Source organism: Pleurodeles waltl, chromosome 12 (assembly GCF_031143425.1).
Source record: "Pleurodeles waltl isolate 20211129_DDA chromosome 12, aPleWal1.hap1.20221129, whole genome shotgun sequence".
In the NCBI taxonomy this organism is placed as follows: domain Eukaryota; kingdom Metazoa; phylum Chordata; class Amphibia; order Caudata; family Salamandridae; genus Pleurodeles; species Pleurodeles waltl.
The window spans coordinates 188085733-189239165 of NC_090451.1; the positions used below are offsets into that span (position 1 = coordinate 188085733).

Here is a 1153433-nt window from a genome sequence, read left to right on the forward strand (position 1 = left end):
CCCACTAGGGGCAAAAGCCCAAGATACCTACAAAGACTCATGACCTACAACATACCAGGGCACACCAGGGCTTCTGCGTAAAGAAGATGTCCTTCAATAAGATCAAACACTGAGGCAGGTCTCTGAGGGTTAAGGGTTCTAAGATGAGGAATATGTTGAACCCAAGCTTTGGAACAGAGGCCAACCATTGACATTTTAACTGTTCTTGCTTTCTTTTAACTGAACATTTATATCTTAGGCGGACTGTGATGAATTTCAGATTGGGACTACTCATATAGATTAGACACTGCCTCTTATCCATCACTCTACACACTGTGTACATTGCCGTTACAGTGTTCTGAAATAATAGAAATTATTATGCCAGGGCCAACATGATACCAGTGGTAGTCACCATCATGCCATTTAAGCCAACAGGTTGTTGTGCATTATCATTTTCTATGCCACATCCAACATTAATTAACCAATTAGCCAACAATCAACAGATCTGTAAACTGCAAAAATTCAACAGGGTCGACCATGGGCTGAATCAAGGCAAGAGAAGGGAAAGTTACCTGAAAAAAAACAGGTCAATAGAGATTTTCTGATTAGGAGTAGGTATTATAGGAGTCAAAGATCATCTGGAAGGCAGATGCAGAATGAGCTGGCAATGATCAACGCTTGCTTGTTAGAGTTAGCACCTTAAATTTGATATGAGAGACCCCTAGGATCACATGTAATTTATGATGGGCATGAAAAATAAGGGCCTTCGTCAGTACAATGCGGGCAACGCACACTGCGGAGGTCTGTAGAACTTGCACCTTGTTGACATTGCCGTAAAAGTCCCTGCCAATAAAGCACTGCCATGATCAGTCTTTGAGCCTATCATGGCTCTTGTGATGATTGACATGTCTTCTGAAAACAAAAAAGACACATCTTTTTTTGTATTCTAAGATGATAGTTTGACTATTGTACAGCTTTTTAACCTGATTATGCATCTAAAGGCGTTTATTGAAAAGACACTGCCATTTTACCGGTTTTTTTTTACCTGAATGTCAACATTATCCTCCATAAATGAGGGATGATAAGAGCTATGGTTCTTTAAGTCAAGCTACAAACTAGCTTTAAAAGCACACATTCATCTATTACTGGGTTCAAAAAGAACATGTTGCCACCTTCAATGTTCCAGCTTTTACAGTATGAGGCAACCAAAACAGCATCTTAATGTTAATAAACAGCACACGGTTGAATAAGAACATAGTACATTATAAATATTCCTGTTATAGTGAGGATGTGTAGAAGACTTAGATGAAATCGGTCCTTTTATTGACTTTTCAAATAGGTCCACAACAGCTGACAGGTGTTTCATCACTAATGTGACTTTTTCAAGGCTGTAAAAAGTGTATAAGAAATGTCATGGTATAATAAATGGAAAAGATGGAGATGGAAATGGAGTAATGTAAACATTCCATACATTACTCCACGTTATTGTATTTTTTCTTCAGTTTTCTTCTCCTTTCTCTGGAAGCGAGTTGGGACTATAAATGTGATATTGGATTTCAGGTTGTTTTCAAATTGTCTTTTGTCCCTGTCATCTTTCTCATATATTACAACATGAATGTTCTTATGCACTTTTAATAGCCTTGAAAAATACACATTAGTGGACCTATTAGAAAATGTAGTAAAAGGACCAATTTAATCTAAGTCTTCTACGCATCCTTAGTATAACAGGATTATTTAAAATTTACTGTGTACTTATTCAACCATATGCTGAAGGTTTATGCTATTTATTAATTCATATTGGTCTCTTGGAGACTAATATAGCATAAGCTCTTGTAGTAGGGATATTATTACCTGACCAGCACCAATTATACACTGATTGCTATTTTGTTGATGTTAATTTCCAGCTTCTATGTTCATATTTCTCATGTATGTGGAGGTGCAGTTTCTTATTCCACTACTACCCATTTTCTGTTTCATAGCATCTGAATATTGACAGCATACTTTAAAAGCTGGCAATTGTTTATGTCCTAAGCTAATTTAGGGGCTGGCTGCACAAATTAAAAAGGAGCAGAGATATGAATGAACTTTGGAATGTCCTTTTACAGTTTTAGCTGTTGCCTGCCCCACCACAACCCTAACATTACATTCAGACAGCAAGGACTCCAACAAGTTTAACAATTACTCTGAACTCGGCACTATGCCAGAAACGTCATCATCATGCCACAGATGCTCACCCAAAGCCAGGAAGTAAATGTATGCCATGATCAGAACCTTTCAGTGTGGGCACTGCTGCGTTGTAGGGCCCAAGGCCCACATGCTGTAATAATAAAGGACACAGACACCAGGATGTAGGTTACTTAACTGGCCACGAGCATGTGCACTCGGACTCTTTTATTAGCAGGGTCAGCTGACTGGTATTGCCGGTGTTCGATGGGTGTGGGGTGGGTATAAGGTACAGCCCTCAACAAGTGGCTGTGTAGCAAAACACTAGGCTGTGTCCAGCAGGACACTACAGGCACCTTCATGCCACATAAAATCTCACCGTATGCCAAGAGGTTCTACTACCATCATGTCACAGTCGGCATTATACCAAATGCGGTCAGTAAGTATTGATGACCGCCTTATGCCCAGCATTGCCACCATTTTGTCTGGGTCAATAATATAAATGTTGGTCACCATCATGACGACAATGTCCTGAATATGAGAGAAAATAACAAATGCCATGGGCTGTCATTTATCCTAATTGGGCAACATCACTCCCCAATATGCCAAGAATAACCGCCCAAAGTCTAGGACCAGAATCATGATGTGGTGAGCACAATCATACAATGTAAGCTCTAGTATGCTAAGTAATAGCACAGCCAGCATTTCCGGGGGAGTGAGCACCATGCATGCCTACAATATACACAGAATTAATACCAATAAGCTAGGACAGACACAAGCAAATTCACACTCTCTCTCTCACTACACTCGCGTCTGTGTACACACACATATCCCAAACTGCATTCAACATTTTTATTTTACTTTCTTTTTTTATTTGCCCTCTACTTTCTGGCTGCATGTTTCCTGCTTGAGCAGCTTCACCTTTATCCCTGAGCTTGTTATACCCTGCTCCATTCTACACTGCTCTCGGTCACATTTCCTGAGATATGCCATGGGCAAGGGCACATTAAATTGTATTCAGTCAACAAGATCAAACCTTAAAGCCTTGGAAACCTACGTATACAATTATTTTAAACAAACAGTGGCTCTCATTGGTATCATTCAAAAATGTTTGATCGTTAGTGAAATCAATATATACAATCACTCATCCTAATGCTATGCAAGTATGTTTTATCCAAAGATATTGTATCAATTTTGCTTTTCCCAGTTCTAGTAAAATGTGTAACATGTTTCAAGTGAAGAAAAAGTGAAACCACAACACGAGAACAGTAGAATAAACACAAGCACACATTCAACCTGCATTTAAAAACATTTTTAACTTACCTCGACTGCCAGGGAGGGCCAAAGTCCACCTAATTGTATTTTTGGTACACTAATAGAGAGTAATTTAACATTCTTTACCGTTAGTGTAACATAAAAATGAGAGAAAACAACGAGAAAGGAGCCTCATTCGACGTCCTGGCACTGATTTTGCCACTTCTGAAGGCAGGGGTTGCAAGACTTTGCCAGGGGTCGCAAGGGGCAAGGCAGAGGTCGCAGCTGCGACCCCTAAATGACGTCCATGAGGCGAGATGGTGCACACCACAGTGAAAAATAAATTACTTATACTCACTGAGGGGCACATTGGAATCAACATTGAGACTCAGCGCTGTGGAGCTGCAGAGGCAAAAAATGAGGGTTTGGGAACTGATAGTGACAGTGAACGTACCGTGCTGAGTTCAGATAGACCACAGAGGGGAAATGCATACACAACACAGTCTGCATGTTGGCAACGATGAAGAGACCTCGCTCCACTTCATCCGCGCGTGCCTTGCTCATCCCAGGGCAGCACTGGCTCTCTGGCTCGCCAGTCACACCTGTCCAAGCATACTTATGGAAAAGTCACGTGACTTTTTTGTTGTTATTGCTTAGGTATTTCATCAGTGCTGAATTGTACAGACGGTACAATTATGCACTGGGAAATGCTATTTGCGTCATGCAATAGCACGTTTTTCTTTCTTTTCCTCCACACAGACAATATTTTCCTCCACCGAGGAGACCTTTTCTCTACACCCTCATGAAGTTCAATAGTGCTCCATTCCCCTTCCCACCCTAAAACACGATTTACTCCAGCCATTAACTCGACTAAACCTCCGGCCAAATCTAGGGTGAGAAAGGATCAGAGAGTGGTTTATCAATGGCCACGAACAAAAGTGTCCATGGGCATAAACAACTTTCACGGCTGAACATATTGTGAAATGCCCATGACCCACTCCTGTTATTTTATTTACTCCTGTATAATATTACAATGTGGGAAAATATTTAATTGGATCAACAGGATTTACAACTGCTTTTGTAAATGTCTGGATTTGTAAATGCTGTCATTTTTGCTTCAATAAACATAATACGGCCCATTCAGAATCTGCATTTTGTAGTATGTAAATAGTCCTACGTTTGTACTACCCACATACTACAAAATGTTATTCAAAAACCTATGTGCAGAGATTTCCATCTCTCCTGTTTTTTATGTGTTGGAGATCTTTGCACATAAAAGAACACAATTTAGAATTATATGGGGGAGGGAACAGGGGAGTGCCTGGAAAATATGGAATATTTACTACCAAATGGAAATGATTTAGAGAAATTTAAGAAGGGGTTTAGAAAGGAAAAATGAGGGATTTATGGAGGGGTATGTTAATACATTTACAGCTTCACAAGTGAGTATACCATTGCTATTCACAAACCAAAGTTCTAAAGTTACTACAGTCCTAAAGGTCACAAAGCAGACACACGTGTACTCCAAGCCAGCCTTCGAGTAAGTCCAGCTCCACACATGGCCACTCACATGCACTACAACACATTCCCTTGGAAAATAAGAACTTACATACCACCCCATGGTCAATAATGTTAAAATAATAACATTAGTTAAGTATTTTGACTTTTCAATTATGTGTTTGTGTGAGTTAAAACAAGAAAGTATAAAAACAATGTATTATTTCAACTTTTTAAAAATTCATAGTTAATTTATCTAAAAATAACATTCCATTATATTTTGCAATTTTATTAGAAATAAAAAAATTATTTACATTAATTGAATGCATAACCTGTAAATATATGAGGTAAAATATTTACAATGAAACATCGAAAATAAAACCATTATTCAATACACATATAATTTGAAGAGTTAATGTATTGTGACTTTATTTATTGTAGGTCAAAGATAATTATTTTACATCATATTCCACATTAAACTATTTTAAATTGATATATGTAAATACAAGTAGTAACTTTACATAACTAAATTCGGTCTTAAATGTCTCCACCGCCTTAACTGAGGGGGTGGAGGCGTGTAAGTATACACTTAGGTCTAAATCTACACATGGAAATGGTGCAGGAGTAGATTCACACATGAGTAGATCTACACGTATAAATGTACCTTTGTGAAATAGCCCCAATGTTACATGTGATAATGGTTCTTACTTAGTGCTTCATTTGTCTTCATAGGTAAGGGCTGCTCTATTAGTAACGTAAATGGTGTTACTATTACCCACTTTAATTTGTAACTCCTGAAAGCATTCTAGCTCCTAACCTGCATCTCACACTAAATGTTAGCATCCAGGGCTTCACTCATTTTAACCACATTGCCACCTTGCAGATACAACATGTTTATTTCCAAGTCTAGTGGTGCTTCTAAAATGTGTGTTTTTCTGCTGAGCCACAGACTGGGAACAGAGTCTTGATGCTATGTATAAATAAACCTCTTTGCACCTCACTAAAACGTGTTTAATGTTCAGTGAACACGAAGCCTTGAGCCCGCAACAATTATATGATCAAGTGCAGTTATTCTGCCACTGCCTATTCTTTCTGCGAAAGATTTTCAGATTTGGACCCAGAAGCAATCCAGTATCCAGAGACTAATAGTATACTCTAAAGAACAGACATAAAACAAGGGGTGTACATAAGTAGCATAATTCTCTAGCGTAATTATTTATATTTAACAAAAAAATACTCATATTTATCGATAATTATGTGAGAAGCAAAATTTAGCTCTATTTTCTTGGTGCAAAAGGCACCCGCATGACCAAAATGGGCCCGAGGATGCATTTAAAGCTGAGAAAATACTACTAAATACTATAGGGCATGAACAGCAGTAGCCAGCAGCTGCTCTCTTAGTTTGTTGTTTCTGCAGAAGGATTTTTCACAAATTACTATTAATTACTCAAGCTGGCGTAATTGCCTAATTTCAGTAATTTCACATCACACGAGTAATGCATAATTGCAGAAATTACTTCGATTCATCTAGAGTAAATACAATTTCTTCCAGGCCTTCAGAAAACATCCTTACAGCGCACCTTTTAGAAAATGTTGTATTTCATTTAATCAATGACAAACAAATATCAGTAACTGAAATATATGAACTTTCAATTGCCACTTTTAGGTGAGAAAAGGTTTAATTAAGCATGACAAATAAAATATGAATGAATAAAATTAACAATTCACTCTGCACTCATCATTCACTTTGGAGTTACCATTGAATCTACAGTCACCTTCACCATCTATTCTCCAATCACCATTCACTCTCTAGTCACCATTTACCATGTATTCAACATTCAGTGGCTTTTCATCGCCCACTGTCCATGAACAACAGAGATGACTTGGTATATTTACACTTTATTATTTCAGACTCTGACTCTCACCCATGCATTCACCGTTGACTATCCACACATCAGCTTTCATCGGTTTACATATCCATTCAACACCCACTCTCCAAACTACTCAATTTTCCATGTAGACTCCAAAACTGAATACAAAACTCCAGATGTGACTACTAGAAGTGGACAGAGTATTCCAGATGTGGCCTCAAAAAAATATCCAAAATTGATCAGATAAGTGGTCTAGAACTAGACAACAAGTGACAAAGGTGCTCTCTAGAATTATATACATTAACATTCCTCCATAAGTAGACACAGTGCAATAAAGAAGGTCTCTTGGCCTGGACACAACACTCCTGCAGCATTCTTTTGAGCTGAGCACAGTTTGGTAAACCGTATGGTAATTCTGTGTCCTGAAATTAATACAATATGTTCAGTGAGATTTCCTGAATAGCACACAAATCCCCAGAGGAAGACAGTTTCTCTCTTTGCTTGGTAGATCTCTTTCTCTGCACTCCAAGATGGTCCATGCTGAAGAATTCATACACTCTGTGCTTTATGTGTGAGTGAAACTTGTGCTGCTGCCTGTTATGTTCACTGCTAAAAAGTCTATAGAAGGGCATGAACCTCATTCTGTGTCTTATTAGGCATCCACAACGTATGTTGCATTCTGCCTCCTTCTACTCAAGGTGCTAGAGCACACCATTACACAACATCAAGCACTCACATCACACCCACATAACACCCTGGAACACAGTCTTCACCGTTTCTTCCATGTTTCCTCGCCCCCACTCACTCATTAACACACACACAAAGCCACACATACAGAAATAGAGAAACACACACACATGCACTCATGGTATGGTACCAGAATATTGTGGCCCAATTATCGTCTTAATAGGCCTGCGTTAATACTAGGAAATCTACAACCAAGGGTGCAATACTTGTGTCAATGATAATTAGGCCTCAATATTTTTGTCAGGTAATATTTTTGTTATTGATATTCTGATATACAACCCGCAGACAAACACATACACTCACCCACACGCATACACACACACACAGATGGTCACTTTATTGGAGGCTTGACCTCTGGTGGTTTTACTGCTCTGGGTATGCAAAGGATGCTGCCACTGCCTTACGCATGCTGCATCCTGCATACAATCTACCACTACAGGATTGTGAATCCGTTGCCCTGCTGCTGGTTGCCTAGGCTCTCGTGCTCTCAGTCCACCACCCTGTTTGCAGGGTCACGGTCCTTCTAAAGAGTGTAACCTCTAGGATATGTTAGCCCTATGTAATCATCCACATAAAAGCACTATATATGTCCCATACTCACTCTCCTGTAGATATTCCATTACTGTAATTAACATCTGCAAGCTTAAATCTCTCCTGAACCCAAATAAAGGAATGAGGAATTACTAATTACACTCCCAAAAAACGCTGTTAGTGCCCTTCAGTAAAACTATTGTTTCAAATAAATTATGCTGACAATAATGAATATTGTATTTATAGAATAACATTTACCAAGAGGTTGTAGCCACACTAACTAATCCTATATCTATTGTGAACATTACATAAAAGAATTAGGGGATAAAGGGTTGGGGATTGTTAGAAATGGGGTTTTTGGTTGGCAGTCAGGTTACCCTCTGTCCAAGCAAGAACCCTCACTCTAGTCAGGGTAAGTCACACACAATCCAAAATTATCCTATGCCCACCCTCTGGTAGCTTGGCACGAGCAGTCAGGCTTAACTTAGAAGGCAATGTGTAAAGTATTTGTGCAATAAATCATACAATAACACAATATAGCATCACAAGAATACACCACACAGTGTTTAGAAAAATATATAATATTTATCTGGATAATTGCAGGTCAAAACGAATAAAGATGCAATATGAAATTGTAGAGATATCACTGAAAAGTGATATAAAGGGGGTCATTCTGACCCTGACGGGCGGCGGAGGCCGCCCGCCAGAGTTCCCCCACCAAAATACCGCTCCGCGGTCGAAAGACCGCTGAGGGTATTTTGGGATTTGCCCTGGGCTGGCGGGCGACCGCCAAAAGGCCGCCCGCCAGCCCAGGGCAAATCATCCTTCCCACGAGGACGCCGGCTCAGAATTGAGCCGGCGGAGTGGGAAGGTGCGATGGGTGCAGTGGCACCCGTCGCGTATTTCAGTGTCTGCATAGCAGACACTGAAATACTAAGTGGGGCCCTCTTACGGGGGCCCCTGCAGTGCCCATGCCATTGGCATGGGCACCGCAGGGGCCCCCAGGGGCCCCGCGGCACCCCCTACCGCCATCCTGTTCCGGATGTCGGTAGGGGGTGTCAGAATCCCCATGGCGGCGGAGCGCGCTCCGCCGCCATGGAGGATTCACATGGGCAGCGGAAAACCGGCGGGAGACCGCTGGTTTTCCGCATCTGACCGCAGCCGAACCACCGCGGTCAGAATGCCCTGCGGGGCACCGCCGGCCTGGCCCCGGCGGTCTCTGACCGCCGGGGTCAGAATCACCCCCAAAGTGTCTTAAGTCTTTAAAAAGCAAACAAAGTCTCTTTCAAGCACAAAGTACCTGGTTTAACGTGGAAAATCTCCGCAAAGGGCCGCAGAAGAAGAGACAGGTGGAAAAATGGTGTGTGCGTCGATTTCTCCCCTGCACACATGGACTTGCGTTGTTATTTTTCACGCGGGGAAGTCGGTGTTGTTTTCCAGCGCACGGACAGTCTCTTTCTGTGGATCGCATGATTACCAGATGTCCCGGGGTCTGTGCATGGAATCCTAGGCTTGTTTTCCGGCTGCGCGTCGTTCCGGTGGGCTGTGCGTGGAATCTTCTCCCTCACAGCAGGCGTCGCGTTGATTTCCTTTCTGGAGTCGGGTGGCGTTGTCCAGACGAAGCCGTGCGTCGAAGTTCTGGTCGCACCACAGGCGTCGCGTTGAGCGGCGTCTTTCCGGATCGGCGTCCGGTGAATTTTTCACCGCGGGGCAAGCTGTGCATCAAATTTTTCGGTGCACAAGGCATCCAAATGAAAAAGAGAAGTCTTTTTGGTCCTGAGACTTCAGGGAACAGGAGGCAAGCCCTATCCAAGCCCTTGGAGAGCACTTCAGCAGCAAGGCAAGAGTTCAGCAAGGCAGCAGGGCAACAGCAAGGCAGCAGTCCTTTGTAGAAAGCAGTCAGGTGAGTCCTTTAGGCAGCCAGGCCGTTCTTCTTGGCAGGATGCAGGTTCTGGTTCAGGTTTCTTCTCCAGCAAGTGTCTGATGAGGTAGGGCAGAGGCCCTGTTTTGTACCCAAATGTGCCTTTGAAGTGGGGGAGACTTCAAGGAGTGGCTAAGAAGTGCACCAGGCCCCCTTTCACTTCAATCCTGTCTGCCAGAGTCCCAGTAGGGGGTGTGGCAGTCCTTTGTGTGAGAGCAGGCCCTCCACCCTCCCAGCCCAGGAAGACCCATTCAAAATGCAGATGTATGCAAGTGAGGCTGAGTACCCTGTGTTTGAGGTGTGTCTGAGTGAATGCACAAGGAGCTGTCAGCAAAGCCCAGCCAGACGTGGATTGTAATGCACAGAAAGATTTAAGTGCAAAGAAATGCTCACTTTCTAAAAGTGGCGTTTTTAGAATAGTAATATTAAATCCAACTTCACCAGTCAGCAGGATTGGTATTACCATTCTGGCCATACTAAATATGACCTTCCTACTCCCTTCAGATCAGCAGCTACCACTTCAATACTGTATGAGGGCTGCCCCAATGTTAGCCTATGAAGGGAGCAGGCCTCACAGTAGTGTAAAAACAAATTTAGGAGTTTTACACTACCAGGACATGTAAACTACACAGGTACATGTCCTGCCTTTCACCCACACAGCACCCTGCTCTAGGGGTTACCTAGGGCACACATTAGAGGTGACTTATATGTGGAGAAAGGGGAGGTTTAGGCTTGGCAAGTACTTTTAAATGCCAAGTCGAGGTGACAGTGAAACTGCACACACAGGCCTTGCAATGGCAAGCCTGACACAAGGTAAAGGGGCTACTTGAGTGGGTGGCACAACCAGTGCTGCAGGCCCACTAGTAGCATTTAATCTACAGGCCCTAGGCACATATAGTGCACATTACTAGGGACTTATAAGTACATTAAATAGTCCAATTAGGTATGATCCAAGGTTACCATGTTTAAAGGGAGAGAGCATATGCACTTTAGCACTGGTTAGCAGTGATAAAGTGCGCAGAGTCTAAAAGCCAACGAAAACAGTGTCCAAAAAGTGGAGGGAGGCAGGCAAAAAGTTAGGGGTGACCACCCTAAGGGTGTCAGGTCTAACAGGGATGATAAGGTGCATGAAATTATGTGTACTAGACAAAAAAGGCAGTGCACTTTCGAAAACCTGATTGAATGCTTAATTTGTGCTAGTGTTTGCTGGTGTTCAGCACTGACACTTAACATATCACACTACAAACTGCTGTTCCAACCTAAGAAAATGCCTTAAGCCCTGGCAATTATTTCTTTTTCTAAATTAAGCTCTGATGTACATTTAAATCTATGATTTCCATAGATTTCACTGTGCATTTTATAGGATTTTTGAAAGCCTCTCTTATAGAAACTTCACAAAATTGTAGGCTTAAACCTAAGATACTATGACGTGCTACGTTTTGTGACTAGTGCCTTAAATAAATGTGAAGTTTGGAAGAGCAAGGAGCTACCGCAACCTGCTGCTCACCATCTGGAAAGGAACCACAAGCCTCACCCACTTCTGAAAAAAAATAATATTCCCCTTTTGTGTTGATTATATAATAACGAGTTCAACTATTTTCCGTAGGATGCAAACTCTGGAATAGCTGTAGGCTCAAGAGGAAACCGGTAAAATACATAAATAGCGCAGAAAAGGTAGCTGAATGGCCTACAAAATCATTCAAGTGGCGTTTGCGAGCACAACACTGTACTTCACATCAAAACTAGTGCTAGCACCCGCAATGCACCGGGGCTTTTTCAGGAGTGATTAGTTCAGCTCGCTGGTATGCTTCCCACGGATGAGTGCAATCCTGTATAAGTATGGGATAGTGTCCGCTTTCAAAAAGAAACAGATTGGTGCCTAAAACGTCCCCGGAAATGATTATATGTATCTTGAAAGTATGTTATTACTGCAGGGCAAGCTGTCAGCCGCTGAAGAAGGCGCTTCAGTCCCACCTGATCTCTTAATCCTGGGCTCAGGAGATAAGCTGCAGACATAGACAACGAATGTCAAGATTACGCATGAAATCCATTCTAATGTGTTCAATGATTCCTAGAAAGGGATATGTTTTTTACTCTTCCGCGATGAGCTCTTTGAAAGGAGCAGGCAACAGACAGGAGAGAGTGGTGTCTGTATTTTGGAAGAATGGCGTTGTCCATGACACTTGTGCCATGAATAAGCCCAAATTCTTTGTCGGTTCTGCAGGAGTGGTTCATGGTGTTAGTTCTGCATTTGTGCTGAAATATTTGATGGATTAATGAATGGGGGACGAAATTAATGAGTTTCATTTTACATAAAATTCACAAAATTTCACAGTTTCACATTTTGCAATTTTCCTTAATTTTCATCTAAAGGAAACTGTTTTGCGTAAAACAAATATGTCATGCTGTGAGATAGCCGCTCAGGCCAGAATTTTACCAGTATTTTTCTGGTCATACACCCGGAAAAAAGGCACAAAATACTAGTAAACCACATTTCAAACCTATATCCGTAATTTAGTCAAGTATTCCTGGTTTATTTTTAATTTCAGGAAAAAAATACATTTTGCACACCAACTGATTTTGAGCATTCACAGAAGTATAAGTGAAGTACATGTAGCTGGGTCCTGGGGTTGCCTTTAATTAGGAGAGGGTATCCTTGAATTATATTTTTTTCACAATTAGCTTCCCAAGGCTTAGATACTGTGAAAGATGGATTCATTAATAATAAATCTGTATTGATTACTAGCTAAAATAGACATGAATTATTCTAATATAGAGAAATCAACTGTTTTGGAAAATGTGCCCATCTAGGTGGTTATCATAACGTGTATGACAATAGTATAGAAACAATATCAACTGTTTAGAAATAATGCACACATACAGCACTAAATGTATTAGCGGACCATATTAACGTGATAATGAAATGTATTTGCTTAAATTTACTAGGCATAGAGTATTTATGAAAATGATGGGCCTAGTCAACGAGGCCTCATGTTGATCTTCATGGCAAAAAAATAAATGTTCATAAATGTTTTCTGTCTCAGCAGAACTCCCACTTGTCCTTCATTCACACAGTGCTCTGACCAAGTATATTTGTAATGTTGCAAGGTTAAACTAATTGATGTCTTAAATTTCTTGTCAGAACTGTCTGCTGTAATGCGATGTACTAGCTACAGATACATTTATATCTTTGGTGCATGAGAAGCTGAAGTTCCCAGGGCAATAATGGCTTCACTGACTAGAGTTATGATTACAACTAAAAAGTTACCTGATGAAAACTGGTGATGGGAATGGGAAAAGAGGAGCCAATCATCGACGTGCGAAAGACTGTCTAACTATATCACATATTTAAGAATTCATGTTTATTAGTTCAACTTTGAACACCCGACGTTCTGACTAATAAGATCTCGAGAAATTACCTTTGTGGTTTGACTTATCCTGACTGCTCTTGCCAGGAGGAGCGCAGTTCCAGATGTCCTTTATTCCTAACCTTTAGTCTCATCGCGTAATTTTGTTAGTGCTATTGATGCTGTTTTCTTAGTTTGATGTCCTTCCTAAGTGGTTCAGTTAACTTAGAGCCCAATTGTGGCTGAGCCAATCCCCTTCACTTTCCCCGGCCAACATTGACCAGACGGATGCCCAACTGACGAAGAAATCACACCTTGCTGAGCCATTCAGGAGAGGTACAGCAAAAATGCAATTGTCCTTGTTATAGATTTTTGTTCTTTTCTTTTAGGTACCAACCGCTACTTTGTTAGAGCCCTGGCCAGATGTTTTCCAAATTAACTTTTGTCTAATTTTCTTTTGCATGAAAGCCAAACATGCCATTCGAATTAGAGGGTTAGTTAGTATGTCCATGTCAAACAAATGTTATTAACCCAGGATTGATTTTATTCAACTGTCGAGTATAGATGTATGCCATTTCTATTGTTGAGTTATTGTTGTCACTAATCTGTACGGTAACCCTTGAATGTTTAATGATAAATGCTTTGGTTAGATTGAGATTTTTCCACCACTTTGGTCAGCCTATGTTGTTCGTATATATGTTTATCATTTGGTTTTAAGAATGCTTTACATGATATTAGAATTATTAATCTAGGGAAATAAACTTTCTAACTTTACAAACAGGTGTGGGCCATGGTGTGTAAAATTTACTGACTCAAGAGTTCTGATAATGATTCGTTAAACAATTTGCAGTGTTGCTGGTTAGGTCATGAGTAAAATATGTGTCCATGGTGGAACACTCTTAGTGGAGTCAAAAGGTCCATCGAACCTCTAATGTGTCCCCTTATAATAAATTATCAAAGACCAAATAAGGCCAGATGCGCCTACAATACTTAGTTAATCTGCATACTCGATTTGCAAGTTTGACAGTCTTTGGGGTGAGGTTTACTGCACGGTTGTGCAAAGGTTTTATTACACAAGGAATAGTTTACAAAGTTACCATTTATTGGTTTTCGCTTAGTTCATTGAGCTTACTGCTTCCCGTCGCAAATGGCGAAGCATATTTTTTTCTCACGTTCAAATTCTAATGGGCCCAGAATCAAATGTTACCAGGTCCACTGGAATTTTAAGCTTTTGTTTTTCGCTCAGAAGTTTTAGCTGCTTTCAGCTGCCAGAATGTCAGCGTGAAAACATGATAAAAGCAGCAGGCAACACTGACCCAGTAAATCACTCCTCCAAAAACGTGTAAAAAAAGGTAAACTCAATTTTTCTCCTCCTCGAAATGAGGGCCTTGGAAGTATACCAATGGGAATATTCTGCTCAGAGTATCTTTGAAACTGTTTCTCGCTTAAAGTTTTGAGAGAGTATTTCCTTGTGGGTTATTCTGACACTTTTGAGGTCAAGGAATTGCGGTACTGTTAGACTTGACAGCCTTAGGGAGGTCTTCCCCATGACTTTTTACCTACCTACCTCTTTCACTTTTCAAACCTCATTTTGCTAGCTTTTAGGACGCTGTGCACCTTACCACTGATAACCAGTGCTTAAGTGCCTATGTTCTCTCTCCTAAACATGATAACATTGGTTTATCCCCAATTGGCATATTTTGTTTGCTTATAAGTCCCTAGTAAGGTTCACTACATGCACTTCGGGCCTGTAAATTAAATGCTGCTAGTGGGCCTGAAGCATTGATTGTGCACCCACTTACGTAGCCCTTTAACCATGTCTCAGTCCTGCCATTGAAGAGCCTGTGTGGGCAGTTTTACACTGCCATGTCGACCTGGCAAAATAACTATTTTGCCAGGCCCTAACCTTCCCTTTTTATACATATGTCACCCCTAAGGTATAACCTGGACAACCCAGAGTGCAGAGTGCAATGTCTTTAAAAGGCATGACATATATTTTTACGTTTCAGATGTTGTAATTCTGAAAAATCCATTTTAGAAAGTTGTAATTTTCTTACTTTAGCCATTTAGTCCCTGCTGGCTGACTCTGATCACTTGCCTAGGGTGGGTGACAGATACGCTTTGTGTATTCCCCCTAGACAGCCACACGCAATGGAAGCTTAGGTGTGACTTGATGGGCCATCCTGGAAGGATGGGAAGCAGGAGGTGGCCACAGCCTCACTTACATCTGAATAGGCTGTCTTGTGTCTCCACACAAAATGCTGCTTAACCCCCTGTATTAAGTCTGGAGACACAGCAGGAAGGGCAGGGCCTATGTGCACTTCAGAGAAGTCTCCCACCACTTCAAAGGTCCAACTGAGAATAAGTACTTGATCTTTGACACCACCACTTCAGTACACTTCTGGAACTGTGAAACGAATGTAGTTAAATTGAGAATATTTTAATAAATAAAATTACACCAAAATGACAAAAATTCAATCAGTAGAGTCGGCGTTTAAGGTAAAAATAGTGCCAAAAAGTACAAAGCGCTAACTGCGAGTATCTGGTTGCATTGGACCAGGACAAAATCACAAGTTCAGGCCAGCCACGATGGAGTGAAACCTGGATACAGGACCTGGTTCATCCCAAGGGAAGTTTTACCTTCTGACTTTGATGTGAAGATGGTGCTGTGTGACTCTGTGTGACCCTGCAGGTTTCTGTGTTGCCCTGTGTCATGCTGTGTTGGATCTGGTGGAACTTTCAGTCAGGAGCAGTGCAGCTTTGCTGCTTCATTCTGCATCACATCTGGTAAAGCCGCCAATTAGGAGGTGCTCCATTTTGCAGTGCAAAACCCTAAGTCATGCATCATCGCTGTGTGTCAAATCAAGAGAAACCTTCAGTTAACAGGGAGAATTATACTCTGAATCCAGCCAAGGCTTCAGGAGTTTGAGGATATCACTTGGGGTTCAGGACTCACTTCCATATAGGTCAGCAGAGGTGATCTGGTCAGGTCCAGTTTAGTCTTGTCAGCTGGAAAAAATTGAAACATTTATCAGTAAAAATCTAGCTAGTCACTTACAAACTTACAATATCTTGGACCCCTGTCAAATAGTATTCAGGCCAGAACATGGCACTGAGTCAGCTCTTATGCTGGCTTTGGTTGAGTTAAGGATGATAGTGGACACAGGTCAAACAGCAGTATTAATACTTTTAGACCTGTCTGTGGCATTTGATACTGTGAACCACCAGATATTGATTGAAAGACTGAAGGAGGTGGGAATAGAAGGTTTTATAGGTTCTCTATTGAACTAGATTATATCTTACCTCTCCAATAGATCTTAAGCTATCTGTCTTCCGACTTTCATTTGGAATTCTTGAAGACAAATCAGAGAGTACCACAGGGCTCTGCACTGAGTCCCATACACTTTAATATTTATTAAGACCTCTACTTACCCTCATTATATCCTGTGGTATGTCACTTGTTAATTACACAGATAACACACAGCTAATCGGGTGCTGGATAAAAACAGTTATACCCCAGTTATGGGGCTGCATAATTGTCTAAATGAAGTGGCAAGTTGGCTGAATAGGACCTCCCTCAAGTTCAAGGGAAGAAAAATTGAATTCCTCATTTGTTTCCCCTCGAAAGAACCGTATTGCCTTCCAAAGGACTTCCAGCCTTGAATCGGGTCGGATGACCTAAAGCCAGCACAAAGTAGTAAGGAATTTGGGAGTCTACCTGGTTGAAAAACTCACCATGGAAGCACATATCAATAAGAAGGCAACTACCTGCTTTGCCTTACTTCGACATCTCCAACGATTGTACAGCTGCTGCCGCAGCCAGTAAGAAACGTATAAGTCCTGAGCCCGGTTCAGAGTAGGATCGATTACTGCAATGCAGTACTGCTCGGAGCTCCTGAATACTTAATAAAAAGACTCTACCATGCACAAACAATGGGAGCCAAAGTTGTGTTGGATAAATCCAGACTTGATTTTTCTTCCATGGCCTTGAAAGAGTTATACTGGTTGGCAGTTAAGGAAAGGATAATGTTTAAGGCACTGGTGGTGGTTTTTGAAGTGCTGAATAACTCTGGTCCTGCAATAGTGCATACACATTTTAGATGCTATATACTGCAGACGAATCTGCACTCTGCCACTGCGAACCAGATCTGCCTACCAAAATTCAGGAAAGTGAGGACAGGTGGAAGATCCTTCCAGGTTAAGGCAGGTCAAATATGGAATGCACTCACCGGTCTCACTTAGAGCCAGCACGATTCTCACAAGATTCAGGAAGGATCTGAAAACCTGTCTGTTTCCTAAATAGTAATAGAAACCTATGTAGGCTAAGAGGGGTGCGCAGAGGTAGCATAATGTGGGTGATAGAGGCTAATACTGACATGAGGTTATAACCCCAAGATACCTACCGTTTGATTGTCTGTGCTTAATAAATATTTGTTACTTAGTTAATGGAAAGCAGGAAAGGCCTCTGGAAGCTTGTTGTGTCCCTGTAGCTCAAGGAGGTCAGCCAACTGACCCTTGGAATACCTTCTGAGTGGTGCTGGGTTGAAGGCATGCAGGTCCAGACTTCCTTCAGGATTCAAACAGCAGGGCAGTTCTTCTGCGTCTCCAGAGGTCCAGGAGTGTTCTAATTTCAGGATCTGGGAATGCCACTTTTATTCCTAGTGTGAGCCTGCGGATGGGGAGCACCCCATTTGTCTAACTATAAAACTGACCAGTTAGTCCCCTTCTCTTGAGTTTGGCTCCAGTCTGTTTAGTAAAGCAAAGGCCAGGCAGGCCAGTATGTGAAGTGCATTTGCCAGTGATAGGGTAGGTATCCTATGAAGCCATGAAGGGGCTGAGTAAACCAGTGTCAGTCTATAAGAGACCAGCTATGCCACAATATAAAAACAACTTTAGAAACGTTTCACTGCCAGGACATGTAAACTGTTAAATATACATGTCCTACTTTTATCAATGCCATGCACCCTCCCTTGTGCACGTTTAGAGCCTAACTTAGGGGTGATAAATATTTAAAAAGGAACGTTTAGGCCTGGCAAATGTTTATTTTGCTAAGCAGAAAGGGCAGTTTTAATATGCATACACAGGCTGTAAGAGCAGGTCTGTAGAAATGTTATGCAGTTCTAATCAAGGGCATGGCAAAATGAGTGCTGCAGCCCACTTATACAATTTAAGTTAAGTCCTAGGCACACATAGTACCATATACTAGGGACTTATAGTAAATTAAAGGTGCCAAATAGCTTTATGACAATTTAAGCATGCTTAAAAAGTAAGACAACACAGTCTTAACCTTTGGTTGGTCAGGATAAAGTGCACAGAGTGCAAAGGCCAACCAAAAAAGCTAAGTTATAGAAAGCAAAAAGTTGAGGAAATACCACACAAAAGATGGTCATTTCCAGCAACAAGTTTGTTAGTTTCCTCTCGCTACTTGTGATATTAAAGCGTGTTTCTTCCTGTTTTGCTAAAATGCCCAGTTGGGGGAGCACCCATGTTGATACGGAAAGTACTCCTAAACAACTGAAAAGCATTACAAACATATCTCCTTGGGTAAACACGGGATTCTAAGCTTGATGCCACCCCACCCCCACAAGAGGGCCCTACTCAGACATGCTGAGTATGGAAGCTTGATTGTGTCCACAAACTGCAGCCTCCATTTTGAAAAGTGGAATCTAAGCATCGATCTGCCAAACCACATGATATTAATCAGTGTCATGTGAATGAAAAACAAACAACCACGCTTTTGTTTTATACTCAGGAAGCTTTTTAAAATATTTGGAAAGATGCTGAATGTTTCATAAACTGTAGTTTTATATAAGTGATAGCATCAGAAAAGTGAATATTTTATAAATGTGTCAATGAATTGCTCCAAAGATGAGAATGGAGATCACATATATAACAATCTATCCATAACTAACATTAGAAAATAAAATGGCATAAAAATCAAAAAGCAAAAAGGTCTTCTTGTGATTAACAAAATGCAGCCTTCATATGTTAGTCAATTAATAAGGTAATTTAAATTCAATGAGGCATATTGGGCTCAATTCAGTGCTTAGTTCTAGTCTTAATTCCACCTCATGCCTCTTTCAACCACTACCTGACACCCCAAGTCTATTTATGCTACTATTTATGCTACTCTCCAGGGTTATTTTTCATTCTTGGTTTCCCCCTTTGTCACAATCACAGTTTCCCTTACTTTGCCTTCGTCCCTCTTTCCTCATTTTCTGCCTTTCTTTCTCTCTTGTTCCAGGTCAAAGTCTGATCATGAAAAATAAGTAAAACATGAGTGCTAATTGACCCAACATGCAACCGGAACCACAGGCTCAAATCAAGCAATACGTAATCTGTGAAGTGCATGTTAAGTCATATGGCAGAACAAGCATGGGACCCACATCTGGGAGACCCTCCTACTTAGGCAAACTCACTTGCCACAAAAAGGGATGGGTAGAGTGCATGAATTAATTTTAGCCATAGGTAATTACTCTGGGACATATTCCATCCTAATATTTATTTGCTCAGCTGTGGCATAACAGAAAGGGATCAATTACACGTAATTCAGTCTTGTCCTGACTCAAAGGACATGGTCCACCTTGAACTGCTGGGCTCCTTTAAATACAAATACAGATAACCCAGGACTGTTTGAGCCGTGTGCTGCCTGACCAGTGAGGGGCAGCTCTAGTCCTATAGTGCATCGAGCTCAGGACCCACAAGTGAAGATAACGTTTTTGTTGGCCCTGGAAAAGTTCCTGAAACTGAAATCAATTTAGCTCAAAGGAAGATGATTTGTACCGGAAACAGCTTAATTACGGTGTTGAATTATGTATGCTGCAAGAGCTTCAGTAATTACATCTTTGAAACCTGAAATGAATTCATTTAGACCATAAAGTTTATTACAACTTTCTTCCAGCTGTAATGTAAGCTTGCGTTCAGCTCCAATGCGTTGTCATGCCATGAAAATGAATTGTTCCTAACGTGTCTGTCTATGTGTATGAAATGCTCCTGCTTAAGAATGCGCTTTAGCAATGATCCAGCTCTTGAATGTATGTAACCTGCATGCAGCCCTCTCGAGCGCCTAAAAGCGACAACGATTTGTAGTGACCATTTTAAATTTAAAACAACACACCACGCGGATATGTGTGCGTTTGCATTGGGGAGGAGGGTGACGGAAGTTTTTTTGTTTTTTTTATCAGAAACGGTACATCACTGCACAAAGCGCTTTGTGTGAATTAACAACTAGGCAGGTTTCTAATACCCAGGTTAAATTTCACATTTAAACAATCCCTTACTATTAGTTCTTGCGGATAGCAGCGCTGCAAATGTCCCTTTTCAGTAGGGGGCTGTCAAGACCCTGTGTTACCCCCATGTTCTGTGAAGACTTACAACTGAAAATTAAATTTAACTGTGAAGGGTAACATGATAAGTCCATGTAACAGACACTGTGTCAACTTTCTCATCTCACACCTTGCAAGACGAATGACACAGCGGGAGGTGGGGTACAGTGAGGGGGCAGGAGGGCTTCTCAGGGAAATGTATGCCCTACACCACATAACTGCAGAGACAAAAGTGAGATAACCCTCCAAGCAATGATTTATGGCGTAGGCTCACACCCTTGAGTAGTGACACGGGTTACTTTGCCCCCAGGCTTACAGTATATTAATATTGCATTTCCTGGCACTCTGTTTAAAAACGACACCGGCGCCAGCCAAAGGACAAAAACAAAGGACGTTTCTGAATGTGATTTTGTGTTTGAGGTGTTACGAGGCCTGGTCACCATAGACCACAATACTGTACGGACCAATGCTTAACCCAGAGGTCAAAGGCCTGATTCAGCAGTGTGCACCAACATGACACCTGACAAACTGTGGCTGATGTTCAGGCCGCCGACCTCTGTAGTTCACTCTCGGGTTTACAGTGCAGGGGAGGCCGTGTTCCTGCTCTTCGAGCAGCCGCTGTCTCGGCTGTTACAAAACGATCGGACGGTCGTGACAGGGATATCCTAAGGATTTTAGGGGCCCTCGGCCAAAAGTATTTTGGGGGCCCCTGTTCGGAACAGCTTTGTTCCAATTTCAGCCCTTTCGTGTCCTCTTTGGCCAGGTTACTGACAGTGCCCACGCACACTCGCCCAAATTCTAAATGTGTTTACATCTTCTATCCTGGAATGGTGATGTGTTTTTTTCAAAATTGTATCACAGCAGCCGTTTACTAATCTGTAATCTGGGTACAGAAAATGTATCCACAAAAGTGGGTTGCGGGTAAGTTATATTAACAGATGATGTTCCCTATACGCATTTGTGATGACAAACTTGCCATGTCAGTCATTTAGATTTTTCATCGAAGTTTCTCCCACTTTCCTATCAGTAGAAATGGTTGCCCTGCAGCAACAGCACGAAACTCGTAAAATGGTGACCCACCTTCATACACCACACTCCTGGATGTAGCCCTAACCTTTATGCGGTGCTTAGCTGCCCCAGCCAATGACTGTAGCAAGTCCCACTCATACGAGTCTGACAATTCAGACTATTCTAGGCCACCCGAAGCTTTAAGAATGGCTTGGGTAGCAAGTATGAGTTATTTTAATGTATATTTAATTAATAAACAACTGTTGTTTTCCTCATCTCCAAATCAGACAGACAACGCCACCATGTGGCAGACTGTCATATGTGTCGGTGTTGTCAAATAAGTGCTGGAACTGAGCACCGGAAATCACCGGCTCAAATTATGCACTGCCTTCAACGGCATTCACCAGGTTGGTTTCATCAGCCTAGTGAAAGTCGTTCTGGAACAAAAATTTGTTATAAAAGATTTAGGGCCTCATTACAACCCTGGCGGTCGTGGCGTTCGTACCGCCAACAGGCTAGCGGTATGATTTGCCATAGTATGACCGTGGTCACACCGCCGATACCGGCAGTTTACCGCCATGGATGTCCCGGTGGCCAGAATCCACCAGGGCAGGGCTGGTTGCAGCGCTGCCCTGGGGATTTTGACTTCCCTTACCGCCAGCCTTTCCATGGCGGTAGACACTGCCATGGAAAGGCTGGCAGTAAGGGGGTCGCGGGCCCCCATGCACTTGGAATGGGCGGTGCAGGGGCCGCCAGGCACAGCCCCATCACGAATTTCACTGTCTGCCTGGCAGACAGTGAAAAGTGCGACAGGTGCTGCTGCACCCGCTGCACCGGCACATTGCCGCCGGCTCCATTAGGAGCCGGCTGCAATGTTATGGCCGACATCCCCGCTGGGCCTGCGGGGATGTCCAAATGCGGCCGGCGGGTTTCCAGCCGCATGGGCGGCTGACTGGCGGTTCAGCGCCAAGGTTGGAATGAGGGCCTTAATGCTAAATATTTGTCAGGATCAGTTTCTTCTAGGTGTTTTTTCGTTATACTCACAAGAGCTATCATAAACGCTGAAACATCCACTGACGATATGACATTACATGCACAACGGGGTGACCTCCACACTCTGTATCATCACTGACACTGCTTCCGGTCCCGAAATTATTCACCTGCAAATCGTTATCAGGTGGAACGGTCTAATAAGTTGAGTGGAATCAAACCAAGATTGCAAAACCCAGAATGCATTTGGCTGCCACAAAAACCCAGTACTGGACACTCTGTTGATAATGACGGGGATCCTAGTTCACGATGAAGAAAAGTGGGTTCTACTTCTAAAATCAAACTGCATAGAGCTTTTGCTATGGAACCCAGCGATTAAAGGAAAATACTAGAACTCCTTAACAGTGTGTTTACAGTGTCTATCAAGGTGGAAATTATGCGTGCTTATTTCTACAAGATGGGCTATGCATGCATGTGCACATCTCCAGCCACAGTTTTCATTATCGTCACTGCTGCTTATGTGGAAACCTTTAAAATGAAGGGGCAGCAGCAGCGAAGGCCTTGTAACTGTAACGCACAGCTTACAGGGAATTTCAGAATAAAAGCACAGGCTGATTGATGCTTCACTTCTTGAGAGAGTAGTTCTTAATGCTGTGCTGCGACTCTGCTTAAGATCATCAATGGAGTCGTTCTTCAAAACGTCAGCGCTTACCTTATGACGCAGCAGCCACTGCACGCGTCTTCAGCACTCTGCTGGAAAATCTATTTTACATGTATGTTTCCTGGTTGGATGCCAGTGGCCAATCGGAGATTCTATTTTTGCAGTCACACAGAAGCCTCGCCATTTTGCATGGAAACTTCTTAGAATCTTGTGACAGGCGCCTTTATGTACCACTGGATTTTTGCACCTTCTTCGCTGCCTTAATATTTGATGTATCTACCACCAAAGCCCAATGTCAGGTGATGTTCTACAACACCCCGAACGTCAATGGTGCCATATTTGATTCTTTTAGAGGAAATGTGGCATGTGCTGGTGGCAGAGAGCCAAACTCCTACTGCTATCTTGGAGAAAATCCATTTCTGGTAATAAATATGTATGAGTGCATGTGATGGTAGTCCTACTACCTGAGGCTCACAGTCAGCGAGATGTACTCCGGTGCTCTGGCTTGGTGCAGTGATTAACCATCTTCACCCAGCATGGAGGGGGTGAGTGACATCCTTTTATAATATTAGTAATACCTGCTTTTGAATAGCATTTCATATCTCATTTCTGTTGTATCTGTTTAATAAACATATATGTTACTTTCACCGAAATAATGGTATTCACCTCACTGACCACCGGAAGGATAGAAGGCTGAGCCTAAGTTACCAGGATTCGAACTCATGTCCTCCAGATCACTACATTTGTCAGTTTCAGTAGGAAAAGTTCAGCTCAATGAGCCCTCTCCCTGGTTTTTGCATGGCCAGGGGTCTCACTGCCTTTTAGGGAAGTTTGGATCTTGTCCAGATGTTGGACTTGTGATTACTGATATCAATGAAGCTTGCTTGTATTGCAGACCAGAGGCGGCGTCTGCAAATCTAATGGTCAGGAGGGGCAAGAGGGTCAGAGGGGGACGACTGGGGGGAATACCCAATTAAAAAAATATATATCATTCCTGACGTAAACTCCTCACTCCTCTTGTCTTCTGGGACACCAGCACAGGCTCTCCAGCAATCCTGGTGCTGCTCCCATGCTAAACGTAGCATGAGAGCAGTGCGAGGATTGGTCTGAGTAGCTTGGTATGCCACTCTGACAGATCACTGGAGCCTGTGCAGTTTCTTCAACCCGGCCTTGTAACACAGCTGAGTTGGAGAAACCTAAGTGTGTATGTGTGTTTGGCTGACCTGAGATGCCCGGCCAAACACACATGCGCACATAGTGCATAGACTCCACTCCCCCTCCCCTCTCCCCCTCCAATGGCACAGCCCCGCCCCGGCCCTCCCTGCACATGCTGCTGGCTGAGCCAGCTGCTGTAAAATAAAACGTTAATGAAATATCGTTTTATGTTACAGCTGTCGTCTCTTAGTCAGGGGGGCGATGCTTTAGAAGGCAAAAGCAACATGAAATAAAGTGCTTAAATGTAAATGAGTGCAGTGTATGTTTGGGGTGGTAAAATGAGGGAGCTATGAGGGAGTACATTCAGGGGAGCAGTAAAAGAGGGTGTTAAAGAGGAAAGAGAGGAGATTGAAAATGTGCAGATAAATGAGATGTGAAGAGAAAAAGAGTACCCGTATCTAACGTAAAGCACACATAACTGAAGGCCGTACTCCTTCTATAGGCCTCAATAATATTTAATTCACAGTCTCACAATTTCAGAATTTAAATATTTCCAATGTTAATTATTTATATCTAATCATTGTTGTTACTCATTTATCTTAAACAGCTAACAACCATTGACAAAGCCAATAGTACTCACTGGTTTTAGGTGTATGTCAGTTGTTGTGCTATATTTTTGAATATAATAACATTTCAGAGAGAAACCAAAATACAGGCCGGGGGGCAAACTATGGGAATCACAGAAATGTATTTTACGTTTCCTTTTAGAGAGCCCCTACTTTTTTCATCTGACTTAAAGATCTGTCTGAATGTATTTCTGTATGACTGATTGTCGACCGCAGCTGTGGGTGCTTCCTGATGTCTGGTTGGCGCATTTTCTTCCAAAGTTGATGCTGCATGCAGTATAAGACACTGTGCAAGCACACACTTTAAAGGGCCTGAAGTTATCATGTGTACAATTTGTACATTAAAGTAACTGTTGAATGTATTAATGCAATAGGATATGGGGCACTTTTAATGTGTTTAGTATTTCAAGACTATGCATTGCCACTGCTTTAAAAACCTTCCTTTCTCACTAAATTCATTTGCTTTCAAATACACCATTTGTCAATCTTTTTTCAATTTTTTGTTGGGAGAAGGACTCACCTTGAATCCCATGTTTGTCCATTAAGCTTGCTGGCTTCTCCTGCTACATAAAAGTCATACCCAACTTTTACCCCACACCACCTTCAAATGTCACCAGCTGCCACTGCTTCCCTGGCAGTCTCGAGCCTCACCACTCCACACCGTCAAAGCAGTGTTCAGCCAAACCTTTCCACTTCTCCTCTGCAATCTTGAGCCTCGCTGTTCCACACCTCAGCGAAAGTCTTCAGCTTCACCTTTTCACACCTTTTCTGCATTTTTGAGCCTCTTCCACACATCTGTGGCAGTCTTGAATTTCACCCTTCCACACCCCAGCAACAGACTTGAGCCTCACCTTTCCACACCTCAGCGACAGTCATGAGCCTCACCTTTCCACACCTCAGCGGTTACCTTGAGCAGCTCAGTGTCCATCCAAATTCTTGGTTTGATTTTGATGGATTATTCCTCAGAGGTCAGTATCCTGATTCTCTTCCTCTCAGCTACCCTCACCTCATACTGCTGGAAGCTCAGCTCTGGTGCTCCGCCCGTATTGTTCTCTTCACATTTCTGGAGTATTAGTGTGCATAATGTGGCTTGAGTCTGTGGCCGGGGTGTACTTTTTTTGCCCTTGGTGGGTAAAATCACAGTTTGGCATTCATCCACCATTTATGTTGCATTATCCATTGGACCTATATCTGACATTTGCTATTTGTAGGAAAATGACCCTTGTTGCAGTTAACTCCCCCACACTTTTTACCTGATATTGATGCCGACTTGACTGAGCGTGTGCTGGGACCCTGCTAACCAGACCTCAGCACCAGTGTTCTTTCACTAAAAATGTACCATTGTTGGGGCGTGGCTTCGACGTCAAGATGGCGGTCGCACTCTGAGAGTGCTCTGGACCCCTCCGTCATCCGCCAGAAGAAGCCGTTAACTTCCTGCCTTGGGGCACTTACCTGACACATCCGACGGGCTCCCTGATCGCTCTGGACCAAGGCGAGCTGAGAAGTGGGGAGCGGCGATACGGGAGACCTGTGAAATTGTTCGTCACCGTGACCAAGATGGTGGCGAGGAGCAGGGCTCCCAGCTGTGTTGCTGGTCGTGGCGCTGACCCCCCGAGGGGCTGGCGCCAAGTCCCGACGCGCAAGCGTCCAGGCGGCCGCTGGGGAGTGGCAGAGGCGGTAGGTGAGAAGGAGCCCCACAGCCGTGGGTCATCTCCCCCCCGACCCTGAAAGGCCGACCGGGCTGGCGGCCCAATAAAAAAAAAGGGCAGCTTTGGGCCCAAAACCTGGCCTCGGGCTGTGCGGGTGGAAGTGGCTGCCTCCAAGTCGGGAGCGGCCTGAAGTGCTGCAGCGCTCTGCCTGGCCTCATTCCCGGAGCAGACTCAGGCGTGCACAGACTCTGGTGTGCGGCCTGGCAACGGGGACGCGGCTCCCGGAGTGATCGCAAGCCTCCCCTGGAGTGGCCAATGAACGTAAAGGGCGGCGGCCTGGCTGTCAGGCCGCAGCCCCCACTTGACAGATTGGCCCTGGCCCTAGCGAGTGAGGGCAGGTGCCCCTAGGGCTGGTTTGGCCGGGAACCTGGTCGCACTCGGCCGGGGGGGTCGTGGCTGGAGCCGGGGTCGGCAGGACGGGCTGAGGCTGTGGCGAAGCCCGCGGAAGAAGCGCTGGTCTCCCTGGTGCCCTGTGACGGGCTGCGCCCAAAAGGTCTTTTGGTGCTGGATTCGGGATATGAAGGGCTCCTTCCCTGCTGCGGCTGACTTGCAACGCCTTGAAGCCGGACGCGGCCGGATGGATGCTGCTTTGCTCCTGGTGGGGTCTGCTGGTTGGAAGGGCTTGCCAACGACAGCCTGATGTGAGACCATCTGAACTGAGTGCCTCCCCTAGATCGTCTGGGCTGACCTGGGGGACTCCCCCCTCATGGGAAGTGTCCGGGCAAAACCTGGAGATACAAGCGATAGTAAGGGCATTGGAGACTGGTCCAGAAGTTTACGGGGCGCGGTGAGACGGCGTAGCACCCTGGAATAAACATGGGGAAGGACAGAGCGAACAGGAAACCGCCACCCTCCCAGCAAAAGATCGACCAGTTCACCACACTGGCTGCCTCTCAGAGTGATGGAGAATCGATCTCCGGGGGCCCTGCGCCGGATGGGGTAAACACCATCCTTCAGGCAATCCAATCTTCACAACTAGCCATGGAGACTAAAATAGGAGAGGTAAGAGAGGATATGGGCCTCATCAGACAAGATCTCAGGAATGCGGTAGGCCGGATCAATGAAGTAGAGGGCCGTGTCTCACAGGCTGAAGACAAATTGGCCGACCTCAGAACCAAAGTGGCCCAGTTGCAAACCCAAACTGGTGAACTTCATCGTCGCGCTGAAGATGCCAAAAATCGCTCCTGGTGCAATAACTTGCGCATTATAGGATTCCCAGAGGGAGCAGAGGAGATTAAGGCCTCTGAATTCTTGGAGCGTTGGATTAGGTCCTTGATGCCGGACCAATCCCTCTCGTTCTTCTTCACAATCGAGCGCGCCCTCAGGACTCTGGTGCCGCAGCCCCCCGGGTGGTCCCAGGAGACCGATGATAGCGCGTTTTTTAACCTTCAAAGACTGGGACAACATCCTTAGGGAGCCTTGGAGCACGGTCGACCTCGACTGGGAGAACAACAAAATCCTAATATTCCCAGACTACACCCGTGAAGTCCAGACCCGGCGTCGGTCATATGAACACGTTAAACAAAAAGTCAGGGCCATGCAACTTTCCTACATGCTCCTTTTCCCAGCGCGTTTAAAAGTCCCGATGGCCGGAAAGACCTACTTTTTTGAATCCCCGGAGGAGGCGTGGGACTGGCTGACTGAGGAGGGTGTCAGTCTACGGAAGGGTCCCGCTGGACCAGCTGGGGGCTCCCCCGGGAGTGGTCTGCTCGCCCAGACAGGACAGCGGAGGGGCCGGAGGCATACCCGTTCAAGACGCGGGGGCTGAGCAGCCCCGGAGACCCTAAAGGAGAAGGCGAGGGTCGAGGCTCTGAACCGGAGGCTGCGGGGGTCCCTGGAGGGGCCCTGGGAGTCCAAGACATGGTACAAGCGATGGACAGCAACCGCCTGAGCCAGTCCCCGACGCTTGGCTCACGCAAGAAACTGAACCTCATTTATGGCCAGTGGACCTTGAGGGACCCGCCCTGGGCCGACGGGCGTGGTTCGGAGCGGGGCCCGGTGGGCAGCCGGGTGTCCCGTCCGCTGCCAAATCTTGTTACTTTTCATGCTTTTGACTTCTGTCCATCGATTTTAGATGATCCATTTTGTAAGGAGGGGTCCAACACTCCACTCCAACGATAGTTTAGCTGGCTGTATTGTTTTTGTTGGGTAGTTGGGCAACAGATGCTTCCGGGGTAGAAGTATGGGGTGCGGGGTGGTTTGGGGGTGAAAAGTTCATTAGTGAGTTAAGAGGGATTGTGTTTGTAAGTTTCCTTCCCGTTTGGGGTTTTTATTTTATTATTCAAGACGGTCATCCTGGTGCCCATTGGCGGGTACTCAAAATTCTACGCATCTGCTCCCCTCACGCGTGGCCCACACTGACACAGGTCCTATCATGGAACGTGAATGGCCTCTTAGATAAGATCAAGAGGGTCCGCATTGTACAATACTCTTCATAGATATGCACCCCCAGTGGTCCTACTACAAGAAACACATCTCCTTGGGACTAAATGCCCCATGCTTGCAAATGGGGGTACGATAAAGTTTACCACTCAGGTTTCTCCAGGGGCTCCAGGAGTGTGGCCATTCTTCTTCACCGCTCCCTGCCTATGGTGATCACAGCCTCACAATCCGACACACAGGGTAGATATGTTACGGTGTCTGGGTCGCTCCATGGGCTGCCACTCAGTCTCGTATGTGCATATGCCCCCCCGACCGGTTTCGACGCCTTTCTACTCTCACTCCACCAGGTAGTGGTTGGACTCCCTCACAGAGCTACACTAATAGGGGGAGATTTTAATGCCATCCTAGATCCCAGACTGGATGTATCTGGAGATGTAACTACCACTAGGTCTAGTCGGGCCTCGACCCTGAGGGGCTGGGTGGAGAGTCTTGGCCTGTGCGAGGTTTGGAGATCTTGGCATCCTAGGATGCGACAGTATACTCACACCTCCGCGGCTCATGGGACACACGCCTGCATCGACCTCGTGTTCATGCCGGCGCTGGACGTTGTCAATGTCACTGGGGCTGACATCTTGCCCCACGGGGTCTCTGACCACGCACCAGTTCAAATCCGAATAGGCGGCACGGATCCTTCTCGGCACCCGAAGTGGCGCCTGAACGTTTGGTACATGCAGAATTGTGACTACACACTAGCGGTCAGAAATCACCTTACACAATACTTAGAACAGAACGTGGGTTCGGTCCGGTGTCCGGGCATTGTTTGGGCTGCATGTAAGACCACCCTCAGAGGACACGCCAAACATCTCCTTCGCATTCGTGAGAGTGCCCGCAATTTCCGAGATTAAGCACTTGGTGCTGGAGTCTGCAAAACACATTTGGAGGGCGTTGGCCGCCCAAGTGTATGGTTGGGGAGATAAAAATGGGAAACTCTTACACTGGCTGGCCACACGACCTCTGGCCAACAGGGTTATCCCGGAAATAGTAGACGACGCGGGATCCCTTTCCAGTACACCCAGTGAAATCGCACAAAATTTTGCTTCTTGCTACGCACTACTATACGCGGAGTGCCCCCGGTCGCAGGCAGAGAGGGAGTCCCCCCTTTTAAATGAACTTACCCTTCCTAAAGTTTCCCAAGTGGTAAGAGAACACCTAGACGAGGCTATCAGCCTGGTGGAAATCACCGAGGCGGTGGCTAACTTATTTTCAGGTAAGACTCCGGGCCCAGATGGGTTCCCAGAAGAACTCTATGGTAGGTGTGGAGATATTTTGGGCCCCCACCTACTGGACATGTACGAAGAGGCAGAAAGAAGTGGCCGCTTCCCCAATGGGGTCAATCAAGCCACAATTGTGGTGATCCCTAAGACTCAACCTCCGTCGCTGTGCTGCTCGGCATACAGACCTATCTCTCTCCTGAACACTGAAATCAAGGTGTTGTCCTCGATTCTTGCTGCCAGGCTGAAAAAAGCACTCCCATCATTGGTACATCCCAACCAATGCAGTTTCATGCCCTCCCGGAGCACTAGACATTGTATTAGACGCCTGCACCTGGCCCTGGCGCATCGTGGAGCCCTGACTCGGTCCCCCCTGGCTCTGCTCCGACTTGATTTCGAAAAAGCCTTTGATACAGTGGACTGGTCTTACCTCAACCGCATGTTGCAAGGCTATGTACTTGGGCCCAAATTCCGAAGCCTCGTGAGGCTACTCTATTCTAACCCAACCGCTAGGGTGCAGATAAACAGTGTGGTTTCCGACCCATTCCCGATCAGCTGAGGTACTCGCCAGGGATGCCCACTGTCCACGCTGCTCTTTGCACTCATAATTGAACCCTTGGCGAAGTTTCAACGTGAGGACCCTCTGATTGAGGGGTGGTTGTGGCCCGTGGGACCGGAGGACCACATGGCGCTCTATACAGATGACATCCTCCTCTATATCGCTGACCCGGTCACAAGCAGTCCGCGTATCTTACAAATCCTAGACCTCTTCTCAGAGGCCTCTGGCCTTACGCTAAACCCCCACAAATCCTTGCTGGTCCCTCTGCACCCCTCCAGGGACTGTATTGAGTGGCAACATAACATTCCCATCCATAGGAACAGTTTTAAATACCTGGGAGTGTTCATTGTACTTATTCCGGAACTTGCATGGGAACTTAATGTCACACCACTTACTAGAAGAATCAAGGACGATTTACAATGTTGGCGGTGCCTACCCCTCAATCTACCAGGGAGAAAAGCTCTTTACAAAATGATGATTCTTCCCAGGCTCCTTTACTTATTACAACATTTCTCATACCCGGTCCCTAAGACATGGTTCAAGGAAATGGACACGACGGCGCGCCAGTTTCTCTGGAACGGCACTCGTCCTAGACTGGCCCTTTCCACCTGCCAACGGGACGTCTATGATAGAGGGTTGGGAATGTCCAACATCCACCTTTACTACCTTGCACTGCATCTGCTCATAATCAATGACTGGGTGGGAGGTGGTTGGACTGACCCCGCATACCGACTGCAGCTTCAAACAATGAGCTACCATGGAGTTTTCGATGACTTGTACGGTGGCCCGATCCCTAGGACCATTCCGGATGCGACAAGAATGATCATAATGGGGTGGCATGAGGCCCAAAAGGTGTCGGGATGGTGGGGTCGTCTCACCCAGCAGACCCCGCTCTGGTACGAAAACTACTTGCGGACATCACAGGACTGGAGGGATTCCAGAGGTGGGACAACATAGAAATCTCCATGTTGGGGGATGTCTGGGGGGAGCACTTGTGAGGTCCTTCGAGGAGCTCCAGGGACTCTTCTCGCTACACAAGACACAATTCCATAAATACCTTCAGCTTCACCATGCTCTGTTAGTGCAGATACGTCCCCGAATGCAGCCCTATGGAGGCAAAAGTGTTAATGGGAAATTTAGGTTAAGGGTGGAGACTCCCAGATATACTGTTCCTTAGTGGCTAACACTACCGGTCCCCTTGAGGGGCTCCGCTGGAATTGGGAGGTCTGGGTGGGACCGATGGAGGAGGAGGACTGGGTGGAGGCATTGATGGCCCCTCGAGCATTAACAATGGCTACACGATTCCATCTACTTCAGACCCTATATCTACACATGGCGTACCTCACTCCTACTAGACTACACAAAGCGGGCCTCCGAGCCACAGCTGACTGTCCCAGATGCTCCGATCCAGACGCTGACTTCTTCCATATGGTTTGGGCATGCCCAGTTATAATGATTTACTGGAGGGCGGTCATAGGGGAGGTCTCTAAGGCCCTGCGGGAGGATATCGAAGTGGCCCCATTACCGCTTTTGCTGGGGGTCATGGGTGAGTTGGGTCTAAGGAGAGCAGACAAGATTTTCTTGGGAGTGGCATGTTTGGTGGCTAAGAGAGATATAATGGCAGATTGGAAGGCTGGAGTGGTGCCGGCCTTGAATAAATGGAGACGCGGAGTGGATTGGTGCGCACAGCGTGAGAGGCTGGTATATGAAGCCAGGGGGTGCCCAAACAAATACGTCAAAGTGTGGGGGGAAGTGGGAAGATGCGGCATGCTTTTAGCCGGGGAGCGGTGCGACACAGAGTGTGATACCCTCATGGGGTTGAAATATAAACCACTAACTATTATTTCTATGTATAGATATGCTCTACAGAGCCCAGATTTGGTCCAGGGATTGATCGTCCTTAAACACCAGTTGGTGTTCTGTTATTTGTATTTGTATTTTTATTTTCTTGTTTTCACAAAATCAATAAAAATGTCTTTATAAAATAAAATGTACCATTGTTTCCACAATTGACACACCCCTAGCACACAGGTACGTCCCTTGTCAAATGTACCAGTGGTACCAAGGACCCTGTGACAAGGGAAGGTTCCTAAGGGCTGCAGCATGTGTTGTGCCACCCTAAGGGATCCCTCACCTAACACATGCACACTGCCATTGTAGATTGTGTGTGTTGGTGCGGAGAAAAATCCAAAGTCAACATGGCATCCCCCTAGGGTGCCATGCACACAAAACACTGCCTGTGGCATAGGTAAGTCACCCCTCAAGCAGGCCTTAAAGCCCTAAGGCAAGGTGCACTATACCACAGTTGAGGACATAGCTGTATGAGCAATATGCCCCTACAGTGTCTATGTCCATTCTTAGACATTGTAAGTACAGTGTGGCCATATTAAGTATATGGTCTGGGAGTTTGTCAAAACAAACTCCACAGTTCCATAATGGCTACACTGAATACTTGGAAGTTTGGTATTCAACTTATCAGAACAATAAACCCACACTGATGCCAGTGTTGAATTTATTAAAAAATGCACACAGAGGGCATCTTAGAGATGCCCCCTGTATTTTACCCAATCCTCTAGTGTGGGACTGACTGGTCTATGCCAGCCTGCCACTGAGAAGCAAGTTTTTGATCCCATGGGGTGAGAGCCTTTGTACCCTATGGGGCCAGAAACAAAGCCTGCACTGGGTAGAGGTGCTTCACACCTCCCCCCTGCAGGAATTGTAACACCTAGCAGTGAGCCTCAAAGGCTCAGGCTTGGTGTTGCACTGCCCCAGGGCACTCCAGCTAGTGAAGATGCCCAGGCCCCGGACAAAGCCCCACTTTTACTCCCGTGGACAGCAGCCCTGTCCAAAGAAGAATAGTAGAAAAAAGCTCTACTAAAGGACTCCCATCGCACTCCAGAAGTGTGAGACCTAAACACTCTACACCCGATGCCCACGGCCGAGTCCAGGTCGCCCAACCAACCAGAGAAGACCCCCAGGTGACGGTGACCAAGTGCCCACCCTGGGTTGACCTCTCCACCCCTCCACGACGATACCTGCAAAGGGAATCCCGTACAGTTTTAGAGCCAAAGGACCCACTGCACCAGCAGCTCTCAGGCCTTTGAGCAATCGACACCCGGTCAGCGACAATCAATAGGCGGCCCTCTTCCCTGTCCGACCGGTGGTGTGCCCAATACACCTCCCGGACCTCGCCTGCAGCGCATATGTGACCCCCGGGGTCCCCTCATAGAGTTTCATTGGAAACCCAATGCCCTGTTTGCACCCTGAACCTGGCTGCCCCAGTGCAGCTGAGGGTGTGGGATTGGTGCCTACTTGGGGCCCCTCCAGTGGTCCTCTAATACCCCCTGGTGTGCCCTATGACCCGCAGGTAGTTACCTGCTGGCAGACCGAATTCCGAGTACCCCCTGTCTCCATAAGAGCCCACATCAAAATTGCTCAACTTTGACCTCTGCACCTGGCCGGCCCCCTGTTACTGGTGGTGGGTGTTTGGGGTTGACCTCAACCCCCAACGGTGGACTACCTATAACCCAGATACTGAAACTGTAAGTCGTGTACTTGCCTCTAAAACTGTACTTTATTTTCTTCCCCCAGGAACTGTTCTGAAATTTCAGTGTCCACTTTTAAAATAGATATTCTCAGTTTTCTTAAAAACTGTCTACTTGACTAAAGTGAAACAAAGTTACATTGTTATCTATGCTAAGTACTTACCTGCAAAAGTATTTACTTCTGAACTGAGTCTTGTGGTTCTAGGAATAAAATAACAAAAATATATTTTTCTATATAAAATCCTATTAGTCTGGAGTTAAGTCACTGAGGTGGTCATTCTGACCCTGGCGGTTGAAAACCGACAGGGCAGAGTGCCGTGGAAGCACCGCCAACAGGCTGGCGGTGCTTCATGGGCAATTCTGACCGCGGCGGTAAAGCCGCGGCCAGAAAAGGGCAACCGGCGGTTTCCCGCCGGTTTCCCCTGCCCCAAAGAATCCTCCATGGCGGTGCTGCTCGCAGCTTCGCCATGGGGATTCTGACCCCCTTCCCGCCATCCTGGTCCTGGCGGTAAAAACCGCCAGGAACAGGATGGCGGGAACGGGTGTCGTGGGGACCCAGGGTGCCCCTGCACTGCCCATGCCACAGGCATGCGCAGTGCAGGGGCCCCCTAACAGGGCCCGATAATGATTTTCAGTGTCTGCCTAGCAGACACTGAAAATCGCGACGGGTGCCACTGCACCCGTCGCACACCAGCAACTCCGCCGGCTCCATTCGGAGCCGGCTTCATCGTTGCTGGGGCTTTCCCGCTGGGCGGGTGGGCTGCCTTTTGGTGGTCGCCCGCCCGCCCAGCGGGAAAGTCAGAATGACCGCCGCGGTCATTTGACCGCGGTGCAGTCTTCTGGCGGTCTCCGCCCGGCGGGCGGCGCCCGCCGCCCGCCGGGGTCGGAATGACCCCCTGAATGTGTGTTTCCTCTATTGCTTGTGTGTGTACAACAAATGCTTACCCTCTGATAAGCCTAACTGCTTGACCACACTACCACAAATAGTGCATTAGCATTATCTATTATTGCTTTGTCAAGCCTCTCGGGGAACCCCCGGACTCTGTGCATGCTATATCTCATTTTGATGTAGAATACACAGAGCCAGCTTCCTACACTATTTATTCTCCATTTCCATTTTTTATCCATTCACTGCTCTTCCTATTTTTTCCAACCATCCATTTATCTGCCAGAAGGTCCGGTCCAATGAATAATACAAAAAAAACCTAGCCTTTGTTAAAATCTCTCTTAATGAAACAATAAGTAATGGATTGTGTTCTCGTTGATTAATATTACAAGCGATTTTCTTAATTTACAGTTCATTATTTGTCTTTTTTCAAAGCCGGTACAGATGTTCTTAATACATCTTCATCTTTCCTTCTTACTGCATAATTCTGAAGAGGTTAAAGTAGTGCCCTCTCCAGATGGGCTATCTACCCAACAGCAAGGCAGATATCAGTTCTTTGATGAGTTAAGCTATAAACTCTTAATTACACAGAGTATCCTCTTGGTTACACAAGGTATTATCTCTTGATTACACAGGGATTCATCTCATAATGACACAGTGTATCAGCTCTTGGCTACACAAGATATCAGCTATAGATCACTCAAGACATCAGCCCTTGGATACAAATGCTATCAGCTCTTGATTACACAAGATACCAGCCCTTGATTACACATGGCACAGATCCTGATTACACAAGGATTTATCACTTGATTATCAAATATATCAGCTCTTGGTTACTCAGGGTGTAGCTCTTGATCACACAAAGGGCCAGCTTTTGGTTACTTAAGGAATCAGATCTTGATTACACAAGCTATCAACTACAGCTCACACAATTTTTGAGGCAAGGAGCAGCATTTCCCTTAGTTGATGAGAGCTGTGCTCAGCACTCGTGGTTTGACGCCACATGAGGTGATCATGGTCTGCATGAGTATCTCCACCCTCAAGAGCGACCAGCACCTCAGTCCTGTGGTGGCCTTCATGATGTGTCCTATGAACTGCTGAAACAATGCCCAGATCTGCGCCATTTCTTTGATTCTCAGAAGTGTGGTTTCTGATGAGAGGACTGTCACAGTGAAATGAGTGGTGGGCCATGCACTTTCAGGACCTTTTAAATCTGCTCTAGAACCAGGCATAAAGAGTATGTGGCATAACGGCCAGAGCTACTGACTTTGGAACTGGGGAACCAGGTTTGAGTCTTGGGTCAACTCACCATCCTGTGATTCTGCGCAAATCACTTAATTCCCCAAAGCCTACAAAAATGAATGCATCCTTGTGTAATGTAACTCTTGCTAATGCAAATAACTCCACTCCACTACCTTTGGGCTAAGTCTGCACTATATAAACTGCAAATAAATGAGGAGGGATCTCACTCCATATTCTGGCAGTAGTGAAAACAGGGAGAGGCACTATATATAGCTAGTGGGAGGGCAGAAACTTTATCAATTGGTCATGAAACAGACCTCAACTCCATGGAAATATACTTAATGGACGAGGTCTGACACTTCTGGTTCGTGACATGCTCATTCATTAGCATGGTGGGACATAAGTACATTCTTCCTATTATATTGTCAGATCTCCTTGTAATAAAGTTGGTATCATTCCCTCATTTCTGAAGGGCTTTAACTGGTGAGGAGACTCGGGGTAAGTGTGCGGGTTGCTCCTTGACTCCTTTCAATGAGGCCAGGACAATACATTTAATGGTGCCATGCCTTAAGGCCTGCATTCATCCCACCAGAGAAAATCATGCAGAGACAAAGTGGGCTAGCCCACATCAGGTCCATTCCAGGATAAGCAAGTCCCACCAGCTGTGCAGCCTGAATAGGAGACTACTGATAAGCAGTCACAGGGATACAATATATTGATGCTTACCTTCTCCTCCACAACTTATGAAATCACTATTATGATTGGCAATCTTAGATAATAATTCTAAATTTAGATGGAGAACTATCATTTCAAATATTACAATACAATATGCATCTCCAACGTTCTTTTTACATTTTAGTAGTCCACTCTATCAGTGAATTAAACCTTCTAAACAAAGTTCAACATTTATTTATGAACAAATTAACCACAAATTCATCCATTTCCAAAATATTTCCCCACACCTCCAAATTACAGCATGTCCACCTTCTCCATGTGGCAAAGCAAACCTCTCTCCATCTAAACCAATTTATTAAATACTCACGATCAGGACCATGGCACCCGATGTCATTTCCTGCAATTCAGCAAGCCCAAAATAACCGATATTTAAACTCAGCAGAAGAAGAAAACGGAAACCAAAAACAATGATCGTCCATTACTATTTCCCATCAGCAAATACCACATCTAACACAGTCAGACTTCTGCTTTGTGGCCCTCAACATTCAAGGATGATTTGACCACACCAAAGTATTATCCTTCTGTTGTTCCTGTAATCTAATTTATCAGTCCTGTATAAAGATTTAAAAGCAATATGCTTTAACAACTCATAAAATTGCAGTATTCAAATAAAATATACATGTTGGTATCTCTAGATGAAAGACGCAAACCCACAATCATTTTGAACTATTCTACTTCTCTGTGTCAGCATCCTACTCAAGATACCAAATGGCTCTCCTAAGGAACATCCAGCATTTATTTCCTTGAATCCATCACACTGAAATAACACAACTTATACCAATTCTTAAAGAGTAGCAGAAATTCATATATAAATATGTATAGACAATAGAAACAATTGATGCAAATAGCGGACAAGACAATCCTCCAATCCATTCTATTCTACATATTGCGCTGTCCTTAGATGTGGTGTTTAACTAGTGCATTAGGATAATACTTATTGGGCAGAGGTTCTAGCTGCAATGAAAACTATCCCTTCCTATTTCCAAATGATCAGGTCACAATGCTGCTATGATCATGCTTCTCAATATTCAAAAAGAAAACAAAGTCAGATACAGCTCTCTTGTGGAACGGTATGGGTCCTAGCAAGTTAGCCCTGGCCTTCAACTGGACACTCAGGGATCCTCCATCTCTTGCACAGTGTCATCGGCGACTCTAGAGCCTACTGGCAATGGAAGTACAAAGCCCAGATCATCAATCTGTACTGTAAACCACAACAAAACAACTTTTAACAAGAAAAAGGAAGCAAAGGCAGTTTAGACTTTTCATAAGTTTTACCCTCGCTGGCAATTTCATTTTAGTGTGACATAACTATTTCAAACAAATAATACTTAACTGTAGAATAAAGATATACATTTTCCAATCTTTTATTTATATATTATGAAACGGTGCTTATAAATAATATTTGATGTTGGTTTTTAATGTCAGAATGATAGAAGCTTTAATAAATATCAAGTGGCGCTGATTATGCTCATTTGATGGCGTTTACTTGTGCTGTAATGTGTCAGAAGCTGAACTAGTGATTTGTATAATAACCTTGACACTGATAGGTGCGTGGCCAGGCAGCAAACGAAGTAGGGTGGAGGATCTCGGAGCTCCGGACAGCTAGATCCCATCGGGCCCCACCCTGAGCCCAGTGAGTACTTCTTGGGACCCCTGACCCCCTAAGTATCTTCTGCAGGTCCTGAGAATACCCTGAGGCAGCACTGGGCGCAGCAGAGGAGTAAGATGCCACGATTCATCGGTGGGCCTTGAGAAGTCGGGTCAGCGCAAGATGGTGGACGTCTTCCGTCCTCAGACGTGAGTGCCAGCTGCAGGCCTGAAATCCTTGACACAACTTGGGGGGAGGTCCGGACCCCCCCCCCCCGAGCTGACAGAGGGGTCTGGAGTGAATTCCATACCGGGCCAGATGCGGTGACTGCAGAGGAGGTCAGACGGTGGGACCAGTGAGCTGTCACTGGCCCCCTCCACATTGCGGAAGGCAGGCCAGAGGGCCTCCAGAGCCAGGCTTACTCATACTGGACTGTTTGTGGTGGGCAGGCATCATAGTGGATGGGCGACCGCCCCCTGCCGGTGCCAGATGTCAAAGGGGGACCTGGGTGGCACCGGGGCCCACATTGTCTCCTCTCCTTCTCTGATAAAGGGACGCTCACTACGTTTGGAATTGCGTGGTGAGGAGCTACTGGGCCTATGTGGGGCCTTCACTGCTTGCAACATGCGGGCCGCCTAGAGGAGGGTCAGTGGTGGCCTGCCCACTCAGATCCAGGGCCTACGGAGGGGCCCGCTGCATACCGGCTACATATTAGAAGCGACCCTGAGGTGAGGAGAAGGAGGAGGATCAAGAGGATGCACTGTAAAGAACTCCCCTCCTCCCCTTGCTACAGCAGAGAGAAGAAAATGCGTTAAGAGGAGCCTGGTGGGGGATGAGGGGACCATTGCTGAGCCCAGGGGGCCTAAAGGAGATCACCAGAAATGATGAAATTTACAGAGTCCCCATGCTGGATCCGGTGTGAGACTTTGCTTGGCCCGGACACGCCCCAGTGCAGGACAATACCCCCATGAGAGCAGAGGATCAGTAAGTGCCACCCTACAAGGACTGAAATCCCTAAGAAGACCACACTCAGACGGGACCTCCTTCTGTCTTCCCTTTTGAGGTAGCGGCTCAGCTCTCCAGACAATCCTGGGATTTGAGGCGGGCCCACGGCCAGGCTGGGAGGAGACTAGACTGGACATATGAACACCTAATAAATAATAGACATGGTTAAGAGCACCAAAAAGATGGACACAGAACTGGGAGATCAGCGCCAGGGTGGCTTGCTACCTGCTTGCTCTACGCAGGATGCACCATCTAACCAGGGGCTGGTGCACTCTCCTCCCACTCTTCAAGATGTATTACAGGCTATCATGGCCTTCAGGGAGGCCCTGGAGTTTAAAATTGATGAACTGGATTTGGGCCTCTGACAGGATGGCCATCAGCTCCTGGCAGAGCGGGGCTTTGCGACGGAGAGGAAACTCTCGGAAACAACTCCTATAGTGGCGGAGTACAGCAACCGGATGAGTAGTATTGAGACTCACCTGAAAACCCTTGAGGCCAGGGCAGAGGATGTTGAAAATAGGGCCTGCCATGAAAATATCAGAGTGGCGGGCCTGCCGGAGAGGATGGAGGGGGCAGCCTGGTGCGCTGTCTAGAGACCTGGCTCAGTTATGAGGTGGCACCAGAGGGTCTATCCCCTTTCTCTGCACTGGAGCACGCTCATAGAGTCCCATCTTGCCCGCTGCCTTTGGGCACCCTGCCACGGCCAGAAGTGGCGAGACTGCTACATTTTAGGGACCGGGACTTCATCCTCCTGCACGTACTCAAGAAGGACAACCTCATGGTTAAGAACCACAAAGTGATGATTTTCCCTGACTTCTCAAGAGAAGCGCAACATCAGTGGGCAGCATTTAGCGATGAGTGAAAAAGAAGCTGTGGGATCTGGGAGTGGAGTACTCCATGCAGTTTCCAGCCAGACTCATGGTAGTCACACAGACTGGAGTGCAGGTCTTCTCCTCTCCCAAAGAAGCGTGGTCGTGGGCAGAGTGCCAGGTTAAACCGGGCCCGAGCGGGGAGCCAGGCACCCAAAAGCAAAGACACCGTCCACGCTCCCAACTTTGGAGGCCCTCAACATTGTCCGGGCCTCCCATGACGGCTGAGGCCCAACGTGAGCATCAGAGAGCGGTCGAAGTGGTAGCCTCAATTAGCTGAATGGCACCTGGAAAAAGGACCCCATTGCAGCGGGAGAGTAAAGAAAAATCTGACTCAGAGAACGACTCCTGTGAGTCAGATTCGTCCAGCATAAGCTTGCCAGTGGTGAGCCAGAGGACAGTTGATGAATTGATATGGTTTTTCCCTGGAAATGATCCCTGATTTTCCTAAACTGGGAAAAATGTATTTACTATGTATTATGGGTGTTGGGGCATGATTTTAAACTGCATGATCCTTTTTACCCGAGATTGAGTTGCACAGGCATATATGAAGTGCAGTACTGTGAATGCTTGGGTGGGGGGCCAGATAACTCTGGAACCAGTAGCTGCTCAACATCATCTCCCCAAAAGTTTACTAATGAATAGAACTGGTTACTGGTATGTAGTTTGGATAGGTGGGGCATTTCTCGCTGTTCTGGGGTGCAGGAGTTGATTCGAATTTTTACTAGTCGATATTTGGGGTTGTTGGGGTTACCCGCTGAGTCAGAAATGTGAGGTTATGAATATTATGATACGGAGCACAGTAATAACCTTTTATCCACTTGTAACATGGATGGGTAGGCCTCTAAGTGGGCAAATAAAGATTTGATTATGGCTCAGAGGCATTATTATAAATTAATATCCTGGAATGTAAGGGGCATTCATACCATGACCTAGCAATATCAAGTGTTTGCGTGCCTGCCGAGGCAAGCAATCAGCATTACCATTCATGCAGGAAAAGCACATGATCGCTAAGGAGGGCACAGCCCTACAATGGTGCTGGGAGGGCAACTCTTTTATACAACTTTTACAGCATATTCTAAGGGAACGCTAATATTGATTAAAGCAGGATTGCCCAGTTCTAGAGGAGAGGTACGTGACGTAGTGGGCAAATTAAATAGACATGATTTTTCATTGATTAATGTGTATGGCCCTAATACTAATCAGCCCGCCTTTTTGTATCAGCTGACCTCCCAGTTCTCTCATGTGCTGGTAGTTAAGGTGATCATAGGGGGGACTTTAACTGTGTGGCAGATTCTTGCCTAGATCAATCCCACCTCCATTCCCAGACTCGCCCATATATTGGATAGCGAGAGTGTTATGTGATTAGATCAAACACTGGTGCCTCCAGGATAGCTGGCGCGCCTTCCACCCACTGGAAAGGGACTATTCTTTCTCCTCGTCAATGCATGAGTTGCAAATGTGACTAGATTATTTTTTAATGCTCTGCATGTGCACATGGTGCGGTGGAGGGAATCGAGCACCTCTCCCGCACGCTATCAGATCACAACCCAGTATTGCTTCAGCTGGCATGGGGCAGGCATGTTGCATCAATCCCAACTTGAAGGCTGAAATCACAGACCCTTGAGGACCCCTAGTTTAGGGATGCTATATGTCGTCAGATAAAAATTCATTCACTAACAACAAGGGATCAGCTTTGAACATCCACTCAGAGTGGGAGGCTTTTAAGGTAGTGATCCGAGGACATTGTCTCTCTGAGTCCAGGAGGATTCGCTCCACTCTCCTACGAGAGATCGCCGGTGCAGAGTCTAGACTCAGATCCTTGGAAGGGGACAGGCCAGACCATCCAGACATTCACGAGAGGCTGCTAGAAGCCCAGGAGGAGGTCGCGGAGCATACAGAGCAGTTTCACTCCTATGACTACATGGCATACAACGAACGATCACATGCTGAGAGGGACTGAGCAGGGCGTCTATTAGCATTGCTTGCTAACCCAGCCCGGTGAGGCTCCCCAATAGTGGAATTGACCACAAATGGTGTTGAGTCCTTCGTGACACAAGAAACAAATAATGCCTATTTAGCTTCTTTTTACCCGTTCCTCTACACCAGATGACTGCCCCTGTATGAACAAGGACGTATTCGGTTACTCCGGGCCATTGTTATTCAATGCCTGAATCCCATAAAGCTAATGCCCTGGGGTAGGTGGGACAATCACATTGCCTGAGATCTTGGGGGCAATTAAAAGAATGGCCCATAGCAAGGTCCTGGGAACAGACGGCTTGCAGGTCAAGTTTTACAGCACCTATGCAGCAGAATTGGCCCCACGGTTGGTGAAGTTATGTAATGAGGCATGAGCGGAGGGGAGTTTGCCTTCAACTAGCAGGGAAGTGCTGATAGTCCCCCTACTAAAGTCGGGGAAGCCAGCTATAGAGGTTGGAGCATATCGCCCGCTATCCATGCTCAATGTCAATTGTAAAATTTTGAGCAGGATTTTGGCCTCCTGGCTCCTCCCTTTATGATGGAGCTGATCCATCGCGACCAAACAGGCTTCATTCCCACACGCAATACTGCCTTTACTATCAGGCGCCTCATGGCCATCCTTGATGACGACTCCTATGATCAGAACAATGCTGCTGTGTTGGCAGTTGATATTGAGAAGGCGCTTGACAGCCTTGAATGGGAGTGTCTATATGATATCATAGGTCTCATGGGACTAGGCCCTGGCTTTATAACCTGGACACATCTTCTATACACCAGATCCATGGCCAGAGTGAGGAAGTGCCAGTACATCTTGGAGAGCTTCACAATAGAGAGGCTAGCCCCCTTGCAGTTTGCTATTGCTGTGGAACATGTGGTGGTAGTGGCTAAATCAGGGACATGTTACGAGGGCATTAGAGGTGGGATGCAATGCACTGGATAGCTCTGCACCACACTGATGCCCTCCTTATGCTTCTGTGGGGTATGGAGGAGGACTTGCAGGGCGCCATATCTTTGCTAGAGCAATTTGCAGGGGTGTGTGCTGAGGGTAAACTGGTCCAAGACTAAGCTTTTCCCTATTGGAGAAGACAGGGCCCTGAGAGTTCCCCCCGAGATTTAGAATTAGAGTCTCATTGTTTACCATACCCGGGGTTAAAAATGTATCACTCTACCAATGATATGTTCAATGGGAATTATGAGGCAACTCTCCGGAACTTGAAGTTGATTCTCTCTTTCTGGTAGGCTCTCCCCCATCATTGGTGCGAAGGGTTGCCCTCCTTAAGATGGTGGCCTTACATTGTTTGTTGTATCTCTTTTGTACCCTCCCACTATGGGTACCTATAGGGAGTTGGGTGGTTTCTGGTAGGGCTCTCCACACTTTGGCATCCGGTGTCTCAAGGTGGTTTGGCAGTCCCAGACTTTAGGTTACATTACCTGGCAGCCCAGCTGCAATGGCTGGCTAGATGGCTGGTGAGTAGATGCAACCCAGACGGACCCATTGACTGGTTTACTTCCTCTCAAAAAACATTGCTTCAACTGATACGGAGGACAAATAACTCTACTAGATTGTCCATGTAAACCCACAAAACTATGCAGAAAGTCTGGCTAAAAAGTATGAGGAAATCAGGCATTAGAATGCCCTGGTCCCCAGAGTTGCTCCTTACCATCCTCCCGTTCTTGAAGAGTGGGAATACATGGGAAAGACTGACAACCTGGGCTGCAGCAGGAATTACCAAGCTGGGGGATTTGTTCCGAGACGGTGCTCTGGTCCCCTTCAAGACACTGAGGCCCGTATTTATACATTTTTTTGCGCCGCATTTGCACCGCTTTTTGACGCAAAACGGCGCAAACCTACAAAATACAATGGTATTTTGCAAGTTTGCGCCGTTTTTGCGTCAAAAAACGACGCAAATGCGGCGCTAAAAAAGTATAAATACGGGCCTGAGGGAGGAGTTTGGTTCGCTGGGCAGACATTTCCTGCTGCATGGGGCGTCCTCCATGACTATCTGCAGGCATTTGAGAATGGGGGATGCAGAACCCCACTCCCATCTCTGTTGCTTCTATGTCCTTCAGGCGGCAGGGACGTTCAAGGCTATCACCTGCCTTTATCGCCATTTACAAATTGAGACGCTTCGGTCCCTTGATGGACAACAGATCAAACGGGAGGTGGACCTTGGTATCCCTGTCCTGGAAAGGGCATGGGAGGTCACACTGGAGGGAATTCACAAGGTCTCCAGAAATGCACGATTTAAACTTATTAGCTTCTATATTTTACACAGGGCATATTTATCTCCAGAAAAGATCAATAGATACTTTTACACAGTGGAGTCGGCATGCCCCAGGTGCGGGACTGTAGGAGCCACCTTTTTACACATGATCTGGACATGACCAGTTCTGACCCCATACTGAACTGAGGTCACTAGACTTCTGGCAGTGATCACGGAAAAAACAGTCCCCATCACACCAGCCCATTACATTGGTTTCCCCCACTACCAAAAACAAGGTGACCAGTAAGTTTGAGGAACAAGGGTTGCTACTCACTAAGCAAGCAATAACTAGAAAATTGAAGGATCCCAAGGGGCCTGGCTTACTTTCCTGGCGGTGAGATGGAGAGATAGGCAGAATATGAGGGGGCTATGCTGCGTAGGGAGGCATACAAGGGAATAAGCCAAATAGAGATAGTGCAGTTGTGGGAGCTAATGCTTACCTGCCTGAAAGACCTGGACCTACTGTATAAGGAGTGGGGACTGTGGTCTCATAGCTGGCTAGGGTTAAAAACTCTATATACAGAAGAAACACCATCCACACGAACTACTGCATCCATTAACTCTGCTGGGTATTGTTGCTAATATTCTACCAACTCGAGGGGGGGATTGGCAGGAGGGAAGGGTAAGAAGGGTAACACTGGAGTTGGGGCAATTGTTTCTTGGATTGGTCTGACCTTTAGACTTGGTTCACTACTTATAAATGTAACTGTCCACTTTCCTAGCTTTTTCAATTTTGAAAGACCACTGCTTGGCACTGTTAATGAATGTGGTTGTCTATCTTGAAAATGTTAATAAAAATCTGTTCACCTAAAAAAACACCTTGACACCGACCGCGTATTACATATCTTCTGAATGTGTCTTACATGATTTATATGAAAAATAATTTGTAGCTGTAGAAGAAGGGGGGCAAATTGCCCAGAGGTGAAGAACAATTCTCACTTCTGTGGTAGTCTTTCATTTTAGACTTCTGAAAGTCTATGCAGAGACTCAGATCCTATTCTGGGAACTTCAACATCAATCATTTGACTGACCTCTATAGTGACATAGTCAGTAAACACGTTTATTCCAGAAGTTCATTCATTTTCACATTTATTTATGCACATAAACAGAATTGTCATTTCAGGGTATGTTGTAGAGTACATTGTACTCACCAAGAGACAGGTGTCTTTTGGCAGTGCGTCACTGAAACAATAAACTAGTTGATGGTATTGGTTAATATTTATTCATTTATGTATGTGTTTACTCCCTTCCATCAGGAACTCTTTCAGGATGAGTTTATTGTGGTCTAGCCTCCTAGGTTCAAGAATATTACGCCATCCTTTCTGGAACCTTTGCAGCCTGTTAATGAGCTTCTTCAGTGCATGTGAGGTTGCAATAATCTACCAGGGTTCTTAACAGCTTGACTCAGTGGTTTGCCTGCCACTCAACGTAGGATCCGGGGGCTGCATGCGGCCCTCCCGACCTGTATGCATGGCTTTCTGGTCAACAGCAGCACTGGCCTGCTGTTTCCCCACTCAACACTACCGTAAAAAAGATTTTAACTAAAGAGGAAACATTTGAAGTTTTAAAGATTCATTGCATTAAAGAAAAAAAGGATACAGGGTTTCCTGTACTGCTTAGCTCTAGGAACACTTTCATTTTATAGGGCAACTTGCAGCTAATGTGTAAAAATGTGAGAAAGTCTCTTCAAAATTCAATACGTGTATTTCAATAACATGCATAACTATTTTCATTAGTACATCAGATTATATCAGTGCATTGCATTAAGAAGCATTTTTTTAAAGTGATAGTTTTCAAACATGACTTTTAAAATATGCATGCTCCCCCCCCACCCTGAAAACAACAATAATAGTGAACTAAGAGGCAAGTCAGTTGTTATATATACCTTTTGAGTGGCTTAGGTTACTATTATACTTTAACAGCATTATAGTTTATTAAATCAAACTAGACAGAAATACTTTGCTTCCCTTACACCCACCTTGCTTCCCACTGTTGGGGCGCATCTGACCTCCACCCTGCTGGAATCAATGCTGCTCTTTGTCACACCACAGACCAAACTTTTTGGTCCCTGGGAAAATTCTTGTGAGTACCCATGGTCTAAAGACACTGAGAAATTTTGATGTGAGAAAAGCTGCAAATTGACAGCATTACGTGGAGGAGCAAAAGATGACGAGGGTCAAAGAAATGTCCCAAAGTTCTCACTTTCATACTGCTAATCCCTTGCTCACTTTCTGAAAATAAATATTGCTAGCTTCATCATAAAAAGGAAACAGTCCTCAACTCATACAAATTCTAGTGGAATGTAATTCCAGCTCTTGCACCAAAAAACCCTCTTCATGCTCCCCTGAACTTGAGTATGGACACTTGTTGATGCATGATTAGTTTTGACTTGTTATACTGATATCTAACAAGAAATATGACATGGATGATTCACTTCTATAACATTTGACCAGTTATATCCATCAGGGATTCCTACACCATGCATCTCCTGTAGTCTCAAGTTGTTGCCCAGAACAGTGTCTTTGAAAGAGTTAGCATGATATGTTCTAGTAAAAAATAAACATAGTGCATATTGGAAATGAGTGATGGCACTGCTGATCTAATTGTCGTATTTTCACACCACCTCAGAGATGAAGAGTCTGCACTATGTAGCAGCACTCTTAAGAACATTGAGGAACCATGCACTCTTGTAAATGTAAACACTTGTTAAGTAAGTTATTCATTCCAGACTATAAGGTTTTGTTCAAGTGGAGGATGTAGGAAACTCTAAAAACTCTGGTTTCGTGATTGAGAATATCATAAAATGAGAAATCTGTTTTGAACTGATTTTGCCAATGTTATTGACCCTTGTTCACAATTAAACCCAGCTACAGGCTTGTGGTAAATTGCATAAAAATAGCAGAGTAAAGCTACAGATAGAGAAGCTGAAGTAAGAGAAAGGGTTAGAAAACTGGTCTGTAGGCAGTGAACAAACATTGCACCAAAATCACTAATAAGTAGGATTCCTTCAATGGTACTTGAAAGGAACAGCAATTTGATGTTACCCTACTTAGCCACTACTTTAATGCCTGTCTTGCCCATTCTTCACTGTGGGCTGTCAGCAGGAGAGGCTCATATGTGTGAAAGTGAAACATCTTTTTTCAATGCAAGAGGATTAACTAGGAAGTTAGGTAACAATATGTCAGCATAATTTACAGTGTAACCAATTTGGCCACACAATGAAAACCCAAATCGTAATCAAAGTTAAAGGGTTTTATTACAAATGAACACTCGGGTAATGTAAACAAATCCAAAAACATACTGTAAAGATAGAGAATACCAATTGGGTAACCAAATCTTCTGAAGAAATTGAGACAAATTAACAGAAGACAAATCAGGAAATCCATTACAGCAATACAAAATATTAAAAGCAGGACCTGTGTTCGAAAGGTAAACACTGATCAACTCTTTTACACATTAGTGGAATTTAAAATTATCTAACTATATTGATCTATGGAAAACAGGGGAAATCTCCTAGAAGCCTGACCTATTTGCAAAAAAAAAAATCTACCTAGAAAAATATAAGGACAAATGGAGAGGAGCAAAAATATGGCAACAAAATAATGAAAAATGAAGATGAAGGTAAATAAGAATATGTCAGCATTTCAGAAACTCGGTCAAGAGTCTTCTTAGCGGATTATGTGTAAGCCTAAGCCACACTCAGAAGAGCATGAGGACAAAGAGGACAATCAGAGGTCTGTACCTCTCAAAGTCCAGGGGAAAGGCTGCCTACAATCAATCAGTGAAAGCCATAGTTAATATCATAAATCCAATTATATAACAACCTCCTGATAACACCATCAAGAGCTCCATTGTATTTGCCTGTCGCACGATGTAACTTGCAACCTTAGCTCCTTTTCTCATAGCAGTTCTGAGAAGGTTGTTGTCCTTGTTCCTCTAGACATCATTTGCAACATGTATGAATAGGGACAGTCATCTCACTCTTGGCCTGTCCGTGTTCTCCCTTCAAGGTTTTTCACTCAGACTCTCTATTGGCAAAACAATAGCACAACTATTTCCAAACTAACATTTTTTGTAAATGCACCTGCAATGAAATGATACCTTGGCAGAAAACGAAGATCAGTTTTCACATAATAAAGAAATACAGGCCTTGTTATATCAACGTTTGAACAACATTTCAATAATTTAATTTCATGTTATACTGTGCACATATTACTTTCTACATGTATATAAATGTCAATTAGATAGATTCAATTAGGATTGTATGTTACAATTAAAATAAATGCAGCAAACGTTAATACATGAGTCTACATGTGATGGAGGAGTACAGTTCAACATTAGACTTCAAACATCAATGCACACATTACATAGATTGTTATCATTTTAAATGCAAATACATTCAAATAACATGAGGATGGTTAGGAAATTAATTTCAATGGTTATACTTCATTTAATAAAGTTAAGGCATGCAATATACATATTCCAATAACACTACAGTGAGTGCACTTAATTCTTGATGTTGAATGCATCCCTTTACAAATGTTAAAACTCACAATATATCAGAAATGAATACATGTAAGTCATGATTGTGACATCAAAGGTTGCACCAAAATCCATGCTGCTCCAAACCCATTTGTCACCGAAGGAACAAATGAGACCTACACAGAAATTCTAATCCTACAGGCCCCTGTGCTTTGGCTGTCCCTTTTTTCATTCTCTGAACTTTTCTGATTTTATCTGCAAACTAAGCTGTTTTGACAATTAGCTGTATTTCTGCTTATGGGAGCAACCCAGTGTGCATGTGATACTATAATCTGTTGTGTACACATGTGATGCACCCCCACATCTCCCAGAGCAGCTGTCTCACATTACCAACATCACTCATGCATCTCACATGCTAGCAGATTGACAATGACAATATCACTTGCACACCCTCCACAGAGTACGTCTCACACTACAAATCGCACTCACACTCCTCACAGAAAAGCAGTCTCACAGTGCACACTCACTCCTCACAAACCAGCAGGCACAAGCTATCAGCTTATACCCATCAAAATAGTAGTCTCACAATACTAACTGAACATAAAAACCTCACACATTGACAATGTCACCCTGCAGACAGCATCCACACTCCTCAGACAGCAGCAGTTATGTTGCAAACCACAGTTTTAGAATCTTCACAGGACAGATATTGACAATTTTATGAACACCCTTGAACACTAGCTGTCTCATACTCCAGGCAGCACTCTTACACTCCTTAAACTACCAGTCTCACACTACCAATAGCCCTTTCAAAGAGTACCATTCTTACATTACTGGCAGCACTCTGACACTCCATACACCCTACCAGTCACACATTACTGTAAATACTCTCATGTCTCTCACAGATATGAAGTCTCACACTACTGCCAGCAATCTTGCACCTATCAGAGTAGCAGTCAACACGATGAATCACATTCTAACACTCCTCCTAGACTACCAGTCACACTATAGACAGCACTCTCACACCTCACATAGATAAGCAGTCTCACACTACCAGTGACGTGCTTACACCTCTCACACATTAGCAGTCTCACATTAGAGACACCACTCTCACTTCCCTCACAGCATAGTAGTTTCTGGCTATTGACAGCATTCTAACACCTCACTCACTGGAATCACACACTGACAGCACTCACACCCCTCCTAGACTAACAGTCACACTACACCCATCAGAAAGTAGCATACACACACTACAGACAGTACTTTCACACTCTTCACAGTCTAGCAGCCTCACATTATTAGGAGGCTCTATTACACCCCAGAGTGGTATAGTCACACTAGTGACTCCACTTAAACCCATAACATACTGGCAATAAGATAGTACTGATAGTACTCTCATAGCAATCACACAGTAGTTCTCACAGTACAGACAGCATTCTTACATCCCCACAGACTAGCAGTCATATACTACTGGAAGAAGTCTCACACCTCACATGGACTAACACTCACATACTATTGACTTGGCTCTCATACCCCTCCCCCTAGCAGGCGCATAGAACTGACAGTGCTCGCACACTCCTTTCAGTCTAGCAGTATCACACTGCCAACGAGTCTGTTATATGCCTCACAGACAGGCAGTCACACAAAACTGGCAGCTATCTTACACTTCTCACTGATTAGCAGCAAAACCCTTAGGTTCTTCATATAGCGGAAAGTGCCTCTTCATGTTTTACTGAGTTTCTGTATGTAGTAGTGTAGATGGGCAAGTTGGTGAATGCAAGAATGGGTCGAGTGGAAGAATGAATGAAAATGAATAACGTGGGATTGAGTGCATTAAAGGTGGAAAAGTAACGCATATCTGACAGCTTCCCCAACAATAAAGTTTTTTAAAAAACATGATAAAACAAAACAAGAGTTCACAAACCAAGGCTGCTAGAGGGCAATTGCAGACCTACTGACATTGCCAATGCTTGTCTAATATGAGAGACCTGCTCCTCTACATTGAACTTGATAGCATTATCCTAAGGGTTTATACCTCTGATGTAAAATTGGCAGAGCTGGAGGGGTGAGGTAGAAGAAATACCACTGGTATAATAATACTTGATATGGATGGAGCACTCCTAGTTGTCTGCCCCATATTTGTAATAAATTTCTGATCCTCAGTTGTTACAATATTTCATGTAACTTGGTAACAGAAGAGCACCTAAAGGTCTTGAAGGCTAGAAGTTAATATTCAAGAAATGTCCTTCCTGCCAAATAAATTGTTATTTAAATACTTGTTGTTGTAGTTGAAAAATTAAGGAATTAAAGGTAACAGCAAACCTCTGACACTGCCTGTTCCACATGTCCATAACTCCAGTGGCAGCAATGGTGCAGGTGTCCGGGATAAAAGTAAGGCAAATGAGCCTTTTTACAGTTGGACAGCTAGTAAAAGCAACAATAAACAAGGTTCAGTTGGCCTGTATGTTTTCAGGGCCCTGGTGCCACTGCACCTGCTGTACCATTGGTAGCCACATCCCTGCACAAAAGCAAAGAAATTGTGGTGCCAGATCCACAAAAAAAAGAATGGAATCCACTGAAGTATACATAAACTTACGTTTGTAGTACATTTCAGACTATCTTGGCTGGAATATTTTGACATTCTTGTGCATTCTATGTTACTCTAATGCATAGCCACTTACACTTGTGTAAATATATTAAGTGCATTTTCACTTTTATACATATTTTTACTACATTAAGAAAACATTTTTTACCCAGGGAGATACTCTTTCACCTACACCACCATCAGCTTTGTCCAGTTCCCTTCCAGTTTACATCCAGCTAGGCATTTAGGGCCAGATGTAAGGCAGCTTTTTTGCGGCTCACAATTTGCCATTTCTTTGTGGATTGCAAATTGCAAGTCGCAAAACAAAATGTATAAAAGTGTCTAAGACACTGTTAGTGATTCCCAGATGGGTCACAAGGGACCTGCCTCATTAATATTCATGAGGCAGATCGCAATTTGCCACTCTTTTGGGAATGGCCGCACTCACAGGGATGGTGGCCTACCGGGGTCAGCAGACCATCATGTCAGTGACTGCTTTTTAAATAAAGCAGTTTTTTTTCTAATGCAGCCCGTTTTCCTTATAGGAAAACGGGATGCATTTCAAAAATGAAAAATTAAACATTTCAATTTTATTTTTTCAAAGTAGGAAGTGGTCATGGGACCACGGTCTGCTCTGAAAAAATGCTTATGCCCCCATTCACAAAGGGGGAGGGGTACCTTCCCTTGGAGACCCCTTCCTGTTTGTGAATGGGTTAATACCAATTTCAAATTGGTGTTAACTGCAATTGTTTTGGAACCGCATTCACAGTCTCAAAAATATCATACATCCCCCTGCGAGCTGCAATTAGGAAAGGACGCCCTCGGGATGCCCCTTCCTTACTGCAAGTCACAAACCCTGTTTTGCGAGTCAGTAACTGCATACCGACTTGCAAAATAGTGCATAGGAAAATACTTTTAATTGGACGCAAATGGGTCGATTCTGCGAATCGGCCAGTTTGGGAGACCAACAAAAAGCTGCGTACATTTGGCCCTAACTCCTGCCCTTGACCGGAGTAGATCTCCAACTATATCCCAGATGATAAGACCTCTGTCACGTGTTTAGGATTCGCATGTTCATCAATGTTCATCTAATTTTCAAGTTTAAACCGATGCTCTGTTTACAACTGTAACTAATGTGCACACTTGATAAATTTAGGAGTGTAGATACCTTTGATCATCGAGCCCATTGTGTAACATCAGATGGAACTAATCACATCTAATGACAAGCTAATACTTTTTTAATATTCTTCTAAAAAGTATACAATATTGTAGGCAGATTGTGATTTATGTGCACATTGGCATCCTTATTGTACAGCAACTTTGTACAGCTTATGAAAAATTTACTAATCAAGTCCATAATCTCATATGAACGAAAACTTGGCAATGACAATAGTGGTGTTTTTTAACAATGACAAAATCTAAATGGGTAATTTAAAGGTTGGTGGCGACGTAACATCTCCCATAATTTGTCAGATGTCCCGTTGCGCTCTCCTCACAGTATCCGTACCTCATGTAGAGGCCTCATTGCGGAGCATCAGCTGGCTCTGCCATCCGAAATTCTTTGCCAGGGGCACCTCTCCCAAGGGCCACCGGCTTTTTGTGCCCTATGATGGCCTTGGCTTACAATGCTGATTTTTCTTGCTAGGGTCTGCCATATGAGCCCACGTTACCGAGGCAGGAACATGACTAAGATTTCCCTCAAAGGAAATGAGAAAACTACCTATGGGTTCAGGCATTTATTTCCTGTTTTCCATAGGTAAACCTCCACTGGGTAGTTATTTCTGAAAAACAAAAAAATGGCAACAGGTCTCCAAGGCACGGCTGTCCAGCTAGCACTACGCTTTCGCTGTGTGAGCGGGAGTAATTTCAGTGAATTCTGAGTCTGGCATGTGGGCAATCACGGGGCTCGCAGAGGAGGGACCGCTGCCACCCCGGCAGTTTGATGGCCCATATGTCGAATTGTATATGAGGCTCTAAATGTATTTATACGGCAGAATGCCTCCATTTATAATTGTAATGAGCAAAATCTAATTTAAAAAATCGGAGACTTGCAACTGTTGTGCAAAACAAATTAACAAAGCAAACTAGTGATATTTTTATTAAGCCCAAATGGCATGGACATTGAGATCCGTGCTCTACGAAAAGCAAGCACTTCCCTGAATGACATGATTATGCAACCATTCGTAGAACGTGCTATTTTGCAGTCAATTTTGCTGTATTAATTCATGTATTGTTTTTTTCTGGGCCTATTAAATTCATGAAATTGTAATATAATCAGTATACTGCATTACAAGTCACACATCCCCATCTTGAACAGATGGGGCATCCTATTAATCTTTTACAAGCGTATTGCGGAGATGAATTTGTACTCTGCAATGAAGAATACTATGAGGTATTTGGACAATTCGCTATTTCAAGAAGAACAAGCATTGGCAAAGCCTATATGTCTGACTCTGGCATGCTAGTGCATTGACCAAAGTTTTAAAAAAATATAATTACAAGAACATACCACAAAATTAAAATAAACCAGACTACCACTTAAATGTGTCCCCCATGTCCTTGCAATAACAATGTTGAATTAAAAACAAATCTCCGATGCTGTTGTTTTACAAGTGATGTTTTTACGAAACAAGACTTTCAGCAGTGTCATGCATTTTACCATTATGTTTTAATGAAGGTAACAAGAAGAAATCAAGACCAAATCAAGCACTGCAATTGCTGACAACTACAATGTCATGGTGTCACTTAAACACTTTAAAAACAAAAACATAAAAAGCTGGCGGTAAATACATCTCTGTGTATCTGGATGCCTGAAGTGCAAGGCAAAATAAATAGCCATATTTTAAAGATAATATACAAAAATAGAATTTTAAAAGCACATGTTGAAAGAGCTTTGTCACTGATGTAAAAGGACCTATTTTTAAGCGGATGTGAACAATGCATGCAAGTTAAGATCCAATTGGTAGAGTGGACTGACACATTGTCCCGAACTGTTTGTTGTGGTGGGAGGACGCAAAATGTAAATAACAATTCAACAGACTAATGGGTGAATCCTGCTGATTAACAGCTCCTTTATGTCAGAGGCTAACACTTTTTATACCATTTTGTACATAAAAAAGAATGGAAATATTACAGGGAAACCATCTCTAAAAAGGCGCTCAATTTTGGCAGAAGCAGACATGGTTCTCAACTGTGTGGCACAGTGACAATAAGATGGACTCCCACTTTTTTGAGTTGTAAAAGTTTCAGGGACGTGGCTTACAATAATGGTATTTTAAATACAATTTAATAGTTTTACTCAAAAGCTGTTGTGATGCATGCATTAATAAAACGATGAATTACACATGTTAACAGAAGAAAATAAATTTATTTCATACAGATTGAAATACCATTGCTAATTACACTTAATTTATTTCAAATTAGCCACAGAATAGACAATGGAAGAACCTGGTATAAAACTCAATTTATGCTCTAAAATAAGAACTCCATTTATCCTCTTTCATTGGTGAAAAGATGGCTGATGAGCAGGATCTAGTTTTATACACTAAACTGCCCTTCCATATTTACAGTTGTAGGTGTATTTTGTGATCACATGCAACAGCACATCCGACGCTGCAATACTCAGTACAGTTCACCCATGATGGAACACATTTTATTGTCCAGATTACGGTCGGCTGGAGAAATGGTGCAATATTTATCACATCTGATATATTCAAACACCGCAATGATCTGCAGTTTGTTGGCAGCTATAAATAGCACCCAGACACAATGACTGTCCTCAAAATGGGACATAAGGACCACTTTAATGCCTAATACACAAACAGATCCACATCCTGTAATTTACTGGGCATTTTTCTCAAGTAAATTAGACAGGTTTGACCTGCTGACATTTACCTTGGAAAAATTGGGGGTGGTGTAATATTTATTGCACCAATTATATTTGCAATATGAGTGGTAACAGGAGGTACAGCACATATCGAAATTATTCGAGTAAGCTGTTATCGAGGCCTAAGAGTTTGGTAACAGTAAAAAATGTTTTATTACTGCATTTAAGAAATAGCTGTATTATAAATATGTTTACTTAATTAAATTGGAAGACATTGAACACAGAAATGATAATAATGCAGATCAGTACAATATTTATATTATATAAATCCAACTGGTCAAGCTCCTGAATGATAATAATAAGCCAGCACAAGTGTGTGAGACCAAAATAACAGAGCACACAAAAGCTGATAATCTATAATATTAATTAGTAAATCTCAAGTTCCTTTGCGTCCATGCTTAAATTACATAGCTATCCACCAGCATTAATATATTAAGGATGTCTGACTGCAAGGCTAGCTTTGTGACTGCTTTGAGTGTTCGTATTTTCTTTCTTTTTCAAGAAGGTCATTAGCCAGTCTCTTCGTGGTCTCTACCCACAGAGACCACTTGCTTCCTTCATGACCCCCACCTTCACCTGTCCCACAGGTGTACCCTATGCTACTTGTTGACATTAAGCGTTGTGTACAATATACTTTGGCTGGGGTGAATCGCTCATATTGATATGTGGGTCAAACTATTCCACTTGTTTTAAAATGTGCATATTCCAATTTGAAGTTACAATCTTCTATCGACGGATCTCGGGTCAGATCATTGCTGTGATATATCAACCATCCTTTTCACGACATGCTTCAAAAGCATGGTTTCTTGCCAAATGTTTCATAATATTGAAGAATTCATGTATGCATTTATAGATGTGTGTATTTATACATATGGTGGACCATGTATATAACTCCAAATAGTGATCTCAAAGAGATAGTCTTCACTTGTGGAAGCCTGCTCATGAGAGAGTATCTCTATAACACAGCTCTTTATACATCAAGTGCCCCTACCTTAAATACCTCACTCATGGGCTTCAATCACTTCTGCTAAATCTTGTATTAATTGCCATCTTTCTCCCTGCTGCATGTTTAATCTCACTCGGCTCTTCTCAGTCAGACCATACATCCTGTGGTTGAAGGTCAAGGCCTTCAAGTATTGGTTGGATGGACACGGGTCACCACCTACTCTTCATTTACCATCATAGAAGTGTTGGTGCATTTCCCAGCATTCTACAATTGCAGAGGCACTCAAATCTCAGTGGCTTGTGAGTTACAATACTGTTAGTATAAATATCATCTGACATAGATATTGGGGGTCATTCTGACCCTGGCGGTAATTACCGCCATGGCGGAGGTCGGCGGTAGCACCGCCAACAGGCTGGCGGTGCACCGCTGGGCATTCTGACCGCGGCGGTTCAGCCGCGGCCAGAAACGGAAAGTCGGCGGTGTACGGCTGACTTCCCGCTGCCCTTGAGAATCCTCCATGGCGGCGGAGCACGCTCCGCCGCCATGTGGATTCTGACACCCCCTACCGCCATCCTGTTCCTGGCGGGTCTCCCGCCAGGAACAGGATGGCGGTAGGGGGTGCCACGGGGCCCCTGGGGGCCCCTGCAGTGCCCATGCCAATGGCATGGGCACTGCAGGGGCCCCCGTAAGAGGGTCCCACGAAGAATTTCAGTGTCTGCTTTGCAGACACTGAAATTCGCGACGGGTGCAACTGCACCCGTCGCACCTTCCCACTCCGCCGGCTCCATTCTGAGCCGGCGTCCTCGTGGGAAGGGTGTTTCCCGCTGGGCTGGCGGGCGGACTTTCGGCGGTCGCCCGCCAGCCCAGTGGGAAAGCCAGCCGCGGAGTTGTCTTTCGGCGGGAACCGCTTGGCGGGCGGCGACCGCCGTCCGCCGCGGTCAGAATCACCCCCATTGTGTAGTAATTAGGTGTAGATTTTCTGTTAAGTCCAAGAGGGTGATATTTTTATAAAGGTTATGTAAGACACAATGTTTGTGTCAGATGATACTTTGGGTATGGTACTCTGGTACCCTTCCGCTCAGTGCACCCTGCCTATGTGCTTTTCACAGTAGCAGTGAGGGTGTGGTTTGAGTCCTGGTGCCTAATGGGACTTCAAAACACCTGCCCTAGATAGTTTCCTTCCTCTCCCAAGATCGGACTGTCTGTGGCACTTCTGGAAGCGGGGACTGTTATTACTGGATGTAATGCAGGCACATGGAAATAAACTACGGACATCTCAGGCTACTGCTTAGGCCTATTCATAGACACTCTTGCTGAATTCAATAAAATGATTTGCAAACAAAAAATAAATTACTGCCTCCTCAAGCTGAAATCAAGATCAAAATCCCCTTTATTCTTCCTAGTAGTTATTCAGCATCCTATCTGAACCAATCCAATTGTGTGCACTCTCTAATTAATTCTTTCCTGTTAAGTATGCTGCATTGTGATAACCATGTGGCTGCTGTGTCCCTCGCTGCACTTGCAGCTATTGTTGCTGTGTTGTATAAGTTGCTGTTACCGTGGTGACGGCTGTTGAAGCAGTTATTGTGGCTATGCTATTGGAAACTGTTGCTGCTGTTCTGGCAATAACTGGAAACAAATGAGAAAGAATATATACAATGGCTAAATTGGATTAAATGGGGAAATTAATCAAACAAATTTAGAACACACACAGTCTGGGTCCAGGTGCGGGTTCAAGATGGGGGGTCTCTGATCAGGAGGTCAGCCAACTATCCCTTGTAGTCACTAGGGTAATCCTAGGTTCAAGCAGTGGAATAGGGCTCAAGCATCAAGGCACACCTCTGAAGGTTCAAGGCAGGCTCCAGGCAGCAAAGCAGTCTTTCCAGGTGCAGTCTTTTGGCATCCACAGCAGGCCACAACAGCAAAATAAAGCAACAGGCAGTCCTCTGAGAGTCCGTCTGCAGGTTCAGAAGGTGAACTGAAGAGTGTGTCTGAGAGTCCTATTTTTTTACCTGGTGCTTTATTTAAAGCAGGGGAAGTTTCTAGAGAATTCCCGTTGATGTGCTTGAAGTCTCCTGCTTCACTTGCTGTGGCTCCTGGCTTTTGTTTCAACAATGCAGGGGAGACAAGTCATTTGGGTAAAGCTAGAGCACAGTGGAGTTGTGCTAAGCCAGTCACACCTAATGCTTCTATTGGGTGTCTGTCTGGAAGGAATAAACAAAGCCCAACTGCCAACTACAACCATTCACGGGACCCAGGAACAGGCAGCAGGCATCTAATAGTTAGGGCAGGAAAATGGCAACTTTCTAAAAGTGGCATTTTCGAAATTGTAACGTAAACTGTGACATTAGTATTACAGGGGTTTTGAAATTATGATTTCTCAGACACCAAGCATGAAATGTTCACCTGTTCTCGATAAGAAAGTAGCACTTACTAAATGTAATAAAGCAACCCAATGTTGTCTTATGGGAGAGGTAGGCCTGAAAGTAGTGAAAAGGGAATTTAGGAGTTTATTCCTTCCAGGACATGTAAAACTTAAAAGTACATGGCCAACCTTTTAATTGCAATGCACCCTGCTCTCTGGCGTAGCTAGGACCTACCTTAGGGGTGACATATTATAATTGGAGTTTAAGGATTGGTAATGGGGTGATATTGCCAAGTAGAAATGTAGAATTTGGCAGTTTAAAACTACATTCAGGCTGTAACAGCAGACCTGGACATCTTTTAAGGTGCTACTTAAGTGGGTGGCACAATAAGTGGTGCAGGCCTACAAGTAGCATTTAAATTACAGGCCCTGGGTATAGTTTATACCACTTTAATAAGGACTTATAAGTATATTAAACAGGGGCGGCTCCTTGGCTATTTCCGAGGAGCGTCACCTCCCTCTCCCACCAGCAGCAGCAGCTGCAAACTTTTAAAAATAAAGCGATAATAAACAATATTGATTATCATTTTATTTTTAAAGGAAGAGGGCCATGGGGGGGGATGACAGTCATGGAGGGGAGAGCTGTGCATGTATGTTTTACCATCCGTCTCAGGCCGGCCAAACACACATGTGCACAGGGCTATCTTTAATCAGGCATTGTGTTGCCCGGTAGAGAGAGCAGGCAGAGACTTCCACTCTGCATTGGAGCGCCCAGCCAAGGTGCTCCAGCTAATCGTAACGCTGCTCTGAGCAGTGTCAGGATTGGCTGCAGGGTAGGTTGGGAGCCTGTGGCTGCAGTGTAGCTGAGAGCAGCAGCGCGGTCAAGGTAAGGTTTTTTTTAATACATATATATTTTTTTATTTTTGTTTTGTTCCCCCACCCTCTCCCCGCCACTTTGTCCTGTTGCCAGTTGCAAATGAAATTAAATATGCCAATCAGAAGTAAGGCAATTTTACTGTATTTGTGGGCGTGAGTACAAGCAATTTAGCACTGGTTAGCATTAGTTAGGTGCACAGATTCAAAGGTCAACACAAAGTAATTCAGCAAAAATATGAGGGGTGAAGGCAAAACGTTTGGAGGTCACCCTGCAGATAGTTTCAAGTCCAACAGTCTGGATTACATTCTGATGTACGTAAAACAAACTGCTTTCTGTACTCAAGATATCTACGAGTAAGAGAATGAGTGATGATTCCATGTACATTTGAGATGAAGAATAATCCCTAATACATCCCTATTTAGGCAATCCATTGGAGGTGAAATGATACACCATAAGAATTAGATGACAGAGAAATTCTCTTCTGGGAAGAGCCAAAGCCCATATTGTATATTTTAAAGAATTGGTAACAATCAGTATTGTATATAGCCACACTGTCAAGCCAGACCTAAAAATGGGCAGCTAATTGTACTTTTGAGGATGCATGTGGCTCATGTGCCCATTCATCTAGGGGAAGACAAAAGCACCACGTCAAACAAGTGTGTAACCTGGACATACAACTTTGACAGGCACTGTACGTGTATGTTCAGTCCTTCTCATCCAGTGCCATTCTAAACACTAAAAGACATGCAGTGATATATCTATGTTTTCACCGCAGGGACGTGGTTTAGAGAAGGCAAATAACTACTGTAGGGTCATACAAATATGGCATGCAACAATATTTATCTGTTTCTTCTCCATTTTCACAAAGTGAGTGAAGGGGACACAAAAATATGGTGATTCATTGGAATATGCCTTGCACCAACTGCTTACTTTGAGTAGTTGGTTGCCAGTGGGTGGCACCGGCTCTCCTTTCCCCCTCCTTCACTGTTTAATTTTCTCGCAAGGACGTAGTCCCAACAAACAAACATGCACACAAATCCTGTTTTTCTCGTACCAGCTCCTGCTACCATGATTAGTTAACATATCTGAAAGGGGCCTGCTCAGTGGCGCTGAGTGGCTCTGTGGCTCAGCGGGAATACAGCTACTACTTTTTCTAATAAAAGTAGCCTTTTAGATATTATGCACCACAACCTGAATTGCCTGAAGTAGCGCTAAATGCCCAGCTCTGGGGAACCTACTGGAATTTATCAACCTCAGCAGGATAAAAGGCTCAGTCTGCCTCCTCGCTTACAACAATGAAAGGTTGAGGGATTTAAACTGAGACTACTTTACTGCCTGATCATCGACTGCTTTCAAACAGAGTTATACGGCAACAAAAAAAATCATTATCAATGTGAAATCGTTTGATCAGTGGAATGTTGATAAAAGTGGCCAAACCCAGCAAGTAGTATTTTGAGTATAGACATCGGATCTCCTGAGTATATCCACCTAGGCCAGTGACTCTCTAAGACTAATAGGAGGGCCATAGTGGTGGGTTTGAGCCAGTCGTTTGTGAAATAATTAAATAACATCTGCCTGAATCATCTCCAGAGTGAGATCATGTTTCAATGTGAGCTCTGTGCATTTGCTACTTTCTGAGCCTTTCATTGCATTTCTATGGCTCTGACAGGGCTTAAATTGTACCGGTAGTTTCAGGCGATGGAGACTGGTAATTAATGAGTGTCTGAGGCTTTTTTCATCATAGGAATTTGACCTATAGCAAGAGAGAGGGGGCCGAAAAAAATTAAAGAAGGAAGAGAAAGATGGGTAACAGAGAGAGAAGGGGTTGAAAAGAACCTGCAAAGCGGGATTAAAAAAAGGAAGTGTGGAGTGGTGAAAGTAAGAAACATGAGATGTAATCACGGAAAGACAACTTTGATATTTGTCATCCCCCGGTAATCTCCTGCACCTGTGGCAGTCTCCGTGGTAAAACTTTGTACTCCTGCACTCGCTATTATTATTATTATTTTAATTATTATTAGAATTATAAACTTCATCATGTTTATTACATTACCCACTGCTCATGTCAATGATGCAAGCGGGCTGCAAAAGTGGTGGAGGCGGCAACAGATTCCTAAGAAATATTTTTAGCAAATGCATTGTGCTTTTTTTTTCAAATTAAGCCCTGTCTGCACCATCAGTGAGAGTGGTGGGGTGCGCAAATAGGTGGGGGTGGGTGTATGCACGCATGCTACATGAAGGGGGGTATAAAATAAATACAATTTAAAGAAACGTACCTAGTTTGAAATTGTTGACGGACATGTCCTCCTCACTCTGGATTCCTTCTTCGTTCCAGCCTCCATCTCAGGCCCTATCCAACTATCTTAACCAATCTGACTCTGTTCTCATACTGGTAACCAGCCTTAAAGCAGGGCCATGATTGGAGGAAGCATCTTCTCTTGGCACTACTGAGGGCACTGGAGGCCTGCGCTTTCTCTAACCCAGCTATCTTAAGACAGCTGGGTTAGAGAAGTTTAAAGTGCGCATGTCAGCCTGGCTGTTGCAAGATGGCCGGCCAAAGTGACATGCACACTTTAAACAAGTGCTCAGGTTGCTCACCCTCCTTCCTGTTTCTGGCACTTAGGTAGCCTCACAGAGGATGAAAAATAAAACAGATGATAAATTAACTTTATCACCATTTTATTTTTCATTTCTGGGCAGTACCTTGGGGGAATTTTCCCAGAGGGGCGATGCTCCTCTGCTCTAATGGAGGGGTCACCCCTGCCCTCGACCTCTGGGAGGCTAGCAATACAATAGGGTTCTCAAACGGTTATATGACGGAACACCAAATCGTAAACTACTACTAACCTTAACAACGAGGTCGGAACACCGACCTCGTCTTTACTACTAATGATTTTACCACGAATGCCTTAACAACGACATTTCGTTGTAAAGGCATTCCTGATAAAATTATTAGCAATAGGCACCATTCACCCTACATCCCTCACCCCACCCCCCCAACCCCACCCCAAAACCTAAAACCCCCTGACCCCCCACCCACTCCCCAAAACCAAAAACGCCCCACCCCCCAACCCCACCCTAAAACCTAAAACCCCCTGAACCCCCACCCACTCCCCAAAACCAAAAACGCCCCACCCCCCCAACCCCACCCCAAAACCTAAACCCACTCCCCAAAACCAAAAACGCCCCACCCCCCCAACCCCACCCTAAAACCTAAAACCCCTGACCCCCCACCCACTCCCCAAAACCAAAAACGCCCCACCCCCCCAACCCCACCCTAAAACCTAAAACCCCCTGACCCCCCACCCACTCCCCAAAACCAAAAACGCCCACCCCCCCAACCCCACCCCAAAACCTAAAACCCCCTGACCCCCCCACCCACTCCCCAAAACCAAAAACGCCCCACCCCCCCAACCCCACCCTAAAACCTAAAACCCCCTGACCCCCCACCCACTCCCCAAAACCAAAAACGCCCCACTCCCCCAACCCCACCCTAAAACCTAAAACCCCCGACCCCCCACCCACTCCCAAAACCAAATATAAATACAATTTAAAGAAACGTACCTAGTTTGAAATTGTTGACAGGACATGTCCTCCTCACTCTGGATTCCTTCTTCGTTCCAGCCTCCATCTCAGGCCCTATCCAACTATCTTAACCAATCTGACTCTGTTCTCATACTGGTAACCAGCCTTAAAGCAGGGCCATGATTGGAGGAAGCATCTTCTCTTGGCACTACTGAGGGCACTGGAGGCCTGCGCTTTCTCTAACCCAGCTATCTTAAGACAGCTGGGTTAGAGAAGTTTAAAGTGCGCATGTCAGCCTGGCTGTTGCAAGATGGCCGGCCAAAGTGACATGCACACTTTAAACAAGTGCTCAGGTTGCTCACCCTCCTTCCTGTTTCTGGCACTTAGGTAGCCTCACAGAGGATGAAAAATAAAACAGATGATAAATTAACTTTATCACCATTTTATTTTTCATTTCTGGGCAGTACCTTGGGGGAATTTTCCCAGAGGGGCGATGCTCCTCTGCTCTAATGGAGGGGTCACCCCTGCCCTCGACCTCTGGGAGGCTAGCAATACAATAGGGTTCTCAAACGGTTATATGACGGAACACCAAATCGTAAACTACTACTAACCTTAACAACGAGGTCGGAACACCGACCTCGTCTTTACTACTAATGATTTTACCACGAATGCCTTAACAACGACATTTCGTTGTAAAGGCATTCCTGATAAAATTATTAGCAATAGGCACCATTCACCCTACATCCCTCACCCCACCCCCCCAACCCCACCCCAAAACCTAAAACCCCCTGACCCCCCACCCACTCCCCAAAACCAAAAACGCCCCACCCCCCAACCCCACCCTAAAACCTAAAACCCCCTGAACCCCCACCCACTCCCCAAAACCAAAAACGCCCCACTCCCCCAACCCCACCCTAAAACCTAAAACCCCCGACCCCCCACCCACTCCCAAAACCAAAAACGCCCCACCCCCCCAACCCCACCCTAAAACCCCCTGAACCCCCACCCACTCCCCAAAACCAAAATCGCCCCACCCCCCCAACCCCACCCTAAAACCTAAAACCCCCGACCCCCCACCCCCTCCCCAAAACCAAAAATGCCCCACCCCCCCAACCCCACCCCAAAACCTAAAACCCCCCACCCCGCCCCAAAACAAAAAAAACGCCCCACCCCCCCAACCCCACCCCAAAACCTAAAACCCCCTGACCCCCCACCCCCTCCCCAAAACCTAAAACCCCCCACTTACCTGAGTCGTCACCTTGTCATCTGCGTCGTCCTCCTCAGCCGACTCCCTTGTTTGTACCTTAACCATGCATGTTCGTTGTTCAGGACATGCGTGGTTATGGCACAAAATAACGAAGTCGTGGTTAAAGAAAGCGTTGTTCCGCTTTCGTTAACCAGGACTTCGTTATAAAAAATTCGGCATAAAGGATGTTTACCTTCTCAAACAGTTGAAACACAAGCATTAAGTGCATTCTTAACCAGTAAGTGGCCATTTCACTTTTCAGAATGCTGAGGTGTTTGCCCTTCTTCTGTGTTAAGACAATTCTAGGCAGCCTTGTGGTGTGCCTTCAACAGGAGACGCCAGATTGTCCCCACAAGCAGCAGTTGAGGGTTTGTTGCTAGGGCAAGAGTGGCAGAAAGTTATTTTGACTGTGGCAGTGTAAATCCTGGTACTCACCCTGTTGCAAACGGTTAGCACATGGGCATCTGCACATAGGCAACCATGGCAAACTCCAAGACCTGTCTTCCTTAAAGAACAATGTCATGACTGTTGACCTGTGGAGAGTGATGCCACCTACCTCATTCTATCCAGATGCTAGTTTATATTTCCTAATTCAAAATATAAACTTATAATAGGGCCCGGACCCCATACCCTCTGTAAGCCTGAATTCTGCGTTTTGACCTGTTAGTGAATACATCACCTTCCTATTTCCTGCAAGATCTTAAAAGGTTGTGTAATTTTGTATTTGTTTTATTTTCATTTTTTGTGTGTATTATACTGATTTCTTAAAGATGAAACTCCATGATAAATATATAACTACAAGTCCCTCTTGTCTTTGGACGAGTTAACAACCATGGATCCTTCTCCATCCTGAGTGAAGGCACCTCAGATGCAGGAAGCTCTTTTATGATGTCTGAGCAGAGCTCCTCCACAGAGCAACAAACATTTTCTCTACATGTATGTGCTAGATATGTGTATATGGGGAGTTTTCATGGTCATTGAGAGCTAGAAAACAATACTACCACAGCTTCCACTGAGGCCTGTTAAAGCCCCCGGAGTTCCCTCCTCCTTGGGAATTACTGTTACTTGGGCCAATTTGAATTAAAGTACCACTCATAAAAAGACACTGAGTGGTAAGTTACTGCTACTTAGCTACTGTGCACAATTCTCAAATTAGTTAGGTGCTAACTTGATCTCCACAGTACCTTTTAATGCTATTTTTCTGGACGGGGCAAGAGGCAGCCCTGTCAGAAACTAGCTGCTTTTTAAAAAGGAGTTGATGTTCACGTCACATTTCAAAAAGCTCAAGAATGTACAAGGACTGTAATATCTTTCACTACCTTTAAATGTGGTGTATTTTGAGAAAGTGGAATCATTATAGTGCATCTTTTAAAAAGAAATAATCTTGCACCTTTGAGCAGGTTGCGCCCTGGCAGCTGAGCTAGCTGGGATCCTGGTAGGGCTGGCTCAGCCTTCCGTCCTTCTGAGGTCTATACATTGAGTATTGTTAAATTGTGGAATACCACCATCCTATATTTGCAGCGCATAGAAACTTCATAATGCGATCTGAAGTGCTATATGAAAAACACAAAATTCCTATCTTCACTTGTTGATGCTGCTTCTCCCCCGACAAGACATTGTCAATTGTGTGATCCTTTTAGTACTACTTCTGACGTGGATTGATAAGTTAATTGCTCACGCCTTTTGAAAAGTCACCTAGAATACTATGGTGCCGATTCCTGAATTCCAGCATTAAGGCAGGAGTACTAAAGAGTAAGACAGAGCTAAATCTATGTGCATTGGGACCACCATTCTATAGTTTCTATTACACACACTGCAAACTGAGGGGCGTGTTGTCAGGACTTGTGGCTCAAGGAATAGTTCTTCGTGATCCCTCAGGACATCATTAGTAGGAAAACATATGTTGAGATGTGTCTGAAGGAAATAAGCTTGGCAACTGCTTTAAACAACTTTGGCGGCTATTGAGTTTTCAGGCTTTGATTGAATAATGTCTGATTGCATAATTCCATAAATTTGACAGTCAGAGGGCTAGAGGGAAACGGACAGTGAAGCAAACATTCTTGCAGCTGATGAAGCAGTTGACACTCAGCCATGCGAGTAGTCTAATATCATTGGGCCCACTTCAAAAAGGGCCGGAGCAAAAAAAATCAACAACCATGTTCTTTTTTCTTTCACATTTAGAGGACATTTATGATTTTGGGGGTTCACGCAAAAATTCCAGGTCTATTCCTAAAAGCCATAGTTTCCGAAGAGCACTTATGAGGTAAGGGATAACGTCCGTAAATGTAGCCGGTGCATATTTGTGCACGTCTAATGTTTAAGAATGGCATGTGCTCTTTTGTAACATATTTTTGAACTATGTCTCCCCTTGAAAAAAAACACTTCTCCCACACCCAACCAATTTTAGAAGGGTTTTCTCTGTGCCCACTATGCAGAAGGACTTACTCCTGCCTTTGCCATGAGTAAATCTGTTACCATATCCAAAATCATAATTTGCCTTACCAATGTAGGCGAATACCTACTTGTACAATGCCTTCCTGCCCTAAAAAACCCATTCTGCGCACCTCTGAGAAAGATTTTCTCACACGCAGAATGGGATACGTGTAATATTGCATAACATACCTATTTGTATAAAGCTTGCTCAGTTTTTGGGTATCTTGGCGCTGAATAACAGATAGTCATTGTTATGCAACTAAACAGTGCCTAGTTTTCTAACCTCAGAAGATGAAAGACGAAGTAGACGCACAAAGGCCTGGTTTGGGGACTTTGAAATCACACACAGTTCCGTGTAGAGTGGACACATTACGCCACCGAGCTAACACATTGGGTTGCACATGTGAGTAAATTCATGTTTTGACAATGCAAATTGCGTTTTATCGCACACTAAGCTAGTTACTTGTCAACCTGATTCATTCTAAGCGGCCAAATAATAATAAGAATCACAGGTTAAAGTTGGTCTCTGTATGTCTTAGGTGGAACTTACTCCGGCTTTGCAAGGAATAAATTACACTTACACAAGGCAAAACAGCTTTGTGAAACCAGCAATTCATTCTAAAGATGTTCAATCTGTCAGCGAAACAAGGTAACCTGTATACTATGTTTTTGTAGTTATGATAAAAAAATACCATGCTTAGCATGCTGGTGTAATTAGTGTGTACACGTTAGTTGTCCAGTTAGCAGTGGTAACATCCCCAGGCTATTATTGGCGAATGTAGCTTCTAAGACAAATAATTAACATTTAAAAGTTTTTCTCCTGTCACCTAGCAGAAAGGTAAGAGTAGTTGCAATTAAGAAGTATTAATTTTTCTTTCACTTTGGTCATGTAAAATATATTCACCGACTGCAGTAATGATATATTAAGATTCTAAATTAATATAGTTGTAATGTTCTACAATAGTTACATTTGTCCGACGTGCAACCGATTTAGAGTGAAGTATACAAACTAACTGGTGTATTCACCTGAAGGTGTAAAACATTATTCTTTGCATCTGTTAGTTGATAAATCGATCAATGGTAGAAATGTCTTGTTCAATATATCCATTTACTGATTTATTGTATGCTACGTCTACATCAACAGGAATTGTATCGTAATTAGTAGATAACAACACTAATTTGTTTAATGTAGCACTTGCTGCTACAGTCTTAAAGCTTCGCAGCACTACAAATAAATAGAGCTACTATTATCAAATTGAATGATAATTGTTTAGTGACCTCAGAAGTTTGACAAACTGAGTCAATCCCGATGGATGATGTGTACAAAGATTTATTTTTTTTAAACCGTTAGTTTTGCATTTTTTATTATACTATACACATACAGAGGTGGAGTAGAATAGTTTGTGGGTTCATTTAACACATGACCAACACGAAACTAAACACAACAGTGAATAGTCTGCCAGCACCACATTCCGTTATATGATGATACAGTGATGAGACCCAAGGCCCACGCAGCACCCAAACACATGGGACAGTACATGTAGTGTTCGCAGTTCGAATGAAGGACTACTCATGGTGGGTGGGTGAACTCCTTGAGTCCAGCTTCAGAATTTATACCCTCCACGGCTGCCAGATATCTTTCGGTCCGGAGGTGGGTGGTTGTAGGGTTGCATACAGCTCACTGTTAGTACCACAGTACATTATGCTTTTTATCCATGTCGCTATCGTAGGTAGCTCCCCAAGTGTTTGGCTAACTCCTGCTTGGCCAGAAGTAACGCAACTGCAACACATCGACGCATATCTCCAAAGGTGTGTAATGCATGTTTCATCAGTTTGCGATGCACCAATTCTTCCTAGATAATGGGAAGCCAGTGATTATAACCCGGGGGATCACAGGGGGGTATAGCATCTGTCCACCCAGCATTCGAGTCAATCTTCTGCAGGCCCAGCTGGTTGTGGACAGTGTTTGTATGTTCTTTGGGTCTAGTAGGGGGGCCCGCCGGTAGCAATGCACTTAGTGGTGTTGGAGCTGCGAGGTCCATTTCAGGTTCGGAGTATGGTATGCAAGCATCTGTTTCATACCAGTGTCGAGCATATCAACACTGCACAACCAGATAATATAAACATAGGTGAGGAACTCCGAACTCCACGCTCATCCGGAAGTACAAGGGTGTCTCACCCAATTCGAGACTGCGTGCCCGCCCAGATAAGTCGTGTCAGTATACTACGCAAAGTCACAAAAAAACAAATTGGTGAGTGGGTTGTAGAGGTTTTGAAAAAGATATAAAAACAGGGGCGCACCGCCATTTTTAAAATGGCAACGCGTCCCGCCATGGACAGCGGGAAGCGAATCCAACACTCCACTTAGGTAGTCAGCTTATCCGCTGTCGGGACAAAGTTTATACGCATGACTTGATCCTTGTCTCAATGTAAATAAATGCCCATATATCAGACTGAACCATTGCACCACATCAGGGTAAGTCAGAGCGCACCTGAGTGGTTGTGTCCATTAGTGGGAATAGTTCAGACTTATTCCATTTTATGTGGAGGCCAGAGAGGACACCGTATCTAAGTATCTCACAGAGTACCAGAGCTAAATATTCAGCAGGGTGCTGTACAAAGAGAAATGTATTGTCCGGATAGAGGGAAACCAGAAGCAGGCCTGGTTTAAACTGTAAGCCCTTGTTTAGGTATTTATTTAGCAAGTGGCATTCAAGAGGTTCTATCATTATAATGAATAGCATTAGCGAGAGGGGACAGACCTACCATGTTCCCCTAGTGACTGCAAATGAGGTCAAAAGTGTACCGTTGTCCATGTCAGTAATGAATACAGGAGCGTGAATAGGGTAGAAAACCTATGTGGGAAGCCCATTTTACTGAGGGTGGCTTGTAGGAATGGCCATTTCAACAAATCAAAGGCTTTCTCGGCATCCAAAAAGGCCGAACACGGCAGGGACTTTGGGGGGATATTCTAAGTACTGCAAGGACTGTACGTCAGTTCAGAGATGTTGAGAGATGCGAGACAAAGCCTGATTGGGCCACGGAGATGATCTGTTCCATCAGCAGTGAAAGTCAGGTAGCCAGTAATTTGGCCCAAAATTTATTGTCAAGATTTAGTAACAATAGCGGCTGTAAGATCCGCATTGTTGAGGGTCTTTCCAGGTTTCAGAAGTAGTGTATTCAGCTTCTCACACACACCCTTCCCCGGGGCCTCTGAATATATAGTAAAAGGAAGTGTGGCACTAGGATGTGCTTGTAAGCATTGTAAAAAGCCCCTGTGTAGCAATCTAGGCTGGGTGCTTTGGAGCTGTCCATTGAGTCAAGTACCAGAACTATCTCCTCAGTGGTAAAAGGTTCACTAAGAAACTGTTGGTGTGCAGTAGTGAGCCAGACTTTGCCTGCTTAGTTGAGACATGCCGTCCTCTCTGTACCATGGTCACACTGTCATGAGGACTAAAGACTGGTGTAATAGTCTGTATGCCCACGGTGTCCACGACTCGGGAGCTATCTGGCTACTGTAAGTTTGATATATAAGATATTCCCCTGGGCAGCTATCAGAGCCTAACCCACCTGTGCCCCAGCCTCTACTCCTCCCCATAATGGCGAGCTCTTGCATACTTTCCCAAGAAATGGGCCTCCTGTTCTGCAATCTCCCTGAACTCAGCCAGTAATACAGCATGTTGGTGCAAATGGGCCTCAGGGGTTCGTTGTGCACTTGCGCAATATAATTCCACCAGAACTGCTTCAATGCAGGTCAAGCCCCTGCACAGGTCTCGCAACACAATTGCATATTTAGATATACTTATGCCCCAGATGTAGTCTTTAAAGGCCTCCCATAGGATTGCTTGTGATTGAACGGAATCCTTGGTAACTTCAAAATACTTGATGATGGCAGAATGGTGTTCAGTGCAAAAATGTTTGCCATAAAGTGCCGTATAGGGAAATTGGCATTGGAGTTCCAGGCCTCCCGCAAGAGGAATGCACAGTGTCACCACAACTGGTCAGTGATCAGAGAGAATCCATTGGAGGTGCGTAATGTGCAGAGCCATGGTGTATGATGGGCAGATAGAAGTCAGTAGTCTATGTGCATCCAGGTGCTGTGGGGCACTGAGCAAAATGTGTAGGCAGGGGTAGCGGAATGTTGCACGTGCCAGGTGTCTCTGAGTGTGTCACATATGTCCTGTAACATGCACAGCAAGTGGGATTTTCTTACTGAGTCTGTGCCATGATGTCTAACACAGGTTCTAGGAGCATACTAAAATCACCCCCCATTATAATGTGATCTGCATCTATGTGGTCAATCAGGGTCTGGATTGTTTCAAAGAATTCCGGGTTGTCAGTGTACGGGGCATAGATGATAATTAGTGATACATGCTGTCCCACTAGGTGATCTGCCACTAAAACATTTCTGCTCCCTCAGGAGTATGGTTGGCATAAGGCTGAAAAGGTAGGCATTTATGGATCAACTTGGATACTCCTCATAAGTTCTGTAGCTGGGGAAGAACCAATGTGGGCCCCATGTATTTGCAAATATTTGTGAGGGGCTGGGTGGTAAGTGAGTCTCCTGTAAGAAGGTGATCTCAGCACAGTGCCGCTGCAAATACTGTAGCACTTGTTTGCCCTTGCATGAATTGTGAAGGCCTCAGATATTTCAAGCCATAAAGGTGGTGTCTGGAAATGGGTGCACGCTATTATATGTAGACATCTGTTGCAAACATAAATAGGTTGAGGTGTATCTCGTATGATATGTGAGTGCAGTAATGAACTGATACAATCAAACTAATACAAACATCCCAACAATAGCAACCCTCCTCCCCCCTCCCACACCTGACGTGAACATGCCAAGTGAATCCCAATGGTACCAAATAAGAACAAAACATTTACCCCAACTCAGCTGTGGTATAAACCTCAGGAGAATAGCAACGCCATGGGGGAAGCCCTGCTTGCGGAGCTGCTCAGTGTAGTTTTGGGATCATAGATGGGTCAATGTGGCCTGCTTGATTGAAGCATCACCAGCATGCCTACAACAGAAGCAGTCAGCAAAGAAATGCCAGGAGCCTGTCCATGCATGCAGCCAGTGTGTTCAGCTACAGAGTCTGGTGGAAAAAGTTCCATGCTGGCAGTAACCTGTGAATCTGGTGGTGATCATTCAGCTGTTGTTCACCCCGGGCACATGCAGTTTCTGGCCCCTCGTTTGCAGAACGCCATTGTGTCTGCTAGGGTATCGAAGAAATGGACCATCAACATCCACAATAAGTTGGGCAGGAACTAGCATTCCATATCTGAGTCCCGGTTTGTGCAATGCAGATTTGGCCTCGCTAAATTTGTGTCAGGCCTCCTGGACTGCCATGGTGAAGTCAGGAAAGAAGAAGAAAGTGTCGCCCTGGTACTGGAGCGGGCCCAGTTTTTGTGCTTTCCGAAGTGCCATATCTCGGTCCCTGAAGTTGAGGAGTCAGGCAATTATCACCCATGGTGGAGCCCCAGGCACAGGTTGAGGGCAGAGGGACAATTGTGCAAACTCCACAACAAATGCAGAAGGAAAGTTCTGTCGTAACAGCAGATCTGAGAGTAGATGCTCAACAAACTGGTCAAGACATTCCATGTCTGATGTTTCCATGATTCCAAAAATACAGATATTATGCGATACCCTCTGACCTCCAGGTCTTCATTTTTGATGGCTACTACCTTTAGTCATGTCTCCAACTTCTCTAGTCTCTTTACCACAGTGGTGGTGGTATCCTCTAGACCAGCTATGTGCTCCTCTGCTCCCACTATCCATGTATCTTATCTGTGATGGTGCTCGCCCATTCGGTCCACGTGATTTGGGATAGTGTCAAACTGTGGATCTAAGGTTCAAAAGCCTGCTTTTTAGCTTATAGTCATAAGGCATCCATTCCGGCTGGTTGCTCATCTGCAGATCTTCCTGTCGCACCACCCTATATATCTGATGTGGGCTCCGTTCCACCAGCAGCCTTGGAGCTCTCAAAAGGCAATTTACGTTGCTTTGGGTCACCCCGTACCATTGCAGTTGCATTGGGTCACCCCGTACCATTGCAGTAGCCGGCGTGACTGTGTCTCTCCCTTTCCAACGTATGGTGCTTTCAGTGAGCCCAGGGATAATGTCAATGTGTGGTTCTTCAACAGTCCCCTAGCGGATAGCGTGCTCGTGGGTACCCACTGTTGTGTGTGTCACTTAATCTCCGGACCCAGGAAGGACAATCCGCGGGCGAGCCAAACACCACACCTTGTTGTGTGAAGGTGTCTATAAAGCGATGCACAATATGTTGGATATCATGGAATTGGTCAGGTCTACAGGGTGTTCACCATTGAGCAGTAAGAGTAGGTATCCCAGCGAAGCCAAGTTAGAAAGGCAGCAGGTAGCAGGAAAATGGTATCATTGGACATGTAGGCTAACTGGCATAGTTACTAGGGACTATAAAATGTCACCATGCTTTTAGTGCACAGCCCGCAAGTGTCTCCACGACAGCCTATCATGCTTGTGTCGTTCAGGCAGTGTCCCAGACAGGGGCCTTCACTATGGCCTCGGTGTGCTGCAGCTCCCCGCATTGGCTTCCAGCAGTCTAGGCCCTAGGCCTGTTGTAGGTGGGCTGCGCAGGATTTCAGCAGCAATATCCATGCCGTCGTGACACCTAGAGTACCTGGGGTAATCCGGATCACCTTGAAAGACATGGCCACACTGCGTGGCCTGCCCACCTTGTACCTCAGGCTTGCCGGCAGCCCTTATCACAGTGGGGCCTCCGAGGGACGTGGCGGTTGCCAAGAGTGATCTTACAGCCTGAAGCACCTCAGTCACTAGGAGCAGGCAAACTCAGCTTCCTCAGCAGCCAGATGGTGTAAGGCAAGCCACGATGCTGGCTGCTGCACCTTACAGACCCATCTGATCCAGGATTCAGGCCTGATCCGTCAGACCTTCAGCACTGTGCGTCCTTCTTGGTCGCTGGTGAGGCCACGCCCCAAGTGTACCAAGATTTCCACAGTAGATGCATTATCTCTTGAAGCTGTGTTACTTGAGCTTGATGATATCCATGACTCAATTTCCGAGATACCTGCATAAAAAGGTAATACAACATATTAAAAGTGTGACATCAGTAATGTCCGATTAAGCGGATCCTATATTTCATCCAAGACACAATTACAAACCATTGTGAATTTTATTCTCATGCACCTGTTTTCATGTAGTTTGTATGTACATAGGAATTTCACAGTAAAGTTTTTCACGCAAATATATCAATGCAATACACTCCGTAAATCAATTAACATAAGATGTACATTGTAGAATTCTCACTAATATCTTCTATCGCAAGCTGCAAGAAAATGAAAGATTCTTGTCGTCACCCTTATAATATGGGTGAAAGGTTTTCCACAGAGGATAACCATTGCAAGGTAGATTGCAAGACTATATGAGACCTTCAAAGTTGTTAGGAGTCTGTTTTCAAGGACGTACAGGGGTCAAAACAAGCACTGTTGAAGCTGATTGGTCTCACTTTTCCATTGCTAATATTTTGCTGCAGTTCGCTTTTCCAATGCTGCTCAAGCACTGGAAGTACAAATAGTAGCAGGCATTCAGCCTGGACTAATATTTTACTTGCTTTCAAGAGGGTTGTCATGTTGCAGTAAGACACAAGGTGGCAGCCATCTTGCAAGCAGAGAAAATGACTAGGTCTGGCTGAAATGTAACTGACGCCTGAGCAATTGACGTGATTTTGGGACTTTCTCACTATGGCCCATATTTATACTTTTGACGCAAATCAGCGCTAGCGTAGATGTGCGTCAAAAAGTTTACCACCGGCTAATGCCATTCCAATGCGCCAGCCGGGCGCCTTATTTATGGAATGGGGTTAGCCGGCGCTGCGGCCTGGTTAGCGTCAATAAATTACTGTAACCGTGCAGCGGAGGCGAAGGGAAGACTGGGGGTTGTGCACCAAAGAATGGTGCAAGTCAGGTTAGAGTAAAAAATATTGGCTCTAACCTGACTAGCGTCATTTTTTGGCGCACAATTCCCATGGAAATTACTCCTGTCTTATCAAAGACAGGAGTCATGCCCCCCTGCCCAATGGCCATGCCCAGGGGACTTCTGTCCCCTGGGCATGGCCATTGGGCACAGTGGCATGTAGGGGGCTCAAGTTAAGCCCCCCTATGCCACTTAATAAAACATATATAAAACAAATATATATATAATTACCTGCACTTACCTGCACTCACCATGGATGGGTCCCGCCATCCATGGGTGTCCTCCAGGGGTGGGCGAGGGTGGCAGGGGGAGTCCCTGTGTGCAGGGAAGGGAACCTATGGACTGCTCCCACCATGGAAATGAACCCACAGGTCCCTTAACGCCTGCCTTGACCCAGGTGTTAAAAAATGGCCCAAATCCGGCTGGGCGCCTTGTTTTAAGGCCCGCCTCCTCCTGTGCATCATTTTGACGCCGGAGGATAAATAAGGCCCACATGCCTTACAGTCATTTTTTGCACGGGAACGCCTACCTTGCACGTCATTAGTGCAAGGTAGGTTTTCACATACAAAAAATGACTCAAACTCCATAACTTTGGTGCTGGACGGGTCTAGCGCAAAAGTATAAATATGGAGTTAGGTTTGCGCCAAATGTGCGCCAAAATTAATGACGCAAATCCGGCGCAAACAGAGTATAAATATGGGTCTACGTTTGTTATAAAAAAATTCCAAAATAATGCTATTATGCCACTTTTTGCTATCGGCTTTCGCAAGGCTTTTAAAATTGTAAAGCCAGCATTGGCAAAGTCAGTAGCTGCAGCCAGCCATCTTGAAATGTTAGTTTCTATACCTTTTAAGATAGCCACCGCAGTGTGCCTGCATGTACGACAGTGACCATCTTGGAAGTCTAGAAAACACTTTTCCCAAAAAATTGGCCACTGCTATTGGATTTGCTAAAAACGGGCACAGTTGTAGAAGCTCTACCAAATCTAACAGCAGCCATAATGTGACAGGGAGAATGAGACAGGGTAGATAAAAAAGAGATTCACAGAGATAAATAAGTTCTAGTTGTCAGGGAAGTAGAGGTGAGGGAAGACGTTTGTCTTTATCTGAGGGAACCACTGAGGAGGCATACCTGAGAAGAGGGAAAAAACAATACGAGTGAGAGGAAAAAAATAACAGGGACTCCCCTCAAGTTCTAAATCTAAATGGCAAATATAAATGCCAAAAGAAAAATAATTACCTGAGGGTAGCAGTTCAATGACACACTCAACAAATCAAAAAGTAGGATGAATCTTAAGTACTCCAGAGTTTCGACAAACACAAGAAAGCCATCCATATAGTGAACAAGGTGCAGAACCATAGCCCAATCTGAATATATTTAAAAATATCTTTTGCAATGCTGCTGCAACAGAGAGTAAAAGCTCTTTGCAGCAAGACTGCAGTCAGCATGAGGTCTTGCACTTTGTCTGGGCAAATAGTCTTGTTCTTGAGTGTGAGTTGGAAGGAGGAAACATTGTTGTATTTGGTCATGTTCTCATACATTGACACATATTTTCCCCCACATAACTCACGTAATTCTTAATCTGGGTTTGTGTTTTCCTAAAACAATCTTAAACCAATTAAATGTTTAGGATATAATCTCTGAATTAAACTATCTGCATAAGGAAGTAGATGTGCAATGTCCTTCCACAGGGCTAGAGCAGCTCAGTTGCTTGAGCATATGTTAAATAGTGCACAGCCAAGTATATGTGTTGCATTGGCCCAAATATGGCATTTGTGACGCACGTAATCTGTGGAGCCATTCATCCTGCAGCGTAGCAAAGACCAGGGGCGTAATGCAGTCTCCACCAGCCCTGGCAGTGCCGGGAAGGGGGCAAACCTTCTGGGGGCCCTCATTGAGCCCACGAACAATGAATATTTGTGAGATATGGAATACTCAGGGCTCCCACATTGCATTCTGCAGCAAAGTCTCATTATTTTGGGTGACTCTACTTGGAAATAAGTCATGGTCCTGAATGCAAGCCAAGAAAATTAATCACTGTGGTTGGGAAGTAATTGTATTTTACCTGCTAGTCAGTTCTGTCAGCTACTTACAGACACTTAAGGCTTCCCTCTCCCGGGCAGCAGGGAATGTTTACCCCTCTAGGAACTTCATTACCTCCTTTCTGACGCTGAATATTCCAAGCTCTTGATAGTGTTTAACTTAAATATGAGGCTCCACATTACAAGATGCACGAACAGCCATCTAGTGAGTTTACAGTACGGGATGTATCTAGCATGCTTTCTCATTACAACTAATTATATCTGAAGAAAGGCCCTGTGTGGCTTCAAGATCCAATTAACATGTGATTGGCCAAAAGAAACAGACCACATAATACAATACATACTTTCCTGATATAAAAACGTAAACCAATCTATAGCAGTATTAAGATATTATGTTGTTGCATACATTTGGAAACGGGTGCACATCTTGGTTTGGGTCCGTGTGTGCCCTTATGGGGTTCACACAGCAGAAATAGGGGCTATACATGATTAAAAAAAAAATACCCTGTCCCCAAAGCATGTACTTACTCTTGGAGTAAATGCGTAGGTTGGATGGAGTACAGGGAGCACAGCTTAAACTGCCCAATCCGTAGGCTACCCACCCTTCCAGTGGGTGCAGAAGGCCCACACAAGGCATCACTGGCTTCTGTTTGCCTCCTATAAATCTTCTTTCAGTTAAACATTTAGCACCAAGATCCCTGTTGGTGATAGTTGTGCTTTAGAAATTCATAAAAATAAATACAAAAAACAAGAGTGGGTGCTATCATTTGCGTCAGTTATAGGATGTGTCTACAGATTAAATCACAGTGCAACTCCTCTTAAAGAAAAGAGCCAAGGTTTATCCTTCTACGGATGCGGTCCGAGATCCTCTGTGTCCCCTCCCTAAGGGCTCAAAGGGGTACACTAACTGTGCACTACCTCTTGGCAGACTCACATTTAGCTCTAGCCTCAACTACGTTTTGACCATGTGACAGCATTTGTAAGACAGGACCAGTGCATGGGTAAAGGTGTTCCCTCACCTTTTGATGTAAATGAGAGAAGGCCAAAAATACCAAGCCCGGACACTAAAATTCTGCAGTGAAATGTACATAGCAGAATTATTCAGACAAGTATCTGAGGCCCCCCTGGGGTGTGGCCTGACCACTGATCGTAATGGCCGCGCAGACCTGAAGCTCCTGGGGAATGTTGTCCGCATCTCAGCCTTGCAGGCAACCCATAGATAGGAAGGCCTCTGTGTTGCCATGAGCCACTCCCCCAGACTGATGGGAGCCTGCTAATGGAGTCACTGGGGGCCGGGACTCATTGACCTGGCTGCGGAGAGTGGTGAGTGCAGCCACAGCCTGTCGCGGCCCTCGGAGGCCCCCGGTGAAAGGGGCAGTGGGCAAGCCTGAGGGCTGGGTGGCGGTGGCCTATGGGGCAGCGCTCTCGGGCTCCCTCCCCCTGGCGCAGCGAATGCGGGTGAGGACCCCCTGAGGAGATCGACCCCCGGACTGGGCGGAGTGAGTTGACCGGCCGCGCTGGAGCAGTGGATGCACACCTAGGTGTTGGGGCAGCGCTGCTGGGCATCCATGCCTATGTGCTGGGCTGTTGCTGGGTGCCTTGGACAGTGGGGCAGCGACAGGACTTGAATGAGTGAGCATAACACGAGGACCCTGGTTGGTGAAGCTCCCTGGGGTCCCCTTGGATAATGCGTGGCCCACAGGTGAGGCCCTGCCTACATACAATCTTCATGTGCCTGTGACCGGAATGGCCTGACTCCCGCATTGGTGCTGCCGGGCGGGCCCCCTCTCTGAACATTTGCCTGCTTGGCCTGGAGCCATACATTAAGGACAGTGAAAAAGTGGAGGCCTAGGACACGACCAATTAAACAACTGCATAACATCCTAAAGCCACATGGTAAACTAGCCAGTTGAACAGCGGGCCACACCACTGCCCCACACAGACCGCAGACATGGGCGAGGTGATCCCAGACAAAAGCAACTCTCATTCGACACCAACAAGACCCCCAAGCAACTCCAATGGAGGGTCCCATATCAGCAAGCTCTGAGCGGGGTGCTGCCTCTACCCAACCTCCGGATGGCACAGAGGCTATAATGGATGAGCTGCGGGCTGGATTTCAGGCCATAGACTCACGCTTTGATGCTCTGGATTCGAGACTCAGCCACATGAACGAACGCATAGACGTAAAGGCGACTAGAATGGATGGAGCAGAATGTCTGATCTCAGAGGTAGAGGATGGATGTATAGACACGAAGAAGCACCTGAAGAGAGTTGAACACCTTCTGGAAACTGTGGCCTCCAAAAATGAAGATCTTGAAGGGCAGTCGCATCATTACAATGTGCGCATCACAGGAGTGGCGGAATCAACAAACACTGGCTGAGTGGACAGCTTTGTGGAAAAACTACTAGTGGACCTATTTGGCAGAGCGGCCTTCACCAGCACATTTGTCATGGAAAGGGCGTATGGATCCCTAGGCCAGAGGCCTGCCCCGGGTGTTACCACCTGCCCTATAATTGCTAAGTTCCTTAATTTTGGGGATCAAGATACTGCTTCCCGACTGGCTTGTGAAAAAGGACATTTGCAATATCAGGGAATGTCCATCTCCATATTTCCGGACTTTATGCAGCTGGTCCAAGATGCACGTCGTATATATACTGACGTAAAAGCCATACTTCAGAAAAACAACATCCGGTATGCCATGCTATATACCTCATGACTGTGCATTGAATTGAAAGGCAAACATTATGAGGGTCATTCTGACCCTGGCGGCCGGTGGCCGCCAGGGCCACCGACCACGGGAGCACCGCCAACAGGCTGGCGGTGCTCCAATGAGCATTCTGACCGCGGCGGTTCAGCCGCGGTCAGAAGCGGAAAGTCAGCGGTCTCCCGCTGACTTTCCGCTGCTCTTTGGAATCCTCCATGGCTGCGGAGCGCGCTCCGCAGCCATGAGGATTCTGACCCCCCCTACCGCCGTCCAGTTCATGGCGGGAAAGCCGCCATGAACAGGATGGCGGTAGGGGGGGTCGCGGGGCCCCTGGGGGCCCCTGCCGTGCCCATGCCAATGGCATGGGCACGGCAGGGGCCCCCGTAAGAGGGCCCCGAAAAGTATTTCAGTGTCTGCCTTGCAGACACTGAAATACGCGACGGGTGCCACTGCACCCGTCGCACCTTCCCACTCCGCCGGCTCGATTACGAGCCGGCATCCTCGTGGGAAGGTCGTTTTCCCCCTGGGCTGGCGGGCGGTTTTACTGGAACCGCCCGCCAGCCCAGGGGAAAACTCGTAATACCCGCCGCGGTCTTTTGACCGCGGCGCGGTAATTTGGAGGGCGGGATCCTGGCGGGCGGCCTCCGCCGCCCGCCAGGGTCATAATGAGGCCCTATATCTTCGCCACACCTGCTGAGGCGGCGTCCTTCTGCAAAATGCATAACTTGGGGAGGTGGAGACATAATGAGTCAGGCCTCAAGGATTTGGATTTGGCCCCACCTATCGCAGGAAACCAGGTCCTTGGACGACGGACCCCAGAACGGAACCATTTGTGCAGACACATTACCATGATGTATGACCTGTTGACCGGGTCCCATGACACCACCCTAGGCAGTGACATGCATAGTTTATTATACTGTCTGCTCTCATATAATGTCTTTGATACTCTGCGTTTGGACACTTCCCCACTTTGAGTGTTGCCACACCCCAATGGTGTGTACCACTACAGTTACTTATTCTGGGTTGTTTTTGATGTTAGGGATTCACTGGGAAATGTGTTCACCGGTGTGGGTAGGGGATTTGAGTTGGGCTGTTCTGTGCTATCGCAGGAGCTATTACCAAGTACATTTGGCAGACTATCTGGCTGTCTAATATATCTGAATGATCCACCCTCTTCAGCCGCTCTAGACTTTTTTACACTACCCATATGTCTGAAATGCTGGTCATATGTGCGACCCAAAACATTTGGGGATTGAACAACCCTAAGAAGGGGAAGATGGTACTTTCATATTTACATCGGCATGGCATCAAGGTGGCGTTTTTCCAGGAGACGCATTTGGCCCCTCGCTTGACACACTCTTACGCTGCACAATGGGGCCACCATAGATTCTTTGTATGCTATAGCTCATACTTACTAGGGGTGGCTATATTAATACATAAGAGTATCCCATTCAGTTCCAGAGCCGTAGATGCCGGTCCGGTGGGTTGTTATTTGCTGGTGTGGGTGGATCTGGCTGAGGGGCCAATGTCTACGCCCCTAACACTGACTCTCCAAAAATCTTTTCTAATCTTCAGACCAGATTAGACAACATGATGGTGGATCATATTATTATGGGGGGAGATTTTAATATTCCTTGCGACCCCCTGCTAGACACAACTGGCCACACTGGGGTAATCAAACCACAGTCCTTTCAAGTACTGGCAGGCCTCCAGGACACGTTTCAATTGGTCGTGCCCGGTACCCGCATGTCTCAGACTACACATTTTACTCTTCACCACACAAACACATGGACCGGCATAGACCACGGTACTTTCCCCCCTCTGTGCTACTGTGGGTGACGGATAATTTTCACCTCCCCCACACTTTGTCAGAACATTTGTCTGTTGTAACCCTCCTAAACATACATACTAACATGCCAACTGCTAGAACCTGGCGATTCCCGGTGAACGCATTGCACAATGAACTATTTCTCACTGAAGTAAGGGTGGCTATCATTGTTTTTTTTGCATTAAATATTGGCTCAGTTCTGTGATATTCCATGCTGTGGGAAGCCTTTAAAGCATACATAAGGATTGTCTGCATTGCTAAGCATGCTGGTGTGCTCAGAACCCTGTGGGCAAAACTAGCAGAAGTTGAGGAGAAACTCATAGACATAGATACCCAGATGCGCCTTTGGACTGAAGCTTCAGACCTGATTGCGTGGTCGGATTTACCACAGCAGTTTAATGACCTACGCATCTCGGCAAATATGCACAGGCCCTTCGATATGGAGAAGGGAAGAGACAAGGGCGGACACTTACTCATATACTACGCCCTCAATGTCAAGTGTAATATATCGCATCCTTGCGATGTGCAGATGGCACCGAGCTCACGACCAACGAGGCAATTGTCTCAGAGTTCACGACGTACTATCATCGGTTATATGCTTTGCGCATAGACCCTTCTGCCGCAGTTCTGGTATACTACTTGTCAGACATTGCCATGGTGAGGCTGGAGGAGGGTCAGCAGCAGTTTCTGGCAGCCCCCATTACCTGTGAAGAGATCGCCCAGACCATAGATTGCTTGAGTGGGTCGAAAGCCCTGGGGCTAGGTGGTTTTACTGGCGATTTCTATAAAACGTAAAGAGATATTCCGGCCCGCACCTCCTTGAGGTATACGCGGAGTCACTGGGGCTGGAGGTGCTTCCCCCAAGCCTCCAAGAAGCCGCGATAATATTATTATTAAAACCTGGCAAGCCGTCTGATATATGTGCCTCTTATAGACCACTGTCGTTGCTTAACCACGAAAATAAGATATTGGCAAAGTTCATAGCTACTCGTCTATCTCTCCTTAGGGACCGAATCATCTACCCCCTGCAGTCTGGATTCGTTCCTCATCACTCAACAGTGATTAATTTGCGCACCCTATTTGTAGTCATCTACCAGATTTCTCTAGACCTGCCGGCGACAGTGGTACATTTGGATGCCAAGATCGCATTTGACTCACTTCAATGGGCTTTCCTGCATGCTACTTTGTCAAAACTAGGGATGCCAAGGGAATTCGGGGTCTTGATTCGGCTACTCTACTCCACCCCTACTGCTAGGCTATGCATTTATGGTACTCTTTCTGAGCCCCTACCCCTTACACAAGGCACACGACAGGAGTGCCAGCTGTCGCCTTTGCTATTTATTACAGCTATGGACCCACTGGTGCGCTGTTTTTAGGAGCGCCACCTGGATCGGGCTTAGGCTTCCACAATGGTCCTCTTCTGGCCTCCCTATATGCTGATGATATTCTTCTGTTTGTCCGACACCCATGCCTCAATCTTCCTCCCTCATAAGGGAAGTGATTTGATTTGGCTCCTTTTCTGGGCTGAATAAACTGGAGCAAATCGGAATTGTTTCTGTTAAAGGATGCAACACTACACTGTCCTATAGAATATCTGCTGCATTGGTGTGAAGATCTGCCTAGATACCTGGGTATTCTTCAACATAGAAACAGCGCTGAGGTGGTTTGCCTGAATTACGGGCCAGCGATAGATTAACTCACATCCTAAATAGAACACTGAATTTCACTCTCCTTCTCCCAATAGCTGGCAGGATAGCCAATATCAAAATGGCTGTCATCCCCCACTTTTTATACTTCTTTTTAAACATTCCAATTCCTCTATAAAGTTTCTTTGACACGCTTCGCACTTTACTCATGTGACTCTTGTGGGCTGGTAAACACCCCCGGGTACGTTGTGATACATTGACTCTCCAGTATGATCGGACAGCTTTTCAGTCCCTGATTTCAAACTCTACTACTTAGTAGCCCAGGCACACTTTGCTTACTTCTGGTACCACCCCGACGCACTGCTGCAATTCCTTAAAACCTGAATATACACAGGCTCTACCCGACTCCCTTTCGGTGCTCTTGCCGCTGGCCCTCCCTAAGACCACAGTGGAAATCCAGACAATTTTTGTTACATATTAGGCTAGGCTCAAACTGTGCCGATACCTGGGCTATGATATGCTGTACTCCCCCCACCTTCTAATTTTGGTGAACCCATGGCTCCCACTTATATTGGAGCGGCTCACTCAGAGGTTGTTGTCCTCCCGCCATCTACACACAATAGGTGAACTCTTTAAAGAGGCCACGCTGAAAACGGTCACAACACTAAATGAAGGACACACTACAACATACTTAGATACCTTTATCCTACATAGACTACACTGCACACTCTGCACTATACTGCCTTCCTACCCACTTGAACCTACCAAATTTCCCCCACTATTGTTACTTATAGCAGTCCGGGACAACACACATCTGATATCCCAACTGTACCGAGCTTCTCAGCAGTTAAAATCTGTAGGAGTGCAGAACTTTAGATCTGCATGGGAATGGGACTTGAGTCATTCTTTATCTGATAAACAGTGGTACCATTGCTGTGCACAGACTAAGTTTATCTCCAATAAACAGAGGTACAAACTATTGTATTATAAATAACTGCACCGCACCTACATGACACCACTACAGCTTGCCAAATTTGGCGCCTACCAACCACATACATGTCCAAAATGTTCGGCAGCAAATGCTGACTTTGCTCACTTTACCTGGAACTGCCCCCCCAATTCGCACATTCTGAGACTCAGTGCATACAATTCTCGCACAAATAATAGGACATTCACTCACTCCTATTCCATTGCTCGCTGTGCTGGGCTACGTTCAACCATTGCCTCAGTCAACTTGGCCTTTTGCCGCATTGGCCTTCCTTCTTATGAAAAGACAGATTGCGCTCCGATGGGGTAGTAATTTCGTCCCCAACACGTCCGCATGGCTGCGGGACCTATCATATTGTGATACCACTAGTGGCACTGATGCGGTTCTAAAGCCACCGGCTTCCAGACCGAAGGACATATGTCAGCCACTTTGAAATTATTTAGCGAACTTACCTTCCCAACAGAGGATTCCAGTGACACAGCTACAGCACATCACCATGCAACCTTCCAGACCCCTCAACTAGGCGGTGCGCTTGTGGACAGTAATACTGAGGGGTAAGAGGGTAATACATGAACTGTTCTACATTTTTCTAATTGATGGGCCACACTTCCTATTGATGTCATGTGAAGATGTCACGCTTCTTCTGTCCTGTCTACCTTTATTCACTACATAATAAGTGTGGCAATGTTGATATGTAATGTCAGATATTGTCACAATATTTGTCACAGTGATCTTTTTTTCAATATGACAACTGTGATGGCGCAAATGTTTATAATGTTTGTTGTTGATCACAATGCAAAACCAAAATAAAGTTTAAAAAAATATATATATATATATCTGAGGCCCTTTGTCTTACAGTGAAGGTGGTGCAATATAGCACAAAAATTAGCACAAGTGCTCATTGCACTCTGAGCTCCTTTTTTTCTTAAGGGGCGTATTAATGAAAATAATTACTGTATTACTGAAAAACTGCAATACCCTTTCTAAACTGGTACACAGAGTCATTGGATGCCCTCAAGGCAGACAAGGGCTGAGAGTCTTAGTACTACAAAATGCAATAGTCCAGTCCATGGTATCAGCCCATGAGAGAGGGTGCCTTCAAAGTCCTTCTAAAGGGCCAGCATGGATGGTGCCCCTGGAAAAGAAAGTGGCATAGTAGGTCATGCTGCACTGGCAGTGTCTCTACAAAGGCTTCCAAGATTCTTTCTTTGAAGAATTTCCTGGAAGAGCCCTGAGGACTCTTGATGAACCTTCCAAAAAACCTAACCCTGCAGAAGGAGCAGCAAGAGTACACCATCTCCTGGAAGTCATAAAGCGCATCCTCAAAGGACTCTGTACTACCTTTGACCCTGCTCAACCCAAGGGAGCATAATACCAATCCCTCTAGATTAGAGGGATAGAGGAAACATGAGTGAAAGAGCTGTTGCAAAATGTACCCTTCTAATAATAATCATAGAACCACAAAACATATGCAACGGAATTTCTAGAAGTCTGGAGTGGGAATTGCTCTGCTGTGGTGAGATATAAATCACATGTCTATATATCGAAGAAAGATCCAAGGATATCAAAAAATTGCAAGGCAAACTCTCACACACCAATGTAGTTGTCGTGCTTCATCGTGGGGCTGTCACATTCTTCAGAAATTATTAAAGTGGCGAATACTCTTCCTGATTATGGGGAGTGGTCTGTGAGGAGGTAGTGTGAGGTCCAGTTTGACAGGCTAAAAATCTCAGGCTCCATCCAAAATCTTATACTTTATTACTTGTGGGCTAAAGAGATGATTAAAATGAAGTGGGAGTGCATAGGAGCATTATTCCTCCAGCATTGTGTAGGTCAGCCTGTTTCAGCTGTAGTTTGGCCCCAAACGGAATGCAATAGGTGCTGGATATACTCGTGTTACTGTGCTTTTGTCATTAGAGGTTCTGCAGAACGTAAAACAACAAAACAGAAAAAAAAACTTGTGGAAAAATCCTGACAATCATTTCTACAATCTGAGGGGGCAGTATAACCATTGGCAACCCTTGCTGAAAGAGTATAAAACATGGGCACAAATGCCCAGTGTGCTCCCGGGCCCTTTTCATATTTTGGTCCTCAGTGTTTTAAATGAGCAGGTACTCATGTTTTGAGTATCTGTACTAATGTGAAAGGGAGAGTACCAGCACTTCTCAGCAGGGCAAATGAGGTGGTGGACACTTGCACTTTAATATATCCATTTCATGGACAACCCCTGTTGGTTTAATGTCATAAAAGGGATATTGCATTTGGTAAGAGGGGAAGGATTATTCTGTTGTTGGAATGGATAAGCACAATAGATCATTTAGAGTAAAGTCGAAAAAGAGCCTGGACCCAAAAGAAGGACGGCTAGGAGGCAAAGTGCTGACACTCGTCTTCAAATATCCTCCTGCGGTAGTATTTGGCAATTGTGTAAGGGGAGCAGAATTTACAGAAACAGCCACGGATCCAGATCTCCCTTAATAATTGAAAGTCGGAGTGGATCGCCAGCAGACTGCCTGCCTCCTGTTTGTGGCGCTAATTGATTCCCAAGACTCCAGGAATAGGATGAAGGTAAATATCTATCCCTACCTGTTTCACATTTGTGCTCACGAACTTTCAGAATGCAAATGTACAATCTGGGGTAGTTGGGGCCAAAGGTAAGGACAGAGAGGCCATCAAGACACGCTGGAGAATGGGCTAAAGGAAATTTACTCCCATTTGAGTGGTGGATAAACAAACGCTGTTGTAATTTGTCCATATGAAACAGATCTAATGGCAAGGGGCTTTGCCACCAGAGATGCATTTCACGCGAGTTATGAGGAGTTGAGAACTGACCTCTAAACTGGTTTTTAATGAATTGTGTTCAAGTCACCAGAGGTGCTGTAAGAATGCACAAGTGCCCACGTGTTGCATTAGTAATCTTCGTGTGCGTAATGATATTTCTCCCTCCCTCAACAATGGCAATGAAGGACATGTTACTCTCTACACATCTGAATGTGTGCTTCAACCGTGCGCTTTTATCATCTGTAGAACTTACCAACACAAAATATATAGTCATGGTCGGGTGACAGTGAATAATGGGATGTTTTTCACCGAGGGTTCTGAGTGACACCAAATAGTACGAGAAGTGAAGCTCAAGTTGCCTACGATGTCACTCTGAGGTGAAAAACAGTCCTGTCGTTCATTTTTACCCATCTATATTGTTGTGTAATGCATGACTCCCAAAATCACCTGCCCCTGTTTTCAACTGATAGGGAGGGACCTACAGAACATGGCCTTTCTTCCATGACCCCTGTGAAAAGAAAAAAGTCTGACCTCCTGCCACCCATCCACACCCCTCTTTATGCCATCTCACCAACACCCCTCCTAACGAGGTGCTCTGAGCCAGTGCCACAAGCAGCCTGGAACTCCTTGATGACACAGCAACAGTTGGTAACAACTTCGGTTACACACTGTGGGGACATAAGCAGTGAGATACTGAATTCAGAATTCAGTTACACATGCAAATTGCTCTCTATGAGGGCCAAAGTGATAGTAATTACAGTAGCTCGATCTAGCCACTATTGTGGTAATACAAAATAAATCAAAGTTGTAATAGGAGCCTGAACATAGCCTTATCCGCACAATTGTTTACAATAACATGTTTTTGACAAACTTTATTTTGACTGGCATGGCACACATATTACATATCTGCTCTTGTAAAAGTTGGATGTTCTACCCTCCAGGAGCTGGTGTTCAGTGATCGGGCGACTGCCAACTTAACACTAGCAAAAACTTTTTTTAAGGGGAAAATGCTGGCAAAATACAAGGTAGTAAAATGTGATCTGTCTCAAGACAAGATTTCAGACCTTTGAAAAGGCGTGACAAATCGCCATCTACACAGCTCTGAAAAAAGATAGCATGCTGTGTTACCTTTTTAACTTTTACAAGACAAATATAATTTGGCGCCCTTAAAAACTTTGCCCCCCTAGAGAAATGTCCACGAATCTTGGTATTAAAAGCATTTATTGGGCAATATTTGAACATTCTAACTTTCGTTTTGATTGTTCAAACTGATGAAAAGGTATGTGTGTGTGCGGGAGGTCGGAGATTAAAAAACATCCGACTTTCACAAACGGACAAATGTTTTCCAACATGAATGGGTCGCTCTGCATAATTCTGAAACTGTTGAACGAAAGTCCTCCAACTTTTTATGGTATGGCAGACTATTCAGGTTCGGTCATTTTGGAGGTATAAGCAAAACTGTAACTGTCCAGTGTGTATGCTCAAACTTTCTGTAGCATCCATGAAATAACTCATGCAATCAGTTATTTATCACTGAATTTATATTTCACACTGCATACCTTGGTATTTTATACACACTTTTCAGGCTCTACGTTGAGAATCATTATATTGCAAGAGTTACATTAGGAGTTTTTAGATCTAACAAGTAAGAATTCATTATTTTACTTCACAGGTCTTCACTTCATAAGCCAAATTGTTTCAAGCATCCTAACCTTAATTTATAAGTTTTTAGTGAAAGAAACCAAGGTTAGGTTAGCTAAGTATTGAAATAATTAAAAAAACGAACTTTTAGAAACCATAAACCACCAATATCACCAGTGATCAATATTTTGTAATGTTATTCTCAAATACAACCTTTAGTAGACCTGTCAGCCTTAGGGTGTTCTTCGCTCCAACTTTTTGCCTTCTTCCTCCATCTTTTATGATCTCGTTTTTGCTGGTATTAGGACTCTGCACACTTTACCATTGCTAACTAGTACTAAAGCGCATATGCTCACTCCTTAAAACATGGTAATATTGGCTTATCCCCAATTGGCTTATTCAATTTACTCATAAGTCCCAAGTTAGGTGGTACTAAATGTACCCAGTGCCTGTAAATTAAATGCTAGTAGTAGGTCCACAGCACTGAATATGCCAACTTCTCAAGTAGATCTTCAAACATGTTTTATGCCTGCCATTGTAGAGCCTGTGTGTGCAGTTTTAAATCTGCCATTTCTACATAGCAAAATAAACCTTTTTCCAGACTCAAACCTTCCTTTTTAATTCATATAAGTCATACCTAGTGGAAGCACTGGGCAGCCCAGGTGGCAGGGTGCAATGTACTTAAAAAGTAGGAGATGTACTTTTAGAATTTACATGTCCTGGTAGTGAAAAACTCTTAAATTTGGTTTTGACTATTCGCAAGGATAAGATTAGAGTTGCTTTATTACAGTTTATGAGTACTGATGAAGTTGGTTTTTAAATTACAATTCTGAAAATGCCAATTTTAGGAACTTGGCATATTCTTGCCTCAGCCATTTGGTGCCTGCAGTCTGTCTCTGGTCACATGACTGGGAGTAGTTGGCAGTTGGGCTTTGTATATTCCTGCTAGAAAGCCACACACAATGGGAGACTGGATGGGCCATTGCTGGCAGGATAAGAGGGAGGAGGTGAGACCATCCTTACTTACACCTGAATAGGCTGTGTCCTGTCTTTACACAAATGGCCTAATGACCCTACATTGTCACTTCAGCCACCTTGGAGACAGGGCAGGGGAGGCAGGGAATTCCATGCACTTCAAATCCACTGTCTAGAAGCAGCTTCTCCCACTTCCCAGAACCAGAGCACTAGTGTATAAATAAAGGACGTCAGACACCACCACTTAAGGACACTTCTGGGCCTGTGGATACTCTGCCAGGAAGAAAGACTACTGTGCTGATACAATGACTGGAATTCTTATGGCCTGCTGCTCTACAAGAAACTGCTGCCCTGCTGTGCTGACCTGTTGCCTGCCACCCTCTTGCCTGAGGAAGAAGAACTGCACCTGCAACTCTATCTTGACCCCAAGAATCCAAGGATGACTCAAAGGGCTAGTCTGCTGGCCCCCTGATCTGAACCTCAGGGACATAACTGGCTCCCCAAAAGCTCCTGGACCTGTCTTCAGTGAGTTCCCGACCCCAAGAGGTGCCCTTAATGTCCTGGACCGTTAGTGTGGCTTTTGAGATCTTTGTAACTGCAAAAGGGCTGGTTCACACCAGAACTGTGACGATCGTACCGGAAATCAGTGCAAGCAGCAACAAGCCTGTCTCTTCATGGATTCACCATGCTGCTGAACTACCAGCCAAAGCATTTAACCTGATTAAATCAGGGCTGCAGATCCTTAATTTTAACATAGGACCACGCCAACAAGTTTTAAAAAGGACTTTAAACAATTGGCTCATTTTCATGGAACAATCTAAGACCTTCCTGAAGCCATTAGATGGCAAAGTAAAAAAGTGGTATCATTACCAACACACCAGGGCTACATGAGATGGAAGGTGAATTGGTATAGCTTCATAGTTAACACAACTAGGATGTGTCTGAGTACAATCAAATAGGGGTGCTTCCTATTTCAATATTCTGTCCTGACGATGAATTCATTTCTTTGGTTGGGGTCAAAACATTGACATTGTATTAGAAATTGTGGACTGACTTTTGAAAAATTCAGCAGGCTCACAGTACCTATGGTTATAGGTGCTTATTTGAGACCTTATGCTTTTAACCACAGTTTGGTTTTAGTTTTCATGTAAATAGCACTGTAACACTTATTCTACATAACTCATAATTCACTCACACTGCACCGTTATACAGGAGCACCTCGATTACTTTACTTTAAACTGTTGAATTTAAGTTTCTAATAAACGTGATATATTACTCACAAACCTCACCCGTACAGAAAGTTCTTTATGGTACAACCACTGTCGTGGAGGTTAGTTCATATCCTTCCCCCAGAGGAACCAAAACATTTTTTGTTACATTATTCACTTACGTAGGTCCCAGGGTACTGGGTTGGCCCATTTTTTCAAAAGAATACAGTCTCTTCATAAAGCAGCATTGTGAGCCCATGGGGACCCAACGCAAAGCTCCAACCCGCCCATTCATGGTACCCTGCCTGCTCTTCACGCCACTCTGACTGCCACCCGCAACACTCTCATTGCTCCCTGTGACATTCTTCCATGCAAACAGGACTCTTGGCACAAAACTTGAGAATGTAAACCTTCAGCGGGACTAATCTGGGACTGTATCTGACCCACACTCCATCTCAGTCAGCCTGAACCTTTGATTTTGACGTGGGCCAGCTCAACCAGATAGCCGTCACAGGTGCTCTATACTGTTAGGTGCAATATTGCAGTTTATTCTTTAAAAATTCAGAGCCCCAGATCTACTGATTGGATGTCTGTTGTTTTATTCTTGTTTTTATTTATTAATCTCTGCTCTATTTTTTTAACCTGGTTTGGGATACTTCAGTGTGTTTTTTCTCTGTTTTACTGTTTGGAGTGATGCACACAAACTTTACACAATGCCTCTAAATTAAGCCTAACTGTTCAGTGTCAGGCTACTAGGGGGTAAGCACAAGTTAATTTGGGTTTTGCATGTGCCTTACCCCGACTAGGGTTGTGATTACTGCTTGACTAGGACTCACACCACAGTCAACCTTCTAACAACCTTGTTTAGGACAAGGGCCAGGGTTAGCGTTTGAACTGGAGTAATTATCAAAGTTAGCATATGGATTTGTTATATTTAAAAACAAATTTAAATCAATACAATTGAATGCAATTGAACTATTAATATTAAATAAGAAACACGGATATTAAATAATAAACATTGCTTAATGATAAGGTTAGGATTAGTATTAAAGAATTGAAGTGGAATTTATTTAAAAAAATATATTTGCAACATTAGTTTAGCACTATTGTTATGCTTATAGTAAAGATTGCTTTATTTTAACAAATTAAAAATGTATTAAGTTAGCATGAGATGCATGCATTTTTTAAAGGAATGAGCAAGTGTTAGTTTAGATTAAAGACATGAAAATTAATAACAACTTAATTAACACAAGTCAACTGCAGTTAAAGCAATTAAACACAAAGAGCTCACTATTTATCATAACTTAAATAGAGTAAGGGTTAATATTAGAGTTTGGATACATTATTTTATTTTATTTTATTTGATTACACTATTGTAACAACATTAAAATAATTTGTTAATTTAAAGGGACGTGGCTATAATTAGCTAGGAATTATTGAGGAGGAAATGGTGTTGAGTTAGCAGCATTTTAGTATTAAAAAATAGGCTATTGAAGTAATGATAGATAATCAAAATGTGTTATGATAATGCTAGAAAAGTCATTACCCAAGAAATGCTCAGGGGATCCTCCTAAATGTCAATCTCTTCTCACACAATGTAAATTATATTTTTACAACTAACCTCAGTTGTTTCAAACAGACCAGGCTAAAGTTATGTTCCTTCTTTCTTGTTTGTCCCAGCATGCATTAACCTGGGCCACTCACTAATCAATGTAGAAAGCAATTTATTATGGTACTACTCTTGCTTATTACATCAATTCTCCAATATATTTTTGTAAAAGCAAATGTTGCACTATGTCCTTGTAATTTGTTGATAAGAAAACAGTGAACTTGTGATGTCATTACCTATGTAAGTAGATTATACCAACTGAAGGCATAGGCAGGGTGGACTGATGAAGCTGCTGCAGCTTTGTCCTAGAACGGTTTGCAAAAATAATAGACCCACTACAAAAGAATCCATAATAAAACTAACACTTCAGATGGAAGCTCAGCAATGTCATCAGACGAATGCAAGAAAGGGGTGGGTCCACCCATTGTGGCTCAAGGTAAAGTAGGTTTCTTCATTTTCAGAGGTAAAGGTAAAAAAAACTGTTGCAGATTGGGAATCTGAAAAGGCAATTATCTAAAGAAGAGAAGAATCATCATTTCAAAGAAGGGTTCTTCCTTTATTGTACTAAACCAAGATGGACAACAGATATTGGTCCTAGTTGCAGGAAAACCACTGGACTTATCCTTGAATCTCAAACCCCGAATAGACCCTTCTGCATCAAAAGAGTTTGCACCTCCAAGAGCACATTACTACTTACCAGCTTAAGTTGTACCATCAAATGGGCTATGCGCCATTTTGGCTCTAATTGACTATGGAGCATCTGGTTGTTTTAAGGACTATGAATTCCAGAAGATGGCAGCAATTCTAGTACTGAAAAAGATATATGCAGACCCATCCAAGGATAAATGGGAATGCCTTAACTTCTGGTGAAATTGTATAAGCTACTTCACCACTTTAAGGACTTCTGAAGGATAAGTAAAGTCTTTGACTTTTGATTTAATTGATGCATCATTTCTCATTATGTTGGGAACATTGTGATTGTAGAATACACAATCCTTCTATTAATTGGAAGACACAAATGATTGGATTTTTATCTCAACACCCCCAGCAGGAGTGTTTTCTGAGAATAGATCTCAGGAAACAGAAAAATTTCACGTGTTCAGTGTTACAACAGGAGCAGTCATTACAATCTGCTATTCCAGAGGAGTACCAGAATTTTGCTGATGTGTTCAGTAAAGTTCACTCTTACTCCCTGCCATCCCATAGGGCATATCTTTGCCCTATTGATTTGGTTCCATGAGCAGTAATTCCTTATGGAAGGATTTATCTTTTGACTGTCAAGGAGGTCCAAGTACTAATATCTTGATGAAAACCTTAAGAAACACTTCATTAGGCACTTGTCTTCTCCAGTTGGAGCCCAATGTGTTTCATTCCAAAATCAGATGGGACTTCCAAACAGTGCATACATTATTGTGAACCAAACAATATCTCGATCATAACCCATATCCCTTACCCCTCATCTCAGTCTTGCTGGAACAAACTAAATATGCCAATATTATTGCAAAGTTGGATTTCTGTGGGTCATTCAATCTGGTGTGGTTGTGAACAAGAAGCATTTCAACAATCAAAGAAACTCTTAACAACTGCCCCCATACTCTGCAATCCTAATAACAAATGAACATTCATAATAGAGATTGATGCTTCAGCCTACCTTTGACACCATTCTGTCTCAGAGGCAGCCAGAGGCATAAGAAACACATTATATAGCTTTATTTGCTTGAACACTCTTGAACACTCAGAGCCACAGAATGAAATACCATCTATGATAAAAAAAAATATTAGCTATAGAGGCAGCGTTCAGTCAATGTCATCATTTTTTGGAATAAGTGAACCATAAAGTAACAGTGTGGACTTATCAGAACAATGTTTTTCTCTATATTTGTAAACATTTCTATATAAACATACTCATTGAAAAAAACAAAAGTTAAAGGGATGTTATAGTGAGATGAACATTTCAGTTGACATGCTGTTTTAAGCAAACAAATCCACTTAAATTCACCAGTCATAATTATCTCAAGTAACTATAACTCATGCCCTAAGGTAACTATTGCTTGCTACCTTACGATGCACAGTGTTATCATCAATTATGTAATTTCAAATGCTGCAGTGATGTTATCAATGATGTCATAGATCATGTCATGAGTGATGTAATACATGGGGTAATTAGCAGTGCATGGCGAGGGCGCAAGCAATCCCATGCCAGTTGGCGGAAAGGCCTGGAATGTGGCCAGGCCATGCGTCCAATGATTTACAGGCAAGTAACCCCATGCCGTGCACAGCCTTCTGGCATGCGCAGCTTTTGGTGGATCTCGCAGGTCCAGGCAGGACTCAAGCAGACTTACTGACTTTGTCAAAGAGCCGCAATACCATAATATAAAAAGAGGGCCTATTGACTTTATCAAGGGGTGAGCATATCAATATATGTAAAGCAGATCTATCATTTTTCTCTAAAAGCTTTCAATATTGCATATTTCAGTAATTGACACAAAGCAATGTTTAATAATAGTAGTTACTATTTAAATGTTTTGTAAAAGTTTGATTGAAAAAATAAAATTAACATGTCTGTAAGACTTTCTTTTCTTTTAACATAGTTTTCATTATAGCATCCTTGGGCTGAAAAATGTTAAAAGAAAGAATGAGACACATTGTTTTAAACAAATAAAACCAAAATGTCTTCCTTTTTTCAGCCCACAAAACACAATCACAAAAACAACCATAACAAGGCCTTGCACTGTAGCTGAATGGCATAAATCCCCAGGTAGGAGTGTTTTAAAAAAACATGGTAAGTTCTCCTGGGGCCATGGAGTCAATGACCCAGGAGCCTTATTGTTTTTTTTTCTTTATGTTGCATCAGCAAGCTCAAAAAAAAGTTTAAAGAGCCCTTGCAGGGCACTATGGTGTGCACTTTCAAAGAGAAGTGAATAATACATGAGCATCTCCTGACCCTCACTTATTATTCTTTTTTAAAACTTTTTATAAAATTATTGGGGAGGATGGTGTGAACTTCTGAGCCTTTATAGGCCGTGGGAATCCCACCCCCCTGTATTCATTTATAAAGAGGAAGGGGCATGCAGCCCCCGTCTCTGAGCCTTTATAGGCCTCAGGCACTTCATTCCCCAGGGCCGTATTCATTTATTAAGTGTAGGGGGCATGCAGTCACCTCCCTGAGCTTTTACGGGCCCTAGGACCCTCCCCTATGGGGCCATACTTTCTTTTTAAGAAGATGGGGAAACATGGCCCCCTCTGAACCTTTATGGGCCCCAGGAACCCCATCCCCAGGGCATTTTTGTATGGTAAAGGGGCGCTCAGCCCTCTCCTTGAGCATTTATGGCCTGGGGACCCCATCCTCTGGCCTAATGTGGGTGACCTGGCGACCACTCTTGGCACCCACAATATACAATGTTGAGGGCTGTGTGGAGAGTCCCAGGGCCCTCCCGGCCCACTGGCTCCCCACATTTACCCATCCTGACTGCAGTGGGAGCCAGCATTGTTCCCACCCCATGGGAGAAGGTATTTTTCTTTGCTCCAGGCAGGCGAGAGCAATATAGTTTTACCAGCCTGAAACATGCTTGTATGGGTAGGAAAAGAAATCTCTGCTCCCAGTTGGCAAGAGAATTTTTGCAGATCCATCAGGTAGGAACATACAAGTTTTCTCTTCCCACGTTGTTGTGGGCATGAAAGCAGTATCCCTGGGTGGGCTCCTCTGGACAAAGTGATTGAGCCAGTCCTGGGGGAATGGGGTCTTTGGGCCCTTTGGTGGCTTGGGGAGGGGGCCATGTGCCTCCCCTTCCCTTTCAGAACTATGCCGGGTCTAGGGTATGGGGTTAACCGGGGCCATAATCTGCTCCAGGAAGGGAAATGAGTGCCCCCTCCATTTTGCAAAATTTTGCTGGCCTCAGGAGGTGGGGACCCTGAGGCCATATTTGGCTTAGGGAGGGGGACCCCTATGCACATCCCCTCCCCAATGTGTATTCTGATTGACCCCTAGCCTACCCCAGACGTCATTTTAATTAAAAAAATAAATGGGGCCAAAATTTTGATTTTGTTTTTTACCACAATCCACAGGAGAACTACAGGATTTCAGCAAAAGTAATATATATGTTTACAATTTGGCCCCATGGGGTGCCAGTGAAAGCCCCCCACAATATCACTCCCCTGCTCCCACATATTTTTGAAACATTTTCAGAACAGGGTACTAAGGGCCAGATGTAGCAAAGGTTTTTACCCATTCTGTGTCTATGAGAAAAAGTGTTTGTACATATGGCCCTAAGTCTCTAGATTCTATAATGGCAGCCGCAATACTTTTGTTCATGTTGCGGCAAGCCAATCAGAGCACTTGCTCCCACGGGTCCATCATTCTTGCAGGAGAGAGGTAGCCTACGGGAAAATAATCCCCTTATACCAATCAGATCACTCTATTTTTTTAAGTTGTGGTCGAAGGACTCTCGTGAGAGTCCTGCGAGCCCAACCATTCAGAAATAGAAATATTTTTTAACCTTAATTTCTCAGAAACAACTGAACGGATTTACACCAAATCACACAAAAAAACACTTTCTGGACCACAATTTAGCTTCCTGCCAAATCTGGTGTAATACCATTCAGCAATTTTCAGCCTATTACATTCCAAAAAAGTCTATGGAAAATGCATGTTGATTTTTATTCGGGTCCACCCATCCCTTTTTTGGCTGCTGCTTGACAGATAATTCCAAAGTTTACAGGAAGGAGCTGAGGTAGCTGAACATTATTTTTGGAAAGTGTTGGCAAGATTCATCAAACGATTCAAAAGAAAAATGCGTTTCCATTGGAAACATGATCCTCACCGTAACGACCCAGTGGTGACCACCACTAGGAGATAGATAGATAGATAGATAGATAGATAGATAGATAGATAGATAGATAGATAGATTATGTTGTGTCACTTATTCTTTCAGAGATTCAGCCCCGCAATTTTGTTTTACAACGCCATACATTCATGCGTGCAGAGGGACTCTCCTGAGACAAGCCTCTCGCAGGTTTCTCTCTCAGCTTCTCTCTCTCATATACCCCCTTTTCCCTGTTACAGACTGATCTAGGAGGCTAGGTTAATTTGCCGCATCCGGGGAAGTTGCAAAGGGTAGACTGATAGATAATTCAGAGGCTGGCTCTCCATTGTGGGAACATGAGCATTTCTGACAATGTGTTCACCTCTGACCAGTGCTTGAAATGGAAAAATAGAAGTGCAGGTACTCTGTACCGGAGTACCTGCTTCCTCTGAGAAGTGGCTGTACTTTCCAATTAAAAGTATTACGTTTTTCTTGAGAAGTGCAAGTACTCTCCCTCTCAAAATCAAAAAGAGCCAGTGAACAGTACCGGCCCTTTTAAAGCACTGCCTCTGACTGTATCTTTCTATGGAATTGTCTTTGTCAAACACAATTTATGTACCATGTAATTTGATATGCATGTTTGTCTATTTCCCAGGCTTTAGGAGTGCATTTGGTGGTAGGCGTTGGTGCAGAGCCTCCTATTGGCTAAACAGATCTTTATAGAATGACAGCATGTTCGTCTGTGCTGTTACATCGGCCAGGAGACTAAATATTAGTTGCCTAGTCAAGCTCTGGCTGCAGTAATGTCCTAATTTCAAACTGGTGGCAGAAACTCAGGTGATAAACACAAATAGACTCAATGCTGTCAATTTGCTTCTAGACAGTTCACAGTGTGTTATACGATTTCCAAATGCATTTTTTTAATTAAGCATCTAGACGTACACTAACAGGTATTTGGGTGGCCTCAGTTGGGAGGACACTGCCAGTATCTTATTTTTACATCCAAAAATTGCTTATGAGACTAGCGCACAGCCTCCATTGTACTAAAGTTGGAACCAAAAAAAAAACGTGAGGCCTCCTAGTGGTACCTACCACCAGTGTTGCCAGATTCTGAGACCGTCTCAACCCCAATGCTGTCCAAGTTCAAGCCCAAATTCAGCCCAACGTAGACCAGTTGCAGACTAAAAACCAGCCCGAAGTTGCAACCTTCAATTTATGCAAGAACAGCCTTCAGGAAATATTTTAAGCACAATCCTAATTTCTATTTAATATATGTATAGTAGGAGGAGGTTTAATGGCACCTAGGCACGTCTATACTCATGTTCCAAATCTAATAGTAACTATTGACTTTGACAATCAGTCCCCTTTTCGATCTGTCACTTTGGTCACAATAAATTCAAACCTGGGAGGGGATGTGGTGTAATGGCCAGAGCTGCCGGATTTGGAGATTTGGTATCAGGTTGAGGTGTCTGCATCACATCAACATCCTGTGATTGCGGGCAAATCACTTAATCTCCTCATCCCTACCACAAAATGATCCAGATTTCAATTACCTAGTTTTCAATGCAATTGAGGGAAACAGGATTATTTACAAGCCCCTTTCGCCGCTGATGCATCACATTTTATGACGCACTGGCTGCAGAGTGCAGACCCATATATGCGAGACCACGTAAGGCCTCTTGCGTATGGTGTAAGGCAATGCAGAGTCACTGCGTTGCCTTACACAGCATCATGGGGGCATTGAGGTAGATTTTCCCATGCAACACCCATAGGTTTTGCGCACTTACAGATTTACAAGGATCTGTAAATGTGAGAATGCGTCAAAACTGTATGCCTCGCCAGGGGTAGTGTAACAAGTAGAAATATCTTTATTTCTCCTTGTTTTTCCCTTCTGCAGCACACATAGAAAGAGGTAAAAGCCACCATGGTTTGTTTTTGTGCAGGAAGGTGTCCCTTTCTGCACAGAAACAATTTTGCCAACAACGCAGACACTCTTGCACTATGGTGCAAGGGTGCTATGATTTGGAGCAAGGTTTTTGACTTTGTTCAACCTCTTCATGTAGGAGATATGCAAGTACTGTGAGAAACTCAGATTTGTAGAAGTGATGACAGTAATGCTGAAAATGGTACTTACTAATTTTCTTTTCTTTTATAGCGCTAGTCCTCATATCAGAGTAGGAGTATGTAGGATGTCAGAGTAGTTTACATTGCAAACATATTACTATCCAAAAGGAATCCTTGACTGTGCTATATTAGAATTGTGACTAAGTAACAAAAAGATCTCTGCAACAAAAAAAGTAATCTACTGAATGATCTACATAGAATATTATAGAGGAGGACAAACCAAAAACATAACAGTGTGAGCCAAGCCAGACCCTAGTCAAGAGTCATCTCTGGCTTAAAGAGCCCATACTGGAGTTGAGCCAAAAGCATATTTGGAATGCACATCCTGCAAAAAAAAGTGTATTAGAAGATAAGACATCTTCACAATTCAAAAAAGTGTCTTTATAACACATGGAAGCATTTCACATTAGCACATCAAATTATACCACCCAATTGAGAAGTATTTGCTGCATGTGAGAGTTTTTAGACATACATTGAGATGCACTTCTGCCCCCTCCATGATGACAATGCTATTAGTGTACTAAGAGGCAAGTCAGGTGTCATGTGCCCTAAATGTGGCCTAGATTCTTAAAATAGATGTCACAACCATATAGGCTACTAAATAAACACAAGAAAGATTTTTGTAGAGCGTGCACCCTGTAGGTCTGGACTACATCAACAAGCACTACTTCCAGCAGGGCAATTTGCGCTCTCAGCTTGCATCACTTGACAGTGTCATGCATGCTCAGCGAATCACAAGAGCAAGCAAGGCTGGTGGTCTGGCAACTATGAATGGCTGTTATGATTATAGTGCCACCCACACTGCCCAGTGAGTGACTGCACTGCACCAATAACGAGCCAAGGCCAGGACTGCAGCTGACATTTCTGAGGCGTCGCCCCTTCTTCGCTAAATGCGCACAAAGGGCTTCTATTCCCCCAAAAAGTAGCCACCCACCATTTGGGTTTTTCCTCTCACAAATGGGGAAAATGCCGCCTAATTGAGCGGGAAATAGTCCAGTCTGGAAACACTGCCTGCCACTGAAAAGCGTCTCCACCTCTATTACATCTTCTCAACCAATGAGTTCAGTCTGCCATTGAAGGTCCCAGGTCAAACAGGATTGCTTTAGAAGCCATCCTAGAGTCATTTGATGATCATCCAACCACATTAGAAGTCATTTTCACATCATCAGACATCATCAAGCCCTTGAAGTCATCAGGAAAGCTTAAAAGCTCAACCTGATGATTTGAGGATGACTTGAAAATGAGTATCTGATGACTTCAGAAGGTGTCATTATTCCTGATGATTTAAGGATGACTAGAAAATGAGTATTTGATGACTTTAGTAGGTGTCATTATTTCTGATGATTTGAGGATGACTTGAAAATGAGTATCCAATGACTTCAGGAGGTGTCATTATTCCTGATGATTTAAAGATGACTTGAAAATGAGTATCTGATGACTTCAGAAGGTGCCATTATTCCTGATGATTTAAGAACGACTTGAAAATGAGTATCCGATTACTTTATAAGATGAGACTGTTCCTGATGACTTTTGGTTGATTTGAAAATGAGTATCTGATTACTTCAAAAGTACGATTTTGTTTTCAATAAAATGTTTTTTTTCTGGTGATTTTAACATGAATTGCTAGTTTGATGGTGGGGTGGTGAAAGTGGTATTCTATTGGAATTAGCATGGCAGATTTAAATTAGGATGCAAAATGGCAACATTTTCATTTTTCGCTGCAGATAGAGGAAGAAGGCCTATTGAAGTACTTTAGATATATTCAGGGCCACTGGAATTATGTGGCAGGAAAAGGACAAATTATGAGGCAGGGTTGACTAATTTATGTGGCAAGAAATGTCCAGTTATTAATTTACAATGCCAATAGCTCTAACTCAAGCAGATGTGAGACCAATTGCATTGCAAATGCTTGTTACCTTTTTATTCCTGGAGATTCCTAGACACCAGGAACCATGAGGAGGAAATCCCAAGTAGGGTTACTGAAGCAGCTTGAGGGTAACAGTGAGGTTGTAGGTGGCCCTAGAATCGGAACCACTGCAGTGCTACTTCTTGCAATTTACCACTGTTTGTAGAGGTGTGTGCACTTTGAGACCCCCCAAGCCTGGTCTGCTTGGACTCATAAGGAGGGAAGTCCAAGTACAGGAGAACAAAATGTCCACCTTGTCCTCTGCTGCTGGCTAAGCTGGGACACAGCAGCGTGGGCAGGGAGATAGATCTGGCGTCCCTTCCCAAAAGAGCGCTCCTGTTTTAATTGTATCCATTCACCCTTTCCTCCTTCCATTCGCCTGCTGATAACCACCATTTCATTCTGTCATTCATTCATTATTTCATCCATCATTCAGTCTTTCACCATTCTGTCCGTCCACCCATACATTTCCAGTCTATCCATTCATCTCAATACGTAGCCATCAAACCTATCCATCCACGCACCTATCATTCATCCATCCTTTCACACATCCATCTTTTCAGTCAATCACTCATTCATCCATCCACCCTTTCATCAATCCATCGATCCTACCTTTCACTCATCCATCCATTATTTCCCTCATCCATCTATCCACCCTTTAATCCATTTATCAATCCACCTTCCCTTTCACTCTCCATCCATACTTTCACTCAGCCATCCTTTCACTCATCCATCCATCATTTTATCTCTCATAATCTTTTCCATCCATCCATCCCTCATCCACCTATCCTAAGCAGGCACAAGTTGCATTTTACAGAAGAACTCTGAGACACAAACACATCTTCTTTTTTTGCTGGTCCCCAACGAGAGCCACAGTTAGAGGAAAAAACAGAACTCTTCTGCCTTCTTCCCTCGTGACCCATCTGAACGCCCAGCGTGCTTACTTTCTAAGAAAGCAAAAAAGAACTGCACAGCCGTACATTACTTTTATATCCCCATGGGTCATTAAGTCTCTTTTTAAACAGCTTTTCCTTTGAATCAGTAAGTCGGAATGCAAGGATTTGACGCTTGCTGCAGAAGTACATAAAGCAGCAAAGGTAATTATTCAGAGTTTACACATCGGATTTTTGTCACTCTTGTGGTTTTAAGGAAATATATTGCACCCCTCACATACACATTTAAAAACAGCTTTTTATTTTTTCTATTCCCAGTCCAACTGCTTCCAGTCCCACTCACATCCAATGCAGCCAAGGATACGTGCGCCAAGAAATTGACCATTCACGCGCGTGCAGCGCATAACTAGCCAAGATCTTTGGCATTAGCCTCTCCATACCACTAAAACAAAAAAGGGATATCATTGCTCCATGCAATAGGGCATCAAGGCAGTTTTGTGACCTGGTTGCACACCCCAAGGAAATGACCTGTTAGGGGAGCACGTATATTGCTCTAAAAGGCTTATTTAGGCTTAGAAAGTGATAACGCATATAAACTACCACAAAGTATAGGAATGGTGGAACATTTGATAACAGCACATTTTCTACTGTTCTGAAGCATTTCCTAGCTCATTAACCATTAATTTCAATGACAAATATCACTTGCTCGCTTGTATGCTAAAGTATGCCAAATGATGTTTAAAACACTCCCCGCGGCATTTAAACGCTGTTTTCATTTACTTCAATCCAGATTCAAATATGAGCATTATCTGCCTTAGGGGAGCACGTATATCGCTCTAAAAGGCTTATTTAAACTTAGAAAGTGATAAAGCATATAAACTACCACAACGTATAGGAATGGTGGAACATTCGAAAACAGCCCATTTTCTACTGTTCTGAAGCATTTCCTAGCTCTTTAACCATTAATTTCCAAGACAAATATCACTTGCTCGCTTGTATGCTAAAGTACGCCAAATTATGTTTAAAACACTCCCCGTGGCATTTAAACGCTGTTTTCATTGACTTCAATCCAGATTCAAATATGAGCATTTTCTGCAATAGGAGAGCACGACTATCGCTCTAAAAGGCTTATTTGAGCTGAGAAAGTGATAATGCATATAAACAACTATGAAGTTCGACAATGATGGAAAAGTTAATAACAGCACATTTTCTACTGTTCTGAAGCATTTCCGAGCTCATTAACCATTAATTTTCAACAAAAATATCACTTGCTCGCTTGTATGCTAAAGTACCCCAAATTATGTTTAAAACACTCCCCGCGGCCTCTAAACGCTGTTTTCATGGACTTCAATCCAGATTCAAATATGAGCATTTTCTGCAATAGGAGAGCACGAATATCGCTTTAAAAGGCTTATTTGAGCTGAGAAAGTGATAATGCATATAAACAACTATGAAGTACGACAATGATGGAAAAGGTTGATAACAGCACATTTTCTACTGTTCTGAAGCATTTCCTAGCTCATTAACAATTTATTTTCAACATAAATATCACTTGCTCGCTTGTGTGCTAAAGTACGCCAAATGATGTTTAAAACACTCCCTGCGGCATTTAAACGCTGTTTTCATTGACTTCAATCCAGATTCAAATATGAGCATTATCTGCCTTAGGGGAGCACGTATATCGCTCTGACAGTGCTAAATACAGGGGATGTCAAAGCTTGAGAGCGTAGTGTTTGAAATTGTTAAATTGAGCAGATGAATTGACACTCTGGGAGAGCGCAGAGAATGTCAAAGTGTTAGCGTGTCTGACCTTAAAAAATAAACTTACAAGGGGACGCGAATGAACCTTTTGACTCGCAACTAAAATGTTCTTACTGTAGCTCAAGTACATAATCTATACAATATCAATAATCAAGGATCCGGGACTGGTGGGAGAAATGGAAAATCTTGTGGTACGCACTACCTTTGGTGTATTTGTGCTTATGTTGTGGATGCGGGGTGAAACAGCGTATTTTTTTCCTCGCTGCCTCATAAGTTAAAACACACTGGATTAGCGCATGTTGCGATAGACTTTTTTTTTATAAACAGAAACATTTGGGCTACTTTTCCAGTGCTTCGTAGTTCCATATATTCTCATAACAGAGGGAAACATAATAAACAGATAAATAAATCCCATCTCCAAACGATGCCTTACTATGGTTGGGTGTGCAATACATGGGATAGAAAGCTTTTTACTAGATTGACGACGGGTCCCATATGATCACATTGATGTTTTCCTCTGGATCAATACGACCCCAGTTCCATCCTTGTTTGCCCCTGCGATGAGGCGTCCTCACAGAGTCTGCTTTACTTTATGATTTTCTTTAAATTTTACTCTCAATTTACTAATTAAATTACAGTGCTTAGGGGGAAGTAAATGTCGACCTGATTTAGGTTTTTTAATTTGACGTAATTCCCCAGAGGTCTATATCAGCGTTACCTCCTTTTTCCAACCTGAGGTAGGCTATAGGAAATTGGTGCTCTTTAGAATCTGAGGGAAAAGTCTGTGTCAATCACCACAAGCTCCTTTTAAAGTGTTAAGTGACTTCTATATGAGAGTACTGGTATCCATTGATTGTTATCCTGTTTTAGCAGTTTGTCACACACAGGATGAATTGGTTTATATGTTTATTGTTATTAGGTTTTTATCAATGTGTACTTTTATGATTTATTTTTTAATGATCAAATAAAATTATTAACTTAGACCTCTGTTCCCTCTATAATAAACTTTATTGATGAATATATTTTAAACTCCTCTTGCCTCCAGGGAAGAGATATCAACACCTACCCTTTCGCTCCATGGATATATCTGTACTATCTGATCGAGTAACAACCACAGTAGAGATCAGTTTCCACCTGTTGTGTTTGGGGTCTTGTCTGTTGTCTGTTGCCTGGAAGGTGGTACTGCCTTTTGTTTTTAATGTATCTAAGTTTGAATTGTTCTATCGTATATACTTCTCTAAAAAGTACTTTTATTTGTCATAGCAAAGCACTAACTGGCAGTTCATGTTATTTAGTGCTATTGTTTGCGTCTGTATGAATCTTTGTGAGCGTCTCTTAAATGCTCAACCACACTACCATGAAATTGCCCACTAACAACTCACTGCCACAGGAACACAAGAAAATACCTCACCTCCGGAACACCTGCGACAGCCAACCTCCAATACCATAGCCACTAGCATTGAATATCACTAAAACCTTCTGCTATGTTCAAATGGTGTAAACATGCAGCTTTCAATAATCTCTTCATTTATTTGCTTAAAGCCCTGGTTACAGCCACCACTCCACACACACTACACCTTTTTCAAATAACATTTTCAGCAAGATTCCCCACACGCTCTGAGTAGTACTAGGCAAGGCAGAGGAAGGGAACCAACTGTTCACTATTTTGTGGTCTGGGCGAGCTTCAACAAGAATTTTCTTTTGTTTAATATATGTACCACACACTGTGTGCCCCAAGCATTCCACGTCACCCTGGGCATAATTCTCCAGCTTATGCAGCATATACATTTTTTATGATTTGCTTCCCCTTTACCATAGACCAATGTATCATCTTTGAATGCTCGTGTTCCTTACTATCCTCTGAACATGGTGTGCATCACTCCTTCCAAAACCGCTAGAGCACTAACCAAACCTAACAGTATGATTCAAAACTGGGACGCACTCTTATGTATAATGACAGCTGTACACCTAATAGAAGGGTCAAACATAGTCACTGCCAGGTCTAAGAATTCTCCCTTCCTCACCACCCCTCAAGCTTGAAAACTTGGGAATACTCTTTGAATCAGAGATGTTGTTTATTCCACAGGTCAACACAGTGGTTAAAGGATTCGGACTTCATTATTTTCTGCTCCGCAAAATACTCCCTTTACTCCAAACTGGCTACCGGGTGGGCCAAATCCCTTGTTATGATCAGTCTGGACTACTCTAGACCCATTTACTTAGGCCTCTGCGAAGCACTCATTGTCAGACTGCAGAGACTACAAAAGTAGCCACCATAAGCCTTAATGTATATATTCAGAACAACATCAAACCTGCTCTGAAAGATCTCAACATAACTACGGTCCTCTGCACTTTCTACAAAGCCTACTGGAAAAAGACTCTATCTGTTTCTGATGTGTAATTTCTGAAAGTATTCTTTAACACATAATTGTGCAGTACATTCCAATCTGCCTGACTCCAATCCATACCAATCCACCCCACCTCACCCCACAACAATCCACCCCACTCAATCCAGTTGATGCCAGACCAACCCAGTCCACCCCACTCCAAACCAACCCACTCACCCAAATCACTCCAATCCACCATAGTTCAGTCCTCCCAACCCAGCCCAACTCAGTCTGCCCCATCTGTCCCATTCCAATCACAAACAATCAGCCCCAATCAAATATAAAACAATCTGGCCTACTCCAAACTGCCCCCACCAATAAAAAACAATCTGCCCCACACAAATCTAAAGCAATCTGCCTACTAACCTAAATATCAAATGTAATGTCTAATGCCATGTCAAAGCCAATAGGCAGCTAAACTGAATACAGAATGTAATGGCTAATGCCATGTTAAAGCCAATAGGCAGCTAAACTGAATACAACATGTAATGTGCTACTGGTGAACATTGAGCAACTAATATGCGCAGTGGTGAAACACAGTCATGCAGTGAGTCAGGGGCATGGGAAGTGAAGCACCACAAGTTAAGCTTTTCTGAATGGAAAGTTTAACTTTGTTGCAGGCAATTACTTTTGTATAAATGGTATTTTTACAGCACCAATCTAGCCAAAAAGCATGATTCTCAGAATTATTTCATACCAGTGCCCCCCTCTTGGTAGAGATTAAAAAGTAATCTTTCCAAAGCAGAAGAATAATGATCTGATTATTGGGACCAGATTTATGGAAGTCTTGTGTTTAGTTTGCTTATGTTTTATAACTCGGAACTAATGCAAACTCCTTTTCTGGATTTAAAAACTGAAGCAAATTGGTATTTGGTACGATACCTGTCCAAAGTGGGAAAACGTTTTTAAGTTTGCTTAGGCTAAGTCTAGCCTAAGCTAGACTATGGTAGACACCTTTGCACTATGATGCAGAGGTGTGTGCATGGTGCCCGGCTGCCTGATGGTCCACTGGTGCAAGGGAGAGGGGGAGAAACTGTACTTTCATGTTCTCTCCCAAAATGCAACACAGCAATTTTGGGTGCTGTGCTGCGTTCAGTGACAGTTTTGTAATTCTGGCACTTAGTTCTTTGGAACTCATGGCATTGCAAATAATTCATGGTATTGTGTAAAGAAGGCATGTTACATCCAAGTGACCTTTTTTCAATTGGAAGGAAGCTTGAGGAATTGGTCATCTAAATATTTCACTATCAACAAATCCATATTCCTAAACTACTAGTGAGACCTTGCAATGAAATATTGGCAGTTGGCTAATGTGCTTGTAACATGGAATTGTCAAGGTGTAATCCAACACTTAAGGATTTAACAGTGATCCACAGCCATTCTAAATAATTTATTAAATCATCTAGGAGCTATGCACAGTTGGCCTGCAGTTGGCAGAAAATCAGCCAAGAGTATTGCACAATCACCTGAAAGTCCACATGTAGTCATGGTTTAGTAATCCACACTCATTCTGAAGTTGTCCTAAAATAATCCTGAGTAATCCATGCTCATTCCTGAGTAGTCTTTAAATCATCCTAGAGTAATCCACACTCATCCTGAAATTGTCATGGGATCATTCCAAAATAATCAACAGCCATCCTGAAGCAGTAATAGGATCATCGAGGAATAACCCACAGTCATCCTGAAATTGTAGTGTGGTCATAACAGAGTAATCAACAGCCACACTGAAGTGGTAATGGGATCATCAGGAAACCATCCACAGTCATCCTGTAACTGTTGTAGAATCATCCTAGAGTAATCCACAAGAATCAGTAAATTGTCTAGAGACCATCCTGGAGTAATTCACACTCATCCTGAAGTTGTCAATTAGTATTCGTGGAGTTGTAGAAGGTCATTACTCCCTGCCAGTGGAAGTCATCAGAACACCATCCTAGAGTAGTTTTTGTGATGATTCTAGAGTCATCTCATTTAAATTTTTCGGTCTATACACATACTTCAGGATGGTTTGGGATGACTTCACCAGTTAATTGCAGGAATAGCCCAGCTGAAGTCATCAGATGACTTCAGAATGACTCCAGGAAGATCTTCCTTTTTGACTTGGGGTGTTGGCGAATCATGGGCCGCCTGTGGCATTGTGACACGCCTAGTTCACCATTACCCTGCCATTTACAGAAAGAAGCCCATTAACTTTGTACCTTTCGAATGAAACTGAGGAAATGGTCTCTGAAGTGTCCTTTGATTTTGGCGGAGCGGCGGGTGTCCAGTGATAATGAGCACAGACAGAACACGTCATAAAGTGAAGGCGTAAAGCATCCAATTTCAAAGAGCTTAACATTCAAACAAGAAAAAAGGCATTTATTTTTTCCAAAGCTACCTTTATGCTCTATAGAAAGAATGTTCTTATACCAGCTTTTAAACATTTTATTGGCATTTATTCTGTACATGCGTTTTCTTCTAGAGCTAAACAAAAGATCGTGTTTGTTCAGTCAGCGATGGCTTTTCTGTTCACATTACGTTGATTTGTAGCATTCGACGTGCTGCAACTATCTATAATGGAAGCTGTAATAACACATATATCAGAATGTAAAGTCCTCATGTTCGGCGTGGTTGAGCAGATCTTTCTTAATTAACTAATAAAGAACAAAATATTGTATTGCCTCCTGCAAGTCTCCAGAGAAAAGTAAACACAGTAATAAGGTTTCACTGGTTTAAAGACGTATAACAAAAAATACCTTTCGAGTTGTATGCAATAGGATTGAAACAAAATAATGAACATAAACATATCTCAGTGCAGGAAAACAAAGATAAGTGTACTTTTCAACATTGTTAATAATAAATGATTGTTTAGCCTGGAAAACTAATTTTGGGACCGCTAAAGCATTTCCTACCCAAATACCATGTTTCTAGGATTAGGTTTTCATTTAGCATTTGGAGAGCTCATATAGCTGAGTTCCACAAACACACTTAATAGCAATAAACTGCTGGTTGGTGTACATGTAGTGATCTGGTCATCTTAATGGTGGCATATGTTAGACCTAGGACATTCGGGCATTGAAATACAGTACTAAATAGGTAGAATCATTCTAAAGAGGCCAAGCTTGGAATGGGTATGGATGGTGCATTGTAGTGGCACGTATAGGTGGTCTCTTTAAAAAAGCAGGGATTAAATGGGCAGGGGGACTGAAGCCTTCTGACACCCAGTAAAAGTAACTTCTCTGAGGGAAGACCGAGGGGTAAATGAGTGTAGACCATTTGCTACTTTTATCCACCTTAACTCCAATTGCCACAGATAAAGGTGGTCATTACAACCCTGGCGGTCGGTGTTAAAGTGGCGGTAAGACCGCCAACAGGCCGGCGGTAAAAAAAATGGAATTACGACCGTGGTGGAAACCGCCAACATAGACAGCCACTTTAACACTCCGACCGCCACGGCGGTAGAAACAAACACAGCGGCGGTCACCGCCAACAGACAGGCGAAGGACAATGTACCGCCCACAGAATTACAACCCACCAAACCGCCACCTTTTCCGGGGCGGATTCACCGCAAACAAAAACACGGCGGAAACAGGACTTCGAAGGGAAAACGCTCACCTCCGCACACCCCATGAGGAACCAGGACACCATGGAACCAGAGCTCCAGATTTTTCCAGCCTTCATCTTCCTGATCCTCTACCAGGAGCACGAATGGCGGCGGCGAAGACCACGGTGAGTACTGCACCTACGACACAGGGGAGGGGGGAGGGAAAAAACAATGACACACACACGCAACACCCCCACCCCCACCCTCACCCACTACAACACACACGCTAATACATCATGATACATTACAGTTACACCCCCCAACCCCGCCTGGAAAAATGCAAGGACAAAAGGAAATGAGTCGAAAAATTGTGATATATTCAATTATATACATCCAAAATATTTACAAATTTATACTATATACAATTAAATACACCAAGAACACAAGTCCAAGGGAGTCCACCATCATAGTCCGTGGATCACTGGGCCCAAAAGGCATGGGCGAGGCCCACACAAGATACCAAAACAAGACGGAGAGAACACTGCAGGGGCATCAGATAGAAATAAAACAGGCACCTCAGGGGGAAGGGAAAGGGTGGGCACCTCAGCCGGTTGAGTACACAATGCCAAATCCACGAGGGGGCCCAATGCCCACTGTTCAGTCCTGGGGAGTGCAAAGCCACAGTCTCTCAAGTCTCTACAGTGGGTGGTTTGCACACTGCCAAATCCTGGGGAGTGCAAAGCCACAGTCTCTCAAGTCTCTCCAGTGGGTGGGTTGCCCACTGCTATATCCTGGGGAGTGCAAAGCCACAGTCTCTCAAGTCTCTACAGTGGGTGGTTTGCCCACTGCTATATCCTGGGGAGTGCAAAGCCACAGTCTCTCAAGTCTCTACAGTGGGTGGTTTGCCCACTGCTATATCCTGGGGAGTGCAAAGCCACAGTCTCTCAAGTGGATGTCAATCTAAACTGGTTCTGGAGGGATCCTTGTGCCCAGAGTGCTTCATCCTGCCAGGGACAGAGGTAGTGGATAACAGTCTCCACTGGTTCTGGAGGGGACTTTGTGCCCAGAGTGCTTCATCCTGCTTGTGGCAGCCTCAGTAGCGTCAGAGCTTTTGACGCTCATGGGCCTGCAGCGACATGGAAGCACGCCGACATCCAAGCCCTCCTCAAGAAACCCAAGGCTGACCTCAACGACCTCAAAAACTTCCGCCCGATCTCCCTCCTCCCCTTCCCAGCGAAGGTCATCGAGAAGATCGTCAACGCCCAGCTCACCCACTACCTCGAGGACAACTCCATCCTAGACCCCTCCCAATCCGGATTCAGATGCAATCGAGAAGATCGTCAACGCCCAGCTCACCCACTACCTCGAGGACAACTCCATCCTAGACCCCTCCCAATCCGGATTCAGATGCAATCACAGCACTGAGACTGCGCTCCTCGCCGCCACAGATGACATCAGACAGCAAATGGACAACGGCGAAACTTCAGCCCTCATCCTCCTAGACCTCTCCGCTGCCTTCGATACGGTCTGCCACCGCACCCTACTAACTTGTCTCCACGAAGCCGGAATACAAGACAAAGCCCTTAACTGGATCTCCTCATTCCTCTCCGGCAGAACCCAGAGAGTCCGACTCTCACCCTTCCGCTCCGAAGCCACCAACCTCATCTGCGGCGTCCCCCAAGGCTCCTCGCTAAGCCCAACGCTGTTCAACGTCTACATGGTACCCCTCGCACAACTGGCCCGTCAGCACAACCTCAGCATCCTCTCCTACGCCGACGACACCCAGCTCATCCTCTCCCTCACCAATGACCCACACACCGCCAAAGCCAACCTCCATGAGGGATTGAAATCCATCGCCGAGTGGATGAGAAACAGCCGCCTGAAATTAAACTCCGACAAGATGGAAGTCCTCATCCTCGGACGCACCCCCTCGGCCTGGGATGACTCCTGGTGGCCCACCGTGCTGGGACCCCCCCCTACTCCAGCCAACCACGCACGCAACCTCGGCTTCATCCTCGACTCCGCCCTCACCATGTCCAAACAGGTCAACACAGTCTCCTCCTCCTGCTTCAACACCCTTCGCATGCTCCGTAGAATCTACAAGTGGATCCCGACGGAAACCAGAAAAACGGTGACCCAGGCCCTCGTCAGTAGCAGACTTGACTACGGCAACGCACTCTACACAGGCATCCCAGCAAAAGACATCCAACGACTCCAACGCATCCAGAATGCATCTGCCCGCCTGATCCTCGACATACCCCGCCGATGCCACATCTCCCACCACCTGAAGGACCTCCACTGGCTCCCCGTGGACAAGAGGATCACCTTTAAACTCCTCACCCACGCGCACAAAGCACTACACAACGCCGGACCCGCCTACCTGAACAACAGACTCAACTTCTACGTCCCCTCCCACCAACTCTGCTCTGCCAACCTCGCCCTCGCCATCGTTCCCCGATTCCAACGCAAGACATCTGGCGGCAGATCCTTCTCCTACCTCGCCGCCAAGACCTGGAACTCCCTCCCGACCCCCCTGCGCCAGACCCAGGACCACATCACCTTCAGGAGACTCCTCAAGACCTGGCTCTTCGACCAATAGCAGCTGCCCCCCCCTCAGCGCCTTGAAACGGGTACATAGCGCGCTTTATAAATTTAATGATTGATTAATTGATTGATTGATTGCAGTGCTTGTGGCGGCGGTGTCCTTGGCAGCGGTGCTTGTGGCGGCGGTGTCCTTGGCAGCGGTGCTTGTGGCGGTGGTGTCTTTGGCAGAGGTGCTTGTGGCGGTGGTGTCCTTGGCAGCGGTGCTTGTGGCGGTGGTGTCCTTGGCAGCGGTTCAGCTGCTGGTGGTCCTGTCTGTGGCAGTGGGGCTGCTGGCGGTCACCTCATGGGCAACGGGGCTGCTGCTGGCGGTCCTGTCTGTGGCAGTGGGGCTGCTGGCGGTCGCCTCCTGGGCAACGGGGCTGCTGCTGGCGGTCCTGTCTGTGGCAGTGGGGCTGCTGGCTGTCGCCTCCTGGGCAACGGGGTTGCTGCTGGCGGTCCTGTCTGGGGCAGTGTGGCTGCTGGCGGTCTCCGCCTACGCAGCGGGGCTGCTGCTGGCGGTCCTGTCTGTGGCAGTGGGGCTGCTGGCGGTCGCCTCCTGGGCAAAGGGGTTGCTGCTGGCGGTCCTGTCTGGGGCAGTGGGGCTGCTGGCGGTCGCCTTCTGGGCAACGGGGCTGCTGCAGGTGGTCCTGTCTGTGGCAGTGGGGCTGCTGGCGGTCGCCTCCTGGGCAACGGGGCTGCTGCTGGCGGTCCTGTCTGTGGCAGTGGGGCTGCTGGTGGTCGCCTCCTGGGCAACGGGGTTGCTGCTGGCGTTCCTGTCTGGGGCAGTGAGGCTGCTGTGATGCCCTCAAGCGCCCATCCAACTATTGGGACATTTGTGATGAGTTGGAGTGATGGGGGTGAGGGCGAGGGTGGGGGTATGTAATGGCATGCAGGTAGGGTGGGGTATATAGTATTAAAGATTTGACTTACCAGAGTCCATTCCTCCAGCTACTCCTGCGAGGCCCTCAGGATGCAGAATAGCCAAGACTTGCTCCTCCCATGTTGTTAGTTGTGGGGGAGGAGGTAGGGGTCCGCCGCCAGTCCTCTTAACCACAAGGTGGTGTCTTGAGACCATGGAATGCACCTTCCCCCATAGGTCGTTCCACCTCTTCCTGATGTCATCCCTATTTCTTGGGTGCTGTCCCACTGCGTTGACCCTGTCCACTATTCTTCACCATAGCTCCATCTTCCTAGCTATGGAGGTGTGCTGCACCTGTGCTCCGAATAGCTGAGGTTCTACCCGGATGATTTCCTCCACCATGACCCTGAGCTCCTCCTCAGAAAACCTGGGGTGTCTTTGCCGTGCCATGGGGTGGTGTGGGTGATGTGTGGGTTGGTGTGTGTTGTGATGTGTGGGGTGATATTTAGTGGTGTGTTGTGTGAGGTGCGTGGATGTTATGTGGGTGATGGTGTTGAGTGCCTATGGATGCTTGTTTGTAGATCGTGGTGTCTCTTTCTGGCCTTCTTTCGGAATCTTTGGTAGTAGGGGTTTGTGGGTGATGTGGGTGTGTGTTTTATAGGGTATTGGGTGTGTCGGAGTGGTGTTTGTATGTGTATCAGGTGTGTGTATTTCGAATTGTCCAATGTGGTAGTGTTTTGTAAATGTGTGTGTATTTTGAGTGCAGGGGTGTGTATCGCCAATGGAATACCGCGGTTGAAAGACCGCCGCGAGGATTCGTGGGTCGTGATAGTGTGGGCGTATTCCTGTTGGCATGACGGTGGAGGTTTTGTTTCCGCCAGTTTATAACTGACCTTTGGTGTGGCGGACTTGTGTGGGTGTCTAAATTTTGGCGGATTCCGAGCTGCGGGTCATAATGACCGTGGCGGAATTCCACGGCGGTGTGTTGGCAGTCTTCTGCACGGCGGTAAGCGGTTTTTACCGCCAATGTTGTAATGACCCCCAAAGTGTTACCTATTAAGTTGTTGCAAAGGCTGAATCTCTTCAGCACCAATTAAACAGCGCCAATCTAAAACCCCTGTGTCTATTTGCCCTATTTGCCCCTGTGCGTGTCTGACACGTCTGTTTGTACGTGCTTGTGTCAGTAATGGGAGAAACAAAACGGTGAAGGCTAGACTGATTGTATTGGACCAGACCACATATCAGTCCATAGTTTTTTTGCTCACTGTGCTAATACAAAGAATGTACAAATAAAAATCTGTGCTGGAACTCAACATGAAAATCTTGTCCAGATTGTTGGCCACGTACCCACTGTACAAGCAATCCCAGGATTTTATCCTTGTTGGACCTCACCAGTGAGGCGCAGCTTGTGTCTACGGGACATATCTGTCTGCTTACTGGGCACATACAGAGTATGTCTGTGAGAACATAAATGAGGCAAATAATGCTTAAATTAATCTCAGGAGCAGGTGCTTTTTCTTTTCCACATTAAGGTCAGTTTTTATGATTGTGCCATTAAATAACATACCATATTCAAATCATATGGTGTTTCCCCACTGTTGTTGTAGCTGTCTATATGTGTGTGTGTATTTGAGTGTGTGTGAGAGAGCGAGAGTAAACTTATACATCTACCCCAACTGTCAGGTGGTATATGTGAGTAGTTGACTGTTTTTCTCGTGATCCTCACGTACAACTAGAGGTCTGTGTCACTGGTACCTTCATGTCTGTTGGTCTCTGTGCATCAGTGACCGAATATAAGTTTGCCTATGTGTTTCAATAGTAAATGTGCGTGTGTCCCTAGATGTGTTGGTCTGCGTGCATTAGTGCATTGTTGACTTTACTAATCCTATTCTGTCTGACATGTATGTTTGTATATGTCTGTGTTTATGCACAAAATAAAAGCCACACTTTGTGACTTTGTCATACTGAGCTCCAACAGTGTATGCACAGGCACTACCCAAGTGATCACATATATATATATTTATATATATAAATAAATAAACATAGTGCATAGTTTGGATGCCACTAGGTAGTTATAGTTAGGATCATGTTTCCACAGAAAAAGCGTTTTTTGACTTGCCTATATCTTTGGCACTGTTTGACCAATCTTCACGAAATAGTCCCAAAAAAAGTGTTGTGGTGATTGTTGTTCCGCATGGAAAGTTCGGGGTGATCCGTCAAGTGGGGGCCGAGAAAAAGGGGGCTAAAAAAACATTGCATTTCCCATGTTATTTCCCACAGGATTCTTTAGACATGACTACAGGCCGAAACTTTGGGCGGAATTACACCAAATTTGGCAGAAATATAGCTATAGGTGTGCAGATTACGCTTTCACTTATTTGGTGTGAAACTGTTCAGTAGTTTTTGAGGTATTAAAGGAAAATACATTTGTATATCTCTGGCCTAGAATATTTCATGAATAATTTGCGAAATTCACATATCTTTCACAAATATCGGTGCAAAAACAAAAAGCATTGCAATTGGCTGACTGCAACCTGACTACAAAGTTGCGTCTGCCATTTTATTTCACAGGACACGGTCCTCTTGGGTGAAAAACCAAATTGAAATAGGCATAAGGGTCGGGGTGAAGCTACATGACCCCAGGGGTGTGATATAGGTGTGTTTTGGGTGCAAATTATTGGTTTAAAATATTTTGCGTCACTATGTGCGATACTCATGAAAAATTCTCACTTTTTCACGAATTATTCACAAACTTGGAAAAATGTGAAAGAAATAACACAGACTTATTCATACACTAATTCATTCACTCATACATGCACTCAGAGACGCATGCTTCCACTGACACACCCATTCAGACACTCGTGCACTCCCTCACACCCACTCAGACTCACACACTTCAGACCCACTCAAACACTCACGCACCCACTCACAGATCCACCTACTGAGACAGGCCCTGTGGCCAACCTGGGCTGCCCACAGCCAAAGGACGTGTGTGGAGTGGGGTTGGGTGGTTATAAGGGCTTGGCTGCACCAACCCTGCTGCGCACAGTTAAAGGCCTTGCGTTGCAGAGGTTGGAATAATGTACAGTAAATAAAATTACTTTACATTTAAAAAAACATTGAAATTCACTGAAAAAATGGTTACAGGAACTTTATAGTTAGGTTTTGAATTTACTTGTACAAAACCATAGAAATTTAGCTTTTATAGCTAGACTTCTTTTAAGTAACTATAACTTGTGCCCTAAGGTAACCATGACTCGCGCACTCACCAAGCACTGCTAATTACCCCAGGTACTACAGCACTCATGACAATGTCTGTAACGTTATTAAAAATATAAATGAAACATTAGCAGTCAAATTATTGAAGAAAAAACTGTGCATGGCGGGAGCCCGAGTCCAAAGTCGACTGAATATGGCTAAAGTCTAGTTAGTTTGGGAGTGGTAGCTGAAAACAGGGCATGGCTGAAGGCCATGCCCCGAATGCAGTGGTCACTAAACAAAGTGACAGGCTGTACCCAACGGCCTCTAGGGACACTGTACTGGGTGCAATATGTGGGCAGAGCATTCAACTGTGGAAAGAGTCTACTGGATACAGCTGAAGAAAATACCCAGAAGGTTCTTGCTGCAGGAAAGTGTTTCAGTGGCTGCTTTCCAAACCCTGTGATGAATGAACCTGGCAAAATGATATGCAGAGTGGGGTCTAGGGACAGAGAGCTGCTCGCATGACTTCGTCAAAGGCCATGCCCTCTGCGCAGCGCCCACTGATTTGCTCATCAGGCTGTATGTCAAGGTGACATCGCAGGACTGTCACAAACAGATCTTCTTGCAATGACTTGAAAGACTTCCTAAAGTAGAAGTAGGACCTAATGCATCTGGAAGCAGTATAAGATTTCAGGCTGGCTACAAGTTTGAGGCTACCCCTAAAAGCAGAGACAGGTCTTGAAAGAAAAAAAACATATAACAAAAAAACTAAAGAAGGCTGCAGGCCAAATGTTGCAGATGACCCTAGAACGTACAGGAATCCTGAGGGGAATAAATAGGGGTAAAAAGCACGAACTAGAAGTGAACAACCCTTACAACAGAAGAGCTGTGATACATCAGACAGGTTTTTAGTTCTTCTTTAAAAACCTACTATCCAAGAAGAGGTTAGCTTGGCCTAGTAGGTAGGATCCCTATGTATGGGCCTGGGAAATAAAAGCAAGCAGTGACGAGGGGGGACCATTCCCAATAAAGAAAATCAGGAGTGGAATATTTTTCAAGAATCCTTCTAAAAAGAGCACCAGAGCAAGCACCTGATGTGCTGTAGAAATGCTTGAAGCACCAAACATAGGGATTCAGTGATGGGTCCCATAATGCCCAGCATGCTTAATTTGTAAATAAAAAAAAGTGCCAGGGTCCTCATCAGGAGGCCACTGCAGCTTGTACCACACATTGCCCCTGCCAGCTCTGCCAATGACAATAACAGCAAAGTTACTAGCCATCACATCCCTACAAGTCTGAAAATTTAGACTATTCTAGTCCCTCAAAACTGTAAGAATAGCTTGGGCAGGAATAGCTTGAGCAGCAAGTATTAGTCATTTTAAATAGCAGTTTTGCTTCTCTCTAAATTGCAACCAAGTAGCAGATTGTCATAACAGCCAGTGTTGACAATCAAGTGCTGGTGCCGAGCACCTGAAACTACCTGCTAAAATTAAGCACCACCAGCATCCCTGGTGGGAAGCCAAGGGGCAGCTCTATATACTACATGAAAACAGCAGCCTGGCCAACAGTACTAAGGAACCTTGATGGAAGCAAGATCCGCAAAAGGTAAACAAACGTCTGAATCAGCAGTAAGCTATTCAATTGTGCGTTATGTTATATGCTATCTTAAGTTGTGCTATGTCTATAGTATATTTTCTAAGTTATGTTAATTTATATCATATATGTCAAGTTATTTTATGTTGTGATATCTTATGACATTTTATGTTATAGCTTGTTATGCAACATGGTTTTAAATAGTGTGGTGTGCGCTACTTCCTGGGCCTCTTTCACATTTAGGTTTATTGAAAGTCAGACTGTCTCTAGGCTGAGTGTCTCAAAGTGATCCTTTGGGGTAGGAAGTGGCTGTCTTGACCCTCGCTGATGTGTGCAAGCAGGTCAGCATTATCTATAGGTTGTGGATTTCCTCTGTTAAGGTCCTCTATGGGGAATGACCCGAACTCTGAAGTACTCTTGGCTCATACTTGAAAGGAACACAAGTGTGTGAGTGAGTGTATAGTGTATGCGTGTGTACAGTGTGTGTGTGTGCAGAGAGCATGTATGTGTTTGCCTGTGAGTATATGAGACAAGATCCCTTGTCCCTATTCACATGTTCAGATCTCTCCCAGTCCCCCTTTCAGTGTGTTCCTGCACTCAGATTCCCTACCCCCACTCCATGTATCCACATACAATCTTTAAGTCAATGGGCAAACAATATGCAATCCCATCCAACTACAGTAGTCAGAACAACAATACAACAAAAAACTGTCTTGAATAATACACTACACAAATATGAAACTACCTTACCTGAATGTACTTGTGAATTTCAGAACAGAGGATTTTTAGGTTGTTTGTCAGTCTATGGAGTCATCGGACAAAACTACTGTGACCTAATTATCAAGAAACAAGGTAATGAATATTGTAATTTTAATTGAAAATAGTATTTATATAGCGCTTACTACCCCTGACGAGGCGTCTAAGCGCTTTTCGGCGAGTAGCACACTACTCCGGAACCCAAGAGGAATTAGTGGTAGATTAGTATAGGGAAATATGACTACAGTATTTGTATTATTATGAGTTAATTTGAGAAGAGGATATGTGAGTTTGTTAGTTGGATTGACTAGAGTAATGGAGGGATAGAGGAGGGAATAATCCAGAAGTGTTAATTGGAAGTTTATAATAATAGGATGAGGCTTGGGATGAGTAAAAGAGAGAAGAAGGAGGGAAGAGGCTGTGTAAAAGGTTAGGGAGATCATAATAGCAGGAGGAGTTTTGGATGAGACAAAGGTGAGATAAATGAGGGAGAATTTAGTAGGATTGTTTGGGAGATCATGGTATCAGGGTCACTTAAACCAAAAAGTACAATAATTGAAAAATTGTATATTAAAAATGACACATTAATATTGAATGTAAAAGATACAGATATATGGTAAGGAATATTATTGTGTATATTAGATAAAGTTCAACAATGAGCTTGAAACAATATGCTCACCTGTATTGCATGCAACTCGCAAACCAAACTTTTGATTTAACAAATTGTTTTTCATAGTACTACATATCCCATAATGCTTTATTATGAACATGATTGGGACAGTATAAATGTGAGACATAGAAACGCACTCACGAGCTGTGAGCAAGACCTGTTGGTCGAAACGCGTCCGAGGTAATTTAGGTGTTGAAATTCTTTTGAAACAAAATTGATATACTCTCCTGGAGTGCAGCGTACGAGCAGTCTTTGGTTGAACATATATATATTACTTACACGTGGTTGACAGTAGGTGGTTATAGTTAGGACCATGTCTCCATAGAAAGAGTGTTTTTTGGCTTGCCTGTATCTTTGCCACCGTTTGACGAATCTTCATGAAATATTTTAAAAAAATGTGTACTGGTGATTCCTGTTTTGAACAGAAAGTTTGGGGGTGATCTGTTAAGTGGGGGGCGAGAAAAAGCGGGAGGGTCAACAAGTTACCTTTCCCATATTATTCCTATAGGACCTTTCATCATGACTACAGCCTGAACCACTGGACGGAATAACACCAGATTTGGCAGAAAGTTAACTGTTGGTACACAGATCGGTGTATTTTTTGAGATATTAAAGGCATAATAAATTTGTATATCTGAGATTACAAATTATTTGCGATGTTTTTGCGATGATCGCAACGTATTCATGAATGCGCATGCAAATACAAATGCTGTGGTTGGTTGGCGGCAAACTGACTAGAAAGTTGCAGTTGCCTTTTTAGGGAATGGGACATGGTCCCCGGGGCTGATAATTGAAATGAAAAGTGTCATAAGGGGTCAGGTGGAGTTACCCTGACCCCAAGGATGTGATATATGGGTCTTTGAGGGAAAAATCATTGCTTTATAATGATTTTCTTCCATGACACAGGATATTCATTGATAGGTCACGACGCTCAGTGTGGGCCCCCTATGTAACGCTGAGAATACTTTGCAAATATCGGTGACAACAAAAAAACAATTGGGCAAGGTCCCTGGGGCTGATCATTGAAATGAAAAGTGTGATAAGGGGTCAGGGTGAAGGTACCCTGACCCCAAGGATGTGATATGGGAGTGTTTGAGGGTCAAATTATGGGTTTCAAATTATTATTATTTTTTTTTCACCATGCGCGACATTCACGATTAATTGTGAATATTTATGGATAAGCAAAAAAAATGTAATAATATTTGCAGACTCATTCATACACTAATTCGTTCACTCATAGATGCACTCAGAGACTCATGCGCCCACTCACAAACCCGCCCAGACACCCATGCACCCACTTACCCACTCATAGATTCCCACACCCACTTTCAGACCCACTGAGACACTCATGCACCCACTCACAGGTCCACTGACAGAGACACGCCCTGTTGCCAACCCCCAGCTGTGCACGTCATGGGTTTGGTTGATTATAAAGACTTGGCTGGAGGGCCTGGACACAGGCCAGGCCCTGCGCCCATGCCACACCATTCACAGCTGAGGGCCCAGCCATGGAAAGACGAAGGAAGGAAGTGTGAGGAGCACTGGGGCCCATGAGAGCTTTTCCCCCTCGCGCGGACTCAACAATGAGGGGAGTCGGATATAGGATGCCACCAGACATTGGACACCTCCACTCCCCTCCCCACATTGACTTCCCGGAAACCTTGATGACCCTCAGGCACCCACCATCTGGCTGTTCACAAGGAGTAACGCCGGTGCAGGGTCGTGACGAGCCATCTAGACTGGCGACAGTGGAGGCAGCAGTGTGGTGAGTGAGAGCACAAGGTGTGTGGTGCGTGCGGAGGATCAGAGGACCGAGGTTTGAGCGTGGAGTCAGTCCCACCAACTGCGTGTCTCGGAGCCCTCATGGAAACGGCCCAGCTAGTGCAGGGAGCGGCTTGCGGGGAGGTCGGACGGCCCCCCTCATAAACCAAACAAAACCCACACCAGCAGCTCCCCATTAGAAGTAAAATTGCCAGTAAAACTGCCTGGTGCATATACTGCCTCGTCAGTAAGAGTCTCAAGCACTGCTTACTCAGAGGGAACGCAGCATTCTGCTCACTCACGCAAAAACGTAGCAGACCAAGAAAGATCATGAGCCTACTCTGAGCACTCCTTCAGCCCATTTCATATTACCCCTTTTTGCCGTCATCCAATTAATCCTTTGTTATCAGTGGTCGGATACAGCCACTCAAATTCTCAGGCCGGTTTTGGCAACGCAGTAACGCAGCATAATAATGCCCAGCTTGTACAGTGCCAAGAGCCTCATAAAGAGTCAAACGAGTCTAAAGAGCCTAAAGAGTTTAACGAGACTAAAACCGAGACCAATGGAGCCAAGACAATCAAGGCAACTAAGTTCATACCTGCTATCCTGGAAAATTTCAAATATTTTTTCTTTTCACCGATGCATTAAAATAGCAGTAGTAAGGCATTCCAGAGGTATCTGCTTCCCCAGCTTTGAGTGATATAGAGTATTATCGAACTCACACCAAGGAAAGTGACAAGGAGCAAACCACATACTAACACTAGCTCTCAACCCAGGACGCTTCAGTGGCCGCTTGATCCACTCATGTTACAACAGGGGGAACAATGTAACAACTTAAAAAATCTCACTGGAGAGACAATTAAAGAGACAGTCACTCGTCCAGCACAAAACCGCAACCGACTATATTCAAACAAAGACAAAGTAAAAATAACACCAATACCGGGTAAGCGAGCAAAGGGACCCGTCCAAAAGCCAGTTCTGGACTTTTTTACAAAAGCACAAAAAACACCCCTGCCACTAGATTACTCCCCCATGGGGACAACTCAAATTCTAAGAAAAAATTCATGCAAGGCTCACTAATCGATTTGGGCCAGGGGCAAAATGGATCGATCCAGCCAAAAGATGACACAATTATAGGAATATCATCAAACAGTGTCACAGGTGACACACTAACAGCAATGGTTATAAATTGCAACGATCAGTTCAAACATGGCAGTGGAAACGTTTCTCACGCTTCCCATGTCTCTGAGATCAGCCCCTCCAAGTGCCACTTCCATTGACTTTGCACCAGAAAATGAGAATCGAGACTTCGTAGCTGTCCTCCCTCCTGCACCGCGAATAAGCAGCCCATTTTTTTAAAGAAGAAATTCTTGTTACACCGGGGGACAACTAGACCAGCTGTTGCACTCACATGCCACGCACATCACTGCGGAAAACAGACAGGTGACCACTAATGCAATATGGCACAGTGACTCATACTGCATCCAGCATTATTCGACTCATAACATAAACCATATGGATTCATCAGGAGTCCAGGTGAAGGCAACGTCCCCCACTATTCAAACCAGTATAGACCAAAGCAGCTTACTGGCATCAATCAAAACAACTCTGACTGCAGCAATAAATGCACTCATCTGGCAATCAGACAAGCTAGAAGTGTAATTGGATTTTATACACGCACTAGTTAATTTCATCATTAAAATAGAAATGAAGTTTACAGCCTTGGAACAAAGAGGGCCACACACTGACATCATAGCACCTGCATGTGCTTGTAATCTATTAGTGGACAAACTATAATCTTTACCGGAGGTTTTGACCACTACGATCACTGAATGGAAATCAGCGCTCCATAGTTTAAGTTGCATTTAGCCTCCAAATCCAGACAATGTGCGAGCAAGACAAGTAAACTATTCTATTGAATTGAATCAAACAGACTCCAGCGCGCTCTCGGCATTGCCTCTTGGCTTGGGCAATCTGCCCACTATCCCAAAATGTCAGAGAGCATGCACCTAAAGAACTTCAGAACAACTTAGAACATCCACCTACTTCACCCCAATGGGCCATGGAAATGAAGAGGAGCAAAATCGCATTAAACAACCCTACAAACAACAGATCTCCAGTCTGCCTAACATTGCTCTAAAAAAGAGCAAGAAAAAGGCTAAAAAAAGCAAAGAACAAAAAGAAAAAAAGACACATTACAGATATTACAAAGAACGGAACACACAGTGACAACTCCAGACGCACCAAGCACATATCCCATCTTTAGTTCCAAGAAGATAGATAGTAAAATCCAAGAAACTCAGAAGCACCGGCAACCATTGGATAATCATTACATGCCGCCACTGGCCCAAGCCGGCATACACAATAACGGCATCACAAGAATAAATCCTAAAGAACTTCACAATTACACAGTCTCTCAAGCTGCCGTTTACCAACCGATGCAATCATTGGCCCAAGTCTACCCTCACGGCACAATAAGTACAACATCAAACAAGACCTGGGGCTCTCTAACAGCATCATCAACGAAAATTACATCTGACTCCAAGCCGGAAATCTTTGCAGGGGTGAGAGCCGGTCTCCTGCATCACACCGTGGAAACACCAGGGCCACCGGCCCAATCATCCGAAGTGCCACAATCAGACACTACAAGCGAGAACAAACAAAGAGTGCCAAAAGATACTGAGGAAGATACCCAGGAGGCAATAGAACAAAAGAACAGTGCACTCATCGCTAAGCTAGTCCTCACACCCCAATGTAGCTCTGAATGTAGCCATGACATCCAGAACTGATCAAACCTACTAAGGCTGCTCCCAGAGGCAATCAACATAGAATCACAATTTTGTTTGTGTATAGAGTGGAAGGATATTGAAAGCATTGCATTCAAAGTGCTACCTAAGCACAGTAATCATGGAGAATCCACCATAATGACTTTAAAATCTTTAGCTTTGGCAGAAACGGTGCTGAAAAACAAACGGTTCCTAGAGGAATGAGGGAATAAAGTTAGAGCCGATGTGCCATCACAAATATCCCTATCCCTTAAAAACATCATGCGAAACTCAGCACCAAAAAACAAGCACCTGCAGCATCCTAAAAGGGACATGACACCTCAAGATGGAGGAGCAGAACGTCAAACTCTCTATATTTTGCTCTTATGCAAATTCAACAATTCATACTAGAAAAGTGACTTTTGATCAAGGGAATGTAAGCACTACAAACTCTTATCAGAACAACTCAGCAATCTGCCTAACAATAACAACAACCAACTTGAAAGCAGTAACCATTACTTGACAATCATCTCCTGGATTGTCGCGGGTCTGAAGAGACTTTTAAACCTTGACGTAGGGCAACAATTCTTAAAAAAAGCAGACATATTATGCCTACAAGAAACCTGAATAACTCTCCCATTGGCTATTCCAGGCTATCACGAAATACACCAAACGGTAATACAAAGAATAATTTTCGGGAGACCCTCCGATGGCCTATCAATTTATGTAAATGTCAACCTAGACTTTAAAGTCAGCAGTTCCCACATACAATCACTTGTTACAAATAATAAGAAATGAAATCTCTGCTCCAAATAATCGCATGTTAAAAACTCTTATAGTTAATCTCAGCTTTAACATCTTTGGTCAAGCAAGAGTAGAAAGTATGGCCCAACTTATCGATTTCTTGGACGATGTATTCTTGGATTGCATAGGTTATTTGTGGGGACTTCAATCTTAGATTTTTGGGAAAAACTGCAGATCAGGACGTGCCTGGCCACCCAACAACTTCAACATTTTCTGAGCAAGTATGGTCTTACTTGTATTCAGCACTCTCAAAATGCAAGCTCCTTTGCACAGCTGTTTCCCAAAACCTTCCAGGGCAAGAGTACGCTAGACTACATCTTTGCCACTGAGGAAGCCATTAACTATCTGGCATCCTTTGAAATTTTACAACTAAATGCCAGTAATCACCTTCTGCTTATAACATGCTTCGAGTTGCATCCAAAATGTTTGGAAGGATATGAGTCAACAGGATATTCGTAGGGGGACGAGAATCAACAAATAATCAGATTAATAAAATAGGGTCCCTTAGCACTACAAGATTACACCTCCTGGTCCAATTCAAACGGTCCTCCTCTGCTCTCAATGATGGGCGATACACATCAAGCCAAACGGCCAGACATTACTAACAGTCTTTTAAAACAAGCAGGAACCATCAACATCCTCCAACGGTATCCTGCAAAGGCCCTTCCGCATTGCTCTACAAGGAAAAGCAAGCTGAAACTTGGCAGACGTAGAAGATCACAAGCTAAAACTAAAGACCTTTTAACAAAAAAGAGTTAGCATTAAAACTACGAACACAAACAAAATAACACAAGCAGCTGATCTGGACTCTAAAATGGCAACAAGCGGAAAAGGAGTCAATTTATATCCATTCCCTGATAAGAAAATACAACCACTGTGTTGTATGGGGATATATCAAAAACAAGATGGGTCAGAACCACCAGCGCATTAACGTGATAAGTGAAGCAACATGGATAAAACACATAACAAAATTATACGAAGCTAATTGACTCTCCCTGGAACAACTAAAGAAAGATCCGAACATATACGAATCTGAATCAACTACCAGCCTAGCTCCCTCTGCAAGAGAAATTTCCATCATCCTATGAAAAATGAAGTCCTCTGGAACCATTGGCACCAATGGTATCCCTGCAAAACTCTTCAAAGAAGGTCAAACACTTTGGTCACCAATCCTCTATGCACTGTATTGTTCCTGCCTAGACTCACAAGTAGTTCCACCGTGCTGGAGAGCCTCCATACTTCATCCATACTTTGCCTCAGCCCTTTTAGAAGAACTACAATTCTGGGCAGAGGCCAAGGAAATTGTCCCCTTAAACCAAACTGGCTTTAGGTTGAACTCCGCAATTACTGACAATATCATAGCCCTTTCTTATCTAGCTCAGGAGGCCGCTGCCAAAAAGTAATTACCACTCTTTGCCTGCTTTGTGGATTACTCAGTAACATCTGATGCGGTGGACAGACACCTTCTATGAAGCAAGCTAAGAAATTGGAATATTCCAAATAAGCTACTAAGGGCAATAATCCTACTGTACACATCCACCTGGGTAAAAGTAAAGTTGATGAACTGTACCATCAGTAAGGAGATCTCCACCACTAACAGGCTAAAACAAGGATGTGTTCTAGCACCACTATTATTCAATCTCTACACAGCAGATAAGTTGCAGGCGCTCATGCAAGCAAACTTGATTCCACCAAAAATTGGAAATCTAAATGTCACCTTGCTTCAATATGATGATGACATTGTTCTGCTGGACCACTCTAAAATTGGCTTATAAAAAGCTTTATGAGCCTTGCACAGTTATAATACAACAAACAAAATGAAGGTGAATGCTGCCAAACACAAGTTGTAATATTTGGTGGGTCATTGAAACATCAGCAATTATGATGGAAGCTGGGGCCACTCACCATTAGCACGCTGGATACGTACAACTACTTAGGCATACGATTATCAGCTAAAGGAAAACCCACTGCCCAACTTCTTTATCTAAAGACAAAGGCTGACTTCATAACAAGCAGAATGTGTCAGCTAAATAATATAACAGAAAGCCCCTCAGCAAGATTAATACTTCAACTTCTCAAAGCTGTTTTTTTACCAGCATTGAATTACGGACATGAAGCCTTTCCTGGACAATTCACTGCTTTGGTAGATAAGCTTCCAATAAAATTTTACAAACAAGTGTTCAAACTGCCACAATATATCAGAAGTCATTTGATAAGGTTAGAATTTGTCCTGGGAAGACAGGAATGGGCTTTGATTGGGGCCTTCCTGAAATACTATCATAGGATAATCATGGCCCCTCTCAATACCTTGAAATCAACCCTTAGCCATATTTTGGAAATAAAAACAAACCCCTGGTCACAATACCTTTCAACAGCTATAAATAAACTTCAAATTGTTCAAGCAGCACTGATCAAACTAGCACAGTCACATATCTCAATCAAATCTATGCTGCGTAGACAGATAAAAACGCTCATTCGAGCAAGTGACTTGGAGCAATTGAGTAGCACTCCCACACAGAAAGCTCTGGCACACTCTTACATAAACATCACCCAAGACCTGGCTACACAGCCATACTTTACCTGCACCATCAGGAAACCTTGCCTATCACAAATCGTCTTTGCAACTGATGAATGCACGACGTACCTTATTAGTACCACTTTTTCTCTGCCATGGTATAAGATCCTGTACTTAGACTAGATCATTGGTACTTACCTTAAAGGAACCAGCTGACCTGGCCAAATTTGGAAAGTTTGTTATGCAGCTCCAAGCAAAACTGAACAACCACCTAACACACATATAGACTTCCCGTGTCAGCCATAAACTGTTTTTAATATATCACGATATTGTTTTTAATCCTAACTTTTGAATCGACCTAGCTCTGGTTATGACATGCACTTTGGCATTCTCTCACCACTAACAAGCCACCTTCATGGAGCTCCGAAAGGGATAATCACTTGCTTGGGTCATATTTTGCATATACATGAATCTTTATATTTATTTTGTGCATCTTTTTGCAATGATTTTAAGAAATCATGAAATAAAATTGATGATAGTACTTTACGTTAAAGAAACAATAGAAATTCATGAAAAAAATGGAGATAACAGGGACGTTATAGTTAGGTTCTGAATTTACTCTTATAAAACCATAGAAATTCAGCCGTTATAGTTACTTATTTCAAGTAACTATAATTTGCGCCTTAATGTAACTATAACTTGTGCCTTCACCATGCACAGCAAATTACTCCACATATCACTGATTACACCTTCTATGGTGTCTTTGATCAGAACCTAACTATAATGTCCCTATAATTTTTGTTTTTTTTTAATGAATATATATAAGCAAAAATGACACCACACTCCCAGGAATAATAAAGTTTCCCCCTTTGTTTATAAAAAGCACTCAATTGCCTTTGACGCGTTTCAACTAAAACCTCTTTCTCAAAATGACATCATATTTGAATGAGTCCTTCTTTGCTGATCATTTATACACTTTTTGCTTTACCATATATGTTGGGGTGATGGTCTACCACAAAACACCAGCAGTGAGTGCATGGGTCTCAGGGCAGCACGCACTCACTGCTGGTGTTTTCTGGTAGACCATCACCCCAACATATATGGTAAAGCAAAAAGTGTATAAATGATCAGCATCTGGGAGACAGTACTTGCTATGAGAAGATTCGCGCAGACCCCATTCCCGCACTGTCTAACAAGATTAACAAATTTTTACTACAGTGCTTTAACCAGTCTCTCCTAAAGGAAGAGGAGTATATGTACCTACGTGTTCACAGACCCAAGAATCCCTGCATTTACATACTGCCTAAAATACACAAGAACCCTGCATCCCCCCCAGGCAGGCCTATTGTATCAGGCATAGGAGGTCCCACAGAGAGACTCTCGGAATATGTTGACATTTTTTTACAACCATTTGTAATCAATCTACCATCTTACATTAAAGATACTAAGCACATACTTAGTATATTAACGGACATGACATGGGAACCAGGTATGATCTTAGTCACACTAGATGTTACCTCTCTTTACACCAGCATTAATCACGAACAAGGAAAGGAGGCGTTGCGCCATTTTTTATACAAAAGACCTGCGAGACTGTATGACCACACGACTATGTTGGTCTATATGGTTGATTTGATTTTGAATGACAATGTTTTTCTGTTTAAAAATGACTGGTATCGACAGAGACAAGGCGTGGCCATGGGGTCTAAATTCTCGCCAGCTTATGCGAATCTCTTTATGGGACATTTCGAGCAGAATAAAATCTGGAGCAAAGAAGGGAGTACTTGAATGACAGACATACTTTATTGGGGCAGATATATCGACGATTGCTTGATGATCTGGACTGGGGATCGACAAAAACTAAACGATTTTGTAAAATATCTCAACAACAACGATTATAATATTCATTTCACATCCGAACAGAGTACATCTAATATTGCATTCCTAGATGTGGAACTATTTGTTAAGGACAACAAAATAGAGAGTCGTCTATACAGGAAAGGTACTTCGTGTAACGCCATTTTACATGCTAAGAGTGCACATCCTATTCACCAAATTAACTCAATACCTTACGGTGAGATGGTGAGGGCAAGACGCAATTGTAGCCTGGAAGAAGATTTTGATAGATGCATCAAGGATATGAGCAACAGATTTAAGGCACAGGGGTATTCTCCTAATGTGATTAAAAATGCTCGCACCAGGGCGATGCGTCTTAAAAGATCGGACACATTGTGTCATAAACCTCAATCTAATGACAACACCATTAGATGTATAGTCAACTATACGGAATCAGCAACGCTGCTTAAAAAATGTATGAACAGACATTGGGGCATTCTCAAAGCCGATCCTAATTTGAAAGAAGTGATCCCCAGAACCCCTATTTTTACATTCAGAAGAGGCAAAACTCTCAAAAATATTCTATGCCCTAGCTTTCGCAAAAAACAGAACCCAGGCAACTGGCTGAGCAACCGAAGTAAAGGTTTCTTTAAATGTGGACATTGTGGCATGTGCAGATGGGCCAAATCGGGTATCACCACATTTAGGAGCTCTACTCAGGTACTTTATAATATCAACTACAATATCACATGTGACAGCAATTTCGTGGTATATATGATCTTATGTAACTGTGGCCTATATTATATAGGCAGTACTATCAGACCACTCAGAATCAGGGCAAGTGAACATTTCAGAGCCCTCAGGCAAGATGATGGGAGATACCCCATAGTAAATCACATGCGACATTGCCCTAAACGCAATGACTCCTGTTGATTCGAATTTTTTGGGTTTGATCACATCATAAGAGACCCTAGAGGGGGTAACAGAGAGCTAGTACTCAGGAGGAGGGAATGCTATTGGATTTTAAAACTTAGAGCTGTGGAGGATGGCCTAAATACCAACTTTGAGATGGAATACTATTTAGGGGACTAACCTACTGTCCTCAATTTATTTTCGAAGTGTTATTTACACTAACTGAATACCTTGTTGATGATTGTATTCTCATTCTGTGTTGTAATAACATGATGCTGCTATCTATGTGCTGACTACTTACTTACAGTTATTCTGTACGCAGTTGCTTGTGTATATACTTAATACTATGATAGATTATCAATAATTAATGGATTTAGATTGATAGCATTTTGGAAGACAGACTAACCATGTGACTGTCACTAAATATATATTGACACTATTTTGTTGCCTTATTAGAGGCTATGGATGTTCACAATGTGACATATAGCAGTATGTATAGATATTGTTAATTACTGGTAGGATGTTTTTCTAACAAGCCTCTTACTGTTGTCTCCTGCTCTCTTGACACTGGGTATATCTCTTCTAGGTAGATTAGTAATTACTCAGAGGTTTACTTACATTACATTTCCCTTATCCAATAGGACTTTTTACCTTACATTGGTACTTACCAGTTATTGCCCCATTTTTCCTTGACATTATAGACTGTCAAGATGACTTACCTTATGACATAATTTTGCAGATTGTCTGATTTGAGATACCTTGATGTGGCGCCAGTTTATGGTGACCTTTACATTATTATTTAGTGACTTGTTATATGGATTAGGAATACTAAGCTTGTCTCCTTTTATACCAACGGAGACACTCCAAGATGGCGTCCGTTTTTTTCTTAGTATTAGTCCTTTTTCTATTTTCACTCTTGGTGCGATCAGGCGTCTTATCTGACTTCCGGTATCCGGACGCTCAGATACACTGCGGCCACTAGATTCGGGAACGCTGCGGGTGAATGAGACCGCGCGGCGTTCCTCCTTTTTTCCGATATTTAGTCATTCTGACACTCTGATGGAGGTGAGATTTTGCATATTTACCGTTTCTAAATATCCACCCTAAATTTCCTTATCAGCGTATAGAAGTTTAGTTCTAATTGTTATTTAATTACAAGATGGATGGGGCTGACCGCATTACTGCTTTTTTATGTTTCTTAATCTCATCGCAGATAATATTCGATGACTACCTAACGATATGATTATTGTGAATATATGAAGTACAGTAAGGTTAGTGGAGTTTTTTCTCGCCCCACATTGTTTATGATAGATTTTTTCCTGGATGTTTTCAATTATACTGGTAAACCTCTAAGTAACATTACTTTACACAAATCGGGGTCCCTTTCTTACTTTAGTCACATGGATTACCCTTAATTTGATTGTCTACAGTGATGTGCACTGAGTTTGAAAATGAATTTTGGGCACTCTGATCTTTAGACATGTTTTGTCACGCTTTTAGACCTTAACTTTGATCACGGATCGAGATGTTTTTATTGGATTCAAGGTTATTATTAATTGGGTTGTTTTGTTAGCTTGTGTTTTTCCTTTTTCTAATGATTATCACACTAGTCACAATAGAGCATGCATTTGCATAACCGCACTATTGTCACATTTTGAATTTGGTCCAATTTTCTGCTCCTATCTTTTATTTCACAACATATACATAGATACTACTTTATTTTATTTCAGCCCTGATGAAGTCCTTAATGAGAGATACTTCTCAGAGGATGAAACACGTGTTGGCTGTTCTTATGGAGGATATCTGAACATTTTAAATAGGCTGTTCTTTTGGAGGATTTCTGAACAGTACTAATAAAACTTGGACTGTGATACAAACACAAGTTTGGTTGATAATTTATGAAGAAGACTGGACATACGTACAACGTCTAACTCTGTTTTTATACCACGAGTGCTACGACTTTTGTTTGTAAACATCACACAAGACCTGGCTACACAGCCATACTTTACCTGCACCATCAGGAAACCTTGCCTATCACAAATCGTCTTTGCAACTGATGAATGCACGACGTACCTTATTAGTACCACTTTTTCTCTGCCATGGTATAAGATCCTGTACTTAGACTAGATCATTGGTACTTACCTTAAAGGAACCAGCTGACCTGGCCAAATTTGGAAAGTTTGTTATGCAGCTCCAAGCAAAACTGAACAACCACCTAACACGCATATAGACTTCCCGTTTCAGCCATAAACTGTTTTTAAAATATCACGATATTGTTTTTAATCCTAACTTTTGAATCGACCTAGCTCTGGTTATGACATGCACTTTGGCATTCTCTCACCACTAACAAGCCACCTTCATGGAGCTCCGAAAGGGATAATCACTTGCTTGGGTCATACTTTGCATATACATGAATCTTTATATTTATTTTGTGCATCTTTTTGCAATGATTTTAAGAAATCATGAAATAAAATTGATGATAGTACTTTACGTTAAAGAAACAATAGAAATTCATGAAAAAAACGGAGATAACAGGGACGTTATAGTTAGGTTCTGAATTTACTCTTATAAAACCATAGAAATTCAGCCGTTATAGTTACTTATTTCAAGTAACTATAATTTGCGCCTTAATGTAACTATAACTTGTGCCTTCACCATGCACAGCAAATTACTCCACATATCACTGATTACACCTTCTATGGTGTCTTTGATCAGAACCTAACTATAACGTCCCTATAATTTTTTTTTTTTTTTAATGAATATATATAAGCAAAAATGACACCACACTCCCAGGAATAATAAAGTTTCCCCCTTTGTTTATAAAAAGCACTCAATTGCCTTTGACGCGTTTCGACTAAAACCTCTTTCTCAAAATGACATCATATTTGAATGAGTCCTTCTTTGCTGATCATTTATACACTTTTTGCTTTACCATATATGTTGGGGTGATGGTCTACCACAAAACACCAGCAGTGAGTGCGTGCTGCCCTGAGACCCATGCACTCACTGCTGGTGTTTTGTGGTAGACCATCACCCCAACATATATGGTAAAGCAAAAAGTGTATAAATGATCAGCAAAGAAGGACTCATTCAAATATGATGTCATTTTGAGAAAAAGGTTTAGTCGAAACGCGTCAAAGGCAATTGAGTGCTTTTTATAAACAAAGGAGAAACTTTATTATTCCTGGGAGTGTGTTTACATTCAATATATTGTGATAGTCGGTATTTAGGCCACAATGTATTTCTGGGATGATATTTCGTCCATAATCTGGCGGTAGGATACTTTTTATAATATAGTATGTGACCTTGGAGTGAACCTATTTCCCTGGAATAACAACGTAAAATTCGCCAGGACAGTTTTCCTAAAAACAATCCATTTATGCTGCTGGGTTAATGGCCTCTGCGGACATGTATTAAACCATCATCATGTTATTTATGACTGTCAGTTAATACCAGGAAAAAAATCCACTCTGCGAGCTTAATCTAAAGAGAACAGATGCTCGTGAGAAGAGAGATGCTAGCAGCCACCAATGATGAAGAAAATGAACCATCCAGGATGCACTCATCACAGACGATCCGGAAATGACGAGCGGCTTAAGTGTGACTCTCCGAACTGATCAGTTCCCTCCACATCGCTCTAAAAATAGACGTGGCTTTTATAATAGAGTGCTTGTTGTTTGATATTTCTCATATCAAAATGGAACACATCCTTTACACGTTCTGTTAGTTCACTGTCTCTGACATGATGCTTCCACGCTTCCTGGAACAGTGTTATCAAAGGTTCAAAAGGAGGAGGCTGAAGGTAAGTGACAAGCAAATATGCATGTGTACACACACTCCACACACACACATAGTACATAGACGCGCGTGCACATTTTCACACACATACACAACAAAGATGTGCACGTACATGCACACAGACACATTCATGAACACTCACATATGCACGTAGGTTTGTGAGCCTGTGTGTGTTCTATGTACGAAACATACACAGAACACACAAACTTACAAACATTATATGATGTTTTAGAATGTATGGCATAAAGATCCCTCTGAAGTACATTAAAAGGATACTGCTAGTCACTGAGGTGTTCTGTGAACACAGAATTTATAGAACTTTAAGGTGGCTTGCACTATCATTTTGTCATGTGCAGAGTGTGTTTCATTAGGTATGACTCATGGTCACACCATTGCCCTTTCATAGAAAAACTTAAAACGTTGGTGTCTGCTCCTGTCTAGGAATGAGTACGCCTGCAAATTCATAGAATCAAGAATATATAGAGCAAATGTGTAATTCTACTCTGCGCCCTGCCTTCCACTCTTTCTGATGGCTCTAGCACTCTCAACTGTAATAATTTATTGTTGCGCGACTGCCTCATTTTCTTATTACACGAGACTATTGGTGTCACATATAGAATGTAATCAAAAAATAAAAATGAGTTTTTACACAGAGCTTGCAGGCAGTATGTTTCATAGTCTTATTGTTAATATTGTTGAAGATATTGATTGGCCCTCCGTTTTCTCACGTAAACAATATCAAACTGTGCTTGACGCACTTTCATATATGGGTTTATGATCCACCTTTATGAATTTCTTTACACCAGGGACCTGCAGAAATAGCTGTGACATGCTCTTGTATGGCAGTGAGCCTGTTCCGCAAGTGGCTTCAGTCTTGACACCTCATCACCAATGTCTTTACCAACTCCAGTCATCAAGAATGCATTCATGGAAAACTCAGAAAAAATGGAAATGCCCTCTTCTTCCAGTAGCCCTGATCCTGGGCACGTGTAGCGTAAAACTGCTTAGCATGCAGTCCTACAACTGAGATACTAGGTATGACAATTTCATTAGCCCAGGGTCACATGTGTGTTTGCACACCTAACTCAAACAGTTACTAAATAAAGGCACTTGCAAGAGCAAAATCGCAATCCTGGTGGACAAAAACAGGAATTGTGGAAACTTTTCCTTGCAAAAGGAATTTACTCACATAGAAATGCCCCCAGTATGGTGGAATTTCCAAATGAGGACATCTTGTTCACAGGGTGATTTGTGTTCGTTCCTAGGTAGGACCTACTGCAATCATTGGTGAAACCCAAAATCTTGCTAATCTGTTAGTATTCAAGCACCTGTGACATGCAGGTTCCCACCCAGAAAACATTTATGGATTTATGTCTGCCATAGTTTTGAGGGTGGTAATGACGGAGCAAAAATGATATGGTTGTAGGGGAAAGCATTTCTTCAAAGGGAAAACCTAAAAGTACACCTCTAATGTTTTGCGGAATCCTTAAAAGACAGAATTAGCTTCCAAATGTAGGCATAAAGCTGCACGAGTACATTGTTGACTTTTGTAATTGCATTTGAGTCAGATCAAACACTCTAGGTTATTTACGTTTATATTTCAGTATTTATTGTTCATTTGTAAGAATGGTTTATATAGTGAGTCCACAGAAAATACAATGTAAGTATTCGGTAATAACAGGTGAGCCAATTCATGCACCTGCACCACATGTGGTAGATTCCTGGTTAAGCTATTTCTGGCTATCTTTTCGAAATTTGACAAATTGTGGAAAGGGTTTAAACCTTATTAAAGAAAGAAACTTTTGGAGATTTGTATATAAAAACTCCTAGATTGGTTTTGCTATCTTCTATAACAAAGGTTAATTGACAGATTTATATCAGAATTTAAGAAGACATGGCTTGTGTTAGAATACATCCTTGTTGTGGCTTGGTGTAAATCTGTCAAGTATTTTTTACATATTTGTGGTTAAAACATCAAAAATCCAGACTTCAAAAGGCTCATCTCATCATGCGATTTGACTTGTGAACCAGCCAACAAGAATTGATTGGCTGTGAAGACATTGTGTTCATGAATTGAAATCAGCAGTTTGGAAACCAAATCTTCGATTCAATGAGAAGGAAGGTGATTTTTCTCTCTAGCCATACTTACATGGTTTGTGAAAAAACACATGGTTTATGAACCATAGAAATATGGTCACAAACTGGCCAAAGATGTTTGGAAAAATCCTCAATTCCCTACGAAAACTGGCAAAAAACAAATATACCTAGATCCAATTGTATGATCAGTTGCTGTAGCTGACAAAAACATTTGACAAATTATGGCCTGACCATATACGCAGCTCACAGATTAGAACTCAGTGGTTCACAAAATAAGTGCATGTATGTATGTGGTATTTGTATATGGTGAACTTAGCAGAAATGCAGCAGAGCACTGGAGAAGGTCAAAGGCAAAGATACCATCAAGCAAACAATGATTCCAATCACATAAGTTTCAAGATCCTCATTAAGTGCTGCATGATCAAGTGCCCTCTGCCCAGGGACTGCGATCACTCGTGGTTCACAAACAAAAATTGGTTCACAAACCAGACACCACATCATGAACCAAAAGCCTCATTAAAGTAACCATGGTCCATTGCGGTTGGTGAACCTCCAGACCTTGTTCGCAAAATTGACAAAAATACAAAAGCTAAATAAATCCCTACCCCCACAAATAATAACAATGATATAAAAGCAACAAAAAATATTAATTTTAATTTGCCTGCCATATGTCCCTTAATTTAGAAAAAGTGAAAACGAGGGAGAAAGATTGAGAGAAAGAGTGCGAGAGAGAGAAACAAAAGTTTACAACTCCCCATAGAGCAGTGGTTTTCAAACTTTGTAATGCCACCCACATCGTCTGCCCCCTCAGATTTTTCACAATTATTGTATTAAGTTGGAAATGTTTAAATATATCTAGAATTATTTAAACATTGCAGTTAAGTTCTGTTATCTTTTTAAAATGTAATAAATGCTTTACTGCTTACAATAAAGCACTGTTATCTGCATAATGCGTCTTCTGGCCAGAGCCTGCCGCCCTCTCTGGATCACTTGAGGACTCACTCCCTAGACTCTAAAAAAGAGTGAGAGTTTGGATAGAGTAGAAATATGAGTATAGCAAAACTAAAATATTAATATCGGGCTAAACAACCACTAATTGAAACGATAAGGCTGCAAGGGGACCGTAGTGCTTAGAGCGGATTGTGCGTGGGGACCTAAGTGCTTAGATCGGATTGTGCTTTGTGCTGCGGTCACTTTCTACAGCGCGAAAGTACACTGGCACACAGGTGCTGCAGCCCCGCGGGATGAAGTACACCGAAGTGCGCCGTCCTCGCGGACCTAGATCCCGTGGCAGCCTCCTAGTGTGGGGGCGCTTCACACTGAGCACCCTCCGAGTCCCAGGCCACACCACACACCGGCACGGGACTCGGCCGCTGCCCCGCAGCGAGGACGTGCAGGTTCCTGCCCACGCTGCGTGTATGAGCCGGTTGTGAGGGGCAGATTCTGAGGGAATCTGCGCGCTTCTAAGCGCTCTGAGAGCCCCAAGCGTGGCTGGACTTTGTGAAGGAAAGGAGGCGCTTACTTCCTAGGACGGATTAATGTTTGCCACGAAAGACTGAAGCGAGGGAGCGTTTTCAGATTTACATTGCACGGATGCTTGAAGGGGAGAGAGTACCTACATCTCTCAACGCTGCTGCAATACCTTACCATGGATGAGTACCGGTCCTTCTCAGGAGCAAACGGGTACTCTAATTAGAGAGTACCTGCACTTCTATGTTTCCATTTAAAACACTGGCCTGAGGGGAAGTCCCAGCTTCATAGGGGAGGTTGTTTCTTCCACATGGCGTGAAACGCTGGTGTCAGTACTCCCCTCGCCGTGCAGAGGAGGTTCAGAGACACTTGCACTAGTGGCGCACTGAGCGCTCCGTGGCACACAGACCTCCGTGCAGAGCCAGCACGCCACGCGTGAAGTGCGCCGGGACGGAGTGTGATGAACGCTCGCAGGTGAGCCGCGCGCTGCTCTGGGGTTGCGCTCTCAGCGATGCGCGCGCCCCGTGTGCTTGGGCAATGTAGAGCAGTCAGAAGTGAGGGGGCCACCCGGCACGCCAGAGCCCGCCCGACGCACCGGGACTGCCGAACTTCTGTGCTGACCGGGGCAAGTCACTGCAAGTCACAAGAAGCCACTTCCGTTCTGTGTGCCAGAGACTGCAGCTGCTCTTCCCCGCCGGGACGTGACGGAGAGCTCTGCTGTACCTACCGCTGACTGCGCACAGAGTAAGTCGGAATGGCAAGCAGTTCACATAAGAATGGGCCGATAAAAGACAATCCTGTGTGTGAATGTCCTTTGATATTTATATATAAATAAGTAAAATATAGATATTGACACAGATGCACATGGTAACACGCATTTTCTATATACATACTTGCGCCTTACAGTAAATTACAGATGTTACAAGTGTACCAAATGTTACAGTGTACACTCATTTATTCATTTTGTGTGTCTTGCAATTTGATGCATTCTCATCTTTATTGTTAAGTAGGATATAGCACATAATTTAAATGAGGAAATCCACAATGTACCTAGTCGCTTTATAAATGGATGATAAAATATTGTACATTGAAAAAAATGCATTGGGGCCAGCAGTTGTATCTTGCGCCAATAGTGCTCTCATAACTGCACTCATACGTAATCACTTGCTTTTGATGTTCTTCTCTGACGCTGATTTTGCTTCCCTCCTATTGCCAGTTAATTCCAGTGCTATGATCTTCAATAAGGAATGCACGCACATGCCACCGCAATGCCGATTCTCTCTGGAGGCAGTGAACAAGATTATAGTAACCTTAGCTACACCTCCAGCAGCACCTTGAACCAGTTCTTCCCGGTGGCTGTAGAGTCACAAACCATCAAAGGTGTTCATTATGAAAGGGCTTGGAGGATTTATCACCCCGATGATCTATATACAGCTGACCAGAAACACGAGCTCATTGTCAACGTAGGAGGCATCAAGTACTTGGTGCCCTGGAGCACTTTGGATGATTTTCCCATGACCAGGCTGGGGAAATTGAGGTTCTGCAGCAACTATGAGGAGATCATTCAGCTGTGTGATGACTATGATGAAGACACCAATGAGTTCTTCTTCGACCGAAACCCATGTGCTTTCAGCATGATCATGAGCTTTTTGGCAGCAGGGAAGTTGAGGATTTTGCGAGAGATGTGTGCCTTATCCTTCCAGGACGAACTCAGGTACTGGGGCATTGAGGAGTCCAACTTGGAGCGATGCTGCCTGAGAAAATTGTTTCAAAAACTTGAGGAGCTGGCGGAGGTCCGCAAAGAAGAGGAACTGCAAAGGAACAGGGAAACTATCTGTGTCTTGGACGATGATACGCGGATGGGCCAATGTATGACAAAACTGAGGGATATGGTGGAAAACCCACAGTCGGGACTGCCTGGGAAAGTCTTTGCCTGCCTCTCCATTCTTTTTGTGGCCACCACAGCTGTGAGTCTCTGCATCAGCACAATGCCAGATTTAAGAGAGGAAGAAGACAGGGTAAGTCCCTCTCAGTCAAATCAGCCTGTCATTGCATAGAGATTGTGAGAAAATACCATGCTTGCTAAAAAAGCAAATAGCCACCTCAAAGAAATTGAAGCTGATTTAATATGAGTGACCAAAAAGTTCATCTGCTTGATTGACATCAAAGGTAAATGTTCTTGACTCAAATGTAAGCCAAACTGACTTTATTGAGATACAATTTAACTTTACTTAATTGAATTTGAAGATACATTTACGTTATTCGTACCAGAGCTAACCTTATGTGAGTTAGATAAATATCTAACTTTTTTTGTTTGGGTACAATGATTAATTCACAAACTTTAGACCAAAGTTAATTATATATCGTTGTGATCAAAACGTCCTTTTATTGATAGAAAAAAGCAACTTTCTTTGACTGAACTTATGCAATGTGAGTTAGACCACTACTTTAATAACTAGATGAAAACACTGTAACATTGAACAGGTTTAAACTTAAGCTAACGTTGCTTCATTCAGATCAGATCTAACTTTATTTGAATGACACAGAATGCAACTTTATAGGATTGATCATGAAGCCATCTTTTAGACTAAAGCTAAAACCCTGAGTTGAGATTAAAACTCAAACTACTGGATTGAGATCAAACCTAACTTTATTGGAATGAGACCATACGCTACTTTGCCCAATCGAGAACACAGGCAACTTTTCTGGGTTGAGACCAAAGTTAATTTTACTTGGTTAAGATACACTTTACTTGATTTAATCAAAGCTTTGTTTAACTTTACTGAATGTGATCAAAGTTAGTTTAGTTATGCAAAATCAAATGTGTGTTCTCATTGAGTTGAATATTACGTGATTGAAATCAAGCTATTCTCACTTGGTTGCCATCAAAGCTCATCCTTAGTTAATTGAGATCAAGCCATATTTATTTACTTCTTTGATATGAATCTTAACTTTACTTCATCAATGTGAGCACTCACTTAGCTTGATTACAGCCAGAGCTACTCAACCGAGATTTCAATTGACTGAAAAAAACATAAAGCTACTTCTTCTTGTTTGCATCAATGCTAGCTAGAATTTATTGGGGACAAAACTTGAGATGTGATATCTCACTAAATGAAACAGAAATCAGATTTTCAAAATATCAACCAAGTATACCTTTTACTTAAGTAGGCATGTAATGAGAATCAGGAGACATTATTTTATCTCAGTGGAGTTACGTTTTCAATTGCTCGTCTTTCCCCAGCTCAATGAACCTACATTTCCCTGATTTAGATTGAAGATCTTTACTTATTTGAGATATTAAATTATTAAATTATCTTCAACAGATTGAGATAAAAGCAATATCTTTATTCTTATCCGACCTAAAAGTATTAAAAAATGAACCTTACAGGGTGGTGATGGGTTTGCACTGACCTACCATATTCAAATACTCCTATCTAAAAGAGTAAACTAGTCTGTTATAAAGTCTAGTATGATGCTCGGGTGAAAAAATGAGGTTCAAAGAAAGAAGCTCAATATTTGTACATAATCTGTCACTAAAACACTTGGGGCTCCCAATAAGCAAAGATATCTCTTCTGAAAGTATGTATGTAGATATCTGGTCAGCCAGTAGGATTCAGCAAGTCTGGTGAAATATGCAGGAGCTTCATGTTTGTGTACTGTGCTATGCAATAAGCACAGTACTTCACAATTGCCTTTCCTGGGAACCCTGCCAAGATGCAATTAGAACATTGCACGTATTAAATTGCCATCTCAAAGATGAGCACAATACTTTGGTGCCTGAGAATTAAAGGGTACCCTTTAGGATGCAGTGACATTAAAATGAGTATTGTGTTGTGCTGGGTACATGTAGGCTATAATATTGGCTACAAGAACACATAACTTTCAGATTACAGAACTGAAGTATGGCTGTTGAAGGGGCCAGTTGTCTGTAGGGGATGAGCTTCTTGGGCCAATGACCACTAATTCAGTTTTAACATGATTTAGACTTAGCCAGTTTTCCTCAGAGAAAAGAGGATTTGGACTTTACCTGTTCATTTGTATCACTGAGCACTCCCCACTTTCCATTGACAAGCCACACTACCAAACATTACACAGACTCAGTTGCTGGAGAAAAAAGGCCACAGTCCATTAACAATCAGTCATTACATAAATACACCTACCTGTAGGTGGCACACTCTTTGTTAAGACTTTCGTTTTCAGTTCATCAGTTTATTGATTTTTATTGAGGGGACATTCATCAGGTATGAGGCTTAATATTGCTAGTAATATCTGCTTAACAGCCAGTTCTGTCCCAGGCCAGGAACACGTGTAGTGCCTGCCTTCAGCCTCCATTATTTGTTCTGTACTCCACCAGGGACCTTACCAACTGACATCCTAAGGACCCCTTGGTCAAGGCACCCCCCTTGCATACTCATGCCTTGTCAAAAAATAACCTTGCCCACTGTTATGCCTGACTCCTGGAAAGTTACCAGCCACCCTCTGGAACTCAGTCATTTGTGACATTCGCTATTTGATCATCATGCCCTAAGCACATTCTTGCGATCTGCAATGATGAAGGCATAGGTTCAGCTTCCTCTTGAATGCCATTTTTGTTCCCTCCTTGCTTTGGAGCCAAGGTAACTCTAATCACCTACCATTCTTACAGTCTCTGTCCATCTGGCCTCTGCTCCTTGGTCCAGGTTAGGGTCTTGGCCCCTGAGGTCTGCTGGGCTGGCTGAGCCTTTGCTAAAACAGGCAGCAATTTGTTTGAGACACCGTGACCTCATTGCAGTTTAGGATAATTCAGGGTTGCATCAAAAATAAGATCATAAAATCCAAAATTGTGACTGCACAGAATTCTGTGCTGTGGTACTAGACAATTGTTGAAAAGTGTTAAGATAGGACAGATCCATATGACACCCCAGGTTAAATGTTGTTGAGGGATAAAAGAAAAATCAAGAACTTAAGAGAAAGGAATGTATGTATGCACGTATGTATACGTATGACATTTCTACAGGCCAAACTTACACCAAAGTCATCAGTGCTGTGTACATGGTAAAAAACAAGCATAAAGTCAACAGGTAAGAGGAGAGGAAGCTGGGGTGTGGATGGTTAATGCATTGTGTTGTGGTGTTCTTTAAAGTGGTGAGCCTTCAGCTCTTTCCTAAACTGGAACAGCATTGGGAGGATCCTGATGGACAATAGATGGAAAAGGCTTGCTTCTTGTTTTTAATTTCTTACACTTCTTAGTCTGCATTCAATGGTGTCCTGGCTGCAGGTGTGCTGAGGTCCATATCCAGGTAAGCAAAGTTCTGGTTGTGATTGCATTGTAAGTGATGCAACTAGTTTTGAAGATGATGCAGGCCAGCAAGGGAGCAAATGGAGTTCCATCAGGATGAGACTGATGTGATCATATTTCTTCAGGCCCTTGATGAGAGCTGCTGAAACATGTAGGATGTCCCTGCATATGAATATAATCCCCATGACTACGTGTGACAGCCTGTACTTGCCATGGTGTGCGGGGAGGCCGATGTGTGTGTGTGTGTGTGACAGTGCGGGGAACTGTAATGCCCAATGTAATCACTGATGTCAGTGCATTGTGTATGGGGACCATCTCTGCCTGGCAAGAGGAAGGTGTGATGATTCTGGAAACCGAGTGTGATGTACTCTCATGGTGGAGAAAGTGTGATATTTTACATCACACTCCAGCTGATGTCAGTACAGCGCTAATATCTTGCTTTTAGACAGTGATTTGTACCACACTTTTTCAGATGATAATGGCCTACTTGAGGGTCCTCCGGAGGGCTACATTAAACTTACTGCACCCGATAAAATCCGACCTAACATCGCTGGCTTTAGAGTTTATCCGGTGTGCTATTCACATAGTATGAGTTTTGCGATTAAAACGGGACACAAGATACAGGTTTTGGTGCTTACTGCACCATCCCCATGTTCTGCTTTCTATCTTGCATTTTCACCAGTTAAAATATGGCAAGTTTGACCTGGTTATCGCATATGATGCAACTAACCATACCATATATAGTTTATTATCTCTTCAGAAATACGTGTTGCGCAGGAATTGCGATTTTAGCAGAGTACTTGCAATCATTCCTTAAGGGACTCAGTTAATCAACCTTGAAAGGATGAACAGCTAAGTTGGCCTTGCTAGGATTTAAACTGGTCACATACAGATGATACCAGATGTCAACAGTACACTACCACTACGCCATTTTGATGGCTAATCTATAGGCGTCAGATCTTTCTATTTCAAAATATAAAAATAATCTGTCACGATGGTATTGTCGCCCACGACAGTGACGAACACATGTGCAATTTGCCGAAATATACCTCAGTGCTTCTAAGCCTGCGCTACCTCCCTCCCTCGGATTCCCGTCTGGGGTCTCTCCCACCCCCCAATGCACTTTCCAGTCTGGTCCATCTGCGGCAGTACCATCGGAAGCTCTTATGATCTGGATTATACCATTGTTTGGAGGATTTCATTCTCGTGAGCACATGTCGCCAGGCTGCTTGGGCTTGAATTTCAGAGCAGAGCTTCTCTGACAATATATAATTTGCACATATGCAAGGGGCATGTGGGGCCCACGCCATGAATCTTTAGGGAACGCCTGCTCTCGAACTTTCTCAGAATATTTGTTGCTGAAGAAGCTATTGTGATGAAGTCCGTCATCAGAAATACCAGGGCCGAGCGGCTCGGGCGCTGATAGGTTGCATCATTTACTCGTTACACCAATTCATCCTGTTCACAGTAGCCAGTGCTACTGAACTGTAGAAACAGGTCACTGAGAGCCAGGACAAAAAGGGAAACCACATTTACCATATCGACTATGTAAGGAAACCACATTGGGTTAATGCACCAGCTGCAGAGATGGGCAAGTCAGGTTAGAATCCCGCTGAGGAGAATCCAGGGCTATTTCATAATGGTAAATGACACCTGTGAGTATATTTTCACCTGAATTTTACTCTTAAGTTATTGAGTAAATTTACTATTTTTGATTAGTCACAAAATTTGAATGTAAATTTACTCAAAATTCTAGACTTAGGGCCTGATTCTAACTTTGGAGGACGGTGTTAAACCGTCCCAAAAGTGGCGGATATACCACCTACCGTATTACGAGTTCCATAGGATATAATGGACTCGTAATACGGTAGGTGGTATATCCGCCACTTTTGGGACGGTTTAACACCGTCCTCCAAAGTTAGAATCAGGCCCTTAATCCTTTCTGCCCCCTGAACAAGGGAGTGGAGCTACATTTACAAGCAGAAATTACTTATAAAGAAAAAGCAGTAAATCCAGCACTAAACATGACCTACCACTGGTATTGCAACACACTCCCATAGACTAAAATAAAACATTCAAATACATTTACAATCTTTTTCCAATTTAAATTAACTTTTAAAATGTTCTTTATACTCAACCTTAGGGGGGTATCCATAGTCATCTCAGAGATCTCTGTATGGTAAAATATAGGGAGAAAATCCATATTCTTTATCATATGTAGATCTCTGCCCTGACTATGGCGTCTATAAATGGTAAATTATAGGACAAAATGTTTATTTAACTTGAAAAAGTTATTAAGACATTTTTATGATAAATAATGTTGCAAATATATTTTCTATATTTATTTTAAATGTAAAACTAAAGGAAATGCTACAACCCTGTTATGTTAATTGAGCATTACATATTCAAATATTTTAACTATTATGCATTAGGTTAAATTTTTTAAAGTATAAAATAAAAAATAAATCCCTACCTCAAGAAAAACTTAGTATGCATTACTTATTATTAAAATGAATGTATAGAATTAAGCAAAAGTAATTTAATTCTATGTAAAATGTTTTGTTGCATTGATTTTTAAATGCAAAAATGTTTACTACAATATGTTATAATTAAAATACAAATATGTATTATGCTTGCAATTATTTTTAACATTAAATTATATTGATTTATATTTTTTAACTATTTTATATAATTGATCATATTTTCAAAGAGGTTTTATTAATAGGAAATCAAGCTATTATAAATGAATAACCCTTATGTTGCTTTCCTCTATTGCTGGCATTGCTGACCATTTCTTCAAAGGGTGGGAAGAGCGGCGAGTGAGAGTGAGGGGACAAATGGATGATATAGGGCAAAAGATATACTGAGTGAATTCTGTATACTTAATGTAAGAGGCAGGACTTCAGGTATGTTCCTAGATTTCTGAAGCGGTCCACAAGTTGTGGATCAGAGGATGCCTACATGGTGCTATAAAGCAAGCTCCAATGGAGCATATCATGCTCCCTGTCCAACCTCTGTTTTTCATTTTGCTCCCAGTGAGCCCAACTATCATTTAAGCTCATTGAAGGGCTCAATGATAAAATTTACTGAAACCCCCCCCCCCCCCACATGGCGCTCTGAGGTAGAATTTGCAGGGTTACGGTGTCCCTGTGGGTAGAGCATTAGGGCTTCTTCCTATTGAACCTTAATGCCTTGTCTACCAGTGCACTTGTTGCTCCTCCCCTACTTCTGGCCTGATCTGTCAGAGTGTGGCTGTTCTTTGGACCCAATAAACATTTTTACTAAGGCCAGTTGGAACCAGCTTAGAATGGGAGCCTGCTGGCTATGACTCTGACATCGACTGTTCATGTGTGTGGCCAAGCAGGCTTTGATTGGCAGAGGCTCTTGAATTTGACCATTGCAAGAAGGACAGTTGGTCAGATCTGTGTGTAAGTGTTGGTCCACTTGACAAGTAAGTTTTTCCATATTTCTCATCCATCCAGGACAGAGCTAAACAGCAGTGTGGCAATGAGACTTGTGTTCCAGGGGAATCATTTTGTCTCTGCCTATGCTCTTCCTCAAGTTGGAAGCAAGGTTGGACTCTGAATTTAAGAAGGAAAGCTGCTTGGGTGCCAACTTCCAAGAGGACTAATGCCTGTCATTAAGTGATGCTGTATTGTGTTCTATCAGCAAGAGTGTTTTCTGGCCAGGAAACCTAAGACAAGCTACAGTAATGGATGTGTGCAAGCTGCCATTTGACTGCACCAACTCCAGAGCATTAGGCAAGCCAATCCAGTTTCTCAAGTATATCGTCAGTCTCCAGGGGCGTAGCTTCAGGGAGAGTGTTTGTGGTGTTACACCCTCCTAATAAATGTACTTTTTATTAAATAGTTGTGTACATGTGCTTTCAGCCGGTTTTGAGGTCAGTTGGATTTCACCAGGAATTTTTACACACCATAGACAAAAAAAGCACACACACACTCACTCCCTCTTTGTTTTGAAAGTCTTCAAAAATGATGGTTATTTTACAGAATATTGTGTTTTCTCCCACTTAGCACTCCTACCAATCTGCATTTGTCTCCCTTTCCGCGGCCTCTTTAGCACCTCTCATGAACTCTGCTTGTCGGGTATGGTATTTTGATATTGGATGCTAGCGCCATTGTTGGAAAATCGGAAGCTCAGTTTTGTGCCTTATGACCAGAAAGCAGCGTTTCATGTCTTCATTACATACAAATAACCAGTGTAGAATACATGGATTTAAAGCATGCTTCGAAAACATTTGTTTTTGCATTTTTGTGATTCCTATCTCCTGTAGAGTTTCCACAAGCAGTGCTGACCTTCAGGGCTTCGGAGGGGGCAGTGGGTGAAGGGTCTGCTGTTGCTTGGCTCAGAGAGTACAGTACATACATGATAATGACTTTTCAAAATTCAAAACAGTCCATTGTCTTTATAATGTGGTCTTTATAATGTATTTCAGTTCAGTACATTAAATCATCTAGTTTATTTGAGTTGCAATGGTACAATTTAGGAGAGAGAGATTCTAATCATTTAGAATCATTCATGGCCCACCACCACTGCACTGACCATGAAGCTATTAATAAACCTGTAGTAAAGCCCCTATATTTGAACCAGGGTATTGCTATAGATGAAGTAACATTGTAGCGTTGCTTTTGGGCAGTGTACACCCCGAGCTGAGGTATTTCAAGGTGCTCTTATGAGAGGATGAAGGAAAAGGAGGCACTGTAAAAAAATAAAAAGTATTTGCCCAGAACCACACAACGTGGTCAAGTGGAAGCCAGGATTCTATTTTAAACAATTCAGCCAATGCGTGGTTATATCATTTTTCTGTCCTGTTTGAGATCAAAGTTAATGCTTTGTTACTTCTTTGAGGAGCTAAATCAGTGCACTGTGTTAAATACATCGCGGTTATGCACATTTAATAAGGATTGATGGTGGTAGTGTTTGGGGAGGGTGATAATTTAATGAGGAAGCTAAACTGAAATCCAGCGCACCCATCCTTGGTCATTACATTGCGATCATTACGTAGCTAAATATCTATTAATGCCACCAAGTGCCATCTGACAGCCCTGCTCGCTGAACTCACTTGCTATTTGTGGCATGGGGGCTGGTCTGACAACATTTAGTAAGACTTCTTACGGTATGAATAGGGAGAGTGTACACTGGACCAATTAATCTCCCAGTCCCTCATTCTTTTTCAATGCTTACGGTACGGTCCTGCGGGTATAAAGCACTGGGCATAGCCATTTCAATTAATTTTTGACCTTTTATCTTATTGGGGGTTTGAGAGGGCTCTTCAAACCATTTTGGAAGGGTTTGTTGGCACCACTTTAGGCCTGGGCGGTTTAGTTGCAAGTGCATTTGAACCATGTAAAATCCTGTACAAAACGAAGACATTGAATAGTAGCACTTATCCAAACAGAGGAAACAAAGAGACACATTTCTCATGGTAGTGTAGTAACTAGGCCGGTGGCTGACTTGATGACCTCATTGAATTGAGTCTAGTGAAAGGTTAAGCTTGTGCACTGCATTATGAACTCTTGGTGCCATGCTTATGAGTACAAGGTGTAAACTGTTCCAACTGAAGTACATGGTCACTGATCTGTGGACTCAGTCTAGTGCTAATGCGGTGAACAGGATTCAATGCTTGAAAAACTGGGAGCTGATCACAAACACTTAAATAGTTTTTAACTTGAGCTTGGGTTCCACCAGCACTCATTTGTGGGGACCGTCAGTTATTATTTCTCATTGGACGCTTACAGAGAACAAGAGAGAGAAAAGCACCTAAAAAGGAAAGAAGAAGGAGAAAGATGTAAAACTGTCACAAATGGGATGAGTGAGTAAAAGGGGCAGGGAGAGTCTGGTAATGGATTCAAGAGGCATGATGTGTATTCCAGCCTACGCAGCCTTGGTATTCTGCCCATCAACATGTAATAGCAATATCCATAGGCTTCTGAGCAGAGCTTTGGCCATCAACACTCATTCTTTTACAAATTAAGCACCCTTCGTGGACAGCATTGGCCACAGACTCCAGTATCGGAGTAAATTGTAGCACTTAGGGCACTGTTGCTATAAGGTTTGGGGTCAGCTCTATTTCTTTGAACGAGCTAGTGACTTCTGACTTTCTTTCCATATCCCTATTTTATGGAATTTATTTTGTCATATGTGTATTAAAGTACTTTCATTTTACAAAATAAATCACTGACGAAGTAGCAACCAAATTGAATGATACTACTGTCTTTTACAGCGCTGAGCGTCTAACACAAATCACCTCATTCAGTAGGACTTTCTATGCTCTTAATCACTATCCTGAGAGTGTAGTGCCACAAGGAAGTACATGCTAACTCAGTTTGGGGATCAGTAGTACAGTGTTCTTTGGCTATTAGTAAATAAATTACTCCATTTGTCACTATTGGAGCCCTGATTTCTTAGCGTAAAAAATCCCCCTCCCATCTAAAATGGACACAAGAATGCATATTGCTCCACAAAATGATGCTAAATGCAACAGAACATAAACAGCAAGAGTGAGCAGCTGCTCGTGCTCTCTAAATCTGCCCTTAGGATAGGTGTTTTCCTCAACTTACTACCGAAATTTAGTGCTATTTTCTGAGCAAAAAATGCACCCTTGCATCAAAGATGGATACGAGGATACACTGTTGTACTAAGAAATAGTGCTTAATGCAGCAGCACATGAACAGTGAGCATGGGCTAGTGACGATTACCCTTGTAGGATCCCCCCCCCCAATATAAACAAACAGGAGTAATCACATAATTATTGGTAATGCCCCGTCAAAGAGTAACACGGAAATACTGAAATTACTCTGATTTTACTCTGATTGTACCCACACTATTTCCCTCAACAACTTGGTTCTTGGATTAATTTTCACTTTTCCAGGGCAATAATTGGTCTATTTCACCAATTCACTCTTGGGCTCAAGCAATTTTCATAACAATTTATAATTTGGACATTGTCAGGATTAAGTTTCTGGGATTAAATATTATGTTTTTGCTACAAAGTTACTCACTAATGAATGTAATCCCCCAATTTGGGCAAAACTGAGGAGTTTTATTTCCAAATGTGAAAGTGAAAACCCTGTAAAATGTGTCCATTGTATGCATTTTTGCGTTGGAATCTTCTGGTGAAAATTTGGACATGAGGCATGCCCTTACATGCTCAAAGCCTTTAAGACACTAGCTCAATGTATAACACACATAGTTTATAAGTTAATGCTGTGTAAATTGCTAATGCAATGGATGCAGCCATGGTGGAAATCCAGTTTTTAAACTTTAAACTTTAAAAACTCCACAAGACTTCGCAGAGTTCCACCAACTGGCAGAAAATGTGCAGCTCTCATTGCAATTTAGTGCAGGTTGCATGAGCAGCACTAAAAAATCACCACAAATGACACCTTGTGTTGCACAAGATCAGTCTGCTCAAGCGGCAACAAATGTACCCGGGCCGCAGCCCTATGACCGTGACTGACCACGTTAGAAAATTGTGCTAGGGGAGGCCAAATCTCACGTGCACTCACCATCTCGCAGATTCCGGAGCCTCACGGGAGAAAAATTCCTCCACACGGCGATTGGTGGAATTTGGCCGTAACTTCGAGTTAAGAGTAAAACGGAGTCACTAAAATTCCCCCAAATCAGCAGGCAGAATGAAACATTCCACCCACGCCTGACACTTTTACATTTCTCACAAGGCTGCTCGTACCAAGTCTCCCACAAGAAAAAAATGTAGATGCAAAAAATATATGCAACATACACATTATTAAAATTTCTGTAAAATTATGCTCACTTCAAAAGTAATTCACCTGGGCCTAATAATCACCAAGCTCCTGAGAAGAACAAGATGAAGAGGATTTATTCAGACCTCTGTGTCCTCGTGGGTTTGCCTGCTGAAGCAAAGGAACAGTGCCAAAATGTGGAAGAAGTTACAGTTGTAGAAAGACCTGCAGCAAACTATGAAACTGTGGTCTCCTATAAAAGCCGGGCTGTACTTCAAGATATAGGTGGTCATTCTGACCCTGGCGGTCTTTGACCGCCAGGGCGGAGGACCGCGGGAGCACCGCCGACAGGCCGGCGGTGCTCCAATGGGGATTCCGACCGCGGCGGTAAAGCCGCGGTCGGACCGGCACCACTGGCGGGGTCCCGCCAGTGTACCGCGGCCCCATTGAATCCTCCGCGGCGGCGCAGCTTGCTGCACCGCCGCGGGGATTCCGACCCCCCCTACCGCCATCCAGATCCCGGCGGTCGGACCGCCGAGATCCGGATGGCGGTAGGGGGGGGTCGCGGGGCCCCTGGGGGCCCCTGCAGTGCCCATGCCACTGGCATGGGCATTGCAGGGGCCCCCGTAAGAGGGCCCCTACATGTATTTCACTGTCTGCTGCGCAGACAGTGAAATACGCGACGGGTGCAACTGCACCCGTCGCACAGCTTCCACTCCGCCGGCTCGATTCCGAGCCGGCTTCATTGTGGAAGCCTCTTTCCCGCTGGGCTGGCTGGCGGTCTGAAGGCGACCGCCCGCCAGCCCAGCGGGAAAGTCAGAATTACCGCTGCGGTCTTTCGACCGCGGAACGGTAACCTGACGGCGGGACTTTGGCGGGCGGCCTCCGCCGCCCGCCAAGGTCAGAATGAGGGCCATAGTTGGACTAGACTGCAGGGCAATCAGGCAGTACCCAAAGTGATGGTCTGACAGATCAGTGTGTGGGCTTCTTTTTGGGCTTCATGGTCTACTTGACTGTTTTTTAGTGCTGATTTCTCTGCTATTACTACAAATATTGCAAGCACCAAACACAAATGCATATATGTCTCCCATACCTTGCTAAACACATACCCTAGGGCCTGATTATGAGTTTGGTGATCGGAAAACCCACCTGCCATACCGGTGGTGAGGAAACCGCCATGGACCTGGCAGTCTCCCTACCTGCCCTAATACAACTTTGAGTGCTGGCACGGGGCATGGGCAGTGCAGGGGCCCCCTCACCTGTTCTCCGCCAGTCTTTTCATGGAGGTTGAAACTCCATGAAAACTGGCGGAGAACATGGTTGTAACCATCCAGGTGGCGCTGACTCCAGCACTGCCCTGCTTGATCATAACCAAGACCACTGTCAGACCGTCGATATCAGAGATCCTGGCGGTGAAGGCGGTAGGTTGGCAGGTCTGCCCGCCAACCTCGTAATGTGGCGGTTGGACCGCCACAGCTGCACCACGTAATCGGGCCCCTAGTCTTTAGAAGTTTAAATAGCCCTGATTTGCAAAGGTGGGACTCTTTTTTTAGCTATCTGGTTTGCTAATGGGAGGTAGTGCACGGACCTATTTACTGTCCCTGTCCAACTCCGCCTCATGATTTCCCTGCTCACTGCTGGTGACTGACGGTAAATAGAAAACCACTGCAACTTCATGTCCTTCTGGACCACTAATATATGCGTAACATTGAAAGTTGTGGCTCCAAAAAGTCAGCCCAAATTGGACCTTGCAAGCTTGGCTTTGCCTTATGGAGTTTAGGTGTGTTCCTTTCTCCAAGGAACTTTTAGGAAAAAAATAGGCACTATGGAGCTTCTTTTGGCAACAATTCAAAATGAGTTGGCCAAAAGAGCCACAAACTTTGCAGGTGGCGCTAACCAGCATGCAGAAAATATTGGATTAAATAAAAAAAGGATGATTTATTTGAAATATTTTCACGAAATTAGTGCAGCAGAAAGTTGATAACAATTTGTCATTACTTATAAAAGTAAAAAATATATAACTCGCCTACAACAAAAATAATACATTTTGTCATAAAAACCATTATAACACATTACTTATACAAGGAAATGTGCAAATTTAGCAAGAACTCTTTTTTGTGCAACGTCTAAAATCATCTAATTATAACATATTTTAAAGGGCAAATAATTACCAAGCTATAGCTTAAAAAATAATACATTCTTTTCGAAAAAAGACCTATGCTAAAAGCAGAAAGTATTACAAAGATATTCAAATTCTCAGATTTTTATCTCACGCAGGAAGGAATTCAAACTCTTAAATATACAATCAGACTAGTGTCTATGCCTCCATCTACAGGATAAATCCATGTTTGCACACATGATACAATAGTCTTCTTGTGCCAAGCGAGGCCTTCTAGAATGTTGACGGGTTCTCTACTCCACCCCTCCGACCCTTCCATAAAGGGCAGCAACAGAGTGCATTTTTCAGCACAGTACCCCCTTAAACATGGTAAGACAGTAGAACTAGCTCAAATAAATTGGGTCAGCAGTTTGACACAGCTGCCTATCAAATCTGGAGATGCCTGTAGCATCTTTCCTCAGTTTATCGTCATCTTCCTTTCATTTTTAATTGAGATGTTTTGCTCCCAAATTCGAGCTTTTCATTTTATGGTATATATATCTCCTCCTCGGGTTCTAACCCAGTTCCAGTCTAAGCAGATGAAAGGATGTTTTTTTTTTTTAGCAGGTCTATCAATTTCCTATTGCACATAAAGTAACATGAGAAATTGGGTGAAGATATTGTTATTACTTCTGAAGACGGACCCTTGAGGTCCCAGATGCATTGAACGTAAGCAGTTGCGGCTGATGGTGGGGCAAAGTGGAAGCGGGGGTGAACAAAACAAACAAAAAATAAATATATAAATAAATAAACTTATCTTGATCCCCGCCGCATCGCCACACCGCTGCTCTTCAGGTCTCTACTGCAGGCAGGCACAGGCTCCCAATCTGCCCCGTGGCCAATCCTATTGCTGCTCTCATGCTGCTAGCAGCATGAAAGTAGTGTCAGGATTGGCCTAAGTGCCTTGGGTTTGCGCTACCTGTGCCTTCTGTCTCCAGCCCGGCAACAGAACTCAGGTTGGAGACAGCTCAGTGTGCATGTGTTTTTAGCCGTCCTGCGACAGCTGACCAAACACACATGCGCACTGAGGGGATTACACATCATTCCCCTTCCCTGTCTGTCATCCCCCAAGGCCCCACCCCTATAAAAATAAAATGATAATAAACACCATTTATTATTGTTGCTGCTGCTGGCATGGGGAGGGCGACACTTTTCCGCCCTAGCGGAAGAGCCACTGCTAAACTTAAAAGATACATTTGCCATCTCGAGTAAAATGTCTGTTCAAAGTAAAACACTAAAACCATGAAAGAAAAGAGGTGCAAAATCTCTAGGAAATAAGGTGCTATCCTTTAAGGATGAATGAATTTTAAACGAAAGCATCCTTATTTGAGCAGACGATTCCTCTAAAGAAACTAGAGTATATGATGAACATTTTTACTGGTTTTAGATGACGACATCAAAACAGGGCGTGCAGAGTTTTAAAATTGTTTCTTATGGCTGGAAGAGCTACACGTTTGCACCTCTCAAAGGGTTGAAACCAATTAATAAGAATGAACAGTATTTAGGAAAAGGTGTGCATTCACCGAAGCATCCTTTGTTGTTAAATCTGATATGCAGAAGTAATATGCATTTTTATAATGCCTTTTTGGATGTGATTTTTTGAAAACACAACAATTTTTTAACAATTACATTTTCAATTCAGTGCTTTCGATGATGGCTCAATACTGTATAACAGTGCATGTTTTTTTACACTTGTTAAGCTCCTTTATAAATGCGTTATAGTAGGCTGCATTTTTTGCAATTAAAATAATGTCTCATCTCATATATCTCCTACTAATTACACAACACAAAGCCCAGACACTTCTGACTGCTCTAATTTAAGAATGAATAAATGGGGACAAGCCTTTCACTGACATCCTAGTACCTAAAAATAGCAGGGTCCTGCTTCCCTCACTAATAGACCTGAGGCTGATAATTAATGCGTGACGGTGGGAATCTGCTTCCTTCAGCACTGGTCCTCCTCGTATTCCAGGACCGACCCAACCGCAAGCCTCCTTTTTCACTCTCTATTAGGCTGGAATAATCCGGCACGCCTAGAGGATGATTGACTTGGAAACTGCGGTGCAGGACAGTGAGGAAAGACTTGTTCACCTCAAACAATGCACATGGTTGCATACGGACTGGTGCTGTTTACACTTTAATATAATATAATTTAATATGATAATATATGCTTACTTCACGCTTCGATGGCTTACTGCACATTATGTTTTGCACAGGGATAAAAAAAGAAACACATTTTTTTCTATTTCTGCTTAGTGCAACTGTTTGTCGAGTACTGGTCAGCTTAGATCCGATAACTCCTGTTTACGGGGTTCCTTATTTTTCATGCAGCAGAAAAGTAATCTTACCTAGCCCCCAGAGTGTAGGCTGGACCCACAGGGAACCTCGAATGCCCCACTGAGAGGAGAGGGTGTCTATTTATGAACTATATGGGGATAACTCTGCTATACCATCTAAAATATCGTAAACCACAGCATACACACCATCTTCCTATTGGGGCACGGTGCCCTCAAAGTCCCAAGGACTAACGAGTATTTTTTTCTTCATCGGTCTACAAGCTTTGCATGGGTGCTACCCAAAGTGTGGGCTTAAACTGGCAGGGTAAGGTTAACATGTCTTCTTAGTCAAGCAGCGTGGGTCTGATTTACAAAGAAAATCGCTTCTGTACACAGGGCCAGCTTTAGGGGGCACTGACCTGGGGGACATCACCTCAGGGGGGGTGCTATATTAGCAATAATTTATGGTTTAAAATCACCTGATGCAGAGTTCTTTGTGCATTTAGCTTTCAGGCAGTAATAAAAATGTGAAGATAACTCTTGTGATTAATGTTCCTGGTAGAGAGAGAGAGAGAGCAGAGTTTTGTCTAGTGGCAGTTTTGACTCGCCATAAAATAGCACAAAGGGTTAATAAGCCTGCTGCAAAGAACAGATCTGTATTTTGCGTGGATAGCTAAGTGGATTACTAAAGCCAGTGTTTATCAGCGATTTAAAACAAATTAAATGTGCGTGAGAGAGGGGCTATGGAGAGATGAGGGGCAAATTTGTTGGGTATTAGTGAGGAAATCAGAGGAGGTCATGAGTGGGGGCCCAAAAAATATTGTCGCACCGGGCACGACCAGCGCTAAAGCCAGCCCTCTCTGTATAGTTACTTCCATGCATGGGGCAAATGTCACAAACTTCACAAAGTATTCTAAGATTATTCATGAAAAATTGTAATTTTATTAGCTAATCTGGCACTCCCCGTCCATAAGTATTTGCCCCAGCAGAAATGTGAAAGCTGCACATGTTTTCATATGAAAATGCAGTGCATTTATGCATTTGCACCGTTAACCTGTTTTTCCTCCAGTGGGAAAAAAGATTTGGACAAGGAGGAAACTCATTCCCCTAAAAAGCAAAATTACACCATAGTATGTAAGTAATTCAATTTACAGTGCAAGTTTAGCATCAACATTAAATAGATGATCTGGGAGGCTCTCTAAGGAGTACATAGGAATTTGCTTCATTCGGAGCTTTACCCTTTGAGAGTCTAAAGTGGAAGATTTACATAGTGTTAGGTGGATGCTCGCGAGCAACACTGGCTAGGACATGTATTTGTAATTGTTATAGGAGGTGATGTCCATATCCTGGTTCCCTCTACGTGTCAGACTCTGACTCGGCTCCTTCCTCATATAAGAGCAGTGCCAGCGACCCTTAATATGTAAGACAAGTGCTGGTGCACAAAGGCTTCCTCAGAAGTCCGCAGCCTGCGCTGAAGAATGTCGCTGAATACAAGGCTGCGTAGTCTGGATTCTATGTCATGCGTCTTTCTTCCACTACTCTACATATCCTATTTATTTCACTCTTGCGGGTTCTTTTTCATCCCTGATTTCTCCCTTTGTCACTGCATTTCTGTCTTTTTGTTCCCCTCCTTTCTGTCTTTCGGGGTTTTCTCTCTCTCTTTCTCTGGAACAAGGAAAAAATAAAGTGCTGGTCCCGATAATGAGCGCCGGTGGGCTCCACCTGTAACCCCAGCTCAAATTAAGCACTTGGGCTGTCTGATCTTGCCTGCAGTGTAGCATTTGATCAAAGGACAATGCTGCCTCCTGCTAAACCAAGGACATCTTACAAGTATGTTAAGCATCCGAAGAAATACAATGTGAAATGTTTGTACATGAACTGTCTCTCTGAATATGCAGATTAAATTCAGAACAAAGTAATAAACCTATAACTACAGATGGATTGCATTCTAGCTGCCTTTCATACATCTGTCCCACTAAAAGCCTGTAACCAAAGAACAAACTCAGTGGGATCGCTGGTTTTTCTATTGCTGATTCATTTTTTGCTGTGTTCACTTGGTTGGAGTCTCTTATTATGGATGAGCGTCATTCGCATGATTTCAGGCAGCGTAATCATGCAGAGTTACTTAAATATTCAGGGATATTATGTGGGATCATTCAAGAATAGTAATTCTGCATTTTGCACTATTTTCTTACCATGAAAATGCCCCCAGGCATCCAAAATGGATGGGAGGATAAAGTTTGTTCTCAGAAATAGCACTAAGTGCAACAGAACATGAATAGCAGGATTAGTGGATGCTTGCGCTCCCTAAATTGGTGTTTTCCATTCTATCAAATGCAGAACTGCTGGGTGACTATTTCCAAAGACACAGTTATATTGCCTCCACTTGTAGGTATTTTCTTCCCTCACTTATTGGGCTCATAGTGGTCTAGTTTCTTCTCTCCTCCCAGGGTTACTGATGATATTCTTCTCCCATTGGATTTCTTCATTTGCTGATATAATATTATATCACTATATACTGTGTAGCTGTTACATCACTGTTTTCACTGTTCTCTGATATATTGGAAGCTGGCTTCAGCTCATAATGGACTGTATGTCGCTGACAGTTGTTTATTTATGGTCTGCTTGACAGCGCAGTTGTGATAATCATAACCAGGAGAAGGACTTTGGCTCCATCCTCAAGTTGGGAGCGAGGAGTGCATGTTTAGACTGGGCTGACTTTTGTGTTTCTACAAAATGTGTTTAACATCCACACAGCTTTGCTCATTATGGTCTGGCTTGAAGCACAGCTGTCACCAGACAATTATGTGAGCATTACTTGAGAGGGGTTTGGGCTTCACCCACATGTTGAGAGTCAGGAGTGCATGCTTTGATTGGGCAAAAGTTGTGAGGTCCCACAGAAAAAAGTGCTTGCCCTCCACACATCTGTCATAATTGTATTGAACTTTCCTGAGGCACGCATGTGACACTGTGATGCTGTAAATGTATGTTGTTATTCTCTGGCAGCAGCACACAAGGGATGATGAATGTCATTAACCTACATGGATTTTTAGATCTGCAATGGCAGTGCAACTGTTACCTGGCCTTTTAACCTACACCAATATTAGCCTACAGTTCTTTGCTTCCACGCAAATACATATCCGTTCCCGTGCTACTTACTCGTAATGCTTCAAATTGCCACACAAGATTCTTTTAAATGTTAAAGCTAGACCTATTGGCATTGTCACTGCTTGTTTTGTTTACCCAGCTGCCTAAGCTTGAACCTTCAGTGTCACACACGTGACTTTTTAATGCTATTTAAGTGTCTTAGATAAGTAGGCTATTCACCATATTTTTCTCTGGTGTTTTTTTGCTTTTACTGCAGGTGGAGCATGCATTACAGTTCATTTAAATGGTTTTATGCTTTCTTCATAATTTTCTGTAATGTCACATTAGCTGTTTTTAGACTTTATTTGTGTTGCTTAAGGTCATGCGTGTAATTATTTCCAAAGTGTAATGCGGTGGTGACATCTGTAACAGGTAAAGCCTTACTCCTCCTCTGCTATTTTTACCTTATGCATGTATTCTTTCATCCAGCTGAGGCTTAGTTTGTGTTTATTTCGGTTTGTACCTGTCCTTTAAGTGCACATCCCACTATAATACTGAAAATGTTTTGAAGACCTTTATTTTTTATGTGAATGACTTTCACGGATGTTCGCAAGTCAGAACCCCCTGTTTTAAACTTGTTGTTGTTCTTTCCTACATCATCAAGTTTACAACTTCGATGAACACCTAACCTAGCAAATGCTATGGCAGCTTAGTGCAATGATGCATCCTTTCCACGGATCTGTGACTAACACCGGTCATACCACTTCGATTTGTGGCAGGTTCCCTCAGCCGTTCATCTTCCTGCGGTCGGTAAAGAGCGCATCATTGAACTGGGTGACAAAAACATGGTATTAAGCTACAAGAAGTGTATGTGTGCTTTACAAACACACCTTATGTCAATCAACACATGGGGGGTCATTTTGACTTCAGCGGATGGTTTTCACCATCCACCAAAGTTCCACGGTCAGGTTGCCGCCAGTGTGGCCGCCTTCCCGTGGGCTCCATTACGAGTTCCCCACTGGGTCAGTGGGTGGAAACGCTGTTTCCGCCCGCTGGTCCAGCGGGGACAGCCTACAACATTGACGCCAGCTCATAATTGAGCCGGCGGCAATATTGCAGTGCGTAGGGTGCACCAGCAGCCCTCGCGCTGTTCACTCAAATGCAGACAGTGAACAGCACGACGGGGATGGCCATGGGGGCCCCTGCACTGCCCATTCCAAGTGCATGGGCAGTTTAGAGGACTCCCTGGGGACCCCAGCACCCTGTCTCCACCAGCCTTTACGTGGCGGTGCGACCTCCATGTAAAAGCTGGCGGAGAGGGGGGGTCTTAATCCCCAGGGCAGCGCTGCCCTGGAGGATTAAGACTGCCAGCACCACCAGTCCCTCTTGTGGAGGTAAACTGGCAGTGCTGGCGGTCCGACCGTGGCATAATGTGGCGGTCAACGGTCAGACCGCCACCGAAGCTGTTGGACCGCCGCTCTGACAACAGCCACCGTGACCCTGGAGATCTAAAGACCGCCAGGGTCGTAATGAGGTCCCAAATCTTGTAAGTGCTTTTGTGACAGTGCTTACTAGCACCGGTATTTATATTGTATCTGGATGGCTGCCAACATTGTCCACAGACTCGAAACAGTTTTCTGTGCTTGTGAATTTACTGACACCTTCAACTCGCAACATTTTCAAGACTTTACTGAAAGTGTTAGGAATATATTTGATTACTTTTTATGTGCATTGCTTCCAGTGGCGCTCAGGAGGCTGAGAGCGGTATGGTACTGCTTGTCCGTTATGAATATTGTGCTGCCTTCAACAACCATGTAATGTTGTAATCGATCTATTGACTTTGAGGCAAATATCAATATTTATGTATGTCCCTTCGCACCGGCTCAACAATTCACAATGCGGTATATGTTTAAATTCGCCTTCTTTTAATGTAGTTAGTGTGTATTTTTATCATTCTCATTTAGATTCTAGAATTATTTTATTCCAGTTTTGGAAGCCGAAATGTTAACACGCTTCAATCTTTAACGTGTGGACACTACAGCTGCTTTTCTGAAGTCGTCATGTATTAAAAGAGCAGAAAGTTGGGTTGTTCATCCATCACCACTATTTGTCACTTCCGCATTCGTGTGCTAAAAGGGCCTTCTGTGGCACTTGTTCTGCCTCTTTCACACTCGCAGTGAGTATGTGAATAAAGATGAGCCTGGGCTGTGGGGACTACAAAGCACTGACGTTAATGCGCGTCAGCACAGGAGCAGCCGTGCAAGAGTTGTTGGGATTGCTCTCTTCTGCGGGTTTCTTTCTTGCTACTCCAACAAGCATTTACTAAGTTATCTTCGCAGTGGCTGTCTAATTGTATTATAAAGAGAAGCCCAAACACACAAGTGAACTGGCCTGATGGCAGCATCTGGAAATACATGGTGGTATAGGAAAGATAGGCAGGCAACATGCTAATGTTCAGTGAGCGCTTTCTGTTGTATCCTGTGTGTGATGGCTGTAGGCATTGTCTGCGTATTTGGGTTTTCAATAGTTGAGGCACGTCCTTTTTATTTAGCATGCCATGGACACATTTTAACCACTATATGTTTTTCTTTTGTCTTGTTTCCATAGGTCTTTGAAACAGTTCACATATATTCATTTCACTGACCGGGCTTGCGAAGCTCGTAAAGCTGTATCTAAAAACATGAACATTACAGACTTAGAAATAGCAGAGTTTTTGGTGTAAGTTAACAAATATAACAACTGCTACAACATATTGGTGCAAATCTGTATGCATTTTATTTATTTAAAAACTTCAAATTTACTAATAAATAACTTTAAAGGTACACGTGCGTTCATTCCCTTTCAATTACATTAAAACAAATGACTAATCATATTTTCAAGGCCAGACCCATTGGGTTTGCCAATGCTTGTTTTGTCTTGGTGCAGTGTGTTGGTCATGCATAGTATGCCGTATCAAGAGAGACAATGAAGTCCTTGGCCTCTGCAGAAAATATTGTTCATTATCCTAGTTCCAGATACACAAAGATCCAGGATACAGAATAAACATGCGTAAAGGCGCTGACTTCCTTATTGCTTTTTGCGCCACCTGCCAGTACCTATAGGGTACACAGAACCTGTTCACTCTTTAAAACCCACTGCATAATTATTCACTCACGTGGCATAACAAGGATAAAAGTTGAGTAGGAAGGCTATCCTGCACTCTTTGGTGTCCTCCAAATACAAAAATACCTGGAAATATTCATATACATAAGAGTTTTTTACACTGGTTGGTCCCTGACCCATATTTAAGTGCCCCCTTAGGTTTAAGCAGTGCTTAATTTATAAATACACACCTGCCGGTGCCCAAAGCCCTCCACTGAAATACACACCTGCTGCAACTAAATGTGCAATCATAGAATACTGAAGCAGCGTAATCCTGAAACCATTTTGTTAATTTATTTACAGCCACTCCCTGTCCCTTCAGCTCACTCTTACAGCTTTCTGCTTTCTCCCTTTGTGATGCTTTTTCGTTTTCCTCTTCATCCGCCTTTCCCATATGTGTCTTTCGCTTGCAGTAAATGCTTGAGGCAGAAAAATAAGTGCCAGCCCTCAAAAATAAGTGCTGGTGCCCTGCACCAGAAATCACTGGCTCAAATTAGGCACTGGGTTTAAAACTGGCATCCGGGCCCACTGTTTCTTTTTCAGTACAGTCCCTGTTCTCCCTCATTCACCCCTACTCCCCCTATGCTTTCCTATAAGTGATACAGCTACTTGCTGTGTTGACCAAAGACATATTTACCTCCAAAACACTCATTCAGAGCATTTAAGAATAATACACACTGTTAAACCTGGCATCTTAACTTTTTTCCTTCAACTGTCCCGGTTGCAGACTTTCTTTTTGTTGGTTTTGAGACTCTGCACACTTTACCACTTTTAACCAGTGCTAAGGTGCTTGTGCTCACTCCTTAAAACAAGCATGGTAGACTTAGCTTACACCCAATTGACATATTTAATTTACTTGTAAGTCCCTAGTAAAGAGGTACTACCTGTGTCCAGGCCTGTAAATTAAATTCTGCTAGTGGGCCTGCAGCACCCATTGTGCCACCCACCTAATTAGCACTTTAAACATGTATCAGGCATGCCATTGCAGTCTGTTTATGCAGTTTGAAACCACCATTTCGAGCTGGCAAAATAAACATTTTGCCAGGCCCAAACATTCCGGTTTAAGACATTTAGGTCACCCCTGGGGTAGGCGCTGAACAGCCCTAGGTCAGATCCAATGTATTTAAAAAGTAGGACACTTTTAAGTTTTACATGTCCTGGTAGTGGAAATCTCTTGAATTCACTTTTCATTACTGCAAGGCCTACCTCGTCCATAGGATAACACTGAAGTTACCTTATAATATTTTATAGGTGTAATTTCCAAATGGGAACGGGTGATTAGTTCATGTTGGTGTCTGGAATTGTAATGAAAAATCCTAACTTATGGTAAAGTCGGATTTTAAATTAAAATTTTGACAATGCCACTATTAGAAAGTTTCACTTAAAAATGCTCCTAGAGGAATTATTTAGATATAGTATGCGTACATATTATACAGTCTTCAATTAATGAATAAGACAACTCTGTACTGTTAAAATCCAATATATTACTCAATAGGATTCAGGAAGTTCAAAAACATGTACAACAATTCCAATGAATGTCCATTTCATAAACAACAACACTGTATATAACCCCTCTAGATCATAAGATTGAATCCCAACTGCAGATCCAGTAAGGGGTTATAACCCTCCTCATGACACAGTTCTGCACAATAATTGCTTGGTTTGCAGTCCCAGTTCAAGTAATATCATGGACTTTCAATTCTGTTAGAAGGTTTGCACAAATACTTTACACATTGCATCTAGATTAAACCTGACTGCTCTGTGCCAAGCAACCATAGGGTTAAGCAGAAGTTAATTAAGGGTTGCTTGTGCCTTAGCCTGACAAGGATTATGGTTGCTGCTTTACCAGGGCTCACACACCAGTCAACCACCAACCCAATTTCTTACACACACTGTTAAGTGTGGGGGTATCATAGTGATCCTTCACACACTCTACTGCTGCCAAAATGGACAACCCTTTACAAAGAAAACAAAGACAACATATCCTAACAAATACAAAAATAAATTTATTTGGTTAAACCTATACCACTTTCATCAACTATAGAGTTGAAGACTCAAAATACCCACCATGACCTCACTGACTAACACAAAACCCATAAGAAGATTATCACATAGCTATAAAAAGACTACTATTTCCTTGAGATCCAGTCGTGCCCTGCCTAAAAAAGCATCTTGGAAGATTTAGATATATCCCTTTGATTGTACACTTCAGCATTTCTTAAGCTCTTCTTATGTTTCATTGACACCACATAATTGACCACTTACATGTAATTAAATTCAAAGGCAGTCAAATGTAACTTCTCCTCAGTTTTCACTTGCTCATTCCTTGGCTACTTTCTTCTTCCTTTTCTGACATGTCACTATTGAAGGACTTGCTTTCTGATACAACCTCAAGCATCTCATCCTGTGAGATTGTGATCTTTATTCATGACTGTTCACTATACCTTTCTGTGCCTTCCGTTCCAATTTCATTACTATAGAGTCTGTCCGATGAAGTTCCAGCTTGCAGCCAAGTTTCAGGTCTCACTTTGGTCCATAGAAAAAAAATGTATCCTGAATTATTTTAATTTGGCAGGAAAAAGAAGCTTGGATTTTGATATCCAATGAGGTTGGTTTCCTCTTAACTCCATTAAAGGACTTCTGTTGCTGTATCATATAATAGGGAAACATAATTCATTTGGCATTATAGTATTTGATTGGATGGAAGAAAGTGCCTCTTTTTGACTTGTCACTCCCATTCTTTTTGGACTAATGCTGCTTGTTTCTTGACTCTGCACCCTGGGACATTGATAACCAGGTCCAAATGCATGTGCTCTGACCCCTAAAACATATTGAACTTGGCTATACTGCTAATTTGTATAATGTGCCTCCATTAAAGTGACAATGCAACCATGTCTCCAGGCATGTTCCTCCAGCCTGGGTGTGTAGTTGTATAACTGATGATTTGACCTGGCAAAATAAGCGTTTTGCAGGCCTAAACATTCCTTTTTAATAATTATAAGTTACCCCTAACCTAGGTCCTAAATGCCCACATAGCAGGGTGCATATTGTTTAAGAGGTTGCACGTGTATAGTTTACGTTTTACTTGTCCTAGCAGTGAAAAACCTCCAAAGTCATTTTTCAATGTGGCAATAATGGCTTTCCATAGGAACGCACTGGATTCCATTATAACACCTTATAATGCTTACCTTCTGTTTGGGAATAGCTACAAAAGTGATACAAGGACTTATTTTAATAGTTGTTTAAAATACAACGTAATGGGTAAGTCAGATTTTTATATTACTATTTTGAAGATGTCACTTTTGGAAAGTTGTAAATATGTTGCCTGAGCCAAATGTGCCTTTTTGCCAGTGTTCAGTGTCACATGTACATTGATGGCTCTCCGGTGATGAGCTGTGGATTGCCTCCAGATGGTGGACAAACTGCCTGGGTTTGGCAAGATGTTTTTTCTTCCTGAGCAGGATAGACTGGGGGCTGTGACCAGCCCCTTCCTTACCATCAAAGAACGCCTACCCTGTAATTGGCAGATGTTGCTCACCCCTGGGCCTGCCTCCCTTTTGTCTACATAGGCAGCATGTCTTCAAGCCCAGTTGGAGGTGGAACTATTTCAGAACTGGTTTGGAGTGACCACAATTAAGGGGTTGACCGTTATCATAGCCACAGCTCTGGGTGAGCACAGGGAGCTCTGCACAGAGGGCGAAGGGTTCTGCCATGTTGAATTTAGGTGGAGAGGGACAGTGGGGATAGTTTACAGTAAAACGGAAAGTGCTGCAAAAGTGGATAACGTAACCCCTGGGAATGGTACCCTATTGGGTAGGGAGTGGCCACAAGTTTCCCCAACCACTGGCTTGCACTGGGCATAAATGTGGCACCCCAGTACCATCTTTAGAACACCTCTGGACCTGTGGAAGACAAAAGTGTACTGCACCTGCTGTTGTGAGGTGAGAGAAGAAGAGAAGAATCCTAAGGACTTACCTTCCTTCCACTTGTACTCAGGATCAAAAAGTGAACTCCAAGGGTGAATTGGCTGACCTCCTCTTAAACTACATGGACACAAAGGGCCTGATTTAGAGATTGGCAGACTATTTACTCTGTCACATTGGCGGTGGATATCCCCTCCACTGAAATCTAAGTTAAGTCCCATTGAATCCTATGGGATTTAGATTTTGACTGATGGGATATCCGTTACCATTGTGATGGAGTAACCCATCCGTCAATATCTAAATCAGGCCCCAAGTTTCAAGTAACCCACTTTCCTGAAGAGCCCAGCTGACTAGTTCCAACTGGACTTGTGCTAGACCCTGCTGGTGGCTTTTGATGGAGTGAGTTCTGCCTCCATAGTGCTGCCCCTGAGGTCCTGGATCCCTTGGCTGGTGTTAGAGTGTACTTTTTCTGCCCAAATTACAAAAGCTATATCTCGGAAACTTATTACTAAATTTTTCTCTGAAGAACCGGCTGGAGACCAGGCTGTTGAGCCAAAGCCATTGGTGTTGACTTGTTATTCAGATTCAACTTGCTGGTCTGCCCCGCTGAAGGAGGTTTGACTTTCAAAACTGTTTTTAGGTCCATACATAGAGGGCTACACCGAACCAAAGCCCATTGATGTCTAGGCCATCCTAGGCACAGATAAAAGACTTTTCCGGCTCAGAGCTTTCCCGCCTTCATCGATGACTATGATGGGACCTCACTCCCCTGAAACTTGCTCTCATCAAACCCTGACTCAGATGTAGCTTGCAACTTGCCCCACTGACGACACATCAGTGACTACCTTTTTTCCAGAAAAATGTTTAAGTCTGAAGGTAACTCTTTTACTAGGACCTACCTGGGCCTCGAATCCAACTTCATCTCAGTCATCTTCAAACCTTATTCTTGTCCCGAGCATGCCCAGTTGCCATCAGTTGGCGCTTTGTGCTTTTTTAAAATATTAAAATATTCTTTATTTCATAAATTGGAGTGGGATTTTTATTGCATTGTATTTTTTACTTTTTAACTGTTTTGGCACTTCTCCATGCCGTACAGTACACATTTTCTTAATTCAAGTCTGTCTGCTCTGTGCCACAGCCACCGGAGGGTGAGCTACAGTTTAAGTTTCAGAAACTGTTACTGGACCTAGCAATAAAAATGCGATTATTATTTGTGGAGGACTATCATCCACCCCAATTTATAATCCACTTTCTCACATTGTGTTCAGTGGTGAGGTCCAGCACTTGTGATTTGCAGTACCACTTAGTTATTTGGAAAAACAAATCCCAAAATTAAACTGAGTTTTTGATTTTAATTGGCATCAGGTCTTTAAATTGGTAATTGTAGATTTTTTACAAATTATTTTGTGATTCTATTCTTTGCACCTTAAACATCTTAGTAAACATAGAGTTGGATCTGGCTACCTTGACAACTCTTACAGTGGTGAAGAACAAAGCCCTGTTCAAAGAAAGAAAATTGAAGCTGGGCCACGATGTCAAGAAGGCGGATTTTAAGAAGTCCTTTAGAGCCTCGATGGAAGAATGGCAAGCACAGATTCCCGTTGGGGAACATGGATCCTTTGGTGCACCATAGAGGGCTGGAATTGACGCGGGCCACACCAGCACAAGCCCTTCTGAACTGGCCATCTGACTATTGGAGCTAAGTGATAGGTAATCAGAAAGGGAGCTACAGGCCAAACTAGCAGCGGTAACCTTGGAGGGAAAGAAACTGGCACTATGAGAAAAGAAATTGACCTTGGAGGAAAAGAAGGCCAGGCTGGGCTTGATGCTCAGGAATGATGGGGGCAGCGATGCCTAGAGGGGGCCACACACCCCTTGCATTCCCAAAGGTATTATGCCTAGCACTGGGGTGGAGGAATGACATTGACAAATGCTAAGCCTCTTATGAAAGAGCATTGAGAATGCATGGAGTGGATCACCAGCACTTGGAGCCTTACTTTATGAGTTAGTACCAATACAGGGGAGTGATACACTCCTGGATCAAGAAGAAGGGGTAGCTGATGCCTTTGCTTACATAAGGATACCCTTGTGCAGAAGTGTGGTCTCACAACTGAAGATTGCCAGAAGACGTTCCTGGACACACAAAGATACACAACAATCCTGGATCGACTTTGTAGATGTCTCACTAAAGGCACTAGAGGGCTGTGTGAAAGGCAAGACAGTCACTAATTATTTATAGGCTGCATAATCTGATCATGAAGGCGCACATCGTCAGTAATTTTCATTCAGAGCCACACCAGTATCTATCAGATTCCAGTTTGTATGACGCAAGGCAGCTTGGTAGGGCAGTTGATGTGTGGGTGTGCACTAGGGTGTCTAAGAAGTTCCAGGGGGTGATTCCAAGAAAGGGGGTTCAGTCTGCCCCTTCGGAGTACAACAAGGATAAAAAGAAGGAATTCTCCAAAGTGCTACTCAGTAGGTGGAATCCTTTGCCTTTTCCAAATCCAAGTGAGGAGGGTACAATCAGAAGATATATTTTGACCCGATGAAGGCTGAGGTGTGCTCGAATGTCACAAGCCAGAACATAACAAGGTAGACTCAGCCTGTTCCAAGAAGCCCCTACCGGTGAATCCTCCTAAGGGATGGCTAGTGTAGACATTAGGCTGGGTGTTTGCCTGGGAGAAACCAAAGGTTGGACTGAACACACCTTAGTCTCCTTTATTGGGGTGGATGTTAAAGCTCTGACTGCCTTACCTCACAGCATGGCGAAGCACAGGCAAGGAAAATCATCAATGGAATCAAGGTAGATGTTTTGATGTGTATATGAGTCAGCATGCCCATAGTGGTTGACTGGCTGGTTTCCTCAGAGCAGTATTTCTCAGATGTTCTTGATAAGGTAGTCAAAGGTGACAATAAGGTGAAATGTCATCCCTTGGCAATGGTCACCTTTAAGTGGGACATGGTTACTAGCTTCAGGATGGTAGCTGTGAGCCTTGCCATTCCAGTGGGGTGTCTGTTGTGAAATTACCAAGAAACTTCTGCTTGAGCTGAGATGAAAAGGAAAATACACGCCTAAATGTTTGTTCGGCCCAAGTGTGTGTGTGTGGCCATGTGGGAAAGGTTATTATTGGTTGAAGTGGATTGTAATCCTCTTTAAGTAAAAATGGAACTATCTTTTACTATGTCCTGTTAGGTCTGAATATAGTTTTAACCTGAACTGAAGCCAGGTAGCTCTAGCACAAAGCAGACACCTTTAAAGTAGGAGAAATGTGTAAAGCATTTATCAGTACCAAAACAATTAAAAGGTAGAAAACACAACACCATAGAAATCCCACTACAATTTATAACATCTAGAGAAAACTTTAATGAACAAATAGACACCAAAATGACAAAACATGGATGTAGGAAGCCAGAGGATATGATTTATCAACACTGTAGATGTTTGTAGCAGCAAAATGCACAAAGCTCCAACTGTGGGTATCTGGTTAGGTTAGACCGGGTCAAAATCAAAAGTTAAGGCTGACCGCAATGGTAGTATAGAGGGACCACATATTCTCAGGTGGGAAGTTTACCTCTTGCTTAGTCTTTTTCTTGGAGAAAATCCTAATTGATTGGGCCGTCGGTGGGTTGGGAGCCAGCTGATCTGAAGAGGAGCTTGCTGTTGCAGCTTTGCAAGACCTTGATGGGAGTCCTGGCTCTGGGGGGGTAACTGAATGCAGGAAAACTCTGAGCGGGAGACTACCATAGATCGTGCCAAGTAAAGTGGCAGTGGGGGGAGGTGGCTGCTTGGCATTGGTCCTGGTGAAGTTGTTTACATTTGCACTTAGAAACTTTTTTGGAAGTCAGGATCCTTTCAGCGAGGCAAACCAGCAAGTTGAGTTCAACTGGCAGTTCGACACCAGTGACTGCGGCTTGTGGCATTTGGTATTCCCGTAGCTTAACAGGAAGTCAACCAACTGTCCACTTCTGTATCTGACAGGTCACTACCTCCTCTTTGGCAGTAACTTTACACTAAATAGTGTATTTGCTAGATGTTTGATTGGTCAACTGACCTTTGCACTGCTCCAACCTAGGCCAGATTTTCTCTTCTGATCAGGTCAACTGCTTTTTTAGCAGATGGCAGAGGCATAAAGTAATCCCCAGCCATTTCTGAAGTGTTGAGCAGGTCTTCCCATGACAAACAGGGTCCTGAACTACATTTGCAATGTGTGTGTGATGGTGTGCACAACAGTATTGCTGTTTCTGAACAGAAAGTAACAAATTTGTAAAGTTACATATTTCTTTTTGCTGGAGAGTGTTGCTTTGTTTCCTGCTTTTTCTTACGCAGTTATCCTTGGATGAAAAGGGTATGAGAGAAAGAAGTGCTGTATAGCAGGGGCAGTAGGATGAGAGAACAGGGAGAGAGGAAAGACGACCAGGAAAGGGATAGAGAATGGGAGGGAAGAGAACACTGCAGAGAGACAGCTGAGAGACAGAGAGAGAGAAACTTGAGAAAGGAATAGGTTTGCATATAGACAGCTAACATGGAGAAGCAAGAGAGAGAGAAAGTGTGCATGAGAAAGAGAAAGATAGACGAGACAGGTGAAAGAAACAAGTAATTAAAGAAAAGGAGAGAAGAAAGATAACCAGAAAATGGGAGAAGAGAATAGAGCAAAGAGTTCATGAGCATGGATGAGAGACAAGGCAGGAGAGAGTAGGGATATGAAAGACTGTATAAAAAAGAGAGCAACCGGACAGGGGAGATGTGAAGCAAACTGCAGGAGAGGGAAAGTGATAATGCAGGAACATGGGAGAAAGAAAGGGAGGAAAGGGAAGACAGGAGAGAGACAAGTGCAAAAAAAGAAGGCCTGTTCTCTTTCAAAAGTTCAATGCGCAATCTGGCATAGAGTAACAGTCATGTAGGTATTTTTGACACAATATATGGGATAAATTACATATTATGTGCATTATAAGGACATTTCAAGTCATAGAGAAGTTTCATGACCTTACAGAGGTACAAGACCAGAGACTTCAGAGGGGCAATGACCATATTTGCCCTGATATGCATTTTATTCTCTTTAGTGCAGCAAAAGACTAAAAGACAAATTGAATGAATGACTGAGTGAATGAATTAATGATATATTTTATAGAGTGGACTGTCACTCCCCAAGAAGCATCATAGAGCTGTGGAACACACCTTTCTGTATATTCCAAAGAATATTAAAGGCACTGCTAAGACTGGCATTGCATGCCAAGACACAGGATTGACTTAGAGACTTTATTTTAGTTTCTTATGAACCAAAGGATACCTGCCAAAGATTACTTAGCAGTAGGAGGTGTCCTATGAGTAGACTGGCCTCTTTTAGGTTTAAACCTATAATCACTGATAAAATCCCACCAAATTATAGATTATCAATGTAAACATATAACCAATAAAAAACAGTAGGGGTGGGCAGAATGTATGTAGTTTCACTCCATGGAATTCTATGGAGTTACAGAAAAACTGCAAGATTCTGCTGGATTCCACTAATGGACGAAAATATGCAGCAAGCACTGCTTGCGCTGCAATATAGCACTGGTAGCATCAGCATCAGTGCAAATGGAGCCATTTGAGTTGATTTGCTGGTGCTCGAGTAGAAAATCTACTTGCACTGCAGGAAATATACTCAGTCAGCAGTCCTCTCTGACCGTTCGTGTCTGCTGGCATTATAAAATGAAGCCGGAAGGCTTTGTGGCAACCAGAAATCATACCAGGGGCTGGCAAAGCTCACTCATGCTATCAAGTGCATTGTGGAGCCTCACATTGTTCCTGTGAACATTGCGAGGAGCTAACGGCAGAATGATTCCGCCATGTGCCAAATGGCAGAATTTGGCAGGAACCCTGCATTACAAACATAATACAGATTTACCAAATTTTGCCCCTTCCGCAAGTGGAATTATAATTTCACCTGGGCCTAATAAACAACTGCACAACCACAAACTACCATGCCATTCGAAGAACGGAAAGTGAGAGAATATGTGTCATTTGTATTTATTTCTGAAGGAGCCAACACAATATTTACATAAGTTGACAGCAAGAAAGACTGGTCTAAGTTTTGATGTTGAGGGATGTCACTAAAATATCTTTTGTTCCTTTTGTTTCCTCCATTTTTGTATGCTCGGATTAAAGGTGTTTAGAAGCATGTTGTAGGTCTGATCTAGTTATTTCATACATTGTAGAGAGTCTGGTAGTATTGAAATTGTATTTGGTCTTGTGACACAGTGTAAATGTAATTATTTCCGGATTGGAGAAATGACTGGCTCCCATGAATCTTGGCCAATATGTACTATCACATTTACTCTCAGACAGCGCCAGGATACAATATTGGGTGATTAACCACGCTTTATAAATCCTGATGGATTGATTGACACAGTTTAAATAAACCAATTGATACATCAGCCCTCCTTTGTAACAAGTCAACATTAATAGCATGCCAACCACTCCAGACATTAAACATTCAATTCAAGGTGTAGTGACAGGAACCTATGAAACAAGTGCTGTCAGCCTGTACATGGAATAGAGATGAAAACATGACCCAAGACTTTCCACAAAGCAACAAAATTTACAGCTGCAAGATGGCCCATTGCTCAGCTAATTCTGGCTTTACCGAACTGCACTTCATTACTGGGCTTTATGTGTCCATAGTTACAATGTAAACCACAAAATTTCAAGTTCAGAATGCAAAGTCATGTCTGTTAAACGGTCAGGGCTGATTTAAAGTGAGACATTTGCTATGTGAACACTTGGCAGCTATGAATGCTAACACATTAGCAGCACCACCTTAATGTAGTCAAGCAATGAATGCAGAACAGTTTTTTCCAGCATACTTAAAGCATCAAGTTTGAAGTGCCTTAGAATTCAGAACTACACGTTAATCTGGTGTAATCCACACTTTAAAGGCTTTAAAGGTTTCACAAGGTACTATGGGGGTCATTCTGACTTTGACGGGCGGCGGAGGCAGCCCGCCAAAGTCCCGCCGGCAGAATACCGCTGCGCGGTCAAAAGACCGCTGCGGTAATTCTGAGTTTCCCGCTGGGCTGGCAGGCGACCGCCAGACGGCCGCCCGCCAGCCCAGCGGGAAACCCCCTTCCATGAGGATGCCGGCTCCGAATGGAGCCGGCGGAGTGGAAGGGGTGCGACGGGTGCAGTTGCACCCGTCGCGATTTTCAGTGTCTGCTTGGCAGACACTGAAAATCTTGGTGGGGCCCTGTTACGGGGCCCCACGACACCCGTTACCGCCAGCCAGGTTCTGGCGGTCAAAACCGCCAGAACCAGGCTGGCGGTAAGGGGGTCGGAATCCCCATGGCGGCGCTGCTTGCAGCGCCGCCATGGAGGATTCCCTTGGGCAGCGGGAAACCGGCGGGACACCTCCGGTTTCCCGTATCTGACCGCGGCTGTACCGCCGCGGTCAGAATGCCCATGGGAGCACCGCCAGCCTGTTGGCGGTGCTCCCGCGGTCGTTGGCCCGCCAGGGTCAGAATGACCCCCTATGTTGCTGGAAGTGTTGTTGAACTCTACGGTGATAATATTCAGTAAGTAGTATGTAAATGATCCCCAACTGTTCCCAAGAATTTGTTTATTGAAATGTTTAAATATGGCATACTTTCCTTTTAATCCAGTAATAGTCCTGCAACCAGACAGAATTCAGAGAGAGTCAGTGTGAGAGGTAATAAGACGTGAGAGAGTGTAATGAGGTGTAATTGTGAGTGCAGTGCACAGTCTTTCTATGCTTAAAGCAGTCTAGATAGGTCCTTTGGACACACTGCCAGAAGGTAGACACTACATTATTTCTCCTTTAAATTGAATACTTGCTTTGTAAATAAAACTGCAAAAAACAACATGTTTTGTAAACACTTAAAAACACAGTTTTGTCTATTTGGGAGATTATGCAGCTGAATAAATACTGATAAGCACTGATTTCAAAAGGTTTGGAAAACACTAAGAAATCCACAAAAATTAAACTCTAAAAAGAGGACAGGCTACCAATAAGAAAGGTCTGTCCCAGAACCTTTACCATCATTAGAGATTACAACTGGTGACATAGGACACCTATCTGAGTGGAAGCCAAAGTTTGGCCACTGGTAGTTTGGATGCCTTCTGCACCATTAAGTAGAATTGGAAACCATAGTTCTACCCCAGATGCCTTCTTGATGAGACCTCACAGTTATATTTGAGCAAACCTGCAGTCCTGTTGAACACCAGAGAATATGAATGTAAATGATGCATACCTCCAGGTGACCACATTCACTACTAGCCCCAAAACCATTGCTACACCATTCACTTCAATGTAATGGGATCTAGCTATAAGAACTTACAATATTTTCACTGTTCAAGTGTGTCGCTAATGTAATGAAGAAGTTTGAAGTATGGATAGACAATGATACAAATATGGAAAAAAAGAGGATTTGCTTGCCAAGAAATGAGTCTAAAAAGGTGAGTGGCAAAGTAGAAACTGACAGGATGTTGCCTTGAGATAAGGGCTTATTTCAGATTTTTGTGTCTGATTGCAGATGACAAGTTCAAATCCAGCATTACTGACTATATTATTATTATTAATTCTATTTTTATTATCATTATTATTATTATTATTATTATCATCAACCCTAGAGTTGCAGAGGTGCAAGTGGTAGCTGATGCTTCTCAATTGATCCCCTGATAGCATAAAGTCAGTCAGAAGGGTTATAGTGGTCCATCAGAGGACAAAACCAACCTCTGTAAAAAGTTAGTCCGAAGCGAAAATGACAGAGAACAAGCACATCTGTCATATCATATATTAAATACAGTAGGTACTCAAAGCAGCAACACCAATGAGGTACCTACTGATGGTCTGGGTACACACATCATAAACATTTTACTTTGCACTGTTTTGTGCTGTTCCTAATAGATAAGTGCATAGTTTCTCCCCACATAATTTCTCGCTCTTGACCTCTGGCTTGTAAAAGTCTCCACATTCAGATTTCCCCTTACCACCATTTGCTTCAAAACATGGTGCACTGGCAAGCATGCTCCTCTATAAATAGCTTCAAGCCATTATCAAGGCCCTCATTAACATTGTGATTCTTGTATAGGGAATGAGTTCATAAGGTTGCCAAATTGTTGGGTATTACCCAAACCGACCAATAGGAGTCAGGTGTTTTCACTTTTTCCTAGCACCTTCCTGACAAGCTTGTGCTGTACTTCTTGTACAATATTATTCTTGGGACAAGGTGTCTGTCTAACATCTCCATACCAAACAGACGTTCAGTGAGGCCAGAACTAAATCATGATAAGTGAGAGCCTAGATTGCCCTCCTTCCCCCGCACATACACAAACAAACACCACTCCCGCCCTTCCACAGGCTGCAAACATGGCACCGCCTCCACCTAACCAGTGACAGCTACACCACGAGAGTGCGGCTTCTCTTTTAACAAGGGCCTTGAGTATAGTTGTCTGCATTTCTTATGCCACTGCACTGCATTTGATAGTAGAAAATGGCCATGTATCTTTCCACACACAGAAAAGCCATAGTTACCTAGAACCTAATTGAGTGGATTGATACCATATTGTCCAAAGCGTAATCAGATGAGCACGCGGGTTCAACTGGCAAACATGCATGCGACATGAGGATGGAGAGAACTATGAGAGAAGGAGGAGAGAGACAGAGCACGGATCGGAAGGGAGCGACAGAGAGGGGAAGAGGGGAGTGTGGCTTGTTTTAACAATTTTGACAGGGCTACTTTTTGGTCCCAGTTCGGGTCTCTGCTCACATCCCTAAACACGTTCACGATATACACCCCAAAAAATTCTAGGATCAGGGTAAACAGTGAGGTTGGATACAAAGCTCCTTGCCCCTAGGTTCACTTTCAGGGAAACAACAAACTGAAGTACCAGATACTGATGGGTCACTCATTTGAGCACATGCAACTGAGTAAGTACCCCAAAACATCTATGGGTTATGGGGTGGTGCGGGACCATACTAATCGAACACCATTCTCTTTTTCAGCAAAATTACCAAAGTCATACTTGCACAGATAGAGAAATTGAGTTTGTGAGCAGAGGTGAGGCATAGCAAACCCACCAGCAGGTTCAACTCCAAAATGATTAAAGCAACTGTACATATGCACTGCAATTAGAACATCCACTCTCATTAATGATTAAATCATTCCCCAGCATAACATTTCCAATAACTAAACAATGCCAATTTCTTCTGATTCTGCTCATGTGCTTTTCAGCTTCTCCACACAATGCACAATGTGAATTGCTGGTGTTATGGTGTCTGAGCCCTTTATTGTCAGATGGGCCAAGCAATACTTGGATGCATTGTTTATTGTCCTCTTTTTCTTTGCACTTGTTTTGCTTGAGGCCACCTCCCAGATGTATCATTTTGTGGCCTCTCCTGAGGTCACAAAACAGGTCAAGAGGTGGTCTCTTCTTCTAATATATCAATAGGCCTAATAATCCAAGGTGTACTTAATGGAGTTTGATGTAATGTGTTGTCTTCACTATGGCATAGTGACATGGTCTTGTCCTAGTAGACAGCTACGTGTGCCATTGTGGTGTCCACCTTGATAGTTGTTCGAAGTGTCCTCCAGACTCACTGGTGAACGGTTACGGTAATGTGGAAGGTATGAAGATGCAGGGTATGATATGTACATTTTGATGCTATACAAATTAGGGCTGAGGGTGATGTACCATGAACTATTCTGCAATCTCATCCTGGAACTTAATGCAGTTGCATTAGACATCCTTCATTGAAACTGAATTCAGGGTCTGTCTCATGCCTTTTCTGCTATGTGAGGATCCTGGCACTTTTGCACCTCCCACTCCTTCATAATTATGTATAGTTTTGCTTTCCTGCATAGAAGCAATGTTTTCTGGCAAAGAGATGCTTCAGTAACTTTGAACAGGGTCCGTTCTTTCACTGAATGATGGGAATGATCACTGTTTACCACTGAAGTCACACTTCTATATCTAGCAATTCTGGTTGGGAGTTGTTCCCTGAATGGCCTGGCATAGTGCTGGGATAGATGGAGTGTGCATTCTGTTGATAGATGGCTTACGGGGGCAGCTGAAGTCATGGAGAGAGGTTGGCATTGACAATGGCAACCACTGAGATCCAGCAGAACATAGTGTCACTTTTTCAATAGTGGGGCCAGGCGAGGAGCCAGTGCAAGCTCCCCATGGTAAAAGAAAGAGGTAGACAGCATCAGCCCATTGAGAGATAGCAGCGTAATCAGAACTCTTTTCCTGGTTATCTTTGGAATTTGTCATGAGAGGCTATGTTCAATACCCACCTGTAACTCATCTTTTTAAAGAACTGTGAATTTGTATCTCTGCTCCTCTGCTTTTTAGAAAGGAATTGCTTGTTGTCTACTTTCTTGTGCCCACAACTAGCTCCGGGGTTTGTTCTTTATAAATTCCCCTTATTCAATCAGATGATTCATGCTGCATGGAGAGAAGCATCAGCCACTGAAGGCGGTGGTGCAAGTTATAGGGGGCTGTCATAAGACGTGCAAGCCCTCCTTAGCTCTTGGGCATGGTCCTCCCCTGTAGCGGAGCGAGTGCTTCATTTCTAAAAGAATGAGTGCCAGCCAAAGCTCTGCTCAGAAGCCAGGGGCCGATGCTATTACATGTCAGCATGTGAAAAAGACTGCGAAAGGTAGAATCCAGCCCATACCTCCTTAACTCACTACCAGACGCTCCCTGCCCCTTCAACTCACTCCTGCAGGTTCCTGCTTTCTCCCTTTGTGACAGCTTCCATCTTTAAATGTTCCCTTTCTTGTGATAAGGTGAAACAAGCATTTGCAATGCAATGGGTCTCGCGTTTGCTTGAGTTAGAGCTATTAGCGTTGTAAATTCCTAACTGGACTTTTCTTGCCACATAAATTGAAAATGAAAAGTAAAACAGTTGACATAAGCAAGGCGATTTAAAGCGCCATGGCCGCCATGAGCATGAGCGCGAAGGAGAGACACAAAAAGAAAAAGAAGTTTGCTCACAGTCAGACGTATCGGTAAATATGCAATTATCCATGTAACAGGGTCGATGGCCCAGGCAGTAAAAACACTGCCCCAAGGAGGGATGAACGTAAAGCATTTACCAATGATAACAAAGGATTTTTGAAAGGCAAGCCCATGAACAAGTGATAGTGATGGGCGTGCGGTGGGCATGGTTAAAAGCCCACAGAGATTACAACACGTAAGGGCACTTGCCCTCGACCTAAAAAGTGTACTGGTGCTATATAAAAATATATACATGTGACTGGAACAAATGATGCATTGTTATAGGCTATCTGTCCTTTGGATATCCCTATCCACATTAAAAACCAGTCCACACTAATGTGTTCTGTCGATGTTTCAACCCTAATAACATATTAATCAGTGTAGGATCATCATCAGGACAGCAAATATTGTGGAGACACAAGAGGATATATGATTACTCTTCCCATCGCTCCATGGATGATCAAGATTGAAGATGATTCTCCTAATTACTGACTTTCATAGGATGTTGATTGGCACCAATATACCAAGAATGAAATTGGAAACTCGAGCCAGGAAAAAACAGCTGTGCTCCGCCATAAATCAAGATGAAAGCCCCTTTTTTCACCTTGTCACTTTGCACTGCGCCATCACTGTATAGGAGCACCTTTGGTATTATGATATTATGACATTTTTGTTTTGAAACTGCAAATACAATTATATTTAATCTTGAAAGAATTTCGTTTCAAGAGGTGTTCTAGAACAATATAAAGAGTGACCTGGGAGTCAAGGGCTGCAAATCCCCCTAGGTGACCAGTTGCGTCTGATAATATCCTGGATAAGCCCTTCAAAACTTGTGCTGGGGAACAGTATATTGTTGTGTCTGAAATAAGACAAAGGTTACAGGATGTTCATTGTTTAAGGTATATCTATGGAGCTTTTTTATGGAAAGATAGCTATCTGTAAGGCTGGTTGGTGCTGTGCAGAAAGCATCCTCAGTGGTGCAACAGACTGTTTACCAACTGTACTGCTCTGTGTGTCAATGTCAAGGAAGCTTGTACTGGTAGTGCCAATGCTGTACCTGCTCTGTGTCAATGTCAAAGAAGCTTGTACAGCTAGTGCCACTGCTGTACCTGCTCATTGTGTCAATGTCAAAGAAGCTTGTACAGCTAGTGCCACTGCTGTACCTGCTCTGTGTGTCAATGTCAAGGAAACTTGTACTGCTAGTGCCACTGCTGTACCTGCTCTGTGTGTCAATGTCAAGGAAGCTTGTACTGCTAGTGCCACTGCTGTACCTGCTCTGTGTGTTAATCTTTTCACTACACAAAAAAGCCAAAATGATTTGCGTTGTCGATGTTCTTTTTATTACAGATATTTATACTATTGCAAACTTCTGCAGTGACGAGGCTTCAAATGAATTCAGTGAAATGAGTGCTATACTCTGCCAAATACCATCTGCATACTACATATGAATGTTCCCATGGCAACCTTAAAATAATGTGTTTAGCTAGTACATGGGTGCAAGTATGTGTTAAACATGCAGGCATTTTTTTAAACAAAACTGCCTATAAATAAATGGTGGCAAACATCTAACAAAGAAAGTAGCATGCATTTTACTTTAAATATATGTTTTTAAAATGCATTCAGAAAAGTGTGCAGTTGATTAATGGTTCAATAAATTACTCTTGCATCATAATGTGTTGAAGTGCTTTACAATAAAATGGTATGGTATGGTACTCGAATATTGTTGCTTTAATGTCGTCTGGCAAAATAGTATGTACTAAATAGTCTTTACAAAAATATTGGCAAAGTGGAGCTGATATTGGAATATCTAAAACTAATAAAGCAAGATTTTTCCAAATAAAATTTAGATCACAATATTCATGCCAGATGACTCTTTTGTTAAGAATATCCTGAGAAGGAAACACCGGAACAAGAGAGGAACAAAGGAAAAGTGGCATTAAATTATAATTTAGGGCAGTAGTTTTTTTAAATAGACTCCACGTTTACAAGGAAGCAGGGTGATTCAGGCACAACTGGAAAAGGTAAGTTTATTGTTATTTCCTGAGCCAGGAGTTTGAGTAAAGTTCTTCGTTCCACTGGAAAACAGCACCAGGACGTTGTGGGAGAAAGTTTGGTTCAGTGTTTGTGAGGTCTTCATCAGTGTTTAATTGGTAAATTAAAACGTGCATGTGCCAAAAAGTCTCCTCATAAGCACTCGGCTGCTGTATTTAAATGTGTGAGCACAGAATAATGAAGCAGGGTAATCCTGAAGCCATCTCAGGCCACTTTAATTAATTACCATCCACTCCCTGCCCCTTCAGCTCACTCTTGCAGCGTTCTGCTTTCTCCCATTGTGACGCCTTTTCATTTTCTCTTCTTCTGTCATTCCCATTAGTGTCTTTTGCTCGCAGTAATTGTTTGGTGCAGAAAAATAAGTGCAGGCCCTCAAAAATAGGTGCCGGTGCCTTGCACCGGAAACCACCGGCACAAATTCAGCACTGGTCTTTATGTATCTTCCTAGCTGTCTCCTTGACCCTTCTCAGGTTCCAGAGAGTAGTTAAGGACTTGCACGATTTCTATTAAACCTGTTAAAACTAATGACATTGTCAATTTTGCATTATACGAAACTCTTTAAAAAAATCGCACGTGTGACATTTCACACAATTTCCTTATTCTAAGAAAGACTTGAGCAAAAGATGTCTCTCTGGAAAAATCCTCCCCCGAGCCAGTTGCCTTGCCGGTGACTTTCGTGACTTTTGAAGGCTAAGGATACCCTTGCATTCAGTGTTCCTAAGCGATACAGTACAATTAATGTTGTAAAATTTCATGTAGTGTTGGTTCCCATTTTGCCAAACGAAATCACACATTCCTACTAGGCACTGTACTTTAATCTAAGCAATTGGCAGTGGGTGCTACTGCTGATATCAGTAACAATGTTTATGGTTTAAATGTAGAACAACGTCCTCGAGTTTCTGGTTCTGCTATAAAAAAAATCAACCCGTGTTCTGAGTTCAAGCAATGAACATAAGTTCTCAACTGATGTAAAAGTGAATGTACACTGAAAGGACTTCTGGTGGCCAAAAATCCAGCAGTGCCTCCAGCTGGAAATGGAAGTCAAAGGCCAGCATTAACTATTACCACCGAGGGTCCCTTGGGAAATACCTTAAACATGTTTTTAGTAATTGTATATTAAGACATTTTGGATACGTAAGTGAATCAATCAATCAATCAAGATTTATAAAGTGTGGCAACTCACCAGTGAGGGTCTTAAGGAGCTGGAGTTGCTTGTTGCTTCCAGGAGGTCTCTTCATTTGAACAGCCAGGTGTTGAGTCCTTTCCTGAATTCGTGTAGTGATGAGGAGGTCCTAAGGTGCAGAGGAAGATCGACTTTAGCCACCAGGTGAAAGAAGGAGCGTCCCCCACTGTTGGCTTGATGGATCCTGGGTGTCTGCGAGGAAGGGGGAGGTAGATCGCAGGTGTCTGGCCGGTTAGTGGAAAGTCGTCTGTTTGTTGATGTATCCTAGTGCGTTGTTTTGTACGGCTTTGTAAGCATGGGTCAGCATCTTGAGCTGTCATCTCTTCTGGATCAGGAGCCAGTGTTGCTTCTAGAGGTGTGGAGTGATGTAGGTCCACCTGGGTAGGTCAAGGGTGAGTCTTGTTGCTGAGTTTTGTATTGTCTGTAGTCTCTTGAGGATTTGTGTGGTGATTCCTATGTAGAGGGTGCTCCCATAGTCCAGCCTGTTGGTGACAAGGACCTGAGTGACAGACTTGCTGGCGTTGATTGGGAGCCACCAAAAAAATGTTGGAGATTGCGCAGGGTGTGGAAGCAGGTGGATGAGACTGTGTTTACCTATTTCTGCATAGATAACTTTCTCTCCAGTATGATGCTGAGGTTGTGGATCTGTCGGGGCAGGGGACAGGCTGAGTTCAGCAGGCCACCAGATGTCATTCTGTCGCAATGAGGACATCTGTTTTGTCTGTGTTGAGCTTGAGACAGTTGTCCTTCATCCAGTTGGCAAGGTTCCTCATACATTTTTGGAAGTTGGCTGTGCTGGTGGAGGGGTCTTCTGACTTCGAGAGGATGAGCTGGGTGTCGGCGTACAACATGATGGTGAGTCAGTGTGATCTGATGGTTTTGGCTAGGGGGTCATGTACGTGCTGAAGATGGTGGGGCTGAGCTAAGATGCTTGTGGTATGTGATGGATGATCTTTTTGGATTGGAAATGAATGATGGGAGGTGGATTCCTTGGGTCCTTCCGCTGAGGTATGAGGCGATTCATTTGATTGATTCCTATGTGGTGGAGTCTGTTGATCAGGATGAGTTGGGAGATGGTGTCAAAGGCGGCTTACAGGTCCAGGAGGATGAGGGCTGCTGTTTTGCCACAGTCCATGAGGGCCCTGATGTAATTGGTGGAGGCAATCAGGTCTGTCTCGGTGCTGTGGTTGGCTCAGAATCTGGATTGAGAGGGGTCCAGGAGGTTTTTGTGTTGCAGGTGTTTGGTGAGTTGCTGGTTGATTGCTTTTTCGAGAACCTTCACCAGAAAGGGGAGCAGGGAGATGGTCCTGTAGTTTTTTGGTTCTGGTGGGTCAGCAGATAGTTTCATTAGGAGGGGCCTCCCTTCAGCATGTTTGCAGTCCTCAGAGAAGGAGGCCATGGTGATGGAGGAGTTCAGGACTTTCTTGCGCTTGTTGCCAATCATCTTTCTCCCAAGACTGAAAATGTGGTGAGGACAGAGGTCCGTGGGTGCTCCCTAGTGTACAGAGTCCATGATGGAGATGGTGGCTTGAGTTGTAAAAGGGTCCCAAGGGGTGATCAGGTGTTTGGATTATTGTTCGTGGGTGTCAGCAGGCTGACGGTGTTGGTGGCGGGAGTTGGAATTTGAAGTTTTTGCAGATGCCTGAGATCTTCTCATGTAAGAAGCCCATCATGGTGTCACACAGTTTTTCGGAGGGGCTGATGTTGTTTCCAGTGGCTGTGGTGTTGTAGAGCTACTTCACAATGGTGAAGAGCTCTTTGCTACAGTTTGTACTGTCTTCTATGTGGTTTGTAGAGCGGTGGTACTGGTTGAGTGTTTTCTTGAAGTTCGTATGGTCTCCTCTCTTTTCACTGTCATGCCACTTCCTTTCTAATTGCCTGCAGTTGTGCTTGGTGGTCTTTATGTCCTCTTTGATCCAGTTGGCTCTTCTGGCAGGTTTTTGGGGTTTGGCTGGATTGTCAGAAGTGATTGTGATGGCGCATTCCATGATCCAGTGGGAGAAGTTATTTGCTGCCTTTTTGGGTTTGATGTTGTGTCTGGCTAGTGGGAGTTGACGTCATTGTTTCATTGGTCTTCTGATATCTTTTTCCATTTTTTGATCGTGGCACTGGGGGGTGTGGTGCCTATGTTAGTGGAATACTGAGATGAAGTGGATGCTGTAGTGGTCAGTCCTGGCGAGCTGTGATATATGGTTGTACTTGACTCTGTCACTGGATGTAAAAATGGGATTGAGCTTGTGTCCTGCGATTTGGGTGGGGTCGGTGAATAGTTGTTTAAGGCTGATGTTGCTCATGCTTTCCAGGGGGCGATTGTCTTGGCATCATCAGGGTCATTGAGGTGGAAAGTCAGATCCCTTAGGAAGATGTAGTGCTTGGAGTTGATGGCAATCAGAGCGATGAAGTTAGGGATGGCATCGCAGATGCTGGGGCTTGGTTCTGGTGATCTGTAAGTAAGGGTCCCTCTAATGGTGCTTTTTCTCTCTGTGTGGAGTTGGAAATTGAGGTGCTTTATTATCTGGGTCAAGTTGTCCGGGGAGGTCATGTAGTAGATGGTGTCCTAGGAGATAATGGCAATTTCACCTCTGTGTTTGTTGATTCAGCCTCGGTGTGTTATCATGTAGCCTTTGGGTATGACAATGGTGATGTCTGGCTCAGAGGTGGTGTTCAGTCATGTCTCTGTGGGATGTCTGGGGTGAAGGATGAGATTGTGTCACAGATCTCCGTGGGGTGTTTGCCGAGTGAATGTGCATTGAGTAGAATGCACTGGAGTTGTGCCTTTGTGGTTTCAGTTGGCGTGGTGGACCCCGTCATGTTCAAGGTGTCTCTGGTTTTTTTGGTCACTTCTGTATTGCAGGTAAAGTGGCAGTGCTGGCAAGAGAACGGTCCTGTGGTGGTGCATGAGGATGTGTGACAGCAGTTGGTGCCAATGCACCTGGGGTTCAGGGCTCTGAGGACTGCAGTGGTGTATGTGCGCGGGTGGAAAAAACAGGGGTCCTAGCACTGGGCATGGTCCAGGCACAGACGGGCTATGACGGGCGCAGAGAGACGTGCCTTTGGCATGCCTTTAGCGCGCCTGCTGGACACCCGCACTGTGGCCTCCATTAAGTAGATTCTAGCAAGGGTGCTGAAAGGTGGGAAGTGGGAGTCAGCAGAAACGGCTAACAGCAGGAACAGCGGGCAGCAAGGGTGCACAGAGACAAGAAAACAGACAAGAGCAATATAAGCGGAGTAAAAAGTAATGAATAAAAAGGAGAATAGGAGGGGAAAAAAAGCAGAATAAAAAGTAGACTAACAGGCAATGAAGCAGAATAAAATGTGGAAATAGAGGCAAAATAAAGCAGGATATAAAGTGGAGTAACAGGTAGAATAAAAGCAGAAAAACAGGCAAAATAAAAGCGTAATAACAGGCAAGATAAAGCGGAATAAACAGGCACAAGTGAAGCACAAGTAAAGCACAAGTAAAGCAGAGTAGCAGGCACAAGTATAGCAGGATAACAGGCACACAACAGAAGAGACAAAGCAAGACAAGGCTGAGGAGTATGAGTGCACAGATACCTCAGCAACACTAAAGCAGCAGGAGGAGTCTAGGCCGATCACAAAGGACTGCTATAGGCGGTGAGGGACAGCTGGCACAGGGAGCTGTAAAATGCAGGTGCACCAAAAGTATAATTGGCAACCACATGTGAAAGCCTTAATTCACAGAATAAGGATCTTTGCCAGTTGGCTTAAAATTGGGTAGCTGTGACTCCCAGGGATGGGATCTGGGATTGCAGAACGGTGCAGAGACGTGGCCAATGCACATATGGGAGCTCCCGCAAAGTCAAAGCATTGTGGATAAGCATCACTTGTGACAGCCTTTCCAAACCAAACTGCACTTCTAAACTTTCCCATGAAAACATAGTCGTAGTCTGTGCAGTTAGTGTGGTAAAGTGCAACAAAACCTCTATTTTTCAGGGTGTAGTTCTCCACATAGACATATTTTAAATATGGAGAAAAAAGGATTCCTTCTAGGTTCACAGTAGCACCCTGTATACCCAGGGGCAGTACAGGAGGGGTGGGGATTAGCAGGAGTTCTAGAGTAAAGCAGTGCGGGGGCTGCATGGTAGGAAACAAGCCTCCCCAGAACTAAAGGTATAAATGTATCAGAGAGGGCATTAATAACGAAATAGGCTACCAGCTTAACAGTGACTCTGTATTATGTTGATTCCCTATCTATGAAAAGTGGCGACAGAGGCGCTTGACAAACACGTATCACCTAACAAATCCATTAATTAATTCATCTATCACCTTCACAGTGGGTAAGTGCATCACTGTGTCTCATTTGTGCTGTGTGGTGAGCCTATCTTTACAGACAGGAAAGCAGCTCTGCCCTCAAGTGAAGTGAGTGATAACTGATTGGTGTGTCCCTCTCTCACTTTTCTTGGAGGCCAGGGAGAGTGAGCGCATGGTGATTTGGGAGTCTTAAAGCCCAGCAGCTTTGGAAAACATTGAGCTTTATGGTAAGGAGCCACCGTATATGGAAAGTGATGTAGCAGCCAAAACTCCCATAACAGTTTGTCTACAGTCGTCCTCATCTTGGAAAAGAGAAACAGTGGCAGAGCACTGAATGTGCGATGCCACCAAACTCTGATGCACACTACAGACTTTCCAGGGGTCCACCATCTTCGAAAAGGACAAGAACGTGTCGAAGATATCTTTTAGTAAAGAAGTGGAACCTTACAAAACTAGAGGATAACTGATTAGAGAAGCTGATGGCCATCTTAACGCCATCCCAACCCACTGCTGGATCAAGAAGATCCTAGTGCAGTGTCAATTTTAGGGTCAAGCCAGTCATGCTCTGACTCATACATGAAATAAAGAAAGGAATGTTAGCCAGTCTTTTCTGATAAAATACATTAATAGCACACAAAGTTTACAAGGGTGCTAGCCAACTGTAGACAGATACATGCAGCAAACCCCCTTCAAATGGCATCAAAGGTCATAGGGAAAACCAGCTACCACGTTAAACAAGCAGTTGCAATGCCACAGGTCTTGCAATATTAAACATAAAAAGAAACTAAGAAAAGACGACTTGGCAAAATAAAATAAAGTTACCTTTAAAAAGTAAAACTTTCAATCTTGTGCCTGCTGGGCACGTTTTTGCCAGTCACAACCCTTCTGTTTGTGGGGCACTGGAAGATAGGAAGAACAAATAGTACCTCGATCACGTTGGAAGCAGTGGAGGGGCACTAATTAAGTTGCATCAATTAGTGCTTGATCCCTGCTGCACACAGAGAAACGGAAGTGACGCCAGAAGTGACTTGAATTAGGGGGCTGTAAAGAAGAGTGCCATGCAAGCCAACAAATGGTGAGCAACAGGCGGGCTCCAAGCCCTGTACCTAACACAGCAGAGTCTCGCAAGCGAGACGCAAGCGCTAGCTCATGCTCTCGCAGGCTCGCCTCAAAAAATGAGTGCACAAAACATTGGAGGACGGAATAAGGAGATCCATGAACACAAATCCATGAGCATTTAAACAAAACGAGTTTGGAAAGTATATGTCTCCAAAAGAATGGCAGAAGGGAGTAGTATGCATGTAGTTTGATGCACTGAGGCCACAGCGAAGGTGTATTTTTGCGTGCACATAGTTCATCAGTAGTAGAATTATTGCTTGGAATTCACAAAGACAGTTGCAGCTGAAGCAGTCAGAAACCATGATGATAAAAAGAAGCTATAAGTAAATGATACTTTGAAGCTCATAAGTGGAAAATGAAACTAATAAGCAAAGCATAGCAGTCCAATGTCAGTAACCCTCACCAGTCTTACATTCAGCCATGATGCACTCGTAGATCAAGTAGCACCGGAGCAGTGCAAACAGCGATATTGATGGAAAGGGGAGACGAATACCCAGGAACATAGCAAAGGTTCTGATACATGTAAAATAGTAAGCAAAGGCGAGAGTCACAAGAAGAAAGTACCAGCTAAATAAGTGCAGCGAGGGTGGCTGAGTGAGTAAAAAGCTTGCTGGTGAGACGTGCAGTGTTGCACCAGTCACACATATGCATTTCCACTGGATTAGCAAAGTGAATTGGCATTCACTGGACGAAACGTGTGAAAATGATTGGTTCCTGGAGAAAGCACACGGTGTTCCACTTAAGCATTATGGGGCATTAATGCCACCACCTGCGACAAAAAACTCAATGAACACATATGGCCTGTGTCAAAAAGTGAAGTATTCTCAATCGAAAGCTCCCATACGAATGTTTTAGGACTAGCAGATTACCTCCACAAAATACAACATGCCGAAGAGAACAGCTCCCAAAATCGACCTGTGCACTCGAAGTACCACCCAAATCATAAAGGTTCAGTTGGACCCTAGTGGGAGAGCTGGCTAGAGTCACTGACGACCTTCTTGACACAGTAGGAGATTCACAAGGTAAACAGAGACTGCAACTTCTGACATATCCAGTGGGGCATGGCTGCTGATGCTTGATCAGAATATTCTCTAAAAGAAAGTCGTGACATAGAAAAAACTTTAAGAAGCACTGCGCACAAACCTTAAACCTAAAAGAAATGTGAATTAGGAACTCCACATTTTCAACTCAGCATGCCAGGAGCTGGCTGAATCCTTAGCAGCTTTCGCTGCAAGGTTAGAAAATCTGCTGCAACATTGTGCCATCAATATGCTCACGAACAGGATACAACTCAATTGAAGGTAAACGAGGGTTGTAGTTCAATAACCAAGCAATGGGGGCTCCTCCAAAATAGCTCTCATTAGCAGTAGTCCTTAGGGTGTCACAGTGAGTGTCACTCCCTCACAGAAACTTCTGATCAGGTGAAAACGGCAGTCTATTCCATAAACGTGGCACAGACAGTGTCATCCCCAGAAGGATACAGGAGAAAACAAGTCAAATAAGATCTGTTGACACAACGACACTCTGAGGAAAAAACTCAGAAGTGGTGGTTGATCTCACAAGGCAGTAACAGAGATAAGGCCACATAACCCAAAGGTAAAGAACAAGAAACACCTATTAACAACACCAACAGCAGCTGTTAGACAACAATGAGGAAGAACCTGCCCAAAGACACATCAAATCGAGAGAGCACTTCACCAAATCCTTTGGATGAAAAGAATCACTAGGTGCACCAAGGTCAAGTAAACCTCCCTTTTCGCAACCACGACAAATGAGATCAGATTCAGAGAGAATCTTCCATCCTGTGAGAAATGCATCATATTTCAAGTGTTGAAAACACCAACTATTTCCATAACCCAGTATGTCATAGTTGCTGGAGCCACACAAGAAGCTGGACATCACCCTCTACCCAGTGATAGGAGTAGCTTGAATGACTCAGTGAACTCTAAGTTTGCAAGGCCAGATTAATGGAGATACATCAATGGGTTTTCTCAAGTGGTGGAGGATATCATAATGTCTTTCTTTAGGAAGGTGGAAGATGTTATGTCATGAGGAAGACACAAGGTCCTGGCTGTGAATCTTCCAGGTCCTCGGCTTGGACAGTGGACCTCACTTCCTGTACAAGGTACTGGTTAGGATGTGGGCGAAGGAGCAGGAATTTCATCTAAAGGCATCACGGTAATTACATGAATTGGACAAGCTCCCCCAGAAGTAGAGGAATAATTGTATCAGAGAAGGCACTAACAGTACAGAAAAGACTAGCAACACGTCGCTGTCTGTGTCCTCTGCCCACTTCACATGCATGACACAACATGCAAACAGAGATTCCACCATAACTCTAGACTTGCAGATTAGGGAAAAATGTCTCTCTGGAAATCCACGAATTAGGTAGATTTCTATAGAGTGTGCTTGAAGGCTTTGGGAATTTTAAAAATGTAGAAAACTAGGCAAAATGTGGGTCTGCTTTAAATATGGACCCAAGAGTCTGAGTGTAAATGCTGATTAGTCAAACGACGATACTTCTATTGATTTTGGATTAATTTCTTGTGAAATTACTTTTTTCTCTTAGGATTTATGGATCTGCTACCTTGATTTTTTCATCCTTTCAAATCCCTATATGTACAGTAAATACATTGTTCGTCTTCTTCATAAATCACATCATCACGGCTGTGCTATCTAAAATGGTGTTTTCAAACAGTTGTTTTTCAAACTCTGGGAGTTGTGGTTTATTATTTGTGCAGCCAACGCCTGACAGATCTTTTGCAATGTTAAGCGTTTCTGCTTAGTTCTTGTAGTCAGGGACGGACTGCCTTGTAAGACCATCTGGCAGTGCCACAAGTTCTGAGCGGACAGGTCAGTGTGTGGGCCTGACCTTTGTATGTTTGTGGCCTATTTGATGGTCTGGTGGGGCAGTTGATAGTGCTGATTTTTCTGATATTACTACAACCATTGCCTGTAACAAGCACAAATGCACGCAGTCTCCAATACTTTGCAAAACTCCTAATTAGCGCGTCTTTATAAATTCCAAACTGCCCCAATTTGCAAGTGTGGGACACTTTTTTAATTATCTGATTGGGTAAGCAACCTGTTGGGGGGCGCTTTTGTTTCGGTGCTATGTCCTGTCCCAATCCGACCCTGAAGGAACTGAGATTTCCCAAGGCCATCAGCTGCAGTACGTCCTCGGGCTCTCGGATGCATTACAGATCAGCCAAAGCCGCTGTCACCGTACATCTGACCCAAATGTAGTCATATCACCTGCAGCAAAACACATTACGGTTTCTGACAGTGTCAGTGCAAATATACTTGGGCTCTTGAGTGCCCTAGAGGAAAGTGAGCTGAAGTGTGGTAACAATTTCAGGCAAAGGAATACCAGAGCACTCTCCGGAAGATATGAGTACACAAGAAAATAAAAGGTGATCGTACAACACCCTTTATTAAAATTAATGCAATAGTCCTATGACTAGAAGCCAATTTACCATTTGATTGCACTGACTAATGTCAGGTATGTTTGTATCGTTACTTGCAACAACGGATCTTCGCAAAAATAAATCTGCACTTACAGTGAGAAAAGGTCACCTTGAAGTAATTAATGCAAAATGTAGTAAATGCACCAGCCGTTCTATGCAAATGACAGCTAGCATAGCACTAGCACTGGTGCAAAAGTGCCAGCAACAGGTTTACTCCATACAGTACACGAAATAAAGCCCCAAGCCTTTACATTTAAAGTGTATGCTATATTTTCGAACTGTCAGGTTAGGATGTTTCAAATACTTAGGCCCTCAATACGAGTTGTATTGCCATTTAATGAATCCCATTTTACTTTAGTTTAATTTATTTGTTGTGTTGGGCTTTGTGCTGGTCATGCTTTTCCATGCATCTTCTGATTTCTATGTGATTCCCTTAAAGTAAATAGCCCTGTGTAGTTGCTGCCTTACTCGAAGGTTTGGCTAGAATGGATTTGAACCTGTTTGGTCTGTAGACCTATTGGAGTAGACATGGATATAACTTTGGTGAACTACCATTTTTAGATGTGTTTTTGCATCTACATTTCCCTCCATGTACCCTGCCTTCATTATTCCCCCCCCCCACTTTGTAATAAATATTGCACGTTTTAAGGCAACTATCTTTTGCTCCTGGCTTATTTGTACCTAAAATGTAGGACTAAGTGTGCCTAGGTCTCCGAATTCTCGGCAGAGAATTTCACACATCATAGGACTGACATAGACATAGATTTACACCTGTAGGTGAAATGGATTCATGAGCATGTGAAGGTACTGCTAGAGTAGTTCTCCTACACATACTCATAACAGTCTTTGTAATTGTCCCCTCAGTGTAGTCTAACCTTCTAATAATCCATCAGTGGAGATAGCACAAGCTGTGCCATTAGTTCAGCCATGGTCCATAGCTGACTTTGCCAAACACTGTGTTAGATCAGCCACCATATCTAGAGTGACAGGTCCACCATCATGTGTGATGATGTGTAACTCAATGTAGAACTACTATGAAAATGAGGGCAGGTCTTCAGAGAAGTTAAGTAGAGTATACCATACTTTCTGATGTTAAACCCTGGGCATAGTAGCAAGAGTACTATGTGGACACTGAGAGTGTAACCCCCCCTTGAAGAGGGATCTCGAGTGCTCCATGTAATGTGGAATTCTTGCAACATTGACTAACATTTGTGAATTATCTTCTGAAATGTTTTCTCCATGTTGGCTCTTCTTATGACAGATATAGTCACTTTGGAAAGAAAACGTACTCAACCCTGCATAACAGCCCGACTATTTATACACGTATAAGTAATAATGTTACCATTCCTGTTAGATTTAGTAAAGGCTTCAGTGATTTAAACCTTAACAGCTATTGTAGACAGGTTTAACTAAAGAAAATGTGCAAAGCATTTATGAGTACCAAACAGTTACAAATTCGAAAACACAACACAATAAAAAACCCAATTTATAAAAATAAAGAATATTTGAATTAACAAAATTGCACCAAAAGTCCAATAAGGGGAACCAGAGATATGATTTTGAAAAGTTTGAAATAAAAATAGCTCTAAAAAGGGCAAAGTGTCAACTGCTGGGCAACTGAATCGCACCAGACCAGAATGAGGGTAAGTTTTAAAGCTGACCACAATGGAGTGTGGGTCAGATACGAGGACCTTGTTGATCCCGGTGAAAGAGTTAGCTTTGCAATTAGAACATTTTCAGGAAGGGAGAGTTCTCAGTGGGGTAAGGATGCAAGACGGATCCAAAGATGGGCTTGTCAATGACAGGTTGGCAAAGGGTGAGGTCTCTGTGAAGTCATCAACAAAGGTGGGAAATTCTCTAAGCAGGTAAAGCTGCTGCTGCGTTGACTTGGGCGCAACAGGGCGTGGGGAGTACCCGTCTGCTGTCGGAGGGAGCCTTCGCCCCATGTTATGCGGAACCGCGCCTTTCACAGTTTACATTGGGACATGACACCTCCCAGTGCTGACAGGCAGCGTCCCATGTTCCCCAGACTCCCTCTGATGCGGTCTGTGCCGCTGACCCTGTTGACTGGCTGCCAGCCCTCATCTCCTCCCCGCGGACAGCCCCTCTTATTCTCTGCTGAAAACAGCTCTCCTCCTGCAGATAGGCAGCTCTCCACTCCGACCCTCTCTGGCAAATTGTCCCTCTCCACGTTGCAGCCAGGCAGCAGCCGCCCTTCAAATTCAGACTCCCCCTGACCAGTCACTTGCAGCTCCCTAACCGAGCAGTAGCCCTTTACATTGAGACCCCCAACTCACCAGTCACCTGCAGCCCCTAACCGACTAGCTGTACCCCTTATATTCAGATCCCAACTGACCAGCCACCTGCACCCCCTACTCAAGCAAAAGCCCCTTATATTCAGATCCCACCTGACCAGCCACATGCACCCCCTAACCGAGCAGTAGCCCCTTATATTCACATCCCAACTGACCAGTCACCTGCAGCCCACTAACTGAGCAGTAGCCCCCTTATATTCAGGTTCCAACTGACCAGCCACCTGCAGCCCCCTAACCGAGTAGTAACCCCCTTACATTCAGATCCCAACTGACCAGCCACCTGCAGCCCCATAACTGAGCAGTAGCCCCCTTCATCAGTACCTTCTCAACAGACCCCTAGATATCACTGTATGCATGCCCATCCGTTACTCCTCCGTATGTTTACAGCTTACAGTCAGGCACTCATTCTACCCTTAAATACTCTGCATCCATCTCTAATCACCTCTCACTGCACAGTCCTTACCACCCTTGGTTGTTGCCCGTGACCCCCTGCTGACTGCTTGCTTTGGGGGTCACCCCCTCTGCAGCTCGCTTGCAGACTGCACGGTTCCTCCCTGCCGTCCCTAGGATGTCATGCTCCCCACTTCTTACTGACAATCTGGATTACAGCAGCCATTCTCGGTAGGCCTCCACCTGTTCCCAGCTGGCTGTGAGCCCTGGTCTCCCCTAATACGGGGGATCCTACTGCAAACCTCCTGCCTAACCCTAAAAGCTAGGACTTCGAAACCTTTTGCTACATTTTTGCTGAAGAGTCTTTATGGGACCAGGACCAAGCTGTCAGCCAATAAGCCTGCCTGCTGATACACTGCCTCTGGAAGCGGGGAACAAGAAAGAGACCATTGTGAAATGTCTTCGAAGGAGGAGAGAGCCATGGAGATACTGAAGAACTTTAAACTAAACTGGATGGACCTATGGGATGCTGAGACTGGGAAAATACCCTGGCAAGGAACAGAAGACCTGTCGGTCCCAGGAGTTGAACAAAAGCTTGTGTTCCCAAGAAAATACTGAAGTGCAAGGCTGTATCCCGGGAGCTAAACTTCTCATCAGCGGAGCAGATGGAAGAATTCCACCTTGAACAGAAAGTGTTTTTCGAGGGAGTATCTAGAAGAGTGGTTCTTTGAGTTTGGCTTTGTAATACCCAATTCTATGAACACCTGGCAGTCCTTGATAGATGCTGCACCAGAGTCTCAAATGATGCAGCCAATGTTTTAACTGGTAACGTTATCATAGAAACCAAGTTCTTCGACGGCGACTTGCTTGTAAGCACTTCCAGGGTGAGACTTTTCTATGTTTGAAGGAAAAAGGACTTTGTTTTTCCCGGTTTGGCTCAATCCTAATGTTTGCAGCTGTAGTTTCCACTCCATAAAGAGACAAGCCCTCGACTCACAAGCAAAATGTGTTTCCTTTGAGCTTGCCAGGACTATTCTGGCATCCTGGCATTGGATATGGAGTACTTGTCCAAACAGCAAAAACTTAATAGAGAAGAGACGACCCTGGTGGTTTGCTTGAAATGTTAACACAAAGTTATTTCTACATGTTTCTATTTTGACTCTGCTTCCCGAATCTCCAGGGTGGTTTGGGGAAGACCTACGAAATGGGTACAAGAGTAGTGTGCTTGCCATGCCAGGTCGGTGGTCTGTTGGTACAAGAAGTGCAGGTACTGGTTTGTGGAGGCGAGCCCATCAGCATCAAATTAGGACTGAAAGGGGTCTTTAGTCCAGCATCTAACATCTCTGTGTGTACAATGGATTGTAGAACCACTGTGGGCAATGCTTAGAATATGGAGACTTTATGCAGAGTCAGGTGAGGAAGGAGGGGGCTCTTCATAGGAACACATCCAGAGCATTAGCTTTGCTGAGTAGTTGAACTGTATGTAAGGGAACAGGTGCAACTTTAAAAGCAAAGAGGGTGACTTTGATGTCCACATTGTACCAGCTGAGGTTCATTAAAGGTTTTAGAAATAAAATGTTCCAAAGTTGAAAAAATGTGAAAGGTTCAATATTTTTTGTTATTCAGTAGTTTGTGCATTGCATATTTGGCCAAAAACTGAGCGGGTCTGAGAGGATAAGTGGACAGAAATCTGTGTGGCATCCATGGTGTCTGGCAGCATGGTCCAGAACAATAATCAATGTTCTCATATTTCAAAATGTGTGCCACCTCTTGAGGAAAAGAGAACAAAAGAGAACAAAAGAGAAAGCTTGCTTCACTGTAATTTGCCCAAGTGATACTACTTAGCACTGCGGCATCCATCAAGGTGACTATTTTAGTCCCTTCTCAAACATCAGTAATGCCAGCATGTCATGAGTATAGAGCCCTGTCATATCTTTCCCCCACTAAGTGATAAAGATGAATGAAGGCATTTGCCTAAGATCAGAGAATGACTATCTTGTCAGCCATGGATATATGTGAGGTTACGTCCTTGTACCTGTGTACATCGACTACAACCTCTGGTTGTCCCTGAATGCTCATAATTGTGGACACGCTCAGACCAATTCCCACATCTACATGTTAATGTTTCTGTAAGTTTTAGTTATCTCCATGTATTTCTCTTTTGATATTTCATTATGTCTCTTTTCACACAATACATTCCCTATCGTTTATAAGAACAAAAATATCTAGTCTGTATGCTAGTACCTTATCTAATAAAATTATTTAAAACCTTAAACAAAAATCAGTCAGATGCTGCCCAGCTTCTGGCCTTGTGAAGATTTCTAATTTCAGACTTGGATTCTTTTCTGAAAGTTGGATTTCCTCAGCTGGTCAAGGCTGCAAGCTATAACCCTAGAGTGTTTGATGTTGTTGGATGCTGGTTGACATTGGGCCCACTGAACCGGATTTGTTGCTGCAGAGACAACAGCAGCAGCAAAGGCAATCCCACTAGAAATGGACCCTTGGCCGATTGGCTGACAGCTTGGTCCTGGTCCCATAAAGACTCTTCAACAAACATTTAGCAAAAGGTTTCTAAGTCCTAGCTTTTAGGGTTAGGCAGGAGGATTGCATTCTTACACCAGCTAGGATCTCCAAGGCATTAAGAACTGATCTTTGGGATCAGAACTCACTCCAACAGAAGCCACCAGCATGGTCCAGGGCATGTCCTGTTTAAACTGGTCAGTTGGGCCTGTCCAGGAAAGGTTTTTATTTGCAGTTTTTGCGTCCCTGTAGATTACCAGGCGGTCGGCAAACTGACCCCTGGAGTTTCACTTCCCGACCCATCCCTAATCAATAGGGAAAAAGTTTCCTCGGGGTAACTCTGCCTACATTTGTAGCAGTCCCTGTCCCTGTCTTGTTTTCCCTATTGCAAACTATCCCACAGTGCCCCTTGCAACCTAAAACCAAGATGGCAAGCTTTATTTGCTTGTGCAGAGCTCCTGTGCCGACCCTAAAGGTGTAGCCAGGGAAATGAACAAACCCTTCTCTGTGACCACTTGAAACCAGTTCTGGGGGCAGCTCCTATCCCACTGGGATTGGTGACTAGGCGGCTAATAAGTCTAAAGAGGGGGCAGGACTAGGTGTTAGCTACATCTGCCTGTGACATGGTAGGCCTCTTTGAAGATAAGTAAGCTCATGGGCACTGCCCAGATGGCCATCCTGTCAGGGGAACAGAGCACTGATACCTTCTTTTGGATTTTCATTTACACAATCAATCCCCACATATTTAATAACTGTACAATCACTATAATGCATATTCATAAAATGTTTGCCTGTCTTGCAAGTGGAGTCTTAGTGAGCCTGATTTAGAGTTTGACGGAGGGGTTACTCCATCACAATGGTGACAGATATCTCATCCACTGAAATATAAATTCCATAGATATAATGGGATTTATATTTTGGCAGACGGGATATCCATCATCGTTGTGACAGAGTAACCCCTCCACCAAACTTCAAATCAGGCCCTTATTGATTCTCTTATATGTTCTCTTTTGTATGGTAAATAGGGTACTCTTGGTATATCGTTTGCTGTATAGGCATGAAACCAGATATATCAAAAGTTCAGTGGACTATGCAGTCCAAAATTTATAAACCTTTAATCCAATCTGTAAACATTGTTTTTCAATTCTGATTACTCTTTTGTTATTGTTTTCTGAATACTTGTGTTCTGTCAATTTTCCGTGTAATATTGAAAATATCTTTTTTTACAAGAAAACAATTTATGTATTTTGTGTTTTGGCATTACATTGGAATAAAAAAGTACAGATATATTCATATCCTGTAAAAATATGCTAAGAAGGCTGTTAACAATGTGTTTCTTTGTCTATGTAGATCTCAATTAACACTAGCCACCATTTGTTTTTGTTAACTACCATAACCTGAACTCCAATCAATTTTTGAATAAAGTGTCTCTGTTTATTAACCAAACCATACCTTTGATGACAAACATCATTACCCCTGTATATCATCGAAAATGTCCAAATGTTCCTAATTAGACCACCCACCTTGCCCTACAATTCTGTTTCCTTCCCAGTCAAGTACTTTAATTTTCTGAAGTTTCATTCAAAAGACCATTTGATATTATTCCAGTATTTAATAACATTCAGGTCCAGAATTCTTTGTTTTACCATGCAAAATGATGTGACAGTCTCTGTGATTTGAAACCATATTAATTTAATACAATACTTAATTTCTTCAAAGTGTGCTGCTAATGGCGACTTTAATTATTTTTGTCAAACGCTACTCTCATGACCATATATTTAAGCTTTGTTTTTCTGGACATTATCAAGTTCCATACTGACACTTCGTGTAATTAATGCAATACTGTACCATTAATAAAACATCTTTAAAACTATCTTTCCCCCTTTTATGTGGAACAATATCTGCAATTTAAACAAGGGTTCATGTTCTGCTTTTGTTTCTTGAAGATCACTTGTGTGCTCCAAAACATAGGTATTTTGTCAGAATCAAAATTTCTTTAACATTTCCATTCATTCTATATGTGAAGATTGATTAAGCTCTCACAATATTGTTTAATTCTTGATAAATGGGTATTAAATTCTGATTGCTTCTATGGCTATGTTTAACCTGTGTAATTTGTAACACATGCAGATATGTGAAAACTATAGTGAGATGTTTCTGCTTCTCTTTAGGCTTCCCTCTGCTTCTCTTGTGAGTTGTCTAACTGATATCATGGTTTCCTTGTGATTTCGTCAAGTTATGCTCTATTCCTGAACTATTGACACTTCATTTCTTGCTCTCTTTCAATTCTGCTTCTTCTAATACAATGTCTTTTTCAACAGTAATGGAGAATATGCATAGTTGTATGAGTCTTCCTGTTATATTCAAATAGTGAATGATCATCCTATGGTAAATGAGCAATGTATGTGATCATGTCTGCAATTTAAGGTATTGATATTCTGTGTCACAAAGTCTGTTGGATCTACCAAGAAAATGAATAGTTCCTCAATGTATCTAAATATGACTTTAAACCAACTTTTAAGACTTTATTGTATGATACAGGCCTCTCCTGCCAGTAGCTTGAAAGCTACTGGTCACTCTCTACCTACCTGTAAGTAGCTCTTCTGAGTAGAGCTCAGCATACTACTTTAGAAGCTCTTTCCTAGTTGAATTATTATGTGTATACAAAAATTGAAAAGTGTTTGATCAAGATGAAAATGTGTGTATTTTCAGATCTCATAAACTGATGTTTGGAGAAAACTGGTATTACCCACATAGGGACATTCCTCATTGACAAAGCATTACTACAGGGAAACATTCCTGTTGAACTGAGGTGATCCCTGCTTGTATTCTTACATATGGTGGATACTAATGCAATCTTGTCTAATGTGGTCACAATTACAATTCTAACAATATTAGTGGCTAAGGATGATTTTCATGGAGCAAAAGTAGCTCTTATTACATAAAAGGTTGGTGAACCCTTGTCTAATATGTACAGCTTTTCAATATGTATCATAAAAGTATTAGCATAGGCTGGCACTGCACTACAACACTTTTGAAGTCCCAGTTAGTTGAAAAAACATACATATCTTAGTTTTGGGAATAGTTGCATTATAAAATATAAAAGTTGCATCAAGATTCCATAATGCACACTAGTTTGGAATTAGTTGTAGCAAAAAATATTAAAGTTGCATTAAGAATACATAAGTCACATTTTTAATTTCACTGTTCATTAATTCCAGTTCTACTGCTTCCAATCCCCCCAAATATGGGATCATCATGTACAATGTTGTAACATCTCTTGTACTAGAGTTTACAGGTTTAATGTAAAGTTTGGCAGATAAGATAAGATGTTTGTTCCCTGAAAGTAGATTGGTTTTTTTGACACAATTAATGTATTTGCATTCAGTTAATAATTTTTTAAAAACATTTCTGAGAGAACCAAATTCTCAAAAAGTCAAATTTTTTGTATATTTATGAGGTATCCAGATAAACGTTTATTATAAATTTCCCTTCCTTATGGAACACTGTTGTGTTATGTGCAATTTCCAAAGTAGAAAAGAAATACTTGGTTATAACTTTAATACATGCATAAAATGATATATATTTTTTTTAAATAAGGTAATGCTGTTGTGTGCAGTACTGTTTTGTAACACTCTCTCCTTATAGGAAGATATTGTGTAGTCCGATACGTTTGTTACAAGATTCTCATCTGAATATGTAATGCCTTTTTTGCTATATCGCTTTCTTCACAAGACCCAGGGTCACAGTTGCGGTTGGACTGCCCCCAAAGTGGTGGTCCGATCGCAACATTATGACGCCACGGTCGGACCGCCGGCATCGCCACTTTTCGGCTGCCTGACGGCCTGGCAGTGCCTTTGGTCCCAATCCGCCAGGACAGTGCAGCAAGCAGCGCTGCCTGGAGATTACGATTCCTCTCTCCGTCGGTGTTTACATGGCAGTTTCACTGCCATGTAAAGGCTGGCAGAGACAGAGTGTCCCCGAACTGCCCATGCACTTGGCATGGGCAGTGCGGGGGACCCCATGGCCAGCCCCGTCAAGCAAATCACTGTCTGCTTTGCCGACATTGATTTGCATGACAAGTAGTGGTGCACCCGACACACAACATCATTACCACAGGCATCAATGTTGTTGTGCGTTTCAGTTTCTGTCCACTGACCCAGTAGGAAAATCAAAATAGGGCTGGTGGGAAGGAGACCTCACTGACGGTCTCCTGACCACGGGAGTTTGGCAGGCAGTCTTTTCTGACTACCAAACTTGTAATTAGGGCCTCAGTGCCTATCTCTCTAACATAAATCTCACCTCCAAATACAAAAAAAAAACTGAAATAGATGGCTGGTCTTGTGTTTTTGTTTTTACTGTCCACAAGTTTCTTTGATATATAGTTGCTCAATTAAATGTGAAGGTAGTTTCTATGCCGCAGAATCTTCTCTTTTAATTTTTACAAGTTAAGGAGCATGGCAAAGTGTGTACATCCTTGTGACTAGATTGTGGTGACAAACTGCTGTTTTAATAACAATCTTTGTTGGATAGTTTTTGTTCCATGTCCATACTATGTTTAATTAGTAATCTATGGCGTTCTTTCTGACATTCTGATCATTCACATAGGCACTCAGTTCGAGGTCCACAATGCCTGTGGAGTTACTGATATTGCATGGTTTGGGTTTTCTTGGTGCATTATTCCTACATGATTCCAAGCTCTACAGGTTAAAATCGAGAATGGTGCACTAATACTGCATGTTTTCCCCATCTTCTGAGATTGTGAAACTCAGATTGTTTTCTCCCGCACAATTGCCACCAGACTTGACCTGCCAAAATGTGTTTAGAGAGAACATCAAATTTGGTTTCTGCATATCAATCTTGACTCAGGCACATACTTCTGTTTCTACCTGCCTCAGTATCACAGTAGTCCATGCAATGATAGTGCTAGTTCCAAGTCCAAGGAAGAAAATCTGAGAATAACTTGTCAATCTTCTGTAAATCTGTCGGTGAGAACTGCAGGCTTGAGTTTTTTTTGTGGCACATACCACTTCACTTTTATTCAAAATCTAATACTATTCCAAATTTTGTTGTGCCAACTTGACATAATGATCTTGAGATTTATATTTTTATCAGTTGAATAAACCAGAAAGATTTTGAAATCTTGCCATAAATATTTTTTCTGCTTGTTAATGTATTCCCTTAATGATTTCATATTCTAGGAAGTCATATTTGAGGTGAAATTCAAAGAGATGAGAATCCAAAAATTCTCTGAGAAAGTAACATGTTTTTATTGATATTTCTGTGTTTTTACAATGCCATATTTTCATTAATTTGCTTGTTCTATAATGAGTTTTAACTCATATATATTTGGTAATTATTATGGATTGGTAATATCCACTTAACACGGTCATTGTCATGACAAATGGACACCTCTTTGGTGGTTCTTTTTTGATAGTCTTGCCCTGAGGTCAATCAAATGTTCCTCCTCAGTCAAATTACTCCATTCTTACTTTAATGTTATATATATGCCCTAAGGTAAAATAACTCAGGGTTGTGTGACTTTAAAAAATGCAAACTCAATGCATGCTTTTAAAGAAAGAATAGTGACTTATGTGAACAATTCTAAAGATAGTTTTTAGTTTCATTATTTGAAGAAATGCATTGTACCTTTTCCATAATGTGTTAACAATTGAAAACCTTTACATTTGATCATAGTTACATTCCTGATTTTCAGTTTAATTATAATGGCAATAAATACCTTGGATTGTCTACACACCAAACAGGAAAGTCTGGTTTTAAAGATATTCACAACGGATATTTACAAAGTGAATTTACATATAATGAACTTCAGCTGAGGTGATTTGCATATATATTGTTCTTCCTGGAAATCATGCTATTAACTCCACAAACCCAGCTTTAATTAAATGTTGCACCCTCTGAAAACTGAAATGTCCTATTACATTTGCTCCTAAGTGCTGTCGCTCAGATTAGCAAAGACATCATTAGAATCCCATAATTCACACTTATCACAAAAGGTTAAGTTGAACATAATGCTCACAACTTCTCAGTTACCTGTAATAATTTTTCTCAATTGAAGAAATGTGATGTACATGATAAAGGTGATAAAATTGTAAAAAATGTGTTCCAGATTAAGTCAAATTTTCAGGGATTTTCATTATTTTCACCTGTCAAAGAAATTAACAAAGGGATAATTATTTTATTTTCACTCTAAGTTAAAAAAATATATAGAGGATTCTCTTTTTATGTGCTCGTTTTTTTCCTTTTTCCAGAGAAGTTGTTTAATGTGAATGAATCCTCTTTAGTTCTTCACTAGGTTGAAGTTGATTCTCCATGTAATTCAAATATGTAAGAAGGTGACTGTTTTTTGTTTTTGACACTGAATATGCTGTATTTACGTGAGGTTTGAGGCTAAAGCTAAAAAGCTCCATCTGGAAACATTGTTCACCTGTCATGTTCACAGCTGTGGAATCCAAGCCAAGACCATTGGACTTAAACTCCATTTAATAAGTCCCATACAGCCAACAAAGAGGCTGTGATTAATTTATGTTAATAAACTGAGTGCCTCATGGTCTCAAAATACAGGAGTTATTACTCCTGTATCTGTGGCATTTTTCTTCTAAATCCATATGTTATCATGCACATAGGTATACCTCAAACCGGTATCTCTCACCATTGTTACAGTTTTGAAAACTGTCTACTCTGCATCTAGAGTTCATAGTTTATTCAAAGTTTGTTCCAGTTCAGTTCTTTCTGTACTGTGTTTGGGATTCAGAAATTTTGAAAATTGGTAGGTTTAAGCACCAGGAACTGTATTGTATATATCGACTCAAATAGACAACAACCAAAGGTGAAATGTTTCAGAAAGAGAAGAAAAAAAGATCCAGGTGTATGTAAACTTTGTGACAATGCAAACATCGTATTAAGCAAGGATTCTACCTTTTTGTTTATACAAAGAATCCTTACAATATACCACTGCATCTTCTTAGTCTGGTGGGTCCTAAAAGGCACAGCTCTTGTATAGATAGCATTTTGTAATGAACTGTGTGTAACTTCCAGTTGTTTGAGAATGCAGAAAGGGATAGAAACAGAGTAAATATTATGGGAAGAAAGCACTCAATCAGATAGGGAGAAAGTTCTTCTCCCTGATTTTGTTTGATCATGGTTCCTGAGAGGCCAGCAGGTTAGTTTAAAAAGCGAGTCTATTTTGACCATTCTTTAGGAAATTCCTAAAGTGCACTTAAATTCTGACCCCAGGGAGTAGCTGAAGGCATCCCATACTGGTGGGCCTTGAACGTCCAGCTAACAGACCCCATGTTTCATCTATTTGAGTAGCCATTGCTTGATCAAATTACCAGATGAAGAATGAAGCTTTCTGGCTGGGGCATTGCCAGGAGCTACATTTAGACATTGTTTTAGAACTTTTTACCAATAGGCTTTGAGGGCTTTGGAAAGGACCTTGAATTTGATCTTGACTTCAGCCAAAAGCTAGTTGAGAGCTTACAGGGCAGGCTTGATGTGTTTCTATGTATCTATTTAGGTACATTCTGGCTACCTGAACTTTGTAGCCTTTATAACCGGTCAATAGCTATTTTGAGGAGATCAGTCTAGATAATATTCCAGTTAATCAGCCGTGACTTGTTAAGGGATCTGGTCAGATTGATTGAAAGGTCAGTTTGGGGAAAGGGAATTATTTTGCAAGATAGTTATAGTTGAATATAGATCTCTTTGACAGCTGCACAGACAGCTAAAGCAAAAGATTCCTTATTGTACAACTGATCCCCTTATGCTTACTATTGAGATTCTGTGGCTTAAAAAGAAAAAGTAAATTGTGGCAATTTACATCACTGGTGACCTCAACAATTCTAATTTCCTGCAAACCAGCACTCGGCCCCTCGTTACAACCTTGGCGGTCTTAAGACCCCCAGGGCCATGGTGGCAGTTCGACAGCCACCTTACGACCGTGGCGGTTGCGCCATGGTCAGACCACCAGCATCGCCACTTCTCCGCCACTGGAGGGGCAGGCAGTGCTGTCCTGGGGATTACAAGTCCTCCTCTGCCGGCTTTTACATGGCAGTTACATTGCCATGTAAAAGCTGGCGGAGACAGGGTGCCAGGGGCCCCATGGGGGCCCCTGCACTGCCCATGCACTTGGCATGGGCAGTGCAGGGGCCCCTATGACCAGCCCAATCGTGCTTTTCACTGTCTGCTTGGCAGACAGTGAAAAGCACAACAAGTGCTGATGCACCGCAACATTGCCGCCGGCTCTATTATGAGCCGGCGTCAATGTTGTGGGCTGTTTCCCGCTGAGCCGGCAGGTGGAAACTCTGTTTCCGGCTGCCAACCCAGCAGGAAACTCATAGTAGCTCTCGCGGTCAGGTTAACGCACTGACGGTTTTCTGACCGCACGGTTTCAGCAGACGGGTGTTTCCGTCCGCCGAAGTTGTGATGAGGGCCTCAGAGTGGTACAGAAAACACATAGTAGATAGATGCATTTTTCCCATAACCGTAAAACTTTGTAGGTCTTGCACTTCAACATTCTCTTACCAAGCAGATCATGAGCCCCTCTGCACTTGTCCTGAAGACTATCAATGTTAACAAGAAAACATCAGATAAATGATTACAGTAAACTAGTGCACATGTTGTACATACTTTATAAAATGGAACATGACACCCCAAAAAGATCTTCTCACCATTTGATCAAGCTTGAATGTTGGCCGGTGTTTAGTTACTCTCGCCTGTCGGCAGGCTGGAGGCTACTCCCATATCGTATTTGTATGCAGATAACATGACAGCATAACACACACCAAATAAAGTACACATACATTTTAAAGTATCCTTGTTCACACTCCAACCTAATTAATATTAGAGCAATTAATTCCCAGAAAACGGAGAATCCAACGCTCAAATACTCAGCCAAGACCATTATAGAAAGATTTATACAGATCCATTTATCTAGTTATCAATTTTGCAGTTTTATTCAAATATTAGTTATCATCACAGATTGCAAAAAAATATTTATAATGAGGGAATTAGCATAAATCAAATCATAATAAATCCTAAATACAAAAGGGCCACATGTGACTAACTCTCTCTGCATAAATGTAGACAGAAGTTCTCTCGGTTCTAAACAGCTAGCAGAATGGAATAATAATGTGAACACTGCCTCACTCAAATGAAAAAAACAGCACTTCTAAAATGTGCAGTGCTGCAATGAAAAATGGAAATATATAAAGTCTAAAATGTCTGAATGTCTAAGACAAAAGCAAAAATCATAATAATATGGTATTTGCAAATTATTTATGATGTTTTGGACAAAGACAGCAAGTATTTCAATATGACATGTAGAGAGGTAGGACTAAAATGTAACTTGCACAGCAAACTAATCAAACTGTTAATTACTAAATCGCTTATTTGTAAATGGTTTCATTGGACAGAAACATGAGACATGTAACTTAATACAATGCACTGTTCTGTACATTCATAAGAAGAAACATAGCATGGGTGTTTAGCATATTGACCTTCCAACCTTTTCATCTACAGCCCTCAGGTAACGACTAGAAATATACTTTTTGCACCTCCAGAGGCAGAAACACGGTGGCTGTTCCTGATTGTCATCCTAACTGAACCAAAGCTGTATTAAACATTATCTTTCTAATGCATTTTTTTCCACATCCATGTGCCACATTTACATTCCACCCAATGCTCCAATAAAGGAGGCAAAGGTAATTCCTGTTATTACTTGGTTTTGTTGTTAGGAATCTAAAGGGTAGTTGTAAATTGTTGTAGTTTCAAGTACAAACTATTAGTAGAGATTCTTCACTGGAGGAGTGGGTGTGCTATCTTATATAAAAATAAATGAATATGGCTATAATCTCATTCATTTTTTACACAGTGTTGTGAAAGACCAGTGATTTATAAAAGGACTTCGGCACAAACCAAGAGGTATTTTTGACCATGTGTAGTGCAGAACTTCTGCTCGTAATGTTCATTAATTTTAATGATGTAGCATGGCCTCCTGCCCGGTAGAAGTCTCGCAATGAATCACTGTTGCTCCTTTTTCACCCATTGGACTCAAACAGCACTAAAATATGTACTTTTGCTTAATGTGTAGGGTTGTTGTATTATGTTTATTAGGGAATAATCCGTTGGGAAGTGCATGAGAATGTGTTTGAAATGCAGCTGTTCTGTAGGTGGCATCTGGAATACATGTTATCACTATCTCGTGCAGCTCTACACTTAGCTCTAAACTCTATCCTTTCATGGTCTGAAATGCATGAATAAAGCATACTTTCACACTCAGAGTGTTACCAAATCCCATTAACTGCATGCTGGGGAAGACACTTGCAGACCCTGAAGGCATATCCCTTAGTTATATCACCTCTATTCCTGTAGGCCCACTACTGCGATTCCTCTGGTCATACATGGGATAAACTTTCTCCACATTGCAAGGACCTCACAGATCAAATATAGTGGTATTGTTTTGATGTCCCTCATTTGTATCATCGCACCTTCTGTATAGACCCCATAAACTTAGCATTGTGACATATAGAATTATCCTTTGGGTACATTACTGCCAATCCTCCATAGACCTTGCATATCCCACACACAAATTGTGATAGGTGGAATGCTTGTGATTTGTCCAACCATTGGAAATCGTTTGGGTAGCATTCCAACCCATCATTCTTTTGCTCACCATGTCACCTCAGTTTGGACTCAGCCATATGCAAATCATTCTTGACCCTGCTCCAATAAAAACAGTCCAGCCCAAACTGCCAGGCCAGGTCCTCCCTGAACTGGAACACAAGCAACCCAAAACGGGATTCACCCTTATTGGGGCTCTTCAGGCTGGTGTAGCTTGGATCTAGATGCACAGTGAGCACTCATATTTGATCTTGGCCATATTTGGCATAATGGCTACCATTGCATAAATGGCAATGTTTTCCATAGTGTTGGCATACTTGTAATTATTTAACCCAAAAGAAAGACTGACTTTGTAAATAAAAGGTGTATTGTTTCAGGAAGAGTTAAATGTTAAGTGTTTTTGTATGTATGAATGAATGAAGGAAGGAATAAATTAAGGAATGAATGAGGGTACTTAAGGAAGCATAGCAGTGACCTCACAGAGGTATCCCGGTGCTTCTCTAATTGTGCCAGTTGACTGTTTTCCCAGACGATGGCGGAGGTGAATAGCCATGTTTCATAGCTTTCTGGAATACCAAATGGGTACAAACTTTTTTATTAGTAGCAAGAAGTGAATCCTGGATTTTTTGAATGCACAAAGGTACAGCATTTGCCTGTCATATTTTGCAGACCATTATGGGGATTGTGGTGCTGAGCTGCAGACACCTAGATAGCTGGTGCTATTTAAATGGGTACTTGCTGATAATGCTGTAATTTCACGATTCATATGGAGACGTTGCCATCTATGTTGATGAAGATATCTCTGACATGTTTATCAGAACTGCTGTTTGAGGAAGGAGCCTATAGTAGTAGTATATCTTACAGAGCTGGCTGCAACCTAAACATGCATGGTAGCTCTGGTGTGAGAATCTAAGTCATCTGTTTAACCTGAGGAAGAGCCCTTCTGTTTACTGACAGTGTGCTGATTACCTTTTTATTTTGCCACCCCGTCCCCTGCAAACATGTAGCAGTCGTAATATACGACTGTAAGTGTACTTAGAAGTGGAAGGATGGGAATAAGAAAGGGGATGGGGGTATATACATAATAAACAATGTCAGGAGGGCCTGCCAAACTGCATACCTCGATTATATGAACCATCTGTTAATCCAATGACTATTCCGACTTCTTTAAGAAAACCTAATGGAAAAAGTTGGTTGTGAAGGTCGGTGGCGGAGCGAGGGTATGTGCAACATAAAATCATGTAATATTTAAAAAATATTTTATGGCTGCCTGTTTAGATCTAAGTATAAAAACCTATGGCATTTTTGGTCAGTTTATTTGAACATTGCGCTGCAAAATCAACAATGTGGTCCTATTTGGTGTTGACCCCGCAACAAAGTTAAGAGTCACTTCAGTGGGCAACCACTGAGAATTATTTAATCAGTTTCCTTTTAAGAAGTGTCTACGAAATATGTATCTTTTACCCAAATGTTTTTAAAATTTCTCTGTAAGATACATCATTTAGCGTTATTTTTTCACAGTTTGCTTTCGTTTATTTCTTGAGCCTTCCTTGAAGGGTTCTGGTTTTCTTGCTTTGCTCTCTCTCTCAGTGTCATAAGGGATATGGTTAATGAGAGGTATTTTAATTTACAGGCAACATCGGCGACCACCGCATAACACAAGGGAAGTGGGGGGCGGTGGGTACGGATATGAGGTAAAATAAAAAAATAAAATTTAAAAAAAGCACGTACCCTGCCTCCGTTTCTTCCACCTCGTGCTCCTCTTCTTCTTGTGTCCCAGCATTCAGCGCTTGGACACAAGCACCGGATCCCCATCCATCCTGGCGCTGCTTCATGCAAAACCAAGCATGAAAGGAGCACCAGGATTGGTCTGAGCGGCAGTGACGGCGCCTCAGAAACAGCCCTGGGCTCCGTGCAGTTTCTCCAGCCCAGATGTTAAACACAGCCAGACTGGAGAAACCTAAGTACGCATGTGTATTTGGCCAGACTCAGACAGCCGTCCAAACACACATCCATACTTAGGTGCACTCTCTCCTCCTCGCCCCTCCGCGGCCCTGCCCCACCTCTCCCGGAACTGCTGGCAGCGCCAGAAGCAGAAAAACAAAACAATAGTGAACTGTCATTTTATTTTTGTGCTTCTGGCTTAGCAAGTGAGGCGATGCTCCTTCGCCACTGCGCCTCAGTCAGAATAGTCTGGGACACCTTTAAGGCTGGGATAAGTGGTGAGACACTCAGCTTTAGCTGGAATCTGCAAAAAAAGACAGAATCAGCAGATCATGGAATTGTATAGTGCGCTGAGGAAAAGGTTCTAGGGGAAGCTGAGGCTCAGGTTGATTTTAGCAGCTGCAAGTGGGTTGACCTAGAGAAAGCTCAATACAAGGTGGCTGCAGCTAAGGCTGCAATCAATGACATTTCATTGAATCATGGCAGATACGTTTCATGCCTGGAGACACTAGTGCTACGAGTATAGTGAACATGTGGGACACCTCTTGCAGTACGCACTAGACAGAAGTTGACTCAAGGTGAGATCTTTGAAATCAGCAATGACTAATGGGCTCTTGCTAATGATCTGGAAAAAATCATGAGGTGTTTGAGGGATATTATGAGGAGGTATATTGGGAGAAAGAGCAACAGGAGGCTGGAAACAATCAGCAGTAATTGGAGTCTTCTTTTCTGAGATAGGGGTTGAAGACCGAAACCTCTTGGATGCCCCTATGACAGGGGAGTAAATTCATGCCGCTCTCAAAAGTTTGTCATCCAGGAAAGAGGTAGGTACTGGTAAAATTCTTTTCGATTTTTATAACGTTGCTTTTCTCTCTAATCAGTCCTGATCTGGTGTAAACGTTTCTGCAGATTCAAAAAGGGTAACCACTTCCAGAATCATGGTCCTTGGCAAACATTGTGTTTTATTCCAAAAAGGGAAAATCCCCACAGGAGCCTGGGTCTTCTCCTGGATTAATCATGTTAATCAATCGTTATACTAAATTATATTCTAAGGTGTTGGAAACAAGGTTATGCCAAGTTATTGGCAGAATAGTCTCTCCCAGATAACATGGCTTTATTTCAGGGATTGGGAACATGGATCACATTCACCGAGTTATAACACTTTTTGATGCGGCACCTGCCTTGGGTGGTCCTATGGCTTTGATTCTGCTAGATGCAGAAAAAGCTTTTGATAGGGTCTCCTGTAGGTACTTATGATCTGTAATGAGCTGGTATGGAATCAGGCCTGGATTAACTATTAATGCTTTGCGAGAGGTTTATCTTGGACCTCCTGACAGGTTGCAAATCATGGAGTGTAAATCTGTCCAGATCCAGATTCAGAGAGGTACAAGGCAGGGGTATCCTTGTTCCCCTCTGTTCTTCACCATGTATAATGATCCTTTGCTTAGGAAACGCAAGGCTAATAGATTAATAGCAGCCATGCACTTTTAGGGCTGGGATACCAAACATCTTGCTCATGTGGATGACGTGGCCATCGTCACATCTTATTCAGGGGTAGCACTAGGGGAGATTGAACTGGAGGCTTTAGTATTCTAGGAATTCTCCGGATAACCGCTGAATCAGGGTAAAACCCAAGTAGTGATTAATAGACATGCATCATTTACTGATGTGCAGGTTGTTGAGAAAGCGTTGTTTCTGGGTGTTACTATCGCTGCAAATTTAGACAAGCTAGTAGAGGTCAACTTAGCTCCAGTCATTGGAAAGGCCAAAAGTGATTTTCAGAGATTTGACAATCTGTCCATATCTGGCCGCAGCAACATTATAAAAATGCTATTTTTACCCAAAGTCTTGTATTTTCTTTCGGGCTATCCCTCTTGAATTTGAGAGCTGCTGCTTTAAGTTATTGGACGAACTGGTCAGAAGATTTGTTTGGGCTTAGGCCAAAGCAAAAAAGGCTCTTAAATATCTGACACTTAAGAGGGAGATGGGCCATCCCATACATTTTAAACTTTATTACTGGTCAGCAGCGTTGCGATTTCTGTTCTCTGGCTGGGGGTGTTGTGGAGATCAGTGGACAGGTAACAAAGTGCCCCCTTTTTATGAGTGACAGGTTGGGGGAGAAGCCCGGGGATGTTTTCTGAGGCAGATTGAGAGCAGTTTTCATAAGATGGTTAAGGTTTGGACATCCCTGCTATAGGAAAACGATATAGACAAAATAGGAAATAGGGTGAAAGGAAGTGTTTAATCTAAGAACAGGCACTGACTCCCAGCGCAGTGTCTAGAAGGGAGAAAGGCAGATGTTAGTTGTCATGGTGATGTCCCCCCTCTTCTGGGTCCTGAAGTTTGTCCTCTCTCGTATTACCAGCGGACAACATAGTGGCCGAGAAGTGGGAGCAGGAGTCGAGTATCAGGAGAGGCGCTCTTAGCACTTTCTTGTGCCTGCCTTGCACTTTGCCCTCATGGTGTGGACCGAGGTGACGACAGCACACCTGGGATGGATGCACTCTGTTTATCTGATACATAACCTGTCAGCTTATAATTCCTTTGATGGTGATAGACTTTATTTTTGGATTTGATAACATCACATGATAAGAAGATTCGCGTTGCATTCGTTCGATTTCACTTTTCTGGCTAAAAGGTCACTTTTCAATAGGGCATTTTAATGGTGTTTTTGGGATGTGGAAGGCACGGTCTGCACTGTATTCCTTGTATATGTGTACTTTTTCCATTCTTGCCGTCTGTTATATTCAAGTGCTGCTAATAGGAATCATGAATTTGCAAGAAGTCTGTTGATTTATCTGTAGTCATTGTTTTGGGTCTGTCTGTGCAATGTAGTTTGTCCCCAGTTTTAATCTCCTCTTGTGTTTTATAATCAATAAAAATATTTTTTTAAATAAAAAAAAAAATCCTTGTAATAAAAAATAAATAAAACAATGTGTAGGACAAGTAGGACAGCAGCCCCCCAGCATTTGTCTGGTTTGGAGTTTTTTGCTCTAATATGTGGTGTTTTGTGGACCAACTGATAAAGATTAAGGAAATTGCTCCTAAAAAAAGTTACAAAAGAAAACAAACATTGACAAAGTCAAAACTTTTGCAGTCAATACCAGTTCTTGTGGCTTTGACAATGCGTTTTATTTGTACCAAGGAGTTGGTTATCTAATCTTCGATACTGTTGTGAATGATGGAGGCTTGACTGCTTGTATAGTGGTAAAGAACATACATTAAAGGAGTAAGACACCAAGTGCTTAAAGGGAGGGGGCAGAGGTAAACAGAGGAAACGGCTTGGGATGGCAATAATTTATGTGATTCATTGGCTAGTGGCACATGTCAGAGTGATGGAAGAAATTGAGCCATCATAAACATTCATTAGATTTGCTGACAGGTCAGTAGGACTGGTGCAGAGTCAGTCACATGTCAGGCTATGCTTGCAAGTTGATTGGCTTTGGCAGTTCCTGCCAGTCTTTCAGAAGCACCAGAGTAATGCGGACCACTTGGCTTCTGTACAGGAAGCCTGGCTCTTCGACATATGCTTGAGTGCTACGCCTGGGTCTGTTAAAGAACTAAGCCCTGGAAGTATCAGTCTATGGTTGTACACTGAATAAAAGCATAGCAATAACAAGTGCATCAAGGACACAGAAGATAAAAACAAATCAGAAACCCGACAACATCGATGACAAATACAGAGCGCTACAGAGTACCACAGTATGCCTAAATATTGCATAGGTTAAAGAAAGAGCGTAGACGCATGCTGCGCCTGAGGGGGATATCACGGGAGGGGGTATTAGCATGATTAGTATGTACATAGTATATGTATTGATTTGTGGTCTGCCTGTGGCAAGAAAAAACAGACTTACAAGCACCAGATGTGCGCGAAACACAAGCATCAAGACAGAATACCAAAACAATATAGACAACAATATGAAATAGGGCGAAAGGAGGTGATTAGTCTGAGAACATGCGCTTCCTTTAGAGGAGGCTGACTTCATCTCTGAGTTGCACAGAGGAGGCATGAAATGTTTTGGATCTTGCATAAAAAGGCATTTTTATTCATCATTAAAACACAAACAACACACGTTTCCCAAGTGCTGCTGTAAACATGGCAGTTCTGCTCTCTGCCCGCCAGAGGTCACTGTCGAGACAACTGTGTTTTTCACAACCCTGTTTGCTCCAGAGATAAGACACCTTTCAGACTAGTTGTCTTATTTGACTGTACCAATGGTGCAGCAGTAGAAAGGGCTTTCTTGACATCACCCTCTTCCAGGACACACCAGGGAACAAATGCTCAGACATTTTGTAGCACCATAAGTCAGCACAGTGGCCAAGAGTCGCAATTGAGACCCCTATGTTTTCGTTTATCTTTTATCTGCACCTTTCAAACTTTTAAGCTGTTACTAGTTTACTGTTCATTGTAGGATTTAATTATTTTCTTTTCCTCACTTCATATAATGTAATAAGAGGCATTAAGCTCAAAGGGCACATGATGTAATTTCCATTAATGTCAAGGAATACAATTCTTTGAAACCTAAATATTGTAATGTAACTTTTTTATGATGTGGATTACCTATACATATCAGTCTTTATCTCACACAATGTAAATAACCAACGTAAACACATAAAATCCACACATCTGACACACAAGGCAGACAGGTACTATTGCACAAATAACACCGAAAGAAAGGTTTTTTAATCATCATTGTCTAGCAGAATCCAGGTGTTTAGCTTGGAGATATTAAGCACTCTTGGAAAGAGTAAAAGTAGAATAAATGAGTGCCTGAAGATTTAGAAAAAACATGTGTTCACGTCCATGTGAAACAACTATTTAATTGATGGACTAGCTTTTTTCTGCCCCTGTAGGCCAGAATGAGCAAAAGCAAGTAGGTAATCAGAGATTTTTCTTTATTCTGGCTAGCGCTGTTTAAAAACCAGTTGCATCTGGCAAATCTGTCAATGAAGAAGGGTGTATGTATGAAATCCATTCAGTCGTAACTCATGTCCGCACCACACCGTAAACCTCGGACAACAAAGGATCAGCCAGGTACTCATCACCCTGCTCAATGCCTCAGTCACCACCACAACATTTCCCAATGCCTAGAAACACAATGAAATCAGACCACTATTGATACAAACCTCAGTCTACCACATAGAACCCTCAAACTACCAGCAAATCCCCTTGCTCCTATTCCCAGCCAAGGTACTGGAGAAGACAATCAACAGGCAACTCACAACACACCTAGAGAAGAACTAGCTACCCAACACCTACAAATTGGGCTTTCATTACGATAACAGCACCAAGACCACCCTGATCGCAGCCACCACCAACATCCTAACCATCCTTGACCATAGAGAAACAGCAGGTCTGATCCTCCTTGACCTCTTGGCAGCCTTCGACACCATCTCACACAACATTCTGATAGAAAGACTCCAACACATCGGCATCCAAGGGGATGCACTCAGATGGATCAACTCCTTTTTTCACAGACCCTCATCACCTGCTGTTCGGACTATGGCAATGCTCTCTACATAGGAATAACTGCACACCTTCTACAGAACCTTCAAACACTGCAGCCAGACTCATCCTCAACCTCCCCGATGAACAGCGGCAGCTCCTCCGCTAGGACAGGGGAGAGTTGCCTCCCTGCCGGCAGCTGAAACCTTTTCAATGAAAACAATAATAAATGTTGTTTATTATTGTTTTCTTGTAAAGGGGCCGGGCCACGGGCCCTGACAAGCACTGAGCACTCCCCCCCACTGCCAAACACACATGCACAATAGGCTCTCTCCAGCCTGGCACTGTGCTGCCGGGCTGGGGAGAGCTGGAACCAGCTCCCAGTCTGCCTGGGAGCACCCTGGCTGGGCACTCCCAGCCAATCCTGATGCTGCTTTGAGCAGCATCAGGATTGGCCGCAGGGCAGGCTGAATATCGAACGCACAATATGTATGGGACAGAATATCGAGGACAAAAAAGTGAAAAATTATCAACAGGTAAGTAAGTCTAGATTTTCTATACACAACTCCACATATATGTACCTACACAGTACATATATCTTCAAGGTATGCAGATGTGGAGTTAGGAATATTAAATCGATACTTCCCGATATGCACTTATGTTTCAATACTTTTCCCCTTGATATTCATGTATCTCGATATTGTTGGTGATGATATCAGGAGTACAATCTTCTGCATTGACTTTTATTACTGTTTTAAATAGAACACTTATCTGCAGTCATGGAACTGGGGGTTGTTGTCGATAATTGGGATAGTAATTGACTGTATGACAGGAGGAAGAGAGGACTGGCAAATTGTGTTTCTTCTGTGGGCAGCAAAACACCAAATCGGCACATGGGGGCATGGAGCTTGGAGCCTTTTCCAATGCCCTTCAATGCAGGGCCGCTGGGAGGCAATTTAAGCACAATTTCATCTGATCGATGAGTATGTCATAGATCTACAATCCAGACACAGTGGACACAGGGGAATTTGAAACATGATTGTTTCACGAAGTGACAGCTGTGCTTCAAGAAAACCTGTCAAACATCATGCTCTTTGGGAACGGGAACACTAAGGAGGAGGACAGGATGTCAGAGGAGGTCTTGAAAATAACTCTTGAAGAATGTCTATGGACTTTTATCAAACAATTCTGGACTATTCTGTGACCAGAATGAAATTCTAGTGGGATGAAACTGTCCAAATAATTGCACACATATTTCTGTAACTGAATCTTTAATGCAACAGGGTATCTTGCAAAAGACCTTAGACAGAGAGTGCTAAATAGGTTAAGCAAAGTGTACAAGTATATATTTGGAAGGTAGTGCAGAGAGGTGATCAGAATAGATGACCCTGTTTGATTTTATTTGTTGCCAATATCTGTAATATTATGCTACTTCAGTCCAAGCAAGACATCACAAGCACCTGGACCACAGTGCCCCAGTCAAGTATTTCCTAAAATATTGATGCCTGTCAAATATGGTTGGCTATCACAGGGTAATATATAAGATTATAGATGGTAACAGTGGATTACAAGGATCTTTTTCACTGAAGGCGTCTGAGTGACATAAAAAAACAACAGCAAAGCTTGAGTTGTTTATCATGGTGAATGACACAAATATCAAATACAAATTATGGTCTGACATGACTATCCTGTCAAAAATATTGTGACTACCAACATATCAGGGAATACAGTAGAATATCTCCGGTAAATCTATTGATTCTGGGTGTTTAATATATCTTTAAAGATGATTGTATTTAATATAATTTACTAAAATAAAATGTTAATAAATATCATTTTTTTATTATTTAACACATCAGTATATTAATTTTATGTATTAATGTTGTCTATATGATTGTTAATATTTTTTTAAATATGGCTTGTAATTTTAAATGTATAATGTTTTAAACAATTAATTAGTAATTTCTAAGGTATTAGTGGGTTTTTGAGTTTGTAGAGGCATAAGTGGGAAGATAAATAACCTATAATTAATTTAATTTTATTATCAATATTTAATTGCAAATTACATTGAATATTAGTTATGTACATTGGTATTTTCTTCATTTAAGTGAAATTTGTTCATTTAAATGTATATTTTAATTTAGAAATGTACATTAGTTATTTATATTTTAGTAGTGGGTTGTCGCTTTTTGTAGGGGAATGGTGTGGGAATTTAAATTAACTTATAAATAATTTAATTGATATGTAATTTGTCTTATTATAAATTAAATATTGAATTGATTAATATTTTGTAAATTGTTACTTTATGTATTTAGAGAAGTTTTTTATTACATGTGTTTGTAATTTATACTTTAGTAGTGGGTTGCTGGGTTTTGTAGGGAAATAGAGTGGAAAGATATTGATTTTTTTGTTAATTGTTAATCGTAGTTGTTTAATTGCTACTTAATTATGTATATTTTAATTGTTCACGTTGATTCGAATTTTTTTTTTTTCATATGAAAAATTATGACCATAAAAGCACATTAAAAAACAATGAACCAAATATACAACAAACCCACCCAATCATTATTTGCTAAAAATATTGTTATAAAAATAGAATAAAAGTAAGATCATTTAAATAACAGTAGAGATCATGAATGTGCAAAATACATTAAGAATAAAAGGTAACAAGTCATACATATATCTATCCTATATCCCTTAATAATTTCCTAGTTTTAATCACATAGGCAAGAAAGGACTCAAGAGCAAAACTAGTTTTTGTGATTTGCATATCCATCAAAAATTGATGAGCTACTATGTGTGACCACAGCCCACTCTTAAAAAGAGAGGTCTTAAGTACTTTTTTGTGTCTTTAATGTGAAATTTACAGAAAATGACTGCATGCTTTGTAGATTGGGGGTTTACATTGTCACAAGGACACTTATAGTCCTTGGATACCCAAGCTGAGCCTGTGGGAAATGTTATCAGATGATGGAAAATTGACAAGGGAAATCTTGTCACTAGGAACTCATGGTAGGAATTATGAACCCAACCCAGGTACGGCTGCAGTCCATAAGAACTTTGGTACAATGTATATAGTTCAAATGTTTGGGACTCAGCCCTACTTCCTGTTATATACCCTTTTTTTTCCCTACCCAGTTGCTTCAGAGAATTTTTAGAAAAGTGCCCTTTTTCCCCCGGGTGCTACCACAGGGTCATATTTTTGTCCGCTGAAGTGTGTATGGCCCTATTTAATTCAAAGAGCCAAGTAATCTGATGTACTTCATCTAGCAACATTCAGTCCTTGATGATATCCTGGTTCAGAGCAGCTTCATTTTTTGTACAGGCTGAAGCCAGAGCAGCAGCGGTCTCGCTTCCAGTAAAGCTGCTATGGCTGTAGGCCAAGTTATAAATGTGTAATGATACTGAGGGTTGACTTAGGGACCGAAAGCAACCTTCTTAGAAATGTATCTTCCTGCCTTTACAGGATTGTGCAGTCACCTAAACCCCAGATTCCTACACCATATGTAACAGCAGCAATTGTCTTGACATTATATAGTGTTATCATATCTGGTAAACGCTGTGACCCAAGCTTAGTGGCAAATCTAAAAATATCCTCAGTAATTAAAATGCTTTGTGCTTAAAATCCTTTCTCTCCCTAAATAAAATGAATAAGATCTCCCCTTTGTGGTACTGTATGACATTGTAAATGTCTTGCCCTGATTAATCTTCAAGTCCATTCCTTTCATGAAGTCACCAAAATAATTAATGAGTGCTTGGAGGTTGGCAGGAGTTAGGGACAGAAGAGCAACACCATCTGCATATAACAAAATTGGAACCAATCTAGCCCCTACTCTGGGAGCATTTATTCCAAGAGATTGAAGCTGTTTATCAATGCCATTTATGTACACAGAGAAGAGGAACGGGCCAGTACGCACCCCTGTCTTCCTCCCTTATGTATGTAAATGGAGTTGGTGACTTCTCCCTCTGTACCAATCAGACCTTGGCAGAAAGATTTCTGTACATGTGAGCAAATCAGATATACACCACCATAGCTTACTGTGGTTCACCAGATAAAAAGCACTGCTTAAGTCCATAAAGCACATGTACAGATTGCTAGACCTCACTTTAAGATATTTCCCTATTAAAAGACGTAGATAAAGACATTGGTTGGCCACACCTAGACCCCTTCTAAAATCATACTGTGCGCTTGAGAGCATGTTATTGGACTTGTCCCATTCCTCATCTCTCTCTAGTAAAACTCTTCCTAATAATTTTACTGAGAAGTCCAACAGTGAGAATGACCTATAGCGTTTGGGGTCCTGTTTTGAGCCTTTTTTTAAATAGGGGAATAATGACTGACTCGGACCAAGTAGGTGGTATACGTCCCTTTCTGGCTGCATTACACACCTGAGTTAACAAGGGCACTCATAAGTCAGGGAGTTGCTTATATGCATCTGCCGGTACCCCATTGGGTCCAGGAACCTTCTTCTGTGCAAATTTAAATAATGCTCTCTTAATCTCCTCCATGTTGAATGTAATGTCGAAATCTACGTTGTTTGAAGATTGATAAACCACCTCTAAATGATTGGTTCTGGATGCAAACATGGTGGAAATGTGGTCTTCTCATACCACTACCCCTGTAGAATTTCCTGAATTCAGGACAGATTTATTATCGAGGAATGGGGAGTTTATTGTTTATGTATTATTTATATTATTAATAATGTTTGTAAAACATATTTTTATTAAGTTATCTTTAATTTTGTTATATGAACTATAAAATTTCACTTTACGGTTAATAGTTTAAATTAAATTTATTTTAAGAAGTTTTCGGTTATTGTTGCTATATTTAATAGATAGATAGATAACTGATTAAAACTATTCATTTAATTTTGTATTATTTCCAACTAATTTACTATTTAAATGAATGAAGGTGATATTTGTATGGCACAGCATGAGACACTTAACACATCAACTTTCTGGTCGCGAGAACCCTTCTGCCACTGAAATGAGGCCTTGGGTAACACCCATTGAATCTGCAGTTTACCACACGTTTTCCTTCAGCTGTTCACCTCTCTTTTGTGCAGGTGCAGAAGACTTTCGCAAATGAATCGATTCAGAATGTTCACATTAAGATGTTTTCCTTCATGACAAAAAATAATGTTTAGATCACAAGTCAGCGAACTCCATATTCATTCTAATTCAAGAAAGTGATCCTTGAACTGAACTGAAATCTATTAAGGACTAAAACCTTAAGTTTTGCCTCACTATTAAAGACAATCCTGGTGTATCTGTGGCAAGAAACTGAAATCGAAAACAAGCTGAAAGTGGGGGACACATTGAAAAGCACCTGCATAGAAACAACAAGTATTTGCAATGCAATGGGTCTCACGTTTGCTCAAGTTAGAGCTATTAGTGTTGTGAAATTCCTAATTGGACTTTTCTTGCCACATAAATTGAAAATGAAAAGTAAAACTGTTGACAGAAGCAAGCCGATTCAAAGCACCACTGCTGCCATGAGCGTGGGAGTTATTGGCTCTCTGCATGAATGTCTAGAAAGGATCACGGCTGGTATGAAAGGCAAACCGAAACCAGAGGATGGCCATCACACATTGAAACAGGAGGAAGCGTGACATAGTGTGATGGCCAACAGAAATTGTAACTTAGTTAAATCGCATGGGGATGGATCTCAGTGCACAGAGGAGGGGCATTTCACAAAATGCACCAATCAAAACGAAGCATTTAAGACAAGCACAACAAAGAATGAATAGCAAGAGTGGGTGTGGTTAAAACCCACATAGAGATTACAATAGGCCAGAGCACTAGCGTGCTGGACCATAAAAACAGAAAGAAACAGAGTGCAATGGCCACTTACTGAAAGGTGTGCGGACTCCTTATTTACTTGAAACCTGTAAAAGGTGAAAGCACAAAAAGAAATTAAATGAAAAGTACATGGGACTATCCATTGTCACCAGTATGGACTTCCTATGAAATATACAGCCTTATCCCAACTTGGAATATGCCACTTATAGTTTGACGGCCCTGGTGAAGTCAATCGGTAAACAGAGACCATGACAAAACATTTATTGGCTGGCTGGATGTTAGTACTTAGAGGAATCAATAAGTGAAGAATTAATTAAAAATGGGCATTTGACATTGCTTCATTGGGTGATTGGTGTGCCGTAATTGGATTATTTGTATACCTTAAGGTGTCTCAAAACCTTAAGGTATTGAATTCAATATTATGAAGTTTTATTTTGCTTATTTCATGCTCGGAACTCGCTGTACCTAAAAGAGCATAACAGCTATCTGAGGAAGTGGCCTAATTTAAAGGAAAATGCTTGCCATTCACCTTCCAGAAGACTCTGAACTGGAACACATGCTCTTGCAATTTGATCATTGTAGTAGCCCAGGGAGATTTATGGCATTCCAGGACAAGAAGAATCTCCTATCCAGTCATTGTAAGTAAAAAGTCTGCCTCAGATACAGGTTGAATGAGTTCAGCAGCCAACCCCTCTCATGCGCTATAAATACTGCCTTTGTATTACAAAGCCTGGGCTTCCATACAATATATGGAAGGCAAGAGATTAAAAAAAACAACCCTATAAAATTGGCTCTTTATTAAAACCTGGGAATGCATATATGTCGCTGTGCTTTTTCGGATGACATGAGAAGGGTTGGGAGAAACACAGAGGCGGCGATATGTGGGGGAAAACTCATATTGAGGATCAAACAAGAAAACACATGCACACCCAGAGTGTCCCCAAAAAATCCAAACTAATTGCTCGAGGAAAAAAAAAATGTTGCATGATGTGTATTGTGAAAGGATGATAACTATCCAATCAAAAGGATGGTAAAGAATAAGTTTTGTTCCATGGGAGGGAAAAACACAAGTAGAGGAGGGAAAGTCATTGAACAGGAAGCAAACAAAAGGAAGTGACAAGGAAGCCAACCAATGGTATGCAATGGACCTGCCCAAAGCTCACGGTAAGTATTCATATAGTTGACAATAAGCCTTCAACACTGTAGGTGAGGTCTATAAATGATGATTTTACCCCTAGAGCTATAGTGGCTGATCTGTAACTTGCCTCTGTTACTACCTGTCTCTCTCTTCAGTCGGCTGCCCCAATTCAGTCCCATAGTCTTCTTCAAGCCTTCACCCTCCACGTTACTGTATGCCCTAGTTCCCTGATTCTATTAAAGTATGCTACTACTGTCCTCCAATAAGCCTTCTGTCTCTGCTATCGCCACCGTCTATTTCTTAGGAAACAACATTGCCTAAACCTTTGTGCATTGTCATTGTATTGTAACAGAAGATGTCTCCTCTAGAGCTCAGCTTGTTTGTATTTCAGTAAGACTGCAAAGGAACCTAAAGAAACCTATAACTGCTATTTTTAATGTAAGCTGACACGTGTAATGACTTCTGAGAGAATAGTTCTCCACAGTTCTGCTTTAATGTAAAGCATACTGACAACACTTGGAAGAGTGTAGTATGGAAATTTGCAAAATAAATTATATAAATACACCTTTGTTAAAGTTTTACAGACTTCCACGAATATTCATAATAGTGGCTGTCATGAAGCAGCACCCCCACAGCCCCCAGCATGGCACAGACACTAGATTTGTGGGCACTGACTATGCATCCTACACTCTGGGAATACTTTTACAGTGCCACACATAGAGGAGGAAAGTTCACGAGCAGAGGCAGAATTATCTGTGTTTTTTGTTTTTATCAGTGGACCATTCTTACTGCAGGGGTGGCCACTGCAACTGGGAAACCTCAGCTGCACGTGTATCATTTTCTGTGATTTTCCTCCTCCACCACTCTACTCCGGAAAGAGACTCGGCATGTATGTTTGAGGCAAACCCCTTTCTTCTAAGCTGGTTCCCAAATCAAATATCGACGGACAAGTAGGTGGCCAGGATGGAATTATTTACCTGAACAGGTAAGAGATCGGAAATCCCTCTTCCTAGAACAGCCTATCTTTTCCAGAGCAGCAAACCAGGCCACCCCAAGTCTTTTATTTGATGCCTTTGAAATGAGATAGTTCAAGAGAAGGTACCGCCCACGCAAGGGGTAGTCGCTAGGGAAAGTGCGACAGTGTGATGACAGGAAACACATTCCAGTTGACCATGAACGTCAATTCACCAAAAGGCCAGGGGTAGCGGAAGTGACATCACATATCATTTGACCTTCACTTTTCCCTCATACACTCATGCTTACATTTACATACATGAACACACATGTACACACACTCTCCCTCTCACATAAACACACTCTCACCTGCACGCATGCGAACAACATACATTTAAACGCATTTGTTACTTACCTCAGCTGCCAGGGGGGATCATATTCCAGCTGATTGTCCTCCATTTTTCTTACATTAATTGTGAATATTATATTTTACTATTAGTGTAAAAAAACTTCACAAAAACAAGGAAAGTGGAGCCCCACCCGATGTCCATAAGGACAAGCTGCCCCTCTGGTCCTGGCACTGATTTTGTCACCTCTGAGTGGGGTCGCAAATGCAGTGTCAGGGGTTGCAAGGGGCAAGGTAGTGGTCGCAGTTGCGACCCCTAAATGATGCCCATGCAGCTGACCTTGGGTGTTCTCCATGTCCTTGTAGCCTGTAGATACAACCTCAGGCACAAGCAGACTAAGGGGTGCTTTGAGCAGTTACTGACTGAAGTGCTTATGACAGATGTTCAAGGAGAACATGACTCTTACACTATAAACAGGTCTAGAATGCATTAAAAGACCTGATATTTGTTATTATTATTCATAGCATTTGTGTCTATGCTACAGAATTATTTGGAATGACTTTTCATACACCATAAAAAATCACAATAATAAAAGTGGGGGATGGGGGGTTGAAGGAGAGATAGAGACCACGTCCCTTCCATGGTGGCTTCCGTTCCCAACTAGTGATGCTAGAGAGCACTGTTCTTCTGTCCAGCATGATCTGGCTGCAAATGACTCACTTCAAGAGCATTTGGAAATTCCTTTGTTCAAGCGATTACTTGGGTGGAAGTAAGTGTCGTAAACCAAAAGCAGCACAGCTTGGACTTGTCAACACACCAAGCAACGCATCCATGCAAAACAACAATGCGCTTAAAGTGTGACCTAACAAATTACTGGGAGATAAGCTGTCATTAGTAAGTGTAATGTTATCAGCCTCTGTACTTATGCAAGATATGAATGCAACTATATTTCCAAAAACCAAGGCACTCGTGGAATGATATATACTCAAAAGTCCATATTTAAGTATGATAGAGTTTGTCTCTACAATTATTCAGTTTCACTTTAAGTCACGTACTCCAAAGTCAGTGCTTTGCATCCATGTTTGGTTTATTCTTGAAATGTTTTTTCATAAATGGTCAACAAAACAACAGCCAACACGTGTTTCGTCTTTTGAGAGAATAATCTCATTGACTTCTTCAGGGCTGTGAAAGATATAATTATGACCAATTTACAAGCATATTTCTCATGTTATACTGATAATTATTATTTGGCAAGTTTAATAGCCAAACTCCATCACCAACACCAAGTGACATTTGTACTGAACAGTATTATATAAATACCCGAATTGAAAAATGTGACAACATTAAGAGTGTCATCAGTGCATGGAGCCACACTCATGCATTATGAATGTAAACCAGAATAATGTAAATATGCAAAAAGGTTCTTAATATTATCAAGACTGTCAAGTAAGAATCTACATAAAAATAGCCGGGCATGATACACATGTGAAAAATAATATAAATTGGATATAATAGGTCAGATAATGAAAGAGAAAACCCAACAATCCAAGAAAATAACCAAAGATCAAATAGAGCCATGCTCCCAACTGCCTCAAGATTTCAGGCAGTCGGATCTCAAGTGACAAAAGAGGTTAAATGAAGTTGTGGTGAGTCATACCTCAGATAACGATTTATAGTCGATCACAGATAACGGTGTGAAAGTATTTAATTTTTATACTTCCCAAAGGTTCTGTCGAAAATAGTCTGAATAAATTAGTAACCGCTAAGATTAGTGATAAGTAGTGAAGCCGATCGGTTTATCACTCAATCTGCTACAAAAGATCTAAAATTCTACCTACCTACATGAAAAGACTGAACGTCTGTATCAGGAGTTTAGTACTGCACTCCCTGATTCATCGTGTAATCACCTTAAGGCGTGTGAGGAAATATACCCTTTAGAGCATCTAAGATAAGAGAGATAGAGAAATATATATATATATATATATATAATTGAAAGAATACTATCGTGAGTATCCACCGCTAACTAGCAGATGTAGAACACCCCACTTACTGGAATGAAATATTGACGTGGAGTAACGTGTCAGGAGTTATGAATCTTGCTCCCCGGTCGGCGTGTAAGCAAGACGGCATGTATGCAAGTCCGTCTTTTATTCACTGGTATAGTAAAAAATCCAGAAAGAGAAAAGGGACTGTAATTTTAAGGCTGCGAGTGCCATCTTGAAGGAGCATTAGGATCCTTGTTTACGTATGGTGATTTACATTAGATTAACAACAAAGAAAAGGGACTAAAGTCCATATTAGTTGTGAGCACCGTATTGAAAAGGAGAATAAAGTAAATATTGGAAGTTACTTGATCAGTAGAAGAAAAAGGGGGAAAGAACAAAAGGTCCCCAATCATAACGCCATTAGGAGAGGAAAAGTATCAGTTCGAGCTGTCTGTACATGAGTATTGGGCACACAGGTATTATGCCCAGCCAACAAATTGACAGACTCGTAAAGAAACCTAACATTCCAAAGTGCAAGGATCGGTGATAATATATTTGGTTCAAAGCAAATTCAAAGCAGTTAACAATGAACAATTTCACGTGTATGTCATGATGGCTATAATATAAATGGTTCTATAGATAAACCTAGTTGGAAGCATAAGGTAATCTGTAGTGTATAATGTATAGAATCTTAATAAAACCGAGATCTGGAATATATATTGTTATCAAATGTGTACAATTTGAAATAACAAGCAAATGAAATAGTCAATAATTTCAAGTTGCAAGCAAAACCGTGAACCAAAATCTGGTAACTTTGCAGAATAGAATACATTGATGCTGTTAATACTTTAAACATACTTGTCCATTGTCCAACAGTGTTGAAAACATCATCTATTAAGCGTAATTAATACCTTAATAAGGTGAATTTACAAAAGAACGAAAGTATTGAGATTACTGTTACAACAAGATTAGTCGCCAAGAAAGTATTCCATTTCATAATTCGTATTCAGACCCTCCTCCACTGCTCTCAATTTGGGATCCAAATACATTCGCCCCTCCTAAGAGACAATTCCCTATTACCCCCTTGGGATCTTTACATATGTATTCAAAACCAAAAAATTCTAAACTTTTTGTTTGGCCTTGCGCAGGGCATTGTTTCATATGTGCTACTATGGGATAGCGGCTGTCATCTTGTCTCAAAGCCTAATCTTGTTCTAACAGTAATCTCAATACTTACAATCTTTTGTAAATTCACCTTATTAAGGTATTAATTACGCTTAATAGATGATGTTTTCAACACTGCTGGAAAATGGACAAGTATGCTTAACCTCTTAAATGCGGGCGTCGGCCACTGGCCGACGCCCACACACCCTCCCTGGTGCGGGTCACGACCAGTGGCCGACACCAGGAAGGGCATTAATAAATCCTCGGGTGCGTCGCACCCGAGGATTTTTTTTTAATTTTTTTTCCCCCCCCCGGAGACACGGAAGCTACTGTGTCTCCCCCCGCCCCCCACCCGCCCCTTTGTGACGTCAGCGCGCCGCGAGGCGCGCTGACGTTGCAAAGGTGTTTTCCCCATGAAAGCAGGAAGCAGCCTTGCGGCCGCTTCCTGCTTTCATGGGGAAAACAGCCTTTTTCACGTTCGGGAAGGCCTCGTAAGAAAGGGGAGAGTCTCCCCTTTCTTACGAGGCCTTCCTGAAAGTGTTTCCTGGCCCCCGATCTATCGGGGGCCAGGAAACACTTTCAGGTTTCCTGGCTCCCCCGATCGCAGCACAGCTGCGATCGGGGGGGTCAGGAAACATTTTGAAAAGGCCTCGTAAGAAAGGGGAGACTCTCCCCTTTCTTACGAGGCCTTCTGAAACTGTTTCTGGCCCCCGATCGCAGCACAGCTGCGATCGGGGGCCAGAAACAGTTTCAGAAGGCCTCGTAAGAAAGGGGAGAGTCTCCCCTTTCTTATGAGGCCTTCTGAAACGGTTTCCTGGCCCCCGATCGCAGCACAGCTGCGATCGGGGGCCAGGAAACCCCACTAGACACCAGGGATTTCACTTTTGGGGGGCAGCCCCCCCCCCGGAAAACGGGCCGCCCCCCCCCCCCGGCATAATTTTCCTAAAAAAATAAAAAGGTAGGTGCCCCCTGGGGAGGGGGGGGGGCGCGATCGCGCCCCCCCCCCCCCCCCCAGGGGATTTTTTAAAAAAAAAAAAAAAAAAAAAAATGAAATGACGGGGGTCGCCCGTGGGCAGGGTGACCCCCTGTAGGGGCAATTTTTTTTTTAGATGTTGTAGGGTTTCCCTGGGGGCCATTTTGGCCCCCAAGGAAACCATACAACAACTAAAAAAAAATATATGTATATATCTATATATATATATCTATGTAGATAGATATATCTAGTACATGGATATATCTATAGATATATCTATGTAGATATATATTTATATATATATATATAGGTAGATCTGTATCAAAGAGATTTATAAAGCGCGCTACTCACCTGTGAGGGTCTCAAGGCGCTGGGGGGGGGACGGGGGGGAGGGAAAGGGGCTAGGAGGTTCACTGTTCAAAAAGCCAGGTTTTGAGGCCGTTCCTGAAAAGAAGTAGGTTTTGGGTCTTGCGAATGTGAGTTGTGAGTGCGTTCCATGTTTTGGGTGCAATGTAGGAGAAGGATCTGCCCCCGGTGGTGGTGTGTTTGATGCGGGGGTCAGAGGCGAGAGAGAGGTCAGCTGAACGGACGTTTCGTGTGGGGGTGTGGAAGGTGACTCTCGTTGAGGTAGGCAGGGCCTGTGTTGTGGAGTGATTTGTGTGTGAGGATGAGGATCTTGAAGGTGATCCTTTTGTCAATGGGGAGCCAGTGGAGGGATTTGAGGTGTGGAGAGATGTGTTCGTGTCGGTGGAGGTCGAGGATGAGTCGTGCTGCTGAGTTCTGGATGCGTGTAGTTTGCACTTGAGTTTTAGAGTGGTGCCGGCGTAGAGGGCGTTTCTGTAATCAAGCCTGCTGCTGATGAGTGCGTGAGTGACAGTTTTTCTGGTCTCTGTGGGGATCCATTTTAATGTTTTTCAGTATACGGAGTTTGTTGAAGCATGAGGAGGTAAGAGCGTTGATTTGTTGGGTCATAGAGAGGGAGGAGTCTAGGATGATGCTGAGGTTGCGTGCGTAGTTGGCGGGGGTGGGTGCAGGGCCTAGCGTGGTGGGCCACCATGGGGGGTTCCAGGTTTTTTTGGTGAGGGCCAAAGAGGATTATTTCGGTTTTGCTTGAGTTGAGTTTCAGGTGGTTGGCTGTCATATATACATCACTTTTGTCAATATGTGTGTGGTTTCCCTGGGGGGAAAAGGGTCCGACTTGTCTAGTGGCAGTTTTAGTGCCATAAAGAAGCGCAGAAGGTTTATATGCCTACTGCAAAGAGCACATCTGTATTTTATGTAAATAGCTGAGTACATTAGTAAAGTCTATGGAGAGATGAAGGGCACTTTTGCTGGGTGGTAATGAGGGAATCCGAGGAGGAGGGAGTGGGAGCACCAATAATGATTGTTGGACTGGGCGCAGGAGGTGCTAAAGACTGTGACGAATGGTATGTGACAAGGTGTTTTTTGAGTGTCTTGAAAGTAGGTGCTGATTGAGGGAAGAAGCGCAGGTAAGGTGGCCTCTACTGTTGCACGTATCTCACACACACCATCGATTTTGTGACTGTCTACGTAGGCTAGTGTTTTAGAGCAACAGTTTAGCCAATAGCAGAGATGGCATCTTGATGGATGACTGCTGCCTGCACTCGGGTTATAGAGGACCGCTCTGACATAGGATCAGAGACTGAGACATCAGATACTGAGACAGCATCTGAGGGATAGGACAATGGCGCAGACTCTGGGAGTGATTTTTCAGTCAGAGGAGTCCCATTCGAAAACTCCTCTTCCAGTACATTATGAGGGAGGTGATGAGGACAGTCCTGCTGTCCCTTCGCAAGCTGTTCGTGCAACTGGGTAATAGTGGGTTAGGCCAACCCAGAGAGCAGGTGAATGCGGCGGCAAGCAGAGAGAGAGTGCTCTCTTGGGAGCTCACCAATTTAGTTCAGCCCCAAATTCCACCACCCAAATCATATTGTGGAGACATCAAAATTGTCTATGGCAAAACAAACTGGTTTTGTAAGGCAGGCACCTGTGTTTTTGGTCCTGGATTCGGCGGCCATATAGAGAAACACACTAAACCCAAACATTTCTGGAAACTAGACATTCGGGGGAGTCCACAGAGGTGTGACTTGTGTGGATTCCCCAAAGTTTTCTTACCCAGAATACCCTGCAAAGCTGAAATGTTGAGAAAAAACTCTATTTTTCTCGTATTTCTGTCACACAAACTACAGGAATATGCTGGGATCCACAACATTCCTACCACCCAGTGACTCCTCACCTGTCCTGATAAAAACACTACCCCACTTGAGTGCCTACACCTAGTGCCTGTGTCAGGAATGGATCACCCCAGGGTCAACAGCTGCCTCACGTAAGGACCAACATTGACCGTTGTGTGATCTATTCCTGTCGCAGGCACCAGGCCTAACCACACAAGTGAGGTATCATATTTATCGGGAGACTTGGGGGAACGCTGGGTGGAAGGAAATTTGTGGCTCCCCTCAGATTCCAGAACTTTCTGTCACCGAAATGTGTGGAAAACGTGGTATTTTAGCCACATTTTGAGGTTTGCAAAGGATTCTGGGTAACAGAACCTGGTCCGAGCCCCACAAGTCACCTCATCTTGGATTCCCCTGGGTTTCTAGTTTACAAAAATGTGCTGGTTTGCTAGGTTTCCCCAGGTGCCGGCTGAGCTAGAGGCCAAAATCCACAGGTAGGCACTGTTTTCTATGAAAAAATGTGATGTGTCCACGTTCTGTTTTGGGGCATTTCCTGTCGCGGGCGCTAGGCCTACCCACACAAGTGAGGTATCATTTTTATCGGGAGACTTGGGGGAACGCCGGGTGGAAGAAAATTTGTGGCTCCTCTCAGATTCCAGAACTTTCTGTCACCGAAATGTGAGGAAAACTTGTTTTTTTAGCCACTTTTTGAGGTTTGCAAAGGATTGTGGGTAATAGAACCTGGTCCGAGCCCCGCGAGTCACCCCTCCTTGTATTGCTCTAGGTCTCTAGTTTTCAGAAATGCACAGGTTTGGTAGGTTTCCCTAGGTGCCGGCTGAGCTAGAGGCCAAAATCTACAGGTAGGCACTTCTCAAAAAACACCTCTGTTTTCTTCCAAAAATTTTGATGTGTCCACGTTGCGCTTTGGGGCGTTTCCTGTCGCGGGCGCTAGGCCTACCCACACAAGTGAGGTATCATTTTTATCGGGAGACTTGGGGGAACGCCGGGTGGAAGGAAATTTGTGGCTCCTCTCAGATTCCAGAACTTTCTGTCACCGAAATCTGAGGAAAACTTGTTTTTTTAGCCACTTTTTGAGGTTTGCAAAGGATTCTGGGTAACAGAACCTGGTCCGAGCCCCGCGAGTCACCCCTCCTTGGATTGCCCTAGGTCTCTAGTTTTCAGAAATGCACAGGTTTGGTAGGTTTACCTAGGTGCCGGCTGAGCTAGAGGCCAAAATCTACAGGTAGGCACTTCTCAAAAAACACCTCTGTTTTCTTCCAAAAATTTTGATGTGTCCACGTTGCGCTTTGGGGCGTTTCCTGTCGCGGGCGCTAGGCCTACCCACACAAGTGAGGTATCATTTTTATCGGGAGACTTGGGGGAACGCCGGGTGGAAGGAAATTTGTGGCTCCTCTCAGATTCCAGAACTTTCTGTCACCGAAATCTGAGGAAAACTTGTTTTTTTAGCCACTTTTTGAGGTTTGCAAAGGATTCTGGGTAACAGAACCTGGTCCGAGCCCCGCGAGTCACCCCTCCTTGGATTGCCCTAGGTCTCTAGTTTTCAGAAATGCACAGGTTTGGTAGGTTTCCCTAGGTGCCGGCTGAGCTAGAGGCCAAAATCTACAGGTAGGCACTTCTCAAAAAACACCTCTGTTTTCTTCCAAAAATTTTGATGTGTCCACGTTGCGCTTTGGGGCGTTTCCTGTCGCGGGCGCTAGGCCTACCCACACAAGTGAGGTATCATTTTTATCGGGAGACTTGGGGGAACGCCGGGTGGAAGGAAATTTGTGGCTCCTCTCAGATTCCAGAACTTTCTGTCACCGAAATCTGAGGAAAACTTGTTTTTTTAGCCACTTTTTGAGGTTTGCAAAGGATTCTGGGTAACAGAACCTGGTCCGAGCCCCGCGAGTCACCCCTCCTTGGATTGCCCTAGGTCTCTAGTTTTCAGAAATGCACAGGTTTGGTAGGTTTCCCTAGGTGCCGGCTGAGCTAGAGGCCAAAATCTACAGGTAGGCACTTCTCAAAAAACACCTCTGTTTTCTTCCAAAAATTTTGATGTGTCCACGTTGCGCTTTGGGGCGTTTCCTGTCGCGGGCGCTAGGCCTACCCACACAAGTGAGGTATCATTTTTATCGGGAGACTTGGGGGAACGCCGGGTGGAAGGAAATTTGTGGCTCCTCTCAGATTCCAGAACTTTCTGTCACCGAAATCTGAGGAAAACTTGTTTTTTTAGCCACTTTTTGAGGTTTGCAAAGGATTCTGGGTAACAGAACCTGGTCCGAGCCCCGCGAGTCACCCCTCCTTGGATTGCCCTAGGTCTCTAGTTTTCAGAAAGGCACAGGTTTGGTAGGTTTCCCTAGGTGCCGGCTGAGCTAGAGGCCAAAATCTACAGGTAGGCACTTCTCAAAAAACACCTCTGTTTTCTTCCAAAAATTTTGATGTGTCCACGTTGCGCTTTGGGGCGTTTCCTGTCGCGGGCGCTAGGCCTACCCACACAAGTGAGGTATCATTTTTATCGGGAGACTTGGGGGAACGCCGGGTGGAAGGAAATTTGTGGCTCCTCTCAGATTCCAGAACTTTCTGTCACCGAAATGTGAGGAAAACTTGTTTTTTTAGCCACTTTTTGAGGTTTGCAAAGGATTCTGGGTAACAGAACCTGGTCCGAGCCCCGCAAGTCACCCCTCCTTGGATTCCCCTAGGTCTCTAGTTTTCAGAAATGCACAGGTTTGGTAGGTTTCCCAATGTGCCGGCTGAGCTAGAGGCCAAAATCTACAGGTAGGCACTTTGGAAAAAACAGCTGTGTTTTCTATAAAAAAAATAGGATGTGTCCATGTTGTGTTTTGGGGCATTTCCTGTCGCGGGCACTAGGCCTACCCACACAAGTGAGGTATCATTTTTATCGGGAGACTTGGGGGAACACAGAATAGCAAAACAAGTGTTATTGCCCCTTATCTTTCTCTACATTATTTCCTTCCAAATATAAGAGAGTGTGTAAAAAAGACGTCTATTTGAGAAATGCCCTGCAAATTCACATGCTAGTATGGGCACCTCGGAATTCAGCGATGTGCAAATAACCACTGCTCCTCAAAACCTTATCTTGATCCCATTTTGGAAATGCAAAGGTTTTCTTGATACCTCTTTTTCACTCTTCATATTTCAGCAAATGAATTGCTGCAAATGAATTGCTGTATACCCAGTATAGAATGAAAACCAACTGCAGGGTGCAGCTTATTTATTGGCTCTGGGTACCTAGGGTTCTTGATGAACCTACAAGCCCTTTATATCCCCGCAACCAGAAGAGTCCAGCAGACAAAACGGTATATTGCTTTCAGAAATCTGACATCGCAGGAAAAAGTTACAGAGTAAAACATAAAGAAAAATGGCTGTTGTTTTCAGCTCAATTTCAATATTTTTTTATTTCAGCTGTTATTTTCTGTAGGAAAACCTTGTAGGATCTACACAAATGACCCCTTGCTGAATTCAGAATTTTGTCTAGTTTTCAGAAATGTTTAGCATTCCGGGATCCAGCATTGGTTTCACACCCATTCCTGTCACTAACTGGAAGGAGGCTGAAAGCACCAAATATAGTAGAAATGGGGTATGTCCCAGTAAAATGCCAAATTTGTGTTGAAAAATTCGGTTTTCTGATTCAAGTCTGCCAGTTCCTGAAAGGTGGGAAGATAGTGATTTCAGCACCAGAAACCCTTGGTTGATGGCATTTTCAGGGAAAAAACCACAAGCCTTCTTCGGCAGCCCTTTTTTCCCATTTTTTTGGAAAAAACAAAATTTTCACTGTATTTTGGCTATTTTCTTGGTCTCCTCCAGGGGAAACCACCAACTCTGGGTACCATTAGAATCCCTAGGATGTTGGAAAAAAAGGACGCAAATTTGGCGTGGTTAGCTTATGTGGACAAAAAGTTATGAAGCCCTAAGCGCGAACTACCCCAAATAGCCAAAAAAGGGCTCAGCACTGGGGGGGGGGAAAGGCCCAGCAGCTAAGGGGTTAAAGTATTATTCACTATTTCACTTGCTTGTTATTTCAAATTGTACACATTCGATAATAATATATATTCCAGATCTCGGTTTTATTAAGATTCTATACATTATACACTACAGATTACCTTATGCTTCCAACTAGATTTATCTATAGAACCATTTATATTATAGCCATCATGACATATACGTGAAATTGTTCACTGTTAACTGCTTTGAATTTGCTTTGAACCAAATATATTATCACCAATCCTTTCACATTGGAATGTTGTTTTTTTTTACGAGTCTGTCAATTTGTTGGCTGGGCATAATACCTGTGTGCCCAATACTCATGTACAAACAGCTCAAACTGATACTTTTCTTCTCCTAATGGCGTTACGATTGGGGACCTTTTGTTCTTTCCCCATTTTTCTTCTACTGATCAAGTAACTTCCAATATTGACTTTATTCTCATTTTCAATACGGTACTCATAACTAATAGGGACTTTAGTCCCTTTTCTTTGTTGTTATTCTAATGCAAATCACCATAAGTAAACAAGGATCCTAATGCTACTTCAAGATGGTGCTCGCAGCCTTAAAATTACAGTCCCTTTTCTCTTTCTGGCTTTTTTACTATACCAGTGAATAAAAGACGGACTTGCATACATGCCGGCTTGCTTACACGCCGACAGGGGAGCAAGATTCATAACTCCCGACACATTACTCTGTGTCAATATTTCATTCCGGTAAGCGGGGTATTCTACATCTGCTAGTTAGCGGTGGATACTCACGATAGTATTCTTACAATTATATTTATATATACATATTTCAGATGCTCTAAAGGGTATATTTCCTCACACGCCTTAAGGTGATTACACAATGAAACAGGGAGTGCAGTACTAAACTCCTGATACAGACTTTCATGTAGGTAGGTAGAATTTTAGATCTTTTGTAGCAGATTGAGTGATAAACCGATAGGCTTCACTACTTATCACTAATCTTAGCGGTTACTAATTTTTTCAGACTATTTTCAACAGAACCTTTGGGAAGTATAAAAATTAAATACTTTCACACCGTTATCTGTGATCGACTATAAATCATTATCTGAGGTATGACTCACCACAACTTCATTTAACCTCTTTTGTCACTTGGGATCTGACTGCCTAAAATCTTGAGGCAGTTGGGAGCATGGCTCTATTTGATATTTGGTTTTTATCTTGGATTGTGGGGTTTTCTCTTTCATTATCTGACAATCTTGATAATATTAAGACACTTTTTGCATATTTACATTATTCTGGTATACATTCATAATGCATGAGTGTGGTTCCATGCACTGATGACACTCTTAATGTTGTCACATTTTTCAATTCGGGTATTTATATAATACTGTTCAGTACAAATGTCACTTGGTGTTGGTGATGGAGTTTGGCTATTTAACTTGCCAAATGCTAATTATCAGTATAACATGGGAAATATGCTTGTAAATTGGTCATAATTATTAATTTCACAGCCCTGAAGAAGTCAATGAGATTATTCTCTCAAAACACGAAACACGTGTGGGCTGTTGTTATGTTGACCATTTATGAAAAAACATTTCAAGAATAAACCAAACAAGGATGCAAAGCACTGACTTTGGACTACGTGACTTACTGTGAAACTGAATAATTGAAGAAACAAACTCTATCATACTTAAATACCGACTTTTGAGTATATATCATTCCACGAGTGCATTGGTTTTTGGAATTGTGTTTTGTTTTTCTTTTGAGAAACGCTGGAGGAGTTGGGAGGACCCTCCTTCCAGGAGCACCGTGTCTAATATTGCTGTTCTCTAAAAAGAATTTGGTGACTATCTGTGAGCGCCCATTCCTGTAACCCATTCCCCCCTTTCTCTTTTTTGTTTACTATGAATGCAACTATGATGCCATCCTTGAAAGATGACTGCTAATTCTACAACAAATCTAAACCACTCTTTGTGACTTAGGACACTATACAATTGTATCTGTGGAATTTCTAGTAGCCTTTTGACTCTTGCTAGTTTTATTTGGTTTTTATGGTTCTTTGTTTATTTTGGTTTTGCAATGTTGCCTTTTTGAAGTCAGGCACTGAGGAATGTTTTTCCCAGGTGCCAGCTGTTGTCACTGCTCTGGTGAGGCATTTCAAGGATAATTACTTGCCTTCAGTTTATTACAATGTTTCTAGTTCTGGATTTTTGTGTGAAAGAGATAAAGCCACTATGTCTTCCCTTCATAATGCAAGTGCTAAGCTGTTGACTTTTCCAATATGTGTCTATAAAGTATTGCTAAAGACAAAGAAAAATGAATTTAAAGAATAATGAGGAAAAGCAACCATCTATCTTATGATATCTCAAACTGTACACTGAATGCAATGATTTAAGTCTTTACAAATGTCTCTGTTTATTTTTCAAATACTTTTTGCTCAGGAAACTCCTAACACAAATTTTAAAAAATGCAGAGGTCTCAGAGGGTAATGGGAAACATGGCCTATTTTGCTTTTCACATGATTCACCCATTTGTTTGTCTGCAGTTGCCCCTGTGCAGATTAAGGGACCTCATGGAGAGGTGTAATGCTAACTGCACCTTCTGCCTAAGACACCAGCTGACTGAGTGCATCAAATGGCCCTTCCCCTAGCTCCACAAAAGCCTTTGCATGCCAAAGTTTGTGTTTTAGTGCAATATATGGAGTGCAGGAGATGAAGAAAGTGCACATTTAAAGCCTGCTCATCAGCCATGCCCCAGAAAAAATATCCCTGCTGCTGTGCTTTGAGGGGTGTGTAGATCAACACAGCAGAGTTGGCGGTATTGCAGGAACTGACATAACACACAAGGGAGAGAACTAGAAAATGCATGCACTCATCTAGCATGATGAATGAAAAAGAAAAAAGTAGTATCCTAAATGTAATCAGTGAAAGGATATGAGTTTGCCGATCAGTAGTCTCAGTAAAGAGGCTACGGTCCAGGGGATGAACAAAAAGAGGAAGGCAAGCCACTGAATAGGAAGCAAGCACAGGAGCAAGACAAAAAAGCCAACTAACTGTGAGCAATGGTGGGCTGTAAGCCTACTGTAAGTTCACAGTAGGTCTTAAGCAACCAGACAGTTCGGCCGATTGGTATGTGAGACCTAAAAACAACCTTTGCTGAAATTAATCTAATTTCTCTATAAACATATCTATTTTAATAGTCTTTTGTCACGTTTTAATTTTCATTACATTTCTTTCTACTTTGGCTTCCTTGAAGTCGATCACCTAGGTGGCTAATGGGGCCACATTTCCCAGATGCCAGTCAACAGCACTCTTCTGCTGATGCACTCTGTCACATCACAGTATGATGGGCCCCTCACTGAACACAAGGCCCCCAGCATTTAGGCGCATCACGATTGGGCCTGTCCAGAAACTGTCTGGCGATTCAAATAGGCATGCTAGGCCTTTTAGCATTGATATCCATACTGAAAATACAGGTCAGTGGATATGTGTGGGGTGGACCACAATATTAATGATCAAGCCATGATTTAAAACTACCCTTTACACTAACTTGATTATGACTAAACCATACCCACTTGAGGTGAGGGACCAGGAAGGGAAGGAGGCATTGTTGATGACATGTTCAAGCACCACTATATGTGGCCTAAAGGAAACAGTAAAATACAGATACTCAAGGCCCAGGTCTGCAGTGTGTCAAGGGCAGAGCATAGCAGACCTAATAATTGGCAGAGGGCTTGGCTGCCATGGCCTGAAAGTGGCTATATACAACCTACATTGGTGCTGAGAAGCTATGAGATCACAAGAATATTTCACCAATGAGAGGCTTGGGGTGTGGTAGGTAGTATCATGTGATAGGTTAGGGAAATATGTAAGCCATTTCAGAAGATCTGTTAAGGAGAATACCAATGGGGGTCTTAGCTACCACAAACCTATAAAAATAAATCAGTCTGGCATTGGCTATCAAGCTTCTTGCTGTTGGGGAAAAAAGAAAGAAAAAGGAGAGAGAAGAAAAGAAAAGAAAAAATTAAAGAAAGAGAATGAATGAAGGCAAGACAACAAAAGAAAAAGAGAAAAGAAAGAACATAAGAAAGAAGGAAGAGGGAAAGAGCTATTTTAAAGATGGAAAAGAGAAAAGGAAAGAAATAAGGAACAAGAAGGACAGAAAGAAGGAGAGAAAAAAGAGAGAAGAAAAGAAAGAGAGAGGAAAGCGAAAAGAAAAGAAATAGAGAAAAAAGAAACAAAGAAATAAGGAAAGAGAAAGAGAGAATGGAGGAAAGAAAGAGGAAGAAAAAAGCAGGAAAGAAAGAAAGAAAGAAAGAAGGAAAGAAAGAAAGAAAGAAAGAAAGAAAGAAAGAAAGAAAGAAAGAAAGAAAGAAAGAAAGAAAGAAAGAAAGAAAGAAAGAAAGAAAGGAAAGCTACGAAAAGCAGCAGTCAGAAAAGAAAAGTCTTCCAAAAGAATTTACAACAGTGTTTGCAGGAGATGGTATCTGATAAAGATAGAATGTGCATCAGAAGGGTCCTACTATCACATCAGGATCTAAACCCAAAATCAAGACTAAAGTAATTATAAAGTAAAAAAGAAACAGGGGCATTGAAGGGAACTAGCTTGTGATTAAACCCTTGATAAGGACCAAAATGCAGTCACTCAGAGTAAAGTTAACCAGTGGCTTAAGTAGGCTGACCCACTAACCCATGCTTGATGCTGCAGTGGATGGAAGCTAAATGTGAATGACACAACAACAGACTAATGGATAGCGAGAGGTGGCCATGTATGTAAGTATATTATACATATTTTAGTAAAATCAAAAGGTTTTGGCTAACACTAGGCCTAAAACACAGACTGCTTTATGTAAAAGCAATCACAGACATGGCGGTCGGCTGACCCACGTATGCCACCATCCCTGTGATGGCAATCAATGGTTGTAGGTCGCAATTAATATTCATGAGGTAGGCCGAATTGCAACCCACATATTAATACATAGATCTGTCCACAAAATACCGTTGGCTTCACTAAAAGTCAGTGTGCAAACTGTGACAACCTTTAGGAAATCCAGTTTACGTACACCTCAGTGACAAAGGCCCACAGAGACCCCACTGTGCGGGGGAGCCCCCCAGCTCCAGAGTGCCCCCTAAGCACAGTACCCAGGTACCCAGTACCCAGAGCTCCTGAATAAGTCCACAGGGGGGGGCTCCATGTCCTTTGCTGCCCCCCTCCCCTTTAGGTTTTGTTACACCACTGCTACACCTGACCCATGGTTCTTACAACAAATGGTGGGGAGGATAATGTTTTGTAGCGGAAATGGTAAGGCTCCAAGAACAGAACAGAATTGGAAGATAAGGTTCTCGTTTTTTCCATTTCTTCTCTCCCTGGATGACACTTACTGTAATCTATAGTTCAAGAGCTCTATTTGCATACAGACCTTATCTGCCTGCAGTTCTCTGGTGCAGCACTGAGGAATGGCATTCCATGCTTTCATGATCTGCACTGTAAGAGGGATGTATGTCCTGATGGTAATGAAATGTCAGAGACAGATAAAAGCGGAGAGGGCGAAGGGGCCGGGGTGCTGAGAAATGGGACACTCATCTGTGTGCGTTTCTTTCTGTGTTAATGTGTAGCTGGACGGACATGGTCGCATTCCACACGTCCCTGACGACTTCCAAAGCAGTAAAAATAGTTCAAGCCATCAGTCAGAGTCACAAAGCCTTCCTACACCTTAAGTGCGCATCTGGGAGGACTTACAGACGTAAACTCTAATGTGCAATTCACAAAACATGAATTTACAATATGAACTGTGCTCTTGGACTGAGTGTAGCCATTCATGGGTTGGGGATGCCATGGAAAGTTGATAAAACACAAACGTTTTTGCTGCGCATTGACTTCCTGGATATATTATGAGACTTACTCCTCTCAAGAGTAGGAGTTTGTCTCTGTCAGAGGTGGGAAAAGGGAAGAAACTCAACAAAATTCGGTGGCGTGTAAAGGACTTAGATTCTGCTTACGGAAAATATGCTTTCCTTGGAGCTCAAGAAAAATGTCATCAAATGCAGATGTAATTGGCGCTTTACGATCAACATCTTGCACACATGCAGGTGTACATTTGGGTCATTTCTCGTGATTGTAAGCACTGCTGGAGAGCTGCGATTGTCACAGCTTCGCATTATTACCTCTGGAATTTCGTCGGAATTCCCAAATCCTGAAGGTTTATTCCTCATGTATGTGCATGTCTATTCGAGTAATTGTACGTGTTTTTTTGTTGCAAACCACAACCACAAATTCTAGAGGTGATTGGCTTCCAATGCACACAGTAAAATATACAATTTATTTTGTACTTTCAGGTATGCACTCAGTCACTGATTAATTCACACATCCCCTTGCATTTCCTTGCTATATTAAATGGAGTCATCACTTAATTTTCCGATGTAGAGAATTGGTCCACCAATCAAATTCCTCCTAACGCAGTTTGTAATTTTTGATATATGCTCTCAACTCCAGTTCTCTAAGCACACTGCTGACAGGATATGGGAGTGATGATAGGTGACTCATTCTTGTTCTGCCGGCATTGTTGACCTTGGAGAGAGTCAATAATGCTAGGTATTTCGAATGTGATTTTCAACTTATCCTGTTATTATTAGTTAATGCAACTTACTATAGAACATATGCCTAGTCCGAACCAGTTGTTGTTCAATCATGTCAACCTGTCCTGAACTGAAATACGGTGATGGTTAGAATCCATGAAGGTAACGCAGATGGAACCACGTCAATTGCAGAGGTGTTCCAGGAGGTTTAAACATTTAGAACCGATTCACAAAAATATTTCTGAGCACGGGAAGTAGTATTATATAAGTACTTTTTTGCACTCTTACGTGTTACTGAATTGGCCTAAATTGTTCAACTCCCTCTTAGTAAAAGTACAAAGAGGGGACAGCCCTTTCCATTTGTACTAACTGCATCTGAATATTTCCTGAGCATTCCCGTTTACTTCCATTTTAAATGTTATATTGCGAATTCACAAAGGCATAAAAGAGTACCTAAAACAGTAGTAGAGAAGTACTGCTTTGCATACTCCAAAGTGCCATGAAATTGGCCACATAAACTCAATCAATTTTAGTTCATATTTAGAGTTGTCATGTATATTCACTCTGTATGAGAGAGATGTGTCTAGAGTTTGGGCCTGATTTAGAACTCAGTGGACGAGGTACTCCGTCGCAACAGAGAGAGATATACCGTCCACCGAAATCTAAAGCCCATTCTATCTTATGGGATTTAAATTTCGGCGGACTGGAAATCTAGCACCATTGTAATGGAGTAAAGCCCTTTGTCCTCTTTCTTATGAATTTTGAAGCTCCACCTTCTTTGGTGGTAGCTGATAAGATAAAAACACACCTGGGGGGGTCTGTGCTATCCCGCGCAGTAAGGGTGTTTCCTACCAGACCAGGCTGAACTGCTCCTTTTAGGGCAGAATCAGACTGGTTTCAAATGATCTGGCCCTCTCTGGCAATGGTGCAGCCAAGTCAAAGCAAAGGAAGCCAAATTGGTCTATTTCATGGATACTCAAAGTACGCCCCCTAACCTTTGGATGCGGCCCCCTGGGGAACAGGAGCACTGAGCTGCTATTTCCTCGACTCACCTCTTACAATACAAATATATTAAATACACAGGCATTCATTTATTTCAAGGTTAATTGGTGTTAAAGAAAGGAAGTAACTAGGGAGTCCTACGCTTCACTTTAGAAACACGTTCATTTTTAAAGACATTGTGTGCAAAAATGTTAAAATATGACAGTCACTTCAAAATTCAAGAAGTGAATTTAATTAACACACAGAAACTTCTCAACCAATTATATTAGTGCACGCATTGAGAGGTATTTATCTAAAAGAGATGGTTTTCAAACATGAATTTAGAAACTAGGGGACAGATGTATAATTTTTCACAATAGCGATTACCTAAGTGCAATTTTTAGCGAATCGCAATTAAGTAATCGTTATTGGAATGTATGAAACTCCAGGAGTTTCATACTGCGATTCGCAAGGGCTCGCAAATCAAGCTACCTCATTAATATTCATGAGGTAGGTCGCAATTTGCAAGCCATTGTGAATGGCTACAATCACAGGGATGTTGGCCTGCTGGGCTCAGCAGACCAACATGTCTGTGATTGCTTTTCAATAAAGCAATCTTTTTTTTTAAATGCAGCCCGTTTTCCTTAAAGGAAAACGGGATCCGTTTAAAAATGAAAAGTTTTCTTTTCACCTTTTAAGAGTAGGCAGTGGTCCGTGGGACCATTGCCTGCTCTTAAAAAACGTTTTTGCATGCATTCACAAAGGGGAAGGGGTCCCGTGGGGACCCCTTCCTCTTTGCGAATGGGTTACCACCTACTTGAAGCAGGTGGTAACTGCAATTGTTTTGCGACCGCATTCACAGTCACAAAACAATCATACATACCCCTGCGATTTGGTATTAGGAAGGGACGCCCTTGACACTCCCCTTCCTAATACCGAATCGGTATGTGTCACAAATCCAATTTGCGATTCGGTAACAAATTAAATTTTGGGCTTATCATGACAATGTGAGAGGTGTCAGGAGAGAAGACATCATCACAAGAACATGCCTTTATACCAAGACCCCTTAGGCAACAGCAGTTGGCAAAACAAATTAAATCTGAAATAGATTAACAGCCTGCAATGGTAATTGGACATCTCCAGGGTCATATAAGGTTCCATCCCTGGTACAGTTTTGACCATAGTAAAATGGAGCATAGAGCATTTAAGGAGTGCTCACTCCGCTGCAGCCCTGGTGAGATAAGCCTGTTTTATCCAGGAAATATTCCTCCTCACAATACGCTCCAGTTCAGCAAAAAGCTGAGAGTGGCACACCGAGGTTAAGGTTCGCCTGATATACGAAAGCCACGGAAATCACAACATATCATCCAAAGCCAAACAGTCACTAATGGTAAGTCTATTAAGATTCAGATCCTCCTTTGACTATATCGACAACCAAAGAAGCAAAAGACACGCCCAATCAGATCAGAAATATACCCCAGCCCCGCTTCCCCATGAACCATGTCAGAAGGTACACTGTGGGGAAGTCTAAGAAGACCTTTCAGGAAAGTGTTTTCAATAACCTGCAATTGGGGAGCTGCCACAAAACCCCAAATGTCGCTCCCATTGCACGCCACCGTAAAGCACTAAGAGCTGAATACTTTAAGCATGGTCTCCACATGTGTGTGGCCTATGCCCCTAGACAAGGCACTGACCCCAAATATTGCTGATTGGAACCTACTGTTTTTTTGTTCTTAAGTAGGGGCTGCCATGTAAGGTTGGAGTCCAATAGGATCCCTAGATATGAAAAATGATTGACCGTAGAAATGGGGTGCCCCTTTATCAAAAAGCTTCTAGAACTAGTGTTTCTGTGACAAACTACCATAACTTGGGACTTGGTGTAATTTGTGGTGACATTCAGCCCATCCATAAAAAGTACAAAAAGGTCTAGAAGGAGTTATAGACCCTATGCTGTGCATGACATTAAGACGGCGTCGCCCACGTATAAAAGAACAGGCAGATGTAACCACCAACGCTCAGAAAACCCACCCCTTGGTCCAGTACAGACTGTTCCAAACCGTTAATGTAAAGAGTGAAGAGAAAGGGGGCGAGGATACACCCCTGATGCACCCCTCGCTTCACATTAAAGGGCTGAGTACATTCCCCGTTCACACCATACCTTACAAAAGCAGTTAGGTCCTCATGGAGACTGCACAAGAAGGAGACCAGGACCGGCTCAGCCCCCATGGACCCAAGCAGGGCCCAGAGCTTAGTTCTATTAACTCTGCTGAAGGGCCAGCTTAGGTCCATAAAGGTCAGGTGAACAGCCCCCCCTTCACCCTGGTATACTTCGTGATCAACATATACAAATTCAATGTCTAGTCCACTGTGCCCTGTCCTGCCCTGAACCCGTATTGTGCTTCAGACATAACATTCTTGTCTTTAGCCCAGGTAGTAAGGCGACCCAGTAGAACCCTCCCCAGCACCTTAACCTCACTGTCCATCAAGGAAATGGGACTGTAACAGACCGGGTCAGTCCTATTTCCCCTCTTGGAGATCGGATCAATGAACAATTGTTTTCAGATAAGGGGAAGCGGGCAGTGGTGGCTGCATTAAAATGCTGAGTCAATGTGGGAGGCCCAGAGGTCAACTTAAGATGTAAACAAGTCCCCCGGAATGCCATCAGGGCCTGGGCCTGGAGCCTTGCCGTCTGGGAGTGACCTGATAGCTTTTGTAACTTCCTCTACTGAAAACAAAAACCAGTTGCCTCCTGAACTTCCGGCAACAGGACTTCACTAGACTCGAGATCATAAATGGCCCTGAAGTGATCTAGCCAGGTCTGTGTGGGTGATAATCAGGGCCTGTATGCTGACTTTGCCTGGGGAGAAGAGGGGGTGGTTCACTGCCCTCCAAAACTCTGCACTCTCCTGTAGAGGTACTGAACAGGTCCCCTTGTGGTGTATGCTTAGGATGTGCCTGATCCATGGCCCATCAGTCATCATCTTGAGCTGAGTCCCCATAGAGAAAGCAATCTGCTCAAGGATGTAAGTTGAAGTCTCCCATCAGTAAAAGCACTGTGAACCTAGGAGAGCTGGCAGCAAAGTTACTGAGTAACTGGTCCAATTTGCTTGCCCCAGCATGCTCACCGCAGGGTGAAATGGAATAGGAGATATTAACAACTAAAACCCTAAGCCAATTTGAAAAAGTCAGATACGTACCCAAAATAAGATGTGAGGAGAAAAGAAACCCTCTCCATTTTACACCTTAAGCTCAATTTAATGAAGGTAGCTAAGCCTCCTTTGGCTCTGCTGTGAGGGGAGGGGATGGCAGGTGACACAAACAATGCGTAGCCATCTAAGGTAAGGGAACCCCTGGTATGCCATGTCTGTTGAAAAACATATTTTGTCAGAGGGGCGCAAGAGGTCAGTACACTCCATACCGCTAGTCTCCCTCTAATCCCCTCAATATTCTAGCTCAGGACCTTGAGGGTGCCAGAAGGATGTTGAGGGGATTGGTTTGTGGGGTTATCCACTCCATGCCCCAGTCAATCCTGGGCATCAAGCTCTGATAGGGGCTCAAAATGGTTGCTCGGGGGCAAGCTGGGAGTCTGAACAGACAAAGATAGACAACAGACTGCAGTTCCCTGAACAACGGAAGCTCTCGCCTTCCAGTCCTCCCCTGGGGGAGCTAGACAGGGTACTTATAGAAATAACCCAAAGGGAGCAGGGATATATTCCCATTTAGGGCAGACCCATGCATGGATCTACCCAAAATGTTGCCTGCCCACCAGGAGTTGGAAAGGTTAATCACAATGCAATCGCCTGTGGAATGTTTAGGAGCAAGTCAGTTGTTATGTGCACTTTTTGGGCAGCCTGAGTTCCTATTATAAATAAACAACATTATAGTTTATGATATCAAACACAGGATAAGGTTTTATATAGGACACAACCTGAAATCATGTATTTTGAGGTCCTCCTATATGTGATAAAGAAAAAACAGGAGGGAAAGTGAAATTAAAGAATTGCCTAGGATCACACAATTTGGAAAAGTGGGAAAGCTGGGATCAATCCCAAGGTTTTTGGTTTCACAATGTTCAATTCTGCCACTAGATGTTTGTCCTTGCTTGGCCTACACCTACCTTACCACAAATCCCCCATACCCCCTCTCCTGACAGCCACCAGCCCTTGAGCACATCACAGACCAAACTTTTTGGCCCCTGGGAAAATGTTTGCGAGTGCCCATGGGCTACATACCAGGTCGAGTGATTTATCTACTTACCATTTGTGAAACAGGTGTGTCCAGAAATTGAGCCTTTACTCGCTGTGCTGCGTGATTTAAATTACTCCTCACTAATAAACAGGCAGAAGAAACCTGTGGATGATCCATGTCTTTCATGAAGTGTAGTGGTTCCACTGCTCCTTTTGTCAGAAGGGTAGACTGGTGTTGTATGGTGCTGTCTTATGCTATAGGCACATTAACAATTATGGTAAGATTCCTAAAGCAGCATCTATATGACTCTCTTAGGGGAATCTAGGTGCAGGAACGACAACATCTTCATTAATACTGGCAACTACTGCCGACTGCGTCAAAGCACAGATGCATCCACTCTAGAATTCTGTGTTTGTTATCATGACCCCAGGATGTGATCCTGGTGGAATAAAAGCTGTTCTAGGAGACAGACATTTGAGGTAAAAGGTTGTAGAGAGTTGTTGATGGTGTTGTAGTGTGTTCTATAGAAAGCCACTCCTCTCCACCTAAAACGTGGGAATTACAAATGAACCCTACTTCCTTCTTTGCATAAATTATCTGGCACTCTTAAAGCGTAAAAGGGTATTGCTTTGACTTATACCAATTGCTCCTTTGTGTCTGGACATACCTACGTCTCTCTGATGAGATTTAATATGAGCGAAAAACGTCTCAGTGACTGTTTTTATTAATTCCAGGTTGCTCTGAATGCTATTTTACCAGGCCAAAGCTGTAATATTATGCCTAAAATGATAAAAGACTTTTCTCATTTTTCAGCTCGGCCTGGATGGCATTAGCTTCTCCTCTGTTTAAAATATTTGCTGAAAAAAAAGCAAAGGACTTTGCCAATTTTCTAGCTCAACATGAATGGCATATGCTATGCTTTAAAACTCTGCTAGAAAAATAGGCATATGAGCAGTTTTAGAATGTCTGTGGTGTTGTCCTAATATTTGGGAACTACCAGAGTTCCTTCCTTTTTAATTCTATTGGAAAATTGTATGTTGATGTAATATATATATATATTTTATATATATATATATATATATATATATATATATATATATATATATATATATATATATATATATATATTTGGTTATATTCTTTCACACACAACTTAATCCCATTGTCCCAATCTTAGTCCCACTTTCAACTTTATAGGTTTAAACGTTTTCTTTCACCCTTGCTGATCAGCAGTGCTCTATAATATATCTACTTATCATCTGCCTCATTTTGGCGGCCATGTCCGAACTCAAAGGGCACAGAGCTGGTAGGACTGCTTTTGATACAGTATTGCTGTGCATTTCTCAGGTTTACCTTTGCACTACTGTGACGTACAAAAGTTGGCAAATGTTTACTTTCTTATGTTTATTGTGCGGGTCTTATTGACCTCACTTGTTTTGCCTTTGTGCATAGATATCTGCACCGCCATAGGATGAGGATGCTGATGGAAAATACAAAGGGGTGGATCTGGGCAACCTACATTTTGACTCAATGTCAACAAATATAATTTTCCACCCGGAGGAACACCTGAGAGTATTTGCCCTTTCAACATCCTCAGCATGCTTGAGTCATCGCAGACCATCAGTCATTGTGTGGCGTCTCATTGGTCTAGTGCATTTTCTCAGACTATGGGCCTGATTTTGACCTTGGCAGAAGGGGTACTCCGTCACAAATGTGAAGGATAAGCCGTCTGTCGTATTACAAGTTCCGTTATATCCTATGGAACTTGTAAAACGGCAGGCGGGATATCCTGTGATGGAGTATCCCATCCGTCAAGGTTGTATTCAGGCCCTGAGTTTCTCTTGAGCCATCTCTTTGCTGACATAGCCTGAATATATTCATTTTTTCCTGTTTTGTTAGACTCAATGTTTGCTGCTGCTCTCGTTGTCATCATCCTTGCTATTTGGAAGATAATATTCTGTTTCAAAGTCCTTTTTAGGCAAACGACCTCGACCTATTAAATCCAGTAGTGACTTAGAGGGGGCCCCTTGAATCAACGTCTTTATCCAAATGCCTCGCTTTATCTGGCTTAAAGGACATTTTGGTGTTCCTGCTTACCCGTGTCCCCTCGACAATTATCAACAGTGCACAGGGTCATGGCTTTCTCTGTATCAAAATGATGGATTTTGAAGAATTGTATAATTTTCCTGTGCTAGGTGACACACATCCTGGTCGTCACTATTTATATCATGAACACTGTTCAAAATAATAACTGAGTGCCTTTTTCAATTATTGGTATGCTTACGTGTCTCTAGTACCACTTATTTGTTCACTTTTTGAGATTATGCAAAGATCCGGGATTGATTCATAAACATAACTTTATAAGAACCATCTGTATTCATTTTTATCACGGCTTTTCTATTTTTGTTTTCTTTCATTATCGACAGGGGCCATTCAGGTAGCTCTATTACGCGATTTAAAAGTGCGTTCTTCTTTTATTTACTGTATAAAGTTTAAATTCCAGTCATACCCATAAAAAACAGCCAGGCGGCCAGGCCCCGCTACATTTTTCGTGGTGCATAAAATGTGTTTGTTCCTTTATTTTAGCATGTTTATAACGGCTTTTAATTACGTATTCAGCCCACCAAGAATCCAAATCGTGGCCTAGGGACATGAGAACATTTTGTGACATTTTAGAATACACGCTGAACTGTTTGTTTGATTTTTATTATTTCTACTTAATATTTGGAATTCCTGCACTCTTGATTCCTCACCGTATTGTGTCTGCGAGACAGTTTACTACTTCTCTGTATCTTTTGATGAGAGCACAACTCCAATAGAGCAGTCCTATTTGAGCTTTTGCTGTGCTCTGCGTTTTCTGTTCCAGTGCGGCACTGTGGTCTTTTTGGAACATGGCCCAGCCTTCCAGAGTAGGTCAACTCTGTGCCACCACTCATTTCATTATTTTCTTTATCTTTTGGGTGGCAGGTACTTTTGTTTTATTTGGGTGCCTTGAGTATTCATGTTATGTTAAGGTGAAGTGAAGTGTCCATTCCGAGGATGGCTGCCACGCTTACAGATACCACGTGTGTGCTCTTGGTCTATCCACTCCAGTGGCGATTGCGCAAGCCCTCTTACAAGCAAGTATGCACCCATAAAATACAAGTATTTCAATTGCGACCCAGACCTTCCCAGCCTCACTGTCCATCGATAAATACCAAAACAGCTTTTGCATGTGCCTGTTGCCAAGCTATGCTAAGTGGTCATATTGAGTAATTTCTTGGCATATGGCATGACCACCACACCTCTGTCTTCTGTATCCTGGCACGTGATAGGTAGCACACATGCGTATTCAGAGGACCCTAAGCACAGTGTGGCAACAAGGTAAGAAGCTGAGCAGCCTCATTAATGACGGTTCAAGGGCATAATGAGCAGCCCCTGACATAGCTGCTCCAGCCGGCATATTGTGAAGCAACCAGGAACATTAAGAAGAGCATGAATTTGATGTCAGTTCTGCTATTTCATTGCGGTTGATGAAGAAAACTCACTGCCTTTTTTTGTGTGACCTTTAAAAAGTTCAATTAGGTTGGAAATTTACTTGGATAATGTTTTTATTTACGCTCAACTCAACATTCCTGTCTAAGAAGACCTCTCAAAATGGTTGCCCATAATTTAAAGCCGCATAACATTATCAATCTTTATATTCTATTTAGAACTACTTTCACATTGTGAAACCCCTCAGTGGCTCTCCTTTTTTTACTTTCTGCCTTTACATTTACCCAAACTTCTATCCCCGTACCCCCGCCCCCATCATTCTCTGTTTTGTTCTCGTCTCCTTCCCTCGCTCATTTTCTCTCCCTCTCCTTCTAACACTCTCTCTCACTGTTTCTCTACCTTCAGTGACACTATACCCAATAGGGCACAACTGATGGACCTTCACCACTTCGGACGACTGCCATTGCCAGAAACTAATCTTCCTTTTGGAAGCCCCCTGCATATGTGCAGTGTGAAGTGCTCTGTGTCTTCCACCCTCCTTCAACATGCACAGTGTACAATTAAGAATTGAGGAAAGGCAAAAATATTACTTTAACCTAAACGATACTGCATGTTCATGCCTTTTTTATTGGCACAGTCCCCCCTAGGTCCTAACCTCCTCTCCTTGTTGGATAGCAAACCTGACAAACTGCACAGTGACAATAAGAGTGTGAGGCCTAACACTTCCCCTTGATAGGTTGTTGAGCCTCAATAAATGCACCTCTGACAACAACTAGAATGATTGTGGACATAGTTAGCAAGATGTTGGATATTTATGCAAACTGGTATCCTGCCTGGCATCATTGAGGCATCCATGATGTGTGAGGGTGTATGGTCACGTGAGGCTGACTCTCTGCCAGTTGCCAATCAGCATATTCATTCATCTTCAGCAGTTTCAGTCTCCACCAGGTAAGACTCAGGCCCTCATTACGAGTTTGGCGGTCAGTGGACCACCACGTTGGAGATGGCGGTTGCACCGCCGCACTGCCGGCGGTATAGTCCGCCATATTACGAGTACTGGGAAGGCACCTGCAAAACACAGTCAAGTTTCCCGTCCGGACGGCCACTATGGACGGACCGCTGTTGCCTGCGGAAGGCCCCTTCTGGCCGGCGGTGAGACAGTTTCCACCCACCGTATTACAAGGTTGCACACTTCCAGGACTTCTGGTGTGGTGCAACCGCCCCGAAAAACATGGCGTAAATGAACAACATCAAAGGAAGCACTCACCTTCTGGAACACACGCACGTCCGTAGGCACCATGGCACGCAAATTGCAAGTCTTCCCAATGCTCCTGCTGGCCATTGACATCCAGGAACAGCGACGCCGACATAGACACCAGCCGTAAGTACCCCATCCTAGCACACAATGGAGGAAAGGACATTAGTACACACACACATGCACAAACGCACATTCACCACATACATGTGTGTAAGGAAAGCCAGGACAAGCGATGTAGCAGCAGCACAATGTCCAGGGCACACTGGGCAAATAAGGACTGCCAAACTTGACTCCTGACTGCAATGTGCCAACCTCCACATGGCAGGGGCATCAATGGCGCTTGCAGGCACCTCAGGGATGGGGGGTGATCATGCTTTGGATGGGGGGTCCCTCCTCCTGCCACCAGGTTTCCCCTCCATACTGTCCCACTTACGGGGAACACCTTAGCCTTGCCCCACTTACCTGCCGTCTTGGGTGGGACGGCGGTGGAGGCCACGATAGCAGGGGAGCCAGATGAAGTGCTTCCAGGGCTGGAGGTGTGAGGGGCAGGTGTGCCTGTAATGGCAGCACTGTTGTCTGCGGGCATGGCTCAGCCTAGAGGAGGACAGTGAGGAAGGCACGGGTTTGGCTAGGGTAGCAGTGCGTTTGGGGGGGACAGGAACTGAACCAGGGGATGGGAACAGGGAAAACTCATGGATGAATCTTTTTTAGGAGCAGCAGGTAGGTCATGGGTAAGGAGTTTGGGATTGGAGGGAGAGGAGATGGTTGACAGGTGTGTATGTGGATGTAGTTTGGTTGCTGGTGCGTGGGTGTATGAAATGTGTGTGCTGGGTGTGTGTTGGGTGGATGAGTGTGGGCGTATATGTGTACTGGGAGGAGGAGGGGAGGAGACACAGGGAGATGGCAGGGGTTACGTTTGAGTGAATGTTGGGGTGGTGTCTGCAGGTAGGGTGGATGTGCTGCATGTGGTTGTAGTGACTTGTGGTGGGTGCGGATGCGATGTATGGGATGCATGCATGGAAATCTGCTTTTGTGGTGAGGATGGCAGTGATGGAACATGTGTCTGGTCCTGGGAGTGATGATGTGGTGTCTGCATGTGTGAATGGCAAAGTGAATGTGAAGGGGGAGGAGGTGGGGGAGTCAGTGTAGGGAGTGGATGTTGTTGTGTGTGCGTCTGAATGGTGTCTGTGTGCATGGCTTCTGTGGTGCATGTCATGGTCCTTGCACTCTGGGTCTGTTGGAGGGGTTGAATGCTGGAATGAAGGTGTGCTTTGGATGGGAAATGGGAGTGAGATGTGGGAGTGGGAACAGGTAGTTGCAGGGGGGGTGGAAGAAGAAGGAACACTGGCTGCCGTCAATGAGGAGGCCAGAGCCTGAAACGATCTCTGAAGGGCAGACAGGGCACCATGAATGTCTTCCGGGAACGCATTGAACTGTTGCATCTGGGATGCCAGTCCCTGGATGGCATTCATGAGGGTCGTCTGCCCAACAGAGATGGACCTCAGGAGGTCAATAGCCTCCTCATTGAGGGCAGCAGGGCTGACTGGGGCAGGGGCAGGGGTGCCTGCAGCAAAGGAGATGCCCACCCTCCTGGATGAGCGGGCACGGACAACTGGGTAGGGAGCTACAGGGAGGGCGGTGCTGATAAGGGGTGGCGGACATGGATGGTGCTGGCATAGGTCCTGAAGGGTCCGCCATCACCAGGGAGTTGCCATCGGAGGTAGATTCGGATGATGGTATAGTTGATCCTGTCTCCCTGTGGTGCTCCCCTCCATCCCACTCTTCCCCTCGGCTCCGCTGGTGTTAGACATCTGGGTCCCGTGGGATGCAGCTTCCACACTCGCCAGTGCCCCTTCTCCTCTGCCAGATGATGCTGATGCGCACAAAGACAGAGGAGGACAGGGAGGGAGGGTGCTACAGTGACAGACAGGTTGGGAGAAAGAGAGACAGGGAGTAAATGGTCAATGCCAGCACATCAGCCCCACACAACTCACTACAACATACTCCAATGTCATGTCATGACCTGCCATGTCTTCACTCACACATGCAACCCCAATAGAGGCATACTTGCACAGCCACATAACCCATGCACATCTAGCTGTGTGATGTGCAACCTCAGACTATGGAAACTACACATAGGTCACATGCCAGTAGACAGCAAATAGGGATATGGCCCCAGCAACACAGTTTGGATAGTTGGGAGTACAATGTGTGTGAACTCCAGATGTAGGATCCCTGTCCACAACAAATACCCAGTTCATCTACTTCACAGCTGCCATGTCATTGATACTCCTTAGCAGTTCAGTTTACCTCAAATCACATCCTGCACAGCATCTTCACACATGGATGTAGCACATCTAATCTCAATGTGACCCAAGCCTAGTCCGAAAGTAGCCACCTAGCACACATTCCACAACCTTCACACACTACACTGGCTGCACTTATCACACACCACATGACCTGAGTACGAATGTGGACTCACCCCCTTGTGGCGGCTGGGCTGCCCTCAAGCACCCATCCACCTCAGGGTAGGCCACTGCCAAAATGCGAGACATCAGGGGGGGTCAGGGTCCAATGTGCACCCCTCCCTTGTTGGGAGGGCTTCCCCAGCTGGGCCTCACCGGTCTTTCGTGCCCAGCGGCTCAGGTCCTCCCACCGCTTGCTGCAGTGGGTGCTCTGGCGGGCATGGACCCCCAGGGTCTGCACTTGCTTGGTGATGGCACGCCAAATCCCCTTCTTCTGCTGGGCACTCACCTGCAGGGATGACATGGAGAATAGGAGACAGTCATGTAGCGTGGCATCATAAGGGACTGCATTGGACACAGCACATCTCATGGACATGCGCACATATCAACATTCCAGTTGGCCTCTTAGCCCTCAGCCAGGCCTTTCCACAAGTCCCTCATCCTCGTCTTATGGCCCCCGTCCACATCTGTATCTACTCACAGACAGTACAATCGCTGTGGACTCATCTGTTGCCCTGGTGCCCCAAATAACTGGGCATGCAGGGGTAGGACACCCTCTACTAGCTTCTCTAGTTCTTCCTCTGAGAAGGCTGGGGCTTTATCCCCTGTAGCACTTGGCATCTTGGCTACCAGTGGAAGAACACAGCAGCACACGCAGTGGAGGTCTTCTTCACATGAGTGCCAAGGAGTCAAATGAAAATGAGCACATTAAATGGCCGTCACGGCCGCCGCGGACGCACCGTCAGCGCCGGCGGTGATCGCCATTGGCTCATGTCTCCCATAGGCAACCATGTTAAACAATGAGGAGTTGCATGGCGGTCATGCCCGCCTACCGCCATGACGTCTTACGCCGGCGGGATTCGCTCACTTTCATCTGTCCTGTGCATGCAGGACAGGCGGCAGCCATTTTACACCTAGAATGTGTATAGAGGGGGTTCATGGGGTGGGGCATGGATGTTTAACTGTGACCTGTGCACAGCTCCACTGTGTCGACACAGTCCTCAGTGCACATAATGATTGCTACTCCCTTTTATTCCCAGGTACAGTGGAAGAATGATAGTGAGAAATGCACCCATCTACAGGCCCCTGGTGATCTTGCCACCTTTGAGGAGCAGCACGTCATCCAGGGCTATCGGCTGAACCGTCAGACAATAATGGAGCTTGTGAGCTTATTGGAGCCGGATCTGTGGCCTGCTATACATCATCCCAATGCCATCACACCCACAGTACAGGTGTTGGCAGTCCTCAACTACCTTGTCTCGGGGTCCTTCCAAATTACAGTGGGCTGGGCTGCCGGAATGTCCCAGCCAATGTTCAGCCATGTCTTGACGCACGTCCTATGTGCCCTACTCAAACATATGGGCAGCTACATCAGATTCCCCCAACATAACGATTTGCCCACTATGAAAGCAGCCTTCTACGCTGTCGCACATGTGCCACATGTGCTCGGGGCCATTGATGGGACCCACATTGCCCTGGTGCCACCCAGGAGGAGTGAACAGGTGTAGGGAACCGTAGGAAGTACTACTGTACCAATGTTCAGGTGGTATGTCGCGCAGACCTCTACTTCACACAGGTGACTGCCCGGTTCCCAAGTTCAGCGCATGATGCCTACATTCTGCAGAACAGCAGCATCCCACACCTGATGGCACCACTGCAAAGGGATCTTGCTTGGCTCATCGGTATGTAACATGTCATGTGAGTGCCTCCGTATTCTGCACACTCTACACCACCTTCCAGTTTTACCTACAGTTTCCAATATGCCTAATACCTCTGTGCACACAGGTGACTCTGGTTATACCAATCTGCCATGGCTACTGACACCTCGCAGGCATCCGACTACATCAGCGGAAAACCGATTCAATGAGGCACATAGTAGGACCCAAGGGGTTATTGAACACACCCTCGGAGTGCTGAAAGCCAGATTCCGGTGCCTGCACCTCACTGGAGGGGCCCTACTGTACAGACCAGCAAAAGTGTGCCAGATCATTGTAGCGTGCTGCATGTTACACAGTTTTGCTCTCAGACGTCACATCCCATTACTGGATGCTGAGGAGGGTGCAGCTGTGCCAGTGGCTGATGAAAGGGACATAGGGAGTGATGAGGAGGAGGATAACGAGGATGCAGCTGATGCCTGAGCAGAGCTGATACAACAATACTTTCACTGACATACAGGTATGTGTAACTACCATGCTATATAACCAGTTGCAATCTCTGCAGTGTGCACGTCTGCTACCAGGGTTGTGTGTTCAATGTGGGCATTGGGTGTACACATTACTTTGCTTGTGGTGCTGTTAATGGTATTGCTGAACTTGTAAATGATTGCCCCCCCTTCTGGCACTATCACATACATTGTTAGGACAATGGTCTGTGGTTACACATGTCATGGCTGTACATTTTGTACTCATGTACTCATGGTAAATAAAGATGTAGGCAGTACTGTGCTCAAAGGTGTTTAATATGATTTAACAAGTGCAAGGGCTGATGAGTGGGGTCATGACGAGTGGGATCATCAGAGTAGTTAGCCCACCTTTGGGGAGTTGAAGTCCAGTATGATGGCCATTGGAAAACAAAGTTCTGACAGTGGACAGTCAACAGGGAGTCACTGTGACGCACAAGGGGGTATGTCCAGAAGTGGCTCACTTCCTGGCGAGTGTCTTGGCATTAGTGCAGGCTGTTTGTCTGGTTGGACGTCCTCGCTTGCATGTGGGCTCCTCAGTTACAGGGGAAGGGGTGGTGGTGTCCTGTGGCTGGGCCTCCATTCCACTGGCTGCGGCTGTAGTGAATGGCCCAGAAGTGCTCAGGGTGATGGTAGAGGCTTGCTGGTGGGAGGTGGACTGACGCAGGATGGTGATTAGGTCCACCAGCACCCCTGCTATTGAGGCCATGGTGGCATTGTGGGTCTGCCACTGCTGTATGGCCTCCTGATGGTTCTCCCTCTGTAGCCTCTGGGTCTCCTGCAGGGTAGCGAGGATCTGGGCAATGGTGTCCTGGGTTTGGTTTGTACTCACCCAGGACTTGGTTGAGGGGCTCCTGGCCAGCCTGCTGTTGTTGCTGCCCCCTCCCTTGGACCACAGTTCCCCTCCCACTACCCCTGGCCCCCTGTGCCTGTGCCCCTGGCACAGTGTGCCCACTCCCAGTAGCACCAGAACCTTCAATGTCTGAGGCAGGTGCCCTTGACTCAATCCCCTGTACTGTGGGGCACACCTCTAATTGACTGGTCCCTGAGGCACGGGTTTGGGGAGGAGGGGCTAGCTGAGGTGTTCTAGCCACACGGGAGGATGAGTCCGGGGGGTCCAGGTTGGGGCTGCTTAGGGTGGACTGGCCAGTCGCCCCAGATTGCCCAGGCAAATTGTTGTCCTCCAGACATCCTGGGGTGGGCTGCCTGGCATCCTCTTCTGGGTGGCAGTAGCAGGGTGAGCTGTGGATGGAAATGGTGAGAGTTAGTACATGGATATGTTGTTGTGGTGTCATGGTGTTGTGCTTGCAGTGGGTGGATTGGTTACCCAGGGATGGCAATGACATTTGCAGCAATGCAGACACTGCATGGTGTATGGTCTTTGGGCCATTCCTGTTATTTCATTTGTGGTTGTGGGTTTGCTGTTTGACATTGCTGTAATTGCCATAGATAGTGAGGCGGTGTTGGTTAGCAGTCGGGGTGATCTGTGGGATGATTGTCCATGCGTGTGCTCCATTGTGAAGTGTGAGTGTGACTCGGATCCGCAATGCGTAATAATGGATTGTGGTAGTGGTAGTTGAGGAGGTAGTGAAGGTTTGGCGTGCATTGTGCTGGGTGGGTGTGTGAATGGTGGGAGAGGGATGGTGTGGCATGCTGAGTGGGTAGGTGTGGTTATAGTGGGTGGTGCATTCTTGTGCTTTATGACGGGATCGGGAGTGGTGGGTGGTTGGAAGCATGCAAGACTGGAGTGGTTAGTGCTCAGGGCGAAGTTGGTTCCTTACCAGAGTCAAGCCCTCCAATGATTCCAGTCAGGCCCTCTGGATGCATGATGTCCAAGACCTTCTCCTCCTAGGATAGCAAGTCAAGAGGAGGAGGTGGGGGTCCACCGCCAGTACTGTTGAGTACAATGTTGTGCCTGGACTCCATGCAATGGACCTTCCCCCTAAGGTCATTCCACCTCTTCCTGATATCCTCCCTTGTGCGTGGGGAGCTGCCAACTGTGTTCACCCTGTCCATGATCCTCTGCCATAGCTCTGTTTTCCTGGCCATCGATATCTGCTGGACTTGTACTCCCATCAGTTGAGGCTCTACTCTGATGATCTCATCCACCATGACCCGCAACTCATTGTCGGTGAAGCACGGGTGCTTGGGGTGTGACATGTTGTGGGGGTGTCTGCTATGTGTGTGAGGTGCAGTGCAGGCGGCTGGTTGTTGTGGGGGGTGCGTGCAACATGTGCTGTTTATGCTCAGTGTGCAGTGGTTTGTGGGTCTTTAGCTCGTGGTGATATTCGTAAAGGTTTGTTGGGGTGTGAGGGTTTGTGTATTATAATGCGGTGAACAGGTGTGTGTATGTGTTTCAGGTGTGGGGTACTCGGGCTGTCCAGTTTAGTGTTGCTTTCTATTGGCAGTGATTTCTTGGCCCGCCACGGTGAGCACCACCAATGGTTTGCCACTGTGCATGTTCAGCTGTGCTGACTTTCAACTCATAATATGGCGGCCGGAATGGTGTCGGCGTGGCTGGCCTGGCGGATGGTCAGTCGCTCTTTCGCCGTCAGTGGCACTGGCGGTGTTGGATTTCTGGCTGTGTTTCATCAGGTTGGTGTTTGTGACTCTTAATACGGCAGACACTGTACCGCCAACACTGGCGGGATGTCGGTGGAATTTTGCATGGCAGTCTTGCCCAAGAACCGCCAAACTCGTAATGAGGGCCTCTATCTTATTTTCTTACCTGCCAGTCCACCTGTAGTCTTGTAGAGAACCATACTCACTGTCTCAAGTATATCAATGGCCATTCATTAGTAAACCACAGTTGAACAGTGTGCAGACTCCCAAAATAGTATTCTGTTGATATTCTTTATATCAGAGAAACATGTCCCACCTGGTGGTCTGGGTGAGTCATCTTTGAATATGTACTCCTGGTTTTAAGATCTTCAGCCCCCAGTACTAAAGGTAGCAATGTAACTAACATTCAATAAGTCTCTTCTGATAACAGTCCTAACATGTTAACATTCATTTCTTTATAACTACTGTATAAAACTGGACTATTAGTTGAGCACGGGTGAGAACCCACCTCAAATAATTATCACAATCCGTTTCATGGTAAACCACAAAAAGTCACTAAATAAACCTGTGCTTAACTCTCTGGTAGCTTGGCTCAAAAGCAATCAGGCTTAACCTAGGGGCAATATGTAATGTATTCATGCCCCACTCAAACAGTAATAAACAAAACATAGAATACATGTTAATAAATAAAATGACACCAAAATGACAAACATCCATTAAGTAGAACCAGAGTTATTATTTTTTAAAGTTTAACGTTCAGAATAGTGCCAAAAAAGCATTAAGCACCAACAGCAGTCATCTGGTTGGATGTGACCAGGATAAGAGTAAGGTTTAAGGGTGGCCGCAATAGAGCACGGGTCAGATATAGAGGCCAGTCTGTCCCAATGAAAAGTTTTACCTTCAAACTTAGTGCCTGATTTACAACTCAGAGCACGGGTTACTCCGTCACAACAGTGACGGATATGCAGTCCACTGAAATCTAAATCTCATTGGATATAATGGTATTTCGAATTCGACGGACAGGATATCTGTAGGAGGCTGGCCTGGTTTGTAGGGGATACCAAAGGCACTTACACCTTATACCAGGTCCAGTTATCCCTTATTAGTGAAATGTAGTCAATGTCTAAAAGCCAGGTTGTCTAGAAGTAGCTGTAGACAAAGCAGCCAAAGCTGAACTAGGAGACATGCAAAGCTCTTGCAATACCACTGTAGTCACACAGTTCTCACACACGAAAGAAAAAACTCAGTGTTATAAAAATAAAGGTACTTTATTTTGGTGACACAAATGCCAAAAATACCTTAGAAACTATACTCCCTTAGGAGGCAAGTAATATACACAATATATACACTAGTAACCAAAAACAGGTAAGTACACAGTCAGAAAACAGTGCAAATAGTGAAAATCGCAATAGGTTGCAATGGGCCTAGGAGGATCACAAAGGGGCAAGTGTAGTGTGTAGAGGGGCGCTGGGAGTGTAAGAAAACACCAAAGGTAAGTAATAGAACCCAACCCAGAGCCCAGGAAAACAGGAGTAAATCACAGTAAGTTTCCTGAAACACACAAGAAGTTGTGATAGACGATTTTGCAAGAACCAGAAGAGAATGCAAGACACCAGCGATGAATTCCAAGAAGACCAAGAAGCACTGAAGGGTCCAGGGAGAACAGGAGCCCCTGCTAACCCGGTGCAAAAGAAGAACCACCGGTGAGAAGACAAAATTAATTATGCACCCAAGAAGACAGATGCAGGTTCCTAGTTGGTGAAGATGTCCCACGCCGGATGGGTGAATGCAGTCTGGTTTGCGTTGCTGGATTCCGCCAACAAGCCTTGGCACAAGCAAAGCTCGTGGTTAGCAGAAAATGGCGCTGCCCAGGACCAGGAGGGACCTGGTGGCCTCTACCCAGGAAGGGGATACAGGGGGTTCTCAGCAACTCAGAAAGCCCTCAGAAGACCAGGTAGCATGCACAGGAGTCCCACACGATGCAGACAAAGAAGGTGCAAATGGAGGCCCACCCACCACGACACAAAGGGATCCCACACTGCCGGATAACCACCCACGAAGCTGTGCGTCGCAGGATGGAGTGCTGAGGACATATGCTGTGCTGTGCATGAAGAACTTCTTGGAAGGTTGCACACAAGCCTTGGCAACTCCAAGTCATGGGGTGAACAGGGTTTCTGTCTTGCATGAGGAGGCAACCTCTTACCTTCACCAAAGTTGGACAGCGGGACGTTGGGACTGTCGGAGTCACTTTAGTCCACAACCCGTGTTGCTGGATCCACGCTCGTCATCTGTAGAGGAGACCCATTCCACAGGTCATCACTGCAGAGAGGAGCCTGGTGAAGCAGGGAAGTGACTCTGTCACTCCACTGGAGATTCCTTCGGTTCTTCTAGTGCAGGCTGAAGACTGGCAGTCCTCGGAGGATGCATGACCTGGTAATTGTTGCAGTTGCTGGCAGGAGCTGAAGTTACAATGTTGCAGAAGACATATTTGCTTCTTTGTTGCAGTTTGTAGAGTTCCTGGAGGGCTCAGCTGTGGTTCAGTCGGTAAAAGATGAAGTAAAAGATGCAGAGGATTCCTGCTGGAGTCTTGCTATCTGAAGAAACACCCATAGGAGAGACCCTAAATAGCTCTGAAAGGGGGATTGGTCACCTAACCAGGTAAGCACCTATCAGGGGAAGTCTCTGACATCACCTGCTGGCACTGGCCACTCAGATGCTCCCAGAGTGCCCCACCACCTTGGAATCCAAGATGTCAAAACCCAGGAACACTCTGGAGGAGCTCTGGGTACCACCCCTGGGGTGGTGATGGACAGGGGAGTGATCACTCCCTTTCCTTTGTCCAGTTTCATGCCAGAGCAGGGACTGGGGGTCCCTTAACCGGTGCAGACTGGTTTAATCATGGAGGGCACCATCTGTGCCCTTCAAAGCATTTCCAGAGGCTCTGGGAGGCTACCCCTCCCATGCCTGTAACACCTATTTCCAAAGGGAGAGGGTGTAACACCCCTCTCCTAAAGGAAATCCTTTGTTCTGTCTTCCTGGGCTTTAGCTTCTCAAGCAACAGGAGGGCAGAAACCTGTCTGTGGGGTGTCAGTAGCCGGGGCTGCCTGGAAAAACTCAGAATGCTGGTATGGCTGTACTGGGGGTCCACTGTGGAGCCCCCAGAGTGCATGGGATTGTGCAACCAATACTGGAATCAGTATTGAGGTACAATTCCCAGTTGGTATACACCTTACATGGCCATATTCAGGGTTACCATTGTGAAGCTGGACATAGGTATTGACCTATGTCCAGTGCACACGTGAAATGTCGTCCCCGCACTCATGACGTCTGGAAAAATGGGCCAGGCTGACGTGGGGGCACCTCTGCTAGTGTAGGAGGGCATTGACACACAGGTTCTTTGCACCCAGCCTTCAGGGTTAGAAGGCCTGATATGTAGGTGACTTATAAGTGACCTGGTGCAGTGAAAATGCCTGTGAAATAGTGCATGCACTATGTCATACAGGCTGAAATGGCAGTCCTGTAGAAGCCTTTGCATGGGCTCCCTATGTGTGGCAAAAGTGATGCTGCAGCCCATAGGGATCCCCTGGAAACCCATTGCCCTGGGTACCTAGGCACAATATACTAGAGACTTATAAGAGAGGACCAGTATGCCAATTTGGAGTGAAATACTGAGTTACCAGTATCTAAGGACAAATTTGGAACCCGAGAGAGCATGAGCCCTGGGGTCCTGGTTAGCAGGATTCCAGTGACAAATTTAGAAAACAGTGAAACATACTGACAAGCAGGCCATAAACCATAAGCACTGCAGGATCCCAGTGACACCGTCAAAAACACACTGACATCAGGTAGAAATTGGGCGTAACATGCCAAGAAGAGGGCCCTTTCCTACAATATCCATCACTGTTATGACAGAGTAACCAGTCTGCAGAGCCAGTCTCTGAAATGGAAGTCAAAAATCATCAGCAGGGTAATGTAGCAGGCTTCAACTGAAGAGGGCTCTATATTGTTGGATAGCCCCTGAATGAGGTCTCATTGAAGCCATTGACTTTTAGCAGGAATGCTTTGAGTGGGTCAGATTTGAATTTCAAGCCCAGAGAACGTGTTTCGTTGGCTGTACACTTTTAGCACCTTCGCTCGGGGAAGATTCTTATCTTTGCATTTAGTCACCTCTTTGGTGCGTGGATTCTTCTAGCTGGACAGAGCTGCAGGGTGTAGCTAAAAATGGCTCCATAAGGCCAAACACCCTCTTCTCGAGGTCCCGCTGAATTGGATTTGCTGCGTGGAGACAAACATAGTGGTAGGAAACTGAATCTTTGGCCAGTGGCAAAGCATCTTCGTTAGATTGGTTTGGTATGTTGGTCCAGGTCCCCTGTCAGTTCTCAGAGCAAAACATTAGAAAAAGTTTCTATGTACTAGGTTTCGGGAAACTGCAGGAGAAGTACACTTTGACACCAATCAAGGGGCCCACCATGGGGACAGCACTCTGGGGGTCAAGACAGGAGATGGTAGCAGAAGGCTTCCTGATCAGGTCCAATTGGAACCGGTCAGCTGGGAATACAAGGAAAAGGCCTTTTGGAACTTCTTGTGTTCCTGCAGCATATTAGGATGCCACCCTTATGACCCTTGGAGGCCCCTTCTTTGTCCTGGCTATAAGAGGAAGAACAGGTCCTATCTTCAAGACTCATCTCAGATCACAGACAGCATGTCCAGTCCTTTTCTGTTCTATCACATGTCCAGAAGAGATCTGAGAAGGATAATTGGGTGCCACATTTATGCCCAGTCTCAGCCTGCTCACTCCCTAGCTAATGGAGTAAAGGTTACCATGGTGTCCCTACCCACTTTTGTAACACTTCCTGTGTGTTTTAGTGTACATTTTACCACAGTACCTCACGCTGCCTAAATCCAACAAGGCAGTACATCTCTTCCCCTGGTCAGAGCTCCATTTTCCCACCCAGAGGTGTAACTATGGAAATAAACAAACCTTTCCCTGTGGTCACCCCAAACCAGTTCTGCAGCAGCTCCCCCCTCCCACTGGGTTTAGAGCCAAGCTGACTAGAAAGAAAAAAAGAAGCAGGGCTAGGTGTGAGCAACATCTACCAGTGACAGGGAAGGCACTCTCTGATGCTTAGTAAGGGCTGGACACAGCCCCACATGCCACCCTTCCACACGGAAGACTTCTGTCCACTATCTAAGAGGAATCCTCATCTCACCACAGAGGAGCCATTTATCAGTTAGGTGACACTGGCAAAAAGACACCTTTGACTTAGGTATAGGTAGGAAAATGAAAAATGTCTAAAAGTTTTATTTTCAAAATAGTAATGTTACAAATGGGGCCTCTAGTTGGCAGTTGTTTGCACCCTGTCCAAGTAGGGACCATCACTCTAGTCAGAGTAAGGGAGCCACACAGCTAAGATAAACTTTACCCACCCCCCTGGTACCTTGCCACGAGCAGTCAGGCTTATTGCAGAGACAATGTGTAAAGTATTTGTACACACACACACAGTAACACAGTGAAAACACCACAAAAATACTCCACACCTGTTTAGAAAAAATAGCAAATGTTTATCTGACCACAACAACAAAAATCCAACATACACAAGTAAAGATACAAATTTGCAAAGATTAAATCTCAATAAAGCACTTAGAAACACAATAGCTCCAACTGGAGCTATCATGAAGTCTTGACTGAGTTGTTCCCAACAGTCCAGTGCCACTTGCAAGGGAGTACGGGCCAGTCACAGAGGCGCATGGACCCCAGGTACAGTACCTTGGAAAAGGAGGAAACAAAGATGTTGCAAGGAATCTGGGAGGTGAGGTGTTGCTGGAGCTGGTGCGGCGTCGGTTCCTTACTGCTAGGCAGGGGAGGTAAGACATCGGTTCCTTAGGTTGCAGGGGAGGTGATGTGGCATTGATTGTGAGGCGTTGGTTCCTTTCGACAAGATGGGTTAAATGAATCTGGCAGCTCAAGACGCAAGGTGTCGACTTTGCTTTATTACAATCACACCACAGGGCCACAGGTGCTGCGGCAAAGTCGGGTGCCACAGACGTTGGTGACACAGCACTTAGGACTCACAATGTAGTGGGACTTCGGGGCAGCAGCAGCAGCATCAGGCCTGCAGTATCAGTCACAGTCGTTTCACTCACATGAGTGCCAGTTCTGAGGTTCCTCTGGAGTCGATGTGCTTGTTTCTTTTTGGTTATACCATAACTCACTCCCTAGAGCCCAAGAACTGGTTTCAGCACCACTTGGCAAGTCAAGGCTCTCAGTAAGAGAGCCCAGGAGCTGGCAGATGAAGTATCTGATGTCCCTGAGACTTCTTAACAGGAGGTAAGCTTAGTCCAAGCCCTTGGAGAACCTTTGGTAGTAGGATGTAGAAAGCAAAGTCCAGTCCTTTCACTCCCAAGATGGAAGTAGCAAGACATCACAGCAAAGCAACAGGCAGAGTTGCAGTCTCACCTACAGCATCTAGCTCTTCTTCCTGGCAGAATTTCCTTAGTTCATAAGGATTCTAACCTTGTGGGGTCAGTCGTCTAGTACTTATACCCATTTCTGCCTCTGAGGTAGGCAAACTTCAAAGAAAAGTCTTTGTAATGCACAAGACCCTGCCTTTCCTGCCTTGGCCCCAGACACACTCCAGGGGGTTGGAGACTGTTTTATGTAAGGTCAGGCATAGCCCTATTCAGGTGCAAGTGTCAGCTCCCCCCACCACTCTAATTCAGAATGACCCATCAGGGTATGCAGGGCCCACCTCAGCTCCCTTTGCATGTGAATACACAAACAGCCTAGCCCAGCTGTCACCCTGACGCAGACGTGTATTCAGCAGACAGGCAGAGGCACAGAATGGTTAAGCATGATAATGCCCACTTTCTAAAAGTGTTATTTTCAAACTTACAATTCAAAGCCCAACTTTACCAAAAAGGTGAACTTTTAAATTGTGACTTCTGAGACCCCAAACTCCACATCTCTATTTGTTCCCAATGGGAAATTACACGTAAAAGATATTTCAAGGCAGTCCCCATGTTACCCTTTGGGAGAGATATGCCTTATAATAGTGAAAAACGAGTTAGCAGTATTTCACTATTAGGACATGTAAAACACACCAGTACTTGTCCTACCTTTAAATACACTGCACCCCGTCCATTGGGTTGCCTTGGGCCTACTTTATGGGTGACTTATATGTAGTAAAAGGGAAGGTTTGGGCCTGACAAGTGGGTGCATTTGCCAGGTCGAAATAGCAGTTTAACCCTGCACATACACATACACTGCAGTGGCAGGTCAAAGACATGTTTACAGGGCTACTCATGTGGGTGGCATAATCAGTGCTGCAGGTCCACTAGTAGCATTTGATTTACAGGCTCTGGGCACTCATGGTGCAATAACTAGGGACTTACTAGTAAATCACATATGCCAATCATGGATAAGCAAATTCACCAATACCATTTAGACAGAGAGCACTTGGACTTTAGTACTGGTCAGCAGTGTTAAAGTGCCCAAAGTCCTAAAGCCAGCAAAAATGAAATCCAGCACAGGATCAAAAACAGGAGGTCAGAAGCAAAATGTTTGAGGATAACCCTGCAAATAGGGCCCCTTCCAGAAGGTAGTATAAAATTCGACCATACCAATAAGATGGATTTTAAATAACTATTAAAATGTAGCTGCTCTGCTAGCTTCTCCCAAGCTGAAATCAAGCAATATAAATTGGTATAAATGTAACTCAGTGTTTTTATATGGGAGAGCCAGCCTTGCTACAGTGAAAAACGACTTTGGAGGTTTTTCCCTGTTGGGACATGTAAAACATTAAATATACATGTCCTTCTTTTTAAATAACCTGCAACCTCCCCTATGAACATTTAGGGCCTACTGTGGAGGTGACATATGAGTGTTGAAAAGGAAGGTTTAGGCTTGGCAAAAGGTTTACTTTGTCAGGTTGAAATGTCAGTTTACAACTGGACACACAGCCCGTATGTTCAGGCCTGGAGACATGTTTGACAATGCTCCTTTAGTGGATTGTCGACGAGTGCTGCAGCCCACTTGTAACATTTAATTTACTGTCCTTAAGTACATGTAATACCATATACTAGGGACTTACATGTAAATTAAAAGTGCCAGTTGGGTGCTTTCCAGTTTTGCCATGCTTAGAAAGGTGAGCAGATGTTTTCCACTGGTTAGTAGGAGCACTGTGCGCAGTCATGTGGCCAACAAAAACTGGATCATTTAAAGAAGGCAAAAATTCAGGCGTATATCACATGAAAGATGGTAATTTTCAACAACTATATATCATACTATGACGTTAATTTCGATTTATGTTCCAGTAGCTCATAAATTTTCTCAACAACACAACTGCCTATTGTCTGACCTGAAAAGTGATGATACAGGCCAGTTTTAATCTTCGGAACTCAATCCCAAAATGATTGAGCACGTAGGCACTAAAAAACTGTGATAACTGGTAAATTAACTCATACATACACATGACCTAATTTGTGCTCTCTCCCCAATGATATGCTCACTGAAGTTGTGGTATCACCAGTAGACTAGCCTGACCACGTTCTCATTCATGATGTAATGTGGTGTAGGAATTTCCAACTAAAAGCTTCACCTAGAAGATGATGAAAATCCAAGAGGAACATTTACCACCCAGGAAACCACTGACTATCTCAACACCTCCATTTGCAAGGAAGTCACTTCGAACAGCGAAGCACATACTCAAGAGTTCATATTCACTGTTTTACACTACCCTCTAACAAACTGAAAATAACTACACCCAGGCCAAACCAGCCCCATACTCTATCACCAAGCACAAGGCATAAAACAACAGAGGTGATCTAAAAACGCCTTGCACATGTATTTGAGATGTTTATAACACATATAAAGAACATCATTCAGGGCGCCCTAATGTTCATCACTTCCATGACTGAACACATTTCTGGCATCCAGTTTACTCAGAGGGTTCTCAAAATAATATATATCATCTTGGTGGAAGGACAGGCCGCCAGTCTGCAATTACTGTCATTCATGGTGTTGTGACCTGACCACTTGTACCACGTTTGGACTCTTGCAAGTGAAGCATAGAGTGGGCCCAGATTCCTCAGGAGCTGTTAGCAGATTTGTTCTTGGATCACCTGGTCTCTGCCATGCCATCCACATCTGAGATCCCTGAGCTGGCTCACTTTAGAGGCCAGCATCTCTTTAAAAGTGCTCTGCGGGGTCCATAAAGTGCTGTTTGGTTCTGCTCCCCACTATCTGCAAAAATGGATAGAGTAATTTTCTGGCCCGTATGCTCCACTGTGAGGAATTGGACATCCTGGGTGAACCTCATTTTCAGTAACCTGGTGCTCTTTTTTGTTTTATCCTCTACGTGCTGGAATAATCTCTCTTTCTCATAAGAAAACTGAAGATTTGCGTTCTTTCTGTAAATACTCAAAACATGTTTCTTCTCTCAATATTTGCCCGATTTAATATATTTGAGGTCTGCTGCCATCTACCTTTGAGTGCCATAAAATTCCTTATAGTGCACAAACGCTCTAGAAGTAGCACCTAATATATTGAAACATAACATAACATTGCACAACACAAATGTTTTAGGATACTTACTTTATTTACTAAAAAATAAAAGCTGGTATTTTGTGATTAAATAATGTCATTGCAAAAGACGACACGATTTTCTTGGTGGAAAAGGGTTTATCTGTCAACAATTACACGTTTATATTTGAGGGCAAAATCAGTGTATTTGAAGAAAGTGCAGGAGAAAATTAGTTTATTTGCTAAAAATGGTAAGGAGGTATTTAATGGCAACAAGGGAATATTTTCAAAAAATGAAAAGCTGAGCTTTAGGACCAAAATATCTGTCTTTCAAGAATAGTTTAATGTTTTTATTTCAGTGATAAATCTTACCGAGTATGGGCACGATTATTGCTGCTTTTGTGACATAATTTCCTTGAAGCCAGTAGGCACTTGTTTGCAATGAAAATGTTATGATTCGTCTAGAGGCATTTCATCATACCAAGTGATAACTTTTTATTAATTGTGGATTTGTGAAGTTGCAAATATAAGCACCTGACAGCTCTGTGCATGTTTTAAAAACGTCCCTACTTACACAAAATGTAAAACTAGTGAAATTAAACAAGAATTCGAAAAGCCAATAAGTATTGCATTTGAAAGGCTCTCCAGCGTACTTTATTTTTATTTTGAATTTACCATTTCAAAGCAGCCACTGCTAGATGGTCACACAGTGTGCACGTACGTAATGCATCAATAGCCATTTCTGCTTTTTAGCTTCCTGTTCCTACAGGACTGATAGCCATTTCAGAATGGTAAAATCAAAATTAAATATGCATTAGTATCAAAAAGCAAAAGCCAGTGCTCTGGAGAACTTTTCAGCTCACCGGCCCTTGAAAACCAATAAATAAATAAAAATAAAAAACATGAGCAGCGTGTTGCAGCAGTTAGCAGCGAGGAAGTTTTGGGGAGAAATAAAAAAGGCAAGGGAATGAGCAGATAGAGAAAGCACGAGGACTCTCAGAGCAAACAAGCATTTGCAATGCAATGGGTCTCGCGTTTGCTCGAGGTAGAGCTATTAGCGTTGTAATTCCCTAACTGGACTTTGCTTGCCACACAAACTGAAAATAAAAAGTAAAACAGTTGACATAAGTGATCCGATTCAAAGCGCGCCATGAGCATGACGAGAGAGACAAAAGGAAAAAGAAGTTCACTTGCAGTCAAAGTTATCAACAAAAGTGCAATTATCCACGTAACAGGGTCGATGGCCAGGGCAGTAACAAAACCGCCTTAAGGAGGGACAGACATAAAGCAGTTACCAACGAAAACAAAGGACTTTTGAAAGGCAGGCTCATGAACGAGTGATAGTGATGGGCGTGCGGTGGGCGTGGTTAAAAGCCCAGATACACACCACCACATTGGAAAAGCAGTGCTTGCGCCCTGCTATGCTCAACCTAAAAAAGGAATTTAAAATAAAAACAAATGGGGGAGTAAAAGGTGAACAGAGCGCAAGGAGACAGTAGGGAGAAGGCACAGAGAAGGGAGAGAGCAGGATGTGCTCCCATCCAGTACTGAATGAAAAATAATAAAGTGTTCTCTTAAGTCAGCAGTGGAAGAATACAACTCAACCAGTCAGAACAATTACTCAATAGATGAGACAAACACAAGAATAGCTAGAAAAGGCATTGATTAAGAAGAATGGAACCGAGACAGGTGAGCAAGAGGCTAACCCGAAGCTATGTACTATACATGTATTGTAGCCAATAGGTCTATGCCAATTGGCCTGTGACAACAAATAGCTTTGGTGAGACCAAAAGAGGGAAAGAAAAAGAGCCCTGCTCAACAGCAGAAAACATTTTTATCAGGTGTGCACTAATCTAAGCACGCCCCTGGAAATGCCCAATACTGGGGACTTCTGGTGCAGGCTCCAATGTGTTCCTACTTAGCAGTGGCTGGTTTACTCGTTGCCACTCATGGGTAAGGACAGCCCTGAGCTATAGAAAGTAGCACACTCACTCAGCTGCCAGAGTTATGATCTCATTTTGCTGGATGCCCCACCCTTCTTGAGCAAAGCTTCCAGCTGCAGGGACTTGGTGTGGGCAGAAAGAAAACTTTACCTCATGCAAACTGAAGAAACTTCTCCCACCTTTGCAAGTTTCCCAGCTTCATGGTCAATGTTAACAATTTTTCCAAATCCTAATTGCTTTGCAATAGCTGTCTGAGACCTGAGCTAGTATGTCTGGTGTAAAAGCAGTCATCTATGTGCTCCCCAAACTGGTCGTTCTTACTGTGCTGTCTGTGCAACCCAATGGATAGCTCTGCTGTCTAATTACAGTGACTGTGACATCTACCTAACATTTCATTGTCACATTCTTCCACTTCAAAGTAGATTTAAAATCACACTAGGTCTTACTGTCTGTTGGAAAAGAGTCAACTGGGAAAAGGAAAACACATGCTCAATAGAAATCAGATGTTTTATTCACTTTTTCAAAAATGATAGGCGCAATGTCATAATAAAGCCTTCCATTATTTGGCCTGCCTGTAACATCTTATGGAAAATGTACCATCGACGCAACAATTTTGGGAATATTTCATGTGTGCACGTTTCCGAAATGCATATAAAACCTGTGGCTCTGTAGACAACTACCTTGAAAAACTATGCTCTAAAATAGACCATTTAGCCTCATTTTTAAAATCTTTTGCAGCAAACAGACCCATCCCAGATCCCAATTGTAAGGTTGGAATTCCACACCTAAATTTGTCTCTTGGGTTATATTAGACTAGGGCAGTGGTTCCCAACCTGTGGTCCGGGGACCCCTGGGAGTCAGCAAAGTCTCCAGAGAGGGTCCGGGACTGCTTAGAAAATTAAATAACATTAACAGATTCGGTCCCCAGCTTTCAGTAATGACTCATTGGGGGGATGCAGATTCCAATAACGATTCAGTGGGGATCCTTGGGTTCCAGTAATGATAAAGTGGGGGTCCACAGAAGTCAAAAGATCGGGAACCACTGACTGGGGTATTGCAATCCACCACATTCACAGTTCACTACCCCCCTTCATTCCAACCACACCATCTCCTCCTATCCTCAATGCATCCTTTATTTATTTTTTAACAACACCTAACATATATTTAGCATCCTTGCACTACTATAAATACAAATGCCCTAATTTTCGGATCTTAATTGTTGTAGAACAGATAATCAATCGCATGCATTGACTCGATTAAACCCTCCCTTTGTTGGGGTGAACAGTATGGCAAAGCTGAATTAATTTATATTTTCTCGGTCCTGGATTACTTCTTGAGCGCTGGCGGGGCTCTGTTAATGTATGTCTGCAGCTGCTTCCCCTACATCAGTGGGACGTATATGTCGACGAGACTGAGCGCATTGCATTACAACAGCTATTTTATCGCAATTTGCATATAAATGAAGGCATTAAAGCTGATGTGGTCATTGCTCAGATGGTACAATTCATAAGTTGCCCCGAATGAAAGCAACAAAAAGAAAGATGCTGTGATATGGTTGTCCTCCCATGTTAGTTAGTGATGAGTGAATATACAAATTAAAACATACAGCAACATCATCATTGCTCACAGTCAGCGACATGAGATTTCGCTTCGTTTTTGTTTCTGTGGATTGGCTCAGCGCCAAATGGGTTTTCTGGTGCAGGAGTTTCCAACCTTTTCTTTTCTAAGAGCTACTTTAATGGAATTAATTGGAAATTACCCAGAGATACTATTATTATGAGTGGTGCAAAGTGGCCACCTCAAACAATATCACATTATTGGCCACCCTATTCGGGAAAACCATCAGAGGGCACCTCCGTGCACTAGGCAGTAATGTAAAAAAGGCAGTATAAATATGGAATGCCTCTACATGGGTAAAACACCACAAGATGTATCACTCAAATGTCAGTTCTAAAAATATTTTGGAAATGTAAACCTTTTTCTCCTAATATCAGTATATGAGCACTGAAAACACATACATTTGCATCTCAAATGTACACATTAATTTTGCACATATATATTAATGCAGCCAAACAAAAAGCTGATAATTTGGAAGTTGGGCTGCACAGAGCTGAGCTGCGAGTAGCTCACGAGCACTCGTTGGAGAAGCTTGTCCTGGAGTCTGAACAGCAGATCAACACCAGCTGCTATGTCCCGAGGGGCCATTGCAAAAAAATGGCATTACGGTTCTTTTCTGGCTAAACCATTTGATTACAATGAGAATGTGTGAATGAAATGAAATTATGTACACAGCTACAGTCAAGTGCTGGAGAAGGGGCTCGAACGTCATTTATTGAGGCAGCTTCCTGTGCAACCCTTTCACTGTCGTTGTTTGTGGTTCGAGGGTTACAGGGGCAGTGACAGCATCTGTTTTAGCTCCCTGAAAGTCTTTAAAAAAGCACCATATAAGAAGTACAGAGAGAAAGAGTGGGCTTTGAGTTTGTCATTGGTTTGTATGCTAGATCTGGCTCGACACATATTTAGGTGTTGTGCCAGCCTTATGTAATAAGAAATATAAATATTATACATATGTAGACACATAGAGGGACTTTGAGTTTGCAGTATTCATCCCTTGGTCTGGTAAACTGGCATTCACATTTTGCTTCCACCCATCACAGCATAAAGCAATGGGTCTGACCATTTCAGTAACTGCTTCTCTTCTACTGCAGGTGATGGGCTCTTTTTTCCTAATCACGTGCACAGCCACCTCAAACGTAGTGCAAGTGAGAGCCATGACTGGTGGGCTAATCTCTCATTGTGCTATTGTTTTTAATTTGGCTTCTGGTTAAATATTTTTCTTTGAAAACATGTCTGTCACTTTCAGATGGCAAAATGTTTACTTTTTTCACATTTAAACTTTCAGTTAATTTGCATATGCTTGCAAAAATGTATACTAATGCCAGGCATTTGGACTTTCCTGTGCTTTATATGGTTTGCCTTTGCTTGGAAGGGCTGTCCATCAACACAATGACATTTTGTAGATGTGTACATTTTCTCATGTGTGTTACTGTCAGGTTTTGATTGTAGGGTAGCAAGTGTCCCTTTTGTAAAATTGTAGATGTGACATTACATACAGCTGTATTTACTTCGCTGACACAGTAAGTGTTTAGTCAACTTATGTTTTTTTCAGTTCCTGCTGTTTTTTAGTTCATTTTGTTAGTTCCTGCTCTTTGGCTGTCTTAGCCTGTCATAAAGAAGCCATGCTATTCACTAATCACATTTGCACACTCATTATTTTGATTTGGTTGTCATTATACCATGTTGTTGAATTCACAGTGTTTTGTGTTCACAAAGTAAAGAGGTCCATAAATGTTTTCTTAAACAGGGCTAGCTGAAGAGCAATGGGCCTATTTCAGATCAATGAATGGGCCACCCTTTAACTAGCTGGTCTAATTCCAGAAGGTAGGCATGTGCTACATATGCAACTGTAATATAACCTTGAAAACACTGCAAATAAACCATACCTAACCTACTGTACCTAACCCACTGTATCTGCCAAACATACTTACCTACCATTCATACTTAACCTAGCCCACCTAATTTAACCTACCTACCTACCATACATACCATATCTAACTAACAATGCCTAGTTAACATGCCAACCATAACTACCTACCATAGCTATCTTACCTACCATAAATACTTACCATACCTAATCTATCATACCTACATACATAAAGTAAAATGCCGAACTTACCTTTTATAACCAAATATCCCCACTTTCCATACATATCAAATGGGGGCAGCACACTGGCTAGGCATACCAGCACATATATTCTCCCAGACTCATTATGGTAATTGGGGTGCAGGATAGCCGTCACTTTAGTTTACTCATGAGTGTTAAAGTTTTTTTGCATTGTTGGTGTCCTTCACAACAGAGAGTAATACGTTGATTTAAAAGTGCTTGGAAATGTGCCACAAAGTCTTTTCACACCTAACCACCATACCTCATGTACTCTACCTGCTATGTATAACTTACCATACCGATCTGTGATATGTACCAAATCTACCTACTTATCATACCTGCCATATCTTTTACATCTACCTTCCACACCTAATCTACCTTCCTACCTACCATACAATACCCACACACATACCTATATACCATACTTACCCACCATACTTATCTGATATACCTATCTACCATATCTACTGTACCTACCTGCCCCCATAACTATTGTATCTACCTACCAGACTTAACCTACCATATTATCCACCATATCTACCCACTATATCCACATGTCACATCTACCATACCTAACTGCCTTACCTTCCATATCTATCTGCCATAGCTCTAATATTTACCACATCTATGTACCTTACCTAACCTACCATACATAGCCCATCATACCTAACCCACTTACCTTACCTTCTATTCCTACCTTACATACCTACCATATACATGGCATAACTATCAAACATAGGTAAACTGCCCTCTCGACCATACCTAACCAGTCAGGCCTACCAAACGCACATATTGTACCTACCAGTCCTACCTACTGTATATACCACACCTAACTACCATACCTACACACAATAACTAACATACATCTGCACCTACCACACTACTCACACATACTAATCACTTCTCATATCTTAACCTTTTACACAAAGACATTAATGCAACAACTCACGAACTGAGAGACAGCAATCATGCCCCTTTATAACACTCACAACTCACTTTGCAATAACATAAATCTAACACAATATCAACATTCTCGCAACAACTATTCGCTACCTCAAATCATTAAAAATGAACTCATTAAACTAGTTATATCAACTTTACCACTTACAAAAACGTCAAACTTACTTAAAAAAATATCTAAACTATAAAACAAAAGCTAACACATTTCTACACGCACCAGCACTTTTCACTATCCTGTTTCTTCTTCCCTAACCTTAAATATGGCACAAATGTCTTAGTTGCATTATTAAACTAAACAAGTGCGTAGATAAGTCATTCTTAACTTTAAGGGACACAGATTATTTTGCTTTTAATTCCCTTTGATGTCTTTCATGTCCATTTCGATTTGTCTACGATAAAGTTGCAAATATCTATATGTATCTAATACAATTCAAATATATTATAGAATTAAACAAAAGAAAATATAACACAAGATCCTTCTCTTTAATCAATGTTTTCAACAAACCCAACAATTACTATTGAGAGCATAGACTTGTTGGCATTGCCAATGTTTTTTTTCTTTCTGTTGTTCCATGCCGTTGTCGATCCGTAGAACAAAGAGATGCCTCCTTTTATCTTCTGAATTAGGGACATACCATGGGCCCCTAGAGTTTCTGTTGTGCTGAGGACCAGCTACAGCCTCAGGGGCCTCTTCAGGGATCAATGCCTTTGTGTGTGAGGTGACACCGTCATTTTGGCGGGTGCTACTTTTGTGAGGAACTTGATGGAGGGACAAAACGGGTCCCAGAGTATGCACTTTATTTAGAATAGTAGTGCACAGCCCTATTAAACTGTGTTACTTGTCAGCGGTCCAGAGCTGCTTTTTAAAGTTGAGGCCTTTGTCCTATTACCATTCACCTTTAGAAACTTAGATGTCATCTATTAGTGTGCGGGAGAAACCCAGTAATGAACAGTATATTATAAGGATCATGTTCATGTTTGCTATCCCCTCTGACAAATATCTATTACCCACATAAATAGAAACCTGCTGTCCAAAGGATGTGCTAATGAGGGCTGCTAGTTGGTGAGGATACAAGTGACACAAGGGTTTGGCTAGGAACAACGTCCTTGACAACACCACTAAAAAGCAGTTGTCATATGTAGACAAAGTTTAAGTAGTAGGTGTTTGAGATGGAATTTATGTGAACCCTTCATACACAGACACGGACGTCACTATGTCAGCCAGGCAGAGGCAGAGTCATACAGGAGACAATATCAAATGTCACCCAAGAATCCAAAAGCTGCAAAGAGCTGACAGCTTCTCCATCTGCTGTTTGACATAGTTGGTTCTACGTGTAAGTAACTGTTCCTTCTTTTTTGGAAGTTACATGAAAGAAAAGTTCACAAAAGGACAGTTTGTACCTTTTTTTTTGTCTGATATATCATTTTTGTACTCAGCCACAATCATTAGAAAATGAATGGAATCACCTTCCTTATTTCATTTATCATTGTACATAATGCGCTATATTCATCTACAAATATGTACTCATTGTGTGTGTTATGAATATTATGGCCCTCATTACAACTCTGGCAGTCGGTGATAAAGCAGCGGTAATACCGCCAACAGCCCGGCGGTTTATTTTTTTAATTATGACCATGGCGGAAACCGCCTAAATAGACAGCCACTTTAACACTCCGCTCGCCACGGCGGTAGAAACAAACACCGCGGTGGTAACCGCCAACAGACAAACGGAGGACAAAGTACCGCCCACACTATTACAAGAGGCCTATCCGCCACCTTTTCCGGGGCGGTACCAACGCTATCAAAAGTACTGCGGAAACAGGAATTGGAACGGAAACCACTCACCTCTCGACACCCAACGAGGAACCAGGATGCCATGGAGCCCGAACTACAGGTCCTGCCCATGCTGGTCTTCCTCCTTCTGTATCAGGAGCAGGAAAGACGCCGTCGATGACCACGGTGAGTACTGCACCTACAACACAGGGGAGGGTGGGAGGGAAAAGAGAGTGACATGCAACACACAATACCCCAATTCCCACCCTCACCCACAACACCATACACACAAATACATGCAGCAACATTACATATACACCCCCTCTCCCCCTAGAAGAACGCAAGGACAAAAGGAAATGATTGTAACAATTGTAATCAATAAAAATCAGATAGTGCAATTTCAAAAATCAGTATATACAAATATGTACACCAACTACACAAGTCCGGATATTAATCAAACATCGTCCGTCGATCAGTGTCCCAAAATGCATGGGCGAAGCCCACAAAAGATACCTGACTCGAAATTGAGAGAACACTGCAGGGGCATCAGAACAAAATGAAACAGGCACCTCAGGAGGAGGTGGAGGGGGGCACCTCAGCCGGATGAACGCACAATGCCACTGCTCCACAAGGGGGCTCCATGCCCACTGGTGTATCCTGGGGAGTGCAAAGCCACTGTCTCGCAAGTCTTTCCAGTGGGTGGTTTGCCCACGTCTCTATCCTGGGGAGTGCAAAGCCACAGTCTCACAAGTCTTTCCAGTGGGTGGGTTGACCACTGCTCAATCCTGGGGAGTGCAAAGCCACAGTCTCACAAGGCTTTTCAGTGGGTGGCTTGCCCACTGCTCTATCCTGCGGAGTGCAAAGCCACAGTCTCACAAGTGGATGTCAGTCTCCACTGGTTCTGAAGGGGGCTTGGTGCCCAGAGTGTTTCATCCTGTCAAGGTCTGAGAAAGTGGATGTATCTCTCCACTGGTTCTGGAGGGGCCTTTGTGCCCAGAGTGGTTCATCCTGCCAAGGACTGAGGTAGTGGATGTATCTCTCCACTGGTTCTGGAGGGGGCTTTGTGCCCTGAGTGCTTCATCCTGCCAAGGACTGAGGTAGTGGATGTATCTCTCCACTGGTTCTGGAGGGGGCTTGGTGCCCAGAGTGCTTCATCCTGCCAAGGACTGAGGTAGTGGATGTATCTCTCCACTGGTTCTGGAGGGGGCTTTGTGCCCAGAGGGCTTCACAGGCAGTGTGGCAGGTCCCATTCCCTCACATGGGTGTGTGTGCCACAAGATTGCCTGGGAACAGGTAGCATGATACGCTATGGAGGCAGAGACACACTCCACCCTGCTGCGACTTTGCCTGCCATCTGCAGGTACAAACAGTGCTGAGAGTCATGCCTCATGGACGCTGGGCAGGGTCCAGGACGTCTCCTCTAGCGTCAGACGGCTGCCCACTGGGGATGATTGCCATGTCAGCTGTAAAGAAACAGCAGTGGTTAATGCCTAACATTCGCAGATCTGTACAGATAGTAATGTCTAATTGGTAGATCCAAAGAGTCCTAGATTGTTGCTGAACCTGGTAATAATACCCAACCACCAAGAGTATTAGATGCACTAGATCAGAGAAAGAACAAAAGAACTTCCTTTGAACTGTGCTAGAAAGGTAATTTTCAGAACAAAATACCAGGGCACTCCTGAAAGCAGTCCAAATAGTAAAGTCCAAAGTGAAGAAAAGTCTGAAGTTGAAACAGGTCGTTTTCACAAATATTTGGACTTTAATTCCTTATGTCAACAAAATATATGAATTATCCAGTATACAGCCAACACCTGTTTTGTCCAAGGGACTTTTTCAAGGCAAATATGTACAAGACGCAAAATTTCCATGTAAATCGTTAAGTGAACAGGTAGTCCTGAGGCGGCTAGTAGTAACCCCAAATTGGATGTTCCCGATAGTTGTAATGCAGTAGCCGTGGAAGCGATGGTTTCTGATCTTATGAAACTGAACGGTGAGAGGCCATGATAAGCCCATCAAACCGTAATCCTGAAGTCAGAAGGAAACGGGCTCCGGTGTAGGCGTGCGGTATGGCATACATTGCCCGCACGCCGACACTGGAGCCCGTTTCCTTCCGACTTCAGGATTTCGGTTTGATGGGCTTATCATGGCCTCTCACCATTCAGTGCCATGTCAGCTGTGGTGACACTGTCTGAGCACATCGCGGGGCTGGTGGCGGTGGTTGTGGTGGTGTCTGTGGCAGAGGTGCTGGCGGTGGTGCATGTGTCTGCACCTGTTGAGGGACACAGCAGGACGTCTCCTGCAGCCTCGGACGGCTGCCCACTGGGGATGATGCTGGGGACTGTTGCTGAGGCAGCAGACGTGCATGTGGTGGTGCTGGTGGCGGTGCTGGTGGCGGTGCAGGTGGCGGTGTCCACCATCGTACAGGTTGGTGTCGTGGTTGACAGAAGGTGTGACTCTGGTACCTCAGTCGGAGCCACCGTGCCCTGTCCTGACCTGCTCTTCGGCCTGTGTCCCTTCCCCACCTTTGATGTTGCTGCTGGTGTCTTGCCACTGTCCCCTTTTGGTTTGGAGGAGCCCTTGCTTGCTGGTAGGTGCGGCTTCTCCCTCCGGCACGTGGGCACCTTCTTCACCTTGGTAGGTGGCGGAATGGCCTGCTCCTTGGCCTCGCAAGGTGGCACACTGGCAGCCCTGATGGGTGGCGCTCGCGATGAGACCGGAGTTGCTGGGACCACTGTGCCTGCGGATTTGGTGGCTAAGATGCTGGGCTGGGACCTGGAAAGCCTGGCCCTAGGGGAAGGACGGAAGGGGGGAGGTCAATGTTAGCCAGGAAAAGTTTTAGACACACTGGGACGGGAAGATGGAGGGGGTTTGGGAGTGGAGAAAGAGGTAGTGTTTGTAGGAGGTGTACGTTTGCTGAATTTGGGTGAAGGTGCATGGGCCGGAGGCTGTTGTGATGTGGATGGCTGTTGGGTGGGTGTGTGCCTGCGTTTGTGTACTTTGGGAGGAGGGCTCACCGACACACTGGGAGAGAACACAGGGGATGTGTGAATGGTAGTGGGGGTGGTGAGTGCACGTAAGCGGTGTGTGGTGATGAGCGTGCTGGTGATGGAGGTAGTGGCTGAGGATGTAGTGCATGCAGGTGTGAGTGGAAACGAGACAGGGAGGGAGAAGGAGGACGTGGAGGAGGGGGGGACAGTGGAGGCAGTGGATGTTGGTGTGTCTGCATGGGGATGGTGCTTGTGTGAGTGCCTGTGGGATGTGTGGTGCTTATGTTTGCCATGTCCACTCTTGTGTGTTGATGAGTGTGCATGCTGGTCTGATGGTGTGCTTGGGATAGGCTGAGTACAGGGGATTGGGTCTGGGTGTAGGAAGTTGGAGGGGGGAGGCTGGACACAGGGACAATGGCTGCCATCAGTGCTGAGGCCAGAGCCTGAAATGCTCTCTGTTGGGCCGCCTGGCCAGAATGAATGCCCTCCAGGTATGCGTTTGTTTGCTGCAAATGCCTCTCACCACCCTGGATGGCATTTAAAATGGTAGATTGCCCAACGGTGAGGGATCTCAGGAGGTCAATAGCCTCCTCACTGAGGGCAGCAGGGCTGACTGGGGCAGGGCCTGATGTGCCTGGGGCGAAGGAGATGCCCACCCTCCTGGGTGAGGGGGCACGGGAAACTCGATGAGGGGCTGCTGGGAGGGCGGTGCTGGTAGGAGGGGTGGCAGCTGTACCTGTTGTTGCGGTGGGCACAGAGGTGCCCACCATCGCAAGGGAGCCCCCATCAGTGGAGGAGTCGCAGTTGCTGGTGTCTGCTCCTGTCCCCGTCGTGGAGTTCCCCTTGCCCTCCGTCCCACTGGTGCCTTCAGACTCTGTTACTTCACCCTCCAGGGCCATGTGGGATGCAGCTCCCTCCTGCTCCGGTGCCACTGCTCTCCGCCAGATGATGCTAATGCATGCAAGAACAGGGTGACAAAACAAAAAGTGGGGGGAAAGACAGTGTTAACCAATGCTGAAATGCGCAGCGTTCTTCGACCGCCTACCGAGACGGTGTACAGCGCCAGCGCAGTTACCTCATTTCCCCTTGTCCCACCTTAAAGGTCAGGCAGCTGCCATTTCAGGGGTCCACGTGGCAGGCCAAATAACTGTGTCACACCTATTTAGTACAGAAATACGGACAGACAAAGGCGCATAGAGATATTGTAACGTTTTTGCTAAAAAACATTGTGATACGTAAGTGTTGTATGACCCTCTGCTCACCGTTCTCCTCCATAGGGCACGTCCTCTGGGGCAGGTGATGAGATGGCAGCATCCTCCAGTGTACAGACCCCAGGTGAACCTTTCGACAATGGAAGAGAGACACATAATTATCTCTTACAGATTTGATCATGCAACAATCCAGGAACTGTGTGCACAGTTGGAGCCAGACCTGATTTCAGCTATCCGCCATCCCACAGGAATACCCCCTCTAGTGCAGGTCCTGTCTGTACTCCATTTCCTGCTCAGTCGGTCTTTTCAAACAACAGTGGCCATGGCATCAGGGATGTCCCAGCCAATGTTCTAAAACGTGTTGTCCAGAGTGCTGTCTGCCCTGCTGCAACACATGCGCAGCTACATTGTTTTCCCTCAAGTGGAAGATTTGCCCACAGTGAAAGGTGACTTCTATGCCCTGGGAAATATCCCCAACATCATTGGTGCCACTGATGGTACACATGTGGCATTTGTACCCCCCACCGCAGGAATGAACAGCTGTACAGAAACCGGAAAAGCTACCATTCAATGAATGTGCAGATGGTGTGTTTGGCAGACCAGTACATCTCTCATGTGACTGCCAAGTATCCTGGCTCAGTGCATGACGCTTACATTTTGAGAAATAGCAGCATCCCTTATGTGATGGGGCAACTCCAGAGGCTCTGTGTGTGACTAATAGGTGAGCCTAAAGTCCCCACACAGTTTCATTTGGTGTCTGGGTATGGGAGATTCCCTAATGTTTGGAGGATGTCTAACAGTTGACCCTCGATATTTGCAGGTGACTCTGGTTACCCCAACCTGTCATGGTTACTGACCCCAGTGAGGAATGCCAGTACAAGGGCAGAGGAACGCTACAATGAGGCACATGGGCGAACTAGGAGGATAATAGAGCGCACCTTCGGCCTCCTGAAGGCCAGATTCCGGTGCCTCCAACTGATAGGTGGATCCCTTTACTACTCAACGAAGAAGGTGTGCCAGATCATCGTAGCTTGCTGTATGTTGCACAACCTGGCTTTGCAATGCCAGGTGCCTTTTCTGCAGGAGGATGGGCCTGATGGTGGTCTTGTGGCAGCTGTGGAGCCTGTGGACAGTGAAGAAGAGGTGGCAGAAGAAGGAGATGCAGACAACCGAAACAACATCATCATGCAATACTTCCAGTGAGACACAGGTAAGAAGATGGAACTGCTTCCCACATCACATACTATTGTAGGACCTAGCATAAGTCTGCCTTTTTCACTCTGTGTATGGACCCTGACTTGTCACTTTGGCTTTCCATTTCACCGATCTGCGTCCCAGTTTGTGCCCTCTGCTATGGTTACTCCTGGCCTACAGCTGTGTAACATTGGTATGTGAACAAGTACATTGACATTGTTATATTCCAGAGATTTTGCAATTACACATTTGTGAAAGCACAGACTGACTCCAGATTGATTTGTGATTCAAGGGTGTTTATTCCTGTGCTAATAAGTGGAGGGGGTGTGCAATGGACTGGGTGATGGTGGAGGAATGTCCAGGGTAGAGTCCAGTCTAATTGTATCACAGGTGCATTGTCCAATGGGGCATAGGAAGGGGAGCAATGGCAGTTTAAGGTGGACAGGGTGACAAAGTGGGACAGAATGGTGACATTCAGGAGGGTCTTATTTCCTGGCGGGGGTCTTGGCAATGTTCTCTGTCTTGTTCCAGGATCTCAGGGACCGTTTGCAGGGTGGTTCTCCTTCTGCAGGGGGTGGGGTGCTGGTGGCCTGTTGGTCCTGTGGCGGTGTCCATTAGCGCCGGTGGAGGGCTGTTCATCGTCTAGGCTAGTGTCAGGGGTCCGTTTGTGTGCCACTGTGTCCTTCATTGTGTTGACAAGGTCTGCCAGCACCCCTGCAATGGTGACCAGGGTGGTATTAATGGACTTCAAGTCCTCCCTGATCCCCAGGTAGTGTTCCTCCTGCAGCCGCTGGGTCTCTTGAAACTTGGCCAGTACCATGCCCATGGTCTCCTGGGAATGGTGGTACGCTCCCATGATGTTGAAGAGTGCCTTGTGGAGAGTGGGTTCCCTGGGCCTGTTCTCTCCCTGTCGCACAGCAGTCCTCCCAGCTTCCCTGTTATCCTGTGCCTTTGTCCCCTGAACCGTGTGCCCACTCCCACTGACCCCAGGTCCCTGATTGTCTTGGGTTGGTGGGTTTGCCTGGGGTCCCTGTAGTGGTGGACACACTGCTGATTGACGTGTCCTGGGGACAGAGGGATGGGCCCGCTGGGTGGGTGCTGAGGTGGTGTTTCCTGAAGGGGGAGGCTCTGTGGTGGTTTGGGACTGTGTCAGGGGAATCGACTGTCCCGAGGTCCCTGATGGGCCGGGCTGGTCATCTTGATCCAGGCGTGCAGAGCTGCTGTCATCACTGTGGGCCTCTTCTGTGGGGGTCCTGGATATGTCTGGCACCTCCTGTCCGGTGAAGTTGGGTATGGGTCCTGTTGGGGTGTAAATGCATGATTATTGCATCTGTGTGTGCCATCGTGTGCAATGGGTGAGTGACCCCGTACTTCAGTGCTTGCATTCTTGTGTTAGGTCCTTGTATGATATTTGGTTTGGGGTCTGTGTGGGTATCTGTAGTGGACATGCTTTGGTGATGGGTGTCCCTGCTTTGGTGTAGTATCTGTGTGTAGTATCTGTGTGTGACTACTAAAGCAATACACTGTTCCTAAGAAACCAAGGTGAGCAATGGAAAGTACTCTGGGATCCTAATTAACAGGAGCAAGAGTCCTCACACACCCAGATGGGTGTCATGCTTCATCATCGGACTAGCTCCTCGTCAGACCGGCGCTGCAATGTCTGACGGGCACCACCCAGTGGGGGGCTCTTTGCCGGAGATCTTTTTCTCGATGATGCCTCACTGTCCCGCAAATGAGTAGGGAGGAAGAAAAAGGGGAGAGTTCAAAGAATGAATGAAATAAAATTGGCTCAGGACCCTTACTAAATGCTAACTTTATTCTGTATGTGTAGGGTGAAGGCCAAGATTACAATATCAATAGAGAAAGTGAGATAGAGATGATGCTCAACCACTTTCAAACTATATGTCTAATGATGGCGGGGTCAGGAAACTGCGAGACCCTCCTCAAAATCGTGTCGACATGTTTTGCGTCTCGGTGGTCCAGAATGGATCCAATGACGCTTCTTCAGGACCTAGTATAAAAGAACTTCTCCAATTCGAAGCTAAGTTAGCTGTTATGTAACTTTGCTGATAGTCAAAAAAAGTTTATCGTCAGTCACTTACACAAGTCTATTGTGACCAAGTGTTTAGTTCCTATTCGTCACCCCTCCCAGATTGAGTAAGGGCTTCATGGGATCACACGGGCCATAAGCCAGATCAGCACAACATACTTTGTTTGGGACCTGGTGGAGGGCGGCTCGACCTACCCTTGGACGCGCTCCCGGATCCGGTAGGTCGAGCCGCCCTCCACCAGGTCCCAAACAAAGTATGTTGTGCTGATCTGGCTTATGGCCCGCGTGATCCCATGAAGCCCTTACTCAATCTGGGAGGGGTGACGAATAGGAACTAAACACTTGGTCACAATAGACTTGTGTAAGTGACTGACGATAAACTTTTTTTGACTATCAGCAAAGTTACATAACAGCTAACTTAGCTTCGAATTGGAGAAGTTCTTTTATACTAGGTCCTGAAGAAGCGTCATTGGATCCATTCTGGACCACCGAGACGCGAAACATGTCGACCCGATTTTGAGGAGGGTCTCGCAGTTTCCTGACCCCGCCATCATTAGACATATAGTTTGAAAGTGGTTGAGCATCATCTCTATATCACTTTCTCTATTGATATTTTAATCTTGGCCTTCACCATACACATACAGAATAAAGTTAGCATTTAGTAAGGGTCCTGAGCCAATTTTATTTCATTCATTCTTTGAACTCGCCCCTTTTTCTTCCTCCCTACTCATTTGCGGGACAGTGAGGCATCATCGAGAAAAAGATCTCCGGCAAAGAGCCCCCCACTGGGTGGTGCCCGTCAGACATTGCAGCGCCGGTCTGACGAGGAGCTAGTCCGATGATGAAGCATGACACCCATCTGGGTGTGTGAGGACTCTTGCTCCTATTAATTAGGATCCCAGAGTACGTTCCATTGCTCACCTTGGTTTCTTAGGAACAGTGTATTGCTTTAGTAGTCACTTTCATTGGAGGGTATACACTGGACCTTTAATCCTCCTTATCCCCATTATTTTTGATATAGTATCTGTGTGTACCATCTTGTGCATTGGGTGAGGTACCCTCTACTCCTGTGCTTACGTCATTGTGTTAGCCCTTTTGTGATAGTTGGTTTGGGGTCTGTGTGGGTTTCTGTACTGGACATGCTTTGGTGACGGTGGTCCATGCATAGGTGTTGCATGCAGGGCCTTGGTTTTGAGATGTGTGGGTTGTGATAGTGGGACATATGGAGTTGATGGTGTGATGGGGGTGAGGATAAGAGTGGGAGTATGTGATGGCATGCAGGTGGGGTGGGGGGATGAAGTAGTTAAGATATGACTTGCCAGAGTCCAGTCCTCCTGCTACTCATGTGAGGCCCTCAGGATGCATTATTGCCAAGACTTGCTCCTCCCATGTTGTTAGTTGTGGGGGAGGAGGTGGGGGTCCACCGCCACTCCTCTGTACAGCAATCTGGTGTCTGGATACCACAGAGCGTATCTTATCCCGTAGGTCGTTTCACCTCTTCCTGATGTCATCCCGTGTTCTTGGATGCTGTCCCACTGCGTTAACCCTGTCGACAATTCTCCGCCATAGTTCCATCTTCCTTGCAATGGAGGTCTGCTGCACCTGTGATCCGAATAGCTGTGGCTCTACCCTGATGATTTCCTCCACCATGACCCTGAGCTGCTCCTCTGAAAACCTGGGGTGTCTTTGAGGTGCCATGATATGGTGTGGGTGATGTGTGAGGTGCTGTCTGTTTTGATATGTGGGGGGATGTCTTTGTGTGTGTTGTTTCAGGTGCGTGGATGTTGTATAAGTGATGGTGTTGTGTGTCTGTGGATGCTGGTGTTGTGTTAGCTAATCTCTCTCTCTGGCCCTATTCCAATTTTTTGGTTGTAAGGGTTTGTGGGTGTGTGCTTTATATTGGATTGGGTGTGTGGGTGTGGTGTATGTATGTGTATCAGGTGTGTGTATTTCGAATTGTTCAATGTGGTTGTGTTTTGTAAGTGTGTGTGTATTTTGAGAGCGGCGGTGTGTACCGCCAATGGATTACCGCAGTTGAAAGACCGCCGCGTTGATTCATGGGTCGTGATAGTGTGGGCGTATTCTTGTTAGCCTGACGGTGTCGGTTTTGGTATCGCCAGTTTATCACTGGCCTTTGGTGAGGCGGACTTGTGTGGGTGTCTGTATTGTGGCGGATTCCGAGATGTGGGTCGTAATACCTGTAGTGGATTTCCGCCGCCGCAATGGTATGTTGGCGGTCTTCAGCACGGCGAAAAGCGGGATTTACCGCCCGGGTTGTAATGAGGGCCTATATCTTTGCTATGGGGGTATTCCCCTGCTTGAGTTGCATGTGATCGCCAATCAAAAGTGAATACATGTGATTAATATGTGGTTATCATTCATATTGTGTGCATCATAATATGATTTGAGTTTTAAATACATCTTTAACATGTATATCTTGTGTACTAATGTTCATCAGTGAGCAATTCCTGAATGAAAGAGGTTTTGGGTTTCCACTAACTAGGCTTGTATTATCTCACTGGATTGATTGTTACCTGACACACATACTGCTCAGTGGTTTGTGGCATAGTTGCAGTAAATTGTTTTTCTGATCCAGGTTAGCACATTGACTGGGTCATTGATGCCAGGGGGGTCTTGAAAATCGACTTAAGTGTTTCTAGAAACATTTTGAAAACATATCATGACTCTCTGCCATTTCAAATATGTCAGATATTGATCCATGAAGCCATTAGACTTGATATAGACAATAGACTGCACAAGTTTTGTAGGGTAACATGGATTTGAGACTGGCCTGAACTTTGTAGGTACACTCGGATCCACTGAGTAATTTGTAAAAGCAAAGTAACCACAGATCCTGTATCCGATTAGGAGAAAGAATTAATACAGCTGTCGTGGGCACATTAAGCTCTATTGAAATAGATGGCTGTGATAATGTGTGAGATTGCGCCTTAAATATGCCAAGCTCAACCAGGGAATTTAACATTGTTCATGGGAATAGAAGTGTGCATAATACATTTACAGTCTGTACTTGGGCTTATGTGGTTGCCTCTGGTCATATAAGGCTGTGTCTGAGCATATGAAGCTACAATTTAAAACAATGGCTACACGTAGCTGTATGAAGATGCACTTGGCATGGTAACTAAAATAACCGGATTAAGTGAATGTCATGGCATACGATCAGCAAAGCCACAGGCAGACCCTTGGTCACAGTTGCATCCCATCCGACCCTAGGTGTTGTGTTGCTCTTGATTGGTGCATGCAGTGGTTTGTCTTGCCTGCTCATCTATTGGCTACTGTTTAGAATAAAAAGTTCTCTAGTCATCAATGTAACATTGTGGGGATGACATTATGTGAAAATAATTCCCTGAAAGTGTGCCTTACCTCCTGGATTTAACATGGGAGGAATTGTAGTCCCAGAAACTATGGATCTCAGTGGGGTGGGACGAAGAAATGCTACTTTCAGCTTTAGGCTCTTTGTCTATTTTGCCTCAATTTTTGCATAAGACTTAAAAGGGTTCTTGCATTAGTGACTTTAGTGCAACTGAATGTAAACATAAGGCAATGCCGGCTTCAATGTGAGCTTCTCACCACACTTCCGATCAAGATGGTGCGTCTCAGCAAAGAACGCTAAGGCAGAGAGTTCTTGCAATTGGATTCTCCAGATTGATTTGAAAGATGTCAAAGGATCTTCTTGAATAACAGAGAGGTTTGATTGAAAGAATATTGCTTTTGGACAAAGTGTGAACAAAGAATATGAATACCCTTTGGTTTTTGAGAGTATTGAATCATATAGAATGTAATTTTTTGACTGAGTAAAACTTGGAGGTTTGATTAAAAAGACATTGCTTTTGGAAAAGGTGTGAGCAACAGATACAATATCTTTTGGTTTTTTTTTACTATTCAGTCCTGTAAAATGTAAAGTTTGTGACTGGGTAAACCTTTGAAAATAACATTTGTAGATGTATTGGCAAATTCGAGCTGGCATTTTGAAATAATTGAAATTTAATTTCCTGTTTCTCCCTATATAAGGAGCTGAAATCATTAATTCTGTGTGTCACAAACCTGTGGGGCAGGTTTCCCCTCTTGGTTACTTTTGCTCATTTGTTCATGCCCTTATGATTCTGGTTCTTCTAAAGGATTTCTTGCAGTCACACCTCTTTCTCTATCTAGATCCAGTCCTTCACCTGCTCCAGCCCAGGGTGCTAAGTTTCTGACTACTTTCTACTTGGATTTTTCCTGCCTGCTGGATGTTTTTTTTATTCCTCTTGGCTTTTCCTACTTGTCGTTGCCTTTCAGAAAGACACCTGTTGCATCCACATTATATTCAGAAGTGTTAGGTAACACAGTGGCTATAGAAAAGATTTGCCCTTACCTGTTGGCCAGAAAAGAATGAGTTCATCCAGCAGTTGGCAATGAGATTGCTAGAATTGCTTTGTCATCATATTAATCTTTTACTAAATGTGTATTTTTAGCATTAACTTGATGTCACTTCTTGTGATGTCATTGGTGTCAAAGGTCATGGGCTCTTACTGCATGTGATGTATTTGCATCCTAAGGTCTTGTAATTTCACTGGGGTGAAAGTGCAAAAGGCTAAGGGCCTGATTTCGAATTTTGACGGATGTGTTCTTCTACCACAAACATGAAGGGTATCCTACCTGCCCTATTATAAGTGCAATATTTCCTATAGAACTTATTCAGAAAATGTGGTGAGGTAGTTCATAGGAAGTTGAGTGCAGCAGAGTGTTAATAATGGTGATGGTACCCAAATGAATGGTTAATTTATATTGGAAGTGTAATAAACCATTTCTACAAAGTTGCTGGATGCCAAAGGAATGACTGCTAGTTGGGGGCGCCATCAGACACAGTTTGCTCCTGCTGAGGGGCCCGGACTACAATCCCCTGCACTCTTTGCTACTGGGCGAGGCGGTTGTTGATCACAAGTGCCATGTGGGTGCATTAAAAGGCGGAGGAGATTCCTGTGGCATGGGACGCGTCCAGGTGCGTGCCTGGGCAAAGACTGGGCCAACAGCAGGTCCATCTGCGCCTGTCCGTGGCCAACGAAGTTGTGCTGCTTCTCCCCCTTTTCATCTGGTCATAAAACCACTAAGTCTGTACTTTTACATACCTTCATTTTCTGAATTACAAAATGGGAAAAAGGAAAACAGCAATGAAAGTTGGTATAAATGACAACAAGTCTCTGTGATAAAGCGTGATACCCTGACTCTGGTCCCAGGATGCTTGTTTCCGGTCCAGGGAGGATCAGGCCTGGCAGTTCAGGCTGAACTGTTCCAATGGGGAACAGGGTCAAGACTGATTTGCATAGGGCTGGGTCCAAATTGGGTGGCATGATGAGAAAAAGAGTAATGGATTTAACCCAGATCTGTGACTGGGTGTGAGTATTTGAAAAGTTTCAGCACTCTGTCCATCATCCTTTTGTGTTGCTAAAGTCGCCCTAAGTGGCAAGGGTATGTCCAGACGTGGGTCCCTTGCTCACTGTGCCACTGAATTCAAGCTAGCCTGGCTGATGAGGGGTGATACCCAGAAACCCATCCCAGGATGCTTGTTTCCAGTCCAGGGAGGACCTTGCCTGGCAGATCAGGCTGAACTGTTCCCAAGGGGAAGGGTAACAGTGTCAATATTGTTTTGTATACGGCTGGGTCCAAGCTAGGGTGGCATGGTGAGCAAAAGAACGATGGATTTAAGCCAGATCTGTGACTGGGGTGTTTGAAAAGTTTCAGCACTCCATCCATCATCCTTTTGTGTTGCTCAATGTTTTTACCTTAGAGGAGGTAACTAGAGCATTGAACAAAAGTCCAATAGGAAAGGCTTCGGGCCCAGCTGGATCCTGGTGGACACCTACAGGTTTCTTCCTGATCTATGGGCACCTCTTTTAACTAAGGTCCTAAATGTTGTTGTGGCTGGATTTATACTTCTATCCAGGTCAAACTCAATAATTGTCCTAATTTTTAAGAAAGATTCTAAGAATGACCTGAAGTGTTATCAACCTATCTTTTTGCTTGACTCCTCAGCTAAAATATTATGGAGGGTCATTCTAGAAAGACTTGACTTGTAGGCTGAAGAAACTAATATTCTAACAAGTACCGAGTATGGTTATAGGAAAGGACTGGTTGACGGTTGAGTAGTGTCTCAACCTGAATCTGTTACTGGGGAAATACAAAACAGCATAAGAAAGCAACCTAAATATGTGTTTCATGGGCCTCAGTTGTGCATTTGATTTGGTTGACCATAACAAATTGTGGAAGTGCATGGATACACTGGAGGTCCCAAAGGATTTAACTTCACCGCTAGCATATTTGAGCAGTAATTTAACATCCACAGTGCAATACAGCCCACAGGTAGAATTAACACATTTTAAGATAGGGAGAAGGGTCCACCAAGTATGCGTCCTTGTGCCTTTCCTTTTCTCCCTATATATAAATGGCGTTGATAACAAACTTCAGTCGCTTGATGCTAATATCCTTAGAGTTGGTAAGCAGTCCATAATGATCCTTTTGTATGCAGAGGATGTGGTTCTATCTGCCTTAACCACAAAAACTCTGCAGAATCGGATTAAGGCCTTTACAGATTACATTGAAAAGATAAACCTAAGAATTAACCAAAGGAAAACATTTACCATGTGCTGTGGCAAAGGCAGACGTAAGGCTTGCCCTTTTATATGAAGGGGGAAAAAAATCTAAACACAGATTTTTTTATCAACCTAGGCCTACAGTTTTCTTCGAATGGGGGGTGGAACCATCACAGATTAATTAGTTCCACCAATATGGCAAGAAATAATAAAGGGTTTTTTCGATTTGTGTCAAAGCTAGGTACTAATCTGATCAAAGAGATGATGAATCTCTATAATGCTAAAACTGTTGCAGCAGCTACATATGGTGCAGGAATCTGGGGTGTGGGGGACAATGCAATACTGCAAAAGCAAGAGAATATGTTTTTGAAAAGACTTCTCACAGTGCCACACTCATTCCCAGAAACTTTCATACACAGAGAACTGGGACTCAGTTTTTTAACTGATATACAAGAGTCCAAACCACTTCTTTTATGGCATTCAGTCTGGTCCAAAATAGAAGCACATTTTACTAAAACAATCCTTAAAGACTGTTTAGCGTTGGACCAGGCTCATAATAGTACTTTGATGAAACACATTAAAAAAGTAATAAGGGGCCTTGATAAAGTGGAGAGGTATCTCTGGAAATACCCAGAGAATATTATAAAGTTCTCTAAAAATGGATTTAAAAGATTATGGGGGTCATTACGACCCTGGCGTACGGCGGTAATTTGGGGAAAGGTACTGCCAACAGGCTGGCGGTACCTTTTCCCAAATTATGACATTGGCGGTTTGGCACAGGCCAAACCGCCAATGTACCGCTCCATCCACCAGGGTGGTAACAGCCGCCGGGCTGGAGACTTTGGTCTCCAGCCCGGTGGCCGTCACAATCCCACCCTTGGGATTATGACCCCGCCTACCGCCATGGTTTTCGTGCCTTTTTTACTGCCAGGAAAACCATGACGATAGGCACTATCAGTGCCAGGGAATTTTTTCCCTGGCACTGATAGGTGTCTCCCCCGCCCCCTCCCCCTGCCCAGAGCCCTCCCCCACCCGACCCCGACATCCACAAACCCACACGTGCACACATACACACTCATACACACATGCATACCCACATCCACCCACGCATGCACACATACATACCCACACACTGCAACACACACTAACATACATTGTCGCATTCACAGCACACAACATACACGTACACCCACATTCAGTCAAACACACACGCATTCCACGTGACTCACACCCCCATGCACGCATACAAAAATAGACACACCCCCCACACATTCACCCCCACCCCCACACACGCACACAACACCCTCATCCCCCTCTCCTGTCGGAGAACCCGACTTACCTGCTTGCAGGGGGTCCTCCGGCAGGAGATGGGGCGCAATGCTGCTCCCAGCAGCAGCATCTGCCAGCAAAACACTGCCAGGCCGTATCATGGAACATGATACGGTCGGCGGTGTTTTGCTAGTGTGGTGCTCCTGCTGGCAGCAGCGCCACCTTACCGCCGTCTGCCGTCCGCAGCCATGACCGTCGATGGAATTCCTCCAGCCTTCTGGCGGAATTCTGCCTATGGTTATAATGCGGTTGGCGGCTGGTAGCCACGGCGACGGTATGTTGGTGGCCGTCGCCGTTGCGGTAGGCAGCATTTGCCGCCAATGTCATAATGAGGGCCTATATCTTTGGATTGTGCGTACAGAAAAGGAATCTGGATGAACAAAGTAAATCTACTGTGATGAGTTACATGTCATTATATAAATATCCTGGGTTTCAATCATATATCAGTTTGGTCTCCAATTTGTGTCATAGATATCTTCTAACTCAGTTTCATTTTTCCATAATTCATCATTTTATTGCCTTTCCAAAGAGTGGAAGTTGGGGCCCCATGTCCTGTAAATGTCCTTGTAATAAAAAATCTCTACAATCAACTTTGCACTTAGCACTGTTTTGTAGATTTTATCTTGTACATAGAAGGAAATTTTAAAACCACTATTTTTAAAGGAAAATGTGTATGACTAAAATGAGGCATTTCAGTATTTGCTATATTTAAAAGATGGGACGATATACCATAATGTAGTAACGTTTTTATCAATGTTTTATGTACAAGGAAAACTTTGACATATGTGGGAAATGAAGTTGCTTAGCTGCTGAAAACGTATACTTGTAATTTTTATAGAATAGGGGCTACTGGAAACAGATTGTTGGGTTCTTGTAAGCATATCAATATAAACACTGTTTCTACTCATGCATTTATGCACATTGTTTTTATAGTTAATGTAGATACATTTATATACCCATTATTTTTTTAATTACATGAATGTCCTTCTTTTATATGATGTAATGTAAGTCTAAACATTTTAATACTGTTTTATTACTTGGTTGTTGCTTTTATGGTTTATTATGTTATAAACCATATAAAGCTTGACTTGACTGCCAGTGTGTGGTACGCTCAAAAGAGTTCTTTGATTTTGACTTTTGGTATTAGAGTCTGATGGATGAGTAAAAAAGAAGACATTTATAATCCACTAACACATGAGGGGTGCCGTGTGGTTAGCAGGAAGGCTTTTCTCACACAGCCACCTTTCCAGTGTACGTAATCAATATTTAATTAGGTAAAGGTATTCAGAGAACAACTTGGACTGGACTTAGCACAGGCACCCTCGAAGCCAATGGTTACTTTCATTTTAATAAGATGCAGTATTTCTGGTTTGAGGCAGTCCAAGTCTGGTAGACTAGGATCAAAGAAGGTAATCTGATTTGATGAAAGTTGGGATCTGGGAGAAGATGTGCTCCAGGCAGTGGCCAGCTTTGTGGGTAGGCTATTTGTACAAAGTCAGAGTTGAGCATTTGTGCAAAGTCAGGGCTGCCCGTTTTGTAAATCATTCTTAATGTATATATATTCAGTGGGTTGTCCATCAGATGTACAAATCATCGAACAGAAGGCAGCATTAAAGATATTCAACTTCCAGAAGCTCACTCCCCAGATATCAACCAAAGCCACCCTGAGCAAAGTTACAGTCGCCATTTTATTCGAGGGTGGTAGGCTACTGAAAAAGAAAAAGCAAAAGCGTATTCAGTTATGCGTTCATTCACAAGCAGGTTTTGTAGAACTCATAGATGTGGTCTGGTGCCTTCTTTCACATAATTTATCATTATAACTGCTAAGAAAATGATCTTGTAGAACAGAACATAAGGAGCCTCAACCATATTTCAATGATAGTAAGGAGAAATGTTGTCATAGATTTGTGGATGCTGGTAGCTTGCTGTAACTGATCTGGTTTTGAGAAATGAGTAGAGATGCCATGGGTTAAGCTGCAGTCATCCTTTTAAGTGGTGTGGAGGAACTAAGAGCCAAAGTGGACCAATCATAAAGGAGGCGAGACTTCATATCTCCTTATCTTGAAAGTAGCAAAGTGTAAGGAAGTAATGTACATTGGGGAAATGGGTACAAGACTGAAGTAAGACAAGTTGGTGAGGAATGCTATTGGAAATGCAAAAGGAACTATAGGCCATGAGAATAGGAATATATAAATGATTAATGGAATCTTGCTCAGTAAGGCTCTGGTGGGACCCCAAAATCAGAGTCCACTGAGTCCCAACAATTGACAGAGTTCAAAGCTAGGAGGTGTGGACAGACCAATTGTGCAAGTATCATGCAACCATTAAAGCCTTCAATTTGTTTCCAGCTGGCAGGCCATAACCCCTATTTTTGGTGCATGTATTTTATGGTTGGACCATAGCAGCAATCAGACTCATCTGCCCCACTTAGGATGAAAATGGGATTTTCATTTTTTGCGTGCCTGTCTATGGCTGAAGGCAAGAATTGAAGAAGAGGAGGTCTCTTTTGTAGTTGTCTTTCACTAGTAATAGCAGTTAACAAAGAGGGCTTCCAAGAAGATAATGTCTCAACATATTACATATTCACTACAGGGCCAGATGTAGGAAGCCGTTTGCATGGTGCAAACTGCGAAAATCGCAGTTTGCGCCATGCAAACAGCCTTCTGCGATGCACATTCACAATTTGCGAGTCGGTACTAGTGAATGCGACTTGCAAATAGGAAGGGGTGTTCCCTTCCTATTTGCGACTCGCATCGCAATGCAGAATTGCTTTGTGACCGTGAATGCGGTCGTAAAGCAATTTGCAGTTACCACCAGTGTCACACTGGTGGTAACTCATTCGCAAAAGGGAAGGTGCCCCATGTGACCCCTTCCCCTTTGTGAATGTGGGCAAAAAGGGTTTTTCAGAGCAGGCAGTGGTCCAATGGACCACTGCCTACACTGAAAAAACGAAACCAAATGGTTTTGTTATTTTTTTATTTTGCAACTCGTTTTCCTTTAAGGAAAACGGGCTGCAAAATAAAAAGAAAAAACTGCTTAGTTGAAAAAGCAGTCACAGACATGGAGGTCAGCAGGCCACCATCCCTGTGAGTGCAGGGACTCGCTATGGGGTCGCAAAATGCGACCCACCTCATTAATATTGATGACGTGGGTCTTTGCGACCCCATAGCGAGTCGCAGACGGTGTCTGAGACACCGTTCTGCATCCGAATTTGCGATTCGGAAATTGCGAGTCGCACCGACTCGCAATTTCCGAATCGCAAACCCGGACCTTGCTACATCTGCCCCTAAGCAACTTGCAAACTTTCCAGGGAAGGTATTCTGATTGCGCATGCAGTTGGAATGGGTGATAGGGTCTTTGGATGTGCCAGGGAGAGACTATAGTGCAGCATTGAGGGCTTAAGTCTGCTTTACCCTTCAAGTCTGTATATGAGATTTCTCTATGCTTACGTTAAAAGGGTCTATGCATCTTCCTTTCTCTGGAGTCTGGTTGTTCTTGTACACAGACTTTATTTAAAAGTGGTGAGGTGAGTTTCAGTTTATATTGAATCACCTATTTTATTAAAAATCTTGTTTTATTTTTAGAATCCAGGGAAACAGAATTAGGCAAACCCATAACTGGCAGGATTTGGAAATGTTGTTGTGCACAAGTATAAGATATGCCATTTAATTATAGAGATAAACATATACATTTTACGTCTTTTCTATTATATGCCAGAACGTATTGATAAGTTTATATCGTGGCTATTGTGAAATGTAAAAAGTGCAAAGCAATACATGTTGCTTTTTTACATATTGCCCCAGAATGGTCATGTATTTGACAGAGGTCTTGGTGACAATCACAGAAATGGTGGAGCTGAAATGGCTTTACTCGGATTTATGGAGGAAATCCCAGGCAAGGTGCATAGACTGCCATCAATGGCTTTGCTGCTTATGAAAAAAGGTGGGTCGCGATGTGATGGATGGGCCCTAAAGCCCCCACAAAGGAGACATGGTTTCGAGACAAGAGGTATTGTAATGCACAAATCGAGGACTATCGTGAACTGGCACATTCAAAGGCACGCCCAAGAGATTTTGGGATCCTTATAAAGAATATGTGAGAAGCAGGGAAACTGATCTAAATGCTGATAATAAAGGCAATTAAGATAGACTGGAAGTGGAGCGAGGCATGATGTTGGTAGAATATACACTATGCCCCTCATTAAGACTTCGATGGACAAAAAAAGCCGTCTGCTGAAGTCCCACAGTCGGATTACCGTCAGTGCAGTCCCCTTCCTGTGGCCCCTATTAAGAGTTTCCTGCTGGGTCTGCAGGCGAAACAGAGTTTCTGCCCGCTGGCCCAGCAGGAAACAGGCCACAACATTGATGCCAGCTCATAATAGAGCCAGCGGTAATGTTGCGGTGCGTACGGTGCCCCAGCACCTGTCGCGCTTTTCACTGTCTGCATGGGCTGGCCATGGGGGCATCTGCACTGCCCATGCCAAGTGCATGGGCAGTGCAGGGGCCCTCTGCACCCCGTCTCCACCAGCCTTAACATGGCAGTGCTACCGCCATGTAAAAGCTGGTAGAGGTGGGACTCATAATCCCCAAGGCAGTGCTGCAATCTGGCGGATTAGAACCACCATTCCCTCCAGTGGAGGAGAAGTGGCGGTGCAACTGCCACGGTCGTAATGTGACTGTCGGACCACCACATTGGTGGCGGTCTGACCGTCATTGTGGCCCTGGTGGTCCTAAGACTGCCAGGGTTGTAATGAGGGTCTTTATGTATGTTGAGTTGTTGCAGGTGAAGAGAGATCATTAAGCCAACTGATTATCTGTGAGATGATGTGTATTTTTCTTTATTTCATTTATTAGTCTTTCGCTGTTATTTTTCATACTAAAAGTCTGATAAAAAGGTAGACTTCATTAGCTGCATTAGAGACAATTCATCCAGAACTTCTATTTTCAGGGGGTCACGTTATCCCTCTTCCAATCCACTTTAGCACCGCACCTCAGAAGTAGAAGAAAAGATTGTCCTAAATTGTTGCCTGGGATATAGGATGATGTAGAGATTATTGGCAAATTAGCTCGTAGCTGACCTTGTGGATTAGCCGTGTCACTGCTTTATCAGGCACAGTATGGATAATATTGGTAAAAACAGTGATCTAGTTTAACCATTTCTAGAATTGCAAACACTACTCATTGATCTCTGCTAATAGACAGAAATCCGACACAGAATCTTGTTGGGAAAGAGATTTAAATGTTTCATGGCCTATTTCACTATGGAGAAATAATAGGATTCAAATTAAAAATTATTCTTAAGCAACTAACAGTACACAAACTATTTTTATGTTTATAACAGAATATTAATAACCACTTCCACATTACATAGAATCTATCCTGAACTCTCAGATGTTTGTTGTTCCTGTCATGCACTATCTGCAGATATAAAACATTTATTTTTTACATGCCCTTTTGTACATAATTTTTGGCTGAAAGGTTGGATTCAAATCAATTTAATCTTCTGAACTTCTATAACATTCTCTATCTCAAACATTTTCCTAGGTCATTTATCTGACGATTGGAAACAAACTTCTAGTAATTTACAAATATTAGGTTTATTATTAGATGTAGCTTTTCAACAAATAACAAAAAATTGGAAAAACATCATCCAATTATCATTTCAAGCCTGGTAATATGCAATTTGTTATAATCATAGACTAGACAGAGCATACGTTACTCCAATCACTTTTACACTAAAAAGGCACACCATGTGGTCACCAGACACTATTTTCTTTGATCAAAGAGTACAATCACACCCAGCAGAAGTTCTCAACCCCCTTTGAGTTCCTCTTCTTGCTACCATCATTGCTTTGTAAGAATTTACAAATGTTTCTAAGATATTACTTTACATTACTGTATATTATACATTTTTCAGATTTGTTTTATGTAATTTTCCTTAAGATGTATATATGAGTATTTCTCTTAAAGCATGTTCTCTTTTTCCCTCCTTATCCATTCCCCCCCTCCTTATTTTACATTTCAAATGTATACAAATATTTCTATTGTTTACATATTTCTAAATATTGTAATTCTTAAATTATTCTGCTTAACATAAATAACCTTTTCTCTTAAACTTAACCATCCTTAGAATTCTGTTCCCCATGTGTTGTTTGACCTACTGCTACTCAGTACATTATCCGATCGAAAAATCCTAGTCCCCTATATGAACAGGTATTTTTTTTAAGGATTAATGCTTTTTCATAGGCCAACAAAGAATGTCCTTGACGGCTGGTGAATAGAATAGATAGAACCGAATAAGGTTATTTAAAAATGAAGTAAAAGGTAATTTTAACCATAGAAAACAAGGTCTTAATTACCTCTGAAACTGAAAGATGTAGAACATGCTTAAAGGCAGAAAATTGGGGAAACTGTATATACTGCATTAATTAAGTAGCAACCAGGTATATAACACCCAAAACGTGTTTTATTTTCACAGGAACAATTTTCCCATGAAATATATGCTTCATTGGCATTTAATTTAGCAAACATAAACAGAAGTGTATATATCAGGAGACTACCTACTTGCCGATATTCAGAAGAAATGTCATAAGTGCCCCACATGGCACACTCCTTCAACACATTAAAACTGGTGTCATCACTTATGGGGCCAGATAAGGTTGATGGCATGAGCTCACCATAAACAGAACACTCTGTTAGCACAAAGATTTCTAGAGAACTCCCTATAATGACCACAATATCGGCACCCTCACCTTTATGCCACGAAATCAGAGACATAGTACTGGGTTACATGGTCCACCTCAAGACCACTTCAATATCCTGGAAGCCTCATCCCACTATCAGTTCTGAGGCACAGCAGCCTGAGCTATACCTCCCACTGTGCCATCTCTTTGAAGTTCCACCAGCCTCGGCTACCCCTCCTACCACATCACGTGTTTGGAGTCTCAGTAGCTTGTGTTATGCCGCGTACCACGCCACCTGTTCAGAATACTTGCAGCCTGAGCTTTACCCCTTACCACACCACCTGTTTGGAGTCCTTGAAGTCTGAGCTCTCCCTCCTACCAAGCCACCTGTTCAGAATATAGACAGCCTGATCAACACCTCCTATCACACCACCTCTTCAGAGTCCCAACTGCCTGACCTATATGTCCTACCAGGCCTCCTGTTTGTAATCCGGGCTTTCTGAGCTATACTTCTTGCCATTACAGATTTGGAAATAGAAATTTTCTGTACAAAAAGGAGGGTGAAGCTTTGTGTTTAACTTCATATATTTTCAAGAGAGGTAAAGAGGGCATCAGTTCTGCTGTCTCCACAGTTAAATCCATATTAAGGTTGTTCCTTATGAAGGACACATAGAAATTATGAGCCCCAGCTGTGATCCGATGGGATATTGCATCTGCTTTGCTGAGCACAGGTGACTTGAAAGGAGACAATACAGGAATGGAGGCAGTGGAAAACTGCAAGCAGTAGGCAGAGACAAATGACTGAGGCAAACCGGTATATCCAAAATGCACTTGTCTTGCTCTGCAGACTCCCAGAAGAAACATCAATGGGGGCACTATAGGCACCAAGTTGTTGAAGGAGCAGGGAAGGAATAGTAGTGATGTCATTCAGGAGTGAACCAGCAAAAGACAGGAATCATTAGAGTAGTATTAGTGGTGGAATGGAAGAACAGATGTAGTGAAACAATGAAAAAAAAGGTGAAGCAGCAGTGGAAAGTTGATCATAACAAGCTCCTGACACCACGCGCTACACTTCTCTACCCGGTTCTCACAGGTTTTGATTCCAGACTTATCAGGGTCTCCTACACCTGTCACACCATACGTGCCCATTACCTTACTCACCTGTTTCTGCATGGGCAACCATTTTACTTACAGGTCTACTTATTTGAATAGATCCAGTTCATTTCCTATAGCCCACTTAGCTGATCACCGGGCACCCACTTTACTTACCATTCTGGCCGGATGGCCTAGCCTTGATGAAGTCACCTGTGTGACGAAACACGTGTTGGCTGTATCTTGATGATGGCACTATGATTTCTAGCACCTACAAATAAAGACACCATCTACAACCAAGCCTTAAGACTTTTTTCAACCTCCTACTTCCTTCAACCGACAACACAATAACAGGGATCTTCTATCCTTGCCACACTGTTAGACTATTTATTCTGTGTGCTGTGGCCATCTTGACCCATTTTGTCCTTGGGTACTCCGGTACCCGTTGTGGTGCCTACTGGGTAGTAAGGCACTCGGCCAGGTTGCACCAGACGTTGCTTTAATTTCTATACCTACTCAAGAAAAAATATTGGGGGTCATTCTGACCCCGGCCGGCGGCGGTAGCCGCCGGCCTGGCTGGGCCTGCCAGAATACCGCTGCGCAGTCAAAAGACCGCTGCGGGTATTCTGGGTTTCCCGCTGGGCTGGCGGGCGACCGCCAGAAGGCCGCCCGCCAGCCCAGCGGGAAACACCCTTCCATGAGGATGCCGGCTCCGAATGGAGCCGGCGGAGTGGAAGGGGTGCGACGGGTGCAGTTGCACCCGTTGCGATTTTCAGTGTCTGCATGGCAGACACTGAAAATCTTTGTGGGGCCCTGTTATGGGGGCCCCTGCAGTGCCCATGCCATTGGCATGGGCACTGCAGGGGCCCCCAGGGGCCCCACGACACCCCATACCGCCATTCTCTTCCTGGCGGCCAAAACCGCCAGGAACAGGATGGCGGTATGGGGCTCGGAATCCCCATGGCGGCGCAGAGGATTCCCCAGGGCAGCGGGAAACCGGCGGTACACTGCCGGTTTTCCGTTTCTGACCGCGGCTGTACCGCCGCGGTCAGAATGCCCATGGGAGCACCGCCAGCCTGTTGGCGGTGCTCCCGCGGTCGTTGGCCCTGGCGGATTTTACCGCCAGGGTCAGAATGACCCCCATTGTTTTACTACCTAGAGGTGCGGCACCTCTCACCCTTACTACCCTTGTGTTTTCTTTTTTCCAGGAAAGTTGGAGGCAGCAGGGTCTCAGCTAGAACAGATGTAGCAGTAGAGTGGAGACAGTGAAGAAGTGAGGGCAGTAGAGGAATCAAGTAATCAAGTAATTGAAAAAGTAAGGGCAATGGAAGAAAAGGGGATAGTGGGCGCAAAAGCAAGTAATTGTAGAAGCTGGGGTAATGCAGAATTGGAGGAATGGAAACAGAGAAGAGTTGAATCACTGGAGGAGGGATGATAATGGAGGAGTAAATAGACTAGGCGAGTGTGGAGTAAAAGCATGGGAGGCATTTTAGGTGTGGAGGTACTGGCGTAAGGGAGATGTGGTGGAATAAAGGCATGCAATCATAGCAATAGTGGGGCAGGAGAGGTCTTGGGGCAGTGAAAGAGTATAGGCAGTGGAACAGTGCAAGCAGTGTGTAGATGCTTTTTCCTGGTTAAGGCAAACCTGGATACCTCAAGGGACCCTCCTCCCTAATTTGTAAACTTCCAATAGAAACGTCAATGGTTGTACCACATTCTAGCCATTGCCCTTGTTCAAATGGTCAGCACCATTTCACTGTCATGTATGACACTGTTTCACAAAGGCAATTATCTGACAAAGGAACAGATGAGGTAGAGGGCAAGAACTAAGCTACATCATCTGAATCAAACCTGGTCAAAATGCCCCCTCCTGGGCATGGGCTATAGTAGAGGAGCCATCGTGTGTGTTGAGGGCAGGCTTGGTGATGGGCCCTGCTGCCACTTTATATGGCAGCTAATGTTGATACAAGTGTTAGAAAGCTGGCCTCATAGTGTGAGTCCATGCAGCAGGTTGGCCTATTCAAGCATGTTAACGCGTCCCAATCTAGCTAATTTATTCACTCTGGGACTCGTTTTAGGCCAATTAATCTTTTGACCCTGTTTGAAGGCACCTTCTGCTTCAAAAACTCAATCACCTTATGATAATACCTCATCACTTCAGAAGACGGTGCTCCAGTAATCTTGTCCCTTGCCAGCTCCTCTGCTGGCCAATCCACACCCTGCTTGCACTCAAGCCTCAAATCTGCTGGAACTATGATCTCAAACAGGGTATTCAAGTCTTCCCAAAGACATTTTGCAAGGTTCACAAACCTGTCCGTCTGTTGGTACCACTCTATCAGCTGCTCCCTCAACCTGGGATAATAATTTGTGAATGACAGGATGTCACCCCTAGACCACGGTACATGGACTAGAACCCCTCCAGCTGTTTCTCTCATTGGTAACATTTTTATTGTCCCCGTGTCTGGTGCAGCTTTCGCCTGCTTTGGTTCCGGGCAGTCACCTTTCTCCTTATCTCTCTTCTTTGCCCATCTGCCTTCCCACTTCTCTAATGCGCCCCAGATTTGAGCACTCTGCAATATCTCTTTAAGATGTGCCTTCATTCCAGTGGATCTCATGTGATCAAAATCTTTAGGTTCAAAGTCTAACCTATAACTCCTCTTCAAATGTCTAAGTCTATGCCGTATTTGTCTGCTAGGTTTGCCAACCTCTGATGCACCCTGCTCACTTCTTTGGTTATCGTGGGGCACAGAAACCTCAATTCTGCTTCCATGTATGACTCTAATCTGTTCACCCCCCATCGTTCCTTCTACTAGTTCAGTGGCTTCCACACCCAGCCTCACAAAATTCAGGTATTCCTCTCTTTCTGATCTCTTTCTGATCTCTCTGCAGTCACTGAAGTAGTGACTGTTAAGCCTTGCAACGAGACATTTCCAGACTGCATCATTGGTGTCTGTGTCGTATTTGTACTCATTACCTGTGGGGTTAGTGTACCCAACCCTGCCTGCCTCATTGTCTCCAAAGGAACCCCAATCGGACTGAAATCCAACAAGGATCTAGACCTTTCGGCTGTCTGTCCTCCCTGTGTCATTCCCTGCAAGTTTCCTGTGAACCCTCCTCTTATCGCCTCTTGGGTCATTACTCCCTGGTCACATACGCCAGGCTTAGCTTGCGCTTACAGCGGTACTGGTGGACCAACAGTAATTGGCAATGATATAGCTGCTGGTGTCTGTCCAATTCCCACACCCTGTGGAGAATTAACTCCCATAGCTTGATTCATCATGGGTGCTGTGGCTACCGACTGCGGTCCTGCAACAGAAGTGTAACTTGGAACCACCTGTTGCTGCGGCTGGGGCAGCAATTGTGGAGTTGGCTCAATCTGCATTAACTCTGATTTTGTGTATACCGGATCAGGCGGCACCATCAAACACGAGGTTGTCTCTAATACTGGGACATCAGGATAGAGCCTCTGAATTGGTGGTGGCTGCAACTGTACCTGCGTGTCTGGTGCAGTGGGTACACTAGCACCATTCTGTGTCGGAACTGTATTGCTTGTCTGTACTGTATTTATGATACCCTGATTTTGTGTCAGATCTTCAGGACCCGCACTAGTACTTGGTCCATTATCATTCATGGCATATGGTGGCGGGCGATCATGTAACAACTGATTAAGAAACTCCTCATCATCTGAATCATCTGCATCTGCCCAAGACTTCTGAGTCTCCTTTGGCTTACTAGAGCCCTTGTCTGTCTTACAAGTGGCCTTTTTTCCCTGTGCCTCGTCTTCTTGACTTATTGCCGGAAACATCCTAACTCCTTCAACTATTCCCCTTCTCCACATCTTGGTCTCATTATCCTATCTAGCCTCCGCTAGAGTCTTTTCTGCTTTTCTCATTCTCCTCACAAATTTCTGCTGTCTCTGTTGTATGGCCATTAAATCCCAAATCGCCAATGCCTCAAACTGAGCTGGTCTCGGAGGAGGTTTTTGCTCACTTAGCACCCTCTGCAAGTTTTCCAAAATTCTTATATTAAACGTTCCGTACTCCGGAAACGCCAAACATCCCTCCTTTTCTGTCATTTTGCACCACTGCTTTAGCCAAAGACATGGTGCGACTCCCTTTTCCTCCATTACGGTATAAGCCGGAGTATCCTCTGGCGGTGTAGGCTCCCCCACACTCGCTGTAATGTATGTATCTCCCCTCAAAGCACTCTTTAGAGCCTTGAAAAACTTCATTTTTGTGTCTTCTATTTCGTTTAGAATCTAATCAGGAAGTGACTTTAATTCTCAGAACACTCTTCGCCTACCCCCTCAACCAATTGCCTCTCACGGACGGCTGCCAATCCGTGCGCGACCCCTCTCAGCAACTGACCTATCCCAGCACGGCTCCAATGACGTCACACTCACACACTCTGCGGCTGACAAAGTCTTGCGGCTTGTCTTCCTCACTTTCTATTCACACAAAAATGAATGCAATATTATTGCGAGCATCTTCAACAACAAAAACCCAAATTTGCCGGTTTACTACTTGAAGGGTAACACAATCGCTTCAGAACTTTACAGAGATTTCACTTGAAGCCTCGGCCGCTACTCTCTCCTTCTCAGCTCCCGCACTCGCAAGCAGAATTCGACCCGCAAATCCTACTCTCGACTTGTCAATGGTTCGTTCTAGTGCACTTTAGAACTTTGCCAAATCTCCATCGAAGGTTTCACTCACACATTTGACTCAAACGAAGCTCATCAACCACGCCCGATTGACCTATTAAACTGCACAAATTACAACATAAACCAAGTGTCTCATACACTTATCAATATACTCCGGAGTCTCAGACCACGACAGGTCTGTACATCACTAACAACCACGTGGACAATGTTTGAGCACAAAGCGCCACACTCACATGAAGTTCACCAACTTCCCTACTCTCATACTGCGGAGTACGCCCACTCCTACTAAAACATTACCTGGCCTAAATTCATACAAACTTCACAAATCACCTGCGATATGCATAAGCTGAGCAAGCGCAAATTCTACACCACACATGCTAGAACGCCAAGAACATACCCAACTCACTTAGGCAAGCGCCGAGATTCCGGGAAAGTCATGGGTAATTTAGAGACACATCATACTTCCAATTTGCATTATTTCAAAAACACTTTTAAACAATGGTCCCTCATCCTAGGGCCCCCAAAGGGCCTAACCGTCCTCTGCTACCAGAACTGGTAACGCGTCCCAATCTAGCTAATTTATTCACTCTGGGACTCGTTTTAGGCCAATGAATCTTTTGACCCTGATTGAAGACACCTTAAGACGAGATAACTGATCAACATGTCAATCAACAAGTCAATACCGTCATCAATAAGACCCGGAAACCACCATGACCTTTCAGTCATGAATAACCACACCAGTTTAGTACGATTTTATGATGTTTATTCCCTATTGATTACAATTCTACTAGTGCGTTTATTAGTCTCAAAACCATGAAAAACATCAACATTGTCATAATATGGCAACTCGAATAAGATTTCATCAAAGCAAAGATCACGAACATTAGAACATAACACGATGTCAACATGGGTTAACCTTAGCAGAGTATCATTAGCGCGTTATTCAACAAAGCTTTGATTCAGTCATTTGTCTATTTGCGTCCGTCTAGTGAACCCCTCAACTGACCTCGAATTAGCATTGGCATGTTGGGCTTCATGCAAAACAATTTAGCAACACAAATTTAGAAAACATCTAACTATGGTCTCTGTCAAAAGAAGCAGTTGGTACCTAGAAAGGAAAGGCAAACAGACAATTACAATTTCATCATTATATAGTTACCCTCCGTAATGGGTCAGCATACAGAGTCAATCTTCGTCCTCAGGACATCAGTTGATTCGCCAGCAGCCAGGAAACACAGAAAATTCAGCAAGACGGGGTAAGAAGGGTCACTTCCCTCATAAGGAGGAGAAGTATAGAACGGACAAGGTAAGGGTGAGAATGGTTTGAAGAGTCAAACAGCAAAGTTTTAGGCAGAGTGACAAAGTGTCTGGGTAATAGCAAGAGGTTGCAATGGCATCCCCCAATGGCTCCTCGTGTCAAAGGTTTTTATCCCTTTTCTGTTGTTCAGTTCACTAATTCCTAATTGGGCAGGTTTGGCACCCCACTATCTCCATCCAATGGTTTTCCAGTTGTACTATTAAAATTGTCACCTCATAACAGTTCTCACGTAGTTTATTGGTTCTTGTGATTGACGTCTCCAACGGGTAGAATGTCCGGTATGATTTCATACTCTTGTGGTCCTCTCGCATCCCCAGTCAGTAGTTCCATTGTCTGTACCGGTCTAGGCGACCTTGTACCTGTAACGAGTCTACACTGTTGCATTCAGCAAGAATGTTTCCTTGAGCAAGTCGAATTTCATGAGAACGGATCTACTAAGTTACACTCATCTTCTAGCTTCTGGAAAAGTATGAGTACATGTCCTTCAGCAAGTCAGCACACTGCATGTTAGAAAAACACATTTAATATGAAACCGGGCAGCTAGACCTCGACTCATGCTAACTATGGCCTAGTGATTTATTAGCAAATCCTTAACATATAACTCTTAATATTAGTGTAAAATCATACATTAACGTATCATTATTTCATTATTAGTCAATTTCATTAATCATTGTATACATTGGTGGCCACTCCCCCGGGCACATTTCAAGCGCACGTTTAGCAAAAACGCATTAATATATTTTCTATGCGACATTGATATGCATTCGTTCATAAACATATCATGTTAATTTTGAGTATAAGAGCTACGCATATCTGAAGTATATCTGTAACGCTGCTAACCCGGTCGATTAGATGGCAATGGTACAGGTTGAAATTCACCTTGCACCAATAGAAGAGCATAATCGCGATATACACACACACATTACCTAGTGGCGGTCGCCACCAGGTAGTCATAGTTAGGACCATATGCGTGCGTGAGTGCGCTCGCGCGCATCAGTTTAACCTTGCATAATTTCCAGCATTTTTCATTAGGCATATTACGGAAATGCATGAAATTACGCTATTAATCTACGTTGCTTAATTTTCCAAGCGTTGAGGGTAAGAATCCTCTACAGGAGCACGGTGCCAGCATGAACAAACAGAACACTAGTAGCTGCTGTTCTTAGCAGGCGCCATTTAAGGCCAGGTTTGCAGTTCACTTACTTTTGAGTGGCTGTCCCTAAATTACACGCAGTTTCGCACAACCCTGCGATATGTCCTGTCTAAATGTTAAAAGTGAAGATGTCTAATGAATGAATGATGAGTGAACAGGAGCCTTTTGGGACCTTCTGGACGGAGAGAGGCCTAGACAGTGGGTATTCATCCCGTCCCATTACAATGCTCCATCTCCTACTCCGTCATCAAACCATTGTTTACTATTCAAAACTTCAAATATATCTGGGCACATTTAAATATTGAATTTAAATATTTGGTACAGAACCTAGGGCTACATGTATCAAAGTTCGGACTTGCGACTCGCAATTTGTGACTCACAAATCCGAATGTAGTATAGTGTCATTGACACTAATAGCGATTCGCAAGGGGGGTCGCAAATGCCCACCTCATGATTATTCATGAGGTAGGTCGCAATTTGCGACCCCCTTGGGAATGGCGGCCCCCACAGGGATGGTGGCCTGCTGGAGACAGCAGACCACCATGTCTGTGACTGCTTTTAAATAAAGCAGTTTTTTACATTTTTTTAAATGCAGCCCGTTTTCCTTAAAGGAAAACGAGATGCATTTCAAAAACAAAAACTGAAACGTTTTTGTTTCATTTTTTCAGAGCAGGCAGTGGTCCATAGGACCACTGCCTGCTGTGAAAAAAAAAATTGAGTGACATTCACATTTCAAAAACAAAAAATGAAACGTTTTTGTTTCATTTTTTCAGAGCAGGCAGTGGTCCATAGGACCACTGCCTGCTCTGAAAAAATGATTTCAGTGACATTCACAAAGGTGAAGGAGTCCCATGGGGACCCCTTCCCGTTAGCGAATGGGTTAGCACCAGTGTGACACTGGTACTAACTGCGATAGTTTTGCGACTGCATTCGCGGTCACAAAACAATCATACATGGGAGTGCGAGTCACAATTAGGAAGGGAACACCCCTTCCTAATTGTGAGTCGCAATTCCGTTTTGCGATTCGGTAAAAAGTTTACCAAATCGCAAAACTGGGTTTGTACATGGGGAAGTGCATTTTGAACGTCGCAAACAGCCCGACTCGCTGTTTGCGGCGTGCAAAAACCTTCGTACATGTGGCCCTTAGTTCCTTTGTTAAAAAGTTTGTTTTTTGTGATTGCAAGTGTTTGGTATTATCAGCTAGTTTGTTTCCCAAGCCGTACAACAGACTACCTCCCTTCAAATAATCTCAATTCACCTTCAGGGTATTTCTGAAGATGGTTCAATATCAAATAAGCAAATAAGAGATTACAAAGATGAGGCCAATGAATAATAGTACATCGTTGAGCCATGATTTATTTGATATGTGTAGAAATCCTAGAGACAGATCCCAGCAAAACTTACGAGAATCAGTGCAGACTGTGTTTACTAGCCATTAATGGCATTTAGTCAAGTCAACATTAATTAATTAAAGGAAACAGGCTGCTTCACCTAAACCTATAAAAAAGATGCATGTAAAGTGATATATTTCATGATTGGTAATAAAACGAATACAGCAGTGTGACAATACTATTTCTTTCTTTTGTTACCCAGGGAGAATGCTCTCAGAAGTGCTATAACATGTTCATCATTGAGACCATCTGCGTGGCATGGTTTTCCCTGGAATTCCTTCTTCGATTTGTTCAAGCGAAGAGCAAATGCCAATTTTTCAAAAGCCCCCTCAACATTATTGACTCTTTGGCCATCTTGCCCTTCTACATCTCGCTCATCGTGGAAGATGAACACATTGGGGAGGAGAAGCAGGGGAGCAACTCATACTTGGAGAAGGTTGGGCTGGTGTTGCGTGTGCTGCGTGCCCTGCGGATCTTGTACGTCATGCGATTGGCCCGGCACTCACTGGGGTTGCAGACTCTGGGCCTCACTGTCCGACGCTGCACTCGTGAGTTTGGCCTACTTTTGCTCTTCCTGTGTGTGGCAGTAACCCTATTTGCACCCCTGGTTCATCTAGCTGAGACTGAGATGGGATTGTGTCAAGAGTTCACCAGCGTCCCTGCTTCCTATTGGTGGGCAATCATCTCCATGACAACTGTGGGCTACGGTGATATGGTGCCCAGGAGCATCCCAGGCCAAGTGGTGGCACTGAGCAGTATTCTTAGCGGGATACTCATTATGGCTTTCCCTGCTACCTCCATTTTCCACACCTTCTCACGTTGCTATGCTGAGCTCAAAAGAGAACAAGAACGCTTAGAAAGCCGCTTGACTAGGATGTCGAACGCAAACATCTCAGGAGAAAGCGACACCTTTAATGACACAGAGAGTTTGGTATCAGAAGACACGTACAAGTACTTTTATGCAGGAAAATAAATGATGGACAGAGGGATGACATGAATTAAAATTCGACAAATCAAGCCAGTTGGGGTACCCTTCGCCATATAACCCTTTTACTAAGGCTAACATAAGAATGAGTTTAGACCAAAGAAAGTCTACTATATTGCCAAGGGCTGTATGTCTTGCCTGAGTACAACAGTATTAAATGGAAGAAGGATGAGAAAAAAGTTTGATTTTGCTGTGATCCTCAAACCTTTGTGGTGATGGCCCAATGATGTACAGTAACACACCTGAATGTCCACCATGCTTTTTAACGCATACATTTGCTTTCCAGGTGTTTTAGTTCTTGGTGTTTTTCTGTCGGTGCTTTATGATTATCCGAGCTCCGTGGGGACACTTTTGTAAATAGGGGTGCACTCCTAGGCAGTTCAAATGGAGAGAGCCTCCAATGCCTTGGTCTCCTATTAAAGGTTGGATTAACCTACACCTCTTTAGTTTTAACCACATGCCTAGACATCTTCATGAAGATGACGAGAGACGTAAATTCAACGTTCACAAAGAAGATCTTTGTAGCTCTTTTCTATCTCTATGGCAATTTGCTTCTCTTTTTCATCATTTTCTTTTAACTTTCCTCAACTTGTATTTGTTTTTTTATTTTTGTAAGTGTGGCGTTTTTCTTTATTCTGTTAACTCATGATCCATTTTGTGGAGTAACAATAATCATGTCTAGATTCAATCCCTTTGAAAAATGTTGAACGATTGCCGATCTTATGTATGTTTTAATTTACATGGTCATTTTGTTTTTAAAGCAGAACACTGTTTTCCATATACTTTGAGAAAATTAACATAAAGTCCCTGTTTTCTTGCCAGAATTTTGGATATACAAAAAGGGATAAGTGGACATCTTAGATAAAATTTGCACTAGCCCAAAAACAGAGCAAATGTACTTATGCTTAGTTTCTGCACTTGCGTAATAATATTGAATGCCAGGGCACATCAATTTAGGATTTGTGTATCAAAAATGGAACAGATTAATTCTGTTCTATTAAATATATTAAAGATAAAATATAAATAATGTAAAATCAGTTTGGCTACTTTTTTTTAACAAATGTTGCTGATGGGTTTTGTTTGTTATTCATTAAAAATCATTTTATGCATGCAAAATGATTGGTAAGCTTTAGATGTGTAATAGTACTCTTTCAAAACCTATTTGCGCTGTTGTGCATTACAAAAACACAAAAATGTTGCAAAATAAGATTTGGTACATTTTACATAACCTGTCCCACCCTGGTTTAGGCAATCTGGTCCTTTGTCTTATTGCTAGCCCCTCACACTTTTTTATGGCCACTGGACAGCTGTGTAGCACCAGAATATCATAGAAATATCATTCAACATAAATGTTTTGTCTTAAATATAGTCTAGAAAATTATCACCCCATTGGAGTAAATAATAGAAGAAATACACCACATATTCTCGATGTCTTTACTTTAGGCTGAGAGAGGGACAGAGCCATGTAGTACAAAAGGTCTTTGTATGCAAAGAAGACAAGAGTACAATACAATCTGGTAAGGAAAAACAGACAATGGAGAGGGTCTGGTACCTGGCAGACCAGTGTCTTAAAAATGTCCCAGGCCATTCTAAGTTAAAGATGCGCATTTTGCATGCCATAGTCTGCTTGTATGTGACATAGACTTTTTAACGAAACTTTTAAGATCAACCTGTTTCCGAATTCATAAAAAGCCTCTTTTTATAAATCACCTTTCAGATTTGTTAAGTTATACATATAATTAACCTTTGAAAAAAAGATTTTATTGATCGGTTTACCCATAAAGTTTGAAGAGATTTATTTTCCTTCATCGTCTTTCCCTATCCTGTTATTGGATGACGTTTCGTTTTTTTTTTAAACAATTGCTGTTCCAAGAGTTAGCCCTCTCCTTGAGAGCACATGACTCTTCCCACTGCTATACTTTACTCCCATAATCCTTTTCCCTTCTGTGTCACCACCTGGAGCACTGCTGTTGTGGTGGTCCGACCACCACATTATGACCCTGGCAGTTCGACCACCAGGATACCGCCATCTCTGCCGGAAATAGAGATCCCGACGGGCGACGGTGGGGGCAGGTTGTAATCAGCCAGGGCGGTGCTGCACACCCTGATTTCAACCTTGTTCACCGCCAACCTTCTCATGGCAGTTTCACCATGAAAAGGCTGGTGGAGAGCTGGGGCCAGAGGGGGCCCCTGCACTGCCCATGCCCGTGGCATAGGCAATGCAGGAATCCCCCTGCCCAGCACCCTCGTAATGTTCACTGTCTGCTTCTGTGCAGACAGTGCACATTACGAGGGTGCTGGAGCCCCCTGTGGGAAGCAGCATTGCTGCCAGCTCAATTACAAGCCAGCGACAATGCTGTCACCACTGTCCCACAGGGCCGACTGGCAGAATCCTTTGTTTCTGTCTGTCAGTCCAGAGGGAAAGTCATATTGGAGCCGACAGGGGGGTCGCCACTACAATGGCGGCCACCCTGTCGGGAGTTTGGCGGACGGGTGTTCCAGTCTGCCAAACACATAATCAGGGCCAAAGTCCTCAGGCATGGGAAGATTGAAATCCAGTAAAAAGATAATTCACACAATGCGATGTTTAATAATAGTGATTATCATAAAAATATTTAATACAGTTTTTATATAAAAAAAATCAACAAGTTAGTGAGACTTTCTTTTAACATTGTTTTATGATTGTATTTTGAAGGCTGAAAAATATTAAAAGAAAGATTTCCATATTTTCTTAATAAAACCAACACAGCTCTGAGCCTTTCTTTCAACATTTTTTCAGCCCATAACATGCGTGCATAAAAATTAATATGAGAGGACCTTGCTCTCCAGCCAAAGAGCATAGAACTCCAGCTTGGAGTGCTTAAAAAATATGATAAGTTCTCCTGGGGTCATGGATTTAATGACTTAGGAGACTTAGAGCCTGATTACGACTTTGGCAGGTGGGGTACTCCATCAGAAATGTGACGGATATCCCGTCCGCTCTATTACAAGTTTCATTATATCCTATGGAACTTGTAAAAAGGCGGGTGGGATAGCCGTCACTTTTGTGACGGAGTATCCCATCTGCCAAGGTCGAACCAGGGCCTTACTGTTTTAATGGTATTCGGGGGAAGGTGCTGCACTGCATGCAGCATATCACAACATTAAAAAAATTCTTGTGGTGCGCCTGTTACAGCAAGCATGAACATATGCTATTTTTAGTGCCCTAGGGCATAATGGGGTGCTCCTTCCTAGACACAGTGAATAATAAATGAGCGGCTCTTGCCACTCATTTATAAATATATGTATTTTGGGTGTCCAAGTGCCACTCAGAACAACCAGATTCTTTTTGTTTTTGGTGAGTTTTGTGCGGAGTGCCCGGAGACAGTATGTTGAGGGCTGCAGGGGGGGGAGCCCCCATGGTCCCAGCACCCATCTTGAGTGCATTAGAAGCCAGCAGTAATCCCTACTGGCAGGAGCAGGTATTTTTCACTACTCTCACTAGTTCAGAACAGTTTCAGTCTCCCTGTGAACAAGAAAAAGAGCCACACACCAAGAGCTTTTGCTGGGAGGCAGCCAACAAGTGTTTCTTTCCCTCGCTCTTGCGGGCAGGGAAACTGTGTCCTGGGGGTGGGAAACTATGTCCCAGTTCTGGTCCATGCGGGGGGGTGGAAAAATCACCTAAACGTTAAACGTTTGCAACTGCCATTTTTTCAATGTTTTGTTTTGGTTTTGGTTTTGCCACAATACTGTGGGAGTACCATGGGATAGCTGCAAAAACCCAGATTTTTTTATTTTATTTTGGCCCCAAGAGGCTCGGGGGCAGGGTATCCCTGCTCTGCCTCTTATATATTGTATTTACAGCATTTTCAGGACAGGGGACTAAGGGCCTAAATACGAGTGTGGCAGTCTTCAGACCACCATACTCCCAGTGGCGGTGGGACTGCCGCACTCCTGAAGGTCCCACCGCCACATTATACCTTTAGAGGGTGGGACCTCCTAAAGACCGCCGTCACCACTAAGAACGTGGTTCCCGATGGGTAGATGGCGGTCTGAGTTGCGCTGAACTCGCCGCCATGCTGAATACAACTCAGCTTTCCACCAGCCTTTCAGGGGCAGTCACCCCACCATGGAAAGGCTGACAGAAAGCCTGTGCCGGGGGGCACAGGGGGATCCTGCATTGCCCATGTCTATGGCATGGACAGTGCAGGGGGTCCCTGCCCAGCACCGTAAGTATGCGAACTGTCTGCTTTGCAGACAGTGCGCATTCAGAGGGTGCTGTAGTGCTATGGAATTGGCCTCGGCTCCCTTGGTGTCCAACCGCCATGAAAAAGCTGACAGAGAACAAGTGCAGGGGGCCACAGGGGGGCCCTGCACTGCCCATTCCCGTGGCATGGGCAGTGCATTGCTCCCCCTGCCCAGCACCTTAAAAATTTGCACTGTCTGCCTGCGTGCACCAGCATTGCTGCTACCTCTGTTATGAGCCGGTGACAATGCTGCCACCACTCTCCCACTGGGTTGATTGACGGAAACCTTGGTGTCCACTGGTCAGCCCAGTGGGAAAGTAGTAATGGGGCCAGCATGCATGGCCGATAGCATAGCAGTGACCACCCCGTCGGGAGTTTGGCAGACGGGTGTTTCCATCTGCCAAACTCCTAATGAGCCCCTTTATGTATTGAGATCCCCCTCCTCTTTTTCTCAGATACCACTTGACAGATCACCCTGAAACGTTCTATCTTTCTATGCACAAACTAAGCGAAAAAGAGAACCTTTCTGGAAAGCTTGTGAAAAGTCATCAAACTACACCAAAGTTATTAGATTAGCAAAACAATAAAGGCATTTCCTATGGAATAGTAGGAACCAGGTCAAGGAGAAACTTGGACATTTGACATTTTAAATTACACAGGTTGTATGCTAAAAGCTTAATTAAATTATAGAATATTTTAATCCCACGTTCAAGTAGACAGTGTTGTCATATACCCATAACAGTGTAGGTATGGCAGTATGACTGTGCCCATCTTGCAGAAGACTATAGTGAGTGAAACTGTCTCAATTAGCAAAGCGTAGGTACTATATATGAATGAGGATTACCTGGGGTGCTATCAATGTGTGATTTTCATGTGGAGGTTATGAAGTAAGTTAAAGAGTTTAGATCAACATAGCCTCAGACAGACTATGAGTTTGGCGGTCCCACCACAGGACCACCAAACTCACGGGGAGGACGCCATAGCAGTGAGATTCCCCTGAGCACATTACACTGGTCCCGCCAGGCTGAACGATGGGAACATTGTGATAGGTGTTTCCGCCGGGCTGACCGGTAGGAACAGTGTTAGGATATTGGTCTCGGCTCCTTTAAGGAAGCTGAGTCCAATACCCTAACACACCAGCACCGAAGACAGTGCGGATTCTAACGGTGCTGGGTCGGGGGACCTGTGCACTGATCATGCCATTGGCATGGGCAGTGCAGGGGCCCCCTGCCCCTCCCAGCTCTGGCTTTCCAACAGCCTTTTCATGGCGCGGTCCCTGCCATGAAAAGGCTGGTGGAAAGAGGGGCTGTAATCAGCCAGGCAGCGCTGAGTTCAGCACTGCCCTGGCTAGTTACCAGCCCGACCGCCATCATACCATCGGGTGTCATGTTCCCGGCAGTGTTGTAATTGGGTGGTCAAACTGCCAATGTTTCAATGGCCCGACCGTCAACGTGAGTTTGGAGGTCCTCAGACCAACACACTTGTAATGGGGCCCTAAGATTGTGTGACCCCATATCATGAGCTTACCACATCAAGCTCAGTAAAATGGGAGTGGCTCTTCATGTCCAAATGCTGGGTGGAAGTTAGGTGTGCCAGTAATAGTATAAACATTGAAAATACATCTTCTAGAAATTGGTAAGGCACCTACAACCATGGAAGTCAATTAGAGATCGCCAAGGGTCACAACTGCAACTCCTTGGCTTGCCTTTTGCTCCCCTGGTAGGGTCCCTGCGACCACTAGTTTACAGGGTTTTCAATGTTATATTTAATTTCTGAAAAAGAAAACAAATTTCTCTGTAGTGTGGTCTGGTCGTGTTGAAAGCACTGAAAAAAGCCACAGCTCCTGACAAACACTTAGAATATTAACTTTCAGTTTTGTTTTCAGTCAGTGTGATTAAATGCAATGTTTCAAAAAGCAATGAACTGACAGGCCACAAGTTCAGTGAGGAAACCATTATCTGGAGCCTGGTGCCACAGAGGTAGGTCTCTCATTGTGTATGCTGAAAAGTAAGTGGTATTGACCAAAGCACAAAAGGCTTTAAAAGTTGCTTTGCAGTGCCAGGCAAATGCTGCTGCTGTAAACACATATGGGATCTCAAGCAGGTTAGTCAACACACTGTGTGCCTTTTTCTTCTAATGTAATATAGGGAAACTCTTGATGGCAGCCCTTAAGACTGCTACAAATGCAGTTTACTCACTGCTGAAACGAACAGCTAAGAATTTTTATGAAAATAGATCACCCTAAAGTACAACTAGAAGGCATAAATAGTTACATGGTCCATTACAGGAGCAATATAAGAACTGACCTCCTGGAACAACTGCCGCCTAACGAATTCTCTTTCCCTGTTTTGTGACGTGGATCGAATGTCGATTTACATTCCATGTTCGATCCAAGCACCACACATTTTTCCCCTTATAAAAACAACAACAACAAAAATAAATAGAACAATATGTATACAATATACTCAAAATTGAAATATCAAAAAAAAAAATAATACATAACAACATACATATTCAATTTTTCAAAATTGAAATGCATCACCACTCTTTATTTGCTCCCCATCACGAATTTGTTGAAATGCCTTGGTAATTTCCTTTCTCTGTGACTTTTACGAATGGGTATCATACTATTCTCATGATTCCTGGATTCAATTCCTTCACCCCTGCCTGACCACACCTCCTCAGATCGCAATATGGAACCATCTCCCCACAAGTATCCACTCTCGTCATTAAGATCATTATCCATCTTTTCCTCTGGAATGCTACTCACTTTAAACAAACTCACATGCCGCAAATGACGTATTCTTTCATCCTCAAATTGGACTGCACCATTCAAAACCTTCCCAATTTTCATGGGGCGTGACCATCTAGCATTCTCTTTATTTATTAATCCATGATTTTTCACACGCACATACTCTCCAACCACTAACCTCGGCATAGTTTTTCCACTGTTGATTCTTCTCAACACTTTATTTGAATGCTCTTGCACCCGTTCTCTCACAGAACTAAAATCTATCTCATCTGAACTTCCTTGTTTTCTGTTCCTCAACCACCAAGGAATTAACTTAGAAGATGGTTTCCGACCCCTCAATAAATCAAAAGGTGTTTTGCCAGTGCCGGAATGTGGTGTAATTCTGTAAGATAACAACATATTTTGGATGGCCTCCTTCCAGGACAAATTAGATACCAAAGCTAATTGTATAGCTCCCTTGATTACTTTGTTAAATCTTTCGACCTGACCATTACCTTCAGGATGATACAATGATACTCTCACATGATTTTCACCACAACTTTTTCAAAAAGGATTTCATCTTATCAGAGGTAAGTTGCACTCCGTTATCTGAAACAATAGTTTCAGGAATACCTTCCCTCACAAATACACCCTTTAAAAATTCAATAACTGTATCAGTAGTTATATTGCCAACAATACGAACTTCTAGCCATTTGGAAAAATAATCAACTAAGACAATCGCATACACTTCCTTTGCAGGTAAGGTAACAAACGGGCCCATAAAATCGATCGCAACCTTGCGCCACGGGCCATCTGGTAATTCAACCATCTGTAGTGGCACCACTAATGGTTTCACAGATTTATCACTCAATATATATTTACTACACTCTCTTACCCAATGGTCCACCATACCATCTAATCCCGGTGACCAAAAGATTTCTTTGATCTTCCTTCTAGTACTTACCATGCCACCATGACCTTCATGCCCCAACCTGACAATGGTGTCGCGCATGCCATTGGGAGGCACAATTTTATCACCTCTTAATATAATGTCATTTGACACAGACAATTCCTCTTTAACCTTCCAGTATGTACTACATTCACCTTGCAAATTCCGTTTTGAAGGCCATCCCTTCAAAATAAACTCCTTCACTTTCAACAAAACCTCATCCTTCTGCATTTCTCTCATCCACATACATTCAGATATTCCACCATCCACATTCACGTTTTGCAGGAACATCACATCATCATGAGTGAACGCAACATAACACTCACCATCATCAAACTTTTCAACACTTCCATGAGATAGTGGTAAACGAGACAACCTATTTGCCAAGCAATTACTCTTTCCCGGAAGATGCAAAATCTCAAAGTGGTACATTTGTAATTTCAAAGCCAACCTTGCCAACCTAGGAGTAAGGTTCCTTCCACCTCCCGTACTCAAAATGTTAACCAGAGGCTTGTGATCTCTATAAATTTTAAATTTGCGCCCCCATATATACATTCTAAATCGTTGTACAGCCCAAGTAGTAGCTAACAACTCTTTCTCAATTACGGAATAGTTTATTTCTGCTTGAGACAAAGTGCAAGAGGCATATGCGACCACCCATGTGTCTCCTTTCCTTCGTTGAGACAAAACTGCCCCAATGCCATATGAAGAAGCATCCACTGATATAGTACATTCAGCAGTTTCATCAAATGATTTAAGGCAAGACGCATTAACAATTTCTTCCTTTATGGTCGTAAACTTCTTGGTATGTATCTCTTCCCAGCAAAACGTTGCATTTTTCCTCAGCAAGGCATGGAGGTTCTCCACTTTGGATGCAAAGTTTTCCACAAAACAAGAAAAAAAACTCTGCTAGGCCTAAAAACGAGAACAATTGTTCCTTGCACCTTGGTTCTGGAGCCTCACTAATAGCTTTGACATAACTAATCTTGGGCTGAATACCATCCTTAGAAATAATATGACCTAAATATTCCACATGGCTGTCACCAAATTTGCACTTTTGATCCTTAACAGTTAGTCCAAGTCTCTCAATGCCTGCAATACTGCCTTTAAATTTCTGTCATGCTCCATTCTGTCATTTCCATATACTAATATATCATCTTGGAATACCTTTGCACCCTTAACATTTGAAGGTATTTTGGATAACTCCCTTTGGAAAACTGCAGACGTACTAGCCAATCCAAATGGCATCCTTTTATGCTGGAACATTCCTTCTGGTGTAATAAATGCTGTACAATGTTTAGACTCAGGATTCAAATGTATCTGATGATACGCACTTGCCAAGTCGATGGTTAAAAATACTGTAGCATCTCCGATGGACGACGTCAGTTCCTGCAAATTTGGCAAAGGGAATGCATCTATCCAAATTGCATCACTGAGTGCCTGCAGGTCAACACACAACCTGAGGTCCCCACTAGATTTTACTGAAATTACAATCAGAGAAACCCAATCCGAGCATTCAATTGGTTCGATAATATCCTTGTCACACAAGTCCTTTAATATTTCCTTCAATTTCCCTCTATAACTTAAGGGAACATTCCTCAACTTCTGCCTTACAGGAATAGCATTCTCCTTAACTACAATTGTATGTTGGAAGTTTTTCATACTCCCGAAGCGACTGCTAAACAAGGTGGGAAACATCCTCTTTACATCACGATAGAATTCATTCTGTAGTGTATCCATATTCACAGTGTACACTGGCAGACCAGCACTAGGGTCCACTTTCAACCCCAATCGACATAAATGCGGCCAAACCAAAATTGTTATCCCACTTTCTGCTACAAGAATTTCTCCTGAACACTTCTTCTCAGCATATTCAATTTCTGGCTGCATTTTTCCCACATTTGCAATTTTATGACCAGAATAGCTACAAGGGCTGTTTTTTGTGTCTTGTAAATTCCTTCCAGGCCATAACTGATTAAATAGCGGTTTACCTAATATAGTGTACCATGCACATGAGTCCACCATGACTTCTAGTCGTGCTCCATCAATACTTACATAGCAATTGGGAAATTGAAGGTCTTTTCCCTTAATGTTACTACTCTGAATGCTTAATACCATATTCTGCATTCCTTCCTCAAATTCATCATCATCCACACTCTCCACAATACAACTCCACTTCTGATCTCCTTTCCCGCCGCTGAGTCCCTGCGGACCCGCCCCCCCCCGCTCTCCCATTTGCTGTTCCCCTCTCTCCTCCCAGCTGCTACTCCCTCCCACCTCCCCTCTTATGGCAGCTGCGGTGTGGTGAAGAGAGCGACCCTTGACCCTGCTTCAGGCAGGTCGCTTCCTACACTGCCACCTCTGCTCCAGGTGCCCGTGTTTCTACTTCCTTCTCCTTTTGTTTTTGGCTCGCCTCCCCTCAGCCCCAGCCGCTGCGTCCCCGCGGCCCCGCCCCCCTCCCTCCACTTCTGATCTCCTTTCCCACCACTGAGTCCCTGCGGCCCGCCCCCCTTGCTCTCCCATTTGGTCTTCCCCTCCCTCCTCCCAGCTGCCACTCCCTCCCACCTCCCCTCTTATGGCAGCAGCGGCACGGTGAAGAGAGCAACCCTTGACCCTGCTTCAGGCAGGTCTCTCCCTACACCACCGCCTCTGCTCCAGGTGCCCGTGTTTCTACTTCCTTCTCCTTTCATTTTTTGCTCGGCTCCCCTCGGCCCCAGCCGCTGCATCCCCACGGCCCCACCCCCCTCCCTCCACTTCTAATCTCCTTTCCTGCTGCTGAGTCCTTGCGGCCCCACTCCTCCTGCTTTCCCATTTGTTGTTCCCCTCCCTCCTCCCAGCTGCCACTCCCTCCCACCTCCCCTCTTATGGCAGCCGCGGCGCGGTGCAGAGAGCGACCCTTGACCCTGCTTCAGACAGGTCGATCCCTACACAGCCGCCTCTGCTCCAGGTGCCCGTGTTTCTACTTCCTTCTCCTTTTTTGATTTTTGCTCGGCTCCCCTCGGCCCCAGCTGCTGCGTCCCCGCGGCCCCGCCCCCCTCCCTCCACTTCTGATCTTCTTTCCCGCCGCTGAGTCCCTGCGGCCCTGCCCCCCCCCTGCTCTCCCATTTGCTGTTCCCCTCCCTCCTCCCAGCTGCCACTCCCTCCCACCTCCCCTCTTATGGCAGACGTGGCGGGATGCGCAGCGGGCGCGCCACTGGTGCGCCGCTAGCGCAGCTGCTGGCGCGCCAAAGGCAAGCCTGTCTACGCCCATCCACGCCCAGACCGCGCCCTCCAGTCCCCCTGGCCCACGCGCCCGCCACACCACCAATTACCACTACACAGCTAATGATCTCCATGCCCTCAATCCAGGATGCCCCTCCATCTGCTTCCAGTCCACTCCGAAGCACACCAAAGGACCCTTCTCCTGCAGAGCCTGCAACTTCACCTGCACCCTAACCACCAAGCTCTGACACAAATCTACAGACAACCACCTCAGCTGCATTCTGCTCAACACCCGCTCCGTCCACAAGCACGCAATCGAACTCTGGGACCTACTGACCTCATCATCACCTGACATCGCATTTCTCACCGAAACCTGGATGAATTCAGCCTCGGAACCAGACATAGCCATAGCCATACTTGAAGGCTACAAGATCACTAGAAGAGACCACAGCAACAAACCAGGAGGAGGAATCGCCATAGACCACAAAAGCACCATCAGAGTCTCCACCAGCTCCCACGACACCATCAACTCCGCCGAGCACCTCCATTTCAAAATCCACGTCAACGCCAACACCACCCTCAGAGGAACACTGGTCTACAGACCCCCAGGCCCCCGACCTCACTTCTGCGACGACATCGCCGACACCATCAGCGCCCAAGCCCTCGCCTCAACGGACTACATCCTCCTCGGCGACCTGAACTTCCACATTGAAAACAACAACGATATTAACACCACCAACCTACTCGACAACCTCGCCAACCTCGGCCTCATGCAACTCGTCATGTCGCCCACACACACCGCAGGACACACAATCGACCCCATCTTCTCAGCCAGCAACCATGTCTCCTTCAGCCACACCACTGAACTCCACTGGACCGACCATCGCTGCATCCATTTCTCCTTCCAGAAATTGGTCACTCACCACCTCACCACTCAACCCCCCCACGGCTATTGGAACAAAATCTCGACAGAACCGCTGATCTCCACCCTCGTCCAGGCACCTCCTCCTAGGACCCGGGACCCCAACACAGCCGCCACCAACCTGCATCAATGGATAGACGACTGCGCCAACACCCTCGCACCACTCAAACAACCCTCGGACATCCACCACAGACCTACGGCCAGCTGGTTCACCCCCAACCTGCAAGCCTCCAAACGGGAATGCCAAAGAATGGAGAAGAACTGGCGCCTTGCACCTACCGAATCCAACCACATCGCCCTCAAGACTGCCATCCGCAAACATCACCAGCTGATCTGCACCACCAAAAGAACCTACTACAAAAGCCGCATAGACACCAACGCTCACAACAACAAAGAGCTCTTCGGCATCATCAAAGAACTCTCCAACCCCAGGCCCTGCTCCTACGAACCCCTGCCATCACAGGAGCTCTGCAACTCCCTCGCCACTTACTTCTGTCGAAAGATCGAAGACATCCACAACAGCTTCAAACCTCAGACCCACCAGTCAACCACAGACAGCCATGAACCCAATGCACCAAGAAACACCAACCCTCTATGCTCCTGGACCCACGTCAACAATGAAGACACTATCAACACCATGGCCTCCATCCACTCTGGCTCCCCCTCGGACCCCTGCCCGCACCAGATCTTCAACAAAGCCAGCGACATCATCGCCCTCCACCTCCGCGCCATCATCAACAGTTCCTTCGAGACAGCCACCTTCCCGGAGAGCTGGAAACAAGCTGATGTCAACGCCCTGTTGAAGAAACCCAAAGCGGACCCAGATTACCCCAAAAACTACCGGCCCATCTCCCTCCTCCCCTTCCCAGCAAAGGTCATTGAGAAAATCGTGAACAGCCAACTATCCCACTTCCTGGAAGACAGCAAAGTGCTCGATACTTCCCAATCCGGATTTCGCAAGAACCACAGCACGGAGACTGCACTCATTGCTGCCACAGATGACATCAGGACCATGCTCGACGAAGGCGAAACCGCAGCACTCATCCTCCCGGACCTCTCCGCAGCCTTTTACACTGTTTGTCACCACACCCTTGGAACATGCCTCCACAACGCCAGGATCCGCGGCAAGGTCCTCGACTGGATCTCTTCATTCCTCTCCGGCAGAACCCAGAGAGTCCGCCTTCCGCCTTACCTGTCCGAATCCTCCAAAACCATCTGTGGCGTCCCCCAGGGATCCTCCGTTAGCCCAACACTTTTCAACGTTTACATGTCTCCTCTCGCCAACATCGCAAGATCCCGCCACATCAACGTAGTATCCTATGCAGACGATACCCAGTTGATCATCTCCCTCACGAAAGACCCCACAACCGCAAGATACAACCTCCACAATGGACTTCACACCATCGCCAACTGGATGGAATCAAGCCGCCTCAAGTTAAACACAGACAAAACAGAGATCCTCATCTTCGGCAGCAACCCCTCCGCCTGGAACAACTCCTGGTGGCCTACCTCCCTAGGAGCCACACCCACTCCCTCCACCCAAGTACGGAACCTGGGAATCATCTTGGACTCAGCACTCAGCATGACTCAGTAGGTCAACACAGTCTCCTCTTCCTGTTACAACATGCTTTGCATGCTCCGCAATATTTTCAAGTGGATTCCCGTTGAAATCAGAAAGACAGTCACCCACTCCCTGGTCAGCAGCCGACTGGATTACGGCAACGCACTCTATGCAGGAACCACGGGCAAACTACAAACGAAAATGCAACGTACCCAAAACGCCTCCACCCGACTCATCCTCGACGTCCCACGCCGCGACCACATTTCTGCCCACCTCAGAGATCTACACTGGCTACCCGTATTGAAGAGGATTACCTCCAAACTACTCACCCACGCACACAAAGCCCTCCACAACACAGGTGCGGCCTACCTCAACGACAGACTCACCTTCCACACTCCCGTCCGCCAGCTCCGCTCTGCCAGCCTTGCCCTCGCCTCCGTCCCCCGCATTCGCTGCACCACCGCCGGAGGAAGATCCTTCCCTCACCTCGCCGTCAAGACCTGGAACTCCCTACCGCTCCACCTATGCCAGACCCAGGACCTCCTGACTTTCAGGAAACACCTCAAGACATGGCTATTCGACCAGTAGCTCTCCCCCCCCAGCGCCTTGAGACCCTGATGGGTGAGTAGCGTGCTTTATAATTTACGTGATTTACTTATTTTCCAAAACTTCTACATACTCGCGCAAAATGCCCTTTTTTCTTACATACACTACAAATTTTCCCAATTGCCGTACATCCACTAAAATTTGCAAAATGCGAGCTGGCACTGCATCTAAAACGCAATTTAGTATGGTTATTAATCCCAGATTTGTTATCCCCACCAACAGAACGTGATACAACCTTTTTCTTTTTTTCCTTGCAGTCCCTGTCTCTACTTATGGTACACACAGTGTCATTATCTTTGACTTCCTTTCTCATAGTTTATATGCAATCCTCAGTAATCTCAATGCTCCTTGCCACTTCAACAGCTGTTTTTAAGGTTATTTCCCCTGAAGACCATAGTTTCTCCTGTATTTTTTTAGATTTAGTCTTCATTAATAATTGGTCCCTTAAAACTTGATCATATTTCATATGATCAAAAGCACAAGTAACCGTTAAGCCTCTCAATACTGCCATATACTGGTCAATAGATTCTTCCACCTTCTGTTCCCTGTAATAAAATTTATATCTTTCCATAACTACATTTATTTTCTGCCCATACCTATCCTGTAATGTAAAACACATTTGTACACATCTTCTCCATTCACATTATCTACAGGTGGCAAATTTTAAAATTCCCTTAACCCAACAGCCCCAAACAATGTTTAAGCAATGATAGTAGCCCATCAGGTGAACATTCGCCTTCTTCCAACACATCTACGTACGCCTCAAATATATCCAACCACAATTCCCACTGAATAGGTGGATCTCCTGGTTCATTTTTAAAAAATGGTGAAGGTTGAATACTAGACATTTTGCAAATAACAATCTCCAATGTTAATGTATATATATATATGTGGTAACCTACTATATGCACAATAAATAATCAATGTGGTTGAACGATATCGGCACAAAAATGCCTCAGGTACAAAATGTCTCTCATATACCCATAGATGCATTTTCTTACTCCTCTTTCTTCATTTTTTTTAAATATGTAGAAGTCCAAAATGGTGCTCCAGTAACAGTAAATTCCAGCACCTTCAACAAACACAAGGTGTGCCTGTCACCGTTGCATTGCTATACGTTTCCCTTTGAAATTTATGTTATTTTTTTTTTTCTTGTTTTTTTTTTATTACAGGCACAAGGTTTGCCTATCACCGTAGTCACTGTTGCGTTGCTAAACGTTTCCCCTTGAAATTAATGTTTTTTTCTTTTTTTTTCCAAATTACGGGCGCAAGGTGTGCCTATCATCGTAGATCAATGGAAAGGATAGGAAAACTTCCCAACCTTCTTTAAAATCGCAACCGCACACCACGTAGCATGCTTTCTAAAGGAATTTAGGCACCCTCCAACCCATAATTCCATGCGTAGTGCTGCTCTAGGTCCACCGAAAACCAGCTCAATGAGCCGTAAAACACTGCCAAAGTACTCCATATGAACGTGGAAACGCGTTCCCGATTTGCCACCAGCAACGCATCCTCGACTGTTGTAGGCAGCTACATGGCATCCAAACACCGGTCCCAGCAACACGTCACGATCACCGAGCATATCAACACGCAATCGTTATCGCGGCAACAACATCGCTCCTGCCCGTCTTGTCGCCATTGTGAAGACGGAGACCAACAGGTGAGAATGACTCTTTTATTTTCAGGGTGTTACGTGGTCCATTACAGGAGCAACATAAGAACTGACTTCCTGAAACAACCACCGCCTAACGAATTCCCTTTCCCCGTCTTGTGACATGGATCGAATGTCGATCTACATTCCACATTCGATCCACGCACCACAGCAGCTAAGAATTTTTATGAAACTAGATCACCCTGAAATACAACTAGAAGGCATAAATAGTCTATATTTTGGGTCAGCTAACTAAATAAAAATGTTATTACAACGACTTGATAATACTAATATCTGCAGTCTATAGTGCTTAGAAATTGCACGTGTGGATTGAAGTGCTGTATAAAAAACTTGTTATTATTATTATTATTAATATTAATAGTATTATTATTATGATTATTATTATCAGAAGTAGTGGGAGTGGTAGTATCTATACTATCATATAATAGTAACACCAACACAAATAATAATCATAATAATAACTTGTTTTTATACTGCTCTTCATACCTGGGAACAAAACTTTTCTAGAAATATGCTACCTACACTTGGCCAAAAATCACCAAAAATACATACTGATGGAGAAAACATTTCTGACAGGCTTTTCCACTGTGGCTTCTGTATATTTTTTTTATTATTATTAGTAGTAATAACAATAACGGTAATAATACCAATACCAATAACAATATTAATATTAATAATAATAATAATAATAATCATCATCATCATATTCATCATCATCATAATATCTATGGTGTGGGCCCATGCAGCCTGTGAGGCAGAGAAGTGTCTTTCCATGTGCTTTTATGAGGATATTCCAGGGAAGGTCAGTCTATACCTGGTCAAACAGAGGCTGTGGCTGAGAAAAAGGAGGTTATAGCTCAAAATATGAAAGTTTTGACTGGGCACATAATCATGTGATTTGCCATTAGATTTTATGTCTGGACATTTGAGACTATGGGGGTCATTCTGACCATGGCGGGCGGCGGGAGCCGCCCGCCTGGAGGGAGCCGCCATATGGCCGCTCCGCGGTCGAAAGACCGCGGAGGCCATTCTGGCTTTCCCGCTGGACTGGCGGGCGACCGCCAGAAGGCCGCCCGCCAGCCCAGCGGGTAACCCCTCCCCACGAGGAAGCCGGCTCCGAATGGAGCTGGCAGAGTGGAGGATGTGCGACGGGTGCAGTGGCACCCGTCGCGAATTCCAGTGTCTGCAAAGCAGACACTGGAATTCAAAGTGGGGCCCCCAGGGGCCCCACGACACCCCTCACCGCCATCCTGTTCCTGGCGGTCGGAACCGCCAGGAACAGGATGGCGGTGAGGGGGTCGGAATCCCCCATGGCGGCGCAGCAAGCTGCGCCGCCATGGGGGATTCCCAGGGCAGCGGAAAACCGGCAGGACACCGCCGGTTTTCCTGGTCTGACCGCGGCCAAACCGCCGCGGTCAGAATGCCCTGCGGGGCACCGCCAGCCTGTTGGCGGTGCTCCCGCATCCCCAGGGTCGGAATGACCTCCTATGTCTGGAAATATGATGATTGTACTTGAGCATTATATGATTGTGCCTGTGATGGCATGCCCCTTTGCTGCTCACTGCTGTACCTCAGGCATACAATGCAGCATGCTTCATATATGGGTGAACATGTAAATAGTGTTGTATACCTTGGTGTCTTTTCAATTATTACGGTAATTTGCTCTTAATGTAGGCCCTTCAGGTACAGTGATATCACTTCCTGGACAGACAACCAATGCTGAGTGTCATGAGGTCACTTCCTGTGATGTCATAAAGGGTGTGTGAAAGATTGTGATGTCGCTTCCGCTACCTCTGGCATTTTAATGAATCGACATCCATACCTACAACTTTGGGCTCTACATAGAACTTTCTCATTTAGTTGGTTCTTAACTGGGTGGGCACACCCCATGTGCTTCAGTGGATGGACAAGGTGCTTTTTAGGAACATTTAAAAAACTAGTATCCTAGTATCCTGGCCCTCTCATTGTCTCCTTCTAAACAATCTTTCTCTGTGAAATCACCCGAGTATGAGTTCTACAATCACCTGTTTGCCAAAGACACTTAAATCTTTACCTTCATCTCAATCACAGATTCACCCCATCAGATTATATGTGATCGCACGCTGCCTTCCTTCCAAAACAAAAGTAACCCACCCCCTCTCAAATACTTCTCCTAGAATGATTCATCCTCAGATCTCCTCTTCACACAGCCCCATTATTGACTCTCCTTCTACTCAAGATTAGTGAAATCCACCCACACCTGGTCTTCGAGTTAAAAAGACATCCGAGCTGGATTTAGTCCCCATTTTGCCAATCTACTGCATAATATCTTACATAGCCACCCCACTACTTCCTCTAACCAACCACAAATGACCTACATTTCACCATAGATATCAGGTACAGCTATCAAAATGCACATCCACTGCTCCCCACAGCCACCACATGAGAGAGCTCGCATTGCAACACCCCATAAAACTTCCTCCTTCTGGTATTCAACTCAGTCCATAGCCTCGCCGTCCCATGTCGAGCAGAGATCACCCCAAGTATTGATTAGATCTCTAAACCAGTATCCATTGCTGCCCCCAAACTCCCCCGTGCGTCCTCCCTAGTCATGGATTGTTTTCCCCGTTTTCGAGATTAAGGGTTTTCCTAAATGACAGATAGAATTGCTGTAGATGATTACAGAACTGGGCGGATTGTATTATTTATGAACAGCCTGGAGAGCTGTGTATATGTTTGTCCCTTACCTGGCATCCCCATCTCCCTTTGCCCGCTGTGTAGCGTGTAATTAATGAGCACTGGCTCCGCGCTGTAGCATTTTGTTCAGCTGCATTCACCAGTGAGGTTAGTTGAATGCTAATGATACATTCACTTAAGGCTGGAATATATGTTTTATGCATAAGTACTGTGCTGCAATCACACGCAGAGCAGCTCAAAGCCGCTCATCTTGCGCTCGCCATCAATCCAGAGAAGGCTAATAAAACGGAAACATTCGATTACACTTTAAAAGGACTATTTAGAAAACTGCGAAGCGGAATATGCGTCAGTAAACGCAGTGAGGTTGTAGATTAATTTTGCAGATGTACACCTTGTATTGCAAACTGATGATGCACTGCAAGGCATAGCCCCTACTCAGAATGCCGTGCACACTCCAGGCCTGATCTATACTAGTGTTCCTTCTCTTCTAATTGAACACTCCTTCCTATTGCTTTTGGAGCCCCCCTCATCAACTTGTCCCCCCATCCCGACGGGTCCTTTCCAGATCCTGGTATCATCTTTTCTCTCCTGCTTCACCATCTCTAAGAGACCCTGTATCACCTCAGCTGCAGCTAGCTCCTGGGAGGGTGACGAGCCCCAATACTTCCAACAGAAACACGTGCCAGCTCTTCCTCAATAATGGAGAAGTAGACAACGACCAGGAGCTGTCATTATTTGGCAAGTGTTCTTTTATTGTTGCAATGACAGAACAACTCAATGCGTTTCGGAGCTCCTGCTCCTTGTTCACGAGTTTATATATATATATATATATGAAAAAACAGAATGTCTTTGGAGCAAAGATTTTTCAACTCAGAGAAAGCTAAAAAACTATATTATTGGGCCCTCCAGTCCTACCACAAAGTTACAAAAGCTTTGCAGGCCCACTTCTATGCAGACAACGTAGTCAACTTGACACACTCGTCTAAAGAAAGTTTTGCCATTGTAAAATCCATGCTGCAACCCACACAGAGTGTTGCAATTCTTTTTTCACAACAGAATAGCGGACATTTACTTCATCTTCCTGCCACATCCTCTGTCATTATCATTTCCACTTCTCACATCCTCGTCTGACTAACCTCTAAAACCTACATTCTGACAATTTTCTTCAATCTCTGTTGCAATGGCGTCATCTGCACTCGTCTCCGATGTGCGTCCGCCGCACCACGGCAGGTGGGAGGTCCTTCTCCTACCTGGCGGCCAAGACATGGAACTCCCTCCCCACCATCCTCAGGACCACCCAGGACCACTCCGCTTTCCGGAGACTACTCAAGACCTGGCTCTTCGAGCAGCAGTAACCCCCTCCCCCTAGCGCCTTGAGACCCGCACAGGTGAGTAGCGGCTTTATAAATGTTTATGATTTGATTTGATTTGATCTGCTGTCACTCAGGTTCCCACAGTGATCCGTGCCTTTCACACACCCTTGGACTGGCTAATGATCTGATAGATCCACCCTGATGTCAGTTGTTCAATCTGTCTCTTAATTCAGCTTCGTGGTGCCAAGGTTATCCCCCTTCTGAAGAAGCCCACTGTAGACGGACTGACCCTCTCTAATTACCAGCCTCTATCTCTATGGACACTTGCAGCCAAAGCTCTGGGAAAACTGGTGGGTTACAAACTTTCCAACTTTCTAGAAGCCAGTTCTCCTACATGACTCTCAGTAGGGTTTCAGACCATGGTATGACAGAGGATCAGCTCTCTTAGCAAGCACAGAGCAAATTCAGGTCATGATGGATGCAGGGGGTTGGATGTTCTTATCCCACTCCACCTCACTGCGGCCTTTGATACAGTCTCCCACTCCATTCTACAACATCTCCTCCACAACCTGGGCTGCCATAACGTAGCAGTAGACTGGCTGGTATCTTTTCTTTATAACGTAATCCAATCAGTTCTGCTCTCGTCTTTTCAACCAAACACCTCCCTCCCTAAATGTGATGCCCCACAGGGCTCGTCTTTCAGCCACACATTGTTCAATTTCGACATAGCCTTCCTTGCTAGGTTGGCGTGCTCCTGTGCATTCTCTATTACACGCTGTGCTAATGATAATCAACTCCTCTTCATCATTGGTGACGGCCGTGCCACCACTCAGCTTAACTTCAAAGCCTGCCTGTGCACAGTTTTTTCGTGGCTGCACAACAGCTGCTTAAAATGTAATTTATACAAACCGAAACTACTTATCTGTCAAAGTCAGTCTCATGGAGAATTTCCTTTGGTGGCCTCCAGAACACGGTCGAGCCTCCACACCAGCTAAAACAGTCAGGGACATGGGCATGGAACTTAATTGGGATCTGCCTTTCAAATATTAGATTATCACTATGGCGGGTATTTGCTTTAGTCTTCTTGACTCTCAGAGTCAAGTATTGGACTTCCTTTGATGCTCTGTAGGAACGACAATCATGTACTCCATCACATCTCAATTGAGCTATGAGAAAGCCCTCTACTTGGGCCTTCCCAAATACTCTGCAGCCTGGCTGCAAGTTGTTTAAAATGCTGCCACTAGACTCGTCCTTACACCTCCTAGATGCCCATCAGTCTTTTCATATCTTTATTCTTTCCATGGCTCCTTGTCCACAGCAGAACTAAATTCAAAGAGCTCCTGATCGACTGTCCAGTCCCACCGACCTCCAGAAGCTGGTTTAACAACGCACACCTACCAGGACACTGACATCGACACACCCGCTGAGGGTTCCACACATTAATCAAGTCAGAATGGAGGTGATTTCGTCTCCTTTATTGTGAAACTCTGAAACTCTTCCCCCGTTGGCATTTCTTCCATAAGCAACAGAAAGCCTGGCCCAAGTAAAGAATGACCTCATCCTCTGTGGTCTTTAGCGCCAGGACACCCTGTTTTTAGGGCAGGCATCACACTAAACAAATACATCATTCATTAATTCATTACCTCGTTCTTGATGACCTCTGAAGGCGAAGCGTAATTGTATCAGAAATGAAAATACCCGAACAAAATGATGTCGAAATTGTGCTGAATAGATGGCAACCTATCAAAAAGCCACGGATGGAACGTTCACATGGACAACTAGTGAGGGTAGCCTGGGGTAGCAGCGGCTCCCTTGGCAACTTCAGAGGGTAGCCCTGGGTAGCAGCGGCTCCCTTGGCAACTACTGAGGGTAGCCTGGGGTAGCAGCGGCTCCTTTGGCAACTAGTGAGGTAGCCCGGGGTAGCAGCTGCTCCCTTGGCAACTTCTGAGGGTTGCCCGGGGTAGCAGCTGCTCCCTTGGCAACTAGTGAGGGTAGCCCGGGGTAGCAGCTGCTCCCTTGGCTTTAACCTTTGGTGTCATTTGTACTGCCCGCTCCACTTCTGGTGTCAGGGAGCAAGAAGGCTGCAGTCTGGAGAGAAATAGAACAGGGTTCCATGAGCATTCTGCAGTTTTCACACCTTGCCCATCCCCTAACCACTTGCCAGTAGCTGATGAGGGGCTAAGCACGGACAAGGGTTCAAAAATGTGCTGCCATTGGGGACAGTTGTTACGTGATGAGGTGTCCGCTGTCCATGGTACTTTGGTGAACTGACGTCCCTGCAACCACAAGCACACATTAAGCACTGACCTCTCTCCCTGCGGCCTCGCCTCCCAATCTTTTTTTTTATTTCTTTCCCTCTTGCGGTCTCTATCTTTCATTAATTCAATATATATTTTATTGGCAGGTCTCAACGATATTCAAACTTTCGAAAAGCTTTGCTGATTCCAAAATGCAAAGTATATATTATTACTTAAATAGTTCATGTTTTTCTCGCGACATAATTTTGTTTCACTTCCAACTCCGTAAAGTGAGAGATCCCCTTGAAGATGCCACGTGCTGACCGTTCTTTGTTCGTGAGCGGGAGTGCATCTAGTTCTCCCCATGACTGAGATCGCAGTAGCTTGTCTGCCTTCTAGGTCTCTCTGTAGTGCTTCTTCCAGTCTCATCCAGACCCACCCTGCGGCGACTGACCCTGTATTTGGACGAGGTGGTTGTCTGTCTTAATGCTTTGTTATCTCTCACACATTCATAGTCGGAGAGACATTGTATTTCCAATTCTAACTGCAGTGAGCAGGCATTAAAAATCAATGATTTGTATGCCGGAGTTGTGCGATAAGGGCATCGTTTCCTTGACAAATTTGTGAAATATTTATGCACCGACTCATCCCTTTAAAAGCCCGCTGCTGCTTGGAGTTTGTAAATGACCTTTAATACGGTATGTCAAAATTCTAATATGTTTTGGAACAAGCGCAGGCGCCTGTCGCCCGTCCCCGGAGTCTTGTCTTCTTGTGTTGTTTGAAGAAAGTCAAAGTGACTTCTGTCAAGTTGAGTGAAGTTGACACACTTCACATCAGAACCTATTCGGTGGATTCTACGTCAAATTGCTCAGTTCTAACTAGAGCATGGGACTGTTTCCAAGAAGATACACTTTCCGATATGTTTGCTTTCATAACAAACCACGATCGAATGTTCCTTGTTGGTCGTCAACAGCTATTGGCTCAACCAGCGGTCTTGAAAAGGAGGTGTGTTGGTTCCTTGTGGTTTCACGTGGCCACGTGCCAACAGCACCACATGACCACGGCATGAACCAGTAGTTCTGGGAGTATATTTTAGGCTAGAGAAATGAGGGTCAGTCGGTGAAGGAATGCATAGCGCCATGAGTAGCAGAATAGGGCTTGAATTTAGATGTGTGTAAATGTATCTGTTAGTAGTGATAGATGAAAGAGTTCCCGGGTAAGTAAGATTTCGGAGGAGAGCCAACTTTTGTTTGGTGTGAAATAATAGTCCCTGCAAGGCCTAGAAAGTCGGCACTTGTAAAAGATTTGGGTCCTTCTTTGACTTCTTGCCTGTAGACATCTGCACACTTTTATTTGTGGTAATGGTTTTTGGCAGTCTACCAAATGCACCTATGGGCATGAAACCTAATGTCAATATGTTCACAACGAGGCAGTTCAGACATTATACATAGATCTTCTGTGATGTGCATGAGATTGCATGCAAGTCCCTCCTACAATGATGTTCACTTATTGCTGGTTCTCCAAACAGAGGTATGAACATATGTTTGGTGGAGTCCCCAAACTTACTACCTCCCATCTCACAACTTTGAATGCATGGAGGATGGTGTATCAGTGTTTGTCATCTACAGTAATTTATAAGAAGTTGAGACCCATGCCATCCATGAGCTCTAGTGCTCGTGTGCCATGTTAAACCCAGAAGATAAGCAGGCAAGAGACAATAGCATAGTGGCAAGCTGGACATGAGAGGTACTATTGCATGGTTCTGGTGGTTCTTCCAAAGGCCAACTTGTCATAGATGTTTTCTATATACTGACACTTTCATATTTGTGGGGGATCATGAGCAACACATGCGTGGCCAAGAGACAGCCATTGGATGACTGTTCCATGAACCAGATTAATAATGCTGTCATTTTTCAGGGTTCAATGCCACAAAATATATTTATATAATAAAAAAGGTAGCCCTGACCACTTAATTTATTAGGAGAGAGACAAAGGCGGTCACACCACTAAGTGGGGCCAAATGCTGGAGCTGCCTGGAAGAGGAAATATGTCTTTTATTTTGAAAAAACATAATTCTATACTTAGAAAGAAGCGTGCAACCTACATGAAGTTTTTTTTTTTGCCAAGGACCCGCAAATGTTTGTGACAAGCCCGCCCTGACTCTACTGCCTGCTAAGCATATTGTCCTCCAGATCATACATGCACACCTACATTATCCATGTTCCAGGCAAAAGCAGGCAGGAATTTTGCATGGCACTCTTGCAGCTGGTGCTTTAACTAGGATCTGTATGTGCTATTGCAAGCGTGGCCAGAGAGGGCTCTGAGGCCTGCTCCTGCAGCCAACAGTTAGCTCTGGTCTTCATATTATGTACTGTGCTGTACTTTGTGCTACGGCAAGCTACCCTATTATGAGATTCAGGAGAAAACCAATGTTGGGTCTACTGGAATCTGGCTTCCAGACCCATAGTTACGATGCCAATCCCACAAATTCTCATAATAACTAATGAGTGTACACTGGCAGCCCTGGCAGGGCAGTACCTGCAGCATGTACTGCACTTGTTAAACATAGGTTGCACCACAGTGGTCTAAGCTAAGCCTGGGCGAATTTTCAATTCCCCCGGTAGAATAGGAGGAATTTTAGTAATTCTGTGTTGCTCTTGTAACACAGAATTACTGATTAATTAAAAATCTGCTGCCCCGATTGCTTTATTAAAAATTAAGTAGTGATTTCTAAAGTTTCGAACCACTGCATGCCACTAGGTATCCTTGCATACTCTGCAGTGATTACAACTTTTAATCATTGTAGCGTATGTACGGGACCGACTGGGATTTGGCCACACTTTTTTCTTTGGCCAAATGTATCCTCGCAACCGTTTTTGGATGAAAGGGTGTATTTTGCACTAAGAAAATAGCTGCAAATGCCCACTCCACCCTGTCCCAGAATTTCACCGAATCTGGTGGAATTTTAATGTAATTCTACGTGACTCTGCAGAATCAAACTTCACAAATTCTGCCCACCCTTAGACTAAGCACGCCACTTATATTGCACCAACTTTTAGACCCAGGATGTGTTTGGGAAGAGGGGCTGCAGGGCATTATTTTACTTTTCTTTGTGTCTATAGACATGTCTAACTGATGCTCACATTGATCTCGTAAACAGCATCTACAGCTGCTTAATGTTACCACATTTGTATCATGTAAGGATTTGGGCGTACTATATGATATGGCTACAGGGCCTTATCATGCAGTACACTCTCAAATTCCATATTGGGTCCAGTCAGGTATGTTTACTTAACCTTAAGCTCAATCCTGGGTACCTGTGACTGTGTGCAATAAACCTTAGCAAAGGAACAATGTGTAAAGCATTTAACAGCACCAAACGACTAACTAAGAAATCAACAACACACAAAAGAAAGAAGACACCACTTTATAAACATAGATTATATTTTTATGCATTTTTAGAGACCTTGATGAACAAAATCAACCATATGGTTTCAGAGATACAGATCTTAGAAGATATTATCACTTTTAAATGCAACCACAAACAAGCATTGGTCAACAAAAACTTTAGAAACTTTTGAAAAGTTTGAAACAGTTAGTTCAGCGACAAGTTCCAGCAGGACAGAGGTCTAGGGGACTAGAGCAGACACTTTGGACAGTTACATGCCCACCTTAGCATTTTTTAACCAAATCCAAACTTTACAGGACAACCAGTTGCGGCTGGCAACTAGGAAAAGTGACGAGCGGAGGGAATAAAACAAAAAAATATTTCACAAAAACGTACCTGAGCCTCGCCACCGCTCCGTCTCACTCCAGGCTCCCAGCCTGCCCTGCGGCCAATCATGACGCTGCTCAAACCAGTGTTACGATTGGCTGGAGCGCCCCGCTGGGCGCTCCAACGCAGACTGAGAGCCTGGGCTTGCTCTCTGCAACCAGGCAACACAGTGCCGGGTTGGAGAGAGCCGGTTGTCCTGTTGTAATATAATTATTAGTAGCATGTGTTTTATATATATATATATATATATATATATATATAATTTTAGTAGCATGATTTATATATTTACTAATGGTATGTTCCAACTCCCCTTCTCCCTTTGAGGGATAGTACATTCCTGAACTTGACAGGAGCCTGTGGTAGAATGTTGAGATCTGATTAGAACGAGCTGCGTGAAGATGGAGCAGTAGAGATGGAAATAAAGATTGCTTCTTAAAGAAGAATATCAGTTCTTTCTTTCTAACAGAGCTCTTGTGCACACGTGTGCCCGAGACGGCTGGCCAAACATACATGCGCACTGAGGGGAGTGCCCTGTGCACTCCCCTCACTGCTCATCACCCCCATGGTCCCACCCCTTTAAAAATAAAAAGATACTAAACATAGTTACTGCTGGTTGGGGGGGACACTCCACCATACCAGCAGAGCCACCCTGAGGACAACCCCTATAGACAATGGTGAAGTGGTCCTGATGTTGAGGGATGCAGACAAAAAAAGCTCAAAGGATGCGCTGGTTGTGATGTGGTCAACATGGATGACTTTGTGGGTACTCCTCAGTCATGGGTGAGCAGGGACAAACTTGGCCAAAGAGATCAGGGTCCTTTGAAGTCCTCTACGTTGCAGGAGCAGGCCAGCGATGTTGGGCTATTGGTCGATCTGCACCTCGGTTTGGGTGAATTCCTTAGGATGAGGCATGTGTTCCTTGGGAGCAAAGAATCTGGACTTGGATGGCAATCCTGGGTCAGGCACACTCAGATGCAACTTTTGGCTATCTCGGATTTGTCCTCTTGGGTGCCCAGCGACTAATAGCAGCAAAACTTCTGCAATGGCAACCAACTTGGTGATTTGGTCAACCTCAGCTCTTGGGTCTCTGGAGCTGGTTCTTGGAGATCAGGTAACTGATCCGTGGAGTCACTGGTGATGTTGGGTATCAGGAATCAACTTTTCCTGAGCCAGAAGCTGTAGGCACAGTCCAAACTTTGCTAGTCCAAAATGCAGCAGGTGCAGTCCTGCTTAGCATGCAGCCTTTCTTTGTGCGGGTTCAAGGGCAGATGGGCAGTCCTTGTTCAGTCCTTTCTCTTATTCCAATGTGATCTGAGGGTCAGAGTGCCAGGGGTGCCATATTTATCCCAGAAAAGAGCCCTGAGAGTACCACACGGTCACTAGCCAATGGGCTACTGGGTCCCCTCATACCTAGTGACAAAGTTCCTGTGATGTGTGGCATCTGGCTATCCCAGAGTGCCACATTTTTGCTCTTTCAAGATGGGAACCCTTCCTCAGCCATTAAGAGCTTAGTTGCCCAATCTAGAGGAGTGGTTACCAGGGGGCTACCTGCCCATGGTTGAACCAGTTTGGGGGCCAGTTTTCCCTCCTTGACCCTGTCTCTAATTTGTCTACAGCAAAAAAAAGGCATTGTGCTCAGGTGTGTTGGCGCTACTTTCCTCACATATGTAGCTTTTACTTTGAAGCTCCCCTTTTGGCCTAACCCCTGAGTGGCTATCCTGGGGGAAGAGGTGACACCTCTCTCCAGTGGCAACTGCTTTTGTTCCTGTGCTGGGCAGTCATTCACATGTCTACCCAGGTGGTCAGAAACCTGTGCACCAGGGCCTTTGTGAGGCCGCTGGGCTAGCTAGAGCACAGAATGACAACCTTTGAAAAGTTGCTTACCTTCAATAGTGATGATAAATCTGATCTGGGCATCAGGTCAGTTTCAATGCCACAATTAATTTGATACCCTACATGATGCAGTTTGGTAGTCCCATTAAAGACTTAGTTGGGTTGGAATGCCAACTGTGTACCCTGTGTTAGCCAATCGGGCTATTACCTTTATCCAAAGAAAAATAACAACTTCTAAGTGTTGCTGTGAGACATATCAAAAATATATGTTTTACTTAACAAAATAAAGCTCCCTGCCATGGGGCTGTATAGACCGTCCTTAGGGGAGACTTACATGTAGTATTAAGGAATAGGGTGGCTTTGCCACTGGAGTGAATGGCAAAGTCGAACTGGCAGTAAAAACACTGTCCTTACAGTCTTCAGCGGCAGGCTTGGGGCCATTTTGTACCTTGCACACACACCTTGTCACACACAGGGTGACACATACAGTGCTGCAGCCCTGAGTAGACACTCAGCATTACATGCCCTGGGTACCACATACTAGGGACTTATAATTCAGTCCTTGCCAATTAATTGTATTCAATTCATCATGCAGTTTGCACAGGGTACTAAGGTCTGGTCAGCAGTACTCAGGACACTCTCAGAGTCAAAAAAAAGCAGCATCATTCCAAAAATGGGGAGGTGAACATGCAAAAAGAGGAATTGTGTTTCACATCTGAAAGGTTATCTCTTCCTACTCGCCCACTGGGCTGTTTAAAGTGTGATTTCCTACAAGGAAACAGGCTTAAAACCAGGAATTACATTTTATTTTGCATTTCACAACTCTGCGCTCTAGCACTTCGACGTCAGACACCATCATCCATTTTTTTCAACCAACAGCATGCAGCATTCTGGAGCTTGTGGTTTTGCTTTTAACAGTGTCATTCTGGGCTGGTGACTCCATCATGCAAAGTGTGATTGACTAAAATGCAAAATTTGCTGGAGCCACTGGTCAGCTATGTTTTTAAACTTTACAAAGTTACCCACTACATTTCAAAAACGGCTTGCATGCATAAATCCAAAAGTAAACTCTGCTCACATATTTTGTGAGGGTTCACTCTTTCACTAGCACAATGCATTAAAACTAGTACTGGCAATGTGAATCATTTTTGCTTAAGTGTAGTGGGCTTTTTATAGAACTTCACAACGCCATAAATGTACAACATGAACAGCAGCAGTGCAAGCTTCCCTCACATAAATAATAAGTAAACAGCCCGTAGTAGTAGCAGAAGCAACATCACACAATTCTCTCACACAGAGAGGACAGGTACTATACATGTAGCTCACTCATTAAAGAGGGGGTGAGAGGGGTTAAATGACTGTTTTACACTTTTAGTAAACAGACCTGAACATACAAGTGGTACAAAACTGTTCGGAGAACTAGTCATACCGCTTATGGAAGTAGCATACATTCATATAGGATTTCTTACTCATACAGGATGATGAGCCCTCACCTACCTAGTGCGGTATGCTTCATCAGTGAGTCTCCCATCTTGCAATAGGAAGCATTCAAGAGTACTACTGTTCAGCTGTTTTGCAGGCTTCTAGTTATGGGTTCTCTAGTTTGGGTGAGATTAAGTCCCTTAGGTCGATGTTTATGTTCTCTCTTTGTCAAACTGTCAAACCTATAATAAAATTGTATTCGGATCATCTAAAAATGTTTTTGCTGGTGTCTCCTTACCACAAGATTACAAGCAGGAGGCCAAGCAATGGACAGTACTTCTCTTTTTCATCAACATGTTTCTGTGCTTGAATATTGCCTCTCTGGGGCCAGGAGTCTATATAGGGAACATAGGTAGCTCACATTAAATATTGTAAAACAGTCACTGACTCAAGTCGGCAGGGAGAGGGCATGGTTCTTAAGACCATGAATCATGCCCTCAACACCAAAGCATCTCCTGTCTTGTTACTAACACCAATAGGGCAGTGGTGGTGGGGCAGTGACATCCGGGTCCCATGTTCTCTGCAGCCCCATCTGAGCAGCATCCTATCTGCGAAAGCTGCTAGTGGACGCTGAGGAACAGCCTTAGCTCAGCATAGACCTTCAGCCCTGCTACAAGTGTAATTGACTTCCCCCTGTTCTAATGGCTGAGGCACAAACCTTTACATTAAAAAAGGCTATTTTGAATTGTTTCACTTTACCACCTTACATTACAGCACTGCACTGATTCACCTCAAGGGAGTCACCAAGGAAACAAAATACCCCCACTCTGGATCATGTCCCAACTAGATCCGAGTGAATGGGCGAGGCAAGTGAATCCAGCAGTTTTTCTGGAGATTTACCCAATGAGGGATTTAAAATATTCTTCAATTTCTTTCCATCCCTTTCTACAAATTTCCTTACGTTTTTATCATTCATTTCTCTACTCTGTCTCTCTCCATCTTGCTTTCATCTCTGCTTTACCTCCTTTATTTACATTCTTCCATCACCTGCCTTTTCCATCCATCCTTCTCTCCATCTTTTTACCTATCCTTTCTCCTCTCTCTTGTTCCTTTTTTCTGCCGATCATCCATCTTTCATACCTCCCTTCTTTACATCCATTGCTGTCTTTTCTTCACAATTGTCCATCCTTCTCTCCATCCATCCATCACCCATCCTTTTTGCCATCCATCCAACCCTGCATTCATAGATCCACCCATTGATACTCTTATCACTGCTCATTACCTCATTTCCTCCCACTGCAAGGTAGTATCTTTAGGGACTTCTTGAAGATCAAAGTGAAAGGAGACATAAATAGCATCGTAAATGTTTCATGTTACACTGAACTGCCCAGTGACAGCCGCTCAACCTGCTAAAGTAGGCAGCTAATGATGCCCCTGGTTGGCTTTTAACAGAGTTAGTGAACCACACCTTCACTGGGGTGACAATTTGATGTCTCAAGAGGCAAGACATTTCTCTTGTTTCTCCTGCATAAGCATTTATTTTAAGAAAATGCAGCAAGGGATGCGTAACATACAGAAGAGGAATGCATGAGAGATGAGAGTGCGTTCTGACACTATTTGCACTTTGGTTATTTGCTATGTCTGCATCCTGAAAGTCCTGTTCAGATGCCAGCGTTTGTGTTGATTCTTTGGTTTCCCACATATTGAAAAGTAGTGTTTACGTAACAGGTCAATGTTATTTAGAGCAGCCCAGCCACCGCCTAAGTAACTATGCTGTAGCGAAGCACACAGGTGTCAATCTCTTCGAAAAAGTTGTGAATGTGTGTGCACCAAGCTTGTGCAATCCCAGCCTCGGTGCTGCACCTCTTCAAGATGTCGAGGTCCACCAGTGTGCCTGCAGTCTCTTCTGCTGAGCCCTCCAGGAGAAGGAGCGGAGTCCCACACTGGCCAAAGCCATAAACGGCGCTCTGTAGTCCAGGTCAGAGCACCTACTGCCACGCTGTGCACCTGACAGCCTCGATCGCCGGGCGGGCAGGGTAGGCACTGCCCACTTTGAACCAGTGCTTAACTTGTGCTGGTTGCTTCCGGTGCGGAGCACCCGCGCTTATTTTTGAGGGCCGGCACTTAATTTTCTGCCTCAAGGATTTACTGCGAGCAAAAGACAATTATGGGAATGACAAATGAAGTGAAAAACGAAAAGCATCACAATGAGAGAAAGCAGAAAGCTGCAGGAGTAACTGAAGGGGTAGGGAGTGGCTTTAATGAATTTAAGAGGCCCGATATGACATCCGTATTCCGCTGCCTCAGCATTCTGTGTTCGCACATTTAATTTATCAGCCGCGTGTTTAAGAGGAGGGTTTTGAGCACCAGCATGTTTTTATTTACAAATAAAGCACTGCCACTTACCCACCTTCAGGGCAGTTTGGGTACTCCTGTATGTGTTTCTCCAGTTTATGATCTCCTGGGACAATTCATAGTGCAGGTCTTCTCTCCACTTGCTGCACAGTGATGGGTCAGTTAGTTCCGTGTTACAAACGCATACTTTGTCCTTAACATATAAGGGGCTCCATTACATTACTCATATTGCAGGAGACAGCATACGTCTCTGCTAACACAGTCAATCACGAGACTTAAACGTCACTTTGGTGTATTCCAAAGCATTACTTGGCGAATAAGACTCCGACATTGGATGAATCGTGAGTCAAGGTAGTTTTACTTCAGCGGGCAGCTAACATCACTTATTAAGTTCATGACCATATAACCTAAACATCCAACTTCTCCATTTAAAATCTCACACTTGTGGGTGAGGTCGATTTTCCTCCCGCCTCCCATGATATCTCCTAAATTCTCCAGTGTTGCCCTTGCATCCAAGGCATCGCCTTCCATCTCAGCCTGGCAGCTCTTGCGTACACTGACGTTTTAATTTTCTTCTCTTGACAAACGGATTATTGTAACTTCCTATGCATTTTACTCACATCTATTTATTTTTAGGGTCGAGCTTGCGTTGCATGCGCTCGCGCATGCGTATGGCAGCGAGACGCTTTAGTATTTAGAAAAGGGCTCGGAGCCCTTTCAACCTCACGTCAGTGTTTTTTATTGGTTCGTGGGCTTGCCTAATAAAACCTGCTTGCTTTCATTAGTGGAAGGCAGCATACCTCATGCCTTTTCCGTAGTTAGCCCTCCTCGAGCACAGCGACCAAGTACCGAGCGCAGCGATCAAGTACAGAAAACATGTGAGGCTTGCTGTTTTCCATCGGGCTCGTGGACTTCTTATCTCGCTTGGCAGAAGTAGAGCGCTTTACATAATTAATTTCACTTTTTCGGGTTATGTGGGTTATGTACATAAATGCACTCTTGCCCGATAGGTGAAAAGTCGGGTAAGGAGTTTACAACGCGATCAGCTCTAACATGAGCAAACGCGAGACCCGATGCATTGTAAATGCTTGTTTAATTCTCCTGCAGGCCTCAGACAGCCCTCCGCCACATCGACAATATCAAAGCCGTCCCTGCTTCCCCTAACCCCGTCCCAACAAAACCTCTAACGCTGTCTGCACCCTCTGCATCCGGAAGGAAAGCAGATCACACGTCAAATTCCCAACCTCCATCAGCCCAGCCCTCCTGCAAGTCAGATGCGGGTAGTTTTAAGCAGTAGCCGGTCCGGTGGGTTGTGTCCCCATCAGTGCTGCAGGGCGGAAGTGGCCACAACCTGTTGTTTTAGGCGCCCCCACCTGTCTCACTTCCTCCTCGCACGCTCTGGCTACGTCACGGGCGCAGCCGTGTCCGGGTCTCCAGACCTCCGCTTGTGAAGGAGCTCCGACACTCACATTTCTGGTAAAATAGGTCAGTGGGTTCATATTCCTGCAGTGAAAATAAGCGCCTGCCCTTCAGGTCACAGATTAAATTTACCCCGGGCCACATCGCTTTTCAGTCTTTCTATCTTGATAAAATGAGTGCCACGGGGAATTTCCAACATGTTTTTACAGCTATGTGCTATTTCTGAAAGAAATTAGAATTGTAGAGATGTAAGAAACGCGAGAAATCGGGTTATTAGAATTAGTGCACGTTGAACTTTATAGTTCAAAAGACACAAGTGACCTGGAATGACACCTATAGGAACAGTATTCATATGGCAGTGCGGGCTAACGAGTCATAATTGCAGCCTCCTCGACATTCAGTGATAATTTACATCTTTTTGTCACATGAAGAGAGACCAATTATTTCCAACTATGAACATTTCTCTTGCACATCACGTGTCAGCTAAAACACTGGGTAATCATAATATAAACTGAAGAGGCTTGCAGGGAATGCTGCCACTTAATTAGCTGCCAAAGGCATAATAAAGGAGAAACTGGTATCGGAGGCTGCTATAGCATGTGATATCTATTGCAGGCGGGAGCAAGTGCAGTTAGTGCTTTCTATATGTCAATGTTTTATATCATGTCGGGGCCCCATCTTCCAACCACTTTGGCGCACCGTGCATACAGAAAGATGCAGTTGAATAGCTTCACGCTTACGGGGCCAGTACTACTGTGCGACTGTGTTAGGCAGCTGCTCCATAACTAACAGGATGCGAAATTTACCTAATTTTCTTTCACATAATTGAGTAAAATTTAGGCAAAATTACTCGGAAGTAAATTTGTAATTTTCATGCACTATTATGCCCACGAGGTCATTTTTTGGCACGAGGACGTATTATTTAAATAAAAACACTGCAACCTTTACGCACTTACATTCTGTTGTTGCATGTACTCATGGTGAATTTTTACAGCAAATGGCACGTAATTATGCAAAGTGGCATAATGGCATGATTTGGAGAACTTTACGTAGCAAACATACTGTGAAATTCCAGAAATTTCACAAATGATTCCGTGAAATTTAAATGTTGCCCAGACCTACAGACCTACATTATTAGAAGGAGCCACAATAGGCCGCCCAATTGCAACAAATGGCTTTGTTGACAGGGTATTGAATGCACCCTAAAGGCTCACTGTAATTGTTACAAAAACATTTGCTCCGAAAGTGTTTTGGCAGTGTGTGCCATGGATGTGAACACAGGTTGCATGTACATAATACCTTAGCATAATGTAAAACACCATTATTTGTGGAATGAAACAAATCAATACCCTTACTCAAATCATATATTTGGAAGATTTTTGGGCCTGATTTAGAGTTACCGGATAGTGTTACTCTGTAACAAATGTGACGAATATCCCGTCTGTCATATTCCTATGCCATTATATCCTACAGACATCGTAATACTGTGGACGAGATACCCGTCAAGTTTGTGACCGAGTAACTCGTCTGCCAAACTCTAAACCAAGCCATGCTCAAAAGAGTACTTCATCATGATAGATGTAACCACAACATAGCACTTGAGAAAAGTTTAAAGCAACATGGCCAATGCCAGCAGTTTTTTCCCCCAAAATGCTCTTCTGTGGAAGGAAGAATTGAAAGCAGATGACTAAATCATGATGAGTATATACAATAAAAAATAATTATCAGATTGGCACCCGTAGAAGATGATGTTTTAGGGTAAAGTTCTTTTGAGCGGGGTCCACACAAAAAAAGCACCATATAAAAAGAACTCAAAAGCAAACTACAAACTTAGCCAAACCAATTCCAAACAACTCCATACACAAATACCACATATATTCAGATCATCTACCACTGACCCCAATTGAACAATTATTGGTAAAGCCAATCGGTCTGGCCTTTCGCACATCTACAGTACCTCAAGTGATTACTAGATGTCCTTCTTGAGTCAGAACAAACAACATGAAGTGGGTTATTACAACTTTGTAGGAGGTGTTAATCCATCCCAAAAGTGACGGTAAAGTGACGGATATTCCACCAGATATCCTACGAGTTCCATAGGATATAATGGACTCGTACTACGGCTGGTGGTATATCCGTCACTTTACCGTCACTTTTGGGACGGATTAACCCCTCCTCCAAAGTTGTAATAACCCCCGAAGTCTTTAAAAAGACTGCAGCCCTTCAAAACTTTACTAGATGTCCCGCTCAAACTCAGAAGCAATTTCTTAGCAAGCCTGTCACAAAGCTATAATTTATGTTGTTACTAAATGGCCCTTTTGAGTAGGGTACAACTTCTCAAAATGTCCTTCATAAAGTAGGGTGTGTGTGGCTTCAACATAAAAATGTACATGTACATTTTTACTATTTGTTAGAATTGGCATCCTTGGTGTGGTCTCCCCTAACATTTTGCCTCTACTTACCAGGTTGCTGCTGTGTGATGGACTCTGTTTTTGCTGTTTTTGTTACTCTGGGCACTTTACCACAGTTGACCAGTGCTAAAGTGCAATTGCTTCCTATGTGAAATTGTATATGTAATTGGCTTTTCCATAACTGGCATATTTTATTTACTTGTAAGTCTCTAGTAAAGTGCACTAGAGGTGCATAGGGCTTGTAAATCAAATGCTATTAGTGGACCTGCAGCACTGATTGTGCCACCCTCATAAGTAGCACTAAAAACATGGCTCAGACCTGCCACTGCAGTGTCTGTGTGCAGTTTTAAAACTGCCTATTCTCCTTGGCAAGTGTACCCACTTGCCAAGCCCAAACCTCCCCTTTTTATACATGTAAGGCACCCTTAGGTAGCCCCATGGGCAGGGTGCAGTGTATGTTAAAGGTAGGACAGGTACTGATGTGTTTTACATGTCCTAACAGTGAAATTCTGCCAAATTTGGATTTCAATGTTGCAAGGCCTAACTCTCTCATAAGTTAACACCGGGACTGCTTTTAACTATTATTAAAGTGCAGTTTACCTTTAAGAGCAGATCAAGATGTTTAGTTTGGGGTCTCTCAACTCACAAGTTAAAAACACATCTTTTAGTGAAGTTGGTTTTTAGATTGTTAGTTTGAAAATGCCATTTTTAGAAAGTAGGCATTTTCTTGCTTTAATCCTTCTGTGACTCTGCCTGTTTGTGGATTTCCTGTCTGGGTCAGACTGACAGCTGTTTGTGAAGCTCTCTAGACAGTGACACAAAGGGTGCCGGGGTGTAACCTGCATCACCTGATGGGCCATGTGGGCTACGCTGGAGGGAGGAGTGGTCACCTACACCTGAATGAGCTGTGCCTGGCCTCACACAATGCAGTCTCCAACCCACTGGTGTGTGTCTGGGGCCTGAATGTGGCAAGGCAGGATCCTGTAAACAACAGAGACTTCTCTTTGAAGGTAGGCAACTTCAAAGGCAGAAAGGGGTATAAGTATTTGACCCCAAGCCCCAGACTTTAAATTTCTACAAGATCACTTCAAGGATTCAAGAGGAACCTCTGCCAGGAGAAGATCTGAAGAGCTGAGGAGAAGCGACGCCCCTGCCTGTGACTGTGCTTTGTTGGGCTATCCTGCAGTTGCTGTTTCTGCCTGGGAAAGGGAACAAAGACTGGACTTTGTGGTATATTCCTGCTTGAGAAGAATCTCCAAGGGCTTGGACTGAGCTTGCCCCCTATTCTGAAGTCTCAGGGCCTTCAAAGGCTTCCTCTGTTAGCACCTGGACTTTCTTCTGAGACTCCTGCCCTGCCAAGTGGTGCCTAATCCAGTCCCTGGACTTCTGAAAGGAGAAGCTGGTGGAAAATCAAGAAGATCCAAGGAAACCGATTTCGGACGACACTGGACTGATGTCACTGCTGAATCCCGTGATGCCGTCTGCAACCGAAGCCATGGTCTTCACTGGAGTGCGATGACCCAGTGGGCCGATGCTGCTGCAGCCTCGCTGAAGTCCGCGATTCCATGGACGTCACCGTACCACATCGTGACCGCCGGATATCGACTCCACTGGAAGTACACGGATCCAATGCTTTGCACTGACGCTGCCTCACCTCCACTTCTCTGCAGCAAGGACTCGATGCCACCTCAAATCCAGTGACACCGCGATCCCCCACTCCATGCACCAGCTTGTTTCCTCATTTTCACAAGGGGTCCTGCACCTGGGGTCCATGTGACTCAGTGATCGGCGCCATTGGCATTAGATTGTTAGGAAAAACTCCTTTACAATGCCATGGTATCACCTAATCGAAGCATTTGTGTTTCTAGGCGCTATATTGACGTTTAATCTTATAAACATTCATAACTTTGCCTGTATGTTGGATTTTTCTCGTTTCTTGTTTTGTTTAGATAAATATTGGCTAGTTTTCTAACCTGGTGTTGAGTTATTTTGTAGTGTTTTCACTGTATTACTGTGTGTGTTGGAACAAATATTTTACACATTGTCTCTAGGTTAAGCCTTTCTGCTCGTGCCAAGCTACCAAGGGGGTGAGCAGGGTTTAACCGGATGTGCTTCTCCTTTGCCCTGACTCGAGTGAGGGTCCTTACTTGAACAGGGGTAACATGACTGCCAACCAAAGACCATTTCTAACACTACTCTAATAAATTGTGGTTATTTTCTTTTTAATAATTAGAACATTGCAATGTTGAGAGTTCCATTGAAGACAATGGAGTAGCTATGGGCTTTTAATGGTTGGCAAAAATCTGGAGCTCCAACATTCCAATGTTTGTCTTTATGTTTGTTCCTTTTTAATTTAGAACATTCTACCCTTGGTGGGTGAAATATTATAATAGCTTTATAGTCCTTATGCCTCGGGCTATACCAGTTGTTAAAGGCCCTCAGGCCTTTGCCTTTGGCTTGGGCCTACAACTTGGATTCAGTGACTTTAATAACTGGTATAGCACTCAGCAGCAGGCTATAAGGCTATAGTAAATAAATATGCCAGTACTGGTATATGCTGATGAATCATTCTCACAGAGTTCAATACATTTCTTGATTTCTATGGAACACTTGTGAAGACAAGCTAGTAAATATAAGCACTTGCAGTCAATGGTTAGGTCAATTGCCTTCAACCATATTGTTGGGAAACTATTTTTTAAGGGGCACCATATTTATGTCCCTGTAGAATGCCTACTGCCTTATGCTATGGGCTGTGGTAGAAAGAAGCAAAATGCAAACCGATAGAAAAAAGTATTTTGTGAGAACTCCTTTTATTAATACACACAAACACACACAAATGCATACACGTATATGTACACATATATTCACAAACCTACAGTTCCTAAAGTTGTTACTACAGGTCTCTCTCAAGTCAGAAGCAAAAGCATCAACATTCTTTCAAAGAGCTGCAGTTATATCAAAGCTTTACTATAGGTGCCTCTCAAGTCAGCTGCAAAAGTGTGGACATTCTTTCAATGAAGCTGTAGTTCCACTAGTTATTACTAGAGGTCCTTCTCAAGCCAGAGGCAACTGCTTCACATGACTTTCACAAAGCTGAAGGGGTGTGACTTTACCATCTAAATTTGCATTCAAACATTTGGTATTTTGATGTTTTGTGTTTGTTTTTCTATGGGATACCTTAATTTGTCAAAACTGGTTTGTAGTAATGAGTCACAAATTACAGATTACAATAACGTCCTTGATTTTTTAAGTAAGTGAAGACACCCTACTATGCATAGGAGATTCTATTCACTGGCAAGTACAAGAGTGGTTGGATATTTAATTTTGCTGGTGTGGTGGTTGTTTTGTTTTTTTTAGTGCTTTCTGCACACATTAAGAGGAGGGATTTCCCTGAATAACTTCTGTACAGAGGTCCCGATTCTCATAAAACCACAGTTCCACAGGTAGCTAATAAAGGTGCCTCTCAAGACAGATAAAAGTACTTGGATTGTCGGTCACACTGAGGGGGGTTTGGCTTCAACCTAGAAATTTGCAAATGCACCTGAGCTACTCTGCTATGTTTAGGAACTAGTGCCTTCAAATAACTATTCTTGGTTTTATATGTTTAGTTTGTTATGAAATCATGTGTGAACAACCTTTCTAAGGTAAAAGGGGTTTAGTCCTTAATGCTTCTTGTGTGCTGTGATATTTGAGTGATTCAATGAATGGAGACGATGGAATGAGAGTATCTCTCTCTCTCTCTCTCTTTCTTTCACACTCTCTCTCTATATATATGTATATATAATTATATATACTCAATTTTTATTTTATTTATTCATTTTGTAGGGGTAAAATGCTGTCGCTCAAAGTGATGGCTGTAGTGTACTGGTCTGTATGAACTGTGGGTGGATCCCCTATATATGTATGTATTTGTGTTTGGTAGTGTTTGGAAAACATGTGGCTGGCAAGACACCTGAAATTGTCTGTAGGTCAGACCTAGAAGCCAACCTCATAGCTCACTGAACAAAATGCTAACAGCAAAATGCTTCCCTCCAAAAATATATTCTGGGCATCTTCAACACTGATTGGGGTAATTCCCGCTCCAAATCGAAATGCAGTCAGAAACCCTTCTGCGAATAAATGATTTATACCAAATTTCAGTTCTCCTGTCTCACAACAAATTTCCTATTCTCAACCTCGTCATCATTAATGTCCTTTCAGTAAAATATCGTCCGCTGTTAAAGTCGATTTGTGTGATTGTTTTCTTGTACCTTGCATGTCTCACTCCCTTACCAAACCGATCACTACAAAATTAATTTGAAAAAACATGGACTCTTCCTCTGAAAGGAGTCATAGAATCTGTACTTTGAATGCTGCTACCTCCTAAACTCAACACCCTTGATCCATCTGGCAATATCTCCATTATAATGATTGATACAACAAAATATTACATGACACAAAGTAAAACAATGCAATATCAAACTGAGCTAATCATGATTTAATAAATCTATACATACTAAGAAAATGCTTACACAATTCAGAAATGGCCAGCTAATACACAAAATCACTCATCCTCTTCTAAAATGCTCTAAGCCATCCGAAATAGAAATATTGACAGCAAACAAAACTTAATTCAGGAGCTAATGTCAACTCTGTTTAAATTCATCCATGCAGTCACTTAATCACCAGTCAATGTCATCCTATCTTCTTCAGTCTCTTAATGTAATTGATCTAGCTTGGATAAAATGAACATCATTAGAGGAAATGTATTCTCAAACTGCTCTAAGCCTGAACACTTGCCCCCAAAATCAGTGACCACCTCAATCACTTTTGCCCATACCCCCACAAATTACCTCTCCAAATTAATAAAGCAACTCAATCCAACACACTTTTGTCAGGACACCATACAAGTTAACATTATGAAGTCTAATTCTCACCTCTTTGGTAAAGTTATTAACTACCTGGGTATTGTTCCCACTAATAACTGGCCAGATGGCTGCAATTTTGAAAGAAATCAAACCTGGACCCTATCACTCTAGCAAATTTCAGAACTGTCTCCAACCTACTCTGGCTAGGTGAAGTGTAAACTACCTACTTGCTCAATATTAATCTGGTTGTTGCTCCTGGTTTAGCACAGACACAGAAATCTTATAGGTGCTTGATAGGTTGTATATTAGACTATTAGGAGCGTGGAAAAACCTACATTTATAAATCACTCGGCCTCAACTCTTAGATACCCAGTAGGGGATCTTTGAATGAACTGCAAAAGAAAACTGCAATTTTAAACATCAATATATGAAATTCATAACATTATTAATTCTTAGGAGTCAATAATGAGAGTTGTAGTTAGAATTTTAAAAGTTTTATTCTTCATAAATTCTGAATCTTTTATTTATTAGTCAAAGAAGGTTTACCGTACATTGCATAAAGTGTGTCCGATAATCTAATCCCTATTCTAATATTCTAACTCAGTAAGGGTAAATCATTTTAGTCAGAAAAATAGCAAATAGAACACATCTTAGAGGCAGTCTAGTCAATGAAGCTTTCAGTACTCATGAAGAATACTGTATCAGGGAGCAAAGTCTGAGAGTCACAGTCTCTCAGTCAAAGCTAGGAGTGCGCTCTAAGGGATTGGGCGAAAGCATTATTCCCTGGGACACATTTATAAACAAATACAAAGAATACAATTTATTACAAATGTTTAAACAAAGTTATTTATTCTACCAGTCAATGGGCCAGACACAGTGAGACAAGACAGTTTATGTCAAGCTGGTATTTTCTAACAAGGACAGTTCTAATATAATATACATTTAGTAATCATTTTTCACAGTAAGGTACACTGAGGAATTTTCACAGCCATCTCGGTCTCTGAAAGAAAGGGCACTCATGTAAGTTTTATGCAGTAACAGTTTATGTCATTTCTATTCTCACACTAAAAACATATTTAAAAGAAGCAAGTTTCAAATTAGTTTAGCAAGTTTTGATATTCCAATGCAGGCCAAAGGGTTAAAGAGAATACCATAATATAGCTTTCTTTGTTAGCATTGGAAGTTTGTGTTATGCAAAGGCCATGCAAAAGTCACAATAGAAACATTTCTGCTCAGTAAATGCTGTTTGGAATTTGTCAATTTTAGCAAATCAACCAAGTCAAGCAAATGCGGGTCATGCAGTGTTTAGAAGGACAAGTGCATTTTTAAAATACAGCTTTTGGTTAGGCCTGGATTTCAATGATAGGGTCATTAATTAATTGAATTTTATTTTAAATGAAATCTCTAGCAGTATCTAAGTAAGTAATGTTGCCCTGCCAAAATAGCATATTCAGAATAATACCACTGTTATTGTGAAGATAATAATATATATAAATATGTATAGGTTAACTATTCTTAACTCCATATCAAACCACTAACATTTTTCTTCTTTGATAGAAAAAAACACAAGATTCTCTAACTGAAATCTGCTGCCCATGCTTTAGTTATATCACTACTCAACAGACATATTATTTTCCTGGCTTGTGCTCGCTGGTAATCACTACTTCCAATTAAGGCTGTTCTCTATTCCACAAATCACCTCACCTATGCCAAGAGAACATTCAACCACATATCCCCAGTTTAAAGGTCGACTAGGACTAACACTTTAGGTCAGACTTAGATTTTAAATCTGCTGCCTTACTTACAAGGTCCTTCATTTAGGACATCCCCTTCATGTGGGCAGAGCAGAAAGAAAGACTTTCTAAGTTCGGAAACCTCTACATTTAAAATGTCTCTTACATTTAGACAACCCTTCACCAGTACTGCAAAGCTCCTCTGCAAATCTTTTATTTTCACCTTAGGAACCAAACCAAACCTGCTATTCTTAAGTAAATGATGTTCATTACATATTTTCCGACTCTACCTGTTTTAATCAGGTGTACACACTGCAGTATATTCTTCTTTCTCACAATGTTTACTGTTACATGTAAAGGACCCTACTGGAGGCATGTAGAGACTCACAGGGTATCAGGCAGAGACCAACAGCAGGGCCCAGTCCAGGTCCAGCTGCCACTGATCAGCTGGCGACTTCCAGGAAAAGGCCTCTTACCCCTTGTTGCCATACCAGAGTTCATCTAACTGACCCTTAGAGTCCACTTGTTTGTTCTGGGTATATGAGGGAGCAGGTCCAGTCCTTAAGGGCTCTTCTCTGGTCACAGACAGCAGGTCCAGTCATCTTCTAATCTTCCGCAGGTCCAGAAAGTGTTCTGAAGAGGGTTCCTATGAATGCCACATTTATGCCTGGCACTAGCTAGTGGGTGGCGATGACCCCTGCCCCGTCACTAACCAATTGGGCAAAAATATCCAGGCCCTGACCTACCTACTTTCGGAATAGTTTCTGTTTGCTTTTCTGCAAATAGTCCCAAAATGCAATGTGTCAAGGAAAATCCAAGATGGTGAAAGTCTTTGCCACACTCAACTTGGGATCTGAGAGTGTGAGGGGTGTGTGAGGAGTGCCCTATTGCAAGTTTAATATCCTCCCACATCTAGCACTGAGATCTAGTTTGAATCCGGCATAATGTCCAGAACAAACCTAGAAACAAAAGCTTGGTTGGAGAAAAGCAGGGTCCTTCAGCAACTTGACAGGGAATCCACAATAATTTTCTTGGCATCCTCTTCTTTCTCTTTCTCTCTTTCAAGTGTGCCCCAAGTGTTTCATGTGACTAAACAGACCTATCAAGCAGGATTTGACACAGTAGTGTCAATAAGGATGCCCGCTTCCCCCACCCTGCATAATCTTTGTTGTTTAGAGGAGCGTCTCTTCCCATTCAGGTCAGTCTATTGTTTGCTCCTTGGAGGCATTCCGCACCCATTTCACATGTATTCAAGGCTGAGCTGAGGACGAGACTCGGTAAAGGTTTCTGTCAAATCACCTTTTGACAGTTCAGGGAGGTAAAGGGTAGCCTTTTAAAAAGTACTTTTCCTTAATATTTTTTTAAAATTCAGCTTCACTTTTGAATTGGATTTTCAATAATAACTATTAAAATTGTTGGTTCGTTCTGTTCCTCTGAAACAATATTAGTATTTTAACCCAAACTCTGGTTTTCTAAATAGGACCGCTAGGTATTTCACAGTCAAAACAGATTTTTGGACCATGTCACAGTAGGGTCATGGTAATTTTAATTTTCTATGCGTCCCACTTTTAGATACCATGCACGCCATCTTAAGCCTACACAGGACTGACTTATGTATTTTAAAGAGGGATGTTTTCGCTTGTCAAAAAGAGTTGTTTTGACAGGTCGTATTGAAAGATTTACAGTGTAACAGTCAGACTACACAGGGTAGGCCTGAAGTCATGTTTGCTCTGCGAACGAGTGGATGGCACAATGGGTGCTGCAGTCCACCAGTGGAATTTGACTTCCAAGTCCTGGGTGTATTTTCCACACCATACACTAGGGGCATACAGGCAAATTAAATGTGCCATTCAGGAACAGGCCAATATAACCACAGTTAAAGGGGAGCACAGGCACTTTACTACTGGTTAGCAGGGGTAACGTGCACAGAGTTTTAAAGTCAGAACAAATGTAGGTCTAGCAAAAGGTGAAAATTCTGGGGTGACCATGCAGAGATGGCGGATGTCAGGTCCACAAGTGAACTAAGGAGCCTGACTCACATGAAAAAGAAGTGGAGGTTACCAATACCAAGCCCTCTGACCCACCTTCTGCCCTCTATTTAGAGCCTATATTAGCACGTCTACAGGTGTCTTTGTTTTTTGAGATTTTATTCCACTACATGAATGTAAACTCATTCTGCTAAACTTTTAGGGCCTCATTATGAGTTTGGTGGATGGAAAACTCTGTCTGCCAAACTCCCAACAGGGTGGACGCTGCCTAACCGGTGACCTCCCCACTGAAGCTAATATGGGTTTCCTGCTAGGTCAGCAGGGGGAAATCTAAGTTTCTGCCCGCTCGCCTAGTGGAAAACAGGCTACAGCATTGTCTCCGGCTCATAATCGAGCCAGCAGCAATGCTGTTGCCTGCAGGGTGCACCAGCACCCTTGCAAAGTACACTGCCCCGCGAAGCAGACAGTGAACATTGCAATAGTGCTGGCCGGTGGGGGGGAGGTGGCCTGCACTGCCCATGTCAAGTGCATGGGCAGTGCAGGGGTAACCCGAGGCCCCCTTCACCTGTTCTCCGCCAGCCTTTTCATAGCAGTGTTACCGCCATTAAACCACTAGCGGAGAACGAGGTCGTAATCTCTGGCACAGCACTGTTTGCAGAGTTGCTCTGGCGGATTAGGACCATCTGCCACCTCCAGACCGGCAGGATCCAAGATCATGGCAGAGCTGAAGGTCCGAACGCTAGGGTTGTAATGTGGCGGTCGGACTGCTGCGTTGGCATCGGTCCCGACCGACACAATTGTAATGAGGACCTTAATGTTTATGAAACATTTAGGGCAAGATTTAAGAAAAGTGGCGCTGCATCCAGTGCAGCGACATTTTTCTTGTGCCCCTAAGCACCCCCCTAATGCCACCATGTGCGCTCCATATCTAAGATATGGCGCACCATGATGGTAGTTAGGGAACTGGCGTCAATGTTTTTAAGGTTAGTTTGGAGCTTTGAAGGATTTGCGCAGGGGCGGCCCCTCCATTTGAGCAGAGGAGCGACGCTCCACCAAAAAAATGCCCCCATAACGGAAAAATAAAATGGTAATAAACTTTGTTTATTACCATTTTATTTTTCAGCACCCCATCCTGACACTTGATTCAGGGGCAATTGCTGCCGAGTGGCAGCAGGGAGCTGTGCATTTGTTTAAAGTGCGCATGTCTCTTTGGCCGGCTGTCTTGCGACATGCACACTTTAAACATTTCTAACCCAGCTGCCTTAAAACAGCTGAGTTAGAGAAGGTACATGCCTCCAGTGCTCTGGTGAGCACTGAGAGAGCCCATTCCCACCCATCCTGATGTTGCTTTCATGCTGGTTATTGGCATGAAAGCAGTGTCAGGATTGGTTAGTGGCGTTTCCTGGTCCTGTGTGTTAAAGCTTCCAGGAGCAGGAGGACGCCACCAGGAAGACATCTCAAGGTAAGTGCCTTTTTTTGTCTTTTATTTTTTATTATTAATATTGTGCCCCCCGCCTTAAACATAAAACAGCTGCCACTGGATTAGAGTCAAAAAGGTTGACGCTAATCCTGCAAAGCCCGATGAGGCCCATTATGAATAATTGTGTGCCTCCTTTTAATGGCTGCTCTGAGCAGGTATTAAAAGTGCTGAAAAAATGACACAAAGAAATCTCTTAGATTTCTTTGCACCATTTATTCGGCTTCCGACGACCGCCTTTGCATACATTTTGCCTGGCGCATGTATGATGTAGTGCAAAAGGTTACTAAGTGGCGCAATGCATGCATTGCACCACTTTGTAAATCTGGCATGGCGTTTTTGGCGATCTAATGCTGCATTAATGTAAAAAAGATTACGCTAATGTGTCGTTAGATGGAGCAAGGGGCTCCTAAATCTGCCCCTTAGTACCAATCTATGTATCATCAGAGTGTTTTCTTAAACCATGCTCTGACACCCTGGAATCCAAATTCAAGCTCATGCATCACCACACCAACTCAGACCCCTGTGATCCTACTTCTGAGGCTTTTGTGTGTGCTTTGCCTTTTTGCCCCAAAGTTCTGGAAATTTACCCAAAGTCGGCTGGTGTCAGCTGGGAAGAGCGTTAACACTTAAGGTTACTTCTCATTGCAACTTGGTGATGTATTAATGTTGGCTTAATGGGATCTCAGGCAGAAGGCAGCGTATATTTTTTAAATTATAATCAGAGAATGCATTTAGCCTTAGGCTCTCATTATAAGTGGGGGTTTATCCAGAGAAATAACTCCGGGTGACTGAACTGTTCCCAGAAAATAGATCAAACTGATCCCATGCAATATGAGTGCAATGACAATAAACCAATTCACTAGATTGATAACGGGATTAGTGAAGCAGTCAATAATTGCAGTCTCATTCCAGATGGACAGGCATACATAGCGCTAGTGCTGGGTGAACATTTAGGATGGGCCACATAAACCTGAAGCACAGCAGAGAGAATGTACAATACATTGCCTCTGCTGGGAGATGTACATGTCCTAAGGTATGCCGGCAGTGTGCATCCGCATGGGTTGGGCATAGCAGTGACAAAAGCAGTTTCTTGCCTTTGAGGGAAATTGACACTTCGTAACATCCCTCGCACAGGACAAAAGCTTGCAGCACTGGTGAAAGACTGAGTAGCATGAATTTTGCACAACATTTGCACCTCCAGTTCTCAGACTCTCGATGCTGTACCTAATCATGCATGTGAAAGTCATATGCCCCATTCACTGTGGTCAGTCTTCGACAACCGCTTCCTAGACCACCTTAAGACATCTACCACTCAGTGTTGTTCTCTCTGAAAAATCCTGGAGCAATCCCTCCTTCCCGGCCTTTGGCAGCTTATTTATTCTGGATGAAAAAAATCATTGAAGCATTTACAAAGCCTCTGTTCATATTGGTTAAAGCACACTTCAATGCAGACCATGACTCTAGTCCATAGGACTGGCATATAAATTCCCTCCATTCTGTCTGGACTTCTTCGAGCCATTTTTCTCAATGCAGTCATCAAATGTTTGTCCACTATGCCAGAAGGCAACTTGTCTTTACACCAAGCATAGGAGACAAAATTCACTGCTCAGAACTGAATTTATGTCGGAACAACGGATGCTGGAACCAATCATGTCTGAACAATGCGGACGGAACAACGACCACGTTGATACCACCAGTGCCTTTACAACGAATGCCTTAACAACGATTTTTCATTGTAAAGGCATGCGTGGAATAGCATGCATGGTTCCAGCATGTGACCCCCCTGGTGCCCACCCCTGCCCCTAAAAGTACAGCGACCTCCCACCCCCACCCCTAAAACCTAAAACTACCCCAACCCTAAAACATAAACTATCAGGAGCCCCCACCCTGCCCCTAAAACCTAAGCTACCCCAACTCTCCACCCCGCCCCTAAAACTACCATGACCCCTCACCCCTGCAGCTAAAACCTAAAAACACCCCAACCCCCCCACCCCTAAAATTACTGCGACCCCCACCCACCTAAAATTACAACCCCCACCCCAGCCCCTAAAATTACTGCAACCCCCCACCCCTGCCCCTAAAACGTAATATGACCCCAACCCCCACCCCTAAAATTACCGTGACCCTGCCCCTAAAACCTAAACTACCCCAACCCCCACCCCTTCCCCTAAAACTACCACGACCCCCCATCCCCACCCCTAAAACCTAAAACCACCCCAACCCCCCACCGCCCCTAAAATTACCGTGACCCCCCTCCCCCACCCACAAAATTATCACGACCCCCCACCTCGCCCCTAAAACCAACCCACCACGCCCCTAAAACCTAAACTACCCCAACCCCCACCCCACCCCTAAAACTACAGTGACCTCCCACCCCAGCCCCTAAAACCTAAAATTACCCCCACCTCCGCCCCTAAAATTACTGTGACCCCGCACCCCGTCCCTAAAACCACCCCAACCCCACCAATAAAATTACTGTGACCCCGCACCCTGCCCCTAATACCTAAAACCACCCCAACCCCCACCCCTAAAATTACCGCAACCCCCATCCTGCCCCTAAAACCTAAAACCACCCCAACCCCCTAAAACCTAAACTACCCCAACCCCTCTGCTCCTAAAATTACCGTGACCCCCCACCCCTCCCCTCAAACAAAAATCACCCCAACCCTAAAATGACCGCGACCCTGCCCCTAAAACCTAAAACCACCCCGACCCCACCACACCACTAAAATTACCCCGACCCCCCACCCCAGCCCCTGCCCCTAAAAACTAAAACCACGCCAAACCCCACCCCGCCCATAAAACCTAAACTACCCCAACCCCCACCCCACCCCTAAAACTATTGCGACCCCCCCACCCACCCCAAAAACCTGAAACTACCCCAACCCCCCACCCCACCCATAAAACCTAAATGACCTCAACCCCCCACCCACGCCCCTAAAACTACAGCGACCCCCCCCACCCCTAAAACAAAAAATTACTCAACCCTCCTCCCTACCCCTAAAATGACCGCGACCTCCGCCCCTAAAACCACCCGAACCTCCCACCCGATCCCTAAAATTACCCCGAACCCCCACCCCAGCCCCTGCCCCTAAAACCTAAAACCACCCCAAACCCCACCCCGCCCATAAAACCTAAACTAGCCCAACCCCCCACCCTCGTCCCTAAAACTACTGCGACCCCCACCCCTAAAACCGAAAACTACCCGAACCCCCCACACCTGCCCTTAAAATTACCGTGACCCCTCCACCCCGCCCCTAAAACCTAAAACCACCCCTCACCTGCCCCTAAAACCAACCCAACCCAACCCACACGCTTAAAACCTAAAAACCTAAACTCCCCCAACTACCCACCCCTCCCCTAAAACTACTGCAACACCCACCCCGCCCCTAAAACCTAAAACCACCCCAAACCCCACCCCTAAATTATCGCGACCCCACCCCACCCCTAAAACAACTCAACCCCACCCCTAAAACCTAAACTACCCCAATTCCCCACCCCGCCCCTAAAACCACCGTGACCCCCCACCCCAGCCCGTAAAACCTAAAATTACCCCAACCCCCACCCTGCCCCTAAAATTACTGCGAACCCCCCGCCCCACCCCTAAAATTACCACGACCCCCCACTCCGCCTCTAAAACCAAAACCACCCCACCCGCCCCTAAAACCTAAACTACCTCAACTCCCCACCCCGCCCCTAAAACTTCCATGACCCCACCCTGTCCCTAAAAGCACCACCCCAACTCCCCAACCCACCCCTAAAATTACAGTGACCCCCCACCCCACCCATAAAACCTAAAATCACCCCAACCCCCACCCCTAAAATTACGGTGACCCCCTCACCCCGCCCCTAAAACCTAAAACCACCCGCCACTAAAACCTAAATATCTCTAACCCCCTACCCTCGCCCTTAAAACTACCGTGACCTCCCACCCCACCCATAAAACCTAAAATTACGCCCCTGCCCCTAAAACTACCACCAACCCTACCACAGCCCTACTTACATGACCTTGTCCTCTCCGATCCAGAGTCGGTTTTCCTCTGCCTTAACCACGCATGTTAGTTGTTCCGGACATGCGTGGTTAAGGCAGAGGAAAACAGTGTTGTTGCTCAGGAAAGCATTGTTCCCCTTTCATGGACAACGACCCTAGTTGTTCCCCCGTCATGGTTTATGCTGCTTCCCCTTGGAACAGTCTAAATGATGTTGGTAGATGCACTTCTGATTTTCAAGTTTAACCCTTTGGTTATAGATGTTAAATCACTCTGGTGTTCCCCAGAGTTGGGATCACTGGTCCAGAACGACAAAGTACCTGAACAGTACACCTATTTAGATGGTGTCACACCAGTATACTGGATGGCACCAACCAGTTTGGTTAGGCGTATCTTTCACATAGTTCACTGCTGCCACTGCAGACTGTTATTTCTACTTGGCCATTTCTCATGCCCACTCTCTGAAGGCTGTTGTAGCATCTTCTGAAGGCCTCTAGTAGGTTTTCGTGCTACTAACTCCTTTACACTAACATACCCACTGGAGAAATACCACCTGGAGCCTCTCTAAGTCAGTTTTCTCCATGTTTATCAGACTCCTCACCACATATTTCTTGTTTGCCTGCTTCTTTTTTTGCTTTTCCTCCTCTTGCCAGTGTAATTGGGAACAAATTATGTTTTGTCCCGATTGAACCTCCTAGAACTTCTACTTAGTTTTCCTCCTTTCCACTTATCGGTTCCTTCCATTCTTTTCTTTGGGTGGCTATTTACAACTTCCTCAGTTCAATTTAGCAACTCCTATTTTTTGATCTTCTTCCCTTAACTCTTCCTTAACTCTGTGCATCCTTTAAACTGGAAAGGCTATGTGCCTTTGCCTTTCAATTGTTTTCCCTAATCGCTCTGCCCTCTATTTACCCAATCTAGCCAGCTTTTAACTCTAATAACTATCTATAGAGCACCACTGAAAGTATGCAACCCTTCAGTTTTCCACCACCTCCACTCCTGACCTCTCCACACAGCCTCTCATCCCTCTCTCAATACTTTTGCATCCTCACCCTGCCATACCCTCCATTATTTCGTCTGTGGTTGCACAGCAAAGAGTATTACATGTGCTTTCATTTTTATCCTGCCCATCTGTTAGACTATTAAATAGAGCATTAAGTATCAGTTGTGGGCTGTTTCTAGTTCTTGTTCTGCCCCTGTATGGCCAATGAGGTAGAAGCGTGCTATTTATAGATTGTGGCCACGTGGGATGTGAGATTAATGTAATAGGGACTTGGTATACATAACTGCACCCCCAGTGGTATCAGTATACAAACTGAATGGGTGGCCACCCAGGGTGGAGGATGGTGACTAGAAGTCAAGCCTACTACCCATACTGGTCTGGAATGATGTTGCTATTGTTTCCTGTCTCACTGGGGTCTTTCACTTTCTGCTCCTGGATTTCATCTTCATGCACAATTCAGCGATGTCGGCAGGCATCTCCTTCGTATGGACTCACTAATACACTAGTCGTCTTCAAGAGGTGAGGCCTCTTCTTAGGGAAAATCTGAGCGGATGGGTTTACAATTCTGTAGTCAATTTAGGAAGATAAATTGTTATTGCCTGAATGTACCATTACAAGAGTCATATAGGGCATTTTGGACAGCAGCGTGTGAAGGGCGGCTCCCAGACACAAGAAAGCATACATATTCTGAAAGAGAAAATGAGAATATTTATCATACAATATGGTTCGTGAAGCCATTTACAACAAAAGTTTAAATACATCTCAGGTTATCAAAAGTGGTCAAAAACAAAGCTAAAAAATGTTGGTTCATTGGGTTTTAGTATTGATTCTGCCTCCGCAAGGCAAGTGTGTGTATCATCGACTGTGAAAGAGCGGGCAAATGTTGACAAAATAGATACAGTGATCTAATGATGTTGAAGAGGAAATCTGTCAAGTGGACATGCAGTATTACCATGGTAAAGAAGATGGAGGTTTTAGGGATTTGTTAAAATGTTTCTGCTAAGTCACTACACAGTGGGGTCAGTTAAGGGTAGAATATATTTGAGTTTAAATGTTACTGAGTAAATATCCAAGGAAGAGTCTGGACCATTCTTTAAAGGCCGGAGAAGATAACAACTTGGTCACACACATCCCCTAAGTGTACTTCTGATGTGATGGCACTAGTATATAAAGAAGTCCTATTAGACAAGTATAGTCTACTGGGTGCATCATCATTCTGTTTCCTTTCAATGGAAATGCAATGTAGAGGACATTAAAGATGTCTACTTGAGACCTACTTAAATACCTCAACATGGTCAAGGAGGACACTGCGACTTCCACTGGTGCTCCTTTTTAGGAGATGGTTATGTTGAAGAGAAAATGTATAAGAACATGTTCTTCACAGAAGACATTCCAAAGCCCTATGAAGTGGATGTTGAATGTAACACTTTCAATGGAACTGAGAGTAACAGTGCGTGTTCCACTAAACTTACTGCAATAAAAACCATTCATCACTTTGGCCCAGAATGAAGCCTCCTTAGGTGTTCTGAAGGTATCTGGATTGCATCCCTTTTTGCCTCCCCACTGTAGACGAGAAGGGAGAACCAGAGGTAGGTGTAGATTTTGCAGAAGACAAAGCAGCTTCTAATTAGATATTTTCCTACCAATCTGAGAACACAGTGGGTGCAGAATAAAATATTTCTTTCAGAAATGGCAAATAATAATGTCAGACATCTTACTCCTTGAGGGAATAGTAAAGTTTTAGTTGGGCTTCATATCGACTCCAGCAAAGTTTATGCTTCCTCTAACAATAAATTGCTGCCATTCATAAAAAGAGGTAGTGATGAGGAAAAAGAATGAAGGGATGATGAGGCAAGGTACAAATTGAAAGTATATCAATTAATAGTGTGCACATGAGTATTTCAAGATGTAAGACAATCACATTCAGAGGGGTATTATGTGGCCAGGGTTTGTTTGGTGAGGAAGGACCTCAGAGCTTCTTAATATCCAAACCATCCCTACCAAGAGGACCAAGCATGTATTTGGTGCATACTCAAGACTAAGACAAGGTTCTTGTATATGCCCCTTCCATTCTTCCTCTGTGCCTTGATGTTTTAGGAGCTGGGTATAATTTTTGTGTTTTTTTAAAGCTCCGTCTTTGCACCAAATTATATACTTCAACAATTACTTGATTATCATCCAAGATTTGGTCAGATTAAAAAAAGCAAAACAATCTAACGTAATTTGGGAGTCAGTTGCACACTTTGATGTTTGCATTACAAAAGTGTGTCATAGTATCTTCAACGAAGTGCGGTTTCTAGACAACCAACAATTTCCTTAGAGACTTGTCGGAACCCGTAGGGCTCCAAACAATTTATATATCACTTTTACTATACAGAGATCTGCTGGGTGAAAGTTGCTGATATGTTAAAAAAAGGGAAAAACTGAGTGACTTTTGGTAGCTTTAGAACATGGGTTTCTGGACTGGCGAGGTCGTTTTTAGGGGCAGTCTCTATTTGTTACAGTGTCAGATTTCAACCAGGAACATTGGGGAGCGGAAAAGGCACTCATTCAGCTTCAGGCAGAGTCTCTCATTGGCAATATTTCGATCAAATAATATGGCAAGTGGTCCAAAGGGGTCCACCTTTTTGGTTACAAAAGGTGGCCATGTTGACAAGGGACCTTTGGCACTAATTTCAAATGTGGTAGCCACTTCGAAATCCAAGTATCACAGGGATCCCAGAGTTTGGATGCTAAATTGGGTACTGTTTATTTGATGTGCTTTTTTTACCTTCATAAACGAAGCAATCAGAAGCATCTACAACCAAGAGCCACTACCTAGATATGCTGCTTTGATTATTTGTTGAAATGGAAAGACAGGTACTAGACGTTCATATTTAAAATTCACATTCTTGAGTTTGCAACCACAAATTGGCCCAGAGTTCTAGAGCATCTGATTTATATGCACCACATCTCTTGCTTTGCCAGCTACCACATATTCCCTAATACTCGCATTTCATTGCAAAACGACTGGATTGTTGCTGCTTTCCATAACCGTATTAGCTGAAATCTGACTAACAAAATCATATAACAATGAAATGTAAAAAAGTTCACACTGAGATTGTTGTAATTTTTTAGTAGGGGTGGGCGTACCTCGAGTAATTCAGTGCAGCCTAATCAAATGGAATTTCCTAAAAATTCTGCAGGATTATGCATAATTATGCACGAAGAATAGTTCTATATTTAGGGCTATTTTTTAATGCAAAAATTCCCCCTCACGTCCAAAATGTGAGTAAGAATGCATTTATTGCTGGGAAATAGTGATCAATACAACAGAATTTGAATAGCAAGTGCAAGCTGCCACTCAAGCTCGCCACATGTGCTTTTGGAGTAGAATTTTCACCCAACATACTCAGAGCATTTAGCGCTATTTACTTATCGCAAACTGTCCTTCTTGCATCTTACATGGGTGCGAGAAGGCATTTTGCTTTAAGAAACAGTGCTAAATGTGTTGTTTACTCCCAGCATCTAGAACTATGGGCCGTATTTATACTTTTTGGCGCACAACTGCGCCAACGCAGTTGTGCGTCAAAAAATTTAACGCCGGCTAACGCCATTCCAAAGCGCCATGCGGGCGCCTTATTTATGGAATGACGTTAGCCGGCGGAGCTGCCTGGTGTGCGTAAAAAAAAATGACTTACACCAGGCAGCGCCGGCGTAGGGGAAGATGGAGCTTGGGCGTCAAAAAATGGGGCAAGTCGGTCTGAGGCAAAAAAGCTGCCTCAACCCGAGTTGCGCCATTTTTTTTTGACTCCCACCCTCCATTGACATGAATCCTGTCTTAGCAAAGACAGGAGTCATGCCCCCTTGCCCAATGGCCATGCCCAGGGGACTTATGTCCCCTGGGCATGGTCATTGGGCATAATGGCATGTAGGGGGGCACAAATCAGTCCCCCCTATGCCACAAAAAATAAAAATACAAAATACTTACCTGAACTTACCTTAAGTTCCCTGGGATGGGTCCCTCCATCCTTGGGTGTCCTCCTGGGGTGGGCAAGGGTGGCAGGGGGTGTCCCTGGGGGCATGGGAGGGCACCTCTGGGCTCTTTCCGAGCCCACAGGTCCCTTAACGCCTGCCCTGACCATGCACTAAAAAATGACGCTAAAGTGGCTGGACGTCATTTCTTTTGACCCGCCCACTCCCGGGCGTCATTTTTGCCCGGGAGTATAAATATCGCGCACATGCCTCGGAGTCATTTTTTAGACGGGAACGCCTACCTTGCATATCATTAACGCAAGGAAGGTGTCCACGCTAAAAAATGACACAAACTCCAAGATCTTTGGCGCTAGACGGGTCTAACGCCAAAGTATAAATATGGAGTTAGTTTTGCGTCAGATTTGCGTAAAAAAAACCGACGCAATTCCGGCGCAACCAGAGTATAAATATGCCCCTATGTTCTTAGCACAAAATGCACCCTTTGGTCCAAAATGGACCAAAGGATGCATATCACATTAAAAAATAGTGCTAAATGCAGCAGAACAAAGCTACAAAGCTAGTGAGTGCAAGAAACTGCTCACGGCTGCTAAATGTGCTCTCGCTATTGGATTCTTTTCCCCCAAATTACTCTTAATACTGGGAGCAGGTGCAATTGTGTTATTATCTGTAATTCCGTGTCAAACAGCAATGTGGAATTACCAAAATTACTCTGACTACGCCAGCGTAATTAAGATTATGCCCGGGTCTAATTTTTGGATATGCAAAAATGATCTTATTAAGACACAACTGAACTCCACAGCATCTTTCTGCAGGGTCTTATTTATGTTTCCTTGGCCTTACTACAATATTTTTAGTGCAGTATAATATGCCAGCTAGAGTAAACTTTGACAAATGTTATTTAGGTGCTTTCAGTGTATGTGCCTTTTGGACAAAGAATCTGTCAATCCTAAATACATCCTTAAATTCATAAAAAAATCAAAGTTAAATTCCAAAGCTTCTATAGTACAGCGCCTTCCTAAGTTAAAGTATTACAAAGCATTGTGCTATTATATGCTTTGTCTGTGTTTGGTACTCTCTTTTCCCCTATTCACTATTCACCTCTAATCTGGAAAGTGCCTTATCTCCTGCTGCCCAGCTACTTGCCAGATTCTGTCCATTCAGCCTCAATCGCTGAGCAATCAGAACAATATTTCTTCCTGTGATTGCTTTGCCTCTAGTTCATCAAACATTGAGCAGGTCAAGGTGAAATGGAACAAGTCTTCTTATTGTCCGCAGACATAAATGTCCAGGTTTATTGTCATCAGAAATGTTCCAAGCAGGATGGCTTGGATTCTATCCAAGGTGTACAACCTACTATTCTAAGGTTCTTATCTTGCTTATCAGGTGAGACTGGGTGCACTACGAGACCTCCAATATCCCCATTTGGTCAGCCGGCTCGGAGATATCTAGGCCCTTCTTGCTTTCTTGTTGGCCCTGTTCAGATTTTGTTTGACCAAAGTGCAAGCACTTGTTATTGATATAGGTCTCAAGCATAGCCCTAGAATTGATGTTTTAGGCTCCAAGAAAGACATTTTATTGATCCAGGACATTGTGTATTTAGATGCTGGGCTCATATTACATTGCTCCTTCAACAGGTTCGCTATTTGTTGTCTTCTGGATGACTTCCAGCATTTAAAACACACGTCATTGTGGACAGTCTTTTTTAAATCTAGGATAGAGTTGTAGCTGGCACCAGATTTCTATAGGATTGTGGGAAAGTCTACCAGAATCATAATCAATGTCTTCCAGAACCTCCTTTCGTGGAGTTTAATGTTTCCCTTCACATTTGTCCTAAAGTTCTGCTCCATGGCTGATTTGACTTCCCACTTTTGCCTGTACTACTTTGTTAAATTACTGCGAGAATCTATTCCCATGTAAGTGAGCAAGCCAGAGGATGGCGCTAAGTGATGCCTCTGATTTTCCATTTGCCCTCTTTATGTGTGCCTCCCAGTTCATATTACCGGACAGAGTTATGGTGTATCTTGGACATTTAGGATCAAACATTGCTTATAATGGCTTAATTTACTTAGGTGAATTACTCAGCCTATTTAGAATGTAGTAGTGGTATTATTAAATTAATTTGTTTTATTTTTTTAGGTGGGGTCTGGAGTCAGCTTTCATTGTCTCATAGACCTCATGTTTTCAAACAAATTCATAATAAATGTATCTAGTTGCATATGTATATACAGGGGTTTTCAGTCAGACTTCTTCATCCATTGGTCTCTTCAAGTGTCATACACACTTTATTTCCACCCACTACTGTAGATAGCATGTGTCAATGGAACACCCCACTTTAGCCATTGTTCTACTTAACAGTGATTGAAGGCATTTTGGTCCTGTACATATGCAGTATGTATGCACTTCTGCCTAAATAGTAGTTCACTTCACTGCCAGGACTGTTAGGCCTATCTCCGCTTTCATAACGTTCATTTGTTATTATTTATTTTTGAGATGGGTCATTTTTTGCTTCTTTTTTGAAGACATATACATACCAAATTTAGATTGCAGCATTTTACTTTTTATTACCTGTACACCATTAATGTTTAATGTATATGCAGACATTTTGAAAAAATTGCAGACTTGCAAAAGCCAGACCTATTAGATGTCCTAATGCTTATAAAAATTTCTTGCATCATCTTAAGGTGTTTTTGAATGGAAATATTTGACTTCCTCTTCTAGACTGAAAATATTAAATCATTTAGGGACTTATTTAAGAGGCACTAGCTCCACTGTTTTTTTTTTGATGCAGTGGTGGCACTTAGCAGTCCCCTACAGTGTGCCACATTTACAAACTGGCGCAATGGGACCATTGTGCCAGTCTGTAAACCCTTGTGCCACATTATATCTGCGCCAGGTATAATGTAGGCAAGGTAGGCGTTTCCCCGTTAAAAGCCACGCATAACTGGCACAGTGAACTCTACAAGATTTCACTGCGACGTTTTACGCCTTCAATATGTCCAAAATTTAACACCTGCTCAGAGCAGGCATTAAACTGACGCAAGGCTTTTTAAAATGGGAGCTTTCCATGCATTGCTGGAGTAGCATAATTTTTTTGATGCTAGTCCATTAATGCGTGACTTTAGCTCCACAGATAAATCCGAATTTCTGACGCATCTGTGTAAAATGTGCGCCATGGAGCTCGGCATTGCACCTGAAGTAAAATGTTCATATTTCTTTAGTCTGTTCTAACAATTTCTAAAAGTTATATACAGTATTCATTAAAATTCATTTAACTATTTTAAAAAATAAGTTACGTTTATTTTCTAAATTTAATTTAGGTTATTAAAATATGTTTAGACTAAAATAAGATTTATTTTACATTTAGATATCATTTTTAACATTCCGTTACATTTAAAGTTTTTTAAAAAAGCACACAACATTCATTAATTTCAACAATATTTCGTATGGTATTTTGTTTTAAGTCCCTGCCTCCATTATTTTCCATCGGAGAGTGCTGCAGTACCAGTGGATGGTCAAGTGTGGTGCTGAACTTGCTCCAGGACTGAGCTTGAGAACATTTTTACTGTTTTGAATCCTTCTTGGCTGTAGCAACTATAGAAGGGCAGTTTGCGAATATGAATGGGCTTACTTCTTTTTGGGTGTGTGTCTGACCCTTCCTAAACCCTGTCTAACCCTCTGCTAAGCCCTCCTCACTCCTCATTAAACAACTCTGATTTAATAGTAGGAGCAACCCATTTTTTCAGCCACTCCCCCCTCCCACATTTATTACTATAACATAGGCATTGGTGATAGGACATAGATGCGGAGGAACAGACCTCCACACATAGGTTAGTGAATAACATGTTGCAATACGTAAGTAATACTATTGTTGTACTACTAAACATTTGACAAAATAAAGTTGGGGGTAGGCACCTTGGGACCCTGTTAGCCTCATCTTACCTGCTTAGCTTACCTGCTCCTGTGCCAGGACCTGTTCCTGCTTCTGTTTTTGTCTGCTTGCCTTGTGCCTGCATCAACGTTGATGCTGCCCCATTGCCACTGCCATTCCTGCTGATTCCTAGCCCCACCCACCCCAGGGCCTACTTAATGCAGGCCATAGCGCAACCACACTGAGTAGGCACCTGGGCACCCTGTGAGCCTCAGCTTACCTGCTCCTGTGCCAGGACCTGTTCCTGTTTCTGCCTGTTTGCCTTTTGCCTACATCAACACTGCCGGATTCCCACCTCCCCATTTTTCTGCCATTTCCTAGAGCTGCCCACCCAAGGACCTACTTAATGCAGGCCGCAGCATGACCCCACAGAGTTGGCACCTGGGCACACTGTGAGTCTCAGCTTACCTGCTCCTTCTCAACTTACCTGCTCCTGTACCAGGACCGGTTTCTGTTCCTTTTCTGCGTACTTACCTTGTGCCTTCTTGGCCTCTGCAGCCGCTCAGTTCCTGCCTCCCCATTTCCCTGCTGATTGCTAGCTCTGCACACCCAGAACCTACTTAATACAGTCAGCAGCATGACCGCACCTCCAGCGCACCAAAGGCATGCCAAAGGCAAGCCTGTCTGCTCCCGTCCGCACCCACACCTAGCCCAGGGCCAGGACCCCTGGTCGTCCGGGTACCCACAGAGACTTTCCCAAGGAACTCTTGTGACTCAACCCCAGACACCACCAAGATCACTGCTGCCTAGCCGCACCCCAGTCCATGGTTGGTCCTTGCACGTACTTACACTGCCACTGCCTCGTCCCCTTCTGCCACACTCTCACACGCCCACTCAGACAGCACCTCTACTGAATCCACCTCCCACACCCAAACCTCGCACATGCCTGACCCGCTCACCAACAATCTTATGCATGCATGATCCTCAACACCTGCTCGCTTAACAAGCACACCACTGAGGTGTGGAGCCTCACCCACACCCATGCACCTGACATCGTATTCCTCACCAAAACCTGTCTCAACCCTTTTTCTGCCCAGCATCGTCAATGCCATTCCTCCAGGATACATGGTCCTGCACTAGGACCAAACCATGAAACGAGGAGGCGGCATCTCCATCATCTACAAAGACACCATCAAATGCATCTCTACCAATGACCCAGAAACTACTTTTATAGAACACCTACATTCAAGCTACAGACAGATGCTAAATCCACCATCAAGGGGATCCTCACACACCACCTATCGAGATCTCAGAGCAACTTCAGAAACCACATCAATGACCTTGTCACCCCTTTCATCCTTAACACCAAAGACTACTTACTCCTCATTGACCTCAACTTCCATCTTAACGACCCCACAGACTCCAACACCACAGACCTGCTGGACAGCCTAGAAAACATCAGCCTCACTCAACTCATGAAGGGGCCCACGCACTTCGCGGGACACACCCTCGTTCCCATCTTTACTTCCAGTGATGAAATCAAGATCAGCCACATCTCGCCGCTCACTTGGACGGACCACTATGTCATACATGTTCACATCTGGACCACACCCACTGCACTGACTGAGAAGCTACGCACTACTAGCCGCAGCTGGAAGAATGTGACCAAAGTCGCTTGGCTCAACACCCTCCAGCTCCACTCCCAACCTTTTCCAATGACACCAACAGTCACACAGACTGTTTCAATAAGTGGATATCCACCAGTGCCAACATTCTTGCACCTCTCAGAAACACAATCCAACAAGGACAAACAAACAAGCAAGCAAGCTCATACACCAACGCACTCAGATTCCTAGTGGCAATGTAAACAGATAGAAAATGGAGTACCTCACAAGAGCCCGCCTCAAGGAATGCCTTCAAAATCTCACTCAGGAGTTACCATCCTGAACTGTGGCAATGTCGTCTACTACAGCATTACTGAACACCTGCTGTACAGGCTGCAAACCATCCAAAATGCTGCTGCCAGAGTAGTACTTAACCTTCCTCGCTGCACACACATCAGACCTCATCCTCAACAACTTCACAGGTTCCCCATTTAGAAACACTGCCAGTTCAAACTACTCACTCACACCTACAAGGCACTGCACAACCTGGGTCCCACCGACCTCAACCACCAACTACACTTCCATCAACCAACTAGCAACCTCCACTGGGCCTCTCTCGTGCTCTATCAAACCCCATATCCATAGAAGCAAGATAGGAGGCATACTCTTACTTGGCAGGCAAATCCTGGCACGACCTGTCCTCAGCACATTATGACATCCACATCTGTTATGGAGCTCTGCAAGAAACTGAAACGCGGGCTCTTAAACTGAACCTGTTTGCATAGCTCGCATATACTCTGGGCTTGATTATGCTCACGTGTGACAAGTTTGCGCTCTACAAATCCACATTACATTACAGTATAGTTTGTGAATAGACATCACTTATTGAGATTGTAATTTTCCTGTAAAGAAATTTCCGAAGGAGATGTAAGAAACAATGTTGAAAGCCTATGTATCACTGATGGTTTGGTGGCGAGTGCACTTCAAATACTGTTTCAGACAGCATGCAGAAGCTTCTTCAGATTGTTACAGAATTAGTCATCAGCTCCTATTGTACTTGTACAATTCCTGAGGAGCTAAAACAGGTGATTGTCACCTCTTCCAACAATGAGACGGCACTAAATCCGTTGCTTTGCCAAAGAGGTACCCCCCACACCCCTAAAATCTGCCAACTCCCTGCCATTTGCTCTTCCATTCATTCATCTTCCCCACATTCAAGTCTAGTCTGCCTGTTCACCTCGGTGCTCCCAGCAGACCTCCTCTTTCTAGCATTCCTGATTCCTTGTGTACTTCCTCTCGTGCAGTTTCTGACATGCTCTAAGCCCTGTCACCCTCCTGCCTTCTTACAAGCCACCCTGCACCACTAGGCCCCTTCATCTCCTTGCACGCTCTGGCCCTGTAACCTCAGATATGCCATCAGTGGCTACATAACAATACGTTACTTGACATGGCATTTCGTCATTAAAGTAGATTTTATTCCCACATTCTTCCAAGTCACATCTGGAATACCCGTTGTCAGTGAAGGTCCCACCAAAGAGAATCCTATAGTGTTATCATACAGAATTCCAACAGTGGGAAATCTGTGCTACTTTACTTTCTTAATTGTATAATTGTCTCAGTTTTATACAGCTCATTAGCTCTGACTCATTTGACTCTTAAATAATGACTTACAATTTAATAAAGTATAAACCTGAGGCGGGCGATGTTTTAGTGGACAAAATAATATCCCTAGACCTCTCATTTACTCTTAATAGAGGTTTTGATTTTGCTGCCAAGTTTTTCAGTTTAGAATGTGAACCAACATTAGAGATGTGATATGAATCTCAATGGCAATTCATTTAAGTTAATGTATTTGAAGTGCAGTAGTTCTGAAACAGTAAGTAGGAGACATTAGCAGAAAACGGTTCTATTCCTATTACATAACGTTATTGGCAACACAGTTGTTTCCATTAAGCTTAGCCGACGCAGTCCCTTGTCCTTCCCCTATTTTTAGTGCTAATTTTTATACAGTTTATGCTTTCCCTTCATTGACAATGGTGGGGGAGTCCATGACGATTTGCAGTAAAAATTAATTTCTGATGCACTGTTAGGGAATTTATCATTTGTCACTTAGCAAGTCAGCTTTTCCGAAAAATATGCTATTTATAACGTTTATTGTGCACACTTTGCGTTGGTTAATGTTTTTATTTGGAAAATCATCGCATCTGTGTCAAGCTGTGATAGAGCTATACTATTCGCAGATAAATAACAGTCATTATTGTGTTTTCTTGTAGATGTCACTGTTTTAGAAATTGTCTATTGGCTTAATGAAATCCATGCTACTGTCATGCTTCACGAAATATTTCTGTTGATTCTTTTTGTTTTTAGATCCTATAACACATCACTATCCTTAATTAAGTCCTTTTAGTTTGTTTTCTTTAAGCTGTGTTCTTCCTTAAAACTTTATTTCTAGGCAAGTAGGTAATTTTCTTTCTCTAAAGATCATTCACTGAATAATCATTCAAGTTATTATCTGTGATCTATCTGCTACACTCCGAGGGCCTGATTTAAGAAAAGTGGTGCTGCACCTGGTGCAGTGTCACTTTTCTTGCTCTCCTTGGCACCCCCCTAACAGCAACAATGTGTGCGCCGTATCTAAGATATGGCACACCATGGCGGTAGTGAGGGGAACTAGCGTCAAATAAATGTTTGACGCTAGTTCAGAGCTTTGCAGGATTAGTGTAAAAAATGTATATGCTAACCCTGCAAAGCCAATTGAGGCCCATTCTAAATAATGGTGTGCCTTCTTTTAATGCCTGCTCTCAGCAGGTGTTAACAGTGCCGAAAAAAATAACGCACATAAATCTTTTAGATTTCTTAGCACCATTTTTTCGGCGCCCCAAAGGGGGGAACACCCCCCTTACATACATCATGCCTGGCACAGACATAATGTAGCACAAAGGGATAGCAATGCATGCATAGCGCCACTTTGTAAATTTGGCGTGGCGTTTTTGTCCTTGTTTGGCCACATTAGCATAAAGAAATTAAGCTAACGTGGCGCAAGGAAGCACTAGGGGCTCTTAAATCATCCCCTGAGTTTCCAGTTCTCTCCACCACCTGGAATAAGCCTTGACTGTTCAAGCCATCACTTAGTGGTACCTTGGTAGGAAAAAGAATTTGAGGGCATCCCTCTCATTCAAAAGCTGTGGAATACCGGGAGAAGAGTGGTTCAAGGAGAAAGCAAAAGCAGTGGCTTACTTGGAGTCACTAAGCCCAAGGGGAATCCTTCCTCCCAAAGGTAAGGGAAGAGGCATCTACTTCTATGTGTTTGTGCATGTGAAGGCTTATCTTACCTATTTTCAAAGGGTGAAATTGAGCATCAGAATAGTGAGATACTCTATCGGAAATTTATTGCTGCAAAACCCAGGTAAACCTATCAAACAATAATCTATTCATAAATGTGAGGACACTGAATTCCCATAGTTCTTCATTTCCCAACACTGACAGAAATTCTGTGTGAGGCCGAAAAGTTTAAAAACAGAAAAACTAATTCAGGAAGGACAAAACATTTATTTAAAAATCAATGTTCCAAAAAGATTGAAGTATGAATACTGGGAGGCCCCTGGGATACAACTTTGGCATGACTGACTAATTGTGTGGGCTTGGAATGTGTGTTGCCAGGTCATGAAAAATTCACTACTGGGTCTGATTTGTGATCAATAACTGCATCTTTATAGGACCTAGAATCAGCAATCTTCTCGACACAATGGTCTCTGGGACAATAATTCTGGACGTGTATGACGAATAATACAGACAACATCCTATATCAAACAACAAAAACAAGTTCAATCTAACAAAGTCAAGAATGCTGGAGATAGTCAATGAAGGAGCCGTACTACTTCGTACCTTCATACCTTAGGCCAGTTGGGTAGCCATAATCCTTGGCATAAAAAGATGTCATTGAGTACTGCACATGATTTATGACTTCTCTACATCTAGGTCCTATTGGATAACACTTCTTTCATACACCTGTTTCTATCACCTCACCAACATTATGTCATCTGCCTTCTATTTTTGGATCTCACCCTCTCCTGACCACACTAGATATTTGTTTTCCCTATTTTTCCTATGATGTCTCCTTGCACCTGTTTTGAAAGATCTGGTGTAAATGTTTTTATAATGCCATTTTTTGAAGAAAGACTAAATTAGAGACAAATTCCAGGTGGCAGAAATTGTAAAATTATAAATCTGGAAACCATGTAGTCCAAGATGGATGCCTGGGAGAGCCAAAATTCAGCTGTCAATAAAACTCTTGTTATATGTACAAACATTGCGGTGGCAGTCAGACCACGGCCAATGCGGAGGTCCGACTGCCACATTATGACCACGGCGGTCATGCTGCTGTCGGACCGCCAGCACCGCCAGAATCAGTGATCCCAACGGTCTGGCTGTTGTGGCAGTCCTAATCCGCCAGGCCAGCGCTGCAAGCAGTGCTGCCCTGGAGATTACAACCTCGTTCTCCGCCAGCGATTTCATGCTGATGAAAAGGCTGGCAGAGAACGGGTGCAGGGTGGCCCCTTCACTGCCCATGCGCTTGGCATGGGCAGTGCAGTAGTCCCCCTGGCCAGTACCCTTGCAATGTCTGCTTTGCAGACAGTGAACAGTGTGAGGATGCTGGTGCACCCTGCATCCTATAGCATTGTTGCTGGCTCGATTACCAGCCGAAGACAATGCTGTAGGTTGTTTCCGCTAGGCCGGTAGGCGGAAACTGAGGTTTCTGCCCACTGACCTAGCGGGAAAGTCGTAATGGGCCCAGCGGGAAGACAGCCACTATGGCGGCAACCTCCCCATCGGAAGTTCGGAATAGGTACATCAGGCAGATAAAAATACCTTTGGTGACACCCTTATATTATGTTACAACTCTAGAGGGTCCTGAATCCTATAATCAGAATACCCCCCACCTATACTAGATGTAACATCACAATATTAGTGAGTGTCATTGTTAAAAAGGCAGATCTACTGACTTTGTGCGAGTATCACCACATCAGTAAAATCAGCCATATGTTATACTTCACCATAACAACACCATTGCAAATAATGGAGACATTACTTATATGTATTACCATACAACCCACCATTGAAGTCAATGGGGACAGTATCAACATTCAACAGTGTTCACTATACTTAAAACCCAGTATTGTCAACATCATCAGCTTGAATAAAGCACAGCCGTCAATACATAGGTATTTCTTTTACTTTGATTAGACTGCCGCTGCAGTCACAGGACCTTCTACTAAAGGTCACCGCCATTCCAGCTCATGTGCACAAGTTCACAGAAATCTTTGAAATAATGAAAAACCTCTCCTGGGGTAATACTCACCAAGACCAAGAATACTCAGAATGATTTTTGTAAAATCTTTCTAGGGGGCTGCTGGGCTTTCTATAGCCCTCCACAACATGGTTTATGTGTGGTGGTGGTGCCCTTGTGCTCCATGGGCACCACAAGGAAGCTAGGTGTTCCCTGAAAATGCCATAGCAAGAGTTTATACTCATTCCTGGCTGAAGTAGTACATATTTAATGAGCAGGGTCACTTGCTTTTTGTTTTGAACTAGCACCTCTGCACTGTGCCCTTTGTTTTTCTTTTTGGATGCCCAAGTCCCACCTGGGGACCACCAGCCTTGAAATTTGAAAGGTGTTGTGGGGGAACCCCAAGGCCTCCAAAACCCTGGCTTGCTGACAGTGCACACGAGCACCTGATGCTCGCTGTGCAGGAGCTAGAACATTCTTTATTCTGCTCCTGCCTGGTGGGAGCAGTATCTCTTCTGCTCTCTCACACAGACTGGATTTGTGCACTTCTCCTGCCTGCAAGGAGTGCAGAAAGGCGGACAAGAGGTCAGTGTGACTCGGCCTCCCGACACATTCCCAGGTGGCTGGCAATGCGCCTCACCGAGTCTCTTTGCAGGCCCTAGGGGACAGGTTACCTGGGGTCCTTTAGCATGAAGCAGTTTCTTTAGAGCTAGTAGCCCCCCGGGGCAGAAATAAGTACAGGGAAAAGGCCCCCACACCTCCTCCCCATGGAAAGTTAAATCACTGTTGTTGTGCCAACCCCCAGGAGCTTAGCCCTCTCTGGGGTAATATCTACTTTGGAAGCGGAGCGATATGCATTTCATTCTCCCCCATTCCAAGCTGTATTTTGGGATAGATAAAGCAGATACTGTCTGCCCTAGTCACCAGGACCCTCTGGTCTCTCTAAGGGCACTCTTTATGGGCAGCTGTATTTCAGAGCTCCCTGCGCCAGATCTGTCCTCTGCTTGCTCTCCTGAGGCTCTCTTCTGCTTGGGGTGCATCTTCCACAGGCACTCTACAGCCAACAAGCAGAACATCCTCCCTGCCATACTTTCCAGGCCCCAGAGCCTCCTGGCAGTCTTGTAGGCGACCTATGTGTCCGCAGCAGAGTCAAGTGCCAGTTGACAGAAGGTCCTGGGGAACCACTCAAGGTCCCTCAGTAAGTCAATTCCCCCAACTGCTCTTCAGGAGCATAAGGGGGCCAGCACCACTGGCTCTAGAAAGGCCCATCCTAGTCCTTAAGAGCCAGCTGGAGTTAAAGTCCTTCAATCCATCCTTGCCGGGCATTAGGTGGCTTCTTCTTCGAACTGGCCAGTCTTTCGCCATTGTTGCTTTCAGGTCCAGTGCCCTCACATTTGTCTCTCTCTTGTGCAAGGGTTTTAAGTAGGGGATGACATTTCTAAAAGCCAGGCACCTCTGTCCAATCCTAGAATATCACTTCATCACTCCACCCCTGCCCTAACCCTCCTGCACACAATTCTGGGACAATCCAATATGGTGACTTCAAGTTGTCTATGGAAAGAGCTTCTACGAGCGCCCCTCCTGTATAGGCACCAGTGTTTTGGTCCTTCTGTTTGTTTCTGTGGGCCTGCCACCCAACCCAAGTGTATTGTGACAAGCTAATTAACACATGCAGATGTCCACCCCTTCTTCCTCAAGAACTTAGACAAAAATTATTATTTGATATGTTGTGTGGAGAGGTATTCGATGCTCATACTGGGGTGAGAGACTAACTAAGCCAGCTAAGACAAAGGTCTGCACTGTGATTATGAGCTGAGCCAGGGAAATGGAATAATTATTAGAACATTGGAATGCTAGAGGCTCCATTGAAAACAATGGAGTGCTGCGGGCTTTTACTGGCTGGTAAAAGCCCGCAGCGCCAACATTCCAATGTTCGCTTTGTTCACAGCAACAGCTGTGAACAAAGCCTCACGGAGCCCGAGGGGATTTTAATCCCCTCGGGCTCCGTGAACATTTTTTTTTTTAATAGAACATTCTGCACTGTGTGGCAGAATGTTCTAATAGCCTTAGAACCCGCCGTAGCGGGCTCTACCGGCTATTAAAGTTCCTCTCCCTTGTTAAATGCCCTTGCCTTCGGCTCGGGCATTTAACGCGGGGAGCGGGCCTTTAATAGCCGGTAGAGCCCGCTACGGCGGGCTCTAAGGCTATATTAGAACATTCGAACGTTGGCAGCTCCATTGAAAACAATGGAGTGCTGCGGGCTTTTACTGGCCAGTAAAAGCCTGCAGCGCCAACATTCCAATGTTCGCTTTGTTTACAGCAACAGCTGTGAACAAAGCCTCACGGAGCCCGAGGGGATTTTAATCCCCTCGGGCTCCGTGAGCAATTTGTTTTTTTTAATAGAACATTCTGCCCTGAGTGGCAGAATGTTCTAATAGCCTTAGAACCCGCCGTAGCGGGCTCTACCGGCTATTAAAGGCCCTTTCCCTTGTTAAATGCCCTCGCCTTCGGCTCCAGCATTTAACGCGGGAGCGGGCCTTTAATAGCCGGTAGAGCCCGCTACGGCGGGTTCTAAGGCTATAGTGGCATGTCATAAGGAGTGTAGTTCTATTAGTGACTGTAAATCTACACCCAGGCTGCATCTTTACCCTTAACTGAATACCTCACTAGACCCTGTAGGCCTAAGTGGAGTTAAACTGTATTTTAGTACAGATTTCCCCCATAATGTGTAAAACAGTTTAAGCACTGCAGACATTCAGTAAGCACTACAGACCTACACATCAGATTATATGGCTTACCCCAGGTCAGTAATGATTCTTTGAGTCCCTTCTATGACACGCTACCTGGGTACAGATACAGGGCTGCTCAAGGCAGTAGTCCCACATGCACAGTGTGCATGCATGCAGCCTCACGTGTAACCAGTCCAGAGCCTTCTACCGTAACTGCGGATCAACAGCCTTAACATAAAAGGAAACGCTGGTGGTATGCACTCTCAGTCCAATCATCGTAAATTTGGTGTGACCGAGACCCAGTTACTGAGACACTCATAGTAAAAGTACAAAAAAAGATAGTCAAATGTAAAAATCCTGGGGTACAATATGGGCAGAACCCACTAGCTACAGCTGCTAGGTGGTGAAAGCTGATTCCTTCTTTGAGGAGCTCAGAATTACAGAACTTTCTCGAACAGGACTTGTGGAAGTTCAGGAGAACATTTAAGACCACCTATTCAAGTGTGGATATAACAGTTGGTCACATCACAAACGAACGTTCTCCTCTGGAACCTGAGTCTGAACCCAGACATACTTCACTGGAAATAATACAGTCTAAGCCGTATCATTTCTTCCAATTACTTATGTGAAGAGACCAAAGGTAGCATCCGCGCACTACAAACATTACGGCACTCATTATGAGAAATCCAGATTCAACGGGTAATGAAGCCTACAGGCTTTATCCAGATTATAGGTTGTGCGGGAACACCACACCTTGAGCAACAACACCACACGTTGTTTTCCACTGACCGCGTTTCATCAAGAAATAATGTGGTGAAATTTGTGCGGTAAACATTCTGGAATCATTGCAGAAACAGAGGGTAATGTGACTCTTTCCCATTTCTTAGAGAAAAACTTGTACTAGTGCAGTAATACCATCCCCGGAAATTACTGCACCTTTTGCATTTTATATTCCTGGGAGCAGTATGACTGCAGAGGCACCAAGAGAATGTCATAAGGGCCTAAATATTGAATGCAATCACTGAAATAGCCAGAGCCAAGTAACATAAAGAAGCGTACAAGTACACTTTTATCATGTGCAGCACAGTCATTGCAATAAAAGGGGTCAAACTCGCAGCCGAGTTGATATGAAATGGGTACGGAAAGAAAATTAGAGGATCCATTGTGCAGAAAACAGGAGCGCAGGCTATCTGTCTTCTCCTGAAACCAAATTAGGCTCTTTATCCGTGAGGATCTTTATTATCAGTTCTTCTGAAATTAATTCCTATGACAGTTAATATTTATCACAGATTGGATAATTATCTCTTTGTCTCTTTTAATTCAATATTCTTATCAGGGTTTAAAATCATTTGAACACTTGGAAATGAAGAAATGATAAGCCATGCCTTTCTCACATCAAACACATTTATAATAGTGATTAATGCGTCCCCTGCCACTCTTCTCGCTTAAAATAGAGTTAACTCATTTCTAGCCTTACCTTAGAGCATCGGTGCCATGATTGGTTCAAAACCTCAGTGCTACAAACCCTTCTAGAATTGTGGTTTTCAGTTCTGGGGAGGCGGGGGAGCGCACTTAAATGTCAGCCTGTTGCTCTGTAACGCATGATGTAGGCTCCGCCTCTGCTGGCTCACGCGTGGCCACCCCCGAGAAGTGTTCCAGCCAGATTAAAGATTATGTCCTGGGGCCGTTTTGCATTTATTTAATTTTCCAGAAACAAACCACCAAAGTCAGGGGCATAGCTTAGTCAGTAAGACTGGAGGGGTGAGAGCTTTAGATTTTCTGACAATCAGGCTGGCACGTAGCCCCTCATTACGACCCTGGTGGCCTTAAGACCGCCAGGGCCACAATGGCGGTTGGACCACATGCAATGTGGCGGTCTGACAGCCACATTATGACTGTGGCAGTTACGCCACGGTCAAACCGCCAGCACTGCCACTTCTTCTGAACTGGAGGGGCTGGCAGTGCTGGCGGTCCTAATCCACCAGGGCAGGGCTCCAAGCAGCGCTGCCCTGGGGATTACGAGTCCCATCTCCACCAGCTTTTACATGACGGTATCACTGCCTTGTAAAAGCTGGTGGAGACGGGCCCCCTGTCCAGGCACTTGGCGTGGGCAGTGCAGAGGCCCCCATGGCCACCCCGTCGTGCTTTTCACTGTGCTTTGCATACATTGAAAAGCGCAATGGGTGCTGGTGCACCCTACGCACCGCAACATTGCCTCTGGCTCTGTTATGAGACAGCGTCAATGTTGTGGTCTGTTTCCCGCTGAGCCGGTAGGCAGAAACAGACCCAGCGGGAAACTATTAATAGGGGCCGCAGGAAAGAACTGCACTGACGTTAACCCGACAGCAGGATTTCGGCCGCCAAATTCTTAATGAGAGGCATAATGTTTAAATCCATTATACGACAAGCAGGGGTCCATGAGTGGGGCTTAAGGGGCACTGGAAAGGGACAGGAATGCGGTTTGGTGGGAGTACTATGAGAGAAAATCGCAATATTCTGTAAAATAACCAATATTTTTTCTGACTCTCCACAGACTGTGTTTGCGTTTTATGTCTGTGTGTATGAAAAATACCTGCTGAAATCCGACTGATTTCTCCAATACACAACTGAAAGCATTATGTACCCAACTATTTATAAGAAAACACTTTTCTTGGGGCGTGTAACACCTCAAACACCACCTGAAGCTATGCCCCTGACCAAAGTGTGGGCTGTTTTTTGAAAAATAAAAAATAAATGATCCAGATGCATTGGAAATTATCTGAATTTTATGCAGGCATGTGTTGGACATTTGGGCATTTTGTCGGCCTAGAACCATTTTGCGTGGCAAACATAAACAGGTAAAATCTGATAGAGGCATGCCTCATCTAGTCCTCGCTCAACCGCAGTCCTGTTGGTGGCTCAGCCACCCAGAAAGGGGGCAATTGTCCTAAATGCCGTGTTACGAACAACATTTAACTAAAGCCCTGTAACCATTTTTCGAGGCGTAATTCTTTTTCTCTCCATCGCTGGATTTCTTGTAAATGTTCGATGTAATGTCTGCCAACACATGTGTCCATGTGCACATGAGAAGTGTAATCTAGGGCCCAAGAACATTGCACGACAGGTTGATTAGAAGAAACCTCAATCCATTCAGCTCAAACAACGTTTAGGAGAGTTTGTATCCCTTGTCCAAATAGGGACCAAAATCCTAGTCAGGGTAAGTCACACACAATCCAAATTATCCTGTGCCCACCCTCTGGTAGCTTGGCACTGAGCAGTCAGGCTTAACTTAGAAAGCAATGTGTAAAGTATTTGTGCAATAAATCATGCAATAACACAGTGAGAACACTACAAAAAGATACCAAACAGGTTTAGAAAAATATAAGATATTTATCTGATTAAATTAAGGTCAAAACGATCAAGATTTGATAATCACAAGTTGAAATATTACTTTTGTAGTGATAAGAAGAGTGTTTAGTTCTTAAAAGCAACAATTGTCTCTGGCAAGCACAAAGTACCTGGTTTGCATCAAAATTAAAAAGAACAAAAAGGTACACAGTTCCAGACAAAAAATGATATATATAAATACAGTGAGTAGACAATGGAACCTGTGAGTCTGCTCTGATTAGAACAAGAGCCCTCATTCACCAATTGGTGACATGCTTCATCATTGGGCTTTTGCTCCTCGTCAGGCCGGCACTGCAATGCCTGACGGGCCCCTCACCGGGGCTCTTTGCCAGAGATCTTTTTGATAAAGAAATGCCAGTTGTTGAGTGCTGGAATGTGGGGTTGGTATAGAAAGATATAAGTGTGTGAGGTTAAAAATGGCTAGAGGTCTACAAAACTCATATTTAATCAAGATCAGACCCCTGTCATGATTAAAAACGGTAATGTGGGGTAAGGATTAGTAGTAATGTCTAATCCACCCTCAATAGGAAAAAAATAAAGTTTAGTCTACAGTCCCTAAATTCAGAGAATGTTAGGAATGTCAGTACAGAAATCCCTATACTGCTACTAGAAAGGTCAACATGTTTCTCGCATTTAAAGTCGTTTAAGATCAGTGCGATTCGTCAGGACCAAAACTTACCTAATCCACATGCTATATTTAGTTTGTAATCAAGTCATCTCACAGGAACCTAGAGAAGAAAAAAGAAACACATAAACTTATGTCACAGGTAAAGTAATGTGCACTGTGAGCCCACACAGGTGACTTTTCCCTTGTGTGAAGTGTATCACACAGTGAAACACACATAGACAGTACATACAATCCTCTAAATTAAGAGGCATTGCAGTGCCGGCCTGACGAGGAGCAAAAGCCCGATGATGAAGCATGTCACCAATTGGTGAGTGAGGGCTCTTTTTCTAATAAGAGCAGACTCACAGGTTCAATTGTCTACTCTCTGTATTTATATAGATAATTTTTTGTCTGGAACTGTGTACCTTTTTGTTTTTTTGAAGTTTGATGGGAGTCCCGTACACAGGACCAGTTATTCTTTAAAACTCCCTATGGATTAGCCCTCCCCTGTTTGTTTTTGCATCAAAATTACACACACGAGGACCGTAGAGGAGTAGCTGCATGGAAAAAGGTAGGTGTGCGATGGATTTTTGGGTGCACACAGGTCAGTTCTTATCCACGTGGCAAGGGCTTTGCATTGAATTCCAGCATGCAGGCTTGAATCCTCTTTTGCAATGCAGGGTCTTTTGACACCCATAGGATGATGCATGGAAATCCTGGGAGTGTGGGATGAAGTCACAGCTGTTGCATTGATCCAGTGGGCAATGCAGCAGAGTTTCTGTTGCAAAGCAGCAGTCCTTTATAGCAAAGCAGTCCAGGTGAGTCCTTTGGGCAGCCAAGCAGCTTCTCTTGGCAGGTTGCAGGTTCTGGTGCAGAGTGTCTGTCCCAAGAAGTGTCTGATTTGGTAGAGTCAGGGACCCATTTTATATACGCAAAAGTGCCTTTGAAGTGGGGGAGACTTCAAAGAGTGGTTTTGAAGTGCACAAGGTCCCCTTTCAGTACAACCCTGTCTGCCAGGGTCCCATTATGGTGTTTGGCAGTCATTGTGTGAGGGCAGGCCACTGCAGAGAAATGCTCACTTTCTAAAAGTAGCATTTCTAAAATAGTAATATAAAATCCAACCCCAGCAGTCAGCAGGATTTTGTATAACCATTCTGGCCATACTAAATATGACCTGTTTACCCCTTTCTAATCAGAATCTAACACTCAAACAGTTTATGAGGATAGCCCTAATGCTAGCCTATGAAAAGAGCAGGCCTCACAGCAGTGGAAAACAAATTTAGGCGTTTTCCACTACCAGGACATATAAAACACATAGATATATGTCTTCCCTTTTATCTACACAACACCCTGTCCTCTGGGTTACCTAGGGCCTACCTTAGGGGTGACTTATGTGTAGAAAAAGGGGTGTTTAAGGCTTAGCAAGTACTTTTAAATGCCAAGTCGAAGTGGTAGTGAAACTGCACACACAGGCCTTGCAATGGCAGGCCTGGGACAAGGTAAAGGGGTTACTTATGTGGGTGGCACAACCAGTGCTGCAGGCCCACTAGTAGTATTCAGTCTACAGGCCCTGGGCACATGTAGTGCACTTTACTAGGGACTTACAAGTAGATCAAATATGCCATTTGGGTATGAACCAATGTTACCATGTTTTAAGGCAGAGAGCATATGCACTTTAGCACTGGTTAGCAGTGGTAAAGTGCGTAGAGTCCTAAAACCAGCAAAACAGTATTAAAAAGTGGAGGGAGGCAGGCAAAAAGTTTGGGGTGACCAGCCTAAGGCTGTCAGGTCTAACATGTGTCCCCCCAGCTGAAAGTGGGGAGAGCTACCCAACCCCTTGGAGCTCTCATCGCTAAGGCAGAAGTATCTGGAGAGACCATCAGCATTGGTGTGGTTAGTCCCCGGGCGATGCTCCTCCGTAAAGTCCATCCCCTGTAGGGAAATGGACCATCTCAAGAGTTTAGGATTTTCCCTCCTCATTTGCATGAGCCATCTGAGGGGCCTGTGGTCTGTCTGAACCAGGAAGTGAGTCCCAAACAGGTATGGTCTCAGCTTCTTCAGTGCCCAGACCACAGCAAATGCTTCTCTTTCCATAGTACTCCACCTCTGTTCCTGTGGTAGTAGTCTTCTGCTAATAAAGACTACTGGTTGGTCTAGGCCCTCCTCATTCAGCTGTGCTAGGACCGCCCCATGCCATGCTCTGAAGCATCTGTCTGCACATGAAATCTCTGGAGTAGTCAGGGGCCTTGAGCACGGGTGCCGTGCACATGGCTTCCTTCAGGGAGTCAAAGGCTTTCTGACAAGCCTCTGTCCAATTCACCAACCTAGGTTGCTTCTCAGTTGTGAGTTCTGTTAAGGGGGCCACTATGGAGCCATAACCCTTGAGAAATCTTCAGTAGTATCCGGTGAGACCTAAGAAGGCTCTCACCTCTGTTTGGGTTCTAGGTGGTTGCCAGGCTTTGATTGTTTAAATCTTGGCCTGGAGGGGCTGCACCTTGCCACCACCTACTAGGTGTCCCAAGTACACCACAGAACCCTGCCCAATCTGGTACTTACTGGCCTTGATGGTCAGGCCTGCAGGTGTTCCTCCCAGCTGGAACTATAGATGGCAATGTGGTCTAGATAGGCTGCACAGAAGGCATCCTTGCCAGCTCGGACCCCGTTAACCAACCGTTGGAAGGTAGTGGCACATTTTTCAGTCTAAAGGGCATGACCCAGAACTGGTAATGACTCTCAGGAGTAGAAAAAGCTGATCTCTCTTTTGCCCCTTCAGCCAAGGCGATCTGCCAGTATCCTGATGTGAAGTCAAAGGTACTAAGGAACTTGGCAACACCTAGCCTGTCTACGAGCTCATCAGCTCAGGAATGGGGTGAGCATCTGTCTTTGTGACAGAGTTGAGCCCCTGGTAGTCCACGCAGAACCTAAGCCCTGTCATGGCACCAGGAGCAGCAGCCTTAGGAACCAACACAACTGGGTTGGACCAGGGACTGCTGGACTTCTCTATCACCCCAGAAGCCAGCATCTTGGTAACTTCCTCCTTGATGCTGGCCTTCACCTTATCTGACACTCTATAAATGTTATTCTTTACCGGGGGACTGTCTCCTGTGTCAATATCGTGTACACACAAGTGTGTGAGCCCGGGGGTCAGGGAAAACAGGGAAAATAACTGCTCCAATAACTTGTAGCAGTCCCCTCTCTGATCTAGGGTCAGAGAGATTGACACCCTCCACTGACCCATCACCTTCTTTGGCAGAGAGGAGGTTGGGGAGAGGCTCACTCTCCTCTTCCATACCCTCATCTGTCACCAGGAGCATGCATGCTGACTTCAGACCTCTCAAAATGAGGTTTCAGACTATTTTGATGGAGCAACCTTAGGGGGTTTCTGGGGGACTTGAGGTCCACTAAGTAAGTGGCCTCCCCATTCTGCTCCTTGATCTCGAATGAGCCAGTCCAGCAGACCTGAAGAGCCCTAGGCTCTACCGGCTCCATTGCCCATACTTTGTTTCCAGGTGAGAATTCTACCAGGGTGGCCTTCTGCTCATACCATTGCTCCATCACCTATTGACTGGCCTCGAGGTTGCTCTTGGCCTGTTTCCAGAAGAGCTGAATCTGGTTGCGGAGGGCCAGCATGTAACTGACCACATCTTGGGGTCGTTTCCTGGGAGCTTTCTCCCACCCCTCTTTCACTATGCTTAGCGGCCCACTGACAGGGTACTCATAAAGAAGTTCAAAGGGGCTGAACCCCTCCCCTTTCTGGGGTACCTCTCTATAAGCAAAGAGAAGGCATGGCAAGAGAATGCCCCACTTATGCCCTATGGCCTCAGGTAGGCCTGTGATGATGCATTTTAGAGGCTTATTGAACCTTTCCACAAGCCCATTGGATTGAGGATGGTAAGGGGTGGTAAACCGGTAAACACACATCACACATGCACTTCTTTGTGCCTCTGTTAGGCACAGCCTCTTTTTGGAATCCCACAGGTAAATAACCCCATCAGAGCTCTGGTCACCACCGGTGCAGTTACTGTCCTTAGAGGGATCATCTCTCGATAGCGGGTGGCATGGTCCACCAAAACCAGTATAAACCTGTTGCCTAGGGCAGTTTTTGGGTCCAAGGGACCAGTGACGTTGATGCCCACCCTTTCAAAGGGGGTGCCAACAAGGGGGAGTAGGATCAGGGGGGCCTTTAGCCTTTTCCCTGTCTTCTCATTAGCCTGGCAGGTTAGGCAGAACCTACAGAAAGCATCTGAGGCTACTCGCTTTCGGGCCAATAAAAGTGGGTTACAAGTGTGGCAAAGGTCTTGTTTTGCACCAAATGTCCCGCCAGAGGGATGTTGTGAGCCAATCCAGTAGGAAGGCCCGGTAGCACTGGAACACATGCTGCCCCTTCTTCTGGTAACTTGGGCTCACTGTAAAGGAGATCATTCTCTCAATAGATATGGTGATCGTCAGCTGCTTCACCTGGTGCCTGGGCTGCAGCCTGTCACCTCAAACCCTCAAGAGTAGGGCACTCTTTCTGCACTTTGCAGAACTCCTCCCTGGTTGGCCCACTCTCAACTTGCCAGCCAGCAAGCTCACACAGGTTACCCAGTGCGGCGATGTCCTCCTCAGTTGGCTCAGGGGCCTCCTCCTCTGGGACCCCATCAACCAGCGCGGGAACTTCAGGGACCGCTTTCCCTCACCCCTTTCCCTTCCTCTTTGCAGCTGTCTGGGCCATGGTTCGAGGCTCCAAATGCCTGTGACTGCTTTCCCGGGCAGACATGGACCATGTGGTCATACAGACCCACTCAGGCAAACCTGACATCTCCAGGTGAGACCTGAGCTCCACCTCCTTCCAGGTATTCTGCTCAAGGTCTTTACCTAGCAGACAATCTACAGGTATGGCAGGACTCACAGCTACTTTTAGAGTACCAGAGACCCCCCGCTCAAAGGGAATGAGAGCCACTGATAGGTGACTCTCACGATTGTCAGCATCTATGACCTGGTGGAATTTATTGGGGATGACCTGCTCTGCTGACACCAGCTGACCCCTAACAGTAGTCATTCTGGCTCCTGTGTCATGCAGAGCCACCTCCACCCTTTGCCCATTAATAGTGACCCACTGCCTATACTTGGAAGTATTGGCAGGCATGTGGGCTTTTGGCACCATTTCCTCGTCTCCCAGGGACACTAGGGTTACCTCTATCTGTTCCCCAAAGCTATCTGGGACTACCTCCTCCCCAAGCACTACACTAGCCAACCCAGGTGTCTGCCCTCCAGTGGGGGGCTGTGCCAGCATGGGACACTTGGAGTCGTCCTTGAGGTGACCATGCTTGGTGCACTCTAAGCATTTGGGTACAAACTTCCCTTTCTTCTTATCAAAGAACCCTGGCCTATTTTCAGTCTCAGGCTGGGACTGGTTACCACCCCCCCCCCTAGAAATTGTTTTGGGGGCTTTTTGAGAACTCCTTATTTTTAAGTTTTCCTCTCCCCTCTTTCTTCTGATGGGAACCCTGACCACCTTTGTGGATGTCCCCTGCAGATACCTTTTTGGACACTCTGGTGCTATCCCAGAGGTCAGCCTCCTCAGCAAGCTGTTTAGGGTCAGTCAGCTTACTGTCAACTAGGTGCTGGCGCAACTCAGTAAAGCAAACACTGAGCATATGCTCTCTCTGGATCAAATTTTACAACCCTACATAGTCATCTACTTTACGGCACCCATACATTCAGTGCCTTACTGGAAAAATCAAAATAATCTACCCAAGTTTGTGTGGAGAGCTTGGTGCTGTCCCTGAACCTCTGATGGTACTTCTCAGGGGTCAGCCCAAACTTGGCAAGTAAAGTGGTTTTCATGGTATGTAATCTTATCCTTTGGATCTAATGTGAGGAGTGTGTCCCTCCCAACAACTGGCACATATCCCCATAAGCCTGCCCCTCATTGCTCTTCAGGAACCCCATGAGCCCTCAGTGCAACTTTATACCAGCCAACCACTTATCAATGTCATCTCCCACCACATAACGTGGCATCACATATGAACCTTCTCGTCCCCAGCAGGTCCTGCATGTATGCTGCCACCTTCACTGCTGGACTCAGACTGCGTAGACTTGAGGTGCAGCTCTTTAAGACTCAGTTTGGGAGCCAGAAGAAGTTTCTTTTCAGCCAAGGCCCTTTCAGCCTAAGCTTGCTTGGCTGCACTTTCAGCCTCAGCTCTCCTCTCCTCTGCTTCTCTCCATGAGCTGTCCTTTCCTATGCCTCCATGTTTAACCTTGCCATTTGCAATTGGAATTCTCTCTCCTCCCTCCTTTCATTGGCGGTCAGGCCATGGCTAGAGACACTGCTCCCTGGTTTCGCAGGGGGCACAATTCCAGGGGTAACATCCCCCACTGCTGGTGACAAATCCTCTGAGGGGCCATCCTCTGGCTCCTCCACCACAACATTCTCTTGTGAACGTGCTTCTGCCCAGGCCCTAAGCACCTTTTGGTACGCCTCCTTCCTGGAGACACCCCGGGTAGGTACTCCCATCCCCTTGCAGAACCCCGTCAGCTAGCCAACAGTGTATGTCTCCAGCTTGGCTAGGTCAAACTCTCCAGCTCCTGCTTGAGACCCAGCCAGAGACATGGTGTATGAGGATTTGATTAAACTCGCAAGCAGAAAAACGAAATTGCAGAAAAAGGGAAAAATCCAGTTGACCTTTTTAGGAGGCTGGCCTGGTTTGTATTGGGTACCTAAGGTACTTACACCTTATACCAGGTCCAGTTATCCCTTATTAGTGAAATGTAGTCAGTGTCTAGAAGCCAGGTTGTCTAGAGGTAGCTATAGGCAGAGCAGCCAAGGCTAAACTAGGAGACATGCTAAGCTCTTGCAATACTACTGTAGTCACACAGTACTCACACATTTAAGACAGTACTCAGTGTTACCAAAAATAAAGGTACTTTATTTTAGTGACACAATGCCAATTTCTTTTGGAGACTATACTTCCTTAGGAGGTAAGTAAATTACACAATATATATCTTATTATATGTAAAAAGATCCAAATGAGCCTCTTCCTAGTTAAATGCCCAATTAGATTGTATTTGTTAGTGGGAACTCAAAGTTAAGGGGTATGGACCTTATCCCCTTCAAAAAGAGTACAATCCTACACGAAAGTGAGAACCCACTTCTAACATTTGTGAAATATATAGGGGGTCATTACAACATTGGCGGTAAAAGGCGCTTACCGCCGTGCAGAAGACCGCCAATACACAGCCGCGGCCACGCAATTCCGCCACAGCTATTATGACCCACATCTCGGAATCCGCCGAAATTCAGACACCCACACAAGTCCGCCACAACAAAGGTCAGTGATAAACTGGCGAAAACAAAACCTCCACCGTCACGCCAACAGAAACACGCCCATGCTATCACGACCCACGAATCCACGCAGCGGTCTTTCAACCGCGGTATTCCATTGGCGGTACACACCGCCGCGCTCAAAATACACACACATCTCCAAAACACCGCCACATTGGACAATTCAAAATACACACACCTGATACACATACAAACACCACTCCCACACACCCAACACAATATAAAACACCCACCCACACCACCCACAAACCCCTACGACCAAAAACTGAAGACGAAGGCGACAGACAGAGACTACAGCAATAGACAACCCCACCACACAGAGGCACACAACACCATCACCCATACAACATCCTCGCTCAAAACACCCCACACCACCACACATCACCACACTCATCAACACATACACCACCCCACACATCACCTACACCACCCCATGTCACGCCAAAGACACCCCAGTTTTTCAGAGGAGAAGCTCAGGGTCATGGTGGAGGAAATCTTACGGGTAGAGCCACAGCTATTTGGAGCACAGGTGCAGCACACCTCCATAGCCAGGAAGATGGAGCTATGGCGAAGAATCGTCGACAGGGTCAACGCTGTGGGACAGCATCCAAGAAATCGGGAGGACATCAGGAAGAGGTGGAACGACCTATGGGGGAAGGTGCGTTCCGTGGTCTCCAAGCACAACATCGCGGTTCAGCGGACTGGCGGCGACCCCCACCTCCTCCAACACAACTAACAACATGGGAGGAGCATGTCTTGACCATCATGCATCCAGAGGGCCTCGGAGGAGTCGGTGGAGGAATGGACACTGGTAAGTCAAATCTTAACTATCATATCCCCCACCCTACCTGCATGCTATCACACACCCCCACCCTCACCCCCTCCCTTATCACTACAACTCCTCACTAATGTACTAATAACACAAACCACACATCCCAACACCAAGCCCTGCATGACACAACTAAGCATGGACACCCATCACTAAAGCATGGCCACTGCACATACCCATAACAACCCCCCAACCATCATCACACAAGCCCCCACACAGGAATGCTTGCACTGGGGTACACGCACACCCACCCATTGCACACCATGACACACACACATGCAATAATCATGCTCTTATACCCCTGCAGGACCACTACGTAACGTCACCACACAGGAGGGTCCAGACATCTCCACTCCACCCACAGAAGAGGCCCACAGTGACGACAGCAGCTCTGGCCAACTGGATCCAGATGACCAGCCCAGACCATCGTGGGCCTCGGGACAGTCGGTTCCCCTTGCACAGGCACAGCCCAACACTGACCTTCCACCCTCTGGTAACACCAGCACAGCACCCACCCAGCGAGCCCATACCTCCGTACCCAGGACACGTCAATCAGCTGTGTGTCCACCACTACAGGGAACCCAGGATAACCCACCACCCCAACAACAACAGGGACCTGGGGGCAGTGGTAGTGGGCACACGGTCCAGGGGACGGAGGCACAGGAACACAGGGGAACTGGGAGGGCTGCTGTGCGACAGGGGGCGGACAGGCCAAGGGAACCCACTCTCCACAAGGCCCTCTCCTCCATCATGGGAGCATACCACCACTCCCAGGAGACGATGGCTACGGTCCTGGCCAAGTTTCAGGAGACCCAGCACCTGCAGGACGAACAGTATTTGGGGTTCAGGGAGGAGCTCAGAACCATCAGCTCCGCCCTGGGCACCATCATAGGGGTGCTGAAGGACATACAAAAGACCATGAGGGACACCGTGGCACTCCAAGGGGCCCCTGACACTAGCCTGGACGATGAACTGCCCACCACCTCCGCTGGCGCTAGTGGACAGGACGCCCCACCACAGGACCACCACACCAGCACCCCACCCCCTGCAGACGGAGAACCACCACGCAAGCGGTCCCTGAGATCCAGGAACAGGACAGAGCAAGATGGCAAGACCCCGCCAGGAAATGAGACCACCCTGATTGTCATCCCACTGTCTCACTTTGTTACCCTGTCCAGATTGGAACTGCCCCAGCTCCACTTCCTTTGCCCATATGGGCAGTGCACCTGTGAGACTAATAGACTGGACTCAGCCATGGACATTCCTCCTCCATCATCCATCACCATTTTGCCACCCCCTCCAATAATTAGCACTTTAATAAACACCCTTGAACCACAAAACAATCTGGAGTCAGTCTGTGATTTTGAAAATGTGTATTAGCAATGACAGTGACAAAATGTGTTTTCAAATGTAATGCCAACATACCTATGTCACACATCACAAGTCCATGAAGGATGCAAGCAGATGACTCACGTTGGTAACCACACCTGTGAAACCGTAATGGAAATGTACAACTCAGTTACCAAATACTGCTTCTAACTGACAGACAGAATAGAGGTAGAAGTGTGAAAGTGAATGTAATAGTAAAAAAATTGTTCTCACCTGTGTGTCACTGGAAATATTGCTGTATGACTGACTCCCTGTTGTCTATGTCTTCTTCCTCAGCTTCCTCCTCATCACTGTCCACAGGCTCCACAGCTGCCACAACACCGTCATCTGGATCATCCTCCTGCAGAAAAGACACCTGGCGTTGCAAAGCAAGATTGTGAAGCATCGAGCAGGCGATGATGATCTGGCACACCTTCCTTGGTGAGTAGAATAGGGAACCACCTGTCATATGGAGACACCTGAACCTGGCCTTCAGGAGGCCGAAGGTGCGTTCGATCACCCTCCTAGTCCGCCCATGGGCCTCATTGTAGCGTTCCTCTGCCCTGGTCCTGGGATTCCTCACTGGGGTCAATAGCCATGACAGGTTGGGGTAACCAGAGTCCCCTAATAGCCACACACGGTGCCTCTGGAGTTGACCCATCACATAAGGGATGCTGCTATTCCGCAGGATGTAGGCGTCATGCACAGAGCCAGGGAACATAGCATTTACCTGGGAGATGTACTGGTCTGCCAAACATACCATCTGTACGTTCATGGAATGATAACTCTTCCGGTTCCTGTACACCTGTTAACTCCTGCGTGGGGGGACCAGAGCTACATGGGTGCAATCAATAGCACCTATGATGTTGGGGATATGTCCCAGGGCATAGAAGTCACCTTTAACTGTAGCCAAATCCTCCACCTGAGGGAAAACGATGTAGCTCCTCACGTGTTTCAGCAGGGCAGACAACACTCTGGACAACACGTTGGAAAACATAGGCTGGGACATCCCTGATGCCATGGCCACTGTTGTTTGAAATGATCCACTTGCAAGGAAATGGAGCACTAATAGCACCTGCACTTCAGGGGGTATTCCTGTGGGATGGCGGATTGGTGAGATCAGGTCTGGCTCCAACTGGGTACACAGTTCCTGGATTGTGGCACGGTCAAACCTGTAGGTGATGATCAAATGTCGCTCCTCCATTGTTAACAGGTCCACCAGAGGTCGGTACACTGGAGGATTCCGCCATCTCCTCAAATGTCCCAGCTGACGGTGCCTAAGAAGGACAACAGTGACCACAGAGTCAACAAATTCTCAGGTATGTACCCACAGCTACACAGAACACGACACCAAATACAAATCTCTTCCTGTAAGTGTGTTGAGTGTAGGCCTAGGTATGTGTGACGCAGTAGTAAATGAAGCCATGTGGGCCCCTGAAATGGCGGCTGCCTGACCTCTAAAGTGGGACAATGGGATGTGAGGTATCTGCGCTGGCGTTGTACACCGTCGCGGTAGGCAGTCGTAGACCGCGGCGCAATGCTGCATTGGTTAACATTGGACCTTATGGGTCCCAGGAGCCAATGATGAAGTGCGCCGGCGGTGATGATACGCACCGCCGCGGACGTGACCGCCGCGGACGTGACCGCCATTTTCTCTCTGTTGAATCACTCGATACCTGATCTTCGACAGGAGATGACCTACACTGCAAGTGCTGCTGTGACCTCGGTCTGGAAGAGACAATGGCTGCTGCGTCTGGGGAAAGGGCCCCTGCCTTCACTGCTCAGGAGTTGGAGAAGCTCGTGGACGGGGTCCTCCCCCAGTACACGCTACTCTACGGTCCTCCAGACCAACAGGTAAGTACACAGGGAGCACGTTGTATGGGCTATGCTGGGTGGAGAGGGCTGGATGTCAGTAGGAAGGGGGCAGAGTTCTGCGACCATGAAGGACTGTGAATGCATGTGCCACATGGCAAGGGTAGGGATGGGGGCCACTCACTTCGACGGCGCAGTTGGTAATGACTTCTCTTCTTCCCCTGTACATGTCATGTAGGTCAGCGCCCACCAGAAGAAGGACATTTGGCGTGCCATCGCCAAGGACGTACGGACCCTGGGGGTCCACCAGAGACGGGGCACCCACTGCTGTAAAAGATGGGAGGACATTCGCCGCTGGAGCAAGAAGACGGCGGAGGCTCAGCTGGGGATGGCCTCCCAACGTGGGAGGGGTGCCCGTCGCACCATGACCCCCCTGATGTTCCGGATCCTGGCGGTGGCCTACCCTGAGTTGGATGGGCGCTTGAGGGCATCACAGCAGACACAAGGGGGTGAGTACACTCTCATTCTGCTGACTTTGCGCGCAGTGGAGGGGTCTGGGTGGGGGAGGAGGGCTGTGGGTTTCCCTAGGCCAGGGTGAGTTACGTAGGCTAGGCCCCTTCGTAAGGCATGGCCCTGTGGCCCTCCACCCCACCTCTGTAGAGTGGCAAGTACAGGTATACATACCCCTGTGTTATCTATGTGGACAGATGACACTCATAGCCATGTAGGCCATATCCCAGGAATTGCATCTGTAGAGGCCAAGAGCACGGCGTAGTGCAGGGGGCTGCTGTGTCTGTATTGTCCGCCAACGGTAGCGGTAAGCCATGCACTCAACCTGTCTTTCTTCTGTCGTTCCCCCCCCCCTTTTTGTGCTCTCCCTGTTCGTTTGTGCATCAGCATCATCAGGCGGAGGTACAGTGGCACCGGAGCACGAGGGAGCTGCAACCCACATGGCCATGGAGGGCCACACCACAGACTCTGAATACACCAGTGGGACGGAGGGCGAGGGGAGCTTCACGTCGGTCACCGGATCAGCAAACAGCGACACAGACTCATCCGCCGATGGGAGATCCCTTGTGGTGGCGGCACCATCTGTGTCCCCCACTTCTACAGGTACAGCCGCCACCCCCCCTACCAGCACCGCCCTCCCAGCAGCCCCTCAGCCTTCGCTCCGTGCCCGCTCACCCAGGAGGGTGGGCATCACCTTCGCCCCAGGCACCTCAGCCCCTGCCCCTGTCACCTCTGCTGCCCTCAGTGAGGAGGTCATTGACCTCCTCAGGTCACTCACTGTTGCGCAGTCTACCATTGTGAATGCCATCCAGGGTGTAGAAAGGGAGTTGCAACACACTAATGCATTCCTGGAGGGCATTCATTCTGGTCAGGCTGCCCATCATCGAACCCTGCAATCTCTGGCCTCAGCACTGATGGCAGCCATTGTCCCGGTGTCTAGCCTCCCCCCTCCAACTTCCTCCACCCAGACCCAATCCCCTGTACCCCAGCCTATCCCAACCACACCATCAGACAAGCATGCACACACCTCAACACACAAAAGTAGCTCAGGCAAACATAGGCACCACACATCCCACAGGCACTCACACAAGCATCCCCCACATACAGACACAGCAACATCCACTGCCTCCACTGTGTCCCCCTCCTCGTCGTCTCCCTCCTCCCCTCCAGTGTCATCTACACTCTCACCTGCATGCACTACATCTACAGGCACTAGGACTCGCACCAGAACACCCAGCACCACACCCCGCTCACCTGCAGTCACCACCCCCACTACCACTTACACGTCCCCTGTGTCCACTCCCAGTGTGTCTGTGACGCCCCCTCCCAAAGTACACAAACGCGGGCACCCACACACCCAACATCCATCCACCTCACAACAGCCTCCAGTACCTGCACCCAAATCACCTAAAGTTACACCTCCTACAACCACCTCCTCTTCCTCCTCTCCCAGACCCCCTCCAGCTACCCATCCCAGTGTTCGTCAGAAACTCTTCCTCAGCAACGTTGACCTTTTTCCCACCTCACCCCTCCAATTCATAGGTCCCGTAGTAGCACCTCAGCCAAAAAAAGTCTGGTACCAGTGGTGCGTGTTAAAGGTGTGTGGAGTGCACCGGCCACCAGGGCAGCCAGTGTGACACGGAGCCAAAGCACTGCCAGTCCACCCCCTGTAAAGCACCTTAAGTTGGAAAGTGGCCGACGGGAGAGGGTGAAGACTCCTGCCGGCAAAACAGCTCACAAGGGTCCCGGGGGGATGGCCGAGTCAGCTGTGACTCCTCCCAAGGTGGGGAAGGGACAGAAGAAGTCTCCAAAGTCTGGTAAGAGCAGCACGGCGGAGAAGGCCGCCATCCTCCCCGCCGGCCGGGACGCCACCGCCAGCACTGTCGTAACTGGTCCGGAGACCACCGCCAGAGTCAGTGCCCTGGAGGGCAGCAGTATCGTCACTGGTCCGGAGACCACCGCCAGAGTCAGTGCCCTGGAGGGCAGCAGTATCGTCACTGGTCCGGAGACCACCGCCAGAGTCAGTGACCTGGATGGCACCAGCAGCCACAGCCCCGCTGGGCAGTGAGGGACCGTCATGCCACACACCGCTGCATAGGTCAGAGACAGCAAAGGCAAGCACCGCTGAACAGGGCAAAGTCCGCCATGGTGAAGACCGCTGAACAGGGCAAAGACCGCCGTGGCAAAGCACCGCTGCACAGGTCAGAGACAGCAAAGGCAAGCACCGCTGAACAGGGCAAAGACCGCCATGGTGAAGACCGCTGAACAGGGCAAAGACCGCCGTGGCAAAGCACCGCTGAACAGGTCAGAGACAGCAAAGGCAAGCACCGCTGAACAGGGCAAAGACCGCCATGGTGAAAACCGCTGAAGAGGGCAAAGACCGCCATGGCAAAGCACCGCTGAACAGGTCAGAGACAGCAAAGGCAAGCACCGCTGAACAGGGCAAAGACCGCCATGGTGAAGACCGCTGAACAGGGCAAAGACGGCCAAATCAAGCATCGTTAGCCCATGTGCAGCTGGGACAGTGACAGAACTGGGACCGTCATGGGGAGCGTGATGCACTCTGGGCACCATTCCCCCTCCAGAACCAGTGGAGACCTGCATCCACTCTGTCTGTCTTTCACAGGATGAAGCACTCTGGGCACCAGTCCCCCTCCAGAACCAGTGGAGACCTGCATCCACTCTGTCTGTCCTTCACAGGATGAAGCACTCTGGGCACCAGTCCCCCTCCAGAACCAGTGGAGACTGTTATCCACTTGAGAGACTGTGGCTTTGAACTCCCCAGGATGGTACAGTGGGCAAACCACCCACTGTAGAGACTTGACAGACTGTGGCTTTGCACTCCCCAGGATAAAGCAGTGGGCAAACCACCCACTGGAGTGACTTGAGAGACTGCAGCTTTTTGGACTCCACAGGATGGTAAAGTGGGCAAACCACCCACTGTAGAGACTTGAGAGACTGTGGCTTTGCACTCCCCAGGATGGTACAGTGGGCAACCCACCCACTGTAGAGACTTGAGAGTCTGTGGCTTTGCACTCCCCAGGATACATCAATGGGCATGGAGCCCCGTCGTGGATCTGGCGTGGTGCTGTAATCCAGCTGAGGTGCCCCCCTTCCCTTCCCCTGAGGTGCCTGTTGTATTTCTATCTGATGCCCCTGCAGTGTTCTCTCCGTTTGTGGACAGGTATCTAGTGTGGGCCTCGACCATGCATTGTGGGCCCAGTGGTCCACGGACATTGATATGTGCATACCTGCAGTACTAATCGTGATGTATGATTTTCGAATGTTTATATATATCTGTATATATTTGGTTACTATATTTTGATACATTACAATGGTTGAACTCATTTCCTTTTGTCTTTGCATTCTTCCGGGGGGTTGGGGGTTGTTACTGTGCTGTTTGGAAATGCATTGGTGTGTGTGTTGTAGTGGGTGAGGGTCGGGTTGGGGGTGGGGGTGTTGTGTGTGTGTGTGTCCCTGACTTTTGCCTCCCCCTCCCCTATGTCGTAGGTGCAGTACTCACCGCTGTCTTCGGCGTCTACGTTGCTGGTGTTCGTAGAGGAGCAGGAAGACAAGCGCAGGGAGTATTTGTAGTTCGGGCTCCATGGTGGCCTCCTTCCTCGTGGAGTGTGTTTAGGTGAGCGTTTTCCCATTGCAAAAGCTATTCCGCCGTGTTTTTATCCACGGTGAATCCGCCCCATAAAAGGTAGCGGATTGCCAGGTTGTGATACTGTGGGCAGTACTTTGTCTTCCGCCTGTCTGTTGGCGGTGACCGCCGCGCTGCTTGTCTGTACTGCCGTGGCGGTCGGAGTGTTAAAGTAGCTGTCTATGTTGGTGGTTTCCGCCACAGTCATAATTCCCTTTTTTTGTCCGCCGGCCTGTTTGCGGTATTACCGCAGCTTTAACACCGTCCGCCAGGGTTGTAATGACCCCCATAGTCTTTATTGACAAATCCTTAAATCCATTCAATTTAGTTATTTTAAATCCATTAGTCCATTCAAAATCAATGAGTGAAAATTGAGCCGGACAGAGCTAGTCTTGAAATCAAATATATGCAGAGACACAACAGCCGACACGTGTTTCGCCCCCTACTGTGAGTCCACCTGGGGCTTTCTCAAGGCAACATAATTTTCATGAAAATTACAGCACATCAAAAATGGTCTCTGGTTCAAATACCCACGGACAAAATCCTTCTAGGAATTGAGTCGGCAGAACGTTGCCGTAGACGCGTTCTATTTGGGCGCCATCTTTACACAATATATACACTAGTAACCAAAAATAGGTAAGAAAATAGTCAGAAAATAGTGCGAACAGTGAAAATCACAATAGGTTCCAATGGGCCTAGGGGGAACACAAACCTTACACTAAAATAGTGGAATGCAAAAGTCGATTTCCCATCTCGGCAAGTGTAGTGTGTGGAGGGGCACTGGGAGTGTAAGAAAACACCAAAGGTAAGTAAATTACCCCACTCCAGAGCCCAGGAAAGCCGGAGTAAAACACAGCAAGTTTCCTAAAACACACTAGGAGTCGTGATAGAAGATAATGCAAGAATCAGAAGAGACTGCAAGACACCAACAATGGATTCCTGGACCTAAAGACCTGAGGAGGAAGGGGACCAAGTCAAAGAAGTGATGAAGAGTCCAGGGAGAATAGGAGCCCCTGATAACCTGGATGAAGATGCAAAAGAAGAACCACTGGTGAGAAGACAAATCAGTATTGCACCAAGAAGACAGATGCAGGTTTCTGGTTGGTGCAGAAGATGTCCCACACGGATGGGTGAATGCAATCTGGTTTGAGTCACTGAATTCTGCTAACAAGCCTTGGTTCACGCAAAACAGGCAGTTGGCAGAAAATGGACCTGCCCGGGACCAGGAGGGACCCCGTGGTCTGTAACCAGGAGAGGGAGACTGAGGGGGCTCTCAGCAACTCAGAGAGCCCTCAGAAGACCAGGCAGCATGCACAGGAGTCCCACAGCGTGGGGACAAAGGAGGTGCAAATGGAGGCCCATGCACAACCAAAAGGATTCCCACGCTGCCGGAGAACCACTAAGGAAAATGTATGTTGCAGGACAGAGTGCTGTGGGACTAAGCTGTGCTGTGCACAAAGAACTTCTTGGAAGATTGCACACAAGCCTCGGCAACTGCAAGTCATGTGGTGCACAGGGGTACTGTCTTGCGTGGGGAGGCAAGCTCTTACCTCCACCAAATTTGGACAGCTGTACCTTGGGACTTTCGGAGTCACTTTAGTCCACCACCTGTGTTGCTGGATCCACTCTTGTCATCTGGAGAGGAGACCCAAGGCACTGGTCGTCGCTGCAGAGAGGTGCCTGCTGAAGCAGGGAAGTGACTCCGTCAATCCATGGGAGATTCCTTTGGTTCTTCTGGTGCAGGCTGAAGATAGGCAGTCCTCGGAGGATGCATGACCTGGAAACTGTTGTAGTTGCTGGCAGGAGCTGAAGATACAATGTTGCAGAAGTCATCTTAGCTTCTTTGTTGCTGTTTTGTACAGTTCCTGGAGCAGTCAGCGGTTGATCTGTCAGTAGAAGATGAAGTAAAGGATGCAGAGGATTCCTGCTGGAGTCTTGCAATCCGAATCTAAAGAAACACTCAGAGGAGAGACTCTAAATAGCCCTGGGAGAGGGATTGGTCACCTAACCAGGTAAGTACCTATCAGGAGGGGTCTCTGACATCACCTGCTGGCACTGGCCACTCAGATGCTCCCAGACTGCCCCACCACCTTGGAATCCAAAATGGCAAAAACCAGAGACACTCTGGAGGAGCTCTGGGAACCTCTCCTGGGATGGTGATGGACAGGGGAGTGGTCACTGCCCTTTCCTTTGTCCAGTTTTGCGCCAGAGCACGGACTGGGGACCCTGAACCAGTAGACTGGATTATGCAAGGAGGGCACCATCTGTGCCCTTCAAAGCATTTCCAGAGGCTCTGGGAGGATACCGCTCCCATGCCTGTAACACCTATTTCCAAAGGGAGAGGGTGTAACACCCCTCTCCTAAAGGAAATGCATTTTTCTGCCTTCCTGGGATTGAGCTGCTCAGGCTCCAGGAGGGTAGAAGCCTGTCTGTGAGGTGGCAGCAGCTGGGGTTGCAGTGAAAACCTCAGAAGGCTGGTATGGCAGTACTAGGGATCCACTATGGAGCCCCCAGAGTGCATGGGATTGTGAAACCAATACTGGAATCAGTATTGGGGTACAAATCCCAGTTGTTGGACACCTTACTTGGCCATATTAGGAGTTACCATGGTGAAGCTGTACATAGGTATTGACCTGTGTGCAGTGCACACTTAAAATGGCGCCCCACACTCACAAAGTCCCGGAAAATGGGCCTGGATGATATGGGAGCACCTTTGCTAGTGCAGAGGAGCCCTCACACACAGGTACTTTGCTCCCAGCCTTCAGGGTTGGAAGACCTGATATATAGGTGACTTATAAGTGCCTGGTGCAGTGAAAATGGCTGTGAAATAGTGGATGAACTATTTCACACAGGCTACAATGGCAGTCCTGTAAAAGCCTTTGCATGTGCTCCTTATGGGTGGCAAAAGAAATGCTTCCGCCCATAAAGATCCCCTGGGACCCGAATGCCCTGTGTACCTAGGTACCATATACTAAGGACTTAAAAGGGGGGGGGGGCAGAATGCCAATTTGGAGTGAAATACTGAGTTATCAGTATGTAGTGACAAATTTCGAAACAGAGAGAGCATGATCACTGGGGTCCTGATTTGCAGGATTCCAGTCACAATTTAGAAAACAGTGAAACACACTGACAAGCAGGCCATAAACCATGAGCACTGGGGTCCTGACCTCAGGCAGAAATCACAGGTAACATGCCAAAAAGAGGGTAATTTCCTACAACCTTCAACTGTGGGTAGGTAGTGTACCTGTAGCTATTGTATGTTACTGCACAAATACAAGTCCTAGCCTCACCACTGATCACCAATGTTAGAAATGGGGTCTCTCATTGGCAGAGGTATACACCCTTGTCCGAATAGGGACCATAATCCTAGTGAGGGAAAGTCACACACAATCCAAATTATCTTGTGCTCACCCTCTGGTAGCTTTGCACTAAACAGTCAGGCTTAACTTAGAAGGCAATATGTAAAGTGTTTGTGCAATAAATCATGCAATAACATGGTGAGAACATTACAAAGAGACACCACACAGGTTTAGAAAAATATAAGATATTTATCTGATTAAATTATGGTCAGAACGATCAAGATTTGATAATCACAAATTGAAATATTACTTTTGTAATGATAAGAAGAGTCTTTAGTTCTTAAATGCAACAATATTCTGGCAAGCAGAAAGTACCTGGTTTGCATCAAAATTACACACACGAGGACCGCAGAGGAGGAGATGCATGGAAAAAGGTGTGTGTCGGATTTCCGGGTGCACACTTACGATGTGTTGACTCTTTTCCATGCGGCAACAGCTTTGTGTGAAATTCCGGCACGCAGGCTTCAATCCTTTTTTTGCGATGCGGGGTCTTTTGACGCCTCGGGACAATTCATGGAAATCCTGCGCATGCGGGACGAAGTCACAGCTGTTGCGTCGGTCCGGTAGGCAATGCAGCGGAGTTTCTGGCGCATGGCTGGCACTGTGTCGATCCCTCTCGCAGGAAGTTGGGCTGAGTAGTTTCGGCTCATTGAGGTGTCAATCCAGTGGGCTGTGCGTCGATGTTCCAGTCGCTCTGCTGGCGTTGCATCGACCTCCACTCGGGGAGCCGGGCTGCTTCATTCCGGTTCGGCAATGCAGTGATTTTCTCAGTGCTGGACATGCTGTGCATCGATTCCGGCAGGCTGTGAGTCGATTTTCACCGCACAAGGAGTTTCTTTGCAGAGATGAGGTCTTTTTGGCCCTGAGACTTCAGGAAGCAGGAGGCAAGCTCAATCCAAGCCCTTGTAGAGCACTTTTCAGCAGAGCCAGAGGGCAGCAAGGCAGCAGGACAACAGCAAGGCAGCAGTCCTTTACAGCAGAGCAGTCCAGGTGAGTCTTTTGGGCAGCCAAGCAGCTTCTCCTGGAAGGTTGCAGGTTCTGGTGTAGATTGTCTGTCCCAAGAAGTGTCTGATTTAGTAAGGTCAAGGACCCAGTTTATATACCCAAAAGTGCCTTTGAAGAGGGGGAGACTTCAAAGAGTGGTCTTAAAGTGCACAAGGTCTCCTTTCAGTACAACCCTGTCTGCCAGGGTCCCAGTAGGGGGTTTGGCAATCCTTTGTGTGAGGGCTGGCCACTGTCATTTGAAATGTAAGTGTCAGGCCCTCCACCCTTCCAGCCCAGGAAGACCCATTCAGTATGCAGATGTGTACAGGTGTGAGTGAGCATCCTGTGTTTGTGGTTGTCTGGGTGAAATGCACAAAGGAGCTGTCAACCAGCCCAGCCCAGATGTGGATTGGAGACAGGCTGTAAGGCACAGAGGGATTTAAGTGCAGAGAAATGCGCACTTTCTAAAAGCAGCATTTCTAAAATAGTAATATAAAATCCAACCTAACCAGGCAGCAGGGTTTTGTATTACCATTCTGGCCATACATGTATGACCTATTTACCCCTTTCTAATCAGAATCTACCACTCATACAGTTTATTAGGGTAGCCCTAATGTTAGCCTATGAAAGGAGCAGGCCTCACAGCAGTGGAAAACGAATTTAGGAGTTTTCCACTACCAGGACATTTAAAACCCACAAATATATGTCCTGCCTTTTACCTACACAGCACTCTGCCCTCTGGGTTCCCTAGGGCCTACCTTAGGGGTGACGTATGTGTAGAAAAAGGGAAGTTTAAGGCTTGGCAAGTATTTTTATATGTCAAGTCGAAGTGGCAGTGAAACTACACACACAGGCCTTGCAATGGCAGGCCTGAGTAGTGGTTAAGGGTCTACTTATCTGGGTGGCACAACCAGTGCTGCAGGCCCACTAGTAGTATTCAATCTACAGGCCCTGGGCAGATGTAGTGCACTTTACTAGGGACTTACAAGTAGATCAAATATGCCAATTGGGTATGAACCAATGTTACCATGTTTTAAAGGAAAGAACATATGCACTTTAGCACTGGTTAGTCCTAAAACCAGCAAGAAAAGTGTCAAAAAGTATAGGGAGGCAGGAAAAAAAGTTGGGGGTGACCACCCTAAGGCTATCAGGTCTAACACTTGGCCACTAAGGTTTGGCACAGACTAAACAGTGACAGAAATCTCCATTGCTGTGCGAGTCTAGGATGGAAGATGGTGTCAGACGGAGGGGGATGATTCATGGAAGCAAAGGAGCGAAAAAAACTGTCCTCACAAGACAGAAGCAGCATCCGGTGTGTCTGCCAAATGTGTACTTAAATATATTTACATTAAATAAAGCTTTTCTACCAGAAATGATGTGCATTGTATTAATGGAAACAAAAAATGGTACTTAGATAGTGGCAGAGGGAATTAAGTGACAATGGAACTAGCCAATGGAAATGATTACACAAGATCACACATATTTAAATTACATGCAGCTTACTTTTTACATTCCACATAATTCAAGGGAAGGCAGGTAAAGGAGTTTTCCCACAACCCACAATGAGTGGTCCTGTGCCAAAGCCAGAACTTGAACTCAATTACTCCATTGGCCGCAATGGCATAAAGCGTGGGACAAAAGTAAGCTAAAATATGCAACCAGGTTCACTGGAATTATGCAATTGTGCTGCCACACCGTTTTTTGCACAACTATAGAATTGCCATATTTGCACATAATCCATCATCTGCTGCATAATTTTCACATTAATACAAAAAAATGTCTTGCTCAAATGGTTCACAATTTACTAAAAGCTCAGCAGCAGGTTTAGCTGCACAATGAATGGCCCTTTGGAAAAGTTGACTGGTCACCTTTCTGCTGCTTATCACTATATCTTGGTTTTAAACTGGTAGTGATGAGGTGCTACCAATGTCCAGACAGTTTTAATATGCATAAAAATGTTAAAATAATGATGTAATACTATCACAAAATATGCTGCATTACGCCACAGAATTTACCTCTTCTTGATGCATAATTTTACTCAACCCTGCTGCATAATCTGGTCCTCTCCTGCAGCATAATTCCAGTGTCCTGTATATATCACTTTACGGCGGGTAGAACAGTACAGGTACTTAGCATGCATGGGTGGGTGAAAGGACATATGAATGGATGGAGAAGTGATTGGATAAATAAAGTAGTGAATTGATGGTGAACGGATGGATGATGGATGGGTGAATGGATGGGTAGGTGGATGGGTTGGTGGATGGATGGATGGATGGATGGATGGGTGAATAGATACATTAAATAGGGAATAAATGGTGAAAGCATGGATGTGCAAAAGGATGGATGAATGGCTGAGCGAATAGATGGATGGAAGGATGGTTGATGAAGTGTACAGATGGATGGATAGATGAAAGAGGGTAGGATTTAAGGACAGATAGATGGAAAGAAGTGTGACAGGGCGAAGATATTTTTTCTAGGGTACAGCTCGCTTACTGTAGTCGTTGCATGTAAATTATATCCCCCGTTTCTCTGCCCTTCCCTATCTCTTGTGTTCACCCCCTCACTACACAGACCATTAGAACCAGGTTCTTGATTGCCTGGCTCAAATCAGTCAAATATTCAATGGAGCCGCACAACATTTGTGTGCTAACCTTAAAGTATCCAACCAGTTACAACAAGTCAGAGATGAATTACACTTGTACACGCACCGACATCAAAGAGATGTCTACAGCGGTCACAGGACAAAAAAGCTGACCTGATTGCCCATCCATACTGCTGTGCTGTGGTCATGTTCGGCTTGGGGAGCTGCATCCCACAAATATGCACTGATAGTGTGAGGGTATGTTTGCAATTAATACGCAACAGCTGTTATTACTGTGGTATGCTTGTCATCACTGTGGTACCAGAAGGGCTGTAATCAGTATAGTCAGGGCCACTGGACAAATGCGATGCAGAGTTTTCCACATAATTATGGGTTTCCTGCATTTGCCATATAATCTATTATCCGCTGCACAATTCACAGATGTTACCAAACATACGTGTTTCTAGCTACTAAACACGAGACAACACGTTACCACGCAGTGGAAGGCCCGTCACAAAAGTTGACTTGTTACCTTTTAATTTCCTCTTGCTGTATTTGAATGTTACATTGTTACTAATAAGGTGGCCCCTTTGCTTAATGTGTAAAAAAGACAAAATAATACAATAATACTGCCACAAACTGCAGCGTTATGCAGCATAATTTGCCTTTTGTTGTGATTTAGTCAGCTCTGCCACATAATTTGGCCCTCCCTCTCACATCATTTCTGACTATAGTATGTATAGTATACATTTTTCCATGAGCTATAGTATACTTGAAGGAGGACGCACTTGGAATTGATTTAGTTCTCCCAGATATATTTATAATGTTCTGCGTAAAGGTTGGGCAGGGCGCTTACTGACATAGTTTTGGATATTACCATTAGCTGTCATGGTTAAACAGAATATTAGTTCACCTTTTACTTAAAACAGAAATGTGGACCAGCCCAGAGTAAGTATTGGATAAAGTGACTGAAAACTGACTGCCCTTATGAGAATCATGAACAACTGCCACGATCTGGGCCATCCCGAGAGTCGCAGGTGTTGGATTTCTAAGCTCCAGGTGCAAGGACTTAGGGCCCGATTATGAGTCTGGTGGTCCTAAAACCACCAAACTCACGGTGGCAGTCTGACTTCCACAATCCTGGTGGTCCGACTGGCAAATTATGATCCTGGCAGTCAGACTGCCAGGAGGCCTTGGGGCATGAGTTATAGTTACTTGAGATGGTTACACATTCGAAGCATTGGGAGGCGGGAACTGGGAGATTGGGTAGGGCGATATCTATGGGGCTGCATTTTAAAGGAGAAGATACCCTTAGATCACCATGGTGGTCACCACACTTACCTGGAATGTTAAAGCCCTTACTTAGACAGCCAAGAGAATCAAACTATGCCAATACCTCACTGACAATCGCCATGATATTGTGGTGTTACAAGAGACACATCTCAAAAGGGATGACGATCATAGGCTGATACATAAAACCTACCCCCGATATACAAAGCTTCCACCTCTTCCAAACATAATGGAGTGGTGCTACTGTTCCACTCCTCATTACAGTTCAGGCCAGGGGGATACAAGGTGGATAAGGGTGGTAGAATTATTATAATGAAAGGAGAATTACATAGCAGGAAATGTATCTTTACATCCTACTATGCCCCCAATACTAACCAGATCCCCTTTCTACAATCTTTCTAAACTATGTTGGGAGGATTTATAGAAGGATGCATTGTGGTAATGGGAGAATTTAACTTAACATGGTACTTCCAGATTGATAGTACTCATCCCCATAGAGCACCTACAGGGAGTTTCCCTAAATCTCTTAAACAGGCATTCCAGGAGATGGGCTTTTTAGATGCATAGAGAATACTCCATCCCAACACATGAGATTACACATTTGTTTCTCATACACACTGCACCTACTCCAGACTAGACTATAAGTTCCTTGGCCAAAACCTATAAAGCGATCTACAGAATGCCTCAATCTTACCTATCACTATTTCCAATCATACACAAGTCTCGGTGACGCTCAAGTGGGGGCTTTCTCCTGCATGTCACCGACGCTAGGATTTTCCAAACTCCTTAGTGCAAGATAGGCTCTCTCAAGGTATCTTACGAAAGGGGATCAGGCACTTTTTTGGCACAATCTCCCTCAGGACACCAACCATCCAGTACATGGGACACATTCACAGCTACTTTTAGAGGTACCTTCATAGCCTTAAACACAGCTCTTAAGAAAATATCAGCTGATAGAGAGGCTCGTGAACAAGAATTACAGCAACTGGAGCAATCCCACAAAACAGCACCAACACTGAGACTCCAGCGGAAAGTTACTGGTTTGAGAGGGAAACTGAATATTATATACAATAAGAGAGCTGAGTTCACACTGCTATGTCTTCAAAGCACTACATACATGCACAGCAACAAAGTGGGCCCTCATTTAGTCCAACAGATAAGACATAAAAGAGAACAAGAATACATAAGGGATACGGGGGACTTAGGCTTTTAGATCCTTTTATAATAGCCCTTACTCTGCAGATCTAGCGGTCGAACTGACTTAAATGGAATACCTGACAGGGGTGGAACTACCTCCGGTAACACAGGCACAAAATGATCTACTCCAGGAACAAATTGCTAAAGAGGCTGTTCAGCTAGCTATAAAATCTTTAAAACTCGGTAAAGCACCAATTTTACAAAACCTTCAGTTCAGACCTGGTCCCTCGTTAAACAGCAGTATTTAATTACATCGCTGAGACTGGAGCAGTCACGCATACCATGAGTGAAGCGGTGATCACAGTTTTGCCAAAACTGGGTAAAGATCCATAGGAAAGAAACTCATATAGGCCAATCGCTCTGCTCAATATAGATGCCAAATTATATGCACAAATTCTAGCTATACAATTAGACGATTTGATGCTGGATCTGATCCATCCACATCAATCTGGCTTCATTAAGAGGTGTCAGACCCATGATAACCTGAGACAAGTAATTTGCTTTTCAGAGAAGACTACCAAAAAGCAAATACCAAAGACTTTGTTCAGTTTCAACACCAAAAAGTCCTTTGACAGGGTAAACTGGCCCTTTCTGTTTCTCATACTAGATTGTTTAGGCTTCTGTGAACCTTTAATTGGCATGATTTGTGCTAATTATGCAGCCCCACTATCTAGAGTCCCTGTTCATGGGACCCAATCGGAACCCTTTCATCTAGGTAGAGGGACGAGACAGAGATATCCCCTCTCTTGCCTACTGTCTACCCTCCGTGTCGAACCCCTGGCAGCTAGACTCCGGGATAACCCAAGGATCCACGGCATAAAATTTGGGACCAATGAACATAAAGTATCTTTATTTGCAGGTGATATTCTTTTACACCATCCTCTTCTTCCTCATCCTTGAAGGCCCTCCTACTCTAATTGAGAGACTTTGAAGCGGTCTCTGGATTCAAGGTCAACCTTACCAAATTGTTCCTCCTTGATTTAACGCCCACCAATGCTGACATGTCCACTTTAGTAGCTTCTACACCCTTTCAGTAGGTGGGAAAAGAAATCACGTATCTAGGAGTTAAACTCGCACCCTTCATGACTACCCTTTATCAAGCTAATTATCCACTGATCTTGTGTCAGCTTAAGTCGGAGCTCAGATGATGGTCCCCCACGTACCTATCCTGGTTGGGTCATATCAACCTCATCAAGATGATGGTCCTGCCTATGGTCCTTTACCTTTTCCAGGCCCTCTCAATTCCACTGGAGAGGGACTGTTTCCCAACAATGTGCTGTTTCATTATGAGATTTCTGTGGCAGAAGGGTAGATCACGCCTACCATTTAAACTTCTTCAATTCCCCCTGTCAGCGGGATGCCAGGCACTGCCCAATTTCCACTTATACTACATGGCCGCCTAACTACGGGTGATATCTAAGTGGTCCCTAAGGCTCTCAGATAAACACTAGCTACATAAGGATAGGGCCATTGTAGGGCTGGTCATCTGGGACATTCTCTGAAAGCCTAAAAAGGAGAGACCACCCAGTGCCTATCTAAGCACCCCCATCAGAATAGTTTTACGGGTGTGGGATGAGGCTAATAGGTCAGCAGAGTGGACTACTTTTCCCTCCCCTCATAACCCCATTCATTTCAACCCAACTTTCCCACCAGCAACACCACCAGGGCCTTTCAACGCATGGAGAGAGAGGGGCTGCTTGACACTATCTGATCTCTTCCATAACTGGGACATTCTGACATTCGAAAACTGTAAACGCAACTTTCGCTTAACAGAAGCAGAACATGATCACTACACCCAGCTTAAAAACTGGGCTACACACTCAAGGAATAGAGAGGCAGCTGCCAGAAACCTTACACCTATTGAACAATTCATCAAGAGGAAAGAGGGTTCTAGGGGGACTATTTACTATCTTTATTCCCTGTTACTGCACACTCTTCTGTCCCCACGGCCTTGTCATGTCTCATTCTAGGAACATACTCTAGAGAAGACCATAACAGATAGCTTCTGGGAAACATTATGGAAAGACATGCGGAAATATAATTACTCAATTCACCTGAAGGAGGCCCAATGTAAAGTGATGTATGACTGGTATCTATACCCTACTAAATTGTAAATGATCTTGCTAGAGAAGACCAACCTCTGCTGGCAGGGTGGAATGTTGGGAACGTCTGCCATATCTGGTGGGATTGCCCAATCCTACGTCCATTCTGGAACAAAATACTTGAACAAATTAAGGACGTGTTGGGATATCCGATCCCAGATACTCCGGACTTTGCATTATTAGGTCTATGAGATGCTACGCTTACACACAAAACTAGCGGAGACAAAAAGATCATGGCAGTCATTACGAACATGGTGGTCTGGACCGCCATGCCGACGGTGGCGGTAATTTCCGCCACTGGAATGGTGGTCCAGACTGCCATATAATGAACGTGGCTGAACCGCCACGTATGAAACACCACATATGAAACGCCGCCACCGCCAGGCTTCCGCTACCAGGCAGCCTGGCGGTGGTGGCGTTTCTTATCCGACTGGGAAGCGCTGCAAGCATAATGAGTCAGGTTCCACCAGCTTTTCCCTGACGGGTGCTGCTGCACCTGCCGCACTGCTACATTGCCACTGTTTCCGCCTGCTGGCCCAGCTGGATGTTCTTTATGTGGCCGACGGGGGGTTCTGCGTGCTGGCGGTCTTCTGTTGATCATCAGCGCCAAACTCAGCGGGTTTCCCTGCCGAGTTTGTAATGACCCCCCATGTGTCTATGCCTGGGCACAGTCAAGATGGCAATCGCTGCTTCATGGAAAAACATCAAGCCCCAGGGCTTACACGTGGCATGCCTGTGGCGTGCCCATCTTTGTCAGGCACTGACGCTTGAGCGCACAACGGATATATTTAGAGATGACTTTAAAAAATTCAAAATGTAATTGGGGTCCATTGGTAACCTACCTATTCGTGGGACTGCCACTTATGGCATGCCATACAAGCACTGTAGCCCTGCATCTATTCCAATTCTAAATCCTTTAGGGATGAACAGCGCAATTCTGATTCACTTGATGGTCCTTTACCAGATATTCTGACCACCACACATTGTGTGCTTCCTTAGCCATTCTCATAGTTTTTTTTATTTTCTGTATTTTGTCAATGTTGCTGTATTCTTGGTTGTTTGGACCCACAGCCACCGAAATGGCTGCCATACGATGGATAAAAGGAGTGGGGGTTGCTGGGGTCAATGTCGTTAAGCACCTTGATTCTGTATGAATGATGCTATAATAACCTGAATATTCTGTCTCCGCCTCATACACTGCTTGTGGATACTGAGTCTTCAGGGGTGAGGACTTTGTGCTAAATATGACAGTGCTCTGTGACAATTTATTTTGTGTTCCTAAAGTAAAACTTTAATAAATAGAATTTTGACAAAAAAAATGTTGGTTGGCTCGCTCGTTCACTAAAATCTAGCTTTGGCCTCTGTCAATGCAGGCAGCAGGTAGTGATGGTAGAAGTGTGTAGCACCAGAGGTAGAAGTAGGCGGTGGCCTCCTAAGAGAGACTTTGGGCGTGGACGCTTACTCTTTTCTAAATTAAGCAAAGCTATTATACTATATGTTTTGAAAATCTGATAGCAGCCCAGCAAGATAAACTGCCATTTCAAGCAGGCAAAATGAACCTTTTAACAGGCCTAAACTCTCCTTTTTAATACACATAAGTCACCCCAGACTAGGTCCTAAACAGCCCACATGGCAGTATACATTGTATTAAACAATTGGCCATGTAAATTTTTGTTTTACAAGTCCTTGTACTGAAAAACTCCTAAATGTATTTTTTAGTACTGCAATCAATCAGGAATTTGTAAAGCGCACTACTCACCCCTGAGGGTCTCAATGCGCTGAGGTGGGGGGAGGAGGAGGTGCTGCTAACAGCCAGGTCTTGAGAAGTCTCCTGAAGGTAAGGAGGTCTTTGGTCTAATGCAGGTGGGTGGGAAGAGTGTTCCATGTCTTGGTGGCGAGGTGCACGAAAGATCTGCCGCCAGTTGTAGATCTGCGGATGCGTGGGGTGGTGTTATAGGGCGCGGTCGGTGGTGCGGAGATGCTGGGTCGGAGTGTAGAAGGAGAGACGTATGTTGAGGTATTCTGGTCCGGTGTTGTGCAGTGCTTTGTGAGCATGGGTGAGGAGTTTGAAGGTGATTCTCTTGTTGACTGGGAGCCTGTGCAGGTCTCTCAGATGGCCTGAGGTGTGCCAGTGGCGGGGGATGTCCAGGATGAGGCATGCAGAGGCGTTCTGGATTTGTTGCAGCCTCTTCAGGAGTTTGCTCATGGTTCCTGCATAGGGGGCTTTGCCATACTCCAGTTTGCTGCTTACAAGGGCTTGGGTGACTGTTCTTCTGGTTTCGGTGGGGATCCATTTGTAGATCTCTCGGGGCATCTGGAATGAAGCAGGAGGAGAAGATGGCATTGACTTGCTGGGTCATGGATAAATAGGAGTCCAGGATGAATCCTAGGTTGCGTGCGTGGTCGGTGGGAGTCAGAGCGGCTCTGAGAGTGGCAGGCCACCAGGAGTCATCCCATGCGGAGGGGGTGGAGCCGAAGATGAGGACTTCCATCCTGTCAGAATTGAGTTTGAGGCAGCTGTTTTTCATCCATTCGGCAATGGCCTTCATTCCTTCATGGAGGTTGGTCTTGGCGGAGTCTTTGGTGAGGGAGAGCATTAGCTGGATGTAGTCGGCGTATGAGATGATGTTGAGGTTGTGGGATCGGGCGATGTTAAAGAGCGGGGCCATGTAGATGATGAAGAGGGTCAGGCTGAGGAATGAACCCTGGGGTACGCCTCAGAGGATTTTGATGGCCTCCGAGAGGAATGGGGGAAGGCAGACTCTCTGGGTTCTGCCGGTGAGAAAGGTGGTGACCCAGTCCAGGGCTTTGTCGCAGATTCCTGCATTGCTGAGGCGTGAGCGTAGGGTGTGGTGGCAGACGGTGTCGAACGCGGCAAAGAGGTCCAGGAGGATAAGGGCCACAGTTTCGCTATTGTCCAGTATGGTTCTGATGTCATCGGTGGTGGCGATGAGGGCAGTTTCAGTACTGCAGTTGCTGCAGAATCCGGATTGGGAAGGGTTCAGGGTGTTGTTCTCCTCGAGGAAGTGGGTTAGTTGTCTGTTGACAGCCTTCTCAATGACTTTTGCCAGGAAGGGGAGCAGGGAGATAGGCCAGAAGTTCTAGAAGTCCTTTGGGTCTGCCTTGGATTTTTTGAGGAGGCCGTTGATCTTGGTGTGTTTCCAGCTCTCCGGGAAGGTGGCGGACTCAAAGGAGCTGTTGATGATCTTCCATAGTTGGGGTGCGATGATGGAGCTTGCTTTGTTGAGGATGTGGTGAGGGCAGGGGTAAGATGGGGAGCCAGAGTGGATGGTGTTCATGATTTTGATGGTGTCGTTGCCATTGACGGGGGTCCAGGAGAGCAGGAGGTTGGTCAGAGGAGAGTTTGTGATGTTCGTGGTTGCCCGGGAGGTCTGGGTGCTGAAGCTGTCGTGGATGTCTGCAATCTTGCGGTGGAAGTAGGAGGCTAGGGAGTCGCAGAGGTCTTGATATGGCGGGATGTCATTGGCGTTGGAGCTGGGGTTGGAGAGTTCCTTCACGATGTTGAAGAGCTCCTTGTGGCTGTGTGCATTGTTATTGATTCGGTCAATGAAGGAGGTTCTCTTGGCGGTTCGGATGAGTTGGTGGTGTCTGTGGATGGCGTTTTTGAAGGCTATGTGGTTGTCCAGAGTCTGATCTTGGCACCACTTCCTTTCAAGTCTTCGGCAGGTTTGCTTAGATTCATGGAGGTCGGCAGTAAACCAAAAGGCCTTTCTGTCAGTGCGTCTGTTGGAGGGATTCTCGATCGGGGCAAGAGTTGCGGGCAGCTATGTCAGTGTCGGTGGTGTCGATGGGCGGGTTCCGGGAGAGGGTCGCGATAAGTTGGTCTTCGATGACCTTGTTCCAACTGCGGTGGAGGATCCGTTTTGGGTGGTGGTGTGTTGTGGGTTTCTTGAAGGAGAAGTGGATGCAGCAGTGATCTGTCCAGTGGAGTTCGGTGGTGAGGCTGAAGGAGACGTGATTGCTGGCAGAGAAAACAGGGTTGAATGTGTGTCCTGCGCAGTGGATCAGTGTCGTGACGAGCTGTTTGAGGCTGAGGTTGAAGAGGTTGTCGAGCAGGGTGTCAGTGCTGTTGCCGTTGGTGTTCTCGAGGTGGAAGTTTAAGTCCCCAAGGAGTATGTAGTCAGTGGATGCGAGAGTGTGCATGCTGATGACGTCGGTGATGGAGTCGCTGAACTGCTGTCCGGAGCTGGGTGGCCTGTAGATGAGAGTCCCTCAGAGGGTGGTGTTTGAATCAGTGTGGATCTGGAAGTGCAGGTGTTCGGTGGTGCTGAGGGTGTCTTCAGTGCTGGCGTGATCCTGAGGGTGTTCTTGTGGATGATGACGATGCCTCCTCCTGATTTGTGGGAGCGGTCCCTGTGGGTGATCTTGTAGCCATCCGGGATGGCTATGGAGATGTCAGGCGCTGAGGAGGGGTTCATCAAGGTCTCGGTCAGGAAGGCGTCATATGAGGAGGCTGAGTCGAGTAGATTCCATAGCTCTACTGCATGTTTGTGGACGAAAGAGTGTTGAGGAGGATACATCTGAGATGGTTTCATCCTGCCTTGGTGGTTGGGTCATTGGCGTGGAGGCTGGTGAAGGTGCAGTTCCGGCACAAGAAGGGTCCGCAGATGGTCAGCGGGGAGACTTGAAGGCAGGCAGGGGAGTGGCCAGTGTCAAGGGTGCGGAGGGTGGCGGCATCGTAGTGAAGACGTGCAGGGCAGCAGTGGGGGGACGAGAGCCAGGGGTTCCGGCGCTGGGTGTGATCTAGGCGTAGACGGGCGCAGATGGACTTGCCTTTGGCACGTCAGCGGTGCGCCAGTGGCATGGCCGCACAGCAGCCCCCATTAAGTAGGGAGGTGGGGGGGAGGAGAGGACAGCTGGGAGACGGGGCGAAAAACAGTGTGAAAAAGGGGGTGGGGCCGTGGGGGCAGCAATGACAGGAGTGCGGTGCTAGAGAGGGAGAGGACGGGGGCGGGGCCACAGGGACAGCATCGGCTGGAGAGAGAGAGATGGGGAGAGCAAAAGAGAGAGAGAGCAGAGTGAGGGGAGAGAAGAACGAGGAAGAGTGTAACGCGAAGCAAAAGGAGCACAAAAAGGGACAGATGCAGAAGTGAAGGCAGAACTGAGAGCACAGCAGAAAAAAGGAGGAGAGAGGCAGAGGGCAGCCTAGTAGGAAAGTAGGGCTCTCCCACTAGAAACCAGAGATGAGGCGCATGCAGAAGCCTGCGGGTGGAGGAGGGCCTCAAACTCCTGACAGGGGTCAGGAGTTCAGAGGAGCGAGGGGTGAGGGTTCTACTTACCAGGTGGAGCCACGGGAGGCAGAGGAGTGTACTGACCATTTCAGTGGTATTGCTCGACCTACCATGCAGCGGCCGCCATTAAGTAGGGAGATGGGGGATGAGAGGACAGCTGGGGGGCGGGAGCCGGGGTGAAAAACAGCATGAAAAAGGGGGCAGGCCACGGGGACAGCAGCGGCGAGAGTGAAGCACTAGAGAGAGAGGAGGGGGGCAGGGCCGCAGGGGCAGCAGCGGCAGAGGAGAGAAAGAGGGGGGAGAGCAAAAGAGAGAGAGAGAGAAGGCAGAGTGAGGGGAGACAAAAACGAGGAGCCACGGGAGGCAGAGCAGTGCACTGACCAGGCAAGGGTTACCTCTCCCATAGGATATCATTAGATTTCCTTTTTACATTTAATAAGTAGTAACTTATGATTGGGAGCAGGCAAAAAAAGTAATATTTGGAGTCAGAAGAACTTAAAGCCCTTTTTTAATGGTAGGTCAGATTTTAAGTCATAACTCTGAAAATGCCACTTTTGGAAAGTTGGCTTTTTCTTGTCCAAACAATTTGGTGCCTGCACCCTGTTCCTGGGTCACATGACTAGGTGTAAGTCGCAGTTGACCTTTGCATATTCCTTCAAGACAGCGTCACAATAGAGAGCATGGGAGTTGGCAGGATGGGTCATTTCCAGCAAGATGGGGGCTAATCTGTCACCTACCACACTTGTACTTCAAAGGCACTGGCTCATCCCACACACAAAGGACTTCACACTTGTTTATTCTGCCCCCAGACAGCCTGGGTCCAGGACATGTAGGCAGGAAATTCCAGGCACCTCTGTAGGGGGAAACTCCAGAAGACTTGAAATTGGGTATCATGTGTAAAAAAGAGGCTATCAGATCCACTCTTCAGGCTAGTCCTAGATCACTGCATACTTCAGAAGAAGGCATGCTGCCCTGATGCTAGAGGCCTGACCCGCTTGCTAAGAAAGAAGAACTGGATCTGCACCCTTCATCTTAGGTTGAAGTGACTCAAGGGTCAGCTGTCTGACCTCTTGTTCTGACCTACAGGGACACATCAAGATCCAGGGGCCTCCCTGCAATTGCCCAGCTGAACCTGCTGCATTAGACCTGCTACTGGACCTGCCGAAGCCCTGTTGGCCTCTGCTGGAGTGAGTTCCTGATCCAGAAGAGGTGCCTTCCGGGTCCTGGACCATTGGTGTGGCATCACTTGAAAAAAGGAAGAGGTTCTGATGTTTTGGTCGCAGCCATGAACAAGCCCATTTGTTCCAAGATGTTTCCCGCCCATGCCAACTTCCAATGTGAAGGTCCAATGAACACAATTCTTCACCCTGGATTTTAGAAGGTAACTCATTCAACAGAACTAACTTAGCTACTGTATCCAGCCCATACTCCATCGTGGTCAGCCTGAAATTGTGACTTTCCCTCAGTCTCACATGGCCAGATAACCACGAATAGTGCTTTAGCACTATACTTACCATAAGTCTTTAAAATTGCATATCTTCTGTTTTACTGATTAAATGTTTGTCATTTTGGTGTAAAGTAATTTATTAAATTTTACTCTATTTTTCTAAATTGGTGTCGGACTTGTGCTTTGTTTTTACTTTATTACTCTTTGTGTGCTGCAAAACTACTTTAAAAATTACATTTAAATTAAGCCTGACTGTGTTTGTTCCAATCTACCAGAGGTTTTAGCAAATGTTATTTTACTGACTTTTTCTCGTTCACCCTGACAAATATTTTGTCTGGTGTTTGAGTAAGGTTTCACTCTCCTCAAATAACAACACAATTTCTCACAATTTCTATATCAGATCCTGAGTCTATCTATGTACAACCTTTCAAAATAACATGGAAAACTGCCTCACATTGCAAATGCCACAAGCAGTGCAACCACAGGCACACATTACACTTTATTACACCTGACCTCCAAAATGCCCCTAAACTAACACACAAATCGGGCCAGGATTAACTGAGAAAATATTTCCCCTCCTAGCCCATTCTCTCTTTTAAGCAAGGATGAGTGACTAAGTACTGAAACAATCCAGGATGTATAATGTGGGTGTCCAACGTAGGTCTAGTTGGGCTGGATCCATGCTCATTTTTCAGGATAACTATTGATTATGTTAGAGCTTCTATTTGGATTCAATTTTGGAAATGTCTGGCATGGTTCCAACTCTCCTTTATTTAGAAAGGACACCCATGGTGATATGTTCAATGTGAATACTAATTCATGTTGTTTACGTGACTTTGGGCGCAGAGTTGTCATATAACAGAGCTAGACTGTGTTGACACCCTCATCAATAATACAGCCCTTTGCACTGATTAATTCATCCTTAAAATGAAACATTAATGAATTTTTGAAGTTCAGTTAATTCTGATCCTGATGCAGCTAGCTCGCTCTGGGAAGGCCTGTGACTTCCTTTATAAAAGGGTGGCCAGAATGTGCCATTACACTGTGACCCTTCTGCAAGGACATGTACAGCGCGCGCTGGACTGGATGGAGACCTTGAACCAGAGCCTTTCTGCTAGGGAAGGTGGGCGGTCGGTCAGGAAGGTAGAACTAGCAGAGATAGTAACTCATGTCTGTAAGATGCACAAGTTTGTTTGTTTTCTTGGTAAAAAAAATAAACGTGGGCCCTCCTATCCTTGGAGGTAAATCAGAAAATCCATTGGCACCTGATTTCGAGGTTTGAGTCGTCCAAATTCAATCAAGCTCTGCCTTTTCACCCTCAAACATGCATCTATGTTTTGCTTGTAATAACTTGAACTTTATCCCCCATTTTGACCACTGAAACCTGGAACTGAGAGGTAGTGTTATCACTGTAAAACAAAAGCAACCTGCAATATTGCTGTTTCCACATAGTAAGTCTGAGGAAGTTGGAATTAGCTCCTTGGTCTCATCTTCTCCTTTCGCTTTCTAGCAGCATTCTCTCTCCCTAATATACTTCCTTCATTTGCCACTTCCCATGTTAGATCTGTTGTCAAGGCAATATATTTTTTATCTGTCTACTGACACATTTTTAGCTGTCTCACCAAACTATTGTTTTTTTTAAACAACATCATAAATAATATATCTATTTATAAGGGTTTTGGTCGGAGGGCTTCATCCATTGGTCTCTTAAATGGGCAATCACATTTTGCTTCTGCTCTTCATAGCAAGGAGCCTGGGGCAATGGGTCAGGCCACTTTATCCGCTGGCTTTCTTCACTTTGAGTCACTGCACAAAGCCTGTGCACATTGTTCACTTCCACCTAAAAACAGTTCCTATCGCTTCTGTGTCAAAGCTGATTTAAAGTGTGCGCTTTTTATTATTTTTTTTGTAGCTATAAATATAAATAACAGTCATATATTTTCCTGAAATTGGGTGACCAGATAGATGATGATTTATTTTCCATATACTTTATAAAGTAAAAAAAAAATACATAACGTTATAGCTGCCTGTGATTATGAATGTGAATAAGGTGTTTTCGTCTTGTCTCGTTTAGTAGTAGCAATAAAAATAAAATGCACCACGATTCTGTATGGTTTGTTATTTAAAACATATCACTAGTAAAATGATCACATCAGTAAATTTTTTGTGTAAAATTAAAAATGCAAGGATGCAGCAGCCACTCTTAGATTTTTTTTAATCGTTTTGTGGCATATCCTTGAAATCAAAATATTTTTTAAAACTTATCGCACAACCTGCCTAAGCCAGACCTGTTGACTTTGCCAATTCTTATTTTCATGTGCATTTCCTTTTGTATTTGGCAGGGTATGCACGACTTTAAGTGTAGGTATGTGCATTGCACAACTGTCCAATAGCTGGGAAGCAAAGGCTCTTGAAAGACATTGTGTAAGGTTGTGTACATCAAGAGGAGTTTTTCTCAGTTTTATTACCTGTTATATTTCGCATGTGTTAGACTTGGTTGTTGATGTGTGATGGACTCTGTTTTTCTTGTTTTTGATACTCTGGGCACTTTACCACTGTTATCCAGTTCTACGGTGCAAGTGCTCCTATGTAAAATGTATGTGTAATTGCCTATCCAAGATTGCTAAAGGTGCCCAGAGTCTGTACATCAAATGCTACTAGTGGGCCTGCAGCACTGGTTGTGCCACCCACATTAGTAGCCCTGTGAACATGGCTCAGACCTGCCACTGCAGTGTCTGTGTGCGTAGTTTTAAACTGCCAATTCGACTTGGCAAGTGTACCCACTTACCAGGCCTAAACCTTTTATTTTCATACATGTAAGGCACCCCTAAGATAGGCCCTAGGTAGCCCAATGGGCAGGGTGCAGTGTATGTTAAAGGTGGGACATGCATTGATGTGTGTTACATGTCCTAACAGTGAAATACTGATAAAATACTGCTAAATTCAGTCTTCACTGTTGCAAGGCCTATGTCTCTCATAGGGTAACATGGGGAATGCCTTTAAATAACTTTAAAGTACAGTTTTCCTTTGAGAGCAGATAGAAATGGGGAGTTTGGGGTCTCTGAACTCACAATTTAAAAATACATCTTTTAGTGAAGTTGGTTTTTAGATTGTTGGTTTGAAAAAGCCACATTTAGAAAGTAGGCATTTTCTTGCTTACACCATTCTGTGACTCTGCCTGTTTGTGGATTCCCTCTCTGGGTCAGTTTGACAGTTGAGTTGTTTGTGAATCCCTCCTAAACAGTGGGGCAAAGGGAGCTGGAGTGTAGCATGCATATCCTGATGAGCCATCTGTGCTAGAGTGGAGTGAGGAGTGGTCACTTACACCTGAATGGGCTGTGCCTGCCCTCTCACAATGCAGTCTCCAACCCCCTGGTGTGTGTCTGGAGCCTGGCCTGGCAAGGCAGGATCTTGTAAACAGCAGAGACGTTCCTTTGAAGTATGCATACTTCAAAGGCAGAAAGGGGTATGAGTATTGGACCCAAAACCTCTGAAAATTAGATCACTTCTGAAAGCAAGAGGAACCTCTGCCAAGGAGAAGAGCTGAAGAGGTGAGGAGGAGTGATGTCCCTGCCTGTGACTGTGCTTTGTTGGGCTATCCTGCTGTTGCTGCTTCTGCCTGTGAAAGGGGACAAAGACTGGACTTTGTGGTATATTCCTGCTTGTGAAGAATCTCCAAGGGATTGAACTGAGCTTGCCTCCTGTTTTGAAGTCTCAGGCCCATCAAAGGCTTCCTCTGCCAGCACCTGGACTCTCTGCTGAGACTCCTGCCCTGCCCAATGGTGTCCTATCAAGTTCCTGGGCCCTTGAAAGGTGAAGTTTGCAGAACGAGAGCTTAAAATCCACACACAGAATGCAATGCTGGGAAATTTTTAATGCACCATCTGCAACGCGACTGATAAAGGACGCGCCACCAGGTTCGTGGTTAAAATCAACGCTCCACCTGCATTGCGGCTGGGAGATCGATGTATTGTGGCTGGAGAAACGACGCACAACACCCGCTTGCGGCTACTGATAATGACGCAAACCCCACGCAGTGCGGTTTCTAACACCGGGCAACAGGATTTTCCATGCATCGTCCCTGGGCGTCAAAGTCATCCCGACTCTGAGCGGGTTCACCCGTGCTGCTTTATTTTTGACACTAACCAGGTACTTTGTGCAAAATCAACGCTTCCATTGTTTCCAATGGAGTAGACTCTTATTCTTTTGAAAATTCATTTTTTAACTTGTGTATGTTGGATTTTTGTCGTTTGGGTCTTGTTTGATTTAGATAAATATAGCCTATTGTTCTAAACTGGTGTGGTGTCCATTTTGTAGTGTTTTCACTGTATTACTGTGTGTGTTGGTACAAATACTTTACACATTGCTTATGAGATAAGCCTGACTGCTTGTGCCAAGCTACCAAGGGGGTAAGCAGGGGTTACCTAAGTGTGCTTCTCCATTGCCCTGACTAGAGTGAGGGTCCTTGCTTGGACAGGGGATAACCTGACTGCCAACCAGGCCCCCCATTTTTAACATTGGTGATCAGCGATCAGGATTTGACTTGTATTTGTACTTGACATACAGTGATTAAGTGTACACTACTGTTTACAGTGCACACCATTACATAACCACATACAACTTGTTTTCACTTTTGCTCTCTTTGGACTTTTTCCTACTTCCAGTTTTTTTGGGTGATCCTTTTTTGTTTCTTGAACTTCATTTTGGGAACACTTTTTCTGCCTTGGAACTTTGCACTTTTGATTTGCCATCATGTCTCAATCTGGAGATGCACCAGCTGGAGTTGTTTTTGAATTAGGAAACTGGAACACAGTTGCTCAATTGAAACAGTTCTGTGAGGATCTTGCCTATCCCATTAAGATCTCAACCATGAAGGAGGAGCTGCAAAAGGCACTGAGGGCCTGGGTGACAGCCAAGGAGGCTGGGGTCACACAGAGGAGGAGGATAGGGAGGAGGATGAGGAGGTGAAGAGTATACACAATGGTGTAGTGGATGGACCTGCTATGCCTGGAGGAAGGGTCTCCAGGGCAGGTAGCAGTGTGTCACCCAAGGGTCTGACTCCTGAGGAGTTACAGGACAGATAGGCAGAGAGGAGTCACCAAATGGAATTAGAGAGGCTCAAAATAGAGATGGAAGGGAAGAGACTGGTCATTGAGGAGAAAAGGTTACTGCTGGCTCATGAGCTCAGCTTGGGGGAGCTGGATCAGAGGAGCCAGTCCAGTAGGGATGGTGGCAGCAGTACTTCAGTGCAGCCTGAGAGAAGGGTACACATTCCTAAAGACTTAGTGAAGGACTATAAGAGAATGGATGACATATACTTGTGGTTCAAGGGGTATGAATCTGCTCTCCATATGAACCTGGTCCCTGAGGCACACCGGGGAGGCTGGTCTGTGGAAGCACTTTGAGGTAGAGGGGAGGGACACTCTGACATCCTTAGGGGATTCTCAGGGACTCACCTACACCATAATGAAGGACACCCTGCACACTAGATATGGTCTGACCCCTGAGCAGTATAAGGACAAGTTCAGGTCCTACAGAAAGAAAACTTGGTTGGAGTGTGTAGATTCCTTTTGCAGGTCACTGGATGGTTGGGTGAAGGACAGTAAGGTAACAACGTATGAGGGGCTTTACAATTTAATTGCCTGGGAGCACTTGTGCAGTCTTTGTTTTCCAGAGCTGCACCAGCACCTTATTGACAGCAATCTGACTAACACCAGGAAGCTTGTGCAGGAAGGGGACCGTTGGGAGAGCACCAGGGTCCAGAAGAGGTATAGGGGGGGCCACACCAATGGTGGGCAGGGTCCCTCTCAGAAGAAAGGGGGGGTCAAGTGTAAACAGGGGAAGTTCTCTAAAGGGCCCAAACCTAGTTCCCAGAGTAAGGATTCCCAGCCCCCCAGTGAGAAGAAGCCATGGTTCTCCATAGGGAAACCTGCGAAGGGGCGTCCCCGCAAGTTTTATGCATGTGACCAGTTGGACCATGTGAGAGGGGATCCCAAATGTCCCAAGGGGACACTGGAACCCACTGGTGCTCAGTCACAGGGTTTGCTCTTCGGGAGGAGTTGGTTCCAGGTGTGTGTGAGCCTGCTGAAATGACCTTTGTCTCACTAGGGGACAGTGAGATGGTCCAGAGAACCCTGGTGACTGAAAACACTAAGAAGTACAGGCAGTGGATGACCATCAATGGACAGGGGGTGGAGGCTCTGAGAGACACAGTGTGACTACAGTGAGGAGTCACCTGGTGTCTGAAGAGCAGATAGATCCCCATATACTTCACTAAGTAGTTGCTGTGGATAACTTAGAGTGTCTGTGCAGAGTGGCACAGGTTCCCTTTGAATGGGGGGTCTCAGGTTCCTTGAAAGTAGCTGTGAGTCCAGCCATGCCTGTAGATTGTTTGCTTGGCAATGACCTGGGATTCCCCTTGGAAGGAGGTGGAACACAGTTCACACTTGGAGATGCTGAGTCTGCTTTGGTGGGTTTGTGTGTCTACCCGGTCAATGGCAGGCCACCAGGGTGGTGAGAAGCCCCTGGAGCCTGAAACAGTGGCCCAGGGATCCGCCAAAAGGAGGAAGGGCAAGGGGCACTGGGAACTGGCCCCAGAAGTTCCCAGGGTACGGGAGGAGGCTGAACCTGAGGGTGACGCCCCAGAGACTACAGGTGGCTGAGCTGGGGGAGGTCCCTGAGCTGTCCAAGTGGCAGTAGGAAGGGAGACCCACCAGGGAAGCAGTCTGTGAGGCACAGAGAGTATGCCCTACTCTGAAGGGTTTGTGGTAGCAGGCTGCAGAGCAGACGGCTGTCAAGGAGCCAGGATCACACCTGATCCATTGGGAGGATGGCCTCCTATATAATGAGCCTAAGGTTGCTGAGCCTGGGTCAGCCTGTGTGCTGGTGGTACCCCAGTGTTTCAGAGCCTTCGAACTGGGTCTGGCTCATGATGTGCCTTTAGCTGGGGCAAGACAAGACCTTTGACAGGCTTGTCACCCACTTTTACTGACCCCTAATGTGCAGGCACTCAGATGCACATTGTGGGGGTCATTCCGACCCTGGCGGTAAATACCGCCAGGGCCGGGGGCCGCGGGAGCACCGCCAACAGGCTGGCGGTGCTCCCTTGGGCATTCTGACCGCGGCGGTTCGGCCGCGGTCAGAACAGGAAAACCGGCGGTCTCCCGACGGTTTTCCGCTGCCCTGGGAATCCCCCATGGCGGCGCAGCTTGCTGCGCCGCCATGGGGGATTCCGACCCCCTCACCGCCATCCTGTTCCTGGCGGTTCCGCCCGCCAGGAACAGGATGGCGGTGAGGGGTGTCGTGGGGCCCCCTTAAGAGGGCCCCACTTTGTATTTCAGTGTCTGCATTGCAGACACTGAAATACGCGACGGGTGCCACTGCACCCGTCGCACATCCTCCACTCCGCCGGCTCCATTCGGAGCCGGCATCCTCATGGAGGGCTGTTTCCCACTGGGCTGGCGGGCGGCTTTTTGGCGGTCGCCCGCCAGCCCAGTGGGAAACCCAGAATGACCGCCGCGGTCTTTTGACCGCGGTACGGTCTTCTGGCGGTTCCCTCCAGGCGGGCGGCTCCCGCCGCCCACCGGGGTCAGAATGACCCCCTGTATGTCTTACCAGACTTGTCAGGCAAGTGGCAAGAGTTGGGGGAAATGCATGGGTCTCCTCCAACCTTTTCCTGTTGTTAGTACCCCCTTTGAAAGGGTTGGTATTGACACTGTGGGCCCTCTGGATTCCAAGACAGTCATGGGCAACAGATTTATCCTGGTCTTGGTGGACCATGCCACCCGGTAGCCAGAAGCCATTCCTCTGAGGTCAATCACCTCCTCTGTGGTGGGACATGCTTTGATGTGGGTTTTCACCCGCATGGGGTTCCCCAAGGAAGTAATATCTGATAGGGGTGCCAACTTCATGTCTACTTGTATGAAGACTCTGTGGCAGGAGTGTGGGGTAACGTGTAAGTTCAATACTCCTTACCACCCCCAAAGCAATGGTCTGGTTGAAAGGTTCAATTGCGCCTTAAAAGGCATGATCATGGGCCTGTCAGAGCCCTTGAGGTGTAAGTGTGATATCCTCTTGCCATGCCTTCTGTTCGCCTACGAGGAGGTGCCTCAAAAAGGACTTGGATTTGGTCCTTTTGAGTTACTGTATTGCCATCCTGTCAGGGGACATTTGAGTCTGGTAAAGGAGGCCTTGGAGAAAGCCCCCAGTAAACCCCCCCAGGATGTATTCATCTTTTAGGCTTTTAGGATCCAGACTGCCCGCTTCAGGGGTCTCGTTCAAGAGAACCTAGAAGCAAGCCAGGAAGACGTGAAATTCTGGTATGATCTGAAAGCCACTGTGGTTGAGTTTCAGCCTGGCCAGAAAGTGTGGGTGATGGCGCCAGTGGAGCCTAGGGCACTCCAGGACAAGTGGTCCATTTGAGGTGGTGGAGAGCAAGACTGAAGTCACCTACATGGTGAACTTGCGGAATCCCAGGAACTCCTTTAGGGTCCTGCATGTGAACTGCCTCAAGCCGCACTTTGAGCAAACTGAATTGACAATGCTCCTAGCAGCAGATGATGGGGTGGAGGAAAAGAGTGAGCCTCTTCCTGACCTCCTGTCTGCTGGAGAGAAGGATGGTTCTGTGGAGGGTGTGAACCTCTCCCCCTCCGTGACCCCAGAACAACAGAGGGACTGTCGCCAAGTGTTGGGTCAGTTTGCCTCCCTGTTCTCCTTGATCCCAGGGGTCACACACTTCGGACAGTCCACCTGTTAAACAGAAGGTTTACAGAGTGACTGATAAGGTCAGAGCTAGCATCAAAGATGAAGTGTCAAATATGTTATCCCTAGGGATAATTGTGTTTTCCAGTAGTCCTTGAGCCAGCCCTGTGGTCATGGTCCCAAAGACTGTTGCACCTGGTGCCACACCAGAACTCTGGTTCTGTGTGGATTACCGGGTTCTCAATGTGGCTACGAAGACTGACGTGCACCCCATCTTCTGAGCTGATGAGCTCATTGATCGGTTGGGAGCTGCCAAATACTGTAGCACCCTTGACTTGACCTCTCGGTATTGGCAGATTGCCTTAACTGAGGGGCCAAGGAGAGGTCAGCATTTTCTACCCAGATGGGCACTATCAGTTTAAAGTAATGTCCTTTGGGATGAAAAATGCCCCTGCCACCTTTCAGAGGTTGGTCAACTAGGTCTTGGCTGGACTTGATGATTTCAGTACAGCCTACCTGGGCGACATTGCTCTGTTCAATTCTACTTGGGAGGAACACTTGCACCACCTCTGCAAAGTGTTGGAGGCCCTGCAAAAGGTATGCCTCAATATTAAGGCTGGTAAGTGCCAAATAGGGCAGGGTTCTGTGGTGTACTTGGGACACGCTGTGGGTAGTGGCCAGGTGGCACCCCTACAGCAAAACATGTACACTATTCTGGCTTGGGAGCCTCCCAAGACCCAGACAGAGGTGAGGTCTTTTTAGGCCTCACTAGCTATTATAGGAGGTTTGTCAAGGGGTATGGCACCATTGTTTCTCCCTTGAATGAGTTGACTTCCAAGAAGCAACCAAACGAGGTGATCTGGTTTGAGACTTGCCAGACAGCTGTTGATGCCCTGAAGGCTGCCATGTGCACAGCACCTGTGCTGAAGGCACCTGATTTCTCCAAGGAGTTTGTTGTGCAAACTGATGCTTCAGAGCATGGTATAGGAGCAGTGTTATCACAGCTAAATGAAGAGGGTCTAGATGAACCTGTAGCCTTCATTAACAGGAGGGTACGTCTCAGGGAATGTAGGTGGAGTGCAATAGAGCTTGAATCTTTTGCTGTGGTCTGGACACTGAAGAAGCTAAGACCCTACTTGTTTGGGACTCACTTCTGAGCTCAGACAGACCATAGGCCCCTCAGATAGTTAATGAAGATGAGGGGTGGGAACCCAAAACTGTTGACGGGTTCCATTTTCCTACAAGGCATGGACTTTACGGTGGAACACCGCTCTGGCACACAACACGCCAATGCTGATGGTCTGTCCAGATTCTTATGCCTTACTAATGAGAATTTTCATGAGGTTGGGCAGAACAAGAGCTGAAAATACACGCACAGAACGCCGTGTGGGGAAACCTTCTACGCATCATCCACAACTTGGCTGATGAACAACGTGCCACGGGCTTCACTGCTAAAATCGACGCTCCACCTGCATCGTGGCTGGGAGATCGATGCATCGCGGCAGGAGAAACGACACACAACACGCTCTTGCGGCTGTTGATAATGACGCAAACCCCATGCAGCACGGTTTCCTAACACTGTTCGACAGGATTTTCCATGCATCGTCCCTGGGCTTCAAAGTCAACCCATCTCTGCGCGGATTCGAGGTGCCCTGTCTAGAAATCAATGCTTCGCTCTCTTGTGAGGGAGAAAAACGACGCATCGCCGACCAGACTGGAGAAGAAACAACGCATGGCCTCCCTTGCAAGCAAGGAATCAACGCATAGCTGCCATTTCTGATGCACGCTAATCCGGGTGGCTTTATTTTTTACGCTAACCATGCACTTTGTGCAAAATCAACATTTCCATTGTTTCCTATAGAGTAAGACTCTTATTCTTTTGAAAATTCATATTTTAACTTGTGTATGTTGGATTTTTGTTGTATTGGTCTTGTTTGATTTAGATAAATATTGTCTACTGTTCTAAGCTGGTGTGGTGTCCATTTTGTAGTGTTTTTACTGTATTTGTGTATTTTGGTACTAATACTTTACAAATTGCTTTTGAGATACGTCTGACCACCAAGGGGGTAAGCAGGGGTTATCTAAGTGTTCTTCTCCATTGTCCTGACTAGAGTGAGGGGCCTTGCTTGGACAGGGGTAACCTAACTGCCAACCAAAGACCCCATTTCTAACAGCATGCTTACAATTTTTTCAAGCAAGTGGGAATTAGATGATTTGGTCAGCCACAAGAGCTTTAGTCAAGTGCCAGATACGGGTTTAGAAACAAGGTTCCCATGTCTGCAAATTAGGCACCAGATCACATCTCCTAGCAGCATCTTGAGTAGTGGCATCTCGCTGACTCTTTGCCAAATCATTAGATCTTTCCCTCCATGGTCCTCTGATCCAGTTCTGATCCAGCTATGCTTAGCAGCAAATTTCAAGAATCTACATTATTTCCTTACTTGGAAAGCCCTGAAGGGTTGGGGCGTGCCAGTGAAGGACTAGCCAAGAGGGGACTCAGGAAAGACTAAAACGTCTAGAGTAAAGTCAGAGCACATCTGGAGAAACTGACATGTTACTAACTCTACCACATCAATCTTTCAGATCCACCAATCGATGGGCAAAAAGTGCATTTCAAAAGAGCTATGTCCATCTGTGGATACGAAAATGGTTTTGAAATCAGTGCTGTGCCACTTTTCGTAATAGTTAATATGAATTAATGTGAATATATCTCGTATTAATCTATGCAAAATGTAACGCGAATAGCACTGTCACGTTATTCATATAATATTCTTACTATCGCTGGTGGTTGCTCATGGTATTGTATGCAGTATATTGCGATGCAATGATATGGCATCCACCCCATCGACCTACCACAGCGTTGTAATTGCAAGATAAGTATATAACTACTGTCCTTTACTCCATTTATGCTTACCTCACAAGGTAAGTATGGATAGAGTTAAGAAGAATTAATATATATATACTTCTTTTGACGTTGTTGATCTTGATAGTACTATATAAGTCAATCTCTACTTGTGACATTATCTAAGAAGAAATGGCTGATGGGCTGAACCCTGCACCGTGGGCTCCTCTAACCCAGTCTACATACAAGGGGCTCCTCCACCTACCCTATACAATTTTAGGGTCACTGCGCCCTAGCCATATGGGGCCATATGATTCCAGCCGAGTTCCATTGAGGTGTGATGACCATGCTTGCTGCAGACTGGCACAACAGTCTACATAGGGTAGTCTAGTACAGCACTCCAAGGCTGCTGGTCTGCCGCCCAAGCTCACCTGTGCTCAGACTTCAACCAATGGGTACAGGACTGCAGATAGAGACCTATGGCGTCTTTTCTTATTGCTACTCTGCAATCGATATTGACACTTTCCTGACCCTGATAAAAGTAATCTCCCAAACTCTGAAGAAGCCACCGACTCCTACTGCAAGATGCATATGAGGCATTTGGTGTACTTACAATTACTAGCAATGCAGCCAGAGGACAACATACACCCACACACAATACAATGAAAACGGACAAGCTAATCCAAAAAGAGACTGCAAAATGGGACAGTCGGTCACACAAAGATTATCTTGAGGCTGTGGTTTGTAATGTCTGGAACTGGAGAAGACACAAGAATAAAGAGAGCTCAAAACTAGTGTAGAGAAAACAATTGTCTTTGCCCGGTTCTTCATCTCTAACAACCATCAGCTCTTCACATTCGAAAATGCTACTTTGTTTAATGATATCAACTGGGGTTTTGAGATGTATTTTGCCCGGATGGGCCTTTTAAAAGAGGCTGTTGGCTTGTTTCACTAACACATTTTTAGATTCGGAGACGAGAAAAATATTCGAAGGAATGTGCAACTTTTATTTGAAAGGAACTAAAACTGTATTTCTTTTATAATATTTATCAATAACAGGTAAAAAAATAAATATAACCTTACATCATGCTGTTTTTACACTGTAATTTTTTTTGGCGGGTTGGAATCGTCAAACTCTGGATTCACTTTCTCTCTCTTGACACAGGTAGGCAATAAATCTGAATTGTCGATCTGAAACTTCTAGTCAAAATTTCCCATATTTTTTACCTGGCTCTTTAGACACAACTGTGAGATTTAATTTGTACTTTCATTGTTATGCATGGATTTCATAGAGAGCCTCTATCCCCAGCAGCAGATTTTAAATCTGGTAACTGACTACTATGTTACCCACTGTTTCTGTGTCACAAAGGCCTTGTAGGCCAGGCTGACAGGACTCTCTGAAAGCCTGTCACTGCAACACTGCTTCTCTGCTTTAACTCAAAGCAGAAAGCACAGCTGCTTGAGGGGGAATGAAGGCATGGAAGGAGGTAGGGGCTTGTTAGGAGTGCCAGCTCTTTTCACAAGTTGTTCATGTAATATAAGGCTCCACCATTACGCTTCTGCCCCAGCATAGCAGTTGAAAATAGAGTCTGCTAATTTTGTGGGCTGTACCTAACATTAAATTATGGACGGGTAAAAAGTGAATTATTGTGATGTTTTTCACCTCTGGGTCATGAGTGACATCATTTGCAACTCGAGCTTCGGTCTCGTCTATTTGATGTCACTCAGGACCCCTCGATTAAAAAGGTTTCCATAATTCATAGTTAGCCATCTGTAATTCTATATGTTCAGCCTTTTTAGAAACAATAAATGTTAAATTTAAATAGCATATTTAAATGGAGCTGTTGTGAGTCCTTTTCTTGGGGTCCTGTGGGAGGTGGTGGTTACTGGGAATAATACATTGCATGTGTAGTGTCAATTGGCACTCAAGTCGTAGTGCCACGAATACTACTGCACTCTTAGCAGGTAAGCAAACGGCTCTTTTTTGGCATTTGACTTTTCTTGGGTGGCTAAGTCAAGCAGTCAAGGCTTACTCTATGCAGTGGCCGGGCAGCTGAAGCGAGATGGTGTGTTGAGCATGAGCTCAGATCAAGGACAGCAACCCTGGCAAAACTCCTGACAGATCTGGGCCTGCAGCCACCCCCAACCAACCAGAGGACCACTGTGACAGATAAGAGACTGCATCAAGCACCATGACTGTGGACCGCTGGTTGGTGTTTGGATCACGGCAGCTGCTTGGTGCTGGGTGAGGCGGAAAGATTCCAGCTACCACTCCCTTACAAGGCTTGTAGGCTTGAATGCCCTGAAGTGTTGGGTTATGTCCGCAGTGGACTTGAAGAAAGGGACCTGGAACTGAACATAGACCATAGGGGATGGGTGAGCAACCTCTGGCTTTGCTTTTGATTCCTAACCTGGGAGGAAGCCTTGTGGTGGTAGGAGCCCCAGCAGAGACCACGGAGCATTGAGTCACTGGGACATAGTGATGGTATCGGCCCAGCAACAAGTGCAGAGGGGAGTGACCTGAGTTCCTCCATTAGCTCTACGCCAGTCACAGTCAGTACTGGTGAACCTTTTCACTGGGGAGAGTAACATAAAAAGGTAAACAAGCCCATGACTTCTGAACAGTTTGAGCAGAAGCTGCCGGAGGAGGTGAACTGAGGAGTAAGTAAACTGGGTGCCCGGGCATAGCCAAGTGGTGACAGTGTGTTTTGGGAGGAGAGACCCAGATCTACCACAGCCGAGCCATGTCTGCACACTCCTATACATTTTTGCACCTCACACTGTGGCAGGGTTACCGAAGCAGTGGTGCCAGAAACCACATGGGAAGGAGACATGCTGTCCATTGGGGCACAGAGTGGGAGGCACATTGGGACTTCACACCCACCATCATGGACAGCGACAAATATCACAAGAAACCCCAACAAAATAAACTGGGTGAATATACATTTCAGAACAACTCAGTGAGAGAATGATCAGAAGAACCTATAGGCACTGGGTCACAGAACCCAGAACACCAGGATCAAATGCTCAAAGAGTTGCTACTGGCAGAAAGCGAATCAAGGACTGCCCTTGAGACAGGGACTGACACGGTTGCCTTGGACATCAATCTACTGTGAGTGCATGTCCACGAAATGTCTGTTACAGGTCTCCACGACATAGCGAATCCTGGAGGAACATGCTGATTCACTCAAAATTCTCAAACCTGAGGTTTGAAAATTATTAATGACAACTCAGCAGCTTCACACCAGAGCAGAAAAAGTGAAGGCAAGATCCCTTTGTGGGTCTGCCAGAGAAGGCTGAGGGGTATGAGACCAAACAGCCCATGGAAAAATGTATCAGAGTAACAATAAGATCAGAGGATTTGTTCACTCACTTTGTGTTCTAAAGAGAGCATTGTGTCGCAAAGGCACTGCCAAAACCGGCGTTGGGCCAAAGACTCTTAATCTTAAGAATCCTAAACTTTAAAGATGCAATAGTGAGGGTGGCTCATCGACACAGTCTGCTGCACTTTGAAAACCATACTGTCATTGTCTTCCCCGAATATACACAGAAATTCCAAGAGAAACTGAGACTATTTGACAAGGTAAAAGTGGAACAGTGTGAAAAGGAACATACAATGTATGATGCTCTTTCTGAAAAAAGAAGGGTACTCTCAAAAGGACGCTCTTAGTTCTTCACAACACCCAAATATGTGTGGAATGGCTCGAAGGATGGCACCTGGCTGATTACAAAAGGCACGGGGTGTACTGGGAGAGATCCATCATCAGAAATAATGGAGAAGGACAAGGTGCAACCCAGATAGGTGGCTGATGAGACATGCATAATTCTGCCCAATCACAACACTGACAGTGGCAATCCAGTAAATAAAATTCATGTTGAACATTAGCTGGAGGGTGTCGGAGGCAAGAGAATGAGGCTTTGTGCTAAGAACTTGGGGCCAGATTTACAACAAACTGGTGCAGCATGGTACTATGTCAAAATCAGCAGCGCTGTGCTGCTCCAGTTTTGAAATGCAGGGATGCGCTGTGTTTACAAGAATACGGTGCACCCTGGCGTTTTCCCCTATGCCAATGCTAAATTTAGCTACCAGCGCCAATGCAGGCACCCTTGCACCATAGTGCAAGGATGTCTGTGTTGAGGCGATTAATTGTTTATGTGCAGGAAGGTGTTCTTTCCTGCACATAAACAATCATTCATGGCAGTTTTGCTCTTTCTATGTGTGCCGCAAAAAATGCAGAAAAAGCAAAAACGAGGAGAAATGAAAGCATTTCTCCTTGTCGCACTATGCTAATGCCACACCTTACAGATTCTTGTAAATCTAGGACAGCAACAAAACCAATGGGTGTTGTGGGGGAATGCCCACAGCAACACCCATTACGTGCCCCTCTGCCACAGAAAATTGTGTTGGGGCATATTTACCAACCGCCATGAAGCCACAAAAAGTAGCTTAGAGCCGCCTTTTAAATATGTGTAAAGCACAGTGCCACCGGAGCATCACAAAAAGTGGCACAATGGGTTTTGTAAATATGCCCCTAGGTCTCCGACCCCACACATCCGGATGAGATGGTTGGAAGAACAATTGTTTGAACTGTCAATTTTATTTTGATTAGAGGTTTAATGCATATGTGTTTGCTGTGACAGGCAGCTCAAGCATTTGGGAGGTCATTGGTTTCAGGCACACAGCATGAGGCAGTAAGTATGTGGGTATGTTATTGTTGTGTTGGAGGGGACAGTATCTCAGGAAAGGCTTTTAGAAGGCAGAGAAAGACAGCAGGCACAGAGTTGCAGCAGGTTGTATGCAGAGGACACTGATGCAACACTTAGACCTGTGGCAAAACCGTTAAAGCTAGATCTCAAAATCCTCACATGGAATGTCCACGAATATGGGCACAAGGTAAAGGGTAGGTGTTGGACCTAGCTTTTTGACAGGGACATCCCCAAACGTTTTGCCTCCTTCCTCCTATTTTTTCTGACCTGTTGTTGTTGGCTTTTGACCTCTGGGCACTTTACCACTGCTAACCAGTGCTAAAGTGCATATGCTCTCTGTGTAAATTGTACTACTGATTGGTTTATCCATGATTGACTATTTAATTTACTTGTAAGTCCCCGGCAGAGTGCACTACATGTGCCTAGGGCAGGTAGATTAAATGCTACTAGTGGGCCTGCAGCACTGGTTGTGCCACCCACCTCAGTAGCCCCTTAACCCTGTCTCAGGCCTGCCATTGCAAGGCCTGTGTGTGCAGTTTCACTGCCACTTCGACTTGGCATTTAAAAGTACTTGCCAAGCCTAGAACTCCCCTTTTACTACATATAAGTCATCCCTAATGTGTGCCCTAGTTAACCCCTAGAGCAGGGTGCTGTGTAGGTAAAAGGCAGGACTTGTACCTGTGTAGTTATATGTCCTGGTAGTGTAAAACTCCTAAATTAGTTTTTACACTACTGTGAGGCCTGCTCCTTTCATAGGCTAACATTGGGGCTGCCCTCATACACTGTTGAAGTGGCAGCTGCTGATCTGAAAGGAGCAGGAAGGTCATATTTAGTATGGCCAGAATGGTAATACAAAATCCTGCTGACTGGTGAAGTCGGATTTAATATTACTATTCTAGAAATGCCACTTTTAGAAAGTGAGCATTTCTTTGCACTAAAAACTTGTTGTGCCCTTCAATCCACGTCTGGCTAGGTTTAGTTGACAGCTCCTTGTGCATTCACTCAGACACACCCCAAACACAGGGTACTCAGCCTCACTTGCATACATCTGCATTTTGAATGGGTCTTCCTGGGCTGGGAGGGTGGAGGGCCTGCCCTCACACAAAGGACTGCCACACCCCCTACTGGGACTCTGGCAGACAGGATTGAACTGAAAGGGGGCTTGGTGCATTTCTTAGAGACTCTTTGAAGTCACCCCCACTTCAAAGGCACAACTTAGTATAAAACAGGGCCTCTGCCCTACCTCATCAGACACTTGCTGGAGAAGAAACCTGAACCAGAAACTACATCCTGCCAAGAAGAACTGCCTGGCTGCTCAAAGGACTCAGCTGTCTGCTTTCTACAAAGGACTGCTGCCTTGCTGTTGCCCTGCTGCCTTGCTGAACTCTTGTCTGGCTGTGAAAGTGCTCTCCAAGGGCTTGGATAGAGCTTGCCTCCTGTTCCTTGAAGTCTCAGGGCCAAAAAGACTTCTCTCTTTTACTTGGACGCTCCATGCGCCCAAAATTTCGACGCACAACTTGTTTCGCGGCGAGAAAAACGCCGCACTCCGACGCTGATCAACGCGACGCTCTGGGGACGATCGAAGATCCGACGCACGGCCTCGCAAGGACAACGCCGCCCGACCTCTAGAGGAGAAATCGACGCAACGCCTGCCGGGAGATCGTAATTTCAACGCGCAGCCCCGCAGATCGAAGTCTAGAGGAGAAATCGACGCGACGCCTGCCGTGAGATCGTAATTTCGACGCGCAGCCCCGCAGACCGACGCGCAGCCGGAGAACAAGCAGGAAAATCCACGCACAGACCCGGGACATCTGGTAATCCCCGCGATCCACAGAAAGAGACTGTCCGCGCGCCGGAAAACGACGCCGACTTCCCTGCGTGGAAAATAACGACGCAAGTCCGTGTGTGCTGGGGAGAAATCGACGCACACACCCTTTTTCCACGCACCTCTTTTCTTGTGGCCCTCTGAGGAGATTTTTCCACTCCCAACCAGGTACTTGTGCTTGAAAGAGACTTTGTTTATATTCTAAAGACTTAAGACACTTTCTATCACTTTTCAGTGATATCTTTACAAATTCGTATTGCAACTTTGATCATTTTGACCTGAAGATACCCAGATAAATATTATATATTTTTCTAAATACTGTGTGGTGTATTTTTGTGGTGTTATGCTATGGTGTTGTATGATTTATTGCACAAATGCTTTACACATTGCCTTCTAAGTTAAGCCTGACTGCTCGTGCCAAGCTACCGGAGGGTGAGCACAGGCTGATTTTGGATTGTGTGTGACTTACCCTGACTAGAGTGAGGGTTCTTGCTTGGACAGAGGGCAACCTGACTGCCAACCAAAAACCCCATTTCTAACATTGGTGATCAGCGGTGAGGATAGGACTTGTGTTTGTGCAGTGACATACAGTAGCTAAGTATTTCACTACCTACCCACAGTTGAAGGTGAAACTTGATTTTTCATCTTTTTTGGCTTTTGATTCTCTGATGTCCTCCTGGATATACTATTGATATTTTGGACTTTGGATTTTGGTTTTTGCTGGTAAGATCTTATCAGAATGGGATTGCTTACCTACTCATTCTTTGTTCGTACTGACCACCTCACTAAGGCTGACCTAAGGGAGCTTTGCAGAAAATGGGGCCTTCCTGTAGCAAGGAGATCTACTAAGGCGGAGATGCTCCATCACTACATAGTCTGGGGGGAGGAAAGATGGGCAGAGAGAGAGGCAGCAAGAAACCAAATGACTAAGTACCCCTCAGAGGAGGAGGAGGACTACACACATGAGGAGGAAGACTACTCAGATGAGGAGGAAGACTACTCAGAGTTGGACAGTGACCCAGAAATAGATGAATGGCTCCGAGGTCAAAGGCGACAGGAGCAACAATTAGAGGAGTATCTTGCAGAGGTTGAGGCAAAAAGACTCTTAGCCCTGGAAGAAGAAAAGATTGCAGCTCAAGAGCTGAGCTGTAAAGAGCTGAAACTGGAGGCCGGAAGGGCTGAGTCCAGTTCAGATGGTGGCAGCAAAAATCTTGCATCTAGTACTGCTGAAGAAGGGCACAAGCCCAGAGATGTGGTGCCCAACTTGAAGAAGGGAGTTGACACACCCCAGGCAGTTCAAGGGTATGAGGTAGTTCCCGTTATGCACAGGGTCCCTGAGAAGGATTGGGGAACTGGCACAGGGAGTCATATTCCTACTGGGGGGAGGGACACTTTACTGTCTCTAGCAGAGAGTGACAGAGAAAAGGGTTCCCCCCTGGTGGACGTCCTGGATATAGAGTGTAGAGACATCCCAGAAGAGTATGGGTTGAGTGTCAGGGACAGACAGATACTGTCTCACCAGTCTCAGGAGGGTGAAGTAGAGTGCTTTTCCAAGGTTGAGTTACTGGGTGGTTGGGTGAAGGGTACTGTGGTTAATACATGTGAAGGGCAGAATGATGTAATTGCTGGAGAGCATATGTCTGGTCCTTATTTTCCAGAGCTACGCCAACACCAGGTGGAGTGTGAGTTCTCTGACCCCAGGGAACTTACAATGAAGGCAGACTTCTGGGTGAGTACCAGAGAGTCTGAAGAGGCATTTGGGGGTGCTCCTGAAGGGAGTGGTCTAGGTGGTTCCCAACCGAGTGAGGTGGGAAAGGATTGTAGTGTCCCAGGTAGGTCCCAGGTCCTAGAGGGTTCCATGAGGGAACACCAGGAGGGAAGCCTAGCCTGTACCGTAGGGCCATCTTTTGAGGGAAGCCCCGCAGTGTCAGAAGAACTTGGGGGGGTGACTGTAGCCAGCATCCCAACAGTTCTGGTGTCTGGCAGTACCCCTCCTAGTGAGGGGGTGCAGAAGTCCAGACATAGGGTTGAGAGAGGGTTGCAGACCCCAGTGGAGGACCTTGAGAGTCAGGGGACAGCTCTGAGAGCAGAGCCCCCCAGGAATGACCCAGGTGAAACCGTTTCTGGTTTGGGGGAAACCCAGACTCTGTCGGATGGGCAGAGGTCGGGAGACCTGCGCCAACCAGACTCTTGTGTGACCCTTGGGGACGGTATGTCCTTTGTGGGGGGTGAGAGTGCCCCCCAGGAAGTCCTGGCATGCCAGGCAAAGATTCAACCTCAGGGTGGTGACTCTAGGTTGGATACCCAGGTTCAGAGGTTAAACTCTGACCTGGTGGGAGGTAGATGTGCCTCCCAAGAAGTCCTGCTGTGCCAAGCAATTGTCCAACCTCAGGGTGTTGACTCTGGGTTGGATGACCAGGTTCAGAGGTTAAACTCTGAACTGGTGGGGGGTAGGTGTGCCCCCCAGAAAGTCCTGGCGTGCCAGGCAATTGCCCAACCTCAGGGTGGTGACCCTGGGTTGGGGAACCAGGCTCAGAGGTTAAACTCTAACCTGGTGGGAGGTAGGTGTGCCTCCCTGGAAGTCCTGGCCTGCCAGGCAATGGTTCAACTTCAGGGTGGTGACTCTGGATTGGCTAACCAGGTTCAGGGGATAAACTCTGACCTGTTGGGGGGTAGGTGTGCCCCCCAGAAAGTCCTGGTGTACCAGGCAGTGGTCCAACCTCAGAGTGCTGACTCTGGGTTGGATAACCGGGTTCAGAGGTTAAACTCTGACCTGGTGGGGGGTAGGTGTGCCCCCCAGAAAGTCCTGGCATGCCAGGCAATTGTTCAACCTCAGGGTGGTGACCCTAGGTTGGAGAACCAGGTTCAGAGGTTAACCTCTGACCTGGTGAGAGGTAGGAGTGCCTCCCAGAAAGTCCTGGTGTGCCAGGCAGTTGGCCAACCTCAGGGTGGTGACTCTGGGTTGGATACCCAGGTTCAGAGGTTAAACTCTGACCTGGTGGGAGGTAGGTGTGCCTCCCAAGAAGTCCTGCTGTGCCAGGCAATTGTCCAACCTCAGGGTGTTGACTCTGGGTTGGATGACCAGGTTCAGAGGTTAAACTCTGACCTGGTGGGGGGTAGGTGTGCCCCCCAGGAAGTCCTGGCGTGCCAGGCAATTGCCCAACCTCAGGGTGGTGACCCTGGGTTGGGGCACCAGGCTCAGAGGTTAAACTCTGACCTGGTGGGAGGTAGGTGTGCCTCCCTGGAAGTCCTGGTGTACCAGGCAGTTGTCCAACCTCAGGGTGCTGACTCTGGGTTGGATAACCGGGTTCAGAGGTTAAACTCTGACCTGGTGGGGGGTAGGTGTGCCCCCCAGAAAGCCCTGGCGTGCCAGGCAGTTGCCCAACCTCAGGGTGGTGACCCTAGGTTGGAGAACCAGGTCCAGAGGTTAAACTCTGACCTGGTGGAGGGCCAGTGTGCCCTGCAGGAAGTCCTGGCGTGCCAGGCAATTGTTCAACTTCAGGGTGGTGACTCTGAGTTGAATGGTCAGGTGCAGAGGTTAAACTCTGACCTGGTGGGGGGTAGGTGTGCCCCCCAGGAAGTCCTGGTTTGCCAGGCAGTGATCCAGTCTGAGGGTACAGACCCTGGGCTGGAAGACCAGGTTCAGGGTGTCCCCCCGGACCTGGAGGGAGGGGCTACTGATAACAGTGCCCCTACCATGTTGTCTTCTGAGGAGGCCACTCCTAGTTGGAGGGTGCTGGACCCCAGAAGGGAGGGCAGGGGGAGGGAAGCCTCACCCCGGGCCCTAGTCCAACCTGAAGGTACAGGCCCCAGGTTGGAGGGCCAGTTGCAGGTTAACAGCCCTGCACTGGTGGAGGAATGGTACAGGGCGACTTCTGTAAGCACCCTGACCATGTTGGACTCTGGGGGTACCGCTCCAGGAGGGAGGGTACAGAGCCCCAGAGGGGAGGACCAGGTTCAGGCTGTCATCCCTGACCTGGTGGAAGGGAGAGTGGTTAAAGGGTGCCCAGCACCTGGGGCTACCGCCCCCCACTCTCCACAGCCACAGTGGTTGGAGAGCTTTGAGAGGCCTGGGGCCTGGCTCTTATCCCTGGCAGCTGGCAGTAATCACTGTGGCTTGCTGTCCGGGTGGACAGAGTTATCCCTGGGGAGGGGACAAGTGTCACACCCCGGGGGTAGAGTGGGCAACACCACTGTGTTGGTCATGGTGGTACTATCCTGCTCCTGGGATACATCTGTGAGCAAAGTAAGGTTAGGTGCTGCACAGATGGGATCCGCAGGTAAGGAGAAAGGTTCCCCATGGGCTGGCTTAGTGGGCCCTGAGAGTATGGACAGAGTGATCCAATTGGAGTCAGGAAGGCGAAGAACTGGAGCATGCCCCTGCTGTTGTGGGCCTGGGTCCTTGTTCTGTCGCCTCAAACAGGGAAGTACATCAGGATAGTGATTGTTCTCCCCTGGCTTTAGGCTGGTAGGGGGTCATGTTGGACCTAGCTTTTTGACAGGGACATCCCCAAACTTTTTGCCTCCTTCCTCCTATTTTTTCTGACCTGTTGTTGTTGGCTTTTGACCTCTGGGCACTTTACCACTGCTAACCAGTGCTAAAGTGCATATGCTCTCTGTGTAAATTGTACTACTGATTGGTTTATCCATGATTGACTATTTAATTTACTTGTAAGTCCCTGGCAGAGTGCACTACATGTGCCTAGGGCAGGTAGATTAAATGCTACTAGTGGGCCTGCAGCACTGGTTGTGCCACCCACCTCAGTAGCCCCTTAACCCTGTCTCAGGCCTGCCATTGCAAGGCCTGTGTGTGCAGTTTCACTGCCACTTCGACTTGGCATTTAAAAGTACTTGCCAAGCTTAGAACTCCCCTTTTACTACATATAAGTCATCCCTAATGTGTGCCCTAGGTAACCCCTAGAGCAGGGTGCTGTGTAGGTAAAAGGCAGGACATGTACCTGTGTAGTTATATGTCCTGGTAGTGTAAAACTCCTAATTTCGTTTTTACACTACTGTGAGGCCTGCTCCTTTCATAGGCTAACATTGGGGCTGCCCTCATACACTGTTGAAGTGGCAGCTGCTGATCTGAAAGCAGCAGGAAGGTCATATTTAGTATGGCCAGAATGGTAATACAAAATCCTGCTGACTGGTGAAGTCGGATTTAATATTACTATTCTAGAAATGCCACTTTTAGAAAGTGAGCATTTCTTTGCACTAAAATCTTGTTGTGCCCTTCAATCCACGTCTGGCTAGGTTTAGTTGACAGCTCCTTGTGCATTCACTCAGACACACCCCAAACACAGGGTACTCAGCCTCACTTGCATACATCTGCATTTTGAATGGGTCTTCCTGGGCTGGGAGGGTGGAGGGCCTGCCCTCACACAAAGGACTGCCACACCCCCTACTGGGACTCTGGCAGACAGGATTGAACTGAAAGGGGGCTTGGTGCATTTCTTAGAGACTCTTTGAAGTCACCCCCACTTCAAAGGCACAACTTAGTATAAAACAGGGCCTCTGCCCTACCTCATCAGACACTTGCTGGAGAAGAAACCTGAACCAGAAACTACATCCTGCCAAGAAGAACTGCCTGGCTGCTCAAAGGACTCAGCTGTCTGCTTTCTACAAAGGACTGCTGCCTTGCTGTTGCCCTGCTGCCTTGCTGAACTCTTGTCTGGCTGTGAAAGTGCTCTCCAAGGGCTTGGATAGAGCTTGCCTCCTGTTCCTTGAAGTCTCAGGGCCAAAAAGACTTCTCTCTTTTACTTGGACGCTCCATGCGCCCAAAATTTCGACGCACAACTTGTTTCGCGGCGAGAAAAACGCCGCACTCCGACGCTGATCAACGCGACGCTCTGGGGACGATCGAAGATCCGACGCACGGCCTCGCAAGGACAACGCCGCCCGACCTCTAGAGGAGAAATCAACGCGACGCCTGCCGTGAGATCGTAATTTCAACGCGCAGCCCCGCAGATCGAAGTCTAGAGGAGAAATCGACGCGACGCCTGCCGTGAGATCGTAATTTCGACGCGCAGCCCCGCAGACCGAAGCGCAGCCGGAGAACAAGCAGGAAAATCCACGCACAGACCCGGGACATCTGGTAATCCCCGCGATCCACAGAAAGAGACTGTCCACGCGCCGGAAAACGACGCCGACTTCCCCGCGTGGAAAATAACGACGCAAGTCCGTGTGTGCTGGGGAGAAATCGACGCACACACCCTTTTTCCACGCACCTCTTCTCTTGTGGCCCTCTGAGGAGATTTTTCCACTCCCAACCAGGTACTTGTGCTTGAAAGAGACTTTGTTTATATTCTAAAGACTTAAGACACTTTCTATCACTTTTCAGTGATATCTTTACAAATTCGTATTGCAACTTTGATCATTTTGACCTGAAGATACCCAGATAAATATTATATATTTTTCTAAATACTGTGTGGTGTATTTTTGTGGTGTTATGCTATGGTGTTGTATGATTTATTGCACAAATGCTTTACACATTGCCTTCTAAGTTAAGCCTGACTGCTCGTGCCAAGCTACCGGAGGGTGAGCACAGGCTGATTTTGGATTGTGTGTGACTTACCCTGACTAGAGTGAGCGTTCTTGCTTGGACAGAGGGCAACCTGACTGCCAACCAAAAACCCCATTTCTAACAGTAGGTTTCTGATCAAATTCCTGGCCTGCCATTACACTGATTTGATACTGCTTTATAAAACATACCTGGTGGGCAACAAGTGTGAGTTCTTGGGTTGAGGGAGGTATAGAGTTCTGGCTTAATCAGGTTTTACCTTCTATGTGTGCAGGGTGGGAATCATGGCCTGTAAGTCTCTCCCCTTTACCGTCATACAAACATGGTCTGGCCCTGGGGATGTTACATGGTGGTATGTGAGATGGGAATTGGAATGGGGAGAAGATTATGGTGGCCTCCCTGGACTTCCCTTCTGGGCTTCAGTCGCTGATGATGGAGAAAATGCGGAAATGAATCATGCAAGCCCCAGGTGGCATCCTGGTCCTGGGTAGGGGACCTTAACCTTCCAATAGAAGCAGACATAGACAGGATTTCACCTGTTGTGCATACAGGGAAAAAGGATAGAAGGCTCTTTAACTTTATCAGTGACCTTGGTTTGACAATCCAAAGCCAATGGTCCCAACAATACTCATATGTCTCTGGGGAACTGCACTGTTGCTGTAGACTGGACTACTTTCTTTTGTTGCTGACACAGGAGGGGAGACATGTGGGCATGCACTTCCTGCCAAGAGGTATCTCCAACTATTCCCCATCGTTTACTGGATTGGTAACCAATATTTTCATGAAAACTGTTGACTGGAGGCTTGACTCCAGGTTATTAAAAGATTGAGATACAAGGGGATGCATGGTCATCACCACATAACAGTACTTTGTAGAGAACAAGGGGACTATTGATTCAGAGGTGCCGTTGTGGGAAGTATATAAAATGATGATCAAGGGGAACCTCATAGCCATGTCGGTGGGAAGGGAAAGGGATGAAAGATTACAAAATGTAGATCACCGCCTCTGTAGATGGTAAGCTAAATTTGGGCAAAACACAAGCAACAAGCTCGCCCATGATATAACACTGGCACAAGAAGAATATAGACAAATAGCGGAGCACTATAAATGGTATAAGGTGGGAAAAAAGGCTGGCAAATTATTGGTAAATCTTGGGAATCAGAAGGAGAGTCAGAGATGGGTCCTTGGGATGTTGATGACAGGGGAGTTAAGGCTCCTACAGCAACGACATTGCGCATGCCCTTGGCACATATCTGGAATAGTTACGTAAATCGTAGAGGGGAGAGGGCAGGAAAGTTGATGACGTTTATAGAGGATATTCCAACCCCTAGTCTGTAAAGTGACGAGACGGCAATACTCGAGAAAAACATTGAGTAATCAGACGAGGTGGATGCCATAAAACAAATTAAAATGGGAAAACCGTCCTAATAGACTGACCATTGAATTTTTTTAATGCCTCAGTGGGAAAATATGTGAACTGCTTCTTCATGTGTTCATTGAGGGTCAACAGGAAGGAGGTTTCTTGAAAGAACTCTGAACTGCAAATATTGTTTTAAATCACAAAAAAAGGTAAACCAGCAGAGGGTTGCGCCTCTGATTGACTTATCTCTCTGATTAATGTGGAAGCTGCAATATTGGCCAAAGTGTTTTAAACTGCCTCTGTGGAGAGTTGGATGCATTGATATGTCCAAACCAATATGGATTTATGACACACAGATCGACGTGCCTGGACCTGAGGCACTTATATGGAATTCTAGCCAGAGTTCACACCCTTGAAGAGCATGCTCTCACTTGATGCCAAGAAGGCTTTTAACTTCCTTAAGTGGTCCTACCTAATGGTAGCCAGGCAAAAGATGGCCTTTGGTCCGGTCTTCATAGTGTGGATAAAATGACTTTATACTGAGCCTACTGCATGAGTCAGGATATAGGGAACATTATCACGAGAATTCCCCTTGGGTAGAGGGACAAGACAGTGATGACCCCTCTCCCCTCCTTTTCGCTCTCACAATTGAGCCACTAGCCAACTGGATGCATTGTGATGTGTAAGTATCTCAGATGAAATTCGGAGTGTGAGGAAGTAATGTCCCTTTTTGCAGGTGATATCCTCCTCCATTTGTCAGACCTGAGAGGTCTAGCCCGACAGTGCTGGAGATCCTAACCATATTTGACTTTTAGTCAGGCATACATATCAACCTTCAAAAGTCAATAGTTTCTTCACTCACTGATTGGCATTGTCCAGAGAACTGGTCATGCCCACTACAGTGGGTTACAGCGATATTTCAGTATCTCGGCATTTACAGCACAACAAATGAGAACGATTTCATGACGAACAATTTGAGCAGATTCCGAGTTAACATAAGATAGACAGTGATCACTGGAGGAAACCTCTATCTCACTTCTGAGAAGGGGGGCACTCTACAAAATGATTGCTCTACCTTTATTTTTATAAATGTTACAAAACTCCCCACACAATGTTCCCAACAGCTTCTTTGCAAGGGTAGAAGGGGTGACCAGGATGCTTTTGTGGAATGGGGACACCCCCAGAATAACACTAAGCACATTTTCACTGCTACCGGAACTCTCCCTCAAAGCAGCTTGAAGGGAAATGGAAGTACAGGGGTACTTGAGGGCACTGTATGGGGGAACACCAAATCCAAGACAGCTAATCAATTGACTATGGTGGCAAGGATCTGAAGGGCAGTCACAAACGCAAAGGTTTGGAAGGATATGCTTATACTGGAGATGTCCCCATGAGACTCCAACCTAATGTAAGAAGTGGGGGCACTGAGGTGATTCCATCTTTGGGACCTCATAGGTATCTCAAGGCTGGGTGATGTACGGGACCCAGACAGCTTGCTGTCCCTCCCAGAGCTACAAGTCAATATGAACTAGTGAGCACCCAACAGTTAAAGTACCTGCAACTGAAACATGTACTGAGTAAATATAGACACTCATTCAGAGACGTTAAAGATAAATCCACCCTCGAGTATAGGGTTTTGCTGGCCCCTTGGCATTGAAACACCATGTTCCAGATGTATAAAAAGTTCTTAAGAAATTGCAAGCAACCCATGACATACCTCAGGTATCTGTAGCATTAGGAATTGGGGGTCCTAGAGAATGCTGATTGGGAGGAGGCATGTAGATACCCTAGAGAGGCAGAGATTGGGATGGAATTTCACCTGGTACAATTCAAGATGCTACACAAGGCATACTTAACTGGGATGGGGCTATATAAAATGTGTACGACTGGAAGTGACAGATGCTTTAGGGGTTTTAACATGGTTGGCACCCTACTCCATACTCTGTGTTTGCAGAACCTTCGAGAAATTACAGGAGAAGATATTACCCTCACTCCACAGGTGGTGGTCCTGGGTATATGGGGTGACCTAATTATTCCTAAATACATGTTTCTGTTCTCCAACACAGCCTTAATGGTGACCAAAAGAGAGGCAGCCGAATTGTTAGGAAGCACACAACTATCAACTGTCATAGAATGGTCCCACAGTATGGATAGGTGCACGTGGGCCCAAGAGGCAGTGTATAAATCCTGGTGTTGCCCCCAAAAGTTCATTATGGTATGGGCCCCGGCAGGAAACCCAAGACATAGTTGGGGATGGAATTGGAACTATGCTGATGTTGATAACTAAATGCACATGAAAACAGGGGAAGAAAACCTGAGGGGGGGGGTCTAGGTGACCGCTTGGTTGTAACCCTGAATCGGGCATTAAATTAGAGTGTATATCACCATGACCATCCATTGGAGCACTATGATACTTGTACACCGGATTATCACTACTGGTTGTTTATGTATTTGAATATGCAAAAACTAAATAAAAAATTGCTTACTCTGCTTGGTAGGAGTTAGAAACTCAGATATGGCATAACACAAATAACAATAAAAAAATCTCTGGGGTCATGAACTTCAATAACTAGAAAGAAGACTAGGACATGTATCAACGGTTAATTTAAGATAACAATTAAAATTAGAAAACACAGTGAGGTGCTAGAACCTTCCAAGGGGAAATATATTCTTAATTTTTTATCACGCTTGAGCTAGTTTGTAATTAACATGTATTCCTATGGCTGATGCTCTCCAAGAGGCAGTGTTCATAAATTCTTAACTCTCTTGTAGTGCTTGTAAAAATCTCAGCGTCAATAGGAAAGAGACACCAAACAGGCAGCTACAACACTTTATTTTATTTGTTTTGTTTCTGAAGTTTTATGTAGGCACAAACAAGGCACACACGTCACAAAAAAATGCTTACAGATCATAATATAAAATATACACAAGACACATAGTAGTTTCAAGATCATTGTTGGGAGACAGAGAGAGCTTGCAGTATCACTACAGTGTAGTTCCAGAAATCAATCATAACTCATCAAAGATGCCAAAAGACTTTACAACTTCCTAATTAGGCAGACTGTCATTCTTCTAAGTGTATATTTAAATGGCATTTAGAGTGACAATTTCACTTCAAGAATAATGTAACAAGGTATTCCTCACCTATGTGAGATTTCAGGGATTGCATAAGTGGGTTGAAGGATGAAAGCATTCTAATGGAAACTCTTAAAGAGTTACAATGTTACATAACTTAGGTGCATGGTTTTGGAAGGGCCAAGTAGAGCCTTTTTTTTTTATTTTTGGATCCATAGAAAGTAGATTTTTATGCTAAGCATATGGGAGCTCCCAGTGGTAGTCGTTTGGGGGAAACATACTTAAAGATATTTAAGGGTGTTTATGGGTAACACTTTGGTCATTAAACTAGAAGTGTTATACATACATATTTCCCGACTGAGAGACAAATTAAGGAGGCAGTGACCAGTGCGATTTGAACATATTTGCAAAAATTGAATACAAGTTTAGCTCATAAAGTACAGCCTTTAGAAGTGCTAGGCTCCTCTTCAGAATTCCAATGAGAAGCGCATTGGCATAGTCGAGGCAAGAGATATCAATATAATGCACTGTGACCTTTGGGCCGTTAGGCTGTAGGACAAGTGTGTTGCAAAGTAAATTGAGTTGCACAAACGTTTCTCTAGCAGGTCTTTAGTTTGGACGTTAATGTAAGTTTCCTATAGATGTGTCAGATTCAGCGAAATCAGGCTGAAAACCAGTACAACTGGTTGCATCCATCTAATTTTCATTCATGGGAAAGTTGTGTTTTGCTGATATCAGAAATAAATCTGCATTTACTTTGCTCAGTTTTAGATGTCTACTTGTCAGGCATTTTCGAATGTTGGTTAGGCGAAAAGACAGGATTGAGTTTTCAGAATTGCCAGAGAGTTTACAGTATAATTATGTATTATCTGTATAGAAATGATATTGAATCTGTAGTTCGAGTTATAGTGTCAAATGGTGAACATAGTCATTCTTTGTGTCGGGTGTAAAGACTACTCCCTTCTGTGGCCACGGTGCTTCCTACACAGTTCAACACTGCTTGGTCCACAGGTGCCCTATGATAGGTTGTAACCAATAAAAAAAAAAAATGAGCATAGATAAGCCTCCAGAGGCAGAGAGCATATGTACTTGAGGCAAAGAAATTAAAATAGAAGATTGGAGAAATATTGCAAGAAAGAACACCAATTGTCCCAGGAATGAGTAGAGAAGGGTCTGAAAGACTTGCAGGGGATTCTTGACACCAAGGGAAAATACTAGGAAAAAGAGGAATAACCCAATGGGACACAACTACTATCATCTGCATGCAAGCACTCCTCTAGGGACTCAGAATAGAAATAGGAAATGGCATCAGAGAAAGTATGAAAGCCATTTTGGATTGGGATGTAGTGATAGAAATCTGAAGCACTCACCAACTTGGTTTGGGACTACTGATATATGCTGACTCTACCTCTTTCTGAGCTTCTATGGAGACAAGAATGAAGATTCTAAAGGTGAATGACTTCTTCCTATCAATGTATTTTCCCACCCATTTTCTTCCAAGAGAGTGTTCCAAGGAGAAGCTCGAACGTGTTGAGAAAACTGAAGAGCAGATGTGTTGTTTCACTAGACTGTTCCACAAACTGAAAACACCATATGGCATCCTGTAGGCACCCAGAGCATGACATATAGGGTTCTTAGAGTCTCTGCCTACACATTGAACAGTAGGGTTCCCTATTTCGAGACCTGTGGTACACTACAAATAATAGGGATCCGTTTAGAAAACGGCTCGACAAATTTTACACATTTATATCCATTATCAAGATCGGATTTGTTAGACCTGACATGCCTTAGGGTGGTCACCCCTAACTTTTTGCCTGCCTCCCTCCACTTTTTGGACCCTGTATTGCTGGCTTTTAGACTCTGCGCACTTTACCACTGCTAACCAGTGCTAAAGTGCATATGCTCTCTCCCTTTTTAAACATGGTAACTTTGGATCATACCTGATTGGACTATTTAATGTACTTATAAGTCCCTAGTAATGGGCACTATAGGTGCCTAGGGCCTGTAGATTAAATGCTACTAGTGGGCCTGCAGCACTGGTTGTGCCACCCACTTAAGTATCCCCCTTAACCCTGTCTCAGGCCTGCCATTGCAAGGTCTGTGTGCGCAGTTCCACTGCCACTTCGACTTGGCATTTAAAAGTACTTGCCAAGCCCAGAACTCCCATTTTTCTACATATAAGTCACCCCTAATGTGTTCCCTAGGTAACCCCTAGAGCAGGGTGCTGTGTGGTTAAAAGGCAGGACATGTACCTGTGTAGTTATATGTCCTGGTAGTGTAAAACTCCTAAATTCGTTTTTACGCTACTCTGAGGCCTGCTCCCTTCATAGGCTAACATTGGGGCTGCCCTCATACGTTGTTGAAGTGGCAGCTGCTGATCTGAAAGGAGCAGGAAGGTCATATTTAGTATGGCCAGAATGGTAATACAAAATCCTGCTGACTGGTGAAGTCGGATTCTATATTACTATTCTAGAAATGCCACTTTTAGAAAGTGAGCATTTCTTTGCACTTAAATCTTTCTGTGCCTTACAATCCACGTCTGGCTGGGCTTTGTTGACAGCTCCTTGTGCATTCACTCAGACACACCCCAAACATAGAGTACTCAGCCTCACTTGCATACATCTGCATTTTGAATGGGTCTTCCTGGGCTGGGAGGGTGTAGGGCCTGCTCTCACACAAAGGACTGACACACCCCCTACTGGGACCCTGGCAGACAGGATTGAACTGAAAGGGGACCTGGTGCACTTCTTAGCTACTCTTTGAAGTCTCCCCACTTCAAAGGCACATTTGGGTATAAAACAGGGCCTCTGCCCTACTTCATTAGACACTTGCTGGAGATGAAACCTGAACCAGAAACTACATCCTGCCAAGAAGAACTGCCTGGCTGCTCAAAGGACTCACCTGTCTGCTTTCTACAAAGGACTGCAGCCTTGCTGTTGGCCTGCTGCCTTGCTGAACTCTTGTCTGGCTATGAAAGTGCTCTCCAAGGGCTTGGATAGAGCTTGCCTCCTGTTCCCTCAAGTCTCAGGACCAAAAAGACTTCTCTTTTTCACTTGGACGCTTCGTGCGCCGAAATTTTCGACGCACAGCTTGTTCCGCGGCGAGAAAAATGCCGCACACCGACGCTGATTGACGTGACACCTTCGGGACGACCGGAACTTCGACGCACGGCCTCGCAAGGACAACGCCGCCCGACCTCCAGAGGAGAAATCGACGCGACGCCTGCTGTGAGAGCGAAACTTCGACGCGCAGCCCCGCAGAACGACGCGCAGACGGAAAACAAGCAGGAGAATCCACGCACAGACCCGGGACATCTGGTAATCCCCGCGACCCACAGAAAGAGACTGCCCGCGCACCGGAAAACGACGCACGACTTACCCGCGTGAAAAATAACGACGCAAGTCCGTGTGTGCTGGGGAGAAATCGACGCACACAACATTTTTTCACGTATCTCTTCTTCTACGGCCCTCTGAGGAGATTTTCCATTCCAAACCAGGTACTTTGTGCTTGAAAGAGACTTTGCTTGCTTTTTAAAGACTTAAGACACTTTATATCACTTTTCCGTGATATCTTTACAAATTCACATTACAACTTTATTCGTTTTTGACCTACAATTATCCTGATAAATATTATATTTTTCGAAACACTGTGTGGTGTATTTTTGTGGTGCTATATGGTGGTATTGTATGATTTATTGCACAAATACTTTACACATTGCCTTCTAAGTTAAGCCTGACTGCTCGTGCCAAGCTACCAGAGGTTGGGCACAGGCTAATTTTGGATTGTGTGTGACTTACCCTGACTAGAGTGAGGGTTCTTGCTTGGACAGAGGGTAACCTGACTGCCAACCAAAAACCCCATTTCTAACAGAATTCAAACCATTGTAGGATGGTGTTATCCGAGGGCTTAAAAGTAAATTTCATGGTCCATTGAATGAAACTCTAAAGATAAGTCTAAAATAATTAGGAAGCAACTGGAATTTTCATCAAATAATTTTTAGGTGTCAACTTCCACTGCCACTATAGATGCTTCAGTGCTATTACAAATAAAGTTTTTTACTTCCAAATAAACCTTAAGCTGAGATGCAAGACCACTTTTCATTATTCTCATAAGGAACGGTCATCCTTGGATAGGCTGGACATTCCCAAGATGGTTTGATGAATTGTTGAGTCCAGCGGAGGTAAATTTTGGGTGTTAATTTTAGGCAGGAAGGAAATTTGCTGCAGAAGAGTGGCATCCTGGAAACAGGCTTTACTTGATGATGGTTGATCCTGTGATAGGGTGGACATTCTCAAGATGGTTTGATGCAGTTGTTGAGTACAGAGGAGGTAAATACAGGGTATTAATGTTAGGCGGGAATGAACTTTGCTCCAGAAGAATGGCATCCTGGGAACAGGCTTTACTTGATGATGGGTGATCTAAAATTGAGTGTTTAGCAAGATTTATTTTAAAAGGAAGTAAAGTGATATTCAAGAAACTGAAGGGTTTGATTGTTTCTTTGGATTGAAATGTTATTGTTGTCCTATATGTTTAAGCATTAATCTGAAGTGTTACCTGTTTGAACTGATTGGAAACTTTGGTGTCATAAGGGATTTTTGTAGCATTAGGAAAGGCAGAATGAAGGATAGCAATCCAAGTAGGAGAAGAGCAGGTCCATTTTAATTTCTCCTTTACTGATGCTGAAATACCTGCCAGCAATGGGTGTTTCATGGTGGCGAGGTAGGACTTTGTCCTTTTAATTCATAAATGGAAGATGACTTCTTGCACAAAATTTCTCTATGTATCATCAGAATGATTTGAAGTGGGGATTGTATTGCAACTATTTGTCTCAGAAGACATGGTAATTTAGAGTAAGATATCTATAACAACGCCTGTGGTATCTGATCAAGGGCATACTTGACACCATTATGTGTATTACTAAAATGCCATTGCTCAAGTGTGCCTTAACAGTTAGTTTCATTCTCAATCATGTGTTACCACTTCCATTTCCTTGTATTTAGAAAAATGGTTTAAATACAGAAGATTAGTCTATGAATTTTATCATTACATGCTCCAACTGATTAAGGGTAGAAGCTGTGATCCGCTGAAACAGCAATTGCCTTGCATTATTTTTGTTTGCTTATTAACTATTTTCTCTTAACCACATGTTAGATGTTACAGGCTATCCCAAGCGTTGTGTTTGTATTTTACACAAGAAATAGGCTGCCATAGAAATCAAGGAACAATATAACAAAGTACAATTAATCACAGCACAAAACTATATCAACGCCATGGTAAAAATTGGCAGAAATGCAATCAATCACACAGAATAATACATTTAATCAGAGACCAACATGAAATAGTGAGACAAGCACCATGAAACTCAGAGTAAATTAAATCACCACAATGATAAATATAATCCAGGTGTAATTGACCATAGCACAAGTACAATTCATAATGTAAAAGTATTAGAAGGCAAATGGTGTATAGAATTTTAGAAAATATAGCACCAATAAGCACAAAGCCCCAATTGCAGTTATCTGGTCACACTGGACCAGGCCAAAGACCAAAGTTCAGGCAGACAGAGATAGAGCGTAGGTCAGATACAGGGACCAGGTTCTTCCAGGTGGAAGTTTACCTTCTAACTTAGTCTAGTTTGTCATGAGGAGTCTTAGTCAGAGCTTTGCTTTGGCAGTTTGAGCATTGTCAATGCTAAGACCTGGGTGCCAGATGGAGATTCCTGTTGGTGGAAAACACAGGGTGGCTGTTGTCAAAGCAAAGAGCACTGTGCAGTTGAAGTCCTGAGTTTGTAGCCGTGAAGGCTGCATCAGCAGTAAGATGCAGATCCTGTGTCAGCCTCAGAGATGTCCAGTCACGTTCATGGGAATGCCAGTGTTGGAAATGGCCCTTTTTGCAGGGTCATCCCCATCTTTTTGCCTCCTTTTCCTATTTTTTCTGACCTGTTTTTGTTGACCTTAGGACTCTGGGCACTTTACCACTGCTAACCAGTGCTAAAGTGCATATGCTCTCTATGTAAAGTGTACTGTTGATTGGTTTATCCATAATTGGCATATTTGATTTAATAATAAGTCCCTAGTAACGTTACCTAGAGGTGCCAGGGCCTGTGAATAAAATGCTACTACTGGGCCTGCAGCACTGGTTGTGCCACCCACATTAGTAGCCCTGTAAACATGACTCAGACCTGCCATTGCAGTGTCTGTGTGAGGAGTTTTAAACTGCCAATTCGACTTGGCAAGTGTACCAACTTGCCAAGCCTCAACCTTCCCTTTTACTACATGTAATGCACCCCTAAGTTAGGTAGCCCCATGTGCAGGGTGCAGTGTATGTTTAAGGTAGGGCATATACTAGTGTGTTTTATATGTCCTAACAGTGAAATACTGCCAAATTCGGTTTTCACTGTGCAAGGCCTATCTCTCTCATAGGTTAACATGGGGGCTGCCTTTAAATATCCTTAAAGCGCAGATTCTCTTTGATAGCAGATACAAATGTGGAGATTAGGGTCTCTGAGTGCACTATTTAAAAATACATCTTTTAGTGAAGTTAGTTTTTAGATTGTTAGTTTGAAAATGCCACTTTTAGAAAGTAGGCATTTTCTTGCTTAATCCATTCTGTGGCTCTGCTGTTTGTGGATTTCCCATCTAGGTCAGTTTGACAGTTGGGCTGTTCACACCTCTCCTCTAGACAGTGACACAAAGGGGGCTGGGGTGTATGTAGCCTGCATATCTTGATAAGTCATCTGTGCTGGAGGGGAGAGGAGGAGTGGTCATTCACACCAGAGAAGACTGTGCCTGCCCTCACACAATGCCATCTCTGACCCCTTGGTGAGTGTCTGGGGCCTGGCCTGGACAAGGAAGGATCTTGCAAACACTTGAGACTTTGCTTTGAAGTTTGCCAACTTCTAAGGAAGAACTGGGTATAAGAAGAAAACCCAAAACCCCAGACGTTTAGAATCTTTCTGGAACCAAGAGGAACCTCTGCCCAGCAGACGAGCTGAAGAACTGAAAGAGGAGTACTGCCCCTTTGCTGTGTTGCTTTGCTGGACTGGCCTGCAGTTGCTGCTTCTGCCTGAAAAGAGTGTAACGGGTGAACTTTGTTGTGTGTCCTGCTTGAGATAATTCTCCAGGGGCCTGGAGTAGAGCTTGCCTACTGTTGGAAGTCTCAGGGACCCCAAAGACTTCAGTTTCCTCAACCTGCAGCACTGGGAACTGTGTGTTTTGTGCTGTTCAAGAGGAGAAACCACTGCGATGCCGCCAATGACGCCGCTGGCCTGTACCATGACCTGCCGACGCCACACTGAGTTGCATTGCCCAGCTTCGCACCTCGGCCCTGGTCTTCCCGACAATGTCATCGGACGACTTCACCGAGCCGTTGCTCGCACCGCGCCCTGTGGGCCCCACACTCTGGCTTTGCCTGCTCAAACCACAGCCTGGGCATCCCCGATGATGCTGCTTCTGCTGACACCGGCGCAATCACCCTCGACTCCTGTGTAGTCACCAGGCATCCTGCCTGCACCGTGGCCTGTGGACACTGCTTGTGAGGGTCACGAAGCACTGTCCCGTCCCACACCACTGGCTTGGGCCTACAGACGACAGCGCTGCAGCAACGACGACGCCACTGCCTGCACTGTGACCTGTGGACACCGCATGTCGCACCGCCCCTCTTCACACTGCAGCCCTGGTCTCACCGATGCCACTGGATGCCATCACCGAGCCGCTGCCTGCACCGTGACCTGTGGGCACCGCGCAACACATCGTCCCGCTACAGCCCCGACGGCACCCACGCCGGCACACTTGACTTCATCAGCCTGGAATTTGATCCGCAATGCACGTGACCTCAAGGGCCCAACGACTCCTCCACCGACTCTGGAACTGACACCGCGACATCAGCGACGTCGCTCTCTGGAGCTCACCGCGAGGATCACGATGCCCTGCAAATCCAAGGTACTGTTTGCAGGTCTTCCCGACATAGTAGCTGGCCCGCAACTCCGCGGTCGGCCTGAACTGTTGGTTTTGCTGATCACGACGCCGTGATAGCCCTAGGTGGAGCTATCGACTTCAAGGAACTGTATTTTTGAGTAAATCTTGCAGAGTTCATATTTTCATTACTGTATGTTGGATTTTTAGCGTATTTGGTCTTGTTTTATACAGATAAATATTGGCTATTTTTCTCAAACTGGTGTGGTGTCCGTTTGTAGTGTTTTCACTTATTACTGTGTGTTATGTGCAAATGCTTTACACATTGCTTCTGAGATAGGCCTGACTGCTCGTGCCAAGCTACCAAGGGGGTGAGCAGGGGTTATCAGAGCGGGTATCTCCCTTAACCTGACTAGAGTGAGGGTCCTTACTTGGACAGGGTGCAAACCGACTGCCAACTAGAGACCCGATTTCTAACAGCCAGGAATGGTTCTTTTTCGACACGAAGAGCCCAGAACCTCTGGATTTCCACCTGGAGTCCATTTCTTGCAGTTTGCAGGTTGAGGGAGTATATTCTGACACCATCTAAAGATCCATGACATCTCTTGGCACCTCTTGGGGATCAGGACTCACTGCAGCAGCAGAGACCAGCAGCAGAGTTTAGGCTGGCCCAGTTGGTGCTAGTCAGTAGCAGAGAAGGCCTCTGGAAGCTTTTTGTGTCCCTGTAGTTCAAAAAGTAGGTTAGCCAATGGACCTTTGGAGTCACTTCTGTGATCCAGGGTTCAAGGTAAGCAGGTTCACTCTTCCTTCTTCAGACAACAGGGCAGTTCTTTTTAATCTTCTTAGGTCCAGGAGTGTTCTAATGAGAGGATATGAGGGTGCCACTCTTATACCTAGTACCAGTCTGTGTGGGTGTCACCTTCTTTGCACAACTCCAACAAATTCTGGGCAGTTATTTCCCTGGACTTTACTGCAATCTGTCTAGGGTAACAAAGGGGAGGGAGGACTAGGTGTAAGTTGCATTTGCCAGTGACAGGGCAGGCAGCTTCAGAAGTCAAGAAGGGGTGGGCACAGCTCTCAGACTACCCTTTGAATCTCAGGAAGGGCTGAGTACAACTCCTCAGCCATTCTGCTTGGGAGAGGAACATCCTTTCCCACACCCAAGCCCTTTTGTCCCTTGTCTGGAAAGAATACAGGTCAGACTGCAGGAGATCTAATAATATTCATGTGACCCTGGCCACTGGCAGAGATACACATTTGGTACAGGAAGGAAAATGCCAAATTCCTTAAACTGGCAACATCAGAACTGTAATTTAAAATCTGACTTCACAATAAAGAAGACATTAAATTACGGTTCAAATGAGCAGAAGAAGTATTTCTCTATCTGCTCCAAAACTGAAGTGATCACTCAGTGTTAGTTAAACAGGAGAGTTATACCTGCTACAGCGAAAAACAACTTTAAGAGTTTTTCAGTGTTAGGACGTAAAACAAGTACACATGTTCTAATTTTTAAATACCATGTATCCTGCCTTATCAGCCTTTAGGACCTACCTCATGGTGATATATAAGTATTAAAAAGGAAGGTTTAGGCCTGGCAAAAGAGTTACTTTGCAAGGTCGAAATGGAGTTTTAAACTGCATTAAAGGCAGAACTGGCAGGCCTGGGACATGTGTTGTAGTGTTAATTTAGTGGGTAGCACAATGAGTGCTGCTTCCCACTTGTAGCATTTAATTGTCACGTCCTATTTGCAAATATCACCATTTACCAAGGATTCATAAGTAAATCAAATTTGCCAATTAGATGTATACCAATTTTTCCAGGTTTGGGAGGGAGAGCACAAGCACTTTACTACTGGTTAGCAGGAGTAAAGTGAGCAGAGTCCTAATGCCACAAACACAGGTTCAGCCACAACAAGGGTAGTGAAGGCAACAAATCTGGGGGAATACCATGCCAAAGGTTGGCAGGTCTAACAACGTCCAACAGATGTCAACATTTACCAGCAGCAGCAGCACCTAGGGCACAGGAAGCACTCTCTGCATCCCAAGGATTTGGACGTTAGGGTTAAGGACTAACCATGACCTTAAATGTTGATGTCTCTGTTACAATAAGAGATAGAAAGATTGTTCAAATGGTGCCAGAAATTGGATACTTAGCAAATGATCGGCCCTGGTAAACACCTGCTCTAACTAGATATCTAGAGTCATTATGATGTGCAAATGAAGTCCTGGCCAGAAAGACAGTATGTATACTATTTGGGGCACTGATGCTGTTTTATCTCAATTTCAAAAGGTTGGCCCAATCATACAAAGTTTCATTGTGCCCCCTGTCCTTGATTTTCATGGGCTACTGCTGTAGGTGCTGTAGGTAACTACTGGCTCAACGCTTTTTAACTGTGCATGATCAGGATGATTATTAGACTCACAAAGGTGTGCCAGAGTCCCCATCGCTAGGTGATAGCCAACAGAACAGTGAAACTGGCCATGGTAACGTTTCACTGCGAAGAATAATCTTAGCCTGAGCTGTGAAAGAGATGGGGTATCGTTCCCCTCCTTCACCAACATGTAACTTCAGTTTGAGGAATGGGGTTAGACCAAAAACCGTATGGGCTATAATGTCCACTTCGGAAAAAGACAGGTTGGAGGATCACCATAGCATTGTGTACCTCTGTACGTGGTGCCTCCATTGACACCCACCATTGGTTCCATACACTGAAGCAATCACATCCACAACACACACACTATCTACAAAGGGGGGGCTAGAGGAATCTTACCCATTCCCCATAAGGATACGAGTAAGGAGAACTGTATAGCTATATATCTGGAGTAGAGGTCTGCTGCCACTGTCACCAGCCACCATTCAGCAGAGGATTTGGATCCTGTGACCATCATGACTCTGTTATGAGGGCACTTTGGGTATACTGTGTCATCAGAGCCTCACTCTGCTAACTAATGACAATGTTACAATGGGGTGTACTTCTAGGTGAGTTCACCGAAAAAAGGCCGGTTTGTCAGATGACTTTTTCAGCACAATAACTGGAGAGTGCCCAGGATTCTTCTTCAGATTCAGCATTTTCCTCCTGCAATTGGAGGATTCGCCATTAATGCCAGGCTCCAGTTCAGGCCAATAGTCTTTTTTTGCATGTTGTGTTTCCCCCAACCACACGCCGGGGCCAGTAGGGCAAAGCCACTTTCATTTTTAGCGTTTGTTATTGAGTTGGTTTCATGGTGTTTTGCTACAATAAATCGGTGGGAGTCAGTTTAAATTCGGCTTGGCTTGTAAGGCATTGCTGACAGTCAATGGTGGGTATTCTTTCTTTGCATTGCACGGCTTCCGACAGATTCGGTTGCAGTTCACTAGACTTTGCACTGTGTTCGCCTTCTATCTAGTATGTACGCTTCTAATTTTCAGCCAAACGTGTTCTTTGTGTAATGTTTTATGGTACTGCAATCAACAGGCTTCTTTAAAACCAATAGAATGTTAGAACGACTGTGAAACACTGAACGGTGCACTTAATTTTGTGGGGGTCAGTTACTTCATTTAAAATATGTTATCTACTAATCATCATTTTAAAAAGTTTTTTTCATATACCTTCTCGTCTGCTCGTAGCATTGATGTCCTTAGAATTTCAAAGAACGCCATCTTACCCTTAGGGAAATGAACTTCAGTTCAGAAGTGCTATGAAAAAATTGCTTTGGTGTGTGTGCTGGATCAGGAATTCAGCAGAAGAGCAGCCTGCCACTGTCCTGCAGGGAAAGTACAAGCTGAAATCCAAAGCGAATTTCCACAAAGAGAATTTCAAGCTCTCCCTTGTGCGTTTTGGCCTCATCGCCATGCTTCCGACAAATCTAGCAAATAAATCCTGGCACACGGGAAAAGTTTCAAGATCCAAGTATATGTCTAATATTGCAGAAGTACATGGTTCTCCAAACAGTATGTAGCAGGAACATTGCATAGATTTCTCGATTTATCGGCTCCTTTTTGGTCAGAAAAGGGGTGGGTATAATGAAACACTATACCCTCGAAGTAAGGTCAAGTCAGGAAAATTTGTACTTCGTGAAAATGATTAAAAGTCCCTAAATTGTATCGGAGGCGCGCTTAATTGTAGCTAACCCATTCTCTGTAGTCGGATGTATCACCCAAAATAAGAGGGAAAAGTGATTTAGGGAATTGTGTTTCTTTGATGTGCGTAAGAGCTGCCCTGATGCCTGAGTGAAAGAGGGCAAACACGACCGCCATTTGATCAGCAGCTGCGTCATCTCATTGCCCCACTGCCGGAAGTCCCGCCCTGGGAATTCTGCCAGTAGAACGAGATGCAAGCGGCACAAACCTAACAAAGGTAAGCGGCAGAGGCCCCAGGAACGTCCCAGGTACAGGGCAGTGCGTCTTTTTGAACCATTTGCCTTTTCACGTTAAAACCCTGCCAGCGTCACGTTTGCAAAGCCAATTAAGTAACAAAAACACAAAATTGCAAGGTATAGAACTTCCCAATTTTGCAGATGCCTAATCAGGGATTAGGCTTATTGTCACTTTGGACTACTGTCAAGCACTGAAACAAGCGGCATTTTGAGGAATTCCCATGAACCTAAATAGTTGTTTTCTTCTCATTTTAGAATGTGTCCGTGTTGAGCGCAGCGTGATGACTTTGAACCACTCCACTGCCTCTTGAATGCACTACGCATGCAAAGTGACACTGGATGAATGCACAGTGGAGCCCGGCTCTTTCGACAAATCAAAACTGAGCTACTAGAAGTCTTTTGTGATCACCACAATAGTGCCCCAGTGCCAACTAACTAACTGTGGATAATAAGGAAATATATAATTTCATATATATTTGGCATATTAATATATAATGCCTAAATTCTAATCTTCCTACAACCAGATAGCAGTTCAGTAGAAATACGTCCTATTCGTTACCTAGGGTGAGAAACATTCTATTTATTGGAAATTTTGTATATGTACACATATTTATTTTTCTTCTAAATTAATTATGAACAAATAACTTTAAATGTGACATCGAACTCTTTGGACTTTACTCTCGGCATCAGACAACACTGAGGCGAGAGAGCTCGAGTTTCTAGACTTTTCAGGTTTCTGTAAATCATAAACCTGTGTCACCTGCTAACGCTCAAGGGATAACTAAACGATTAATGTTTGTTCTGTTCTTTGGAAATGGCGGGGTGAGAATCACTCTTGACAAGTATGTGGTGCAGAGTTTACTGTAAAGCTGCTGTTTCGTCATATCTGCGGCCCTGTCAAAGTAGCAGTGACCAGAGCCTTATGCGTTGGGCAGTGCAAGTTACCACTTCTTCCACAATGGCAAGCATCAGTTCATAAATCAAGGCAGAACACAATGCATACTTCTCCCAACTATTTCTATTCAGGTTTTTATATGCAAACAATATACAATGAGCAGGTTTCTATACACATACATCATGACACAGCACATATTACATAGTAATTAAGAAATGCAGTGTACAAGGTTATTTATTGGAAAGTCATGCAGATGTACCCATCGAGAGGCCAAACATTGAAACATCGAAACCTCGTCAGTTCGTAAACTTCTCCCTGGGGTCCACCCACTGCGGTGACTCCTGCGATTTCTGTGTGGATCTAGCCTTAGTGGCCATATTTACACAGTGTCCAAAGCCTGGCTCATAGTGGTATCCATTTATCCAAAGTCAGGTCGGTAGAATCCTTTCCATCGTCCCCATACTTTCTCAAATCTATTGGGACAGCCCATGGACTTCAATTCACGTAAATGATAGGGTTAGCGGAAGTGACATCACGTGCCCTTTGACTTCCACTTTCACACACATACACACACACAAATTCCCACGCACATACAGCCTGCCCCACATAAACATTCTCACCCTCAAGCACACACAACATACATATAAAAACATTTTTTACTCACTTCACCTGCCATGGTAGGGCATATTCCAGCTAATTGTATTCCATTTTAATTACACTAACAGTTATTAATATATTATTATTCACTGTTAGTGTAATAAAAAATTGACAGAAAACAAAGACTATGGAGCTCCATCTGACCTCGGTAAGGACGAGCTACCCCTGTGTTCCTGGCACTGAATTTGCCTCCTCTGAAGCCAGGAGTCGCAAAGACAGTGCCAGGGGCAGCAAAGGGCAATCCAGGGGTCGCAGGTGCGTTTCCTGGTGACCCCTAAATGATGTCCACGGGACAGCCTCTATTCCTACGCACCACTCTCTCTGCTCTGGTGCATGCATCGCCAGTCACCATTTCCCCTTAGCTGACAACCGTGGTGACCCCCCAGGAATTGTGCAATATCTATTTTTGACACAGTCAGGTCCACTTATCTAAACAGTATTTTTTTCCAGAGAAGGGCTATATTTCCCAGGACACCCAGCAGTATACTTTGGGAAGTATATGGATTGTGCTTGCTGCAGGTACCCTCAGTGCTTTCAGGATAATGCACCAAAAAGTCAGACTCACGGGATACTCCTCATTTTGAATAACTTATCCATATCTGGGTATGTTCTGTGGAGGGATTTGTATTGAATTAAGCAAAACTGTGCCCTGATGGCCATTTCACGCGGCAGCATCATGACACCCTCCCAGTCCATGACTATAATGCATACTTTTACTGTCATTACAAACATTTCTTTAGCTTAGAAAACAGGCATGGACATTTCTGCGAACACCACATTTTAACCAATTTGAGGTCACCAAGACTGCTTCTACAGCCCGATCCGGGTGCTTCTCCAATTCGCAAGAATAGAATTCAATTCACACATTTTTTCCAGGAGAAGAGAACTGGAAGGGTCATTGCCAGATCTTACCAGAGTAAATGTCCAAGACGAGATACATAGCAGAATAGTATGCTTTTAATTTGAAAGGAGTGGTTTCGATGGAAAGAATGCTGTTTATTTGGGGTTAAAAGCAATGGCTCCGAGGTATAAAATGTTCATTTAGAATTGAAGAGTGGCCTTGATGGACGGCATGTTGTTCAGTTACAGTTGAATGGAATGGCTCAAAAGCATAGAATATTGTTCATTTGGAGTTGAAGAAAGTGGTTTCAATAAATGGATGTTGTACGTATGGAGGAGAGATGGAATGCTGTTCTTCTGGAGTAGACAGGAGTGGCTTTTATGGATGGAATTTTGTTCATATGCAGATGAAGGAAGTGGATTTGATGAATGGAATGCTGTTCATTTGGCGTTGAAGAGAGTAGATTTGACGGATACAATGGAGGTGAAGGGAGTGACTTTGATGAACAGAGTGCTGTTCATCTAGAGGTGAATGGAATGGTTTAGATGGGCAGAGTGCCGTTCATCTGGAGGTGAAGGGAGTGGTTTTAATGGACAGAATGCCATTCATCTGTAGTTGAAATGAGTGGTTTCAATGGACAGAGCACCGTTCATATGGAAGTGAAATGGGTGGTTTCGATGGACAGAATGCCATTCATCTGGAGGTGAAGGGAGTGGTTTCGATGGACAGAGCACCGTTCATCTGGAGGTGAAATGAGTGGTTTTGATGGACATAATGCCATTCATCTGGAGGTGAAGGGAGTGGTTCGATGGACAGTGTGCCGTTCATCTGGAGGTGAAGAGATTGGTTTCAATGGACAGAGTGCAGTTCATCTGGAGGTGAATGGAGTAGTTTTGAAGGACAGAATGCCGTTCATCTGGCGGTGAAGGGAATGGTTTTGATGGACAGAGTGCAGTTCATCTGGAGGTGAATGTAGTGGTTTTGATGGACAGAGTGCTGTTCATCTGGAGGTGAAGGGAATGGTTTTGATGGACAGTGTGTTGCTCATCTGCAGGAAAAGGGAGTGGTTTGGATGGACAGAATGCTGTTCATCTGGAGGTGAAGGGAGTGTTTTTGATGGCGACAATGCTGTTCATTTGAGGCTGAATGCAGTGGTTCCGATGGAAACAATACTTTTGATTTGTAGTTGAAGCGAGTGGCTCTGTATATCTACCTCCACCTGGAATTTAAGTTCTTTTGACTTTATATCAGACTTGGCCAGTGGCCACCTGTCCCACTGAAGAGATGGAGGTCATGACCTCTGCCACACTATTTGGGGACTGCTCTCCCTTATTTATAGTTCCTAATTATAGATCCTCGCCTGTCTGCTGGGAAGCTAATCTCCACCTTGGCAATTCCTTTCAAAGCAGTAAAGTTTGCCCAGTGGGTGACTTTTATAAATCCCACTCTATGTAAACTTTTTTTTTCAGATCAAACACCCCCTGCCCCCCCCCAAGTACTGCTGCAAACCACCTAACTAAACCCTGTATTGCCCTCTTAATGGCAGGCCTTCTTACACCTCACACTTTTCCCAAAGAGGGCTGAAGCTATCAGTCGTGCAGCAGTTGCTTTTTCACTGGGACCTAGAGATGTGAGAGGTCTTTCATAGTCCAGTTATGGCAGCGTTTTACTAATGAAATGAGGGTACAATTGCCCATTTTTGATGCTTGCATTGGGGCTATGACACACTTTCTTATCTACTGACCATAAAGCCCTGGACGTATATAAGCATTCTAGAGAGCACTCTGTCATTAGTTTGTTGTTCCATTTCTATGTTATTCACACCACTATCCCGCTGGGTGAGATTCATGATCTACAAATACCTCAGTTAAAATTTAAAAAAACAAAAAAACAATTGAAGTAGGTATTTTTTATGATGAACTGACTTTTAATAATCAATCAACTAAGAATCTTCCAATTATAACAAATACTGCATTGTCTATGGAATGAAATGTCTCAAGGTCCTCATAACATATTTTCTATTTCCTATTCTAAGTCATATACATCTCATAAACATGAGAGGCGGCATGAAAGTACCAGGGATTGAACCTGGGACCATTGTCTCATATAAAGACCTCTGCAGTGGATGCATTAGTACAACGGCTTGGCCTTTCATATTTGAAGACATAGTTAAAAAATGTAATTTTTTTCTGCCTCTTCAGCAAGTTGACCTGAAAAAATGGAATTGGGTACTCCTTATATCATTTTTCAATGGATGAAAGGATAAATCAACATTCGAATAATGTAGATTTGCAACCATAAAGTGATGCAGAGCCTTCCGCTGTTGTGTTGCCAAGCAGAGCTCTTTTCTTAATCAGTCATTTTCCGTCCACTGACATTATCATTGTGGTTATCAAAATAAATCTAGTTGATGGTAACATGTTTTTCAAGTTCTTTAATTATGTGAACATAATTGTACACGAATTACCATAAATGTATCAAATTGCATAGCAGAAATTTGCATATTGTAATATGAACATCACACCTAATGTCTACTTATATTAATCCATGATCCTTAGTCCCTTCATACCGAAATAGCCCTGTTTTAATTTAGTCTTGTCTACTCAGACAATATTTTTAAATACAGTTGTATTTATTTTATTGAGTCAGATAGGGTCCATAAGCGTACATCTTTTGTAAAAACAAAGAAGCTGAAACACAAAAAAATGATCACAAATAATCCAAAGCAAAAAGCCAGGAAGGGGCCACCTAAGGAAAATATTGTGGAGATAGAAATGGAGATGGGAAAAGGAAGAGAAAACATATTGCCCCCATATTTGCATAACCAGATGTACATACAGCAGCAATATGCCTAAACCACCTGGGTGCAGAAATCAATAGACCCTTAGCTTTTATACTTTTTATACCATAGACGCTAACATTCAGACCCCTCGGGTCCCAGTGAAAACCCCCTCAAACCTTACCAAATTACTAAGTGAGTTTATGCCCCTGGCTCTAGCCAGGGCAAGTTCAGACTCACTTAGTTGTCTAATGATCGCCCACCATTCTGCAACCTGCGGTATTTGCTCTGGCAGTACAGAGTCTAGCAGTAGCAAGGATAATAGAAAGCAATTTTTTCCGGCCTGGGTCTTGTGCCATACAATGTTCCATCATTATTTGCTTAGGAGTATAATGTGTAGCATACCCACAGCATTCTGCTGAAGCCTGTGTCACGCTTTCCCAAAACATTCTGAAGAGCGGGGCAGGTAGCGAACATATGCAAGAGGCCGGAAGCAAGGCAACCACAATTGAGACAGCTAAGTTTATCAGTACCAGTAACCCCACCCCATTTAGCTAATCTTTCTGGTAACATACAGATAGTCTTGAATTGTTGTAACTTAAGATTGATTGAGTGTCCCGAGTCATCAATTGTCTCCAAGGCACTATAGATTTTTGAGGGCTGTCGGGTTAGACAATATCCTCAAATACAAAGCGGGTTACCCTACTCTGCCCAGTGGAAAAATTGCTCTTGATTCAAACTCTATGACGAGAGTTTAAATGATATCAAGTGACAGTCTTGCAGCATCAGTATAACTCTGCTTACTTTTTCTTGGTTAATTGTTGTTTCTATGCCCCGTGCTCTGTAAAAGGTGGTGTTGATGTCAGTGGCCATGCTCTAAATCCTCACTTAAAAATTTGTCCTTTTACATGATCTCCCCATATTGTTTTCCTTTTAGGACGATAGATTAACTGGCATATTGTGACCCTGGAAACTGAGAAATTGCTAAACAGTCTGCAATGCATTTGCTGTAATCCCTAAAACTGGTAACAGACTGGCTAGCCACAGATGACTTGTCAAAATTTTAGGTAAGGACAAAATACAATCGTATGGAAAGAGCTGAAATGTGAGCTGCAGCATATATTTACACCACCCCATGACTGACTATAAGGTATATATATATATATATATATGTACATATATATATATATATATATATATATATATATATTCAGTACTCCCTTCGCAGCCCTGATCTAGTGAGAAAAGCTACAACAGAGACATGTCAGAGGAAACTATTTTTCACATATATCTAAAACCTTACATTTTATATTTACTAAGTGAACTACAATAAGTAGGTTTAGACCCACAAGGTCCGAGTGCTGAATGTCCAAGAATAGAAAGGCCTAATATTTAGAATGGTGTGCACTTGAAGTGAAAGTATCCAGACAGCTCCATCTTCGCTGCATGCACTTTGGTAGCCATTTGACTATACTAACAGCCTAATCCTGAATATAACTTATTTTGTTTACTTAAGTCAGGATGAGAAAAGCCACAGCACAGAGAACATCTCCACACTGTATTACAATGTATCAAAATTCAATTTGAATTGTGGACATGGATGTTTGGTAAATATATTGCAAAGAAGATTTTGTTTAAATATGGCTTGTCTCTGTCTTAATTAAAACAGATTTGCTAGGCTATCTTCCCCCACAATGGCAGTAATTAGCTCTTGAATAAGGTGCTAAAAACTTTAATACAATGGGCCCTATTACCAAAGATAAATTTGGTGGTAAATGTAAATTTACCACCACATTTACCTTGTTGATGCCTGGCGGGAGCTCACAAAGGGGTTTCTAGACATAAATCCATTTCTGAGTGTACATTTCTCTGCCTCGCGTGCGGATAAAACTTCTCTCTAGCACCTCGCCGCCCAGGAAATTCTCAGGGATGCGCTCCAGCACCGGGCTGTATAACTCTGCTTCCAGAGAGGGAAGGGGAAAATGTCACCCCCACATCTGGTAGAGGTGAAGGAGAAGGGCTTTTTACACTAGGAACAATGTTTTCCATGCAGAGAAAAAAGAAAAGTGTGCATGGGCTCAGGGGGCTCCTATTCCTACATGCAGTGTTATCTGCTATGAAGAAATCCCTACTAGAGGCATAGGAGTCTGTGGGATTAGTCATATCACATTGCTACAAGTACGCCTGGAACCCAGCACCTAGCTTAGCGTTCTAGGCATATTTAAGAATTTTTCTGAAACCCAAAGTGGTAAATCTGCATTTCCATGATGGTGTGAACCTCCAGTTGCAGATTTTCCATTTTGTTTAGAATTGTGCCCCATCTGCTCGGACAAGAGGGTGGGAGGAGTAGTTACTGGCTACTTCAACTGGAATGTGGGAGAAAGGAGTGACCCTGACAAAGAAGTACCTGGAACCTGGTACAGTAGCATGGTAATCAGGGGTAGCTCCTCCATATAGGTGGAGGAGCGTCGCCCCCCCGACCAGCAGCGGCAGCTGCAACCCTTTTCCAAAAAAACGATCATAAACTGTGTTTAAGATAGTTTTTTTGGGAAAAGGGGCGGGGCCACAGGGGTGTCAAGCAAAGAGGGGGAGTGCTGTGTGTTTGCACGGCCATCTACGGCCGGCCAAACACACATGCACACAGTTGCTGGGCTGGAGAGAGCCTGCACAGGCTCCAAGTCTGCCTGGGAGCACCCTGGCTGGATGCTCCTAGCTAATCCTGACGCTGCTTTGAGCAGCATCAGGATTGGGTGCAGGGCAGGCTGGGAGCCTGTGCCTGCATGTAGCGAGACGGGGGGAGGCAGAGGAGCAGTGCAGGAGCGCAGGTAAGTGTTTTTTTTGTTATTATTATTTTTAATTAAATTTAATTCTACTCCCACCTCCCTCCTGCGTGCGCCGCCCCATCCCTTTTAGTCAGCGTGAGCCGCAACTGATGGTAATACTAAACAAGAATATGGTGCCAAGGGGGCCATGAAAGTAGCTCTGCTCACAGCCAACCTGCCTCTGTTGCAAGCACAACTGAGTGCGGGGCTTGCCTTTATGAGCAGCAAAAGCTGGTTTCATGGGGATGTTCCTGAATTAAATCAGGCAGCTATTTGATTAAAAATCTGAGCTTCTACAGTGGCCTTTGGTTCTGCTATTTCAGACAGAAAGTGATTAAAAGTAAGCTAGTTTAGGTCTGGGAATTTTCTAAGAACTGGTTTAGAAGTTATCACTGATCATCAGCTAGGGGTCCTTATAAGAAAAATATCCCACATCCGGATCATCAGAACACAAATGAACTTCAAAGAGATCAGAAAAAGCAGAGGATGGTGCATTCTGCAACCTGCCTGGGGAAGGACTTCCTGCTTCATACCGTATCCTTTCTTTTGAAGTGCTCTCATGGGTTACATCAGTTGACCTGCTATAACCCCAGGACCAAAATTTTTGAAAAGAGAGGCTCGTCTCTGGAAGAACCTTCCTTTGGCAGGTGAGAAATCATGCTTTGTTTTCTTTGTACGAACACGTTGGTGTTACATTATAAGAGGTGCCTGGCTCCTGAAATTGACTCACCACTCGGGTGGGACCCAATTACTTTAAGTTTATGATTTTAATTTCTCACTGTTAAGCCATAAGACATCTTAACTTTTACTAGAGTTACCAGTAGCTACCTGATTCAGGGGAGCCTGAGACCTGGTGGTTGGGGTTGCTGGACCCCAGTTTGTTTCTTTCTTTGTCCAAGCATTTCAAGGTTGAAGCACTGACTCATGCTCAAACCACGCCCCTGGCCACACCCCCATGCCGGCCTTCACAAACGGATGCAGCCAGGACGAGCACACCGGGCATGCCAAAGGCATGCCTAAGACAAGCCTGTCTGCGCCCATCTGCGACTGGACTGCGACCAGCGTCGGAAACTCTGCCCAAATTATTTAATACAGTAAGAAGGAACTCTTTACAAATTGCAAACAGAGGTAAGTCGTATTTGTTGTGTCTCAAACTCGAACAAAGCCAAGAGAATTACAGTCTTAGGTGTAATAACTGTAAGTATTCTTGCAACACCAGGTCTTCACCAACTTTAAGCACATTAAGACAGGAATATCTATGGGTGCCCTCAGCCGAACAAAGTCCACACTTTTCTGGTCTTAAACCCCTGCTGACGAACACAAGATCAGCTATAAAGCATAACATTTAATTATTTAACCACCTGGACACTTACGCTTTGGATATCTTACCGAAACCTGGGTAGAGAGTTACTCAAAACCTGACTTAATCACACTTTTACCCCAGGCTATAATATCGCCAGACTCGATTGAGTCAGAAAGCATGGGGGTGGATTAGCAGTTATTTATCATGTCCATTTTTCCCTTTCATGTGAATCATCCAAAATCGAGACTATTAGGCTCTCTCTTTTAACTGCAAAGTGAGTACTGCATGTCCTATGGTGTTCTCATTTAAAGGCCCCCAGGCCCTAAAACGCTGTAGAGTACAATGATTGGCTTAACAAAGCCACCAGTAAAATGGCTCCAACCAGAATTATCAAATCGTTTAGAAAGAAGGCCACAGCCCCCTGGTTTTCCTCTAATCTTAGAGAGATGAAACAGAACTGTAGAAGGCAGAAAATGATTTGGAGGAGTCATTACCCGGTAGAATAGAAGGTTAAATACAGATGTTTGATTCACGATTATAAAACTATGATTGCAAATGAAAAAAGATTTTTTATACCGATAAAATATATAAAGCTCAGAACTCCTCACGAGAACTGTTCAAAGCAGTACAGGAACTTACTTGTCACCCCTTCTGCAGTAAGATCTCTCCTAATCAAGAGCTTTGTAATAACTTGGCAGACTTCTTCAAATTTAATGTTGAATATGTTTAGAATGCTTTCAACATCCTTAATACATCAGTAAATGTTGATATCAGTCCCTGAACCAAGGTAGAAATCCAAAAGAACCGTCCAACTCTAAATGCACGCTCTAATAGGATCTAATTGAGATTCAGTACCCCGCTCTAGGCATTTTAAAATTTCCTCAAGGGTGGTGGTGGCCCGAATGCGAAGGGAGCTGGCTCTTTTGTGTGCCCTGTTGCAACTGTCTGTAACTCCGCCCCGCATTGGGGGATCTGGAATGTATTGACTGACAGGAGTTAGTCTGCAGAGGTCCTCTGGACAGTGGGGCTGCCTATAAAGCTGGGGCTCAGAATGTGTATTTATCCCTCTTGAAAATATGCAGCTGAAACATAGTCAGGTTGAATTATAAATGTGAGGACCAAGCCTGGCTAGGGAAAAGTCAAGATTTTGACATAGTGGGTTTGCAAGAAATATGGGAAGTAGGGTCTCCCTTTTGTCTAGATGGTTACACTGCCTTTTCATTATTGGCAAAGCCGGCCCGGGCAGGAAGATCTAGGAGAGGCCTGCTTTTATTTATATCCCTTAGCCTAAGATGTACCCCGTCCTCGATTATGCACAAGACCAGGCACTTGTTAGCGGTTAGACTAGAATTTGAAGGTCTCTCTAGTATTCTATTGTTACATTTATATAATTCATTTGAGCGGGACATCCCCACTGAGCACCTATGTATTTTATGGTATGTTTTACAGTCCTTTGAAGGAGAGCAAAATGGCCCTTATTGTATTATCCTTTTGGGAGATTTCATTTTACATCTTTTCCCTTGACTTGTTATGGTCTTGATAGTTTTCGGGAGGTGACCCTGAGCAGGGCTACCATTTTGAGCACTCAGTTGAGGGCAGCTCCACGGATGATATTTTGGCCGATTTTAATCTGATACATACTAGAGAGGGCATGAAAGGGCCAATGGCACCAACCTTCAAAGGAAGAGGGGCCAACACGATTATTGACTATATATTTGTTTCGCCTATCCGGGAGCAATTTGTCAATGGTTTTGAAGTACAGTGGTCAATATTTAGCAACAACAATCCATTGACCCTTTTCTTGGATTGGGGAACCCTTTAAGTTAAATCAGTGGAGAGAGGCCATTCAAATAAAGAGATTAAGCTACATGACCAGGGGCAAAGAATAAAATGGTGCTCTGTTTGTTACAGTTCCTTTTTCAAGACTCTGAATGAGGTCTGTGACCGAGAGTTTGACCATTGTTTGAACCCTGCGGAGAATGATGAACTGCTCCTGGAAGCCTTTAGCAGTATTTGTAAACAGGTGAATTGTAATTTTAGGATTACAGGGAGACATGGTCAACACCTTGATGAGAGATGGGTTGACTCAAAATGTACTAAAGCCCTTTGTGTAATCTGAAAATGATGCTTAAGAATGGTGCCAAAGGCAGGACACAGTTTGCTAGAAGTTGAAAGGAGTATAAATTAGCTATCCAAATCAGTAAGAAAGAGATTAGCGAGCAAGCATTGGCAGACTTGGAGAACCCTTTTAACCTAAACAACAGTGCTATGTTTTGGGAGATTATTAATCATGACCCAGTAAGTCAACGCCGTCTCATCTTCTTGCTTCAACAGCCTCTGCATGCTTTGCAAGACCTTCAGATGGATCCCCATCGAAACCAGAAGGACAGCCACCCACGCCCTCATCAGCAGCAGACTGGACTACGGCAACGTACTCTACGCGGGAACAATGGCCAAGCTCCAGAAGAAACTGAGACGTTTACAGACGCCTCTGCACGCCTCATCCTCAACATCCCATGCCACGAGCACATCTCAGCCCACCTCAGAGACCTAGACTGGCTCCAAGTCAACAAGAGGATCACCTTCAAACTCCTCATCCACGCCCACAAAGCTCTCCACAACGCAGGCCCTGCCTACCTCAATGAGCGACTCAGCTTCCACGCGCCCATCCACCAACTCCGCTCTGCCAACCTCGCCCTCGCCACCGTTCCCTGCATCCATTGTACCACAGCCGGCAGCAGATCCTTTTCACACCTCGCCGCAAAAACCTGAAACTCCATCCTATGACAGACCCAGGACCTCCTAAACCTCAGGAAACACCTCAAGACCTGGTTATTCGAGCAGTAGCAACCCTCCCCCCCAGCGCCTTGAGACCCTAACGGGTGAGTAGCATGCTTTACAAGTGATTGATTGATTGATTGAATCACACCTTTTTACAGGGAAGACAAACAGGGCCAAAGAGTGCACTATACCAGCAGATGGGTGAGTAAGGCATTTTTCAGGAAATTATGGTCAATAACTGGAGAGTAAAGCATCTGTAGATGGGCCTGGGTCTACAGAGAAAGTGGCTACTGGGTTCACAGAAGAGGAGGTTGAGGCTGCCCTAGCATCTATGTCTATGAATAAGGTCCCTGAGCCTGACTGGGTTCCTGCTGAAATATTTTGCTGTGACACTCGGTGTTGGACTAAGATCTTAACCTGGGTATTTAATGCAGCTTGGAGAAAGGGCCCTCTCACTTCTTGGCGAACTTCGATCATTGTCCTTATCTTTAAAAAGGGGGCAAGGCCGGACTCAAGATGTTATAGGCCGATCTCGCTCATTGACTCGTCAGTCAAGATCCAGGGTAGGGTGATATTGGCCAGATTAAGGAGTGGCTAGAACAAAGGAATGTGATGTCCTGCTTTCAGTACAGGTTCAGACGGTGTACAGGTAACCTTGATCAAGCCTTGAACTTGCATCTGTTAGTAGGCAAATATACTTTGGCCAAAAATGAACAGCTATATGCAGGATTCATGGATCTGTCTTCAGCATTTGTTAGTTGACATAGGTTTGGACATTAGTATTGTTACCTTTCTGCATGACTTTCATCAGGACTCATTGGCAGTTGTGAGATATGATAATGGATGTTCCCTTACGGAACCGATAACAAATCATAAAGCAATAAGACAGGGTTGTATCCTAGCCTCTCTGTTGTTTACTTTTATATTACCAACATGTCTCTAGTGTTATGTACAGCTTTCAAGGATGTTCCTTAGGTTGGGTAATGTATGATACTGGTGTTGGTGTATGCTGATGACATAGTCTTGCTAGCCAGAACTGCAGTGGGGCTTCAAAGACTTCTTGACACCTTCATTGAGTTTATGTCCTCCCTTGAGATCGAGGTAAATTATTCCAAGTCCCATATTATGTTTTTTGGAAATTCAAATAAGCACCAACAAAACATTTTTGGAGAAGGGCAGGAGGTTACGAGGGTCCCCACTTTCCCATATTGCGGGGTAATTTTTGATGAAAGAGGGTCTTAGGTCCAACAAGGAAGGGCAAAGAGAAGTCTGTTGGCCAGGGAAGTGGCCTTGCTATTTTACTTTTCAGGTAGGCTGGGGGCCAAAGCATCATATGCAATGAATAAGGTTTATGAAGCCAAATGCATTGCAATTGTGAGCTATGGTAGCGAGCCTTGGGGCTACAAAGACTGTGGAGAGATTCAGAGAGTTGAGAACGCCTTCGCTAGAAGATTACTCTGTGTCCCGAAGTCAGCTCCCTCTTTTGTGGTCCAGGAGGAATTGGGCCTGGATTATGTTTCAGACAAGTTGGCTCTTTCTCCCATTTTTAGTTGATTTAAAGTTTGGTCTAACTTGGACCTGAAGCTCAACCAGGACATTATCAGGGACTGCCTTGCCCTTGATAAAGCTCTCAGTATCCTGTGGTTACGTTACAATCTTCCTTGGTGCAGAAGGGTCGCCTTGCATTTTTTGAGACGCCAGAGAAAATTAAGAAGAAAGATGTCCCGTGGCTTAACAAGCAATTTATGATAAGAGCTCCTGTGATAATTTCTCAATCCGGGATACAATGCATTTTATCTTTTTCTGTGGACACTATTGTACTCTGCAACAATGTGACATGTTACCTCTGTTGAGGGTCAAAGGTTTTTGTCAAGTAGAACCTGCCTTGATTTATTTAGAATCGTTGCAATCACCCTCAATATGTTATCATGTGGCTAATTGTTTGGCAGGAGCTCTTAGACTTAAGAAGAACAAAGTAAAAAATAGAGGGTTAATTTACTGCTGTATTTTAAGGACTAATGTTTTTGGGTTTACAGTGTTTTAATATGTGAATTGGTATTTCAATATATTTCATTTTATTACACTTTAGCTGGGGAATTATAGAATTCTAATTTAACATAATTTATTATTATATATCGACTCTGAATGTAAAGTTTTTAGCCATGCAGATCGTGTTTTATTCTGACTTTATTAGTTAAGATGTTTATGTTGTTTTATGTTTGTTATCTGTTGCTAGATGCGCTTTCATCGATTTGTATTATTCCGAAATAAAGTATAAAGAAAGTAAACAAAATAAGTTTTGGACAAAGCTTTATTAGGACCCCCCAAAAACGTTGTATTCCTTTGAAAAGTCCCTGCCACTGTGACCTGCCTTGCCCCAGTGGAAAAGTCTTACTTCCCACAAAAAAGACAAAGAGCATTATTTTAGCTTTACGGACAAAATCCTCCATCATCAACATGGCAGATATCTTATCCATTGTATTACAAGTGCATGATAGCCTATTGCACTTGTAATGCGGCAGGCAGGATTTCTGTTGTGTTTCAGCAGAGTATACTGTCTGCTGTACTCTAAATAAGACCCTAAGTCCTAATGTAATTCCCTTGATCAGTGAAACTCACAAGGCTTACCTGACCTCATGCCAATGTGGTCTACATTCATGTCCACTGCACCATTGGCACTTTGGGCCTGATTCCGACTTTGGCGGGAGGCGTAGGCCGCCCGCCAAAGTCCCGCCGACAAATGACCGCACCGCGGTCAAAAGACCGCGGCGGCCATTCTTACATTTCCGCTGGGCCGGCGGGCGCTCTCCAAAAGAGCGCCCGCCGGCCCAGCGGAAATGCCCCTGCAACGAGGATGCCGGCGCCGAATGGAGCCGGCGGAGTTGCAGGGGTGCGACGGGTGCAGTGGCACCCGTCGCGTATTTCAGTGTCTGCATTGCAGACACTGAAATACTTTGTGGGGCCCTCTTACGGGGGCCCCTGCAGTGCCCATGCCATTGGCATGGGCACTGCAGGGGCCCCCAGGGGCCCCGCGGCACCCCCTTCCGCCATCCTGTTCCTGGCGGGAGACCCGCCAGGAACAGGATGGCGGTAGGGGGTGTCAGAATCCCCATGGCGGCGGAGCGCGCTCCGCCGCCATGGAGGATTCTGTAGGGCAGTGGTAAACCGGCGGGAGACCGCCGGTTTACCCTTTCTGGCCGCGGCTGAACCGCCGCGGTCAGAATGCCCTTGGGAGCACCGCCAGCCTGTTGGCGGTGCTCCCGTGGTCGGTGACCCTGGCGGTCACCGGCCGCCAGGGTCAGAATGACCCCCTTTGTCTTTTCTTGTGGTTTTTAAAAATTTCACATCTCTGGCTCCCCTATTCAGATTTTGACTAGTGAAGTGTCATTTTGTTTATTAAATGTTTCTAAATTATTCGTTTTTAAATGTTATTGGTTTGTTTCTTAACATTAATTTTGTTTGGTGCTGCTTAAATACTTGATGCACATTTCTCTGTGCAAAGGACTAATGTTTTTTGTCCAGCCACCAACTCTGAAAACTGAGCTCTTCGGACCAGTCAATGTATAGGACAACACGTGGAGAGTGAAGTGAGTGGCAACTAGTAGACAGTAACGTCTTTATTTAGACTGTTAAGAGGTTCAACTACATTTTACAGTTGCTATTTATAATTTATAGCAAACTTTTTTTTACAATTGTTCTTAGAGCTCTCTTTGGAGCTAATTATTTCACATGGGCTCTTACTGAGCATGGCTGGTTTGAAAATATAAATAATAACTTGTGTTAGTTGTTTTTTATCTCTGAGTGTCTCACTCCACACCATTTAATGGACTGCTTGACTTCACTACCTTAGAGTCAGGTGCTAAAGGGTTGCACTTGATGCTCAGTTTTGGATCCAATGTTAGAGTTAAGTCCCAGGACACAAGTGGCAATTGGCTCTAATTGACAAAATCTGAGCACAGTAACTCATGATTACCCTGGGACCCCTTTCACTTCAAACAATAACTATCTGGGGGAAGGTGACTAGGTTTGTAGGTAATCTGAGTACCTGTGGCGACAATCAGAGGGTTCTAAGTGGAGGTATCCAACCTCATAGTGCCCTAGATGTGACACAATTTCAAATAACCATCACCAGTTGTTCCCAGCCAAAAAGGAAAGGGGTCGAGGGTGATTTGTCTAAGACATCTCAATTAAAGGCATATAAAATTACAACTGTGCACAATTTATCACATTAATGTCACTGGATGTGGTTTCTAAACAAAAAGGTACATGCTTCATGGGTAGGTCTCAGAAGAGGCCCACGCCAACTCATAATTTTGGTACTAATCTTGGCATTTGGTTCAAAGGCAGATCTTGCCAATGACCAAGAAGCAGCAGTCTTTCTCTGAAACACGTTGATCATGTGTTCTTTTTGTTCACAAAACATCATCAGTATAATTAATTTAGCACCAGTATAATTTCACGTTCCCCTGATATAAAAGTCTTAGACTCATTCCCCACCCTCCTTCTCTTCTTTTCCATACACATACTGCACGGAGGTAATTTCTCATTAATCAGATTTTTCACAATCTTGGCAGCCAGATGATGGACTTAATCTTATGTATTCAATTCACTCTAGAGATGTGGCCTCCAAAATCGACATGATACTCCAGCTGAGGCCTCAAGTGATTGATTGCAATTGTTCCCCTTTTCTGCTAGTTACACTTCATTCAATCTCATGTTTGTATTCCCCGTGTTACACAGTGTGGCTCTTCAGCTGCCTGTATCCTTGGGTCAATACATTGACCCCACTTCACAGACATCACTGGAAGGGTTTGGTGGGGGTGGATTGTCAGGTAAGTAGCCCGTTTATGCTTAGGTTTGGGCTTCAGGTGAGGGGCAGGGTTATGTTTAGGGCTAAAGCACAGGGTGGTTTTAAGATTCGAGTATGGTTGTGTTTAGGATTAGCGTAAGGTTTGGGGTTGGACTAATTGTTACGGAAAGTGTTATCTTTAGGATGAGGATCGGACGTAAGGTAAGGGGTAGGTGTAGGGTTTTTATAAGACACAATATGGGTCTAGTACCAATTTAATACAATTGAAGTCTTGGTCAAATACACTGTATACATAATGAATAAAAATAATTCTAGGTCAAATACCTGGTGTCAATACACTGGTATGTTGGTGCAGTAGTATTTAAAATAGTAACATAAGACCATCTTACTAACTTACTATCGAGTACAGTGAAAGCTAATTAAAAGAATGATGCATACTGCAGTAGAGAACAGGAATAAAGGTAGAATCATCTTTTATTTAACACAAAGGTTAACACTGATGAAAACACATCCTTTGAGCAGAATAATAAATTATTAAACATACAGTTGAAAAGTGACCTATTATTTAACCATGAAGCAGAAACACACTGAACAGAGGAAGTGAGCTGAACAAATGCATCAGTTTCCCATTAACTCCCACAAGAAGAGTCTCACTGGTGAATGCTGCTTTTACATACTCTCCAATTATAAGCCCTACAATCCCAAATACATTAGAGTTCATGAGAGTATGTCAAATCGCAGCAGTCTGCAGGCGGTAATCAATGCAGGCATCAGCTCCAGGGATCCTATCTACATTTGTAGATGATTGCATTCCATGATCATTTGTAATTAATTTAATTCTATAGACTTTGGCACCTAACAGTATGCTATATAAAATGGTACATGATGGCTTTCAGTTGACATTGGTACATGGTTGCATTACAGAGACACTCTTTCACCAGTGTTTCATTTCAGTCTTTCACAGAGGTAAAAATTGAACTTTTCACCGCTACCAGGTCCAGCAGTTAAATAATGGAGTGTTAGATATGGCTACAACATGACGAAGGCACCTTCCTTGTCACGATTTGAAATATATTGTGTACATTTGGCTTGACATACATCTTATAAGATCCTGTGTATGTAACTGATGATAGTACAAAGTTATTTTTTCTTTGAATAAAGGACACAAACTGGAGATATTGCACATATGCATAAAGTCATAGTTTGTACTAAAAGTGCAAATTAATTTAACTTTGACGCCCTGATATGGCTGCATGTCAACACAGCAACCATTAATCCTGAGAAAATGCCTGTCTTCTAGTACAATTATAAATACATTTTCTGTGGAGTAAATAAAGAATAAGATACCTATTCTTCTTAGCCATCCTCTATATACATACAATTATATGATTTATAGTAATATGTGAAAGAACCATTCAACTAAACTTTTTTACTGCTCCTCCTAGGTGAAATATGGACTATACCAAATGGAGAAGAAGACTGAAATTCATCATTCCACAGAGGATCAGGGAAATCATGGGCAGCAACAGTACTCCCCTATGTTGCTTGATTGGAATAGAATACGCCAGACCAAGTCGAAAGGAATTGAAGCCAAGGGGCTCCAAATTTCTTTCAGATCCCTCCTTTGCAGGTTGAAGGGACTTCACTTTGATTCCTGAGCTTGGATGATTTTTCTACATGGCAAATGTGATATTAACAGTTCTTATTGCACTTCTGGCTCCAGTGGATGGTGTGGCTTTTTCAGACCTTTAGGAACTAGCTTTTCTTTCTGTATCATAGTGTCCCTGTGTGCAGGGTGATAACTTTATAATGTGGACTTATTTTTGCTGGATACCTGGCTGGAACCTTGTATTCCCTCAAAAAATATTTTCATGCAAAAGGGTTTAAATAAAGTATTTTCATGCAAAAGAGTTTGTGGCAATTGATGGGATGTCACATGTTATGCTATTATATTTTGTACGGCGGGCTAAAACCAAATTAGTCATCTTGGGCCACATGTATGAAATGCAGGTTTTGCGATTTGCAAATTGCGAGTCAGAGCGACTCGTAAAACCTTATGTACAATAGTGTCAATGACACTGTTTGAGATTCATAAGGGAGTCGCAAATGACCTACCTCATGAATATTCATGAGGTAGGTCGCAATTTGTGACCCCACTGGGAATGGCTGCTCTCACAGGGATGGTGGCCTGCTGGAGACAGCAGACCACCATGTCTGTGACTGCTTTTAAATTAAGCAGTTTTTTAAAAAATACAGCTCGTTTTCCTTAAAGGAAAACGAGATGCATTTCAAAAACAAAAAATGAAAAGCTTCCTTTTCATTTTTTCAGAATAGACAGTGGTTCGTAGGACCACTGCCTGCTCTGAAAAATTGTTTTTGCTGCCATTCACAAAGGGGAAGGGGGCCCCTGGGACCCCTTCCCATTTGCGAATGGGTTAGCACCAGTTTGAAATGGTCACAAATCAATCATACATGAGACTGCGACTCCCAATTAGGAAGGGAACACCTCTATCTAATTACAACTCGCAAACCCTTTTTGCGATTCGGTACATAGATTACCGAATCTCAAAAATGGGTCTGTATATCCAAAATTGCATTTTGCACGTCACAAACGGCCCGATTCGCCGTTTGCGATGTGTAAAATGCTTCATACATGTGGCCCCTTGTCACTAAGACTGCATGTATGTACCAACAGCCAAAAGCCTCCTAAACTGCAATAAACTAAAAGGTATTGCACAACATCATGAAGATCAAGTGATCCTCGATAATCTGAACATGGCTTGGGAAACAATTGCATAGAGTAAATCCAGCATTGAAAAGTGCTGTTTCCACCCCATTTCGTTCTGGTGATTCTAAGCGATACATGCCTCCATTTTGGATAATATGAAGTCTTGTCATTGGACCTTTGGTAAAGCATAATATAGTGTTCACTAATGACTGTATACGTTTGCTCACCCAGTAAGAAAGGTAGTATTTTATGCAAAATCTGTAAATGCAGAAAATAGGATGTGTCCAATTTTGCTATTTGGCTGATATATCGAACTTGTTGTCACAAATGAAGCCCAGGTTCCTAACTTATTTTACTGGATCTTGGCATTTTCCTAGGGGGAGTTGGTCAGCAATCCTGCGATCACATAGACCTGTCTCTCCCCAAGATGACCTCCATCTTATTCGTATTTAGCAAAAGACAGTTGGCTCTCATCCAGGAGACTACCTCATTGAAACTATTGTTAACATTTTAACCCTACCATATCTAAGACACCACTCACATTTAAAATATGTTGAGTGCCATCTGCATATCTCATGAATCGTAACCAATAACATCTTATTAAATCAGACTATCTTGGATGTAACGATTTTGTGATTCACAAAATTTCTAGCGGTGTCAGTGTCTCTTTTTTGTTAAGGTGGGTGGAGGGCAACATGGGTAACTGAGGTAGGGAGGGCAGACAGGTGAGAGGAGCAACACAGACAGCAGAGGGAGGGATGGTGAGAGTGTTATCATGGATAATGTAGGGCCAGTGGGGGTAAGCAAAAAGGACAACGGAAGGTGGGAGTGCAGGTGCAGGGTGCAAGCAACACTGACGAAGGAAGTAGGGTAGGTGGATAAAGCAAAAGTGTTAAGGGGATAACTGGCTCCCCAGCATTTCCAGAGGATAGAACAACCAGATAAGTCAACAAAGAGCACAAAAATGCAGCAAAAAAGTATTTTATGCCTCAAAATTTCCACTTATAGTGAGCAAAATCTGGAACTCCATTAAATGGGCAGAATTGAAACATAAATGTTAAACAATGTTGGACTTCAAGCTGACACTAGCAGTAGTCCACACTCAATCTCAAAAAAACTTAAAAGTGTAGAGAGGTTGCAAGATCATGATAACGACAATCAAAAAATGAGGTGCACCTTTCTAAAGCTCGATCTCTTAGTCAAGTCTTCTCTGGCTGTGACATTAATAACACGTGATACTCTGTCAAACTCTGAAGATAAACTTAATAGGACAAAGGCAGTAACTCCTCCCTTGTTCTGTCTCAGCCTTAACATGTTGGTCACAGTTACTGCCATCAAATACATGGAACCTGCCTGATTAGCATCTAGGCTGGCACAGTCACTGATGTATTTAATAATTTGCTTGTTCATCACTCAAATGTTTAATTTGACTGAGAGCTGGTGCAGTCAAGCTTGTCATCTGTATAGTGCTTTGTGCTAACTTCAGATCACCTCAAAACAATGAGCAGGAACATAAGGGATGCAAAAGAGAGAAAAGGAGATGGAAAAGGACAGCATAGGATGAGGGAATGAGATAGGAGGTCTGTGGGTGGAATTGTTTCCAAAAATGCTAGCAACTCATCACACAGAGCAATAGTGCATTGTGGTTGGACAGCCTGTTTCAAATGGTTGGGCTGTAGGAAGGGAGGAAGGTAGCATGAGTGGTAAAGAAAGTTGAGAGAACAGGAGACTTCGAGAATGAAAATGAAGTCAGGTGTGATGGTTGATGGTGGGCGCATATGAGAAGAACCAAGGTTGACAGTTATAAATCAAGGCTCATTTTTTAAGAGACGAGAGAAAAGGCCAGGGAAAGTCCCTCTGAGGGACAAAACCGCCTCCACTCCTTTCTAAACAAAGTCTATAACTAAGATCTCATGCAGCCTCTCTCTAACAGGTTTATGTATTTATAAGCCAACAGCCAAAAAGGGAGCTGGAGGGAGGAAATCCAAAGGGCTACTAGTTTTGATAAATTTTCTGGCTTTTGGAAGTACAGATGATAAAGGTTTGATGATGTGCCATTTGAAGAGGGCTAAAGGTTTGGCCTTAAAGTTTGCAGAACTAAGTAAGGCCTGCACAGGGCTTTTGGCACTTAATACCTTACTCAAAGGTGTTTGGATAAGCACTCCAGTAAGGCACAGTGTTCTTTGCCTGATAAAGGTTGAGTTGGCAAGGGCTAGAAGTCATAATTGAGATGTGTGGAAGACTCAGGGTCTAAGGCCATGCATTTCTGAAAAGCGAAAACAAATGATTGCTGTTGATACAAGGCCAGGAAGGTGTGATCCCAAAGCCTGGTACTGGTTAAACTTTTATTAATCTGCTGCTTATACACAAGCACAAAAACACCCATATATTCTATATATATTTTGGACAATGTAACTCTATTCACTGCCTTTCCAAATCCTAGTTCTAAGTTGAGAAAGGGAAGATGAAATATCTTCGCAGTAGAAAGGTACCCTGCATGAATTGTGAAATGTATTATGTATTTACTAATAATGTTCCACTACAAAGAATGATAAAGTAGCAAAAACCTGGTGGTCCAGCCATTAGGGGATGTACTGTATGACATAAAGATGGTAGATTTGGAACTTGAGAAAAAAAGAAACAGAAAAATCCAAATTAATAAAATACAATAAAATATACCTAAAATGTTGACCTATTGATTGACATTTGACTGTCTTTCCATTTGGGAATTAGGAAATACACATAAATAGCTAGAAGCTTGCTCATGGAGGTCCTTTTGGCATCTTAGAGCGGAATGGTGGGAATCAGCCCACTCTCCCTAGCCATACTTGGAATGTGTCTGGAGATCGTAGGCATAAACCTGAACAAGTATTGCAATGTCTATACAAATCTGCAAGATACCACAGAGCCAAAATTGGTCTGGAGATTCATTGATGATGAAGTAGGATGTCTTGAAGGTGTCACCCGCTGTCCACAAGAGCACCATTGCCACACTAGGGGAGCAAAAAAACATGAGATAAAATAAGCATATCAGATAATTTCCGATTCCTTTGAACAAAAACAGCGCATGCAAATCTACTCTTTTTTAAGAACAAATTATACCTCAGGCATTCAGTTCCCACTGGCAGCTTTAGGACAGGCTTGGGTACATATTTATCATAATTATTTTATTGTTTTTTTCTTGTGTAATCAATATTAACTCATTAATGGACCTCACTCACTTTTGTTGGCCTTCTGAACCCAAGCTTCTGATGTGCACTGAGAATTTCAAACACTAAAATGCTAACACTACTGCTTTGTATATGTGGTATGCCTTGTGCATACTACAGAGCAATGTAAGGACGCAAAACTGGTTAATGTGCATGTTGCAGGGACAACCATATATTCTGCAGGTCTTAGGCTATGATTCCATAAGGATCGATCAGTTGTTCTTAACCTGTGGTCCGGGGACCCATGGTAGTCCACAAAGCCTATTTAGCGGGTCCACAACTTAGAAAATGAAATATTATCAAGAGATTTAAAAAGTGCTCAGAAACAAATGTAAAAGGTTCTATAAATGTGAAGGAATTTGGAATTGTAAGTTTAAATTAAGTTAGTATACTCAGATTGAGTCACGGGAGCAATCAAGTGCATCAAACAGTAGATAGTATGGATGACGATTGGCCTCAATTGAATTTTGGATTATGATTGTGCTCAATTGAATGAAAATTTTGATTTGCTTTATATTTGTGAATTAAATAAATGATTTCATCATTTGTGATTTTTTTTAATGAATGTGTGTTCAGTATACTTTGTGTAATGTTTTGCAGTTCAAATCATAAAAAATGCTTAGGCAGGGATCCCCAAATTCTAGTAATGAATCAATAGGGGTCCTTGGGTTCCATTAATTGATTCAGTGGGGGTCCCTGGATTCCAATAATGATTAACTGAGGGCTCACAGAAGTTAAAAGGTAAAGAACCACTGGGATAGTTCAGTAGGCTACTACATGGCAGTTCATCATTGAGTAACACTGACAGGTACTGGTCTATGCTGGACTTAGGTTTACTAAGAGAGATATGTGCAGGTCTTGGTGCTAGACCTGAAGAAGGCACCGGAGGTTAATAATGGGGTGATTTTACAAAGCTATGCACAGTACTCATTTCAGGTTTCACAAGTTATGCAAATAGTTCAGTTCAGTTCAGTTGAGGTACATTAGCACTTAATGTGACATCCCAAGATGTTACCGTTACTGTAGGTCCACTGGACCCTACCCTGTTACTTCATATTTCACATACTTTGTCCATATTTTAATCCATCCCTTTCTACTTGATATTCCCAAAGATTCCACCACCCACTTACCACAAATATCTTCACTGACTAACCACCCCCAGAAGGTAAAAACACAAGGGTATATCACCGATCTTACTGCATTGCATGTCCTCTGACTCACAGCAAGGGATAGTTTTCTATGTCTTTCGCAGCTGGCATCAAGACCACCACGAACACCCAATGTCCTTAAGTCTCATGTCCTTTCTTCATTTGAATGGTTATGTAACATGCAACTCACTCAATAACTTTTGATTTTTGATTTTCACTAAAGGACTTCTAGGAAATCTGTGAATCTATAATGTATTGTCTGAGTGCCCCTTTGTTGCCTTTGAATTATTTTTCTCAAACCAAACACAAAATTGATTATAAAATTACATCAGTCCATCTGTCCCAACTCAACAAGAAATCTCAGAAGCCACACATGGCTCTAAACCAAGAGCACACATCAGACACAACTTAAGATACTATCATGCACACAACACTGCTCCAAGCTATATATGTGGCTATTCTTTATCACACCTTCGACCACAAAATTAACCAAGATATCTGGCTCCTGTTCCTCTATGACCATTTGCTTAACTGACTGAGACATATCCAATGACCTAAACTTCTTTGGAATACTAATCAAAGAGTCAGTCCCACATAAAAGGTGACAACTGTTTAACCTAAAAAGCCACTCTCAGTTTTAACCGGGGAAGGCTAAAGATAAGAAAACTTTGTAAATACTGCAAATAATAGAGACATACATCCACTAATCCATCAATACTTTCAAGTAAGCCTGAAACTACTGGAACCTATCCACTTGTCTCATTTATATCCTTAGTTTAGTATTGTTCCTGTGACAATCAATACCAACTACGGCTCTAACATCTCAATGGAGACTACTGACTTCAAAGTCAGTTAACCAAGATGTCAACATCCATAGACTTAACATCATCCCTATGAGTGTACAGACAAAAAGCACACAACACTGCATGATAACTATCTACCTGGATAGCAATATCTGACAAATAAACTCTGGATTGGTTCAGAAATTAAAAACAAACCACCTAGCACAACCATGAAAAAGAACAGCCCTGCAGCACATCCATCAGTAACCACGAAACGCTGCAAAGCTACGTTTTGCATCCAGTCCACTTTACTTTCACATTAACCAATACAAACTAAACATTTAATAACTCCCTATTAACCATACACAACCAAGTACACCAAAGTATTAATGGAAACCCTAGAACCGTACAAGAGTCTGCCCTCATCAAAAAACTGCTATGGAGCAATACCACACAAACACCAGTGCTGATAACAGGACATTCGTTAGTGAAGTGTATTCGTGCAGCCAGAGATGCCTTTAGTTTCAGTCGAGTTTATCCACTAACGCAGCAACAAGCAATAACCACAGTGTTCTGAATTATACTTCTACTTGTAATGCTTTAAACTTCGTCTAGGACTACCAGTCATACATCTTCAACAATCACTTTGAAATAATGTCTCCCTGCAAGGCGAAAACTGATTATTACTCCATTTCATTAAATGTCTAAAAGGGCAGTGGATTTGGGGCAGAGTAGTTAAGGTATCAGGCACCCCCGTGTTGGCAACAGCGCTAGAAATTTCACAAGTCGAGGTAAGGTGGAAACCTTAGGAAGCCACCTAATTTTGGCAACAAATTACGAAAAACACCAGGAAATTCCCTCTTCTTCAGTTTATGGGGACCCTTCCATCTGGCAAAACTGATCTTAATAACGTTGTGCTGAAAATCCGCAGCGTTTCTGCATGGACATGGCTGTAACTCAGCCTACGAGATATTTAGCAGCATTGCCCTCTCACGGCTCTTCTTGACAAAAGCGTCCTTTGGTTTTCAGTGCAACAGTTTTTCCTCTCCAGCTGTACTTGAAACTTTGTTCCATCCTACGGCTCAATGACATCAGGAACAATCTCACAGAATCTTTGCACTGCTCCTGAAAATAATGCAGGACAAATCCATTTGCAGAAATGTTTCCTCTTAGGCTCTCATTACAAGTAGCTTCTCAATTCCGAGTGGGCCGGTAACAGCAGTTAGAGAATTAACTTCATTAGCAGAGGACCAGCTTAATTTGTTAAGAAAGAAGGTGGGGCAATTGGATTTGTACCTCCACTAGTTTAATGTAAGCCTTGCTGCATCCAGCACATCTAATGGTACATCCCCCTTATCCATCCTATAGTACGCTTCGTGATTCTTAATTACATTCTCAACCACAGGCAACATTTGCTTTCTTTTGAAAGGGTCTCTATTAACTAGCACTGGTTAGTGCATGGTTGTTGGAGTGTGATATTGATGTAAGCCCTTCAAAGAGAGAGAGGTCACTCCCTGAATGAGTGGAAAGTCAAGTGGGTCTGCAGTGTGCATGGCGGATTCTGGTGTGAGTACAATACATGGGATTGCATCAGCAAGGATGCAGTGGCTAAGAGGCCCAGCACTGTGCCCACTCAACGGCCTCTGGATCCTCTACGGTCCCTGCAGGTTCGGAAGTAACTGAAACTGATCACAAACTGTTTTACTCTCGGACAGACTAAGGGCCATATGTATCAAAGGGTTTTACTCATTCTGTGTCTATGGGAAAATGTCTTCATACATATGGACCTAAATTCCTGCAATATAGTGTGCTATGCAAGGCAGGCTACCTCTGTAGGGACCCCAACATAACAGGAAAGACCTGGAACAGGTAGGATACTATTCCTATGTCCAGGGAAGAGTCCTACCACAACATACAGGCAGGTTACAAGCCACAGTTTTTCCCAGAGGGATGGTAGGAATTCTGACACATTTCAATGGACCTGCGTGAGGCACAGGTGGAATAACCCCACACATGTAATTCACATTATCCTGACCTTGTGGAACGGCTCCATTGTCCACAACCTAGGCAAGGTTATTGAGTCTCCTATGATCCATTTCAAGGATCTCAGTCTCATGCATTGGGAGAATATCAGTAAAAAAACTTCATTCATGATTCAGGCAGGGCCACTAGTGACATATATGATTTTGAGGATGGATGTTTGTCTTCTTGTGTGGTTATTTAATCCATGGCAAAATTCAGCAATACTGATGGCCGCGCCATTGTAAATAACTTTACAGTTGGACTGACTGTCTCCAAGTAGCCAGTGAGATGGCCTAAGCTAATCTTAAACGTCATCATTGACACAATTGTAACAATAAAGATAAGCGTGTGTCAGATAGCAACACTCTTGTCTTTATTGAATAGAGATGTCTGTGGGGCTGGCGGACTTTACTGTCTCTATTCTGCCTGCCAAATTAAGAGATGGCCGCCAGCCAACGGAACTCTCTATACCTTGGCAGGAATCGCCATCATGGTGGTTCCTGTCACCTTAGGTCAAGTTTGACAGATAGCTCAGTAAAACATGACAACTGGTTGCCAATCTTTTCCAAAGTCTTTACTATTCAAACACATTCTCTCAAAGCATGTGTTTGTTTTAAAAAATGAAACAAATTAATGACCCTCACACAAGGGAGTTTTTATTTCCCATGGCGTTTTCTTTTTTTAATGTCCCTCACAGCCAGGTATATATAGTCAGTGAGGGACTGTAAAAACGCCATCTGACAGTCCACTTACTTCTGGCGGCACCAACTCCGTCAAGCCATCTGAGAAAGTTTTACATGACAGAAAATTGTACTCCAATAAAAATTGCAGTCCACCCAACTCAAAATTAGGCAGGCTGTCCTTGAGTTTGGCAGACAGAGCACTCCGTCACCATTCCAATGGAGTAGCTGTCTGCCAAACTCTAAATCAGAGGCCCACCTAATTCAAATCAGTACGGACCCTGCTCCTCATGGGGACAGTCTGTCCAAACCTTGTTCACTTCCCCTTCATCCTGTAGCCCACTGCTTTTATAAAAGGGACATTTAAGAATCACAGTCCCCTGAATCTCATTGACTAAGCAAAGCACCTGTGAATGCTAGGAGGGAGAAAGCAGGGTTACAGGTGTAGTTATTTTTAACAGAGTTGAAAAATGTTGGAAGGAAATGTAGATCACATCAAACTCTATCCTAACCTCTAACGAAATGTACACACATTTAGAAAACAACAGGGAGCAAATGGTGGCTGGGAACCTGGTGAAACTATGCATACAATATCAGGCTGAACAGCTTCAAGTCCAGTGACATACAATTTAACATTCATTTGTATTTGACTTCAATTGCCGTTTTCCACATGGAGCTAGCCTGAGGACTTAGTATGTGATCTAGCAGAAGTGTCAATAGGGAAACAATTTCCTCAAGTATGCCTCCTAGGGAGGAAACCCCTGTAGGTACTACAGCCATGTGATATTTCAGTCCACTTCCTCTGGACCCACATGATCCTGTTAGGAGTACCCAGATGTTCCACCTTTGCCACTACCTTGCAACACTCCTACCTTGAGTTACAATCAGGAGTCACACTTTTGAAACAACCTACCCACTTGTATGCAACCTAAAGGACAGTGGCGTCTTGATGCCATTTCAAAGCGGAGGGGTGTATAAGATGGGGCTCAGTGTTACGTGGTGAGTGAACTGAGAGAGCCAGACTGACATAAGGAAGGTTCGGGAAGGTTTCAGCAATGAGAAAATTTTGAAAAAAGAGTGGATTTGTTTTTGTAAAAGAAACTTTAAATAAAGAATTTAGGGCCAGATGTACAACTCTTTGTTTTACGACTTGTAATTTGTGATCTGTTTGGGAATTGCAAATTGCGAGTCACAAAACAAAATGTACAACAGTGTTAAGTACACTGTTTGCGATTCCCAATGGGGTCGCAAAGGACCTACCTCATCAATATTCATGAGGTAGGTCACATTTTGTTACCCCACTGATAATAACTGCACTTAGAGGAATGGTGGCCTGCTGGGGACAGCAGACCACCATTTCTGTGACTGCTTTTTAAATAAAGCAGATTTTTTTTTTTCGAAATGCAGCCTGTTTTCCTTAAAGGAAAATGAGATGCATTTCAAAAAGAAAAATGAAAAGTTGTCTTTACATTTTTTCAGAGTATGCTCTGAAAAAATATTTTTGCTACCGCTCACAAAGGGGAAGGGGTCTCGTGGGGACCCCTTCCCGATCGTGAATGGGTTAGCACCAATTTGAAATTGGTGTCCACTGTGATTATTTTGTGACCGCATTCACGGTCACAAACCAATCATACACACCTCTCAGATTCGGTATTAGGAAGGGACGTTCTGAACACATCCCTTCCTAATACCGAATCACAGAACCCAAATTGCGATTAGGTAACATGTTACTGATTCGCAATTCGGGCTTTGTACGTCCTAAAAAGCATTTCTCTAGTCGAAACGGGCCGATTCACATAGAAAAATGCTTTTTGCATGAGCACTTAGTGAGAATGCAAGAAGGTTTATGAAGCAATTGTGAATATGTAGTCTTGAAAACAATTAAAATCTAGGTCTGGGCAGCGTGAACACATGAAAACCTGCCTCAAATCTTACTGCATTAAATATGTTCAATACTTGCAATTGTTGAGTTACCCATGGAAACTGTTATGGAAGGTATGCACTTGTGCATGAAATGCTTGCAAGTTACCATAGCAACCTGATTTCACAGTTCTCACAAAAGGAAGTAACATTCGGTTTTAACAACAAGTAACACAAGAGAGAGAAAAGGTAAACTTATGCATAACAATGGGAAAATTAGGGCAACTAATTAAAGGGCGATAAATAAGGGACAATGCAAAATGTTGCTTGCATAATTGAAAGTTTGCACACTCCTAATCTCTGTGTGGAGCAAATAAGTTTGTTTATAGGTAATTGTCTGCAAGACCTATTGTTAACAAGTCCTTAAAATGGGCTTGGGCTCCGCTCAGAAGAAAACTTCCCTCTCACCTCATGCTGTTGATGTTGGTGCAATCATTTTGCCACCTATGAAATGCTTGTGCTGCAATCCATGATAAATATTTTACATCTCAAAGTAAAGTAATTCATCATACTGTATCACATATTTGCAATGTGCAGGTGGGCGAGCCACTTAAAGCTTGAACCAGATGCCCGGCTCTGGCTCAGGTTAAGGTCCTCTTGGAAATTTGAGGCCAAAATAAGCCAAGCTTTCATGTGGCTTCTGCCTACCACTCTCGCTCTGCACAATCCTAAAAACAAAGTATTAACATTTTAGGTAAAACGGAGGGACAAATAAATAACCGTTTAGTGGCTAATCTGTACAGAGTGAAACAGAAAACCTGTGATTAATCCTGGCTTCCCCATTTTGACCAAACTGTGTGATCTTAGGCAAATGTTTTTTTCACCAATCACCTTTTTCTTGATTACGTCTCAACGAAATGTTAGTTGGTTGGCTTGCCCATCTCTATTGCATTGTATACAGAAAGTAAGTTTTTTTAAAGTGCTTTACTCAAGTCTTGTATACGTTTTGCCCATCTTCCAGATTGTCCTTTACTTTACCCTCTGTATCTTTTCTACAGACTTCATTATGTTTCCTATTTGTTGTTTTTTGTGTGCATGAATTTCCACGTTTTTTTCTATTGAAAGCCAACAGGACTGGATGTATTGAGCTACGACATGCAAATTGCTGTCTTCAATGTTAGTACATTAAAAACAGACCTATTTGCTTTGCTATGAGTGCAGTTAAGACTACAGGAAAATGACCTAGCATGCCAATTCATTATCAATGGCATTAGTGAAGTTTCCTCTCTAAACTCTTAGACCATTTACTCGTGTTGCAGCTTATGAAGCCGCTCAGGGTTCACAGGTAGCATCAGTGCTCTGTGTAGTCAAAACACATTGCTGCCTAGAAAACCAATGATGAAATATTCTCCCTCAATAACCATTCATAGTGCATGATAATGGCGTGTCCCTGTTGTGCTCTACATGTGAGAGATAGACATTTGGACCACAGAAAGTCTGCAGGAAATTGGGTGGGCAGGTGAAATTAGCTAGGATTGACACATTCACCTTGATTTCATTTGTTTTCTCCCATTTTAAGTTATCATTAATGCTATTACTACGACTTTCTTCTGCGACTGCAAGTTTTGTTGTCTGCTAAGGAGGTGACTATCTAAATTGCTCATGCCAGACATGAGAGTCCATAATTGCCATGGGTGTACTTCACGATGTTCCATTCACCAAACACACATTTGGTAGTGTACAAATTGAATATTAATGTTGTTTTCTAATTATATTGGTGGTAATATTTTTAACAAGCTGCTATAGGTGGTAAGCACACCGCTCTCCATCTCATGTACAGATAAAAACTTGCTAGATGCGCTGATACTCACTGATCTGTAAAAGTAGATTCTGCCCACTTTATAGCCCTTTCTTTGCCCATTACAAGCAGCCATCATAATTCATTTCATGAAATAGATTAACAGCAAAGGATTCGGATGTAAATTTGAAAAACACTGGAAAGTCACAGATAGTAAACACTCTTGCAGGTGCCGACGGCCCGGAATTAAAAAGGCTGGCCTCTGCTACGCTCTAAGCCCGCAAGGACATGTTCACTGGATGAGGATGGCCATCCGAGGAGAACATACGCCTCTCTGGTTTCCTCCGCTGCCTCGTGCGCAATGCCGCTACTGGCGCTGGGCACGAAAGTGAAGAGAGTAAGCGACAGGTAGTAAATGGCCAATCACCTATTGGCTTCAAAATGAAGCCATGCAGTGATTGGCTATGTCTTCAACCTCCCAACCCCCAGCTGCTTCAAGTGTGTGGGGAATAAACTTGCATCTCCTCCTTCTGCCCCTGAGCCAATCCAGATGGTGCTCCAGCAGCTCCAGGATTGGCTCTGTCAGGCAAACCCAGCGCCCCTTAAGAGACTGGGGGAGGATCTGGCTGTGACCCCCAAGCTTACTAAGGTTGCGCAGGTAGAGAGAGGCCTCAAGTGCGCATGTCGGGCTGGACACAGAATGTCACCTGTCCAACCTGACATGCACACCTCAAGACTGCTTTACTGCTCAATCTACAGACTGCAGTCCATGAAGCCCTAGCCCTACCCTCCCTGAAGAACTCTCGGCTCTGCCTGAAAATGAGTGCAGAGATGGCACAGGCAAAAAATAATAATCATAATTTAAAAAACCTGAATGCAATGATAATTACGGGGCAGAAGATATGGGGGGCAACGCACCCTCACCACTATGAAGCCTCCACCCCTGCTAAAGGAAGCTACAAGATCCAATAGATGTCACCCAACACCACTGAAACCTGTCCCTTGTTACTACCTGCACTTCCTGAATCTGAAAAACAAAACACTCAGCTAACTTTACAAGCTTATAAACAAGTCTGAAGGATTTCGTTTTTTCCAAACTCATGCTGTCCAGGGTTAATTATTGATTTACATGTTGGACATTTAGAATTTCCTGCAAGTGGATGAAGGGGTGCTTCAGAGCTCCGCCACAATGTGGATGTACTCCAACCGCTGGCATTAGCATGACATCTCAACTTCAACTAGGGCACCATTGTTCACTTAAGGTGCAAAAGTGCACAGTTGCTCCCCAGTGAATCAGCAGCTTCCATACATAAATCCTTCCAGCCTTGACTTCAAGGCACACCCATTCAGCTGGCCAGTAATTATGGAAGGCAGCTATCCACCATCAAAGTTATTGCATAACTTTATATTGCAATACATCCTTATTTTCAGTAATAAATGCAAAGTTTCCATGGATTCCTGACGATTCGGTGTAAATAGCCAGGACATAAACCAACAAAAATACCTGTCACACCAGAAATGGAATTATAACCGAAGTGCACTTGGCAAGTAAAGTATAATCTGCATAAAGGAGCAGAGTAAACACAATCTGTATCCCTTCTGTCGATCCCTGTCAAATTAAGCAGCGTAGAGGCAGACTGACAGAATAACAGAGCTGCTAAATTTAAGCACAAGAAGAGGGGCCATATTATGGCTAAGGCACACTATACTACTTAAATCTGTGCTCCGGGCACATAGTGGGATATTGCTCCATATTACAACAAAAGTGCTGTTTCCAGTGCAGGGAACAGCGCATTAGTGAAAGGCAGACCGGCTGTTTGAAGCAAACTACTTACCTTTTTGTACACACTTCTAATCGACCTCACATTTCAAAGGGCAGTAGATATCTTCCTGCAGGCGGGTGCAGTGAGTGACTGCACCGTGCACTTTCTGATTGCACAACCTGGGTGCTTTCCATAATACAGCTCAAGGTGAAACAAATACAAAACGCACAATCTATTAGCTATTAACCTCTGCTATTAGGTCCCTAACCATGTAATATTATGTATGCCTAACTATTTAATATTATGTCAGTGGTGGCTAAAGAAAATGGGGGAAAATACATTCTACTTCCTATTCAGAATCTATTCACCACTAAGCCTAAGCAAAATGTAATTACACTAGCAAAACTTGGGTAGTTCCCGAGTTTCACAAAATTTGTGAAAATACTCACAATTTTACATTACATAATGTCGTGTATCTTTTGCATGCTGGATAAGTCCTCGCTAAGAAAACAGCTTGTTGAGAAAAACATTCTGCTTAAGCCAGTCTCCTGCTCTTACCTTGCAAGACTCTCAGGCAAAGTGGGTGCTCGCGTTTGGTGGTACACAAAGGTAATCTCACTCAAATAGTCTAATTTTGCATAGTTTAATCAAATTTCATGGAATTTTGTGGCATTTCATAGAACAAATTAGCGATCTGGCAAACTCCAGGCAGCGTTTTATCTTGGAATTCCACTCGAGAATTGAGGCACTAGGATTATCTCTGGATGAGAAAAGCACAACCTGGCCCAGGTACATGTCCTTTATATGGCAATTCACGACCTTTTACGGTTTCTTCTCCTTAAAGAGGGAGCAGTGCATTCGTGCAATTTTCTCATTTCTTGGGGGCAAAAAGGATTGTAAAATCTGTGGTGAGGTTACCTACCTCAAAACATTCTTACATCACCTTGTGCAGAATCAGGTTTGCAATGGAAACAGGCTTCACGAATCTGTCCTAAAATTCCTCCAAGTAAAACTTATTGTCCAGCAGCACAATGTCCCCTATGCATGCATGATGGTGTTCTTGGATAACTGGCAGGCTCATCTGAGGTCTAGTGCAAAAGCCATGTTTGAGGCACATGCAGGTCATAGTCAGTTGACCTGATCATAATAGAGCAATGTTGAAAAAATAAGGTCTTTGCACTTGTAATTGTACGGATATTGTAGAATATGTGTCATGGTGGGAAGAAAGCATGCACACTTATATAATGATGCCTGCAAAATAGCCCAGCCCAGACCTGGACCGACGAAGTCAACCTTACAGCTTTCCAAGGTGGGTAAATGGATGACCATCAAACTGGATCATAGAAATACCTGTTGTCAGCAACACCTAGAACAATTCCCAAAGATGTCTTTATCAATTCAAGTAGCCTACCTTGTATGCTTATTATGAGACAAATCCATTCGGTTTGATGGTGAAAGAAAATAGTCCACACTTTTGGCTGGACAGCGAGCTCACCCCTACAAAACCAAAGCAGATTCACTAAAATGTATTTATTCAAATTCACAGGCTATGGGTCGATTAATAAAGAAAATGTGTCAGCTGATTATATATGGGCCAAATCGTAAGAAGTCGTGAAGGTGGGCGCAAAGAAAAGGTTATAATTTAGTAAACATTTATAGGTCTTCACAGCCGCTTCCCATTGCAGACACAGCAACACTTTGAATTCTAAGTCTATATTCTAAGTGCCCTTTGTACCTGAATTGGTATTATAACTAGGGGTGAGCAGTACACTCCGCTCCGCCAGTGGAGTTTGCAGAGTTTTGCACACTCCGCGCTCCACTTGGAGCACTGGGTTTGGCAAAAACTCTGCCAACTGCTGCATGGCGGAGTTTACTGCCCACCTCTATTTTTTTGTTTTCTTGGTGTTTGTTTCATTCTTCTTGTGCTGTTCTGTTCTATATGGCACACTTTCCCCAGGAAACCAGACAGCTGAAGATGGCCATCGACACACGTGCTGCAGATGTGGGCAGAGTTCATTCCCACTGCTCTGCTAAGTTATCAATATACAAGGGTGCACGGCAGCGTAGCGATTTTGACTTCTTCCCCTTTCTATACCCCTCGTTCTTTGGCACGCGGTGCTCAAGTCTCCCTGTGCTGTGTTGTAGTCTACTGACAGGAGGTCCTTTGCGGCGGGTGGTGCGCAGTCTATCGGTACTTGGAGATACGAGGTGGGAACAACTGTGTGACCCGCCAGCACCCCCCTGGCACCTACTGGAGGCATGGGATCCACTCTTGCCTCTTCTCTGCCACCGGGAGGAGGCAGAGGGAATATCCAGACCTAGAGATATCACATCAACACCAAGCTGTACGGTAAGAGCCAGCAGCAGGTACTGGCATGAAGGAGCAGGCAGATGCGGGTAATGAGGTGGAGAGTGCTAGTGGGGCAGGCTGGCTAGTTCTGTGCATGGCTGTTTCAAAGCCTTGTCCTGGGGTGAACCACTTTGAGGCTACCACTATTAGAGCAGTCAAGGGCTGCTCTGTTCCGTTCAGCAGCTGCTATGTGCGCTTCCTCGCCATCACCCTGATAGCAGCATGGCTGCCACCCTCAACAACTTCTACTACCCAGCCTCCACTTTATCAAGGGGGAATACTGGACACAGGTACAGTCGAGGCACGCTGCCCAACAGGAATAGTGCAGAGAGACGGAAAACTGCACTATGATGTGCTTTAACATCAATGACTTTTAAGGAGAAGTAAGAGCAATGTAAATGCAATAACAATACTATACTATAACACAAAAGAAGTAAGATGCTGTGCAGAACTTGAGTAGGTCACCTTTAATATGAATATGCTATATAGAATAGAATATATTGCACATGTGCACTGCAAGTTGTTTATCAGCGCGACAGACCAGAATTCCGCCGCTCGTGGAATTCCATATAATCTTGTGGAGTTTTTAAGTATTTTAGCAGAATTCCACGGATCAAAACTCTGCAAGATCTGCCCACCCCTAATTGTAACCTGGGGGGGCATTTATGCACATCACTGTTTTTTACTTGCACTATTTTCACCAAGTAAAGCCTGATGGGTATTGTGTAGGCAAATACCGCACATCTCATGTTGGTATCCCTTGGAACAGGGAATAATGTGTGTTATTAGAGTGTTTTCCCCATTCTGTGATGTATAAATTGAAATAGGGTGTAAATTGCACAGCCAGTAATTACTGAACCATATGCTGTTGGTAAATATTGGGTGTGCAATTTGTGTCCTTAGGCCAACTGAGAATGAGGTTTACCTAAAAAATGACCTGTGTTATTGTTTCATACAACCTTTAAGATGAAATCAAGGTCTATGCTGAGGAATGTCGTAGAAAGGTCTTAAACAGTTTGTAATGCGTAAAAGTAATTTAGTTCATTTGGGAAAGATGATATTTCTGGATTATGGAAGTAACTTCTGGATTAATCTGCCAGTCAAGGTGAGATTAGAGGAAAACATCATAGCTTGTAGAGACTGCTACAAACAACGCCTACTTCCTCCTTCTGTCCTTTGCATCGTTTTGTAAGTGAAGGTGGGGATCCAGCCTTAACAATGTGGCACGAACCACGCTGTGCCTTTACAATGCGCCGCGAACCACAAATGCGTCTTTATAACGCATTCCTTTACCACGCAAGTTGTCACAATGACATGACTAAGGGACAGCGTTGTTGGACTGATGTTAGACTTTAAGTCCAACACTTTCCATACTGTGGTGCAGAATGGAGTTGGAATAGTAAATTATATTATATCAAAGTCCAGCGCGTTCCACAAGGCAAGTCGTTGTAATGACTTGAGTGGGAAAGGGGGAAAAGAATGAGTTGTAGAGATGCATTTGTGGTTCGAGCCGTGTTCTTAAGGCAGCCGGGGTACATGCCTGCGTTGGTTTGACACACAACCGTGAAGGTGACCTGTGCATGGAAGGTAGCAAGGCACAATATGAATGTTTTCACTCAGTCAGTGTTAAAGGGACCCCTTTGCTTATGAATGGTGGACACAGTAACACTGCAGTGAGAGTGAAGGTGAACTGCTAGTCAGCATCAGATACAAAGACAGCGAAAGGTGTTGCACTAGGATTGGTTAAAGCGTAAGTCCAGCCTTGAATTCCATCAGGTGTTATCTCGTTCATTTGATTTCAAGATAGAAAAATCGGATTGAGTGAATGTGCTCCACTTGGGTGATAATCCATTCTTCTATAACATTCACACGGTGCCACTTGGTTTGGGGGATCAGTAATTTGCGCGTGTCATCATTTCCACTAGTGCATCCTTCTTTGTAGAGCATTATGTCTTTAAACACTTTAGAAATAAACTGTTTAGTTTCGAGATGAAACAGCAGAGCAGACGTTTTGAATTGGTGTGTACAGCACATTCTTTGGACATTCTGCTTGGTATTTTTTTGCGCCATGCGGTGCTAGCTGCAATAGTTCTTTTAAAGGCAAGTCTAATGTGTGCACCATGGAGGGCTGGCAGGCAACGTTCACGCTGTTAGACGTTGTGCTCAGTCCATCAACACAGCAAGATAACTCTAGATTCTTTTTGTAAAGTCTCCTTAACTCCCCTGCCATGCCGTCTCTCTCTGGGAGGCCGCCATGTTAGAAGAACAGCAACAAGTGAAGAGCATTGACAGGCCCAGTGGGTGCGAGTGTTACAAGAAAGATGAGACTGCAGCTTCCTAGTGGCCACGCCTCGGCTTCTCGGAGATGCTTTGCGGAATGTGAGTGTGCATGACAAAGTTTACAATTAACTTCTAGAACGTTCAAAATCATGTGCTCATATCATTAGATTTACAAATAACTTATCGTATTGAAACTCTAATCCGGTGAATACTGATGTGAGGAACCAGCTCAACGAAACACAAATTTTGAAAATCGGTTCAAATGAAAAGGCTTGCAAATGAAAAACGAAAATGAAGCAAATTGTGGGGTTTTGAATCCGCAATGGAAGCAGTTTTTAAAATAAAACAAATAACTAACCACAACGCCTACAGTATCAGGATGAGAAAGAGGCATTAATTTAAAGAAAAATAAACTTTTCTACAATGACTGGTGCTATGACAAACTACGGAGGAGCCAGTTCAGGGAAGCCAGGATGTGCAACGGTTAAGGCAGGACAGAAAGATGTGGACATTCATAGGTAGGTGTTAAGGAGACAAAAAAAGTAAATAGCATGAAGTTTGGAACGTTGTAGAAATAGAGAGAGTGGTGGAAGAGAGAAAGGTGAAATGTGGAAATATGAAGGTAAATCCGGGGTTTAGCCCAGTAAAAGACAAGCATTGGCAAAGCCACTAAGTCTGACATTGGCCACAAGCCTTTCAGAAATTCTTGTTTTGTCATGGTTTTTGCAAAACGTACCACAGTACTCCTTGGCACTGAAGGGAACTCATTTGTGGGTGGATGTGCTCCTTATGAAAGGGCAGCATGGCATGACTCATAGTGAAGTCAGCCAATGGTTGAACTGGACTGACGCATTGCCCCTTGACGCATGCTGGACACAACCACAGACGAATGGATGAAGTGTGGTTGAAAACCCCAATAAGTAACTATGTCATGCACATTATTTTATTAAAATGTAAAGGTCTTGGCAAGCACAGACCTAAAAAATAAACAGTCACTCTACCATTGCCTGCCAGCCTCTTGTCTCTGAAAAAGAAGGAAGAAACAAGGAAAGAAGAAAAGAAAGATAGAAGGAAGGAAAGTCAAAATGAGAGAAAAAAAAACAAAAAGCAAAAAAGAAGGCAAGAAAAGGGAAAGAAGGAAGGAAAGAAAATCAGAAGGAAAGAAAACAGAAAAAAAGAAAGCAAGAAAGAAAGAAAGAAGATGGAACGAGAAAGAAAGAAGGAAAAAAGAAAGAAAGAAAGCGCAAGAGAAAGAAAGCAAGAAAGAAGAAAAAAGAAAAGTAGAAACTATAGAAAGTAAGAAAAGTGTTACAACTGCTGCAAATTAAACATGATAAAAGTTGTATTTTGTTTTGGACAAAGTTTAATAATGAACTATTGGTGAAACTGAATCCAGAGTAAACATGTTTTGAAGAATTGCTCGCTTATGACAGTTTCAAATGGACAAAACCTGGTGTGCTGTGAAATAGATAAACAAAGGATACTCCAAAAGGAATTTGGCAGGAGACAGGAATTGATAAAGCTGGAATGTGACCTCTTCCCTCATCTGGTAGAAAGCTCCTGCTATCACACCAGGCTCTAAACACAAAGGCAACACTAATCCAATTATAAAGTAAAAACAAAAACACTGGCACTGAAGGGAACTACATTTTGTGCGGATGTGCTGCCTGTGAGAGAGCAAAATGCAGTCACTCAAAGGGAAGTTAACCAGTGGCTGAAGAAGGCACACGCACTGGCCCATGCTGCATGATAGAGTGGTTAGAAGCGAAATGTGAATGACACAATGACAGATGAATGGATGAAGAAAGCTGCCTGAAAGCCCTTTTAAATAACTATTTTATAAATATTATTCTAGTAAAATCAAAAGGTTTTGCCTAACACCAGATAAAGGGGCTTTGGCAAAAGGATGGGAATCCATTGGGGGAGTTTACTATGGAAATACTTGGAAAAGTGGCAAGGAGGCCATGAACAATGTGGTCAGCGTGTTGTCAATTTCATCTCAAAAGGCTTCTATCACCCTTGTCATTAAAATAGACCTAGAAAATAGTAAAGCTGTAGATGTATTTTAATATTTTTAATGTTTTTTTAGGTCCTCATCATTCGAAGTAAGTCATGCAAAGCATGGTAGGTGTACTGCCACTACTCACAAGTCCACAAAGCCATTTGCAAGTTTGAAAGAGATTAATCATTGGACTTGGATTTACCATGAAACTCAGCACCGCTACCACTCGCTATTGTTAGTAATAAATATTACTGATGGTTATGCGACAGGTATGTTAAGTGTTGACTAGGCTGTCCTGTATGACATTCTGATAGCTATAAAGGCATCCAGCAAAGAACATTTTAGAGCCAGCAGCAGAGTTTTGGGCTCCATCATAGATTGCTGGGTTGGGTATCTCAAAGCTTGTTTTGAGGCAGGTGCTTAGAACTGGGTGTGAGAGAAGCAAGTGTCTGTTCTATCAGGGGCTATCGCGTTCTGATCTGTTTTTAACACAAGAACCAGGGTAGCTATTGATCTAAAGATGGATAGGGAGCACCTGTCATGTGTAGTGTAAGAGGGGTCAGATCATGAGTAGCATAAGAGGGGTGGCAGGCTCCTGAATTCATGACCCAATTCGGTAGAACCTTGTATCAATATGACACTGAGGAGAGAGGTTGACCATGTCACTTCTAAACTACTATTAAAGTATTAGACTGTTGATTAAGAGCATTGATATATAATTCATTCAGAGAAGCTGATAGAAACAGCAGCAGATAAGGCAGCATGAAAGAGAGTGACTATTTGTGCATAGACAGCTGGTAGAACGTAGTATTACAGAATAGGTGTTGGGAAAAGTCTTATTCAGACTTAGTTCATATCTGCACTGGGAAGAATCATCGGTAAGTATAGAGGAGAGTGCAATCAGACACATTTACCTTGCAAAAGAGAGTCACTTTTTAAGTAGGGGTACTGTTAGGTAACTGTAGCAGATTTTTTATTGTGGCAAGCATCCTTTATCTTTCAAATCTTGTACTGCTGTCAAGGGTGACATTTATTAATTGAGTCACATCTTGGGAAAATGATAGACACCGTGACCAGAATATACAAGGAGCCTTGGTGGCTCTCAGCTAGATAGTGATCCTCATCAGATTAAAATATGGGGCTCACTGAAGCATTCTAGAGGTTGTTCCAAAGAAAGGTGTTTTAACCTGACCTACAACAACTGACTAATGTTAACCGTTTTCATGAAGATACTTAAACAACAATATAGCAATGTTGATAGATATTAGAACAGATAGGTAACAGAAGAGATGATATACAGAATCTGTCAGACCTAGTGTGTCTTATGAGTAAAGCAGAGTTGAAATGAGTTGATGGTATATGAAAATACAGCACACTCTGAATGAGCATCAAAAGATTAAAGGTTTGTACATAGTTCAACAACTTTTAAATACATAAAGTTCTTTACACTCAGAGTGTTAGTGTGGATTGTGCTTCTTTAGGAACAGCTATGCAGAGCCAATGGTTATCCAGGAATGCATTGTGCATGCTGCAGAAGTCTTAGAAGACAACCTGGAGGCACTATGACCCTCATTATGACATTGGTGGGCTGCGGAGGCCGCCCGCCAACACAATACCGCCATCAGGCCACATGGGTGGCCTAAACCCCACCGGCCCTATTATGGTTTTCCCACTTGGCCACCGGGTGGAAACAGTGTTTCCACCCATTGGCCCAGTGGGGACAGGGCCTTAACATTGCAGCCGGCCTAATGGAGCCGGCTGCAATGTGGCGGTTCAGCGGGTGCAGCTGCATCCTTTGCGCATTCTACTGCCCGTTAGTCAGGCAGTGGAATGCATGATGGGGATGTGCATAGGGCCCCCCCCAAGTCCGCCATTCCGCCAGCCTTTCCATAGCAGTGTTTACTGCCATGGACAGGCTAGCAGATGGGGACTCGTAATTCCCAGGGCAGCCCTGCTTGCAGAGCTGCCCTGGTGGATTACAACAGGCGGGATCGCCGGGCTGCAGGTTGGCGGCAGCCTGGTGGTGTCAGCGTTTGGACCGTGGCGGCCCCACCACGGTCATAATTCGGTGATCGGACTGCCACGACCATGGCGATCTGACCACCACCGTGACCCTGGCAATCTAGGGACCGCTGGGTCATAATGACCCCCTATATCTTTTGTCTTATGACAAATGTATTTGAACGTTTGATATATTCATATTTCTTTCTCTGGCAGCTAAATGATACTGATGAATATATATATATATATATATATATATATATATATATATATATATATATACATAAATATATATATATATATATACACACACATACACACACAAACACACACACTCTCTTTCACACACACACACGTCGTCACTTGGTAGATATGGTTAGGAACGTGTTTCCATAGGGAATATCTTTTTTGTGTTGCTAATAACTTTGGTGCAATTTGATGACTCTCCGTGAAATCTTCCTTAAAAGTGGTACTTTTTGACTAGTTTGTGCTTAGAAAGTTTTAGGGTGATCTGTAATGCGGGGCTGAGAAAAAGGGTTTTTTCCCTGTTCATAATTTTATAGGAATTTTAGACACAGCTACAGCCAAAACTGTTGAATGGATTTACACAAAACTAGAGAAAAAGCTAGATCTTGCTCTAGAAATGTGCTTTTGGTGTTTTAAGTACACCTGTTCAGTAGTTTTGCAAAAATTAGGGTTAAAAACATTTGTATATATGATGATGCAGATGATCCGCGGGGCTGACAGATCTCATGCTGAGATCTGATTGACTGCTATCACATCAGCCAGGAAATGGTGGTAGCCATCTTAAGACTCAGGACTTAGTCCTGAGTCTTAAGGAAAAATAAATAAAAGACATAGGTAGCTAGGTACGGATACCCTGACCCCCTAGGCCTCCTGGTAGGGTCCCAGAGATATTAGAGCCCTTTATTTGCTGGCTAACATCACAACAAAGGACGTATTGTTTTGTCTATTTGTATAGACCTGGCCACCAGAAGCGTTTCTGTAAGAGTGTTAGCGTGACCGAAATACCAGCATGTGCAGAAGCGACACCCTCATGCGCTGCTTCTATTAGATCTAGTCTCTGGTCTTCGTTGGGGATCGCTTGATCTCCAACCCCAGAATTGTTGTGCAAGCAACATTCTGTGCACTGATGTGGTAAGAATATTTTGTAGGGTATGCTTTTGGGAGGGACTTGCCTTCAGCCGAAGCCTTCACAGCAGCCACAGAAGCCGTAGTTATTGCAGATTCGGCTGCTTGAACAGCCAAAGTGTTACCTATAATGTGTACTCCTACACGTTGGTGGCCCAATGTATGTACTACATGGACACACGGTAGCTTATCCTTAAGATCAGCCACCCTCCCCCACAAAGTTTTGTGTTTTATGGTGTTCCCTTCGGAATCTCTAAACCCGTTCAGCTTCCAATGATTAAGGTAATCATTGTAGGACTGGACGCAGTAGTATGAATCACAGACAATCAAAGTCAGCAATCCTGGCTCTGTGTGTTCTAGCGCTAGAAGGAGGGGTTTAAGTTCAGCCAACTGAGCCGTGCAGTCCCCTAGGATCTGAGTGTAGGTATTATGAGGGTGGAAAACTCTATCCTTCATCACTCCACTCACGGCTGCACAAGTGGCTGAATATTGATGTTTAGTACCTACAGCTGGTTGTGCTGAACCATCAGTGTAAATGACAGTATGGTATCTGTCAAGTGGTAAGATATCCAGAGGAGCGGGGTACTCCTGTTCATATTGGAGATATTCTTGTGTCTGACGTTTTGGGTCAAAGATGTAATCAACATCATTGGCGGTCCGGGAGGTAGCCCACTGAATCCATCGTGGATGTAGTGCTTTAGTGTTAGGAACTCTTGAATTAGTACCAGCCTCTTAGGCTGGCACTGGGGTAAAGACAATAATGCATTTACCTTGGGCTAGTGGCCTCTCCTTAATGACAGCCATTTGAACTGCAGTTAGAATATTTTCTGTAGGTGCAAAGCGTTGTTCTGCATTAGAGTATAAATGGGATTCATACGCAATGGGCACTGTGTCGCCCTCGTTAAAGGTGACATAAGTAAACCCAATGGAATCAGCAATTATTCTGATGACGAAATTTGTTTTGTTATCACGTGTGTGTAAGTGTTTTGCTTCTAGCATGTCCTGTTGCAATTCCCTAAGGATGCGTGTGTGTTCACCTGACTGGTGTTTACTAGAAAAATCTCGGCGTATTAAGTCTTAAAGAGGCTTGATACGTTTTGCATAGTCAGGAATGTACGTTCTGCCAAACTTTAAAAAGCCAAGTAGCGATGTAACTTCTTGAGCGTGTTAGGTGGGTGCAACTGTGCACATTTCTCTAGGAAGTGCGGGCCAGGCTCTTCCCCTCATTTGATAGCATATATCCCAGGAACAATACACTGAAAAGGCTATCTTACTTTTCTTAAAGTTAAATTTGTAACCGAGGTCTGAAAATCCTAAAATGATCCGATCAACCCTGAAAAGATGAATGGTGAGGACGTCGTCTGTGAGATAGATGTCATCCACATAGGATAGCGCCTCGGGATCAAGATCATGTAGTATTGATGTTACATGGGCTCAGAACAGTCCAGGACTGTTCTTATAGCCTTGGGGCAGATGGCAAAAGTGTTTCTGTGAGCCAAATGAGAATGCACTCAGGTCCCTACTTTCTTGTGCTAAGTTTTCACAGAAAAACCTGTTGGAAATATCCAACGTTATTTTGTACTTTTTGCGCACTATATTGTTAATAAGTGCTATGTTATGTGAATTTTGTATAGCGTATGTGCGTGTATGACTGTTTAAGTGTCTTTAATCTAAGACTATTCTATAGAAATGGTCAGGTTTTGCAAACGGGGATAACGGGTTATTCATTGCAGAGGCACAGAGCTCAATTACTCCCTGGTACTCTAGCTGAGGGAGGATCTCCCTCACTGGAGCTTTTGCTTCGTATTTTACAGCATATTGTGGCTGAGGTTGGGGTGTGGACCTGATAGGTATTATATGGCAAGGAGACTCCTTGTCCCAACCTGTATGATTGCGGTATAGTGCAGGAGCCTGTACTAAAGCCCAATCGACAACGTAGGCTCTTTTTACCGCCTCTGGAACAAGATCAGAGAAAAAAGGCAAAATGATATCTTCCCCATGTGGGAGCTTACGGACGTGCTCAGGTGGCCAGTCTCTTCGGCCAATAAGATACCACAATTAAGTTCATCCCAGAATATCACCTGAATAGTGCGTCTATGTCTCCCTCAATTTGAATTTTTTAATCATATTCCCTATCGGGTGGGAGGACGCGCCCGTCCAATGTTTCAACGGCAATGAACTCGCTAGTTGCTGTCACATCCAGATGTTCTTTCAGATTCTGGCGACATATCGTGATCTCTGCTGCGCTTTCTAACAATGTCACTGCCCACGTCTTGTTCTTCAGCAATGCTCTCAAGTGTACTGGCATTTTTAATTGACAGTGCTGCCACCTTTTTGATTTTAAACTGTGGCTTTTGTTGTGGTGAAGTATCTTCTTTTTTGTCAGAAAACTGCAGCGAGTCTTTCTTTTGTCTCACGTACTCAGGACATCGATCAAGACGGCCCCCTCTCTCGTTACATCTATCCTGAAAGGAACGAGAGGGACGTGAATCAGTATATCTGTCAGGAGTTTTTATACTTTATTTCTGAGAGTGTATCTCCTTTCGGAGGTTTCCAGATGTGGAGAATCTGCTCTCCTATTTTGTCTATCATTAAATTGTTTTTGTTTATCCCAGTGCATCTTTTTTTGTTTAGCACCAACCTTAGGTGTGGTACTTGTATTTCAAGCTTTTTCGGTTTGGCTCCCAAACTATCTCGTCCTATACTAGTGTAGGTGTCGGAAATAACTCTTGGTAGCTCTCTCTCTTTATCCAAATGTGGAATCTCTCGGAGACGCTGGCGTATAGCCAGTGCTACCACTTACCCTTTAATATTACTCAGTATTATTGAGGAGACCGCGTCAAAGTTATGCATTAGTTTCATCTCCAAATCTAGGGCTGGTGCAGCCCCGTGTTCATTCTGTATTTGTTTTAACACTTCTGGTAAATTAGCAAGTGTTGGGGTACCATGTGTGGTAGTGTATATTGCAGCGAAGACTGTACCCCATGTGGCACAGTCATCCACTGAGGGAGCCATCCCAAAAGGCAAGCATTTAGTGAGAATTCTATGTTTCTTCTGTGGTACCGTATGGGGAAACACAGCTTCCAGCTGATTTGTTTTCTGGGCTATCCAGAATGGTATTTTCTCCCGTTACGTGGATACTTTACCCATAATGGTATGTACTGTTTGTGGATTAATCCCAGTGGCCAATTGGTATCCTGCAGATGCTGGTGGTGCTGGACGCGCTGGTATTGTATTCAATGTTCCCATTACGAACGGAACTAGTCGTCTGTATAGCGTTAATAATTCAAGATATAATTCTCGCAGGTCTGCTGCCTGCATGTTTTGTATACCTGGGTGAGGTGTGTATGTGGCAAACATAGGCCACGTTGGTCCATCATTACCTAAAAGACCTAATCTCACTTGTTGTATTACATGTGGTAGGGCGCCTTCAAACCAGTTCTGATGCTCTTGGTAAGTGAGGGGTATTTCATGATACTGGTATGCTTGGTATCATGGAGGTACGTTTGTAATTCTATATGTATGGAATGTGACTGACCTGCGGTCTTCCTCAGGAAAGGTGACCCAGGAGTAGAATTTTTCTGTTTGATAAGCTTCATTAGCTTCTACTATGAATGTGACATCCCCGCCCTCTTCTGTTAAGCCATGCGCTACTAGGTGTAAAGTTAATGCTTGTCTAGCATTCTGCGGAATGTCTATGGCATTGGCCATATTGTAAAATGAGTAAAGAGATGGAACACCAAGTGGGGAGTAAGGTCCTTTTATGAGTTTGAGCTCGAACAACCTACAGCCTAATTAGGTAATCCCTGTTAAGCTGAAGAGGATCTTCCCCAAGACCACGGACGTCTCCGTTTAATGGTACTTAGGGTACCTGTAGTATGTGAGACTGTGATAATCGGGGTATCCGTAAATTAGTGCCTAAATACCAACGTTAGTGGCGCCATGTCGTAGCTAGACTCTTGCTCTAGGCAAGATTGCTGGTTTAAAGATGACAGTACTTATGTTTGTAGGCGACTATTCCAATCCTACAACAAAACGCAACTGTCGTCCCAACCCTTCCGGCTCACAAGCAGCACCTCACCTAAACCCAAAGCGAATAAAGGTGATTTGTGGCAGCCTATACGCATGGCTTCAAAAGTGTGACATCTTGGGGAGCGTCGTGGTTAAACTAAGATTACCCCTTTCTCACATTAACACCATGTCTCAGTCACACACAGGCAATGAAGAAGATGCAGTAAAGTTTCAATAATATTTATTTCATCAAAACTGCAATCTGCGATAAGTTGCCTGGGCTGCAATGATTAGGATAATGAACAATGCAAGGAACAGAATTGTAAAGACAAGAGTCATTAATACAAAGACCCCCACCATCTTGCAATATCACTCGATATCATGAAGTGTGCGATATGTCCTAATACTCTAGTCTGTAGGCCTAACCTCTAACCCAGAAGAGAGCTAGGTATGTTAAACCTCAATCTGCCAATGCCATGTCCATGAGAAGAAAACCCAATCCTTGTTACCTTGTGATGAGGTCTCTAACTCAGATTCCACAGGAACACGAAGATTGGGTCAGTGTCAAGGCGACGTGCCACAGCGGTAGCAGCAATGGCATCTGGTCGGAATCCCTCTGCCTATCTGATAAAGTGAGGAGTATATATACAGAACTGCCTGGACACCTGACGTGGGTTAGTTCCCAAACAATAGATAACAAGGAGTGCTTGGGACAGTAATTAATATAAACAATTTCTTCGAAAGCGTGAACAGGGAATGTACCTAACATGGACACCTTCAGTTTGTATTTGTCGCCTGATCTTGACGCCTTAGCGCGGTGGCACTGATAAGGAAAATCAAAACATGGGCCTAAGTCAAAACAAGGCAGCCATCTTAAAAGAAATAATTAAATAAATGTGCTAAAACAGAGCAGGCTAAGTGTGGTAAAAGTCACTAGGTGACGGGTGCACAAGTTTGCAAGCCAACGGCTAAGCTAACTCCTGTATCCCTATTAAAACAACTAGGATTCACCACAGTATCAATAGGGAAAGCAAGAGATCTAGCATCAGAGAACAGCTACATTTCTTATGGCCAAAATAAACTAGACTTTATCTAGATTTGCAGCCCAGTAATACATCTGGAACTCTGGTCATCTCATTCACAGAAGTGGACCAAGAGTGTGCCAGCTTACTTTTAGACATAAGACAGTTCTGATTTCTCTTGATTACCCATTCAAAATAGGTAACAGAAGTGTGTTAATATACAGCAGTGGGTTTGAAAGGGTTGTATGGTAAAGTTTCATAGTCAGAAAATATGCAGCTGGGAGTACATTTTAATATTAAATCCAATGGGACGATATTTTCATAAACAATATTTAGGGCGCAATACCTATGTCTGGCAATATTATGACTATGATATTCTGGCATCACACTGTTTTAAGTTACAACCGCTTAATACCTTAGTTAGCTACCTCCTCAAGATGCTTCAGGAAGCAGAAAGATAGGCAGTTTGCCTTATGACTTGTGGACAGCAATGGCTGTTGTCATTTGGCAAATCCAAACCAAATAAGACTCATACAGATCAACGCCTTTATTAAACTTTGAAACTAAGATTCAAGCCAAAGTTCTGATGATTTCACACATGCAGTGATAGATCAAGTGGTCGGCAGGAATGAATCAGGTTTGATGCCGTACAGGTGCACTAGACATAACCTCAGACATGTGTATGAGTGTAAGGACTATACATGTGGGATTGTGCAGCCGAGCTCACTTTTGTCTTTAGACGCCACCAAGGTCTTCAACTTAATTGTCCTATATGCTGAACGTTATGGAGAACATCGTCTTCAGCCCATATTATTTTGTTCCGGATTAAACTTCTTTATCCCGCCCCTTTGGCAATGATGTGGCTAAATGGGGTTCTGCTGAATCCATTATCCCCTTAGAGGAGTACAAAATAGGGCTGTCCACTCTTCTCTTTAAGCTTTGCTCTTATATCGGTATTTAGCAGCACATCCTTAGACTGCTCTTAGACTGAATTCACAGTGGGATGTGAGAATTTCCAAATGTCCAAATATAAAGTTGACAATATTTGTTTTGTACTGGACGCACCTATTGACATAATACTTTATATTTTTAGACTCTTAGGTACTTTTTCTGTTTTGATTTGACTTAATATTGTATAGAGTGTGCAAATACATAAAAAGGTGTCCTGGTGCTAAACACAGCCGACCCTCATCATGGCAGATGAGGAGAGGTGGGTACTAGTCTGTAAAGATCAAAGTCTTCAGCAGTTTTCTTCATGTCATTAGCGGATCAGAAACGTTTGGATGGTGAGGAAGATGATTCTAGTATTGAGTGGCTAAAACCGAGGAAGCTCGACCTGTCAGCTGAACACGCAGATACTTAAGAACAGCTAACAGGCAAGCGTGCTGAATCTCAGCAAATAGAAATTAATAGATTTGCATCTTAAATAGACAGGGCCCAGTGAGTGGTAAGCTTTGAATGTACATCACCAAGTCCTTAAAAACCATTCCCTAAGAGATGGACAACTAGTGTAGCATTTTCAAACCGGTTGATGCAGGAGCAGTAGGTGGAGGCATAAATTCATTTTTGTTTTAAGAGCAATTAAAGGGGTAAACCAAGAAGCAATACATAACAGTAAACAGGGGACTTAAGATCAATACCTAGAACACTAAGCAACATTACTCAGGATGCAAAATGGGAAAAATCTTGTGCTAGACTTTTAGCTGAAACAAGCAGAAAGAAGATCGCTTATTTACCTCTGGAGCCAAAGAAAAGTCACAATGAAGAAAATTTCCAGATTTCAGACCATCAGCGCATGCATGGGACCTACTCGCTGAACAAGCCAAAGACCAATCAGAAGACTTTGGGGACTGTTTTGTATGAAAATATAACAATTTTGGTTCTGTCAGTATTCAGTTTCAGGCATTTCTACCTCTTCCAGTAAACAACAGCAACCATACAATAATGGAAGGCAGTATTGACATTCTGCGTCTCCTCATCAAAAGAGAAATTAATTTGAGTGTTGTCAGCACAGCTCGTTGATTTGAGTCTAGTCAAATGGATCAATTTAATCAGAGGCTGAAGGTATAGATTAAGAAGATTGGACTAAAAGAGGAGCCTTGATTAACACCAAGAATAACAGCCTTGAAATCAGATTTATAAGGAAAGAGATGGACTGCTTGAACGAGGTTGGGCAGCTAGAACGCAATCCAATCCAAAGCAGTACTGTTAATGCCAAATTCTAAAAGACAGTTAATAAGAATATCTTGGGACACTATTTTGAAAGCAGCTGACAAATCTAATAAAACCAGAGCAGAAGAAATGCCCTGGTCTGCCAGCATGTGCAGATCAAGTACTGAGGCCATTGCGGTCTTAGTGCTATGAGAAGGCATCAAACCAGTCTCCAATATAGAACTAGATTCCAAAAAAAGAGAAAATATTTTTCCCCCATGCAAATCTTGTGGGGGACAAGTAATTGAGATATGATGAAAAGTATTCAAAACCATTGAGTCAGCAGGAGGTTTCTTAAGTAGTAGCAGAACTGAAGCCTCCTTCCAAGCTTGAGGAACCAAAGAAGTGGCTAGGGATTTCCTAGATATGGCCTGAAGCATGCTGGCCACATGAGCGATACCCAGTCTTAGAATCCTAGGTTGGCAATGATTAAGAGGGTATTCACATGAAACTGTGGCCAGGCAATCCCCAATAAAGTCAAAAGAAGTCAGGGATGTCATATTGCCTACACAGCATGGAGTGCCTCCAAGAGAGCTGGCTCGAGAGATGAAGCAGATAACTGTAATGAATTGCAAATAGTATACATTTAATCATTGCACAAATCAGACAGATTGTCACAAAAGGCTTGAGAGGGGATTGGGTGAACATCAAACATAAGGTAAGAAAACAAATGAGTCACCCTGAAAATCTCTTTGGTCGCATTACAAGAGTGGGCAATTTTGTCTCCATAGTACTCTTACCTTGCCTTGTATATAAGGAATTGATTTATATATTGGTGATATGGATGCTCCATTGCAATTGCAGTGGACTCTACATGCAGCCAAGATTGTGGTTTGTCAGCAAATTTATATGCAGGCGGACCACGTGTTTAATCACGGTGGAGACAGAGTAGTCTCCACCATGAATATATATATGCTCTGTCTGTATATAAATAAACTCCTCCAATGGCCCTGCAGAATAAGGGCCATCGAAGACTCACCTGTAATTCCGCTCACCTAATTTAGATTAGAATTAGAGGGCAGTTTTCACAGCAAAGACAATTCTGGTGGTAAGGGGCACTGAAAACTGCTAAATGCTCATCTCTCCATAAGAGAGGACCCTCATGGCGAGCATTTTGCTTTTTTTATTTTCAAAAAGAAATTCCTGTTTCGTTTTTTTTTAATGAAAATAAAAACAAAGAAAATTGTTAGGTGAAGGGCTTCGACCTGCTCAAGGAGTCCTGTACCAAACAGCAAAATGCATTGACAGAAACCCCTGTGAGGGCGGTTCCTGACAATACTTTATAAATGACCGCTAACTTGGCAGTCATTTATAAATCTGGCAGGTGGTTCCTCCACCAGGTCGTCCTAGCAGAACAACGGACCGTCTACTAGAAATAAGTCTGGCCCTGAGTATTTTGTAAAATCACATAACTGTTTGTAATCCTGTTTCCCTAGAACAAGAATAATGCTTGTGTCATGGTCTCTCCAGCTTTTTACAATGGAGTTTGGCTTACTTAAGATTGTTGTTAAACTACAGAGCAGATGGCCGAGTATGATGAGGGATGCAAGTGGGAAAAGATGCTGGCTTATCAAGGGAAATCGTGATTGTGTTACAAAATATTTGCCATCAGAGAGGGATTTCAGTTGGTACAGTTAGAGAGAGGGTTTTTGGTTGGTACAGTTAGAAATCACTTATAGAATGTATTACACTTGAAAGAGTTTAAGAAAAATCGGAAAACTGGTGTTGGATATTTGTGCCTGGGATGTCATCAAACACAATATTTTCAGCATATACGGTGGCTTATCCCACCTGCACTGGGATGCTGTGATGGGGGCAATCCAATGTCTGAAAGACATAACAAAAATGAGCTGATGCTGAATCTTAGAAAGGCATAACTGGGCATCAGAAAAGATGGGACCTTGACAAGATTTAACAAAACATTATATGAAAGGCGTCTCATGGTTGCCTTCCACTCTCTTAATATTACTAGGCACTGGTGCAGTCTTATATTTTAAGCCTGTCAGAAAGGTGTTCCAATGTGGACTGGAATATGCAAGTCAAAAACTATGGAGACGAGGGAAGGAGATGTACCAGGAAATGGGAATAAATGTTGAACCCCCCGGAAAAATTAAAGGAAAGGCCTGCTGATGGGGACTAATATGTGAAATCAATCTCTAATAATTACAATGTTGATATCAACTGTTGTATGAAAAACACAGAGGGGCTCTCTCCGACATAGCTCTCTTTCAGGATGGAAGAGCTAGCATTGTGACTCTGTGAATCTCTCTTTTCTTAAATGGAATTGGGTGTGGTAACACGTTTTGGATGAAATATACATATGCCATTGGTTCATGTGCTATTGACCAAGAGTCTCATGTATTCTATGAGATACTGAAAATAATAAAATAGTTTTTTTTTAAATAAAGAAGTCAGCAGTTGTGCTTAGAAAGAGTTAGGAATTTCAGACAAAGCAAAACTCTGTGGGTTACTCATTGATAAGAGTTACCCTGTAAAAAAGCACAGGGTGAGACAGAATATTGTTAGTGCTGGGCCTTTGTGTGGTGTACATTCAATCATGAATTCCGGCTAGTGTATAATTGATGGTTTTAGCTGCATTTCCTTCAGGGAATATGCTGTTTGGAAGACTGGTCTTAAAACCACTGTGGTACTGTGAAAATACATTGTTTAATTTTTGATGGGTAGGAAGGGATTTCAAGAGTGAACAACCTGAGTGTGAAGACATGTTCTATTGTATCTTCCATATCTGGCTAAGACTAATGGCAAGTCTATTACCGGTGGCGGAGCTCAAGCTTCTGGATGGCACGGAGGGCTGGATGACCTTGGAGAGATGCGGTCAGGTACTGCCTTGAAGATTAGAACAAAGTCATGATCTGCAATTCTTTCAAAATGGCGATACAGTCCAGTATGATCTGGTTCGGTGTGATTTGACTGCATCATCTCATGCCAAACAGAAGCAAGAAGATGTAGCTCTGGAATGCTGGGAGTTTTTCAGAAAGGCCAAAATAGATGACATTAAAATAGTTTAGACTACAGAACAGCAAAGTGATTGTGTGGAGTACAGTAGGATTTCTTACAATCAGAAGAGGTGGAAAATGCAGTACTTATTTCCACACTAATGCCCCTAGTAGTGAACTTGCCAAGCCCCCAATTATGTACTTCGATTCTGATAATTCTCCAATGAGAAGCAGTTTTTGTGAATTCCATACAGTTCATCCATTCACCTCTTTGGGAAGCAAAGGTTAGTAAATACTCCAAAAAGGCATAATTTAACAAAAGGCATTGCCTAAATTACAAGTCATAAATTACATCTGTTTTTACAAACTGGGGATATTGGCACTCATTATAACATTGGCGGTAAAAACCGCCTACCATCACGGCGACGGCCGCCAAAAGACCTTTGCCGCAGCTACCAGCCGTCCGCCATATTAAGACCACAGCCAGATTTCTGCCACAAGAAGGGCAGAAATCCGGCTGTGGCCATACTGGCGGTTGGCAGTAAGGTGGTGCTGCTACCACCAGCAGCGCCACGGCAGTAGACCAACGACAGCCATATTATGAGAAATAATACAGTCTGGAGGTGTTCTGCTGTTGGGTGCTGCTGGCGATTGCAGCACCCCATCCAGCCTCCAGCCGGAAGACCCCCTGGATCCTGGTAAGTCGGGTCTCCGACAGGGAAGGGAGGTGTTGTGTGTGTGTGTGGGGGTGTGTGCATGTATGTGTGTGCGTGATTGCGGGTGTGTGTTGAGTGTTGATTGCGTGCGTGAATGTATGGAAGTGTGAGTGCATGTATATATAGAAATCGTAATGTGTGCCTGCGTGTATGTTTTGAAGTGTGTGCGGATGTGTGTGTGATTGGATGTATGCATGTGTGTATGTATGTGTGAATGAGTGTTTCTGCCTGCGTGTGTATGTGAATGAGGGGCGTGGATGTAGATGGGTTGGAGGATGGTAGAGGGGTGTTTGGAGAGATGGTGGGTGGGGGCCTACTATCAGTGACAGGGAAGGATTTCCCTGTCACTGATAGGGCCTACCACCATGGTTTGGCTGCCAGACTGGAGATGGTTATCTCCAGCCCAGCTGCTGTTACCGCCGTGGTGGTCGGAGTGGTACATTGGCGGGTAGGCTTCAGCCAACTCGCCAATGTTATAATGTGGTGGTAAGTGCCGCCAGCCTGTTGGTGGTACTACTGTCACATTATCGCCGACCGCCGGGGTCATAATGACCCCCTAAGTGTTTTAATCCTTCAGATTGTCTCATTCGGCAGCTGCAAGCACTTATGTCTGTTAAAGTAAAGTTTACTGAAACTGAACTGATGCCACATAAATTACTGCTTAGAAGGGACCTCAAACACAATGAAACCTATTCCTGATAAAGTTCACCATTGTTTATTGGTCATCTATCAGTGCAGGATCCTCTGACATTTACCTGCACCTAACGCCATAATGAGTTGGCCCAAACTTTGCATAAAATGCCACAATTTGCTCACCTGTCTTCCCTGACCATTTTGACCCATAAGATTTTACCACCTCTTAAAGTTATATCCACTGATGAAGTATAAAACATCGACCTTCTGACATGTGAAGCCTAACATTCTCTTGTGTTTTTTATAATCAGAAATATTAATTTCAAAAGGATCAGTGATATTTGCAATGCATTAAGAAACAAGGAAGCCCCAAAAAGATTTTAGCAGTAGGGCATTGCCACAGGGTACTCTTTAGGTTATTTGCTTTGTGCATTAAAATTGAAGGCTTCAGATTTTTTTTTAAATGTTAGAGGGAGGATGTTGGTCATAAGTTAATACTATGCTTTAAGTATTTAAACTAAATAGTTTTGTTAACTAAATCAAGTTGAAACGGCTTACTGAGGGTTCCACGGGTTGAGAGTCTCAAGCTCTGCGAACACTTCTGCCCTGTTGATGATCTAGTTTTGCAAACATGGAAGGCCCACATCCATGTTTGATGGTCTTTAGCTTTTTGAAATACTACTATGGAAATTGAGGTCAAGGTTAATGTATTGTGTCTTAATATGTTGGAAATAGTCCCCTGTGACTTAGTGATACAAATTATGTGGGCAATAACAATGTATGATCAATTTTCAGGTAAATTTCCAGCACTCACAATGTGGTGGGAATTACAAAACAAAACTCAGTACAGAAATTAAAAGAATTTCTAATGATGGTTTCCCACTTAAAAGTAGCAATATTAGAGATCGAAAATTCAGTTTTAAAGGGGTGAAAGAGAGAGTTTCTGGATTCTGTTGTGAAGTGAATTATAGTAAACCAGGTATTTTAACAAGCCATGCTGTAGATCCTATACATCTTATGATAGGTGATGAGAGAAATTGTGCTTTTGATTGACGGGGTGGAAGTCTTGCTCAAAACAACAATGACAATCCTTGTCATGGTGAACCACAACCAGTCACTAGATTAACCTGTGCTTAACCCTCTGGTAGCTTGGCACAAAGCAGTCAGGCTTCACTTAGAGATGATGTCTATCGTATTTATGCAGCACTCAAACATTAATAAAATAAAAACATTAAAAATCCCACACCAATTTAGATAAAAAGACAAAAATGTAATAAATAAAATGGGATGAAAATGACAAAAGTCCAATCTATAGAACCATTGTGTGTAGGTTCCATAATTTTAGGGAAAATACAGCTTATAAGCGAAAAGTGCCAAGCTGTCTAGTCGCCTTGGACTGGAACAAAGCCATAAGTTCAGGCTCACCACAGAAGAGCACAGGCCGGGCACAGGATCAAGTATGGCCTGCTGAGATTGTAACTTGTGTCCTTGATATCAAGGTGTGAAATCTGCATCGGCCTGTGCTGCGCTGCGTCGAGCAGCTGTCTCATAGGAACTGAGATGCATGGTCCTGTGTCTGTATCATGCTGGGTTGGTACTGTTAAAGCTGCCAATCAGGTGCTGTGATGCTGGCATTGAGATGTGTAATACTGTGTCGGGTCGATGAAACAACTGGTCCGGGGCTGCAGTGCGAAGACTTATGTTGAGATGTGCCTTGCTGGGTCGCACTGGTTAAACCGTGGACCAGGGGCTGCAATGTTAGGTCTGGAGTCGAGGTGTGCTGCGCTGGTTTCTATGAAGCCACCAGTCTGGAGCTGGCGATACGACAACTTGCACTGTGATGCGTCATACTCCGTTGGTTCAGATGAAGCCTCCGATCAAGAGCTTGTGTCCTTGTAGTCCAGAAAGGAGGCCATGGAGACACTGTGGTAGTCCTAGGTTCAAAAAGCAAGACAGGCCTCAAGCAGCAAGGCAGTCCTAAAACTGCTGGACAGTCCTCAGGCAGAGGGCATTCCTTAAGCAGCTCAGAAGTCATTCTTCTGTAGATTCCCCAGGTCGATGAAGAGTCTGGCTCAGAGTCCAACATTTATACCTGGTGCCTGTTTTGAAGTGGGTGAAATTTCTTGACTTCCTCTCTACATCTGGTTCTGGAATTTTCTTCCCTTCCCTGCCAAGGCTCCAAGATGTCTGGGATGACAAATGGCAAGTTTCAAGTTCTTTGTGGGTGCAGGAAGTAGCTCCTACTGTAGTGCAAGTGTGGTAGGTGACACCTCCACCATCAGCTAACCTGTCAGGTTGGCCCATCCTGACAACACCCATTTGCCTTTTGTGATACTGTACGGGAGGAATAGAGGAAGGCTAACTGCCAACTATATCCAGTCATGTGACCCAGGACACAGGCAGCAGGCACCAAGTGGTTAGGACAAGAAAATTCAAACTTTCTAAAAGTGATATTTACAGAATTGTGATTTCAAATCTGACTTTTCCATGAAAGGGGATTTCAAATTACAGTTCTTTAGAGACCAAAGATAACATTTCTACTTGTTACCAAACAATGTTATCCTATGGGAGGGGTAGATCTTGCAGTAATGAAAAATGAATTTAAGAGTTTTTCACTACCATGTTATGTAAATATAAATGTGCATGTCCAGCATTTTAAATACACTGGATTCTGCCCTCAGGGCTGTTTAGAGCTCACCCTAGGGTGACTTATATGTTATAAAAAGGAAGGTTTGCGTCTGACAGATGTGTTTTACCAGTTTGAAATGGCAGTTTAAAACTGCACGCAGGCTGCAGAGGCAGGCCTGTGACATGTTTTAAAGAGCTACTAAAGTGGGTGGCACAAGATGTGCCTGCAGGCCCACTAGTAGCATTTCAATTTACAGGCCCTGGGTACACTGGGTACCACTTTAATAGGGATTACAAGTGGATTGAATGTACCATTTAGATGTAGGACAATTTTACCATGTTTACAGGCGAGAGCACAAGCACTTTAGCACTTGTTATATGTGGTAATGTGTGCAGAGTCCTAAGGCCAACAAAAAAATGCAGGAAAACAGGAGGAAAGAAGCCAAAACGTTTGGGGGAAGCCCACGCAAAGGCTTTCAGGTCTGACAAGTGGTAAGTATCTTTGGTCTCAGGAGTATGGCACAAAGTGATGGGTGGAATGCTTTAATTAATGTCTGCTGCTAATACTTTCTCTGGGCTGATTGCAATCCACTGTATTTTTAGCTAGTCTGTGCTATTACAGACAGCGATCAACTATAAGCAAATCGGTTAGAGACCTACCCCAAAAGAAATAATCCAGACCAATCTGCTAGGCAAAGATCCAATGAACAGGAACATATGCAGCCTTAGATCAGTTTCTACCTTTCTAGGCCTCAACCGAGAGGTGCAGCTTGCGCCCTATTACACAAAGGCTTAGGTACCACATCTGGGCATACCTGTCTCACCTAGAAAGACACATTTAGACAACACAAAAATTGATATGTGAAATGCTCAGTGCTTAATTTGTGCTTGTTGTTTCCGGTGCTGAGCACCGGCACTTATTTCTGAGGGCCGGTGCTTAGTTTTCTGTCTCAAGCACTTACTGCGAGCAAAAGACACGTGGGAAAGACGGAGGAAGAGAAAAACGAAAAAGCGCCAGAAAGGGGAAAAGCAGGAAGCTACAAGAGTGAGCTGAGGGGCAGGGAGTGGCTATAAATAGACTGAAGAGGCCCGAGGTGGCTTCAGGATTACGCTGCCTCAGTATTATGTGCTCACACTTTTAATTGCAGCAGTCGCGAGAGGAGAGCTTTGAGCACCGGCACCTTTTTATTTACAAATTAAGCACTGGAAATGCTTATACTAATATCAGTAATTGGTAATTATTCTGGACCATATTCAAATCCATCATATTTTACCCTGTGTTTGTGGTTTCAGATATGGAAAAAACAATAAGGGATTTTACAGAAAATCAAAAGATAATCTTTAGGAGCAACATAACGTGTCTTCTGATACTGAAAAGCTGTTGTTTTGCAAAAAGTACACGTTAGTGCTTGAGAACAAAATTAATGAATTTACTGAAAATGATTAACTGATATCTGAGGCAATTGAAAATGTATTTTTGGAAAATGGCAAGCTGATGATTGGAGACAAAATAAAAAACTAGCATTTTTGGGCAAACAAAGTGTATTTCAGAAAATATGGCGTTTTGACCCCAATGGTAAATATGAAACATAAAAGCGTCTATAATGTTAGTACTCTGCAGACACGTAGGGGGTGATTCTCACCCTGGCGGGCGGCGGAGGCCACCCGCCAGAGTTCCCCCCTCCAAAATACCGCTCCGCGGTCGAAAGACCGCTGAGGGTATTTTGGCTTTTGCACTGGGCTGGCGGGCGACCGCCAAAAGGCCGCCCGCCAGCCCAGTGCAAACCACCCTTCCCACGAGGACGCCGGCTCAGAATTGAGCCGGCAGAGTGGGAAGGTGCGATGGGTGCAGTGGCACCCGTCGCGTATTTCAGGGTCTGCAAAGCAGACACTGAAATACAAAGTGGGGCCCTCTTACGGGGGCCCCTGCAGTGCCCATGCCATTGGCATGGGCACTGCAGGGGCCACCAGGGGCCCCACGACAACCCATACCGCCATCCGGTTCCTGGAGGGAGAACCGCCAGGAACAGGATGGCGGTATGGGCTGTCAGAATCCCCATGGCGGCGCAGCGAGCTGCGCCGCCATGGAGGATTCTAATGGGCAGCGGAAAACCGGCGGGAGACCGCCGGTTTTCCGCATCTGACCGCGGCCAAACCGCCGCGGTCAGAATGCCCTGCGGGGCACCGCCAGCCTGTTGGCGGTGCTCCCGCCAACCCTGGCCCCGGCGGTCCATGACCGCCGGGGTCAGAATGACCCCCGTAATTTCTAATGAATGTTTCACACACTGGTTACATTCCTTCATGTTAATAACATTCCCCCAAATGAGCTTAAGGTAAGTACTACTTGAAGAAGGGCTTATATCCATACAAGTTCTCAGCTACAGAACTATTGTATTGCAATTATATTGTAATTGCATTTATACAGTATAGCTGTATTTACCCCTGACAGCGTGCAAAGCGCTTTTCGGGAGTAGCACGCTACTCCCGAACCCAAAAGAGTTAGTGGTGGATTAGTATAGGCAAATATGAGTTTAGTATTAGTTTAGGGAGGTGTGAGTTGATTTGAGCGGAGGTCACTATACTGTACAGCATATTTAAGAGTAAAATTCCTTCAACCTTTTAGAGGTAAGTGGTGGTAACTCTGATGCACCAAAATGCTTACTTCTAGAGCAGATTTGTTACATTGTTTACAATCTGTTCTATATATAATCTTAACCAAACTCAATTTGCCATATATGCACATTACCATACATTACTATTAAAAAAACAGCTTCGGTGAATAGCTTCCACATTGACTCATTCACAATCCCTGAATGTGCCTTTTGGGAGTTTTTATTGTTCGTTTTCTATATCAAGGTTGCAATGCTTAATTTATTCTTCACTTCATTTAAGCCTTATTTTGGGATTAATTTAACTTAAATAATCACCTGTCATCCACGAGAAAACAAATTCATGGGAATCTATTCCTAATTGCCAGTTATCACAGATATATTTCTAGCAAATTAGCACCATCGTTTATCAGCACTTAGCAACCTCTGCTTTCAACATTGTGTAGTCTTTGGGCATACAATGACTGCATTATTTGAGAATTATATTTTTATTAAATCATCTTTGCTGCACCAACTGGCTTTTAGGACCATAAGGATATTGACATCATTTTGAAAGTTAATGTGAATATAAATCTTCATTGTTTGCATCAATGGTTAAGTTATTTACTTATGAATTTATTTATTTATTGATAAAGTGCTCAATCATCCTCTAAGGGATATTCCGGCACTAGGTATGGTATATGTTGACTTGTAAAGAGCACTGTTAACTGTTGGCTTCCTAGCGCTGAAGTGTACACTGTTTATCAATAAGTGAGGGAAAATAAAGGGACCTTCAATGGCCAAGGTGCACCTCAATTCCGTTGTGTGTCCTCATATGTGTCCCTCTCTATCCTTGCTTTAGACCAATTAGTTGTTCTCACAAAGAGGTCTTGAGACATGACATCAGAGGATATCCATGGTTACCTACATGGGATGTGCAGATGGGTTCATGTTGGCAGCAGGGCTGACAACATACACCTATGTGCACATGTGCATTGGTTTACATAAGTGAGGACTCTACCTTTTCATATTACAGGAGCACAGTCATTATTCAGAGGTGGTGGCTTGTTGGTCATCATGCATGCATTCATATAAAGTAATTAGGTAGACAAACATAATTTGACTAGGACTGGGAATCAGAACTGGCCCTGGCAAAAACGTCCATCTCAGCCCCATGCAGCAGGAAGCCGTGGCTAAAATGGGCAATGGGTGTGTGGCTGTGTAAGGGCGGCCTCGATCCTGCAGACAACCAGGAAAATGCCAAAGTAGTAGAATGGCCAGTCTGGCCCTGTCTTTGACATGCTTAGCCAATCATTCCCTAAGGAAAGCCCAAATATTTTATGCAGTTTACCAACACCTTCATTGGCCATACATAGGCCATCTAGTCACAAATGTTATATTTCTTATAATCTGTGCGAAAGGAGAACTCTGCATTTGTAACTTTCTCAACATTTTCATACAACCTCAGTAATCTTTGGAAAGTGCTGTGTTGCATAGAGCTACACAAACACTATGAAATAAAAATAAATAAAACGGATGAGTGATTTTACTGTTTAATATAGTGGTGCACCTAGTGCTTCATCACATGAAACCCCTTCACAAGGCTTATACGAGGCTTTCAGGATGTAAGACTAATAATAATAATAATAATAATAATAATACTAACAATAATAATTAGGTTGTTATTATTATTGGTGCAGTTGTAGTTATTATTATTATTCTTATTATTATTATTATTACCATTATATGACAATCTTCCTCTCTGCATCACATTATTAATTATATTACTAGGATGAGCGAGTGATTATAAAATTGGTGCCCACCTATCTAAACAACCAATGTCAAATCTGTAGAAATAATATCTGGACTTGAGGATTTAGCTTCTTTCACTTTTAATCAGGTTTAATGTTTTCAGTGTGACAGCACCTAGACTGAGGGCATGCATTTATCTGAGATACATCACTACAGGAAGACATATGGACAGAGAAAGAGAGACAGTGGTGCCTCCTCTGTAATAGCAGAGGAGCATCGCCCCCCTGCTCAGTCAAGAAGTGACAAATTTGTCACTGCCTGACTGAGCCATGGGAGTTTAGGGGGGCCATGACAGGGAGGAGGAGTGGTGAGCACTCGTAAGTGCGCATGTCGGTTTAGCCGGCCATCTTAGGCCGGCCAAACAGACATGCCCACTTACATTTTTCCAACCCGGCTGTGTTACCCAGCCGGGTTGGGGAAATAGGCTCCCTGTCCTTGAGCTAGCAACAAACCAGCCCACTCAGGCCAATCCAGATGCTGCTGTCATGCTTATTTTAGCATGAATGCAATGTCTGGATTGAGAGCCTTTGCTTTGTGCCCTGGAACAAGGAAGAGAGGAGCGTGTGGGAGGCAGCCGGTAGCGGGATCATCAGAAAGGTAAGTTTGGTTTTTTTAATTATTTTTAATCCTCCCCCATCCCCACAGATTCCCCTCCCCCCACCACTACTGATTGGCGGCAGCAGTCCAAGAAGTGAGATGCAACCAATGAGAGAGAAACAGGAATGGAGACCAATGGCAAACAGAGCAGAAAAAGAGACAGAGATGGAGACACAGAAACAGCTAAAGAGACAGAAAGAGAATGACATATCAGACAGAGAGACAGAAAAAAGACACCTATAAAATCCTCTGGTTATAAAGGTGCACACACTCATAGACAAACCAAGGAGCAGACAGACTATGAAGACAGGTAGACAGGTAGATAGGACGGCAGCAGGACTGCTAGACATATAGACAGACCGAATGTATGGCAGGATTGAGCAATACAGTGGTTTTGTAGAGGTCACTGGCTGTATTCAGTAGCCATGTGGCTTCTGTTGATACGGACATGGACAGGAATACAGAATATAGTGTCAGATTTATGAAAAGTGGCGCTACATTACATGTAGCATCTCTTTTCTTGCGGGCCCTTGTGCCCCCTACTGCCACCATGTGTGCGCCATATTTAAAATATGGCGCACCATGGCGCAGTGTAGGGGGCAATAGCGTCAGAATTTCTGCCGCCATTGATGTACTGTTCAGGGTTAGCGCCAACATTTTGGGCTAACCCTGAACAGTACATAGGAGCCCATTGTAAACAATGGTGTGCCCCCTTTTAACGCCTGCTCTGAGCAGGCGTTAAAAATGCCCAAAAATGATGCAAAGAAGTCTCTTAAGTTTCTTTGCACCATTTTTTCAGCACCCCTAACAGGGGAACGCCTTCTTTGCATACATTGTGCCTGGTGCAGGCATAATGTAGCGCAAACGGTTAAAAAGTGGTGCAATGCATGCATTGTACCACTTTGTAAATATGTCGCTATGAAAAGGCCACCTTAGAGCCGCCTTAGAGTAAAAAAAGTGATGCTAAAGCGGCACTAAAGTAGCGCTAAGCCATCTTAAATCAGGGCCATAGTCTCGCACGACTCCCCAATGGTGTATCCTTCTTGGCTTCATCTGTTATTTTTGAGCCTTTGGGAAGCTGCAAACTAGATCATGAAGTAGTGCAGAGGAACCAGAATTCACACACTGTGGATCATCAAATATCTCTTTTGTTTGGATTTGGTGATATTCGGGCAAAATATATTTCAAGCATGTAAGTTTGGGGTCTCAGACCTTAAAGTAAACTGTCACCTTTTGAAGGCTTCCTCTAGCTGTTACCCAAGGAAATGAAAGGTCTTGCTACCTAAACTTGATTTGTACGCCAATGCAATTGGCATTTATGTGTTTTTCATGGTAAGCCATTACATGCAAGGCTGTCCATTGAGGCTGTGACAATTCATGCCTGGATCTACTGTCCACTTTGTCTTCCCATTAAATTTTGATTATGTGGCAGTAAGAAGTCCTTTTCTTAATCCAAACTCTGTTTGTGCTCTTTGAGGTATTTACTCTTTTGACACAGTAACATTTTAATTGCTGGCTTGTGGCTTTTATTTGGAAAGTGACTGCTGTTTGAACGCCTTACCCAGTTATAAACACTAATCACCCTTGCATGTTTATTTAAATAATCACTAAGCATGTTTATTTATGTTACTTTGCTGACATGATAACATGTTGGTAGTTTTACAGCTTTTTTGTTTACAGAGTAAAGATGTGCCCACATGAAGGCTTACCTAAAGATGCAGGAAAAACAATGGTCTTTTGTCAAAAGTATCTACCAGGCAATATTTTGCTATGTATGCCTTGCACGCAAACTTCATCTTCTATCTCCTTTCCATAACAATCTTTTGATGGTGCTCTTGCGCCTTACTTCCAGCTTGCAATACTAACTGCAGCCCAAGATGTTGCTTTATTACAGGACCTTCTTTTTAGGATAGCTGTAGGGGCGACACACACAGAGCCATTCAACCAGCACTGAACACTTCACATAACAAAAAGCTAGACTTATGGATATTGCCAGTGCTTGTTTCTGTTGTAGACATAATTTGCTTCCGCCCTACCTTCCTTCATTTTTTACTGCATTGACCAGACTGCATGCAGCTTTCTCAGCTACTAATTGGAGCATTGAGCTTGAGGGTGACATAAGTGGAGCAAGCCTTCAGTGCTAATGCACGGGTAGAGCTTGAGGTGAGGTAGGAGTGCATGGTATCTCAACATCCAACAAGAAGAAGGTAGGATCATTTTTGCTCCCCAGAATTGTGGTCTGTGTTTAGAGATAGTTTCACACAGCACTCATTTGAAATGATTTTTGCACCACTGTTGACAAAAGAAAGTTACTTTTTAAATAATTTTGGTACGGCTTCAAGTAAATTTGTGTTAAGTGTCTGCACCAGAGAAATTACCTGATATTTGTGACATTTTAACAACTTATTCTGTTTATATTTATTAAGACACTGTTTAACCCAACTGCATATGCCCCCTCAAAACCACTTCAAAGCAGAGTTGGAGCCGTGATTGAATGGGCTGTATGTGGATCACGGTGTCGCAATTGCCTTTGGTAGGTGCATATTGGCTAACCCAGAAGATGTGGCCATGGATCTCAGTGGTCTCTCTGGATGGTCCAGTTAGAGAGAGGCCTTCACTTGAGAATCAATCCACTAGTAATTGGGATTTAGATCAGGGCATGCTGTCCCTAGAAACCGGTTGCAGGGCTAGGGGGACGGCCTTAACCATTGGTCAAGCATGCTCTAAATGGTTTCTTGAACAAGGATGTTTTAAGGTATTTCTTAAAGACACAGTGAAGAAGCAGAGATCTTAAAGTGGGTTCCAGCCTTATCCAGGATTGGCTGTCGCACTGTCTCTTTCACATCATCTTTGGCAAGTATAAAGGTGCAGTATGTTTTGATCTAGGATGATGTTTACCTCACAGTCTCTCTCATTTATTCAGTGCCTATTAATTTCCTGTTGTCAAGACAGTTTTAGGCAATGTTGACAGACAGGATGTGAATTAAGGTTTTAAACAACTTTGAATGAGACTGTGGAACTACAATCTAGGGAGGATATAGATCAGGACACAAAATTAGCGTGAAAACCTATTTCAGATTATCAAGAGTACTTATCCTGAACCTCGACTTTTTCAACTGTATCGGTCAGTTCTTATGAATATCTCCCTTTATAGCCTTTCTCCCTAGACTTCACCGTTGTTCTGCTAATACTGACGCACGGCATAAAATAATAATAGTAATATTAAAATGAAACTTATACCCAATGTCACATTATTTGTGCCTCAGCAGATTTGGCTCTCCTAACTGTGGTAAATAATTGTTCTACTACTATCTCATCTCAAAGGTGCTGTTTATCATCCAGGTAAGGATGATTGTATGAGCCACACCACCCAGATCTGGCATTGTGACCCGAGATTACATGTAGATCATAGTAGCATGCATCTAGCCACTCAGCTATCTAATCTACATCTTTACTTAGAATGGCATTTCAGCACTCCCCCAGCTGCTGCATGGTTTAACTGGGCATCCAATCACATGTTGTAAAGTGATACTATGTGTATTTATGGTGAGTTCTCCCTTCCCTGGTCCATAACAGTGCTTAATTTGTAAAAAAATATAACTGCCAGGGCCCAAAGTATTTCATTGCAGGTGGTATTACCCACAGTTCTGGCCGATTTCTGCCAAATGCCGGTGCCAGCATTATGTACTAATCATCACACTTAAAAAGGGTGAAACTTTGGACAATTTCAGGTCACCCCAAGCTTAGGGAAGGGCTGAAAGTGCTTGGTCTGTAATTGTTTATAGCGTGGTCAATTGTTAAAGACTCTGATGGGCATTGGACAAAAACAGGCAGAGAGTACCACCTTATGTAAACTCTGAATTGCCAGTGTTTAAAAAGAAGTGCCGCGCACTGGCAAACATTAGAAGAAATTAAGCACTGGCCCATACACATATTTATGGCTTCAAATTGTTTGCTTTGCACAATAATTATTTTCTTCTACAATGGCTTGTTCCAGCAAACACCTTTAATATAAATTGCATCTTTCTTTTCAAAAACAGTGCAATGCTCAATACATACGTCAAACGTAAGAAATTCAGCCTTGGCAAGTTTTACCTACGCTTGCCAGATGACTCAATCGAGCAAATATTTTCAGTCCTAGCTATTTATTTAACAGCCAATTGCATTATGAAAACATTAGTCGTTCACCATACTGAAGAAAATGGACCAAAATTCTATGTAACAAACGTTTTTCATACAAGGACGGGCTTTGGTAGACTTTGTCAAAACATACTTTCCCTAGATGGTAAAACATCCTCAATCAGAGTACAGATATTTAAACGTGGCTAACATAAATTATGCTTTTCTCCGTCACTTAATTCATGAACTAAAAATGGGGAAAAATATTGTTAATATTCAGTCCCCATCTCTTTCGGGCATTCATTACACACAAAAAAGAACATTTCTTAAATGTCGAAGGTGTGGTGCCAGAATATCACTGTCAAACTAACTTCTGACTTAAATAATATGTCCTAAATATCATCTGCATAAATATCTCCCAATTTGAATTAACAGTAGAAAATCTAGACCTATCTGGACAATATTTTCATAAAAGATTTTTAGAACCAGTTTTATTTATATTAGATGTTAGACCTGACAGCCTTAGGGTGGTCACCCCTAACTTTTTGCCTGCCTCCCTCCACTTTTTGGTCACTGTTTTTGCTGGCTTTTAGACTCTGCGCACTTTATCACTGCTAACCAGTGCTAAAGTGCATATGCTCTCTCCCTTTAAACATGGTAACCTTGGATCATACCTGATAGGACTATTTAATTTACTTATAAGTCCCTAGTAATGTGCACTATATGTGCCTAGGGCCTGTAGAATAAATGCTACTAGTGGGCCTGCAGCACTAGTTGTGCCACCCACTTAAGTAGCCCCTTTACCTTGTCTCAGGCCTGCCATTGCAAGGCCTGTGTGTGCAGTTTCACTGTCACCTCGACTTGGCATTTAAAAGTACTTGCCAAGCCTAAACCTCCTCTTTCTCCACATATAAGCCACCTCTAATGTGTGGCCTAGGTAACCCCTAGAGCAGGGTGCTGTGTGGGTGAAAGGCAGGACATGTACCTGTGTAGTTTACATGGCCTGGTAGTGTAAAACTCCCAAATTCGTTTTTGCAATACTGTGAGGCCTGCTCCCTTCATAGGCTAACATTGAGGCTGCCCTCATACAGTATTGAAGTGGTAGCTGCTGATCTGAAAGGAGTAGGAAGGTCATATTTAGTATGGCCAGAATGGTAATACCAAATCCTGCTGACTGGTGAAGTTGGATTTAATATTACTATTCTAGAAATGCCACTTTTAGAAAGTGAGCATTTCTTTGCCCTTAAATCTTTCTGTGCCTTACAATCCACGTCTGGCTGGGCTTGGTTGACAGCTCCTTGTGCATTCACTCAGACACACCCCAAACACAGGGTACTCAGCCTCACTTGCATACATTTGCATTTTGAATGGGTCTTCCTGGGTTGGGAGGGTGGAGGGCCTGCTCTCACACAAAGGACTTCCACACCCCCTACTGGGACCCTGGCAAACAGGATTGAACTGAAAGGGGACCTGGAGCACTTCTTAGCCACTCTTTGAAGTCTCCCCCACTTCAAAGGCACATTTGGGTATAAAACAGGGCCTCTGTCCTACCACATCAGACACTTGCTGGAGAAGAAACCTGAACCAGAACCTGAATCCTGCCAAGAAGAACTGCCTGGCTGCCTAAAGGACTCACCTGACTGCTTTCTACAAAGGACTGCTGCCTTGCTGTTGCCCTGCTGCCTTGCTGAACTCTTGTCTGGCTGTAAAAGTGCTCTCCAAGGGCTTGCATAGAGCTTGCCTCCTGTTCCCTGAAGTCTCAGGACCAAAAAGACTTCTCTTTTTCATTTGGACTCTTCGTGCGCCAAAAATGTTGACGCACAGATTGCTCCGTGGCGAGAAAATCACCGCACACTGACGCTGATCGACGCAACACCTTCGGGGCGACTGGAACTTCGACGCACGGCCTCGCAAGGACAACGCCACCTGAATTCCAGAGGGGAAATCGACGCGACGCCTGCAGTGAGAACGAGAATTCCACGCACAGCCTCCCGGAATGACGTGCAGCCGGAAAACAAGCCGAAGAAAACAAGCCGAAGAATCCACGCACAGACCCCGGGACATCTGGTAATCCCGCGACCCACAGAAAGAGACTCTCTGCGTGCCGGAAAACGACGCACGACTTCCCCGCGTGAAAAATAACGACGCAAGTCCGTGTGTGCAGGGGAGAAATCGACGCACACACCATTTTTCCACGTATCTCTTCTTCTGCAGCCCTTTGTGGAGATTTTCCACTTTACACCAGGTACTTTGTGCTTGAAAGAGACTTTGTTTGCTTTTTAAAGACTTAAGGCACTTTATATCACTTTTCAGTGATATCTCTACAATTTCACATTGCATCTTTATTCGTTTTGACCTACAATTATCCTGATAAATATTATATATTTTTCTAAACACTGTGTGGTGTATTTTTGTGGTGCTATATTGTGTTATTGTATGATTTATTGTACAAATACTTTACACATTGCCTTCTAAGTTAAGCCTGACTGCTCGTGCCAAGCTACCAGAGGGTGGGCACAGGATAATTTTGGATTGTGTGTGACTTACCCTGACTAGAGTGAGGGTTCTTGCTTGGACAGACGGTAACCTGACTGCCAACCAAAAACCCCATTTCTAACATTGGTGATCAGCGGTGAGGATAGGACTTGTATTTTTGCAGTGACATACAGTAGCTAAGTATTTCACTACCTACCCACAGTTGAAGGTCAACTTGATTTTTATCTCTTTCTGCAAATTCGTTTTTCCTGACAATTTTCAGAAACTAAATCCTCACTCAACATGTCTCTGGCTGGTTCTCAAGTAGGAGATTTGGACCTAGCCCTGTTGGAGACATATACTATCAAACAGCTAAGAGGGTTCTGCAGGCTGTTGAGTGTACCCACCCAAGGGGCCTCCAAAAAGGAGGACTTAGAAGTGGCGCTGAGGGCCTGGGCAGAAGCCCATTTAGAGGAGGATGAGGAGGAAGAGGAGCCAGAAAATGGCCTCTCAGAGGATTTATTGCCATCAGTGGGTAATGTTACCACTGCAATTATGCCCCCTTCCAGACCAGGGAGCAGTGTCTTTGAGCAAAGCCTGACCGCAGAGGAAAGGAGAGAAGAAAGGGAGTTCCAATTGCAAATGGTAAAACTGAAAATTGAAGCCAAACAAGCTGAGGCTGAAAGAGCAGCCAAACAGGTGGAAGCAGAAAAGAGCTTTGGCTGAAAAGAAACTATTGTTGGCTCATGAACTGAGTCACAAGGAGCTGGAGATCAAGGCGAGACAGTCTGAATCCAGCAATAATGGTGGCAGCATACAGACAGGACCTGCTGGAGAAAAGAAGGTTTGTATACCCAAAAATGTGGTGCCCAGTTTTGTGGTGGGAGATGACATAGATAAATGGTTAGCTGCTTATGAAGTTGCACTAAGGGCTCATGAGGTTCCTGAAGGACAATGGGGGTAGCTATGTGGGGTTATGTGCCGCCATTGGGGAGGGACACACTTCTCACATTGGATCAACCTGATCAAAACACATACCCACTTCAGAAAGCAACTTTACTTACCAAGTTTGGGCTGGCCCCCGAGGGATACCACCAGAGGTTCAGGGACAGCACCAAACAAACCACACAAACATGGGTAGATTTCTTTGACTTTTCCAGTAAGGCACTGAATGGATGGGTGCGGGGCAACAAAGTAGATAATTATAAAGGGTTATATGACTTGATTCTGAGAGACCATATGCTCAATATTACTTTTACAGAGTTGCACCAGCACTTGGTAGATAGTAAGCTGACTGATCCCAGGAAGCTTGCAGAGGAGGCGGACCTCTGGGTTAGCACCAGAGTGTCCAAAAAGGTAATGGGGGAGACACCCACAAAGGTGGTCAGGGTTCCCAACAGAAGAAAGAGGGGGGAGATAAACTTACAGATAAGGAACTCTCCAAAGGCCCCCAAAAGAATTCCCAGGGAGGGGGTGGCAACCATTCCTTTTCCAGATTTGGGAAAAAGCCAGGGACTTATGATAAATCAGGGAGATCCAACCCCAAATGCTTAGAGTGCTAACAATATGGTCACTATAAAGGTGACCCCCAGTGCTCCAAGAGGGCACCGTCCACTACTGGACAGACACCTGGGTTGACTAGTGTAGCGCTCGGGGGGAGATGGACCCAGATAGCTTTGGGGAGCAGGTAGAGATTTCCCTAGTGTCCCTGGGAGAAGGAGAAATGGTGCCCAAAGCCCACATGCCCCAAAATACTTCCAAGTACAGGCAGTGGGTCACCACTGATGGGCAAAAGGTGGAGGCTCTGCGTGACACAGGAGCCAGTATGACTACTATCAAGAGTCAGCTGGTGTCAACAGAGCAGATAGTCTAGTCCCTAATACATTCCACCAGGTCATAGTCGCTGACAATCGTGAGAGTCACCTACCGGTGGCTCTGGTTCCCTTTGAGTGGGGGGGTCTCTGTTACTCTGAAAGTAGGTGTGAGTCCTGCCATGCCTGTAGATTGTCTGTTAGGCAATGATCTTGAGCATACTGCTTGGAAAGAAGTAGAGCTCAGATCTCACTTGGAGATGTTAGGGTTACCTGAGTGGGTCTGCATGACCACATGGTCCATGGCTGACCAAGAGGGAAGTCAAGGGCGTCTGGAGCCTGGAACAATGGCCCAGAGAACTGCCAAGAGGAGGGGCAAGGGGCACGGGAAACCGGTCCCAGAAGTTCCCGCAGTGGTTGACGGGGTTCCTGAGGAGGAGGCTCCCGAGCCAACTGGGGAAGACATTGCCACCCTAGGTGATCTACCTGAGCTTGCTGGCTGGCAAGTTGAGGGTGGACCCACCAGGGAAGAATTCTGCAAGGCGCAGAAAGAATGTCCCACTCTAGAGGGTATGAGGAAGCAAGCCTCAGCACAGGCAGCAGGTGAAGCCTCTGGCGATCAGCACATATATTGGGAGAATGATCTCCTCTACAGTGAGCCTAAGGTTCCGGCCATTGGGGCAGGGCGTGCGCTGATGGTCCCCCAGTGTTACCGAACCTTCCTACTTGGTCTGGCTCATGACATTCCCCTGGCAGGACATTTGGGGCAAGACAAGACCTTAGACAGGATTGTCACCCACTTTTATTGGCCCAGAATAAGGACAAACTCAGATACGTTCTGTAGATCTTGTCCTACCTGCCAGGCCAGTGGTAAAACAGGAAAAAGGGTTAAGACCCCCCTGATTCCACTTCCTGTCGTTGGCACCCCCTTTGAAAGGGTGGGCATCGACGTTGTTGGTCCATTGGACCCCAAAACTGCCCTAGGCAACAGGTCCATCCTGGTTTTGGTGGACCATGCCACCCGTTACCCAGAGGCAATCCCTCTGAGGACCATAACTGCACCGGTGGTGACCAGAACTCTGATGGGGATATTTACCCGTGTGGGATTCCCAAAGGAGATAGTGTCTGACAGAGGCACTAACTTCATGTCTGCATACATGAAGTCTATGTGTGATGCATGTGGTGTAACCTACAAGTTCACCACACCCTATCACCCCCAATCTAATGGTCTTGTGGAGAGATTCAACAAGACCTTGAAAGGCATGATTGGTGGCCTCCCTGAGGCATAAGTGGGGCGTCCTCCTACCATGCCTTCTCTTTGCTTACAGAGAGGTACCCCAGAAGGGGGTAGAGTTCAGTCCCTTTGAGCTTCTCTATGGGTACCCTGTCAGGGGACCCTTAAGCATTGTCAAGGAGGGGTTGGAGAAAGCTCCAAAGGCACCCCCTCAGGATGTGGTCAGCTACATGTTGGCCCTCCGCAACCAGATGACCCGCTTTTGGAAAGAGGCCAAAGTAACCTTGAGGCCAGTCAAGAGGTAATGAAACGCTGGTATGACCAGAAGGCCACCCTGGTAGAGTTTCAACCTGGAGACAAAGTGTGGGTAATGGAGCCAGTAGAGCCTAGAGCTCTCCAGGACCGCTGGTCTGGCCCATTTGAAGTAAAGGAGCGGAAAGAGGAGGCCACTTATCTAGTGGACCTCCAAACCCCTAGGAACCCCCTAAGGGTGTTCCATGTCAACCGACTGAATCCTCATTTTGAGATGTCTGAAATCAACATGCTTCTGGTCACAGATGAAGGAATGGAAGAGGAGAGTGAACCTCTCCCCGATGTCCTCTCTGCCCAAGAAGGTGATGGGTCAGTGAAAGGTGTCATTCTCTCTGACTCCCTGACTCTAAACCAGAGAGGAGACTGCTATGAGCTGTTGGAGCAGTTCTCCCCCCTGTTCTCCCTTACTCCTGGACGGACCCACCTCTGTGTTCATGACTTGACACAGGTGACAGTCTCCCTGTGAAGAACAAAATTTACAGGTTATCGGATAAGGTGAAGGCCAGCATCAAGGAGGAGGTCTCCCAGATGTTAGCTTTAAGGGTTATCGAGAAATCCAGTAGTCCCTGGGCCAGCCCTGTGGTGTTGGTCCCTAAGGCTACTGCCCCAGGTGCGAAGCCAGAACTCCGGTTCTGTGTGGACTACCGGGGTCTCATCTCAGTCACACGGACTGATGCTCACCTCATCCCCTGAGCTGATGAGCTCGTTGACAGACTGGGCGCTGCCAAGTTCCTGAGTACGTTTGATCTTACTTCAGGTTACTGGCAGATCGCCCTGACTGAGGGGGCTAAAGAGAGATCCGCATTTTCCACACCTGATGGCCATTACCAGTTCCGACGTGATGCCATTTGGGTTGAAAAATGCCCTGCTACCTTCCAACGGTTGGTTAACGGGGTCCTAGCTGGCAAGGATGCCTTCTGTGCAGCCTACCTGGACGACATAGCTGTCTACAGTTCCAGCTGGGAGGAACACCTGCTCCACCTCAAGGAGGTGCTTCAGGCCCTGCAACAGGCAGGCCTGACCATCAAGGCTAGTAAGTGCCAGATTGGGCAGGGTTCCATGGTGTACTTGGGACACCTAGTGGGTGGTGGCAAGGTGCAGCCACTCCAGGCCAAGATTGAAACTATCAAGGCCTGGCAACCACCTAGAACACAGACTGAGGTGAGAGCCTTTTTAGGCCTCACAGGATACTACAGCAGATTTGTCAAGGGCTATGGTACCATTGTGTCACCCTTGACAGAACTCACTTCCAAGAAACAACCTAGGTTGGTGAATTGGACAGAGGCGTGTCAGAAAGCCTTTGACTCTCTGAAGGAAGCCATGTGCACGGCCCCCATGCTCAAGGCCCCTGACTACTCCCAGGAATTTATTGTGCAGACAGACGCTTCAGAGCATGGCATAGGGGCGGTCCTAGCACAGCTAAATGAGGAGGTCCTAGACCAACCAGTAGTCTTTATTAGCAGAAGGCTATTACCACGGGAACAGAGGTGGAGTGCTATTGAGAGAGAAGCTTTTGCTGTGGTCTGGGCACTGAAGAAGCTGAGGCCATACCTGTTTGGGACTCACTTCCGGGTTCAGACAGACCACAGGCCCCTCAGATGGCTCATGCAGATGAGGGGTGAAAATCCTAAACTCTTGAGGTGGTCCATTTCCCTACAGGGGATGGACTTTACGGTGGAGCATCGCCCAGGGGTTGACCACGCCAATGCTGATGGTCTCTCCAGATACTTCCGCCTTAGCAATGAGAACTCCCAGGAGGTTGGGTAGCTCTCCCCACTTTCAGCTGGGGGGGGACACATGTTAGACCTGACAGCCTTAGGGTGGTCACCCCTAACTTTTTGCCTGCCTCCCTCCACTTTTTGGACACTGTTTTTGCTGGCTTTTAGACTCTGCGCACTTTATCACTGCTAACCAGTGCTAAAGTGCATATGCTCTCTCCCTTTAAACATGGTAACCTTGGATCATACCTGATTGGACTATTTAATTTACCTATAAGTCCCTAGTAATGTGCACTATATGTGCCTAGGGCCTGTAGATTAAATGCTACTAGTGGGCCTGCAGTACTGGTTGTGCCACCCACTTAAGTAGCCCCTTTACCTTGTTTCAGGCCTGCCATTGCAAGGCCTGTGTGTGCAGTTTCACTGTCACCTCGACTTGGCATTTAAAAGTACTTGCCAAGCCTAAACCTCCCCTTTCTCCACATATAAGCCACCTCTAATGTGTGCCCTAGGTAACCCTAGAGCAGGGTGCTGTTTGAGTAAAAGGCAGGACATGTACCTGTGTAGTTTACATGGCCTGGTAGTGTACAACTTCTAAATTCGTTTTTGCACTACTGTGAGGCGTGCTCCCTTCATAGGCTAACATTGGGGCTGCCCTCATACAGTATTGAAGTGGTAGCTGCTGATCTGAAAGGAGTAGGAAGGTCATATTTAGTATGGCCAGAATGGTAATACCAAATCCTGCTGACTGGTGGAGTTGGATTTAATATTACTATTCTAGAAATGCCACTTTTAGAAAGTGAGCATTTCTTTGCCCTTAAATCTTTCTGTGCCTTACAATCCACGTCTGGCTGGGCTTGGTTGACAGCTCCTTGTGCATTCACTCAGACACACCCCAAACACAGGGTACTCAGCCTCACTTGCATACATCTGCATTTTGAATGGGTCTTCCTGGGCTGGGAGGGTGGAGGGCCTGCTCTCACACAAAGGACTGCCACACCCCCTACTGGGACCCTGCCAGACAGGATTGAACTGAAAGGGGACCTGGTGCACTTCTTAGCCACTCTTTGAAGTCTCCCCCACTTCAAAGGCACATTTAGGTATAAAACAGGGCCTCTGCCCTACCTCATCAGACACTTGCTGGAGAAGAAACTTGAACCAGAACCTGCACCCTGCCAAGAAGAACTGCCTGGCTGCCTAAAGGACTCACCTGACTGCTTTCTACAAAGGACTGCTGCCTTGCTGTTGCCCTGGTGCCTTGCTGAACTCTTGTCTGGCTGTAAAAGTGCTCTCCAAGGGCTTGGATAGAGCTTGCCTCCTGTTCCCTGAAGTCTCAGGACCAAAAAGACTTCTCTTTTTCATTTGGACTCTTCGTGCGCCGAACATTTCGACACACAGCTTGCTCCGCGGCGAGAAAATCACTGCACACCGACGCTGATCGACGCAACACCATCGGGGTGACTGGAACTTCGACGCACAGCCTCGCAAGGACAACGTCGCCCGACTTCCAGAGGGGAAATTGACGCGACGCCTGCCCTGAGAACGAGAATTCCATGCACAGCCTCCCGGAACGACGTGCAGCCGGAAAACAAGCCGAAGAATCCAGGCACAGACCCCGGGACATCTGGTAATCCTGCGACCCACAGAAAGAGACTGTCCGCGCACCGTAAAACAACGCACGACTTCCCGCATGAAAAATAACAACGCAAGTCAGTGTGTGCAGGGGAGAAATCGACGCACACACCATTTTTCCACGTATCTCTTCTTCTGTGGCCCTTTGCAGAGATTTTCCACTTTACACCAGGTACTTTGTGCTTGAAAGAGACTTTGTTTGCTTTTTAAAGACTTAAGACACTTTATATCACTTTTCAGTGATATCTCTACAATTTCACATTGCATCTTTATTCGTTTTGACCTACAATTATCCTGATAAATATTATATATTTTTCTAAACACTGTGTGGTGTATTTTTGTGGTGCTATATTGTGTTATTGTATGATTTATTGCACAAATACTTTACACATTGCCTTCTAAGTTAAGCCTGACTGCTCGTGCCAAGCTACCAGAGGGTGGGCACAGGATAATTTTGGATTGTGTGTGACTTACCCTGACTAGAGTGAGGGTTCTTGCTTGGACAGAGGTTAACCTGACTGCCAAATAAAAACCCCATTTCTAACATTAGACAATATTCCTGTTGATGAGATTCTGAAGTGCAGCCATGCACAATTCCAGGAAGATGGCCGTACTGGCATAACGGCTGACTTTGAATACACTATTTCCCCAACAATAACGTATAAATGTGCATATATGGTGAATGTTTGGCATTTGATGTAATCCTTTAGTGGAAATAATTTGTTGTCTTTGCCACAATGGCGCCCTTGATTCTGTATTTTAGTAAGCACCTTATTGTTTGCTGTTATTGATACCACCTATGAATAACATGTCTCAAATTATTCAAAATATTTTGCTGCAGTTTAATAAATAAACTATGGCATGGACAAAATAGTGCATGTAGGTACACGGTGTTGCAACGTTGCTGTCTCTCTCTTGTGGGGTTGCTGTTTTCGCCTGCTGGGATGCTCTTGGCATACATGCAATGGCAGAAATGAAGAATGTCCATGACACAGAAAAGAGTAACTTAAAAAAGGACTACACATCATCATGTTCTGGTCTTGGCATTCATTTAACCACTCAAGCTAGAGGTGCTTTGTGGGACCAATTTAATTGGATCATGCGGCCATCAAAACTCATCTGGCAACCTTACAGTAGGCCAACAGACGTCTACGCACACAGCGAAATGCCACATCATTCGTAATGGCAACCGTTCAAGGACAGGATTTGCAAAAGAGCCAATTAAACACAAACATCAACTCACCTCATGCCCTGTGTAGAGCGCTTCTGGAAATTCTGCCAGAGCTGAGGAACACCCAGCATGGCCTCCATCAAGACTGCCACAAAGCCTAGGCCTTCCACAAAGATGGCAGCATCTATGAAGATGTAGGTGACCAATGTGCACACAACGCTTACAAAGAGGCAGCACTGGAGATAATCCACAAATCGACTCCAATTCCAGAAGTATTGAAGATCAAAATCTGATAATTAAAAAAAAAATCAATTTCCAAACCAGTAAACATTGTAAGCCAATGATTTATAACTTCAGCATTTCACTAAGTATAATTCATTATAGGGTGAACTATTTCATTCCAGGTCATTACTGTCTCTAGTCCTACATTTTTCACATGCAAATCATTGTTTTCAGGTGGCTGATTTAGATCTCGGCGGTGGGAATACTCTGTCACAAATGTGACGGATATCCTGTCTGCCGAATTATGATCCATATAGGATAGAATGAGATCGTAATATGGCAGCCGGGATATCCGTCACGTTTGTGATGGAGTATTCCCCTCCGCTGACTTCTCAATCAAGCCCTCAGTCTAATAAATTTAATGGAAGCAAAGCAAAATTACACCACCCAGAATGCGTGAGGCTGGTAAACAGACGTCCTGAACTGGAAACCGTGTTCATATGACCTGGAGGGCTTCTTACCTTATCTATATGTTTGATCAAGGCCTCATCTTACGAAAAAACACTCAATAATCTTTACTTGGGGAAAAAGCCTGGAAATAGGCAAAACGTACAAAATGTAGTGCTTTAAATAATGACTGTCTACATCATGCCACGTTTCCAATTGAAGAGATTGCATTAGGAGCTATGTACCAAGCCTATTTAATACCTCACCCTGGAGTAATCATTATAGGTTCCATGTTTAAATTTAAAAAATAAAAGGTGTTTTGCATTGTTTATTGAGTACGTTTGTGTGGCACTACATGCATTTTAGTAGCCAGAGCGCTAGGCAGTGCTAAAGGAAAAATGTACCAATGCGCTTTTCAGTTGCTCACATACAATCTAGCTCACTAAAAACTCCAGAATCTTAGTGGAAAAACGATCTACAAGAAACTGAACCCGTGTGCTTTATCTGTGCAAGACATACATGCGTGCCCATTTCTCTTTCGAACTAAACTGAGCATGCTTTTAAAACTCAGGTTTTTTACAAAAACTTATATTGGGTAATCTTTATAAAATATTTCCGGCTGCACCCTACCTAATAAGCTACCGATCACCCCACAGCTACTAGTGGAAGGCCATAAATATGCATGCCTGGAGGATTCGAAACTACCTTGAAAATATTTTTTGAAATCCACCTTTGAAATATTTTAGACCTTGACATTGTAAGATGCCAGACGCTGTCACCTGAAATTTGAAAGGGTCATCCCGTGAATGTTAAAATATGAATAAAGCAAAGCCAATATCTTCAAACAGATAAACATTCTGCAACCACTATTCTTGACTATCCAGTACTAGGTAAAGAAAACAAATGAGGCGCCCAAATGAGTGAAAGTCTATTTCTCTGTCTGGCAAACCAGTGAGTTATCAGGAGTTTGTCCGCATTATTATGTAAACAGTTCATAAAACTGCCAAGGAGACCTAATATGTTTGGATTAAAATGGCCGGAAGCCAGGTACTAGACAGGCTCGAGAAGCTGAATGTGCATAACTTTATGTGACCGAAATTACCTATTTCAGCATGTCTGGTCTTCTGTTGTACTAGAAGGAAAGACACAGCCTGTTCCAATTTTCAAATTATAAAAGCAAAAAAGGAGGAAAAGATTAGAAAACTAAATGTTACCAGATATCTTAGTGAGGGGCTATTTTAACTTCTTTCTCCCTTGAACAAAATTAAGTTGTTGGTGTTAAACATTTGTAGCAACAAATGATGTCACCAGGACGATCCCGATGGATGAATTCTTGGACTGTAGCCCACTGACAAAACTTGGAGCCACTGAGAATCATAAACGTATTTGGGGGGTTTCTGTCCATCCCTGTGACAGCGTTCCACATTCTTTACATGGTGGGGGGCTTGAGGGGCCTGCCCACCTTGGAGCTCAGTGAGAGTTTTAATTTGTGACTCTCGAGCACAACTTTACCCCAGCCGGAGTCTCAAGCCTGTTAAATGTCAGTTTTCCTCCTTGGTGAGGTCTTTGAGGTGCAAATGGTGTTTAGGGGTGCTCGTTTGCTGTCAGTGTGTGCAGAGTGTTGGCAGTGGTTCGACAGTACTGAATTTAAGAAAGGGAGAAGCCTTAGGCTAGGACTCGCAGCTGTATCGTTGGTGTGTGTCCTCTTGGAATCCGGGTCCACCCTTTCTACCAGCTAAGAAAGAAAGTCACTGTCAAGGTCAAGAGGAAGAGGCCGGTAGCAGACAAATCCAAGATGGGTGTTCTGATGTACAATACTCATGACAGACTTGCAACCAGCATAGTGGCAGAACCCGCTATACTTCTGTCATGATTCTCTCCCAGTGCTTTCGAGCTCACCATTAGGAGTCACTTCTAGCCGGCTTTTCAGTGTCCAACTAAGCTCTGACGTATGCTATATCTGCATACTGACTTTCAGCCCCTAGGACAATATTTTCAATGCATCTTTCATTTCGGATCCATGTCAGGTTTTGTTATAGCCAAAATGTTATTTTTCTCAAAGACTACACATCCTAGAAGACTTGACTATGTAGTATATCCAAAAATTGATTTTCCACTTCCTGAAAAAAATTCTGGACTTACATTCAGGATCACTGCCATATTTTGTGTGCTTTTTTTGCCAAAGCCTCCAATTCATAGAATGACTTGCTCACTGCTTTCTCTGCATCCTTGCAGGCCAAGGATAGGTGAAGGAACCCATCCTTGGCCTGCAAGGGTGCAGAGAAAGCAGGTCCTAGCTTGATCACACCTGATGAATGCAATCATTAGTAGGTTCTTCATTTGTGTCAGTTCAGCGTTGGTAATTGATGTAGTGTTTCTGTTTGGCTGCACACTGTTTCCAGAAGAGTTTTGATTCTGGAACAATGCAAAATCTTGTTCTTGAATTCGTTCTGTGGTGTTTCCTTGTTTCTTGGACTAGCACAAATGTAGTGTTTCTTTGTTTCTTGAACCCCTCTATTTCAGTAGTTACCCTTTTCCAAATTCCTGCCTTCATTTACCTCTCCATTAGTTCCAGTTTCTAGAATGTTACTTTCTAAGCTCTGATGACTTCGCATCCAGTTTCCTTGAGTGATTTCTTTAACCTATGTTTTCCCCTCTTTCCTGATAAACCATATTCCTCTCTCACTCCTTGTCTATTGTGGATGTGTGTTTTAGTTAACCACGACAGCTGTTACTACCTTACCCATTACTGTGCATGCTTTCAGGCTGGTATTGCGAGAGCCTGATCACTTCACAATTCAAAGAATAAGTCATTGTGGATCTGAACCAGCAAAAAGGCGAGCAATGTTATTAAATTAACCAAACTCGATTTTGATCTGTTGCAGGATTTTTAACTTGTTACAGGAGCTGTTGAGTGCTGAAGGAAGTGCAGTACTGTAATTGTAGACTTTAGCCAGATTGTGACCCACATTGTGAAAGAGACTGAGCCAAGAATCGTGAAGTGGCAGTTTGATGTACTGATTCTCGTGCACCATTCTTGTTTTGCAGCCTGCGCGGAGCAGATATTTTCTTGCAGCGTGCATGTGGCCTGAATGCTGGAGACCGCATTCTCCAGTTTCTTAAGTACCGTTCAGCACATCATGTCTGAAGTATAAACTTACCTGCATTTATGCTCACTCGATCATTCCACATTAAAGGCTTGCTGTAATTTCTAGGCGTGACTTATGATTGAGGGTGGTACCAAACCTGCTAAAAAAAAATGGTTCTTAAAATAGAATAAGGACTTGTCGTCTATACAAGCTAATGGAAAACTAGTATGCTACTGGAAGCTAACAAGGAAGAGTGTGGAAATATTAAAGGAAAGATCTTTTAAAGGCAGTGCCAATGGAAGACTAGGGCTTTCTGGTCCATGTTATTATTTTAAATAATTGTTTTAGATAATTATTTCATTTTGTTATTCCAATTTATTTTATTAATCTGTTGTTTTAGTATTGTTTGCTAGTTTGTTGTATTTAATTTCCTTGCAGGTATGGCAGCACCCCCTAGTTTTTTACCTGTGCCTGCAGAGCCTCTATTCCTTGGAAAAGGTGGAAAATCACTTTTTTCACATATATGTTGGTCATAGGTGGAGACAAGTAAGACCCTGTGAGAAAACAAGCCATTTTATAACACCATCTAGGGACTGAAGGGAGAATAATTTATGATGATCTGCCAGATGTTTTGCTGGGTATGGCTAATGGGTAGCCCATAAATCTATATGAGATGTCACTGCAAATGTTGGAGAACGATTTCACGCTAAAAGTGAGCATAGTTTTTGAGAGAGATTGACAAATTCTTTTGCCATGTGCAAGAGCATGATGAGGACATAATGACATGTTGCTTCGTTATGAGGTTTGACAGTGACCTGTAATTTCCAGAATCTAATTGACTCCTTAATCCATGCTCAATTTTGTTAGATGCACGAATAATAGGAAGATAAAATAAAAATGACTATCTATTGATCCCTCTCTAGAAAAAATCCATACAAATCACAAGAAGTATTGAAAAGACTGCTGTGTGTATTAAGGAGATAGAAATGGGTAAACACTACATAAAGAATTCAGAAAAAGAAACTGTGTAGAGGTAAAAGAGGTCAAGTTAAAGAAACCCATCCAGCCTGTTAGATTTGATGGTGTCAAGTCTGAAGAAAAAAGAAACATACCGTGCTAAAGATGCGGGTGTCCAGCACGCAATGCCTCCAGTTTGTGTGTGGAGCATGAACTGTGGCATTTAGGATTGTGGAAAGAAAGGACATTTGGCAAAAGTTTGTAAGGCAAGAAGGACAATGGAAAATACCAGTATACAAACAGTAGAAGACATGAGTAAGGTTCAGGAGGAAATAATATTAACTGTAAGTGAGATATACAATTCTATTCAACAAGAAAGTGACAGCATTAGTGACAGGAGTCTAAAGAAAGAGAGTTCAGGAAAGTTGGAGAAGCCTCATTGTGATAACACATTAGGAACTGTGTTAGTTAAGATATTTTTGGATTCTGGAAGCCTGCTTACTTTGATATCCAAAATGACCTATGAAAATGATCTCAAGGCACTGATCGGAAAATTGCAACAAACTGATGTAAATGCAGTGGGATATGGCAGTGAAAGGACAAATATCATTGGAATACAATGCATGGGTATGAATGATATGCATGGGAAAGTTTATGTGACTGATGAAGGGTCAAATCTTTTAAGGTGGCTTCACCAAAAGGATTTAAATACTGTGCTTGATCCTAATGCCAAAAAACCCGTCATGACAGTTAAAACAGCAAATGAGAATATCGTGATAAAACAAGAAATGGAAACAGAATGGGCTAAGAAGTTAATGGAAACATTTCCACAGGTATTTACTGACAAGTTAGCTATTTTGAAGAAATTTACACATCAAATAATTTTGAAGAAGAATGCTACAGCCACTGTACATAAGGTGAGACCTACACCATTATTGATGAGTGAGTCACTTCAGCAAGAACTGACTAAATTGTTAGAAGAAACCATTATAGAATGAATGGCTTGCACCCATTGTTGTGGCTCCAAAAGAAAGAAACAAGATCTGTCTTTGTATAGACTTAAGAGATCTCAATAGAAACATATTAGTGGACAGGCAACATTTGCCCAACATTGCTGAAATGTTAAGTATGATGGGGGGTGGCAAAGTGCTTAGTTTGTTGGATATGTCAGCGGCATTCCACCAGGTTAAATTACATCCAGAATCCCAACCTTTGACTCGTTCATCATCCCCCTAGGGGCGTATTGTTACTGCGGGATGTGGTTTGGACTGGCATCAGCCTCTGCAGTTTTTCAACAGATCATGCAGGATATTTTCCAGGGAATGCATAAAGTACTATGCTTCCAAGATGGGATTATGGTGATGGGAAAGTTCTTTGGTAGAGCATGATGAGCTGTTGGAAGAAGTACTGCGGAGGGTTGGAGATCATGGTTTGACCATAAAGAAAGAGAAGTGTCACTTGAGGAGAGAGCAAGTAAACTATTTGGGACATGGAATATCTGAAAGAGGAATAAGACCAAAGAAAAGCATTGTAAAGGCAAGTGATGATGCTCCACAACCCGGTAACAAAGAACAATTGAAGTAATTCCTGGGTCTTGCGGAGTATTGTTCCAAATCTGTATCTAGTTTTGCTGATGTTGAACTGATGAGAGTGTTATTTAAAAAAAGGCGCTGTGTTTGAGTTGGGAGCAGAATTCAAGACTGCATTTGACAAGATCAAATGGTCTCTTGCTCATGCTCTATTAGGACACTTTGACGTTAGTAGAAAAACCACTGTGACAACGGATACCAGTATTGTGGGTCTTGGTGCTGTGTTGGTTCAGAACATGGATGATGGGGAAAGGATTATTGGCTTCACATCTCAACGGCTACAGGGGGCAGAACAATCATACTCTGCTAATAAGAGGAATTATCTTGTTGTTGGGGAGTGACCCAATTTAGGTACTACTTGAGGGGCTTGTCTATTGTCCTTAATACTGACCATAAACCTTTCTTGCATATCTTCAAATGTGGTAGGGGCTTGGAAAGTAGCATGACACCTCGAATTTCTAGGTGGTTGATGACAACAAGGGATTTTAACATGTGGTAAAATATGTGAGGGAAAATAAGAATGTAGTAGCCGACTGTTTATCATGCATGCCTGGGAAGGAAGAAGAGGATGTTTCAACCACATGTGGGACTGAGTCCCAGACACTCTCTATTGAAGGAGAATTGGCTCTAGGTTAAGAAGAGTGGAAAGACACAAAAGTTCAAGATAAGAAATATAAGGAATCGAAAGTGCTGAAAAGGTGTGGTCGGCAGCAGACAACAGTCTTAAATGAAAGTTTGAGGCAGTATTTGGGTGCATGGAACTTCTAACTCGACCATATGTGGCATGAAGTGGAATGATGTGTAGAAGTGTGTGTAGCTGAATTGTGTGGTGTGGAATTATATGATGTTTAAATGTGTTGTGTGCAGTGCAATTATATGGCGTGGATTTGTGTGTGGACTGCATTAGACACGTTTTTACATCTAAGAAATGCACTATAACTCACACTGTTTTTCATGTTAAATCATTTATCTTTTATATGCATGTAATTCAGAAAGTTGCACACAATTAAAAAATGTAAGCATTTCATGGCTCTGAAATCCATTGCTTACGTGTCACTAGTGAACACTACAGGACCTGCTTCCATCTGATCTCAGTCAGCAAAGATGTCACAAAAAGAGCAGAGAAGCTGTTGTCACTTGGGTCTTAAGTCCACAATAGTGCGACTAAAAAGCACAAACAAAACTATTGCAATGACATCACTTTTGCAAACCACCCAAGACTTAGAGATTCTCTAGTTTCACCACAGAAGTGTGGTGTAATAGAGACAAACTTCAGATCCGGCAGGCAGGCCAGATCGGTGAATCCACGGGTAAATCCATTGTCCGCACGATGTGCAGGTACCAAGGTCACAGGAGAACAAATTCTTCAAGCAATTATGTGTAAAATAAATATACAAAGGGCAAAATACACCACACACCATCAGTCAACAACCGCTCTCTCAAGGAAGCGGATGTATTGTTCGGAGGTGACAAAAAGGCTATAGATTGTAGTTCAGGTGCGCTGATGAGCAGGCCATTGCTTTTGACCTACTCACCATAGGGGTTCCCTTCTCAGAGCCTAAGTTCCTGCTCATGTAACAAAGGTACAGTGTATGTACAGTAGCCCATAGCCATACAGTAAAAGTAGGGTTTGGGTGCAAGACAGACAGCTCTAATCCCTCCCTACCAACCTAGCAGACTGATCTCTCTCCCGAAAGCTTCCCTCGCTCGATGTGTACAAAAGATACCCTTTTCTTCAACGGCGCTATCAGAAAATTTGAGATGCCACACACACCCTGCCAAAGCCTGTTATTTACACACATCAACAAAGTCATAAAGCAAAGATGACATATGTATTTCTGAGAGCTACCTCCCCAAGCCCAGGCTCCAGAAAGCAATCATTTTCGTTGGCGCGGCATTGCTCGGGCACTACTTCACGGCCCATGAGTGGCGCACGCACTACGTGACTCCTTTGATGTGGTTGCCTTGTGCTAATGGTTGGCTAAACCACATTCCACAGGCTGTGGTGCCCTGGTTGCCTAAGTAAAGACAGACACAGAAATATAACCGTCCTAGTGATGACATAAGATGCCCATCCAAGCTAATGAGGTTGCTGTAAAGGTGTGTATTTCTTGTCAAGGGTGTCTCAGTTGTAAACAAGGCAATGGGGCATAGTAACTGCTCTACCCCCACAGAAAAAAGCAATTACAGAAGCAGCTTTATCAACCATTAGACTCAACAGTTTAAGAAATATTTACACTTTTGTGAACGCCAGTCAGAGGGGCGCAACCAGACCCAATGATGGGGTCTAACACAAATCACCAGTAGAGGCAGACACAGACAGTGTTACTCAGGGAAAGCGGACATAGCACTCCCTGTTTTTTTTGTTTTCTGTGCAATGAAACAAAAAACCAGCATGTGACACACTCGCATGGTGAAACCACACTGCTGCCATGACCCGTTGCCCCGCCCTTCCCCACAGCAGCAAATAATGTACATAGCAAATTAAATGAGGGACAGGTTAATAAAAATGTTTTTTTTAAAACAGACTGCGCTCATTGATGGAACAAATTAAAACAGCAGCACTCGGAGCAAATTAAATACATGACGGTCTAATAAAAAAAAGACACTCAGCACTGTCGCAAATGGAAACAGAGGCGCTCCTGAGGAGGGCTTGTTAACATAGAAAAAAGAAGTACATAAAATGATCATTAAATGATGGAACCATGGAAGGATAGTGTGATGGGTCGCAGCTCTCAGGGCGTAAACTCAAGAGAATGCATGCAATGGACAAATGAGCAGAAAGAATTGGAGAGTGACAATGGAGTCAGCCAATGGTAACCCCTGGGCATGGCTGAAGCTCACATAAGCTGATACAGCATGTCTCTTTGAGACAGCACATACGCTGTCTACAGCCAAGACATAAAAAAGGGGGAGATGTGTGAAGATGTACTTGAGGGTGGAATGCTGAGTAGGCATTGATGAGGCCGATTAGAAAGGGGTGGCGAGATATGTTCTAGGAAAACCTGTTGGTATTCATTATTAGCTGGAGGTTACTGCTGTAACAAGTCATGTTCCTGTAATTAAAGAAAATTAAGAAACAACCTTGAGAGTATGCGATTACTAAAGGCAGATAATGATCTTTGAAAATGGTGAAGTGTAATATCTGCTCGGAATTCCAGCAAGCAAAAAAGTGAGCCTGACTTTTTCTATGAGGGTTTCAGTGGGGTCTCATGCCAAGAATCACCTCAAATACACCCACATCAATATTTTGCCACTGTTGTCACATACACCTAGAAATACCTCTAGTGTGCAAGCAGCAGCATTTTCCATGAGTGCCCCTTATGCCAAGAATACCCTCCAGTTTGCCAGCACAAGCATCTTGCCATGGGTGTCCTATATGCAAAGAACGACCATAGTATGCTACTGCATGACTTTTGCCATAGGTATCTCAAAAGCCACAAATTACCTCTAGTAAACTAGGGCTGCTGTCAATTTACAAGCTTAACACACTCACACGCACTCAGTTATGCTTGCGTACATTCACTCACTTTCACTCATTCGCAGTCACTCACACTCATTCTAACTCTCTCACTCTTATTCTCACTCATTCTGATCCACACTCACTTATTCTCACACATTCATTTTCACACACTAGTTCTCGTCCACTCACACACTCTCTCTCTCACACCCTCACATTCATTCTCACTTACTCATAGTCATTACTTTGCTTCTATCCACAACAGCACACCAATAACAGTTAAAACTAAAAACCCTACACCCCAAAAATCGTCTGATCCGAAATCAACACATTTTTCTAGAATCCTCCACACATCATCCAACCAGATGGAAAAAAAACATAAGTACTGTGTTGTCAAACACTAAATTCATTCTCCCACAGTTCAATGAAGAAGGCAAAGGGGACATTTAAAGTTGGGCTGTAAAGGAGCATTTGCCAATAAATGACAGGTGCCCAGTGTAAGGAAATGCCTCCTTGGCATGGTTACCCCCTGACTTTTTGCCTTTGCTGATGCTATGTTTTGAATTGAAAGTGTGCTGAGACCTGCTAACCAGGCCCCAGCACCAGTGTTCTTTCCCTAACCTGTACTTTTGATTCCACAATTGGCGCACCCTGGCATCCAGGTAAGTCCCTTGTAACTGGTACCCCTGGTACCAAGGGCCCTGATGCCAGGGAAGGTCTCTAAGGGCTGCAGCATATCTTATGCCACCCTGGGGACCCCTCACTCAGCACAGGCACACTGCTTACCAGCTTGTGTGTGCTGGTGAGAACAAAACGAGTAAGTCGACATGGCACTCCCCTCAGGGTGCCATGCCAACCTCACACTGCCTATGCAGTATAGATAAGTCACCCCTCTAGTAGGCCTTACAGCCCTAAGGGAGGGTGCACTATACCATAGGTGAGGGCACCGGTGCATGAGCACTGTGCCCCTACAGTGTCTAAGCCAAACCTTAGACATTATAAGTGCAGGGTAGCCATAAGAGTATATGGTCTGGGAGTCTGTCAAACACGAACTCCACAGCACCATAATGGCTACACTGAAAACTGGGAAGTTTGGTATCAAACTTCTCAGCACAATAAATGCACACTGATGCCAGTGTACATTTTATTGTGAAATACACCCCAGAGGGCACCTTAGAGGTGCCCCCTGAAACCTTAACCGACTATCTGTGTAGGCTGACTGGTTCCAGCAGCCTGCCACAACCGAGACATGTTGTTGGCCCCATGGGGAGAGTGCCTTTATCACTCTGAGGCCAGTAACAAAGCCTGCACTGGGTGGAGATGCTAACACCTCCCCCAGGCAGGAGCTGTAACACCTGGCGGTGAGCCTCAAAGGCTCACCCCTTTGTTCCAGCACCGCAGGACACTCCAGCTAGTGGAGTTGCCCGCCCCCTCCGGCCATGGCCCCCACTTTTGGCAGCAAGGCCGGAGGAAATAATGAGAATAACAAGGAGGAGTCACTGGCCAGTCAGGACAGCCCCTAAGGTGTCCTGAGCTGAAGTGACTCTAACTTTTAGAAATCCTCCATCTTGCAGATGGAGGATTCCCCAATAGGATTAGGGATGTGACCCCCTCCCCTTGGGAGGAGGCACAAAGAGGGTGTACCCACCCTCAGGGCTAGTAGCCATTGGCTACTAACCCCCCAGACCTAAACACGCCCTTAAATTTAGTATTTAAGGGCTTCCCTGAACCTAAAGATTTAGATTCCTGCAACTTACAAGAAGAAGAGGACTGCTGAGCTGAAAGACCCCTGCAGAGGAAGAAAAGAAGACACCAACTGCTTTGGCCCCAGACCTACCGGCCTGTCTCCTGCCTTCCAAAGAAACCTGCTCCAGCGACGCTTTCCCAAGGACCAGCGACCTCTGAATCCTCAGAGGACTGCCCTGCTTCAAGAAAGACTAGAAACTCCAGAGGACAGCGGCACTGCTCCAAAAGAACTGCAACTTTGTTATAGAGGAGCAGATTTAAAGACCCCTGCAAATCCCCGCAAGAAGCGTGAGACTTGCAACACTGCACCCGGCGACCCCGACTCGACTGGTGAAGAACCAACACCTCAGGGAGGACCCTTCGGCGACTCCGAGACCGTGAGTAACCAAAGTTGTCCCCCCTGAGCCCCCACAGCGACGCCTGCAGAGGGAATCCCGAGGCTCCCCCTGACCGCGACTGCCTGAACCTAAAGTCCCGACAGCTGGAAAAGACCCTGCACCCGCAGCCCCCAGCACCTGAAGGAACGGAACTTCTGTGCAGGAGTGACCCCCAGGAGGCCCTCTCCCTTGCCCAGGTGGTGGCTACCCCGAGGGCCCCCCCCCCTTGCCTGCCTGCACCGCTGAAGAGACCCCTTGGTCTCCCATTGAAATCTACAGCGAACCCGACGCTTGTTAACACACTGCACCCGGCCGCCCCCGCGCTGCTGAGGGTGTACTTTTTGTGCTGACTTGTGTCCCCCCCGGTGCCCTACAAAACCCCCCTGGTCTGCCCTCCGAAGACGCGGGTACTTACCTGCTGGCAGACCGGAACCGGGGCACCCCCTTCTCTCCATTGAAGCCTATGCATGTTGGGCACCTCTTTGACCTCTGCACCTGACCGGCCCCGAGCTGCTGGTGTGGTAACTTTGGGGTTGCCCTGAACCCCCAACGGTGGGCTACCTTGGACCCAAACCTGAGACTTGTAAGTGATTACTTACCTGATAAAACTAACAATAACTTACCTCCCCCAGGAACTGTGAAAATTGCACTGTGTCCACTTTTAAAACAGCTATTTGTGTTTTATGTGAAAAGTATATATGCTATTGTAATTATTCAAAGTTCCAAAAGTACTTACCTGCAATACCTTTCAAATGAGATATTACATGTAGAATTTGAACCTATGGTTCTTAAAATAGACTAAGAAAATATATTTTTCTATAACAAAACCTATTGGCTGGATTTGTCTCTGAGTGTGTGTTCCTCATTTATTGCCTGTGTGTATGTACAACAAATGCTTAACACTACTCCTTTGATAAGCCTACTGCTCGACCACACTACCACAAAATAGAGCATTAGTATTATCTCTTTTTGCCACTATCTTACCTCTAAGGGGAACCCTTGGACTCTGTGCATACTATTCCTTACTTTGAAATAGTGCATACAGAGCCAACTTCCTACACCCAGGCTTTCCAACTCTTGCCTCCCTCTCCCCTTTATAGGTGGAGGAAGTGACGTGGGTCTGACTGCTGAGTCACAGCAACCTTTACCATAGAAAACATCATGTCCACGCAGTACTTCCTCTATCTTGTACAATGCAAGGCCCATCCTCTGCAGAGCAGGCCTTCCAGTGATACTCCCACCAATTTTTCATCTCTGGGACTGCCATACATTGCCCTGATCATGGACAGGAAAAAAGAAAAATGTGCCACAGCACTGGGAGAAAACTCCCAGTTTGTCGGCAGTATTGTTTTTTTTGTTTTGTGTTTCAAAAAGAAATTCATGCTTTTGGGGTTTGTCTTCGAAATATAAAAAAAAAATGCACTGACCCGCCCACCATGCCTACATTATGTTATTTCGCTGAAAGGTCTGCTGGCATGTTTGGCCACTAGACTTTATACCTATAAATTACGTCCATAGACTCTTAACCGAAATTAAAACCAGAACACAATAGTCATAATGCATCCTCAACATGATGAAAAAAAACTTGGATTGTCAATGGTAATTAAACTCCCAGAAGAGATTTCCGGCAGTACCGGTGGCAGAAGGCGTGCTATTGACATGCTAATACCATAATACATAGAAGAAGCCTCTTCTGTCTGTGACGCTCCTCGCCAAATTGTTAGATTGTAGGTTTTTAAATAGCTTTCGAAGCCATTAAAAGCAACAATGAAGCGGGAGAGGGGGCATACGTGAATTGGGAAATGAGACAGAGCAAAGTGTGAAACAGGGTCTGAGGAAATACAAAGAGAGAAGAGCTTTCTACCCACGAACCCTATTTATTTAATGGTTCCGTTCCCCCTCCTGGTTCCAAAATGGCTGGTAATTACACATCGTTCCTATTATTCTACCTCAACTAGGGTATTTAATTAAGGGCAAGCAAACAGACATTGTTATTCCAACTACTATAGTGAACTAACTCATACATACTTATTCAGTGTGTTCTTAAGAGCTTCCATTTCCTTATCAAAAGTTAACTCTCCTAAATAATATTTAAAATGGTTTGTTTCATTTTAAAATCATCCTCAAGAGATCAAGGGAACGCAAGAGCTATTTGCCCACCATTCTGATGGTGTATGGCCATTACCTCTATTTCACTCGTCCTCGACCCAGTCCTAACCAAATTAGTTACTGCCCAATCCAAGACAGGAAACACTTCCTAGCCTCACCCACCCTCCAGCTAAGCCATGTAAACACATACTTTTCCTTAGCCCTTCCTGTTTTGTTTCCTGTCTTCTTCGGACTTGCAAGAGACGCTCAGGTGGCTGCAGGACTTCTCACCTCCATCTTGTTGCAGGCTATATCCCTGCGCAGGGTTCAGGTGGACCCTGGGACCTTCATGGGAGTGCCAGGCTATGTCAGGATATGCAGTGGACCTCCTGTGATGTCCTGTATCAAGGTAGTAAGTGACCCTTGTGGCCCGTCAGTAATAGGTCATCTTGTGTTTCCCTCTTTTCCCGCCAGGGACGGGGGAGTGCGGCATTGCCAAACAGAGTAGTGAGCATACTTCAGTCCCGGCGTCCCGCTCCATTTCGCAGTGGGTTGAGCACCTCCATTTGTCCCCAAGAGGACAGCCATCCGAGCCATGGTCCTCCGTTGTTAGAGATTCCTCTGGTAGGCAACATCTGTTGGGCGAAGGGCATTGTGCTTGTCCGTTAAACACCATGGAATGTTTCAGAGTGTGCGGGTTCCTGGAGCGGAGCACTGAATGGGAGTTGGCCTCAGTGCGCATCAGCGAGTGTTGCACACATTTCTGATGTTCTTGGTTTTGCACGGCAGCTGTTGCTACATTGTTTAGGGTAATGATTATCAGCTGCTTGTGCATTTCACACGAACATGCACGCTGCATAAATGGGTGGAAGGCTAACTACTTTGTCTTCCTCTGCTCGTGCACATTTAGTGGCGTGTCCTCTTCAGTGAAGATGGCAAAACATGCTGCCAAACCAAGGCATCGCTCTTCTACTTCCCCGGCTTCTTCCTTTTATTCACTGTTGCTGTCTCCTTCTTCGCCTCTTTCCAAGAAGAAATGGTTGGGAAAGGAGGATACATTGAGACAGATTAATGTAGAGTCATTTAGGCCTGGTTTAGAGTTTGGCAGACAGGTTAATCCATTTCAAATGTGACGCATATCCCGTCCACCATATTACGATTTCCATAGGATATTATGGAATCAATATACAGAGGACGGGATATTTGTGATGGAGTAACCCCATCCACCAAACTCTAAATCAGGTCCTTTGTCTTCTCTTAAGAAGCAGAAAAGCATCTTCACCTTTCAAGGGAAGAAGATCTTTACTCTGATATTTCAAGTTCTATTTCCTCTGATGACTCTTTGCAAAGTTCCCTGAACAATATGGGCAAAAATATTTCTAAGGACATGTTGCCTGAATTACTAGTCCATATTCGGGACAATATGGGAATTCCTGCAGAAGCTGTGCCCAGTACTTCCAGGGAGACTGTTTTGTCTCAGTTCAAGAAGCTGCCTAGTACAACCTTACCCATTCATCAATTTATCATGGATATGTTGTTGAATGAATGTAAAGATTCTGAGTATATTGCTATTTCCCGCTTTATGGCAAAACTTTACCCTTTGGAGTAGATGGACGATAAGCTACCTGAGACTGTACACAAGAATTCTACTGTTGCTAGTCCAGTCAGTAGACCATTAACGGCTGAGGAGAATGTTCAAGACTATGCAAGAAGGTAGCCAGTGTCCTTACATCTTGGAGTCTATGGAGAGAGTCTGAGTTTCTGTCGGACATTGCCCTTGACTCAGTGAGGGCATCCTCTCTGTCCTCTGAAGCTTCCATTGCTGCTAGGAGGAATTTATTTTTGAAAGGTTGGAATACTGATGTCACGTAGCGATCAATGGCACTGCGTATGCCCTTTACTGGGTCTTGCCTGTTTGGTCATGAACCGGAGGAGAAGTTACATAAAGTTGTTAGGTAAAGGAAGCATTCTGTATCCTTTCTGAAAAATCAATGTGCTAAGCCTTCCTTTGTTGTGTCCTCCTCTAAGTCTTTTTATCAGTCTTCTCAAGGCCACACACTGAGCCTGGTCATGACATGAAATGCACGGTCCTGACCATGCTGCCAACGCCCTCCCTGGAGGTCCACTTGTGGTTGGTTGGGGACTCCATCTGTTTCAGGACTGCTGGGGTCTCGCAATGTCCAAAAAGTGAGTGCTGAACATTCTGGACGAGGGTTACCAGATAGAGTTCATGACCTCTACACCGCCTTCAGGGACTGTTGCGACCCCTGTTCCACAGGACCCAGTGAAACACCAAGCTTTGCTGATGGGGATCCAGTCACTTCTCAAGAAAAGGGCCATTCTTACAGTACCACCTGCCCAGAGAGGAACAGAAGTAAATTCCATCATATTTCCGGTCCCGAAGGTGAAGGTGGGGTTTCATATAGTGATCAATCTCAATTCCCTGAACAATCTTGTCTGGTAGATACCTTTGAAGATGCAAACCCTGCAACGCATCATTCCATTGGTTGAAAGGGGTTATGTCATGTCCACGTTGTATCTTCAGGATGCGTACCTTCATATCCATGTAGCCTGGAGTCTCATAAGCTTTTGTGGTTTGTTGTAATGGGCACCATTGGTAGCATTGCATACTACCTTTCAGTCTTCAGTCCTCCCCCAGAGTGTTTCCAAAGATAGTGGCTTCCTTGGTGGCTGATCTAGAGCTCCAGGGAATATTCATATACTCCTACCTGGACAACTGGCTCCTTCAGGCTCCTTCAGTTCCTAGACTGCAGCAGCATCTAACTCTGACCATTCATATGCGAGAAGCTCATGGCTTTCTCCTGAATTTTTCAAAATGCATCTTCAAGCTAGAAACTCTGACACTGTTTATTGGAGCAGAGTTGGGCACGATTCAGGACATGGTGTGGTCCTTCCTCAATCAAGGATCATGAGGCTGCAGTCTCCATTACAGGCGTTGTTGGCTCAGAAGTCCACAGTACGTTCTCATTGGAAGTCCCGGGTTATATGGCGGCCACTTTACTTTATTGACAGTCCAATAGGCCCGTCTACATCTAAGACTGTTACTGTGTCATCTCCACAAATTTGTGTAGTTTCCTGTTCTGAACATCTCAGAAGATTTCAATGTCAACAGAAGTGATTTCCAGTCTGCAATGGTGGATGGATGGACTCCTCCAACAGCAACAGTGGTATGTTGATGCATCCCTCCCCTCCCGTTGTGTTGTTAACAGATGCGAGCGCCCTGAGATAAGGTGCTACTTTAGATCACCGGTCAGTCCACGGTTGTTGGCTTCTATTGGTGGTGAGACGCTCCTCCAATTCTAGGGAATTGTCAGCAGTGGAGACAGGCCCGCACTATTTCCAGACACATCTGTTGGGGTGCAATGTGTTGGTGCACTCAGACAATATGTTGACTGTTGCCTACATCAATCATCATGGCAGTACTCACAGTTGGTTGCTTAATCAGGAGGCTTCCTCGATTGCACACTGGTCAGAAAGTCATCTTCAATCAATCTGTGCTCAATATATCTGGGGTGTGCACAATGCGGTGGCGGACTCCCTAAGCCAGAAGTTCTGTCATCCCAGGACCTGAGACACTACCGTGGGTGTTTGTTTGATTTGCAGGAGGCTCAGATGTCACCTGCGGAATCTGTTTGCTTCCAGGGCGAATTCACTTTTGCCCCTATTCTGTTCCAAGAGTCCGGAGGAAGGAGCTTGGGGAGTGGACGCCTTGTCAATCCAGTGCCCTCACGGGCTCTTCCATGTGTTTCCTCCCTTTCCCCTCATCCACTATTTTTGATGAAGGTCCAGCAGGACAGGGCTCAAGTGGCGGCAGTACTTCCCTTTTGGCCTCGGAGGTCTTGGTTCCCTTTGCTGCGGACCTTGGCTGTTGACCCTTCCTGGGTTCTGCTGAAGGTTCCCTCTCCCTTGAGGTTCCTGGGTCCATGCCTGCCTGTTCTCTTAACACTTGCGGTTTGGATGTTGACTGGAGGACTCTGCTAAGGCAAGGTTTGCCCGCTCTTATTTCAGTGATGCAAGGTTTACATAGAAAATCTACACTGTCCTCTTATTCTAAGCATTGGGCTCATTTTAATTCCTGGTGTTCCCTTCATGATCTTTTTTCCGGTACCTGTCCAGTCTCTGCTGTCTTGCAATGTTTTGTAGATGGGTTTGAGAAGGGTTATGCACTATTCACCCTGAAAAGTCAGTGGTCTGCTATTCGGGCATTTTGTGACCCTGTCTCTTTGTCCAAGTCTGCTGAAGCTTTGGTGTCCAGGTTGTTTCACAATTTCTTTCTGTCCGCATATTTGGTGAAATCTTCAGTCCCTTTGTGGATCTTTGCTTGGTTCTTTATGCTATTCAGTCTGCACCTTTTGAGCCTCTGTCCTTGGAGGATCTCAAATTTCTTTCTTTTAAGGTCTCCTTTCTGGTGGCTATTACGTCTGCTACACGATTGGGTGAATTGACTTCTTTACATTGTTCTTGTACATTTTTACAGTTTTGGGAGGATGTTGTAATATTGAGACTTGATCCAGATTTTATTTCCTAAGATTGCCTCCAAATTCCATTCTTAACTAGAACTTATCTCACTTTGTCTCTGTTCTTCTTCTTCTCCTGAGGAGCATTTGATGCACATACTAGATGTTAAGTGTGTCTTACCTGTATATGAGGACAGAACAGCAGCTTTTAGGACATTTGACAGTTTTTTGTGACTTTTGGTCTTGCAGGGCGTGGGAAGGTGGCCTGTAAATTGATTCTCAGCCGCTAGATTAAGGACACAATTTCCCTGGTTTATCAGGGTGCTAGTTTGCAAAGTCATGTGGCTGTCGAGGCACATTCAATTAGGGGTCTCTCTGCCTCTTGGGCTGCTTTTAAGGGTGTTCCATTGGAGGAGATTTGCCGTGCAGGCATCTGGGTTTCTGAATCCACGTTTATCAGACATTATCACTTGAGCTGTGCACAACCTACTCACATTAATTTTGGAGAAGAGGAGTCTTACAGGCAGTCGATGGGGCTGTCACTGTCTAACCTGCTTGTTGTTTTTGTTTCTTTAAATCACTGCATCTTACACTTGTCTGCACAGTGTGATATTTCAATTGTTGGATTTGGCAACCACAAAGGCCTTTTCCTTGGAGATTTGGTTTGGTATGCCTCATTTGGTAAGGATTGGGTCGAAGGCAAGGGATGTAGAGGTAATGCCCTTATTATTTACCGGCAGTCCTCATTACTTAGTCCTACTCATCTCGATACAATCCCACTTCCCACCCACCCTCCCAGTATCAGGCCTTTGTGGGTCTTGGTATGTCAGGAAGTGCTAATATGCTTTAGATGGAGGGTGGGTGAGCTAGGAAATGTTTCCTGTTTAGTTTCCTGACTCAGATTGGGCAGTAACTCATTTCGTTAGAACTGGTTCGAGGAGGAGTAGGACTATAAGGTATGAGGATTATCGGTAAGTAATCAGGGCATTTGTAGGCTTGGCTGGGATGTTAGCAAGCAACACCTTGAAGTAAAGTAGGTTCATAGTCAATAGTTTTCCGTTGTTCCAGCAGTTGATCCAAGGTCATTCTTCTTTTTTGGTTTCCTCATGTTTCTATCCTGGCAGCTACTACTTTCATCCAAATTCATAGATTTTTAAAGGCATTAGAGGACATCACATAAGAACTCTTTCTGCTTGCATCACATTTCATTTCAGTTACTGTATTTGCACAGACATGCTGACAAGCCGTGGCCTGCCAACAAAAAGCATGACAAACCTAATCCTACCACAAAGGACAGATGGCTCACTAACACAACGCTGTTTCTTTGTAATAATGTAGTAAGCACGCCTTCAGGGAACAATTTACTGAGTCACTTCACATGCTGCGCCTTTAAAATATATGCATAATTTTTTATGGTTGTCATCGCTTTAGAAAAAACACTAGGATGGTTTTCACACTGTTTTTTCTGTAACAGCTATATTGGTCTGCTATGAAAATACAGCAAAAAGTCATAGGGAGAGAGAAAAAATGTTAAGATTAAGATATTGTGCATTTTTCTCTCCACCAGAGCCTTTTTGGCTGCTATGCCATAACACACACACCCTTGCGCAATAGTGCAATGGGTGTGTGCATTCTCTAAAGCATAGATTTTGTACTGGAAAGATGCCTTCCAGTACAAAAAGTATCCTTTAATACTTTTCCCATTTTGTATGTGGGCTGTACAATGAGGCACACATGCAACATTGGAAAAATATGGAGACATTAAAACATTTCTTCTCATTATGCCTGCCTCGAGGAGCAAAACTCTTACTACGAATGTAAGTAGATAGGGATTTGCATAAAAACTCATGGGTGGTAGCATGGGAACACGGTTACCCAACCACGTTAGGATCCTCAACGCAAAGTAGCCAAAGTAGCAAATAGCATAACTTTGCATTACTTTATGATACATTCTAAAGCAGATCTTGGATTGGGTTGGATAGTAAATGCTCCCCCCCCCCCACACACACACACAAGCTGCTCTGAGTTTGCTTCACAGAAGTGAAATATAGCTGGTGCAAAGCATTAGTGAATCTGGGCCTTTAAAGCTGTAATGCACTCACTGATTTGCTCATGGATGGTCAGCTTGTGCACAGATATCAAGTTAAAAGCCTGTAATACTTTTCTGAGAGTGACCCATTATGGAGAATCCACCTTATTAAGAAGCATTGTCTTAAGCAAAAGATCTTCAAACTTTTTTATTTAGAGTCTGGAGCAGGTCAGCACAGCAGTTCAGATGTTCCACCAGAGCAGAAGTCCAGCAGATTGGCAGTCCTTGTAACAGCACAGCAGTCCTTCTTCCTGAAAGAGTATCCACAGTCCCAGAAGTGTGCTGAAGCAGTGATCTCTGAAGTTCATCTTAGGCCACGTTGGCCACCACTGTAGAAGTCCCACAAGTGAGTGGTTTCTTAGGACAGACATAGTCCCCTTGCTTGTGTCCTAGCTGAGAACAAAGCAGCAGGGTTGTGAATGGGGGGCATTGGGCCACCGCCCTCCAGAATCTCCATCCTGTTTCTCAGAAGGGTCATGGGAACCTTTCCCCTCCCCATATTCTAGGACTTCTCTGTGTCTTCCTTGACTACCCCCTCTATCTGTTGGGGGAACCTCAACCATCCCTCTTGGGGTCACTCCCAGGTATCGTCTTTGAGACCCTGGTATTGATCTGGCGGTCTGCCTCCTCAGCAAGCTCCAGGGGTCAGTGAGCTTGCTATCAATCAGGTGTTTCCACAGATCAAGAAAACAAAGACTGAACATGTGCTCCCTTGCAATCAAATGGTGCAGTCCCTGGTAATCTTTTACTTCACTGCCCTTCACTAAACCATTCAGTGTCTTGCAAAAGAAATCCACACAATCCATCCAGGTCTGTTAGGCCAGTTTCTGACTGTCTCTGAACTTCTTCTGTACTTTTCAGGGGTCAGGGCTAACAAAAACCTCCTTCATGGGGGTATACCTCATCCTGTCTCCCTTCCCTAGGGCCAGTTGGGTGTCCCTCCCAAACATGAATCAGTATTCTCTTCCCATTTGGAAATTAAACTTATAAAATGTAATAAGGCAACTCCAATGTTATCCTATGGGAGAGATAGGCCTTGCAGTAGTAAAATACAAAGTTACCAGTTTTTCACAACCAGGACATGTAAAACCTAAAAGTAAATGTCCAAGGTTTTACATACACTGCGCCCTGCCCTTAGGGCTGCCCAGGGCTTACGTTAGGGGTGACGTATGTATTTAAAAGGAACAATCAGTGCTGCAGGCCTACTAGTAGCATTTAATTTACAGGCCCTGGGCACATGTGCACTTTACTAGGGTCCGTCAACCACTGAAGGTGTTGGGTAGTAAAAGTTGAAATACACTCACCTTTTACTACCCCACACCTTCAGTGGTTGACGGATATGTAGATTTATTTTGGGAGTATGTGTGGGATGGTATCACTCCCATAACTCTCTTTTTGTGTTTCACATTTTACTAGGGTTTCATAAGTAAATTAAATATGCTAATTGGGTATAAGCCAATGTTACTATATTTTGAATAGAGTACAAGCACTTTAGCACTGGTTAGTAGTGGTAAAGTGCTCAGAGTCCTAAGGCCAACAAAAACAAATTCAGCTAAAAAACAGGAGTGAAGGCAAAAAGTTTGGGGATGACCCTCAAGAGAGGGCCAGGTCCAGCACATACCATTGCCCACAACCACCTAATCGGCAAAGATTAGCAAGGTAAATGAAGAATGTTGGGACGTAAAAATACTCTTCATTGTAATGGATGTTCACCGCTGTCTGGATCCCTAATATTGATTTTATTCTCATAGGCAAACATGGATCATGCATGTGCACAATGACACAGGCCTGTTTCACAGATTGCAGTTTTGTTGGCCCAGCAGGGGTGTCCATAGCGCTATCCTCTAAGTGGTGGAGGCGTCTGCCTTCACCAGGAGTTAAGCAGAACTAGCGTGGTGATGGCACCATGCTGTTTATTAACAGGTCCTTTTTAACCTGTGACACTGGAGGGAGGTCTACAGGCTCACTCACCTTTTAAAGGTTCCACTGCTGTGTTTGTAACTCACCCTTGGCCTACTTCAGAATGGTGTGAAGTGAGGCGCAGTGCAAAAGTGGTGTACCTTTGCTCAGTGTATGTGTGCCAGGGGAGGTTGTCAGACAGGGATAATGCAGTACTGAGTAATGTATGCATGGTGTATCCATATGTTGGAGGTGCATATACCTGAGTGGTACAGTAAATTAAATATGGAGTGCTGTGCAGTGTGTGCAGGATAAGTGCATTTGCTGGTTGTGTGTGTACCTGTGAGAGGTACAATATATGAGGAGTGAAGTGGGTACAGGATAAGAGCATGTGATGGTTGTATGTTTACCTGTGAGTGGTACAGTATTGTAAGGATCCAGTGCAGGGCAGTGTATCCATGTTAAATGCAAATGCTGGATGTATGTGTGCCTGTGAATGGTACGGAACGTGGAGCATATAGTACTGCGCAGTGTGTGCATGCTGTATGCATGATCTGGATGAATGAGAGCCTGTAAGTGGTACAGTACATAAAGAATACAGCACTGAGCAATGCTTGCATGTTAAAAGCATATGCTGGATGTATGTGTGCCCGTGAGTGATATAAGACATGGAGGATACAGTAATGTCAAGTTCATATATCCAGCATGCATGCACAAGGTGCATGTGTGCCTGTGGATGAGACAATATATGTAGGACTGTGGGTAACATTTTAAGAAGCCTAGGCTTGCATGGTGAAACATGGACTGGAGACAGAACAATCCCCCCAGACACATTTATGGATTGCTGCATTCATGTAAGCTGGGTGGGAGACACACTGGGGAGGTGAGGACCAGACCTCTCCTGTACACTTCAAAGGGTACTTTTTGATTAACTGAGAGGGCACAAGGAAGGCGCCTGGGCACATCTAAGGAAGGTGATGGGGCTGATAAGAGACTCATAAAGAGTGTGGCTGGGAGTCCTGGGTTAACCTTTTGATGCACAAATCACAATGGCTGACATCCAGGAGCGAACTCAAGTAACTCCCATAGCCTGTGTTGACAGCTGTGGAGGTATCCCCGCTTTTATAGACTGCTTTTCAAGAGGAAGAAGAAGCATCAGAGTATGCACTTCAAAAAAAGCAATTCCTCAGCATAAAACTTCAAAGACTCAGACCCTAAATCGCATTTGGTGACTGAAAATGAATGATAGGAAGGAGAAGTTGAGTTCTCAAAAATTGCAAGACTTTGGACTCTGACCAGGACTGGGGACCAAGGCTTGCTCGTCTTCCTGCTGGGTGAGGGGACATAACTGAGGGAAAAATACAAGACTACTTGCCTGGAGCATGGAGCACCCATGCCTACCTGCTTGCCAAGACCTCTGTGCCCTGTGAGGAAGAGGAGAGCTTTGGAAGGAGCAAGGTCCAGTGGGGAGCCCTGTCAAACTGACTCCTTGTGCAAGGTGTGGGAAAATGGCTGCTGCACTGATTGAGTCATTGCCCTCTTCAGGGCTGAGTCGATGACCCCTGCAAGCCAGGAGAAGGCAGTCATGAAGATAGCCATGGAAAAGGCTGCTGTGTGGTAAGGGCTGAAGTCTTGTGGGGTAGCAGTGCAGCTATCTCATATGGCAGGAGGGGTTGCCGTGGTAAAGACTGCCGTACATTAAGGGCTGAAGTCTGTGTGGTAATGTTGTGATGAACCCGTAAGCCTTGTGTGGCAGCTGTAAGGCAGCCCCGTATGCGAAGATGGCTGCCGGGAACACCTGTACCATGTTGATCAGGCCAGAGCCCGTAGACTGTGAGCATAGGTCACTGGGAGCAACAAGGACTGCAACTGGTCCAACCATGTGAAGCACATGAGCACACTGTGGGAGCATTGTCACCCAAGTTCAGGATAGAAGACTGGACTATCAGAATCACCTCCTCCCATTGCGAGCATGGATACATTTACCCCAGAAGAAGAGTGCACAAAGCCTCAGTTGGTGGTTGGGGTGCTGCTGCGAGAGATAATGATTCTATGCCTGCGAAGCGCAACCGTTGAGTCCATGTGCTCCTGACTCACCTAATCGGGACATAAGCCACTTTGAGTGCCTGCAGATGTGGCACACTCCAGGACTCTACACTTTACTCCTTCTGGAGCGGGTAAGACTTTTCTCAGGTGTACAAGCCTTGGAGAACACACTTCTGAGAAAGCTATTGTGCTATGACACTTCTGACTTAGATTTTAGAGCCAGAGTGGACTCTTGAGGCACGGACTGCTAGTAGGGCATTCCCTGGATTTTGCCAATAGTGAAGGGGAATAACCTTCACTAACGTGAGGAGGGAGTGGAACAGGAACTGCCTCTGAAACACTAGAGCCCTGATCTCAAGGGAAATTATGTTAATGTTTGTGAATGTCATATTTTTCTTTTGTGTGGGTAGCGGAAGAACTAAAATACTTCTCTTTTTACATAAAAGTGAGTATTTGGCTGGACACTGATTTATTGCTGTTGCTGTACGCATATTGAGTTGTGACCTGTGTTCTCTAATAAGCCCCATGTTCAACAACAATTACATGAGCATGTGTTCCACTTAGCAATCTTTTCAGGAATGCCATACCAGTATGTCAAAAAATGAAATTATGTTTCACGCCGGTAGCAAATGTTCCTTGACCCACACTTCTAAAATGATTTCCAGCCCCAGTTCTCGTTCCCATCACTTTTGCCTTGCTGTATTAGGATCACTGGCAGAATCAATGAGAAATTGTTAGAGAGTGGCGATAAGGGCTCTGGCATGAGGTTTATCGTTGAATCATCTCTTTAGTTCCATAAGTGGTCTGGATGCGTACTAGCCAGTGCTGGAGCTGAGTATAAGCAATTCTCTCCGATTCTGGACAGTTACATTTTTCTTCAAATTGCAGGATCTGTTGGTTTACAAAGATGGAGCAACCATTAGACATTTTCCTTCCCACCATACCTTGAATTGTTGCAGAGTAAGTGCAGATCTAAAGTCAGTGTTATATGAGATCGGTGTAAAAGGTCATGGAAAGGAAGTGAAGCCAGGTCTCCCAGATACTCTGTCCCAGATTGCCAGGGGGCCTCTAGTCACTGGTGATAAATAAAGGCCCAAACCATGTTGCGAGCTCTTCAGCCATGGAACTTGTCAGAGAGAGTTCCCTGCTATGGGATGTTCTTTAAGCAACACTGTATTGATGTTTCTTCCCTCCCCCCCATTTTATGATGAAGCTTAGTTGGGCGGCCTGGAAGTATGAGGTGGAGGGATACTGCCAATCCTCCCCACATCACTGGTGTGTAGAGTATCTTACTTGCAATCCATGGAGATTTGGTTTGTCAGATAAAAGAATGAATCAGAGTCAGAAGCTGTTAAAGAATTGGGGCCATTGTAGACAGTGCTATCATTTGGACTAAGTAAAGTATCTGGGGTAGAACCCTCATTTTTTATTACCACTACAGTCCACAGTCATGAAAACTGCTTACTGAACCATTTCTGGAGTTTTTTAAGGTTCCGAATGAGTGTTTAAAGTCTCAATAGAGTGCTGCAGTGCAGTTGGTCTATTTGCCCAGGGATCGGGTGCAAGAGCAGAGCATCAGTTTTGGTTAGGTTAATTTTAAAGTTGGAGACTTCCTGGAATTCTACTAATTCTCCCAAGATCCGTGGGACAGAGTTCAGAGGATCAGGAAGTGAAATCAAGAAGTTGTCTGCCCTCAAAAACATCCCTACTTCTAATCGTATTTGCAAGGGGTGCTAGTGTTAGGGCACAGATGAGCAGAGAGAGTGGACGTAACTGTCTGGTTCCTCTTTCCACCATAATTGAATGTGAGAGTATCCCATTTACTGTTATACGTGCCCTAGGTGTCTGGTAGTTTGCCATGGCACATCTAAAAAAACATGATCCCAGGCAAGGAGTTGTAGGACAACTCCCATATAGGTCCAACTATTCTGTCAAACATATTTTCTGCATTGAGGGAAAGAAGGAGAATTTTCTCATGTTTTCTTAAGGCATTCTCTAGGATGTGTAGTATTGTTTGGTGCCCAAAAAATCCCCATGTTGCCTTGCTGGGTTAAACCCTGCCTGATCTTGCTTAATGATGTCAGGGACCAACTCTGGCCACCAGAATCCCAGTGAGGCATTTGACATCCACATTCAGAAATGAAATGGGCCTGTATGAAGAGAATTGAATGGGATCTTTTCCTGGCTTCGGGATAACTGTGATTGTATCATCGCACATGGTGTAAAGAGTGGGGCAAGTTCTTGGCAAAATATTTTATAATAGTTAGCTGTGTAGCCATGTGGACCAAAAGCTTAATTGGGCTTCAGATTTTTGGATGGCTGAAATAACTTCTATCAATATTGGATCTTCTAGGCATTGCTGCCAGGAGTGGGGTATGAAGCCCTGCTGATAATTCTCCCTGTAGCATGCAATCCTTTCTGGGTTTGTGGATTGCTTACTCAACAGGTGTCGGTAAAGGTCCCTGAAGTAATCAGCCATCGCTGTGTCATCTGTATCTCAAGTCACCCCAGGGAGGTTAGTTTTTGTACCTTTTCAATTTGAGTGTGAGTACAGTTTGCCTGCCTTGTTAGAGATGAAGTAACACCTTTACTTGGTGCAAAGTATGATATATATTTTACGCCAATTTTTGTTTTTGTTTGATTGGGACTGTTGATGATGTTCTGCTGATGGTTTAAGTGTTGTTTTGAACTCTTTTCTCTAGTATACTCAACCTTTTATATCTAGCAGCAACAGAGATTCAATTTCATAATAGTACCGTCTATTGAGTCTCCTTAAGATAATGGAGATGCTTGTTGTCTCATGCAGATGGAATGCAGTCTAGCAGATTGGTACCCACAGCATCTTAGGTAAGGTTGGGCTGATATGCACAAATGTGATGAGGTAATGGCATCAAAAGATCTAAATCTCCATGAAAGGGTACCTTAAAGAAACTAAATCCCCAGTGGTTCATGCTAATACTAGATTGACCCTACAGGCTACCTGTGAATCTAGATTCCCCAGAGTGGTGTAGCCTGGATGACTGATTTCCAAACCGGATAGCCATCAAAGCATCATTCGGTTGTAGTCCTGTACTAAACACTACTGTCAGCCGGCCAGGCGGCATTTAACTGGACTGCACTCCAGAGTCAGCCAGCAGCTCCTCTGAGCAGCTCTCAATACTGATGGTGAAAAGGGAGAAGAGTCAGAAAACTCTAACAACAGGAAGCAGAACAGAATCAAGGGTAGTTTACCCTGGGAATACATGCTGACCCCTCTGCAGCACAAAGCTAGATGTCGTCACACACATAGTGGTGCAAGAGAAGGGCTACACATCTTCTGCTGGCCAGTAGTACACACCACAAAGGACAATGCTCCCACACACCTGACCCCGCCATTGCCTCTGTCAGTGATGCTGCAGACAGTGCACAGGTTGTGTTGCACCACATCGCTGCTGAGTGCGGTGGAAACAAGAAGGCAAGTGGTATCAGTCCGATATTTTACATGTTGGAGACAATTGTCATTAGTGACTTAGCTAAGGAGCATTCCTTGCACAGGGCAGCTGTGAATACTGGGATATCTCTGGTACTGGTTTTGAGGACTCGGGTGTAGAATTCGGCCTAGCGTTGGTGCCATACATCCTTGGGACATTTGTGGCTATGGTGTGGCTGCTGGGCTTTTTATGTTGGATCTTTATAAGGACACTGGGTACATTACAGTATCTTCATCGTGATGGATACCTACTACACTGTCTGACGTTAGAGCCAGTAAGCCTGGTAACTTGAGTATAACATGTGATCTGGGCCAGTTCTAGTATGCTCAACAGCCCCAGGCACAGTGAGTAGCCTCCTGACACAAAGAGAAACGCTGACCTATTGCAGCATCATTGATCTTGACAGCCGACCACAACTGTATAATATTTGGTCCACTCACTGTGCAGAGTAGCACATAAGCAACACGTTGTAAATAGCACTGTGAAGTACTTGGCCATCCTCATAATCACAAATTGGCAATTTTTTGTATTTTTTTTAGCACTACCCACCTAATATTGCATATACCCTAAAAATGATAGTATAACCCTGGAATATAATAGTATCAATTGTAACAGTGTTTAATTTGCAGGTAGAGAGGATAAGATCAATTATTACCTTGCGCCAAGTACAGAAACACTTTCGTGGCCAAACACGGCATTTAATTACAGGCTGTTTCTCCTGGTGAAGGAGTATCTAGTAGCATGTTTTTTCCATTGAGAAGATTTTATCGTTTATACATTACTATTCCTGTTGCACAGATACCTGCACAGGCATCTGAAAGGTAAATTATTTAATGTAGCTACCTTCAGACAGTACCCAGCCTCATCCCAAAACTCGTGTAAAACGTCGACTTTTTGCAGTGCTCTTCGGACTTTCTCTTTTACCAGATCCACCGAGCTTTGATGGCCATAAAATCACTTTAGCATATTGGTCCAGAACACTAAATGAAACCCATTTATTAAGAAATTACACGGTGTCCGCCGGCGTCCAGCCTCTTTACTGATTACAATTGAAAGCGCTGGCAGCTTTTCAAAAACGCCATTAAAATGTTTGCTGGCCTCTGGATTTTGCGCACTGAAGTGGGTTAGGAAGCAATGCACACATGTGGGCGGGACGACATGCCGCAAGAGCAGAGGAGATACTTCCCAAGTCTAACAGAATTGAGGCTGAATCTCTACTGCCCTCTCCTTTTCGTGTAAGCATGCACATCACTGTCAATAATGAGTTTGTAACAAGGTCATTGATGGTTTTGTGGGCTGTTTGGGTGTGGGGGTCTGAACAGTTTTCAGAGTGGGGGTGCTGCCATCAATGTTACATCACTGAACTCACAGGAACTGTGAAAAATCCAAGAGTCACACACATACCAAGGCCCTGATCCCGAGTTAGTCGGAATCAAGGCGCTATTTATCACATCTCATAGATAAAAATAAGACAGAGTACATTATTTATGGGGTGATTGTTACAGTCTATTACAGGTTTTGGGGGAGTAACGTTACTGATAAAACTAAACAGTGCAAATATTTTTAATATGTCCAACACCAAGTAAAGTGTCTTTATTTGTTTTGATCCTATTAAATCTTTGTTTCCCTCACTCTTCAGAACTACAAAAAAAATCTTAATTTGTGCTTTCATGGCTGCTGATACATTTTGAATTATGTAGAGTTAATTTATATGTATTTACATTTTTCTCTGTGTTTGAACAAAAAGACAGATCTAGAGACTTTCCTTTTACACTCACAGAATTGTCACATAGTTCATGTTTCAAAATGCTCTCACTTTGCAGTCACAGAAAAATATAAGTCAATCTGCATGTTAAAATAATAAACAGCAATTTTTCAGACAACATAGCCTGACATTTGACCCCTGTGGTTGAATGCATAGAAATTGTGATAAGACAAAAAATTAACATTTAAAGGCATCTTCTTTGCTAATTCACCTTCGAAACTCTGCTTGTTTTGTGGATGCTGCAGCCCCCCCTCTCACCTCTACTTCCAGAGATGTGAGAACAGTTGATAAAATGTAAAAGCTCTCCCAAGGAAACCTAGGCATGGACAGGTGCAAAAAAATGCATAAGATCACACAGTTTTATCAGGTGAGGGCAGTAGATCCACTGTATTCACACTTCAGAACTTGAAATATAGTTACAAAAATGGCTAGTACCAAAAAAACAGAGGTATAATTTGCCAAAGTATTACTCAATATTAATATTTTAGTTAAAAAAAGGCCAGCATCTGAGCGTTTGAGGAAACTGTGAGTATAGTAGTCTGTAGATTTATGCATGTCAGTCTCAATCACACGTAGTCGTACATACGTAGCCATGCTACAACTGCAGATACCCACCTGGCCCGATATACCTCCATAAAAAAATTGTTGTCCAGATATTTTCATTTTTGATTTGAGCTTTTGGACCATTAGGAAAGTAATTTAGCTTAGGTGGACACTGTTGATCCGGGCTAAAGTTTTGTGGACCACATTTTTTAAAATGGCAGTGATCATATATTATTTCAGGAACCATAAGACCTATATACTTAATTTGTGTCAAAACATAGGTTTTGGGGGTCAAGTAGTCTTATAGAGACAGAAAATAACTCCTCAAAGCAACCCTTCCGCCATTTTCCAAAATGACGGCTATAATAGAGGAAGAAGAGACATACATAGAAATTAAACAAATAATAATGGTTTTCAATCCTTTTATGTATACACCAAACAATGTTTATGATCTGCATATGAAAAAAACAATGCTTATCACTCCTGTTTTATACACATTTTCATAGTTCACTTTATTTACTAGTTTTGGCAATCACTTGTGGTACATTGGCAGAATGTTGAACATTTGTGAAGAGCAAAGTGACAGGGGCATCTTTTGTAGCAGATGTTTGGCAAGTACATGTACGTGTAAGTGCTGTGAGTGGAGACTTTAGAGATTTCAAAGGTTTTAGCACCACATCAATATCTTCCCAACCAAATTCACACAGATCTTTCTGCATGATCCAAAATATTTACACATCTTCTGATCAAGTAGAATGCTCTTTTAATGTGTCCACTCATAGAATATGACATCAGTGGAAGGTCACTTAGAGGGACTGATCTCTTGAACTTACTGTACCGAAGATCGGCAGAGGTGTGACAGTCAGAAATCATTTTCCACACACGCACATCTTTAAAGTCACAATCTTCTTCTGTCTCAGCAAATCCTTTTTAGAAACGTCACAGGTTCAGCAGTTAAAACTCCAAGCTTTTTTCCACTTTTGCTCATAGTCATCATCCATAAGAATATGTGCTTTGATAAGAACACTGGGTATCTCTGGGTTAAGTTTCTTGTAGAGAATATGAAGTGGGATTAAGTGTCTTTTCTTGCCTGTACCATAACATAACCATAACTCTGACAATCCTTGACTTATGAACATTGCAATAAATATAAGTAGCACAATAATAACATCTGTGTCATCTGACAGTAAAGTGATTTGTTTGGAACCATTTGGAACAGCCCATTCAACATGTGGCACAACACGAAGGTCAGCTTCCTCCTATTTGTTATTAAGTTCTTGAAAAATATGGCCCGTACCTTTTGAATATATCTCTGCAGGCACCAACTCCTCATTGAAAATCATTCCACTTGCAATAATTGGAAATTCAGGGTTCTCTGAAGTATCAGCAATGTGTTGGCAGGATAATATCTCCAAGTTTATCTTGTTTGTTGTTGATGACCCAAATTTATTAAGTTGCACAGGTAAAGGTGTTGAATTTTTTAGTCAGGCAAGGTCAATTTTTCCACTTGTAGACATTCATCTGATTCTCTCACATTCTTTGACAGATAGTTCAAGATAACCGTCAAAGATAATGTGCAGTTCTTGCAAGGTGCACACCAACTTTGATATCTGTAGAACAGTCTGAATGACCTCTCCAAAGTTTTGTATGGATGAATTTTTGACCATTCGCAATTGTGACATATAGTCCACAACAACAGCAGTTTTCAATGAGGACACCTTTTCGATTTGAAATTCTTCAGATGAAAGTTTATTTTTCAAGCTCTTGTACGAGTTTATGCTTCACTGGATTGGTTGCGGCATCTCCATCAAATAATGCATTTGTTGAAGGAAGATCATGTGAAAGAATGTCTTTGATAAATTCACCCCTTCCTTTTGCTACATCCATCTCTCTATGTGCTTGTGAAAATTGTTCTTTTGTAACCCATTTTGTAAAGGCTGGTTTGACAAAACGCTTACTATGGCAATTAAAGGACGGAAATTTAGTTTTAGTGATTATGTCAAACAGCCTTTTCTCTTTCAATACAAATCTCTCCTGCTGCAGTTCTGCATATAGTTCCGATCCATGTTCCAGGACATCTAGTAGGCATGTCTTTATATCGTTAGCCACATATTGTTTGAACACAAAGTTGTGTAGTCGCACAGGCTCAGTCATTTCAAAGGGGTTTCCAAATGTCTTTGGATTAATTTTCTGTAGAGGTATGGGTATTCCACCACTAGCTTCTTCACTCTTTCACTATGGCTACTAGAACACATATCTCAGGTAGTTTATGCAATCAAATTTGCGAAACACAGTAATCAGTGACTCTACAGTCTTCAAGTGCAGCTCCCAATCACCTTCTTGATCAGCATGTACAAAGTTTTTCACTAGAGGTATAATGTGTAAAACATTTCCCCAGTACTTATAAGGTACTGATTTTTCTTCACATTCCTTGATAAACTCTATGAACTTGGTTTTCAGGTTTTCTGATTTTTAGCTGAGTGTGTTGAGCATTGCCTGGCTTTGCATTAAGACTTTTGAATGAAGTGCACAGGGTGTCTGAGATAATACATGCAAAGCCTAATTTGTCATTCTTGTTCCAGAAAGCATTACAACATAATGTTTCTGTAGTCTCAGATTTGATGAGCATACCTTGTAACAAACTAACATAATGAGTTCCACTCAATACCGACTGGAGAGTTTTGCTTCCAAAGATTCCAGCCTCAATAAGTGTGTTGTTTATGCCACAAGCACTGGCATAACTTCCTGCACACCACAACACAACTTTTGTCATGTGGAAAACACCCATCACTGGATAAAGATAATCAAATTCTACTACACTGCTCATATAAATGTCAGCTACAATACAGAAACACCTTCATAGGTTGGTCTTCAAGCTGAGCATACACATTTTGGAATCTTTTTAGAGCTGTGTATACTGTTGCGTAGTTTGTGACTGGAGATGGTATTAATGGTAAAAACCCAACCTTCTTCAGTGGGACGGTATTCTGGGAGATCAGAGCATGAATTGCAGCCCAGGGAGGAACTGGCTTTTCTTCATCCTTCAGCAAGCACCGAATAAGCAATATAACAAATTCAGTTAAATCAGCTTTGCAGACCACAGAATCAGGTAGAAGAACATCCATATACTCTGCCACTTTTAAACTTTCTGGTAGACTAGGACGTGTTACTGGCTTGCAGCGATTTTGCACACTTTGGCAATATAGTTGGGTTATAAATTTGCAGCTTTGTTTGTTTATGCCTACAGCTGATACAGCTTGTTTTCCAGCAGCTACTTCATTGGTACAGTCTTGAAAAAGCACCATGACAGTATCATGTGTGCAGAATATTCCAGACAAAGAAGAGCTTTCTTCAAAATCAACACTATCAAGAGCAGCAAATTTAGATTCTTTCCTGATAAAGTGACTAGGAAGTGGTGTGCTGTCGGATTCACAAGAATTTACAGCATGAGCTTCTAACAAGTTCCTGCTCCACAGTATGTCATTATAACATATTGATACACCAATCCTATTCATTGAAGTGATTAGCTATCTACTTTTGCACTTGTCGTAGATTGCGTGGGCAGTCATCATGTGTAGCGGAGTTTTCTTTTTGCTGTGATGTAATCCATAAAACATGATTTGGAAAGGACAGTACATTTGCACAGGAAACGCCTGTCAGTTCATGGGATTGTCTTCCACTTCTTTACTTTTATCTTCAAAGCCATCCTCAATGTTGTTGGCTTCTGTTCCGAAATCAGGAACTTTAGTTTGTAACAGTCTTGCTTGCTGATATCAAACCATGACATAAAAAATGTTAAGACAACATCATGCATTCTTGTTGACTCCCGTGATTTGTAGAGTTCTGGGCATCTCAAAATTTGACATTATGTCCAAAATCTAAATCTTTCAGGACATTTCTTAAAACGGTTCCTGCTGATTTTACTGTATCCTGTGATCTTATTTTGGCAGAAAGAACTTCAGGGGTCAAATCAGCTGAGAACACTACTAGTGGCTCATTCTTTTTGTTAGACTTATATAAGCAAAATCTCACCAGAAAAAATCTTAATTTCATTTTTATGGATCAATACAGTTCCATAAATCTTGACCATTTTTTCTCTGATCTCACTGTGTGAACCAGTAGCCAGCTCTCAAGAGTGGCTTTAAAACTTAATTTGCTTTTTCAAAGAATGCAAATTTAACTAAAGGCTGGCACTTATGATGCTGCTGGGAGCTCTTTGTACATTCATATTTTCAAATGTATGCTTGCATGCAGTTCAGTGGGCATACAAATCCACTTCAATATTCACCTTGCTGATTAGATCAGCTAAACTTCATCTTGGAAGAAACTAGCTGCAGATAAAAACATGTTTGCCCTTTGAGACACGCATACTCTGTACTTTGTTCTTTCGTCAATCCCTTTGGCACTTATGCTGGTTAAACAACAGATAACACATTCAAAATCCTTTGCTTTCTGATCAGTTGTTGGCGGTGGATGAGGGGATGGCCATCGATTTTCCAAGGGGAAGGGCATTGGGTTTGGTTGCCATCATGTTCTGAGAAGGCTCATGATTCTGGTTTCTGCTATTTTTCATGAGTTTGTTGCAGACTTTTTAGGTTAGAGCGCTCAAGCGTTCTAGCCTGCTGCAATCTCTCTGTGGGCATTTAACCATGGCCACCACATGCCCATCAGTTGCGTTGGTTCGTGGGCTTTGCTTTTAAAAATCGCTTGATTTCATTTGTGAAAGGCATGCATACGTCATGATTTTTCCGGTGTTTAGCCCCCCCTCAAGTGCACCGGCTAACTACTGAAAACGTACAAGGCTCCATGTTTTCTGCATGGTTTCTAGACTACATTTTCTTTTTATTTGCTATGGGGCGCGATCTCGCTGGGCTGTAGTCGACAACTTTGCATGACATCGACCATGTTACATTGATAATTGCTCAATAGTTTGACTGCGAGCATACTTCTGTTTCCTTTTGTGTGTTTCCTTCATGCTCATGGTGGTTGTCAGCTCACTTATGTAAAACTGTATTACTTTTAATTTTATGTGGCAATAAAAGTCCGGTGAGGACTTTACAACGCTAATAGCTCTAAGTTGAGCAAACGTGAGACCCATTGCATTGGAAATGCTTGTTTCCATTGTATACGAATTGAAGCACTTTTTGTTACAATGATAAAATATTTGATCCTCTTCACCCATCAGTTTCAATCCTTTATGAAATTTGTCGTGCTGTATTTCTGCAGCATCTCAAACTCTCTTTTGTCCAGCTACAGCTGAGGTTAGCTTTTCTTTGGGATTAGTTTGGCACAGGACATATTTTTCTTTGTTGAAGAAGTCTGCAGATTTTGTAGTTAGTAACACTCTGTCAGGAGGTAAAGATCCTCTTCTACCACCTGCTTCACTCATGTTTATGAATTTGAATCAACAGCAAACCTGAACGAAAAATATATTAAAATAAATTACCAATGTGATGGTTAAAACACATCATTATAGAGCCGCCATTTTGGAAAATGGTGGAAGGGTTGCTCAGAGGAGGTATTATCTGTCTCTATAAGACTACCTGACCCCGAAAACCTATATTTTAACACCAAAATAAAGTATATTGGTGTCATTGTTCCTGAAATATTACAGCATCACTGCAACACATCCGACATTTTTAGGGTCGAGCCTGCGTTGCATGCGCTCGCGCATGCGTATCGCAGAGAGACGCTTTAGTTATTAGAAAAGGGCTCGGAGCCCTGTCGACGTCATGTCAGTGTGTTTTATTGGTTCGTGGGCTTGCCTAGTAAAATCTGCTTGCTTTCATTAGTGGAAGGCATGCACACATCATGCCTTTTCCGGTGGTTAGCCCTCCTCGAGCGCAGCGACCAAGTACAGAAAACATGCGAGGCTCGCTGTTTTCTGTCGGATCGTGGACTACTTTTTCTCTATTTTCCTAGCACGTTTGCGCTTGGCAGAAGTCGAGCGCTTTACACAGTTAATTTCACTTTTTCTGGTTACCTACATAAAAGCACTTTTGCCGATAGATGAAAAGTCGGGTTAGGAGTTTACAACGCGATAAGCTCTAACATCAGGAAACGCGAGACCCGTTGCATTGTAAATGCTGGTTAAAAATGTTGTCCAGAAAAAATAAGCCCAGATTGGCAATGTCTACCCCAGCTAAATTACTTCTCTAATGATCCAAAAACACAAATTAAAAATGAAAATCTCTGGACGTCAATTTTTACGGTGGTATATCAAGGGACCAGGACTATAACGTTAGTCTAACTATCCATCTGATTTTTTTTTATCTAAAGGGATATATTTTTCCACATGAGGAAGTTCCTTCCCTTAGAATCCATGCACTTTCCCACTCAGAACATGCTGCACCTTGTATTCCATCCTTCTGTAGGTGTAACTTTGTGTTAGAGTTTCCAGGATTAGGAAATGGGGGACGAAATCATACAGCAGAGTTGAAAAATAAAGTAAAAATGTAAAACAAGTTATGCAGCTAGGAAAGATATATTAAGCAGCATTTATGTGTTTAAAGGCAAACTATGCAGCACCTTTGGGGGCCTAATTATCCAGTATTTGTTTACATTTTTCTAAAACATCGAAAGGTTCAGATCTTAGGGACCGATGTACTAGCAATCCAGATTCCACCTCGCAATTTGCATTTTTTTACGAGTCACATATTGTAAGTCGCAATCTAGAATGTACAACAGTGTCAACCACACTGTTTGCAATTGCCAATGGGGTTGCATATGACCTACCTCGTCAATATTAGTGAGGTAGGTTGCAATTTGTGCCCCCTTTGAGAATGGGCCCAGTCACAGGGATGGTGGCCTACCAGTGTCTGTGACTGCTTTTTAAATAAAGCAGTTTTTTTAATGCAGCCTGTTTTCCTTAAAGGGAAACAGGATGCATTTCAAGCAACAAAACAAAAACTTTTCTTTTCATTTTTTCAGAGCAGGCAGTGGTCCACCTGCACAGAAAAAATATTGTTGCTTCCATTCACAAAGGAGAGGGGTCCCATGGGGAACCAGGCCCGTTTGCAAATGGGTTACTACCAATTTGAAATTGGTGGTAACTCCGATTGTTGTGCTTCCGCAATTGCGGTCACAAACAATCATATATGCAACTGGGACTCACAATTAGGAAGCAACGCCCTTGAACGCCCCTTCCTAATTGCGAGAAGCAATCCCTATTTTGCGAGCCAATATTCGCATGCCGGGTCGCAAAATAGGGACAGTACATTAGAAGAGGTCATTTTGAGGTCACAAAAGGCGAAATTCGCCTTTTGTGACTGCAAAATTGCATCGTGCATCAGGTCCTTAGTGCCTTACAGCATGTGTAAATTTCTTAAAACAGGAAGATAAACACAATCAGCAGACCTCTTCAAAATGTTGTTTACCAATAACTAATGATTTATTTCTGTCTTTCATTAACATTGTCCTTTCTACAACCCTGAGCAAAATAATTGATGTAAAACATGTTCAATGTTGAACTCAGCATAAAACAAACTTCTTTTCTACAGTGTCACTATTCAGCAACCAGACTAAATGACTCCACTCACCCACTTGAGGTGGGGAGTCACCTACAGCACAGATATGGGGGAGGGTCAGATTGATGGAGTCAGCATGACAGAAAATTAGGCCCAGGCAACATCTAAATTAGTCCCACAGTATTTGCATAATGTTTTGAATTTCTCGTTATGCTTATTATGCAAAATTCCCAAAATTAGGCCATTAGGCCACGTCGATTACTGATCCGCTGTTGTGGCAAACTTCTTGCATAATTACATGCAATTTTGTGTAATTTCACCAAAATTCTGCATAATTACATGAAAGCAAATTATGCAAATTGCACACATGCTAAAAGAAAATATGCCTTTGTGTTCCATGGTGGGGGTCCCTCAGGTCATCATCAATGCAGAATAGGAGTTGATCGGCATCACTGAGCAACTCACACCAACACCCTTCTTTTTTAGTTAAAGCTCTGCATGATCAACCTTGGCCCGTTATACAGAAGAGCAATGTATGGTTTTCTACCTCAACCAGGCAGTCTGGGACATATTCCCAGTGGCACTCGATAGAGTCAAAAAGAACAGGTGATGGATGGAATGCTGAACAATGCAAACATTCACTCCCCTGTCACAAAGATCTGGATTTAATCATTTGTTTTCTTGCTCACCATGCCACTCCAGTTTGGACCCAGCCATATACAAATCAGTCTTGATCCTTTTTGCGTAATGGAGCCGGCGGCAATGTTGAGGTGAGTCGGGTGCGACAGCAACGTAGCACTTTTCACTGCCCATAATTCGGGCAGTGAAATGCGTGACAGGGCTGTCCATGGGGGCACCTGCACTGCTGGGTCGTAATCCGGAGGGCAGCACTGCTTGCAGCGCTGTCCTGGCAGATTGAGACCGCCGGAACCGCCAGGCCGTCGGCTGGCGGCAACGTGGCAGTGCTGGCGGTTGGACCATGGTGGCTCCGCCAACGTCATAATATGGCTGTCAGATCGCCCCTGTTGGCGGTGGTCCGAGTGCCACCGCGAGTCTGGCAGACCATGGATCACCAGACTCGTAATGAGGCCCTCTGTGTTTTGTCACCCTGAGGAGGTGAATGCATAGGGTTTATCTCTTTCTTTGCTATTCCGAGCTGCATAATTGCATAATGTGGAACTACTAGATTTGGGAAGTATCAAATTTTGTGGTATCATTGTTGAATTTGCCTGGTGCGATATAACAGCACCACAAACTATGGAACATGTAATTAGCCACTTTACATGTTTTAAGAACAGTAACTTCCCTCCCCCTATATCTCACCCAGCTCTTTCCTCAGTTTTTATATTAGCACCTTGAGGCACCTCTTACTTGCATTACCCTTCTAAAAATAAAGAAAGAAATAACTGAAGGTGACCAGGGTTATCAAGGGTGAAAGTGGCTAACCAGAAAGGGGCAACACTCAGACTGCCAGAAAAGTGGTGCCAAAACACGTGCATTGACATAGATGCCATTTAGAGGTACCCAGGGGTAGCATCTGCTACCCCTGGCTGATCCTTTGAAATCCCTAGTACTGCACTTTCTAACCTCTAGTGTCGAGGGCCATGTCAACTGCAACAGGAGGGGGGAGGTTACTTTCTGTGACAAGTCACATCCCATTACAGCTACAAAGAGCATTCATGGTTAAGCTCTAGCCTGCCTTCGATTCATATAAAAATGTAGACTAACATCACTCAAATTAGCCAACAACACGTTTCGATGTATTTCTATTTTAATTTTGAAATGTAAGCTTCTGGTTTGGAAATCTTGTTTTATTTACAGGCACGAGATTGACCGGCTGTGTCTTTGACCCCAAATCGAGAAATCCCCGGCTCCCGCTACACAGGGCCTGCCACGTGCGGCCTGATTACCAGAATCCCTCAGTTACTGGAACAATCTACTTTCATCACAAAACATCTTGCTCATTAATCCCACGAGGGATTTCCTGGCGGCCATGATGCATCTGTAAATGCTGCCATTGTTTAGGGCATTGAAGAGGGGGCACAAGGGCGCACTTTTTTCATTCTGGGAAATAAAGTTGTTAATTGCACGGGGCGACTAGCATACAAGTTTGCAGGAATGTTTCAAGATTATATATACTGCACTGATGCGGGTAAATTTTCACACATTTGTACGATTTATAAGTGCAAAAATTACATTTGCAGTGTCTGACTATATATATATAGGTATTTATATATATATATATATATAAATATATATATATAGAGAGAGAGATGTGTATATATATATATATATATATATTAATATATATATATATATATTTATCCCTCAAGGGGTCCGGTTTGCTCTTCATAGATAACAGCTTTTTATTGTTACCGAGCTCAATGGCAAGCACATATTTTATTTTCCAACTTCCAAAGGATAAGAATCCCAAGTGTTCTTGTTGGATTTCAAAACGGAGACACTGCCGTCAAACAGACATCCCTGCAGTGAATACGTTGGTCTAGAGAGCCACCAGATTTGGTATAAGTACATTTCGCTCACGTTGATTGGTGCAAATATGGATGCAAAATGGCACCATCGCTGATGCTGTGTAATCTGTAAAATACTGGAGTATAGTGCACCGCTGCTAAGCCCGCATCTCGACCATGTACTGATACATATTTATATGATTAGGAGATGCTCAGAAGCCAGGGGCGGCCCCTCCAATAGAGCGGAGGAGTGTCACCCCCTGCCAGCAGCGGCAGCTGCAAAACCTTTACAAGGAAACGATAATAAACAGTGTTTATTATCGCTTCCTTGTAAAGGGGCGGGGATGACAAGTGTGTGGGGGAGTGCTCAGAGCGCATGTGGGTTTGGCCGGCCGTCTCAGACCGGCCAAACACATGCAGACATGGCTATCTCCAGCCCAGTAACACAGTCACAATCCTGACGCTGCTCTGAGCAGGCTGGGAGCCTGTGCCTGCAGCATGCCGAGGAGAGGTGTGGCGGCAGAGCACGGCATTCAGGTAAGTTTATTTTTTAATTTTTTATTTTTATTAATATTTCACCCCCCCATCCCCACCCCCGTGAGCGGCGCCCCGCCCACTTTAACACCTGTGAGCGGCGACTGTCAGAAGCCCTGTCAAAATCTCGTAATATCAAGCCCTCCATTTTCAAGAAGCATTTTGTATTAAATGTTTTCTAATCCGTGAAGCACATTAGCTCAGGACAAGTTGTATACTTTGGCGAACTAGTCCGCCTATCACTAGGGTAATCATTTAAATTAATCTGCCACTATAGCAGCCATTTCCACCCACAGCTATTCCCACCTGCAGGTTGGGATCTGTTTCAGGGGTGAAAAGAAGACCAGGGTAGCATGGCATCTCAGAGGGTCATCACATATTTAAGTCAAGGAAAAAGATCCCCAAAAGCGGCGCCTTCATTTCCACAACAGTATTGCTGTAATGACTATTATTCATTCCACGTCCATGAAGTAAATAGGGGGAATTAAGAATAGTTCATATGCTTACTTTACAATATAATGGTAGGTCAATGTATTGGATACAATATTATCGCCATGCCATTTATCGCATGCAATATACTTTGGCACACTGCGCATAATCTAAATATTGGCAGAGATATTTTAAGGCATGGGCAAAGTGGTCTCTGGCCCAGTGCCTTTTTCTTTCAGAGGCGCCTGATAGAGTCTGTTCTGCAGAGGGCCTTGCCGGATGACCTTGAACAGGGCCGGACTGGGAACCCAAAGCAGCCCTGGCAATTTTGTCAGACCAGACCCCGATCGAGGGGTTGGTGCAAGTGTAAAGCACTGCTGCAAAAACCAGCCACCAGCAACAAAACCAGTCCCCACTGCTGCAAAACCAGCCCCCACCCTTCCAGCCCCCTGGGAAAACGCTTGGTGCCCGCTACGGCCAGTCCGGACCTGACCTTGAATAAGTCTTGAACAGATTGTTTTAAACACCGTTTTCCTTTAGTTAATTTTAAATATGGGTGATGTAAGAGAGTTTATTACAGACATTTTGCAGAGAAATGTATTTAAATTTGACGCTATATTCATGAATAGGTTTCTTATAAATCAATTGAGAAAAGAAAGAGGGACTGGGAGAATTATGGTCCAGTGTACGATCTCCCTAAACCTGAACCTATAAATAGAATTAGTACACTGTTCCAATAGATTCACATGCAGGGAAAAGAGGTGTCAGTATTAGCAGGAGAGCCCTCAAGCATCGACTAGGATGCTAAGCATCATCATTGGGCAGTCTCCTCATCAGACCGGCACTGCAATGTCTGGTGGACCACCCCACATACGGTGTTGGTACTCAACCGGAGATGGTGTAGCAGATCCAATAAGGTCTGCAGTAATTACTGACAACAAAGAAAGAAAGGAGAGTGAAATAGGTTAAAATTGGCTCTGAGCCTCCCGCATCATGATTTAATCACTCAAAATAAGGATCAGGCCAAGATTAAAAAAGAGATAAAGGAGTTCGTGCGGGGAATAATGTCCCACTGTACTCCAAGGCAAGGAAAGAAGGTAGTGTACCTAGTCCTAACACAGTGTGGTCAACATGTTTCGCGCCTCTGTGGTCAAAAAATGATCCTATGGCGCTTCATTAGGACCGTGAACTACTGCTTCTCCTATTAATATAAAACGGTAAGTGCTAGGTCACTTACTGAACGCAAACTATTTGTCACCGTCAATTGGTCAGTAGGTCGCCCATCCCATGTAGAGAAAGGGCATCATAGGGACACACAAACCTCAAACCAAATGCAATGATGCCCTTGGTAGGACCTGACGGGTAATCAAACGCACCTTTGGAGTGCTGAAAGCCAGATTCAGGTGCCTGCACCTTACTGGAGGGCCCTACTGTACAGACCAGCAAAAGTGTGCCAGATCATTGTAGCGTGCTGCATGTTGCGCAATTTGGCTATCAGACGTCACATCCCATTACTGGTTACTGAGGAGGGTACAGGTGTGCCAGTGGCTGATGAAGGGGACATGAGGAGTGATAACGAGGATAATGATGAGGATGCAGCTGCTTCCAGAGCAGAGCTGATACAATACTTCCACTGACATACAGGTATGTGTCACGGCCATGCTATGTACCCAGTAGCATTGTCTGCTGTGTGCTGAGCTGCTACCAGGGTTGTGTATTCAATGTGGGTGTAGTGTATATATATTACTTTAGATGTGGTGCTGTTAACTGTATTACAGAACTTGTATATGATTGCTCCCCCTTCTGGCACTGTCACATTAATTGGTAGGTATGTGATGGCTGTACATAATGTACTCATGGTAGTTAAAGACGCAGACAGAAACTGTGCGCACAGATGTTTATTTTCATGTTACAAGTGCAAGGGCTGATGAGTAGGGTGATGGCGAGTGGGATCATCAGAGTACTTAGCCCACCTGTGGGGAGTCGTTGTCCAGTATGAAGGCCGTATGAAAAAGGTGTTATGACAGTAGACAGTCAACAGGTGTCGCTGTGACACACAAGGTGATATGTTCTGAAGTGGCTCACTTACTGGCGCTGGTCTTCGCATCAGTGGAGGCTGTATGTCTGGTTCGATGTCCTTGCTTGTGTGGGGGCTACTCAGCTACAGGTGAAGGGGTGCTGGTGTCCTGCATGTCCTGTGGCAGGGCCTCCATTCCACTGGTTGCGGCTGACGTGGAGGGCTCAGATGTCATCACGATTATGGTAGGGGCCTGCTAGTGGGAGGTGGACTGACGCTGGATGGTTGCAAGTTCCGTCAGCACACTTGCAATGGTGGTATTGTGAGTCCGCCACTGCTCATGGCCTCCTGATGGTTCTCCCTCTGTAGCCTCTGGGTCTCCTACAAGGTAGTGAGGATCTGGGCAGGCGTGGTGTCCTGGGTTTGGTGGTATGCACCCAGGACCTGGTTGAGGGCCTATTGGCAAGTCTGATGATGTTGCTGCCCCCTCCCTTGGACCACAGATCCCCTTCCACTAGCCCTGGACCCTATGCCTGTGCCCGTGGCACAGTGTGCCCACTCCCAGTAGCACCAAGGCCTTCATTGTCTGGGGTGGGTGCCCTTGACTCAGGCCCCTGTACTGTGGGGCACACCTCTAATGGAATGGTCCTTGAGGCACAAGTTTAGGGAGGAGGGGCTAGTTGTGGTGTAGTAGCCACACAGGAGGGTGAGTCTGGGGTGTCTAGGTTGGGACTGCTGGAGGTGGACTGGCCAGTCGCCCCAGATGGCCCAGGCATTTCGTCGTCCTCCAGACATCCACTGAGGCCATTTTCCTGGGGAGGGCTGTCTGACCCTGGCATCCTCTGCTGGATGGCAGTAGCAGGGTTCACTGTGGATGGAAAGGGTGAGAGTTATTATGTGGACATTTTGTTATAGTATCATGGTGTGCCGCTTGCAGTGGGTGGAATCGTTTGTTACCCAGGGATGGCAATGACATTTGCAGCAATGCTGGCACTGCATGATGAATGGCCTTTGGACCATGCTTGTCATGTCAATTGTAGTAGTGGGTTTGCTGTTTGACATTGCTGTAATTGGCATTGGTAGTGAGATGATGTTGGCTAGCAGTCTCGGTGGCAGGTGCACCATTGTCAGGTGTGAGTGTGACTCGGATCAGGCATGTCTAGTGATGGATCGTGGGAGTGATAGTTGAGATAGGGAAGGTTTAGCATGCATTCTGCGAGTCGGTGTGTGGACGGTGGGAGAGAGGTGGTGTGGCATGCAGAGTAGGAAGGTGGGGTGATAGTGGGGGGTGCATTCTTGTGGGTTGTGATAGTATGGGGAGTGGTAGGTGCTTGGGAGGCATGCAGGACTGGAGCGGTTAGTGCTCAGGGGGGGTGTAGGTTCCTTACCAGTATCAATCCTTCCAATGATTCCAATGATTCCTGTCAGGCCCTCAGGATGCATGATGTCCAAGTCCTTCTCCTCCCAGGTTGTCAGGTCAAGGGGTGGAGTTGGGGGTCCACCAACAGTCTTGTTGAGGGCGATGTTGTGCCTGGACACCATGGAACGGACCTTCCCCCTGAGGTCGTTCCACCTCTTTCTGTGTGCGTGGGTTGCTGCCTACTGCATTCACCCTGTCGACGATCCTCTCCCATAGCTCGGTTTTCCTGGCCATTGACGTTTGCTGTTCTTGTGCTCCCATCAGTTGTGGCTCAACTCTGACAATCTCATCCACCATGACCCGCAACTCATTATCTGTGAAGTGTGGGTGCTTGTGGCGTGACATGTTGTGAGGGTGCGTGCAATGTGTGGATTCTTGCTCTATGTGTAGTGGTTTGTGGGTCGTATATCTCTGGCTTGTGGGAGTGTGTATTATAGTGCAGTGAACAGGTGTGTGTGGTGTGTGTATATGTTTCAGGTGTGGGGTATTCAGCCTGTCCAATCTGGTGTTGCCTTCTATTGGCGGTGATTTTCTAGCCTGCCGCGGTGCGCATCGCCAATTGTTTACCGACATGCATGTTTCACTGTGCTGAATTGTGACTCATAATATGGCAGATGGAATGGTGTCGGTGTGGCGGGCCCAGCGGACGGACAGTTGCTCTTTCACCGTCAGTGGCACTGGCGGTGTTCGATTTCTGGCTGTGTTTCGTCAGCCTGGTGTCTGTGTCTCATAATATGGCGGACACTGTTCCGCCAACACTGGTGGGATGGTGGCGGGATTTTGCATGGCGGTCTTGCCCGAAGACCGCCAAACTCGTAGTGAGGGCCACGGTTCCTTTTATTCAGCCTCTGGTGAGATTTCTTCTCTCAGATTAATATTTTGGTGATACTCAAGGTGTTCTGAACTCTGCAGTCATGTATTTCAGCCTGAAATTGCCAGTAACATTACGGTTGCAAAGTGTGAAAAAATGGAGAGTAAAGAATATTTTATGAATCTGACCCTGTCAGTATCTTATTCCATGAGAAGCAGGAAATCTGTTGTTCTGCGGCCATGCTGTTTTCTGCATAATTAAGCATTTAGCACATTTTAATCAATGCTCTCACCCACACAGAAAGTAGCCCCATTCACTGCCAGGGACTTGTGGGCCTCGTCCAAAATGATCAAAGGTTATAAACAAAAAGTGCCACAATTCGTAAAGTCCTGTAGTCCTTACAAAGGGTAAGAGGTCTACCTTCAGCTGCTTAGTGAGATATTCAGGTATTGAGCTAGTATTAATTAAGTGAAAGGTTTGCCCAGACACTCTTAATTGTTTGTAAAATTACAAAATAGCGAAATAATACTGTCACAGAGCGTGCTGCATTACAGAGCATACTTTGTTTTTTCTGGCCACATATTGTAGACAACCCTGCCGCATAATTTGGTCCTTCATTCCCACATAATTCCAGTCGCCCTTGTTATTTCTCTGCTACTGCCAGGATCCACTACTGTCTTCAGACAGATCCATCAGAAGTGCTCAAGCTGTGACCTCTGAGTCATCCCTGCTGGTCAGCTGATGGTGCTGATTGAGACAGAGAGCTCCCTTGAACTACCATGGCGAAGTCCACATCCACCCTCCTCACTACTGAGGTTGCTAGACTCACTGAAACCAATATTGTCTTCTGCTTTCACCAGTGCATGCAATGTGAACTTTGGGTGGGATACTTACCCAGTCCTTAAAATGGAAATATTGTATTATATTGCAGTAGCGGCTTGTGAGGATTCCTGGGGGAGGGGAGGCGTGCACAGGGGGGTTAAAATTGTTTTAAAAAATGTAATTTTTCTGCTGCGCTCTGCTCCTCTCTGGCGTGTCGCCGCTGCACACAGGCAGAGGCACCCAGCATGCCCAGAGGCCAATCTTGACGCTGCTCAAAGCAGCATCGGGATTGGCTGGGAGCGCCCTGGCTGGGCGCTCCCAGGCAGTCTGGGAGCCTGTGCTGGCTCTCTGCAGCCCAGCAACTAGATTGCTGGGCTGCAGAAAGCCCTGTGCGCATGTGTGTTTTGCCAGCGCGAGACAGCCAACCAAACATACATGCGCGGTGAGGGGGAGTGCTATGCACTCCCCTCAGTGCACGTCACCCCCATGGCCCCGCCCCTTTCAAAGAAAAGGATAATTAACATGGTTTATTATCCTTTTCTTTGAAAGGATTTGCAGCTGCCACTGCTGGCGGGTGGGAGGGGTAACGCTCCTCTGCCCTTATAGAAGAGCCGCCTCTGTTATATTGTTGCATTGGTACATCACTTTATCCCCTTTTTGATGGGGAGCAGTAGAAGCACATTTTCGGATGGGTGTTACTCAACAAAAATTTGAAACCATGGTTGGAAGAGTTTTATATTTGTTGTTGAAAGCCTCTTCAGGGAGTGTTTTGGTGCTGCGCAAGCGCAACCATAGAAGAGTCTTATTGTGTCTTGGGATGCACTGATTATTCCACTGGTGGAAGGAGAGGTGCAAGAGAGATGCAGAAAATATGATTGTTATTAGATAGCAATTACGCTTTTCTCTGCAGGTCATGCATTAAAATGAAAGTTAATTTTGTACTTTTCAGTGCATCTCCAATGTTGACTACAGCAGCTGGGAGGACAATTGCTAGTAAGTCTTGTAAGTTAATGAGGGAGAGATAGAAAGAAGGAGATCTTAGATGGTCTGTGTACAGTCATCCTCTAGGTGACTATGAGATATCTAATATTGGTTAAGAATAATGTAATGGTTGGGATCTGCTATGACGTGCTGTATTACATTGTCTGCACCACTTTAAGGGGTCATTAGAGATGGAGGCTGTGTTGAGGTGGGCCAGAAAAAGAGACCTGCCACTATTATGGGCAGGAAAGTAGCCACAATCTATCTGCCTCAAATTGAGGAGGGCATTTTTTTCTTTTTCTGTAATATTTTATATAGAGCCAACTCGATCCAAAGGTATTGGAGACCTTCAGATGAGCACCATTTACCTTAAACAAGGACACATTAATTTTAAATTTTTAGGTACAGGAACATTAAGTGATTTTTTCAGAATCACAAGATGTTAAGCCCACCCCAAAATTAAAACCTGGATCCCCAGGTCCAAAGTCTGCAACTGTGGCCGTAAGGTCACATCCCCTCCCCATTGGACAAAAGTTCCCTCAAACTTTAAATTGGAATCATTTGCAGTGAGCTCCTCTGAATAGCTTCATTTTACATTTACTTTTCCTCTTACCCCCTTTCTCTGAGCTATGCTTCCATATGTTCTCCACCACCTGACACCTGGTCCTCTTTTTAATTCCCTCATCTCCTTATGTTGGATAGTGACTTTTATGTAAGCTTCTCTGTAAGCGATCACAGTTTCAGCAGCTTTTCTATGCAGAGGGTGCTGACACTTATTTTGATAAAGTTGATTTTTTAATGCTGCTGCAGTTAGTCCAGTGTCTGCCCAAGGGTAGAGGGAACAATGAAAAGATAAGAATTTGGTTTTACACCTTTGGAGCAATGAATAAATCTTACCCCAAGAATCTCCTTGCCTTAACAATTTTTATAGCTAGAATAGAGGATTCTTATTGCAGGGTAGGGCATTAATCTAGCCAGACAAAAATTTGTTCAGCTGGATTTGCACGGCCTACAGGGCTATGTCTCTGCTCATTTAGAGCTGTATCATTTATGTGATAATTTCCTCCAACCAATTTAAAGGCTTCCACAGAAGAGGCACCACACTCATGTTTTATTAGCATGATTGATAGACCTTGAATCTTTTGGTGTGGTTTCCCCTGACTTTTTGCTTTCTCACCACCTGTTTTGACTGTGTGCTGAACTTCGTTTTTGCTGGCTGAAGCACTTTAGCACTGCTGGCCAGTGCTAAAGTGCATGTGCTCTGTGTCTAAAATGTGATACATTTGGTCCCTCCATGATTGGCATATTTGTTTCACTGGTACATCCCTAGTAAAGTGCAATGTGAGTTTTCAAGGCCTGTAAGTCAAATGCTACTAGTGGGTCCGCAGCACTGGTTGTGCCACCCACTACAGTAGCCTTTCAAACATGTCTCAGGCCTGCCACTGCAGGGCCTGTGTGTGCAGTTTTGCACTGCCATCCACTTGCTTGGCCCAAACCTCCTTTTTTATTACATCACCCCTTTGGTAGGCCCTAGTTAGCCCTAAGGGCAGGGTGCAGTGTATTTAAACGGTTGTACATGTACTTTTAAGTTTAACATGTCCAGTTAGTGAAAAACCCTTACATTTGTGTTTCTCTATTGAAAGGCTATCTCTCGCATAGGCTGACATCTTTTATGTGTACTTTCCAAGTGGGAAAATATATAAAAAATTGAGTTTGGTGTCTCTGGACTCACAATTTAAAAACACGTCTTTTGGTAAAATTGATTTTTAAATTGCAGGTCTGAAAATGGCACTTTAAGAAAGTTGGCTTTTTTCTTGCTTTAACCATTATGTGCCTTATCCTGCCTCTGAATACACGTCTGGGTTTAGGTTATGGCTGCATTTGTGCATACCCTCTGGACAGCCACAATACAGGAAGGGCTGGGTGTGACAGAGGATATATCTGCATTCATCTGCATACTGATAGTCCTCCTGGGCAGGGAGAGGGAGAAGTAGTTCACACTAACATCTGAATAGGATGCGGCCTATCCTCACACAAAGGGCTGACTACCCCTACTAGTAGTCTGGAGCCAGGGCTGCATTGAAAGGGATTCTTGTGCATTTCATAGAATTCCTTTGAAATTACACCTACATCAATAGCCTTTTTGAGTATAAGTAATGGACCTCTGACACCATATACTCAGAATACTTCTGGACAGATTCTGTAAGGAAGATGGACTGCTGTGCTGCCAGGAGGGACTGCCACTTTGCTGTTTGCTTTGCTCTGCTGGCCTGCTGCACGTTGCTTCTTACCTGGGAGTGAGAGGACTGGACTTAACTCTCTACATCCTGTAATCTAATTTTTTCCATGGGCCTGACTGAGCTTGCCTGCTGTTTCTGAAATCCTAGGGACATCAAGGACTTCACCTTCATCTTGCTACCAACACCTTGGCTCCTCTCCTGTGAGTCCTGCTCTGCCAAGTAGTGTCAAATTCAGTCCCGGGCCCTTTAAAGTGAGTGTTGTGCTGCAACCCAAGAAACCGTCACAACGACCCAGGCGTGTCAATTGGAACCGGCACATCCTGGTGTAGAATCGATGCCTTGCCACAGCCTGCACCGAAGCCGCAGACACTGCTCACCAACTGCACAACCAAACGGCTTTGTCTTACATCGCAGCCGTAATTTGGCTGATGCAGCACTGATGCATCTACACTGGTATTCATCGCTTCTGGACATCGACGCATCAATGATGCTGCCTGATCAGGAAATGATGCATCGCCTGCAATAGCGATGCATCTCCTCCTTTGGATCAACACATCGTCCCCGAGTATCAATGCAACCAAGCTACTGTCTGCGGGTCTGCATGACTCCTGTGCCTGGCCCGCACTCCATCGCAGTCAGACTGAACTTTTGGGTTTGCCTCTGTCCAGCGCGAAGAGATAGCCCTGGTTGGTGCTATTGACTTCTAAGCACTATGGGGGTCATTCTGACCCTGGCGGTAAATACCGCCAGGGCCGGGGTCGGTGGTAGCACCGCCAACAGGCTGGCGGTGCTCCGCCGGGCATTCTGACCGCGGCGGTACAGCCGCGGCCAGAAGCGGAAAGCCGGCGGTGTACCGCCGACTTTCTGCTGCCCATGGGGATTCTGACAGCCCATACCGCCATCCTGTTCCTGGCGGTTCACCCGCCAGGAACAGGATGGCGGTATGGGGTGTCGTGGGGCCCCTGGGGGCCCCTGCAGTGCCCATGCCAATGGCATGGGCACTGCAGGGGCCCCCGTAAGAGGGCCCCACAAAGAATTTCAGTGTCTACTTTGCAGACACTGAAATTCGCGACGGGTGCAACTGCACCCGTCGCACCTTCCCACTCCGCCGGCTCCATTCTGAGCCGGCTTCCTCGTGGGAAGGGTGTTTCCCGCTGGGCTGGCGGGTGGCCTTTTGGCGGTCGCCCGCCAGCCCAGTGGGAAACCCAGAATGACCGCCGCGGTCTTTTGACCGCGGTACGGTCTTCTGGCGGTTCCCGCTTGGCGGGCGGCTCCTGCCGCCCGCCAAGCTTAGAATCAGGGCCTATATTTTGATTTCATCTTTAAAAATTCACAACTTGACTTGTGTATGTTGGATTATTGTCATTTTGGTCTTGGTTGACTCAGATAAACATTGGCTGTTTTTCTAAACTGGTGTGGAGTCCTTTTTTGGTGTTTTCACTGTGTTACTGTGTGTGTGCGCAAATACTTTACACATTGACTTGTTAGTTTAGCCTGCCTGCTGTGGGCCTAGCTACCCGAGGGTGGGTACAGGTAAACGTTTAGTGTGTATCTAGCTTGCCCTAACTTCCATTGTGGTCCCTACTTGGACAGAGTACAAACCTCTGTCAACTAGGGATCCAATTTTTAACACTGGTGATCAGCGGTGAGGATAGGGCTTGTATTTGTGTATTACATGAAGTGATCAGTGTACACTTCTTCCATATCACAGATCATTACGTACCAATATACTTTATTTTTCTCTTTGGCAACGTTTTGAGCTTTTCCAACAACCATGTCTCAATCTGGGGGAGCAAGCAGCTGCAACTCCAGTACTGGAGTTTGAGCAGGAGAAATTGGAATCATACACATGTCCCAGCTCAACGGTTTCCACAGGAAGATCAAGTTTTCTTTTAAAAGCCTTAGTAAAAAGGAGGAGCTGCAAAAGGCCCAGAGGGTCTGGGTGGCAGCCAGGGAAGCAGATGCGCAACCAGAGGAGGAGGGCAGTGTTGTGGATAATGAAGAGGATCTGCATTTGGAGTTGTTGGACAGCCCAGGACTGCCTGTGGGGCATCGAGCCATCTTACCTGGAGAGAGGGTCCTCAAAAGTAGGCAGCAGTGTTTCCTCCAGAGGACTGTCCTCAGAGGAGTTGGAGGACAGGCGGAAAGTTCGGAGGCTCAAGTTGGAGCTGGCAAAGCTCCAAATGGAGAATGAGGGAGTGAAAGCTCTGGAGGGAAAGCGATCGAAACCTTGAGGAAAAGAAAGTTCTGTTGGCTCATGAGCTAAGCATGAAGGAGCTGGATCTGAAAGTTAGGAGGGCTGAGTCCAGTACAGGTAGTGGCAGCATCTCTTCAGTGTCCTCAGAGAAGAGAGTACACATACGCAAGAGTCTGGTAGTTGATTACAAGGTGGGGGAAGACATAGATCACTGATTTGAGGCCTATGAGATTGCTTTGCAAATGCACAGGAGCCCTGAGGAGGATTAGGGGTCAGTTTCTGGAAGCAGTTTCCAACTGATGGGAGGGACACCTTACTCACACTGCAAGGGAGTGATAAGACAAGGTTTTCTGCCATGAAGGAAGCACTTACCGGGAAATAAGGGTTGACCCCAAAGATGTACAGGCAGAAGTTCAGGGAGAGTGTGAAACATTCTGTACAGACCTGGGTAGATTGTGTTGATTCTTTCTGCAATACACTGGATAGTTGGGTCAAGGGCCATAATGTGACAGACTATCAGGGACTGTACACTTTGATTGCACAAGAACACGTTTAGTCTTTGTTTTATAGACCTCCCTCAGCACTTGATTGATGGTAAGCCACAGGGAGCTTGCTAAGGAGGCGGACTGCTGGGAGAGCACCAGGGTCCACAAGAAAGTTTCTGGGAGAGATCCAGCGAAGGGCGGGCAAGGTTCCCAGCAGAAGAAGGAGGGGACAAAAATGAAAGTAAGAAGTTTGCTAAAGGGCCCTAAACTATTTCCCAGGGCCAGGCTTCCCAACACCCTCCTGAAACGAAGAAATGGTTCCCGTCAGGTAAGCCTGCAGGGAAGAGACCCCTAAACTGTTTTGACTGTAATCAGGAAGAGCATTTCAGAGGGACTTCTGCATGTCCTAATTGGACACAGCCCCCCACTGGTGGGCACTCACAGGGGATGGTGAGTATAGCACTTGGGGAGGAGCTGGTCCTAGCCAATGATGGGGAGACAGCGTATTACCCTAGTGTCCGTGGGTGACAGTGAAATGGTACAGAGAACCCTTATGCCTGCAACACTAAGAAATATAGGCAGTGGATTACCATTAATGGACATAGGGTACAGGCTCTGAGAGACACAGGACCCAGCATGACAACTGCCCAGTGTCATCTGGTGTTTTCAGAGCAGGTAGTCCCTAATGTGGTCCACCAAGTTGCTGCTGTAGATAACTCCGAGAGCCAATGTATGATGGCTCAGGTTCCCTTTGAATGGGGATGGGAGTCTCAGGTTGCTTAAGGGTTGCTGTCAGTCCGTCCATGCCTGTGGATTGTCTGTTGGGCAATGACTTGGAGCATATCATCTGGAAGGAGGTGGAGCTCAGGTCCCACTTGGATGTCGGGGTGGCCTAATCGGTGTGCCTGACCACATGGTCCATGGCGGAACGTGAGGGAGGTCAGAAGGACCTGGAGCCTGAAAGAGGGGCCAGGTGCCTGCCAAGAAAAGGAAGGGCATGAGGAATGGGATATCCACTCCTGAAATTCCCACGGTCCGGGAGGAAGCTGACCTTGAAGGGGACTCCTCAAAACCTACAGGGGAAGAAGCAGAACTGGGTGACCTGCCTGAGCTGACAGCAGGAAAGAGGTCCCTCCAGGGAGGAGTTCTGCACAGTGCAGAAGGAGTGCCCTACTCTTGTGGGCCTTTGGCAGCAAGCTGAGGCCCAGGCAGCTGGTGATGCCTCTGGCAAGCACCTGATGTACTGGGAGAATGGTCTTCTTCATAGTGAAACTAAGGCTCCTGAACTTGGGGCAGCCTGTGTGCTGGTGATACCCCAGTGCTTCACATACCGCCTGCTGAGTTGGCTCATGATGTGCTACTGGCAGGACATTTGGGGCAGGACAAAACCTTTGACAGGCTTGTCACCCACTTTTTTGTCCTCAAATGAGGAAGACCTCTGATGCATTATGCAGGTTTTGCGTTACCAGCCAGGTGAGTGGCAAGACGGGGGGAAATGCAGAGCCCCCCTACAGCCAATTCCTGCCATGAGCACCCCTTTTGAGCGGGTGAGCATTGACATTGTGTGGCCTCTGGATACCAAAACGGCCATTGGCAACAGATTTGTACTGGCCTTGGTGGACCATGCCACCCAGCACATGGAGGCTATCCCACTGAGGACAGTGGCTGCACCTGCCATGGCCAGGGCATTGATGGGGATCTTTACCTGAGTGGCTCTTCCCAAGAAGGTAGTTTCCGGCTGTGATACAAGCTTCATTTCCTTGTACATGAAGGCCATGTGGAAGGCCTGTGGGGTAACTTACAAGTTCTCTATGCCTTACCACCACCAAACCAGTGGGTTGGTTGAGAGCTTCAACTGTACCCTGAAAGGCATGCTAATGGGTTTACCCGAAACCATGAGGCATAAGTGGGATGTACTCCTACCATGTCTGCTATTTGTCTAAATAGTGGTACCAGAGAAGGGAATTGGCTTCAGCCCTTTTGGGCTTCTGTGTGCACACCCTATGAGAGGACCTCTCAGTTTGGTGTGGGAGGGCTGGCAGCAAGCTCCCAGGAAGCCACCCCGGGATGTATTTAGCTACATGCTGGCCTTCCGCAACCAGACAGCCCCCTTCCGGAAACTCACTCAGGAGAATCTGGAAGCTAGCCAGGAGGACATGTAACTTTGGTACAACCAGAATACCACTCTCATTGAGTTTCAGCCTTGTCAAGAGGTGTGGGTAATGGGGCCCATAGAGCCCCATGCTTTGCAAGATCGTTGGTCTAGCCTATTTGAGGTAAAGGAGTGCAAGAGTAATGTCACCTACCTGGTGGACTTGCAAACTCCTAGGATCCCTTCAAGGGTCAGTAGAGGGTGTGAGTCTTTCCCCTACTCTGACCCTAGATCAGCAGAGACATTGTCACCAGTTGCTAGGACAGTTTGACTCTCTGTTCTTGCTCATGCCAGGGGTCAACCATTAGTGCACCTATGATATAGACACTGGGGAAGCCTGCCTGACAAGTACAAAATCTACACATTGTCTGAAAGAGTGAGAGCTAGCATCAAGGCAGAGGTTGTCAAGATGATACTGCTTGGGGTTATTGAGCCCTGCAACAGTCCATGGTTCAGTCCAGTGGTTCTGATCCCCATGGCTGCACCATCCGGTGTCACACCTGAACTACGGTTCGGTGTTGACTATCGTGGACTCAGTGTGGTCACCAATAATGACACACACCCCATCCCCAGAGCTGATGAGCTCATTGATTGGCTTTGAGCTGCCAAGTTCCTCAGCATGTTTGATGTTAAACTCTGGGTACTGGCAGACTGCCTTGACCAAAGGGGCAAGCGTTCTTAACACCAGAAGGGCACTACCAATTCTGTGTCATCCCTTTTGGGTTGAAGAACAACCCTGCCACCTTCCAAAGGTTGGTCAACCAGGTCCTGGCTGGGTTGGAGAACTTCAGTTACACCTACCTGGATGACATTGCAGTCTTTATCTCCAGTTGGGAAGACCATGTTTACCACCTCCAGGAAGTGCTGAGGGTCCCGCAGAGGCAAGCCTCACTATCAAGGACAGTAAGTGCCAGATAGGGCAGGGCTCGGTGATCTACTTGGGACACCATGTAGGGGGTGGCAAGGTGCAGCCCTTGCAACCCAAGACTGACACCATTCTGGCTTGGGAACTCTGCCTCCCGAGACCCAGACAGAGGTCAGAACATTTTTAGGCCTAACTGGCTATCACAGGATAATTTATCAAGGGATATGGCACCATAGTTGCCCCATTGACAGAGCTGACTTCCAAGAAGCAGCCACATCAGGTGATCTGGACAGAGGCATGCCAGAACGCTTTTAAACACCCTAATGAAGGCCATGTGCACGGCACCCATTGTTCAAGGTCCCTGACTTCTCTCAAGGATTTGTGGTGCGGACTGATGCCTCAGAGCATGGCGTGGGGCTGTGCTTTCACAGCTAAACGAAGAGGGACTAAAACAACCTGTAGCCTTTATTAGTAAGAGGTTACTTCCCAGGAAACAGAGGTGGAGGATAGGCAAGGGAGGAGTTTGCGGAGTTGCGCTATGCGGAACTCCACAAAGTGACTAAAAAACTCTAGTGCGCTACACGGAGTTCCGCAAGCGGCAGAGTGCGTTAGGTTGCGCCATTTGCATTGATTTCTAGTGCCAGGTGTTTGTCCTGTGCTTAAAAATCAGCACGAATGACACCCTGCACAGCGCAAGAGGGCGCTGTTTCTTTTCTACCACTTGAGTAGATTTTCTGCTTGAGAGACAGCTTCCTCAACATGAAAGGAATGCTTCTCAACGTGAGTGGTCACAACAACCAGAGACCGCTCGCGTTGAGAAATCTCATCGGGAGGTGGTCTGGAGTAAGATTTTCCTCACTCACACTCTCCAACTCAACGTTGGCAAGTGTGAGCGGGGAAAAAACTCCATGATCTACGTGGAGCGCAGAGTGGGAAAAACTCAGCAAACTCTGTGAGTAGAGCAGAGTTCAACACCCACCCCTAGTGAAGGGAAATAGAAAGGGACGCTTTTGCTTTGGTCTGGCCACTGAAGAAGCTAAGACCCTACTTGTTTTGGACTCACTTCTGGGTTCAGACAGACCACAGATCCCTTAGATGAATCATGCAGCTGAGGGGGGAGAATTCTAAATTGTTGTGGTGGTCCATTTCCCAATAGGGAAAGGACTTTACGGTGGAACACCGCCCAGGAACAGAACACACCAGTGCTGATGGTCTTTGCCGGTTTTTCCACCTTAGTGAAGAGATCTCCCAAGGGCTTAGGTAGCTCTCCTCACTTTATGCTGGGGGGACATGTGTTAGGCTTCTCATCTTTTGGCTTGGTTTACCCTGAGTTTCTGCATTCTGACCTCCTGGTTTGACTGTGTGTTGAACTTTGTTTTTGCTGGCTGCAGGACTCTGGGCACTTTGCACTGCTGACTAGTGCTAAAGTGCATGTGCTCTGTGTTTAAACTGAGATACATCAGGTCTCTCCATGACTGGCATATTTGAATTATGTTAAGTATCTAGTAAAGTGCGTTGTGAGTGTCCAGTGCCTGTAAGTCAAATGCTACTAGTAGGTCTGCAGCACTGGTTGTGTCACCATCTACAGTAGCCTTTGAAACATGTTGCAGGCCTGCCACTGCAGAGCCTGTTTGTGCAGTTTTACACTGCTGTTTTGACCTGGCATGTGTACCCACTAGCCAGGCCCAAACCTTCCTTTGGTAGGGTGCAGTGTATTTGAAAAGTTGGACATGTACTTTTAAGTTAAACATGTCCAGATAGTGAAAACCAGTTACATTTGTTTTTACTATTGCAAGGACTATCTCTCCCTTAGGATAATATTGTGGTTACCTTAAACATCTTTTAAGTGCCATTTCAAAGTGGGAAAAATAGAAAAATGAAGTTTGGTGTCTCTGGACTCACAGTTTAAAAACACAACTTTTGGTAAAGTTGGTTTTTAAATTGCAGGTCTGAAAATGCCACTTTTAGAAAGTTGGCAGTTTCTTACTTTAACCATTCTGTACCTTAGCCTGCCTTTGAATACATGTCTGGGTTAAGGTGACAACTACCCTTGTGCATACGCTCTAGAAAGTCACAACAGAGTAAGGGCTGGGTATGGCAGGGGATACATCTGCCTTCATCTGCATACTGATAGTCTTCCTAGGCAGGGAGAGGGAGAGGTGGTTCAAACTAACATCAGAATAGGCTGTGGCCTGCCCTCACACAAAGGTCTGATTACCCCCTACTGGTAGTCTGGAGCCAGGGCTGCATTGAAAGGGATCCTTATGCACTTCAGAAATTCCTTTAAAGTTACCCCTTACATCAAAGGCCTTTTTGGGAATAAGTACTGGACCTCTGACACCATATACTCAGAACACTTCTAGACTGAGGACATGCTGCCAGGAAGAAGGACTGCAGTGCTGCCAGGAGGGGCTGCCACTTTGCTGATTCTTTTGCTGCATGGCATGCTGCCGGCTGCTTCCTGCCTGCGAATGAAGGGACAGGACATAACTCTCTACATTTTGTAATCTGAAGTTTCTACAAGGGACTGACTGAGCTTGCCTCCAGTTCTTGAAGTCTCAGGGACTTCAAGGACTTCACCTGCACTTTGCTACCAGCACCTAGGCTCCTCTGCTGTGAGTCCTGCTCTTCCATGTGGTGCCAAATTCAGTTTTGGGCCCTTGGAAGTGAGTGCTGTGCTGCAACCCAAGAAACCGATGCATTGACCCCAGCGCATCAGTCGGAACTGGTGCATCACACTGCAGAAACAATGCCTTGCCACTGCCTACAACAAAGCTGCGGACACTGCTCGCCGACTGCGTGACACAAAGACCCCAACTTACAACACAGCCCAACTTGGCTGACATAGCACTGACACATTGGAACATGTACTCATTGCTTCTGGATATCGATACATCAACGATGCTGCCCGATCAGGAAATGATGCCTAGGTTGCAATAGTGACACATCTCCCCCTTTGGATCAGGACATCATCCCCAAACATGGATGCAACCAAGGTACTGCCCTTGAGGCTCCCTGACTTCTGTACCCAGCCTGCCTTCCGTCGCGGTCAAACTAAACTTTTGGAATTGCCCAGGTCCAGCATGACCAGATAGCCCTAGCAAGAGCTACTGATTTATAAGCACTGCATTTTGATTTAATATTTACAAATTCACAACTTGATTTGGAAATGTTGGATTGTTGTCATTTTGGTCTTGTTTGACTCAGATAACAATTGCCTATATTTCCAAACTGGAAATGCTACTATGCTACTGTGTGTGTGCACAAATACTTTACACATTGCCCCTTTAGTTTAGCCTGACTACTGTGCCAAGCTACCCAAGAGTAAGCACTGGTAAACATTTAGTATGTATCTTACTGTACCTGACTAGGATTGTAGTCCCTACTTGAACAGAGTGCAAACCTCTGTCAACTAGAGACTAAGGTCCTCATTTTGAGGCTGGCGGTCTTAGGACCATCAGCCTTGCGGTGGCGGTCAGGACCACTGCTGTTGTGGCAGTCTGACAGCCAGGGTTCCACCGTCTCCGCCAGGATCAGTGATACCGATGGGTTAATGGTGGGTGGAGGTCATAATCCACCAGGGCAGTGACCTTGGCATGGGCAGTGCAGGGGTCCCCCTGCCACGCACCCTCACAATGTTCACTGTCTGCTGTGCAAATAGTGAACATTGCGAGGGTGCTTGTGCACCCTGCAGGCGAATGCATTGTCGCCGGCTCCATTTCGAGCCGGAGACAATGCTGCTGCCTTTCTCCCGCCAGGCTGACAGACGGAAACCCCGTCAGCCTAGAGTGAAATACCAAATAAGTCCGGCGCGGTGGTCGCCACTACAGCAGTGGTGACCCTTTCGAGAGTTTGGCAGATAGGCTTTCCCGTCCTCCAAACCCAAAATGAGGCCCTAAATTTCTAACAATGACTAAAGAAAAAGGGGTTGTAAAGCTAAATTGTGGATGATGTCTACTGTGCTTCAGCACTTCTCCACACAGACATCCCCTTAAACTAATAGCTGACTTTCACAAGTCTCTTGTACACAATAGTGTACATAGCTGTGTGTGTGTACGAGAAATGTGGTAAGAATGTCAAACTGGTCTACAGCTGTATTCTGCTTGAAAGGTTAGTGGCATTTCATTACAGTTTTTGGGATTCCACGCAAACCTTCACTATACACATTCACCTGCCCATAATTATCTACTTATCTTTTTGAGGCCATTTAGTAACCCGGCCAGCATCATTGATACTCACTCTATTCAAATCACAGGTATACTCTCATCTGTACTAATGCTACCTATCTACCTTAGGTTCTGGGGAGGTTCCATATTCTCAAGCTTGATTATTCTTCACTTACATTTTTCAGCAGGCTTGTCTTGCATTAGTAGCCTGCTTATCAAAATAATCAATCCCACCTTCCTTACCAGGTAGAACCCTTTTGTAAATATTTAAACAGAGTTTTGATTATGTATCATTTATCTTACAGCATCTGTACAAGAACTCTACCTTTTTTCACCATCACCTTTTTTATATTCCCAGATCATCTTGTTTTGCAAATATATAACCTTTTCTTCTACATATGTAGATAATTAAAAGGAACACTAAGACTTTTGTTCTTAAGAAGACCTTAGGCCTAACCAACACAAAGGTGTTGAAACATGTCATATAGAGCTTTACTTGCTTTTTTTTAAATACAATTGTGATTCTGATTTTGTACTAGACAGCCTTATAGACAACCACACCTTGTGCAAATCACATTGATCCTACAGAAATGCCAATACATTTTTACAGCATCACAGAGATTACAATTAACTTAGAGACAACTGTATTTGACATAGAACATTAGCCTAATCTCTGAACTGAGGCTAAACTAGCGAAAGGCCTGCCTGTTCCTTTTACATCAGGAACTGAGCTAGAATTAGAAGTTCACACTTCTCTTTTGATATGAGCCACAGACGTCCTCAGATACCTTATGTTTTAGTATGTCACAAAGGATAAAACGTATATTATATTAGAAAAGGTATACAATATAATGAGACAACCAGTAAATCAGTGTTAACCTGGAAGAAACCCACATTTCTAGTAATGTCAATGGTAGCCCTCACAAAGATGGTAAGGCCTGCAACCATCCATCTTTAATGAGCAAGAAGAAACCCTCCAAGAATGCATGATCTGGTGTGGGGCAGATGTAGATACCGTTTAACATACTAAAGCTATTGGTGCAGAGTGGAGGCCTGGGTTTGGCTGGTCTTCAGCCCAAAAATGTCACAAGCTCATGTTGGTGGCCATGTGACTATCCAATAAACTGTTTCTTGAAGTGTTGCTGCTCCAAAGTGTTCTGGCTAGTGACCTTGGGAGCAGTGTGGTTTGACAAGAGGGGATAGGACGGCCCCCATGCTGATGAAGGAAACAGCCCATGCTGGTGAAAGAAGCAGAAATGCTTGGTTACAGTATGGAATATTTGTGTAACATATGAACTGTGGCCATAGATGGAGAATTAGCAGATAATGAGTAAACATCAACAGTTACACAAGGGACATACATCCAAGATGCCACTCTAACGGTGCAGACCTGTTCTTATAAACTGGTCATTTCCAGTGATTCAGCTCTTTTGGGCTCAACTTGGAACTACACTAGCAGACCTAACAGGAATATAAAAAATAAATGCTCTGGAGATCTACCTGCTAGGCTTACTCGCATAATTTCAGATATCAAATCAGGCATCAAAATTTCCAGATTTAGCATTTTCACTGACCAACAATAGAATTTATATAATGTGGAAGCCATTGCATATCCCAAATATGTCAAGTTGGACAAGATGTGTACACATGATTGCCTCTACCAAGTGTACAGTAGTTCACTTTGTTGTCAAGAGTTATGACTCAGTTGACAATCCCCCATGAGCAGCCTCCACTTTCAATAGAAGAGAGAATAAACAACCCCTTAAGAAGCGACCTCCTCTAAAGAAATAGTTGTCCGCTCCTATGTAAAGAACCACCTAACAAGAAACTGAACCCAACTCTTGAACTGTGCTAAATTAAGCTTTTCACAGCAACTTAAGGTTGGTCTACTAAGGTTTAATATAAATTATAGGTTTGAGTGCTTAGATATACTGTCTTATTGTTGTAATGTGGTTGTATAGTGCTGTTCCACAGAAATACAAATATGTGAAATGTATAAAAGTTCTTACTTATTTTACTAAATCAATACAAATTATTATTTAAAATAATAGAACAAAAATGTCAACTCTGAAAAGCTTGAAGGCAATTGTTGGTGGTCAAATTCATTCTTGATAATAAAGGCACCTTAGTGACAAATGAAAGTACGCAGATTTTGAACACTTCCGTCGCAGCCTCTATTCCTCATTTGTAGTCTGAATCTATCATCATACCAGCATATAAAAAGAGAGCAATAGATTGAATACTACTTGTTATAAACCTATCTCTCTGATTGAGTCGGTTATTGAGGTGGCTGGACAGGTAATATTCAGTAGGCTAATGTCCTTGGCAATTGAGAAGAAAATCTTATTGGATCTTCAGTTTGGTTTCAGGCCGTGTTTGGGCACCACAAATCTGTGCCTGAACTTGAACTTATATCTCATTATTAACAAATATACTGTCTGTAAACCGGGATCCGTTTATCTTGCCTTTATGTACTTAGCATCAACCTTTGACGGAGCAAATCAGGGCAAACTTTGGAAAACGCTGTAGTCGCTGGGGGCTGACCCCAATATTATAAATTTTCTTACGATTTAAAACAGACGGGTTGTATATGTAGCTTTTTCCCATCGAAAAAAGGTCTCTGCAAGGGCTGTATATTAGCACTGTTTCAATCACTCTTTAGATTAACAAACTTGAGTCAGCTTTAATATCCGATGGTCTATTTCATCCTCTGAGATCTAAATCAGGCCCTAAGTCTTTCTCTGTCAAAGGCAGATCCATAGCAAAGGTTGATTCATTTTTGTACCTAGTTATTGTATTTGATCAAACAGGTTCTTGGTCTCCATTATTATATGGTAGAACAAAATCATATCAAGGATAATGGCCTCCATGCTCGAGTTTGTCTCAAGTCTCGATAACAAACCGGTGAATGTATTATCACACATTTACCAGGCCAAATGCATATCTGCCATTTCTTTTGGAAGCGATATATGGGGATACAGAAATTTTGCTTCTCTTCTAACACTTGAAAATAACTTCACCAGACAACTACTGAGCCTTCCTAAATCAACTCTTGTCTACATTACCCATAAGGAGTTAGGGCTATGTTATCTTTCAGAAACCCTTGCACTTTAACCTCTCATTAGGTAGACCTTGACATGGTCGAACCTGACCTTGTCTTAAACAGAGATGTACTAAAAGATTGTTTAGGACATGACAGCGCAATGCCGATCACATGTGTTAAATATATAAAACAGGCATTTTCAGCATTAGATCACCGAGTTATGTTTGATACCACAGCCTTTCTATTCATAAAAGACATTGCCTGGAAAAAAAAAACCTTTTTCCTGATCACAAATCTAGGAAGAAAGGCCACTCAGTGTTTGAAGTTTCATCTTGCTTAAGATGGTTCCATCTATTGAACTCCACCTTATCCTTTGTGACCAAGAGTGAATGCGGTACCTGTTAATCAGGTTCCACCTAAACCTGTTAAGTTGTATGTTAGCTGTACCCTAGGACTGCTCTCAGGTTGGCAATCTTGGACCCTGTGGTTGTAATTTCTCTTTGCCACAAGACATGCTTCACTTCACAATTTTTTGTTGGTTTTGTAGGCACCCCCACAACCTTCACAGCAAACCTCTTTTGAGGAGACCAGAATTTAAGCAAGTTTGGCCAGCACTGTTGTATCTCCAGCCCTTAAAAGAAGAGTTTGTTTCCTATTATGAGATATGCCTGTCAAATAAAGAATGGAGCCTTTTTAATTTGATTTTGCCCAAGTATTCAAAAGCTCGCTCCCCTGCGCCGACAGCTCCACCTTGCTGCGACGCCTCTCCCCATCCCCACCCACGCGACTGATCGCGAGTTCGGAGCCCCAATCCTCCTCCCTGGTGCCCAGCAGCGCTGGTAAGTTCCATCCCAGTGCTCTGTGCCTCTGTTTCTGAACACTGTACTTTCCGCTTTTTACTCTCTGTGCCTCTGTTTCTGAACACTCTACTTTCCGCTTTTTACTCTCTGTGCCTCTGTTTCTGAACACTGTACTTTCCGCTTTTTACTCTCTGTGCCTCTGTTTCTGAACACTGTACTTTCCTCTTTTTACTCTCTATGCCTCTGCGCCTTCCCTCTGTTTCTGAACTTTATATTTTCCCTTTTTTGCTCCACCATTCTTAGCGTCCCTGTTGTTCTGACTGCGCCCTCCCACTGTTTATAACTTCATCCCCCCTGTAGCCTCTTACCTTCCGCCGCTTTTCTGCATTATTTTTCCTTGTACTTCCAGCCTTTCCCACTGTTTTCCTCCTCGCCGGTCAATCTAGACCCTCGTGCGATCCCCCTGCTCTGTTTACTCCCCGCCCCCTCCCGCCCCCATTCGCTCTCAGGTGAGAGAACCCTGACCTTTCGGCCGAAGCTCGCTCCCCTGCGCCGACAGCTCCACCTTGCTGCGACACCTCTCCCCATCCCCGCCCACACGACCGATCGCAAGTTCGGAGCCCCAGTACTCCTCCCTGGTGCCCAGCAGCACTGGTAAGTTCCATCCCAGTGCTCTGTGCCTCTGTTTCTGAACACTGTACTTTCCGCTTTTTACTCTCTGTGCCTCTGTTTCTGAACACTGTACTTTCCGCTTTTTACTCTCTGTGCCTCTGTTTCTGAACACTGTACTTTCCGCTTTTTACTCTCTGTGCCTCTGCGCCTTCCCTCTGTTTCTGAACTTTATATTTTCCCTTTTTTGCTCCACCATTCTTAGCGTCCCTGTTGTTCTGACTGCGCCCTCCCACTGTTTATAACTCCATCCCCCCTGTAGCCTCTTACCTTCCGCCGCTTTTCTGCATTATTCTTCCTTGCACTTCCAGCCTTTCCCACTGTTTTCCTCCTCGCCGGGCCATCTAGACCCTCGTGCGATCCCCCTGCTCTGTTTACTCCCCGCCCCCTCCCGCCCCCATTCGCTCTCCCGTTCCCGCCCGCCTCCCGCCTCTCAGCTGCCCCTCCCTCCCACCTCCCCCTCTTAATGGAGGTCGCTGTGCGCCCGCGCCGCTGGCGCGCCAGAGGCACGCCAGAGGCAAGCCCGTCTGCACCCGTCTGCACAGTCCGCGCCCGTGCCGCGCCCAGTGCCATTCCCCCTGTCCCGCCAGCCAAAAGCCCCCCAGACTATACTACCACCCCCACTCTCTCCTCTCCCTCAACCCCGGAGTCCGCCCCAACTGCTGTCAAACAACCCCCACTCACACACAAGGCCCCTTCTTCTGCCACACCTGCCTTTTCTCCTGCTCCACACCCGACGCACCGCACCACAAAACCAAGCACTTCACCCCCCACACAACAACCCCGCACCTACCAACACATCCCACAACCCACACAAGTCCCACGCCACAACCACCCCCACTCTCAACAACACCACAAACATCCACACAAACACTATCACACACCACAACAACCACACCACCCGCAACCACCTCTACTGCCTACTACAGAACACCCGGTCCCTACACAAACATGCCATAGAACTCTGGGACCTCATCACTTCACACTCACCCGACATCGTCTTCCTCACTGAAACCTGGACAAACCCCACATCCGAGCCAGACATAGCCATAGCCACCCCGGAAGGCTACAAACTCCAACGCAGAGACCGCCCCAACAAGCCAGGAGGCGGCATCGCCATCGTTCACAGAGATACCATCAAGGTCACCACCAACACCCTTGACACCCTCAACAATGCAGAACACATGCACTTCCTCATCCATGTCAACAACACCACCACCCTCAGAGGCACACTCATATACAGACCCCCAGGACCGCGCCCCCCTTTTTGCGACACCATCGCAGACACAATCAGCACACACGCTCTCACCTCCACAGACTACATACTCCTCGGCGACTTCAACTTCCACCTAGAAAACCCTCACGATCACAACTCATCTTCCCTCCTAGACAACCTTTCAAACCTAGGACTCAAACAACTGGTCACAGCCCCCACCCACTCAGCTGGACACACACTCTACGCAATTTTCACATCTAGCCAACACATCACCTACACCCACACCACCAAACTCCAATGGACAGATCACCAATGCATCCACTTCTCCTACAACAAACCTCCCAAACACCACCAACATCACACCACCCCCTACCGCATGTCGGACAAGATCCCCACGGAACACCTAATCTACCAACTGACGCAAACCCCCCCCCAACATAACCGACCCCAACACCGCCGCTCACAACCTCAACGAATGGATCACCTCCTGTGCCGATAACCTTGCCCCCCTCAGAAAAAACATCACTACCCGAAACATCAAGAACGCACCATGGTTCACCACTGAGCTCCACGAATCCAAACGCAAATGCCGCAAAGCACAGAAAATCTGGAGACAAGAAACCACCACCACTAACTTCACCACCCTCAAAACCACCACACGCATCCACCACCAACTCATACGCACTGCCAAAAGAGCACACTACAAGGAACGCATTGACAACAACTCACAAAACAGCAAGGAACTCTTTACCATCATCAAAGAGCTCTCCAAACCCAAGGCCAGCAACCTTGACCCCACGCACACACAAACCCTCTGCGACTCCCTCTCAGACCACTTCCACCACAAAATACTAGACATACATAACAGCTTCACACCAAACACGCCCCCCTCTCACACCACTCACCCCCTCACACAAACCCACCACACAACCTACTCACCACCTGGGCCCCCACCACCGACGAAGAAACTGAAACCACTATGAACTCTATTCACTCTGGCTCCCCCTCCGACCCATGCCCCCACTGTATATACAACAGATCCAGCCCCGCCATCGCCCCCATACTCCGAGTCATAATCAACAGCTCCTTCGAACCCGCCACCTTCCCAGACCTCTGGAAACACGCAGAAGTCACTGCACTCCCCAAACAAAACAAAGCCAACCCAGACGACCTCTCCAACTACTGCCCCATCTCCCTCCTCCCCTTCCCAGCCAAGGTTACGGAAAAAATTGTCAACTCCCGCCTATCCCACTTCCTCGAGACAAACAACACACTCGACCCCTCCCAATCTGGGTTCCGCAAGAACCACAGCACAGAAACCGCCCTCTTAGCATGCACCGACGAAATCAGATTCAGGGTCGACATGGGTGAAACCGTAGCACTCATACTCCTGGATCTCTCTGCAGCCTTTGACACCGTCTGCCACCACACACTCAGCACACGCCTTCACAACGCAGGGATAAGACACAAAGCCCTGGACTGGCTCACCTCCTTCCTCACCAACAGAACCCAAAAATTCCGACTCCACCCCTTCCAATCGCCCGCCACCAAAATCACCTGCGGAGTCCCCCAAGGCTCCTCCCTCAGCCCCACACTATTTAACATATACATGACCCCACTAGCCAACATCATCAAACCCCATGGAATCACCATCCTCTCATACGCCGATGACACTCAACTCGTCCTCTCCCTCACCCGCAACCCCAACACTGCCAAATCCAACCTACACAACGCACTCATCGACACTGCCACATGGATGACAGCCAACCACCTGAAACTCAACTCAAGCAAAACCAAAATAATCCTCTTTGGCCCACACAAAAACACCTGGGACCCCTCATGGTGGCCCACCACGCTAGGCACTGCACCCACCCCCGCCAACCACGCACGCAACCTCGGCATCATCCTGGACTCCTCCCTCTCGATGACCCAACAAATCAACGCTCTCACCTCCTCATGCTTCAACACACTCCGCATACTGAAAAAAACATTCAAATGGATCCCCACAGAGACCAGAAAGACTGTCACTCACGCACTCATCAGCAGCAGACTTGATTACGGAAACGCCCTCTACGCTGGCACCACTCTAAAACTCAAGCGCAAACTACAGCGCATTCAGAACTCAGCAGCACGACTCATCCTCGACCTCCCTCGACACGAACACATCTCTCCACACCTCAAATCCCTCCATTGGCTCCCCATAGACAAAAGGATCACATTTAAGATCCTCATCCTCGCACACAAATCACTCCACAACACAGGCCCTACCTACCACAACAAAAGAGGCACCTTCCACACCCCCACACGAAACCTCCGCTCAGCCGACCTCTCTCTCGCCTCTGTCCCCCGCATAAAACACTCCACCACCGGGGGCAGATCCTTCTCCTACCTTGCACCCAAAACCTGGAACGCCCTCCCAACCCACCTGTGCAAGACCCAAAACCTACTTCTTTTCAGGAAGAGCCTCAAGACCTGGCTTTTAGAACAGTGATCCTCCCAGCCTCTTTTCCTCCCCGTCCCCCAAGCGCCTTGAGACCCTCACGGGTGAGTAGCGTGATTTATAAATCTCTTTGATTGATTGATTGATTGAAATGCCGATTCTTAATAGCACCTATGTGGCTGCGACTTTGTCTCTGCCGGGTGCATCTTTGTAACTTCATAGCTGATGCAGTTGTCCTCTTTTCTGAATTATCGATTTGCACGGAATGTACTGTACCGCCTTCATACTTTTATGACTGTTTTGAACACATATGAACAGGTTGCTGTTACCAAGTTCCATGCAAGAGCAGGGATGATTGTGTTTAATATTTTAGGATATTGACTGTATATTAATTGTGTATGCTTTTATGGAACCTTTGGTTTCCGGAATGAAGTTTAATGATGATGATGATGACTAATGAAAGTAATATCATTAGGAGGCCAGATGCACAGTCGCATAGTTACTTCCAGAAGTAAAATCGAGACATTTATCTCTAAACACTAATTGCCAGTCCCACAGACATGCAGGGCTGCCCTAAACACTTAGGGGGACATTCTAACTCTGGCGGCCGGCGGAGGCCGCCCGCCAGAGTTCCCCCGACAGAACACCGCTCCGCGGTCTGAAGACCGCCGCGGTGATTCTGTGTTTCCCGCTGGGCTGGTGGGCGACCGCCAGGAGTCCGCCCGCCAGCCCAGCGGGAAACCCCTTCCCACGAGGAAGCCGGCTCCGAATGGAGCCGGCGGAGTGGGAAGGTGCAACGGGTGCAGTTGCACCCGTCGCGAATTTCAGTGTCTGCTCAGCAGACACTGAAATTCTTTGTGGGGCCCTCTTACGGGGGCCCCTGCAGTGCCCATGCCATTGGCATGGGCACTGCAGGGGCCCCCAGGGGCCCCACGACACCCCATACCGCCATCCTGTTCCTGGCGGGCGAACCGCCAGGAACAGGATGGCGGTATGGGGTGTCGGAATCCCCATGGCGGCGCAGCAAGCTGCGCCGCCATGGAGGATTCCAGAGGGCAGCGGAAAACCGGCGGGAGACCGCCGGTTTTCCTGTTCTGACCTTTCTGTTCTGACCTTTTCCTGTTCTTCCTGTTCTGACCGCCTGTTGGCGGTGCTCCCGCCGTCCCGGCCCCGGCGGTCCTTGACCGCCGGGGTCGGAATGACCCCCTTAACCTTTATTTGGTTCCAGGTCATCCGAAAATTAATATAAATTGCCCTTTTAAATCTCTCTGTGGGTGATTGTCAAGCCCATGGGTGCCCCAGGTACCCTGAGATTAATTTTCTGGATTTAGCTGGAACATGTGCTGAATTGTCCTTTAGAAAAATGCCAGGTATTGGATTGTTTGCTAACGTTTAGTTTACCTGCCAACATTTTTGAGCATTGAAATTTGTTCATTACTAATTTTCAAAACAAAAGCCCAAATGTATTTTACAGAACTGATCTACCAACAGTAGAACTGCAGCAAATCAAACCTCTCTCTTTCTAGGAGTACAATAAGTACCATTCACTCTCCGATTATCAATAAATTGTACAGTTTTAAGTATTCAGTTGTGTAAATTACATATCACTGTAGCTAAACTTCTCCACCACAGACAATCTCAGATGATTCTTTGAAGTAAATTCTATTCAATACATTCTTGGACGTGATCACTCTTAAGCGGGGGAATACCTGCAACACGTGAAGTATTGGCTGAGGTTTCATTTATCCCAGAAGGCCATAGGAGACACAACACCATCACTCATACAACATCCACGCACCTCAAACAACACACACCAACACATCCCCCCACACATCACAACAGACAGCACCTCACACATCACCCACACCACATCATGGCACCTCAAAGACTCCCCTGGTTTTCTGAGGAGGAGCTCAGGTTTATGGTGGAGGAAATCATCCAGGTCGAGCCACAGCTTTTCGGATCACAGGTGCAGCACACCTCCATTGCAAGGAAGATGGAGCTATGGTGGAGAATCATCGACAGGGTCAATGCAGTGGGACAGCATCCAAGAACGTGGGATGACATCAGGAAGAGGTGGAACGACCTACGGGGGAAGGTGCGTTCCGTGGTATCAAGACACCAGATTGCTGTACAGAGGACTGGCAGTGGACCCCCACGTCCTCCCCCACAACTAACAACATGGGAGAAGCAAGTCTTGGCACTTCTACATCCTGAGGGCCTCGCAGGAGTAGCAGGAGGACTGGACTCTGGTAAGTCATATCTTTACTACGATATCCCCCACCCCACCTGCATGCCATCACATACCCCCACCCTTACCCTCACTCCCATCACTCCATCATCTCACAAATGTCCCACTATCACAACCCACACATCCCAATACCAAGGCCCTGCATGCAACACCTATGCATGGACCACCGTCACCAAATCATGTCCAGTACAGATACCCACACAGACCCCAAACCAACTATAACAAAAGGGCAAACACAATTATGCAAGCACAGGAGTAGAGGGTACCTCACCCAATGCACAAGATGGCACACACAGATACTAAAACTATGCATTTACACCCCAACATGACCCATACCCAATGTCACCAGACAGGAGGTGCCAGACATATCCAGTTCCCCCACAGAAGAGGCCCACAGTGATGACATCAGCTCTGCACGCCTGGATCAAGATGACCAGCCCGGCCCATAAGGGACCTCTGGACAGTCGGTTCCCCTGCCACTGTCACAAGCCACCACAGACCCTCCCCCCTCAGGAAACACCACCACAACACCCACCCAGCGGGCCCATCCCTCTGTCCCCAGGACACGTCAATCAGCAGTGTGTCCACCACTACAGGGAAACCAGGCAAACCCAACAACCCAAGAAAATCAGGGACCTGGGGTCAGTGGCAGTGGGCACATGGTTCAGGGGACAGAGGCACAGGATAACAGGGAAGCTGGGAGGACTGCTGTGCGACAGTGGGAAGACAGGCCCAGGGAAACGACACTCCATGAGGCACTCTCCAACATCATGAGAGCATACCACCATTCCCAGGAGACCATGGGCACAGAACTGGCCAAGTTTCAGGAGACCCAGTGGCTGCAGGAGGAACACTACCTTGGGGTCAGGGAGGACTTGAAGTCCATTAACACAACCCTGGTCACCATTGCAGGGGTGCTGGCAGACCTTGTCAACACCATGAGGGACACAGTGGGACACAAACGGGCCCCTAACACTAGCCTGGATGATGAACAGCCCTCCACCTCTGCCGGCGCCAGTGGACAGGAGGCACCGCCACAGGACCAACAGGCCACCAGCACCCCACCCCCTGCAGAAGGAGAACCACCCCGCAAACAGTACCTGAGATCCAGGAACAAGACAGAGAACATTGCCAAGACCCCCGCCAGGAAATAAGACCCTCCTGAATGTCACCCTTCTGTCCCACTTTGTCACCCTGTCCACCTTAAACTGCCATTGCTCCCCTTCCTATGCCCCATTGGACAATGTACCTATGAGACCAAGAGACTCGACTCTGCAATGGACATTCTTCCACCATCACCCCAGCCCATAGCACACCCTCCTCCACTTATTAGCACAGAAATAAACAACCTTGAATCATAAAACAATCTGGAGTCAGTCTGTGCTTTCACAAATGTGTAATTGCAACATCTCTGAAATATAGCAATGTCAATGTACTTGTTCACATGCCAATGTTACACAGCTGTAGGCCAGCAGTAAACATAGCAGAGGGCACAAATTGGGACCCAGATCTGTGAAATGGAAAGCCAAAATGACAAGTCAGGGTCCATACACAGAGGTAAAAAGGCAGATTTATGCTAGGTCCTACAATAGTATGAGATGTGGGAAGCAGTTCCATCCTCTTACCTGTGTCTCACTGGAAGTATTGCATGATGATGTTGTTTTGGTTGTCTACATCTTCTTCTTCTGCCTCCTCTTCCTCACTGTCCACAGGCTCCACAGCTGCCACAAGACCACCATCAGGCCCATCCTCCTGCAGAAAAGGCACCTGGTGTTGCAAAGCCAAGTTGAGCAACATACAGCAGACCACGATGATCTGGCACACCTTCTTCGGTGAGTAGTATAGGGATCCACCTGTCAGATGGAGGAACCCGAATCTGGCCTTCAGGAGGCCGAAGGTCCTCTCTATTATCCTCCTAGTTCACCCATGTGCCTCATTGTAGCGTTCCTCTGCCCTTGTCCTGGGATTCCTCACTGGGGTCAGTAGCCATGACAGGTTGGGGTAACCAGAGTCACCTGCAAATATCGAGGGACAACTGTTAGACATACTCCAAACATTAGGGAATCTCCCCTACCCAGACACCAAATGAAACTGTGTGGGGACTTTAGGCTTACCTATTAGCCACACACGGTGCCTCTGGAGTTGCCCATCACATAAGGGATGCTGCTATTCCTCAAAATGTAAGCATCATGCACTGAGCCAGGATACATGGCATTCACATGGGAGATGTACTGGTCTGCCTAACACACCATCTGCACATTCATAGAATGGTAGCTTATGTGGTTTCTATACACCTGTTCATTCCTGCGAGGGGACAAATGCCACATGTGTACCTTCAATGGCACCAATGATGTTGGGGATATGTCCCAGGGCATAAAAGTCGCCTTTCACTGTGGGCAAATCCTCCACCTGAGGGAAAACGATGTAGCTGCGCATGTGTTTTAGCAGGGCAGATAACACTCTGGACAACATTTTAGAGAACATTGGCTGAGACATCCCTGATACCATGGCTACTGTTGTTTGGAAAGACCCACTGGCCAGGAAATGGAGTACTGACAGGACCTGCACTAGAGGGGGTATTCCTGTGGGATGGCGGATAGCTGACATCAGGTCAGTCTCCAACTGGGCACATAGTTCCTTGATTGTTGCACAATCAAGTCTGTAAGTGATAATTATGTATCTGTCTTCCGTTGTCGACAGGGCCACCAGGGGTCTGTACACCAGAGGATGCCGCCATCTCATCACCTGCCCCAGCGGACGTGCCCTATGGAGGAGAACGGTGAGCAGAGGGTCATACAACACATAGGTTTCACAAGGCTGTTTAGCACAAACTTAAAATTTTCTCTATGTGCCTTTGTCTGTATTCCTGGCCTAAATAGGTGTGACACAGTTATTTGGCCTGCCATGTGGCCCCCTGAAATGGCGGCTGCCTGACCTGTAAGGTGGGACAAGGGGAAATTAGGTAACTGCGCTGGTGTTGTACACTGTCGCAGTAGGCGGTCGAAGACCGCGGCGCAATTCAGCATTGGTTATCAATGGGCCCTATGGGTTCCAGGAGCCAATGACGATGTACGCCGGCGTTGACGGTACACACCGCCGCGGACGTGACCGCCATTTTCTATCAGCTCCCTCACTTGATACCTGACCTTCAACAGGAGAGGACCTACACTGCAAGTGCTGCTGTGACCTGTGTCTGGAAGCGACAATGGCTAGAGTGAAAGAGGAAAGGGCCCCTGCCTTCACTGCGGAGGAGTTGGAGAAACTGGGGGATAGGGTCCTCCCCCAGTACACGCAACTGTACGGTCCTCCAGACAAACAGGTGAGTAAACTGTGTGCATGGTGATTGTATGGAATGTCGTGGATGGAAGAGACAGGGGGGACAGGCCAGCATGTGAGAATGGTGTGTGTATATATTTATGGGCCAGGGTGGGAGGTTTGTGGCCAATGTGTGAGAAGAACTGTACGGGAGAGTAACATCCATTTTAACTTCACTTTTCCCCTAGCTCGGCGCCCACCAGAAGAAGGGGATTTGGCGTGCCATCTCCAAGGAAGTGCTGACCCTGGGGGTCTACCATAGACGGAGCACCCTCTGCCGGAAAAGATCGGAGGACCTGCGCCGCTGGAACAAGAAGACGGCAGAGGCCCAGCTGGGGATGGCCTCCCAACGCGGAAGGGGTGCCATTCGCACCATGACCCCCCTGATGTACCGGATCCTGGCGGTGGCATATCCGGAGTTGGATGGGCCCTTGAGGGCATCAAAGCAGCCACAAGGGGGTGAGTACACTCTCATTCAGCTGACTCTTCACGCATTATGAGGTGTCTGGGTGGGGGAGGTGGGCTGTGGCTTCCCCTAGGCCAGGGCAGATGTGCAAAGGTAGATCCATTGATTTGCAGCCTCATTCCCTGTCCAACCCCAAAGGTGGTATTTGCCCTCTACTCCTAGTCAGGCTCCTATGGCTTCCAGCTGTGCATAATATGGTTCTCGACAGAGTGCCCTATGGGCATGTGCTTTTCCCCTGCCCTGTCAGTGCATGGCTTAGTGCATAGGGCTGCTCCCTGTGTGTTGTGTCTGCCAATGGTAGTGGTGTTGCAGGCACTGACAATGTGTCACTTCCGTCTTTCTCCCCCTTTTTGTTTTGTCACCCTGTCCTTGCGTGCAGTAGCATCATCTGGCGGAGGAGCAGTGGCACCGGAGCAGGAGGGAGCTGTATCCCACATGGCCCTAGAGGGTTAAGTAACGAAGTCTGAAGGCACCAGTGGGATGGAGGGCGAGGGGAGCTCCACAACAGGGACAGGAGCAGACACCAGCGACAGCGACTCCTCCTCTGATTGGAGCTCCCTTGCGGTGGTGGACACCTCCGTGCCCACCACATCAACTGGTACAGCTGCCACCCCCCTACCAGCACCGCCCTCCCAGCAGCCCCTCATCGAGTTTCCCGTACCAGCTCACCCAGGAGGGTGGGCATCTCCTTTGCCCCAGGCACCTCAGCCCCTGCCCCAGTCAGCCCTGCTGCCCTCAGTGAGGAGGCTATTGACCTCCTGAGATCCCTCACTGTTGGGCAATCAACCATTTTGAATGCCATCCAGGGTGTTGAGAGGCATTTGCAGCAAACAAATGCATACCTGGAGGGCATTCATTCTGGTGTGGTGGCCCAACAGAGAGCATTTCAGGCTCTGGCCTCAGCACTGATGGCAGCCATTGTCCCTGTGTCCAGCCTCCACCCTCCAACTTCCTATACCCAGACCTAATCCCCTGTACCTCAGCCTATCCCAAGCACACTATTAGACCAGCATGTACACTCATCAACACACAAGAGTGGACATGGCAAACATAAGCACCACACATCCCACAGGCACTCACACAATCACCATTCCCATGCAGACACACCAACATCCACTGCCTCCACTGTGTACCCCTCCTCCATGTCCTCCTCCTACCTCCCTGTCTCGTCTCCACTCACACTTGCATGCACTACATCTTCATCCACTACCTCCATCACCAGCACGCCCCTCACCACACACCGCTCATGTGCACTCACCACCCGCACTACCATTCAAACATCCTCTGTGTCCTCTCCCAGTGTGTCTGTGAGCCCTCCTCCCAAAGTACACAATCGCAGGCACACACCCACCCAACAGCCATCCACCTCACAACAGCCTCCGGCCCATGCACCTTCACCCAAATTTAGCAGACGTACACCTCCTACAACCACTACCTCTTCCTCTACTCCCAAACCCCCTCCATCTTCCCGTCCCAGTGTGCCTAAGGAACTCTTCCTCGCAAACTTTGATCTCTTCCCTACACCTCCCCCCCAGTCCTTCCCCTAGGGCCAGGCTGTCCAAGTCCCAGCCCAGCACCTCAGCCACCAAATCCTCCAGCACAGTGGTCTCAGCAAGGCCGGTCACATCGCAGGCGGCACCCATCAGGGCTGCCAGTGTGCCACCTAGCGAGGCCAAGGAGCAGGCCATTCCACCACCTGCCAAGGTGAAGAAGGTGCCCACATGACGGAGGGAGAAGCCGCACCTACCAGCAAGCAAGGGCTCCTCCAAGCCAAAAGGGGGCAGTGGCAAGGCACCAGCAGCGGCATCAAAGGTGGGGAAGGGACACACGCCGAAGAGCAGGTCAGGACAGGGCACGGAGGCTCCAGCTGAGGGACCAGAGTCACCCCTTCTATCAACCACAACGTCAACCAGTACGGCGGTGGACACCGCCACCTGCACCGCCATCTGCATCGCCACCTGCACCGCTACCAGCACCGCCACCTGCACCGCCACCTGCACGTCTGCTGCGTCACCAACAGTCCCCAGCATCATCCCCAGTGGGCAGCCATCCGAGGCTGCAGGATACGTCCTGCTGTGTCCCTCAACAGGTGCAGATACATGCACCACCGCCAGCACCTCCGCCACAGACACCGCTGCAACCACCGCCACAAGCCCTGTGACGTGCTCAGACAGTGCCACCACAGCTGACATGGCAATCATCCCCAGTGGCCAACCGCCCGAGGCTGCAGGAGACGTTCTGGACCCTGCCCAGCATACATGAGGCATGACTCCCAGCACTGTTTGTATCAGCAGGTGGCAGGCGAAGTCGCAGCAGGGTGGAGTGTGTCTCTGCCTCCATGGAGTATCATGCTACCTGTTCCCAGGCAATCTCTTGGCACACACAGCCAGGTGAGGGAATGGGACCTGTCACACTGCATGTGAAGCACTCTGGGCACAAACCCCTCTCCAGAACCAGTGGAGATTCACATCCACTACCTCTGTCCTTGGTAGGATGAAGCACTCTGGGTACAAAACCCCCTCCAGAACCAGTGGAGATTCACATCCACTACCTCAGTCCTTGGCAGGATGAAGCACTCTGGGCACAAAGCCCCCTCCTGAACCAGTGGAGTAAGGAATCCACTACTTCAGTCCTTGGCAGGATGAAGCACTCTGGGCACAAAGCCCCCTCCAGAACCAATGGAGATTCACATCCACTACCTCAGTCCTTGGCAGGATGAAGCACTCTGGGCACAAAGCCCCCTCCAGAACCAGTGGAGATTCACATCCACTACCTCAGTCCTTGGCAGGATGAAGCACTCTAGGCACAAAGCCCCCTTCAGAACCAGTGGAGACTGTTATCCACTTGTGAGACGCTAGCTTAGCACTCCCCAGGATAAAGCAGTGGGCAAACCACCCACTTGAGAGACTTAAGAGACTGTGGCTTTGCACTCCCCAGGATAAGGCAGTGGGCAAACCACCCACTTGAGAGACTTGTGAGACTGTGGCTTTGCACTCCCCAGGATAAAGCAGTGGGCAAACCACCCACTTGAGAGACTAGAGAGACTGTGGCTCTGCACTCCCCAGGATAAGGCAGTGGGCAAACCACCCACTTGAGAGACTTGTGAGACTGTGGCTTTGCACTCCCTAGGATAAAGCAGTGGGCAAACCACCCACTTGAGGGACTTATGAGACTGTGGCTTTGCACTCCCCAGGATAAAACAGTGGGCATGGAGCCCCCTCATGGAGCAGTGGTGTTGTCTGTTCATCCGACTGAGGTGACCCCCCTTCCCCTGAGGTGCCTGTTTATTTTCCATCTGATGCCCCTGCAGGGTTCTCTCCGTTTTGAGTCAGGTATTTTGTGTGGGCTTTGCCCATGCATTTTGGGGCACTGATCCACGGACAATCATTTCATTAATATCCAGATCTGTGTAGTTGGTGTACATATTGGTTTATACTGATATTGGAATTTGGCCTATCTGATATTTAATTGATTACACTCGTTACAATCATTTCCTTTTCTCCTTGCTTTCTTCCAGGGGGTGAAGGGGTGTATATGTAATGTTGCTGCATGTATTTGTGTGTATGGTGTTGTGGGGCAGGGTGGGGGGTGGGGGTGTTGCTTGTTGTGTGTGTGTGTCACTCTCTTTTCCCTCCCCCCTCCCCTGTGTACTCACCATGGTCGTCGCCAGCGTCTTTGCTGCTCCTGATACAAGAGGAGCAGACCAGCATGGGCAGGACCTGTAACTCGAGCTCTATGGCGTCCTGGTTGTTCATAAAGTGTTGAAAGTTGAGTGGTTTCTGTTCCAAGTCCTGTTTCCGCCATGCTTTTGATGGCGTTGGTACCGCCCCGGAAAAGGTGGCGGATAGTCGTGTTGTAATACAGTGGGCGGAACCTTGTGTTCCGCCTGTCTGTTGGCGGTTACCACCACGGTGTTTGTTTCTACCACTGTGGCAGTCGGAGTGTTAAAGTGGCTGTCTACGTTGGCGGTTTCCACCATGGTCATGATTCCAATTTTTTTTACGCCGGCCTGTTGGCGGTATTTCCGCTGCTTTAAAACCGACCGCCAGGGTTGTAATGAGGGCCTAAATGCCCTTTGCAGGCTGCCTGGCAGATGAGAGCACATATGTGGCTTCAGCTGTCAGGTGAGCTGACAGAAGTGACACAGCCAATGAAAGAAACAGGTCCGAGGGTTGATGTTGAGAGCTTATTTCAACTTCCACTGACGTTTGATTCTCTCTCAGTCCCTCAATGTTATTCTCAGGAACAGCAAAAAAATACATATAAAAGCAATTACCAAATATTAGACGGTCCTCAAGGTTCCAGCTTAGATTTGATTATCCAATAGATTCATTGCAGGTTTCCAACAAATTGTTAACATTTCATTATTGGTCAGATTTACAAATCTTGTTATGCTATTTATGAGTAGATCTGACTGACTCCTAGAATTTCAGGATTAAATATTGCAGAAGTGCACAACAACAAAATAACTTTGGAGGATTTACACATTCGCCTTCTTTCACAGATGAGTGAAGTTCTTGGAAATAGAATTATACAATTGTAAATGGGATCTCACATGCTTAAATATTTTACTGTGAGGAAATAGTTGTAAAAAATGTGGCCATCATTTTGTTTAAGCTGGGACAAGAAGTCATGCCACTTCCATGTGCAATGTATGCTGAGTTGATTGGACGTTAGCACAAGCCAATGGGTAGGTGGCTACCAAATCTCTCGGACGCTGGAGGGTCTGCCTCTCACAACCCCACAACAACCTTCCGACCACATCTTGAGTTCCCACCATGACTGGGACAGAACAAGTTCAGCAAAAATGCACAGTGCCAGCTAGTCAGCAAACAAATACATATATATCAAGACAACCCCACAAACCGTGATTAGTTTTTTTTAAAATATAAAATGAGCGTCCCTCACATGCTGCGCTTCTCTTGTTGTGGTGAGGGACATTGATTGTCTTCTCCTGCCCAGGACCACCATCCCATGCATGACTGGCTAGGGCAGTAGAAACCTACTTGAAAGCCACAAGCAAAAGAGTGCATTCCTTCTGAGGCCATAGGGGTTGGCAGAAGTGCAGCAGCTGGCCCACCATAAAGGTGCTGCTGACAGTAGAGGGCAGGTGAGGCCACAGAAGCAGACACGCAACAATTACCCCACCTCTAATTGAGGAAGGACTTTCAACAATTTTTGTAAGACACCTATTACCACCAACCTCTCAATGAGGCCCCAATAACCGAGATAACGAATACTACGTTGTTTCTTTGGTTCGGTGTACTTGATTGCATGTACTCAAAAACGTTTCAAAACTTCCAGTACTTCTGACTCTAAATTAATTTTAAAATCCTTACATGGGATGGTGGACTAAAGACACAATGCTTGGATTTGGTCACATGGCACCTTTACTCTGAATGCAGCATAACATCTGCCTGCCCATTGTGGGGTGAAAGGTGACATTAAGTGTCTGGCTAAATGACAATTTCACTTGAAACTTTGAAGCATTGTTTGGTGTGGGTGTTCCCACGGGGTTATCATGCGTTCCCACACTCCTGAACTAAGCGAGTTACTTACAAGTTTTAAAGCTACAAATGAGTTTATTTTAGCTTGTTCCCGCCTAGAAGATATGCCACGGCGTGTCCCCCAGTTTTTTTTCTCTCATCGTGCTCTCTTGCCAAATATAGGCGTGTACGCATTATTAAGAAGTCAAACAGACATGCACATCTTGGACTGTTCACTTCCGCATTCCTGCAAACCACACAGCAAACAACTGTAAACAGCATTTAAAGCAAATGGATTTCCGAGCCACATGACTCTTCAAGATGCAGAACTGAGTATTTGTGCGATCAGAAAAAAGCAGTAAGTAGGTCTTCAGGAGAGCTATGGATGCTGTGAGAGATTACATAAAAAAACAACCGTGTGTGCTATACTACTTTCATAGCTCAATAAAGTATGTGTGCCACATGTCAAAAAATGCACCTTGCACCCTAACTGCTGCTGTACAGAATAATCCGATCTTCAAGTTTGATGCTCCTTTGATGTATGCCATACTTCTCTCATGTCAAGCTGTTTTGCCTGCAGTTGCCCGCGTCATTTTCTAGGCGCGTGCATGCAAAATACCAAAGGTGGTTTAATTAAATGCGTTTTTTTTTTATTCTTTAGCCAGGAGCATCTGAAATGCTATGCAATATGGCTAAAACCCATTGGCAACGCAATAGATCCCAAAGGTGAGGCCTACTGGCGTTGATAATGCTTGTTTCTACTGCTAAATGGCTCCTTCTGAGTTTGGGCACAAATTACATTACAAATCGGGCACAAATTGCGCGTGGACCTCGAGTCTTTCACTGGAAAGTCCTTCTGGTTGTAAGGATTTCAAAATAGGAACCAATGTTTTTTTACCGGAGCCACGAATTGCACTCCATTCAGAATTGGGAAGCTCGGAAGTGTGTGGTAAAACTACTCACTTCTGTTGTCAAGCACTAATGTGGTATTTAAGAAAAGAGTTCGATATTTTAAACACCATGCATCCTCAATTAACTATCAAATCTTCCAGTTTTGTCACACTCATAAGCATGTTGCATGCATGGATTCCATGCCTGTTTTTCCACATCCTTTCCAATACTTTGGGGCACAAGCCTCCACATTGATGATTTTATTTTTAAATACTCGGTGCAAGTTGTTGGCACAAATGCTCTTTTTTGAAGACCTTGCATTATATTACATCTTCAAAGTTTGAGCTGGAGAAAGAGAGAAAAAGGCTGCAAACAGAGAAAGAAGAGAAAACAGAAAAACTAGGCCAAAAAAGAGAATTTAGGAAAGGGAGCCCTCAGAGTGCAATAAACAGACAGTAAGTGTAGGATGGTGGAAGAAACGTGTGTGAGGTGGACCCAAAACTAACCAACATTGGAATTCAGAAGCCTCAGCATTCGACAGCACCAGTGATGGGCTCCAAAGACAATCTTTGGCTCCTTCACTTACTGTTTAGGCAAATTAAGCACTGTAAGTATTGTTTTCTGCTGTATGAGGTAGGGCCTCTTCCGCTATGTCGATTTACCTAATTTAGATAGGCTGACATAGAGGTCAGCTTTCACTTCCTGTCACTTCCAGGAAACCCCTGGTGGTAAGTGGCAGTGAAACCTGTCTAATGTCCCCCTCGCCATGGAAGATAACTCCCATGGTGAGTGGGTATCCAACTAGGAAGTCATTTCTAAATTTGGCAGGTGGAGTAGTCTCGGCCTGGCAGACGTTAAGTCCTCGTCAGGCCGATGGAGAATACTCCATCAGCCAAAATTTAAATCTGATCTATAGCACTTTAGGGACTTATGACAACATCACTTTAAACTATGTACATGACCAACATCACTCTTTTAATGGCACATTATTGTGGAGGATTAAACCTCAGGCTTCACCCACCACAAAAAACTGTGTTATCCCCCCCCCTCCCCCACACCCCATCCAAACACGCTCTCAGAAAAAGATGGGAACTAAAAACATGCAGTGTATGATATCCAGACACAAAGGTTTTGGCTTTTGTCTCCATTGTTAAAATACAGGCATTCATGATGTATTAAAAAATGTAGTAGAAACAGTTGCTTCCAAGTATTAACTCACCTTCTGAAGTACGAAGCAGTTTTCAAAACAAGAAAATGGAGAAAAGAATCAGAATACTACTTCTACCATAATCAGACCACTGGCCATCCATAGCCGCTTGACTCAGGAGGGGAAAAGTGACATTCGGTCACACTCTTGTTCTACTGCTACACCTTCTCATCCAGTTGAACATGTATGATGGTACAGATGCCTATGCACTGCTTCACCCAAAAGAGCCCCCAGTTCATCAACTCTCATAATGACTGAAATACCACTAACCGCTCATGCCCATATATGAGACCCAAGCAGTGGTGGCTGACAAAAGCGGTGAGGCATAAATACCAACCACAACCTGCACCAATAGAATTAAGTTAGCAGGTCCAAGAGGACCCCAAGAAAAGTTTAATACACCAAGCCAAATAGAACACTTTACTGCACACTATTCATATAAATTCAATAAAAGGCAGTAGGTAGTGAGGAAGCATTCATGAAGTATTCCACTACTTTAATGTTGTGCCAAGCAAGCCTGACATTTTCCAGTGGAATACGGGGGTTCCCCAGGGCACGACAACTAAGAAATGGACATGTGAGTCATAAGTTATACAGATAGATCAGAAAATTACATTTTACATGACCTAAACTATTTTTCATAGCATCCACTTACAATTCCAAAGTTCAATTTATTTAATTTTTTCACTGTGCCCATTCCAAGAAGATGATCATATGTTATAATTGAAAACTTCCTTAGACACAATACAGTGGATAAGAAAAATAAATAAATAAAAATCATGCAATCCCAAACAGATGCAGATTTCACAGGCTGATACAGCACTGCTGTCGATCAGGTTACACAGACCTTACAGGTTTGGACGACTGATGGGTTTGAATTGTTATTATTCATAGGGAGCAGTACAACCAAATGAAAAAGTTCACTTGCACTATTAGTGTGTGGATGAATGGGGAGGACTTATCTGGAACTCTGTAAGCAGTTCTAGAAGCCATATTTGCAGAATTCTGTATAGTTCTAGAGTGTGTAAATCAATCTGCTTGTCCAACATGTGACTAATTCATTTGTCATAAATTCTTCACATGGCACACCCATTTAATTTGACATAGAAACCCCAGTCAGGTAGCCCAGAATCCCTCACAGTCTGTCTGAATTGGTTGGATAAGCTGGAGAAAGAGAAAGCAGAATTCTGAGCACTCTGTTACAATGTGGTGGTGGGTACTTGCTCTCTCTGTAGCCATTTTGCCCATCTTGCTGCCACTGGAGGGTAATTAGCTCAGCTTCACAGCTGTTCTTTAATCTATTTCCTTGGTCACAAGGTCAAATACTGAAATAAGATTACTTTGGACCTTATGGACAGTTTGAAGGACAGGATACTCTATCCAAATGTGGCGGATATCTAATTTGCCATATTACAAGTGCCATAGGCTATTATTCACTTGAACTACCCATTTTCCAACCTTTAAATAAGGTCCTTTGTTGCAAAGTGCCCCTTTTTGGATGGTCACCCCACCACTTTTTGTTGTCAGCTGCTGTTGTTTTTGACCTGTCAGTGTACTGAGGCCTGCTAGCTAGTCCCCAATACCAATGCGCTTTCCCTTAAATTATATGTCGAATTGTATATGCCAATTGCCAAGAATCTTACCATCCATGTAACTCCCTAGTAAATGGTACCCAGGGCAAGGGTGGTAAAGGGGGTCACCAGAGCTGCAGCACTGATTGTGCCGCCTAGAGTACCCCAAGTAAAAGATAGACTGCAGAGCTGCCATGCCAGCCTCCACTAGCAGCCTGCAGCTCGAGTAAGGCTCTGCCCACACCAAGGGCAGTCAGAGTCACTGTTACTGCCATGGACAGGTCAGTCGCCCCTAAGGCAGGTCCCCTCTAGCCCAGGGGGCAGGGTGCACTGTCCCATGAGTGGGGACATATGTGCAGGAGCACATATGCCCCACTGCTGGCATTTAAAACGGGATGCTGTCCTGAGTAACCGGAGGTCTATTGGATAACATGGGCTGGCATCTGACCACTGCTCAGATGTCCAGCTGTGCAATGGCCCAGCCCAATCCCATCGTGTTTGGTATCAAGCACTGTATTTTTTAACCCTGAACATGATTTCCATGTTTATTATTAAAAAGCAGATGCCCAGGTGCCTTAGAGGGTACACACCATGTTATCAAGTCCTGTACTGTTTTGGCGGGCTCTCCCGAGCCGCTGCCACTACAGACAAGAGTCTGACCTCCTGCTGGTGGTGTTAGCACCTCGGCAGGACATAAGACAAAGGGCCTGAGCAGGAAGGAGGTCACACCTCCTCCCACACAGGCTGGCTAGTGAGATAAGCATCAGAGCGTTAAGCCTTAAAGGCTTCCCCCGCTTTTGATGTGTAAGTGGCTGTCCCCCCAGTGGAGGACAAAGCCCTTCTCACCCTTGCCGCCCTGCCTAGCAAGGAAGGCGAGGAATTAGTTATGCAGGAGGCATGCACCTCCAAAGGACTAGCCATACCTTGTAAGTGGGCTAGAAGGTCTGCACAGCCGAGGGAGGGTTCGCCATCTTGGCAGACCCTAAGAATAGTGGATTCTAAGTAGAAGAGTGATGTACTCCCAAAGAAAATCGTCACTTCAGGGGCGGATTAGCTGCAGAGACTAGTAGCCCATTGGCCACTGTCCCTCACACCCTAAAATGCCCCCTAAACCAGGATTTAAGGGGCTCCCCTGGCACCTGAACTTAGATCTTACCTGGAAAAGAAGAAAGAAGCAAAAAGATGTCTGCACCTACAACAGGACCTGAATTTCAGTCCCAGCACAAAGAAGAGGACACAGAGTGACCTAAGGAGACCAGTAGTGGAACAGCATGCATGACATGTGCCCAAGGTGAAGGCTAATTTGTCCCAGCAAGAGGGACCCCCAGTGGACACCAAGAATCCAAGGAAGACTCCCCTGACTAGTGGTACCACTCCCATGTAAACTGCAGGATTAAAGGTGGGCTGAGACTGAAGAACTGTGACCCAGCATCTAAAGAGTGGGAGTGAAGCCAGTGCCAAGCTTCAAGCCTCTACTCCCCGCCAAGCAGCTGCCAGAAAGCCCGTTTACCACCCTTGTAGCTACAAGGCTTGTCTGTCGCCTGCCTGGAAAAAGACAGCCACACGACATTCACCAACTCGAAGGGCACCCCCAGCATAAAGACTGACATGGCCAGTAACCCCTCGCCTGTGGGACTGCAGCCTGAAGGAAGTGACTTCGACTGGAGCAGCAAAGCATCTTTGGCACGACCACCTCAGTGACTGACTGCTAGAAGCCACCTCTGCACCCAGAGCCACCGGCCAAGGTGGTGAAGATTCAACTGCTAATTCCTGGTCCTGCCTCCCAAGGACCTCTACATCCGAAGGGTAGAGTGTGAACCCACCCTAAGTCCAGTTTTGCAACAGAGTGCAAAACGCAGCAGCCACTGCGGACCGTTCAGAACCAAGGACAGCCAAGTCACCTCTGAAACCAGACTCACTGGGCAAGGTAACAAAAGTCTGACTGTTAAATTTGTGTCTAAGTCCCTGCAGAACCTTAAGTTCCAGTGAATTCACCCTAAAAGTGCCCAAGTGCACACTGCTATTTTCCCCATTGACTCCAGTGAAAGCCCTTTAAATCTGCAGAGTACTGTGTTTTCCAAAGACTTAAAAATTCACAACTCCGGTTGTACAAAAGCTACAAAGTTTGTGTTGGTGCCTAAATTAAGATTAAACTCCAATCTATTTTTCTAAATTGGTGTCGGATTTCTGTTGAGCTGTGTCATTTACTTGTCATCCATGTTGGCAATGTGAAATGCTTTACACATGTTCCTCTGTGTAGCCTGACTGCCCTGTGCCACACTACCAGGACTGAGCTAGGGTTTGCTGAAAGTGAATCAGAGGTCCACTGCTGGGTATTGTTTTGGTATTCCATGGTAAAACTGCTCAGTCATACCATATAATACCTTCACCTTGCCACACCCTTAGTCATAACTTTTCTCTGGTGCAACCACAAAGCCACGCGTCCTTGAACCTCCCTGGAACAAGTCATCAAAGATTTCGGCCCTCAATGCCTGGAAATTCTGAAGGGAAACAGCAGTCACTTTGTTGGGTCACGGTAAGTGAGGCGGCAATTAGCTAGAGTAGTGCATCTCCATTGGGAACATTCTTAGTCCCTATCCGGCTAAACTTTGCTTTTAAATAGCAACTTAAAAATAGCAGGCAAACTCTTGATAATAATTGCTGCAGTCAAAATCTAATCATCCACTCCAATTTAGCACAGCGTAATTAGTCCTGTCTCCATGACAAATGGCGCAGGTTCCTTGAATCCTTAATTAGATGCCCGCTGGAATGGTTTTAATTGACTAAGAGCTTAAAGGGTATTTCTTATCGCACATGCACCACTAAAATGTCAATTAATTATCCCGTGAAAGTCGCTGGAAAAAGTGCACTTCACATGTGCCACTAATGCGAGGACGACAAACTAATAACACCCACTCAGCTATTTCGCTTTCAAAAGATTAGACTTTAAAATTGTAGCATGTGATGGCGAGGGGTGTAACCAGGATCCAGCAGACCCATCACTGTAGAGTCGAGTACCCGTGCAGCAGGTAACAATAGCTAACTAGAATACTAGTTTAAAGTAACTGACCCAATCAATGAAGAGAGACAGGATGTCAGAATTCCAGAGGAGCACATACAGTGGAATGGGCGTAGTGTTTTTGACACAGCAGTGGTGCGCCGGGCAATAAAATGGGTGAACTGCATGGGTCCGGTACATCATCTTGGCCATCACTAAAGCGGCACTTATTCATTTATGGGGTTATTTATGTTCATTTGTTGAGTGCTCTCATCCCAGCGAGGCCTTGTAAGGGGTCTGGTTTAAAAAGAGGCGGAGGGGGGCAGGGCCACGGTGGTGAATGTTGGTTGATGACAAGTACAGAAATCAAAATTGGGTGTCCAAGAGTCAAGAGATTATTGGACAGTTGCAGCACGAGAATGTAGTGAATGACCCCCAGGGTGCTTGTAACTTGGTTGGAGCGCATCCAACAGATCTTGGGAGGCCGTCCATAAGCGGCTGGTACAAGAGGAATGCTCTGGTCTGGTACAGATCTGTGGCGCAAGAGACAGCTTTACGAGTCAAGCAGAGTCTCTTGAAATTGAGGCATTCCTTGACCCCAATCCAATGGAAAGCCTTAAATGTTGAGATGTGACTGAGGCTCTTTATCCCAAATATGAGCTGGACAGGCTGGTTCGGTGCCCACTGAAGTTTTCTCACCTTAGTAGCTGGCACTCTGGCACAGATTCCACCGCAGTCGTCGAGGTGTGAGATAACCACAAAAAAGGAGTGCTATCCTATGTAGAAGCTGAAGGAGGGAAGCGAATACCTGGCAACTGCTCCGAGTGGTAGAAGGATGACTTTTAGAAGGGGCTGGATTGTGGGAAGACAACTTGGAAGCCAATTACAGAGTTTACAGGCATCTGGAATTATTGGTCTCTTCGAGGCAAATGATCCAGTGAAGGGTAGAGTTACTCTCACCCACATGGAGGGGTATAGTATGAAGAAACCTTCATTATAAACTGTGCTGCTGATACATAGCATGCAGAATATGGGGGCACTAATAGACCTTATGGACAACTGCTAGTTATTAAAATGTGTTATACGTTTACCTCTTTAATTGTTCAATGGAGGTCATTTAGAGGTCGACAGTAAAGTGGCATATACTAATAACTGTCAGAAGCCCATCCTGCCCAGCTCGTGCATCCTCTGCCTCATTTAGAGGTCATGGGATTGCAGTTTTCCTGATGGAAGAGGTGCTACTGGTGCTGCCATCAGAAATGCTTTCCTACAAGCCAGTTGCTAGTGGACATGCCATCAATGACAACACGTCTTCTAGCTTTTTTCCTGTCCAGGTTCATCATCTGCACTGGCAGTATTAGACGTGGAAAATGTGAAAATATTCCACATGCACTGTGAGAAAACTCACAATGTGTCAAGCACATGAGTTCTACACTTTCCAAGGATAGGCCCTTGCTAAGGGGGTCTGCCCTCAGAAAATGGAAAAAGTGCTGATCGGTCCGCCATGCTGCTTTGGCTTAGCAGGACATCTGCTACTTTGTGTTTTTTTCACTGAAGCTCCCCCCAAAAAGTGATGCTAACAGAGTACCTACCTCATAATATGGCAATTTGGTATTAATGGGACCAGCAAAGTCAGAGTCTCTAACACTATCACTCCATTCAGGGTCAGGGGTGTACTTAAGAGACCTATCAGGTTTAGAAATGACACCATATTTCCTCCTATCCAATGTTCTTCTCTCAAACACTTAACCAAGTACAACAAGAGCAATAATTTATCTATTCTGTCCTACTACACTTTACTTAACTCTAGACCAGTACAACCAAAACACGCCCCTTTGGTCTAATCTTGTCTAATATTCAGAAATCTGGCATCACAAGAATATTTTAAAGTTTCCCCATTCGGAGGAAAATAGTTTAAAGCTGGAATTATTCAAATGCGGTTTCAAATAAAAAATAATTTCACTTTAAAAATGTGCATTTTACATGAAATTGTTTATTGCTTTCAGTATGTTAATTTGTGGAGTCTGTAATGTTTTTCATAAATTGTGTAGATGCCAATCTGTGGATTTAAAGCAAGAAATCTGTCAGAAAGTTTGTATCCTTCATATAAAGTGTGTTTATTTGGTAAGGATATTCAGTTGGGAAGAAATAACCATTCGACTTTGGCCAAATATGTAAGCAAATATTTGTTACTAAGTCAAGTAACGATGTATGCTATTTTAGAGCTCTTTACCATATCTAAACCACCCCTTGCCAAAATATTTTCCTGCAACAGATATGCAGAACTATTAATTCATTTCTTTTACAGCTGAAAAAGACACATAGCTCATCGAACTTCTAACAATTCCAGCAACTTTACACATACCCATAGGTTTGGAATAAATATCAGTGTTTTGGGAAAATCATTCTATAGCAGAGGAACATAAAAAGCGACACATCATAAATATAGGGTTAATAATTTCCAAATAAAATGCAATAAGCCACCTCTAATCTAACAACCCTTAGAAATCACTATCACAGTTCAGTTTGCTACCTCCATAAGGTTCTGGGCATGCAGAGGACAGGACATACCATACCAGACATACCAGAGATCTGGAGAGAAACAGAACAAGCATTTGCAATACATTGGGTCTCGCATTTGCTTGAGATAGAGCTATTACCGTTGTAAATGCATAACTGACTTTTCTTGCCACATAAATTGGTCAACTCTACTGCATAATTTGGTCCTCTCTGCCACATAATTCCAGTGGCCCGGCATATAACTAACAGTTCCATTGACTACAGAGAGTCTTGCTTTGATGACCTTGAACATTTCTTAGATTGTTTTAAGTTAGGGGCAGCTCCTCCATGAGGGCAGAGGAGCATTGCCTCCCCACCAGCAGCGGCAGCTGCAAAACCTTTACAAGGAAACGATAATAAACTGTGTTTATTATCGTTTCCTTCTAAAGGGGCGGGCCATTGGGATGACGAGTGTGAGGGAGTGCTCAGCACTCCCCCTTAGAGCGCAAATGTGTTTGGCCGGCCGTCTCGGGCCAGACAAACACACATCCGTACAGGGCTCTCTCCAGCCCAGCAACGCCTCACAGGCTCCCAGTATGCCTGGGAGCACCCTGGCTGGGCACTCCCAGCCCAGCGTCAGGACTGGCCGCAGGGCAGGCTGGGAACCTGTGCCTGCCTGTGCCAGTAGAGGAGTGGGGTGCGGCTCGGCGTGGCGTTCAGGTAAGTTTTTTTTTTTTTTTTTTTAATCAATATTTTCTCTCACCTGCAACCCCTCTGCTTTCCCCCCATGCGTGCCGTCCCACCACCTTTAACACCGTGAGCTGCAACTGTTTTTAGTCCCATAGGTTTGCAAGTCTAGCGAAAGAATAGCCCTTAAACATTGTAAACTGGCCCAAATCAACGTATTTGAAAGGGGCAACCAGACTCAAATGGTTGTTTGGAGCAGTGAATTCTCCTCGGTCTGTGCCACAGCCTGCAGCATTTGGAACAAATGGATTTTAAGGGTGACTCTGACATTGTGTGATTCTGCAGCTGCTTTATTGTACGTACGGTTTCGGAGATGGCATGCTTGCCACATAATTTATAATGTACAGCATGATCAACTCATTTAAGCAGACCAATTTTATTTCTTGTTTACCCAGGTCATACATCACTTCACATGCTGCATGGGATTGGGAAATGCGGTTGTAAATTCTACACACCCATCTTAGTTTCCACCTTTCCACCTCTCACACTCTCATTCAGACCTTTATTTAAAGGAAAACATCTTTAGGAAACAAAAGTAAAATACGTTTACAACTTTTGAAGAGAACGATTCTTTATAATTTATAAATTAGAATATATAATAGAACAGGCCTTAGCTAAACATTCCAGAAGGGATTCCGAGCCGTGTAGTCTGTTTTCCCCACAGAGACAGAAAGGATTTCTAAATAATAACATTAAGTAAACTAAATAAAGAAGATAATGTCCATGAAAAGCGCTTCAAAGGCCTTTGTACGGTTTTCAATTGCAGATTATTAATTTTTAACGGTCACATTCGGTGAGACGCAATGTTTTTTTTCAGAAAGGGAAACAGACATTTTCCGTGTGTCATCACTGAGTGAAATAGCTGTGTGGGTACAGGGCCTGCTGCTGTATGTGAGCTCTGATAGAAGAAAGAGCCCAAGCGGAAACGGATATCTACTATAAAAGTCACCATCAACCTATAGTTTACAATATAAATAAGGTTGTGTTTTATTAAATGAAATAGACCTTACAGTGGCACATGTACATCACAGGGCACCACATTGCAATCCATTTTAAGCTCTTGATTCATGTTTTCACTATTTAAAAAAACACACACTCTTCCCAAGCAATGAAATAAAGTGTTAGGCTAAGCCTAAATAGGAACCCAACCATGGAGTGCTTGGATAAACATGGAAGTAAACTGGTAGGCATGCAAATCGCTCCAATACTGCTGCGCCTGATCGTGCTGTGTAAAACTTTCAAAGCACTATGGTGCGCTTGGATAAACAATGGAAGTAAACTGGTAGTCATGCAAAGCGCTCAATTACTGTAGAGCGAGATCATGCTGTGTAGGAAATAAAAAGAAAAATTAGTCCAGAAACCATGCGGAAAACATGGAGCTGCGTATATTTTCAGTAACTGGCCAGTGCTCTCGAGGAGGGCTAAACACTGGAAAAGGCATGACCTATGCGTGCCTTTCACAAATGATAATAAGGGAATTTTCAAAGGCAAGCCCACAAACAAGTGAAAGTGATGAGCGTGACATAGGTGTGGTTAAAAGCCCAACAGAAAGACAACAGGCAGAAAGCACTTGCACGCTCAACCTAAAAAAGAACTGAAACAATGAAAATATCCCTGGCTCAATAGGAGAAAACAGAACACATGGCTAAAAACAACATTGCATGTCACAAGTCCTGGGGCCGTCTGCATCCCTGAGATATCATGGCATCCAGAAAGTCTAGGGCTCGCCTGGGCTGTGTAAAAGGAAAGGTACTGCCCTCAGAGACCATTGGCAGTAAGTCAGGCAAACAAAGCAATGCCTCTAGGTCATTAGCTAATCAACTCTCTCTTGATTACTTGCAGTCCCTCCATCCTTTTTTGGGTTACATCACTCAGGTCTCAAGAGAACTACCTTTTAATCCAAGATGGCGGCCGGATTTCCCGGCTGATCGCCACTACCGCTCTAGCCCATCTCCAGATCACACGCGGCCCCTATTCACCCGCGAAAGCCGCGGATGCCACGGACGCTGTGCGCCTGCAGCACGGACCGCTGTGGGCGCTTCACGGCTTTCTGGCGGCCCCCGCTGGGATCGGAGCCGCGACGGCAAGCACCGGAGGGCCCCGCAAGAAGATGCGGCGCTCGCCCTAGACCCGTGCTCCTGTTCCTATCGACTGAGCGCGACCCCCGCCGCTTCTTGGCAACATTGGCTGGCTTGTGGGGTGTGTGGGACGCCCTGATGGCGCCAAAGTTAAACAGGACTCCTCGCTCCTTATGGGTGCGGCAGAACCAAGACCCAGGAGGAACCAGAAAGGACAAAAAGCTACCGGTCTCCGGATTTAAGGAGCACAGCAATCCTCAAGTGAAAGGGGGCCTGCATAAAACAACCGACATGGAAAAAGACACCAGGTACTCTGTTCCAACAATATTTACTAGCATGATGCGACTTAAGCAAAGGTCCACGGAAAAGGCAGCATGTGATTCGCAATCTAACGTGCCAGGAGTCAATGATGAGCAGGTACCTGTTGCATCTACATTTCTTGAAGCACTCACTCCTATATGCAATGCAGGGGGGAGGGAGCCACCCAGTCGAGAGACTGACAGTACAAGTTCAGGAAAGAGCGGGGAGGCGGTGGTCCCCCCCCCAATGGGGTGTGAGAGATTATCTGAGCAGGAACCCAAAGATTCAAATCAGGGGCCCCAGGAATCTAATCCAGAGAAACGTGAAATACAACTTCGTACGTCAAGTTGCAAGTTAAACTCGCAACAAGTTGAGGGTATGGCCAAGTCCCCAACGACACATGAGACTACCCCCCCAGCTCCAGTCCAGAGGGGGAAAGAGGCGAAACCAGTAAACATTGATCAGGGGCCATTAGATACAGCAGAAAACTTATTTTCTCTCTCCGATCAGTCTAGAGACTCAGATTTAGACAAAGAAATCCCGTTAACAGACTCAGATATTGAGAGTAGCTCTGCAGCAAGTATCTGGGTATCCAACTACTCAACATGTAGAAGAAAATCAGTCGAGCAAACTGATGTTAGGTGTAATTCAGGGGCCAAGTTTAGGAGAGACCCGCTTAAGCCTCAAGAGGAGGATGAAATGCAGTGGGACTATACGGCCACCCAACAGGCCTTTTCGAAAAGTGAATCAGCCTGCAGTACTCTGGTGCCCCCTTCCATGGGTGGCTCTGCAGAGCCTCCCTCGTTGGATCTTATCTACAGGACAATGGTTCAGAATCATGAACAGGCGCAGAGGGAGAGCAGGAAATGAAAGCAGCAAACAGACAGTTACAATTATCCATTAAAAAGTGGGCAAATCTTGCCAGGACATTGGTGTACGCATCGCCACCATGGAGACTCAAACTGAGGAGCTGGAAATCGAAGTTAAAGCAGCAACAGCACAGATGACGACACAAGGACAGCAGTTTACGGATATTCAATGGAAACTGGAAGATGCGGAGAACCGCCAGCGGCGGAATAACTTGAAGATTTTGGGTATAGCAGAGGACCTCGAGGGGCAGGACACTAGGGCCTATATAGCTTTACTTTTTAAGAAAGCATTCCCAGACCTGATTGGGTGGGACTGGGAAAAGGAGATTCAGAGAGCACACTGTTTTCCGTTAATGAGGAAAAGACAAGCCTTGACTTCTACCGGTAGAGACCAGAGCTATCCACGGGCTATTATAGTGTATTTTGGTAATTTCTTATTGAGACAGGCTGTGTTTGAAAAAGCCCGCCCCAATTCAAAGGTGATGGTGGAAGGTGTATCATTCTTTAGTAGGCCAGACTTTGCACATGCCACTGTAGAGAGACGGTGGCGACTCAGGCAGATGATTGCCCAATTCCAAGAGTTGGGGGCGGAAGCCTACCTGTTAAGCCCTGCACGCCTAAAAGTTGTCTATAAAACAACTATAAGATTTTTTCTCTCAGAAATCAAGGCAGGGGAATATGTACAGCAACTGAAAACTGGTCAAGTGCAGGGGGTACGGGAGAAGATGGGGGAGGGATTGCCGTAAATAGTCGTTTATATGTAAATGTATGTGATACTGATTGGGGTGGGTAAACTCCCCCCTCACCACGCTCTCTACGCTCCTATTTTATTTTTATTTTTTTGTTTATTGGTCAAGGGTTTTGATCGGGAGGGTGAAGAAGAGGGGCCGCGGGTAAGGATTGGTAATAGATGTGTGAAGGTTTTTTTTTCTCGTATGGGTGGGCTAACGGGAGCGGGACTGGCAAATACCATCTTACTGGCTCAGGAGCCTGGCGATTCCATTTGTAGGGGTAAGGGTTGGGGGGTGGGTTAAAGGTGGGTGGGGGGGTCACAGGGACAAAAAGGATAATGGGACACACAGCAGGGAGAGTGGGGATGGCTTTTATCAGTGGAAAAAGGGACAGGGTGTGAAAGCAGCAAAATTGAATGGGGCATACAGGTGAGCCAGAAGGACCAATATCCATGAAAATGGGGCAGCTAAGTGAAATACGTATTGCCACAGTGAATGTTTGTGGGCTCAATAATAACAAAAAACGGCAGCTTGTAGGAGAGGTTTTCAAGTCATGGAATGTCGATATTATTTGTATGCAGGAAACACATATTCCAGCTACACAAAAGCAACTAATGGAGTTTTATGGCTGGAAGCTAGCGGTTTTTACACGACAACACACAACCACTAGAGGGGTCGCGATATTAACTCGGATCAGTACTTTGGTTATACATAAACAATTTGCTGATAAACTCGGCAGGCTGGTTCTGTTGGAATGCTCGGCTAAGGGGCTAAGGTTCACTCTATGTTCTATTTATGGATCCAACACAGATGATCCATAGATACTGGATTGGCTTAATTTAGAACTTACGACCTGGGCTACGCCTATTATAATGTGTGGAGATTTTAATATACATTTAGATAATAAAGAACCCATTCAGGAACAAACACTCTACCTGGGTAGAAAGAACATAGTTTTTAGGGCACTTCAATCATTGGCTATTAACCATGGCTTGATCGACGCCTGGTAGTTGTGTTGCCCGCAGGACGCAGGGTTCCCCTTTTTCTCTGCCCCGCATAAGAAATTAGTCAGGTTAGACTACTTTTTTGTGACAGCCTTTCTACAAAACCAAATAAGGATCAACAGACTTCCTAGAATCATATCAGACCACAACCCATTGGTTTTGGCTTTAGAGATTGGGAGAAAGGGCCCGCAGCCTAGATCTTGGACATTTGATAGGGCATTATTAGCCGACCCAGGGTATATCCAAAAAATAAAGGAATGGATCCCGGAATTCTTCAAGATAAATCAGGACTCTGCTTCTTGCCAGACAGTTTGGGATACATTCAAAGCTGCTGTCAGAGGAGAAACCCTGAGTTATGGGTTAAGAAAGGAGAAAATACGTATGGATCAGTTAAAATTAATTCAGACAAAGCTGGTTAAAGCAGAGCAGCGACTAGGGGAAGCGATCCGTAGCGGAGTAGAGATCGCTGACATTCTGTGTGAGGTGAATATCATTAAGGCAGAAGCCACCAAGATTTTTATGGATAAGGCTGCTGCAAAATTTTTAGTATATCGCCAGAAATGCTATGAGCAATAGCGGGAAAGTGGGCCAACAGCTGTCATTAAGAATAAGACAAAAGCAGGTATTTGGGAGCATTAAACGTTTAGTGAATGAAGAGGGGCGGATGGTACACAACGGTCCAGAGATTATGGAAGTTTTTAGACGATTCTATCAAAAATTATATACCCAGGAAGAACAACCTCAAGAAGAGGAAGGGATCGATGCTACGGGCAATGAGATATCAGATCAGTTAAGAGAGGAAGATAAGGCAGCTTTAGAAGCACCTATGACATTGGAAGAATTGGAAATAGCAACTTGCGCCCTGGCAAGCGGCAAGGCGGCAGGGGGGGATTTAATTCCACTGGAATTCTACAAAGTTTTTTTGGGGAAATATGTAAACAGCTGCTTAATTTATTTATTGAAGTACAAGCAGGGGCTCCTCAACCGGCCTCCTGGGGGGAGGCTAAAATAGTAGTCTTTCTGAAAAAGGACAAGGAACCCACTCACCCTGGCTCATATCGTCCAATTTCTCTGATTAACAGCGATGCCAAAATTTATGCTAAAATACTTGCCAGTCGCCTGAGTTTGGTAATCTCAGGTTTAGTATCTCCATGGCAGCATGGCTTCATCCCGGGGAAGAGCACGGCAGATCATATAAGACGAATCATCACGTTACTTGATGTTAGTGCAACAGCCAAGCTTCCCATGGCAGTAATCTTGCTAGATGCGGAAAAAGCTTTCGATCGGGTTCACTGGCCCTTTTTATGGTTTGTCCTGCGTAAAAACAACATCGGTCCCGGGTTTGTTAAAGCAATTCAACAGCTTTACCACAAACCAACGGCTACGATACAAGTTGCCTGGCTAAAGTCAACCTCAATCAGTATCCAGAGAGGTACGCGACAAGGGTGCCCGTGCTCACCACTACTTTTTGAGCTATATATCGACCCCTTGATCAGGAGAATGATCAGGAATGATCGGATCATTCCAGTCTCATTGAAAGGAGGGTGTACTAAGATTTTAGCATATGCAGATGATATTGCGGTGGTGACCACGGACCCCAGGACTGCTATATTGGAAATAGAGCAGGTAGCCCTGCAGTTTGGGAAAAGATCTGGCTATTTGCTGAACAAAAGTAAATGCCAAATGTTGGTGAACGACTCAATAGATTTTAAGGATGAGCGGACGCTGACACAGGTACAATATTTAGGTGTTAAACTCACAGTAAACCTTGACGAAGTTGTGAAAATAAACATGGGCCCGATCTTAACAAAGACTAGGAAAGATCTTGCTCGCATTAACAGTCTACATTTGTCACTCATGGGACGTTGTAATGTGATAAAAATGGTCTTTCTACCCAAAATACTCTATCTCTTTAGAACAATCCCCCTAGAGATTGGGCAAGACTGGTTCAAACTAATAGAGGGATTGGTTAATAGTTTCATCTGGTCCTATACAAAGCCGCGCCAGGCTTTCCACTATATGACTCTTCCTAGAGAGAAAGGGGGGTGGGCACTTCCCAACTTTAAACTTTATTATTTGGCAGCAGTGCTTCAGTATGCACAGACACTTTATGTCGCAGATAGATCCGGGCAAGATGCTCTCCCTTCGATATATACCCTTATTTTGGGCAAAGAAGCAGATGCAGTCTTTCTGCGGATTCTGGAACCCAGCTACTACAAAAAGGTTACATTTAAGGTAATCTATGCCGCATTTAAGGCATGGACTCAGGTTAAGCGCAAGATAGGTATAGGACGAATCTGCTATTACACCCCCTTGTGGATTACTCCCACGTTTCCGGCGATATTTAAAGACCACTATTGTTTGAGGTGGAGTAATCGGGGCATTCATAAAGTCGGGGACCTTTTTCATTCTGGCAGCCACTTCAAATCATTTGAGGAACTGAGTGTGGAATTTGCGCTGGAAAAAACAGACTTTTTTCAATTTTTACAGATTAGAGCTTTTCTACTAACTAGTATGACCCAAGGTTGGCACATAGACAAGATTAAACTAATGGAAGTTTCACGACACCCCACTTGCTGAGGCATTAAAAACCTGTATCCACTGCTTTTAAATGCTATACTGGACGACCGGGCTTTACTTGTTAAAAAATGGGAAGGACGGGTTGGAGCTAAAGAGATAGAGGTTTGTGAATCTATGGAAATGGCACGGACTGTTTTATTGTCTGCGAGCCCGCAAGCTCAACATTTTATGGTATTGTATAATTTATACTATACACCTGCTAAGAAACTATGACTATTGATTTAGAAAGAACGCATGTTTCCCCTGTATGACAACATGGATGTACTCACGACTTTTTTTTTTTTTTTTTTTGTTGCAAACATGTAACCCGCTGTGTGTTCTAAATAAAAAAAAAGGAAACAAAAGTAAAATACGTTTACAACTTTTGAAGAGAACGATTCTTTATAATATATAAATTAGAATATATAATAGAACAGGCCTTAGCGAAACATTCCAGAAGGGATTCCGAGCCGTGTAGTCTGTTTTCCCCACAGAGACAGAAAGGATTTCTAAATAATAACATAAAGTAAACTAAATAAAGAAGATAGGCGGTCATTCTGACCCTGGCGGTCATGGACCGCCAGGGCCGGGGACCGCGGGAGCACCGCCAACAGGCTGGCGGTGCTCCCAAGGGCATTCTGACCGCGGCGGTACAGCCGCGGTCAGAAACGGAAAACCGGCGGTGTACCGCCGGTTTTCCGCTGCCCTGGGGAATCCTCCATGGCGGCGCAGCTTGCTGCGCCGCCATGGGGATTCCGACCCCCATACCGCCATCCTGTTCCTTGCGGTTTTGGCCGCCAGGAACAGGATGGCGGTATGGGGTGTTGTGGGGCCCCTGGGGGCCCCTGCAGTGCCCATGCCAATGGCATGGGCACTGCAGGGGCCCCCGTAACAGGGCCCCACCATGATTTTCAGTGTCTGCCATGCAGACACTGAAAATCGCGACGGGTGCAACTGCACCCGTCGCACCCCTTCCACTCCGCCGGCTCCATTCGGAGCCGGCATCCTTGTGGAAGGGTGTTTCCCGCTGGGCTGGCGGGCGGCCTTCTGGCGGTCGCCCGCCAGCCCAGCGGGAAACCCAGAATAGCCGCGGCGGTCTTGTGACCGCGCAGCGGTATTCTGGCGGCTCCCGCCGGCCCTGCGGATACCGCAGCCGGCGGGAGTCAGAATGACCCCCATAATGTCCATGAAAAGCGCTTCAAAGGCCTTTGTACGGTTTTCAATTGCAGATTATTAATTTTTAACGGTCACATTCGGTGAGACGCAATGTTTTTTTTCAGAAAGGGAAACAGACATTTTCCGTGTGTCATCACTGAGTGAAATAGCTGTGTGGGTACAGCGCCTGCTGCTGTATGTGAGCTCTGATAGAAGAAAGAGCCCAAGCGGAAACGGATATCTACTATAAAAGTCACTATCAACCTTAAGTTTACAATATAAATAAGATTGTGTTTTATTAAATGAAATAGACCTTACAGTGGCACATGTACATCACAGGGCACCACATTGCAATCCATTTTAAGCTCTTGATTCATGTTTTCATTATTTAAAAAAACACACACTCTTCCCATGCAATGAAATAAAGTGTTAGGCTAAGCCTAAATAGGAACCCAACCATGGAGTGCTTGGATAAACATGGAAGTAAACTGGTAGGCATGCAAATCGCTCCAATACTGCTGAGCCTGATCGCGCTGTGTAAAACTTTCAAAGCACTATGGTGCGCTTGGATAAACAATGGAAGTAAACTGGTAGTCATGCAAAGCGCTCAATTACTGTAGAGCGAGATCATGCTGTGTAGGAAATAAAAAGAAAAAGTAGTCCAGAACCCATGCGGAAAACATGGAGCTGCGTATATTTTCAGTAATTGGCCAGTGCTCTCGAGGAGGGCTAAACACTGGAAAAGGCATGACCTATGCGTGCCTTTCACAAATTAAAACAAGGGAATTTTCAAAGGCAAGCCCACAAACAAGTGAAAGTGATGAGCGTGACATAGGCGTGGTTAAAAGCCCAACAGAAAGACAACAGGCAGAAAGCACTTGCTCGCTCAACCTAAAAAAGAACTGAAACAATGAAAATATCCCTGGCTCAATAGGAGAAAACAGAACACATGGCTAAAAACAACATTGCATGTCACAAGTCCTGGGGCCGTCTGCATCCCTGAGATATCATGGCATCCAGAAAGTCTGGGGCTCACCTGGGCTGTGTAAAGTGAAAGGTACTGCCCTCAGAGACCATTGGCAGTAAGTCAAGCAAACAAAGCAATGCCTCTAGGTCATTAGCTAATCAACTCTCTCTTGATTACTTGCAGTCCCTCCATCCTTTTTTGGGTTACATCACTCAGGTCTCAAGAGAACTACCTTTTACATACAACCTTTAAAAACCTCAGAAGGTTCCTCTTAGCAGTAGTTCTTTTCACCACCACCTTCTAAAAAGGTTCATCAATTTCCAAAATTACCATTTCGGTCAGTCTGCCGGGCCCACTGTCAGAGATCTGTGTCGTACAAATCTCCAATGGAGCTACAGGTGAATTTCAAGTAAATGTTCTCACAGAGATGGAAGCAAAAGAGTCTCCAAACTTTTATCCTTGGGTAGGGGCTGAATCACCAGAACACTAATATAGGTGGCCCTTGAAAGAATGGTCGAACGCACTCCAGAGAGTCAAAGGGGGACTGACACCGACTCTGAAATAATCAGGCACCAAAATATCATTGTTATGTGACCCTTCTTTTGCCTCTAAACTCGCAACCTTCTGGCCCACCTACAGGACCTGCTGCTTAGTGTTGCACCTTCACTTTCATCTCTTTCATCATGGAAACCATTCTGTCCATGACTCTGGTTCTCATATCAAACAACAGGTCATGTTGCAGGATTTCTCTATGAATAACCATGGGCAGACATTGACCAGACTCTGATTCTGAATAACCAAGATGCTGCCAGGTGGCAGAGGGGAGCACTGAAATCCTCCTGTCCACTTTGCTTGTCTTCCTTCAGAAGCATGCCAAGGTGCCATGGATCACACAGAATCAACTCCCAGCAAATCAGGTCTCGAAGTGTGTCAGCCAGGTATCCATCACTCAATGTACTCTCAGAGAGATAGTCGCTATATGCAATTTAAGGAAGGATGAAGCTAGGCCTATTGATCTAGGCACTTCTGCCATTAGTGGTGCACTAGGCACCAAGCTCGAGGGTGCACTGCATTTTGAAATACCTTATGGGGATAATAGTACCTGCTGCAGAGTTTGTTGTGGGCCAGCAATTTTTCAGGTAATATTACAAATATCCAGGCAACTGTGGTGATTAATGTACTTTCTGGAGAGTTCTAAGTTTTGTCCGGTCACAGATCTGATACATCATAAAGTAGTAAATAGAGTTAATTTGCCATCTACAAAGCACAATCTGTAACATGCAGATATTATATTAAAATAGCTCTGTGGGGTACAGCTTTTTTCAGAGATACTTGTGTTACTTGCAGATCACTGCTTACATTTTTTCTAATATTACATACAAAGCTTTAAACTGGCATCAAAGAGCTGCATGCAAATTGTAAGCAGTCAAATGCATTACCACTGAGCTATACCTCTGCAAACTGCAAGGCATATGTTTAAAAAATATTTTCTCCAGTCTTTTGTTATTCTAAGGTTACTAAAAAGGGTTCCAATGGTAGTAATACATCCAACCCCAGCCATTGTGATACAATTTAAATCCTGAATTTGTGTTTCTCTTAGGGAAGCACTAATATAATACCTACCAGTAAGGAACATCTGACTCCTACACCTTGTAGTCCTCATTGTCTCATGTAACATTTCCTATACATTGAGTTACATACTTGTATAATTCAGTATCTCTGTATAATGTGTGTGAAGTAAATCACTTTGGCACCCTACACCGCTATGAGTAGTGCTACAAAAGAAATTGAAAACATCTGAGAGAGGGTCTATGAAGAGATGACGGGCATCATTGGAGGATGTCAAAAGGGTAGAGGTGGAGAATGAGGTCATTGGGATTATTGCACTTGCTCCACCAGTGCTAAAGTCGACCATGCCTCGTGCTTTCCAGAGAATCTTGCAGCTCACAATGCCTTCTACCAACACCTTGGCTTAGCTGCTAATAGGATCCCTGGAGTTGCCGGTTCCACTTCGGATTTCTCTTTATTTTCTCCAGACTTCCTAAAACCCCTCCAACTTAAGAAGGAGCTTGGATATTGCCTTCCTCAAGAATCACACTGAATTAAGCAGCTGCCAAATGGAAAACATGGGATACAAATGCTACAATCTGCCACTCGGGCAAAGAGGAGTGGGTGAGGAAAGATGCTCGATATCCATGATGTAATTTAAGATGTCATAAATGAGTCATAGAACATGTCATGAGTGATGTCATATGTTAGGTCATAAGCAGTGCATGGCAGTGGCACAAGGTATAGTTAGCTCTGCTAACTATAATCGGTGGATTTATGTGTTTTTTTAAGTTCAAAGCATTCATTTTGTCACTGACAAATTCACCCAACTATAATGTTACTTTAACATTTGTTTTTTTAAATGATTTTCTAAGGTTTTTTTTTTAAACAAAAATAGATCTTTGCATCACATCTAACTATAATATTACTTTAACCTTTTGCTCTTTCATTGAATTTCTAGGATTTTCTAAATATATGGTAATATTGTATTACGACATGAAATGGCCTTTTTTCTATTAAAGGGGAGGAAGGCTGCACGGCCTCCCTCCTGAGCCTTTTAAGGGCCTGGGGACCCCATCCCCTAGGGCCTTTTTTCAAAGGGAAGGGAGGGCACAGAGCCCTCCAACCCCAGGTCCTTTTTTTTTAATTAAAGGAGAGGGGGGGCTGCTCCCCCTAACCTCAAGCCTTATTAGGCTCTGGGGCCCCATCCTCCCAGGTTGTTCTATTTTTTTTTACTTAAAGGGGAGGGAAGGGGATTGCGTGACCACCCTCCACAGAGCCTTGATAGGGCATTGGGAACCCTATTTCCCGGGCCACTCCTTTAAATAAAGTTGAGAAGGCACACAGCCCCCCTCTCCAAGCCTTATTAGGCCCTGTGGATCCCATAAAAACAAGGCCTTTTTTTATTAAAAGAGAGTGGGGCGTGTGGACCCTTTCCTCAAGGCTTATCAGACCTTGGGGATCCCCCATTCCCACAGGGCTGTTTTTTATTAGAGGGGAGGGTGGCTGCATGGCCCCCTCCTCTAGCCCTGTTAGGCCCTGGGGAACCTCATCCCTCAGGTCCATTCCTTTCAGTAAAGAGGAGGCCATGTGGCCTCCCTCCCTGAGCCTTATAAGGTTCTGGGGATCCCAGTCCCCAGGGCCTATTATTAATAAAGGTGAGGGGTCTGTGTGTCCACCATACCCAATCTTTTGTAGGCCCAGGTGACATCATCTCCCTGGGCCATTTTTTTTGTTAAAGAGGTGAGGCCCTGGGGACATCATGTTTCAAGGACACTCCTTTAAATAAAGGAGAGAGGGGCATGCTGCTCTCTCCCCAAGCCTTATTAGTCCCTGGGACCCCAGGGCCTTTTTTAAATTAAAGGGGAGGGCGAAAACGCATGCCCCCCTCCTTCAGCCTCGATAGGCCCCTAGGACCCCGTTCCCCATGGCCAATCATTACAATAAAGGGGAGGGGGTCACATGGCATCACTCCCGCCACAGTATCAGCCCCACGGACCCCATCCCCTGGGGCATGTATCATTTATGGTTGGTGCCCTGGCGTCCACCTAAAGCACACACCATACTCTCATTGGGGGCGATGGGGGAGCCCTAAGGCCCCCACAGACCAAGCTGGCTCCATCCTGCATGCAGCGGGAGCAGGCATTGCTCCTGCCCGCAGGGAGCAGCTACTAATGCTGCTCCCTGTGGGCAGGAGCAATATTTTGATCTGTTTCCCTGCTGACACCAGTGTGGGCAGGGAAAGAGATCAAAAGTCTGCTCCCAGCGGGTTGGAGCATTTTCAAAGCTCTCACCTGCTGGGTGCGGACTTGATGTTTGATCCCACTTGGTGGGAGATTAAAAAATGCTCCCACCAAGCAGGAGCAAACACAGGTTTCCCTGCCCATGCTGGTGCAGGCAGAGAAACCACTAAGTCCCAGGGGTGGGCTCCCCGGAACATTGCTACTGAGCCATTATTGTCTTGGGGTGGGGGCACATATCCACCCTCCCTTTTACTGAGGTTTAACAGCCCCAAGGGATGGGGTTCCCAGGGACTTTAGAGGGTTGTTGAGGGGGGCATGGTCCCCTCTCTTTTTCAGCACATTTCAGGCCCCTGGGGGTTGGCTCCCCGGGGCCTTTAGAGGTTTGTGGTGGTGCACAGTCCCACCACTTCATTAAATAATTCAGCCCCAGGGGATAGGGTACCTGGGGCCTCTAGAGGCTCTGGGACTATGACTCCTGTGGGAGCAAGATGGCCCAAGGAAAATAAAACTCCCTGGGCCATTCAGAAAGCTCTATTTTTATACTGGTACTCCCACAAGAGCCTTGTGAGACTATCACGAGCCCAACAGTTCAAATATACACTTATTTTGACTCTTAGTTTCTCCAAAACTACTGAATGGATTTACACCAAATCACAAAAACAGCAGTCTATGGACAAAGATCTAGCTTCTTGCCGAACGTGCCATTCAGCAGTTTTTGCTGTAGCCGTCTTAAAGAAGTCTGTGGAACATGCATGGGGATTTAGCATTTTTGGACCATATTGTTTTGGCCCCCACTTTACGCTCACCCCGAAAATTTATATGCACAAGCTAGTCAAAGAGTAGCACCTTTGGAAAGTTTTGTGTGTGTGTGTGTATATATATATATATATATATATATATATATATATATATATATATATATATATAAAATAAAGGGACTTTATAGCTAGTTAATAGAATAAAAAAAACATAGAAATTCACTAAAAATCCAAAGGTTACAGAGACATTATAGTTAGTTTCCGATTTTACACACATAAAAGCATAGAAATTCAGCAGTTATGTGGGTGAGTGGGTGCGTGAGTGACTGTGTGGGTGTCGCGTGTGTGGTGGGAGTGGGAGTGCATGTGTGACAGGCTGTGTGGGTGTCTGAGTGGCTGTATGTGTATAAAAATATCAACAGAGCAAGCGGAATAAATAATGGGTGAGAACAAATTAACAGTAGTGAATCCATCTTCCCATACATTAACCCTAGATTAACGCTCTTTGTTGGAACTTGGTTTATCTTTTTGCCCCAAAGCCAACTTTGACTATGCCAGAACTTGTATTTACCTTTTTCTTTTCATTAGGAAATTGAAACTGTTAAAATTATTTACTCAACAGAAGGATAAGTGTAAAGGGGGGTCACAAGAATATAATCTAGGAAATGGTTTGAATCCTATGAATAGTATTGAGGAACTATGTACTATGTTTGGCAGCACTGAGAGAACTGGAAGTATGGGAGAGAGCCTGGGCTACTGAGAGAGATTTGCTGTGTGACCTGGGATTGGAGATAGATCAGTGTAAGTGATTTCAGGCCCAAGTCGAGATGGAACCCAGGCACCCCTCATGATAATATTAATTTTTTCATGATGCAATAATTTTTGATTTACTGAAATTGTGGCTGGAAAGTGGTAATCATTTTGCTAAGAATCTTACAACAGGCCAGCGTACAGCACTGGCGACGCTGAGAATGGCCACTTCCTTTGTGATTAAACCAGCCGATAAAAGTGGTAAGGTGGTTTTAGGAGGCTAAAATGCATCTGACGTTGTCAGGTAGTTATGAGAAATCAGCTATGTTGGCATACAAACACTGTATTGTATGTTAGCATTTTTTCCTTTATGAATGGTGGGATCAGGGCCTTTTGGTAGATGATGAATTCCAGTTTCTCTTAATAAAACAAACCACAGCATCATATTTCTACATGTTGCCAAAAATACACAAACATAGCCCAAATCCACTGAGCAGTCTGATCATCTCAGCAAATGGCAATCTTCTCGGGAACACTTCCATTTAGCTTGATCATTTCCTATGCCTTCATGTCTTGAGTCTCCTCTCCCACTGTAGGGACAGTATGGATTTTGTGACAAAGATAAAGGACATTCCTTGGAAGCCCAGTTATTTTATGGTAACCATGATGTGGTATCATTGTACAGATGTATAGACCATATAGGCATCAAGGCGAGCAAACTTTTGTTCAGAGACAAGCCACTAACCTTATTTGACCATTCCACGATGTTATTGATGAAGCTAAGGTTTTGCCTGGAGAATAACTTTTTTGTATATGAAGATCAATGGTATAGACAAACAGGGACTGCGATGGGAAGCTCCTTTGCACCCAGTTTTGGATGTATGTTCATGGGGTGGGGGGAATCCCAACATGTGTGGGTTGAGGGGAAGGAAAGGTGGACAAAACACTTGATTTTCTTGATGAGATATATTGATAACTTGTTTGACATTTGGGACGGGCCAGAGGAGACAACTTTTTGAGATGGCTTTCTGATAATGATTTAAATCTGAAATACTCACAAAATAAATAAAGCATCTGTGGAGTTTCTTGGTATTTTGGTCAGCTTGGAAAAAGAGACCCTGCACACCAGTCTCTTTAGAAAGAGCACTGCAAGAAACAGTATCTTGCACGCAGATAGTCACCATCCACCAAATCTCAATGGAGCATTCCATATCTGTATTTGCTAAGGGCTAAGTGGAACAGCAGTACAACAAGGGCATCTGAGAAGGAGCAAACAAACATGGTGGGTAGGTTTAGATCTAGGGGGTACCCCAGGAGAGTGATCAAGGCTGCTTGCCAGAAATTTTCCAAAATAAAGAGGGATAGCCTCCTTATACCCAAGGGCAAGAAGAATGGTGACAAGGCAGTGAGATTTATTGCCACCTTTAATGCAGATTCTGACCAGGTAGGGAGGATTTTCAAGAAATATTGGCATTTGATTAAGGCAGATAGAGTAATTGGTGATGTGGTCAGTCCCAGTCTGAAGATTATGTACAGAGAAAGTAATTCATTACGAGACATTTTGGTACATAGTTTTCCTGCTAGGAACATGAGCACATGGCTGCAAGACCAGCAAGGTTTCTAGAGACGTGCCAAATGTAAGGCATGCACACAGAGTACCTACCGTAAAACATTCAGTTTACTGACAGGCAGAAAGGTCAAGTTCAGAAAATGTATCAATTGCAATTCTGATTTTGTGATGTATGTCTTAACCTGCGCATGTTGACTCATGTATGTAGGAAGTATGACATTTCCTGTAAAAAAATGTATTCAGGAACATTGGTGTGCCATTAAGAACAATGATGTGAATTATCCAGTGGGGCGACATAGCAAACAGGCCCACAATGGTGAGGTTGATGGCATGCCTTTCCTTGGAATTGACAGGGTTGTGCTAAATCTAAGCAGAGGAGACAGGGAACTCACTCTAAGGAGCTTGGTGTCCGAGTATATTATCAAGTTGAACAGCAGACTTCTGGGAGAACTCAGCCAGGAAGAGGAACTCTTTGTACATATAAGATGATTTACATATCCTTGGTGGCACAGGGTTTTGGACATCGTTTATTTGATGCTTTTGTGGCAATTCCAAATACCCCATGTTGAAAACTGATGCTGAGATATAAAGGTTTATATCTCTACCCTCCCCTATTATTTAGTGTGAGCTTGTAATAATTGTGACTGTTTTGTCTCTTATTTCCTGTTTGATTAATGATAATAAGGTGATGCGCTTTTGATGTTATTTCATATTGGCACGGGGCCAGGGATGGGGATTTTTGAATTGACATTTAAATGATACACTGCAGGCATCAATAAGTCTGTTGGCTGAGGCAATAAATCTACTTTGGGATTGCAGTTGGTGACAGATATAATTTCTGTTTGTGGCCACTGGGCATGGTGTGTGTGTATTTAGATGTAAATGTTTTGTTATATTGTTATTAGTTTTGAAAATTGAATGGTTACTACAAATACTGGATGCACCACAGCTTATAATATTGTGTGATGTTAACTATGCCTGTATAATGCATTAAGGTCACCTATATATAAAAATATGATGTCCCATAAATTATGTTGATATTTCTCTGGCTCGACCGGGGGAGTCTTTTCTTTATGTTTATTTGACAGAAGTGTTTATTTTCCAAAGGAAATAAGGCATTTTATTATTGTCAATGGCTTTGAGGAAGACCTAGTTGGTTTGTTAGCCAGAATAAAACTCTTGGATAACACATAGCACGATTTTGGAGTGCCGGCTCTTCCTTTCTGTGTAATGGAAAGAGAGGTTTGCAGGACATATCTATCTATCTATATATATATATATATATATATATATATATATATATATATATAAATATATAGATGTATATATATATATATATATATATATATATATTCATATATATAGATATATATTACTTAGTGGCAGTCACCTCTACGTATAGTTAGGACCTACTTTCTACAAAAAAGACGTTTTTTTACTTGCCTATATCTTCACAACATTTTTCCAAAAAAATTGATTTTCACGTGAGCTGCTATCTGGAAAGTTTCTGGGTGATCCGTCAAGCAGGGGCGAAGAAAAAATGGGGGGTCCCAAAATGCTTTTTCCCCATTCATTTTTCCATCTGGATTTTGAACAGTGATAGCGCCCGAACCACTGGACGGAATTACACCAAATTTAGCAGAAAGGTAGCTCTTAGTCCAGAAAGTAACTTTTTTGTTATTTGGTTTAAATCCATTCATTTCATTTTTAGTAATTAAAGAAAAAACTAATTTGTATATATAGGGATGGGAAGGCTCCGCGAACCCTCCCGATCTCGTGCTGAGATCTAATTGGCTGCCAACACTTCAACAAGGAAGTGTTGGCAGCCATCTCAGGACTTGGCTTCTGCCGAGTCCCTGAAAAAAATAAGAAAAGGAGCCAGGGTAGAGACACCCTGACCTCTTAGTTCTAGTACTGGGGTCCCAGAGGAACCCAACCAGGACTTAAAAAGCATTTTTGTGGATCTGACAAAAATGTAAAAAAGCTCCGACACTTGTTTTGTATACAGTCCCAGGGTGGACCAGGTCCCGTGGGCAATTACATTTTGCACTGGGGGGCCACCCAGCCCCCCCTCACAGCCCCCAAGACCATCACCTCCCTGGGACTCTTACCTAAAATGGATGCAGGGGGCCACCCAGCCCCCTGCAGCCCCAGGAACCTCCAGCTCCTCAGGGCACTTATCAAAATAGATGCAGGGGCCGCGCAGCCCCGCGGACCACCACCTCCCCGGGGCATTGAACTGATATGATGGGGGGGCACGTGGGATGGAAGAGAGAGAGAGATTGTCTTTGCAATGGTCTCTCCATTCAATTACTTCAAAGAGTAAGACTATAAGACTAGCAAGATGTTTAGTACAAATGTTATAGCTACTTTTGAATGCAGAGCAGAACATAGTCACTTCTGGCTTAATGGATAAGGTCTTGTGCTGTCACTCAGTAGTCTGAAGGGTCAAATCCTAGTATAGCTTGGCAGTGTATTTTTTTATTTACTAGTGTTTTGACTGTTAAACCTTCCTAGTGATGGACCCTTCTCGTTTCTTTCCATTCACAAGCATGGGTTCATAGTCATGGGTATGTCTAGAAGCATCACAGTAAGGAGTCATCTATGGCCTTAAGGTTAATGTTCAAAGACCCTCACACTGAGAGTTGAGGATTCTACTCCAGGTGTGCCTGTGGTCATTTTCCTTCTTTAATTTCTTTTAAACTTTAAAAGTTTAAGATTCATACTGAAAGGTAATCTCTCTCTTTTTAATTGACAAATACACTTTTCTTTCAATTTGTCGAGAAATATCTCATTTCAAGTATATCATTCATCAAAGCCTAAAAAACTCTCTATCTTCTCACTCTCTTTCTCTCTCCCACTCAATATCTCTTTTTCAATCTCTTTCTCGCACTCAAATCCCACTCACAAACCCAATGAAAGTTTCACGCACCCACTCACAGACCCACACAGACACTGATGCACCCACTAAGACACTGATGCACCCACTCTCACACCCAGACAGGCACTCTCACAGCCACTCACACCCTAGAGACACCCTCTGACACCCAGAAAGACAGGCCGCAGCCAGCTCCTGCAGCCAACCGCGCCTGCGCATGGCCAAAGGCTGTGCGCGATGGTGGTTGGATTAACATATAGAAATGAGAATTACTACATGTCAAATAAAAATAAAATTGAAATTCTCTGAAAAAAACAAAGGTTACAGTGATGTTATAGTTAGGAAATAGAATTTTTAAAAAACATAGAAATTCACTAATAAAATCAAAGGTTACAGGGTTATAGTTAGAGTTATCTCAACTATAACTCGTGTCCTAAGGTAACTATAACTCACACCCTCCCCATGCACTGCTAATTACCCCAAAAATTACAGCACTCAGGACATCTTTGATAACATCATTGATAATATCAATGTAATATTTGCAGTAAAATGTTTGACAAAAAAATGTGCATGGCAGGAGTGCAAGTTATTGTTACCTTAGGACACAAGATAAAGTTATGTGAGATAACTTTAACTATAATAGGTGAATTTTTATGGTTTGATATGTTTAAAATGTAAGCCTAACTATAACGTCCCTGCCTGTAACCTTTGTTTTTTTTTTAGTAAAATATATATATATATATATATATATATATATATATATATATATAAATATATATATATATATATATTTTTTTTTTTTGTTGTTTTTTTATTTTTTTATTATGTGTATATACCTTCGGTAGGTTTGTGAGCAATTAATGCTCAAAAACATCTGTATATATCATGTTGCGTAGGATCCATGGGGCTGACAGTTCTCATGGTCAATCAATCAATCAATCAAGCAGGATTTTTAAAGCGCAGCCAATCACCTGCGAGGGTATCCAGGCACTGAGAACATGGCTGCCAAGAGACTCAGTTGAGCAGCCAGGTCTTGAGTCCTTTCCTGTATTCCAGATGAGATGATGAATTCCATAGGTGAAGGAGGAGGTTGTTCCAGAATTTTGCCACAAGGTAGGAGAAGGAGCATCCTCCACTGTTGCTTTGGTAGATGCGGAAGGTGTGTACGAGGGAGAGGGAAGTGGAGCACAAGTGTCTGGAGGGTTGGCAGAAATTTAGGCAGTGGTTGATGTATTCTGGTCCCTGATTGTGAAGGGCCTTGTAGGTGGAGTTTCTTGAGGGTGGGGGTTGGTGTGGTCCTTTTTGGGAAGGTCTAGGATGAGTCTGGACGCTGAATTCTGTATGGTCTGTAGTATCCTTAAGAGGTGCGTGGTGATTCCTACATAGAGCAGATTGCTGTAGCCCAGCCGGCTGGTGACTAAGGTTTGAGTGACAGTTCATCTGGTATTGACAGGGCGGCATTTAAAGATCTTACGGAGCCCACAAAGGTTAAAGAAGCAGGTGGAAGAGACTGCATTGATCTGGTTTGTCATGGTGAGCTTGCTCTCCATGAGGATGCCAAGGTTGTGAGTCTGGTCTGTCAGAGTGGCTGCTGGTCCTAGTTCGGTAGGCCACCAGGAGTCGTTCCAGAGGGAGGTGTTGTTCCCAAAAATCAGCACTTCTGTTTTGTCTATGTTGAGTTTTAGGCAGCTATTAATAATACAGTTGGTGATGCCCATCTTGCACCTGTAGAAGTTGGCCTTTGTGGTGGAGGGGTCGTCTGACAGTGAGAGAATGAGCTGGGTGTTGTCTCCATGGGATATGATGTTCATTCCTTGGGTTCTGCCGATGTTGGCCAAACGGGTCATGTAGATGTTGAACAGTGTAGGGGTGAGGGACGAGCCTTGAGGGACGCCACAAATGATGATCTTGGGTTCCAAAGTGAAAGATGGCAGATGGAATCTCTGGGTTCTACCGGTGAGGAATGATGTGATCCATTTGATGGTGCCTTCTTGGATACTGATCTGATGAAGCTTCCTGATAAGGGTGTGGTGGGCAAATGCTGCTGAGAGGTCGAGGAGGGTCAGCGCCGATATTTCTCCACAGTCGAGGAGGGTTCTGATGTCATCAGTGGCAGTGATCAGGGCAGTTTTGGTACTGTGGTTGGTGGGTAATCCGGATTGGGGGTGGTCCAGAAGACTTGATATCCAGGTGTTCAATGAGTTGGCAGTTGAGGGTTTTTCAAGGACTTTGTTGGGAAAGGGGAGCAGAGAGATGAGACGGTAATTCTTGAATTAACTAGGGGTCAGTGCAAGGTTTCTTGAGAAGTGGTTTGACTGCTGCATTTTTCCATACTTTGGGGTAGGTGGACGTGGTTATGGATGAGTTGAAGATGGCGGTGAGCTCACTGCTGATCATTTTGCTCCCAGGAGTGAAAATGTGGTGGGGACAGGAGTCCGTGGGTCCTCCTGAGTAGATGGAGTTCCTGAAGGCTGTGGTGTTTTGTGTGGTGAGCTGGTCCCAGGCGGCAAGCAGTAGGTTGGATCCATGGGAGTGAGGAGGCTAAAGGTGTCAGCAGCGGTGGCGGGTTAGGGTTCAAAATATTGTAAATGGTGGAGATCTTGTTATGGAAGAAGCCCGCCAGACTGTTACAAAGTTCCTGAGAAGGGGTAATGATGTTTTTGATGGCTGAGGGGTTGGAGAACTCTCTGACAATGTTGAAAAGTTATTTGCTGTAGTTAGAGCTGGCTTTGATGCTGTCAACCAGGGTGTTCCTCTTCGTCTCTTTCAGTAGTTGGTAGTATTGGTTGAGGTTAGGGACGACTTGAAAGTGGCTCAGACTTTGGACTCCTTGCTGGTGTGCCATTTACTTCCTGGTTGCTTGCAGTTGTGTTTCACAGTTCTCAGTTCCATTGTGTACCAATTGGCCTGTTTGGTGGGTCTCTTGAGTTTGGTGGGTTTGACAGGGGTAACTCTGTTGGTGATATCAGTGATTCATGTGGAGTAGTTCTTGAAAGCCTGTTCTAGGTTGGTTGGTTGCGGTGTTAGGGTGGGAGCTGTTGAGAGCATCGGTCCACTGGCTCTCTGATAATTGGTTCCAACTATGATGTGTGGCGCTTGGAGGCTTGGTGGTGGTGCAGGGGAATTCTGTGGTGGTGAAGTGGATGATAGCATGGTCTGTCCAGGTGTGCTCGGTGACTTGGCTGTACTTGATTCTGTCAGTGGCTGGAAAGATGGGGTCAAGTGTGTGTCCTATGTAGTGTGTGGGGTCAGAGATTAGTTGGGTGAGGCCGATGTTGTTCATGCTTTCAAGGGCATTGCCGGTGTTGGTGGTGTTGAGGTTGTTGAGGAGAAAATTGAGATCTTTGAGGAAGATGTAGTGTTTGGAGTCAATGGTGAGTGGGCCATTGAATTCAGAGATGCCATTGCAGAAACTGGGGAGTGGTCGTGGAGGTCTGTAGGTGAGGGTGCCTCTGATGGTGAGATCTAATTGGCTACCACCACAACAACAAGGTTGTGGTGGCTGCCGTCATAGGACTCTGGACTCAGTCTTAAGTCCTAGAAAAAAGGAAAAAAAAATAAGGGGGTATGGTAGAGATGACCCTGGGCCTGGTAGTTGGGTCCCAGAGAGACCCCGCCTGGGGCAAAAAATTTTTTCTTTTTAAACTTTTACCACAAATTGCTGCTCTTATGAAAAACAATTCAACCTGCTGGGCACTACAAAACACTCCTTTTTGGGGATGGTGCATGTGGCTCCCTCCTGAGGCTTGAGAAGGCCCCAGGGACCCCATCCCCTGGGGCTGCTCTGTAAAATAAAAGGAGGGGGCATGCAGCCCCCCCTGCCAGAGCCTTTTAAGGTCCAGGAGACCCCATGCACTACGTACAGGACACAGTGGTTTCCCTGCCCGCAGTAGCATCCACAGGGAAACTGAAGTCTGCTCCTACCCCGTGGGAGCTTTGAAAATGCTCTGGCCGGCTGAGAGCAGACTTCTCTTTCCCTGCCCACGATCCTTCAGGCAGGGATAATAATTTTCTACTGAGCCTGGGTGGAGCAAAGCTGGTTCCCGATGCACCCAGGATGGATGCATGTGTGGAGCCAGCAGGACCACAATGACCCCTGATCTCCCCTTGTGGCCCCAACTAGCGGCACCCACTTAAGGCCCCAAGGGATGGGTCCACAGAACCATAAAGGCTCTGGGGGTGGGGGTGGCCATGCACCTCCTCCTTTAATTGGAAAAAGAAGGGAGGGGGCCAGGAAGCCCAAAGTGGCTTGGGGTGGGGAGCTGCATGGCAACCTCTCCTTAATTAAAAAGAAAATCCCTGGGGATGTGGTCCCTAGAGCTGTAAAGGCTCAGGTAGGGAGCTGCACACCCTCCTCCCCAATAAGTTTCTTAAAACATGGTTCCTGACTGGGCACCAGGACACAGCTCTATGCTCTTCAGATGGAGTGCAAGGCCCTCTTGTGGTTGTTTCTATGACTGCATTTTGTGGGCCAAAAATTGTGAGTCTTTCATTTCACATTTTCAGCCCACAAATTGCAGTCGTAAAACTATGTTAAAAGAAAGACTCACAGACATCTTTATTATTTAAATATGATTATTGAAAATGTTTATAATAATCACTATTATGAAACATTGCATTTTGTGAATTACTGAAATAACACTAGATTGAAAATATTGATTTTTTTTGGAGAAAGATGATTATAGGTTCACTTTTTATATTTTGGTGTAGTGCTTTTTTGGCAAAGTCAGAAATTCTACCTGAATGCAGTCACAACCTGCGCATTCCAGAAGGCTGCATGTAGCATTGAGCTGGCAGCTTGGGAGTGTTTGGAAGCAGGGCCTGTCAGGGTGAGGTTTCTTCGGCCAACCTCACGATGCGCAAGGCTGAAGGCTGTATACGGCTCAGGGTTGGCTGCCGGTGGAGGGGTTGGATGCAAAGGACATGCACAGTGCTGGGGAAGGAGTGGCTTTATGTATGGTTTACTTTATGCTAAAAAAAAACCTAGACATTCATTGAAAAAAACAAAAGTTAGCATGATGTGAAAATGTCAGTTAAAACGTTGTTTTAAAAATAAAAAAAACACTGAGGGGCTGATTCCAAGTTTGGCGGCGACCGGGAACCGCCAGAAGACCGTACCGCGGTCAAAAGACCGCGGCGGTCATTATGACTTTCCCGCTGGGCTGGCGGGCGACCGCCAAAAGGCCGCCCGCCCGCCCAGCGGGAAAGCACCAGCAACGAGGAAGCCGGCTCCGAATGGAGCCGGCGGAGTTGCTGGTGTGCGATGAGTGCAGTTGCACCCGTCGCGATTTTCAGTGTCTGCCAAGCAGACACTGAAAATCAATGTGGGGCCCTGTTAGGGGGCCCCTGCAGTGCCCATGCCAGTGGCATGGGCACTGCAGGGGCCCCCAGGGGTCCCACGACACCCGTTACCGCCAGAACCAGGCTGGCGGGAAGGGGGTCGGAATCCCCATGGCGGCGCTGCTTGCAGTGCCGCCGTGGAGGATTCCCTGGGGCAGCGGGAAACCAGCGGGAAACCGGCGGGAAACCGGCGGGAAACCGCCAGCTTCCCTTTTCTGACAGAAGCACCGCCAGCCTGTTGGCGGTGCTTCCTCCGTCCCCTACCCTGGCGGTCTCGGACCGCCAGGGTAGGAATCACCCCCTGAATTTCACCAGTTATAGTTATCCAAAGTAACTATAGCTTATGCACTAAGATAACTATGCTCCAGATCTACATAGCTACTTTCTGCTCGTAAACGGCCCGATTTGCAGAATGAGGCCATTTGCGACCGGAATATAGCATTTTGGTATGTACTAATGCTATGTTGCGTTTCAGTAATCTATTTACAGAATTGCAAAATAGGTCTGCGAGTCGCTACTTGGAAGGGGCGGACCGAGGGCCTTCCAAATAGCAAGTTGCAATGGCATGTATGATTGTTTTATGACAGTGAATGCGGTCGCAAAACAACCTCAGTTACCACTAACTTCAAGTTTGTGCTAACCCATTCGCAAACAGGAAGGGAAGGGACCCCTTCTCCTTTGTGAATGGGGGCACCAACATTTTTTCAGAGCAAGCAGTGGTCCCAAGGACCACTGCTTACACTGAAAAAATTAAATGGAAACTTTTCATTTTTTTCTTTGGAATGCATTCCATTTTCCTTTAAAGAAAATGGGCTGCATTACAACATTAAAAACTGCTTTATTTAAAAAGCAGTCACCGACATGGTGGTCTGCTGTCCCCAGCAGGCCACCATTCCTGTGAATGCGGCCATTCCCAATGGGGTAGCAAATTGAGACGTACCTCATGAATGTTAATGGAGTAGGTCATTTGCGACACCAATGGGATTGCTAAATGTGTCTGAGACACATTTGTACATTTCATTTTGCGACTCCCTAATTGCAATTTGCAATGAATCGCAATTAGAGACTGACAAAATGAAATTGTTATATATCTGGCCCACTAACTTGTGTCCTCGCCATGCACTACTAATTACCCCACATACTATATCATTCATGACATCTTTTATGGCATCATTAATATCACTTCAACATCTGCAATTAAATTACTGGTGAGTTACCGAACTTAGTATATATATATATTTATATATATATATATATATATATATATATATAGTGATGTCACTGACCATGCCATGAGTGATGTTATATGTGAGGCCATAAGCAGTGCACTACGGGAGCGCTAGCTATAGCTAGCTGAGGTACCTATGACTGCTGAATTTCTACGTTTTGTACACGAAAATTCAGAACTAAACTATAACGTCCATGGGACCTTTGTTTTTTTCAATGAATTTCTAAGGTTTTTTTTAATTCTATTTCCTAACTAGAAATTCCCTGTAACCTTTGTTTTTTTCAGTGAATTTCTATGTTTTTTTAACAAATAGTATTTTTTTAATTATTATGGGGGTCATTATGACCCCGGCGATAGGTGATAATGTGGCAGTAGTACCTCCAACAGGCTGGCGGTACATACCTCCACATTATGACACTAGCGGCTTGGCTGCAGCCAACCTGCCAACTTACCATTCCTACCCCCATGGTGGTACCAGCCGCCGAGCCAGAGATAACAATCTCCAGCCCGGCGGCCGCTATTGCACCCCCGGCGGCATTTTGAGCATGCCTACCACCATGGTTTTCGTGGCGTTTGCAATGCCACGAAAACTATGGCAGTAGGCCCTAACAGTGACAAGGAATTCCTTCCCTGTCACTGGTAGGAGGCTCCCCCACCCCCCAAACACTCCCCAGATGCCCCCAGCCCCCCCTGCATCCAGGCTCCCCTTCCAATCCCTCACCCCCATACACGCACACTCGCAGACACGCACCATGCATACACACACTCACTCACACTAGCATACATGCATTCATTCACGCATGCATCCATTCATTATCACACATCCGTACACACATTCACACTGACATGCAGACACGCATTCACATTTCCATTCTTACACGCATTCACACCCATTCATACCCCCCGCAAACAACACTTCACACACAGTCGCATTCACAAAGGCACTCACACATTCATGGCCACAACCCCACACACACACATACCCCTCCACCCCCCTCCCCTGTCGGAAGCCCAACTTACCTGCATCCAGGTGGGTCTTCCGACAGGAAATGGTACGGGAAGCTGCTACCGCCAGCAACTCCCGCCAGCAGATCACTGTGTGTCATGATACGGCTGACGGTGGTCTACTGGCGAGGCGGTGCTGGTGGTAGCAGCGCCACCTTACCACCATCCGCCAGTATGGCCACAGCCAGATTTCCACCCTTCTTGTGGCGGAAGTCCAGCTGTGGTCATAATCTGGTGAATGGATGGTAGCCGCGGTGACGGTCTTTGGGCGGTAGGCTGCTTATTCCACCATTTTCATAATGTGGGCCTATATGTTAATTCAACCACCATAGCACACGGCCTTTGGCTGTGCCACAGGGCCAACGCCCTATAAGCACCCAACCATGCACATCTTTCACCCATGCACAGAGGAGGTTGCCCGCAAGACCTGGCCTGCAGCCAGACCCTGCGGCCAACACTCCCCAACCACACAAACCCACACTATGCACAGCCCTTACGCCATGCACGGCAGGAGTTAGCCGCAGCTTCTCTGGGTATGGCAGCTGATGTGAGAGGGTGAATCTGGGGGGAAGAGTGGCTGTCAGATTGTCTGTCTGGGTGTGAGAGTGCATACATCAGTGTTTTAGTGGGTGCATCAGTTTGTGCGCGGGTCTCTGAGGGCGGGCATGAGGGTGTCAGTTGGTCTGTGAGTGGGTGTGTGAGTGTCTGTGTCTGAGTGGGCCTGTGAGTGGGTGCGTAAGTATCTAAGTGGGTGTGTGAGAAATTGATTGAAAGAGAGACAGAAAGAGAGAAAGTGAGAGAGAATGAAGTTTATTTAGGCTTTAATATCTCATTGTAATTACAATGAGATATTTTTGTTAGCTTTAGCAAGAAAAATGAATTTAATATATTTAAAAAGTACAATTTATTAATACCAAAAAAAAGAAAAGAACACCCTGAGCTATGTGGGTTTTCCATTTATTCTTTTTAGCCCTTTGTGGGCTTTGTAGTGAACATTTTTTTTTTTAAAGTAGGGACCGTGAGTGGAGCCCTTCAGGGTTCTTCTGCGGCCCCTACTTTAAAAAAAATAATTATAAAATGTATTAAATTTTTTTTTAAAGCCCTTTACAGGCGATGTGGGACCGCAAGGGAGCCCTCAAGGGCTTCCCCGTGGGCCCTAATTTTTTTTATTCATTTTTTTTTTTAAGAATATCCATATGGGCTACCTTGCACTGCAGGGGAAGCCTTAAGGCTTCCCCCGCAGTGCCAGTGCTTCAGCAATCACAATGCTACTTTCACAGCAGCTCCCTGCTTGCTGAAGCATTTTATCTCGGGACAGAGATGAAACTTTGGATTTTGACAGCGGGCCTGCTTTAAAGGTCCCGCTGTCAAAACCCGAAGTGTTTCCAGCGGCTCGGCTGCTGCTGCAGCCAAGCTGCAGCAAACAGCTATGTCTCAGGGGTTGGCCCCCCTGGGACATAGAAGGAGTCTGCCCTGGGGGGGTAGCAGCCCCCAAGGCCATCAGAGGCCCCTCAAGGGAGGCCATGAGGTCCCCCTCCAACTAGATCCTAGCCCCTGGTTGTGGTGGTCCCCGGGGCGCGGAGGTCCCATAGGGACCCCCTTTATTTTTTTAAATATTTGGCCCAGGGGTTGGTGGTCCCCAGGGCAGAAGGGGGTCTAAAGGGCCCCCTGCTTTAATTACAAGATCGCCCCGGGGAAGTGGTCCCCAGGGCAGCTAGCGGAGGCCAGGAGGCCACCTCCCCATCTTACAATAATGCCCTGGGTAGGTGGCGGTCCCCGGAGCAGCACCCCCCCGCATTAAAAAAAAATTAGCCCCAGGAGGTGGTGGTCTCCGGGGCAGCAGAAGGGGGGCGAGGAGGACCCCCACCCACTTTTTTTTTTAAAAGCCCCCAGGACTTGGCCAACCCAGGGGCATAAGACTAACAAAGCTTGGGAGCCCACGCTTTGTTTTTTTTTGTCATTTTACAAGTGAATATGCCGATCCACCACGTCACCCCTCATACAATTAACAAAAAAAATGCTTTTTAGCCCTGGAGGGGTCCCTTTGGGACCCCAGCACCAGAGCTAAGGTTTCAGGGTGTTCGTACCCTAGCCCCTTTTCTTTTTTTCAACTTTTTTTGGGGGACTTGGCTGAAGCGCAAGATGGATGACAACATTTCAACAGCTTCTCTTGTTGAAATGTTATCAGCCAATCAGATCTCAGCACGAGATCATTAGGGGTCAGGAATCCTTTGTGTCCCTACATATACAAATTAGTTTTCTGCTTAATTTCTCAAAAACTACTGAACAGAATTACACCAAAACAAAAAAAGCACTCTTTCTGGACTTACCTTCCTGCCAAATTTGGTGTAATTCTATTCAGTAGTTTTTGCGCTATCACTGTTCAAAATCCCTATGGAAAAATGTATGGGGAAAATGTGTTTGAGACCCCTGTTTTTTCTCGGCTCTCCCTGGACATATCACCCTGAAACTTACCAGACAGCAGATGACGGAACCGGCAAATTATTTGGGAAAGTTTCATGAGGATTCGTCAAGCAGTGCCAAAGATATAGGCAAGTAAAAAAAATGCTTTTTGTATAGAAACGTAATCCTGCCTATATATATATATATATATATATATATATATATATATATATATATATATATATATATATATATGACAAAAACAAATTCTTGAAAAAACAGTTGAAGCTTTTACTGTCATACAGATACTTCCTCCCAACGCGTTTCAGCCGTAGCCTTGTACCATCTGTGAACAAGGCTACGGCTGAAACGCGTTGGGAGGAAGTATCTGTATGACAGTAAAAGCTTCAACTTCACTGGAAGTGTCCTGACCTTTCTTGCTTTTTCAAGAATTTGTTTTTGCTTCTGTATGGTTGTTCACGAAACCATGGTCGGACCGCCACTTTTTTGAGCCTCAGTATTTCGGGTTCTTTTGTGTATATATATATATATATATATATATATATATATATATATATATATATATATATAGTGTGTGTTTGTATGTTTGTGTGTGCGCGCACGCAAAAATTCCCTGCATTGCAGTCAATGGTGGTTAGACTAACCAATGCGTCTGGCTACTGTTGTTCGGTTCTGCATCCTAGCACTCTCAATAGCTGTGGTGGTGGGGCACAAGGGGAGGCAGGGAAAACAGTGCTAGTGAACGTGTTCATCTGGACTCCCTCTGCAGACACCAGCGGTTCAGGCTCAGCTTACATTTTTAGACAAGTACACATCTGACCTTTTTGCCCAATAGAAACTTGAACACAAGTACAGATAAATGAACTATATAGGCAGAAAAACAATTCTAATCTAACTTGCATGAGTTAGCTGGGATGCTTATACACTTTTGGTTAAACTTCCACTAGCTTAGTACATTTATTTATTGAAGGTAATGAAGATTAAAAAAATTAAACACGAAAAAACATCAGACTGACTGACAATGTAAACAAAAGCCGAATTTGAATATCTTGCACAATACATCTCTTGGACAAGAGAGCTTTGCAACTGTGTGTTAAGAATACTTTGCATACAGAAGTATCACGAGGTAAGAGCGCATGTGGTTATTCTGAACGCATTATTCACGAAAAGTCTACAACCACATGTAAATGTACAGCATATGATTTAACACATGCACCAGTACATTCAAATTATAAGCCCTTTTCTTTCACCTGGAACTCAAGAAACAACGACCAGCAATGAGCAACATCGGAGACCACGCGAGGCGAAAGTGAAAATCACCTTTACAGGTAAATGAAGGTCATCAAGCTCACAAATAACCAAATGCATCTATTTACTACAAAATGTAAAATTACGTCAAGAAAATGCGTGTGACAATAAGATTGTTAATAAAATTAGGTTACAATCAGCTGCGGGAAATGAATAACATAAAAGTGCAAGCATAAGGTGGCGATTACCATAGCAAATGAAAGCGCTCAGATGTCAACGAGTAATAAAGTCCACCGCGTGGAGTGCACATATGAAGGGTTTACACCTAATGTATGACGGCCAACCATGCTACGGCTGTGTTCAGGGAGAAAGCACAGTGCACAAATCATTAAACATTATAACAGCAAAAACAAATAGTTTTGCAAATATGTCCCAAAGCATGAATGTCACAGACCCATTGGACAGGTACATTGAGAGCAACCCAAATACCCGCAGAAGTAGCCAATCTCTGTGACCAGGTATAACTACAAAACAAATTCTTATAACCAGCGATCACCCACTAGATGCACCAACAACAATGCAGGCCGTCAGGCCACAGCAGGAAACATCATCGCCCCATGACCAATTTCAGTCCTCATGTCCGGTACCGGGAGGGCGGAGGGGGGGGGGGATTTTGTAAGAGGGGGTGGTAAGAGGAGGAGGGTGACCATCAAACACAGCTCATTGTAAATAATATGTAAAGGAATGTGATGAAGGCCATTTACCATGCTCATAACCACCAACATGACAATCCAATAAAGCATTTCCAAGTAGTACCTGACAATGTACACATGCAATTCCATCATCACAACTATTATCGAGGAGGTCATTGAATCAAATCACCAAGCCAGTCAGGGGCATAACGAAGGTTCCCGCAGCCTGCACAGTGTGGGGGCCCCTGAACTCCAGGGGGCCCCCTCAGCACAGCACGTGGCCTGAGTGAGTCTGGAGGGTGGCCCTTGCCATGTTTTGTTATGCCACTGAAGCCACTGCCCATGCCCACTACTGAAACTACAAACGTGACAGATATCCCATCCACCATATTACGATTCTATTACAGCCTATGGAAATCGTAACATGGCCGACGGGATATCCGTCACGTTTGTGATGGAGTAAACCGTCCATATAACTATAAATAAGGGCCAAAGTTTAATAACTTTCTGAATGCGGTTTCTGTATGTAGATTGCACTTGAATAGCAGTCACTCCCACAAAAGTGACGGAGCCGGGCACAATGCAATGGTAAGCTACAACACACCATCTGCATCAAAATGGTAAGTGATGCACACCTCTGAAACAAACTGATATGACCGACTCCTAGGTCCAACATTCAAGGATATGATTCCAAGGATCAGTAAGACACCATGAATAATGGAGTTGCAACACCAGTGAAGGATATGACCTTTAAGGATACAGTGTGGGTGGCATGATAACACTGTGTAATGCACAGGTCACAGTGCAACTGCAGGGTCGCCATGAGCTGGTGCTAACACACACAATAGCCACAATTAATGTTTACCCAATGGGCTCCATTAAAAAACAAATATGACGCAATAAATCAAAGTGCATGACCCTGGCTTTGGTGCACTCGTATACCATAAAACAAAATCCCTTCTCTAATTTCCACACAGGGTGCTGGACCTCCCTTGATGCCATCGTTTCTGACCCAGCAGCATCACCTACCAACTGTCCAAGAAGAGAATCACAACACTACACACTTGAGGAGCAGAAATATGCTGGAATTTGTGCCTGTGCTGTTTAAGTCCAGTCTCACTGTTTGCACCAGACTGGAGGGCACCGCAGTATAGCTTGAAAAGGCGTGTCAGATAGGGGCTATATTGAATATTCCGCAAAATGACTATGTGTTGCAGTGAACCGATGCCACCTGAGAGCCCCAAGACAAAAGGCCGTCGATGAACCTGTAGCAATGGTCTATGTAGTCTCATATTTCTTTACTAATGGGAAATTGTGAAAGTAAAAAGCAAAATTCAGTGAAAAAGAGAATAAAAATCATACACCATTCTCATTCTACTCTCCATCACCACAAAACACCCATTGTGAACAGCCTTCGCATCCTACCCTCTCGCTAACTCTCCTGGCATCAGTGTATTGTAATTCTCAGTGGACTGCAGGAATGTGGCAGCTGCTCTGCTAATCAAGTAATAACACTCCCTAAGCGGCTTCTAGGAAATATGGGAAGGGGAGAGGCGAGGGAATGTCTGAGACGTCTGGGAAAGGGTGCTTACCCGATGATCGGCAGTCAAGGTTTCAGAGGATGGGGCTATGCCAGCCCAGGCGTTTGAAATCTCTTGCTGAGGGTGATGTCAGGACATATTATGGAGATTAGGCCCAGTGCTGTTAGCTTCGCATCATCCAGTTGCGCAAGAGTGTTGCTTCTTGACTCCTTACAGATACCACGGAACTGCTTTATAACAGCATCTTTACAGGCGCTGGGTTAGCTGCTATATTACATATTCCTTCAGAAGATCACTTACAACTCCCTCCCCGACATTTCCTAGAAGGCATTGGACATCTTGAACAGCTCTCGGGTGGGGTTTTGACTCAGTGGTGAGGTGAGTGCTAGGATGGAGGCAGAACTCTGGGAGCTTTGAGGTCATTCGTTAACAATCCGTGTCACGAGGCCCTGCAGTGACATACTCCTCATCCTCTACTTCCTGGCTCCGCTCCCATGACCTAGAGAGCAGGAGTATGGGTTCAGGACTGGCCATGGGCTTGTGATATCTGAGGTGTCTTTGGTCAAACCTGGTTGAAGCCAATGCGTTATTAGTGTAGGCCACTCCCCTGCTTTTACTTCATTGCCCTCCTTCTGCCCCAGGTGGACTCTTCCATTACTGTCCCCTCTGATGGGGAGAATGATATCAGCATGCACTCTTCTTCATGCGCGAGGATGTACATGGCTACTCTGTCTGCTATCAAACATTCTCCCTGAACCTTACACCACTCCAAGTAGCTGTAGACTGTAGAAAAAGGAACCCTATGGTGGAGGCCTTGGGTGAAGAAAAGAAGCCTCTGTTGCATCCAAGTGAAAGAAGGAGTAAGTCCACGGTTGAGGCTTTTGTGTCTGTCCATCACCGAACAGGCAGCAGCAGCTCCAAGATCTTTATTGTAGCTGTTTGCTGCTGAATTATGCTATATGTATTAAAATGTTACTTTAATGTGACATAGGGGAACCTAAAACCTGCTAACCTCGGGCATTGCCACTTTCTGAAAGGTCAGATTCTTACCTGTGAAAAAGTGACTTTTAGTGGAGACCTTGTTGACACTCTGTACGGAGCAGCAGAGCTGCAGCATGGCCAGCATGGCGGCGATCATAACAATGCTCTGCAGGAGCAGGGTGAGTTCAAAAAACTTCCCACACCTAAAGGTGATGGAGATACCAGGGATTAAAGAAAAGACATACAAAAGGCAGAATTCACAAATTAACTAAATGCCTCGGATCATTACTGTAATCACACAGGTACTTAACACAGGCAAAAGTAATAGTGTTGCAGTCTATGAGCACATCAAATGGAAAACTGGTTTTCAATCTATCGAGGGGGCAGCATGAGGGAGTCTGGTTTCTATTCTAATAGTAAACTCACCTCTTACGGGTCAGATTCGATAATATAACTTATCTTTCTTTTTCTTTCTCTTTGTTTTTATTTTCTCTGTGCGGGCCTGCCCTTCCCCAAGTGCAGGAAAAAGTAATTTAAAAAAATCGTTTTTCAGTATGAGGCTGCCTTTTCTTGCTTGTTGTTTGTGGTGTCCCCAGCTGTCCCAGACATTTTTGCAGGTTTCCAAATGTACTCAGGTAAACCGTGAGAGTCACGGGTGAGTTCTGGTCATGTTCTCTGGTTTAGGCCTCTCTCTAGGTCTACAACCCCGCCATCTTGTGGCAGCGGACTGCTCTGTATTTGTGTATGATCCCCAGTATGCCAGATACCTCAGGACTCTGCACACGATACCCTACCTCACCGGCTAGCTCTTTAGTGATTAATATGGGATCATTGTGTATTCACAGGAATAAAATCAATGACAATCGGCTTTCTCGACAATTCACGTACTTTACACAAACTGTATCGCCTAATCATCATCATTCCTAATATAACTGCCCAATATTGCCCGATTTATTATATGTTTATATACAAAACTAATGTATGATCATGGGTGGAATGAGAAAAATCATTATTTAAGTTCATTGAAAAAAACATAAAAACAACAATATTTCTACATTTTATTACAAAGAAAGAGGAAGCTTATTTTCAGAAAAATAGGTTATTTTAATAGGATGCACTACAGATCGAGGTTAAAGTATGGGGTCGTTTGGTTGAGGGAATTACTACACATAAGACCATAGAAAAGGGAAGCAGCTTTAAGCTGTTAAGAATGCTTCAGTCAGTTGATAAGGAGCCCTGTGACAAATTAACTTGTTTAAGAAGATTGATCTTTGTTCTTGGTAAGCAGGAAGCATTTCAATCAATAATAAAGCTGATCCCTTGCAGCATTTTCTTCCAAAAAATTAAAGGTATTTAGTTCTCCAACTAACAGAATTAGTAAGAACCACAACACTTCATTGCACCATGATCATGTGCTAAATCACCACATGCCATGTCCTATGTAACCTCCAACAAGCAGTGATAAATTCATACCCTCCACCGTAATTTATACTTTATATATATATAAACTACGATTTTACCTTCTGTGCCATCAGAAGATCGTGACAAGTGAGTCAGAAAATCCACCAGCACAAATGTACTCTGTGCGCCCAAAATGTGATCATCCTTCCACTTGCATTGCCAGGCTGTTGAGTGTGAAGCAGAGCATCTAACACCCTAGGCTTGTTGAGTTTCCCGCCTTCTGCTAGGACTGGCACCATTGGCATGGTTTTCCCCTCTAACTTTTTGCCTTCAACCCTCAGGACTCTGCACACGTTACCACTGCTAACCAGAGCTCTCTCCTTAAAAACGATAAATGACCGTCTGAGCACAAGAACAGGAATGGCTATCATCTTTCAACGCCCTGTCAAGTATGCCAAAACTTGTGAAGTTTGCAAAGACTGCAGCATTTAAAAAAAACATTGCAGGAAAACATCATAGGGAGAAAGTGAGAAGAAAAGGCTGAATTAATTGGATTACCCCAAAGTTTTTTCAGTTAAAAATAGAGTAGAATAAGGTTTAACCACCATGCCACAGGTCAGCGATTTTTGGCGGGGGGGGGGGTTCAAAGACAAACGCTCAAAGCTGAGGGCTGTTTTGAAAAAACAAAAAATGTTTCTGGAAACCTGGGAACTTATTTCCAGCAAGTAGGGGATACTAATCATTTTTTTTGCTAGACACTGCCATGCATGGCGGTGGCAGACAAGCAAAATCATGGCTGGCATTGTGTTAGAAAGCTGGCTCCAAATAGGCGAGTCATACAACACCATTTCTACTGGCAAATTGCCAGTGATCACAGTTTATCCAACAGCAGAGGCAGTGGCTCAACGTTTAGAAAAGCAGCAGATCACAAAGCTCTAAATGGGGCACGAGGACCATGAGGAGGGAGGAATAGGCAAAGGCCTTGATAACGAGTTTGGTGGATGGGAACACGCGTCCGCCAAACTGTTGATACTTTCCCACTGGCCCCTTTATGACTTTCCCGGTGGGCTGACGGGCGGAAACCGAGGTTTCCGCTTGTCAGCTCAGAGAGAAAGTGGCACAGCATTGTTGGCGGCTCCTAATTGAGCCAGCAGCAATGCTGCCGCCCGTAGGGTGAATCGCCACCCTTGTAATGCACACTGTCTGCACAGCACACAGTGCGCATTACGAGGGTGCCGAGCAGAGAGACACCTGCACTGCCCATGCCATGGCCAGTGCAGGGCCCCCCCTGTGGCCCCTTGCACCTGTTCTCCGCAAGACTTTTCATGGCGGTCAAACCGCCATGAAATGGCTGTCAGAGAGCAAGGTTGTAATCGGCTGCATAGCGCCGCGTAGAGCGCCGCCCTAGCTGATTACAACCTGCACCCGCTGTCAGCCTGTCCTGATCCCGGCAGAGACAGCGGTACCCTGGCTGTCGGACCACCAGGGTAGTAATGTGGTGGTCGGTCCGCCACAGCAGCAGCGCCAGACCCCCACAGCGAGTCTGGCAGTATAGTGACAGACAGATTCATAATTAGGCCCTAAGTGCCATTGTAGGTGAATGTTTATATTTTGCCCTCGTCTAAATGAGGTACTAAAGGTCCACTGTGGTAAATAACAGGTACCACTTCTATTGTAATGGAAGCAATTACCAAGAATGTAAATAATTTGGAACGAGACAGCCCATGCACTAAAAGAAGGGCCTAGCCAAACAATTTCTTGAGTAAGGCTTGCCTGCACTATGACTTCACTTTAGAATACAGTACACAACCTGTGGGTTGCAATTGACTTTAAAGGATTTTGCTAAGGCAAAACATCTACAAGAGTCACAACAACCCCATCCCTAGTTCAGATATCCAGATTGTACGCCATGTAGAAGTGAAGAAGATATTAAACATCCTAATTACTGATGGGACCCTCAGCCTCTATAGTTTGAGAAGAGTAAAGTGAGTACCTCACATTTTCTATTGAATATTAACGGTAATTTCAACAGAAAATATGGATACATCTACTTATCTACTTGTGAAAAAGTGAATATGTTGGCAGATAAAAAAAAACTGAAAATCACTAGCACAGAAGGTTCTGCCATTAGTACGTTCACTTTCATTGTCACCAATCTGAGCCCACTGGGCACCATGGGCTCAAAGGTTCATGGATAAATGGAAAAAAACATTCAGTTCCCACATGTGATTGGATTCATGAACCAGATGAAACTGGTGCACAACAAACAAGAATTACTCCTTAAACAGTGTTCTCAATTAAAAAATATTATGTTTCAGAATTATTGTTGGTTAAAAGACATTAAAAGACAAACCATGTTTACTTACTGTGCCTGAATCCTTTGCCCTAACTCTAACATGAAACCATACACGAACCCTCACCTTCACCATATTCCGAAACATATTCCTAATTCTTACCCGAACCCTAATGCTAGCTCAAAGACTGTCCCTTACACTAAGCCTAGCTGGGGCACTAAATGTGTCTAGGGATAACTCTGAAACGAACATAACTCTAATTCCGACCTAAACCTAATCTTTTTGCACCCTTGACCCTAACTATCTACTTTTCACGAACACATATCCCTATTCTGATCCTTGTTTTTTTATCTGTTTCTAACGTTTAAAAAAAAAGAAATTCAAGCCAATCATTTCAAGCTTTTAACATTTTTTATGTTTTGAATTCGAACTTATGACCTTTAAAGGTGGCACATGCTCTCCAATAGGTGAAACTAGAATGCAGTGAATCTCAGGTATAAGCTCCAGGGTGTTTGGAGGCAGGGCCGGCTTTAGTGCTGGCGGCTCCTTGTGCGGCAATGTTTGTTGACACTCCCAATGACCACCTCTGCCACAGATTCTCTCGCTACCACCCTTTAACAGTGCCCGTCCACCGCTCTCTCTCAGATGCACTTAATTAGTTTTGTAGTGCCACTCATTCGAATGCAGGGTGTCAGAGCACTTTACATCACACACACATTACACAGTGACAATCAATCAAGCGGGTAAATAGTGTCTAAGAAATGTTACATAAGACAGAGCACTACAAGATGTAGGAATCACATGTCATCCTTACTGGTAGGCTGTATAGTTTAAGCTTTGCTTGGTTTGAAGAAGCACAAACTCAGCATTTACAATGTAACACCATGGTTGGGGGTTCTCTTTAATAATAGTAACTGATTTATACACAAATGAACCCTTTTTTAGCAACATTAGGATAAAGAAAGACTGGGGAAAAAATAATAATGCTCTAGTCTATATTTATACCTTCTGGAACCTACGCAGTTCTTTGATGACAGTTAATAGTTTAGTGTTCTATATTAGGATTTTAGCTTATAAACTGTAAGAAACAAAAGGACCTCTCTGACAAAAACAGTAACCCACTGACCTGTTTGCATTGTATGCACTTTGTGATCTGCATGGTACATGTTCTTTACAGCAGGCATATTAACCCTCTGTGCTACCTTAAAACTTCCACTAGAGAAAACTCCGGTCTCTCTCCAGGCAGAACATTAATCACTAGAGATTTCTTGACATTTTGATTGTTGCCTTTAATTTGCTGGAGGCAAGGAATGCAGCAGTAGGGGCTTTTAAAACTACAATATACTTGTAAACACGGTGCCCCCTCATAAAGTCAGCACATGGTGCAGTGGCACCGGGTGCACCACCCTAAAGCCAGCTCTGGGTGGAGGAGCAGAGGCTGAACCATGGCTTTCAGGGACAGGCAACAAAGAAGCAGATACAGGAGTTAAAGGCCCTTCAGCTTGTGAGGCCACTGGGCCCGAAGTGGCTGCATCCAGCTGTGCTGCTTCTACCCTTAACAGTAAGAGCTTCCTCTTGACTGACTGACTCATGAAATTCTCAACAAATGGATCAGTTGAGGGTCACTCTCAGATTACTTGAGTCACAATGGGAATCCATGCAGATGTTGTTGCCTAACTGTAAGGTGGTCATTGGAGGACGAAAATCCCCAATGACGCTGGCCCTGCTGTATCCATGGGGGAGAAGGCACATCCAGAAAGGATGGTCCACAAGTCAGGGGACTAAGAGAAGCCTGGGAGCTCAATTTCCTAAAATCTTAGAATTTTCATAAAAAAACAAATGTTCATCCCCCAAAAATATTTTCATTTTTAGTAAATACACCTCAGTTGTCCAAAAATCAGTGTATTATCATCAAGTGCACATCATCTAATGCCAAGGAAGACACCACAGGATAAGAATTACCATGATTATGACAGGACCAGATTTATAATAAGAATACGCACCATTATGCTACAGATGTCTGTAGTAAGCCAGGAAATACTGCCATTATACCAAGGCACGCACTTTAAACAAAGGTGGGTGCCATCATAACATGGATTCTCACAAAATGCCCAAATTTAAACTGCAGCCATTAGGCCATAGTCAGAACTTTATCAAGAGACATTTGTGAGATCTACACATACATATACACACACACATAAATGCACAAACCTAGAAGTACACTCACATACATGTACAAACACACAGTGAAGACTTGAGCATGTTTTTCACGCTTAAAGGCTAAAGGCACCTAGCTCACTGCTCACCTTTACCTGCCTTCCCCGTCTGGCTGCTGCTACATGGCTAGACCTGTGTCATGTTTGCTAAGTTTAAGTAATAGCATCAGGCTCGATTAGACCCTGCACTGCCAAATGCACGTATTTCCAGAAATGTATTTAAAAAGTAATGTTCACTTGTTTTTATTAATGTCTCAAAACAAAGATCTGAACTTTAAAATGTTGCAAGTAATTATATCATGTGAGTGGCTGGATTACTTATAAAATAGCTTTTGTTTAATATTTGACCATTACACTGTTGTTTAGGGGTGCCCTTACACTGCCAAGCCATATTGGTTTTCAACAACACCTGTAATAATGTATTGTATTGTACTTTATTATAATATTTATATTTTATTTTGTACTACTCCTATTTGGGGTGCTGAAGTGCCTGCTTACATGTATAGCACTCTACATTGTGCAGGGTGAGTGGTTGGATGGATGTTGTCTTTGTTTTGATCCTATGTGGGAAGTGTTTCCATGTGGTGCATGGTGATCATCAAGTTGTGGGTATCGTGAAATGCGATGCAGCTCTTAGCAGTGTGATGGATGAAGAAGTGTGAGAGACAGGCACACAAATTATGGTTTTCAGTAAATTGGCAACTTTGAGAATCTCTGTAGGAGCCTTTGTGTTATTTCTTATGCTCATAGTCCACTTAACTGGTTTCTGCACTGAGTGGGCTGTCCATTCTGAGATATTTTGTTCAGAGTGAAAGGTCCTGCGCAGGAACAGGTTAAAGGGAGAAATGATGGAGAGATCTGCTGGGATGGACTCAGGTAATATAATCCTATATCTGATTGTGATTGTGCGATGAGAAGAAGCAGTTGTAGGTTGTACCTATTTGGGACCCACAGTGGTAGACTAAATTAAAATCCTCCATTGACCAGCAGCATGTGGCAGATCTATTCAGTTATTCAAAGCCTGTTCAGGTGGTGATGGCTGGTTTATTTGCTCTGGACTGGTACAGTACTGGGTGATAAACATGCCCCTTAGCAGTTTTGATTATGTGAATCTAAGAGTTTCAAGCATCTAGAAGGAATTATTATGCCGCCTGTTTGAACAGCAATCGACTGCCCAACCTCTGTGCGTTATGCTACTATTATTGTGAGGTATATATTTTACCTGTACTGTGATTACATTGATATAGTGTTAGCTCCCCCACATGAGGTGTTCTATTGCTTTACGCTTGTTAGCATGCTGCTCTGGATCCCAGGGTCCGGAGGATCACAGGAAGCCCAAAGACTACTCTTTAAACCTGGCACACCAGAGCAAATGTCTCAGTAAGACAACGTAAAGTTGCAACTGTAATGGACCACTTAGTGGTGGCAGCAAAGGACTGAAACAAGGCCCGAAAATTAGCGTATAAGAGTGTATGGAGATTTTCTGAACCGTCAAAACAAATTTTTACCTGACATACACTTCCTGTGGCGCTCTACTTTAATTTGGACCCACTCACTCCTCTTTTTACATAAATACTCACCATTCCCTTCACAAGTCTCACTTCCCCTAAGGGACATACCTTTGCACACACATGTGCCTGATTCATTACTTGAACACCACTCTTGTATTTTCGTATTTAAAACATGGTGACTCAGAACTGCTTTATTGAATCAGAATTGATACGGAAAGTGAGAAAATACAGCTTTTAAAAAATGTGTCAAACGTTTAGAAGGTCCACCACAATTACTTCATTCGTTGCTAATATCCATACGCAAACCCCTAACCTTCTCCCCTCAAGCTTGGCCCCATTAATAAATGAATGCAGAGCTCATTATGGTGCCTTTTTCTTATTCCAAGGACATTCGATGGCGAAGAGACTTTTACAAGACTGCTGTGCAGAAAGAACAAACGTCAACTATTAGAAGTCCTTTTTAATTAAATGCTGAAAGGACATTGACATTCCTCTTCTACCAATCATTAAAAATGAATCCGGGAGAGGAGAAGCAGATTTGACTCCTCGCCAGGTCGGTTAATTTCCATCTGTGTCAGAAAATGGAAACAGACCGCTACCGACCCTATCACTCATACATGGCAAAAAATCCTTACTGGCGTCTCAAGTGTGGTGCATGAAAGAAGTGACCTAGAAACAGGGACAGACTGTCCAGAAGAGGAAGTAGATTGAGGGATAGGGTGGTGGGGCATTGAGTGAACAGGGGTGCTGTCAAAGGCCCACAAGTCTGGGGTAGAGAAAGACGCAAGACTAATTCTACCCTAGTATTACAAGACATCTGAAACGCTCTCCCCAGGGCAGTTCTCTCTGACCTACCCTCGCTAACTTCCACCCAATCTTGAACAAGTCTAGGATAGAGAAAGACACAAGACTAATTTTACCCTAGCATTACAAGTCAACCTCTGAAACGCTCTCCCGATATCAGTTCTCTCTGACCTACCCTCGCTACCTTCCACCCAATCTTGAACAAGTCTAGGGTAGAGAAAGACACGAGACTCATTTTACCCTAGCATTACAAGACAACCTCTGAAACGCTCTCCCGATATCAGTTCTCTCTGACCTACCCTCGCTAACTTCCACCCAATCTTGAACAAGTCTAGGGTAGGGAAAGACACGAGACTAATTCTACCCTAGCATTACAAGTCAACCTCTGAAACGCTCTCCCGATATCAGTTCTCTCTGACCTACCCTCGCTACCTTCCACCCAATCTTGAACAAGTCTAGGGTAGAGAAAGACACGAGACTAATTTTACCCTAGCATTACAAGACAACCTCTGAAACGCTCTCCCGATATCAGTTCTCTCTGACCTACCCTCGCTAACTTCCACCCAATCTTGAACAAGTCTAGGGTAGGGAAAGACACGAGACTAATTCTACCCTAGCATTACAAGTCAACCTCTGAAACGCTCTCCCCAGGGCAGTTCTCTATGACCTGTCCTCGCTACCTTCCACCCAATCTTGAAAAATGACCGACAACCTTGAAAAATGACCTCCCCTGTGTGGCCATGTCAGCCACGTTTCCCCAGGCAGATGCTTCTGTGATTTCTGAGTTATTGGAATTTTTAGATCTTAAGTGCTGTTTGACTCTAGGTCAATGGAATTGTGAAAAAATCAGTCCAAGCTTAAAAAATGTACTAGTAATTAAATTAGGCGGCCAATCCTACCAGAAGAAAATTCGGAGGATGTTGGCCATGAGCAGAACAAGACAGACCCATGTAGAGAAGCCGTCGGCATTGTTGGTCCTCTGGATATCCTTATACTGCGGGATGTAAGGAAGGACCCCGCCGAATACCATGAAGCAAGAGGCCATCCATGGCAGCAGTGACAGCGAGCCAGTGTCACCCAGATCTTCCATGTTCAGCGTGTCCATTGCTTCATGCTGTGGTCAGGTAGCTCTCTTTCCTGAAAGGGAAAAATGTCAATAAGGTTATTAGGGAGCAACCCTCTCACTCGAATCAGTATCATTGCGACAAAAGCACCTGATTTCCGGTATCTAGCCTTCAGGAGCACTCAGAGGAAGACTATTATACACCCATTTGCCTCACAGTTTGGTATCGAATAAGAAATATGATAAAGTGGAGAGGAGGAGATGGGCTATGATGGCAGAAAGAGGGAACCGAAGGCAGCGCATGCAGAGATGAGGAAGGGAAATGTTAGGCAGCAGGAGAGGAAGTGACGTGAGGGCTGGCCTACATAATTTCCGAAATAGTCAAGGACTCTGAAAGGTCTGTTAGGCTAGAACAGAGTCTGTTGTATGGTAGATGTGTCACTGCCTATGTCCCATGCCACATATTTACAGAATCCATTGTTGCAATGCATTACCATACATAGTATTAATTAACAGAATGCTTAATATTCGACAGAATTAATGAACTGAGATGCGTAATATTTTACAAAATGATCCACCAAAGACTCAAAAACATGGAATGCCTCGTATTACACGGAGGCTACGTACCTAACAGCAAACGTCACACAGAATCAGACGAATGGAGAGCTTTGGTTTACACAGCATCACTAAGAGGATGACACGTAAATGAGCGTTTCAATTGTAGAACTAGATCCCATTGTGCACATACGTACTCTTGGAATTCAGTACACCGTACATAATCAGTTATTGAAATGCTTATTGGAGGTTTCCAATGCAGCGTGTATTACTGAAGCGCTAGCACTACATAGGATCTGAATACCATGCAGTGCACATAATCCTGAATTTCTGATAATCTTTCTGGAGTGGTGTGTTGTAAATAGGGATTGTTGCAATGGTTATTTAGGAACATACTTATTTATTAAAGTGTTTTCAAATTAATTATAGTGATACTTCAAAATTCAACAAATGAAGTGCAGGAACTCCTCGTGCAGCACCTAAATAATTAATGGGAACGCTGACGTTATTGCAGAGCTTTACTCGACGCGTGTTAACTATGGGAATGGTGCATTATTGATAACATTCTAATTAACTGACGGGGTACCTCTGGTACACATACGTCATTCCTGGAATTCCCCGTGTTACATACTGCTGTTTATTACTGTACTGCTTCGCAATCCACATAATGATTTGTGTAATGTCTGCACCAAATTTATATCACTGTCGCATTTCATGTCGAATCAAATATTTAAATGCCTGATATCGCCAATCGTTAACAATTAGAAAGCATCAGTTTGGATAGAATCAAGCAGAGGGCTGCCCCCAGCACTCAATGAATAACAAGCGGCTCCGTGGCTCTGGTTCTGTACGTGACCGAGTGAGGCTGTTGGGATGGTGATTTTGTTATTACATGCCAGTACTCCTTGAGGCCTTGCAGCAGCACTTCACTGCAAAAGCTACCAGTGAGTGATGCCACACAGTGTCACTAAACCTAAACAGACGTCTTCAAACAAAGGAACGTTCTGTCACGCTTGTTGTTGGTGACTGCTAGTGACGCAGGCCTGAGCAAAGAGAACTGTGTTTTTTACCTGTTACCTGGATGGCCCCTTAAATGTACTGGGTATAAAAATGCCACAACGTTGTTCTATATACCAATAACAATTGTCTTGATTTTAACCTGTTGTTGAGGGTAAATACAGAAGAGAACAGTGTAGAACTAAAGAAATGCTATAGCGTAGACCAGGGTTCTCCAAGGAGTAGCTCGGGAGCTACTAGTAGTTCTCCATGTACCTGTGAGTAGCTTCCTCCCCAATGTGTAGCCCAGCCTAGTAAATAAAAAACTTTTGTTTGGTTGAATTAGGTATTTTTCCAAAATTAAAAAGTATATACTTAAAAGTATAATGATTTTATTTTCAGAAATGATAAACTGATGTTTGCATAAAAAAATGTATACACGACTGGTATTTAAATGGTTGCACTGGGGAGTCGTACTACTGATGCTCTTTCTTAGATGCCAGGAAACATTTTGTATGTAATAGTTATAACATGTACAGGCATTCAAATGAATTCATCATTTTTTTTACATTATTGCTTATGAACTTGCCTGATGCCCTCACATGGTGACCGCTAAAAACCCTGCATGTACTGACCACTAATGGAATCCTTTATGAAGTGGTCACTATTTTAACACTGATAATTTGTGTTAGTAGTTCGAGATGATTTTTATTGAACATAAGTAGCTATTACCATGGGAAAGATTGCAAATTCCCAGTATAGACTCTAAGAGAAGAGAAGAAGGGGATATGGGACAAAGGACTGGTTACTATAATTCTTCAGCACTCTGGTACTGTTGTAGTTGTAAAAGAGACAGGCGCAATTAATTAGGCAAGAGGGTCACAGGTATAGTCTATTTACAGAGTTATACATAGGCCCAATACAAATTACAGCTGTAATTGATGCTTTAAATGTGCAGGTACTCTCAGTTAGTGACTACCTTCACATCTTTAAGAAGACGAGCACCAGGACTTGACAGCAGAGGCACAACGCTCCTAGAAGAGTACTGCAAGTTCTCAGTAACAAAGAGGTACTCTAGGATAGTGAGTACCTGCACTTGGATATTCCCATTTCAAGTACTGAATATCATAAAAATTGCATTTGAATGCTACTTTAAATCAATTGGTTTTATTGTGTTTGGATGGAAAATTGTGTTTCCCACTATTCCATAACTTCATCACTTCCGGCTGCTATTGCAACTACAGTCAGCCTTGCACTAGGAAGAGGAAAGAATGGCTGTTTGTTGACAGGCTGTACAAATGTGTATTGGGTGGAAATCTTGCTTTTGTTAAACAGGGGCGGATGTTAGAAAACAGTGTAGCAAAGAGTCTGCAGCAGAACATAGCTCAGCTGCACACACTCCAGCAGACGTGGACATTCCAGGCAGACATAGTTACCCAGTCTAGTAAGCTACAATTAGGGAAGCGTGGGTGCAGGTACAATGAGACAAAGAGGTGTTGAAGCAACAACTACATAGCATACGCTACAATCGATCATTAAAAGAATTTTCAACTTGCATTAAAGCAGTTCTACAATATTTCTTATTTTGTGATGCTTTGCCATGTAATTCTGTGCTGCTATGGTATGTCAAATTTTACCCTGCTGTGTCCTGTCTTGTCATGTCCTATTATGTCTGTTTATCTTTTTTCAACTGTCTTTTATAGGCATCAAGCTGCATGCTTCACAAGGTTCGTCCGAGGCCATGTAGTCGGAGACCCAAAAGGCTGTCATAGTTCACTACAGGAGCCGGTGAATCCTAACAAAATTGAAGAGGAAAGCTGTAGGCCCTAAGAGGCTTTCCAAATCCAGCATGGTCACTGATACTGTAATTGTCGAGTGGAAGAGTATTCAATAATTTTGCTTCAGATACTCCAAACAAATGCATCATCGAGATGTCAATACTCTAACCATGAAAATAGGAGAGACAGCATCTGATCTCAAATTACACAAGTGGTTGCATGTAAATTTAAACATCTGAGAGAGAAGGGCATTCACAGTGCTTGGGGAAGCAAATTACAAGGTAGACCAAATCAACTGATTTCCAGTAAGTTAAGAGCATACCTGAGCTTTTGTGCTGTAGCCATCCCAGTAATGCTAGCAAATCCACCTAGACATACCCACAAAAGTGAATGATCCATAGCAGGGTAGAAGCCAATTCAGGCAAGTGAACATAGCAATTCAGGTCAAACCACATCCTTGAACCGGGGAAGTCTGTCCTTGAAGTATGCAAGAATTTACATCTGCCCTGTGCTCAAGTAGACACGTGGATTGAAGATGATCAAGTTCTAGTCAGTGTCAAGATAGTTGTTTTGCTCACAAACAACTACCTAAGTTCTCTCAGTGACAGGTGGAAGGTTAAAATGGACTCAAATCGGGATGGGTCCAGCTGGGCAACAGTAGTCCACTTTGGAGTGGATTACTCTCTGATGTCTGATAAGGGGGGATGAGCTATTCCAAGCTTTGTCAATGATTTTAGAGAGCAGGCATAGTAACTCAATACATACCGAACAGCCCTGTTGTTCCCAGGTAGCTTATCAAATCACTGTAGTAGGCAATTAGCACATCTTGTAGTTCTCATTTAGCACATAATTTCTTATCCCAGTTAGCATATTAATTCTCTCTAAGTGCACTGCATCCCTGGCTTTTTTCCGTTGAGCACATCACTTCACTGTACAAGACTGTCAATCCTATGACTCAGTACAACATAGCAAACACAGCGTCGCAGGTTCCATTCAGCACAGTAAGCATACTGCATTAGCAAAACGCTAGTTGACCAGCTCCTAAAAAGCACAATTACAGCATTGTAGTTTTCTGTAAGCACTTAGAGGTACTGCAGTTCCCAGGTAGTATTTCACAGAACTGCAGATGTGTTGGACAGTTATGACAGATATCACATCACAGTATTATTGTTTCTAGTTAGCAGGTCATTGCAGCTCACTTAGCCCATCATTGCAATTGCATTCATGTTTTTAACTATAATAGATATGGTTTTTGGCCAAAATATCAAGGTTAAAATATCAGGTTACAGAACTATTGGGAAGCAAATTGTGATACAAAGATATTGTGATGCAGAAATAGCATTGTCAAGAATATATATTTTAAGGTAAGTTGTCAAAAATATTGTTGTTGTTAATATTGTTTTCAATAATATGTTTTAATTATCTTTATTTTTAGTTCATTATTTCATTTTATGTGTTATCATTGTTTGTATAATTGTTAATAATAATGTAAAATATAGTTTGTAATTTTAAGTGGCTTATACATTTTAATTAATTTAATTTCTAATAGTAATTTATAGCGTCAGAGCAGGTTACTAGGTTTGTAGGGGTGCAGGGTGAGAACCTAATTAACTATAACTAATTTAAAATGTATTAATAATTTAATTGATTAATAAGTATGTAAACCATGTCATAATTATAATTTTCAATGTATATATTAGATGCGTGCTGCTGGGTTTGTAGGGGTATATGGTGGGAAGTTTATTAAGCAATATGTACCTAATATTATTAGTTTATTAATATTTAATTTATTCCTAATTATGTAAATTGTGAATCAATTATATGTTTTAAGTTATATTTTAGGTGTGGACTGCTGAGTTTGTAGGGGTATACAGTAGGAAGGTAATTAGGTACTAATCAATTAACAATTAATTAGCTATTTATTACTAATTATTTAATTGATTATTAATTATGTGAATTGCGTAATCATATTTTTAAGTTATATATTATGTGGGCTGCTGAATTTGGAGGGGTAGAGGGTGGGAAGTTAAGTAATAATTAACAATGAATTATTACTGTATTACTAATTATTTAATTGATTATTAATTGGATGACACTTATTTATTTTGGTTATATTTTAAGTGTGGGCTGCTAGGTGTATGGGGTTATAGTGTGGGAAGTTAATTATTAATAAATAACTATTTCTAATTTAGAAATAATTCTTAAATTGTTTGATAATCATGTAGATTGTTTAATGGTTCTTTAGTTTTATAGTTATACGTTTTGTTTGGGTAATTAAAAATGTTTCAATTAATAGTTTTATATTTGTTGTAAATAAATAGGGTTATTCAAATATGGTATGTGTTTGAAGTGAAATACTTTCCCTAATGTTTCACAGATGGAAGTGGGAATAGTAAATTAACTCCTCTGAAGTCCAGTGTTTCTCCTACTGCTGAACAGACTGGATTGGGGATAGTAAATGTAACCCATCCGAAGTCCAATGCTTTCCCTATTGTTTCACAGACTGGAGTTGGATTAGTAAATCTTACCCATCCAAAGTCCAATGCTTTTTCTACTGTTGTACAGACTGGAGTGGAATAGTAAATCTAACTTCTCTGAAGACCAACACTTTCCCTACTGTTGCACAGACTGGAGTGGAATAGTAAATCTAACTTCTCAGAAGACCAACACTTTCCCTACTTTTGCACAGACTGGAGTGGTAATAATATATTTTACACCTCCAAAGTCCAATGCTTTCTCTACTGTTGCAAAGACTGGAGTTGGAATAGTGAATTTAACCCCTCCAAAGTCCAGTGCTTTCCCTACTATTGCACAGACTGGAGTGGTATTAGTAAATCTTACCCCTCGGAAATCCAACGCTTTTACTACTGTTGCCCAGATTGGAGTGAGAATAGTACATCTTACCTCTCCAAAGTCTGTTGTATAAACTAGAGTAGGAATAGTATTTTATATTATTTGTTTTGTTTTTAATTTATATTAATGTTTGTAGTATTTATATAAATATAAACACATTTACACATATATACGTGTTTGTGTATTTACACAAGTATATATTTATATATAGTATTTAATATTAGCTGAATATAGTTAAGTTAAATTATATTAATTGTATGTATTAATATTCTTAATATGTACTACTTTTAACTCTATATTAAAAAATAGATATTTCTGTCTATATTTGGATAATATTAGTGTCAACAATATTTTTTGTCTGATATGTTTCTAATTACCTTTACAAGTATAGGAGCACAATATTGTGATAAACTATATTTTTGACAAAATATTTTTGTCAAGGATATTCTTTCCCAAATATTGTGCCAGTGATCCACATATATAATTTCTAGTTGCAGTCTCCAGTTAGCATAGCATTGCAGTTCACAGATAGCACACCCTTTCCATTTCCAGTTGACACATGATTATATTTCTTCATTAACATATCATCGTAGTTCTCAACAGTGCACTATAAGTCATACCAGGCACATCATAACATCAAAGTTCCCAGTAACCATGTTATTGTTTGTTTCTTCATGGCTGCCACCATATCTTTTGTGACTGCTGGAAGTGGAGAGGCCAAACCACCTGATGGGAGGGGCTTGAGTAATATGTAGCTTTCTTCTATGAGCAACAGCCACTGATGGCATGGGAGCAGTTGCCTTTTGTGACCCACATCATGCATCTCATTCAAAGAAGAAATGTGGGTCTACGACTCCATTTTAACCCATCTACCAACCTGCAACAGGTATTATGACTCAGTACAGTGGAAAGGGGAAAACTGGGCAACTTGGGGCATGGCTGGTTTGTTTGCCCCTGTCAGAGCTTGAGCAGAACATTCAACATTCTCCTGAGCTAGATAAACCCCAGCACTATTAAGCACTTCAATCATCATGCATGCCTCTGTGTGTAAAGAGTCGAACTATGAAATAAAAAAAGGAATGGAAACATATTCTATACACACACCTGTAGCAAAATAACCAGAACACTACATTCAAGGACTGGGTATTCATAAATCACACCAATTCTGTCTAATTAATGTGCTCTTTGTTTACAGTTAAACTAATTGGGAGAGTGTCATGCAGCACAATGCAATGATTTGTAAAAAAGATCCCAATCCAGGATAATCAGGAAGCTGCATGCTTATGTCTTTAGTCTGAGTGAAGATCCTGTGTGCAATGCCTGTAGTATGGTGCAGGATTTGTAAATAATCTCTGAGAATGGTTCAGTCTCATGGGCAGTGCAGGTGCCCCCCCATGGTCCCAGGTACTGGTTTACTGCCTGCCTTTTCATGGCAGAAAGTGGAATTGTGATCAGCAAGGCAGTGCTGAGTTCAGAGCCGCCATGGCTGGTTAAAAGCCTGACTGCCATCATCCGGTTGGGATCTGTGATCCTGGCAGAGACTGTGGTCTTTAGGGGGATACGCACGCCAAAGTTGTAACTAGGCGGTGGGACCACCTGGAGTGCGGCCGTCAATGTGAGTGTGGAGGTCCTCGGACAGCCACACTGGTAATGAGGCCCTTTGTCAATGGATGAATAATTAAGGTTCTTTCACATAGGTGGGCTAATGTTACATTTACATCAGAAGTCATTACATCGCAGGACATCGGGAGTTTTTACATCGAAGTTAGTTTTTCAGTCATTTACACCCCAGGACTTTCCCTTACATGTAAGTTAGTTTTAAGTTTAAGTGTTTTGCACTAACAAATATATATGTGTGTGTGGGTGTGTGTGTGTGTGTAAGAAAAAGGTAGGTCTCAAAATGAGTTTTCCCTGTTCAGTTTTCAATAGGAATTTTAGACAGAGCTATAGCCAAACAGCTGAACGGATTTATACAAAATTTGGCAGCAAGCTAGCTCTTAGTCCAGAATTTGTGATTTGTTATAAATCTGTTCAGTAGTTTATGAGCAATTAAGCCTCAAGAACATTGTACATTGCACGCTGTAGAGAATCATGGGAGATCTGATTGGCTGCCACCAAAACAACAAAGATGTGGTGGCAGCCTTCTCAGTCCAGAGTCCTATGAAAAAGGATAAAAAAGAAAAAAAGGGAAGGATAGGTATGCCCTGACATTCATTAAAAAAAGATCTGCATATTTTGGGAGGATCCAGAACCCTCCTACGCTCCTAAGCTACTATCCGCCCTACACGGGTGAGTCAGGGCCCAGCACAAAATGCTTCTTTTGGAGAGAGGGTCGCGGGCCCCTGTCCTCAACACTCAAGGAGGCCCTATGGACCCCATCCCCTGGGCTCTGTCAAATATGGGGAGGGGGTGCCCAACCTCCGTCCTCTATTCCCCGGGTCCGCATACATTACAAAAAGGGAGGCAGGAGACGGGAGATAATCATAACTGTTACTGGTGAATTTCAGTGATTTTTTTAAAGATTAAAATGTTACGTTGTCATTGAAATTTCACCTAACTATACCATTAACCTAACCTTTGTTTTTTCGGTGAATATCTATATATATATTCACTGAAGAAACAAAGGTTACAGGGACGGTATAGTTAGGAAATAGATTTTTTTTTAAAGCCATAGAAATTCACTTAAAAACACAAAGGTTACAGGGACGTTATAATTAGGCTCACATTTTAAACATACAAAACCATAGCAATTCACCAGTTATAGTTAGAGTTACCTCAAGTAACTATAACTTGTGCACTTTGGTAACTATAACTCGCACCCCCACCATGCACAGTTATCTGATCAATACATTTACTGCAGATGTTACAGCGACATAATCATTGATGTAATTTGTGGGGTAATTAGCAGTACATGGTGAGGGGACGAGTTATAGTTACCTTAGGGCATGAGTAGTAGTTACTTGAGGTTACTTGAGGCCCCCCCAGATAATTTGAATTTAGCCCCGGGGAGGTGGTTGTCCCCACGGCTCCCCACTTTAGTGTTGATCATTACCTGGGGAGGTGGCGATCCCCAGGCAGCAGGAGGAGGCCAGGTGCACCACTCCCCGCATTATCATAAAAATGCCCCCAGGACTTGCCCCACCCGGGGGCTTAAAAAAGACACCCTTTGTTAGTTTTTAAAACAATGTATGGCAGATCCACTGCGACTCCCGCCGTAAATTCAAAAGAATTATGCTTTTTAGCCAGGGGGGCCCATTTGGGATGCCAGCAAAATAACTCAGGGGTCAGGGTGTCTGTACCCTGCCCCCTTTTCTTTTTGTTTTACATTTTTGTCAGGGACTCGGCTCAAGCGGAGTCCCAACATAGCAGACAACACTTCATTGTTGAAGTATTGTCAACCAATCAGATCTCAGCACGAGATCAGAAGGGGTGGGAAATCCTTCACGCCCCTATATATATCCAAATTTGGATTTCCTTAAATTTCTAAAAAAAGTACAGATTTTCACCAAATAACAAAAAGGGCTATTTCTGGACCAATATCTATCTTTCTGCCAAATTTGGTGTAATTCCGTCCAGTAGTTTTTGAGGTATCGCTGTTCAAAATCCCTACGGAAAAATGAATGGGGTAAACATATTTTGGGAGCCCGCCTTTTCCTCATCCTTCCCCGGACGGATCACCCCGAACCTTTCCAGACAGCAGCTGATGGGAGCATGAAAGGGTTTTGGGAAATTTCGCAAAGATTCGTCAAGCGGCACGAAAGTTATTAGCAAAACAAAAAAACACTTTTTCTATAGAAACTAGGTCCTAAGTAAAACTAATTAGTGGCGACTACTTAGTGCCAGTAGGTAGTTATAGTTGGGACCTAGGGCCTCATTTAGAGCTCGGAGGATGGGGTTAGTCTGTCACAAGCGTGACGGATATCCTGTCCGCTGTATTATGATGGCATTATATTCTATTGACATCATAATATGGCAGACATGATATCCATCACGTTTGTGACGGAGTAACCCGTCCGCCAAACTCTAAATCAGGCCAATAGTTTCTATGGAAAATTTGTTTTTTTACTTGCCTGTATCTTTGGCGCTGGTTGACAAAGCTTCACAAAATTTTCCCAAAAAATTTGCCGCTCACACCAGCTGCTGTCTGAAACGTTTTGGGGTGATCCGTCAAGTGAGGGGGGTAAAAAAAGTTGTGTTTCCTGTGTTAATGCCCAGACAACTGGACGAAATTAAACCACATTGGTAAGAAAGGTAGCTCTTGGTCGAGAAAGCACCCTTTTTGTTATTTGGTATAAATCCGTTCAGTAGTTTTTGGAATATTAAAGAAAAACAAATTTGTATATATAGGGATGCAAATGCTTTGCAAATCCTCCCAATCTCATGCTGAGATCAAATTGGCTGCCAACACTTCAACAACAAAGTGTTGGCAGCCATTTTAGCACTTGGCTTCAGCCGAGTCCCGCAAAAAAAATTAAAAAAGGAAAGGGACAAGAGTGGTGCTGGGGTCCCTGAGGTAAACCCCATCCCCCAAGCAAAAAGGCATTTTCACAGGAGATGCTCTGGATCTAGAGACCTGCCAAAAATAAAAAATAAAAAACCACAAGTGTGGGCTCTTCTTTAAAATGCAGCCCCTGAGTGGGTAAGGTCCCTTGGGCATTGAAATTTTGAATGTGGGCACTGCCTCCCTGCAGCCCTGGGGACCACCACCCCCGAGGGGCTAATGTTTTTTTTAAATGGGGGGGCTCCTGGCCCCCTTGCAGCCCCAGGGAGAACCACCTCCCAGGGGCAAAATGATAAATTACCACCTCCCTTGGGCTCAATTTAATTAATGAAGGGTGGCCCGTTACGGGCCCCAGGGACCACCTCCCCCCCAGGGCTATTTAAGTTTGTAGGGGAGTTGAGCAACCCCCCTCATGGAGCAAATAATGGCAACTGGGACAGCCAACCCCAGGGCCGTCTCCTTAATGTCCCATGGTGCCCAACCACAGGACATAGGTGTTTGCGCTGACTTGGTGGGAGCTGACAGCTCCTGTCAAGTCAGAGCAAACACTTTGGTTCCAGCAAATAAGAGCTGTCAAACAGCTCTCAGTTGGGCTGTTAACGTTGGAGTTAGCTAATAGTAACTATAACTCGTGCCCTAATATGACTATAGCTTGCGCACTCACCATGCAATGCTAATTACCCACAAATTACAGCACTCGTGACATCTTTGATAACATAATTGATAATATCAATGCAATATTTGCAGTAAAATGTTTGACGAACAAACTGTGGGGTGTTGGCTGAAGGGCTTGCAGCCAACCCCTCGCATGCAGCCAAGCCCCCGTATGCAGCCAACAACCCACTGCCCACGGCCTATGGCCACCCCTCGCATGCAACCAACCTCACACTGCTCACGGACTTTGGCCATGCTCAGTGGGAGTTTGCCACAAGGCCTGCACCTAGGGGACCCCAAGGTCTTTCATTCAAAGAAGAGGGGCCCACTCTATGAGCTTTGTAAGGCCCTGGGGATCCCGCCACTCAGAGCCACTGATTAAAATTAAGGAAAGAGGAGCATGAAGACCCCCCCCCGCGGGCTGATTTTGGTGCCGGGGCCAACTCCCCCAGGGCCCGGCACCATATATAAGGGGGAGAGGGAATGTAGACCCCTTCATGGGGCCGATTTTGGCCCCAAGGACCCTTCACCCCAGGCCTAGCCAAATATGCAAATGGCGATATTTGGCCGCTCTGTTCAGGCTCGAATGTGAGCCAATTGGTCAGAATGCCAGAATAGGCTTGGAAAGTTCAAGAGATTCAAAAGAGAGTCATGGTGCAAGACATGCAGTTGGAAGAGGCTACCTGCTGACCAGCTGATTAAATACTACAATACAAACTAAATACAGTAAGAATAACTAAATTCTACATAGGTTACAGAGAGCACTTCTTACCTCCACCTTCTAGTGCTGTAAATATTTGATGTTACTATTTCCCAAATTAATTATATGAAAACCCTTTTGGGGTCTCTAGACTTTGTCCTATGTCTACAAGGTGGGGGATCCTACGATATAAAGTTTTCAGCAATTATTCCAAGGAACTTTTTTGAAACAGGCAAAGCAACTTTTAAAAAGTAGTTCTTAATCTTCACCTCTTAGCTGTACTCAGGAAATATTTTTTTAAAAATCACACTGCTCTTCAATATTCAATATAGTAAAAATCAGCCCATTGAACATGCCATGTTGTTTTCAATGAACCAAGATGTAAGGAACTTGTCAAATGATTATCTCACAAAGTCACTGCAATCAGGAATGATATTGACACCTTCCCTTAATCCCTTATAACACCCTCAAATATCTGTGACAAATCATTCTCCTCCAAAAGGTGAGCTTTCACCCATAGCCATGCACACTATCAGCAGGACACAAATTGGTGACAAAGAGGGTAATTTGGAAATAAGTAGGTGTGCGGCATCCTCTAATAGCAGCAGATGCCCTGCCTGACCCAATGTGATGGATATTATTCCATCCACCTTATTACAAGTACACTATATCCTCTTGCACTTGTAATACGATGGAAGGTTTATCTGTCACGTTGTCACCGAGTAGCCCATCTACCACACTCTAAATCAGAGGTCTTCAATCTGGGGGTCGGGACCCCCAGGGGGGCCGTGGAGACCTGGAAAGGGGGTCGCACATTCCCCCAGCTGATCCTTAAAATGCCTCAGCTGAACTTTAATTTGAGCCTCCTGTGCTGTGAAAGCCGCACACAGCTAAGGAGACTTTCAGCCCAGGGCTTCTGCTTCCTGAATGAAAAGCAAATGTGCTCTACGAGCTGATCTGCAAATGTAAAGGGTGCTTGGTAGCAGCTTTAAATGATCAAAGCTTTGTGAGGACAAACATTTTTTTTTTTTGAGGGGTAGTGCGAAGAGTTAACAACTGAGCTGTAAAGTGCATGCTTTTAATTGTAATTGTAATTACACAGCGCTTACTTCACCTGGAGGTGTTGAAGGGACAGCCATTAAAAAAAAAAGGTATTGCGTATGCTCTGATATTACTTAAATCCACATTTTGGAAGCACAGTTTTATAATAAACCTTTTTGTAGTGGCCTATATTATACTGCGTGCAATGCAAGTATAAAATAATGCCTTTTTATATATTCACAGTGCTTTCTGTCACAGGCTGTGACCTCATGGCACTAAAAATACACAAGTCACTATTCTCAACTGTACTAACAAAGATTTAGTTCTGTTGCTCTCCGGTTAAACACAGACCTCTGCAGTGCATTAACTAATAGAGGTTTCATAATGCACTACAGTGCATTTCCCAATGAGTAACAACTTTATTTTATTTATTTTTCATTTCAGCTGGCTATTATTTTATATGAAGCTACCTGGCGGTGAAAGACTTAAAAAAAAATTTGAGAATATTTTGGTTTTATTTATGAGAGGCTTGCGCTGCTGGAGCATCACTTTTTTTGATGCACCAGCATCACAAGCCTCTCAATCGTACCTATGAGCTGACTCAAAGCCACCCTGAGTGGATTGAATGGCCATGTAGACATGGAGTAAGGCAAGGCAGTGCAAGTCACTGCATTGCCTTACTTTGCGTCAAGGAGGTGTTCCACAGGCGTAGTGGTGGGTGTTCCTATGCAACACAGATGGATTTTGACGCTGCCCCAGATTTACAAAATCACGTAAACTGGAGCAGTACCAAAACCTTACGTCTCCCCAGAGCATGCATAATGAGGAGAAATGTGTTAATTTCTCCTTGTTTTTTTCTCTTTCCATGTGTGCTGCTATCTGCCACACATGTAGAATGAGGTACAATGCCTTTCGGGATTGTTTTTGTGCAGGAAGGTGCCCCTTCCTGCACAAATCCAATCCTGCCTATGTTGGCACTAGGCAGCAATTGTGCGCCAGCGCAGGGGGAAAGGAAAGAAATGTACTGTATTTCATAAATACGGTCCATTCCTGCCCTTTTGCATTGGAGTGTGGCAGTGTAGCAAGAAGACTTGCAGCTCTGCCCCATGTCAATTCCTAATAAATGAGGACCTTTGTTTTAGCCACACCCTTGAACACGCCCCCACACTCACTGATCTTTGATTTGCTAAACACTGTTCTATATAATTTCCTCACAGTAAAAATGATTTGCTGTGTGAAATGGGGATGTTTATTATTGTTGATGATGAGGAGTACCAGGTTCTAGAAATTTTTATCAGGAGGGGGTCCTTACACCTACATTTTTTTAAGAGGGGGTCCCAGCATCAAAAAGTTTGAAGACCTCTGCTCTAAATCAAGCCCTTAACCTCTAGAATCAAAGCACTTTTCATCAAGAAATCTCAAAATTCAGGAAACACTCCATCTTTTCGCGTGCTTTCTTTGTGAATGCCCCGCGGATCAGGAATTCGTTGACTGTCCATGTCCAGCTCCATGAGACACTGAGAGAATCACCTTCTACGCTTGCACAGTGAACGTGCTCCTCACTCAGGTCAAATATGTACCAGATTTGCTAAACCCTACAACCTTTTATGATCCACCTTTAAGGGTAACCGCATCTAGTTTGTGCGTGTTGCATGGGACCTAACTAAAAGCACAAGTAATTTATTTTGTTTGTTTTGTCAGAATCGCAAACACTATAGCAGAATCTTCAATTCTGATGTCTTTCTGAGACACCATGTAATTTCCCCACAGACGTTTGGCCTGGTGCCATATAGTGGTTGAGCTGTTACCTTTACACTATATTAAAGCCGCTGAAATGGCTACTCAAATTAAAAACTGTTCCCACTGTAGCGGTTTGCAATTCATAGTACAGTACAACTGCAGCTGGTAGAGAAGGAGGCAGATCCCCTAAAGAATTGCATTGGCAGTCATTCTTTTATTTCCATTGTGGTCCATTGAATTAGAAAAAGGACTGCTAATACATGTAATCAGTCACAATTCAGAGTATTGGCAATACTTCATTCCACTTCTACAAGCCACAGTGAAAATAAATTAAAACTGCCATCCACTAATCTAGTGCATTGCCTGCTGCTGTCCCAGAGCACCACCTCAGAAAATGGAGGCGGCTGGATGTGAAAGTAACCATGCTTGGAAAGAGAAAAGTGATCGCTGCTAATCAAGGATAGACATTACTACTGCTTTCAAAAAGAACCCATGATAGAGCCAACAAACAGAGCCGTAAAAAGACAACTTGTAAAGGAATCTGCTTGTTCTGGAGGAGTTAATGCAAGACAGAAAGTTGTCTGTTGACTAATGTGTTACATCAAATAGACACGTCTATGGAGCTGAGCAGAAGGGTATTTTTGCCTTTTCACGACCAGCACACACCTGCACTTTGAGTTTCACGTTTGTAAAATAGGATCCTTTACACTTCCTATTAATTAGTCTACAACAGGCTTCTCTGAGTAGTTCATGAGCTACTGGTAGCTCTCCAGCTACCTGTAATTAGCTGTGTGTAGCCTAGCCTACTAACTCAGAAGGTTTTCGCTTGGTTAAATGAATATATGTATTCTAAAATTGAGAATATGTATTTGAGACAAAATTGCATGTATTTTCTAAACTCATAAGATGATTGCTGAAAAGCACATATGGCGTAAGTGAGGTTTAACATTAAGTTGGTACCAGGGGCATACCAGGGGCATCACAGCTATGTTTACTATGTATTACCCACATAGAGGCATGCAAAATTTAAATAGACTTTTTTTTACATTACTGATGGCAACCCTGCCTGGTGCATCAAGGTGATTACTGTAAGTAATCTTGTATATGGTGGCCACTAATGTAATCTTGTCTGACATGGTGACTATTAAAACACAGATAATATCAGTGGTTTAGGATGGTTTTCATCAAACTTAACCGCTTTAGTGCTACCTCCCTGGTGCGGGTCATGACCAGTGGGCGACACCAGGGAGGGGTTTACAAAAATCACACCTGAGGATTTTTTTTAAATTTAAAAATACCCCAGGAGACACGGAAGAATTCCGTGTCTCCCCCCGCCCCACTACCCGAGGCGCGCTGACGTCACAGTTTGCTTTCTCCATCGGAGCAGGCAGCGGTTTTTGTGGCCGCTTCCTGCTCCGGTGGGGAAAACAGTGCCAAACGGCCTTCCCAACCTTCGGGAAGGCCTTGTTTGAAAGAGGAGGCTCTCCCCTTTCAAACAAGGCCTTCCTGAACCGGTTTCCTGGTTCTTGATCGCAACTAGACACCAGGGATTTCACTTGCTCGGCAAACAGCCCGCAAAAACCCCCAACCCTCCCCTGAGGCATTTTTTTTTTTTTTTTAATGTAGGTTTACCTCTGGGGGGCGCGATTGCAACGATCGCACCCCCTCCCCCCCAGGGGTTCAATTATGTTTTTCAAACCAAATAAAATAAAAAAGAAAAGAAAAGAAATTGACAGGGGGTCGCCCGTGAGCCTGTGAATCCGAGGAGGAGTTCATTGGAGTGGGAGCACCAATAATGATTGTGGAATCAATCATTTTTTTTAATACTTGCATGGTTTCCCTGGGGGCCACTATGGCCCCCAAGCAAACCATACAGCTATTAAAAACATATACAGATTTTACATATATAGATCTCTCTATATATATATATATATATATATATATATATATAGATACATCTATCTATGTAGAGAGATATATCTATATAGATAGATATATCTATCTATATAGATATGTATATATATACAGATGTCTATATATAGATCCATATATATATATATATATATATATATATATATATATATATATATATATATAAAGAAGTCGCTGTGCCTTTCTCCAACAATGCGGCAGACAGAGACGGGGTCGTGACCCCCAACAAGTCAAACTGCACACAATCCTGACTCGCCTAGGACGTAAAGAATGAGTCTCTGTCACGAAGGATAGCTGAAGTCGGGATTTTGTTGGTGTAGTAAAACCCCAATAAAACTACGCCAATAAAATCCCAACTTCAGCTATCCTTCGTGACTCATTCTTTACGTCCTAGGCGAGTCAGGACGGTTCGTCTGGTTGTTTGGATGTGTTCAGTATATACACATATATATATATCTCTATTGCGATCACTTTTGTAAACGCGGTGCGATTTCCCTGGGGGTTGCGATCGGCCCCCAGGAAAACCACACCCACATATAAAAGTGATATATATATATATATATATTCGCCACCAGTTGTCTTGCAGTTGCAGCTTGTGTCTTCAAAGCAATGAACATACTTCAACTGACGCTTTTCGACTGTAGCTTTTAGGCAGCAATAAAAAAGTCAAGTAAGTCTTGTGATTATGTTTCTGCTACAAAAGGATCAGACTTTTGTCTAGTGGCAGTTTTGATGCCATAAAGTAGCGCAGGTTTATATGCCTATTGCAAAGATCAAATCTGTATTTTATGTAAGTAGCTGAGTACATTAGTAAAGTCAGCCAATGCCTGCGCTATAATACAAATAAAATGTATGTGCAGGGGGGCAATGGAGAGATGAAGGGCACTTTTGCTGGGTGGTAGTGAGGGAATACGAGGAGGAGGTCATTGGAGTGGGAGCACCAATAATGATTGTTGGACTGGGCGCTAGAGGCGCTAAAAACTGTGACGATTGGTATGTGACAAGGTGAAGTAATAGTGTGTCTTTTTTTGAGTGTCTTGAAAGAACGTGCTGATTGAGGGAAGAAGCGAAGGAAAGGTGACCTCTACTGTTGCACGTAACACACGCCCACCATCAATTTTGTGACTGTCTACGTAGGCTAGTGTTTTAGCCAGTAGCAGAGGTGGCATCTCGCTGGATGACTGCTGCTCAAGCCCTCACTTGGGTTATAGAGGGCAGCTCTGACGTAGGATCAGAGACTGAGACAGCAGATACTGAGACAGCATCTGAGGGATAGGACAATGGTGCAGACTCTGGGAGTGATTTTTCAGTCAGAGGAGTATCATTCCATAACTCCTCTTCCATTGATTATGAGGGAGGTGATGAGGACAGTCCTGCTGTCCCTTCGCAAGCACAGTCTGTGCAGCGGGACAATAGCGGGTTAGCCCAACCCAGAGAGCAGGTGCATGCGGCGGCAAGCACACAGAGAGTGCTCTCTTGGGAGCTCCCCAATTTAGTTCAGCCCCACATTCCACAGCCCAAATTGTATTGTGGAGACATCAAAATTATCTATCTGAAAACAACCTGGTTTTGTAAGACAGGCACCTGCGTTTTTGGTCCTATGCTTGGCGGCCTTATAGGGAAACCTACCAAACCCAGACATTTCTCGAAACTAGACATCCAGGGAAGTCACCAGAGATGTGATTTGTGTGGATTCCCCAAAGTTTTCTTACCCAGAATACCCTGCAAAGGTGAAATGTTGAATAAAAACTCAATTTTGTTCTTGCATTTCTGTCACACAAACTACAGAAATATGCTGGAATGCACAAAATTCCTACCACCCAGTGTTTCCCCACCTGTTCTGATAAAAACACTATCCCACTTGAGTGCCTGCGTCAGGAATGGATCACCCCAGGGTCAACAGTTTCCCTCATGTAAGGATCAACATTGACAGTTGTGTGATCTATTCCTTTTGCGGGCACTAGGCTTCCCCACACAAGTGAGGTACCATTTTTATTGGGAGACTTCGGGGAGTGCTGGTTGGAAGGAAATTTGTGGCTCCTCTCAGATTCTAGAACCTTTTATCACTGAAATGTGAGGAAAAAGTGTTTTTTTGCCAGATATTGAGGTTTGCAAAAGGATTCTGGGTAACAGAACCTGGTGAGAGCACCATAAGTTACCCCATCCTGGGTTCCTCTAGGTGTCTAGTTTTAAAAAAATGCAATGGTTTGGTAGGTTTCCCTAGGTACTGGCTGAGCTAGAGACCAAAATCCACAGCTAGGCACTTTCCAAAAAACACGTCAGTTTTCAATGTAAAAATGTGATGTGTCCATCTTGCGTTTTGGGGTGTTTTCTGTCACCGGCACTAGGCCTGCCCACACAAATGAGGTAACATTTTTATGGGGAGACTTGGGGGATTTCTGGGTGGAAGGGAGTTTGTGGCTCCTCTCAGATCCGAGAACTTTCTATTACCGAAATGTGAGGAAAAAGTGTTTTTTGGCCAAATGTTGAGGTTTGCAAAGGATTGTGGGTAACAGAATATGGTGAGAGCCCCACAAGTCACCCCATTCTGAATTCCCCTAGATGTCTAGTTTTCAAAAATGTATAGGTTTGGTAGGTTTCCCTAGGTGCTTGCTGAGCTAGAGGCCGAAGACCACAGCTAGGCAATTTGCAAAAAACAGGTTAGTTTTCTTTGGGAAAATTAGATGTGTCCATGTTGTGTTTTGGAGCATCTCCTGTCGCGGGCACTAGGCCTACCCACACAAGTGAGGTACAATTTTTATCTGGAGACTTGGGGGAATGCTGGCTGGAAGGAAGTTTACAGCTCCTCTCACATTCCAGAACTTTGCAGCACCGAAATCTGGGAAAAAAGTGTTTTTTTGTCAAAGTTTGAGGTTTGCAAAGGATTCTGGGTAACAGAACCTGGTGAGAGCCCCATAAGTCACCCCATTCTGAATTCCCCTAGATGTCTAGTTTTCCAAAATGTATAGGTTTGGTAGGTTTCTTTAGGTGCTTGCTGAGCTAGAGGCCAAAGACCACAGCTAGGCACTTTGCAAAAAACAGGTTAGTTTTCTTTGGGAAAATTAGATGTTTCCATGTTGTGTTTTGGAGCATTTCCTGTCGCGGGCACTAGGCCTACCCACACAAGTGAGGTACAATTTTTATCTGGAGACTTGGGGGAATGCTGGCTGGAAGGAAGTTTACAGCTCCTCTCACATTCCAGAACTTTGCAGCACCGAAATCTGGGAAAAAAGTGTTTTTTTGTCAAAGTTTGAGGTTTGCAAAGGATTCTGGGTAACATAACCTGGTGAGAGCCCCACAAGTCACCCCATTCTGAATTCCCCTAGATGTCTAGTTTTCAAAAATGTATAGGTTTGGTAGGTTTCCCTAGGTGCTTGCTGAGCTAGAGGCCAAAGACCACAGCCAGGCACTTTGCAAAAAACAGGTTAGTTTTCTTTGGTAAAATTAGATGTTTCCATGTTGTGTTTTGGAGCATTTCCTGTCGCGGGCACTAGGCCTACCCACACAAGTGAGGTACAATTTTTATCTGGAGACTTGGGGGAGTGCTGGCTGGAAGGAAGTCTACAGCTCCTCTCAGATTCCAGAACTTTGCAGCACCGAAATCTGGGGGGAAAGTGTTTTTTTGTCAAAGTTTGAGGTTTGCAAAGGATTCTGGGTAATAGAACCTGGTGAGAGCCCCACAAGTCACCCCATTCTGAATTCCCCTGGGTGTATAGCTTCCAAAAATATATAGGTTTGCTAAGTTTCCCTAGGTGATGTCAGAGCTAGAGGCCAAAAGCCACAACTAGGCACTTTGCAAAACACACATCCGTTTTCTTCGGTAAAATTTGATGTGTCCATGTTGTGTTTTGGGGCATTTCGTGTCGCGGGCACTAGGCTTGCCCACACAAGTGAGGTACCATTTTTATCGGGAGACTTGGGGGAATGCTGGGTGGAAGGAAGTTTGCATCTCCTCTCAGATTCCAGAACTTTGCAGCACCGAAATCTGACGGAAAAGTGGTTTCTTTGCAAACTTTTGAGGTTTGCAAAGGATTCTGGGTAACAGAACCTGGTGAGAGCCCCACAAGTCACCCCATCCTGGATTCCACCAGGTGTCTAGTTTTTAAACATGTACAGGTTTGGTAGGTTTCCCTAGGTGCCGGCTGAGCTAGAGGCCAAAATCCACAGCTAGGCACTTTCCAAAAAACACGTCAGATTTCAATGTAAAAATGTGATGTGTCCAGGTTGCGTTTCCTGTAGCGGGCATTAGGCCTACCCACGCAAGTGAGGTACCATTTTTATCGGAAGACTTCGGGGAACACAGAATAGTAGAACAAGTGTTATTATCTCTTGGCTTTCTCTACATTTTTTCCTTCCAAATGTAAGACAGTGTGTAAAAAAGATGTCTATTTGAGAAATGCCCTGTAATTCACATGCTAGTATGGGCATCCTAGAATTCAGAGATGTGCAAATAACCACTGCTTCTCAACACCTTATCTTGTGCCCATTTTGGAAATAAAAAGGTTTCATTGATACCTATTTTTGACTCTTTATATTTCACCAAATAAATTGCGGTACACCCGGTATACAATGAAAACCCATTCCAATGTGCAGCTACTTTATTGGCTCTGGGTACCTAGGGTTCTTGATGAACCTATAAGCCCTATATATCCCTGAAACCTGAAGAGTCTAGCAGACATAACAATATATTACTTTTGAAAATATGACATCGCAGGAAAAAGTTACGGAGTAAAACATGGAGAAAAATTGCTGTTTTTTTATCTCAATTTTAATATTTTTTTATTTCAGCTGTTATTTTCTGTAGCAAAACCTTGTAGGATCTACACAAATGACTCCTTACTGAATTCAGAATTTTGTCTACTTTTCAGAAATGTTTAGCTTTCCGGATCCAGCATTGGTTTCACACCCATTCCTGTCACTAACTGGAAGGAGGCTGAAAGCACCAAAAATAGTAAAAATGGGGTATGTCCCAGTAAAATGCCAAATTTGTGTTAAAAAATGTGGTTTTCTGATTCAAGTCTGCCCGTTCCTGAAAGGTGGGAAGATGGTGATTTTAGCACCAGAAACCCTTTGTTGATGCCATTTTCAGGGAAAAAAACCACAAGCCTTCTTCGGCAGCCCTTTTTCCCATTTTTTTGAAAAAAACTAAATTTTAGCTGTATTTTTGCCTAATTTCTTGGTTTCCTCCAGGGGAACCCACAAACTCTGGGTACCTTTAGAATCCGTAGGATGTTGGAAAAAAGGGCACACATTTGGTGTGGATAGCTTATGTGGGCAAAAAGTTATGAAGGCCTAAGCGCAAACTACCCCAAATAGCCAAAAAAGGGCTCAGCACTGGGGGGAGGGGAAGGCCCAGCAGCTAAGGGGTTAAGTCATTCTTATTATAGAAACGGTTGGCGCCCCAGGTCTATTGAAAGATTTAACCCATATATCCCACTCCTGCCATTGGGATAAACTCACACTGGAAACTATCATTCACTTTATTTTATGGTAGTGATCTTATAAGTTTATAAGATGCTCAGTCTGGTTGAAATGTCTTGCATTAGATCACAAAAAGTATGACTTAGACTATTGGTAGTCCTTTCTCAAGTTTATTGCTAAAGCCCTGAGAGCCATGAATAAAACGTAGGCGTCTTTGTAGATGCTAGATTGTGAGGTAATGAACTGATATTTGAGGCTATATCACATCATATTTCTAGAAATGTATTACAATGGTATGAGCACTAGGTTGTAGCTGGTTTATTATTTACCTATGGTATTTATCTAGTTTGGAAATCACACAACGTGGCACACCAAAGTTATTTCCACAGCTTTGTTTATGTTTTATGATTATTTTCTGCTCAAGTCACAATAAAGATGAGGAAGCTCACTTGGTTTGAATGTTCATTACCAAATAAACACTTCTGACTCGGATTGACTTGAACCAAAAATATGCAGAGATAACATTGCTTTATTTTGGACCTATTTAACAACAACCTCCTCAGCCCACTTTAATTAGAAAGAAAATAATGGGCAGAGTGTTTGAATTAATCTCAGCCGCTGATAGGTAATCACAGCACATTCTATTCTGTTGTTTTGCCGACTGTTGCACTCTTGACAGACACCAGCCAAAGGCCAATAAGAGTTGGTCCTGCTCCAGTAGGAACAGCAGTCAAAAGTGCCAAACCAGATCCCTTTTAGATAGGAATACAGGAAACTGGGCAGCAATGGGATTTGCCATGTTTGTGGTTACCCCACATAGCCACATTCTGTCATGGATTTTCTTATGATATTAAAACTCCATTACATGATAGCTGCAGTACAGTAATTGTGTGCACATGGATGGTAATAGTCTTCTAATGGATTTTATTTGTCTCCTTTATACTCGTGATCATGCACGGCTGTCATCTTGTAGTGGAATTTCTTCTTTTTTAGGAAAGTTCATTACAAGATGGTGACTTTGTATTTTATTACTGTGTATGTATGCACAGCAGTAATCTTGTAATTGATTTTCCAAAAACATAAGCTAAGTCATTAAAAGATGAATGTGTATGAATTCGAAATCGAATCGAAATGATTTGGCCTTGCCAATATTTGTAATGCAATTGCATATGCAAAACCAAGAGAAGTGCTGGTGCTAGGCGCCAGGTAGTAGCTGGAGAGACACTTGGGGTAAGGATATGTTGGGACAGATACAGAGACAGTGATGGGGAGAGGGAGCACAACAGTGGAGAGGTTGCCATAGGGGACTATGGAAACCCCATGTAACCTTACTGGAATGCCATCGCAGCCTACCTAGCCAGTGGCAACTACCACAAAATTAATATATTTGTTTAGAATCTGTGGCAAAAACGTGATGGTTCATTGCAGTTTTGAGCAGTAAAGTACTCTCTCCTTCCTAGCAGTGAGGCACCTTCATGGTGGGGAAATGATGCATCAAAGTGCTAAAAATATGAGGTGAGAGATGTTTGCTCCTCTGAACTCACTGTATGCATATGCTTTTAGACAAGACATAACAAAAGATCTTGCAGACATTTACACTGTCAAGCCAGACCTAAAAAATGATGGGTGGAATGCTTCAATGCTGTAATGATTAAATTAATCAGAGTCGCTGGTAATTACTCAGGGACAAAATGTAATTTGCTTGACAAGCATTGATCTGCTCATAATGTAATTGGTCTGCTTTTTCAATTATGCACGTTCAAGAGTTTTTTTTAATTCTTGTCATTTTTGTCAAAGGTTACAAATATTGTTTTAACAAGTCACTTTAGGTGTTTATCGTGGTTATTAAACTTGAATCGAATTGCAGGGAATATGCCAAGCAAAACCAACAAACAGACTTTTTCCAAATGTCTTACACTTTCTAAACTATTGCTTCTCGGTTTTTTCTTAAAAATGCATCCCACAAAGTAGTTTAATTCGGTGTTGAAAAGTATCTTCATTTCTTACTCAGGATAATCTTGGGTTGAACTACCCAGTGTCATTGGGTGTACGTAGGAACTGAATTCACTCACTAAGGGCCTCATTACAACATTGGTGGTCAGATCAGCCGACTGCAAATGTCATGGGGAGGAAGCGCCACAGTTATACCGGTGGCCCCCCTACCCTATTACAATGCTCTCGCTGGGCTGACGGGCGGGAGCATTGTAATAGAGTGCTCCCTCTCGTCAGTCTGGCGGGCACAGTGCTATGATATAGGACTGAGTCCTACACTGCGGAACAGAGGGGACCGACCAGCACCCTCCGAATGAGCACTGTCTTCTAAGCAGACAATGCGCATTCTGACGGTGCTGGACAGGGGGTCCCTGCACTGCCCATGCCATGGGTGTGGGCAGTGCAGGGGCCCCCGTGGCCCAAGGCACTGGCTTTCTGCCAGCCTTTTCATGGTGGGGTCCCTGCCGTGAAAAGGCTGGTGGAAAGTGGGGTTGTAATCAGCCAGGCGTCACTGAGTTCAGCGCCGCCGTGGCTGGTTAGAACTCCAACCACCATCACCCCCGTGGGGAACCTTGTTCCTGGCGGGGATGGCAATCCTAAGACCGCCAGACTCGTTATCATGCCCTTTGTTCAGAAATCGTGCAACAGCTAACAAAATTACCTTTATATGATTTTATATGTTCACTGACAAGACAGTGCCAGGCATGCCATGTTTTGGTAGTCTTTAGCTAAATAAAAGGCAGTGGATTGCCATAAAAGATTCTAAAATGAGACTGCTTCAAACTCAGTTGAGTACAACTGTCTGGCGTCTGAGCTCTATGTGTCACCTGAGTGTAAGCTCTGAAAACTCTGTGTCACCCAAAGACTAGCTCTTATGTCTGAAGCAAACTTCTGTACATTCTCTGTGTCACCTGAGGGATAGGTCTGCTGTGTGAGGCAAGAGTCTGTAAAATTAATAAAACCAGAGATATAGGTCCTCTGTCTAAAATCTACCAGCTGTAACACTGGTGTTACATGAAGGAAATCTTTCTTGTCTAAATCTACAACTGTAACATCTGTGTAACATGGGCAATAGATCTTTTGTGCTAGGGCTGGCAATGTGGCTCCTGCTTTAATCATACATCAGAACGTCAGAATGTATAGTAACATTTGCTGCATCAGGACCGAGACTTGAATTCACTGATACCGCATTTAATCAATTTTTCTTTTTTTGCGTATGTGGGGGTGGGGGAGGGTGTAGCAATATCTCCACTTTAAATGGTGACCTGTAAATTCTATTAATTTAATTTTAATATCAAAACTCCTCTTTAAAAAACCTTGTGTTTGCCCTGCTTGCCCACTCTGTAAGCCCTTTCAAGCCCCTTTTTCCTGCTCAGCTTCGTTTTGCATCTCATCTACTCTTCATCCACCCACCTTCTGGGGGACCTCACCCACACCAGGCCCTCTCCCACTGTGACCCTTTTAACATTTACCAGCTATTTTCCTCTGTGCATTTTTTAATCAAATATCTTTCATTGTTTCCTCCTCAATGGAAATGTACTCCAAGGACACCATATTTTATGTAGCGTTCCTGACGTTTTCGTAGTATTTTCAAGGAACAGTTGCACTTTGCTGCTTACTCAAATACTACATTTTTCCAAAGCTACTGCTGAACTGCAACAAGCCACCGTACAGGTGTAACCAAAATACCTGCACTGAATGAAAGCACTACCGCCAGCCACACCACTGCAGAAAGGGCGTGCACCTCCTGCCTGCTGTGCTCCATGCAGGTGTGTACTGGGCCTGTGTGACATCTGAATGGTTTCCTAACACAAAATTCCTGAAATATTCAACGAAATTGTATAAAATGTTGGTTCAGCATTGTGTACCAAAAAAATGCAAAATTGCACATGAGGCGAACAACGAGCACTTGCGTTGTATTCACGTTCTTCCCGTGCTCCCGCAATACTTTTGTTACATTAATGACATCCCTATTAAGTTATGTGGAGAAATTAGCTTATGGTAGTCAAATGAAGTTATGTTTTAGAGGCAAAATTCTTTCATACTCACCACCGGAAAAGTGGTGGTAATAAGCATCAAGCGAACCTACCTGAAAACTGCCCCAACCCCTGCATTGTAATGCGCGCAAAGTAGCCCCTGTCCGATGCTAAAAAATGAGCTCACATTAATCAGACATTGTAAACAAGAATTACCTCCATTATTAGCAAGTAACAAAATATCTGCTTCAGTAACACAACGGAGATAAGTGGCAACGCCTGTTTAACCCTTCTGTGAAAATCACCCCTTGGGCTAGATCACTAAACCTGTTTTGAGTGACGCTTTTTCGTGTGCTCGTTGTTGGTCAAATAAAGCAGTGTTTGTTGCAAAAACCTTTTACCACCGTATTGTGGCTGCAGGTCTCTGAAGGTTGCAATGCGTGTGCATGTTTAGTGTATGCCCTTCTGTTGTGGTGGTTGTAGAGTGTGTGCTGTGTGAAATGAGACGCTAGGCCCAAGGTATACGATGTCCATACGTTTATTAACTGGGCTTAGCGCGCAGCACGTTCCCACCGACTTTCGCACCACCACTCACTCCTATATGACCCTTTGGCCATACATCATAATGGCACGACCACTGCTCCTCGCAGAGGAGGGGTGTGCCCATTCTGACCCCTCAGGGAATCGATCTGATGGGTTTGCCGAAATGCAGGCAAACACTACATTCCTCCCCAACTAAAAAAACAAAGGGAAAAGCGCCCGCCCTGAAGTGGGGGGGCGCGGCCCGTTAGGGGTCGGGGCCTCCAAGGCCCTGGGGCACTCCCCCCCCTCCTTTGTCTGGTCGGCCCTCGCGGTGTTGGGTGGCGGAAGTAGGCAGGGGGGGCATGTCGTGGGGGCCGACGTTGGTCGCTGGGGCCAGTTCCGGCCGCCGCATACCGGTGTGGGGCTATTTAAGAGCCCCCCAAAGAAGGCTAGTCCTTCTTTACCTGCGTGCGACAGCCGGGACCTGCACAGCGGTTGTGTGTTTCCCATTGGGAGTAGTGCCTAAAAAAGAGCCAAGACAATTCAGGCTGATTCACAAGTTGTCGGCCCCTCAGGGTTCGTCGGTCAACGATGCCATTGATCCCCAGCTTTGCTCGGTCCGCTATGCTTCAGTAGACAACGCCATAGATAAAGTGAGGGCGTTGGGCCGGGGGGGCTTTGTTGGCAAAAACCGACATTTAGTCTGCCTTCCGCCTGCTTCCCGTCCACCCCGCCGGCTACCACCTATTGGGTTTCCAATTCCGGGGTGAATATTTTTATGACCAATGCATGCCCATGGGTTGTAGTATATCATGCAGTTATTTTGAACAATTCAGCTCCTTTCTTCAGTGGGTTTTCTCTATGCGTACTGGTCACTGTGAGATCATCCATTACTTAGATGACTTCCTGGTTCTGGGTTCCCCGAGCTCTGACAGGTGTAGTTGGGCCCTGCGGGCATAGATCACTTTGTTTGAGGAATTTGGGGTACCTTTGGCACCGGAGAAAACGGTCGGCCCTTCTACCTGCATCACTTTTTTGGGAATTGAAATCGACTCAATGGCAGGGGAGTGTCGCTTGCCCGGGGATAAGTTGCTGGCTTTTAAAGAGTCCATTCGTGCTGTGTTGTCTCAAGAGAAGGTGACCCTGCACCAGTTACAGGTTTTAGTGGGCCAGCTGAATTTTGCTCTGAGAATCATACCCATGGGCCGCCCCTTTTCCAGGTCAATAGCTTGCTCAATGGCGGGACTGAAGGAAAAACATCACCACACCCGTTTGTCTAGAGAAGTTAGGGATGACCTAAGATTATGGGACCTGTTTCTCAGGACTTTCAATGGGTCTGTCATTTGGCCACAAAAAGCGATACCCAGCCCCACGCTGGGCCGTTACACTGACTCCGCAGGGAGCATAGGTTTCGGCACCATTTTGGGCACATTATGGTGTAGAGCAGATTGGCCTGAAGAATGGGCCGGGTGGGGGTGGACCAAGAATATAGCCTTTCTGGAATTATTTCCAATAGTGGATGCCGTAAACATCTGGGTGGAGGAGTTAAGAAACAGGGTTGTAGTTTTTTGGTCCGAAAACATGGCAGTGGTAGAGGTTATTAACCGCCAAGGGGCGTCCTACCCTTTGGTATTGCGCCTGTTGAAACACCTGATTCTAGCTTGTCTTCAGCATAATATTACGTTCAAGGCGAAACATGTGCCTGGGGTCCATAACAATGCAGCTGACGCACTGTCTCGCTCGTTAATGCAGGATTTTATGCGGTATCACCCTCAGGCGAGGGAGAAGATGACAGAGTTCCCAGAATCTCTGTGGAAGATTGGTGCCCCACCCTCCCCGACTTAGTAGCGTCGTCCCTGGCGCCACGCACAAAAACAGCTTATGAGAACAGTTTTTTCCTTTACAGGCGATTTTTGCATTCTCAGCGTATTGCGGATACATTTTCTGAGGCAGCAGTGGGGGTATTTCTGCAACACTTACGAAATACAGGGCGCCCGGTGTCTTGTGCGAAGGCCTACTTGGCGGCGATATGCTTCTTGGCAAAAATCCGCAATTTGGAAGGGCCACTGAATACATTTACTTTAAGACAGGCCCTAGTGGGTTGGGCCAGGAGTTCCCCAGGTAGCACAGATGCTAGGCGTCCCGTCACCACCCCTCTGTTGGAAAAACTCTTAAAGGCACTCCAAGTAATCTGCTCTTCCCCGGCAGAGGCAGCGCTCTTCTCCGTGGCATTCACTTTGGCTTTCTACGGGGCTTTTCGCGTTAGCGAGTTGGTGGGCTCTTCCAGGGGGGACCATCTTGGGGGTTTGCAGCAGAGCGACGTGCTGGTATGCGCCGGGTCACTATCCATAACACTGCGCAAATCAAAGACGGACCAGCTCAAGAAAGGGACGCGCATCACGCTATATGCGGCGCCTGGCTCCCCCGTATGCCCTGTGACACTTACAAACAGTTATCTGGCAGTCAGTCCTACGGCAGGCTCTCCGGCCTTGTTCGTCCACCCCGGCGGAGAATGCCTTTCACGCTACCAGTTCTCAGAAGTTTTTAAGTTATCCCTGAAAGCAATTGGGGTGGACACCAAAGGGTACTCTTCACATTCATTTAGAATGGGGCAGTCGCGGTAGCGGCGGCAGCAGGCCTTCCAGGGACCGCGGTGAAAAGCATAGGTCGTTGGTCTTCGGAGTGTTACAAGCGATACATCAGGCCAGACTTGGTGTAATGGTAATTCAGATGCTCGTTGGTGATGTCTCACGCTCCTATCTCTTTTCTTTCAGTTCAATGTCTCTACGCGTGGTCTGGGTTTTGGGGCATTCATTTATTCGTCGGGCGGCGTACCGGTTGCAACAGCTCCGTGGGTCGAAGACGGCAGACATGCAGAGCGTGGCATTTCGCTGGTGCAGCGTTGGTGGAGGAGGCATCACGCAATTACAGCATCTGGTCGATATGGCGAGAGGATGTGGGGAACTGCAGTCTCCGGATCAAATCATCATTCACTTGGGGGGCAACGATTTGGTCCGTTTAGGTCGGAAGGCCCTGAAGGAGACGGTATTCCTGGAAATCACCAGGGTGGCAAAGCAATTCCCAGGGGCAGCATTTGCCTGGTCTCACATGGTACCACGTCGTAAATGGGGACCGGGGATAAGATCTAGGACCATCAATGTGTCAGTACGCCGGCTTAACGCTGAGATGGCAAAACTGTGCCCAGGACCAGGGCGCCTATGGAACATCCCCCACAAACTGTTGAAGGGTGCCCACATGTTTCATAAGGACCAGGTGCATCTATCTGATCAGGGAACCGATCAATTTATCCGTGACATATGGGGTTTTGCCCGCAGCCTCTTTTTGGGGGGGGGCGAAGGACCTTTTGGGCCCTGGTCGCCCTTGTTGCGGAAATTGAGATATAAATGTGACTAGAAACAATAGGAGGGGGTCCCCAAGGTGGGGCCCCCGGGAGGACATCTGGGATGGGCTCCTGAAGTTCTGAGCCAACCAGCGGATGTATACACCAGATCAGGGGGTAAGAGACCTCAGATTGCTGGGGGGAACATAGGGCTTCAGCTCTTAGCTCCTCCCATTACACCCCAGGGCTAATTGGTGGTTGGAGGGGGGGCGGAACCCTAAGCAGGAGGACAAGGTACGGTGTAGTCAGGGTAACCGCCCTTACTACGGATACAGGTGAGGCACAGGTCACCTGTGTGGTCCAATGGTGGTTCAGGACAGGAAGGGATCCTGTCAGGTTGATTTACGTTCACAATAAATTCTCGTTAACATGTAAATAAAAATGTTTGCTTAAATGATTAATTTTTGCTACACTTGCTATGAAGAGTTGTACTTGTTGAGTTATGATATGTTTTTAATATGTCTTTAAAAATAAAAATAACTTCTTCCAACGATAAGAATTTTGTCGCTCTGTGTATTCCTGGCAGGGGAGCGGGGGCCGTTTTGGAGGACCCCGGACCCTAGGGAAAAGCACCCACCCCGAAGTGGGGGGGCGCGGCCCATTAGGGGTCGGGCCTCCAAGGCCCTGGGGCACTCCCCCCCTTTGTCTGGTCGGCCCTCTCACCAGGGGTACGCGGAATCGGCTGCGTTTCCGCCCTCGCGCCTCGCGAGGTGTTGGGGGTGGAAGTAGGCAGGGGGGGCATGTCGTGGGCCCGACGTTGGTCGCTGGGGCCGGTTCCGGCCACCGCATACCGGTGGGGGGCTATTTAAGAGCCCCCCAAAGAAGGCTAGTCCTTCTTTACCTGCGTGCGACGGCCGGGACCTGCACAGCGGCCCGCGATTGTCCCACCCACCCTCTCCTTTATATTAGCAGTTTTGGAAGTAAGGTTTGGAAATTGAGATATAAATGTGACTAGAAACAATAGGAGGGGGTCCTCAAGGTGGGGCCCCCGGGAGAACATCTGGGATGGGATCCTGAAGTTCTGAGCCAACCAGCGGATGTATACACCAGATCAGGGGGTAAGAGACCTCAGATCGCTGGGGGGAACATAGGGCTTCAGCTCTTAACTCCTCCCATTACACCCCAGGGCTGATTGGTGGTTGGAGTGGGGGCGGAACCCTAAGCAGGAGGACAAGGTACGGTGTAGTCAGGGTAACCGCCCCTCTTACAGATACAGGTGAGGCACAGGTCACCTCTGTGGTCCAATGGTGGTTCAGGACAGGAAGGGATCCTGTCAGGTTGATTTACGGTCACAATAAATTCTCGTTAACATGTAAATAAAAATGTTTGCTTAAATGATTAATTTTTGCTACACTTGCTATGAACAGTTGTACTTGTTGAGTTATTCTATGTTTTTAATATGTCTTTAAAAATAAAAATAACCTCTTCCAACGATAAGAATTTTGTCGCTCTGTGTATTCCTGGCAGGGGGGAGCGTGGGCCGTTTTGGAGGACTCCGGACCCTAACAGGAAGAGAATTAGGTGCAATCAACGGCATAGCTACAGTACGTATAACAATGATGACTCTCAATCAAATACGAAGTCTGCATAGCGTCGGGAGGGACCCAAATTGGACCGGAGATGGTATCGCCCTCCTCTTGACCTCCCAATCGGCACCTCTTGACTGTTACTGGGGTCTCTCATGCTCTCAGCCATGGTTATCGTCTCTCCCACTGCTGGAAAAATCTGGGAGTCCTGCCCAGGGACGACAAATCCCACTGTCGAGGGCTCAGCTTGTCTGGGAGATGCAGGGGGGAAGGCTGCATCCTCCCGGGCAGTCACTAGGGTGTTGTCTGTGGATCCAGCCCTGGCCCGATCTGAGGGCAGTGAAGTGGGAAAACTTCTTGAACTGGGATATATTTCTCATGACACTTTCACCATCTCTTGTTGCTGTAATCAAAGTCTCTTTGATAGCGGTTACAGTCCATAGTTCTGCTTCAAAAGGGAGGCAGAACTTCCCAACAGGATGGCGGTCCTTCACCAGTACCATGTCCCCTACACGAATAGAGACTTTCCATGCTCTCTGTCTCTTAGATGCATAGTCATTATTGCAAGACCTCCATCTCATTGATTGGTTTGTAGGATTAGGTTGGGTGGTCCAGATGGGGTGATGAGTTATGGCATCCGCTACAGCTCTTCCAAAACAGAGTTGGCGTGGGGTGGTGCCCGTCGTAGCATATGGGGTAACTCTGTACTCTCAGAGGAAAATGTAGCAAGCACTCTCAACATTCTGAGACTCCGCTATAGCGATGCAGATTGTTTTAGACAGAGTCTTCACGATTCGCTCCACCTGGCCGTTGGCCTGAGGCCAGCGAGGCGTGATCCGACAGGGAGCTGTACCTCTGGACTTCAAAAAGTCAGCCCACTCACAGCTACTGAATGGGGGCCCGTTTTCTGTGCACAGCTCCCCGAAGAGGCCATGAGTGGCCATCAGTTTTTCCATCTTTGGGATGACCACATGGGTGGCTGTAGATAGCACCAATTCCACCTCAGGGTATCGAGAGTAGTCATCCATCATTACTAGCATGTAGGTCCCATCCAGAAGGCTCCCAAAGTCGGTGCTGACTGCCTGCCAGGGGACTGTGAGACCTTCTTCGGTGATGACGGGTGCAGGGGGATCAGGCGCTCCACTCACCTAGCAGACTCAACACCCTTTAATAACCTCCTCTGCCTGTTGGTCAAGTCCTGGGAACCGGACCTTGCTTTGGAGCCGATTCTTTGACTTGACTATGCCTTGGTGAGCGCTGTGTGCTTACAAAACAGCTCTTTGTCCCAGATAAGAAGGAAGCACCAAACCAGACCCTCTAAGGGGGCACTTATCCTCACTCATGGAGAGCTTGTGCCGGACGTGGAAGAGGGCCAGGAGTGTGGCTCTGGCTTCAGCTGTGCGGAAGCTGGCAGGGTGTTGTAGTGGGCGACAGTCTTTGCAGCGCACAGCGTCCATGGCTAACAGCAGGCAGTCATCTTCGCTTGTGGCCTCCACCACCTCGGAAAGGGGTATGAGTAGTGGCCTGGCCCGGTTGACTACAAATTTGACATAATCCTCTGTTTCAATAGCCTGGTCGGCTTCTTGAGGTGTGGCTAGGCGAGCATGGCGTGACAGGAAATCTGCTGTATTCTTCGCACTGGGCTGGTATTCAACACAGAAATCAAACTCCTGCAACTGCAGTATCCATTTTTCAATCCGCGGTGGCGGCTTTGATGACGAACCTTTAAAAAGGGGAAGTAACGGCTTGTGGTCGGTAACCACTGTGAATGCCTTTCCATACAGATAGATGTAGAAATTGTGGCATCCCCAGTGGATGGCGATAGCTACCCTTTCTATCTGGGAATATCGCTGCTCTGTGGGTGTCAAAATCCTCTAGCCAATGCTATAGGAGCCCATTCTCCAAAGTCCTGTCTCTGGGCTAGGACCACCCTTAAACCAGTGGGACTGGAGTCAACGGATAGCTGGGACTCTCACCTGGGGTAGAAGAATGCCAGAGTGGTGTCAGCCGAGAGGGCTTCCTTGGTGTTTTCGAACGCCCGGTTTTGTTCTTCGCCCCAGATCCAGGGGTGGTCAGCTTTGGTGAGATCTCATAACGGGCCAGTGAGGCCGGATAGGTTCCTTATAAAATGGCAACAGTATGTCACCATACCTAGGAAGCTCCTGACCCCAGAAACAGATGTGGGGGCCGGAGCCTCTTGAATGTCATTCACTTTAGCTGGTTCAGGACCAATCCCTTGTTTTGAGAATCGATACCCAAAAAAACAGATGTCTTCTTTTAGGAACTCGCAATTCTCGTGATGGAGCGTTAGTCCATGCTCCTGCAGTCTAGTGAACACTGCCCGCAGGCGAGCCAGATGACACTCAAGCGTCGGGACGTGTACAAGGATATCGTCACTTACATTCAAAACGCCTGCAAGCCCATCCAAGACCCCTTTGATTGAATGTTGGAATATCTCTGCGGCGCTAGGTATGCCAAAGTTCAGGCGTGTGTACCTCCACAGGCCTATGTGAGTGGAGAATGTCAATATTGGCAGGGAGTCTGGGTGTAGCACCATCTGGTGGTACACTGAGCAGTGAGCCATTTTGGAGAACCATCTGGACCTTGAGAGTTCTCCTATGATGTTGTTGATCGTCGGTGTAAGGTGCCTCTCCCACTTGATGGCCTGATTGGGCAGGCGCATGTCCACACAGATGCGGACTGCATCTGGCTGTTTTGGCTTCTTTGCTACGACGATCAAGGAGACCCAGGGTGTTGTCCCTGGCACCTTTTCGATGATTCCGGCTTGTTCTAAGAGCAGTAGTTCTCACTCTACTTTTGGGCACAGGTGGAAAGCTACTCCCCGGTGTCGGAGGGAAACAGGAGCTACTGAGTTGTCGATGTGTAGTTGGAGTGGTGGCCTTTTGAGGCAGTCAATGCCACTAAAATGGGTGTAGAACTCTTTGGTGAGGTCTCCTAAACAGTTGGCGTGGATGCTGAATGAGAAGTGAACCAAACCCAGGTCTTGGGCGGTCTGGCACCTGAGCAGGAAATCAGATCCCTCTTGCAACACGTAGACCTTTGTGGCAAGATTTGTGCTTTCGTACTCGACGTCTGCTGTGAAGACGCCCATTATCTTAAGTGGCCAGGTGTTCCTGAAAGCGTACACCAGTACTTTGGTAGGTTTCAGCAGGGGTTGCTTTTTTAGGCTGTGGAACATCTCTGCAGCCATGAGATTGATAGAGGCCCCTGTGTCTATTAGAGCTGGGATAGACTGGCTCTGCATGGTGACTTGACAAGTGGGAAGCCGTCGGCTACAGGTTGCTCCCTTTTCTACTACCCTTACTACATGGAGAACTTGTGGGTCGTCATCCATGTCACTTTTTCATAATGTGTTGGGGAGGGCAGCAATGGCCTAACAGTTTTCTTGGGGATGGGCGGTGCCTTGGGTGTCGAGCCGCATACTTTCACAAAATGATTGAGTTTGCCACATGCACTGCAGGTTTTTCCTCGGGCAGGGCAGCTACCTGGGTGGGGCAGGGAGCCGCCACACCAGCTATAAGGTTTGTATCTCGTCTTCACCCCGCTGTGCACCGCTCAGCTCTTGGAGGCACCTGTGGCCACTGTGTTGATAGGTTCAGTCCTTACTTGGACTGTTGTTGTTTGATCCATGTGGGCCGCCCTTGCTTTTGACAGTTCCTAAGAGCACCCTAGCGTAAGGATATCCCTCATCCGCATATTGAGTTCTTGCAGAATGTGCTTGCGAAGCTTAGAGGAAGCACATCCTTGGATAAATTGGGCCCTGACCTCGTCCGCCTCATTTGGAAGTGTGCACGTGCTGGCTAGCTCTTGGAGGCGTGCAAAGAAGAAGTCCACGGACTATTCCGACTTCTGGCGTGCCTGGCGCAACAGAAAACGTTCGTAGTCTGGGTTTGCATACGTTTCAAAATGTGCTGAGATGGCATCCTTCAGCGTGGCGTACTTTAGGGGAACCGCTTCAGTCACTGCCTTGGATACTTTGTGTATGTCAGCTCCACCCAGGTGTAGGAGCAAAGGTCTTTTCCGTTCATCTTTAACCTCCAGCGCCTCGAAGTAGGTTTCAAGACGTTCAATCCAGGCTTTCCACCTTGTTGCTTGTGTGGGAGGGGCTCCCGTGATTGTGAATGGTTCTAGAGCTGGTATGCTGGCCATGTCTTGTGGGACAGCATGCTGTTGCTTTTTGCCTTGGGGGTGGGGTGGTCTCCTTGGCTGGTTAGAGTGGCCAGTGTTGAGGCCTGACATTTCCTCCCTTTCACAGGTTAACAGTCTGTGGGGCCTGTCTGATGTGGAATCAGGAGTGGTGGACAGCCAGGAAGCTGAAAAGTGGCCAGACTGTGGCAGGGTATGGGCGATGGGCAGGCCCTCTCTAAATAGTACAGACTGTGCAGACACAGGAAACAGGAAGACACAGTACCAGGCAAACAGCTGCCGTGTGCTGGGGTGCATGGCAGCTTCCTTGAAGTCCCAGGCAAATGCGGCTCCTCATTGCTAGGGGAACCACGAATAGCCCAGCCGCCGGAGCAACATAAAGTGATGGGCGGGACGCCCCCAGGCACGTGGACCAGTGGAGAAGGGATCACCAGCCAGTGGCAGCAAAGCAGCAGGTGGGTGTTGTTGTGTCAACAGCGCACGCTCGTGGCCGCAGGAGCAAAGATTGGGCAGACTCTGTCCGTTTCCCCAGCGGAGGGTGCAGGCGGCCCCTGACTAGGACGCTGTGTGGTGTGGCCACAGAGGCACCAGAACCAGCACCGGAGCAGGTAGGCAGGCATGAGGTGACACGCCCTCATCGCCAACGTAGAGTGTGTGCTGTGTGAAATGAGACGCTAGGCCCAAGGTATACCTGTTATTGTGATGTGTTCTGTTGTTCCCATTATAAATGTCAACAAAAGTTGTTACATTTACAGGCAAAAGCAGCAGATGTTTTTAAAGTTCCAGTGACAAGCAACCATTTACCTCTGGCTAATGTGGTAAAACAGCTGTTTATAACAACAGTCGTCCAGAATCCGTAGAAGATTGGAACCTTAAATTAGCAGTTATAGAGATTACTTTTGGGGATACACTTCTGGGAGTGAAATCTTGCAGCAAAAACATTGAGTTGGAACCTGAAGATCTCAGCTCTACTCCCGCCTTTGACACAAGCCAAAGAAAGTGTGTGATTCTAGACACCTGGCTTCATCTCCCGGTGCTTTGGATTGTAAATATGAATAATTGAAGTATGCAAAAACTAACAGTGCATTGTAGGATCCCAACAACATATTCTCACCCTTGCCCTAATTCTTGAATTCGGTCTGGATCTGACTGAATTAACACATTGTTCCATGCACACCACCTTATACTTGAGAGGCTTCTAATGCAGGAAGAGCTGGGCCCCGTAAAGGTCTTTGTTTCAATTTTGATAAGTGAGTGTGCTGTGCCAAGCACCTGGGAAAAATCCCCTTTTAGGACCAGTGACTCTTCAGTTCTAAACAATCTTTGATCGTGGTTCTCGACTAAAATCACACTGAAAATCTGCAACGACATGCACTTCAACCCGATATTTATATCTGAGTGTTAATCTTACGAATTCCAAACTAAGGGCTCGAATTGTTCCTGTAGCATTTTCTTGCTGTATTTAAGATTAAAAAAGCTGTGCTGCTCGCAGCTGGTGACTTCACAGCCGCATTCCTTTGAAAATGTTGCTCAAGCAGGTTAAACAGGTGAAGAGAAAATCAGTATCACAGTCAAAGCAAGTTCCAGCGTGTTCCTGTGTGGTAGAATGAGACACGGATGCAATGTTCCTCACAAGAATGCAGACATAACACTAACCGGGAATAACTGGATGCCTTTCTCCTGGGCAGATAATACAAATCATGTGGTAGTGACAGAAAACAAATCTTTCTCTTTCCTGAAGATTTGGGTTGACAGCATCGCTCCCTGATCAGACTTGTTATTTCCAACATACATAGAGTGGGCTCTGGGCCCTCCCCGTTCAACCCCTGGCTTTTATTACCAGCATCTTCTGGCATTGGCTTAATTGCAGGACATCTTGGCTCAGCCCAGCAGAGTACACTACTCTTCACCTAAAGCAATTAGCTGTTTAGATGTATCTTTCCACCTCCAGTGGAGTGCAGGCACTGCCATCCAGGGGGGACTATTTTACAACTCCTTGCCTCTCGCTCTGTTGGATTATAATTGCTAACACATTGCTAATGCATTCATACACGGGCATGTACAAGTGCACACTTATGCATGACTGTTATTACATGTGTTGGCACGTTAAACCCAGACTAATTGGCTTTGTCAGTGCTGGATAATGTTATGGTTGTTTAGTAAGAGGAAGCACGAACCTAAAGTAGCTGCCTCTGGCCTCTGTAATACTCCAGCCCAATCTGCACCACGCAAACACAATAAATAGTATTGCATTCAGGAAACAAACAAAAAATGCTTTTTACCATGCATATGTTAGTATTTTTCATTGTGATGTGCAAGTTGGGGAGCAGAGGAGTGCAATGCATGTGTTGAGTCATTTAGACCCATGCATTTTGCTGAAATCGGAAGTATAGTATAAAAAATGTGCGTCCATTTTAGAGCTACTGCCCATAAGGATGTGACTGCAAATCGAACTAGCATGTGCCCTTACCACTCCCCACCCAAAATTAGAACCAGCATTGGCAAAGCCAGTCTATCTCGTATTGGCTGCCAGCCTTCTGTCAATTCTTGTCTTGTTTTGTCATGGTTTGTGCAAGACGTTATAGTTTCCGAATATGCTGGGTCTTCATCAATCTAAAAGAAAACTAATTTGCTACAGGCAAAAACGTTTTTTCGATTTCAACATGCATTACCATAATATTCCTTGGCACTGAAGGGAACTACTTTGTATGGGGATGTGTTACTTGTTAAGGGTGGCATGTCGTAACTCGTAGTGAAGTCAGCCAAACAAAGGGAAAGGAAAAAAAGAAAAAACTAGGAAAGAAAAAAGGAAAGAAAGAAAAAAAGAGAAAGAAAAAAGTAAAAAGAGTTTACCTAAATACAGAACAGTTTCAAAGGGAAACAGTCTGATATGCTGTGCAGTAGCAGTAGTCAGAAAAGCCAAACATTCAGAAAGGAATTTACAACAGCTTGGGCAGGAGATGGGACCTGATAAAGATGGAAAGTGCATCAGAAGATTCATGCTATCACATCACCCTCGAAACACAAAGGCAACACTTAAGTAATAATAAAGTAAAAACAAATACACTGCCACTGAAGGGAACTATCTTGTGTGTGGATGTGCTCATTGTGAGAGTGCAAAATGCAGTCACTCAAAGTGCAGTTAACCAATGGCTTACGTAGGCCTGCCATACTACAGTATGCTGTAGTGGGCAGAAACAAAATGTGAATGACAGGCCAATGGAAGTAGAGGGGTGGCTGAAGCCCTATATGCAAGTATATTATACATACTTGAGGAAAAATCAAAAGGTCTTCGCTAATGCCAGATCTAAAAATTGTCTACATCTGCAAGCAATCATTTGTTTGCGTGTTTCTGCATTTTGATGTGTGAATCAAGCACTAAAAGCGTCAATCAACTACTGCAAAGGTCAATTGAGCCAGAGCGTTTTAGCACCTGTATTTATTCCTTGAGTCTAAATTATGTGCATAAAGAAGAAATTATCATGGGCAATGAGTAAAGATTTGAGACTGTGCTTAACGATGAGAGTATGGGAGTTGTTTGTGTGGCAGGGCCAGAAGCTGGATGAGTTGGAAGGGCCCGGAAGGTATCCTTGAATATGTGGGTCTGTAGCACCATTTTGAAATGCAGGAGTGAGGGTGCCAAGACGATATGTAGAAGAATGTCATTCAAGACTCCAGTGCATGACTCCTAATCATCTCTGTTTTCAAATTCGTGGTTTGTTGTCTGTTGATGTTTTGGCTTTATGTGCTACAGTGGCTCCCTGAAGAGGCTAGGCACTGTCAAGTTACGCTGGTTTGCTGAATCCTAGTGGTCTGTAGTTGATGGAGAACGCTTTGAAGAATATGGATGAGAAGAGGTGCCTACTGTGCAGTTGCTTCAGGTTATGATATGGTTATATTTTTTCAGACTTTTGATGAATCACATAGGGGCGTGTAGGAAGCCTTTAGAAGGGCCTGATTGGAGACAGAAATGCCAGCAAAAAGATTGCTAACACCACCCAAGTAAAAGAGGACCAGGGCTTACATGGCTGCTGTAACGCCTGTTTGGATGTTGCATTTAATGTAAGCAAATGCTAATCTGACCCCACTAAGATGGGGTAGATGGTGTGAAAAGTCCCTTACAAGCATCCATTTGGCTCTATGGCAAGGGGAGTACAAGAAAACGTATTTTCATGTTCTCAAAGGCCTTTGAAGCCATTCCACTGACCAGCGTATATCACCTGTGTGATTGCTTCCAGACGATTCAATTGTACAACGCATTACCTAACAGTGACACCAAAACATGTATTCAATGTCCATTCCATTGAGCAAAATGCTCATTCATTAATCAAGCTATCTTTCTGGCACTCTTTTTTTAAATTCTTAGCATGCTGAGGCATCACTAAAGTGCCAATAATGTGTTTGAGAATAATTATGTAAATTTAACTGTCACCTATTATACTCCTGGATCTTCTACACACAGAAGGTACAGGTACTGAAGCCTTCTGTACACAACCACACTGAGGGCTTTTTAGGTTGAGCCTGCAGGCAGTGTGCATGCGCTTTCGCTTGGTGACAATCTATTGTATCTAAAACTAAAAAACCTATAAACAGGGGCTTTTAACCCATCCAATTCTTTTAATTTGCTGGCATCATTATCACTCTTCTTTGCTGCATTCTAATTCAGCAGTGCATGAAAAGCTGCCACTCCCTTGTCTTTGTGTGGAGCATGAACCAAGTACAGATTGATTTACCTTAATTAGAGTCTGTCCACTTTCATTGAGATACTACTTCTCTTTTTAAAAAGTGTGAACTCAACCTGACCAGAATGTATTGGGGTGCTTTACCTGAGCACCAGTGCCATCACACAAGTTCACATTCTGCACTCAGATTGAGGTACTTTTTACGACTTGTCAACCTCAAAGTTACATGGAATATCTGTAGCAATTGTTTTTTCTGTTTTATATAGCACAAACTTGGACACTTTACATGAGTACCAGCTACACTGCACGAGGAGACATTCACATTTAGGCATGAGAGATTAAGTGATTTGCCCAGGATGTTGAGCCAATGCCAATACCCAAGCATGCTTCCCCACTTCCATGTTCTGCAGCTCTGGTCATAATGCCCCATCCCCTCCCCGTTCACTTTTACAACCAGGTGCGTAACAAACTGCAGGGCTTTTGACAAGTGGTGCCTCAGACCCACTAAGCCAGTTCTGAGTAAGGGAAGGAACATGTACTGTATACATGAGGGGTTCTTAGGCATTTTACATTTCCATTTTAATGGGTGGTTTGGTCTAATAGGCCTACACTGCCTTTTAATTGTGGTCCAACATTTTTAGTATCACAAAACTAAATGGAGTACACGCATCTTTTCTTCTCCCAGTGACTACTGGGTGCAGTTGAAGGGGCCACTTTCAGACCCTCCCAGCTCGCACTCAGAGAATTATTACGCATTCCAAGGCCAGCCACACGCCCACCACACTCTGGCATCTCTCAGCACCCACAGTTCTCATCTTTCTAAAGGTGGAAGCTCACGTCTGGGGCAACAGTTGATTAGGATTGGAAACAAGGCCAGACTGGCCGGACTAGGCATCAGGCATTTCCCCGGGAGGCTGGATGGGTAGGGGGTCACTTTTGATACTGGGGGGATGGTTTTGTAGTAGTGCAGCAGTCTTATAAGCACTGCAGAGTTCCTTGTATATTCAACAATTTTCAGGCAACAATAAAAGTGCCAAGATAACTCTGGTGATTAATGTACCTGCTGTTGTGTCTAGTGGCAGTTTTGACTCATCTATGGTAGTGCAGGGGGTTAATATGCCTGCTGCAAAGAACGTGTACTATGCATATCACAGAACAGTATTTTATGTGCAATGCTCAGTGGGATACTGCTTTTTGCCACAGAGAATGTTTTTGTTACTGTGCAGTTCAAAAGTTACAATCATAATCTAGCACAGTGAGCTATGGACTGCCATCAAAGAGCAGCATGCAATCTGCATGGTACAGTTTAGAAAGTTATGTTTTTCCCAGTCTTTGATTATCTTAGTTTTGCTAAAAAAGGGTTTGTTTGGGTAGAAATAAATTGTTATTAGTAAAGTCAACCCTAACCACTGTAATCCCCAGACCAAGCACTTTAAAAAAATGCCTACCAGTATGAACGATATGTGAATCCTACACCATGTAGTCTCCTTTGACTTATGTAACATTTTCTGAACACTGATTTACATACGTATGATTCATTGTCTCTGTATGTGTTATCTAAAGTGGTCCAAGACCCTGCCCTGGTAAGAGAGGTTCTATAAAGCAAATGAAATACATGTGAGAGAGAGGATATGGAGAGATGAGAGGCACTGTTAGAGGGTGATGATGAAGGAATCATTGAAGAGCCCCAAAAAGATTGCCATATCCTGGTGCACTGTAAGGTTATCATTTACTTTGTTTTAAAAATTAATACAATTGAATATATAATGAAAAATGTGTTGTAGAATGCATCAACATTTTTGCCATTCTTTCCCAAATCTTCTTGGGAGAAGAACCCCCCAAATCCCATTGGAGCAGTCAGGCTTGCTTGCTATGCACCCTATGGGGCTGGTCTGACTAAATTTGCCAGAGCTGCTTTCGGTTCCCAGTCCGGCCCTAGTTGAAACCTACAGTGAGATTGGGAAATGTCCTTTTCTGAAGCTCCATGAGATAGATGTAAGAAATGAAGATGTCTTTATAAAAAGTACAGTACTAACAAATGTTGAAATGTACCCTTTACAGTGAATGCAGTATTGCAATATTTCATTAACACTAGCAGGAAACTTGTAATGTAAAGAAATAGTAGCCATGCATCAAAGGTAAGATAACTTCCACTGTATTGTTTGAACAGGTAATCCAGTATTCCATTGTAAGAGGCTCGCCTGGTTTGTACTGGGTACCTAAGGTACTTACACCTTATACCAGGTCCAGTTATCCCTTACTAGTGAAATGTAGGCAGTGTTCTAGCAGCTTAGGCTGTCTAGAGGTAGCTGTAGCAGAGCAGCTTAGGCTGAACTAGGAGGCATGCAAAGCTCCTGCAATACCACTATAGTTACACAATACTTATACACAATAAAAGACAATACTCAGTGTTACCAAAAATAAAGGTACTTTATGTTAGTGACACAATGCCAAAAATATCTTAGAGGCAATACTCCTTCTGGAGGTAAGTATTATACACAATATATACACTAGAGACCGAAATCAGGTAAGTAAACAGTCATAGAATAGTGCAAACAGTAGAAAATACAATAGATTGCAATGGGCCTAGGGGGAACACAAACCATATACTAAAATAGTAGAATGTGAATGTTGAATTCCCCCCTAGGCAAGTGTAGTGTGTAGAGGAGCACTGGGAGTGTAGGAAAACACCAAAGGTAAGTAAATTACCCCACCCCAGAGCCCAGGAAAGCAGGCATAAAGTACAGCAGGTTTCCTCAGGACACACTACAAGTCGTGATAAAGGATTTTGCAAGAAGCAAGCAAGACTACAAGCAACAAACAGTGGATTCCTGAACCTGAAGACATGTGGAGAGAGGAGACCAAGTCCAGAAGTCGAAGAAGAGTCCAGGAAGGAGAGGAACACCTGCCAAAGTATAAGAAGGTGCAAAAGTGGATTCTCTGGTCAGAAGAAAAGTATGGAAGAGCACCAAAGAAGATGACTGTGGTTCCTGCATGGTGCAGGACATGTCCCACGTTGAGTTGTTGGATGCAGGCTGTTTGTGTCACTGGATTCTGCCAACAAGCCTTGGTTCAAACAAATACACGGTTTGCGTCAAAAAGGAGGTGCCTGGACCCAGGAGGGACCTGGGGGTCTTAACTCAGACTGAGTAGACAGAGGGGGCTCTCAGCACTTCAGAGAGCCCTCAGAAGACCAGGCAGTACCCACGGGAGTCCCAGAACACAGGGAAAAGGAAAATTGCAAAGTGTGGTCGTGGCAGCATGCTGCTGGAGAACAAATCAGAGAGCTGTGCGTCGCAGGATGGCGTGCTGGGAACCTGGGCTACACTGTGCATGAAGGACTCTTGGAAGAAGTGCACAGAAGCCCAAGGAGGTGCAGAAGACGTGGTGAACAGGGGTACTGTCGCAGCACGGGGAGGCAAGCTTTTACCTCCACCAAATTTGGACAGCTGGACCTTTGGATAGTCTGTGTCACTTTGGTCCACCACCTGTGTTCCAGAGAGCACGCTTGTCATCAGGAGAGGAATCCCAGAGTACCCGTTACCGTCACAGAAGGGTGCCTGCAGAAGCAGGGAAGTCACGCCGTCACTCCACTGGAGATTCCTTCGGTTCTTCTGGTGCAGGTTGAAGACAGGCAGTCCTCAGAGCGTGCACACCCTGGAAACTGTTGCAAAAGCTGGCTGGAGCTGAAGTTGCAGGTCACAGGAGTTGTCCTGGAGACTTTGTTGCAGTTACAGCGGTTCCTGGAGCAGTCTGCGGTTGATCCGATGGTCAGAAGCTGAAGCAGAGGATGCAGAGGAGTCCTGGAGGAATCTTGCAAACCGAATCTGAGGAAACACCCAGAGGAGAGACCCTAAATAGCCTTGAGAGGGGATTGGCTACCTACCCAGGTATGCACCTATCAGAAGGGGTCTCTGACATCACCTGCTGGCACTGACCACTCAGAGGTCTCCAGAGGGTCCCCACACCTTGGAATCCAAGATGGCTAACGCGAGGGGCACTCTGGAGGAGCTCTGGGCACCACCCCTGGGGTGGTGATGGACAGGGAGTGGTCATTCCCCTTTCCTTTGTCCAGTTTCGCACCAGATCAGGGACTGGGGGGCCCTGAACCGATGTAGACTGGATTATGCAGGGAGGGCACCGTTTGTGCCCTTTAAAGCATTTCTAGAGGCTCTGGGAGGCTACCCTTCCCAAGCCTGTAACACCTATTTGCAAAGGGAGAGGGTGTAACACCCTCCCCCCAAAGGAAATGCATTGTTCTGCCTTCCTGGGATTGAGCTACTCAGTCCCCAGGAGGGTGGAAACCTGTCTGTGAGGTGGCAGCAGCTGGGGCTGCAGTGGAAACCTCAGAGAGCTGGTTTGGAAGTACTGGGGGTCCAAGGTGGAGCCCCCAGGGTGCATGGGATTGGCCCCCCAATACCAGATTTGGACTGGGGGGACAAAAGCATGATCTTAGACACCTTACATGGGCATGTTTGGAGTTACCATTGTGTAAATGTAAATTTCGCACTACTCACCTGTTAGGGTCTCAAGGCACTGTACACATACCGCTGTGGAACCCCTCATGGCTTTTTCCCTGTGAGGCACCCACTCCTGGGCAACCCCCAAGGTGAAGCCAGGCATCCAAGTGCTGTCAGAGCCGTTGTGGAGATTAAGCAAGCTATTGCCCCGAGTTACAGAGGGGGACTCATTAATTAGATTAGGCATTGAGGCAAGAATGATCTGGTCTAAGGGAATTGAGCCCAAGACCCACCGAGGTGGGAATTGAACCCTGGTCCTGGCCCAGATCTCTGCATCAGGGTCTGCTGCTCTAACCATTGTACCACACTTCTCCAATGGAGTTACCGTTCTGGAGCTACATATATGTATTGACATATATGTAGTACAAGCTTATAATGGTGTCCCCGTTCTCACGAAGTCTGGGGAATTGGCCCTGGACAATGTGGGGGCACCTTTGCTAGTGGAAGGGTGCCCTCACACACAGTAACTTTGCACCTAGCTTTCAGTAAATGAAGATTAGACATATAGGTGACTTATAAGTTACTTTAGTGCAGTGATAATGGCTGTGAAATAGTGTGTGCACTATTTCACTCAGGCTGCAGTGGCAGTCCTGGTGAAAGGATTGTATGAGAGCTCCTTATGGGTGGCAAAAGAAATGCTGCAGCCCATAAGGGTCTCCTGGAACCTCAATGCCCTGGGTACCTAGGTACCATATAATAGGGACTTATAAGGGGAGCAGTGTGCCAATCAGAATTGGAATATGGAGTCACTAAAATGTAGTGACAAATTTGGTAAGTAGAGAGAGCATAAGCAGTGGAGTTCTGGTTAGCAGAACATCTGATACACAGTTAAGCATACTGACAACACACATAGGCCACAAACTATGAGCACCAGGGACATGGCTAGCAGGATCCCAGTGAGACAGGCAAAACACACTGACAAACAGGCAGAAATTGGGGGTAACATTCCAAGAAAGATGGTACTTTCCTACATCCATTAGTTCACCCATCCACACACCCATTCATCCATCCATCCAATTCATCCACCCACCCATCATACCAACCCACTCAACTCCATCCGCTACACATCACCCATCCATTTATCACTCAGCCACTCTCCACATTCATCTGTCTATTCAAAGCCAATCCAACCCAACTAACTCATCAGTTCACATCACTTACTTATCCCTCAATCCATCCATTCACACGTTCACACGCTGATTCATTAATTCCTATACCCATCCATTTGAAAACTAACCCTAATCCATCCACTAACCATCATCCAATCAATCAATCAATCATAGTATTTATAAAGCGCGCTATGTACCCGTCAGGGTTTCGAGGCGCTGAGAGGGGGGGGGGGGGAGCGCTGCTGATTTAGCGGTCGAAGAGCCAGGTCTTGAGGAGCCTTCTGAATGCGAGGAGGTCCTGGGTCTGGCGAAGAGATGTGGGGAGAGAGTTCCAGGTCTTGGCGGCGAGGAAGGAGAAGGATCTGCCGCCGGATGTCTTGCGCTGGATTCGGGGTACGATGGCGAGGGCGAGGTTGGCGGATCGGAGTTGACGTGTTGGAGTGTAGAAGTTCAGTCTGGTGTTGAGGTAGGAGGGTCCGGTGTTGTGAAGTGCCTTGTGAGCGTGGGTCAGGAGTTTAAAGGTGATCCTCTTGTCTACCGGGAGCCAGTGGAGTTCCTTTAGGTGAGGGGAGATGTGATTTCGGCGGGGTATGTCGAGGATCAGTCGGGCGGAGGCATTTTGGATGCGTTGGAGTCGTTTGATGTCTTTGGTTGGGATGCCTGTGTAGAGTGCGTTGCCGTAGTCAAGTCTGCTGCTGACGAGGGCTTGGGTCACCGTCTTTCTGGTTTCTGTTGGAATCCACTTGAAGATTCTGCGGAGCATTCGAAGGGTGTTGAAACAGGAGGAGGAGACGGCGCTGACCTGTTTGGACATGGTGAGGGCGGAGTCCAGGATGAAGCCGAGGTTTCTTGCGTGGCTGGCAGGGGTGGGCGGGGGTCCGAGGACGGAGGGCCACCATGAGTCGTTCCAGGCCGAGGGAGTGCGCCCGAGGATGAGGACTTCCGTCTTGTCGGAGTTGAGTTTCAGGCGACTGTTGTTCATCCAATCGGCGATGGATTTTAGTCCCTCGTGGAGGTTTGTTTTGGCGGTGAGCGGGTCTTTGGTCAGGGAGAGGACGAGCTGGGTGTCGTCGGCGTAAGAGATGATGCTGAGATGATGTTGGCGGGCCAGTTGAGCGAGGGGGGCCATGTAGACGTTGAACAACGTAGGGCTGAGGGAGGATCCTTGGGGGACGCCGCAGATGAGGTTGGTGGCTTTGGAGCGGAAAGGGGAGAGACGGACTCTCTGCGTTCTGTCGGAGAGGAAGGATGAGATCCAGTGGAGGGCTTTGTCTTGGATGCCGGCTACCTGGAGGCGGGTCAGTAGGGTGCGGTGGCAGACGGTGTCAAAGGCGGCTGATAGGTCGAGGAGGATGAGGGCTGAGGTTTCGCCGTTGTCCATCTGATGTCTGATGTCATCTGTGGCGGCGAGGAGAGCAGTCTCAGTGCTGTGGTTTCGTCTGAATCCGGATTGTTAGGGGTCCAGGATGGAATTGTCTTCGAGGAAGTGGGTGAGCTGAGTGTTGACGATCTTCTCGATGACTTTCGCTGGAAAAGGGAGGAGAGAGATCGGACGGAAGTTTTTGAGATCGTTGGGGTCGGCCTTGGGTTTTTTGAGGAGGGGTTGGATTTCTGCGTGTTTCCAGCTGTCCGGGAAGGTGGCAGAAGTGAAGGAGAGGTTGATGATCTTGCGGAGTTCGGGGGCGATGGTGGCGTTGGCTGAGTTGAAAACATGATGGGGGCAGGGGTCCGTGGGGGAGCCTGAGTGGATGGTGTTCATGGTTGTTATGGTTTCTGCCTTGTCCACGTGGGTCCAGGCGGTGAGGCGGCAGTCGCGGGAGGAGACGTCGGGGGTGGGGTCTGGCGGTGGACCGGTGTTGAAGCTGTCGTGGATGGTAGCGATTTTCTGGTGGAAGAAGGTGGAGAGGTCGTCGCAGAGTTTCTGGGAGGGCGGGATGTCGTTGGAGTTGACTTTTGGATTGGAGAGTTCCTTCACGATGCCGAAGAGTTCTTTGCAGTCGTGGGCGTTGTTGTTGATGCGTTCGGTGAAGTGGGCGCGCTTGGCGATGCGGATCCGTTGGTGGTGTTCGCGGTTGCCGTTTTTGAGGGCGACGAGGTTGTCGGGAGTGCGTTCTTGGATCCATTTCTTTTTGAGCTTCTGGCAGATGCTTTTGGAGGTGGTTAGATCGTCTGTGAACCAGGCCGGTTTTTTCTTTCCTTGGATGGCGGTGGGTTTCTTGAGAGGGGCAAGGGTGTTGGCGCAGTCGAGGATCCATTGATGGAGGTTGATGGCGGCTGTGCTCGGGTCGGTTGCGTCGGGTGGAAGGTTGTTGATGAGGGTGCTGGTCAGTTGGTCTTGGTTGACTTTGCCCCAGCGGCGGTGGGGAGGTAGCTGGATGCGGTGTTGCTCTGTGGTTTTCTTATAGGTGAAATGGACGCAGTGATGGTCGGTCCAGTGGAGTTCGGAGGTGTGGCTGAAGGAAACGTGGTTGCTTGAGGTGAAGAGGGGGTCAAGGGTGTGTCCGGCGATGTGGGTGGGCGTGTTGACTAGCTGACGGAGTCCGAGGTTGAGGAGGTTGGAGGTCAGTGATGCGGTGTTGACGTCGTTGGCATTTTCCAGATGGTAGTTCAGATATCCCAGGAGGATGTAATCCGGGGAAACGAGGGCGTGGGTGCTTGCAAGGTCGGCGATGGTGTCGCTGAAGGGGGCTCTTGGTCCTGGAGGGCGGTATATGAGGGTTCCTCTGAGGGTCGTGTTGGGGTCCGTGTGGATCTGGAAGTGGAGGTGTTCGGCTGTCCTGAGGGTGTCGTCCGAGTGGGTGTGGATTTTGAGGGTAGCTTTGTGAGCGATGGCTATTCCGCCGCCGATTCCGTTGGTTCAATCTCTTCTGGTGATTTTGTAGCCGTCCGGTATGGCGATGGCGATGTCCGGAGACGAGGAGTCGTTCCACCAGGTTTCGGTCAGGAAAGCCACGTCAGGAGCAGTGGTGTCGAGCAAATCCCAGAGCTCGATGGCGTGTTTTCGTGCGGAGCGGGTGTTGATGAGGATGCAGTTCAGGTGGTTGGGGTTGAATGTTTCAGTAGTTGGATTGGTCGTTCTGATGCAGGAGAATTTGCAGGTACGGCAGGAGAAGGGTCCTTTAGTGTGCTTCGGGGATGCCCGGTAGCATTCAGTGGAGGGGCCGGGATTGAAGGCGCGGAGTTCGTTGATCGAGTAGCGGATGCGGGGGCGCGAGGGCCAGGGGGTGTGGCGCTGGGCGCGGTCCAGGCGCGGACGGGCGCAGACGGGCTTGCCTCTGGCGCGCCTCCGGCGCGCCAGCGGCGCGGACGCGCAGCGCCAGCCATTAAGAAGGGAGGGGGGAGGGAGGAGCAGCTGGGAGGCGGGAGGCGGGAGGGAGCGGCAAATGGGGGCGCGAGGGGGGCGGGGCCGCAGGGAGGCAGCGGCAGGGAACGGGGAGCGCACAAGGGGCAAAAAACACTGAAAACGAGCAAAACTACAAGCAGTTACAATGAGAAAAATACAATCAGAAATACAATCAGAAATACAATAATGGCACAATACACGATCGGGGAGACAGCAATCAGGGGGGCACAAAGGGGGCAGAAGCGCCGGCGGCGAGGCGCTGAAAAAAAGAAAAAAGCCAAAAAACACTTACAGGACGGCGGAAGCGGCACACGGGTCAAGTGAGCCCACTAGCCACCAGGGATGAGGCGCAGGAGGATGCCTGCGGGTGGAGGAGGGCCTCGAACACGCAAACGGCAGCGTGCTCGTGGGACAGAGGCAGAAGGCAGCAGGTTGGTGCTGCGGTCGTGAAGGGCGAGCTCAGGACCTGAAACAGGTCCAACCATTTATCGTTCACCTATTCACTTCCTACATAAGATCAATTCTTCTATCCCAGCCTAAACCTATCAACCCACTTGTGCATCCATCTAGCCAAACCCAACCACACAAACTCATCTACTCACCACACTTAGTCCATACATCCACCCATACATCCATCCATCCTCATAGACCCATCCACACCTCATTGATTCTAACCATGTATTTATCTGTTCGCCCCAGACACTAACCTCCCCTCATCAAACCCATCTAGGCAGCCCACCCCATCTCAGGTTTGTCCTCTCCAACAGGCTCCCAAGCTACAGCTTGTCTATCCTGGGGAATACAGTCCATACTTGAGCCCAGGCTCTCTCACACACATGCACCCTTTTCCACATCTAACGCACCAGAGCGTGCTCCCAGGTTTGAAAGGTTTCCTGTTAAAGGAAGCTCTTCCTCCAGCCAGCCCAGCTCCATCCTGGTCTGTAATAGGGCTTAGCAGGAGCAACTAACAAAACAACCTGCTCTGAGCCTTATAGCTCTGATTGTCCGATTGTCTGACCAGGCGGGAGACAGTTCCTTCAAACTATCTCAATGCTAATTGCTTTTATAAAAACATAGACTCAATGGAGGGCGGTGAAGGGACCAGGTGCAAGGCTATGTGGAATTTAGAAATGTAACATTTCACAAGGTTGGGAAGTCTTCACACAGAGGATAGATACACTGTGATTAAATATACTATGAGAGAGCACATGATGAACAAAGTGGGTATTTGTTTAAACAGTGCTGTGGAAAGAGGTGTAAACGCACAACACTCATTAATGTCAGAGTTACTCATTTATTCACATTAGCACAAACCCCGCTGTGTTGGCTTCGCAGGGCCTAAGGCCAATTCACAATGTATCAATGCCCCTACGTATGGCTATCACATGCTGCCATTGCCCAGTGATGCACCCTGGCAGTAAAGAGGCCAGGCACTTGAGGCCTGGCTGACTCAAGAACCCCAGGTCAGTAGTTGATTGCTGCCTACTGATAGAAGCCTTGGCTACCCAGTGGCACATGTGAGGCATTTTTCTTTGGCACCTCAGGCAAAGTGGCATATTAAACCTGGTACTAGGCATGACAAATTGTGACCATTATGAATGTTCTAATCAATAACACCTGGTACCGGCTACCCTCCCACAACTGCTTCAGTGACTCATCAGACATTGAAAGCACTACATAAATAACCATGCCATAACTTACCATTCACAAGGGGTCAACAATTGTCTATATCGCTTTATATCCTTGAAATGATCAGGTAAGAGGCTACTTTGTAGGTTGTGCAAGGTAGAAAGAGTGTGGGTTTATATGAAGGTCTATGTGGAAAACATTAGTGAGAAGTGCAAGAGATTCGGAGGGCGCTTAAATCACATCTTGGCAAATTTGAGGCTTCAGTTAAGCATGGAGTAAAGCAGAGACATGTAAGGGAAATAGCCATCTTTGCTTGTTCTTACCATATTTAGGCAGTTGGTTAAGAGCAGAGTCACTGGAATTATGCAATTTAGCAGCTGTGGCGTTTTCCGCATAATAATGGATTTGCTGCATTTTCCACATATTCCATCATCTAATATATAATTTGCAGATTTTAGCTAAAAAAAAAAACCCAGCTAAAAATAACCAAAGTTACTAAAACCGCAGCAACATGTATTGCAACACTGTTGCAAGCCTATTGCAAAGGCTGGTTGACCTTCTTTCAGTTCCTTATTGCTGTAATTGGGTGTAAAACTGTTACTAACAGTGTGAAATCTGGACACAGCCACTGTTAACTTGTGTGACAACCATTGGCAAAGCCAATAGGGCTCGCCTATGTAAGATCCATTGGCTGTCTCAATGTTTTTGGACATGTTTTACAACATTGTGGCTGCTGTGCAGCATGGCTGAAGGAAACAGTCTTTACAATGCAGGTATTAATATGCAATGGCTTTACCATTGCATTCTTTACTATGCAATGCCTATACTACCCATTGTCTTTCCCATGCATGCCTTTACCACACACATGCCTTTACCACAAATGCCTTGGTAAAGCCAGGCGTGGTAAGGTCATGTGTTTTATAGTCATAGAACCTATGGCCGATAGTAAAAAAAAAAAAGAAAAATCGCTATGACACAGTTAACGCTGGCTGCGTCATAGTGCTTTTTTAAAAACTTTGTTTTCACTTTTTTGGGCATAAAAATAATTGTCAAAGCTAAAAAGTAGAGCTCTTTGGCCTTGTATACTTCTTTTGCCATATTGTACAGCAGCATGGTTGGTGGGGGGGGGGACGACTCTGCCAGTGTTGACTGCTTACTAGATTTTTTTCACTTTTAGCCAAGCTGCTGTTGTACACCATGGCTAAAAAAAACACTGTCATGGTCACTAGGTCTCCCATTGGCGAGACCAATTAGGTTTGCCTCCTGTTTCCCAATATGTTTTACACAAACACTTCCATCAAGGTTCACTTCCGGGATTCGGCAAAACACAGCTCAGAATAGCGTCCAAGAATGTCAGTACATGAAACATGTACGGAGAGGCGTGGTTATTCACTTGCAAAATTATGACTGCATTTGTAGAATTCTGAATTATTTATTCTCCAGAAATGACGAATAAACGATGTTTATAGATTGAATATATGTCTTGGAACAGCGCTTGTCTGCCATCCAGTAACTGCAGCTGGGACGCATTCATTGTGTTTATGAGTCTCAATATATTTACGTATGTATATGCCCTTGCATGTTTATATGCATGTGTATATTTAGCGTAGTTATGTCTATTTACATGTGGTTGCATAAGTAGATTGGTGCGGTGTGTGTTTCGTATACATGAATGTACTGTATTTGAATGGGCATATCCAAGCAAACGTGTCTATAAAAGTATGTGCGTATGTAAATTGGTATGCATGTATGTACATTTGTTCATGTACGTATAATTTTACATCAGCATATTTGAAGGTGCTCGTTTATACATAAATGTACATGTTTATATACAGGTAGCAATGTATGTATATGAGATTCAAGAACTCGTGTAAGAATACATCCATTTAAGTATATGAGCGCACACTTGCATAAGTACAGGTTTTAAATAGTGCAAAGGTGACAAACAATTATCTCTGTATATGCTGCTGGAGGTGCTGGGCAGTCTACAGGGCACCCGCTGTGCGCTAGTCCGTACCTCCCTGCTCACATGATGCCCGGCCCTTGCTGCTGTGCGGGAAGTTACACATTCCTACCCGCTGTGCCAGTCCTGAAATGCGGCACAGGAGGAGTTAATGATTTCCAGCCGCGGCAGGCAGGGGGCCAGCAGCCTCCTGGCAGCCCCCATCCAGACCCCTCTGCTGGGAATCACTCCCCGCGGGACAGCTGGTCCCGTGAGGGCTGCTCCACGTTTGCCCCCTCCGCCCCCTCTGCTGCAGGGGGTGGGGCCGCAGGGAGAGGACAGTCATCACTCACCTCCCTCTTGCTCTTCCTCACACCAGGGTGGTCCGATAGTAAAGCGGGGAGCTGCCAGCCGAGCCCGGACCCACGATCCCGCTCTGCCCAGAGAATGATTCCCCCGGTTATGCAGGAAAGTATTTGGCGGAGTCTGCAGAGTAAACAGGCAGGAGGCGCAGGGCTTCCTGCCCGGGATGGAATTACACACGGGCTGCATCCTGACTCCGAGCCAGCGACCTGAGGGGGCAGGGAGGGTCCGGGAGGCTGCGGCAGCGAGGAAATGCTGCCAAATGATTAGAACTGCACTGTGACTGAAGCGGCACGCGGAGCACTTATGTATTTAATGACCATCATAATGGCATCGGTATAGTGACATCACAAGTGCCATATCCGTTGGCTTCTACGGCAGCGGCTCTCGGCACTTAGCAAGTCGAGTTCTTACTAACTCGAGTTCTTACTAACTCGACTAAAGATGGCGGCGGTAAAGACACCCTGTCAAAGTAACAGATCCATACCAACTAAGGGGACAGGGACGATAAGGGGAGCAAGATACTCCCTCCCCTAATTAATTTCCACAAAAAGTATCTGGTCCATGACGTTATAGAACACGTTGTGTTTGAGAAATAACAGATCTAGACTGTTATCTATGTGATATGCTCTGGGACTTTTTCCTAAAAGGCCTTCACCCACCAAGGTGGCATGCTTTATCACTGGGCTTGATGAGTGCAGTACGTGCCTCCTGGAGCATTTTAAGGGGTTGTGTTATTTAATTAATTTATATTGGACGCTTTCTAAATGGTGTTAGAAATGGGGTCTGTAGTTGGCAGTGGTTTGCACCCTGTCCAAGTAGGGTCACCCACTCTAGTCAGGGTAAGGGAGTCACACAACCTACTCACTTCCTTGGTAGCTTGGCTTAAGCAGTCAGGCTTATCTCAGAGGCAATGTGTAAAGTATTTGTGTACACACACATACACACACAGTAAAAACACTATAAAATGACTCCACACCAGTTTAGAAAAATAACCAATATTTATCTGAATAGTACAAGACCAAAAGGACAAAAATCCAACATAAACAGGTAAAGATATCACTTTTTAAAAGTTGAAATGAGTCTTAATCCAGAGGAATCAATGGTTGTATCTTTTTTACACACAGTACCTGGAACAAAACAAAGATGATGTGGGCTGCAGAGGAGGTGAGGTGCTGGAAAAACAATGCAATGCATCGGTACCTTACTGCGCAGGGTAGGTGATGCGTCGATTCTCTCTTCGCAGGAGAGGTGATGCCTCAGTTCCCTACTGGCAGGGGAGGTGATGCGCTGGTTCTCTCCTCGCAGGAGAAGTGATGCATCAGTTTGTGGTCAAGCAGCCTTGGTTCTTTGCTGTGGTGGGAGATCGATGAGAAAGTATTGCCCAGGGACGATGAGTGGAAATATCCAGGCGCGCTGTGATGATGACACTACGGTGGAACAGGTGCTGCATCGGTCCTACAGGTGCTGCATCAATTCTTGCGCTGCAAGCCAGGCGGTGCACCACTTTTCAGATGCTGCACGTCGATGAGTGGATTTTCTTCCTCAGGACACTGGCTCCCACTTCCAAGTGCCCAGAGACTAGATCCGGCACCACTTGACAAGTCAGGACTCCTAGCAGAAGAGTCCAGGCCCTGGCAGATAAAGTCTTTGATGTCCGTAAGACTTCTAACAGGAGGGTAAGCTCAATTCGAGCCCTGGGAGAACCTTGGAAAGCAGGATGTAGAAAGCAAAGTCCAATCCTTTCACTTCCAGGTCAGAAGCAGCAAGCAGCAGGCCAGCACAACAAAGCAACAGGCAGATTGGCAGTCCCTCCTAGGACATTTAGCTCCTTTTCCTGGCAGAATGTCCTCAGTCCAGAAGAGTTTTAAAATTGTGGTTTTACAGGTCCAATACATATACACAGTTCTGCTTTGGAGGTAGGCAAACTTCAAAGGAAAGTCTTTGTAGTGCACATGACTCTGGCTGTCCTGGCCCCAGACACAGTCCAGGGGTGTTGGAGACTACTTTGTGTTAGGAAAGGCACAACCCTATTCAGGTGAAAGGGTCAGCTCCTCCCACCACTCTAGCCCAGGAAGACGCATCAGGATATGCTGGGCACACCTCAGCTTCCTTTGTGTAGCTGTCTAGAGTGAATTCACAAACAGCCTAACTGTCATCCAGACCGAGACGTGTATTCCACAACCAGGCAGAGGAACAGAATGTTTAAGCAAGAAAATGACCACTTTCCAAAAGTGGCATTTTCAAACTTACAATTTAAAAACCAAAGTCACCAATAGATGTATTTTTAAATTGTGAGCTCAGAAACCCCAAACTCCCTATCTCTATCTGCTCCCAATAGGAAATCACACATAAAATATATTTCAAGGAAATCTCCATGAGAGATGGGCCTTGCAATAGTGAAAAACGAATTTAGCAGTAATTCACTATCAGGACATGTAAAACATACCAGTACATGTCTCATCTTTTAAATGCATTGCACCCTGCCCATGGGGCTACCTTGGGCCAACCTTAGGGGTGACGTACATGTAGTAAAAGGGAAGGTTTGGGCCTGGCAAGTGGGTGTACTTGCCAGGTCGAACTGATAGTTTAAAATTGCACACATAGATACTGCAGTGGTCGGTCTGAGAAATGTTTACAGGGTTACGCATGAGGGTGGCACAATCAGTGCTACAGGCCCACTTGTAGTATTTGATTTTCAGGCCCTGGGCACACATAGTGCACTCTACTAGGGACTTACTGGTAAATCACATATTCCAAGCAAGGGTAAGCCAATTACCAATACAATATAAACAGATAACACTTGCACTTTAGCACTGGTCAGCAGTGGTAAAGTGCCCAGAGTCCTAAAGCCAGCAAAAACAAAATTCAGGACATGATCAAAAACAGGACGACAGAAGCCAAAAAGACAGGAAAAAACACACCAAGAGCTGACAAGTCTAACACATGCCCACCTCCCCCAGCTGAAAGTGGGGAGGACTGCCAAACTTATGGGAGTTCATATCACTAAGGTGGAAGAACCTGGATAGATCATCAGCACTGGTGTGTTCTGTGCCAGAGTGGTGTTCCACCATAAAGTCAATCCCTGTAGGGGGATGGACCACCTCAACAGTTTAGGATTCTCACCCCTGTCTGCATTAATCATCTGAGGGGCCTGTGGTCGATCTGAACCCAGAAATGTGTCCCAAACAAATAGGGTCTTAGCTTCTTCAGCACCCAGACCACAACAAAGGCTTCCCTTTATATTGCAATCCACCTCTGTTCCCAGGAAAGTAACCTTCTACTGACAAAGGATACAGGCTGATCTAGGCCCTCTTTGTTTAGCTGCGAGAGCACAGCTCAGCTTTTTGATGCCCCCCATATCTCCGCTTCACACCCTTCCTTACTTTTTAACAGGATTCCCATTCTGTTTGCTATCCTCCTCACATACTTTTACCGTAGGAAGAAGTGAGGGTTTGAAGTCAGCGTTAAGTTCACCAGCAGCAAGACACAAGCAGAAATACATTTTCATTTATACTCTCTGTTCATACTAACAAAACTAGTCTGTTTTTTCATTATTATATGCTTTTCCCCGCAAAGGTGAATTCCCTGTGTACCCTTGACTGCACCTGGGGACTGATATATTACAAAGTTAATATTTGCAAGGAATATCATGCTGTCGGTTCTAAGTATGCCCTTGTATCCTACCCTAGAGGTCAAGGTGGAGCAAGAATTGTGATCCCTCTTGTATGACCTACACTATATAAATCTTCCACGATATATTAAATGCATGAAGCATGCATTTCCCATTAAAGGATATGTGCTCAAACCTTACTGAACTAGTTATCAGTGATGGCTGTTAGTTTAGACCACTGTCTACATAGCAAACTGCCTTTCTCTGGGTACGCTATGAAAGTCAGTAAGAATGCTGTTTTGCTGGGTGGGTGACTTACAAATTCCCCCTTCCCCGACCTTCTAATTCCTCTTCCTCTTTGGTGTCCTTACACAGAAAAGGCTCACAATTTATTTACAGAAATGTAAACCCCAACAGGCCCCCCTCCTGACTTCTTTTTTATTAGAGTATATGGTAGAACTTATAACAAGGTAGTCATCTCTTACCTCCATGTTTTCTTAGTATGAGCACAATGTGCAAGTTTCCCCTCTTCTAAGAGGAGGCTCCCCCTACTGGAATAAAATATCAGAACAGGTCTGTGGTTCACCCACAACATCGCCCTTTATTTACATCAACACATTGGACTTCATTAGACATGTTCAAAAATTCCATCACAAAAAAACAAGAAATCTTTATCAGACACTCATTTGGGAGATAATAAAATGCCCGATGGAAGAAGGGTACACTAGGCGCAGAGACATATTTACATTTCCAAGCAATCATCAAGAACACATTGTCATGAAACCAGCTGTGCACATTGTGCCAGAAGGCACCAATTTGCACCATCCTCTGGGTTCCATCCAGGGCATCCATGCACAATCAGCAGAAGGCATTTGGCAAACAAACATTGGTACCCACTTTTCCCCCATCCCTCCATCACAGAGGGGTATTACTAATTGCAGGGCATCTCATTGGCCCCACCAGGGTACCTGAACACAGGTGCAGACCCCAAAACTTCCAAAACCAGGCATCGTGGGTAGGGCAAAAGAGTCTAGGACCATTGGCAGGTCTGTCCCCCCTCCCGCAAGCCTGGTGCCCACACGAATAACACCCCGCCTATGTGTCAGTCCAGTAAAAGTTTCTGAATTCTCAGTATGCACTGCTATTTTCCTGTCATGGACCACACCAATCAAGGGATGGGTGGGTAGGAAAAGATCGGTGCCAGTCCAAACTGTACTGGATGTACTGGAGGGGACAATAGAGATCGAACCAGGGGCGCACTGACTTAAACAGCCTCCCAAGCCTCCAGTGCGCCTTCAGATTACATCAGCGCACGACCTCTCAACAGCTGCACTTCCGGCTGCCAGTGCCAGGTGGGGCTCCTGCCCATGGCGCAACTAAGGGTGCTCCTCCTCGATGTGTGCGCACAAAGTGCAATCCACCCATCAGCTAGAAGAGGAGTTTCTCCCACAGGAGTAACCAAAAGTCAGAGCAAGTTTGTGGTTCACCCACGGCATAGCCCTTTATTCTCATCAACACATTAGACTTAGTTAGACATATTAAAAAATTCCATCACAAAAACAGGAAATCTTTATTAGACACTCATTTAGGAGATACTAAAATTCCTGAAGGAAGAAGGTTACATTAGGCACAGAGACATATTTACATTTTCAAGCAATCATCAAGAACACATTGTTGTGAAACCAGCTGTGCGCATTGTGCCAGAAGGCTCCAATTTGTACCATCCACCAGGTTCCATCCAGGGCATCCATGCACAATCAATAGAAGGCATGTGGCAAGTAAACATTGGTACTAACTTTTCCCCCATCCCTCACCCCGGAGGGGTACTACCAATTCCAGGGCACCACATAGCGTATCGACCCTGCCGGGGTACCTGAACACAGGTGCAGCCTCCAAAGTTCCAAAACCAGGCATTGTGGGTAGGCCAAGAGAGTCCAGGATCACCCGTAGGTCAGCCCCCTCCTGCCAGCCCGAGTACCCACAAGAATAACACCGCACCCAGGGGTCAGTCCAGTCAAAGAGTCTGAATTTTTGGTGTCCACTAGTATTTTGCTGCCATGGACCCCATGACAGGCTGAGAAGTTTCCTGGTGATCTCGCCCCCCAGCCCTCCCCCAATGATGCTGAGAGAGATGGGCAATGGCTCCTAAAATGGTCTGGATAAACAGTGCCAGTCCGAACTGTAATGGACGCACTGGAGGGCCAAAAGAGATCAAACGACCTCTCAACATTTGCACTTCCGACTTCCGGTGCCAGGCGGTGCTCCTGCCCTTGGTGCAACTAAGGGTGCCACCACTCGATGTTTGGGTAGCGTCTGATCATTTCTCTGTCCATTCTTCCTCCTATCCTCACGGGAGGGTCTTTTTTTTTCGACCTCTCCCTTTTTCTATTCTTTTCTTTCTTTTTCTGTTTTAGTACAGTGTTCCAATACTATTTATGCTTCTGCACGTATATGGAGTCACATCATTTTCATTGGTTATTTTGATTCATTTATGTGAGATTTATATCCTTTCAGTATAACTTATTATGCTAGTGCAAACTTTATAAAAAAACTGCTCTCAAACATTTTGCCATTTCTCTTGTGGCCTTTATTACCAGCCTCTTTATTTTGTGCAGTGTGTCAGAAGTATATTGTATATTTATTTGTTATGGTTTTTTGCTTTTGAACAAAAATGAAATATTTGGACCACAAAATAAGGCTCCAAATTGGTACAAGTGTACCAGTTCTGAGTGCTGTGCCCAGGGCACGAAAATCCTGCAGTTCGTTATTAAATCACATATTATGAAAATATTGTTATTTTGGTGCCTAATCATTCCTAAATTTGCCTCCCATTCTTTCATTTTTCTTTTACTCACTGCATTTATAGACCATATGACAGCCCAGTGGAGCGGCAAATCAACTTACATAGTACCAGGGATTGAGGGCATAGGACAGTGGTACCCAGAATGTAGTTTATGAGCATGCAACATGTTGCTCTCAGCACCCTAAAATGTCTCTCACCAGATGATGCAACTGCAAAAGTATTTTTGGAGATAGCATGCTGTGCAAGCATCGTGTTTTGGAGGGAAACATTACGAATGTTTCCTGCTCGTTTTTCACCTGCATGGCTACTCCCTTGATGCCTTTAACTCGAGCAATTGTCTGGCAGAAAAACACATTTTCTGTGATTCCAGGATCTAAAGCACTGAGGCTGGATCCTCACTAATGGTGGGCTGACTTCTCTTAAAAGCTGCATCTGGTTTTGTTCTGAAGCACTGACATGAAAGATGAACAGGAGGCATCAAGTGGCAGGGAAGCATCTGGGGAAACGGAGAGACAGAAAAAAACCAGAAAAATAATATCTGTTCTCCTCCATCATTACTTCTATTGAATCTGCAACACCGCAATTGCTCGACCAGTACTAAAGCATTCTCTTTTCAAGGCATACGAGGCAATGGACTGCATGGCTCTAATAAGAATGCATGAAGCCCATTGACAATCTGACCTCAGAAAAGTCCCATGGAAGTGACTAATAACGTGCAATGTTAGCACTGTGGGAGCTTGTAAACTGAACTAACTGGAGAATTATCTTAAAAGCAAAGTGTTGTCTGGGGCATTTTCAAAAATAGCAAAGTTCGCCAGAAGGGCTTTACAGATCATGTAAAATGCTCCAGCTGGAAAGTTATCGAACCTTACAAAACCCTGACTGTTGCACCTCGGTTATCTATGGAGTTGGATCTCTAGCTCTAAATGTCAAAGTAAGTGCCATGCAGGGCATTTAACTGACACTACTACCTACTGCTCTGATCCAGGCCCCGGGTCTAGTAAGGATCCATATAAATTAATTCTTACATCTGGGAAACATTGCAGCCTGCCCCTGGACTTCCCTATAGGGCTATTATGGAATGTGCAAATCTGCACAGTGGTGCGGAGACCACCCAACCTTCTTCGTGCAAATAAAACTGCATGAGGAGGGTTGGCATTGCCCTTGTAAAGAACTCTTTAATTTCCACGAATCTTAAGTAGATTTTGTATTCCAATGCCACTTACAACTCAGCATTCGACACGATTTAAAACCTTGAGAGCAATCCATGCCTTCTGCAAAGTGGTCTTTAAATGACATTCTGGTGAATGTTAATGGTCAGCATTGTACTTTAAACTTCAAGTTGCTGCTAAATTGCTGAGCACAGTATGGTTAATACACACGAGGTTCCTTACTGCATTAAAACACACGTCGGTGATTTAACCAATGTATGCTAATATTTTCCATTATGTTTCGGATTTTGCTCACCATGGCACAAATATTACTCATTGCTCACAAAAGGTTGGAGGCCCCAGGCATAGCACATGGAAAGGACGGCTCTAAATGACCTCAAGAAAGTGGCAGAATTAAATAAATGGCCCCAAAAAGGACTTACTGCAAAGGAAAACGGAGCCTTTGAAAAGCAAAAATGTAATTTTTCCCGGGTTTGTATCGTCTAAAATGTATTACAACTGAGCTGGGGACAGATAAGTCTAAAGAATAACATCTGCCTTGCCTGTGGGTACTTGAGGCATGCCTTTAGGCCAGATAATATGACGAACCCTGAGAAGACTCCTCGCTTGAAGAAGAAACCAGTTTCTTCTTACCTGTATTAGTCTGGCAGCCACATGGAAGAATGATTTCAGAGGGGCTTGTTTGGTGAGCTGCAGACTGGCGACTAGGGTGTTTCTCCCATCGAGAAAGCATAAAAGTCTGTTCTGTAGGCTGTAAAAGAATTAGTTAAGAAGTGTTTGACCCAACTGAGAATAGCTTGAGATTGTTGTTACTGTTTCAGTTGCGAGCCACTGTAGAGCCCAATCGGCTGGAGGTGGGCATGTTAGATAATTAATGGGAAGAGCTGAGCCACTGGTACAGCCTGACTGTAAAAGACAAAATACATGCCAAAACCATAAAAAAATATCATTTCTCTAATTTTCCCTTCATCCCACTATTTCCTTTGTTTTTCTGTTTCTACCACTTTCTGTCTTTTGCTTTTTTTCTTCATTGCTCTGTATTCCAGTTCCTGTATCTCCAGCATTATCTCTTTCCCTTACAACATTTTTCACATTCTTTCGTTTTTGCTTCATAATTACCAGTGCCCCCTTTTGCCCTCTGCCTTTCCCGCTGTTTCCCCTTCTGTCTTTGGTGCTCTGATTTCCTCTCTTCCTCCTAGAAACCTAGTGATCAGCCCCATGCACTTGCTATTGCTTCTCGACTTGGCTCGCTATTGGCTTTAGAATCCCAAAGGACAAAAGCCGAGCCAAAAGCAGACATCTGTCTCGATCCATGCTCAAAGCTTTAGTGTCCTGCCCACTTTAAAGGGCATAGCATATCTGTGAGTAAGAGGGTGTAGCCATAAAGGTTAAGGAAAGAGAGCTATTCCTCTGTCTTGTATTTCATGGAGTCGCCACAGAAGAAGACCATGTTTTGGTAAGATCACATTTCATGAAGTTAAAATCCATGATTAACCTCACAGTTCTTGAACACTAAATGCCCTAGAAAGGGCATGAACACACTCTACATTTAACCCATTTAAAACGACCAGAAAACAAGAGCCCAGATTAACAAACACTTTGCACTGGGTCTGATTTGCAAAGATAATGCAAACCTGTGCAAAACTGTTTTTTTTAATTTACTTTCCAGCATAAACGTTGCATTACTCTGAGTGAAGGGGGCATTCCATGGGTGACACATGGGCATTCCTTGATATTGTTTGCTGAATTACTTCAGCAGTGCAGTTGAGTATCATTGGCAAATGTCTGTATTGCAATCTCTTAGTTTGCGGGAAGGATCCCAATGGGCTCCAGTTACAAGTTAACAACAGTTGTTAAGAGGATAGAGCCCTGTATTAGGCCAGAAGTGATTGGGACAGGTGGTGATTTAGAGGTCACCATTTGCATCAATTGTTGAAGTTTGAACAGAAAAGGTCAGCCACTAACTGACACTGAGCATGGAGAGAAGGGCGAGGCATTTAACAACACCAAAAGCTGATGACAGCTTTAGAGTGACTAGCAGGCTCAGTTTCTTCATTCCTGTAAAATTGCTAGCATTGTTGACCTGGATGATGAATACATTCATGAACACCATAAGGATAGAATCCAGATTGGTAGGTTTGTATGAGGGGGTGCTCATCACCATGGGTTTGAAGCTGTATTGCTTCTCCTCTTTCTAGGGTATTGACTGGGAAAAGGAGGCGAATGAGTGATTGACTAGTGACTAGTCGACTCCAGCCCCTCCCCTGCTACCATTCTCATGCCCGCCCACAGCACATCACACCAGGATGCTGGACAATGAATGCTGAGCATGTTCGGGAGTTTGTTGAGGAAATTCGCAGTGGATCTGCTCTCTGAGGTCCTCGCAATAACCAAAAGGTACCCTGGCTTCGCACGGCCCCTGCTTTTCACCTGTGTCCATGCCGCGGGTGATTGGCCGGGCCAGACCTCCTGGAGGTTCCCGGTGTTGGAGCTCTAGACTTGCTCCAGTCTTGCTCTAGTCTTGCTTGGCAGTGTGTGACTCCTACTTCCTACCCTTTCTCCCACCGCTGCTGTTTTTCGCCAGCGCCACTGTGTCTGTCTCTCTTTGGGAGCCGGGTGAGTACAGGTGCGCAGCAGGGAGGCCGGCAACTGCTGACGGTGTCAGAGGAGTGATTGTGGAGGCCACGGTGTTGTTACAGGAGGAGGTTCGAGATGCTCTGCCCTCTACATTCTGTATGGAAGGGAGAGTCCCTGTGTTATTAGACATATCCTTGCCCTGTGCCATCCTTATGATCCATCCACAGAAAATGTGAGCACTCAAGAGCACAGGAGAGCGTAGAGAGAAGTGGAGTGACTTTTTGTCCTGTATGTACTTCGCTCTATACCACCTAAACTACTGGGTAGCTGTGGGTGGAGGCAGCAGCAGCCACCATTAAGGCAAAAAGCCCTGGGGAGGAGGTGAGTGTTGCCCTCCTGCTGTTGTTGGTGCCTGAGGTCTAATGTCGCTTGTGCTGTCATTCTCCGCAACTCCTTAGTCTTGTAACTTACTTATTTACTTACTGTGTCCAAACCTTATGCTCTATAACTATTATACGCTGAGGTGTGCTGAGACTTTTGCCGGGCATTAGTGGACTTTTGGAGGACTAACTAGCCAAACAGGATCCTTGTTTTGCCAGATAACAGCTTGGAGAACCTTCCAGGATCACCACAAAAATGCTCCCATTGTAAGCCTATGATTTTCTTACTACCCTTGTTTTCCTGGAGTTCTTGGGTGTCGCACATGCTTTATCTGTTTTATCTGCTCTATCTACGTCCTTTGGGTTTTTTGGACTTTTTCTGGACTTCGTGTGGACTTTGTTTGGACTTAGTTTGTGCCAAATCAGGGTTATTAACAGGTATTTATTTCTGCCCACTTCTACCAATCACTATCACCTTTGTTGTTTCCCTTTGACCTTTGGCTGGGGCAGGATCAGTCCTCTAACAGGACAGGGCAAGATGAGTGGTGGTGTGCACCTAGATGGGCAGGCTAGTGCCAAGCTCTGAAGCCTTGAAGTGCAGCAGGCCGTAGGCTTCCTTGGTCTGCCATCCCACTTGACTCTATCACCTTTAGCTCTACCACATCAAAGATGGGAAAAAAGAAAGCACAAGAAGAGGGTGCTGCCCGTCAAATGATCCCGAAGCTTACATCTAGAGATTGAATGCTAGGAAAGGCAATTGGGGCAGGGAGCACAGAAATCACTCTCTCTGAAATAAGGTTATCTTTAAGCACTTTCCCCTCTTCCCGGGGTCCCCAGGCATCCCAACCATTGACGATAGATATAAGAGCAGCAAGTGATTGATCCTAGCCTTCCTCCTGGTTATGTTCCTGTACCCACCACTCCAGCCAATCCTCCATTCAAGGCCTTCAGTTTATGTAATTCCGAAATCTAAGCGGGCAACTTGTTCATTTGCCAATCCCTCACTAGCCATCTCACTAGGCACACGTCAGAAACTCACACATAAGAAGTCTACCCAGTGTGACGACCTAATTAATCCCCCTCTTCCACCTAAAAAAGAAGTGGCTTCCTCTTCTTGCAGTTTTGGCATTATGGCGAGCATTATGGAATGCTACCTAGACAAATGCTAACACATCTTAAAAGCTAAATTTGCTCCCCTAGTCTGTTGTCTGGATTTGGTGTAACAAAAACTCAAGGGTGTTATTAAAAATCAGTTACATCCCATGGCGGGTGGCCGGCCAGCCACAGTTTCAGATGTAGTGCAATCAAAAGCCTATGGGCCCCATGCAAAAGACCCTACTTTGCCACAACTTCAATCACGCTGTACTCCAGAAGTTGCTCACGATCAGGTAAAATTGTCCAGCCAGGTGGTGCAATCCCATGTGCGTAATAAAAGCCTCATGTCCAAAGATCATAGTAAGGGTGAGGGCAACTTAGTTAGCCAATCTGGAAGGCCGATTAATAGTTATCCCCAGCTTCCCTCAGAATGCATGCCTTACTTAATAGTTCTAAAAGAAGTCCCAGTGCTTCCGCTACAGTCCAGTGAAGACATATCGTCCATAAAAAAATAAATCAGCTCATTGGCTTAAAACAAATTCAAGATGGGCACAGGACCTATCACGGGAAGTGTTATCAGTAAGGAGAGCTCCATGGATTAGTATCCACCCCAAAGTCTCAATTTGTCCTGATCAACTTCAAAGTCTAAAGATTGCAGAGACTCTATAATGGTGCTTAAGTGAAAGACACTCCTCTTCAAACAGAATTGAAGCCCTCTTTCTAGGCTACTTTTATAGGCCATTATGTCTCTTTGAAGGTCCTATGACCCCGAACCTGACCGTGGCTCGAGACAATAACTTTGGTCAGCATCAGTATAATGTTCCCATTCAGAACTCTGTTGAAGCTCTTTCATACTTAAGTGAACAACATTGACTAATCACAGATGCAATTAGCAGCGCCCCAGAAAAACTACCACGACTGGAAGTAACTTCGCACAAGGCAGCCGAGGCATTGGTGGCCATTGCCACTGTGTGCCTTTTTAACACGCAAAGTGTGGATTTGGCCCCCTCGTTCCAGAAGACACACATGCAAGTCATCCTGTCAAATCATGACCAAGTGTCAAGTCAACTGCAAGCCTCTACTCCTGTCTGTTTCAACTTAGTATCTTGGAACATAGCAGGTTTGAATTCCAAAGAGGTGGTCCATGATTGGATAAAGTTAATTACACAATTTGATCTCTGTATGTTCCGGGAGACATGGCTGACTCAGCCGTTATATGAATCTGGTTTCATTACCTACTATTTAAAAGCAGCCTCTTCGACAAGTGGCAGGGCATCAGGGGCCTACTGACATGGGTCAAAATTAATGTAAATCTATGGATAGACTAATTAAGTATTGACTCACCTGACATACTTGGGCTAAGGATCAAAATGATGGATGGAAGAAGTTTTACTGTTTTGATGTTTATTTAAGACCTAGATCTTGAAACTCGGAATCCCAAATTCTTTCCACATTGTGGCATCCAAATGTACAATTATTATTGGGGGAGACATGAATGTCACTTTTGAGCCCATATATGGTCTTGATTTGGTCGCAGAAGAGAAAGACGAGAGTTGGGGCATACCCTCCTTTAGCATTGATTCATTTTTCTCGTGTACAACAGCAGCTTCCCAATTACTACGCTTTGCCATTCCTAATGGTTCACGTGCATGTACTGGCAGGTCTATTTCTGATAAAGATGGTCAATCAACATTCAGGAGAGGGCAAACTAGATCCATAATAGACTACTTCTTCATCTCTGTCTCCATGTGGGATAAACCAGTAGGCTTTAAAACAGCTGACAGGGTAGATAGTTATCACTATCTCTTACATTTAAAACTTTCTGGAACCTTGTTTAACCAACGCTATGCTCCCACGCTTCCAGCTACTGCACCCATTTTGGGCAGCAATCGCAGGTGCATTACATGGCCTTCAATTTCGGTGAATTTTGAAGCCTTAACAGAAATCTATATCTCATTTGCTATGGCTTTTTCACCCTTAAGTCACTCAAGGCCCTCTGAGATCAAATTATTGATCTCTATAGGAATTTGGTTGACATGTTAAAATCAGTGTTGTCAAAACCTGCCAGGATGGCATCACCTTTTACTGAGAAGCAGAGTTGTGGCAGGAATGCTTGGTTCACAAGGGACAGTAATCGGGCCATAAAAACCCTTGTGAAAGCAAATAAACAAAAATCTCTAGATGAGGTTCAAAAAGCTAGAGCCCAATATAAGGACACATTACAGAGAGCGCAATGTATCTGGGAAGATTCTAATTGGAACGATCTAGTAGTTGCAGCTAGGTCAGGCGACAATAGATTGCTTTGGAAAATAATATCTCATGGGAGTACACACTCAAAACCACAGATAGACTGTTATTTAAATCAGGCAGTCTGGGAGGACATTTTCACAAAATTATAAGAAAGGATGCCTAGTGATCCAATCTCTCCTATGTTGCCAGATCCATCACCAGTGGATCTCCAATTCACCTTTGAGGAGACAAAAGCAGCAATAGTTGTGGTAAAATTGGGTAAGGCACCAGGGCTAGCCAAACCTGGGTGAGTTATTGTCTGATGACCTATCAGTTTGGGTCCCTTACATAAACCCTCTCTGCATCACTATTGCTTTGGGTGCTTCAATCCCAGAAACCTGGAACGGAGCAGAGATTATCCCCATATACAAAAACCCGGGCAATTATAGACCAATAGGTCTGTTGGATATCCTCCAGAAAGTCTTTGCAAGATTCATACTGAAGAAACTCTCTGATTGGATGAGTGACACTGAGATTTAGAGACCCTTCCAGGCAGTGTTTAGAGTGAATGTTAGTACTATAGATCAAGTCCTAAAGCTCATCCTAATTGCTTGGAAGCATACTAAATTAAGGGATGGACATCTGTGTATCACTTTGTAGGTCTCAGGGCTGCTTTCAATCTAGCACCTAGGGGGGTTGTTAACACTCAAAAACCTGTGGATCCCTAACACACTGCTTGTTTTTTTAATAAGATTACATTAGGCAAATTCTGCCCATCTCCGATGGGGCCAACAAAGCAAATTGACCTACTGCATCCGATAGGCAGGGGGGTGAGGCAGGGATGCATTTTTGCCCCAACTCTCTTTTCCCTTTTTGTTAACGACGTGATAGGGTTTTTACAGAACGGTTATAGAGATGCACCCAAGCTTGGTGGGGTCTGCATCAAAGCTCTCCTTTTCACACATGATAACCCCCTAATTTCCCGGTCTCCAATGTGCCTGAAGTTACTATTGAAGTATTTCCACAGGTTTTGTCTTTCTAAGGGTCTTTAATTTAATCCTGCAAAGACCAAATACATAGTAATCAGGTCCCATAAGTCTTTCAGAAATACTATGTCTGTGAATGAGGGAGCTCTGGAGCGCGTCTTTCAGTTAGAATATTTGGGCATCATGCTGGATAGTAAACTGTCCCTCCATATTAATAAGCGGAGGGCAGTCCTTCAACACCAAGCCTCAGCTATCTATAAAAAGCATCAAGCTTCCTACTCTAGAGCTCTACTCCCCACTTTGGAAGTGTATACACTAAAGGCCCAATTAGCAGCACTCTATGGAGCTGAAATCTGGGGACATGTGAACACTGAGCCATTGACTCTGAGTGAGAACATGTTTGTGCACTCTCTCTTGCACTTCCCTAAGAGCACTCCACTCATCCCAATGTATTTGGATGTAGCACTCAATAGGGTGGGCTGTATTGCTAAATTAAGGCTTCTCCTATACTTGGTGTAGCTTTGGACTACAGAGGAACTTTTGCCTTAAAGAAATGCTGTGAAGGAATTGCTAGCTCTTGATAAGAATGTTTCCCTCCCATGGTTTAGTCACATTAGACAGTGGTTAATACGGTTGTGTCTTGAATGCTACTGGACTAATCCAGAAGAACTAGCAAAAAAGCATCTTAAAACCACCTAATGGGATTACAACATAGCCAAACTCTCTTGTAATTGTACTTTGGGGAAACTATCAGAAGAGTTTCTGACTTTTTTAGGCCCTCCCTTATTATGAATCCTTTTTGGATATGCCGCAACCCCAACTGGCAAAACTTTGTATCTTAAATTTCACTACAGTACTCTGGAAACAGGGTCCTTTACATTACAGTGGATTTCAGGAAGGCCAACAGTCCACACTGAGATTTACCCTCTGTGTTGTCTACCCCTCAAGGGAAGCACAAACCACATACTGTTCTTTGCCCAGCTTATGCAAAGCTGTGAGCCAAAAGTAGTTTCTTCCACTATGTAATCGGCTTAGCATTCAACATTATTGGGATGCTTCAAGGGTGTTAAGAATTGATACTACTATGGATATTGGTTTTTCCCAGAGTAAGTATTTATTTGCAGTGTGGCTTCTAAGGAAAAAAAAAGATCTTAAGCTATAGCCATGCAGAACCTTATAGCAATCAACATTTAACCTGGTCATTCAGTACATAAGCTTTGACGGGAAGGCCCATAGTTAGCCTTTGCCCTAACCTCTTTAAATTGTTAGGGCATAGGTAGTTTGGGTGATCTACAATTGCTTTTTATTTGGGTAGCACATGCATTTTGAATTGAACCCTATTGGTCATGATATCATACAATCAGATCTCATATAATAATTTTATTTTTATACCTTTTATTGTTGATTTTATGACTCTGCATTTTAGCTTGTATGTTCAATGACTTTATTGCATCTAATTCATATAACCCTAGTTCCAGTTTAGGCGTTGGTTGAACCGCACTGGAACTGTAAGTTCTATGTCACGGACTATAAATTGGTTATTTGGCATATGAGACATCAGTTGTTCTCAGTGAATTTCCTTCATATTTTAATTTTGTATATTGATTTGTAAGTTTATGCACTGTATGTTTAATGGAATGTGTTAGAAATGGGGTCTCTAGTTGGCAGAGGTATTCAACTTTGTCTAAATAGGAACCACAATCCTAGTCAGGGTAGTCACACGCAGTCAAAATTATCTTGTGCCTACCATCTGGTAGCTGGGCACTGAGCAGTCATGCTTCACTTAGAAGGCAATGTGTAAAGTATTTGTGCAATAAACCATAGTGTGACACAGTGAAAACACCACAAAAATATACCACACATGGTTTAGAAAAATATAAGATATTTATCTGGTTAAATTAAGGTCAAAATGATAAAGATTCAATAATCACAAATTGAGATTGCATTTTTGCAAGATTAAAAAGAGCCTTAAAACTTAGAAATCAACAGTTGTCTCTTGGTTTCACAAAGTACCTGGTTTTCCTCAAAAATAACATGCACAGAGACGGCAGTGGAAGAGATACGTGGAAAAATAGGGTGTGCATCGGAATTTCTGGCGCAGCGCAGACATTGTGTCGTTTGTTTCCACGGCTTTGCGTCAACTTCTGGTGCACAGTCTTGGTTCCTCACTGCGATGCGGGGATCTTTTTGACACCCAGGGACAATGCGTGGAAATCCTGGGTGTGCGGGATGAAGTCACAGGCGTTGTATCGATCCTGTAGGCGATGCGTTTAATTTCCTGTCTCACTCAGGAAGTCAGGCTGCATCGTTTCGATTCGGCTGTGTGTCGATCCGGTAGGCTGCGCATTGAATTCCTGGCCACAACGCAGGCACTGCATTGATTCATCACTCAGGGAGTCGGGCTGCATCGTTCCGGTTTGGCTGTGCAGCAATTTTCTCGTCGCAAGGCACTCTGTGCTTCGTTTCCGGCAGGCTGTGCATCGCTTTTCGGCACACAAGGAGTTCCTTGAAGAGATTTAGGCCCTCATTATTACATTGGTGGGAAATCCCGCCTACTGCCACAGCGACGCCCTCCAAAAGACCGTTGCTGCGGCTACCTACTGTCCACCATAATATGGCCGTAGCCGGAATTCCGCCAGATGGCTGGTGGAATTCCGGCTACGGTCATGGCGGCGGACGGCGGTAAGGTGGCGCTGCTGCCAGCAACAGTGCCATGACAGAAGAGCGCCCCCAGCCGCATTATGATCCATAATGCGGCCTGGCAGTGTTCCGCTGGCGGACGCTGCTGCTGGCAGCAGAGCCACGTCCCATCTCCTGCCGGAGGACCCCTGTAAGCAGGTAAGTGGATGCTCTGACAGGGGAGGGGCTGCGGGGTGTTGTGTGTGTGTATGGGGGGGGTGAATGTGTTTGTATGGTGCATGTGGGTGTGAGGCGTGTGTAATGCGTGTGTGCAGGAATTGGTGTGAGTGTGCGTGTAGTGTTGTGTGATTGCGTGTGTGCCTGGATGTATGTTAGTGAGTGCTGCTGTGTGTGTGTATGAATGTATGTATGCATGGGTGAATGTGGGTATGCGTGTGTGTATGAGTGTGTAGGTGTGTGTGTGTATATGTGGGGGGTCAGGAGGGGAGGGTGGGGGAGGACTCTGGGGAGGGGGGCAGGGAAGACCCCTATCAGTGCCAGGGAAGGAATTCCCTGGCACTGATTGTGCCTACCACCATAGTTTTTGTGGGAGTAAAAAACCCACGAAAACCATGGCGGTATGCGGGGTCATGATACCGTCTCCGGTACAGTGACATCTGCCGGGCTGGAGATATATATCTCCAGCCCTGCGGCTGTTACCGCCGTGGCGGTCGGTGTGGTACATTGGCGGTATGGCTTCAGCCATACCGTCAATGTCATAGTAAGGCGGCAAGTACCACCAGCCTGTTGGAGGTACTACCGCCATACTAGCACCCTCCACCGGGGTCGTAAAGACCCTAAGTCAGTGGTCCTCAAACTTTTTAATACCACGTCCCCCCAGTTGAAAAATAAAAATCTTTGCCCCCCCCTCAGAATTTTTTTACAATTATTTCACAAAGATGGCAATGTTTAAATATGTCTAGACCTATTTAAACATTGCAGTTAAGTACTGTTACCTTTTATTAAAATGCAATAACATGCTTCTGAATAAAACAAAGGCCTGTTATCTGTATAATGCTTCTTTTGGCCAGTGTCTGACGCCCTCCCGGGATCACTTGGGGCCATCTCAGGGGGGGCCCGCTCCCCAGTTTGAAGACCTCTGCCCTAAGTCTTTCTGGCCCTGAAACTTCAGAAAACAAGAGGCAAGCTCAATCCAGACCCTTGGAGAGCACTTCTTAGCAAAGTCAGAGGGCAGCAGGGCAGCAGGGCAACAGCAGGGCAGCAGTCCTTCTCACCAAAGCAGTCCAGATTAGTCCTTTGGGCAGCCAGGTAGTTCCTCTTAACAGGTTGCAGGTTCAGGTCCAAAAGTGTCTGAGTCAGGGACCCAGTTTGTATAGCCAAAAATGCCTTTGAAGTTGAGAAGTCTTCAAAGAGTGGTTTTGAAGTGCACAAGCTCCCCTTTCAGTACAGATCTGTCTGCCAGGGTCCGAGTAGGGGGTTTGGCAGTCCATTGTGTGAGGGAAGGCCACTAGCCTTTGAAATGTAAGTGTCAGGCCCTCCACCCTTCCAGCCTAAGAAGACCTATTCAGTATGCAGATGAATGCAGATGTTTCTGAGTGACCTGTGTTTGTGGTTGTCTGGGTGCAATGCACAAGGAAGCTGTCAACCAGCCTGGCCCAGACGTGGACTGGAGACAGGCTGTAAGGCACAAATGGATTTTAAGTGCAGAGAAATGCTCACTTTCTAAAAGTGGCATTTCTAACATAGTAATATAAAATCCAACCTCATCAATAAGTAGGATTTTCTATTACCATTCTGGCCATACTAAACATTACCTATTTACCCCTTTCTGATCAGAATCTACCACTGAGACATATATGAGGGTAGCCCTAATGCTATCCTATGAAAGGAGCAGGCCTCACAGCATTGGAAAACTAATTTAGGAGTTTTCCAGGACATTTAAAACACACATGTACATGTCCTGCCTTTTACCTACATAGCACCCTGCCCTAGGGGTTACCTAGGGCCTAGCTTAGGGGTGACTTATACGTAGAAGGAGGGGTGTTTAAGGCTTGGCAAGTACTTTCAAATGCCAAGTCGAAGTGGCAGTGAAACTTCACACACAGGCCTTGCAATGGCAGGCCTCAGATATGGTTAAGGGGCTACTTATGTGGGTAACACAACCAGTGCTACAGGCCGACTAGAAGCGTTCAGTTTACGGGCCCTGGGCACATGCAGTGCACTTTATTAGGGACTTACAAGTAAATCAATTATGTCAATTGGGAATGAACCAATGTTATCATGTTTAAGGGAGAGAGCATATGCACTTTAAGGCTATCGGGTCTAACAGAATGAAATTTCCCAAATGAACATTTCAAACAGTCATTGGTACCTTCAGAGTTCCTCTGAATCAAGATGTTTATTCAAGGGTGGTACACATTGACCTGTCTTGAGAAAGGATGGGAATGTTCCTGGTGATGACGGAAAACTCTGCTGAACATTCTGGGGAGTGGTATTTGATGAAAGAGTAGGAAGTGGTGTCCGCATTTGAGTGATGACTACAAGAAATGAGATCATGTTGGAGAGGTTGTCTACAAAGGGTTGCAGAAGCCTTGTTATGGTATGCTTTGGGCAAGGATGCCTAGAGTTTTGTATGGGTTGTTTGTGCTGTCAAAGAGGGGGTGCAGCTATCAAAAGTTCAGCAGGTGTATTGGCACCATAGCCCAGGAGTGTTAAGGGCCCCTTTGACCCCAATTAGTGGCTGTGTTTTTCCTACCAAACCAGGGGATGGGGGCCTACTTCCTCTGCTTGCATTAGGGCCTATGGTGTCTTTGCTGCATCACGACTGTCAGTGTTGCATTTGGCTAAGTCAGTCTTCTTAACTATTTTAAAGGATTGTGAAGCTTTTTAACCAGTCACTTAAATTTTCCGTTTCTCCTAACCCTTACGATATGTATTGCTTTCGCCTATTCAATGAGTCAGTGTGTAGCTCTTAAAAAATCAATAGAATGAACTGAAAGTGCTTTGTAATGTTTAATTTTCTTTTTCTAGTTCATCAAGCATTAGGAATATTTTTCTTCAAAATATTTTATTAGTTGTCATAAATATAACTAAACAATGGATAATGGTCACAGGAGATATAGATGCTTATTTGTAGCTAATATACATGAGATTGGCCAAGTACTACCAATATAACAGTATGGTATACTCTTAAAAAATGATAGGTCAGAGTGTGCTCAACTAATACAGAAAATAACCTCACTGATATTTGAAATTAACAAAGAGACAGAGGGATATATGAAGTGAAGGAAATAGCTATTAATCAAAAACTGTTGGAAAAAATAGGCCATATGCACAAGAAGCATCAATAACCAGAAAAAGGTATCAGCAACCCAAAAAATTAAAGAAATAATGCAAAGGATAAAGATAAGACTGGAGAAGAAGAGAGAGAGAAGGGTCAATGAAAAGATAGAAGGAAATCATGTGGTGTGTGATGAAGTTAACATATCCAGGCGAGACTCAAGATATGGGCGTATTGAGGGACCAAGGGGTATAGGAAGGTCGCCATAAAAGTGTCAATGTTTAAAAATAAGGAATATTGAAGAATGAAATATTGATTCTTATATTTGTGCTCTGAAAATAATAAAATAATAACACCAGTGCTTAATTTGAGCCGGTGGTTGCTGGTGCTCACTCAGCACTGATGTTTAATTTTCAACACTGGCACTTGTGTCAATCTGCCACATGGCGATTTGAAGATTTATAAAGCGTTTCTACTACCTGAAGGCATCTAGGCGCTACCCCTCATCAAGGGAAAAGTTACTGCCAGATGGAAAGAGAGGCATGAACAAGGTTATTGGGTAAATAACCAGGTTTTAAGAGATTTTCTGAAAAACAGAAGACTGTGACTTTCCCTCAGTTCCCGTAGTAGGGAATTCCACAGTTTAGAGGTCCCCACTATAAAACTTCTGTCTCCCCAGGTAGCTCTTTTAAACCTGGGGGCGATCAGGAGTTTAGCCAAAGAGGACTGGAGAGTTCTTGACAGGGTATACCATACAAACTCTGGGCCACAATTATGCAATGCTGTAAAGGCTAAACAAATAGCCTTAAATTGATGCTTTTCATCATTGGAAGCCAACAGTGCTTGCTTAACGCAAAGCCTGAGAAAGAGACCTCGGTGACATTGTCTGTCTAATTTAGAGATGAACACAACAACTGTTGTTTATTAATTCAATATAGATTAAAAATCACTAATTTCTGATTCTCAGGCTAGTCTTATAGCTCTGGGGGTCTGAATTAGTCTGGATAGGCACACTTGTAGAAGTGGGATGCTTAGTAGTTGTGTTGGTACTGTCAGTGTAGCGCTGGCAGGGAAACGGGTGGTGCAGACCCTGGCATTTATCTTTTTATACAGTAAGCACTAATTCACACTATTTTATTCTCAGAATTAAAACCCTGGCTGAATCGATTTGATATGTGACAGTCCATCTGATTGCAGTTACCTCCAAATAAGTTTCTTAAATGAATCCTATTTCTTCGTAAAGGAGACCTACGACCCAGCTCAGCGCCACACATCACAAGTATGAGCCTTTCATAGCCCGTAGCAACATATTGTTATCTTTTTACCTGATAATTTGTATACCTCTCTCCTTGCATCTCCTTCTTTCTTTGACACCTTTCCATGTTTATTTTGTTTTCAAAGGTCACATTCCAGCCGTGGTTAATGTGGGAGGTGGCTGCCTCGCATCTACGGTAGCATGTCTCTCTGCATTGTGACTCGCCACGGTGTTGTGGCAGTGCTGAAAGGCGGCTCCACGGGAGCCGCGCCCTTTATGACATCACACAGCAATTTACATTCCTAATAAATGACGCACATTCTAAACCTAATACTCTCGTTCACAACTCGAATACCTTAGCTCCTGACGTGGAGGTGTGCTGCCGTAGGCCCTTTTCAGTTGTGGAACGAGGCTGTACTTGGATGCTAAGTCTCTCTAAAGCAGTGGTTCCTAACCTGTGGTCCGGTGACCCCTGGGGGTCTCCGAAGCCTCCTCAGGGCGTCCGCTACTGCTTAGAAAATTAAATAATATTAACAGATTAGGTCTCCAATAACTGGGGAGGGGGGGGGGGGGGGGAGTTTGTCCCTGAATATGAATTCTGATTAGGTTGTGAGCCACTGCTCTGAAGGCATTATGGGCATGGACCACAGCATTCCTAACTGTACCATAGAAAGTGAAAGAGGTACGCAAATACCGCCAGCTATTGGGCACCGTAATATGATTACAGTGGCCACAAGTAAATAATTCTGAGGTGTCCTGCAAATCAACAATCTAGAATACATTAAACAAAAGAAAAACGTGTCCTGTAGGACTTTGCTTGCACCCTTTCCGTGCTCTGTCCCGTCAGACTTTGATAATTAAATGTAATGCATGTGCTTAGGAGTCTGAAGGCTCTATCCCCTACTATGAATTTGCACTTTTTGACATTAAAACTCCTTCTGTCGGGGGTAGTGCCTACATCAATCGAAATAAGACCAGTGTCAGAAATGATGTTTACTACTGGTAAAGCTGTGATGAGAGATCAGTCGATAGCGAGATGAAGAACACTTGAATTCTTATTACCAAGTAAAATTTAGTACGAAGAAGTAGAATATAAATCGGGTGAAATATGTCTACTTATATTGGGGTGTGCTTGGGTTGGGGTTCAGGGGGGGCAGATATACTGTCAAAATATTGTAACCAAATTAGCATCTGACACATACTGTGTTCTAAATATGGTCGACACAACTATCGCCACATTGCAGTTAATAATAGGATATTCACCCTGTAGTGTCAGAGGAGTCTGATAGATCTGAATTGTATGGGGTACACTGAGTGGTCCGGGGATGGTGAGTAGATTCTAGTTGGCTGGCCTGAGCCCAAGGCAGGGTGTGGCATAAGGTCAGCAGTGAAATGTAAGAGGGTGACGTCCTATAGAGCTTTGATACCAAGATGAGTAGCTTGCAAAGAACCTTGTTTTTACTGCTCGAAGGCAGTGGGTTTGCTTGGGCAAATGCCTAGGAAAGTTGTAGGGTATTCTTATGACAAACTTGATTATCGTATCAAATTGGGATAAAAAATGTATACAGCGGTGATAGTATGTTGCTAACTGGTTTACTGGACCTACAGTTCCAACAGATTTTTCATCTTCTTAGAACAAAGGCATCTCTTTTTAATATTCATATTTTTTGGCGTTGTCAATCAGAATACCTACCTAATACTAATTTAGAAATTGCAACAAAAAAAAGCAAAACTTGGAATTTGTAAACGTGCGCAAAAAAACAGAAACGATGCGAAGTAGGTGCTATTTTTTAGTTTATCTATCAGGCTCTCATTTCAATAAGTCTAAAAGAAAAAAGATGTCTAATGTATCTCTCTCATGCGGAGAACACCAGCAGCCGCATGGCACACTCATCATTTAGATAAAGGACCTCATGTATGCCTTGGTATCACCCAGAACACAACAATACCTGCACAAGCACTGGGATCCTGACGTTTATTAGGTTTGTGTCCTTATTCAACTAAACAAAATTGTTGCTTGTTTCTGTGCCACTATTCGTTTGTACTGAAGCAACATTTGGAATATTTGTCGCCTAATTCCGAAAATCTGTATCTGTTAAAAGATTTTTCATTTTATTTACATTTACTTGCTTTTATACTGCAAAATACGTCACCTTTCAGCGTGGCACAGTTCTTCCTGGAACAATGTAACATAACCATTGCTGTCAAGTGTAGCCCTGCCAAGTGCCAGAGGCAATGGGTGGTGCAAGCTTCAGCAGCCTCCTGATTAGTGTTCTGGCACTTGTTTATGTAAGTACAAGGAGTATACAGTTCCTAGGTGAAAGAAGAGAAAAAAATAATCTAGGTTGGAAAGAACCTGAGGCATCAGATCCAAGGACCTGATTGCTCAGGAGCAAGAGCCCTCACACACCCGTAGGGGTGTCATGCTTCATCATCGGGCCGCTTCTCGTTAGACCAGTGCTGCAATGCCCGACGGGCCCCGCGATGGGACTCTTTGCCAGAAATCTTCTGTATTTTGCGGATGTGAAGAGTGACGTGTTATATATGATGTGATCAAGTGAGTAGATTGGTGTCAGGTGAGGTTAAAAATAACTAAGGGATACCCAAATCTTTTTAGAATGTAGTTGTCCTTGTTATCATTAAAAACTATGGGGGTCATTCCGACCTCGGCGGTAAAAGTCGCTTACCGCCGGCCAGAAGGCTGGCATAACACCGCCGCGCCCGCGGGAAACCGCCACGGTCATTCTGACCCGCAACTGGCAAACCGCCAAAAACCCGACATCCACAAAAGTCCGCCACACCAAAGGTCAGCGGGAAACTGGCGATGACCAAACCTCCACCGTCACGCCAACAGAAATACGCCCATGCCATTCCGACCCGCAAATCCCCGCAGCGGTCTTTCAACCGCAGTATTCCATTGGCAGTACACACTGCCGCGGTCAAAATACACACACCTTTACAAAACACTACCACATTGGATAATTCAAAATACACACACCTGAGACACATACACACACCACTCCCACACACCCAATTAACTATAAAACACACACCCACATCACCCACAAACCCCTACGACCACAATTGCGAGTGAAGGACAGAGAGAGAGAGCACAGCATAGAGTACACCATCACACAGAGGCAAATCACAACATCACCCACACAATTTCCACGCACAAAACACCATACACCACCACACTCTACAACACATACACCACCCCTCACCTCATCCACACCACCCCATGGCACCCCAAAGACACCCCAGGTTCTCTGACGCAGAACTCAGGGTCATGGTGGAGGAAATAGTTCGTGTAGAGCCCCAGCTCTTTGGTGCACAGGTGCAGCACACCACCAATGCCAGGAAGATGGAGCTATGGAGCAGAATAGTGGACAGGGTCAACGCTGTGGGACAGCATCCACGCAATCGGGACGACATCAGGAAGCGGTGGAACGACCTACGGGGGAAAGTGCGTTCCATGGTATCAAGGCACAACATCGCGGTACAGCGGACTGGCGGCGGACCCCCACCTACTCCCCCAGAATTCACAGCGGGGAGGAGGAAGTCTTGCATATCCTGCATCCTGAGGGCCTCGCAGGAGTAGGCGGAGGAATGGACTCTGGTAAGTCAAATCTCCACTACTTCATTCCCCCCACCCCACCTGCATGCCAAATCATACCCCCACCCTCACCCCCACCCCCATCACACCAACTCCTTGCAAATGGCTCACCATCACATCCCACCCATCCCAAAACCTAGCCCTGCGTGCGTCCCCAAAGCATGGACACCCATCCCCAAAGCATGCGCACTGCACACACCCATCACCCCCACAAGCCACCATCACAAAAGCCCCCACAAGGGAATGCCAGCACTGGGGGACACGGCCACCCACCCATTACACGAAATGCCACACACAGAAGCAATAACCATACTCTTATACCCCTGCAGGACCCGAACGCCACCACACCGCCCAGGAGGGTCCAGAGATGTCCATCCCACCCCCAGAAGAGGCCCCCAGTGATGACAGCAGCTCTGTCTCCCTGGACCCTGATAACCAGCCCGGCCCATCGGGGACCTCGGGACAGTCGGTTCCCCACAGACAGCCACAGGCTACACCAGACCTAACCCCCTCTGGGAACACCAGCACAGCTCCCACCCGGCGGGCCCATGCCTCTGTCTCCAGGACGCGTCAATCAGCGGTGTGTCCACCACTACAGGGCACCCAGGTTGACCCACCACCCCAACAACAACAGGGACCTGGAGGCAGTGGTAGTGGGCACACCATCCAGGGGACAGAGGCCCAGGGAAACAGGGAGGGCTGCTGTGCGACAGGGGGGGGACAGGCCCAGGGAACCGACTCTCCAAGAGGCCCTCTCCTCCATCATGGGAGCATACCACCACTCCCAGGAGACGATGGCTACGGTACTGGCCAGGTTCCAGGAGATCCAGGTCATGCAGGAGCAACAGTACATGTGGTTCAGAGAGGAACTGAGGAACATTAGTTCTGCAATGGGGACCATCGTTGTGGCCCTAACCCAGATAGTCACCACATTGCGGGACCATGTGGCACCACAAAGGGCCCCTGTCACTAGCCTGGACCAGGAACAGCCTACCACCTCCACCGGCACTAGTGGACAGGAGGCCCCCACACAACGACGGGCCACCAGAACCCCACCTCCTGCAGAAGAAGAACCACCCCGCAAGCGGAACCTGAGATCTCACAAGAAGACAGAGTAGGATTGCAAGACCCCTGCCAGCAAACGATACCCCCTGATGTCATCCCACTGTCCCACATTGTCACCCTGTCCAACCTTGAACTGCCCCTGCTCCATCCTTCCACAGGCATATGGACAGTGCACCTGTGCGACTGAGAACTGGACTCTGCCATGGACATTACTCCACCATCACCCATCCCCGTTTTACAATCATGTTCCTTAAATTTAGCACTTGAATTAAATCACTTCTTGCACCCAAAAAATCTGGAGTCTGCTTGTATTTTGAACAAATGTATTAGACATAACAGTGCCAAAATGTTCAGTTACATTGTGATGACAACATACTACTGTCACACAGCTGTAGTCCATGGGCAAACAAAGCAGAGGTCACGCAGTGGGGCCCACAGCTCTGAAAACGGAAGGGAAAGTCACAACTCAGTTAACAGGAACTGGGGGGGAACTCAGACAGTAGAGAGGCAGGAGACTTTAAGTAAATGTAAAATGGCGTGGTTGATTCGTACCTGTGTGCTACTGAAAATACTGTTGTATCACTGTGTCCCTGTTGTCTGTGTCGTCCCCGTTGTCTTCCTCCTCTTCACTCTCCACAGGCTCCACAGCTGCTACAACACCACCATCTGGACCATCCTCCTGCAGGAAAGGCATCTGGCGTCGCAAAGCCAGGTTGTGAAGCATACAGCAGGCCACGATGATATGGCACACCTTCTTTGGTGAGTACATTAGGGATCCACCTGTCATATGCAGACACCTAAACCTGGCCTTCAGGAGGCCGAAGGTTCTTTCTATAACCCTCCTAGTTCGCCCATGGGCCTCATTGTAGCGTTCCTCTGCCCTTGTCCTGGGATTCCTCACTGGGGTAAGTAGCCACGACAGGTGGGGTAACCAGAGTCACCTATTAGCCACACACGGTGTCTCTGTAGCTGTTCCATCACATAAGGGATGCTGCTATTTCGCATGATGTACGCGTCATGCACAGACCCAGGGAACTTGGCATTTACATGGGAGATGTACTGGTCAGCCAAACAGACCACCTGGACATTCATCGAATGATAACTTTTTCTGTTCCTGTACACCTGCTCACTTCCACTGGGGGGAACCAAAGCCACATGGGTCCCATCAATGGCACCAATGATGTTGGGGATATGTCCAAGGGCATAGAAATCACCCTTCACTGTAGCCAAATCGCCCACCTCAGGGAAAACAATGTAGCTCCGCATGTATTTCATCAGGGCAGACAACACTCTGGACAAAACCTTAGAAAACATAGGCTGAGACATCCCTGATGATATGGCCACTGTTGTTTGGAATGAGCCACTTGCCAAAAAATGGAGTACTGACAGAACCTGCACCAGAGGGGGAATCCCTGTGGGTTGGCGAATGGGGGACATCAGGTCTGGCTCCAGCTGGGCACACAGTTCCTGTATAGTGGCTCGGTCAAGTCTGTATGTCAGTATGACATGTCGTTCTTCCATTGTTGACAGGTCCACCAGCGGTCTGTACACGGGAGGATTCCTCCATCTCCTCGCAAGTCCCAGCAGACGGTGCCTAGGAAGGACAACATGGAGCACAGAGTCAAGCAACCCACAGGTACGTAACCACAGCTTGCACAAAACACGATTCGCTATGCATTGAATGGCTTGTATGAGTGGCAATGCAAGGCCTAGGCCTGTGTGACGCAGTAGAAATTAAGCCATGTGGGCCCTTGAAATGGTGGCTGCCTGACCTGTGAAGTGTGACAATGGGATGTGAGGTCAATGCACTGGCGTGGCACACCGTGGCGGTAGGCGGTCGAAGACCGCGGCGCAAAGCAGCATTGGTTAACATTGAACCCTATGGATCTCAGGAGCCAATGACGATGTGCGCCGGCGGGCGCGGTACGCACCGCTGCGGTACGCACCGCCGCGGGCGTGACCGCCATTTTCTAACTGCTTAATCACTCGAGACCTGATCATCCACAGGAGAGGACTTATACTGCAAGTGCTGCTGTGACCTCGGTCTGGGAGATACAATGGCTGCTGCGACTGGGGAAAGGGCCCCTGCCTTCACGTCTGAGGAATTGGAGAAACTTGTGGATGGGGTCCTCCCCCAGTATGCGCTACTCTACGGTCCTCCAGACCAACAGGTAAGTATACAGGGAGCACGTAGTATGGGCTATGCCTGTGTTGAGTGGGGAGGGTGTAAGATGGTGGGGAGGGGTGCGAATGGGGAGTGCAACGCACGACAGATGAGAGCATGTGCCACATGGCAAGGTTGGGGAGGGGGGTCACTCACATCGACCATGCAGGAAAGTGATGATATTTCTTGTTCCATCCTGTCCATGTCACATAGGTCAGCGCCCATGAGAAGATCGACATTTGGCGTGCCATTGCCAAGGACATCCGGGCCCTGGGGGTCCACAACATACGGGGCACCCACTGCCGCAAGAGGTGGGAGGACATCCGCCGCGGGAGCAGAAAGACCGCCGAGGCTCTGCTGGGGATGGCCTCCCAACCTAGGAGGGGTGCCACACGGCAATTGACCCCCCTGATGTCCCGGATCCTGGCGGTGGCCTACCCCGATTTGGATGGGCGCGTGAGGACATCACAGCAGACACAAGGGGGTGAGTATCAGCACATTCTGCTATATTAGCGCACAGTGGAGGTGTCTGGGTGGGGGAGGAGGGCTGTGGCTATCTCTAGGCCAGGGCGGTTTCTGTAGGCTAGGCCCCTCCGTTAGGCATGGCCCTGTGCCCCCGCCTCCCACCCCTGTAGGGTGCTAAGTACAGATATCCATGGTTGGGCCTCACCTATGTGTGCATTTGTCGTCCATTGACTTGTAGGCCAAGTCACAATAATTGAGCAGTGTACCCCCAGTGCGCGGCGTAGTGCAGGGGGCTTCTGTGTCTGTCCTCTCCGCCAACGGTGCCGCCAATGCATGCACTCAACATGTCTTTCTTTCTTCTCCCCCCCCTTTTTTTGGTTTTCCTGTTCATGTGTGCATTAGCATCATCAGGCGGAGGAGAAATGGCAACGGCGCACGAGGGAGCTGCATCTCACATGGCCCCGCAGGGCCATGCAACCGACTCAGAGTACACCAGTGAGACGGAGGGCGAGGGGGGCTCCACAACGAGGACCCGTGGAGACGTCAGCGACACCGACAAGTCCTCGGAAGGGAGCTCCCTTGTGGTGGCGGCACCACCCGTGCCCACCGCAACAACAGGTACAGCCGCCACCCAGCGCACCAGCCCCGCCCTCCAAGCAGCCCCTCAGTGTTCGCCCTGTGCCCGCTCGGCCAGGAAGCCGGGCATCTCCTTCGCCCCTGGCACCTCAGGTCCTGCCCCAGTTACCCCTGCTGCCCTCAGTGCGGAGATCATTGACCTCCTCCAGACGCTCATTGTTGGGCAGTCTACCCTTTTGAATGCCATCCAGGGGGTAGAAAGGGAGGTGCATCGGAGCAATGCATACCTGGAGGGCATTCATTCGGGTCAGGCTGCCCATCAACGATCGTTCAATGCTCTGGCCTCAGCACTGACGGCAGCAATTGTCCCTGTGTCTAGCCTCCCCCCTCCAACTTCCTCAACCCAGTCCCACTCCCCTGTTCCTCTGCCTATCCCAGCCACACCTACAGACCAGCCTGCACACACCTCAACACCCAAGGGCAGCTCATCCAGACATAAGCACCACAGATCACACAAGCATTCACCCAAGCAACATCCACATGCAGACATGCCAACAGCCACTGCCTCCTCTGTGTTCCCCTCCTCCTCGTCTCCCTCCTCCCTCCCTGTGACGTCTCCACTTACACCTGCATGCACACCACCATCAGCCAGTACGTCCATCACCACCACACCCACAAGAACAGTCCGCACACGTGCAGTCACCACCCCCACTGCCATTTACACGTCCCCTGTGTCCTCTCCCACTGTGTCTGTCACCCCCTCTTCCAAACCACACAAACGCAGGCAGTCACCCACCCAACAGCCATCCACCTCACGACAGCCTCCAGCACAAGCACCTGCACCCAAAGACAGCACACTTGACTCTCCTACAACCACATCCTCTCCCTCCACTCCCATACCCACTGCACCTACCCTTCCCATTGCTCCTAAAAAGTTGTTCCTCTCCAAAATTAACCTCTTTGCATCACCTGACCCACCCCCTCTATCTCGTAAGAGTCCAAACAGCACCTCAGCCACCACAAGCCCTGCACCTACTAGGACCATCGTTCAGGGCTATTGGAGTCCACCAGCTCCTAGGGCAGGAACATCGGCCAGCAGCAAGGGGACAGCCAGCCCACCCCCTGGGAAAAGAACCAAAAAAGGGAAGGGCCGGCGCGACAGGCCTGAGACGGCTGCCCCCAAGGACACCACCCTTGCACCGTCACCTGGCCCATCCACAAAGGGAGGCAAGGGCCCCAGAGATTCCGCCAAGGGGGGCAAGGGCAGCAGGGCGGACAAGTCCGGCAGCAGACGAGCTGCCCAGGAGGGCCCCACCAGCCCCATTTGGGGTGTGACGGAGGACACCCAGGGGCCCAGGAGTCCTGCACAGGAGGGCCCCGCAAGCGATAGGTTGGGTGGCGACTGAGCGGGAATGATTGCCCAGATCTGGTTCCCTAGGAACACAAGACAAGCACCGCTGAACAGGGCCCCGCCGTGAGAAGCACTGCTGAACAGGGCCCCGCCGTGAGAAGCACCGCTGAACAGGGCCCCGCCGTGAGAAGCACCGCTGAACAGGGCCCCGCCGTGAGAAGCACCGCTGAACAGGGCCCCGCCGTCTCTGCACCGCTCCGCTGGGCCCTACCTCTCAAGCACCGCTCCGCTGGGCCCTTCATCTCAAGCACCGCTCCGCTGGGCCCTTCATCTCAAGCACCGCTCCGCTGGGCCCCGCCGTCTCTGCACCGCTCCACTGGGCCCTTCAAGTCAAGCACCGCTCCGCTGGGCCCTTCATCTCAAGCACCGCTCCGCTGGGCCCTTCATCTCAAGCACCGCTCCGCTTGGCCCTTCATCTCAAGCACTGCTCCGCTGGGCCCTTCCTCTCAAGCACCGCTCCGCTGGGCCCTTCCTCTCAAGCACCGCTCCGCTGGGCCCTTCATCTCAAGCACCGCTCCGCTGGGCCCTTCCTCTCAAGCACCGCTCCGCTGGGCCCTTCATCTCAAGCACCGCTCCGCTGGGCCCTTCATCTCAAGCACCGCTCCGCTGGGCCCCGCCGTCTCTGCACCGCTCCGCTGGGCCCTTCAAGTCAAGCACCGCTATGCTGGGCCCTTCATCTCAAGCACTGCTCCACTGGGCCCTTCCTCTCAAGCACCGCTCCGCTGGGCCCCGCCGTCTCTGCACCGCTCCGCTGGGCCCTTCCTCTCAAGCACCGCTCCGCTGGGCCCTTCCTCTCAAGCACCGCTCCGCTGGGCCCTTTATCTCAAGCACCGCTCCGCTGGGCCCCGCCGTCTCTGCACTGCTCCGCTGGGCCCTTCATCTCAAGCACCGCTCCGCTGGGCCCTTCCTCTCAAGCACCGCTCCGCTGGGCCCCGCCGTCTCTGCACCGCTCCGCTGGGCCCTTCCTCTCAAGCACCGCTCCGCTGGGCCCTTCCTCTCAAGCACCGCTCCGCTGGGCCCCGCCGTCTCTGCACCGCTCCGCTGGGCCCTTCATCTCAAGCACCGCTCCGCTGGGCCCCGCCGTCTCTGCACCGCTCCGCTGGGCCCTTCAAGTCAAGCACCGCTCCGCTGGGCCCTTCATCTCAAGCACCGCTCCGCTGGGCCCTTCCTCTCAAGCACCGCTCCTCTGGGCCCCGCCGTCTCTGCACCACTCCGCTGGGCCCTTCCTCTCAAGCACCGCTCCGCTGGGCCCTTCCTCTCAAGCACCGCTCCGCTGGGCCCTTCCTCTCAAACACCGCTCCGCTGGGCCCCGCCGTCTGTGCACCGCTCCGCTGGGCCCTTCCTCTCAAGCACCGCTCCGCTGGGCCCTTCATCTCAAGCACCGCTGGCCCATTGGCAGGGCCGGATCTGTGTCGGGCAGGGCTTCACGAAGCACTCTGGGCACCATGCCTCCTCCATAACCAGTGGAGTCTGTAATCCACCAGATGGACTGTGGCTTTGCACTCCCCAGGATGGTACAGTGGGCAACCCACCCACTGTAGAGACTTGAGAGACTCTGGCTTTGCACTCCCCAGGATGGTACAGTGGGCAAGCCACCCACTGTAGAGACTTGAGAGACTCTGGCTTTACACTCCCCAGGATGGTACAGTGGGCAACCCACCCACTGTAGAGACTTGAGAGGCTGTGGCTTTGCACTCCCCAGGATGGTACAGTGGGCATGGAGGCCCCTCGTGGATCTGGCGTCGTGGACTCATGTGGCTGAGGTGCCCCCCCTTCCCTTCCCCCTGAGGTGCCTGTGGTTTTATTATCTGATGCCCCAGCAGTGTTCTCTCCAATGGAATCGGGTCTCGTGTGTGGGCTTTGCCCATGTGTTAATGCACATTGGCCCACGAACAATGGCATGTACCCAATATGTGCCGGACTTTTGGACTATGTATACATTGTTCATGTTGTGATTTGTTTAAAAAAAATATCTCATATTTCACTTCAGTTCAGATATGCTTTAATATACTTCTATTTTAATGATCATTTTATTGTGTCTTTGAATTATTCTGGGGGGTTTGGGGGGTGTAAATCTGAGTTGTTGCTCTGCTTTGGTGTGTGGGGATTTGGGGGGGGGGTGGGTGTGTCGCGTATGTGTGTGCCCGTTACCTTTTCTCCTCCCCCCTCCCCTGTGTCGTAGGTGCAGTACTCACTGTTGTCTCCTGCGGCGGCGTTCATGCTCCTGGTAGAGGAGCAGGTAGATAATCGCTGGTAGGAAGTTTAATTCGGGTTCCATGCTGTCCAGATTGCTCGTGGATTGTATAAAGGTGAGCGTTTTCCCGTTCGTGGTCTGTTTCCGCCGTGTTTTTATCGGCGGGGCTCCTGCCCCGGAAAAGGTGGCGGATTGGTGGGTCGTGATAGGGTGGGCGGTACATTGTCTGCTGCCTGTCTGTTGGCGGTGACCGCCGCGCTGTTTGTTTGCCCCGCCGTGGCGGTCGGAGTGTTAAAGTGGCGGGCTGTGTTGGCGGTTCCCGCCAGGGTCAGAATTCCATTTTTTTTACCGCCTGCCTGTTGGCGGGTTGGCCGCCGCTTTAACACCGACCGCCAGGGTCAGAATGACCCCCTATGTGTGATAGTGTATTCGCCAGAAAAAGATATAATGGTCCAAACTGGCTTAAAAGTTGTTGAGTGAAAAGAAGGTTGAAATGTGTCTTGCCTCCTTGTAGTCAAAACTGATCATGGCAATTCATCAGGACCAAAATCCTAATCCACCCATCGTTTGGACCATCAAATTGAACAACAAGTACTCATGATCATGCTCAAAAGCCTTCACATAGGTACATGGTGTACCATCTAGATTAAAAACTGGCCTAAATAAGAAAACACAAATGATTCTTATTAGATTCTTATTATCTAATTGCATGCTAAGCCATGCAATAGGGTGCACAGTGGGTAAAAAGGGATTCACCCCTATAGTGCAGATAGAAATAGACCGTAGTCAAGGTCTTACAACACAATGGGTATACACACCCCAGGGCACAAGCATATCAAATATATGTGATGCAACCAAAAGTACAGATCAGAAAATGCCATGCAAAATAGGGACGCACCCGGGTTCTTGGTTTTTGGGTTCACCATTTTAGGACAGATATACTGCCCCAGCATGAATGGCAGGGAAAACTCTCACTGGTGCAAGAGAAGTCTGGTAAAAAAAGAGAACAATCAGTAACAAATACTCACAGCCCGAGAGGGGCTCCCTTTTAAAGAATTCAGCAACATATGGATTGAAGCCAGTAATCACAGGAAGGAGAAGAACTCTTCACCCAAGACCTATCCAGTCCGCTGCCATCACGGAGGTAGCTGTGGAGTGTGGCAGATGGGATTATGTAGACAGAGTGGTGCTCCCAATGTGGCTATGATGTGGGCAGTAAAAAGATCTAGAATGCCTCTACAGCGTATGTCTCAAGATGAGCGCATTCTTAGAAGTAGTGCAAACACGGGCTAACTGGGTTGTAACCTCCAATACAATACACAAGGCTTGCAATGGCCATAAGGATGGGCAGGTGACGATCAAAAGATAAGGATTGAAGGTCATGGCCTCATGTAGGCTACCTAGTCAAAATGCTTGACACAAATGGCATCCAACTGTGGGCGCCATCTTGAAAATAGGCGTGTTATTCAAAGGATATAATACTTGACACAAGAAGTCTCTGCAAGAGGGCTCAGACCAATTAATCTATCAGTCCAAAGTAAAAAAGGCACAAAACTATTAAAAAGTAACACAAATGTCTAATCTGGGCGCTCCACAGACTCCGAGTCTCAGTGCAGCTGTCATCTTAAAGACAGGCATGCAATGTATCGCCTGGCAATCAGTCCCATAATAAGGTCTCAAGACAGTCAAGGATCGAGACGCTCAACAAATTAGGCATCCGAATAAGAGCATTGTCTTAAGAAGGCATCTATTAGAATGTTATATTGCCAGATAAATAATATCATCAAAGGTCTCATCACTCACCCAATATTAAAAAATTACCAAACAATAGCAGAGGCAAGCTTCATAAAAAAGGTGCTTCTGGTGGTCATAGACAGTCACAGGGGACAAAGTGGGTCCTATAAGTGACCCTGGGTACTAATTCTTGACGTGCACATCATTGTGATGTCACCCAGCATATTTCAACCTAGGGGGGAATTTAAACCGAGACCTCTCTAAGGCCCATATTTATACTTTTTGATGCAAAACTGCGCTAACGCAGTTTTGCGCCAAAAAAATTAGCGCCGGCTAACGCCATTCTGAAGCGCCATCCGGGCGCAGTATTTATTCAATGACGTTAGCCGGCATTAGCCGCCGGCGCTGTCTGGTGTGCGTTAAAAAAAAACGACGTACACCAGGCAGCGCCGGCGTAGGGGGAAAATGGCGTATGGGCGTCCACAAATGGTGCAAGTCAGGCTGAGGCAAAAAAATCGCCACAACCCGATTTGCGCCATTTTTTTACGACGCCCATCCCCCATTGAAATGACTCCTGTCTTAGCAAAGACAGGAGTCATGCCCCCTTGCCCAATGGCCATGCCCAGGGGACTTCTGTCCCCTGGGCATGGTCATTGGGCATAGTGGCATGTAGGGGGGCACAAATCAGGCCCCCCTATGCCACAAAGAAAAATAAAAAAAAATACTTACCTGGACTTACCTTAATGTCCCTGGGGTGGGTCCCTCCATCCTTGGGTGTCCTCCTGGGGTGGGCAAGGGTGGCAGGGGGTGTCCCTGGGGGCAGGGGAGGGCACCTCTGGGCTCATTCTGAGCCCACAGGTCCCTTAACGCCTGCCCTGACCCAGGCGCTAAAATCCGGCGCAAATGCAGGTTTTTTAGACCCGCCCACTCCCGGGCGTCATTTTTGCCCGGGAGTATAAATACGACGCGTATGCATCGCAGTCATTTTTTAAGACGGGAACGCCTACCTTGCATATCATTAACGCAAGGAAGGTGTTCACGCAAAAAAATGACGCTAACTCCATGAACTTTGGCGCTAGACGCGTCTAACGTCAAAGTATAAATATGGAGTTAGTTTTGCGTCGAATTTGCACCGAAAAAAACGACGCAAATTCGGCGCAAACGGAGTATAAATATGCCCCTAAGTGTATATTAGAAGCCAGATAATAAGGCCTCCTCTCATCTGTTAGTGTGATAAAAATACAGATGTTTCTCAAGATATGTAGGGCATGTGCATGAGTAGGCCCTATGGTTCCTCAAGTTATTCATTCACGCCAAGGAATTTCATAATTGAGTCCCGTTTTGTCTGTAGACAAATGGAATATCCATTCCTGTTCACTACGAAATAGGGTGTTCTTGTTTATCTGGACGTGTGCCTCCAAAACTGTCCAGCATAGATCATCAGAAGTGTGTTGTGTGTCAAGGAAGTGAGTACTCATACGACTAGTGGTCTTCTTCCAGCAAATCCTGCTACGATGTTCCATAATTCTAATCTTTACTGCACGGGTGGGTATGCCTATATAGCGTTTGATAGATGGGGGCATTTCATCATGTAAATGCAGTTCTTAGAGTTACAATTAGTATATGACCTTTGTGTCAGGGTATGCATATGATCAAGGTGGACGACCTTTGATGGTTCACTGAAGTGACCAACCTGACATGACGCACAAGGAAAGTGTCCCATAATGAGTAGTAGCCCCCACAGTGGTTGCTGAATATGTTTGTTTGGCCACCCGTGGTCTGGTGTGTACAATCATGTCTCTGATGTTGTTGGTACATTTCAAAGCAAAGCGTGAAACTAGATTTTATTTTTTATTTTTAATCAAATTAAGCACTGGATGAGAGCTCAGCTTGCTACCAGTCACCAGCAGACCTCTGCAGCTTACAATTATAATCAGATGTCAACGAGAGATGAAGCCTATTATGGATACTGGGGGAAGGGATCGAAATTAAATATCAATATGTATATGTCCCACAACAACCACTAATTAAGATTCAAACATTTCTACATCTATAACGTGAACCATATTCAACATGTAGACTTTTCATGATTACATCTTCTTCTTTCAATTTTCTATAAAGGCCAAAATATAGACGAACCTCTACGATGCTTATGATTAGTGGTGTGACAAAATGCTAGGTGGCTGCCCGCAAGGTGCGGTGATGGGACCCCTTGACACCCATATGTTATTTTCGTACCCCACCTCTCACCTTCAGAAGAAGAGCCACAAGAGTACTCTCTCGCTCTCTCATCATCCTTCCCTTTTTCACTCTCTTTGCTTTCACCTCTCTTTATCTCCTTCAAACAAGTGCTTCTTCCCCATGTCTCTCTTTCTTTAAACTGTCCTTTTTGTAACATGCCTATCTCTTCATCAATCCATCCGTCTCAGTCACTTGTCTTCCTCCCCGCTTCTGTCTGTGTGTGACCCTCTCTCTAAGCTGTTGCTCAGCATTCTCTGTCTCCTAGGCACCCCTCTCTCACGGGTCTCCCCTTCTGTATTGTTCAGCTGTCTTCACCTGTTTTCCTAAACCACACCTGCCCCTCTGTGTGTCGAATGAAGTTCATTCTATTTCTGTCCACCTCAGCAGTCTTTCAACAGTCTACCCCTATTTGTCTCACACCAGTGCTTTAAATGGGCCGGTACTGAGTACCGGCACTTCTTATTTTTTTCACTCTGAGTACCGGCACTTCTCTGCTGCCAAGGAGAGTACCGGTACTCATGAAAGGTAGGCTCATTAGTTGCTAGTGCTGGTGAGCAATAGGCTCTCAGACTTGAACCCGCCGCTGACAGCAAAGGTGCTTCTGTCGCCCTAAACTGACCCTCGCTGCACTATTCAGTGGGGATTATGGCGGTCATTCCAACCCTGGCGGTCATAGACCGCCAGGGCCGGGGACCGCGGGAGCACCGCCAACAGGCTGGCGGTGCTCCCAAGGGCATTCTGACAGCGGCGGTACAGCCGCGGTCAGAAACGGAAAACCGGCGGTGTACCGCCGGTTTTCCGCTGCCCTGGGGAATCCTCCATGGCGGCGCAGCTTGCTGCGCCGCCATGGGGATTCCGACCCCCATACCGCCATCCTGTTCCTGGCGGTTTTGGCCGCCAGGAACAGGATGGCGGTATGGGGTGTCGTGGGGCCCCGTAACAGGGCCCCACCATGATTTTCAGTGTCTGCCATGCATGACACTGCAAATCGCGACGGGTGCAACTGCACCAGTCGCACCCCTTCCACTCCGCCGGCTCCATTCAGAGCCGGCATCCTTGTGGAAGGGTGTTTCCCGCTGGGCTGGCGGGCGGCCTTCTGGCAGTCGCCCGCAAGCCCAGCGGGAAACCCAGAATAGCCGCGGCGGTCTTGTGACTGCGCAGCGGTATTCTGGCGGCTCCCGCCGGCCCTGCGGATACCGCGGCCGGCGGGAGTCAGAATGACCCCCTATGTGCCTAATGTCTGGGTATTTACGATCACGCTGTGTTTGTCAGAACATGGTCCATTCAGGCCCTGTGCTGTCAATCACATTTACACACTCGTGTGCTTTTGTGTAAACACAGGAATTGAGGCAGCCCCGCTGAGAGTGACAACTAAGAAAGCCATGGGAGGAAAGTTTAAAATGGCTTTGATCCCACCTGAGTCTCTTGAACGAGAGTCTGCTTATGTATGTGTGTTTGCCTGCTGGTATGTGTGTGTCTTTGTGTGAGAGAAAAGTGAATGAAAGAGAGAGAATCGGGGCACTTCAAGGAGGACTGTGTGGAATGCTTTGGGTGTGCACCTCTGCTTGTTTCTTTCTGTGTGAGCACGTTCAAGAATATATAGTATTGTGCAAAACGACAGCAAATATGTTTGCCAGTAAGATAAATAGCGTTGTGTTTCGCTTACATTTCGTTTAACGAGTTAACTTGTTTTGTTTGTTCAAACACATTTCTCATGGGCCTTGGCATGTGCTGCAACTGGTATATAAGTCAAAGTATCCCATGTCTTGCTCTTAGCCCCGCCCCTAGCCCCACCCACCACACTACTAGTATATGTTAATGAGTACCTGCACTTATTTTTTCCCATTTAAAGCACTGTCTCACACCTGTCTCTTCCTATCACTCTTGGAGTTCGTTTCTAGTGTAAATGTCTCTTTATCACCCTCTCTATCGTATTAGAAAGTAAAATACAGTAAGAAGAACACAGTGAAATGGGAATATTTATATTGTGGTGAGTCTGAGTTGGAGTCCAGTTGGACGGATATGGTCACCCTATCTATCTCGCTCAGCTGTCTCTCTCACTTGTCTTTCACTGTCTCACACACACACCTGTCTCTTCTCTCTCCGAGTTGTTTCTTTGGCACCTCTCTGTCATTTCTTTACCCCTCTGCCTCGTGCAAATATTCTACCCAATATTGGCCTCTCTCGCTCTCAACTCCCTTTTTTTCAGTTTTCTTGTACTTGTTTCCAACTCTTTCACTCCCTAAACTGTCCCTTTATAGCCTCACTCTCATCCTCACACCGCGCTCTCTCTCTTTCGCTGCCTCTCAATGATCAGTCACATGCTGAATGCCAAAAACAATTCAGTATTTTGCCAGTTTTTTCTTCACGAGTAAGACACCTTGAAGGGGTGCACCGTGCAGCAGGCAGTATCCAGGCAGCTGCTGCTTTGGTGTGTTCTGTGTGTCTGCACACAGGCTGCGGAAGTGCATAAGGGGCCCGCTGCAGGGGGAGGCAACTCGCCCCCCTTCCACGCCCCTTACTGAGGTGGATGCGGGGCCTTCTGTTGTGCCACTGCTTATGTGTATCCACATCAATCGATTCTCAAGCTTCATAGTTGAACACACATATATACATTGACGTTACCACGATTAAACACATATTTATTTTTTCATAAATGTCCACGAAACCAACCAAACAGTGTCTGATTTGACCCTAATAAAATAAATCTCAATACTTTAGGTTTAGGCCTGCGTGTCCTGTGTGCTTCACGCACACTGCGGTGTGTTACTAATCTCTTAGAGCCTTGTCTTGTCTTATTTTCCCACATAAGCAAAACACAATCTCCATTCATTGGCTTCAGCAATTAATTTCTGATGCGAGTGTTGTATGCTTCAATTGCCTCTAAAGTTTTAACTCAGGACCTATGAAGGTGGACATTTGTGGGTCATATTAAATAGTAACAAAGGAAGGCTGGTTGTCACAAGTATTCAAAAACCCTTTTCACACGTGTGATGTATGTGCTGAGAAAGTGGAAAATGAACTCACATAATCCCAGTCCTAATTGATAACTGCAGATTTTTTACATGCATAGATGTCACTTCCACCTTCATAAACTCAGCATGTCACACATTTATCACCAGTCTCCTGTGAGTGTTTCCAAGGGAGCAACGCACATTCACTTATGGATGTCCACAGTACAATACTTTATCTTAGCTTCACTCGAGATAAAGTGTCACTCGAAGTGTCACACATTTGGGAGTAGAATGTCACGCATAGGTACACTGAAACTATGCAAATGTCACAGATAAGTAATGTGAAAACGTGACAGTCATGCAAATGGCTTGTACAATGTGTGACGCCTTCAGGCAATGCTGGCTTTTTACCCAACATCACTTTGCATGTCGGTATTTTTTTAAAGCTTACATGTACAGAGTTAAAAGCAAAACAGTAACTCCAAGAATAGAACAGGCTGCTGGCAAAAAAAGCCAATGCCGCTGGATGTATTGCTCATAGGATGGGTCACGTAGCAGCAATGGGTGTAAAAAACAGCAGCATTTTACATCATGGGTGTGGGTGTTGACCAAGTGTGTGCAGGTTAGTGTTTTGTTAATTTGGTTGAAATACCTGTCGGTACCGGTTTCTTCTTAAGTGTTTCCTGCACGTAGACTGCACTCAATACATACATCTTTTTTCTGTTAGGTCGTGCCTTTTTCAGACTGTTGACTCCGCCTTATGTTCTGTTTGGTATATCTACATCAAGCACAGTTGTCTCACGACCCTCCAACGAAAATAAAACTTCCCAGCTACTTCCCTCGCAGTTGCACCCCATCTCCAGAGCTTCAGCCGCAACCTCTGCAGTGCTGGGGCTTGTTGAACTATCTGGCAGGACTTCCAGGCGCTAGGACCTCGGTGCAAATCTCAGTCCTTCGCCTTGCTCATGGACAGCACAGGACACACTCTCGACCCCATCTTCTTCTCAAAAGGAGGCCGGGAATCTTTACCCTGGGAACTAGTTTGGGGACTTTTAGAGAACTCCTTGCTTTTATCTTAGTCCCCCACACCCCTTTTTATTTTGTTGGGGACCCTTTCCACCCTTGGCTGAGTCTCCTGCATGCAACTTCTTTGGAACCCTGGTGCTGAGCCAGCTGTCTGCTTCCTTGGCAAGCTTTTTGGGCTCAGTAAGCTTGCTGTCAATCTAGTGCTGGCATAGGTCTGGAAATCATTGAGTAGACAAGTACTCCCATGCAATCAGATTCTACAACCCCTGGTCGTGTGTTCCCTCACTGACCTTCACCCAACCACCCAGTGCTCTGCAGAAAGAATCAACATACTCCACCCAGGTTTGTGACCTGAGTTTAGCATTCTCCCTAAACTTCACCCTGTAACTCTCTGGGGTGAGGCCATACCACCTGGTCATGGCTTGCTTCATGGCAGGTTACCTCATCTGATCGTCTAGATCTAAAGCCAACAAGGTGTCCCTCCCCTTCACTGAGAAACACTTCCACCAGCCTGCCCCCCAATCTCTCTTAGGGGCCCTTTTCATCCCCAGTGCCATCTCACAGCCCCTGAACCAGTGCTTTATGTCATCCCCCACAACAAAATCTTTAACCACATCTTTGGGTATATGCACCCTCCCCTTAGACCTCTCTGTAGTACTGCTGCCACTATTTGTGCTGGACCTGCTCTTTAAATTCAGCTCCTTTAAGCTCAGCTCTTGAGCAAAAAGCATTTTCTTCTCCTCCATGGCAACTTTTTCCTTCTCTGCCTCCCCTTTTAGCCTAGCCAATTCCAATTGGAGCTTCCCTTCATGCTCCAGCTTGAGCTTCTCCGGCTCTATTCAGGGTCTCCTGGCCTCCCACCTGTCCTCCAGCTCCTCTGGGGTCAGTTCTCTTGTGGAAACACTGTTGTTTACCCTGGAGGATGCCTTCCTCCAAGGTAGATCCTGGTTATCCACCAGCTCATCCTGTAAGTTGTCCTCCTCTTCCTCCACAACAACATTCTCCATGTCTGTGGGCCCACCAGCTTCCTTTGCTGCCACCCAGGCCTTCAGCACCTTTTTCAGCTCATCCTTTCTTGTGAGGTCTTTAATAGGACACTTGAGCTCTTTACAGAACTTTTTGAGCTGAGGCGCTGAATAGGTTTCCAACCTTTCCTGCTCAAATACCAAATCTGTAGCAACTTCTGACGGCTCCTCAGATTGAGACATGCTTGTAGATAAGGCTCAAAAGTTGCAAAGTTAAAGAAAGCAAGAGAAATCCAAAAAGGGAAAAACACAGTATGTGGTTGTGTAATGGTGTGCAAAAAGACAGTAGTGTTCACAAATCACTGAATGTCAAGTACAAATACAAGTCATATCCTCACAGCTGATCACCAATGTTAGAAATGGGGTCTCTAGTTGGCAGTGGCTTGCATCCTGTCTAAGTAGGGACCCTCACTCCAATCAGGATAAGTGTAGAAGAGTACCCTCTTTCTTGGAATGGTTACCCCCATTTTTTGCCTATTGTCAGTGTGTTTAACTGTGTTCACTTGGATCCTGCTAACCAGGACCCCACTCCTTATGCTCTCTCTCTTCAAACTTGGTTACTTGAACCACTTACACCCCACATTTGGCATAATGGCGCCTCCATGAAAGTCCCTAGTATATGGTACCCAGGTACCCAGGGTATTGGGGTACCAAGGGATCCCCATTGGCTGTAGCATGTATTATGCCATCCATGGGGAGCCCATGCAAAGTGAATCTGCTGGCCTGCCATCGCAGCCTGCATGACTGGGTGTCTGCACCTTTTTCACTACAAGTCACTGCACCAGGTCACTGTAAGTCACCCCTATGGCAGGACCTCCTAGCCCAGAGGGCTGGGTGCAAGTATCTGTGTGTGAGGGCACCCCTGCACTAGCAGAGGTGCCCCCACAAACTCCAGTTCCATTTTCCTGGACTTCGTGAGTTTGGTGGATGCCATTTTATGCATGTACCAGACATAGGTCACTACCTATGTCCAGCTAGATAATGGTAACTCCCAACCTAGGAGACTACAACATTCAATTGAGTTGCGAGGATGATTCCCAGCAAAAAAGAATCCAGTTTGCATACCCATGGGATAGATCAGGCCCGGCCCAGGTTGTAACAAAGACAATAGGGGGAGCATCAGATCTACTGGAGGACTCAATAAAAGCAATGGGGCTAAGAATAGTTAATGGGAACACGAAGTCAGACACCCCTGCGTTGCCCACGTATAGGAAAGGCCCATATTCGAGCCGTCTAGACTATGTTCAAGTAGATGATTCACTTTGGAATTCTCTCATTGATATGGTAGCCTCCCCCGTGATGATAGTGACCATCAACCTCTTTGTATATCTTTCTCAACCTCTACATTTAATTGTAACTCACTAACCAAATGGGTGAAGGGTAGTACCCTAGTTGTGACAAACAATTATAAAAACGTGAGATGGGAAATGGTGGCAGACGACGCAAATTTCCAGGCATCAATATATAAAGTAGTGATATCGACGCTTATCCCCCTGAAGTACATTGACTCTGTATCGGTTGACTTGATCAACTTGCATAGTATCTTAGCCAACCAGTTAAGGCCCTATTTCCAGGTAGCAAGGCGGCGGGTAGAAACTAGGGACAGACCCTTGAGGTGGTTCTCTAGCTCCTGCCGATAGGCCCAACTACAGCTTTTGGGAGCACTGAAGGCAGGGAGTCATCGAGAGATAAGAGTTACCAGGACTGCATATAAAACAGTACTGAAAAAATGCTAAAAAAGAGTGGGAAACTAAACACTGGAACGCTTTGGTAGACGCTCTTCAAGGAAAGGACTCAAAACTGTTTTGGAAATTAGTGGCAGATAAAGGACACTCTGAAAACGTGGAGACCTACCCAGTAATCCAGCCAGCACTCTGGGTGTCACAGTTTGGAAATGTGTATAGAGTGGCTCAAACTAGTAGTACCATTGTTCCTCCATCTACCGAGGGGCCCTCCCATTTACCTACTTTGGGGTCAGTTATTCCACCCAAATTTGATCTGGATCCTTTTACCTTAAAAGAAACAACTTTGGCTCTACAAACGCTATGTAAAGGGAAGGCCCCTGGGTTAGACGGTATCCCAGGCGATTTGTATTTGTCCCGACCCAGAACCTGGTCCTTATATTTAAATACACTTAGGCACGAGATTTTGATGGGCGGTGGGTTCCCCGCCACATGGCAAGGAGCAATCATAATCCCTGTTTTTAAAAAGAGCTCAAGGGACCTACCAACCAACTATAGGCCAATAAGTCTAATCGATATTAGCCAAAAAGTTTTCTGCAAGCAAGTCTTGACCAGACTGCAGGCATGGATAGAGGACTCACAGATCCTCTCCAAACTTCAGGCAGGATTCAGGAAAGGAGTGAGCACAATAGATCAGGCATTTAGGTTCAACCTCCTTTGTTGGAAATATCTGACACTCAACAAGAGCACTTGTATGTGGCCTTCATTGACCTAAAAGCTGCTTTTGACATGGTCCCAAGGGACTTATTGTGGAATGTCCTTGAGACCTATAAGCACGACAAAGAGATGCTGAGATTGATCAGGTGTCTCCACGAGGGCAATCATGCCCAGGTACGCTGGTCTCAAGGCGGAGACTTGACTGAAGCCATATCCGTCGACAGGGGGGTCAGACAGGGGTGTGTCTTGGCCCCCAATCTGTTTAATCTCTTTATCGACAGTGTGGTTGACCAGCTGATGAACTGTAACCATGAGGCCCCAAAGTTAGCAGGAATTCCCGTCCCTATCTTAATGTTTGCGGATGATACCTTATTGATCTCGAGAACCCCAATGGGCCTCCAAAACGAACTTGATGCTTTTTCTAAATTTTGCATCAATAGGGGTCTTGAGATAAATCTTTCCAAGACCAAATTTATGGCCTTCAATCCGCATAAGTCTTTTAGGGGGAAAATGGCTTAAGCAGGACACCTGGTAGAGAGAGTTAGTCAATTTGACTATCTGGGGATCAGGCTATCGGATGACCAACGGTGGTCGGCACAGATTGAGAAGAGTTTGTCCATCCTCCGTCAGAGGTCAATTGTGATAGGGAGGAAAATTGCTAATATCTCGGAAGGAGAAATCTCACCTGCCATTACAGTATATAAGGCAGCGGCAGTGGCTGCTTCAACTTATGGTGCTGAGTTATGGGGGCACTGCAATTCTAGTTGTTTGACAATGGTGGAAAACCGCTTCTTGCGTAATTTTTTGCGATTACCGATGAGTACTCCTCTCACACCCTTTAGATTTGACTTAGCCCTAAACGAGATCCACAATGAGATTGCCTTAAGACCTCTTATGTACTGGATCCGTCTTTGGACATCCGAATACTTGTCCATCTACCAAGTAGCAGTAGCTGAGCTTTTAGCGGACGGTGGTGTATTAAAAATCCCTTGGCTTAAATACATTAGGGATATGTGCCAACTCATTAAAATGGATGAGCTGTAGAGAGATCCTTGTAATCTATCAAAGGAAGTAAAGGCACAAATAAGTCGGTGTTACTAGGAGACCATCTTGGTGCAAACCTGGACCCACAAGGTCCATGGTAGCAGGACGCTACAGTTTTTAAACCACAAATGTAGCCCCAAGTTTGAGGCCTATATGGATAACATCAATCCCCCCTATGTCAAAACCCTTTTAATTAAATTTAGGCTAGGGATATTGCCACTTAATACATTCACTGTAAGATGGAGCAAGGAGGATCACAAATCGAGCTTTTGTCATTTCTGTCCTGAGCAACCAGAGTCACTTGCACACTTCATGTTTTTTTGTCCTAGATATTCGGCGTCCAGAAAGAAGTGGATTATCCCTCTATGTAGACTAATGGGGATAAGGAAACATAACATATCCTTGCGAATTCCTGCAAGTGACACAAGTGATAAGGTAGTTTTTGCAGTCGCAAGGTATCTACAAAGCGCATGGGCCATAAGAACCAGAGAAAATGCTGCTGATTGATTGGAATAGCCATAACCGCTTTAGGCAAAAGAAGCCTACTATGTACAATCAAGCCAGGAAGGCTTAGCTTTAAAAAAAAAGAAACTCTGATGTTAGTCTTGTATTGTTGTTACAATCCTGTGTATCAAACATTCATTATAGATCAAATTATTTTAGGCAGAATAGACCCACTATGTGGAACTAAGATAAGATAGGTTCACAGGATTTTAAAACTTGATATCCGTCCTGCATTGTTTTTATAATTGAGTTTTAACAATTTAACCCAGTAGAAATGTTTGCACTTTTTAATGTATTAGGTGGAACTCTTCTTTTTATTTATTTATAACTTTACTGTATGATCATGGTTTGCTGTTTATTGGATACTTTTATGGCTTTCAGCCCAAATAAAGTTATTTATTGATTGATTGATTGATTGAACTCTCAGCCTAGGCATGTTTGGTATCAAACCTGTCAGAAACATACCCAAATACTGTTGCCAGTATTGGAAGTATGATTCCATGCACTCTGTGGGCTCCTTAAAGGACCCCCAGCATTGCTCCTACCAGCTTTCTGAGGATTTCCGGGCAGCCCAAGCTGCTGCCACCCCTGAAACAGGATTCTGCCCTCCTGCTGCATGAACAGCTCAAGCCCAGGAAGGCAAAACAAAGGATTTTCTTTGGAAATGGGTGTTACATGGCTGGGCTGAGTGTTGCATTTTCTTCTTTTTCTTCCTTTTGGGTGGTTTGGGGAAATCCAGTAACTTACGCCTTTCTTCCTGGTCACTGGGGGGGGGGGGCACTGTAGCACTTACCTTTGGGGTTTCCTAGTTCCCCAAGCTCCCCTCCACACACTCCACGTACCTAAGTGGGGGTCCGGCATTCGCATTACATTTTTTGGTAAATGGTTTGGGCTCCCCCTAGGATCACTATTTTCTATTGCTATTTGCACTGTTTTCTATTAATTTCTATGCCTATTTCTGATCACTAGTGTACTTATCTACATCCTATTGAAGGGTTACCTCTCTAGTACTTTTTGGTAATTGTGTCACTAAAATAAAGTGCCTTTATGTTTGGTACACTGAGTGTTTTCTTTCATGTGTGTAAGTGTTGTGTGACTACAGTGGTATTGCATGAGCTTTGCATGTCTCCTAGATAAGCCTTGGCTGCTCATCCAAAGCTACCTCTAGACAGCATGGCTTCTACACACTGCCTACAATACTCCAATAGGGGATACCTGGACCTGGGATAAAGTGTAAGTACCTTAGGTACCCACCACATTAAAAGAGCCACATAGCCAAGATAACCCCTCCTCATCCCCTTGGTAACTTGACACAAGCAGTCAAGCTTATCTCAGAGGCAATGTGTAAAGTATTTGTATACACACACACACACATACAGTAACACAGTGAAAACACAACAAAAGTACTTCCATTTCAGAAAACAAGCCAATATTTATTCAAATAAAACAAGACCAAAACAACAAAATTCCAACCTACACAAGCAAAGATACAAGTTTTCAAACATTCAATTTCAGTATTGCACTTAGAAACACAATAGCTCTAGCTGGGGTTATCACTACATTGTTGATAAAGTCACTACCAACATTCCAATGCCACTCACAAGGGAGTGCGGGCCAGTCACTGAGTTGCACGGACCCCCAGGGACAGTACCTTTGAAAACGATGAAACAAAGATGTTGCACAGAGTCGGGGAGGTGAGGCGTTGCTGGAGCTGGCATGGCATCAGTTCCTTAATGCTACTGGGGACGTGATGTGTCAGTTCCTTACTAGGAGGCAGGGGAAGTGCGGAGTTGGTTCCTTACGGTTTCAGGGGAGGTGATGCGGCATCAGTGGCAAGGCGTCGGTTCCTTACAATCCGGCAGGGCTGAGGAATCCAGCAGGTAACGATGTGCAGGTTCGACCACATGGTGTCGTGATCACATCACGGGGCCACAGGTGCTGTGGCGGAATGAATTCACAAACAGTCCAACTGTCATCCTGACCCAGATGTGTATTCCACAGACAGGCAAAGGCACAGGATAGTTCAGCAAGAAAATGCCCACTTTTTAAAAATGGCATTGCATTTTCAAACTTACAATTGAAAAATCAACTTCACCAAAAGATATATTTTTGAATTGTGCACTCAGAGAACCCAAACTCCATCTCTCTCTTCTCCCCATGGGAAATTACACTTAAAAGATATTTCAAGGCAATCACCATGATAACCTATAGGCGAGATAGGCCTTACAATAGTGAAAAACAACTGTAGCAGTATTTCACAATCAGGACATGTAAAACACACCAGTACACGTGCTACATTTTAAATACATTGCACCCTGCCCAACCCTGGGGTTGCCTTGGGCCTACCTGAGGGGTGACTTGCATGTAGTAAAAGGGAAGGTTTGGGCCTGACAAGTAGGTGTACTTGCCAGGTCGAACTGGCAGTACAAAACTGTACACACAGACACTGCAGTGGCAGGTCTGAGATATGTTTACAGGGCTACTCATGTGAATCAATGCTGCATGCCCACTAGTATCATTCGATTTACAGGCCCTGGGCACCCATAGTGCACTTTACTAGGGACTTACTAGTAAATCAAATATGTCAATCACGGATAAACCAATCACCAATACAGTTTAGACAGGGAGCACTTGCAATTTACACTGGTCAGCAGTGGTAAAGTGCCTAGAGTCCTAAAGCCAGCAAAAACAAAGTTCAGCACAGGATCAAAACAGGAGGTCAGAAGCCAAAAAGACATGGGAAACCAACCAAGGGCTGACAGGTCTAACAAAGGTCTAACAAAGGGTGAAAGAACGGGATAGAACACCATTTACTCTCAACCTCGGCAAAGGGTCCTGATACAGAAGTTTAAACCAGTTACAGAACTTGATGCCATATCCTAGTCTGGCGATGGCTGAGAACAGGTGTGGCCATTCAATGCTATCAAATGCCATCCTCGTGTCCAAGGAGAGCACAACAGCCTCTTTGTTGCAGGGTGCCCCGGTCATGTGTAAGACCCGTAAAGGCACCTTAAATTCAATCTAGTACCCCTATGCGCCATTAACCCGGATTAGACTGGGTGGACCACTGTGGTTATCAATGTCTTCAATCTGTCAGTCAGGGCCTTTGCTAAGACCTTTGCCTCTATATTCATGAGGGATATAGGCTAGTAGGAGCTGCAGGATGTGGGCGGCTTACCTTTTTTGGAAATTACTACGATGGTAGTTTATCTCTGGTCTGTCAAGAGGGTGCCTTCCTTACATGTGTTTTGCAATTTTATCAGCCACACATGTATACAATTCTATGGGAAGGACATTAGGCCACCCCAGTAGTGTGTGTCGTCTCCTCAGAGTCTCAGATATCTCACAATTATTGAACATATTGTGTGCCCTTCAAAGAGAATGAGCACACAATATGTGTATCTTATGTATAACAAAAGTGAAAACAGAGGCCCAGATTAAGAAACATTTATGCTAGGTTTGAGTTAAGTGCAAAATATGCATTACACTGTGTCAAGGGGGCATTCCATGGTTTGGACATGGGTGTTCCCATGCAACCACACATGGTTTTTGACGTGAAACCCTAATTGCTAACAATACTAGACAGGGTTTTGTTCCAAAAAATAACACCACTTTGAAGCAGGTGTTATAAAGGAGAAGTGCTTTCATTTCTCCTAATATTTCCCACTTTGCATGTGTGCTGCACTGTACAGCACACATCTGAAGCGGGAAAAGCTTTAACATTTGTCTAGGCATAGTATTTTGTAGTGAAAGGGCACCTTTTCAGTACAAAACCTATGCTAGACATCACACAGACACCCGTGCATTATGGCGCAAAGGTGCATGCTTGGCGCTCAGCATCTTTGGAGATATGGCACTTTCCAGATCTCTCCCACATACACAGCACCATGCAGCAACTTTGGGTGCTGTGTTGCATTGTGTTAAAGTTTTGTTAATCTAGGCCACAGTTTATTAAATATGTTGTATTAGGGAGAATCTCATTGGAGGGGGCATTTATTGATTTGAAATTGGATTCTGATGGTGTGCGCCACAATAACCTTTGGTAGGTGTTAGAGAAACTGAAGGTGTCAAAGTAACTAACATTAGATCTATAAAATCTACACAAAGGCACCTGTGCACGATGTAGTGGGGTTCAAAGGAGAAACAATGATTACTTTCCACTGATTAGAGGAATATGCCAAGAATGCGCTCTGTCACCCATTTTTATTTGTTTACATATTACCAGACAGACCACCCACTGACTAACACAGAGGGCCATACTCCAGAGTTGGCTGGTAAACATGTCACAGCACTTATCTTGGCAGATGATGCAGCTCTTCTCTACTCTCAAAATCTACACTAGGATTGACTAACCTGCTTAGTACCTTTTCCAAGCTCTGCAGAGCCCAAGACCTGAGTGTAAATTTGAGAAAAACTAAAAACATTACATGTCGATTTCACAAACTGTTTACCCAGACACTGTCCATAGACGGAGACTGCTTAGAGAAAACCTGCTCTTTTGTCTACCTGTGAATCTGTATGAATGATAAATAGGGGATGAGAACCCCAGGTCCAGAAAAGTACTGGTGGTCTGAGGTATAGAACTGATGCATAAAGAGGTTTTCCTCTAAATGTTCCACCAAAATGTAATATGTTGGGACAGGTTCAACTCAGCTATAAGGATGAGAATCTGGGGCACTGGCAATTAGATCTCGGCTAAAAACGAAAGTATTTTTTTTATTGGCCTACATCCCACGGAGTACTTCACAGGCTCTTCTACTGATCGAGCTGGGCACAATGGCATTGTTTATCTAGCCCACTTTCGACCAATATAATCTGGGTTCAGAACCTTGGTCTCTCCCACCACAGATGACTGTGGCCAGTGTTGAAGAATGTGCTACGTAAACCTGATGTGCTAGATTTTGTCTGGTAAAAATATGTGCAACATGAATTAGCCATACTGGGCTATGAACATCTTTCGTTCAGTCCTTCACCGATTCCTAATCACAATTCATTGAGAAAACAAAAGAATACTTTTTTACTTGGACATGGTCTCCGAGGCTTAACAGTAGCAAAGTAGGTTTCTAACTTCTAGTTATGCAATTGTTAAATCCAGTTGGATTTTGAGAAGTACCCGAAGTATGTTCAATTAAAATCTGCTTAGATATTGGTTCTAAAATGTCTCATTCTAGGCTTTATTGATTGATTGATTGATTGATCAATTTTCTTTATTAACATATTTACCTTGTGTGAACTATACCCACCTGCTGCCAGAGTACTCTACAGAGATACCAAGTGGCATGAAGCTAAACACAAAGCACCAGAGAATACAAAAAGAATGCAAAAGTAACAATAGGTAAGGCTAAGGATTATTTATAGATACATATGTGTCATCAAGGCTTCATATACAGTTGTTAATATGAGAACAGACAAAACAAAATAAAAACAATTCATGTTTTGCTTCCTTTGAAGGAGTGTAAATGTGTCCTTTGTTTCTTGAAAAGTGATCATTCCAGATGAAGGCCCTCATTATGATCACAGCGGTTTTCACCGCTGTGTTCATGCTAGCGGTCTTTCCAGTGACTGCCAGCCCCCGTGGAGCCCCCCCGGCCGTATTATAAACACTCTGCTTGGCCGGCCGGCGGAAACATTGGTTCCGCCCTCCTGCCCAGCAGAATGCCTGGCCGAGACAGCTGCACGCACCGTAAATCAGGCAGTGACCTGCGTGATGGGACCCGGAGCACCCCTTCCGCCAGCCTTTCCCTGGCGGGGAAACCTACCAGGGAAACGCTAGTGGAAATGGGATCATTATCCGAGGGGCAGCAGCGCTGCCCTGTCGGATAATGATGCCGTCCACCGCCAGGCTGCCTGGTGGAGGCAGCCTGGTGGTGGAGGAGGACCACCTATGGTGGCCCTCCCTGTCTTCATTATGTGGCGGTCTGGGCCGCCATCCCGGATGGCGGGATTTCCCGCCACCGCCGGCATGGCAGCCCAGACCGCCAAGTTCATAATGAGGGCCGAAGTGTTTCAGAACTCCTTAAGAAGGGAATACCTCCAGGGATCGTCAGGTTCTGTGCCTGCTAGCTTCTAGACTCCACATGGAGCGCTTATGCACATCCATGCCATCTTGAGGGAAAATAGAACTACTTTCGCCATGAGGTAACCCGGATAGTTACAATGATGTATGACAGGACTCCTAACAACCTTGCGGTACAGTGGTGTCACAACATGATGATTGGTCACCATGTAAATAAATTAAGCTCCTACACAAATGGCAAACGTCCAGTACAGTGGAGACGAGCACAACAGGAATATTTTGGTAAAAGATTCCTGAGAGATGACAGGTTTCCCGAGAATACATATGCAGTTCCTCAGATGAAGGCAGTACCATAGCTACAAAAGCACAAACCATGAATGCCAGCCATTATCTGGGGCATCATGTTCTATAAAGCCAGATTCACTGAGGACGAGAGAGACATCGAGAAGCAGCATTGAACATTTTATTTCTAATTGAAATGGGCATTTTACCTGCGAATTATTTCAGAAAAGATTTTTATTTTAAAAGTGCCATGTAATTATTCTTTGGCCCTGATGAAGCAACAATATTTAGTTGTGAAACAGGTGTTGGCCTTGTTTCTAAGATATAACAGATTTGGGTATTGAATAATATTGTACAAGTCAATGACTTAAGGAAGTATCCAGAGTGATACCAATGTATAACGAAGTGACCTCAAACTCTGTCTTTCTGGATCTTGAGTAGGTTTCTGACTTCGACAAATAGTGTTGCTGCATTTAGTGTATCTTTGAGAGGGGCATTGTGTATCTACCAGAAATAAAGTGTTTGGTCCTTCAACTGTGGGCCACCATTGATATGTGTACAGAGAATTCATTTTTGGTGTGATAGGGGGTCATTACAACCCTGGCGGTCGGTGTTAAAGTGGCGGTAAAACCGCCAACAGGCCGGCGGTAAAAAAAATGGAATCACGACCGTGGCGGAAACCGCCAACATAGACAGCCACTTTAACACTCAGACCGCCACAGCGGTACAAACAAACACCGCGGCAGTAACCGCCAACAGACAGGCGGAAGACAAGGTTCCGCCCACTGTATTACAACAGTCCAATCCGCCACCTTTTCCGGGGCAGATTCAGCGTGAACAAAAACACTGTGGAAATAGGACTTGAAAGGGAAAACGCTCACCTCTACACACCCCACGAGGAACCAGGACGCCATGGAACCCGAGCTCCAGATACTCCCAGCCTTTATCTTCCTAGTCCTCTACCAGGAACAACAAAGACAGCGGCGAAGACCACGCTGAGTACTGCACCTACGACACAGGGGAGGTGGGAGGGAAAAAAGAGTGACACACACACGCAACGCTCCCACCCCCCCCCACCCTCGCCCACTACAACACACACACAAGTACATGTTGATACATTACATTAACAACCCCCAACCCCCCCTGGAAGAATGCAAGGACAAAAGGAAATGAGTCGAATGTTTGTAATCTATTAAAATACAGTAATCAAAAATACATATATACATATATATATTTACACTATAAACTAATATATACACCAAGAATACAAGTCCAAGGTATTCCACCATCATAGTCCGTGGACCACTGGGCCCAAAATGCATGGGCAAGGCCCACACTCAATACCCGATCAAATCGGAGAGAACACTGCTGGGGCATCAGATAGAAATACACCAGGCACCTCAGGAGGAAGTAAAGGGAGGGCACCTCAGCCGGATAAGTGCATGACGCCAGATCCACGAGGGGGCTCCATGCCCACTGCTGTATCCTGGGGAGTGCAAAGCCACAGTCTCACAAGTCTTTACAGTGGGTGGGTTTCCCACTGCTGCATCCTGGGGAGTGCAAAGCCACAGTTTCACAACTCTTTACAGTGGGTGGGCTGCCCACTGCTGCATCCTGGGGAGTGCAAAGCCACAGTCTCACAAGTCTTTCCAGTGGGTGGGTTGCCCACTGCTTTATCCTAGGGAGTGCAAAGCCACAGTCTCTCAAGTCTCTCCAGTGGGTGGTTTGCCCACTGCTTTATCCTGGGGAGTGCAAAGCCACAGTCTCTCAAGTGGATAACAGTCTCCACTGGTTCTGGAGGGGGCCTCGTGCCCAGAGTGCTTCATCCTGCCAAGGACAGAGGTAATGGATGCCTTACTCCACTGGTTCTGGAGGGGGCTTTGTGCCCAGAGTGCTTCATCCTGCCAAGGACAGAGGTAGTGGATGTAAATCTCCACTGGTTCTGGAGGGGGCTTTGTGCCCAGAGTGCTTCATCCTGCCAAGGGCAGAGGTAGTGGATGTAAATCTCCACTGGTTCTGGAGGGGGCTTTGTGCCCAGACTGCTTCATCCTGCCAAGGGCAGAGGTAGTGGATGTAAATCTCCACTGGTTCTGGAGGGGGCTTTGTGCCCAGAGTGCTTCATCCTGCCAAGGACAGAGGTAGTGGATGTAAATCTCCAATGGTTCTGGAGGGGGCCTTGTGCCCAGAGTGATTAATCCTGCTCGTGGCGGCCTCAGTAGCGTCAGAAGCTTTTGCGCTCATTGGCCTGCGGTGCTGGTGGCGGCGGTGTCCTGTTCAGCAGTGCTTGTGGCGGCGGTGTCCTGTTCAGCGGTGCTGGTGGCGGCGGTGTCCTTGGCAGTGGTGCTTGTGGCGGCGGTGTCCTTGGCAGCGGTGCTTGTGGCGGCGGTGTCCTGTTCAGCGGTGCTGGTGGCAGTCTTGTCCGCCGTGCAGGTTTTCGCAGACTTGCCTGTTGTTCTGTGCCCCTTCCCCACCTTGGATGGTGGCACAGCTGTCTTCACACTCCCAACTTTCCCCCTGGGAGAGGCTTTGGTGATAGATGTTTTGCCTCTCTCCCGCTGGGCACTGGTCAACTTTTTGTGCTTTTGAGGTGGAGGACTGTCCGTGGTCTGGCTCCTTGGCACACTGGCTGCCCTGCTGCCTGGTGCACTCCAGAAGCCGGTTACTACTGGCACCACTGTTCCTGCAGATGTTGTGGCTGAGGTACTGGGTTGGGACCTGGAAAGGTGAGCTCTAGGAGACTGAAGGGGTGGGGGAGGTGAGGGGAAGAGGTCAAGGTTGGAGAGGAAAAGTTTTTTGGACACACTGGGACGGGTATATGGAGGGGGTTTGGGAGTGGAGGAAGAGGTAGTGGTTGTAGGAGGTGTACGTTTGCTGACTTTGGGTGAAGGTGCATGGGCTGGAGGCTGTCATGAGGTGGATGGCTGTTGGGTGGGTGTGCGGCTGCGTTTGTGTACATTCGGAGGTGGGCTCACATACACACTGGGAGAGGACACAGCGGATGTGTGAATGGTAGTGGGGGTGGTGAGTGCACGCGAGCGGGGTGTGGTGATGGGTGTGCTGGTGTTGGGGGTAGTGGCTGAAGATGTAGTGCATGCAGGTGTGAGTGGAGACGAGACGGGGAGGGAGGAGGGAGACGAGGAGGAGGGGGACACAGTGGAGGCAGTGGATGTTGCTATGTCTGCATGTGTATGATGCTTGCGTGAGTGCCTGTGGGATGTGTGGTGCTTATGTTCGCCTGAGTTTCCCTTGTGTGTTGACGTGTGTGCATGCTGGTCTGATGGTGTGCTTGGGATAGGCTGAGGTACAGGGGTTTGGGTCTCGGTGGAGGAAGTTGGAGGGGGGAGGCTAGAGACAGGGACAATGGCTGCCATCAGTGCTGAGGCCAGAGTCTGAAAAGCTTGCTGTTGGGCTGCCTGACCAGAATGAATGCCCTCCAGGTATGCATTGGTCTGTTGCAACTGCCTCTCTACACCCTGGATGGCATTCAAAATGGTAGACTGCCCAACAGTGAGGGACCTGAGGAGGTCAATGGCCTCCTCACTGAGGGCAGCAGGGCTGACTGGGGCAGGGGCTGAGGTGCCTGGGGCGAAGGAGATGCCCACCCTCCTGGGTGAGCGGCCACCTGGCACACGCTGAGGGGCTGCTGGGAGGGCGGTGCTGGTAGGGGGGGTGCTGGCTGTACCTGTTGATGCGGGGGCACAGAGGGCCCCGCCACCGCAAGGGAGCTCCCATCAGAGGAGGAGTCCGTCTAGCTGTCCCCGCCGTGGAGCTCCCCTCGCCCTCCATCCCACTGGTAGCTTCTGACTCCGTTGTGTCGCCCTCCAGGGCCATGTGGGAAGCAGCTCCATCCTGCTCCGGTGGCACTGCTCCTCCGCCTGATGATGCTAATGCTTACAAGAACAGGGAGACCACAAAAAGGGGGGGAAGACAGAAGAAAGACATGCTGAGTGCATGCAATACCGCTACCATTGGCGGACACTACAGACACAGAAGCCCCCTGCACTACGCCATGCACTTAGAGTTCCCTAATTAATCACAGGGACATGGGTTACAAGGCCTTTGCCCGATTGCTGCACACATGGAAGTCACGGGAGCCTGACTAGGTGTAGTTGGCTCTGAACACAGGTGGGGCGGGGTGCCAAGGGCCTGCCTTAAGAAGGGACCTTGCCTACTAAACTCACCCTGGCCTAAGGGGAACCCACAGCCCACCTCCCCACCCAGACACCTCCATTGCACGCTGAATCAGCAGAATGAGAGTGTACTCACCACCTTGTGGCTGCTGTGATGCCCTCAAGCGCCCATCCAACTCCGGATACGCCACTGCCAAGATCCGGAACATCAGTGGGGTCATGGTGCGACGGGCACCCCTCCCACGTTGGGAGGCCATCCCCAGCTGGGCCCCCGCCGTCTTCTTGCTCCAGCGGCGAATGTCCTCCCATCTTTTCCGGCAGTGGGTTCTCCGTCTGTGGTGGACCCCCAGGGTCCGGACATCCTTGGCGATGGCACGCCAAATATCTTTCTTCTGGTGGGCGCTGACCTACAGGAATAGTACAGGGGAAAAGGAGAAGATATAACCGTCCGCACAGTCACAGTCATTGGCCCGCATCCCTACCCTACACATGCACTCACCATCGTATCATGCACGCCTCATTCCCCCCCCATCTTTCATCAACACCACTCCAAACAGGCATTGCCCATACAGCATGCTCACAGTGTACTCACCTGTTGGTCTGGAGGACCGTAGAGTAGCATGTACTGGGGGAGGACCCCATCCACTAGTTTCTCAAACTCCTCCGTGCTGAAGGCAGGGGCCCTTTCTCCAGACACACAAGTCATTGTCTCTTCCAGACTGAGTTCACAGCAGCACTAGCAGTGTAGGTCCTCTCCTGTCGAAGATCAGGTATCAAGTGATTGAACAGACAGAAAATGGCGGAGACATCCGCAGCGGTGCGTACCGTCACCCCCGGCGTACATTGTCATTGGCTCCTGGGACCCAGAGGGTCCAATGTTAACCAATGCAGGATTGCGCCACGGTCTTCGACCGCCTACTGCGACGGTGTACAACGCCAGCGCAGTTACCTCATATCCCCTTGTCCCACATTACAGGTCAAGCAGCCGCCATTTCAGAGGGCCACATGGCAAAAATTTTGACTGCATCAGACATATCTAGGCCTTGCTTAAACACTAATACAGCCATATGTCGATTTTCAAACATTTTCCTATTAACGTACCTCAGTGTTGGCTGACCCTCTGATCGCTGGTCTCATCCATAGAGCACATCCACTGGGGCAGGTGAGGAGATGGCGGCATCCTCCGGTGTACAGACCGCTGGTGGACCTGTCGACAATGGAGGAGCGACATGAAATTGTCACCTACAGACTTGATCGTACCACAATCCAGGAACTGTGTGCCCAGTTGGAGCCAGACCTGATGTCAGCTATCCGCCATCCCACAGGAATCCCCCCTCTAGTGCAGGTGCTGTCAGTACTCCATTTCCTAGCAAGTGGGACTTTTCAAACAACAGTGGCCATTGCATCAGGGATGTCCCAGCCTATGTTCTCCAACGTGTTGTCCAGAGTGTTGTCTGCCCTGCTGAAACACATGCGCAGCTACATCGTTTTCCCTCAGGTGTAGGATTTGCCTACAGTGAAAGGTGACTTCTATGCCCTGGGACATATCCCCAACATCATAGGTGCCATTGATGGGACACATGTGGCCTTGGTCCCCCCACGCAGGAGTGAACAGGTGTACAGAAACAGGAAGAGTTACCATTCAATGAATGTGCAGATGGTGTGTTTGGCCGACCAGTACATCTCCCATGTAAATGCCAAGTTTCCTGGCTCAGTGCATGACGCTTACATTCTGCGGAATAGCAGCATCCCTTGTGTGATGGGGCAACTCCAGAGGCACAGTGTGGGGCTGTTAGGTGAGGACATGGACCCAATACAGTGTGACTAGGTGTCTGGGGATGTCCCTAAGAGTTAGTGTGTGTCTAACAGTTGTCCCTCGACATTTGCAGGTGACTCTGGTTACCCCAACCTGTCATGGCTACTGACCCCAGTGAGGAATCCCAGGACAAGAGCAGAGGAACGCTACAATGAGGCCCATGGGCGAACTAGGAGGATTATAGAGAGGACCTTCGGCCTCCTGAAGGCCAGGTTCCGGTGCCTCCATATGACAGGTGGTTCCCTATTCTACTCACCAAAGAAGGTGTGCCAGATCATTGTGGCCTGCTGTATGCTTCACAACTTGGCTTTGCAACGACAGGTGCCTTTTCTGCAGGAGGATGGTCCAGATGGAGGTGTTGTGGCAGCTGTGGAGCCTGTGGACAGTAAAGACGAGGAAGCAGAAGAAGAGGACATAGGCAACAGGAACACGGTGATCCAACAATACTTCCAGTGAGACACAGGTAAGAAGACAACACTGCCTGCTACATCTGATTTAATTCTTCTACCTCTCATCTGTCTGTCAATTTTCACCCATTGTATGGACACTGAGTTGTCACTTTCCCTTTCGATTCCACAGATGTGGATCCCACTGTGTGACCTCTGCTTTGTTTCCGCATCGACTAGAGCTGTGTGACATAGGTATGTTGACATTACATTGGATATAGCATTTTTCCACAGTTATTGCAAATACACATTTTCGAAAGCAGAGACTGACTCCAGATTGTTTTATGATTTAAGGGTGTTTATTTAAGTGCAAAATAGTGGAGGGGTTGTAAAATGGTCAGGGGTGATGGTGGAGGAATGTCCATGGCAGAGTCCAGTCTATTAGTCTCACAGGTGCATTGTCCAAAGGGGCATCAGAAGTGGAGGTAGGGCAGTTTAAGTATGGACAGGGTGACAAAGTGGGACAGAAGGATGACAATCAGGGTGGTCTCATTTCTTGGCAGGGGTCTTGGCATTGTTCTCTGTCTTTGTCCTGGATCTCAGGGACCGCTTGTGGGGTGGTTCTCCATCTGCAGGGGCTGGGGTGCTGGTGTCATGGTCCCGTGGCGGTGCCTCCTGTCCACTAGCGCCGGCAGAGGTGGTGGGCAGTTCATCGTCCAGGCTAGTGTCAGGGGCCCCTTGTTGTGCCACAGTGTCCCTCCTGGCGTTGACAAGTTCCTTCAGCACCCCTACAATGGTGCCCAGGGTGGAATTGATGGATTTGAGTTCCTCCCTGAACCCCAAATACTGTTCCTCCTGCAGCCGCTGGGTCACCTGAAACTTGGCCAGTACCGATGCCATCGTCTCCTGGGAATGGTGGTAGGCTCCCATGATGTTGGAGAGGGCCTCGTGGAGAGTTGGTTCCCTGGGCCTGTCCTCCTCCTGTCGCACAGCAGCCCTCTCAATTCCCCTGTTATCCTGGGCCTCTGTCCCCTGAAAAGTGTGCCCACTACCACTACCCCCAGGTCCCTGGTGTTGTTGGGGTGGTGGGTTAGCCCGGGTTCCCTGTAGTGGTGGACACACTGCTGATTGGCGTATCCTGGGGTCAGAGGTATGGGCCCTCAGGGTGGCTGCTGTGCTGGTGTTTCCAGAGGGGGGAAGCTCTGTAGTGGCCTGTGCCAGTGTGAGGGGAACCGACTGTCCTGAGGTCCCAGATGGGCCTGGCTGGTCATCTAGATCCAGTTGGACAGAGCTGCTGTCATCACTGTGGGCCTCTTCTGTGGGTGGAGTGGACATGTCTGGACCCTCCTGTCCGGTGACGTTGGGTAGGGGTCCTGCAGGGGTGTAAAGGCATGATTATTGTATCTGTATGTGCCATGGTGTGCAATGGGTGGGTGACCCTATACCCCAGTGCTTCCATTCTTGTGTGGGACCTTCTGTGATAATGGTTTAGGGGGGTGTATGGGTATGTGCAGTGGCCATGCTTTGGTGATGGGTGTCCATGCTTTGGCGTTGCATGCAGGGCTTGGGTTTGGGATTTGTGTGGTTTGTGATAGTGGGGCATGTGTGAGGAGTTGGAGTGACGGGAGTGAGGGTGGGGGTAGGTGATAGCATGCAGGTAGGGTGGGGGATATGTTAGTTTAAGGTTTGACTTACCAGAGTCCATTCCTCCAGATACTCCTGCGAGGCCCTCAGGATGCAGTATAGCCAAGACCTGCTCCTCCCATGTTGTAAGTTCTGGGGGAGGAGGTGGGGGTCTGCCGCCAGTCCTCTGAACCACAATCTGGTGTCTTGAAACTACGGAACGCACCTTCCCCCGTAGGTCGTTCCACCTCTTCCTGATTTCATCCCGTGTTCTTGGGTGCTGTCCCACTGTGTTGACCCTGTCCACGATTCTTCGCCATAGCTCCATCTTCCTAGCTATGGTGGTGTGCTGAACCTGTGATCCGAATAGCTGTGGCTCTACCAGGATGATTTCCTCCACCATGACCCTGAGCTCCTCCTCAGAAAACCTGGGGTGTCTTTGCGGTGCCATGGGGTGGTGTGGGTGATGTGTGGGGTGGGGTGTGTTGTGATGTGTGGGGGGATATTTAGAGGTGTGTTGTGTGAGTTGCGTGGATGTTGTGTGAGTGATGGTGTTGAGTGCCTGTGGATGCTAGTGTTTATTCTGGTGCTGTCTCTCTCTGGCCTTCTGTCACAATTGTTGTCATAGGGGTTTGTGGGTGATGTGGGTGTGTGTTTTATATTGTACTGGGTGTGTGGGAGGGGTGTGTGTATGTGTATCAGGTGTGTGTATTTCGATTTGTCCAATGTGGATGTGTTTTGTAAATGTGTGTGTATTTTGAGTGCAGCGGTGTGTACCGCCAATGGAATACCGCGGTTGAAAGACCACCGCGTGGATTCGTGGGTCGTGATAGTGTGGGCGTATTCCTGTTGGCATGATGGTGGAGGTTTTGTTATCGCCAGTTTATCACTGACCTTTGGTGTGGCGGACTTGTGTGGGTGTCTAGATTTTGGCGGATACCGAGCTGTGGGTCATAATGGCTGTGGCGGAATTCCGCGGCCGAGGCTGTGTGTTGGCGGTCTTCTGCACGGCGGTAAGCGGCTTTTACCGCCAATGTTGTAATGACCCCCATAGTGAGCTAATGGATGCAGCCATTGTGTGCTTACATTCTAGAAGTGGGCGGGAGTCCACTGAAGACTGAACAAAAACTGAGCTATGCAGAGGGATTATTAGCAACTATTCTGTCATCAAAAGGTATAGGCGCTTTGTTGACTTGTAACCAGACGAGAAATGTTCATAAAATGTATGCTGTATTCAGGCATGTGTTGCACACCTGGAGAAGGTAGTTTCTAAAAATTGGAACTTAAATCCTGACATCTGAAACTAATTGATCTTGTAATGTGTTTAAAGTTGTGAATTATTTCACACAATTTAAAGCTATGCATATTGACGATGATGGTGAAAAGTGAGCAACAAGAAATGCTGTGAATTAAAAAACATCTGCCTGCAGGCAGCACCTAAAACAGCCATGTGCAGCCCATCTTTTGATACCTAAGAACTGAACAACTAAACACTTTGCTGAACACACTTGGCCTGAAGAACCAAGGAGCACATTTTTGCAAATCGCTATTTGGGAATCGCCAAGACCCATGTACAAATGTGTGTTTAACTCATTTTGCGAGGCCCAGTGGGTCACAAATAGTCCTACCTCATGATTATTAATGAGGTATGTCTCAGTTTGTGACCCTTTGGAAATCGCAAAAATCACAGGGATGGTGGCCTTCTGGGGTCAGCAGACCACCATATCTGTGATTGCTTTTCAATAAAGCAATCCCTTTTTTTAAACACAGCTTGTTTTCCTTAAAGGAAAGAGGGATGTGTTTCAAAGAGAAAAACGTTAAGGTGTCTATAGCAGTAAAGTAACTCGATTCCTCAGCAAATATTATCTCGAACACACGGAATCATATACTTGATATCCTCAAATGGGCAACCACCATTTGCAAACATCATGGGAGTTATGTGGATTCACAGTAAAAGTAATCTATGATTTTGGTTCAGGAACCTATGTGTAGTGCATCCTCCAGAGATGCAAAGCCTTTCACCAATCAGCACTAATGTTCTGTGTGCACCATTAGCCCTTACTTCCTCCCCGGAAAGAGTGCATCCTTTCTGAGTTTGGAATATTTTCCCAGAAAGGTGAATCTGTGCCACAGGTCAAGAGGTCCACCTGCAAATAATGTTTAAGTTGTTATTATGTTGTTTATCGTAGCTGGATGTCTGGTCTGATTATTCAACTTTGTTTACTGTTTCAGTCAAGACAATATTACATTTGAAATGTAGCTTTATTTCTGCAAATTACTCCTAAGAAGAATTTTGATTATTGGACGTTATCTTGATGGGTTTCATATGCCATGGATGAATTTCATATTTAACTAATGGGTTCTCTTTCAAACAATCCAGGACGACACCAAAATAGACCAAAACATTACTGAAATCAGAGCGAAAGAGAATGTCCCATCTTCACAATGCTGAACTGGAAATAGATCCCTGGGCCCTGAGGTAGGAAGTAGCTGATAAAGACTACTGAGTCTTTGAAAGGTATTTCTTGAAATGCACCGTTGGTTTTGAGGCTGGGAGACTTGCATGCTGTAGGGATGTAGTGAGGATGCACATTAAGAATCAAAGCTTGCTTCTGCATCAGAAGGTGAGGTCTCAGCAGCAATGAAATATCTAAACACAAGACAAATCCATACTGACGTGAGGCAACGATGTGCAAGAAGTTAAACTCGTTTGCTGCAAAGATTAGGTTTAATTGTCTAACTGAAGGTATGCAGGCTAACTGCACCTACCACATAATGCTCTAAACGTAAGTCATATGCCTCGTGCATTTAAGAACAGATGACACCCCTCTTCCTTTGTTAATGTAGGAAATAAACGTTTATAGGACCCAATGGACTTTAGAGTCAATCTTCAAAAGGATATGGTAATGCCCATAGTAATGTTTCTTACTATACTGTCTGCTTTTTGTTTCAATGGACTAACGGTGCATTGAAGTACTTCATGTCATCAAGCCCACCAATTGCAGTTGCGTCTTTGACCAACATTGTAAGACCATAGTTATTTAGTTAACATAAGAACGTTTTAAGTGGTAGATCATTTGACAATATTATCCATCACCATTAATTACTTATTATTATTAATTACTTATTATTCATTATTGTACCCCCAAAAAGTATCATTCCATTAAAGCAAAAAGGATGAACCCCGGAAAGAAGAAAGGCAAACCCACATTGGATGCTAGTACTAGCTCCTCTGCACCAGGCCAACAAAGTATCGCTGCCATTACTACACTGCAGAAGCAAAGACTTGCATCGCTGAACTATTTTGTATCTACAAAGAACAGGTTCTCTAAGCCCATGTACAATGTCCTTGAACAAAGTCTACCGCTCTCTGCAACAACGTGAACACAATTGATTCCATCCGAACGAGAATCTTGTTAGCCACCCCTCTTCCTGCTAACATATCTTCGATGAAACAAGTATGACATGCAATTTTACAGAAATGTATCTAATCAAATTCAAGGGACATTGCCAAGGTAGTTTCCTCCTTTCAAAAAGTCCTCTCTTCCTCCTGCTACAGTGGTGAACTTCAACCTCACCATGCTGAATCCTCACAAATAGCACATTATCAATGACTTGTTAATCTGGGGAAGTCCACCAACCATTATGGTGACACCTCTAGTGTTATTTAGTCGCGACTCTTTGGTCTTGTTGGAGCTCCCATTGGGAATATATTCCCCACAAGCCTTTGCACAACATCAGCGTGTGCACTGGTGTTTGACTTCAGATGTCACATGCCATAGATGGAGCTACAATCTGCAGACATTACTTCACCCTTGGTAATAACCACACAACTAACAGACAGTGGATCAAGTGGCTCACAGAGGACGAATACAGGTGGAGAAACAGGACCGGCTCCTTGACTAAGTAAAATCGGGGCTTCTCTGGAGAGAGATGACTGATTTCACACCTCTACTTGCATCACACCAGTTTGTGATCAAGGTTATGACTGATAGCATTGGGGCACTTTTTACATGTGAATTGCTGAGTGTATCTCAAATAACACTGTTGAATGATCATGGCGCTCATCGTCTGCCATCAATGGCTTATTGTTTTGTTTTTCCTTCTGCCAAAAAGGACAAAGAGGCAGCTGATTATGCACAGAGAATCAGTGAATTCTAAGGATACCAGAGCATGAGAGTGACTGATCAAAATATGAGATTATTATCTGTTTGGTGGGTGTGATGAGTGTCATCGACTTCTCACGCTGATACTAATGTTGAATGCTATGATGATATGACAAGCCCAATACTCATCACTGTACTACACCCACTGTGATAGATGATGTATGGGGCACTGAGCCATCGCTTGTAGCACGGTTGAGTATTTACCATGGGCTGCGTGCCCAGAACTCTCTTCTGACTTGTGTGCCCTTGAAATAAAGGCGATACATTTGGATTTACAAAGAGGTAGTTTTAACAGTTAGTTATGAATCTCTTGCTTATCCAGCACCATGCATTTTGGTCTCCCTTGTACTACGGTTGGGACCATCTTGGTGGTAATATCCTACTAGGATGGGACTGAGAAGCCAATGATGAAGCATGCCACAATGATGTGGGAGAGGATTCTATGTCAGGACTGGAGGCGAGGATTATGCCTTGCTTTCTCCACTTTATCAAATGAGCAGCCAAGAAATTAATACAAACTACAAGTCCCATGAACAGTTAGGAAAAATGAGTACAGTGATAACCAATGAACAGTAAGAATTTTGACCAATTAACAGAAGGCAGTCCATAATATAGTCCCTTGTTTGTGTTCAGTCTTCCTCTTTCTTCGCTGCTCGCAGCCGAGATAAGTTGTTTTTTCTAGAACTCTAAAGTTTGACATGGTTATCTTTCTGTGTATGCTTATACTCTTAGGTTTTTATTGTATTTTATTGTATTATTATTGTATTTCTATTTATTAGACTTTTTCCGACTCGTGGGAGCGTTTTTTGCCCCTTCGCGAGCGTTTCCATTTTGTGCACATACCTTCCCGACAACCGTCAGAGGGCGCTTGTCGGGAAGGTAACCTTGACAACGAACGTTGAGGAGACGCGCTGAGCAAGACGCGCGTATTTCTTTCTCCTCAGAGCGCAACGAGGGTGTTCTCCTCGACGCGCTCGTTCGTTGTTAATTCAATTTAAACGGACTTACTCTGCCTGGAGAGCGACGCCCTGATGGGTCTGTAATTACTTTAAAAAAAAAATTAAAAAAGCAGAAAGGCTTTGACGCCCCTTGCACAGGGGTCAGTATTTTAACTATATATATATATATATATATTCTTTTCTTTATATTTAACCCTTTGGGTTATTATTATACTGCCTTTTGGGACATTCTCCCAGGCAAGCAACGAAGGTTGCTATCAACCCCTTTAATTATTTTTTTGGTGCACTGGGGTGTAGTTGTCCCTGGCTTTAGCCTCTCGCATTTGAGTGCACAAACACTCTTTCTCTATCAACTGACGCCCAGTTGTATACATATGTATATATATATATATATTAATTAAAAAAAAAGAAAAGAAAGAAGGAACTTCTGAAACTATTTTTACTGTTTAATATTATTCTTTATTGTTCCCATATTTTTCTAAAATGGATATGGATCCTAATGAGGAGGAGGAATTCTTTGATGCAGTGGACGCATCCATTTATAGGGCCGTCTCTGAGGCAATTGGTCCCCTTGAGGACAGACTATCGCAACAGATAGCGCGCGAATGCGCAAAATTTTTCATCCCCTCCTATCATCCCTTCCGCTCCCCCTGCCTCCAATGATACCTTTGCAGACGCGCCTCCAGCTAAGCGTCCTCGTGAATCGGGTATTGATGTGGACCTCTTTGATAGAGTTAGGAATTCTCTGGTTACTCCTTCGGATTCTTCTTTTCCTCTACTCTCCTCAAGGCCTCTGTCACCAACTCTCCCTCTCAGTGATTCGTCTGGGGATCAAGAAGCGGATGCCAGTCCATCCAGATCTTGGCTTCCTTCTGGATCGCAATCTGCTCCTCAAATCTCAGACATGTTGGATCCAGATGATATTATCCATCCTAGATCGTCTGAATGGGCGCCATCTGACAAGGTGGCAGCTTATGTTGCGGCACGTATAAGGAAACCGCTGGAGAAAGATTCTCGTAATTGCCGTCGAGCAGAGTGTCCACGACCATCTTTGGCGGACAAGGTAGCCATCACTCCAGAATTAGACCCCAGGATGTCTACCTTTCTTCAAAAATTTATAAAGGACCCTAAGAAAGGAATTGATAGGTCCTGGAGAGCATGTCAAGACAAACTTCTTGATGTCTTGGGACCCTTGACAAAGATTTTGGACATGGTAGAAGATGCTAAGTCTTCTGATACTATAATTTCTCCTGAGGTTCTCTCAGGTTGGGCACAACGCGCTATCATCTTTTTGGGAAATGCTAACTGCGCCCTTTCCACCGAACGCCGACGTTCTTTATTAATTAAAGTGGACCCCAAACTGGGGGATCTGGCTGATTCTGAGGCAGGTCCGATAGCGCAAGGAGGTTTGTTTGGTGAACCCTTCATAAAGGAGTTAGGGAAGTTTTTTAATACTTTCACATCCCTGGACAAGGCACACTCTTCAATGAAAAAGGTTTTTCCCACTCGGATTTTCCATGGGGCCGGTCGAGGAAGGGGCCGCTCGTCCGGCCGCCCAAAATCAACTAAGTCCTTCAGGGGGCAAGGCTCCAGGCAGACTCAGTTCCAAGATCACAACCGCTTTGCCAACTTCTACCCGACAAGGGCCAGACGTTTCAGACATCGTGGTGGCAGAGGATCTTCATCAACAACCTCTTACGGTAAGTGTTCTCCCTTCTTCCCTTCTAAAAGTAGGGGGTCGTTTGGCGAGTTTTATCCACGAATGGAATCAAATTACACAACATGCATGGGTCTTACAAACCATTCAAGGTTTCCATATAGAATTTGTGGGAACTCCCAGACAGTTTTCACTTCCAAAGCCCCTAGTGTTCTCTTCGCAAGACTCCCTTTTAGTAGACACCGAAATTTCAGATTTACTACAAAAACAGGCCATTTGTCCAACAACCCCACATCCGAGGTGTTTCATAAGCAACATCTTCCTAGTGGACAAAACGGATGGCAGTCGCCGACCAGTCATCAATCTAAAAGAGTTCAACGAGTGGCTTGTGTATCGCCACTTCAAAATGGAAGGAATCCACCTTCTTCAAGATGTTTTGCGCCCTCTAGATTGGATGGCTCGTCTCGATTTAAAAGACGCCTACCTCACCATTCCTGCCTATCCACCCCACCGACGTTTTCTTCAGTTTTTCTGGGGCAATCAAACTTTCGAATTCACTACCCTTCCATTCAGTCTTTCCTCAGCCCCGTGGTGCTTCACCAAGGTTCTCAAACCGGTGGTGGAACACCTCAGGGCTCAGGGAATTCGGTTAATTGTTTACCTCGACGATATTTTACTTCTGGCCCAGTGTCCCAAACAACTTTCAACGCATCTACAGACAACCGTCAATTTGCTGCAAAACCTAGGGTTCATCATAAACGAGGCCAAGTCTCTTTTAATCCCTTCTCAAAAACTGGTTTTTCTAGGTTTCACTATCGATTCGGTTTCCGCGACTCTAAGCCTTCCTTCCCGCAAGATGACGAAAATACGTCACGAACTTCGTCGTACCTTGGTCAAACACAAAGTCTCTCTGCGTCAGATTGCCCGCCTCATAGGACTTCTCTCCTCCTCTATTCAGGCAATTTTCCCGGGTCCACTGCATTACCGAGCTCTTCAACGGCTCAAGGCAACCCACCTGCGCAAACGCCTATCGTATTCTCAAAAAGTGATTCTTTCACAAGAAGCGGTAGAAGAAATTAGTTGGTGGCTTTCACATATGGAAGCCTGGAATGGCAGAGCTATTTTCGTCTCGGCTCCAGATTTGGTTATAGAATCGGACGCCAGCAGAGTAGGCTGGGGTGCTCGATGTGGCAATTTCTCTACCGGAGGGACGTGGTCACTACAAGAACAGAGCTTACATATAAACTGTCTCGAATTACTAGCTGGTTCATTTGCGGTCAAATGTTGGACCAAGGATTCTATCAAGTCGAACGTCCTCTTGAAGATGGACAATATTTCGGCGGTCCGATATATCAATCATCTAGGTGGCTCTCGTTCCGAAACACTTTCCAATCTGGCGTCCAGTTTTTGGCAGTATTGCCTGGACCATCAGGTTTCTGTGACAGCACAGTATCTCCCGGGAAGCCAGAATCAGATTGCGGACTTTCATTCTCGACACCTCAAGGATTCCAGTCTATGGAAACTTCATCCGGAAGTATTTTCCTCTCTGTCCCAACTTTGGGGACCGTTCTCGATCGATCTCTTTGCTTCCAGGTTGGATCATCAGATTCCCAGATTCTTCAGTTGGTGGCCAGATCCTTTGGCAACAGCTACAGATGCATTTCTACAGGATTGGAGTCAGGAGAAAGCTTATGCTTTCCCTCCCTTCGCGATGATTACTCGAACATCCGCACAGGTGCGTCGTCAACCGGCATCCATTGCGATCATAACTCCAATCTGGAGGTCTCAAGTGTGGTGTCCGGTTCTTCTGGAACTTTCTTGGGATTTTCCAATCCGACTCCCCCTGTTTCCCTCGCTTCTTCTCAGTCCGAATGGTACCCCTCATCAGATGGTCTTCGAAGGTTTTCTAACCTTGATGGCGTGGCGGATTTCCAGGGACGCTGGTCGGTGCCGGGACTTTCGCAACAGGCTGAGGAATTATTATCCAAAGCATGGGCCCCCAGCACTTGTAAACGCTACAGATCTGCGTGGGGAAGATGGTCCAGTTGGTGTTTGCAAAGGGGTTTTAGTCCTGTGGAAACAAACATAGTTCATATCCTGAACTTCCTTGCTGACCTTGCTTCCAAAGGTCTAGCTTATCGTTCTGTTAATACTTATCGATCCGCGATTTCAGCTGGACACGTGGTAGTTGATGGTTTCCCTGTCGGCGAACATAAACTGGTGTGTCGTCTTCTTCGGGGTATAAGACTTTCTTTGCCTCCGGAGCCCCGGTATTCTTTCCTTTGGGATGTTAATCAAGTTTTGAACCTCTTCCTATCTTGGCAATGTAATCATTATCTTTCCAGAAAGGAGCTTTCTGCTAAGTTAGCCATGCTACTTTGTCTCGTTTCTTGTAGGAGGGTCTCTGATGTTCGTGCTCTCGACATTTCCCATAGGTCCTTTTGTCCTTCAGGAGTCTCGTTTACAGTAGGTAGACGCACAAAAACTAATACCAGGGTTATATCTTATCCGTCTTTTCCTGACGCTCCAAAACTATGCGTGGTACAATGCCTTAAAGCATACGAGGACATGTCCTCGGAACTCCGTCCTCCTGGTGAAGATCAGCTCCTTATCTCATTACGTAAGCCTCATAGAGCTGTTTCTTCTCCTACTATTGCTCGCTGGGTTCGTTGGATGATGCAAGAAGCGGGCATTGATCTTTCCCTTTTTGGTGCACATCCTGCTCGTGGAGCTATGGCCTCTAAAGCATTCCACTTAGGTGCTCGTCTGGAAGACATCATTAATGCAGCAGACTGGTCGTCAGATTCTACCTTCAAAAGGTTTTACTTCAAACCAGTTCTGAACATAGCACAGTTGGTTGTCAACGAGCTTTAAACTAGCATAATCCTCGCCTCCGGTCCTGACATAGAATGAAAAATTTCCTAGCTATCGTAACGGAAAGTTTCAATTCTATTAAGGACTCGGAGGCGAGGATTATCCCACCCTGATCACCTTTATAATACTACAATTTTTAGGTGAACCCACCCCGTATTTAGTAAGTAAATTTTATCTTATATGTTTCACGTTTTTTCTCATACTTATTATTATACTGCATTTTAAAAACAAAATGTATTTATTTAATTAAAACAACAACCTAATTTGTTTCAGAATGAACGTTTTTCCTTAATCTGTTTTATTTTCATAGGATCTGATATGACAAAACAGGAGGCTTCATGATCGTTCTTGACTGGCTCGCGCTTCGAAAGAGGAAGACTGAACACAAACAAGGGACTATATGATGGACTGCCTTCTGTTAATTGGTCAAAATTCTTACTGTTCATTGGTTATCACTGTACTCATTTTTCCCAACTGTTCATGGGACTTGTAGTTTGTATTAATTTCTTGGCTGCTCATTTAATAAAGTGGAGAAAGCAAGGCATAATCCTCGCCTCCGAGTCCTTAATAGAATTGAAACTTTCCGTTACGATAGCTAGGAAATTTTTCATTCTCTGTCCAATATATTTTATTTTGTTTTTCTGGGACAGTGGGGTCTTTATTGGACAAAGGTGCTCCATTTGCTACCGTATTTTGTGTGTGTTGTGGACAGACGTGTGGAGGTCTTGTGGAATACTGTGGCACCCTCTACCTCTCGGTTGTGATATGGAAGTTGGATAAAAGATCTCTCCTACATTACATGATGTGAACAGAGTTGATACTTATAAAGGTCTGCCAACAAGTGTAAATCAGTCAGTAAAAGTGTATTTTAGAGCAATTTGGCACTGAGTGAAAGACAGGCCTCTTTAGTCAGCGCAGCTTATGCATAATGAGGGACTCAGTGTTAAATGTCTAAGCCAATGTGACATGAGTCGGCTTCACCCTGCTCCGTATTACAAATTTACAATAAAAGAGTTTACAATACTGAGCCCAGTGCATCTGGCATATGTAGTAACTGCTCAACAAGTGCCTTTGACATGTGGCTCACTAAAGGTGGAATACTTGCCACAGCGGCTTAGACATTTAACAGCGAGTCTGTCAAAAAAGAGCTTTAAGCCATTGCTTGGTGAATATCTATCGGTGGTCATGGGCGTCTGCAGAAATTTTTTCAAGGAGGGGTGGTCCGCGGCATCCCGGACTGTTTTTGGATGGGTCGCGTCTGTACTAGTGCAGGCAGTGTAACACTACGGTGGCCATAGTGTTACGCAGCACTGTGAGCCTGCACACCAAGCTACCTAAATCCAGGGGGCCCAAGCCACCCTCTTGCTCCCCTGTGGACGCCCATGCTGGTGAGAGATATTGTTTTTAACAAAAACAGGTGCGGTATGACTATACAATAAGAACCAATATGAGGGTTTTTCTAATTATTGAAAGCATTCTTGGGACGCTCTGGATGAGAGACAACATCCCAGATTGTTCGCTGTCCAAAACTGGGGAGACATACACAACTTCAACAAGACTAATACACAAGGTATCTGACTGTTCTGTCATAGGCTGCCAGGGATATTGAGTCTGATGTGTCTTGTATTCTTGCAGAGTTCACAAAGTGTACCCACTGAATACCAATCTAAAAGCGGGTTGAGACAAAATGTATGTGTATGCAAACAAAGATACGTTCTAAAAAAATATTTTGAGAGCACACAGGAGTTTCCCATTCGATTTGTTGGTGTTTCAGAGTTTGACACGGGAAGGCAACATACTGGCCTTCCTTATTTGTGTTATTGCAGTTATACCTGTTTTTCAAATCTGAAGTACATAGGCTCATTTCTTGAGTCACGTCTGTGTGTTTTTTTAAAAGCAAAAAATATATGTATTAGATACCATATGATTTGTGATTGAAAGAGCCAGAGATGTTTGTTTACCTATATGTATTTTAATGGAATTGTTAATTTTATTTTTATGACCTATATAGTATGTTAATACAATATATGAGATATATATGTCATTTGTTATATCTTAATAAACCATATCGTTGTGTATGTTTGTTGTGTATTTGTGTTTTTGCACAGTTTGCTCATGGTCTGTTTAGGTATTCATTGCAGCGCCTAGGGGAATCACTTGTGGTTCTCATGGGAGTATCAAGCACATGGGAAACTTCAGAGGGTGTTCTACTTTAGAAAGAAATTGCAGTAGAAGTTGCGGAAGGGGTCTTTTCATGTCACGTGCGGAAGAATCAGGCAGGTAATAAAGTTAACCTACTGGTGGTAGGAAGTGAGGAAGATTTATGTTTAATTCCCAATGTTGTTCTCAGTATAGGCGCTGAAGAGCAAAAATACAATAGCAAACCTAAAATCATCATTATTAAAATTAATTAGCACAATTAAAAAAAAATACTTTAATCAAACTACTAACAATTATTTAAAAATAAACAAACAATTAAAAAACAATGAATGTGCATAGTTATCAATGAAATAAATACATTGAAAAATTAATTATAACTGAAAAAAGAATTTACATTTCAAAAAATTCCCACTGTAATCCTCTACAAACCTAACAACCCACTAATAAATTAACAATTTCTAATTATATCTGAAAAACACATTTCATATATAAATGTACAAACCATGATGAAACAAAATAAACAAAAAAAGTATTACAATACTAATAATTTAAAATCCAAAAATAGCTACAATTTATCGAACTAGTTTAAAAAACGATATTATACGTAACTATATTACAAAACAATGTTATATACAACTTTGCTTTAAAAAAAGCAGTATTAAATACCTACAAACACAATATTATTACCTTTTATATTCTGTCCCATAATATTTTGTACACAATTTTTATGTCTCACGCTACCTTTAAAATAATATTCTGTTACGATAGCATGCTCTTTCATAAATAACCTTTACTTTTTTTTTATTCAGGCTTGCTAACAGATTCCTGTAGTTGCATCCTCCCAGCGTGCAATACTGTTACATGCCAAGAGTTAATCTTTTCAAGTTAGCTTCTTTGCAGGAAGTCTTTGAAGAGCTGGTAATGCTGCTCTCTTAAAGCTTCTTTCTGCACTAGCACTGAAATGGATTAGGGTGGGGTTGATTAGATGTTGATGAGTGTTTACCCAGAGAATCTGACATCAACATTTTCTTTATTTACATTCAGAAATGGAAAGGACCATACTTAATGCAAGGGACAAGTCAGTCAAGACAACAGGAAATGGGGAGAGTTCCTAAAAGGTTATTGCTACTAAAGGAGCCTGTAGAGCCGGAAGGGAGTCAGTGGGTATAGTACGACCTTTAGCTATCTCTGCACTTCTTCCATGGTGCCTGCCTTTTTTTCTCTATGCCTTTTTTTGTCTCTGTGGAATGCTTCAAGACATTGCGTTCAGAAACAGACCCAACACTGACAGAGGGTGAAGTACACGCTAAGGTTACTTGGTATTACATTTTGCTGAGGCTTCCTTAAGGGGTAGAGAGGGAAAGGTTAAAAGGAGAGTGGGAAACTGCACAGAGAACATGCACTGGTATAGCCAACAGGTCTGGGTTTAATGTGCTAACCGCATGCAGCATCAGCTCATCAATGTGAGATACTCAGGAGGGAGACAGCAGGAGTAGAAAGAAAGGGCTATAACTGTAAAGTAGTCCCTTGTGCAGTTCAATGGAAGGATATACCAATAGCATTAGGTGATAGGAATAGTCCATGGGGTTGAGCAAAGATGTGATAGACAAAGTCTCAAGGCAATGGCTGGACAACCCCAATGGTCAAAGAAAGCCAATGGTTGAAAGGGGCAAACCCAAAACGTATTATATAGATATTGTGAGCAATAAGCATGTTGGAAAGATGTATTGTCAAAACTCAAGTGTAAAAAAACATGTCTTAGTGCACTGATAGAGGGAGCACTAGTTGTGTCCTGCAGGCAGAATATTCCCTAAGAAGATGGTGAGGAATACAAACAACTAGATGCCTTGATGTGAGCTTCTGAAACTTTGGCTGATGCTGGACAGGCATGACTTTAGGGAGCTTGCAGGCAGACACCTTGGAGGCCTAGACGAGGACACTAGAGTGCAACAAAAGCCCTCAATAGAGGCCATGTTGCTAGCAGTGAGGCAGTCTCCAAACAGAAAATGTCATTTTGCCTCGTCCTCCAAAAAGCTTTGTACCAAAGCTGAATAAAGGAGAAAACCACACAGTCCAATCAGCTTGTACAAGACAGAAGGAGGAGTCCTGGAGAAGGGCATGAGCATTTGTGATTGATGAACTGCTGTACTTATTTTTGTCCTTCTATAGGTTGGGAAAGATTGATGAGACTAACAGAGCTCTTTAAAGAGTGAAACCAATGACAAACAATATGAAAATACGGGATGCACAGTTACATGAAGACATAATTACCAATTACATGGAGAAATCATCTCTCGCTGGATAGACTTCCACACCTTAAGACAGGATTGTCAGAAATTGTTGTGAGACCTGGGGCCAAAGGAATGCGGAGCCCTCTGGGTGCTTTTTCAGCATGTGCTTTAAGAACCTATTTATGCGTGTTAGCTATCCAGTGGTATGGCCACAACATTCAGCAGCCTCATTATTAATGAAGATAGGAGAAGACTAACAAATACCAATAAATACATTGTACTGAAGGACACGGGTCTCTGGAAAGTGTGGGCTGGTAGGGAAAATGTGTCGACAATCAGGACCCACTTACAGAAGATCACGTTTATGTTAATGTGGTCAAATTCTCCAGATTCAGTGCCTAAAGTGAGGCAGTTTTTTTTAATTATCCGGTATGCCAAGTGAATTTAAAAAAAATCAATAAAATGAATTTCCACCTACAATAAAAGGAGAAAAAAACACTCAGGAATGAGAACTAGCTGGACCAGGCAGCTCTGGGAAGCTCGTGTGGCCCTCGCCAGCGAAATGAGGTCCAGTAAGAACCAGTGTAGACAGTTCCTGTGGTTCTCTCTGGACCTGCTTTTGTAAGGCAGACCCACAAGAACTGCTGAAACCACAAGACCTGTCTGTTTCTCAGGTTCAGCTGCAAAGCGAATCAAGGCAGGCTTTTGTAGACCAATGTCCCCTTCACAACTAAATGTAAATCGCGAAATCGGATAAATGTCGCCTATTTTGCATTTCACAAAATAGCTGCGCCCACCCCCTCCAGTAAGCAGTTTATCTCTGTTGGTACGGCTGCCTGGTGGGGTGGCGCTGCATTCCTACTGAGCAGAGATGGGCTCGCCTTGGGACTTCATAGAGGTGGTCGAATGGATTACCAGAGGCAGTCCAAATCTTCAGCACCTTGTGAGAAAATCTGTGGAAATCATTTCAATATCTGCGTGGAAAAGCAGAAAATGTACAGGGGAGGCGTATGAGGCCAGTAGAAATGACTTTACATTAATAAGAGCCTCTGTTATCATTATATACATTTCTCTTCAGCGCCCTTCCCCTTCTCCCCTGTTTGTGCACCGTCATCTCAGGGGTTCTGTTCACCTGAGAAAAATTGCTTGAAACCAAAATGCCCACAGTGTGCAGATAAGAAAGAGGTGCTTCTGCATATTCCTTTACACATATTTAAACTCTGAACCTTTGCCTGGCTCGGTCCTGCTTTGACTCTGATAACCAAATTGAAACACCGCCTTGTTTCTTGCTGAGGCCTGACGCTGGTGTTTAGGGATCGTCTACAGGTACTTGCCGGTCAGAGGCCCAGCAGGACCAACTCAGGCTTTCATACATCTAAGACGGGCAAAAAAGTACCATTTAATTGGGCAGAAGGAGCACCTAATATTACCACCTCTGTCCATACGCTTACTAAATGAGGTGTGCCCCCTCTTACTGGAACCACGTGACTGATCTAAAAACAAATCACATCCTCTCTTTGGACTGCATGAACACAAACAAAGCATAAAACCTCATGCCATACTCAAGGCTTAAATTAGGCCGGAGCCGTCCGGGTCGCAGACCGGGTAGTAATTTAAAACTGATATAAAACAGCGCCTTTTCGGGGCCCTGTATTCATATTGTAAACTTTTAATGCAAAAACACTGATCGATTTCTGGACAATGTGTGTGTAAAACGCCCAGGTAACCCATGTTTCCGTCCTTATATTTCACTTGCTTTTTTAAAACTTAAATTCTCTAGGAGTGTTTGCTTCTTCGGGATGTTGTGTTACGTTTTTATGTTTTCAAGCAGCATAGCGCTCTTCTCTAGTGCATAATATGAACTGAGTCGCGTGCATGTGTTTATAACAGGGAACAATTGAGGCTCAGGTGAGTGCGAGTTCCTCTCAGTGCCTTTCGGGGCAAAAAGGTGTTCAGAATACTGTTCATCCACCACTTGCCCTCTCTTCAAAGCGCACAGGTCACATATGCAAGCTGAAGTTCTGGTTCTATGCAAATATTTTGATAGGGCGACACTCTACGCGAATTTTAGTAAATATGTTTAAGCCACGCCTTATTTAGATAGGCCCTGCACCTTTCAGACGCATACGCGCGCACTTTTTTCATCCCACGTAAAGCTCTGACCATACTACTGGACGGAGGATCGATCTTAGAAAAGGGACAGTTATAACTAAGCTACAATCTAGGAACAGTGGAATGTCTATAAGAATCTGTATTATCTATACATTAGTTTTCATATCACGCAACACATTACATTTAAATGCTACCATTTTTTTAACTAAACGAACAGAAAAAACGAGCAGTCAATTTAATCCATTAACATTTTTTGCCACAGACTGAAATAACTTCAGCCAATTCTCACCCTAAATTTAGCATCACACCCTGCCCTCGGGGATGAATGTTCATTTATTATTGCAGTTGTACATAGCACAGACCTTGATTTAAGCAGTTGAAGCGTCTTTGATAAGGAATGATAAGTTACATAGGCTACATGCGAAATTGAGCTGAACACAAAAATAAATAACAAATGCGAGCAATAAATTGCACCAGAAAAAAACAAGTGTTTGCAAAGCCAATAGGTCTTGCCTTCGGGAGTGTGCCATGTTTTTAATGTATTTTTTTCTTTATCAAAGTATATGCTTATCAAACGTTTTAAAGTAACAAAAATAAAAACGCTGCTGTTTAAAAGGGGAAGTCACGTTTTCAAAGAAAAATAAGTAAAACGTGCACTCCTTTTCAAACTGCTGTCCAGATTTAATTAGGAAAACTGCACTCAAAGCGCATAACAGCCCGTGGCCGAAAATGGCTGACACAATGCCACCATCTCTATGCTGTGGTGGGCGGAAGCGAAGTGTGGATGGCTCGTGAACAGACCAATTGATGCATTCACTCTTTCATCAAACGTCTTTTAAAACACAAAGACGAAGTTAATAAGCAGACAACAATGACAACATCAAGAACAATACACAGTAGCAATGAACTCAAGGTTTTGATGGAAAAAAGGTGGAAGATCAACTAATTACTACACTTATTACAATGTGCATCACATCGGTCAGATAGAATAACCCCCTAGGCCAATTAATTGTGATAGCTGAAGTATCATACCACATGATGAAAGATCATGGCATTGTCATGTGAAATTGATAATTAAAGAGTATCACAGGTAGGCCAGGGTGGAGTAAGGAATAAGTATGATAAAGAGACAGAGCAATTGGAGGACAAGTGAAAAAAGAGGAGATAGAAGTTAGGCCAGAACATATAGATAGGAGTTTGATGTCCATTAAAGGGGGAGTCACTGAGGAAGACAGACTTAAACAGAGCAGGGAAGCTTCAGCTTCATTAAAAGCACTACTGTAAGCCGCGCTGCCCTGGGGATTGAGTCCCTTCTCTGCCAGCGATTACAAGGCAGTAGCACTGTGGTGTGAAAACTGGCAGAGACTGGATGCAGGGTGCCTCAGGGGGACCCCTGCACTACCCATGCACTTGGCATGGACAGTGCAGGGACCCTCCTGGCCAGCCCAGTTGTGATTTTCACTGTTTGCAGACAGTGAAAATCACAACGGATGCTGGTGCACCCTAAGCACTACAGCATTGACGCCAGCTCAATTATGAGCTGGCATCAATGTTGTAGCCCGTTTCCTGCTGGGTCAGTGGGCGGAAACTCTGCTTCCGCCCGCTGGCCCAGCGGGAAACTCTTAATGGGGCCTGATGGAAGGGAACCGCACTGGCGGTATCCTGACGACGGGAGTTTGGCAGACGGCCTTTTCCATCTGCCAAACTGGTAATGACCCTCTATGGTAGGATCTGGTCTGCTCACATATTCTCAACTTTGATGCCAGGTAACCCAGAGTAGAGGTGTGTAGGGTCTTGTGGGTGGTGCACGCCAATTTATATAAACCTCAGACTTAAATTCTAAGGGCCTTATTTATACTTTTTGGTGCAAAACTGCACTAAGGCAGTTTTGCCCCAAAATGTTTTGCACCGGCTTGCACCATTTTTTAGCACCAGCTGGGCACCATATTTATGGAATGTTGCAAGCCGGTGCAAAGGGTAGGCTAGCTTAAAAAAAAATGACGTTAGGCAGTTTTGAGTCAAAATAAATGATTCTGACCAGATTAACATCATTTTTTGACGCTAAGGGGCATATTTACAGTATACTCTGTTTGCACTGAATTAGCGTCATTTTTTTTAACTCTAATTCAGTGCAAAACTAACTCCATATTTATACTTTGGTGCTAGACCCGTCTAGCACCAGATTTATGGAGTTAAAGTCATTTTTTGGAAGTGGAAACCTACCTTGCCTTAATGAGATGCAAGGTAGGCGTTCCTGTGCAAAAAAATGACTCTATGGCCTTAACACCATATTTATACTCCCATGTAAAAATGGTGCAAGGGAGGGAGGAGGGGTCAAAAAATGGGGCAAAGCTTGCTTTGCCCCATTTTTTAAGACCTGGGTCAGGGCAGGTGTTAGGGGACCTGTGGCCCTATTTCCATGGTGGAACACCATGGAATAAGCCCAGAGGTGCCCTCCCTAGGCCCTAGGGGCACCCCCACCCACACTAGAGGGACTGCGAGGATGGGGGACCCCATCCCAGGTAAGTACAGGTAAGTGCATTTTATTTTTGAAAGTGCCATAGGGGGCCCTGAAATGGGCCCCCATACATGGCACCGGGTGCAATGGCCATGCCCAGGGGAACCCTGTCCTCTGTGCTGGCCACTGGGGTGGTGGGCATGACTCCTGCCTTTTCTAAGGCAGGAGTCATGTGGCATGGTAGTTTTAGCACCATAAAATGACGCTAATCTGGTTAGAGTCATTTTTTTTTACTCTAACCTGCCTTAAGCCATTGTTTGGTGCTAAACCCTCTTCTTCCATACTGCCAGCCCCACCCGACTAAAGTCATTTTTTAAAACTCTAGCTTACCATTTGCACCGGCTTGCACCATTCCATAAATATGGTGCCCGGCTGGTGCACAGAAATGGTGCAAGCCGGTGCTAAACTTTTTGGTGCAAAACTGAGTTAGTGCAGTTTTGCAGCAAAAAGTATAAATAAGGGCCAATATTTTGTAAGTTTGCGCCACTTTTGTGTCATAAAATGATGTTAATGCGGTGCAAAAAAAGTTTAAATCAGGGCCTTGGTGCTAGATGGGTCTAGCACCAAAGTATAAATATGGAGTTAGTTTTGCACCGAATTAGAGTAAAAAAAAATGACACTAATTTGGTGCAAACAGAGTATAAATATGCCGCAGAGTATAAATATGACCCTAAATTTGGCGTTAAGGCCATAGAGTGATTTTTTGCACGGGAACGCCTACCTTGCATCTCATTAAGGCAAAGTAGGTCTCCACTTTCAAAAAATGACTTTAACTCCATAAATTTGGTGCTAGATGGGTCTAGCACCAAAGTATAAATATGGAGTTAGTTTTGCACCGAATTAGAGTAAAAAAAAATGACACTAATTCGGTGCAAACAGAGTATAAATATGCCCCTAAGTAATTAGAGAGTTATTTGTACAGGTGTAATGCAGTCACGTCTTTTTGTTCCAGAAACGAAGTGTACTGCACCTTTAAGTACTGCTTTCACCGGACTTCATATTCAAGAAGTTCAGTCATGAGAGAGTTGGCATAGTCAATCTTTGGCAGCACAATCGATTGATTTCTGTCTGAAAATTAAGTCTTTTGTTGAACAAGGACTCCTTGGGATTTGGCTCAGTCAATGATAGCATGCTTGCAGCCAAGGACACAAAGTGAATCAATCCAGAATTGAAAAGACAGCAGCGAGTGAGATGATGAGGCAAGGAGAAACACATTTTTTATAATTGAGTTTTAAATGGTTGGCAATCATGCAGTGTTGGACAGATTTTAAAGGTTGGACAAGATGTGATACATCTTTAGGAGAAGAAATCTTGAGATCCACACGTGTTTGAGAAAGGATTCAGAGTTATTTAGTGAGTCCAAATGGTTCAACGTACATGTGTAAAATAGTAAATAGTAGGGGCCAGGACAGAGCCCTGTGAGACACTTTGAGGCAAAAGCAACTGAATCTGTAAAGCAGTAGTCAATTTTGTCAAATGAAGATGAACCAGTTAAGTTCTACTGAGCATGAAGTGATTCACTGCGAAGGAAAAGGAGAGAAGAGTAGCCAGAATCAGGGATTCAGAATCGGTCATCAACTACCAGCAGCAAGGCAGTTTCCATGCTGCATCTTTTTACGAAACACTACTAGAATTCAATGTAGAGATCGTTCTCAAGTATGTGTTGGTTAAGCTGTGGTGCAACACAGATGTTAATAACTTTCTAGAGAAAGGAGAGATCTGTTACAGGATGAAAGTTGTTAAGACTGCCCATAGCCACAGATAGTTTCTTTTTAAGTGAGGCAATGTGGACAGTCTCAAAGAACTTAGGGAAATCTTTTTGCCTAAGGTAGAGGTCCAGAAGGTTAGTCCACTGAGGCAACATCTGGTATGCCAAGTCTTTTTCAATGTTCCCTGTTACTGTAGTCGTGAAGTGGTTGAAAGGTTTATTAATCATTTTTAATAATTCATCGTCCGAGACTAAGTCAAAGTGCCACCACACCATGATTGATGACAATACTTCGCATGGCGGGGTTGCAAGTTTTAGGTAATTTAGGGCACAAGTGATAGTTACTTGAGATAACTTATAACTTCTGAATTCAGTGATTTTTGTTCATATAACATGGAATGTTTTAACTGATATTTTCACCTAACTATAACATCCCTTTAACCTTTTTTTCAGTATAAATATAAATAATTATATATAAATATATATAGGCATCAAGGCCCAACTGGGCTGAAACGCGTCTATTGTAGTCTTGGTAAATAAAATAAATGAAATATTTTTTTTCCTCACTCTCCCTTTGTCAGCACTACTATTTTCTTTTTGTTTGCTCGGGTGGGAGAGCCCTATAAATAATCACCATAGGACTCCATCCATATCTAAGAAATACACGCACACTCCAGCTCCATATGAATTTGTTATTTCTTTTTTATTGCAGCAGCATGCTCCCAATACAAAGGAAATCACTGATTCATATGGAGCTAGAGTGTGCGTGCATTTCTTCAATACGGAAGGAGAACTTTGGAGACTAAATATATATATATTATTGTTTTGTTTATAGCTTTGGCACCATTTGACAAATCTTCACAAAACTTTCCAAAAAAAGTGCTCTTTTTTGCGTAGTTTGTGCATGGAAAGGTTTGTGGTGATCTGTCAAGGAGGAACCGAGAAAAAAAGAGGAGTCACAAATTACAAAAACCCCATGCATTTTCCATAGACTTTTTTAGGCAGCACTACCGCAAAAATTGCTGAAGGGAATTTCACCAAATTTGGCAGGAAGCTAGACCTTAGGCAGCACATTGTGCTTTTTGTGATTTGGTATGCTTTTTGTGATTTGGTTTAAATCTGTTCAGTAGTTTTTGAAAAATTAAGACAAAAAAATATTTCTATATCTGGACCGTTGGGTCTGGGGGACTCCCACAAGAGACTTGCGGGAGCATCTGTGCAACAATAGACCATTCTGATTGACCCAGGGAGCTTTGTGTTTTTAGACTCCTATGGGAGAGAACACTCTGATTGGCTGCCAACAACATGAGAAAAATGGTGCTTGCAGCTATTACAGAACTCGGGTACTTTAGTCCCCTGTCCTGAAGTTAATAAAAAAAAAATATACCAGGGCAAGGTAGGGATACCCAACCCCCCTAGGCCCTTTTGGGGCAGCTCAAAATAAAAAAAGGTGCTTTTTTTTCAACGATACTGCAGACATCATTTATTCAATTAAATATGTGGGGAGAGGGGAAGGGGAGAGGGGTGTGGAGGGTGACGTGAATAGGGCCCTCCTCCCAGAGTCAATTTTGGGTCCCAGGAACCCCACCCCTGGAGACAGGTATATAAATGAAGGGAGAGGGAGTCCCATTTCCCCCCTCTCCAAGCTAATGTCATCCTGGGGGACCCCATCCCCAGTGCCTAATATAATTGTTAAGGGGTGGGTGATGCATAGCTCCCCACCCAAACCTTGTTAGGTCCGAGACATCCCATTCCTCAGGGCTGAAATCAAAATGAAAGTAGAATGGGGCCACGCAATGTCCTTCCTGAGCCTAAAGAGGCCTGGGGACCCCATTCCCTGGCTCTATATTAACAAATAAAGGGGAGGACGACAGCATGGCCCTGACCCTAAGCTCAAGGAGGCCTCTAGAACACTACCACCCCAAAGCCTAAAGAAAGTTTAAAGGGAGGGGGCCATGCAGCCCTACTCCCTGAGCCATTAAAGGCCCAGGGGACCCAATCCCCTGGGGCTGGCTCAGCGACTGTGTCCCGGGGAGCCCACTCCGGGGGCACAGAGCAAACATGTAAGTCTGCTCCAGCTGGCTGGATATTTAAAGATGCTCCTGCTGGCTGGGAACAGACTTGTGTTCTGTTTCCCTGCCCCTACTGATGCAGACAGGGAAACAGAACACATATTGCTCCCATCCAGAGGGAGCAAGCTTAAATAGCGAACGGGGAACTGGGTGAGGCCGCGGGGCACCCAAGGCTTTCCCCGCAGTGGGGCTGCAGGGACCCTGGAGCCTTTCCCGCAGCCCCCTACATGTGGTATATTACTTTACCTAAAAGAAAACCTAGAAATGCACTGAAAAACCCAAAAGGTTAAAGTGCTGTTATAGTTAGGTGAATATGTCAGTGCGAACATAACGCCTTGAACTAAAAAAACACACAGAAATCTATCCAATTATAGTTACCCAGCTAACTTTAACTTGTGCCCCCACCATGCACTGCTTATGACCTCATGTACATCACTCATGACATGTTTTCTGATATCAGTTATGACATCACTGATATGTCAAATGGCATAATTGATGACATCACTGATGACATTATCCAATGAGTGTGTTAGTTTGTTTTATAGTTTCCATAGTGGCAGGTAACTACCATATTACTTCACTATCTAATTTCATACATTATGTGAATGAGTGTAAGTGTTTACAAAACACATGTGCTCCTTATGCATCATACGTGTGTAGAGGTATTGCAAAAGTTATAACTCTCCGGACTCTGGGAGAGGGGTCTCCTTTCTCTCCCCTTATGTAAAGCAGCCCCAAGGGTGGGCACACAGGGCCTATATTGCCTCAAGGAGGGGGCTGTGCACCACCTCCTCACATTAACGAATCAGGCCCTGGGGATGGAGTCCCCGGGTCCAAATACAGCTTGGGAAGCGGGGCCATGTGCCCCCTTCCCTTAATTAAACTTTGCAGCCTGGGGCCACCATTTTGTTTTTTTGATCCAGCAGGAGTCCTGTGGGATTGCAGCAAAAATGTACAATATTGTTTGTATTTTGACACCAGGGGTTTCTCTACCCTGCCCCCTTAAATCACTTTTTTAAACTTCAAGACAGGGGACTAAGTCCCCGGGTCCTATAATGGCTGCCAGGAAAAACTTTCTCATGTTACTGGCAGCAGATCAGAGTGATTGTTCCTGGGAGAGAGACGGCCGAACGGAAAACAAACTTTCTAGGCCAATCAGAAAGCACTAACTTTAAAATAACACTCCCACAAGAGACTCTCAAGCCTCTCACGGACTCAACCATCCAAACATACAAATATTTTCAACCCTTAATTTATCAAAAATGATAGAACAGATTTACATCAAAAGACAAAAAGTACATTCTGTGGACCAACCTCTAGCTTTCTGCCAAAATTGTTGTAATTCCATTCAGCCGTTTTTGGTGTTGTCTCGCATAAAAAAGTATTTCCCGGCATCCCTCAAGCTGAAAACTACAGGTGCCTCTGGGAGCCGTCACTGAAAAAAAAACAAAATCTCCATAGGAACCTTTTCACCTGCAACCCGAGTTAGAGGCCTCACAAGGGAATCCCTCTGGTGCAAGCATCAGGGAGATTTTGATCATTTGGTGCGAGGATGTGAAATCCAAGCTCAAGTGCAGAGGACTTGGATGTCAAGTCCTCTGCACTGAAAGGGTTGAGGCATCTTGGCATATTTGCCTTTCTGATCAGCACTACGGTGGCCACTTCTATCACTTACAACATTTTTTTTCCAGGATTAACATGAGTATCTTTCTGCTGATTCTCCCAGGGATTTGGCTCTTACCGCTAAGCCAGGCTTCTGACCTGGCTCTGTCACAAGTTCAAATGCACATCAAACAGTGCTCAGTGTATCTAGTTTGCTAATTGGGGAAACATATGTGGTCTATAGATAGAAGGAAATACGTGTAATCAACCATACACATATGTCTTCCTGGATGATAGTGGTTTGTAGTAATGACACAGCAAATATTGTTTCACTATAGTTGAAAATAGCATGAGTCATGCCCTCATTGGTTACAGGAGGCCATTTATTCACAAGAAAAAAGCCAAAATAATGTTAACTTGTAAGTACACAGAGCAAAACTACTTTGGAATTTAATATGGTAACTCCATTCACAAAAATGCACTCATGAAGTACATTCTTATAAAAAATAATTCCAGCCAAGTAGATTTAAGTGTGCGCTTCACTTAAACTTAATGTTCATTAAGCAATTTACAGAATTCCATTGGGTTGCACTTGGAAAACTATAACATTTGTAGATTTCCGGGCTTGATCCTCGGACATTCTATCACCATCTTTCTTGATCCTATCCAGTGTTGAGAATGGATTTAAAGTGCCTTTTGCACTTTTCTTTAAAACAGGAGTTTTCTAAGTGGGCGCTCTTTTATCATCCCAGAAATATATGTATTCCTGCCTCTTTTAAGAATGATCTCCCGTGTGTTTCAAGGATGGGGAACATCATGGAGATCTTTAGTGACTATCCAGTAAATTATAAGATTGAGTTTGCCTGCCCATCCTATTCTTTTATCCCATATTTTATCCCTGATTGAATTTTTATTTTTTTTTTTGCACAAAATGTTACCAAGTGGACTTTCTAGCATGGATTAATAAAATGCATGCTTGTATAAACCCACAAATTGAAGTTCTCTAGAAGTTCTGAATTTAAATTCGATGACTTGCTATCCTAAGCCAGACTTGTATAATAAATAGATTAGTGAAGGAGGCTAAGTGTGCTTACAGTGTGCTGCAAATACGATTATATTTGATCTCATATGTACTTGAGTACGAGTTATCATTTTGGGTGACATTATGGAAATGTTAGTAGTAATGTAAGGCCCTTTAATCTATCGGGTAGACAGTAGCAGTAGCAAGTTACTGGAATATCACCCAGCAGTACCGTACCACCCATCACAAAACAACTAGGACTGACAGTGTGTTCCACCTCAGGGATTTCCATCCCTGCAGTACATAATGATCAGTGCTGCCGCATTGCTGAGAAAGGTGGAGGCCATTGCATTGAGGCACACACATGCAGAGTAATCCTGTCTCTACTGGCATAGTTTGGCGAACTATCATTATGGTGCCAGAGGAGGTAGAAGAAGATCTGCACACCATTGGCATCTTGTTTTCGATATGGTTTATACGAGATTGAAAATGTATAAGTAAGCTAATGAATCAATAGGGCACAACTTCTTCAAAGAGCTGAATGTTGCCAGGAAGCTTGCTATTTAAAAGTTTAATAAGCATTGGTGAACTCAGTAGGTCTGACTTTAATTTGCTAACACGTGTATAGTCAGGCGTACAGAAATTCTGTTTGCATGTGTAAAAATAATCCGGCCACAATAATTGGTTTTGTAAATGCCTGTTTTATGATGGAGGCTCGGATTCTAAAAGAATCAGTAAGGCAATCAACGCAACTATAATTCTAAAACCCACGCTTAGGAAAATATAAAAATGAAACGAAACAATGTTTTTTTATACTGTAATGTGCATGGTGTACTAATGTTCCGTTTTATCTTCTTGACCCTATAAAATGTGATTAACAGCTCTGTTTGTTATGCGCTCAGAATCACTTCCATGTCTAACCCATATCAAAGTAATCTTCTAAATAAATGCATATATACAATAAAAATTCGTGATGTTACCACTTCATTCTGTATTGTAGGCAAAAGAACTCTGTAATCAAGCCTGGTCCACTTTTATATGCTTTTTAATTTGATTCTGAAAGCCTGCCTCTGAGTCTGCAACTTTTAAAGGCTTTTAGTCAGTTTTGTAGTCTGACATCAAGTATAATCATTCTTCTTCACAATACTAATTGGATGTAAGATTCCACTTAGCAGCTTCAATGAATTATATCATTATCTTTTGGAAACTGCAGTAAGTTATTTTTATTGTGGTAAAGAACATCTGTATTCTTTAACTTCTGTGCTGTGCTGCATTCAGCCAAATAGAAGGGCATTTTTACTGTGTGCTCCCCTGCTGGTGTATTGGTCGTCTCTGCAAGGTACTGCAATAACTGTGAAGGTGAAAAAAGTTTTTTTTTTTTTTTTAAACTGCAAAATAGGGCCATGCACTGCAGCAGAATTTACCATTGCCAGTATGAGCCGACTATACACAACAACTAAATGCAGCAGTTATGACAACTACACAATGGCCTACTGAGACTATACAGACATCTAACAGTTTGTTATGCGAACTATTACAACTGCTCCAGCGAGGGCTGTTCAAGCTGTGCAGCCACGGTTAGCTGTGCCAGTAATTAGTCCTGTAACTATTAACACTAATATGGGTAAAATACCCACCAGACGGGAGGAAATTCTGTTCTGGATTGCACAAAAAACAAACCAACTTGAAGCAGTGTTTCCTCATATGGGATCCCAGGGCAAACATAGAATTCTATCTATGTGCTTGCCACTTGGGATGATTCCCCTAATAGAAGATTGTGCAACTTAGAGCACAGTCTTTGCTGCAATGTATACCATAACACATGGTACACCATCTCTTGCTGTCTTGCCTGAAGTGCTAAAGCAAATTCAAAACAAGTGCCAGGCTGCCCTTGGATTTGGGGATGAAAGGAATAGGCAACATTTGCCACAATATCCTCAATTATTTTAGGTAATATTAAACAGGAAGCAGCAGTGCTAGCAATCCACCAGTGCCTCACACAGGTTGTGGTTGCAGACCAGGAGCGCAAACTACCAAAAATTACTGCTGACACCTATACATCTATAGGTTGAGATAATTTGGGGCCAGACCAAATATGCCACAGCTTAAAGGTAGTCCTGACAAGGACAATAACAAACAAGCGTCCGAGTTTCTAAAATAAAAATGCTGGGACAAACAAAAAATAAAGGAACAGCAAAATCATTGGGTGGATCTCCACAACCGGGGACTTCTGAAAACCACTGTAGTTAACATAATTGTGATACATTAAAACAACCTGATATGTATCAGTATACTGATACACATCCTTTTTGTTCCTTTCAAGACTCATCGGACAAAAGCTCTGAAAGAGGGGGCATTCAGCGCACAGTGAAAAAGAGTATGTGAAACCAAAAAAGGACTCACACTGCTCGTCTGACATCATCATAAAAAAGGAAGAGAAAAATACTCCACAAAAATCTCCATTCAAAAAGAAGAAAGTTGTCTGTATTTCAGCAAAATATGCAGCACATATTGAGAACTCTATTTCAGGACATGGGCAGTGACTCTGCTAGACATCAAGGCAGAGTTCACAATAGTTTGCTAGAATCTTTAAGAGTTTCTGGATGTGAAAGCCACTAATAACTTAATTGAAGAAGAGACCCCAGATCAACAGGTCACCCCTCCAGACAGACCATATAAACTAAATATACAGTTTGAGGGGGGCATAACAAATGCTATTAAAGTAATATTCTTGGAAAATGTATTACTCAGCTATGACATTCTCTTGGCTCTAAGAGATTGGCCACCAGAGTTTGTGTCAGGACCCCAATTACATCTTGGGAGCAGAATGACAGTATTTCCCAACTACTTTCCACAGAACCTCCCCAATCTCTAAGTATAACCTGAGATTTGACAAGTTCTAAAGAGGGGAAAGAGATGGGGATAGAAAGAAGAGGCTGCTTAGTCCTGGTCTTCTATGGCTCTTATCACCCACTTCTGTATGGTTGTAACACTCAGCAATTGTAGAACTGTAATATAAGGTATTTACATTTATCTATAGGCATAAGCCTTTTGCTGCTATTACATGTACAACTAGAATGCTTCTAAACATCAGCATACCCTTTTTGACCAAGTCTTTAGCTCCTCTTCTGTAACTTTCTTGTCTAACAAATGTCTTACTTAATATTTTATAATGGAAACACTATTGAGATTTTTTCTTTTACAAATGCAACTTCACAGGTAAATAATAATACTGTCTTTGTATTTTTCTTTTCCCATACGGTACTTGCATGGTTGGAACACCGGAATCACCAACAAAGATTTCTGCTGAAAGATGCTGTGAATACAGTAAGTAATAGTTGCAGAAAATACATCTCTTCAAAGTTCCCTGGAGCTTGCAAGAAAACGCATTAAAAACTAGATTCTTTATTCAAATAGAATTGGAAAGGAAAAGCACATGAAAAGAGAGTGTCTCGCTTCAGAGATGTGAGAATGCTATACTCTAGTGCATACTCAAAGAGCTTTTAAGAAAATGGAAGGGAAGGAGGAACGCAGTAAGGGCCCTCAAAAAATTAGACAAGTATTTGGACACTGTGTCTGAAATTATCATTTTGGATATGCCATGCATTTTCACAGTGTGTTGACTAAACTGCAGAGCTAATTGGTTGGCATTTGGAATCCCTTATAAAGCAATACATTTGGCCCTTTAAGTGAAGATGTCTACAAAAACTAAAATTGTGATGAATCCCTGATTGGAAGGCACATCAACTATCCAATCCACGGTCAATGTGTGCCAGGGATGAGGGGGAATGTTGAGACTAATTATCAGATTTTCCCCGGCCACAGATCTCTCAGGTAGTTACATATTGATGAATTTTGTTTTGTCATGTTAGGCCACCAGAACTGTTTTTTAATAAAATCTTCTGTTTTGTGAATACCAAAATGCCCAGTTACTGGACTGTTGTGGCATTCAACTAAAAGCTTCTCTTATAAATCTCAAGTGGGTATGTGAAAGGCTCCATTGCTGTACTGTAACTGATTTCACATTTCTCTGCTTTGTTTCTTCTTTGACCCATTGCTAAAATTCCACAGGAGTCACCTCTTTTCTGATCAGTGTTTCCAAGTCTTCTGTAAATACTCTCCCAACAGTCTCAGAATCACCTGGAATTATGTTTTGAATCTCGATTGGGCTCTTTGTCGTTTCTGAAGTGATTCGAGACAATGCATCAGCCTTTCCGTTTTTACTTCATGGACGATTGATGATCACAAAGTCATAGCCTGCAAAATATAGGAACAAACGTAATAGTCTTGGAGTGAGTGTTTTTGCAGATCGCAGGAATTGTAAGTTTTTGTGATCTGTAAATACTTTAACTGTATGTCTCGTCTCCAGTAAGTAGTGTCTTCATTCACTGAAAGCATCCTTGATAGCTAACAGTTCTTTTCTATAATGGTTTAATTCAACTCTTCTGGGGTCAGTTTTCTTGAACGATAAGCCACGGGGTGAAGCTGTCCCGTCTCTCTTTGTGACTTTGTCATAACACTCCACCACTGGGTTGGTCAGATGCATCAGTTTCTACATAAAAAGGTTCTGTAGGATCTGGATGAAGTAGAATTAGTGTGGAATGTAAAATCAGATGTCAAGGAGTTAAAGACTTCTTCTGTTTTCAATGAAACTCTTTGAGAGAAGTTTTCGATGAATCTCCGATAGAAACTGGCAAAGCATATCAAACTTTGAGTTTCTTTCACAGGGTAGGGGACAGCCATTTAATAACCTCCTTCACTTTTTGTCCATCCATAGTGACTCCATCGGGAGGCAAAATGAACCCCAAAAAGTCCACTAACTCTACGCTAAAAGGCACATTTTTCCAGTTTGACGCAAAAGCTGTTCTCTCTGAGCTTCTGCAAAACTCCTCTCACATGACTTTGATGTTCTTCTTAAGATGCTGAATAAATCAAGAGATCATCGAGGTAATCTATTGCACACTTGTCGATGAATTTGTTCAGGACATCATCAATGAAATATGGAAATGCAGCTGGGGTTTTACAAAGACCCTGAGGCATGACTTGATATTCGAATAGGCCATGCCTAGTTCTGAATGCAGTTTTCGATTCATCTCCTCTTCTGACTCTGACTAAATGAAAAGCTCCTTTCAGATCTAGCTTGATGTAGATGCTAGCTCCTTTCACTTGATCAAGTAAATCTGAAGTCAGTGGTAAGGGATAGTGATTCTCAATGATAACACGATTAATGGCTCAGTAGTCTATACAAGTTTTTAATTTGCTTTCTTTTTCAGTGAAAAGAGGTGAAAATACCAGGGATTGCGAAGGTCTGAAGAATAATTTGCTAAGTGTTTTTGTATATAATCTTTTAGATGTTGGTTTTCCTGTTCTGTTAATGCATAAATTCTACTGCATGGTAAATTTACGCCTGCTTCCATCTAGATTTTGCAGTCGTAAGATCAGTGTGGAGAAGATTCTCCGCTTCTACTTCACTAAACACATCCTTGTAGTCTTCATATTTGGATGGAATTTCACTAGTATCAATCACACAAATTGAAACACCCCAATCACACAACAGAGCAGCTTTTCCAGGTTCATTGCATTTTCACTCTTCTCCTGTGCAATTTTCTTTACAATAGTTTGAATTCAGTGCTATTGTCTTTCTTTCCCAGTCAATGGTTAGATTGTGCTCCATGAGCAATCGGAAACCCAGAATTATCTGAAACTGGGGGGATAAATTACATTAAACTGAATATTTTCTAGATGACCCTCAGAAGTGATCATTTCAACCAACTCTGTGTGACTGGCAATTGGTCCAGATGAAAGTTTAGTATCATTGACTGCTCTAACCACTTCACTCTTGTCTTTTCTGATCAATCTTAAACAAAGTTTCACAGCGAACTTCAAATCACAAAAGTTCCTTGTTGCCCAGGAGTCAATAACTACAGAGATTTCAGTCAAGGTAATGTGTCTGAACTTGAATGTCATGGAGAGGGTTAGATGAGGGGCAGATGACTATAAGGTATTTGCTAATTGATGTATTTCTGGAATTGACTTTTCCTAGCACTCACCACTCCAACTCCTCCTACTGGTGGTGCTGCAAGCTTTTCCTTCAACGCCTTCTTGGGTTTCTTTCGACAAAAGTTAAGGAAGTGACCACTTGTTCAGTACATGCACAAGTTATTCTGTCATCTTTTATCTCTCTCTTCCTAAGTAAGTGGCCCACAAATTGAACCAATCTGCATGGGCTCTGCTCCCTGGTGATTTTCTGGTGTCTTGAGATTTTCCGTTTTCATTCGATCAAATCTTGAAACGTTGGGCAACATTCTCTTCACTCTTCTCCTCTTCTTTCTGTTTGTCTATAGTCAATCTCTAAGGTTAAGTCAACCAATGCCGGGATTTCAGTTGTACAATTAGGAATTTGGGCAAAGGTATCTTTTAATTCATCTTTAAGACCTTGATAAAATAACACAGCTTTTACCTTTGAGCCATTCTGTCTTTACAATAATTTGTTGAACTGTGCTAAATCAGTTATTAAATCCTCTCTGCCTTGTTTCAGCTGCAATACCTCTTTATCAGAAGCCTGCAAGATTTTCTTTCTGTCAAAAAGTCTGAGGAACTCCTTCTTAAACTCTTTGAAATCATATTAAATAAGGTAACCTCTGGAAATTAAGGGCATTGACCACGTTGCTGCATCCCCACTAAGATACAATAGTATAAAGGCCACCACAGGCTGTGCATCAGGTCAAATTGATGATCTACACATAAAATGTAGAGAACATTGGTTAGAATATTTTGAGCCTTCTGAGCGTCTCCGCAAAAATGTTCTGGTGGAGCTAACAGTATCATTGGAGACAAGGAGTGTACCTCCTGAGTGGTGATTCTTTGCGTCAGGCTAGAGGTGGAGGCTACATTTTCATTTATTGGGGTTGAACTGGCAGTATTCATTCCAGCCATTATCCCACCTATCTTAACAGTCAGTTATGATGTTTCTAGCCTGGAAACTATTATGTCTTTTTTAAGGTTTTCTTCTCTCCTATGATGGTGACTAATTATTTTTGTTTAGCCCCTAAAATATCTCCCAAACCTTTTAAATCACAACCTTCAGCCATTCCCCTCAGGGGAGTAGCCAACGTGGGCTCTTCTCTCTGTCAGGACCGAAATTACATCTCGGGAGCAGAATGGCAATATTTTCCAATAACCTTCCACAGAGCCTCCCCAACCTTGAAGTATAACCAGAGATTTGACATGTTCTAAAGGGGGAAAGGGGATGGGGATAGAAAGAAGAGACTGCTTAGTCCTAGTCTTCTATGGCTCTCATCACTCGCTTCTGTATGGTTGTAACACTGGAGAATTGTAGAACTGTAGTCAAATGTATTAAAATTTATCTACAGGTATAAACCTTTTGCTGCTATTACATGTACAAATAGAATACTTCTACATATCAAAATACAGCCCAGCGGGAAAGTGGCAGCAGCATTGTCATCGGTCATTTGGTGGTCTGACTGCCAAACTCTTCATTTGGCGGTCAGACCGCTAAACTGGCAGCGGTTAGGACCACCGCCGCGGGGCTGGCGGTTTAAAGACCACCAGCCTCGTAATGAGGCCCTGCGCCTTTAGCTTCTCTTCTGTAATTTTCTTGTGTAACAAATGTCTTACTCAATTTTTTTATAATGTAAACACAGTAACTATTTTTTCTTTTACAAATGCAACTTCATAGGTAAATATTAATATAGTCTTTGAATTTTCTTTACCCATAGGGTACTTGCATGACTGGAACACCAGAGAAGACTTCTGCTGAAAGACGCTGTGAACATGGTAAGCAATAGTTGCAGAAAAGGCTTCTTTTCAAAGTACTAGAAGTTTGCAAGAAAATACATTAAACACTAGATTCTCTATTCAAATTAAATTGGAAAGGAAAAGCACTTGAAGAGACAGCGTCTTGCTTCAGAGATGCGAGAACGCTACACCCTAGCGCATGCTCATGAAGCTTTTCAGAAAATGGAAGGGAAGGAGGAACGCGGAGATACTAACTCTGCCTCAAACAAGAAACGCTACCTTACATGCAAGAGCAATGAACAAAGAGACGTGTTATAATCCCATATGGTTCAGTTGCCAGTCTAATCTACTAATTGTTAAATCCAATATTTAAGATGTGTATAGCAATCAAGTCAATACATGTTATCATTCAATTATTTTGTTGTGAATAATACACTGCCCCATTTCCCCCCTTCATTCTGATGTTCGTAGTATGTTCCATTGGTTGAGAATGTTGGTGGGAGCTCACGATAGAATGTTAACTGTGAGGAGAAGAAGCTGTGTGAGGATGGAGCAGTAGAGAAGAAGAATAAAGGCTCTCACTAAAGAGTTGTCTTGTGAACGTTTCTTTCTGTTTACAACACTGGTGATGAGGCGAAGTGCGAAGGGGGCACTTTCTTCTCTACCCCTTTCTTTACTCCATCGGCGACATAGAGGTACTGTGATTTCATAAACTGCGTGCTCTCAAGTTCAGTGATTTTACAAACTGAGAGCTCTCAAGTTCTGCGCGCTTCTATCTCGGAGCGAGTCAGTCCTTTGACAGGCTCAGCTGATTGTGCTGCCCTCTGGGAATTGTCAGCCGCGATTCCAACCTCACTGGCAAGGTTTACTGTGTCAGTTTCGCTGACAGGCACAGCTATATTGTGCTGCCTGTCAGAAACTTTAAAACGTGTCAGATTTATTGAAGAACTCAGCTGGGGGGGCAGTACTCAGAGATTTTGACTACTGCGGACGTGCACCGCGTCAATTTCGCTGACAGGAACAGCTACATTAATCCGCCTGACGAGAAGCTGTAAACACTTCAGATGTAATTGGAGAACTCAGCTGGTGGTGGCAGTACCTCAAGATTTATTTCGCCTCTGTAAACATTTTGTTTTAGTGGGGAACTCAGCAGGTGGTGGCGGCGCCTCGAGATTTATTTCTTCTTGTTCATCTTGTGACGCGCCTTCCTCAATTAACACAATTGCGTCGGTCTCGCTGACAGGCACAACTAAATCTCACCGCCTGTCAGGAACCTCCGAACGCTTCAGCCTTGCTTTCTCCTTCCGCTGATTGCGCGCCCTATAAAGAACCAACCGCAACAACCACAACAACAACCCGATCTGAGCTAACTTGTCGGTGACACGCACACCATTTGAAACTATCTTTACTTCAGCGCGTCAAGAAAATTGTTCGGTGGCGGGCACACCTTCTGGGAAGTGAGTTATTTTATTGAATCAGAGCTAATTTGTCGGTGACGTGCACACCATTTGAAACTATCTTTACTTCAGCGCGTCAAGAAAATTGTTTGGTGGCGCGCACACCTTCTGGGAAGTGAGTTATTTTATTGACGTTCACACGATTTACAACTTAATCTTAAGCTTATGTTGGGCATAATAGTCGTGCCTATTTCATGATTGTACTACAACATTTTTACTTAATCTGACAATTGTGTCTATTGTCTCATCTTTACTCTATGTTGAAATTGAGTTATCAAAATATACTTGTTTAACTAATGGTAAAAAAATCACACCTCCTATGAGTGGTCCAAAATTCATGACAAAGCGTTCTCAAAGGTTAAACAAGCCATTTTGGCAGCGCCTTATCTGTGTACTTTTGATCCCAAGAGAAAAACAGTCCTTACTACGGATGCTAGTAAGAAGGGATTGGGGGCAACATTATCCCAGTTTATTGAAGGGAAGGAAAGAATTGTAGCTTTCGCCTCTAGGGCCCTTAACAAAGCAGAATCCAACTACTCAGTGATTGAAAGAGAGGCCCTAGCATGCTTCTGGGCTGTTAAACATTTTAAGTTCTTCCTTTGGGGCACCCAATTCAGTATTGCAGAGATCATAAACCTTTGGTTTACATTTTCTCCACTAAAGGGTCTGTCAACACTACCCCACGGATCGTCAAATGGATCCTGGGCCTGGAGAGCTTCTGTTTCAAGGTGGACTTTCTTCCTGGTAACAAGAATTCTGCCGCTGACTTCTTGTCCAGAGTTCCTCTAGATGTAAGTGAGGACTTTGAAACACCAGAGTATCCTGTTTTGTTAGTCAATACGCCCTCGATCACCAGAGAGGAATGGGTGTCTGCACAGCAAAAAAATAATTATTTGTCTATGTTGAAATCTTTTACAAGAGATGGGTGGCCTAACTCGAGAAAAGATGTCAATGATGACATTAATGACTTCTGAGAGATAAGATATGAGATTAACGAAAACAATGGCTTCCTTTTTAGGAATGACAAAAACATACCCCCTGCAAATCTAAGACATAAAATCATCTCGCTTGCCCATGAGGGTCACATAGGCAGGAGCTTAACCAAGGCTCGCATCAGGGAAGAGTATTGGTTCCCTGGTATGGATTCCATGGTGGAAACTGAGATGAGGGATTGCACAGCTTGTGCTAGCAGCGATAAATCCAAGATGGTCCGCAAGACCCACATTTCTCCTGTCTCCATTCCGAGCAAGCCTTGGGTAAAGTTAGCTCTGGACATTGTAAATCCTATCAACCTATCCGGGGTATCCAAACCATATGCTTTTGTGCTTATCGATTACCATTCACATTGGATCCACACGAGGATGGTCAATCAGACCACCACAGATTCTCTGATCAATTTTTTGAAAGACATATTCTCGATGGAAGGGATACCTGCTACCCTCATCACAGATAATGTGGTTCAACTAACCTCGTCAATGATGAAGGAGTTCCTCAATAACCTCAACATTGACCACCTTACCACTGCGTTATACTTCCCACATGCTATTGGCCTGGTGGAAAGAGACAATCGTATGATTAAGGAATGCATCCAACTTGCGAGCATTAATCACCTTAATGTGGAGAATGCTGTTAGGAATATGCTGTTGGCGTACCACACCACTCCTAATTCCATTACTAAAGTTTCCCCATTTTCGGCATTAAAGGGTAGGAAACCTAGCACTAAGTTATTTCCCGCATGGTTAGGTGGAGGAGACAAAATGGTGCGTACCACCCCTGATACCAAAATCCAGATATCCATACACCAAGACAAGTACAAAAGGTTCTATGACCTCAAGCATGGCACGAGAGAACGGGTGTGGAGAGTGGGTGATTGGGTGTTTGTCAAAAGACCAAAATTCGGTACAATGAAGGGTTACGAATTTTATGCGATCTGTACGTATCAGTAAAGTCAAGCACAATGTTGTGTTATTAGATAATGGTCAGTGTTGGAGCATGGATAGAATCGTCAAACGTGATGCTCCTGCCAACCCTGGTAGTGAGAAGGAGAGGTCAAGTCATGATATGAAAATGGTCCCCACCAATTCGACACGCAAAAGACAAATCCGAACTCCGATGTAGCATAAGGACTATATTATTAACACATAGCGTATGGTTTTGTCAATTTTGTTTTTGGCAGTGCACTACTGGAGGGATTGTATAAACCCTCTGTCGAGCATATAAGCTCTGATGTAAGCTTATTCTCTTAACCCCTCTTCACGTCTTCGTTTTCCCATAGGCGTTTCTCCTCCTTGTTCTCTATCTTTCTCAACCTCTCTTAATTCTTTCCTTGCACCCCTTTACTTTGTTTGGGTGGAAATGTGTTATAATCCCATATGGTTCAGTTGCCAGTCTAATCTACTAATTGTTAAATCCAAAATTTAAGATGTGTATAGCAATCAAGTCAATGCATGTTATCATTCAATTATTTTGTTGTGAATAATAGACTGCCCCATTTCCCCCCTTCATTCTGATGATATAGTATGTTCCATTGGTTGAGAATGTTGGTGGGAGCTCACGATAGAATGTTAGCTGTGAGGAGAGGAAGCTGTGTGAGGATGGAGCAGTAGAGAAGAAGAATAAAGGCTCTCACTAAAGAGTTGTCTCGTGAACGTTTCTTTCTGTTTACAACAAGACGCTAATCAGGAAAGTGTGTAAGTCCAGCCCATTAGTTCATTTGGGCCTGCGTGAGAGAACAGACACTAATTGCAGATGCAGTTGAGCTGCAGAACACCCTAGCTGTCAGAAATGCGAATATGACCTCACTATTTCTAAATACATGCTCTAAATGCCAAAACATCAGTGTCTCTGGAAATTCATCAGTGAGGTGTGCATTTTGGAACTCTAAGCGTTCTCAAGATTCCAAAGTCAGGGCCCATCTGAACATTCTAGGGAGAGAGGTAAAACACTAGACTGCCTCACTGTTGATTAACAATAGTCACCATGTTGCATTTGCTCCTTTACAGTAAAAAGGACCATGTATAGGTGTTGACACAAGCCAATTGCTGTGGCTTTTGACTAATAGATGTATGAACCCTGACAGTTTGTTAGAACACTCACACAAGGAGAAGGTGTAATAATCCTTCTCTGTGCTTGTTCCTGAAGAGGTTGAGTAAGTGTATGCCACAGAATGGGCACTTACATAAGCCCCACCACTATACTGCAACCAAGTGGCTAGGATAAGGAATCACCTTAACACATTACCCATAAGGTCCAGTCCGCAAGTGCAACCACAATACCTAATAAAACATGAAGCTAAAGCTCCTGTGAGGGTAATTCTCTCACAACTCGAGTACCAGGGTGCAGTTGAACCCTGTGTATCTCCTATGAACAACACTTTGTTCCAGGTAGTTAAACCAGCTCATTCCAACCACATAGGCTTAGATTATGGACATTTAACAGTCATAAACTCACATTTGAAATAAAAAAAACTCACACAATATGGCTTTTATGAACAATATTGTCCATAAAAAATATAAAACAAACCTGGGATGGGATTTCTGCCAAAATATATCACCTGAAAGCAGAGATGTAACTGCCTTTTCCATGTTAGGCTCACAGTGCTGTTTTGCCAATGTTGATGATATATATCTCATGGATGATGACTTAAGCACACATCTAGCCAGAGTAGATTGCATTGTTTTGGGATTTGTTGAACATGGCTACAAATTTAACTTAAAGAAAACTAAAATTGCTTTTCTCAGTGTCCTATGTTTAGGATACAGTGATCAAATGAGAGAAAGAGCCTGGCACCACATTTTCTAGAGAAATGTGCCACTTTACAACCCTCAGACACCATCAAAAAATTGCAACCCTTGTTAGGATTTTTCAATTTTGGCAGAAAATACACACCAGATTATGCACAATGCATAAAACTATTGTATGATTTAATTCACCTGAACCTTTCCAATACACATTGGACATCAGAACATATACAGATTCTCAGAACCCTACAAAATTAAATGCTAGCATCCAAAAACCTGCACACAAATGTAAACAAAGCACATTTAGGCATCTGTATGATAGTGGGTGCCATTGACTTCACATATGTCAATTCAATGAGGATGACACAGTGCCCACTGCATATAAATGACATTTATATTCTAATGCTGAAATGTGTTTTGCATCCAATGAAAAAATACTGACTGGAGTTTAGATTACTGTCATAAAGGAAAGACCTTTGGCTCAAGGAAAACAAATAACTGTCATTACTTCCTTTCCAGCCTTAGCGGCTGTTACAAAGGCCAGCGTTCCTAAAGCGAAAGCCTTACATCCAGGAAGGATACAATGGGCCACTTTCCTGACAGCTCCTGAGGTAGATTATGTCTTCCGTCCCACATTACAAACTCAAGAATTTCTCCATTATGAAAAAGAGTACATACATCCACTAGCATTTTGCCTCTTGAATAGTATAAACATATTAAAAAAATACTGACGGTTCAGCACAATCTGCTATGGGCACCATACATCACTATAAGTGGCTTGTGCCAAGGTACAGATGAAAAATTCCATCCTCAAAAAACATTTAGGCAGTCACTAGAGGACTGTGCTGCCCAACTGGTTGAACTGAAAGCCTTGGTTCTGGCACTAGAAAATACGGATCCATAATTCCCCACTCTTATAGTGTGTGATTTGTATTATTGTGTCCAGTCTTTCAATGAAAACTTACATTACTGGTGCCTGAATGTATTTAGAGACTCAAATGGAACACTATAAAGCATAAAGTACTTAGGCGAAAGGTGGCACAACTGAAAGACAGTTTGCCATGGTTCATGTAATTCATACATTGACTCATTTGTTAGAATTTGGGTTTCTGTGTAGCAGAGGTATGCACCCTGTCCAAGCAGGAGCCACAATCCTAGCCAGAGTAAATCAGATACACACTAAAGGTTAACCTGTGTTCACCCTCAGGTAGCTTGGCACAGAGCAGTCAGGCTTAACTTAAGAGTGTAAAGTATTTGTGCAACACATCAACCAGTACAACAGTGAAAACACTACACAAAAAGACACCATACCTGATAAGAAAAATAGAGCTTATTTTTACAAGTAAAACAAGACCAAAACTATGAACACCCATTAAACAGAAGCCAAGATATGAATTTTCAATGAATAAAATGCAGTATATTGCTTAAAAGCATAAATCGCCAACCAGGGATGTCTGGTCGCGCTAGACCAGGGTAAATCCAGAAGTTTCAGCCGACCAGGATAGATTGCAGGTTCAATACAGTCCCAGGTAAGTCCAGCTGACATTTTACCTTTTCAAGTTGAGCCGAGTCCTACTCAGGGTGAAGAAGTTTGACAGGTGCAAGGGGAGCTTCGCTGGCGGTGGTCCACAGGTGAGTGGAGTCTGCCAGGCGACATGGGTGGGCAGACGGGAACCTCGCGGTCATGAATGGCATTGCTGGTTGTGCGAAGAGTTGAACTTGCGGCAGCTTATGCTGATTCATCATGCGAGTGGCACGGTTCTGGTGTGAGCGGGCCAGTTCGTGGTCATGAAGAGCCCAAAAACTTGATTTCAGCAGCCACAAAACCACCTAAGGTCCCAGGATGGAGATGTGCCTCTTGGGCATCAGGAGCTGGTTGAAGGTGGGTCCAGGAGCTGTAGCAGGAGTTCTGGAAGTCTTTTGTGTTCACGAGACTTCAGAAAACAGGAGGCTAGCCAGCAAGGCCTGGGAATCACTTTGGTTCTGGGATGGAGAGATGCATGTCTAGTCCTTCTCACTCCCATGCAGAAGGGCAGCAGTCAGCAGGTCAGCTCAGCAAAGCAGGAGTCCAGTAGAGTAGCAGCTTAGCAGTGTGGCAGTCCGTGTTGCAGCACAGCAGTTCTTCTTCCTGACAGAGCAGACACAGGTCCAGATGTGTACTGGGTTGGTGTGTCAGAGGTTCAGTAATTATACCCAGTTGTGCCTTTGAAGTGGCGGAGATGTCAAAGAAAGGTATTTGAAGTGCACAGCGGTCCTCCCTTCCTGCCCAGGCTCCAGACTCACTCCAGGGCAGTATGCAGCTCTTTGTGTGTAGCAGGACACTGCCCTATTCAGGTGTGTCAGCCCCTCCCTCCCATCCTGCCCAGGATGGCCAATCAGGATGTTGATGTCCTATCTGTCACACCCAAGCTCCCTTTGTGTGTGGCTGTCTAGAGGGAATGCATAAGCCCAGCTGACACCCACCCCTGATGTGTACTGGTGACAGGCAGTAGGCACCAAATGGCAAAAGTAAGAAAATTGCAACTTTCTAAAAGTGTCATTTTAGGAACTGTAATTTAAAATGTTTAAATCCTACTTCACCATTTGTTGTCATTTGAAATTGTGAGTTCAAAGACACCAAACTTCATCATCATCATCATTTAGCTTTATTTCGGGAGCAGCTACCATAAAAGCAATGCAAATACACATATAAACCATGAATCACAATACAACTTATAAAAATAAAAAAATAAAATCCTCAAGATAAACATTTCACACTTATGTACAAATCAGACGCCAAATTACTCTATCAAGGGATACATGTGGCTTCGTTTTTCTTAAAATTCATGAGCCTATGGCATAAACTAATTAACCAAGCTTGTGTTCTAAGTCAAGCAAGGTACACAATAGAACTTAAACAAATAGGTTTAAGGGCCAGATGTAGCATTATTGCAAATTGCGACTTGCAATTTGCGAGTCGGAGCGACTCGCAAATTGCAAGTCGCAATTTGCAATGCAGAACGGTGTCTCAGACACTATGGGGTCGCAAAGACCCACCTCATTAATATTAATGAGGTGGGTCGCAAATTGCGGCCCCATAGCGACTATAGGCACTCGCAAACATGGAGGCCTGCTGTAGTCAGCAGACCTCCATGTTGGTGACTGCTTTTAAATAAAGCAGTTTTTTTTTTTTTAAGTGTAGCCCGTTTTCCTTAAAAGAAAACGAGCTGCACTTAAAAAAAAAAACGAAACCTTTCGTTTCGGTATTTTTTCAGGGCAGGTAGTGGTCCCTTGGACCACTACCTGCCCTGAAAAAATAGTTTTGGGTCCATTCACAAAGGGGAAGGGGTCCCATGGGGACCCCTTATCGTTTGCGAGTGGGTTACCATCCACTTCAAGTGGATGGTAACTGCGACTCCATTTGCGACCGCATATGCGGTCGCAAATGGAATTGCATTCCACTGCGAATCGCAAATAGGAAGGGAACACCCCTTCCTATTTGCGATTCGGAAATGCATTTTGCAAGTCGGCCCGACTCGCAAAATGCATTTCTGCATGGGAAACACACATTTGCGAGTCGCAAAGTGTTTCCTGCATCTGGCCCTAAATTCCTAAAACTTTAACATTTTTCTACCTATATTAAGAGAAGTCTAATATAATACAAGCATACATTCGAAATCTAAAAATAGCAATAGTAAATCAATTAAAAACAGTCTCTGACCTTGAATAAGTATTGTGTCAATATAAAAATCTTGCTCTAATACGCCATATGGCTGCTAAGAACTTTGCCACAGTACACACCACTGGCCCATGGGTACTAGTACTACAAATCCTAAGGGCCGAATGGCGGTCCCCAATGCCCATGATGTTTTAAAGAGGTCTTATCCATCGGGCCCTTTGCTTTTTATATGCAGAGCAATGGAAGAAAAGATGGCTAATTGTTTCCCTAGTATTGCACCCTATCGGGCAAAGGTCTGACAGACTAACAGTTTGCTTCCATCTAGAGGTAAGATCACACACTGGTAGAGATCCTAATCTGAGTCTTAGATAAAGTGCACGTGTCATAGGATGTAAAATGATGTGAAAAAAGTGCTCAAACTCATAGTGACACTTAAATGATAAAAACTGTCTGTCAGACTTCCCAACAGAACAGCTGCTAGAATAAATGTGTGTACGTTCGCCCAGTATGCATCCTTCAAAGTCTGTGGGGCATTTTTTGAAAGATGCCAAGGATCCGTCCAATAGGAGCCCAGCCCAAGTTTTAAAAAGCCTCTTTTTACATACTGGCACCATGGAATTTTACCAACCTGAGAGTCTCCTAGGAGCGCTCCTAGCCATATCCTATAAGGCTCTAGCGCTGCTGTGGACCAAATCCGAATCCAGTATTGCAGCGGTCTCAAGGCAGCAATATCAGCAATGGAGTACAAATTTAAGTCCATTCGAACAGGGAGAGTAGGAGAACTCAAGGGAACCTTTAGGAGGGGCTTGATAAAAAAAATCCTCTGCTCTTTCCATATAGTGGAGTTTTCCATTGCCCCACAGCTCAGCACCATACAAAGCACCTGCTCTAGCCTGCACTTTATAAATATCGACCGCCGGTGTAATGGAATAGGCAGGCATTCTAGCAGCAAATCTCAAAATGCCCCCTGTCTTTTGTTTAAGGGACATAATACACATTGTCAGATGTGATGTCCATTTGTGGGAGATTTCTAGTCTAATTCCCAGATAATCAAAATCACTAATACGTTCAAGGACCTCACCATCCAGCACTATACCTTTTTTGCTCTAAATTTTGGGTCACCAAATACCACGCATTTGGTTTTTGAGCAGTTTATTTGTAAGCCGTAATCCTTACAAAACTCTGAAAATTTCTCCAAAAGCCTAGATAATCCAGAGGCAGTTTGGGACAAGAGCAAGGTATCATCAGCAAATAACAGACACAGGCCCTCATTACAACCCTGGCGGTCGGTGTAGAAGTCGCGGTAATACCACCAACAGGCCGGCAGAAAAAATGGAATTACAAGCATGGCAGTAACCGCCATGCCAAACTGCCACTTCTACACTCTGACCGCTGGGCTGGAGACTTCGGTCTCCAGCCCGGCAGCCTTTACTAGACTGCCGACGGTATCAGGACCCCGCATACTGCCGTGTATTTCGTGGGGTTTTGTACCACCACGAAATCCATGGCGGTAGGCACTATCAGTGCCTGGGAATTCGTTCCCTGGCACAGATAGGGGTCTACCCCGCCCCCTCCGCTGAGTCCTCCCCCAAACCTACGACTCCCCTACCAACCCCAAAGGTGGCAGCACCCCCCCACCCCAACCCCCCACAAAAACATTGACACAAACCCCCACCCCCTACACGCACGCTCACACAACTACTACACATACATGTAGACATACACGCACACATACACGCACACATACACACACACATGCACACAGACATATACGCACACATTTCCCATACACACAACACCCCCGCATGCAGACACACACTCACACAGCCCCTCTACACACTCACACGCACACCCCATGCACGCACACAACACACAGCACCCCCCACCCCCTCCCCTAACAGACGATCACCTTACCTTGTCCGGTGATCCTCCAGGAGGGAACGGGATCCATGGGGGCTGCTCCACCTCCAGCTCCCCATCACCAGAACACCGCCACGCCGAAACATGGGTTGTGATTCGGTGGGCGATGTTTTGATGACGTGGCAGTGGAATGGAGCAGCCTCCATTTCACCGTCGACCGCCAGTATGGCTGCTGGCGGCGTTCCGTCCAAAAAAGGGCAGTGGGCTGCCAGGAGTCATAATAATACGCTGGGCGGAATACCGCCTGCACTGGCGGACTTCAGTCCGGTGGTACCTCAGCGGTCTTGGAAAAAGACCGCTGAGGTACAAATGAGGGCCACAGTGTCTTGACACCACCCAATTTCGGAGCATCATTTGTGCTATCAAGTAAATACGGGATACAGGCGTTTATGAAAAGCAAGAAAAGAGTTGGAGCCAGAACACATCCCTGTCTAAAACCTTTCTGAATGGGAAACTCGTCAGATAATTCTCCATCCTTCCCCCACCTTACTCTAGCAAAACTCTCTGAGTACAGTTCCCTAATCAAATTTAACAAGGGGCCCGGAACTCCGGTTTTAGCCAGAGTCTCCCATAACTTGAAACGGGGGACCAGATCAAAGGCGGATCTGAGATTAACAAAGGCGACAAACAGCCCACCACTGTCCAAGTCCACCACCTTCCATTTGATTGTAAGAAAGCAGAAGACCTGGTCCACCGTGGCCGTTCCTCGCCTAAAACCTACCTGCAAGTGGCTAAAAGCCCCATTCTCTTCTATCCATGCTCTAAGCTTACCCAAGACCTGGAAGGAAAAGATTTTCTGAAGCTTGTCTAAAAGGCTGATCGGTCTATAATTTCCTGGAGATGATTTGTCCCCTTTTTTATAGATAGGGACAATTATTGCATCCTTCACCGAATGGGGAAAGATGTTACTCTCAAGAATAGCGTTGAAACTTGGTTAATATAAGGGCCCCATAGTATTAAGTCAGACTTATACAGGTCAGATGGAATCCCATCTAACCCAGGAGCCTTCCCTGATTTTTGGGCCATGATAGCTATCTCTGTTTCTTTCCTAGTGAACGGTGCAATAACACTTACCCCATCGATCTTATCCATATATACAACCTCTATGTCGGCTGGAAGAACAGGATCCTGGCTATAGAGTTTAGTAAAGTAAGAGGTTCAGGTTTTTGAAGGGATATGAGCTCAGATTTCGGCCTTCTTGGGAAACCAAGGACCAAAAACGCTTGGCGTTTGAATCCTTGGCTGCTGCCAACAAATCTTGCCATATATTCTTCGCCCACTGTGCCTTACTAGACTTGATTACAGCGGCGTAGTCACGCCTAGCCATCGTTATAGCAGGACTATCCTGCTGGCCCTCCTACAGGGATTGTTGAACCATGGATTTAGTTTAGGCACTCTACACCTCCCGCTTCCACTGTTTTCCCTAATAAAGATGGCCTTCAGGGAAGCAAAATGCTCAAAGTGTTTAGCCATGATTTGGTCAGGAGAGTAAGGGTTGGATTCCAGGGCAGCTCTATACCTAGACACCAAGTCAGACATTTGAGCTACTAGAGCACCTTTATTCGTGAAAGCCTCCCATCATAGTACACGCTGATTAGTAGCTACCTCCAAGGAGGGCGTAACTCTCTGGTCTTGCTTATTTGGCCCAGAACCTGGAGCCCATCTATCCCATTCTAACAAAAGGGGGAAGTTATCACTATAACATTGGTCTCCCACTTAGAGATCCTTAATTTCGTGCCAGATCCTAGTATCAATAAGCAGATAATCAATCAGGCTACTGTAAGACCCTCTGAAAAAGGTGGAACGTGCTGGAATATCTGAGGGAAAATGCCCATTTCCTGGACGTAAGCCATATAGCAGCATTAGCTCAATAACCTGCAACACCCTTGGGCTGGTTTTAGACTGGTTTCTCAACATGGAGAAGGGTGGAATTCCCCATGTTACATCCTCTTCTGGGTTAACTCTGAAAAAAGAGAATTGGGCTCTAAAACAGCATTAAAGTTGCCAGCTATGACAACAAAATGCGAGGGAAGTAAGTCAGCCACAAGTGTGTTTAGCAAGGATATAGTTTCTGAAGTTTTACTAGAGGGACCTGGCCTATTCGAGAGGTTGAAACCCAAGAACAGGGGACCCAATTTTGTTTTAATCGAAACCGCCAAAATATTAGGTGAGTTCACATAGATTTCCTTAACTTCCCCTGCGTGGGAAATCTTTACCCACGTAATAAGACCCCTTCCCGCCCTCCATGCAGATGAAGGGATGGCCTCTTTAGAAAATGAAATATACCCTTGTCTGTGTACATTAGTAATAGCCCATGTTTCCTGGAAGAGACAAATGCTGCAAGAGTCGATAAAGGAACCCCAGTCCGGATCATCAATCTTGTTCCTTAACCCCACTATGTTCCAAGGAATTAAAGAAGAACGAAAAGGCCTAAGTCTAGAATGGGTGACATTAGAAACCTTATGGCATGGGACTAAAGGCAAGGTTACTAGATCATCTGATATCCTTCGACTCTCATCCTTGGTGGCATCCCCCACAATGAGCTCCTGGGAACTACCATCCAAGTTCCTACATAAATTCCCACCCTCATACAATGAAGTAATGTTCAGGGGGATCGTTGCTTCTTTTAGTCAATCTATATCTGATAAATTGGAGCTTGGCGTTTGGTTTGGAGATTTCCACTGCTTGCCCTGGGTCTCACACTCTTGCCAGGGAGTGTCCGCAGAAGGGACCGTTGGGATAGAAGAAAGTGGCTCAACAGAGCCCCTAATAGTGACCCCACTTTCAGAGGTAATAGATGATTCCTTAACTGAGATATCGCAAACGGGACAGTTCGAAGTACAATGTTCAATCCCTTGCGTAATGGATTCCGGGCCTCCAAGGATATCAGGCCTTTCACCAAATCAGGAGTAGCTAATACTAACTCAAGAGTGTCCAGATGGCCTAGCTTGCCAATATGGCACTTAGCAAACATAATATCTGAATGGATAATAGAGCCACATTTCCTGACATGCCTTATCCAATGGGTAGCCTAGTTTTTTAACGACAGACTATCTTCGTGTGTGTTTATTGCTAGTTTCGGTAAGTTGCACATATTAATTAAATAGTCACTTTAGTGATAGTTCCCTATAGGTTGCCTAGCAGCGGTATTCCATGGCTCTCCCGTACAGAAGCTGGACTGCAAACAATGGATGCTACAGCTAGATGCTCTGGGGGCTTTTGTACTTCCCAAAAGTGGTCCTATTCTGGTCAGTAATTTATCAGGCCCCACGCCGGATTCCTTGCTCCATTCTTTAGCAGTAGATGCGGTATGTTTAGGACCTTTGTCCATATGGAATCTCCCCAATCCTCTCCCTGACCCTCTTTTTATCCTCCAGGTGAAGTAAGGTGAGAGCCTAAATCAGCATACGTTTTAAGTCCTTTACCTCTTGTTTTAGGTCCATGATTAAGTTAACCACTTCTATCTGAAAATTCCTACCCGTAGCCTGTCTGCTGGACGTTCGCAGATTAGGATCCAAGCAACCATCCTTTGAATTTTGATCAAGATCTGCTAAAGCAGCACCCAGATCTATCATTTGTGTAAGACTTCGTTTATCGGCCCCTAAATCAGCTGCATCATCCGACCCCGCTACGGTTACCACGTTTGGGGCAGGATCCGTGCAGCTCACAGGATTGGCCCTTTTAGATGCTCTAGGCCTAAAAAAGGATGAAAGAGGGGCACTGGTTAACCATTTTGTAGCTCGACTCTCCTTCCCATTTAACATAGATTCCACCTCTTCAATAAAAGTGTCAATTTCGTTGGTGGCACAGTTGGAAAATCTCTTCAAATTTTTATTAGATTTAGGGATTTTAGATGATGTGACTGCTGCAACAGGACTCCCTTGTGCTTTACGCTTCCCCATTTTGAATAAATGTTATAGAAACCAGTAGATATAACCAGAAACGAGTAGAATGCCAGGAAAAATAGACAACTACCTTAGAATCAAGAGATGTGGCCCAGCCCGGTCTCTTCTGGTTTCTGATGGGCGCAGATGGTCCCGTCGTTGGCCCGGGCGCGTCCCACATTGCGGGGTGGCGAAATGCGCTATAAGCGCTGGTATCCTGGCTCCGCCCCCCTTGAACTGCTGGCCTCCTGGGACAGGTAGTCCCCACACAAAGAGCTGTAGACCCACGTTGCGGGGTGGCGAAATGCACTATAAGCGCTTGTATCCTGGCTCCGCCCCCCTTGAACTGCTGGCCTCCTGGGACAGGTAGTCCCCACATGAAGAGCTGTAGACCCACGTTGCGGGCGGTGAAATGTGCTATAAGCGCTGGCATCCTGGCTCCACCCCTTTGAACTGCTGGCCTACTGGGACAGGTAGTCCCCACACGAAGAGCTATAGACCCCATACTTCACTTCCAGATTGGGAATTACACTTCTAAGATGTTATAAGGTAATCCCAGTGTCATCCTACCGGAGAGACAGACCTTGCTGTAATGAAAAACAACTTTGGGAGTTTTTCACTACCAGGACATGAAAAACCAAAAGTACATGTCCTGCCTTTTGAATACATTGCACCCTGCCCTCTGGATTGTCCAGGGCCCATTTCAGGGGTGACGTATATGTATACAAATGGGAGGTTGGGCCTGGCAAAAGGATTACTTCGCCAGGTCGAAATGGCAGTGTAAAACTGCACACACTGGCTCTGCACTGGCAGGCCTGCGGCATGGTTAAAGGACTACCTTTGCAGGTAGCATTTAACTTACAGGCCTTGGGCACATGTAGCACACTTTACTAGGGACTTACATGTAAATTAAATATACCAGTTGGGGATAAGTTAATGTTACCAAGATTAGGGGAGAGAACACAAGCACTTTAGCAGTGATGCACAGAGACCAAAAACCAGCAAAAATTAGGCCTTAAAAGGGAGGGAGGCAGAAAAGGTTTGGGGGGACGACTAACCTCAGGCTGTCATGTCTAATAGTCATTAACATGTTGGAATACACGTTGCTGGGAATTCACTGGCTTATGAAGCAGTCAAATCTGCAATCAAAACTGCAACTGTAGCTGCTATTCCTCATTCTGATATGAGGGTAGATGAAGGTATCATGGCTGCTGTCAATGCTTCATGGAATGGCATCCCCTTATCTAAAAAATATCCAGCAAAATATTTCTACCACTTAAGTGCCCAAAATATTCCTTTTGCTACCAACTCTGGGGCAGGTGATCGTGTGATACAGAATGAAGACTGCAGTCTAGAACTAGTTATAGCTGCCCATGAGGGTGTAGCATCTGCCCATTTCTAGTGTGGCAGCCACAATTTCCCTACTACAGAAACCCTATTGGCGGCAGGGTCTGTACAAATAGACCAAACAATATTTCCTTAGTTGTGACTTTTGCCAACAAATTAAAAGTTCCAGCATTGCATGCTCACAGCAGACACCCCTCTTAGTTAAAAAAAACACTACAAAGAATATACCTAGACCACTGGGGTCCCCTAAATTCACATGGTGCATTTAAATTAGTTATACTTGCTGTAGATGCGTTCTTCAAAATCCTCTGGGTGTGGTCACAGCGTTTGGCTGACACTTGTACTGTTATTAAAGATTTGCAAGTTTTTATCGGGATGGATGCAGTAGCTGCCTTCCATTTGGACCAGGGTTCTGCTTTTGCCTTTAAGGCTTACAAGGATACTATGAGCACGTTGGGTACAGCTGTGCATAATTCATCTCCATATCGTCCTAAGGGAAATTCGATTGTGTATAGGAAGAACAGAGACTTAAAGCAATCCTTAACAGCTAGAGGATTAGGTTCAGGACGTAGCTGTATCTATTACTTGGATGGAGTCCAAAGAGCTTTAAATAATCTGCCTAGAAGATCTTTAGTTAGATGGACCCCTACAAGGTTCTTTTTGGAAACCAGATGTACATTCCATATTTTGACAGTCTTGGCATGTGGCGGTAGATACACCTTTTGACATAAATGAAAGTTTCACTGTCTTACAAGAACTACAAGACTTCGAGGATGAGCATGCTAATGAGCAATATAAATGTTCTGCCACTGACGGAGTGAAAGAGCAACCAGCACATTCCGAGTGAATTCAAAAAGTTGGGGATCTAGTTTGAGGGAAGACTGCAGTAAAGCAGGATTTTGGCTCATCATGCCAGAACTGTGATTTTGAAATAAGATTTGTTTCAATTGATCAAGTAAAATTACATCATGTGGCCCATTTTACACAGTAGGCCACAAGGACTCCTGGATAGTTCCCTAACTCCTCTCGCTACCCTGCAGGAAATACCTCTACAAGTAATTAATAATACAGATATTGTTTCCACCCTGCTAGGGAGGGAAAGGAATGAACTTTTGTTGATTCCTGTTAACACTGCAAATGCAAGACATATATCAGATTCAAGGATACCATTTTCTAATGATACTCAAAGCAACAGAGTTGTTTAATGTTGAACCACCTTTGGAGGTGTCTATAATATTGCTTTCACCTGTCAAGGCTCCTGTCTTCACACAGACTGATTCTGGTTATTTTGTTGACATTGATTGCTTCTCTGCTAATTCTTCTCACATTTCACTACATGATGTATGTGATTTTCTTCATTGGTAGAAACACACTTATCTGATCCCTCCATGGTCCTATATTTGGATTGCCAATTCATTGCTTTCCCTGCTTTCATGGATTGCATTTGTGACCATTTTTTTATTTTTAAATGGACATTATCACCCAGCATGCTCTGCTGTAGAACCAGTAACTGAGATTTTGAAACCTTATTTATATTCCCACACAGTGCAAAGAGACCTGTCCTTGTGACCATTTCTTCTTTTCCAGTCTCTGATGGAATTGAGTGGGATAGGGTCCCATATGATATGTTTGGTCCTATGTAAAAATGTCACATCCCTTATGTTTTTAAGGTAGGTATGGATGACCTTAGAACCCCAGGTGTTATTTCTGATGAATGGGACATATAACAATGACTTCAATGCTATCTGAGCGTGAATATTATACTGTGTTTGATAGTAAGGATATGTACATGAATTCTGTTAATTATGGTGAAATGCTTTGTTACCACCACTTTGCCTACCAGTATTTACACAGAGCTAGTACTCCATGTACAGTATTTAACTATACACAATGGAAACATTGCCATACCAGCAGTGGGTAGTTCCAAAACATAAATTGACAAATTTGCATATTTTTTTGGGCAAGTAGCCTCAGATGCGGCTTCCTATCATTATAAAGTCCTACAAAAGCGAGGAGAAATATACTGACCCAGACAAAATTAATGTATTCAAATTCAATTGTTTCCCAACAGGCAATTAAAGGCTACATATATTGGAAAGATACGCCTGATTTAAAGTCAGCTTGGGGAACAAAAACGTGGAAGTGCAGGGCATAATTGCCTTATTTAAAGCCTGTTTAATGCCAATACAGATGATATTTCTGAATGACACAGTGCAGCAAACTATTTGCTTGGGTTTGGCAAAAGAAATTAATATGCCCACTATTCCATCAAATGCTTTGTTACCACCACTTTGCCTACCAGTATTTACACAGAGCTAGTACTCCATGTACAGTATTTAACTATACACAATGGGAACATTGCCGATACCAGCAGTGGGTAGTTCCAAAACATATTTTGACAAATTTGCATATTTTTCTGGGCAAGAAGCCTCAGATGCGGCTTCCTATCATTATAAAGTCCTACAAAAGCGAGGAAAAATATACTGACCCAGACAAAATTAATTTATTCAAATTCAATTGTTTCCCAACAGGCAATTAAAGGCTACATATATTGGAAAGATACGCCTGATTTAAAGTCAGCTTGGGGAACAAAAACGTGGAAGTGCAGGGCATAATCCTTATTCAAAGCCTGTTTAATGCCAATACAGATGATATTTCTGAATGACACAGTGCAGCAAACTTTTGCTTGGGTTTGGCAAAAGAAATGAATATACCCACTATTCCATCAATTGCATGCTTTGAGAATTGACCACACATTGTAAATTACACAGAACGACTAAACAGCATGGTAGAGATTGGTATGTTTAATTCTATAATTTCAGGTCCAAACGGGTGATTATTCTGTGCAGTGGACACAAATGGTTGTGATGCATGTTTTTTAAACTCCTCACAGTGTTTAAAGCAAGCAGACCAGACCCTCATTAAGTGCAGTCTCAACACTCAGGGGCTGTCACTTCTTATAGCGTGGGCAAGTTATGCCAGCAATAGTTACAACATTCTACTTTGTCTGCAGTAAAAGAACACCTCTTACTCCTTTCTGATAACATGGATTTACAATCAATCAATCAATGGGAATTTAAATAGCATAGCTAATTACCCACAAGGATATCCAGTCACTGATAACTAAGCTGCTAAGGAGTTTAGTTGAACAGCCAGGACTTGAGTCTTTTCCTGAATTCCCAAAGACAGCAAGAGGTCTGTAGGTGAAGATAAAGGTCGTTGCAGGATTTCACAGTGAGGAAGGAGAAAAAGCGTCCTTCACTGCTGCTTTGGATGATGCGGGGGGTGAGAGAGAAAAGGAAGTGGAGAGCAGGTGTTTGGATGGTTGGTTTCAGTTCCAGTGGTGGTTAATGTATGCTGTTCCTTGATTGTGAAGGGCCTTGTAGGTGTGGATCATTATCTTGAACGATGCCAGTGGAGCTTCTTGAGGTGGGGGGTGGTGTGGGTCCATTTGGGGAGGTCAAGGATGAGTCTAGCTGCAGAATTCTGTATGGTCTGTAGTCTCTTCAGGAGGGGTGTGGTGATTCCTACATAACGAGCATTGCCATAGTCCAGCCTGCTGGTGACTAGGGCTTGAGTGATGGTTCATCTGGTGTTGATGAGGAGCAATTTGAAGATTGTATGGAGCAAGCGAAGAGTGAGGAAGCAGGCGGAAGAGACTGAGTTGATCTAGTTTTTCATGGTTAGCTTGCTGTCCAGGATGATGCCAAGGCTGTATGCATGGTCTGCCGGACTGGATGCAGGTCCTGGTGCGCAAGGCCCCCATGAGTGGTTCCATGGAGAGGTGTTGTTTCTGAAGATCAGCGCTTCTGTTTGGTCTGTGTTGAGTTTTAGGCAGTTGTTTTTAATTCATTTGGGGATGCGGTCATGCACCTGCGGAAGAAGGCCCTCGTGGTGGATGGTGTCTTCTCATAGTGAGATTATGAGCTGGGTGTCGTCTGCGCAGGATATGAAGTTCATTCCATGGGTTCTTACGATGTTGGCCAGGGGGTCATGTAGATGTTGAACAGTGTAGGGGTGAGGGATGAGCCCGAGGGACACAGGAGATGATGTTCTTGGGTACTGTGAGGTGAAAGGTGGTAGGCAAATTCTCTGGGGTCTTCCAGTAAGAAAGAAGGCAATCCATTTGAGGGCGTCTACTTGGATTCTGATATGATGAAGCCTCTTGATAAGTGTGTGGTGGGATAAGGTATCAAATGCTGCTGAGAGGTCAAGGAGGATCAGGGCCACAGTTTCTCAGCGGTAAAGGGGGGTTCTGATGCGGTCAGTGTTTTTGCCTCTTAATTTAACATGCAAGCAACAAATAATGACAAAGAAAGATGCTACTTATACAATGCTGAACATTGACAAATTAGAGATATTGGCCCTCATTATGACATTGGCAGTAAATGCCACTTAAACCACCACGCTGACGGCCGCCAACATACCGCTGCGGTGGAGGATGTCTATTTTCCATATTATGACACGCCAATCCAACAGAATACTGCCACACACACAAATCCGCCAGCCCAAAGGTCAGTGCTAAAGTGGCGGTACCAACACCCATACCGTTACGCCAACAAAACAACGCCCACAACATTATGGCCCACGACTCACTGCAGCAGACATTCAATAGCGGTAAACCATTGGCAGAAACGACACCCATAAACAAAACAACACTACGTTGGCCAATATTGAAAACACACACCTGACATTCATACACACACCACACCCACACACCCACACCACTATAAAACACACATCCACATTACCCATAACCCTTTGCAAACACCAAAAGACTGCAAGAGTTAGCCACCGACATCACAGAGACAACTACACACACACCACTTACACCCATACATCCCTCACGCACCCCACACCCCACATCACACACCCCACCACATTACTCAACACACTCTCACCAACACACAACATACAACACTCATGGCACCACAAGGCACCCCCGTTTCACTGAGGAGGAGTTAAGGGTCATGGTGGAGGAAAGTGTCTGGATAGAGCAACAGCTGTTTGTACAGACACAGTAGATTTCCATTGCATGGAAGATGGAGCTATGGCGGAGAATCGTGGACAGGGTGAACGCCGTGGGATAGCACCCAAGAAAAAGGGACAACATAAGGAAGAGGTGGAACGATCCATGGGCGAAGGTACGTTCCATAGCAGCAAGGCACCAGCTTGCCATACAGAGGACTGGCGGTGAACCCCAACCTCCTCCCCCACAGCTAATAACATGGGAGGAGAAAGTACTGTCATTACTGCATCCTGAGGGACTCGCTGAGGTAGACACTGGTAAGTCATCAATATTTACTACCTATCACCCCCCCATACCTGCATGCCATCTCACACCCTCACCCTCACTCCCATCACTACATCTGCACATATGACTACCCCCAATGCCAACCCCTGCATGCTATACCAATGCATGGACAGCCTTCCCAGCCCTGCATGGACACCCATCACCAAAGCATGCACAGCATAGGGAAACTAACAATCCCACAATACATCACCATACACAAACAAAAGGTGGCAGGGCAATAGCAACTATAGAGGGGAAGCCAGGGATGTACAATATGTCATACACATGAAGCATAATGCATCACTTACATCCTCACAGGTACCCCAGCCAATGTCAGTGGAGAGGAGGTGCCACGACTATCCAGCCCCCCAACAGAAGATGTCCCCAGTGATTACAATAACTCTGAACTTCTGGATCTGGATGACCTACCTGGCCCATCAGGGACCACTGGACAGCTGGTCACCCAAGCCCACTCACAGATCACTGCAGTGCCTCCCCCATCAGGCTCCAACACCACAGCACCCACCCGGAGATCTTGGGAGCCTACCAACATTCCCAGGACACGATGGTCCAGATCCTAGACAATGTGCAGGAGAACAGGCAGCTGTATGAGGGACAGAATCAGGGGATCAGGGAGGACTTGCAGGCCATCAACACCACTCTGATCACCATACCAGGGGTGCTGGCAGACATGGCCAACATCATGAGGGAGGCATCAGCACACCAGCGGGCCCCTACCACTATCCAGTCCATCGACCAGCCCTCCACTTCCACTGCCGCTAGTGGGCAGGAGGCCCCGTCACAGGACCCACAGGCCAACAGCATCCCTACCCCTGCAGAAGGTGAACCACCCCACGAATGTTCCCTGTGACCCAGACAGAAGCCAGAGACACTTGCCAAGACCACCGCCAGGAAATGAGACTCTCCTGATTGTCCCCCTTATGTCCCACCCTGTCACCTTGTCCACTTTGAACTGCTGTTGCTCCCCTTCCTATGGACCCTTGGACACTGGACATGTGCTACAAACAGACTGGAACAATACCCTGGACCTTTCTCCATCATCACCCCATTCCATTGCACTTTCCCCTCAATTTTTTAGCACTACAATAAACACCCTTGGACACAACTCGACTACTTGTATGTCTTGTGTTGAAAATGTGTATTCATGGAAACAGTTTCATCCATTGCAAATGTACTGTACATTGTGAGACAACTCGACTACTTGTATGTCATGTGTTGAAAATGTGTATTAATGGAAACAGTTTCATCCATTGCAAATGTACTGTACATTGTGAGAGCACATAAATAATGACCTGTAGCTGGCTGTAGTCAGCACATCAGTACACAGTTGTTATATAAACAACATCTGATAAATAACAAACCATAGGTGACAGTAAGTAGGGATAAAAGGCAGTGAATGCCATCATGCCACAGCCACACAGAATACACCAATAGTCACAGAAATGTTAATCTGCACTGTCTCACCTGGAAGTACTGAGGGATAACTGATGTTCTGATGTTCTGTTGTCCTCATCCTCATCCTCAGCCTTTTCATCCTCACTGTCAGCAGGATCTACTGCTGCCACAGAGGCATCTCCAGTTTCCTCCTCTTGCAGAAAAGGTACATGGCATCTGAGGGTCAGGTTGTGCAACATGCAGCAGACCTCTACTATCTAGCAGACCTTCTTGGGTGAGTAGCTCAGGGATCCACCTGTCAGATGGAGGCACCTGAACCTGGCCTTCAGGAGGCCGAAAGTCCTCTCGATGATGATTTGGTTCGCCCAGGTGCCTCCTATAACGTTCTTCAGCCCTTGTCCTGGCATTCCTCACAGGGGTCAGCAGCCACAATAGGTTTTGGTAGCCAGAGTCACCTGGAAGTATTGAAGGACAACATTTAGCCACGCACAATCCTAAGGGGTTGACACCAGAGGCAATCACTAACATAAAGTGGGTGGGGACCAAGGCTCACCTATTAACCACACCTTGACACCTTGTGCCTCTGTAGTTGGGCCATCACATTTGGGATGCTGCTATTCCTCAGAACAAAGGCATTATGCACCGTCCCAGGATCCTTAGCATTGACGTGGGAGATGTACTGGTCCGCTAGGGACACCATCAGCACATTCATTGAGTGGGAACTCTTACGATTTCTGAACACCTGTTCATTCTGGCAGGGGGGGACAAACGCAATATGTGTCCTGTCAATCGCACCAATAATATTGGGGATATGTCCCATTGCATAGAATCCGGCCTTCACAGTGGCCAAATCCTCCACCTGGGGGAAAGCTATGTAGCTGCACATGTGTTTTACCAGGGCAGACAAAACTCTTGCCAGCACGATTGAGAACATTGGCTGTGACATTCCTGCTGCCAAGCCCACTGTCACTTGGAAAGAACCAGTTGCCAGGAAATGGAGCACTGATAGAACTTACACAAGAGGGGGTACCCAGTGGGATGACGGATAGCTGATATCAGGCCAGGCTCCAACTGGGCACAGAGCTCTGTGTTTGTGGCCCTGTCCAGTCTATAGGCGAGTATTATATGCCTCTCCTCTAGTGTAGCCAAGTCCACCAGAGGTCTGTACACTGGGGTATGTCTCCACCTCCTAGTCATCCGCAGCAGTAGGTATCTAAGGGACACAAGAGTGAGTAGGGTGTCACAATTGGAACAACGAAACCACAACTGCAGTCCACATGGTGCACTTATGTATTGGGACAGGGTAAATGGTGAAGTAATTGCCAATCTAATCTGTGACCCAGTAATTGTCGATAGGCCTGTCCCCCCCACCAAAATGGCGACTGCCTGTCCTGTTTGGAGGGACAGGTGGAAGTGAGGTAATTCTGCCAATGTTGGGCGTCGTGACAGAAGGCGGTCTTACACCGCCGTACCACTCCTCATTGGATAATATGGGCCTCTATGGAGTATACTGGCCAATGGGGATCTACGCCGGCGGTGACAATGTACAGCGCTGTGGACGTGACCACCATCTTCTATCTGATTCCTCACTTGTTTCCTGACCTTCAATAGGAGAACACCTACACTGCGAGTGCTGCTGTGACCTGTGTCTGGAACCTACCATGGCCCGTGTGACCGGGGAAAGGGCCCCAGCCTTCACTTCGGAGGAGTTGGAGCGACTGGTGGATGGGCTCCTACCCCAGTACAGACAGCTGTATCGGTGTCCAGACCAACAGGTGAGTACATTTTGGGCACGATGCATGTGGGAAGGATGCATGGAGGTGTGTGTGTGCAAGCATCGTGTAAGGGGGTGTGGGTGGAGGGAATGTCTAGTGGCAGTGTACATGTTGTGCTCTGGGCTATGTGTGTGCCAAGGGTGATGGAAACGGGTATGGTGGGCCATTTGTATGACAGGGTGGACTGTTTGTCTAATGGTGTTCTCCTGTCTGTAGTGCCTCTGCGGGTCAGCGCCCATCAAAAGAAGGGAATATGGCGTGCCATCGCCAAGGATGTGCAGTCCCTGGGGGTCTATGGCAGGTGGAGCACCCACTGTGGGAAATGGTGGGAGGACCTGAGACGCTGGGCACGGAAGACCATGGAGGCCCAGCTGGGGATGGCCTCCCAATGAAGAAGGGGTGCCCGTCGGACCCTGACCCCCCCCTGATGGCCCGCATACTGGCGGTGGCCTACCCTGAGCTGGAGGGGCAATTGAGGGAATCACAGCAGCCACAAGGGGGCAAGTGCAGTGGGTATCAATACATATTTTGGCTGGTGGGGTGGTATCCGGATGGTGGATGTGTGTTAGTGGGTGCACCTAAGGCCTGGGCCAGACATTGCAGCGTGGGTCAACTGAAAGGTAATGGGTGTATGGCAAATACAGGTAACCTAGCTTGTTAGCAGTCAATTTTAGCCAGGGCATCATGGGTCCCAGGAATGCTGCAGTTGGTGGTGTGTGGTCCTCATCTTGCCTTAGTGACTAGCCATATCACTGGTAGTACACTGCATAGTGCTTAAGCCTGTTCCCTGTGTGTGATGGTGATGTGCATGCCAATAGTGGTGTTGGTGCAGTCATTGACCCAGTGTATCCTTTGACTCCCCCCCTTTCTTGTCAACCTGTCCTTGTGTGCATTAGCATCATCTGGCGGAGGAGCTGGGGCACCGGTGACAGAGGGAGCTGCATCCGACAGGACACAGGAGGCAGAGTCCACCGACACTGAGGAAACCTGTGGGACAGAGGGCGAGGGGAGCACCACGGCGGAAACTGGAGGAGACAACACAGACTCAGATACTTCCTCCGATGGAAGCTCCTTGGTGGTGGTGGACACCTCTGTGACCACCCCAACTGCAGGTACAGCTGCCACACCCGTACCAGCACTGCCCTCCCAGTAGCCCGTCAGCGAGTTGCCCGTGCCCGCTCACACAGGAGGGTGGGCATCTCCTTCGCCCCAGGCACCTCAGGCCCTACCCAGTGAGCCCTGCTGCCCTGAGTGAGGAGGCTTTTCACCTCCTGAGATCCATCTCTGTAGGGCAATCAACCATTGTGAATGTCATCCAGGGGCTGGCATCCCAGAAGCAGCAATGCGTTCCTGAAGGGCATTCAGGGTGGGTTGGCGGCCCAACAGATTGATTCAGGTTCTGGCCTCCTCTCTGATGACAGCCATTGTCCCTGTTTCCACCCTCCCCCTCCAACTTCCACTTCCCAGTCCCATTCTCCTCAACCCCAACCTATCCCAAGCAAAACATGCAGACAAGCATGCACACAGGACAACACACAAGAGTGGACATGGCAAACACAAGCACCACACATCATCCCACAGCCACTCACACAAACACCATCCAGATGCAGACATACCAACATCCACTGCCTCCACTGTGTCCCCCTGCTCCTCGTCCTCCACCTCCCTCCCAGTTCCATCTACACTCACACCTGCATGCGCTACATCCTCATCCACTACCCCCATCACCAGCACACCTATCAGAACACACACCTCATTGGCCTCCTCTCTGATGGCAGCCATTGTCCCTTTTTATACCGTCCCCCCTCCAACTACCACTTCCCAGTCCCATTCTCCTCAACCCCAACCCATCCCAGGCACACACATAGACGAGCGTGCACAAAAGACCATAACTAAGAGTGGCACAGGCAAATACAAGCACCACACTTCATCCCACAAGCACTCACGCAAAGACCATACAGTTGCAGACATGACAGCATCCACTGCCTCCACTGTCTCCCCCTCTTCCTCCTCCTCCACCTCTCTCCCAGTCATGTCCACACTCACACCTGCATGCACTACATCAACATCCACATCAGCATCACTACACCAAGCAGCACAACCACCTCACTAGCAGACACCTCCACCTCCACAACATCCACACACTTGTCCCCTGTGTCCTCTTCCACCGTGTCTGTCCCGTGTCCTAAAGGACACAAACGCAAGACCTTAAATACCAAACAGCCATCCACCTCACACACACACACACTGCCCATGCACATGCATCCAAGTCAGCAGAAGTACACCTCCACGAACCACTCCCTCATCCTCCACTCCCATCCCTTCTCCCTCCTACCGCCCCTCCATCCCTAAGAAGCTTTTCCTTGCCTAACTTGACCTCTTCCCTCCCCCTCCCCCTGTCCTGCCCAGAGAACCAGGGTGCCAACCAGCCATCCCAGCACCTCAGCCAAACAGTCCACGAGGACAGTGGAGGCACCTCCTAGTTGTGGTGGCAGAACTGTGAGGGATTCCATTCCAACAGCCAGAAAGGGAAAGGACCCCACAACACCTACAGCCAGGAACGGAAAGGAGCCCACAACACCTACAGCCAGGAAGCGGAAGGAGCCTACAACACCTACAGCCAGAAAGGGGAAGACGCCTACAACACCTACAGCCAGGAAGGGGAAGGAGCCCACAACACCTAAAGCCAGGAAGGGGAAGGAGCCCACAACACCTACAGCCAGGAAGGAGAAGATGCCCGCGCCTCCTGCCATGGAGGGAATGAATCCCTCAACTCCATCAGAGGCTGGGAGGGTGAAACTACCACCGCCACCACCTGTGGTCACGGAGCCCTCACTGCCAGCAGAGGCAGCCCAGGAGGCACCCTCACCTGTTGCCACAGAGCAGCCCTCTCCACCAGCTGAGGCACTGCAGCTATCACCACAAGCAGAGGCAGGCCAGGAGACACCATCACCTGTTGCCACAGAGCAGCCCTCACCACCAGCTGAGGCACTGCAGCTGTCACCACCAGCAGAGGCAGGCCAGGAGGCACCATCACCTGTTGCCACAGAGCAGCCCTCACCACCAGCTGAGGCAGTGCAGCTATCACCACCAGCGGAGGAAATGTAGGCCACCCTCCAGGGACTGCTGCACCAGGGGCCCCCTCCAGAACCAGTGGTCATGTTCCCTAGCTTTGAGACTGTAGCATTGCACTCCCCAGCAAAGACAAATGGGCATGGAGCCCCCTCCAGAACCAGTGGGCATGTTCCCCAGCTCAGAGACTGTGACCTTGCACTCCCCAGAAAAGACAAATGAGCATGGAGCCCCCTCCAGAACCAGTGGGGAAGTTCCTGTATTCGGCTGATGGCCCCCCCATGCCTCTGAGGTGCCTGCCCACTTTCAAAATGATACCCCTGCAGTGTTCTCTCCGGATGATGTCAGGATACAAGTTGCGCCTTGGACTGTGCCCTGTGGCCTTGTGTGCTCTTATGACTTTGGACTGGGCATTGGCCCTTTGTGAACATTTATATATATTTGGTTTGTGTGATGGGTTTTGTTATACCAATACATTTTCTGTACATCCGTACTCTGGTCTTTGTGTTATTCTGCTGTGTGTCATGTGCCATTGGTTTAGGTCTGCAGCTGGCTGTGTGTATGATGTGTGTGTTGGGTGTGTGTGTTACTCTCATTTTCCTCCCTCCTGTGCTAGGTGGCTGTACTCACCGTCGTCGTCTTCATCGGCGTTGGTGTTCCAGGTGGAGCATAATGTAGAAGATCATTGGGAAGACTTGCAGTTCGGGTTCCATGGTGGCGTTGTTCTTCCCTGTGTCTCCGATGTTGAGTCCTTTCTCTTCTGAGGTCTGTTTCCGCCAGGCTCTTGATGGAGTTGGTATCCCCCCGGAAAAGGTGGCTGATTCGTGTGTCTTAATATGGTGGGTGGGACTTTGTCTTCTGCCTGGCTGTTGCTGGCTACCGCTGTGGTGACTGTTGTTTCCACCCTGGCAGTTGGTGTGGTACATTGGTTGTCTATGGGAGCTATCACTACCATGGTCATAATTTGGAGGTACTTACCACCAGCCTGTTTGCCATATTACCGCTACTTTGTCACTCACCGACAGGGTCGTAATGAGGGCCGTTGTATTTCAAAGTAGCCAAGACTCTATCATCTCTATGGCTAATTCATATAGTTGGCTCACTGCTGATTTCAAAGTTTCAATTCACATCAGGTGTGAAACATTTTCCGGTAGGCAGATATGAAGCTTTGAGGGAGGGTTTCATTCATGAGGAATAAGAATTACCCTTCGATTACAAATGTGTGGGTGGGGGAAAAGATGTCTTTCTCAGCAGAAATGAATGTGAAATTTCTCTAAGCCACTCCATGACTTGTAAACTGGTTACACAGCACAGGGCATGTAATGCCTCTGTGGCCAGTCTGGTGTTACTTGAAGGGAGTACCAGTTTCCTTGATTCACCCAGTATTTCAGTTACTTGCGAATGAAAGTTATTTGATGTCGAACAATCAAGGCTGTTGTGGGATGAGAGCAAGTGTCCCATATGTGGTTTCGGTCTCTCAAATAGTGACCTGTTGTGGTAATGAGTTCTTTCCTCTCACACATGAGAGCAATCAGCTTGTAACCTTCCAGTCTGACCTTTAATGTTAATTTTGGCAAGCTGAGCAAACTAAAGTCTTAGGTCCTCATTACGAGTTTGGTGGTATTCAGACTGTCAGACTCGCGGTGGCACTCAGACCCCCTCACTCCTGGCGGTCCGACAACCAAATTATTACCCTGGCGGTTCGACCACCAGGAGAATGCCATAACCATCACCAGGAACATGGTTCCCAACAGGGTGGTATGGTTGGAAATGTAGTTAGCCACTGCAGCACTGAGTTCAGCACACAATGCTGATCACAAGTCCTATTCCTGCCTGCCTTTTCATGGTGGGGACCTGCAGTGAAAAGGCTGGTAGAAAGCCAGTGCTGGGGGGTACAGGGCAGGTCGTGCACTGCCCATGCAGATGGACTGTGCAGCCCCCCCACCCAGCACCCTCAGAATACACACTGCATGTTACAGCAGAGAGTGTGTATATTGAGGGTGCTGGGAGTACCCTCTGCAATGGCATTGGCCTCAGCTCCATGAGGAGCCGAGGTCAATGCAGCCGCACTGTTTCCACTGGACTGACTGGCGGAAACCTCAGATTTCTGAGGTTTCCATCAGTCAGTCCAGTGGAAACCTTAAAATAGGGCCAGGAGGAGACTGCCAGCTCCACGGAGGTCTCCTCTCTTCGGAGCTGGCAGGCCAGCTGCTGGCCCACGAACCTCATAATAAGGCCCTTAGTGTTTCAGAAAGACAGAGCACTTACATCTGTCCGTTAAACATTTGAACTATAAGTTGCAAGGTTGCCCTCTGAAATACAATCGCTATTGAGCACAAACTTTCCCTGACATTTTGGTGAACTTGTGCATCGCATATTTAATGGTTCCAACACCCAGAGTGTTGTACACTTTTTTTTTAAAGCAGTTGGGTCTGTCTTGTCAGCACGTTCCAGACTGTTTTTGGAGTGATACCGTCTTCTATACATTCTTTGTTTTCAAGTGTATTTGGAGGCGTACCACTTGTGTTATTCCTAATTGTTGGTATTTTGGTCCTACTTATGTTGCTTTGCAATGGATGTCCCACCTTAGGCCAAACAGTGATGGAACTACTGCACATCCAGCTGTGTTGTGAATACCTGATACAGTACTTTGGAGTGTCACTGATTGAGGAACTCAAGGAAAACTGGTCCCTGTATTTTCAGCCAGTGTTGTTCTATTGTGTGCAGCCTGTGTTGTGTTTGGCGCCCTTTCAAGTGTGCACTCAACATCTGTCTTGCAACTCAATTGGTACAATTTATAGACAAGGATCTGCAGATGTGCCCGCTGAGGGTTCATTTTCTGTGTTGTCCCCTAAGACTGCAATTGCTTCAAGATGAGTTCAATGAGCCAATCCTTTCTATGGAAATGGATGCTGCTGCTCATGGACATCTAGATTCTGGCTCTTTTGATGCGGGCACAATTCAGGATGCCATACCTCCAACATCAGTTGAGGGTACTGACCATGTCTGTTCCTTTGACTCACCAAAGCCATTGTGGCTCTGTCATCTGCAGAAGCAGGGTACGTCCTGGATTTCATTGTCACTTTGAACTTGGAAGACATTTTGGAAGTTTCTTTTGATTTTTAAATTTGGCCCTTGTTTTTTTACCAAATTGTTTTAATTGATGTTATGTTTTTAATAGTCATATTTTTAAAAGGCTTGCCCACTTTGCTTGTTGAGGTGAACATTTTATTCCTTTTTAGTGTAGTTTTGTTAGCAGCTTTGTCTTTTCACTGATAAGGGGAGGGTGTTGTGAGGCCTTCTTGGGCTAACAACGGTTCTCTATTTTAGCTTAGTTATATATCCTCCAAGATCAGGTATAGGCACCCACTATGCGCTCAGATTGTAGCTAGGGATAGGTAGGAAGATATAGATCTAAGATTACCATGGTTGGACTGTTCTTTTCTCCATGTTAGTATGTTAGTTACAATGCTTTGTTTCATCTGCCCAATAAATCCCAGCTAATTTTGTCTATGCAAGAATACAAATGTTTCAATACATGTTTGAAAACCTTTATTCATATCTTTCTTGGGTTTATTGTGGGCATGCATAAGTAAACAACGAAAGGGGTAAGATTTTATTTCAACGACTTCCTTGAGAGTCAGAGTGTCATGTTTGAGGTTGCTGTAATCATCTGTTACCCTGGGAAGGTTGGGGCTCCAGGTGAGGCACTGTGAGTTAGCTAAAAATTGGGTCGACAGCTCCTGATGGTGTAGACAGACTCAGTCCTCATGTTTTGAAGTTCTACCGCCCTAATATGCAGTCCTACCTTTTTAGTGGGAACTGTATTACAATGTCACTGATCTGAAACAAAGAAAAAATACAATTAATTCCAAAAAATATGCAATTACTTATATCTTTTCTGCACTATTATAACTTAAATCATATTTGGAAAAACACAATATACTACTGAAGCATCATAAAGCCATATAATAAATAATCCAAAGTCTTTGAACACATTAAATAAAAAACACTGAAACCAAATATGTATACTTTTCTTTTACTAGTGTATATTACAAAAAACTGACCAGGCACAATAACACAAAATAAGTGCATTATATTATAAAGCACTTCTAATAAGGCAGTCAGGATATATGTCACATTTGTGATAAAGAACTTGCCCAACAAAATCTAATTCTGCGTCTAACCCCCAAGTGCCATACCTGCTGCAACATACAGATTTCTTGCATGCACAGCATGTGGTTGGTCTTGCAGGTCCTGGCCACACTCCAGCAGACTAACTTTGTAAAAGAGTCACAACGCCAAATTGTATAAGCTGACTGACTTTATTAATAGATATAAAGCAGATCTAACATCGTTATCCAAAAAATCACAAATATTTGTAATCAAATCTATATTTCAGTAATTTACACAATGCAATGTTTAGTAAGAGATGATTGTAAAAAATGGTTAATAAAGTTTTAACTACTAAAAATAAAAATACCATGTTCCTGAGTCTTTCTTTTAACATTGTGTGTAATTATTGCATTTTGTGGGCTTAAGAACGCTAAAGGAAAGACTCAGAGACACGTTATTGTTGTTTTTGTTTTTTTTAAATAAAACCAACAAATCTCTAAGTTTTTCTTTAAGCAATCATAAATGTAATCATAAAGGCAACCAGAAGAGGGTCTTTCACTCCAGCTGAACAGCATAAACATCCAGGTAGGAGTGTCTTTGAAGGATATGGCAAGTCCTCTTGGGGTCATGAATTTACCCAAAAAATGACACATGAAGCTTACTGGTTTTTTTTGTGTTGCTGGGAGTCTGTTGCACTTCCTGCATCTCTCCGCATGGCAAGAAATGCTTGGTGGTGCCACTGCCCCTCATAGGAACATTACTAACCTAAAACAATATGTGAATAGTCCTCGCAGGGTAGGTATTATGGGGCAGTACTTCAAAGAGCAGCCACTGCCTCTCATTTCTTATTTACTTTTTTTTTAAATAAACTATATTGTGGGCACCGGAACACCTAAATTAGAAATTTTGTTAAGGGGCTATGGGGGAGCCCCAGGGCTCCTGTGGCCCAAGCCAACTCTCCACCCAGTATCCATAGTTGGTACCAACAGGAGGCGGCATTTATTTTTCTTAAGTGGGTGGCCTTGTGCCCACCCGGGGCACTCATATCTCCAATTTTTGGGGGGGGCATTAGAGAGGAGCCTCAGGACCTCTGTGGCCCCAATCGGCACTTCTGGTGAATATTATAACTTCCTTAACATCCCATCCTACAGCCCTAAAAAAACAACAACCTGGTATTAAAATAAAAATGACTTACAAGATTAATTACATTTAAAATCAAAGAATTTACATAATTAATAATACATTTCATAATTAACAATTAAAGAACTATCACTGATATAAAATTATTTATAATTTAATTTCAAGTTCCATCCTATTCTTCTACAAACCCAACAACCTATCATAAAAAAAAAACATAATGAACAAAAAGTAAAAATATGTTAATATACATTAAAAATGAAAATTAAAGTTAAAAACTTAAAATAACTATCACACAATAAAACATTTTTTCATAATGAATAATCATTACATTATTTAATATATAATACAAAATTAGTTAAGAATAAATTAAAATAATTATAATAGAATGTATTTTACATGCTATTCCCCTACAAACCCAACAATGTGCTACTACATTATAAATCACTAATTTAATTTCCAAATCAGATGAATTAAACATTTAAAATTATGTACTATACTTTAAATTAATAACAATTACACTAACAATACTACAACTAATTAAATATTTTACCTAGTATATATTAAATTAATAACAAAATACGTTCTACAGCTATATTTGAGTGAACGATTTTCAATGAAACAGATTTATTTATGATTATATTATTTACCAAAAAAAGATATTCTTGACAAAGATATACTATGACACAATATTTTTATACTAACAATGTCCTTGACATGATATTTTTGTATAACAACATTAAAACCTCATTTTGTTGTGCACTTACAACAGAATGTAACTTTTTTTTGTAAACAAATTTTATTGAAATTTGAGTTTAACCATTACAGTCATACAGAAATGAGAAAATTCCGACAGTTTCTCGCCACTTGTTGTTAGAGCTACCTTCGTTATAAATCACATAACATTGCTTGTTATCATATGGTCATAACAACGTTGAAAGCCAACCCAGGTTGACATATGCTAGTCCCTTCTCGCCCCCTTCAATGGTAGTAGCTCTTCAGATATATATATAAATGGGGGGAGGAGGAAGGCACGGTGACTCTCTAGTCGGAACACTATCACAAGATAAAGAATTACCCCACTCAACTTATAGTTATCCCCAACTCCCTACCCCGCCAGTTCCTGCCCTATGATGGAGTATCATGTTGTGCCCATGATCGTGTGCTTTTTGGGAGTCATGCTGGTGTCCGTACCTTATACTTCCGGTCACTACTCTGTCTGCTACATCAGTTCCCCTGTGGATGTGTAAGTGTATGGTTTCATCAGTTGGTGGGTGTGGTGGCTGGTTCAGTTCTGTCCGTGCAAGGAACCGGGTGCCCTTCATGTAGTGCTGTAATGATCTGCTCCCAGGCCTCCTTCATCTTGTAGGAGCCTCTTCCCCGCCCAAGCTCCGCGTGTATTGCTAATCTTTCACTGTCTGCCCATTTCTTGAGCTCTCTCTTCCAACCCTGAGGGCTGGGACCGATCGGGCTTTTCCAGTTCTTCGTCAGCTCTCTAAGATATATGCAAGGTCCTAAAATCTGCTAGTTGCCCTGTTCTTGGGAGTGTGAGGGAACCAGTGCAGTAGGCAATGGGCAGGTGTCCGTGCAGTATCGTGCTCTATGATATCCGCCACGTCTGTATCCACTGTATCCCAGTAAGTCCCCTGCCGGGGGCAGGACTACAGCATGTGGATAAAGTCTGCGGCGTCTGCTCCACACCGGGGGCATTTCGCATCCAACAAGCGAAAGTAGTCTCACAGTCTCTGCAGAGTAAGATAGGCCCTATGTAACACATAGAATTGAATTGGCTGAAATCTAGCGTTTCTGGAAATTTTCAGCGTACTCTCCAATATCCGGCTCCGGTCCCCTTCTGTTATCTAGGTCCCCAGATCCGTCTCCCACCTCTGCCTCAGGTCGTCAAGAGGGCTCTCTGCCCCCGTATGAATTGCCCTGTATAGCCCGGTAACTACTTTATGTGTACCATCCAAAGTCAGCAAGTAGGTACTGGGACGATGAGAAGAGGGTTCCGCATTGCCTGTCTTCCATTGCTCCCTGGGAGTGTGTATGAGTGCTCGGTGCGGCAAGAAGTGGCCTGTGGGAGGTCATGTTCCTGTTGAAAGTCTTCGAAGGGCAGAAGGCTGCCCTCCTTGTACAGGTCCCCCATCAGTATGGCTCGTGTGTTCTCCCAAGTCATTAATCCCCTCCAGTCTTCTGCCCGAGGCAGCCATAGAAGCCAGGCCATTGGTATCCCATGGGTATATGGCGTGGATAGCCCTGTTTTTTGGAGACAGCGCCTCCAGCACCGATGGAGGACGGAAATCTCAGGAGCTAGAGCCGGACTTGCGCCAGTATGGTTAAAAAATATTCCCACAAGTATGGACGTGGGGGGAGTCACCGAACCGTCAGTCTCCGCCCTGGACCTGCGCTCCACCACCCAACGGACCAGCCATTGCAACTGAGCTGCTAAATAGTAGGCCTCGAAGTAGGGAACTGCCAGCCCCCCTCTGCTCGAGGTCGCTTTAAAGTGGTCAATGCCACTCTGCGTCTGCCCCCTTCCCCATATAAATGCTGTGATTATTGAATCCAGTTCCTTGAACACCACCATCGGCAACCAAATCGGCAGAACCGCAAAGTAGTACAATAGCCGTGGCAGCACCACCATTTTAATAAGCGCAATCCTCCCAGCCACGAAAGCAGAAGCGAGCCCCAGAAGCCGATGCTAGATCTCAAGGCCCTACCGTCTCCTCCTATATTGCCCTCTAATTTGTCTGATTGAGAGTGATACACGCAAACACCCGAGTAGGGAATACACCGAGGTTCCCACGTTACATTACACAGTTCGGTCGGTGGGTCGCAGCCCGCTGCCAGTGGGAACAAGAACGACTTTTGCCAGTTGACTTTCAAGCCTGTCAATCGACTGAATAGCGCCAATAGAGCTTGGGCTCCCTCCATCTCCAGACCACTGTTCTGCAGAAACAAGAGCAGGTCGTCTGCATAGAGTGCTATCGCATGGTGTCAAGTACCCTGTACCAACCCCGATACCAGGTGTCGGCCCTAGCTTGGGCAGCCAAAGGCTCCATTGCCAAGGCAAATAACAATGGCGAAAGGGGACAGCCCTGCCTAGTACCTCTTTCCCCCGAGTACTGCTCCGATATGATTGTCCCCGTTCTAACCCTCGCCTTGGGATCTGTGTACAACAGCTTCGTCCATCTGATGAAGCCCTCTCCTAAACCCATGTGGGTGAGGACTGCATATAGGTAATCCCATTCCAAACTGTCGAATGCTTTCTCTATATCTATTGCAGGCACTGCTGACATAGGCAAGAGTGGGGCGATGTTATCTTTAATTTGAAGCACTTGCCTTATGTTCTGGGCGGTATTCCTAGTGGGAATTAATCCCGCCTGGTCGGGGTGGACTAATTTTGTCATATATGGTAGTAATCTTGCTGCCAATATTCGGCTTAGTATTATATAATCCGAGTTTAGCATGGATGGGGGTCTATAAGCCCTTCTATCATCAGGCGGCTTACCCGGTTTAAGCAGTGGAACTATCAGAGCTTCTTTTGTAGAGTTTGGGAGATGTCCTGTTGCGCGTGCTTCATTGTACAATTGCCTTAGCTTAGGGGCAAGTTCCTGTACGTATGTAACATAAAACTCAATGGGCAAGCCGGCTGTTCCTGGGGTTTTTCCCCGAGCCAACCCTGTTATGGCTGCTCTAATTTTGGACATCTCAATGTCATTCCCCAGGGTGTCCCGCTCCGCATCGTTGAGGGTTTGGTGTGGCAGTGTTATCAGGAAGTCCCTTATCTCGGCCCCCACCCCATGCGATGCGCTGGCATATGGGGTAGTATAGTATTCGAAAAAGTGGTGATTTATGTCAGCCTGTTGGTAGAGCTTAGCTCCCAACGCGGTATTGATCTCTATGATAGGGGACCCACATTTAGCAGGGTTGGCCAACCACGCCACCAACGCTCCTGCTTTGTCTCTTTCCACATGCGCCCTCGCCACATATTTTTTAGAATCAATGCATCAGGGCATCTCTGTGTATTCCGCAACTCTTCTCCTGGCTTCCCGCTCCTCCCCCTGTAATTCTGGGTGGCCCGGGGTCAGTCGATGATCGGAGCTCCCTCTCAGAAATGTCTATATCTCGCAGGAAGGTATTTCTAATCCCCATAGATGTCGATATACAGCGGCCTCGCACCACCACCTTGAATGCCTCCCACAATGTCTGGGGGAGAGAGCCGTTGGTTTGTTATCCTCAAAGTAATGAATAATTTGCCCTCTTATCTGGTCGCGAAATGAGGGGTCCTTGAGGGAATCTGATTTGAGTCGCCATGTGGGTATGCGTGAGATGGCCCTTGTCCATGACAGGTGCAATAGTACGGGGTTTTGATCGGAAATTGTTTTCCCCATGTATTCTACTCCTCGTGCCTGGGTATGTTCCTCTGGGGTGCACAAAAAAGTGTCAAGCCGCACATGTAAGTCATGCACAGCGGAGTAGTAAGAGTAGTCCCTGGTAAGTGGATTGAGAGCTCTCCAGGAGTCTAGCAGTTGCCATTCAGCTTGCCATTTTAGGAACTTTTTAGCTAGTGCGTTTACTGAAGAGTCCCTCAATGGCAGGTGCGATCTATCAAGTCCAGGGTTGGCCACACAGTTAAAATCCCCCCCCAATCAACGCTGCCTGCAACATGTGGGGTGCTAACATGTTTGATAATTGATCTAGAAATGTGCTTTGATCTATATTAGGTGCATACACATTTATCAGCGCTATGTCCCACCCTCCCAGTCGGCCAGTGACCACAACAAAGTGCCCATTAGGATCTGTCAGTGTATTGGTCATTTGAAATGGTACTCCCGCCCTTATCCAGATTAAAGGGCCCTTGCGTATGCTGAATAGGTTGTATAGAATAATTGGCCCCTCCATCTCCTTTGCAGCGCCGCACCCTCCACCGCCGTTAAATGGGTCTTCTGCAGCATCGCTATATGTGGGACTCTTGAGCTTCTTTGCCTTTGAGAGAGCGCACAGAGTACCTGCGCGGGCCTCCCCCCGGGAGCCGCGCTGCAGCCGGTGGTGGCCCGCCTACTGCACTATAAAGATTGCGACCATATTCTGGCACAGGCAAGAAAAGCTGGGTAAATAAGAGTGGAGAACAGCTTGGTTCCAATTTTTCCCGACTTCTCTTGCAAAGTACAAAAGCAGAGAGCAACTTACTTGGACGTTAAGAAACAACTACGACTGTTAAATATCCAGTACGCTATGCTGTTCCCCTCCACGCTGAGAGTGGCGGATGGCCTCGGAGCACGATTCTTTTGAACACCCCTAGGAGGCGAGGGCCTAGCTGTATGAGCGGGGGGCCCTATGGGTGGGGGGGTGCCCTGGGGCCCCAAATCCAGGAGCAGATGACGCCAGTCTGGAGGATCCAAGAGGGGGGAAACGGCACCCACCTCGGAGGAGGCCCGCGAAGAAAGAGAACGGGCCACTGCGGCAGTAGCCTCCTTAAGCGGGGGACCAACAGCCCACGTTCCACGGGGACACTGAAAGGTGCAAGAGGGTTGGACTGGGATGCAGAGTCTGAGAGCTCGGGTACTATGAGCCTGGAACTTCTGGTAGTGACACCAGGAACATCAGAGAACATAATATGATAGGACGACCAAACACCAACGACATTACTGGGGATCAGGAGCGACAAATCACAGAGTTCTAACAAGCAAACAAGAAGTGAGGCTTGCAGAAGGTTAACAAAGTCTACCCGGAACCGTGAGCTCTGTGTGGCTGGAGCGTCACCTTCACCCACCTTTCAAGCATTGACTTTGGTTTGTAATGGTTTGGATGGGGAATTGTTTTGACTCCTGTCCTAGGGAAGGGGAGTTGGGGGAGTTTAAGTTTGTTATCAGGGGACCCGTCAATTGCCACACCTGAAGGAGAACTACGGCCTTATTAGTGACAACATGAGGCTGCAATCTGAAGGGCGGACGAGCAGGATCGTTAAAATGTTGATTATCTCTAATAGGTGATCCACAAGAATATAAAGGGATTTCTTGGAATATGAGGGGCATGCACAACATGGCTAAACGTTACAAAGTATACTTCTATTTATGTAGAAGGGGGGCTCATATAGCAATGCTGCAGAAGACCCATTTAACAGCGGTGGAGGGAGCGGCGCTGCAAAGGAGCGTCAAGCCACGCCCCCACCAGAATGTAACTTGTTGAAAAAGACAGAAGATAAATCTCAGGCAAGCACAGATTATTTGTGTAGTTTGGCCAGAGATTGAGACTGAACTGCTTTCCGACATTCCAAATATCATCTTTGCAGCTGATTGTCAGTCCAAAGCTGCACTAAATAGCCTTAGAGAGGAAACAATGTGAAGGAGAACCCTTGGGATGGTGCAGCATTCTCTCCAGATCAAAGAATGTGTTAACTCTGTTTTGAACTCAAGACCCTGGCATGACTCTTGAGTCATTCATCGACCTGTGGCTGTCACCAAGATGAAACAATCAAATGATTTGGAGGAGGCAAAGTCCATCACTCTGGACAGATGATCCATCTTATCTACAATTGGATGTACTGCACGATTGACCTGGAAACAGGAATCCAAGTTTTAAAGCTCATGGACCCCAGGGGGCATATTACACAAAGTGGCCTGGGGACGCAATTGACATGAGTGCCTCCTTTGTGCACCCCCAGTGCTCTTTAGTGTTACAGGATGGGCCACACCCACTTGTGCGACCCCTTCTGTAATACTGATAGTGCTGGTGTATCTTGAGAATGTATTTCCTTATTTGGATGTGGGCATTGCCTCATGCAAATTAGGGTGTCTTTTTGCCTCTGCGCCCATGGCATATTATGGATGTTGGCATGCAGGCAAAGAAATCGTCAGGAGGAGCACTGCCATTGCTCTACAAAAAGGTGGTGCACTGTCAGTGTGCCACCTGAGGCCAGACCTCTGGAGGGAAAACAGAAGGTACATGGAGCCCCAAGACATCCACTTGTAGTCACTCTCTGCATCTGCCTGCAGGGGTATCTTTGTTTCCTTCAAAAGTGCACGAGGGGTGCTGCCCACACAGTTAAACATGGAGGGCTGATAAAAGCAGCCGCTCCATAGTTCACTGAATGTGCTGCCCCCAAGGTAGCATAAACTCACAGTTGCCCTGAGGGCAGGGTATTCATTGTAATTGGATGCACTGTTCATGTCTGCACTCAGCGAACCTGCTACATAATATGCCCCAGATGTCATTGAAATACAGTATGTTGAATAAAGGGCTATATGTGGAATAATTCCCAGGGTAATAGAGAGGCTGATGCTGCCATAGCTCCCTGAACATGTAAGCACAGGAAAGCTGTTGCAAAGGAGGCCCTCTGGAGAGGGCAGAGGTGGGATTGAAGTTTCTGGATTCTACAAAGAGAAAAGAAAAGCCTGCCAAAAGATGAGTTGCACAGCCCCCCTATGAACGCTATGCAGCAACTTGGCTGACAATAAGATTTTGTCAGTTGAGAAATGACCCATGATCTTGAAAAGAGAGTATCTCTAACAGCCTGATGGTAGAATGTATCATGGATGGATAGAATAGCTCCTTTCCTCCAAAGGTATTGACAACACTGCCCCTTTTCCAGGAGATCTTTTATGCCACCATTCAGGGCAGATTGTGTCATAAGATTACCAGGTCGTGGGTTGACCTTCAATCCCCGAGGAGTAGGGAATGGAGAAAATCTACAAAATAAACTCTTGTTAGAATGTTCAAAACCCAGTGATTCGACACATCCTGAGCCTATATACAGAATAAAAATGTTTAATTCAGCACCCCAGTGGAGAAAGAGAGGGAGGTGTAGAAGGGTGAGTGCAGCCATTTGGAAGGAGTGAGGAGCACAAAGAATCAGTACCAGCTCCCCTTCTTTTACCACAGCCTCCTAAAAAACAACCTATAGAGGCAGCAAGGCACAGAGGAGGGTACTTAGTAGGAGGACAGTATCAATTTACAGGAGGGGGCGCGTATTGAAAAGAATTTTAAATTTGCAGTCCTCAGATTCATAGTTCTTCTAACTGAGAAACAACAAGATGCCGACCCAAGAAAGGGAGATTTGGAAGATGGGATTTCTGTCATGTATTCCCTTTCATTGGATGTAGCCTATAATGTTTATGTGCTGCCACCTAAGAAACATCTTGCAAAGATATAGGCGGTCATTCTGACCCTGGCGGTAAAAACCGCCAGGGCCGTGGTCCGCGGGAGCACCGCCAACAGGCTGGCGGTGCTCCTTTGGGCATTCTGACCGCGGCGGTACAGCCGCGGCCAGAAACGGAAAGTCGGCGGTGTACCGCCGGCTTTCCGCTGCCCAGGGGAATCCTCCATGGCGGCTCAGCTTGCTGCGCCGCCATGGGGATTCCGACCCCCATACCGCCATCCTGTTCCTGGCGGTTTCGGCCGCCAGGAACAGGATGGCGGTATGGGGTGTCGTGGGGCCCCTGGGGACCCTGCAGTGCCCATGCCAATGGCATGGGCACTGCAAGGGCCCCCGTAAGAGGGCCCCACTTAGAATTTCAGTGTCTGCTTAGCAGACACTGAAATTCGCGACGGGTGCTACTGCACCCGTCGCACCCCTTCCACTCCGCCGGCTCCATTCGGAGCCGGCTTCCTCGTGGAAGGGTGTTTCCCGCTGGGCTGGCGGGCGTCCTTTTGGCGGTCGCCCGCCAGCCCAGTGGGAAACCCAGAATGACCGCCGCGGTCTTTTGACCGCGGTACGGTCTTCTGGCGGTTCCCGCTTGGCGGGCGGCGGGAGCTTGGAATGACCCCCATAGTCTATATAGTAGCCAAAGAAATGTCTAGAACAAAGTGCGGCTGTTTTTCAATAAAGTGGAAAAATGGCAGCCTGAACCCTCTTCTAAGGCATCCTCTCATGATTGTACATCCATCAGGATTGACTGTGCAGTATGTCCTGCATCACTGAGGGCTCTGATACCAAAGAATGCAGCTGCTTGCTCCCACCTATGTGAAATTGAAGACTTCTATCAAGTGGATCAGCTGTGGTAGCAGCTTCAAGCACAATAATGAATTGGTCCAGTAATCAAGGTAGAAGAAAAGTTGACTGTAGGTGAATCTAAAAAATCTTGAAAATCCTGAGAAAAGGCTAGTAAGGAATCACAGTTTCAGTCTCATTTGGGGAGCCACTTCACCCAGGACCGCCTGCTTTATGTATATTGTTTTGGGCTAAATATCTGGAATATCTTCTCCTTTCAGAACAGATCGAGAACCATCTGCATCTGTTGTGCAGAGTAATCCACATTTTGTGGTGGAGCAGTAGCAGGCACAGGTACACGGAATTCGGGAACGTAATTCATTGTTGATAAGTAATTTTAAAGCCCTTGGTTCAATAGTGACCGATTGAGTATATGTGATTATTTGAACAGGTCCCACTTCAGAAGAAGAATGTCTATGCCATCTGTGTTTAAGTTTCGGCCCTCCATATCTGCAGCCTGAAGGGTTCCGCACCTCGGAGCCCAAGTGCCTTCTCTTGTCGGAGCGCTTTTTTAGGAGGGGAAGCATTTTGATTTACCCCGCATTCCATAACAAAAGTGTCAATAATCTAATATTTCAAAGAAGATGTATGCAAAGATGCTTTTCTCTTGTCGGAGTCATCCTTAAAAAGTTTGCCAAAGTCTACATTCGAATCAAGTGGGCTGGCAGAACTGCAGTGCCTAATTTGACCCAGCTGCGGGAACGCTAGCCCTCACATCTGGGGACCAGCATTTATTTTTCCTCAACAGACTTAGATCCACAACCAGAAAGAAAAACACAAAAGGGGAAATGACATAGGAAAACAAAGATGATAAACACTGACAAATGGAGAAAGGTGGGATAAAAAGGCACCTACCTGCAAGAGTGAAGTGGTGCAGTGTAGAGAGGAGTGGTGCAGGGTAGAGTGCAGAGTTGTAGAGTGGGCTAGAGTGCAGTGGTACGGAGTGCAGTGGTGCACAATAGATTGGGGTGGCTTGGAGTGATGCAGAGTGTAGTGGCATAGAGTTCCTTCGTGCGGAGTGCAGTAAGCTGCACAGAGTTGAGTGGTACAGAGTAGAGTGCGGTGGCAGCATAGAGTGCAGTTGCATACAGTAAAGTGGGATAAAAAGGCACCTGCAAGAATGGAGTGGTGCAGTGTACAGTGGAGTGGTGCAAGGCACAGTGCAGAGGTGTAGAGTCGAGTAGAGTGCAGCAGTGTAGAGTAGAGTGGGGTAGAGTGTAGTGGTGTGGTAGAGTGCAGTGATGTGGAGTGCAGTGGTGCACAATAGATTACAGTGGCATGGAGTGATGCAGAGTGTAGTGGGGTAGGGTTCCTTGGTGAATAGTGCAGTAGAGTTGTATAGAGTTGAGTGGTGCAGAGTAGTGTGCAGCGGCACATAGTGTAGTAACAGAGTACTTTGGCAGAGAGTAGAGTAGTGCGGAGTATTTTAGTGTGGGGACCACTATGTAGAGTCCAGTGATGCAGAGTAGAATAGAGTAGCATAGAGTACAGTGGCATAGACAAGGGTGTAGCTTCAGGGGGGTTGTTTGAGGTGTTACACCCCCTAATAAATGTATTTTCTTTTCAATAGTTGGGTACAGCGGCTCTCAGTCGGGTCTGGTGAGGTGTCTGTCAGATTTCACAAGGCATTTTTCCATGCACACATGGAGACAACACACATTGACTCCTTCTTTCTGTTTTGAAAGGCTTCAAAAAATTGGTTATTTTACCAAATATTGTATTTCCTCTCACTTAGTACCCCCACTTATGCACCCTGCTGGTCTATAATGTATGCCAAAGTGATTGTTGGGGAATCTAAAGCTCACACTCCCCATCTTAGTGACCACAACCCTGGACATAGAGCACAACGGTGTAGAGTGGTGTAGCATGTAGCAGCATAGCGTGCATTGGTGCAGAGTAGAGTGGTATTTAGTTCAGTGGTGGAGAGTGCAGAGTTGCAAACTGGAGTGTCAGAGTGCATTGGAATAGAATGCAGCGGCACACAGAGCAGTGGTGTAAAGTACAGTGGTGCAGAGTAGAATAGAGTGGTGTTGAGTGCAGTAAAATAGAGTGCAATGGTGTAGAGTGGTGTACCGTTCAGCGGCGTAGCATGCAGTGGCAAAGAGTGCAGTAGCATAGAATGTTGCAGAGTACAGTATGGTGGCATAGAGTGCAGCAGTCCAGATTAGTTGGCATAGAGTGGTGTAGAGTACAGTGGTGTAGAGTGGAGTGGTGCAGAGTAGAGTAGTATAGAGTGATGTAGCATAGTGTCAGTGGCATAGAGTGTAGTAGTGTGTACAGTGGAGTAGAATGGCATAGAGTAAAGTGGCATAGAGTGCAATGGCACAGAGTAGATTGTTTCAGAGTAGACTGAGGTGGGGTAGAGTGGAGTGGTGCAGGGTAGAGTGAAATGGTGCAGCATAGAGTGCAGTGGCGTAGAGTAGTGGCATGGAGAACAGTGGACTAGAGTGGTATACAGTAGAGTGGAGTGGAGTGGCACAGAATACAGTAGACTGGCATAGAGTACATTGATTCACAGTAGAGTGAAGTGGCATAGAGTAGAGGGGTGCAGGACTGAGTAGATTGGTGCTGAGGAAAGTGCAGTGGCATAGAGTAGTGGTGTAGAGTGCACTGGCATAGAGTGCAGTGACCTAGAGTTCAGTATTCCAGAGTAGAGTGGCATAGAATGGAGTGGCATAGAATAGAGTGGTGGAGAGCAGAGTGGAGTGGCCTAGATTGGAGTGGTGTAGAGCGCAGTGGTGAAGAGTGCAGTGGTGCATAGTAGAGTGAGTAGAGTGCATTACCATAGAGTAGAGTGGTGTAGAGTGATGTGGCATAAAGTGCAGAGTCATAGAGTGCAATGGTGCACAGTAGATTAGAGTGGTGTAATGTGTAGTGGTGTATCACGCATTGATATAGAGGGCATTGGCATAGAATGCGTTGGTGTATAGGGCAGTATAGTGGCTTAGAGTAGAGTGGTGCAGAGTAGAGTGGCAGAGAGTTCATTGGTGGAGAGTGCAATGTTGCAGAGTAGAATGTGGTAGAGTGCAGTGGTATAGAATACAGCGGCATAGAATGCACTGATATAGAGTGCAGTGGTGTAGAGTAAAGTGACAGCCTGCAATGGTGTAGAGTATAGTGGCACTGAGTGCAGTAGAGTAAGGTGTTGCACAGTAAAGTGGCGTACAGTGCATTTGTGCAGAATACATTAGCACAAAGTGCAGTGGCGTAGAGTTTACTGACTTTGAGTAAGGTGGTATAGAGTAGATTGGGTTAGAGTGGAGTGGCTTAGAGTGCAGCAGTGTGGACTAGAGTTGTGTGTAGTGGCACAGGGTAGGTTACACTGGCATAGAGTGGAATGGCGCAGAGTGGAATACAGTGGTCTAAAGTGCAATAGTGTAGAGGGCAGTGGTGTAGAGTGCAGTGGCATAGAGTGGAGAGATGCAGAGTAGAGTGCCAGTGGTGCAGAGAACAGTGGAATGGAGTTCAGTGGCAAGAGTGCGTTATTGCAAAAATGTGCTTCAATTGCTTTTCTAACTCTGGTATATTCTGACATATCTGTGCAGTTCATTTACAGCCATTTAGAATTTGTGTGCTAGAAAAAAAATAACATTGTGCAGCCTTCCTCAAGCACCCCCCAGTAGCCAGCATGATTGTCTCACAAACCCTCTCAGTTTGAAGTCAGAGAAAGAAAAGTAAATACAAAGCTCCATGGAAGACAGAGTCTAACATTTGACTTCTGTCTTAGAATGCACTGCAAATGTGACAAGATAGGAACAAGATTTAAAGCCTGTTTACAGAAATCGAGCTCTGGTAGAAGAATACATTAAATAGGAATTGGGCAACGGAAGGGACAATCACAAGCTGGATAGCCTAAAACAAATAGAGCCAACAAATAGCAAGCTAATGTGAGCTACAAACCAGAAAGCCAATGGTAAAGAATGGGTGGAATGCATTCCCAGGGAAAGCAAATCAGAAAGATGCGCTGTCTGGAATTTGTTTACCTAAAAAAGGAACTTTAAGGCTTAGGACCGATCTCCAGGGGTGGGTCGCTTCATAGATTAGGATGGGAACGAGGAAGAGGAACCATAATGCAAGCTAACTCAGTGTCCAGTATGCGAGCAAATAATAATTTACAGGTGGTCAATTTGGCCCTTCGGCAGCAGCAGGAGGATCCAGACAGTGAGCTATTTTCACTTGTTCAAAAACGTGTACAATCGATCTTTTTCAACAAGGAAATTGTTTAAATCACGGAACAATGTGTATACCAATTAAATCTTTCAAGGACAGAAATTCTGAGCCAGTCTGTTCCCTGTGGTGTATTGTTCAGATGAATGCAGTGCTTACCTTGAAAGAATGCCTGAGTCCGCCTTAAAGTGTTTGCTGATTTGCCATGAACATTGCAAAAGGGAGTACCTCTTTGCTGTGAACAGAATGTGTTTCAGCCCTTTATGATTGCATACTAATATCGAGTATGATGCAGTTAAAGGGTACGGGATACCTGGGTTAAAAACCTGTAAGACCAAGATAAGTTGTTTGCAAAATAAGTAGAGCAAGCATTCATTTTACGAGTGCATACCTTCTTATGGACACATGGTGTTACAGATTGCATGACAGTTTGTGACAGCTTTAGGTAACAGATTGCATGACAAATTGCACGGCAAACTACTTACAATGTGACAACAGTGTGATAAACAGCATGTCAAATTGTTACTTAATTTGCATGACAAATGTAAGTATCCCACCAAATAGCAAAGCTCTTCAGCATCTCATCAGAGGCAGAAAGTGTCTTAAATGCCAATGCAATGTCAAAGTTCCGAATACCGTGAAGCATCCTACATAACGCAAAACACTTCAACTACTAAACCTTTAACTTCCATATATTTAAAGAATTGCACAATTAATATGCATTATATGCGTAGTCCAGATTGTGTGGCACAGCATGAAAACAGCATCACAAACTGTAACACTTGTGCATGACTAAATCACCAACACTGGCCTTCCACAGAGTGGTGTACTGCCACCCCTATAGCACTGCAGCACCCTGTCAGGGTATTACACACTATCTTCCTAAACCACATCATACCATAACAATGTAGTCATTTTACTGCACCTATCCTTAGGGTATCTTGCGGTAAGTCATTGAAGGATTAACTTTGCATAGGAACACACAAGTGTAAACGTGTTCTTACAATTTCCTCGCCGAGCAAGCCAACTACATAAATGCCTGTTGGGACAAAGGTCCTTTGCATGACTTGGGAAAGATGTGCCACTCTGTCCATAAATTTTTATGGTCTACCTTTAAGCAACCCCCACTCCCTGTGAGCTCAACAATCTGCAAGTACCCTTGAGGAATACCACATACTTGCTGCAATGGTTACCAACAAAGTTTAGCTCTGCTGATAGGGGGGCGTGATGGCCGTCATGCAGCTCGCTCAGCGCCTGCTGATACAAGCATGGCCCGCTGGAATGTTGCATGATGGAGCGTGGTACGTAATTAAATATAGAGTTCAAGATATGGGCTAACTACTGGTGGCACAGAGACTGAGGGGGTCATTACAACCCTGGCGGACGGTGTTAAAGGTGCGGTAATACCGCAAACAGGCCGGCGGACAAAAAAAGGGAATCATGACCCTGGCGGAAACCGCCAACAAAGACAGCCACTTTAACACACCGCCCGCCACAGCGGTACAGACAAGCAGCGCAGCGGTCACCGCCAACAGACAGGCGGAAGACAATGTACCGCCCACACTATTACAACCCGCCAATCCGCCACCTTTTCCGGGGCAGATGCACTGCGGATAAAACGCTCACCTCAACACATCCCACGAGGAAGGAGGACACCATGGAGCCCGAATTACTAATCCTACCTGCCCTTGTTTTTCTGCTCCTTTACGACCAACAGCTACGTAGGCGCAGAAGATACCGGTGAGTACTGCACCTACAACACGGGGGAGGCAAAAGCTAGGGGGACACCCACCAAACACCCCCACCCTCGCATATCACAACATACACACCAATGCAGTCACAAAAATCACAGTAACAACCCACAATCCCCCCGGAAGAATGCAAAGACAATGTGAAAATCGGGCAAACATTGTAATGTGCCAATATACATGTCATACAAAAATATACAGATATACATATCTCAAAATCACTCTTATTTACACATACAATCCGAGAAGTAGTGCAGATATGTACACAACAATGTCCGTGCACCAACAGTCCAAAAAAGCATGGGCGAGGCCCACAATAGATACCTGACCAAAATCGGAGAGAACACTGCCGGGGCATCAGATAGAAACACTACAGGCACCTCAGGGGGAAGGAAAGGGGGGGCACCTCAGCCAGATGAATGCGAAGCCAGATCCACGACGGGGCTCCATGCCCATTGATGTATCCTGGGGAGTGCAAAGCCACAGTCTCTCAAGTCACTACAGTGGGTGGTTTGCCCACTGTGCCATCCTGGGGAGTGCAAAGCCACAGTCTCTCAAGTCACTACAGTGGGTGGTTTGCCCACTGTGCCATCCTGGGGAGTGCAAAGCCACAGTCTCTCAAGTAGATGCAGGTCTCCAGTGGTTCTGGAGGGGGACTGGTGCCCAGACTGGATGAGTCTCCACGTGAAAGTGCCTGTCCTGTCACTGTCCCAGCTGCACATGGGATAAGGATGCCTGATGTGGCAGTCAATTCATTCCTAGACGGTGCATGCCCTGTTCAGCGGTGCTTTGCCATGGCGGTCTTTGCCCTGTTCAGCGGGGCTTTGACATGGCGGTCTTTGCCCTGTTCAGCGGTGCTTTTACATGGCGTTTGAGGACTGTTCAGGGGTGCTTTGCCATGGCGGTCTTTGCCCTGTTCAGCGGTGCTTTGACATGGGGTTTCAGGACTGTTCAGCAGTGCTTTGCCATGGCGGTCTTTGCCCTGTTCAGCGGTGCTTTGACGTGGCGGTCTTTGCCCTGTTCAGCGGTGCTTTGACATGGCGTTTCAGGACTGTTCAGCGGTGCTTTGCCCTGTTCAGCGGTGCTTTGACATGGCGGTTCTGATACGTACATTGGTGTGTGGCATGACGATCTCTACACTGAGCATTGGTGTGTGGCATGACGATCCATCATTGCCCAGCGGGGCTGTGGCATCCTGGCCCCTCATGGGCTGTGACTCCGGCGGTGGTCTCCTGACCTGTGACGATACTTGTGCCCTCCTGGGCAATGACTCCGGCAGTGGTCTCCTGACCTGTGACGATACTTGTGCCCTCTTGGGCAATGACTCCGGCGATGGTCTCCTGACCTGTGACGATACTTGTGCCCTCCTTGGCTGTGACTCCGGCGGTGGACTTTGGACCAGTGATGATCCTTGTGCCCTCCTGGGCTGTGACTCTGGCGGTGGTCTCTAGACCAGTGACGATACTTGTGCCCTCCTGGGCTGTGACTCTGGCGGTGGTCTCTGGACTAGTGACGATACTTGGGCCCTCCTGGGCTGTGACTCTGGCGGTGGTCTCCGGACCTGTGACGATACTTGGGCCCTCCTGGGCTGTGACTCTGGCGGTGGTCTCCGGACCTGTGACGATACTTGGGCCCTCCTAGGCTGTGACTCTGGCGGTGGTCTCCGGACCAGTGACGATACGTGTGCCCTCCTGGGCTGTGACTCTGGCGGTGGTCTCCGGACCAGTGACAATACTTGGGCCCTCCTGGGCTGTGACTCTGGCGGTGGTCTCTGGACCAGTGACGATACTTGGGCCCTCCTGGGCTGTGACTCTAGCGGTGGTCTCTGGACCAGTGACGACGGTGCTGGCGGTTGTGTCTGGACCGCCGGATATGATGGCGCACTTCTCCGCCGTGACACTCACAACAGGCTGGGCAGACTTCCTCTGGACCTTCCCCACCTTTGTTGGAGTTACAGCTGACTCACCAATCGCCTTCGATCCCATGTCACTTGTTGTCCCACCAGGAGTCTTAAGATGGTCCCGTCGTCCACTCTCCATTTTCAGAGCCTTTACAGGGGGTGGGCTGCCACTGCCTTGGCTCCGGGTCCTACTGCCTGCTCTGGTGGCCGGTGCACTCCAAAAACCTGGAACACGCACCACTGGTACTGGAGGCTTTTTGGCTGAGGCGCTACGACGGGACTGATAAATTGGAGGGGGTGGGGGGGCAAAAAGGTCAATTTGGAGGAGGGACAGTTTCTGACGAACACTGGGATGGGTAGCTGGAGGGGGTCTGGGAGTGGAGGAAGAGGAGGTGGTTGTAGGAGGTGTCACTTTAGGTGTTTTGGGTGCAGGTGCAGGTACTGGAGGCTGTCGTGAGGTGGATGGATGTTGGGTGAGTGATTGCCGGCGTTTGGGTACTTTGGGAGGGGGCGTCACAGACACATTGGGAGAGGACACAGGGGACGTGTAAATGGCAGTGGAGGTGGTGAGTGCAGGTGAGCGGCTTGTGGTGCTGGGTGTCGTGGTGCGAGTCCTAGTGCCTGTAGATGTGGTGCATGCAAGTGTGTGTGTAGACGAGACTGGGAGGGAGGAGGGAGAAGAGGAGGAGGGGGACACAGTGGAGACAGTGGATGTTGCTGTGTCTGTATGTGGGTGAGGCTTGTGTGAGTGCCTGTGGTATGTGTGGTGCCTATGTTTGCTTGAGCTACTTGTGTGTGTTGACTTGTGTGCATGCTGGTCTGTAGGTGTGCCTGGGATGGGCTGGGGTACAGGAGATTGGGTCTGGGTGGAGGAAGTTGGAGGGGGGGAGGCTAGACACAGGGACAATGGCTGCCATCAGTGCTGAGGCCAGAGATTGCAGGGTTCGCTGAAGGACAGCCTGACCAGAATGAATGCCCTCCAGGAATGCATTACCGTGTTGCAACTCCCTTTCTACACCATGGATGGCATTCACAATGGTAGACTGCCCAACAATGAGTGACCTGAGGAGGTCAATGGCCTCCTCACTGAGGGCAGCAGGGATGACTGGGGCAGGGCCTGAGGTGCCTGGTGCGAAGGTGATGCCCACCCTCCTGGGTGAGCGGGCACGGGGTGAACGCTGAGGGGCTGCTGGAAGGGCGGTGCTGGTAGGGGGGGTGGCGGCTGTACCTGTAGAAGTGGGGCGCACAGGTGGTGCCGCCACCACAGGGGAGCTCCCATCGGCGGACGAGTCCGTGTCGCTGGTTGGTGATCCGGTGGCCGACGTGAAGCTCCCCTCACCCTCCGTCCCACTGGTGCATTCAGAGTCTGTGGTGTGGCCCTCCATGGCCATGTGGGATGCAGCTCCCTCGTGCTCCGGTGCCACTGTACCTCCGCCTGATGATGCTGATGTACAAAAGGACAGGGAGAGCAGGAAAAGGGGGGGAGACAGAACAAAGAGAGTTTTAGTGCATGGCATGCCGCTAGCGTTGGCGGACAAGACAGACGCAGCAGCCCCCTGCATTATGCCGTTCTCCTGACCTCTGCACATGCAATTTCTGGGACATGGCCTACATGGCAATGGTGGGAATCTGCGCACATGGATGCCACAGGGGCAACTATACCTCAACTTGGCACTCTGCTGAGGTGGGGTTGAGTGCCACATGGCCTACATAACAGAGGGGCCTTGCCTACCTAACTCGCCCTGGCCTAGGGACACCCACAGCCCACCTCCCCCACCCAGACCCCTCCACTGCACGCAAACTCCGCTGAATGAGGTTGTACTCACCCCCTTGTGTTTGCTGTGATGTCCTCAAGCGCCCATCCAACTCCGGGTAGGCCACCGCCAGGATCCGGAACATCAGGGGGGTCATGGTGCGACGGGCACCCCTCCCACATTGGGAGGCCATCCCCAGCTGAGCCTCCGCCGTCTTCTTGCTGCAGCGGCGAATGTCCTCCCATCTCTTACGGCAGTGGGTGCCCCGTCTCTGGTGGGCCCCCAGGGTCCGGACCTCCTTGGCGATGGCATGCCAAATGTCCCTCTTCTGGTGGGCGCTGACCTACATGACATGCACAAGGAAAGAGGAACAGTCATTACCAACTGCACCGTCAATGTGAGTGGCCCCCTCCCTACTCTGGCCATGTGGCCCATTCATTCCCATGCATAACTGTTCTATGTACTCTGCCCCCTTCCCTCTTCCACCCAGCCCTCTCCATCCAGGCCTAGCCCATACAACGTGCTCCCTGTGTACTAACCTGTTGGTCTGGAGGACCGTAGAGTAGCGTGTACTGGGGGAGGACCCCATCCACAAGTTTCTCCAACTCCTGTGCAGTGAAGGCAGGGGCCCTTTCCCCAGACGCAGCAGCCATCGTCGCTTCCAGACCAAGGTCACAGCAGCACTAGCAGTGTAGGTCCTCTCCTGTCGAAGGTCAGGTATCTAGTGAGTGAACAGATTGAAAATGGCGGTGACGTCCGCGGCGGTGCGCATCATCACCGCCGGCGCACCTGTTCATTGGCTCCTGGGACCCATAGGGTCCAATGTTAACCAATGCAGCATTGCGCCGCGGTCTACGACCGCCTACCGCGACGGTGTGCAACGCCAGCGCAGTTACCCCACAATCCCATTGTCCCAGTTTAGAGGTCAGGCAGCCGCCATTTCAGGGGCCCACATGGCTTCATTTACTACTGTGTCACGCATAGCTAGGCCTATACTCAACACACATACAGGAAGGCTTTTTTGTCTGGTGTAGTCTTGTGTGTAACTGTGGGTACATACCTGGAGGAATAGTGACTGGTTCTTCGCTGTTGTCCTTCTTAGGCACCGTCAGCTGGGACATATGAGAAGATGGCGGAATCCTCCGGTGTACCGACCGCTGGTGGACCTGTTGACAATGGAAGAAAGACATATCATCGTCACCTACCAGTTTGACCGTGCCACAATCCAGGAACTATGTACCCAGTTGGAGCCAGACCTGATGTCACCAATCCGCCATCCGACTGGAATCCCCCCTGACGTGCAGGTGCTGTCAGTGCTCCATTTCCTTGCAAGTGGGTCATTTCAGACAACAGTGGCCATGGCATCAGGGATGTCCCAGCCTATGTTTTCCAACGTGCTGTCCAGAGTGTTGTCTGCCCTGCTGAAACACGTAAGCAGATACATCATTTTCCCTGAGGTTGAGGATTTACCTACAGTGAAAGGTGACTTCTATGCCCTTGGACATATCCCCAACGTCATAGGTGCCATTGATGGGACCCATGTAGCTCTGGTCCCCCCGCAGGAGTGAACAGGTGTACAGAAACCAGAAGAGTTATCATTCCATGAATGTCCAGATGGTCTGTTTGGCAGACCAGTACATCTTGCAGGTAAATGCAATGTTCCCTGGCTCTGTGCATGACGCATACATCCTGCGGAATAGCAGCATCCCTGATATGATGGGTCAACTCCAGAGGCACCGTGTATGGCTATTGGGGGACTCTGGTTACCCCAACCTTTCGTGGCTATTGACCCCAGTGAGGAATCTCAGGACCAGGGCAGAGGAACGGTACAATTATGCCCATGGGCGGACTAGGAGGGTAATCGAACGCACCTTCGGCCTTCTTAAGGCCAAGTTCAGGTGCCTCCATATGACAGGTGGATCCCTATTCTACTCACCGAAGAAGGTGTGCGACATCATCATCGCCTGCTCCATGCTCCATAATTTGGCATTGCGACGCCAGGTGCCTTTTCTGTAGGAGGATGAGCCAGATGACGGTGTTGTGGCAGCTGTGGAGCCTGTGGAGCCAGTGGACAGTGATGAGGATGAAGAAAACGACAACAGGGAGTCAGTCATAGGAGCAATATATCCAGTGACACACAGGTGAGAACATTTTCTGGTTTAACATTACATTAACTTTCACATGTCTACCTCTATCCTGTACCTACATTTCACTCACTATTTGTTAATTGAGTTGTACCCTTCCATTTCAGTTTCACAAGTGTGGTAACCTACGTGTAAACTGCTTGCATCCTTCAAGGGCTTGTGATGTGTGACATTGGTATGTTAGCCTTACAATGGGTAACCCATTATGACACTGTAATTGATAATACAAAGTTCCAAATCATAGACTGACTCAAGATTTTTTTGGTTTTCAAGGGTGTTTATTTAAGTGCTAAAAAAATCAAGGAAGGTTGTAAAATGGTGATGGGTGATGGTGGAGGAATGTCCATGGCAGAGTCCCGTCTATTCGTCTCACAGGTGCACTGCCTCTGGGCATTGGAAGTGGAGCTGGGGCAGTTCCAATCTGGACAGGGTGACAAAGTGGGACAGTGGGGGGACAATCAGGGTGGTCTTATTTCCTGGCAGGGTCTTGCCATCTTGCTCTGTCCTGTTCCTGGATCTCAGGGACCGCTTGCGTGGTGGTTGTCCGTCTTCAGGGGATGGGGTGCTGGTGTGGTGGTCCTGTGGCGGGGCGTCCTGTCCACTAGCGCCGGAGGAGGTGGTGGGCAGTTCGTCGTCCTGGCTAGTTTCAGGGGCCCCTTGGAGTGCCACGGTGTCCCTCAAGGTCTTTTGAATGTCCGTCAGCACCCCTACGATGGTGCCCAGGGTGGAGCTGATGGTCCTGAGCTCCTCCCTGAACCCCAAATACAGTGTGTCCTGCAGACGCAGGGTCCCCTGCAACTTGTCCAGGACCGTGGCCATCGTCTCCTGGGAGTGGTGGTATGCTCCCATGATGGAGGATAGGGCCTCGTGGAGAGTGGGTTCCCTTGGCCTGTCCTCCCTCTGTCGCACAGCAGCCCTCCCAGTTCCCCTGTGTTCCTGTGCCTCCGTCCCCTGGACCGTGTGCCCACTACCACTGCCCCCAGGTCCCTGTTGTTGTTGGGGTGGTGGGTTAGCCTGGGTGCCCTGTAGTGGTGGACACACCGCTGATTGACCTGTCCTGGGTAGGGAGGTTTGGGCCCGCTGGGTGGGTGCTGTGCTGGTGTTACCAGAGGGTGGCAGCTCAGTGTTGGGCTGTGGCTGGGCAAGGGGAACCGACTGTCCTGAGGCCCACGATGGTCCGGGCTGGTCATCAGGATCCAGTGGGGCAGAGCTGCTGTCGTCACTGTGGGCCTCTTCTGGGGGTGGAGTGGTGTTGTCTGGACCCTCTGGTGTGGTGACGTTCCTTCGGGTTCCTGCAGGGGTATAAGCACATGATTATTGCATGTGTGTGTGTAATGGTGTGCAATGGTTGGGTGTGCGTGATCCCCAGTGCAGGCATTCCTGTGTGGGGGCTTGTGTGGTGATGGTTGGGGGGGGTGTTCTGGGTATGTGCAGTGGGCATGCTTTAGTGAGGGGTGCCCATGCTTAGTTGTGTCATGCAGGGCTTGGTGTTGGGATGGGTGCTTGGTGTCATGGGTAGATTGGTGAGGATTTCGGGTGATAGGGGAGGGTGTGAGGGTGGGGGTGTGTGATAGCATGCAGGTAGGGTGGGGGATGTGATAGTTAAGATTTGACTTACCAGTGTCCCATCCTCCACCGACTCCTCCGAGACCCTCAGAATGCAAGATGGTCAGGACTTGCTCCTCCCATATTGTTAGTTGTGGGGGAGGAGGTGAGGGTCCGCTGCCAGTCCGCTGCACCGCGATGTTGTGCCTGGAGACCGTTGAACGTACCTTCCCCTGTAGGTCGTTCCACCTCGTCCTGATGTCCTCCCTATTTCTTGGGTGCTGTCCCACGGCGTTGACCCTGTCCACTATTCTGCGCCATAGCTCCATCTTCCTGGCTATTGATGTGTGCTGTACCTGTGAGACAAATAGCAGTGGCTCTACCCGTACGATTTCCTCCACCATGACCCTGAGCTCCTCGTCGGAGAAGCGGGGGTGTCTTTGGCGTGACATGGGGTGTTATGTGTGATGTGTGGGGTGGTGTATGTGTTGATGAGTGTGGTGAGTGTAGTGGTATGTGGTGTTTTGTGCGTGGATGTTGTGTGGGTGATGGTGTTGTGTGCCTCTGTGTGATGGGGTTGTCAATAGCTGTGCTGTCTCTCTGGCCTTCTCTCAGAATTTCTGGTTGTAGGGGTTTGTGTGTGATGTGGGTGTGTATTTTATATTGTGTTGGGTGTGTGGGAGTGGTGTGTGTATGTGTATCTGGTGTGTGTATTTCGAATTGTCCAATGTGGCGGAGTTTTGTATATGTGTGTGTATTTTGAGCGTGGCGGTGTGTACCGCCAATGGAATACCGCGGTTGAAAGACCGCCGCGTGGATTCGTGGGTCATAATAGCATGGGTGTGTTTCTGTTGGCGTGGAGGTGGAGAATTTGTTTCCGCCAGTTTATCGCTGACCTTTGGTGTGGCGGCGTTGTGTGGGTGTCTGAATTTCGGCGGATTCCGTGATGTGTGTCAAAATAGCTGGGGCGGTCTACCGCGGCCGCAGCGGTGTATTGGCGGTCTTCTGCACGGCAGTAAGCGCCTTATACCGCCAATGTTTTAATGACCCCCTGAGTCACAACCCCGCCCTCGCCCTATTGTTGTCAGCTGTAGGTGGCATGGATGCAGACCAGTGGATATACGCCAGCAGGGGATTCCAATGGTGTCACTATGGTGCAACCTTACATCCCTCCTTAACTTTTTTTTAACGAAACACAAACACTTCTGTTCAGTGAATTAAATCATCTTAGCAAGCTGGTGGGGCATGGAACAAGGATATACAAGTTACTACATACAGTTTGCAATTCAGACCACACAGTCTTTGAGGTGGGTGGATGGTGTTGTGGTTGTGCCACAAATGATATTTTGTGTGGTCACTCCTGTCACAGTGGTTTGGTTGACTGTTGATAGACTCCCCACTGACAGTCAAAGGATTTGTCAGGGTATGATTCGGGTCTTGCAAGTTTTCATCTTTGGGGTTACTAGCCATGGGGCCTTGGTATACGCCACCATATCCCTCATATGTTGAAAGCAACATGCCCATTTCCTGCTCAGGGGTTACTGGCTCCGCTGCACTGCGATCCTGTCTTTTCTTGTAGTCTTTTCTGGCTGGCTTGAAGAATGTGATGTTCATGCGAGCATGTCATAGTTGCGCCTGCCAGTGATCATTGTGCAAAGGCATCGCGTAACAACCCATGGATGGTATTTGAATGGAAGTCTGAACTTGCTACGTCATTGTCCCTCCTCTCACTAAAATTCTTAACAACTCGCTTTCCTTGGGCTCTGTTCCCCTGTCATTTAAACATGCGATTGTTAAACCCCTTTTGAAGAAATCCAAACTTTACCCCACTTTATTAGAACATTTTAGACCTATTGCCCTCCTCCCTATTTCCGCAAAAATCCTTGAGAAACATGTTAACACTGAATTCACCTGCTATCTTGAAAACAATGAACTTCTTCATTCCACCCAAATGGGCTTCAGAGCCTTGCACAGCACCGAGTCAGCCCTTCTTACAGTAACTGAGTCGGCTCGCCAGCTCTTAGACCGAGGGTCGCACGTAGCCATCATTCTGCTTGACCTAAGCGCAGCATTCGACACTGTCGACCATGATCTTCTCTGTTTGAGACTATCGGATATAGGAGTAGGAGGTTCTGCCCTTTCTTGGCTCTCCTCCTTCCTTAAAGATAGATCTTTCCAAGTTTTGGACCGTACCTTTTTTTCTGGTCTTTTCCCTTTGGCATGTGGAGTTCCCCAGGGCTCATCCCTCAGTCCTACCCTTTTTAACGTCTACTTGTCACCTTTAGCTAGAGTAATTGCCCCTCACAATCTGTCTCTGGTAACCTATGCAGATGACACCCAGTTAGTGGTGTCTCTTTCCAGTTCTGGAGACTCGCCAGTGACTAATCTCTCTCGCTGCATGAGTGATATTGCCTATTGGATGACCGAGTCCAAACTCAAGTTTAACGATGGAAAATCGGAAGTCCTGGTCCTTGGTAACGGTCCCCCCCCTCATCCTCTTCCCTCTCTCTCAGACGCCTTTAGGTCTCTTCCTTCCCCTAAATCCCAGGTTAAAACTTTAGGTGTGATGCTTGACCCCCGGCTTACCATGGATTCCCAAGCCAGTAAAACCTCCTCTACCTGTTTTGCTCTCTTGCGCATGTTTAGAAAGATTCTTACCCTTCTCCCTCCTACAGCCAGAAGAATTCTTATTCAAGCCCTAATTCTTTCCCGCTTGGACTACGGAAACTCTTTGTTCCTTAGTTCCCCTCTTTATGTTATAAAGAAGCTGCAGAGAGTACAAAATGCAGCTGCCAGGCTTCTTACCCACTCCTCAAAATACGCTTCCGCTAAACTGGCTATCTCCACCCTCCACTGGCTCCCCGTTAAAGAAAGGATTCAGTTTAAATCTCTCTGCATTGTTCATAGGGCCCTACATGGCAAAGGCCCCATCTACCTGAGGAAACGTATTTTCCTGCACACTCCCTCCAGGAGCCTCCGCTCCTCCTCTCTTAGGTATGCACACATCTCTCGCTTTAAGAGAGCCTGGGGTAACAACTCCTTTTCCAGTAAGGCCTCCCATCTTTGGAACACCCTTCCTACGGAGCTCCGTTTTGAACCCTCCGAGCGCCTCTTTAGGAAAAAGCTTAAAACGTTTTTATTCTGTAATTAATATCGACTCTCCGTCCTACTCGTGTTTCGTTGCTTTTAGCGCTGGGATGCCTTCGGGTCGCCATGCGCTCTATAAATTCTAAAAACTAAACTAAACCTGGTCCTTTTTGAAGAGTAGGTCCACGGTCTGAATATCTGATGTTCGGGAGCCTCGGTGAATACTGGCTTTGAGATTGATGTTCCTTCTCCTTTGGATTGCAAGTTGGTTGTTGTCAATGGGGGATGGCACACACTCTGAGTGATGCGAAATGGTGTACACTAGTGCGCGCCCAATGCTGGCATGCCCTGGGGCTTGGCTGGTGGTTGAGTGTGGGGTTTGGCAATATTTGCACAGGAATGCATTTATGGAGCATTCTAATGGTTGCCGGTCTGCTTGCCCGATGCAGATCACCTTGTTGCATGCTTCCATGAACTGCTCAAGTTCTCCATTGGCTTGCAGCCAGCGAGTAGTTATTTTCTTATGTCTTATGTTCCTTGATTGCAGTTACGCACCAAACTCTTGGCTTTGAAAAGGGGAGCCCATGTTGGTTTGAAGATCTCATATGAGCCCATGGGTGAATACTGGCTTTGAGATTGGTGTTCCTTCTCCTTTGGACTGAAATTGGGTTGTTGTCAATGGTGCCCACTCTGAGTGATGCAGAATGGTGTACACCAGTGCGTGCCCTATGCTGGCATACCCTGGGCTTGGCTGTTGGTTGAGTGTGGGCTTTGGCGATATTTGGTTAGGAGTGCATTTATGGAGCACCCTAATGGTTGCTGCTCTGCGTGCGCGATGCAGATCACCTTGTTGCGTGTCGCCATGAACCGCTCAAGTTCTCCATTGATTTGCAGCCAGCAAGGAGTTATTTTCTTATGTCTCATGTCCCTTGATTGCAGTTACGCACCAAACTCCTGGCTTTGAAAAGGGGGCCCCATCTCGGTTTGAAGATCTCATATGAGCCCGTGGGTGGCTATTATCTTCTCAAGCTTAGGGATGACCTCCGCAGCTGTTTGCGATGTCAGTACCTCAACTTCAGGGTACATGGTGTAGTTGCCTATCAGGACAAGGAGGTATTGCACACCTGGCAGGCATCCGAAATATAGGCTGGCGCACACCGAGGGCTGTTGGGGGCCTATTTGTGTGATGACAGACGGAGGCGCATCTGGCTGACTTGAGACTTGGCACCATCAGCATGATCTCACCGCGGCCTCAACCATATCATCAATAAGAGGGAACCAGACTTTTGTGCGGAAGTGGTTCTTCATTTTTACTATGCCCTGGTGTGCTTTGTGGGCTTATTTCACTGCATGAGCTGTGAGGCTGGCAGGCAGGGGCCTTGAAGTAAGCATCTACTCGCATCAGTCGCGAGTTTGTGGTTCACATGATATAGTGATTCTAGAGTTCTCTTGGCCTTTGGTGTACTGAGTGATAGATGCTCTTTAAGCGAGACCCACTTCCTGGACCTCATTTGGCGAGGGCTAATTGCAAGCATTCATCTTGCTCTGTAGCAGTTCGACTTCTGTCAAGATACAACGGTAAGGGCCTGGATCTCTCCATCACATTCCACACATATTCTTTGGTCTTTTCAGCATCCTCCCTTTCTTTCATGGTGGCTTCCCGTGGGTGCCGAGACAGGTAATCAGCTGGCTTTGTGGCACCTGGCCTGAATTCAACTTTGCAGTTATACTCCTGTAGCTGAAGTATCCACTTCTCAATGTGAGGAGGTGGTTTGTACGCTGAGCCTTGGAAAAGAGGAATGAGTGGTTTGTGATTGATAGTTACAACAAAAGGAAGACCATACATGTACATATGAAAGTGTCAACAGGCCCAGTCGATCACTATTGCCTCCCTCAATCTGTGAGTATCTTTGCTCTGTAGGGGTGAGGGAGGAACTGGCATAAGCCACAGTGGCCCATTTACCATTATTTTGCTGCTGTGTGAGAAATGCTTACAGCCCTTTCAAGCTAGCATCTACTGTAATGGTGGTCAGTTTGGATGGGTCAAAGTAGGACATCATGGTATCCACAGAGATCATCTTTAGTCAACTGGAATGCTTGCTCGTGAGTGGAACCTCACACACATGGTGTTGCAGCTTTTATGATGTCTGTTAGAGCTGTGTGACGTTAGGTATGATTTATTCACAGTAGTATACCATGCCCAAGAAATATCTTGCCTCAGATACTTTTGTTGGTGCAGGAGCATTTCACTTTGTCAGGGGTCACCCCATTCACGGAGAACATGTAGCCAAAGAAGCTAATTTGCTGTTTAGTAAATTTACAGTTCTCTCAGTGAAGTGCACAACCAGACTCTTGGATTCTCATGACTACTCCTCAGAGGCTTTCATGGTGTTCCCGGACTGATTTGGCAAAAATCATTATGTCCTTGCTGATGTTGATGGCACCCAGTAATCCTGCGAGTATCTCATAGATGGTATTCTGGAATACTTCTGCGTCACTGGATATCCCAAAGTTCAGGCAACGGTAGCACTAGAGCCCCACATGGGTAGACAATGAGGTAATGTATCTCAAATCCGGGTGTAGGGTCAGTTGGTAGTACCCTGATCGCAGGTCTATGTTTGGCTCTGTGAGTTCTCTGAAGATGTCGGTGGTGGTGGTAATATTGTGCTCCTGCTTGGTGGCAACATTTGAGAGTTGCATGTCGACACAGATGCTGACCTCCTCATGTTGCTTTTGTTTTGTTAGCCTTTACAATAGGTGACACCCATGGTGTGGGGCCGGTGACCTTTTCAAAGATGACAGCTTGTTCTAGCTTGTCAAGTTCTTTTTCAAAATTGGGTCAGGAGGTGAAAGGCAATGCGATGATGTTGCAGGGCTATGGGTTGTATTGACTTGTCAATGTGCAACCAAACAAGTTTGTTCTTTAGACATCCAATACCATGGAATACACTAACAAACACATTGAGGATGTGTGTGAGTTCTTCAAGCTGCACCCCAAATGCAAACGCAACTAGGTCCGGGGTCTCAGCTGTGGTGCAGCATACCTGCATGCATTGGTCTCCTTCCACTACGTAGATGGTGGTGTTGATGCTTTTGTCTTCATGTGAAACTGATGGTTTGAAATACCCTAACATGGGCAGCAGCTTTGTTTGAATGTAGGCAAAAACCCTGACTTGGACTTTGGCCAGCGCTGGAGATTCTGGGATGGTCTGACATGTCAGCTGACATTAGGTCTATGGATGCTGTTGTGTCCTGTGTGAAAGCAATGAGGCATTGTCCAACTCAGATTTGACATTGTGGGAGTGGCCTCCGAGTGGTGTTGGTGTGGCCAACTGTGAAGACTGTGTGGACAGTGTATTCTGCAAAGTCATTGTCATCCATGTTCTCTGTCTCGCTTGCCACATGTGGGAGGGCGTGAATGGATTCCTTTGTGGTTTTTTGTTTCGACAATCAGCACACTTTGGCAAAATGGTTGTATTTGCTACACGCTGTGCATTTCTTTCCTTTGGCTGAACAATTAGCTAGCTTGTGTGATGGTCCTCAGCAATATCCGCAGTCTTTTGGCATCAGGATGTTTCCGTTGAGGGTCAGCAGGACGCTGTGGTTGCACTGCATTGACTGGTTCTGTTTTGATGGTTCTGTGGAGGTGGCCTCCACGTGACATGCATGAGCTTTTTGACAGCTCTTTCGATCTCCTGAGTGTGAGTATGTTTCACAGTGATTTTCCGATTTCCTGGAGAATGGCTTCCCTCAATTTGGATGATGTGTATCCCTGAATGATTTGTCTCCTGATGTCCTCTTGTTCCTTATTGAAATCACAGTTCTGGCAAGTTCTTTTAGATGGCCGTAAAACCCATCCAGTGACTCTTCTGGTTCTTGTCGAGCCTGTCTCTAGATGAAGCATTTGTAGTCTCTGATGGCCACCGGCTTAAAATGTGCATTGAGGGCAGCGACAAGGGTGGCGTATGTTTTTGGTGTAGCTTCTGTGAGGGTTTTATACACTTTATGTATGTATTTGCCACCTAAGTGAAGAAGAAGAAGGGTGCAGCAACATTCTGCGGTCACAGCGGTGGCCTTGAAGTTGAGTTCTAGATGTTCCACCCGGTATCGTAATTTGGGGGCTTGAGTCTGTCGCGTAGGTTCACATTAGGGTAATGAGGCTACTGGAGTTGGGCAGTAGAATCGCCTGGATTGTGGGTACTGAGTACAATTCCAACCCAGGTGACACCTGTCGGCCTAATCCGGGGTTTCCGACTAACTAGCAGCGCCCCATCTCTGACCGAGATGATTGTGGCAACTGAGCTCATGGTAAGAGAGACTTCCCAGGGAATAGTGGAACATCAGATCGCATCCCGTTCTCACAATTACAAAGATCTCACTCAGGCAAAGACAAAAAAAGTTTTAAAAAGCATTTATTAAAATATCTGCATCTTAGGGAAAAGCATATGCATAGCAATAACGAGGATGATAAAACGCAATAGCAGCAGGCATGTGACTAAAAATGTAAACCACAAAAACAATCCTACCATGCTGTCTAAACAGGGGGGTGGATCTATAACCCCTCACCTATGCTAAGTATGGGCACAGCATACTAAGCCTAATCTGCCCTTCAGGTTTCCCCCTGGGAGAACATTATCCCTCATACCTAAAGAAAGGGCCTGAAGTCTAAAAAGACACCGTACCCATCTGGATCAGGGCTTGGTCATCTAAGCAGGGTGCTGTAGTGAAGCTTGCAGCAATCAGCATACAGTCGTGGTCATCTGGCTGGAATCTCCCTCTAACGTGTCTGGGACAAAAGGGTGTTTTATAATAAAACAGCTGACATTCTAAGAAATGGTCCCCACGTATGAGTTTGGGCGTTTCTGTGAACGCTGGAGACATAGCATACCACGTTTGTCGGCACCCCTATCTAACTATAGCCTTGAAGAAAGCACATAGTGAAATAAATGTCCTTGTAAGAACATGATGCTTTCCTTGGTGAAATACCAACGAGATAGAGAAAATAAAATAGCACCGCTAAAGTAGCTACTGCTAGAAAAATAAAGCAACACTGTATAAAATGTAACTATTAAAGTGCACAGCTGCAGGCCAAGTTAGCTAAAACAACATGTCTAAAACATGGCTAAAATAGCTACACAACAAGACAATGGCACACCATCAATAATGAAGGGTTAATGGCTGGCTTGGAGGTCATGATGGTATCCCATGAAGGTGAATTATATCAAAGGGGCTACCCTGCCATCACAACCATTGTCACAAGTTGAGCATGGAGCAGACGCTTGGTCAGGGGGTACATCCCTATGATGGGGTTCTCTAGACCCCTGCTGTATGTCACATAATGGAGTGGCCAGTCTGAGGCAGGCCACAGCAGGCTGGAGGAACACAGGACAACAAGCCCCTGGTGGCGGTGTAGGGGGAAGGTAAGTGCTTGCCTCTGAAGATGGATCCACGGGGAGGGGGCCAGTGGTTACTCACTTAGGATGTAGGGCTGGAGGAGGCCTGGCATAGTCTCCTGGGTCCTGGTCAGCCATGTGTTCTGACTGAGCTGCAGCCCTAGTAGGCCTGGCATAGTTTCTTGTGCAGTCAAGGACTCTGATGAAACTGCAGCATGAGCAGTGTCAGTGTGAAAAGAGGCTGGTAGGCTGTTGCAGGGAAAGGGTGGTGTGTCAACGGGTTGACTAGCGGCGTAGGGTCGAGGAACTGACGTTGTCAGTGTGATGGCCGTCATGCAGCTCACTCAGCACCTGCAGATATGAGCACGGCCCACTGGTATGTTGTATAATTGAGCGTGGCACGTAATTAAATGTGAAGGCCAAGATACGCGTTAACTGCCTGCCAGTACAGATTGCCAGGCTTCTCACCATCTGACTTTAATTGGGTGTACGTGACACGCAGGGGAGACCATTGGATACACACCAGTAGGGGATTTCAATGGACTCCCCTGCTCTGGTGCAACATTACAGGGGACATAGGAAGTAAGCCCCCACTACTGCGGTAATGAGTCTGGCAGTGGTAGCAGCATGATTGTAGTCTGGGGCCCAGCCTTTTTACCTTTATCTCTGTTGAGATACTGACTACTGCTTCTGCCATGTAAAATTCGATCCATTCTGACATAGGTGGCATCTCCTACCTATCTTCACAGGTGAGATATTGGGAGATGTATGTATGTTGTGAGTGCCTGTTTTACAAGGTAAGAGTGAAGTGACCGTGCTGCACAAGAAGGTGGGTTTCCTTAAAGGCGTGTCTTTGTCTCAAATGGCATACTCATGGCATGCTTCTTGCCTGGACCCCTACCTTGAAAGTGGCGTTACGGTGGGCTTCCTGTTGGTTCTGAGTTGGTTTCCACCTGCTAGCCTGTAATAAACTCTGTTCCAATTCTTGTGTAGCTAGTTGGCACTTAGCAAAAATGACAGGCCCTCAACTGTGTCAGGTCACTGATCAACACATCTGCATGCCCTGTTTTGGCTGGCCTCACTTGTGAATCCTTGCTTCAAATGGCTGCAAACAAGGACACAAATTCCAAGATGCCCCTGACTGGAGATGGACCTTCTAAAGATAGAGCACTTTAGTTGGCTTTGGATTCTCTTTCTGGACAGTGGGATAAACACTTTTCCCCTTCAGCCAGTATATTGCACATCATTTTCTCATCCAATGGACCCTCTGGTCACATCAAATGCACTATCATGAAATCAACCTCTGCAGGATTACGATTCTCCTTCTGTGACTGGGTACAGAGTTTTGACTTTCAGAGGATGGTTTGCTACAGGGACTTGTAATAAAAATAGGAACTGGTCTGGCCTAAAAGGAGCTGGGTTGCTCCTGCTCCTGAAAGGAAGATGCCTGGATCTTTGTGCTGTATGAACTTTAAGTGGCTGAAGAATCTGTTTGAAGGTTGCCTTCAGAAACCAAGCCTGACACAGAGCCACAAGGTTCCTGTACCCTGGCTAGGCTACAGAAGATAGAGACAAACATTGGGTTGTGGAGCTACAGAGATACTTTACTGCACTTTAACTGGTGAGCCCTTACCTGAAGTTCATTTAAGTTATCAAGGATCTTGGCGGTCAATGTCTTCGGAGGTCTGACGTTAGGCCTGTCCCTATTGGCTCGAGTATTTGTGTTGTACATTTTGATAAATGACATTCTGCAGTGTTTATTTGACTAGTGATATGGGTAGTGCACATGGACTGCTCTATCAAGTAAGAGTGGTGCAGTTGCCAGGGGCTGCCATCTGGGCCACCTGTGGGATTGGCAGTGGTGGTGAGTAGTACATATGCCTGCCAGATGAAGCTAACTGTCCATTTGGATCCAAAAGGATGGCTGCAGCAGACACAGGGTTCTAGCACTAGGTCTTCACACCATAATTGTTCACTCAAGCTACACACCAAATGCAGATTGCATGCACACGGTCATAACACAATCATTGTTGGCTGAGGAAATGCATTGAACTTAGGCCTAACATGAGCAGCAATTGCTAAAATATGCAATGAATGCAGGGTGCCGATGCATGGCCATCACATGCTCATTGGAAGAAATATAATAATGCTAGAAGCAGAGCATGGGCCTCACATGTCCATCAATTGATGAAGAAATGAATCTATAACTGGAATGGCACACAGGCCTGAGATGATCATCAGATGCTTGAGCATTTATCTCAATGCAGGGTATAACACAAGGGCTAACACAAATTTTGGAACCAGGAAGATCTGACTTTGTGATTAAAGGACAAACCACGGCACATTCGAGGAACACATAGGAAGGAGAGCATAGGTTACAGTGAGCAGCAGATTGCAGGCTTCCAGCCTCGGCATGGAAAATATTCCACATGGAAAAAAACCCTCCTCTACATCCCAACTATTTTAAGTGTTTTCCTTCTCAGTCCCACATTGGAAAGAAGGTAGCCCGGCCAATGTCATGGGTACGTTTCTGACTATTCCCAAGGTGGGTGGGAATGCACTAGTGAAATGCTACAAAAGTTCAAAAAAATTCCAGCATATCCTCACCCAGGGAGGCCATGAAGTGTAATTTACTTTTGGGCAATATTATTCCTTCATGGTGTAATAATATGCATGGGCAAATTGATTTACATGCACAAATGGCTTCATGAGAGGCAGCCTCATTGTCGTTTCCACCCACAGACTGGGGTTTATTGCTTGTTTATAGTTGATTTTCAGCTCCACTAGTAGGTTCTAAATTTACCTAGATGTTATAAATTAGCTAACAAAGTTCATTTTATATTCTTAGCTGTACTTATAGTCTTTCTCCTGCACCCAACAGGAAACACGTTTTTCAGTTGTAACATCATTCGATATAGGGTAGCGGAGAAACTTATGTACATAATAGTAGATCCATTACTGAAATTTCAACAGCTATTACTTCCTTACTTTTGGGGAAAAGTGTTTAGTGGTTAATCCCAGTCTATAATTTACGCATTCTGCTTCTTTTGTCAAAATCATTGCCCATGTATTTCAAAAGTGATGTGTTGCAGAAATCAAGGTTAGACTCCTTCTCTGTTCTTCCAGTTGATACAATTTAGTTGTAGCTGTGTTGTTAGCCTCAACTTTGTCTAGAGAATCTTACATGGTTTCAGTATGTTGTTGCAGGAATCTTCATATTTCAAAAAACAGCCTATTCAAATGATCAGTCTGAGAAATTATGTCTGCAATATTCTAGAGCAACAACACTGGTTCTTTGATTTTAGTTGATTGCCATCCTAGAAAGAAGGCCATTGTGGCCAAGATTTAAGTTATAGAGACATCAGTTTTATTTTAGAACACGCCGGGGCCGGGGTCGGCGGGAGCACCGCCAACAGGCTGGCGGTGCCCCGCAGGGCATTCTGACCGCAGCGGTTTGGCCGCGGTCAGAACAGGAAAACCGGCGGTCTCCCGCCGGTTTTCCGCTGCCCTGGGAATCCCCTATGGCGGCGCAGCTTGCTGCGCCGCCATGGGGGATTCCGACCCCCTCACCGCCATCCTGTTCCTGGCGGTTCCGCCCGCCAGGAACAGGATGGCGGTGAGGGGTGTCATGGGGCCCCTGGGGGCCCCTGCAGTGCCCATGCCAATGGCATGGGCACTGCAGGGGCCCCCGTAAGAGGGCCCCACTTTGTATTTCAGTGTCTGCTTTGCAGACACTGAAATACGCGACGGGTGCCACTGCACCCGTCGCACATCCTCCACTCCTCCGGCTCCATTCGGAGCCTGCATCCTCATGGAGGGGTGTTTCCCACTGGGCTGGCGGGCGGCCTTTTGGCGGTCGCCCGCCAGCCCAGTGGGAAACCCAGAATACCCGCGGTGGTCTTTTGACCGCGCAGCGGTATTCTGGCGGTTCCCTCCAGGCGGGCGGCGCCGGGGTCAGAATTACCCCTAAAGTGTCTTGCTCAGACTCGTTATCTAATGGAGGAGCGAGCAGAAGTAGACTTTTAGTTATTTCATGCATCATAGGAAGTTCTCAGAGTCTCAAGGAGAGAAATAAGGAGTTCCAGGGACATCAATATTGTATTCGGACAAGCCCTTTGAAAATCTGTTCAGCTTGGATGGGTGAACAAACAGTAACATGACTTATGTCAGGCACCTAGAAGGCTAGGTATAGTGAAGCTAAGCAAATCAATACTTTACTTACCAAAAGTAACTTATGTTAAAGAACAGTTATAAAATGATGCACTGCAAGACAGAGCTTAGTACTGAGAAGATTAACCATCTGGCAAAATATCACTGCTGTTGGAGCATGCTTTGGGGCTAATTCACTGCTATTTTGTTATGCTTTAAGGCTCCTTCGAGAACATTTTTGGTAACTTTTGTCAATGAACCAGCGGGTACCATCTGTTGTGTCTTGCGAGTATGTATCATGGAACCTTTTTGGATCCTGAAAGACTCAGTAGAATGATAATGTAAGTTTTAGAACGTGGTGAAGTGAATGTAGGTTTAGAATGTTGAGTTCACGGTTCCACACTGAAGAATAAAGACATAGCTCTGTGTGTGGTGTAGTCAATGGCAGGTACCCAGGCTTGGAAGAATGTTACAGCTGGCAATAAGGATGGGATAAATACACCAATGATCGACAGTGCTCTCTCAGAGAGTATGCCATGGTCCAAGCAAAATGCTTGTGCATGTCATGTGTGCCTTCATCGAAGTGCAGAATTGACAGTTGGCATATGTGGAATCAAAGAGCAACTCCAGGCCCTGAGAAGCATTTGATGATAAAGAAAGTTTCATTGAGAAGTCCACGCAACATTGGTCAAGAAACCACAATCAAGGCAATACAGAAAGGTACTGTGCTAATAAGCAATACAAAGCTATACAGTGCATGGAGTGATAACACTAACGGCGGCCAAAAACATATACAGAAAAGAGTGCTGACAGAACGATTGATAATGAAGCACATAGTAGTTACACTTACCTAAGCCTTGAAAAGAAGAGCTTTATGACCTCAGCGGTGGATGAGGAGACCCAAGAAGAAGCACAGGGGCTGTGCTCATGGAGCTGTCCAATACTTGAATCGGCACACCACCAAAGTTGCTGGGTGACAGCTCAGCACAACTCCAGAAGTCTCAAGAAAGTGAAGGGCTCCAATGGAGACCAAGAAAGAGGCCACAGCTCCACAGACTGTTAAAGACAATCCAGAGGCCAGCACATCCCAAGACCTCAGAGATGGTGTGCATAAATGAATTTACCAAGAACACCAGGTGGAGCCGGAGAGGGCTCCAGTCATAGGCCCTCATTAGACTTTGGCAGTCTTTTAGCAAGACCGCCAAAGCTGCAGGCGCCAGAAGACCGCCAGTGCTGCCGGTCTTCTGCTCACCATATCACGGGTACTGATGGATTTCCACTACACTTTGGGTGGAAATCTGGCAGTAGTCGTGCTGGCAGACTGAGGCGCTCTGGTGGTTCCCCCACCGGCCTCGCCCCGCCAGTATGACTCCACCAGCTGTATTTTGGGCCAGCAAATGGACTGGCGGTATCCTGCGGGTGGGACGCAGCTTGCGGGGGAAGAGCCCCTTCCCGATCCCTCCTGGACAACCTTCTTCCCGGACCAGGTAAGGTGACTGTCCGAAAGTGGAGGGGTTGGAAGGGTGGGAGGTGTTGTGTGTGCCTGTGTGAGTATGTGGTGTCTGCATGTGTGTATGAATGTGTGTATGCATGGTTCTATGCTTGTCTGAATGTTGAAGTGAATGCATGTATGCATGTAAGTGTGTATGCATGTGTGTATGCAACTGTGAGTGCTGTGGTGATTGCGTGTTTGTCTGCGTGTGAGTATGCGTGCTTGGATGGGTGTGAGTATGCATGTTTGGATGGGTGTAAGTATGTGTGTTTGCGCGTGAGTATGAATGTTTGGATGGGTGTGAGTGAATCCGTGTTTGCGTGAGTATGCAAGTTTGGATGGGTGTGAGAATGCGGGTACGGATGCGTGTGAGTGAATGCGTGTATGTAAGTTTAGGTGAATGGGTGTGTGCGTGGTGCATATGGGTGTCTGTGTGCATGTATGCTGGGAGGGGAGAGAGGGGCGTTGTAGCTAGAGAGGGGAGCAGGGGTCTAGTGCTTGCTGGGGGGCTGGGGGAGTTGTCTACTGGTGACAGGGAAGAAATTCCCTGTCACCGGTAGCCTTTCTGCCATGGTTTTCATGACGGTGCTACTGCTGCAGAAACCATGGCGGGAAGCCAGCTCCTAATACAGCCAGTGGTCTTCTGTGGACCGCCAGGTCGGAGGTGCTCATCTCCGGCCCGGCGGCTTTAACCGCCGTGGTGGTATGAGTGGAGATGTAGCGGGTTGGCAGATGCCAACACGCCACACTCATAATGTGGCAGTCTTCACTGCAGCCAGTCGGTAGTGAGACCACCACCGTGACCCTGGCGGTCTTCGGACCGCCAGGGTCATAATGAGGGCCATAGTGTCAGTCAATCCTGTTAACAATTACAATGCTGCTGCCTTTCTGAAACCAACACCCTTCGATACCACCAAAAAGCAAAATATTGGTAATAGATGGACTGCTTGAATAGAGACATGTGATGATTTCATTGATGCACTAGTAGAAACAGATAACAAAAAGTTATCAAATACCTCAAGAATCTTGCTGGTGGTGGAGTAAAAGAAGTCATAAAGAAAATGCTGCGAACTGCTGAAGTTATGTACTGTCAAATTAAAGAAGCCTTGAATCTCAAATTCAATCCAGTGCCAAATGTAGAATATGAAAAGCACTTTTTCATGCAAGAAAAGAGTTGGTGAAACCATAGATGAATTTGTTGAGAGACTGGATATGCTCATAAAACACTGTAGAGTCAATGAGTTTAATGATGAAGAAGCAATACGTCTCAGCGTTATTGATGGATGCTTGTCAGACTCATTCAGATAAGGAATGCTGAGAGAAACTCTTAGTCTGGAGCGAGTTTTCATGCCTGACAGAACTGAAGAGCGTGCTGACCAACAAACTGCTAACATGGAGGCCGGAGGTGCCCAAAGTGAGTCAGTCATGAAAATGAAAAGTAAGCAGAAATGCAAAGCTAAAGGACACAAGATGATGACTCCACATAAAGAGAAGCGATGTTGCAGATGTGGATTGTCGTTTCCACATGGAGGTAAATGCCCCACAATTGGACCCATATGCAAAAGCTTTGGTAAAGAGAACCATTTTGTGGCGGTTCGCAAGGCAAAAGAAAAAGTACGTGCGTCATGGCAAGAAGACAAAATGGCTGACCAAACGATCCAGAAGCAACACTCAACTCACACACAAGACCAAGCGGCAAGATCAGTTGAGACAAATCTACATCAAGCAAAGTTGATCGTCATCTAAATCATTGTCGAAAAGTTTGTCAGTAGCAGTATTGAGTGAATGCGAAGAAGATGATTGTGCAATGTCAATGTTTACCTCAGAGAAATGTGCACACATTAAACTGGTTGCATGTGAAAAGAAGTACCAGTCAAAGAAATCTCAACATGAGAAAGCACCCAAGTCATTCAAAAATTGTCCAAAGATTACACTGAAAATAAATGGAGATCTTGACAGTACCGCTGGGGCCCCTCAACCCTCTGAAGCGAAGAAGATGGCTGCATCGGGTTTAAAGATACTCTGCAACACCCCCCCACTACTCCAGAGATAGTTGAAGTTGAAGTATTGGGCAGTGCAGGGGGTCAGTGGGGATGGCATCCCAGTTAGAAGTGGCTTGTTGGTCAGACCAGGATGGGATGGGGGGGTTGAGATTGTGACACCACTTTGCAATGAATTAGGTGCAACAACTCATGCAGGCCTATTTTGGCCATAAAGGATTCACAAGCCCAGCACTGGATTCAAAGTGATACAGTCCCCTCTAAAACAAGTAGGCAGAACCCAGAAACTGCTGAATGTTTCTTTTCATTGTCTGATGGAACAGAGTGGTTCGGGGATGACTCAGAGTTAGTGTCAAAGAACTCAGGAGAAAGTGACTATACTACATATAGCTGCTAAGCAGGGACCAAAGAATTAACGACTTCCCATAAAACCCTAGAAAAGGCTAGTAGGCAGGGCCGAACTAGATTTGAAGTGGCATTATGCTCATGGTGTACCGACCCCGTTAGGGGCTGCTACAGTGGATTCAGAGGTCCCTCCCACAACAGCTCCGCTGACCTTGGAGCTGATTTACCAGACTATTGTGACCCACAGGGCATGCGCACAGACCTCGACTAGCAACTTGTAAACTGAAAAGTACTATGCGCAAAGTAGCAAGGGTGTGTTCCACAATTACCAACAAAATGACTAAGTTGGAGTTAAGGACTGCAGCTCTGGAAACAGATGTGGGCGCAGCTAAGAGACCCACGAGGCCAATTAATGGATATCCAATGGAAGTTTGAGGGTCAGGAGAATCGGCAGCAGTGTAATAAACTACGAATTCTTAGCGTACCCGAAGGAAAGGAGGGACAGGATGTAAGATCTTTTTGATGGATTTGCTTCAAAGGGCCTTTCCAGAACTCCAAGGTTGAGACTGGTCTCGCAAAATCCAGAGGGCCCACGAAACCCCGATGCAGCTGAAGAAAACAAGCTAGAGCTATATTGGTGTATTTTAGGAACTATTTGCTCCGTCAAGCACTTTATGACAAGGCTTGCCCGGATAAAAAGTGTACAGTGGATGGATGCACATTGTGTCAGGCCTGCCACGTAACAGTGGAGTGATGGTGGCGTCTCAGAGAACTAATCAAGCCATTTCAAGATAAGGGGGCACAAGTCTTTTTGATCAATCCAGCGAAATTAAAGGTTACCTGGAACAATAAGACATGGGTAGTCACCTCTGAGATTATGCCAATGATTTTATGGAAGGACAGAACCAGTAAAAATTCAGGAAATTGCCTGATCAATGAGTATGCCAGTGGCTCATGGCATGTTTGAGTCTGATGGCCTAATAGGAGCTGGATAGGCGACTTTGAGTGAATACTGAATGAGCACTGAAAATGATTATGGGTTTTAAGCATTGTGGGATTAGTTACTTTCTGTTCAGCAATAAGATTTTTGGTGTCAGTTTTTGAGGTGTATTTTTGGCAGAGAGATGTATCAGAATTAGTTGTGTGAGGTGATGACAGTTCATGTCTCCATTGGTTTGGGGCGGTGTAATGATATTTGTGTTTTGACCACCAACTCCACGTTGCACTTAGCCTAGCAGCACACCATCACATTAGCGGCCACCAGCTTCATTTTGCCTATTGACTTTATTTTAGCATCAGCCACCTCCACTGCCACCTTAAAAGCTGCAAGTATTTTTCCATGCCCACCTTATACAATGTGCTTTTTGCTCATGTTTTTATTCTGCATGTTTGCATGTTCTTTCTTCCCGAGGGCCTAGGCTGATAAGAATGTACTAGGATGATGTTTATGGTACAGCAGGGAACGGTTTTGTTTTGAGAGAGGGCACCTTGGGATCTTAGCCAATTCCGACATGTTCCTTTCAAAACTGACCTGAAGTAGCCAGCATTTTTTAATAATAAACTTACGAAGTGGAAGGGGTTTTCTAGAATTCTCCTCTTTGGTTTGTTTAAAGTAAATAAGAGGCCGAGACCAGATGGACCGGGGAGTGACTCAGATCTCGGACATGCTCAAGACGCTGAGATGTGTCATCCTTCAAGTGAGGATAATTGATCTCTCTCTCCACTATCAATTCTGAGATCTGGCGGTCTGATGCTGATAAGGAGGGAGATGACAGAGATTTAATTGTGCCTCATGGTGATGCATTTTTAATTCTTGTTATCTGCTTTGCATTGTGACATTTATACATACATATATATATATATATATTTGCTGTGTATACTGCAGTGGAGAATCAATTGTACATGTTTTTATTTCATTGACCATTTTAAACGTGTGCTTTCAGCATGCTAATCTTCCTCTACAAACCTTGCAGAGTGGTTTAATAAATATATTTATCGGACTAAGAGTTGCATTCCAGAGACTTTTTTGTCAGTGCATGAGAGTTTCATCTCGGTCCGTAGTGAAGCAAAACAGACGGTCAGAGAGGGGGAGCTCAACCATAGTTAACAGGCTATGGTGGGTCTGGTTGCCTCTTATGGGGTGAGGAGATGAGGGGTGTGATGGTGGGGGTGGGCCGAGATAGTGGGTGTTGGGGGAGCAGGGGGAAAAAGTAGCATGCAAAGATGGAATTTGATAGCGATTAACTCAATGAGATTGCAATGTGATAACTGTCATTTGTTCAGATTACCCAGGATGAGTTATTTTTTTCAGATAAGAATCAATGTACGATGAAATTTATTGATATGTTCAGTGAATGTTTGTGGGTTGAATGAGAGAGCTAAGAGGTAAACGGTGGGTGAAATACTGAAAGCTTAGAGGCCCGATATAATATGTGAACAGGAGGCTTACATACCCTGGTTGAAGAGGGAGTGGTTGCAGATTAGTGGGTATTCTCTTGTAACTTGTACTACTCAGAGTGTATCTGCCATGGGGGGTTGCAATATTGGTGAGAAAAGGCTTGGTTGTAGTCAAGCGGAAGCTGAAAGATAAATATGGTCATTGTGCTATTTGCTGAAGTTCAAGCTGTGGGTACCATATTTACAGTCTGCTCGGTTTTGGTTCTAATTTGGATGAGACTGAGTTTTGGAAGAGCTGACGGTCGAGCCGGCTGCATGGCCAATAACTCTGATAGTATGTGGGGATTTTAATATTCATACAGCAGTTGGTATAGCTGGTATTAAGACCAGCAAGTATGTGGGACGGAAGCCACTGGTGTTCAGACCACTACATCAGTTGAAGGATATACATGGATTAATAGATATCTGGGACAGAAAAAATGCACTGGTTCCTGCCTGTACATTTTGCACCAGAGAGCACGGTCTTGTAGAACGTTTCATAAGTACGTTATAGAAAGCTGTACAGTGTACTACATTAGAGATGCTCAACCTCAAGACTGTCATGAATTCTACTTTACAAGCTTACAGTTCGACTCCTCACTGAACCACAGGTGAAAGCCCTACAACGTTGATGCTGGAATAACAGATCAAAACTGATACAGAGACACGTACAAAAGACTTGAGTCATAAAAAAAAAAATGAAGGCTTATGTCAACAAATGGCAACATGCAAAGAACATTATGTTCACACGAGGAGATCAAGTGCTCATTCGTCAGCCACAACAACTTAAATGTAATGCTCCTTATGATGCTGAGCAATTTCACATTGTAACCAGCAAAGGGCACATGGTGACTGCCCAATGTCCAGGAAAATCTATCATGCAAGATTAATCACACTTCAAACAAATGGCTCAATGCATGGAGGGCACTGATGTCAATGTAAAGACTGGCTCATAGAGGACCACTGGAAAATTCTAGTCTGTCATTCCTCCTACATCGCCGAAGCAGATTGTGGACACTTTGATTACTGATTCTCAGTTTCCAAAGATACAACACAAACAAGTCATCAAAGCACCAAGTAGGCTCATTGAAGAGCTATAATGTGTATATTTTGTAATAAATTTGTAATTTTTTATTTAACAGAAGGGGGGAGATGTGTCTAATGAGTATGTATGATGGAACCTTTTTGGACATGAAAGACTCTGTAGAATGATGATCTAATTTTTAGAATGTGGTGGAGTGAATGCAGGTTTAGAATTCTGAGTTTGTGGTTACACACTGAAGAATAAAAATACATGTAATCCATAGCTCCGTGTGTGGCATAATCAATGGCAAATACTCAGGCTGGAAAGGGTGCTACACAACATAACTAGTGACATTCAAGATCAATTTGTGAGCAAGTGTACTTTACAATTAGGAGCAAGAACATTTCATAAAAGACCTCATGACAAAAATGATATCTTGTGGTAATAAACATAGCACAGAATATATTAACTGCAACACACTTTCAGCAAAAAAATGTTCCCTTATGTTTTTTTAAGTTTCACAGAATGTAAAACAGTGACTCAGTTAGCTATTCTGGGCCTGATTCACAAATCCAAAGCTAATATCTTCATTTATGTCTTTCAGGAATTCCCGTCATGACTACGGAAATATGCAAAAGTAAATCCTCACACAAGTGGAGAGTTGGTGGATCCAGACGAAGCTTTCCTTAAAAGTTTGTGAATGCCTTGAAAATCTTGAGTTTGTTGCCATTCACAAACTCTGATCCAACACTTCCTAACCCTGCCAATGTTTGGAGTTTTACTCCAATTAAGAGTTGGAGTACCTCTCTTCCAAGAGTGGGAAGGGGCTTGGATCACCTCCAGATTTGAAGGGGTTGTAGGATAAATGGTTCCTCCATTGGGGAAAAAATTAAAAGAAAAGAACATATGTGCAATAGCACATCGGGCTGCTTCTTCTAAAGTGGTTGTCCCAGGCAGAGCTTATCTCCAGAGGAAACGGGAATCGGATGCTGAGAGCTAGAGAAACAAATAACAATTCAAGGTCTTCTGTGGTACCACTTTCTCTTGATTTATGTTAGGTATGACACCAATTTTACAAATGTAACCAAAAATGGAAGGGAACCTATAAAGTACCATCCACATGACTTCAGATGTTGTAGAGCTCCTTCCCAGCTCTGCTGAAATTACTAATAGAAAAGAAAGGTACTGAAGTCAAAAATTCGAAAAAATGTTGCAAGTCTACAAATTAAATGAAGATTTTTCTTTAATCAAATTCATTACAAATTTAGCTCAAGCCAACACGTTTTGCATCAAAATAAACTGAGTGTCACATCTTCAGGCCTTTCAACATAAAACCATTATAAGATCATTAATAGCCAAATCACAAACACAAGAATGAACTCAAATCAAATTGGTTACAAAGAATTCTGCAGGATAGAAAGAAAAAAATAAGTTGATAATCATACAAGCATGAAACTATAAATGAATCAGTGGTAAATCTTTTATTAAAACACCCAAAAATGTGTGAGTAAATGAAATAAAATCAATAAGAATTAGTTAGCCATGTGTGACACGTTACGACATATATCTTTGACCCAAAGACGTAAGTGAAGATATTTTGAAAACAGCATTTCAGTCTTCAACTAAAATGAATACAGTGTTGTACAGAAAAAGGAGTCAAGAAAAAGAGTCAAAACAGATAATTATGCTGTCTATAACATTAGCCTCCAAGATGTCTGTACACTAACGGATATATATAAGTATTAGCACTGATTTCCATAACCCAATACAAGCTAAAGGATAGCTTTCTGGAGTCTGGGCTTGTAAGGTCTTTGCAACATGATGGACGTCTTTTCTATGTGTAACCTTAGCATGTAAGACTACTGTATGAGATGGAGAGCTTTGCTGTCAGAATCCTGTGCATGTGGGATATCTGTACCCTGAAGGACAGCTCTGTTGCTTTATGCCTGCAAGATCTGTGTAGCCTGAGGGAGAGCTTGTTGTCAGAAGCCATGAACCTGAAGACTCTCTGTAACTCAGAGGATGTCCCTGGTTTCATATGCCTGATCCTGTAAGAAAAGGTTTATTTAATAACCACAAGGATACACTTGTCACATGCTTGAGCCTGGAAGATCCTTATAACCTAAAACATAGCTTTGATCCCATATGCCTACCCCGCTAACCTCTGTGTACCTGAGGGACAACTTGTTGTAACATACCTAAACCAATAGAATATTGCTGTAATCTGAAGGATAACTCTGGTGCCATGGTCCTGAGCATTTAAGATATTAGCCTGTAGGATCAGTGCAACCTAAAGAACACGTTTGCTGTCCAGAGTTTGAGATGTTCTTAATATGTGGTTTATTTCTGTGTTCTTGTGTCAGAGCCTGTGCAATGTGTTACTGGAGAGATAGTTCGTAGCCCATCAGATCTCTGTAACCCGACAGATTACTGCCTGCGAGTGTAACAAGTGTGCATTAAGGGACAGCTTTGCTACCCAAAGTGTGGAATATCTGTGTCACCTAATGGATAATCTGATGGATAGTGGAGATCCTAACCTGTGCGTTTTACATCACTTGAAGACTAGGCACAACGTGGCATAGCTCTGTGTCTGAATCATGAGCAATTAAAATCTCTGTAGCCAAAGGGGCACCTCTGCTGGCCTTGCCTAGGAAATGTCCATGACCTGAAAGATATATGTCTGAGCCTCACAAGATCTAAGTAACTGAAGGCGTAGCTTTTATGTAGCCAACAAGAATACTTTTTTGTAAATGGTTGCATGGATTTATTTTGTGCAGGCTACACCCTGAATGTGCTCGCAGTGGCGCAAACCAGAGCAATAAGTCCTTACAGCAACCACCCGTTACTGTGCACTGAGGTGTGCTATATCCCCAATATTAACTAATAAGCAACGTAACTCCATGTGTTGCTGAGAAAGGCCACTGTCTGCACATGTGAACTAAAATGAGGCAGCAATGATGGAGAAGAATTCAAGATAACCATTGGACTTTTAAGACTGAATCATACTACAGTAGACATGTCTAACCTTTTGTGTAATAAGAGCTATTTTTTTTCCATGAAAACCATCCTGAGCTACTGATATTAGTGTTGTAATAGTGACTACATCAGACACGATTACCTTAGTGTCCCTAGGCAAGATTCCCTCATTGCATCAGGAGGATTGCCAGCACTAATGTAAAAATTGCTCTGTCTATTTGGAATGTCTTTACGTTGACAATACATAACAGCCATAACTGCAATGCCCCTGTCACCAAGGTAATAATATTAGTAACAAGTCTCACCATTGACACATGTTTTATCACTCAACTATCAGTTTCAAATACATTTTGAAAATTGAGCCATTTTTGTCTGAACATCAACTTATGAATTCTGAAAATACACAATATTACGTCTGAAATACACACTTTTCAAATTTGCCACACATATATTTAGTCAAGCAAAGCTTCTAATTTAGTAGGCTGGGCTGCACTCAGGAGAGCTAACAGTAGCTCGCGAGCTTCTCGTTGGAGAACTAGAGGTATCTATATTCTGCCCTTCCATGTAACCGTGCGAAACCTTGGTCTCTGATGGTATCCCATCTTGGTGGTTTCGAGTGAGGAAAAGTATCCAGGAAGAGTGGTATTTAGGCATAATCTAAGAGTTCACTCTGTACAGAATAATGACTAGGATCTGCAAATGTTGATACTGGCCCTCAGTCAACTTTTTCACTGAAATGAATGTTTTCCCCATCGTAAAAGAAAATGGGGAGAATTTTGTGACTCTTGTATAACTACCCTCCCTTGTTACCGACCCCTCTCCTAACAATCACTGGATGGTCCTGTTGGCTCCTCTCTCTCTGCCCCCACCTCATTCCACCCAGCCTTCCCATCTTTTCCAATCACTTGACTTTCCAGCGCCAAAGACTACCTCCAAACCTCTAAGCACTTATGCTGTAGTCTCTGCCTCCCAGTCCATTCACCATACTACCCTGATACTGCCATCCCACCACTATTCAGTGCAGCCCCACCTCCTCCGTCATAATCACATGATAGTCTTTCCATACCTCCTACCTCTGAAACCCTCAACACTCTTGCCGTACCTCCTTCACCCCAACCTCTGGACAGTCTGGCTCCAGTCCACTTCCCCCAGTCCTTGAACAATACCCGCCTGTGTCTCCCAACTAGCAGCTTGATCTGTCTACTCCACCTCCTCCCTTCTAGTCTATTTACAGCCTTGTGCCACCTCCCCACTCTCAGTATTATAGAGCATGGCATATACCAGCGGGCAACAAAATGATACATTTGCCTTTGGATGGAAGCAGATGTTTGCAAGGTGCATGAATTAGACCAGGGCGTCCTCTTTCACAAACGTGATGTTACCCTCAGAATTTAAATATTAACTTGTTGGCCCTCTAATATCTCACGTCTGCTTTGTTTTATGGGGTTGTGGATGGACAAAAATATTCTTGACTTTGACTTTGTTTTTATTTCACAAACAAAAAGTTTAATGCCTTCCGGGACTAAATATTTAGTCATTTCATTAATGGGAAAACGTTTTAGCACATTCCATAAAAGCCCATGTTTGCCAATTTAAGCGTGTCTATTTCTTAAAATCAGTGAACAGTTTTTGCTGTTAATGAGCATGCTTGGGACATCAGCCCTCCGAGCAACTGACTTTTTCTGTTCTTATTTTTCTTTGAAAAAATGCTTTGCTGGAGGAGAAGCCTGCCAGGGGATCATTAGTCCTGGGTGCACTTCTTTGCATAGCGTTTGGCAAAACAATTGAAATATGCAAATTTGCAAGCCTGTCGGGTATTCAATTACTTGAGCATCTTTGGGGAAATACTTTACTTTAATAATGCATTTCCACCGAAAGTCAGTGGTAATACCTTTGATATGTATGGAAGCAGATCCCATTATGGAGAGAGTGACAGATTGTGCCCGGGGATATCTTAAAAAGCAGCCGATGTAAGAGGATGAAAGACTGATATAGGCTTAAGCATTACAAAGTCAAAAAGTGATTATTTTAAAGCACTATTTAGAATGTTTTAATGCTTTCAATTAATCATCAAATTTGCCTACAGTGCCCCTCTTGATTCTAGTAGTTTTGACTAATTTTATAAAACAAACAGGTAATAAATCAATCAAGAACAAGGGCATGCTACCTTTTGGATTTGTGCACGGAAGATTGCACCTGAATTTTCAGTAAATAAATCAAGCAGGTCAGCTGGTTCAAAAATCTGCAACACGCTGAGCCGGTTTATGGTGGCTCAGTGGGTTGAGCTCTCGCAGCAGCGATCTGTCTGTGGGATTCTGGTGGTAGTTTCCAGCCTTGTCAGGGCAGAGGTTGATAAATATGCAGGTTTGAGTTGGGTGGTTGTAAGATACATACCTAATTGTGTGTTTTCTAGCTTTACCCTCATGGGGACAAGCTTTGCACACGGGTAAATCCGCATAAGTGTGTTTGCTCTGCGAATCTCCAGGAAGGAGGAGGGCATTGCAAGTTCACAAGCAGAGGGAAGTAAGTCAGGCCTGGTGGTTCAGTGGTGTAATGCAACCACTCCATAACCTCTTTGCCACACGTTTGAATAATGGTGAATCCACTCAGCCCTGCACCCTTTCGAGATTAACAAAGCATGTTACATAAACATCCCTAATTCAGCGCCAAGACGCACCAACATGTGTTTTACGAACACAGGTGCTATGTTAGGTCCAGAGTAGGGTGACCACTTGGCATTGTGGAAAATTCTGGACAGGACTGTAAAAAATTCAGGACAAAAGGTCAAAATTCAGGACAAAAACTCAGGACGAAGGGTCAAAATTCAGACAAAAATTCAAGAACAAAAGTCAGTTTTACAGACACACTTCAGGGAGGCCATACCCCATTACATTATCAGAGCATTTACTCTTTTTTAACATAGCACTATTTATTCACTGTATTCTTTTTGTGATTGCCTCCTGGTATACTACATTTAGGTGTTACATTAGGTCCTTGTTCAGTAGTAAATTAATGCCCTTCAGCACTCTATCAAGGCCATCGCCCCTACCCAAATCTACCCAATCTTTCTTGGAGAAAGCAACAGCAAACTTTGATTATGTTTCTAAACATTTTAAAACCCATGGCAACAGTTTGGGAAACATTAAGGTAAGAACCTTATGCTAGTGTAAACAGGTTGAACAAAAACATCTGGCTCACCTTAACCTCAAATGGTCTTTCAACCTAAAAAAAAATGTAATGAGACAGAGCAGATGGTGTGAGCGACAGTCACGCACCTAATGTCAGGATGTGAAGAACCCTCAGCTTGTCTGTAGGCTCACAGCACTAGAGTGTACGTCTGGGACTCTACATTTATCTCAGAACTGGGAGCTCAGACTACCAATAAAAGATAATAAAAGAGCAGGATGAAATTGAGATCAAATGAGAGATCCACGCAACTGATTCAAAGGGCTGTTGCTAAGAACTGGATAAATGAGGAAGAGGAGAACAAGGTGGGACAATTCCTAAAATCAGACAAGATGGGTTTGTTAACACAGGTCTTATTATTAATGAAATTATTAATGAATATTCATATTCTGAGTGTTGAATTTGCGTAGAAAATGTAATAATCTAGAGAAAAATAATGCTAGCATTTGAAAGTGTGACCATGTGAGTGGCAGCCAATGTTCACAAAGCTTACTTATTAACGGCTTATTAATATGAAATATGGAGCTTTTGTTTGATTAATGTAGTAATACATCATATTGAGGGTTATGCATTATGTAGTAGCTATATTAATTGAAAGCCTTAACTTAACGGAGGTCTTGGCCTAGTTGCACGGCCTCATGTCAAGCTGCATTTCATAAGCTTTTAATAAAATATCTGCTTAGACAATTAAATTGTGATTTTCCACTGTGCTGACCTAATGTGCTCGTAGCTAAAAGTCTTTCTCATGAGAACTGCTTGCTAGGAGATGAGGTCTTTGCTAACGCAACATTGTTAATGTAATGTGTGTGAGACTGACTTTCTCAGGAGAATACACTAAAGATACTGACTGGAGTACAAGCTGCCACAATATTGTTGCCTGATGAGCCGGATGATGAGAATAGTAGGAAAGGAGCCAATCATCGACATGTGAATGATGTACTAGTAGAAATGTAGATCTGAAGTTTTAGATTTACTGGACAAAGTGTGAACCTGCTATCCCTTGTCCAATAGGGACTTGGGAAATAGTTTTAGGAAATCTAACTTTGGCAGACTGCACAAAGAGGAGAGAGGCCATTCTCCCTAATTTTACTGCGAGTTTAGACCCCCCATTTGGCGTCTTGAGAAAAGACGTCCTTAACTTTATTGGCTAAAATAATTTGGGCCATATGTACCAATGCATTTTCCCAAATATACAGAATGGGTAAAACCCTTTGATACATCTTGCCCTTTGCCTTTTCTGAACTTTGATGCTGAATCCTGATGCCTGGCTGACCAAACTGATTTCCTGATGACAAAGACTGTCACAGCTTGCTGATCCATGCTGAGGATAGGTATATTGACTATGAGATTGTTTGCTATGTCTATTTGCTTTTGTTTCTAGGTACCAACCGCGCTTTTAATAGAACCATAGTTTGATGTTTTCCAAGTTTGTGTTGACTAAATTGTTTTGCATGAAGCCCAACATGCTACTTCTAATCTGATGTTAGTTAGGATCCTCATTGATGAAGTTTGTTAGACGCAATAACAGCTGATGTCTTTTCCTTGCTGAATCTAAATGTATGTGATATCATTTGCGCAGTTATTCTTACTATTAATTTGTACTGTAACCTTAGAATGTGTAGTAGCTCAAGCTTTGATTAGATGTGATTCTTTCACCGCTTTCGTCAGCCAGTATTGTTTCTGTATGTTTATCATTTAATTTTGGGATTAACCTGCGTGACATTAGCATTGTCACTATAGAGAAATAAATATTCTAACTTTTACATAAAGTTGTGGTTATTAATGACTGCAAGCTCATGGTGCGTGGCAATTATTTACTTCTATTGATTATTAATGCTATTGATGGTCATTAGTTATTGATGTTGTTAATTACTGGTCTGCATATATGGGGTATATGGTGGGAAAGCCTCAAAGCGAGTCAAAAGGTTCATCGACCTATTTGCGTCCCCCTGTAAGTTTACTGATTAAGATCAGACGTGCTGACAGGTTCACCAAGACTATCGGAAGGTATTACGTACCTGGGGAGTTGTCTCTGCAAAGAGGAGAGAAACAGAAGAGTCACTGTCAAGTAATTGAACATGCAGCACCAACCCACCCTGGCAAACCTCTCTTGTGCAATGGCCTGCAGGGTGAAGGGTGAGCAGGGGCCAGACCCCTTGCAAGGTTGTGCAATGCAATTGCACGCTCTGCCCATGTCTTAAAATGGTTTTGCAATTGAGCAAAAGCCAAACCAGTGATCTGGGTTATCCCTAAGTGTCAAGTACACATAGAATCTTCAAAATAGTTGGGATGTAAATTGCAAAAACAAAAAGAACATGAGAAAGATTTTAAAATGTAATTGGTGTTTTTTAACACATTTTCCCCTTTATAGAAAATTAGAACTCAGATTGAACTGGGAACCAGTTATCTTTTGATACATAGGCCCTCATTATGAACATGGTGGTTCAGACCGCCATGCCGGCGGAAAAGACCGCCACCAGCATGGCTGTCTGAACCGCCATATTATTAACACAGTGGCGGCCCTCCGCCACTTCCAGGCTACTGTCGACAGGCAGCCTGACGATGGCGGATTACATTATCCATCAGGCAGCGCTGCAAGCAGTGCTGCCTCCGGATAATGTACTCTGTTTCCCCCAGCCTTTCCCTGGCGGGTTCCCCTGTCAGAGAAAGGCTGGTGGAAGCGGTGCTCCGAGGGCCCCTTGCAGTGCCCTGTCGCGCAGGTCATGCCCGATTTACGGGCAGTGATCCACGTGACGGGTGCTGCTGCACCCGCCGCACAGCGGCATTGATGGTGGCTCCATGTGGAGCCGTCGGCAATGTCCTGGCCCGGCAGAATGTTCTTTATGCAGCCGGCAGGATCTCAGGGGGGCTGGCAGTCTATGAAAAGACCGCCAGCATTAACACGGCAGTGTTTACCGCCGTGTTCATAATGACCCCCATAGTGATTAATATCTACCATTTCCCCACTGATTTGCAGGATGGAAAACTCAGCAGAGTGTCATGGTCCCTCCAAGCCCAGTTTGCTTTTTGGTCCTCTCTTCTGCTTTCTTTAGTGGGCCACGTGGCACTAGTGAAGATGATGTGCAACCCCGATGATAGTATTATTTTGCAAACCTTCCCCTGCTCATCCTTCATTCTTTCTTCAGATACTAAACACGTCTGATTTGGATGCTGCAGCGCCGTCGGGTGGCTCTTTCCACTCTACAGCTACCCGTGAATGCTGGTGGATTAGGCCTGCTGGATATAGAATGCTAGAATTTAGCTGCACAGGCCCAATGGGTGGCTCGCTGGATGTCTACCCGCTCCCCTGCATGAGATGGAGTTTATCTGTAAAGACTTTTAAGGAGGGTTTACTGTACTGCTCATTGTTTCCTACTGACCATTCTACAGAACACCATCCAGGATTATCATGCACAGCTTTCTCTTGCCTTGCTAGAACCTATAAACTCTCTGACATGAAGAAACCCTTTGCTCCTGCACTACCTTTGCTAGGGCTTCCCAATGGAACACCTCTGTCAGTGACATGCTGCGGGTGTCTTAAAATTGGGGGATTTGTTTCTGGATGGCAAGCAACTACATTTCCAAACCCTTGTGGCAGACTACCATCTTCATCCCGGTCAACTCTTCACTTACAACCACCTTAAACAATCATTAAATGCCCTATTTCATTTCTTCCACCTAGCACTGACCCTACATGAGGTGCCAGAAGCTCTAGACCATAGGGACTGGTGGCAAACCCGATAAGATGGGTATACAGAACTCTCCTGCAGCATGGAGACCACTCCAGGTGTTCTCGTCATACTACCTCGGTGATTGATGTGGCCAAACTTCTGCAAGAAACAGACTGGACTAATATACTGGACTTTCCCCACAAAGTATCCCATGGCTGTCACTTTTAAGTACATCGATAGAGCTTTCTTGTGAATGCATTCCACCGATTGTTTGCCATTGGCTTTGTGGTTTGTAACTCACATTTTGTTGCTTTCAGTTTGCTAGCTTTATTACTTTTAGGCTATCCAGCTTGAGTTTGTCCAAACATTATTTACAGTATCTTTCTGAGTGCTCCTTTTCTGTAAACAGGCCTGCAAAAATCTTGTATTATCTCATCACATTTGCTGTGCATTCAGAGAACAAGGTCAAATATCAGGCTCTGTCTTTAGTGGGAATTTAGTACATACTTGTATTTCTCTGAATTCAAAGTGAGAGGATTTATGCAACACTCTTGCTGGATACAGTAGGAAATTGTTTTTTGCTATCACATGACAACATTTAAATAAATAGTGCAAGGATTTCAGAATATATCAGAATTATGAGTACAAATGAAGCACATTTTGGTTAATTCTGAACTGTGCTAGAAACAAATACCTTTATATGATTAAAACAAATCATTACATTTGTTGGTGCAATTTCTACACATCATAGTCTGTGCACTGTATAGTTTTATTTGAAAAACTATATTTCTGTGAAAATGTAATGGTCATTTCAATCCAAAACGTGTTGTTACCACACCATGCATACTCTACTCTACTCTACTCTGCACTACTCTACTCTGCACCACTCCACACCACTGCACCACTCCAATTTACACCACTCCATGATACTGCACTGTGGGACACTGCACTCCTCCAATCTGAACCACTCCACTCTATGCCATGCACTCTATTCTACTTCACACTACATCTCTCTACTCTACTCTGTACCACTCTACCCTAGGCCAATGCACTTTAGTCCTCTCTACACCATTGCGCTCTGTGCGTCTGCACGTTATACCAGTCTAGGCAGCACCAGTCTACTCCACACAACTCCACTCTACGGCAATACACTCTGCTAGTGCAGTTTATTCTGACATTCAACTCTATGCCCCTGCACCCTACATCAATACACTGTACGTCACTCATCTACTCTGCACCACGGCCCTCTACACCACTTTACTCTATGCCATTTCCCTCTATGCCACGCTACGCAACTCCACTCTACCCTGCACCTCTCCATTCTACACCACTTCACTCTACTGTGAAACATTCTACTTTATTACCCTGCATTCTGTGCCACTGCACTCTACCCTGCACTTCTCCACTTTATGCCACTGCACTCTGCTCTGAAACAATCTACTCTATGCCACTGCATGCTATGCCTCTGCACTCTATGCCACTCTGCCCCACTGCACTCTAAACCACTGCACTCAACTTCAATGCACTCTACACTGACACACTCTAAACAACTGCACTATATGCCACTGCACTCTACTTTGCACCACTGTATTCTATGCCACTGTTCTCTATGCCACTCTACTCCACTACACACCACTGCACTTTATGGCACTCTACTCTGCAACACTGCACTCACCACCACTGTACTCTACACCACTGTACCCTGTACTACTTCATTCTGCACCAATACACTGTATGCCACTGCACTCTATACCACTCTACTCTATACTACTCTACATTCCATAACTTCACTCTATGCCACTGCACTTTATAGCACTATGCTCTGCACCACTCTACACTACTCCACTCTGCACCCTTCTAAGCCACTGCACTCTATGCCACTCGAGTCTACTCTGCACTTTATGCCACTGCCCCACTCTGCACTACTGCACTCTATTGTACGTGCTCTACTTTACTGCACTCTATGCCACTCTACTCTGCAACGTGCCACTCCATACTACTTAACTCTAAACCACTGCGCTCTCCGCCAATGCACTCAAAACAACTGTACTCTATACCACTGCACGCCACTCTGCACTACTGTAATCTGCGTCACAGCTCGCTATGCCACTTAACTTCACATTACTGCACTGACACTCTACTCTGCAACATTGCACTCACCGCCACTGTACTCTAAACCACTCAACTCTGTACTACTGCACTCTACACCACTGCACTCTATGACAATGCACTCTATGCCACTCTAATCTGCATCACTCCACTCTATGCCACTGCACTTTGTTCTGCACCACTCTACACCACTCCATTCTCCACCACTTTTCACCACTGCCCTCTATGTCACTTGAGTCTACTCTGTACTCTATGCCACTGCACCACTCTAAACTACTACACTCCCTGACACTCTATTGTATGCCATTCTAGTCCACTACACTCTATGGCACTCTACTCTGCCCCACGCCACTCCATGCCACAGCACTCTAAACCACTGCACTCTACGTCAATGCACTTTAAACATCTGCACTTTACCACACTGCACTCTACTCAGCACCACTGTACTCTATGCCACTGCTGCTTCTATGCCACTCAACTCCACTCTACACCACTGCACTGACAGTCTACTCTGCTACATTGCGCTCTCCACCACTGTACTCTACACCACTCTACTCTGTACTACTGTATTCTACACCAATACACTCTCCACCACTGCACCCTGCCACTTTACTCTGCATTACTCCACTCTACGTCACTGCACTCTACAGCACTCTCCTCTACTCTGCACTGCACCACTCTATGCTATTCTACTCTGCACCACTCTACACCACTGCACTCTATGCCACTCAATTCTATGCTGCACTGTATGCTACTGCACTATATACCACTCTACACTACTGCACACTCTGCCACTCTATTGTGCGCCACTCTACTCTACACCGCTGCACTCTATGGGCCAGATGTAGCAAACAAAAAATTTGCGGCTCGCATTTTGCGAGTTGATGCGACTCGCAAAATGCGAGTCGCAAATTGGAATGCAGGCAAAAAAACGTGCCGAAATAGCGACTCGCATCCGGACTCGCAACGCAGTGTGCGAGTCCGCCGATTGCGAGGTCGCTTTTTGCGAGTGTGCAAAAAACGAACTCACAATTAGCGAGTAGATGTCGCAAATTGCGATTAACTTGTAAATTGATTACAGGTGCAGCAGAACACTCCAGAAACCACTCCAGAACACTCTGGAAACACTTCCTGGCACATGATGATGACATCACAGCCAGGAAGTTTACTAATACACCTGGGAGGAGGGAGGACCACACCCTTTTATAACTGCCGAACTACACACAGGTCAAACAGCAGCTGCCATGGAGGGAACACCAAGGAAGAGGAAGATGAAATTCTCTGAGAGGGAGCTGGAGGTGCTGACAGACGAATGCTGTCAGCACTATGATGACTTGTTTGGTAAAGCAGCCCTCAATGTTCCTGAAGCCACCAAGAAACAGCTGCGGCAGGACATACAGGACAAGATAAATTCCCTGGGGGTGAGCCATAGGACCATAGACGACATAAAGAAAAGGTGGTATGACCTCTGCTCCCGGACCAAGGAGAGGGTGGCTGAAAGGCTCCGGGAGATGAGAGGCACAGGAGGGGGACCATCGTCTGTGCCACCACCCACACCCCTGGAAGAAAGGGTCGAGGAAACCTTGGAGCAGGAGGCAGTGTCTGGATTTGGGGTCCTGGACACCTCAGAGCCCAGCACATCAACCGGTGAGTACCATGTGATATGCCTGTACCCCTATCAATGCCATACCCCCACCCACCATGTACACAGGGGCATGCACAACCAAGATAGCTCCATTTCAGGGTAGCAAATGCCAGAATGATGCATTATGGGAAATGTAGTCAAGTAGGCAGTTCATAGGCAAATGTTTATTATGAAGTGTGCAATAGATAGTAGACACTGACAGTCTGTTCCCCATGTCCCACAGGTCTCCAAAAAGACACCACCACTACTCCAAGCAGCCAGCCCCATGAGGACACCTCAGGACCCGCCAGCACCCCCACCTGCACGGTCAACAGCATCCCTGCAGTAGCCACACCTGCTGCAACAATATCACAAGAGGCTGCCCCAGCAACAGGCAGGGATGAGACAGGTGAAAGCACAGGGCAGCCACCGCTGCGCAGGCGTCGCAGGTCCATTACATCAGGGCTGCAGTCTGCATCCGGGCTACTTCCTCCCAGCACCAGTGAGGCACATCTGCTGCAGGGTCAGCGCCTACAAAATCGAATTTTAGGGAGGATTAGTGGTGTGCTGCACCGCTTCGTGCGCAATAACCATGCAGCACCTGAACTCAAGGATGGACATGATCTGCAATAACACTGGGGACCTTGCCCTTGCCATGAGGGAACTGGCGGGAGGACTACTGGCCCAGGCCGAGGGTGGGCGGCGCAGGGACCGTCAGCTCCTGCACAGACTGGACAGGAAGGCCACATCCATCGACAGGCTCGCCATGAACACCACAGGCCTGTCGAGGAGGACAGTTGGGCTGCAGGTGGAAATGGGCCATTTTGCTGGGGATGTGGCAAGGGGCCTGGGACGTCTGACCCACATCATAGACATGATGGAGACACGGAATATGTCGAGGGGCACAGGGGAAACATCCCAGGACAGTGAGGAGGGCCCGACAGTGAGCAGTGTCTCTGTCACTGACAGCAGGGTGCTCAGGAGTAGCAGGCAGAGCACCACGGAAGCACCAGGGAGCAGCCAGGCTGGCAGGAGGGGCAGAAGGTCTTAGAGATCACCCTGGACCATAGGAAGTGGCACATGACATCAATGTGCCACATACCTGGTTTGCATTTTCATGCCCATGGACATTCAGTACTTGTAAATAGTTTCATTAATGCACTAATAAAACAGTTATTTTTGTTCCACTTAACAAACGGAGTTTTTGGTCAATAGGTGAGTATGGTTGGAGTTGGCACGTACCTTCCAAAATATTGTGTTGCGATGTGTTCCCGTCTCAGTCTGCCTTGATTAGCTATACTCCTATCCCCATGATGGTGATGTGGTTGTTCTTGCTCTTCATCATCAGGATCTGGGTCTGCGGGGGTGAGAGGTAGCCCACGTCGGGTGGCTATGTTGTGGAGGATGGCGCATGCGACCACAATTTTGAATGCGGTAATGGGGGTATATTGGAGGGCACCTCCACTGCGGTGGAGGCATCTGAATCTTGCTTTCAGGAGTCCGAAGGTGCGCTCTATGAGGTTCCTGGTCCTCTTATGTGCATTGTTGTATTGCCTCTCTGAATCATTGCTGGGTGATAAAAACGGAGTCATGATCCAAGGCCTAAGAGCATATGCACTGTCACCTGTTAGGCACAAAAAGAACACTGTTAGGAAGTCCTGATTGTCGTGCACAGTGACCTGTGTGTATGTCTGCAAGTGTCTGTAGCTCTACCTAGGAGGTAACCGTCTCCGAATTCCCCACGTTCCAGGCGTTGATGTATCCCACTATGCCTAAACATGTATGAGTCATGGGTACTGCCTGGAAACTTAGCTACAATGTCCGTGATGACATAATGGGCGTCACAAACAACCTGAATATTGAGTGAGTGGGTACACTTTCTGTTGCGGAAAAGGTGTTCCAGATTTGCAGGGGGGCATATTTGAATGTGTGTCCCATCTACACACCCTGTGACATGGGGAAAGTGGGCAATGCGGTAAAAGTCCAGCTTGGTGCTGTTCATTTCTGCCTCATTCCTTGGTAGGTATATGAAGTGAGATATGTGTGTGAGCAAGGCATCTAGGAAGGCCCTGAGGAACCTTGACACTGCACTTTGGGATACCCCACCTGCCACAGCAATGACCCCCTGATAGCTCCCTGAGGCCAAGAGATGCAGTGAGCATAGCACTTGCACATGCGTAGGGATGGCGCAGCCACGCAGGGTCTGGTGTTCTAGCTGTGGTTTGAGTAAATCAATTAATTCTAGGATGGCTGCGCTGCTAAGGCGGTATTTATCGTATATCTCATCCTCAGTTTGCTGAAAAAGAGTCTGCCTTGTTCTATATATCTTCTCCTGTCTGTGGCCCCTCCTCCTCCTCTGCTGGGCTGCGTGGACTCTCCTTCTCACTGCTATCAGGTATATCTCCGCCATCTTGGTGAACCCAGATGCCTTCTGGGGCTCCTTTTATACTTTGGTAATGGTTACCACCTGCTCTGAGTTAGTGGTAAATGGGACGTGCAAACTGGGCTTTTTGCGACTAGTCGCAATTTGCGAGTTGCAATTGCATAAGGTTTGCGACTCGCAAATTGCGACTTGCTATTTGCGGGTCGCAAAATGGGGTCGCAACTGATGCGACTCGCAAATGGGTCCCATCGCTTTTTGCAAGTCGGAAATGGGCTTTTTGCATCCCATTTCCGATTTTGCACTGTCGCAAATAGCGAATCGGCCCATTTGCGACTCGCAAACCTTTGCTACATCTGGCCCTAAGTCACTCTAGTCTGCACCACTCCACTCTGCACCCCTACACTCTACTGTGCACCACTCTAATCTATGCCTCTGCATTCTATGAGACTACATTGTACGCTGCTGAATTCTATGCCGCTTCATTCAATGCCACTTCACTCTACACAATTATATTCTGCAACACTCTACACCAATGCACTCTACAAAAGTCAACTCCAATGCATACCACCCCACTATATGCCACTCTACGCGACTCCCCAGTATGGCACTTCCAAATATGACACTTTCTGCCACTCCACTCTACAACACTCTACTCCACTCTTTGCCATTCCACTCTGTGACACTTTGCAACACTCTCCCTTATACCATTGACTTTTAGCCATTCCGAACAGCAGCCACCCTGGTGTATAACATGGCTAAAACACATTGCAAAGCCAATAACTCTTGCGTAAACAAGACATATTGGCTTTGCCAGTGTTTGTTAGTTCTATGAGGTACTGAAATCCCTGAAAGAACTGGGAATGTGTAAGTCTTTATTGTAAACATGCATTACATATATCAGAATAAAGGCTGCTAAAAAATGCGCAAATACATTTAGGTTAAATAAAAAAAAAGTTATAAAATACAAATGTCAATAATATACAGATTATACGTAGTGCAAACATCTTTTTTTAACAGTCCATTAAAACCACACACTCCACAGTTCCCCTTGGAACACCCTTACAGTACCTCTCTAAAAGAAAATATCTTTGCCATCAGAAAGCTTCAGTGACTATTTTGATTAAAGTCAAAGCAGGTTTTCAAGCCCCTTTGCATTTGCCGATTTACCAGTTGTGCACATTTGCATTTCTTTAGGGAAGGAGACACCCCAACAAGATGGCCTGTTTCTTATATGTCTGGCCCTCCCTCCCTCAGAGCTCAGGAGACTCCCTGCCTTTCAATCCAGCTGGGGAAACTGATCTGTCCTAATTACATTTTATCCTTTAGGTGACAGGCTAAAATTACCTACGAATGCTGTCTGTTAAGCCTTTCATCTTGAACAATTGACGGAAGGGCTAAATTACGGGCAGTCCGTGAAAATTACGGATGGGTGGTCACCGTAGTCCAGAGTGGGGGCAGTGCCAACCTCAACATGTGTGCTGACCTGCACAATGAGGGTGTATAGTGTTCCTAGCAACTTAACTTCGTTTTCTCAGGTGCAGTGAAAGTGGGCTTTATGCCTCCATGGAGGGGTTCCTTCTTTGCTCCCGCACTGCTAGACCTCTGTCCCAACATTCAGTGATGGAAGGCATGGAGGCAAACAGTGCGTAAAGGTTTCTGGGCAATTGTTATTAGTGTCTGGGGAGACCCTGTAACATATACTCGGACTCCCAACCGAGTTGTAAAGCATTATTGACCAAACAGCCTGATTGTAAAGCATTATTGACCAAACAGCCTGATAGTAGGAAAAAGGAGTCTGGCCTTCTGACGCCCTCCTCTCTCTCACGCTCCATAGCACGTCATTCAATTCTAGAATTGAACTCTCCATACTACAGCAGACATTCACTAATAATGCTACTTCAACTAAATTACAGTTTATTCCATAACATGCCAAGGACTACACCCCCCTTTTTGTCCAAGAAAACTAAGTGAAAAGAAACACCTGAAGCAAAGCACGTATCTATATATATTAAAGTGAATTATCAAAACTATCTACAAGTCATTACAATAAAATCTTTCAAATTTCGCAAGTAATTTGGTTTCCTTGCATTATCTGTTACCTCGAGCAAAATGGCCAATATCCAAACTGTAGGAAGTCGTACTCAGTCCCTCATCACTTTGTTGAACACTCAATGGGTCATTGTTCCATTGAGTTTCCCCCAGCAGTATCAATGGACTGATTACATTCCTGACTCATGTTCATTCATATTTCCTATTCGTTCCCATTTCAGGATCATGCGCATGAGAGTGGTTTGTAACACTCATCCACATCAGAACACCTTTGACTCTTATCATCATCCACAAGCCATCAAAATTACTTTTTGTTGTCAGGTACCACATCCTTCTTACCCTCTTTACCCCTCCATCAACAGTATTTCTACTAATTTGCTGCACACTATCATCAACATGCTTAACACATTTCTCAAAACTTTCACAGTCTGCTCCAATCTACAGAACTTTCTATCTCCAGTGGGTACTTTTACCTAACTTCACACAAACCCACTACCGTATCTATATATGAGCATCTTTAACTCCATGACGGGCATCAAGATGAGTTTTGCATTTCAATTGAGAAGCAGCTGCAATAACTTTCCTAATGTCATTTAATCTCTGTTGTATAACACTGCTTCTCTTCATCCAACCAGGATTATGCTTGGAATACGGAATGCATGCTCTCATAATTACAAACCAGCTTCCCCCAGTTCACTCCAGTTTACGTATTCTGCATAGTTATAACAATTTGTCCAACTCATACTCAGAATTCTTCCCAGCACCCTTTGAAAGATGAATGGCGCCCTTAATAATACAATTAATTCTCCCTACAGCAACATTTCCGTGGGATGATATAATGAGGTAAATGTGTGCTTCAAACCAGAAATTTCCAAAAATTCAACCATTTCATGGGACTTTAACTGCATTCCATTCCAAATGGATGCCAGGAAATCTTTATACTCAAAACATCCTCTCATAAGCATAATTACACGTTGGGTATCAATCTTGTCATCCATCTCCATCTCAAAACTCTTTGAAAATAAAACAATGAGAACAATAATGTATTTCTCTGAGCCATCTTCCCATGGAATTGGTACCATTAAATCAAATGCTACACACTCCCACAGCATATTAGGGTACTCTATGGAACACAAAGATGCCCTAGGTGTTCTTTGGGACTTATTTTTGCTTCACACTTTATGCAAGTTCTTACTAACCTCTTCTAAAACAATTCCAGGCCACTAGTAAAGTTATTTAATTCTTCTTTTTGTCTTAATAATTCCTAAGTGGCCTTTGTGGCTCAATGCAATAACTTTCTTTCTCATTTTGGAAGGAAAAAACACAGCGTTGGACCTCAACAAAAATTATCCATCCAAACTCAACTCATTCCTGAATTCCCAAAAACTTTTCAAGCATCAACCAATTTTGATGGTATTATCTCTGCCACCACACACGTACAATTGTGCTTTCTTCAAAATATCATCAGACTCATATGCCAAATGCCATTCCTGTGCAAAAACAGGTCTTTTACAGTCATGAAGTTCCAAAACACTTGAAATACTATACTCACTCCATATATTGGCATCTATTTCTACCATTAGTAGATAGTTTACTGAGAAAATTGGCAGTTATGTTCTTGTTCTAGGCACATACTGAACATCATACAAAAATTATTGAAGGCACATAGACATTTTAGCAGTTCCAGGAGATGCTGCGACTAACCTATCCATTGTCAAACGTTTTGACAAAGGTTTATAATCACTCCTCAATGTAAACCTCCTCCCCCAGATATACTTCTGAAAATACTGGAATGCCCAAATGCAAGCTAATGTCTCTCCTTTGATTATATAATGTTTTTCTTCAGGAGGACAGTGTTTTTTTTAATTGCATTTTCATTAAGGTGGGAAAGTACTACACCTAATCCCTTGCCACTGGTATCTGAAGTAACAAACTTGTCTGCTTTGGGTTCATAATGTTGTAGTTTGGTGGTTTGCTATTATCTTATTTAATTTAATTAAACAACATCCCATGAAGGTCCAACCACTCAAATTCAGATTTCTTCTTAAGCAAAGATCTTAACTTGTACGTTTTAGCAGAGAAATTCTTAACAGATTCCGAATCAAATTCTGCCATGCTTAAAAATAACCTCAAGCCGTCCTTAGAACGGGGGAGCAGGTGCATTTTTAATAGCTTTAACCAAATCAGCTTTAGGACTAATTCCATTCCTAATGATGCCATGCCCAACAGTGGAAACTCTTTGCTCAGAAAACTTTCAACATTTACTCATTTCTGCTGAGGCCTTTTTACTAAAATTTCAAATACTTTAGTTTATCTAACATCATGTCTTTTTCCAATTATCAAGATGTCATCCTGAAAACACACTAGTCCTGGATTGTGACCAAATAATTCCCCCTATAATCTCTTAAAGGTGGCAGCCACAGAGGCAAGACCAAATGGCATTCAGTAAAACTGATAACACCCTAAGGGTGTAATAAACATGGCCAAGGCATGACTTTCAGGGTGTAAACTAATTTGTTTATATCACAAGGATAGATCAAATGTTGAAAAACATCTAGCATTCCTTGTAAATGACACAATTTCATCAATCCTAGGTAATGGAAACTGATCCACAACCAGCCACTTTCAGCATGCGGATGAGAGGGCAGGTTTCCCACTACACTTTGTCAGGACAGAGTAGGTGTAATCCCTTTTTAGCATGCACTGTCTGCAAGACCTGTTGGATGGAGTATAGGCATTTGCTCCTGCCTGCCGCTGCCTGACACTTACAATAGGTTAAAGGCAGTGTTGCTCTTGTTGTGCTGCCTCCTAACTTGTTTGGCAACCGATACGTCACTTACTGTACTTGCTGAGGAGCACCGTCCGAGTACGGTTTAATTACACCTGGAATGTTTTTCTGTTGTTTGGACAGACTATTTTTCTTAAGTTTCCTGCCTCTCGTGTTTGTCAGTAAGCACTGGTGTTCACGAGCCTGATTCATTTTCCACGTTTGCCCATCACTTGGTTCTTACTTTACATAATCAATAATTACAAGTAGTTGTGTTGTGCGTGTTTTTGTACTTTTTATTGTTGCTTTATATATAGGATGAAATCGATTCAGAAATGAATCCTCAAAAGGGGCTCTCATGGCACAGTGGGAGAGCCAGTACTACAATATTCACTGCACTCAGGGAAACTCACCCCATAATGCTTTGCAGCATTCCTTTTACAACACATTTCTGCCCATAACTCATCCTGTGGTGGTCCTAGGAGAATGGGACCACCACCAAAACATTCAGAACGACGTGCTCACACTAGGTGAGAGGGGGCCCAGAAATCATAACCTCTTCCACCATTTAATGCATATTTAAATTCGCTCACAGCTGAAACTTTTGTTTTTACAGCTGAGACGAAGCTGTGTTTTAAAGGCTTTGTTTGTAATAATATTCTGACAGCTCTCCTTGGCCTTCAAATGTGTAATGCGCTATGCTCTCTAAGGGCTGATTGATGATAATTGCTCCAAGGCACTACTAATTCAGTTGGCTTGACAAGGATATCTAACCACCACCAGTGGTATTGCACTTCTGCTACTTCACAAATACAGTTTATTTCTGATAAAGGTTTAATGTATGCACGGAAACTCACCCCATAATGCTTTGTAGGCACTCCTTTTACAGCACATTTTTGGCCATAACTCAGCCTGGTGTGGTCCTAGGGCAATGGAACCATCACTAAAACATTCAGAACGATGTGCTTTTTCTGTTCAGGCTATCTTGTGGGTCCCACTAGGTGAGGGTGGGCCCGAAAATCATCATAACCTCTTCCACCATTTAATGCATATTCAAGTTCTCTTATAACTAATACTTTTGTTTTTACTGCTGAGAGGAGTTTGTGTTATAAGGGCTGTGTTTGTAATAATATTCTGACAGCCTTGCTTGGCTTGCAAATGTGTAAAGCAGTATGCTCTCCAAGGGCTGAAAGATGCTAATAGCCCCAAGGCACTACTAACTCAGATGGTTTGACAGGGACATCTAGTCACGACAAGTGGTATTACAACTTCCTCTAATGCACAAACACAGTTTATTTCTGATAAAGTTTTAATGTATGCACAGAAACTCACCCCAGAAATGTATGCATGGAAACTCACCCCATAATGGTTTGCAGGCATTTCTTTTACAACATACATTTGGCCATAACTCCACCCGTGGTAGTCCTAGGGCAATGGGACCTCCACCAAAACATTCAGAACGAAATGCTCTTTCTGTCCAGGCCATCTTGTGGATCACACTAGGTTAGAGGGGGCCCAAAAATCATAACCTCTTCCACCATTCAATGCATATTTAAACTCTCTTATAGCTGGAGCTTTTGTTAATACAGCTGAGAGGACTTTGTGTTATAAGAGCTTTGTTTGTAATAATATTCTGACAGCCTTACTCAGCCTGCAAATGTGTAATGCATTATGCTCTCCAAGGGCTGAAGGATGATATTTGCCCCAGGGCAGTACTAACTCAGTAGGCTCCAGAGGGACATCTAGCCACGACCAGTGGTATTGACCCTTCTGCTGTTGACTCTACATGGACATCTAGTAACAACCTGCAGCACTGCATCTTTGTGCCACTGACTCCCCAGATAAATTATATTTAAAAGGCCTGCTAGGCCTGAAAATGTGTAATACACCATGGCCTCAAGGGGTTAATTATATGATTACACTGCAATATTCTTTATCATTCTAGTTATGTGATTATGAACTCTAGCGGCTGAATATATGTTTATATGACCATGTTGCTTCCAAATACTATTCTTACTGAGGTGCTCTGTAGAGGATGTTCAGACCATTACGGTCTAATGCCAATTGTATGAAGGAATGCACAAACACAGTTTATTTCTGATAAAGGTTTAATGTGCTGCCTGACTAAATATTTATAAGGTCCCAAATGCGAGGTTGTCATTATCATTCACAATGCCAACAGCTCTAACTCTCGCTTATGCGAGACCTGTTGCATTACAAATACTTGTTTTAACTTGAACTTGCAGCGACAAGACAAGAAGACACTCTGTCTCTGTTGACTGTTTATATATATAGCTCTTTAATTAGTTGGAAGCTCATGAAGTGGCTCCATGGCACTCCAAGAGGCCCATCCACACCTTTTAATGGGTAAGAGTATCACTGAAGACATGAGTGTATTACCACATCATTGTTGCATTGTACAAAGAATACGTTAATTGGATGACTGCAGCACTGAACTCTCCCAAATCTGCCTGCTAGAAAAATACCACTATGTCACAGTTATATTTATGCATTTCTCTATATTATTTATGTTACATATTTCTTTAGAAGTCCGACAGACTAAAGATCTCCAGTGTGAGAATTTCCCCCATTTATTTCTTCACAAAAAATATCTCACCTAATATAAGAACCGCATACTACCTAGTAAGTATACATGAGTTGCATCTTCTACCCAGTAGGTAGATGAGGATATCAATTCATGGTCCTGATCAATTGCCACTGACTCGTTGTGAGCAGAATTAGGCAAGAAACATGTTGACCTTTTGACTGAGAACCTGAGGTTCATTCTTATCCTTATAGGTTTGTTGTCTGTTTAGTATTTGTTTCACTTTCCCCAGTCTGGGTTTAGGGAGGAATACAGTATTGAATCTGCCCTCTTAGCGGTCACTGAACACCTTAGATGGCTCTTAGATGAGGGCGAGAAAGCTGCCCAGGGTCTACTTGATCTCAGTGCAGCTTTAGGTACAGAGTCGCATGTCACTCTCTTAAAGAGACTGGTTAATCCTGGACGACATCTTTCTTAAAAGATCGTGCTTTTCAGGTAAGCTCAACCACTGCCTCCTCTGGGTGTTATATTCTCACCGCAGGAGTTCATCAAGGGTAAGCCCTGAGCCTGACATTGTTTCTGTGCTCCCACTAGCTGATCTGGTGGAAAATTGTGCCCTCACCTTATTCTCTTAAAGTTGTTGACACACAACTCATCTCTCTGTCATCGGCTCGGAACCACCATCCTGAGGCCCTGAACTTCTCTCTAGGCGTGGTCGTGGCCTAGATGATTATTATAAATTATTGATACTGGGTAAGAAACTGTCTCTCTGGGGCCCTCAACACTGGTCTGGCACTCTGGGTCCTTTCCAGAGCCAGCCCACAAGGTTAAGAACCTGGGGTTCCTGCTGGATGATAAACTTACCATGAAGCCCCAGGTGGCATAGGTCTCCGCAACATGTTTCACCGTTCTGAAATGGCGATGAAAGATCATTTGGCTTCTTCCTTTTTCAGCTCAAAGGAGAGTCATCCAGGTGAATATTATGTTAAGACTTGACTATGGCAATGCGCTTTATCCGGAGGCTGATAATGCCTCTATTTGATGGCTGCAATTGGTGCAAACTTCGGCAGCAAGGATGCTGTACAGGCTTATGAAAAGTGTCAGCCATGGGCCTCCTTAGGAAGATTCATTGGCTTCCAGTAGAAAAACTGATTCACTTTAAAATCTCATACTATGTACATAGAGCAAGATCGGAGGCTGGCTCTCAATATCTCCTTGCATTTGCCAAACCTTATCATGCGACTGAGTCACTTCACTCTCGGGACCTTTCTCTATGCGATGTTCCTAGGATTAAGCGCGCATGGATGGGTGGTCGAACCTTTGCATACCTAGGCCCGAGCTGTGGAATTCCCTGCCATAATCTTTGAAAAGCTGCTCTTCACTTACGCTCTTTAGAAGGCAACTAAACTCCTGGCTGTTTGCAAGTAAGATTTTGCACAGACCCTCCCTTTCGTGTTTTGTTAGGTGCCAGGAAACCATGTGGGGTAGCTGAGCGCTAGACAAAACTTTAATAATAATCATAATTATATTAACAACAACTATGGTGTGAGTTCCCAGCATTAATAAACAGTGAAGACTTGACAACCTATGGCCAATTTGTAATTGCCTTCTTCCCAATCTACCACACACTCTCTTCCAAGCTAGGTGCAGGGTACTTTTCAACTGCTTAACCACTTACAGCTTCGAGTTGAAAAAAGATCTCTGGCAAAGAGCCCCCTCTGAGGGGCCCACTGGGCATTGCAGCGCCGGCTCAGCAAGGAGCACAGCCCGATGAAGAATCATACCACTTAAGTGGGTGAGGGCTTGGGCATCCTATAAGGGATGCTTCTCCTGCCTGACCCCTCTTCCTTTAACTCAATACCAATGAAGTATTGATTAGCTAATGGAACAGCATACTTGAATATGTGGTTAATATAATGGAAACTGATCAACAACAATGTCATTTCTAAGACTTCTAAGGTCGACATATAATCTAATTGTTTCATTGGCACTGCCTGCCACCACCAATGGAAGGATCCACTCCGAGGACTCAGTTGGTTCTACAATTTTCTCATCTTGTAACTTTGTGAGTTCAATCTTCACTTCGTCTCTCACAATAAATGGCATATTTGGCACATAATGTATTATTGACTTGGCATCAGATCTTGAAATAAAATAATTTTGTCTTTGAACCCTATAATTTCCCAATTCGCTTGTCAAACATGCTGGGAAATCTCAGAATAGCACAGTCCTTGGTTTCTTCACTCTCACACAGCACAAGCACCTGCTCAGGACTATTCGGATCAAGAATAATGCTGATAGATCGCTGGGCCTTTCTCCTCCTAAGAAACAAACACCCTCTTCGGCCACATACAGTTTACAACGTTTTTATACCTCTAAATGTAAAAATCAAAGGTCTATAACCCAATATGGTAATGCAATCACCAATACAACTTTCTGAATTGATGTCAGATGGTTATAAACGTCAACCTGTTCTGTCCACAAATTAATTTTGCCTGAGTAAGGAGTAACCTATAAAGTAATCCCAGCAAAAGTTACACAACATAAGGGTGATGTTGCATTCAATCCCTTTAACATTCAAAACTACTTGTCAAGTAGGAGGTTTATCCTTCAAGCCTTCTTCACCGACTCTGAGCTATCTTAATTTTCCGAGAAGCACTTGACTGTCGCTTCTTCATTTTATTCCTTCACACCCGTGTAAAATTCAGTGGCGTAACAAAACTTAAGGAGGCCCCCCTTCAAGGTACCTGGGGGACGCCCTCTCCCCCCTGGATCCAGTCTGGGGCCTGCCACCTGTGCACAGTGTACTGTGCTGAGGGGGCCCCTGGAGCTCGGGGGCTCTCCAGCACCGCGGGAGCTCCGGGGGCCTTTGTTACGCCACTGGTGAAATGCCCAATAACTCTGCAGTGCATACACTTCATGTCTTTTACAGGACATTTAGGAAATTTGGCTGAATGTTGTAAATTTCCACATGTGTAACATACTACACTAGTTTAATAAATGGATTTAGCATGATTCACTTCCTGTGGGGGCGATTTTGGTTGAGGCACGTGTGTATTTTTCAACATGTATGGGTAAATAATGTGCAGGGCTCATGTAGATGCTCATTTAGCCAAGAATGTGGCGAGGAATACTGACATGGAGCAATAAAGATTGCCAGTAAGTAACCAAGTCATTTTGTTATGCACTGCCCAAAATATAAAAAAATAAGTTCTCCCTCAAAATCACGAACTTCACCAAGCAGAAAGATCCAGATCATCCTTAAAAAAGAGCCGGATATGGCAAAAAGAGAATCAGAATACACGTGGGCCTCCGGCATCATCAGATACAAAAGATATGTATAACTAACTATACTGCAATAACAATGGGCCTGACATATTCTGGCATTACTTGAAAACATGTTACATGACAACGAGGAACTTGTGGATTAAAACGAAAAGAACTAAACTGCATTACTAAATTATATTGAATATGACTGTTAATAACTTTCTTTTTCATTTCAGGTCCTTGCAGAACTGCCCTACAGTAAGCCTTTCGACGTGAACCCTCTGCTCCTCTGAACTTCAGCTCTCTAAAGGTTCGTTTTATTAATATCTTTTGCCATCTACTGGACAGCGACAGTGTAGCAGGAAGCAAGCATCTTTCAACATGAACTTCAGTTAATGTTTGCAGTTTTAAGCGACCAAGTGATTGCAGATGTGCGCCCATTAGAGCACATATATACTTTTTTTTTTAAACTTTATAATTGAGAGGGTGATAAATAATGAACTTGAATAGAATAACAGTACAGAGCCTTTAAACCAATGTACATTTCGTCAATTGTTTTAAGTGCAATACTGCACGACAGCATTAATACTGTTGAAAGTGAGAGCATAAATAAAGTCTGTGAGCCTAATTGACAAAAAAGCAATTTGCACGTGCAAATCTGAGCTGGACAAATATCTTTCATTTTTATTTTAAAATGTTTTTATTCAATAAGTAATATAGGTTTTCCCTTTGAGCAGTTGATGCAACAAGGCTACAACAATAATTAAAATATCACATTACCAAGAAAATTAATAAACGAAAACGAAGACAAGCAAAATCAGTGAGAACCAGAATATTTCAGATTTTAAGAGTGCAATATTGAACTTTGTAATTCATCAGTCAGCTTTGCACTTATAAAAGGATTCACTAATGTTAAGGTTTCCATGTCAATGAATCTTCTTCTGTAGGTGGGGAGTGGAGTTCCAGGGCAGACAAGCCATAGACATTTGTAAACATCTCCATATTTACACATTCTTACTATTCAAAAATCATGATATGGCCTCTTCTCATCCGTACATGGTTCAAAGTGCAGAAGTAAATCAATTTTAAAGTTGGGAAGGGGAGTGTATCCTTGCTTTAAGTGGTGGGTGGGCAGGAGCAGAAAAATATTTTCTTCATAGAGGGAAAAAAAGAAAACTGTGTGCTTGTACTTGCTTGGGTTTCTTCTCATGTGAAAATGCATGTTTATGTTTTTTCGTTGCATAACTAGGAATTACCAAATCTTTAAAGATATCAAGAAAACATGTGACAGGCGTGGCTTTCCACAAGCAGCATGAAAACTTTTTCTGGACAGTGGAACTCCGCACCCAGGCATGGTCACAAATCTCATGGTACTGATTTTCAACTGTAATTAAGAGAGAGCGTGTACATGTGTGCACATGTGTTTGAGAGAGAAATAACCATTTCTGTCCGTGGTTGAGATGATGAAGGGGTGTATGTGCACATATCTCTTTACTTCAGTCACTACTTGCCTGATCCCTAGATCACCAGGCACTACAATTTTTACCTGACTCCAGTGATCTCTGAGAACTATGAAACATGTATGTGCCATTAAGATGCATGCAGGCCTGATGGAAAACAATCAACACAGAATTTTGGAAGAGCTACTGTTTCAGACACTGAGAAAAGCTGTTCAAGCTTGACCATTTCTAAGAAGTTAAAACTATATCCATGGAGTGTAACTGAAATTATGTTTCCTTAGCAGATTCTTTATCTTTGACAAAGCCCTGCAGTCAAGTTGACATGTTGGAGAACTATTCATTGTGCCACAGAGCCAGGGAGGAGTAGTGGACATACGCCTGCCCAGTCCCATGTCTACCCAAAAATAAGGGCAATGATGATGGGCACAGAGCATAGTTATCGGCTTTGTCATCTGCCCAGTTTAATGAAACAGCCACCCATGAATCCAATCAACTCAGCCAGTTACAGACTCATAGCAGGTTCCCCTTTTCACTCGGAAATTCCAGAGAAGGTGTCATGAGACAAATGAAGTTCACTAACAGGCAACCAACTTCTGGGGACATTCCAATCTGATTTTAAACCTCACCAGAGTAGACTGCAGGCAGGTAACACTGTTGGTGCTGCTTAATCATACTGGAGCAAAAAGGTATCCTGAAAATTTAGACACCCCAAAATTGACCTCAATCAGAGTTCCCCACATTTCACTGTATTGGAGTCTGTGTTAAACTTCAATTTCATGAGGCAAAGTGCCCTGCATTAAGGCATCTCCCAAAACATATTTTTCTATCTGTCATATTGTCATGTTGTATTGGCTTGGGTTGAGAAAAACTGCATATATACTAGGTCGATTCTACATGTTTGTAGCTCTTAGCTCCAACTCACTATTTTCTAGCGAGGGCCATTCTCAGTTGTAATTGGATCTTTGGCTTTGCTGCCGGCTACTTTGCATTAAATGCTTTGTGGACTTTAAAATATAACCAGGCTTTGGGTTTTCACAGTATGGAAAATGACACTCAACCTGATCCAAGCAAGCATGCCCAAGGTAGGACTCCTTGGCAAGTCTTAAGGCTAGAAATTGTGCTTGACTTTGTATGAAGCTGGGATGCAAATGTTTGTTTTGCTACTTGTTTTAAGCACTCTGGATCTACCAGGAATTTTTGCAGCTTATCAGAGGCAGACAAGGGTATTTCTAGGTTGCTGTTAAGCTGAAGGAGAACACACATTCTGACATTTTTGGGCACCTACGTTGAGTGGCTTTAGTTTATTCGTGGATGGGCCAACATTTTTAAAAACGCATTGTGATTAAGACAAGCTATAGACCATATATCACCAAGGTACATTTATTCAGAGTTAAGTATAGCAAACCTATACTTTCCTATACAAACGTTGCCAATATTTTCATAGTCAGTATTTTGTCAACTATATTTTTGCAACACAAGATTAATTCATGACATTCTGGTACCATACCATCACAGGTTTGGCATTGTAGGTGTGAATGGCATCAGCTCAATGGCTGCAGGCACAGGAGAGTGCAATCATGCAGATGGAGGGGTAAGTATGGGCTCCGACTCTCAGGTTCAACTATTTTGTGAACGCACATGAATTAATACATTTAAGGATACACATTTAAGATGTAATAAGTCCACTAACTTAGACACAAAGCAAAGCCCCCATTTGAAAATAGCCCCCCGCCATTGTAACTTTTGATGCAAGGCCCATAAATAACGCCTTTTAGGACACTATCAAACTATGAAGTATTAATCTTGGTTCATAATATTTTTTTCTTTGCGCACATCTCAACGCTGTGAAAATGCTGCATCAATTAAAACACAACATCCTTCTAAAGTAGGTGATTTGTCGTGGACTATGCATGGTCCCACCGAATCACTGACCACTAGCGAATTAAGTCAGACCATTCTTTTCTCTGGGTTGGTCAGTTGGTAACCCAATTTCTTTTTTCCAAAATAAAAGGAAGACAATAAGGTTCAACAGCAGGGGCCGTTTCCTCATTTGCATCTAGGTGTAGCCCCATGTAAATGAGGGAATCTCTTTACCTGTGTGCCCTAATATGGACGTGGGCGCAAAGGCAAAGAAGCTGTCAGGAGCAGCACTGAAAGTGTGCCACAAAAAGGTGCAGCAGTGAACCCCCTGATGGCAGCCTTCTGGAAGGGTGAGAGGGGGAGCCTATGAACCCCACAGACATCCTCTTGCAGGCGGGTGCCTTCACTCATTGCATCTGCCTGCAAGGGAATCTCTAATACCTTTTAAAATTGCAGGAGGGTTGCCGCCTGCACATGGAAACATAGGACCAGCTTTGAAGCAGCTGCTCCGTATTTTACGTGAATCCGCGGCCCCCAGGGCAGCACGAGTTTGATGCTGTCCTGAGGGGAGAACATTCTTCATATTAAGGCGCACTTTCCCTGTTTGCACACAGCACACCTATTTTTGACGCAAACAGGAAAAGTGTGCCCTATCTGTAATAGGGCCGAAGGACTTTTATGGCTTTGGAACATTCAGGATGGGAAATCTATTTATAGTTTGTCTCTCAAAATAATATAATCCAGAATGTCAAATCAGTGTACTGCTCATTCAAAAGACTGAAGATACATATCCAGGTGAGATAAACCTGGAGGGGATATTATTTTATTTCATAATTTCCTTGAAGGAATTGTTGATTCTGAAATAAAAGTGTGTAAGCAAAACATTCTAACCCCTCTCAATGGACAGAACTATACATGGTGTTGCCATTCACTTCCACAAATCATATTATATTTGTATACTTTCAGTGAAGATGGAGGAACATGGGAAATGGGTGAAAGCATATACATTACAGCAACAAGAGAGAGGCCCCACAACCAAGGGGACAAAGCACCTGTAAAGTTGATCAAATCGAAACTTCACCTTGGAAATGTAATGCCTAACACTCAAAGGCAGCCAAAACCAATCACTGACCTCTCTCACAATACACAATAATTCCACACACCTTTTACCAGCTGGAGCAAACACAATTTAGTACCACAAATATCTAAAGAGCTTTAATATCATATATGCCAAAATACATCCCGTTATTTCATAAATGGACAGTGACAAAATATTCATCAAGTACCTGCCAGCTCTTTCCAGCCTATTTTGGCATGAATTAAAAAACACAAATCAAATACGGCACAAATGATAAAAAAAGATCCTTTTTCACAAGCAAATAATTAAAAGCATACATAAGGAAGAAACACACAAGACAGCCTACATATGTCTTTGTCTTCACTAATTCATTTCAATCATAATTCGGGAAACATGATGTGCACAAATTGAAAACTTCTATTGTACCCCACAGTTCATCAGATTTACTCCAGAATATCCATCGATATAAAAGGTAGAGTGCTACAATGTTACCACCTTCTTCAGGACAAAATTCCAAATAGCATTTTCCACATACACACCTGCATAAAAAATAACCAAAATTACTATTCTTTAAGAACACTTATTTATAATTATACAGATAAGACTATTCCAGTTGAATTAAAAGTTTGCACAAACTTGACACAAGTGTTACCACAGATCAAAACTATCAAGTTTATAAAAGTTGCCAGCGTTTGCACTGTTCACGATCCACTCCCATGCTGATCTAGGAGGGAGCACCCTTCTTCCCCAATCCATACATTCCTCAATTACGCCACCCATGTAGGACTCGTTTTACTTTCATATCCACACTTACATCATATCATCCATCTATCCATCAGTGTATTAAGTTAACCCACCTTTTATTCTTTAATGGTCCTACTTAGGATCTGTCTCAATGTACTGGAATCCCATTGGGCAGGATCGCCCAATAATATCAAAGTTAAAATAGAAAAGGCATGCGGGAAGCTACTAGAAAAATAAAAAAGAATAAAGTTCTTACAAACCATGAAATAAAATCTGTCTTACTCCAACTCTCTTTTTCCTATTTAAATTCTATTCTACATCGTACATGATTTGTATGGTCTATTGCCGTTTACAGTAATCTGAAACTTCACCTCCAATATGGGGTCTCGATCTTATGCGATATTTAAAACCACCTCGTGGTACAGCAAGCGTGTTGGAAAGAACCTGATTCATTAATTAGCAGGCTTATGCAGACCCTTCTGCCTAAGAGATAAATATCAAAAGACAAATAGATCACCATCGGGTTCACAAAGGGGCCATCCGGTGTTAATATACTACTATCTCACTCTTGACCTTGATCAAATTTGTTCTCTCCGGCTCTAAACCTATTTTTCTTGATCATCCGATACCGACCTACTTGATTATATAGGGCAGACCATTGTTAATTTTATAGTTTAAACAACTTTTTATTTTTTATTTGATCAATGCCTTTATGATAGATTGGCACAATTGTATTAGTCCATTGGTCAATAACTACACAGACCCTATGTCCTACTTAAGGTCTGTCATTATCAGTCAATCATATTTAGAGGCTTGTTTGCATTATCCATCTTCTGGAAGCAATACTTAATAAGTTATATTCACACAACGCCCACCTTGTGGTGAAATCAATTGTCACCTGGGACACTATCGTATATTGGATGTAACAGTGACATTTTCATCTACATGCAAAAGCATAAATTCAACACAATTGCCACATGGTATGTATCAGACTACATGACTTCTCCAGTACTACCCCGCCCGACTAGACCAGACTATTAGTACGTTAAAAATATCTAAATACCAAACAGCACCCATGGGGCTCAGCACAAACCAAGCTCACCTTCACTGTAATGCAGCAGTCAAACCGTCCAACCGTATATAGTTGAATCAACCCATTTGCAACCGCCAAACTCATTTAAGTACTTCCTGGGTGTGGTCTAACGTCATATGCCCCAGTCACGATTTACTCAACAAACAATCTACTTTTTGTGGTCGCCATCTTTGACTATGTGTAAAAGTAAACCTAATAATCTGCCTTTAATGATTTACTTTGTTACACCTCGTCAATATCAAAGGGACTACTCTCAAAGCGAAATATCATATGATAGTTTTTATATAATCCCCTAATGCAGTCGTAATATTCTACAGTACCACCTGCTCCAGTTGATCCTACCTCCCCAGAGTATCCTGGTAACCATTTTGAGAAAAGGATCATTCACAATTGGACTTTACTATGTACCAGAGCTTCTCCTACTACCCCCCTTAGGTACATTTTCATAAAAAAGTACTGGGTTATTTTAATTCACCAAGGGAGTGCGGTTTTGAAATAACTCTTCTCCCTTACACCTTTTCCACTATTGTATGAACAATCAACACTCATACTCCTACCTGTAAGTTTTCTTATCTAACAAATGACATAATCCACTATATATTCAAATATCCTTGAAATTAATATAAAAATTCAATAGTACAAGTTCCATGTGTTATACCCTTTGCTCCTTTATTTAAAATTCTGTCAATGTCTCTGTTACCGTATCAGTCTTTCCCAATCTTTCCTAGTTTTTAGGCCTTCGTTACTGTGTTCAATTTTGAAGTGAACCTCTGTTCTCTAAGCTTTCTCCTTTTATCCATGTTTCCTCCTATTCTTTTACATGTTATCTTCTCTAGGATAAACCAACGAAAATCAGTGTGAATATGTTGTTCTTTCATAAAGTGTTCTACAAATGGGGCATTGATTTTTTAAGTTTCAATAGAAGATTTATGCTCTTGAATCCACACCCTCAATTACCTACTCGTTTCTCCTGCATAGCCTAAGTTGCATGGACAAATTACAAATATGCCACATTACTACTGTGACAGTTGTTAAGGGAATTAGATGTAATTTTGATACTGTACATTGATTGCAGATCCTACAATTACACCTTTGTGATTCCTTTCAGTTCTAGTCATATGTAGGGTGGCATACATACACTTCAAAGGCCAATCATCCATATGAGTTTATGTGTGCCCTCCTCCCACTCCAACCAATGCACAAAATGCGGATAGGCCAAGAAAATCTATGAAACCAAACAGTATCAAATGCCATAAATGTCATCTTATTAGAAGATATTTACCACTTAACACTGTCTTCGACTGGAAGAGAAGGTCTCACTTATGCTGGCCAAAAGCTAGCTACTGCTAAAGAAACTAAGGCCCTCATTATGATATTGGCGGTAAATCCCGCTTACCGCCACGGTGACGGCCGCCAACATTCCATTCACCATATTATGACACACACACTAAACCGAAGGAATACTGCCACAAACACAAATCCGCCAGACCAAAGGTAAGTGGTAAACTGTTGGTAAAAAACACCCACACCGTCACACCAACAAAACAACGCCTTCCACATTATGACCCACCAATCACCACAGCGGTCATTCAACGACGGTAAACCATTGGCGGTGAACACCGACGCAGCAGATAAGGCCACCCAAAGACAAAACAAGACAACATTGGCCAGAACAAAAAACCCACACTGACACTAATACACACACTCCACACACCCATCAACAGCAATATAAACCACACACCCACAATCCCTTGCTAACAGGACAAGACTACAATAGCTAGCCACGCAAATCACAGAGACAACAACACACACCACAACCACCCATTCATCTGTCATGCACCACACACCTCACACCCCACCACATTACTCAATACCCTCTGCACAACACACACACCACACAACACCCATGTCCCCACAAAGGCATCCCTGTTTCACTGATGAGGAGTTGTCGGTCATGGTGGAGGAAATAGTCAGGGTAGAACCGCAGCTGTTTGGAGCACAGGTACAGCAAATATCCATTGCAAGGAAGATGGAGCTATGGCGGAGAATTGTGGACCGGGTGAACACCGTGGGACACCACCCAAGAACAAGAGACGACATCAGGAAGAGGTGGAACAACCTATGGGGGAAGGTACGTTCCATGGAAGCAAGGCACCAACTCTCGCCATCCAGAGAACTTGCGGTGGACTCCCACTTCCTCCCCCACAGCTGACAGCATGGAGGAGCAAGTCTTGTCAATACTGCATCCTGAGGGACTCACTGGAGTAGCCAGAGGACTGGACACTGGTGAGTCAACATTTACGACATATCACCCCCATACCTATATGCCATCTCACCCATTCACCCTGATTCCCATCACTCCACTCCATCCTACACAGTGCACCCACACATATGACTAACCCCAATGCCAAAACTTGTATGCCATACCCACTGCATGTACAGCCCTCCCAGCCCTGCATGTACACCCACCACCTATGCATGCACAGCATGGAGAACTAACAATCCCACAATCCATCACCATACACAACAACGGCAAGGAAGGGCCATGGCTAACCAGCCCCCCTACAGAAGATGCCCCCAGTGATGATAGTAATCCTGAACATCTGTATCTGGACGTACTTACTGGCCCATCATGGACCCCAGCCCACTCCTAGTTCACCACAGAGCCTTCCCCCTCAGTATCCAACACCACAGCACCCACCCAACGTCCCCACACCTCTGTCCCCAGGACACATCAATCAGCAGTGTGCCCACCTGTACAGGGAACCCAGTCCACACCTCACAGCCAAGACAATTAGGGTCCTGGGGTCAGTGGCAGTGGGCACACCGTTCAGGGGACACAGGCACAGGGTGACAGGGACACTGGGAGGACAGCTGTGCACCAGAGGGAGGACAGGCTCAGGGAACAAACTGTCCTGGAGGCATTCACTAATGTGCTGGGGGCTTACCAACAATCCCAGGACACGATGGGCCAGATTCTTGACATCATGTAAGAGAACCAGCGGCTGCAGGAGGTACATCATCAGGAGATCAGGAAAGATTTGCAGGCCCTCAACACCACCATGGTCTCCATAGCAGGGGTGCTGGCTGACGTGGCCAACATGATGAGGGAATATAGAGCACACCAGCAGGCCCCTTCCACTATCCAGTCAATTGAACTGCCCACCACATCTGCTGCAGCTAGTGGACAGGAGGTCCTACCACCGGACCCCCAGGCCACCAGTACTCCCCCTGCAGAAGGTGAACCACCCTGCAAACGTTCCCTGCGACCCAGACAGATGCCAGAGACACTTGCCAAGACCAGGACCACCACCAGGAAATGAGACCCTCCTGAATGTCCCCCTTGTGTCTCACTCTGTCACCTTGTCGCTTTTAACTGCCCTTGCTCCCCTTTCTATGGCCCCTTGGACACTGGACCTGTGCTACAAACAGACTGTACCAATACCCTGGACTTACCTCTACCATCACCCCATTCCATTGCACTATTCCGTCTATAAATTTCACTAAAATAAACATCCTTGAACACAACTTGAAGGATAGTGTTTTATGTGATGAACATGTGCAAATATGGTAACAGTTACATCTTATGCAATTGACCTGAACTATGTGATAGCATACAAATAATGACCTGTAACTGTCTGTAGTCATCACATCAGTACACAGTTGCAAAATAAGTAGGCATAGGTGACAGTCAGTTGAGATGCAAATTAATTGACTGCCATCCTGCTACAGCCATAATGAAAAGATAAATAATCAGAGGAATGGTCAGTTCCACTGTCTCACCTGTGTGTCATTGGAAGTACTGCTGTTCTGTTGTCCACATCCTCATCCTCACTGTCCTCAGGGTTCACTGCTGCCACAGGGGCATTTCCATTCTCCTCCTCGTGCAGATAAGGCACTTGTCGCCTGGGGACCAGGTTGTGCAACATGCAGCATGCTACAACGATCTGGCAAACCTTCTCAGGGGAGTAGCACAGGGATCTACCTGTCAGATGGAGGCATCTGGTTCACCCATATGCATCATTATACCGATTCTCAGCCCCTGTCCTGGCATTCCTCACAGGGGTCAGAAGCCATGATAGGTTTGGGTAGCCAGAGTCACCTGAAAGAATTGAGGGACAAACATTAACCTTACACAATGGTATGGGTAATGACTCCTGAAGGCATAAACTGACATACACTGGCTCACCTACTAGCCACACCCTGTGCCTCTGTAGTTGTGCCATCACATTTGGAATGCTGCTATTCCTTAGGACAAAGGTGTCATGTACCACCCAGGATACTTGGCAGTGATGTGGGAGATGTACTGGTCAGCAAGACACATCAATCTTCAACTTGTGGGAAAGCGATGTAGCTGTACATGTGTTTGATCAAGGCAGACAAAACCCTTGCCAGCACGATTGAAAACATTGGCTGTGACATACCTGCTTCCAAGCCCACTGTCACTTGCAAAGAACTAGTTGGCAGGAAATGAAGCACTGATAGAACTTGCACAAGAGGGGGACCCCAGTGGGCTGATGGATAGCTGATATCAGATCAGGCTCCAATTGAGTACACAGCTCTGTGATTGTGGCCCTGTCCAGTCTATAGGTGAGTATTATGTGCCTGTCCTCCAGTGTAGCCAAGTGCACAAGGAGTCTGTACACGGGGTCTTGTCTCCTCCTCCTATTCCTCTGCACTGGTATGTATCTAAGGGACACAAGTGAGTAGGGTGTCACAAACTGAACAATGGAACCACCACCTCAGTATATATAAAGCATGTATGTAATCATACAATGTGAATGGCAATGTATTTGTAATTTACAGCAGTGACGCAGTTTCCAATTTCTGAATGTTCTCTGCCATCATGAAATGGTGACCTCCTGTCCTGTAAGTATGGACAGGTGGAAGTGATGTACCTCCGCCGGCGTTGGGCGTCATGGCGGAAGGCGGTCTTGCACCGCCGTGCTGTTCCTCATTGGCAAAAATGGGGCTCTGTAGAGTACAGTGTTCAATGGGGATCACCGGGAGAAGTCATGGTGTACACTGCCGTGGATGTGACCGCTATTATCTGTGTAAAACCTCACTTGATTCCTGGCTTTCCACAGGACAACACCTCCACTGCGTGTGCTGCTGTGACCTGTGTCTGAATCCTGCCATGGCCCGTGTGACAGGGAAAAGTGCCCCTGCCTTCACTTCGGAGGAGTTAGAGCACCTGATGGATGGGGTCCTACCCCTGTATGGACAGCTGTATGGGCCTCCAGACCAACAGCTGAGTACACCATGGGCATGATGCATGTGACAAGGTTGCATGGAGGTGTGTGTGCTAGCAGTGTGTCATTTGGGTGGGGGTTGTGTCTGGTGGCAGTGTACATGTAGGGCTCCGTGTAATGTGTGTGTCAACGGAGAAGGAAATGGTATTTGTGGGCCATATGTGTGATAGGCTGGATTGTATGGTTAATGGTGTCCTCCTGTCTCTATTACCTCTGCAGGTCTCAGCGCCCATCAGAAGAAGGAATTGTGGCGTGCCATCGCCAAGAACGTGTGGACCCAGGGATCTATTGCAGGCAGAGCACCCACTGTAGCAAAAGGTTGGAGGACCTGAGAAGCTGGGCCCGGAAGACTGCGGAGGCCCAGCGGGGGATAGCCTGCCACCGAGGGCGGGGTGCCCGTTGGAACCTGACCCTCCTGATGGCCTGCATACTGGCGGTGGCCTACCCAGAGCTCGATAGGCGCTTGAGGGCAGCACAGCGGCCACAAGGGTTGAGTACAGTGAGCGTGACAACCATTTTTGTTGGGTGGCATGGGATCCTGGTGGTGGGTTTCAGTTAGTGGGTGCCCTTTAATGCCAGCTCAAGGTAAATGGGTGTATAGCAAAATCTAGCTAGGTTGCATTCCATGTCAGACAGGGCTTAGTGGGTCCCAAGAGGGGTGCAGTTGGTGGTGGTTGGCTCTCATCTTGCTATGGCACCTAGCCAATGAAATGTCAGTGGGATGCATAGTGCTCAATCCTGATCCCTGTGTGTGATGGTAATGTGTATGCCAACTGTAGTGTTGGTGCAGTATTTGACCCAGCGCTCCCTTTCTCTCGCCTCCTATTTGCTTCTGTCATCCTGTCCATGTCTGCATTAGCATCATCTGGCGGAGGAGCAGGGGCACCAGTGACTGAGGGAGCTGCATCCCACAGGACTCACGAGGCAGGGTCCACCAACACCGAGGGGACCAGTGAGACGGAGAGCGAGTGGAGCACCATGGCGGAGACAGGAGGTGACAACACTGACTCTGATTCCTCCTCCGATGGAAGCTCCCTGGGGGTGGTGGATGCCTCTGGAACCACTCCAGCTACAGCCGCACAAGTACCAGCACCACCCACCCAGTAGCCTCCCACCGAGTTGCACGTGCACGCTCACCCAGGAGGGTTAGCATCTCCTTCGCCCCAGACACCTCAGGCCCTGCACCAGTGAGCCCTGCTGCCCTCAGTGAGGAGGCTATTGACCTCCTGCAATCCATCTCTGTAGGGCAGTCAACCATTGTGAATGCCATCCAGGGGCTGGCATCCCTGATGCAGCAATGAAATGAATACCTGGAGGGCATCCACGGTGGGTTGGCGACCCTACAGAGACCGTTTCAGGCTCTGGCCTCCACTCTAATGTCAGTCATTGTCCCTGTTCCTACAATCCCCCCTCCAACTATCACTTCCCAGTCCCAGTCTCCTCAACCCCAACCTATCCCAGATACACATACAGACAAACATGCACACAAAACATCACACAAGAGTAGCACAGTCAAACACAGGCAGCACACTTCAGGTCACAAGCACTCACACAAACAACAGACAGTTGCACACACAACCACATCCACTGCCTCCACTGTCTCCCTCTCCTCCTCCCTCAGAGTCACATCCACGCTCACACCTGCATGCACTGCATCAACACCCACCACCACCATCACCACATCAAGCAGCACACACACCTCACTTGCAGACACATCCACAACATCCACCCACACGTCCCCTTTTCCCTCTCCCACCCTGTCTGCCCCCCTCCTAAGAGATACAAAAGCACGCACTCAGACAGCAACAGCCATCCACCTCACACACGTACACTGTCCATGCACCTGCACCCATGTCCAGCAGACGTACACCTCCGACAACCACTCCCTCAACCTCCACTCCCTTCCCACATCCTTCCCCAACGCCCCTAAGAAGCTCTTCCTTGTCCAACTTGACCTCTTCCCTCCTCCTTCCCCTCCCCCTCTACACCCCTGTCCTGCCCGTAAGACCAGGGTCCTAACGACCCAGCACAGCACCTCAGCCAAACAGTCTGCCACTGCTCCCATCAAATCCTCAGCTGCTGACAAAACAGGGCCCTAGAGCGTGACGGCTGCCACTCCTACTGAAAGCACACCTCCGGCTCAGAAAGGGAGGATTAGGGTGGTGAAAAGCAAGGGACAGGAGACAGGGACAGTGGAGGCAACTCCTAGTCCTAGAGGTGACGTGTCAAAGGCCAAGTGGACCCATCACAAGAGGGGACACATGGATCCCTCTCCACCACCAAAGATTGCCAAAGATCCCCCTCCACCAACAAAGAAAGGAAAGGTTCCCATTCAACCACCAATGAAAGGGAAGAGACCCACTCAACCACCAATGAAAGGGAAGGTTCCCACTCAACCACCAATGAAAGACAAGAGGCCCACTCCACCAGCAGACACAGCAGCCCTCTCCTCCAGCTGAGGCACAGCAGCTCTCACCTCCAGCAGAGGCACAGCAGCCCTCCCCTCCAGCAGAGGCACAGCAGCCCCCACCTCCAGCAGAGACACAGCAGCCCTCACTTCCAGCAGAGACACAGCAGCCCTCACATCCAGCAGAGACACAACAGCCCTCACCTGCAGCAGAGCGCATGTAAGCCACCCTCCAGGGACTGCTGTAGAAGGAGCCCCCTCCAGAACCAGTGAGTAAGTTCCTCACTCCAGAGACTGTGACCTTGTACTCCCCACCAAAGACAAATGGGCATGGAGCCCCCTCCAAAACCAGTGAGAAAGTTCCCCACTTCAGCTGAGGTGCCCCCCACCTCTCCCCCTTAGGTGTCTGCCCATTTCCAACATGATGCCCCTGAACAGTGGATTCCGGATTGTGTCAGGAGTCAAGTTGGGCCTTGGACTGTGCCCTGTGTCCATTTTGTACTTTGGACTGGCCATTCTGAACATTGTCACCTGCATTTGGATTCCAATGGACAATATGACGGCTGATGGCATTAAATTATAGTGTTTGCCAATTCTCATTGTGGTCCTTGTTTTATTTTAACGTGTGTCCTGTGACATTGGTTTAACTCAGCAGCTGGTTCTGTGTATGGTGTGTGTGTGAATGGTGTGTGTTGTGCATATGTGTGCCATTCTCCATATACTCCCTCCCTCCCTTGTGCACTAGATGGCTGTACTCTCCATGGTCAACTTTGTCAGCAGTGGTGTTCCAGGAGGGCCATGGCGTAGAAGAGCATTGGGAAGACTTTAAGTTCCTGATCTATGGCGGCGGCGGAATCCCCTGTGTACTTGTTGGAGAGTCTTTTGTTTTCTGTGTCATGTTTCCGCCAGGCTTTTGATGGCATTGGTACTGCCCCGGAAATCCTGGGGGTTTGCTATGTCATATTATGGTGAGCGGTACTCTGGCTTCCGCCTGGCTGTTGATAGCTACCGCCGTGGTCAGTGGTGTTAACGTCCTTGCGGTTGGTGTGGTACATTGGCTGTCTATGGGAGGTATCACCGCCATGGTCATAATTTGGAGGTATTTACCGCCAGCCTGTTGGCGGTATTACCACCACTTTATCACTCACTGCCAATGTCATAATGACCACTTAGATATTAGACGAACATCTGTCCCGCCACTGGAGGGCAATGTACCCTGAATGGAGAGAATTCACATTCTGTTGAATATTACACAATTGTTACTCAAGAAACCATTAGTTTACTCTGAATAAGAGCGCCTGAATACACTATGAACCATTGGGTTTTCTCCACAATAATTTAGGAAAGGAAAATTAAATAAGAATAATAATAAATAATAAAGTGGCACATGGAATCTGAACATAGCATTGCTGAAAACCTTCAGTGTGGGATTTCTTCAGACTAAATCACAGCGGGGAACACACAGTGGGCATACTCGCAAATCGTCACTAAGAGATGCAATTATTAAGTCTGTGGGGCAACAAAAACTCAGAAAAGTTTGGGTAAAGCCTACTCCGGATGGGGAGGCGCAAGAAGGGGACAAGAACTGCATTGGGTAGCCCACAATATCACTCGAATGGGCATGTTAATTGTGTTATACAAAAATGTCAATAAAAATAAATTTACAAAAAAAAGCTACGTTAGCTCTACATTGAATTTAACATGAAATGCTTGATTGGTATGGAGCATATACTTGTAAAGGTCAAGGCTAAATTCTTGGGAGGAAAGGAGAAATGTGGGAAACATTTTGCTGGCTATCTGAGGGGTAAAGGAAAAAAATTACAAGAGTTCAGCAAACAAAGACAAAGATAATAACATAAGCATTGAGGGCATGAACATCAATGAGTGTTTCTCTCACAAAACCAAAAGATTGTACACTAAAGAGCTAGAAGCTTCAGAACTTCTATCAGATGCTTCTGTCAACCATTAGAGACTGCGGCACTGTGGAAAATATTTGTCCCTCTATCACAATCAAAGAAATTAAAAAGGCAATTAAAGGTAGGAAAGGGGATATAAACATGCTCAGAGAGCAGTCCTATTCAATTTTTATGGCACCGTCTAAGACACTGTGATCTTTTCGATAGCACCACAGCACTCGACAATCTATTAGGTACTCAAGCAAAAACCGTTGTTTCTTCAGTTTGTAGAAAATATATAAACACAACCCAAACCACACATTGATGACTGATTTCCTTAGGAAATGCAAGCAGGTAACTACTGTTAAGAAGATCTACCTATGCTGGAAATACTGTTGTCATTCATGGCTGGTAAAATTAGACCAAACTGGCTTCATAAAAGGACAACCGGCCTATTCTAATTTTAGAAATCTTACTACCATTGCCTTGTTGTGACCTTTGGACCCCAATCACCCTGTTATGGGAAAAGGCTACAACAGCTAGGCTTCTTAGCCCACAGGAACAGTAGGTCACAGACATCCACTATAACAATGAGACAGATAAACCTCACAACAGTAGCTCGTCATATTTGCACCTATTCAGAAGCATGTGCATTTAAACAAAACATTTTATAACTGTTGGAGATTCCCCTGTTGTTATAGGAGGAAACTCCCATGAGTGAGCCAGTATAACCCTTTTGAGATAGATATGTTTCTGGTCCAGGATTCTGGATCTAAGCAGAATAAAAGATGCACAACCGCCGGGAACTTTTAATGGCTCAGATACAATTACAATGGTTCACAATCCCAGCTTAGATCTGAGAAAATCATAAATTAAATGAAAGCACCTCTATTACTTATGCAAGTCTTAGAATGTTTCACCTTCTATTTGATTCATATAGAACTTTATATGACAAAATAATTAGATAATTTATGCAACTTGTTTAGAAAATATTGAAATACATTTGAGGAGCATGATGTAAGAGATGTAAGGGTAATGTGTGGGGAATTGTATTAATATTCAGGTATCAAATATGACAGCTGAGCATTAAACGTAAATAATTTAATATTTTTAAAACAATCTATTCAGAATAATACAAAAATATCAAAATAGAGTTTTAGGAGCAGGAAGTAAGGGATATGGGGATAATGGGTGGGTGAGTGTATAAATACTCAGGGATCAACTATGATACTGTAATTAAATATGTAAAACGTTTAAAACTAATTTAATATTTTTAAAATAATGTTTGCAAATTCAGTTAAAAATCAAAAATAAACAACATTTTAGGAACAGGATGTAGGGAAATAGGGGTAACGGCTGAAGAAGTGTGTTAATACTCGGGTATCAACTATGATACTTGAGTATTAAATATGGAATACATTAGAAACTAATTTAATATCTTTACAATAATTTCTGCAAATTATTTTTTTTAAATCAGAAAATGAACAAGGTTTGGGTGACCTTTTCCAACTGAGGTGTTCAAAGAATTATCCAGTCATCTATGGTATAATGGGTATTTGAGCCTCTCTGTGAGTAGGCTGAGTGACAGTTCCACATTCAATAGGAATTCTAGGTTTCCTTCTGTAATCTGATCTGCTTAAATGGCCATCCATGTGTCTTCAAAGTAATTTAGAAGTCCTGCCAATTTTTCCTTGTTTTGTGTAAAATATTCTGATTGCATAAATGAAGTGTAATAGTCATCCGCACATTCATGCGTACATAACGCAATGGAGGTAGTTTTTTCAATTTACAGTGCAGTTTACTATTCGACATATAGGGGGTTATTACAACTTTGGAGGATATATCCGGCTGTGGTATATCCGTCACTTTTGGGACGCATTAACACCTCCTCCAAAGTTGTAATAACCCCCATAATCCTCATCCACTGATGTTTTTTTTATTTTTTCTAATATGTCTGGGAAAAGTGAAAAAACTATCCTTGAATTTGTGTGTTTTGGAATCATTTTAGTAATTGTATTAACCATTTGCACTTCAAAGTCAATTATCCTAGGACTTTTATTTACTTTTTTTGATTTTACGACTGATAAAAATTCAGTGTAAGATGAGGATTGTTTGTCAGGAAGGAACCCATAAACTAACTGGATGGAAGTGTTATTAACATTTGCATGAACCGTGTACATTTGGGTGAATGGATGAAGAGATGCTTTAAAAGTTCCATTCATCTTCCAATTTTCGCTATTGCTATTCTTCAGTGTAACTGTGTTATATACTGTACTAATGATTAGTAATAATTTCGGGGGGTTCTTTTGGTCATAGAGTAGAAAGGGTTTGTTAGTAAAAGAACCACTAAGCTCAGGGGGGACCTAATGTCGGATTAGGACTGAGGATTTAATTTTTGGGGATTTTTACTGGTTTTTGTTGTTGAACCATCCTCCTTAAATTTCGGCTCATGGGCATATTACTGGCAACGTGCATGGGCATGTTCTGAGCTACTTCCCTCAAAGTGAGCCACATGATTTATTGGAGGTGACCGCACATGTTTTTATTTGGTGAATACTTTTCTTTACTTCAATCTCCACTACAGAGTGGTTATGCTGTGTGGTTCTTCCCACTATGTTAACAAGAGTAACGGGATGGGATGAAAAATACTCAACATACCTTTAATGACTCCTAGGCTCAGTTAATCTCTCCTTATAATAAATAAAGCCACCATATTTTAACAGTATATCACCATATTTTGATTTAATGCAATTAGCTTGTCTTATGTTTCCAATTTTAAATAAACGATCTGCAAGAAAAATCTAACAAACTATATGAATATGAGATTGTGATGTCGAGTATTATTTTCTTCAAATTGTAACTGATGGATTCTGTTGAGAAAAAATTGTAATTTGTACTGTTGAAACTGAGGAAATTAAAGTTATGTTAGTTTCCTGTTCCCAAAAAAAGAACATGGTTATTATTGGGCATTTATATTTTAAAACTTCAACGTGTTGAATTGTTCCTTGTCCTTTTGTTGTCAGAGTTGTTTAGATAGAATACTTGGAACATTAGAAGTTTTCAGATCTGTTATGGTCGTTGTTTGTTTGTAGTTAATGTAAGGTTAGAAAGAAAGTTTAAAATTGTTTTCTGCTTTTTATGCATTTCTGAAAAGTATGTGTTTACTTCCAACTTTAAAACTGTTTACCTTACTTTTCTTTTTTTTTTTCTTTCATATGGATCAATGATTTGAGGGCCCTTTTTGGATTGTAGAATGCTTTTTCTGCTTCAAAGTTGTACAATTTGCTTTTATGTTCTAAAAAAATAGATTTAAATATGCTTTCTTGTCACTGTCCAGCAACTTCCCTGAAGTGGAGTTCGAATAGTAAATCTGCCCCCTGGTCAGTGTCTGGCACCTTCCCTAGCCACTTTCCAGCACCTTCACTGATGTAACACCAGCCACTATCTGGTACCTTCCCTGAGGTAACACTTGGCGGAGTTTGAATTGTAAATCTGCCCCCAATCATTGACCAGCGCCTTGCCTGAGTACACTGAGATTCTTTACTTCTTATTTTCAAAAAATGTTAAAATTTTCACTTTAGAGGAAATATTATCAGTACTTTTATTTTAGAAAAGCAAAATAGTCATGTATTTTAATTTACATTATTGTCTACAATGAGACGGTTCACAAACGATGTGTAGTTTTCAGAACCAACTGAATTAATATCTGAAAATGTTAAAAAAATCATATTACATTTCTATTCATAGATATATTTCTATACATATAAATCATGTAAGTTATACTTACTTTCATAGATAGATGGCAGTGTTTCTCAGTATCTCTCACTCCTCTACAGTCTAGTGCATGTGGCCACGTCAGACAGCAGTTTAACACTGACCACAAAATGGCAGATAACTATTTTTATAGGTTTTTAAGAGTAAACCATGATTTACATTAAAATAAGTAGTGTAAACAACGTTTTTTTCTGAAGCAAAAAGTGATCAAAGTTATAATTATTTTTTGTCCACCATCTTTGTTGGGGACAGGGTATTTGGCTATGCAGAAATGAAAAAAGGTCTGAAGTTTTACATCTACATAGGGGGTTATTCTAACTTTGGAGGAGTGTTAATCCGTCCCATAAGTGACGGTAAAGTGTCGGATATACCACCAGACGTATTACGAGTTCCATAGGATATAATGGACTCGTAATACGGCTGGTGGTAAATCCGTCACTTTTCCGTCACTTTTGGGACGGATTAACACCTCCTCCAAAGTTAGAATAACCCCCATAGTGTTTTACTATTGCAGAAAATGTTTGTGCCACGTCATGTTCTGATGTGTTGCTTTGTCATATATTTATTTTTGGAAACATTTATGTAGCGTTGCAACACTTTACGGTGTGCTGTGTTGATGTATAATTATGTTTAAAAAAATTGGCTAGTGTTGCATTGTTTTGCATTGTGTTTCATGGTGGTATGATCTTGATAATATTAGCATAGAGTTGTGATGCCCTGCGTAGTGCTGCGTTGTTTATATTCTGTTATGTGCAAATGTACTTTGCAAAAGTATTTTTTTACATAAACATTTTGCAAAAAATATGAAACTATAATTAAATTGTGCATGTAAATATCATTTACATTTTTTTCCATATTTATTTGCGTTTTTTCATTAAACATAATGTGTGGTGAAGACTTGCGTGGTAAAGGTATGTGTGGTAATGTTTCCTTTAATGTAATCCAATGCACATTTGTGGTAAAGACATGTATAGTAAAGGTATACGCATGGTAAAGATTGAGTGGTAAAGGCATGTATAGCAAAGGCATGACTTGTAACATCATACAACCCCTCAGTGGGACAAAAAATGCAAGAGGGATTCTGCGAGGTAAATACATAATCTATTTCTGAATTACCTTTTGTTCTAATAGTTTATATTTTAATTGCACAACTTAATAGATAGTAAAAATACACCATACATAAAACACATCTTACTTTGTTAATGCACAAGCACAAAGGGTTAATACAGTAATAATTTCAGTAGAACCTCACTCACAGATAAATCACAAGAACGTTAGTGTGGTGTGGCTGTTGATGCGAATTGTAGCAGGACCAAAGCCGGCCCTCCTGGGATATAGGCCAGGCTATTTTGATACCAGTTCTAACCCTTTCTCTGGAGTGTGGCCCCAACCAGACTTCATCTTAGACATGTCCATGACACAGAAAGTAATTTTTTTGTAAGAGTAACAGCATTGGAAAAGCAGGTGGCCCACTTGCATCCTCATTCCGGAAAGCAAAATTACCTTAAATTTGACAGGAACATTCATTACCTTTAGCAGGCTCGCCACACCAACTCATTCATAAGATGGCATACATCCATTCAGAAAGAAAGGACACAAAAAAGGGTGAGTGCTGTCCTCCATTACCTTCTCCTATTCAAGTTCCTTCTGTGACTGGGCAGTCACAGTGTTCTAGTGCTGATGCTATGACCGTGTCGCTTTCACTGAATGGTAGGTATCCACAGACTGTCAGCCCCAGAAAACAAAGCAAAAGGGTCCCTGTGTTTGTATTAGTAAAGCACAATCCTTCCTGATGGACAGTGGCTCACTCCCTCTTCAGCAGGCCTGATCTCCCTTCATGTGCTTGCCACAGACAGGGACCTCTGGTATGAGGCATGAGCCAATAAAAGTGGCTGAGGTCCCTCACTCAAACTATTCATCTTTATTTTTTTGGGACAGGCCAGTCATATTAAATGGCAGTTCTCAGTCTCCACAAGATGATAATAATGTGTGGTTTAATTTCTGTTTCAAAAGGTCTAATCTAAACACAGGGTACGTGCTGCAAAATCATCTGTCATAGAAGTTGGTAAATCCAGCTATAAGGGTAATGCCAATTATTTAGCTTAATGGTGGAGTGGTGGTGAAGGTTAGTTCAAGCTTGATGCATGTGTCCTTGGGACGCAGCAGGGATACCTAATTGCCTCATGCCAGGTCTCATGGCTCAGTGGACTAATACATCCACTGTTTAGAAGTCAGCATTTGAACCCATCATCACAGGTTCACATCCCATCAAGTCCAATCGATCTTTGATCTTCCAGAAGTTGATAAAGGAAGTATAACTAAGCTGGGTAACAATAGAAATCTGTTATTCATGTGCTCTTTTACAAATACCGCTGTTTTTATACACGCTAACAGATCTGAATCACTGACTCTGGGGCAGCAATCTCTCAAATGGCACTTGCAAGAAAAAACTTGATCTGGACATAAGTAGTAGATGATGATGATGATGTCAATTGGTGTGAAAACTAGAATGGATACACTTACATGCACTTTCACTTCTTAGCGATTCAGCAAATCATCTGGAAAATATTAATTATCAGTGAAGTTCAAACAAATGCACAAGAAGTTAGGAAAATAAATAAAATCACATTACCACTGACGTCCACAATTATGGAGAAGATTTAGGAACTCAATTGTAAGAGTGTAGCTGACTGACCTTCTAAATCTGAATTAATTTAAAAAAAAACTAAACTAGGCATTTCTACGTCTACATTTACCAGACAAGCATTTAGAAGGAATGGGTGAACAATCAATGCTGTCTAAATCTTTGCAAAACATCTTTGCTTACTGCACACTTTGTAAAAGATAATTTAGAATTGCTCATCAGGGACTTAGAAACGTAAAGCAGCATTTTAGTTTACAAATTAATTTAAAAGAAAACGGGCAGTAAATGCAGTGATGCGGGTGTCATCTTCTGTTGAATGAGTGAAAATGTAGCAAAAACGTTCAAGGGGAATAAAATATATTAGAAATTCATTTCTAAGAAGCCAAATAATAGAAACCCCATTTAGTGGGGAAACAAATAAACAGAAATATAGCTCAGGGGAAAATAAGTTAAAACACAGCCCAACTGTAAACATAATATTAATGTAAAAAAATACGTCCTGGATAATGAATACAGTTTTACAATTAATGAGACAAGAAGTACAGAGATAAAGGTAGGAGGAGGCAGCTGTAATGGCTAAGAGGAGGAATCAGGGTATGGAAAAAAGGGATCAAGGGAAGAGGTTAAATAAATTTTAAAAATGTGTGACAACATGGGGTTAGGAGGTGCCCAGTAAAATAATCCTAAGGAGAAAGATAAAGGAGGAGAAAGAGATGGGTAGAAAGAATGTCGGAAGGAAAAGGAAAGCAATGTAAAGAACAAAGTTTGATTTGAGAAGTAAACTCCTGGAACAGCAATTTAAAAGTAGTTGAACATCACCCAGCAACACGATGCAGAGAGGCAAGGGGAGAAGGAAAAAGGGATCAATTAAATCCCTGTTGAAAAACACCTAAGCAAAATCCGGTTTTCGAGGTAAATGGCATTAACACCAGGTAAGACTATTTACAGCTTTTTAAGGTCATTTTTTGTGACCCACCTTTTTTCCTTCTATTCACTGCTTTCACTAAATGACCAATTTCACATTGTCCTGCAGGGGAAGCCTCCATGCATTGCCGTGGATCCCGAAGCCACAGAGCGTCTTCTGAAAAGCTTTCTATGTCAGTTTGTGATGACTGAAGTGCTGCAGAGCCTAGAATATTTCTTCACATAAGATTTAAACAACTTTATGGTGAAAATATTGTTTTGCTAGACTACTCACTTCAAATATGCAGCTAGCAACAGGTAATCTATTTTTTAAAAGTCACCTAAAGCTAGCAGAACTGGTTTTGTCTCTTCCTCATTCAAATATTTCTGAGAAGTAAAAGAACAGTCTCATTAGAAAGGACAGAACAAAAAGCTGAAAACCCATTTCATTGAAAACACATGGCCAACGGGTTACTGCTGTGCTATTTTCTACTACTACAGATGTTGGCAAAACATCAAAAACAGCAACCCTGATGTATAATTAAGAATTTGAAAAAAGGGAGCTCTTTTATTTTAATATTCAAATAAGTATACTATTATCACTTTTATGGTATTAAGCATGCACTTGCATCTGCTGCTCACCCCTAACAAGTTGAGAAAATGAATCTGCAACCCATTGGAACCAAATTTCAGAGTCAGGTTCAGAAAAGGAAATTATTCATTTCTGACTCTGCAGTGTTACACTGTTTCTCCTAATACAGATGTTTTAAAAGCACCAAAACAGCTACTATGAATTATAATTACTGTCATTCAACAAAGGGCACTCAATTAGTCTGATATTTAAGTAAATATATTATCAAACTTACACTGTAAATTGCGCATTTACATCTTTCTTGCAAGAAAATAAATCTACATACAACAGCTATTAGTGCCTTCAGTAAATATTGATGTTTTGATGTTGTCTGCTAAATAGGGGGCTACAATCAAATTTGTGTATTAGGTGAAATGGCACAGATGTCCATGTGTTTCAAAGCATTCTGAAAAATACACTGCCTTTAACTTAGCAGCATGCATTCTTTGTTGCACTTCTACTTCATTCTTTCTTGGCAGTGAATTGACGAGCTGTTTCATACAGCACATAACCTGAGGATTCAGGTGGAGATGTAACTCTAATAGGTACCTATAAGGAACAGTGTATAAATATTAAGCCCAGGTTTACTGGTCCAATGTACTTTAAAAAAAACATAGCATTGTACTACAATATTCCCCAGAAATTAATTTGTGCGAACTCTCCTGATCTCTCTCTCTCTCTTAAAGTGGCCTACATATTATATTTAATTCTCACCAGTTATCCATCACTTTTTCAAATGAGCAATTAGCATGATTTTCAAACAGTTTCTTATGAGAGCATCTATTTCAAGGCCCTCAACACACCATTAAGTTTCATTTAAGCTGCATGGAATCCTAACCAATATTATTAGCACAATGGGGGTCATTACGACCTCGGCGGTCTTTTTGCAAGACCGCCGAGGTACCGCTGTGCTGAAGACCGCCAGTGGTGGCGGTCTTCCGCGCCGCGTATTATGACTGCTGGCAGCCCGCCGTCCTTTTTCATACGGAAAGCCACCAGCAGCCATACTGGCAGATGGTGGGAAAGTGGAGGTTGCTCAACCTCCACCGCCACGTCAACAGAACACCGCCCACTGAATCACATCCCATGATTCGGTGTGGCGGTGTTCTGGTGACGGTGTGCTGGTGGCAGAGCTGCCCCCATGGATCTCGTCCCCTCCCGGAGGATCAACGGACAAGGTAAGTTGATCATCCGTTAGGGAAGGGGGTGGGGAGGTGTGTGTGTTGTGTGCGTGCATGGGGGTGTGCGTGTGAGAGTGTAGACGGGGTGAGTGAGTGAGTGTATGCATGCGGGGGTTGTTGTGTGTATGGAACATTTGTGCGGGTCGGACGGTGTGCATGTCTGTTTGTATGTGTGCGGGTATGTGTTGTCGGGGTGTATGTGTGCGTATAGGGGTGTGTATATGTGCATGTTGGGGGTGTGTGCGTGTAGGGGTGTGTATATGTGCATGTTCGGGGTCGGGGTGGGGAGGGGGTTGTGCCACCTTTGTGGGGTGGCAGGGGGTTGGGGGTGTGGGGGCGTGGGGGGAGGATTCATGGGGGGTAGTGGGGGTGGGGGAGACCCCTATCAGTGCCAGGGAAGGAATGCCCTGGCACTGATAGTGCCTACCGCCATGGATCTCATGGTGGTTCCCAACCACCCGAGATCCATGGCGGTATGCAGGGTCCTGATACCGTCGGCAGTCTAGTGACGACTGCCAGGCTGGAGACCGCAATCTCCAGCCCAGCGGTCTTTACCGCCACGGCGGTCGGAATGGTGAAGTGGCGGATGACCGTGGCGGTATTCCATTTTGTTTCCGCCAGCCTGTTTGCGGTCTTACCACCGCTTTACCACCGACCGCCAGGGTCGTAATGACCCCCAATGTGTTTTAAAATGCACCATTTCCAACTAAGATACCCTACTAGACTTCTATTGGGTGGTCCCTAAACTCTTGTCATTTTCAACTAATGTTATTGACCTAATATGCACGGTTTACATCATTAAAAAAAGGATTAACACCCAGCTAGATTTCTGTGACATGGCCCTTTCTAACCCAAAACTTGAGGCAATCCCATAAGATTACTGTAAGGTTATATATAAAATTATACTTTCAATTAGCTTTGACTTTTCAGAAAACAAAACAAAACATTGGTGTGGCAGCTCAACCCTGTTGCTGTGCAGGGAAGAACCTGCCTAGCTGCAGTACCTGTACATCATAATGCAAACTCCAAGACTTTCAGTCTTAACAGGGCAGGTTCCTGCTATAGTTTCCCTCTTACAAGTTCAATAAATATAGCAGACAACAGACAGCATTGATGTCTGAGGTTAAATGGAAAGTGCCTTACAAAGCTGCATCTAGGTTAGCAGGACACGTTTATGAACAACACCAAGAAATGCGAACAGCTAACATTTAGTGGGGAAAAGGTTCAGTAAGCAATGGGTACATTCCAAAATACCAAGACAATTACTACTACAAAATTGGATGTATTAACCCCTCCACTGTCTTTGGACTGTGAAAAATGGCAACCCTAAATCACAGAACCCCCCTCTTTCTGCTTCCTCTTACCCACCCCACCCCCAAACTATGTGGAGCACACCTAGCGTGGTGGTGGCCCCCTTGCTCTGGGCCAAGGATCGAAACAACTTACTACATAAGTATGCATGATGCAATGAGCCATTGTAAGTTAAAGAGAATAGAGTCCTTATACACTCAGACTTCACATTGGCAGTTCAGTAACAGCTTTCTAGAAGTCAAATAACCCCTACAAGAACTCTACTTAAAATACATGCTGATGCTGCTTGGAAAATTGAAAACTCCTAGACAGCAGAACAGTTCATTTCTTTACAGACCTTCCAGAAGCCAAGGATTCAGCCGAAAAATGAGCAGCAGAACATCATGTATCGATTTCCACCCCTCCCCCATGCTAAAGACCTCCGCAAGCTAAACCAAACAAGAAAAAACAGTCATAGCATAAGCCAACATCAGAACAGGCGTCAAAGGGATGTCAAGTAGCCATTACCAAATGAATGACCTGGTATAACAGTTCCCAAAAATGCACTACTGGAATACTTCACTTAAATGGCACATCAAGTGATTAAAAAAACTGAAAGTGAAAGAGGAAAACCTTCGAACACCAAAGAGAATGCCAAATAAAACTGATGACTTAATTGTGAAGCTATGCACATTATGAGCGATGATGCACAGCCTTGTTAATTAATGTTGATACTAAATTATCCTTAGAATGGCGGTCATGGACAGGACTCGGGTACAGGAGCAAATGTTATAATAATGTAGCACAACTGACCATGGTATGATTGTTTTGCCAGGTTATGTGGGGGGAGTATAGGTCTCACTCTGGAAGCCAACACCACCCTCACAATCCCACACAGGCGAGGACACTCGTGAGGCCGGAAATGGGGAAAGGGAGTTACTAAAATATTTAGGGGAGATTTGGAGAGTTTCTTATTATTAAGTTTGGAGACATACAGTTTAGTTGTTGATTAGTGCTTAGACAGGCCACACCATGCTGTACCCCACTAGGACCGCTTTTAATCACAAGGCGGTTCCAAATAAGGTCTAGGTCCAGGGTTGTTACATTTAAAGTTGTAAAACAGATTACTCATCAGGAAATTTTGAGGAATGGGCAACAATAGTAAAAGACATTGAATTCATTCACAGTCATAGGCACAAAATTGAGATTTGAATTTTACCAGAAACTCATTTAACTAAGGCAGAGTGTTAAATATTGCAAAAAGATAGAGGGGAAAAGACTTTACACAATATATTCCGTTTATGCAAAAGGGAATTTAATTTTGTTGAAGCCTTGACTTCCTTTTACATCTACTAGCACTAAAATATATGTGGAGAGTAGGTATGTAATTATAAAAAGGAAATTATATAGTAAGCCCATCGACATAGTCAGCTTACACACCACCACTAGTGACAAGACCACCTAGTCTCATTGGCTCCACGCATAGTACATTTAGCCCAGACACTGAATACATGAGGAGGCGATTTCATTTGTGTTCAAGACCCGACCAATGAAAAATCCCGTTCACCACAAGGCACCCCATTGCTGAGAAACACATGAGGCCTTTTAAAGAAGCTAAAAAATTGGAACCTCCATGATATACCTCAAGAGAATGTAATTCTACAGACACAGAATATACACGTAACTCACAAATACACGATTTACACACAAGAATAGATATATCCCAAGATCAGAACATCTTCGGGTAGCATATAGAGTACAGTACACTTAGGGCACACATTCCGGACCATTACCCTGTATTAGTGCATCTCCAGTGAAGCAGACGCCCTTGAAAAATTCCCTCTGTATGACTACAGCCACACCCAGTCCTGGACAACGCCCATAAGGAAGACAAAAGAGCGCATCTAGTGAGATCGTCACACATACTACAATAGAATGAGTTGCCTTCAAATTGTTCTTCAAAGCCTGTGCATAGAGCCAACATAAGTGTTACAATTCACCCTTGGCAAAGATGTAAGTTGGTTAGAAGAGGATATTGGACAATTAGAAATAACGGTAGTTGACAATAAACAATCAGTGAAAACCTGTAGCACACACGGGCCACTTATAGAGATGCGGCATACATGACTACAAAAATCACACTGCTTGGTAACATGAGAGTCTGATAAGATTGGCATGTTATTGGCTTGTTGGTGAAGAATGACACCCCTAACCAGGCCATAATGGCATTTAGATACCTAGCGGTGGTCCCTCCATTTGAGCTGAGGAGCGTTGCCCTCCATGCTGAAGTAGCAGCAGAGGTGAAAAATGTAATGATAATATAATGCATTTATTACCATTTTATTTTTCACAGGTGCTTTCAGCCCAAGCCAAAAGTCAGGAACTGGCAAAGCCATTGCTGGTAATTTTCAGCAGGGGAAAAGTGGTGCACACTCCGGTTTAAAGTGCGCATGTCACTTTGGTTGGCTATCTTCCGACGGCCAGCCTGACATGCGCACTTTAAACCTCTCCACCCAAGCTGTCTTAGACAGCTGGGTGGAGAGAAGACACAGGACCCAAGAACTTAAAGGAGTGTCGAGCCAGCCTGCTCCAACCAATCCTGGCGCTGTTCTCATGCTGCTTAACATTATTAGCAGCATGACAGCAGCATCTGGAGTGGAAGAGGGGAGTTCGTTGAGGTTCTGAGACTCAAGCTGGGACTTTGGAAAGAGGATAACACTGAGGACGCGTGGGTAAGTAAATATTTTATTACTTACTTTTTTGACACACTGACAGGCACTTTGAGAAACTTGCACTGCCTTCCGCCTCAAGTTCAGAGCTCTCAATCATGGCACGTTCTGACTAAAACACTGTTAACGAGCTATGATGTCGAGACTAAAGGCAGTTAACAAATTGCCTGTCAGTGGGTTAAACCATCCACTTCGCTGTGGCGCCCCCTCAGAGTTATATATCACTGCCCGCCACTAGAGATACCCAGAGTAAGGGATAGTCAACACACAAGTGGGTAATCAACAAAAGGTTAGACTGGTATTACATGAAATTATATACATGGCCAGATATGATTATACAGCAGAATACCATACAACTATACTTAGTCAAGTCGAATTTATGTAAATTAACACTGGTTTAAACAGGAAACATAGAAGCACCCTTGAGTTGAGCTCAGAAGAATTAAATGTTGCAATAAAAGCACAAATGGAGAAGGGCAAAGCTCAGAGAAGTGATGGATTCCTGGCAGAATTCTACAAAGCCAATTCTGGTATATTTGCCACGAAATTACTCCAGTCATATATAGATGCAATACAAATTGGCACACTCCTTCAGATGACCAGGGAAATGCTATTGGTCTCCTACTAAAACCACAGCAAGGCCCACTTTCAATACAAGATGTTGATTGTAAATTATTAGTCAAAATTTGGGGAACAGAACTATGGCCCTCATTACGACCATGGCGGGCGGTGGTAAAACCGCAAACAGGCCGGCGAAAAAAAATGGAATTATGACCACGGTCACCATTCCGACTGCCACGGCGGTGAGAACCGCTCGGCTGGAGATTGTGGTCTCCAGCCCGGCGGTCATCACTAGACCGCCAACGGTATCAGGACCCTGCATACCGCCATGGATCTCGGGTGGTTGGGAACCGCCATGAGATCCATGGCGGTAGGCAATATCAGTGCCAGGGAATTCCTTCCCTGGCACTGATAGGGGTCTCCCCCACCCCCTGCCACCCCCCATGAATCCTCCCCCAACACCCCCCACTCCCCAAAGGTGGCACAACCCCCTCCCCACCCCGACCCAGAACATGAACATATACACACCCCTACACACACACCCCGAACATGCACATATACACACCCCTACATGCACACACCCCCACCATGCACATATACACCCTGACAACACATACCCGCGCACATACAAACAGACATGCACACCGTCTGACCTGCACACATTTCCCATACACACAGCCCCCCCCCCGCACGCATACACTCACTCACTCACCCTCTCCACACTCTCACACACACACACCCATGCACGCACACAACACCCTCCAACCCCTTCCCTAACGGACGATCAACTTACCTTGTCCGTTGATCCTCCGGGAGGGGTCGGGATCCATGGGGGCAGCTCCGTCACCAGAACACTGCCACACTGAATCATGGGACGTGATTCAGTGGGCGGTGTTCTGTTTACGTACGAAAAAGGACGGCGGCCTGCCAGCGGTCATAATACGCGGCACGGAAGACCACCACCACTGGCGGTCTTCAGCACGGCGGTACCTCAGCGGTCTTGCGAAAAGACCGCCGAGGTCGTAATGACCCCCTATGTCTTTTCTGAAGGAACTAGTGTATGGGACTGTTTGAGGTTTCTCTGCACAGGAGCACTCCACTGAACTTAAGTAATCTCTATCATGTCCTTTAAGCTGCTCCTCAGAAACTATCCTCTTGATCATGGCAACTAACATGGCAAAGGCTTTTGGTTCCCTGAATTGAGAATACCTGTTCATGGTCCTGAAGGAAAAGGGATTTGGCCAGAGATCTAACACTGGATTAAAATATTATATACACCGACCCTTCAGCAAAAACAAAAACATGAAGGTTAATCTTTGAACTAATTTAGATACAGTGTGATACAGCGCAGCAATGTCTGAAATTACCCCTTCTACTCACTTTGGTGAGGCAGCCCTTAGCCGTAAGATTCAGACACATAGGAGGTATCCAGGAATTTAATACTAGAATGCCAGTAACTCTGTGTATGCAGGTGTAAATATACCTAGGTTCTGCACCTGTACCTACATATCAGTGTCTAACCATGTCTCTTGGAACTCCCGCCAGTAGGTTGCTCAACCAGCTGGCTACAATTGGCCCGGGTCCCACTCCACTGCCCTGGGCTACCTGGGGTGCTCCACATCCAAGGACAACACTGCAAATTATCGTTTGACTCATTTTAATTTGAATAGAGCAATTAAGGAGTTCCCTGCCCACCTCAGTGAGCAACTGCATAAGAGAGAAATAAAAGAGACTCTAGCCAAAGGCAGCCAAACCATTGTGTACTCTCCACACTGAACGATTGAAGGCGAGTGTGGTCGCGGTGTAAGAACCGCAACAAAAGGGTACAGCTAGAGTGGTGTGGAAGTGGCCGGCCTAGGTTATGGTGCAGCTTGCTTCACTCTGTGAGCTCCTCTGCCACCTTATCCTCCACAGCTTCATTGTGTGCTATTGGCATGTGGACCACAAGGATCATGGAGAACACATATTACGTCCTATAGCCAATTAGAAGTAGATTGAGGCTCATTGAGAATGTTTGACAAACTGATCATGACATATCCCAAGGCAAGGGGGCCTAGGCTGAAGGAAACCAAAATCGTTATGGCAGGATGCCTGGCCCCCAGCATGGACTTGTACACATAGGACCCCTCTTCCCTCCTCCTGTCACCCTACTGACTGCTGGAAATGAAGGTGCTGAGAGTAAGACTGTCTCTGGATCGACTTCAAGGTTAATAACTAACTTCTACCAGAAGATTGACAAGGAGCCCCCCATCTACCACCAGACCAGCACCGGGTGACCATGTAGCAATGCCAGAGATTGCTTGATCCAGCGCCAGGGCAGAGTCTTTGGGCCAGCAAGCACAGCATCTCCCAAAAACAGCCTTGCCCAACAAAGTCTGGGCATAGCTGCTGAAGACAGCCCTGAAGAGAGTCCAGAGGTGCCTGGCAAAATGGGAGCTAACATAGATACTACAGCCAAAAATAGTCCTAGTACAAGAGCAAGACCAACCAAGACTATATACCACACTTAAAAGCCAGCAAAGTCTAATGGCAGTAACCAGGGTGTGCAAGAACATTCCCAGAAAAGCAAGTGAAGTTGATGACCCCTCACTCCCTTTGAACTCCTGGAACCGAAGTGTCTGTCCCGGGGCTATGCAAACCTAGATCCTGTAGTGCCAAGCGGATACCGGGGAGATGGTAGTCAATGAAAAAGTGAATATCTGAGCGATAGCTCCTTAATGTTTCTTGATTATACCTTCCCAGATGTGCCTCATGGCACAGCAACCCATAGTAAGGTAAACAAAGTGGGGGCTGGAGTCCTAGGACCCCTTAGCAGTTCGTCCACCTATGATGATATTGGGGAGGTTCGGGCTGAGGCTGCCCCCAACCCCACATAAAGCAGCAGAACCTCTAGTGGGGGCCTTTGGCTGGATGATTCAGTATAACAGAGTATTCCTGCGAGCCAGCACATGGGGGACATGTCCCCTAATGCACAGGCTTTGCGAGGTTTTATAATGTCAGAAGCCATGACTGCCCGACCTAAGCGCGGGGGTGCACGTACTGCCAAGGAACTTGTGTTGCCTCCCAGTCTTAACCCCCTCGCTCTGACATTTATTGCACCAACATCCATTAACCCAAGAGGTAAGGCAGAGTTTATAGCCTGTACAAGGGGCCTATTCCTGGTACTACTAGTGCCTCATCTGACCGAAAAAACAGTCGCTGTCTGGAATTTATCGATCTCTTCCCAGATGCTAGGTTTATGCATCCTTTCAATTGATCAGTATTGCTAACCCTTTTCTATGCAATTCCTGAGCTGAGAGTGATTTCGTCCGGTGACATAAAGATAGTGAAGTTGGAGAACAAGCAACTGCGCCCAGAAATGGGAGGGAAGCATGTCTACCCCGCCATTTCTCCTGTCCCTCCCCCTGCTCTTTCCTATTTTTCCTCCAAAGTTGAGTTTGCTTTGCTTGGTACTGCTAGACTGGGTCTCAGCCACATGGATAATTTCCATATAATTGGAGTTGATGTACGACCTTGTCCAGATTTCAAACGAGAGGAAGCAGTTCCAAAAGAGCAGTGCAGGCAGCACACGGGTCCTCCAGGTTCTGACTGTCTCTTTAGCCATAAGCCAGCAACAGAGGGGGTAAAAAGGGCACTTCCGGCTGCTGGTGGTATAGTCCATGGGAATCTACCATTACTACAAGCAAAAATGGCAGGTTAATCAGGATCTTAAATCCTGGTATGGAGGAGGAGGAAAATGCCTCTAAGGACTGGTCGTGGATTACAGCAGTACTGGCCAATGGTTCAGGAGTATCCCCTAGAGGGGAGTCTACCTGAGTAAGGAAGACTCTGCCCTCCCAGGCCGCTATGTATCTGCAAACGGTCCATTTAAAACCACTGTACTTGGCACCGCCTGCAGTGAGATCTTGCACCTTTTGTCATGGAACATAATGGGCCTGGCTAGTAAAATAGAGGACAAGGACTGGCTTGAATCCATCGGCTGATACAATATATGCTGTTTCTATGAACCTTAGGCTCTTGATTAAATTTGTGCTAATGAGTTATTGAGTATTGACACACTGGCCAACCGCTCAAGGAAGGGGCAGTCTTCCGGAGGGCTTTCAATATGGGTATCTTGTAAAATGACCTGCAAGTTAGAGCAAGTAGGCCCACCATCCATGTCATCCAATGTGAAGCATGTGAGGCTCTGGTTTGTTGGCTATGAAGGCGGGGTAGTTGATATCTCGAATGAGTACATTCCACCTGGTTGGCCCCCAGAGGTCCAGGCAAAATAGAGCAATTGTATTACCTGTACTGAAAGCGTAGGCAAGGTTGCAATTGATGGTAAACTGGCTAGGTAGGACAAAGGAGAGAAGCACTTGATGCTGATTTGTGGAGATTTTAATACACAACCTTCTGATGCTATTAACAATAGTGAGACCATAATGGAGGAACACTAATTAGGTATACTCGAAACAGCTATGAGCTATTTTAAATCCACTAGGAAGGCTGAGGCATTCTCTGATCTTTTGTTAAACTGCCAGCTGCATTATGTCAATGGTTGTACTGCATCAGATAGTACTGATAAGGTGACCTTTGAAAATGGGAAAAGCTCATCACTGATTGATTACATAATTATCAATACAGAGGCCTGGGAGTGTGTGTGTGACATGGCCGTGATTAGTAGAGTGGAGAGGCGAAAACCTCGCCAAGATTGCAGACATAAACAACAGCTTCACCACCCAGGGTCCCCCCACGACTCTCACCACCAGCCCATCGACCCAATCATTACTGCACACCCCCACTCTCCTCCGCTGGAACAACATCACCAACACAGTGACCTGCAACGTCATGGCAACTATCCACTCAGGAGCACCCACCGACCCCTGCCCTCACCACATCTTCAACAAATCCAGCAACATCATCGCACCCAAACTCCGGCATACCATCAACCACTCCTTCAAAACTGCCACCTTCCCAGAAAGTTGGAAACATGCTGAGATCAAACCTCTACTGAAGAAAGCCACCGCCAGCCCGACAGACCTCAAGAACTACCGGCCCATCTCCCTGCTCCCCTTGCCGGCCAAAGTCATTGAGAAGGCAGTCAACAAACAACTCACCACCTTCCTGGAAGCCAACAACATCCTGGACCCCTCTCAGTCAGGATTCAGAAGCAACGTGGCACTGTGTCCACCCTCCTCACCACCACAGACAACATCCACACCTTCCTCGACCAAGACAAGACCGTTGCCCTCATCCTCCTGGACCTTTCTGCCGCCTTTGACACAGTCTCACAAGACAACATACGCACCTGCCTCCACGACGCCGGTATCCGAGACTGAGCACTGCAATGGCTCTCCTCGTTCCTCGCCGGCAGAACACAGAGGGTCCGACTCCCCCCCTTTCTCTCGGAAGCCACCAAGATCAGCTGCGGCGTCCTCCAAGGATCCTCACTGAGTCCCACGCTGTTCAACCTCTACATGACCCCACTAGCCGCTATCATCAGAAGCCACATACTCAACATCATCTCCTACGCCAACAACACCTAACTGATAGTCTCCCTAACCAACAACCCGACCACCGTCAAAAACAATTTCCATGAAGGAATGAAAGCAGTCGCCGTCTGGATGAAAGATAATTGCCTCAAAGTGAACTCGGACAAAACAGAAGTCCTTATCCTCGGCTCCACACCCTCTGCCTGGAATGAGTCCTGGTGGCCCACAGCTCTCAGAAATGCCCCCACCCCCACCGACTGCACCCGCTACCTCGGCGTCATCTTAGACTCATTGCTCTCAATGGACCGACAGGTGAGTGCAGTCTCATCGGGTTGCTTCTATACCCTGCACATGCTTCGAAAAATCTACAAGTGTATCCCCACCGAAGCCAGAAAGACAGTCACCCAGGCCCTTGTCAGCAGCCGCCTCGACTACGGCAATGCTTTCTACGCCGGAACCACCGCCAAGACCTGGAAAAGACTACAACACATCCAGAACGCTTCTGCCTGTCTCTTCAAGAACGCCCCACGACACAGCCACACCTTTGCCCTCCTAAGGGACCTAGAAACTAAACTGTAAACTTCGTATAGCGCACTACTCACCCGTTAGGGTCTCAAGGCACTGTACGCATACTGCTGTGGAACCCCTCCTGGCTTTTCCCTGTGAGGTGCCCACTCCTGGGCAACCTCCAAGGTGAAGCCAGGCATCCCAGCACTGTTGGGGCCATTGTGGAGATTAAGCAAGCTATTGCCCAGAGTTACAAAGTGGGACCCACAAATTAGATTAGGCACCGATGCGAGAATTACCAGGTCCGATGAAATTGAGCCCAAGACCCTCCGAGGTGGGAACTGAACCCTGGTCCCGGGCCAGATTTCTGCATCAGGGTCTGCCACTCTAACCATTGAGCCACACTTCTCCACTAGTGGCAGACTCCCGCCAGACAACTCCACTCCGCCGACCAGGCCCTCAGCACCCCCCCTATTCCTCTCCCAGCACCTTGAGACCCTCACGGGTGAATAGCCACGCTCTATAAATCCCTGATTGGTTTGACTGAGAGTGACCACAATTGTGTATGAAGTTGTGCTTTGTGAGAGATGTGAGTGTGAATGATTGAACTGAGGAGAGATATGGGCATGAGATTGTCCTGTCCAACTTCAGAAGAAGAATACAATGGAGTAGTGAGAAGTATCTATCAGAACTTCCGCAGCTTGAATGTATAGCAATCAAGTATGGTGCATTAATCATAGATACTCCGTCCAATAACAGTGATATTATTCTGGCTGCATATGATGGGATGGTATTCCACTGAAAGCCCTGTAGTCTAGGCTTGTTGTGTCTAAGGCAGCTTGCACAAATAAAGGGAGGAAGACAGCATGGAATGGCTGGTATGATGAGGGCTGTGCCAGAACGAAAAAGGTGGTAATGTATCTCTAGTGCAGCATCATTGTAGCCGCCATAATGAAATGGAATATAGAGAATGCAGGAGAGACTATAAGTGCCTGCTAGCCACTAAATTGTTGTTTCAGAGGGCACTATGGGCAGAACTGAGGGAGGCAGCAGATGAGAGCAATACAAAAAGGTTTTGGGACTCATGACAAAGATAGTGAAGGGGGCGGGTAATATTGTAGAGCCCTATATGAGCCCACTTACATGGGTCCACCACTTCAGTTCCTTGTATAGTGCTAGCCCTACTAGTCCATTGGACAACCCGTTGGTGCAAGAAACTCCACCTCTGGGCCCTGGTGCGATTTACATCCTGATCCCCGAAGTGGTTAGAGCATTGGGTGCCATGAAGAAGCACAAGGCTCCGGGTCCTGATCTTGTGCCTGTTGATGTTTGTTGTGAGGAGCCTCATTACTGGGCTAGCATCCTCACGACAGTGTTCAACTCAGCCCCTGCTGGTAATGTTGTACCATCATCCTGGTGCTCTGCCACCATCGTCCCAAAAAGGGCGATTGTGGCACCGTCTCCAATTACCGCCTGATTTCCCTTCGCGAAAGAGGCAGGGAAGGTCCTTGTGAATGTTTTGCTTAACAGCCTGTAGGGATGGGTAAATGCCTACAACATCATGACAGAAGTACAAACTGGCTTCCGGTCTCATATAGGTACCATTGATCAGGCCCTACGCCTTTATATGGTTTCATACAAATTGACAATAGTAAGAAAGTCCTAGCTGTACCTGATCTTTGTAGATGTGAAAGCAGCTTTCAATGTAATTGATAGAGGCAAACTTTGGAGGTCATTGATAGACACAGGGGGTCGATCCTACCCTGGTAACAGACATAGTGGCACTTCACTCTGGGAACACAGCCAGAGTCAGATATGGTCCGGGCAGGGAATGTAAGGAACCCTTCTTGGAGGAAAAGGGCATCCGGCAAGGGTGTTTTCTGGGGCCACACATTTTTAGCCTTTTCCTCTATGATGTGGCAGATTATCTGCTATAAAAACCGTTAGATGTACCAACCATAGCTGGTAGGAGGATTCCAATACTACTATTCACAGATAATGCTGTATTGATAGCACATGCAGAAAATGCAACCCACAGGCTGCTCGACCAATTTGTGGACTACTGTGATTATAATTCATTCAACCATCAATAGTAATAAGACAATAAGTATGTTTTTGTAGCCTCCTCCTGGTTTCAAGTGGAAGCTATTGATTGATGCTGTGTCCATAGAAACAATTAGGCATTTTGACTACTTGAGTATTCGGTTTGCAGATAATTTGCACTGGGGTAGCAATGTACGGAAGGCATCTATAGCCCTAAAACAACTTGCTGGGGCAGTACTGAAGTACAGACAAGGCGGACGCTAAAAGTAAATGCATTATTTTGCAAATATATACTCAAAAGGCAGTGGCCCCAGCACTTTATGGGGCAGAGCTTTGGGGGTATGTGAATACCAGCCCACTACAAGTGGCTGAGAATAATTTCCTGAGAGAATTACTGAGGTTGGGACCAGGAACCCCCCTAATGGCACTCTATGCAGAGCTTGGCTTCACACCAATAGCAGCCATAAGGCCAGTGCTTTACTAGATAAGGTTAGTCTGTAACCCTAAACCAACAGTATATTTGAGAACTTTAGAAGAAGCCACATTGAGTGGAGGTCATGGGGTGTGTTGTGGGTGTTGCATGTGAAGAAAGTCCTGGGGAGCTGCAGTTGGAGGCCCTGTGGGCAGAAGCTGGTAAAGTGAAGCAGGACACTACAGAGCAGATTAAAGATCAATACCACGGACACAAGCAAATTAGGGCATGACACATTTAGGCGAGAATCAATTTCATGCAACTACTTTAACAACGCTTATGGTCCCCGTTGCATTGGTTATCTGAACCTAATATAACCTGAGCTTAAATGAACGCTGTACATAAAGTATGGGATGGGTGTTTCACTGACTAGGGGCTATCTAATCCGTACTTGCAGGCTTGCGGAGGGGTTTGGGATTTGCGACTGTAGTACTGGAGGAATAGACAACATAGCCCATCTTATCCTGATTTGTAAATAATCTGACTTGGCACTGCAGCTGTGGCTCCTGCCACTTTTCAAGTCCTGCAGGGTAAAGTGTGCTAAAGCAGCACTGGCGCTTTGTGCTAGGGATGGTGACATGAATGCACACAACTCTATAGCATTCTATATATGGGCCACATAGCCCTGTCTGAGAGAACTGCCAACTAAACTTGGTCTGACAGAACCATAAGAAATCCTTGAGTCAGCAGCATCTTACGTCTGGGATAGGCGACTGCATAAGACAAAACCTGGCATCTCGTCCCTGTATGAGCAGCTCAACTGTAGATCCCATAATGTCCAGTGCCAGGCTCCAAGAGCTAATTAGTCACTTTTCTACAGTTACTTATGTACATGCACTTTTGTACATCCTGGGCCTGCACTGGTAATCCGGTTGGCTGCCTATTATGGATTGAATAAGGCACTCAACGCTTTGTGCTTCTATAGTGTTTAGATGAGTATGCTGTATATGTATTTTAACTAATCCTGTTTGTGCCCGTGCAATAGATGAATGTGTTACCAAGATTGTGTGCAGTTGTAATGTTATTAGCTGACCATATTGCACATTTTCATGATGCACATTTAATACTCGCTCTTTTATTTTACTCTTATTTTATTCATAACTGTTTTAAATTATTGTAAGGCTGATTGCCAAAACAATAAATAAATAAACATGGAACTTGACCCTTGTCACCAAGCCTCTGCATTAGAAACAACGGAAGGGGAAATCCATGCCTCCGTTTGTTATCCACCAATGCAGTGGTCTGTAACTTGGTCCAAGTGTCAAGAAATCCTCATCATACCAACACAAAGTTCAGTCTAATATGCTGGAACATTGCTGGATTGGCATCCAAATTATCAATTGCAGACTGGTGTGCCTTTATTTGCAGATATGATATAATTTTTTGCAGGAAGCCTGGGCGTTGGAAGAAGTGTTTATTGATGGGTATACATGTTTTATTTTCTCCACCTCCCCTTACCCTTCAGGTCGAGCAAAGGGGGTCATTGGCAGCATGGATCAAAGTTGATATTGGCTGCAAAGTAACAAGGTTAGAGACGGTGGGAGAAAACATGCAGGCTTTTGACTTGAGTTGGGGGGTCCTACTTTTAGTATAGTTCTGATGAACTTTTATAACAATGACTTTTCTGCCAGGGACAATCAGAATTTTACTGGGCTATTTGCTTAGGTGGAAAGACTGTCAGGTAGGAATGTCTTTTAAGTTAATATTTTCCAGAGACTTTAATTCAACATTGGGCAATGTGCATCCGCTAGCACTCTCAACCTTCTCCTCAGACTTAATTGAGTTCACATTGGAAAAAAATATGGATGCCAGGGGACATTTACTATATATCTATTTGGCAACTTAGGAATTGGAGAAAGTTGCTACTAACTATGAAACATCTACCACCCCAACATTCATGGGATGAGGTCTAGGCTCGGTAATTGCCTTTATTTTTCTTTCTAGAAGCATGCGCTCTTTTGTTTCGGCAAGGTTTTCCCTAATGTATTTATCAACCATAACCCACTAACACTCTGCAGTAATGCTCCTATAGGTTAGCCTAAGTGTAATGGCAAGTATGAGCTGCCAATAGTTACACAGGATGCTGGGCGGAGATTAGTTTAGCATTCTGCAGATATGAAGTCCCTAATGTGCAAAATCACTGATGGGTGTAGGGGGCTTATCAATATCTGCATAGCAGAGGAGTCTGACAAATTCTGGTTCGATAAAGCCTGTGGAGCTGCTAGTAATAGGCTTAGGATAGAACTACAGCAGTCCCCCAGGGGCCAGGAAGCAATTAGGGCTTGCAGGAACAACTATTCCCTGGTTTTAAAGAAATGAAAGGCCGACTTGGAGGAAGAAAAATTGGAAAATCTAGTATCCGCCTGCCATGCAAAAGACCCATATGCCTTCTGGAAGGCCTTGCGTGTTGGCTGTGCCCTGGCTGGCACCCTGATAAAGTGACCACCCACACTGATCCTGGCAGATGGATAGAACATTTTAGCTGAATGTATAACTTTAGCATGCATAATCAAGAAGGTGGAATAGTTTACTCCATGTTACCTTTGAATATCTGCTTTTCGACGGATGAGGTCCTTGTGTCCATTCCAATGTGAACCCCCTAGAAAGGCACCAGGGCCCAATGAGATACCCATGGATAGATGTAAAGAGAACCCAGGGTTTTGGTCGCCCCTGTTGACTAATATTATGAATTCTGCCTGCAAGGTAGGTGTTCCATCCTCCTGGCGCAAGTCTATAATTGTGCCAGTCTTTAAAAAGTGCAATGCACATGACCCCAAATGTTAGCGCCCAATTTCGTTACTTGATTCTGTTACTAAGATAATTGGGAGAATCATAAGTGATTGTTTACTCCTCTGGTCATCAGAGAAGAAAAGTCTTTCCCCGGATCAGTATGTTTTAGAAAAGGACTTGGCACGATAGAGCAATATCTGAATCTTTACCGCCTCCTTTCCAAATATAAGCATGATAAGGGTAGTTTGTTCCAACTGTCATTTATGGATCTAACCAATGCCTTTGACTGTGTGAGTAGGTCCACGTTTTGGAATATCTTAATCTCCCTAGGCCTTGAGATGGACTTACTGGCCCCTTTGTGTCATCTCCATTGGGACCTATCCGCATCAGTCAGGTGTGGTGATGGCGGGGAGTGTTCATCTTCCTTTCCTGTGAATTTGGGTGTTTGACAGGGTGTGTGCTGACACCCATTTTATTCCTGTTGTATAAAAACGATTTGGAAACTGAGCTAGTGAAGGTGGTGGCAGATATACTATTGGTCAACAAAAAGCATATGCCGGCACTCTTACATGCAGATGATGTGGTGCTTCTAGCAAAGACACTGAACGGCTTTGTGGTATTTATGAAAATGATATATTTGGAAACCAACTTTTCCAGAACATTCATCATGGTTTTTGGCCCAGAGAATACCGAAACCCGCTCTATGAGTACTGAGGACAGGGTAATAGAGAAAGTGAGACAATTCCCGTGCCTTGGGCTACAGGTTGACAATGCTTGCACTTGGGCGCCCTTTCTTGGGAACAGGAAGAATCGGTTCCTGCAAGCAGCTGGCCCTATCTTCTCTCTAGTCTCCTCAAAAGGGAAGAAACCCATAGCCCCCATCTTAGAGATTTATACGAAGAAATGCCTACCCATATTGACCTGTGGATTGGGGATTCGGGGATGTAGACTCTATTCAATCTGAAGAAAACAGAGTGCTGGTGCATACTGGGGATCCCTTTCTCAACATTTCATTTTGTGGTTCACGAGGAACTGGGCCTGGAGTATATAGGAAATTTGATTAAACTCGCCCCTCTGTGGTTGTGGTGCTCAATCTGTCAGAACGAGGAGGCTGTCCTAAATTGTGAAATCATTTCTGACTGTCTATCATCCTCATATGGCTTTAGAATCCCTTGGAGTAGGGAGACAGCTAGTGCCTTAGGTTGCCCTCAGATCTTTGAGAATCTATCAGCTATCTCCAAAAAAGGACAAGGGATGGTTCAGGAACCATTTCCTGTCTCAGAGAAGGGCCCTAAGGGAGGGTAGGGAACTAATAAAACCCACTGTAAGGGAATTTTGTCTGCTACAAACCACGCATGGGGTGGCACTTGATCACAGGCACCTGGGAACGAACGCTGATGACCCATTTTAGAATAGGGTCCATCAGGTGGCTGCTATGCTTTACCCAGTGGCAGTTCACTCCATCTGATATAAGTTTATGCCCGAGTGATGAGACATCTCCCCAGAACCTACTGCACTTGGTCCTATTTTGCAACTTTTATCTCCTACTTACTAAAAGGTTTTTAGTTACTGTGCTTCGGAAATTTAGGATTGTCAAGTGCACAGACACACTGCTTTTCCTACAACAACTAGATTGTCCAATTGTATCTCATGAGGTAGGCGCTTTCCTAAAATGTGCAATGCAGTTGCGCAAGTCTATGATGTTCTAATAATTAGGCTTCATAGCACCGTTTTGGCCTTTTTGTAACATTATGGGGGTCATTACAACATTGGCGGTAAATGCCGCTTACCGCCATGCAGAAGACCGCCAACACACCGCCGAGGAATTCCGCCACAGCTATTATGACCCATAGCTCGGAATCCACCAAAATTTAGACACCCACACAAGTCCGCCAGACTAAAGGTCAGTGATAAACTGGCGATAACAAAACCTCAACCGTCACACCAACAGGAATATGCCCACACTATCATGACCCACGAATCCACGCAGCGGTCTTTCAACCGCGGTATTCAATTGGCGGTACACACCGCCGTGCTCAAAATACACACACATTTACAAAACACTACCACATTGGACAATTCCAAATAGACACACCTGATACACATACACACACCACTCCCACACATCCAATACAATATAAAACACATACCCACATCACCCACAAACCCTTTTTTTTTTTTTTTAAATCTGTTTATTAAACTTAAAGTTAAACAAGGTCTGGACATAGCAGTACATTACATATATTTAGGCGAAAAGTCACCTATCTTCTAACTTTTATACGTTACACAGTATTGATACATTTCAATGTACTGGCTTTCCATGAACATTCTATAACCAATAACATTTGACATGATAAATAATATTCTTAAGTATGTCTTTTGGCGTCCATTATGATAGTGGGAGCGTGAAGTTGTACTGGCTCCGAGAGCTACACTGCTGTGTGTGTTCTTTGGTATAGGGGGATAGTTGTATCCTGGGTCAGTCGTTGGGTAAATGTGATGCGGGCTAGGCCTAGTGATGCAGTAATTTGGATCTATTCTTGAAAGCTTCAGTTATTTTGAGTAGATCTAGGGATAGCGTGTTTTGAGTTTATTAAAGGGTGTAGTTTATGGGGGGTATTTGTCATCTCTAGATTCAATTCTAACTACAAAGAGATCCCAATTTTCAATCCCACTTTGTGTCTGACCTCTGTGCTGTGATAGCCTCAGAGTTTGAGCTTCCGCCAATGTGTAATCGTGCAGGTCACGCAGCCAGATAGAATGGGGGGGGGCATTTGGGGCCTTCCAATGTGTGGCTATCAGACGTTTATATGTCACGAATGCTAAATCTACAAACTTGTGGGTGTGCTTATCTTTTTTTTTCCGGTGTCGTATATTAAGTAGACAGGATTCTGGAGTCTGGATAAGCGGTTGGCCTGATAGGTCTATGGTTGTGTTGACGATTTGGTTCCAGCCAGTGTTGATCGTGCGACATTCCCAGACCATATGGTAAAAGGTCGCCGCTGGGGCAGCGCATCTTGGACATATGGAGTTAGCTCCTGGATATATTTTATGAATATGAGCTGGGGAGAGGTAGGCCTGATGCAAATAATTGAATTGCGTGTATCTTAATCTAAAGTTGCGTGATACGGACTTAATCGAAGTGAGGGCTGTGTCCCAGGATTTTTGTGCTTTTGGTGTAGGAAGAGCAGAGTCCCAGCGAAGTTTGACCTGGGTTAGAGCTTTACAGCTTCTTGATAGGAGTATTTTGTATAATTTGGTAACAGTGTGTTTTGCCTCTCCCATAGAGAGTATTGCAGTAAATAGGAGAGATTCGTTTGGTTCACTTTGACCACAGCCCCATGTATTGCGTAGGAGATTATTGATGGCGTTGAATGTCAGAAAGGCTCGTGGCTGCATTGCCCCCGCAGCCGTCAAGTCTACAAACTTGATTGCTCTGGATTCGGTATATAGGTCACCTGTATAGAGGGTATTAACCGTTCGTAAGTCATGATGGGAGGATAAGGCATGGAAGCCCGGGATCTGTGGTATTGGGATCAAGGGAGAATAGGGGAGTGATGGCATTTTGCCTTGTACATATCTTTTCCAACAATGCCTGGCCGAACTAAGCAGGGGAGTATTATGTCGTAGATGAGGGAGCCCTGTTAATAACCATGCCAATATCTGTGTAGGGGTTATGTAGTCCATTATTGCTGTGACCTCTGTGTTGGACGGCTCATTGAGCCATTTGGTGACCCATTGAAGTTGGGCTGCTGCATAATATAGCTCAAGGTTCGGCATACCTAAACCACCTTCCTCTTGCGGGTATTGCGTGGTGTTTAAAGCTACTCTGCGTCTGTCTCTACCCCAGAGTAAGTCAGTTAGTAGTGAAGGCGCTTTATGGAAAAACGAGCGCGGTAAGGCCAACGGGAGTGCCGAGAAATAATATAAAAATCTCGGTAATATTAGCATCTTGACTATTGCTATCCGGCCCATGGGCGAAAGGGGCAAGGAACTCCAAAATGCCAAGGAGCCACGGGTGGAGCGGAGAAGCCTATCTAGGTTACCTTCTCTTAGATCTGCCATAGAATGGTACACTTGGACACCCAGGTATTTGAAGGTTTGGTACGACCATGTTAATTGATGTGTGGAGGATGATGTTTGTTGTTCAGAGGGCAAACCAGTGAGGGGACAGATACAGGATTTAGACCAGTTCACACGTAAGCCAGACACCAGAGCGAAGCTATCCAATATATGCATTATCTGGGGCAGGGAGTCAGAGTGGTTGCGTAAATATACCAGGGCATCATCTGCATACAAAGAAATTATATGGTATGCTTCAAACTCCCTTATTCCCCATTTATGTGCCTACCTCCTGATCTTAATTGCAAGTGGTTCCATAGCTATTGCGAATAGCAATGGTGATAGTGGGCAGCCCTGTCTTGTTCCTCTGCACACAGGAAAGGCTTCCGATACCATCTGGCCGGTTTTAACTCGATCACCCACAAACCCTTACGACCACAATTGCGACTGAAGGCCAGAGAGAGACACCACCATCTACAAACTAGCATCCACAGGCACTCAACACCATCACTCACACAACATCCACGCACAAAACACCACACACGCCTAAACATCACCCCACACATCACAACACACGCCACCCCACACATCACCCAGATGACCCCATGGCACCGCAAAGACACCCCAGGTTCTCTGAGGAGGAGCTCAGGGTCATGGTGGAGCAAAGTATCTGGGTAGAGCCACAGCTATTCGGATCACAGGTGCAGCACACCACTATAGCTAGGAAGATGGAGCTATGGCGCAGAATCGTGGACAGGGTCAATGCAGTGGGACAGCACCCAAGAACTAGGGATGACATCAGGAAGAGGAGGAACGACCTACGGGGGAAGGTGCGTTCCATGGTATCCAGACACCACATTGTGGATCAGAGGACTGGTGGCGGACCCCCACCTCCTCCGCAACAACTAACAACATGGGAGGACCAGGTCTTGGCTATATTGCATCCTGAGGGCCTCGCAGGAGTAGCTGGAGGAATGGACTCTGGTAAGTCAAATCTTAACTATTACATCCCCCACCCTACCTGCATGCTATCACATAACCCCACCCTCGCCCTCACCCCCATCACTCCAACTCCTCACATATGTCCCACTATCACAAACCACCCATCCCAACACCAAGCCCTGCATGCAACACCAAAGAATGGACACCCATCACCAATGCATGGCCACTGCACATACCCACACACACACCTAAACAATTAGCACCCAAGGTCCCACACAAGAATGCAAGCAGTGGGGTACAGGGTCACCCACCCATTGCACACCATGCCACACACAGATGCAATAATCATGCCTTTACACCCCTGCAAGACCCCTACCCAACGTCACCAGACAGGAGGGTCCAGACATGTCCACTCCACCCACAGTAGAGGCCCACAGTGATGACAGCAGCTCTGTCCAACTGGATCTAGCTGACCAGCCCGACCCATCTGGGACCTCAGGACAGTCGGTTCACCTCACACTGGCACAGGCCACCACAGAGCCTCCCCCCTCTGTAAACACCAGCACAGCACCCACCCAGCAGGCCCATACCTCTGTTCCCAGGACACTTCAAGCAGCAGTGTGTCCACCACTACGGGGAACCCAGGCTAACCCACCACCCCAACAACACCAGGGACCTGGGGGCAGTGGCAGTGGGCACACGGTTCAGGGGACAGAGGCCCAGGAACACAGGGGAACTGGGAGGGCTGCTGTGCGACAGGGGGAGGACAGGCCCAGGGAACCCACTCTCCATGAGGACCTCTCCAACACCATGGGAGCCTAACACCATTCCCAGGAGATGATGGCAACGGTACTGGCCAAGTTTCAGGAGACCCAGCGGCTGCAGGAGGAACAGTATTTGAGGTTCAGGGAGGAACTAAAATCCATCAACCCCACCCTGGGCACCATTGTAGGGGTGCTGAAGGAACTCGTCAACACCAGGAGGGACACTGTGGCACAACAAGGGGCCCCTGACACTAGCCTGGACAATGAACTGCCCACCACCTCCGCCGGCGCTTGTGAACAGGAGGCACCGCCACAGGACCACGACACCAGCAGCCCAACCCCTGCAGATGGAGAACAACCCTGCAAGCGGTCCCTGAGATCCAGGACAAAGTCAGAGAACAATGCCAAGACCCTCGCCAAGAAATGAGACCACCCTAATTGTCATCCTTCTGTCCCACTTTGTCACCCTGTCCATCCTTAATCTGCCCTAACTCCACTTCCTATGCCCCTTTGGACAATGCACCTGTGAGACTAATAGACTGGACTCTGCCATGGACATTCCTCCACCATCGCCCCTGACCATTTTACAACCCCCTCCAATATTTAGCACTTAAATAAACACCCTTAAAGCACAAAACAATCTGGAGTCAGTCTGTGCTTTCGAAAATGTGTATTTTCAATAACTGTGTAAAAATGGTATATCCATTGTATTGACAACATACCTATGTCACACAGCTCTAGTCCATGAGGAAACAAAGCAGATGTTACACAGTGGGACCCACATCTGTGAAAATGAAAGGGAAAGTGACAACTCAGGGTCCATACACTGGGTGAAAGTGACAGACAGATGAGAGGTCGAACAGTTATATCAGATGTAGCAGGCAGTGATGTCTTCTTACCTGTGTCTCACTGGAAATATTGATGAATCGCCGTGTTTCTGTTGTCGATGTCCTCTTCTTCTGCTTCCTCTCCTTCACTGTCCATAGACTCCGCAGCTGCCACAACACCTCCATCTGGACGTTCCTCCTGCACAAAAGGCAACTGTTGTCGCAAAACCAAGTTGTAAAGCATAGAGCAGGCCACGATGATCAGGCACAACTTCTTCAGTGAGTAGAATAGGGAACCACTTGTCAGATGGAGGCACTTGAACCTGGCCTTCAGGAGGCCGAAGGTCTTCTCTATAACCCCCCTAGTTCGCCCATGGGCCTCATTGTAGCGTTCCTCTGCCCTTGTCCTGGGATTCCTCACTGGGGTCAGTAGCCTTGACAGGTTGGGGTAGCCAGAGTCACCTGCAAATGTCGAGGGAAATCTGTTAGACACACACTAACTCTTAGGGACATCCCCAGACCCAGACACCTAGTCACACTGTATAGGCTCCATGTCCTCACCTAATAGCCACACACAGTGCCTCTGTAGTTGCCCCATCACATTAGGGATGCTGCTATTCCTCAAAATGTAAGCGTCATGCACTGATCCAGGAACCTTGGCATTCACATGGGAGATGTACTGGTCAGCCAAACACACCATCTGCACATTCACTGAATGGTAACTCTTCCGGTTTCTGTACATCTGTTCAGTCCTGCGGGGGGGACCAAGGCCACATGTGTCCCATCAATGGCACCTATGATGTTGGGGATATGTCCCAGGGCAAAGAAGTCACCTTTCACTGTAGGCAAATCCTCCACCTGAGGGAAAACGATGTAGCTGCGCATTTGTTTCAGGAGGGCAGACAACACTCTGGACAACACGTTGGAAAACATAGGCTGGGACATCCCTGATGATATGGCCACTGTCGGATGAAAAGACCCACTTGGCAGGAAATGGAGTACTGACAGCACCTGCACTAGAGGGTGGATTCCTCTGGGATGGCGGATAGCTGACATCAGGTCTGGCTCCAACTGGGCACACAGTTCCAGGATTTTGGCACGATCAAGTCTGTAGGTGACAATTACATGTCGCTCCTCCTTTGTCGACAGGCCCACCAGCGGTCTGTACACCGGAGGATGCCGCCACTTCCTCATCTGCCCCAGCGGACGTGCTCTATGGAGGAGAACAGCGAGCAGAGAGTCAACCAACACTGAGGTACGTTAACACAACTTTAATCCTCTATTTTTTTAAACCGCTACGTGCTTGTATTAGTGTGTATGCAAGGCCTAGATATGTGTGACACATTTAAAATTAATGCCATGTGGCCCCCTGAAATGGCGGCTGCCTGACCTGTAATGTGGGACATGGTGATATGAGGTAACTGCGCTGGCGTTGTACACCGTCACGGTAGGCGGGCGTAGACCGTGGCGCAATCCTGCATGGGTTAACATTGAACCCTATGGGTCCGAGGAGCCAATGATGATGTATGCCAGACGTGACTGCCATTTTCTCTCTGTTCAATCACTTGATTCCTGATCTTCAACAGGAGAGGACCTACACTGCAAGTGCTGCTGTGACCTCAGTCTGGAAGAGACAATGGCTCATGTGTCTGGGGAAAGGGCCCCTGCCTTCAGCACGGAGGAGATGGAGAAACTAGTGGATGGGGGTCCTCCCCCAGTACACGCTACTCTACGGTCCTCCAGACAAACAGGTAAGTACACTGTGAGCATGCCGAATGGGCAATGCCTGTGTGGAGTGGTGTGGATGGAAGATGGGGGGGGAGAATGAGGCGTGCATGAAACGACGGTGAGTCCATGTGCGTCATGGCAAGGGTAGGGATGCGGGACAATGACTGTGACGGTGCGGACGGTTATATCTTCTCCTTTTCCCCTCTACTATTCCTTTAGGTCAGCGCCCACCAGAAGAAGGATATTTGGTGTGCCATCGCCAAGGAAGTCCAGGCCCTGGGGGTCCACCACAGACGGAGCACCCACTGCTGGAGCAAGAAGACGGCGGAGGCCCAGCTGGGGATGGCCTCCCAACGTGGGAGGGGTGCCCGTCGCAGCATGACCCCCCTGATGTTCCGGATCCTGGCGGTGGCGTATCCGGAGTTGGATGGGCGCTTGAGGGCATCACAGCAGCCACAAGGGGGTGAGTACAGTCACATTCAGCTGATTCTGCGTGCAGTGGAGGTGTCTGGGTGGGGGAGGTGGGCTGTGAGTTCCCCTAGGCCAGGGCGAGTTAAGTAGGCAAGGTCCCGTCCTAAGGCAGGCCATGTGGCACCCCACCCCACCAGTGTTCAGAGCCAACTACACCTAGTCAGGCTCCTGTGACTTCCATGTGTGCAGCAATCGGGCATAGGCCTTGTAACCCATGTCCCTGTAATTAATTAGGGAACTCAAAGTGCACAGCGCACTGCATGGGGCTTCTGTGTCTGTAGTGTCCGCCAACGGTAGCGGTATTGCATGCACTCAACATGTCTTTCTTCTGTCCCCACCCCTTTTTTGTGGTCTCCCTGTTCTTGTGTGCATTAGCATCATCAGGCGGTGGAGCAGTGGCACCGGAGCAGGAGGGAGATGCATCCCAAATGGCCCTGGAGGACGAGACAATGGAGTCTGAAGCCACCAGTGGGATGGAGGGCGAGGGGAGCTCCACAGCAGGGACAGGAGCTGAGACCAGCGACACTGACTCCTCCTCTGATGGGAGCTCCCTTGCGGTGGCGGGCCCCTCTGTGCCCACCACATCTACAGGTACAGCCAACATCCCCCCTACCAGCACCGCCCTCCCAGCAGCCCCTCAGCGTGTGCCCCGTGGCCCCTCACCCAGGAGGGTTGGCATCTCCTTCGCCCCAGGCACCTCAGGCCCTGCCCCAGTCAGCCCTGCTGCCCTCAGTGAGGAGGCCATTAACCCCCTCAGGTCCCTCACTGTTGGGCAGTCTACCATTTTGAATGCCATCCAGGGTGTAGAGAGGCAGTTGCAACAGATCAATGCATACCTGGAGGGCATTCATTCTGGTCAGGCAGCCCAACAGCGAGCTTTTCAGACTGTGGCCTCAGCACTGATGGCAGCCATTGTCCCTGTGTCCAGCCTCCCCTCTCCAACTTCCTCTACCCAGACCCAAACCCCTGTACCTCAGCCTATCCCAAGCACACCATCAGACCAGCATGCACACACCTCAACACACAAGGGAAGCTCTGGCAAACATAAGCACCACACATCCCATAGGCACTCACACAAGCATCATACCCATGCACACATACCAACATCCACTGCCTCCACTGTGTCCCTCCTCCCTCCCTGTCTCGTCTCCACTCACACCTGCATGCACTACATCTTCATCCAATACGTCCATCACCAGCACACCCATCACCACACCCTGCTCACTTGCACTCACCACCCCCACTACCATTCACACATCCCCTGTGTCCTCTCCCAGTGTGTCTGTGAGCCCACCTCCCAAGGTACACAAACGCAGCCACAAACCCACCCAACAGCCATCCACCTCACGACAGCCTCCAGCCCATGCACCTTCACCCAAAGTCAGCAAACGTACACCTCCTAAAACCACTACCTCACCCTCCACTCCCAAACCCCCTCCATCTACCCGTCCCAGTGTGTCCCAAAAACTTTTCCTGTCCAACCTTGACCTCTTCCCCTCTCCTCCCCCACCCCCTCAGTCCCCTAGGGCCCACCTTTCCAGGTCCCAGCACTTCAGCCACCACATCACCGGGTACAGTGGTGCCAGCAGTAACCGGCTTCTGGAGTGCGCCAAGCAGCAGGGCAGCCAGTGTGCCAAGGAGCCAGACCACGGACAGTCCCCCACCTCAAAAGCATAAAAAGTTGGCCAGTGCCCAGCGGGAGAAAGGCAAAACATCTACCACCAAAGCCTCTCACAGGAGTACAGTTGGGAGTGGGAAGACAGCTGCACCACCATCCAAGGTGGGGAAAGGGCACAGAAAGACAGGCAAGTCGCCGAAAACCTGCACGGCGGACAAGACCGCCACCAGCACCGTTGCCAAGGACACCGCCCCCACAAGCACCGCTGCCAAGGACACCGCCGCCACCAGCACCACTTCACAGGACATCGCCGCCACCAGCACCGCTGCCAAGGACACCGCCGCCACAAGCACCGCTGCCAAGGACACCGCCGCCACCAGCACGACTTCACAGGACACAGCCGCCACCAGCACCGCTGCCAAGAACACCGCCGCCACAAGCACCACCTGCAAGGACACCGCCGTCACCAGCACCACTTCACAGGAGACCGCCGCCACCAGCACCGCAGGCCAATGAGCACCAAAAGCTCCGACGCTTCTGGGGCCGCCACGAGCAGGATGAAGCACTCTGGGCACCAAGCCCCCTCCAAAACCAGTGGAGAAAGACATCCACTACCTCAGTCCTTGGCAGGATGAAGCACTCTGGGCACCAAGCCCCCTCCAGAACCAGTGGAGAAAGACATCCACTACCTCAGTCCTTGGCAGGATGAAGCACTCTGGGCACAAAGCCCCCTCCAGAACCAGTGGAGTATCCCATCCACTACCTCAGTCCTTGGCAGGATGAAGCACTCTGGGCACAAAGCCCCCTCCAGAACCAGTGGAGAAAGACATCCACTACCTCAGTCCTTGGCAGGATGAAGCACTCTGGGCACAAAGCCCCCTCCAGAACCAGTGGAGACTGTTATCCACTTGAGAGACTGTGGCTTTGCACTCCCCAGGATAAAGCAGTGGGCAAACCACCTACTTGAGAGACTTGTGAGACTGTGGCTTTGCACTTCCCAGGATAAAGCAGTGGGCAAACCACCCACTTGATAGATTTGTGAGACTGTGGCTTTGCACTCTCCAGGATGCAGCAGTGGGCAAACCACCCACTTGTGAGACTTGAGAGACTGTGGCTTTGCACTCCCCAGGATAAAGCAGTGGGCAAACCACCCACTTGAGAGACTTGTGAGACTGTGGCTTTGCACTCCCCAGGATGCAGCAGTGGGCAAACCACCCACTGTAGAGACTTGAGAGACTGTGGCTTTGCACTCCCCAGGATACATCAATGGGCATGGAGCCCCCTCGTGGATCTGGCGTCGCGCACTCATCTGGCTGAGGTGCCCCCCCTTCCCTTCCCCCTGAGGTGCCTGTTGTATTTCAAACTGATGCCCCAGCAGTGTTCTCTCCGTTTTGATCGGGTATCTTGTGAGGGCCTCGCCCATGCATTTTGGGCCGAGTGGTCCACGGACTTTAATGGTGGAATACCTTGGACTTGTATTATTGGTGTATATATTTGTTAATAGTGTATATATTTTTTTTGAATACTGAATTTTAATCGATTACAAATGTTCAACTAATTTCCTTTTGTCTTTGCATTCTTCCAGGGAGGTTGGAGGGTGTAACTGTAATGTATCATGATGTATTAGTGTGTGTGTTGTCGTGGGTGAGGGTGGGGGTGTTGCATGTGTGTGTCACTCTCTTTTCCCTCCCCCCTCCCCTGTGTCTTAGGTGCAGTACTCACCGTGGTCTCCACTGCCGGCGTTCGTGCTCCTGGTAGAGGAGCAGGAAGACAAAGGCAGGGAGTATCTGGAGTTTGGGTTCCATGGCGTTCTGGTTCCTCGTGGGGTGTGTAGAGGTGAGCGTTTTCCCTTCCAAGTCCTGTTTCCGCCGTGTATTTGTTCGTGGTGAATCCGCCCCGGAAAAGGTGGCGGATTGGACTGTTGTAATACTGTGGGCGGTACATTGCGTTCCGCCTGTCTGTTGGAGGTTACCGCCGCGGTGTTTGTTTGTACGCCGTGGCGGTCGGAGTGTTAAAGTGGCTGTCTATGTTGGCGGTTTCCGCCACGGTCGTGATTCCATTTTTTTTACCACCGGCCTGTTGGCGGTTTTAACGCCGCTTCAACACCGACTGATGGGGTTGTAATGACCACCTATGATTTTAGTGGGTATGTGTGCTTCCTCTTTACTTATTGTGTTTGTCAGTTTGGTTTTAACTATTTATATTACACAATTTGTACTGTGATGCACCTTTTATGATCTCCTTTTGTGAGATTGAGTGAAAAAGTTTGAATTGAATAATACAGGAACTCCAACACGCACTCTATTCTTATATGCAGATAACATCTTACTTTACTTTCATAATACCAAGCAAGATTTAGGAAAGGCACTATAAATTCAACAATCTTTTTGCAACATATTGGGGCTGCATGTAAATAAGTAAAAGTCCTGTTTGTTCCAGCTCCGAGAAGTGGCTGATGTTGTTGCTTAACAGTTATCCAGACTTTCACTGAAATGGGAGAAGGATACGTTCAAATATTTGGGGTTATATATATTGACGTAGGCCTGACTTGTTGATTGGCAACCTGATAAAGACACTTGCTAATTTGCGAGCATCTGCAACATTTTGAAACACGTTAGCCCTCTCTGTGGTTGGGAGAAGAGTCATTGCCAAGATAGTTATGATACCCATCTTCCTATATCTTGTTGCAACTTCCACCAAGATGATTTTTCACTGAAGATGATAAAACCCAAACAGAGCTGATAGTGGTAGGCATAAATTAGTGCTACCTAAACTTCAGGGCCCACTGACAGCTGGTGGCTTACCCATGCTTAACATGCTGAACTACTACCTTGCAGCGCAGCTGCAATAGGATATATGTTGGAAAGCAATAGCATCTCCTCCAGAAGCAATACTGCTCCAGGAGAAACTTAGGGAGTGCCCTTTATTGTCAAGCTTCTTGATACTACTGTAGGAAAGTACCACCTTGCCTGGCATGTTATCCCCATATTTCACTGTATATATGTTGTTTTAGTTGTATGTGTCACTGGGACCCTGCCAGCCAGGGCCCCAGTGCTCATATGTGTACCCTGTATGTGTTACCTGTGTTATGACTAACTGTCTCACTGAGGCTCTGCTATTCAGAACCTCAGTGGTTATGCTCTCTCATTTCCTCTCCAAATTGTCACTAACAGGCTAGTGACCAATTTCACCAATTTACATTGGCATACTGGAACACCCTTATAATTCCCTAGTATATGGTACTGAGGTACCCAGGGTATTGGGGTTCCAGGAGATCCCTATGGGCTGCAGCATTTCTTGTGCCACCCATAGGGAGATCTGACCATTCTTACACAGGCCTGCCAGTGCAGCCTGAGTGAAATAACGTCCACGTTATTTCACAGCCATTTACCACTGCACTTAAGTAACTTATAAGTCACCTATATGTCTAACCTTTACCTGGTAAAGGTTGGGTGCTAAGTTACTTAGGGGGTCATTCTGACCCTGGCGGTCTATGACCGCCAGGGTCGCGGATGACTGAAGCACCGCCAACAGGCTGGCGGTGCTACAAAGCCCATTCCGACCATGGCGGTAAAGCCGCGGTCGGAAAACCGGGTCCGGCGGTTTCCCGCCGGATTTCCCCCGGCTGGGCAAATCCGCCAGGGCAGCGCTGCAAGCAGCGCTGCCCAGGGGATTCTGACCCCCTTCCCGCCAGCCTGTTTCTGGTGGTTTTTACCGCCAGGAACAGGCTGGCGGGAAAGGGTGTCCTGGGGCCCCTGGGGGCCCCTGCACTGCCCATGCCAATAGCATGGGCAGTGCAGGGGCCCCCTAACAGGGTCCCAGCCTGCCTTTCACTGTCTGCCTAGCAGACAGTGAAAAGCGCGAGGGGTGCAACTGCACCCGTCGCACACCTGCAACACCGCCGGCTCCATTCGGAGCCGGCTTCAGTGTTGCAGGCCCCTTTCCCGCCGGCCCAGCGGGAAAGTTGGAATGGCCCCAGCGGTCTTTTGACCGCGGGGCGGCCAAATGGCGGTTCCCTCCAGGCGGGCGGCAACCGCCGCCCGCCGGGGTCAGAATGACCCCCTTAGTGTGTGGGCACCCTGGCACTAGCCAAGGTGCTCCCACATTGTTCAGGGCAAATTCCCCGGACTTTGTGAGTGCGGGGACACCATTACACGCGTGCACTATACATATGTCACGACATATGTATAGCGTCACAATGGTAACTCCGAACATGGCCATGTAACATGTCTAAGATCATGGAATTGTCACCCCAATGCCATTCTGGCATTGGGGAGAAAATTCCATGATCCCCCGAGTCTCTAGCTCAGACCCGGGTACTGCCAAACTAACTTTCCCGGGGTTTCACTGCAGCTGCTGCTGCTGCTAACCCCTCAGACAGGTTTCTGCCCTCCTGGTTCCATCTGCATAAGCCAGTCTGCACTGGTTCAGGGATCCCTCAGCCCTGCTCTGGCGCGAAACTGGACAAAGGAAAGGGGAGTGACCACTCCCCTGACCTGCACTTCCCCTGGGAGGTGCCCAGAGCTCCTCCAGTGTGCTCCAGACCGCTGCCATCTTGGAAACAGAGGTGCTACTGGCACACTAGACTGCTCTGAGTGGCCAGTGCCAGCAGGTGACGTCAGAGACTCCTTCTGATAGGCTCTTTCAGGTGTTGCTAGCCTATCCTCTCTCCTAGGTAGCCAAACCTCCTTTTCTGTGTATTTAGGGTCTCTGCTTTGGGGAATTCCTTAGATAACGAATGCAAGAGCTCATCAGAGTTCCTCTGCATCTCTCTCTTCAACTTCTGCCAAGGAATCGACTGCTGACCGCGCTGGAAGCCTGCAAAACTGCAACAAAGTAGCAACGACGACTACTGCGACCTTGTAACGCTGATCCTGCCGCCTTCTCGACTGTTTTCCTGGTGGTGCATGCTGTGGGGGTAGTCTGCCTCCTCTCTGCACATGAAGCTACGAAGAAATCTCCTGTGGGTCGACGGAATCTTCCCCCTACAACCGCAGGCACCAAAGAACTGCATCACCGGTCCTCTGGGTCTCCTCTCAGCACGACGAGCGAGGTCCCTTGAACTCAGCAACTCTGTCCAAGTGACTCCCACAGTCCAGTGACTCTTCAGTCCATGTTTGGTGGAGGTAAGTCCTTGCCTCCCCACGCTAGACTGCATTGCTGCGAACCACGTGTTTTGCAGCTACTCCGGCTCCTGTGCACTCTTCCAGGATTTCCTTTGTGCACAGCCAAGCCTGGGTCCCGGCACTCTAACCTGCATTGCACGACCTCCTGAGCTGTCCTCCGGATTCGTGGGACCCTCTTGTGCAACTTCGGGTGAGCTCCGGTTCACTCCACTTTGTAGTGCCTGTTCCGGCACTTCTGCAGGTGCTGCTTGCTTCTGAGTGGGCTCTTTGTCTTGCTGGACACCCCCTCTGTCTCCTCACGCAATTGGCGACATCCTGGTCCCTCCTGGGCCACAGCAGCATCCAAAAACCCTAACCGTGACCCTTGCAGCTAGCAAGGCTTGTTTGCGGTCTTTCTGCACGGAAACACCTCTGCACGACTCTTCACGACGTGGGACATCCATCCTCCAAAGGGGAAGTTTCTAGCCCTTATCGTTCTTGCAGAATCCACAGCTTCTACCATCCGGTGGCAACTTCTTTGCACCCACAGCTGGCATTTCCTGGGCATCTGCCCACTCCCGACTTGATCGTGACTTTTGGACTTGGTCCCCTTGTTTCACAGGTACTCTCGTCTGGAAACCCATCGTTGTTGCATTGCTGGTGTTGGTCTTTCCTGCAGAATTCCCCTATCACGACTTCTGTGCTCTTTGGGGAACTTAGGTGCACTTTGCACCCACTTTTCAGGGTCTTGGGGTGGGCTATTTTTCTAACCCTCACTGTTTTCTTACAGTCCCAGCGACCCTCTACAAGGTCACATAGGTTTGGGGTCCATTCGTGGTTCGCATTCCACTTCTAGAGTATATGGTTTGTGTTGCCCCTATCCCTATGTGCCCCCATTGCATTCTATTGTGACTATACATTGTTTGCACTGTTTTCTATTGCTATTACTGCATATTTTGGTATTGTGTACATATATCTTGTGTATATTTGCTATCCTCATACTGAGGGTACTCACTGAGATACTTTTGGCATATTGTCATAAAAATAAAGTGCCTTTATTTTTAGTATATCTGTGTATTGTGTTTTCTTATGATATTGTGCATATGACACTAGTGGTACTGTAGGAGCTTCACTCGTCTCCTAGTTCAGCCTAAGCTGCTCTGCTAAGCTACCTTTTCTATCAGCCTAAGCTGCTAGACACCCCTCTACACTAATAAGGGATACCTGGGCCTGGTGCAAGGTGTAAGTACCCCTTGGTACTCACTACAAGCCAGTCCAGCTTCCTACATTGGTTGTGCAGCGGTGGGATAAGTACTTTGCAACTACTATTGTCATATTGTACTTTTCATAAGAGAAAAATATACAAAACAAGTTCAGTGTATGTACACCTAACCAAAAAGTTTTGCTTTTCTTCTCTCACTTCTTTGCTAAGTGCTGAAAAGTACCCCTAAAACTTTCAAAAAGTTCTTTAAAAGTTTTTAAAGTTTTTTCTGTTCTTTAAAAAGTTCTGAAACGTTGTCTTTCTTTTTCTGTCCCTTAAACTCTTGTCTATCATGTCTGGTACAGGCCAAACTCTTGATCTGGCCAGCATAGCTTATCACAACCTTAGCTGGAAGGAAGCAAGGAGTCTCTGCTTAGATAGAGGTTTAGGGGTAGGGAAGAATCCCTCAAGACAACTGTTAGTTAATATGCTCATTGAACAAGAGAAGACCTTAGTTGGCACTTCTGGTGAGAAATTAGCTGATGGTTCTCAATCTGACCCTGGGGCACCCCTAGCAAAAGATTTAGAAGGGAACCTTCCCAACCTGCCCCTTAGCAGGCCACCTAGCATAGCTGGTGCTGATGTGAATTCACATCACAGTAATAGTGTTGCTTCTCATCACAGTAGAAGTGTTACTTCTGTAGGCCAGAATGTTAGAGTGCCATCTGTTAGGGCCAGGTCTCCCTCTGTTCATTCTCACCATTCTTCTGTATCAAGACATGCCCAACCCACCCACCCTGATGACAGAGTGTTAGAAAGGGAGCTCAATAGATTGAGAGTGGAACAATCCAGGCTGAAGCTCAAGAAGCAACAGCTGGATTTAGATAGGCAGTCCTTTGATTTAGAAAAAGAAAGACAGAGGTTGGGGTTAGGACCCCATGGTGGCAGCAGCAGTATTCCAAATAGTCATCCTGCAAAAGAGCATGAATCTAGGAATCTGCACAAGATAGTTCCCCCTTACAAGGAGGGGGATGACATTAACAAGTGGTTTGCTGCACTTGAGAGGGCCTGTGTTGTACAGGAGGTCCCTCAAAGGCAGTGGTCTGCTATCCTATGGCTATCTTTCAGTGGAAAGGGTGGGGATAGGCTCCTTACTGTGAAGGAAAGTGATGCCAATAATTTTACAGTTCTTAAGAATGCACTCCTAGATGGTTATGGCTTAACCACTGAACAGTACAGGATGAAGTTCAGAGAAACCAAAAAGGAGTCTTCACAAGACTGGGTAGACTTTGTTGACCATTCAGTGAAGGCCTTGGAGGGGTGGTTACATGGCAGTAAAGTGTCTGACTATGAAAGCCTGTATAACTTAATCCTGAGAGAGCATATTCTTAATAATTGTGTGTCTGATTTGTTGCACCAGTACCTGGTAGACTCTGATCTGACCTCTCCCCAAGAATTGGGAAAGAAGGCAGACAAATGGGTCAGAACAAGGGTGAACAGAAAGGTTCATACAGGGGTTGACAAGGATGGCAAGAAGAAGGATGGTAAGTCTTCTGACAAGGGTGGGGACAAATCTAAAAATGAGTCTTCATCAGGCCCACAATAACACTCTGGTGGGGGTGGTGAGCCCAAATCCTCTTCAAATCAAAACAAAGAAAAGAAACCATGGTGCTATTTATGTAAAATAAAAGGCCATTGGACAACTGATCCCAGTTGCCCAAAGAAAAGCACCAAGCCTCCTACCACTACAACCCCTGCTGCTACACCTAGTGCCCCTAGTAATAGCAGTGGTGGTGGGAGCAAACCTACTAATAGCCAATCCAAGGGAGTAGCTGGGCTAACTTTTGGTAATTTAGTTGGGGTTGGTCTGATTAGGGAGACCACAGAGGCTATGTTAGTCTCTGAGGGGGCCATTGATTTGGCCACCTTGGTTGCTTTTCCCCTTAACATGGATAAGTACAAGCAACTACCACTAATAAATGGTGTTGAGGTTCAGACTTACAGGGACACAGGTGCCAGTGTTACCATGGTAATAGATAAACTGGTCCACCCTGAACAACACCTACTTGGTCACCAGTACCAAGTAACCGATGCTCATAACAACACTCTTAGCCACCACATGGCTGTTGTGAATCTCAACTGGGGGGGGGGTTACTGGTCCAAAGAAAGTTGTGGTTGCCTCAGATTTACCTGTAGACTGTCTACTAGGGAACGATTTAGAGACATCAGCTTGGGCAGAAGTGGAGTTGGAGGCTCATGCAGCAATGCTGGGCATTTCAGGGCATATTTTTGCTTTGACAAGGGCTCAGGCCAAAAAGCAAAAAGGACAGGGTGACTTGGATCCTGGAAGAATGGACCAAGTGCTCCCTAAAGCTAGGGTTAGTAAAGGTAAAACACTACCTACTATCCCTCCCTCTACAGTGGATTCAACTTCTGAGGAAGAAGAATTTCCACCCTGTGCAGAACCTACACCAGAGGAGCTGGAAGCAGACACTGCTGAGCTTTTGGGTGAAGGGGGGCCTGCCAGGGAGGAGCTGAGTGTGGCACAGCATACCTGTCCCACACTAGAGGGTCTAAGGCAGCTAGCTGTCAAACAAGCAAATGGGGATGTCAGTGACTCACACAGAGTTTACTGGGAGGACAACCTTTTGTATACTGAAGCAAAGTATCCAAAACCTGGAGCTGCCAGGAGATTGGTGATTCCTCAGGAATACAGAAGGTTCCTCCTAACTCTAGCCCACAACATTCCCTTAGCTGGACATTTGGGGCAAATGAAAACTTGGGACAGGCTTGTTCCCTTGTTTCATTGGCCTAGAATGTCAGAGGACACAAAGGAATTTTGTAAGTCCTGTGAAACCTGTCAAGCCAGTGGCAAGACAGGTGGCACTCCAAAGGCACCCCTTATTCCACTGCCTGTGGTTGGGGTTCCCTTTGAAAGGGTAGGGGTTGACATAGTTGGCCCCCTTGACCCTCCTACTGCTTCAGGCAATAGGTTTATCTTGGTGGTAGTGGACCATGCCACCAGATATCCTGAAGCAATTCCTCTAAGGACCACTACAGCTCCTGCAGTGGCAAAGGCCCTCCTGGGAATCTTTTCCAGGGTGGCCTTCCCAAAAGAGGGGGTATCAGACAGGGGAAGCAATTTCATGTCTGCTTACTTAAAGGCCATGTGGAAGGAATGTGGTGTGACATACAAGTTCACCACACCCTATCATCCACAAACAAATGGACTGGTTGAGAGGTTTAATAAAACTCTCAAAGGAATGATAATGGGACTCCCTGAAAAACTCCGCAGGAGATGGGATATCCTGTTACCTTGCCTCCTTTTTGCTTACAGGGAGGTACCCCAAAAAGGAGTGGGCTTCAGCCCCTTTGAACTCCTATTTGGACACCCTGTAAGAGGTCCTCTAACACTTGTGAAGGAGGGTTGGGAACAACCTTTAAAAGCTCCCAAGCAAGACATAGTGGACTATGTACTTGGCCTAAGATCTAGAATGGCTGAGTACATGAAAAAGGCCAGTAAAAACTTTCAGGCCAGCCAAGAGCTCCAAAAGCAATGGCATGACCAGAAAGTTGTTTTGGTTCAGTACCAACCAGGGCAGAAAGTGTGGGTCTTGGAGCCTGTGGCCCCAAGAGCACTCCAAGACAAATGGAGTGGACCCCACATTATTGTTGAGAAAAAGGGTGAAGTCACCTACTTAGTTGACTTAGGCACTACCAGGAGTCCCCTTAGGGTGATCCATGTCAATCGCCTGAAACCCTACTATGACAGGGCTGATCTAACCCTGCTCATGGCAACAGATGAGGGACAGGAAGAAGAGAGTGACCCTCTCCCTGATCTCTTCTCTCCCACAGAACAAGATGCTCTAGTGGAAGGTGTAGTACTGGCAGATTGTCTTACTGCTGAGCAGAAAGACCACTGCATAAATCTCCTGGGTCAGTTTTCTGAACTCTTCTCTACTGTGCCAGGCACCACTTCCTGGTGTGAGCACACTATAGATACTGGAGACAGCTTGCCTGTCAAAAGTAAGATCTATAGGCAGCCTGACCATGTCAGAGACTGCATAAAGCAAGAGGTGCAGAAAATGCTTGAACTAGGAGTGGTTGAGCACTCTGAAAGTCCATGGGCCTCTCCTGTGGTACTTGTACCAAAACCTCATTCCAAAGATGGTAAAAGGGAAATGAGATTTTGTGTTGATTACAGAGGTCTCAACCAGGTAACCAAAACTGATGCTCACCCTATACCCAGGGCAGATGAGCTAATAGATACACTGGCATCTGCCAAGTATCTAAGCACTTTTGATTTGACTGCAGGGTATTGGCAGATCAAGTTATCAGAAGATGCAAAAGCAAAAACTGCATTTTCAACCATTGGAGGCCATTACCAATTCACAGTAATGCCTTTTGGATTGAAAAATGCACCTGCCACTTTTCAAAGGTTGGTGAACACAGTCCTACAAGGGCTGGAAGCTTTTAGTTCAGCATATCTAGGTGATATAGCTGTCTTTAGCTCCAGCTGGGATGATCACCTGGTCCACCTATGGAAAGTTTTGGAGGCCCTGCAAAAGGCAGGCCTCACTATCAAGGCTTCAAAGTGCCAGATAGGGCTGGGATAGGTGGTTTATCTGGGACACCTGGTAGGTGGAGAACAGATTGCACCACTTCAGGGGAAAATCCAAACTATTATAGACTGGGTTCCCCCTACAACTCAGACTCAGGTGAGAGCCTTTTTAGGCCTCACTGGGTATTACAGGAGGTTCATAAAGAACTATGGCTCCATTGCAGCCCCTCTTAATGACCTCACATCTAAGAAAATGCCTAAAAAGGTATTATGGACAGCAAACTGTCAGAAAGCTTTTGAGGAGCTGAAGCAGGCCATGTGCTCTGCACCTGTCCTGAAAAGCCGCTGTTACTCCAAAAAATTAATTGTCCAAACTGATGCATCTGAATTAGGGGTAGGGGCAGTCTTATCACAACTTAATTCTGAGGGCCAGGATCAACCTGTTGCTTTTATCAGCAGGAGGTTGACCCCTAGAGAAAAGCGTTGGTCTGCCATAGAGAGGGAGGCCTTTGCTGTGGTCTGGGCACTGAAGAAGTTGAGGCCATACCTGTTTGGCACTCACTTAATTGTTCAGACAGACCACAAACCTCTACTTTGGCTAAAACAAATGAAAGGTTAAAACCCTAAATTGTTGAGGTGGTCCATATCCCTACAGGGAATGGACTATACAGTGGAACATAGACCTGGGAGTACCCACTCCAATGCAGATGGACTCTCCAGATATTTCCACTTAGACAATGAAGACTCATCAGGTCATGGCTAGTCTTATTGTCCTTCGTTTGGGGGGGGGTTGTGTAGGAAAGTACCATCTTGCCAGCATGTTACCCCCATATTTCACTGTATATATGTTGTTTTAGTTGTATGTGTCACTGGGACCCTGCCAGCCAGGGCCCCAGTGCTCATAAGTGTGCCCTGTATGTGTTACCTGTGTTATGACTAACTGTCTCACTGAGGCTCTGCTATCCAGAACCTCAGTGGTTATGCTCTCTCATTTCCTTTCCAAATTGTCACTAACAGGCTAGTGACCAATTTCACCAATTTACATTGGCATACTGGAACACCCTTATAATTCCCTAGTATATGGTACTGAGGTACCCAGGGTATTGGGGTTCCAGGAGATCCCTATGGGCTGCAGCATTTCTTGTGCCACCCATAGGGAGATCTGACCATTCTTACACAGGCCTGCCAGTGCAGCCTGAGTGAAATAACGTCCACGTTATTTCACAGCCATTTACCACTGCACTTAAGTAACTTATAAGTCACCTATTTGTCTAACCTTTACCTGGTAAAGGTTAGGTGCTAAGTTACTTAGTGTGTGGGCACCCTGGCACTAGCCAAGGTGCTCCCACATTGTTCAGGGCAAATTCCCCGGACTTTGTGAGTGCGGGGACACCATTACACGCGTGCACTATACAGGGAGTGCAGAATTATTAGGCAAGTTGTATTTTTGAGGAATAATTTTATTATTGAACAACAACCATGTTCTCAATGAACCCAAAAAACTCATTAATATCAAAGCTGAATATTTTTGGAAGTAGTTTTTAGTTTGTTTTTAGTTTTAGCTATGTTAGGGGGATATCTGTGTGTGCAGGTGACTATCACTGTGCATAATTATTAGGCAACTTAACAAAAAAAAATATATACCCATTTCAATTATTTATTATTACCAGTGAAACCAATATAACATCTCAACATTCACAAATATACATTTCTGACATTCAAAAACAAAACAAAAACAAATCAGTGACCAATATAGCCACCTTTCTTTGCAAGGACACTCAAAAGCCTGCCATCCATGGATTCTGTCAGTGTTTTGATCTGTTCACCATCAACATTGCGTGCAGCAGCAACCACAGCCTCCCAGACACTGTTCAGAGAGGTGTACTGTTTTCCCTCCTTGTAAATCTCACATTTGATGATGGACCACAGGTTCTCAATGGGGTTCAGATCAGGTGAACAAGGAGGCCATGTCATTCGATTTCCTTCTTTTATACCCTTTCTTGCCAGCCACGCTGTGGAGTACTTGGACGCGTGTGATGGAGCATTGTCCTGCATGAAAATCATGTTTTTCTTGAAGGATGAAGACTTCTTCCTGTACCACTGCTTGAAGAAGGTGTCTTCCAGGAACTGGCAGTAGGACTGGGAGTTGAGCTTGACTCCATCCTCAACCCGAAAAGGCCCCACAAGCTCATCTTTGATGATACCAGCCCAAACCAGTACTCCACCTCCACCTTGCTGGCGTCTGAGTCGGACTGGAGCTCTCTGCCCTTTACCAATCCAGCCACGGGCCCATCCATCTGGCCCATCAAGACTCACTCTCATTTCATCAGTCCATAAAACCTTAGAAAAATCAGTCTTGAGATATTTCTTGGCCCAGTCTTGACGTTTCAGCTTGTGTGTCTTGTTCAGTGGTGGTCGTCTTTCAGCCTTTCTTACCTTGGCCATGTCTCTGAGTATTGCACACCTTGTGCTTTTGGGCACTCCATTGATGTTGCAGCTCTGAAATATGGCCAAACTGGTGGCAAGTGGCATCGTGGCAGCTGCACGCTTGACTTTTCTCAGTTCATGGGCAGTTATTTTGCGCCTTGGTTTTTCCACACGCTTCTTGCGACCCTGTTGACTATTTTGAATGAAACGCTTGATTGTTCGATGATCACGCTTCAGAAGCTTTGCAATTTTAAGAGTGCTGCATCCCTCTGCAAGATATCTCACTATTTTTGACTTTTCTGAGCCTGTCAAGTCCTTCTTTTGACCCATTTTGCCAAAGGAAAGGAAGTTGCCTAATAATTATGCACACCTGATATAGGGTGTTGATGTCATTAGACCACACCCCTTCTCATTACAGAGATGCACATCACCTAATATGCTTAATTGCTAGTAGGCTTTCGAGCCTATACAGCTTGGAGTAAGACAACATGCATAAAGAGGATGATGTGGTCAAAATACTAATTTGCCTAATAATTCTGCACTCCCTGTACATATGTCACGACATATGTATAGCGTCACAATGGTAACTCCGAACATGGCCATGTAACATGTCTAAGATCATGGAATTGTCCCCCGAGTCTCTAGCTCAGACCCGGGTACTGCCAAACTACCTTTCCCGGGGTTTCACTGCAGCTGCTGCTGCTGCCAACCCCTCAGACAGGTTTCTGCCCTCCTGGGGTCCAGCCAGGCCTGGCCCAGGAAGGCAGAACAAAGGACTTCCTCAGAGAGAGGGTGTTACACCTTCTCCCTTTGGAAAAAGGTGTCAGGGCTGGGGAGGAGTAGCCTCCCCCAGCCTCTGGAAATGCTTTGATGGGCACAGATGGTGCCCATCTCTGCATAAGCCAGTCTGCACCGGTTCAGGGATCCCTCAGCCCTGCTCTGGCGCGAAACTGGACAAAGGAAAGGGGAGTGACCACTCCCCTGACCTGCACCTCCCCTGGGAGGTGCCCAGAGCTCCTCCAGTGTGCTCCAGACCGCTGCCATCTTGGAAACAGAGGTGCTGCTGGCACACTGGACTGCTCTGAGTGGCCAGTGCCAGCAGGTGACGTCAGAGACTCCTTCTGATAGGCTCCTTCAGGTGTTGCTAGCCTATCCTCTCTCCTAGGTAGCCAAACCTCCTTTTCTGGCTATTTAGGGTCTCTGCTTTGGGGAATTCCTTAGATAACGAATGCAAGAGCTCTTCAGAGTTCCTCTGCATCTCTCTCTTCACCTTCTGCCAAGGAATCGACTGCTGACCGCGCTGGAAGCCTGCAAAACTGCAACAAAGTAGCAACGACGACTACTGCAACCTTGTAAAGCTAATCCTGCCGCCTTCTCGACTGTTTTCCTGGTGGTGCATGCTGTGGGGGTAGTCTGCCTCCTCTCTGCACTAGAAGCTCCGAAGAAATCTCCCATGGGTCGACGGAATCTTCCCCCTGCAACCGCAGGCACCAAAGAACTGCATCACCGGTCCTCTGGGTCTCCTCTCAGCACGACGAGCAAGGTCCCTTGAACTCAGCAACTCTGTCCAAGTGACTCCCACAGTCCAGTGACTCTTCAGTCTAAGTTTGGTGGAGGTAAGTCCTTGCCTCCCCACGCTAGACTGCATTGCTGGGAACCACGTGTTTTGCAGCTACTCCGGCTCCTGTGCACTCTTCCAGGATTTCCTTTGTGCACAGCCAAGCCTGGGTCCCCGGCACTCTAACCTGCATTGCACGACCTCCTGAGTTGTCCTCCGGCTTCGTGGGACCCTCTTGTGCAACTTCGGGTGAGCTCTGGTTCACTCCACTTCGTAGTGCCAGTTCCGGCACTTCTGCGGGTGCTGCTTGCTTCTGAGTGGGCTCTTTGTCTTGCTGGGTGCCCCCTCTGTCTCCTCACGCAATTGGCGACATCCTGGTCCCTCCTGGGCCACAGCAGCATCCAAAAACCCTAACCGTGACCCTTGCAGCTAGCAAGGCTTGTTTGCGGTCTTTCTGCACGGAAACACCTCTGTACGACTCTTCACGACGTGGGACATCCATCCTCCAAAGGGGAAGTTTCTAGCCCTTGTCGTTCTTGCAGAATCCACAGCTTCTACCATCCGGTGGTAGCTTCTTTGCACCCACAGCTGGCATTTCCTGGGCATCTGCCCACTCCCGACTTGATCGTGACTTTTGGACTTGGTCCCCTTGTTCCACAGGTACTCTCGTCTGGAAATCCATTGTTGTTGCATTGCTGGTGTTGGTCTTTCCTGCAGAATTCCCCTATCACGACATCTGTGCTCTTTGGGGAACTTAGGTGCACTTTGCACCCACTTTTCAGGGTCTTGGGGTGGGCTATTTTTCTAACCCTCACTGTTTTCTTACAGTCCCAGCGACCCTCTACAATGTCACATAGGTTTGGGGTCCATTCGTGGTTCGCATTCCACTTCTAGAGTATATGGTTTGTGTTGCCCCTATCCCTATGTGCCCCCATTGCATTCTATTGTGACTATACATTGTTTGCACTGTTTTCTATTGCTATTACTGCATATTTTGGTATTGTGTACATATATCTTGTGTATATTTGCTATCCTCATACTGAGGGTACTCACTGAGATACTTTTGGCATATTGTCATAAAAATAAAGTGCCTTTATTTTTAGTATATCTGTGTATTGTGTTTTCTTATGATATTGTGCATATGACACTAGTGGTACTGTAGGAGCTTCACTCGTCTCCTAGTTCAGCCTAAGCTGCTCTGCTAAGCTACCTTTTCTATCAGCCTAAGCTGCTAGACACCCCTCTACACTAATAAGGGATACCTGGGCCTGGTGCAAGGTGTAAGTACCCCTTGGTACTCACTACAAGCCAGTCCAACCTCCTACAACTACCAACAGCAGAATGGAAAGACAAGATAATATCAGAAGTGGCCAATTGCTGCTGGCACAGAGTAATATGCAAGAATAAGGGTGCACCAGTATGAGCTCTGATCCTTTCCCCATAGTGCTTATTGGAGTTCAAACAAATAGAACATACCATGAATAGTCACTCCTGGTCCAACAAGATATCACAACAATAGAGGATGTATATGATAAGGAAGAATTACACACTTTCCAGGGCTACAAGAAGTACTTCCCATAGCAACAGGACAATTTTTTCTTTTCATGCAAAGCGAAACCAGTCAGAACCAGGTGATCCTATGTTAATTAGCCCCCTTCCACACATTTAGTACTTGAAACATTACTGGAACCACGCACCATCCGGAAGGCGGTGACTGGGCTTTACTTGGCACTGCAACAAATGGCCACATTAAACCTAAAACATGAAGAGCAATATAGGCTCCAGATCTAGAGGAAGACATAAGAGACCAAGAATGGAATCAGATTCTCGCTTACCCAAAAATATTTCTAGTAGTGATGGGTTCAAACGAATGCAACACAACATTCTACACCATGTGTACCACCATGTGAGGACGCTCCTTCTCTCATCTCGCCGGCAAGTCCTGGAACGCCCTACCCTTCCACCTCTGAACATCACCCTCACTGATGGACTTCAAGAAGAGACTCAAGGCCTGGCTATTTGACTAGACCAGCAACCCAGTGCCTGTATACCCTCATGGTGATAAGCCGTGCTCTACGGGTACAGACTAATTAATATTTAAACCCCAAAACACATACAAGCACAATGATTTAATGGCCTGTGTTTCTTCAGAATGATGACACGTTAAATTAAATGTTCTGGTCCTGTACCAAAATTAAGCTATTATGGGGCAAATTATTCAAACATCTGGTAAAGTAACTAAAATTAGTCAACAGCTCTAAAGCTTGTTTATTGGTTCTAATCCCTTCATTAAAAAACATAGGAATGTAAGCTGATTTAGCATGTGTTCTGTGCAAAAGATGCATTCCTCTAAATTGGAGTGCAAATAACAAAGCACACCCACACAAACACATGCCAAAGATATGATGCTGCTAAACCTTGAACAACATAATGACAAAGGACCTCCTTAAACATTCTTCCAGAGAACCAAATAATGTACTAGTCATAATTGACCAGGCACCAAAAAATGAACGTACTCTCATCAAAACAGCCCTAACTCCGGGCTGAAACACCCTGCTGTAAATGAGATTGCCTTTCACTGCAGGTGGATCAAATATCCTAGCGTTCTACTGATGGGACCCAACGGGTATATGTTTAAAAAATACGGGATGGCCTCACCCAGCCCCCTCACCCATGTGTCATGCCTCAACATCAGTCATCCCTCATTCACTAAAGCATCCTCTTCTTAGCGAAGAGTCGGGAAGAGAGTGAAGCAATGAGATAGGTGATCCAGCAGGGGCTGACTGTTGATGAATGTGTGGCTACAAGGTTCCCCCACTCAGCTCCCCCAAGTAGTGTTAGAATCTCATAGTTAGGGACCCTTCACTAAGAAGGAAAAGCTTCCTGATTTCAGTAACCAGAGATTAGTAATCTTGTATGTGTGTGCACAGAGTGCATGTATGATCATTACTGATTATGGAACTACACAGGGTTATATAGGGTTGTTTGGTCATGAAGAAAGCCCTGGACCCCTCGGTGAGCCAATTAAGGGCTGATTCATGTCAACCTAAGTAGGACATGAGTTGCATAAATAGATCTCATATTTCTTATCATATATTTTAATCATCCCTTCACCACCTTTCAATAAACCTAGTGTCCTTTTAGTAGGTGACAGGGATTTTTATAGGATCCCTCTGACTCTCCCTATTCCTTCCCTTAGTCTGCTGTTGATGGATCGCCCGCCATTAGAGCATGCTTTGGTGAGCGAGGGATGGCCGATGATGAAGCATGACCCCAGGGGTTGTGTGAGGCCACCGCTTTCTTTTCAACATAAACCCGTTGGGTCATATTGGCAGAGTGCTAGGATATCTTATCCACCTGCAATAAGAGGCAATCTCTCATACAGCAGAGTGGTTCAGTCGGGAGTTAGGGCTGTTTTCATGAGGGTACATTTGTTTTTTGGTGCTTGGTCATTGTAAGGGAGAGTATGAATGTTTGCCCTACAAATCTCTTTTCTACCCTCGGCCCTACAAAATAGAGTGGGCATATGTGTTGTTGCTAATCATAATCAAGCCAACTTTAAAATTAACACTTCCTTACAGTTCTCAATATTTGACTAGTCATATATTCCAGAATTTAGCGGGCAACGTGTCAACAGGAACGATCACCAAAGAAAGTAAGTCATTAGTAAAGCTTGCATTATTCTGTCATGATATGCTCCAATTACTGTCTCGTAGCCTACAATCACCAAAGTAAAAATTGTATGTCTAAGCTGTTTTAATGATTCTAATATCATTGATGTACACAGGTCAGCAATAAATACCTTGATGCACAACCAATGGCATTCGGTATGATTGGGAAAACAAATGCACCATTTTTATGCTTGAAATTAATAAAGACAATTTCAAAAAGGCATGTCAGATTCTACTAATTCACTAACCCCTGTGCTTTAATGTACTTTATTCACTGAGTAGTATCATGGAATTTTAAGGGCAGGTCCACTGTACTCCCTGTCCAGTGGCTTCTAAAGTGCACTAGTGCTGACTAGGGATGAGCCAATGTGCATTAGTGTCCCATTTGCCACATCATTAACAAATGTTTCTTGAGAGAGCCACCTAGCATTTAAGACTTGAGTTCAGACCCAATGTACTCTGAAATGACACATTTCTTTTAGCAATTAAATATACTTCTCAAGTGCCCCCCCACCTCACCCAAGGTAAAGTGCTTTTTAAGTCGTATCTGTTCTCGCTCATGAAACTGATCCAATGTGCTTGAGAACCAGCGGTCGAAAGACCATTAAATAAAATATGGAATCGGTGATCCTGGGAGCAGCGAGGGTGGGAGGGGCCAGTGTATATGGGGGTGGAGTCAAAGCAATAGCTAATAAAATAAAATATTCTATAGCTAGAATTTGTTCGTCTTTCACCCTCAGATAACTCCATATAAAATAATACAAACATTAAATGGAAAATAAAGACAAGTTAAACTAATCACTATGCACTAATACCTCTCACAAAGACTAAGGGCCTGATTTAGAGTTCAGCACACAGGTTTGTGCCGGATATGCGGTCCGCCACATTATAAGTGCCAATGGACATAAGGCACTTGCATCACGGTAGACAGGGTATCCGTCATGTTTGTGACAGAGTGACATGACCTCCTAATTTGAAATCATCAATTGAGGCCAATACCCGCTTCCAAGCAGCATTTGCATTTGCAGATTGACAAATTACACACATTTACATTTCTTTCAGGCAGCAGGCACCCTGGTAAGAAGCTTATTTCTTGTTTAGCTGTTTCTTCATCTGCTTCAAGAACAGGAGACTCCTTTGTTTCCATTTCATCTGTGGCATTTTAGCTTTCAGAATTAACCATCCATGACATTTGTCTTTTAACGAAAAGTAGGGGAATAGTTTTGGTAAATAAAAACATTATCGGCATGTCGTGTCCCACAGATCCCACCCACTATGATCTCCATTCAGAACACACCACTTCTCATTATTTTCAAAGGTATCTCTCAGAGACGGGTGTGCCACTAAAGGCTCAAGCTAGGGTTGAACCAGATGCCTGACTCTGATTTAGCTCAAGACCTTTTTGGATCCTCAAGCCCAAAATGAGCCAATCTCTTATGTGGATTCTGACAGCCAAACATGGTGTAATGTCATACCCCAAGAATGAAAGACAAAGCATTACTAATATTTAACACAATCATGCAGAAGGACAAGCCAGCCACCTAATGTTTGAATTGCAAATTGTGGAACTAGAAAGCTTAGGCTCAATCACAGATTCCCTACTTGACCAACTTGTGTAAGCCTAGGCAAATATTTTATTTCACCGAGCCTCCACTTTTTCCATTATCACATTAGAGAGATCTTTACAATACATGTGTTCATAATCTGCGCTGTATAAAACATTTTTCGGTTGGGTTTAGTATACTGTAATGTTGCTCCATCAGAGCTGCCAAGGTTTCAGATTACTATGTGTGACATTTTCATAATTTCAGTGTTATTATGAGTGACATTTCAACGACTATGAGTGACACTTTCAGGACCGTACCCTGGTGCCACAAATGAACTACTGCCTGTGATACATAAAAAAAAAGTTACTTAAATGTAATCCTCGTTCTCAATCATTAAAATCGCTGCTGAATTCACAAATAACTCGTCCTCCTCTTTGGTGTCAGCAAACCTAATAAATCGAAACATAGCTTGGATTAAAGCAATGTATCTTTGGCTGACAGACAACAGAGGTGCTAAATATTTAAATAATTTGTGTGAATAACACATATCACATCACTCTTTGCTTAGTCGGCGGCCGCCGCCCTCGCCAGCCAGAGACAACGGGAAGCACACCCCTTTTATTCACCAACTCAAAATTAGCCCTTGCTGAAAGATCCAGTAGCCACACGTGTCTCAGAGAGGCCGGGCAGCCTGGGAGACGGAGGGCAATCTGCTTTTGCACTCGGGAAAGATTCAATGTATACCTGTGTGCCATCTCACTATAACAACGAGTCTTTCAGACCCACCAGCAGGGTAAATTGCTTTAGCACCAGTGCCGAGATTAAATGCTGCGACGCTCCTCCGCCCTAAAGGAGGAGCCGCCCCTGGTTGGAAGTGCATGAACGTTCCTGTCGTTTTTTTAAACCATCTCCTTAAAAAAACGCCTCTCAATGCCGCAATATATACTAGTGTACTAAGCTGAAATGCTCCTGCATGCTAAAGAAATACTTTTTTTTTTTTTTTTTAAGAGCTTTTCGCACGGTTTTACATGATGTTTGTTGCGCGGTTTCCGAGGTAAAGTTGTTAAGGGCTCGGCTCGTGCCCAGACTCTTAGAGCCTTCAAGCCAAACCCCTACCTCGGCTGTCCAATTTAGTTTGTTGGCTCTCCTACCTCTAGTACCTCTGGGTGACACCTCTTTCTAAAGCGGTATTTAACGAGATCCATTCTAACCACTGTTATTTCTGTGCTTACAAAATAAGTGCAATCTAACAAAATATCCACGGGAAGGACCAACACCTAGTACTTCCGCGAACGCCCAGAGCGTACATAGCCCAGCATAAAAAACACTATCACGTTGTCTTGAAAAATAAAGGTGGGAAATTACATTTAAAACATTTTGATGGAAAAGCTCGTGCTCGGAAGACCGAGCAAGGCCCCTCAATAAGCTCTCCCTATTGACGCACGTGCACACTTCTATCTACGTTTAACGCTCGAATTGGTTGATAACGAAACCACCTGGGCCATACTTACTTGGCGTTACCCACATAAGTTACAATAATATGTATGTGGTTTCCCGTGCTAATAAAGCGGCCATCTTGAAATTTTAAAGTAGGCTTCCGAGAAGAATAAACTCTTCAAAAGAATGTGTAGTATTGTGTTGAGCTCCACTTCTTATCAGAAAATGTGTTTTCATTTTGTTTTAACCTGCAGAAATAATTTTACAAAAATAGTTATCGTTAATAATCCCAAAGTAATGAAATGTTTCATCCTGGAAACGATTCGAGTTGAATTGGACTTCCTGCCATATATTTTGTTATTAAATGAAGCACTACGCAATTGTCTCAAAAGCGAAATAAAACCCTACTTTCAGGGGCACCTGGGTAACGGCAGAGTCATCAGGTGATCTATGTGTGGGAGACCAGTCGTGTTCTCGCGAGATGGGAGTAAGCGGTTGTTGCTAGGACTGTCAGCAGAGAACGGCTGTAGAGCGTCTGTTCCTGATTTGTTTCTTCTGACGGACCCACCTTAGCGCTCTTCAGAGCAACAGCGGGCCCGCGACATGGCTGAAACCGACCCCAAAAGCGTTCAGGACCTGACAGCGGTGGTAAGAAAGGTTCTTCGGCTCGAGACTAGGGCACCGGAACGAGTGGGGACCCGTGAGGGGGGGGGTATCGTCCCGGATTGCTATGGTTGCCAACGCTAGGTACATCAACACCGGACTCGGAACATTCTGGGTAGCTTTATTTAATATAAGACAGATTGTAATTGATTGTTCTGTTGGTCCATATCACCTATCATTCAGTATTCGTCCTTGTTTTACATAGCCTCGTTATTTCTAAAAATCCCTATTTTCTATGGGAGTGGTCCTCGTTTTTTTCAACTTAGCCCCTCATCGTTCCTTATAGATCTCCTTTATGCTACATCACAGTGCATTAACGGAATTATTTTTAGTTTCTCGTGCAAATTGTTTGTGATGGTGCCGGAGTAACAAATAATTAATTCCGTTTATTCAGTCGCTGATTACGACTGAATAAACCGTTTATTTCCCACATGGCAACAATGCTTAGTCCAGTGTGTACCACGTTAAAAACCGAGTAACTAAACACGTCCCCAAATCGCTCACTGTTCTCTGCACTTCACCACTGGGTCTACTGTTTGAAAGTGAAACTACAGTAAAATCGCCAATCGATGATTGTCACTTTCGTTGGGTCGAGGGTGCTTCACTCTCAGTAGAATCAGCGAGGGAGAGTATTTCTAAGACTCTTGCCTTTTAACGTCTTCTTTACAAAATGGCTACTATCCCGGGGATCTGAACTCTGTCACACAGAAGAAAGTGAAACCGAGTATGGCTTTGAATTCTATCACAGGACCGGAGGCGAGGATTATGCAGATCTTTCTTCACTTTTAATTAAACAGCAAGTTCAAAGTAAAACAAAACATGAACAAAAAAACTACAAGTTCCATGAGCCCGCCGCCATGGTAACGAGTATCCAATGAGGTGCACTCCTTCACGTTGGTATAAATATCCCGAAATGCGTCACACTTCCTCTTTCTTCACTGCTGTGAGCCAGATAAGTGCCTTTCTGCCTCCGGTTCGGGGGTTCTGTTTATTGCTTTGGCGCGTCTCTGCTGCATTGTATTGTCTGTATTATTTCGTTCGCCGGAACGAACGTTCCGCTCGAGCGTTTTTTCATTTTCCTTTCCTTGGGCGTGTTTAAATACACGTCGGGCCCACTAGAGGGCGCGCGCACGCTGTTTTTTTCGGAGAGCATGTAGCTCTCGCGCCTCGCGTTTGTTTTCTTTTCTTTCCAACTTGAGGATTTTGCCCTCAATATAACGTTTGTACCTTCGGTACAGTTTTATCCCTACCTGTGACACCCATTTGGGTAAGGTTTACCCCATTAGGGAAGACATTATTTTTTTTGCACTTACAGTGACAGAGTGGGTAGGGATTTACCCTATATATCATATTTTTTGTTGGGTGTACACTCTGTCCAAGTCCTCATTATGCACTCCTCTCAAGAGAATGAACCTTTTCCCAACATGTCCCCTGGTGAGGGTTCCTCTCACCGTACCCTCCCCCCCGGGGTGGACACTTTGTTTTCACAGGCTATTTCCCACGCTTTAGCCCCTCTTAGGGATACTGTAGCTAAACTTACTGAACAGGTGTCCTGAGGTACGGGCATGTTTGGTGTGACGGGAGCGGAGGGTGATTCCTCTACCCTTTCGGCTCCCAGGAAACTGCGCAAGCGCGACGCGGGGCACCTGGAGGAGGGCGAGTTTTTTTCCCATCCCAAGAGTGCGCGCGCGCATACGCGCTTACCCTCCCGGGAGGGCTGTTTGCCCGGGGTAATGGGTGACAAGCTTCACCACCTATGGAACCCTGATTTGGAATCCCCCAAAGGCTTCATGGGAGGTTCAGATGAGGACTCATCATCTTTGGATGACGACTCGGGTCGCCCTTGGCGCCCTGGGGCTACCCTACCAGATCCTTCGGATCGCGCTGATTCTGACTCCGATATGTTTGAGCCGGAGGGTATCTACCATCCACGTTCTTCGGAGTGGCGCCCAGACCACAAGGTGGCTGAGTATGTCGCCAGCAAAATTAGGCAACCTCTGGACAAGGAGGTGCGGGCCCGGCTACGGGCGGAGTGCCCACGCCCGTCTTTATCGGATAAGGTCGCTTTTACACCTGATATTGACCCTAAAATGTGTACGTTTTTTGCCAAGTATACCAAGGATCCCAAAAAAGGGATTGACCGCTCCTGGCGAGCATGTCAAGATAAACTTCTTGACGTCCTTGGTCCCCTCACACAGATTATTCAATTGGCGGAGCGTGCCAGGCAAGCAAACACTCCCCTACAGACGGACATCATCGCAGGATGGGCTCAGAGAGCTGTTTGTCTCCTGGGCAACGCGAACTGTGCCATCTCTGCAGAAAGACGCAGGTCTTTATTGATCAAAATTGACCCCAAATTAGGGGAACTATCTAACTCTGAGGCAGGGGCTGTTGCCCAAGGCAATTTATTTGGCGACCCTTTTGTCAAAGAATTAGGGAAATTTGTGGCTACGTTTTCGGCTTTGGATAAAGCGCAATCTTCCATTAAAAAGATTTTTCCCAATAAGGTTTTTGGCGGGGCCAGGCGAGGCAGGGGTCGCTCTTCCGGCCGTCCTTTCCAGCAAGGCCCCAGTTCCTTCCGGAACAACGGTTGGAGAGACGGCAGACACGGAACTTTCTTCCCCAACAGAGGCAGGGGAAGAGGCAGAGGGTCCAGAAACACGCGAGGAGCATCTAACGCCCCTGGAGGTCCCTCTGGTAAGGCTTATCCCTTTTTCCCCAAAAAATTTTGGAGGGAGATTGAGGTTTTTCAAGGACAATTGGAGGCGCATTACCTCCGACGCATGGGTTCTCCAAACTGTCTCAGGTTTTCAGATAGAATTCTGGGGTACCCCACTTCAGGAGAAACTGCCTCTGCCCATCGTGTTCTCGGCAGAAAACTCAGAGCTCATAGAGTTAGAGGTTCAGGCCCTTCTCCACAAGGGAGCCATTTCCTTCACTTCCCTTCACCCCACAGGTATTCACATGTTCGAATTTCCTTCGACGAGACCACATTTCACTACGTCAATTAGCCAGGGTGATCGGCCTGCTTTCCTCTTCGATTCAGGCCATTTTTCCGGGTCCCCTACACTACAGAGCCCTGCAACGCTTGAAAGCGTTTCACCTTCGCCGAGGGGTCACGTACTCCGAGTTGATCTCCCTGTCTCCAGAGGCAAGGACTGAGTTGTTTTGGTGGGTGGACCACATGGAGGCATGGAATGGCAGGGCCATTTTTGGTGCAGCCCCGGATCTGGTGATCGAATCAGACGCCAGTCGCCAGGGATGGGGGGCTCGTTGCGGAGACATATCGTTCGGGGGACGCTGGACCCCGCAGGAACTAACCATGCATATCAACTGCCTGGAACTCCTGGCGGGATCTTTTGCGATCAAATCTCTCACGAGAGACAAAGTCTCATGTGTTGTTCTACTACGGATGGACAACGTATCGGCGGTACAATACATAAATCGCTTAGGGGGAACAAGATCAAGAGCCCTAGCGGAACTGGCGAAGAATTTTTGGCATTTTTGCCTTCAACGCCAAATCTCAGTCACAGCAGAGTATCTTCCGGGAACCCAGAATGTATGTGCAGACTAGAATTCTCGGTTTCTCCAGGATCCCAGCGATTGGCGACTACATCGCTCGGTTTTTCAGCCGATCATGGATCGTTGGGGTCCCTGTTCAGTGGATCTCTTTGCGTCTCGTTGGAATGCTCAACTTCCCCTATACTTCAGCTGGCGGCCGGATCCGGGAGCGGCGGCAGTAGATGCGTTTCTCCAACATTGGGGTACCCTTCAGGGTTATGCTTTTCCCCCGTTTCTCCTTATTCCGCGGGTTGCGGCTCAGGTTCGCCGCCAAGAGGCGACAGTGGTTCTGATAACCCCCTGGTGGAGGTCACAGCCGTGGTTCCCGACCCTGTTGGAACTCTCGTGCGAGTGTCCTCTTCGCCTCCCACATTTTCCCTCAATACTCCTGGATCCGTCGGGGTTCTGTCACCCTCTAGTCCTTCAGGGTCATCTTTCCCTCATAGCTTGGAAGATTTCCGGCATCGTTGGCAAGACAACCGACTTTCGCAGGAAGCTAATAACTTCATCGCACAGGCCTGGGCCCCTGGTACATGCAAACGATATAGATCTGCATGGAACAGATGGTCTCGTTGGTGTGTGGGCAAACACTGCGATCCCATGGGGGCCAGTGTTACCGACATCATCAATTTCCTTGCGGAATTAGGGGAATCTGGTTTAGCGTATCGCACTGTCAATTCTTTTCGTTCGGCCATCTCGGCGGGCCACCCGCCCCTTAACAATCTCCTGATCGGGGAGCATCCCTGGATTTGTAAACTTCTTAAGGGTATTAGACTCTCCAGACCTCCGCAACCCAGATATTCGGAACTCTGGGACGTGAACTTAGTTCTTAATCTCTTGTCCTCTTGGCGGGACAACCAATATTTGTCACTGAAAGAATTGTCAGCCAAATTAGCCATGCTTCTCTGCCTCATTTCCTGTAAGCGAGTGTCCGATGTCAGAGCATTGGATATTTCCGCTCGTGTCTTTACTCCAGAGGGAGTCACGTTTACTATTGCAAGGAGGACAAAGTCTAATACCAGGTCGGTATCCTATCCCGCTTTTCCTGATTCCCCGAAGCTATGTGTGGTTCGATGTCTCAAAGTCTATGAGGAAGTAACCAGTTCTTGTAGACCTCCAGGTGTCAAGCAATTATTGATTTCTATAATGAAACCGTTCAAGGCGGTTTCTTCCCCTTCCGTTGCCAGATGGATTCGATGGATTCTCTCTGAGGCAGGAGTAGATGTTCAAGTTTTTGGCGCCCATTCTACTCGGGGAGCTATGGCTTCCAAAGCCATACAAGTGGGGGGCAGATTGGAGGACATCATGCATGCTGCTGATTGGTCTTCAGAGTCTACTTTTAAGAAGTTTTACTTTAAACCAATTCATGAAGCAGCCGCACTTGTGGTGAGTAAGCTTTAAACTTGCATAATCCTCGCCTCCGGTCCTGTGATAGAATACGAAATTTCCTAGCTATCGTGAAGGAAAGTTTCAATTCTATTAAGGACACGGAGGCGAGGATTATCCCACCCACATACATTACGCTGGTATGTCCCCTCCCGATTACATCTACCTGCGTAACAAGGTAGTATACTTGAGTTTGTACATTTTGTTTATTGTTATTCTGATCATATTCTATATACATCATGTAGTACTTGTTTCAGATGTGATTACATTCTATTTAGAGGTATTTTAAGGCTCATGACTTTATTGCAGTCGGTATGTATCTGTGTTTTATCGGATTTGCATCTAATTATACCTCTTTTGGTAGGTTCCGAAACTTCGACCAATTGACTCTACCAGGATTCCTTCCGCAGTGAAGTCGAGGAAGTGTGACGCATTTTGGGATATTTATACCAACGTGAAGGAGTGCACCTCATTGGATACTCGTTACCATGGCGGCGGGCTCATGGAACTTGTAGTTTTTTTGTTCATGTTTTGTTTTACTTTGAACTTGCTGTTTAATTAAAAGTGAAGAAAGATCTGCATAATCCTCGCCTCCGTGTCCTTAATAGAATTGAAACTTTCCTTCACGATAGCTAGGAAATTTCGTATTGTGACATTTTGAGAAATGGAAACTGAAACTAGCCAAATATCAGGACACGTAAGAGTTTGCTTTCGCCTATGGGTTTGAAATTACCACAATAGAGTGGCTTTCACCTTTTGTAGCGACCGGCTCTGGTTGGAATATAATATATGTATGTGCTGCTTATGCCAGAAAGATCTGATATTTTGTGCCTTCAATACTTAAGAAGTTGTTGGCAAAATAATATGTTGATATGCCTGTGCTGCGACGAAAATATATGCTCAGGGATTGTGGCAGAGGAGCCAACCTGCTCTTCGTTGCTGCAGTGCTAATTTGATCAATAATTTATGCTCACTTGCTGGCATCGTGATTTCTTTTTGTGGAGGAAAGTAGTGTGGAGACCCAGATGAAATGCTGGTGCAGGAAGAAACTTACAAAATGGGATGTCAACACTCCGCTGGCCAAAAGGGGGAACAGTTTTATTCCCACGTTGAGCAACAGTATTCTGTGTGATGTCACAAGTTATAGGTGATGTCCTTCATGCTCACCAGATGAAATGCTCTTTATTGAGAACTTCGAAATAGGGACGAGGTGAAGGTGATGCAAAAATATGACAAAAGATGTACTAAATTTAACTTGGCATATTTGAGACGTGGGGTTCCAGGTGGCAGAAATACTCTCCTAGCCTGCTGAGTCACTTCAGACGGCACCTCCTTTCCTCCAAAAATTCCACCATCTGGCAATCACAAATATGACCATAGTAGAATCAGTAATCGTTAGGGCGGACTACCATACAAGGTTGCTGATTTTGTTCTGCATGCGGGTGACAGCCAGATTGGCACCACCACAGCTAACTTCAGAGTGGCCCTTTCTGGCTATGGGGTCGCTGATTTGAATCTGCACCGAAAAATGACCCATAGAGTGCAGCCGTCATGTTCTCTCACCTTGGATGGGGATCCGCTCGCCAGGATCCTCCAGTGGACTTTGCTTCCCCAGCTCTCTCTTCCTCACCGAGCACTCTAGTATTGACCGACACTGGCGCTCCAGGCTTCCAGGGTAGGCTATCTTGGATGTACTGGAGTGATGTCCACTCATCCAGCTGGGAGGCAGGCAGGCCTTAGCCTCCAGTCCTGGTCACAGGCAGATGTCTTGCAGAGCTTCGCCTCATTGCACAACCAGACTGTCTGCTTGGCAGTTGACAATTTTGGGAACATGGCGCTCCCCTTCTTATAGTACATTTGCAGACACTAAATGTGATTTAGGGTCTGTCTTTGATGAATGTGTCGGGGATTTGCTTCCTTTTGAAGTGTCTACTCCTCTGCCCTGCCTTTTCTCTAGAAAGCAGTCTGTTACAGCAGGAAAAACTCTAAATCTGATATCCCCAAACACAGGCAATGGGAGTGTTTAGAGGTTCACACCTGGATGTCAGTCAAAGTGATATGTGCATCAAAAGGTTACCCCAGGGCTGCAACATTACTCTTTATGATTTTCTTATCAGCCCCATCTCCTTCCTGAGATGTGCCCAGGCCCCTTTCCAGTGACATCTCCCTGAATCAAAGAGCACCTTTTGAAGTGTACTGAAGAGCCTGGTTTTCTTCCTCCAGTGTGCCTGTGTGTAAAATATAAGTTCAGTTCATCCTAAGTATATGAGGTAGATGAAATATTACATGCTCTTGTGAAAAACACTGTGCATGTTACTATTTAACTTTCAATTTGGTCTGGTAATTAAAGCAAATTTACAGACATTTAGTACGAGGTAAAGACATTTGACTGTCAAAGGTATGGTTCTAATGTTTTGATACTTGGGTAGCAGTAGGAGGGGCACCATGCATATAATGCTACCAAGTAGTGAGCTGAAAAAAAAGCAAAAAAAATGTGCACACTGTAAGGACCTATACCGTAAAAGTATACGAAGGTTAAATGTACCTTGAGGGTATGCTTACTAGTATTGATGTGACACACAATATAGAAGTTGAATTTAGACAGCGTACGATGAGTATGTAGAGAAAGAATAGACAATAAAGATATATAGCTATACGAACTATAATTTTCATTTCTCTGGTAAGTTACTTTTAAAACAACTCTGATACCTTTTCATTCTTATCTAAAATCCCTACATCTTCCACATGCCACATTCACCCTCCAAGTTTTACACTCAAACTCATACTCGCTTATCTTTTAATAGGCATTTCTTTCTGTTTTAAATTTACCTACCTCCAAGGATGCTCCTTATCCCGGTAAATGCACCTTGGCATTATCTCTGTCGCTTCGCAGCCCTAACCTGGGAAAAAGTATTTATGGGTGTCCCTGTACTGTATACCATTCTTTTTACCATTTCAAGTCTCACTGGGGTATTACTCCTTCACTTGTCAATTTGCGTATTATCATAAGGGGTGATGGCAACACTTTCTTAAATTAATGATCTCCAAGGGTCTATCAGTTATATATGCCATTGAGCTTTACAGCTTTGAGAAAGCCCCAGGCTTTCGGCTGCGTAGGGGGGCAAAACATGTGTTGCCTGTTCCTTCATCAGCTAGTGAGGTTTTTTTTTTTTTTTTTTTTTAAATTATTATTTAGAGTGTGGTTATAAAGCAAGACATGTAACCTCTTTATCTCAAATGCTGGACTTTATAAATTAGGCTGAATCTGTTGTGGAACCTTGGGCAGTGAAGCTTTAGCAACTTGTAGCTTCTCATTGCATTTGACTGGAGTTACATAGGGTCTGGTGGTTAGTGTGCTTAGACTTTTGAACAGCTCCCTTCTGTTTAGGAAACTCCACAGAACCGTTACATAGAAGGGGGGTGGGGTGGGGGATGGTGTGTGTGTATATATATATAACCCTAATTCACTTGAACCTGTGCCAAGGAAAGAATGATTGTTCCACTAATTGGGGACCATCTGATTGTTTCCTGACCTCGGTCCTAGTTTTATCAGTGTTTAGTTTGGGGGGGGCGGCAGTATGCACTAGCCACGTTTGTGAGGGAAATCAAATATACAGGCCACTACTAAATTCATAAAAATCACAAGTTCAAATTGCAAGGGCGGAAGGTTGAGCTAGATTGCCACTTTGCTATGTTTTTCTGGCTGTGATGTTGCATCCATTTGGCCTAGCCGTGGCAAAAGGAGTAATATTTGTTCTTTAGGTATAATAGTTAGTTGACCTTCAACTTTGTGTCTTCTGGTTACAGATCTATCTTATTTCTCCTGTGTACTAGGGTTCTGAACACTTCAAGCTTCTTTATGATCTCTCTAGTTAAAAACCTTATTTGAATATTGGTCAGGAATTTGCAGCATTTTAATTGGTCCACAACATTATGACACCTCTATATAGGTTAAAAAAAAGCTGCAAACTGAAGGCCCATCAGAGTATTTCAGGAGGTTCTAGACGCAGTCAAATCTACATGGTTACTGCCTAAAAAATTGACTGGGAGTTGTATGGTATATGGGTACACATAACTCATTTTCTGCCACTTTACTTTTTAGTCACACGTTAACCCAGCACCCCGTCGTAAAGGCTATTTTGACTCCCTTATTTGAGCAGATTCTGGCTTATTGAAATTGTTCATTTTTTGACAATATGAGAGGACTTCTTTATTGCAGATCAGTGTTTACAGATCCACTGATTGTGGCGTCTCTTCGCACTCTATCTCTAACTCATTCTGTAAAATCTAAACTAAGGAAAAGACTTTTGATGAGGGGAAAAACCTGGAGGTAACCCCTTTTTGTTGGAAGATTTTTCTGGTGAACGTATCCTTCCTCTTGGTTTTTGTGTCAGCATAATGTTTATAGCTGCCATTCTTTGTAGAGTATTCTAGGAAAGCTCACTCTGGTTAGTTTGTAACGTTAATGTTTGTTTTGAATTGTACTTACAGAAACAAAATATCTGGCTATTTTAAATTCGAAACGCAAGAAAGAAAATTTTGTGGTGATCTGCTTGTTGCAGAGGAATAAATTATCTTTACTTTAAGGTGGAGTTAGAAAACTCAAAAGGGAAGTTTTAGTAGGGAAAATATGAATGATGTAGCGATAGACCCCCTTTCTCTGACTTTTGGGCTCTATATGGTTACACTTTTATTACCATTTTTTCTTTTACAGCTACAAATTAATTTTATATTATTGTTTTTTTCGCTTATAGGTGCAGACGCTGCTTCAACAAATGCAAGACAAGTTTCAAACCATGTCCGATCAGATAATTGGCAGAAATATCCTTTATTTGTGTCTGTCTGCTTGAATTTTAACATATATACTTCATTCCTTGCCTGTTTTTCCCTCACCCGTCGCTCCTACTTCATTCTGCTGGATCCAGCACCTTGTATGTTGTAAATCAGGCCCTAAAGCATGGACTACCCTCTTGGCAGCCTCCTCTCTTGTCAGAATGGGCTATAGAATTGAATCTGATTCCTTCAAAAATTCATGGTTTTTGCCAGGTTTATAAAGAATTAGTTATAGTATGAGCACACAGTTTTAATTTGCCAGGCTGTTTTAAAACTGCGTATAAATAAAATGTTTATATCATCATCTACTTAGATGAAAGCCAGCCAGACGGAGAGCTCTAAACATTGCTGCTTCTCCGTCGCCATGGAATAAGAGGCCACTCCATTGACCTGATGAGCAGGCAGGCCTCCCATCATAGTCTAAAGAACTCCTTTTTTAAGATGTTGCTGTTAACTGTAAAGCATCTTCATCACATCATTCAGTGCTGTTATTTAGACCAACATTCACCAAATGCTTCAACGATGTCTGCAAATGAGGTGCTGCGAGAATTTATAAATAATTGTCATTAAAAAAACGAAATTAATAACTTTCCAAATTAAATTATTAAATTTGTCAGTGAAGCACACAGGATGGGGCATTACGTGAATGTGAACATCTCTGTAGTGGCAGGAGTATGTAACACACGGTTTCCCTTTGATATCCTGCCTACTCCATAATGTTAAATATTGTCCAGGTTTGCTGTGATTGGTTCTGAGTTTCTGATAATGTTTCCTCACTAGTGGGCGAGAAGTGTTATAGAAACAATGTCGGCCCGAAATGCATTTATTTTATTGGGCTCCAAGAAGTTTTTTTCAAGTTTGTTTAAAAGTGGCACAGTGTTGGATGTTAATGATAAACTCGGTCTTCATTTTGAAAGTAGCACATAATGTTTCATAAGCTGTGTCAAGGTATGCAAAGTATGTCTACATAACTTAATTATATAAGCTTTCTTTGACCTTTGGTACTTGATGAGATGAGCGGGCGTATTGATGATTTGGAGAAAAACATTGCAGACCTCATGACACAAGCAGGAGTTGAAGAGGAGGAAGAACTTACAAAGGTCTGTTCTGTAATACTTAGACATAAAGTTAAACCCTATACTTCAAACAGTTTTGAGTCAATAAATAGATGGTTATAGTGATTTGCATGTGTTAAATTCAATTTATGTAGAAATAACCTAGAAGTGTTACATTTGTATGGCCTGATTGGTACTTCGGTTTCTAGGCTGTTGCCCCCACCTGGGAATTAACATCGTCTGTTGTCATAAGCAGTTTTACCCAATTAGAAATCTATACCCGAGTGTTTTATTCCTAAAACTGATTAAATGGTCCAATAGAATTTGGAGTAGGTTAGGAAGTCAATGAAGAGCTATTAGTAATGGGCCAGATGTTAAATGAGCTTTGTATCAGTCACCGTATGAGTGTCAAAAGGAAAATCACACCTAGGTCACATGGAACTGGGATGTGCCTGTTGCACTTGAAGATGATTGGCCTCTCCATTTAAAAATATATTTATTTATATATGTATGTGTATAATTTCTTAATGTTTTTGGCCATTTTGCTGACTTGTGGATTTTCTTAGTTTTTTTTCTTTGACGATGAACCCTTGTAATGGCCCGCTATTTTGATATGATGGAGTTCTCATATATGTTAAGCTACAAACCAATTAGATTTGTTTGTTTGTGAAAATATCTAAATTCTATTTTCTTTGTTTCAGCCTGACGCAAAAGTTGTCTGAGTGGATTTTGGAAAGTTTTATACAAGCCAGATGAATCATGGAGGTTTTCTCAAAATTGACTAAATTTGTGGGGGAAAAACATTTTATATAGCTACTTGTTATATAGCTGCATTTCTAAAGTTTATTGTATATTTAGATTAACATGTATGCTGGTTGTGTTAACTTTTATTTCTCATGATTAGCCCCATCTTCATTTCAAGATGTTGATTTATTAAACTATGAAAAATATCAATCTGATCTGTTCATTTTGTTTCATATGGGATGTGTGCGCTTTTGTCCAGTTGTATGCAGACATTTAATGACAACTGTGCAAGAACTTCAAGGTTTGTAAATAGTTGCTACACATTGTGACAGATGGGATAATGTATAAAGGGTAAAAGCGACCCTTATTTATGCACTCTTGTTTGAGAGAACTGGAAGTAGGGAAATCCCACCCGTTTTCAGAGCCTCTTAAGCAAATCTCAGTCCTGCTCTTGAATCTCTTCTCTCATCCCATCCCACTTTCACAGCCTCTGGAAGGGTTTCAGGCTTACGGACACTGGTGTTTGACCAATACAATGAGTAAGCTTTGTACAATTTATAAAGAAATCTGATTATTAACTTCTGGCCAGTCTCTGCCTACAGTAAGTACTTTTTTTTGTCCTTTTTGTTGGACACGGACCTGTGCTTAAAATAGATGGTGAGCGTTTAATAGATGTACTCTATAGAGCAGAGGTATATATTTGCAAAAATGCACCATTATCTTCAAGAAATATTTTTCTCTTGCTGGTTCGTGATATAAGAAATAACCAGTGAATTTATGCACACTTTGGGTAGGTTCTAGTGCCATGCACTGGAATTCTGACTTCCTTTCCAAGAAAAGCTCTCCTGTTTAAGATAATGAAAGTGATGCTGTTAAGGGTTTAGTGTAGGGACTGGAAAGGCTACATGGAGACAATTGCAGGTGGTGGAACTAAGCACTTATCTGAGATGATTTTGTTTGGAGTTTCTTGCACCCTTAGGTGCCAGGCACTTATAATTGTAAACACTTTTTATTTTATCAATTTGTTATTTTCTTAGGATGATGAAGCATGTGAGCTAAATTAAACTTTTGGGTTGTCAGACCTGGTTTGGAGGACCATATGGCAGACAGCAGCACCTGGTCCCAAACCTTGGTTGAGGTTGTTTGCCACTGGTGTTCTAGGGTCTGTCCTACTATGGCTCTGCGAAGTGGACCAGGTGAGACTCTTTCTGCAATTGAGTTTTACCGTAGTATGAGCAAGCAGTCACATGGTTCTCTGGGAGGTGGTGTGGGGCACAAGTTCAAAACATCAACTAGTCCAATGTTTGTTTAGAAAAAGTGCTTTTTAATCTCTCAGTAGTACTACATAGCACACAGTTCAATCCTGTGTATATGCAGTGATGTTGGTTACCCTTCTTGTGGTACTAAACCCTCTGATTTTTTTTTTTTTTTCCTCCCCCCCCCATGCACTAATCCTACCCAGGTGAACCTTGATAAGCTGGCGGATGCCTGTAGCAGTTGAAGATAGTATTTGGGGCTGCAGAGAATGCCGGACATGGCCTTTGGCTCAGTAGCCTTGGCGACCAGGGTTCAGTCCAGTATTGAGTGACGGCATTAGCACTTGTGTGCAAGTGTGGACTCGTTAGCTACGATCCATCAAGACATGAAAATTGATTTAGATCCAATTGGCCTGTTTGGGAAGTGGCAATGCATCTCTCTTCTTAGACCAGGACTTGAGTTACCAGGGCAGTTGCAGCTCCATTTGGCCCAATGCAATTTCCACAGCAGTTCCAGGCCTAATTGGGCCAATGCAGTCACCAGAAGAGTTGCAGCCACAATTCAGTTGGCACAGTCACTAAAGCAGTGGGCTGTCGCGGTTGGGAAACATTGTAGCTGTTCCACCAGGACTGTTTCTGAGAGACCAGGGTAGCCCTCTGCAGCACTTATTGCTCCTGGCTTCGCAGTACAAGAGTGGTATGATCAAAACTAAATCACAGAGTGTAATCTAAGAGGTGTCCCAGACTACAAGAGATCATTAAGCGTGTGACTATTCTGTGAGGGATGTGAGTGCTGTCATTATGTAGGTTGTTTTGCTTTTCCACCATGAGGATTTTAACACTTTTCCCCTCGTGTTTTCATTGAGACTGTGGCTGAAGAAAAGCTTTGTACTTCACAGTACTGCAGCAATCGTTCCTATGCAGAATCGGATTTGTCAGCTTGTGGGCTTGATGGTGCTTTCCCTAATGAGGCTGGCCAGCAGGTTTATCCATTTATTTAAGTTTCGAACCCTTGCACCACACACTGATCCCTATGTCCCTCTTCCCCCTCCCCCAAACAATGGATCACTGCCCTGCCCTCAGTGGCACAATTGGTTACATTTACTGGAATCGCCAAGTACGGATATACCAGTAAACAGTTTTTAGGGCCCTTGCCTGGCCCCTTTGTACTTGCTGACACTCATTCTCTGCTAGCCCCGCAGCAGTTTGTAGCAGCGCGTTGTACAGCCCATCTGCAGTGCATCTGCCATGAAGCCACTCGAGCTTCCCTCTATGCAGTCATACCTAGTAGGCATGTGTGGCAAAGCGCCCCTCGTGTTTCAGGTATTGTGTGCTACAGCGATCTTGCGGAGAGCAGCTGGAAGAATCTAGTAACAATAGTGCCATACAATCCCACTAAGAGTGCCATACTCGTGCAATAAATAAACCACCATAGTGCATCGACCCCAGCCACTGCCATCATCATGCTTTAGGATAGGTGAGGGTTGTAGGGGCAGCGGTCAAATCAGTACATAACACAGTGACTGCTAGGGTACAGGCAGAGGGTACACCACATCGGGTTAGCCTACTGTTTGCCGCAACACACTAGAAAACTACATTTGCGTTTTTTTTTTTTTTTTTTTTTTTTTTTTTTTTTTTATTAGAAAACTACATTTGCTGCTGTCATTACATTTGGATATAGTGGCCATCTTAGGAATAGAGAATCTAAAGTGAGTCTTGCTGTTATGGACGCTCCCTGCTGATTGACAGCATCAGGCCATGTTTCTTCTCAGCAATGAGCAGTAATAATGCACCTGACATGAGGACTGATCTAGGTGGTAGCACAGTAGTGGTCCGGGTTTAGTGGGCGCCTATTGTAAAAGTGTTTTTTTATCTAATGCCTCCAGGTCACCTTATTGAGCCACAGTGAGCATCAAATGCTCTCTTTAGCACTCCACCCGCAGGGTAGAGAAATACAGCCATCCAAGGCTTTCTTATTGAGGAGGTGCGGGTTAAAAACTCACAGCTTTGCAAAACACAATAACACTTCATAAATTAATCTCCAGCCATTGCTTTTACTAGTGAAAAGAAAAAAAGGTGGTTTTTTTTTATGCATAACTAAATGGTAAGCAAATAATTACAATGTGCACAGTGACATTTAGATACCTCTATCTAGTCCTGAACTAGAGATCTTTGTGAGGTCTCTCACTGTTTAAACAGTGTAAGACTCCATTCTGGGGTGTTCGTCATGGAGTGTATAATGTAAAAGTCTTATGGTATTGTTTTTGTCATGGTTTGATGATTAAAACCCCCTTTTCAATGTGCTTGTGACAGGGTTACATCACACAAAGGCCCTAATTATGACATTGGCGGTAAATCCCACTTACTGCCATGCAGACTGCCGCCAACATACTGCCGCCGCAGTGGTTTACCGCTACCCATATTATGACACACACATAGCAGTCCGTCACTATACAGACACACACATGTCCGCCAGCCCAAAGGTCCATGATAAAATGGCGGTACCAAAACCCAACAACAACCCAACGGTTAAGCCAACAGAACTACGCCTACAGCATTATGACTCCTGAATCACCGCATCGGACATTCAACGGCGGTAAACCATTGGCGTGACATACCGCTGCGCTGAAAATACACACACATACAAAACTACACCACATTGGACAATTCAAACGCACACCTGACACCCATGCACACACCACACACCCACACCACTATAAACACACACAACCCTTTACGACTAACAAGAATTGCCATTAGAGAGAGATACAGCAAGAGCACCCACACAACCAGAGCAACAGAACACCATCACCCATACACCATCCACGTACCTCACAGCACACACCCCAACACATCACCTCACACACCCTTACACACACAGTACACCCATAGCACCACAAAGACACCCCAGGTTCTCAGAGGAGGAGCTAAGGGTCATGGTGGAGGAAATCATCCGGGTAGAGCCACAAATATTCGGATCACAGGTGAAGCAGACATCCATTGCTAGGAAGATGGAGCTATGGCGGAGGATCGTGGACCGGGTCAACGCTGTGGGACAGCAGCCCCAGAACAAGGGATGACATCAGGAAGAGGTGGAACGAGCTACGGGGGAAGGTGTGTTCTGAGGTAGCAAGAACCAAATAGCAGTACAGAGGACTGGCGGTGGACCCCCTCCTCCTCCTTGCCTCCCTTTCCTCCACCCAACCCCCAACAACTAACAACAGCAAGTCTTGGCAATACTGCATCCTGAGGGCCTGGCAGGAGTAGCAGGAGGACTGGACTCTGGTAAGTCAACTGTTCACTACTTTCACCCCCTCCCCCCTATCTGCATGCCAACACATACCCCTACCCTCACCCCCATCACTCCACCACCTCACATACACCCCACCATCACAACCCACCCCTCACAATACCAAGCCCTGCATGCAACATCAATGCATGGACACCCATCACAGACCTGCATGGACACCCGTCACCTAAGCATGCACACTTGAGACCATCACCTAGCCAACCAAATCACCACTCGCACAAGCCTAAGCAGCCAGGGCAAACACAATCTAACAGGGCAACGCACCCATGCACAATATGTCACACGCAGAAACTATAACACTGCATTACATCCCCACAGGTCCCCCACACAATGTCACCAGGGAGGAGGTGCCAGCAACATCCAGCCCCCCCCGCTCCCCCAGAAGAGGCCCACAGTGATGACAGCAGCTCTGCACGCCTGGATCAGGATGACCAACCTGGCCCATCAGGGACCTCAGGACAGTTGGTCACCCTGCCGCAGTCCTATACCACCACAGAGCCTCCCCCCTCAGGAAACACCACCGTAGTACCCATACCTCTGTCCCCAGGACACGTCAATCAGCATTGTGTCCACCACTACAGGGACCCTAGGACACCCCACAAACACAGGACGATCAGGGACCTGGGGTCAGTGGCGGTGGGCACACAGTTCATGGGACAGAGGCACAGGACAGCAGGGAAACTGGGAGGAGTGCTGTGCGACAGGGGGAGGACAGACCTAGGGAACAGACTTCACGAGGCACTCGCCAACATCCTGGGAGCATACCACCATTCCCAGGAGACAATGGGTCTGATAGTAGCCAAGTTGCTGGAGACCCAGCGGCTGCAGGAGGGACAGTACCTGGGGATCAGGGCGGACTTGAAGGACATCAACACCACCCTGGTCACCATTGCAGGGGTGATGGCAGATATGGCCAGCACCATGGGGGAGGTAGTGGCACACCAACGGGCCCCTGACACTAGCCACACCGATGAACAGCCCTCCACCTCTGCCAACGCTAGTGGACAGGAGGCCCCGCCACAGGAACAACAGGTCACCAGCACCCCCACCCCCTGCACAAGGAGAATCACCCTGCAAACGGTCCCTGCGATCCAGACAGAAGCCAGAGAACATTGCCAAGACCCCCGCCAGGAAATAAGACTCTCCTGAATGTCACCCTTGTGTCTCACCCTGTCCACTTTAACTGCCATTGCTTCCATTCCAATGCCCATTTAGACAATACACCTGTGATCCACATAGACAGGACTTTCCTCAACCATCACCCCAGCCCATTGCACACCCCCTCTACTTATTAGCACTTCAATAAACACCCTTTGAAAACATTCAAGTAAGGGAGTATGTCAAATGATTTAACTATGTATTCGTTTAACAAGGTTTAAGCATTGCAATACAACTGTACAGTAATGTATACATAGGTATAACCTGTAGTTTGCTGCAGTCAATACACCAGGAGCCAGAGTGGGGCACAGATATCTGTAAATAGACATGTCAAAGGGTACAGTAAGTGGCAATAGTAGTGGGAATATCAGCCTGCCAGTGAAAAATTACAATTTAAAACTGCAATGGAAGGTGAAGTTAAATCTCTTACCTGTGTGTCACCAGAAGTACTGTTGAATGATTGATATTCTATTGTCCACATCCTCATCCTCTGCCTCATCTTCGTCACTGTCCACAGGCTCCACCGCTGCCAAACGCTCATCTCAGCCTCATTCTCCTGCAGGAAAGGCACCTGGCGAGGTAAGCCAAGGTGATGCAACATGCCACGATCTGGCACACCTTTTTGGGTGAGAAGCACAGGGAACCACCTGTGAGATGGAGGCACCGAAACCTGTGCTTCAGGAGGCCAAAGGATTGCTCTATAATTCTTCTTGTTCGTCCATGTGCCTCATTGTAACGTGCCTCTGCCCTCTTCCTGGGATTCCTCACTGGAGTCAGTAGCCATTAGAGGTTGGGGTAACCAGTCACCTGCAAATTCCGAGGGATACCTGTTAGCCACACATTAACCCTTAGGGCCAAACCCATACCCATACACCAACATATACTGGGTGGGGACCATGGGCTCACCTATTAGCCACCCCTTGTCCCTCTGGAGTTGAGCCATCACATATGGGATGCTGCTATTCCTCAGGAAGAAGGCATCATGCACAGAACCAGGATACTTTTAATTGACAGGAGAGATGTACTGGTCCGCCAGGCACACTATTTGCACATTCATAGAGTGAAAGCTCTTTCAATTTCTGAACTCCTGTTCATTTCACGGGGGGAGGGACAAATGTTATATGTGTACCATCAATTGCCCCAATGATGTTGGGGATATGTCCCATTGCATAGAAGTCAGCTTTCACTGTGGCCAAATCCTCCACCTGGGGGAAAACAATGTAGCTGCACATGTGTTTCATTAGGGCAGACAACACTCTGGTCAGCACGTTTGAGAACATTGGCTGAGACATTCCTGCTGCCAACTCCACTGTCACTTGGAAGGAACCAGTTGCCAGGAAATGGAGCACTGATAGGACTTGCACAAGAAGGGGGATCACAGTGGGGTGACGGATAGCAGAGATCAGGTCAGGCTCCAATTGGGTACACAGCTCTTGGATTGTGGCCCTGTCAAGTCTGTAGGTGTGGATAATGCGCCTTTCCTCCATTGTTGCCAAGTCCACCAGGGGCCCGTACACAGGGGGGATGTCTCCATCTCCTATTCATCCGCCGTGGTTGTAATCTAGGGGACACAACGATGAGCATCTGGTCAGTAGTCAACATTTCCTAAATATACAGTGCAATGCAAGTTGTGACAGAAACAGCACGTTGTTCTATAGGGCAAAATGGTGCCTATGTGTGCTGTGACGCAGATAGGTGCCATGGCCTGCCCCCCCCCAAAATGGCGCTCACCTGACCTGTTGAGAGGGACATGTGGAAATGAGATAATGCTGCTGATATTGTGCGCCGTTGCGGGAGGCGGTCAACTACCGACATGCAACTCCTCGTTGGTTGTTATTGGCCCCTATGGGTTACAGTAGCCAGTGGTGATTTACGCCGGCGGTGACAGTACGCCCATCAGAAAAAGGGTATATGGCGTGCCATCAGCAAGGATGTGCGGACCCTGGGGTCTATGGCAGGCGGTGCACCCACTGGTGCAAACGGTGGGAGGGCCTGAAATGCTGGGCAAGGAAGACGGCGGAGGCCCAGCTGGGGATGGCCTCCCAATGAGGAAGGGGTGCCAGTCGAACGCTGACCCCTCTGATGTTGCGCATACTGGCGGTGGCCTATCCAGAGCTGGATGGGCGCTTGAGGGCATCACAGCAGTCACAAGGGGGTGAGTACAGTTTCACAATATACTACTTGCGCGTGGTGGGGTGGTATCCGGGTGGGGGATTTGGACCTGTTGGTGCCCCTAGGCCAGGCCAGACATTGCAGGGTAGGTTCCATGTGGGGCAGGGGCTGATGAACTCCACCTCCAACCAAGCTAGTGGGCATCCACTACTGAGCAGGGCTTGGTGGGTCTCAGGTATGCTACAATTGGGGTTAGGTATTCCTTTCCATGGGCTGGTGACTAGCATTGTGACTGGTAGTGCTTTGCGTAGAGCGTAGGGCTGTTCCCAGTGTTTGAGTGCAAACACACCAACATCCACTGTGTCCCCCCCCCTCCTCCACCTCCCTCCCAGTATCGTCTACACTCACACCTGCATGCACTACATCCTCATCCACTACCACCATCACGCCTATCAGTACACACCCCTCACTGGCAGTTACCATCCCCACATCTATGCACACGTCCCCTGTGTCCTCTCCCACTGTGTCTGTGCTCCCTCCTCCCAAAGTACACAAACGCAAGTACTCAGACACCCAACAGCCATCCACTCACAACAGCATCCAGCCCATGCACCTGCACCCAAAAACAGCAGACACCTCCAACCACACTCCCTCTTCCTCCACTCCCAAACCTTCACCCTCTTCCCCCCCCCCCCCCAGTGTCCCTAAGAAGCTTTTCCTCTCCGCTGTTAACCTCTTCCCTAAACCCCCCGACCCCCCCCCTATCCTTCACGTCAGGGCAGGATGGCAGAACCCAGGCTAGAACCTCAGCCACACAGTCCACGGCTACAGTTGTTTCTGCAGCTACTGGAGGTGTGAGTGGCTCCAAAGAAACACCCATCAGCCCTGCCAGTACCAGCTGCTAAGGGAAGGGCAAGGATGTACCACCAGCTGCCAAGGGGAAGGAGGCACCACCACAAGGGCAAGGAGGCACCACCACATGGCAAGGGCAAAGGGCCTGCCACTGCAGGCAGGCAGGAAGGATAGGAGGCCTGGTGCTTGGACTGAATCTGAGCCCACAACACCAACCATGGTGCCTCAGCTGTCCGAGGCTGCAGGATCCTCCCCCCACCACTGGCAGCACTGCCACCCGCACCACTGCCAGCAGCAGCTCCGGTGGGCAGCCATCCGAGTCTGCAGGGGAAGGGCTGGAGCCCACCACCACTGCCAGCAGCAGCCCCAGTGGGCAGCCGTCCGAGGCTGCAGGGAAAGGGCTGGAGCCTCCCCCCACCACTGTCAGCCCTGACACCAGCACCGGCACTGCCACCACTGCGCAGCCGTTGCCGCCGGCGGGCAGTGTGTAGACCTGCCTCCATGAACTGCAATGCATCCTGGCCACTTCAAATTGTGTGGGACCTTGCACTCCCCAAGTGCTGCATCATAGGGCACAATGCCCCCTCCAGAACCAGTGGAAGAAGCCATCCACTTACCTCCTCCTTACCAGGACGAAACACAGTGGGCACAATGCCTCCTCCAGAGCATGTGGGCAAACCACCCACTAGAGAGACGGTGGCTTTGCACTCCCCAGGACATTGCACAGGGCATGTAGCCCCCCTCCAGGACCAGTAGTGTTGTACCATCTTCTGGCTGAGGTGCCTCCCCCCATGCCCCGTCCCCCAGCGGTGCCTGTGTATTTTCGATATGATGCCCCAGCAGTGGCCTCTCTGTGTTGATGCAGGAGTAAGGTGGGGCCTTGGTCTATGTGATGTGGCCCTGTGGCCAACTGACATTCTGGACTGGGCAGTGTCCTTCCATTTGTATATATTGTTTAGATTTTGAATCACGATTTGCTCCTATTTTATCACACTCACTTTAATCACTTCCTTTTGACCTTGCATTATTCTTGAGGGGTACGGGGTAGCTGTGTAATATTTCTGCATCTGTTTGTGGGTGTTGTGTATGGTGGTGTGTGTGTGTGTCTGTCACTCTCTTTGTCCTCCCCCCCCGTGTGCTAGGCGGCAGTACTCACTGTGGTCGTCATCGCTGGCATTGGTATTCCTGGTGTAGGAGGAGGTAGACCAGCATGGGGAACACCTGCAGTCCTTTGCCTTCAGTGTACTGTTTACGCTGTAGTTTTGATGTCGTTAGTACCGCCCCGGAAAAGGTGGCGGATAGGCCAGTTGTAATACTGTGGGTGGTACATTGTCTTCCGCCTGGCTGTTGGCGGTGCTTGTTGCTACTGCCGTGGCGGTCGATATGTTAAAGTGGCTGTCTGCGTGGGTGTTTTTTGCCGTGGTCAAAATGCCATTTCTTTTTTCCACCGGCCTGTTGGCGATTTTGCCGCTGCTTTATCACCGACCGCCAGGGTTGTAATGAGGGCCAAAGTCCCTTCTAGCTGTCTGTTAATGACGTCTCTCCGTTGTAATAAAACTGCTTGATTGGTGGTTTAACACAGCCCCTACTCAGTCAAATCACATCGATTTCAACAAAGGGACAGTCAAAGCCTCTTTAAATACTGTTTTTAAATTGTTACTTTTTTATGAGTTCATGAGCATTTTAAGTTATAGTTGTGTCTAACCAGACATAAAATGTTCTGTAGAATAAAAAAAGGCCCATTTGGGGGATTCCGACACACCACTGCCCGCCACCTTTGTCAGTGAAAGCTGACCGTGTTGGAGCTACAGAACCCCACGTACCCAGCGACAGAGATTTTCTGTCAGACAGGGCCTTTCTCTGAAGATGTCAGCTCAGTTATCTTAGTCATTGGGAAAGTGGCAGAGGTGTTAGAAATCACCTCGCAAGCCCCAGAGATCGACTAATTTATTTACTGAGATTGTTTGACCTCTGGATGTTGCTTCAGAGCTGCTCTAGCCCTTTGTAAGATGTTCATTAGAGTGGCCTTTAAGAAGCCTTTTGTTATTATTTTTTTTGTGCTGGCGGTAAGCGGGTAGGTGGAACACCCAAGATATAACCTGGCATATCATTTGTCTTGGAGCACCCACCACCATGTCATGTAGACGTCTCGCAAAACTGAACTCCAGTGATTTTTGCCACTAATATTACAGACTGTGAGTGAAAACCTTAAGATGTCATGAGGTTCGTGGACTTTGCCTCCCTTCGTCTTTCCCTCTCATACTTAATAGCACCTGCTTGCTGTCACGCTATCTAAATGCCTTATGGGATAGGTTAACTTTACAAAAAGTACCCTGCTTTAGCACATGCATTAACTGTTTTTACAACTAGTTAGCTGGTCAGGACACAAATAAGCAAATTCTCATATACTTTCTTGACATCATAAATACGGTCGCTCAGATTATGTCCACATGTGTGATGATTCATAGGCATGCTTGAATGCTTCCAGTCTTCCAGCAGTGCGCTAGCCACCTTAATGTGTATGTCCTTGAACAGGGAGTGGTTATTTGGAGAGAAGACCCACACCTACATGGAGTGCTTGAAACAAAGGAGGGCTATGGTGCAATCTCTGAGGTTGCCTGAGTTATCCTTTATCACCTGTGGGAAAGTGTTTCTGCAGCCCCATACTCCGCCATCCACCCACCACAGCTTTTTTCTCCTCCTTGCATTGTTTTATCACTTTGAAGCTACACGAGAAGTGAGGTGAAATTAATTAGATTCTGTAAACCCTGTAAGTCATTACCACACATTGCCTTCCATTGTTGTTTATAAGTGTAGTTGTCTCTTTAACGCTCTGCCCCAAACCCTCATACATCCACAGCCAGCGCTTGACCCCAATTGAAGCTGAAATCCCAAGATGCACCACAGTTCTCATTCACTGTCTGAGACCAGCAACTGTCCTGAGATGCTCATAGCCAGCCCTAGAACAGTCCTCAAAGAACAACAGTCAACAATTAGAAATCCTCAGCTGGATCTGATCTTTCACTTCCCAGTCATCATTCTCAGATGACCTTCAGACCCACTCTGCATGTACTAAGGCTAACTGTATGAGCTCTCAAAGTCTGTCAAAACCATACAGTGATCCTGGGCTTTTTCAGAGACACCCTTAAACTACCCACAATATGTCACGCTCAGGAAATGCATAGCTAATTCTGGAACATTTTAGCATTCCCTTAGCATACTTAAAAATGCCCTTTGCAGGTTCTCGTAGACCTTCACTCCTGCCATGCAAGCTACCAATGCAGATTAGTAAGAAGTCAGAGTATTAGCTGAGGGGTGGTGATAACCCAGCTCAAATAATAATCACAATTCTTGTCATGGAGAACCACAAAAGTTTCTAAATAATCTTGTGCTTAACCTCCAGTAGCTTGGCATGCAAACAGTCTTACTTAATTTAGAGGCAGTGTGTAAAGTATTTATGCAGCCCTCAAACAGTAATACAGAGAAAATACAACACAAGAAAAAAATACAAATTAATTAAAAAAATGGCAAATATTTTAATAAATAATATGACACCAAAAATATGTAGAACCAGAATTTGTGAAGTTTTAGATTCAAAATAGCATTAAGCGCCAACCACGGTCATTCGATTGCACTTGACCGAGACAAAGTAAAAAGCTACGGTCGATTGCGATGGAGCACGGGTTGGATACAGTACTTCTAAGTACTATATCATCAGCAGGGCAAGGCAGCAGACTTTGGCCAAAGGTGTATCCAGGCCATCGGATAGCGGCTGGACAAGGTCTCTGTGACTTTTGGCTGGAAATTTGAATTATGCACCCAAGGAAGGTCTATTGCCCGCTGGATACTTTTGATGTCTTCGCCCCAATGAAGATTTCTACCTTGGGACATAGTCACGATTTTGATGGTCAGATTCTTACAGCGAGGCAAAGCTTCAGGCAGTAGCCAAAGATGGCTCCATGAGGCCAGACACCCTTTCCGCTGGATCGGACTTGCTGCTACAGAGCGAGAGCAACAATTTATGGCTTAGCGGCAATGCACCTTCAGCACGTCTGCTTGGCAGGTTGGCCCCTTTCAGTTCTCAGAGCAAAAAGATGGAAAAAAGTTTATAAGTCCTGGGTTTCAGGAGATTTTTAGGAGGAGTACCCTTAGATACTAGTCAAGGGTCCTGGACCTTGTGACAGCACTTGAGGGTCAGCCCCCCCCCCCCTTCAGCAGAGGCCAGCAGCAGAGTCCAGGGCAGATCCTGTTGGAACTGGTTAGCAAGGCAGTTGCAGGAAAAGCTTTCTGAAGCCTTTTGTGTCCCTGTTGCTCAAAAAGGTGAGTCAGCTGACCCTTGGAGTCTCTTCTGGCGTCATGGGTTCAAGGCAAGCAGGTCCGGTCTTCCTTCAAGTACTTCAGACAGTAGTGCAGTCCTTCTGATTCTTGACTGGTCCATATGTGTTCTGTATCTACTGAAACATGCATGTCCTACCTTTGAAACACCATCAACAATAGGCATTTAGGGCCTACCTTAAAGGTGACTTATAAGTGCTAAAAAGGAAGGTTTAGGCCTGGCCAAAGTTTTATTTTCCAGGTCGAAGTGGCAGTATAAAGCTGCTTATGTGATTACAAGGAGTATGCAGTTCCTTTTGATACAAGAGAAATCGAAACAACAGTTGATGGGGAGGTGAGCTAGCAGTTCAGAGGAGATCTGATTGCTCAGAAGCAAGAAACCTCACACACCAAGCTAGGCGTCATGCCTCATCATTGGGCAGCTCCTCGTTGGATCTCTTTACCGGAGGTCGTTTTAAAAATAAGACGTTGTGGTGAAGTGTAGATGTTCTGTGTAGATTGGTGTGAAGTGATTTACAAAATTACTAAGAGGTACCAAAATGATTTTTGTTTTTATGTGGAGGTCCCCTTCCTGGGTGTTTTGATCCCTGATTTTCTGAACCTTCCCTCCGAACCACCCATGGAATTCATAGGGCTCACAGGATTCGCTCCAATTGTGTTCCTGACGACCACCATGCCTGTGCTGTGTCTTGACATGTTTACAGCATCAACATGCTAGGCAGATCCTTCAGGAAACCAAAAACACGGCCCATATTGATATGAGAATGCTCAAATTGTGTTTGTAGCAGACTTTTCTGCCCATATGAGCACCAAATGGAAACTGTTCTCGGCTCTTCGCCCTCGACTTAAGAAGAAGGACATTAAATACGTTTTGCTGAAACTTACTGCCATTATCGTCACTTTTCAGGGCAAAACATCACACCATTAACCGAAAGATATGGAATCCTTTTTGGGTGCCTTAGATGACACTACCATGGAGGCTACTTCCTCTGTGGCCTCCTTGGCCTCTTCGCATATGTCCGAGCAGGGCGCAACCCAAGGGAATGTCTCTACTTTGAATGAAATTAAATGCTGGGACCCAGTCATGCAAAAGTGGTCACATATTGCCCAGCCATGATCTGGAAAGTCTTTCCAACTTGCTTTACTGGGCTATCTCCCCTCCTTGTTGTTTCCTCTTCTAGCACATACTTCCCAGTGATCCAGATAACAATTGTTTCCAGCCATCTGTGGGGCAGACCCACTCCCCTCTGTACCGGTGCCTCCTCTCACACCCCATTTACAGGTTTAATTTCTGGGTCCTCCAGGATCCCTTTATGGTGCCAGGACCTAAGTGGTGGAAATTTCTCTCCAAGAATCTCTCTTCCTCTGCACCCACACGTACCCTCTCTTCCACCCCTTTCGCAAGACCCCCACTAGCTCAACCTATCCTAATATCCTGCTCTTGGAGAGCCTCTTGGCTCCTGGTCGTGTTCCCCTTTGGGACATGGGATCGCAGCACTTGAGCATACATTGGTCTTCTAGCGTATCCCCTGTTCCCTCAACATACATGACCTGATACTTTTCATCAAATGGAAGAATATTCTCATCTTTTTAGGTCAACACAAATCTGACATCGCCGTCTTTCAAGCTACTCACCTGACCCCGCCGGAGATCGATAAGTTATGGAGTGACTGGGTGGGCTGGGTCCACCACACTAGCAGTTCACCCAGCATTGTGGGTTTGGGTTAAGGCAGGTGGTTCGCTTAGGAAATGGGGCATTTCTATACTTCTCCACAAACACCTCTCGTATAGAACCCTCCAAACTGGGTCAGGTACCGATAGTAGCTACAGGCCTCATTATGACCCTGGCAGAGGGGTATTATTTCGTCCCAAACATGACAGATAGCCCGCGGGATATCCGTCACTTTTGGGATGGAGTAACCCCTTCTGCCAAGGTTGTAATCAGGCCCTATGTGTTTTCCAAGCTCTCGGTACAGGGGAAAACTGTAATCATAGGCTCAGTGTATGCCCCACAGACATCTAAGTCTGATTTCTTTCTAAGATCAGTAGGTTGCTGACATCATTTAGCTCCTCTAGAGTCATCATTGTAGGGGACTGAAACGTTACACTTGACCATTTCTTGGACAGATTAGGCAGGCCAGACGAGCATTATGAAGGTGACAGACACACCTTACGACACCTACTGAAAGATCATGATCTCTGCAACCTTTGGAGACTCTTGCAGCCACGAGCTAGAGACTACACCTTCAACTCCTGCACCATAACTTTCGGACTTGCATTAACTACTTCCTTTGTACCCCTTAAGTGACCCAACACTTAACAGATGCAAAGATAATCCCTGTGGGGTGGCAGATCATGATCTTGTGAAGCTGCATTTAGACCTGAGTATGCCCCCGAGAGGATCTTGGTCCCTCTGTACATACCTTTATAAGGACCCAAAGGTGAAACATTGCCTTGCAGAATATGTAGAAAGATACTTGGAAGATAATAGGGGCTTGGTGACCTCGGCACAGACGTTGTGGGTGGGCAGAGAAGGCTTTGTTTTGCAGTAGGCTGATGAGGGATTTGGTGCTGGCCAAACATAGGGTTTCAGGATCCAGACAGCAGCTGAAGTCAAGAGTTGGGTCCCTGACTACTGCCTACTCTTTTTGTCCAGGACCGTCCCTTCTCCAGGAGCGTCTAATGGCTAAATACCAATTGAACACACTCTGTTCCACAGAGACGGATGAATGCCTCTTCTGCATATGACAGAGACATTACAAAAAGGGTGAAAAGGCGGGTAGCCTATTGGCTTACGAACTGCCAACTAACTACTTCCTTGACAATTCCTGCCATCCGAGGTACCGAGGCTCGCCTAGTCACCCGCCCAACTGCAATAGTTGCAGAATTTCAGAAATAATATGAACACTAGAGCTCCCTGGCCCCAGACGTAGAATCCACCTGAATTTTATAAAGCCACCAAAGCCCAGACCTTTCCCATCTTAATTTCGGTTTATCAGGAGGCCCTAGACAACTGCCACCTCTCAGCTGAGTTTCCCAGGGCACGAATTTCGGTACACCCGAAACTGGAGAAAGATCCCCTGGAATGTTCTAGCTAGCTCCAGATTTCTCTAATAAATGTAAACATTAAGATTTTGGCAAAGGTATTGGCAGCATGTTTGACTAAAGTTATCACAACTCTTATCCACTCCTCCCAGATGGGTGCTCTTCAACCAATCATTTGTATGCTAACTTGCATATTATTTGGCCGGTGAGGGAAGAGGTGGAAGAGAAGGTCCACCTCTCCTTGAATGCTAAAAAAGTCTTTAGACCTTGTTGATAAGGGTTATCTCTTTCGGACCTTGGAGAGGATAGGCCTGGGTCACAACTTTCTCACACTTACCACGGGGCATGTACTATGCTCCTAAGGCATCTGTCACGTGGAGGTTCTCTTCCCCGTATTTTGGCATCCATTGCGGCGCCAGACAGGGATGTCTCTTGTCTCCCTGGTTGTTCCTGTTGGCTCTGCAGCCTCTGGCGATTCCAGTTCGATCTAATGATAACATTAAGTGTATTCACACAACAGCGGGGTAGGATTATGCTTTCTACTACGCAGATGGCATTATCAAACCCCTTGCCCTCAGCAACCACTCAGATCTCAATTGGATTCCTTTTCCCAGGCTTCTGGATATAAGATAAACTAGTTGAAAAGAGAGGCCCTGCCTCTAATGCCACCCACCACTTCAGTCCATTTAAAATATCTCCGAGTGCATATTAATCAGGGTCTGGAAATCATGGTTTCTGGATAATGTGCAACCCATTCTAGATCGTATGGAGAGTGATTTTAAAAGGTGATCTGCCCTTAACCTGTCCCTGTGGGGTGTAGGGTTCAGATCATCAAGATGACTGTCCTCCCGAAATGTAACTACATTTTTGGAATGCTGTCCCCATTATATGAGTCTTACGCCTGTGGAGCATCCAGTGCTCTATCTCCCGCTTCATTTGGAGTTTGGATAGACTAAGAATAAAGGGGGTTTAGCTACACGCCTCATCAGAGAAGGGCGGCTTACGTCACCCACACTGAGAAGGATATTGGTTGGCACAATAGCTGGCCTACTCCGTGTAGTGGTTGCTGACTTCCAGGTCCATACCCTCATGGATGTTGCTGGAGCATCACATATTGCAGACATCTGGGAAACTTGTCATTTACTACACTTAGAGGCTTTTGGTTAATCCTCTATCCGATCATTCATACTTCCCAATACATGTGGTATAGGGCTCATAGGCTCATGTAAGTCTAGAGCTGTGTTCAGTCTAAAGCCCCACTTTGGCACAGGGTGGCCATCACATTGGTGGGGAGAAAATTCACTGGTCCACTTGGATTACTCATGGTAATACCCACATTGAAGATTTTGGCCCATATTTATACTTTTTTAGCACCGCATTTACGCCATTTTTTGACGCAAAAACGGTGCAAACTTGCAAAATACAAATGTATTTTGTAAGTTAAAAAGTATAAATATGGGCCTTTGTCTCTAATGGCTCCATCAAATTGTTCCCTGTCTTGAGACGGGAATTTGCTATCCCTACTTCCCAACTGCAGAGGTACAATCAATTATCTGACGCCTTATCATATGCCTTGGGGAAGACGTACACTAATCTCCCTAGCTCACTCATTAATCAATGCATCCACACTTGAAAAACTTTGGCGAGACTACTGCAATACTATATGCCACATTGCTGGACTTTTGCTTTTCCTCTCCAACATCCACATTACTGCATGACTGGTGGGAATATCCTAAGTCCCGTGGTAGGACCCATTCCTTTTGAGGTTCCCCAGACTTCAATCCTTGTTGTTTGCTTCCTTTAATGGGAGTACCTTAGTTTTCATGCTGTAGGAATGGGTCATTGTGACGGCCTATTTACTCTCATGTGGGTGTTCCTCTTCTCTTCCCTGCACTGAAGGAGCGTGCTTCCTTTCTCCCTTCCCTCTTTCAATGGTTGTGTTTTTCTCTCCCCCTTAAGTTGTTAGGTAGCATTTGTTACCTACTTGCTCACTTCCTGTGTTTGTTGTTGGAGATTTATACTCAGCTGTTTTTGGTATTTCTCCTAATTTTTTTAGGGTCCTCCATGTAGGCCTGGTTTACCGATAGATAATGGGTTTGCATTTTACCTTGTTGGTTTATTCGTCCTCCTTAGCGATTTGTATTCTTTTTATATGTACCACTATTGTTACAGTGATGAAAAACTCAATAAAGAATTGAAATTAAAATTGCACACACAGGCTGCAATGGCAGCCCTGAGACATGTTTAAAGGGCTACTTAAGGGGGTGGGTAAGTGCTGCAGGCCCACTTGTAGCATTTAATTTACAGTCCATGAATACATGTAGCACCTCTTTGCTAGCTACTTAAAAGTAAACTAAATATGACCATTGCGGTTAAGCCAACTCTACAATATTTGAGGAAACAAGCAAAAGCACTCTAGCACTGGTTAGCAGTGGTAAAGTGTGGTGAGTCCTGAAAGCCCACAAAAACAGGTTCAGAAAACAGAAGAGTGAAGGCAAAAAGTTTGGGTATAATCCTGCAGAAAGGGCCAACCCCAGCAACATGAAACTGCCATGTGTGCTTGTGCCAACATATTCCATGTGCATTACAAACAATTATAGTGCACTCGTTCACACACACATATAGACTTGTACTTTTACATGCACATTTTTAACAGTCATAGTTTACCACCAATGCAAAAAATTCTCCTATGTCACTCTGTATGCATGCTGCAGATCACAAGTCCAAATTCTGGAAATGTAGATCAGTTGGTTCAGTGATTATTACATACATACCTGTGTAAAATGCATATTACAATTTAAAATCCTGAAAAATATGTTGGTGGATTACACACTAGATGCAATCATCGTCATATGGTCTGCGCAGCATCTGTTTAAATTTTTTGCATGGCTTCAGTCTTTGGATGTTGATGAAAGTAAATACCATAGAGGAGGAAGCCAATGTTCTCAAATTCCAGAAGACAATTATGCTTGTGTTGTGTGCTATATCTATGATTAGTTATATCATACACAAGCTCCTTTCTATGCATATCATGGACAGGATGCATGCTGTTTCTCTTTATTTTAGAACTGCATGTTTTATTCACTTTTCTTTGTAAATCTTTATTTAGAGACCATAACAACTTAGAATGGATTAATATCCATGTAGATCTCTTAGATAACTTGTGAAGTGAAAAGAGGGGATCCTTTAACAATTGGAAAGAGGTGCAGGGTTAGAATAAGAGGCAAATGAGGGATAAACAGAGTAGAGACTGTGAAATGTATCTGGATCCAGAAATTCAAGGAAACACTTTCTCAGGTTTGATATAGTTTAAAATAAATTCTGTCTCTATACGAGAGCCACTGGAGTGGTGTAATGTTTTGGGAGGTGTGTTCCCTTTTTCCTAAGTACAGCCATGGATCTAACTGCTGCACTGTCATAAAGGACGTTACAATAATCCATCCTGGAATTAATTACACCACTAATCTTTAAATTTGTAAGTGTGGAGAACAGCAGAGGCAAGGTAGGCCTATTTTGGATGAGTTGGAAACAGTTACCCAGCACTGTTCCTTCTTGGGTGCAGAATGTCATGCCAACATCAAATGTAAAATCTAAGGTCTTGACGTTTTTTGAGACTTCATTTTTTTGCTCAAAGATTTCTTAGATAGATAGTTTCTGAAGATTGAGTCGTACACTTCCCTTCTAACATAATAATCTCGATGCTGGTCAATTAACCGTTACTGGAATTAATTAAATCCTCTAGATTTCTCAGGGTTCTCAGGAGCTAGTCTACTGATGATGCGTAGCAGGAGAATATGATATAAACATGTGTCTTGTCTGTACACACATGCAACCCCACCATAGTGCTATTAAAGATTTGACAAAAAGGGCGATGAAGATGTTGAATATGGCAGATGCCAACAAGGAACTCCACAGGATGGAGAAGGTTCCTGTGTGAGAAAATATCCAGAGAGGAGCTTGGTCAAGAAGAAATTGTACCACTTAATGGTCTTTCCATTGAAAAGTGTCACCGTCGGCAGACGATGTAATAGAATTGGGTGAGGCTCTGTCAGTTGCCTCACAAAGGTCCAATTTAGGTAGCGGGCAGTCAACAACATCATGCACTGTAAGACTCAAAATTTGTGCAATTAAAATGTACTAGTAGTATTGAATTCCTGTAAACTGTAGAGTTCAGTTTAAACACGCAGGGATTAAAGCGATCACTAAAAATATTGAAAAAGTAGTCTTAGGTGGATGTGCACTTGAGATATAGAAAGATTACATCATGGACAGTGCCAGAGAGCTATAGGCTGAAGTGGGTTAACCCTTTTCCGATTCTGAATGCTGTGGTCGGCAGGAGCAAAGTGTGAATGTCAGTTGAACAGATATTGGATGAAGAGGGCTAACCAAACTCCCCACCGCACGCACCTCTGTATAAATGTATTTCTTATTCATTATTTTGTTGTAGTACTTGAGGCTGGTGAGGCAGCTAAAGCTCCCTGTAGGTGGGAAGTGAAATAGGTTCTCCCCATCATCCAAAGAAATCTGGGTAAATAGCCCGCCTGAATGCAGTGGTGAAACTCTAAATTTCTGTTTGAGAATTTACAACAATAGAAAGATGATAATAACATATGGCCAGATGAACACCTAATATTTCAAAATCATGTATCCACCATGAATATTGTCACAGGATTTTTACGTTTGTGAATACACATGCAGTAAAGGGCTAGACGGTCTATGTTACATTCCTTGATTACCCATGAGGATTCAACAAAATTAATAGTTCTTTGTTTACGGGAAGATAGTGAATCTGAGAATATCTGCAGGGCTCATACATTATGGGGGTCATTCCGACCCTGGCGGTCCAAGACCGCCAGGGCCGGGGACCACGGAAGCACCGCCAACAGGCTGGCGGTGCGTCCCAGCCCATTCTGGGGATCCGGCGGTTTCCCGCCGGATTTCCCCTGCATTGGGCTGAATCTCCATGGCGGCGCTAGATTCCGACCCCCTTCCTGCCATCCTGTTTCTGGCGGTTTTTACCGCCAGGAACAGGATGGTGGGAACGGGTGTCGTGGGGCCCTGTTAGGGGGCCCCTGCACTGCCCATGTGTGAGAAAACAGGGCTGATTACAGAGGCCCCATAACTTTTTGCCCCCATTTTCCTCTTTTTGCTGGTGTTTTCCTGACTTTGATGGTGCCCTGGGTACTGCTAACCAGTCCCAGGGCCTGTGCTCTGTGTAAAATCAATATGCAAATTAGGCTAATTATAATTGGCTAAGTTAACCTACCTATAAGTCCCTAGTATATGGTAGGGCATGTAGGTTTAGGGACCACAGCATAGGTGGTGCACACCTAGGTGCACTGCTGAGGTGCCCAGTGTCATTTTAAAAGCAAGCCTGCCTTGCTGGCTGCTTTTAAATTAAAGTTATATGCAAATTCGACTTTGGAATTAAAGGTACTTCCAAAGTCTTAAGCTACCTTATTTTTACATATAAGTCACCCCTAAGGTGTGCCCTATGTGCCCCTAGGTGCCGGGTGCCATGTAACTATAAGCAGGGACTTTATAAAAATAGATTTATAAGCCCTGGTGAGGTAAAAACAGCCAAATTCGTTTTTCCCTCATTGAAGTAAATGGCCTTCATAGGCTAGAATGGGCATACTTTATTTTAAATTTTAAAGTCTCCTTAAATGTTGCATACCAAGAATTTGGTATCAAATTAATTGTTGTAATAAATCCTACAACTTCCAGTTGTTGGATTTAATATAACTAGTTCAGGTAAAAAGTTTAGACTTTACCTAAAAAGTTGCCAATTTCAGCTCTGCATTGTTTTTGCTGCTGTGCTCTGATTGGCCAGCCTGCAGCAGCTTCTGCCAGGCTGCCTTGATGAGGTGTGAAGTGGCCAGGCTTCACACAAAGGAATGTGCTTGGGGGAGAGAATCTCCCCTCAGCAGATGGTGAGGCAGGAAGGGGGAGGGCTGCCAAACTGGTCTTCAAAGGCAGAGAAGGACATTTGCAGCACCCAGCAACACCCCCACATCCTGCAACCCCAGACAATTAGGTGCCCACTTGATTAGATTAGGAGAGGGCAGGAGAGGGGTGTGTTTATGATTTTTAGCCACACCAGTGGGTGGGCTCAGCCAGATGTAACCTCCAAAAATCAGATTCATCCATGTTGGATTTTTAGAGACTGTTGCCTTCTGGGATGGATTTTTGCCACACTTCCCAGGAAGTGGTCATCACAGGGGGACGACCCTGTCCCTGATTGGAGAACCAGGGCCCCCCTGCTTTTCACCCAGGAGCAAGGATAAAACTGGCAGACCTGCACCCACGCCTCAGATCCCCACCAAATTTCAAGAAGAAAGAACTTAAAGAGAAGAAGGACTGCCCTGCTGGACCCCCGGCCTGCACCTGGAACCTGCACTCAGAAGGACTGCACCAGCTGCACACTTGGGCTTCACCACAAGAAGGACTTTGCCTGGCTTCAACTGGTTCAAGGAGGGACTCCCTGTTTGCTACAGGTGAAAAATTGCTAACCAGAGTCCCCTGCACCAACTCCTGAAGAAAGCGACCAGCTGACCACTGTCCAGTGGCCAAAAAGGAGTTTGCGCCAGGTGCATTCTGGGAGTTGAAGTCCGCACCCCCCAAGGACCATCACAGAACTTCTGGACCCTTGGGGTGAGCTGTGGAACCCAAAAGAACCTTAAAAGAACATCTGGGTGAAGCCCCAGAAGTTTGGAAAAGATTTGAGAATTTTTGGAAAAAAGCTCCAGAGAGGGACCGACCCGCCGCGGAAATTCTAGCCGACTTGCCTCAACCGCGACCCGGCCTGACTTCGTGGTTCGTCCCGGTAAAGAAAAACATCCAAAAAAGAGACTAAGTCAGAACGTAAAAAGTTGACCGGGACCTCCCAGCCATCGTATCCGAGAAGGGCTCCATGGACGTCGGATCAAGATCCAGGTTTACCCCGGTCGAAGGATTTTCATCTCGAAAAAACGACTAAGTCTGAAGGTAAAAGTCTCCACCGAGGAAACCCACATCGCGTATCCGGACAAGGGCTCCAGGAGGTCGGATTCAACTGGCAGGTTCGTCCCGGTGAAGAAAAACTTCAAAATAAAGACTAAGTCAGAAGGTAACTTTTTAACCGAGGCCTCCCGCGACCTGTAGCCGAGCAGGGCTCCATCGCGGTCGGCCTGAAAGTTTGACTTTGCCCCGGTCGAGGTGCAACCATATGACCCGATTGGCGCTTTTTGTTTCTAAGCGATAGAAAAGTAATAATTCTTTAAAAATTCATATCTCCGGTTCCCCTGAACCGATTTTAATCGTTTTTGTGTCATTTTAAAGATAAAAATATAAACTATTTTTATAAATTGGTTTTGGATTTTTAAACTGTTTCCTGTGTTTTATTTAATTACTGTTTTGTGATATTTGAATGCTTTACACTTTGTCTCCTAAGTTAAGCCTTGACGCTCGTTGCCAAGCTACCAAGGGTTGAGCTGGGATTAATTTACTGAGACCTAACTGTACCTATGTGGAGGTTAGTGGCTTGTTGCTAGGTGTAGGTACCTACCTGCCCTACCAATAACCCATTTTCCAACATAATTGGAAGCAGCGACGGGATCCTGTACTTGTGTTCAATATCACGTTACAGTTTTGAGTAAAACAAATTAAAAATCCTTTAAATTGTCCTAGTGCAAAAATTGTTTTTAATTTTTAATTTGGATTAATTTCAATTATTGAATTTTTGTAATTTTTCTAAATTCTTGTTTCCAATTTTTGCAAAAAGTTTTTGTTCACACAAAACTAGGGAACCATGGAGCTTGATCTGGCTAGCCTACCCACACTGACAGTAGTCCAGCTTAGGGGGTTATGTATTGAAAGAGGGTTGCCTGCAACCACTGATCTCAGGAAGCAAATCCTGATCACATCCCTGACAGCATGGGCTGAGGCCCAAGAGGTAGAGTCAGAAGAAGCTCCAGAGGAGGGAGAAAGAAGGGAGGATGCAAGCTCTAACCACTCAGGGGAGGGAAGGCATCTGAGCCCAAGTGAGGATGAGGAAGAACGGTCCTCAGTAAACACAGTCACTAGGGGCAGATCCAAAGCTAGTGGTGGGAAGGGGGTCCTTTCAGGAGGAGAGAACCCATCCATCAGAGAAAGAGAGCTGGAGGCCCAGCTAGCATACATAGCTTTGGAAGCAGAGAAGCTGGCCCTAGAAAAGAAAAAGTGGGCATACAAAGAAAAAAGAGATGGAAGCAGCGATAAAGAAGCTGAGGTGTCCATGGGTGGGGGAGTTTGCCCCAGATTACCCAAGGGGGTAGTTCCTGCTTATGTAGAGGGGGATGACATAGATAAGTGGCTAGGGACCTTTGAGAGGGCACTCCAAATGAGAAGGGTTAGGCCTCAATACTGGGGTTCCCTTTTGTGGGAGTTGGTCCCCAACTCAGGGAGGGATAGGCTTCTGACCTTAAGGGGGGAGGAGGCAGATTCATACCCTAGTATGAAGAGGTGCTTAGCCAAGAAGTTTGGTCTGACCCCAGAGCAATATAGAATGAAGTTCAGGGACACCCAGAAGGTCAGTACCCAGTCTTGGGTTGACTTTGTGGACATTTCACTAAAGGCACTAGAGGGCTGGATTATTGGTAACGAAGTAGATACTTATGAGGGGTTATACAATCTGATCATGAGAGAGCACATCTTGACCAATTGTATCCAAGAAAGGTTACGCCAGCATCTAGTGGACTCTAAGCAGACCAACCCTAGAGAGCTAGGGGAGGCAGCTGATGAGTGGTTGAGAACCAGGGTGGTTGTCAAGTCCCAGGGGGGAGACTCCAAGAAGGGGGGGACAGGTCCCCAAAAACCTAAGGAGGGAGGTGGTAAGCCCACCACAGAGACTCCCTCTGTACCCCAGAACCCTAAGAAGGAGGAGAGTAAATCCCACTCCCACTCTGACAAGCAGAGACAGGGAGACCCAGGGTTAAAAAAGCTCTTGGACAGTAGGGCTTGCTTTGACTGTCAGCAGACAGGTCACTTCAGAGGAGATGCAGCCTGTCCAAAGAAGGTGGTTAGCACTGGGCTGTCCAGTGTAGCCATAGAGCAGGATTCCTCAGATGATGAAGTCCTCCTAGCATTGTGCTGGGAGACAGGACCAGATGGTAAGCTGGTGATCCCTGAGGGTGGGAGTAGGCACTTCCACCACATTCAAGTGAATGGGACCCCTACCACTGGCCTGAGAGACACCTGTGCCAGTCACACTATAGTGAGTGACCGGTTAGTGACCCCAGACATGTATGTCCCAGGAAAGACAAAGAAAGTCAGGATAGCCACAGGGGAGGTCACCTCCAAACTTGTAGCCATAGTGCCCCTAGAGAGGGAGGGTATCCTTGACTGGATTAGGGTGGTAGTCAGTGCTGACCTTCCCCTAGATTGTATCCTGGGCAATGACCTCCCAGAGGTGAGTCTGGTCACAGATGGGGTGGTCGCCCAGGGCGCCACCCCAACCCAAAGTCCTGGGGAGTCAGTCCCTACAGTTAGGAGACAGAGGTCCCCAAGAAAAGGAAAGAAGAAAAGGAAGGGTAGGCCACTCTTAAAGAGAGTTCCAGGGAGCCAAGGGCCTTCTGCCCCAGTAAGGGGGGAGCCCAGAGTTGGCACTGGTGAGGCCTCACCTGACCCCAAGGAAGTCCTGAGTAGTCAGGCAGCTGTCCAGATGCAAGGTGTTGCCCCTGCACTGACAGAAGGGAGAGTGGAAGGAGGGTGTCTGCCACAAGAGGTGGTAGCCCCCCACTCTAGACAGCAAGAGGGGTGCCAGGACCCCAAAGTTGCCCCTAAAGCAGCTCAGCCACCTGTCAGTGGAGAGCTTAGGGTGTGGTTCTGGGTACTGACAGCTGTCAGTAGCCTCTGCTGGGTGCTAGCCTTCCTGGCAGCACTGTACTTGGCCTGGGAGGCAGACCCCAGGGCCAAGTAGGCCCTCTGACCCTATTGGTCATGGTGGGGTTGCTCAAGTGTTGGGTGACCTCTTTGGGTAAGCTAGGTGTTGCCCTAGCAAAGTTTGGAGTAGGGGAGGTGGGCACCTCACTACCCAAGTTGGCAGAGAGAAAGGAGGAAGACCCCCCTAGAGGGAAGTTTCAGTTTGAGTTGGGTCCTTTTACTGTTGGGATGGCTTCACTACCCATAGGGAGTGACCCTGACAGGAGGATATAAGGCAGAGTAGGCCCTGCAAAGGGACAGCCAGTTTTCTTCACTGTCTTCCTCGCCTAACAAGCCAGGAAGACTCTCCCAGGGTTGGGCTGAGTCTTCTGGGCGTGTGGGCTGGGGGGGGGTTGTGTGAGAAAACAGGGCTGATTGCAGAGGCCCCATAACTTTTTGCCCCCATTTTCCTCTTTTTGCTGGTGTTTTCCTGACTTTGATGGTGCCCTGGGTACTGCTAACCAGTCCCAGGGCCTGTGCTCTGTGTAAAATCAATATGCAAATTAGGCTAATTATAATTGGCTAAGTTAACCTACCTATAAGTCCCTAGTATATGGTAGGGCATGTAGGTTTAGGGACCACAGCATAGGTGGTGCACACCTAGGTGCACTGCTGAGGTGCCCAGTGTCATTTTAAAAGCAAGCCTGCCTTGCTGGCTGCTTTTAAATTAAAGTTATATGCAAATTCGACTTTGGAATTAAAGGTACTTCCAAAGTCTTAAACTACCTTATTTTTACATATAAGTCACCCCTAAGGTGTGCCCTATGTGCCCCTAGGGCTGGGTGCCATGTAACTATAAGCAGGGACTTTATAAAAATAGATTTATAAGCCCTGGTGAGGTAAAAACAGCCAAATTCGTTTTTCCCTCATTGAAGTAAATGGCCTTCATAGGCTAGAATGGGCAGACTTTATTTTAAATTTTAAAGTCTCCTTAAATGTTGCATACCAAGAATTTGGTATCAAATTAATTGTTGTAATAAATCCTACAACTTCCAGTTGTTGGATTTAATATAACTAGTTCAGGTAAAAAGTTTAGACTTTACCTAAAAAGTTGCCAATTTCAGCTCTGCATTGTTTTTGCTGCTGTGCTCTGATTGGCCAGCCTGCAGCAGCTTCTGCCAGGCTGCCTTGATGAGGTGTGAAGTGGCCAGGCTTCACACAAAGGAATGTGCTTGGGGGAGAGAATCTCCCCTCAGCAGATGGTGAGGCAGGAAGGGGGAGGGCTGCCAAACTGGTCTTCAAAGGCAGAGAAGGACATTTGCAGCACCCAGCAACACCCCCACATCCTGCAACCCCAGACAATTAGGTGCCCCCTTGATTAGATTAGGAGAGGGCAGGAGAGGGGTGTGTTTATGATTTTTAGCCACACCAGTGGGTGGGCTCAGCCAGATGTAACCTCCAAAAATCAGATTCATCCATGTTGGATTTTTAGAGACTGTTGCCTTCTGGGATGGATTTTTGCCACACTTCCCAGGAAGTGGTCATCACAGGGGGACGACCCTGTCCCTGATTGGAGAACCAGGGCCCCCCTGCTTTTCACCCAGGAGCAAGGATAAAACTGGCAGACCTGCACCCACGCCTCAGATCCCCACCAAATTTCAAGAAGAAAGAACTTAAGGAGAAGAAGGACTGCCCTGCTGGACCCCCGGCCTGCACCTGGAACCTGCACTCAGAAGGACTGCACCAGCTGCACACTTGGGCTTCACCACAAGAAGGACTTTGCCTGGCTTCAACTGGTTCAAGGAGGGACTCCCTGTTTGCTACAGGTGAAAAATTGCTAACCAGAGTCCCCTGCACCAACTCCTGAAGAAAGCGACCAGCTGACCACTGTCCAGTGGCCAAAAAGGAGTTTGCGCCAGGTGCATTCTGGGAGTTGAAGTCCGCACCCCCCAAGGACCATCACAGAACTTCTGGACCCTTGGGGTGAGCTGTGGACCCAAAAAGAACCTTAAAAGAACATCTGGGTGAAGCCCCAGAAGTTTGGAAAAGATTTGAGAATTTTTGGAAAAAAGCTCCAGAGAGGGACCGACCCGCCGCGGAAATTCTAGCCGACTTGCCTCAACCGCGACCCGGCCTGACTTCGTGGTTCGTCCCGGTAAATAAAAAGATCCAAAAAAGAGACTAAGTCAGAACGTAAAAAGTTGACCGGGACCTCCCAGCCATCGTATCCGAGAAGGGCTCCATGGACGTCGGATCAAGATCCAGGTTTACCCCGGTCGAAGGATTTTCATCTCGAAAAAACGACTAAGTCCGAAGGTAAAAGTCTCCACCGAGGAAACCCACATCGCGTATCCGGACAAGGGCTCCAGGAGGTCGGATTCAACTGGCAGGTTCGTCCCGGTGAAGAAAAACTTCAAAATAAAGACTAAGTCAGAAGGTAACTTTTTAACCGAGGCCTCCCGCGACCTGTAGCCGAGCAGGGCTCCATCGCGGTCGGCCTGAAAGTTTGACTTTGCCCCGGTCAAGGTGCAACCAGATGACCCGATTGGCGCTTTTTGTTTCTAAGCGATAGAAAAGTAATAATTCTTTAAAAATTCATATCTCCGGTTCCCCTGAACCGATTTTAATCGTTTTTGTGTCATTTTAAAGATAAAAATATAAACTATTTTTATAAATTGGTTTTGGATTTTTAAACTGTTTCCTGTGTTTTATTTAATTACTGTTTTGTGATATTTGAATGCTTTACACTTTGTCTCCTAAGTTAAGCCTTGACGCTCGTTGCCAAGCTACCAAGGGTTGAGCATGGATTAATTTACTGAGACCTAACTGTACCTATGTGGAGGTTAGTGGCTTGTTGCTAGGTGTAGGTACCTACCTGCCCTACCAATAACCCATTTTCCAACACCATGCCACTGGCATGGGCAGTGCAGGGGCCCCCTAACAGGGCCCCATAAAGATTTTCACTGTCTGCTTAGCAGACAGTGAAAATCCCGACGGGTGCAACTGCACCCGTCGCACCCCTGCAACTCCGCCGGCTCCATTCGGAGCCGGCTTCCTTGTTGCAGGGCCTTTCCCGCTGGGCCGGCGGGCGCTCTTTTGACGGTCGCCCGCCGGCCCAGCGGGAAAGCCCGAATGGCATCCTCGGTCTTCTGACCGCGGAGCGGCCATTTGGCGGCTCCCGCCGCCCGCCAGGATCAGAATGACCCTCTATATTCTTATAAGACATTTACACAGCAGCATGTGGTGCTGGGTGCTTCTAGGATACACTAATGCCTATGCCAAATGGTTTAAAACAAAGCTATGTTGGCAACCCTGCTTTTTTCACGATGTCTGTGTAATTTTCCTAACATATTTAAGGGTACTGTGAAGCTTCTCACCATACTCTGGAGCAGGGTGCACCATGCTCCAGCTCTCGCTATGCTGTAGTGATACTAGATTTGGCCCCTACTGGGCTTCTGTGAGGGTAGATGCTTTGTCGACTTTTATCAAATCATTATTCTAATTTTAATCAAACTAAGAACAAAGTGGAAATCTATGTAGAGTCAGAAGAAGACGCAATTCACGTGGCATCTCAGTAATGAGAAGTTCAAGCAAGTAAGAACAGCAGTTATTTTGGTGTCTCTCTCACTCGAAAGCTGTCTCAAATTTACCACATCAAAGATGCCAGGGACACCTTACTAGTGTAGCAGCTAACATCCTTGGTAACGCGCTTCTTCAGCAAGCCCATTGTCCTTACAATCTTTGGTGATATACTATTCTGTGGCAAACTAGTGAGATTCTGTAATATATCACTGGATGCCACTCTGAATGCTGAATTTGTTATTTAACAACACTCTGACATAATTGTGCCTGCAGTTTGTCTGCATTCTGTTAGGAGGAGCAACCTGAAGGCGGCCAGGGGACTTTCCTATTTTCACTTCCAGCTGAGCCCAAAACAAAGGACTGATTTAAATGGCCATCAGCCCTTTTTTTGTTCAAGTATCAGTCTTTGAGCCATCTGGAGCCTAGCACCTAAACACCAACGCAATAGAAGGATACAGAGGCATACATATTATCATTTCATATGTATTTTAGATAAACTATTATTTGGAGGCAGGTTTATAACTTTGATCACCTCCCCACCATGCAAGACTTATGCTTGCCCTGGAAGAATGCCAGATGTATCTGCGTGCAAGAGGGATTACACTAATTACGATTTAAATGGCACTTACTAAGTGTATTTTGTATTTAATTATTTTGTACCTCTGTTGATTCCGTTGTAGACTGTCAGAGCTCTTTACATCACACACAGAGAAACAAATCATACAAGTGGGTAAATCAATATACAGGAAATGTTACATAAGACAATTAAGTTTTTAAGGTGCAGGAGTCAAACATCTCCATACTTGTATTATATGTTAAGAGTGCATGGTAAGGGGAAACATCAAGTCAGGATTTAGAAACTGAAGCAGTGAAAGAGGTTGTCTGTACTAATACGATTTTATTACCATCCAGTATTACAAACTTGGAAACATAGAAGATTTAGAAAAAAATAAAAATAAGGATGTAAACCAAAGACCTGCAGTTTGCATGCAACTCTTTGATGCCAGTTCATAGCTCACAGTGCTATACTAGAAGGACTGCAAATTATGAACTGGAAGTAACAAAAGAATCTCTGTCAAAATCATTAGCCATCTCAGATCTGGAGATCTATGTATTTAAAATTCAGCCTTGGGTCCTACTATTATGTAAGGCAAAATGGATTGTTTTACAATCTGGGGCCTGAAAATTATTAGCCACTTTATGCTGTTTTGCACAAAATCTTTGACCTTGAGAAGGTGCATACTTGTCCTGCTGTTTAAACAGTAAAGTTTGAAGTGTTGCAAAGACGCGATGATGCTCTCCCATATGAGATTGTTTCAGCCATCTTTCTTTCTGTTTCGGCCTATATTTCATACTTTTGGTGTTTATTGGGAATCAGCTCAATGAGTAGAAATCTTCTAGTACTTTTAGATTTTTATTTTTTATTTTGTTTATTCTTTTTATTCTATGTTTTTGCTTTACAAATGTGTACTTGCATATTCACTTTTTTACAGTTTATATGCTAATATTGTTTCTTATATGTTGAAACAATACAAATGAAATGACGACTTAATGTTTGAAAGCTTGAACTATTTATGTTCTTTCTTCATCTCTTGTTCTTCCCTTTGGTTTCTCTTTTGGCTCCTTTTGCTCTATTGCCTTTTTACTTTGCTGTTTTAAAGTTTTTGTAATAGTTAACAACTTGTACAGATTATCTGTTCATTTTCTTAATTGAACAATACTCCCTTTAGCTATTATTTGCATTTCTACAACACCTAATACCCTTCAAGTCTCAAGGTGTGGTCAGTGCACTTCACCTCATCACAGGGCAGAAATTAGCTGAAGGTTTAGAAATATGAAGTTGTAAGCGCTATGCTACTGATTTCTTTTTTTAATCTTAGATTAAGGGGAGGCCACTTCCTGCTTCTGGAAGTAAGGCTGAAACAATCTTCCCCATCTCGAGAAAAGCTTGAATTACGACTCTGCTGGTAAAAGTTCACTGGAAACTTAAGCAGACGAGATGTCTTATAATGGGGTAGTCAATCAGTTAGATATGAAGGCTTTAGATTAAGCCAATATTTAGAGGCTATACAGCAAAATTTGAAGAAAATACACTGTCTCACTTAGAGCCAATGTGCCATAGTCTAGATCAGCGGTTCCTAACCTGCGGTCCAATGATCCGTGGGGGTCCACAAGACCTGTTCAGGGGCTCTGCAACTGTTTTATAAAATTAAAAAATATATAAAACTAATAAGATATGTACACACAGGGAAGCACCATTGAAAATTGGAAATCCTTTTCTATATTTGATTCTGAATTACACAAAATATTCAAATATTTGAACATTTGTTTGGTGTGAACTTGTTTTCATATTTTGTTTTGAGGTCCAAATCACTGAAATTGCTTCATTTGGCAGTCCCCTGATTCCAGTAATGATTCAGTGGGAGTTCACAGAAGTCAAAAGGTTAAGAACCACTGGCCTAGATGCTTAGACGTCACATTGAAGATCTGGCTAACTGCAGCATTTTCAACTAGTTTCAATCTTTTGATGACATTTGTTGGTAAATCAACAAATAAGGTGCAGCAGTAGCTCATGTGAGAGTTTACTGTTGCACCTATAATTATCTCTCTCTGGTTTGTTGATAATAGGGGGTAACGTTTATATTACCTGAAAAAAATTAAAGGGACCATCCATTGTAGAGGAAAGTAACAGTTCTTGTTGCCAGAGTCCTGCATCTCTAACAATCACCAGTAAGAAGCATTCTAAAGTGTTTCTTTGATATCGCATCATTCACTGGATGACCCCTTTAAATGAAAATGCCAGATATCATAGAAGAGTTTAGAAAAAGTGGAATTCAGATTTATTCAAGCAGTTGCCTCAATTGTAGTTTGACCCTGGATCTTAAGACTGGCTTTTTTTGCGATCTTCTGGCAGTATTCATAAGTGGATTTTTTTATCCACTCGGGAGTGTTCCATTCTGGTCTAAAAAGGATAATGAAACACTTGTGCAGGTAGAGGAATGCCAAGGAGCTATAGGCTGATAAGAGGATCACCACAGCAGATACATGGTTCACCTGTATCCCTTTACCGGACTCAAGAACTGGCAGGACAGACAGCCAAGTTACAAAAAAGACCATCATGGCATAAGACACCCCTTGGGCTTCATTGAAGTTTGAGGGCAAGGACTGACTTTTCATGGCAATCACAAGAGTACATAAGGCTAGGCCACACAGGTAGCCATGCATCAAAAAGGAAAACACAACCGATTTGCTGGCACAGTTCAGAACTATATAAGGCTCATCTTCAGGATACACCGCTGCAACCTTGGAGGGGTCTAAAGACATCCAAAGCACACAAATGATACACTGTATCAAGGGCCCGGCTGCAATGATAACAAAACACAACCTGGTCTGGAACACTGTTGGCCTCCCCAATGGGCTGAAAAAAGCACACAGGTTACGGATGCTCTTAGCAAGCACGCTAGAAAGACAGAGGGCAAAACTAATGCCGAAAATTGGTTTTCTTAATATGCATTTCCAGTTCCTCGGCTCTCCGATGATGAAGGCGATGCTGGCAAAAGTGCAAAATGACCCCAGCAGGTAGCAGTGAAATATACACCCGCCAGCAGTTTTGACGATGGGCGTATCAAGGTGTTTCATGTACACAGCAAGGACGAAGAGGGTGAGTGCCATTCCCAGGATGGCGAAGATCACTGCCAGGATGCTGACAGGGTCAGACCACAAGAGGTACACGTCGGTCTTCCTCCAACAAGAAGCACTTCCAGGGTGAGACCAGTCAACAATGGGACAGGGCAAGCATTGGTCATCAACTGTGAAAAAGAAGGAGATAGTTATGATTGGATCCTCACCAAGTAGACCTGCTTGTGGTTAAAATGAGGCTTGATATGATGCCTTAAATGCAGACTTTATTAAAAAGCTGACTTGTTTACAATGTAACATACTTTTAGTGTCTCTAACTCTTAATTCTAATGGCCCCTGGTAAACTATGGTTACAGAAATAGATGGTGGTCCAAAGTGTTAGAACGAAACCAAGTATTTGCACAATTTGTATTTGAAAAGCTTTATTGGAACTCAGAATAAACACAAACTACTGAGTAGCTCTTGTTTAGTTAACAAGATGGCTAAGAGCCAGCAAAATGGCGAGAAATGGCTTTGCCTCAGTTATACTGCATTAAACATATGTGGATATATTGCTATTTCAGCCTTGAATAGTTAGCTGAGAAGCAGTGCATGTCTGTGTCAGCAGTCTGGTGAAACCTAACTTTGGAAACCCTGACTTTCTCACTTGACTAGGCACTGGGGCAGCAGCAGTTTCTACTCGAGGGCGTTGGGGGTTTGCCCTCCTTACTTTGACTCCCACACGCAGGTCAAAATAGAAGCAATTTGTTCACGCTAAATCTTTTTTTTTTTTTAATAAAACACTTCCATATGCTTCTTGCTGGCTGGCCGATGGGCTGGTGCACACTGCCACTCACTGTGGTTGTTGCTTTGACAGGCAGTGATCTATTCCTTACACATGCTGTCCCTGGACAGACCCAGAGTCCATAGCATATGCCAGGCTGACGTTTTCACATCCCTGAGGCCTGTGAGGTCGTCAGCTTGGCAGAGACATAGCCTTGAGGACCAGTCTACACCCCATGATGACGTGGGGGTAAAATTAGCTCTGGGCGGCTTGGACAGAAGCCCTGTAGTGCTAGGCCCCATGTCAATCAGGGAGTGGAGAGAATTGTCACTCCACCCTTTCCCAACTCGTCACCGGGTTCGCGTCTCACTCTGTGACAAGTTGGAAAAGGATGGGGTAGAGACTGCAGGCAGGTGGGAAGCTGAGAAAATGAGTCTGCGGAGTGTGCCATGAGAACTTTTGAAGACACACTGCGCAGGCTCGAGGTGCAGTTAATGCAGGACGCAATTTCCAACTCCATCACACTCGGGCTTGGGTGAAGGTGCACACTGCAGATGGTGTGTGCAGTCCTACAAGTTAAAGGGATGGCCTATTTTGAAGCTTGCCTCCAGTCCGGAAGATGCCCCGCAGCCCCAACCAGCAGGTAAGTAAACACAAAAACTTAGCAGCTGGAGAAGCAGTAAGCAACCTGCTCGGGGCCAGGCCATGTGAAGTAGTGATGTGTTATTCATGTGAAGTTCTTTACTATAGCCTTAGAACCCGCCGTAGCGGGCTCTACCGGCTATTAAAGGCCCGCTCCCCGCGTTAAATGCCCGAGCCGAAGGCGAGGGCATTTAACAAGGGAGAGGGACTTTAATAGCCGGTAGAGCCCACTACGGCGGGTTCTAAGGCTATTAGAACATTCTGCCACTCGGGGCAGAATGTTCTATTAAAAAAGAAATTTTCACGGAGCCCAAGGGGATTAAAATCCCCTTAGGCTCCGTGAGGCTTTGTTCACAGCTGCTGCTCTGAACAAAGCGAACATTGGAATGCTGGCGCTGCGGGCTTTTGCCGGCCAGTAAAAGCCCGCAGCACTCCATTGTTTTCAATGGAGCCCCCAGCATTCCAATGTTCAAATGTTGCTCCAAGTCCAAACGGAAGCAAAGCAAGGAAATCAAGGAACGTTCACTGAATTCCCCACCCTCATTTAAAATCAGTTGACGACAGGCACTTTAAAATGAATAGCACCTGGTATTTTTCCATTGGAGAGAGCAATTAATACGTTTGTCCTTTATGTTTGTGGATAACTCTGAAAGGCAGTTCTTGTGCAGCTAACATGGTCCGTGTTTTCCTCCCAGGCACTAGTGCCAAATCAAAACTGCGGCACCATTTGGCAACGAGAGGCCTCTGCAGTGCTCAGTATCCTAAAGCAAACGCTAGTTCTCTTGCACTAATATAAATGGCAAGGCTGTTGTGCACACATGCTCTCATTAGCGCACGGTGCACTCATGCAGGACACCATTTCAACAGATGGAATAAATGGCCACTCAGAGCACAAGTTTTGGATTTCTGTTTGTGTGTATTCATTAACAATATAAACAGCCTCCCACGCGCATGCTCATTGCTATCAAACGACCCGAAGTTGAAAAGTTAGCTTTGGTATGGGCTGTACGCGAGGCTGTCAGTAAGCTGTGGTAGACACTCTCTATAAAGCCGTCCCAGAGCTGCTCGTTTAGCTAGTATAGACTGTGTGAGTGTCTGTCACTAAGCTCTAGCTCAATGATTCCTAACCTTTTGACTTTTGTGGACCCCCACTTTATCAGTACTGGAACCCGGGGACCCCCACTGAATCATTATAGGAATCTGGGGACCCCCCCACTGAGTGATTACTCAAAACTGGGGGCCTAATCTGTTAATATTATTGAATTTTCTAAGCAACTGCGGACCCCCTGAGGAGGCTTCGCGGACCCCCAGGGGTCCCCAGACCACAGGTTGGGAACAACTGCTCTAGCTTCTTTTGATGTTAAAGCTTTGATTGGGTTATGAATTGCTTTCTTTTTTGGTTTAATGTGCCCTTCAGAGTGACATTTCATGCGTTTGCTATCCCCACAACTCCTACACTGCAGTTATAAGACACAATCTGCCCATTGTTTGGAAGTCTAAGTCTCACTGGTAGAAGGTAACTTTATTGAAAGCACACTAATTGTTAATTTTTCATAGGACACATCCAGGTATTTCTTCACAACTGATTTGGGGTTATACAACTGTATGTGAACTCGAGAAGGCCGCAATCTTAATGAATTAGCTTTGCAGAGACTATTTTAGAGCAAATAATTGTTGCCCATCCACCCCACAAATAGATACACTGCCGCCGACCTCCAAGCCTTGGAGCGCAGACGCACCAACACCACTGCTGCCATTCATCCCCACACGTACTACCAGAGGACCGTTCTCCTGCCGACACTGCTGCCTCACCTTCAGCACCAAAGCAACCAACACACCCAACACATCGAGACCACCACAACTTCAGCACATCCTACACAAGTCATGTTCACTAGATAAACATGCCACCAAGGTCTGGGACACGATCTTCTCCCTCACTCCAGACGTCATATTCCTCAGAGAAACCTGGCTAAACCCCACCTCTGCACCAGAGATTGCCACCGTCTCCAAAGGTTACAAGATAACACACAGGGACTGAACCAACATGCACAGAGGTGGAATTGCCATCATCCACAGGAACACCATCCGATGCACAACCTCCCCTTGTGACCTGACACTGGTAATGGAACACCTCAACTTCCAACTTCCACCGATGGAAAAGGCACCATCAGAGGCAACTTGCCTACAGACCACCAGCACTATACCCCTGCTTCTGCAACGCCATCCTGGAACTCATTGCCCTGCAAGCAGTCGACTCCGGGCACTTCATATTCCTAGGGGACCTCAACTTCCACCTTAACAACCCCAGCAACACAAACTCCATGACCTCCTGGAAAGCTTGAGCAACATGGACCTCAAGTAGCTTGTCATTGACCCTACCCACTTCACAGGACACACACTCAAACCCGTCTTCACCTCCAGTGACAGAGTAAGGTACATCCACACCACTCACCTGGTCTGACCACCACGGAATACACTTCACCAACTTCGGACCCACATACCCTGACACTGTGCCCCGCAGATCCACATAAAGAAACTTGAAAAAGGTATCTGAAGACCAGTGGAACGACACTCCCCGCTCCCACCTCCCTGACTCTACACACGACCGTGAACAAGCAGCAAAGAGCTTCTCCCAATGGATCACCGAATGTACAGACGCCATCACCCCTGCGAAGCCAGCCAAGGTCAAAGAACAAAGCAAAAACGCAAGCTCTTTCTACGAGAAACTGCACTCCTCCAAATGCAAGTGCAGACAACTTGAAAGGAAGTGGCACATTAGTAAAAAAACAGAAGATTGCACCGGCTTCAGGACCGCCCTCAACCAGTACCACCGCCTCCTGAAAGAAACCAAGAATGCACTAGCAGATCACATCAAAGCCAGCACAAACCACAGCAAAAAACTCTTTGCCATCATGAAGGAGTTCACCAATCCCACAGCCACCAAAAACAACATCACTCACTTCCAGGAACTGTGACAACCTCACTGACTTCTTCCACTGGAAGATCTCAGTTATCTATGGAAACTTCAAACGCCAACCCTCCAGCACAGACAGCATCAACCAGCTCACATGCACAAGCATGAACCCTGAACACCTTCTCACCCAATGGGAACTCCTCACCATGCAAGACACTATTTCCATCATAAACTGTGTACACTCAGTAGCACCCATGGACCCTTGCCCCCACCATGTCTTAAACCTTGGAAGCAAGACAATCGTCGACCAGCTCAGGAAGTTCCTGAATACCTCCTTCGCCCTGACCTCCTTCCCGAAGGCCTGGAAACAGCAGAACCAGCCAAATTGAAAAACTACTGGCCGATCTCTCTGCTCCCCTAACCGGTAAAAGTCCTTGAGAAAACGATCAACCAGAAACTCACCCAACACCTAGAAAACCACAACCTCCTGGACCCCTCCCAATCTGGATTTTGAGCTAACCATGGCACAGACACAGCCCTTATAGCTGCCACAGATGACATCGGAGCCCTCCTGGACCATGGGGAAACAGCAGCCCTCATCCTCCTGGACCTGTCCGCCGCCCCATCTCCCACTACATCCTGATCAACAGACTCCACCACATTAGGATTCAAGGAAATGCCCTCAAATGGATTGCCTCCTACCTCACCGGCAGAACCCAAAGAATCACTCTCCCACCATTCAACTGAGAGCCCAAGAAGATCATCTGTGGAGTGCCCCAAGGATCATCCCTCAGCCCTAACCTCTTCAACACCTATATGAGATCCCTTGCCGACACCATCAGATCACACACACTCAACTCCTCTCCTACGCCAACGTCATACAGCTCATCCTTTCACTGTCTGATAATCCCTCCACCACAAAAGCTAACTTCCACAGATACATGATGAACGTAGCGGACTGGATGAAGGACAACTGTCTCAAACTCAACACCGAAAACGAAGAAGTCCTCATCATTGGGAACAACACCTCGCCATGGACTGATACGTGGTGGTCAGCAGAGCACAGCACACCCCCAGCCCCAACAGACCACGCCCGCAACCTTGGCATCATCCTGGAAAACTACACTGGCTCCAGATTCAGAAGAGATGCCAGTTCAAGATGCTGACCCATGCCTACAAAGCCCTGCACAACGAACAACCAGCATACATCAACAAACGCCTGACCTTCCACCAACTGACCAGACGCCTCCAATCAGCTTCCCTCTACCTCACAGACCCCCACAGATCTGTCGTGCCAACAGCAGAGGAAGCTCCTTCTCGCACCTGGCAGTCAAGACTTGGAACCCTAACCCTGCACCTCAGGACCGCATCATCACTCCAGCTACCCAGAAGACAACTAAAGACCTGGATGTTCGAATGATCGTTCCTCCACACACCAGCATACAGCTCTAGCACCTCAAGACCCTCATGGGTGACTTGCCCTACTCTATAAATGTTTGATCTGTTGATTTCTCCATGCAGTACCTTTGGTTAATCATAATAAAAATAATTTACCCATCCTCTGTTGAAGCTTTTACCCGTGGCGCATACAGTGCTGAGCGTGCATGATGGCTTTCTTTTGCACATCCCATGCCTTCTCAGCAGGACGGTACCTGGCTACCTGAAGAGCCATCTAATTAAACCTTTCCTCTCAAAAGCTTTTCACTTCAGCAGAGATTTTTCTACTACTGTTTATCACGATAATTGTTGTGCACAATTCCTTGTTGATTTCCTCTGGCATTTGTACACAGCAGTACACAAATCTTCCAAATTAAGGACTTTCATTGAGCTGTGAACAACTGAGATAAAAGCAGCTATTGCTTTTATAGTTTTTATATTTAAAAGATTGTGCTGGAAATGCACCATTTATCCCATTAAAAAAAATCATGGTGAATCGAGGCCAACTTACCAAATAAATCCATGCCCACCTAACGTGAACTCGCCCCCCTCTTCCCCAACCCGCGGAATCCCAGCCCCACTCTCAAACTTCACCATCCGCCACTCAACTGGGAAGCACTGTGACACTATCTTTGGTATCTGATGCTGTGTCAGACTGCACTTAATTAGAATTGTAGATACCAACAGAACCAATGACAAGACAAAGGGTAGAGAAAAAGAAAGATTGAAGAGTGCCTCGTGTTTTATTATTTCCGCCTGCATTGGAGCACGTTGCATGGACAGCGCAAAAACTATGGACAATGGTTCATCTCCAATCACAAAATTCAATGTCAAACCTATATTTTTCACAGGCAAAGTAGACAAACAAAATAGTTATTTCAACATAACAAAAATCCAATCTTATGTTTTTAGATGCATAGCTTAAGCCAAAGAATCATAGCCAGCAACACCACAAATCTGTTTTCATCTTATTATTGTATCCAGGGCACATAAAAAGGGCTCATGTAATATTTGTTGACTCTGAAAGATAGCACAAATATGGACATGGGTAGCACAACAGAAAAGTAAGAACTCTTGCCTTTATAAGTCACAGACGTTGTTGGACCTGGCCCTTTTACAGGGTCATTCCCCAGACTTTTTGCTTTTTGTCTCCTTATTTTTCTGACCCTTGTTGGCTGACGTTTTGACTCTGAGCACTTTTTCACTGCTAACCAGTGCTAAAGTGCATGTTCTCTCTCTTACAAATTTGGTATGATTGGATTATACCTGATTGGCATATTTAATTTACCTATAAGTCCTGTGTAAAGTGGTATCCCTATACCCAGGGCCTGTAAATTAAATGCTACTAGTGGGCCTGCAGCGCTGCTTGCGCCACCCACTGAAGTAGCCTGTCAAACCTATCTAAGGCCTGCTAGCGCAGAGCCTGTGTGCGCAGTTTCCTGCCACAGTGACCTGGCATCTAAATTTACTTGCCAGGCCCAGAACTCCCCTTTAACTACATGTAAGTCACCCCTAAGGTACGCCCTAGCTAGCCCTTTGGGCAGGGTGCCATGTATGTAGAAGGAAGGACATGTGTCATGTTGCGTGGCCTGTCCTGGTAGTGACAAACAGCCTAACTTGGTGTCTCACTGCTGTGAGTGCTGCCTCCTCATAGGATTACATTGGAGATGCCCTGCCTTATGTGTACGGGGTATTGTCTGATTAATGAGGGGTAGCGTAGGCATGTTTGGTATGGTTGTGATAGTGGTGAGAAATGCTGCTTATTGGTGTAGGTGTATTTTTTATTACTATCACAGAAATGCCACTTCTAGAAAGTGCGCATTTATCTGTGCTTATGACTTTGGGGTTTTGCAGCTTGTCTCCAATCCACGTCTGGGCAGACTGACAGTTGGGGCTTTGTGCATACTTCTCAGACAGCCTGAACACAGGGAGGGTGGAGGTGACACAGAGGTGCATCTACATATTGTAAAGCCTTCCTGGGCTGAGAGAAGGGAGAGGCAGGGCACACCTGCATTTGTAAGGACTGTGCCCTGGCCTCACACAATAGGGTTGTTAGCCCCCCACTGATGTTTGGAGCCTCTGCTGGAAGGAGAGAGGGGGCACTCCCAGAACCAGTTGTAACTGGCTGGAACCTCCTCTCCCTACCATTGTAAGACACACTGTAAACCCAGTATAAGTACAGGGGAATTTTCCCTACAATTTGAAAATTCTTGGAACTTGAAACTGGACACAGAACGCTGATGAATGGACTCACCAGGAAACCACCTTGGACTCCTGCTGTAGTGCAGACCTGTGACCTGCCTGGTCACTAGGAGGAACTGCCACCACCTGCACCCCTTGTGCTGGCCTGTAGCTGGGCCCACCAGCCCTGTGCTTTTTCTTTTCTTGCTTGCTCCCAGGGGCAGGGTGCTGTGGCCCCTGACCCCTGCACACAAACTCGGCAACCTTGCCTAAGCGCTTGGAAAGAGCACTCTCTTTAACTGCCGATCTTGCCTTAGCGCTTTGTGAAGCGCTTTATTTGGATCCCAAATCACCGCCGCAACCCGGGCTGGGAAACAAGCCCTCGTGCTCTCTTTAGCGCTCTGTCTTGATTTGAGGACCCCAAATCATCACTGTGACCCGGGCGGCGCAGTTTGACTTCAGCGAGAGGTTCGCGCTGACCCTAGTGCCCCCGTGGCACTTACCGAAGGTAAAGGAAGGAGCTTGCACGCTCCTACCGTGTCCCCGGGTGACGCGCCCTTTTCCGAGTGCCCCCGGGACACACCTCGACTCCGACTCCTCTCGCTGCTTCCCTCGCGGATGACGGAAGGCAGAAAACGCGGCTCGCGCACCGGACCGGGTGCGGCCGCCTGTGTGAGCAGGTGCAGAGCCTCATCGGAGGCCCCTGCTTCCCCCGCTATCTCGTTAGGCAGCCGCACCTCGGACAAGGGCAGCTGCCTCCTAGTCCTAAGCAGGACACGGGGAGAAAAGGGAACCCCCTTTCCCCCGGTCACTGCGCTAGGGGCGCGATTGCCCCATACGGCCTTACCTTCTGTCGCTTTGGCGCCACCCCCATAGGAGAGGGCCATTAGAGGCCCTGGCGGGCCCAAGGAGGGGCCCGGTCTTCACATAGTAGAGGGGGTGCAGACCACCCTTCTCTACCAGGAACCCCCGTTTTGCGCACAGGAGCGCTGTGGGCTCCAGTGCTCATCTTTTAGGCACTGGGAGTGCCTCTTCTACTACAGAAACATGTACTTTTAAGGGAATCTAGGCTCTAGGAGCCTAGTACAGACTTTTGGTTGTTTTAGATTTTCTACCTGTTTACTGTTCCTAGATATATGTGCTACTGTTCCTTTTATGGGCATGTCTAGCTGATATGTATTTGTATGACTTGTGATATATTATCTAATGTTCCTTTTATGGGTATTTAGGAATTGTTCATGACAAGTGCATATATCTTTTGCTATAATTCCTGACTACTGCCTATGTTGCAGAATCCTGAGTAATTACGTGTTCTAATGTGACAACTTGTGTAACATTCTGACAACTGCTAAGGTAGCAGGGTATTACTTATGTGTAATGTTGGTCTAATTATGTTTTGTGCAATACAGATTATTTTTACATAGCTCAGTGTTGTGTTTACTTTGTGGTGTGCATTTTGCGTCACGTGTGTTGTGTGTGTTGTGCAAACGCTTTACACATTGCCTCTGGGATAGGCCTGACTGCTCGTGCCAAGCTACCAAGGGGGTGAGCAGGGGTTATCTTGGACGTGTAACTCCCTAGCCCTGACTAGAGTGGGTAGGTTCTGCCTGGCTGAGGTGCATACCCTAGTCAACCAGAAACCCCATTTCTAACAGACGTCATTATGAACACAACATCATTGTACATAGCATCCAACATCAGTGCTTAATTTGTGCTTGTTGTTTCCAGTGTGGAGCACCGGCACTTATTTTTGAGGGATGGCAGTTATTTTTCTGCCTCAAGCATTTACTGCAAGCAAAAGACACATATGGGAAAGACGGAGGAAGAGAAAAATAAAAAAAGTGTAAAAATGGAAGAAAATAGAAAGCTGCAAGAGTGACCTGAAGGGGCAGGGAGTGTCTGTAAATGGATTGAAGAGGCCCAAGATGGCTTCAGGATTACATTGCCTCAGTATTCCGTGTTCGCACATTTAATTGCAGCAGCTGTGTGTTTAAAAGGAGGGATTTGGGCACCAGCACGTTTTTATTTACAAATTAAGCACTGCCAACAGTTCATGCTCTTAGCTCCAGTGCTGATGTTTCAGCATGTCCCACAGGTAAAGACCACCTTCTTCAGGACAACCCCATAATCTACCCTGTGTCAGAAGTCAAATAAATGTCAAGCTTGGGATTTGATATAAGATTCAGGTTCTTAGCCAAAAAGTGTTGACAGGCATTAGTTTCCGAGCATATACCCTTTTCAGGGTTGATGTTCTTTATCCAAGGGATAATGGCATCCTTAGTGAGAGATCCAATGAGAAGAATACCAAAGTGCTACTAGCTACTTGACAACCCTGTTCTCTGAAGAGAATCTAACTGCATGAGACAATGAAAAGGCCGAAAGGCTACTAGACTAGACAATAAACTGCAGTCCTCTGATGGCTCACAATATAAAATGTTCGAAAAATACTCTCTAGTCCACTGGTTCTAAAGTGTTTGTATCACTTACTCCACTGTACACTATACTCAGAACACGCCCACCTCACTTTGACTTACTAGTCATAATCAAACTTCCAATGTTACAAAACACAAAACATCTTTTTAATAGTAAGTAATAATATTTAATGATTGTAACATAAGAATATTGTGAGTATTTAGCAAAAAAAAAATTCTTATGAAAAATCATAATTTCTTGAAAATGAGACAGGATACAACTGAAGAAAACAAATTTTAAAAAAACAGGGTGCAACAGATGTATTTAGTGCAAGCTGCACTACAGTATTTAAAGGGTCCACAGTGAAGAGTGTCAATATAGATATATTGGCGGTAAAAAAAAATCGACGCTGCATTATTTTTGTGGCAAAAGTCATCAGAATTATTAAGGCTTGACTCGGGTATTATGTCCGGCAGGGTCATTGATTTGACTTTAAAGAATAAATCTAGAAGGGTTTCATCAGGACAGCATGCACCCTCCGGTGAACTACAAAAAAAGTCACGAAGAAAGGTAAGGAGATGTCTCAAAATAAGTAAATATCCGTTTATCGCTATAAAGTGGCCACAGATTGTGGTAAACATAAAGGGAAAATATATTTCCAATGGAGGCACTGAGGGTCCCCAAAATGTTAACAGCATTGTGTCATATTGTAAAAATTACTTATATTCACTGTCAAATCGATGGGGCAAAAATGTCCCGGAAATCTCACCTTTGAAGTGCATGGGTTAGAGGGGAATAAACTGCACTCTCCACCCAGGGTGTGTAGGAGTAGACTGGTTACCGTCAGAGTGGGGGCCTTATAAACCAAAATCATCAGCATGGAGAGGCAAGATGTGAAACGCTAATTTGATGTTATATTTTCATAGTTTAGCCCATCTCCCACAGAGCCTCACCATTCGGATGCTGAATATGAAATAGAGCACACGAAACATGATTTTTGGTCTAAGCTTACTCTCTGCTTCCTTTGATACAATGGGCGAGGTTTAAATCATCAAATCCTTCAAGTGGATATGGAAAGGACTCACCATCATGCCTTCTATAATTTCTTTAATCAATTCAATCTGCACTATGTCTTTGACTTTACTCACTTTACGTTCCAGGACCAATGTCACACCCCAGGGTCCTTCACACTGTATCATGAACCCATGAAGTACTCTCACCCTGGTCATCCTTGCTGCACCTCTGTCTGGGTAGCAATATAGCCATTGTTTCATCCTGTTATTAGTAAATGGTCTTATGGCCCTTTACACACATCCTCCATTCTGATTTTCTACCTCTGGATGGACTGTTCAAATGCACTCTGCTGCGTGAAGTAACACTGCACCAGTTGGTACTTTCCTTGAAGCGGTCATGACTCAGTTTGGATGGGCAATAAAAGTACACACCCTTGTTGAAACACACAAGTGGTTCTGGCTGTTTTGCTCCGCCGCCCCTCCCTAGGTGGTGTGCCCTGGAAAAGGACTAGACTATGTGGTGGCTTTGTGAAACAAAGGTATTAGCCTGGTCAGTCTCATCCATTGAAGCCACAACATTGTTTAAATCCACCAACTTTTAGATGGATTACACTCTTCTTCTCCAGGAATTCCCCATCAAAGCAAAGCCATGCTAAACTCAACTCCAAAGGCTGTTTGCTCCATCCTTAGGTGCACTGCAGTTTATCGAAATGTATACTAGTGTAAAATTTTAATGTCATTGCCCACTTCTTAATATTAGTGGGCACTCTTGGTCTCCTAGCCAGCTCTCTGTCTTCCTCTTATATCCCTCTTCAGAACATGTCTCACTTGCAGGAGTTTTGATGTGTCTATGTCTTGTCGTTTCTACTGTGAGAAATGTGAGCCCTTGGTCGTGTTACAGTGGCCATTGTTGAAGTAAATGAGCTCTCACCCTTCCTGGTCAGGTTTATTAGAATCAAAAACACCTGTAATTTACAAGATTGAGAGACAAAGAGTCCCCCTTGCTGCGGTGAGTGTGTAATACTTCCTAATAGTTGTTTACAAACAGGCACCAACACCAGGCATATGACTGAAACTAGGACGTTTCGGGCCAGATGTACGGAAGTGGTAATAGTGTAATAGTGATTACCTAATTGCGATTTTTTTGTGATTCTCAATTAGGAAATCGCTATTCCTAATGTTTGAAACTCTTTTGAGTTTCATTAGAGATTTGTAGGACGTTGCAAATATACCTACTGCATGAAAATTAATGATTTGCTAATGAGACTCAAAAGAACTGGCAGACCACCATGTCTCTGATTGCTTTTAAATAAAGCAATAATTATTTTTAAGTTAAGCACAGAGCATTTTCCTTACCAAAAAAAAACAAATTAAACTTTAAGTTTCATTTTTGGAAGAGTAGACAGTAGTCCCTTGGACCACCGCCTGCACTTAAAAAGTATGCCCACCATTCTCATTCGGGACCCCTCCATTTGGGAATGGGTTATCACCAACCTTTAACTGCCTGTAAATTGTAAATGTTTTTCGATTACATTTTGGTCTCAAAAGATTTGTGTATGCCATTCCAATTCAGTATTAGGAAGGGGCGCCCTTAACACACCCCTTCCAAATGTCAAATTGTAAAACTCAAATTGGGATTCAGTAGTGTACATCACAAAAAAAAAATCTGCGTTTTCCCCTCCTTTATATATATTTATTCACAGGTTCACATCCTGCTTTCTGGAACTGTTAGAAATAATCATTTCCCCTCCTTCTCCTCGCCCTTGTGTACTAATCCCCTTTCTCATTCATCTGCAGTGGTGGCTGATGACCTTTAAAACCGGTGAGTTGTAATCCTTGGCTTGAATTCTAATAAGCATTTTCTTGAAGGGCTCTCTCACACTTTCCTGCACTAAGTTTACTATCTCACTTCACTTAGTCACACTCGGTCTCACTAATTCACACAGGCTCACTCATTCTAGTCTGACCCACTGTCTCACTCATTCCCACCCATCCTCAATTACTCAGCCTTACTGTGTCTCACACACAGTAACACTAAGTTGCACTCATTGTCACTCACTCACATTCACTCTCACACATACTCGTCCTTACTGTCACTCATTCTCACTCACTCTGACTCATCCATTCACTGACTCTCACTTTAATTCACAAACAAAGTCACACTGACATGCTCACGGTGCTGGGATTTCAACAGCTCTGAACAGTATCTCTCTGATGGCTGGCACAGGCACCTTCATGCACCTGTGTCAGCAATCAGACAATGTCACTAGCTGCCCGAAGCGGGTCTGCATTTTATTATTATACTAAGAGTGAATAATGATGCACTCTTGATACAATAAAAATGGACCACAAAACAAAAAGGGTGTGGTGTAGCTGTGGAGCCCATAAAGGAGAATTGTCAATGGTCCAGGGACACCTATTCATCAAACCTATCCATCCACTCAATCATCCATCCTTTCAGTTATCCACCCATTTTCATCCATCCGTTCATCCATCCTTTCAAACATCCATCCATATTTTTGCTCATCCATGCACCTTTTCACTCCATCTATCCTATCCATTGTTTCACTCCATCCATCATCCTCCCTTTGGCTCATCCATCTTTTCACCCTTTCACTCAGCCGTCTATCCTTTCACTCAGTCATCCACCTTTCCATCTATTCACCCATCAATTAATTTACTCTTTCACTCATCCATCCATCCTTTCATCCAGACATCCTTTCACTCAACCCCCCATTAGTTTACTCATCCATCTTTACATACATCCTTTCACTCACCCATCCATATTTTCATTTCGTTCATCCATTTACACTTCCACTCATACATCCATCCTTTCACTCATTCTTCCATTCATCCATACTTTCTCTCATCATCCACCGATCCGTCCTTTCACTCCTCCACCTATTCACCCTTTCATCTTCCATCCATCCACCTTTTCACTCAGCCATCTATCCTTTTACTCACTCATCCCTCTATCCATCTATTCATCCATCCTTCCATTTACCCTTTCACTCATCCATCCACCCAGACATCCAGCTACCCTGCCTTTCACTCATCCATCTATCTTTATATACATCCTTTCACTCATCCAACCTTTCGCTCATCCATCCATATTTTCACTGCATCCATTCATTTATCCTTTTACACTTCCTCATCCATCTATCTTTTCATTCATTCTTCCATTGATCCATTCTTTCTCCCATCAACCATTGATCTATTCTTTCTTTCATCATCCCTTGATCCATCCTTTTACCATCCATCCACCCATACGTCCATCAATCCACCCTTCCTTTCACTCGTACACCCTCGCTCCCTTTCACTTGTACACCCTCCATCCCTTTGCCTTGTACATCCATCCTTTCACTCATTTATCCATGCATCTATCCATCCACCATTTCATCCACCCTTCCATCCATCCATCCACCCACCCATCCTTCCTTTCACTCACTCACCTACCTAAGTTATTAATGGCCCTGTGTCTGCTGAGCTGCAGACAGAAGAGGCCCATCAAGAACCCCACCCCACAGTTGCTGGTAAAGCAGGGAGGGGGGGTGAGGGTGGTGGGGGTTCTGTGAGGGTGTCCCCTTTGGCAGAAGCTTAACTGCACCCTAACCTCTTATTCCACCAGTGCAATTGTTGTCTGCAGCTGTTTCCTTCCTTCTCTTGGGCCTCTACAGTAGAGGTAAGGAGCACTATGTCATGCTCATCTCCATTATGTTTTTTTTTTTCAAAGTGAAAGCAAATGCAGTACTGAACACGTGTTACTGTCAGGAAGGCAGCCCCCTGCACCCCTCCTACAGCCTGCACCTATGTGATGACCAACAAATTGTTGCCTCCCACTCCCTCTTTGCCCCCATCAGCCTGCCTCACCCCCAGCCATTGAAGTGAATGGAGCCTTGCTTACTCCTCCCAGGGCCACTGTTTATGCACCCCAAAAGCAACTGGGTCCATGGCTTTCTAATCCAGAACTCCCTCTCCTATAATGTCACTGCTGTAGCTTGTGCCTGCAGGTCGAAGAAAACCTCGCCCGGCTGGCACATGCACAATAGGACATCTGCAAAGTTCAATAGAGTTCATCCAGGAGATTCAGGACACTCGGAGCAGTAATTTCGTTTTAGCTGCTCTGTGTTTATTTCCCTGTTCTTTCCTCTCCCCTGAGGGTAACAGAGCAATGCCCCTTGTATCCATGACATCTAGTCGCCCCTGCTCCTCTGCACTACTTCTCTGACTCTTCCCCATCCCAAGTATCACATTACTCACTGCAGTGCTCACAGTTGTGGTGAACTCTATTAACTTGTGGCCTACTACTCCACCTGGGTTGCTTATCACCTGCCACCTCTCTCTTACATCTGCGCCCTATCAACAGTTGTCTCTCATTCTTCACTGTCTATGTGTGGCCCTGTCTAGCTCATACAGACCGCCTTTCCAATCCTTCTGGTTGTCTGCGCTTACTGGAGCCGTGTTCCTTGTGGCCTTTCTTGTTCCCAAAGTGAGGTCGTTCTCTGCTCCACTCCCCATCTTCTGGTAATTGGAGTCACCCAGCAGACCTTTCATTCTCCATGGATCATTCCAGTTTGCCCTCTTCGAGGCTTCCCTAACCCCCTAGACCTCGCGTCCATTTCACCAGTGGTGCAACCTGCGGTGCCACTTAGGCTGACCGTTGTCCCGTGGCCTTCGTGGACATTATAGGGGCCTTTTACCCCTTCCGTATAGAGAACCATCTCTAATGCAATATCAGACGTGGCCCAGCTTTGCAGACCCATCGACTGATCTTCAGGGCGGTTCCCCTGCCTGCTCCCTCTGACTATGTCTCTTGTTGAATTTTTTTGGGGGGAGGTGGCTCGGGAGCCCTCTTCCTTTCCCTTCTTCCACTGGCCGACCTGCAGTATGCTAAATGTCTTCATCCAGGCAATGGGAGAAGTGGGCCTCTGCCAGGGGGGGGGGGGGGGGGGGGGGGGGGGAGAGCGGTGAGCAGGGTGGACGAAGACACACAAGAGCTGCCCCTTGGGGTCATTTCACACCATCAGCGCTTATGCACAAGAACATTTCATTCCCGTGATTCACAACGATGCCCGCCCCATTGGAGAGGGGGTGCTATTTGTGGAGGAAGCTGACCTGGGCAGAGGTTTTGTAGTCTGCAGGCATGGAAAGAGCTCTGGTTAGGTAAATAAGCGTACCAGGGATTGTTTAAAGTAAGAAAATATGGGATTTGGTGAGAGGTAGGAACAACATAATGGGCAGCCCTGGCTTTGGAGCGAGCAGGCTGATCAAGAGATGGAAAAGTGGGAGCAGTGAGCCAGGATTATCAAGGGGGTACCGGTAGGCCGACCGGGACCAATAAACCCATAAAAGTTAGGAAAAGAGAACACCAGCTGAAGGTGTGCGATAGGGGAAGGGGTACCAGACACTGGGAAGAGATGTAGTTTTACTGTTAGCAGGATGAAAGGGTATTCTGGTGTGTACGGCACTAGCCGGATGTTATGTATTGCGAGCTAAACGTACTTCCGGGCTAAAGGCACCAATAGTAGTATTCAAGATGAGATTACAGCAGTTAGTGGGAGAATAAACGAACAAGGTAAACGTCAGTCGGAAGTACAATAAACGACCGAAAAAGGTCGCTGTGCACAGGTCTTGGCTTAGCGGAGGAGCAAGCTCACAAAACTGGAAAGAAGGGCTCACGCGAGGCGACTAGGGTGACCACCTGGCATTGAGGCAAATTCTGGACAGGACTGTAAAAAATTCAGGACAAAGGGTCAAAATTCGGGACAAAAATTCAGGACAAAGGGTCAAAATTCAGGACAAAAATTCATGAACAAACGTCAGTTTTACAGACACACACAAGAGAGGCCATGCCTCACTATGTTGTCAGTGCATTTATGTACTCTTTTTTAACATAGCACTATTTATTCACTGTGGACCTTTTGTGATTGCCTCCTGGTGTGCTATATTCAGGTGTCACATTACGTCCTCGTTCAGTAGTAAATTAATGCCCTTCACGGCAAGGCCCACACCATCTGCCCTGCCTCTTTATAAAAAATTAGGTTGAAATCAAGCACATTTTTGTTAATTCTGAACTGTGCTGGAAACAAATACCTTTACATGATTAAAACAAATCATTGCATTAGGTGATGCAATTTCCACACATCATCGTCTGTGCACAATATAGTTTGATTTGAAAAACTGTATATCTGTGCAAATGTAATGGTCATTTCAATCAAAAAGGTGTTTTCTGTAATGGCAGTGTGTTACCACACCATGCATGCTCCACTTCACTCTGCTCTGCACCACTCCACATCACTGCACCCTACTCTGTATCACTCCACTTTACGCCACTCCATGCCACTGTTCTCTTCTCCATTCGGAACCACTCCACATTATGCCACTGCTCTCTATGCTACTTCACACTATGCCTCTCTACTCTACTCTGTACTACTGTACTCTAAGCCACCGCACTTTGCGCCGCTCTACACCACTGTGCTCTGCTCGTCTGCACGCCATACCACTCCAGTCTAGGCAACACCAATCTAATCCGCACAACTCCACTCTTTAACACTCTGCAACGCTGCACTGTACGCCACTGCACTCTAAGCTAATACACTCTATGCTAATGCACTTTACTCTGTTAAACTCAACTCTATGCCCCTGCACTCTACATCAATACACTGTACATCACTCTAATCTACTCTGCACCTCTGCACTCTATGCCACGGCACTCTGCACTACTTTACTCTATGCCATCACACTCTATGCCACTTTATGCAACTCCACTCTAACCTGCACTTCTCCACTCTAAGCCACCTCACTCTACTGTGAAATAATCTACTTTATGCCACTGCACTCTGTGCCACTGCATTCTATGCCACTGCACTCTACCCTGCACCTCTCCACTCTATGCAACTGCACACTATCTGAAACAATCTATTCTACGCCACTGTACTTCATACCACTCTGACCACTGCACTCTAGTTCAATGCCCTCTACACCACTGCAAGCTGACACTCTGCAACACTGCTCTGGCCGCCACTATACTCTACACCACTCTGCTCTGTACTACTGCATTTTGCACCAATATACTCTATTCCACTGCATTCTATGCCACTCTACTCTGCCCAATGCCACTCTATGCAACTGCACTCTACACCAGTGCACTATAAACAACTGCACTGCCCTTTACTCTGCACCACTGTACTCTATGCCACTGTTCTTTGTACCACTCTACACCACTGCACTAACACTCTACTCTGCAACTCTGCACTCTACACCACTCTACTCTATGCCACTGCACTCTAGGCACTATACTCTACTCTATACCACTCTACAATACTCCACTCTGCACTACTCTACACCACTACACTCTATGCCACATGAGTCTACTCTGCACTCTATGCCACTGCACCACTCTACACTACTGCTCTCTCTGCTACTCTATTGTATGCCACTCTACTCCACTGGCTCTATGCCACTCTACTCTGTCCCATGTCACTCCATGCCACTGCACTCTACGCTAACGCACTCTAAACAACTGCACTGTACCCCACTGCACTGTACTTTGCACCACTGGGTTCTACGCCACTGCTCCTATGCCACTCTACCCCACTCCACACCACTATGCCACTAGCTTTAAGCCATGCTGAACAGCAGCTACTCTGGTGTATAACATGGCTAATGGCTAAAACACATTAGCAAAGCCAATAACTCTTTCGTAGATGAGACCTATTGGCTTTGCCAATGTTTGTTAGTACTATGAGGTACCAAGGTACCTGAAAGAACTGTGAAAAATACAATTACATCATAATAAAGGCTGCTACAAAATGCGCAAATACATTTCGGTTAAATAAAAAAAGAAAGTGCTTCTCAAATACAGATTTGAATAATATACAGTTTATACCTAGTGCTAAAAAAAATTATAACACTCCATTAAAACCACACACTCCACAGCTCACCTTGGAACACCATTACAATACCTCTCTGAAAGAAATATCTTTGCCACCAGAAAACTTCAAGTGACTTCTTTTAGTAAAGTCAATGCAGGTTTTCAAGCCCCTTTGTATTTGCAGATTTACCAGTTGCCTACATTTGCACGTCTTTAGGGAAGGAGACCCCCTGGCAAGAAGGCCTTTTCTTATCTGTCTGCCCCTCCCTCCCTCAGAGCACAGGAGACCCCCTGCCTTCCAGCCCAGCTGGGGAAACTCCTCTGCCCATATTTTTGCCCTGCCTCCGTTGCCCTTTAGGTGAAAGGCTAAAATTACGGACAAATGCCGTCCGTTAAAGCTTTCATCACGGACAATGGACAGCAGGGCGAAATTACGGACAGTCTGTGAAATTTACGGACGGGTGGTCACCCTAGAGGCGACCCGCAGCAGGGTAGGCGGTGGCTGTCTGCTCACCCTCGGTGACCAGCAGCACGCGGGCACCGCTGCATTTAAAAGCAGAGTGCGCCATTGGTTCGGCGGGCTCCAGGCCACGAGAAGCAACTCCCAGCCGCCATTCCAACCCTGGTGGGGCCAAGGGAGAGAGGGCCTGTAGTGACGTAACCACTGCTGACGTGTGCATGTAATGGTGGCGTGCTCACAAAGGAGCAACAGTGGAAGATTGCAGAGTGTAAATGCTTACAGGTGGAACATAGCAGTTCCACTAACAGGACGCCCCTTTCTTTTCTGTCCTCAGCAAGTGCATTTATTGACCCCCCCCCCCCTTTTGATGTAATAATACACCTTGTCTTTCTTGTTTTTTTTTTTTATTATTATTCTGGCACATTTGGAAGAACGTATTGCTTTAAAAAAAACAAATTATTCTTGCATTATTTACCACGCAAGTTTAATATCTTACGGGAATCCCCCAGTGCAAACCGTTGTACAGAAGGCAGAGGACATGGGAACAAGGTGGCACTGGAGGTAGATACTGGAAACACTCATGGCTTTCTGGTCCAGGTTAGAACGGTTCGTGTTAGAAGGAAACAAACTTTCAAATGTGGCACTTTCCTGGATCCGCTAACATGGTTTCGTACATTTTTAACCTTTTATGTAAGTATCACTTTTTAAAGATACTGTTTATTTAACAATACGTGGCAAGCATATTTAGAATGTAGCTTTGACTGCTTTGTACCCAGTGCTTGAAATGGAAACATAGAAGTGCAGGTACTCTGTGCCAGAGTACCTGCTTATTTCTGAGAAGTACTGGTACTCTCCAATTAAAAGTATCATGTTTTTCTTGAGAAGTGCAGGTACTTTCCTTCTCAAAATAAAAAACTGCCAAAACTCAGTACCGGCCCATTTAAAGCACTGTTTGTACCACACAAACAATATACGAGCACAAGCCAATGGGTGCAGCCTGTAGGTCTTATAGCAACAAAGCAAACAAACAAAAATGATGGACGGAATGCGTGACCAATCAAACATTCACCCCCAGTCACAGATCTGGGTTTAATCCATCAATTCATTTGCTCACCATGCCACCCCAGTTTGGACCCAGCCATATGCAAATCAGTCTTGACCCTGTTCCCCATGGAAACAGTCCAACCCAAACTGCAAGCCAGGTCCTCCCTGGACCGGAAACAATCATCCTGGGACCGATTTCAGGGTATCACCCTTCATGAGCCAGGCTAGCTTGAATCCAGTGGCATGGTGAGCCCGGGACCCACGACTGGGCATACACGGCGCACTAATGGCGCCAAAAGCAAACAAACACAAATGATGGACGGAATGCAGACCCAATCAACCAGCCATCCCCAGTCACAGATCTGGGTTTAATCCATTAATTATTTTGCTCACCATGCCACCCCTGTTATTCTTGCATGTAGATCTTGGGCATATTTTTTCATCTGTAGAATTGCATATTATTTGTACTACACATAAAGTCCCATTCAACACTTATCCTTTTACACTGCTCTGATCGGTGCAGCTTCTCCCATGTTCACACAACCTAGGCCTGATTCCTTTGGGTGTAAAACAGGTGCCCAGATAAATGTGGACAACAAAATCCTACATATTTGTGAATGCCCACAAAGGGACCCCTCTGTGTGTTATACTTAAGTTTACATTGTATTGCTCATTGAACTCCCCTGACATTCCCCAGAGTGAGTATTTACACAAAGGGGGGAGAGGCACACCACTGCACACCATCCTATCCAACAGTCAGGAACACAAAACAACACAGTGTGGGTTGAGGAAATTCTCAGTTAGGTCATTGTGCCTGCACCCCAGGGTTAGCTGCTAAGCCAACTTTTTGGGATGAGGAAGCCACACCAACAGCTTGTGGCAGGCTTCACCATCAGCGACCTCATCCCACCCTGATAAGATGATACTACCAAGCACATTTAAAAAACTATGTGGGGAATGATTTGGTACTATGGTCTCCAGACCGCCACGTCAGACCGTTTTTTTCTTACATATAGGCAAACATTCTGGTGAACCTCTTGATGAATGTTTGACTACAGGGATTGTCACCCACCAGTCAGACCATGGATCAGTAATTGCTTAAACTAAGGTCAACTAAAATCATAGGGTAAAGGTAAGTAATTCCGCATTTCATCCTGCATGAGTAAACACAGCACCTTTCCTTTGGAATTTTTTTCACAGCCATGATGAATGCCCCTGACCTGTCTTCTGGCACTGGTGAACACAGAGACATATTGGCTGATTATAGGATGCTTGGGGCATTGTACTCAAATCACCCCCACATATTTTTTAACATACCTATCAATAAAGGTAATTCCTTTAGTTTTACCATAAGGTATTTGTAGGTATATTTGGATCTTAGTTTATTCATTACTAACCTTTATCAAGACCTCCCTCACAGTTGGGGTTGAGTCCACCCTGGTAGCATCATCATACCAGTGTGGGATGAGGTCATCTGATGAAGCATGCCACAAACTGTGGGAGAGTCTTCCTCATCCCCAAACAAATCTGGCTTACCATAGGGTGTAGAGACGGTCACCAAAATGATAATTTCCTCTACATCCACTGTGTCTTTTTGTTCTTGATTCCTCAGATTTTGTCAATTTTTCTAATATCAGTCAGATAAATGTGTACTTCAAGCAGTACACATACACTGGGCACAACATATACAAGTCTGACACATGTACTACACACCTATTGTCTTTTGTGAATTACATGTAATGTGTTACAGTGTGTTAAGAGGCATAACAGTGAAAATGTCAGCCTGAGTGGCACATACAGCATGGTCAGTGCTTAATTTGTAAACAAATGAGTGCCAGTGCCCAAAGTTCTGCTTAGATGTCAACGACCAGTGCTTCTACACGTTATCCCACCAAATACCAAGACTGGCATTCTTAAATCCACACCATGCCTCTTTAATCCACTACCAGACACTCCCTGCCTTTTATCTTATTCTTGCAGCTTCCTGCTTTTTCCCTTAGATACTTTTTTCCCATCATTGTGCTTCGTGTTTTTTCTTCTCCTGTTCTCAGTAAATGCCTGATGCAGAAAAATAAGGGCCTATCCCCGAGAAGGAGTGCTGGTGGTCCCCACAGGCAACCACCAGCTCAAATTAAGTACTGAGGTATCTTACTACCAAACCTGAAAATAGGCAAGGGCCAGATGCTCCGAAGCAGAGAGAAATATTTATTTTCAGTGATTTTCGGACGAGGATCAACAGTTCTACAATAATATCAATGATATACCTGCACAAAAGACAAAACAGATGTAGATGAGACAGAGTTTGAGACTTTCTAATGGCTTGTGTAATGTGAGATGATTGTTTTCTGATTGCTCAATTGACATTCTTCATTTAACTGATAGGAGACACGGAAATGAGCCAGGCTACATAAATATGCCTTACACTATGCAATTCGTTTTTTGGTCACCAGAATGTGGCAACTTCAAGCCTGGCTCAGTGACTAAGCATCAAAGACAGCATCAAGGGTAGGATACTAAACCCTGCCCTCAGCTTCCTGGAAACCGGAAAAAGTGAGACTTTAGAGAAAAAGAATACACATCAGGGAAAATGCTTTGAGAATCCAGTCTTTACTTCTCTGTGCTTCAGTTTCCTTGTCAGTCACTTTTACGAATGGTTAGAAAAGGAATTACCTTACTGGTAGGATTAAGCGATTTGAAAAGGTACATGTACCGTTTTACATTATGTTCTGTTGTTTTTCTTACCTGAGCCGTTGCTGTATGTTCCAGATTTACAAACTGTGCATTGGTAACAGCAGTTGAGAGGGAGGGAGCCATCAGGTTTCCTGTAGTGCCCAGGGGGGCAGCTTCGCTTGCAGAAGGAGGTAATCTCCTGGAAGGCAAAGATACAAATTTAACAATGTATTTTTGTTTTAATTTGTTTGGTACCATGGTAGCACTGTAACTTACTAGTGGGGCGATTATTCAACCCAATAGTGCTCTTTGTATCAACCACAGAAGGACAGAATTATAATAATCTGTGTCTTCCTTACTGAGATTTGAATATGTGGCCTCAGATTAAAATAGTTTGCCTCGGGTGCCTTATTTGACCATATAAGAAGCACTACACCGTTCAGAACAGCTGGTCCGGCCGCAGTGGAGAGCCTAGCGGGGGCTGTTGCCAGTGATGCAGCACAGGGGCAGCCTTGTGCAAGGTGGGCTTTGTTCTATTAACTCTTTGATTAGGTTACACGTAATATAGGTCCTGAAGTAGCCTCTTATTATGGACGTGATTTTAACTGGCACACTAAAGAACACTAACACACAGCACAGTCACTACATGTCACGTGGGTTCTTCACCACAGCATCATGCCACCAGGACTGACACACACCTCTCTTCTTCACAATAGACTAGGACACACGAGCACTCAGTAGCGCACATTTTATTTCTAAGTAGACGGATTGGTGGCTTCTGGCTGCCATCAGCGTCTCTGCATCGGAGGCTGACAGCAAAGTATCTAGAGACTAACATCAAACAACTCCAGTGATGTGGCTGGATGAGAATGAGCAAGTTATGCACTATAAGGTACACTACTAGAAACAAATACATTGCAGATAAAGTATATGCCACACGCTTCCTGGGCCCATCACCCACCCATACCATCCCAAAACAGAGGTACGTTTAGATGCTACCACTAAGAAGAACCTCACTGTAGAGCACCACGTTTGTAGCTTCAATTAGGCTGAACAAAATCTAAAAACGAACATAGCAACAATGCTGAGTATCGGCGACCACCCCTGTCATTCAGATGATGGGGAGCTTTTGAGGAATATTCTTCCGCTGCAGTTCAGTCATTCCACCACATGAGGGTAGTCTTTGACCGCGCATGTAGGTAATTGTATTTATTAGCGCGCTATCTCATTACTGAAAATCAGTATCCTGTAGTTTTCTGTAATATGCCGGTAAATATTACGGCCTGAATACGGTCTTAGCGGATCGAATACTCCCTCACGGAGGTGACGGATATACCGTCCACCGCATTACGATTCCATTGTATGCTATGAAGGTTGTAGTAGGGCGGGCGGGGTATCCGTCACGTTTGTCAGGGAGTATTTAATCCACCAAGATAGTAATCAGGCCCTATGTTGCCTAAGGTAGTAAATTACATTGTAAGGTTAGTTTACAGGTCGGTTGGTTTGTTAACTGTGATATTTCAGCTTCTGTTCAAGTGTTTATCCATCGGTATTTCAGAACGCGAATATGTCGTTAGCAGTTGTCTCAGAATTACTACGGTTTAGCGCAGGAGTTTGCACGACAAAAAGCAGATGTGATGCAAAATGCAGTATCATTCAACATTTGAGTCCAAAAGATATTACCTGCCAAGTTGAAGTGAGCGCAGAAGTGGGTGGCCTTGTGTTATGTAGCGCAAAACCCCAGGTAATTCATGCCCAGTGGCGGTAATGGGCTGGGAACTGCAGGATAAACCCTAGGTTTCCGAGACAAGTCAACTAAAATCCCATGAAGTAGCTTGGCCTAGCTTTGAGTGAAATACTAATGCCAAAGGAAACCAGGCGCAATCAATGATCCGAAGGAAAATCGCACGATTTTAACTCAAGGAATTTGTAAAATTTCTGATAAATTATGCATATCAGGCAAATTACACTTAAGCAATTGTCTGCACCAAAGATTTGTAGTGGAGGGTGAGCCAGGAGTAGAAATGTCACAAGTCATAGGGCCATATTTATACTTTTCGACGCAAAACTGCGCTAACGCAGTTTTGCGTCAAAAGATTTAGCGCCGTCTAACGCCATTCTGAAGCGCCATGCGGGCGCCGTATTTATTGAATGGCGTTAGCCGGCGTTAGCCGACCGGCGCTGCCTGGTGTGCGTGAAAAAAAAACACGTACACCAGGCAGTGCCGGTGTAGGGAAAAATGGCGTTTGGGCGTTCAAAAATGGGGCAAGTCAGGCTGAGGCAAAAAAATCGTCTTAACCCGATTTGCGCCATTTTTTTTGGGCGCCCAGACGCCATTAACATGACTCCTGTCTTAGCAAAGACAGGAGTCATGCCCCCTTGCCCAATGGCCATGGCCAGGGGACTTCTGTCCCCTGGGCATGGTCATTGGGCATAGTGGCATGTAGGGGGGCACAAATCAGGCCCCCCTATGCCACAAAAAAAAATTAAAAAAATACTTACCACAACTTACCTTTTCTTCCCTGGGATGGGTCCCTCCATCCTTGGGTGTCCTCCTGGGGTGGGCAAGGGTGGCAGGGGGTGTCCCTGGGGGCAGGGGAGGGCACCTCTGGGCTCATTCTGAGCCCACAGGTCCCTTAACGCCTGCCCTGACCCAGGCGTTAAAAAGAGGGACAAATGCAGGGTTTTTTGCCCCGCCCACTCCCGGGCGTCATTTTTGCCCGGGAGTATAAATACCACGCACATGCCTGGGAGTCATTTTTTAAGACGGGAACGCCTACCTTGCATCTCATTAACGCAAGGAAGGTGTTCACGCCAAAAAATGACGCTAACTCCATGAACTTTGGCGCTAGATGCGTCTAACGCCAAAGTATAAATATGGAGTTAGTTTTGCGTCGAATTTGCGTCGAAAAAAACGACGCAAATTCGGCGCAAACGGAGTATAAATATGCCCCCTAGTTCGCTCAGGTTTGTGCTGCAGCCAATGCGTTAAATGGGAAAAGTAACTGCGATGCTCACTCAAGCGAGCGTGGGGACTGGGGATTGAATCTGGGGTGGGCTAGGGGCGAGCTTGAGATGCAAGCATTCCATGGGAGCTGAGGTTGGTACATTGAGTATCATTAAATGTGGCTAATGGTAACATCTGGTATTTCCAGCGCCTAGACACGGAAGAAGTGCAGTATTAAGTGCTTTGCATGTAAAGCAAAGAAACGAATATGCTTCTTAATGTAAGGATTATGACTACAATTGTATCATGTAACACGTGCCAGGACATTGGCATTCATTTTGCAATAGAATAAGTGTGCTATGTATGGATGCTGAATGCATGCCCAACATGTTTCGTTAGAGGTGGCTATGTCCATCCCTTATCAGGGGTCCGATTATAAAATGGCTTTAGTCAGGGGCAGCAGTGATACTCTCGCCATTGTTTCTCTCATCCCTGAGTTTGTTTCTATTCCACCAGCTTTCAAACTCCTAATGTCAACTTTGTTCTTACCAGGTGTCTCTTTCCATTTTCTCTCTCTCCCCGACTCTATCTTAGTTTGTCCCTCATATTTCACTTGCCCTGTTCCTCCATTGTCCCAAGTTTCACCCCCGTCCCATGTCCAAGATCCCCTCTTCCTTGCTTTCTCCCCTCCCATGTCTCACATCTTCTCTTCCCAGCTTCCCTTTTCTCCCTATGGTAACTATGTAACCTTATTGCTCTCCCCTGCCTCTTATTATCCAAAGTCAGCCCTCCTGCCCCTTGTCACATCTTTCTCTTCCGGCTCTGCTGTTCCCTCTCCTCGCTCCCTTAATCCCTGGAATGGATCAGGGCCGGCATCCTTCCCCCCTCTTTCCCCTTCTCGCACCCGGCGCTGTGACGCGCAGCTCACTAGTTCCACGCAGCACTGGTCTGGATGATGCAGCATTAGAACAAAAGGTAGGGATTTCCCCAGAGACTAATGACTTCCTGCAGTGACAGAGCGCCTAGACTACGGGTATTGTCAGAGTAACAGTAGGCAGCGCTAGACTATGTGCCCGCTAGACTATGTGCCCGCCACGTCTGCGCTTCTTTACCTCAAAACCTACAATCCTGTCTGCTTTCTACTTCGGTGCGCAGGTGGCTCACAACCAGGACCTATTTAGGTTAACTGCACTTGTGCACCAAAAGCAGACGTGCTTGGCAAACATGCTGCACAAAAGGGGTGCACCCCTCGCCGCTGCACCGATTACTACGGGCTGCATGGAAAGGATGGAGGGCATTGTTGGGAGACTGACAAAGAGAGGCTTGCGAAATAAGGCGTCAATCATGACAAGTTTTTTTTTTTTCTTTTTTTCACGGGGTCAGTGACGCACGCCTTCAGACAACAGGCTCAATGCATCCATACCCTTGTCTCCCAGTCCCCCCCCCCCCCCCGCACTTCCTCTCCAGCTCATCTATTTCCCTTCTAGATGCTGAACTTTATTTCAAACTTTTCAAGTTGATGTAACCGAACTAATCCACGTCAATCCTGAGCTGCACGTCACCGGTGACAACTCTTCCCCATGATAATGACGCCATCGAGCTATGACTTACCAGCACGGACCTCCCACTCCAATCGGGCCTACCCCAACCAAATCCACTGGTCTGTCGTCCCATGGCAAAGCCCCAACGACCGCTTACTTTTGGGGGTTGTGGTAAACAGAGGATGACGCAGGGCTCGCGAGGCTGGGAGGGTGGCATTTTGCTAGTGGTGGACCCCACGCACTCGTCTTAGACATGCGAGCAGACACGATGCTCAGGCATGCACAGTCTTTGACGCATTTGCTTTTTATTAATACGCTACCTGGGAACTCTGGCTGCTGCGCCCTTTCCAGTTGCACCTGCAGCTTCAGCCACTATCATCCCACCTTCGCCTGGCCACAAGGTGGCGCGCTTATCACGTCATCCTCATGAGTTCCTCACGGTCCTGCGTCACACACATGCAGTGTGATTAACTGTGCAGTAACTAATTAGACCCGCCTGCATTGCCAATCGTGGTGTGACGCAGGTCCGCTCCAGCCCTGAGGAAATTCAAATGAGCGCTGCTGGATTCTTCAGCAGCAAACCAGCATATAGGCTGGCAGTAAGGTGAGATGGCCTTACACGTTCGTCGGCAGCAGATCAGCACCTGTTATGCTACACATACCTAACCTGCTCCCACTTAGGCCCATGGTTATACTTTTTTAGCGCCGCATTTGTATTTTGCAAAGTGGCATGGCGTCTCTCTTTCTGCATGTTTATCACTCACAACTATTACTAGAGTCGTGCATTTTATTTTGCACGGCTCAGCCGGGATGGTTGCCCAGTTTGCACAGAATGTGACTCACGTTGCTGCCTGTGGCTCGATGCCCATCTGTGATATTGACGTCATGAAGCACCACTCTACTGTCTTCGGGCACCTCCCAGTACTTCACATCAAATGCATTCCGATTCGGTGGCCACGCTGGGAAGACATTTTGTATAAAAAAGTCTTCAAACTACCGCAAAAAAAGGAGAAGAAGAGAAAATTAGATTTCAATGAAATTGCCTGAAAGGTATGTCATAAAATTTTTGCAGACATTTTGTTTGAGTATTCTGAACTTTATTTACCTAAAGAAATGGCCACCATCCTGCAAGCCGGAACCTCAACATATGCGACGTCAGTTATACCAACTACTAAACACCAACTAAATTATATCTGCCTCCCTAAAATTATGACACAAAATTCTTTGCTACACATTATTTTCTGATTCCAATCATAGCCACTGCTCCCTCCTTGTGTAAGTTTAATTCCAGTAGAATCCATCTTGATTGGACCGTTCTCCTTACTCTTTTGTTCATGCCTGTCATCCTCACCAGGGACACAGCAATATACTGCAGTTACTTTATCACTCTTGCCTACTACAGGTGTTCTGTCCATTTCAACAGCTGTCAATGGTTCACCTGTTTGAACTGGCACCCCTCCCTCCCCTCCCCCCCCCCCCCCGGTACTGTGACTACCACTTAACACCGCAGGGATCATGCATCATCACCACTTCTGTAGCTTCTAAATTAACAGTTAACACCCTCCCATCCTGTAAGATGTTTCCTCATCCTTTTCTACCCATAGATGTCTTGCATCCTTTTCCTTCCCACTTTCATATCCTAGATTCTTCTCCCATTCTCAGCTGTTCACATACATTTCAACGCGGTGCAAAGCTACGTAGAATAATGTAGTTTAATATTATGTTCCTCAGCCGCAGATTGAGATTTCATCTTGAAAATAAATGAACCCGTCATCCCGTCGGATATTTAAGCTTGGCTTTTTGAAGTACCACTGGGACAACAGCTCAAGGGCACGTGCTTGGATAGCCCCAGTGTTATGATTCTATGTGCAGCGCTAACTGGGGAAAGATGAAGGATAGTCTAAAGCAGAAAAAGTTGTCCATGGGTGGCCAACATTCCATTATTATTTAACAAAGCATGTCTGTCTACCCATATATTTTTGTTTATGCCTTTCAGCTAAATGCGCCTTCTGATAGCACCATATGCCTTATGTGTGACGATGATACACTCCAACCATGCGGATTCCTTGATGTTCTCAATTACAACTCGCTAGCCCAATTCAGCTTGGATATAAATTGCTCTTTTGCACTCAACAGATCATTCTTTATGTTATGCAACGACTTTCCCCTCATTCATAGGGGAATTCTTGTTAGAGAAATGCTTAAATTTAACTAAATTATATCACCATGCCTTGGGATATAACTACCTTACATTCTTTTCATCCAAATTGTTATCATTGAGCAGAGTTTATTCTTTCGCCCCTGGATGCAATCACTCTTTGAGCCATGTTTAGCGTTCCTCCTATATCATGAGCATCCCTTGCTCACAACATATTTTTACATTATACACACAGTGTTTACTTTATCTTAAAATAATCCTCGAGTGTTATGTGGGCACCATGTAGGCACACTTCCACCAATGTTGTAGGTAGTCACCAATGCAAAAATACTGTCCTGCAAGCCTGAATCAGCCGCACAGCTAATTTCATACTGTGAAGGTATGTTTACACGACTCAGTTTCACACCACTCAAGTCTTTTCAATTCAAAATCCAGAGAAAGGCCTCTTTTCCTGCACAGTTGGCAATATATTCTCACCTTTAGAGAGTCTTAACATGGATCTTTGGCGCTGCCATATTTTCATTTGTCTACCACCTTAGCTGGACACTTTTTTACTTTATTAGTTACTTTCGTTACCCGTGTGTTATGCTTTTGCACCACTCAAGACAAAACAATAACATTAATCACAAATTTAAATCAGGAACTCACAATATCAAAGCTATCCCAAGTAGGCACTGAAATAAGGTAATTTGATGAACCCTAAGTGAAAGGTCGCTGATTTCCTACTGAAAAATATCCTTAATAGCTATTATCTTGGTATTTAGATAACTTTGGGGATCCCCTAACACAGGAACTTAGTTGGGAATAAGCAAAGGTTTTGTCCAGTGGAGTAAGCCAACACCAGCTCGGCAGCATCGTGATGATGCTGCCGCCTTTCTCGAATATCTAGGCTGACCAGGAAAGTCACAATCAAAGTGATGGGCACAACTGCTGCATTTACTGAAGAAGCTGGAGCCCTAAAGCTTTCACTAAGAGAATATTCTTCCCATTGAACCAGATGCTGAAGCTGACCTCTGAAAGGGCGAGTATCACAAGAGTCAATGACCTCAGACTCTGCCCCTCGTTAGCCAGAGGCAGAGGAGGAGCACCGTAGTGATACGGATCAGGAAGCTAGGCTTTCAACTGTGATACATAAACATCTGGATGCATTTTACAATTAGCAGGTAACTTTAGATGAAAAAGAATTAGCTCAATCTGTTTGCAGATGATAAATGTTCTAAAATACCTTGGTAATTAATCAGTTAAAAGAAACCAGAATGAAAGCCATACTTTATCTTCAGGTCTAAAGTTAGGAGTAGGTTTACCATGATGATTAATTTTATTTCTCATGATTGTTTTAGATTGCTGCAAATTCTCGGCTATTAGTTATCTGTGCTTCTTAATATGGTAAATAAAGTCTGTAGCAACAGGAACCAATGAGTTTATTTGTAGAGTAGATGGAACACTACATGGATGAAGAACTTGAAAGTGATAGAAGTAACCTTGGTGGCTGAATGAGTTGCATTGTTGTAAAAATATTCTTCTAAAGGTAATTTTTTTGTTGGACCTGGCCCTTTTTGCAGCATCATCCATTTTTGCCTCATTCCTACTATTTATTCAGACCTGTTTTTGTTGGCATTAGGACTCTGGGCACTTTACCACTACTGACCAGTGCTAAAGTGCAAGTGGTCTCTGACTCAGATGGATTGGTTTATCCATGATTGGCATATTTGATTTACTAGTAAGTCCCTAGTAAAGTGCACTATGTGTGCCCAGGGCCTGTAAATCAAATGCTACTAGTGGGCCTGCAGCACTGATTGTGACATGTAACATATCTCAGACCTGCCACTGCAGTGTCTGTGTGGGTAGTTTTGAACTGCCAGTTCGACCTGGCAAGTGCACCCACTTTCCATACTCAAACCTTCCCCTTTTACTACATGCAGGTCACCCCTAAGGTGTAAGACACCCCCAAGGGCAGGATGCAGAGTATTTAAAAGGTAGGACATGTACTGGTGTGTTTTAAATGTCCTGATGCTGAAATACTGCTGGTGTGTCCTGCACATCCTGATGGGTCTTCCTGGTCTAGAATGGAGGAAGGAGCTGACACTTGCACCTGAATATGGCTGTGCCTTTCCTTATACAAACCAGTCTCCAACCCCCTGGAGTGTGTCTGGTGCCAGGACAGGGAGAGACAGGGTTTTGTGCACTACAAAGAATTTTCTTTGAAGTTTGCCTACGTCAAACTCAGAAATGAGTATAGGTGTTGGACTGCTGACCCCACAACTTGAGAGCACTTCTGGACTGAGGATATTGTGCCAGGGAGAAGAGCTGGATGCAGAAGGAGGACCTGCCACCCTGCCCATTGCATTGCTGTGCTGGCCTGCTGCTGCTTCTGCCCTGAGAGTGAAAGGACTGGACTTTGCTTTCTACATCCTGATTTCCAAGGTTCTCCAAGGGCTTGAACTGAGCTTGCCTCCTATTGTGAAGTCTCAGGGACATCGAAGAATTCAGCTGCCAGTGTCTGGGCTCTTTTGCTGAGAGTCCTGACTTGCCAAATGGTGCCAAATCTAGTGCCTTAGTCCTTGGAAGTGGAAGCTGGTGACCTGAAGTAAAGTCCACTCACTGAGGCCACTGCAGCCGAAAAATCGATGCAGCGCCTGCACCGCGGCTGAAAAATCGACGCCCACCTGCAAAATTGATGCATCACCTGCTTCAGCACAGATCCATCATTGCAGTGTGTCTGGATTTTCCACACATCATCCCTGGGCATCATTTTTTTTATCGACGCTGCACCGCAGTTAGGAATTGATGTATCGCCAACCCGGTGGGAAAAGAATCCATGGATCCCCCATCCAGCGAGGAAATAATCAACGTATCACTTGCTTTTCCAATGCATTACTTCCTTTGCGGCTCGCATCATCTTTGTTTCGACACATCCAAAGTACTGTGTGTTACAAGGATACAATCACTGATTCTTCAGGATTAAGAGTCTTTTAAATCTTTAGAAAGTGATATCTCTCCTTGCGTATGTTGGATTTTTATTGTTTTGGTCTTGTTTAACTTAGATAAATATTGGCAATTTTTCTAAACTGGTGTGGAGTACTTTTGTGGTGTTTTCATTGGATTACTCTATGTGTGTGTGTGTACACATACTTTACACATTGCCTCTGAGATAAAACTGACAGCTTGAGCCAAGCTACCAAGAGGGTGAGTAGGGGTTACCTTAGGGGTGTGACTCCCTTAACCTGACTAGAGTGGACAGGGTGTAAGCTGACTGCCAACTAGAGACTAATTTCTAACAATTTTTAACCCCATTTTTAGTGGCATTACTATTCAAATGTAAATATTGTTCCAGTGTTTAATTGGTACTTTCAGTTAGACTGGAGAATATGTTCAAAAGAAAAGGGCAGTTTAATGTCAAGTGCCATACTCAGGGCCTCCAGAATCTGGGGAGTATCGAGAGCCTTTGCCTCAAAGAATAGAATCTGAAAATACAAGTAAGTGAAAATTATCAGGAAAACACATTTTGGTAATATCTGAAGCAATATTTTTTGAAACAATTCTTTTTATTTTATTTACACCTATGCTTGTCTGTAATCTCGGGCCGAAGAGGGTAAGGTAAACATGACAAAAAAATAAACATCCACCTGATCCCCCTACCCAGCAATCCCACCCGTACATCAGAGCCACAAAGTGCAATGCCTGATAAACATAGAAGCCGGTGTTGTAGCCGTCAGCTTATACAGTTCTATAGCATGTTGTTCACACCTGTATATTATCCATCGCCCCTCAAACCGAAGGAGAACATTTAGATAATATTAAACTATAATTTGTAAAACCCCAATATATTTGGGGCATGTTATTTCTTTGCATTTCTTTGCTAGGACACATAGGCATGGAATCCAAAGTGTTTTAACTGGAGCCCCCTTTCACTCAAATGCCAGGGATATCTTTTCCAGACCTAGTAGCTTCGAAATTCAGAGTAACCATGACCTGTGATTAAGGGGTTCACCTGTTCCCCATTGAGCTGGGATCCCTTGTTTAGCGGCACTCAGTACCCTTGTCATCATCCTTCCTATGGGATCTTAAAGGGTAGGAAAGCATGTAGGCTGTGCTCAAGATTATGCATCCAAAACGTCATCCCAATCTCGTTGAGCTTCGGGGCTGTGTAATAGTAAATATAATAGAGAACTGCACCCACTGCCTTCCTTCCAGCAGTCCTTGCTTCTAGTTGTAACCCATGTGTGAACACTTTCAAACCTATAGTACCAATACTTTGCTATCTTAGCTACGGTTTCTTTGTTAGCTGTACTAGTTACACTCACCTCTGCTCTATAGTACATCTCTTTCAATTTTTTATTTGTCAGTGATCTGCCTAATCCTGATTCCCACCTCGTCTGTTCTGTGGTCTTGCCGTGTTAGGGAAAATGAGTGAGAGATTTCTATATATCTGACAATATATGTTTATCATCTGCTTTAGCAATCAACCGCTTTTCAAATAGTGTCAGGGGTCTGCTAGGGAGTGCTCTAGTGATTCATGCCTCATTTGCAGAATTCTCAATCTTCCGTTTTTGGCAACTCATACTCAGCCCTAACTTGTTCAAGGGATATCAGGTTAGCAACATCACCCAAATCCCCCACCTTCCTGCTCCACCTCTTCCTGTCAGAAGACATAGTGTGGCCTGTCTAATGCTGGGTGAATTCATGATTACCAATAAGTGGTGCAAGTGTGGATGGAAAAGTTGAAAGCCCCCTTTTTTATCGTCACTATGTCCCAAGACACCTACGTGGCGCTTGTTACCGGGAAGGAGTAGAAGCCCTATGTACTGTGTTTAGACAGCTGGGGTGCTTTCCAAACGAGGTCTCCAGAAATAAATTGATCGGTGGAGCACCATTATTTTCAGCTTTTAACCCTTTTCCATTCTAGCATATATCACAGTTGGACTGCGTGGTAGTAGTTCACTATCTGTGGCAAGTCCAATCCTCCCTCCTCCGCTGGCAGAAGCAGCGCTTTTCACAAACCGTGAGTTTTCCCCCATACACACAAATCTATTGAACAGTTCTTTACTGGCTCCCATCCTTTTTTGTGGCTCTGCTTGGTCTTTCACTTGGTGTTCGAGTCCAGCACACCTTTTTCCCCATTGTTTTTAGCCTTAGAAGAAAGTGGCATTGAAGTCCCTTAGATAGATGACTTTGATGTGCCCATATCCCCTCTACATCATTCTCTTGCAGGAACAAAGATAAATCTTCTGAGACTTAGGTCCTATTACTTTAACTAAGCAGGAGCTTCCTTCAATCTCCACATCCCTAGAGATGACTGATGCTTGGCTGCATAAATTACCATGTGAATTGGAACACAGTCCGAAATCACATTTGTCCCCATCTCTATTTTTCTTACTCTTTTTTATTAGATGGGAAGACGCATGAGAACAGTCTAACCCGGCATACGTTTGTGTGCCGCTGAAAAGTATGACAAGTCTATGGTCACAGATGCTTAGATCTCCAAATACCTCTCAGGCCAATGTCTTTAAGCTATGCTTTGCCTTCCTGGGAGAACACCCCTGTCTGCCCTAGTCACTTTGCCGATCTATCAGCTCTGTGGTCCATGTCTATGTTAAGACATCAACAGTTCTTGGATTTTCTCACGCATGCCCTTTGGGAGTTGCAGGGGCAATATTTGTGATAAGTAGAGGAATTTGGATAGCACAGTCGCTTTGACAGCAGCAAATCATCTCATTCACGACAGCCCTCCCAAATGCCATGCTTTGCAAGTTTTGCACCAGTTGGTTATAGTGGTCTTGTAGTCTATTCTCCAGAGAGGTATATATTTTAAGCCCTATGTCCCCATTTACGAGTTTCACTGTTTGAGACGGATTGACTGCCTGGTAAATAATTCTGCATTGCAGAGCAGTGAATCCAACCAGGACTGTGCAACTATGAGTTAAACCCCATGGAACGATATATTACCTTGTGACAGTGGCATTTTTGGTCATCAGACCACACAAAACTACCAGTTCTGTGGGGTGTAAATGCAAAAATTAACTACCTGTTCGAGTAAGCGGTAAATGTTTGCTGAAGCCTCTATGGAGGATGGGGCATTAGGAAGGAAGGTAGGGGAAGGGAAGGCAAAGCATTTTTCTACCCGGGGAAGCACTGAATGCTTCCACTTGTTAGAGAAAAAACTAAATGAGACTTGCTGCTACAGCAAAGCCTCATGGAATTTTTCCAGCCGGTTTTACCTGCTGAAAAATCTAATCAGGTTCTTCCACGCCCCATATTACTGGTGTTAAAAAACCTAACAAGTAATAATCAGGTGGAACTAAATTAGGGCATAAAAGCATGTATTAATTTTGTTCTACATGACACTTCATATGGCTCTAAGTAGTAAATACTATTTGGGTCCTGTTCTGGGTGATAACCTTTCAATAACTGCTCCCTTTGGACCTCAGACGTAGACAAGTTAAGGGTCTGAATTTTTTGTTGGTTTATTTTGAAGCCCGAGGTTTTGCCAGATCTATCTAACTTCTGCAAAAGTTAGAAGAATGGGCCCGGTAGGGCCAGTAACACATGGTCCACATAGCTGCAAATTTTGTATGTGAACTTCACTATTCTCATCACTTAATCTTCTCATTAGTTCTCACTCTGTTCACAGTACTTAAACATACAGGGCAAAAAGAAAGGACAACAGAGGATAATCTTGTCTTGTGCCCCTCCTAATATGAAACACAGTTGTGGAGTCCCCATTACTTCTAATCCTAGCAAACTGACCATCATAGCTATTACGAATCCATGTTCTAAACCTGTGACCAAAACAATAGGCGTTCAATGCTTCTACAAGGAATGGCCAGTGTACTTTGTCAAATGCTTTTTCTGCTTTCACAAAGAGTAGTAGGGCTTTGTTGTTAATTCTCTTGACATTGTCAATTATCTGGAATATGTGTTTGGTGTTGTCTGAGCAATTTCTACCTGGCATAAAGTTCTGGGTCCGTCAAGCTTTGCACGCGGCCCAATCTTTTGGCCAACATCTATGTAAACTCTAGACATTTATTTTAACATGGAGACTGCTATAGTACCAGCACAGTGCCAAGTCTTTCCTGGGTTTGGGCAATACAACAATGGAAGCCTTCCTCATCGGCTCGGTAATTGACCTGATCTGGGATGTCTGATGGGATGTAGTCTCCAGATGCTAGTTTTCAACTCTTTGGCTTTTTGAGAGATTCTGCTTGTGTGTTTGTAATCTTTGTTAATGCTGTGTTCTGAAGTTGATTTGCAATTATGACTGCTGTTCTCTGCTCTGCCGAGTAACCCTTGCTATACTTATCACTGATTAATTTATTTTTCCCTGTTCATCAGTAACCCAGGTGGGGTTTTAATAGCAGTCACTTAATCTCTTGTCCTTTTGGCTCTAAGTTTAGAGCCCAATAAGTTTCTAGTCTTGGTTCCACTCCTACAGTACATTTGCTTCAGCCCCAGCCGTGCATATTCTACCCTGTCAACATCTAGGGGCCAGCCATACTAACAGTTCATTTGGGAAAAAGGAGCTGCACACTTTGCACCGACTTTTGCAAATGAATTCGGATTTTGAGAACAGACCTATGAACTATTAGGTCAGTTCACAAAATTACCATTCGCAATCCGGCCTACCTCATGAATATTAATGGAGTAGATTGAAAATTCCAATTTACTCCAATTGGATTCCATCACAAGGACAGTAATTTGTTTTTAAATGCAGTTCATTAAAAGAAATGGGCCTGGATATATGGATAGAAAATACCCATTAGCTGGTAGGTAGGGTTGAAAGTGTTAACACTTTTAAATATCTCTGACGTCTAAAGTCACAGTTCATTGATGTGTGACTCCTGAACAACTGCTTTTAACTTAAGTGTGATTGACACATGAATGTTTCTGTAGAATATGTTTTCATCATCTTGAAAATCGTTAATCAAACTTTTCCACAGAAAAGAGGAAGCACTATGGAATGCTTGAGACAGACTAAAAAAAACAGAGAGTACGGCATGTGATTCACAGCATAAAACACAATTGCGTGTACCACCAAATAAAGTAGATCAGTGGTTCCCAACCTTTTGACTTCTGTGGACTTCCACTTTATCATTACTGGAACCTGGGGACCCCCACTGAATCATAATTGGAATCCGGGGACCCCTCACTGAGTCATTACTGAAAGTTGGGGACCTAATCTGTTAATATTATTCAATTTTCTAAGCAGTTGCGGACCCCCGAGGAGGTTTTGCGGACCCCCAGGGGTCCCCGGACCACAGGTTGGGAACCTCTGAAGTAGATGATTTATCCTCCCTATTGTAAAACATTTCAATTCGGAAATTAATCACAACTTTCATATAGGTTTTACAAAATGCGAAGACAGAGGGGCTACAAGGCAGAGAGAAAGAGAAACAGAGATAAAATGACAGGCAGAGAGCGAGTCAATGCTGCGCGCAGCAGGTGTGCACAGCGAGGGGCGGGCATCCACCGTATTGGTGGGACCGTGGCTGCAGCCTTTCAGCCCAGCCGATATTCCATCCACAACAGTTAGGTTCTGGCCAATCAGGATCGATGGGGGAAAAAGAGGCCTCAGAATGAAGTGGACGATGGACAAAGAGTGGGCCAGAGAAGTGGTTAATGCTAGGAGCATCATTTGACTCTGCAGTCAGATGAAAATGCATCTTATTCCCTGAGCAGCAGTTGGCTGCTATGAATGCAGCAACCACTGTCGCAAGCACAGATGTAGAGAATGCAATTTTGAGAATACAAGCTGATTTTAAATGTAGGAAAAATATACATGCTGTTCCTATTTTGATATACTTTCAAGTTTAAGCCAAACTCCCTACTCATCAGGGAAGGGAAAGGCATGCTTCGTTACTGTAGCTAAAATAGTGCTGAGAGTTAACTGCAAAAGTTCCAGAACGAAAGCAATGGGTAAGATCAGTCCAATGTGAAACAGCTGCTCAAGAACAAGACATTTCTAACTGCAACTTTGGATTGTGGAGAACTGAGAAGAATGTGCAGCAGGTAGGACTATAGACCCATCATTACTATTGTTATTATTTACAAATATTGATAAATGTAATATATAATCGTACTAAAAATATAAATAAAAAATGAGGCAGAGAAAAACAGTTAGCTTATAAAACTAAATCCCCAATGACAAAAAATGTTTAATAGTGCTGATGTTATTATTACCCAGTTCAATTGTGCTTAAATTATAGACCTCTCAAAAAAAATGGTCCTTTCAATCATTCTGACATTCGAATTTGCAATCTTTAGGTGCTCCTGGAGGTTAGCAACTGCACCTGCATCTCCCTCCCCCCCACCCTCCCCAATGGAGCAGTGTTGTGTCTGGAATTCGTAGAGAATGTATATGCTGAAACAAGACTTCTTTGCACAGCCTTCTTGGAGTGCTAGTCAAAAGTGGGAGTTGTGGCAGAGGCAGACGGCTCTGGACTGCTTCAGAGACTGTCGACGTATAACTAGCCAATGTCAGGTCAGATTTAGTAATTAAATATCTAATGTTCATTTGTGTGTTTAAGCTAAGGTAACTAGGCCATATTTTGCATTGCCTGCAAAAGACAACATGAGTTCCAAACTTGTCCACTCTTCTGAACTAGATTTTCGAATAAATAACAACAGATTTGTGTGCCTGCTTCCAGCACCCTCGGGATATATTGGCATTACAGGAGAGGCCGAAGACATGTGTCCCCTTCTGCAATAAAAGATCGCGCCAGCACACATATACAACCAACACGATCCTTAAGGGGATGTTCCCTCATTAGCACCTCATGAGCGGGTGCATCATGCTAATGAGGGAAACATTGTGCCTCTGCACCGGCACTGTATTATGGACGTGAACATATAAGCAAATACAACATCAAATGGCTGTACAACTGCACCATAAAGAGGTGGTCTGCAGTCAATCTCCCCCTCAAGTGCGAACCCTGCAGAGGAGACAAAGGGGGCACCGAGAACCCATGCCAGACATCCCCCCTACTGCTCTTTGCCCCCTTTCAAGTGCAGTCTGGATTCGGTCTGCAGTGTGAAAGGCAGAGTGACTGCATCAAACAGCCCCTCTCCCTTTCACTAAGGCGCTACCCCAAGGCAGCTGCAAGTTCAAGCCTGTGATCTGGCCCTGTGCACCTTGTTAAGGGACCACAGCCGCTCAGATCTTGGGGCTGTTGACCAGATGCATTGTTCAAGCATGGCTCTCTCTTCGCTGCTTTTTAATTTAAAAACCCATGTATGGCCACAGACTGTCTTATAACCTTTAAGCCACCTAGGATGATGTGTGCCAGTAATTATTATATATAAAAATAATAACGCTGATGCCTGATGGCGGTCCTTAATATTAAAAGCAGACGTGGCCTGTGTGGATGGAGGAGGTGTCAATAGATTGACTGAGGGTGTCTGAGGGTTAACTAAGGTACCCCAAGGGTCGACTAAAGTGTCTGAGAGCTAGATGGAAGTATGATGGTGGATAGAGGATGCATGACGGCCATTGGTTAGGGTCTGATGATGGACAGATGGTCTCTGAGAGACATCTGAGGGCGTCATGAGGCCAGCTGAGGATGTATGAAGGGCGAATGAAGGTGTGGATGGCCAGTTGAGATGAGCCGGCTGCCGGTCTCTGTAAGCTTTCTTGCTAGGCTGACCCTGGTTTTCTGATGGAAAACGAATGTCTCTGATGTATAATTGTGAATGCCTGAGAGCCAGCTGATGGTGGCTTGGAGGTGTATGGGGGAGCAGACGTCCTGTCACAACAAGAGTGAAGGATGGTAGTGTCCCCAGGCCCTGCATTTTCCCTGTGGCGCTATTGCTCCAACGTCTATAGTTCTGTAATGCAAGCCTGCCCCTTTTTGTTATTAATGATAAGTAAGATAACATGAAAATTCCACTAGATGGTACCAGATGTTGTATAAAAAACGAGAAATACCTGATGTATTTCACTGCAGGGCATTTACTTATAGTTAGAATGAGTTGCCCTTGCCACTTGCCGTAATCAGAAGTGGGGTTCTACTTGTAGTTTTTTTGTTACTTGGGTCCTGCAAAAACGTCTGAAAAGCAGAGGCAGCGGGTTTGCCTCGTACCCAAGTGAGGGTATCTGACAGACTATATGTTGTGGGCTCGTGCAAGGGCTCGTGTCTCCATGTAAGTTATGATTCGCAATAGATTCTGACTCTCCTGTTGTTGTGTGGGGAAGGTTGGGGAGCAGTCGAGCACAGGTCGGGCTGCTGTTGCACTGCCCGGTACCTCGGCAGTAAAGTGGCTGCACATCATTCCGTGTCGAGTACTTACACACTACAGTGAGGGCTAAGAGTCTCAAAGAGCCAGTGGCATAACGAAACTGGAGCCAGATGTAGCAAAGGTTTTTACCCATTCTGTGTCTATGGGAAAAAGTGTTCGCACATATGGCCCCTGCAGGGGGACCCTACAAAGAGCATGGAGGAAGCCCTCATCCCGACTCACTCAGGGAGCCTCCTTGAGCTCGCCCTCTCCCCTGCACCTTGGAGGCCCTTGTTACCCCGAAGGTCTAGGGGGTCTGCTTGAAGTTGTTGAGGGCCAGCGAATAGTCTCACAGTGTCAGTCGGGAGTCTCTGCGGGGCTGCTGAGGATGTCCAGGGAATAACTGAGTGTTGGGCAGTGACGGGCACGTGTCTCACATCACAGATCTCGACTCATAAGTAGAATAATTGGAGGGCGGCTTTGAAAGACTTAAGTAGGAATACATTGGGTACACTTTGGCCATTTGACAATTCCTGTTACACATCACAGGTATTGACTGGGATATGAGGCTTTTGGGGTCAAACAGATATGATGGAAATGATTGCGAGATGTGAGGTACTTGAGCAAGTGATGACAATGACTGACCTATGAGGGAGAACCTGATCACAAGATGGTTAATGGACTGACACAAAGGAAAAACTGATATCTGGGGAGCCAAATAGCGGAGTTCCCAGATTTACAACTGTATTTTGGGGAAAATAGTGTATTTTTTCAAAATGAGAAGCATGTTTAAAAAAAACAAAAGAAGGGTATTTTTCAAAAGAATAACAAGCTGAAATTATTTATGTACCAACAATCAAAACTACCGGTTGGGGTTTTTTTTGGTTTTCTCATAAAATAGCAAGGCGACATTGTTGGGCAATGGGTGCATTTATATAACACTTTGCACTGTTATTTGACTGATAATCCGTATTCGATTTAGCGACACTTGTCAGTTAAATTAAGGCATCATATACTTGTCTTTTTTTTTTTTAACAAAGAACAGCTTCTCGCTTCTTTGTTACTTTTTCAGCAGACGTGCTTCGTAATACACTTGTATAGCTATTTATGGCATGACAATCCCCAGTTGCTGTTTTAGGATATGATGTAACTTAGCTCATTTCTAGGAGCCTTTAAAAATTACCTAACCTGAGCAATAGCTTTGCTGTCTAAGGCTGAGATTATGAAATAGCTATTTTTTCCACTATCTTTTCCCCTTAAATAGATTCGGAGTCATATTGTGAAACAAATAGCCCCAGCTCCAGGACATGACAGATGTGCAGGTCCAATTGCATGTGGGTATTCACTCTGTTTTTCCAGATTAATTCTCACCTACCAAGTATAGAAGTAAATCTACTTCAAGAGTCACAATGGGCAAGGGCCTCTCCATAAACATTGTTTGAAGTGTCAGCAAGAGATCTCTCCTCGGGATAGCATTTTCTATGTGGAGAAAAAATTCTAAAAAGGTTGGCAAGTACATCTGAATTTGCCTCGTAATTTTCACTTAAGAAAATATATAAATGTGTATACTACATCATCCAAAAATGTAGATCAGGAACAAGTTCCAGTATTCTTGGAAACTTTCCTTTATTCTTAAAAGTCAGGCACCTGCACTCAAGTGAGGTAGTAAAGCCAGTACTTAATTTGAGCCAGTGGTTGCCGGTGGGGGCCACAGCCACTCATTTTTGGGGACAGGCACTTATTTTTCCTCCTTGGACATTTACCTAGAGCAAGAGAGGGAAAATACACAAAAGGCAAAGGAAGAGAATAACAGAAACATCATCCCAAAAGGAGAAAGCAGCAACATGCAAGAGTGAGATAAGAGACTGAATGAGATAAGAGACTGTGCCTGGTGGTGGATTAAAGAGGCACGAGGTGGATTCAAGGCTACGCAGCCTTGGTACTCGGCGTGTCGGTTCCGGGCCGCGGGCTTCTGGGCACAGCCTTGGGCACCAGCACCTATTCTTCTACTGAGAAAAGGTGCAGTGCAGGGTTGGTGTTTGCATAGCTTATAAGGTTGTGCTTAAAGTCAGGGTCAGTTACCGGGTGGATGAGGCTTTTGATTTATTCAGAATAAAGTGAGTAATTTAAACATATTTTCCAAGTTCTGGCTAATGTCATGTCAAATGTGTTTTGGTGTATTTCCAAGTTTTAGGTTTGCGGTTCAAACACACAGATAGCCACATGGGTTGACTGTTGCCAAGTACTAAATTATAACCTCCCCCACTGACAAGCATCAGTGTGAACAGGTTCAATTTCAAAAACATTTTTTGGAAAAAAATGTGTGAACAGGTAATCAAATCTGGACAAAAGGAACATTCATAGAGACAAGAGTAGCAGAGCAGGAAACAGCCAAATGTGTTTAGGTTACATTTTAAGCTCTAGAAATGAACATTTAATTGATCTTTTATGCTGCTGATCAGATCACAGCATACACCTACCTGTGTTTTAAAAGTGGATGAATTTCCTATTTGGTCACAAGAAGTGGTATTACCACCACAGAAGTCTTCTATTGCAACCTGCAGTTTAGTCAGAAAAGAGTAAAGCTGGAAGACGACATCTTGGGCTGCCTGCTCACGAAGACATGGCATACAAACATTTGTCAGCTCGTGAGAGCAATTCACTTCCTGGAGTGAATCAGCCATCTCCAAAAAGCCGTAAGCACTGAGGCATAGCTCTTGAGCCAAGGTTGCATTTGCTTCACAGACCAAGCAGAGATGTTTGAACAGGTGCTCAGTGGTGATGTTCGCTGGACCCATGAGAGAAGTCTCCAAGAACTCTAAGAAGCCGGGTGTGTGGCGCGGCTTCTTATGTAGGGACATGACACCATCATAGTCAGTGGTTATGTCCTGTCGGGATAGTGGAAGCCTGGTCCAAAGGCAGCAGACAATGATTTGCTTGGCACCAACACTCTTGATCAGGGAATTTTTCACCACCTCTCCATTGTAATCGAAGATGACCGTGAGATTCCCCTTGGCAGACACAATGTTCCGATGTGAGCTGGATTTGTTCAGGAATCCTTTGTCAAAAAAATCAATGCAGATCTCTCGCTTGTCTCTCTGCGTGAAGTTTGCGGCAATGCCTGAGACTTGCTCCTCGTTGGTTTGAATGACACCCACCACATTCCACTCGAGGTGCTGGAAAAGGTTCAGCAGGACCTCTACAGCCCCCTCACCATTATTTACGTTTCGGTGGCTATAGATTTTAACGTCCTGTATATCAAAGAAAACCTGCAACAAAAAGAAGTTTATTGAAGTCACTTCTTATTACGTTTATAAACTTGAGGGGGTTGCCTAGAGCTTTGGGAAGAAAATACCACATCCCGATAAACCAATAACCAGAATAATTAGGGTGTTATCTTGTGTAATCCGTATTACTAAAGCACATGGATCCCCCTTGAGTACTTGCATAAATTCCAGGGCTTTCTTTTCTATTTAAGTCCCAGATCTGATGTAAGAAGCAGACTTTGATAACATTGTAACTCATGGGAGCATGCAATCCCTTTATAAAAAGCCTCTCTCTAATTTCCTTATTACAGTCGAGATGTGGTGCCTCTTATAACCTATAAGAAGAAAATGATATAATAGCCCAACTATAATTAGTTGCTACATTAAAGGCAGGATTTCTCTGCATGTTTCCAGACATCTCATCTGCAGTGTTTTGCTTAATCTCACTGACATTCATTTGATTCTAATATCCTTTTGCAACAAATTATAGTTTTTGTTGTGTTTCATTTCACACTATAGATGTTATTCTTCGTGTCTGCAAACATAGTATCCCTTTCCTATGAAAGGGAAACACACCAAGGACTTACGAGGTTTGTGGAAAGAATGAGGGTGTAACCATGTATTATAATGAATAAAATGCCCTTTGCCATACTTTAAAAGAATATTGCAAATCACCTCAGAGTTAAATGACCTTAAAGGAACTTGGACTTACGCCTCGCTTCTCTATATGACCATGGAACTCCTTTGTGACTTGCAATAGCCTTATAATGTGCAGAAGGGTGTATTTGATCCCATTTATTAAAGTCAGGTTGGAATATTACAGTCTCCTCTTCTGGAGCCTGCAGCAGCCAGAAACACATGCTTAAACCATTTTCATAATAGAATTAGCAACTGCTGTATACAAAAAATACATAAGAAAAGGGAGAGCTTGTTTTCTTTGTCAGATTCCTTTCATCTAAACATTATAAGGCAATGCAGGGTGGTTAAAAAGCAAGGAAAAACTGACGGAGCCTTTGCTTTGATTTTGTATGTTTCACGTTTGGCTGCATGAATGGGAGATGTCTGTATCTGGCAATAAAGTCTATGAAGGCAAAAATCAACTATGTATGATATACTATTACAAACATTTCTTCCCAAAAGTTCTCGTGTCACAAACTTGAGACTGAATACTGCTCCGGTCTGCATTATGATTTCACATATCATTACTACATCTGTGTTTTGTGAGGAGTGGTCCAGGATGGCCATATATCGTAAATAATATTTAGTTACAGTAGTATGATGTTAGCTGCTTAGTTATTTCAGTCCACAATCTGCATATTTTGTCTTCCATGTTTCCCTGCCCCGAACCTTACCTTCCAGCTTCCTATCTCCTCTGGGTGATATATGGTTTTACTATGAATATTTCATCTGCATGGCAGTTGCCTTGAGCTACTTATGTGACAAGGTGGTGATTATGCTGACATCTTACATTAACCATATTTACCTCTACTTCTGCTTAAGCCATCTATTTACGTGGTTGAGAAACTTTACTTCAAACTTCATGCCATGATCATACAAAGAAGAGGTTTGCCTTGTTCCACCAAGCTATTAATAGATAGATCTTTGCCTGTCTGTCTCTCTATCTGCCTGTCTTTTTTGTCTGTTTGGGGGAACCAGGGAACAGGGGTCTAGGGAAACAGAGCCTAAGTGATCATTCTCGTGGAACATAGGACACAAGGCAGCACAGGTACAAGTGCAGGTACGGAGAGGGCCAGATGGCCTATGACAACTGAGTGTCATTGCCCTGGTGTTGTATGGGAAGATAAGCTTGCTGGAAGGTTATGGGGTCTTGAGCTCTACAGTGCTGCAACTGTTGAAGAGGTGGTGATTGGAGTGAACTCAGAGGAGGCGAGACTGTTGAATGCTGTTTCCTCTAGCCGCTCCTTGAGGCTGCTCCTGTTTGTGAGTACTCTTTGAACCGCACAGCTGTTGGCGACTGCTTTTTGGCTTATCTCAACTGGGGGACATCAGACAATACAGGGAGTAGGCATCCAAGAACAACAGAAATGGAACAGGAAAAGGACAGACCTATCCAACTACAAGTAGATGGAAATAAGAACCCAGGGTAGCATGTTTACATTAAAACCCAGTTTAAGAATAACACACCTGCAACAAGTCACTTATTCATGACAATTCATTGATATCTAACTAGGTGCTATGTTACATACAGTGGCTGTGGAGGGGACTTTTTTACCTTGTTGGCACTGTCAGTGGGAATGACAGGGGAAGCAGTCCCACTTTCTCAGCAGTGTGGCTGAGGTTAAGTCGCCCTGAATTCTTTGGAAACACAGAACGGGTAGTTAGGTGTGCCATGAAAAGCATATATTTCCACTTGAGGTGATACACAAGTTCCTTCATAAAGTAAATGCCTTATGTAACTGCACTTTTCTTAATTCCATATAGGTATGTAAATAATATGTTTCTAATGTGTAAAATGGGCAAATATGGGCAAATACCTTATTGTGAAAATAAGACGCGCAATAAACAATTATCAACATTGTTTGTTTGTAAAACGTGTACAAGTGGCCGAACTTATGTAGGATGAACTTTGCTGGACACAAATCATATATACAAAGATTATTGCTCCCTAGCAAGGGAAATAAATCCCACTTTGCCTACCTAAATGTCTGAGAATTAATTTTGTACCGGTCTCCTAAAATGCATTCACACTGATGGTGTTACCATACAAATAACTGATCAAGAATTCACAGTAATGAAAACCAAATGGTTCATATTAAGTAACATTTGAAAAAAACATGCCGTTCTTTGAGATGTTTTAGTCATGTGCTTACTGTGAGTAAAAGGGGTTGAATATGAATTACTTCTACCACTGAGGAGGAAACCACCTTGTTTCACTGGCCAAACACTAAAAAGCTCTCATATGCAAGCCATGACAAACTAGCTACTAAAAAAGCAGGATATACCGCTGAAATCCGCAAATGATTACTTACAGGTAGCACATAGTGTAATGCAAGTTACACAGCAGCTGAAAAGCAGTCTGTCCATCAATATTTATTGAGATTTAAGAAACCTGGATTGGTTCCAATAATACTAGCTGGCGCTGTAATACTAATTGCTAGAATGACAAAGAATGAATGACTGCGCTCAGGGGATGGAAGATGTGTTCAAAGACTGAATTAGAAGATGCTGGTTAATGCATAAATAGGTCTACCGGAATTATGTAACTGTGCTGTTGTGGCATTTTTCACATAAATATAGAGTTGCCACATTAGCCACATAATCCATTACCTGCTGCATAACCTGCAGATTTTAACAAAAAACAATTCTAGATTAAATAGTTCAAAAGTAACAAAAAATGCAGTGACATGTAGCTGTGCAGTGGAAGATACTCTGCAAAGCATGGCTGGTCGCCTTTGTGTTGCTTATTGCTGTATTTGGGTGTTATATTGGTACTAATGAGGTGCAACCCATACCCAGACAGTGTTAACAAGTGTAACAAGCATTTGCAATGCAACGGGTCTCGCATTTCTCCGAGCTAGAGCTATTAGCAGTTAAAAACTCCCAACAGGATTTTTCTTGCCACATTAAATGGAAAAAAAAGCGCGATTGCGCTGCTACAGTTCACTCGTAGTGAAACCTATCGCCAAAAGTGCAATTATCTACGTAACCAGCAAAAGTGCAATTAACTATGTAACAGGGTCGATGTCAAGCAAAGCGCTCGACTTCTGCCAAGCGAGATCGAGCTGCGAAAAAAGATAAAAAGTAGTCCACAAACCGGACGGAAAACAGCGAGCCTCGTATGTTTTCAGTACTTTGTCGCTGTGCTCGAGGAGGGCTAACTACCGGAAAAGGCATGGCGTGTACCTGCCTTCCACTAATGAAAGCAAGCAGATTTTAAAAGGCAAGCCCATGAACCAATGAAAGACACTGATGTGACATGGATGGGGCTCCGAACCCTTTTCTAACTACTAAAGCGCCTCGCAAGCGATACGCGTGCGCAAGCGCATGCGACGCAGGCTCGACCCTAAAAATGACAAAATAATGAAGTAATACTATCACAAAATGTGGCGCATTATGTTGCATAATTTGCCTTTTCTTGGCGCATAATTTACCCAAACTTGCCACATAATTTGCCCCTCCCTTGTCACATAATTCCAGTGGCCCTGTAAATAACCCATGAAGTACCAGTAATAAAAAGTAGTTGGCATGCATTTGAGCTTTTCTGGTCTGAGCATTGTTTAACATGATTCAGTGCTTCAATTATTTGCTGAATAACACCACGAAGAAATGATGATCTGAAGAACTGCGCAAGACAAAGCTGACAGCGCGTTGTGCAATGTTTTCATTCTCTGAGAGAGAAATCCTTCTACTCAGCACATAGGCACTTCAAGCTACGAACATGTAGTTTATGAAGGTATGAAAACTGAAAATTAATTGTTAAAGTACTAGTGAGCATAAAAGTTGAGGGCAAATGATTGTCAACCATGATGATCCACGCACAAAACGTGGGTGATGTGCGGCAAGGTTTCTGTATGCATGTTGTGTGTTACATGCCATACAGGACTGGTTACATGTGACAAGTGAAGGTAATACATTACTTCTGAAGTGAAAGTAAATGAAGCGTGTGGTGCAAGTACAGAACACAAAAAGCAGTACAGATTGTCACTTGTGCATCTAATAAATATGTACTTAAATTGCCCCGTTTTCCGGATTTATGTAAACAAGACATAAATGGAAGGTTTCCATTTTCTGGTGCACTCACTGTTCATAAGCACGGCAGCTGAGATATGACAATAAGGGAAGATGACCTTGTGTTCTCCTTAGAAGAAGGACAAATAGCAGAAAGCTTCCATGTATATTTTTGAACAAGCAGCATTGTATAAATCTCCTGTATAATGATTTAGAGCATCAGCTGAGCCTCCTCATTCCATAGATAATCAAGCTTAAGACGGGTATATAAGATACTGGTAAAAGGGCAAGGATAATACAAGAACTGTTCGCTGAAGGAGATGCTGACATATGGAGTTACAATTTTAGGTCTAAAGGCACTGTAAGGTTTGCAGGAATTTATTACATGACTTGGTATACTGAAAATACATTTTGTAACTGTACTATTAGGTAGCTAGTTAAAACCTGGGTAAACTAATAGAACAAGGAGGTATAATGACATTTGATTGGGGCTTATTCAACCTGTGCCTTACTTCTTAGGATTTTTGCTGAGTTGCCTACTCACAGTCACTCTAATGCATATCATTTTTAATGTACAGTTTTTTTTATAAACCAATTTCATTTGTTTTGAAGAAAGCAATAAGAACAAAACAACATTAGTTTCAAATCAGCCCCCATTGCTGTCAGTGCCCCACCCCCAGTACTCATTGAAGAACAGAATCATCAGCTGGTATAGTATCCAGCATGGAAGACACTGGAAATATATATTTTGGTTCTTCCCGTTTGGCACACCTGTCCACACCATATCTTCAAAGTTTCAACCCGGGGGTTTGAGATAATTTCCAATTCCTTACAGTGTATCACTTGGCCACCAATGTTGCCAGACTCACCAGCTGACGGTCATCCCTTGAGCCCCAAAGGTCCACCAGGAGCCCCAACAGGGCTATCCTATATTAGGGGTGAGTATGACGGTCACACTCAGGACCTTAGAGAGCGGGTGACCAATCCGAGACCAATATTGATTGTTCCACGGGCAGTTTCACACCATATGAAAGATGTCTGCTCCAGGGGCAGAGCACTTAGGGCAGTTGGAGTCCTGCCAAAGCCCAGCATGCCAGAGTCAGCAAGGTGTCATGTATGTGAGGTGTAAATAGTGTAGTGGTACTAGCCTAAGCCGCGCAGAGATGGCGAGTTTCCTAGGGTTCATACAGATCATCCACCACTCCTCATCCTCCAAATCTCCAACTCAGCCCTCCATTTCTGTTGGGTCGAGTCAAGCACCTCAGGAGCATTGTTGACTAATGAATGATATACCTGGGAGATCCAACTCTTATCCAGACTGCCCATCAACAAATGAGCCTACCAGGGGCTATACTGGGGCAGCTCCCCCAGATCAGTAGACTAATGCCCGAGTGCGTTCCAGAGCTTTAAATATCTGTGAAATTGCTTGCGGGAGAGCCGGAGAAGGACCTGCAGATAAGCGAGGGAAGGCATATGATTGCCCACCCAGACGTCTCTCAGTACTAAAATTCCAATCATGTCCCCTCGGTGAAATCCATCTAGCCCTGCTGTGTGTGCTTGTCAGCACCCTCACCATAGAAGGGTTTGTTTAGTCAGTTTTCTGTCTCACCAGAGACACCTGTTGGCAGCTCTCCAAAAGAGAAAATATGTTTCAGTAAGTTCGGGCATATGTCAGGGAATTGGTTTGCCACACAGACGATGCATCACCTATCCAGACCCATGTGTACAACCGAAGTTGGTATGCTGGGTCATTCCATCCGCCAGTCATCCAGTCATTAATCACTAGTAATAAATAATAAAGACGGATGTCAACCGTCCCCAATCCTCCATCGTAGACTGAGCAGTGACATTTACTGAAAGCAATAAGCGCGGGCCAGCCCCTCCACAGGAAGGAGCGGAGTTCGGCTGCAACCCCATGAACCAAGTGTTGGGGTTGTGGAGTCGGAAATTCAGCAGCATATTAAAAAATCATGGTAGAATCAACATTTTGATAACTGCGATGAGGCCAAGGGTGTTGAGAGAGAGGGTGGACCAAGCGGATAAATGAGTTTTGGTCATCCGAAGGAGTGGTGCTAGGTTAAGCAAATGTGTGATTTCTGGAAGGATGGACACATGAACCCCGAAGTACTTAAAACTAAGCTCATGGATTGGGATGTCTTGTTGCCAACCCAACACAGTATTGCCCCCGTACAGGCATGAGTAGTGATTTGGTACGATTTATTGGAGCCCTGAGGCCTCACCAAACAGGTGCAAGATGTCCAGCATGAAGGGGGCCCAACATTTGGTGGTCGCTCAAATATAAGAGGCCATCATCTGCATATAAGGCAATTCTGTCTTCCAGTATGTTGGTCCACCTCCATCCTCACAACTGGGCATTGCAGCGCATCTGCCAGTGTTAGTGGCTCAATGGCTAGTTAAAAAAGTAGGGTTCAGACGGTGCACCATTGCCTAGTGCCACGCCTGGTCAGAAATTTGCGGGATAGCACCCTGTTGACCAGAACCTGCGCTAAGGGGTGTGCATATGGTACAGCAACCATTTGGCGGAAGTGGACACCGAAACCCATATGTAGTAGGACCTCTCGGAGATAGTCCCAACTCACAGTGTCAAATGCAGAGCTGTCCAACCCCCGGCGTCGCAGGTGTTCACCGAGGCCGCATGTACCCGATGCATGCAGTGTCTTGTTCCTGATCAGCCATGAAGCCACACTGAATGGGGTGTATCAAGGTCATAAGGGCTGGCTATAGTCGATTCACTAGGATTTTAGCATCAGTTTTAACATCTACATTGATCAGGGAAATTGGGTGGTAGGAAGCACACCCCAAGGGTGGTCGGCCTGATTTAGGAAGAACTACAATCGAGGCCATGTCCAAATCAGAGGGAAAGGAGCCTTTCTTGCCGGCTTCTTTGAAGAGCCGCAGCAGATGGGGACCAACAACATTTCAGACTTTGGAGTAATATACAAGGGGAAACCATCAGGGCCCAGGGTCTTCCCAAAGTTCAAATCTTAGCTGACTGTAAGGACTTCATCTTCTGTGATAGGGAGTTCAGTGCCCTATGCTGGCCCGCATTAAGGCCAGGGAGGGGATGTCAGATAGAAGGGCCCGTGAGGACTCCCAGAGAGGTCAGGGTCTCTGGGAATAAAGCTTCGCATAATAGTCTGCAAACACCTCAGTGATGGCCTCTGAGAGGGTCACTAGGGTCTCGGTCGCATCTTCAATCAAGGGTACAAGCCGAGAGGTGGTATTGCAGCTCACCAGCCTGTAAGCGAGGGTACCGCTCTTGTCCCTGTGCTCATAGACTCTTTGAATTGAGGTGCGCCAACACTGCCAAGCCTTATGGAAGGCCAGTTGCTGTAGGGATATCCGATCCAGCTGTCAGCTGAAGGATTCAGTGGCACTAATTGCTATTGTAGCAAGAAAGTATACAGGCTTCAAGTTGAGCCACTCTGCGGTGGTGTTCTTGGTACTCATGCTGGAGGTAGGTTTTGTTCGCTTCCCCAATTGTGGCCTTGCTCGCCGCCCAGAGGGTGCTGGCTTTCTGGAACAACCACACGTTGGGCTTACAGTAGGCCTAGAGTTCATCCCCCAGATTGTCAAGGACCCATTCATTAGTAGGGAACCAGATATTAAACCGCCACAAAGGATGGTAGCAGTTTCATAGCATTCCAAAGCAGAGCAAGAGAGGGGAATGATCAGATATTCCTTGTGGCATTGCCTGCAAGGCAGAGGTGGTGGGGACATCAGTGGCGGGGAGGAAAACATGGTCTATACATTATTGAGTTTTCGAGGATGTGGAGACATGGGAGCAGGCCCTCTCTTGGGGGTGGTGGGGTGGCATAACTGCCAGACATCACAGAGCCCAGAGGAGTTCATCCATGAGACCACGGCGCACGCAGGGAGAAGAAGTGTTTAGCAGAGGGCCAGGGACTCCTTAATTTCTCCCTCAATCAGCAGCGCCCCAGGGGGCAGCAATGCCGCACCCCTATGACATCTTGAAATGTTTGCTTATGCAAAAGAGGGGAAACATAAATAACGAGGATAGTGTAGGGTTTCCCTTCAAATGTACCAGCTACTCCAACATAACGAGCATGCGCGCCATGGAGAACCTGACCCACCGCAAGAGAGAAGTGCCTGTGGAGTAGAACCTCGACCTCCCTCCACCTCGCTGGATCCCCATCAAAAGCTAGAATGATATACTCTGTTGTACCCAAATCTATAAAGAAATCTATGAAGAAATTGACATTGGGTCCCCAAAAGGTGGGTCTCTTGTAATAGCACCATGCTCGGCTTAAGACGTCTGAGAGAATGAGGACTTCTGTGCATTTGATATGGTCGAACATTCCACGACAAAAGACTAAAGGGGGTGCTAGTGGGTAATGGGGCCATTCATAGTGTAAGGAGGAGTAGGGAACAATGCTAGAGGCATTGAACGCAAATATGAAAATCCAGAACACACAAAGATACAACTTAAACATCCCACAAATCCCGCCAACAACAACCATTTGTCACTCCACACTTCCTCCCCAGAAGCATCTGTCGCCCGCCCCTAATAACTAAAAACACAAAACACATTTTGGGGTATTCAAGGTGGGCCTCCTCCTGAGTCAGGATGGAATCGTGGGTCAAATAAAGTCAAAGATAGGGCCAGAGCCTAGTCCAAAGCAGGGCGGCCCAGGGCCACAACAAGCAGAGAAGCAGACCACAGGAGCAGGATTTTAGCCTATTCTCCCATTGGGGCAGTCATTGTCGGATTTTTCAATGTGGATTGAACCCCGTGCCTCCCCCAACTCCAACGAGATGTGGGTTGGATCCTCTGCAGTCTGTGAATGGGTCTGCTCCACATCAGAAGAGTTTGGGGATCTGCGCAATCTGCATCGCCTGTCTCGGGCCATACTTCTCACAAGGTCAGGAGCGTGTGGGCGTCGGGTTGGACGTCTTCCAGACCAGGACCGCCCCATCTTCAAGGGGTTCTCAACATCACAGTGACTCCTGTTCAGTGGCCCATTCCAAAGCTTCCTCAGGAGTATCAAAGAATTGGGCTCAGGAGTCATGGAGAACCTTGAATCTCAGTGGGAACAGCCGCCTATAGGGGAGGGACAACACCCAGAGTTTTTGCTTTACTGTGTTAAATGATTTTTGTTGTTTTTGTGTGGATTTGGTGAAGTCCAGGAAAATCATAATATGGGAGGATTGAAAGTGGCATTTGCTGTGGCTACAAGCTTGCCACAGGATAGCATCCGGGTCACTGGTAGTTCAAGATTTTAGCAATGATTGGGCATGGGGGTACCCTTGATTGCCGCCTGTGATCCAGTCCGAGCATTGCCGCTGTCAATTGCAAATCAAAGGAGATTAAGGGCCTGTGACAAGGCAGAAAAACAAGCACCAGAGCTGGGTGGAATGTTGGGACCCAGGTTCAGCAAGGGGTGGGCTCAATTTCACTCAAGGCCTGCTTGCTCAAATGGTAAATCCAGGCAGCAGAGGCTCAAGGATGTTCAAGGGGTAGCGGGACCACCCAGTTAATCAGAGCCCAATCCAAGTGTATGTCTGCTGCAGTCACACACCCACGCCACCTGGCCTTCAGGTCCTTAAGGGCGAGAGAATATGCGGGGAAGGAAGGGCTCCTTAACACCAGGAGTGTCCCTGGAACCGTTTGCTCGCCCGGGACCGCGGTCAAAGGGAGCAGCACCAGCAGCTCAGGACATCCATGTAGCATCTTACATCACCAGCTCCCAGTCTGCAGCTTTGAAGCTCAAGATGAACAGTTTTTAATAATCATATACAGGGAATACCAGTTACTGTATGTGGAAACTCATGCAAGAATGCAGGGCTGAGCTCTACCCTAGCTCTAGTATATCACTTGCAGATGAGAAAGTCTCTGATAGGCTTGTCTTGTCTCACACACGCTTAGCAGTGCCTAATGTGGAGTCAGACACTAGCCAGTCATTTTCTCCAAAAAGATACGGTCACATTTTGTTGCTTAGGTGACCTAGCCAGAAAGACCTTCATAATCTCGGGGTAGCACAACTGATTGCATTTTTCAAAAAAACATCTCTAATGACTTTCCATGAAAATTGATTCATTCCAATATCAAATAGACCAACAGAGAAATAGTAAAGCAATGCATAGATGAATATGAACACTCTTGGCCCGATTCACAAAGAGCTTCCTCACTCATGGCGGAATCTCTGCCATGAGAAAGTGCGGAGGCTCTGCTATGACTGTAGAGCCTCCGCTATAACTGTGGAGGCTCTCTTTAAGAATTGGGCCCCTAGCATTTGGCCATTCAACCATTGCTATAACAGCAAGGATAATGGAATAGTGACCAGTACAAAGAAAGCTGTTAACCAAATATGTCTTACATTCTAGTAAAACCTTTCCTTCCAAACTTTACTTCAGTGCTGTTGGTGCTATTATCTGTGACAGAAAGATCAGACTGGTAGCTAAACATTTTAAGAGGCTAGTAATATATAAATATATCAACATTTTCTTCCACAATTATGTGCTGTTCAAAAACAACAATCACATAAATTCAGAGTAGGTCCCAGAAGATATTTCCCAAATGGAAGCTACTTGCTTGATTGATGATGACACACCAGAAGGAGGCACTGTTAACTAAATGTTTTTATGCCTTTCATAATCTACACCCCAACATTTTCTTTGCCATTGCATATGATATGCTGAATGTGCAACTAATATGAATTGCTAAAAACATAGATACTGATAAATAGAATGCTCAATTGGTCTGGGTCTTGAAGTCAGTGCAGGAAGATAGGATGCCCCATCACCTATAGGAAGGAACTTGCATCACTAGAAGGGAATACCAATGAAGATGTGTGCTATAGAATTACGAAGTTACATAACATAATAATGCCAACATCTAAAATTAGGATGCTTTTATTTGGAACAGGGGTTTCACTTGCACCTACCAAGATAGGCTATTTACGAGGCATGCCTACCAGTCCCTGATGCCTTACTAGTTGTGGCATGGTTCTTACCTGCTGTGCCACCTACTGGTTTTGCATACTATTTCATGCACATGCTTGGTCCACAAAACATTGACCCACTTCAGCATCTTTGGTCTACATCTGGACTTGTAGTGGTTAAAGCAGGCCACCTACTCACAGGATACACATTTTCTCATTCTAGGCACCCAAGGTAGGATGAGTCTCCACGAATAGGAAAATAATTAAGACATTTCTAAAACAAGCATTTTCAATGCAGCAGGTCTCGCATTTGCTCGAGTTAGAGCTATTAGCTTTGTAAAGAAAAACAAAACGCAGCGCTATTGCGCTATGTAAAATGCAGCGCGATCATGCTGCGTTGAAAATAAACAGATAAAGTAGTCCGGACCCCAGGCTGAAAACATCGAGCCTCGGATGTTTTTAGTAGTTTACCGGTGCTGTGTAGGTGGGCTAAACACTGGAAAAGGCATGGCGTGTGCATGCCTTTCACAAATGAAAAGAAGCGGATTTTAAAAGGCAAGCCCACAAACCAATGTAAGTGACTGACGTGACATGGGCGTGGTTTGAAGCCCAAAGAGAGATTACAGAATAGACGGAGCACTTTGCGTTCGCCCATAATGAAAAAATATACCGGGAGTCATGAGGCCTAAACATAAAAATAGAGTACAAAGAGACTCAGCAACGGTGTATTACTAGCATGTAGTATTTGAAGAGAATGCTTACTGCTACGGAGCATGTTAAGTACATCACCTTACGTCTTCATGATACACATGTGCATACACCAGGACTAATACACCTTTTACAGATTTTATTCTGTGTAACACAGTATTTTGCAAAGGTTTCTAAGTGCAAAATCTACTAGTAGTGACATAAAGCAACTCTTATCTTCTATTTCCTGCGTCGAGCCGTGTCTAGTTGTGTCACACTGCGCTGGTCTAAGGGAACCCACAGTTTGGACAGGAGGAGCATACTCTGATGCCACCCAAGGGTCTAGGGGCTGTAGGGGGCACCTCTTGGAGATCAGGACTCACTCCAGCAGAGGCCAGCAGCAGGGCACAGGCAGGTTCAATTGGGTCTGAGCAGCTGGGCGGATGACGGGTAGGTCTCTAGAGCTCGTTATGTTCCTGTAGCCCAGAACAGAAGGCCAGTCAGCTAGCCCTTGGAGTGACTCTGTTAGTTCTAGGTTCAAGGAACAGGTCCAGTCTTCCTTCCTCATGCAGCAGGGCAGTCCTTCTTGCTTCAAGGCAGCACAGCAGTCCTTCCAGCAGCAGGACAGCAGAGCAATCCTTCTTCTGACTGTTCCACAGATCCAGACGTGATCTCAAGAGTGAGCGTGAGGGTCCCATTTTCATAAATGATGCCAGATTTGAAGTGGGTGAAGCTTCTGGAGTTTTCCTCCCACAGTAGTGTCTGGAATGCCCTGCCTCCCTGCTCTGGTCTAAGTCTGTCTGCAATCACAATAGGCTTGTGTGAAGTTCTTTGTGTGTGAGCTAAGGCAGTGTCTTTGAAGTGCAAATGTGACAGGTGACAGCTTTGCCCCCCTCGTCAAATCAGGATGGTACATCCTGCCAACACCCAGGCCTTCTATTGTGATACTGTTTGGGAGGAATACCCAAAGGTCAACTGCCAAAATCATGTGAGCAAAGATACAGGCTGCGGGCAACAAATGGTTGGGACAAGAAAATTATAACTTTCTAAAAGTGTCATTTTCAGAAGTCCAACTTTATCATTAAAGAGGGTTTTAAATTACTTATATAGCGTGAACATGCTTGTTCTACCTGTTCCAAATCAAAAGTTATCACATATTAAATATAATAAGGTAACCCAATGTTATCTTATGGGAGAGGTGGTATCAACAATGAAAAATAACTTTGGGGGGTTTTCACTACCAGGACATGTAAAATTTTAAAGTAAATGTCCAGTTTTTTAAATATACTGCACCCTGTCGTGTAGGCTTGTTAGGGCCTACTTAAGGAGTGACTTATTTGCAGGGGTGGGTGAAACTGGCAGAGTTTGATTCTGTGGAATCACCCAGAATGACATTAAAACTCCACTAGATTCTGCAGAATTCCGCAACAGGATGGAGTGGCCATTTGGAGCTATTTTCATACTGCAATATGTACCCTTGCGACCATATCTCCCCTTTAAACATGGTAAGATTGGCTGACACCCAACTGGCACATTTAATTTACTTCTAATTTCCTGGTCAATTGGTACTACATGTACCCACAGTGAGTAAATAAAATACTACTAGTTGATCTGCAAGACTTATTGTGCCACTCACATGTGTGCTGCCGTTTTGACCTGGAAAACAAACCTTTGCCAGGCCCAAACCATCCATTTTAATATGAAGCATCACCCCTAGAGAAGGCCATGGACAGCCCAGTGGGCAGGGTGCAGTGCATTGAAAAAGTAAGACATATACTTTTTAGTTTTATATTCCTGTTAGTGAAAAATTCTTAATTTTATTTTTCACTACATCGAGGCCTAAAATCTGCCATAGGATAGCATTGGAGTTACCTTATTACATCGAATAAGCTATAATTTCCAAATGGGAACAGGTAAGCAGTTCATGTTTGGTGTCTACGGAATTGTAATGAAACATTCTAACATGATGAAGTCAGATTTTAAATTACAATTTTGAAAATGCCACCTTTAGAAAGTTGGCATTTTCCTGTCTTTGCCATTTGATGCCTGCAGTCTGTCTCTGGGTCAGATGAGTAGCTGACAGGCGTTGTGTATTCCCCCTAGACAGTCACACACAATAGAGTGCTTAGGTATGCTTGGATGGGCCATCAATGGCAGGATTGGAAGGAGGAGCTGGGCACAGTCTTACTTACACTTGAATATGATGTGCCCTGCCTCACCAGAGACTGAACTCCTTGACCCCCATCACCAAAGAGGATACCCTTAGACTGATGAACACTATCTACTCAGGAGCACCCTCAGATCCGTGCCGTCATCATAACCTCAACCTGGCCAGCATCACCATAGCACCGGAACTTTACCGAACCTTCAACTGATGCTTTGAGACCGTAAACGTTTCCCTCAGACAGGAACCACGCAGAAATCAACCCACTACTCAAGAAACCCACTACCGACCCTAGGGAGCTGAAGACCTACAAACCCATCTCTCTGCTCTCTTTTTCACCCGAGGTGAAGGAAAAGGCCTTCAACCAAGAAATCACCAAATTCCTTGAGACACACCACATCCTAGGCTCACAGTCAGCAAGTGCATCACATACACACTATGATCCACACCTACAAGGCACTGCACAACATAGGACCAGCATACCTCTACCACAGCCTCACCGTCTACGTACCCATCAGATGTCTCCTTTCCTCCCAGCTCACCCTTGCAGCTGTCCCCAAGATCGAGAAAAGCACAGCAGGAGGAAGATCCTTCTCCTATCAAGCAGCACGGGCATGGAACGCGCTACCCCTCAAGCTCAGGCAGACCGCATCACTGATGCAGTTTAGGAAGGATGTCAAGACCTGGCTCTTCGACTGAACAGCACACCCTCAATCAGTGCCTTGAGACCCTATGGGTGATTAGCCACGCTTTACAAATCTATGATTGATTGATTGTTTGATTGCCTCCACACAAAGGGCTGCATACCACTTGCAGTTAGTCTGGAGCCAGTACAGAGAAGGCAGAAAGCCTGGGGACTTCAAAGGGAATTTGAGAAGCTTATCCCACCTTACGGAGGAAGGGTACCATGTATAAACATTGGACCTCAGACACCACTTCTTCAGTACACTTCTGGACCTGTGGATACTCTGCCAGGAAGAAGGACTGCTGCACTACTGAAAGGACCGCCACTCTGCTGCACTGCTGCTCTGAAGGACTGCCACCCTGCTATGCTGGCCTGTGCCCTTTTGCGTGGGTGAGAAGGACTGGATCTGCATCTGTTGAACCCAGGACACCAGAGTGACTCCAAGGGCTAGTTGGCTGGCCTCCTGACTTGGATCTCAGGAACACAATGCTCCAACAACCTCGATCGCAGCATCTGAACTCTGTCATCTGTGAGTCTACCCTGCCAGGTGGTGCCACCCCAGTCCTGGACCCTTTGAAGTGGGCCTAAGGTGCTCTGCCAGCCTCTGTGGATCCAAAGGAACCAATGCATCTCATCTGCTGCTAGATGCAACCCCGAGCAGAACCACTGCATCACGGTTGCTGCGTGGATTGGAACTGTCGCAGAGACCCATATTACCTTCCAGCCCTCAGCCTCTTCAAAACCGCTTCTGTGGGATGCATCCTCAGCACAGGCTCTGGCATTTCTTCTTGATGTCAGCCTTGATGACAATACTAGACTCCACATTGCAGCCTGCATTACCCCGACTGTGTGATGCATTCTCGATGCAGGACTTTGCATCGCAAGCCCTCATCGATGGGATCCTCGAGGATGACATAGGGCCTCACATCTGAGCCTTGCTGCATCTTGGAACCAATGCATCACTTTGGCAGCACAATGCATGGTGGAGTGGGAACTTTCACTTTCTTGGGTGGTGGAGTGGGTACCTTCCCTTTCTTGGGTGGTGGAGTGGGTACTTTCCCTCTCTTGCCTCCAGGACTAGAAGGTGCCTCCACTGTCCCCGTCTCCTGTCCTTTGGTTTTCACCACCCTAGTCCTCCCTTTCTGAGGCAGAGGTGTGCAGTAGGAGTGGCTGCTGTCACACTCTGGGTACCCTTTGTGCCAGCAGCTGAGGATTTGATGAGAGCAGTGGCAGACTGTTTGGCTGAGGTGCTGCGCTGGGTTGTTGGGACCCTGCTCTTATGGACAGGATGGAGGTGGAGGGGGAGGGAAGAGGTCAAGTTGGGCAAGGAAAAGCTTCTTAGGTACCTTGGGGCAGGATGGGGGAGGAGAGAAACGAGTGGAGGTTGAGGGAGTGGTTGTCGGAGGTGTACGTCTGCTGGACTTGGGTGCAGGTGCATGGACAGTGTGTGAGGTGGATGGCTGTTGGGAGTCTGAGTGCGTGTGTTTGTGTCTCTTAGGAAAGGGGGCAGACAGGGTGGGAGAGGACTAAGGGGACGTGTGGATGGATGTTGTGGAGGTGTCTGCAAGTCAGGTGTGTGTGCTGCATGATGTGGTGATGGTGGTGGTGGTTGTTGATGCAGTGCATGCAGGTGTGAGTGCGGATGTGACTGTGAGGGAGGAGGAGGGGGAGACAGTGGAGGCAGTGGATGTGGTTGTGTGTGCAACTGTCTGTTGTTTGTGTGAGTGCTTGTGACCTGAAGTGTGCTGCCTGTGTTTGACTGTCCTACTCTTGTCTGATGTTTTGTGTGCATGCTTGTCTGTATGTGTGCATGGGATGGGTTGGGGATGAGGAGACTGGGACTGGGAAGTGGTAGTTGGAGGGGGGACAGTAGGAACAGGGACACTGGCTGCCATCAGAGTGGAGGCCAGAGCCTGAAACGATCTCGTTGGGCCGCCAACCCACTGTGGATGCCCTCCAGGAATGCATTGCATTGCTGCATCTGGGATGCCAGCCCCTGGATGGCATTCACTATGGTTGACTGCCCTACAGAGATGGATCTCAGGAGGTCAATAGCCTCCTCACTCAGGGCAGCAGGGCTCACTGGGGCAGGGCCTGAGGTGCCTGGGGCGAAGGAGAGGCCCACGCTCCTGGGTGAGCCGGCACGGGCAACTCAGTCGGGGGCTACTGGGAGGGCAGTGCTGGTACGGGGTGGCAGTGGTACCTGTAGTGGGGTGGTTCCAGAGGTGTCCGCCACCACCAGGGAGCTTCCATCGGAGGAGGTATCAGAGTCACTGTTGTCACCTCCTGTCTCCACCATGGTGCTCCCCTTGCCCTCCGTACCACTGGTCCCCTCAACGTCGGTGGACTCTGCCTCCTGGGTCCTGTGGAATGCAGCTCCCTCAGTTGCCGGTGCCCCTGCTCCTACGCCAGATGATGCTAATGCACACATGGACAGGATGACAGAAGAAGATAGGGGTGGAGAGAAAGGGAGCACTGAATCAATTACAGCACCAACACTACGGATGGCATACACATTACCATCACACACAGGGACCAAGATTGGGCACTATCCATCGCATTGGAATTCCATTAGCTAGGTAACACAGCAAGATAAGAGCCAACCACCACCGACTACACCCCTCCTGGGACCCACTAAGGCCTGTCTGACCTGGATTGCTGCCTATCTGGAATACAAAATGTTGCTATTCACCTATTTACCTTTTGCTGGACCACGCAGCAATGTCTGAGCTGGCATTAAGGGGCACCCACTTACTGAAACCTACTACCTGGATCCCATTCCAGCCATAAACAATGGTTGTCACACTCACTGTACTCATCCCTGTGTGGCTGCTGTGCTGCCCTCAAGTGCCTATCCAGCTCTGGGTAGGCCACCGCCAGTATGCAGGCCATCAGGTGGGTCAGGTTCCGACGGGCAGCTCGTCCTCGTTGGGAGGCCATCCCCAGCTGGGCCTCTACGGTCTTGCGGGTCCAGCGTCTCAGGTCCTCCCACCTTTTCCTACAGTGGGTGCTCCGCCTGCCATAAACCCCCCCAGGGTCCGCATGTCCTTGGCGATGGCACGCCACAATCCCTTCTTCTAATGGGCGCTGACCTGCAGAAGTAATACAGACAAGAGGACACCACTAACCAGACAATCCGGCCTGTCTCACATATGGCTCACAATTTACATTTCGATCTCCATTGGCACACACATCAGCTGGAGCCCTGCATGTACACTACCGCCAGACATACTCCACACCTTGTTGCATGCATCGTCCCCATGGTGTACTCACCTGTTGGTCTGGAGGCCCATACAGCTGTCCATACAGGGGTAGGACCCCATCCACTAGGTGCTCTAACTCCTCCGAAGTGAAGGCAGGAGCCCTTTCCCCGGTCACACGGGCCGTGGCAGGATCCAGACACAGGTCACAGCAGCACACCCAGTGTAGGTGTTGTCCTGTGGAAAGTCAGGAATCAAGTGAGGATATAGATAGAAAATGGCGGTCACGTCCGCAGCGGTGGACACCGTCACTGCCGCCAGTGATCCTCATTAGATGCTGTACTCCATAGAGCTCCATGTTAGCCAATGAGGAATAGCACGGCTTTGCAAGACCGCCTTCTGCCATGACGCCCAACACCGGCAGAGTTACATCACTTCCACCTGTCCATACTTACAGGACAGGAGGTCGCCATTTCATGGTGGTGGACAACAATCAGAAATTTGAAACTGCGTCATTGCTGTGAATCGTACATACATTGCCATTCACATACTCCGATTATATACATGCACGGTAGCACTAGGGTGGTGGTTCCAGTGTTCAGTTTGTGACACCCTTCACACTCTTGTGTCCCTTAGGTACCTACCACTGTGGAGGAATAGGAGGAGGAGGTAAGCCCCCGTGTACAGACCCCTTGTGGACTTGGCTACACTGGAGGAGAGGCATATAATACTGACCTATAGACTGGACAGGCCACAATCACAGAGCTGGGTACTCAATTGGAGCCTGATCTTCAGTCAGCTATACGTCATCCCACTGGGATCCCCTCTCTTGTGCAAGTTCTATCAGTGCTCCATTTCCTGGCAACTGGTTCTTTCCAAGTGACAGTGGGCTTGGCAGCAGGAATGTCACAGCCAATGTTCTCGGGCGTGCTGGCAAGGGTTTTGTCTTCCTTGCTCAAACACATGTGCAGCTACATCGGTTTCCCCCAAGTGGAAGATTTGGCCACTGTGAAGGCTGGATTCTATGCAATGGGATATATTCCTAATCTTATTGGGGAGATTGACAGAACAGATATTTCATTGGTTCCCCCCCCGCGGCACAATGAACAGGTGTTCAGGAATCAGAAGAGTTTCTACTCACTCAATGTGCAAATGGTGTGCCTGGCTTACCAGTATATCTCCCACGTCACTGCCAAGAATCCTGGGTCGGTGCATGACGCCTTCGTCCTGAGGAAATGTGATGGCACAGTTACAGAGGCACAGGGCGTCGCTGGTCGGTGAGCCTGAGTCCCCATTCAAGATATGCCAGTGTATGCCTTCTGGAGTAATCCCCCATACCATTGTGTGAGGCTCATGTTTGTCCCGCAATTCTTGAAGGTGACTCTGGCTACCCAAACCTGTCAAGCTTCTGGCCCCTGTGAGGAATGCCAGGACAGGGGCTGAGAATCAGTATAATGATGCACATGGGCGAATCATAGAACGTACCTTTGGCCTCCTGAAGGCCAGGTTCAGATGCCTCCATCTGACAGGTGGATCCCTGTCCTACTCCCCTGAGAAGGTCTGCCAGATAGCTGTAGTGTGTTGCATGTTGCACAACCTGGCCCTCAGACGACATGTGCCTTATCTGCAGGAGGAGGAGATTGGAAATGCCTCTGTGGCAGCAGTGGACCCTGAGGACTGAAGAGCCTAACAAATCCAATCCTGAGGATAACTCCCTAGATAGGGAACTCAGAAAGTGTAAGAATATTTGCAGATTAAACTTGATACCCTTTTTCTCTGGGCTATTATAGTCTAATCAATTGACCTTGCAGAATTGAAAATAATAAAAACATAGGCGGAGGCCAGACTGAGGCTGAAACAGCAACAGCAACAGCAACAGCTGGCCCTAGATAGGGACGCCTTAGCCGTAGAAAGAGAAGGACAGGGGTTGGGGTTAGTTCCCCATGGTGGCAGCAGCATTGAAAGTTTTAGAAGTTATTAGGTTAGGGAGGACAACATAATCTCCAGAAACTTGCATAAGATTGTTCCCCCATACAAGATGGGGGAAGTTATTCAAAAGTGGTTTGCTGCACTTGAGAGGGCCTGTAAGGTTCAAAGGATCCCTCAGAAGCAGTGGGTTGCTATACTTTGGTTCTCCTTCTCTATCAAAGGGATGGGGAGACTCCTCACTGTTAGGGCGGAGGATGCAGACAACTACAACATTTAGGGCCTCATTCCAACCGCTGGGCCATTCTGACTTTCCCGCTGGGCCGGCGGGCGCTAGCCAAAATAGCGCCCGCCGGCCCAGCGGGAAAGAGGCCTGCAACACTGAAGCCGGCTCCGAATGGAGCCGGCGGTGTTGCAGGTGTGCGACGGGTGCAGTTGCACCCGTCGTGCTTTTCACTGTCTGCTAGGTAGAGAGTGAAAAGCATACTGGGGCCCTGTTAGGGGGCCCCTGCACTACCCATGCCAGTGGCATGGGCAGTGCAGGGGCCCCCAGGGGCCCCAGGACACCCGTTCCCACTAGCCTGTTCCTGGCGGTAAAAACCACCAGAAACAGGCTGGCGGGAAGGGGGTCCGAATCCCCATGGCGGCGCTGCTTGCAGCGCCGCCATGGAGGATTCACCCAGCCGGGGGAAATCCGGCGGGAAACCGCCAGACCCGGTTTTCCGACCGCGGCTTTACAGCCGCGGTCGGAATGGGCAATGAAGCACCGCCAGCCTGTTGGCGGTGCTTCAGTCGTCCGTGGCCCTGGCGGTCTTGGACCGCCAGGGCCAGAATGACCCCCTTAATGTTTTTTTTAAAATGCACTCATTGATGGTTTTGGGCTCACCACAGAGCAATACAGAATAAAGTTCAGGGAAACCAAGAAAAAATCTTCACAAGATTGGGTTGACTTTGTGAACTGTTCTGTGAAGGCTTTAGAAGGTTGGTTGCATGGCAGTGAAGTGTCTGATTACGAGGGCCTGTATAATCTGATTTTGAGAGAGCATATGTTGAATAGTTGTGTGTCTGATTTGTTACACCAGTATCTTGTGGACTCAGATCTGACCTCTCCCCAAGAATTGGGAAAGAATGCAGACAAATGGGTCAGAACAAGGGTGAGCAGAAAAGCTCATACAGGGGGTAAAAAAGAAAAGAAGAAAGATGGTGAAAAATCTCTGGACAAGAATGGGGCTAAAAGTAAACATAAAGATCCTTCTTCAGGTCCACAACACTTCTCTGGGGTGAGGATAAATCTTCTTCCTCTTCTTCTCACTCTACACACAATAAAAAGCCGTGGTGCTATGTGTGCAGAGGTAAAGGTCTTAGGCCAGGGGATAAGTCCTGCCCAGGTAAAACCCCTGAGCCTACCACCACTAATACATCCACTTCTAACTCTAGTGCCCCTAGCAGTAGTAGTAATAGTGGTGGGACTGTTGGCAATAGTCAAACAAAGGGTGTAGTTAGGTTCACTTTTGAGTCCTTCATAGAAACTGGGGTAGGTGTAGAGACTCCCAAGACAGTTTCTGTCACACCTGGTGGCATTGGCCTTGCCACCTTGGCTGCTTCTCTCCTTAACATGGACAAGTACAAGCAGTCAATTCTAATAAATGGTGTTGAAGCCCAGGCCTACAGGGACACAGGTGCCAGTATCACTTTGGTGATTGAAAGCCTGGTGTCACCTGCACAACACATCCTTGGACAGAAGTACCAGGTTACTGATTTCAATAACTCCACTCAGACTCTCCCCTTAGCTGTAGTGCAACTTAGTTGGGGTGGAGTTAATGGCCCAAAGCAGGTGGTGGTATGACCTAGCGTACCTGTAGACTGTCTCTTAGGTAATGACCTAGAGGCCTCAGGTTGGACTGAGGTAGTTTAAGGCCCATGCATCCATGCTGACTATCCCTGAAGAATTGCTTCGTCTCATTTCAGGTGAAATGAAAAAACAAAGAAGAGAAAGAGCCCTGGAGTCTCAGGATCCTTCTCATCCAACAGGTAAAAAGAGTATCAAAGTATTCTTTCCCCACCCTACCATTAAGGATACAATTCCTGTGATGGGAGAACCTCTCCTGGAGTGGAACCTGTACCAAGGGAGTCCACAGCTACCACAACTGAACTCTCAGAGGTAAAAGTCCCTCTCAGTGGGGCCGCTAAAACAGATAAGCAAAACTGCACTGTTTTAATAAATTTGGAGCAACCCTCCAGCCCTTCCAGAGAAGCTTCAGTGCAGCAGCCCTACACTACCTCTAAACCCATAGGACAGCAGCCCTGTCCTTGTGTGGAGCCTATAGGACAGCAGCCCTGTCCTGCTTTAACCCAAGAGAAACAGCAACCCTGTTCTCTCTTTCAGCCATTTGGACAAGCATTTTGCCCAGCCAAGGCCTTGCTGAGACAGCACCCCTGTATTACATAGGATCAGTGGAACAATCCCACTGCCCCACTTTAAACCTTAAAAATAGAGAAGCTGAGAATATGCACTTGCACTATTTTCTAGGTAAAAATCTCTAAACTGAGTGGTTTACATCCCCTCAGGGAAGTAACCATACAGTGAATGATAAAGGGAGTAACCACTCTATTGCAGATCAACTCTCCACTTATCAGCACTTAGACAATAAAGTCTCAACTGGCCAAGGTTAGCCTTATTGTCCTTCATTTGGGGGAGGGGATTTGAGGACGTAGCCTCTTTCTAGCAGGCCCCCATTTGTGCCTGTTTGTCAGTGTTTGTCAGTGTGTTTTTACTGTCTGACTGGGATCCTGCTAGTCAGGACCCCAGTGCTCATAGTTTGTGGCCTATATGTGTTGTCAGTATGCTTCACTGTGTCACTGGAGTCCTGCTAACCAGAACTCCAGTGCTCATGCTCTCTCTGTTTACCAAATTTGTCACTATAGTTTAGTGACTCCATATTCCAATTCAGATTGGCACACTGGACCCCCCTTATAAGTCCCTAGTATCTGCTACCTAGGTGCCCAGGGCATTGGGGTTCCAGGAGGTCCTTATGGGCTGCAGCACTTCTTTTGCCACCCATAATGAGCTCATACAAACACTCTTTCAGGACTGCCACTGCAGCCTGAGTGCAATAGTGCACACACTATTTCACAGCCATTTTCACTGCACCAGGTAACTTATAATTCACCTATATGTCTAACCTGCAGTTAATGAAGGCTAGGTGCAAAGTTACTGTGTATGAGGGCACCCTTGCACTGTCCCCACGTCGTCCAGGACCAATTTCCTGGACTTTGTGAGTGCGGAGACACCATTATAAGAGTGCACTACATATATGTCAATACATATATGTAGATCCACAACAGTAACTCCGAATATGGCCATGTGAGGTGTCTTAGATTGTGAAATTGAACCCCCAATCCAAATCTGGTATTGGGAGGCCAATTCCATGCACCCTGGGGGCTCCACTATGGACCCCCAGTACTGTCAAACCAGCTCTCTGAGGTTTCCACTGCAGCCCCAGCTGCTGCCACCTCACAGACAGGTTTCCGCCCTCCTGGGGATTGAGCAGCTAAATCCCAGGAAGGTAAAAAGTGAATTTCCTTTAGGAGAGGGATGTTAAACTCTTTCCCATAGGAAATAGGTTTACAGGCATAGGAGAGGTATCCTCCCAGAGCCTCTGGAAATGCTTTGAAGGGCACAAACGGTGCCCTCCTTGCATAATCCAGTCTACACCGGTTCAGGGACTCCCAGTCCCTGCTCTGGCACGAAACTGGACAAAGGAAAGGGGAGTGACCACTCCCCTGTCCATCACCACACCAGGGGTGGTGCCCAGAGCTCCTCCAGAGTGTCCCTGGCGTTAGCCATCTTGAATTCCAAGGTGTGGGGACCCTCTTGGAGCATCTGAGTTGCCAGTGCCAGCAGGTGACGTCAGTGAACCCTCCTGATAGGTGGATACCTGGGTAGGTAGCCAACCCCCCTCTCAGGGCTATTAAGAGTCTCTCCTTTGGGTGTTTCCTCAGATTTGGTTTGCAGGACTCCATTAGGACTCCTCTACATCCTCTGCTTCAGCTTCTGACCGTCGGATCAACCACAGACTGCTTTAGGACCGCTGTAACTGAAACAAGTATCCAGGAAGGCTACTGTGACCCTGCATCTTCAGCTCCAGCCAGTAACTGCAACAGTTTCCAGGTTGTGCACGCTCTGAGGACTGCCTGTCTTCATCCTGCACCAGAAGAACCAAAGGAATCTCCTGTGGAGTGACAGAGTCACTTCCCTGCTTCAGCAGGCACCTCTCTGCAATGACAATGACAACCGGTACTCTGGGACTCCTCTCTTGTCGACGAGCATGATCCCTGGAACACAGGTGGTGGACCAAAGTGATCCTGACTGTCCAAAGGCACAGCTGTCCAAATTTGGTGGAGGTAAAAGCTTGCCTCCCCAAGCCAGACAGTACCCCTGTGCACTGGTCTTCTGCAGCTCCTTTGGCTTCTGTGCACTTCTTCCAATAGTTTTTCGTGCACAGCGCAGCTCCGGTCCCCAGCACTCTAAACTGTGATGCTCAGCTGCCTGAGTTGTTCTCCGGCGGCGTGGGATCTCTTTGTGTAGTGCTATGACGACCAACATGTCCCCATGTCCTGGAACTCCTGTGGGTGCTGCCTGGTCTTCTGAAGGCTCTCTAAAGTGCTGAGAGCCCCTTCTGACTCCTCAGTGCAAGTCGACACCCCCAGGTCCCTCCTGGGCCCGGGCAGCGCCTTTTTGACGCAAAACGCGTACTTGTGTGAACCAAGGCTTGTTGGCGGAATCCAGCGACAAAAACAGCCTGCATCTAACAACTCAACGTGGGGCATCTCTTGCGCCAAGCAGGAACCCATAGATGTCTTCTTCGGTGCATTTCTGTACTTTTCTTCTAACCGAAGAATCCACTTTTGCACCTTCATCCTAGTTGGCAGGGGCTCCTGTTCTTCCTGGACTCTTCATCGACTTCTGGACTTGGTCTCCTCTCTGCACAGGTCTTCAGGTCCAGGAATCCATCATTGGTTTCTTGCAGGCTTGTTTGGTCTTTACATAATCCTTTACCACGACTCCTAGTGTGTTCTAAGGAAACTTGCTGTACTTTACTCCTGCTTTCCTGGGCTCTGGGGTGGGGTACTTTACTTACCTTTGGTGTTTTTCTTACACTCCCAGCACCCCTCTACACACTACAGTTGCCTAGGGGGAAATCGACATTTGCATTCCACTATTTTAGTATATGGTTTATGTTGCCCCTAGGCCTATGGCAATCTATTGTGTTTTTCACTGTTTGCACTATTTTCTGACTGTGTACTTACCTGATTTTAGTTACTAGTGAATATATTGTGTATAATACTTACCTCCAGAAGGAGTATTGTCTCTAAGAAATTTTTGGCCTTGTCTCACTAAAATAAAGTACCTTTAGTTTTGATAACACTGAGTATTGTCCTTCTTGTGTATCAGTACTGTGTGACTATAGTAGTATTGCAAGAGCTTTGCATGTTGCCTAGTTCAGCCTTGGCTGCTCTGCTACAGCTACTCCTAGACAGCTTATGCAGCTAGACACTGCCTACATTTCACTGATAAGGGATAACTGGACCTGGTATAAGGTGTAAGTTCCTTAGGTACCCACTACAAACCAGGGCAGCCTCTTACAGAGAAATTCACAGCACCCCATTTGTCTGGTATGCATTACATGAGGATATGATGCCCCCACATCCTTAGGGAAACAAATCACAGTGCTGTGACACCATGTCACTAGAAGAGGTGCTCCGTGCAAACACCAAGTAACCTGACTGAACAATGGTTTCCCTTCTCCTCTAATGCATCTGCCTGTTATATAGAAGCTAATAGGTCTACAGGTTAACACTTAGGTGGTCGTTATGATCTTGGAGGGAAATACAGAATACCGCCGCGCTGACTGCCGCCAGCATACCGTTGCGGAGGTGGACATCCGCCCGCCAGATTTTGACACATACATTCAAATCCACCAGACCCACTGTGCGTGATAAACTGTTGATACTAACACCAATACCGTTACGCCACCAATACTACGCCCTCCAAATAATGACCCACGAATCACCACAGCAGACATTCAACGGCGGTAAACCATTTGTGGTGAACACCGCGGCGGTGGATATGGCCACCTAAATACAAAACAAGACAACATTGGCCAGACCAAAAAACCGACACCTGACCAAAATACACCCACCCAAAACACCCACCAACAGCACTATACAACACACACCCACATCACCCACAATCCTTTGCTAATATGAGAAGACGGCTATACTTTGCGACGCAAATCCAAAAGAGAACTGCACACACATATCATAACTACCAATTCATCCGACACGCACCACACTCTACACACCCAACCACATCACATATCACCCTTTGCACAACGGACACACAGCACACAATACACATGTCCCCACAAAGGCACCTCTGTTTCACCAATGAGGACTTGCTGGTCATGTTTGAAGAAATAGTCAGGGTAGAGCTACAGCTGTTTGGAGCACAGGTCCAGCAGATATCCATTGCCAGGAAGATAGAGCTATGGTGGAGGATGATGGACAGGGTGAACGCAGTGGGACTACATCCACGCACAAGGGACGACATAAGGAAGAGGTGGAATGACCTACGGGGAAGGTGCGTTCCATTGCAGCAAAGCACCAGCTCGCCATCAGGAGGACTGGCGGTGGACCCCCACCTCGTCCCCCACAGCTGACAGCATGGAGGAGCAAGTCTTGGCAATCCTGAACCCTGAGGGACTCACTGGAGTAGCCGGAGGACTGGACACTGGTGAGTCACATTTACTACCTATCACCCCCCATACCTGCATGCCACCACAACCCGCACCCAGACACCCATCACCCCACTCCATCCCACACAGTGCACCGCCACAATTACCAGAATGAAATCACAAGCCCTACATGCCATACCCACTGCATGCACATCCCTTTCAGCCCTGCATGTACACCCAACACCAATTCATGCACAGCATGGAGAACTAACAATCCCACAATCTATCACCATACACAAACAAAGGTGGTAGAGCAACAGCAATAATATAGGGGAAGCTAGTGATGCAGAATATGTCATAGACAAATAGCATAATACACCACTTACATCCCCACAGGTGCCCCAGCCAATCTCAGTGGCAAGGAGGTGCCACAGGTACCCAGTCCCCCACCAGAAGATGCCCCCAGAGATCACAGCAACTCTGGAGCTCTGGATCTGGATGAACTCCCTGGCCCATTAGGGACCAATGGTCAGTTGGCTACCCCAGCCCACACCCAGTGCACTACAGAGCTTCCCCCTCAGAATCCAACACCACAGCAGCCACCCAACGTCCCCAGACCTCTTTCCCCAGGACACGTCAATCAGTAGTGTGCCCACCTGTATAGGGACCCCAGTCCACACCTCACAGGCAAGACAATGAGGGTCCTGGGGTCAGTGGGTCAGTGGGAGTGGACACACCGTTCAGGGGACACAGGCGCAGGGGGCTAGGAATGGTTGGGGGACAGCTGTGCACCACAGGGAGGACAGGCCCAGGGAACCGACTGCCCGAGCGGCACTAACTAATGTCCTGGAGGCTTACCAACAATCCCAGGACAAGATGGGTCAGGGTATAAACATTATGCAGGAGAACCAGCAGCTGCAGGGGGAACACCACCAAGAGATCAAGCAAGAATTGCAGGCCCTGAAAACCACCATGGTCTCCATTGCAGGGGTGCTGGGTGACATGGCCAACATCATGACGGACTACACAGCACATCAGTGGGCCCCTTCCTCTAGCCAGTGTACTGACCAGCCCTCCACATCTGCTGCAGCTATTGGACAGGAGGCCCTGCCACAGGACCCACAGGCCACCAGCACCCCTTCCCCTGCAGAAGGTGAACCACCCTGCAAACGTTCCCTGCGACCCAGACGGTCACCAGTTGCCAAGACCAAGACCACCACCAGGAAATGAGCCCCTCCTGAATGTCCCCCTTGTGTTCCACTGTGTCACCTTGTCCACTTTGAACTGCCATTGCTCCCCTTCCTATGGCCCCTTGGACACTGGACCTGTGCTACAAACAGACTGGCCCACTACACTGGACTATTCCTAACCATCACCCCACTCTATTGCACTTTGCATTGTATACACATTTTCAATAAACACCCTTGGACACAACTTGAGTAATAGTGTGTTATCTGAAGGTAATGTACAATGTATTGAACTGTAATGAACTGCATGATCCTGTGTAAATGTCCAGTAATATGTTGATCCATCCTACAAATGTGTCTCAGCAGTCTGTGCACATCACAGCATTACACTGTTGTAACCATAGCAACATCTGTAGTAAGTGAAGGCATATGGCATATGACTGGCATTGTTCTTCAGCCACACAACACAACACCGAAATGGAGAAATGTTTAGTTCAACAGTCTTACCTGAGTGTCATTGGAAGTACTTCTGAATCATATGTGTCCTGTTGTCCACATCCTCCCCCTCTTCCTCCTCCTCACTGTCCTCAGTGTCCACTGCTGCCACAGCTGCATTGCCAACCCCCTCCTCCTGCCGATAGGGCACATGGCATCTGAGGGCCAAGTTGTGCAACATGCAGCACACAACAACAATCCTGAAGACCTTCTCAGGAGTGTAGCATATGGATCCACCTGCCAGATGGAGGCACCTGAACCTGGCCTTCAGGAGGCCGAAGGAACTTTCAACAATCCTCCTGGTACACCCATGAGCATCATTGTACCTATTCTCTGTCCCTTTGATTCCTAACAGGGGTCAGAAGACAGGACAGGTTTGGGTAGCCAAATTCACCTGCAAGAAGTGAGGTACACACATTAGCCCTGCACAGTAGCAGGGGGTATGACTCCTGAAGGCATACACTGACATACATTGTGTGGGGACTCAGACTCACCATAAGCCACACTCTGTGCCTCTGCCATTTTCTGTGGGACACTGCTATTGCTCAGGACAAAGGCATCATGCACCGACCCAGGATACTTGGCAGTGATGTGGGAGATGTACTGGTCAGTTAGGCACACCATCTGGACATTGAGTGAGTGGAAACTCTTCCATTTCCTGTACACTTACTCATTGGCCCTGGGGGGGACTAAGGCAATATGGGTCCCAATAACATGTGCTATATGTCCCATTGCATAGAATCCAGCCTTCACAGTGGCTAAATCATCTACCTGGGGGAATGCGATGTAGCTGCACATGAGTTTTGAGCAAGGCAGACAAAACCCTTGGAAGCACAATACAGAATATTGGCTGAGACATTCCTGCAGCCAAGCCCACTGCCACCTGGAAACAGCCAGTTGCCAGGAAATGGGTACAAGAGGGGGTATTACTGTTGTGCAATGGATAGCAGGTGGCAGATCAGGCTCCGACTGTGCACACAGCTGTGTGATTGTGGTCCTGTCCAGACGATAGATGAGTATGATGTACCTGTCCTCCATTGTAGCCAAGTCCACAAGGGGTCTGTACACGGGCACTTGCCTCCTCAGTGATTGGTGCCTAAGGAACCCAAAAGTAAAAAGGGAATGACAACAGGAACCATGAACACACTATAGCAGTGTACACAGAGCATGCTTGTATGTTGGACAATGGAATTGTCTAGGTGTGTAATTCGACTACAATGACGCACTTATTAATCTGTACATGTGTACTAGCATTAGAAAATAGCAACCGCCTGTCCTATATGCAGGGACATGTGGAAGTGACTTCACTCCCCCGGAATTCGCATCATGGCAGGTCTATTAAGCATGGGAATCAATGATAATCACCGCTGAGGACGTGACCACCTTTTTCTTTCTACCACTTCACTTGATTCCTGATTTTCCACAGGACGACATCTCACTGTGTATGCTGCTGTGACCTGTGTTTGGAACCTGCCATGGCACGTGCAACAGGGGAAAGGGCCCCAGCCTTCAAATCAGAGGAGTTGGAGAGGCTCATGGATGGGGTCCTACCCCTGTATAGGTAGTTGTATGGGCCTCCAGGCCAACAGATGAGTACACCATGGGTACGTTGCAGGCGACACAGTGTGTCATTTGGTGGGGTATGGCTGGTGGCACTGTTAATGCAGAGACGGGGGTCATGTGTGTGCCTGATGAAGGGCAAATTAAGTTTGTAGACTATATGTGTGATAGGCTAGATTGTCTGGTTCATGGTGTCCCACTGTTTGTGTTTCCTCTGCAGGTCAGCACCCATCAGAAGAAGGGGTTGTGGTGTGCCATCGCCAAGGACGTGCGGACCCTGAGGGTCTATACTATAGCAGGTGGAGCATCCACTGCAGGAAACGGTGGGAGGTCCTGAGACGCTGGTCCCGGAAGACCGTGGAGGCCCAGCTGGGGACAGCCTCCCAGCGAGGGAGGGGTGCCTGTCAGAACCTGACCCCTCTGATGGCCCACATACTGGCGGTGGCCTACCGAGAGCTGGATGGGTGCTTCAGAGCATCACAGCAGCCACAAGGGGGTGAGTACAGTGTGCTTGACAACCATCTCTTTTGCCTGGCATGGGATTTGGGTGCAGGGTACTAGTCAGTGTATGCCCCAATATGCCAGTTGAGACATTGCTGCTTGGTCCAGCTAGGTTAATTGGGTGAAATGCATGTTTTTGATAGCTAGGTAGCTGGCTTTCCATGGCAGACAGGGCCTAGTTGGTCCCAGTTGGTGTGCAGATGGCAGTGTTTGATGCTTGCTGTGGAACCTCGCCAATGGTATGCCAGTGTGGTCCATACTGCACATTCTCAGTCTCAGTGTATGACAGTGATGTGTATGCCATCTGTGCTGTTGGTGCTGTGATTGACCCTGTGCCCCCTTTCTTTCTTCCCCCTCTCTCCTTTTGTCATCCTGTCCATGTGTGCATTAGCATCATCTGGCGAAGGAGCAGGGGCACTGGCGAGTGAGGGAGCTGTAGCCCACGGGACCCAGGAGGCAGAGTCCACCAAAGCCGAGGGGAGCACCATGGCGGGGACAGGAGCTGATAATACTGACTCTGATTCCTCCTCGGATGAGAGCTCACAGGTGGTGGCAGACCCGTTTGGGACCACCCCAGCTACAGGTTCTACCGCCACCCTGTACCAGCACTGCCCTCCCAGTAGCCCCCCACTGAGTTGCCTGTGCCTGCTCACCCAAGAGGGTGGGCATCTCCTTCACCCCAGGCACCTCAGGCGCTGCCCCAGTCAGCCCTGCTGCCCTCACTGAGGAGGCTATTGACCTCCTGAGATCCATCTCTGTAGGGCAGTCAACCATAGTGAATGCCATCCAGGGACTGGCATCCCAGATGCAGCAATGCAATGCCTTCCTGGAGGGCATTCATGGTGGCTTGGCTGCCCAACAGAGATCGTTTCAGGCTCTGGCCTCTTCACTGACGGCAGCCAGTGTCCCTGTTTCTTCCGTCCCCCCTCCAACTACCACTTCCCAGTCCCAGTCTCCTCACCCCCAACCCATCCCACGCACACATTCAGACAAGCATGCACACAAAACATCACACAAGACTCGCGCAGACAAACACAGGCAGCACACTTCAGTCCACAAGCACTCACACAGCCAACACACAGATGCACACAAATCATCCACTGCCTCCACTGTCTCCCACTTCCTCTTCCTCCCTCACAGTCACATAGGCACTCACACCTGCATGCACTGCATCAACAGTCCCTGAACCTGCCACCCGCGCAGCCTTGCCCACAGTCACCACAACAGCAGACCCGCAGACATGCACCTCCACACCTCATGCGCAGTCACCAGCATCACCACCACATGCAGCACACCCACCTTACTTGCAGACACCACCACAACATCCATTCACCCACCCTGTCTGCCCCCCCCTCCAAAGACACACACATGCTCACACTCAGACCCCCAACAGCCTTCCACCTCACACACACACTGTCCATACACCTGCACCCCAGTCCAGCACACCTCCTCCTCCTACAACCACTCCCTCTACCTCCACTGCCATCCCTCTTCCCACAACCCACCCCATTGGCCCTAAGAAGTTTTTTCTTTCCCGCCTTGACCTCTTCCCTCCCCCCGTCCTGCTAATAAGAGGAAGGTCCCACCCCCCAGTACCTCAAGCACCCAAGGTGACACTGTTCCACCCCCAAAGTCTCCAGCTGCTACTAAGGGGCACCTGAGTGCGACACCAGCCCCCCACCCCAAGGACACTCCTCTGCCCCCAAAACGGAGGGCTAAAGTGCCACCCCTCCCAAACAAACAACCAAAACCATGGAGCCACCTTCAAAACCAAAGGCCAAGGAGACCCCTCCCAAAACAAAGGCCAAGGAGAACCCTCCCAAAGCAAAGAGCAACAGGACCCCTCCCAAAACAAAGCCCAAGGAGATCCCTCCCAAGAAAAAGGCCAAGGAGACCCCTCCCAAGACAAGGGCCAAGGTGACCCCTCCCAAAACTAAGGCCAAGAAGGCCCCTGCCAAAACTAAGGCCAAGGAGTCCCTTCCAGAACCAGAGGCCAAGGTGCCCACTCCAGAAACAGTGGGCAAGAAGCCCCCTCCATCACCAGAGGGCAAGGAGCCCCCTACAGAACAAGTGGGCAAGGAGCCACCTCCAGAACCAGTGGGCAAGGTGCCCCCCTCCAGAACCAGTGGGCAAGGAGCTCCCTCCAGAACCAGTGGGCAAGGTGCCCCCTCCATCACCAGAGGGAAAGGAGCTCCCTCCAGAACCAGTGGGCAAGGAGCCCCCTCCATAACCAGAGGGCAAGGAGCCCCCTCCAGAACCAGTGGGCAAGGTGCCCCCTCCAGAACCAGTGCGCAAGGAGCCCCCTCCAGAACCACCATCGTCAGTGTGGCGGTCACCTGACTGCCAAGGTCATAATGAGGGCTTTAATGTCAGATGTATGATGTAATCTCAGTAGTACCTATCCTTTTTTTATGGTTTCAGGACTAGTATTATGTGGAATTTGAACTTGAAGGGGTAGGTTTTCGGTCCCTACTTCACTCCAGCATCCTTGGCATGAACATGGCAGATGAGGCAGGATGCTTCATTATTCAAGAACCCATCTTTACTCTGGATGCTTCTACCAGGTATCATCATCTCTCTGGTCTGACGTCAAAAAAATTAAAAACGTAAATAGGCACTCCAAACGGATTAAATACCAAAAAAACTGAAATTACCATTTTTATAAAAAACATGGGTGTAGATCTCTTCAACAGTCGAGGTTTTGCAGGAGTACTTCTGGAATATTTTTGTGAATTCTCTTTATGCCACACGTGAAATTGTACACAGTGTATAATTAATTATGGGTGCATAAATACATTTGCATTTCTGCAGTTGTACGTCTTTCGCGTTTTTTCATGGGCAACATAGTTTTCCCTCACAGAGAAAACACTGCCATAAAGCAATGCACTGCTCCACTTCTCAATAAAAAATCTCCAACCATTGCAAAGGACAAAATGGGTCACAAACTCCTGCCCATAATGCAAGATTTCTTTGTGGCAATTTTAAATCATTGGAGACTAACAACATACTGGTAGATCTACTTACAAGTGCAAGTTTACCTTTTGTTAATTTCTTGCAGGCCAAACTTTAACCTACACATGTAAGTGAGTTTATGGCTCTGGCCCAGGGACTCAGGCACCCTAAAGCAGGAAAACAAGCAAAAAAAGATAATTTTATGTACAACCCAAGAAAATATGGAGAGTAATTTTCAGGGCCAGTGCATCTAGGGTAGAGAAACCTCTGCAGATAAAACCTTCTCTGGCAGGGTTATCTGACTCATAACACTCCGGATCATGACAAGCCTAAAACACAGCAGCGGCTCGTAATTTTACGACGGAGGGGGGCAGTGGGGAGCACACACACATAACCTTATTCAGACCCATTCATTCACACACGTGCATACACCCATTCACAACACGCACTAATACATTTACATTCATACATGCATGCACTAAACTTAAAAAATAGAACTTACCTCAACAGCATCAGCTCTGACAGGAAAGCCTCGGAGGTCCCAGGAGGGTTGGAACTGCTGCTTTCTCTTTTTGGCTGACCTAAGATCAGCCAATGAGAGAAGGCAGCAGTCCCAGTCTCGTCACAGAAAGGGATGGGGTTAGTGAAACTGCGGACCCCACCCACTCTGTGACGAGGTGTCACTGATTGACACTCGTCCCTGGGCACTTCAGGGCTTAAAACTGAAGCACCCAGGTCTGAGGCAATTGATGACGCCACCCCTCATCATGAGGGGGAGGGCCTTGAGGCACCTTTGCTAGGCTGAAGATGTCATCCCCACAGGAGCTGTTACTTCTTCAGTCTGGCACAATTCAGCTCAGGCAGCCAGGAGCCTGTGCATTCAGGGAATGTCTAGCTCTTGGCTGCCTGACCTGAACCAGAAGAATGTCTGTCAGGCTGACCTTTGTTCAGCCTGATAGACACTCTTCCTACCTAGAAAAAGGTGTAAGGCGGAGCCCCTCAGCCCGCACAGATGGGCCGCTGATGCTAACGCAGAGAAGAGTGAGAGACACGTGTCTGTTTTCCTTGTCTCTGAAGGGGGTGTAACATGCAGGATCCCCTTGGGACTTTTTACGGTGTACCCTGCAATATGAACCGCAGTACCTACCTTAAATCAAAGTTGAAGGTTCTACAGCCTTACTAAAGAACAGCAGAATAGATGAGGCTGCTTGAAGTTCTCCAGATCTAATTCTATGACAGGATTGAAGGAGATGATTAAGCATTCTTGTTTGCTTTATTTGTCATAAAAGCGCAGTACGAAAGTATAACAAAAGAAAATGTACAATAATTGATAACATTGAACTACAAAACACATGGTTGATGGCTGTGACTTCAGCCCATAAAATGCGGCTGCAATGTCATCACTTCCTAATTTTGCTGTGTGGCAGCTCACATAAGGCACTCTCTATTTTAATTTTATAAACATTGAACTGTTTAGGCATTTAACTGTACAACTGTACTGATTTGTTGCTTCTTTGGTACAGTATTTGTCAGCCCCAGCTCTTCCAGCCTAACACGTATGCCAAGTGCATGGGCAGTGCAGGGGCCCCCAGGGGCCCCTGCCACCCACATTCCGCCAGCCTTTCGGACAGGCTGGCAGATGGGGACTCATAATCCCCAGGGCAGCAGTACTTGCAGCGATGCCCTGGCAGTTTACAACCGCCGGGCTGCAGCCTGGCGGTGTCGGGGTGGGTCATAATGTGGCAACCGTGAGTCTGGTGGCCTGAAGACTGCCAGACTCATAATGAGGCCCATAGTGTTTGAATAGTTATTTACAGTAATATATACTTACAGGCTTCATCACAAACATTGCTTGAGAGCAAAAAGAAAAAGGGAGCACACTGCCTTGCATTCAAGCGGAAAATAGCCCCAAGGCATCATGGTAAATGCAGTCATTTAAATATAAATAGCAAGAATTTTTCAAAAGATTATTCACCCTTAGTAGGTGCAGCAAGTGCCGTATCGCTGTAGAAAGTCTTTCACCTAAGGTAGGTGCAGCGAGTGCCGTATCTCTGGACACGTGTTTCTGGCTTTCGGCCGTCATCAGCAGAGAGCGTATGTAACTGAAGGGGTCGCTTGAAATGCCGCCAAACGTCTTTACAGGTTTTTGTACCACTCAGTAGGCACACAGGTGCATCGCCAGTGCTCGTCAGCAAGAGGCTCACGGGAGCCGTCATTTAGACATCCAAAAAGAAAAAGGGAGCACACTGCCTTGCATTCAAGCGGAAAATAGCCCCAAGGCATCATGGTAAATGCAGTCATTTAAATATAAATAGCAAGAATTTTTCAAAAGATTATTCACCCTTAGTAGGTGCAGCAAGTGCCGTATCGCTGTAGAAAGTCTTTCACCTAAGGTAGGTGCAGCGAGTGCCGTATCTCTGGACACGTGTTTCTGGCTTTCGGCCGTCATCAGCAGAGAGCGTATGTAACTGAAGGGGTCGCTTGAAATGCCGCCAAACGTCTTTACAGGTTTTTGTACCACTCAGTAGGCACACAGGTGCATCGCCAGTGCTCGTCAGCAAGAGGCTCACGGGAGCCGTCATTTAGACATCCAAAAAGAAAAAGGGAGCACACTGCCTTGCATTCAAGCGGAAAATAGCCCCAAGGCATCATGGTAAATGCAGTCATTTAAATATAAATAGCAAGAATTTTTCAAAAGATTATTCACCCTTAGTAGGTGCAGCAAGTGCCGTATCGCTGTAGAAAGTCTTTCACCTAAGGTAGGTGCAGCGAGTGCCGTATCTCTGGACACGTGTTTCTGGCTTTCGGCCGTCATCAGCAGAGAGCGTATGTAACTGAAGGGGTCGCTTGAAATGCCGCCAAACGTCTTTACAGGTTTTTGTACCACTCAGTAGGCACACAGGTGCATCGCCAGTGCTCGTCAGCAAGAGGCTCACGGGAGCCGTCATTTAGACATCCAAAAAGAAAAAGGGAGCACACTGCCTTGCATTCAAGCGGAAAATAGCCCCAAGGCATCATGGTAAATGCAGTCATTTAAATATAAATAGCAAGAATTTTTCAAAAGATTATTCACCCTTAGTAGGTGCAGCAAGTGCCGTATCGCTGTAGAAAGTCTTTCACCTAAGGTAGGTGCAGCGAGTGCCGTATCTCTGGACACGTGTTTCTGGCTTTCGGCCGTCATCAGCAGAGAGCGTATGTAACTGAAGGGGTCGCTTGAAATGCCGCCAAACGTCTTTACAGGTTTTTGTACCACTCAGTAGGCACACAGGTGCATCGCCAGTGCTCGTCAGCAAGAGGCTCACGGGAGCCGTCATTTAGACATCCAAAAAGAAAAAGGGAGCACACTGCCTTGCATTCAAGCGGAAAATAGCCCGAAGGCATCATGGTAAATGCAGTCATTTAAATATAAATAGCAAGAATTTTTCAAAAGATTATTCACCCTTAGTAGGTGCAGCAAGTGCCGTATCGCTGTAGAAAGTCTTTCACCTAAGGTAGGTGCAGCGAGTGCCGTATCTCTGGACACGTGTTTCTGGCTTTCGGCCGTCATCAGCAGAGAGCGTATGTAACTGAAGGGGTCGCTTGAAATGCCGCCAAACGTCTTTACAGGTTTTTGTACCACTCAGTAGGCACACAGGTGCATCGCCAGTGCTCGTCAGCAAGAGGCTCACGGGAGCCGTCATTTAGACATCCAAAAAGAAAAAGGGAGCACACTGCCTTGCATTCAAGCGGAAAATAGCCCCAAGGCATCATGGTAAATGCAGTCATTTAAATATAAATAGCAAGAATTTTTCAAAAGATTATTCACCCTTAGTAGGTGCAGCAAGTGCCGTATCGCTGTAGAAAGTCTTTCACCTAAGGTAGGTGCAGCGAGTGCCGTATCTCTGGACACGTGTTTCTGGCTTTCGGCCGTCATCAGCAGAGAGCGTATGTAACTGAAGGGGTCGCTTGAAATGCCGCCAAACGTCTTTACAGGTTTTTGTACCACTCAGTAGGCACACAGGTGCATCGCCAGTGCTCGTCAGCAAGAGGCTCACGGGAGCCGTCATTTAGACATCCAAAAAGAAAAAGGGAGCACACTGCCTTGCATTCAAGCGGAAAATAGCCCCAAGGCATCATGGTAAATGCAGTCATTTAAATATAAATAGCAAGAATTTTTCAAAAGATTATTCACCCTTAGTAGGTGCAGCAAGTGCCGTATCGCTGTAGAAAGTCTTTCACCTAAGGTAGGTGCAGCGAGTGCCGTATCTCTGGACACGTGTTTCTGGCTTTCGGCCGTCATCAGCAGAGAGCGTATGTAACTGAAGGGGTCGCTTGAAATGCCGCCAAACGTCTTTACAGGTTTTTGTACCACTCAGTAGGCACACAGGTGCATCGCCAGTGCTCGTCAGCAAGAGGCTCACGGGAGCCGTTATTTAGACATCCAAAAAGAAAAAGGGAGCACACTGCCTTGCATTCAAGCGGAAAATAGCCCCAAGGCATCATGGTAAATGCAGTCATTTAAATATAAATAGCAAGAGTTTTTCAAAAGATTATTCACCCTTAGTAGGTGCAGCAAGTGCCGTATCGCTGTAGAAAGTCTTTCACCTAAGGTAGGTGCAGCGAGTGCCGTATCTCTGGACACGTGTTTCTGGCTTTCGGCCGTCATCAGCAGAGAGCGTATGTAACTGAAGGGGTCGCTTGAAATGCCGCCAAACGTCTTTACAGGTTTTTGTACCACTCAGTAGGCACACAGGTGCATCGCCAGTGCTCGTCAGCAAGAGGCTCACGGGAGCCGTCATTTAGACATCCAAAAAGAAAAAGGGAGCACACTGCCTTGCATTCAAGCGGAAAATAGCCCCAAGGCATCATGGTAAATGCAGTCATTTAAATATAAATAGCAAGAATTTTTCAAAAGATTATTCACCCTTAGTAGGTGCAGCAAGTGCCGTATCGCTGTAGAAAGTCTTTCACCTAAGGTAGGTGCAGCGAGTGCCGTATCTCTGGACACGTGTTTCTGGCTTTCGGCCGTCATCAGCAGAGAGCGTATGTAACTGAAGGGGTCGCTTGAAATGCCACCAAACGTCTTTACAGGTTTTTGTACCACTCAGTAGGCACACAGGTGCATCGCCAGTGCTCGTCAGCAAGAGGCTCACGGGAGCCGTCATTTAGACATCCAAAAAGAAAAAGGGAGCACACTGCCTTGCATTCAAGCGGAAAATAGCCCCAAGGCATCATGGTAAATGCAGTCATTTAAATATAAATAGCAAGAATTTTTCAAAAGATTATTCACCCTTAGTAGGTGCAGCAAGTGCCGTATCGCTGTAGAAAGTCTTTCACCTAAGGTAGGTGCAGCGAGTGCCGTATCTCTGGACACGTGTTTCTGGCTTTCGGCCGTCATCAGCAGAGAGCGTATGTAACTGAAGGGGTCGCTTGAAAGGCCGCCAAACGTCTTTACAGGTTTTTGTACCACTCAGTAGGCACACAGGTGCATCGCCAGTGCTCGTCAGCAAGAGGCTCACGGGAGCCGTCATTTAGACATCCAAAAAGAAAAAGGGAGCACACTGCCTTGCATTCAAGCGGAAAATAGCCCCAAGGCATCATGGTAAATGCAGTCATTTAAATATAAATAGCAAGAATTTTTCAAAAGATTATTCACCCTTAGTAGGTGCAGCAAGTGCCGTATCGCTGTAGAAAGTCTTTCACCTAAGGTAGGTGCAGCGAGTGCCGTATCTCTGGACACGTGTTTCTGGCTTTCGGCCGTCATCAGCAGAGAGCGTATGTAACTGAAGGGGTCGCTTGAAATGCCGCCAAACGTCTTTACAGGTTTTTGTACCACTCAGTAGGCACACAGGTGCATCGCCAGTGCTCGTCAGCAAGAGGCTCACGGGAGCCGTCATTTAGACATCCAAAAAGAAAAAGGGAGCACACTGCCTTGCATTCAAGCGGAAAATAGCCCCAAGGCATCATGGTAAATGCAGTCATTTAAATATAAATAGCAAGAATTTTTCAAAAGATTATTCACCCTTAGTAGGTGCAGCAAGTGCCGTATCGCTGTAGAAAGTCTTTCACCTAAGGTAGGTGCAGCGAGTGCCGTATCTCTGGACTCGTGTTTCTGGCTTTCGGCCGTCATCAGCAGAGAGCGTATGTAACTGAAGGGGTCGCTTGAAATGCCGCCAAACGTCTTTACAGGTTTTTGTACCACTCAGTAGGCACACAGGTGCATCGCCAGTGCTCGTCAGCAAGAGGCTCACGGGAGCCGTCATTTAGACATCCAAAAAGAAAAAGGGAGCACACTGCCTTGCATTCAAGCGGAAAATAGCCCCAAGGCATCATGGTAAATGCAGTCATTTAAATATAAATAGCAAGAATTTTTCAAAAGATTATTCACCCTTAGTAGGTGCAGCAAGTGCCGTATCGCTGTAGAAAGTCTTTCACCTAAGGTAGGTGCAGCGAGTGCCGTATCTCTGGACACGTGTTTCTGGCTTTCGGCCGTCATCAGCAGAGAGCGTATGTAACTGAAGGGGTCGCTTGAAATGCCGCCAAACGTCTTTACAGGTTTTTGTACCACTCAGTAGGCACACAGGTGCATCGCCAGTGCTCGTCAGCAAGAGGCTCACGGGAGCCGTCATTTAGACATCCAAAAAGAAAAAGGGAGCACACTGCCTTGCATTCAAGCGGAAAATAGCCCCAAGGCATCATGGTAAATGCAGTCATTTAAATATAAATAGCAAGAATTTTTCAAAAGATTATTCACCCTTAGTAGGTGCAGCAAGTGCCGTATCGCTGTAGAAAGTCTTTCACCTAAGGTAGGTGCAGCGAGTGCCGTATCTCTGGACACGTGTTTCTGGCTTTCGGCCGTCATCAGCAGAGAGCGTATGTAACTGAAGGGGTCGCTTGAAATGCCGCCAAACGTCTTTACAGGTTTTTGTACCACTCAGTAGGCACACAGGTGCATCGCCAGTGCTCGTCAGCAAGAGGCTCACGGGAGCCGTCATTTAGACATCCAAAAAGAAAAAGGGAGCACACTGCCTTGCATTCAAGTGGAAAATAGCCCCAAGGCATCATGGTAAATGCAGTCATTTAAATATAAATAGCAAGAATTTTTCAAAAGATTATTCACCCTTAGTAGGTGCAGCAAGTGCCGTATCGCTGTAGAAAGTCTTTCACCTAAGGTAGGTGCAGCGAGTGCCGTATCTCTGGACACGTGTTTCTGGCTTTCGGCCGTCATCAGCAGAGAGCGTATGTAACTGAAGGGGTCGCTTGAAATGCCGCCAAACGTCTTTACAGGTTTTTGTACCACTCAGTAGGCACACAGGTGCATCGCCAGTGCTCGTCAGCAAGAGGCTCACGGGAGCCGTCATTTAGACATCCAAAAAGAAAAAGGGAGCACACTGCCTTGCATTCAAGCGGAAAATAGCCCCAAGGCATCATGGTAAATGCAGTCATTTAAATATAAATAGCAAGAATTTTTCAAAAGATTATTCACCCTTAGTAGGTGCAGCAAGTGCCGTATCGCTGTAGAAAGTCTTTCACCTAAGGTAGGTGCAGCGAGTGCCGTATCTCTGGACACGTGTTTCTGGCTTTCGGCCGTCATCAGCAGAGAGCGTATGTAACTGAAGGGGTCGCTTGAAATGCCGCCAAACGTCTTTACAGGTTTTTGTACCACTCAGTAGGCACACAGGTGCATCGCCAGTGCTCGTCAGCAAGAGGCTCACGGGAGCTGTCATTTAGACATCCAAAAAGAAAAAGGGAGCACACTGCCTTGCATTCAAGCGGAAAATAGCCCCAAGGCATCATGGTAAATGCAGTCATTTAAATATAAATAGCAAGAATTTTTCAAAAGATTATTCACCCTTAGTAGGTGCAGCAAGTGCCGTATCGCTGTAGAAAGTCTTTCACCTAAGGTAGGTGCAGCGAGTGCCGTATCTCTGGACACGTGTTTCTGGCTTTCGGCCGTCATCAGCAGAGAGCGTATGTAACTGAAGGGGTCGCTTGAAATGCCACCAAACGTCTTTACAGGTTTTTGTACCACTCAGTAGGCACACAGGTGCATCGCCAGTGCTCGTCAGCAAGAGGCTCACGGGAACGTGAGGCACCTGCGCACCAGAGTGGTACATAAACCTGAGAAGACGTTTGGTGGCATTTCAAGCAACCCCACAAAATATGCTGCTCTCTGCTGATGACAGGCGAAACCCAGAAACACGTGTCCAGAGATACACAGCACTTGCTGCACCTACTAAGGTGAAAGACTTTGATTACTTTTGTTAATGTGAAACGAATCTGACTGCATTTACCAAGATGCATTGGGGCCAACTTTTTGCTGGAGTGTGAGGCAGTGTGCTCCCTTTTTTTTTTTTGCACTGTGTCGAATGACGGCTCCCTTGAGCTAACGGGCTGACGAGCCTTGGTGAGGCACCTGCGCACCAGAGTGGTACATAAACCTGAGAAGACGTTTGGTGGCATTTCAAGCAACCCCACAAAATATGCTGCTCTCTGCTGATGACAGGCGAAACCCAGAAACACGTGTCCAGAGATACACAGCACTTGCTGCACCTACTAAGGTAAAAGACTTTGATTACTTTTGTTATTGTGAAACGAATCTGACTGCATTTACCAAGATGCATTGGGGCCAACTATTTGCTGGAGTGTGAGGCAGTGTGCTCCCTTTTTTTTTGCACTGTGTCGAATGACGGCTCCCTTGAGCTAACGGGCTGACGAGCCTTGGTGAGGCACCTGCGCACCAGAGTGGTACATAAACCTGAGAAGACGTTTGGTGGCATTTCAAGCAACCCCACAAAATATGCTGCTCTCTGCTGATGACAGGCGAAACCCAGAAACACGTGTCCAGAGATACACAGCACTTGCTGCACCTACTAAGGTGAAAGACTTTGATTACTTTTGTTAATGTGAAACGAATCTGACTGCATTTACCAAGATGCATTGGGGCCAACTTTTTGCTGGAGTGTGAGGCAGTGTGCTCCCTTTTTTTTTTGCACTGTGTCGAATGACGGCTCCCTTGAGCTAACGGGCTGACGAGCCTTGGTGAGGCACCTGCGCACCAGAGTGGTACATAAACCTGAGAAGACGTTTGGTGGCATTTCAAGCAACCCCACAAAATATGCTGCTCTCTGCTGATGACAGGCGAAACCCAGAAACACGTGTCCAGAGATACACAGCACTTGCTGCACCTACTAAGGTGAAAGACTTTGATTACTTTTGTTAATGTGAAACGAATCTGACTGCATTTACCAAGATGCATTGGGGCCAACTTTTTGCTGGAGTGTGAGGCAGAGTGCTCCCTTTTTTTTTGCACTGTGTCGAATGACGGCTCCCTTGAGCTAACGGGCTGACGAGCCTTGGTGAGGCACCTGCGCACCAGAGTGGTACATAAACCTGAGAAGACGTTTGGTGCCATTTCAAGCAACCCCACAAAATATGCTGCTCTCTGCTGATGACAGGCGAAACCCAGAAACACGTGTCCAGAGATACACAGCACTTGCTGCACCTACTAAGGTGAAAGACTTTGATTACTTTTGTTAATGTGAAACGAATCTGACTGCATTTACCAAGATGCATTGGGGCAAACTTTTTGCTGGAGTGTGAGGCAGTGTGCTCCCTTTTTTTTTTGCACTGTGTCGAATGACGGCTCCCTTGAGCTAACGGGCTGACGAGCCTTGGTGAGGCACCTGCGCACCAGAGTGGTACATAAACCTGAGAAGACGTTTGGTGGCATTTCAAGCAACCCCACAAAATATGCTGCTCTCTGCTGATGACAGGCGAAACCCAGAAACACGTGTCCAGAGATACACAGCACTTGCTGCACCTACTAAGGTGAAAGACTTTGATTACTTTTGTTAATGTGAAACGAATCTGACTGCATTTACCAAGATGCATTGGGGCCAACTTTTTGCTGGAGTGTGAGGCAGTGTGCTCCCTTTTTTTTTTGCACTGTGTCGAATGACGGCTCCCTTGAGCTAACGGGCTGACGAGCCTTGGTGAGGCACCTGCGCACCAGAGTGGTACATAAACCTGAGAAGACGTTTGGTGGCATTTCAAGCAACCCCACAAAATATGCTGCTCTCTGCTGATGACAGGCGAAACCCAGAAACACGTGTCCAGAGATACACAGCACTTGCTGCACCTACTAAGGTGAAAGACTTTGATTACTTTTGTTAATGTGAAACGAATCTGACTGCATTTACCAAGATGCATTGGGGCAAACTTTTTGCTGGAGTGTGAGGCAGTGTGCTCCCTTTTTTTTTTGCACTGTGTCGAATGACGGCTCCCTTGAGCTAACGGGCTGACGAGCCTTGGTGAGGCACCTGCGCACCAGAGTGGTACATAAACCTGAGAAGACGTTTGGTGGCATTTCAAGCAACCCCACAAAATATGCTGCTCTCTGCTGATGACAGGCGAAACCCAGAAACACGTGTCCAGAGATACACAGCACTTGCTGCACCTACTAAGGTGAAAGACTTTGATTACTTTTGTTAATGTGAAACGAATCTGACTGCATTTACCAAGATGCATTGGGGCCAACTTTTTGCTGGAGTGTGAGGCAGTGTGCTCCCTTTTTTTTTGCACTGTGTCGAATGACGGCTCCCTTGAGCTAACGGGCTGACGAGCCTTGGTGAGGCACCTGTGCACCAGAGTGGTACATAAACCTGAGAAGACGTTTGGTGGCATTTCAAGCAACCCCACAAAATATGCTGCTCTCTGCTGATGACAGGCGAAACCCAGAAACACGTGTCCAGAGATACACAGCACTTGCTGCACCTACTAAGGTGAAAGACTTTGATTACTTTTGTTAATGTGAAACTAATCTGACTGCATTTACCAAGATGCATTGGGGCCAACTTTTTGCTGGAGTGTGAGGCAGTGTGCTCCCTTTTTTTTTTGCACTGTGTCGAATGACGGCTCCCTTGAGCTAACGGGCTGACGAGCCTTGGTGAGGCACCTGCGCACCAGAGTGGTACATAAACCTGAGAAGACGTTTGGTGGCATTTCAAGCAACCCCACAAAATATGCTGCTCTCTGCTGATGACAGGCGAAACCCAGAAACACGTGTCCAGAGATACACAGCACTTGCTGCACCTACTAAGGTGAAAGACTTTGATTACTTTTGTTAATGTGAAACGAATCTGACTGCATTTACCAAGATGCATTGGGGCCAACTTTTTGCTGGAGTGTGAGGCAGTGTGCTCCCTTTTTTTTTGCACTGTCGAATGACGGCTCCCTTGAGCTAACGGGCTGACGAGCCTTGGTGAGGCACCTGCGCACCAGAGTGGTACATAAACCTGAGAAGACGTTTGGTGGCATTTCAAGCAACCCCACAAAATATGCTGCTCTCTGCTGATGACAGGCGAAACCCAGAAACACGTGTCCAGAGATACACAGCACTTGCTGCACCTACTAAGGTGAAAGACTTTGATTACTTTTGTTAATGTGAAACGAATCTGACTGCATTTACCAAGATGCATTGGGGCCAACTTTTTGCTGGAGTGTGAGGCAGTGTGCTCCCTTTTTTTTTGCACTGTGTCGAATGACGGCTCCCTTGAGCTAACGGGCTGACGAGCCTTGGTGAGGCACCTGCGCACCAGAGTGGTACATAAACCTGAGAAGACGTTTGGTGGCATTTCAAGCAACCCCACAAAATATGCTGCTCTCTGCTGATGACAGGCGAAACCCAGAAACACGTGTCCAGAGATACACAGCACTTGCTGCACCTACTAAGGTGAAAGACTTTGATTACTTTTGTTAATGTGAAACGAATCTGACTGCATTTACCAAGATGCATTGGGGCCAACTTTTTGCTGGAATGTGAGGCAGTGTGCTCCCTTTTTTTTTTGCACTGTGTCGAATGACGGCTCCCTTGAGCTAACGGGCTGACGAGCCTTGGTGAGGCACCTGCGCACCAGAGTGGTACATAAACCTGAGAAGACGTTTGGTGGCATTTCAAGCAACCCCACAAAATATGCTGCTCTCTGCTGATGACAGGCGAAACCCAGAAACACGTGTCCAGAGATACACAGCACTTGCTGCACCTACTAAGGTGAAAGACTTTGATTACTTTTGTTAATGTGAAACGAATCTGACTGCATTTACCAAGATGCATTGGGGCCAACTTTTTGCTGGAGTGTGAGTCACTGTGCTCCCTTTTTTTTTGCACTGTGTCGAATGACGGCTCCCTTGAGCTAACGGGCTGACGAGCCTTGGTGAGGCACCTGCGCACCAGAGTGGTACATAAACCTGAGAAGACGTTTGGTGGCATTTCAAGAAACCCCACAAAATATGCTGCTCTCTGCTGATGACAGGCGAAACCCAGAAACACGTGTCCAGAGATACACAGCACTTGCTGCACCTACTAAGGTGAAAGACTTTGATTACTTTTGTTAATGTGAAACGAATCTGACTGCATTTACCAAGATGCATTGGGGCCAACTTTTTGCTGGAGTGTGAGGCAGTGTGCTCCCTTTTTTTTTGCACTGTGTCGAATGACGGCTCCCTTGAGCTAATGGGCTGACGAGCCTTGGTGAGGCACCTGCGCACCAGAGTGGTACATAAACCTGAGAAGACGTTTGGTGGCATTTCAAGCAACCCCACAAAATATGCTGCTCTCTGCTGATGACAGGCGAAACCCAGAAACACGTGTCCAGAGATACACAGCACTTGCTGCACCTACTAAGGTGAAAGACTTTGATTACTTTTGTTAATGTGAAACGAATCTGACTGCATTTACCAAGATGCATTGGGGCCAACTTTTTGCTGGAGTGTGAGGCAGTGTGCTCCCTTTTTTTTTTGCACTGTGTCGAATGACGGCTCCCTTGAGCTAACGGGCTGACGAGCCTTGGTGAGGCACCTGCGCACCAGAGTGGTACATAAACCTGAGAAGACGTTTGGTGGCATTTCAAGCAACCCCACAAAATATGCTGCTCTCTGCTGATGACAGGCGAAACCCAGAAACACGTGTCCAGAGATACACAGCACTTGCTGCACCTACTAAGGTGAAAGACTTTGATTACTTTTGTTAATGTGAAACGAATCTGACTGCATTTACCAAGATGCATTGGGGCCAACTTTTTGCTGGAGTGTGAGGCAGTGTGCTCCCTTTTTTTTTTGCACTGTGTCGAATGACGGCTCCCTTGAGCTAACGGGCTGACGAGCCTTGGTGAGGCACCTGCGCACCAGAGTGGTACATAAACCTGAGAAGACGTTTGGTGGCATTTCAAGCAACCCCACAAAATATGCTGCTCTCTGCTGATGACAGGCGAAACCCAGAAACACGTGTCCAGAGATACACAGCACTTGCTGCACCTACTAAGGTGAAAGACTTTGATTACTTTTGTTAATGTGAAACGAATCTGACTGCATTTACCAAGATGCATTGGGGCCAACTTTTTGCTGGAGTGTGAGGCAGTGTGCTCCCTTTTTTTTTGCACTGTGTCGAATGACGGCTCCCTTGAGCTAACGGGCTGACGAGCCTTGGTGAGGCACCTGCGCACCAGAGTGGTACATAAACCTGAGAAGACGTTTGGTGGCATTTCAAGCAACCCCACAAAATATGCTGCTCTCTGCTGATGACAGGCGAAACCCAGAAACACGTGTCCAGAGATACACAGCACTTGCTGCACCTACTAAGGTGAAAGACTTTGATTACTTTTGTTAATGTGAAACGAATCTGACTGCATTTACCAAGATGCATTGGGGCCAACTTTTTGCTGGAGTGTGAGGCAGTGTGCTCCCTTTTTTTTTTTGCACTGTGTCGAATGACGGCTCCCTTGAGCTAACGGGCTGACGAGCCTTGGTGAGGCACCTGCGCACCAGAGTGGTACATAAACCTGAGAAGACGTTTGGTGGCATTTCAAGCAACCCCACAAAATATGCTGCTCTCTGCTGATGACAGGCGAAACCCAGAAACACGTGTCCAGAGATACACAGCACTTGCTGCACCTACTAAGGTGAAAGACTTTGATTACTTTTGTTAATGTGAAACAAATCTGACTGCATTTACCAAGATGCATTGGGCCAACTTTTTGCTGGAGTGTGAGGCAGTGTGCTCCCTTTTTTTTTGCACTGTGTCGAATGACGGCTCCCTTGAGCTAACGGGCTGACGAGCCTTGGTGAGGCACCTGCGCACCAGAGTGGTACATAAACCTGAGAAGACGTTTGGTGGCATTTCAAGCAACCCCACAAAATATGCTGCTCTCTGCTGATGACAGGCGAAACCCAGAAACACGTGTCCAGAGATACACAGCACTTGCTGCACCTACTAAGGTGAAAGACTTTGATTACTTTTGTTAATGTGAAACGAATCTGACTGCATTTACCAAGATGCATTGGGGCCAACTTTTTGCTGGAGTGTGAGGCAGTGTGCTCCCTTTTTTTTTGCACTGTGTCGAATGACGGCTCCCTTGAGCTAACGGGCTGACGAGCCTTGGTGAGGCACCTGCGCACCAGAGTGGTACATAAACCTGAGAAGACGTTTGGTGGCATTTCAAGCAACCCCACAAAATATGCTGCTCTCTGCTGATGACAGGCGAAACCCAGAAACACGTGTCCAGAGATACACAGCACTTGCTGCACCTACTAAGGTGAAAGACTTTGATTAATTTTGTTAATGTGAAACGAATCTGACTGCATTTACCAAGATGCATTGGGGCCAACTTTTTGCTGGAGTGTGAGGCAGTGTGCTCCCTTTTTTTTGCACTGTGTCGAATGACGGCTCCCTTGAGCTAACGGGCTGACGAGCCTTGGTGAGGCACCTGCGCACCAGAGTGGTACATAAACCTGAGAAGACGTTTGGTGGCATTTCAAGCAACCCCACAAAATATGCTGCTCTCTGCTGATGACAGGCGAAACCCAGAAACACGTGTCCAGAGATACACAGCATTTGCTGCACCTACTAAGGTGAAAGACTTTGATTACTTTTGTTAATGTGAAACGAATCTGACTGCATTTACCAAGATGCATTGGGGCCAACTTTTTGCTGGAGTGTGAGGCAGTGTGCTCCCTTTTTTTTTGCACTGTGTCGAATGACGGCTCCCTTGAGCTAACGGGCTGACGAGCCTTGGTGAGGCACCTGCGCACCAGAGTGGTACATAAACCTGAGAAGACGTTTGGTGGCATTTCAAGCAACCCCACAAAATATGCTGCTCTCTGCTGATGACAGGCGAAACCCAGAAACACGTGTCCAGAGATACACAGCACTTGCTGCACCTACTAAGGTGAAAGACTTTGATTACTTTTGTTAATGTGAAACGAATCTGACTGCATTTACCAAGATGCATTGGGGCCAACTTTTTGCTGGAGTGTGAGGCAGTGTGCTCCCTTTTTTTTTGCACTGTGTCGAATGACGGCTCCCTTGAGCTAACGGGCTGACGAGCCTTGGTGAGGCACCTGCGCACCAGAGTGGTACATAAACCTGAGAAGACGTTTGGTGGCATTTCAAGCAACCCCACAAAATATGCTGCTCTCTGCTGATGACAGGCGAAACCCAGAAACACGTCTCCAGAGATACACAGCACTTGCTGCACCTACTAAGGTGAAAGACTTTGATTACTTTTGTTAATGTGAAACAAATCTGACTGCATTTATCAAGATGCATTGGGGCCAACTTTTTGCTGGAGTGTGAGGCAGTGTGCTCCCTTTTTTTTTGCACTGTGTCGAATGACGGCTCCCTTGAGCTAACGGGCTGACGAGCCTTGGTGAGGCACCTGCGCACCAGAGTGGTACATAAACCTGAGAAGACGTTTGGTGGCATTTCAAGCAACCCCACAAAATATGCTGCTCTCTGCTGATGACAGGCGAAACCCAGAAACACGTGTCCAGAGATACACAGCACTTGCTGCACCTACTAAGGTGAAAGACTTTGATTACTTTTGTTAATGTGAAACGAATCTGACTGCATTTACCAAGATGCATTGGGGCCAACTTTTTGCTGGAGTGTGAGGCAGTGTGCTCCCTTTTTTTTTGCACTGTGTCGAATGACGGCTCCCTTGAGCTAACGGGCTGACGAGCCTTGGTGAGGCACCTGCGCACCAGAGTGGTACATAAACCTGAGAAGACGTTTGGTGGCATTTCAAGCAACCCCACAAAATATGCTGCTCTCTGCTGATGACAGGCGAAACCCAGAAACACGTGTCCAGAGATACACAGCACTTGCTGCACCTACTAAGGTGAAAGACTTTGATTACTTTTGTTAATGTGAAACGAATCTGACTGCATTTACCAAGATGCATTGGGGCCAAGTTTTTGCTGGAGTGTGAGGCAGTGTGCTCCCTTTTTTTTTGCACTGTGTCGAATGACGGCTCCCTTGAGCTAACGAGCTGACGAGCCTTGGTGAGGCACCTGCGCACCAGAGTGGTACATAAACCTGAGAAGACGTTTGGTGGCATTTCAAGAAACCCCACAAAGTATGCTGCTCTCTGCTGATGACAGGCGAAACCCAGAAACACGTGTCCAGAGATACACAGCACTTGCTGCACCTACTAAGGTGAAAGACTTTGATTACTTTTGTTAATGTGAAACGAATCTGACTGCATTTACCAAGATGCATTGGGGCCAACTTTTTGCTGGAGTGTGAGGCAGTGTGCTCCCTTTTTTTTTGCACTGTGTCGAATGACGGCTCCCTTGAGCTAACGGGCTGACGAGCCTTGGTGAGGCACCTGCGCACCAGAGTGGTACATAAACCTGAGAAGACGTTTGGTGGCATTTCAAGCAACCCCACAAAATATGCTGCTCTCTGCTGATGACAGGCGAAACCCAGAAACACGTGTCCAGAGATACACAGCACTTGCTGCACCTACTAAGGTGAAAGACTTTGATTACTTTTGTTAATGTGAAACGAATCTGACTGCATTTACCAAGATGCATTGGGGCCAACTTTTTGCTGGAGTGTGAGGCAGTGTGCTCCCTTTTTTTTTTGCCTTGCTTGAGAGCAGATGGTAAGTTAACTCAAAAGTAGGCTAGAGTTACTGACACTCAAAAGAATGTCTTAAACAATGATGAGTTCAAACTTGAATGCATAGTTATTGCGCTCTAAAGTCTCTAAATGGATTTGATGCAAAAGTTGCCAAAAAATACTGATGTGGAGACCTTCAGTTCTGATGCGCTTAAAGTTCGGAGCACCCACGTGTTAAAGTTTTCAGATTGCTGGGACTTTTACAAACGTAGAACAAAAATATTGTCCGATGTCCAAGAATGGGTTTTCCTTTCAAGTAACTCAGTCTTGGCTTAGGGCCTGATTTAGAGTTTGGTTGAGGGGTTACTCTGTCACAAATGTGATGGATCTCCTGTCCTTCATATTACAATTTCATTATAGCCTCTGGAATCTGCAATACGACAGACAGGATATCAGTCATGTGACCCCTATGCCAAACTTTAAATCAGGCCCATAATCTCAAACATATCTATGGAGTAGAGCGCACTAACCTGAGGATCAAGTAGGAAGCCTTATCTCTAATTCTTCAACTTGAATCTGGAGGAAGACAGGAGGCTGTGGTTCAAGAAGCTCAAACGGAGGTGGAATCATATCTATAGACTCAAAGACACTGGAGACGTCAACAGAGTCAAGACCACAGGAACAACAGGAGGGCTTGGAGGACTAGAGAGCTGGAGAGTTCCGGGCAACTCAGCAGGTGAGTGCTGGGAAGATGCTTGTGCAGAACTGGAATGCGGCAAAGCTCCAACTCAGCCTCAGAAGGTGTATTTACAATGGGAATTCCAATTTACACAATGGGAAAGCCTGTTCTAGAAAGGCGTGTGACTCACATAGGTTACTAGAAAGTTCCAAAGGAAACCTGTGAGAGAGCATGTGTTAAAATAACATGTGTGACCTTTGCTGTTGGCAGGAGCAAGTTGTTGGCATCAATTAACCAAGGCAGGCTGAAGCAAAAACCATGAATAGTTACTTTCAATAGGCAATGGTGGATGGAGCTAATTAACCAGGAAACACATGGTTCACTTACAAGAGTGCAAACAGAGGGAACATCGGTAAAGGAGGTTCGAGGGAGTGAAACACTTTGGCAGGGGGGCCATGGGTTGCAGGAAACTGTGAGGTGCCACAAGGAAAAGACAACATGAGCCCGTGCACAAAACCCACTGTACAGAGGCACAAAAGGGGTTGTGACACAGAGCAAGAGTGAGAAAAACACACAACGGGAAAGAAGGAGGAAGAATGAAAAACAGCGACAAAGGGAGAAAGCTGAGAGGAAAAGAACCTGTATGAGTAAGCTAAAGAGGTGCAGATTTTCTGGTGATGGATTAAAGAGGCATGAGGTGGAATGAAGACTACACAGCCTGGGTATTCAGCACACCGACAATTGATAGCATAAACTGTGAACTTCAGAGCAAAACTTTGGGCCCTGGCACTTATTTGATTTTAACAAATCAAATTAACACTGATACCAATGTCTTAGGACATAGATTTACTAGGACACCAACAGTCAACCACAATAGTTCTCTTACAGAATTTGGGGCTTATCACCAGTGGCCCCAAGTTGGCCCTAACTCTCAGCCAATAGATGGAAGTTTTAGGATTCCAGATAGATTCTCAGTCAGCCACTATGTGTCCCATAAACCTGAAGGTAAAAAACATAATGAAAACACTATGGACAGTTCTAAGTAGGGATTCCCTGTCTCTAAGATATTTGGGAATGATAGTGCATCTCCTTGCATCATCCATTAAAGAGATTTTTCCCAGTCTACAGAGCCCTACATAGATTGAAAATCCTTCATCCCAAGAAGGGGCTGGCATACTCAGATATGACCCCTATTGAAGGACGTCGGGCAGGAGCGAAGCTGGTGGCTGAGACTCATAGAGGCATGGAATTGTTGAGCAATATTTGTCTAATCTCCAGATGTGCTTTTATAATTAAATGCCACAAGGATGTTCTGGGGAGCCAGATGTGGCTCTTTGACTACAGAGGAGCCTGGACAGAACAGAAACTATCTCTGCAAAAAAATTGTCTAGAGTTGATATCAGAATTATTTATGATCAAGGCCCTTACAAAAGGCAAGAAATGCTGCTGTGTCCTTCTCATGAAGGACAACATATCAGCAGTACGATACATCAGCAAATTAGATGGCACTACATCTCAGAAATTAGTAAACATCGAAAAAGATTTTTAGACCTACTTTCTAGAAAGGATCTAGAAAGGAATTTCTCCATCTCAGCAGAATATCTGCCTGGCATGGACAATCTGGTTGCAGATTGGAAATCCAGGTTCCTAACAGAAACCAGCGACTAGAAGCTGCAGACATCATTTTTCAGAATCTGACAAGTTTACAATGACATTTACTCACGGATATTGCTTCATGGCTGTCATGTCAGCTGTGCCGATTTCCATTGGCAGTCATATTTGGAGGCAGTGGCCACAGATGCAGTTATGTTGGACTGGTCCAGCATATGCCAATTATGTGGCACATGTTGCCACTGTGTTCCCTCCATTCATAATGCTCTCAAGAGTACTCACACAGGTTTCGCATCAACAAGTGGAGGTAAACCTGGTAATGCCATGGTGACAATCTCAGGTGTGCATCCCAATAATCCTGACGTTGGTATTCACCCCTCCACACCTGCTTCCCTAGAGCACAGAGCTTCTGATGAACCCTTAGCATCAGTTTCATCCTCTGATATTGTCCCATCAACTATGGCCAAGACTTGGAAAATATCTGGAATCACTGGGAATCTCTGGCCTTTAGAAGGAGTCTTTTAAGTCCATCCTTCAAGCCCAGACTTGTGGCACCTAAAAATCATATAGTCAGCCTGGACCAGATGGGCCTCTTGGTGCCATAAGCAGGATTTTGATCCAATAGGGGTTGATGATGTGCCAGTTGCTAATTTCTCATGAGAGTTAGCTAGTTCAATTTTAACCTAGGAAACAATATTTGTCACTCAGTTAACCCATCTGGTCATGTTCCTATAGCAGATCAACAGGTGAGAAAACATTAATTTATTTGAATGTTGTTGAAAGGCATTTACATGACATTACCTCCTGAACAGATTTTCATCCTTATGGCACACAGAGGGCCTGATTTAGAGTTTGAGGGATGGGCTTAAATGTGCCGGATATCTCATCCGCTGTATTCCGATTACATTATATCCTATGGAAATCGTAATACAGCGGACGGGATAACCATCACATTTGTGACAGAGTAACCCATCCACCAAACTCTAATTCATGCCCTAAGTGTGAATTTGTTGACAGTAGTTATATATAAATATTATTTTATAGGGGATTATATGAAACAGAATGGAGCTGGAAGTTGCTAATGCCACCTCACAGCAAGAAGAGGAAGTGATGACATTGTACTGGCATTTTATGGATTGAGATGACAGAAGTGTTGCCATGGGCCATGTGTTCTGTAGTTCAATGTTATTGAAAGCTGTATTTTTATTATTATTATTATTATTATTATAGTTTGGTACTAAACTGCTATGTTAAATACAGCAGAATAAGAAAGTATAATCTTTACCTCCAAGTCCTTAATTTAGTTACAGCTTTCAGAAGTAAAAGCTAGGAAAGTTTGTTTTCCAATGAACCCTACGGACTTCACAGGACAGGGAGCAACATGGGGTTAATGGTGGAGGAAACCATTGCTTTTCTCTATTTGCTGCCAACTCCAAGATGGCCACTGTTATCAGAGTGAACTAACTGTTGATGTCTAGGTGTGATAAAAACAATCATATTGGATTGGACAACAAACACTGAAATACAAGCTTCAGTGTGAAAATTCATTCAGAGAATCTCTCCACAATCTCTAATTAGCTGATGGTGGAGACGAATGTTTAACACCAGGAGTGTAACATAAGTTTTCCTCTTTTGCTAAGTCACTTTTTAAATATGGAATCTGTTACTGAGTCAAGTTATTTTTCGTTATGTAATCTTCTCACAGTAGTAAAACATAATTAAACAGGAAGCATGATCACACAACCGCGCCCTGCTGCTCTCTGCAGATTTTGATAAAGGAAACTTTATTCAAGTGACAATAATGTTGCTACTGTGCTGCTCTTGAAAGCAACAGTGGCTACCTTTGAGGGCTAGCATGAAGTGTTAATAACCCTGGCAAAGGAGCCAATGGCTAAAGATGGCTGACCAGTTGCTAACCATGGGCCTGATTTAGATCTCGGCGGATGCATACTCCGTCGCAAATGTGACAGATATCCCATCTGCTGTATTACGATCCTATTCTATCCTACGGAGATTGTAATACGGTGGGTGGAATATCCGTCACATTTGTGATGGGTATTCCATCTGCAGAGTTCTAAATCAGGCCCTAGGTTTGCTGAATTAAAGCTTTCCTGTGGGCTGATCCAAAATGTGAATGACACTCCAAGCTTGCAATGGCTGAAAAAGGATGACCCAGGATGAAAGAATCTGTCCCAAAGCTCCTCTCTATATATACATGTAATGTTGTAAATTATGTATTAGTAACATACGTCTGCAGAGCCAGCTACAGCTCTCTCTAGCCTAGCCTGGACCTGAAAAAAACACTTTACGAGCTTGGCTTTTAAAAACTAAAAAGGTTTTTTAAAAGTGCCGATCAGCCATTCATGCAGCAATGAAACACAGATCCAGGTGCCATTGAGCAATTTCCTTTGTCATATCTATGGAAGCACTTTTGGTAAAAATTATTGGCCGTACACGCAGGGAAGCATAAATATGGAAGGTCAACACCAGTGGATTGGCAACCCACCTGCCAGGCTCTAAATGAGCCCTTACGTTTTACATGGCAGAGAATACAATGGACGCCTTCCGGAGAAGGTCTAGGGAAATGAGGACACTAAAGCCACAGCATATAAAACTGAACATTTGTTTGCAAAGGATTTACCGTAGGAATATATTGTCTGAGAGTATTGACAACTTCATCGTATTCAAGACTATATGGCGCAATAAGGGTGATGATCTGATTCATATTTCCCAGATGATCGTTCCAGATCCTGGATGCAGTTTTGTAGAAGCAGGCAATAGGCTGTTCACAGAAGGTTAGTACAAAGTAGCCAATGCGAAGAGATCCACTGTCCTTCTGGTAGGTGAACCGGATCAGCTGGGCCATGACAGCATCATGCAAGCTGCAAAATGAGAGAACTCTTAGTGCACCTACAACAGTTGAAGTAAAAGAAAGTGTAACAGGCAACGTTTATAGTTCGTATTATTTTAGCGATTTGTTTGACATGGACTAGCCCAAGGTCATTGGAACGCTTTATGAGATTGTGTTGGGTGAAACAACATGGATGTCCCTAGTCACAAAATAATGTGAGTAGATGTGACTTACCCTTGTAGTAATCCTGACTTTCTCTTGTTTTCTTTACTCCTGAATTCCACGAGTAAGTCAGAAGCGCTACTGGCTCACTTCTGGAATTGAGTAGTAAGTCCTGAGTACTCCAAGAGTAAGTCACTGCTAAATCTTTGTGAATCAGGCCAGAGTGTCCTGCAACAGGCTACCAGAGGCAGGGCTGGCTTTAGCGCTGGTAGCGTCCTGTGCAACAGTTTTCTTTGGCACCCTCCAGCCCATGACCACCTCCTTGGATTCCCACACTACCACCCAGCAAATGTGCCCCTCAGCTCTCCAAAGCTCCCCTTTCACATACATTTATTTGCTTTAAAGCGCTTGTAAAGGCTGGCTTTAATAATTCACTCAGCTATCCACATAAAATATAGTTCTGTTTTTTGTAGCAGGTACATTAACCATCTATGCTACTTTATGGCAAGTCAGAGCTGCCCCTAGACAAAACTCCTACCTAGCAGGAACATTAATCACAAGAGGTATCTTGATATTTTAATTGTTTCCTAAAGGCTGAATGCACAAGGAACTTTTCAGCAGGTGCTTTTAAAGTGCAAGTTTCTCAAGTTATTGCTAAACACAGCGCCCCCCTGAGGTCAGCACCCCCCAATTCAGGTCATCAACTGGTGTAGCCGCACCACTTGCACCGCCTTGAAGCTGGCCCTGACCAGAGGCATCACATTTAAAGTGCCTTTTTCCATTTACATGCCATTTTTTAAATTAATTTTTAACTTTTAAATGTATATATAGAATTGACAACCAGGCTGTAGCAGCTACACATTCATCAGCAGTAGAAAGTAAGATTTTCTTACATAATCTTCAGGCTAATACATTAATGCCTCTAAGCAGCTGAAACTCTTCGAATATCTGGCATACAAGTTTCGAAAACATAATAAATACACTCAATTCTGAAGCACTGTCTGTTTTCGGCTACCCCTACACTTGTAGTTCACTCTTTCGACCTCTATACACCACTGTCAATTACTACGCCACTGCTCCTGAATCGTCATTCCACCACCAATGCTACATTTGCAAATGATTTATGATAACTAGAAATCTCCAAATCTCCTAATTTGATTTGGAAGTGTCATTGAAGTAGATTTCAGACTCATACCAATTAAAATCCTGTCATTAAAGTGTCTACTGTAAAAGACCACAGTTAAAATATAGTTTTAGTAGACACAGCAGCTAAGATTTTGCATTGTCTTTCCATTTCTGCTACTCACAGCTGAACCTTTAAAAGTACAATGAACTTCACAACATTCCATAGCACAATAACAACTGTGTACATACAGCCATCTTCCTTCTTGACAATGCTGCAAACAAACAGAAAGTTACATCAATCCATGGATCCCACTTCACAGACAAAAGACAAAACCTTGTCATCATCAATAGGTTCCACCTCCTCCTAGGTTTGAACTAGAACAATGAACAAAAACACAAACTTTAAAGAAGGAAAATCAGGGAGGGATAGCCTTATCCTGTGTTTCTTTAATAGAATCAACATTTTTGCCCACTAGGCTTTGGAAAATATACTTTTTATGTCAAGACATAGAGGCTAACATAATATAAGTTCAAAGTCTTTCAATAATATTCTCCACGGCATACTAAAATGGTTTAAATAAAAGTCTAAACAGTGAGTCAGTGGGTCAATCTTTGCATTTCAAAATACAGTGCTTACCTCATTCCATCATAAAAGCCTTAGATGTAGCATCACCCCTCACTGAATGAACCCCAAACACAGATATATATCCACACCTGCCTTACACATTACCTCCTTCACCCATCTTGACAAGGTTGGCACCAGTACTGCCCTATAAGGGTACTTGAAATAAATGAACAACCGCATGAACCCAGTGGTCTCACTGCCTTGGTCCATTCCTCACAATCCTTCATGGAATGCATTACACACAGTCTGTACTTTTTCCAGAAAAGATGGAGAACAAGGTGATTGATAAACCTTAGTTTCCCTCACCACATTCCTCTTTAGAACTAAAAACTCTATTTGACACATCCAAGGTCCTCACACCAGACACTCTCCTTAATGATACCAAACATAAGAATGTCATCAATCTCATTGACAAATCTTAAAGTGGCAATCACTCATTCAGACCTCAAACTTCCAACACACTCAACACTCCATTCACATCCCAGAAAGAATTGTACATGGGTACCGGAGCTTGTGAAACCTGAATGCTACATATTTGTGTCTTAACCAGTGCATATTGGCCCACTTGATTTCCACTCGCTAGGATGTGTCCTGCTGCAATATCTAACGTATGCATATTTATTGTTTATAAGATGGACCTTTCTAAAGTATCTCAGATGAATAATTTGCCACATACCCTAGATCAGATAAAATAGGATCCTGATCACTCTCTGCACACTAGCAATCCCATTTCTGCCAAACCTTTCTATATGCCTTCCATGTGCCCGGAGCTCAGGACTACTTGATGAGCTCTGTATTTTCTTGACAAAGGCCTCATACCTTCCAGACTCTACTAAAATTGCCAACTGAGCTGTTCTCAACAAGTCATGAATCTCCCTTAGAGAACGTAAAATCATTTCCTGAAACACTGGTAGTCATAATGGATAGTCCTTTGTCATTTCCAACAAGACTTGATAGCTACCTTGAAACCTCCAGAGGAAAGTTACAACTACCACTGATTCCCTCTAACATTTCACTATCATTGCCACTCTCTGTATCCTTGCAAATGGATGGAAAGCAAAGGTTTTGAGACCCCTCTAACTATGCAGGAAAGCATCCACAGCCCAAGGCTCCCTGTCCGCAAACCAGCTTAAAAACGTCCATACTGAAATGTTCAGTCTAGTTGCAAAAAAGTAAATCCTAAATATATCTCTCACTTATCCTCAAGAAAATCTCTCTGTTCAACCTCCAATTGCTGAAACTGTAGATATTTCTTGAATTCCAATTCATGAATTCCTCAATCTGTGGATATGCTCATCCTGGACTATAATGTTCCTCACCAAAAAACACTGCCAGAACATCTTCGTCACCTCTGTCAACTATCATTACTCAGGAACTCTTGCCTTGTTGATGTATCTCACAGCTAAAATGTTGCCCATTCACAGCATAATGCAACAATTCAACCTGCCTTCTGACTCAATTTGTATTGGAAATGAACAAGCTAGTAATTCTAGACAAACGATATGCAAAGACATCTATTCCATTGTTCAGCACCCCTCTGTTGCCATACTGCCACATCTCATATCTCAACCATCTAAACTATCATCTGACTCTAGATCTGGAATCTCCACAAAAATGACCCGACCATTCCAGGGCTTAAATAGCAAATACATTTGTCTGGCACTTCCTGTGGTAAACAAATATCCTCAAAATACCTCACTTCATTCCTATTTCACCTATGTAAAGCTCAACAGTGCAATGGTCCAGTTAAAATAGCTGAAATCATAGATGAGAACTGAGCTATAACACATCCTACAATCCTCAAGATAATTTAATTCCACCTCAATATTTTCTGAATGTTTCTTTGACTCTTTTTTCTGTTTATCTTTTGGGCATCTCAGCATCGCTTACAATGGATTACCCATGAATCCTAATAGCTGTGTCTCCTCGCTTGGGACAGGACTTGCTTTTTTCTTGTTCACAACAGAACCCAAATTCCACTGTCATCGCAGTCTTCAGTAGTAACTCTATCTTGTCCTGTGCCATAATTAGTATGTCCTCTAAATGCGTTTTAACTCTTGGTGCAGCAGAAAATTAACTGTCACCATTGACGCCACAATGTTGATCAGTATGTGACCATAACAAAAACATAAGGGGGGTTATTATGAGTTTGGTGGGCGGAAAATACCACCCGCCAATCTCTTGTGGTCAGTTTGCTGGCAGTACGGCTGCCTTCCTGTGGGCCCCATTAGGAGTTCCCCACTGGGCCAGTGGGTGGAAAAGGAGTTTCCTCCCACCTGCCTAGCAGGGAACAGCCCACAACATTGATGCCGGCTCATATTTGAGCCGGCAGAAATGTTTGGGTGTGTAGGGTGCAATAGCACCTGTCGCGCTTGTGCGACGGGGCAATTCATGGGGACCCCTGCACCCTGTCTCTGCCAGCTTTTACATGGCAGTGCAACCGCCATGTAAAAGCTGGCAGAGAGGGCGGTCGTAACCCAAGGGTGGTGCTGCATGCAGCGCTGCCCTGGCAGATTAGGACCACCAACATCACCAGTCCTTCCAGTGGAGGGACACTGGTGGTGCTGGTGGTCCGACCGTGGCGGTCTGATCTCTGCCAAAATGGTCGGACCACCACTTTGGCTGCAGTCAGACCACCACCATGGCCCTGTCAGTCTGAGGACTGCCAGGGTTGTAATTAGGGCCTTTGTGTGCATTAATTCTAGTTATTAAAGTGGTGTACTCGAAGTCAGTAACCAAGTGCATTCACTGTAACGTTGCAGAATTATATATTGTGTATCATAACCTTATTAATAAACGTAGCCATTGATTATGATTTTATAACCATCCTCACAATATTTTAGAATGTTTACCCTTAGAACAATAAAAGTCCTTGTAATGTGTATATTAATATTGTTGATTAACGTTGAGAAACGTAGTACTCCATAATATTCATTTACATGTATTAGCAGTTTGATTTGTTTATATCAAGTGTAACATAAATTGAAATTCTATAGTGTGTTCAACATTTATATTCATTATGGGACTAACGCTGTGCAACATAATGTGGAAATAAAATGTGCCTTTACTAAATGTTAGCTTCACTAGGCCTGAATTTCTTTAACATGAGAAACTGTTTTCCAATTTCTGCTAACGTATAATTTATTGCAAGTAATTTCTTACATAAATGTTAGTTTGGAAATAGATGCCCATTGTTTTACTAATAGAAAGTCTGAGAACGTAACCTTTGAGAATGTACAGGGAGAGATTGAAAAATAGAGGATTGTTCCTATTCATGCATGTTGCAAAAGATGTCCAGGAGACGAAGGATGTCCCCCTTCCCAGAATGGTCTTGGGAAGATAGAGCACTGTTTCAAGTTTGTCAGGTAATGTGAGAAGAATGGACCATGTGATTGCCTGATTATTGGGCATTGCTAAATTGACTAATCACAGTATTAACTAGGACTTTCACTGACAGATAGTGGAGCAGATTCCTTTAGATTTTGAGAGGTTCACACCCCTTCACCTTACCCTGCCTTTGTCATTCTTTGTGGAGTGTGTCTTGGGCTTGCCCTTGACTCTCTGAGAAGACTCTTGACCAAGTTTCTGAAATGCTAAAGCTTTCCCTTTTTACCTACTTTTTGCCTTCACTAGTAGCTTCTTTTTTCCCCAGATGTCCTTTTTCCAGGTTCTTTTTGTCCTACACTTCTTCTCTTACCTTTTGTCCCCATGTACTGTTGTTAGATCTGTGTCGATAATTTACATAGTGATTAGGGAGGATTTCCAGTTTACTCTTAGCTAGTTGAGCTAGATGATTTCAACTTGCACTAATGCATAAGAGAAATGACCAGCATTTGTTCTCGGAGCACAAAATTCTACTGATATTTTGGATTGCAATTACTGAGTGTTTGGTATGCCTTATGCTGACTAGATTACAGTTTTTCTGCCGATTCGGTTACCCAATGGTAACATTCTATCGGTATTTTCTTGAGATTTGATTACATTAATCCGGGTGTTCACTTGTAATAAAACCCTTTATCATTATTTTCCGATTTGGGTTTTCATTGTGTGGCCAAATTGGTTACACTGTAAATAAGAAGTTGATTGATTTTGTGTTTAATTGTTTAATTTGACCCCTGCATGGGTTCCAAGGTTCGTTGACCTTGAATTAGAGCATGCAGTAAAATCTCCATCACTCTAATACCTCTTTCTCTGAGCCACAGCACCACTGTTCTTATCACCTTTGTGAAACATCAGGGGGCTGAAAACAGACCTAATGGTAAATAAAAACACTTCCAAATTTCTTCTGCCCACCAAAACCAAAGGAGATTCTAATGTTACTTCCACTGTGGAACCATCAAATAAGTGACCATCATTCCAGACTCGTCATTCAATCTCCCTTCTGTAAAGTATCTCAGTAAATATATACCTTCTATCATGAAGTGGTGATACACCACCAGATTTTCAAATCTTGTAAATTTATTACAGAATGCACACCCATGTCCTTCTTCCACACCAGGGGTGTGTTGCCTATGAAACTATGGTTTCCTTCGTTAGTCCTCTTAATGGCCTAATTCATCTTTATCTGCAAACCTATTGATCCACTCACATTCTCCGCTGCACACTGAAACTTAGCTCCTTTGGAACTTCTACCTATATAGGGTCCACCACAAACTTGATTCTCAATCCCTGAACCATTTCTAAAACTCCAGAATCTTGAGGTACCTGAAGATAATTCAGATAAAATCGGGTCAGACTGCTGCCCAATTTAAACTGGATAAAACAAGGGTTTTGATTACACAAACCAGCTGTACCTTTCATGCAACACTCTACACATGCAGCTCTTTCTTGGCCTCTTCACCTCAATAGAAAAAAAGGTCCATTTTGCAACCCACTCTAAAAGAACAAGTCCTGTTGATAGGGTCTGTATCCTTGAGCGAGGAGCCCTTGGTAATGCCTTGGCTTGAGCCAAGGGAAGTGACCCCTTGTGCTTTCTGACCAACCAAAAACAAGCTTATGAAAAGAAAATGATTTCTCTTTGTAACGTCTGCATGAAGCTGAAAGTGCCAACATATTTAGATATTTCCTTAATGAACGCCTCCCAAATATGCCCTGAGCTGACAGGCCACCTTTGTTGGGGTCCAATTCTATACATTTTGGGTAAGCTTTTAAAAGTATACTTTCCTCCTCTCCAAAGCCGTGAGGCAAAGTGCACGCTGTACCCATTGCCTCAACTCCTCAACATCAATTCTACTGCCATTCACATTGGCATCTTCAGCAATGTCAAATCTTAGTTAGAGGACCAATGCCATCCAAATGCTTGTCCTGACATGTACATAGCCCTTGAACAGCCCAGTTACTAGGGCCTTAGGCTCCTTTTCGAATAATCACTATAATATTAGCATCCAATTCTGGGGTGAATGCCACTGTATTTGGTAGAGCGGATCTTAAGCACTCAGATCTCAGACACACCTTAACTTCATACCTAATCTGTCTGTGTAGCAAAACTCTACATATTTAGCCCCATGGTCAATAGAAGACCACTTTGGAGGTAAGAAATGCTTCAATAGTAAAGGATCAAAAATAATCCCTTCCAGAGAATCAAAAAAATATGCTTCCGTATTCCTAATGTCAGAAGGACCTGCCTTTTCACATTTTCAGACTCCATCCTTCCGAGCATCAGAGTCAAAATCTGAACAGCAACTTAGCTCCCCTTCAGTGCCCCCAGAAGACTCATCACAAAGCACCACTTTGTGTTTCTTTATCATTCAGTTTTTTTTCAACTACTTTGTGTGGGCTTTTATTCTACCATCCTTGAGTATCCTCAGCACTATCAAAGTTGTATCCAACATCTACATTATTCATAGGCCTCTTTCCCTTTCCCCATGCATAAGCCTCCCAAGAATGTTTTCTTTTCAGATAAGCTTCACAGCTATGGTTCTTTGCCCATATCAGCCTCACTGCTGACCAGAAATGCTTATCCTCTGGATATAGGCCCACAAGGTGAGAGATCAATAATTGTTCCAATATTTTCTTCATCCTACTGCCATTTCTGAACAAATGCACTAAACAGCCTTATTAAAGCTGTCTTCTATTGTATTCTCAGTGTCCTTATCTGCTTCAGCTTCTATTACCAATACTATTATTAAAGTGTACCCAAACGTGAAGAAATACCTACATTAAGCAATGTCCAAATAACAAAAAGACTCAAAATGCTTTGCCTGTCATAACAAAACAACTGGTGCCTCTGCTGAAGTCAGATTGATCATTACCTACCTCGTAAACAGATGTACTCAAAGTTGTTTGGTGCGCGCAAGCACCAATCCTTCAAGTTGGCCAAAGCATACCTTTATGAAGGCCCTGCAAGAAAAACATTCCCTTTATTCCATGCTCACCGCAAGTCCAACCTTGAACGCTTCCAAGAACCAGCTCATGCATAGAATGAGCTGCTTCCTCTCTGTGCTCTGAAGCATGATTCAACAGATCAAAAAATGCCTTGAACAATCACCCTGCTACAGATTTCATGAGCACACCACTCAAGAAGGTAAATTAAACCAGTGGCTTGGGTCTAATACATGGGTTCAGGCCTTTAACAACCGGTATAGCCCCCAGCATCTGCATATAAGGCTATATTGGAACAGTAGAAAGTTAAAAGTTCCTTTGAGGACAACAGAGTGCCTTAGAGTCAACAATGCCTGGTCTAGGCCTTCTGCTCCAAAATTCCATTGTTTGACTTTCTGTTAGACCATTGGGTGAAATGTTGTAATACCCGTGTAAGCATTCTGCCTTTGGATATAGTGGTTGTTAAAGGTTTACTTCCTTGTTACAGACCTTTTTCTGTCGCTTGGACCTGTAACTCAGGCAAAAGGCTTAACAGCTGACTATAATTACATATCCTTGACCCCTGAACAACTGTTATAGGACCTGGCCGGATTTTTTTCATTTTGATGATGCCCTTCAATGGAAAAATGGTTATAGGGCCAGTTCAGGTAAGAGAGAGAAAGAGGGAGAGAGTTTCCAATTAGATTCATTGCACTCTTTTCTTTTTTTATAATCTAAATAGGTATTACAGCCAAAATGTTATGCTTAGTACCCTGCTCCACCAAGGGGAAATGAATTAGGTAAAGGTAGGTACAAACAAGAGATTGAGACCAATGAGGGATCTACAGTGGAAAACTGTAAAAATGAATAGTTTGAATAAACGCACAAAATTACCGTAATTTCTAGGTATTGAGAATGCTACAGATGCTATTGTGAAAATATAGCAGCTCTCTGTTCATGGTGCTCCTAAATTGGATGGCAAGTCCGTCCCAGCACTTCTATATGCTGACAATGCTTTTCTATTATAACACACTCCAATGGGCTTACAAACCTACTCAGCAACGTCTCTGACTCGTATAGTATGAGGGGGTTGGAGACAAACATCACAAAAACTAACTAGACAACCCTAAACTCACACAGGTCTTTTAGGGGTGGGGCATGAGGATGGGTGGGTTCAACTAGACAGGGTTGCTAAATTTGATTACCTGGGGATTAAGGTCGTCAACTTCTTTCTGTGGAATGTCCAAGTCCAGAAATGTAGCTCATTAATGCTCCATGGAGCAACAGCTGTTAAACAAAATGTACTGATCATCAACCACTAGATTGTGTCTCTGGCTATTGAGGTATTTAGAGCTAATGCCCCAAAAACTGCACTGATTGGAGCAGAAATATGGGAAATGGCTAATATAAAAGATCTGTCTCAGAGGGAAATTAGTCTCTTAAAATCGTTACCACAAAGTACTCCCTCCCTACCACTCTATTTTGACCTTGGCTAAAGAGGAAAGGTGATCTAGTGGTATTCAACCCATTAATGTTTTGGGTGTGACTGTGGTATATACCAGAGTTGTCTTCATACCAGAGCAGCCTTCAAGAGATTCTGATATTAGATAAGGCCCACACCTTGCTGTGGTTATCTCATGTAAAATCAAGGAAGAAGGTCTTGGGGCTACAAACTGCTTCCTATGACCTGTCAACTACTACAAGAGCATTGAGGGGGCTGTAGAAGCTGCTTCTTAGAATTGTGTCCTAAAACAGTGCTGCCACCCAACAAAAAGTATTAGCTTCACTGATACATGTTTGGTTTACAAACCATCTCCATGCTGAGAAACCTATATGGATGACATACTTTTAAATGTTTAGGAGCCTTTTTTTGTAGACTGTTTGGACAACAAAAGCTTCCCCGTTCCCATGATGACATAGTGGCTTGATTGGATAAGCCGACCAAAGATGGAAACAAATTGTAGCAAACCACTGGTATAAGAGCATATAATTATGCCTGTTCCTAGAGTAGACACGGGAGAACATACTGAGAGACCCTTCAGACTCTTTACAGACTCTCTGCAGAGCCCTTTGCTAGCACTTCTCAGAATTATTTTTGGGAGGCCCGTTCATTTTCCTTGCCTAAATCTGTGCTGATCTGAGTCTCTATTGAGTTTCATGAACCTCTCTTTATTGGAAGTTCTGACTGACTTAGAATTGCTTAAACTTCATGCTTTCACATCTCAAATTGAGAGCTCCTTATGGGGTATAAGTGATGCATTCCACTCAATCTTTAGATTTAGAATGGGGATCATCTTATATGGAACATGTTTTATGCTTTGTTCTGTATTGTATTGATAGTTTGATCAACATTGATAACTTTTCAATAAAGAAATACTTACTAAAAGACTAAATCAAATTTTGAAACTCACACCAAAATCTCATTATTGACTCCCAAAGATTGAAATTGTAACTGTGATGAGTAAGTTGATTTGATTTGCAGCGCCTGGTTACTCTCATTTGCAACAAGTGAGTCACCCAGGCCGAGATGAAAAAAGCAGGGACTTTATCTTCCAAATTAGTTCCAAATGAGAAGATTAATACAGTAAACCGAATATTTATTTAAAGTCCCTGCTCCACCAAAGTTGGTAGCAAAAGGAGCTGTAGTAATTATAAAGTGCCCCGAGATGGAGAAATGCCCACGCCCCAATGCCTAAAACGCGACCTTGAAGATTGACGGAGGATGGTTTTCTGAGGCAGTCACAGAATTGAAGGTGTGAGCATCAATAGGGATGTGTGTCAAAATGGATTATTGTGATTTTGCTCAGATATTGAGATTGATGATGCATGTAGAATTAATCATTGAAGCTTATAATTTGCTGATGTTTATGCGCTTTTGTTGTATAAACATCAGCATCAGAAGTAGGGCAGGACCCCTTGATAAATAATAGTTGATTATTAGTATTCTTGTCTGTTAATTATTTGTGGTGCAGTCGTGAGACACTGTCAACTAGACTTTTGAGACGGGCTTACTGAAATCTGACATATATATAGAACAGAATCAAAACATTGAAGATTTATATTTGTTTGTTTGCCATTTGTTAATTTAAATACAAAGCCATTTTTTCGAGGGTATTGGAAGTCTAATAAACTGTGACGTGACTATTGCAGTACAGGAGGATGAAGAGGCACCTCATGAAGGTACGCCAGCTTACCATGTGATAACTGAGGAAGGGTTAAACATGTGTATGGCTTCGCCAGTGGTGCAAATTCACTGAGAAAGTGGGTCCATTGAGCTTTCCCAGATGGGGTCCATTTAATCTGAGAATAATAGATTACGAGAAGCACTCTGTGATATGAAGCCTCCTCTTAGACTTACACAATTTGAAGCACTAGGTGCGTTGGAGAAGATGGCTTGCATAATGGATAGAGCGAAATATCATTGACGAAACAAAAATGTCAGTGCAAAATTACACAGATGCAATTTAGGACTAGCAACAGCAGAGTTGGAGAAAGGACAAAGTGGAGGGAGCTAAAATAAATTATATCCTGCAATTACAAGTGAGAAAAATGAGCAGTCTGAAAAACATGAAAAGGGGGAAAAAGGCACAAAAGATGAAACAAAGTCAGACAGTAATACTGATTCAAGAGATTATATTTTAGATGAGTTATTGGTGTGGGAAACTGGCACTTGGTTGCAGTAACCCCCACTGTATCCCTGGTTCTAGATGCAACTTGAACTGGAGTGCACTGGGATCCTGCTAACCAGGTTCCCAGTGCCAGTGTTCTTTACCTAAAAATGGCATTGGCACAATTGGATACACCATTAGCTACCTCTGTAAGTCCCTAGTAAAAGGTACTCAGGTACCCAGGGCATGGGGCACTAAAGGTAGGCCCCTGAGGACAGCAGCACTGAATGAACCACCCTCTACGGCCACGCATCCAGATGCTCCCAGCACTGCCATTGCAGTCTGGGTCTCCTGGTGGAACCCTAAAAACACAAACTCGACGTGGCACACTACCTGTGTGCCCTGTCCACCATACACTGCATATACAATGGATAAGACACCTTTCTGGCAGCCTTCCAACCCTAAGGCAGGGTGCACCATATTATATGTGAGTGCATAGCTGTGTGAGCAATATGCCCCCACTGTGTCCTTGCCCAACCTGGGACATAGTGAGTGAACAGAGCAGCCATTTTAATACATGTGCTGGACACTGGTCAATACGAGTTTCCCAGATACATGATGGCCACTCTGATCCTTGGGTTGTTTGGTATCAAACAACTCAGAATGATAAATCCAAACTGGTACCAGTATTGGAGCTATCCCTAACTGTACCCAGGGGTCACCTTAGAGGTGCCCCCTGCAAAGGCTAACCACCCTGGCAGGGTTGCTGACTGATGCTAGCCAGTCTGCCACCTCTAGACACCCAATCTACAAACCGTGGGGGAGAGATCTGTCTCTGGTTTGTAGAACAATACCGTTCCTTTGTGGAGGTACTAACTCTCCCCCTCAGGAATGTGCACTGCCCTGGTATTGAGCTTCAAGTGGTTTACCACCCTTAAAACTTGACACCAAGGCCTGCTGCTAGCAGTAGCTGGTCACTCCCTTTGCAAACCCCCACTTTAGGCAGGAGCAAAGGTGGGAAACTATACAAAGAGTAGGAGGAGTGCCCCCACCTGGCATGCACCACCCATAAGGTTTTGCCTGTGAGGTAGGCACTCCATTTCATTTTCCTCCATCTTGGATGGAAGGAAAATAGCCAATCAGGTATAGGGATTGACCCTTCCCACAGAATGTGGTCACTGTAGTGGGTGTAGCCACCAAAGGTAGGTGTGCCATTGGTCACTAGCAGGTTCCCCCTAAAACACCCACTAAATTCACTATTTAGTGGGCATCCCTAGACCAGTTAAACAGATTCAATGGACAAACGAAGGCCAGCACCAAGAAGATCCAAGACACGAGAACTGTGGACCTGCTGCAACAAAGAAAAGGCGCCAAACCCTGCCTCCTGAACCCAGGATCTGACAATCGCTTCTGAGGAGCTGCTGGACAACTGAACCCCAGAGGGCCATCACACTTCAAAAATCACCATAGAACTCCCTCCAGAGTGGAGGCACCACTCTGCAACTGCAAGAAACCAGCAAGCCAGTGAGGGCACTTCACTGACCAGCCACTAACTCCCGAACTGGAAGTCACAGCTAGACCCACTGACTACAAGGACAAACCCTGCAAGTGTGCCAAGTTTGGTGGCACTGTGCTCTCCAGTGGCTAAACCGAACCAGTACTCTGGGTATTGGTCAGCCAGCATCGGACATTGAGAAAACCAGCCCGCCCGAGGCTGAAAAAGTACCAGGGGGAAGCCCCAGTCAAAGGACTTCAGGAGCATCCCGGACCTCCCCGCCAGTGTGCCCCCGTTGTCTTGCAAACGACCCTTGAACCACCTTACCTCCGGATCCAGAGGACATCCTTGCACACAGCTCCTGGCTCACTGATTCGCTCTGCACCAGGCTGCCCTGTGCCCTGCAATGAAGAATCTGATGTGCCCTTAGGGACCCCCACCCCTTGCAATCTCTGAACCAACTTTAATCTCACCTGTGCAGTGCTTTTGCAAGTGGTCCCTCGCAGGAACCCTGCACCAGCTCCAGAGACCTTTTATTGCTGCTCCTGCCGGAACCGGGAGCTGCCTGAACTTCTCCAGCTTGCACAGTGTGTCCACTGATGACCTTGACAATCTGCAAAAGAAGAATTTAGTAAACCAACTGTATAGTTTTATATGTATTTTTAAAGGTGACTTTCCACTGATTCCTATGAAGTGTAATTACGCACAAAAAGACTATTTTTATTAAACTTCAAAAATTCATATATCAAAAAGTACTTAACCAATTTTGATAATCTTGGTCTTAAAAATATATAAAAATCTTAAGTATTTTTATAAATTGGTCTTGAGTTATTCCTTTGAGTGTTGCATGATTGATACTGTGAGTACAACAAATGCTTTGCACTTCTCCAAGATTGGACTAACTGCTCGAGCAAGCTAACTTAAAAATTAGAACTTTAGGTGATCTAGTTTTTACCCCTGAAAACCAGTGTGTGGTTGCCTCGACCCCTGCACAGTGTGCCTAGCTTTGCAAACAACATAGAGGGTGTTAGAAATGGGGTATTTGGTTGGCAGTCAGGTTATCCCCTGTCCAAGCAAGGACCCACACTCTAGTCAGGGTAAATCAAACACAATCCAAATTATCCTGTGCCTATCCTCTGGTAGCTTGGCACTGAGCAATCAGGCTGAACTTAGGAGGCAATGTGTAAAGTATTTGTGCAATAAATCATGCAATAACACAGTACAGCACCACAAAAATATACCATACAGTGTTTAGAAAAATATATAATATTTATGTGATTAAATGCAGGTCAAAACAATCAAGATTTGATAAGTACACCTGGAATTATCAATGTAGAAAATGATAAAAGGAGTCTTTAGTCTTTAAAAAGCAACAAATGTCTCTTGAAAGCACAAAGCACCTGGTTTGCATTCAAATTCTCCGCAAGGGGCCACAGAGGAGGAGATGCGTGGAAAACGGGGAGGTGTGCGTCAATTTTTCCGGCTCACACATACGATGCGTCACTGAGTTTTCATGCAGACTTTGTGTCGATTTCCAGCACGAAGATTTGGATCCTCTGCGGGTTGCGGGGTTTTCGGAAGCCCTGGGACAATACGTTGAAATCCTGGGCTTGCAGGACGAAGTCACAGGGGCTGCATCGATCCAGTGGGCGATGTGTGGAAATTTCTTCTGCACGGCTGGCACTTGCGTTGATTTCTTGCAGGAAGTCAGGCTGTGGCGTTCTGGCTCATCTATGCGTTGATTCCGTTGGCCGTGCATCGAAGTTCCGGCAACAACGCTGGTGCTGTGTCGATCTCCACTTCGTGTAGCCAGGCTGCGTTGTTCCGGCTCGGCTTGCAGTGATTTTCTCACCACGATGTAGGATGTGCGTCGTTTCTTGCAGGCTATGCATCGATTTTCGCCGCACAAGGAGTTCTTTGCAGAGTCTTTTTGGCCCTGAGACTTCAAAAAAAAGAGGAGGCAAGCTCAATCCAAGCCCTTGGAGAGCACTTCTCAGCAGAGCCAGAGGGCAGCAAGGCAACAGCCCTTCTCAGAAAAGCAGTCCAGGTGAGTCCTTTGGGCAGCCAGGCAGTTCCTCTTGACAGGTTGCAGGTTCAGGTCCAGAAGTGTCTGAGTTGGTAGTTTCAGAGTCCCTGCTTAAATACCCAAATGGGCCTTTGAAGTGAGAGAGACTTCAAAGAGATGCTTAGAAGTGCACAAGGTCCCCTTTTCAGTTCCATCCTGTCGGCCAGGGTCCCAGTAGAGGGTGTGGCAGTCATTTGTGTGAGGGCAGGCTAATGTCCTTTGACATGTAAGTGTCAGGCCCTCCACCCTGCCAGCCCAGGAAGACCCATTTAATATGCAGATGTGTGCAAGTGTGACTGAGCATCCTGTGTTTGGGGTTTGTCTGAGTGGAATGCACAAGGGAACTGTCAACTAACCCAGCCAGACGTGGATTGTAAGGCACCGAAGAATTTAAGTTCAGAGAAATGCTCACTTTCTAAAAGTGGCATTTCTAAAATAGTAATATTAAATCCAACTTCACCAGTCAGCAGGATTTTGTATTATCATTCTGGCCATATGACCTTGTTTCTCCTTTCAGATCAGAATCTACCACACAAACAGTAAATGAGGGTAGCCCTAATGTTAGCCTATGAAAGGAGCAGGCCTCACAGTAGTGTAAAAACAAATTTAGGAGTTTTACTCTACCAGGACATATAACCTGCACAGGTACATGTCCTGCCTTTTATCTACATAGCACCCTGCCCTATGGGTTATCTAGGGCCTACCTTAGGGGTGACATATGTAGAAAAGGGGGAGTTTGGGGCTTAGCAAGTGTTTTTAAATGCCAAGTCGAAGTGGAGGTGATACTGCACACACAGGCCTTGCAAATGGCAAGCCTGAGGCATGGATAAGGGGCTACTTAGGTGGGTGGCACAATCAGTGCTGCAGGCCCACACGTAGCATTTAATCTACAGGCCCTGGGCACATGTAGTGCACTTTACTGGGGACTTACAAGGAGATTAAATAAGCCAATTGGGTATAAACCAATGTCACCATGTTTTAAGGGAGAAAGCAAATGCACTTAGGCATTGGTTAGCTGTGGTAAAGTGTGCGGAGTCCTAAAACCAACAAAAACGGTGACCAAAAAGTAGAGGGAGGCAGGCAAAAAGTTAGGGGTGACCACCCTAAGGCTGTCAGATCTAACAGAGGGTAAGCCTCCTGCAATTGGCTGCACTTCTACCATCTTATGTGAGTCCTCTGACAAATACTGACGGAACGACAACTAATAATGTAACAGTGACTACAGCCCGTATTGATTTAAAAGCATACCATAATGCAGCACACACAGAAGTGCCAAAGCGTCACTTTCAAATGATTGTTTACGTGCAGGAAGGGACACCTTCCCGCACATATACAATTATTTCTGGCATTTTGCTTTTTCTATGCATGCGGCCTGGCAGTTCGGGCTGGACTGTTCCCATGTGGAACAGGGTCAAGACTGATTTGCATATGGCTGGGTCCAAACTGGGGTGGCATGGTGAGCAAAGGAACAATGGATTAAACCCAGATCTGTGACTGGTGGGTGAGTGGCTGAAAAGTTCCAGCACTCCATCCATCATCCTTTTGTGTTGCTAAAGTTGCCCTAAGTGGGAAGGGTATGCCCAGACGTGGGTTCCTTGCTCACTGTGCCACTGGATTCAAGCTAGCCTGGCTGATGTAGGGTGATACCCTGAAACTGTTCCCAGGAGGCTTGTTTCCGGTCCAGGGAGGATCTGGCCTGGCCTAGCCTGGCCTGGCCTGGCAGTTCTGGATGGACTGTTCGCATGGGGAACAGGGTTAAGACTGATTTGCCTATGGCTGGTTCCAAATTGGGGTGGCATGATGAGCAAAAGAATGATGGATTAAACCCAGATCTGTGACTTGGGGTGAGCGGTTGAAAAGTTTCAGCACTCCGTCCATCATCCTTTTGTGTTACTTTTAGAAAGTGGGCATTTTCTTGCTTAACCATTCTGTGCCTCTACGTGGCTGCTGAATACACATCTGGGCAGACTGACAGTTGGGCTATTTGTGAATTCAATCTAGACAGTGACACAAAGGGAGCTGAAGTGTGTCCTGCATATCCTGATGAGTCTTCCTGGGCAAGAGTGGGAGGGAGGAGCTGTCACCTGCACTCAAAAGGGATGTTCCTGTCCTCTCACAATACACTCTCCAGTGCCCTTGGGTGTGTCTGGGGCAGAGCAAGGAAGAGGCAGGGTCTTGTGCACTACAAAGACTTTCCTTTGATGTTTGCCTACTTCAAAGGCAGAAATGAGTATAAGTATTGGTCTGCTGACCCCACAACTTAAGATTACTTTTGGATCAAGCGGAACCTCTGCCAAGGAGAAAAGCTTGATGCTTGAGGAGGACCTGCCACTCTGCCTGTTGCTACGCTGTGCTGGCCTGCTGCTGCTGCTTCTGCCTTAAGAGGGAAAGGACTTGACTTTGCTTTCTAAAATCCTGCTTGTGAAGTTTCTCCAAGGGCCTGGACTGAGCTTTCCCTCTGTTCTGACGTCTCAGGGCCATCAAAGACTTCATCTGCCAGCACCTGGGCTCTCTTGCTGAGACCCCTACCTTGCCAAGTGGTGCTATATCCAGTCCCTGGGCCCTTGAAAAGAGAAGCTGGTGAACCCACGGTGGAGATCCACGCACCAGAGCCGAATGGCAGAAAAACTGACATAGCACCTGCACCGTGGCTGAAAATTCAACACCTCACCAGTGAAATCGATGCATCGCCAGCTCAGCACGGATTCATCCTTGCTGTGCGTCCATCAGGGACCCAAGGCTGCTTGTCTGGAAACCAACGCATCATTTACCTGGCGGAAAAAGAATCAAAGCACGACCTCACTTGTGAGTAAGAAATCGATTAATCGCTTGCTTTTCCAATGCACGCTCGCCTGTGCAGCTTTATTTTTAACGCATACCAGGTACTTTGTGCTAAAACAACGCATCCATTGAGTTCTATGGGTTAAGACTCTTTTTACTTTAAAAACTCATATCTTTGCTTGTGTATGTTGGATTCTTGTTGTTTTGGTCTTGTTTGATTTAGATAAATATTGGCTATTTTTCCAAACTGGTTTGCTGTGTTTTCACTGTGTTACTGTGTGTGTTGGTACAAATACATTACACATTGCTTCTGAGGCACACCTGACTGCTTGTGCCAAGCTACCAAGGCGGTGAGCAGGGATTATCTAAACTGTGTATCTCCATTACCCTGACTAGAGTGAGGGTCCCTACTTGGTTAGGGTGTAAACTGACTGCCAACTAGAGACCCTATTTCTAACATTAATCAGATGCAGGGAGAAAATCTGAAGCAAATGCAGAATGTGCCTTTCAGCAAATGCAAGTGCCAGTGCAAAATCAAGTCACAATGATGCAGTTTTCACAAGCCCCTTTGGTTCAACAGAATGTGGGTAATCGTAAAATGAAAATGAACCAGATACCTCAATCAAATCAAAATTCATTTGAAGTCCAGAATCTGAACCTGATTCAGCAATTTCCTCTAACTGACACTGAGAGCTTTCAATCTGAGATGTTGCGATGATGATGCCTGAGAGGAGAAGCAGTGTACTGGGCGCAGTCATAGATGTAGACCAGAGTGAACCATTTGTAGAAGGTGAGGTAAATGGCCACCAAGTGTCATTCCTTATTGACACCAGTGCTAGCCATTCTACTGTTGGAACAGCAGAAGTCCCAGACCTACCCCTCTCAGGAAGCTGTAGACATTATAAACAAGCAGATTACAAATCCAGTTTCAAAATCTGTCCCTGCACAAATAGGTTCACATGAAAAAATCACCAGTTTTGTGTATGTGACTCAAGTCTTGTAAACTTGCCAGGATGTGATTTGTTGTGCAAGTTAAATTACACCATCTATCGCTCTCCTAACAGGGTTGAATTCCAGACCAAGGATAAGGATGTGTAGTTTAAGTTAACTCAACAAGATGCTCTAGGGCTTTATCCAATGAGAACAGTTGAGGAATTGCCCCCTGATTTGAGAGAGACTGTGAATCCAGAAGTGTGGTATTTCACAGGAACTGACATCAGACTAATCAAAGGTGTACAACCAGTCCACATTACAATTAAACTCAATGCAATCTTTCAGAGAACACCAGCTTATCACATGACCCAGAAATAATAGCAGTGATAACACCAATAATTGAAGACATGTTACAAAAAGGAATTTTGAGAGAAATAATTGGGAGTCCATGCAACTCACTGATTATGGGATTACAAAAGCCCAATGGTAAATTTAGGATAGTCCAGGATTTACGAAAGGTGAATGACATTGTAATCTCATGTTGTATTGCGGTACGGAACCCAGCACCCATACTATACCAAATTCCATGCACAGCAGAATGGCTCACTGTTGTATGAGGATAGCCGATTCCTATTCTCATTTGTGTTTCAAGAGAAAATCTTAGCACTGTGTCAAGTCCCACAAGAGTATACTGAGAGTCCTTCATTCAAATTTTAAAGAAACATCTAGAGACAGTGAACATGGCAAGTAATTCAGGGCCAGATGTATCAAAAACGCCTTTTGTGATTTAGTAATAGCGATTTTTAAAAATCGCTATTTCTGAGTCGCAAAATGCTATGTATCAATCAATCAATTGATCTTTATTTCGGCCAATTTGGCCCTAAAAGATGTACACAAAAAACACACGTATGAACATATAAAACCATCAAGGAAAAGTAAACAGGAAACACATCAAATAAAAGACCATACAATTAAAATAAAAACTTACAGTTAGATAGGAGCCTGCAACTTTAAAATACGGGTGCGAATATGCCAGACATTGGTAAGGAATTTGGCTAGTGCAAACACAATTGGACCTGAAACATCAGTTTTTAAAATTCTGTACACCGGGAGGTACTCCCTAAAACCAAGGTTTCTAATAAGTGGTAGGAGCCAATATTTCCTGGCGGCCTTGTATGTTGGACAAAACAAGACCACATGCAGATCGCTTTCCTCTGCTCCCACACATGTCGGACATAGCTTGGTGGATGGCAGTGTTGACCAGGAGCAGGTGTAAGATCGCAGAGGCAATGTGCCATATCTCCATTGGAGAAATAGCTTCCTGGCCAGCACAGGAGACATAGCATCCAGAACCCTCTCCAGGCGGTATGAGTCCTTGCTTTGCGCGAATACAGATGTTAATGACCCCTCATTCTTGCAGTCTAGGGCCATAGCTAATTTCTGCTCGTGGTAAGCACTGACCAAAGCTCTTCGTGGGATCCTTAGTGTGGCGTTAGCTGGATCCAACCACAGGTCAGGGAGGCCCAATCCCATACAGGACTTTTTTATATATTTTATCCACGGGATCTGTAAAGCTTTAGGGTGGGTTAAAAACTCCCTCAGTTCCGCCCTATAAGAAGAGAGTTCTTCGGTGCTCCATAGCCTTCGCCAGAAGACTATGGGTCTGAGACCTAATTCATCTGCTATTGGTCTCAGACCCAGATCCATCCTCAGGGGGAGGAGCGGAGTACTGGACGGGAGTGCTACTATCTGTCTAATGAAGTTGTTCTCAGTTATAGACAAACTGCAGGAAACTGTGTGACCCCACAGTTCCGCCCCGTACATCAGAGCTCCTCTAGCCTGTGCCTTGTATATCTGGATAAGCGGCCCCAGCGGTCGATATGTGGAGCTTCTCATCAACCGAGCAATGCCGCCAGTGGTCTGCACTAATTTAAGATTGACCCTAGTCTGGTGAGTTCCCCAAGACATGGTTTCATTCAACGTTACACCTAGATATTCAAAGGTGGAGACTCTCTCTAAACGTAAAGCTCCCAGTAAGGGGTTCGGGCGTGATCTTGGGGTTGGGTTCATAACCATAAACTTGGTTTTATTAGCATTTATTTCCAACCCCCTATCTGTGCAAAAAGCCACAAGAGAATCAAGGATCCTCTGTATCCCCATGGGAGTTTTGGACAGCAGCAGGGTGTCATCTGCAAACATGATTGCAGGCACCCTGCTGCCATTCAATTTTGGGGCATCAGTGTATTCAGTTCCATTGAGGTGGGCGATTACCCCGTTGACGAAGAGGCAGAACAGGGTCGGTGCCAATACACAGCCCTGTCTAACCCCCCTGTCAACGGGGAATCTGTCCGTTAATTCCCCGTGTTTCCCGCACCTGACCCGGGCGTAGTTATTATGGTGCAATCTCTTTAAAGTTATCAGGATGTCTGGGGGGACCCCCATCTCAGCCAGAACACTCCAGAGTTTCCCTCTGGGCACGAGGTCAAACGCAGCCCTCAGGTCCACAAATATAGGCCCTCATTCTGACCTTGGCGGTCTTTTCGCGAGACCGCCGAGTTACCGCCGCGGTGAAGACCGCCGACCGCGGCGGTATGCCGCTGTGCGTATTCTGACCGCTGGGAGCGTTCCGCCGGAAAACCGCCAGCAGCCACACTGGCGGTCGGCGGGAAAGTGGAGACTGGTCAACCTCCACCGCCACGCCAGCAGAACACCGCCCACAGAATTACGACCCACATTTCTGTGTGGCGGTCTTCTGTTGGCGGTCTTCTGTTGGCGGTCACCTCCCCATGGCTCCTGTCACCTCCCGGAGGACCAACGCACAAGGTAAGTTGATCGTCCGTGAGGGGAGGGGGTGGGGGGTGTTGTGTGATGTGTGCGTGCATGGGGGTGTGCGTGTGAGTGTGTAGAGGGGGTGTGTGAGTGCGTGCATGCGGGCGGGGAGTGCTGCTGTGCCTATGGGCAATGTGTGTAGTTCGGCGGGTGCGCATGTCGGCATGTATGTGTGCGGGTATGTGTCCCCGTTGTGTATGTGTGTGTGTAGGGGGTGTGTATATGTGCATGTTGGGGGTGTGTGCATGTCGGGGTGCGTGTATGTGCATGTCGGGGTGGGGTGGGGAGGGGGTTCGTACCACCTCTGGGGGGTGGCAGGGGGGTGGAGGGTGTGGGGGGAGGACTCGGGGGGGCAGTGGGGGTTGGGGGAGACCCCTATCAGTGCCAGGGAAGGAATTCCCTGGCCCCGATAGTGCCTACCGCCATGGTTCGCATGGCGGGTCCCGAACGCCAGAAACCGCGGCGGTAAGCAGGGTCATGATACCGTTGGCGGTCTTGGGTCGACCGCCGGACCGGAGTGCGCAGACTCCAGCCCCTCGGTCATGACCGCCGTGGCTGTCGGAGTGGGGAAGTGGCGGTCGGTCGCGGCGGTGACCGCCGCGGTCAGAATGCCATTTTTAATACCGCCGGTCTGTTCCGACCGCCGCCTCTCCGCCGACCGCCAAGGTCAGAATGAGGGCCATAGTGTATAAACTACCCCCTTCCAATATTGCTGCCCTCCAATAGATAACGTTCAGACGAAAAACCTGATCCACTGTAGAAACTCCCTTTCTAAATCCCGCCTGATACGGACTGAGGGCACCCGTTTCTTCCACCCAGTCCTGAAGCCGATTCAGCAGTATCCTGCCAATCAGCTTCTGTGACACGTCAATTAAACTGATTGGTCTGTAGTTGGCAGGGAGCAGGGGCGAGCCCTTTTTAAATATAGGAACCACCTCTGCCCCCAGCCAAGTACTCGGAATTTCCATGCCACACAAAACTCCATTAAACACTGCAGCCAGATAGGGGGCCCAAACACCGGGCTCCTGCTTGAACAGGTCCCCGGGCAGGCCGTCCAATCCTGGCGCCTTTCCAGCTTTAAGTCCCATTAGTGCTACCTTCACCTCCCCCACTGTTATCAAGTCCCCGCCATACTCTACCAGTCCAGTACCGAAATCAATCTTAGTTTCTCCCTGCTCGGAACTGTAGAGAGACTGGAAGTGTGCCTGCCACACCCCTACTGCAATATTTGGTTCTATTGCCGAATGGAGATTCCCCGACCCCCCGTTTACTACTCTCCAAAACATTCGGTGGTCTCTTGTTGCGAGGGAGGAGGTAAGCTCCCCTCCCACTGGTTCTCCTCCCATTCGGTTTTAGCATGGATGACCAGTTTTTTATAAGCCCATCTACTTTCTCGCAGCTTCTCTCTATCTGTTCCCTCCTTGATGCATCTGAGGAGTTCTCCCTTTGCCTTCCTGCAGACTGCATTGTACCATAAGGAGTTATGTTGTTGGATCCTCTTCTGATTCTGGACCCTGGTAAAAAGCTCAGAGGCCGCTCCCTTTATAAGGTCCTCATGAGCCTGATATAATTTCTCATGATGGACTATATTGCCCACATCATTGGCTAGCTCTCCCACTTTTTCCAAAATGGGGATTAAACCTGCGTAGAGCTTCGAAAGTTTCACTTGGCTCGTAGCTAGTTTATCCCACCTGATTCTTCTCCTGTTATTGTCTAATAGTAGTTCAGGTTTAGACCCCCCCATGGTTGTTATGGAGGCCTTTGGCCCAGGATGGCTAAGATCGAGTTCAAGGGCGTTATGGTCACTATCCAGTCTCTCCACCACCCTAAAGTCCAGGATAGAAGACCAGTTCACTATCTGTACAAGAGCATAGTCCAAGCGGGACTCTCTTCCCACTCTGTTGTACGTGGTTTTGCTTGGTACATCAGACTTAATACGTCCATTGCAGGCTCTAATTCCATGCTTTAGGGTGAGAGCAGTAATCTGCAAAGCCACAGGCGTCCATGCCTTTGGAGAAGGTGCTACAACAGGGGGTACTGACCACCTGAACTCTTCTTCCATGGGAAATCCCTCTACGAGACCGACCAACGGCTCGAATTGGGAATTTAAATCCCCTCCCACTATGTAAGGGATATCTCTTGGCATTTCCGCTAAATATACTGAAAGCTCCTCTATAGTGGGGGATTCACGCGAAGCTCCCACTGGCCTGGAGTAAATATTTATCAGGGCAAGTTTCGCTAGGTTCGGCCAGGCTAATAAAACCATGCTAAACAAAATGCTATGTATCATATTTGCAAATCGGTAATAGCAATTTCTTAAAAATCGCGAATGCAATTACCGAATCGCAAATTGCGATACCGGCCCCATTCGCACCTATGTGCCTGTAGGACCATATTTGCGAATTTTTTGCATTTCCCAAATTGCAAATTCCTAACTGGAATACGCAAATTTGGGATATGCAAACCCCAGGGTGCTGGGGACCTAAGGCCCCCTCTGCTGCACCCCAAGAATTATTTTAAGGACATGTAAGGCGCACACATGCCAAAATTTTGAAAATGCATTTTTTAAATTTGCACATGGTTACCACCAAGTTCAACTTGGTGGTAATAGATATTCCTTAATGCCCAATTCGCATTAAGGAATTGCTTGTTACATGTGGTTTAGAAATCGCAAATAAGAGTTCCTTATTTGCGATTTCTTATTTAGAGAATCGCAATTTGCGATTCTCTAAACTGGCTCGCAATTTTAAGGAATCGCTATTTTAGCGATTCCTTAAATTTGCATTGTGAATGCCTTTCAGAAATACTGAAAGTCATTTTTGCATTCGCAAACGGCTATTCGCACCGTTTGCGAATGCAAAAATGGATGATACATCTGGCCCTCAGTTCTTGTGCAGTATATCAATTACCTTATTGTGGCATCAAGCACAAGAAAAACTTGCATACAGTACACCATTGCTCTACTAAATAATCGGGCTGAAAATGGACATAAAGGGCCTGATTACGACATTGGCGGATGGGCTAATCCATCACAAAAGTGACAGATATCCCGTCCGCTGTATTACAAGTTCCATTATATCCTTTGGAACTTGTAAACTGGCGAGCGGGATATCCGTCACTTTTGTGACCATCGTCCAAGGTCATAATCAGACCAAGGTGTCCCCACGCAAACTGCATTACTTCCAAAAAGAGTCCAATATTTGGGATATATAATTGAAAATGGAACGAGAAAAGTGTCACATGAAAGAGTAGAGGCCATTCTAGGAATGGGCCCTCCCAAAATGCAGAGAGAATTCACAATGTTTTTTGAGAATTGCTGGCTACTGTAGACAGTGGATACTTAACTTTTCCCTAGTGGCTAAGCATTACTGAAGCTTATGCACAGAGATGTGCCTGAACCGCTTCCATTGGACAACTAATGCATGAAAGCTTTCCCAGAGCTGAGAGAGAGTCTCTGGTGTGCCATGGCACTAGGGATGTCTGATTATACCAAGACGTTTGCCTTGTTTTGCAGTGAGAGTGAGAGATGCGCTCTCTCAGTGCTTGCTCAGATGCTTCCTAGGGCAGGAGGCCCATAGCTTACTTCTCAATTACTCTTGACCCTGCTGCTGCAGGGCTGCCTGGTTGTCTGAAATCAATAGCAGGTGCAAGCACCAGTTTGGAAAGATGTGAAAGCATAGTAATATGACATCCTTTAACTGTTATAGTTCCTCACTCTGTTGAGGTCTTACATACCAGAATCAAAACCCAATACATGACTAATTCCAGATTGACCAAACATGAGCAGTAAATCCTCGCCACAGAGAATATAGAGCTGAAGCACTGTCAAGTTTTGAATCTGAGATCTCTGCTCCCCTTTGCCCAAAAGTCATGTATCTGATAATTTTGAGCATGACTCTCTTGTCACAGATTTGTGCACCAAGCAAAGACCTGACATGAAAGATAATCCTTTAATTAGACCTGATAATGTGCTTTTGTTG

The 1153433-nt window shown here is 45.1% G+C and overlaps 3 protein-coding genes, 1 long non-coding RNA gene and 1 pseudogene across 6 annotated transcripts; 4 read left to right on the forward strand and 1 right to left on the reverse strand.

The window, feature by feature from the left end:
- The first annotated feature begins 134166 nt into the window (after window positions 1–134166).
- On the forward strand, window positions 134167–306702 carry KCNG4 (potassium voltage-gated channel modifier subfamily G member 4). Of its 3 annotated transcripts, none has more exons than XM_069216712.1 (3): window positions 134167–134297; window positions 139077–139878; window positions 304789–306590. In XM_069216712.1, exons 2-3 carry the CDS (start codon window positions 139108–139110, stop codon window positions 305557–305559), a joined length of 1542 nt encoding a protein of 513 aa, XP_069072813.1. In that variant the 5' UTR covers window positions 134167–134297; window positions 139077–139107; the 3' UTR covers window positions 305560–306590. The 3 variants fall into 3 exon arrangements, with proteins under 3 accessions (XP_069072813.1, XP_069072815.1, XP_069072814.1); XM_069216714.1 differs by lacking the exon at window positions 134167–134297 and adding an exon at window positions 138214–138334 and having other exon boundaries at window positions 304789–306601; XM_069216713.1 differs by lacking the exon at window positions 134167–134297 and adding an exon at window positions 138469–138604 and having other exon boundaries at window positions 304789–306702.
- LOC138267626 (retinal rod rhodopsin-sensitive cGMP 3',5'-cyclic phosphodiesterase subunit delta pseudogene) lies at window positions 192703–193154 on the forward strand (annotated as a pseudogene).
- Window positions 306703–321166: 14464 nt separating the features above from the next.
- On the forward strand, window positions 321167–471174 carry LOC138267565 (uncharacterized). The gene is made up of 2 exons (XR_011199822.1): window positions 321167–321427; window positions 470712–471174. It is a non-coding gene; the product is annotated as an uncharacterized lncRNA (long non-coding RNA).
- On the reverse strand, window positions 469723–714280 carry LOC138267564 (solute carrier family 66 member 2-like). Its single transcript, XM_069216616.1, has 5 exons — window positions 714099–714280; window positions 660603–660840; window positions 651547–651680; window positions 528761–528977; window positions 469723–474987 (listed from the first exon to the last, which is right to left on the reverse strand). Exons 2-5 carry the CDS (start codon window positions 660806–660808, stop codon window positions 474813–474815), a joined length of 732 nt encoding a protein of 243 aa, XP_069072717.1. The 5' UTR covers window positions 660809–660840; window positions 714099–714280; the 3' UTR covers window positions 469723–474812.
- Window positions 714281–982314: 268034 nt separating this feature from the next.
- Window positions 982315–994314, forward strand: HSBP1 (heat shock factor binding protein 1). The gene is made up of 4 exons (XM_069217010.1): window positions 982315–982510; window positions 992227–992293; window positions 993311–993405; window positions 994062–994314. Exons 1-4 carry the CDS (start codon window positions 982466–982468, stop codon window positions 994080–994082), a joined length of 228 nt encoding a protein of 75 aa, XP_069073111.1. The 5' UTR covers window positions 982315–982465; the 3' UTR covers window positions 994083–994314.
- The last annotated feature ends 159119 nt before the right edge of the window (window positions 994315–1153433 follow it).

Excerpts from the sequence above, each read along its gene's own strand:
- LOC138267564 (XM_069216616.1), bottom strand. The coding sequence starts at position 660,808 with ATGGACACGCTGAACATGGAAGATCTGGGTGACACTGGCTCGCTGTCA. Across the intron at positions 651,681-660,602 it reads ATCCTCCGAATTTTCTTCTG|GTGTGGGAAGTTTTTTGAAC; the intron begins GTAGGATTGGCC and ends CATCACCTTTAG. Across the intron at positions 474,988-528,760 it reads CGCTCTACACAGGGCATGAG|TGTGGCAATGGTGCTCTTGT; the intron begins GTGAGTTGATGT and ends TTGCTCCCCTAG.
- HSBP1 (XM_069217010.1), top strand. The coding sequence starts at position 982,466 with ATGGCTGAAACCGACCCCAAAAGCGTTCAGGACCTGACAGCGGTG. Across the intron at positions 992,294-993,310 it reads CGATCAGATAATTGGCAGAA|TTGATGAGATGAGCGGGCGT; the intron begins ATATCCTTTATT and ends GACCTTTGGTAC. Across the intron at positions 993,406-994,061 it reads AGGAGGAAGAACTTACAAAG|CCTGACGCAAAAGTTGTCTG; the intron begins GTCTGTTCTGTA and ends TCTTTGTTTCAG.
- KCNG4 (XM_069216712.1), top strand. The coding sequence starts at position 139,108 with ATGCACGCACATGCCACCGCAATGCCGATTCTCTCTGGAGGCAGTGAA. Across the intron at positions 139,879-304,788 it reads TAAGAGAGGAAGAAGACAGG|GGAGAATGCTCTCAGAAGTG; the intron begins GTAAGTCCCTCT and ends TTTGTTACCCAG.